The 1,153,433-nt window shown below is 37.2% G+C and overlaps 1 protein-coding gene and 1 non-coding gene across 2 annotated transcripts; one reads left to right on the top strand and one right to left on the bottom strand.

Moving 5' to 3' along the window:
* The first annotated feature begins 247,166 nt into the window (after positions 1–247,166).
* ADGRB3 (adhesion G protein-coupled receptor B3) lies at positions 247,167–1,049,913 on the top strand. Its single transcript, XM_059942117.1, has 30 exons — positions 247,167–247,923; positions 556,901–557,011; positions 562,978–563,139; positions 569,310–569,474; positions 584,053–584,217; positions 584,695–584,859; positions 601,703–601,804; positions 602,157–602,263; positions 628,747–628,941; positions 646,155–646,223; positions 650,389–650,497; positions 677,266–677,415; positions 678,255–678,330; positions 697,818–697,920; positions 708,949–708,992; positions 898,271–898,397; positions 899,960–900,063; positions 903,930–904,032; positions 992,763–992,913; positions 995,593–995,662; positions 997,971–998,037; positions 1,000,902–1,000,987; positions 1,005,327–1,005,425; positions 1,005,756–1,005,927; positions 1,017,132–1,017,227; positions 1,018,672–1,018,711; positions 1,022,489–1,023,132; positions 1,033,187–1,033,222; positions 1,042,845–1,042,949; positions 1,049,330–1,049,913. The coding sequence occupies exons 1-30, from the start codon at positions 247,167–247,169 to the stop codon at positions 1,049,516–1,049,518; spliced, it is 4,569 nt and encodes a 1,522-aa protein (XP_059798100.1). The 3' UTR covers positions 1,049,519–1,049,913.
* On the bottom strand, positions 795,926–796,032 carry LOC132376479 (U6 spliceosomal RNA). Its single transcript, XR_009506317.1, has one exon. It is a non-coding gene; the product is annotated as a U6 spliceosomal RNA (small nuclear RNA).
* Positions 1,049,914–1,153,433: the final 103,520 nt, after the last annotated feature.

Genomic DNA, 1,153,433 nt, shown 5'->3' with positions numbered 1-1,153,433 from the left:
TATATACTGGGACTCAGAGTGTGTATCATTTTGCATGTGCCCTTAAGAGTGGAGTCCTTGTTTCCTATTTCACTCCAACTTTCCCAAATGTAAGCTCCACTGGTGTTCCAAGACAGACATTCTGGGGCTTATCTTCATGTTGCAATACCTCTGGGCTGGAAAGGCCAATGTGGGACTTGGATCCCTTGCTTCTTGGGGAGGACCTCTCATTTTGGGGTCACCAACCTGGGGGTGTGGGTCCTAACTGTATCATGTTTCCACCCCTCCTACCAATCCCATTGTGGTTCCTTCTTTATATCTTTAGTTGTGGAAAATCTTTTCTGCTGATCTTCAGGTCATTCTCATAGATAGTTTGCTCTGAAAGTAGTTATAATTTTGATGTGCCCATGAGAGCATGTGAGTTCAGGGTCTTCATACTCTTGGCCACACCCTCTAACTACACGAATTTTTACAAAGTGAACACATTCATGCAACCATTCCCAAAAGCAAGAAATAGAATATCCCCCAGCATCACAGAGGACTCCTTGGGTCCCCATAATGACACTACCCCCACGGGTAAAGAATATCTTAGCTTCTAACACCAGAGGTTGATTTTATTCTTTTAGAATTTATATAAAAAGTTTCATGCCATATATATTCCTTTGTATCTGGCTTCTTGCACTCAATCTTCATTCCCCTCTCCTCATCCTATTTCATTGTCTTCTTCCCCTTGTAAAAAGAAAACACATCGTTAAAATTCTAGAATTTAAAAAAAAATTCTCTCTCTCCTGGGCAGTCAGAAGCCTTGAATATTCTTGATTGTTAGATTTTTGTTAAAGACTTTTCCAAAACTTGTAACCAGTCACTTGCAGACACAGATGCCCATTCTTCTTTCACTCTAAATACTACCTCAAAGCAGCTTCCCCTAAGCTGTGAATTGTATCTGAGCCATTTCATTATTATGGCATTTCCAGTGTGTGTTCAATGCAGAGTTCAAAATTTTCCTCCTTGGCACAAATTTTGTACTTCTCCTCCTCACTCAACTCCACTCAAAAATGCAATGTTTTAATATATTTTGGCATCAGCACAAGTTAAAGTTTCCTCTCTATTAGTTGCCATGGCCTTTCAATCCAGAGTCACAAGGTGGTGCTCTTTCTGGGTCCTCCTACCATCTCTTCCATACTGAACATTTTTACTCACATTTCGGAAACAGTACAACTTTCTATAAAAATCTGTTGCTTGCAGTATGTGAATCACTCTCCATTGGTCCCTTCCTGGATAACTATTGTAAAACATTTGTTACAATGATGAGTATAAAAAACTAACATTAGAGTATAGCTCTGGCTTTCTTGTTGAACTATCCACTCTTGGACTTTACACTACCCAGAGGTGGTGTTGTTACAGTGCTAATCATCACCTCATCACTCTCCACTTTTATTGCTCATGTGAGGTTCAGGCCCATTTCTCATACCACAGTGATGCTTTCCTAGTCAAAGCATGATTCATATTGATATTGGCAGACATAGGACTGCAGTTAAAATTTCCCACACTAAAGTCTCCACTCCTCATGCAATCCTTTAGGGAAACATAAGGATATAGTTCCCTATAAGAGAATGAGATTTGCCATTAAGATACAGAGTATTATGATGATCCAAAATATTACTCATAAAGTCAATTATGAGGCCATTTGAAGTCCACCTCAAACCAGTATTTAGATTTTCCCTATTTTTCCAATCTCCCCTCCTCTTTTCTCTTATCCTTATATAACCCCTGTATCTGTTTTTACCCTCAGTGATCCTCACATAGTCCTAGATATAACTTGGTGTTTTAATCAGTTCCTCCAGATTCCATTTACTTTCCAAGTCCATCCATAAAAAGGACTATCAAGTTCCTAATTTGAATACTGAATAAGACCCTTTATAATCTACAGAAAGAATGATATATAACAAAAAATATGTACTTTGCTAATTTAAGTTGCCTATCCTAACACTGTCCTAACAGTGTAGATTTATTATGCTAACAAAACTTATGTTTCTTTACTTAGTTTAGCCAAGAATAAGGAGAACTAAAGGAGACAAAGTGCGATCCTGCCATATTTATAATCATGAAGTCAAGGGAAATGCTTTCAAAAATGATACTTATTGCAATTATACTCCAATAAAGATGTTTAAACAATGATACTTATTTAGTAATTCCAATGCCTTTCAAACCAAATTTTCAGAATAGAAATGTTAAGATTATTTTTCTCTAATGTTTTCCATGTGCCAGTTTAGAGGGCTAGTTATGAAATCAAAGATGGTAAAACTAGATGAATCACTTAAGAGTTGGTAAGAGGAGGGTAAGTATGCTTGGGTGAACTATTAAAAGTTATCAACAATCACAAGTCATTACAAACAATACACACTTATTTAATAGTACTGTCAATCATATATTTGCTCTGCCTTCAGACAAAGTAAGCAACAGAATAAAGAAAAGCACCATTCTGGATAAATAAAAATATTATAAAGAAGGTTATGTAATCTGTATGTTATGTAATTCAAGAAGGAATTGTGGTCAAATTGCAAAGAGTCATGAAGAGCAGTTTATAGTCAAGTGGTGGGAGGAATAAGAAGGACGAGCACACAGAGTGAATGGAAAGAAGGTATAGAGAAATTAGCAATAAAATATCAGTCAAGTGCATGGTTGTATTTGAAAACGTGTTTGTGTTTATTTCAATGCTTCCTTTCTAAACATATGTAAAAATATGTGAACAATAATTTCCTAAAAACAACATGAAAATATATATATATATAGAGAGAGAGAGGACCTCTGCTTAAAACAGACACATTAATTATGCAATTTTTTTTAAGATAAAATAACCCTGTGTATCATGAAGACACTATTTGATTTGTAAATCCACCTAACAAATACATGGAAATTCCTGGATATATTTCATTCTCTCTCAAGTAACATTCATTTATTATTTTAAAATTTATACAGCAGTAGGAGGAAAACTTCCATGTTTTGTCAGCCCAATGAAAAATCCACAGTGAACTCAGTGGTATTACAATCAGAAGTTCAATGTATGCATATATATTTTGTGGCCATGTAATGCTTCCAAGTGCTACACTCTGTGTACCCACTTTTCAACCACTACCAAAGTAAATGTTATTTTAAAACTCTATTAAGGAAACATCACTATCAACCTTACAAAAATAAAAAGGTTTATAAAGGAGTACCATAAACAAATGAATGACAACAAATTAGGTAACTTAGAAGAAATGGGCAAATTCCTGGCAAGACTCAAGCTATACCAAAACTAACACAAGTAGATATAGAAAATCTGACTAGATGTATAATGAGTAAGGAAATTTGTAGAAGTAATTTTTAAAACTTCAAATGAAGAAAAAAGCTCAGGGTCAGATAGCTTCACTGGCAAATTATACCAAAAATTTAAAGAATAATTAATGTTAATTTTTCATAAAGTCCACCAAAAAAATAGAAGAGGAAGGAACACTTTTCTACTCATTCTATGAGGGCATTGTTATGATAATACTGAAACCAGACAAAGCATCACAAGAAAACTGCAGGCTGATATCTCTTCTGAATACAGATACAAAAATCCTCAACTGAGTTCAGCAATATATTAAAAGGATCACACACCATAAGCAAGTGGGATTTATCCCAGAAATGTAAGGTTGGTCTAACATTCAAAAATCAATTAATGTGATAAGCCATATTAATAGAAAAAAGGCCAAAAGTCACAGGATCATCTGGATATCTACATAAAAAGAGACCATTTCTTGCAGAGGAAATAGCTAGTGAAGAATTAACATCAGCCAAATTTACTAAACCCATAGTCTATCATTAACTTGTCTTTTTATTTATTGATATTTTAATCCACCACCTAGATCTTACCATTAGCATTTTATTATACACATGTATCCATCTCTTAACATTTTGTTACCATATGTCCATCTATATATTGACATTCCTCTAATCTATTAATCCATCTTATTTTTGATTCATTTTAAAGTAAATTAATTGCCAGGGCTTATGGAGAATAAGTAATGAAGAGTTATTGCTTAATGGCCACAGAGCTTCTGTTTAGGATGATTAAAAAGTTTTAGAAACAGATAGTGGTGATGGTTACATAACATTGTGAATGTGATTAATGCCCTTGAACTGTACACTTAAAAATGGTTATAATGGTAAACTTTATTATACACACACACATATATGTATGCATATATATTCTTAAACTATAAAACATTTAAAAAATAAGTTGCAGATAATGATGTATTACTCCCTGAGCCTGAATAGCGTGTATGTATTTCTTTTTTATTATTCTTTATACTGTACACATGTTATAGATATTGCTGAGTAGAAAGACTTTTTAAAAGAATGAGCAGTATTCTTTACCTGCAGGAAAGTACTTAAGTGGTTCCTTATGTCAGGAGCACCTACACTCTTTACTTTCAGAAGTTCTACTTCTCTTTACGAATCATCATAACTTCAATTTTCTGAGGAGCCTCTCCCTTGATGCTGCAGCCACCATTAATCTCCCTTTCTTTGAACTTGTTTAATAGTTTTGCCCTTCTTTGTAGCTCCCACATTAACACTATTTCATTTCATAGTGCTTTTCATTTCAGGTAGAGAGAGAGCATGCTTGCACCGGCCTCAGACCCATCCCCACTGTTCCCATGCACTGCTCTCCCAGGCTCTCTTGGCTGTTGATAGGTTAAAACAATGGGAAACAGTATGCAAAGTTTGGAAGCAGAGGAAGGGAGAAGCTTTCCCATCTCGCTGTGCAATCTGGCAGGGCCCCACCCCTTCCTGGCTGCAGCTCTCCCTTGGGCAGCTCCTCCAGTGGTAGAGCTTCCTCTGCCTGGCAGCCTGGGCTTCTGGGCTCTGGTAACACCATCTTATCCCAGTGTCAACCAGTCTACAAGGGTGGCAACCTCCCAATTTTGCTAAATCTCTGGGTTACTTCACTATTCCCTTATTGGTCTCTTCACTCTTCCATTCATCTGTGTAACCAATCCTCTGTAAAAAATGTTCCTTCTTCTGAAAGACCTGTTCATTTTCTCATCTAGATCCCAATTGGTATAATGTGTAGTAAAAAGAGTACAGGCTTGGAAATTGGAGAAACATGAACTTGTTTATTTGTTTTGTTTTGTTTTTAAGTGTAATTGAAATACAATATTATATTAGTTTCAGGTATTCCACCTAGTGATTTCATATTTTTATACATTATGAAGTCATCACCACCGTAAGCATAGTTACTATCTGTCACCAAAGTTATTACAATATTATTGACTATATTTCCTACACTGTCCATTACATTCCTGTGACTTATTTGGTTTAAAACTGGAAATCTGTACCACTTAATCCTCTTCACCTATTTCCCCCACCCAGACACCAACCCACCTCTGGCAGCCACATATTTTTCTCTGCATCTATGAGTCTGTTTCTGTTTGTCATGTTTGTTCATTTGCTTTGTTTTTTTAGTTTCCACGTATAAGTGATATCATACAGTATTTGTCTTTCTCTGTCTGACTTATTTTACTTTGCATAATATCCTATAGATCCATCCATGTTGTCTCAAATGGCAACATTTCATTCACTTTTACAGCTGAGAAATATTCCATTGTATACATAAATCACATCTTCTTTGTCTAATCATCTGTTGATGGACACTTAGGTTGTTTACATATCTTGGTTATTGTAAATAATGCTGCAATGAACATGGGGCTGTATATATCTTTTTGAATTAGTGTTTTTGTTTTCTTTGAATAAACACCGAGAAGTGGACTTGCTGAATTGTATGGTAGGTCTGCTTTTAGTTTTTTAAGGAAACTCCAAACTGTTTTCCATAGTGGCTGCACCAATTTACACTCCCACAACAGTGCATGAGAATTTCCTTTTCTTCACATCCTCACCACACTTGTTATTTGTTGTCTGTTTGATAATAGACATTTTAACAGGTGTGAGATGATATGTCACTGTGGTTTTGATTTGCTTTTCCCTGATGATTAGTGATGTTGAGCATCTTTTCATGTGCCTGTTGGCCACCTGTACGTCTCATTTGGAAAAATGTATTTTCAGGTCCTCTGTCCACTTTTTAATCAGGTTGTTTTTTTGATGTTGGGTTGTATGATTTCTTTGTATATTTTGGCTATTAATCCCTTGCTGAACATATAATTTGCAAATATGTATCTCCTAGTCAGTAGGATGCATTTTATTTTTTTCATGGCTTCCTTTGCTATGCAAAAGGTTTTTAGTTTGATGTAATTCATTTATTTATTTTTACTTTTGTTGTCCTTGCCTGAGGGGAAAGATCCAAAAAATATATTGCTAAGATAGATGACAAAGTGCTTACTGCCTATGCTTTCTTCTTGGAGTTTATGGTTTCAGGTTTTACATTTATGTCTTTAATCTATTTTGAGAGGCTTTTTGGGGTTTTTTTTTTGGTGGATGGTACAAGAAAATGGTCTAGTTTCATTCTTTTTTGCATATAGCCATCCTGTTTTCCCAACATCGTTTATTGAAAAGTCTGTCTTTTTCCCATTGTATATTCTTGGCTCCTTTGTCATAGGTTAAGTGACCATATATGTCTGGGTTTATTTCTGGGCTCTCTATTCTGTTCTATTCTGTTTTTGTGCCAGGAACATACTATTTTGATTACTGTAGCTTTGAAGGAAAGTTTATAAGAAACATGATACTTCTAGCTTTGATCTTTTTTCATCAAGATTTCTTTGGTTCTTCTGGATCTTTTCTGCATCCATATGAATTTTCAGATTATTTGTTCTATTTCTGTGAAAAATGCCATTAGAATTTTGATAGGGATTAGATTGAATCTATATATTGCTTTGGACAATATAGATATTTTGATAATATTCTTAATATCTTACAAACACAGTATATCTTTTCATTCATTTTTATTGTCTTTGACTGTTTTCATCAATGTCTTATATTTTTCAGAGTACAGATATTTCACCTAATTGGATACATTTATTCCTAGGTATTTATTTGATGCAATTGTAAAAGGAAATGTTTCCTTAATTTCTCTTTCTGATGATAGAGTATTATTAGTATATAGAAATGCAACTGATATGTATATTAATTTTGTATCCTGGAACATTACTGACTTTATTAGCTCTAACAGTTTTGGGGTGGAGTCTTTAGGGTTTTCTATATATGATATCATGTCATCTGCAAATAGTGAGTCTCAATTCTTCCTTTCCAATTTGGGTGCATTTTATATCTTTTTCTTATCTGATTGCTGTGGCTAGGATTTGCAATACCAATTTGAATAAAAGTAGCCAGAGTGAGTATCCTTGCCTTGTTCCTGATCTTAGAGAAAAAGATGTTAGGTTTTCACAACTGGACATTATGTTAGCTGTGGGCTTGTCATATATGCCTTTATTATGTTGAGACACGTTCCCTCTATACTCACTTCATTGAGAGTTTTTATCATAAATATGAATTTTGTCAAATGATTTTTCTGCATCTATTGAGATGATCATATAATTTTTCTTTCATTTTATTAATGTGATGTATCACATTGTTTGATTAGCAGATATTAAACCATCCCTGGGATAAATCCCACTTGGTAGTTGTGTATGATCCTTTTAATGTATTGTTGAATTTGGTTTGCAAGTATTTCATTAAGGATTTTTGCATCTATGTTAATCAGAGAGGTTGGCCTGTAATTTTTTTGTATTATTTTTGTCTGATTTTGGTATCAGGGTAATACTGGCCTAGTGGAATAAGTCTGGAAGCATTTCGCTCTCTTCAGTTTTTTGAATAGCTTGAGAAAGATAGGTATTAACTCTTTTTAAATGTTTGGTAAAATTAACCTGTGAAGCTGACTGCTCCAGGACTTTTATTTGTTGAGAGTTTTTTGATCACTGATCCAATTTCATTACTAGTAATTGATCTGTTTAATTCTGATTCAGTCTTAGAAGATTGTATGTTTCTAGGAGTTTATCCATTTCTTCCTGGTTGTGCAATTTGTTGGCATATAATTGTTAGGTGTAGTCCCTTATGATTGTTTGTATTTCTGTGCTATCAGTTGTAGCTATTTATTTATTTCTGATTTTATTTATTTGAGTCATCTCTCTTTTTTTTCTTGATGAGTATGGCCAAAGCTTTGTCAATCTTGTTTATTTCGTTGTAAAACAGCTCTTGGTTTCATTGATATTGTCTATTATTCTTGTAGTCCCTATTTTATTTATTTCCACTCTGATATTTATTATTACTTTCCTTCTACTAACTTTGGACATTGTTTGTTCTTCTTTACCTAGTTACTTAAAGATAAAGTTACATTATTTATTTGAGAATTTTCTAGTATATGCAGTAGGTCTGTATTGCTATGAACTTCCCTCTTAGAACTGCTTTTGCTATATCCTGTAGATTTTGGAAGGTTATGTTTCCATTTTCATTCATCTCAAGGTATTTTTTTTAAATTTAATCTTTGAGTGCTTTGTTAACTCACTGGTTGTTTAGTTGCATATTGTTTAGACTCCATGTGTTTGTGTTTTTAGCAGTTTACTTCCTGTAATTTATTTCATAACTTTGGAGGTGATATGATTTCAATATTCTTAAATTTATTGAGACTTGTTTTCTGGCCTAATATGTGATCTAGCCTGGAGAATGTTCCATGTACATTTGAAAAAAAAGGTATATTCTGCAGTTTGGGGATGGAATATTCTGTATGTATCTACTAATACAATCTGGTATAATATGTCATTTAAGGCCAGTTTCCATTATTGATTTACTGTCTAGATGATATACCCATTGATAAGTGGGGTATTAAAGTCCCCTACTATTTTTGTACTACTGGCAATTTCTTCCTTTATGTCTGTTAATATTTGCTTTATGTATTTAGGTGTTTCTCTGTTGAGTGCAAAAATATTTATCAATGTAATATCATCTTAATGGATTGACTCCTTTAACATTATGTAATGTCCTTCTTTGTCTTTTGCTTCAGTCTTTGTTTTAAAGTCTGTTCTTTTCTTATATGAGTATTGCTACCCCAGATTTCTTTACACTTCCATTTGTATGAAATATCTTTTTCAGTCCTTTCACTCTCAGTCTATGTGTGTCTTTAGATATAAAATAAGTATCTTGTAGGCAGCATATAAGTGGGTCTTGTTTTTAATCCATTCAGCTACCATATGCCTTTTTAATTGGAGCATTTAGTCTATTTACATTTAAAGTGATTCTAGATAATCGACTTATTGCCATTTTGTTAATTGCTTTCTGGTTGTTTCTGTAGTTCTTCTCTTTTCCTTTCTTTCTTTAGTCTCTTGTTTGTTAAATTTATTTTCTGTTATGTTTGGGTTTCTTTCTGTCTATATTTTTGTGTATGTACTGTAGCTTTTTGTTTGTGGTTACCATAAGTTTAATATCTATATACCTACATATATTAGCAATTTATTTTAAGCTGATAATCCCTAAATTCAAACATGTTCTAAAAGCACATTGAACTCCTCCTGCCCATGTTTTATGTTTTAAATATTATATTTTATATCTTTTTATTTTGTATATCCTTTAACTACTCATTGTAGTTGTACTTGATTGTATTACTTTTGTCTTTTAAGTTTCATACTAGCTTTTTGAGTGGCTGATTCACTGCCTTTACTATACTTACCTTTACCAGTTTGATTTTTTTGTATATTTTCTCATATCTAGTTATGACCTTTTCTTTTCCAGTTAAAGAAGACTCTTTAATATTTCTTATATGACAGGCTTAGTGGTGGAGAAATACTTTAATATTTGCTTGTCTGGGGAAATCTTTCTCTCTCCTTCCATTCTGAATGAATATCATGTCAGGTAGTGCATTCTTTGTTGTAAGATTTTTCCTTTGAGCAGTTTAAGTATATCATGCCATTCCCTTTTGGCCTGCAAAGTTTCTGTTGAAAGATCAACTGATAGTCTAATAGTAGTTTCCTAGTATGTGACTAGCTGTATTCTCTTGCTCCCTTTAATATTCTCTCTCTATCTTTAGCTTTTGCCATTTAATTGTGTCTGGCTGTAGATTTTTTTGGGTTCATCTTCTTTGGGCCTCTGTGCTTCCTGGAACTGGCTATGTTTCCTTCTCCAGACTAGAAAAGTTTTCAGCTATTTCCTCAATAAGTTTTTTGCCCTTTCCTCTCTCTCTTCCCATCTGGGTTTGCTATAGTAAGAATGTTAATATGTTTGAAGTTTTGCCATAGGTCCCTGAAATAGTCTCATTTTAAAAATTATTTTTTTCACTGTTCTGATTGAGCAGTTTCCACTATTGTATCTTCCCGATTGCTGATCTGTTCTTCTGTGTCATCTAATCTGCTATTGACTCCCTCTAGTTTATTTTTCATTCCAGTTATTGTACTGTACAGCTCTGATTGTTTCTTTCTTATATTTTGTAACTGTTTGTTGAAGTTTTCCCTGTGCTACTCCATTATTCCCCAGTGTTAGGTGAGCATCTTTATGACCATTACTTAGAACTGTTTATCACTGAAACTACATATATCTGTTTCATTAGAGGTTTTTATTCCCCCCCTAGGATTTTATTGTGTTCTTTTATTTTGTACATGTTCATCTGTCTCCACATTGTTTTGGCTTTCTGTGTCTGTGTCTATAAATCAGGCGAAACAGCTACCTCACACAGTCTTGACGTTTTGATCTTATGTAAGAGTGAACCCTGTGTGGATTGCTTGTTTCAGGCAGTTTTGGCAGCCCAGCTGGTGTTGGAGTGGGCATGGCCTGGTGGTATCTGAGGTGTAGCATGCTGTTGCTTCCTTGGTGGGACGTCTGGAGCTGGCGCAGGCCAGGGGATTCCTGGGGTTCATTGTGCCAAGGCCACCGTGACAGGACAGCTGGAGCTATGGCCAGTGTCCAGGGAGGCTGGGGAACATCATTCTGGGGTGGGCTTGGGAAGATAGCTATAGCTGGTGCTGGCCAAAGACCTGGAACATGCTAGGATGGCCTTGGCAGGCTAGCTAAAGTGCCTGGACCATACTCTTGTCTGTGATAAGTGGAAGCAGAAGGCAAAAAATGATGCCCTCAATTGATTCCAAACCCAGAGAGAGTTCCAGGTTTTTCCTGCCCATTTGGTAGACACTCTAGAGATAGCAAAGGCATCCCCTTCACCTATAGTCTAGGTGCCATTTAAACCACTGTTTTTCACTGTTCTCCACGGCAGGCAAGTCTGTGTATGGGCCCATCAGTGATAGCTCTCCTATTCAGTTTATCACATCTGAGCAGGGTTCCCTTCAATACTGTGGTTCCTCTATCATTTGTTGTGCAGCAGCTAGTGTTCAATCATCCCTCAGTTTTTCTTCAGTAAGAACTGCTCTATATGCAGGTGTTGATTTGATGTTCCATGGGAGGAGCTGAGTTCTGGGTCTTTCTAGGCCACTATCTTGGTCTCTAGCTCATTAACTTTTCAATTTACCCTTTCTCATTCCTCACTCCCCAAAGTAAATCTACTTAATAACTCCATTCCTCTCTCAACACACCTTTTCCTTTCTTACCTGTTTTTATTTTTATTGAGGTATAATTGGTTTAAAATATTACTAGTTTCATATGTACAACATGGAGAGTCAATATTTTAATATATTATACTCCATTTAAAATTATAACAAAATAATGGCTATATTCCCTGTGCTATACAATATATCTTCATTGATTTTTTAATTTTATACATAGTAGTTTGTAACTCTTAGTCTCATACTCTTATCTTGCCCATCCCACCTTACCCCTCCCCACTGGTAACCAGTAGTTTCTTCTCTATATCCATGAGTTTCTTTCTGTTTTGTTATATACATTAGTCTGTTTTATTTTTTAGATTCTACATACAAGTAATAACAGAGAATATTTGTCTATCTCTGTCTGGCTTATTTCACTGAGCATAATACTCTCTAGGTCCATTCACATTGTTGCAAATGGCAGAATTTCATTCTTTTTTATGGCTGAGTAACATTCCATTATATATAATGGAATATTACACACACACACACACACACACACACACACACACACCACATCTTCTTTATCCTTTTTTTTTTTTTTGATGTTACCTTTCTTTCACATCTTGGCTATTGTACATAGTGCTGCGGGGAATATTGGAGTGCATGTATCTTCTCAAATTAGTGCTTTTTTTTTTTTCAGATGTATACCCAGCAGTGTAATTGCTGGATCATATAATAGTTCTATTTTTAGCTTTTTGTGTCACCTCCATACTGTTTTCCATAGTGGCTGCACCAATTTACATTGCCACTAACAGTGTAGTAGGGTTCCAGTTTTTCAACATCCTCACCAATATTTGTAGACATTTTGTAGACATTTGTTATTTGTAGACATTTTGATGATAGCCATTCTGGCAGTTGTGAAGTGATATCTCAATGTGGTTTGGATAGGCACTTCTCTAGTGATTACCAATGTTGAGCATTTTCCTGTTGGCCATCTGTATATCTTCTTTAAAAAATATCCATTCAGGTATTCTGCCCATGATTTGTTCAGGTTGTCTTTTTTGATATTGACTTGTATGTGCTGTTTATATATTTTGAATATTAATACATTATTGGTTATATCATTTGCAAATTTTTCTCTCATTTCTTTTCATTTTGTTACTGGTTTACTTTGCTGTGCCAAAGATTTTAAGTTTAATTAGATTCCATTTATTTATTTTTGCTTTTACTTATTTTGCCTTAGGAGACTGATCTAAAAAGATATTGCTATGATTTATGTCAAAGAGTGTTCTACAGATGTTCTCTTCTAGAAGTTTTATGTTTTCAGGTCTTATATTTAGGTCTTAAATCCATTTTGAGTTTATTTTTGTATATGGTGTGAGAAAGTGTTCTGATCTCATTTTTACATGTAACTGTCTACTTTCCAAGCACCACCTATTGAAAAGATTTTCTTTTATTCATTGTATATTCTTGTTTCCTTTGTCATAGATTAACTGACCATAGGTGCATTGTTTTATTTCTGGTTGCTCTATTTTGTTCCACTGAGTTATGTGTCTGCTTTATTTATTTATTTATTTATTTTGCTAGTACCATACTGTTTTAGTTACTATAGCTTTGTAATACAGTCTGAAGTCTGGGAGGATGATACAACCTTCTTTGTTCTTTTTTCTCAAGATTGCTTTGGCAATTTGGGGTCTTTTATGGTTCCATATATATTTTAGGGTTATTTGTTCTAGTTCTGTGAAAAATATCATGGGCATTTTGATAGAGATTGCACTAAACATGTAGATTACTTTTTGTAGTATGACCATTTTAAAAATATTAATTCTTCCAATCCAAGAGCACTGGATACTTTCCTATTTCCTTGTATCATTTTCAAATTCATTCATAACTGTTTTACAGGTTTAAGAGTATAAGTTTTTCACCTCTTTGGTTAAATTTATTCATAGGTATTATTTTTTGATGCAATTTAAATGAGATTGTTTTTTGCTTTCTAGTTCTGATAGTTCATTATTAGTGGATAGAAAAGCAATGGATTTCTGTATATTAATCATGTATCCTGCAACTTTACTGAGTTCATTTATTAATTCTAATAGTTTTTGGTGGAGACGTTTTGGTTTACTATATAGAGTATTATGCCACCTGCAAAGAGTGAATTTTATTTTTTCCCTTTCAGTTTGGATGAATTTTATCTCTTTATCTTGTCTGATGATTGTGGCTAGGACTTCCAATACTTTGTTAAATAGAAGTGGCAAGAGTGGACATCCTTGTCTTCTTTCTGACTTTAGAGGAAAGATTTCAGGTTTTCACCATTGTGTATAATATTACTCTGTGTCATAAGTGACCTTTATTATGATGAGATATATTCCCTCTATATCAACTTTGAAGAGAGTTTTTGTGATGAATGGAGGTTGAATTTTCATAAATGTTTTTTCTGTGTCTATTGAGATGATCATTTCATTTTTATCCTTCCTTTGTTTAATGTGGTGTATCACATTGCTTGAATTTTGAATATTGAAACATCCTTGCATCCCTGTAATAAATTCCACTTGATAATGTTGTGTGATCCTTTTTATATATTGTTGGATTCAGTTTCTAATATTTTGCTTAGCATTGTTTCATCTATATTCATCAGAGGTACTGTCCTATGGTGTCTGTCTGTCCTATGGTGTCTGTCTGGTTTTGGTATCAGGGTAATGGTAGTTCCATAAAATGAATTTGAGAGTGTTTCCATTTGCTTCAATTTTTTAAAATAGTTTGAGAATGAGAGGTATTAACTCTTCTTTCTTTGTTTGGTAGAATTCCTCTGTGAAGCTGTCCTGTCCTGGGCACTTTTGTTGGAAGTTTTTTTTTTTTTTAATTACAAATTCAATTTCACTATTATTGATTGCTCCATTTAGATTATCTATTTCTTCCTGATACAGTCTTGGAGGTTGCATGTTTCTAGAAATTTGTCCATTTCTTCTAGGGTCCAATTTGTTGACATATAACTGTTCTAGTATTCTCCTGTGATTTTTTTTTGTATCTCTGTCATATTGATTGTTGTTTCTTTTTCATTTCTTATTTTGTTTCTTTGAGTCCTTTCTCTTATTTTTTGGTAAGCCTGGCTAAAGGCTTGTCAATTTTGTTTATGTTTTCCAAAATCATTCTTCATTTCACTATTTTTTAATTGTTTTTTTCTGTCTCAATTTTATTTATTTCCTCTATGATCTGTATTGTTTCCATCCTTCTGCTGAATTTGGGCTTTGTTTTCTGTTTCTTTTCTAATTCCTTTAGATGACAGCTTAGGTTGTTTATTTGAGATTTTTCTCATTTCTTGAAGTAGGACTCTATTGCTATAAACTTTACTCTTTCAATAGCTTTTATGTACCCCATAAGTTTTGGAAAGTTTTGTTTCCATTTTCATGTGACTTAAGATATTTTCTGACTTTCTCTTTGATTTCTTCATTGACCCATTGTTTTTTTAATACCCTGTCATTTAGTCTCTAAGTGTTGTGCTTTTCCCATTTTCTTTCTTTAATTGGTTTCTAGTTTCCTACCGTTATGTTTGGGAAAAAAAGGCTTGATATAATTTCTATACACTTAAATTTGTTGAGACTTATTTGTGGCCTAACACATGATCTATCCTGGAGAATGTTCCATGTACACTTGAAAAGAATGTGTATTATGCTGTTTTTGGATGGAATGTCCTGTAAATATCTATGAAGTCCAACTGATCTAATGTGTTATTGAAAACCACTGTTTCCTTATTGATTTTTTTGTCTGGTTAATCAGTCCATTGATGTAAGTGGGGTGTTAAAATCTCCTACTATTATTGCATTTTACTGTCAATTTCTTCCTTTATGTCTGTTAGTATTTGCTTTATATATTTAGGTGCCCCCTTAGTATGTGCATATTTGTTAAGAAGTGTTAAATCATCCTCTTTTATTGATCACTTTATCAATATATATTGCCCTTTCTTATTTTTTGTTATAGAATTTCTTTTAAAATCTATATTGTCTGATATGACTACTGCTAGCCCCATTTGCTTGCTGTTCCATTTGAGTGAAATTTCTTCTTTCATCCCCATGCTTTCAGTCTGTGTGAGTCCTTAGCTCTGAAATGTGTTTTTTGTAAGCAGCGTATAGATGAGTCTTGATTTTTTATTCAATCAACCACCTTATGTCTTTGATTGAAGCATTTTGTCCATTGACATTTAAAGTGATTATTCATAGGTATAGACTTATTGCCAAGTTTTTACTTGTTTTCTGATTGTTTTGTAGTTCTTCTGTGTTCTTTTCATCTTCTTTAATTTCTTCCCTGTAGTTTGATGATTTTCTTAAGTGGTATGCTTGCATTCATTTCCCTCAACTTTTTGTATATCCACTGAAGCTTTTGATTTGTGGTTTTTATGGGGTTCATATATGTTGTCTTATAACTCTATCTACTTGTTTTAAACAGGTAGTCATTTAAGTTCAGTCTCATTCTAAGAGATCAACATTTTAAAACGTCTTCTCCCATAGATCGTGTTTTTGATGTCATATTTTAAATCTTCATCCATTTTCTGATTATTGTATTTATAATTGATTTTATAATTTTTTTGTCTTTTACTCTTTGTACAAGCTTATGTAAGTGGTTTTTTATTTGTGGTTTTCATGTGGTTCTGGATCTGAGCCACCTTTGCTCCTCACAGCTGAGCTCTCCCTTCAGCCATGGTAGCCTTTGTCCCTTTGTCCCTTTGTCCCTTTGTCTCCCTTCAACCATGGGTAGCCTTTGGCTACCCATGCTAGCCTTTGATGTAGAGCTTCATCCTAAAGCACACAGGGCCAAAGTGTTTGCTCATCTCAGCCTGGGTCTTGCCAGGTTGGTTGTGGGGCAATAGGCCAGCCTCCTGTGCAGTTTCAATCCATCCTCTCTTCCCTGTTTCAGAAGTGAGTAAGCATGTGCACACTCCTCACAAGCAGAGTCCACCCTTCCCACAGTCCTTCAATTAGTCCCACCAGGCCCTCTAACCAGCCAAGGGGATTCATCCCAGGACTAGGGCGCCCAGTATGAAGCTCAAATCACTCACTCTGCAGGGGGATCTCTGCCCGTTTAATCCCCTTCCTCTTCTGAGTAACCCCCTCCCAGGGACACAGGTCCCAACTTGATCAGTCCTCTTTTCTTCCTACTTGATTCCATGTGGATCTTTCTTACAGCCTTCATTGTACAGTCTTTCTGCCAGTCTCCAGTTAGTTTTCAGTGAGAATTGTTCCACATATAAATGTTCCACATATAAATTGATGTGTTCATGGGGCAAGGTGAATTCCACATCCTCCTACTCTGCTATCTTGATCTCCTCCTCCCTTTTTTACTATTTTCTTTTACTTTTCCAGCTGAATTTTCTTCCTACTTTCTTTACATATTAAAGCTCTAAGTAACCATTTACACCAAGCTCAAATCTAACCACTTCCATTAAGGAATTTGGGCCATACAGCCATAAGTAACCTCTTCTTTTCATGAATAGGCCTAACTCATTTGAATATACCATGCTCTTGGCACTGATGTCATGCTGAACTGCACTGTTATTATTCATTCTTTTTGTCTGCATATGCATTTTTCCTCAACAAAATTGCATTCTTTAGGAGAGCCAATTCATTCTCAATTCTTTTTTTACTCCCCTTCTCTCTACTCCATACCCCAACTCTTTTTATCATGCCACATACACCCCCAGTCACATCTATCTATTATACAGTACCAAAGTGCTTTGTAATAAACTTAGTAAATTTTATGCAAACATATAATTTTATGCATAGTCATTAGTATTGACAAGAATGGGAATCATTCAGCCAGCACCCTTCACTGCCATAAAATATAACTGTTAAATTTTTATTTTTCTTGACATTTTTTATTCCTCCTCTTGGGAAGGACATCAAAATGGATTAATGCATTAAAACTAATTTCTCCTTCCTTTCCTACCTGATTCAAAGCTCTAGAAATCTAAATACCCTTAGCCAGTCCTTAAATGTCTTATAACATTCCATTAAATGCCATGTTCTCTACCTCATAAAAGCCCAGTTAACTTTTTGCTTTGCATCTCCCAACATGCTATTTTTCTATGAGCAGTTTCTTTGTACATTAAATGAACAATATGCCAATGTGAGTAAGGCAATTATTCATTATTTTACTGGTGTAATATTTAGTTTGCCTCATGGAAATAGGCATAAGAAGTCTGAGTATTTCAGCCTAGTCAATTGGTATGTTAAAACAATTGCCTTGGGTGTATAAAATTTATTTCTTTGGGTGACATTTAATTTCTGGGAAACTACAGTATTTGTTTATATCTAGTGGATTGCTTATCCATAGAGATTGTTTTCACTGCTGAAAACTCCTTTAATTTATTATTATTTTCATTTACAGTATTTTATTAAAATAATCATTTTGTTCATAATAAAATACAATTATCCATTCTTCTGTGGATTTTAGATGCACTTTATTGCTCAGAAGTTTGTGTTTTAGACACTTCTGATAGAAATTACAGATAATTATTAAACTATTAAGCTGTTGAGGATGCCTAAATCTTCTATGTAAGTAGTTTCTCTTTTAACATCTCAAATACACTACAAAATAAGCATAGTTTTCCCTGACTTCACTGATTATTTTCTTAATGGGTTAAAAGCAATTTACATGTCTGTGTTCTTACACTTAACCTGTTAATTCCATTTATTGACTGTGTATTTTCTAGAAGAGCATTTATTTTTATGCTTTAGCTTTCTCTTTGTAATATTCCTTTGACTTCATTGTTCATGTGTATGTGCAGAGAAAATGCATGCATACAAATTGGAATACATTCAACAAGTTTCTATGTAAATATTTCTTTTCAAATTAAATCTCAAAGGGGAAATCTAAGGAGAATATTAACATATTTGTGTAAAATATAGGACAGTCTTATATTTTTCATCTTTTTTATCTTTAGATAATCTTTTTATATATAAATAATGATTGGAAAGGAATCTTCATTCTATACTTTTTTTTTTTTTTTTTTTTGGTAAGTAGATGCCAACTGTCTCATTGCCCTTTTTCAGTAGAAAATATTAGTATGTTTAGAATTTACTTCCATTTTTTTCTCTAGGAAAGAAAATTTACATACACGAGGTTAACCAGTAGTTGAATTTATTTATTTATTTTTTTTGAAAAATCTCTTACTGAGATAATATATAACTCTTCCAAAATAACAGTACTAAAATATTTGAATCTTTGAAATAGAGTGAAAATATCTCCTGAGGTCATTCAGTTTCTCTGATATCAAAACTTCAATTTCTTTTCATAGCATTTATTTTATATTGCTTTCATAGATACCACTGTAACCTGATGAACTGTAATTATTAAAGTTGTCCTATTTTTAATATCACAGTATTGGAATTCAGTCAAGAAATAAGTTATAAAAGAAAAAAGTTATGTAATAGAAATGTCTCTCTATTCAAGATCAGAGAAAAAGGAAAAATAACAATAACAACAAAAATACATACTACAGACTTCCAGACAATAGGATCCTAAATTCTAATGGAATATGTTTCTGTATCTTGCAGATTATTGCAGAAAGATTGCCTTTAAAAATACACAATTCCAAAGGGTAAAAACATATTATAGAAGGGTTAAAGAGGTTCATTTCAAAACCTTCCCCATGGAATTCTAGTTTAACAAGGGTGACCTGCACTAGAAAACAATCTGTCAACATATATAATAAACAAGACATTTCTGATAGAAACAAGGTTACACTATCCTGACTTTCAAAAGAATTTTTTAATGAACTTACTCAACAAATTAAAGATTCTTTACTATATTTGTATAAATTACCAAATTATCAATTATTGTGTTATGTAAATATAATTATGAATATTCTTTAGTTGTATATTTTCACTAAGCATAGGAAATATTTATTTCCAAGAAATAATCAGACAGAAAATGATACAGAACTTTTGGGAAAAATGGATAAGCAAGCATTTGCATTTACTAGTTCTTCTTTCCATAATCTCATTAAAATTAAAAATATTCTAGAAAAATAGGAATAATTTCAAAGCCATTTTAGAAAGCTCCAACTGACCAACCCCCCAAAAAAAACCATTATCAGACTTAAAATTGTGAAGAATTTTAGAAGATATAAATTATATGGGACCAGAGGGAGTGTGAAATGAAATAGAAATAAGGATTCACAACCTCATTTATCAAAGAAGAGAAGTTTTAAAATATGAGTATTACTTGAAAAACTATTTTAAAAGTCTAAGTTCATAGGTGTTAGTTGATGGTAGGAGAAAATCTAAGGCAGGTGGGAAAGTAATTAGATTTTACTTAAAGGGTTGCAGAAACTGGTACTTTCTTGCAGGATAAAACAACAGATAAAACTTTTAAGCCACTGTTTCATGAAATTTGCCACTATATAGAACTGAATGCAATGTGAACTGATAAACCTAGGCATTTACACACTTACCTCTCATTTTCTCTTTCCATCAAATTATTTGATCCAGGGTGCCTGAAATTAGAAATGTCACCAACTTGAGACACTTAAACAGTAGTTGCAGAGAGGTAAAATTACCCTCCACAAGCCAGGCAAACTGAAGAACAAATCAGCATCCACTATCAACATATAGATAAATTATACTGCAGGGGAGACACCCTGAAATATAAAATATGAATTCAAAGAAAATAAATTTACACTGGGATTTAAAAACAGAACAACAACAACAAATTATTAGAAACCAGAAAGACTGAGTTACATTCCTCTCCACATCTCTCCTTAGGAGAAAATGGAGAGGTGTTCTGTAAGGACATATTGTCTGCTATTGAAAATAAAGACCTTCTTTTTTAATATTTTACATATTTGTAGGGGGCATTGCTGGAATCCCGCCCAAATCTCTTTACCTGACTAGTACACAGATCTCCCAGTTTCTCTGTCTGTGTTAGTTTGTGGTGTACAGCAAAATGATTCATAAACATATATGAATATATATATATACTTTTTCATATTCTATCCCATTACGGTTTATTACAGGATGTTGGATATAGTTCCATGTGCTATACAATAGAACCTTGTTGTTTATCTATTCTATATATAATAGTTTGTATCTGCTAGTTCCAAACTCCCAATACAACTCTCCCCACTCTCCCCTTCCCCCTTGGCAATCACTGGTCTGTTCTCTGTGTCTGTGAGTCTGTTTCTGTTTTATAGATAAGTTCATTTGTTTTATATTTTAGATTCCACATATAAGTGATATCACATGGTATTTGTCTTTCTCTTTCTGACTTCATTTATTATGATAATCTCTAGGTACATCCATGTTGCTGCAGATGGCATTATTCATTGTTTTTTATGGCTGAATAGTATTTTATACATATATATATGTGTATATATATATATATATATATATATATACATACATACATACATACATATATATATACACATACACACTACATCTTCTTTAACCATTCATCTGTTGAAGGACATTTAGGTTGTTTCCATGGCTTGGCTATTGTAAATAGTGCTGCTCTGAACATAGGGGTTCATGTATCTTTTGAATTATAGTTTTGTCCAGATATATATCCAGGAGTGGGATTGCTGGATCACATGGCAACTCTATTTTTAGTTTCTTGAGGAACCTCCATACTATTTTCCATAGTTACTGCACCAATTTACATTCTCACCAACAATGTAGCAGGGTTCCCTTTTCTCCATATCCTCTCTAGCATTTTAAACAACATTATTTTCCCCCCACTCCCCAGAAACCACCATTTTACACTCTTTTTTACAGGCTTAAGTGTTTAAATATTCTACCTATAAGTTATATCGCAAAGTATTTGTCTTTCCCTGTCTGACTTATCTTACATAGCATACTGTTTACAAGGTCGGTCCATGACATCGCAAATCGAAGGATATCTTCCTTTCTCATGACTGAATAATATTTCTTCATGTATATGTACCTCATCTTTCTTATCCATTCATTCATTGATGGGCATCTGGGTTGTTTCCATATCTTGGCTATTGTAAATAATGCTGCAATAAACATGCAAGTGCATTTATCTCTTTGAAATCCTATTTTAAATTTCTTTTGGGTATATACACAGAAGTGGAATTGTTGGATAAAAGTGTAGTCATATTTATACTTTTTTGAGGAACCTCCATACTGTTCTCCATAACAGTTGGACCAATTTGCCTTGCCACTGTAAATGTACGAGGGTTCACTTTTCACCACATCCTCACCAGCACCGTTTGTCTCTTATCTTCTTGGTAACAGCCATTCTAACAGGCATAAGGTGATGTATCATTGTGGTTTTGATTTGCATTTCCCTGATTATTAGTGATGTTGAAAATCTTTTCATGTGTCTGTTGGCCATTTTGATGTCCTCTTTGAGAAATGATTATTTAGTTATTCTGCCCATTTTTAAATTAGATTAATTTGCTTTTTATATTTTTTATATTTTTTGGATATTAACCACTTATCCAATATATGGTTTGCAAAGAGTTTGTCACATTCTTTTGGTTGTGTTTTCATTTTGTTAATGTTTCTTCTTTTGCTTTGCAGAAACTTTTGGGTTTAACTTAGTCCTATTTTTTTGATTTTTTTATTTTGTTGTGTGAGCTTAGGGCTTCATGCCCTCCACATTTTTTCCAAGACAAGTATTGATAAGATTCTTACCTATGTTTTCTTCTAGGAGTTTTATGGTATATGGTTTTATGTTTAAGTAAAACATAAATCAATTTCACTTTAATTTTTGTGAATAGTGTGAGATAAGTTTTTGATTTCATGGTTCTGCATGTGTTTCTTCAGTTTTCCAAGAACAACTTGTTGAAGAGAATATTCTTTCCCAATTGGGTATCCTTGGATCCCTTGTCAAATATTAGATGACTGTGTATGCCAGGGTTAAATTCTGTGCTCTCTATTCTGTTCCATTAGTTGATGTCTCTATTTTTGTGCCAGTACCATACTGTTTTTATTACTATGGATTTGTAGTATGTTTTGAAATCTGGTAGTGGGGATTGCATTAACTCTATAGATGACTGAGTAGTATGGCCATTTTACAATACTAATTCTTCCAATTTATGAACACAGTATGCCTTTTCATTTGTGTCTTCTTTGATTTCTTTCAGCAAAGTTTTGTAGTTTTCATTGTATAAATATTTCACTTCCTTGGATAATATTATTCCTAAGTATTTTATGTTTTATGCTATTGTGAATGAGTTGGTTTATTTCTTTTTCAGATGCTTCATCATTAGTGTAAAGGAATGCAGCTTATTTCTGAATGTTGATTTTGTATTTTGCCACTTCACTGAAGTCACTGAGTAATTCCAACAGTTTTTTGACTGATTCTTTAGTATTTTCTATATATAAGATTATATTACCAGCAATACTGACAGTTTTGCTCTTCCTTTCTAATCTGTATTCTTTTTATTTCTTTGTCTTGCCTAAATGCTCTAGTATTCATCCCAGTATTGAATAGAAGTGGTGAGAGTGGGCATCCTTGCCTTATTCCTGATCATAGGGGAAATGCTTTCGATTTCTCTCCATTGAGTATAATGTTAGCTGTGAGTTTGTCATATATGAACTTTATTATTTTGAATTATGTTTCTTCTATACCCAGTCTATCACAAAAGCTATGTGTACTCCGTCAAATGCTTTTTCTACATCTATTATATGATCATGTGATTTTTATATTTCACTACATTGATGTGATTTTATTGATTTACATATGTTGAACCATCCTTGAATCCCAGGAATAACTCTCTCTTGGTCGTGATGTATAATCTTTTTAATGTGTTCTTGAATTCAGTTTGCTAATACTTTGCTGGGAATTTTTGCATGTATATTCATCAGGGATGTTGGTCTATATATATGTTTTTCTTCTGGTAACCATATCTATTGTTGATATCAAAGTAATACTGGCCTCATAAAATGAGTTTGGGCATGTTCCCTCTTCCTCCTCAATATTTTGGAAGAGTTTGAGAGGAATTGGTATTAATTCTTTAAATATTTGGTAGAATTCTACAGTGAAGTTGTCTGGTCGTGGTGCTTCTATGTTGGTTTTTTTTTGTTTGTTTGGTGGGTTTTTTTGTTTGTTTGTTTTATTACTGTTTCAATCTCTATCCATTATTGGTCTGTTTGGATTTTCTATTTGTTCCTGATTTAGTCTTAGTGGACTCTGTGTTTCTAGAAATGCATCCATTTCTTCTAGGTTATATAATTTGTTATCATATATTTGTTCATATAGTCTCTTATTATTCTATATATTTCTGTAGTAGTATCAGTTGTAATGTCTCCTTTTTCATTTCTGGTTTTATTTATTTGAATGTTTTATCTTTTTTTCTCATTTAGTCTAGCTAAAGTCTTGTCAATTTGTTTATCTTTTTGAAGAACTGGCTCTTTGTTTCATTGATTATTCCAGTTCCTTTTCTGGTTTCTATTTCATTTATTTCTGCTCTGATCCTTATTATTTTCTTCTTTCTGCTAACTTTGGGCTTAATATGTTTTTCTTTTTCTAGTTCTTTGAGGTTTAAAATTAGGTTGTTTATTTAAGATCTTACTAATTTAATAATATATGTGTTTATTGCTATAAAGTTTCCTCTCAGAACTGTTTTTTGCTACATCCCACAATATTTGATATGTTGTGTTTTCATTTTCATTTTGGGGGGAAAATTTATTTCCTTTTTGATTTCTTCTCTGACTCAGTGGTTGTTTAGAAGCTTGTTGTTTACCTTCCAAATATTTGTAGATCTTTTCACTTTCTTCTTGTTTTGATTTCTAGTTTCATATCATTGTTGTCAAGAGAAGATAGTTGGTATGATTTCAATCTTCTTATATTTGCTAAGTTATGTTTTGTGACCAATATGATCAGTCCTGGAGAATGTTCTATGTTTTCTTGAGAAGATTAGACATTCTGTTGCTGCTGGATAGAATGTTCTGTATATGTCAATTAATTCCAGTTGTTTTAAAATGTGGTTCAATTCCAAAACTTCTTCTGGATTTTCTGTCTGGACAATCTACCCATTGCTGATAGTGGAATATTCATGTCCCCTACAATTGTTGTATTGTTGTCTATTACTTCCTTAAGTTATGTTATTAATTGTTTAAGATATTTCAGTGCCCAAGTGTTGGGAGCATGTATATTTATGATTGTTATATCTTCCTGATGTATTGATCCTTTTATCATTATATAATGACCTTTTTTGTCTCTTGTTATCTTTAGGCTTAAAGTCTATTTTGTCTAAGTATGGCTACACCTGCTGTCTTTTTGTTTTCATTTGTTGAATATAATCTTCCAATCTTTGAGGCTATGTGTGTTTTTAGAGCTGAAACAAGTACCCTATAGGTAGCATATAGTTGTGTCTTGTTTTTTGATCCATCCAGCCAATATGTGCCTTTTGATTGTTGAGTAAAATTCATTTATATTTAGGGTAATTATTGATATGTAAGGATTTACTACTACCATTTTATATCTTCTTTTTCCTCTTCTTTTGTCTTCTGGGTATTTTGACTCTCCATTTTATCTCTCTCCTCTCTTTCTGTCCACCTTTGTAATTTGAAGATTTGCACATTCTCTTACCCTCTGTGTGTGTGTGTGTGTGTGTGCACATGCGTGTGTCTGTAAGCTTTAAATTTTTGCCTTGTGGTTACTGTGAGGTTTACAAAAAATTCTCATAAGTAAAATAGTCATTTTTCTTCTGTTAGAAATTTATCTTCATTAGTCTATTAAAGACTCCATCATTTTACTCTTCCCCTTTTATAATTTTTGTGTCACAAAGTATCTCTCTTTATGCTGTAATTTTGTTACCAAGTTGTGGTAGTTATGGTTATGTTTAATGCTCTTTTCATTTAAACTTTATGCTAAGGGTTTAACATACTATTTTAAAAATTAGTTACAGTATTCTGAGTACACATTAACTTAATCAGAGTTTTGTGTAATTTTTTCTTTCCATTTTAGGTAGAAGATCTTCTTTTAAATAGTTCTTGTTTAAAGGGGCAGGTTTAGTGGTGGTGAACTCCCTCAGTTTTTGTTTGTCTGGGAAAGCCTTTATTTCTCCCTCATATCTGAGGGAAGGTATGGCAGCAGAGGAGGGCAGGTGTGTACTTAACACTTGGAGCTTTGTGTGTTCCCATGGCTCAGTAGAGGAATCCACAAGTGGGGACATCCCAGAGGTCTTTGAGTGGTCTTCATGCCTCATGGGGCAGAGAGCAGGAGATGCTTTCCTTCAGTTCTCTTTGTCTGTCTACTTCCCTTTTCTTTCACTCCTCCAGTTATTGCAGTCTCTCTTCAAAGTACACAGCTTATCTTTCCAGCTGCAGTGTGAGCAGCTGGGCAGATCCCCATCCACCACTTTCACCCTTCACCTCCTCTACCAGAAAGGTCTTGCTGGCTTGCTCTCAGACCAGCTGTCACCTTCTCTGCTGCTGTTGGTTCTGCCAGCACTTCCCTTGTTCTGCTGCCTCCTCGCCTCCTCTGTGGTTCAATCCACTCCCTTTCTGGTCCATGGATGGATAGACTCGTGGGTGTCCTGGTGTGCTGTGCAGAGCCACTTTTATTCAGTTATGGATGTCCAAGTGTTATCAATCAAAGAGGAGAGAAAAGAGAAAAGACTCACACCTCCATGATGCTGACATCACTCCTCTTTGGCTTTTTTTTTTAAATTAAATCTTATAATGGGTGTGCAGAGGTGAATATGCATAAGCGTTTTTAAATATGGAAACTGTTTAGTAAAAACAAGAGGAAAAATATACTTGCTTCTACAAGGGGCTTTTGGGGAAAAGCATAAGCCTGAACAAAGGAAACTGACACAGCACATAGCAATGTATTGAAGATAATAAAAGGCAAAGAGGTACCTAAGTATCCAGAAGTAGACAGTAATCAGATATAGAATACTGGCAAGAGCCAATGGGGAAAAGGGAATGTTTTTGGAAGATCAATGTAACAGTATTTTAAGTGATATTACTAATTTTAGACTGAGGAGAGAGCTAAAGTTCCTATTTTTAATTATTTTATGCTTTGTTTTCATTTCCTACTTTAAAATATAATTTGTAGTATTCTAGTATACTTTTATCCTAAAATAAGAATCAGTTGGAGGGGACCTTCAAGATGGCAGAGGAGTAAGATGTGGAGATCACCTTCCTCCCCACAAATACATCAGAAATACATCTACATGTGGAACAACTACTACAGAACGCCTACTGAATACTGGCAGAAGACCTCAGACTTCCCAAAAGGCAAGAAACTCCACACACACCTGGGTAGGACAAAAGAAAAAAGAAAAAACAGAGACAAAAGAATAGGGATGGGACTTGCACCAGTGGGAGGGAGCTGTGAAGGAGGAAAGGTTTCCACACACTAGGAAGCCCCTTTGCGGGTGGAGACTATGGGAGGCCGAGGGGGGAAGCTTTGGAGCCATGGAGGAGAGTGCAGCCACAGGGGTGCAGAGGGCAAAGCAGAGAGATTCCCGCACAGAGGATCGGTGCCGACCAGCACTGACCAGCCCGAGAGGCTTGTCTGCTCACCTGCCGGGGCGGGTGGGGGCTGGGAGCTGAGGCTCGGGCTTCAGAGGTCAGAATCAGGGAGAGGACTGGGGTTGGCGGTGTGAACACAGCCTGAAGGGAGCTAATGCATCACAGCTGGCTGAGAGGAAGTCCAGGAAAAAAGTCTGGACCTGCCTAAGAGCCAAGAGACCATTGTATCAGGGTACGTGAGGAAAGGGATTAAGAGCACCACCTAAACGAGCTCCAGAGACGGGCGCGAGCCATGGCTATCAGCACGGACACCAGAGACGGGCATGAGATGCTAAGGCTGCTGCTGCAGCCACCAAGAAGCCTGTGTACAAGCACAGGTCACTATCCACACCTCCCCTCCTGGGAACCTGTGCAGCCCGCCACTGCCAGGGTCCAGTGATCCAGGGACAACTTCCCCAGGAGATAACATGGTGCTCTCAGGCTGGTGCAATGTCACACCAGCCTCTGTCGCTGCAAGCTTGCCCCGCATTCTATACCCCTCCCACTCCCCAGCCTGAGTGAGCCACAGCTCCCTATTCAGCTTCTCCTTTAACCCCCTCCTGTCTGGGCAAAGAACAGATGCCACAGGGCGACTTACATGCAGAGGCAGTGGCAAATCCAAAGCTGAACCCCAGGAGCTGTGTGAACAAAGAAGTGAATGGGAAATTTCTCCGGTCAGCCACAGGAACAGTGGTTTAAATCTGCACAGTCAACTTCATGTACCCTGCATCCGTGGAACACCTGAATAGACAATGAATCATCCCAAAATTTAGCAGTGGACTTTGGGAGCAACTGTAGACTTGGGGTTTGCTTTCTGTCTCTAATATTTTTCTGGTTTTATGTTTATCTTAGTTTAGTATTTAGAGCTTATTATCATTGGTAGATTAGTTTATTGATTTGGTTGTTCTCTTCCTTTATATATATATATTTTTTTCCTTTTTTTCTTTTTGTGAGTGTGTTTGGGTATGCTTCTTTGTGTGATTTTGTCTCTATAGGTTTGCTTTTACCATTTGTCCTAGGATTCTGTCAGTCCGTTTTTTTTTGTTGTTTTTTTGTTTTTTTAGTGTAGTTTTTAGCACTTGTTATCATTGGTGGATTTGTTTATTGCTTCGGTTGTTCTCTTCTTTGTTTCTTTTTTTGTATTACACTTTTATTTCTTTATTTTAATATTTTTTTTATTTTTTATTTTAATAACTTTATTATATATTTTTTTCTTTCTTTTTTTATTGCTTTTCTTGTGAGTTGTGTGGCAGAAACACAGGATCTTGGTGCTCCAGCCAGGTGTCAGGCCTGAGCCTCTGAGGTGGGAGAGCTGAGTTCAGTACATTTGTCCACCAGAGACCTCCCAGCCCCATGTAATATCAATTTGTGAGAGCTCTCCCAGAGATCTCTGTCTCAATGCTAAGACCCAGCTCCACTCAACAACCAGCAAGCTACGTTGCTGGACACCCCATGCCAAACAACTAGCAAGACAGGAACACAACCCCACCCATTAGCTGAGAGGCTGCCTAAAATCATAATAAGTCCACCAATAACCCAAAATAGACCACTGGAAGCGAACCTGACCATCAGAAAGACAAGATCCAGCCTAATCCACCAGAACAGAGGCACTAGTCACCTCCACCAGGAAACATACACAACCCACTGAACCAACTTTATCCACTGGGGCAGACACCAAAAAAAATGGGAACTACAAACCTTCAGCCTGTCAAAAGGAGACCCCAAGCACAGTAAGGTAAGCCAAATGAGAAGACAGAGAAACACACAGCAGATCAATGAGCAAGGTAAAAACCCACCAGACCAAGAAAGGAAGAGAAAATAGGCAGTCTACCTGAAAAATAATTCAGAGTAATGATAGTACAGATGATCCAAATTCTTGGAAATAGAATGGAGAAAATACAAGAAACGTTTAACAAGGACCTAGAAGAACTAAAGAGCAAACAAACAATGATGAACAAGACAATGAATGAAATTAAAAATTCTCTAGAAGGAATCAATAGCAGAATAAATGAAGCAGAACAATAGATAAGTAACCTGGAAGATAAAATAGTGAAAATAACTACCACAGAGCAGAATAAAGAAAAAGAATGAAAAGAATTGAGGACGGTCTCAGAGAACACTGTGACAACATTAAAAGCATGAACATTCGAATTATACGGATCCCAGAAGAAGAAGAGAAAAAGAAAGGGAATGAGAAAATATTTGAAGAGATTATACTTGAAAACTTCCCTAACATGGGAAAGGAAATAGTCAAGTACAGGAAGCACAGAGAGTCCAATATAGGATAAATCCAAGGAGAAACAAATGAAGACACATAGTAATCAAACTATCAAAAATTAAATACAAAGAAAAAATAATAAGAGCAACAAGGGAAAAGCAACAAATAACATACAAGGGAATCCCCATAAGGTTAACAGCTGATCTTTCAGCAGAAATTCTGCAAGCCAGAAGGCAGTGGCAGGACATATTTAAAGTGATGAAAGGGAAAAACTTACAACCAAGATTACTCTACCCAGCAAGGATCTCATTCAGATTTGACAGAGATATTTAAAACTTTACAGACAAACAAAAGCTAAGAGAACTCAGCACCACCAAACCAGCTTTACAGCAAATGCTAAAGGAACTTCTCTAGGCAGGAAACACAAGAGAGGGAAAAGATCTACAACAAAAAAATGAAAACAGTTAAGAAAATGGTAATAGGAACATACAGATCAATACCTACCTTAAATGTAAATGGATTAAATGTTCCAACCAAAAAACATAGACTGGCTGAATGGCAAAACAAATAAAAACAAGACCCGTATATATGCTGTCTACAAGAGACCCACTTCAGACCTAGGGACACATACAGACTGAAAGTGAGGGGATGGAAAAAGATATTTCATGCAAATGGAAATCAAAAGAAATCTGGAGTAGCAATTCTCATATCAGACAAAATAAACTTTAAAATAAACACTATTATAAGAGACAAAGGAGGACACTATATAATGATCAAGGGATCAATCCAAGAAGAAGATAAAACAATTGTAAATATTTATGCACCCAACATAGGAGCAACTCAGTACGTAACGCAAATACTAACAGCCATAAAAGGAGAAATCGACAGTGACAAAAAAACAGTAGAGGATTTTAAACCCCACTTTCAACAATGGACAGATCATCCAAAATTAAAATAGAAAAGGAAACACAAGCTTTAAATGACACATTAAACAAGATGGACTTAATTGATATTTATAGGCCAGTCCATCCAAAAACAACAGAATACACTTTCTTCTCAAGTGCCATCGAACTTTCTCCAGGATAGATCATATCTTGGGTCACAAATCAAGCCTTCATAATTTAAGAAAATTGAAATCATATTAAGTATTTTTTCCGACCACAATGCTATGGGAATAGATATCAATTACAGGGGAAAATCTGGAAAAAATACAAACACATGGAGGATATACAATACTCTACTAAATAAGCAAGAGATCACTGAAGAAATCAAAGAGGAAATCAAAAAATACCTAGAAACAAATGACAATGAAAACACGATGACCCAAAACCTATGGGAATCAGCAAAAGCAGTTCTAAGAGGGAATTTTATAGCAACACAATCCTACCTCAAGAAACAAGAAACATCTCAAATAAACAACCTAACCTTACACCTAAAGCAATTAGAGAAAGAAGAACAAAATAATCCCAAAGTTAGCAGAAGGAAATAAATCATAAAGATCAGATTAGAAATAAATGAAAAAGAAATGAAGGAATCAATAACAAAGATCAATAACACTAAAAGCTGGTTCTTTGACTCATCAAGAAAAAAGAGAGAAGACTCAAATCAACAAAATTAGAAACTGAAAAGGAGAAGTAGCAACTGACACTGCAGAAATACAAAGGGTAATGAGAGATTACTACAAGCAATTATATGCCAATAAAATGGACAACCTGGAAGAAATGGACAAATTCTTAGAAAAACACAATTTTCCTAGACTGAACCAGGAAGAAATAGAAAATATAAACAGACCAATAACAAGCACTGAAATTGAGACTGTGTGTAAAAATCTTCCAACAAACAAATGTCCAGGACCATATGGCTTTAAAGGCGAATTCTTTCAAATATTTAGAGAAGAGCTAATACCTATCCTTCTCAAACTCTTCCAAAATATAGCAGAGGGAGGAACACACCCAAACTCATTCTACGAGGCAACCATCAGGCTGATACCAAAACCAGACAAAGATGTCCCAAGGAAAGAAAACTACAGGCCAAGATGAACATAGATGTAAAATTCCTCAATAAATTACTAGCAAACAGAATCCAAAAACACATTAAAAGGATCATACACCATGATCAAGTGGGGTTTATCCCAGGAATGCAAGGATTCTTCAATATATGCAAATCAATCAATGTGTTATGCCATATTAACAGATTGAAGGATAAAAACCATGTGATGATCCCAATAGATGTAGAAAAAGCTTCTGACAATATTCAACACCCACTGATGATAAAAACCCTCCAGAAAGTAGGCATAGAGGGAACTTACCTCAACATAATAAAGGCCATATATGACAAACCCACAGCAAACATCGTTCTCAATGGTGAAAAACTGAAAACTTTTCCAACAAGATCAGGAACAAGACAAGGTTGCCCACTCTCATCACTATTATTCAACATAGTTTTGAAAGTTTTAGCCACAGCAATCAGAGAAGAAAAAGAAATAAAAGGAATCCAAATCAGAAAAGAAGAAGTAAAACTGTCATTGTTTGCAGATGACATGATACTATACATAGAAAATCCTAAAGATGCTACCAGAAAACTACTAGAACTAATCAATAAGTTTGGTAAAGTAGCAGGATACAGAATTATTGCATGAAATCTCTTGCATTCCTGCACACTAATGATGAAAAATCTGAAAGAGAAATTAAGGAAACACTCTCATTTATCATTGAAACAAAAAGAATAAAATACCTAGGAATAAACCAACTTGAGGAGAAAAAACACCTGTATGCAGAAAACTATGACACTGATGAAAGAAATTAAAGATGATACAAACAGATGGAGAGATATACCATGTTCTTGGATTGGAAGAATCAACGTTGTGAAAATGACTATACTACCAAAAGCAATCTACATATTCAATGCAATTCTTATCAAACTACCAATGACATTTTTCACAGAACTTGGACAAAAGTTTTCACAGTTTGTATGGAAACACAAAAGACCTCAAATAGCCAAAGCAATCTTGAGAAAGAAAAATGGAGCTGGATGAATCAAGCTCCTTGAATTCAGACTATACTACAAAGCTACAGTAATCAAGACAGTTTGGTACTGGCACAAAAACAGAAATATAGATCAATGGAACAGGATAGAAAGCCCAGAGATAAATCCACACACATATGGTCACCTTATTTTTGATAAAGGAGGCAAGAATATACAATAGAGAAAAGACAGCCTCTTCAATAAGTGGTGCTGGGAAAACCGGACAGCTACATACCAAAGAATGATATTAGAACATTCACTAACACCATACACAAAAATAAACTCAAAATGGATTCGAGACCTAAATTTAAGGCCAGACACTATCAAACTCTTAGAGGAAAACATAGGCAGAACACTCTATGACAAAAATCACAGCAAGATCCTTTTTGACCCATTTCCTAGAGAAATGGAAATAAAAACAAAATAAATAAATGGGACCTAATGAAACTTAAAAGCTTTTGCACAGCAAAGGAAACCATAAACAAGACGAAAAGACAACACTCAGAATGGGAGAAAATATTTGCAAATGAAGCAACGGACAAAGTATTAATCTCCAGAATATACAAGCAGCTCATGCAGCTCAATATCAAAAAAACAAACAACCCAATCCAAAAATGGGTGGAAGACTTAAATAGACATTTCTCCAAATAGATATACAGATGGCCAACAAACACATGAAAGGATGCTCAACATCACAAATCATTAGACAAATGCAAATCAAAACTAAAATGTGGTATCACCCCACACTGGTCAGAATGGCCATCATCAAAAATTCTAAAAACAATAAATGCTGGAGAGGGTGTGGAGAAAAGGGAACCCTCTTGCACTGTTGGTGGGAATGTAAAGTGATACAGCCACTATGGAGAACAGTATGGAGGTTCCTTAAAAAACTAAAAATAGAACTACCATATATCCCAGCAATCCCACTACTGGGCATATACCCTGAGAAACCCGTAATTCAAAAAGAGTCATGTACCACAATGTTCCTTGCAGCTCTATTTACAATAGCCAGGACATGGAAGCATCCTAAGTGTCCATTGACAGATGAATGGATAAAGAAGATGTGGCACATATATACAATGGAATATTACTCAGCCATAAAAAGAAAGGAAATGAGTTATTTGTAGTGAGGTGAATGGACATATAGTGTGTCATACAGAGTGAAGTAAGTCAGGAAGAGGAAAACAAATACCGTATGCTAACACATATATATGGAATCTAAAAAAAAAAAAAAAAAGGCTTCTTAAGAACCTAGCGACAGGACAGGAATAAAGATGCAGATGTAGAAAATGTACTTGAGGACACAGGGAGGGCTAAGGGGAAGCTGGGATGAAGTGAGAGAGTTGCATGGACATATATTCACTACCAAATGTAAAACAGATAGCTAGTGGGAAGCAGCCGCATAGCACAGTGTGATCAGCTTGGTGCTTTGTGACCATCTATAGGGGTGGGATAGGGAGGGTGAGATGGAGACGCAAGAGGGAGTGGATATGGGGATATATGTATACATATAGCTGATTCACTTTGTTATAAAGCAGAAACTAACACACCATTATAAAGCAACTATACTCCAATAAAGATGTTAAAAACAAAAAAGAATTATTCTAACTTCTGAAACACGATTTGGTGATAGATCATGTGAATTATTATTTAAAATCAAGCATTTTTAAACAGAAATAATAGCATTAACCCTAGTATTCTAATTCTATATGATCTCGAAATTATATATTTATTTAAATAATATTAAACCTTATTAATGACCTTAATAGCACTTGATAATCTTCTTCCTCTCCTGAGCAGGAACACTAATTTTCTTAAAGAATAGTAATGCTGTGTGTGCACTCTTTAGTTTGATAAACTTAGTCAATAAGTTAGTGGAGTTAGTATTCGTTATGCTTTGTAATCAATGGTTATTTTTGTAAGAAGTAGTATTTTGTTAGAGAAATTCCTGAAGATTTTTAAAGTTAAAGAAATAAACAACCATGAAATAAAGGGAGAAATTATGACTGGGTAGGGCATTTGAAATGAGAATTTAAATAAATCACATTGGACCTATAAGTTGTTTGTTATTGATATTAGGCAATGGAAAGATTGAACTAGAAAGGTAGGAGGAATAACACTGAACTGATGGACAAAATCCTATGCCCTTCCACCTGAAAAAAAAAAAAAATCTGAAATCAATTGCTTGTAGTATCTAATCAAAGAAGGATGGAGTAAGTGTCAATACAAACAGACATTGCACCATATCTTTTTAATGACGGGTTCTGTAAAAAGTAAAAAAGTAAAAAGCCATTGTACTATGTGGCTTATATAAACAAAATGAACTTTAAGACCATCATTCTAAGAGAAAATCAATGAACGAAATCATGGTGGTTTAGCATGGTAAGTAAGATGTTAGTGAATATAAGCGCGGTCACAAAATTAGAGTGCTTTTTAAGAAGAGTACAGGATAAAAATGATGGCAAATATCTATATGTTATCCTTACAGTTAAGGTCATCTAGAGTATGTCTGTTAATACTTTTCCTTGATTGGAGCATTGGGAAGAAGAAAGTGTACTTTTTCAGTTAAAATTTTCATCAAGAAACATGTTTTCTGGGCCAAGTCTCAACTCTCTGCATATATAGCATAAGAAGAATATCATTTGCTATGACTTTTCTAAAGCTCCACATTTAGATTATTATGATGGATTTGATATATGTTTTGTCTTCCAGGATTATTTTAATCTAATGTCTTCAGTAAAAGAATTTAACAATTCTAATACATAATGAAATTAAATGTCAGAAATGTGTAAGTATTTCTCATAACTTTTCTCAAAACATAGTACTTTTAAGTGAACACAAGTATTCATATGATTACACACTTCCATCATATTATTAGTTAAATACTGAGTCTTTCATTTGAAAAGCATATGCATATGAATAAGAGAGTAAATATACAGGCATGTGCATGTGTTAACTCAAAGCAGAAGATTTCTGTTAGCATTAGAAGAGCTATATATAACTTACAGGTCTTGAAGCAAATCTATCACAAAATTATATTTTGCATAAACTTCATATTTATTGTTTACATTTTGTTAACATTTTGGAATGGTTCAGGAACATGAGTCACAAGGGAACTTCATTAAGAATTAAAAACCTATTGTTCTGCATAAAATACCATATACATGTGAATAACACTGTGCAGTCTGCATGTCTCTGAGGAAAAGTATCTCTGAAACATCCTGTGCCACCTGCAAGATTTAGCAGTTATTCTTTTTTAATTTGAAGGTTCAAAAATATAAAAATGGGAAGTCACTGCACAGATTCTACATATGGAACTGTAGCTATAGCAATCATATACGGCTTATAAATAATTGGTCATTAAAACTTGGATAACACAGTCTATCTAGAGGGGACAAGTTGAGATAATTATGTGGCTGATATTTAGGTACTTCTGTCCCTACTGTAATGGTTTCCCCACTGCATGCTTCTCTCCACATTCTCTTCAGTCTCCTGAGGAAGATGGAAAAGTAGTAGCTAGAGAGAGACAGTGACTCTTTAGGAGAATTTGGAAATTGCCTCAGAGTTTGAAATTTGGCAGCCTGCAAATTCCAAGAGAGCCAGGTTGTTCATTACAGAGTTTGCGTAGTATATTGGTTTCACATAACTTGACTTTAGTAAATTCATTCATTTAACAAGACACTGTTGACTGTTTACTTGCTTCAGGCTTTCTTGTCAATGCTTAGGCACCATGGGGACAAAAACAAGATACTTACTGTTACAGAGCCTAATCGTCTAGCAGGAACCGGTATATTTTTAAGAAATGATTCACCATGTAATTTCAGACAGTGATGAGTAATGAAGAAAATTAAACAAGAAGAGGTCAAATGGAGAGAAGGATATTAGAAGCTAATTTCAACTGGTTGATGGGTAGTCCTTTCTGAGGAGGTGACCTCTAAGATGGTCTGGAGAAATGAGCCGTACGAGGGAGAGTCAAAGGCAAGGCACAAAGTCATGAACAAAGTCAGTGTGCTCTTGTGACAGAAAGGTCATTGTGTTTGCAGTGTGGTGAGCTCCTGGCACAGTGCTACCAAATAGAGAAAAGCCAATACTGAAACATATTTTTTCTGCCTCAAAATCACCTTCAAATGCTTCCTTGGTGCACTTGTGGGTCCTGTGTAAGCACTGTTTCATCAGCATATGTTTATAATCCATATCCCTGTGACTGTCAGAGCAGCTTAAATCTTGGGGTCACTAACTCAATTTTTAAAATTTTTATTGGAGTAGAGTTGCTTTACAATGTTGTGTTAGTTTCTGCTGTACAGCAAAGAGAATCAGTCATCTATATACATATATCCACTCTTTTTTAGATTTCCTTCCCGTTTAGGTCACCACAGAGCACTGAGTAGAGTTCCTGTGCTGCACAGTAGGTTCTCATTAGTTATTTTATACATAGTAGTGTATATATGTCAGTTCCAATCTCCCCATTCACCCCACCCCCCTTCCCCCCTCCCCCGGTAACCATAAGTTTGTTCTCTACATTTGTGACTCTAGTTCTGCTTTGCAAATAAGTTCATCTCTACCATATTTCTAAATTCCAAATATAAGCATATACAATATTTGTTTTTCCCTTTCTGACTTACTTCACTCTGTATGACAATCTCTAGGTCCATCCACATCTCTGGAAATGGCACTATTTCATGTGGCTGAGTAATATTCCATTGTATATATATATACTGCATCTTCTTTATCCATTCCTCTGTTGATGGATATTTAGGTTGCTTCTGTGTCCTGACTATTGTAAATAGTGCTGCAATGAACATCAGGGTGCATGCGTCCTTTCGAATTATATTTTTTTACGGATATACGCCTAGGAGTGGGATTCCTAGGTCATAAGATAGCTCTCTTTATAGTTTTTTTAAGGAACCTCCATACTGTTCTCCATAGTGGCTGCACCAATTTACATTCCCACCAACAATGTAGGAGGGTTCTCTTTTCTCCACACCCTCTCCAGCATTTATTGTTTGTAGATTTTTTTGATGATTTGGGGCCACTCTAACTCATTTTTAAAGAGTCTTTCCTTCCATTCTCCTTTCCAAAAAACAAGAATGTTGTGTTTTGTTTAAGGGACTTTCAACCATCTGGAAGCTGCATGTGGGCTAAAGACCTGATAGCACAATGATAAGGCAGGGCGAAGAGGAAGCAGCACTGCTGAAAGAACACAGCACATGGATGTAGAAATTATTAAGGTAAATAAAATTTACAATCCCTATCATTTTTTAAAACTGTTTTCAAGATTGTGTGAGTCTGTCTCATTTAGAATATGTGGAATATTCATTTTTCAAAGTAAAGATAGTTTATATAGACAATAGATAAATTTAGCCACAATAAAATCACACTAAGTCCCCTACATATGAAAGAGTTCCATTCAGAGAGTGCATTTGTAAGTCCAATTTGTTCTTAAGTCCAACAAAGTTAGCCTAGGTACCCAACTAACACAATCGGCTATATAGTACTGTACTGTAATAGGTTCATAATACTTTTCACACAAATAATACATAAAAAACAAACAAACACAAAAATAAAGAAAACATTTTTAATCTTGCAGCACAGTACCTTGAAAGGTACAGTATTACAGTACACAGCTGGCACACAAGGGCTGGCATCGAGTGAACAGGCAAGAAGAGTTACTGACTGGAGGAGGGAGAGGAGGTGGGTGATGGTAGAGCTGAAGGATTGTCAGCAATAGGAGACGGAGGGCAAGCTGCAATTTCACTCATGCCTGACGTTGATGGCACAGGTTCTGGTTCCTTGCTGGATTCAATTCTATCTACCCTCCTGAAACAATGATCCAGTGATATCTGGGTAGCATCTCTTTTTTCTCATCATAGATGACATGGTAGCACTGGATTGCATTCTGAACGGCTGCTGCAACCTTCGTGTACCATTCAATGGTCGGGTCCTGTGCCTCAAAAACTAACAGTGCCTCCTCAAATAAAGAAAATACCCTTACCATTTCCCACATCGTGAATCTCATTGGTTTTTCAGTTACTTATCCTTCCTGCTGTCTCTTCATCCTTTCTCTGGGCCTCCAATTCCTGGTGCTTCTTAGCAGTACCAGCTACATCACCACTGCTTTTACACTTGTTTCCAGACATCCTGGGCTTGAAATAAAGATACTGTACTAGAGTACTCTATACAGTACAGTATAGTAAAGTACACAAAAGCACAACCACTTTTAGAGGATGCAAGCAAGTGACAATGTACACCAGACACATGAACTAACTTACGTGATTGGACATGGTAACGCACGTTCGCATCTTTGAAAGTTCGTAACTTGAAAGTTCGTATGTAGGGGACTTACTGTATAGTGAATATGCACATATATTTTCCACTTGTGTCATAACATGGGTAACATAGTCTATCCACTGAGGAGATATATTAAAATCCTTAAACTTAAGTCTAAATTTATGGATCAATCTATAAATTACGTATGTTTATATGTGCCTTTAATTTTTAAAAATGTTTTGAGGTAGTTTAAATTAATGTAAATCCCATGTTTAATGCTTTTAATTTAATTTTTGTTAATGCAAATAAAATACTGTAACAAATAACAAAGAATGAATCAATGTACACTAAGTGCTACGTTTTTAAACATGGGCAGTCCTTGATATTATGGAATTGCTAATAGATTCTTATTAAACCGTTCAGCTGAGAAAAAAATTTAAGAAAAAGAGCAAGTGAAACTGCCATGTCCGTATGATAGGCAAATCTCTGGTGGCTCGTACGGGAAATCTTAGCGTTTTATAATTTTCTAGGAGAGAAGAAGAAGTAGTTTAAAATCATTGGAAATCCTGCATAGGGGATTCACTGGAATATATTATTGAGCTAGATAAACCCTGAAAAGGAATTCAAAATGGCAGGTCCATGTCCAAGAGTTCACCACAAAGCAACAAAATATGTCCTATTAGAGCACAGCCTGTAGAACCAAATGTGCTTAGAAAGGCTACTGTCACAAGAAAGCATTTGTATATATATGGACATCTTTCATTTTGAGATGACTTTTTTTTTTTTTTACTTTTTAAATGGATAATTGATTTAATTTACAAACTTATATATTTAATATGAATAGGCCTATCAATCAGGAACAGAAAGAATTATTAGGAAACAGCATTATATAAGCAGATTAGAGTAAATACTGGTCATTATTTCCAGTTTGTAATACACAGACTTCTTTGTTCTAATTCTGGAGGGACCATTAAAATGCCAATTGGGGAGCATTAGTGTGAGATGCAAAAATGGAGCTGGAAAACAAAATATTCCAGAAATATATTTTAGAAAATACATTAATGTTGTGCCTATTTAATTTAGAATAAAATCTAGTGGGAACTTGTGCACGTAGGAAAGTCAGTGATTTGTTGCACAAAAATGTTAGGGCAAAGGCTATGTATATGAGTATAGGCGAGGATTCTTCTATGAGGTGCCATATTTTCCATAAAATGTCTAAATTTTCATTAATAACTTCCACAGCAATCGTGTCTTGTTTACATTAAGAAATTTTAAAAAATAATACATACTACCATTCTTTCAAAATGAACAGAAAGACAAATACTATTTTTTTTTTTACTATATGTAAGTGGATTGATATTGAGCTCAACTTTAGAAAAAATTGCTTGCTTGCATTTTTCTTTATAGATATATATTTTCATGAAGTCATTCCACCTTTGACTGTAACTTATAACCTGACCTAACATGCATATCAAATTGCCAAGGCTATTTTGATCCCAGGATCTTTAATCTATGAAAAATGGATGTTATAATAGAAAAACCAATCTAATTTTTTATTATAGTTCTGATGGTATAATACTATTTGTTAAGATGAAAATTCTGTAGATCTTGAGCCTTTATGCATAAGGTCCAAGAAGAAGGTAATAAAATACAACATAGTCTTTCAGCAATCTTTTTTGCCATTAAGTTCAAAGTCCCAGGTGCTAAAGGCTTTAAAGTTATGTTAAAGTCATTATAATAGAAGCCCACCCATAGGTACCATTCTCACACACCTTAGATAAGAATTAGGAAAACAGGAAGCTCTATTCAGACTTGAAAATAATTTTTTTAAAATTTTATTTATTTATTTATTTATTTATGGCTGTGCTGGGTCTTCTCTCTTTCTTTCTTTTTTTTTTTTTAACATCTTTATTGGAGTATAATTGCTTTACAATGGTGTGTTAGTTTCTGCTTTATAACAAAGTGAATCCGATATGGGGATATATGCGCTGGGTCTTCATTGCTGTGCACGGGCTTTCTCTAGTTGCAGCGAGCGGAGGATACTCTTTGTTGAGGTGTGCGGGCTTCTCCTTGTGGTGGCTTCTTTTGTTGAGGAGCATGGGCTCTAGAGTGCAGGCTCAGTAGTTGTGGCGCACGGGCTTAGTTGCTCCACGGCATGTGAGATCTTCCCGGACCAGGACTCAAACCCATGTCCCCTGTATTGGCAGGTGGATTCTTAATTACTGGACCACCAGGGAAGTCCAAATAATTCTTTTTGAATAAAAACAAATAGTAATTAGTGCTTAACATCTGCACATATAATTTATTTCCCAACAAACGTATTGTTTTGTGGGTAACCAGTATAAAAAAGGCAAGTTCTTTTACCTTTAAAAAAAAATCAGGAGAATGGTAGGGCATGGCTTTAGGTGACATTTTTTATTTCTGGAAGCCCCAGTGGAATATTTTTCCTTCCCATTTATTACTATAATTAATAATACTTGAAGTATTTCTTCAGGGGAATTCAAAACATGTTACTATTTTTCATATCTACTCCTTGAAGCAAGAATATTTTCTTAATAACTTAAAAAATTAATCTTATACAACTCCTCCTTTATTCAAGGTCACTAGGATGAATCAGGGTTAAAAACCAGGAGTATAGCTAAGATTTACCATGAAGTGCCTATTCATAATGCATAAAACTGCAGCACATTTTCCTCTCATTGATCGCTGTAAAGGCATGTAGAGAATCCCTGGAGTGGAAAACTGGCATTTTAATTTTGTGACCATGAAATTATTATTTTTATCCTACTGGAAAAGGAAAGTAAAATTGAACACTTTTTACATATAATAGGGTCATTATGAAATACAAAACGTATAATGAATTGAAAGCCCTAAATATATTTATTGGAAGCGTTTTAACCCAGTTCATCTATATCTATTCCCATTGACCAGTCAGGCTTTGAATTGGAATCAGAGTCCAGCAGGGGGATTGGAGGCCGCACACAGCATCACTTCGTCTCCATGTGCTCTAGTTCCAGTTAAATCTGGCAGTTCTGTAATACCAAAGGGACAAAGACAACCCACTCACAGACTGTTCTCTGTCACCCTGTTACCTTTATTATTGGAATGAGTGCTGCAGCTGAATTCGTGGGAAGGCAAAGGAAATATTGGTTCTTAAACTTAATCACCCCCAGACAGAAACCAGCTAGAGGCCAGATACCAGGCCGAGAAGCACAAACAATTGTTCATGGATTACCAGTCATGATCATCAACATAATTCACAAGTGATATGTTCAAATAATTTTATGTCTGTTTTTGTCTTTAGCAATTTGTTAATGGCACCGTGTAAAATTTTTTGCTGAAATTTATCAAGTTACTGGATTACACAACCTGTAATGTAAAAGAAAAAAAAAAAAAAGTTTCCTTCAGACAAGTATGGTTAATTTATTAGAGTGGTAACAGCATTAAAGAATTTAAAGCGCTAAAGAAAGAAAGTTGAAACGGTTTTATTAGGATGACTTTATATTAACTTACATGGAAACAATATATAAGTAATATAATTAAATAAGTTAAAAATACAGAGTTCTATTGAATCAAAGGAGCTGTTCCTATCACAAGTGCTGGTGAAGGTATAGTTCTCAGAAGTAACTTTACAATTAAAATTCAAGGGGATAATTATATTTTTATATTCACCCTAATCTGCAGGAGTTTAGACAAATAAGTGTGTTAAGAAAATGGCTTGTGAAAAATTAAGCACAGTGGAACAGTGAAATACATCACCCAAAACAATTTAGATAATAAGGAAAACAAAAAGGACATTTGAGAGCTCCTCTGTTGATCACAAAGTTTTCATAGCACCATATTTTTGCAGTGCTTTTGTCAGCTGAATAATGTGCTTGCTTTTTCATTGTTAATTGCAAAATCCATGCTCCTCCTTTCTCTCCAATCCCGTCGTTATGTTTTCAGAGATCAGATTCATGTTGATTTCAAACTGTAACATCAGAACGGAATAGGCTTTTGCATTTCTAAACTTGTATTCCCAGAGTTCAAGCAGCTGTTTACCATTTAATAAAGCATTCACCATTTCTGATTATTTCACCATACATTTAATGCCAGGCAAACAGATACATAGGCTGCCTTATCACCTAACCAAACATCCTTTTTTAATGACAAAGCTGTGGATACATTACTATAGCAAATGTTCCGAGTGCACAATTTGGCTTCTATATAGGACTTTCCCTAACAGTGGCATTTACAATTTTTTCTATGTACTTAAATCAACAAAAGAGGTAATATTTTAAAAAGCAAGTCCTACTCATGGCATAGAACTAGGGAAAGAAGAATTGACTTTACAAAATTGAGGTGTCAAGACAATGTCATTATATTTTTGAGACTAAATTATGAATCTTACCTAATACTTAAAGAATACTACCTAATATTATATTTTGAAACAAAAAGCAAAAATATGCTGTATGTGAACTTTTCTTCTTATAGACTGCAAAATAATTAATTGCTGACACAATAATAAATAGAATAAATATATACATAGAAAATGACAGCATTACTGAAATTCTTATGATACTTCAAAGCTCTTTTCAAATTAGATCACCTGTAAATAACACTTTCAGTGCAGTTTTAAAGGGAAGGCACGGGGGCTTCCCTGGTGGCACAGTGGTTAAGAATCTGCCTGCCAATGCAGGAGACAGGGGTTCGAGCCCTGGTCCAGGAAGATGCCACATGCCGCAGAGCAACTAACCCCGTGTGCCACAACTACTGAGCCCGTGTGTCAGAACTACTGAAGCCCATGCACCTAGAGCTCATGCTCTGCACCAAGAGAAGCCACTGCAATGAGAAGCCCACGCACCGCAACAAAGAGTAGCCCCTGCTCACCGCAGCTAGAGAAAGCCCACACGGAGCAAAAAGACCCAAAGCAGCCAAAAATAAATACATAAGTAAAAATTTAAAAATAAATAAGAAGCCCTTATTAGTTATAGATGCATGTAAGTGCAATGACTGATGTCTGGGATGTGCTTTAAAACACTCTGGGAAAAAGCTGGGGGTGTGTGATATTGTGATAGGAGAAATATATATTTAAAAAAATAAAAAGGGAAGGCACATATGCTACCTTCAGTATATATATATCAAAAAGTGACAAAATTATACTTATTTCTATCTTTTTTGTGTTTTAGTCTCTGTTTTCAACCTCCATCTCTATTTTCCGGTACAACTCCTCAGGTTGATCATTTACTTACTTCTATTTAATGTAGGTAGCTAACATTTATAAATTAAAACATATTCATATCCTCCTGGTTATAAAAAAGATGATTAAAGTACATGGTTAAAAGAAAGAAGTAAACATATATATATGGAAAAATTACCAATTTATTTTCTAATATTAATAATAATTTGCATACTGAGATATTAAATCTCTATATCTCAGAAGATTAAAGATTAGATTGCATTATGGCACATGATACTGTAGGAAAATTAGACAGCCTTGTCACCATAATGAGGTTAGACACAAATATCACTTAGCTTTTGTGGATCCCTAATGAAATTTAGACTGACATTTTTTACAAAATGTTAATTCCACTGTTTTATTATAATGATATAAAAACTAAGTATAATACATAGTTTAAGTTTAATAATAAAAATTGCAATAAACCAAAGATTAACAGGCTTGTAGAAGTACAATTGGCACATAAAATACATAACTCCATGTTAAACCCTTCTCATCATTTTATGATGCTGTGAGAAAGATTGGTTGATACAAAAATCATTTGTATGTCCATTGCAAATTAAATTTTATATATACATATGTGGATTATTGAATATACCTCATAATTCCAACAAAGCAGGAGAATTGCATATTATTTGCTCATGATTTATTACTTTCTGTATTTTTTACTTTGTTCATTTATGGCTGTTCCTCAAATTAGGAAAAAACTTGGGTGACTGACTTTCAAGAATCTTGTATAACAAGCCAAATCGAGGAGCCATAATAGCTTTCAGCAAATGGCTCTGTATAACACACTTTTGAAGTTTCACAGTTTCACAGTTTCACAGTTTCACATCAGGAAAAATTCTGTAGTCTATGTCCTCTAAGAAATCCAACATTAATTAGTTAGGATTTTCCATTGTGCAGGATGATTATTTACATATCTCAAATTTTTAATACTTTAATTTACAGGATCAGCCTTTTGTAAAGTCTTTATTCTTGTATAGAGAATATATATATATATTCTGCTTCTTTATTTCATTTTTATTTTACCTGATTTCTTTTTTATTTGTCTTTGCTTTGCTTAGTTTCTTTTTAATAATTTCAGACAGGAATGGAGGAAGAACACAGTGTACTAATACTCTGATTGTGTGTGGGGGGCAATCCTCCTCATGACCTCTCCAAACAGGGCTGAAAGCCCCTCACCTAAATGCTTTCTCAGCTTTCTGCTTAATTTCAACTAAAAATACGTTCTATAAATACAATACCCTTACCTCTAAAGATAATTCAGAAGGGCTAAGGGAAAATAACTATTTTCTCATATTCAGAACTACCATTTTAATGTTGAAAAATAAGGAGTTATAGTTTCAATTTACGCAATTATTTTATGCCACTTAATCTAACCATCCTGTGACTTACAGTCCTAGGACTTGAGTGGACAACCATATCTAAAGAAATGGAGGTAAAGGCACATATTCCCTATAACTTAAAAGTGTTCTTAAACATGCTTTCTTTTGACTAAACAACTTAATGGGCATGTGGGAGGATGCAAAAGCAAATTCGAACCTATAAATCTTATAAACTCTTTACATGGACTATTTACTACACAAAAGAGACAAATGCTGTCTTCATTCTTGTGAAACTATAAGTTTTCAATCTTTTAAGTAGGAAAATTTCTATAAAGTGAAATTTTCTCTTATCTATTGAGAATCTTAATGCATGTGACAAATTGCAAAATAAAAGGTGGAGATGATGAAATGCTCTGCGTACTTTAATGTGGGAATCATTTTATTTTTAGGAGAGAAGAGTTAGGTGTATTTTATTGTTCACCTTGTTTTGCTTGTGGAGCATCAAGTCACGGATCTCTGCAACACATGTTTTAATTTCCACATGATGAATTCTTTATGTCATCTAAGAAATCCAACTTTTCTTTTTTGTGTGGTGAAGGAATGTATGGCATTTATTGCAGGGCACCAAGCAGGGAGAATGGGCAGCTCATGCTCAAAAAACCCGAATACCCTGATGGCTTCCAGGGAAGGGGTTTTAAAGGCAATGTAAGGGAGGGTGCTGCAGTGTGTGATCAGCTTGTGCATAGTTCTCAGGTTGGTTGGCATCAAGGTGAAGTTGCAAGTATCATCAACCTTCTGGTTTCAACCAGTCTGAGGTCTGTGTTCTTGCAGTCAGAAGTTTTCTTCCAGTGGGGGGTCTGTTTCCTGTAGAAACAACTTAGGAATGTGTGTCCGGCCTTTATCTACATCTTTCTAGGAATTGAGTTCAGTGATTTTATGTGGCACATTGATTTTTTTTTTAATTTCCATTTTTTTTCATCTTTATTGGAGTATAATTGCTTTACAATGTTGTGTTAGTTTCTGCTGTACAAAAAAGTGCGTGAGCTATATGTATACATATATCCCCATATCCCCTCCTTCTTGCGTCTCTCTCCCACACTCCCTATTCCACCCCTCTAGGTCGTCACAAAACATTGAGATGATCTCCCTGTGTTATGCAGCAGCTTCTCACTAGCTATCTATTTTACATCTGGTAGTGTATATATGTCAGTGCTACTCTCTCACTTCATCCCAGCTTCCCCTTCCCCCTCTGTGTCCTCAAGTCCATTCTCTACGTCTGCATCTTTATTCCTGCCCTGCCACTAGGATCATCAGTACCATTTTTCTAGATTCCATATATATGCACTAGAATACAGTATTTGTTTATCTCTTTCTGACTTACTTCACTCTGTATGACAGACTCTAGGTCTATCCACCTCACTACAAATAATTCCTCTCCTTTTATGGCTGAGTAATATTCCATTGTATATATGTGCCACATCTTCTTTATCCATTCGCCTGTTGATGGACATTTAAGCTGCTTCCATGTCCTGGCTATTGTAAATAGTGCTGCAATGAACATTGTGGTACATGACTATTTTTGAATTATGGTTTTCTCAGGGTATATGCCCAGTAGTGGGATTGCTGGGTCATACGGTAGTTCTATTTTTAGTTTTTTAAGGACCCTCCATACTGTTCTCCACAATGGCTGTGTCAGTTTACATTCCCACCAACAGTGTAGGAGGATTCCCTTTTCTCCACATCCTCTCCAGCATTTATTGTTTCTGGACTTTTTGATGATGGCCATTCTGATCGGTGTGAGGTGATACCTCATTGTGGTCTTTACTTGCATTTCTCTAATGCTTAGTGATGTTGAGCATCTTTTAATATGTTTGTTGGCAGTCTGTATGTCTTCTTTGGAGAAATGTTTGTTTAGGTCTTCCACTCATTTTTGGATTAGGTTGTTTGTTTTTTGATATTGAGCTGCATAAGCTGCTTGTATATTTTGGAGATTAATCCTTTGTCAGTTTCTTCATTTGCAAATATTTTCTCCCATCTGAGGGTTGTCTTTTTGTCTTGTTTATAGTTTCATTTGCTCTGCAAAATTTTTAAGTTTCATTAGGTCCCATTTGTTTATTTTTGGTTTTATTTCCATTGCTTTAGGAGGTGGGTCAAAAAGGATCTTGCTGTGATTTATGTCATAGAGTGTTCTGCCTATGTTTTCCTCTAAGAGTTTCATAGTATCTGGTCTTACATTTAGGTCTTTAATCCTTTTTGAGTTTATTTTTGTGTATGGTGTTAAGAAGTGTTCTAATTTCCTTCTTTTTCATGTAGCTGTCCAGTTTTCCCAGCACCACTTATTGAAGAGGCTGTCTTTTTTCCATTATATAATCTTGCCTCCTTTGTCAAAGATAAGGTGACCATATGTGCGTGGGTTTATCTCGGGACTTTCTATCCTGTTCCATTGATCTACATTTCTGTTTCTGTGCCAATACCATTTCAATGACAGTTAACAAGAGCCAGTTGGTTCTATAATCCTTATAAATACCATTGCTCTCATCCTGTATCTCATCCAAATTCAGCATATGTGTAAATCTTAGGAATACTGATACCATAACTCACCATGGATCACCACCACCCTGCTTACTATTGGTAAGAGATCCTTGTAACCTTCTGGCTGGGTGCAGTGGAATTGAAATCCAATTTCCAGAATTCCATTCACAAGGTCCAGTTGCCTGGTATTAAGTACCTTATACTGGATCTAACTTTTTATTTAAGTCAGATTTTCAATTGTGTCAAAAGTTCAGAAATAACAGAAGTAAAACCAATGAATCACCGAGGTAGAAATTAGTAAAAGGTTTAATGTGTGCACACCATAAAACAGTTCCCAAACCAGGAGCACTCAAACCAAAACAGGGAATGTGGCTTAGGGACATATTGTTATAAAGCAGTTTATATAGTGGGAAGGTAGTGATTGTTTATTTTCACAGTGGTTGGTTATAGTGTTAGAAAAAAATTTTAATTATAGGGAATTGGTTAGTGATTACCTCATATCAATCTTGGGAAGCAGTTTGTTTTCCTTATGATTTTTTCAGAGGCATAAACAAGAAATGACCTAGTCAAGTTAGTCTTGCAAAACAATCTAAATTAAGCTTTGATTGTATGACTGAACTGGTTTCATTTCTCCAAGGAATTTTTAAGGCTGGTTTTCATTTGGTTTTTTTTTTTTTTTTTATTTTAACAGTTGCAAAAATTGGTTATTTACATCTCTCAAATTGGAAATATATTTTAATTTATGTGTTCTGCTTCCTTGGGCCTCATTAAACTTATTCCTCTGCTTTCTACCACAGCAGTTTCATCTGATTTTTCTTAATTTTTAAAACTTTCAAATTTTTTTCTATTTTATAAGTAAATCACAGAGCAAAATGCACCAAATGTAAGGGCCCAATTCCGTGAGTCTAGGTAAATACATAAATGAGGGAACCACTACCTCAACCAAGATATTAAACAACATCACTCTTGAAAGTTTCCTGTTCCAGTCAATCCCCACCCAACAAAGGCAACCAGTATCTCTGTGGATTAATCTTGCTTGCCCTAGAGTTTCATATAAATGGAATCATACAGTGTTTACTCTTTGGTTTCTTACTTTTTTTTATCCCAATATTCTATTGAGATGTAGCCATATTGTAAGGTGTATCATTCATTGTTGTGTAGAATTCCATTGTATGAATAAACTGTAATTTGGTTACCCATTATTCTATTCATATATATTTGATTTGTCTCCAGTTGGTGGGTAATTTTATTAAAGTTTTTATAAATATTTCTGTACAATTAATCTTGAGGATGTTTTTATTTCTCTTTCTTTTTTAAAAATACCTTTTGAGTAAATAACAAAGAATGAAATCAGGTTAATTATACCTAAGAGTGTGTCAAAGGATAGATGTATAATTACCTTTATGAGAAACTGCCAGATTGTTCCAAAGTGGTTGCAACATTTTACTTTCCCACAAGTAATCTATGAGACCTCCAGGTGCTGCATGTCACCACTCATGTTTGGTGTCACCAGTCTGAAAATTTAGCCATTCTAGTGACTCTACAATTTTATCTCATCATGATTTTTTAAAAATAAATTACATTACAAAAATGTATTTATTTATTTGGCTGCGCTGGGTCTTTGTTGCGACACACGGGAACTTCATTGCTGAGTGCAGGATCTTTCTTTTGGCATGCAGGATCTTTAGTTGTTACATGGAGGACCTAGCTCCCTGACCAGGGATTGAACCAGGTCCCCCTGCATTGGGAGCACAGAGTCTCAACCGCTAGACCACCAGGGAAGTTCCTATATTATTGTGATTTTCATTTGAATTTTCCTGGTGGCCAATGGTATCAAGCATTATTTCACATGCTTATGGGCCATGTGAATATCTTTTCTTGTGAAGTGTCTAATTCTTTTGCCCATTGTTGATATGTAAGAGTTGTTTATATATTTAGGATACAAGTTCTTTGTCAGATACATATACTGAAAATATCTATACTGCTTTTATATTCTTAAGAGTTTTTTTCAGAAATCAAAAGTTGTTTAGTGTGAATGAATATTGAATTTTACATCATTCTCATTCTTTATTCTGTTAGTGTGATAAATTTGCTTAGTTTGTTTTTAAGTGTTATATAAACTATGCTTTCCTGGAAAACACACTACTTGATCAATATATAATTTGCAATAGTTTTATTGATGTATCCACAGTTGTTGGATGGAGTGGCCTGTAAACATTAATTAAGTAAAGTTTCATCTCTTGTTGTTGTCTTAATTGCTCAGGGAGAGGTTTGAAAATATCTTACTATGATTGTAGATTTCTAAATGTATCTATTTCTGTCAATTCTGTTTCATTAGTTAGGAAATTCTGTTATTAGTTTTGTACAATTTTATGATTTTATATCTTATGATAAACTGTCTCTTTTATCATTATATATGTCTCTCTTTGTATCTGATAGTTTTCCTTGTCGTAAAGGCTAATTTATTTGATATTAATATAGCTAAGCAGCTTTCTTATGTTTACATATGATTGCATCGTATATCTTGTTTACAAACTTTTGCTTTCAACCTATACCTGCGTTTATATCTTAATAGGTAGCATATAGTTTGGTCTTGCTTTTCTATCTTATCTGATAAAACACCTTCTAATTAGGGCCATTAGTCCATTTACTTTAATTTATTAACATGCTTAGTATAAATAAAATATTTTAATAATAGTATTTAATTTCCATAATTCACCTTTTTAAAAAAAATTTTAATTTAATTTTTATTTTATATTGGAGTATATGATTTACAATGTTGTGTTAGTTTCAGGTGCACAGAAAAGTGATTCAGTTATACATATACATATACCCATTCTTTTTCAGATTCTCATCCCATATAGGTTATTACAGAATACTGAGTAGAGTTCCCTGTGTTATACAGTAGGTCTTTGTTGATTATCTATTTTATATATAGTAGTGTGTATATTTTAATCTTAAACTCCTAGTTTATCCTTCCCCCACACCTTTCTGCTTTGGTAACTATAAATTTTCTTCGAAGACTGTGAGTTTATTTCTGTTTTGTAAATAAGTTCATTTGTATCAATTTTTTTAGATTCCACATATAAGTGATATCATATGATATTTGTCTTTCTCTTTCTGACTTACTTCACTCTGTATGACACTCTCTAGGTCTATCCACATCTCTGGAAATGGCACAATTTCGTTCTTTTTTATGGCTGAATAATGTTCCATTGTATATATGTACAACATCTTCTTTATCCATTCCTCTGTTGATGGGCATTTAGGTTGCTTCCATGTCCTGACTATTGTAAATATTGCTGCAATGAACACTGGTGTGAAAGTATCTTTTCAAATTATGGTTTTCTCAGGTTATATGCCTAGAAGTGGCATTGCCGGATCATGTGGTAGCTCTATTTGTAGTTTTTTAAGGAACTTCCATATTGTTCTCCATAGTGGCTGTATCAGTTTACATTCCCAACAGTGTAGGAGGATTCCTTTTTCTCCACATCCTCTCCAGAATTTATTGTTTGTAGCCTTTTTGATTATGGCCATTCTGACTGGTATGAGGTGGTACCTCATTGTAGTTTTGATTTGCATTTCTCTAATAATTAGTGATGTTGAGCATCTTTTCATGTACTTTTTGGCCATCTGTATGTCTTCTTTGGAGAAATGGCTATTTAGGTCTTCTGCCAATTTTTGATTGGGTTGGGGTTTTTTTTGGATATTGAGCTGCATGAGCTGTTTGTATGTATTGGAGATTAATCCCTTGTCAGTTGCTTCATTTGCAAATATTTTCTCCCATTTTGTGGGTTTTCTTTTCATTTCGTTTATGGTTTCCTTATTTCACTTTTTAAATTATATTTTTTCGTATTCTTTTTTTTTGTTTCAGTGTGGTTCTTCAAACACAGGTCTGTATTCTTCTTTTTAATACCAGACATTAAACAAGCTAACATTTTTGTCAGACTTATTAAATCTCAACTTATTAATTTTTTTTAATTACAGATAATTATTTTCAATTACTATTTTTTCTTTAATTACTTTATATTTGAAGACATGAGAACAAAGGAAATAAAGAAGAAACAAAATATAAAGACAGAGGAATTGGGAGTTTCACATGCAGTTAAGTATGAACTTTTCTAGTAAAAACAAGAAATACTGCTACTAACTTATAAATAATTAAACAACATTTGAATTAATCAAAGTTTCATGTTGCCTTATTTAAAACAAAATAATTATTCCCCTTATCTTTGGTCTAGTTAGTTATTTTTGTGTTGTCTCTGCTGCTAAATCTGAATCCTTATGGAGAGAGTGAATATCTTATTTCCCTTTAGCTCTGCACAACAGGACACACAGGACACCTGGTAGTGCTCAACACATTATTTGTTGAACTAATAAAGTAGGAAATTCAGTTTTTCCCAATCAACGGCTTTAGGCTGTTGGAAAGAAAATGAGAAAAATTTTATTTTGCAATATTTCTGCCTGGGGTAGTAAAAGGATTGGTGGTTCCTCTAATTTTTTGTGTATATATTGTCCCAGTTGACAGAAATTCATTACCATCCTGCATTGGAGTCACCAATGTTTCTATTTTAGGATCTCAGAGGAAAGCTATTAACTCTAACTTGACTCCTTTATGTCAGACTTGCCTTTGGAATATTTGTGTATTTTAAACTACAATAAGTCATTTTACATTTTACAAGACTTTATGGTATAAAGCATTTCACATATATTATTTATTTAATCTTCATAATATCATGGCATCACTGCTGTTAAGAAAAAATATGAAAAACTTGGAAATAAGAAAGAAGGATTATTACATATGCTTTCAATATCACACTGGAGCATTGTTTAATAGTCTCACCCAAAATTGTTGAAATCTTTAGTGTAATGAAACTTTTACATGCTTTTTATTACTGATCAGAGACGAAACTATCCAATGTTACATGTTACCTTAGAGACTTTGGTAGAGATGCAAATAATTTCTATCTGGTTGAAATTATAACCAAAGGAAATGGTTTTATTGCCCTTTAGGATATTACCCAGGATTCTATACAACCTAGAAATCTAAAAATTTTTGTTTAGTGCATATCAATGCTCATTTCCTAAACCTCCTTTTGAATCAGTTTACCATCCTGCTTCCCTCATTAATGAGTTAAATAAATCTATCACATATACTTATTATTTATTTGTATAATACTGATTTTATCAAGGTTCTTGACAATTGTTCTTTGATATCACCCTTCTCGTTCTCAGTTAGCTTTCTTGAGTTGTTTACAAATATATATATAAATAGAGATGAGCTATTATATTCAAAAGGGGCACATAATGATCACTTGAATCAGTGTGTCCTAATTATTAATTCATGGAGGACAACTACTCACAGGTCACAAAGTTCATAAAAATTAAAAATGAAACTATCCAGCATTTGCCTATGAGAAAATACATATAGTACCGGACTCTACTAACAAAAATCTGGGGTGGGGGTAGGGAGAACGCAATGAATAATGTCAAGCACGCAGAGCCATCATTTCATCTTTGCTCTACGAGTGTAGAGTGAAACACATGTGATGTATGAACACATCAAGGTATAGACAGGTATAGAAATGACTGCCCATTTATGAAACAGAGACATCAGCAATTTCTTTAAATAGTTACAGATCAAAAGCAAAACCTAACTCTGGTGAGAACAACGTCGCTTCACCATTATTTTGTTCTCAGCTCTGTCTTATTTTAATTGAGGTATAATTGACATATAATATCAATATAGTATTATGTATACTATCATACTAGTTTCACATGTGCAACATACTGCTCCAATACTTTTATATATTGCAAAATAATGATCCTAATAAGTCTGGTTAACACCCATCACCATACATCGTTACAAAATTTTTCTTGTGATGAGAATTTTTAAGATCTACACTTTCAGCAAATTTGAAGTATGCAATGCAGTCTTAAAAACTATAGCAGTCTTCTCTACATTACATCCTCCTCATTTATTTTATAACGGGGAGGTTGTATCTTTTGATCCTCTTCTTGCATTTTGCCCATCCCCAAACCCCCACCTATGGCAACCACCAATTGCTTCTCTGTATCTATGAGTTTAGTTTTTGTGTTTTTGTTTTTGGTTAGATTCCACATATAAGTGAGTTCATATGGTATTTGTCCTTCTCTAACTTATTTCATTTATTTCAACTAGCATAATGCCTTCAAAGTCCATCCATGTTGTCACAAATTACAACATTACCTTCTTTTTCATAACAATGCTCCTCTGTAACTATACTAAATTTACTTCATCCATTCATCCATCAATGGATACTTAGGTGGTTTTCATATCTTTGCTACTGTAAACTGACCTGCCCTGAAAATGGGGTTCATATATCTTTTTGACTCAATGTTTTTATTTTCTTTGGATAGATATCCAGAAGTGGAATTGCTGGATCATATGGTAATTCTACTTTCAAACCTAAGAGAAACTCCATACTGTTTTTCATAGTGGCTGCACCAATCTACATTCCCACAAACAGTACGAAAGGGAAACCCCTCCTCTTCTCCACATCTTTACCTAAACTTGTTATGTCTTGTCTTTATGATGACAGTCATTCTAACAGCAGTGAGGTGATATCTCATTGTGATTTTGATTTGCATTTCCCTGATGATTAGAAATGTTAAGCACCTTTTCATGTACCTAAAGGATATCAATTTTTGAAAAATGTCTATTCAGAATCTACCTATTTTTAAATTGGATTGTTTGGTTTTTGCTACTGAGTTGTGTGAATTCTTTATGTATTTTGGATATTAACCTCTTATCAGATATGTGATTTGCAAATAATTTTCCCATTCAGTAGGTTGTCTTTTCATTTATTTGATGGTTTTCTTTGCTGTGCAGAAGCTTTTTAGTGTGATATAGTCTCCCTTATTTAGGCTTTCATTACCTTTGCTTTTAGTGTGAAATTCAAAAAATCATCACCAGGACTGATGTCAAGGGCCTTACTGCTTGTTTTCTTTTAGGAATTTTATGGTTTCAGGTCTTACATTCAAGTCTTTAATCTAGTTTGAGCTAAATTTTGTGTATGGTATAATATAATGGTCCAGTTTCATTCTTTTTCATGTGCCTGTCCAGTTTCCCCAACACCTTTTATTTAAGAGACTGTCCTTTCCCTATTATATATTCCTGGCTGTTTTGTCATACATTAAATGACTATAGGTGTGTAAGTTTATTTCTGGGTTCTCTTTTCTGTTCCATCGATCTATGTGTCTGTGTTTATGACAATACCACACTTTTAATTACAGATATACCCTGTTTTATTGCACTCCACTTTACTGTGCTTGGCGGATGTCATGTTTTTTGCAAATTGAAGGTTTCTGGCCACCTTGCTTTGAGCAAATCTGTCTGAACCATTTTTCCAACAGCATTTGTTCACTTCATGTCTCTGTGTCATTTTTTAGTAATTCTAACAATATTTCAAACTTTTAAATTTATCATTACATTTGTTATGATGTAATCATATGATCAATGATCTGTGATCATTGATTTCCGATGTTACTATTGTAATTATTTTGGGGGCCACAAACTGCACCCATATAAGACAGTGAACTTGATAACTATTGTGTGTGCTCTGACTGTTCCACCAACCAGCCATCCCCCCATTTCTCTCTCTCTCTCTCTCTCTCTCTCTCTCTCTGGGCCTCCCTATTCTCTGAGACACAATAGCCTTGAAAGTTGGTCAATTAATAACCAAACAATGGCTTCAAAGCTTTCAAGTGAATGGAAGAGTCACACATCTCTTACCTTAAATCAAAAGTTAGAAATGATTGTTTCCTGAGGAGGGTATGTTGAAAACAAATATATGACAAAAGCTAGGCCTCTTGCACCAAACAGTTAGCCAAGCTGTGAATGCAAAGGAAAAGTTCCTAAAGAAAATTAAAAGTGATACTCCAATGAACACAAAAATGATAAGAAAGTGAAACAGCCTTGTTGCTGCCATAGAGGAGTTTTAGTGGTCTAGATAGAACATCAAACCAGCCACAACATTCCCTTAAACCAAAGCCTAATCCAGAGCAAGGCCCTAACTCCCTTCAATTTTTTGAAGGCTGACAGAGGTGAAGATGCTGCAGCAGGAAAGTACAAAGCTAGCATAGGTTGGTTCATGAAGTTTAAGGAAAGAAGCCATACTCATAACATAAAAGTGCAAGGTGAAGCAGCAAGTGCTGATATATTATAAAAGCTGCAACAAGGTCTAGCTAAGATAATTCATGAAGGTGACTACACTAAAGAACAGATTTTCAATGTAGAAAAAACAGCCTTCTATACTACAAAGCTACAGTAATCAAAACAGTATGGTACTGGCACAAAAACAGAAATATAGATCAATGGAATGGGATAGAAAGTCCAGAGATAAACCCACACACCTATGGTCACCTATTATATGACAAAGGAGGCAAGAATATGCAATGGAGAAAAGACAGCCTCTTCAATAAGCAGTGCTGGGAAAACTGGACAGCTTCATGTAAAAGAATGAAATTAGAACACTCCTGGGCTTCCCTGGTGGTGCAGTTGTTGAGAATCCGCCTGCCAATGCAGGGGACACGGGTTCAAACCCTGGTCTGGGAAGATCCCACATGCCACAGAGCAATTGGGCCAGTGAGCCACAACTAATGAGCCTGCATGTCTGGAGCCTGTGCTCTGCAACAAGAGAGGCCACGACAGTGAGAGGCCCACATGCCGTGATGAAGAGTGGCCCCCGCTCGCCGCAACTAGAGAAAGCCCTCGCACAGAAATGAAGAGCCAACACCACCAAAAATAAATAAATAAATAAAATAAATTTATAAAACGCTCCCTAACACCATACACAAAAATAAACTCCAAAGGTATTAGAGACCCAAATGTAAGGCCAGATACTGTAAAACTCTTAGAGGAAAACATAGGCAGAACACTCTTTGACATAAATCGCAGCAAGATCTTTTTCAATCTACCTCCTAGATTAATGAAAATAAATACAAAAATAAACAAATGGGACCTAATGAAACTTAAAAATTTTTGCACAAAAAAGGAAACTGTAAACAAAACAAAAAGACAACCCTTAGGTTGGGACAAAATATTTGCAAACAAAGCAACTGACAAGGGGTCAATCTCCAAAATATACAAACAGATCGTGTGGCTCAATATCAAAAACAACAAACAAACAACCCAATCAAAAAATGGTGGAAGATCTAAATAGACATTTCTCCAAAGAAGACATACAGATGTCTAAAAAGCACATGAAAAGATGCTCAACATCACTAATTATCAGAGAAATTCAAATCAAAACTACAATGAGGTATCAGCCCACACTAATAAGAATGGCCATCATCAAAAAATCTACCAACAATAAATGCTGGAGAGGATATGGAGAAAAGCTATTTTTAGCTTATATGTGGAATCTAAAAAAGAAAAAGGGTACAAATGAACTTATCTACAAAACAGAAATAGAGTTATAGATGTAGAAAACAAATTTATGGTTACCACGAGGTAAGGACAGGAGGGATAAACTGGAAGATTGGGATTGACATATATACACACTACTATGTATAAAATAGATAAGTAATAAGGACTTACTGCATAGCACATGGAGCTCTACTCAGTACTCTGTAATGGCCTATATGGGAAAAGAATCTAAAAAAGAGTGGCTATATGTATGTGTATAACTGATTCACTTTGTTGTACACCTGAAACTAATGCAACATTGTAAATCAGCTATACTCCAATAAAAAATTTTTAAAAAGATGTCATCTAGGACTTTCATAACTAGAGAGGAGAAGTCGATGCTCAGCTTTCAAGCTTCAAAAGACAAACTGATTCTCTTGTTAGGGACTAAAGCAGCTGGTGACTTTAAGTTGAAGTCAATGCTCGTTTCCCATTCCAAAAATCCTAGGACCCTTAATAATCGTGCTAAATCTTCTCTGCCTGTGCTCTCTAAATGGAACAACAAAGCCCAGATGACAGCACATCTGTTTACAACATGGCTTACTGAATATTTTAAGCCCACTGCTGAGACCTACGGCTCAGAAAAAAAAATTTTTTTTTTCAAGTATTACTGGTCATTACTAAGAACTCTGAGAGAGAAGGGCAAAGAGATTAATGTTTTCATGCCTGCTAACACAATATCCATTCGGCAATCAATGGATCAAAGAGTACTTTTTACTGCCAAGTTTTATGATTTAAGAAAAACATTTTGTAAGGCTATAGCTGCCATAAATAGTGATTCCCCTGATGGATCTGCACAAAGTCAATTGAAAATCTTTCAGAAGGATTCACCATTCTAGATGTCATTAAAAACATTTGTGATTCATGAGAAGAGGTCAAAATATTGACAGTAACAAGAGTTTGGAAGAAGTTGATTCCAACCTTCCTGGATGACTTGGAGGGGTTCAAGACTTCAGTGGAAGAAATAGCTGCAGATGTGGTGGATACAGCAAGAGAACTAGAATTAGAAGTGGAGCTCAAAGATGTGACTGAATTGCTGCAATCTCATCATAAAACCTGAAGGGATGAGGAGTTGCTTCTTATGGATAAGCAAAGAACATTGTTTCTTGAAATGGAATCTACTCCTGGTAAAGACGCCGTGAAGATTGTTGAAATAACAACAAACGAATTAGAATATGACATAAACTTAGTTGATAAAGCAGCAGCAAGGTTTGAGAAGAATGACCCCAATTTTGAAAGAAATTCTAGTGCGGGTAAATGCCATCAAACAGCATTACCTTCTACAGGGAAATTATTAGTGAAAGGAAGAGTTCCACCCTGATCAGTCAGTAGCCATCAACATTGAGGTAAGACCCTCCACCAGCAAAAAGATTACAATTCACTGAAAGCTCACGTGATGGTTAGCATTCTTTAGCAATAAATTATTAGAATTTAGAATTTAGCATTCTTTAACAATAAATTATTTTTAAGTTATAATATTTACATTGTTTTTTAGATATAATGCTATTGAACACTTAATAGACTACGTATAGTGTAAACATAACTTTTATATGCACTGGGAAAACTAAAAATTCATTGCAATATTCAATCCATTGTGGTGGTCTGGAACTGAACCTGCAATATCTCTGAAATATTCCTGTACTATATCCATTTAATATAATTTGAAATCAGGGATCTCACATATTGTTTTTTATTTCTTGTGGTATCCTTGTTTCGTATGGTGAGTTTGGAACTTTTCCCTCCTTTTCTATTTTTGGAAAAGATTGAGAAAATTTGTATTAATTTTTCTTTAAATGTTTGATGGAATTCACCAGTGAAGCCTTCTAGTCCTGGACTTTTGTATGTTGGGAAGTTTTTGATTACTGATTCAATCACCTTATTAGTGATCAATCTGTTCAGATTTTTTATTTCTTCATGATTCATACTTGGTAGGTCTTATGTTCTTCTCCATTTCTTCTAGGTCGTCCAAATCTTTGGTGTATTATTATTCATAGTAGTCTTCTTTGATCTTTTGTAGTTCTGTGTTGTCAGTTGTAACATCTCTTCTTTCTTTTCTGATTTTATTTATTTGAGTGCTCTCTCTTCTTTTTCTTGGTGAGTCTACTTAAAGGTGTCAATTTTGTTTATCTTTTCAAAGAACCAGCTCCTATTTCCCTTGATCTTTGGCATTGTCTTTAAATCTCTATCTTATTTGATTACACTCTGATCCTTGTTATTTCCTTTTTTCTACTAACTTTGGGCTTCATTTGTTCTTCTTTTTCTAGTTCTTTGAGGTGTAAAGTTAGGTGGTTTATTTGAGATTTTTCTTCTTTCTTGATGTAGGTATTTATTGCTATGAACTTCCCTCCTAGTACTGCTTTTGCTGCATCCTATAATTATTGGTGTGTAGTATTTCCATTTTCATTTTTCTCAAGGTATTTTCTGATTTCTCTTTTGATTGTTTCCTTGACCATTAGTTGTTCAGTAGCATGTGTTTAATCTCCAAATATTTGTGAATTTTCCAGTTTTATTTTTGTAACTGTTTTTCAGTTTCATACCATAAGAAATGTGCTTAATATGGTTTCAGTCTTTTTTTAATTTATTAAGACTTGTTTAGTGACCTAACATATAATGTTTCCTTGAAAATGTTCCATCTGTCCTTGAGAAGAATGTTTATTCTGTTGCTTTTGGATGAAATTTTTTAATTGAGGTGTAGTTGATGTACAATATTATATAAGTTATATGTGTTCAATATAGTGATTCACAATTTTTAAAGGTTATACCCCATTTATAGTTATTATAATATATTGGCTATATTCCCTGTGTTGTACAATATCTTTGTAGCTTATTTTATACATAATGGTTTATACCGCCTAACTATCAGGCCTAATGTGATGTCTAAGTCCTCTTTTACATAACATCTGGGTACCTCTTTCACAAAAAGTATGAGCACCTCTCAATTGGCTGCCTCTATGCTGGTCTCTAGGGTGAGTGAGTCTGAGTGTGCTGGCCCTTTAAGAGCCTTTCTCAGTTTGCTCTAGTCTTTTTGGTCTCATGGTACAAACCCCATTGTTTTTTAAAGCTAGATATTTTGGGGGACTTTTCTCTCAGGTGCAGGTCTTACAAGTTGGGGTGCCTGATGTGGGGTTCAAACTTTCTGCTTCTCAAAGAAAGACTTGGGTTTTGCCTCCCTCCTGATTGTGAATCATGGGACCTTAAGTGGGGTTAATGGTGAGATTGCATCACAGCCTCTCCTACACACTTCATTTTGGTTTGCTTTTTGTTTTTTTTTTTCTAATTTGCCTGACGTGTAGGAGTCACTCATCTAGTTTTTAGGGTTTTTCCACAGGAAATTCTTCTATATGTAGCTGTAGATTTCCTGCATCTGTGAGAGGAGGTAAGTTCAGGATCTTCCTATGTCACCATCTTAAACCAGAATTTCTCTTTATATTCTTAACTGTTTGCTCCAAGGATTAGCATATATTGTCACAAATTACCACACTTCTCTTATAATTAATATTATACCTCTTCAATTAAATTGTAAGAAATGACATTTTATGTGAACAACTTCATGAAATTGTAAAAAAATTCCGCTTATGCCTCCATTTTTTTGTGATTTGTTTTCACATATTTAACATGTACATGACATTATTAACACCAACATACAAAATTTTGTAATTTTTCCTTTAAGTAGCCAGCTGACTTTTAAAGAATTAAGGAAATAAAAAGATAGCCTTTTATATTTAACCACTTATTTTCCATTTCTATTGTGCTTTATTCCTTCTTGAAGGTCTGAGTTTCTTTCTGATTGTTTTTCTCTTCAGCCTGAAGAACTTCTATTAATGTTTCCTGTAGCACAGGTCTTCTGGTGATGAATTATCCCAGCTTTCATTCTTCTCAAAGATGATTTCATTTCACCATTACTTTGAATATTCCTTGTGTTGAATGTGGAAGCTGGGATTGCCATGTTTTGTTTTGTTTTGTTTTTTCTTTCTACATGTTAAAGATAGTGTTCCATTGTCTCCCAGGCTTCATTGTTTCTTATGAGAAGTCCACTGAGATCTATGTCATTATTCTTCTGTATGCAATGCATTATTCTTATCTAGCCAGTTTTAAGACTTTCTCTTTACCTTTAGTTTTCATAAATTTGATTTTTTACTTATCCTGATTTCAGTTTATTCAGTTCCAGGATTTGTAAATTACTATTTTCCACCAAATTTGGGGAAAATTTAACCAATATTTCTTCAAATAATTTTTCTCTTTCTCTTCCACTTTTTGGATTCAAATTGTATTCTACTTATCACACAGGCTTTATTTATTTTGGACAATTTTGCTTTGTTTTATTTAGGTTGGATAGCTTCAAATGGCCTTCTTCAATTTCACTGACTCTTTCTTTTGTCATCTCCAATTTGATGTTAATCCCATGCCATAAAATTTTCATTTCCTGGGACTTCCCTGGTGTTCCAGTGGCTAAGACTCTGCACTTCCAATGCAGGGGGCTACAGCCATGACATCAGTGTAGGCAAAGAACTTTAGTCTCTCAAACAAGAGCAAGACAAGCCTTCAGTATTACAGGAGCTAACAAACTACAATTTGTGTAATTGGGAGATATGTGCTGATATTTATGTTTATGACCAAAAACCATCATCCAAAAGATTAATTTATTAGATGCTCTGCAGTATTCTTTGCTGTTAATTATGCTAAAGAAACCTTGTGGATGGGACTAAGGTCTTCATAATAAGATAATGCAAGCTATTGTGCAATTGTATTATGGATAAATGATAAAATTAACATTTGCTCTAAAAATTAGAAAGTCATAGCAGTCAATCTTTTCTTACTATTTGCTAAAGAATATAGAACCTTACTCAAATGCTTCTGAACTGCTTGATAAGATTCAAAGCTTCTGTGTAATGGAGAATATTAGCTCCATTTAAAGTTATTTCTACTGGTCTTCCTGGGTGATAAAATGTCAGGTTTCTAAATATTGAAAACAAAGAACTTTTTACTTCATGTCTAATATTCTAAACATCTGACTTTCTCTTACAGAAATACAATATACAACACTAGGTAGTGATGAAGAGTATGGATTCTGGAGCCAGATTCTATGGGCTCGAATCCTGTCTCTGCCACTTCCTAGCCATCTGAAATTGGTCAAATGAATTGCCCTCTCTGTGCTTCAGTCCTCAGTCTCTAAAATGGTGAGTATAATAGTATCTACATCATAAGGTTGATGTAAGGATTAAATGAGTTAATAAATATAAAGCATTTAGAATGATCGTGGGCACATATAAAGTACTATACAATTATTACAACTATTATAATTTTGTGAAATATTTCAGATAGTAACTGATTTAACTTCACCATCTTCCAAAGATTTAGAAGGTCATGAGACAACTGAAAGTGTCATGTCATGGCCATTTTTGGTGTTTATCCATCTAGAGCCTTTAAGCTCTTTTTAATAGTAAATTAATAGTAAATATTTTCATAGCTCCTCACAAAGTGCATCTTTGCTGAGGAAAAGAAGAATTCATACTTATTCTTTCAGTCAATATTTGTTGATTGCCAACTCTTAGACAATGAACAAAACAGACCCCAAATATCTACCTCATGGAGTTTACATTCTAATAGGAATTCAGAAAATAAATAAGTTATACAATAATGTATGCTAAGAAGAAAAAAGGATAGAAAGAATATAAGAAGTGTTAGAATTGAGAATAATTGCATTTATAAACAGCCATGTTGATGAAGCAATGTCCAATTACTAGTGATTTTATGTCATTTGCCATTCATCCTAAGTTGTTATACATGATTCATAAAGTAAGTCATTTTGAGGGTAACAGCACAATCCTTAAATCAAATCTGGGTGGTAATAGTTGCCAGGTCTGCAAATTATTAAGCATATGATTTGTATTATTATTTAATTTCTCTAGGTTCAGTTTCTCCATCTTCCAAAGTAGGAAAAAACTACCATATACAGTTTTTGTGACAGTCAAATCAAATAGAAATGGAAAAATTGTTTGGAGACTTCTAAGTGCACATATAACACTCCCTTTTGAAGAACCCCAACAGTTTCCTCTTGAGAAAGCCCACTTGTACCTTGTATTTCATTCTCTATATTTAAATAAATTGTTTTCAGCTGCTGTCTGCAGAAACCTCAAAAGTAGAGCTCTACAAAGTGTGTTTTAGTTATTCAAATAACAATGGGAAAATTACTATTTTGGTAGTCATAAACCAGGTGTTAGCCTCAGGATTGCTCTAATTCACAGAGACCTTGAGAAATTTTCTTAGCATTTGTAGACCTCAGATTTTCTCATTTATAAAAAGCACAAGTTGAAAATTTCCACCTTCAAGCTAGCTTAAAAATGTTCAATAAAATTATATGTATTTTCATTAAAAATTTCTTTTATTTAACAAGCCCTTATATTTTAATAACTGTTCGATGGGGATTATTCTAAGCACTTTAAAAATAATGACTCTTTCAATCCTCATAACCACCCAATTAGTATTTATTATTCTTCCCATTTTAGAGATGAGAAACTGAGGCACAGAAAGGTTAACTATTTTGTCCAAGGTGACAAGTAAGTGGTAGGGAAACTATTCCATAGTAAGTTTTCTTAGACTTTATGTTATTCTGCATAGTTAGGAAAGAGAGACACCTCCCTCTGGTCATGGCAGACCAATTAGGAAAGGCACCATATCTTTCCTGCTGATGTAGTCCTGCACCAGCACAGGATCTGCTGAATAGAGCTTGAGTGGGATTTCACTGCCCTGTCAAATTGCTCCTGCTTTATGTATTCTTTTGATTCTTAAGAAGAGTTTACACCGTTTTAAGCCACCCTCCCTCATCACCTGCCATGTAATGATCTTTTCTTCTTGTGAGGGACATGAAGAGTATTACATTTGATCCTAAACAAAATATGCCAAATGTTAGTGCCTCCTATAATTTTTGTCATTCCTTATTTGGATCAAGAACTGCATATATCCTTGAGGGAGAATTAATAACAGATGCAAATTCTATGCTTAAAGTTCCTAATGTTTAAGCATTTTGCTGGTTTATCCTTTTGAATCTGTGTCCCCTAATTAGGAAGAGACTTGCTCTTGCATTGAAGGTTAATTATCATCAACAGGGTGAGAAATAGTATGGCTTTGCTTAAGCAATATCTACTAGAAATAAGCCCTGGGGAGCCTGAGGTGAGAGTTGAACACCAGCTACTATCTCTGCCTTTTCTGCTGAAGAGAAAGTTACAAAAAATAAAAATAAAAAAGAGAAGAGGTCACATTGTCCTTCCTTCTAAGCCAGTAGCTCTGAACTCTGCCTGAACATTATAGCAGTATGGGATACTTCTTTTGCCATGGCAAACACCAAACTAATTAAATAGAAATTTCAGAAATAGGGCCTGAGCATAAGTGTCTTTAAAAAGTTATCCAGGTGATTCTATAGTTCACTCAGAGCTCAGAACCACAGATAATCCAGAATGTAAGGGCTGGAAACTTTGTCACCAGTCCTGAACTGGGACCTCTTAAATTGAAGCCTGTCACCTTCAACCACAGCACCATAATAAGTCCAGAGAAGGACTTCCCTGGTGGTCCCGGAGCTAAGACTCCACGCTCCCCATGCAGGGGGCCCGGGTTCGATCCCTGATCAAGGAACTAGATCCCACATGCTGCAACTAAGGGTTCGCAGGCCACAACTAAAAGATCCTGCATGCCGCAATTAAAAAAAGATCCTGCATGCTGCAACTAAAAAGATTCCGCATGCTGCAACTAAGACCTGGCACAGCCAAATAAATAAATAAATAAAGTCCGGGGAACATCACTATATTACTTAAGAATTGATTATTAGGGTTTAAAATATTTGCTGAAAGCCTTTGAGCAGTCTCTCCCCTGGTGTCCTGAAATTCCTTTTAATAGTCATTAAAAGGATCAACGTGCTATCTAGTCCAGGTAGGGGTGCCAGCTCTAATTTCTTATAACAAAGTTCTTAGTGAAATGCTTGGCACATAATATGCCTATAATTGACAGTAGTAGTTATGAGCAATTCTACAGAAAATTTCTCTCAAATGTGTATACTTTCTATTATTAAATAATAATGTTTATGTAAAGCATTTATAATTCCTTTATGTTTAATGTGCCAATTAAGTCAAAGGGAAATTTCAGGAAGCCAGTTACATTTATGCTGTTTGTTCACTGTAGGATGTTCTGGTTTTGTCCATAATTTGTTTGCTTATTTATAACATGGTTGATTTTGAGATCAGATTATATAGCCTGAAATATAGATACATAAATAACACATTAAGGTCATGCTATCAGATATTTATTGAAATTAAAATCATGTAAGGCCAATGGTTAGATAAGGATGAAATTTACAAAGTAGCTTCCTATTGGTATATTTTTTTGGATGGGGGGTTCATTGCTATAGGAAGAGTTTTGGTATTTTCTACTTTTTATAAACAAAGGGTTTATTAATAGGGTTTATTAAGAGGGCTAATTTATAAAGTCATAATAGTTAATGATCATACCTGGTAGCTTGGAAGAAAACATTAATATAGTTTACAAAAGCCAAAACAAATCAAAGCATATCACCCTTGACTTCACATTTCATAATATAGCCTAACACAGAAAAATATAAATTTTATGAATGTTGCCCTTATCATAACATTTTCTTACTGGAATTAAATTTTTTCTTTCTGGAATTAAATTTTAAAATATAGAATATTCTCCCAAATCAGAGTAATAAAAAAATAAAACTCTGCATACTAAAAATAGGAAAAAGTAAACAATCATATGTGTATGAGGGTTCTCCAGAGAAAGAGAACCAAGAGGTTCTGTGTACACACACACACACACACACACACACACATACACTCACACACACATGTCCCAAGACCTACAGGGTGAGGTATCAAACTGGAAACCCAGGAGAACCAATGGTACAGTTCTGGTCTGAGTCTGAAGGCCTGGGAACCAGAAGAGCCAGTGATGTAGTTCTAGTCCAAAAGCTGTCAGGCTGGAGACCCAGGAGGAGCCAATGCTCTAGTTCAAAGGCAAGAAAAACCAGTTTCAGATCAAAGGCAGTCAAGTACAAGGAACCCCCTGTCACTCAGGAGATGATCAGCCTTTTTTTTCCATTTAATCTTTTAGCTGATTGATTGGGGCCCACACACATTAGTCAGAGCAAACTCAGTTTACCAGTTTAAATGTTACTCTCATCCAGAAACATCCAGAATAAGATATGACCAAATATCTGGATACCTCATGGCCCAGTCAAGTTCATACATAAAATTAACCATCACAAATATGCTTATATAATAGGAAACTGATGAGAACCTACTGTATAGCACAAGGAACTCTACTCAGTGCTCTGTGGTGATCTAAATGGTAAGGAAATCCAAAAAAGAGGGGATATATGTGTACATATAGCTAATTCATTTTCCTGTACATTAGAAACTAACACAACATTGCAAAACAACTATACTCCAATAAAAATTAATTTAAAAAATAAGCTTATATAATATGCTATAAAATATTGAAAATATGAGACTGTGGTTTATATTTGTAGAGAAGAGCATATGGCAGACTGTGGATGTCATTGTTGAGCCAGACTGACTTTCTAACCCTGGGCCTCCTCCTCTCCCATTGGTGCCTTCTCTGTATTGACGACACCACTACCTCCAATTTTCCAGGACTTTTGTTTGGTCAGTATCCAAACCATACACTAATCCTTGAGTTAACTATATGTATATGGACATGCTGCCCATATGTTCTGGCCTGAATAGCTTCATTTGTAGGGAGATAACTGAATTCCACGAACTCTCACATCCTTTGCTCCATAATCTCTAAAAGAAGATGCAGATTTCACCTTTTATTACTATAAGAGATACTATGATATAAAAAACTCACACCAAAAAGATAACGAATTTCTATACTACCCTTATTAACATCTTTTTCATGAGAATGTTGTTTGGCCAAGTTCCTTAATATCTATAATCTTCAACTTTCCCCTGTGCAAAATGTGGAATAAAATAACCTATTTTACAAAGTTAGCATATAGATTAATTACTGTATATAATTTTCCTAGCACAGTGTCTAGTACATAGTAAAGGTATTAATTGTGTAAGTATATTTTGAATAGGAAGCTCTAGGAGGGCTATCTCTTTAACTCTGGGTTCCTATCTACATAATTTTCCCATTTTAATACAGATCTGAAAATATTAATAGTGACCTCACAGTAACATTTATAAGTTCTGCGACTCCTCTCCTTGGGGTTAAAGACTTTTGTTTTAATGAACCAAATAAGGAAAAAAGAATCTTTTTTTGTTTTCCCTCTCTTTTAGGTGCAATGGGAACTAGCACATAATCTTCTCATTCACTAGCACCAATTATTGTCAAACTCAGACGATAATGGGTGAGATTTCAAGTTATAATAATATCTCAGATCTTAGGGAATAAGGACGGGCTTTGGACATATTTCAAATCTCTTGGCTTCTTGAGAAAACAGATACTAAATCTGTCACTAGACTAAAAATCAAGTAGTCAGCCTTTGGCCCTGTTCCAGTATATAATGGAATAAATTCCAGACCTCTCCCTGAGTAATTCTTATCTGCAGTCCAGAGACATAAGGCTGCTGTAGTTAGATGTTAATGAAAGATCTCGGTGCAGCAGAGCAAAGGACAGAAGGAGCAAGTCTTGGGGTGGAAGCCAAATGGGCCAGCTATCTGTCGTCTGGCAGCTGTCTGGAAGAAACAGCAGAGGATAGAAGTATAAAGCATGGCTACTTTTACAGATTTAAAAAATTTGTCATATTTTCAGATAATTTTAAGAAAACCATAGAGTTAGATGCAGTTATACAGTATAAATTACATAGAAATGAAAAGAAAAAAATAGAATTCAAGAATTTAGTGAAAACTCTGTTATCTCAATCCAACTAATCCAAAAATGTTCTTCTGTAATGAAATTATAACTCCCATCATTTATTATTTCCATTAAAAGGGGAGTCTGGTCTGATTAGCTCAACATATAATTTAGAATCTAAGTCTCTAAATTGAATCCTTACATTATATGGTTACTTGGGCCAGGTGTATGTTAAAGTGAGCAATAACATGTAGATGATAATAAGCATCATTGCTTGAACTAATTCCTCCAGGGTAATTTTATTGGTGACCACATGGTTGAGGTAATGGTTGGTTGTACTCAATTAAATTAACTAAATGCAATTCTTTTCTAATTTGAACAGTTTTATTCAGAATTAAAGTTAAAAAACGTTTTTTCTATATTAAGCTACTGTATCAACAAATTATGGAAAAATATCAACTTTCATTAAGGTAAAAAATAAATGTTAATGAGAAATCTCCAATTCTAGGCACAGTAATTTAGGGGAAGTTTATTCATCCTATTCTCATAATCAGTTATATAGAAAGGTATAGTCCAATTTTTATATCTACCAAAGAAGATTTTGTTAAAATTGTAAAAGTAAATATTATATCAGGATCTTCTTGGAGTCGTGCTAATGTTCACAAGATTGTATCAATGCCACTTCCACAATGCTTGAATATTTGTAAGTAATTTAAATTGGTGCTTACCAATTCCAACACTGTAGATCATTGTGGAAGTGACTCATACCTTGGACTCTACACCAAGATATTAAACCTAAATATCAATGAAGTGGAATAAAACAAGCAATCAATTATGCAAAGCATAAAGAGTATGAAGAGATTGATGTCAAAAAGGCAAATGATATTTCATAAATGAAAATATAAAAACAAGTGTAAAAAAGAAATAGAATCATAATTGAATTTCTATTAAAGTCTAGAGCTTCATGTATGTTGATAAACATTAAACATAACATATAAACAATAAAAACATGTATAGACAAGAATATTTTCTATAGGAGTGATGTCATGGAAAATGAAAGAATAGGGCATCCAAAGGACCAGCCCTTCCACTAAAACATTTATAAACTCACAAAGACTGACAGAATCAATTTTTTTTTTTTTAAATCTGGAAACAAATCCAAAACTTTCATCAACCAGAGGGCTGCTTACTGAAGAAAAGGGCAGCTGATTTTTAGTAAGAGATTGCTGTGGTATTTTCACTCACCTCCCATCTCCCATTCCCCATCATGGTCATGGTAAACATGGGAGAGTAGCCAGTTTTCCTGGGGCAGGTTGCTGGTTCCAGAGGGCTAACCTTGACCGTGTGCATTTTTATATGTTTGTAATTCCCGCAGGAATCAGCACAGAGGCTAGCCTTTGGGTTTTTTTATTTGTTTGTTTTATTTTGTTTTAATTTTTATTGGAGTATAGTTGATTTACAATGTTGTGTTAGTTTCTGCTGTACAGCAAGGTGAATCAGTTAAAAATATACATATAACCACTCTTTTTTTTTTTTTTTTCTTTTTATTAGAAGTACAAATATGCTTCTTTATTTTTTTTTTTTTATAACTACCCTAACCCTAACGCGTACCCTAACCCTAACCCCTACCCTAACCCTAACACATACCCTAATCCTAACCCGTACCCTAAACCGAGCCCTAACCCTAACACTAACCCTAACCCTAACCCTAACCCATACCATATGCCGTACCCGAACACCTCCCCGAACCCGTACCCTAAGCCGTACCCTAAGTCTAACCCTAAGCCTAACCCTAACCCTAGGCTACCCTTGACTGCTTCTGCCTCCAAAAGATTTCCTAAGCACTAGTGTTTTAAGGAACAGCTTAAAAAGAGAATCCTAATGTGATTTCTTTATAATGGGTGTGTTCCTTATCTTATCCTAGTGTCTAAACTCTTCTCCATGGCTCGACCCCCAAATAATATTCCTTTACGTGCTAAGGGGTATCTAGAGTAACCACTCTTTTTTAGATTCTTTTCCCATATAGGTCATTACAGAGTATTGAGTAGAGTTCCCTGTGCTATACAGTAGGTTCTCATTAGTTATCTATTTTATATATAGTAGTGTGAATATGTCAATCCCAACCTCCCAATTTATCCCTCTGCCCCTTTCCCCCCGGTAACCATAAGATTGTTTTCTATGTCTGTGACTCTATTCCTGTTTTGTAAATAAGTTCATTTGTTCCATTTTTATAGATTCCACATACAAAGTGATATCATATGATATTTGTCTTTCTCTGTCTGACTTGCTTCATTCAGTATGACAGTCTCTAGTTCCATCCATGTTACTGCAAATGGCATTATTTCATTCTTTTTTAAGGCCAAGTAAAATTCCATTGAGGCTGGCCTTTGTTTTGTCTCTTCCTCTCCACACTTCTCAGGCAGGTTTTCCAGGCAGCCACAGCTGTTGAAATATTTAAGTATATATACTGTCTGTGTCCACCTAATTAGTGAGAGCAAGCAGGGAAAGTGGCACAGTGAATTAAAAGCCCAAGAAGGACAAGGTAGATTAGCAAGTCCCTTGAGGGAATAAGAGCTCACAGGGCCTCCACATACACTGGGGTAAGAGGAAACACAATGCACATGCCCAGGTCCAGATATGCTCAGACAAGACCTGAGAGGACCCACAGCTTGTGCCTTTGGTGGGTCTGTAGTCTCCATGCAAGGGGGAGGTAAAGACAAAACTGAAAAGTCTCACAAAGAGGAAAAGAGTGTAGGTGGACTGGCTTAGCATTGAATGAATGCCCAGTTCATGGCCAAACGGCCGAGGCCAGGTAAAGTAGCACTTTTCTCTCTCTCTCTCTTTTGGCTCAAGACATTTAAGTGAATCCCTGTCAGGTCACTGGCTGATCCCTGAGATAACAGAGAATTCAGTGACCACACATAACAAGGCATGCAGGCTTTGCAAAAAGCTTAAGAAAACCATGGACAAAGAACTAAAGGAAATTAAGAAAAGAATATATGAAGAAAATGAATGTCAATAAAAATATCAATAAAATGACAGCAATTATAAAAAGGAAGAACATAGAAATCCTGGCACTGAGAAGTACAATAACGGAAATAAAAATTCACCAGAAAACTTCAACAGGAGATGTAAGTAGGCAGAAAAGATAAATCAGTGAACTTGAAGTTCAGACCATTGAGCAGAAAGAAGAAAAATAAACAGGACCAAGGGCCTGTGGGAAACCATTAAATGCACCAACATATGTATTTTGGGACTCCCAGAAGGAACAAGTGGCAGGCAGACATTGCTCCCTTTAAAATGTATAATTTTATGCTATAAATTTATGAATTCACCTATTTTTTTAAAAAGAATATTTTCCACAGCTGCTATTTTTCAGGATACCTGGCCAATGGAATCTGCTTCTGAGAAAAATACATACAAACCTAAATATTTGAGGACATTTCTACAAAATAATTGGCATGTATTTCTTTTAAAGTTTTCTTACAGAGACATTTCCAAACTAAAGTGGTAAGAACCCTGAAGTGCCACCCCCAGCTCAGTTAGCCCCACCCAAACACCCTATTTCACCTGGAAATATTTTAGGTTGTTTCTCTAAAAAAACCTTTTTTTAGGTGGGGGGGGGAAATCTTGTTTATTTTCAATTAATTGGTCTACTTGTTAGATTGCATGATTTTTTAATAAACATTTTATTTTAGAATAAAAAAAAATGCCAAGATCATGCAAGTCAAGGGAAAATGGAGGAATTCTTCCAAATTGAAGGACAATAAAGAGACATGACAAATAAGTATATTGTATCATCCTGGACTGGAATCTTTGTTATAAAAGACATTATTGGAACAATTGGTTATTTCTAAATGGAACCTGTGGACCCTATGATTTTAGTGTATTGATATTAATATCTTGATTTTGATTGTGGTTATGTGTCTGTGTTCTTTTAAATGCATGCCAGTTTCCAAGGATGATGGAACATAATGTCAGCAGTTGAATGAGTGAGAGAGAAAGGGGTGGGAGGTGTCACAAACTGCTAACAACAGTGAAGTCTAAACTAAGGGAATGAAGAGTATTATATGTGCTATTCTTTCCCCACCCCGTTAGTGCATGTATTCCCGTGTTTCTCCTGTGTTCCATCAATCTAAATCTGCTGATCTCTGTAAACACACTTGCCTTTGCGATTCTGTTCACTTTCTTGGTTTTAACTACCACTCTGAGTTTATTACTGCCACTTCCAAATCGATACATTCACTCCAGGACTCATCCCTAGCACCCAACTTATATAATTCCTTGGAGTCACAATTACTTCAAATTTAACGCAATATATTCATTCAATGATTGAACAAATATTAACTGAATTCCTATATGGCAGGTGTAATGCCAGGCACTAGGGAATATATTACTGAACTAGATACTAGACAGCTGGTGAGCTGAACTTTCACGAAGCTAACAGTTTTGTTATATTACTTTCAAGGCTTCCTTTGCTAAAATCTGTACCCTATAATGTCATCCAGAAATCTGTGAGTTATCCTAGCTTTCATGTTTTATCAACCATCTACATGCATTTTATTACAAAGTTGTGCCAATTTTATTTTTTAAAGATTTCTTTATCTGACTTGCCTTCCTTGCCACTGCTCTTTTCCCTATGACTTCTGCTATAATTTACCACTAACTCTCCATGTGAATGTATTTATTACTTAGCAACCTATGAATGAATTTTGTTACCTAGAATCTTGCCTAACTTAAATCTGTTTTACATGCTTCAGCCAGGCTGATCCATTTTAGCTAAAAGTTTATTCATATTCATTTGCTAAAATGATGCATTAAGCTCAGGTTATATAAAATAAGGTTTATAATATTAGTTCAGAGAATTCTTTATGCTAACCTCTTTCATAGCCTTCCTTAAATATCATTTTTTCACTTTTTAAAAGTATGCCTTTCCTGGTCATCCTTTCTAAATTTCCAAAACCCACACACATTCACTCTCTCCTCTCCATTTTATTGCCCATCTTAGTTCTAATTATCTTATTAAATATTTTCTATGTTACTTATTTATCTTGATTAGTGATAGTCTTCCTCTCCCTAAAGTATAAGCTCCATGAAGACAGATATTTTTGTCTGTTTTGGTCATTGTTTAGTCCCCTGTGCTTAGAACAGTGTCAGTTATGTGACAGCTACTTAATAAATATTTGTTAATTAAATGAATGAATGCATTTCAAGAAAAGTTTGAAGTGTAAATCATCTAAAAGAGGATTGTTTTGAACAAAGAGTGGGGGAGAAACAGGGCAGTGACTATTCTCTCTCCAACCACTAAATCCTTAATGACTTTGTTTCCACTAAGGACCTTTAAAGCCATTGTCAGAGCTTGTTAGTATAAGACCCAAATCCCTAGTCTGCATCCCCAAAGTCCTCTTTTTAACTCATAGCTCATACGTCAATGTCTAGGAATGTAGGGCTTCTTATAGTTCCCTGAACTTGCCAGGATGCTTCTTGTCCCATGTGTTAGCCCATGCTCAGCCTGTACCCCCTTTCCAAATACAGAATTCTTATTCTTTCATATTTCTGAGTTTCAACCCCGGCATCATCCCAAACTTCTCTGTGCTCCATACTATACTATACTATACAATCTGCTGCTGCTATGATAATGCCACTCATATCTCTATCTTGATATCACAGCACTTAAAATATAATATTGAAATATTGTCTTTGTTTTAATTGCATATATAGTATTATATTCAAAATGAAGGCCTAATTCTTTACTTGACATCTGATAAGTGTTAAACATTTTTTTTTAACAGATCTGTCTGAAACAATTGGTTTTTACAATACACAAAGTACTATGTTGATTAGAAGTGAAGTATCATATTACGTTGTAGTTTCTCAAAAGCTCAAAGGTTTGGACTAGAATAATTTTTTTTTAATTTTATTTTATTTTATTTGTTTATTATTTTTGGCTGCGTTAGGTCTTTGTTGCTGCGCGCGGACTTTCTCTAGTTGCCGTGAGCGGGGGCTACTCTTCGTTGGGGTGCGTGGGCTTCTCACTGTGGTGGCTTCTCTTGTTGTGGAGCACGGGCTCTAGGCACGGGGGCTTCAGTAGTTGTGGCTCGTAGGCTCTAGAGTGCAGGCTCAGTAGTTGTGGCACACGAGCTTAGTTGCTCCGTGGCATGTGGGATCTTCCCGGACCAGGGCTTGAACCCGTGTTCCTTGCATTGGCAGGCGGATTCTTAACCACTGCACCACCAGGGAAGTCCCAAGGACTAGAAGTATTATTAACCATATTTTGATAGAAAGATATATAGTTTTATTTGTTTTTCATTTGAAATCACAGATATTCACTCTGAACCTCAGAAAGATTAACTTGAATTATTGAGAGTGTACTATATGGCAAGCACTGCTAGGCATTTTACATATGTTATTTTAGTCAGTACTTTTAAAAAGCCAATATTTTTACATATTTCTTAAATACAGATAAAGAAAGTGAGATTCTAAGAGATTAAATATTTTGCCCAAGGTCATGCAACTGGGAAAGATAAGAGCAAGATTCTGATTCCAGATTTATCACATTTCAAAGAAAAATAATGAGTGATAGCTTAAGATAACTGAATATCCACTTAATATGCACTGTTTCTTTTACTCCTCATAAAATCTATGATGTGGTGACTAGTCTTGTAACAATATCATTTCCATTTTAAGGATGAGAAAATTGAAGTAAAGATATTAAATAATTTGCCCTAGAGAACTGGCATTTGACCTGATTTGCTTTGATCCCCATCATGTATTTTTATAAATATAAACATAAACAATGAACTTCAGTCTTTTTGAGAAAACAATTTGTATGCCCAGAAATAAATGTCAAAAAGTTTTTTTCAGATAATGACTAAAACCAAATTTCAATAAAGGGGAGATCAAGGCATTTTAATATTATCAATAAAAAATGCTCACAAAAGAAGTAAATTTGCAACATTAGAATAAGAAAGTAAAAAATATTAATAATAATTATTTTCTAACATAATTTATAGTTATATAATTTATAAATGTACTATTTTTATTGAATAGAGACACCAGGAGGGCTGGGGCTGTTGTCTGTTTTATTCACTGATATTTCTAATTGTAAAGAATGCTAATGCCTGGCACATAGTAGACACTCAATAAATATTTCCTGATTGTATAATAGTGGGAGTAGTTATTACAGTGTAGCTGAGATTGAGTTAAGATGCTACCTGCAAAAGAGCTAGGCTGGAAGGTAAAATTACAACCAGGGAAGGAGTGTTTCATTGAACAAAAGTTAGCACAAGTAAGGAATTTCAAGAAAAGTAAGAGGTGATCTAATAATCAGAAAAGCAAGGGCACTCTTAGTTTTTACCTGGTACTCTAAGCTTGAGAAATTGTGAAAATTATTTTGAGTAAAATAAAAAGTTTAAAGACTGCGCTTGCCCTGGAATATTCTGTATTTTATATGCATTTGAACATCAATTATTATACACATATGCACATAAAAATCATATCAAATATTATTTATCAGATAATACTCTGTTTACTAATATTAATAGAAATAAAGATATGTCAACCTAGCAAAATTCATGAAATAAATATTTAGTGAATTTATTTTTTAAATTTATTTAATTTATTTATTTTTGGCTGTGTTGGGTCTTCATTGCGGTGCGGGGGCTTCTCATTGCAGTCGCTTCTCTTGTTGTGGAGCACGGGCTCTAGGCGTGCAGGCTTCAGTAGTTGTGGCTCACGGGCCGTAGAGCGCAGGCTCAGTAGTTGTGGCACATGGGCTTAGTTGATCCACAGCATGTGGGATCTTCCCGGACCAGGGCTCAAACCCGTGTCCCCTGCATTGGCAAGCGGATTCTTAACCATTGCACCACCAGGGGACCCCTCAGTGAATTTCTTAATAAACATCTACAAATATAGTTGGTAAAAGAGTAACTATTATAAACAATTATGGGCCAACAAATAGGCAAACTTAGAAGAAATGGTAAATTCCTAGAAACATACAAGCTACAAAGTCTGAATTATGAAGAAATAGAACATCTGAACAGACTGATTAGTAGAAAAAAGATTGAATCATTAAGCAAAAACCTCCCAACAAACAAAAGTCCAGGACCATGGACATATACTCAAAGAAAACCATAATTCAAAAAGACAGATGCACCCCAATGTTCATTGCAGCACTATTTACAATAGCCAGGTCATGGAAGCAACCTAAATGTCCATCGACAGATGAATGGATAAGAAGATGTGTTACATATATACAACGGAATATTACTCAGCCATAAAAAGGAACGAAATTGGGTCATTTGTAGAGACATGGATGGACCTAGAGACTGTCATACAGAGTGAAGTAAGTCAGAAAGAGAAAAGCAAATATCGTATATTAATGCATATATGTGGAATCTAGAAAAATTGGACAGATGAACCGATTTCAAGGCAGAAATGGAGACACAGATGTAGAGAACAAACGTATGGACACAAAGGGGGAAAAGCGGGGGGTGGGGGGTGGTGGTGGTGATATGAATTGGGAGATTGGGATTGACATATATACACTAATATGTAGAAAATAGATAACTAATAAGAACCTGCTGTATTAAAAATAAAAATTCAAAAAAAAGTCCAGGACCAGATGGCTGCAATGGTGAATTCTATGAAATGTTCACAGAATACCAATCCTTCTCAAATGCTTCAAAAAAAAAAAAAAAAATAGAAGAGAAGGAAACACTTCAAAACTAATTTTTGGAAGCCAGTATTACCCTGATACCAAAATAAGGCAAGGACACTACCAGAAAAGAAAATTACAGGCCAGCATCCTTGAAGAACATAGGTGCAAAAATCCTCAACAAGACATTAGCAAACTGAGTTCAGCAGTACATTAAAAGGGTCACACACCATGGTCATGTGGAATTTATTTCAGAATTTCAAGGATGTAAAAATATCTGCAAATCAATCAATGTGATACACCACATTAACAAAATGAAGGATAAAAATCATATTGTCTCAATAGATGCAGAAAAAGCATTTGACAAAATTCAACATACATTTGTAATAAAAACTCTCAACAAAGTGGGTATAGAAGGAACATATCTTAACATATAAATGCCATATATAACAAGCCCTTAGCTAACATCATACTCAATAGTGAAAAGCTAGAAGCTTTTCCTCTAAGAATAGAAAGAAGACAAGGGTGCCCACTCTGGCCACTTTATTCAACATAGTGTTGGAAGTTCTAGTCAGAGCAAATAGGCAAGAAAAAGAAAGAAGGCATCCAAATTTGAAAGGAAGAAGTAAAACTCTCACTGTTTGAGGATGATATAATATTATATATTTAAAAAATCGTAAAAGCTGTTAGGACTAAATTCAGTAAAGCTGCAGGATACAAAATCAACATGCAAAAATTTGTTGCATTTCTATACAACAAAGTATTAGAAAGAGAAATTAATATAAAACTCCCATTTACAATTGCAGTATAAAGAATAAAATACCTCAAAATAATTTAACCACAGAGGTTAAAGACCTACATACTAAAAATTATAATGATGAAATAAATTAAAGAAGATTCAAACAGATGGAAAGATAATCCACACTCATGAATTAGAAGAATTAATATTTTTGAACTGTCCATACTATGCAATTTACAGATTCAATGCAATCCTTATAAAAATTCCAATGTCATTTTCACAGAAAGAGAAAAGACAATTTTAAAATTTGTATGGAACTCCAAAACACCCAAATAGTCAAAGCAATCTTTAGAAAGAACAAAACTGGAAGCATCACACACCCTAAGTTTAAACTATAGTACAAAACTATAGTTATCAAAACAGCATGGTATTGTCATAAAAGAAAACACAGATTGGTGAAACAGAATAGAGAGCCCAAAAGAGACTCATGCATATATGGTCAATTAACAACAAAGGAGCCAAGCATATGTAATGGGGAAAGGACAGTCTCTTCAATAAATGACATTCAAAAACTGGACAGCCACATGTAAAAGAATAAAACTGGACTCTTACACAATATATAAGAATTAACTTAAAATGGATTAAAGACTTGAACATAAGACCTAAAACCATAAAATTCCTAGAAGAAAACATAGGCAGTAACCCCGACATTGGTCTTAGTGATGAATTTTTGGATTTGATACCAAAAGCAAGGATAAAAGTGGCAAAAATAAACAAGGGGGTTATATCAAACTAAAAAGCTTCTGCACATCAAAGGAAACCATCAACAAAATGAAAAGGCAACTTACTGAATGGGAGATAATATTTGCAAATCATACATCTGATAAGGGGTTAATATCCAAAATAAAGAGAGCTCATAGACGCCAACATCAAAAAACCCCAAATAACCCGATTTAAAAATGAGCAGTGGACTGGAGTAAAAGTTTTTCCAAAGAAGACATACAGATGGATAACAGCTATATGGAAAGATATTCAACTTCACTAGCCATCAGGGACATGCAAATCAAAGCCCAATGTAATATCACCTCACACCTTTCAGGTGTCTATCATTAAAAAGACAACAAATAACAAGTGATGACAAGGATGTGGAATAAACCTCAAAGGACTGAAAATAGAACTACCATATAATCCAGCAATTCAACTTCTGTGTGTTTATCCAAAGAAAATGAAAACACTGACTCAAAAAGATATATGCACTCCATGTTCATCGTGCCATTGTTTACAGTAACCAAGATATGGAAACAGTCTTATTGTCTATTGATGGTTGAATGGTTAAAGAATGAATATTGTTCAGCCATGAAAAAATGTAATCCTGCCATTTGTGACAGCATAGACAGAATTTGAAGGCATTATGCTAAATGAAATATCAGACAGAGAAATACAAATAACATAGGTTCTCACTTTTATATGGAAGAGTAAAAAAAAAGAAATACTAAGGTCATAGATACAGAGAACAGATTGGTGGTTTCCAAAGCTGCGGGGAGGGGGACAAAATATGTGAAGGATGTTAAAAGGTACACACTTTCAGTTATAAAATAAGTCATAGGGATGTAATGTACAGCATGGTGACTATAGTTAATAATACTGTATTACATATTTGAGAGTTGTAAAAGTTGCTAGGAGAATAAATCCTAAAATTCTCATCACAAGATAAAACAAATTTGGTATCTATGTATGGCATTGAATGTTAACTAGACTTACTGAAGTGATCATTTCACAACATATACAAATATTGAATCACTACATCGTGTACCTGAAAAAATATTTTATATATGAATTATACATCAATTTTTACAAAGCCCCATAAGCCAAGGTCATTTATTTAAAAAACTGTATTTGTTTCTGGATAAGTTATTAGGAAAGATGTCTAATGCATTGTCAATAAAGAGTTAAAATTTGAAAAAAATAATTTAGTAAAGGCAGATAAGAAGAATTATTGGGAAGTCTACTAAGGGATGTAAATTTTTCTTGATGGAGAAATAAAAATAGAATTTCAAGCAGGGAGAACAATGGAATTGATGCCAACCAAATGTGACAATGCATAGTAAATTCAAGGAAGAAAAATGTTTTATTACCTATCCAAATTAGCAATATTTAACTCATCCATTCACCGAACATTTGTAGAACACCGAGTACGTGTGACATATCAGACTGTAGCGACACAACAATTAAGTAAGACAGGGCTTCCCCACTGATATCTACTGATGATTGCTGTATATTATTAATACAACTAAAACTCAGGTTGATAATCTGCTTCTATTGTATAAGAAAGTAAAATCAGTAGTTAAATATACTCATACATTCCACTCAGGAAAAACAACAGTCTGCAGAGACATTCATTCAACTATTCCATTACATTAAAAACGTTAAGCATTTAGATACATAGTATATTATAGATATGATGAGTTTAGTTAAAGAAAAGGCAGGGCTCTTCCTGTCATAATAAACTGTTATTTTCCATGTTGATGTGAAATATTTTTCCACCTGTAGAAGGTAAGGGCCATTCATGTTCTACTCCATGTTCTTTCTAGGAACAAAATGGTGGCATTATATAATGTTTTTATTTTTATCTGTACTCTTGAAAGTATCTGTCAAAAATAATTGAAAATGTACTCAAAATCCCAAAGGCTGAATTTTTGTAAAAATTTGGATACAGTTAGAGATTATAACTGAATTATTTTGATAACAGGACTGAGGTTCATTGCTCCAATATTTATTAGTTGTGTGAATTTAGACAAGTTAGTTAGCCTCTCTAAGCTCAATTTACTCATATTAAACAAGGGAAATAATATCCCCTAACTCACAGGACTGTGGTAAGATTCAGTCTGATGATCTGTGTACAGTCTTTAGATTGAAACATAATAACTAGCACTCAACAAATGCTAAATATTATTAGTAGTATCTTATTGGTCAGTTTTTAACAGAAGATATATTTCCAATAGTAGAGGTAAGACCTCAATTATTGAGATGGTGACTATATGTCATAATTGCAAAACACACTAGCTTTCAAAAAAATTGGCTTTCCAAAACATTATAGAAGGCAAAACAAATCATACATGCACCCCCAACCAAGGAAACATAAAGGTTGAAGGAACCTAAGAAAATTCATTTAGGGGGCAGATGTCACTAAGATAGTGAAGTAGGAATTCCCAACCTTCAACCCCTCAAAAGATCAACTAGAAAGCAATTCATGAACAAAAACAGCTCTAGGAGACATCAGGAGTCTACTCAAGAAACTTTAGCAATGCAGTGGAACAAAAAACCTGGGAGGAACTGCACAAAAAGGAAGAAAGAACAGCTTAATTTTGTCTGCAGCTTGATTTTCATCACCAGCCTCTACTGCTATGTACGCCTATGATGAGATCTCACAGCCATGGATGTGTACACTGACAGTCAAGGCTACCACAGCTGCATGTGGGCCTGGATTCAGCCCTGTCTCCAGCCACTGGCTTGCACAACTGGGCTCATCTACAACTAGATCCTTCCCCTATGCACCTGCCCAACTGATGCACAAACCCCAGCACATGACCTCCATTTCTCTGTGCCCATGATAAGACATGCAGCCACAGTAGTAGATGCCAACAACCAGAGCCCCCAGAGCTACTTGTGGACCAGGACCCACTCCTGTCTCCTGTCACTGGCCTGACTTACCTGCAGCCAGCCCCTCCAGCAGTGCAGCTGAACACTCCTGGCCTGACTCCCTTTTCTCCTCCACTGTTGTTCATGCACTCATGTGGAGAACTTACAACCACAGGCCAACAGCCAGGGCCTCTGCAGCTGCTTGTGGGTCTGGCTCTGACCCTGTCACCTGTCATTGTGAATGTAATGGCAAAGTAAATGGATAGTATTTTTTAACAATGAAGTAATTTTTAATTAAGGTGTGTGCATTGTCTTTTTTAGACATAATGCTATTGCACACTTAATAGACTATAATATAGAGTAAACATAACTTTTATATGTGCTGGGAAATGAAAAAAATTGTGTGACTCACTTTGCAATATTCATTTTATTGTGATGATCTGGAACCAAACCCACAGTATCTCCAAGGTGTGCCTGTATTCAAAGTGCTGAAAGAAAAATACTACCAACAAAAAAATACTTTACCAGCAAAGTTTTCCTTCAGATGAAGCCAAGATAAAGACTTTTAAAAGAAACAAAAATTGAGGGAGTTAAGTGACACTAGATCTGCCTTACAAGAAATGCTGAGAGGAGTTCTATAAGCTGAAAAAATATGCTAATTAGTAACGTGAAAAGACATGAAAATATATAACAAACTGGTAAATCTCAGTATGTAGGCAGATTTAGAATACTCTAATACTGTAATATGGTGTTATGTTAACCACAGGAATCTAGTGTAAAGCTTAAAGGACAAAAATATTAAAAATAGCTCTAGCTATAATAATTAGTTAATGAATACACAATATAAAAATGTAATTTGTGATATCAAAACATAATTTGGGTGCGGAGTAAAAGGGTAGAGTTTTTGTATGCAACCAAAGTTAAGTAGACATGAGCTTAATACAGACTTATATCACAAAGATGTTTCAAGTAAGCTTCAGGTTAACCACAAATCAAAAACCTATAGTAGATACAAACATGATAAAAAGATGGAAATACAACCACAGAAAATCATCAGTTCACAAAGGAAAACAGCAAGTGAGGAAGAAAGGAACAAAGGAACTACAAAATATCCAGAAAATAATTAATAAGATGACATTAGTAAGTCTTACCTATCAATAATTAGTTTAATGTAAATGAATTAAATTCTCCAATCAAAAGACATAAAGTGGCAAATAAAAAAACAAGAACCACTATATACTACCTAAATGAGATGCACTTCACCTTTAAGAACACATAGGCTGAAAACGAGGAGATGGAAAAAGTCTATGCAAATTGTTAACAAAAGAGAGCAGGGGTAACTATACTTATATCAGAAAAAAAAAGACTTGAAGCTAAAATTGGTAAAAAGAGACAAACAAGGTCATTATATAATGTTAAGGGGTCAATTTATCAAAAGGATATAACAATTGTAAATATATATGCACCCAACATCAAAGGACCTAAATATATCACTCAAATACTAACAGATCTGAAGGGAGTAATAGACAACAAAATGTAATAGTAGGGGACTTCAATATCCCACTTTCAAGAATGGATAGATTGTCCAGAGAGAAAATCAATAAGGAAATATTGCACTTGAACTACATTTTATACCATATGGACCTAACAGACATATACAGCACATGCCATCCAATAGCAGTAGAATACACATCCTTCTCATGTGCACAAAGAACATTCTTCAGGATGGATCATATGTTAAGTCACAAAACAAGTTTTAGCAAATTTAAAAAGGTTGAAATCTTATCAGTTATCTTTTCTGACCACAATGATATAAAAGTAATTATCAGTAACAGGGGAAAGCTGGAAAACTTACAAATATGTGCAAATTAAACACACTCCTGAACAACCAATGGTTCAAAGATGATATCCAAAGAGAAATAAAAAATTATCTTGAAAGAAACAAAACTAGAAAGACAACATACCAAAAGACATGGAATGCAGCAAAAGCAGTGCTAATAGGGAAGTTCACAGAGATAAATGCCTCTATTAAGAAAAAAGAAAATAAATAACCAACACCTACACATTAAGGAAATAGGAAGATAAAGCCCAAAGTTAGCAGAAGGAAGGAAATAATAAAGATAAGAGCAGAAATATATGAAGGAGAGAATAGAAAAACAATATACAAGATCAACAAAACTAAGAGCTGGGTTTTTTAAAAGATAAACAAAAGTGACAATCTTTTAACTAGACCCACCAAGGAAAAGAGAGGACTTGGATAAATAAAATTGTAAATGAAAGAGAACACATTATATATGATTCCACATGAATGCATGGTAAGAGATTACTATGTAAAATTATACTACCTAGAAACATTATACACTTCTAGGTTATTGGATAACCTAGAAGAAATGGATAAATTCCTAGAAATATACAACCTACCAAGTCTAAATCATGAAGAAATAGAAAACCTGAGTAGACCAATAACAAGGAGATTGAATCAGTAATCAGAAACTTCCCACAATGAAAATCCCAGGACCAGATGGCTTCACTGGTGAATTCTACCAAACATTTAAAGAATAATTAACACAAATCCCTCTAACATTCTTCGCAAAAGTTGAAGAGGTGGGAACACTTCCAAACACATTTTACAAGGCTATCGTTACCCTGTTACCAAAGCTAAATAAGGATACTACAATAAAAGGAAATACAGGTCAATATCCCTGTTGAATGTAAATGCAAAAGTTCTCAACAAAACATTAGTAAACCAAATTAAACAGCATATTAAAAGGATCATACACCATGATCAAATGGTGTTTATCCCTGGAATGAAGGGTTGGTTCAACATAAAGAAATCAATAAATGTAATACACTACTTTAATAAATTGAAAGTTTAAAATCATATGATCATCTCAACAGATGCAGGAAAGCATTTTACAAACTTTACCATCCTGTCATGATAAAAACTCTCACAAATTGGAAATAGAAGGAACATATCTCAACCTAATACAGTCACATGTTACAAACCCAGAGGTAACATCATACTCATCAGTGAAAGGTTGAAAGCTTTCCCTTTAAGATCAGGATGAACACAAGGATGCCAATTCTCACCACTTGTATTAAAACATAGTACTGGCAGACCTAGCCAGAACAAATAGGCAAGAAAAACATATAAAATGCATCAAATCAGAAAGGAAGAAGTAAAATTGTCTGTTTGCTAATGATATGATCTTGTATGTAGAACATCATAAAGACTACAAGAAAAAACTGCTAGAACAAATAAACAAATTCTGTAAAGATTCAGAATACAAAATCAATATACAAAAATCAGTTGTATTTCTATACACCAACAATGAACTATCTGAAAAAAATTAAAACAATCTCATTTACAATAACATCGAAACCAATAAAATATTTAGGAATAAATTTAACCAAGGAAGTGAAACATCCATACACTGAGAAGGATAAGACATTGATGAGGGAAATTGAAGACATGAGTAAATGAAAAGATATTCCATATTCATGAACTGAAAGTGTTAATATTGTTAAAATATCCATATTGCAATGCCATTTATAGAACCAATGCAATCCCTATCAAAATTTTGGTGGCATTTTTCACTGAAAAGTAATCCTAAATTACATATAGAACCATAAGGATCCTGAGTAGCCAAAGTAATCTTGAGAAACAACAAAGCACATCACAAAGACATCACAGTTTCTGATTTCCAACTATATTACAAAGCTATCTTAATCATGTTACTGGCATAAATACAGACAAATAGATGAAAGGAACATAACTGAGAGCCCAGAAATAAACCCACATACATATGGTCAACTAATATTTGACAAGGAGCCAAGAATACTCAGTGGAGAAAGGATAGTCTCTTCTATAAATGGTGTTGGTAAAAAATTCATATGCAAAAAAGAGAAAAGAAAAGAAAATGGACCCCATCTTTTATCACTCACAAAAATTAACTCAAAATGAATTAAGGACATAAATCGAAGACTTGAAACTGTAAACCTCCCAGATGAAAACAGACATTGGGAAAAAGATCTTTGACATCAGTCTGGACAAGGATTTTTTGGATATTACACCAAAAACACAAGCAACAAAAGCAAAAATCAACAGTTGGGACTACATCAAACCAAATTACTCTGCACAGCAAAAAAACAAAACAATCAGCAACATAAAGAGGCAACCAATGGAATACAAGAAAATATTTATGAATCTATATCTGGATAAGGGATTGATATCCAAAATACGTTAGGAACACAAGCAAAAAAATATATATCTTATTAAAAAGATGGGCAGAGGATCTGAATTTCTCTAGAGAAGACATACAAATGGCAAACAAGTACACAACAAAGTGTTCATCATCACTAATTGCCAGGAAAATGCAAATCAAAACTGCAATGAGCTATCACCTCACACTTGTTAGAGTGGCCATTATCAAAATGACAAAAACTAACAAATTCTAGTGAGAAATATTCATCAATGGATGAATGGATAAAGAATAAGTAAGATATATGTAGATGTATATACATATACACACACACACACACATACAATGGGATATTATTCAGTGATACAAAAGAAGGAAATACTGTCATTTATGACAATGTAAATGGACCTTGAGGGCATCATCATGCTAAGTGGAATAAGTCAGATGGAGAAAGACAAATACAGGCATATTTGGGAGATACTGGGGGTTTGGTTCCAAACCACCACAACAAAGCAAATATCACAATAAAATGAGCCACATGAATTGTTTGGTTTCCAGTGCATACAAAAGTTATGTTTACACTATACTATAGTCTATTAAGTGTGCAATAGCATTAAGTCTAAAAAGACAATGTGAATACCTTCATTTGAAATATTTTATTAGTAAAAAATGATTACCATCATCTAGGCCTTCAGCAAGTCATATTGTTTTTGCAATAGTAACATCAAAGATCATTGATCACAGGTCATCATAACAAATATAATAATAAGAAAAAAGTTTTAAATATTGTGAGAATTACCAAAATGTGACACATAGACACAAAGTGAGCAAATGCTGCTGGAAAAAGACTGCCAATAAACTTGTTTGACATAGGATTGCCACCAGCCTTCAATTTTTAAAAAACGCAATAGCTGTGAAGTTCAATAAAGCAAAGCACGGTAAAATGAGGTATGCCTGTATTGCATGATCTAATTTATATGTGGGATCTAAATCACTGAACTCATAGAAACAGAGAATAGAATGGTGGTTGCCAGGGATTAGCAGTGAGGAAGATATGGAATGTTGGTCAAAGGGTAGAAACTTTCAGTTATAAAATTCTGGGGATCTAAGGTACAGCATAATGACTATAGTTAACAAGACTGTATTGTATACTTCAAAGTTGCTACAAGAGCAGAGCTTTAATGTTCTCACCATAACAAACAACTAAATGGCAATTACGTGAGGTAAAGGATGTTTTAACTAACCTTATTTTGGTAAACATTTCACAATATGTATGTGTATTAAATCACCACATTGTACATGTTAAGCTTATACAATGCTGTATGTCAATTATATCTCAATTTAAAAATTAATTTAGTTAAGATAACTGGATATTTGTATTATTTTATGTTCCTCTTTCTTCAGAAATCTGTTAATCCAACAATCTTATATTGTTTATTTAATCTGTTTGCTTACTTTTTTCTTCTGGGAAAAAAAGTGTTTTAGGCTAAATGTGGGAGTGTCATCATTCTCTTCTTCATGCATAGTCTTCAACAATCCAAGTTTAGAAGGTAGGATCACATGCCCCATGAATAGTTGGAAAAATGTAACTTCCAATAATTCACATATGGCTTTGTCAGTGAAAGATGAAAATTCATGAGCAGTAAAATGGAAATTTTTACTTTTTCTTCTTTAAAAATATGGCAACAATGCTGTTTACTTGCACATTTATGTCCTGTAATCTTATGGGTGTTACATGATGTAATGTTAATGAAGAATGCCTCTAATATGTTAGAGGCATTGAAGAGGAGGGAACACTCCCAAACACATTTTACAAGACTATCAGGATAGTCATTTGATCACTATCAAATGAACTTGGAGAGCTTTTTAATAAAGGATGGAGACTTTACAGTCCACTGTTGACGTGAATCATCCTTTATTTCCAACAGAAAATATCACCCATAAGAGAGAGGAACAATAACTTCTTATTTGAAAAATTCTGAATTTTGAATTACACATGGCAAGAATAAATAAAAATATTTAATTTTTATAATTCCTAATCACTTAGCACTCAGAAATACATTATGACTTCAGTAGGTGTCATATATTTATAAATTGCTTTTCATTCAGTCATCCTATACAAATACCTCTAATTAGAGTTTAAATAATTCTACAAGATAGTTTCTGATGAAAATTAAAATAAACTTAGCCACACTAAAATAAAGTAAAAGTCGAGAACAATCAGCTTAGTTGACTCAGTTCAAAACAACTTTAAAGACTTTTTTAATAATTTAAGCTTGAATCCCCCACCAAAACATATCATGTAATTTTAGAATAAGATATGCAAGATCTGTCAGCACTATTATTTAAAATGTCACTTATAAATCTCATAATATTCTTTCTCTAATATTATGCATGCCTTTATCTTAGGAGATATACTGAAATCTACATTGATGGTGCTCATCTACTCCAAACTATTCCTTTTATAATCCTTGCAATGGAGGGTACAAAATCAATGTGACATGAAAACCTAAGCAGTTGTCTCCTTTTGGTAAGTGGAAGAAAAACCTTTGCCATCTATTTGTATTTATTTTCCTCTCATCCTTTTTTAAGTTCTGTTTTTGTTTTATATCATGAAACTTTTAGTAATATAGTACATCGAAATAATGCATAAATATGCATATTTTTAGAGAGTGTACACTGAAAAAAGTTAACTGATAGGAATGTATGACATAAAAATGTAGGAGACCCCCAGACTAGATTGTTATACACTCATTTCTAAAGTTTCATTTCATGAAAGGGTGGGAGGTTATGTTTTGTTCCCTCTTCATCTCTGTTGTATTGCCACTCTTCTCTAGCTCCCAGCTAATGTTAATACTCGAAACCACAGAGGGCTGAGCAGTCTCTTTAGTAGAGAAACCGAGCATTACTTTATTGAGCTGTGATCTACACTCCAAACTGACTCATCAAACTTTCAACATCCCAACCTACATTTTTAGTGCATTTTTTGTTTAGAGACTTTGTCCGTCCTAGGTTAGTAACTTACCTGCAGAGCTGTGCTTTGGCTCAATGACTTACTATTTACAGGAGGCAAAGATATCAATATTTTGAGCAAGAGGAAATTCTGGAGAATCCATGCATTTATCATACTTTTTCCAAATTTATGAGGAGATATTCCGCAGGTATGGTTGGGGGATGGGAGTGGCATGACAAGGAGACACCCCTGCTTCCTACTAACATCTTCAACCAAAGCTGATCCATTTTTATTGGTTTCATTTTGGGAACTTCAAGTAAGATTTTGCTTTGAGAAATGATTCCATAGTTACAAGATTTTTATAAAACAGAACTTTACCCAAGTAAGCAGCTCTAATTTGGCTCTATATTCATTTTTTTCTTTCTTTCTATTTCATCTAAGTAAAATATTTTCTAAATTTATATCAAATACCATTCTTTCACTTTAACTTTAAAAATATTATCTTTATTCTATATTCTAAAACATATATTTCCTGACTTCAAAAAATGTTACCAATATGTGCAAATCTAGCCCACATTTAGTATGGTTTCTATGGATTAAATATAGGCAAATACTTTACTTGTCTCCATTAAACCTAAACTACTTTCTCATATCTGTGGCTGATAAACTTGTAAATAGAATAAAGTATATGATCCATTTCTTCATGCCAAAAGAATTTTAGTATATAATGCTAAATGGTTTTTGAGTGGCATAAATTCGCTATTTTCAAAGTTCTCTAGAAAATGTTGGTTCTCCATTTTTTCTTTAAGGATGATGTGCTTTAAGATTCAAGCCCAAAAATATATAGTGTAAATTCTCAAAACAAAAACGTCTTTTTCAGTTTTTTTTTTATTTTATCATGAGAATATTACAATAGAGCTAACTATTCTAATTATCTCAGAAGTTACCCATCCTCAGAACCCATGTTTTCAATATTTACATGTATTTTCTCTGCCCCTTCTTGATGATGCTGAACCGTGACCATCTCTTCCAAAAGGGAAAACTACACAGCCTTACGGGATTGGTCTTGTTATCCCCATTTTATAGATTAGCAAAATGAGAAAACAAGAATGAGGGAGTTTGCTAAGAATATAACTACCAGAAACTGTAAAAACTTATATTCAAACCTAGATTGTCCAGTTCAATATTAAATATAATTTCCTATTATAACAAGTGCCTCATAAACATATGACTAGTTTCAATAAAATTTGTATACTCCTAAATATCTTGTGGGTATTTTCCTACAGAATACCTACAACTAAATGGTGTTTTCAGACAGGAAAAAAAAATATTCAATAGAAATACCATCTCTGTATTTCAAAATATTAGTGACAGATATACACAGCTCTGAAATCTGAGTCACTAGAAAAGGTAACAGTATTTTACACAGTGAAGGTGTCAGCTTTCTGAAAAACTGCATTGGCTATCATGGAGGCTTATAGATATATTCTTCATTGCTCTATTCATTGTCCTTTAAAAATTAATTCTATGAAATATATAATAACTGCAAAGAGTATATACAAAATAAATGTATAATTAAAAGCATATCAAGTAAGGAACACCCCACTGTCCTCCGTGGAGATTAAAAAATAGAACACTGGCAATACCTTTGAGAATCTTATGTTTCTTCCTATGAATCACCATTTCTATCTGCACAGAGTTGACTGTTATTCTAAAGTTTATTGCTCCCTTGCATTTCTTTGTATATTTACCAACTTATATGTATCCCTAAATAATATTTTGTTTATTTATATATAACTTGGCACTTACAGAAATGGAATAATTCTGTATACTTTCTTTTCATATTTGTTTTATTCATTCAACATTACTAAGATTAAGACCTATTACTGTGTATTGTTTTACTTCATATCATATTCTGTTATAACCAATTTATTTAACAATTCTCCTCCTAATAGGTACTCAAGTTTTTTTCATTATTTTTGTAATTCAAAAAATACATTATGAATGCTTTTTAATATCTCCAGAGTACATTTGGAAAGGGTTCCCAATTGTATACCTTGTAACCTAGATTGTAGGTATGCACATCTCCAACTTTGTTAGGTGATGTCAAATTGTTTCCAAAGTACTTGTGGCAATTTATCCTCCCATTAGTAGTAGTTAAGCATTCCTATTGCTCTAATATTCAATTAAAATTGGTATTATCAGACTTTTAAATTTTTGCTATCTTGTGGTTTTACATTTTGTCTTATTGTAAATTTAATTTGCATTTTCCTGACTATTAAAGATGCTTAACAGATTGTCATGTATTCACTGACCATTACTGTTTCATCTACTGTGAAACGTCTACTTACGTCTCAGCATTTTCTGATAGTTTCTTTATCTAATTCTTAAAAATTTCTAGGAAATCTTTTAATTTTTTGGATAATAAACTCATCATATATGTGATTTGAGGCTATCTTTTCACAATTTTCCTATGGTATCCTCTGATGACAGAAATTCTTATTTTTTATTATCATTTTGTTTTTCTATATTTTTCCTGAACTGAAGACTGTCCAGCTTACATGTTGGGCATAGTTGGGGTGATATATACCTTCATATTCCTCCCAGTGCTCCAGCTTGCTCTAAAGTTCATTTCACTTCCTTCTGAAGTTAGGAGTCAATAAATATATAAAGAAGATGTTATAGTAATATATTCCTCATGAGCCATTCCTAATAAATATATTCCCTATCCTCTCTCCACTAACCCCTTCCTCCTAAACTACTGTAACCTTTACTCTTTTCCTTCCTTGCTGAGTATCTTTAAGGAATAATTCATTCTCAGTTCCCTAGCCATCACCTTGTTTTTAAGTCTCTGAAACTTGCTTCAGCTCTCAGATTCTACCAGGCTTGTAAGTCACCTAATTTACTACTGTTTGGTAAATGTAGTAGCTTTTTCTTAAAACCCCAGCTTTTCAGGCACTCTTACAACTCTGTATGGCTCCTGATGATGTGGACAAATCACAGCTTATGGTCTCTGTGGTAGGGAGTCTTTCTTCTTTGTTCCTTCCTGATCTCCCTCTGTTTCTCTGGAAATGCCCTGTACTCTTCTATGTCTCTGCTTCCTCTACTTAAATCTGAGATGTAGATATTTTACAGAGATTAGTTTTTGGTCCTTCTTTCTTCCCATTCAAAATTGCAATTTTGGGGGAAAATTTTCTATACTTATTTGGCTTCATTTGTCAACCTTTATAATTAGAGCATGTAGGGAATTTCTTGTCACATACTAAATAATGATATTAGTTTAATAAATCAGTGAATAAATGGATATTGGATGTCTCTACCTCCGGCCCTGAATACCCTCTTTGATTGAAAAACACACTTCTATCTTCCTATTTGAAATTCCAGAGATATACTACACAGAAATAGTAAACTAATTGATCAACACAACTCAATATCATTGTCCCTATCTTCCTCTTTCTCATATCTTAGCTATTAAACTGATAAACTGACACTCAGGAGAGCTATATAATAGCTTTCTAATTTGAACTAAAATCAACTCATTTAATTCCCCAAAAGCTTACCTCTTAATTTCCTTAACTTCAAGAAAGCAAAAAGAAAAAAAAAAAGGCAGACAGATTAAACAGTTGTTATCATTCTTTATCAAGAAATAAATAAAACTGAGGAGGGGGCAAGATGGCGGAAGAGTAAGACGCGGAGATCACCTTCCTTCCCACAGATACAGCAGAAATACATCTACACGTGGAACTGCTCCTACAGAACACCCACTGAACGCTGGCAGAAGACGTCAGACCTCCCAAAAGGCAAGAAAATCCCCACGTACTTGGGTAGGGTAAAAGAAAAAAGAAATAACAGAGACAAAAGAATAGGGACGGGACCTGCGCCAGTGGGAGGGAGCCGTGAAGGAGGAAAGGTTTCCAGGCACTAGGAAGCCCCTTTGCGGGCAGAGACTGCAGGTGGCAGAGGGGGGAAGCTTCGGAGGAGAGCGCAGCCACAGGGGTGCGGAGGGCAAAGCGGAGAGACTCCCGCACAGAGGCTCGGCACCAACCAGCACTCACCAGCCCGAGAGGCTTGTCTGCTCACCCGCCGGGGCGGGCGGGGGCTGGGAGCTGAGGCTCGGGCTTTGGTGCTAGCCGGGAGGGAGTCCGGGAAAAAGTCTGCAGCTGCCGAAGAGGCAAGAGACTTTTTCTTGCCTCTTTGTTTCGCAGCGCGCAAGGAGAGGAGATTCAGAGCGCTGCCTAAACGAAATCCAGAGACGGGTGCGAGCCGCGCGGCTATCAGCGCGGATCCCACAGCAACAGGGGCGCAGAGGGAAAAACGGAGAGACTCCTGCACAGAGGCTCAGCGCCGAGCAGCGCTCACCAGCCCGAGAGGCTTGTCTGCTCACCCGCTGGGGCGGGTGGGGGCTGGGAGCTGAGGTGCGGGCTTCGGTCGGATCGCAGGGAGAGGACTGGGGTTGGCTGCATGAACACAGCCTGAAGGGGTTGGCGTGCCGCGGCGAGCCGGGAGGGAGCCGGAGAGGAGGTCTGCAGCCGCCGAAGAGGCAAGAGACTTTTTCTTGCCTCTTTGTTTCGCGGCGCGCAAGGAGAGGGGATTCAGAGCGCCGCCTAGACGAACTCCAGAGGCGGGCGCGAGCCGTGGCTAACAGTGCGGACCCCAGAGACTGGTAGGAAACGCTAAGGCTGCTGCTGCCGCCACCAAGAAGCCTGTGTGCGAGCCCAGGTCACTCTCCACACCGCCCCTCCCGGGAGCCGGTGCAGCTCGCCACTGCCAGGCTCCCGTGATCCAGGGACAACTTCCCCGGGAGAACACACAGCGCGCCTCGGGCTGCTGCAACGTCACGACGCCTCTGACGCCGCAGGCTCGCCCCGCCTCCTCCGTACCGCTCCCTCCCCCGGCCTGAGTGAGCCAGAACCCCCGAAGCAGCTGCTCCTTTAACTCCGTTCTGTCTGGGCGGGGAACGGACGCCCTCAGGCAACGTACATGCAGAGGCGGGTCTAAATCCAAAGCTGAACGCTGGGAGCTGTACGAACAAAGAAGAGAAAGGGAAATCTCCCCCAGCAGCCTCAGAAGCAGCGGATTAAAGCTCCACAAACAACTTGATGTGCCTGCATCTGTTGAATACCTGAATAGACAACGAATCATCCCAAATTCAAAAGGTGGACTTTAGGAGCAGGATATATTAATTTCCCCTTTTCCTTTTTTTGTGAGTGTATATGTTTATGCTTCTGGGTGAGATTTTGTCTGTATAGTTTTGCTTTCACCATCAGTCCTAGGGTTAGGTCCGTCCATTTTTTTTTTTTTTTTTTTACTTAAAAAAAATTTTTTTTCCTAATATACGCTTTCTTAATAATTTTTTCTGTATTTTCTATTTTTAGAAATTAAAAAAAATTTTTAATAAGTTTTTTCATATTTTTTATTTTAAAAAATTAAAATTTTTTTTAATAAATTTTTTTTTAAAAAAATCTTTTTCTTATTTTTTACTATAAAAAAATTAATAAATCTATTTTTAAAAATTAAAAAAAAAAAAAAATTTTTTTCTGAATACATTTACTCTTAATAATTTTTTTTCTTATTTTTTATTATAATAGCTTTATTTTATTTTATTTTATCCTCTTTTTATCTTTCTATTTTTTTCTCCCTTATATTCTGAGCTGTGTGGATGAAAGGCTCTTGGTGCTCCAGCCAGGCATCAGGGCTGTGCCTCTGAGGTGGGAGAGCCAACCTCAGGACACTGGTCCACATGAGACCTACCAGCTCCACGTAACACCAAACGGCAAAAATCTCTCAGAGGTCTCCATCTCAACATCAAGACACAGCTTCACTCAACGAACAGCAAGCTACAGGGCTGGACACCCTATGCCAAACAACTAGCAAGACAGGAACACAGCCCCATCCATTAGCAGGGAGGCTGCCTAAAATCATAAGGCCACAGACACCCCAAAACACACCACCAGACGTGGACGAGCCCACCAGAAAGACAAGATTCAACCTCATCCACCAGAACACAGGCAATAGTCCCCTCCACCAGGAAGCCTACACAACCCACTGAACCAACCTTACCCACTGGGGACAGATACCAAAAACAACGGGAACTACGAACCTGCAGCCTGTGAAAAGGAGACCCCAAACACAGTAAGATAAGCAAAATGAGACGACAGAAAAACACACAGCAGATGAAGGAGCAGGGTCAAAACACACCAGACCTAACAAATGAAGAGGAAATAGGTAGTCTACCTGAAAAAGAATTCAGAATAATGATAGTAAGGATGATCCAAAATCTTGGAAATAGAATAGACAAAATGCAAGAAACATTTAACAAGGACGTAGAAGAACTAAAGAGGAACCAAGCAACGATGAAAAACACAATAAATGAAATTAAAAATACTCTAGATGGGATCAATAGCAGAATAACTGAGGCAGAAGAAAGGATAAGTGACCTGGAAGATAAAATGGTGGAAATAACTACTGCAGAGCAGGATAAAGAAAAAAGAATGAAAAGAACTGAGGACAGTCTCAGAGACCTCTGGGACAACATTAAACGCACCAACATTCGAATTATAGGGGTCCCAGAAGAAGAAGAGAAAAAGAAAGGGACTGAGAAAATATTTGAAGAGATTATAGTTGAAAACTTCCCTAATATGGGAAAGGAAATAGTTAATCAAGTCCAGGAAGCACAGAGAGTCCCATACAGGATAAACCCAAGGAGAAACACGCCAAGACACATATTAATCAAACTGTCAAAAATTAAATATAAAGAAAACATATTAAAAGCAGCAAGGGAAAAACAACAAATAACACACAAGGGAATCCCCATAAGGTTAACATCTGATCTTTCAGCAGAAACTCTGCAAGCCAGAAGGGAGTGGCAGGATATACTTAAAGTGATGAAGGAGAAAAACCTACAACCAAGGTTACTCTACCCAGCAAGGATCTCATTCAGATTTGATGGAGAAATTAAAACCTTTACAGACAAGCAAAAGCTGAGAGAGTTCAGCACCACCAAACCAGCTTTACAACAAATGCTAAAGGAACTTCTCTAGGCAAGAAACACAAGAGAAGGAAAACACCTACAATAACAAACCCAAAACATTTAAGAAAATGGGAATGGGAACATACATATCGATAATTACCTTGAATGTAAATGGATTAAATGCTCCCACCAAAAGACACAGACTGGTTGAATGGATACAAAAACAAGACCCATATATATGCTGTCTACAAGAGACCCACTTCAGACCTAGAGACACATACAGACTGAAAGTGAGGGGATGGAAAAAGATATTCCATGTAAATGGAAATCAAAAGAAAGCTGGAGTAGCAATTCTCATATCAGACAAAATAGACTTTAAAATAAAGAATATTACAAGAGACAAAGAAGGACACTATATAATGATCAAGGGATCGATCCAAGAGGAAGGTATAACAATTGTAAATATTTATGCACCCAACATAGGAGCACCTCAATACATAAGGCAAATACTAACAGCCCTAAAAGGGGAAATTGACAGCAACACAATCATAGTAGGGGACTTTAACACCCCACTTTCATCAATGGACAGATCATCCAAAATGAAAATAAATAAGGAAACACAAGCTTTAAATGATACATTAAACAAGATGGACTTAATTGATATTTATAGGACATTCCACCCAAAAACAACAGAATACACATTTTTCTCAAGTGCGCATGGAACATTCTCCAGGATAGATCATATCTTGGGTCACAAATCAAGCCTTGGTAAATTTAAGAAAATTGAAATCGTATCAAGTATCTTTTCCGACCACAACGCTATGAGACTAGATATCAATTACAGGAAAAGATCTGTAAAAAATACAAACACATGGAGGCTACACAATACACTACTTAATAATGAAGTGATCACTGAAGAAATCAAAGGGGAAATCAAAAAATACCTAGAAACAAATGACAATGGAGATACGACGACCCAAAACCTATGGGACGCAGCAAAAGCAGTGCTAAGAGGGAAGTTTATAGCAATACAAGCCTACCTCAAGAAACAGGAAACATCTCGAATAAACAACCTAACCTTGCACCTAAAGCAATTAGAGAAAGAAGAACAAAAAAATCCCAAAGCTAGCAGAAGGAAAGAAATCATAAAGATCAGGTCAGAAATAAATGAAAAAGAAATGAAGGAAACAATAGCAAAAATCAATAAAACTAAAAGCTGGTTCTTTGAGAAGATAAACAAAATTGATAAACCATTAGCCAGACTCATCAAGAGAAAAAGGGAGAAGACTCAAATCAATAGAATTAGAAATGAAAAAGGAGAAGTAACCACTGACACTGCAGAAATACAAAAGATCATGAGAGATTACTACAAGCAACTCTACGCCAATAAAATGGACAACCTGGAAGAAATGGACAGATTCTTAGAAATGCACAACCTGCCGAGACTGAACCAGGAAGAAATAGAAAATATGAACAGACCAATCACAAGCACTGAAATTGAAACTGTGATTAAAAACCTTCCAACAAACAAAAGCCCAGGACCAGATGGCTTCACAGGTGAATTCTATCAAACATTTAGAGAAGAGCTAACACCTATCCTTCTCAAACTCTTCCAAAATATTGCAGAGGGAGGAACACTCCCAAACTCATTCTACGAGGCCACCATCACCCTGATACCAAAACCAGACAAAGATGTCACAAAGAAAGAAAACTACAGGCCAATATCACTGATGAACATAGATGCAAAAATCCTCAACAAAATACTCGCAAACAGAATCCAACAGCACATTAAAAGGATCATACACCATGATCAAGTGGGGTTTATCCCAGGAATGCAAGGATTCTTCAATATACGTAAATCAATCAATGTGATACACCATATTAACAAATTGAAGGAGAAAAACCATATGATCATCTCAATAGATGCAGAGAAAGCTTTCGACAAAATTCAACACCCATTTATGATAAAAGTCCTGCAGAAAGTAGGCATAGAGGGAACTTTCCTCAACATAATAAAGGCCATATATGACAAACCCACAGCCAACATTGTCCTCAATGGTGAAAAACTGAAACCATTTCCACTAAGATCAGGAACAAGACAAGGTTGCCCACTCTCACCACTATTATTCAACATAGTTTTGGAAGTGTTAGCCACAGCAATCAGAGAAGACAAAGAAATAAAAGGAATCCAAATCGGAAAAGAAGAAGTAAAGCTGTCACTGTTTGCAGATGACATGATACTATACATAGAGAATCCTAAAGATGCTACCAGAAAACTCCTAGAGCTAATCAATGAATTTGGTAAAGTAGCAGGATACAAAATTAATGCACAGAAATCTCTTGCATTTCTATACACTAATGACGAAAAATCTGAAAGTGAAATTAAGAAAACACTCCCGTTTACCATTGCAACAAAAAGAATAAAATATCTAGGAATAAACCTACCTAAGGAGACAAAAGACCTGTATGCAGAAAATTATAAGACACTGATGAAAGAAATTAAAGATGATACAAATAGATGGAAAGATATACCATGTTCCTGGATTGGAAGAATCAACATTGTGAAAATGACTCTACTACCCAAAGCAATCTACAGATTCAATGCAATCCCTATCAAACTACCACTGGCATTTTTCACAGAACTAGAACAAAAAATTTCACAATTTGTATGGAAACACAAAAGACCCCGAATAGCCAAAGCAATCTTGAGAACGAAAAATGGAGCTGGGGGAATCAGGCTCCCTGACTTCAGACTATATTACAAAGCTACAGTAATCAAGACAGTTTGGTACTGGCACAAAAACAGAAATATTGATCAATGGAACAGGATAGAAAGCCCAGAGATAAACCCACGCACATATGGTCACCTTATCTTTGATAAAGGAGGCAAGCATATACGGTGGAGAAAAGACAGCCTCTTCAATAAGTGGTGCTGGGAAAATTGGACAGATACATGTAAAAGTATGAAATTAGAACACTCCCTGACACCATGCACAAAAATAAACTCAAAATGGATTAAAGACCTAAGTGTAAGACCAGACACTATCAAACTCTTAGAGGAAAACATAGGCAGAACATTCTATGACATACATCACAGCAAGATTCTTTTTGACCCAGCTCCCAGAGAAATGGAAATAAGAACACAAATAAACAAATGGGACCTAATGAAACTTAAAAGCTTTTGCACAGCAAAGGAAACCATAAACAAGACCAAAAGACAACCATCAGAATGGGAGAAAATATTTGCAAATGAAGCAACTGACAAAGGATTAATCTCCAAGATTTACAAGCAGCTCATGCAGCTCAATAACAAAAAAACGAACAACCCAATCCAAAAATGGGCAGAAGACCTAAATAGACATTTCTCCAAAGAAGATATACAGATGGCCAACAGACACATGAAAGAATGCTCAACATCATTAATCATTAGAGAAATGCAAATCAAAACTACAATGAGATATCATCTCACACCGGTCAGAATGGCCATCATCAAAAAATCTAGAAACAATAAATGCTGGAGAGGGTGTGGAGGAAAGGGAACTCTCTTGCACTGTTGGTGGGAATGTAAATTGATACAGCCACTATGGAGAACAGTATGGAGGTTCTTTAAAAAACTACAAATAGAACTACCATACGATCCAGCAATCCCACTACTGGGCATATACCCTGAGAAAACCATAGGTCAAAAAGACTCTTGTACCAAAATGTTCATTGCAGCTCTATTTACAATAGCCAGGACATGGAAGCAACCTAAATGTCCATCGACAGATGAATGGATAAAGAAGATGTGGCACATATATACAATGGAATATTACTCAGCCATAAAAAGAAATGAAATGGAGGTATTTGTAATGAGGTGGATGGAGTTAGAGTCTGTCATACAGAGTGAAGTAAGTCAGAAAGAGAAAAACAAATACAGTATGCTAACACATATATACGGAATCTAAGGGGAAAAAAAGCCATGAAGAACCTCGTGGCAAGACGGGAATAAAGACACAGACCTACTAGAGAATGGACTTGAGGATATGGGGAGGGGGTGGGGTGAGATGTGACAGGGTGAGAGAGTGTCATGGACATATATACACAACCAAATGTAAAATAGGTAGCTAGTGGGAAGCAGCCGCATAGCACAGGGAGATCAGCTTGGTGCTTTGTGACCACCTAGAGGGGTGGGATGGGGAGGGTGGGAGGGAGGGAGATGCAAGAGGGAAGAGATATGGGAACATATTGTATATGTATAACTGATTGTTATAAAGCAGAAGCTAACACACCATTGTAAGGCAATTATACTTCAATAAAGATGTTTAAAAAAAAAAAAAAAAAAAAAAGAAAAAAATAAAAAAAAAAAAAAAAAAAAAAAAAAAAAAAGAAATAAATAAAACTGGTTTATATAAATCTGGCATATAAATCATTCCCACAAAATATTTACATGAATTTACAATTTAACCATTACAATATGTTAAAGTAATACACTGTTTTGAACAATTTTTCTAGTAAAAGTTCAAAACAAGATATAATTCTTTTCAAACTAGAGAGGTTATAATTCTTAATTTACTATATGTTTTAATAAAATAACAAAGGTAAAACATTTTCAAGATTTTTTAATGAATTCTCAATTATTGTAGATATAGTTTTCTAATGCTTCAGAATTTAGAAGAGTCTACTACAAAATAAGCACAAAAAGAGCACTTAATAAATATGAATAATTAGTAAATATAAATGAATATTTATTGAATTAATTGTTTCCCACAAGAAAACATTCACATTTCCTTTTTACTCAATCATTTAACTACTATCTAAGAGAAAATATATACAAACTATTTTCTTAAAACTATAAAATAACCCTATACATTCAATTAAGGTATCCTTTCTCAGGAAAAATATATTCATAGAAATGAATTTTCCAATAAGAGTGTTTTTTGCAGAAGCTGTTATTCATCGGCAACCTCAACAATTTATTTTAGAAGCACACTAATGAGAATTTTTTTATTTGGCCTTGACACCTTCTCAAACATTTTCCTTGTGATTAATTCTTATGTATCAATTCAACAGATTATTTACATATCGCTCACACCAAACATGATTCTAAATGGAAAGGAAATGGTTATAGGTACTTCATTCACCATTTCCACATCATAAGATAGCATACTAAATTTGTCCCTATCTCTAGTCTTATCCTTCTTTGATTTCCCAACTTTGAGCATACTGCATAGCACATATTATATACTCAATAAACTTGCAATAACCTGAATTGAATTCACTAAAACTGGTTTCTTTTTTTCCTATGTGTCTACTAAATAAATCTGCTTTAAATTTTATAGGACACCTCTCTCCCCCAATGTTGGATGTGCCTGGTAAATTCAAAGCATGTACTTTTTTTTTTTTTTTTTTACTTCTTAAACATGTTTGTATATTGGCTTAATTTCAGACGTAGACTACAACCAAAAAAAATACAAGAAATTGTACACTCAGAGTCCCCCACTGTTAACACTTTATCACACATACTTTATTATTCTCTCTCTCACTCTCTGTTTTATTTTCTGAATCATTGGAGATTAAGTTGTAAATATGAAGCCCCACTACCCCTAAATATATCATGTTTTTCCTAAAAAAGAAATATTCATCCATGACACCAGAGTACAGTGATCAATATCAGAAAATTTAAATTGACTCAATAATAGTATCTAAACTATAAACATCATTCATTTTCTGCATGTGTGCAAACAATGTACTTTACAGTAAAATGAAATCCTGAATCATGTATTGCACTCAAATTTCATGTTGCTTTATTTTATTTTGTCTTTCATAACTTTGCTATTTTTGAACGGTATAGCTAAGTTATTTTTACTATGTCCTTTAATTTACATTTGTCCAATGTTCCTCATGAATAGGTATAGATCATCTCTGGCAGGATATCACAGAAGTTATGTTTTTTCCTTGCATTCTACCAGGGAACACATGGTTACAATTTCTCCCACTGCTGGTAAGGTTAATTTTGATAATTTGATTATTGATCAATTAAAATATGTGGGTATGTTTGGTTTTTTAAGGAGCCTCCATAGTGGCTGTATCAATTTACATTCACACCAACAGTGTAGGAGGGTTCCCTTTTCTCCACACCCTCTCCAGTATTTATTGTTTGTGGATTTTTTGATGATGGCCATTCTGACTGCTGTGAGGTGATACCTCACTGCAGTTATGATTCACATTTCTCTAATAATTAGTGAGGTTGAGCATTTTTCTTGTGCCTCTAGGCCATCTGTTTGTCTTCTTTGGAGAATGTCTATTTAGAACTTCCACCCATTTTTTGATTAGGTTATTTGGGTTTTTTTGTTTTTGTTTTAGTTTTAGTTTTTTTATTTTTTGATATTGAGCTGCATGAGCTGTTTGTATATTTTGGAGATTAATCCCTTGTTTGTTGTTTCATTAGCAATTATTTTCTCCCAATCTGTGGGTTGTCTTTTCATTTTGTTTATGATTTCCTTTGCTGTGCAAAAACTTTTAAGTTTAATTAGGTCCCATTGCTTATTTTTGTTTTTTTATTTTCATTACTCTAAGAGGTGGATCCAAAAAGATCTTGCTGCAATTTATGTCAAAGAGTATTCTTCCTATGTTTTCCTCTAAGAGTTTTATAGTATCTGGTCTTACATTTAGGACTTTAGTCCATTTTGAGTTTATTTTTGTGTATGGTGTTAAGGAGTGTTCTAATTTCATTCTTTTACATGTAGCCCTCCAGTTTTCCCGGCACCACTTATTGAAGAGACTGTCTTTTCTCCACGGTATATTCTTACCTCCTTTGTCATAGATTAGGTGACCATAGATGCATGGGTTTATCTCAGGATGCTCTATTCTGTTCCATTGATCTATATTTCTGTTTTTGTGCCAGTACCATATTGTCTTGATTACTGTAACTTTGTAGTATAGTCTGAAATCAGGGAGCTTGATTCTTCCAGCTCCATTTTTCTTTCTCAAGATTGCTTTGGCTATTTGAGGTCTTTTGTGTTTCCATAAAAACACTAATTTTTTTTGGTTCTAATTCTGTGAAAATTGCTATTGGTAATTTGATAGGGATTTCCTTGAATCTGTAGATTACTTTGGGTAATATAGTCATTTTGACAATATTGATTCTTACAACCCAAGAACATGGCATATCTCTCCATCTCTTTATGTCATCTTTGATTTATTTCATCAGTATCTTATAGTTTTCTGAGTACAGGTCTTTTGCCCCCTTAGGTAGGTTTATTCCTAGGTATTTTATTCTTTTTGCTGCAATGGTAAATGGGAGTGTTTCCTTAACTTCTCTTTCTGATCTTTTGTTGTTAGTGTATAGAAATGCAAGAGATTTCTGTGTATTATTTTTGTATCCTGCAACTTTACAAATTCATTGGAGAGTTCTAGTAGTTTTCTGGTGGCATCTTCAGGATTTTCTATGTATAGTATCATGTCATCTGCAAACAGTGACAGTTTTACTTCTTTTCCAATCTGGATTCCTTTTATTTCTTTTTGTTCTCTGATTGCCATGTCTAGGACTTCCAAAACTATGTTGAATAAAAGTAGTGAGAGTGGACATCCTTGTCTTCTTCCTGATCTTAGAGGAAATGCTTTCAGGTTTTTACCATTGAGAATGATGTTTGCTGTGGGTTTGTCATATATGGCCTTTATTATATTGAGGTATGTTCCCCCTATACCAACTTCTGTAGAGTTTTTATCATAAATTTGTGTTGAATTTTGTTGAAAGCTTTTTCTGCATCTATTGAGATGATCATATAGCTTTTATTCTTCAGTTTGTTAATGTGGTGTATCATATTGATCAATTTATGTATGTTGAAGAATCCTTACATCTCACTTGATCATGGTGTATGATCTTTTTAATGTGTTGTTGGATTCAGTTTGCTAGTATTTTGTTGAGGATTTTTGTGTCTATGTTCATCAGTGATATTGGCCTATAATTTACTTCTTTTGTGATATCTTTGCCTGGTTTTGGTTTCAGGGTGTTGGTGACCTTGTAGAATGAGCTTGAGGGTGTTCCTTCCTCTGAAATTTTTTGGAACAGTTTGAGAAGTATAGGTGTTAACTCTTCTCTAAAAATAGAGCTACCATATGATCCAGCAATCCTACTCCTGGGCATATATTCAGATAAAACCATAATTCAAAAAGATACATGCATCCCAATGTTCATATATGAGGAGGTAATAAGGCTTCAAAACTAAACCTACGAGGCCAGTATCACTCTAATACAAAATTTAGACAAAACACGCTGAAAAAAAAAATTACAGGCCAATGTCCCTGATGAACATGGATGCAAAAATCCTCAATAGAATGTAGGGAACCAAACTTAACAATGCATTAAAAGTATCATATATGTGATCAAGTGGGATTTATCCCAAGGATGCAAGGATTGTTCAATAACCACAAATCATTTAATGTGATACACCACATTAACAAATTGAAGAATAAAAACCATATGATCATCTCAATAGATGCAGAAAAAGCTTTTGATAAAATCAACATCTATTTATTACTAAAAACCCTCCACAAAGTAGATATAGAGGGAACATATCTCAACATAATAAAGGCCATATATTGTAAACCCACAGCCAACATTATACTAAATGGTGAAAGGCTGAAAGCGTTTCCTCTAAGATCAGGAAAAAGATGGTTATTCCCATTCTCATCACTTTTATTCAACAGAGTACTGAAAGTCTAAGCCACAGCAATCAGACAAGAAAAAGCTATTTTAAAACATCCAAATTGGAAAGGAAAAACTAACATTGTCACTGTTTGTAGATGACACAATAGTATATACTGAAAATTCTACAGATACCACCAAAATCTATTAGAGCTAATAGATGAAATGAGTAAATTTGCAGAATACAAAACTAATATACAGAAATCACTTGTGTTTCTATACACTAACAATGAACTATCAGAAAGAAAAATTAAGAAAACCATCTTATTTACAGTTGCACCAGAAAGAATAAAATACCTAGGAATAAATATAAGCAAAAAGGCAAAAGATATATGCTCTGACAACTGTAGGACATTGATGGAAGAAACTGAAGACAACACAAACAACTGTAAAGATATAGCATGCTCATGTAATGGAAGAATTAATATTGTTAAAATGACCATACTAACCAAGGCAATCTACAGATTCAGTGCAATCCCTATCAAAGTACCAAAGGCATTTTTCACATAATAAAACAAATATTTCTAAAATTTGTGTGGAAACACAAAAGACAGCCAGATAGCCAGAGTAAGTTTTAGAAAGAATAACAAAGCTGGAGGTATCACACTCCCTGATTTCAAATTATACTACAAAGCTACAGTAATGAAATGGTAAGGTACTGGCACAGAACAGTCACATACATCATTGGAACAAAGTAGAGAGCCTAGAAATAAACCCATTCTTATATGGTCAACTATATTATGACAAAGGAGACAAAAGTATACAATGAAAAAAACACCTTTTCACTAAATGGTGTTAGGAAAACTGGACAGCTGTATGCAAAATAATCAAACTGAACTACTTTTTCACACCATATACAAAAATAAACTCAAAATGGACTAAAGAGTTGAATGCAAGACCTGAAACCACAAAACTTTTAGGAGTAAACATAGGCAATACACCCTTTTACTTTGGTCTTAGTGATAATTTTTTTGATATATGTCCTCAGACAAGGGAACCAAAAGCAAATTTAAAAAATGGGAGGTGTCCATCAAACTGTAAAGCTTTTTTACAATGAAGGAAGCTATCAACAAAATGAAAAGCCAACCTAATAAATGGGAGAAGATATTTGCAAACATTATATCCAATAAGGAGTTAATATCCAAAATATACAAATAACTAATACAACTCAACATCAAACAAATAAACAATCCAATTTAAAAAATGAGCAGAGGACCTGTGACATACAGATAGCCAAGAGGCACATGAAAAGAGAATCAACTTCACTAATCATCAGGGAAATGCAAGTCAAAACCCAGTGAGATACCACCTCACACCTGTCAGAATGGCTACCATCAAAAAGACAACAAATAACAAGTGATGGCAAGGATGTGGAGAAAACGGGACTCATGTACTGTTGGTGAGATTGCAAACTGGTGCAGCCATTATGAAAAACTGTATGAAGTTTCCTCAAAGAATTAAAAATAAATCTGCAGTATGATCCAGCAATTTCACTTCTGGGTAAATACCCAGAGAAAACAAAAGCACCAATTCAAAAAGATATATGCACCCAAATATTTATTGCAGTGTTATTTACAATAGCCAATATATGGCAGCAATCTGAGTGTCCATTGTTGGATGAATGGACAATGAAGATGTGGTATATATATATATATAGAGAGAGAGAGAATGGGATTATTGGCTGTAGAAAATGAAATCTTGTCATTTTGCATCAGCATGGATGTACTTAAATTGTATTATGCTAAGAGAAATAAGTCAAACAGAGAAGACAAATACCACATGATCTCACAAATAAGTGGATACTAAAATACAAAACAAAGAAAAAAACAAAATAAAAACAGAGTCATAGATACAGAACAAAAATGAATGGTTGCCAAAAGGGATGGGGGTTAGGGGTGGATGGTTGGGAGAAATAGGTCTAAGGGATTAAGAGCTACAAACCTCCAGTTATATAATAAATAAATCATAGGGATGTAATATACAGCATAGGAAATATGGTCAATCATATTGTAATAACTTTATATGGGGATAGATGGTTACACAATTTATTGTGGTGATCAGTTCATAATGTATGCACATGTCAAATCACTATGTAGTAAATCTTTAACATAATATTGTACATCAACTGTATTTCAATTTAAATAAAAGTAAAGGGTGTCAATCAAGAGGGTATAAAATTCTAAATGGGATGCAGCTAATAAATAGCTTCAAAATATATGAAACAAAAGCTGGTAAAAGCACAGGGAGAAATAGAAAAATCCACAATTGTAGTTGGAAATTTCAAGATCCCTTTCTTAATAAATAATAGAAAAAGTGGACAGTAAATAAATAAATATGTAGAAGACATGAAAAACTATGAAACAACTTAACCTGATTGACATTTATGGGACACTTCACCACGAACAGCAAATTACATATTATTGTAAAGTACATACAGAACATTTTACTAAGATAGCTCATATTTTGAACCAGAAAACAACTCTTCATATGGTCAAGAGAATTCAAGTAATAATAAATGAAATTGAATTAGAACTCAACAACAGACATGTATCTGTAAAAGCCACAAGTATTTTTAATTAAATGATATTTTTAAATAATCATGGGTCAAAAGAAACCAAAAGAAATTTATAGTTAACTTTAAACTTACGTAGAAACACAGCACATCGGATTTTGTAGGATGCTGAAAAACAGTTATTAGGGTGATATTTACCATTCTTTATAGTAAACATCAAATATTTTGTCAAAGATCTCAGTTTCTATGTTAAGATGCTAGAAAAAGAGATAATTAAACTAAAAGTAAGCAGAAGAAAGGAAATAATAACAAAGAGGAAAATAACTATAAGAAACATAAAAATAATAGAAAAAAATTATTGAATCCAAAATCTGGTTCTTTGCTAAGGACAATAAAATTGATAAATCTCTGTCCATGTCAGACCAACAAAAAAAGGATAAAATACAAATTATCATTTCAGGAATAGGAGAAGTGACATTACTCTATTCTACATATGGTAAATGGATGGTAAGTAAAACTATGCCTATAAATTAAATCACATAGATGGAATGAATAAATTTCTAACAACACAAATGTTCAAAGCACCTCTAGAAAGCCTATACAATGGAACTACAAAATATTGCTGGAAAAAAATTAAAGATGATCTAAATATATAGAGATATATACCTGGACTATGGATTAGAAGACTCAATATTGTAAAACTATCAATTCCCTCCTTATTGATCTGTTGATTCAATGCATTCTCAGTCAAAATACGAGTCCACTTACTGGTAGGATGTGACAAGCTCATTTCAATGTCTATATGAAAATTGAAAGGACATAAGAGCTAAAACAACCTTGATAAAGAACAACAAAGAGTGCTGACCGTAATCAAGACAATGTTGTATTTTCATGAAGGCTGACAAATAAAGCAATATAATATAAAAGAGAGTTCTGAAAAAGACCCACATATTTATAAACAACTTATTTTTGGCAAAGGTGCAAAGGCAATTCAGCAAAGGATCATCTTTTCAACAAATTTTGCTGAACGATTCGGATATCCAAACCCAAAAATGAATAAATAAATCACCATATACCAAAATTAACTAAAAATTTTTATAGACCTAACAGTAAAATCTATAAAACTACAAAACTTTTAGAGGAAAACATAGAAGAAAATCTTTGTGAAGCTGAGTTAGCAAAAAATTTCTTAGATATTACATCAAAAACACATTCCACAAAGGAACAAATTGATAAATTTGACTTCCTCAAAATTAAAACCTTCCATTCTTCAAAATGTACTGTTAGGAGAATGAAATGACAAATCACAGACTGGGAAAAATATTTTAGAATTATATATCTAATAAAGGACTTGTGTCTAGAATAAAAAATAACTTTCAAAGTCAATAATAAGAATCAAATGACCCAATTTTTTAAACGGACAAAATATCTGAACAGACGTTTCACCAAAGAGGATGTATAAATGGCAAATAACCAAACGAAACGAGGCCCAACATCATTAGTAATTGGAGAAATAAAAATTAAAACAACCATGAGATACCACTACACACTTACTAGAATGGCTACAATTTAAAAGACAGGCCATACCAGGTTTTGGCAAGATGGTGGAAGACTGGAACTCTCATACACTGTTGTGGGAATGTAAAATATGACAACCAGTTTGGAAGCCAGTTTCTTAAAATGTTAAACATATACCTGTTGCATAATCCAACTAGTCTACTCCTAGGTATTTACCTAAAAGTATAAGTCCATAGAAAGAACCAAGGACAAGTGTTCATAACAGGCTTATATAATAGCCAAAGCCAAAATATATCTACAAAATAGTCAGATTCTTCTGCTACTCCCTGTCTTCCATGCACAATTACTTTTTACTCTTGAAAGTAACTCTATATTCTAGAGAATTAAGGGTATGTCATTTTATCCTTTTCAATCAATGCTTTCAAATGTTCCCTACTTTAAATTAATACAGTTTGAATTTTATGTTCTTTCTTTTAATTTTTATGGCTGGGAGAAATACACTGTTAGTAAATTGCTTTTGTCTTTTCAAAATACAGTACAAATATACTTTTATATAACTCGTTTTCCATTTTGTCATTCTATTTATTGTCATTTTCCCTCCTTCTTCCAGTTTTTCCCATATCCCCCAAAAAATATTATTCATTTTTGAAAAGTGAGTGGAGGAGTTATGTGGTATTTTAGGTATTTTTAACAAAAATCACTTTTAAACTTTTTTTTATATTTCTTACAAGTTGTTGAGTTTTCCCATTATTTTTAGTGTAGTATAATCACACATCATAATGTTAAAGGGCATCACTGATTTTAAGGGTAAATGTTAAAACGTAATATGCCTGTGGCTGATAATGTAACTTTGAAATAACAGCATGACCGTTACCAAACATGCAAAGCCTGCACTCAACTTCCAAGTGAATTGAAAGAAATGAGAAAGGGTAAAGATCTATTCTGAGAGCTGTGGCTTCTCCCAATAATTTTGCATTTTGTTTTACACAATATCCTATTTAGCAAGTAAGATGTTCACATTCATAGGTCCAGAGCATAATTTTAAGATTCCTAGGAGAGGAGGAGTCAAGATGGTGGAATAAGAGGACGCAGAATTCACCTCTTCTTACAGTACATCAAGAAGACATCTACAGATGGAACAATTCTCACAGAGCAGCTGCTGAACACTAGCAGAAGACCTTGGACACCTAAGAGCACAAGCAAAATCCCCATGCAACCTGGTAGAATGAAAGAAAGAGAAAAAGAAAAGAGGAAATGTGAAGGGACCAACACCCTTGGTGGGGAGCTGAAGGTGAGGAGAGGTTCCTGCACCCAGAGAAGCTCCCTCACAGTGGGGAAATCAGCTGGGGCAGAGAGGGAGCTTCAGGGAATCAGAGGGGAATGCAGCATCCAGTCTGGGAAAGGCAGAACAGAGTAAGATATGTGCACATGGTCTGTGCACAGCCCTCTGCACCCCAGCCTGAGTCGTGTGTCTCCTGCTGTGGAGGGCATCTAGGTGCTGGAAAGTGGGGTTCGGAGCACAGACCCAGGGAGGGGACAGCTGTTGGCTGTGAAGAGACAACCTGAAAGGATGGGAACAATGAGCTCCACAACTGGAAAAGTTTGTGGAAGAAACCTGGGTCACCATAGAAGCAAGATGCCATTGTTGAGTGGGGTGCAAGGGGTGGAACCACCATTGTAACACTTTATCCACCCACCAGCCCCTGCCACTGTGGGCACTGGGATGGGCACCCATCTGAGCAGGTTCACTCGCCTCTTAAGCCAAGGTCTCCTCCACCTGCACAGGCTGCAGAGTCCCGAGTGCTGCCCCCACCAAAGCCTCCTCAGGAATCAGCCCTGGGCCCCCCAGCCTGAGACTGAATCCACCAGCGCTGGCGGGGGCTGAGTGCTAAAGCCTGGGGTTAGGAGAGCAAACCCGGGGAGAGGGCCACTGTTGGCTATGCCGAGATGGCCTGAAGGGATGGGGAGCTGAGCAACGTGGAGACAACCAGAGGGGATGAGAGTGAGGGGTTCCACTGCTGGTAATGCTCCTGGAGGGGGCATGGTCTGCCTCGGAAATGAAGCACTACTGTTGAGTCACACATCAGCAGTGCTGACATCACAGGTTCTCCACCCACAGGCCAGCCTCTGCCTCCAAGGACACTGGGAGGGACTCCCACGAGAGCAAGCATGCCCCAGTCTGTTCCAACTTCTCACCGGTCTCTGCTACCACAGGCACTACAGGGGGATCCCATCGGAGCAAGCGCATGCACACCAGTTGTGACCACCTTATCCCTCCCCAGCCTGAGTAAGTGTGCCCCAGTCAGCTGCTGTTTCTGCCCCCTCTTGCCTGGGTGGGGAACAGACACCTGAGGGTGGCCCACATGTAGAGGCGGGGCCAAAACCAAAGCTGAGCCCCAGGGGCAGTGCAACTAAGGAAAAGGGGCAGAAATCTCTCTGTGCAGCTGCACAAGCCATGGATTAAATCCCTGCAGTCAGCCTGGTATATCCAACGCCTGCAGAGCATCTGAACTGATAATGAGCGTTCCCCCAACTGAGAACAGTCTAGCTTTAGCAGCTGTGGACATTGGAGACAAGTACATGAGGGAGTTGGGTCAGAGACTGAGCTGCCCCCACAATGCCCACAGTGTGTCCAGAGACCTACCTAGAGGTACTGGAGGGCTTCCTGGGGAGGTGGAGGTTGGCTGTGGCTCATTGTGGGAGGACACTGACAAAGCAGAAACCAGGAAAATATTTTTGTTTGTTTGTTTTTTGTTTCATTTTGTACTATTGTTGTTGTTTATTTTTATCACTTTTTATTTATTTTTTCTTTTTAAAAAAAATTAATATATCTTTTATTTTTCTACTTTTATTTTAATTTCTTGTTCTGTGGTTTTTTTGTCTTTGTTTTATGTTTTGTATTATTTGTTTTTATCTTTTTTGTGTGTTTGTTTTATGTTTTCTTTGCTTTTTTTAGTTTGCTTTCTGTTTTTGTTAGTTTTGTTTTTATTGTTTGTTTTTGGGTTCTTCTGTTTCTTTGGCTGTTTTCTTATTTTTTTTGTTTTCCTTGGGGGTTTTCTTTGTGCGTTTTCTTTGTTGTTGTTTTTGTTTGGTTGGTTTTGTTTTTACCATTTATCTTGGGTTTTGTTTGTTTGTTTTCTTTTTTTGGTGTTGTTTGTTTTTCCTATTTGTTTTGGGTTTTGTTTCTCTGTTTGTTTTACTTTTTTTTTTTTTTTTTTTTGGCTCACAGAGTCTTGGTTCCCAGCCAGGGGACAGGCCTGAGCCCCCCAGGGTGGGAGCGCTGAATCCAGGATGCTGGACTTCCAGAGAATTCCTGGCCTCAGGGAATATTAATCTGCGTGAGCTCTCCTGGAGGTCTCCATCTCGACTCCAAGACACAGCTCCACCCAATAAACAGACAAACTAACAAAAATTAAATACAAAACAAAAATATTAAATGCAACAAGGAAAAAGCAACAAATAGTATACAAGGGAATCCTCATAAGGTTATCAGCTGATTTTTCAGCAGAAACTGTGCAGGTCAGAAGGGAATGGCAGGATATATTTCAAGTGATGAAGGGAAAAAACATACAACCAAGATTACGCTAGCCAGCAAGTCTCTCATTCAGAGTCGACCAGGAAATCAAAAACTTTACAGACAAGCAAAAGCCAAGAGAATTCAGCACCAACAAACCAGCTTTACAACAAATGCTAAAGGAACTTCTCTAAGCAGGAAACACAACAGAAGAAAATGACCTACACAAACAAACCCAAAACAATTAAGAAAATGGCAATAAGAACATACATATCAATAATTACCTTAAATGTAAATGGATTAAATGCTCCAATTAAAAGACACAGACTAACTGAATGGACACAAAAACAAGACCCATATATATGCTGTCTACAAGAGACCCACTTCAGACCTAGGGACACATACAGACTGAAAGTGAGGGATGGAAAACGATATTCCATGCAAATGGAAATCAAAAGAAAGCTGTAGTAGCAATACTCATATCAGACAAAATGGACTTTAAAATAAAGACTATTACAAGAGACAAGAAATGACACTACATAATGATCAAGGGATCAATCCAAGAAGAAGATATAACAATTGTAAGTATTTATGCACCCAAAATAGGTGCATCTCAATACATAAGGCAAATGTTAGCAGCCATAGAAGGGAAAATCAACAGTAACACCATAATAGTGGGGGACTTAAACACCTCACTTACACCAATGCACAGATAATCCAGACAGAAAATAACTAAGGAAACACAAGCCTTAAATGACACATTAGACCAGACAGACTTAATTGATATTTATAGGACACTCCATCTGAAAGCAGCAGAATACACTTTCTTCTCAAGTGCACATGGAACAGTCTCCAGGATGGATCACATCTTGAGTCACAAATCAAGCCTCAATAAATTTTAAAAAATGGAAATCGTATCAAACATCTTTTCTGACCACATGCTATGAGATTAGAAATCTATTACAGGAAAAAAAATGTAAAGAACACAAACACATGAAGGCTAAAGAGTATATACCTAGAAACAAATGACAATGAAAACACTATGACCCAAAACCTATGGGATGAATCAAAAGCAGTTCTAAGAGGGAAGTTTATAGCAATACAATCCTACCTCAAGAAAGAAGAAAAGTCTCAAATAAACAACCTAACCTTACACCTAAAGAAACTAGAGAAAGAGGAACAAACAAAACCCAAAGTTAGTAAAAGGAAAGAAATCATAAATATCAGAACAGAAATAAATGAAATAGAAATGAAGAAAACAATAGCAAAGATCGATGAAACTAAAAGCTGTTTTTTTTGAGAAGATAAACAAAATTGATAAACCTTTAGCCAGACTCATCAAGAAAAAGAGGGAGAGGACTCAAATCAATAAAATTAGAAATGAAAAAGGAGACATTATAACTGACACCACAGAAATACAAAGGATCATAAGAGACTACTACAAGCAACTATATGCCAGTAAAATGGACAACCTGGAAGAAATGGACAAGTTCTTAGAAAGGTACAACCTTCCAAGAGTGAACCAGGAAGAAATAGAAAATATGGACAGACCAATCACAAGTAATGAAATTGAAACTGTGATTAAAACTTCCAACAGACAAAAATCCAGGACCAGATGACTTCACAGGCAAATTCTATCAAACATTTAGAGTTAACATCCATCCCTCTCAAATTCTTCCCAAAAAAATTGCAGAGAGAGGAACACTCCCAGGCGCATTCTACAAGGACAATATCACCCTGATACCAAAACCAGACAAAGATATCACAAAAAAAGTAAATTACTGGCCAATATCACTAATGACCATAGACCAAAAATCCTCAACAAAATACTAGCAAACAGAATCCAACAACACCTTAAAGGTTCATACACCATGATCAAGTGGGGTTTATCCCTGGGATGCAAGGATTCTTCAATATACACAAATCAATCAGTGTGATACACAATATTAACAAATTGAAGAACAAAAACCATATGATCACCTCAATAGATGTGGCAAAAGCTTTTGACAAATTTCTACACCAATTTATGATAAAAACTCTCCAGAAAGTGGGCATAGAGGGAACTACCATATGACCCAGCAATCCCACTACTAAGCATATACCCAGAGAAAACCATAATTCAAAAAGATACATGCACTCCAATGTTCATTGCCACACTATTTACAATAGAAAGGACATGGAAGCAACCTAAATGTCCATCAGCAGAGGAATGGATAAAGAAGATGTGGTACATATATACAATGGAATATTACTCAGCCATAAAAAGGAATGAAATTGTGCCATTTGCAGAGGTATGGATGGACTTAAAGATTGTGATACAGAGTGAAATAAGTTAGAAAGAGAAAAACAAATATTGTATAGCATCACTTACATGTGGAATCTGGAAAAATGGTACAGATGAACTTATTTGCAAAACAGAGATAGAGACACAGATATAGAGAACAAACCTATGGATACCAAAGGGGGAAGGGAGGAGTGGGATTGACATATACACACTATTATGTATAAAATAGATAACTAATGAGAACCTACTGTATAGCACAGGGAACTCTACTCAGTGCCCTGTGGTGACCTAAATGGGAAGGAAATCCATAAAAGAGGGGATATATGTATATATATATATAGCTGATTCACTTTGCTGTACAGCAGAAACTAACATAACATTGTAAAGCAATTAAGTTCCAATAAAAATTAATTTTTAAAAAGTACAATTGGAAAACTACAGAAAACATGAAATATATAATGGCCAAAGTTATATTTCTACAATAAATTTTTTTCTTCTTCTTGGGGAAAAAAAAAAGATTTCTAACAAGGCTTATTCTGATTTCTGCTGACTATGAGCCTCTGAAGTGTTATTATGAAAAAGGTAAAGGAAGCTGAGAAATAAGGATTGGGTAAAGAACTAGGTGTAATATTGTATACTGACGTGTGTGTGTGTGTGTGTGTGTGTGTGTGTGTGTGTGTATTTTTAAATTATATGCATGTATGCATTTATTTTAAGGCAAAAATAAAACACCTTAAGTTAAAGCTAGTATAAAATTATTTAAATGAATTTACAGTTCTTAGACACTGTTGACAAATTCAGAAAAATAATTTTCTAATTTTCCCTTTCTCTTTATTTCTGTCACACACAAGAAAAATAAAATTTCTAAACATATGTATTAGACTTGTCTCTAATAACAAACTCTGATTACAAAACTAAAAATCTATATCTATTTTCTCCCTGAATTAAAATTAAAACTAAATTTTGATTGATCCAAACCAGCTGACTAGGTTCATTAGAGTTTCAGATAAAGGAGTTTAAATGTCACCAAAGTATTCTTTGTTATTCTGAATAATACCACTGAATGTTGCAAAATCACAACTCAGGTATAATCCCAGAGTAATGGAACTGTTATAGAGTGCTTATATAATGTGAATTTCAAAACAAACTATAAAAGGCTCTTCCCATTCCCAAGTTTAATATATTTAGGGACGCAATCAAACAGAAAACATAAATTGTTAGCCACCATATTTATATAGCGTTTTTTTGTGTTCTAGACACCATATGAAATGAGGTCCATTATCATAAAAATGCACTGATTTAACCTATATATTTTCTTCCAAAATTGTATTGCATGAAGTAGCCACATTTTTTCATTTCGACATTTCTCTCAGGACATGTAAAAGACTAAACAAATATAGAGAATTTTAAATTTCTCCTTAATTCATTGATAATGCAATATTGTCAGCGCAATATTGTAGATTGTCACTTATTGGTTGTTGGCTACAGCAAGCGTGCACTGAAAATCATTTTTCAGTTAAGTTAAACAGAAATAAAAATTTAAAGATAAAGCAACTATTTCATATATGAGTCATATTATTTTAAATGATTTGAAAAAAGTTAGCTAAAGTAATCTAATCTGTTTCTCTCCAGTATGGAATATATTTTTTTTTCCCAAATGTCTTCCTCTGGTGTTTAACAGACATATCCTGACCTCTTACTATTCGCAAAATGCCATACTACATATCTGGGAAAACTTCAATATGTATTTCCCAAAATTCTTCTTTCAGTCATATCTTCACTTCAGGAAGCTTCACTTTGCACGTGATTCAAAATTGGTGCAGGTGAATCATCACAGAGAGATTGCTAAAGATTGTGATATTGCCTAAAGTTTATTGGTGTATTAGTTAGGAGTCAGGTGGCTAGTATCAGAAATAAAAGAAGAATATTGTAAACACTAAAGGGGAGGAGTTGTATACCTCATTCAATTTAAAAAATAGTCAGGTAGTCACAACTGAGGCCAAAGAAAGCTCAGACACACAATATATAAGTGCTCCTAAGACTATCGTTTTTCTTCTCTGTATTAACCATTTCCCAAGCTTTATACTCTCTAAAAGCAGAGAAGCTTTATTCACCTAATAGGCAACAGACCTGCCAATAATTGCTTTCTAACATTAGACCTTCATCTATCATAAAAAGAGTGAAATAATTTTACTCAAGATGATTCCTAGAGAATAATACAGGGGTACCAGTGCCACTCCAGGTCACCCACCAGGTAGGGAGGGGTGGGAGCTGTTTTGGAGGGGTATAGTGCCAGTCAGGGTTATTGCTAGGTGTGGCAGTGTGGGAACAACTTTGGAGGATCTAGCCTGGCAGGTGGGTTGGGCCGGACAGGCCCTTAGGGGAATGCCAAGGCAGAGTACACAGTGTTAGTTAGGTTGATGGAGAATAATAGACTAATGTCCACCAGCACTGGGCCAACTGGGTGAAAGGAGAGTGAAAAAAGGCACCTGCAAGTGCTTCCATCCATAAAGAAACTTTCACTAGATCCCTGCCCTTCCAGCACTTGCTCTAAAATTGGTCAGTGAATCTCTTCATGTGACCCAGGTTCTTTTCAAGCTGCTGCCTCTGTGCTGGGACTCAGAGTGAGTGAGTTTGCGCATTAGCCCTTCAAGAGCAGAGTCTCAGTTTCCCACAGCCCTCGGGCTCTTCCAGACATAATCCCTGCTGGTTTTCAAATATTTCAGACATTACGGGGACTGTCTTCCCAATGCAGGCCCTGCCTGGGGAGCTCAATGCGGGGCTTGGACCCCTCACTCCTCATGGGGGACCCCTATGGTTGTGATATCCCTCTCGCTTGTAGGTTGCCACACTGGGGAGTGTGGGCTCTGACTAGACCACTTCTCTGCCCCTCCTACCCATCTTGATGTGGCCTTTCCTTTATATTCTTAGTTGTGGAAAAATCTGTTCTGTTCATCTTCAGGTTGTTATCAGAGTAGTTGTTTTATATGTGTTTGTAGTTTTGGTGTGTCCATGGGAAGAGGTGAGCTCAGGATCTTTGTACAAGTCCTCAGTTTCTCACTTTTGTAGGTGGGATATGGGGATGCAACTCAATTCCGTCCAACTAGACCCTGGAAATTTCTGGAAATGATTGTCTCCCTGACTGAAGGAGATGCATAGGGAGAAATGACCTTTCCCTTAGATCATGCTGATTGAGAAAGGATGCCCAGGGCTGTATGAGACATCTTCTGAAAAGAGCCCATGTCAAACTGTAGACAAGCCAGCAGGGTAAATGTGGAAAAGAGAAAGACGGGAAAAAAAAAATTTATTACTTTGATTCAGGCATCATATTAACTAATTCTGGAAATGCTTACCTACAAAAACAACTTCCAAAGTGAAGGATCTGGGACTAAAACTAATTCTGCTCCTGGAGCCCAGGCCCACACAGCAGCATACTTGCAATAGTCATATCTGGACCTCACAGACGTCTGAGCCAGGGACCAGCCCTTCACATCATTGTGCCCACAAGAGTCATGGTTGGACCTCTATGCCAGCCAGACTGGGGGCCAACCACCAACATACCCACAGCAGTCACAGCCAAGACTTATAGACAACAAGGCTGGGTCATTCTCTCACACCAATGTCCCCCCAGGAATCACAGCCCAACCACAACAGGAGGTTGCACACAGCCTATACAGGGGTTGCACATAGAACACCTAGCTCCGATGACCAGACGGATTGTGTCTCTGGGCCCCACAGAACACTTTCTACATAAGACCACTCTTTGAAGACCAGGATATATAGATCATATATTCAATACAAGGAAGCAAACACAGAGAGTTAGGCCAAAGGAGGAGACAAAGGAATACCTTCCAAACAAACAAACTAAAAAAAAAGACAAAACCTCAGAAAAAGAACTAAGTGAAATGGAGATAAGCAATTCAGATAAAGGGTTTAAACATGGGTAATCATAAACATGATTACCAAACTTAGGATAAGAATAGTTGAAGTCAGTGAGAACATCAACAAATAGATAGAAAATATAAAATGAATCAGAACTGAAGAATATAAAAATTGAAATAAAAAAATACACTAGAGGGAATAAACAGTCGAATACAGGATGCAGAAGAACAGATCAGCAATCTGGAAGACAAGGTAGTGAAAATCACCCAGTTGGAACAGGAAAAAGGAAAAAAAAAAAAAAAGAAAGAATAGTTTAAGGACCTCTAGGGCAAAAGCAAGCATACTAACATTTGCATTATAAGGGTCCCAGAAGAAGACACAGAGAGAGAAAAGGATATAAAATCTATTTGAAGATATAATGGCTGGAACTTTCTTAACCTGGCAAAGGAAAGAGATATCCAAGTCCAGGAAGAACAGACAGTCCCAAACAAGATGAACCCAAAGAGATCTACACCAAGATAATTCACAATTAAAATGTCAAAACTAAAGATAGAGAATCTTAAAAGCAGCAAGAGAAAAACAACTAGTTATGTACAAGGAAACTCTCATAAGACTATAAGCTGATTTTTCAAGAACTTTTTAGGTGAGAAAGGAGTGAAATGATATAGTCAAAGTGCTGACAGAAAAAACTTCCAACCAAAAATACTCTACCTGGCAAGATATTCATTGGTATGAAAGGGGAGTTGAAGAATTTCCCACCACTAAATCAACCCTGTTTAAATGGAAAAGAAATGGACAAAACTAAGAAAAAGAATATTATGAAAGAAAAAAATCTCACTGATAAAGGCAAACATGTAGTAAAAATTGTGGGTCAATCATCTATAAAGCTAGGAGGAAGTTTAAAGACAAAGGTAGTAAAATCATCTCTACCTAAAATAATAACTTAAGCAGTATGCAAAATAAAAAGATGCAAAGTATGACATAAAAACCTAAAACGGGTGGGGGGAAATGTAGTGCTTTTAGAATACACTCAAACTTGACAATCAACTTAAAATAGATTGCTGTACACATAGTTATATATGAACCCCATGGTAACCAAAAATCAAAAACCTATTACAGATACACAAAAAATAAAATAAAGAGAAAGGAATACAAATATAACACTAAAGAAAGTCATCAAATCACAAGGGAAGAGAAGAAAGGAAAAGAGAACCAGAAAACAAACAGAAAACAATTAACAAAATGCCAGAAAGTACATGACTTTTAATAATTACTTTAAATGTAAAAGGACTAATTGCTCCAATCAAAGGACCTAGAACAGATGACTGGATTAAAAAAATATATATATATATATATATATGCCGCCTACAAGAGACTCACTTTGGATCCAAAGACACACAGACTGAAAGTGATGGGATGGAAAGAGATATTCCATTCAAACGGTAATGAAAAAAAAAAAATCTAGGGTGGCAATAATTATATCAGATATATAGACTTTAAAACCAAGACTGTAACAGACAAAAAAGGAGTATGTAACGATAAAGGGATTATTGGAACAAGAGGAAAAAACACTTGTAAATATCTATGTACCCAACATAGGAACACCTAAATATAAGAAGGAAATATTAAGAGACCCAAAGGGATAAATTGACAATAATACAAAAATAATAGTTAATTTTAACACCTCATTTACATGAATGGATAGATCATCCAGACAGAAAATCTATAAGGAAACATTGGCCCTAAACAACATGTTAAAATAGATGGACTTATTAGATAGATATAAAACATTCCACCCCAAAACAGCAGGTTACACATTCTTTTCAAATGTATATGGAATGTTCTCCCGGATGGATCACATGCTAGGCCAAAAAAAAAAAAAAAAACCTCAATAAATTTAAGAAGACTGAAATTATATTGAGCATCTTTTTCAACCACAGTGGAATGAAACTAGAAATCAATTGAAGAAAAAAACTAAAAATCAAACATGTGTAGACTAAAAACCATGCTTCTAAACAAGCAATGGGTCACTGAATAAATCAAAAGCAAAAACTGCCTGAAAACAAATGAAAATGGAAACACATGATCTTAATCTAATCTAATCTTACACCTAATGGAACTAGGAAAAATGAACAAACAAAACCTAAAATTAGTAGAAGAAGGAAATAATAAAGATCAGAGCAGAAATAAGTTAAATAAAGACTAAAAAAACAATAGAAAAGATCAATAAAACTAAGAGCTGGATCTCTGAAAAGAAATATCAAGTAAAAAAGCAGAAGTGGCAACTAAAAAAAAAGGGGAGGGGGTCCAAATAAATAAAATTTCTAATGAAAAAGAAGTTATACCAACACCACAGAAATACAAAGGATCATAAGAGATTACTATGAACAGTTATATGCCAACAAATTGGACAACTGGGAAGAAATGGATAATTTCCTAGAAACATGTAATCTTCCAAGACTGAATCAGAAAGGAATAGAAAATCTGAACAGACTAATCATTTGCAATGAAATTGAATCTGTAATCAAAAACTCCCAACAAACAAAACTCCAGGAGCAGACTGCTTAACAAGTGAATTCTACAAAACATTTAAAGAGTTAATATGTATCCTTCTTAACTAGTGGAAAAAAAAAAAAAAAAAGATGAAAGAATACTACAAACTAATTTTATTTGGCCAGAATTACCCTGGTACGAAAACCAGATAAAGCCCCACAAAAATAGAAAATTACAGGCAAATAGCCCTGATGAACATAGATGCACAAATCCTCAACAAAATATTAGTAAACTGAATTCAAAATGCATTAAAAGGATCAAAAAACATCATCAAGTGGAATTTATTCCAGGGATGCAAGGATGGTTCAATAACCACAAAATCAGTCAATGTGATACAGCACAATAACAAAACTATGGATAAAAATCATATGATCTTCTCAATAGAGGCAGAAAAAAGCATTTGACAAAAACTCAACATCCATTTCTGAAAAACCTCTCCACACAGTATCTATAGAGGGAACATACCTCAACATAATAAAGGCCATATATTACAAACCTATAGTCAAAATTATACTCAATGGTGAAAAGCTGACAGCATTTTGTCAAAAAATCAGGAACAAGACAAGAATACCCACTACCAGCATTTTTATTCAACATAATATTGGAAGTCTTAGTCACAATGAGACAAGAAAAAGAAATTGTAAAAGTTCAAATTGGAAAGAAAGAAATAAAACTGTTTCTGTTTACAGATTACATGATACTAATAGAAAACCCTAAGACTCCATCAAAAAACTATTGAATTAATAATTAATAAATGAATTCAATAAAGTAGCAGGATACAAAATCAACGTACAGAAATCAGTTGCATTTCTACACACTAATAACTATCAGAAAGAGAAATTAAGGAAACAATTCCATTTATAACTGCATTAAAAATAATGAAATACCTAGGAATAAATTTAACCAAATAGGTGAAAAATCTGTAGTCTGACAACTATAAGACAATGATGAAAGAAATTAAAGATGACACAAATGGAAAGATATCCTGTGTTCACAAATTGGAAGAATATTGTTAAAATATTCATACTACCCAAAGTTGTCTACAGATTCGATGCAATCCCTATCAAAATACCAACGGTATTTTTTCACAGACCTGGAACAAATAGTAAAATTTGTGTGTAAGCACAAAAGACTCCAAGTAGCCTAAACAATCTTAAGAAAGAAAACTAATGCTATAGGTATCATTCTACTTGATTTCAAAATATACTACAAAGCTATATTAATCAAAACAGTATGGTACTGGTACAAAAGCAGATACATAGATAAATGGAACAGAATAGGGAGCCAAGAAATAAACCTGCACTTACTTGGTGAATTAATTTATGACAACAGAGGCAAGAATATACAATGGGAAAAGACAGTCTCATCAATATATGATGTTGGGAAAACTGAACAGATACATGCAAAAAAATAAAACTGGACCACTATCTTATAACATACACAAAAAATCCAAATGGATAAAAAACTTGAATATAAGACTCAAAACCATAAAACTCTTAGAAGAAAAAACAGGCAGTATCCTCTTTAACATCTACTTTAGCAATATTTGTTTTTGGCCATGACTCTTCAGGCAAGGGGATCAAAACAAAACTCAACAAATGGTACTACATCAAACTAAAAAGTTTTGCACAGCAAAGGAATCGTTAACTAACACAAAGCAACCTACTGAATGTGAGAAGATATTTACAAATCATATATTCAATAAGGGTTTAATTCCAAAAAATATAAAGCATGTATACAACTTAATATCAAAAAAAAAAACCTGATTATTAAATGGAAAGAGGACCTGGATAGACATTTTTCCAAAAAAATACACACAGATGTTAACAGGCACCTGAAAATATGTTCAACATCACTAATCATCAGGGAAATACAAATCATAACCACAATGAGATATCACCTCACACTTGTCAGATAAATAATATCAGAAAAACAACAGTAACAAGTGTTGATGGATATGTGGAGAAAAGGGTACCCTCATGCACTCTTTTGGAAATGTCAATTGGTGAAATGAAACCACTATGGAGAAAAAGTTTAATGTCTCCCAAAAAATTAAAAATAGAACTATCATATGATACAGCAAATCCATTTCTGGGTATTTTTTCTGAAGAAAACAAAAACATTAACTCAAAAAGATGTATGTACTTCTATGTTCATTGTAGCATTATTTACAGTTGCCAAGATATGAATGCAACCTAAGTATTCATTGATAAATGAATAGATAAAGAAGATGTGGTGTATATATGATAGATTATTACTCATCCATAAAAAAAGAACAAAATCTTGGTTTCTGTGACAACATAGATGGACCTAGAGGGTATTACGTTAAGCAAAATAAGTCAGACCGAGAAAGACAAATATCATATGATTTCACTTACATTTTGAATCTAAAAAACCAAATAAATGAACAAACAAAACTAAACATAGTGTTGTTTGGCTTGAGGCGTCCCAGCCCTGTTGCCTGCTGGCTGTTGGGTGGTGCCAGGTCTCAGAGCAAATGAGCCAAGGTATTCGCTTCCAGCAGCAGTGTTCCTGTGGCTGAATGTTCCTCGATGTATCTGCCACCAATGTTCACGTCCCCAGGGTGAGCCACAGCTGTGCGCCCCCATCCGCCACCCCCTCTGCTCTCCCGGAGACTCTCCAAGACCAGCAGATAGCCTCAACCACCAGAGGGCAGACAGCAGAAGCAAGAAAAACTACAATCCTGCAGCCTGTGGACCAAAAACCACAGTTACAGAAAGATAGGCAAGATGAAAAGGCAGAGGGCTATGTACCAGATGAAGGAACAAGAAAAACCCCCAGAAAAACAACTAAAAGAAGTGGAGATAGGCAACCTTCCAGAAAAAGAATTCAGAATAATGATAGTGAAGATGATCCAGGACCTCGGAATAAGAATGGAGGCAAAGATTGAGAAGATGCAAGAAATGATTAACAAAGACCTAGAAGAATTAAAGAACAAACAAACAGAGATGAACAACACAATAACTGAAATGAAAACTACACTAGAAGGAATCAATAGCAGAATAACTGAGGCAGAAGAACGGATAAATGACCTGGAAGACAGAATGGTGGAATTCACTGCTGCAGAACAGACTAAAGAAAAAAGAATGAAAAGAAATGAAGACAGCCTAAGAGACCTCTGGGACAACATTAAACGCAACAACATTTGCATTATAGGGGTCCCAGAAGGTGAAGAGAGAGAGAAAGGACCAGAGAAAATATTTGAAGAGATTATAGTCTAAAACTTCCCTAACATGGGAAAGGAAATAGCCACCCAAGTCCAGGAAGTGCAGAGAGTCCCACACAGGATACACCCAAGGAGAAACACACCAAAACACATAGTAATCAAATCGGCAAAAATTAAAGACAAAGAAAAATTATTGAAAGCAGCAAGGGAAAAACAACAAATAACATACAAGGGAACTCCCATAAGGTTAACAGCTGATTCTCAGCAGAAACTCTGCAAGCCAGAAGGGAGTGGCATGATATACTTAAAGTGATGAAAGGGAAGAACCTACAACCAAGATTACTCTACCCGGCAAGGATCTCATTTAGATTTGATGGAGAAATCAAAAGCTTTACAGACAATCAAAAGCTAAGAGAATTCAGCACCACCAAACCAGCTCTACAACAAATGCTAAAGGAACTTCTCGAAGTGGGAAACACAAGAGAAGAAAAGGACCTACAAAAACAAACCCAAAACAATTAAGAAAATGGTCATAGGAACATACATATCGATAATTACCTTAAACGTGAATGGATTAAATGCCCCAACCAAAAGACATAGACTGGCTGAATGGATACAAAAACAAGACCCATATATATGCTGTCCACAAGAGACCCACTTTAGACCTAGGGACACATACAGACTGAAAGTGAGGGAATGGAAAAAGATATTCCATGCAAATGGAAATCAAAAGAAAGCTGGAGTAGCTATACTCATATCAGATAAAATAGACTTTAAAGTAAAGAATGTTACAAGAGACAAGGAAGGACACTACATAATGATCAAGGGATCAATCCAAGAAGAAGATATAACAATTATAAATATATATGCACCCAACATAGGAGCACCTCAATACATAAGGCAACTGCTAACAGCTATAAAAGAGGAAATTGACAGTAACACAATCATAGTGGGGGACTTTAACACCTCACCTACTCCAACGGACAGATCATCCAAAATGAAAATAAATAAGGAAACAGAAGCTTTAAATGACACAATAGACCAGATAGATTTAATTGATATATATAGGACATTCCATCCAAAAACAGCAGATTACACGTTCTTCTCAAGTGCGCACAGAACATTCTCCAGGATAGATCACATCTTGGGTCACAAATCAAGCCTCAGTAAATTTAAGAAAATTGAAATCATATCAAGCATCTTTTCTGACCAAAACGCTATGAGATTAGAAATGAATTACAGGGAAAAAAACGTAAAAAAGACAAACACATGGAGGCTAAACAATACGTTACTAAATAACCAAGAGATCACTGAAGAAATCAAAGAGGAAATAAAAAAAATACCTAGAGACAAATGACAATGAAAACACGAGGACCCAAAACCTATGGGATGCAGCAAAAGCAGTTCTAAGAGGGAAGTTTATAGCTATACAAGCCTACCTAAAGAAACAAGAAAAATCTCAAGTAAACAATCTAACCTTACACCTAAAGAAACTAGAGAAAGAAGAACAAACAAAACCCAAAGTTAGCAGAAGGAAAGAAATCATAAAGATCAGAGCAGAAATAAATGAAATAGAAACAAAGAAAACAATAGCAAAGATCAATAAAACTAAAAGTTGGTTCTTTGAGAAGATAAACAAAATTGATAAGCCATTAGCCAGACTCATCAAGAAAAAGAGGGAGAGGACTCAAATCAATAAAATGAAAAATGAAACAGGAGAAGTTACAACAGACACCGCAGAAATACAAAGCACCCTAAGAGACTACTTCAAGCAACTTTAGGCCAATAAAATGGACAACCTGGAAGAAATGGACAAATTTTTAGAAAGGTATAACCTTCCAAGACTGAATCAGGAAGAAACAGAAAATATGAACAGACCAATCACAAGTAATGAAATTGAAACTGTGATTAAAAATCTTCCAACAAACAAAAGTCCAGGACCAGATGGCTTCACAGGTGAATTCTATCAAACATTTAGAGAAGAGCTAACACCTATCCTTCTCAAACTCTTCCAAAAATTTGCAGAGGAAGGAACACTCCCAAACTCATTCTATGAGGCCACCATCACCCTGATACCAAAACCAGACAAAGACACTACAAAAAAAGAAAATTACAGACCAATATCACTGATGAATATAGATGCAAAAATCCTCAACAAAATACTAGCAAACAGAATCCAACAACACATTAAAAGGATCATACACCACGATCAAGTGGGATTTATCCCAGTGATGCAAGGATTCTTCAATATACGCAAATCAATCAATGTGATACACCATATTAACAAATTGAAGAATAAAAACCATATGATCATCTCAATAGATGCAGAAAAAGCTTTTGACAAAATTCAACACACGTCTATGATAAAAACTCTCCAGAAAGTGGGCATAGAGGGAACCTACCTCAACATAATAAAGGCCATATATGACAAACCCACAGCAAACATCATTCTCAATGGTGAAAAACTGAAACCATTTCCTCTAAGATCAGGAACGAGACAAAGATGTCCACTCTCACCACTATTATTCAACATAGTTCTGGAAGTCCTAGCCATGGCAATCAGAGAAGAAAAAGAAATAAAAGAATACAAATTGGAAAAGAAGAAGTAAAACTGTCACAGTTTGCGGATGACATGATACTATACATAGAGAATCATAAAACTGCCACCAGAAAACTGCTAGAGCTAATTAATGAATATGGTAACGTTGCAGGATACAAAATTAATGCACAGAAATCTCTTGCATTCCTATACACTAATGATGAAAAATCTGAAAGAGAAATTATGGAAACACTCCCATTTACCATTGCAACAAGAAGAATAAAATACCTAGGAATAAACCTACCTAGGGAGACAAAAGACCTGTATGCAGAAAACTATAAGACACTGATGAAAGAAATTAAAGATGATACCAACAGATGGAGAGATATACCATGTTCTTGGATTGGAAGAATCAACATTGTGAAAATGAGTATACTACCCAAAGCAATCTACAGATTCAATGCAATCCCTATCAAATTACCAATGGCATTTTTTATGGAGCTAGAACAAATCATCTTAAAATTTGTATGGAGACACAAAAGACCCCGAATAGCCAAAGCAGTCTTGAGGCAAAAAAATGGAGCTGGAGGAATCAGACTCCGTGACTTCAGACTATACTACAAAGCTACAGTAATCAAGACAATATGGTACTGGCACAAAAACAGAAACATAGATCAATGGAACAAGATAGAAAGCCCATAGATTAACCCACGCACCTATGGTCAACTAATCTATGACAAAGGAGGCAAAGATATACAATGGAGAAAAGACAGTCTCTTCAATAAGTGGTGCTGGGAAAACTGGACAGCTACATGTAAAAGAATGAAATTAGACTACTCCCTAACACCATACACAAAAATAAACTCAAAATGGATTAGAGACCTAAATGTAAGACTGGACACTATAAAACTCTTAGAGGAAAACATAGGAAGAACACTCTTTGACATAAATCACAGCAAGATCTTTTTTGATCCACCTCCTAGAGTAATGGAAATAAAAACAAAAATAAACAAATGGGACCTAATGAAACTTCAAAGCTTTTGCACAGCAAAGGAAACCATAAACAAGACGAAAAGACACCCCTCAGAATGGGAGAAAATATTTGCAAATGAATCAACGGACAAAGGATTAATCTCCAAAATATATAAACAGCTCATTCAGCTCAATATTAAAGAAACAAACACCCCAATCCAAAAATGGGCAGAAGACCTAAATAGACATTTCTCCAAAGAAGACATAGAGACGGCCACGAAGCACATGAAAAGATGTTCGACATCACTAATTATTAGAGAAATGCAAATCAAAACTACAATGAGGTATCACCTCACTCCTGTTAGAATGGGCATCATCAGAAAATCTACAAACAACAAATGCTGGAGAGGGTGTGGAGAAAAGGGAACCCTCTTGCACTGTTGGTGGGAATGTAAATTGACACAGCCACTATGGAGAACAGTATGGAGGTTCCTTAAAAAACTAAAAATAGAATTACCATATGACCCAGCAATCCCACTCCTGGGCATATACCCAGAGAAAACCGTAATTCAAAAAGACACATGCACCCGAATGTTCATTGCAGCACTATTTACAATAGCCAGGTCATGGAAGCAACCTAAATGCCCATCAACAGACGAATGGATAAAGAAGATGTGGTACATATATACAATGGAATATTACTCAGCCATAAAAAGGAACAAAATTGAGTCATTTGTTGAGAAGTGGATGGATCTAGAGACTGCCATACAGAGTGAAGTAAGTCAGAAAGAGAAAAACAAATATCGTATATAAATGCATGTATGTGGAACCTAGAAAAATGGTACAGATGAGCCGGTTTGCAGGGCAGAAGTTGAGACACAGATGTAGAGAATGGACATATGGACACCAAGGGGGGAAAATTTCAGTGGGGTGGGGATGGTGGTGTGCTGAATTGGGCGATTGGGATTGACATGTATACACTGATGTGTATAAAATTGATGCCTAATAAGAACCTGCAGTATAAAAAAACAAACAAACAAAACAACTAATACTAAACTTTCATTGGGTTATTTGTATGGAAATATGTTAATATAAATGTTTCAGACATTACATGAAATTTCTAAAAATCTTATATTTGTATTTGTATGGAAATATGTATGGAAATATGTTAATATAAATGTTTCAGACATTATATGAAATTTCTAAAAATCTTATATTTGTATTTGTATGGAAATATGTATGGAAATATGTTAATATAAATGTTTCAGACATTACATGAAATTTCTAAAAATCTTAAAAAAAAAAAAAAACAAAAAACTAAACATAAACAGACTCATAGGTACAAAGAATAAACTGGAGGTCACCAGAGGGGAAGAGCACGGGGGTTAGGTGAATTGTCGAAGGAGATTAAGAGGTACAGACTTCCAGTTATAAAATGAGTAAATCATTGTGATGTAATGTATGCCATGAGGAATATAGTCAGTAATATTTTAGTAGCTTTGTATGGTGACAGAGAGTTAATAGACTTAACGTGGTGATCACTTTGTAATATATATAAAGGTTGTATCGCTATTTGGACACCTGAAACTACAATAATATTGTATGTCACTATAGTTAAATAAAAAAAAGAATAAAATTTTAATGTTGCTATAAACTTTTTTTAATAAGAAAGGAGTTTTGTCATTTCTAGTCCTCCATAAGTGGAAGCAGTTTCTGCTAGTGAGCAATAAGGATGTTGAATATGTTTTAATAGGGAACAGTATATACTAACTCTTTTTGATTTCCAATTCCGACAAGAGAGAGCAGGCTTATGGTCACACTTGGACCTTTGGTGAGAGACGTGTATTTTGAGAAGAACATGGTAGCTCTCTAGGGATGGGATGCATTGGAGAGCGGAAGTGTCCAGGAGAAAAGTTTGTCCATGCGTAGAGGTAATACCACAAATTTCTTTTATAGTTACCTCCTTGGCTTCTCAATATATTATTCCCGAATACACAATTTAAAAACTTCTCCCCTTTCCCCAGAATATATTTTAGGTATATTATTTTGGACATATCACATTAAATTGTGAATAACTTCACTCCTGTTACAATAGAAAATAAACCAAACTCATAACTAACAGCTTCATCCACTTCCAGATTTGGTACCTCTGGCTGTTATTCATTCCTTTCCGTCTTTGAATGTGGCTTTTAAAAAAAATAGATTTTATCTTTTTAGAGTAGTTTTGAGTTCACAGAGAAATTGAGCTGAAAGTAGAGAGAGTTTCCAAATGAATATAGTTTTTTATGGTCAAGCAATACATGGGGTAAATGATAAATGTATCATTCACCAACATATCTAATATGCTGAAATAGATATTAAAAATAAAAACTACCATCAAGATTAGAGAGGAAGGGGACTGACATGGGTTTCAACTGATCCTAGTGGTTCCACATCATGGTTTTGAGTTTCAGCTCGTCCGTCCTCTCCCCAACTTCACATCCATCTTCTCTTGTACTCTACCTTTTCTGAGGCTTTCAGCTCCAAGTTCATATGAGAAGATAAGTTCTTCACAAAGAATGCTTAACCAGTTCCCATAATTACACAAGTTCAAATCCCTGTAGCTATATATGTAATACACACACATGTATTATATATGTGTGTATATAGATATTGTATAAAATATGCATACATATATATCTCCATCTTAGTTGTTCTGCTTCTCTGATGGAATCTTCTGGATACCAATAAATAGACAAATACACAATTGTAATTGTTGTTGGAATATTTAACACTCTTCTCAGCAATTTGTAGAATAAGTAGAAAATCAGTAAGAATGTAGAATATTTGAGCAGCACTATCAACCAACTTGACCAAACAAACAGTAGAATATACATGTTTTTCAAGGGCACATGGTACATTTATCAAGAAAAATAATAGGCTGGGCCATAAAAGAAGTCTCCATGAATTTAAAATGAATGAAATCAGTGTTAAATAAAAATCTTTAAATATTTAGAAACTAATACCCATGGATTAAAGAATAAATCACAAGAGAAATTATAAAATATTTTTATATGAAGGATAAGAAACATAAACCAAATCAAATTCTGTGTAGTAAATCCTAAGCAAGTTTTCAAGGCAAATGTAAGCTTGAAATATTTATATCTGAAAATCAAAAAGGCCTAAAATCAAAGATCTAAGATACCATTTTATGATTCTAGATGAAGAATAGTAAAATGAATCCAAAATAAGTAGAAGGTGGGAAATAATAAAAATAAAGAGCTGAAATCAATGGAGTAGAAAACACAAACAATTCAAAAAATCAATGAAACCAAAACTGTTTTTCTAAAAAGATTGATAAAAGTGATAAATCTCTAGCTAGACTAACCCAGACAAAAAGAGAGAAGAAACAAATTGGCAATATCAGAAGTGAAAAATGATATATCCACAGAAAATACAGACAATAAAAACATAATAAATAAATATATTTTAAAACTATTTAAGCCAATATATTTAATTACTACGATGAAATGGACAATTTTTTTGAATCTCAAACGTTACCAAAGCCAAATGAAGGAAGAATATCAATATGAATAGCCCTATATCTGTAAAAGTAATTAAATTCTTAGTTAGGAACCTTCCCATGAAGAAAACTACAGACCAAGAAGTCTTCACTGGTGAATTCTATCACACAATTAAGAAAGCAATCAATCTTAATTAGCAAAAACCCTCTCAGAATAAGAGAGGATCAAATCCCAACTAATTTTGAAAGCTCCCTCCTCACCAAGACCCTAATAAGCAAAACCTTACAAAACCATTACAAAAATAAAATGAAATTACAGAATCCCAACAAAGATTCTGATCACAAGAAGACAAAATTGCAGAGTAATATGCCTTATGAATGTAGATACAAAAATCCCTAATGGAATACTGACAAAGCAAACCCTGCAATTTATATAAAGAATAATCCAGCACGACCAGGTATGTTATATCCTGGTAATTCAAGTTGGGTTAATATTTGACAATCAATATAATCCAACATATGCACAGAATAAGAGATAAAAGCCATTTTCAATTTGTGTAAAAAAAATAAAATGACAAGATGTACTATTCAATATGGATTTAAAAAAAACAAAACTCTCAACAAACTCTAGTAATAGAAGAAAACTTTCCCAATGTGATAAAGGGAATCTATGGAAAATGTATAACTAATATTACACTTGAGTAAAATATTGAATTCTTTCCTACTAAGACAAAAATCAAGGCTAGGACAACCACTACCATTACTTGTTATTAATTTAGTACTGAGGGTTCTAGCCAGTGCAATAATGTAGGTAAATGAATATAAATTATAGAGGGCTAAAAGGAAGAAAACACATGTGACATGTATAAGACAGGCACACAGAAAACTACAACACGATGAAAAAGTCTAAAGAAGATCTCAGTAAATGGAGAGTTGTATCATGTTTGTAGATTGACAGGTTCAATATTCTTAAAATATTAACTTTTCTCAATAGTTCTATTCAAAACAACGAGAATTTAAATCTCTGAGGGCTTTTTATTAGAAATAGACAAAACTGATATGGAAATTCAAGGAGTTCAGAAGAGTTACCCCAAATTTGTAAAAGAAGAGCAAGAATTACTGTAAAGATAGAGTTATCAAGAGAGCGTGATAGAGCTTCCCTGGTTTTGCAGTGGTTGAGAATCTGCCTGCCGATGCAGGGGACACGGGTTCGAGCCCTGGTCTGGGAAGAAACCACATGCCGCGAAGCAACTAGGCCCGTGAGCCACAACTACTGAGCCTGCGCGTCTGGAGCTTGTGCTCCGCAACAAGAGAGGCCACGATAGTGAGAGGCCCGCGCACCGCGATGAAGAGTGGCCCCCGCTCGCCGCAACTAGAGAAAGCCCTCGCACAGAAATGAAGACCCAACATAGTAATCAATCAATCAATCAATAAATCTTAAAAAAAAAAAGAAGACAGCGTGATACTTTCATTAGTATAGTGTACCTATATGTTCAAATAAACTGCAACAAAAGTAACCAAGAAATTCCGTAGAAAAAGATAGTCTTATCAACAAATGATTGAACGTAATTGTCTATCCATGGGGGGGGGGGGGGGAAAGGAACACAGCCCTTATCTTATAATATGCACAAATATTAATTCCAAATATATCACAAGCCTAAAAAAGAAAAATAAGACAGTAAACATTTTGAATAAAAGATAAGAAAATATCTTCGTGACCTTTGGTGAAGCAAAATTTCTTGGACATGAAACCAAAATCATAACCCATAAAAGAACACATTGATAAATTTGACTGTACCAGCATAAGGAACTCTGCTTCTTGAATAACACACTGTTGAGAGAATGAAAAAATAAGTCATACACGGAGAGAATTTATTTGCAAACTCATAATTTATTAAAGGATTATATCCAGAATACACAAAGAATTCCCAGAACTCAACAAGGAAAACATTCAATAAGAATGATTATGTGAACAATCTGAAAATAAAACTTTCAAAATACATTTTCAATAGTCATCATAAACAGTAATATAATTACACAAAATTTTAGCAAAGAAAGTACAATATTAACACACTGAAAACCTCAAATTATTGATGAGAGACTATAAGAAGACCTAATTGAGAGATATAACATGCTTATGAATTAGAAGACAATAATTTGAGGAATTCCCAAATTAAGCTGTAGGTTCAAAGCAATCTCAACTATAATTCCAGGATGAATCTCAAACACATTAGTCTGTGCAAAGGAAGCTGGACTCAAAAGGTACCACGTGATTCTATTTATGGAAAATTCTAGGACAGGCAAAAACTAATTAATAATGACAAAACAGGTCAGTTTTTCCCTGGGGCTAGGGCTAGTGGAATTTAACTACAAAGGACTGCAGGAAACTTTGGGGAATAATGGAAATATCCTATATCTTGATTGTTGTAGTGATGTGTATATCTGTCAAAATTCATTGAACTACACACTTAAATGGGCAAATTTGTAATATGTAAGTTATACCTCATAAAGTTGATATGAGAGAATTCTACACATTTGTGCTGATGTTCTACATAACTTTTCAGATGGTATTGTAAGTGGTTTCAATCTTTTAACCCTTTATTGAAGGCTAAAACAACTCCCCATTTGTTGATATTTTCTCAGGTCTCCTGAAGCCAACTATTTCTTGAAGCTCCAGCCACATGCTCAGTATGTGATTTAACCAGGTACTTTGCTCCTTTATAACAAGGACTGCTGACTTTGCAGTCCAGCTCATGGGGTACTCACTGCCCCTCCCAAACCCTGCCGCGCTCAGATACTTTTTATCAGATGCAAGTGACATAGACTCAAAGAAAAGAGGAAACATTTTGACTTATGAGACACTAAGAAGTTTAAATAAGGAAGCCCTGTGAAGGACAGAGATGCACCCTGCACTCAGGAATGCATAGAACTAAGTTATATTTCTAGAACACTTTCCCCATCTCCTTTTTTTTTTTTTTTTTTTTTGGCAGCGGGTGATTGATGTGTTGGTTAATTTTTTTCTATCTTTCTTTCTGAATTTGGAGTACATCCTCACACTGCAGACTGACTATTTCACTTTTTAAGACACATGGCTACTAAATTTGCCAAATTCTAAATCCCATGGCTTCTCTAACTGGTGAGAGTTAGTATTGATGCTCTCTTTAGTCCTAACTGCAAAAGCCCTAGGGACCTCTTCAACCTAGCTTAGTTCACATAACCACGCATTGACCAAGGCCAGGGAACCAGTGGATATGGGGTCGTGACATATATGGCATCTCCAGTGACAGCTTTGAGGATGTCAATGTTGAAAAATTAAGAAGGACATGTTACAAAAGAAGTGTAAAATACTGGGAAAATAATTTCATATAGACTCATGGTAATAGGCACATTACCATGTATTAAACATTACTCCAACTATTTATTTGTCCAAGACACAAAGATGGGCCCTTTATTCATTTTTTTTTTTTTTGCCAAAATAATATGTAAAATATTTCTAAATCATTTCTGAGAAACTGATAGGCCTAATAATGAAATAATATTTAAATATATTTTACATGTTTTATAAAAAATAAATATTTCTAAATAAAATTTTTAAATAAAAATGCATATTTTAGTCATCTTAGTGATGAACGAATGAACACTTTACAATAATATAAAATTAACAATCTGGGGAAGGAAAAATTTTATATAGGTAGAAGTAACTAAAGGAAATGTTCCAGTACGAACGTTGGACTCTGAATAATTAAGAGAATCAGGATCTAGTTTAAGTTCAACAATTGATTACTGGTTCTTCCATGCTATTAACCTCTGGCAATCAGCCTCATATTCCACAAAATAAAGAATTTGGAATGGATGACTTCCAGCATCTGTATCGTTGAGATGCTATGGGATATCCACCTGTCCCATCATCCTTTCCTCACATAATTAATGTTAGAAGGTAGAATGCACTCAGGGTCATTTCTAATGGCTCCTTCTAATGTGCTAAAAAAGGATGAAAACTTAGAATATAAAAGGATTATATATTCTCTGATAAACAGAAAGATGATGGAGATCACATTTCCATTCTAAAATACTGCTATTATTTTAAACATTATCCCTGTCTTCAAAAAAGGGAAATATTAACAAAAGGGATTAAAAAGATACATTTTTGTCAGTTTTGATTTTTATTTGACTCCTTGAGGCATCTCTATAAAAACATAAATAATCCAAAGAAATTTAAAACGAGTGTATTTTTTAACAACAATATGCTTTTTTGAGGTATATTACATATTCATATTATTTTTGGAATGTAAGATGATGTAGTAAATATATGTTAACTATATAAAAATCATATATTTTGGCATTTATGGAAAAGTAACTTCTTTTCTAAATATATAATATACAAAATATTTTCTGATTCTAATGTAAAGAATAGAATTCCCATAGTTTTAAATAACTGCCGTGGGCTTCCCTGGTGGCACAGTGGTTAAGGATCCGCCTGCCAATGCAGGGGACACGGGTTAGAGCCCTGGTCCGGGAAGATCCCACATGCTGCGGAGCAACTAAGCCCGTGTGCCACAGCTACTGAGCCTGCACTCCAGAGCCCAGGAGCCACAACTCCTGAAACCCGGGAACCTAGAGCCCATGCTCTGCAACAAGAGAAGACACCGCAATGAAGAGTAACCCCCGCTCACCGCAACTAGAGAAAGCTCACACGCAGCAACGAAAGAACCAACGCAGCCAAAAACAAATAAATTAAATAAATATTTTTTTTAAAAAATACCTTTAAGTAACTGCCGTGTGAGTCATTATTTCCATCATTCTTTCCAGTCTCGACCTACACCCACTAAAATAAAGTTTCAGCTGTACTTTTAAAACATATTAAAGTATAATGTTCTAGGACTTTAAAATCTTGCATCAACTGCATGAATGAAAGTCCTATTTTATATATCTAATTCTACATTAAATTCAGGTCAAGCAGAGAGCAAATTGTTAACTTTAATATTCATTAATTTATTCTCCTTCACCCCGAATTGGTTTTTATCCTTCATATATCTTTACCCAATCATTTCAAACAGAATTCTCCCAAGTTAAGCATTTTTACAAAGAAGTAATAACAATTTTAAAAATAATCAATATTGAAAATACTAGTAGTTCACACTTAACAGATCATTGTAGTAGATATCAATTTTTCAATATGCTTCCCCCAAATTCCCCCAGCATGACACAGTATTTTGAAAAATATTTCAGTGAAAAATGAATAGGTCAGCAACTTTTGTCCATGAACAACTCCCCAGTAAGAAATTCATAAACAGGAAAACACAATACCCTTTAAATGAATGACTGAAAGCAGTGTTTCTAACCTGTTTCAGTGCTACTTTGGGGCCAGACTCTTCCTAGTGCTACAAGTCAGCAAACATGGCTCATTTCCTCACAGTTGGAAGGAAAACCCTTGAATTGTACAGCAAATTTCCTTGGCAACATTTTACACTGTTTATGGATGGTACTTTTAACATTTAATTTTAAATGTTCTGATTACCCAGAAATTACTACGACCTAGAAAAGACAAAGTACATCAAAATTCATGTAAAGAGTTAGACGCTTGGATCAGTGTTCTACAAGGCAGGGGTTTAGTGCACAGCTCCCTAGTGACAAACGTTAGTGTTGCAATCAGTGAAAATCCAGGACGCTTTCATCGTCCCATAAGCAATAATTTGCATAGAAATTTACATAGCTACATTGTGAAAATCTTCTTTGAGGTTGGTAACTATATACCTGGACAAAATTGTGTTTCCTTGTTTATTATACCCAATTTTACCAGTTAGAAATGACTGCATATAGTTAAAAAAAAAAAAAAAAGTACAGTAGTGAATTAAAGATAGTTTACCTCTCTCTTTTATATAAAGGAAACCTAGAAGGAGGAAGTCCAAGGAAGGCTCTATGGGACTATCAGTGACTAAGGTAATTATCTTTCTACTCCATTGCCAAGGGCATGCTTCATTCTAAAAATCACCACATAATCCAAGATGGATACTGAGGCTCCAGCCATCACATGAAAAGTCTGCAGGCCAGAAAAAAAGAGCAAAGATGCAAATGGCAATCTTCTCAGTTGAGTTGGTTCCTTAAGCAACTTTCCTGGAAATTTCCCATAACACTCCTTTAATCTCTGCTTTAAAATTGGCTGCTCTAGACTAAATTCTTCTATTGTAGAACTTGGTTGAAGCCAGGAAAACATTGCCCATATGTGATTAAATGATGACCTACAATATCCCTTAGTACCACAGAATTGATTCTCATATGTCTGGGGATTGTTTTCTTTGCAGTGATATAAAAAAACAACTTTTTAAGGTATCAAACATAACTTGACTCATTATCTTCTAATGTTTATATTACAGACTAAAATCTAAAGTCATTCCTTCCTTCATTGGTAAAATGTATTATTTTTCTGCCTGGTGATTTACCATTATAAAACAAATGTCCACAATATGACTAATTCTTAGCTGGCGTGTCATGAGTCATTTTGACCTGTAATTTCAAGACTTCCTACAGTTCTCATATTTTGTTGTCTTTTGTAAATTATAATATGTAGTTTATGTTGTGTTTGTGTGTCTTAGTTGGTCTTGATAAACAAAGATTGTTGATTTTGAACTTTCTTGAATCAGTGAAATTCAGTTCAATTTCTGTAGCATTGAATTCAGTTCAAGTGCAGAGCTTTCCATCTGTTTACCATCATCATTTCTATCATCTATAATTTCCATCTATTTCTGTCATCTACAGTACATTTATTGCTCCTCATAAGATCCATGATGCAATTCCGACAGAATTGTTTCTATTTACCTAACATGACACCATACTTCTCTTGTAAGAAAGAGAATTTCTAAAATTTCCCTCTTTACTATGCTTAAATTTTGTTCTATGTACCCTCAATTTGTCCGAAATCTGGAAATTTGGGCATTTAAATTGGGTTATTTCTTTGTTTATGATGATATTACAGGGATTCTATTTTTATGTTTTAAAAGTCTTTTCAGATAGGATATCAAAGGGAGAAATTTAACACTTGTGCTTAAGTTTTTATCATGTTAGAAAGGGTAAACCTGCATTTAGTACACATTTCATATAAAACAAGAGTGGATTTCCCTTAAGTTTTATTACACTGATATGTTTACTAACATAACCTCAAAATATGCAAAAACCTACACTACCTTGTTTTTACTTATTTTATTATGATATATGTGGGTCTATTTCTGGACTCTAATTACTGTTCAATTGATCTATTTTTCTATGCTTGTACAAAAAACCATACTTAAATTGACTACAATAGCTTTTAGTAAATCTTGACAAGTAATATAAATAATTAAAATTATTTTATGTTTTTAAAAGTGTTTTGGCTATTCTGGATATTTTGAATTCTTATATAAATTTAAAAATTCTCTTGTCAATTTCTATCAAAAAATCTTGCTAGGATTTTGGTTATGATTATTTTATTAAATCTATAGATCCTTTTAGGGATAATTAACAATGTAAAATATTAAACATCCCAATCTATGAACATGGTGTTTCTCTCACTTAAGTGGGTTTTAAATTTTTCTTTGTGATATTTTCTATATTTCAACATAGCCTCTTGCCTATATTGATTAAATTTTTCTGTATGTATTATAGTTTGTATGCTTTTGTAAAGATATTATAATTTTATTTTTCCATTTGTTAAATTGCTAACATAAGAATAAAAAGTTGACATTTATATTAAATATGTATTTTTCAAAGGTGTTAAATTCATTTATTAATCATATTATTTAAAAATTCTTTATATACATATACTGTTTTGTGTGAATAAAAAACAGTTTTAAGGTTTTCTTTTCAAATATTATTCATTCTATTTGATTGTATTTCTTTCTCTTGCCTTACTGCACAGGCTAGGATCTGTAGTACAATGTTGAATAGAAAACATGAAAGCAGGCATTTTTGCCTTAGTCCTGATCTTGTGGGAAAGCAATCAATATATCAGCTTTAAGTACATGGTTACATGTGGGATTTTAGTACCCTTTATCAGATTGCAAAAATTCTCTTTTATATATATTTTTGAGAATATATTTTTTCAATAATGGGTGTTAAGTTTTGTAAAATGTTTACTTCTATGTCTATTAAGGTGGCTATGTGGTTTTCCTCATTATTTTAATGTGGTGAATTATATTGTTTGAGCAGCCTTTCATACATAGGATAAACCACACTTGGTTATGATGCTTTATTTTTTATGTATATTTCTGGAGTCAGTTTGTTTATTTTATTAAGATGTTTATGTATATGCTCATGAGAAATATTTGCCACTTCATTCTTTTGTAATCTCCTTGTTAGTTTTGAGGAGCAAAATTATACAGGCATCATAAAATACTCAGAAAGTGTTCTCTTTTCCTCTATTTTTCAAAGTAAGATTGTTATTATATTGTTATTTTTCTTCTTTAAGTGTAAGACAGAATTTACCAATGAAACAGTCTGGTGCTGGAGTCTTCTCTGTGGAAGGAGATATGATATTAAATATTGAAATAATTATAAATTCACAAAAAGTAGCAAAAATAATAGAGAGGTCCCATGTACCCTTTACCCAATTTCCCCAATAAATAAATAACTAACAAAACTATAGTACAATATAAAAACCAGGAAAATGACATTGGCACAATGTAGGTGTTAAGTTCTGTGCCATTTTATCACATCTGTATATTTATATAATGCCCACCACAATCAAGACACAAACCTATTTCATTACCACAAAAATCTTCCTCATGCTAATCCTTTGTTATTACACCCACTCAATTGCCCCCATACTATTCCTAACCCGAGAAGCCACTGATCTTTCTTCCATCTCTACAATTTTGTTATTTCAAGAGAGTTATATAAAGAGAATCATATAGCATGTGACCTTTTGAGATTGACTTTTTTTTTGATTCAGCATCATGCCCTTGAGATTCATCCAAATTATTGCATGTATCAATAGTTTGTTCTGTATGTTTTTGAGCAGTATTCCATTGAAGAGAATAAAACAAGGTGAGCCCTTGATTTCCCCAGATATTTCCCAGAGTCAAATTTCAAGCTGCAATGTAGAGAGTAGAAACCCAAACAGAGCCTGAAGTCTAAGTAGAGAATACATATATTGGATTTCAGAGAGTCTGAGGCACCTAGAATTTTCAGAGAGTGCAAAATCAGCAGAGTCATGTCTACTCTTTGGATGAATGATGTCTACTATAAGTCTGCATGCCTAGCTTAACACTCCCCATGTTTGATGAAGTAAATAGGCTAAAAAGTTCCAAGTGCTCACATATCTTTAAGAATACTTTGTCCCTTTAGATGGAATGGAGAGATGTCATGATAGAGGATATTACATTAAGTTCTAAAGGGCCACACCTTAGTAATGAGGCTAAATTAGAGCCTGACCAATAGTCAATCTAGACTCAGAATAACAAGCAAACAAAGCTTAAAATCAAGCTTTAAAAAGAAAAAAAACAATGATTCCCAAATAACTTAAGTGCCTGCCAGAATAAAATCCAAACATCTTTAAGGGATACCCAAAAAAAAAAAAAAAAAAATCCAGTTTTAAGCCATAAAAAATTAACAAAGTTAGAGGACTCAAATAAATAAAGTTAGAAATGAAAGAGGAGACATTACAACTGATACCACAGAAACATAAAGAATCATGAGACTACTACAAACAAATATATGCCAACAAATTTGAAAACCTAAAAGAAATAGATAAATTTTTAGAAACATAAAATCTACCAACACTGTATCATGAGAAAATAAAAAAAAATATGAAAAGACTGAATTCTAGTAAGGATATTGAAACAGTAATCAAAAACTTCCCAACAACCAAAAGTCCAGGGCCAAAGAGCTTCACTGGTGAAGTCTACCAAACATTCAAAGAAGAATAATATCAATCCTTCTTAAACTCTTCCAAAAAATAGAAAAGGAGGGAACACTTCTAAACTCATTTTTTAAGTTTAACATTATTCTGACCAAAACCTGACAAGAACACCACAAGAAAAGAAAAGCACAAACCAATATCCCTGATGAGCATAGATACAAAATTCCTCAACAAAATATAAGCAATACATTTAAAGGATCATACACCATGATCAAGTGGGATTTAATTTATTCCAGGGGTGGAAAGATTGTTCAATATCAGCAAACTAATCCATGTGATGCACCACATTAACACAATGAAGAAAAAAAAAATGATATGGTCATTTCAATAGATACAGAAAAAGATTTTGACATAATTCAACATTCATTTATGATTAAAAAAAAAAAAAAAACTCTCAACAAAGTGGGTATAGAGGGCACTTACCTCAACTTAAAAAAGGATATATATGACAAACCCATAGTCAACATCATACTCACTGGTGAAAAGCTGAAAACATTCCTGAAAGCAGGAACAAGACAAAGATAACTACTCTTGCTACTTTTATTTGACATAATACTGGAAGTCTTAGCCATGGCAATGTGACCAGAAAAGGAAATACAAGGAATCCAAATTGGAAAGGAAGGAGTAAAATTGTCATTGTTTGCAGATGACATGATATTATATGTATAGAGAGATAGAAAACCTTAAAGACACTACCAAAAAACTACTACCAATAATAAATAAATTCAGTGAAGTTGCAGGATGTAAAATTAACATACAGAAATCTGTTGCATTTCTATACACTAATAATGAACTATCAGAAAGCGAAATTAAGAAAACAATCCCATTTACAATTGTATCAAAAGAATAAAATACTTATGAATAAATCTAACCAAAGAGGTAAAATACTTGTACTATAAGACATTGATGAAAGAAATTGAAGATGACAAAAATAAATATGAAGACATACCATGTTTATGGATTGGGAGAATTAATGTTGTTAAAGTGACCATATTTCTCAAGGCAATCTACAGCAATCCCTATCAAAATAACAAAGGCATTTTTCACAGAACTGGAAAAAAATAATACTAAAATTTGTACGGAAACACAAAAGACCCCAAATATTTCAAGTAATATTGAGATAGAACAAAGCTGGAGGTATCATGCTTCCAGATTTCAAACTATACTACAAAACACTATGGGGGACTTCCCTGCTGGTCCAGTGGTTAAGATTCTGAGCTTCCACTGCAGGGGGCATGGGTTTGATCCCTGGTCAGGGAACTAAGATTCCGCCTGCTGTGCAGCATGACCAAAAATTTAAAAAAACAAACAAAAAAAGGAAACAGAACAAAAAACACTATGGTACTGGCACAAAAACAGGTACATATATCAATGATAATGCATAGATATAAGCCCACACTTATATGGTCAGGTGATCTTTGACAAAGGAGGCAAGAATATACAATAGAGAAAAAGACAGCCTCCTCAATAAATGATGTTGGGAAAACTAGACAGCTACATACAAAAGAATCAAACTGGACTACTGTCTTACACCATATTAAAAAATAAACACAAAATGGATTCAAGACTTGAATGTAAGACCTGAAACCATAAAACTCCTGGAAGAAAACAGACAGTACACATTTTGACATTGGTCTTAACAATACTTTTTTTGGATCTGTCTCAGGTGAGAGAAACAAAAGCAAAAAACAACAAGTGGGACTACATCAAGCTAAAATGTTTTTGCATGGTAAAGATAACAAAATGAAAAAGCAGCCTACTAAATGGGATAAGATGTTTGCAAATGATATATAAGGGTTAATATCCAAAATATACAAAAAGTTATATGACTCAACCTCAAAAAATACAACCTAATGAGAAAATAGGCAGAGGACCTGAATAGACATTTTTCCAAAGAAGACATACAGATGGCCAACAGACACATAAAAAGATGCTCAACATCACTAATGAGTAAGGAAGTGCAAATCAAAATCCATTGAGATACCACCTCAGAATGGCTATTATCAAAACAAACAAACAAACAAACAAAAGTGTTGGTGAAGACGTAGAGAAAGGGGAACACTTGTACACTGTTGGTGGGAATATAAATTGGTATAGCAACTATGGAAAACAGTATGGAGATTCCTCAAACAATTAAAAATAGAGCTACCATATGATCCAGCTTATCCACTTCTGGGTATTTACCCAAAGAAAACAAAACAGTAGTTCCAATGACAGATGTATGGATAAAAAACTGTGGTATATACATACAATGGAATATTACTCATCCATAAAAAATGACATCTTGCCATTTGCAACAATGGATGGATCTAGAGGGTATTATGATAAGTGAAATAAGTCAGACATCAAAAGACAAATGCTGTATGATCTCACTTGTGTATGGAATCTAAAAAATACAAAACCAAATGAAAACAGACTAATAGGTAATGAGAACAAATGAAAGGATGCTTGAAGGTGAGGTGGGGAGGGGGCAAAATAGGTGAAGTGTATTAAGAGCTACAAACCTCCAGTTATAAAATAAATAAGCCGAGTGTATGTAATATACAGTATAAAGAACATGGTCAATAATATTGTAATAATTTTGTATGTGGACAGACTGATTGTGGTCATCATTTCATAATATATGCAAATGTCAAACTATGTAGTACACCTGAAACTAACATAATATTGTATGTCAACTGTATTTCAATTAAAAAAAGATTTTTTGCAAAAAAAGGAAAGTAGACATTTTAATTTTGTGGCTCTAGCAGACACATGTGTCATCAAGGAATCCATGTTCCCTGTAGGTGAACTGATTCAAGTAAGCATATGCTTCTCTGAATAGCCCTGCCAGGGAAATCTGGGTCTGCTACTAAAATAGGATTGCAATTTAGAGCAGGTGGATTCTGCTATTGTTTTAGCCTCCTTCTTTCCTTCCCCAACACCTTTCAGGAATAAAAATTTAGGTGAGACCAATATACCTTCCTTATTCAGATGTCTCAATTCTTCCTTGATGGCCTTTGACCATGTAAGACAAAGCATCCTGATATGTGGTCATTTCCTCGACATAAGTTTCCTTAATCTGTGCATTCTTAAGGAACTGAAAACATCTGTTAAAATAACTAGCCACAGCTGAGCTAGAAACTGAACTAGAACCTTCACAGACAGAACACATCTTTAAACTCTATTTTTACTTTTAGAACAAACTTTCTCATTCTTTCTCAAGAAGATGTAGTAATGTAGATAACTAAGTAGAAAAGCTTTGGCTTTTTGTATAGTATTTGTCAGTGGCCCCTTTGTTGATCACTGTGGATTCATTCAGCCACATGGCTCCAGACAACCCCATTGATTTCAGGTGTTTTTGTTATATTGAGGACCAACTTCAGACAAAATTGTAAAGTGGAACATTTATTTTTAGCCCACGTGCACATCAGGGCTTCCCTCTTCACTTCAGTCATTCCTGAAGATTTCTCTATTCCTTTACTAGATAAGGCTTATGCTGTTATCCCTTTCAGAGTGCATTTGTTACTTTGTAACATGTAAGTAAAATACTTTATAAGACTAAAGCATATTTCTTTCAAATGTCTAAAAGCAACATTTTCCATATAAAATTCTGAGGTTTGAGGAAACAATTTTGGCACAAGAACATTCTCAGTGTGCAGAAAACCAAGCGCCATATTTCATCTATTCAGAAGTCAAGTCCTAAATATAGACTTCTCTCTAGATCTCCAAACAGGATTTATACAGCTAAAGAACAAAAACCCCCAAATTCAGAGGATATGATATCTCCTAAATGATAAGCATCTTAGGAAATAGATATCTTTGTGGACAAATTATTTCCATGGCAAGGACCAGGGATTTATATTCAGGAATATAGATCTCACATAACTTGGGCTAGAGGAGGAGATTAGGGAAACTCAGAGACTGAGATAACATACCTAGGTTCATGAGTTAATGCAAGAAGAATTGTTACCAGGAAGATGGCATACATCAGGAAAGTTTAAGAAGGCATATTGTTTTCAGAGCATTCTGGAAGGGGTTAGCAAGACTTACTGAGAGAAATGAAAAAAACATAGTCTAGCATCATGAGTAAGATCAAAAGCAGTACTCTTATCTCTGAAATATCTGGAATACCAATTAGGAACTCTGGCCTGAGGGAATATAAGTAAAAACTAGTTGAAGGACGAGGCAGGGGCTTGATCAAAGGAAATAAAGAAAAAGCGAAATAGTAAGAACTTTGGTCAGAATCAATATGTTCTGAATTTCCACTCCTAGTCATGATATAGTAAGCAACCAGATTTACATTTCAGGCTTAAGCAATAATAAACTGGCCAAAACATATGAAGCAACAGCTTTCAGATGTTGGACAAGTAGCACAGGAAAATGATCCTTGAGAGAAGGGGAACAAACAAGATGAGACTTATGGTTCCCCTAGCCTACCACTACCTGGAAAGAGTATATCTTGATGTCTCAGGATTCACTCATCTCTATTTCTTTCTTTCTGTCTTTTTTATATTTGTCTTTTATTTTTAACAGTTTCTTGGTATGTTTCCAAACATAATTCTATTTATTTAAAATTCTAGAAAATTCAAAGTAATATATAATGACATAACGCAAATCATTGTTTAGTTTGAGCATTGTTTAGATGAGAGACAGATTACACAGGGGTACAACAAACTTTTCTAGGTGGTGCAAATATTTATTACCTTGATGGTGGTAATGTTTTCATTAATGTCAAAACTCATCAAACAGTACACAATATATAAACCATTTGTTATCTATCAGTTATACCTCCATAAAGATATAAACAATAAAAGAGGCAATGAATGCTCATTATTTGGCTCATGTCTATCTACATTCCTTCCCTTGGTGATTGTAGTGAACTGAATAACACCCACAGGATACCAGGTCCTGATCCTTGGAACCTGAGAACATTACCTTATTTGGAAAAAAAGGTCTCTGCAGATATGATTAAGTACCTTGACATGGGAAGTTTAGCCTGAATTACCCTTGTGGGTCCTAAATGCAATCACGTACACTCATAAATGAGGGAGACAAAGGGAGATTTGACAGAGAGAGAAGTGGATGAGGCAGTGTGGCCACGGAGGTAGAGATTAGAGAGACGGAGCTCAAGCCAAGAAATGAGAAGCTGAAGGAAGCAAGGAGCAACACACTACTATATCTAAGATAGATAACCAACAAGGACCTTTCGTAGAGCACAGGGAACTCTACTCTGTGATGGCCTCAATTGATGACCTCAATACTCTGTGATGGGAAAAAATCTAAAAAAGAATGAATATATGTATATGTATAACTGAATCACTGTGCTATACACCTGAAACTAACACCACATTGTAAATCAACTCTACTCCAATAAAATTAAAATATTAAAAAAAAAAAAAAAAAAAAGAAGCAAGGAGCAGAACATCCAGTAGCCTCCAAAGGGAGAGCAGCCTGACAACACCCTGGCTTCGTCTCAGAGAAACTGATTTTGGACTTCTGGTCTACAGAACAGTGAGAACGGTTTTCTGTAATTTTAAGCCATCAAGGCTGTGACCATTTGTTACAGCAGCCACAGGAAATGCATATAATTATCTTGTCCGTTCCCAAGGATTTAAATATACTTTATCTTCAGAAATGATTTATCTGTTTCTGGTACTGTTATGTCAGTGCTGTTTTTAAATCCCCTTTCTAGTCCTCTCTTCTGAATTTAAATCATGAAATTCAGTTTTCAACTTGATATCTTCCCTTGGAAAATTACAATATTTCCAAAGTTGAACATCTTTTCCTCAAAACCTGCTCTCTGTCCAGCTTTTCCATCTCAGTTGATACCAAATTTGTTCCTTCCAATTGCCAAAAGTCTTATCGGCATCATAAACTCTTCTCTGCTCCCCACCGCAACACCCACTGTGTAGGAGAATTACGTGAGCTCTACCTTCAGAATATCCAGAATCTGACCACTTATTATTGCATCTACCATGACTATTAATTTGGTTCAAGTCACCACTATCTCTCACTAGGATTAGAGAACTATCCCACAGCTTTCCCCTTCTACTCTTGCTCTTCCCGAGTCACCGGTTAACACATGAATAAGATCAAGTCACTCATCTGCTTAGAATGACTCTCCAGTGAACTCAGAGTAAATGTAATGTGTCTAGATGGCCTACCTAGCAGGCCCTACTCCATCTGGCTCTCCCATCACTTTTCTAATATCCTCTCCACCTTTCTATCCCTCACCCACTACATCCCAGTCACACTGGGATGACCTCAGATACATTGCCATGGAGTCTTTGCTCTAACTCTTTCTTTCACCTGGATGCTTTTCTCCTAGATGGAGTTCCAAGTCTGTGCTCAGATTTCAAGCTCAATGCAGTCTGTCCATGTGATTCTATTTAATAAAATAAACACCTCCACAGCTGTCATGCTTGGTTCCCTTTACCCTATTCCATTTTTTCTTTTTGCAAAACACTTATAACCTTTTAAAAAACTATATAATTTTACTTATTTATTATATTTATTTGTCTCACTGATACCAGAAGATAAGCTCCTTGAATATAAAAATGTTTTTCTCTTTTTTCACTGATGTGTCCCAAGTGTACAGAACAATGCCTGCCCTTAACAAACAATTACTGAATGACTAACAATAAATAAATGAATTAACATTAAATTTAATCCCTGTTGTCTCTAATTTATTCTCACTTGAATTAAGTAATATGACAAATGTAGCACTGGCAATGTTTTCTTGACTATGAACTTGTAAGAAATTAATATTGCTATTGTTCTGGTTAGTTTACATACAAAATACACTGCTCAACACAATGTCATTCATATGGAAGCCACCTCACATTGTGTAGGTAGAGGAAAATAAATTCACCTCTATGTTGTCCAATCATTTAGAGCCCAATTCTCTTTAAACTTTTCTTAAAAATTGCCACATTTTCAAAATGGTTAATTCTTTCAAGTTAAAGGAAGCAAGAACTTGCTAAACAGCAGTCTGAACACCTGGAAAACCAATAAACTTCCAAAATAGTTTTCATTAAGTCGAAGAAGTAGCCTAAAATATAAGAAAATTTGCTGACCTCTTAAACAATTGTATGAGCACTTAGTCCATACAAATACTCTGCTGAAGCCTATATTCCCTTAGCAAGAACTATTGGGAAATAAGTGTGTTTTCATGACAGTGAGAAATTGTTCTTTGTTCTGACAAGTACATTAGGAATCAAGAAAGACAGCAGAACACAGTACAATTCCCCTAAAATTCTCTATTAGTTCAATATGAAATTATTAGACATCTATAAATATTGTTCTGCTTTTGAACACCAGACATAATTAAAAGTTGTAAGATTGAATGACATTCTGTTTTCCACTGTCTTTTCATAATTTAGGTTTTTTTATATGCAACTATTAAAATTGTTTTGTAAGTCAAAGGACTATGGAGCTATTACCATTCCTTCATAATTTAGGTTGGTATCACTGCAGATTCTAGGATACAGAAGTTTCCTCAAGGTTTTGGACTAGAAATAAAAACCGTATTTGTACTTCTCTCTGTACTGCATGGTACCTCCATGGAGCTATATACATAGTTGATATTTAATAAATAGTTATTAAATAATGATGGTATAATGATAGTTACCTTGAGATACACCTGAATTTCTTAATAATACCTCACATAAATACTTGAAAAATTAGATTTTTTTCAAATATCTGCTTGTAAGTACCTATTGCTTTAAGCTGTTCTTCTTCAGCTTCTATTCCCATCAGTGTACTGATTAATCCCATCAACACTTCTTCCATTTTTCTGCCCAAATTTTATTTCTGTTTTATCAAATATTTAAAGGAAATTTCAGTAAACGGCTCCATTCATTTATATCAGTAATTTTACATGCTGTTCAGCCCATATTGAATAAGGTACCACCTCAATATTATTTCAATAAATTTTAGGATACATAGACTTACTGTAACTTAAAACTTGAAGTGAAATTTCTTAACATTTAATCACATGGTCTTCAATTCAAGGTCTTTTTTCCAGTGATGAAAGTTATAAAAAGATGATAAACATTCTTAGTGTACTGGGTTGAATAGTATCCACAAAAAAAATTTTATGTCTTTCTTAGAAACTCAGGATTAGACTTTATTTGAAAATAAAGTCATGGCAGCTGTAATTAATTCAGTTAATACAAGTTTATACTGGAGTAGGGTAGTTACCTAATACGTTCTATAAGAAGAGAAGAAGAGAGAGACAGAGAGATACACAGGGAAGACGGGCCCGTGAAGTTGAAGACAGAGTTTGAGTGATGCAGCTACAAGCCAAGGGAAGAGCAAGAATTGTCTGCAACCACCAGAAGCTAGGACAAGGCAAAACTCTGCCCCTTAAAGCCTCAGTGCAAGCATGGTCCTGCCAACACCGTCATTTCAGGCTTCCAGCCTTCAGAACCAAGAGAGAGTAAACGTCTATAGTTTTAAGCTACCCAGTTTGTGGCTCTTTGTTATGGCAGCCACAGGGAACTAATACACTTAGTTTTTGCTTAATCAATGTATGTGCAATATGAAAATCTATAATTTACATTGTCACCTCACCACCTTTCCTAACTCCCCTGAGTGAAAAACTGGATGTTTTAATAGCTTTCTGTTATGAGAAATATAACAAAAATTTTGGATATGACTATGGCTACATTTCAGTGATTGTGTCTAGTCACTTCAAATCTGAGATACTGAGGACATTTATTTTATTTAAAAAACATGCTTGTATATAAACGATTGCATATATACATATTCATATGAAAATAGTTCTAATTCAAATTGAAAAACAGAAATACTTGAAAATTAAACCCTTCCTTTTGAGGATTTGTTACTCACAGAGATTGAGACTCTCTGAAGGTGATCCATTAACAATAAAACAGCTTAAAAATGGGAAACTCTAATTTTGGATCTAGGGTTTTAATGCAGTGTTTTGCACAACAAATTGGTTTTCACATTAAGAAATTAACTTACTGTACACTATTTTCATATTTTTCAATGGTAATTTATTTCACCTTCCCAAACAATGCAATCTCCCCACATCTGAGTCTCCTCTCCCCATACACACCCAAAGCTCTATTTTCAGCCTAGAAAACTAGCTTTAAAAAAGATGAGCAAAATATGTTGTAGACATATCTCGGCCATGCAAATGTCTTCTCTATACACTCACTCCACGAGAAATAATACAAGGGAAAGGAATTCTACTCTAATAAGATAAATGGATATATGTTTTGTTGTTTTTAAGAAACATTGAACAAAAGCATTTGTTCTCTGCTCTAAGAAGACCAGAAACATTGATTTTTCCATCATTCCATCCACAAGAGCACCCTGCTGGAGAATTTACAGGCCATGGAGGAGAAGCTGGATGATTACATCTATGGTTACTATTTGCATCATTTTATTAGCTGGTAATTACTAATTTCTTTCAAAGTTATCTCTAGTTATGCAGGACATAGTGTTTTGCTGTCCTTCCTTGTCCAATAACTAGATATTTTGAATTGCTCTGTGATTTATATACTAAACAGCATTTGTGTGTGTGAGTGTCTGTGTGTATCTTCACCTTAGAAGATGTGTGTATCTTGCACATCTCTATGGCTTCTCTGAAGTCTGGAAAAAGAAGTGTTGGGATGGGATGTCCTAAAAAGTGTGATGAGAGAGTGAATTGGCTGAGACCTACTGGACTAAAGCACCTGGTAGGCGTAAAGAGGAAAGATATCAAGGCTGTAATTCTATATCATGATCATTTTTCTTTGTTATTTTCACCCATGGAGAGCTTTCATTGAATATTCCAAAATGATTTTTTAACCTGTCAACACTATGATCCATTAGTTATATGAGCATCTTTTGTCCTTACCCTCATCATTTCTTAAGTGATTTTAAGATAAGTTGAATATCAAGGTGTATTTGATCATGTCTTTTGTTGCCCGTATTTGACAGAATGACATGTAATGACATGTAATGAAGAACTCACAGTCACATAATTCATGCTTTTCTGGTTTCCCTCTGATTATTTATAACTTTCTCTTTTCTTATATTTCTTTAAAAATAATCCTCAAATGAAACTAACACTGTGTACAATTCCTTCCCTTAGGATGTCTTCCAAAGCCAGAACAAAAAAAGATCACACTGAATTAAGCTTTTATTTCAGTTACAAATTTGAATATAGATATAAGTTAAATGAAGGCATATATGTGAAAGTGCATTGTGTACTCTAAGGTACTATTAAAAAAAAAGCTGGTTGTAATCATTACAAATAGTTATAAAGTATATTAAAACTGGGCTTTAAGAAAAAGAGTCTTTGTGACGTTACTTTATTATCAGTAATTTTCAGTATTTTGATGTTCATAACCATTAATTAATGAGGGAATTGACATACATTATGATTGTCAAATTAATTAAAAAACTGGTCTATTAAAATATGTGTGGGCTTTATTTTAGTTGATGCAAAGCATTTGATACTACCTTTGCTTGCTAAAGGTCTGAAGCAATTCTTTCTACAGAAATGTTTTTGTTTTAAATCTTGAACCACTCTCTCTCTTACGCAATAGAATTTTAAGTCTTTAGGTAGTAGACAGGAAATTTGGAAAATTTTGGATATAACATTTTGTATTTTCAAACTCTTTTGCTATACGTAACTTACATTTGCCTTAAGTGTTCTTTTCTTTTATGCTGGAAGTATAGAATAAGTATCATAGGTTAAAGTTTTTATCTAGAGAAAATTACGTTTATCACAATATGATTGTCTTGCTATATATGTATATTGTGTATGTGTACATCAGTCTAGGAGTTTTAAAATCTGTGACTTAGTGGCAATAAATATATGTATGGCAAATATTTATGTAACTATTTCCAGCTGCTCATAACTTCAGAATACAAAAGGATGTTTTTGAAGAAACATTCAACTATGTTGTATTGGAGGCCCTAAACACGTTATTTACTTACCCATGTGATGTTATTTTAAATGTAGTAAATATGCTTCAACCCGCTGTGTTCAGCACTTGAGTATCCTTGAGAAGTTTGAATATACCATTGTAAGTAAGGAACCACTAGTGGGTGTTTAAGGAGATAAAGTCTCTGTGTTTAGCCACTGAAGGAGATATGACCCCTGTTGGAAAGGATAACACATATAGTGCTTTGTAAGATGTACAATAAAATTTCTCTCCATTAAATAGCTCCCTTTTTGCCCCAAGCAGCCCCTGGGTTAACTCTTCTAGAATACTCACCATGTTGATTTAGGTACGATCACAATTGATAGTTATTCTTTGGCAATGATAAACATATAGCAAGCAATTATTATAAAGTGAAAAATTCCAGGACATAGTTTTACAATTTTGAGAGAAATATACTCATATAAATTTGACTTCTAAAGAACATGCTTTAAATACATATAAATGTTTACATCGATATCATAGTATTTAGGACTTCATTAGTACATGATTGGATTTACCTTGAATTGCAGGCTTATTTGATGGAAACCATAGAGTTGTAAACTTTTTATATTTCACAAACTAGGAGAGATTTGGCTATTTTTTAAGAAGTTGGGATTCCTCCAAGGGAAAAGTAGTGTCTAGAACAAGCCCATTTTTATACATTAGGCTCTAGTCATTAATCTCTTACAAAGCTGACTTTAGCAGTTCTTGTTAGATTTCTTCCCTATTCAATGGATATGATGATTTGCAAAGGTTAAGTTAAATCAAAGGCCCTGGCTGACAGAGTCTCATCAGATTCTGCTCCTTTACTGTCATAACAGTGCCTTCCCCAACTAATTAGGTCTCTACTGTGCTTCCTATTTTTAAAGTGTGGATAATATCCAGCCTTGCCTTGGTGAGTTATACCTCTTTCCCTTGATCCATGTCTTCCCTCCTCCTTCTAGCTAGAGTTATATTACCTCCACTGGCTGACCCAGATTTGTCCCTGCTCCTCTGACCTCCTGGTGTCAACCTTGTTTAGACATAGAGATACTATACACTATAGTATACATGCTCTTACTCTATATTTTAAATGGCAGTACTTACACATCAATCTGAACTTGCATGCCATTGAACTAATGACATCCCCACCTAATGTCTATTTACCAGGGCATGTCCAATTTAGTTCCATCATATGACCTGCAAAATCCTAAATCAGAGGCTATACCTAGAACTGACTATAAGTTGCTATAACTTTAAATTTAACTGCCATTAAAGTGTGGACCATACACCAACTCTACCTACTGTATCATAAACTTTGACTGGGAAACAACAGCTTTTTAATAATATTGTGTTCCCAGAAATGCCTACTACATGGATTACAAACTCTCACACCAACAAAATATACAAAGTGACTACTGTGTATTAGGTGTCTGGACAATTGTTCTATGGAGTGAGACTACTGGGTAAACAAGTGACTATTAAATTGTGAAGCTTCTTAATCACATATTGACAAGAAGCTATAGGGAATTATATAAGGTTTTTAAACAGATGAATAATGTGGCAGAATTTAGGATTTAGAAAGTTTCCATAGAGAATTGAATGAGAACAGAAGAATGGAGTAGGAGAAGCTCTTGGAAAAGAGCCTGGAAAAGTCTAGGAAGATGGACAAAAATAGATACCCACTTCTATGGGTGAGATAACACAGAGGGTTTAGTAGAAAATCTTAGGTAAAGGGATGATATGCCACCAGATCCCAGATTTGAGAGAGTAACTTACTTTAAACTTCCCAAATAGGTTTCTGAGGCTATTGACAGTTTCCTTGCCTTAATCAGAACTAGTTTACATAGACGCATGTGGCAAAATCCACATCTGGAAGAAGCAGACAGTAGACCCAGGTCTAACAAGAGAGAGAGGCCTGGTTAGGGAAAAGGAAACAGGCAGAGGTTGCCAAATTTCATCATTAAATGCAGGAGGAATTAAAGGAGGAGCAGGTGTAAGGTGAGGAGTAAGGATGGGAGCAGGTCATCACAGAGTCATTTTGGGATTACGTTGAGTTTTAAGTATTGTGGGGCTTTCAGGTAAAGAGCTGGTGCAAAATTGATAACTAATATGCAAACCTGGAAAAAAGTGTGGATTAGAAGCAATGTGTTACTAAATGTAAGAGAGTAGAATATCAAGAAGAGAGAGGCAGCATTATCTCATGATTTGGAAAGGTTAAATAAAATGAATGTTGAAAATACACCACTGATTTAGCAATAAATATTTTGATAATGTGATGGGGTAGATTGCATTGAATGTTGAGAAGTGAATGTAGTTGACTCATTCAAGTATTTTGGCAATGAATACAAAGAAAATAGTTTTCTAACTGGTTGTCCAAGAAGGAGAATTTACAGGTTTTTCTAAAACTTTCTTTTAGGCTTGGGAAACACAAGAAAGACGCCAATTAAAAAAATAAGTGGAAAGGCTGTCTGGTTTCACATGTAAGGAGCTCAGAAGTTGCCACTTCATCCTAAGAACAAGTCAAAAGCCAAACAGACTGAAAAACAAACAGCTTCTCGTGCATTCATAAGACAGGGGGTGGGGGTAGGGACACCAGGCAAACCATCGCCCCCAAGACTGGAGAGACAGACAGGCAAATACAGAAAGTCATAGCGTACCAAGGCAGAGACTCACGGGCAGAAACCGCTGTGGAAACCAGTGCTGGGGCAGGAAAACCAGAATTGTAATGGACAAATCCCAGTCATGGCATGGGGGTGGGGCGGTTTGGCCAAAAACTCGTGAGATTTACCTCCAGGAGCTCAGCCAGGTTTCCACAGTAAATATCAGAGAAATATCCCCTCCTACTTCCAGCAGGAGGAAGGAAATACCCAGAGCATTCTATTCTTCTTAACAAGGCTGCTCTCAGGGGAAACTAACTAACCGGAGCCTAGCCTGCTGGGGCACTATTGGAGCTTAACTAGGGAAGGGAAATACCCAACTTTAGCCAGCTCTAGCCTTCTTGTCCCACCTAAGAGGGGAGAAAAGAAACTGAGAAACACTTGTGAAGTTTACAGACTATTGATAAAAGGCTGATGCTGTAACACAGGACTAAAGAACACTTTACCTCCCCTCATATCTCACCACCACCTCACTAAAGGCCTATTTACAGCAGATCCTTTCACTTAACATATCATGTCTGGCCATCAAGGAAAAATCCACAAGGCAAACCAAAAAAAAAATATTAAAAAGACAGTACAAGCATTAGAACCAGACATGGCAGGGATTTTGGAATTATCATCCCAGGAATGTAAAACAGCTATGACTTATGGATAAGGTAGACAGCATGTGAGAACAGATGGTCAATGTAAGCAGAAAAAAAAAAAATGCTAGAGATAAAAAACAAAATGCTAGAGATAAAAAAACACTGTAACAGAAATGAAAATGCCTTTGATGGACTCATTAGACTGGACACAAATGAGGAAAGCACCTCTGAGCTAGAGAACATATCAATAGAATCCTTAAAAACCATAAAGCAAAGAGAACAAAGATTAAGAAATAAAAAAAAAAAAAAAACAGAACAGTATATCCATGGGCTGTGGGATAACAAAAGTTGTAACATGCATGTAATGGAAATGCCAGAGGAAAAGATAGAGAGAAAGGAACAGAAGAAATATTTGAAGCAATGATAACTGAGAATACCCCCCAAATTAATGTCAGACAACAAGCCCCAGACTCAGGAAGAAAACCCCAGAACACCAAGCAGGATAAATAGAAAAACACTACACTTATGCACCTCATCTTCAAGCTACAGAAACTCAAAAATAAAGAAAAAATCCTGAAAGAAGCCAGAGGTTGGGGAAATACCTTAACTATAAAGGAACAAAGATAAGAATTACAGCTAACAGATCATTTTTTCAAAATGATAAAAATAAAATAAAAATGAAAAAAATTAAATCCTTCAAAATAATAACAACTTTTTAATTATGTATGCTTATGTGTGTATATTACATATATTTGAAATGAATGACCATGACCCAAGAGATAAAAGGAAGAAATTAGAATTATTTTGTAACTATAAGGTATTCACACTACAATGAAGTTATTTTAAAAAATGGACTTAGATCAGTTGTAAATGAATATTGCAAATTCTAGGGCAAACACTTTAAAAAGTTAAAAAAAAAAGTAAAACGGATATGTGAACAATGCTAAGAAAGGAGAGAAGATGGAATTATAAAAAATGCTCAATTAAAACCACAAAAGGCAGAAAAATAGTGGAAGACAAAAATAGCAACAAAAAACAAAGGCAACAAATAAAAAACAGTAACAAATATGGTTTATATTAACCCAACTATATCAATAATCATTTTGAATATCAATGGTCTAAATGCACGAATTAAGAGATTATAAGAGTGGATCAAAAATACCAAACCATGTGTTGCTTACAAGAAACCCACTTTAAATATAAAAACACATATAAATTAAAAGTAAATGGGTGGGGACTTCCCTGGTGACGCAGTGGTTAAGAATCCGCCTGCCAATGCATGGGACATGGGTTCGAGCCTTGGTCCAGGAACATCCCACATGCTGCAGAGCAACTAAGCCCGTGTGCCACAACTACTGAGCCTGTGTTCTAGAGCCTGCGAGCCACAACTACTAAAGCCCACCTGCCAAAACTACTGAAGCTCATGTGCCTAGAGACCGTGCTCTGCAACAAGAGAAGCCACAGCAATGAGAAGCTCACACACCACAATGAAGAATAGTCCCTGCTCACCACAGCTAGAGAAAGCCCGTGCTTAGCAACAAAGACCCAATGCAGCCAATAAATAAATAAATAAATTAATTAATTAACTAATTATTTTTTAAAAGTAAATGGATGGAGAAAAATTATATTATACTAACACTAATCAAAGGGAAACAGGGAGTAGCTATATTAATTCCAGATAAAACAAGCTTCAAAGTAAGAAAAGATGTCAGGGATAAAGCAGGGCATTACAAAATGATAAAGGAGTGAATTCTCCAAGAAGATATAACAATTCTTAACATGTATATGCCTAACATCACAGTGTCAAATTATGTGAAGCAAAAACTGATATAACTACAAAGAAAAATAGATGAATCCACTATCATAGTTGGAGACTTCAACACACCTCTATCAGAACTGGACAGACTCAGCAGGCAAAAAATCAGTAAGGACATAACTGAACTCAACATCATCATCAATTAAATCAATATAATTGACATTTTTATAGACTACTTTATCAAACAACATCAGAATACACATTCTTCTCAAGTTTACATGAAATATTCACCAAAATAGCCCAAACTCTTGGCTATAAAACACTCCTTACCAAATTTAAAATAATAAAAATTATACAATGTCTGACCTCAGACCACAGTAGAATTAAACTAAGAATTGCTAACAGAAAGATAAATGAAAAATCCCCAATGAAGTGAACATTAAACAACATACTTCTAAATAACACATGGGTCAAAGAAGAAAACTCAAGAGAAATAAAATATTTTGAAAAAAATGAAAATGAAATCACAACATACTCAAATGTGTGGGATACAGTAAATGCAGTGATTAGAGGTATATTTATACCATTGAATGCATATATTAGAAAAGAAGATCTAAAATCAATCATGTGGATTGGTTCAAGATGGAGGAATAGAAGGACATGTGCCCACTCCTTCTTGCAAGAACACCGGAATCACAACTAACTGCTGAACAATCATCGATAGGAAGACACTGGAACTCACTAAAGAAGATACATCCAAAGACAAAGGAGAAGCTGCAACTAGATGGTAAGAGGGGCGCAATCACAATAAAATCAAATCCCACAACCACTGGTAGGCAACTCACAAACTGGAGAACAATTATACCACAGAAGTTCACCCACTAGAGTGAAGGTTCTGAGCCCCATGTCAGGCTTCCCAACCTGGGGGTCTGGCAACAGGAGGAGGAATCCCCAGAGAATCAGGCTTTGAAGGCCAGTGGGATTTGATTGTAGGACTTAGGCAGGACTCAGGGAAACAGAGACTCCACTCATGGAGGGCACACACCAAGTCTTGTGCACACCAGGACCCAGGGGGAAGGAGCAGTGACCCCATAGGAGACTGACCAGACCTACCTACTAATGTTGGAGGGTGTCCTGCAGAGGCAGGGGGCAGCTATGGCTCACCATGGTGACAAGGACACTGGCAGCAGAAGTTCTGGGAAGTACTCATTGGCGTGAGCCCTCCTGGAGTCCACCATTAGCCCCACCAAAGAGACTGTAGGCTCCAATGCTGAGTCATCTCAAGCCAAACAACCAACAGGGAGGGAACACAACCCCACCTATCAGCAGACAAGCAGATTAAAGTTTTACTGAGCTCTGTCCACCAGAGCAACAGCCAGCTCTACACACCACCAGTCCCTCCCATCAGGAAGCTTGCACAGACCTCTTAGGTAGCCTCATCCACTAGAGGGCAGAGAGCAGAGCAAGAAGAACTACAATCCTGCAGCCTGCAGAATGAAAACGACAATCAAAGAAAGATAGACAAAATGAAAAGGCAGAGGATTATATCCCAGATGAAGGAACCAGATAAAACCCCAGAAAAACAACTAAATGAAGTGGAGATAGGAAACCTTCCACAAAAAGAATTCAGAATAATGATAGTGAAGATGATCCAGGACCTCAGAAAAAGAATGGAGGTGAGGATCGAGAGATACAAGAAATGTTTAACAGAGACCTAGAAGAAGTAAAGAACAAACAGAGATGAACAATAGAGTAACTGAAATGAAAAATACACTAGAAGGAATCAATAGCAGAATAACTGAGGCAGAAGAATGGAGAAGGGGCCTGGAAGACAGAATGGTGGAAATCACTGCCATGGAACAGAATAAAGAAAAAAGAATGAAAAGAAATGAAGACAGCCTAAGAGACCTCTGGGACAACATAAAATGCACCAACATTCGCATTATAGAGGTCCCAGAAGGAGAAGAGAGAGAGAAAGACCCGAGAAAATATTTGAATAGATTATAGTCGAAAACTTCCCTAACATGGGAAAGGAAATAGCCACCCAAGTCCAGGAAGTGCAGAGAGTCCCAGGCAGGATAAATCCAAGGAGAAACACGCCGAGACACATAGTAATCAAATTGACAAAAATTAAAGACAAAGAAAAGTTATTAAAAGCAACAAGGGAAAAATGACAAATAACATACAAGGGAACTCCCATAAAGTTAAAAGCTGATTTCTCAGCAGAAACTCTGCAAGCCAGAAGGGAGTGGCATGATATATTTAAAGTGATGAAAGGGAAGAACCTACAACCAAGAATACTCTACCCAGCAAGGCTCTCATTCAGATTTGATGGAAAAATCAAAAGTTTTACAGAGAAGCAAAAGCTAAGCAAATTCAGCACCACTAGACCAGCTTTGCAACAAATGCTAAAGGAACTCATCTAGGTGGGAAAGAGACTAGCAACTTAAAACAACCTGTACATATATAGACTGCTATATCGAAACCTCATGGGAACAGCAAACCAAAAAACTACAATAGATACACACACAAAAAAGAAAAAAACAACCCAAACACAACACTAAAGATGGTCATCAAACCACAAGAGAAGAGAAGAAAAGAGGAAAGAAAGAAAAAAGACCTACAAAAACAAACCCAAAACAATTAAGAAAATGGCAATAGGAACACACATATCGATAATTACCTTAAATGTAAATGGATTAAATGCTCCAACCAAAAGACATAGACTGGCTGAATGGATATGAAAACAAGACCCATATATATGCTGTCTACAAGAGACCCACCTCAGACCTAGGGACACGTACAAACTGAAAGTGATGGGATGGAAGAAGGTATTCCATGCAAATGAAAATCAAAAGAAAGCTCAAGTAACAATACTCTTATCAGACAAAATAGACTTAAAAATACTGTTATAAAAGACAGAGAAGGACACTACATAACAATCAAGGGAGCAATCCAAGAAGAAGATATAACCACTGCAAACATATATGCACTCATCATAGGAGCACCTCACTATTTAAGGCAAATACTAACAGTCATAAAGGGAGAAATTGACAGTAAAACAATAATAGTGTGGGACTTTAACACCCCACTTTCATAAATGGACAGATCATCCAGACAGAAAATCAATAAAGAAACACAGACCTTAAATGACACATTAGAGTAGATGGACTTAATTGATATTTATACAGCACTCCATCCAAAAGCAGAAGAATACACATTCTTCTCAAGTGCACACAGAATATTCTCCAAGATTGACTACATCTTGGGCCATGAAGTGAGCCTTGGTAAATTTAAGGAAATTGAAATCATACCAAGCATCTTTTCCAACCACAACACTATGAGATTAGAAATAAACTACAAGAAAAAAAACAAAAAAACACAAACATGAGGAGGCTAAACAATATGCTACTAAACAACAAATGGATCACTGAAGAAATCAAAGAGGAAATCAAATAATACCTAGAGACAAATGAAAATGAAAGCACAATGATCCAAAGCCTATGGGATGCAGCAAAAGCAATTCTAACAGGAAAGTTTATAGCAATACAATCTTACCTCACGAAACATGAAATATCTCAAATAAGCTATCTAAACTTACACCTAAAGCCACTAGAGAAAGAAGAACAAACAAAACTGAAAGTTAGTAGAAGGAAAGAAATCATAAACATCAGAGCAGAAATCAACAAAATAGAGATAAATAAGACAATAGCAAAGATCAACGAAACTAAAAGCTTGTTCTTTGAAGGATAAACAAAATTGATAAACATTTAGCCAGACTCATTAAGAAAAAAAGGGAGAGGACTCAAATCAATAAAATTAGAAATGAAAAAGGAGAAGTTACAAATGACACCACAGAAATACAAAGGATCATAAGAGACTACTATATGCAACTGTAGGCCAATAAAATGGACAACCTGGAAGAAATGGACAAATTCATAGAAAGGTATAGTCTCCTAAGACTAAACCAGGAAGAATTAGAAAATATGAACAGACCAATCACAGGCACTGAAATTGAAACTGTAATTTAAAAACTCCCAACAAACAGAAGTCCAGGACCTGATGGTTTCATAGGCGAATTCTATCAAACATTTAGAGAAGAGCTAACACTTACCCTTCTGAAACTGTTCCAAAAAATTGCAGAGGAAGGAAAGCTTACAAACTCATTCTATGAAGCCAATATCACCCTGATACAAAACCAGACAAAGATACCACTAAAAAAGAAAAGTACAGGCCAATAAAACTGATTATCATAGATGCAAAAATCCTCAACACAATATTAGCAATTTGAATCCAGCAATACATTAAAAAGATCATACACCATGATCAAGTGGGATTTATCCCAGGGATGCAAGGATTTTTCAATATCCACAAATTAATCAGTGTGATACACCACATTGACAAATTGAAGAATAAAAACCATGTGATCATCTCAATAGATGCAGAAAAAGCTTTTGACAAAATTCAGCAAATGTTTATGATAAAAACTCTCCAGAAAGTGGGCATAGAGGGAACCTACCTCAATATAACAAAAGCCATATACGACAAACCTAGAGCTAGCATCATACTCAACAGTGAAAAGCTGAAAACATTTCCTGTAAGATCAGGAACAAGACAAGGATGCCTACTCTCACCACTTTTATTCAACATAGTTTTGGAAGTCCTAACCACGGCCATCAGAGAAGAAAAAGAAATAAAAGGAATCGAGCCTGGAAAAGAAGAAGTTAAACTGTCACTGTTTGCAGATGACATGATACTATACATAGAAAATCCTAAAGACACTACCAGAAAACTACTAGAGCTCATCAGTGAATTTGGTAAAGTTGCAGGCTACAAAATTAATGCACAGAAATCTGTTGCATTTTATACACTAACAATGTAAGATCAGAAAGAGAAATTCAAGAAACAATCCATTTACCATTGCATTAAAAAGAATAACACAACTAGGAATACACCTACCTAAGGAGACAAAAGATCTATACTCCAGAAACTATAAGATGCTGATGAAAGAAACCAGACACAAACAGGAAAGATATACCATGTTCTTGGATTGGAAGAATAAATATTGTCAAAATGACTATACTACCCAAGGCAATCTACAGATTCAGTGCAATTCTTATCAAATAACCAATGGCATTTTTCACAGAACTAGAGCAAAAAATCTTAAAATTTGTATGGAGACACAGAAGACACTGAGTAACCAAAGCAATCTTGAGAAAGAAAAATTGAGCTTGAGGAATCAGGCTCCCTGACATCAGACTATACTACAAAGCTATATTCATCAAAAATTATGGTACTGACATAAAAATAGAACAATAGATCCATGGAACAGAATAGAAAGCCGAGAAATAAACCCACACACCTATGGTCAATTAATCTATGACAGAGGAGGCAAGACTATACAATGGTGGAAAGACAGTCTCTTCAACAAATGGTGCTGGGAAAACTGGACAGCTACATGTAAAAAAATATTAGATCATTCTTTAACACCATACACAAAAATAAGCTCCAAATGGATTAAAGACCTAAATGTGAGACCGGACACTGTAAAAACTCTTAGAGGAAAGCATAGGCAGAACACTCTCTGACATAAATTACAGCAATATCTTTTCTGATCTGTCTCCCAGAGTAATGGAAATAAAAACAAAAATAAACAAATGAGGCCTAATTAAACTCAAAAGCTTTTGCATAGCAAAGGAAACCATAAACAAAACAAAAAGACAACCCACAGATAGGGAGAAAATATTTGCAAATTATGTGACTGACAAGGGATTAGTCTCCAAAGTTTACACACAGCTTAATATCATCAAAACAAACAACCTGATCATAAAATGAGCATAAGACCTAAATAGACATTTTTCCAAGGAAGACATATGAATGGCCAAGAAGCACATGAAAAGATGTTCAACATCGCTAATGATTACAGAAATGCAAATCAAAACTACAATGAGATATCACCTCACACCAGTTAAAATGGCTATCATCAAAAAATCCACAAACAATAAATACTGGCGAGGGTGTGGAGAGAAGGGAACCCTCCTACACTGTTGGTGGGAATGTAAATTGGTACAGCCACTGTGGAGAACAGCATGGAGATTCCTTAAGAAACTAAAAATAGAGCTACCATATGACCCTACAATCCCACTCCTGGGCATATATCCGGGAAAAAACATGGTCAGAAAGGATACATGCACTCCAATGTTCATTGAAGCATTGTTTACAATAGCCAAGACATGGAATGTCCATCGACAGAGGAATGGATTAAGAAGATGTGGTACATATAAACAGTGCACTATACTCAGCCATAAAAAAGAATGAGATTATGCCACTTACAGCAACATGGATGGATCTAGAGATTGTCATACTGAGTGAAGTAAGTCAGACAGAAAAAGAGAAATATTGTATGATATCACTTATATGCTGAATCTAAAAAGAAATGATACAAATTAATGTATTTACAAAACAGAAACAGACTCACGGACTTAGCGAATGAGCTTATGGTTACCGGGGGGGAAGGATGGAGAGAAGGAATAGTTATGGATTTGGGGATTGACATGTACACACTGTTATGTTTTAAAAGGATAACCAACGAGGACCTACTGTATAGCACAAGGAACTCTGCTCAATGTTATATGGCAGTCTGGATGGGAGGTGAGTCTGGGGGAGAATGGATACATGTATATGTATGGCTGAGTCACTTTGCTGTGCATCTGAAACTATCACAACATTGTTAATCAGCTATACTCCAATATAAAATTTAAAAGTTTAAAAAAATAAAATAAAATCAATCATGTAAGTTACCACATTAGGAAACTAGAAAAAAGGGGCAAATTAGATCCAAAATGAGCAAAAAAAAAAAAAAAAAATCATAAGAAATAGGACAGAAATCAATGAAACTGAAAATAGGAAATCAATTGAGAAATCAACAGAACCAAAACCTGGTTCTTTGAAAAAAAAATCAATAAAAAAAAGAGAGAGAGAGCAATGGCATAAATTAGTAATATCAGAAATGAAAGAGAAGACAACTACAGATTCCATGGAAATTAGGAGAATAATAAAGTAATACTATAAACAACTCTATGCCCACAAATTTGATAACCTAGATTAAATGGACCAATTTCTTTAAAGACAACCCTGCCATTTCACAGAAGAAGAAATAGATGATCTGAATAGGCCTATATCTACTAAACAAAATGAATCAATAGATAAGAACCTTCCAAAACAGAAAGTACCATGCCCAGATGGATTCATTGGAGAACTCTACCAAACATTAAAGGAAGAAATTATACCAATTATTTATAATCTCTATTGGAGGGTAGAAGCTGCGGGGATGCTTCTTAAGTCATTCTATGAGGCCAGCATTGCCCTACTATCAAAACCAGAAAAAGACATTACAAGATTAAAAAAAGAAAAGTATCTCTCATGATCATAGGTGCAAAAATTTCAACAAAACATTAGCATATCAAACCCAAAAATGTATAAAAACAATTATACACCACAACTAGGTGAGATTTACTGCAAGTATGTAAGACTAGTTTAATACTAAAAATAAATTAATGTAAATCATCAACAGACTAAAAAAGAAAAATCACATGATCATATCAATAAATGCAGAAATGGCATTGACAAAATCCAGTGCCCATTCATGATATTAAAAACAAAAACCTCTCAGGAAATAGGAATTGAAAGGAACTCTTTTCAATTTGGAAAGAATAGCTACAGAAGAAAAAAAAAAAAAAAAAAAAAAAACCTACACCTAACATCACGCTTAATGGTGAGAAACTTGAAGCTTTTGAAGTAAGATCAGGAAGAAGGCAAGAATGTCCCCTCGCACCATTCCTTTTCAACATCATACTGGAAGTCCTTGATCATGAAAGGAAGCAAGAAACATAAAGTATAAAATTGGGAAGAATGACATAAAACTGACTTTGTTCACAGATAACATGATTATCTATATAGAAATCTGAAAGAATAAAAAAAAAAAAAAACTCCTGGAACTAATAAGCAATTATAGCAAGATTTTAGGAAACAATGTTAATATACGAAAGTCAGTTGCAAAGGGAGGTGGTTCAAGATGACAGAGTAGGAAGAGCCTAAGCTTACCTCTTTCCATGGACACAACAAGTATGCAGCTGCATATGGATTAATTCCCTCTGAAAAGAACCTGAGAACTAGCTGAACATCTATTTCAGAGCAAAGAATAAAAAGGACCACACTGAGATGATTAAGAGAGGCAGTGAGACAGTCTGGTCAAAAATCTCAGCCCTGGTGGGGTAAAACACAATAGGGAGAGATTTCACGTAGTAGGTGCTTCTCCAAGAGAGCACACACATCAGGCACCCTGTCCCTGGAACCTACACCAGAGAGGTGAGGTCCTAAAATGTCTGACTTAGAAAACCAATGAGGCTGACATCCAAGGGTCCCAAAGTGCTATAGGAAACAGAGACTGTCCTCTTCAAAGGTCCATGTGGGGTTTCCCTCACCACAAGACCTAGCAAAATAACAGCAGTTTGAAAAGTGCCAAGACTATAAGTGAAGGAGAGTCATTTACAAATCTAAAAGCATAGCTGGAGGAACAGGGAAGGGTTCAAATGTTCCCTGGAGATGAAGACACTGGTGGATGCCATTGTTCTAATCCCCACCTAACCTACTAACATAGGTGGGCAAGCTTAGATAAGGGAGCAAGCAATCATGACACTATCCCACTACCTGCTGAAGCTGGAGATGTCCAGTGGCTGCAGCACTCCCCTGCTCCTTGGTTGTGGCAGGTGAGCATGAAACTTTGCAGCATTCTGCACTCTAGCTAAAGTCTGCAAGCGCAGGTAGCTGTGACACTCCCCTGCCCCCTGGCTGGGGCTGGTGGGTGACAGTCACAGTATTTGCCCACTCCTGGCCTGTAGTTGATGCATGCACACAGAAAAGGCACTCCTTGTTGCACTGCTGAAACCCACAGGTGCATGTGTCATGTCATTTTGCCTTTTTGAAGCAAGAGAGCAAGCCCTCTCCAGTTGCCTATCTAAAGCCAGTAGGTATGCACAATCCACACTGGAGATACCCTTTCATCACCAAGAGAGCTGGAGTTTCTGAACTTGGTGGGACTCTAACAATCAGAAAAACCGTTCTTATCACTGCACAGATGCCAACTGAACCACAACCCTAGTTTTCCTGTGAAAGGAGCCTCTTTACTTAACCTGGAGCTTCACCCTGAGGGACAGGCTTCAGGCATAACACATTTCTAGAGGCTCAGGAGGAGCTCCCAGGGAACATAAGCAGGGGGATACCATTCCTACACACCTCTTTGGCTCATTACAGCTTGATGAGGCCTCTAAGAAAGGAGAATTTACACTCATCTGAAGGCGTGAATTCTACAACTGTGCTCTCCAGATCTCCTAGACTGGCAGTAGCTAGGTATTATCATTGTTGCCCTATGAGACTGTATATATTTGCATACTTTAGCTGCAGCCTGAGAGTCTGGCTTCAATCAGGCTGAAACTAGGTGCTAAATGAGATTCCTCCACTTGGAACACTAACAGATCTTGACACACTCTCAACAACAGGGGCATATTAAGAATAAACCAGAGGTATAGACAACCACAAAAATTCGAGACAACAAGGAGATAGGGCAGGGTTAAATGAGAAGGATCATCACCTACACAAGGCTACTCCTTCAAGACTGAGAGAGGCACTAGTTTTGCCTAATACATAGAAGCCAAAAATGAACAAACAAACAAACAAACACAGAGAGCCAAGAAAATGAGTAAACAGAGAAATACGTTCCAAACAAAAGAACAAGGGAAAACCTCAGAAAAAGACCTTACTGATATGGAGATAAGTAATCACCTGATAAAAAATTCAAAGGAATAGTAATAAAGTTGCTCAAGTAACATGATAGAAGAAAGAATGAACACAGTGAGAACTTCCACAATGAGTTACAAAATATAGTAAAGAACCAATCAGTGCTGACAAACACAATAACAAAGAAAAATACACTAGAGGGAACCAACACCAGATTGGGTGATATAGGAGAATGGATCGGTGATCTGGAAGACAGAGTACTGGAAATCATCCTATCAGAACAGCAAAAAGAAAAAAGAATCTTTAAAAATGAGACTAGTTTAAGGAACCTCTGAGACAACATCAAGTATACTAACAAACATTTGCATTCTTAGGGCCCCATAAGGAGAAGAAAGAGAGAAAGGGGCAGAAAATCTATTTGAAGAAATAATAGGTGAAAACTTCCCTAACCTAGGGAAGGAAACAGATTTCCACGTGGAGGAAGCACAGAGAATCCTAAACAAGATGAACCCAAAGAGATCCACACCAAGACACATTATAATTAAAAAGTCAAAGATAAAGAGATAATTTTTAAGGCAGAAAGAGGAAAAAAAATTAGTTATGTATAAAGAAACCTACTTAAGACTATAAATGGATTTTTTGGCAGAAAATTCACAGGCCAAAAGGGAGTGTCATGCTATATTCAAAGTTCTGAAAAGAAAAACTTACAACCAAGAATACTCTACCCAGCAAGGTTATCATTCAGATATGAAGGAGAGATAAAGAATTTCCCAGACAAGAAAAAACTAAAGGAGTTCATAACCACTAAACTGGACTTACAAGAAATGTTTACATGGAAAAGAAAAAGGTTTTACTAGAAATAAGAAATAATATGAAAGAAAAGACTCATTGGTAAGAGCAAATATATAGGAAAGGTAGTGGATCAGCCACTTATAAAGCAACATGAAGATTAAAAGACAAAAGTACAATCACCTAGCACTACAATAAGTAGTTAAGGGATTCACAAAATAAAAAGATGTAAAATATGATGTAAAAATAAAATGTGGGGGAAGTAGTAAAAATGTAGTGCTTTTACAGTGTGTTTACACTTATGTGACTATCAACTTAAAATAGGCTGCTTTATATATCGATTGTTATATATAAACCTCATGGTAACCACAAACCAAAAACCTATTATAGATACAAAAAAATTAAAGAGAAACATATCCAAATATAACGCTAAAGAAAATCATCAGACCAGAAGAAAAAAGAACAAGAGAAGAAGAAGGGAACAGAGAAGAATTACAAAAATAACCTGAAAACAATGAACAAAATGAAATAAGTATGAACTTATCAATAATTGCTTTAAATGTAAATGGACTAATTGCTCCAATCAAAAGGCATAGGGTATTCTGAATGAATTAAAAAACCAAGGGACATATATATGCTGCCTACAAGGATTTGATTCAGATTGAAGACACACTTAGACTGAAAAGGAAGAAATGGAAAAAGATATTCCATAAAAATGGAAATGACAAGAAAACTGAGGTGGTAATACTTATATCAGATAAAATATAGTTAAAAACAAAGATTGTAATAAAAGATAAAGAATATTACTTAATGTTAAAGGGGACAGTCCAATAATAAGATATAACATTTGTAAATATTTATGCACCCAATATATGAGCACCTAAATATATGAAGTAAATATTAACAGACATAAAGGGAAAAATTGACAGTAATACAATAAGAGTTCAAGGCCTCACTTTACATCAACAGATACATCATCCAGAGAAGATCAATAAGGAAACACTGGCCTTAAACAACACATTAGACCAGATAGACTTAAGAGACATATATATAGAACATTCCATCCAAAATCAGCAGAACACACATTCTTTTCCAGTGCATATGGAATGTTCTCCAGGAAATCACATCTGAAACAAAAATACAAGTATCAAATGTAAGAAGATTGAAATCATATCAAGCATCTTTTCCTCAAAAAACTAAAAATAGAGTTGTCATATGATCCAGCAATCCCACTCCTGGGCATATATCTGGAGAAAACTACAATTGGAACATATACATACACCCCAATGTTAATAGCAGCACTATTTACAATACCCAAGACATGGAAACAACCTAAATGTCCATGGATGGAAGGACATTTCATGTGGTATATATATACAATGGAATATTACTCAGCCATAAAAAATAAATAATGCAGTTTGCAGCAACATGGATGGATGTAGAGATTATCATACTAAGTGAAGTAAGTCAGGAAGAGAAAGACAAATACCATATGATATTGCTTACATGTGGAATCTAAAATATGATGCAAAAAGAACTTATTTAAGAAACAGGAACAGATTCACAGACATAGAAAACAAACTTATGGTTACCAAAGAGGAAAGAGGGTGGGGGAGGAATAATTTAGGAGTCTTGGATTAGCAGATACACAATACTATGTATAAAATAGACAGACAAGGCTCTGCTGTACAGCACAGGGAACTATATTTAATATTCTATAATAAACCATAATGGAAAAGCATATAATATATATATTGTTATATATATAATATATTATAATGTATATAACATATTATAATGTATATAATATATATTATATAATATATACAATATAATATATAATTATAATATATATTAAATATATTATAATATAATAATATGTTATAAGATATAATATACATTATAACAATAATAATATTATATATTATTATAACATATTACTATAATAAAATATACTAGTATGTTGTAATAATATATAACAATATATATATTAGAGCATATTCTTATATAATAATTATTATATTATTATAATTATATTATTATAATAATATTATATAACTATTATATAATATAATAACATGTTGTAATAATACATAATATAATATATTATAATAGAAATATAAAATATACATTACATAATATATTATATAATATATAATTATATGCCATAATAATATATAATATACAATAATATATAATGATATGCTATAATAATATATAATTAAATAATAAGATATAATTATATGTAATATATAATAATATATAATATATACTATAATATAATAATAAAACAAAACCTAGTAATATAATACAATATGAAATATATATAATTATATAATATATATTATATATTTATTATTATATAATGTATAAGATGTATGTTACATGATATAATATATCATATATAATACATAAAATATATATAATTATATTTTATATTTATATAATATGATATATAATATATAATGCATATATTACAAAATACATAGTATATAAATATATCCATATATTATATAATAATATAATATAATAAAATAATAATAATATATAAATATATTGTACATTATATACATTCATATATATGTATATGATATATATATATTAGTATGTTTATCACATACATAATATATATAATATAAAATTCAAAATATTTATATTTATATTTTAATATAATATACTTATATTTATACTATTTATATTATATACTTATATATATTCATATTTATATATTTTTATATATTTACATATTTTTATATAGCTATAATATATAATAATATATGATTTTATTATATTATATATAATATATATAATATTGCATATAATATATACAATACAATATATTCATATATGTATATATTTGAATTATATCATATATGATATATAGATAATATATAATACATATATTTTAATAATTTATAATATATTATTATACATAATATATGTTTTAGATATTATATATAATATATAAGATACATATTATTATAATATATGTATTATATATTATCTATATTATATTATATATAATATATGTATTATATATTCATAAAATAATATATATTGCATATACATATATAATATATATGTAATATATAATATATATAATACATATATATCTATATGTATTATATATATTATATATTATCATAATATATAATATATAATATAATAATATATTATTTATATATGATATGAATATATAATATATATATCGCTTTGCTTTACACCAGAAACTAAAACAACATTGTAAGTCAACTATACATCAATAAAAAAAATTAAAATTAAAATAATTCTCAGTTACATTAGAAAAATATAATACTTAGGACTAAATTTCACTAAGTAGGTGAAAGACCTATACTGTGAAAGCTATAAGACACTGATGAAAGAAACTGAAGAAGACACAAATAAATGGAAAGATAAACCATGCTAATGGATTAGAAGCATTAAAATTGTTAAAATGTCTATACAACCCAAAGCAACCTACAGATTCAATACAATCCCTATCAAAATATCAACGGAATTTTTCACAGAAGTAGAACAAAAATCCTAAAATGTGTATAGGACCATAAAAACCCCAAATAGCCAGAACAATCTTCAGAAAGAAGAAAAAATATGGACATTTATGACTCCTGATTTTACTACAAGTTATATTAATCAAAACAGTGGGATACTGGCATGAAAAGAGATGCATACATTAATGAAGCATAGTAGAGGGTCCAGAAATAAACCCACACACTTAAAACCAATTAATATATGACAAAGGAGGCAAGAATATACAATGGAGAAAAGACTGTTTCTTCAATAAATGGTATTGGGAAACCTGGACAAATACTTGCAAATGAATGAAACTGTATCACTATTTTACACCATTTACAAAAATAAATACAAAATGGATTAAAGACTTGAATGTAAGACCTGAAACAATAAAACTCATAGAAAAAAACAAAGGCAATATCCTCTTTGACATTTTTGTTTTGGCCTTGCCTTATCAGGAAAGGGCAATAAAAGCACATGATCAACAAATGGGACTACATCAAAACAAAAAGTTTTTGCACGGCAAAGGAAACCACTAACAAAACAAGACGGCAACCTACTTAATGTGAGAAGGTATTTTCAAATCATATTTTCAATAAGAGGTTAATATCCAAAATATACAAAGAACACCTACAACTTAATATCAAAAAATGAATAAACAACCTGATTTTAAAAAATGGGCAGAGAACATGATAGATATTTTTCCAAAAATGGAGACAGCTGGCCAATAGGCACATGAAAACATGCTCAACATCACTAATCATCAGGGAAATGCAAATCAAAACCACAATGAGATATCACCTCACACCTGTCAGAATGGCTGTTATCAAAAAGACAGGAAATATCAAGTGTTGGCAAGAATGTGTAGATAAGGGAACAGTTGTTTACTGTTGGTGGGATCGTAAATTTCATAAATTGGTGCAGGCACTAGGGAAAACTTTATGAAGTTTCCTCAAAAAGTAAAAGTAGAAGTACCCTATGACCCAGCATTTCCAGATATGGGTATTTATCTGAACAAAAAAAAAAACACTAATGTGAAAAAATATATGCACTCCAATGTTCATTGTAGCTTTATTCACAATAGCTAAGGTACAGAAGCAACCTACAAGGAAGGACATTAATAGATGAATGGATAAAGAACATATGGTGTGTGTGTGTGTGTATATATATATATGTATATGTATATATGTATATATACATATACATATATATATGAAATGGAATATTATTCAGCCATAAAAAAGAATGAAATCCTGCCATTTGCAACAACATGGATGGACCTAGATTATATTATGATAAGTGAAATAAGTCAGACAGAGAAAGACAATTACAGTAGAATTTCACTTATATGTGGAATCTATAAAACAAAAAAAACAAAAAAAACAAAAGAGAAACAGACTCATAGATATAGAAAACAAACTGGTGGTTGCCAGAGGGAAGGGGTATTGGGGAGGCAGGTGAAATATGTGAAGAGGTTAAAGAGGTACAGACTTCCAGTTATAAAAATAAATGTCATGGGGAGGTAATATACAGTCCATAGGGAACATAGTCAATAATATTGTAGTAACTTTGTATGGTAACTGATGGTAACTGGACTTATTATGAGGAACATTTTAATTTTATATAAATATTGAATCACTGTGATGTACACCTGAAACAAATATGATATTGTATGTCAATTACATGTTAATAGAAAGAAAGAAAGAAGGAAGGAAGGAAGGAAGGAAGGAAGGAAGGAAGGAAGGAAGGAAGGAAAGGTAAGAATAGGAAAGAAAAGAAACATTTATTCAGAGAAAAGAAAATCTATGGTCCTTTGAGACTATAACTTCTGAAGAACTGTATGTACTTTGGCTCTGAGAGGGTTATGCTATAGAAGTGCTTTCTGTTTAAATCAGGAAAAGGGACTATAAGAGAGAATTTTTGCATATCCTTAGATATTTGGCAGCTTTATGGATGCCCTCTTAAACTTGTGTGTTTTCTCCTCTTTCTCCTCTTTTAGCCTCTTGTAATATTTCCCCACATTTGACAGGTTATGAGACGTGACTCTTTTAAGTCAGGTGAAAGGAGATTCAAAGTTTTATCAATACAGATTTAGCTGGCTTTAGGGGAAACTATGAATAACAGCATTTCTTACCACCAAATTACTGTGATGACTTCTCTGGGCAGAATTGCAAACATCACCATCTTTCATAAATTATTAAAATATAATCTTAGAAATGTTCCCATTTGTATAATCTCTTTTACAGACTTTGAGTATATATCAGGCAAAATATTTAAAAACCATGTTTGAGTGACATTTGAAATAGTGGCAAATAAGCAAATGTACAATTATTTTTTTATTACTATGTCAAAAGAAAAAAGTGACACTTAGAACTATTTTACCTGAATGCTTTTCTATTCTCTCTAAACAGAATTTGAAGTTTTCAACTTACTGTACCTGAATTCTGTCTAAAGAAAAATAATTCATTTTGCATCCAAGGAGATATTTTCAAATACCACATAATGAACCTCTTTAAAGGAAATAGATATGAGATGATATTTATTTTCTTCTTTGTCTTTTCCCACATTTTCCAAACTTTTTACAATAAATATGTGCAGCTTTTATATGAGAAAAATAATTTAATGGGATAACAGATAAAATTATACTAAGGCCAGGTCTCCTCCAGGACAAAATGAGGGTTGATGCACACCAAGGGAGTTTGGTGTGTATAGAAGCGGGTGTGGGAGGAACTACAGAATTTTCCCCATTCTCTTGCAACCCGTTAACCTGAATTATACTGCTAGTTGCATTTGTGCAAATCTCACTTAAGTATTAAAACATGTAATAAGATCTGAAAGACATAATAATCACTCTTTCTGTGCTCTGACACCACTACAGTAAACTAAAAAGAAGAGTAACTCAGCATCCAGAAAATAATTTAAGGAATTGATTTTACTATCATCTTAGGTGGGCAAGAAGTGACAGGAACCTGTGGAGAAAGACTCTGACCGACTTTCTCCAGAAGTACAAAACCTACTTTTGCCCCAAGTGTAGTAGACAGAGTGATCCAAAATACATAAGAGGAGAGGAGCTTCAAGATGGTGGAAGAGTAAGACGCTGAGATCACCTTCCTCCCCACAAATACATCAGAAATACATCTACATGTGGAACAACTCCTACAGAACACCTACTGAATGCTGGCAGAAGACCTCAGACCTCCCAAAAGGCAAGAAATTCCCCACGTACCTGGGTGGGGCAAAAGAAAAAAGAAAAAAACAGAGACAAAAGAATAGGGACGGGACCTGCACCAGTGGGAGGGAGCTGTGAAGGAGGAAAGGTTTCCACACACTAGGAAGCCCATTCGCGGGCAGAGACTGCGGGTGGCAGAGGGGGGCAGCTTCGGAGCCACGGAGGAGAGCGCAGCAACAGGGGTGCAGAGGGTACAGCAGAGAGATTCTCACACAGAGGATCAGTGCTGACCAGCATTCACCAGCCCGAGAGGCTTGTCTGCTCACCAGCCGGGGTGGGCGGGGCTGGGAGCTGAGGCTCGGGCTTCAGTCGGATCCCAGGGAGAGGACTGGGGTTGGCGGCGTGAACACAGCCTGAAGGGGTTAGTGCACCACAGCTAGCCAGGAGGGAGTCCGGGAAAAAGTCTGCAGCTGCCGAAGAGGCAAGAGACTTTTTCTTGCCTCTTTGTTTCCTGGTGCGCGAGGAGAGGGGATTCAGAGCGCCGCCTAAAGAGCTCCAGAGACGGGCGCGAGCAGCGGCCATCAGTGCGGACCCCAGAGACGGGCATGAGACGCTAAGGCTGATGCTGCTGCCACCAAGAAGCCTGTGTGCGAGCACAGGTCACTCTCCACACCGCCCCTCCCAGGACCTTGTGCAGCCCGCCACGGCCAGGGTCCCGTGATCCGGGGACAACTTCCCCGGGAGAACGCACTGTGCGCCTCAGGCTGGTGCAACGTCACGCCGGCCTCTGCCGACGCAGGCTCGCCCCACCTCCGCTGTACCGCTCCCTCCCCTCGGCCTGAGTGAGCCAGAGCCCCCGAAGCAGCTGCTCCTTTAACCCCATTCTGTCTGGGCGGGGAACGGACGCCCTCAGGCGACCTACATGCAGAGGCGGGTCCAAATCCAAAGCTGAACCCCAGGAGCTGTGCGAACAAAGAAGAGAAAGGGAAAATTCTCCCAGCAGCCTCAGGAGCTGCGGATTAAAGATCCACAAACAACATGATGTGCCTGCATCTGTTGAATACCTGAATAGACAACGAATCATCCCAAATTCAAGAGGTGGACTTTGGGAGCAGGATATATTAATTTTTCCCCTTTTCCTTTTTTTGTGAGTGTATATGTGCATGCTTCTGGGTGAGATTTTGTCTGTATAGCTTTGCTTTCACCATTTGTCCTAGGGTTCGGTCCATCCGTTTTTTTTGTTGTTTTTTTTCTTTTTTTTTACTTAAAATATTTTTTTTTCTTATAAATGTTTTCTTAATAATTTTTTCCTTATTTTCTATTTTTAAAAATTAAAAAAAAAATTTCCAAGTTTTTTCTTATTTTTTATTTTAAAAAAGTAAAAATTTATTTTTCTTAATAAATTTTTTTCTTAATTTTTTTCTTACTTTTATTATAAAAAATTAATAAATTTACTTTTAAAAATTAAAAAAAAATTTTTATTCTTAATAAATTTTTTCTTAATAATTTTTTTTCTTATTTTTTATTATAATAGCTTTATTTTATTTTATTTTATTTTATTTTATTTTATTTTATTCTCTTTCTTTCTTTCTATTTTTTCTCCCTTCTATTCTGAGCCGTGTGGATGAAAGGCTCTTGGTGCTCCAGCCAGGCATCAGGGCTCTGCCTCTGAGGAGGGAGAGCCAACTTCAGGACACTGGTCCACAAGAGACCTCCCAGCTCCACGTAATACCAAACGGTGAAAATCTCTCAGAGATCTCCATCTCAACATCAAGACCCAGCTTCACTCAATGGCCAGCAAGCTACAGTGCTGGAAACCCTATGCCAAACAACTAGCAAGACATGAACACAACCCCACCCATTAGCAGAGAGGCTGCCTAAAATCATAATAAGGCCACAGACACCCCAAAACACACCACCAGACGTGGGCCTGCCCACTAGAAAGACAAGATCCAGCTTCATCCACCAGAACACAGGCACTAGTCCCCTCCACCAGGAAGCCTACACAACCCACTGAACCAACCTTAGCCACTGGGGACAGATACCAAAAACAACGGGAACTACATACCTGCAGCCTGTGAAAAGGAGACCCCAAACACAGTAAGATAAGCAAAATGAGAAGACAGAAAAACACACAGCAGATGAAGGAGCAGGGTCAAAACGCACCAGACCTAACAAATGAAGAGGAAATAGGCAGTCTACCTGAAAAAGAATTCAGAATAATGATAGTAAAGATGATCCAAAATCTTGGAAATAGAATAGACAAAATGGAAGAAACATTTAACAAGGACATAGAAGAACTAAAGAGGAACCAAGCAATGATGAAAAACACAAAAAATGAAATTAAAAATACTCTAGACGGGATCAATAGCAGAATAACTGAGGCAGAAGAACGGATAAGTGACCGGGAAGATAAAATAGTGGAAATAACTACTGCAGAGCAGAATAAAGAAAAAAGAATGAAAAGAACTGAGGACAGTCTCAGAGACCTCAGGAACAACATTAAATGCACCAACATTTAAATTATAGGGGTCCCAGAAGAAGAAGAGAAAAAGAAAGGGACTGAGAAAATATTTGAAGAGATTATAATTGAAAACTTCCCTAATATGGGAAAGGAAACAGTTAATCAAGTCCTGGCAGCACAGAGAGTCCCATACAGGATAAATCCAAGGAGAAACACGCCAAGACACATATTAATCAAACTATCAAAAATTAAATATAAAGAAAACATATTAAAAGCAGCAAGGGAAAAACAAAGAGCACACAAGGGAATCCCCATAAGGTTAACAGCTGATCTTTCAGCAGAAACTCTGCATGCCAGAAGGGAGTGGCAGGATATACTTAAAGTAATGAAGGAGAAAAACCTACAACCAAGATTACTCTACCCAGCAAGGATCTCATTCAGATGTGATGGAGAAATTAAAACCTTTACAGACAAGCAAAAGCTGAGAGAGTTCAGCACCACCAAACCAGCTTTACAACAAATGCTAAAGGAACTTCTCTAGGCAAGAAACACAAGAGAAGGAAAACACCTACAATAACAAACCCAAAACATTTAAGAAAATGGGAATAGGAACATACATATCGATAATTACCTTAAATGTAAATGGATTAAATGCTCCCACCAAAAGACACAGACTGGCTGAATGGATACAAAAACAAGACCCATATATATGCTGTCTACAGAGACCCACTTCAGACCCAGAGACACATACAGACTGAAAGTGAGGGGCTGGAAAAAGATATTCCATGCAAATGGAAGTCGAAAGAAAGCTGGAGTAGCAATTCTCATATCAGACAAAATAGACTTTAAAATAAAGACTATTACAAGAGACAAAGAAGGACACTATATAATGATCAAGGGATCGATCCAAGAGGAAGGTATAACAATTGTAAATATTTATGCATCCAACATGGGAGCACCTCAATACATAAGACAAATACTAACAGCCGTAAAAGGGGAAATCGACAGTAACACAATCATAGTAGGGGACTTTAACACCTCACTTTCACCAATGGACAGATCATCCAAAATGAAAATAAATAAGGAAACACAAGCTTTAAATGATACATTAAACAAGATGGACTTAATTGATATTTATAGGACATTCCACCCAAAAACAACAGAATACACATTTTTCTCAAGTGCTCATGAAACATTCTCCAGGATAGATCATATCTTGGGTCACAAATCAAGCCTTGGTAAATTTAAGAAAATTGAAATCATATCAAGTATCTTTTCCGACCACAACGCTATGAGATTAGATATCAATTACAGGAAAAGATCTGTAAAAAATACAAACACATGGAGGCTACACAATACACTACTTAAAAACGAAGTGATCACTGAAGAAATCAAAGGAGAAATAAAAAAATACCTAGAAACAAATGACAATGGAGATACGACGACCCAAAACCTATGGCATGCAGCAAAAGGAGTTATAAGAGGGAAGTTTATAGCAATACAAGGCTACCTCAAGAAACAGGAAACATCTCGAATAAACAACCTAACCTTGCAACTAAAGCAATTAGAGAAAGAAGAACAAAAATCCGCAAAGCTAGCAGAAGGAAAGAAATCAAAAAGATTAGATCAGAAATAAATGAAAAAGAAATGAAGGAGACAATAGCAAAGATCAATAAAACTAAAAACTGGTTCTTTGAGAAGATAAAAAAAATTGATAAACCATTAGCCAGACTCATCAAGAGAAAAATGGAGAAGACTCAAATCAATAGAATTAGAAATGAAAAAGGAGAAGTAACCACTAACACTGCAGAAATACAAAAGATCATGAGAGATTACTACAAGCAACTCTATGCCAATAAAATGGACAACCTGGAAGAAATGGACACATTCTTAGAAATGCACAAACTGCCGAGACTGAACCAGGAAGAAATAGAAAATATGAACAGACCAATCACAAGCACTGAAATTGAAATTGTGATTAAAAACCTTCCAACAAACAAAAGCCCAGGACCAGATGGCTTCACAGGCGAATTCTATCAAACATTTAGAGAAAAGCTAACACCTGTCCTTCTCAAACTCTTCCAAAATATTGCAGAGGGAGGAACACTCCCAAACTCATTCTACGAGGCCACCATCACCCTGATACCAAAACCAGACAAAGATGTCCCAAAGAAAGAAAACTACAGGCCAATATCACTGATGAACATAGATGCAAAAATCCTCAACAAAATACTAGCAAACAGAATCCAACAGCACATTAAAAGGATCATACACCATGATCAAGTGGGGTTTATCCCAGGAATGCAAGGATTCTTCAATATACGCAAATCAATCAATGTGATACACCATATTAACAAACTGAAGGAGAAAAACCATATGATCATCTCAATAGATGCAGAGAAAGCTTTCGACAAAATTCAACACCCATTTATGATAAAAGCCCTGCAGAAAGTAGGCATAGAGGGAACTTTCCTCAACATAATAAAGGCCATATATGACAAACCCACAGCCAACATTGTCCTCAATGGTGAAAAACTGAAACCATTTCCACTAAGATCAGGAAGAAGACAAGGTTGCCCACTCTCACCACTATTATTCAACATAGTTTTGGAAGTGTTAGCCACAGCAATCAGAGAAGACAAAGAAATAAAAGGAATCCAAATCGGAAAAGAAGAAGTAAAGCTGTCACTGTTTGCAGATGACATGATACTATACATAGAGAATCCTAAAGATGCTACCAGAAAACTCCTAGAGCTAATCAATGAATTTGGTAAAGTAGCAGGATACAAAATTAATGCACAGAAATCTCTTGCATTTCTATACACTAATGACGAAAATTCTGAAAGTGAAATTAAGAAAACACTCCCGTTTACCATTGCAACAAAAAGAATAAAATACCTAGGAATAAACCTACCTAAGGAGACAAAAGACCTGTATGCAGAAAATTATAAGACACTGATGAAAGAAATTAAAGATGATACAAATAGATGGAGAGATATACCATGTTCCTGGATTGGAAGAATCAACATTGTGAAAATGACTCTACTACCCAAAGCAATCTACAGATTCAATGCAATCCCTATCAAACTACCACTGGCATTTTTCACAGAACTAGAACAAAAAATTTCACAATTTGTATGGAAGCACAAAAGACCCCGAATAGCCAAAGCAATCTTGAGAACGAAAAATGGAGCTGGAGGAATCAGGCTCCCTGACTTCAGACTATAATACAAAGCTTCAGTAATCAAGATAGTTTGGTACTGGCACAAAAACAGAAATATAGATCAATGGAACAGGATAGAAAGCCCAGAGATAAACCCACACACATATGGTCACCTTATCTTTGATAAAGGAGGCAAGCATATACAGTGGAGAAAAGACAGCCTCTTCAATAAGTGGTGCTGGGAAAATTGGACAGGTACATGTAAAAGTATGAAATTAGAACACTCCCTGACACCATGCACAAAAATAAACTCAAAATGGATTAAAGACCTAAGTGTAAGGGCAGACACTATAAAACTCTTAGAGGAAAACATAGGCAGAACACTCTATGACATACATCACAGCAAGATTCTTTTTGACCCAGTTCCCAGAGAAATGGAAATAAGAACACAAATAAAGAAATGGGACCTAATGAAACTTAAAAGCTTTTGCACAGCAAAGGAAACCATAAACCAGACCAAAAGACAATCATCAGAATGGGAGAAAATATTTGCAAATGAAGCAACTGACAAAGGATTAATCTCCAAGATTTACAAGCAGCTCATGCAGCTCAATAACAAAAAAAAGAACAACCCCATCCAAAAATGGGCAGAAGACCTAAATAGACATTTCTCCAAAGAAGATATACAGATGGCCTACAGACACATGAAAGAATGCTCAACATCATTAATCATTAGAGAAATGCAAATCAAAACTACAATGAGATATCATCTCACACCGGTCAGAATGGCCATCATCAAAAAATCTAGAAACAATAAATGCTGGAGAGGGTGTGGAGGAAAGGGAACCCTCTTGCACTGTTGGTGGGAATGTAAATTGATACAGCCACTATGGAGAACAGTATGGAGGTTCCTTAAAAAACTACAAATAGAACTACCATACGACCCAGCAATCCCACTACTGGGCATATACCCTGAGAAAACCATAGGTCAAAAAGAGTCATGTACCAAAATATTCATTGCAGCTCTATTTACAATAGCCAGAACATGGAAGCAACCTAAATGTCCATCGACAGATGAATGGATAAAGAAGATGTGGCACATATATACAATGGAATATTACTCAGCCATAAAAAGAAATGAAATGGAGGTATTTGTAATGAGGTGGATGGAGTTAGAGTCTGTCATACAGAGTGAAGTAAGTCAGAAAGAGAAAAACAAATACAGTATGCTAACACATATATACGGAATCTAAGGAAAAAAAAAAAAAAAAAAAAAGGCCATGAAGAACCTAGTGGCAAGACGGGAATAAAGACACAGACCTATTAGAGAATGGACTTGAGGATATGGGGAGGGGCTGGGGTGAGATGTGACAGGGTAAGAGAGTGTCATGGACATATATACACTACCAAATGTAAAATAGATAGCTAGTGGGAAGCAGCCGCATAGCACAGGGAGATCAGCTCGGTGCTTTGTGACCACCTAGAGGGGTGGGATGGGGAGGGTGGGAGGGAGGGAGATGCAAGAGGGAAGAGAAATGGGAACATATTGTATATGTATAACTGATTCACTTTGTTATAAAGCAGAAGCTAACACACCATTGTAAGGCAATTATACTTCAATAAAGATGTTTAAAAAAAAAAGAAAGAAGCCAATCTGACAAGGTTACATACTGTATGATTCCAACTATATGACATTCTGAAAAAGGTAAACCATAGAGACAGTAAGAAAATCAGTGGTTGCCCCGTTTTTAGGGCAGAGAAAATACTCTTTATGATAATATAACGATGGCTATATATCATTATACATTTGTACAAACCCATAGTATATGCAATACTAAGAGTGAACCCTAAGGAAAACTATGAACTTTGGGTGATTATGATGTACAAAGGTAGGTTCATGTTTAAAATAAATGCACCATTGTGGTGAGTGATGCTGATAAAGCAGGGAGACTGCATGTGTGGTTGTAGACGGTATAGGGGAAATCCTTGTACCTCCCTCAGAATTTTCTTGTAAGCCTAAAATCGCCCTTTTAAATAAAGTCTTAAAATTAAAAAAAATAATAAGTGAAAAAGTAAGACTAAAGAAAAGAGAACTATGATGGCCAAGGTTTTAAAATGTACACAGAGAGAAAATCAATAGTGCAGAGGTACCTACACAGCATTGGTGGGAGTATAAATATGTGTAATTTTTCAAGGAAGAACTTGTCAATATTTTTAAGAAATAGAAATATGTTCTTATCCTATGTAGAAACAATTTAATTGATGTGGTTCTATACTAAATAATCTTCACATTATATAACCTCTGTGATTCTCTCCTAAATATATAATCAAATATGGTAAAAGAAATATATACAAGCATGTATCTATAATTAGTTTGTAAAGGTTAATAGATTGGAAAAAACTTAAGGTTGTCATAGTGTAATAATTAAATAAGTATATATAAAGATTCTGCAATGTTATTGGACCATTAATCCTCTGCTTTGGGAAAATATGTACTAACATGGAATAAATTATCAGTACATAGGTATATTTAAAAGTAGGATATGAATTTCTTTAGAGGGTTATTTCTACAATTTTGTAAAATTGAAATACTTAGAATAATCATAATCATGCACATAATTTACAAATACAAAAATGAATGAAACGCAGTGTATCAGAATTATTACACTGGATCAGTCTGGGTGTGGTGAGTAAATAAGATGTGCTTTTTGATTTGAAAGGATTATTTTGGGTGCAGCCTAGATAGAGCTTAAGGAGTATAAAATTGCACACATAGAAAACAGTGAAGAAGCTATTACACAAATATTGGAGGCTGCTGGGACTAGCATGCTGGTCATGGCAATGGGGAAGAGTGGAAAGATTTTCAAAATATTTGGAAATTAAATCAGTAGGATTTGATGAAGTGGGGGTTGAGTGAGACAGGGCTGTCAATTATGACTCATAAGTTTCTTTCTCCCTTGAATAACAAGAAAGACATTGGAGCCAGTAGTGATTGCTTATTGCTATACCCAACAATTTTTTTTTCATGCTTCTTACACCTGAATTGTGTGCAATGCTCTCTACTATTCTGTATTCTGTGCTATTTTATTTCATTTTTTAAAAATGAAGTTTTAGTCCCTCTAAATTTATTCATGACCCACAAAGAGATCTTTGCCCATAATTTGAAATCACCATTTGAGTTGTTCTTATCTACTACAACGACTTCAGTATTATCTCTAAGGTAATAAAACACAAATTTTAAATCTTTGTAAAAATACATTTTCAAAATTCAAAACCATAATTTCTTCTATTTTTACCTCCCTTAGAGCAAATTACAGACATTTCAAATTCAAAGTAACTGAACTTGGGCCTATGGTATTTCCCTCCAAAACTGCTTCCACCTCCAGAAATCCACATCTCTGCAAACACAGTGGCATCTACACATTTCACAAGCCAGGAATTGGCGTTCATTTTTGAAGCATCTTTCTCATTCTTCTCTAGGTCCAACGAATATCCAGGTCCTGTCTCTTCTATTTAATATTTCTTGATGGCATGCTCTTCTCTTGATCCCATTAATAACATATTTGACCCCTATAAATTTTCTCTGGGTTACTGCTAAAAATGATATCTCAGCTTCTGGACAAGATCAGAGCAATTTTTTTACCATACTGCATCCAGATGGATTTTTGGAAAAACAAAATATTTATAGTATTTTCCATCTTTAAAAGTCTTGAATAGTTCCATGTTGCTAGTAGTAGAAGTTCATTAATAGGATAATACTCTTCATGATCATATGTAGATTTGTTTCTCTTTCCAAAAATATTGGCACCTAAGTTTTTTTGCCCTTAGATTCTTCCTCCATCCATACAGAAGTTTACAGATTTCAGTAACTCTCACTTGAGATGCTATTCCTCTCCAATCCTCAAACACTGATCCTTCAGGTTTAGGGTAAAGGCATCTCCTACAAGAAGAATTTCCCATTCCCTGTAGACAGGGTGAAATATCATTCCATATGGCCCCATTTGGGGGGCTTCCCTGGTGGCACAGTGGTTAAAAATCCACCTGCCAATGCAGGGGACATGGGTTCAAGCCCTGGTCCAGGAAGATCCCACATGCCACGGAGCAACTAAGCCCATGCACCACAACTACTGAGCCTGCGCTCTAGAGCCTGCGAGCCACAACTACTGAGCCCTCATACCACAACTACTGAAGCCCGCCCGCCTAGAGCCCATGCTCCGCAACGAGAAGCCACCACAGCTAGAGAAAGCCCACACGCAGTAACAAAGACCCAACGCAAACAAAAATAAATAAATAAATAAATAAAAATTTATAGAAAAAAAGGCCACATTTTGCATTAATTTCTAACATAAAACTATGCTGAGTTTTAATTGTCTGTTTACTTAACCATTTCCCCGTCAGTACATATGCTCCTTGAGGGAAGGGATATCTTCTTGTTTATCACTGAAACTTCAGTATGTGACAATGAATTACTGGCACACAGAGAGGGAAACAATCTTTAAGAGTTAGATGATAGGATGAGTTATCAAAAGTATCTCAAGTGATGTCATTCAAATTTAAGATGTAGATTCAATCAGTGCCTGTTTTTCCTTCAAATTTTTCATTAAAATACTCATGAAGGATCTATTCATTATAAGGCCTAGCTGAAATCTTATTTACATGCCCACTGACACAATCGAAAGATGAGAGAAAGAGGGACATATCTACACGTTAGGTATGGGAAGTGAGATGGATAGATAGGTAGATAGAAACATAGATAGATATAGACACATACATAATAAAGTTGATCAATTAATGTAAAATATAATGCAATGGTCTCAATTGAAATGTATTTTTAAAAATAAAAATAATAAACCACCTGGGATCAACTCACAAAACACTGCATGTATGAGAATAAACCAGAATTTACCATAACCCCAGAACATTTACCAAACTGAAAGGGCATGTGTTGGAGAAAAGTTCAAGGGTCCACAATAAAGATAACATGTTATCTCTTTTCTTAAGTTTGGTTATTGTATTTCTTGGTTATAGAATTTCTATTTGGTTTTTATTATACTTTCCAAGTATCTGCTGAAAATTTCGATGCTGCTTCTATTTTATTGTGCCTATTAAGCATGATTATTTTAATGTCATTTTCTGGCAACTCCATTATCTGGATCCCCCGTGATTTGTTTCAGCTATCTATTGTTTGTCATGGTTTAGAATCACATTGTTTTATCTCCTGATGTGTCTGCTTAGTTTTGATTGAGTGGTGGATATTGTATATAAAAATCATAGAAATAATTTCAGGCCCAGGATAATGTTATTTTCCTCCACAGAGAATTTCCTTTGCATTTGCCAGGTGCCTGGGGAGAATCATTCTGAGAGAACTACAATCCGATTCAGGCATTGAGATCATCTGAAGCTAGCTACAGTCTCTGTTAGTTTATTTGTATCAATACTTCTGGCTCATTCTTATCCTAGGGTGCAGCCCCTCCATCTCAATTCATGCTCAGAAAACATGGTCAATAGCATATACCACTTGGCAAGTCCTTGATGTCACACATCCTTGATGATCTTTAGCCCTATGGGATTGTCAAAACTGCTCCCCAACTTCTCAGATCATCAATCCCCTTCAAGATAGACCAGGGTCTCCAGAGTAAAAAGAGACCCAAAGGCTGGCCTCTTGTCTCTGGAGCTCTAGCCTCTCCTAGATATTGCCCCACCTTTCTTCACAATCTCGGTAACTTCCCACACCTTGGTGCAAGTTTATCTACAGCATTATCCACCTAGGACTAGGTCTAGATCTATATTTATCCCACTTTCCCATTTGTTCTGGGCCAGACGATTAGTCTGGTTAGCACAATTCACCAACACTGGAGGAAGAAATCCCTGAGTTAATCTTAAACAAAAATTCCTCTGTGGAAATCCTCCAAGAATTGAGTAGACTCTGCTTTCCTTTAGAACATCTTCACATTTGCTTTTATCAGGTGCTTCTCAGCTTGGAGTGTAGTCTCATCTTAACTTCTCAACTTGTTGCTTTCTGGCCCACACAGAGAGCATGCATTTGAAATCCAAACATATTAGGGATTTAGGCTCTTGTTTACAAATTCACAGTTAAGATATTTTTTCTGACCTAGAGTCTAAATAGAAATATAGAAAAGTCTTGCTCTGTTGACAGTGGTGGATTGAATCCTAGTGTTTCAGGGGTTTGGTTCCCTCCCATTACCTTTTGTAAATACATCCAAGCAAGGTCTTGTCTTGTCTCCCTAGGAAGTTGTTAATAACCAAGCCCCTATCAACTGGAACCCCTCCAGGATGGCCTTAGAGTGAGTGCAGGCAGTTAGATTTTGGTTTCACCTTTATTTTAGATTCTTAGCTTTTTCCTTAGTTTCTTGAATGCTCAAGTGGTCATTTAAAAATATATTTGATAAAACTTTATCCAGAATTGATCCATATTTTATAACAGCAGCTTTTTCAGATGAATTTGTCTGATACATTGCTAGAACTAGAAGTCTATTAAAAATGATGTATACTATTACTTTCAGAATAAAATAGCAGTTAATAGGAAGAGCCATGAAAACTCACAAAAAGTCACAAAAATTATAACGGCAGTGAAATGCAACAGTATGAGTTAAAGTTTCAAAGAGAAATCCTATTGAGAATTTATCAGTGATCAATGGTTGCTTTGATTGATATACTCAATTAACAGGTTTGAACACGAAGCCTGTTAGATTTAGATTGAACCCAGCTCTCTAAAGATTCGGTACTACAGAATCTCAGAGTTTATCAATTCAGAAACTTAATATTCATGCTTTACTCTGTGGGAATCTATCTCTGAGAGCAGTCTACTCTGCAACACCTTCATCACACGCTGATTCTGCCACTTCTCACAACGACCCGATCATCATAGATACCTTTCTCCCTCCATCCATTTAGAGCCCAATGTTGTACTAAATCATCAGCTAAGCCCAGGAGACCAGGGAAGTGTTCTTTTTCTTCTGTTTCTCAGAATCAAAAGCGGGTATTAGAAGTGAAATCTGAGAGGGTCCTGGGTACAGTTTACTTTAATTGTGTCTTTACATATTCCTTTCTGTCAAAAAAGTACAAATTGCCTTTTATTATACAGGAATACATTCTTCTCCACAGGGATAACTAATCAATAGGATCAAGAAACATTCCTTATTTAGGCATTAAAGCCATTTTAGGCAAATGCTACAAGGTCATGGGAATTTGTTGAGGGTGTGTATATGTCTAGACTATATACTTTGAAACCAAGAAGAAGGACTCTGTCCATGCCCAGTGAACACTAATGTGTATGAAAAAGAATTCACGTCTTCTCTGTTGGCAAACTTCAGCCCAAACACAGGACTATCCTACTTTCACATGAGTAAATCATTAGCAACAACAGAGAAAAGGAGAGAAAATTCTGCGATTAAGACAAAGGGAGAGTTTCCCTAAAGCTTGATAAATTGTACATTTTTTAAAGTTTTTTTTTTTTTCTAGCAGACAAAATAAATATTTGGAAAGCATCTACTTTGCACAGCTGTAAAACCAATACAAGATGTGGCTACAGTGAAAGATGAGATTAAATATTAGATTAAAAGACAATAGACTGAGTGGCTCAGGGAATCGAAATAAAAAGGGATTCAAAAAAGGATAGAACAAGAATGAAAAGTACCTAAAATGAAATATCAGAATTAAGTTCCCCAGGAAGAGTCCATTAAAAGGAGAATCAACACTGCAGAGAAATGACCGGGTGACAAAATGAAAAAGCTTCCTACGAATTCAAGGAAAATGAAATACAAATGAAAGTGAAATAGATGATAAATAAGGAGGGCAGAGAGTGGGGACCCAACCCATGAGTTATACGTGCTGATGAAGAAGAAATGAGAACAAACGAAGTAGAAGGAATGATAAAAGTATAATCATTGTAATAAAAACTGTCCATGTGGAAGAAAATCTGTCTGTAGATCTTTCTGCTCATAATGCTATGTGAGAAGAAACAGAATTAACCCATGCCTATGTTTATATAGAAGTAGATATGCTTTCTTTTTAGCTTAACATAAACCACTAGTACATTTTTAATACATAGATGGATAGATAGATAGATAAATAGGTAGATGATAGATAGATAGAATTCTCCCTCACAGAAAATATAAAGAAATCCTAGTTCATTAAAAAGGAAAATTAAAAGAAAACAAAAACATTGGTTAAGGTGTATATTCACTGAGGTGGCTCACCATTTTCTAAGCACTTAACATATCCTCTCAATTCTTATTAAAATTACATATAATCTGAATTCTCACAGGAACCCTAGGGTGTAGGTATCGCCAATCCCCTTACTGTGCAGAAGTGGATTAGCTGATTGTCCATCTTCACACAGCCAGGAAGTGTCAAAGACAGAATTTGACACTGGTCAAGATGTTTGCAGAAACTGTGCACTTAACCACTGTGGCATATCATCTAAAATCATTGTAAATACACTGAGAGATAGTTAAAACAAATAAACTATGATAAGATATTTATCAAAATATATTTGATTAAAAAGTAAATATAAAGTGATTTTAATTTCCCAATAATAAACAGACACTCAGATTGAGATAAAAAGTATACAATTGTATATTTCCATTGTAGTCAGGACTCTTTTGGCTTACAGTCACAGAAACCTAACTTGACGTATGCAATTTCTTGGCATATGTAATTGCAAAGCACAAGTGGCATGACTGGTTTCAGATGTGAGAGGATGCAGTGGTTCAAAAGCAGCTGCGACTCCATGGCTTTCCATCTTTCACCTTCATTTCCCGGTGTTAACTTCCTTCACGGGAAAACTCTCTCCATCTGGTGTAAACAAACCACAGCTACGGATTTAAACATTCCAAATCATGAGTGATTCACAGAGTAAGAAAAGCCTCTGATCAGCTCAACCAGGGCTACAAATCCTTTTCTGAGCCGACCACCATGGCCAGGTGTGTGGGACTCACAGAGCAAAGGTGGAGTACGTCATACCCCGCAAGCAGAGGAGGAAGAAGCATTCACAGAAGGGAGAGATGAAGAGCAAACAGTGACAGACGTCCACTACCACTGCTCACAAGTGGACCAACACGATACAAAAATGTTTAAACAAAAATGATGCACAAGGGGACTTCCCTGGTGGCGCAGTGTTTAAGAACCCACCTGCTAATGCAGGGGACACGGGTTCGAGCCCTGGTCTGGGAAGATCCCATAAGCAGTGGAGCAACTAAACCCATGAGCCACAACTACTGAGCTCACGCACCACAACTACTGAAGCCCGAGTACCTAGAGCCCGTGCTCCACAACAAGAGAAGCCACCATAATGAGAATCTCACACACCACAATGAAGAGTAGCCCCCGCTCACCGCAACTAGAGAAAGCCCGCGTGCAGCAATGAAGACCCAACACAGCCAAAAATAAATTAAAAATAAGTAAATTTATTAAAGAAAACACGATGCACAAAGTTTACAAAGAATAAAAAGTAAAATTGGATTATTCCATCAAGAAAAGAGTTCGAATAAAAAGCAGGTATGTAACAAATATTTATACTGATGAGAGCTCAATGTATAATGAACACATAAGATGGACTGACCTCTATTAATTGAATAATATAGCAAGAAAATATATTAGGAAACAGAAAAAATAATAAATTAAAACTTAATATAATATAATTAGTGTATGGAAACTAAAAACACAGTAATCATTCTATGACAGATCTAGTAGAAATATGAAGACAAGGAGGATGGTACAACATAACAAATAAGGAAAAATGTTGATATGTATATTTTGAACTTCTCAAATAGAAAATGTCTTTAATTTTCCCACAAAACTTTTTCAGAAATTGATTATAAACTGGAACACAAATTAAAAGTCTCAAATTTCCAAAACTTAAATTATACTTTTTAGAATTAGACACTAAAAACAAATCTTTACAGTTTAAAAATTCAAACACTTGAAAATTTTAAAATCCTCCTGAATTATAGGGCTAAATAAGAAGATTCTTTTTAATTTCAAGTTTCTAGGGTTTGATGAGTTGAAAAATACTCACATGAGTATATTAAGTTAATGAGCCCCATTTTGTAAAATAAATTTATTTATTTTTTATCTTATTTATTTTTGGCTGTGTTGGGTCTTCATTGCTGCGTGCAGGCTTTCTCTAATTGCGGCAAGCTGGGGCTTCTCTTCATTGCAGTGCGCAGGCTTCTCATTGCAGTGGCTTCTCTTGTTGTGGAGCATGGGCTCTAGGCACGCAGGCTTCAGTAGTTGTGGTGCACGGGCTTAGCTGTTCCGCAACATGTGGGGTGTTCCCAGACCAGGGCTCTAACTCGTGTCCCCTGCATTGGCAGGTGGATTCTTAACCACTGTGCCACCAGGGAAGCCCGTCATTATTTTTAAATTAAGTGAAAGCATTGTTTATTCATGTTTAAAATTAATGACCAATTCAATAAAGATGTTAAATACATATTTTGAACTTAATAAAATCTACTTTAATCAGCTAAATTGTGTATTTTTAAAGCCCCAACTCGTTTTATTCTATACCATTTTTTCCAATACATGAAATAACCTATTTCTTCATATTTAACTCTTTTCAAAAAAGTGATATTGATTAGAGGGGATCACACGTGATGAAAAGGTGAATAAAGCTTGATAAAAAGGATGAAGCCAATAAGACTATATTCTAATTGAATTTTATATTAATGCTTACCTCACATGAAGACAGTAGAAAAAAATTATCTAGAGTTATCTCCAACTCTAACACATTTAATTTTTACTCAGATACCGATGTTATTTTTCTCTCAGATAGCTCTAAATTCCTAAATACAATCAATTTCTTAAATGAACTTGGCAATCCCTGTAACTACTAGAGGGCAGTAAAGTCTTGTTATGTGCTCAGGAGGATGGCCAGTACAATCAGTCTCTTGCAAAACCCACATGGGGTGACTGTATGATGCAACTTTCAGCTTTATTTCCTGCCAAGTAGCAAAGTGTGAGAGATCAGTGTGATTCTAATATTAGCACCTTAAACAAACCCAATCAGGTGATCCATCTCGATCAATAAACCCTAATTAGCAAGCCAACCTTTGTAATTAGTTTAGAAATCAGTTAAAGTGGTCTGTTCCTTTTAAGTATCAGATATTAACACTCTTCCTATAAGACTCTCTACTCAAATTGTTGTAGAACTTTTTTTTTAAATGGTCATTCTAAATTTAAACAATTGCCTCATTTAAGATATCATGACAAATATTTACTATAAAATCATGTATCGAGCCAACTTTTCAACATTTAATTATTCATTGGAAAGAAATAGCCAAAATAGAATTTTGGTGCTCTGAGGAATGTATGTATAAATGATACAGTTGCCTAGCAACACCCCCCAAAAGAGATGAGAAGCATTGTATACTGTTTAGCCATTTTTTAAAAATGCTATTCCTGTCGTGCAGCGTATTAGATCAGCCTGCCTTGTGAACAGGATTTTAACAGTCTAGAGATGTGACTGTATTTAAGATTCTTTTCTCCAGTCACTAGTTCATTGTCAGCGGCAGCTACAGAGCAGCTTTATGTGCATTCAGAGACCGCCAGGAAATTAGTTCTGCATGACTGAGTCAGCACTGTAGCTCAGAGAACCAGGAGCACCCATTTCCTTACACAATTGTTTATTCCTTGTTGTGATAACAATATTAAATATTATAATTCTGGTGTACAAAATAGTCACGCCGTCCTATTTCATGTAAAATTTAGCCACCACTAAAAGGGTGACCCACACTATAGACTTCACTCAAGTATAAATGTAACATGCTGAGCTTTTCTTTGCTTTCTGTTGCATTCCAAAGTACTGGATGGCTGTTGATAGCTGATTTAGTGTCTTCAGACCTTCTCCTAAACTCTATGAGGCCGTGAAGTAAAATGTCAGTGAAATGAATTCAGGGAAAATGAACATGTAAAACTAGAGATGGCTAAAATTAAACTGATCTTTAAAATTAAGGCAAATGTTTTTGTTTCTATGGTTTTCAAGGAAAAAAATATCATGGCATTAAGATTTTCCTATCTGGACTAATTAGTCTGTAGGCTGCATCCCAAAGTAAATGTACACTGTTCCAATGTGCTACACAGCTGCCCATTCCTATCCATGTGATCCCTTGCAAGCCCATCATACAAATTACTCTTCATCTCTGTTCTTTCTGTAACAAAGCAATATAAAATATTCCTAGACCCAATCCTATAGATTTGGCACTATTTCCTAATTAAGTTCTAAGTTGTTTCTCTAAATAAGGCTTTTGCATATTCTTTAAGATTGAGAAGGATTTTTTTCACGATTACTATACACTATACATGCCTATGCCGGCCTGCAAGTAGTCTGTTTTTTTTGGTACATTTCCTAATCATATATCAAAATATGGTATATAATCTCAAAATATTATACACACCGACAGGCACACACACATTCACACAAAACTTTGAGTTTGGGCAAATTATCCTTGCCTGAAAGCACAGTATAACCCATTCAGAATTTTCTAGGTATTTTAAGGAAGGATTCCTATTTTATGTTCTTCATTGTACACTATATATATATATACACACACTTCTTTTTAGGATTTCAATAAAATTACTAGCAGTCACTTTTTACACCTGGGAAACTGATATGAAACTATAATCTAGGACATGGAAAAGAAATTCAATTCAACAGAAATTTATTAGGCACTACTCTATAGCTTGAACTTTGCAATGGTGAATACAGAAGTACACAACACAGTTCTGATCTTCGTTCCTTTAACAACATGAAAGATACTAATTTACCCATCTGTCATAATTTTTTGGTTGAAAATATAAGAACATGTCAAGTAAATTCAGTTTGTAGAATTTTGTAATAGTAAGAAGAATAGAACAGAACTTTTGCATAATATTTATGCAAAATATGATATTTATTTATCAATCTTTCAAATTGATCAAATTCCATTTTATGATGGAATGACAGGCTTCCTAACTCAGGAGAATCAAGAGATGTCATATGTTGATTCTACCTGGTCACCAGTACTAGCAAAATATGGGGAATCTGGTTTACTTGGAAATGTTTGCTCTGCTGTTAGAAATGGGGTAGTCTCAGGAATAAATGTTAACACATTATCCCAAGGAGGACAGAAAAGTATTTCATTAAAATCAGTTGTTTAATCTGAGCTTGATAAATGGCAAAGTAGCATGGAGCTATTCTGTAGCAATCATGAGACAAGTTGCAGCAAATACCAAACTAAGAAACTGAGAGAGACTAGTATGCAACAATCAAAATCAGACAAGGAGATCAGGGTGCAAGAAAAGAGTAAAATCAAAGCCAATAGGTTTTAGCAATGTGTGCTACTTTCTAAAGAGCTGATTTCTAATTTTTGGTTCTTGTTCTGAGATTATCTTAAAGCCTCTCCCCCAAACCTCCAAGTGAAGTTAAATTTTGAAGAACTAAAGGGCATCACAATTCACTTAGAAAAAATATGAATTTTGTTCAAAAATATTAGGGCTACCAGTCCACAAAAGAAAACAATTTAGAAAAATACCTGACAGGTTGAATTACTCAAGCTTGTGAGGATAGTGTTAGGCTGTGTAAAAAAGAAATGATTACCATCAATATCATTCCACATGTTACCTAGAATATCTGCAGGTGAATATAAAGCTGGAAAATGCAGGTAGAAGGGGACTAATTCTGATGTTCTTTAACTCCTAAGACATTCATAGGTGATCGACAAATATCATCAGGGATGCCTTCGACTGGTAAGGATTAGCGTCCTGCCCAAGGACTAGTCTGAGAAAATGACTGTGGACTGAAGTCCACCCTCACTCTGCTCTTGAAGGCATGGGTCCTGGCCTGGGGCTGTGTTTGCCTGGAAGGGAAGGGCACCTTTTTATACATATTTTGTTCAACTCTCTGATGAGTCAGTGGATGCACAAGCCTTTGTTCACACATGGAAAACATTCTCTGTTCATTTGTGTTTTCTTGACCCGTCCTGCCATTATGTAATAAAAAGATATCAGGACTTTGTCCTAAGAAATATTTTTACATGTGTTGCTGGCATTTATTATAAGAGGAGGAGGCATTGATACTTCATGGCAATCATAAGTTTTTGTCTTTTATAATTTGTTCAGTTATTGTATTCTTTTCACACTGAAATTATTTTTAAAATTGTAAAGCAAAATCTTTAGTTATCGGGCTTCCCTGGTGGCGCAGTGGTTGAGAGTCTGCCTGCTAATGCAGGGGGCACGGGTTCGCGCCCTGCTCTGGGAGGATCCCACGTGCCGCGGAGCGGCTGGGCCCGTGAGCCACAACTGCTGAGCCTGCGCGTCTGGAGCCTGTGCTCCGCAGCGGGAGAGGCCGCGATAGTGAGAGGCCCGCGCACCGCGATGAAGAGTGGCCCCCGCTTGCCGCAACTAGAGAAAGCCCTAGCACAGAAACGAAGACCCAACATAGCAATCAATCAATCAATAAATAAATCTTTAAAAAAAAAATCTTTAGTTATCTCAGCTCGAACACAAATTAAAAAAAAAAGAATTGTATCTTTCTAACAATAAAGAGTTGGTTCTATTTCATATCCTTTAATAGATATGAAAATATTTTACTTTGATCTTTGCCTCTTTTAAGATAATATTTTTACTTTGTAAAAAAAAAAAAAAAGCTGGTCAAGTTGTATGAATGAAGATATTCATATTAGCTACAAGGTTTTGTTTTCTGGGTGAGAGTTACATAATTCTTGGAAAAAGGAAAGAAAAATATCAATTAATGCATGCAGTTAACATATCACCAGCCAGATGATACACTGAACACAAAGCATTATGCTAAGAACTGTTCAAAATTTAAACCTTAAAGTAGCTCTAAGCCCATTAGACGCTGACAATCTGTCATCACAAGTAATCTCTACGAGGCAAATGTGTGACAAGACTTGCAAACATATATTGACTTTCTAAAAGCATAATCCCAATTATAAGATTTTAGAGCTCTGCAGAGGATGTAAAGTTTCTAGGGATAAGAAGATGGGTATTTTATTGAGAGAAAGGAAAAAGAAATGGTACAGATAGTCTGCACAGCTGGGGGTAAATGATTAAGCATTGGGATTCTTAAAGAGAGAAGAGAAAATAAAAGATGGAAAAATAAAGAAGAGAAAATTAATCTTCACCTACATGAGTAGACCAAAAAGAAAAAAAGAACTGTCCTCTTTCTCACTTGATTGTCATTCTAACTTAATTGTGTGTCGTCTCCCATCATTCTTCTCCACGAACATCTGTTACAGGAAGGATCTGCAGGTAGGGCTGATTGCCAGTTTGCCCTGATCCTTTACTGTGCTTTGATTGAGGCTTGTGCACAAACAGGACCAGGGCTCAGGGACTCATTCCTGTAACTCTTGTTTCTCTAGGAGCGAGAACAATCTATTGCTCAGTGTTATTTCCTGATTCCTTCCATGGTCATTCCAGCCTTCAGATGACTTTCTTCAGAGGGTAGGATCAGGAAGTCCACAAAAAGTTGTTCATGAAAACTCACAGTGACCAAACTCACATGGGCTGAGATCTCTAGGAAATTTACTATTTGTCAGAGCCTTGTCTCTTGGCTCAGAACCATTACTCTGGACATTTGAGCCTGTTACAATATCGCACAATGCAGGATCCGCTATGTAGTACCATGATGCATATTTTACACCTTCCTTTACAACAAGGAAAACATACACAAAACACAAGTAGAAAATGAACACAATACTGAAACGCTATGAAAATAAAGAGATGCCTTGATCACTGCTAACTCAAAAAAAAAAAAAAAAAAAACTAGAGAGTATATCAATGTCACATGCTTATTTGTAAAAGGAGTAACTAACTAAATGGACAACTGTCATTTGAGGTATGTTGAAAGTGTATGCAAGTGTCATTTGAATTTGGTCAAACAGGAATTAGTGGATTCAATTATAGAATTTACATGTCTATAAATTAAGCTTTTGATAGATAAGTTATGTATCTGTGCTTCATGGACAGATATTTACTTTCTTGATATAAATTTGTAAACGTCTACTATTACTTCAAATTGGAATTTTGGTTTTATAGATCTATAACAACAGTAGAGGCCAATAAAATAATATTACAATATAAAGTGAGACTTGTAACAGATCTTCAAGTGTGTAAGATTCTTAAATGTTTTAGTAACATCTCCATCTTGACAGACCATAAATCATATAGTTTATTCATATTTTCTAGAACTAGAGACTCTAACAGTACCGTAAGTTACCCAGTTATTTTTTTCCCTCCTTTAGGTTTTCTAAATACCCAAAACTAAAACTTTTTTCTTTCCCCAGCAGAGCCTTGATATTCCATCTGGAAATTCCTGTGAGTTTTCATCCATTGTCTGAATGAACTGTGGAAATAATTCCTTGTTTTGTCTTTGGTAAGTGCACTAATGGACATGTGATAGACTCATAACCCTTCAAGGTAATGGTGTGAAACTGCTCCAAATGGGCTAGAGAGATAGAGATCCCATTTCAGCCCTGATCTCTTGATGGTTGCAAATTATATACTTTTTCTATTAGAGAGTAAAACAGTCCCTCAAAGAATATTCCTTAGTTTTCACACAAAAGAAACAAAGAATTTTGAAATTTTATATTAAAATAACTTTTCAACCAAATAAATAAATACTTTATATGCAGAACTATTCAAATCTAAATGTCGGGTGATCATAAATAAATCAGTGTTTACTCCAGTCCTAAAACTTTCAGATAATGATTATAATAGCACTAGTTTATCTAATACATAAAAAAGTTTTGCTAGCACTATGCAATATGTTTTATATATATTTCAGTGCTCCCCAAACAAGCCAGCAAGTTTGGAGTCTCTATTGCATCTCTATTTTAGATATTGTATAAAATTAGGAGCATCTTGCTCCAGACTGAGTCAGAGTATGTGCCTCATCTTGATGAAATCTTATTTTGAATTGCATAATGACTTTTTTTTTTTTTTTTTTTTTTGCCTTCATTGTGATTTTATTCTACTTGAAGCAAGTCTGATCACTAGCATGGACTAATTCCTTATAGAACAATAAATTGCCACTTTTTAAGATTACAAAATTCTTTGACTTATGCGTGTTGAATCATTTCTCCTGTATGAGAGGTTAGTTGAAGAGAACTAATATGACAAACTCCACAGTGGATGTTTTCCACATATGCAGGGAATATCTGATTTCTTTCTCACCTTAGCAATTATAATTTAATTCTTTATTCTCAAATTACTCTATCCAATAACTTCTATATTTCTGCTTGTTTTCAAACAGCCACATTTTGTTTTTAATCATTTGTTATCTAAGGGCTATGCAGGGAGTTATAATATCTGTGCTCAAACTACTCTTTCACTCTCCCATGAGGTGGATTGAGGGAACACGTTGCATCTATCAAAAAACTTCAGACTAGTAGAAGAACACAACAGATAGTATTTCTTTATGATCCAGAATGATTCCAAGTGAGTGGGGATATTATAGTACAACTCTGTTTTCATAGAGCCCCTATCACTTATTCTCATAACACTAACTTTTGCAGAGATAAAAGAATAGAAAGGTATTGAAAAGGCTTGGAATAAATGATAAATGACTGGTTGAAAAATGAAAGCCCTTGGATGAAACAAAACCTTGTACTGTGACTTAGAAGAAAAAGAAAGAAGAAAGAATGAATTAAAACTGGGAGGGGAGGGAGTGAATAAGTCTACAGAAGAATAGGTGAAAGAAAAAAGATAAAGACTTTGGAAAGTGGATAAATTATTAGCAGGAGCATTCATACTATATTCCCAACCCTACATCAAGATCCCCCCCCCCAAAAAAAAAGTGTAGATAAAAAGTCATGAGAGTTTGTTGGAGTGTCTAAGGAGTCTTTGTATGAAGCCTGTATTTTTCAGCTATTAATTCTTGCTATGTCAAGAGAATAAGCAACTCAAATACTTGGATCAGAAATATTTGGAAAGTCAATTATATAATAATGATAATCATGTTTTTGAGTGGGACAAATCTGGGTTTGAAATGTTGACAACACTATCTCTTAAATTACTGAAGCTTTCTGAACCCAGTTTTCTTATCTTAAAATGGAGACGATAATATTCACCTCCAGAATGATGTTGTGGATTGAATAATTATATAGAAAATGTCAAGGAAAGTATAGAACAAGGGTATAATGAAGTCAACCTAGGCTCCCTCACCATCTTGCTCCCTGTGACACAGCCAATCCATCCTCTGTTGAAGATTTTTCACCCTTGCTTACATCCCCTTTAATAAGACATCAACTTTGATTCACTCTGCCCTCTCATGGGAGTTTAGCCACTATCCACTCATCTGCATGAAATAAATAAGAGGAAGGAGTGGAGAGGTGTCAATAGTAAGTCTACCTGATACACTTGAGTCATTGGAAGCTATTAGGGAGCCAGGGAGACCTCTGAACATGACTAAGTAATACGTGAGGATTATGCAACAGGTGACCAGGTGCAGTGCAGACGGTGATGCCAAGCAGGAGGTTTGAGATGCTGCTCAGTGGACGACTTGGAGAAAAGTTGAAGATTAGGAGTAAAGGCAGAACAGGAAGGATGGCTACAGGTAGCCTGGGCTCTTGGAAACAAAGTCAGGAATGAGTGTTTTATTGTTATTCTTAAATATGTAGCAACACTACAATTATAAAGTCATATGTAACACTACTCTCTCCAAAAATGGATATTGTTTCCTGTGGTGGACAAACATCCATCATTGCTCCCAGGCCAAAAGCCGAAACATGTGCAGTAATGAACTATTTCTACACTGAAAACAAGGTCATCCATATCTATAGTTACCAGACACTAGAGCATAAAAAAAAAAAAAAGACAAGAAAAGGCAGAAATGAAAAATGGATACAGGAGAATGCATTTTAAATGATCATTTTAAAGGAGAAAGCAAAAGTCAAAACGTAGAAATTCTGCTTTAAAACTAAAGTGATTATTTGCGAGGCTGAGTGACCCATTGTTTCTATAATATTTGAATAAAGATTAATTTTTATCTCAGCAACACAGCCTAGTAACTCTTTATCCTGCTTTAGCCTATGCAGAATTGTGAAGTAGCCAAAGAGACTTTCCTCTCAAATTTTTACTCTTAACCTTCATCTGAGCAATCGGTTCTCCTTTTTACTTCCAACCAAAGTTTGGTTTTATGATCAATAATAATAAGTTACTGAAAAACACCAAAAATGTCACTCCTTAAGTAGCTTTGAGTTAAATAACAGGGCTCAGGGTCTGTTTTAGGTCGAGTCCCTTGAAGGAGAGCCTGAGATTGAGATTCTTATGCCTACGATGGATGTATCAAGGGTGTGGCCTCAGGAGAAGCCTATGAGAGCCTGAATGAGGCTGCATCAGGAAAGGGGAGAAGGGAAGTGAGGGTGTGGTTTCAGGGACCCTGCTCAGCCCGATCCCCCCGTCGAGCTCTGGAGCATGCATTTCACTACAGAGACCATCTCCCTGAAGGAAGGGCCTTTGCAACCCAGCACAGTCAGGCATTGTCTGGCCTCCTAGTGAGTGAGGCAGCTCCAAAAGCCAAAGGGAGAGGTCCAGGGAAGTTTTCAGAAAGTTGAGCCCTTAGCAGCCCCTGAAGCTGCAGTTAAAGGGGATCCTGGAGAATCTGGGTGAGACACCAACAGTGTCAGCGAGAGCCATTATCAAAATCATCTAAAAATTACCAAAAGAGATTCTTATATAAATCTCTAAAAAATTAAAGTGAAATAAGTTTTGAGTGACTTGGAAAGTGGGGGAGGGCATGGGAGAGGGAGAAGAAGCATTTTTCCTGTATCCCTGTAGGCATTTTTTCCAGGTTTTAAACCTGATTCCTCAGTAATATGACTTAACAGTGTTTGCTGAACACTTAGTGATCCACACAAAAGGTCAACAGATGCATCTGCATGGAGTACTTTTCAGTACATATCTGCATGCAGGCAAAGATAGTATATCTTATAAAAACACGAGTATTATTATTGAATCTTCTAATGATCCTGAGAAGTAAGTGGAGCAAGTATTTATTATCGTTTCATAAACAGGCAAACCAAGATCTAGAAAAAACACAGACTAATGCTGCTCACTCAACTCTTAAGTGTTGTTTTCAAAACCTGACCCCACAATACTGCAACTTCCATTTCAAAGCATGTTTCAACTTCCCAAACCATTTTTTAAAAAAAGTCCTCTTCTCTAAACATGTCAAAGTTCATCCTTCCAGATAACACTTTGCAATAACTCTAGTGAAATAAAGAGGCAAATCACTTAGAATCAAAGGAACAATATTCAAGATCTATATCTGACACTTATTATCTGTATGACCATAGACAATTCATGCTGAACTTTAGTTTTTTCCACTGAGAAATTACAGGTAGAAATAATACCTTTGCCCCGAGTTTGGTTGGGCTCTAGCTCCAAGAGATACAATGTTTGAATATTGTAAAATACTGTAAGGTGTTATTATTATCATCAACATCATATGGAAAAGACCAGATAATCTCTTGTCGGGGACAATTATTTCCAGGTGACCATTACCCCAAGCCTTTACAGCTTCTATCATTCAGAAGGTTTTAAGATTCAAAAATAATAGGACTTCAAACCTAGGTTTATATCAGACAATATCTTGCTCAACCTAATGATAGCAAAACTCTATTCTTTTTTATCTCCTGAGGCTTAATGTCACTTTAATGCCAGATACCCACTGAGGCCCAAAGCTTGTGCTGAACTTTCTTGATGATTTTTCCTCCCTCTTTTTGAGGTAAGTACATCATTTCCTGCCTAAGTAACGTCGTTTGGTGGTGCCATTTAACTCTATTTTTCTGAAGAAAATCTTCACATTCTACTGTTTCAATTTCCTGTGACCTCAATTAAAATTGCAAATGGAATTCATAGTCACAGGCTTTGTTCATAAAATATGGATACAGATAAGAGTTTTTCTTCAAAGGTAAAAGAATACAGTCTGAGGTTTTAGAATGAATAAAACTAGCATCTTTACAGTGCATGCCTAGTATAAATTGCCTCATGACAATGAATTACAGATTTCAAAAACCAAATTAGATAGTGCAACAGTGCCCTGATTAATCTCTCCATCAGAAGATTAAATTCTAGTTATCTTGCAACTGAAAGTTTGTATCTTTTGACTATCTACATCCAATTCCCCATCCCCCCTACCCTGACCTCTGGTAACCACAGATATGATCTCTTTTTCTAGGAGTTTGTTTCTTGAAGTATAATTGACCTATAACATTGTGTTAGTTCCTGGTGCACGACATAGTGATTCTATATTTTTATACATTACAAAATGATCACCACAATAAGTCTAGTTACCGTCCGTCACCACAGAAAGATATTACATTATTATTGACTATATTCCCCACGATGTTGAAATTGTCACATTCATAAGATATTTGAATTCAAACACAGTGTTCTATTAAAAAGCAATCTAAAGCAATGTATCTCAATTATTTTGTCAAAGTAAAATGTATGTTTTGGCTTAAAGAAGTAACAAAAGTAGTCAAATATCTGAATATAATACAGCTGGTAGTAGAAGAAAATATTTTTCCCACACACGCATAGCAACTGGCACTTGAAGAACACGTAATTTCCTTATTGTTTCCCTGTCTGTCTGAATTGAACCCAGCAGTGGGTGGCTGTGTGATAATGCAAATGATGAAATATATCCTAAGTGCCTGCCATCTTGTGTTTTATGGTTATGAGTCAAATTGCAGTACAACTCAGCTTTAATGAGAAAAAGAAAGAAAGAAAGAAAGAAAGAAAGAAAGAAAGAAAGAAAGAAAGGAATTGATCAAGAGACAGAGAAAGAAAGAAAGAGGGAGGGAGGGAGGGAGGAAAGAGAGAGAGAGAAAGAAAGGGAGGAAGGGTGGGAGATTTTCAATAAGATCAAATAATCATTTTGTCACAACATTTTAATTGGTTGAATTCCCACCGGAGAAATGTCAAATATTGCAACAAAGGGACTAATTCTGTGGAAGATAATAATTCTACAAAGACTTTAAAATATTTAAAGGCTGATACTACATTTTCAAAGAAAAGACTTTTCTAAATCAAGCATTTCTTAAAAATAAACAAACACGTATCTCTGATGGGAAGCACTTGTTTTACTAACTCTCAGAATTTAACCTTTTTCTGCTCTCCTCATCCATACTTGAGAGGGAAGATTTAAGAGTGCAGTTACATTCGTTTGTTAAATCCTAAGGACAGCACAAAGATACTCTGGTGACCTTAAAATCTCTTTTTCTGCTACTAACTTTCCAGACCTCCATGTTCATCCTAGCTTGAGGGGAGAATAGCACTGTCCATCAGCCTAAACCCAGTCCTTTGGTTTAGTTTGAAATCAGCAAGCACAAAACAACAGGAATTCTGTATGAAATTGGGCTTATACTGGTGTAGTAGTATTTTTTAAAGTATCATGTCCAACTATGAGATAGAAAAATAGTACATTAGGTCAAACAGAGAATATTCATCTCTGTGCAATTAGTTTCAGCACAGGTTCTTATCTACCTATGGACACAGACTTGGGTAATTACTCTTTTTTTTTTTTCTATCATGCTATGGTCACATTATTGAGTGTATTTTGGCCTTGCTAAAGTCCAAACTGACTCTTAATAAGGACAGCGTACTGGAACAACTGTTTAATGATGTAGTTTTTTGCATCACCAAGAGACATTTTAAACCTACGAAATGTCTAATGGATGTTGCTAATTGGTTGGCAGTTCTGAAATAAATATCATTATATATCTGGATTATTTCCATAAATCAGTAGGAAAAAAGTTTCAAATGAGGTAACAACTATTAACTCCTTCAGTTGCCTGGATAAAACGACAAAAGTATCAATTGTTCTAAACTGAGTATAACAGCATCCATGGTGGAGTACCTAGACAAGAAGACACAAGCTTCTTGGTACTCTGTGGTGAAAGCTCGATGATTTTTTCTGTATCCAAGAAATTATTAATGACATCCGCCCATCACGTTCTCTTTTAAACAGTATTCATTGTTGAAGAAAGGCAAATTCGCATATCTATTAGTGGATATTGCCTACCCGTGGAGGTCGCCCCCCCCCTTTACTTAAGTAATAATACTGTCATTCATTCAAGTGGCACATGAAAATTTTTAAAGTATTTTACCTACAGAATGCTCAACATAGAGGTACCAGTCCACTTGGGTCAGACTTCTTTTGGGGGAAATATAATTTAATACTAATCACAAATCTGTGCTCTAACTTCCTATTAAAGACCAATTCAAAACCTACACTCAGTAACTATCTCTCAATTGGCTTCTTTGTAGTACATTCTCCAGCATATAAAGTTCAGAAATATATGCTCCATATATGGGATTTTTAGTGATTTTAGAGCACAAAAACATAGATTACATGCAAATGTTTTTGACAGACTGTGGCTTGTTTAACAATTCTACCAAGCAGAATAATTCTTAATTCCCCATATTTTTAAAAGTCCTCATATTTAAAGACCCATTCTATTTTATAAAAGCTATCACATAGTCACCTATTCACAGACATTTAATTTAGGGATTGTGTTCATGCTACGTTTTGTTACTGTAACAACAAAGGAGCTATTTCTTATTTGGTGGTTGTGGATAAATCATTAAGGTTCAGTGTAGAGCACACAGTTTGTATGCAGGGAGGGGGTGTGATTGTACCATTTTTCTTATTTGATTTGTTGATTCCCTTCTATCCCTTTCTCTTCCTCAACCTCTCTGCCTGAGCAACCATTTAATCTTATGTCTGCCTGTGATTTTTCAACATGTATATTATCATTTTGTATGCCTGTATTTTTAACTTTCATAAAGGCTTGTATTGTATAGCTAAATCACTTTTACAGCTTTTTCACTAAGAATTGTCACTTCAGATCTGCCCTTATTGTCGTGTGGACTTCAAATCAGTTGCATCTAACTACAGTACAACATGGCGTGCACCAAGCACATTTTACTTATTTACTCCCTTGAAATGGAGATGCAAAATGCTTCCAACTGCTCACTTCCACAACCAACACGCTGCAAGGAATGTAGACATACACAATCCCCTATGGGACTGTATAAAAATTACACTGGGACTTATGTTCAGGAAGGTAATTGATAGTTAAGCAGTAGCACACTTTTCTCAAACACAGCCACACCAATTTACAACCTCACTAGAGAATTTCCAAGTCCAACACAGACACTGATGCTTTTCACTTTGGGTTAGGCTGAGAGAGCTATAGTGAAATCACAAGATTGTTTTAATTTGCATTTATATGATTACAATAACATTAAAATCCCTTCATACACTGGTGAAATTTGGGGTTGACTTTTCTGGTCATTGCTTTTTCATAATCATTTGCTCATTTTCTACTTTGGATGTTTTCTTCATTTTAGTACAGGAATCACTTGTATATTCAAGATATACAACACAGACATTCACAGAAAGATAGACAAGATGAAAAGGCAGAGGGCTATGTACCAGATGAAGGAACAAGATAAAACCACAGAAAAACAACTAAATGAAGTGGAGATAGGCAAAATTCCAGAAAAAGAATTCAGAATAATGATAGTGAAGATGATCCAGGACCTCGGAAAAAGAATGGAGGCAAAGATTGAGAGGATGCAAGAAATGTTTAACAAAGACCTAGAAGAATTAAAGAAGAAACAAACAGAGATGAACAATACAATAACTGAAATGAAAACTACACTAGAAGGAATCAATAGCAGAATAACTGAGGCAGAAGAATGGAAAAGTGACCTGGAAGACAGAATGGTGGAATTCACTGCTGCAGAACAGAATAAAGAAAAAAGAATGAAAAGAAATGAAGACAGCCTAAGAGACCTCTGGGACAACATTAAAGGCAACAATGTTCACATTATAGGGGTCACAGAGGAGAAGAGAGGGAGAAAGGACCCGAGAAAATATTTGAAGAGATTATAGTCGAAAACTTCCCTAACATGGGAAAGGAAATAGCCACCCAAGTCCAGGAAGTGCAGAGAGTCCCATACAGGATACACCCAAGGAGAAACACACCAAAACACATAGTAATCAAATCGGCAAAAATTAAAGACAAAGAAAATTATTGAAAGCAGCAAGGGAAAAATGAAAAATAACATACAAGGGAACTCCCATAAGGTTAACAGCTGATTTCTCAGCAGAATCTCTACAAGCCAGAAAAGAGTGGCTAGATATACTTAAAGTGATGAAAGGGAACAACCTACAATCAAGATTACTCTACCTGACAAGGATCTCATTGAGATTCGATGGAGAAATCAAATGCTTTACAGACAAGCAAAAGATAAGAGAATTCAGCACCACCAAACCAGCTCTACAACTAATGCTAAAGGAACTTCTCTAAGTGGGAAACACAAGAGAAGAGAAGGACCTACAAAAAAAGAAACCCAAAACAATTAAGAAAAAGGTCATAGGAACATGCATATTGATAATTACCTTAAACGTGAATGGACTAAATGCTCCAACTAAAAGACGCAGGCTTGCTGAATGGATACAAAAACAAGACCCATATATATGCTGTCTACAAGAGACCAACTTCAGGCCTAGGGACACAAACAGACTGAGAGTGAGGGGATGGAAAAATATATTCCATGCAAAAGGAAATCAAAAGAAAGCTGGAGTAGCAATACTCATATCAGATAAAATAGACTTTAAAATAAAGAATGTTACAAGAGACAAGGAAGGACACTACATAATGATCAAGGGATCAATCCAAGAAGAAGATATAACAATTATAAATATATATGCAGCCAACAGAGGAGCACCTCAATACATAAGGCAACTGCTAACAACTATGAAAGAGGAAATCGACAGTAACACAATAATAGTGGGAGACTTTAACACCTCACTTACACCAATTGACAGATCATCCAAAATGAAACTAAATAAGGAAACAGAAGCTTTAAATGACACAATAGACCAGATAGTTTTAATTGATATTTATAGGACATTCCATCCAAAAACAGCAGATTACACTTTCTTCTCAAGTGTGCACAGAATATTCTGCAGGACAGATCACATCTTGGGTCACAAATCAAGCCTCAGTAAATTTAAGAAAGTTGAAATCATATCAAGCATCTTTTCTGACCACAACGCTATGAGATTAGAAATGAATTACCGGGGAAAAATGTAAAAAACACAAACACATGGAGGCTAAACAATACGTTACTAAATAACCAAGAGATCACTGAAGAAATCAAAGAGGAAATCCAAAAATCCCTAGAGACAAATGACAATGAAAACACGATGATCCAAAACCTATGGGATGCAGCAGAAGCAGTTCTAAGAGGGAAGTTTATAGCTATACAAGCCTACCTCAAGAAACAAGAAAAATCACAAATAAACAATCTAACCTTACACCTAAAGGAACTAGAGAAAGAAGAACAAACAAAACCCAAAGTTAACAGAAGAAAAGACATCATAAAGATCAAGCAGAAATAAATGAAATAGAAACAAAGAAAACAATAGCAAAGATCAATAATACTAAAAGCTGCTTCTTTGAGAAGATAAAATTGATAAACCATTAGTCAGACTCAGCAAGAAAAAGAGGGAGAGGACTCAAATCAATAAAATTAGAAATGAAAAAGAAGTTACAACAGACACTGCAGAAATACAAAGCATCCTAAAAGACTACTACAAGCAACTCTATGCCAATAAAATGGACAACCTGGAAGAAATGGACAAATTCTTAGAACTGTATAACCTTCCAAGACTGAACCAGGGAGAAATAGAAAATATAAACAGACCAATCACAAGTAATGAAATTGAAACTGTGATTAAAAATCTTCCAACAAACAAAAGTCCAGGACTAGATGGCTCCACAGGTGAATTCTATCAAACATTTAGAGAAGAGCAAACACCTATCCTTCTCAAACTCTTCCAAAAAATTGCAGAGAAAGGAGCACTCCCAAACTCATTCTATGAGGCCACCATCACCCTAATACCAAAACCAGACAAAGATACTACAAAAAAGAAAATCACAGACCAATATCACTCATGAATATAGATGCAAAAATCCTCAACAAAATACTAGTAAACAGAATCCAACAACACATTAAAAAGATCATACACCATGATCAAGGGGGATTTATCCCAGAAATGCAAGGATTCTTCAATAACGCAAATCAATCAATGTGATATACCATATTAACAAATTGAAGAATAAAAACCATATGATCATCTAAATAGATGCAGAAAAAGCTTTTGACAAAATTCAACACCGATTTATGACAAAAACTCTCCAGAATGTGGGCATAGAGGGAACCTACCTCAACATAATAAAGGCCATATATAGGAAACGCACAGCAAATATCATTCTCAGTGGTGAAAAACTGAAAGCATTTCCTCTAAGATCAGGAATAAGACAAGGATGTCCACTCTCACCACTATTATTCAACAAAACTTTGTAAGTCCTAGCCACTGCAATCAGAGAAGAAAAAGAAATAAAAGGAATACAAATTGGAAAAGAAGTAAAACTAACACTGTTTGCAGATGACATGATACTATACATAGAGAATCCTAAAACTGCCACCAGAAAACTACTAGAGCTAATCAATGAATTTGGTAAAGTTGCAGGATACAAAATTAATGCACAGAAATATCTTGCTTTCCTATACACTAATGATGAAAAATCTGAAAGAGAAATTAAGGAAACACTCCTATTTAGCACTGTAACAAAAAGAATAAAATACCTAGGAATAAACCTACCTAGGGAGACAAAAGAACTGTATGCAGAAAACTATAAGACACTGATGAAAGAAATCAAAGATGACACAAACAGATGGAGATATATACCATATTCTTGGATTGGAAGAATCAATATTGTGAAAATGACTATACTACCCAAAGCAATCTACAGATTCAATGCAATCCCTATCAAATTACCAATGGCATTTTTTTATGGAACTAGAACAAAAAATCTTAAAATTTGTATGAAGACACAAAAGACTCCGAATAGCCAAAGCAGTCTTGAGGGGAAAAAATGGAGCTGGAGGAATCAGACTCCCTGACTTCAGACTATATTACAAAGCTACAGTAATCAAGACAATATGGTACTGGCACAAAAACATAAATACAGATCAATGGAAAAAGATAGAAAGTGCAGAGATAAACCCACACACCTATGGTCAACTAATCTATGACAAAGGAGGCAAGGATATACAATGGAGAAAAGACAGTGTCTTCAATAAGTGGTGCTGGGAAAACTGGACAGCTACATGTAAAAGAATGAAATTAGAACACTCCCTAACATCATACACAAAAATAAACTCAAAATGGATTCGAGACCTAAATGTAAGACCGGACACTATAAAACTCTTAGAGGAAAACATAGGAAGAACACTCTTTGACATAAATCACAGCAAGAGCTTTTTTGATCCACCTCCTAGAGTAATGGAAATAAAAACAAAAATAAACAAATGGGACTTAATGAAACTTCAAAGCTTTTGCACAGCAAAGGAAACCATAAACAATACGAAAAGACACCCCTCAGAATGGGAGAAAATATTTGCAAACAAATCAACGGACAAAGGATTAATCTCCAAAATATATAAACAGCTCATGCAGCTCAATATTAAAAAAAACAACCCAATTCAAAAATGGGCAGAAGACCTAAATAGACATTTCTCCAAAGAAGACATACAGATGGCCAAGAAGCACATGAAAAGCTGCTCAACATCATTAATTATTAGAGAAATGCAAATCAAAACTACAATGAGTTGTCACATCACACCAGTTAGAATGGGCATCATCAGAAAATCTACAAACTACAAATACTGGAGCGGGTGTGGAGGAAAGGGAACCCTCTTGCACTGCTGGTCGGAATATAAATTGATACAGCCACTATGGAGAACATTATGGATGTTCCTTGAAAAACTAAAAATAGAACTACCATATGATCCAGCAATCCCGCTACTGGGCATATACCCAGAGAAAACCCAATTCAAAAAGACACATGCACCCGAATGTTCATTGCAGCACTATTTGCAATAGCCAGCTCATGGAAGCAACTTAAATGCCCATCAACAGACGAATGGATAAAGAAGATGTGGTGCATATATACAATGGAATATTACTCAGCCATAAAAAGGAAAGAAATTGGGTCATTTGTTGAGATGTGGCTGGATCTAGAGACTGTCATACAGAGTGAAGTAAGTCAGAAAGAGAAAAACAAATATCGTATATTAACACATATATGTGGGACCTGGAAAAATGGTACAGATTAACCGGTTTGCAGGGCAGAAATTGAGACACAGGTGTAGAGAACAAACGTTTGGACACCAAGGGGGAAAGCTGCGGGGGGGGGGGGGGGGGTGTGTGATGAATTGGGCGATTGGGATTGACATGTATACACTGATGTGTATAAAATTGATGTGTATAAAATTGAACCTGCTGTATAAAAAAATAAATAAAATTAAATTTAAAATTTTTTAAAAAGATATACAACACAATGTTATGTTGTATATAACAATAACATTATGTTTTGTTATGACAATGTCTTCTCCCCATTCTGTGATTTGTGGTCTCTTTCATGTCACAGAAATCCTCAATTTTTACATAATTCGAGTGGTCTAAAATTTTCCCTTATAATGTGTGCTTCTGAAGATTGTTTAATATTTCCCCATACATTGGTCACAAAGATATTGCACATATAGATCTTTAAACTATCTAGTCTTCCTTTCTATGAATAATTTTGCCTATAACGTACAGTGCATACAATTGTCTCAAAAGAGTGGACAGGTATAAAAGTGGGAATGCAACATTAAGAAAGTGACTGCCAAGAAAATATATTCATGATGGGAAAAACAAGTTGGTGAGAGAATTATTTTTAACAAATTCACCTTCTAAAGTAAGTTTATTTTCAGATTTTTGCAGATGTATTCTAAAACAAACACAAAGTTAAAGACACTTTGCAAAGAACTATATATGAATTCAAACAGATTTCAACCAGTATCGTGGTGACAATACTCCATAGAAAGCTTACTCTTCATTAAAGTGACATGTATATTTCTTGGTACGAACAAGGAACTCAAACTCTATGCTTTCCCCCTCCAGTAGGCTTTCCTACCTCACTTTTAACTGACATGCACACTTAGTATGAATGAGAAATTAATAATACTATATATAATTCTCTTATGGCAATTTGCTTTTTAAGCATTCCTCCTAATAGTGAAATAAAATAGATTTTAAAGAAATGTTAAGTATGTTGACCTGAAACAAAGAGACTGCCAGATATTTCTCCAGCAGAGATGGGTTTATTCAGGATCCATGGAGAATCACAATTCGGGGCCTGTAACGATGGTGAGCCACACGCAAGCCCCAGCAAAAATAGAGAAGAGAAGGCTTTTATAGAGGGGAAAGGAAGGTGGGAGGGCTGGAGTAAACAAAGAGTCCATGGCTTTTCATTGGCTGAGTCCTTGCCAGGAAAGAAGAGGAGTCTTTTTCCTTCCTGCTGGGCTCTGATATCATCACAGGGTGTGAGAGAGCCCCCTGCTGGTCTCCCCACTCTAATTTAGGTTTCTGTTTATTACTTTTTATAAGTACCATATCTAAGTCATTATTTAAGGCTTGAAATAATAGGTGAATATCAGTTTATCTTGACAGGTAATTACGTATTTCATCATATCAAACTTTCAACACTGATACCTATAAACAAGTTAAATCGCTTCAAAATAAAAGGATAGGGACTTCCCTGGTGGTGCAGTGGTTAAGAATCCGCCTGCCAATGCAGGGGACATGGGTTCAATCCCTGGTCCGGGAAGATCCCACATGCCGCGGAGTAACTGAGCCTGTGCACCACAACTACTGAGCCGGCGCTCTAGAGCCCGTGAGCCACAGCTGCTGCGCCTGTGTGCCACAACTACTGAAGCCCGTGCTCTACAACAAGAGAAACCACAGAAATGAGAAGCCCCGGCACCACAACGAAGAGTAGCCTGTGCTCGCTGCATAGAGAAAGCTCACATGAAGCAACGAAGACACAATGCTGCAGAAAAATAAATAAATAAATAAATTAATTAATTAATTAAAATAAAAGGATGTATTATCAGGGAGTATTGCTACGTATACAACCACAAAATCTTGATGGCATACGAAAGCAGGCATTTATTTCTCATACATTTGAGGATCTATTTTAAGCTGTGATTCCAAATAAGTTGGCTCCTCACGGCTTATTGATGTCTCTTCCACTTAATATGTTTTCATTCAGAGGCCTGGGATGAAGGGGGAGCAACTAGCCAGGGGTGCTCTTCTCATAGCAGTGGTGGAAAAACAAGGTGCAGTCCCACTGTGAAACCACATTCCAAATTTTGCTTGCCTCATGACTACTATAATCCATTGGTCATAGCAAGTCACAAGGCCATACCCAGAGTCAAGGGGTACATTCAGCCCACCAAGAGGCCAAAAAAGCTCACGGCCAAATCCAATACATACTGAGACAGGAAGTACATTCCACCCAAAGGAGGGGCCAGTATATTCTGAACAATAATCCAAACCATTACAGATATCTTTAAATTAAAGTATAGCTGATGTACTTTATGAGTAAACTTCATGAGTTTCACGTGTACAGCATAGTGATTCATGATTTTTAAAGGTTATATTCCATTTACAGTTACAACAAAATACTGGCTATATTCCCTGTGTTGTACAATACACACTTGTAGCTTATTTATTTTATAACTATTACAGATATTTTTGAAACAAGTACTCAGAGACATCATTCTTATGTATATTACTAAGGACAGGAAAAAGAAAGCACATATTTATTACTGGGAATATATAACATGCAACATGATTCTTTAACATAAGATAAAGAGCATGGTAATTATGCAGAAGGTCCTTGTTTTAATTTGCTCCGGCTGCCATGGAAAAATACCATAAACTGGGTGGCTTAAACACCAGAAATTCATTTTCTTGAAGTTCTCAAGGATGGAAGTCTGAGATTATAACCCAGCAGAGTCGGGTTCTGGTGAGAGCCCTCACCCTGGCTTGGGGATGGCTGCTTTCTCACTCTGTCCTCACATGAATGGGAGGAAGCAAGCTCTGGTCTCTTTCTCTTCTTGTAAGGACACTAATCCCATCATGACTTCGAAATCCCCAAGATCATGACTTCATCTAAACCTAATTACCTCCTAAAGGTCCCACCTCCAAATACCATCACTTTGGCTTTGGACTCGGAAATATCAACATGAACACATGACTTTCCTAGCTCTGATCCCTGAAAGGGCCTCGAAGCAGTGATATCTCCATAGCAATACACATATCCAGTGCTCATATTTGCTTACTAAATGCCTTTCAGCAGAAAAGGGGGTGGGGAAGGATTACTGGAGAAATGGCAGATTCCAGGACTGAAGTGTAAACAGTAAAATAATCCCAGAATATCTTCTTGCTATACTGAGAGTAAGAGGATATATCATAAGACAAAAGCCAGCTTGAAAGAGTTTCTATCGGGAATACTCTTGGGCATCACAAATTATAATGATGGTAACAAAGTATCACACATTGAATGTGTGTGTATGTCAACTGAGTCATTAGTGGCACTCAAAAATACAATGGAGAGAGTAAGGGAAGCTGTTTTTTGTTTTGTTTTGTTCTGTTTTTTTAACAGAAGAATGAAAAATCATTATTGTAGAAGGGAAGACAGATTGAAAATTACCTTTAGAAACCACTAAAATAATAAATGATATAGAAACGAATCATCAGTTGATACTAAAACCATTAAGTGAATGACTGGGAATAGGATATTCACATACGCTCAAAGATTGCATATTAATACATTACTTATTAATTAGAAAGAGAAAAGGGCACCTTAGTAATGGAAAAACCTGTCAGACACATCAATCGAGACTTCAAAATTAAAGACTTCCAATATGAAACACCCAGACCTTGTGTTCCTCTTGCTGTGATACACTGAGAAGGACACATTACCAATGTAATGTTATTTCCAAAACAATATTTAATCCAAATGCCATCATAAGGTACTAATCAGACAAATTCAAGTCGAGGGACATTCTATAAAACAACTAGCCTGAAATGTTTTTTTTTTTTTTGTAATGTCAACATCATGAAAGGCACAAAAAGAAGGGAATAGCTCTTCTAGATAAAAGGAGATTTTACAACTAAAGGCAATGCTTTCAATTTCATTGGATTCTGGGTATTTTTTGGGGGAGGGGGGGTTATATTTGTTTTACTATGTAGTGTTAGTTTCTCCTGTAACACGAAGCGGAGTTCCCTGTGCTATACCACAGGTTCTCATTAGTTATCTATTTTATACATATGAGTGTATGTATGTCAATCTAAATATCCCAATTCATCTCAACCCCCCTTTCCCCCCTTTGTGTCCATACATTTGTTCTCTACATCTGTATCTCTATTTCTGCCTTGAAAACTGGTTCATCTGTACCATTTTTCTAGATTCCACATATATGCGTTAATATACAATATTTGTTTTGCTCTTTCTGACTTACTCCACTCTGTATGACAGTCTCTAAATCCATCCATGTCTCTACAAATGACCCAATTTCATTCCATTCTATGGCTGAGTAATACTCCATTGTATATATGTACCACATCTTCTTTATCCATTCATCTGTCGATGGGCATTTAGGTTGCTTCCATGACCTGGCTATTGTAAATAGTGCTGCAATGAACATTGGGGTGCATGCGTCTTTTTGAATTAAGGTTTTCTCTGGGTATATGACAAGTAGTGGGATTGCTGGATCATATGGTAAATCTATTTTTAGGTTTTAAGGAACCTCCATACTGTTCTCCATAGTGGCTGTATCAATTTGCATTCCCACCAACAGTGCAAGAGGGTTCCCTCTTCTCCACACCCTCTCCAGCATTTATTGTTTGTAGATTTTCTGATGATACCCGCTCTAACGGGTGTGAGGTGATACCTCATTGTAGTTTTGATTTGCATTTCTCTAGTAATTGGTGATGTTGAGCAGCTTTTCATGTGCCTCTTCTTTGGAGAAATGGCCATCTGTATCTCTTCTTTGGAGAAATGTCTATTTAGGTCTTCCACCCATTATTTGATTGGGTCGTTTATTTTTTTGCTATTGAGCTGCATGAGCTGTTTGTGTATTTTGGAGATTAGTCCTTTGTCCATTGATTCATTTGCAAATATTTTCTCTCATTCTGAGGGTTGCCTTTTCGTATTGTTTATGGTTTCCTTTGCTGTGCAAAAGCTTTTAAGTTTCATTAGGTCCCATTTGTTTATTTTTGTTTTTATTTCCATTACTCTAGGGGGTGGGTCAGTACAGATCTTGCTGTGACTTATGTCAAAGAGTGTTCTTCCTATGTTTTCCTCTAAGAGTTTTATAGTGTCGGGCCTTACATTTAGGTCTTTAATCCATTTTGAGTTTAATTTTGTGTATGTTGTTAGGGAGTGTTCTAATTTCATTCTTTTACCTGTAACTGTCCAGTTTTCCCAGTGCCATTTATTTAAGAGACTGCCTTTTCTCCATGGTATATCCTTGCAACCCTGTCACACATTAGTTGACCATAGGTGCATGGGTTTATCTCTGGGCTTTCCATCCTGTTCCTTTGATCTATATTTCTGTTTTTGTGCCAGTACCATATTGTCTTGATTACTGTAGCTTTGTAGTATAGTCTGAAGTCAGGGAGTCTGATTCCTCCAGCTCTGTGTTTTGTTTGTTTGTTTGTCTTTTTCTCAAGATTGCTTTGGCTATTCGGGGTCATTTGTGTCTCCATACAAATTTTAAGATTTCTTGTTCTAGTTCTGTGAAAAATGCCATTGGTTATTTAATAGGGATTGTATTGAAGCTGTAGATTGCTTTGGGTAGGATAGGCATTTCCACAATATTGATTCTTCCAATCCAAGGACATGGTATATCTCTCCATCTGTTTGTGTCGTCTTTGATTTCTTTCATCAGTGTCTTATAATTTTCTGAGTACAGGTCTTTTACCTCCCTAGGTAGGTTTATTCCTAGGTATTTTATTATTTTTGTTGCAATGGTGAATGGGATAGTTTCCTTAATTTCTCTTTCTGATCATTGTTGTTAGTCTATAGGAATGCAGGAGATTTCTGTGCATTAATTTTGTATCCTGCAACTTTACCAAATTCATTGAATAGCTCTGGGAGTTTCCTGGTGGCATCTTTAGGATTTCCTATATAGAGTATCATGTCATCTGCAAACAATGACAGTTTTACTTCTTCTTTTCCAATTCGTATTCCTCTTATCTTTTTTTCTTCTCTGATTGCCATGGTTCGGACTTCCAAAACTATGTTGAATAATAGTGGCAACAGTGGACATCCTTGTCTTGTTCCTGATCTTAGAGGAAATGTTTTCAGGTTTTCCACCACTGACAATGATGTTTGCTGTGGGTTTGTCATATATGGCCTTAATTAGGTTGATGTAGCTTCCCACTATGCCCACTTTCTGGAGAGTTTTTATCATAAACGTGTGTTGAATTTTGTCAAAACCTTTTTCTGCATCCATTGAGATGATCATATGGTTTTTATTCTTCAGTTTGTTAATATGGTGTATCACATTGATTGATTTGCATATATTGAAGAATCCTTGCAACCCTGGGATATATCCCACTTGATCATGGTGTATGATGACTTTTAACATGTTGTTGGATCCTGTTTGCTAGTATCTTGTTGAGGATTTTTGCATCTCTACTCATCAGTGATATTGGTCTGTAATTTTCTTTTTTTTTTGTAATATCTTTGTCTGGTTTTGGTATCAGGGTGAAGATGGCCTTTTATAATGAGTTTGGGAGTGTTCCTTCCTCTGCAATGTTTTGGAAGAATTTGAGAATGAAGGGTGTTAGCTCTTCTCTAAATGTTTGGTAGAATTCACCTGTGAACCCCTCTGGTCCTGGACTTCTGTTTGTTGGAATTTTTTTTTTTTTAACATCTTTATTGGAGTATAATTGCTTTACAGTGGTGTGTTAATTTCTGCTGTATAACAAAGTGAATCAGCTATACATATACATATATCCCCATATCTCCTCCCTCTTGCTTCTCCCTCCCACCCTCCTTATCCCACCCCTCTAAGTGGACACAAAGCACTGAGCTGATCTCCCTGTGCTATGTGACTGCTTCCCACGAGCTATCTATTTTATATTTGGTAGTGTATATGTATCCATGTCACTCTCTCACTTCGTACCAGCTTACCCTTCCCCCTCCCTGTGTCCTCAAGTCCATTCTCTACACCTGCATCTTTATTCCTGTCCTGCCCCTAGGTTCTTCAGAACCATTCTTTTTTTCTTTTTAGATTCCATATATATGTGTTAACATATGGTATTTGTTTTTCTCTCTCTGACTTACTTCACTCTGTATGACAGTCTCTAGGTCCATCCACCTGACTACAAATAACTCACCTTTGTTTCTTTTTATGGCTGAGTAATATTCCATTGTAAATATGTGCCACATCTTCTTTACAGTTTCAATTTCATTACTTGTGATTGGTCTATTCATATTTTCTATTTCTTCATGGTTCAGTCTTGGAAGGTTACACCTTTCTAAGAATTTGTCCATTTCTTCCAGATTGTCCATTTTATTGGCATAGAGTTGCTTGTAGTAGTCTCCTAGGATGCTTTGTATTTCTACGGTGTCTGTTGTAACTTCTCCTTTTTCATTTCTAATTTTATTGATTTGAGTCCTCTCCCTCTTTTTCTTGATGAGTCTGGCTAGTGGTTTATCAATTTTGTTTATCTTCTCAAAGAACCAGCTTTTAGTTTTATCGATCTTTGCTATTGTAGTCTTTGTTTCCATTTCATTTATTTCTGCTCTGATCTTTATGATATCTTTCCTTCTACTAACTTTGGGGTTTTTTTTCTTCTTCTTTCTCTAGTTCCTTTAGGTGTAAAGTTAGATTGTATTTGAGATTTTTCTTGTTTCTTGAGGTACGATTTTATTGCTATAAACTTCTTTCTTAGAATTGCTTTTGCTGCATCCAATAGGTTTTGGGTCATGTGTTTGCATTGTCATTTGTCTCTAGTTATTTTTTTTAATAAATTTATTTATTTATTTATTTATTTTTGGTTGCGTTGGGTCTTCATTGCTGCACACGGGCTTTCTCTATTTGTGGTGAGTGGGGGTTACTCTTCGTTGTGGTGTGCAGGCTTCTTATGGCAATGGCTTCTTTTGTTGTGGAGAACAAGCCTTAGGTATGTGGGCTTCAGTAGTAGTGGCACGTGGGCTCAGTAGTTGTGGCTCTAGAGTGCAGACTCAGCAGTTGTGTCACATGGGCTTAGTTGCTCCGTGTCATGTGGGATCTTCCTGGACCAGGGCTCGAACCTGTGCCCCCTGCATTGGCAGGCAGATTCTTAACCACTGCACCACCAGGGAAGTCCCATGTCTCTAGGTATTTTTTGATTTCCTCTTTGATTTCTTCAGTGATCTCTTGGTTATTTAGTAGCATATTGTTTAGCCTCCATGTGTTTGTGTTTTTTACAGTTTTTTTTTCCTGTAATTGATTTCTAATCTCATAGCGTTAGGGCTGGAAATGATGCTTGATACGAGTTCAACTTTCTCAAATTTACTGAGGCTTGATTGTGACCTAAGATGTGATCTATCCTGGAGAATGTTCCATGTGCATTTGAGAAGAAAGTGTAATCTGCTGTTTTTGGATGGAATGTCCTATAAATATTAATTACATCTATCTGGTCTGTTGTGTCATTTAAAGCTTGTGTTTCCTTATTAATTTTCTGTCTGGATGATCTGGTGTAAGTGAGGTTTTAAATTCCCCTATTATTATTGTGTTACGGTTGATTTCTCCTTTTATAGGTGTAGCTTTCGCCTTATGTATTGAGATGCTCCTATGTTGGGTGCATATGTATTTATAATTGTTACATCTTCTCTTGGATTGATCCCTTGATCATTATGTACTGTCTTTCTTTGTCTCTTGTAACATTCTTTATTTTAAAATCTATTTTATCTGTTATGAGTATCGTTATTGCAGCTTTCTTTTGATTTCCATTTGCATGGAATATCTTTTTCCATCCCCTCACTTTCAGTCTGTTTGTGTCCCTAGGTCTGAAGTGGGTCTCTTGTAGACAGCATATATATGGGTCTTGTTTTTGTATCCATTCAGCCAGTCTGTGTCTTTTGGTTGGAGGATTTAATCCATTCACATTTAAGGTAGTTATCGATATGTATGTTCCTATTACCATTTTCTTAATTGTTTTGGGCTTGTTTTTGTAGGTCCTTTTCTTCTCTTGTGTTTCCCACTTAGAGAAGTTCCTTTAGCATTTCTTGAGCTGGTTTGGTGGTGCTGAATTCTCTTAGCTTTTGCTTTTCTGTAAACCTTTTGATTTCTCCATCAAATCTGGATGAGTTCCTTGCTGGGTAGAGTAATCTTAGGTAGAGGTTTTTCCCTTTCATCATTGTAAATATATCCTGCTACTTCCTTTTGGCCTGCAGAGTTTCTGCTGAAAAATCAGCTGGTAACCTTATGGGGATTCCCTTATATGTTATTTGTTGCTTTTCCCTTACTGCTTTTAATATTTTTTCTTTGTATTTAATTTTTGATAGTTTGCATAACATGTGTCTTGGCAGGTTTCTCCTTGGGTTTACCCTGGATGGGACTCTCTGCGCTTCCTGTACTTGATTGAGCATTTCCTTTCCCATGTTGGGGAAATTTTCGACTATAATCTCTTCAAATATTTTCTCAGACCCTTTCTTTTTCTCTTCTTCTTCTGGGACCTCTATAATTTGAATGTTGGTGCATTTAATGTTGTCCAGAGGTCTCTGAGACTGTCCTCAATTCTTTTTATTCTTTTCTCTTTATTCTGCTCCGTGGCAGTTATTTCCACCATTCTATTTTCCAGCTCACTTATCCGTTCTTCTGCCTCATTTATTCTGCTATTGATTCCTTCTAAAGTATTTTTAATTTCAGTAATTGTGTTGTTCATCACTGTTTGTTTGCCCTTTAGTTCTTCTAAGTTCTTGTTAAACGTTTCTTGTATTTTCTCCATTCTATTTTTGAGATTTTGGGTCATCTTTAGTATCATTACTCTGAATTCTTTTTCAGGTAGACTGCCTATTTCCTCTTCATTTGTTTAGTCTTTTGGGTTTTTACCTTGCTCCTTTATCTGCTGCATACTTCTTTGTCTTCTCACTTTGTTTAACTAAATGTGTTTGGGGTCTCCTATTTGTATGCTGCTCAGTCATAGTTCCTCTTACTTCTGGTATCTGCCACCAGTGGGTGAGGATTGCCCAGTGGCTTGTGTAGGATTCCTGGTGGGGGAGACTGTTGCCTGTGTTCTGGTGGGTGGAGCTGGATCTTGTCCCTCTGTTGGGCAAGGCCACTTCCGGTGCTGTGTTTTGGGTTATCTGTGAGCTTAGTATGACTTTAGGCAGCCTGTCTGCTAATGGGTGGGGTGTTGTTCCTGTCTTGCTAGTTGTTTGGCATGAGGCGTCCAGCAGTGGAGCTTGCTGGTGGTTGGGTGTAGTGTTGAGGTGGAGATCTCTCGGAGAGCTCTCACTCATTAATATCCTATGGGGCTAGGAATTCTCTGGTGGTCCAACCTCCTGGACTCAGCTCTCCCACCTTGGAGGCTTAGGCCTGAGCCCTGGCCAAAGCAACAGGACCCCAGTTATGTGGAGCTTTTCTTGCCTTTTTGGAAGTTTGAGGTCTTCTGCCAGCATTCAGTAGGTGTTCTGTAGGAGTTATTCCACATGTAGATGTATTTTTGATGTATTTGTGGGGAGCAAGATGATCTCCACCTCTTACTCCTCCGCCATCTTGCTCACTTGGCAATTATTATTAATAATTAATACATTTTGTTTATCAAATGATAGCATTAAGAAAATGAAAACGCAAGCCATGGACAGGGAAAAATTATTCACAATATACATGTGAATAGTATTTACTAACAGAAGTAAGTGTAAAATAGAGAGGCTTTTACATATTTGTACTAACAAGCTAACATCAATAATTGCCTAGCTAATTAAACTTTATCAATGATTCAAGAAAGAACCTGATTAAAATGATTAGCATGGTGCCTTATCTTTGATATCAAGTTCCTTTAAAAGCAACTTTAAAAACTTTTGTAAAAAGTTAAGAAAAAATCAGTTGTGAATATAAGAACTTTGACATGGGTAAAGGAAAAGCTGACCAGGGTTTCACCTTTACCAGCGACCTAGTGTCCTGGAATTTGAATAACTCAGTCACTCAGTCACCCAACCTCTGATACAGAGAAAAGAGAAAATGGCAAAGGAAATGCTTGAGGCCAGGAGGAAATTGATAAATTAGGAGAGATGGTTTTCTGGATTATGCAATAGCTTCCAACTGACCTCCATCATATCCCCCTCCAATCAAGAACATTGCTTGCCAAACTGTTCTCAAGCATTATTTTTAGAATGTTATTTCCCAATTTTAAAAAGTTTAACTCTATTAAATGTACACTTCTCTGCTACCCCTTTAAGTTGTTCATAATCCTTCTTCATCCTATCCTCCCAGGCACAATTTTATTTCTCTTGAGTCAGACTATTTATTTTACCAGCCCATAACGGCATTATGATAATTTCTCTCTCCAATTCTTTTTTCCGGTTATTTCCTAGCCATAAATTAAATTGAGTTTGATAAATATATTCACTGAGCTCCTCCTCTATATAAGACACTCTGAGAAAAGCTAAAATGAATTCAAATACTGCCTTCACTGCTGCACAGAGAGTCTTTTACATGCTGGATACTGAGAAGATGTACAAGATGAGGAATGAATAAATGAATAGAGCTATTATAAACACCTTTCTACCTTTCCCTTTGCCCCTTCATTTTTGAAAAAGGGTTAAGGTATCAAGATTCATTTTCTCCCCAAAGCCTTCTTTACTTACCCTAATTCTTAATAATTCCTTCCTTCTATAGCTCTTACAGTCTACACCCACTATTTAAATTGTGATCCAAGGGCCAGAGTTTACTAGAAATGCAGAATCTCAGGCCCTACAACAGATTTATCAAATCCAAGCCTGTCTAATAGAAAATCCTTGGTAATTCATAGGTACATAAAAAATTTAAGAAACAATGGATTATACCATGCAATTTGATATTTGGGGGGTATATCATCTATGTTATTGTTTATTGTTCCTTAACTAGTTAATCTCTTAACTGTCAAGCACAGAGATTGTCACGTGCCTTTGAATCCCCTTGTGGCAATGGTTGACTTCATATATAATAGGCTATAATAAATGCTTCTTACTGATCACATTCAGAAATTGCCAAGATGTCTATAATTCATAAACCTTTTATTATATTTAATATACAATTTTTGGTAGTGATGGGAATTGTAGTCATATAACCACCACAATAACCAAAAGAAATATTTAATATTGACACAGTAATCTAACATAAAATTAATTTTGAAAATCTTTCATTTTTCTAACAATATACTTTTAGCTTCAAAAAATACCCAGAAAACAATAGCAAAGATCAATAAAACTAAAAGCTGGTTCTTTGAGAAGATAAACAAAATTGATAAACCACTAGCCAGACTCATCAAGAAAAAGAGGGAGAGGACTCAAATCAATAAAATTAGAAATGAAAAAGGAAAAGTTACAACAGACACCGTAGATATACAAAGCATCCTAGGAGACTACTACAAGCAACTCTATGCCAATAAAATGGACAATCTGGAAGAAATGGACAAATTCTTAGAAAGGTATAACCTTCCAAGACTGAACCATGAAGAAATAGAAAATATGAATAGACCAATCACAAGTAATGAAATTGAAACTGTAAAGAAGATGTGGCACATATTTACAATGGAATATTACTCAGCCATAAAAAGAAACAAAAGTGAGTTACTTGTAGTCAGGTGCATGGACCTAGAGACTGTCATACAGAGTGAAGTAAGTCAGAAAAAGAAAAACAAATACCATATGCTAACACATATATATGGAATCTAAAAAGAAAAAAAGAATGGTTCTGAAGAACCTAGGGGCAGGACAGGAATAAAGATGCAGGCGTAGAGAATGGACTTGAGGACACGGGAAGGGGGAAGGGTAAGCTGGTACGAAGTGAGAGAGTGGCGTGGACACATATACACTACCAAATGTAAAATAGATAGCTTGTGGGAAGCAGTCACATAGCACAGGGAGAAAAACTTAGTGCTTTGTGTCTGCCTAAAGGGGTGGGATAAGGAGGGTGGGAGGGAGAAGCAAGAGGGAGGAGATATGGGGATATATGTATATGTATAGCTGATTCACTTTGTTATACAGCAGAAATTAACACACCACTGTAAAGCAATTATACTCCAATAAAGATGTTAAAAAAAAAAAAAAAAACTTCCAACAAACAGAAGTCCAGAACCAGAGGGCTTCACAGGTGAATTCTACCAAACATTTAGAGAAGAGCTAACACCCTTCATTCTCAAATTCTTCCAAAAAACATTGCAGAGGAAAGAACACTCCCAAACTCATTCTAAGAGTCCACCTTCACCCTGATACCAAAACCAGACAAAGATATTACAAAAAAAAGGAAGATTACAGACCAATATCACAGATGAATAGAGATGCAAAAATCCTCAACAAGATACTAGCAAACAGGATCCAACAACACATTAAAAGTCATCATACACCATGATCAAGTGGGATTTATCCCAGGGATGCAAGGATTCTTCAGTATATGCAAATCAATCAATGTGATACACCATATTAACAAACTGAAGAATAAAAACCATATGATCATCTCAATGGATGCAGAAAAAGCTTTTGACAAAATTCAACATACATTTATGATAAAAACTCTCCAGAAAGTGGGCATAGTGGGAAGCTACATCAACCTAATTAAGGCCATATATGACAAACCCACAGCAAACATCATTGTCAGTGGTGGAAAACCTGAAAACATTTCCTCTAAGATCAGGAACAAGACAAGGATGTCCACTGTTGCCACTATTATTCAACATAGTTTTGGAAGTCTGAACCATGGCAATCAGAGAAGAAAAAAAAATAAGAGGAATATGAATTGGAAAAGAAGAAGTAAAACTGTCACTGTTTGCAGATGACATGATACTCTACATAGGAAATCCTAAAGATGCCACCAGGAAACTCCCAGAGCTATTCAATGAATTTGGTAAAGTTGCAGGATACAAAATTAATGCACAGAAATCTCCTGCATTCCTATAGACTAACAACAATGATCAGAAAGAGAAATTAAGGAAACTATCCCATTCACCATTGCAACAAAAATAATAAAATACCTAGGAATAAACCTACCTAGGGAGGTAAAAGACCTGTACTCAGAAAATTATAAGACACTGATGAAAGAAATCAAAGACGACACAAACAGATGGAGAGATATACCATGTCCTTGGATTGGAAGAATCAATATTGTGGAAATGCCTATCCTACCCAAAGCAATCTACAGCTTCAATACAATCCCTATTAAATAACCAATGGCATTTTTCACAGAACTAGAACAAGAAATCTTAAAATTTGTATGGAGACACAAATGACCCCGAATAGCCAAAGCAATCTTGAGAAAAAGACAAACAAACAAACAAAACACAGAGCTGGAGGAATCAGACTCCCTGACTTCAGACTATACTACAAAGCTACAGTAATCAAGACAATATGGTACTGGCACAAAAACAGAAATATAGATCAAAGGAACAGGATGGAAAGCCCAGAGATAAACCCATGCACCTATGGTCAACTAATGTGTGACAGGGTTGCAAGGATATACCATGGAGAAAAGGCAGTCTCTTAAATAAATGGCACTGGGAAAACTGGACAGTTACAGGTAAAAGAATGAAATTAGAACACTCCCTAACAACATACACAAAATTAAACTCAAAATGGATTAAAGACCTAAATGTAAGGCCCGACACTATAAAACTCTTAGAGGAAAACATAGGAAGAACACTCTTTGACATAAGTCACAGCAAGATCTGTACTGACCCACCCCCTAGAGTAATGGAAATAAAAACAAAAATAAACAAATGGGACCTAATGAAACTTAAAAGCTTTTGCACAGCAAAGGAAACCATAAACAATACGAAAAGGCAACCCTCAGAATGAGAGAAAATATTTGCAAATGAATCAATGGACAAAGGACTAATCTCCAAAATATACAAACAGCTCATGCAGCTCAATAGCAAAAAAATAAACGACCCAATCAAAAAATGGGTGGAAGACCTAAATAGACATTTCTCCAAAGAAGAGATACAGATGGCCATTTCTCCAAAGAAGAGGCACATGAAAAGCTGCTCAACATCACCAATTACTAGAGAAATGCAAATCAAAACTACAATGAGGTATCACCTCACACCCGTTAGAGCGGGTATCATCAGAAAATCTACAAACAATAAATGCTGGAGAGGGTGTGGAGAAAAGGGAACCCTCTTGCACTGTTGGTAGGGATGTAAATTGATACAGCCACTATGGAGAACAGTATGGAGGGTCCTTTAAAAACTAAAAATAATGTTACCATATGACCCAGCAATCCCACTACTGGGCATATACCCAGAGAAAACCATATGGAACTTATAGAGACACTAAATACCCAAAACAATCTTGAGAAAGAATGACAAAGCTGGAGGCATCACATGTATTGATTTCAAACTATATTACAAAACTATAGTAATCAAAACAGTATGGTACTAGGATAAAAACAGAATTATATACAGTTGACTCTTGAACAATGTGGGCATCAAATGTTATGGCCCTCTGTGCAGTTAAGAATCCAAGTATAATTTTTCATCAGCACTCCAAATACATAGTTTCCCCATATCCACAGATTTAACCAACTGTGAATCGTGTAGTATAGTATTTACTCTTGAAAAAAATCACTGTATAAGTGAACTTACACAGTTCAAATCCTTGTTCAAGGGCCAACTATAGTCAGATTTAACAAATGTTAAATCTTTGCAATATGTCCCACTGATTATTTTATAAAGAAACAAAACTTAGATACAGTTTTAAAACCCTCTTATCACTATCCTTTTCTTTCCCTCTTATCCAGAGTCAACCCTTATCTGGAAACTGTTATGTTTGTTTCCTGACTGTGTTGTTACCCTTATTATTCTGTGTGCCATATATAGATGATTTTGAAATTTTACACAAATGGCTTTATATTGTAGTACTAGTTTTTCCACTTTACTTCTTTGAAATTTGAAAAGTATAATATATGTCTTTACATCATTCACTTTATTAAGGTATTTCAAAATCATTTTTAATTAAAAATATGTTACAAAACATTATACACAGGATGACACAATTGTGCATACGTACTTAAATGTACTTATGCATAGGCAACAATGTGGATGATTATAAATAGAAATCTTACCATGTTTAGTTCTGAATATACTCTTCCTCAAACTGGTCACATTCTTAATGAACATATGTTCCTTATTAAATTATATATATTATTTGTATATGCAACTTTTAAGAATCACATCCATAACTCAGTTAACATATGCAAATTGAGGGACTTATTCATCTGTTAGTATTATGTGGGTGGGAGTGGGGCCCAAAACTTGTAGTTTTTGCAAAGGGTTTAATTTACAAGCCAAAATGATTTAACTGAAATCTGTATTGACATATATTAAATCCTAATTCACTTGGAGCAAAAAATTAAAAATAGAGCATATTATTCCACTAGAGAAATCGAGTTATAAAGAGAAAGAAAATATTTGAATAAATATAAGAAAGCAATGGGCTAACATAAAGTGTAACCTATATTCAAGAAAAATGACTTTAAAAAAACCTAAGCTTTATTAATGTTAGTAAAATTGTTTGAAATTGTCAAGCCATGCACAGTGATTGGAATAAGAAAGTAAATGTGTTTAATCATCATGGTATTTGTTGAGATGAGAGTGAATTCTATGATTAAAACCCAGATAGCTATTATTAGTATAGTAAAATCTATCACAATAACCAGAGGAGAGCCTCCAGGAGCTCAAGGAGTCTAAAAAGCTGCTGTTACAGCAGATGGCACAGCAGTGCCCTGGAATCCAGGATATTTTTGTTTGTTTGGAACTTCAGCATTGGTCCTCAGAGTTCCCTCTGACTTCATCTTCCATCAATAACCCCTCTCACTCAAGCTTCCTTCTGTTTGGGTACCACGTTCCTGAGTTTGGGCTTCTGCAAAGTTGCATCCCTCTATGGCAAAGATTGCATAGCCTCGTACTGCTGGCTCCTACACACTGATACACCGGCTACAGAATGTGATTTCGGTGCCTCAGATTTCCCCCTCTCATCGTTTTTATTCCTTGTAGAGCCCAGATAATTAAGTAGTTGTACACTGAAGTGACATCTATGCAATCATATCAAATAAAAATGGATTGTTAGGCTTTTCATTGTTGAGACAGGAATTTTTGGCTGATATTCATACTATATTAAGGTGAAAATAAACCTGGACTTGGATTCAGAAGAGTTGGATTTGCATTTGAGTGATTGCACATGTGCATTAGATTAGATATATAAATATGTAACATTAGTCAAACTTTGAATTTCATTTTAGGCATTTATAACAAAGTTGGACAGACTTTTTGTGTGATGGATCAGATAGTAAATATTTTAGGTTTTGTGGGTTATACTTCTCTGTCAGGACTATTTAACTCCGCCTTTGTAGCTCAAAAGCAGCCATAAAAAATACGTACATGATTGAACATGGTTGTGATCCAATAAAATTTTTTTACACAAACAAGTGGCTGGCCAGATTTAGCCCACAGACCACAGTATGGCAACTCCTGATGTATGAAATGGGAATAATAATGCCAGTCCCAGCTCTTTGACAGGGTTGACGTAAATGACGAAATACATAGGAATGGACTCCTGCATAAAATGTAAATTTCTGTACCCTTGCATGATGTTATCGTTAATGATTTCATAAGCTTAGAATTCATTCTATGAGATACTTTTATGTTGAAACACCATAATATGATTCTTCAGTCTATAGCAAATAACTTTACTCACTTCCACAAAAAAACTCGATTCTAAAATCTGCACTACAATATTGAAACACAAAAACCCTGGATTTTTAAATATATCTTTAAGTGTAAAATTTTGATGTTTCACCTATGAAGAGTATATGGCATAAACACGTGGCTGTATATTATTTGGTTGATGAACGTCGATACAAATGGAGGATTAAGTTATAAAGGGGAATCAAATTGATGGCATAAAATTAAGGATCTATAATATAACCCACACTTTTACTGAGCTACCTTAAAGAGGATGTTCTGAAATGGATCTTGATCAGGGTAGTAAGAGGTAATGCTATCCATTTAAATGGATTTTAATTCATTCTAAATTATAATTGAAATACAAAGCACATGAGGTGACCACATTAAAGAGTCATTGTTGAGCAAGACGGAACTGGATGGTAGTTTTGCTGTCTGCTTGAGAATGAATGCTGAACAGAGACAATGGCACTTCTGCAAGGAAATCTGGGAGAGCACATTTTATGGACATCTCTGAGGAGCAATTAAACTAACCGAATTCAATTAAAAATTGGCTGGAAACCAAGAGGATATGAACTTAGCCAGGAGAATAGAGTTATGTGTTAAAAATTTTTTTTTTTCTTTTTAAACCCTAGACTTGGAGGAAAGAGGTGGAGCGTTGTATGATTCTTTCGGGTGCTATCTAGAATGAGGTTGTGTTATTGCTATAATAGCAAGTCATTTTAATAAGCAAGAAACTTTATGAATTATTTCTAGGTCTCTACTTCAAAAGCTAAACTAAGCAACTGAGTATGAACCTAGCCAAAGGATTTAGTTAGAAATCTCTTTTATACCACTTGAGTTATTCTCCTTTCTGATGACAATTTGTTTAACAGATGTTAGATGTGCCTGAATCTTCCTACGTGATACATTTAAAACCGCCTATACTTTCCTAAATTAATCATTTTGATCTAGTTTATTATCATGATTTATGTATTTTTTCTATTTTACTTCTCCCCTTATTATCCTCAACGCATACATATACGTACACACATAAGAAATAGTAACCTATGAAGACTATACCCAGAATATTGTCATTCTATTATAAATATTTAAATGAGTAGATAATGAGGATCACAGATTATCTTTTATCTTAATGTGAAATTTACTACTAAATAATGGCTAGGACATTAAGGACTGTGAAATGGAGAGTCTGTATTTCTTCCTAGGTATTTTACATTGTCTATTAAATACATGCTAAGGTTTGAGTTTGAATTTGTGGATCCAGTAGAATGACCTGCTTATACGGTGGACAGTAATAAACTATCTAATTTAATATTATGTATAAAAGTATTATTAAAATAAGATAAGTAATGAACAGTTATTGTTATTAATTTCTGGGTATATGAAATTTATAGTGTGAATAGAAAAGTGACATTGAGTTATCACTAATAGCAATAGCAGTAAAATATATTGCTCACTACTGTACCCTGTGCTACTTACTGTGCTAAGTGTTTTAGTTGAAATTTTTTCATTCATACCTCACAATAACTTTATGAAGCAGGTACTATTATTATCTCTATTTTAGATTTGAGGAAACTGAGTACCTTTGATACACTGAGAATAGTAGTCAGTAGTTAATACTCCTTAGCATTAAACCTACAACAACTCTATAAGATGAGCATTAGTCTCCCCATGTTACTGTTGAAGAAATTGGGATTCAGGAGATGTTAAGAAACTCAAATAAGTGGTAGAATTACAAATTAGACCTAGTATTCTCTTTTTCAGAATTCACCCTCTTAGCCAGTACAATGTGCAAAATATAAATAGCAATATCAATACCAATGTTCATATTGACTTAACTGTATAGTATAAGATTGAAACTATCTTTATAGCTGGTACCACAACTTTACTCAGGGAGGAAATATATCTTTATTTGGAAAATTACATTGGTGAGCTGCTTGGAGGTAAGACTTGAATACAGGGGTACAGAGACATGATTGAAAATAAGAATTTTTTGGTCATTGTTTCTGCAGGGGAAGAAAAGAAAGATGGAAGAGGAGAGAAAAACGGCTATATAATTAAAGAGAATTTTAGGAATATGAATGTATAATGCGTAATGTCACATTGTGTGTTGGGTGGTTTGTGATATAGTCACTCCGCAGATGTGAAATTGGGATTGGGTTTTTGAAGCATTCTTTTAAGATCTCAGGAGACATAGAGGACTCCTAATGACAGCTGATTGATCTATCTAGCATCTGTCTATTTATCTATCTATCTGTCTATCATCTATCCATGTATCTATGTATCTATGTATAATTTATCACCTATCTCTCATCTATCTATCAATTTATGTATCCATCTATCTGGTAGAGGCTATGGTAACAAAACTCCAGCTAACTTACTTACCAGATTACCTAAGCTGACTTGCTCATTCTCATTACTATGGGATTTATTCAAATATTTCCTTCTCATACATAGGTTTCAAATGCTCTTTTAACCTTATCTGGTAACTATATCTCTTATATAAATTTATAACTAAAACAAGTTGAGAAAAGGTGGAAATGAAATATCTGTGTTAAAAAGAAAGAATAAGTTAGGGGCTTCCCTGGTGGCGCAGTGGTTAAGAATCCACCTGCCAATGCAGGGGACACGGGTTCGAGCCCTAGTCCAGGGAAATACCACATGCCGCGGAGCAACTAAACCCATGCACCACAACTACTGAGCCGGCCCTCTAGAGCCCATGAGCCACAGCTGCTGAGCCTGTGTGCCACAACTACTGAAGCCTGTGTGCCTAGAGCCCGTGCTCGGCAACAAGAGAAGCCACCACAATGAGAAGCTCGCACACGGCAAGGAAGAGTAGGCCCCACCGCAGTCAAAAAAAAAACCAAAACAAATCTTTAAAAAAAAAAAAAGAAAGAATAAATTAAAATATTGAAAGTATCAAACAGATGTTATAGGAATTTGATCAAAATTGAGGTTTGTTCATCCTGAAATCTGGCTCCATTCCACATTCCACATTCCTAACAGACATGTGGAGATTATACAAAGAGGAATGAAATGTCTTCTTGTATAGTATACTAGATCCGAAATGCTGTTCAGATCTCAACATTCATTTTCTTTATGTAACAAGGGAGATAATTTGATTCTAAAATTCCTATTGAATTTCAATGGAATTCTGAAGTTTTATGAATTCCATGGGCAATGATGTACGAATCTGGTGTCTTGGTTACTAAGTGATTATTTACGGAGATTTAAAAGAGAGTAAGAAGAATTTGTCTGACAATTTGTAAAAATTCTTTTCAAAAGTTTCCATGAGTCCTTTTCTTTTTTTGTATTAAAATAATTGATACATTTAGCAATTTTTATAAAATGAAAATATTGGTGGTTGTATCAAATTGACTCTTATACCTAGCAATTGCTTGAAAAGAGTGTCACTATTTAGTAACACATAACAATGATCCCAGAACATCTAACACCATTTAACATCTTCTAAAAGTCATACCTAAAAAGAGCTAGACTTTAATCTTAAATTCTAATTCATATTAACTAAATTTTCAACGATTATTAGAACCTACTTTTTACTGTAAGCACACTACAGAAAATTAATTTTCCAATTACTTGGGTTTTATTATGGAAGCACTCAATTATACTGCCAAAGTCATATTCTCTGAGTGTTTTTCAGGAGGTTATGAATAGTTTGACATTAGCTGGCAATGTTCATCTCAGAATAAAACTTTACATTCAAAGCCTCTTTCAGCAAACTTTTCAATAACATGGATTGAAAAAAACATGAAAATTGTTAGTTAGCATATGTCTTGAATTTATTCTTATGCAATCCTTGAAAATTAAGATTATCACTATTAAATAATCAGAAATGAAAAGTAGGTTTAAAGATCCCAGTATCATTTTCTTACAAGTAGAAGAGTTTTAATAGATATTTTGATATTTTATTTCTCTTATTTTCACAGAAATAAAACTAAATTTAAGTTTAAAACACTAATATTGTTTCTGAATCATAGACTCATTATTCATTACCCAAGTCTGATTATATAAAATTATTCAATATAAATAGGAATGTATCTGAGTGCTGGTTTTATATACCACTAATAATAAATGCTGGGACTTCCCTGGTGGTGCAGTGGTTAAGAATCCACCTGCTAATGCAGGGGACAAAGGTTCAAGCCCTAGTCCGGGAAGATCCCACATGCCGTGAAGCAACTAAGCCTGTGCGTCACAACTACTGAGCCTGCGCTCTAGAGCCCGCGAGCCACAACTACTGAAGCCTACGTGCCACAACTACTGAAGCCCGTGGGCCTAGAGCCCGTGGTCTGCAACAAGAGAAGCCACTGCAAGGAGAAGCCTGTGCACTGCAACGAAGAGTAGCTCCCACCCGCCGAAACTAGAGAAAGCCCGCGCACAGCAACAAAGACCCAACGCAGCCAAAAATAAATAAATAAATAAATAAATTTACAAAAATAACAAATGCTATATCCACGTATGAAGACAGATTTATATTTAAGTATGTAAAACTATGAATACATAATTCATACCCTATCATACAAGTAACATTTTTTGAAAAGAAATTAAACATGTTTAGGCTTTACTGATAATCATTCAGATCCCAAAGTTTATGACCTGAATGTTACCATCTCTAGAAAACTAATTCAAATATTTTTTCTATATCTGGATTTTATTTTGCTTTTCAAGGAAAAAAATATATATAGCCAAATAAGCTTAAACAATTATATTTTAACAGTTAAACCATAACACAAAATGTGTATTATGTTAGCTCATTTTAACCGTTCTCTGTCAAGTGCTTGGAATATTTGATACAACAAGCAGTCTCTAGTCTAAACTATATATGTAATATAAGTGGGCAAAGTTCCGGGTCTAACCTCTCCTTGACCTTGAGAACAGGAAACTCTTGTTCTCATCCTCATATAACCACTGCTTGACTCAGCATATGTGAGTCAATATATATGACTCAGGGTCAAACAATATATTTGTAAATAGTGCTAACAGTTACCATTTATTATAATGGTAATTTATTATAATTATATAAGTCATAAGAGTTATGTATTTTTATAAATGAGGTCCTTTTCATTTCTTCCACCATATTTAGCACTTCCCATGTCATCCCTAATCTTCATGACAATGATGTGAAATAAGTTGTATTGCCTTAATAACTGATTTTTTAAAATACTGAGACTCAGATGTAAAGTGACTTGCCTGTGTCTACACAGTCACTAGGAAGCCAAGTCAGAATTCAAGCTTTAGTCTGCCTCAAAACCTATACTACATCACTAACACGTTTTGGTTATCTTTGCACTGTAGGCCATGATGATCTTTTTGAATTTTTTCAAATACAGTATGTGTATTGCAGAAACAAAGGCACAATAAACATTCTTCTTAAATGGATGCATTAATAAAAGTTTATTAGTTTTAAGAATAGCCCTCTTTTACTTCCATGGATTTCATCCACAATTTTAATTAATTGATTTCAAAGTGCACCCATCAAAGCTCTCAGTGGTTACAAGAAATTTAAGCAGCTCTCTCTCCAGGCCCGGTTAAGAGGGGTCACCAGATGGCTTCCCATCATGTGAAGGTTGAGCAGCTATAATGCAGGTATAATGCAGGTATATTGCAGGTCCCAGTGCAGAAAGATAAGCAATGCCTATGTCTTACCATCAAGTAAGAGAAAATAATTCAGTATATTTTTTGTTCAAATAAGCTCATATAATAATAAAAACATCTACTCAGGAGAACTATATGAATAATCGTCTTTCAGGAATTGAGATAAAAACATCAAAATAGAAATGATTTTGGAAATGGGAAAGAGCAACAGGACATGAAAACCTAGCTTCCCATCTCAGCTCTGTCATCACCCAGCTAGGCAATATTGGATGGTTCACTGCTGAAGCCTACATCTCCTTTTCCTTATCTGTAAATGAGGACCTTGAGCTACACCGTTATTTCCCAAACTCATCTGATCATAAGAATCACTTAGGGTCAAGGTTAAAAACATAACTCTGGAAAGCCTAGAGAATCAGAACCTTGAAGAAGGGTCTTGGGAATGTGTATTTTAATAGAGATCCTTGTTGACACTGACGATGGGGCAAGTTTCAGAAACACAGGAGTAAACTGCTTCTAGTATTGCTTACGGTTATGAAAATTCATAATCTATCTTATAACTCTGCAAACTTCTCTGTAGAAAAATGGAGAGTGGATAAACCAAATGATTTATCATTGCCAATACTTGCGCTTAATCTAGGTTTTTCTTTCCAGTTTGTAAGTTACTTTCTTGAAGAAAATAAAATTTAGCCTCAGTATATATTCTGCTGTTACTGGAGGTCCTGACACGAGGACAGCATGAAGAATGAAATTTTGAGTAAAACAAAATAGAGTTGCATGTGTGAAGCATGAAATTCTTTCTGTGTTTAACATGTTCAGTAATTCAGAAGGTAACATTTATTCGATGAGGAGACTTTCTTTTTAGCCTATGGGGAAACTGAATACGTTGATATGAATCTGCATTTTTATATGGCAGATTAATTTGAAGTTTTTACTAGTTCTAATTTTGTGTGATTCAAGAGAGGCACAGAGGGAAAAGATTAATAAAATCCATATTGAATCCCCTCCTCTTTCCTAAAAAGAAAATATGAGGATGCATTTTGACGACTGGCATCACATCAGCAGTTTGCCCTTCTTTTTTAAGTCACTGAATAATTCCTTTATGGTTAGTGCTCTATGGATTAGCATGTCTGCTGGGTGCTCTGCCTGCAATCTGGGCAGCAAACTCCGCAGCAGCCCTGAGCAGGCTCTGGGAGATACAGACATTCTTCCAGATGTTGACACCGAAGGCATCAGTTAGGGAGGTCAGGTGCCCTTCAAAAAGGGAACTTTGTAAGGAGTTGTTTACCAATGTTTCCCTTAGCAGAGCAGCTAAGACCATAGAGAGACGGTGTTGACACAGAAATGGCAGGTTTGCCTGAGATTTCATCTCCAAAAGCAAAATCAAAAATAGCCTATTTATAGGTTATGCAACTTAGAGAGAAATGCCTTCTCTACAAGTTGGAACTGTCAAATTCTCCATAGTATTAAAATTCAGGATATTTACAAGAGGTTTCAGTAAACAAATTTCCCTCCAAAAGACTCTGAAATTTTTGAGAGATCATATTATCTTCAAGTAAAAATATTTTAAAAGTATTAAGAAAGTTCCAACAAGGACTTACTGTGTAGCACAGGGAACTCTACTCAATATTTTATAGTAACCTATAAGGGAAAAGAATCTGAAAAGGACTCTATGTATAACTGAACCACTGTGCTGTACACCTGAAACTAACATGATATTGTAAATCAAATATACTTCAATATAAAAAAGTATTAAGAAAATAAATTGCCTCAAATGGATAATCTACATAATTCCTGTTCAGTAAGGCCAAAATTACATGAGCGAGTCAGTTGCATCACTAGGATAAAATAACTTAGAAAAAAATTTGTAAGAATATTAAAAAGAAAGATGACCACATAAAGAAAGATAAAAGAAACAAAAACGTTCAAATGTGTAATAATAACAGAAAGTCTGAAGAAGATCCTGCCTTCACAACCCAGAATGTTTAATGACAATAGAAGACAGGAAAAGCAGCATTATTCAATTCTTACTTTGATTTTATCTTCCACTAAAAAGAGAATGATCTTTCACCTTGAAAGTATGGTCCAACAATGTCTGAGTGAAATGATACTCAAGAAGTCAAGAAAATATTAAATGGACCCTTAAATCCTTTATATTGATTCAAATGCCCTAGCCTAGAAAAACTGCATCACAGTATAAAGAAAGTATAAATGTTTTTATGAAAGCATTTTCAATGATGTTTGAAAAATCCTGGAATGTAAGTAGGCACAGGAAAAATACGTCATTAAATGGTAGATATTGACTCTGTTTCAAAAGGGAGAGAGAACTAATTTCTAGAAAATCACAGTTTAACAAATTCAATATTGATCCCTGGAAAAATTACAGAATAAATTATTGAATAGGTAGTTTGTGAATATATAGATAGCAAAATGGTGACAAAGAGGAACCACCCTGAACATACTAAGAAACAATATTGTTGATCTAATGGTTACTTCTAGAGATGTTGCAAGAGAGGAATGTTATAAGGATAATGCCTATGCTTCTGATTACAAGGTATTTAGCATAATCTGGCATATTCCTGGAGAAAGGAAAGATAAGCATGGGCTGTTTGATTAAAATGTATTCTATAACAACTAAAAGAATGTCAGTTAGTGGGTTAGCCAACAAATATTCATCTGGTGAATGCCATGGCATAAGACAATATCCCTGCTTTCCAGCAATTTATATTCTAATGGAGAGAAGGTCCTAGTGGTATCTTATTGGACACTCTATTTGAACCTGATCTATTTAACATGGTCCATTGACTTGGATAAGCACATCAGATGTACAGATGCCATTGACTAAGGAATGTTTTGAATAATATTATCCACCAATAAGATGTCCATAAACAAAGTGGGCACCATGTATCACACATTCATTAACACTCCTTCCATGGAGAGGTGATTACATCAAGATGTCTCCCCCACTTCCACATGTACCTTGAGTCTGGGCAGGCTTAGCGACTGCTCTGACTGGTAGAATAATGCTGGATGTGATGCTGTACCGACTTCCAGACATAGGCCTTCAGATACTGGCAGCCTTCTTTTCCTGACCCATGGGAGACAGCTGCAGTGCTGCGTGGAAAGTGGAGCAGCCTTGGGGAGGCCAATGGGAAGGGGCACTGACAAATTCTGCCAACAGCCAACACCAAATGCCAGTCATTGAGTGCGCCATCTTGGAAGCCGATTCTCGGATGCAGTCGAACAATCTATCCCAGCTGACACTGTAGGGCACAGAGGCAAACCTTTCTGCCAGCAGAGTCTTCCTTAGACTGCATATTTATGAGAAAAATAGATGATTGTTATTAAGCCACCATGTTCTTGGGATGTGGTTTCCCTCTTTCTCCCTCTCTCTCTCTCTCTCTCTCTCTCACACACACACACATACACACACAGGATAAAATACTCAATTGTATAAATAAATAAGTACATAAATACATTGATCAAAGTACTAAAACTGACTGTTACTTCAATATGAACCAGCAGAATGCAGATTCACTAACAGACGCCCTTATCTAAATCCAGTCATTCTTGCTATATGTAACCATTGACAAATTCTGTTGATTTTACCTCCAAATTTCTCTTGAATACTCCTTCTTCTCTCCATCTCCACTGACACCACTGTGGTCACTTACACAGTAGCCTCCTAAGTTGTTTCTTCACGTCCATTCTTACCTCCCTCAAATCACTCTTCACACTGAAGTGAGAATGGACTGTTAAAAACATAAATCTCAATGAGTTACTTTTCTGTTCACAATCCTTCAATCACTATTGCTATTAGGATAAAGACCTATTGATTTTTATCCTAATCTTTATCAACAACATCAATTGCCATGACCCCTTCGTTGTTTTTTTCATTCCCCTCACCTTTATTTTCTTTTTCTAGAATGTGTTCTGCTCCCAGCTGCCTCAATCTCCTTGTGCTCTCTGTTCCCCTTGCCTGGGATGATTAGTAATCTCTTACTGTCCTTCGGATCTCTGATCAAATACCACTGCTTCAGGAAAATGTTCTTTGTCCTCCCGTACCTGGTCATACACACTCCTTCCCCCACCACATACACCTTTCAGAATGCCATAGCTTTGTCCTCTGAGACATTTGACACATTTGCAATTTATAACTAAAAGTGGCTAGTTGTTCATTAGTTACCTCTGCCAAAAGAGACAATCATCACGATGGCAGGGACTATTCCTAACACCTCCGTTTCCCAAACATCTTACAACATGCCTTATATGGAGTATGTGCTTAGTAATTATGTGTTAAATACATCAATGACTGGTTTATTTCAGGGGCTTTAAAGCCCTCTTCTCTGCAAATAGAAGACAATGAGATTTTCATCCTTGTAACTACAGAGTTTGGCTAAGTAGATGCTCAGTAAATGTTTATTCATTTAAACTGAATACACTAAATAGGATTATTTTACATACATGGGAAAGTTAAAAGAAGGAGTCATTTTAAAAATTAGGGCATCCAACAACTGTGACAAACAGAAATAAATTCAATTGAAAGCAGACATAAAGGTGGAAAGTTTGGAAACAAGGCACATGAGAAATGACTAAAGGAAATAAAGTCCGGGGAAGAGAGAACTCTAGCTGAGCTGTGGTACAAGTATATGTTATACAGATATTAAAACAGAAAATACCTCAGTGGGCCCAACTAATACCAATGTATGGAATTTATCATGTTGCAAATTCCAACCAACTCATTCACTTAATACCTAATAATCCCTTACTGTGTGCCTTGCACTGTGTTAGGGAAGAGTATATTATCATGGAGCTTGTAGGCTAAGGTGGAAAAGAAATAAAGAACAATTAAATAATTAAAAATTAGCAAATACTAAAAAACAGACACATAAGTATCTTGAAAAGAATATAAGGAGAGAGACCATAGATTGGGTGGTTTAAAAAAGCCTCTCTGAAGAGAGGATTTTCAAGATGAAACCTGAGGGATGAGAAAAAGGCAGGCCAATGAAATTTATCCCAACAGCAAGAGAAGGGAAGTCCATTCCTTCTACAAGAAGGCTGTAAGGAAAGGAAACATTTTGGTGTCTTTGAGACACAGAAAGTTTAAGTAGCGTAGGCATCGTAAGTAAGCAGAAAAGCGGTGCAGGATGAAAGGGAAACAGGAGTCACATGATGTGAGGCCCTGTTGTCCGTGATTAAGGGTTTGGATTTATTATATGTGCCATGAGAAGTAACTAGGGTTAAAAAAAAGAAAAAAGATTCTCAATCTTTTTTTAAAAGAGCACATTTTTGCCTTGAGCATAATTGATTGAAGGTAGATTAATGAAGAATATTTGACACTAGGTAGAAGTTTACTACAGTTCACTCGGCACAAACTACATGCTTTGGAAAATAAAGATGTAAGTGAAAAGGGAAAGAATTAGTTAGATTTGAGATATGTGTGTTTGAGATGTGTTATGGGTTGAATAGTGTCCCCTCAAAGTTCATATGTTGAATCTCTAACCCTCGGTACCTCAGAATGTGACAGTATTTGGGGACAGGGTCTTTAAAGAGGTGATTAATTTAAGACAAGGTCACTAAGGTGGGCCCTCATCTAATCTGCCTGATGGCCTTATAAAAAAAGGATATTAGGACTTACAGACACCAGAGGAACCAAGCATAGAGGGACCATCCCGTGAAGAAACAGCAAGATGGTGTCCATCTGCAAGCCAAGGAGAGAGACCTCAGAGGAAATCAACCCTGTCAGCACCTTGATCTTGGACTCATAGCCTCCAGAGCCATGAGAAAATATATTTCTGTTGTTCAAGCCACCCAGTCTGTGATATTTTGTTGTGTAGCCCTAGCAAATGGATACAAAGTGGAACAGACAGCACTTATCAAGAGATTGGATTTGAGAGTGACAGAAAGTGAGGCCACAAGCATAATTCTGACGTTTGCAGGTTGAATCACTGGGTGCATAGTGGTGCCATTTACTGAGATGGAAAGACTGAGGGAGAATACATTTCTTTGGGGAAACCAGGAGTTTTGTTTGGTTACTTAAGTCTGAGATGACTGTGAGCCATCTTTAGTAGAGATATCAATTAGACAATTGACTATATAAAAATCTAGGGCTCAGAAGAGAGTTCCTGGTTAAAGAAATATATATGTGTGTGCCTGTGCATTTGTATGTAAGTATGTGTGTATATATGTTTGTATGTACGTGTGCATACATTCTTACAGTGATATTTGATATCAGGGAATGTATTAGATCACCAAGGAAGACATGGTAGAGAAATGGAGGGAAGTAGACCCAAGATTTACCTCTAAGAAAGTGGCATTTCAAGGTCGTGGAGAAGAAGAACCAGCAAAAGAGACACAATGCATTAGTTATCTATTGTTACATAGCAAGTTATCGCCAAACTTAGCAATAAGAAACAGCAAACACTTGGTATCTTGTAGTTTCTGCAGGTCAGGAAACTGGGAACAACTTAGCTGAGTATTTCTGATTCAAGGTCTCTCACAAGGCTCCTACTGAGATGTTGGTATGGCTAGACTTGACTGGGGAAACGTTCCCTTCTGACTGACTCACATGGCTGAGGACAGGCCTCAGAAGATCTGCTCCTAGTCAAACACACACGAGACTCCCGACAGGGCTGTCTCTCACCTTGGCAACTGTCTGACCTCAGAGCCAGTAAAAAGAGAAAGAGCTCCAAAGATGGAAGACACAGCCATTCTATACCCCAACCTAGGAGGTGACATCCTATTACTACTGCCATATTCTATTCATCAGAAGCAAATTTCTAACTCTAGCCCACAGGTCAGGGGGGATGGTTACACAAGGGCATGAATGACAGGAAGTAGAGATTATTGGGGGCCAGGTTAGGGGCTGTCTACCACAGGGTATAAGGAGGGAGAAGAAATTGGTGGGGTCAATGGATTAAAGATCTAAATTTTATGGAAGACTTGGTTCTATGTGGTTATTGAGCAGGTGAGTATACAAGTGTAGAAGGTTTTAATTAGAGACTGAAACATTAAATTTGAAATACTGAAGATGGTGCGGTCATTGGTTTATGACCTCTTTAGTTGAAGACCAGAGAAACATGTTGTTGAGTGTGTAGGAAGGAAAATACAGAAATGGAACTGAGAAGTTGTTGTGCCATACAAGCCATCGACAAGGATGTTGGAAGCATGAGAAGGAAGACTAGAACTTGGATGGAGAAGCTGTGAGCCAGCAGCTAAAGGACTGCATGAACAAAAAGCAAAACGTTGCAAGTCAGAAGATGATATAGCAAGGAGGAAGAGGTGAAGCTGGTGAAGGGGAAAGAGGTGTAAAAGGCAGATGAGGAGTGAAGATTTGAAACCAGCAATGGACAGCAAGGAAAATGATCCCATCTCCCCACAGACCCTAGTTAATCAGGATTTAGAAGAGGCACGCAAATAGGAGACGTCATTTCATCACGAAGGAGCAGTTTTCAGTCAACAGAGGGTACAGAGGTTACTGTCCTGCAAAAGATGTGTTGGCATCAAACAGCAAGGAGCTCTTAGAAGGCAACGTGGGAGAATCTGGCAGAAATCTGGCAGAAACAGGATGGGTGCTTCAGGATTGGTAAGGAACCAGGCTGGAAAGGTACAAGAGTTCAGAAATAATGGGTGATTAATAGACCTCAATCTCTGGTGCTGATGAAGGTCAACAGACATGCTGGTCCTCACAGCTTTGGTTCTTGTCGTCATTACTGGTAGTGTGGGAACTCAATCTTAGGAAAGAAATGATCACAGTGAGGGAAGAATAAGAAGGTAAAGGGCTGTCTTTACATTAGCAGGTGACGAATTAGCAAGGAAGAAAGGCCAAAGCTGGTAAAACTATGGAGGTTTTAAAAATTATGATAGAGGAGTTTCCAGTGCTTGAATGGAACAACTGTGATTCTTCCTAGTCTATAACTTTGTTGCATTTTTCTCTCATTGCTGCCACTTCTTGTGAGATACCTTCTTTTAGTTAGAAGATATCAGGAAAAACCTTAAGAAATTATTTCCTCAAACTCTTTCCTGGGAAGAAGCTGAAGCCCAGAGAGTCCACAGCATTTCATCCATGACCAGGTATAAAAACAGTGTCAGGTTCAGGGATAAAAATGAAGAATCTTGATTTTTCATCCATTTGAAATTCTGGGGATAAAATATAGTGGCATAAAAACTTTATACAAAAAAAGTAGACAAACAAAATAGCTGACAAGGGAAGGATTTTGGGGTGAATTCATATTTAACTGAAAACATATATTCTGAGCTTTTAAAGTCATTTCCCATGATGCTTTGACAACACACAAATGTGACATTATGTGTTACCTACCCATGGCATTTCCTGAGACTCAAATGAATTCTTGGGAATTGATGGCTAAAACTTTTTACCAGTTTAAATTCCGTACATGCGTCACTGTAGAGGGACACAAAGACAAAAATAGAAACATGATGTAGTTGGGCTTTTCCAACTAGAAGTAACTCTGGCTGTGTCTGGCATGGGGCAAGTTGGACTAACCAACCAGGATAACGACCATGTCACATAGTCCTTTACTCTATCCTTCTACTTTTTAGTACTTTTGTCATGTACTTTCTATTCTGGGATGTCTAAGTGAAAACAGCCAACTTGTTTTTAGAGACTGAAGAGGATCAGCTAAGTTCCTAAGAAACTTCAATATTTAACGATAATAAGGAAGAAGAAGGGGAGAAGGAGGAGGAGGAAGAGAAAGAGAAGTTGTTTAGGTTCATAGTAAATATGCTTATTTTAAGTATAAGGGAAGTACTCATAACAATTTAATCATGTAATATTTTGATCATCTTATTAACAGAACATATATAAGCATTAGTTGATTATAGTAAATAATAAGGTAGTTAAGGTTCATATCTCTGAAGTTATTACATTAATTCTTTTTTCAATTTATTTTTTATTGGAGTATAGTTGCTTTACAATGTTGTGTTAGTTTCCGCTGTACAGCAAAGTGAATCAGTTACACATATACATATATCCACTCTTTTTTAGATTTCCTTCCCATTTAGGTCACCACAGAGCACTGAGTAGAGTTCCCTGTGCTATAAAGTAGGTTCTCATTAGTTATCTACTTTATACCAAAAAAGACTTTTGGCAACTACTATAACTTCATTACATTAATTGTTTAAAAGGAGTTAGTAGTTTCCAAAAGTCCTTTTTGGTGTATACTGGAGACATTAAGTGTTGAAAAATAAGAGCATATTGAACAAGGAATACTCTACAAACTTATTTGTCCCTCTTAAAGCCTTACTGAAGAAAAGTTATAAAATTTAGAACATGGTAATAAAGTAATACCAGAACGACTATGAGAGAAAGGGGTGAGGAGAGAGAAAACACTTTCTAAAATTGAGTAAACATATTCAAAACACATTTTTTGAGCCTGAAAATTGTGTAGGTTATACTGAATTTTTAGCAATGATTTTAGAAGATGAGGTGATTTTCAAAGGCAGAAGGATCAGCCTTAGCAAGAAAAAAAAGGCAATAGAAGAAAAGGCAAGCGATAAATTACACAGAAATCTCATTTTTCTGTAGTAATCTTAATAAAACCATCAATAACAGGAGAAAGAAATTTGAAAGATTTTAACTTTACAAACCTGGGCCAATTTAAAATACAATACTATATTTTGATGTGTTAACACTGGTTTCCCAGTAGTCCTTTTGAAAGTTGGGAAAGGACACTTAAATGAAAATTAGTTTATACAATTAATCTGGCAGTGTAGGGGTTAGAGTAAATTACCAAAGAGAAATATACAATGCAGGGAAATCATCCTCCCAAACAAATACATGTGTAACAACTGAAACACATATGTACGTATCATATATTTATGTGTGTGTACACTTACGTATAACATGTGCATATGTGCACACATGTATCACACGTGTGCATGTAAAACATGTGTGTGCACATGTTTATGTACAGACACATACATGGACTTGTGAAAGAGGCCAAGGAGAACTGATAATAATTTGAAACGGTGAATTTAAAACGCACGAAAGCATGAAACAGATCAATCTCAAAAGGGAGGAAAGGACACAGAGAGCCGACAGCATGTCAACTGTTGTGTTCCTTTTGGGGGGGAGGGTAAATGTGCCAGCAGTGCTTTCACGTGGAACACTGCAGACGGGGCAGGGTGATTCTCCCTCGGTGTGCCTCAGGAGCGTGCTGTCGCCAGGGGCCCGAGACCAGATTCTCCACATAAGGGTCTTTTTGTGATTCTTGATTCTGACTCCCTGAGCAAGTCAGACCAGCCTGGGGGTACTGGAGCCTGCGTCTTGCCCTGCAGATTTATCAACCACAAATCATCTGCTATAAATATACCCCAGCCGGATCATCATCAGGCCTGCTCCCTAGCCTGCAGTTTATGAAGGTTATAGGAAACAGTGTGAAGGGTGAAGTGCTTTATTAAGGGTGGCTTTCTCCCTAACCCAGTCCTGCATTCCTCTTGAATATAAATGACCCTGAGAGTGAGTGCTCCTTTCCCTGCAGGATTAAGGCTTTTAAAATTGTCCCTTTTGGCTGTTATTCTTATGGCACTGTCATGAGACACACAAGATTTTTAAAGAAACATCTAAATCAGTGTTCAAAGATAATGTGAGGAACCCCTAGATGCAAAGTAGAAGTATTTCTAAACCTCACACTCGTTCTTTTTTATGTACAAATCATGCAAACCATTCTCCTTTTCTCCATTTTTTTTTTGCATGTCATTAGTCTCTTTATTTTTGCTTCTGGCAAAAATAACAGAATTGACCAAAATGTCTTGCAAATATCATAATCACAATCTCTGTGGAAGTTGAAATAAATGAAATGTGTTTCTTCTTTCTGTTGCTGAATGTTGTTTGTTTGTTTGTTTTTTAAAAAAAAAGTGTTTGCTGAAGACACAATGTTTTGGATTATGCCCTGGACATAAACCTTATTTTCCTTTCGCATTCTCTTAAATGAATAAAAAATATTGTAATGAACCAAAAACGACACAAAACCAAAACGCCACCCAGGCGGCTCTCTCAGCAGTGAATTTTTCCTGCAACATGGTTAAAGCCTGCTGAATGGGGAATGCTTAACTGTTTCCCTTACAGAGTGTTATTCTGAACACCTGTCCCAGAAGAAAAAGACTTAAAGAGGGTCACCCTATTAATATGTATTGAGCAGTAAAGGGCCAATTTTAATATTTCAAACAACTCCTGTGAATAGATCACTGTAGAGCACCTCCCTGTTTGCACTACAATCCTCTTTTTAAACGATGTTCTTGGCTATCCCATCGCCCCAGGGGCGAGGAACAACAAGAAGAAGAAAAAAATGCAGAAAAAGTACGGAGAGAAAATGGTGGGAATTTGTTTTATTCAACTTCACCTGTCGCTCAAGCAACTCGCCCATAGGAAGACGCGACACTTTATATGAATTACCCAGTGTGGTCTCTTCCCACCACTTCAACGCACTATTTTAGCACCTGTTTTGCAAACCACCAACTGCGTTTACAAGTAGAGGCATAATCGGTAGGAGAATGACCTTTTGCAGCACGTACTGTAATCTAGTTCATCAAATACCTGTCAGCCAACTGTCCAGAAGGCAAGAATATCGAGGTGGGGAGTGGTGGAAATGTATCCCCCTTTCCCTGCTAAATCGAGAATCTGGTCATGTCTCCTCCTCCTTTCCCTCCTTCCTTCCCATCCGCGTCCCCAAACTGTTACTAGGGAAACTCGAAAAGGAATCGGAAACATTAGGAAAACAAAAGTTTAGACCCCATAACCACGATCCCATTGCCATGCAGAAAGCAACGCAGACGCCCAACCTCGGTCGCCGCTATCAGCCAGAGCAAGTAAGATGTTAATTGCAGCCTCGCTGAGAAAAACTAGGATTGTTCCACCCGGGAACGCGAGCAGTTCGTAGGCCGAGACCTGCCCCCTCCGCGGTGGGCAATCCATCCCTCCGAATCCCGGTGCGGAAATGAGAGCTGCGACAGGTCGGCGCTGAAAGAAAGAGAAAGACGATCAAGTGCGGCATTTACTCCCCAGCCCCGGGAGTCGCCTTCCCGTCCTCCGCACCACCCCCCCTGGCCTCGCCTCCCCGGGAGTTTCTCTGACGGCCGGTCGCCGCCGGCAGCTGCGCTGGGAACTGAGGAGGCACAGACCTCCCAGGCGCAGAAAGCGCCGCTCCCGGGACGCGCTGGGCTCGGAGCAGCCGTGACGTGCAGGCGCACCGCGGCCCGGCCTGGAGCCCCTCCCGCCGCCCTCCCGCGCCGCTCCCTCCGCGCCCCGCCAGGGCCCAGGCGGAGCTCCGCGAGGCGCCGCGGCCGCGCTGCGCTCGCGGACCCCGGGCGGCCGCCGGGCGCACCGCGCTGCACGCGCGCGCCCACGAGCACGCGGGGCCCGGCGCGCGCCTCGGGGCCGCGCGCCCCCTCCCTCGCGCGCCCGGGGAGAGCGAGCGCCGCGCGCCGCGCGCACACCCGAGACAGAGCTTTACTATCTCGCTCCCTCCCGCGCCTCCCTCCTCGCCCGGCGTTCAAACAGCTTTCCGACATCACCAGCCGCGGATTTTTTTCCCCCTCTCCTTAGTCGCCGTCAGTCCATCAGTACCTGCGGTGGGGGGGGGAGGGGGGAGGAGGAGGAGGAGGAGGCGGCGGGAGGAGAACGGAAAGAGGAGAAAGCATGAGCTCCAGCCTCCCGAGGCGACCACGAACACTCCCGTAATAAACCCACCGCCCCCAACAAATCTGCCTTAGCAGCCGCCGCCGCTTCTCGTCTCAGCGCTTTCTCGGCTTCTTGGCTGACCGGTTTATTGGGGGGTAGATTTGGAAAAACAAATCCTCGCTCCTAAGCCACTTGCATTTTTTTTTTTTTTTTTGATTCCTTAGTGTCTGTCTTCGGGGGGCTCCCCCCGCCCCCGCCTGGGTTGGAGGTTGGATTCACTCGGCTACGGCTTAGGCTCCGGGGTCCTGGGGGCTTTTTTCTCCCACCCCTCCACTCTTTGATTCTTTCCTCCCCCCCGCCCCCCCCCCCCCATTCTTTTGCTTCTCTTATGAGTGCGTTAGAAAAAAATCAATCCTGATTTTTGAAGCTCAACCGGGGAAAATGGGCAACGGTGCTTGGGACCGAAGGGGAGTCTCTCCGTCACTGTTGCTGGGACGCGTGCCTGTGCTGGTGTCTTAGAGCAAGAGCCTCCCTGAGCTTTCGGAGTGGAAGGTAAGGACGGGGGTCCAGGGGTCACCTTCCCTCTGCCGGGGGCGCCACCGAGGAGCTTTCCGCCGGGTGTTTGCGGAGGGAAGATCTGCAAAGGCCAGGCTGTTGCTGGCGGATGGAGAGGCTGAGAGCAAACCCGACTGTCTGCATTTACTTAAACGCCGCAGTTGAAAAGTTAGGGAAGTCTGGTTTTCCAGAGATGTGCTGGGTCGGAAGGAATCGGCAGGGAGACCTAGAAAACCTGACGGTTGTGTGTGATTAGGGTAATTTGATGGGGGGAAATTTCAGGTTAAAAGGAAGTTAAGATAAGGGGAGGCCGTGGGTCTTCTATTGAGGGAAAAAAAATCAGTGGAGTGATGGCGCCGTCTATGTTCGACTAAAAAGTGTCAACCAGAAAATCAGTTTTGAGGAGAGCAAAACTAAACGCCGCTTTGCCTCTCAGCAGGAAACAAGCAAATAAATAAATAAATGCCACATCCTTGAAACCTCGGGGGCCGGGCCCTTCAACACCCGCACCCTCGTCTTTCTTTCTTAAAGGGAGAAATACAGCTGTTTGAAGTGGCCCTGCAGGCGGGGGCTGGCGAGGGCTGGGGGTGGCGGCAGCGACAGTTCAGTGATTCATTTGTGATTAGTTAGAATAAAAGGAGACTCCGTACACCAAGGCTGAATGATTAAAATAAAGAGCATTACGTTGAGGGGGCTTTCTTGAGCCGGCTTGAAAGTGAAATCAGAGCCATTTCCTCACTCTTTCTAATCCTTGTTGAGTACAGCAATGCAGACTTGCACCGTCAAATAGATGGAAGCAAAAGTACCGGATTTCATTACGAAAAGAAATACGACCCCTTTTTGAGTTGGCGATTATAAAATGAAGCCCCCTTTCATGGTTGGAATTCCTAATTTAGACACTTATTGTCACATTGGCTCTCAACGCCTACACTCTATCCTGAAGAACACTGCGCAGACCTGCATTGCCTGCAAAGTGCTACAGCAAAAAAAAAAGAAAGAAAAAAAAAGGAAAATTACTTCCAGAATTTCCTATAACTTTCCCTATTTTTTAACCTTTACGTGCTCATTGGCTTTATTTTCTCAAGGAGAAAATGCATTATTCATTGAACTGTATGTTTGAATTAGGAAAACACTGTTTTGATAGTCCCCGCAATTCTGGTGTTATTTTAAACTGCTGCTATATGGAGATTTAGAGTTGGGGTTGTTTTTGCTTACATCAAAACTTAGAATTTGTATTATGATCTGGGGACTGCAGATCTGTCTTCAGGGACTTCAGTCACTGGATTTTGTGTGCATGCGTTGGTGTGTGTTATGCAACAGGAAGGAAGAGGGTTTATATCCTTTGGTTCAGAGAGGACCCAGGCAAAGACATGAAAACTCTTAATTATCTATATGTCTGTGTGTCTGTCTCTGTTTACAGAACAGTGGAAGAGACTGCAGCCTAAAGACTTTTAAAATTAACTTGGCATCACTTAGCTCAAAGGCTAAGCAAAAAAAAAAAAAAAAAAAAAAAAAAGCAGTGTCATTTATTCTAAGAAATAACTTCTTAAAGGTTACAGCTGAAAAATATTCAAGTTACTTTTGGATGACAACTTACAGAGGTAAATAAAACCAAGGATTACTGTATTATGCAAGGCCAGGTTAAAAAAATAGAGAAGAAAAGGAGCTTTGAAGCTGTTGTTGGAGAGGGAACAATTCAATAATTGAAATCGGCTAGGAAAGACAATGCTAATATCTTTTATGTACCATGTGTACATCTTAAATTACAGTAGATAACTCTAGATAAAATAGCTCTATTAAAAAAAAATAAAATAAAGCTGAAACCAGCTCAGTTACTGTGGTTCTGGGATTTTTCACTGACATCACCTTTGGATACAGATATTAATATAGTGGTCTACTTTATGTATCCCAAGAGGACATGTCACATTGATATGACTGCCTTAAATCCTGGTTCTCAATGATAATGTCCAAAAGCAGGTCTTCCCTATGTATCTGCACTTCCTTGGATGCTGGTTTACAAATTCTGTTAATCCACACGAATACCTGTATTTTTGCACAGGAATTTCCCACCAGTTCACCCAGTGGCCCCTGCAAAGGCTAGCAGGAGCATTTGGGTGATGTTTCAGCTGCAACAAATTATCATTTGTGCTTTTAAAATTGAGGCTATCATTGATCATAATTGCTTTTCACATTTAAAAGAAAAGAAATATGACAACAGCTGTTCTCAGATTATCAGATTAGATTTTGTGTGATGTTGTTTACTGCAGGCAGAGGGCTGAGGGGAAGAAAAGGTTTGTAAAGGTTGCTTAAAAATATCTGAAAAATTAACATTTAGGCTGTTACATTTAAAAAGCAAAAATTTCCTCTTCTTTCAAGAGAATCACCATGCACTTGAAGGAAATCTTGGTAGATAAATTAAGAGCATTCCTATTAATAATCTATTGAATATTATTCTTAAATTGAATGTAGGGAATTTGGCCACTGTGAATGACCACGTGAGGGCGCTGTTCACACAGCAACAGATAATTTTCGTGCGTTATAAAATAAAAATTACCTGCCCTTCTTTTAAAAAGGGTTTTTTTACTGAAATCTTGAAAACAGCTGGCTGTGATATTGAAAGGAGTTTCTTTTTTTCAATGCGCGTAGACTCCTACTTGCATTTTTCTTTCATTGCCATTTTTACAGGCCAAATGACATAGGATGAAGGCTGTTCGTAACCTGCTGATTTATATATTTTCCACCTATCTCCTGGTTATGTTTGGATTTAATGCTGCCCAAGACTTCTGGTGTTCAACTTTGGTGAAAGGAGTCATTTATGGATCGTATTCTGTAAGTGAAATGTTTCCCAAAAACTTTACAAACTGCACTTGGACGCTGGAAAATCCAGATCCAACCAAATATAGCATTTACCTGAAATTTTCCAAAAAGGACCTTAGCTGCTCTAACTTTTCCCTCCTGGCTTATCAGTTTGATCATTTTTCCCATGAAAAAATCAAGGATCTTTTAAGAAAGAATCATTCTATAATGCAACTCTGCGAATCCAAGAATGCTTTCGTTTTTCTACAGTATGATAAAAATTTTATTCAAATACGTCGGGTCTTTCCAACCGATTTCCCAGGATTACAGAAAAAAGGGGAAGAAGATCAGAAATCTTTTTTTGAGTTTTTGGTATTGAACAAGGTGAGCCCAAGCCAGTTTGGTTGCCACGTATTATGCTCTTGGTTGGAGAGCTGCTTGAAATCAGAAAATGTGAGAACAGAGACCTGCGGGATCATGTATACAAAATGCACCTGCCCTCAACACTTGGGAGAGTGGGGAATCGACGACCAGTCGCTGGTTTTGTTAAATAACGTGGTGTTACCCCTGAATGAGCAGACCGAGGGCTGCCTGACCCAAGAGCTGCAGACCACCCAGGTCTGTAATCTTACCAGGGAGGCCAAGCGACCGCCCAAAGAAGGTAAGCGCCAGCCGAGAGGGGGAGCTGGGCGGGGAGTGGTGCTGGGGGATGGAGTTAAAACGTGCTGTGTCACACACCGGCCCAACCCTTACCCCTTTCCTCTGTCACCTTTGGATTGATTGGACTTGTGATCTTCCTAAAGCTAGTTTCACGTTTCAAGGTTTGAGAGATGGGATAGCGCTCAGCATACCCGACGCCCGGTGCGAGTGGCATGCATGTTCAGGATAAATGAGATGCTAAAACGTGGAGCCGGTTTGCGCTGGAGGTCGGTGAGGAGGGAGGGGTGGGGGGGGCGCTTTATTAGGCTGCGGCCCCTCCGGGAGACGGACGCACACACACGCACACACACCTGTGAAGGGATCTGTAGACTTCTCCCTTCGCCTCCGGCCCACCCTCTCATCCATGACCCCTTTCCAGGTTGGAACTTGGGGCTTCGCGACCGAAAGGTGACACGAACTCAGTGGCAAGCCTGTGTGGACCAAATGACTTGGCGACACAGGAGGGCGAGGGTGCCCCTCCTCCCCAGGCCTGGGAAGGAGCCCGCGTGCCGGGTCCTTCGTCCAGGGAAGCCCACTGGGGGTGCAGACTCGGGTCTCCGGGCAGTGAAGTCACGTGGCAGGGGGAGGGGGCGGAATTAACACAGGCGGGTCCTGCAAGACCCGGTATCCCATTCGCGGGATTTTTTGCTCTTAGCTTCTCGGTACCCTGTTGATACCCACGAGGAGCGGGAGCTTGTCAGAGCCGAGCTAGATGCAAAAACAGTGCAACGGAAATGCAGAGGAAAGAGAGAAAGTACAGGAGTGATTAATAGCTTTCACCCAGACGCTAGAGGGGGAGCTGCCCCGGGATCTGAGACAGTGGATTATGTTTAATAAGGCAAAAAACTGACACATTTTGAGAACAAATGACTTTCCGGTTTGGAAGGTTAGGGGATGCGTTGCGTTCGTTTGAGGGCACTGCTGGTACCTAGTCGCTCCTTCTCCCCAGCCCTGCACCCAGAGAGTGTGTTGAATTTTTATGCAGGAAGTGTTTTCCGATCGCCACAAAGATCCCTGTCTGTGGAAAGGCACAGCCAAGCTCCAGCCCCTCTTTCCTCTCCTCTCCCAACAGAAGTTGTCTTTGTGGCCAATGTAAAATTGACACGTTGTTGGAGAATTTTCTTTAAGGGTAGCCAAGGTTTTGTAAGGGGCGGGGGTGGGGAAAGAGAGAGAAAAGGGCTTAACCAGCGAAAAGCGGTGACTTTTCTTCTGAAAGCATTTTGGGGGATGGGAGTTACGGAAGAGCCATGGCACAAGGGGCAAAGAAGCCTTAGAAAATAAATGCAGACTAATGGCACTGGGAAAGGGGTGAAAAACCTTTAAGATTTCTACAGGTCAGTGTCTCCCTAACAGCTGTGACTGAAGAAAGCAAAGTGGTTTTAAATTACAGGAGTTCTTTTCTCTAGTAAAAATCCCAGAGAAGCACTTGCAACTGCAGGGATGGTATTTAACACCATTTAAAACCAATTAATGTCCCCTAGAATAAGAAGCTACAGTACGCCAGGAAAGTGTGATGTTACAAGCTGGCTAATAAGACAATTAACACCAGAAACTAGTTTTTGCTCGTTTGTTTTATTGCTGTTCTAATAAAATTGAGAAAATCTGTATCTTCAGTAAAGTTTTATCATCAAATTGACTGCTGATGACAGTGGAAAGAAAATCCAGGTGTACAACCCTTTTTTGTGAATGGTGACAAGTGACAAAAAACAAAGTCGTGTGCACACTAAGCATGATTTTCAGAGATTTTGCTGGTCATGATCATGAGATATGGGTTAGGACAATGCTGGAATTTATAGAATTTGGACTAGATGGCCATTCGTTTTAGTGTAGGACGAAGAATAAGAGTGATTTTAGACATTAGATGTTTAAATCACGGGGGAGAATGTACATTTCTTTTGGCTAATTAGCTGGCGAAATGAGAATGAAATACCTCCACAGACCATTCAAAGATTGTATTAAAATTGTTAGCATGTTAATAGAACTGACAAGGAAAAGTTTATATAATAGGGGAAGAATATATGCTGTATCGGTAAAATTGCACAGCCTGTAGTCTCTGTATTCTAAATATGTGCCCTTGAATTGTTTAGGTGTTCTGAGTCAGAAAGGTAACGAATGATAAGTAATTCCTGATGACATAATTGTAGCGGATGCATTTGTAAGTAAGTTATAAAATATGTGTATAGCACTCCTTACCTCACTCAAAGAAGACTTTTTAGGCTAAGCTGCATTGTAGGAAAGGACTGTGAAAATCTGCAGATGCGTAATTTAGTCAGATTTATGCAAAGTACATTAAATCTTCAATAGTTGATATAAATGATATGTAAAGTCTTATGAAAGAATTATTTAATACTATTTCAAGTAAACTACCATGTAATGATATTCACAGGGCTTGAGGGCTATATGTAATAATCACATATAGTTGTGCTACTCATATCTAATTTTATTCCAAAATGTCTTCACTTTATTTGGTTAACATGTAATCCCAACTTCTAAAATGGGGTTTTAAAAATTCCACTTATATTTTATATTACTTTATGATTTCTATTTTCTATGAAAAATAAACCATCCTGTAAATCATCAGGGGAATAAATACAAGATTATTCTCCATGGTTTTTGACTCCCATTTTATTCACTGTAATAAGTACTGACTCAGAAGCCTTGAGTAGGAATATTTTGATGTTTATTATATCATAGAGGTGGCACAAATTTGACAGAAGGCTCTTTACACTCAGTAAATGCAGTTTCAGAATTTTTTTTTATGTGATGCTGATAGTGATGGCAAAAGTATACTAAATACTGAATATTTTGGAATATGTGTCCACTGGAATTATCATATTTAGTTAGTATTAGAGGAAACTATGGGCTCCCAGCAATGGGATATTGATAGGATTTCTACTAAGATATTTGTTAATAATACATTCATGTGCTTAAGAATTTCATAGCCAGAAAATAATAAGATGACTGTCACTGTTTGAAGTGACAACACCAACAATTACAAATTTTATCTTGAATACATTATAAATTATTAAATGATCATTAAAGTGTGAGATTTTAGTGCATTTCAGTATCTTCCTATTTAAGATTGTATTTGACATATTTGAGGGTGCCATGTGATTATAGAAACTTTGTTGTCATTTCCCAATTTTTACGTGAAGTTTTGAAAACCAAGTAAATCAACAAAACGAAGCCTTTTAAAAATAATGTTGTCTTATTTCAGGCAGTTGTTTTAAAAAGCTGTCTACGTACGGTGTATATAACTATTTTTAAAAGAAAACTCCAATAACGTTGCTGTTTACCTGGTTTTCAGATATGAGTATGGGGCAAGACTGACATTGATTCATGAGGTCTTTAATATGTTTTATAGGACTCTTTTACCAAAGATGATTCTGGACTATATAGCTAAAATATAAAAGGTGATGTATGATCTTATTTCTTACTCTTTCACTTGAAATAAGTAATTTAAACAGTTTGGAGAGAAAAATTCCACACCAGTGTATCTAAAGCACATAAGAAGCCTTAATGGAACCTTTGTTTCCTGCTTACATCAATGGAGCTACTTATGTGAAGGGAGATTGGGATCCCTGTATAGATTCCAGGAAATCTGAACACACACACTTATTTGTCTTTTCATTCTGCCTCTGCTAATCCTTGATAATCAACCACCCAAGGGAAGTCTCACCATGTTCCCATGTAAAATCTAGCCTGTGTTTGTGTGTGCATTTGCATGTCTAGAGCAATTTGTGTGTTTCATTTTAAGTGTTTTCATTTCTTTCTACCTTTTCTCTTTTTGCCCTCATTAGGGCTTCAGCCACCTTTCCCCTTCCTCTTTACCCTCTTTTAATCTTACTTCCTTTGTAAATGCCGTGATCCCACACTGTATCAGAATGTAGAAAGACCTACTGAGTATGTTGTACCTGACAGTTTGCCCTGCCCCTTGGCTGGACACACAGCCCTTTGCACATACTGTACTTCTGTTCTAGCACATATTTCCATTTCTTTTTCCATCTTCCTCTACTAGTCTTGTGAGTTCTTCAAGTGTGCAGACTTGGTCTTCCAATAGTCTAGCACAGTCTAAACAGACCTTCAATAAATATTGGTTGAAATGAATGTTAAATGAACAAAACAAAACAAAACAACTCAATAGGAAAGATAGCAATAAATTGAGACAGCTGCCATTTATAGCATTTCCAGTTCCATTAATGTATTATTTATATAACAATACCTTATCTCAAGGTATTGTTTCATAACATTTTTAAAAGAACAAGAAGAATGGAGTCATTGAGAAATAGTCTTAATTCCATATGTGTTTATTTTAATAGATTAGATTAATGATAAATAAAACTTTCTATACACGGCTGTCTGCAAAAACAGGGGTAAGAAAATTTGCCAATTTCTATCTGTTTAATTGCCTTCATTTCTATCTACGTTTCTTTCTTCTGGCTCTAGCATTACTTCTCCAGACATGACATTTCCCAAATCTTTTCTTCCACAGTTTGAAGAGAAACGTATGCAAACTCTTTCCAAGAAAGAGGAAGAATATTTGCAGGTCAAGCTCAGTGCTTCTGTTACCTACTTCTTACTTATGTTGCAATCTATACATATAGTAATAGTATAATATTACTAAAATTGTAAGCCTGGCCAAGTAAGATGCCCTAATTTTTACTTTTGCCATTGTAGAATTTTGTCAACCAGTTTAGGAAGTGACTCAGATATATAGTATTCATGAAAACTCCATCATATGGCAACATTTTTTTCGTAGACAGTAAATTAAAATATTAACAAGAAAATGTTTGTGTATGCACGTGTGTCAGGCAGGTTTTGTTACTGAGTCCAAGCTCACTCTGCTTGCCGCACGACAGGGCAATAAATCGGAGACGAGGTGTTGAGACAAGGAATACGACTTTATTCGGAAAGCCGGCAGACCGAGAAGATGGCAGTCTAAAGTCTCAAAATAACCACCTTATTGGGGTTTGGATGACAGTTTCTTTTATAGCAGAGACTGGGAGGAGATGAGGAAATAAAGTAAAAAGACCATAAGTTCTGCAAATATCACCTGGAATGGCCAACCTCAGGGAGGGGATGTGTTAATTTCTTCTTTCTTGCAGCCATCCCCAGGTGGACAGGGTCAGGATGCTTCCCTGAACATAGGCACTTTGGTTTAACATTCAGGAAGAGGGGCAGGGTTCCCTGAGGCAGGCCATTGTATATAGATGGTATCCTTTTAGTGAACAAAAGCAGCGGAAAGCAAAGGTTAAAGTAAAAGGAACAGATCCAGCCTGTAGTCCGATTTGGCTCTTCCCTGATTACAGTTTTAGTGTTGGATGCAGATAAATGTGCCGTAGATTGGTTTTCTTCAAAATTGAGATGGGAGTTTTACTTTACTTAGAATCTAGCTTCATGCATTCCTATACTTCATTTCCTAATAGAAGTGATTTTATTGTTAAACGGAATACTTTTATAAAATATAGGTTTCTTTAGGGTCACTTTGATATATATTACCTGTAAAAGTCATCTGGCCCTTGGATCGAAAATCAATGTTTGTTCAAAAATCAGCCTTTCTTACTTTTTCAAAATACCGTGAGCTGGGTTTAAAGATTCTGAACAGAGAGAGCCAGGTTTAAATCTGTACGTTCACCTCAGAATTGTGTTCTTCTGTGTCAACTACTTCCCTTCTTGTGTTGCTAGGAATGCTTATTCCTCAGGGTACAGGAGAACAGGATATGACATTATGTAGTAAAAAAACAAAAAAAACAAAAAACGAATGAAATTAATGGCTTGGAATATTTTAGTTCCTGTCAGCCCTGTGGAAATTTCTTACTAATTCAGTTAACTAGTACAAATCAGAGAGGTGTTCAGTTTTTCTAACTGTGGTCACTTCATTGAAATGAAAGGTGTATTTTGGTGTAAGATGCACTTGGGCCCAGAGAGTGACCCAGCCACCTTGTAGCATCTTTGACAAGGGACTGTGCTTATTGAGCTTGACTCAGCAATCTATACTGTAGTGGCATGTTGTATTAAACGAGATTGCACATGAAAGACACTTAGTCAAAGGCTCAAGTTATATTAGGCCCTCAATTCAGTTTTTGAAACCTCTTTTTTATTATCTTTTAGCTATAAATGATGGAGGATTGATAATATAATGAAGTAGGTTGCCATTTAATTATCTGAACTTGTTTAGGAATTTAGGGCATTCAACAAAGGGTCATTAAGCATCTTGAAGTTATGTCTGTTTCGTGTTCTATAAAGAAAAGGTCCCGTCTCAATACCTTTGTGCTGATGGTGGCATGACTAATACATCAAATAGATCAAGCTAGTGCTATGAGTCATCCCAGGGCTGGGAAGCTGTCCTTTGAATATCATTGCTGATCCTTTGTAAAGTCTGTAAAATTTAAATGTAAATTAAACAGCTTCCAAGTATTTTACTCTGCTGCATCATGCAAAGTTAAGTTCATGTTTTGAGATCTGTTTTGAAAAGGAATTATCTTGAAACATTAAGTCTATATTAAATCATTTGGAAAAAAGTAGAACTTTTTTGGAATTTTTTTTTTTCACTGAATTATGATCAGTTATTATAGGCCAATGAGCCCTAAGAGTCCCCCGAAGACTTGCATATTCAGGTATTGAAAAGAAAATTTAAAAATTTTGTTACTACTCCTTTGCAGCTTCTGATATTTTCTTAAAGCAGAATTACAGAATGCCATCTGTAAGACTCCATAAAATGCTAACTGTTCTATGTTCGATTAAACGCTAAATGCTCTATGTTCAATTATCTTTCTACTGTCATTCAGGAATTTTGCTCACATGCAGAGAATGACCAGCTACATATCTGTTAAAGGTTAATAATAGTTAACCTTTATAATAATAAAGTAATATATTTATTATATTATTATTATAAATTTATTTATAATAATATATTATAAATATAAAAGTAATATATTTATTGTTTATTATATTATCTATTATTATAAATATACATTTATATTTAATAAATAAATAATAAGTAATATATTTCTAGTTTGCAAAGAAAGTGCAATTAAGTAACAAATGCATAGTAAATACATTAGTATGCAGCTATTTCTCTCAAAACTAATTCCCTGAATAGGTGTCTTTTCTGAAATCGGACATGTTTGCTGATGTGCATTTTCGCATTTTCCTCATAACTAACCCCTTGCGACAGCGGTCCCCAACCTTGTTGGCACCAGGGACAGGTTTCGTGGCAGACACTCTTTCCATGGTCGGGGCTGGGGGAAGGTATGGTTGAGGCAGTAATGCAAGCGATGCGGTTCGCTCGCTGGCCTGCCACTCACCTCCTGCTGTGCGGCCCGGTTCCTAACAGGCCTCTGACCGGCACCGGTCTTCAGTCCGGGGGTTGGGAACCCCTGCCTTACAACACATTCCTTATGATTGGAACATGCTGTAAAATACGAAGGCCAAATGGTTACTCTTTGGTTTCTGCCATGTTAAGTGAACTAATTTAGCTGCTAATTTAGTCTCGGCTATTATATTCTCAAATTATTTCTTCTAGATAACCAGTTTCTTTGGAGACTGAGAGTTGTTTGGGAAAGCTGAGCAAATAGGTGCATGGAAAAGACGTTGGAACACTGATGGAACCAGATTACAATGTTGAGAATGCAATTTACACACACTTAGACATAATCCAAAGCATTAAAACAGTTGTGGAATCAACCAGAGAAAGTTACCTTGGTGAATTACTTTTTAGCAATAAATATGTTAAGGTGATAGAAATGTCACAGAAATATTTGCTCTCCTGGGTAATTCATCTTGGGTGAATGGTTTTAGAGTATTTATTTCATGACATTTCTACTGGTGTTCCTCCATTTTAAAATAATGTTTAAAAATTTGATAAAATTTAAAAATTTATTAAAAAATTAATATCTATGCTTGCATATATAAATAAGGATAATTTTTCTCTAATAAACTATTTTTAAAGGGAAGCTTCATCTACATGTCACTCTTGAGAAAATAAAGACGTAAAGTGGTTTAGTAAACATTTTATAAATTAAAAGAATATAATGAAACCTGATGTTGAGAAAGTGCTTTCCAGTTTACAAAGGTCTGTGGCACAAATTGTTTTACTTGGGCAGTAACTGTGTGAGACACCTGTTATCAACATGGGCTGGTTATACCCTGAAGACCGACCATGGCTTTCCTTTCTTTAAAAATTTTAATACAAATTGGTTCAAATGAAAAACTACAGAATTTGAAAGCTGTGAGTTTTCTCACTGTTTCTGGAACACTTGAATCTGAATCACAAATTCTCAGATTCATAAGGGGCTTTAGGCAATAGTTTAGTCCAAATCTTACCTAATTAAAGGAATCCCAATTTGCAGATGTATCATGGGAACATTATTTCAGCTGAACATAAGTGTTCTTGGAGTTTATATTTAATGCCATTTCTATAATGTAAAAGAGACACAGTCATTTAGGATGGTGGGATAGTTCTAACTATTTAAAAAAAAAATTACCTGGTATCCAGCCAATAATAACAATAATCAGAGTATACTTTGCTAGACTCCTGAATACAGACTAGTCTCTACAAATCAGAGCTTTCATTCATTAGATTTTTTTTTTGTTGTTGTCCTATATTATTTAAACAAATACGATGCAGGTCTCAAAAAACTATTGATTTTCAGCCTAAGCTCATTAAATTTAAAGAGCAATGTGTTTCAAGTGCAGAGTCTGTCCAGATTTAGGAAAATGATTTATGAAGGTCTGTCTTGAATCTTCATTTCTTTATTTCTCTAGGGCAATCTGTGTTTTAAAGAAATAACATGTCACATTTTTTAGTTACCCCATGGTGCACTGAGAAATACTGCTGTAGGTTGGGGCAGTGAAGTCAGGGTCCCCTCCCTGTACTGAAGGTCACGGCTCCTGTGGGGTGGGCTTCCCCGGGGCTCTCTGGAGACCCCTCTCTCCTCTCACTCCTGAGGCCTGCGGGCCCCCTGATTCTCACCCCAGGACTGTACTCTTGTCTCCTTGGTTTCTCCAGCCTCTATCCATGCCCTATGCTCTTCTCAAATTACTGAACTTGAGGACACCGTCTGTTTCTTACTAGGACCCTGACTGGTACAGGGGTGTATGATTTTGGTGGTGAGGTGATTTCTAATTACTTTGGGATTGGTCTGAAATCCGCATTTTAAGTTTTGATCTTTTGATCCTTCCTTTTAAGGTGCTAAAGGTCTTATGTAATGATTAGCCCTTTTGGAGATTGGCATATGGGCCAGCTCTATTAAATAAAGAAATAAATAATAATAATTTAAAGAATTGAGTTAATGAAAGTGAAAACCAGTTGGCCATTTCTTAAAGCTCAGTTGATGTGGTATTTTTTATACTTGGTCCTAACTCAGGATCAATATGTGTTCATCTTCATAACTCCATTGAGTTTAGGCCCTCCTCCAAGAGTTTTTCTATATTTACCTGTTGGTTCATTGATTACTTAGCTTGTTTTAAAATCATGTAACGTGTATACATTCATATACATCTTCCGTACAATTTTTCAGTGTTGATGTGACTGCAGAACATTTAAACTGGCCTGGGTATTCAAAGAAAGTTTTGTAAGTAGGTAATTTCAAGGCTCACATATAAAACGTAAAAAATCCTGACAGATTACTATTTAGTTCTCATTTTATATGATTATAATAATGGAAATATAAAATGAAGACAGAATTTCAGTTGCTAATATAAGTATCATTTTGCCTGTTGATTTCACTATACCTCTGAAAGCAAAGACAACAACAATGAAAAACCCAACAAGACTCACACAAAGCATTTTTTTCTTTCGTTTCATTGCAAAAAAGAAACCAAGGCAGTTAAGTTTGCCCTTATAATTTCATTAAGAAAATTACAATTTTTAACTCTTAACTGTGTTGGTCTTGAGGTTGCCCTTCACATCAAGGAAGTGTCCTGAGAAAAGAAAAGAGAAAAGAGAAGAAAAGTAACTTCAAAAAAAACAAAGGGGCTAACCCTTTGTTTTGTTTTTTTTTCTGACCTTCTGTTTTCCAAATAGGTGGTGCATAACAAATATTGATTATACAGTGGATGCTTTTGGAAATATTCCTTCTAATGTTGGCTCATAATAATTGTAATGTGGAAAAGAGGGCACCTTGGGAAGACAGAAATCTGTTTACTTTATATAATCTTTCCACATAAATATGGAAAATTTTCAAAGATCTGTTTCTGCACTGCAGGCTGAGAAATTCCAGTTTATTTTGGATTCCCAGAGAGGTCAGCTTCCTTTACAGAAATGTCAGCCTGTGGTCAGCTCTCTGACTGGCCTTGGTTTTTGTAACTTCAGAGGGCAAACAATATATATTTTTTAAGTGGTGCCTGAGAAATTAACCAAGTGCAGCTCTTCCATCTGAAGTAAATGCCACGAAGCACTATTGTTCAATTTGTACAGCATAGAACTTTAATGCCTTCCTTAGCTTGTAATATATTAACAATCCGTTTTCTTAAAAATGTGTGGCTTCTTTCTGTTTAGTGGTTTTCCTGGAATTTTCTGATGACCGTATTTTGGTGTTCGGTTGATGATAAAGGGCATAAATGAGTTCTAGGCAATAATGAATGTTACATGTCCTTGCCACTGGTCTCTGCATCCTTAGGGCAGAGAAACCACAGAGGTGGAGAAGACTAGAAGTTAATCCACTAAGTAGCAAGAACTGATTAATGCAAAAGAAATAAGTACGTGTAGGATGGGAATTAATACAGCTTTTTTTTTTCCTTAGCAGTGGAAACTCTTTTTCTAAATAAAAGACAGTATATAAAAAAAAAGATTTTTAAAAATAAAGCTGCTTTCGTTGAGGTGGACGGGAGGCTCAGAGCCTAGCCTCAAGGGTCTCCAGAGGTGAGACCGCCCCCCACTCCTGCCTTCTCCTTTCTTTCCCACTTGTGGAATGAGAGACCTGCTCATGACCCATCCCTTGTGCCAGTCCTGTGAACACTTCCCTCATGGTCTCTCTGGAGTCAGTTCGTCCTGGGGCTGCATGTAGGATTTCAGGATGAACACCCCAATTCTCCATCCTTCTGCCTCGTCATCTGTATTCCAAACTTCTCCCACCCGGAGTTCCCAAACCTGCAAATATGCTTATTCCAATCATACCTCTTGCTCACAGACTAGAGTTTGCCCAGATAAAAATGAATACTGTTTTAGAATCCTTTTGGATCTTTAACTTTAGTTGATAAACAGTTAGAAGCCCTAACGTTAAATCTTTATAAATGTGCTATATTTTGGTGGTGTTCATTCTGGCTCTCTTCCTCAATGTTTTGTTAATCCCCAAACAGTTCAGTTACAAATGGTCAAACTTCTTGGAATCAACTAAAGTTATTAGGGCATGAGATTTATTCTGAGTTCCTTTGATTGTTCGCACGTAATGGATATCCACAACTGAAGCAGGTTATTAAAACAACAACCGAAAGCGTATTAGCGTTGCCATTCCATAGACATGAGTGGATAGTTGAGGTGTTATTAATGCTCTTCCAGTAGTCCCAGCCTTCCACCATTCTGGGCACAGGTAGGGATTGTTTTCTGGACCAGTTGTGGTTGGATGGGGTCATGTGACTGGCTCTGGCCAATGAGTTGTGAACAGCAGTGGCACACCTCCCTTCTGAACTGGGTCATTTCATTGCTGGGTCAGACCACCGAGGTCTCTTGACCTCTGGCAGGGAGACCTGTGCCAGAGAGAAGGGCCTCCTGTGTCAGCCTGTGTCCTTGAATGTGTAAAAGGAGAGGAGCCCCCTCCCCATGCCCTTGCTGATCTGTGATGGTCCTGAAGACTGAGCCAGGAAGGACCTTTTCTGTTTTGAGACACTGGGGATTTGGAGTTTGTCTTTGTTCCTGCAGCCTAACCTAGCATATTCTAGCTGATACAGTGTCCAGTTAGGGAGGATTGGGGCACAGTGGTGCTAATGAGGGTGCTGAAAGGTGATGAGTTACATTGGCGGTGTGTTCTGTAATTGAGCTGTGATGATGTAGTGACCAGACAGGTCTGTGATGTTTTGTGGGGAGGAACTCACCTACCTGCATTTTCTACAAAGTGCTCTGGGGTAGCTGAATTTGTACTTATTGTTAGCAACACTCTGGACCTCATTTTAGGTAGTATTTATCCGTATTTAATTGTTTTAGCCTAATGAAAATTAATACCAAATTAACTGCAATCACTGTATGTTTAGATTACAAGAGACCGTTCTTTTGACATATATTTAAAGTTATTGGGTTTTTCTGTATTTTCAACTCACTCAGATTAGAGAGGGTATCATGGTCTTTTGCCGAGTCATGATTGTCAAAGAACTAAGTAGGAAGCATTCATTTTGGCATGGCAGTTATTGCTGGACGGTAAAAACGTGTTCTGGTCCCTGTTCTTTATCCTTCCTTCTTTTATCTTGATTCTTCCTTCCCTCCCTCCCCTTCCTTCCCCTCTTCCTTTTTCTCCTTTCTTGCTTGTTTTTTTTCAGATACATAGGCTATGATTTATATGCGTTCACCTAGATCTCATATTGCAATAATTTGCACAGAATCTGTTATCAATATACATGTAGGTGTTTGTGGTAAACAAATATTTCTAGGGTGGTTCAAGGGGAGCTTATAATCACTGCTTCATTAATCTTAACAATTTTCTATAGCGAGGTTAATTATGTAGTAATAATTAACCTCCCGTTTGAGTAGGTGGGCTTTTGCCACATTGAGAAGCCTTGTTCCTTTCCAGGAGAGGTGGGAGGGAACAGTGAGCTACTGTGAACTTTGAACACGCCTCTGAGCGTTCCTTAGCAGGAGTGAATGTTGGTGGTACACGGGCAAGTTTTGTTACACTGGGCTGAGCCTTGCATTATTTCCCTGCCTCTCCTGTTCTCAAGTTTGGATTATAATATGCTCATTAATTATAAGAGACACACTTCAGGATTCCAACAGGGTTATACAGAACATTGAGCAACTGAGAAATTAAAACAAAAATGAACACAAACACTTTCTTTTTTTTTTTTTTTTTCATTTTATATCATGTTCTGAAGAAAATCCAGGTATGCAATGAATTGTCAGTTTCCTTCCCACGTGTTTTATATCTGATCTGTGGGACACACACATACCCAGCCACTTATGCATGAATCTGTGGCATTAAATGCTCACAGGTCTAACATGCAATATGATTTGAAAAGATGAACGTTTTTCAATAGTTTGAGAATATATTCCCCGCTAAACTGCATTAATTAACTAAATATTTACTAAATATAAATCTACCTAGAGTGACTTATGAGAAGATCACAGGAATGATGAAGAATAAAGATACCGTTTGCAAGGGAAGCTTTAACATTTATATTGATATGTTTGAAAATGCTCTTGGAGTCCTTTTAACAAATACATTCAGAACAGTATTCTGTGGATCTTCTTGGATATCAGAAATTAAAGTTTTACTTAGGATATAAGAGTAAATCATTTGCCAAGCAAGTTTCTAAAAGTTGAAAATAAATGTCAGTTGAAAAAAGTGAATAATTTAACTTTTCCATTTCTGAAAAATTCATATATATTATGTCATAACAAATTAACACTCTTTCAAATTCTTTTTGATCGTTGATTATTTTCTTCCTTTGGAACTTGTTACCTACTAGATCCCACACATCCCACAGCCATTAATCCAGTTTCAGACTTTAGATATTTCCTTATAGAACTTAATTTTAATGTAAAACAAAAATTGCTGCAAGAGTCAACATTTCATAATGGTTAGGAGTCAGGCCTCCTGGATTTTCTCCACTTCTAACAGAGAACATTATGCATCTCTCTAAACCTCAGTTTCTTGTCAGGGAAGAGGTGATTATTGTAGTGAGGTAATTGAGAGATTGAATGAGGTCATTAATGTAAAAAGTTAACATGATTCTTGGACTGTGTAGTACAGGCTCAATAAATGTCACCTTTCAGTAATTGGATGATTCTGGAACCCTTTACTGCATGAGATTTCTTTAGGCAACAAATAAAATTTTGATTTGTAATAAAAAAGTAATCAATTTATTTAATTGACCTCAAAGAAAGTAAACTGCCTCCTGGGTCGTGTAGTCTGGAGAAATGCACTGTATCTTTCATCCTTTCTTCCCTCTGAGTCCTCACATTACTGAGAAAAACAGTCTGAGTTAAGGTGCCATATCTGTTCTCCTTTCCTTCTCATTTCAGAAGTGAATCACTCTGTTCCCAACATCATCGTTTTTCTCTTAAAACAGACTAACCAGTGATATTCACAGATGGTTTGACAAAGGGTGATTGCCCCAAACGATGTTCTCCCGAAGACCTGGGACCACTCTAATCAGAAAATGTTGTTGATTGTATTTTGTCCACCTAAGCAACTTCGTCTTCTGGGTATTTTCCTGAAAATATTTATGTCCCTTTGGGCTAGTCGTTTCTCCATAACATTATGGTTTAAATGGATTCACATTTTATTGGTTAAGACAAGTTAAAATCTATATCCTGACTTCTTAGGATTGGTATGCATGTTAAAATGAAGCAAACTGTTAACTTACATCTTGGCCTGCAACGAATCCCTTTTTCCTTCTGAGCAGAGTCAGATCTCCTGGAAAAATATCTTGCTTGCTGCCTGCTTGGTAACATTTATTCTAAGGCTTACTGTAAGAAAATATCAATCAAATATAAATCCATACAATATTTTTCAAAAGATCATACTTTTTTACTTTGGCTTTTCTGAAACTTTTACTTTTGCCATTATAAACAAGAGAATTGGCAACATGGCTTTAGATTTTCTTTAACTCTCTGGAGTCCTTTGTATATGGAAGAACACTTAGAAGACTGAATAGCTGCCTTCTGGATGAGATTTGCCATGACTTCAGTCAGGTCACATTATCTCTCAGAGAGAGTTTCAGTTAGCTCAGTTACAAAAATAAAATTGGGCATCTGACGCTCATAGGATTGTATGGCAAGTAAAACTGTATTATATATGAAAGCCATTAAGAAAATGAAGAGGGGCATCCAAAAATGTTGTTATTATTGTCATTGACAATAGTAACTTGTAAATTTGGTTAAGTCTTTTAGTTTAGTTCATTGGCAAGTGTGTATGTGAAATAATGGTCCTGTCCTGGGTTCATAAATATCACAGATTGTTGGATGGATTGTTGGACTTGGCGTTTTTAGGTAAGACTGATCTGTCCCTAGGAAAACACTGTTCCCTTGGTTTTTTCTTTTTTCTTTTTCCTGCGTCAGCAGAAGCTGTGACAGTTTGAGGTGCACATTCAAACCTTTTAGTTTGATTCCCAGCCCTGCCTTCTGCCAACTTTGTGACCTTCGGCAATTTGCTTTGTATCTGCGAATCACATTTTCTTCGTCTGTAAAAGAGAGATTATCTCTATGCCATTGCTTTTTTTTTTTTTTTTTTAATGTAGTCTATACAAAAAACAGTATTAAGATTAATACATGAGAAATGCAGAAGTGGTCAGTTCTCTTAATGCAGTTTTTAAGTAATGGAACACTTTAAGTTTTTGGCTGCCCATAGTGAATTAAAGTATGACTTCAATTGTGTTCAACTCTAGCTTTCCTCATCTGTAGATGAAGACCAGAAGTACAATGAATCACTCCGTAATAAGCTTCCACTTCATGTCGGTCAGAGAAGCAGTTTGAAAATAAACACATCCTTTCTTCTCTTTTGTGTCTTGGGAAAGTCAAGACCTAGCATTGGAGGAGAATGAGTAGATGAACTCTTGCCCGAAACCTTATCCCAAGTGCCAAAAAACTGTGTGGGAGAAATTGTAATTTTACAAAACTACTTGTTTTCTCTAGGGGACAAAGGCTACATGTAAATAAGCAAGGGTTTCTGTACCCCATATCAAGTGATTAAAAATTTAATATATTAATCTTTAAGGAATACAAATTAGGTAAATTTTACATCAGGGTAAATTTTGAAACAGACTAAAATATGGATACATGTGGATAGAGCTTCATAATTTCATGGAGTGTTTTTGTATCAGTCCTGAAAAGACTACAGTTTGGAATCTGTTCTTCTCTATAGGTCATAGGTGGGAATATTTCCGAGGTCAAATGTGATGTAGTAGCCAGACATGTAGTTGTTCTGATGGGATTATCCATCAAATTTAGTAGATAAAATGTGTGTCCGTTACTTTCTACTTAAAATAATTAAAGAGTTTTGGCAAACCTAATACTTGGTAAACAGTTTTTAAAAACACTCAGTTTTGTGCTGCTTTTGAACAAGTGTAGCAAACTTAATCGGTGAAACTATATTCAGATTTTTAAAACAAACCTTCCATAATTCAGGTTTAAGCCTAAGTATTTTGACTTCCAGCTTCCTACACCTTGGCATTGTACAACTTAACCCCCTAACGTCGTAAACTTTTCTGTTAGCCTGACATCAGTGGGGAACGGATACTTTAGAGATCCATTAATAGAAATGTACCACGCATAATGGGTATTTTGAAGAGAATCCAAATGGAACAAAACAGACTACCAAGCTTATACTTTTTAAATGTATTTTTTGTGAATGTGTTTATTTGTGTTTATTTTCTAATCACAGTACTAATGAATACCTAACTGTGTGTCAGGTACAATTTTATTTTATTTTATTTTATTTTATTTATTTATTTTTTTATTTTTGGCTGTGTTGGGTCTTCATTACTGCGCGTGGGCTTTCTCTAGTTGCGGCGAGCGGGGGCTACTCTTTCTTGCAGTGAGCGGACTTCTCATTGTCGCGGCTTCTCTTGTTGCAGAGCACTGGCTCTAGGAGTGCAGGCTCAGTACTTGTGGCTCGCGGGCTTTAGAACGCAGGCTTAGTAGTTGTGGCACGCGGGCTCAGTAGTTGTGGCTCGCAGGCTCTAGAGCTCAGGCATAGTAGTTGTGTCGCACGGGCTTAGTTGCTCCGCGGCATGTGGGCTCTTCCTGCGCCAGGGCTCGAACCCATGTCCCCTGCATTGGCAGGCAGATTCTTAACCACTGCGCCACCAGGGAAGCCCCAGGTACAATTTTAGATGTCAACTCTTTTAATGTTGTAAGACTCCTCTGAGATGTTATTGTTATTATTTCCAGTTGAGGTGTCTCGGACACAGCAGGGCTGAGTGACCTGCCAGGATGACACTGAGAAGGGGCAGAACTGAAATTGAATTCTTCTCTTAATCCGTGCAATATACCTCTACTCTGTACACATGAATACAGTCTAATATTTTGAATAATTGCAAAGGTGCTTAACTCTTGCAATCCTGTGGAACTATAAGATGTTTTAAAAGAGTGTAGCGTTTTATTTTAATCCCTCCAAAGTCCATTGCCTCCTGTGTTTGTTGTAGCCTCTGATCTGTTAATGCTCCTTCAGCCTTCAGTCTTACCCAAGCTGTAGCCTGTGTTAGAGCCTCACTAATAAAGGATCTTTCTCTTTAACCAAGTCCATTATTCACAGAACTCTTCAATCTCATCTCTCCCAGGAAACCTCAACTGATGAAAATAAGAGTATTGATTTTGACCTGCTCTGAGGCACGCAACGCTTATGAAGTCCTTTTTACTCTTACGTATACATTTTTGAATTTTTATATTTGCAATTAATGTAAATGTTCATTGAGATATAAGTACAGTCTGTTTTAATAGTTTTCTATAAAATATGAATTTCTTAGGTTTCAAGAGTAAGGTTGGTAAAGGCTATGGTTTAATTGCTTGAACTTTACTTAGTACCATATTAACACAATGAGGTGCTTAATCTTTTCTGTAATTATGATGGTAGAAGATCAAAATAAAATTAGAATGACAATTATCTTTTCTTGTATAAGTTAATGATTTTAAGTTGGGAAGATGCCATTTATATTAGACAAAAATAGGTTACAGTTAGATTAAGCGTCTTGAATACTAGAAAATACAGGATGCTTATAAAAAGAAACAAAGTTGAAAAGTTCATTCCCTAGCTCAGAGAATATTTTATTTAATCTTTGTCTTTAAATTAATTTTGATGTTCTTTTTAAATTCTCAACTTTTAAATGCTTGGGCATTGAAAATGAATACTGTCTTACTGGGAAAAAGAATAAATCATGATCCATTCCAAATAAAATCATTCTTTGTGGAATTTTCTTAACTGTGATAACATTCAAATACTGAAAATCAAGCTGATGCCAACTTTTCCTTCTGAATGATAGTGATTAAGTGTTTTGGGGCTGTAAGAGTTTCTTGAGAGGGAGTAATCAAAATAAAATTATTTTTCTTCATAAAAAGAACAGCTATTCCATTTATTCTAAGAAGGGGAATTCAGAGACTTTATGTAGGTAAATGTCATAAAGCAAAAAGAGGAAAAGATAACTGAAAAATAATTTTCTGAAAAGTTCACATACCTCAGAAGATTTAAGGTTTATTTCCATTTTCTCTTCATTTATTTTATGTTTTCTTGAATTTCTTTCACATTTATGTGAGCTAGGAAAACATATTCCCCAATAACTTTTTATTCTGTGTTTCTTATTGCATTTTATAGATCTTACATTTTAATCAACATAAATATATCTTATATCCTGTCAGCCCCAATACTAGTTATTTTTATACTTCATTATTTCAAAAGGTATTGTATTTGAATTACTCCCGAATTCTTATATCATGCTAATTTTGTAGCAGGACTTTAGGTACATGATTAAAAATATTCTAGCATTTGCATAATTCAGCAGATTAAGAAAAATAATTTAGAAAAACATTTCGGTAATTTACTTGTTTTGAACATCTGGTTAACAGCTGGAGTAATGAGAGTTAAGGCAGCAGTAAGCATCTTTTACACTGATTCCCGATGCACTCCCAAACACTAGGAAGGATTAACTACTATTAATTCTTGCTTTCTTTTGCTATAGGGATTTACTTAAAAAGGGAAAAGATGATTTGAGAATTCCAAACTGTAGAATGTCAGCTGAAATTTATATGAAAAATGGGAATAACAATGATTAAAATCAGATTCCAAATTCATTATCATAAACTGTAAAAAGAAAGCTAACTCTTGATAGTCTATACAGATAATTAAGATAGAATTTCCTTGCAGTGCAAATCAGCATACTTTAGGCAATAAGCCACATTGCAGTAACAGCCCTGTCACATTTAGCAGAACCTTAATGTTGAATTGGTTCGTAGAGAAGGATTGAGCACACACCTTTTAAGATGTTTAATATATTTGTTAGGTTATAAATGTTGTATGTACAATATGTGTAATATATAATAAGTACAATATGTTTTAATACTGTAAGTTTTTACCTTTTCAAATAAATCTACTTTTGTATTAATCTATTTTCATTTAGTATGTTGATAACTTTGGGATGCTTTCAGTTAGAAATGTTAAATGATCTTGATCCCATGCTCAGATCCCAGTGAAAAATGGTTAATTTTCTGATTCAATTTAAAAAATAATCATTATACTCTTAGTTATTAGAAAACACCAGAAGCTGGTAGAATGAATTGTCCTTTCAATTTACTCAAAATCCCACAAACTGATACCCCTCCCTTTAAAAATTTTAATCCTGTATATGTAAATTTCTAGGCATAGTTAATAGAGTGAAAACAATTAGAGATAAAGTTGAAATTCTTATAAAGTAAACCATAATGGATTTCTTTTAAAATGTCTCATCTCTGGCTAAATGCTTCAGTAGCACAGCAATAATTCCAGTTTTTAAGCTCTTGTCAAGGAATAGGATTTAGTTTTGCCATGTTCTTCCTCTCTTTAGCAAAACGTTTATTTAGTTCATGCCATGTTACAATGGTTGTAAATGGCATATATATATATATATACGTATATATATATATATATATATATATATATATATATATATATATATATATATTCATATGAGGTAAGCTGAATAGTTGACTGAAAGAAAATCACGATTCTTCGTGTTTTCCTTCCCTGAGACCATTTTTGAAAAATAAAATTATATGAAGTTTATATATATCATAGTTCAAAATATGTAATTACTGGCATATACATAGTATCTCAGGGTGATGTAGTCAGCTGAATTGAATTATCTTATATACAAAATATTTCTTTTGGAACTTTGCTTTCTAAGAAGTGTCTCTAGGTATGGTATCATCAGTGATAAACCAGTAATGGCAAACAGGTATTAACTGCATATATTATGTTCTTGGCCTTGAAATCAGAGCCATGTAATAGAAATAGGGAATGCATTTAATACATATCCCAAATGAGAAGAGTATTTAAGATTTTTGCCATTATTGAAAAGAAGCAAACACTATAGAAGGTCAAAAAGAAAAGATCAATATGGCTCATGGCCATTGAGAATTAGATTGGATGTTCAAAGATTGGCAAGAATGTAATTGAGGTGAAGGAAACAGCTTTAACAGAGATCACACCAGGAGATGTTTATGCACTACTCTTCAGTAGTGTAGGGATTGGATTATAAGAGGTATGGGCACAGATAGCCTTAGGTGGGGCAGGTCAGAGGGTTCTTTATTTAGGCTAGGCACCTAATCTGAAGGGATTTCACGATGAGTGTGTGGGAGGCTGGCAAGAAGGTAGAGATTGAATGCAGTCTAAACTAGCAGAGTTAGACAATCTGGGAAGGGATGTAGGGCATCAGATTCCTTGCGGGGGCTAGCGATGGGGCTTCCGCAATAATCCAAACAAAGCGTGACTAAACAGTAATCATTGAAAAGCTGTGGTGAAGACTTTTGTGATCCATTTGAGATGTTTAAAATGGCATGAGGTGACACATTTTTCAAATGAAGTACCAGAGGGAAAGAAAAGGTCTGAGTTTTGATGATTGTGGCATTTGGGACAGCTTAGCAACTTGCAAAGGGGAGCTGGTTCAAGTTCAGTCAAGTATGGTTCATAAATGATGAGTCTGAGGTTTTGGCAGATAATTAAATTGGCCATGTCCTGTGAAAAAGCAAACGGTCTTTCATATTATAGCTCTGTCACTTAATAGCTATGGGACTCACCACAGAAATCAATTAATCAATTAATCTAAGGAGCTTAGAGGAGTTCTTTGCATGTAATTGGTGCTTAATAATTTTGGTGAAAATAGTAAATAATTGGAGAAAGTGCTCTAAGTTAATTTGCACAGGAATAATTTATTTCATATGATCAAAATTGACAATAACGTAAGGTAGAGAATTGGGGTCAAGTCCGGAGTCTAGGGCGAGATCATTGGGAGTCCTCAAGAGTAGCCAAGTGGTGAGAGGTAAAAACAGGATCTGAAGGCTTAAGTAAATAATTTTTGGTGAGGATTTTAAAGCTGTTGTCATAGGACATGCATTTCAGGAGTTGTATTTTTTCCCAAAGCATTGTAAAGTCTAATGTTTAAAATCAAAATGTTGCTAGGCAAGGCAAAAAGAGAGCCGAGACTAGTCAAAATATAAAACTATTTCTTCTTTCAGTATTTCTTAAACACTGTCTTTTATGGGTCATTGAGTTAAGTTAAAGGTTTTATTCTTGCGACTCCGTAGATAGAAATGGCAAAAGTACTTTTAAAATAATGTTAGAATATAAAATCCACTCATTATAGAAAGTTTATACCACAATGTGTCATATATAAAAATATCATTTTTAGTCTTGTTAAAAATCTCTTATGCATATACATTAATTTTATTACAAGGGAATCATGAAAATAGTGCTTGTTGCCTTTCTTCATCGGCACTATTTCACAAAATATAAAAATCACTAATCTAGAATTACTAGTCCCTTAAAGGGGAAAAATGAAAAGAGAAAATAACACCTGAGATTTTAAGAATTTATGTTATTTATCTCATGAAAAAAATGTTGCTATAAGTTTCTTCCCAGATATTATATAATCTGGTTTGTCAAATAAACAATAAATTTTTATTATATTCATTTTATCAGCTTTCAACAAGTTATTCAAAATAATAAGAATTAAAATAGGTATGAAAAAAATTTAAATAACTTATATTTTCTTTTCTCTGTTATTCGAATTCAGTTTTCTGAAGGTTCATAAATAAATATGAAGTAGACTATCTAGATTCTAAGAAAGAATTTTAATGGTATTTTGTATACAATAAATTATAGTTTGTGTTCATTGTATAATTTCTACATAGAACTGTACCATTTCCCCATCAGTTCTATTTTGAAAGCTGTTGAAAGTAGTTCTTGATTTTGGAATAACATGTTTTTTCTTCTTAGAATTAAAAAAAAATGTATGATTACCAAAAATTTGCACAATAAATTATGCATAAACATATCACATTTTAGTATTTGAAAAAATCTTTATATAATATTTTAGGGATTTTCAATTTGAGATTAATAGGATTAAATTATTCATCCAAACCCCTGCAGCCAATTTTATGCTTATTAAATTGCCTGTATTTGCTGAAATCTGCCATTAATATCTGTATGTGTTCTGTGTACAGTGCACTGTAGGAATTCAGAGTTACTTTGAAAGACACATTTTGCCTTTAAAGAAGATAGGATTCAGAGTTGCCCGCTTGAAATGTTTCCTGTCTTTCTTGTTGTTAATAGCTTTGAATAAAAATAATTTTAAAATAGAAATTCCCAGCTATCAATGAGCACATTGCCTTGATTTCAACAGGAATTAAATACAAAGAGCTGAACAGAGTACTTGGCCTTCCAAGTACTACATAAGAGAAGGCCAAATGATTCAAGTATTTTAGTATACCACAGATTGCAATCTTTAGAGTTACATTATCTTTAAATTACAAGTAGCCCAACTGAAACATCTGCAGTGTGGCACTTTCTGTGCAATTTAATTTTCACTAAAAGCATGAGAGTCAATAGGAAAATCACCCTGTCAGCAAAAGTTGAACATAGAAGTTCCATTCATGGGATAAAAGGATTATTTGTAAATGGAGCAAAATATGCTGAGTGATATTTGTCATTTTGTTAATGATCAATGTTCGCATTTGCCCTAATTTATTTTATCTCCTCTAGTGTGTTCTACATTTGTAAAATAGAATAAATAATCTTAATCACATTTTTTTCTATTTTACAATACTATCACTGCATAAACCTGCTGGGCCATCATCCTCAAAACTGTATTTTTTTTGAGCAATGTGAAAATTTCCGAGATGTGTTTGATGTTTAGGATGAAATATCTTGTTATCCTAGTGTGCTCATGTGCTCTGGCCCAGATGAGGAAGTTGAGGGCCGGCGGTTACGTGTAATTATTTCTGGAGGACTCACAGGGCAGGACGCTGGTCTGCACCGAGGCCGTCAGTCCCCAGAGCCCATGCCCTTCACCACCGCTCCGCGCTTCACTGCACCCACATATTTGCTGAAAAATTACATAGGAGGGGGGCAAGTGAGCGAGTTTGGGGGGGCGGAGAGAGTGCGGTTGCAAGTGAGTATGTTGGAGAGACTTCCGTTAGAGTTTATAGTCTTAAACATTCTTAGTAAATCTTTTTTTTTTTTTTTTAATTCCTTTTTGGTGGTTGGTTGAGGGCCTGTCTCTCAGTTTTCTGTGTTCAGATGCCTAGTGTGTGGATCAGATTAGGTCATTTAAGTCACAGGATCTCACCCCCTCCACTTTCACCAGGCATGAGCTTCAGCCCTCTGTACCTGGCAGGATGCTCTAGGGAACTCCGTATCGTGCTGGAGGGGTGAGGAGGGAGGTACCCCTCTTCATCAACACTACCCACTTCATGGTATTTGTAGGTTCTCTGTGGCTGGTGTTTGAAAGGTTAGGGTGGTTTCATTTCTTTAATGAAAATGAAGTCAGTCTTGCCCTCTATATATGTTTCATTGGGCCCATTGGGTTGGAGAGTTCGTCTTTCTCTTTATGTTTGTTTTATTGTGCCTGTTGGGTTTCAGGGATTGAGAAGAGGTTTAGCAAGATACAGATCCTTTGCAGGCTTTAACTGTAGACCAAAATATTTTTCTCAGAAGAATTTTATCTAAATTAAAATTATAATGTTTAGTACAACATGTATGCCTCTGGACGAAAAAAAACTACAATGGTAGCCAAGTATCATATACTGTAATAATTACACAGTAATGTTTAGCTGTCATCAACATCATCATCAGCATCATCATGGTTGGGGCTTTTGGGGGCTAATATATGTATGTTTTGTTTGGATTTCACTTTAAATTCTGAATTAATTCAAATCAGTGACTCTACAAATACTTTATTTTGAGTGTAATAATTGATGAAATAAAATAATTTTGATAATTCTTTTGTGAAGTGGAATTTAATGTCAGTGGATACATGAAATGAGCTTTGACATTATTATAAGCTGCAGCCATACTGCTGTAAATCTATATCACATAAGCATCAATATATTAGTGTCTAATTTCTGTATTCCCAAGTTTAGTGATTCAGTATGATCTCTTTATATTTGTTTATCTAACATCAACTGATAAATAGATGTATTCTGAGGTTTAATATAGTATCTTTTAATTATTTATATATGTATCCCAGCTAGAATATATTCATAGGCTTTATTTACCCTGACCTTACATGAGACACTTCTGTTCTGTGAGTCTCATGGTCTTCAGTATTGAAATATCTCATAGATGAGTTCTAGAATCATAGACTAGCAGACCTGAATCTGCCTGGAGAAATATTTTGATGTATCAGCACAGAGTTCAAAGCATTGTTTAATTTAAATGCCTCAGTCAGGGTCACCAGTTCTTTTCAGACTCTACAGCTTATGTACCACTGCTTTATACACTCAGGTTAAGTGTGTGACCACGGATGGAATTGAGGTTTTGACTCCTGGACCTGTATCTAGGAGGTTGCTTCCCACTTTAAAGGTTTTGCATATCCATATGACTGTTCCTCTCTGCTAGAGAGGTGAACAAATTGGTCTTTATTAGCACCCACCTGCCCCATCCGTTAATGCCCTTTGGTGAATACGTGTAACTCTCATATTCCACTTGGGAAGAATGGCTATTTCTGTTTTGGTCGTGGGTCCCAGAAAATAATATATTATGATTTTTGTAAGTGCTCATTATCTTGCAGTCTATAAAGGTATTTCAAGGAGAAAATGTATTATTAATTCACTATAAAAATAGCAAATTTAGATTCTGTCTTAACATTAATCAATTTTGTCATTGGCTATTTTCATTTTTCTCTTAAAATAATGTTTGAAGACTTGTAAATGTCAAAACTGTAACTTATTTTGAATTCCATAAGCATAGTTAGATGACTACCCCCCAAAAAGTAATGGCAAATGACCTTGCTATAATAGTCATGGGATTTCAGTAGGCTGAAGGTCAAGATAATGAGGTAATTTAAAGGGAAGTGGTTTGTACCCTTTGAAAAAAAAGCTATCATATCCAAATTAATGATTATTTCTAGTATTTTATAAATATGAAGTTGACCCACTGCTGTCAGGAGTACTACCTGGAAAATTAAGAGTTTTCATTCAGTGGTTCTAGCAGATTATTTTTATAGGCAAACTGCCTTATAACCAATGACAGTCTTCCATATAGAACTGATGTATTTTGTGTGTTTTTTTTTTTTTTTTTTTTTTTTACTTTGGGGGAAATATAACTAAAATATGAATATCAAACTTGGTTTCGTTAGCTGAGATCAAGTTATAATTTGAGTTATAATTCTAAAGTGACTAAGAAGACATTGCTTAAACGGGGGCTTTGATAAGGTTTTAAAATGATTATTTTCTCATAGTATGATGAAAATAAATATTTAATATTACAAATTTAAGCAGAACACATCAAACTGCTTGGTGGTTTCACACTTCTACTGAAACTGGATTTGAATGTGAAAATGCTAATTCATAGGTCCTTCTCTGCTCAAAGCCAGCAGTGGTACTCCTCTGTTTAACTTAAGGCAATAGACTCATAAAATAAGCTTTAGGAACTCTGACAGTATGAATTTTGTATCTATAGAACCTTAGAGAGCCAAACAATTCTTAGAATTAATATGTATTCCAAATAAATTTTTAAAAGAAATCAATATGATAAAGAGTCCATTCACAATAGCAGCAATAGCAAAATTTCATAACTGTAACTACAGACAACCTTAATAGAAGTTTATTGGGAATATTTGAAGAAAACGTACAACACTTTGGTAAAGAACATAATTTTAAAATGGAGAAATAGGGTATTTTCTTAGATGATAAATCTAAGAATTATGAAAATGTTAATTTTTCCAAAGTCAAATTATCACTCTAGTGGATTTTTCAAATGGAAAGTTTTGCAAATGTTATTCTAATAGCAATTTTTTTTTTTGTAATTGGAAGAGCTCTGAGGGGAACTCAATTATCAAGTAATTATGAAGTTGTAAGTAAAGAGTATTTAGTATTTAGCCAACATTAACATATATCAGTGAGGTTATATAAAGCCCTAACAACCCTACTATAAATGAGAACTTAATATTCAGTAAGAGAAGCATCACTAACAAATACAAGTGGAATCAAGGATTCAACCCATAGCATTGGAGGGCTATTTGGAAAACTACAATTCAAGTTTAAAATCTCCCCTCAAATCTTATGCTGAAAGGTTAAAAACCTGGATGGGTTAAAAATTTTCACATCTGTGTTAAATGTAAAAATGTAGTTTCAAAATTTGAAAGAAACTATTGATACTTAACTAATCTCAGGGTATTTAACAGAAAAAAATGGAAGAAAATACAAAAGAAAATTTTGATAAAATTGACCATCAAAAAAAAAAAAAGGAAAAGAAAACTAATACATAGCAGAAAATGTTATAATCAAACTTAAAAGCCAAATTTCCAAATAGGCAAGATATTTAAAAAAATATTTCATATAATAGGTTGATGTCCTTACTGCATAAATAGCTCTTATAAATCAAATTTCTGCTTTCCACTGGGCTTGGAAAGCATTATTATTTTAAATTAATAAAGAAGCAGAAAATACTGTAATGAAAGAATAGAGGATATGAATGGAATAGACAAAAAAGTAAATCCAAATGTACAGTAAATATATTAGGATACCAAACATCACTAGTAATGAAACATGACTGAAACAGCAATTAGGATGCCATTTAGGATATCAATTTTTTAATCTATCAAATCAGAAAATGTTAAAGAAGATAATAGTGATAATAGTGAAATCATAGGTGCCTTTTCTTAGACTACTATTGATAAAAACTATATAAAAAGAAATTGGCAATATATACTAAGAGCTTTAAACCAGTAATTCTTCATTCTAAGAATATAACTGAATTTTCAGAGAAATCTTTATATAATGTTCTTATGTAATTTTTATATTTGTAAGTAACTGGAAAAATTCATGTGCCTAATAATAAATAAATGATTAATTCAGTTATGATATATTTTTATGATGAAATAATATGAGTATTCAAATTCATGGTTTTGAAAATATAATGACATAGAAAAATGACCATGATATAATGTTAAGTGAAAAAAGAAAAGTTGTGATTATGAAGCCAAAGTTTGGTTTTAAATTACGTCTATATGTATAGACTATATAGAAACACACCTAAATGTTAGTTGTCTTACTTCTAGTAGGATTATGGGTTGGTTTCATTTGCTTCTTCATGTTTCTAATTTCTTTTTGTCCAGTGAGTGCAAGGAGCATAGAAGGAACTACCGAATAGTAATGTTAAAACTTGCCAATCCCAGAAGATACACTTTATTGCTGCAATACATATATATTATGATAAAAATTGCAGTAAGTTCAGTTAAATTACTCTAGCTATTTAAGCACAAAGGGCTTGAGAAGGTTAGATGTTTACACAGATAAAGGGAACAACAGCTCTCCTCTGATGTCCTGATGGGGCCGGAGTAGCTAAGGTGGCTTTACGCACATCAGCTGGTATCTTGGCTCCCCCCCATGTCCTGAGTCTCTAGTAGATTAGATTGCATTTCTTCACAGCATGCTTTTCAGAGTCCTGAAAGGACAACAGCAGAAACCGAAGCCAAGTCCAGCCTCTACCTGGACACCAAGTTAAAACTCGGAGACAGAGTTTTGGGTGAAGGATTAGAAAAAAATAGTTTCATTGCTTTGCCAGCCAAAGGGGGCCACAGCGGGCTAATGCCCTCAAAACTGTCCCAACCTGGAGGGGGTAGTGAGGAGTGTTATAGTAAAGATCCAAAGAGGGCGTGGGCAGCTAGTGGACGTTCTTCTGATTGGTCGGTGCGGAGGTAAGTGGGAGTCAACACTGTCAACCTGATTCCAACGCGTCTGGGGTCTATGTGCTGTGCTTGTGGGCAGCATACAATTAACTTCTCCCACCTGCTGGGGGTTTCGGAATCTGCAGAAGAGCTCAAAGTCATTGTTATGTGTTTCCCTTGAGGGGGGACCAGGACCCTTCCCCAAGGCTGCTCTATTGTTTCCTGACTGCTCCTCCCTTGTCTCCGCATCCCCTCCGTTCCCTGATTAGCATCTGTTTGAACCTGATTGTTGGAACTCTGGGAACCTCCTGGAGGCCAAATGAAGCCGATTTCCTGTAATCAAGAAATGGGGGACACAGAAAGGCTTGCGTGCCCAGGGCATCTTTGTGCCTAGGATTCCAAGCAGCACGTTGTTATTTCTACCATATTTTATTTGTCAAAATAAGTATCAGGGGCAGCCCAGATTCATGAGGTGAGGAAATAGATGCTGGATGGGAGAAGCTGCAAAATATGGTTGCCATTTTCAATCACCTGTACTGTGTGATTTGCTTTGGCCAATGGGACGTTGAAAAATGGTTGCAATGAGAGCTAGCCTTCTGGAAAGGGAGAGACCACAGGAGAGAGGATCCAGCCATGCTTGGGATCCCATGTGTACCCAGCCGTCCCCGCCATCCCCACCATGGACACAGATGTGTGACCCTCCAGCTGGAGTTGGGACTGCCTGAGGCTCAGAAGAACCACACATATGATCCGAATAATCTTGAGAAATGATAAATGTTTGTGGTTTTAAGCTGCTAAATACTGTACAGCATAAGCTAACTCGTGATAATCCCCTTTGGTACGAGTCAGCGAACAGGAAGTTACCAGGTCAGATATTGGCTCAAAACTGTGCAGCAATTGCCAGAGCCATAGACTAAAGCCCGGGGTTGTCTTTCAGCAGCCGTCATTAAGGGACCACTGCCCTGAAGACAGATGCTTTCAAGGGCAACCTTATGGCAGAGAGCACCTCTCTTTCAAATATTGTACAGTGCTGTCTAATAAGCTGCAAGTAAATTAGGTCAAAAACCCTGCATACAGGAAAGTCTGAGAAATGTAGATTCTGGTACTCCAAAATCAATAGTGCAGGAAGTCATATCAGGAAGGTGTGATATTGTGATTTATAATAAGAAATATTTATTTGTTCTTAGACTCAGTTCCTGGCACAGAGCTCCTAAAACCCTTAGAATGTCCTGTGATTAGAGCAATAAAGGCGTCTTTTGTCATGTTAATAAGGAGACTCTGAAGTAACCTAAGGCCGGGGGAGCTGGTTGGCAGGACAAGGTGTGACTACAGGATTGGAAGTTCCAGTAGCCAGCCTCCCCCAACCCCCAGCCTCCTCCAGCAGGGGAGATGAATCTGTCGCCAAAGGCAAGTGATTAACTAATCGAGACTCTGAAGCCTCCATAAAAACCGAAGAGGATCAGGGGTTTGGAGAAAATCTGGTTTGGTGAACATGTGGAAGTGCTGGGAGAGTGGGGCTCCTAGAGAGCCTGGAAGCCCGGAGCCCTTCCCCATACCTTGCCCTACACATCTCTTCATCTGGCTGTTCCCGAGTTACATTTTTTTTTTTTTTTAATTAAAAAAAATTTTTTTTAATTAAAAAAAAATTTATTTTGGTGCATAGTTGATTAACAATGTTGTGTTAGTTTCAGGTGTACAGCAAAGTGATTCAGTTATACATATACATGTATCTATTCTTTTTCAAATTCTTTTCCCATTTAGGTTGTTACATTTTATTGAGCAGAGTTCCCTGTGCTATTCAGTAGGTCCTTGTTATATCTTTTTTATACTAAATCGATAACCCAGTTAGTAAAATGTTTCTCTGAGTTCTGTGAGCCACTCTAGCAAATTAATGGGATGCATGAAGGGGGGTGTTAGGAGCCCTGATGTGTACCCTGTGCAAGGGGACAGAGATCCAATAACAGGAGGGGGAAGGGAACCACCTTCACTGGAGCCCAAGTGGAAGGAGTGGCTCAGGTGAGTCATTTCCCAGAGCTCCAGACCAGTTGAGAAAAGAAGCAACATTAAAAGTCAAGTGTTTCTAGGTCCGAATCTTCTATTTTTCTAAAACTGTCCTGGGCGAGCAGAGGAGCATTCTCGGGGTTCATAGATTAGTTAGGTTTTGCCTGGACAGAGGGTGTGGACTAAAGTAAGGGATATGATAGGAAAGTTAGTTTTAAGTTAAGATTTTGGACTCTGTTTCAGAGAATGCCCTCATTCTGGCTAATTTTGCAAATACTGGAATTTATTATATACCAGTCCTAACTTTAATGTAGTTTAGTTGTGTTGACTGGAAAAAAAAAAAATGCACGTGAGAGTTGTGAGTTAAGTTTTATTGGGGTCAAGATGAGGACTCTAGCCCGGGAGACAGCCTCTCAGGTAGCTCTGAGGAACTGCTCCAGAGAGGTGGGGAAGGTCGGTGTATATGTGATTTGAGTGCAGTCAGACACACATTTTGGTAGAGGCTGGCTTCTAGTCACGAGGAACACGTGCCACTGTTAATGATTTTAGTGATTTTCTTGATGTGAGAAGATGCAAGAAGTTGGGCTCATAATATCTTCTCCGGAAGAAGATACCTACCTATCTGAAGGCCTGTTCTGCCAGTTTTTCCCAGAGCACAGAGGGCCTCACTCCTGATCTCCACCCTGAACTCCTTTCAGGGGGTGTTGAAGGTCAGTGGCTGCAGTGGCCAGTGACTTTATTCCTCTAGAACCAGATGGGAAGCAACAATTTTTAGTTGGCAGTCGTAAACAATTGGTATTGTCAGGGAAAATTTAACATTTTCTTCTGAACCCATGGTTAAAAGTGCAGGGTAGTTGGGAGTTAGATAACCTCCATTCTCCTTAGTCTGATATATTGACATTCTTCTAAGCTTATTATCTTGCTGGTTGTCAATTCAAAGAAGAGAAAACGAAGGAGGTAAATAATAAGTTATTTCTGTGACATTTAAATTCAGGCTTAAAACTAGTAACCAGAATAAAATGTAGTGAAAGAAACAGGTACACAGAAGATTTAAGATAGGAGATATAAAGGATCAAAAGCAAGGAGAAAAAGGAAAATGATTACGAATGGGCTTAAAATCTAAAAATAGTATTTAGACTGAGAAATAAAGTTGAGTGAAAGAAATGTTAGAATAGAAAGAAAAATTGAAACCAAAGTGAAGTAAGAGGCTAAGACCTGCATATAAGGTGGAGAGAGTAAAAGCCCTGGGTGAGGGAGCCCCTCATCACCCAGGTGGGTTTCCCCATATCTCTCTCTAAGGGGAGCTTTTAGATAAGGTCCTCAATCACTTTTTTATTTGGGATTTTCTCTAATCACCCAAACCCCACATAAGTAGTAATTGACACACCCATTGTTTATAAATGTCAATTCTGCTCTTGGATGATTTTCTTTATTTTTATTTTTCTCTGATTAGATTTATCATAATTTAAAATTTTTATACAATTATAGAAAGGTCTGTTCTCTTTGCCAGCTCGCCATTTTGTTTTCCACTCACTCCAAAAATGCTTTATTTTCTTTGTCCCATTTTATCATTCATATAAAAAGAAATAGCTTGTACATATTTATTCAAAATGTTTTGACCTACATAGTATTCTCCTTTAAAATTGTCTGCCAACATTTTGTTGTTTGTTTCCTAAATGAAATCGTGCCATTTTTATGGATGGTGTTGTCTTTCTAGAATGCTAATGTAATAATGAAACTGTAATAAAGCTAACTCACAGCCAAAGAACGGCTGTTTAAGCACCTACCTATGATGTGAATCTTTTTCAAGCTGCATTATTAGGCACTTGCTTTCGTTTTCTAATATTTCTGTGGTCTTCTGTTTCCAGCCAGACTGTAAAATCCCCCTAGGACAAGGACAGCATCTTACTGCTTTTATGTTCTCCTTAGCTCTTGGTATCGTGCTGAGTACAATGTGCTTTTTAATGTATGTTAGTTGAATTAATGATACAGTTCTTCTGTGCATATAAGGAGTCAGGTAACATATCTATGTAACCAAGGATTTCCAGTCTAATAAACCTACATTTAAATGGAAATAGCTTCCTTAAAAGGACATGTTTTAAAAAATTCTGAGACTCCCTAATTCAATTTGCAAAAAATTATGATGCAGTTACTCAGGACCCAGCCATTTCAGAATATTGTTTGTTCTAATTACATTTTGCTGTTTGATTCTAGAACTCTTAAATCCTATTTAGTGCTCATCTTGTCTTTTTTGGCAAAGAGTACACATAAAGAGTAAGTACTCCATATGTTAATTTTTGGCAAGAATATTTGCTTTATATGGCAAGTTTCTGTCCTTTCTTTTATTCAGACATTTGTATTTTTTAAAAGGCTCACAACAGACCAAAACAATATGTACATTGTGTAAAACTGAAAGTCTATTTTTTTGTGCTGCATATAGATTTCTTAAATAGTAAAAGATTTGCTGTCCTCAGTGCATTTCTACTGGCTTTGGTTCAATACAAATATTTGATAACTCTCAGTTTTCTGAAGAATTATTTTCTTGAGTTATTTTCTTCTTGTCACTACAGATGCTATCTCAGAATTTTTTATGCGATGTAACTACTTTTCCCTTTTGTGTGTTTTTTTTTTTTTCCCACCTGAATGTTTCAAGGGAACATTCAGAATTTATTGATGTAAATGGAATCATAGGAATTTAAAATGTAATTTCAAGTAATAATAGAGGGGGCTACGCAAAAAAGATGCATCCAAATTTCTTTTTCTTTAGTCACTTACGTGAAAAAAAAATGTGATGGCATCAGGTATAATCGTGAAAAAAATAACAGTATTGATAATCTATCATTAATAAAAGCGTCATAGAAAATGCCATCTTGTCTCTTTAGGTCATGCTAAATCAAAAGAGAGGCCAAAGGATCATTGCTCCTGAATGCTCATTGCTTTTCATTTTCTTCATCAATTTAAAATACACCCTCAGTTGTTCACAGACAGGTAGAATCTTTAGAACACAGGTCAGGGCTGTGTCCACCATGTATTTTGGTTGCTTCCCAGTGTCTCAGAAGTTAGGTTAATTTCACATGCAGCTCTGGATTGTTAATTTTTCTGAAAAAGATCAGAGGATTCAGAATCACTAGACTGACATGTCCACAAGGCATTGTTTGGAGCCTGGCATCTGCTCCCTGTAGAGGGGGCATTGCCTCCCCCATTTCCTCACAAGCTCACCACTGCGGAGGAAGTGTAACCTGCAGGCCTGGGCCACGGCCCCATCCCCTTTAAGCTTTTGGATTTGTGATCTCTGCTGTAGAACAGATAATAAGTGACAGGTATATAGAATGAAAAACAGTGGTTTAAAAAAAAAAAGGTTGAATTCTTTTGGAGTTGGAATGCTGGTGCGATCAGAGGAAAATTAAGTGGACTGAAAGATGAAATTGGAGAGTACATCCTGGTTTGGATCTTTATTTTCAGGATTCCTCCCTGTTGGGTCTAATAGCCAGTTTTGCATCTGTCACTTTTAGAATTTCTCATTCTCATTAACTTTATTATAATTTTTAATATTCAAGTTTGTCAGTAGTATAAAAATCTTAACACTCCATTAATTCCAGGATTCATAAAGTCTAGGATATGTAAATTAAAATCTAATAACAAAATCAAAGGAGCATTATAATAATAATAAAAAAAATTCAAAAGGATATTATTTCAAGCTCTCCAGTGACTTACCTGACAGATGTTTTGGTGTTATGCACACAAATACAAGTGAATGGCTTTTCTTAACTCCTTTTCTTTTAAATTTTATCCCAGTTTGTTCATTGTTTAGGTTTTTACATTTTTTACATTTTTTTAATGAATCCTCTTTTGAATATTTATGATGGGACTTCAACATTCAAATTGTATAGGAGGCACTTGCATAAAATTAAATAGTTGTTGATTACTATGAAAATATTCAAGACCAGACCAAAAAAAAAAAAAAAAAAATCACTGAGATTTATAGTGTTATAGTATGTTAATTTGTAACAAACTCCAAAATTTTAGTGGCTGAGGACAGTAGAATTTTATTTCTTGCTCATGTAACAGTTCAATGAAGGTGTTCCTGGTTTGTGGGCGGCTTTCCTTTATGGGGTGATAGTAGGATTCAGGTTCTTTTTTTTTTTCTATTTAATTATTTGGTTGCATTTGGTCTTAGTTGTAGCAGGTGGGCTCCTTAGTTGCAGCTCTCAGGCTCCTTAGTTGCCTCTTGCTGGCTCCTTAGTTGTAGCATGCTAACTCTTAGTTGCAGCATGCATGTGGGATCTAGTTCCTGGACCAGGGATCGAACCGGGGCCTTCTGGATCGGAGTCCAGTGTCTTAACCACTGTGCCACCAGAAAAGTCCCAGGATTCAGATTCTTTGCTTGTGACTCTTCACCCCTTAGGGACATGGAGATTCTTGTACCCAAGTAGAGAAAAGGGAAAGCTTGTAAAGAAGGCACACCGGCTTCTTATGGACTAGAAGAGCCACTTCTGCTCATGTTTTTATTGGCAAAAATTAGTCAATCCTACGTTCCACCATTAATGAATCCTTCCATTTGAAACCTCATTCTATACTGATCACAGTGGCTTTGATGAGTAAAGAGGTCAGCATCATTTTCCAAGGAGAAACAAGTAAACAAAAAACAACTGGAGGACACATTCAAAAGAAAGATATCATTGAAAGAAAAAAAAAGTGAGTTCGGTTATTTTGTCCTATAGAGAAAAAATTGAGAACAGTGAATGTAAATTTTTATTTTTCATAGTATACTGCTGTCAGATGATTATAGGAGGAGGAAAAAATGATGCAACAAAAGGAAAAATCTTTTCATATACTGATAGGCATTTGTCTGTTTTCTTTTTAGAAAAGTCTATTCTGGTCCTAAGCCCATTTTTTAATCAGGTTATTATAATTATTTTTTTTGCTATTGAGTTATCTGAGTTACGTATTTTGCTTATTGACTCCTTATCAGGTGTATAGTTTGCAACTATTTTCTCGCATTCCATAGGTTGCTTTCTCATTCTGTTGGTTGTTTCCTTTGCTGTGCAGAAGATTTTTAGTCTGATGCAATCCCACTTGTCTATTTTTGCTTTTGCTGCCTGTGCTTTTGCTGCCTGTCATAACTAAAAATACCATTGCCCGCTCCAATGTCAAGAAGCTTTTTCCCTATATTTTTTCTATTCGTTTTACAGTTACAGGTCTTATATATGTCTTATTCCATTATGAGTCGATTTTTGTATATGGTGTGAGATAAGGGTACAGTTTCACTCTTTTGCAGGTAGCTATGTAGTTTTCCCAGCCCTAGTTATTGAAGAGACTGTTCTTTCCCCATTGTTTATTCTTGGCACCTGTCTAAGAACAGTTGACTGTAGATGTGTGTTATTATTTCTGGGCTCTGTATTCTGTTCCCTTTGTCTCTGGGTCTGTCTTTATGCCAGTACCATGCTGGTTTGATTACTGTAGCTTTGTAATATATTTTGTATCATGCCTCCAGCTCTGTTGTTCCTCAAGGTTGCTTTGGCTATTCTGGGTCTTTTGTGGTTCCATATGAATTTGAAGACCGTTTTTTCTGTTTCTGTAAAGATTGTCATTGGGATTTTGATAACGGTTGCATTGAATCTTTAGACCACTATATGTAGTATGGACATTTTAACAGTATTAATTTTTCAATCCATGAACATGGAATGTCTTTACATTTATCTGTGTCTTCTTTAATTCTTTCATCCATGTTTTATAATTTTCAGTGTACTAGTCTTTCAACTCTTTGGCTAAGTTTATTCCTAAGTACTTTATACATTTTGTTAGCTACTATCGGGACTGTTTTTTAGTCTCCTTTTTTAGATAGTTTGTTGGCAAGGATGCAGAGAAAAGGGAACCCTTCTACACTGTTGGTGGGAGTGTACATTGGTATAACCATTATGGAAAACAGTACGGAGGTTCCTCAAAAAATTAAAAATGGAACTACCATATAATCCAGCAATCCCAATTCTGGGTATCTATCCAAAAGAAATGAAATTAGTATCTTGAAGAGATATCTGCACCGTCATGTTAATTGCAGCAATATTCACAATATCCAAGATATGGAAACCACCTAAATGTTTGTTGACAGATGAATAGATAAGAAAATGTGAGAGATATATACATATATATTCAGCCTTAAAAAGGAAGGAAATCTGTAACAACATGGATGAACCTGGAGGACATTATGCTAAATGAAATAAGCTAGATAGAGAGAAGCAGATATTATACTTCATGATCTCACATGTGAAATGCAAAAACGTGGAACTTCTAAAAGCAGAGAGTAGAATGATGGTTGCCAGGTTGTGACAGGTGGGGGAGATGGGGAGGTGTTGGGCAGGAGGTACAATGTTTTAGTTACATAGTATGAATAAGTTCTGAAGCTCTACTGTACAGCATTGTAACTGCAGTTAATAATACCATGTTATATACTTGAAATTTTCTAAGAGACTTAATCTTATGTGTTCTCACCACATACAAAGAAACTGTAACTACGAGAGGTGAAGCATATGTTAGTTATCGTGACTGTGGCAATCATTTTGCAATGTATACATATATGAAACATGATGTTTCCCTTAAATACATACAATTTTTATTTATCAATTGTACCACAATAAAGCTGGAAAAAAAGCAAGAAACAATAAGCTAGGAAAAAGAAAAAAGAAAAGAACAAAAGGGGAAAGGTAGAGGCAGTAAAAATCGACATATACAAACCAAGCAGAGAGGGAGACTGACAGTGGACATGGACTAAGAAGGGAAGTTTTGAAGTGTGTGCCTGAGACAGGCTCAGCTGTGCACTTTAGTAACAGACTGTGGAGCGTTCTGGACTCTTAGTGTGTCTGAAATGTGGCAGAGTGCTTCATCCACTTTAATCCTGAAGTCTTTAGGCTACTCTGAATGGAATAACTGGAGCAACCCAACAGCATAGAAATTAATTTCTAAGCCTAGGGATCAGGAACCAGAAGAACTAAATGGAATCAGTTGAAAGTGGTCTCATAGTTAGTTTACCCGTCCTTTGAGGTGTACATTCAGATACCTATTAACAGGTTACTAACAAAAATAAAATACGAGTATTTTTATGTGCATATAAATTATATATATTTTGTGTGAATTTATAAAATTCATATTTATAAAAACACAAATACATATAAATAAATAAAACTTGGAGGGACTTCCCTGGTGTTCCAGTGGTAAAGAATCCGCCTTCCAATGCAGGGGATGTAGGTTCCATCCCTGGTCGGTGAACTAATATCCCACATGCCGCGGGGCAACTAAACCCGCGTGCCATAACTGGAGAGAAGCCAGCGCACCACAGCGAAGAGCTGGCACGCCTCAAGGAAGACCCTGCATGCTGCAACTAAGACCTGACGCAGCCAAAAAAAAAAAAAAAGAAAAAAATAACTTGGAAATTAAACTATGTATTGCCAAATTTATTTTCTATTTCAGAATTGTGCGATTGTAGGGTTACCATCAGAAGACTCAGAGCTCTTATCCCATAAATTACATAGTATGTAGGAGATCAGTTTGTCAGTAATATGGGGACATAGCACAGAGGGTAAGGATGATTTCAACAGGATGCTTTAAAATCATCCAAAAAGGAAAGAGATTCTAGTTATAATGGGATAAATGCACCTGTCTTCTTATTCATTACCTTTGCATCTTTTCTTGCTTACCTGTAATAGTTAAAATGAGTTACATAGCCTTTGAAATCTCTAAACTATCCCATGGAATAATGCTATTTCAATCTCTACTACTTTCTTACTCTATTATCTAATTAAAGTTAACTTCTGCTCAAATTCTGTGACATTATTATTTTATCAGAAATTAAATGTACGTTACCTGGGTGATGAAGTTGGAAACATATTAGGACATTTTTAAAGCTACACTTTTTTGTTTTGTTTTTTTTCCTGGAAAACAAAATCTCTTTAGTGAATTGTGTCATTATTCTAAAACATCAAACTTTTCCAAAATCTGTTGAGATACAATAGAGTTAATATCTTTAATAAATTAGTTAAAATGAAATTAGTTAATAAAATTAATATCTTTTAATGAGGTTGAATTTATAGCCATTCAGCCCTTTTAATACCTGGATATTTAGATGAAGGAAACAAAGTTTCTGATCAGGCTGATATGATAGTCATAATGGTTGCTACTAAAGATTCCTCAGTTTATCAGAGGATATTTTCAAGCTGTTTTGAGGATTGATTAACTTAATTTATAAAAATTCTAATAATATTGGTGATCTGATTTTTCAGATTAGAGATAATAAAAAACTGTGAGGCTAATAATGCCATGTAATGTGGCAGACATTGTCTATATAGTATCTAAAATGTTCTAATCACCCTACAGTTTAGGGCTAATTCTATTTTCATAATTCTGAAGGGAAAGTGAGCCATTCCTGAAGTGAGACTTCCTAAATCCCACAGGTGGATCTGGACTTAGAACCAAGAATTGTCTGCACCCAGAACCTAAACTCTTCTGATGACACCTTTCTATTCCCTAGTCTGAGAACAATGGTCACATTACAATTCAGTTCTTTACTAGGTGGCCAAAATGCTGACATGAAGTAAGTTAGAGATATCTATGATATAGTTGGTAGGCACAGTTTTAAAAATGAAGAAATGCATTTCCAAAGGACTTTGTGGAGAAAATATTTCAAGTTAAATGCAATCTGTTGGCACTTAAATGAGAAAACTCCAATTTATTGGGACATTTATATCGATGAAAAAGCACATTTCATGACTGCTACATTTACATCAGCACAATCAAGGACTCTTTCAGAAAAACAATTACACATTTTCTTTCAGTATTTTTTTTAAATTTTCATGTTGAGTTATTTTTTACTCTGTATTAGCTTGGGTTCTCCAGAGAAACAGAACCATTAGTGTTTGTTTGTTCATTCATTCTATTATATCAATGTATATTCATTCATTCTATTATATATATTAATTCATATATATATGGAATTAGCTCATGTGGTTTAGGAGGTTACGTCCCAGGACGAGCGGTCCACCAGCAGGATCAGCTGATGGTCTAAGTTCCGGTACCAGTCTGAGTCCTAGGGCAGGAGAAGACTGTTCCAGTTTGGAGACAGTCAGGCAGAGAGAGACAATTTTCTCTTATTCTGCCTTGTTTTCTATGCAGGCTTTCAGTGGATTGGGTGCAGCCCACCAACACTGGACAGGGCCTTGGCTTTACTGGGTCTGTCCATTCAGATGTTCCTCTCATCCAGAAACACCCTCACAGACACACCCAGAACGATGTTTAGCCAAATATCTGGGCACCCTGTGGCCTAGTCAAGGTCACATAAAATTAACCATCCGAAATTTCTAGGAAAATTTTCATCAATTTTTGAGTCCTTATTAATCTAACTATAGGACAGTATGAAGCACTCAACGTATAAATATACTTAACTACCTAGTTTTCAAAGAAAAGATGGATTAATGTATATCTCTCATGGCTTTTAATTAAAAGTGACTTTCTTTCTCAAGATGTATTGTTTCTCTTTCTTTTTTACTTTTTAAATCTGAGATCAGAATATTCACTATAGAACTACGCTAGGTACAGACTGGCCTCTAGGCAAGTAAATAATAAGTATTATAACAACAAGAGCAATCAGGCTATGGTCCTCGAACTAGGCACTAGGTTAGATCGCTTAGAACTTATTTCCATTTAATCCAGGAGAGTTTCTATAGCTATCTAGGTCAAATTTCAATATTGACAGGGACCGTATTCTTGAACTTGTCCTAGGAACCTCTGCATTTACTCTAGTGTGATGTTGGATTGAAGTGCTGGGTCAAGGTGAGGAGTAGACAAGGTCCAATAGTGTGAAGAAGAGGTGTTGGAGACAGGCAGGTCACGTGCAAGCAGGCACCTGGGAGATTCTGCCAGCCCAGCAAGGGCAGTTCCCTGGTCAAGGCCGACCATGAAACCAAGGGTCCAAGGAAGAAACCACTGGGTACTGTGCTTGGGGAACCAGTGCATATGGCTGTCCTTCTACTCAACCCTTAACAGCTGCAGCTCTCCTTCCTGAACCCAGTTGTGGGTCAAATATACCCTACTGACTTTTGACCATCTTTTACAAGATCTCTTAAGAGTGGTATTTCAGGGGCTTCCCTGGTGGCTCAGTGGTTAAGAATCTGCCTGTAGTGCAGGGGACACGGGTTCGAGCTCTGGTCCGGGAAGATTCCACATGTCATGGAGCAACTAAGCCCATGTGCCACAACTACTGAGCCTGTGCTCGAGAGCCCGTGAGCCACAACTATTGAGCCTGCCTGCCACAACTACTGAATCCCATGTGCCTAGAGCCCGTGCTCCGCAACAAGAGAAGCCATCACAAGGAGAAGCCTGCGCACCGCAACGAAGAGTAACCCCCGCTCGCTGCAACTAGAGAAAGCCTGCGTGCAGCAACGAAGATGCAACACAGCCAAAAAAAAAATTAATGCTGTTTTACTCAAAGTGATCTTATTTTGTTTTACCCCAAAATTGGGAATACCCTTGAAGACAAAACCTATTACATAAGTGAAGATAACAATCAGGGTAGCCTGAAGCTGGAAATTAAACCTAAGAAAATAAATTCAGAACAATAAATTACTTTAATATTTTTATTTACATTGATAACTTTCAATTGTGTGATGCACTCTAAATTTAATTGGCAGAAAAAAATGGTAGTTTAGAAACTCCCCGTCATATGGCCAACAGGCACATGAAAAGCTGCTCAACATCACTAATTATTAGAGAAATGCAAATCAAAAGTACAATGAGGTGTCACCTCACATCAGTTAGAATGGGCATCATCAGAAAATCTGCCAACAACAAATGCTGGAGAGGGTGTGGAGAAAAGGGAACCCTCCTGCACTGTTGGTGGGAATGTAAATTGATACAGCCACTATGGAGAACAGTGTGGAGGTTCCTTAAAAAACTAAAAATAGAATTACCATATGACCCAGCAATCCTACTACTGGGCATATACCCTAAGAAAACCATAATTCAAAAAGACACATGAAAAAAAAAAAAAAAAAAAGACACATGCACCCCAATGTTCATTGCAGCACTATTTACAATAGCCAGGTCATGGAAGCAACCTAAATGCCCATCAACAGACGAATGGATAAAGATGTGGTATATATACACAATAGAGTATTACTCAGCCCTGAAAAGGAATGAAACTTGGTCATTTGTAGAGACGTGGATGAACCTAGAGACTGTCATGCAGAGTGAAGTAAGTCAGAAAGAGAAAAACAAATATCGTTTATTAACGCATACATGTGGAATCTAGAAAAATGGTACAGATGAACCAGTTTGCAAGGCAGAAACAGACACAGATGTAGAGAACAAACATATGGACACTAGCAGGGGAAAGCGGGGGGCAGGTGGTGGGGGTGTGATGAATTCGGCGACTGGGATTGACATGTATACACTAATATATATAGAATAGATAACTAATAAGAACCTGCTGTATAAAAAAATAAATAAAACTTTTAAAAAAATTAAAAAAAGAAACTTCCCATCATACACCAAATAAAGTTTCAGAAATATTAATAAATTGTTTCAAAAAGAACAAATAAACAGTTGTAATTCTTAAAGAAATTTATTGACTATCTGGTCTTCATGGCAGTGGGACATTTTACCATAAGAAGGAAAAGAAGAAACCATTAACAAAATAGTTAAGTATATTTGACTCCTCAAGATAAAAAATGTGTGGCATATACCAAGCACCATAAACAAAGTAAATGACAAATGACACATGAGTAGTTGATTCAATAATTTCTAAAAACCAAATAACTAAATATTTTAAAATAACCAACACTGGTTAGATTAAGGCTTAAGATACACACTGCTAGAATCATGTAAGTTGGTTTACCTGTATAGTTTTAAATAAATTGGTTCATAACTCTTCTTCCCATTATTCATCTGCAAAAATAATCTGAGGTGTTAATAAATATTTTTATGATGGTAATATTTATAATACCCTGTATTAGAAACAAAGTACCCAAACATAACATGAGGTAATATGACACAGTCATAAAACAAAGATTATTTCAAAAATTTTTATTGACATGGTAAATTTGTTTGCACAATTACTATTATTAAATTTTAACAAGCAAGTTAACAAAAAGATATGTGTATTAAAAACAAACATTGAAGTGACCTAAATGTCCATCGACAGAGGAATGCATAAGAAGATGTGGTACATATATGCAAAGGAATATTACTCAGCCATAAAATGTAACAAAATAGTGCCATTTGCAGAGATGTGGGTGGACCTAGAGATTGTCATACAGAGTGAAGTAAGTCAGAAAGAGAAAAACAAATATCGGATAATATTGCTTATATGTGGAATCTAGAAAAACGGTACAGATGAACTTACTTGCAAAGCAGAAATAGAGTCACTAATGTAGAGAACAAATTATGGTTACCAAGGGGGGATGTTTGGGGGGGGTGGGATGAAGTGGGAGATTGGCACTGACATATACACACTATTATGTATAAAATAGATAACTAATGAGAACCTACTGTGTAGCACAGGCAACTCTACTCAGTGCTCTGTGGTGACCTAAATGGAAAGGAAATCTAAAAAAGAGTGAATATATGTATACGTATAACTGATCCACTTTGCTGCACAGCAGAAACGAACACAACATTGTAAAGCAACTATACTCCAATAAAAATTAATTAAAATAAAACCCAGTAACATGATCTATACATAGCAGCTGGAAAAAAACCCCAAACAAACAGCATAGTGATTATTTTAGACTACGGAATTATGAGTATTTTTTTTCTTTACGTATTTCATATTTTTAAAGTTTTCTATAGTGAGTATGCATTTCTTTATATTAGGTAGATATTCACATTACAAATAATGGGTTGGTCGCTGGAATCATGATTAATTTTGTGGCCTGGCAACTGGGGGTTGTGTTGATATTGTAGGGCCTTTGGCTTCCATTTGGAGTGAGACATGGGACCCGTGGAGGGCTGTGAGCAGAGGAGTGATGTCAGCTGACTTAGGTTTATAAATACCTGCTAACACTTCCCTGCACTTAACCTTTAAGGTGCTGATCTTCTGTCTGTACTAGTGCCTCATACAAGGCACAGCAAATGCAAGGACATTTTTGTGCCAGGCAGGTACAGAGCTGGTTGAAGCATGTCAGGGGTGAGTACATAGGCAATGCCTGAGCTGTGTGAGTGGTGAGGACACCAGTAAACAGTCTGGAGGGGAACCTGCTTCCTAGCGCCAAGTGACGGCTGTCATTGGAAATGGGGGCAAGTGTAACTTGATCTAACATTATCAAGAAGAATTGAAACTGTAGATTTTCATATGAATTTAAACTTTTACGATGTGAGGCAACACAGATGTGGGCTAAATCTAGCTCTGGAATGTTCGCTCGCAGGCTTTGTCTTGTTCTCATTCCTAGTGTCTTAGGATAATTTGTACTGTTCCAGTAGTTTCTTGAGAGCTCTCCTGACTGCCCTCCAGTTTTCTCTGTCACTCTGGATTTAATGTAGTTGGTTTATCTACCCATCTGTCTTCTTTATTGATCTGGTTTGTTCTTGAGCCTACGCAATGCCTTTCCTGGCCATTTTATTCTTCATATTAATTCCACTGCATTGTACAGTTCATACTAAGTCAGTTAGGAAAAAAAAAAAAGCTCAGTCTGCTCTTTTTATAACAATCTTTTTAGCTCAGGGACAAAAAAGGTACAAAAGATGTATTTTTTAGACCCTCAACACTTAAGAAATGCAGAATATGGCCATTTCTTAAGATTTAATCCTACATTTTATAATGGGGTCATTGAAGTCTGAATTGAGATGTCTGGCCTACTTTTAATGAGGCCCCGCTCTTTTAATATAGCCTTTATTAAGAGGGACTTGATTTCCATTGGGAGGAAAATGAGAGCAATATGATATAAATTGCAATTATGAAAGATTCTAATATGAATATAGGGACAATTTTCCAGAAAAAAATTGAGGATGTGTTTATAAGAGACAGTAGACTAGCTACACATAAATAGATTATCTTTTGGAGTGGAACTAATGCCATATACCATAGCCACATATGGCTATAATTTAATTGTATGTTAATTCTTGTCATTAAAATCATCATAAAATGCTCTTTTTGAAAATAATCACTCTTTTAAAATAGGAACCTATGCTTTTGTGTATGTTAAAAATACACAAATATGGAACCAGAGAGTGTTTGGACTTGGCTCTCACAGTCATAGGGGGGTGGGGTGATGTGCTGGACAAAACGGGGGTGAAAATATGTCAAGAAAGAGACCATGCTTTACTCCCGTACTCCATGAGAGCCCAGATACTCAAACCCTTACAGCCTCCAGGGAAAGACTCAACAGAAACTGAACCAACTCAGACAAAAGACCTTCACACACTTGAACACTGACCCTCACCTTTTTCTGGTGGAAAAGCTCTATTTGCATCTGTGAACTCCCTTGATTGGACATAACCTGCAGTGACAGGCCACTTATTCAGTGCTTTACTCTTAAGTAAATTAAGGAAAACCTCTAATATTACGAATCCAAATAAAAAGGGTGAACAAGGAACACAGGAAATGAAGACTTTCAGAGAGCAAAAGAAAACTTCAAAAAAGCTATAAATTATTATCTTGAGAGAAATAGAATATATTGTATCTCTAAAACAAAATTAAAAAAAGAAATCAACAAACATGAAAGAATCTCAGAAATTAAAAAATATGAGAGGCAAAATAAAAATTCAGTATATGAGGTTGAAATATAAAATTAAAGATAATAGAAAGTAAAAGTACAAAGATGGGTAGTTAGAACTGAAAGAATTAAAAAGGAATAGAATCAGTCTATAAGACACAATGGCTGATAGGAATTCCAAAAATAGAAAAATATCATGGGCAGAAATTAAATAAGAATATGTAATTGATTATTAAGTTTTTCAGAAATAAAGAATAAAGGACATGGTATCCAGATTTGGGCCCAGTTTCCCAGGACAGTGATTTGGAGGGTTTGGGTGCAGGCATAGCATTCGTTATTAATTTCTCAACATTGGGAATAAAGGCAAGATCTTTAAAGTTTCCAGAAAAGCAAAACAACAAAAACAAAACAGAGAAACAGGTGGCACATAAACAGTAGAGATCATAGGGAGTTAAAATGTCATTTCATTTTTAGTTTTTAAAGATATGATCCAGCAATCCCACTTCTGAGCATATATCCAGAGAAAACCATAATTCGAAAAGATACATGCATCCCAGTGTTCATAGTAGCACTATTTACAATAGCCAAGACATGGGAGCAACCTAAATGTCCATCAACAGATGAATGGGTAAAGAAGATGTGGTATTTATATACAGTGGAATATTGCTCAGCCATAAGAAAAAAAAAGAATGAAATAATGCCATTTACAGCAACGTGGATGGACCTAGAGATTATCATACTAAGTGAAGGAAGTCAGAGAAAGACAAATATCATATGAGATCACTTTATATGTGGAATCTAAAAAAAAAGGTACAAATGAACTTAACAGAAACAGATCCACAGACATAGAAAACAAACTTATGGTTACCAAAGGGGATGAGACAGGGAGAGAGAAATCAAAAGTTTGGGATTAACATATACACACTACTATGTATAAAGCAGAAAACCAACAAGGACCTACTAAATAACACAGGGAACTATACTCAATATTTTGTAATAACCTATAAGGCAAAAGAATCTGAAAAAAATAGAAATGTATGTATGTATAACGAATCACTTTGCTGTACACCTGAAATTAACAAAACATTGTAAATCAACTATATTTCAATAAAAAATAAGTAAATTTTTAAAAAAGATTTAAAGAAAAATTCAAACAAACAAAAGGTCTATGTTATCAAGTGAATTAAAAAAAAAAGAATGTCATTTCATGGAGACATTCTAAACTAGATGATAAGATAAATTCCTTCAAATTTTTCAAGTAAAATGATTTTCCACCAAGAATTCTATACCTAACTAAATAATCAATCCAGCATAAAGGTTGACTATAGACACTCTAAGACCAAAAAATTGCAAAAATTTGCTTCCCAGTATTCTTTCTCAGGAAGCTTTGTATACAGCAAAATGATATGTAAACCAAGAAAGAGGAAGATATGGGATCCGTAAAACAGGAAATTCAGGGAGGGGTGAAGGGATTTTGCAGATTAATGACAAAGGGAAGTGCCCCCTGGTAATCTGTACACAAGCCCAGCAAGCAGCCAGTACAGAAGGTGGCTCACAGAGAAGAGGGTACCCTCAGATATGTGGACATACCTAAAACTGTGCAGAATTCCAACTTAAAATTTTAAGAGGCAGCTCTGATTTCTCAGAAATCGGAGAGAAATCTGTGACAGAAGTCATCACGTAGGGCTGCGCCTACAGCACTGCTGGGCCACACCCAGCACAAACGCCCTGCTCCAGCCCCAGGGGCACATGCTGGTAAACGGATGCCCTAAACTGGAGACAACTATCAGGCCCAACTGGTCCCTGTCCGGGAAGCCTTGGACCTGCCGTTTCCTTCTCACTACCAGCGCTTCAGCATTTCCACCTGCAGTCTCGTGGACTCAGTGACAAAGCAGGCACTCAAGGGACCGGCGTATCTGCACTGCAGTGCATCGGTCTGCCAGCCTGCTGGGGCCCATCCTGTACGACAGCCTGTCCTGCCAGACGAGAAGAAGCCCTGACATCCATTTTCAGAACAGCACTGCTAGCATTTCTGGCCAGCGTCCCGTGATTCTACTCCAAGCCACTCAGGACTCTTCAGAAAAGCTCCGTAAGTGCTCAAGGTCTCCTGTAGACTCCCCAGCTCTGTGGGTGGCTGGCCTTTCTGGAACCTTAATCATCGGAGCCTTGTTAGTGCCCTACCTGTCTGTCAGGAAACGGAGATGCGTTCCTCAGACCAAATGTGTTAATAAAACCAGATTGCACTCCAAAAAAAAAAAAAAAAATTCTCTCTGATTTTCTCCAATCCAGAAGCAGATTAATGATCCCTCATCATTTCCAAGTATTTACCAATTCATTCTTTGTTGCCTTTAGGGCACTCAGTGGCCTTAAGGTGCTTCTTGGCAGTGTATATCTAACCTACTAGCTTGCAAGCCCCTAGAGGCTTTATCTTATTGACGCATACACCTGCAGTGCCTCTTGGAGAGATCATGGCATGGTAGGGCTTTAAAATATGGCTACATGTGTTTGGAAAGTCTTTGGCTGTTACTTCAACTTCAGAAAATATTTTGCTCTGGAACATTATTTTATGTTCATGAAACAAATTAGAATAGCAAACTCTATGTAATTATGGTATTGACTCAAAATTGAGAATGTTAATAGTTTTCATGTACCAATATAATATGTTCATTATATAGGGGTGTGTGTGTATAAAAGTTTCAAAAGAAAAATAATATGTAATGTGAAATTTAAGTGTCTTTCTCCATATAACACTAATAAGGGAATCTTGTTTTTCCCTGACTCAAAGCTGTTATTTAGGAATTTTTTTCCATATATTCAGACCATTAGAAATTTTGCCACACACAAAATGGATATTTTCCTGATAGAATGCAACTGTTGCCATGTATAAATATATATAACCCCAAACTACTAAAAATCACTAAATGCACCTAATGTTTCAGAAAGCATATATTTTTTATTTTTTTATTTTTTATTTTATTTTTTTATTTTATTTTATTTTTTTTGGCCACTCCTCATCGCGATGCGCGGGCCTCTCACTATCGCGGCCTCTCTTGTTGTGGAGCACAGGCTCCAGACGCGCAGGCTCAGTAGTTGTGGCTCACGGGCCCAGCCACTCCGTGGCATGTGGGATCTTCCCGGACCGGGGCACGAACCCGTGTCCCCTGCATTGGCAGGCGGACTCCTAACCACTGCGCCACCAGGGAAGCCCAGCATATATTTTTTAAAAATCACTTTTTAATTTATAGTGATCACTTTTTAGATGATCAAGTTATATCTTCCTGAGAATTAGACTTTTTTTAAATGAGAGGATATAGTACCTGTAGTTCTTCTGCAAGCTACAAAGAATTCATGAAAATTGGAACGGAATAAAGAAACTTAGAGTGTGCTAAGTGCAAGTTTATGGGTCACTTAGAGAGTAGAAGAATCCAGATGTAATTAAAGATAACAGTAGGGTTAGAGGAGGATAAGAGTAAAGCAGTTATTCGGATACGTGAGAATCCTTGTGTACAGGTGGAAATCTAACGTTTCTGTACCCAAAATCACAAAGATAAAGAATTTTTTAAAAACATTTTTGATGGAAAGGATTACTGTGGAAGATTGCACAATTGCTGTTTTTGCAGGTCTTTGAATATAACAGACATTTTCAACCATGTATGTCTGTAAAAACACATATTGTATATTTATTATATACCACTGACCATGAATCTTAACCTTTCAGAGATGTTGAATATGTAACTTACACGAATAGTATACAACTAGCAATTTTGATAGGTTCTGTGAGAGAGTGCTATGAGAATGCAAATGTTCTTTAATATGCTTAGTTTTCTTATGTAAAGTACCTGAAAGCCTCCAAGCATATTTTCCCCTGAAAACTAGCATTTATAAAGTGACCTTTCTGAGGTACATTATTCACTAAGGCACACTAAGTTTTAGTGTAAGAACAATGTACTTTTTCACCATTCCTGTCAAATACATTTAGAAAGACAGAATGATATTGTTATCTATATTTGGCCCTTGGGGAAGTTGATTCACAGGGAGATTGAGTAACTTGTCAAAGAAATTTAAGTCAGGAAAGCTGGGGCTCTTTAGATCCAGGCACCAGTCATAGGACCGAGTTGTCAGGCTTGGCTTGTTGATAAAGGACCTAAGAAATTCAACTCCAGCCCCATCATTTTACACATGATAAAATTTAGGTCAAGGAACTTCCCTAGTGTCAGAAAAATGTGGGAGCTGAATAGGTATGCAGGTGACTTGATCTTAAGGCTTCTGTTCTCTTTCCTCCCTGACCTTATGCCATGATCAATGAGGTTAATTTTAGATTCCATCAAAGTTGTAAAGATTCTAATTTCTCTTTAAATTTAAATATTCCATTCTGTAAGAGATTATAATTTTCCCTTCACCTACTTATACTTAATTGGGTATGACACTTGGTATTCACCCGAGCCTGAAAGATTCAGTAAAGGTGCAATCCCTGAGATACCTAGTCTGAATCATGATTTTATCTCTTTCCTCCTGCTGGAATTTCTGTTAGAAGGAGGGCACCAACCTCACTTATTCCGGTTTGTTCTTTCCCAAATCCTGGGCTATTTCATACTCACTTAGGTTCACAGCTTATGTTGTTCTTTCCACTGATTTTTGTGCAATCACAGGCTTCACTGTAAGATTATAGAAATATGTCTTGTGCTTCTGTCTTGGTTTTCTATGAAAGGCCTGTCCTAAATTTATGTCCCTACTAACTCCCAACAAACATAAACTATATGGTGAGTGTTAAATAGAAGGGGTACACCGAATATAAGCAATCCATGTTTAATTCTGTGGAATTTTTTAACTTCATTTTTCTCTCCTGGGTATTATATATGCATTCTTAAATTTTTTAAAACATAAACATTATTACTGATCTGAATTCTGCATTCCTTTATTAACAGGCACTAGTGCAAGGAAATATGTACTTCCTCTTAATAAAAATACATGTAGATTTTAATATTAGGGATAATGTTTATCTAGTTGGTGATCTTTGCTTGACCATGTCAGGGAGAAACAAGAAACAAAGCAAAAGAGGTTTTGTGGTCTCTGCATCCTTAATCTATTTTGAAGTCTCTTTAAAGAAAGTATACAAAACTATAAGACAAGGAAACAAATTTATAAGAAAATGCTAATTTAAAAAACTGATAAATGCCACAAATGTCATGAAATTCAGAACAATACCTTAATAATTTCAGTAGTTAAGTGACTGAGATACATTTTTAAAACATTTTTCCTAAATTTTTGACTGCCTACTTTTTTAATCTCCTCTTCATAAGACATTGATTTTATATTTTTTCCCCCTGAGAAAAATAGGAAGTTAATTCAGTCTTCCCCTAGCATGTATTTTATTATTGATAGCTGAAGTGAATAATACATGCAACTTTGCACAACAGCCGACGTGCTGTTTATAGTACTACTCCAGGTTTGTGTTCTGAAAACCCAAGGGTCATGATAAATTCTATTTCATACAATTCCCATCCATAAGAGAGAAAGTATGGTTGTTTATAGAGAGAACTTCTATTTTGACTAGGCATTGATGAGAACCAAATTCTCCACTTAGAGTTTTATAGGCCTGATGATTGGAATAATTTTCTACGGAACTCACACCATGCTCTGTATATTTGCAAATCTTTTTTCTCTTCCGCTACCCACATACTTCCACTACTGGGCACAGTAGGAGATGCTTTTATTGTGATAAAACCTTCGTGTCACAATGCCTGGAAAGTAACCAGCCAGGAGGATTCCAGGAATCCATTCCTCCCTTGGGAAGGACAGCAATGATACACTGATTACTCTGACTACATACGTAGATCTCACAAGACCCAAGCTAAATGGATCCTTTAGTTACCTTCACTGTAGCTGGATCTCAGATTGCCCGTGGCCATTGTATTGTCACCCCGTGTGATAGAGGCAAAACTGTCTTAGAAAGAGACAATGGTCTTCACTGATTGCAATTGAAATATCTTATTTATGCAAATTTGACAAAATAAATTACCGTATAAGCATATTGCTAGGTTCCCTCCCAGGGTCTTAAGAAGATCCCTGCAGGTCCCTGTTGTTTACCCGTTCTATGTATAGTAGTGTGTATATGTTAATCCCGAACTCCTAATTTACAATCGGGACCTGCTGTACAGCACAGGGAACTATACTCAGTATCTTGTAATAACCTATAATGGAAAAGAATTTGAAAAAGAATAGATGTATCTCTCTCCTGTGTATATATATACATATATATATATATATATATATATATATATATATGTAACTGAATCACTTCGCCGTACACTTGAAACTAACGCAGCATTGTAGATTAACTAGACTTCAATTTAAAAGTAATGAAAAAAAAAAAAAAAGGATCCCTGCAAGCAAGGGGCCCTAAAGCTGAAGCTTCACTGAGTTCACAGGACATGAGCCTCTGGTGTCTGAAAGCTTGGAATCAGATTTGCAACCTACCTTGATCAATGGACTGTAGTACCTGATGGGAATACGTTTCTGAAGTCTAGGCTTTTCTCCGGGATTGTTTAATCCTTCCATGGATGATTTCCCATTGTTTTAACTGTTGCTATGTCATTGTCATATTGTGTACAGACACAAAAGGCACCCTCAGAGTTTTTCCCTGATGCAGTTTAAGGAAGGCCTGTTTACAGAGGTGTGGCTAGGGTTCAGGTGAAGTGCCCAGAGACTGGCTCAGTGGGAAGTTGTCAGCAGCTACCCCAGGCCTGGCAGGGCCAATGGCGGAAGTGCTAGCGCTGGAGCCTGGGAGACCTGAGGCCCTTAGGGGGAGGGATGGCGGACTCCGCTGGAATTAGAACCGGGGCTTTAGGCAGAGCACTCAGCAGCGGCCCCAGCCCGACCTCCTCAGTTCTCCTGCTGGTACCTCCCAACTGGCTGCTACCAGGGGTCCGCCAGAGGCTCAGGGACCCTGGGTGCTGCAGTTCATAGGGTACAAAGCAGAGCCGAGAAAGGCAGACAATGAGTATGGTGGGGGAACAAACCAGAATTAACCAGCACAGGTCCCAAGTACCCTTGAAACAAAGTCTTGAATAATGCAGATTACTATTTGATTACCTGCGTACATGTCTGTATGAATTTCTAACATTACCACTAATTAAACTGTCTTTACCACTAACTGAAACTCCGTGAACAAGAAAGCAACGCCGCTGTAGTTTTTGTTTGGTTTGTTTTGTTGCCTGTTCTGCTTTTTCGATGATAGAGGCTAAAAGAAACAAAACAATTCAAAAAAGTCCATAATGGGCTGTTGTTACCCCACCGAAACTGGGTCCACTTGCCCACGTGTGCAGTAAAGCTAATCTACTGACACCAGGTTGTGGTGAAGGGAAGTGCAGCATTTATTGTACTTCTGGTACCAGACAAGGAGAGTGGGGCAGCTAAAGCTCAAAAAACTCCAAACTCTTGGATGGATTTCAGGGAAGCATTTTTAAAGCCCAGGTGATGGAGGGTGGTTGGAAGTTATATGATCAGCTCATGCACAGTTCTCTGATTGGTTGATGGTGAGGTAACAGGGTGGTGTCACAGGGGTTAACGTTATCAATCCTTAGGCTCCAGTAGGTCTGGGGGCTACATGCTCAAGGTCATCAAGTAGTTAACTTCTTCCATTGGGTGGTGGTCTTAGCATCTGTAAAACAACCCAGGAAATGTGCATCACATACTGTTATCTAGGTACTTCAGGGAGGAACTAAAGATTCTGTGACTGCCACCTGGCTGATTTCCTGTTTAAGTTGTTACCGTTTCTCCTGGTCCAGCTGCTGCTTTTGTCGCTACGTGTTCACATCCTTTCAATCATTCATTCTTGAGTCAGGCCTTTGTGACTCAGGGGGGGCATGGGAGACTTCAGCTTTTCCACAAACAAGAGGCAGGCAGAGGACATGGGGGGAGGGTTCTGTCCCGGGAAAGCCCCATGGCATCCTGCTCGGTTACAGTGTGAAATCATAAAATCATGTGATACTGAGGGATTTATTGCTAAATATGTTTGTGAAGAGTACATATTATCAAAGGAGGGTGAGTTGTAGTTTAAGCACACAATACATTCCCCTGTGAACACAGAACAGCTTCCTGGCCCCTGACATCCGCCAGCCTGCCGACAGCATCTTGACTGTCTCTTCTCATGTCTTTTGCCGTTCCTGATCCTTATACGTACAGCTCCTGCACCAGCAACTTCCTAGAAAGCACTATGTCCCGAGTCTTCTGGGCACAATCCTTGTCCCACGTGTGGGTGGTGACAGGCTTACGTGGGGGTGACAGTAAAGCCCTTCTCGGCCAGGGAGAGGCGGCCTTACCTTTCCTCCCTGTCTGAGTTCCTGGGTCCTGCAATCCGAGAAGAAGCGAGTAATTGATGTGGGTGCAAATCTTAGCCTTTATATGCTACTGAGCTGCCAGGAACAACGTGTGGGGCTAACTGCAACTCTGGTGTGTGTGGGAGGTTTGTCCCCAAAAGATTTGAAAATATTATAATGCCCCTTTGTTACTTTGTGTGTTTTGAGGCATGGAAACACAGCTTAACATATATTTAGGGGCTACAAGTTTCCTCCTCTCAGAATTTAAATCTTGAAAGGAATAACTCCTTTTTGGGCGATATAATAATAGGTTTGCTGCCATCAGAATGAATGTTTCTGCCCACTGGTATGTTCTCCATAAACAGGATCAAATTCCTTTATATTTTAAATGTATAGAAAAACTAAGAAGAAAAGTTTGCATTTCTAACCCCTGAATAATGTTAAATCATCAGTTCTCTTGGGGTAATGGATGAATGTAGATTTTTGATTTAGAAAAGCTTCAGTTTGATTCACTTTACTTGTTTTCTGAGATTGAGCTTGACTTCCAAGCCCAACTTTCATAATATGAGCTTGGATAACAGCTACCTTGTGTAAGGACTAAATATATTTACACAGGTTAAACTAATTCTATTTGGTTTCTAGCATATGGTCGGCACCCCGAATATAAGTTCCCTTTTTTTCATCTTTTCTCCATGCTTTGTTATTTTATGTCTGTTTTCCTATTCATTTCATAGAGAAGCCACTCTGCGTTATCCTTCCCTCCCCTCCCCTCCCCTCTCCTCTCCTTTCCTTTCCTCTCCTCTCCTTTCCTTTCCTCTCCTTTCCTCTCCTTTCTTCCTTCCTCCCCCTCCCCTCCTCTCCCCTCCCCTCCCCGATTATGTGGTGATCTTTCTTGCAGCTTTGGTTGTATGAGATCCCCTGCCAGCACTCAGCGGGTATTCTGTGAGAATTGTCCACATGTATGAGTATTTTTGATGTATTTGTGGGAGGAGGTGAGCTGCATGTCCTTCTATTCCGCCATCTTGGTCTCTGCCTCTGGGTTATACTTTTCTCAAGGAAAGGAATAAATTATTCAAAGAATTAAAAAAGAATACCAGTAATCATTTTATAAAATGACTATAATATTTTTTTCTAGACAACTGGGTGCTTTATCCAACAATGCCACCTTATTCTACATATTTTAAGGACTTGATAAATATTTGCCCAAAAGTCTTTTCACTGATTTTAATTCACTTGTTATTGCTGTAGACTTTAGGATGAAGTAGATTAAAATACCCATAGGTTTAGATGTAATCATGTGCCCATTTTAGTTGTAGGGGCACCAGTTGAGTTTTTGAATGGATCTTAACAAAATGGAATGTGTTGTATAGAGGACATGACTTTTTTTCTTAATTAAACGCCTGAATTGTAGTAGGCATTGGGATGGGTTTCTCATCATGTTTGTTCTCTTCTCACTGAAAATAGCTGCTGACTTTGTAAGAGTCTAAGGCTCAGCTGCAGGAACCTTCCAGAGCCTTGGAACAAGGAACTTGCATTTGGTCAATTGATAGATGAATGTGCAGTATCTGAGTTTTATCCCTCTTGGGGAAATTTTAAAATTTATGTGTCTGTGACTTGCAGCAGCTTATATACACTGGTGGAAATTTCTTTATTGCCCAGTATCTCAGTAAGTGAACTCCCCAGACTGAAGACCATGTATTTAAATTTAATATATTTTATATATACACCCACCCAAGTGTAATGGATTTTAAATGCATTGGTTCTTTAATTGCCACTTTCTTCTTCTTCTTCTTTTTTTTTTTTTTGGCCGCATTACACGGCATTTGGGACCTTAGTTCCCTGACCAGAGATCAAACCCACACCCCCTGCATTGTAAGCACAGGGTCTTAACAACTGGACCTCCAGGGAGTTCCCCAATTGCCACTTTCTTACCCAACAATCTTAGGTATGATGGCAGTCACTGGAAAGACATTAATATAGTCGTCTTAAATTCATATTTCACGTCATTAAAATAAATTCGTAACTATCCATTTCAGATCACAGATTATTTCAGTACATAGATGGCTACAATAGGGGCTAATGTTGACCATGAAATAATAATAGTAAGCACTTATTAACGTGCCAATTTCTATTTCTACTCTGCCTGAGACTGAGTACTATTCTAAGCCTTAATTAAAAGGACCACAATTTATAAATATCTAAGTAAATTTAGCCCCCATTTAAATATATATATATCTGGATTGCTTATAAATTTCAAATGCATTATATTTTCCTAACAGATACTAATGAATTCAACGAAAGAAGCTAGATCTTAATTCACAAATAAATGCTAGCATATAGAGGATTGACAAAAGAATTGCCATATGTACACAATTACACAGCTGTGTACATACACATTCGTATATACAAAATCTACGATGGATTAATTCCAATATTTAGACTACTGTATAATTATAAAAGGAGGATTTTAATATTTATTCCTAAAATAATTTTAAATATATTCCCTAGGAAACTTGAAATAGGGTAAACATTTTCTAATGTTTGAAGTAACTATGCAAAATCTCTTGAAATCAGTTTTTAGAGTCCATTAACTTTGATGTCATTTAAAATGCTGTTTACATATGGAATAACTACTTTGATTATTCCCTAGGAAGTTAATTTGGTGTTTAAAGTAATGAAATCTGCTTTCTTCCACATTTAAAATTACAGAGAAAAAAAAGGTAAAGAATAGCAAGACTGTAAGCTAGGATACTGAAAAAAATGGAATTCATGCTGTTCAAATTTTGTTTATGCTTCTAAGCTCCAAGGTTTTTTTTTTTTTTTTTTCTTTCTAATTTTAAGAAGTGAGGCATTACATTGAAATATTCCATATGTTACACCATTTCTGCACCTTGGTTAGAAAAAACCTGAAGTATATCAGAGGTTACTTAAACCTATACTGTAGCTACCCAAAAATCCATGAAATACACATTCACCATCAATGGTCCTTAACTAATGCTGAAATCAAACCAGCAAGGGAAGCCTTAGGGATATTCTGAAGTGGTTGTTTGAGACCAGTATTGTCTATTGGAGGTTATCATACATTTCATGGATGTGTGTGTTACTAGAAGTTTGAAGCGGATAGAATTTTGAAACTCAATATTGTTTAAAAAAGTTTGCCTTTTGACTCTCACTCCTATTTTGAGATGTTGGAAAATGATTTTTCCTACTGCAAAGGGGGCTGTAAAGAGAAATGAAAGTGGTAGCTACTCGTGCAGACAGAGTTGCCTCCTTAAAAATGTCAACAATGAAATAATGTTTTCAAAAGGACTCTTAAGATCACACACTTAAAACCACATACTGAAAAAAAAAAAAAAAACAAGTTGTTGCTTGCTGCTCATATGACTACTCAGCTCCATGGAATCAATTTAAGGAAATTTAGAAGCTTCAAACAGACAGCATGTTCAATTTTAAAGGTAACTGAATTTAAGGAAGGAAATAATAGTGGGAAATTGCTTGAGGTCAGATTTTTCTTGATAAAAATCTCCACTCTTTTGTGAGTTCAATGGGTGATATAGTTCATTGACCACATTTTTCCTCATATGTCCCTATAATTCCAACTCTGGAATTTAGGCTTATGAAAATGAATTGCACAACAAAGAGAGTAAATGAAATGAATTGCTAGTCTTGGGGTTTGGCCATCTATTGAAACGTACCCAGTGTGAGAAGAACATTGCAATATTTTAGAGATGGTCTTCAACACTTAAGAAATTTAAAATTATTAAAAAGATATTGCTAGAACCTTCCATATTTTATAATATAAATCAGTTAACTAGAATATGGCATATCATTTTCCCCTGATTCCTTAGGAATGGTTTTGGATTTGCTTACAATTAAGTACTGCATGATACCGTATACTCTTGTGTTTTTTTCCTATGATGTATATTGGTCTTTGATTTTCATGTATGTTTATGCCTATGAGTTAGCAAAATAATTTTTTTCATCCTGAACTTACGATATCAGCAGGAGTGGGTGTTCTATACTAATCGACAAATTAGGTGCACATTAATCACCGGGAACACATGGCATCTACCTTCAAATTTGGAAAGCACTCAAAAGTATCATTTGTGAATTTGGCACTGTTGACAAAATGGGCTTTTTTTTTTTTTGCACAAGGCATAATGCCAGGGGCCTGGTGAATTGATATATTGAACCCTATTTGTAAGAAAGTGTGAAGAATATGAGTATCATTTCTCAACTTGGGTTGTAAGGCATATAGACCCATTTGGAATCACCATCCATTAGGATGGCAGAAAGTCAATTTCAGTGAGTTTCTGAGCCGACCCTTCCCCCTCAGTTCCCTGAGATTTATCCAAGTTTGGGGTAACTGGTATCAAGGTATTGTCGTGCAAGTGGGGTGGAGGGAAGGTGCGGCGGTGGCTAATCCATCCGGTTTCCAGGTCCTCTGCCTACACACGCAGAGGTCTGCTGAGATGGCCGTCATCCCATATGGCCCTCAATTATTGTTCCCATAGGTTACCTCAGAGACATGTTGTGTTCCTGTCAGATCATCCTCTTAAGGTCTGGTGCCCTCTCACTTTCCAAAGTTGGCAACATTTGATTGTTTCCAGGCTACATTAGGGAAAGGAAGTACGTACTCTGTGCTTTTCAAAATCCCAGCAACTGCCTACTTCCGCTGCATCTCTGGATTCTATCCCATAATCACCACCTCCTTGCTCCCCAGACCAGGGTTCCCATCTTTAGAGAAAGCTTCAGTCTCCTAAACCCCCTTCTCCTAAACATTCTGGGTACGCCTTGGACTTCTCTGTGTGTCCCTATGGGTTCAGACTTCCAGAAATTAAAGTCAGGAGTACTCCTTTCTTCTCTGTGTTGGGCTATTTTGTATCTCCTGTTAGAAGGCAGCAGGCACAGTTTAGTCTGCTGTCTGTGCTGTCCATAAAACTTGTGGTGATGATGGAAATATTCTTTATCAGAGCCATCCAGTATGGTAGCCAGTAGCTACATGTGGCTCTGAAACCCTTGAAATGCGGCCAGTGTGACTGAGAAACTGAAGTTTTGATTTTATTGAGTTTTATTTGATTTACATTTTAATTGCCACATGTGGCTAGTGGCTGCTATGTTGGCTAGCACAGGTACCTGCTTGAATGTGGGGAAAGGACAAAGGGGAGACTTATGAGGCTTTTAAAGAAATGGCTATAATGACTAAATATCTGGCAGTCCTAAACTCACATTTGGGAAGTGCTATATAGCATGTTAAATACGAATTTGACTCATTGCAACTCAGATTGCCTGCAAGAAAAACTTGTCCCTCTTTCTGAATAGATTCTACTTGTGCTCCTCTGTCACCAATGGGTGCAGGTGAGTAGCAGGGAGAGCAGATGGGAAATCTAAACTTTCAGTGAAAGATCTCTTCTGACTAAATCCTCCATCTTTCATGAGAATTCTTTCCTTCACTTTCCAAGATGGCATCAGGATGTGAAAGAAAGCCTATGGCTATGTCTTCTGGGGATGGGAAGGGGCCCCCTGGATTGCATGCCATTATCTAGGTCTCCTTCGGTCTCCTAAAGACTGGGGCTGGAGAGGTCTGGTGTCTGGGCATGGCTCACCCCCTGCTGCCAAAGTCCACAGCAGCTAGGACTCCTGGTCGGTTCTTGGTGGCTCTTGCTATTGGTCACCTCCCCTAGTCCGACCAGCGTTGATGGGATCAGACTGCTGGCTCTCTAGGACAGCATAGGTGAAGGTCTCTGAGAATCCAGATAGTTTCTGCATCATTTCCCAGTGTTTTGGATCCTACAGAGGCAAAAGAACAGCCTGTGTGACATTCAGTGTGGTGGGGAAGGACCCCCATGCTCAGATGTTCTTCATCTGCACCTCTGGAATTTCTGTTGTGGATTCTCTCAGCCCCTACCCATATCTGGCTGAGGCCAAAGTGGTAGTTGCTTTACAGACTCTGTTAACTAACCCCCCTCCTCTCCTCTGAAGGCTTTCCCTTCCTCTTCCTGCTTGGGCAGAACTTGTCTTACATCCTGTTATCAATGGTTAGTAGTAAGCTTTCACAATCTGAATTAGCCAAGCTTGAGTCTTTAATATTTAAAGGGAACTTTTAGAATTTCTCATTGTCTCTTTAGGCAAAGCCTGGCTTTTTCATAATTATTGTGTCACTGTGGAATCAATTGCCTCTTTTTGAAATTAAAAGTGAATATTGTTTTTTTTTTCCTGCATTAAAAATACAAAGGACCTATACAATGATATTAATAATGCAGTCTATGAATTGGGGGTTTTAAATTTTTTATACTCTGCAGTGTTTTTGAAAATTGACATTTGTCACTCTTGTATCCTAAAAAATAAAGAGAAAATCTAAAATGGAAAATTATGAAATTTTGTACAGCCTCATTTAAAAGTAAAATACAAACCACAACTGAATTAATAAGACTGTTTCAATAAAGAAAGCCCCGGAATTTCATATCTTATTGTTTGGACGAAAAGCAAATCTGCTCCTGAGCTTCATTTTAAAATGTTTAACAAGAATCAGATGTTTTACATTATATGAAAAATTCTGAATCCTAAACACTTATGTAATTTTTGTCCTAATGATTATAAGTAATTAAGGGGCAGTTTCCAATCTGGCTCCAAAGAGTTGAACATTAAACGGTTTTAGAGATCATAAAGTATATACGTCCCTTAGTCAAGAAAATTAGCCATTTATTTGTATATTATAGAATATCAATGTGGAGCAAATTTAGCAAAGTTGTAGTTAACTTTGCTTGAGCATTTGCTTTAAAGAATGTCTAGAAAGCCCCAGATTGTTTTGATTAATTAAAGGACAGTTCATTCTCCTGTAAATTGATGCCATCATAGTGTGGTGCTTCTTATTCCTGGAGAATTATCACCTGTTAGCTCAGTCAGTGGGAAAATAATAAAAAGACCTCAGGTGATGTAAAGCATCCTATGAAGGTATTCTCTGAGGGACTGAGTGTGGGATGGATCAAACCTGAGATCAAAATGTTTAGCCATGATTTTATGTTAAATACAGCTTTTAATACTTCTCCCTAAAAATGAACACCATTCTTTTTGGTGGAACATCATTTTTACATTTATATTGACACAGGTAAATTTCATAAAATTGCTGTTTCATTTTAATTAACCAGTTGTTTCATGGTTCATTTCAGAATGAACCTCTGAAAATAAGGATTCTGTTATTTTTAAAGTTAGAAATTTTTTTTTTACAGTCTGCTTTTGGCCATCTTTATTGATATTCTTGCTTATATTAGTCCAAGTGGCAAATGACTGACTTTTCCGCTCTGAACTTGTAAACTAGTGTTTATTTACATTATTTGCTCTTATAAAAACATATGAAATACTTTCCTGTGCACATATTCTTTTTTCACTCATTTATCTTTATTTTAGGAGGCTAAGTCCCTCATAATAACCTTCTTTGTTATTGACCCATCTGTTGTTGTTTTTTTTTTCATTTTTTAAGACTTTTATTTTTAGAGCAGTTTTATGTTTACAACAAAATAGAGAGGTATGGAAATTTCCTATATCCCCACTGCCCTAATATACACATAACCCCCTTATCAGCATCCCACACCAGAGGGGCATATTGGTTACAATTGATGAGCCCTGCTTTGACGCATCACATTCGCCTGAAGTCCATAGTTTACATTACAGTTCACTCATGGTGGTGTGCATTTTTGGGGTTTAAACAAATGTGTAATGACATGTATCTATCATTACAGTATCATAGAGATTATTTTTACTGCCATGAAAATCCTCTGTGCTCTGCCTATTCAAGCCTGCCCTGGCCAACCCTGGAAATTGCTGATTTTTTTTTTTTTTACAGTCTCTGTAGATTTTCCTTTTCCAGAGTGTCATATAGTTGGAATTATATAGTCTGTCACCTTTTCTGATTGGCTTCCTTCACTTAGTGTGCATTTACGTTTCCTCCATGTCTTTTTCATGACTTGGTAGCTCATTTATTTTTAGCACTGGATAATATTCCAGTGTCTGGATGCACCACACTTTGTTTATCTGTTCATCTGCTGGAGGACATCTTGGGTGCTTCCAGGTTTTGGCAATTAAGAATAAAGCTGCCATAAACATCTGCGTGCAAGTCTTTGCGTGGGCATATGTGTTTAGCTCCTTTGGGTAAATACCAAGAAGCACGCTTGTTGGATAGCATGGTGAGAGTGTATTTAGTTTTGTAGGAAACAGGCAAACTGTCTTCCACAGTGGCTGCACCCTTTTGCATCGCCACCAACAATGAATGAGAGTTCCTGTTGCTCCACATCCTCACCAGCATTTGGTGGTGTCAGTGTTCTGGATTTTGGCCATTCTAATAGGTGATGCTGATTATTTTATTAATAATTTCAATCATCCTAGTGGAATGACATAGCTATTTGTTTCGGAATAATGGTGATCACTGTTTAGAAAGCAAGGATTCAGCCATCCTCTGCCTTCCTTGTCTTCTGTTCAGTGCAAAATACTGGACAAGCACTGTTACTGCTGGTGGGTGACACAGTGCTGGTCACCTGTCATTTAATCATTAACGTTTGGTGAAACAGACACCTTTGAGCATTTTCCATATTGCCCTGATTCCCAGACACATGACTAGTTCTTTGCTCTTGAATATTTTCAACTTCATATAATTTGTAATCAGAAGAACTTGAGGTTGAATTCTGGCTCCACCAATTAATATTCAGATAATGTTGTGCGTGTTATTTGTAAGATAAACTAGAGTTTCTTCATCTGTAAAATTGGAATAATACCTACTGTTTAGGGTTACTGTAAGCATCAAATGGATGTATAGATTTACAGATATATATAGAAATTGATATAGATTATTAAGCACAAAATATTATAACTATTACAGTTAAATTATAGTATAATATAATGATTACATGATTATCATTTGTGTTGGATTTGTAACTAACCAATGGAATACTAATCAATACTAATCAATCAATCAATACTAATCAATACTAATCAATTGCCTTCCAATTTAGAGCAGTTTTGAATTGAACACTTTTTATCTGGTTGGTGGTGAGCAAATCTAGGAAAGGTCATCAAAACAGAAAAAAGCAAGTCTTATACAAAGTATAAATGAGACAGTAATCATTTAAGAATGTGAATGATTATAACATAAAGGATAGATATTAATGAGGAAAGACCAAATTGTAAAGAACTTAAATTATACCATGGTGAATTGAAATGAATTTTCCACGATAAATAGAAAACTTTGATTCATAGATAATATTGTCTATTAATTGCTCTATTTTGTTGGTTTATCTAATCATCTAAGATCATTTGTTTTGTTTATTTTATTCATTCTTTTCAGTCTTTATTTCAACGAATATCATTGAATATCTTACCGTGTGATAGACAAAAAAGCATCGTTGTACCTTTCTGAGTGTTAGTGATGGGCATAGGGGCACTAAACCTGGTAATATGGAGAGAATATGGTTATTAATAATGGCATAAAGTATGCTGGAGAGAGAGGGTGGTAGGAAAGCTAATAGCAGTGGTATTTATTCCAATCTGTGGGTTCGGGGAAGGTCCATGGAGGAGATGGTTTTGTGATCAGCCTTGTGACTTACAGGTAAAACAAAGCAAGAAGGGCACAGATAACTGGCACAGGATAATAACAGGACCTGTTGAGCTAAAATCTAGAATAGGTATATCTGGGCACATGTATTATTAGTGCAAAGCTTCCCAGGTAATTCCCAGGTGATTCTGATGCCTATCTACTGCTCTTTTTATTTCAACATAGAAGTCTCTAACTTTTCTGTAGTTTTTTTCTCCAGAAAAACTAATTAACAAAATGCATATTAAAAATACCATTTTAAAAGGAAGGATTTATTTATGATGAAATCATTTCCTTGCACACTACATATTTTGGACCACAAATCCTGAAAAGTCGAGTTCCGTAATATGAATGGACATAAATTCTTCCCCATTTAACAGCAGCTGGGGAAACTTGTTCTTTGAATAAACACTGTACAATTTGCAGATACTTCAGGCTAATCTTAGATTGGTGTATCTATTTGTGTAAATTACTGCTATTGAGAAAAAAACCAGCCACATAAATGAGGTAATTCTAAAGAGTAAATCCAACTAACATCCCTAGAAATGTTCAGAGTTCAATATTTCAAAAACTTTTTTAAAACCAAAGAGATATTCTTGGGATGTAGTGATTTATTTTGAATACTGGCAAAAGGGGATGAATCTTCACAGTTTGACTGATAAACATTTTAATATTTTAGGATAAATTTGGGTGAAATTGAAAATGTATTATGTGCAGCAGCTGGTGGTGTTAGATCGATCACATTTTCTTCTGTTCATACAGGCTCTTCCTTTAACGTTCCATAGTTTCTTTTGATTTAAGTGAGCATATCTCATTTGGAGAACCAAATCAGACCTGCTAGCCTGGGCACACGGTCACACACAAAATACAGACCCTCAGAACTGTGTATTAGCTTGAAAAACAAGAGGCAGAAGGTGACTGTGTATCACCACCCAGAGCAGGTGAGCATATGCGAGATGTGCTCCTGGGACCCCCTGCCCCGTGCCCAGCTCTAAGTGGTCATCCCAGGGCTGGCGGACAAACAAGAGACACCTGAGTCCCAGGGGCAGTTAGTGATTCCAGCAGAAGACAGTCTTCAACACTTAACACTTGCCTAGGTGTGGTCCCTCCTGTTCTCAAAGGCATCTCCACCCTTACCCCTGTGGCTCAGATCCTTCTTTCACCACTTAATGGTGAAGATGTCCACTAGCCATCCTTAGGAAGTCTGTACAACACACAAATGCACACATGCACTAAGAAACCAGAGACTAGAGGAGACAAAGGCATCAAAGAAAAATTAAATGGACAAGGTTTGATCTTTAATGCAGAGTCAGATATTTATATAAATAATGCAGAAGCACGTACAGGTGTGTGGGTCAGGGAGCAGGGAGAAAGCCTGGTCCTGAATGAGGACTGTCATGTGGAGACAGGGCAAAAGGTCCAAATTCAGAAAGGTTGTACCCATAGCAGATTTTCAAGTAGGCATCTCATAAATACACCACCAAATATTTACACTCTTTAAAGTCATATAAAACACATTTTTGTTCAAAATAGATCTATTTTGTTTTCAAAACATTTTTTTCACTTACTGCATTCAATACATGAAGAGATTAAAAAGAAAATCTATGCTGAGTGAGTTGGATTCAATTTAGTATTTTCCAATCATAGGAGAGTATAAAAGGGATCTGGTGTTATTTTTCTCCTCTAACTCCTGCCATTAAAACAAATACAAACTATATGCAGTGTTACTTTATTTTTTTTTAGTGTTTTTTTTTTTTTTTTTTACCCATCCACCAACATCTAAACAGTTTGAGTATAAGAAAAACAGATAGAAAACACTTTGATATATCAGTTGTTCATTATCATGGGATTAAGGAACATTTGAGCCTTTTCCTTATTTGTAACTAGGATAAATAATTTATAACTTTTTTAGATTTAGTCCAGGAATTCTATAGAACACATGAAAGCCTTAAGATATCCTAGTTGGTATCTTTGATACTATACTGAAACACCATGAAAAGCATTCTGAAATGATCTGAATAATCAATGAAACTTGACATTATGAAACTGTCATTTATTTTTGTCAGCAAGCAGATGGCCTCTGAAAAAATCATATAGTGTTGAAAAGGGTACAGTATTAAAACCAAGAAATCAATTATATTACCTGGATATTTCATAGCCAACAACTATACAGTAATTTCAAGTTAATACTTGGGCCAAGGTTGACAAATAAACATGAATCTCTGCTAGCTCCCTCTCTCTTTCCAGCAGTAGCCATCAACCACCACTCAGGCATCCTTCCCACCCGGCGCAAATTAGGATGCACAGTCACACTGGAGAGAGGGGAGAGGACCCCAGGCTGTCACTACCGGTTGATCAGAACTGGCACAAAAGATGAACCCTATTCACCCTCCCCATATTAGTGTGAATGTTATATATATATATATATATATATATATATATATATATATATATATATATATATATATATATATATATATATATTTTATATAGACTGGGATAATGTTTTCATTAATGATAATACTCATACTGCATTTCTAAGATTTACATCCAAAAGAGCATATTGTATGTACATGCAATGGCCAGTCCAGGATAACAAATTCAGACCACAGCTCCATTAAGACTATGGCTTGTCCAAATTAAATTAAATACATAATACTCTTACCTCCTCCTTTCAACATGTACAATAAAAGCCCACTCTTCCTCCTTTTAAGGGATATAAAATTGCATTGGTAACTGCACGGATTAGAGGGAGAAAAATTCCCTCCTGGCGGTGCAGTGGTTAGGACTCCGTGATCCCACCGCGGGGCCCCAGGTTCGATCCCTGCTCAGGGAACTAAGATCCTGCCAGCTGTGCTGTGCAGCCAAAATAAAAAAAACAACATTCAAAGCTTGTTTTGCAAGGCGTTTGTGGCTATGATTATAGCTCTGCCTCATCTCAAATTAACAGAACGTCTTCCTGAAAACTTGCTTCTTTTATTTAATGATCTCTCTTTCTCTCTCTTTTTTTTAACCACGTCTTGGTTCAGGGTTCTTGATTGGCAGCTTGCAAAACAAAAAAGTCATTCTTCTCCTGGGCTTTGAAAGCCATTTAAATTGGCTGTTCATTATTTTGCTGCCTCACAAAAGGAAATCAGAAGTTTCCCAGATCAAACGCCGCAGACACATGAGGCCAGGAAAATCCTCCTTTTCCACATTCACCCGTTGTCCTAATCACTTTTTAAAGATGGAAATGGTGTTCATAAACACCTGAGGTTTTCAGTTTGTGTTAGTTTTTTCCCCAGACTAGGGGAAGCAAAAGAGACTGGGGTTGGTTTATTCTGGTTTCGAAGGATTGATAAGTTGTCTTAGAATCTGCAAACTTTATATATAAATCTTTGAGTGCATTTATGCAATTCATCAAATTATTTTTTAACTCCTTAATGACTTGAGTGTCAGTGTACAGAGGCAGCCTTTTGGTGGGGGAGTCAATCCTTCCTGCCCCCCCCCCCCCCAGAGTAGAGCAGGAGTAGGCTAGGGAAGAATCTGAGGCCAAAAGGGCACAGCAGTGAACTCCTTTAGGGTTCAATGTTAGAGCCTCTTAATATTTCAGGCCCATTAATAAGAATGTGTATGAAGCTGAGAGACTCTAATCAGCCAAGATAAAAGTATCATAAATTTCTCATGGTAAATTTTGGTTTTTTGGAACTACTCAGAGTGGTTTCTGTTTTCCTAATTGGAACCTGGCCAATGCACTTGGATGAAATATAAAATATGTAGGATTTACTCTTATTTTCTGGATACATTTATGCATGGTTAGAAGTGGCATACCATTTGTGTCCCTTTTGACGATTATTTCACAGAGTATTTAAGATAGATCTATGATTTTTAAAAAATATTTATTTTAAAATACATCAAAATGATATGGTTTGATGGTTGTCGGGAAAGACTAATAGTGGCTTGATATTAATAAAATAAGTATAGTAATAGTAGAGTCAAGGTAGTGGGTCCACAGCTGTTTATTGCAAAAATCTTTCAAATTTGCTGTATGTTTGAAAATATTCATAATAAAATTTTGGAAAAAAAATCAAATTTTGTAGATTCCAAAACGATTTCTTTTTTTGACACTCAGAATCAATGATTTACAGGAAATCCAAAAAAGAGGGGATATATGTACACTTACAGCTGATTCACTTTGCTGTACAGCAGAAACTAACACAACATTGTAAAACAACAATACTCCAATAAAAATTTATTTAAAAATTAAAAAAAAAGAATCAGTGATTTAGTTCATAATCAATATTTTTTGTTCTCCTAATTACCTAAAAATTAATAAGAAAAGCATGCTTAAATACAATTTAAACAGTCTTTTTTATACACTACTACTATTTTGTTGGTCACCAAAGGACTTCGAAATTTTGGGAGCATTGTCATATACTCATAAAGGCCAGACTCATAGTTGAAATGTAAGAAATTAACATTGTTATTCATTTCACATAATTTCTAAGAGAAATTATGGTTAAAACTGAGGACCTTTCCCGTTTCAAGGATTTACTTGACACTTTTGCATAATGCCTAAAATATTAAATACAAGAAGCCTCACTGAAATTAATATATCACCCTATTGCATTTAAAGGAGGCCTTTTCATGAAGCTTATAAAAACAGTGTTGTTGATATGTAAGTCCCTAATACATGTTGATAACCTATTTGGTTATTTATATTTTACCATGAAGCACTGTCTGCATTTAATTTTTTAATTGAGATAATTCACATATAATATTGTGTAAATCTAAGGTGTACAACATATTGATTTGATACATTGTAGCATTAGCTAACACCTCTATTGGGTCACATAATTATCATTTTTTTCTAGTGATGGGAAAGATCTAGTCACTTAGCAAGTGTAATGTTTAAAATACAGTTTTGTTGTCTATAATCACTGTATTGTGTATTAGATCTCCAGGACTTATTTATCTACTGCTTGCACGTTTGTACCCTTAAACCACATCTCTACCATTCCCCTACCCCCGAGCCCATGGTGCCCACTACTCCATTTTCTATTTTTTTTTGAGTTCTTTTTTTTTTTTTTTTCATTCCACATGTAAGGGATATCCTACAGAATTTGTCTCTCTCTGTCTGACTTATTTCACTTAGCATAATGTCCTCAAGGCCCATCCTGTCATAAATGGCAGGATTTCCTTTTTTCTCATGGCTGAATAGTATTCCATCATATATATATATATATATATATATATATATATGAATACTATTAATCATATATAATATATATATTATATAAATAATCATATATAATATAGACTATATATATGATATATATATATATATACACACCTTATATTTTTATCCATTCATCTGTTGGTGGACACTTGGGTTGTTTCCATATCTTGGCTATTGTGAATGATGCTGTAATTAACATGGGGGTGCAGATATCTCTTCAATATCCTGTTTCCATTTCCTTTGAATATACCCAGAAATGGGATTGCTGGATGATATGGTAGTTCTATTTTGTGTGTGTGTGGATTTTAAAGTTATTAACAAAAATCAATCTCCAATTTTCTACATGAAATGTTTTAAAATTGCTTGAGTTCTTGAAATATTTTACAATATGCATGTGATACATTTTACAATATATTAGTTTTGTAATCAGAAAAAGTTACGATAGTAAAAGTTAAAGTGATAAGCACATACTAGAGACAATTTAAAAATTAGAGGGGAAAGATGGTAGTTCTATTTTTAATTTTTTGAGGAATCGCCATACTGTTTTCCACATGTCTACATTTAATTTACAGGTAGTCCAAGTTTTTTTTTTTTTTTTTTTAAATAAAGTATAAGAAAGAGAGCCTCTGGAATACTGAGGTAAGCATGGTATTATTGAAGCATCAAGGCTTATTAACCTCACGTATTATATATCTTTGTTGTTGTAAAAGTTTTGCTCTGTTTTTAGATTTGGGGCATTTAGGGAATAATGCCAACCTGATTATCATTCTCAAGTGAGCTTTCAAGAGTTCATTAAAAGTTAAGAAGAGGACAGCATGCTCTAGGAAGCAGCTATTTTTAACAGAACCAAATTTGAATTCACCTACTTTAAAGCTTTTCACTTTTTAGAAAATATTTCCGTCAATACTTTTTAGATTATAAGTCTGTTGAGGTTGCAGTTTATAGACCCATCTTGCAATGATCTGACATTTTTGCCTCTGAGAACCAAATTCTTTCACTTCAAGAGCAGTCCAAATAAAGAAGTAGAGGATACAGGTTTGCTTTAAAAAACAAAGAAGCAAACAACCAAAGTCTCAAAGTGTTCAGTTTAATTGGGAGTCCTCAAATATATATACGTGTGCTTTGATTTGATAAATGGCTGCAAAATATTTTGCCATATGGAGACCTCACTTTATGACAAAGGGCTCCTTTTAAAAGTGAGAATTTTAAATTCCGTTAAAAATAAAATCCTATAATGTGAGGTATACTTTTGTCTTAGATTTAAACAAAAAAATAAAAACCAGTCCTTGAAAGCTGTAACATCTTCTTAGTAATTTAGCTACATAATAAACAATATATTTCAAATGTACTTACAAGTATGTTAGTATAGAGTTATTTGAAGAAATACTAGAAAAATAGTTTTGAGATCACAAATGCATTTAGGAATAGTTACTGGACAAAGGAATGCTATATTTTTGAAATGTCATGCCTGGAACAGATCACAGATGTCTAGGCTATGGTTCCCTTTATCTGGAATGTGCGTGCTTCTCTTTCACTTGTTCAGCTACCCTTTGCTCTTTGGTACCAGCTTAGAGTTACTTTCTCTTGCTCTGTTTCCCTGTACCTGAAAACTGGCTCATCTATGTTGTTCTTTTCTCCCAAATATGGCACCCTGTAGTGCTTAATACTGTGTTGACTTGTGTATCTCCTCCCATAGGATCTAAGCTCAAATTGGGCAGGGATTGTTTTCTCCAGTGCCCATTTGTTGCTGCTTGTAGCCCCTCTGGAGCAAAGTAAGTGCTCAGTGAACTGGAACCGTTGACTTATCCTCTGAAGCCTGCTGTCTCTCAGGGCCATTCTAATGCCAATCAGCATTTCAGCGGTCTTGAAAGAGAGCAAACTAATTTCAGGGTCCTCCCTTTTCTTTCCCATAGTATGTGTGTTTCTTTGAATTGTCCTGGTAGAGTCAGTCTAGGTTGATGATTCTAGGTCTCTCTGGGTCAGTCAGTGGCCTCTAGGAAGCAGATGCATGGTTTCATTGAAGAAAGTTTAATGAAGGGCCATTTAGAGGTGTGGGCAGGCTTAAGTTGACCAACCCGAGATAGGAAGCACTCAAGGACTCGTGTTGAAGAAAAAAAAATTGGACAGGACTTGAAGCAGCAAAACCAGATTTTATTCAGGAACTGCTGAAATAGAGGAAGGGAGTCCTCAATACAAAACTGGACTTGATTCTGAATACAGCATGGACAGTGGAGATTTATAGCCCAGGAGCAGGGTTGGGTCAGTGGATGGAACTCTACTAAGTGGCGGAAGGGGGGTGTTTGTCTAAACCGACGCAACAAGATTCTTAAGAAGGTAGGCTAGTGTGATCAGGTGTCACCTGGGGGATCCAGAGGACCGTCGCCTTGGTCAGATATCAACGTGATCAGATATTGAGGGTGCGGGATTCTCTGTAAACTGACTTAGCAGAATTTTTGCTAAAATTGTGCTAAAATTGGGCAATGCAACGATGGACACAGAAGTTCAAAAGTCGAGGCATGGTTGAGAAGAGGGTTCAAAGGAGCCTGGCTAGAGGGAAGCTGTTACCACCTCTAGCCCTGAGGGGCAGAGGGAAGGACACTGCAGGAGCTGGGGCTTGCAGGAGGCCACTGCTAAAATTCTGACCCAGTACAAAACGGAGCGGGGCGTGGGGAGGACTGGGGAGTGAAGAATAAATACCCCAGTTGGCCAACCCAACAGGGGGCCAGGCAGCAAGGGAGCTCATGTATAGAGGTCATTCTCCTGAGCAAAGAGCCAGGCAGAAGAGGGCACAAGAGACGGGAGGGGTCACCGGGGACTAATCACGCATACTCTCACTGGCTGGTGCCTTTAGACAAATTGTTCATTCCCTTGAAAGCTATTTTCTCATCAGTAAAATGTGAACAGTAAGACCTAATTTGTAATCATAAGATTGAAAGAAAGAAAAATATGTAAGTCACTTAGCATACATCAGTCCCTATAATTTCCTTGTTCTTGGTGTTCTGAGCATAGACACAATTTAAATCTCTCAGGTTCCTGACCTTTGAACTTTCTTCTGATTTGAGAGTTACCTTCTAAGTCGAATATATCAAGAATGGGCTGAGGAAACTAAAGATACGGCAATGTTATTAAAGCGGAAAAACAATTTAATTTGGTGAACGTAAACTTTTGCCTTACCTAGCCTGTGAGAAAGTGAAACTGGTTGTGAATAAGGAGGGGACTGTGTGTGTACAGCGCGGATGTACATCTGTGTGTTTGTGTGGCCGCGGTGTTTGAGCACACGCCCTGAGCCAAGCTGGCGGTGTTCATATCCTGGCTCCGCCACTTACTACCTCTGTGACCTTCAGCAAGTTACTGAATATCTCTGTGTGTTCATTTCCACGTCTGTGTAAATGGGGATAACAGTTTTGTTGTGGAATAAGATGAGATATACAAGTTGTGAGAACAAGTCCTGGGATGTAATAAAGGTTTATTCGATATTAGTATTACTCCATGGATATGTAATAATTTTTAATGCATACATATTATTATATATCCACCCATAAGTAATTCAATTATAATTAAGTTTGTTTTGACTAAAGGATTTTGCTGACAATGACTCTACCAGTGACAAAAAGGTCTTCTTTTTGTTTTTGTATAGCCTATTTGAACTGATCATCTGATGGATTATATTGACATTGGCCTTGAAACAAAGCTGAAATAGAGTTTAAATCACATTTTCTTGGATTAATTGTGCTCTGTAGGTATTTTCCTTCCTAACACCACATCTGCATTGTGTATCCAAATACCTTAAGAAACTCGTTTGGTTAAATATTTTCTGTTAAAGTGAGGTAAGATCATTTGTGTATTTATGCACGTGTGTGTGTATGTATGTGTGTGTGAAGAGACAGTTTTCAAGTATAAACAATTTATTATTATAAACAATCATACTCTGAAAAAAGACCAAATGGGTTTATTTTTACCCATGTGTCAGTTGTTTCTAGTTTACATGTTTGCATGTTCAATTGCTATAATCCAAACAGATGGGCTAAAGATTAAAATATAATTTCATGTCAGTATGAGATGAAGTAATTACACTTATAAATTATTGAGAAATAATCTTTGTTCTTATTCAAAATAAATTCATCAAATCATTATAATCGCATTAACTGGTAAATGGAAGAGTGAAGTTGGGTGAGTTAGTTTTAGGAGGAAGTCTAGCAGTGTAGGGGCAGTAAGAGATTAATTATTCTGACCTGCACCTCCAGCCCCCCCCCCCCCCCCGCCCCGCCCAGATCAGAGTGATACCAACCAGGATTCTCAACCTTCCCCAATCAAGAGAAATTGATCAGTGGCCAGACAGGAAATTCAGGCAAGGTTATACTGGGGCCCCTGCTGCAGCAGGGAGGAGCGAAAACAAGTAACAGGTTCCCTTGCTGGCTCCCCAAGGTGGGGCGAGCTGGTTCCATTATATGGCGTGAGGTTAGGGGTGTGTACAGGGGTCAGGCTAAGGGGCGGCTTAGGTGGTCTGCCCACCCCTTTGGTGGTGGTGAGTGCAGGGGGCATGCGCAGGACCCCGCTTTTGCCCACGACACTCTGTTTTTGTCCCTGCTCTTCATAAGTGACGGTCGGGTTTTTTTTTTTTTTTGTACTTTTGGTATCTTCTTGTCCATAATTTGCTCCAACTGCGCATGCGTGCAGTTATTTTTAGTCCCTTGTGGTTTCTTTGTATCTGTGCCTTGAGGAGAGGTTTGTCCAGGTGCAGCAAAGGGTCCCAGGTCCCAGCTTGTCTCAAGAGCAGTGGCCTGCTGCCCTACCTAAGAAAAGGGCATTTCTCCACCAAGATTTCTGGAGGGCTCAGTTCACGGACACATACATTCCATAAAAATAGCAGAAGTTTGGATCATCACACGTTAGATATTTAATACACAAAAACTAAAGATACTTCTAATGAAAGATGTCTACCTTTAGAAAGATCTTAACCACTGACATCTATCCTGAATATTTAAAAAAAAACATTTTGAATTATTTCAGGAATACCTAGTTAAGAACAAGATAATGGCTGACTCTTGATACATATCAGGTTTGAAGCTTCACTTGATTTCATTTTTAAAATAGTTTTATCTTACCAAAAAAATTAAGCACATGTTTCATACTTGCAAATGGTGTCTTATGAACTTCTGAAAGTGAGCTTCTTTTTAAAGAGCTTGATTCACATCAATGCCTATTATCAACCTGTACCTAATATGATTTTCTTATTGAATAGCATTGAAATCAGAAAAAAACCTTTCTGCCTCACTCAGGGCCACAGACACTGGGGCTAGGATGGGAGGAAATGCATTTCCCAGGCACTCCTTCAGTGAGGATTCCTTTAAAATGTAGGTGGTTCTTCTTTAAAGCTCAATGCTCTGGACATTTTGAACCTTTGCGCATTCTTTCTAAAATACCTTTCAATTTAAAACAGGAGATGATTGTAATACCTTAAAGCAAATGAGGTGTTATTGCAATAATTAAATCCAAAATGAGATGCAGATACATTAGCCTCACTGCTGTGTCCGCCTGTTAATAGTGACGTTCCCACTGGTCACACCGATTTCTTTCTTTTCCAGTTGAGGTGAAGTACTGCATAGTAATTGTATTCTAATGCCTTTTACAAGAGGTAAAATGTGCATTAAGCTCTATCACACCATTTTAAATTAATCTAACTTTGCAAAAATTATAATAATTATATGACGTTGCTTTCCTCCCATGCAAATATGTATCAGATTTAAGAAAATTATTTTACATAGCAATAACATTACTTGAATACTAAGTGCATGCTTTTCCACTAATGAATCTGTTAGTAGAATCAGGGGGCTTTTTCTTAGCTCTCTCAAGCTTCAGAAACTTTTCAGTGTTTAAAATGTGCCTCAGCGTTATAGCTGGGGGTGCAGAGCCTGTGGATTGGGAGGGTATACGGTTGGCTATGCCAAGAGGAGAAAGCATCTATTTTCTCCAAATAGTGTGATTTTTTTAGAGGGGGGCGGATATCATTTTCATCAAGGACACAGCTAGCTCCTATATTAAAATATTAAACTGGGGTATGTTATTTGTGTCACACTCCATAGGAGTGTTTCTGTTTATAGACTTGACCTAAATGTACGAATTCTCTTGAAGAACTACTTCAGGTCGATGTGTTTTTCTTTTGGTGTAGATTATTATGCTCTGGTTCCTAAGAAGCTGAAACGCACTATGTTTTTCCTGCTCCTCATTTTAATCCTTGCTTATATCTTCCTTTTGTCTTAAATCTTATTGCTGTTTTCTTCCTTTTATCTTAATCTTACATTAATAAAAATACAAATAATAATGAAAAAAAGAATAACTGACACATTAACACTTATTGTACACTTACTGGGTGATGGACTCTGGTTATTGCTTTGAAAGATTATCGCCCTTAATCCTCACAATAAACATATGAAATGGATGTTCTTACTATCTATATTTTATAAGCAAAAACTCCACTGGTGGTGGAATCATTTACCTGATGTCCTACAGCAAATGTCCCCATAGGTGGTCTGGCTCCAGGTTTCATCCTGTCAACTTCTCCATCATCCTGAGGTTACAGGGGCTGGTGGGTGGATGCTGGGAGGAGAGTAAAATCAAAGATGTAGGCTGTGTTGTTTTCAAAAGTGTTTCAAATATAACCTTTAATCTGTGCTCGTCTCAGAAGAATCAGCGAAACCTCATTCCCTGAAAGCCCCTTTCATCCCCTGATGCTTTTTGTATGTTGTTAAATCCACTTCAGAGCTGGTGCTATGAGTTTCTGTTTTCTTGCCCCATGGCTCACCGTGTCCAGCCTGTTCTGCAGCAGCTTTTACTCTGGGTGGTTCTCAGTCTTCTCTTCCTGCTCTTGTTGCTAACGTTTGTATTGAGTGTGGCATTTCTAGCGATTAGTACCATCTGTTATTTGGGTTTATCTGGCTTCCGGTGGCAGATGCACTTTTGCTTTTGTTTAAAGAAGAACCAGCTTCCATTTCCTACATGTACGCCATTGTTAGGATGTTTCTAGTTTAAGGCAGAACCTTCTCTCTTGCTGCCGCAAGGAAGTTGAGGGGATGGTCCTGGAACAGTGCTGATGTACCACCCCAGCCCCTGAGGGTGCATCTCTCCTGAGCTTGCTGCGGGCCATTCCTTTTGCAGAAGCCACTAATGATCAGAGGGCAGCCGCGACTTCTACCCTAGTTTCAGAGCCTTAGACTAGGGGATGGCTCTGCCCAGGGTTCCCATCATTCCCTTACTGTAGGTTCAGCTGGCTGGTCTTCATGGAAATTGAACTCCCAGACATGTGCATTGATAGTTTTAAATCTCCCTGAGGGATTTCCCCCCCCCCCCGGCACTGCCCACCCCACAGAGTAGTTTTCTTTCTGGGACCCCTTGTCTTTTCTCCTTCCCTTCCATTTCTTGAAATAAATGAAAGACTTTGGTGGGAAAGTTAACTACTCTAATTTCCACTTTCCCTTCTCACCCCTCAGACTGCTGTGAATTTAACCCCAGTGAGTCTCCATCTGTGTCTATACATCCTTTGTTTTCCACCCAGGCCAGGTCTCTTCATCCTTATGGAATGAGGACAACTGATGCTATCTTTATCTTTCTAGATCCCAGATCCATAACTTAAGACCTTATTTCTTTCCTCCTGCCAAGGCTGTGAACTGCTTGCATTTCTCTCTCTCTCACTTTTACACCTCTTCTAACATTTTCTTTGTCTTGGACTTCTTTCCCCTCCAGAAGACTGGTAAACTGTTTATAATTTCTAATCCATACAGTTTTTATAAACAGCACATAAAATGATTTCTATTTTGTATGAGTTCTTATGGTTAGTTCATAGGAAAGCAAACAGAATTTACAAAATTAGCAAATAATGAGAATCATGGAAATGCAAACCCTCTGAAGGCTTAATTCAAATTGAAATAGGAACTAAGTGTGCTTTCTAATATTCCCCACAGCTGCCCCTTGACTTTCTGCACGGGTGCCCCCTGCCAGCCTCTGGTTTTTATCTGGGGCTCAGCCTGCCCAGCAAAGCCAATGAGATTTTAGCTCCAGGAGAATGAGGCTGACCTGGCTGCTGGGTCAGCTGTTAGCCTGTCCTGTCCAGACTGCTTGCTGGCCCACTGCTGCTTCCATTCTCTGCAGCCACTCTGATTAATTCACACCCATGACCACTGATCAACTTATGTCTGCACAGGGACTCATCACATCACCCAGAGAAACATGGTTCTTGCCCCTTAGTACATTAAACCTAATTAGCATGAACATTTTTTGTAAACTAAACACTGTGAAAATACCTTACTTAATGAGATAGGGTTGGAAGGAGTGGCTTTTAGGGGAACATGATTTGTTGGGAAGGCATATTTTGTTTGTTTGGGTTTTATTTTATTTTTTTTTAAGGAAGTATAGTTGACTTACAATGTTATATTAATTTGGAAAGGCATAGTTTTTTATTTATTGGAGTATAGTTGATTTACAATGTGGTATTAGTGTCTGCTGTACAGCACAGTGAATCAGTTATACATATACATATATCCACTCTTTTTAAAATTCTTTTCCCATATAGGCCATTACAGAGTATTGAGTAGAGTTCCCTGTGCTATACAGTAGGTCCTTATTAGTTATCTGTTTTATATATGGTAGTGTGTGTATGTCAATCCTAATCTTCCAATTTACCCATACTTTTAATGTGACTGACTATATCTTAAAGATTCTGTCTGTTCTTGGCTTGAAATATTATGCTATGGAAACAAAAGATAACTCTGGGATGAATGTCCTTGAAAAGTATGAATTAAAGTTCCAAAAATAATGACTGAGGCAAAAATATTACTAATACATTTATTGACTTCCAAAGTGCACTAAAATTTTTTATGGAATGGAAGTCGAGCAGAGGCTTAATTTATGTGTGGAACATCATTATTTTGCAACTTGTCTGAGTTCAGCAGAAATAAAAGACCTTTTATAAATAAAGAGGCAGGGCTTCCCTGGTGGCACAGTGGTTGGGAATCCACCTGCCAATGCAGGGGACATGGGTTCAAGCCCTGGTCTGGGAAGACCCCATGTGCCATGGAGCAACTAAGCCCGTGTGCCACAACTACTGAAGCCTGCGCGCCTGGAGCCTGTGCTCAGCAACAAGAGAAGCCACCGCAATGAGAAGCTCATGTACTGCAATGAAGAACAGCCCCCGCTAGCCTCAACTAGAGAAAGCCCGCACGCAGCAACAAAGACCCAATGCAGCCAAAAATAAATAAATAAAATAAATAAAGAGGCAGCAATTTCTGGTGACTATAACCGAGAGGGCAAAGAGTGTTACTGAACTGGACTTGGGTATGCTCGCCCGCAGTGCAGTAAAGCCCATCTACTGACACTGCATTGTGGTGAAGGAAAGTCCAGCATTTATTGCAGGTGCCAAGCAAGGAGAAGGGGCAGCCAGTGCTCAAAAAACCTGAACTCTCCAATGACTTTCAGGGAAGGGTTTTTAAAGGCAAGATTTGGGATGAGAGTTGCAGCTCATGGACTTTATTTAAAATTTTTTTTTAAATTAAATTATAGTTAACTTACAATGTGTTAGTTTTAAGTGTACAGCAAAGTGATTCAGTTATGTATACATATATATAAAATATATATTCTTTTCTAGATTATTTTTCATTATAGGTGATTACAAGATATTGAGTATAGTTCCCTGTGCTATACAGTAGGTCCTTGTTGTTTACCTATTTTATATATAGTAGTGTGTATCTGTTAATTTATCCCAGACTCCTAATTTATCCCCCTCACCCCCGGCCGCTATCCCCTTTGGTAACAATAAGTTGGTTGGTTGGTGGTGAGGTAACAGGGTGATGTTGTTTCTGGAATCTTAGTCATCAACCTTCTGGTTTCGGTCAGTCTGGGGTCTACGTGCCTGTGATCAACATGTGTCCACCATCCCCCACCTGGGCGAGGGTCTTGGCTTCTGCATAGTGGCGACTCAAAGATGTGTCACTGTCAAGGCCTCCCAGGGTCCTGCTGGGTTTCAAGGGCACAGCTATATTAGTGATTTTGGTCTTGACCTTCACCACAGGCATTTCAATAGCTACTATTTAAAATTCATTTTAAACTCCTATTTTTTGCATTTTAATAGCTTTGCTTCTAACACTAGAATGCCAAATGTGAATTTTTGCCTCTAGCGTATTTGATTCTTTACCTGGTCAAAATCACTAGGAATCTATATGCTTATACTAGTACACTGCATGTCTCAGAAATCAGGAGGAGAAAGAATGTAGGGGTAAAAATGAGAGGGTATGAAAAGGAATGTTGTGAAAAGGAGGATGGATGGAGACAAAGAGGTAGAAATATAGGAGGAAGTATTAGGGGAAAAGGACACCCTGGACAGACAAGGAAAAACAGAGAAAAACATGAAAGAGAAGTTCGGTAAATTATGTCTTTCGATGTTTAGACCAGTTGAATGGATTTTGCTCTTTCCTATCTACTTGGATAATAGCCATTCTCAACTTTTATCACTGTTATTTGGAATTGTCCCTCTGTAATAGTTAAGAACACTCCTTTCTTCCTTGGAAGCAGCTTGCCAGCTTTAATTTTCAGGGTTAAAAGTTTTGATGTTTTTAAAATAAATCTTATTGAATACTGATGGTTTTGCTGAAGGATGAAAGAATTTTTTTATAAATTTGTTTTGGGACTTACAGATTTTGGTTAGTTTATTATATGGGCGTAAACACCTCAAACACTGGCAGAAAATCTTTTTTGTTTGTTTGTTTTTGTTTTTGGATTATTAAGGCTACCTTGTACCCAAAATAGCTGAAGGTTATATTTTGAATCAGCAGATATTTTGTACTGCTCAGCCGTTTCTTTCAAATCAAATTCAGCTTTATGGTCTAATTAGGGAAAACATATGGTGTGAACAACAATAACAAAATGACACCTTGATGGAAACGAAAAGGCTCAGAGGTAAATGGATTAGACACTTTAACACAATTTTCAATTTTTGTGAGCACTTATTCAGAGAATGTTGTTCTGAGTCATAAAACCAGAGCCCCCGCCATTTGACTACCTGCTCCCACTGGAAACACTCCGTGCACTCATACCTGGAAGATTCCAGTTCCCTTTGCACTGTACCCTGGAGTTATGTTTTAACTCTGAGGCGTAATTTGTATGATAGCAAAATCATTCCCAGATCGACTACTGGAGGCATTTCACCCAGTGTCACTGCTCTGTCTCTGCATCTCTGTGTGTGCTGGGTCTCTGTCTCTGACCATCCATTGTTTTCTGAATTGAATGGAAACTTCTTAATTCTACCCTAACATCTGCTTTGCCAACTTAACTTCTACTTTTTTTTTTTTTTTTAATAATTTATTTATTTTTGGCTGGTTTGGGTGTTCATTGCTGCACACGGGCTTTCTCTAGTTGCGGCGAGCGGGGGCTACTCTTCATTGCAGTGTGCGGGCTTCTCATTGCGGTGGCTTCTCTTGTTGCGGAGCACGGGCCCTAGAGCATGTGGGCTTCAGTAGTTGTGGCTCATGGGCTGTAGAGCTCAGGCTCAGTAGTTGTGGTGCATGGGCTTAGTGACTCCACAGCATGTGGGATCTTCCCAGACCAGGGCTTGAACCCGTATCCCCTGCATTGGCAGGCAGATTCTTAACCACTGCGCCACCAGGGAAGTCCCCTAACTTCTACTTTCGTGACCCGTTGTGGGTCTTCCGTTGCCACCCTTCTTGTTAACAGATTGTCTTCTTTTGACCCCTGTGCTGTAACCTCCCATCAGGTATCGTCTCTTTAGTTGGAACACTCCAGGGCTAACAAAGGGCAACTGCTTTCCTTTCAGGTATTCACACGTGTATCTTAAGTCCAAGTGAAAATTTTACTTTTACACCTAGAAAGTTGAATTTAATATCTCTTATCCCAAGATAATTCATCTATATCTATTTAATAAGTTAAAACACTTATATTATTTTTTATATATGCATTTAAAATATAAATAACATTTTACATGGAAGGAACATTATGGAGTAATTTCTGTTCATTAGAAGGGCAGTAAATACTTGCTAACAGATGTTTTAAAAAAGTATTCTTTGGTTACATACAGTCTAAACACTTTGTACCTATGTTCTTACCTATATACTGTAGACAGTTGTTTGGCAACTTCTGTAAAATATTTGGTGCCTTGGTGGTTTTAAACTGGACTTAAGACTCTGATTTCTGAAATAGTCTTTTGAATTTGAAAAAATATTGTTAATCGTACATTATTTTCAAAACATTTTGAGCATTCATCAGTGTAGTCTAGGCAACTTTTTTTTTTAATTCCCAAAGGTAAGAAGATGTGAGAGGATATATCCAAAACAATAAGTAGATTTTCAGTTATGGAAAGAGCTTTTTGTCTAAAGGTTATTGCACACATGGTATTTTTCATTCTGTTCAAGTCACGTGACACTATTGTCAGTGTTTACACAGGTTTTATCACCATATGGTGGTAGTGAGATGGTGATGCACAGGTGTGCACAAACCACTCTTAGGTTCATGGATTTATTTTACCTGGTAGACAGTCTGGAAAATAATGATGAAAAATGCTGATCAGGTAGCAAAACACAGCTGGATGGAATGTTCTGTGTACCACAATATAATTGGCATGTTGAAATATTGTTTTGAGGGTGTTTCAATTTAAAATGTACATGCAGTCAGGGTAAAGGTGAAAATACTGTGTTTTTTCCAGTGACCACACCACCATTCTTCCATAAAAATGCCTTGGGAACACCTGGAGTTGATGTATTCATCTGCGTCCATTAAACTGTAGGGTAGATTTTCATTGCTCATTTTGTGTGAATATACTTATGTATACTCATATACATAAATATATTCATATGGACTATATGTGTAAGTACAATGTAGTTTAGTTGATTTGAAATATTATTATCCTACTTGATCAACTGCTTGAGCAACTTAGTATGTCCATACTCATGAAAGAACCCTGGAGATATTAAACATCTCCTAAATTTGTGGACCCATGTTTTACTGGTCTTGTAATATAGACTCTATTTTCCATATTTATTTGGACATGCTAAAATTTGTATCACAGCTTCATTTTGGTTTCTTTTCTAGAGGTGTAGTAGAGCCAACTCATACAAGCTCACAGAGCTGGCATTCCTTCCTCACTCCACATTCAGTGACCTCACATTGGTGGCTTGAAATTGCCCACTAGGAGTATTTCTACCACAGAAATTGGCAGACACTGCAAATCAGAGCTTCCTCCTTCCTCACATCCCAGGAAAACCAGTTGTTAAACTTTTTCAAGCTCATTACTGCTTTTAACTCTTCTGCTGGGAAGTCTGCTGAAGTATTTGGGAGGTTTGTGAAGAGTCTGCATCTAAGGAAAATAATTTACCCTCCTGTTCCCTAGAGATAAGCTCTGACTTTTGGAAGTGATTTATTTTCTCTGAGCCTGTAAACTTAAGATTCAAAGATTTTTCTTTATTGTAGGATTAATTTTCTCATGTTCTTTATTTCCATGAAAAGACCTGGTGATAGGCTTTCTTCACTTCTCACTTAGGTGCTTATCTCTCTACGTGGGATATTCAGCAGTTTTCAAGTTCTACTCAAGAATGTTTTGTTTGAAAAGGACCTTCTTTTTCAAAAAGTGCCACTATATTTTATAACATATTTGTAAGTAAATTGCTTCAATTTGCCTGAACCACCTTTCAATAAAGGACCATCATTAAGGGAAATTTTTATTTCTGCTATATCAACAGTTTTAAATGTTACGTATGCATAGCTCTTAAGAAGGTCCATATAGCAATAGATCTAAATATAATTCGCTGTATTTTATAATAATTCCAAATTTAGAGCTCCAGTTACAGATGTTAATTTCTCCAATTCAAATGAAAGCCTTGGCATTAAAAATGATAGATTTTAGAATGTCAAATCATAACAAATTCTGGTCTACAAATGTCTTAGGTGTTCAAAATAATGAAAATAAAAATTATTTTATAGAAAGTCTTCCTGAATGGGTAAGATAAAAATGAGTTTTAGTGTAGACGAGTTCAAGGTAATGCTTTTAGGGAAAAGTGATTCTACTTGGAAGTCACTTGGGTCCAAGACAGCTCTTGTACCAAGAAAGGGCTGGAAACAGCCTTTCTTTTTTTAAGAATTTGATGGAATTTTATTTATTAGAGAGGTCTTCACATCACTAGCCATATTTAATGAGGATATAAAATTTACCTACATTTTTCTTATGATTTTGTGAATTAATAAAACATAGTGTGTTTCTGCCATGTTACATAAACTTCATTAGTATGTCTCAAGAATGTGTTATGGAGAAATTCCATTGGACAAATGATTTGACCAGGAAATTGTGAGGCAAGGGGTGTGAGTGAGAATCATTTTAAGGAGTCGTATATTTCAGTCCAGAAAACAGGCCTGGAAAAGGGAATAACTAAAGTATAAAAATTCATCAGTGGAATGATACGGTGAACACAGGCTCGTGCAGTGAATTGAAATGAGTTAGAATGAGGAGGAACTTCTTGAAACCACTTAAACAGTGAGGAGTAAATTAACTTTTACTTAGAGGGAGGATGAAGGATGGAAACGGGCTCAATAATAATTCTAAGGCTGTTCAACCTTTATTCAATGTTTAGCTCGTTTTACATGTTCAAACTATTCAGTCTGTGTTAAATGATTAAGGAATCGTATTTAGAGATGTCTTAACTAACCATGTATGTCAGTGGTTCTCACGTGTTAAAAATGTGCCTCAGAATCACAGCAATGTTTGCTCAGAATGGACGTTTTCTAAGCACTACCACAAATCCACTGAATTGGAATTTCTGGGGGCTGGGGCCCATGACTCTAAACTTTAACAAACGCCAGAGATGATGCAGCTGAGCCATGGACCACTTAGAGAGATCCTGCTTCCTGTTGATGTTAGGAAAGAACATCCTGGCATATTCTTAGAAAGCATGGTGCCCTCCTACTAATATGTCCAGGTGCCTCTGTCAGCTCCAGTTACAGGGATCTGCCCCCAGCTCACTGAGCAAGTCCTATGCTGTTAAGCCTTTTGTCTTTCTTCAGGTTGTTTCCTGTCACTGAAATTCCCTTCTTTTCATATTTACTCACTGAGGTCACGTTTATCTTTCAAGACCCATTTCGTATCGCCCCTCCCCTGGGAAATCTCCAGTTCACTCAGTCAAAATCTATCTCTCAACTCTGTTTCCCTAAGACATTGAACATGCGATAGCATTTATCACAGTGTATCTTGCATATATATAGAATTCTTTACCTATCAGGTAAGTGCTTACCCATCAACTAGAGAAGGGGTTGGCAAATTGTGGTCTGTGGGCAATCGAGCCCATGCCTGTTTCGTAAATAATGTCTTACGGCAACACAGCCGTGCCCATTTGACAGCACATCATTTAAAACAGCAGCGTTGAGTAGTGTCAACAGGGACCAATGGTCCTCCAAGTCAGATATTTACCACCTGGGTCCTTAGAGTTTGCCAACCCAGAGCTGGAATATGTGCTGTATTATATACTAATTATGTATTAGTGTTTAATAGAATGTGTTGTAGAGATTTGGTACACTGTAAGTTATATAAAATAATTGGTGAAAGAATGAAGAAATAGTTGGGAAATATGTTTATTATGTCAAAAAGGGAAATATAAACTTAAACTCTTTTCCCATTCCTGCCTCAGTTTGTTTTTGAGCCCTTGTCCTTGGTGTCATTCAGTGCTGCCATAGAACTTTCTGTGATGATGGATAGTGTTCTCTATCTGTGCTTCGAATTCACAGGCTCATGTGGCTTTTGAGTACTTGACATGTGATTAGTATAAACGAATAGCTGAATTTTAACTTAATTTAATTTAAATTAATATAAAATTAATATATGGTAGCTAGTCAAACCATATTGGACCATGCAGATAGAGGAAAAAACAGACGAGTTTATAAATAGTTCTACCTAAAGATGAACTGCATGCAGTGAGAGGGAGAGAGAGAGAAGAATTAATAAAGTCTACAAGATAGCTCTGATCCCTCTTTTGTGATCCCTAGTTGTATTTTGGCTAGTACTCTAAGGTTTGGATGTAAAACAAGAAACTGATTTCAAAAGTTAGGCTAAAACGCTTAGAGATATAAAGTCTTATTCCTAAGTTTCCATTTTTTTCTAGGGTCCTTCAGCATTTGCACTGATGAACTGGCATCTTTTCAAAGATGATATATGCCAAGATAAACATGAAAGAAGAAAATTAGAAACACCTAAAGATTCACACGTAGATTCTACATGTGAGTGTGTGTGCTTGTGCTGAGGTTGGATGCCGAGTAACCATAGGGAAAGAGAAAAGCAGGGAGGGTGAGGCTGGCCCAGGGCTTGGGTGCATTGCCATTGGTGGTAGAGAAAGGGGGCTCTTACGCTTCCCCAGCTTACTTGTGTAGTTATCACCTTTGCACTTGTGTTTACTGAAATTGAGTTAAACTTCCTTGTGCATGAACGTAGTTGATGAGAATCCTATGGGTGTGGAAAAGTGCAAGTTCAAGGAGTTGATTTTTTAAGCACATACAACTGTTTAGGGACAGAGGCTAGAGCCCTATCTAGCACGTGATGAAAAGGAGCAGGGTGGAAGGGAGGCTGTTTCTGATGTCACCTTGCAGAGTAAGGAGAGCAGTCAAACATCCTTTGGATATTTTGTTTCACAGAATATTTTGTTTCTTAAAATCGTCCTGTCAATCAGTGTAGACAGAGCTCGGATTAGCAAGATAATAATGCTGTTTTCCTTTGTAGCAGTCATTTTCATGTCTTAAATAGTCATTATATTGATGATACGGTGTTCAAGCTTTCTGAGAATTTTCCATTCTTCAGAAAAGTGAGGCATCCACCTAAATTATCACCTCAGTCTCAGTAGGTATCTATAGATGTAGATACATCTATATATAGATATTTTATTTATGTATATATATTTATCTGTAGGTATCTATCACTATCATTTGATATGTATATTTAAATATATTTGTGTATATTTAAATATATTTATGTATATATGTAAAATAAATTGCTCTGGTCTCCTCTAAATCGTCCAAACAAAGCAGAAGAAGAGAAGGCCATACTTTAAATTGATCTATGAGCCCAAAGAGGTGGCAACCCGTAATATTAGGTAAATTCTCCTTTTCCATTGTGAGGATCTTTCAGAGAGGAGGACAAACTTAAATGAACTTTTACATGTAGATTAAGCATCTCTTTAGCTGATCATGTTTAATTTATTAATGTAACTATGCAATAAAATTGTATTAAACATTTTTCACTCACATTTTATGAAATAATTTTCTTCATTCTTTTCATATGCATTTTGTACAGAGCTGTGTCTACATCATCACCAGGATTATTTTTTGAGTTATGTAATGCAGATTGACAATATCATTGCTTCCTACCAAATTATTTGAAATGCAACACTTTTTAAATCCATGTATAATTTTATTGCAAGCCATAAATATTTATTTGCATAATGTGAGGATTTAAAAAATTGATCCTGAGGTGTATGTTCATAGGTGCCACAGAATGCTTTTGCTATTAAAAGATGAAGTTATACCGCCTTGAATAATGACTTGCGTTAAACTTTTTCCCCTCTTGTTATAGTTGCTTTTATCAGGTTCCTTCGGTATCTCAAACCATCATTGGTTGAGGTCATTTCAGGCTGATGTGCATTCCCACCAGTAGCACTTTATTTTGAAAAATAAAGTGATTAGAAATTGTTCCATAATATGAGACACTGTGTGAAGTCTCAAATATAAATCAACTCTTTCTTTCCTAAAAGATAATTTTAGGAAGTGACCCTATGTTATCTACATTTAATTATTGCATTTGGTGATGTTCATTTAGAAATAAGACCAAGAAAACAAGCAAACAAATGAAAAAGGCAAGGAAAAAATATCTTAGAAGTTCCAAGGAGGAAATTACAGGCTGCAGAAGGCCTCCGAGGGCACAGTGCTCTCGGAGGGCAACCCTGGGGTGTCCTGAGGGCTTTGTGTGGTGATATTCATTTGGTGAATTTTTGCCTGCGGACAAGGCTGTACTCAAATAACAGTGTTTGCAGATATTAAACGTTCTGTTATATAACCAACTTCTTTTGTTCTGATTTTATGCTCAACAAGGAAACTTCTGATGATTTGGCTTCCTGTGTAGTTTGCTTGTAAAAAGATGTGACTTGCAAAAGATAACACGCTACATGGCCTCAGTCCACGGATTGCCCAGACCCCATGTTTGCCTTCATGACTTTTTTTCCAGCTTGAGCAGCTCTCTCTTAACTGGCATCTTCCATCTTCAGATGTTAATACATTCAGTGAAGTTACAGCCAAGGTCTGCCAATCTTGTAGACATCTGGCCCCTTTAAGATGACTTTTTATGACTTCTGTCTTATCTGCTAAGTGATGGTTTGACAGCTTAACTCTCAGAAGGCAGTGTTATTTCCCACTTGCACTATGAGTCTGTAATCTCTGAAGAGGAATGATGGTCAATTGTGTTCCCCTTCACATAGAATATTGTGCAACTTACTTACACATAGGGAAGTCACATGCTGTTGGTTTTGTACGTTTTCCCAGGAGTGGTGGGAGTTGCTGATCTTTCATCAGTACTTATGGACTGGATATACCTTGGGGCTAATACATATGTAATTGTAGGATTGCTGAGTTAGAGTATGGCAAACAGTCTTAAATATAATTAGCACTTATTAATTTATTCCAGGAAATATTTATTGAATACCTATTACGTGCTGGATGAGGTGCTATGTGGTGACTATATAAAAAAAGTATTAGGCATTTTGCTCGCCATCTAAAGCAATGATTCTCAACTGGAGAGTATTTTGCTGCCTAGGGGACATTTGGAGACATGTTTGGGCGTCACACCTGGGGGGCAGTACTAACATCTAGTGTCATCTAGTGCCACTGAGGGATGTGCTAACTACTGTACAATGCACAGGACAGCCCTCCGCATCAAAGACATATCCAGCCCAGCAGTGCCAGGTTTGAGAAACCTTGACCTGATGTTAAAACAGGTGGAGATAAATTTCTCCATGACCTGGTAGTATATGTAAAGTATTAAGGAAATAGCCTCCGTGGAAATGTTGTCTTTATCCGGCCGTTTATTTTATAATTTGCTTATTATGTACTGGTCCAGGAAATGTTGAAGTCTTGACAGATAGTTTCAAGAATCATATAGATGTCATGGTATCACATTCAGAAGTTCAGATTTCAGACATTGATTCTTTTTAGCTTGTATTGCACGGATTCAAATTTCTAGTCCAAATTCCTGACTAGAAACAGATTTTAACTGCAAAATGGGGAATATGATATTAAATTAGAGGTTCAGTGGACTTTTATTGACTTTTGGGCATGGCCAAAATATCGGTCAACTGTAGGTCAGGTCTCTAAATCTCAATGGTTTATTGTCCTGGGAAGAAGTATTTAATTTAATAATTCTGTCTCATGGTGAAAACAAGCTTTTCTACTTCCTGGATACCAACATCTTTAAACACACACACACACACACACACACACACACACACACACGAACTCTCACAAAATTTTATATTAGAGGTAAGCAAAATAAATACATAAATAACCATAAAATTTTAATTTGAACTCTTAGATGCCAAAAGAAGAGAACTGATTACTGACTTCGTGTGTCCCTTTGTTTTCTAGATTTATGATCCTGGCAGATCCAAGCTAGAGCATACAACAAACAAGCACAGATTTTAAAAAAATGAATTGTCTGTAAAAACTCACATTTCTTTATGAGTTCTTACGAAGAGTCTTTCCCATTCATCTCTATTTTTTTTTTTTTAATAAATTTATTTATTTATTTATTTTTGGCTGCCTTGGGTCTTCGTTGCTGAGCACGGGCTTTCATTTTTTTTAGTTGCAGCGAGCGGGGGCTACTCTTCATTGTGGTGCGCAAGCCTGTCATTGTGGTGACTTCTCTTGTTGTGGAGCAGGGCTCTAGGCGCATGGGCTTCAGCAGTTGTGGCACACGGGCTCAGTAGTTGTGGAGCACGGGCTCTAGAGCGCAGGCTTAGTAGTTGTGGCGCACGGGCTTAGTTGCTCCGCGGCATGTGGGATCTTCCCGTACCAGGGCTCGAACCCGTGTCCCCTGCATTGGCAGGCGGATTCTTAACCACTGTGCCACCAAGGAAGCCCATCATCTCTACTTTTTAACCTTTGTCATTGGGAAAAACTATACAAGAACCATTTACTTTAATTCATGGAGGAGATGCATAAGCAGTTTGTTAGTCACTAGGAATATAAACCAGAGCAAGACATAGTCTGTGCTCTTGATAGAAATATAGTTACAACTGCTGTAACAAAGGTGTGCGTACGGCCACCATACATCCCAGTATTTCTAATGCTGCCTTAATGTTTAGTAATCTAACCTATAGTTTCCATGAATATAGTTTTATTTGTCAGATCTCCTGGCTATGCTACTGTTAGTCAGAGAATTGTGCTGTCAGTTGCCTTGAGGAGCTTAAGAAAGCTTCATAGATTAGGAAGGGGTTGGGATTTCTGGGCAGAAGGGATGTGACGTTCAAGGGCACTGTAATAGAAGCTTGCATCACAAATTTCAGAAAGAGGAAACCTATGCCCCTCCACCCATTGGGGGAGCAGGAGAAGGCAAAACAGTGGCTCAGTCTAGAATTTGAAGGATGATATAGGATGCACTGAGAATTTTAGGATTTATTTCATGGAATTTAGATTCCTAAATTTTTAAGGCAGTGAGAAGGGCATGATTAGATTTTTGTTTTAGAAAGATAATTCAGGAGTTCAGCTGATAGATTAGACAGAAGGAAAACTAGAATGACAGAAGTTATTTAGGAGGTTATGGTAGCCATCCACATGCCACAGATAGGAACGAAGCCAAAAGACAGTGCCCAGAATGGGGTGTTTTTCAACAACATTTTCATCACAAGTTGAAAGGAATTGATGACCAATTAGATGCCAGAAGTAATAAAAAACAACTTAAGAATGATGCCATAGTTTTAGCTTGGGTAACACGGAGGATGCGGACCAAAGACCTGTTTTGAGATGAAGGGTTTTTAGTTGGCTGTGCAGCGTTTCGGGAGCAGTTGGGAAGATCCCTTGGGAGAGAGGATGGAGTGAGAGATTAAGATTTGAGAATCATGAGTAACTACAGTTGGTAGTTCTGATGCCAAGGGGGGGGTGAGTCTGTAACCAGCACAGAGTGAGAATGGGCACAGTTGACAGAAGTGTGAGGAGAGTGTTGACGAAAAGAAGCCAAGACTCTGAAAGTAAATTCAATTAAGGAAATACAGGTTCAAGGAGTGTAGTCACAGTAATCAAGATGGAAATAGAGGAAGGCTGGAGGATGAACAACAGTGTCAAATGTTGCAGAAAGTCTAAGAAAGGTAAAGGCTATGACAGAGGCCTATGGATTTGGCAGCTAGGAAGCTATTACTGTTATTGACTATAAAATTTTCCATCATGTTTGTGGGTAAAAGCCAGAAATGTTGGAGGGGTGCTATCTAGATTAGATTAGTTCTGGTGAGGATTATTTGTCAAACATTATTTGCTGGAAATTTTTCTTCCGTGATTTTTTTTGTTATCATCTGAGTGAATGTTTTTCACCCAAAAGTATGTACACCCATGCAGAAATAACAGAGGGATACAGAAAAGGGCTTTATAGATTACCTTTTCCACCTACTCAATTTAGAGAAAAGGAAATTAGAATCAAAAAGGTTAAGTGTTTTGCCCAGTATGTGCACACAGTCAGTTGTAAAACCAAATCTGGGATTGGCCTCTTGATTCGTGGTCTGGTATATTATCCATTACTCCGTGAACAGAAAGATAGAGGTCATTTCTATGCAGAGAAAAACAAATGAGCTGTGTCATTGCAGAGATGTTCTGCATGGTTTGCTGCCATCTGTCTTGAAGCTCAGTCTGGACTCCTAGGAACTGAGACTGCTGAGCTGCATTTAGATGCACCATGTGAACAGGGCATGTAAAATCTTTTACTTGGGGGATTTGGTTATTTCCAGATTTGGAATACGGAAGATGCAAAATATTTATGAGAAAATTCCTAGAGCTGTGGGGTTTTTGAGGACTGACTTTGATTTCCTGTTTTGTAGGATTCCAGACCTCTGTGTCTTCTCATTAGACCTGCTGTATTTTGTACATGTTAAAATGTTAAAATGGAGCAGAATATATTGCTTTTAGAGGGAGAAAAGGGTGAAGTAGACAGAGCATTGGGGTGGAAATCAGGGAAATTAGATTCTGACCCCAAGTGTGCTACTTTGTGCTTTGGACACTTCACACTCTATGGGCCTCAGTTTCCTTATTGGACTAGGTCAGGGTTTGAAACTGGAGGTCTTTTGAAGTCCATTGAAGGCTTGTTTGGTCGAGCTCACACAACTGTTTGAATTTTAATGTCTTCAACCAGAAATGCTTTCCCTAGGATATTTTAGGTCCTCTTGTCAGGTATTCGGGTCATGGCCTCTGAAGGCACTGAGCTTGTGAATCCTGTTGTCCAGTCCCCTTTCAGCTTGGGTATTCCATGATTCTACAATAGAAGGATTCAGAGTCAGTAGCTTTGTGGAGCCTAGTGTTCTAAGTATTAATTTACTATGTTGAAACTGTCAAAGCAAATGCACTTAAACTATATCTATACAACAGAAAAACAAATATAAACCCAGAACTATAAATAATAAGTCCAGGCTTATTATTTGTTGCCCATAATGGCATAGTTGCAAACTCCTGGAAAACTTATTTAAAACTAGAAATTAAAAATCCTGAAAAAGAATAGATACGTGTATACATGTATAACTGAATCAATTTGCTGTACACCTGAAAGTAACACATTATAAATCAACTATACTACAATATAAAATAAACATTTTAAAAAATCCTTTAGGTTAAAAAATATATATATCATTTAATGTAATCATTAAATATTATCAGAACATTAAAGGTTATCAGAAGAATTACACCAAGACATAATTAGTAGGATGCTCTTTCTTGGTTGATTGTTTTTAAACAGTCTTTCCAAATTGCTTTCAGTACTATTCCATAAAATTTGAGAAAAAACAAAAGAGGTATACACAGAAATCTGTGGTGGTACATTGTAATTTAACCCCCTTTTTCCAGAAGTCACTTTTTAGACTAAGGCATGGTTGTCATTGTAAGGAGTCACTACAATTCTATATTTTCTTTCATTGGGACTTTTTCAGTTTACTTTTAAAGGGTCATAAGATTTGTCTTACATTGGGACTTTATGTTCTATAGCCATTGCTTGGAAATCCAAATGTCACGTGAAAAACTAGAAAATTGATGCTAGGAATTGTTTGTGTGAATTCCCTTAAGCGTACTGCATCCAACTTGTTGACAGCATGTCCTTCTCGGTGATAAAATGGTTGTCATTTCAATCAGGTGACAAAAAACAATTCTCAGAGTCCAGCTGAACTTCTTCACCAAGAGGACTGTTGAGCTTTTGATAGTTTCTGAGAATGAAATAATCAGGCATTTATTTGTCAGAAGCTTAATATAAATTTCTTTTGTTTGATTTGATCTGGGCATTTTTATTGAATTTTACTTGATTTGATTTTTCCGACTCTTCTGTGAGAATGGCCTTTTGCTTGTAAGTTTCACTCAAATTGACATTTTGATGGTTTAACACATTAATGAAATTTCTAGAAGATAGGCTGTGTTCTTTGAAAAATAAAATATTGACAGAGTACACCCAAGGGACATTTTAAGGTACATTTTGATTGCCTTTGCAGCTTGATGACATATTTGCTGCTGTTTGGTAGCTCCCCAAGCCATACTTTCCCCTCCAAGTCCAGACGATATTTGACAATGTTGCAGTACATCTTTCTGTATCTAGATTTATGTAAGCAAATTGAGTGCTTGGCCATCTATGAATACCACAAAACCCTTATCTCCCAGTCTAGGGATATGGAACCAGAAAACAAACAAACAAAAAAACTTTCTGAAACCACGAAGAAATCTTTTTTTCCACAGTCACTGAATTTCCAGACCAGATAAAGGGTCTAATTTTCTTTACAAAATATTTTATTTTGCACAAACACACAGATATATACATGTAAATGCTTTCATAGCAATGAGTGCCGGGCATTCTTCTAAATTATATGTGTAATTCATGTCATTTGTTCTCGATAGCATCCCTATGATAGAAGAACTGTTGTTAGCCTGTTTCACAGGTGAGGAAACTGAGGCACAAGGTGAGACAGCCAGCAAGAGGCAGCAGAGCTGTGTTCAACCAGACAGCTTGATCCCCGGGTCCCTGAACCTACCCAATAAACAGTGCTGTGCAGCTCTGACTGAAAATACGACGTGGAGTGCAGCTCCCAGTGAGACGAAAGAACTATCAGAAGTTCTTCTTATGGCTGAGCAGTATTCCATTGTATATACATGCCACATCTTCTTTTTTTTTTTTTATCTTTTTTTTATAAATTTATTTATTTATTTATTTTTGGCTGTGTTGGGTCTTCGTTTCTGTGCGAGGGCTTTCTCTAGTTGCGGCAAGCGCGGGCCACTCTTCATCGCGGTGCTCGGGACTCTCACTGTCACGGCCTCTCTTTTTGCGGAGCATAGGCTCCAGACGCACAGGCTCAGTAGTCGTAGCTCACGGGCCTAGTTGCTCCGCGGCATGTGGGATCTTCCCAGACCAGGGCTCGAACCCGTGTTCCCTGCATTGGAAGGCAGATTTCAACCACTGCGCCACCAGGGAAGCCCATGCCACATCTTCTTTATCCATTCCTCTGTCGATGGACATTTAGGTTGCTTTCATGTCTTGACTATTGTGAATAGTGCCACTGTGAACACGGGGGTGCATGTATCTTTTCAAATTATGGTTTTCTCCGGATATATGCCCAGGAGTGGGATTGCAGGATCATATGGTAGCTCTATTTTTAATTTTTTAACATGGATGGACCTAGAGATTATCCTACTAAGTGAAAGACAAAGAAAGACAGAGAAAGACGAATATCATATGATCCCTCTTATATGTGGAATCTAAGAAAATGATACAAATGAACTTATTTACGAAACAGAAACAGACACAGACTCACAGAGGTAGAAAACAAACTTACTGTTACCGAAGGGGAAAGGGGGGTAAGGGCGAAAGGGGGTGGGAGAGTGATAGAGAAGGAGTATGGGATTAACATGTACATACTACTATATATAAAATAGATAACCAACAAGGACCTACTGTATAGCACAGGGAGAGCTCTACTCAATATTCTGTAATAATCTGCAAGGAAAAAGAATCTGAAAAGGTATATATCTATATATTCATCTATCTATCTATCTATCTATCTATCTATCTATCTATCTATCTATCTATCTGACTTACTGTGCTGTATACCTGAAACTATACTACAGGATATTGTAAGTCAACTATACTTCAAATAAAAGATTTTAAAAAAGATGTTCTTACTCAAGCCATAATTCTACACTGTACTATTTTTTTTTTTCCATTAAGAGACATTCATGAACCTTTTCACTTTCCTCTAGTGAGTAACAAACTCAGCTAAGCCACTCTGATGTAGGCAAGAAGTTTTGAGGATGTAGGGGTAGAATAATCCAAACATTCAAAGAGTAAGTACATTTTAGAAGAGTTTTGCTTTGTAATCAAGTTTTTCCAAACAGCATTAACAGGCAGTACTGGTGTACCCACAGGAATTCTTGTCCCTCTGCCCAGTGGCCCTGCTCTGGCCACGCCCTTGGATGGCAGAGCTGCCCTGAAAGCTCCCCCTTGTTAGCCTTGTTGGTGTTGCTGCTTCTCCATCTAGAGGTCAGAACCCAGGGCTTTCTCGGATGAGTCATCAGGAAAATATGAAGTCCCTTTGGAAGGTGTAATCCTGGGATTAAAATCCTTTCTAAATGCTCAGTTCGCCATAAAAATCAGTATCGAGGTATCAGCAAGCCTCTCATGTGTTTTGTGAAGTCTCTGTTTATCTCAGTAAGCTTGATTATTTTAAGGAAATGCTTGCCATCTGATTTCTCAACCAAGTAACCCCAAATTCAGAGTGCCCCATCTAGTGCTAGAGAGCGTGATGGACACTGCAGATCAAAGGCCGGAGCAGGACGATCTGAATGACCATCAGGGAGCAGAGCCTGGAGGGATGTCTCTGGTTCCTGGAGATCCAGGGCCTGAATTTTTGTGGGGCTCTTGTGCTCCAGGGCAGACAGTGAAGGGCCCTGGGCCAGGCTGGCATCATAGAAGAATACCTGAGAATCTCTTTCCCACGCTAACTGTTATATTTACAGAATCAGGGCCAAGGTTTCAATTATTGCTCAATTGTAGTTTTTGCAACTAATGTTGCTGTTACAGTAGCACTTTTCAGAGCGGTTAACATCAGTGCTGTGCTGAGGGGAGCATAGTCCGATAATGGCTTTGCTCCTTGCTTTATTGATTCTCCATTTATAAATGCACACTTTTTTCTCTATATTCTTATAGTATGGCTCCCACGTCTAGAAGCCAGAAATCTACTGTGCCAAGCTATACACTGGTAAAAGCAGTCTCTTCAGCTCTGGGAACACAAAGATGAATAAGAAACCGACTTTACCTTAGAGAAGTTTACTATCTAGTAGCAAAAGGATGCTTGAAAAATAAGGCAGTTGGTATTTGGAAATAAGATGATATCCTATTCCATTTGTTTAGTTGTCTGCTTCTATGATTAAGCAGTGAAATTTTGGGAAAGAGGGTCAGTTTCTTATTTATCTTTATAAATGTCTGGCACTTAGAAATCTTTTCAAAGCTGAATCAGGTAAATACCTAAATTCTTATATTCAATTAAATGTAAAGTTATACTTAAACTTTTAGTAGCTTTTAGCCATAGAAAATGAATCACGTGATCTTGTACAAGTCCTTCCCACTCTAAACTTCTAGAATGACCCATCATAGAGTTTTGATGAAGCTTCTCAAGAGAAAATGAAATTAATCCCATAAGAGGAGTAACGTTTCATTTCTGTGTATATGTCTGCACTGCTGTGTAGAATGTAAACACCATAACGTCTCTTTCCTTTAGCAGTTTGCATTTTAAGATGGAATTATGACACACATCTAGCAAACGTCCAACACAGATGATGACTCAGGCGCTGTGGAGCCAGAGGAAGAATTAGAAACGTGGGCAGGTCCGTGTTGAAATGGCCCCCGTGGAGGAAAGCCGCACGCTGTTGTTGCCTCTTGGCTGTTGAAGGGCCGTGGCTGTAGAGTCCTCCCTCGTTCTCCCCAGTTTGCTCCCTGCTTTTGGTCATTATTGGGCTCTCACCCTTCTAGCAGGTGAGCTGGAAAGAAGGAGGTAACGCTCGAAGGTAGATTCCATAATTTTCAACAACTCGGTTACAAAGGGAAGTAGTAGTGGAAGATGTGAAAACTAATGGTTTAAATGGGGCTTTTTATTTTTTTTTAAGTTTATTTATTTATTTATTTTTGGCTACGTTGGGTCTTCGTTGCTGCGCGCAGGCTTTCTCTAGTTGCGGCGAGCGGGGGCTACTCTTCGTTGCGGTGTGCAGGCTTCTCATTGTGGTGGCTTCTCTTGTTGTGGAGCATGGGCTCTAGGTGCACGGGCTTCAGTAGTTGTGGCACGCGGGCTCAGTAGTTGTGGCTCGCGGGCTCTAGAGTGCAGACTCAGTAGTTGTGGCTCACGGGCTCAGTTGCTCCGCGGCATGCGGAATCTTCCCGGACCAGGGGTCTAACCTGTGTCCCTTGCATTGGCAGGCGGATTCTTAACCGCTGCGCCACCAGGGAAGTCCCAGGCTTTTTAATTATACGTAGCTTTCCTTGATGCATGAGTGTCCTTGTTTTCATTAGTCATGAGGCCGAGTTAGCTTTTGTTCCAGATGTTCATCTGCAGATTGAGACAGTGCACTGCTTTGATGTGAATCACAGACCGGCAGGGTAATGTTCAGAAAGGAAGAAGAAAAATCTTAATTACTCACAGAGGCAGGGAAAAAAAAAAAAAAAAAAACTTCTTTAGGGAGAAAACAAGAAGGAATTAAGGAGTTGTCTGGATTACAGCCAAGCAACAAGGAAATCAAATGTGTAGTTTGAGCGAGTTGAAGAAAGTATTTAAGAAAGAGTCACAAAAGATGTATAAGCCCTTCCTTCCAAGTCTGCTGAAGATGAAAGAGACTTGAAAATAAAAGTGACAATGAGACAGATACGTAAATGAATATTTGATCAATAATCTCATGGATAATCTTTTTCTCTCAAAAGAGTATTTGCCCATAGATATCTTAATCCTCATGATACTGATTTACTATAGGTCAATTATATATTTTTTTTTTTTCAAAAAGAAAAAAAGAAACATAACTCCACTAGGGTTTGACTTAAGTTATTTCTGTTTGAGTCTTTTACAAGGAATATGCATATCTTTGATGCAATAACATAAACTATATTTTACTTATACTTTAATGCATAGCTTAAGCTGCATTTCAAGATGTCAAGATGAGTACAAACCAGTCACACAAAAAGAGCTACTGAAAAAAACAAAAGCCTGAAATTTCAACTATGACATGAAAATATGATCTACAATGCTGATTCTTTTATTAAAATCTTCAAGTTCAGAACCTAAATTTTTTTTTAAAAATGATATTCTTCAAATCTTTTGCACTTTCTAATAATATGATGTGTCACTGGTGATCAGACTCATAATTTGTATACACTTTTTGGATTGCTCAAGCTTTAGTCACAGGCATAGTTTATAGAATACACTGACATATGCCTAAATCAAATTATTTTCATTTATAGTAAAACAATTAATAGTATAAGTTTAGTCACTTTTACAATGTAAAATTATGTTTAATTTCAAGGATGAAAAAGAAATGAGGTCTTTTTTAGATATTACTAATTTATAGACATGTGGATCACATTATCACTATATACAAAAATTGATCACTGTTTATAAAAGTAATAGACTTGAATAAATAATAGTTATTAACAATTTAAATATATATATCTTCATTTATGGGCATATATACAGATATATCTGTTCAGTGCTTTCGGGTTGTTTTCTAAGATTTTATTGTTCCTTAATAGAGTGAAAAAGCATACAGTAATACCTTCGTGGGTATAGTTAGCTTATCTACTCATAAATGTATTTTTATAAATCAATTAACTTTAGTATTACTCCTTATAACAGTGAAATAATTCTTTATTACGTAGTTAGTGATTTAAAAATGTAATTTACTAGTTTAAAATTTTTGTTCAATTGTTTTAAACTATTTAAATATTGAACTATTTTTAAAGGAGAGTTATTTCTAGTTATAAAAGCTATAACAATTTGAAATTCAGACATGAATGAAGAAGATATGAGCCCATGCTGTCCTATCACAGGACCATTGCTCAGACTGTGGTGTGGACCTGGAGAGATGGTGGGTGACAGGGAGACTGGGAAGAGGTCTGGGGAACTGGGGGACAGAAAGTCCAGGATGATTTGCAGAGTGTTCCTCTGAGGACAGGAGTCGGATCGAAGTGCAGGAGATCTGTGCAGGGGGTGAAGGAAATATAGACTCCACCCTCACCGTGTATCAGAGTCTTGGTAAAACCTGGGGCTGCTGCCATATTGGGATTCGCATGGTCTGTGGTGAGTCCTAGGCAAGGGTCTTATTGAAAAGATCCCACGTAGTTTTAAAGTGCTGTCATGGTTAAGGAAAATTTTTCATGGTTTTCAAACTTTGGAGAGTATCAAGATCACCTGGAGGGTTGTTAAAGCACAAGTTACTGGACCCCACTCCGGTGTTTCTGATTCAGGTGGGCTGGGGCAGGACAGAATTTATATTTCTGATACCATCTCAGAAATACGTGAATTGCTGTCAGCCTGGGACCATACTCTGAGAACCACTGCTTACCATCCTTATGAGAATTTTAGTTTGAAGATGCAAGAGTGCTAATCAATAATTAGAGAGGGGACTTTCTCAAATTCTTCATGGAAGAAATGGTATCACAAATAGATATATAAGCAGAAACTTGAAAATAAAGTGAGGTTCATAGAAATATTTGGTACTAGAAAATAAGTAAAATTGTAGGGTGTGCGGAAGTTTCCCATATGACTTGAGAAGGGAAGAACTATTAATGATGACATACATCAGAGGAATATAGAATACAGGTGGAAGGGAGTAAAGATATCTTCCCCTCTTCCCTCAGAGTGGCTTTGAACGTTTGATTTTTGAACATTTCTTTTCCATTTTTCCTTTCTGAGCTCTGTGAACCTATAGATTATCTTCTGTCAGGCTCTTACTACCTATTCATAGGTAGGCATTCTCACTGAAAAATTAACATCTCTCCCCTTTATCTTGACTGGAGATTATCCATGCTGGGGATACCTTTGGCAAAAGTAATACTTAGAGGTACTTTTATCAAGAAGATTAAAGAATCTAGTGAAATTGAGTTCTGAGGTTTTTGAAAATTCAGCGGGCGAAAGATCAAAATGTTCTGGTGAGTGACATGAAGTTCTGCCTGTTATCCTGAGGATGTGGTTTAAGTCTTGGGCATGTGCAGAAGGAATAAATACAAGAAGACACTGAAGTTGACATCATGAAACTTTGAAAGAGCCATTCCATATGGATATTTAAAGGTATATCCAGGGTGATGGTAATGTAGAAGAAAAACATGGATTCTGTAAGAACATTCTGTAAGAAAGTTGAGAAGTATCCCAGATGCTGGAGGATGGTAATGAAAATGGGAACAGGTGGATATGAACAGGATATGAAGGACATTCAAGGGCAAGGAGGCTACGTGGCAGTCCAGCCAGGGGGCGTATTTGCCACCGACAAAAAACAAGGAGGAATGAGGAGGATGCTGGATTGGCTTTTTTTTTTTAATTTATTTATTTTTCGCTGTGTTGGGTCTTCGTTTCTGTGCGAGGGCTTTCTCTAGTTGCAGCGAGTGGGGGCCACTCTTCATCGTGGTGCGCAGGCCTCTCACTATCGCGGCCTCTCTTGTTGCGGAGCACAGACTCCAGACACGCAGGCTCAGTAGTTGTGGCTCACGGGCCCAGTTGCTCCGCGGCATGTGGGATCTTCCCAGACCAGGGCTCGAACCCGTGTTCCCTGCATTGGCAGGCATATTCTCAACCACTGCACCACCAGGGTGGATTCGCTTTTTTTTTTTTTTTTTTTTCTTTCTTTTTATTAACATATTTCCATACATATTTCCATACAAATACAAACATAAGATTTTTAGAAATTTCATGTAATGTCTGAAACATTTATATTAACATATTTCCATACAAATAACCCAAAGAAAGTTTAGTATTAGTTGTTTTGTTTGTTTGTTTTTTTATACTGCAGGTTCTTATTAGGCATCAATTTTATACACATCAGTGTATACATGTCAATCCCAATCGCCCAATTCAGCACACCACCATCCCCACCCCACTGAAGTTTTCCCCCCTTGGTGTCCATATGTCCATCTCTACATCTGTGTCTCAACTTCTGCCCTGCAAACCGGCCCATCTGTACCATTTTTCTAGGTTCCACATACATACATTAATATACGATATTTGTTTTTCTCTTTCTGACTTACTTCACTCTGTATGACAGTCTCTAGATCCATCCACTTCTCAACAAATGACTCAATTTCGTTCCTTTATATGGCTGAGTAATATTCCATTGTATATATGTACCACAACTTCTTTATCCATTCGTCTGTTGATGGGCATTTAGGTTGCTTCCATGACCTGGCTATTGTAAATAGTGCTGCAATGAACATTCGGGTGCATGTGTCTTTTTGAATTACGGTTTTCTCTGGGTATATGCTCAGTAGTGGGATTGCTGGGTCATATGGTAATTCTATTTTTAGTTTTTTAAAGAACCTCCATATTGTTCTCCATAGTGGCTGTATCAATTTACATTCCACCAACACTGAAAGAGGGTTCCCTTTTCTCCACACCCTCTCCAGCATTTGTTGTTTGTAGATTTTCTGATGATGCCCATTCTAACAGGAGTGAGGTGATACCTCATTGTAGTTTTGATTTGCATTTCTCTAATAATTAGCGATGTTGAGCATCTTTTCATGTGCTTTGTGGCCGTCTGTATGTCTTCTCTGGAGAAATGTCTATTTAGGTCTTCTGCCCATTTTTGGATTGGGGTGTTTGTTTCTTTAATATTGAGCTGAATGAGCTGTTTATATATTTTGGAGACTAATCCTTTGTCCGTTGATTCGTTTGCAAATATTTTCTCCCATTCCGAGGGTTGTCTTTTCGTCTTGTTTATGGTTTCCTTTGCTGTGCAAAAGCTTTGAAGTTTCATTAGGTCCCATTTGTTTATTTTTGTTTTTATTTCCATTACTCTAGGAGGTGGATCAAAAAAGATCTTGCTGTGATTTATGTCAAAGAGTGTTCTTCCTATGTTTTCCTCTAAGAGTTTTATAGTGTCCAGTCTTATATTTAGGTCTCTAATCCATTTTGAGTTTATTTTTGTGTATGGTGTTAGGGAGTATTCTAATTTCATTCTTTTACATGTAGCTGTCCAGTTTTCCGAGCACCACTTACTGAAGAGACTGTCTTTTCTCCATTGTATATCTTTGCTTCCTTTGTCATAGATTAGTTGACCATAGGTGCGTGGGTTAATCTCTGGGCTTTCTATCTTGTTCCATTGATCTATGTTTCTGTTTTTGTGCCAGTACCATATTGTCTTGATTACTGTAGCTTTGTAGTATAGTCTGAAGTCAGGGAGTCTGATTCCTCCAGCTCCATTTTTTTCCCTCAAGACTGCTTTGGCTATTTGGGGTCTTTTGTGTCTCCATACAAATTTTAAGATGATTTGTTCTAGCTCCGTAAAAAATGCCATTGGTAATTTGATAGGGATTGCATTGAATCTGTAGATTGCTTTGGGTAGTATACTCATTTTCACAATGTTGATTCTTCCAATCCAAGAACATGGTATATCTCTCCATCTGTTGGTGTCATCTTTAATTTCTTTCATCAGTGTCTTATAGTTTTCTGCATACAGGTCTTTTGTCTCCCTAGGTAGGTTTATTCCTAGGTATTTTATTCTTTTTGTTGCAATGGTAAATGGGAGTGTTTCCATAATGTCTCTTTCAGATTTTTCATCATTAGTGTATAGGAATGCAAGAGATTTCTGTGCATTAATTTTGTATCCTGCAACTTTACCATATTCATTTAATTAGCTCTAGCAGTTTTCTGGTGGCTGTTTTAGGATTCTCTATGTATAGTATCATGTCATCCGCAAACAGTGACAGTTTTATTTCTTCTTTTCCAATTTGTATTCCTTTTATTTCTTTTTCTTCTCTGATTGCCGTGGCTAGGACTTCCAGAACTATATTGAATAATAGTGGTGAGAGTGGACATCTTTGTCTCGTTCCTGATCTTAGAGGAAATGCTTTCAGTTTTTCACCATTGAGAATGATGTTTGCTGTGGGTTTGTCATATATGGCCTTTATTATGTTGAGGTAGGTTCCCTCTATGTCCACTTTCTGGAGAGTTTTTATCATAAATGGGTGTTGAATTTTGTCAAAAGCTTTTTCTGCATCTATTGAGATGATCATATGGTTTTTATTCTTCAATTTGTTAATATGGTGTATCACATTGATTGATTTGCGTATATTGAAGAATCCTTGCATCCCTGGGATAAATCCCACTTGATCGTGGTGTATGATCCTTTTAATGTGTTGTTGGATTCTGTTTGCTAGTATTTTGTTGAGGATTTTTGCATCTATATTCATCAGGGATATTGGTCTGTAATTTTCTTTTTTTGTAGTGTCTTTGTCCGGTTTTGGTATCAGGGTGATGGTGGCCTCATAGAACGAGGTTGGGAGTGTTCCTTCCTCCACAATTTTTTGGAAGAGTTTGAGAAGGATAGGTGTTAGCTCTTCTCTAAATGTTTGATAGAATTCACCTGTGAAGCCATCTGGTCCTGGACTTTTGTTTGTTGGAAGATTTTTAATCACAGTTTCAATTTCATTACTTGTGATTGGTCTGTTCATATTTTCTGTTTCTTCCTGATTCAGTCTTGGAAGGTTATACCTTTCTAAAAATGTGTCCATTTCTTCCAGGTTGTCCATTTTATTGGCATAAAGTTGCTTGTAGTAGTCTCTTAGGATGCTTTGTATTTCTGCGGTGTCTGTTGTAACTTCTCCTTTTTCATTTCTGATTTTATTGATTTGAGTCCTCTCCCTCTTTTTCTTGATGAGTCTGGCTAATGGCTTATCAATTTTGTTTATCTTCTCAAAGAACCAACTTTTCGTTTTATTGATCTTTGCTATTGTTTTATTTGTTTCTATTTCATTTATTTCTGCTCTGATCTTTATGATTTCTTTCCTTCTGCTAACTTTGGGTTTTGTTTGTTCTTCTTTCTCTAGTTTCTTTAGGTGTAGGGTTAGATTGTTTACTTGAGATTTTTCTTGTTTCTTGAGATAGGCTTGTATAGCTATAAACTTCCCTCTTAGAACTACTTTTGCTGCATCCCATAGGTTTTGGGTCATCGTGTTTTCATTGTCATTTGTCTCTACGTATTTTTTTATTTCCTCTTTGATTTCTTCAGTGATCTCTTGGTTATTTAGTAACGTATTATTTAGCCTCCATGTGTTTGTCTGTTTTACGTTTTTTTCCCTGTAATTCATTTCTACTCTCATAGCGTTGTGGTCAGAAAAGATGCTTGATATGATTTCAATTTTCTTAAATTTACTGAGGCTTGATTTGTGACCCAAGATGTGATCTATCCTGGAGAATGTTCCGTGCGCACTTGAGAAGAACGTGTAATCTGCTGTTTTTGGATGGAATGTCCTATATATATCAATTAAATCTAACTGGTCTATTGTGTCATTTAAAGCTTCTGTTTCCTTATTCATTTTCATTTTGGATGATCTGTCCATTGGTGTAAGTGAGGTGTTAAAGTCCCCCACTATGATTGTGTTACTGTCGATCTCCTCTTTTATAGCTGTTAGCAGTTGCCTTAAGTATTGAGGTGCTCCTATGTTGGGTGCATATATATTTATAATTGTTATATCTTCTTCTTGGATTGATCCCTTGATCATTATGTAGTGTCCTTCCTTGTCTCTTGTAACATTCTTTATTTTAAAGTCTATTTTATCTGATATGAGTATAGCTACTCCAGCTTTCTTTTGATTTCCATTTACATGGAATATCTTTTTCCATCCCCTCACTTTCAGTCTGTATGTGTCCCTAGGACTAAAGTGGGTCTCTTGTAGACAGCATATATATGGGTCTTGTTTTTGTATCCATTCAGCCAGTCTATGTCTTTTGGTTGGGGCATTTAATCCATTCACATTTAAGGTAATTATCGATATGTATGTTCCTATGACCATTTTCTTAATTGTTTTGGGTTTGTTTTTGTAGGTCCTTTTCTTCTCTTGTGTTTCCCACTTCGAGAAGTTCCTTTAGCATTTGTTGTAGAGCTGGTTTGGTGGTGCTGAATTCTCGTAGCTTTTGCTTGTCTGTAAAGCTTTTGATTTCTCCATCAAATCTAAATGAGATCCTTGCCGGGTAGAGTAATCTTGGTTGTAGGTTCTTCCCTTTCATCACTTTAAGTATATCATGCCACTCCCTTCTGGCTTGTAGAGTTTCTGCTGAGAAATCAGCTGTTAACCTTATGGGAGTTCCCTTGTATATTATTTGTCGTTTTTCCCTTGCTGCTTTCAATAATTTTTCTTTGTCTTTAATTTTTGCCACTTTTATTACTATGTGTCTCGGCGTGTTTCTCCTTGGGTTTATCCTGTATGGGACTCTCTGCGCTTCCTGGACTTGGGTGGCTATTTCCTTTCCCATGTTAGGGAAGTTTTCGACTATAATCTCTACAAATATTTTCTCTGGTCCTTTCTCTCTCTCTTCTCCTTCTGGGACCCCTATAATGCGAATGTTGTTGCGTTTAATGTTGTCCCAGAGGTCTCTTAGGCTGTCTTCATTTCTTTTCATTCTTTTTTCTTTATTCTGTTCCGCAGCAGTGAATTCCACCATTCTGTCTTCCAGGTCACTTATCCGTTCTTCTGCCTCAGTTATTCTGCTATTGATTCCTTCTAGTGTAGTTTTCATTTCAGTTATTGTATTGGTCATCTCTGTTTGTTTGTTCTTTAATTCTTCTAGGTCTTTGTTAATCATTTCTTGCATCTTCTCAATCTTTGCCTCCATTCTTATTCCGAGGTCCTGGATCATCTTCACTATCATTATTCTGAATTCTTTTTCTGGAAGGTTGCCTATCTCCACTTCATTTAGTTGTTTTTCTGGGGTTTTTTCTTGTTCCTTCATCTGGTACATAGCCCTCTGCCTTTTCATCTTGTCTATCTTTCTGTAACTGTGGTTTTTGGTCCACAGGCTGCAGGATTGTAGTTTTTCTTGCTTCTGCTCTGGATTCGCTTTTAATGAAACATTTGGAAGAATAGTCAACTATTTTATAGGAACATGGTATGGGAGGAGGGAGAGTCCAGGTTTTGGTTCAGATTAGGTCTGTTGGTCAGGCCACCTGAAAGTCCTCCTACTTCTTACCCTTTTGATAGAGTCTAACCTGGGCTTCTGGGAAGTCCATTACTTGAATGAGTAAAGTGAAGTAGTAAATTACAGAGATCACACAAGGTCAGCAGTACCATGAAAATGACTAATACTGATGCAGAGGTTCAAGAAAAACTTCAAACATTGTGATCATTTTATCACTGCCCATGTCACTCCTAATTTACTCTTCTTAGTTTCCCATTGCAAGTAAAAACTAAAAATAAAAAAATAATAATAAATCTGTACATCTCCATCCTCATCTTGTTCAGCTCTCTCCCCCATTCAGTGTAATGTCCTCAAGCCATCTGGGACTCAATTCAGGTACTAAAAATTCACCTTGATCTTTTCTGCCTCATGGTCTTTGCTGTTCTCTCTGCTTTGAATACTGTTGACGTCACCTCCTCCTGAACTTAGTGTATCTAATAGGGTCTCTGGTTATGAGCTCCATTACCATCTTTATAACACTCACCATACCTGGGAATATTTCCTCCATTTTTTTCCCTTCTAGCTTGCCATCTCCTGGAAACAATCTATTCTATCTGATTCACTGCTATTACGTGCCATGTTTAGTACATACATAGCATGTGATAAAAAATGTTATTTGAAATAATGAATAATCAACTTCTCGAATCAAATTCTAGAATTATGGTTATTAATTAAACTATAAAATATAGATAACTGAATCTAAGTTATGAATCTGAATCTAAGATATGTCTGACGTGAAAAAAAAAAATATGATTGTGCCCATATTAAAATATATTGGAAACTAAAGTTTTGCCTAATTAAATTGATTACACATTTTGGAGCTTTTTAACATGCTTAGCTTTGGAATTATAACAAAATTAGGAGGGAAAAATTCCATCTTCAAACTTATTCTCTGGAAAGGCTTCTAACCTGGATACTGCGGGTTATCCTATCACCATGCCTTGCTTGAAACAGTTATTCAGTGGAGGCTTAAGGCATTAGACTGGATTTAATTTATAGAGGAAAAAACCCAGATATTGCATAATCCCATATTAGGGGCAAACTCTGGAAACCTATTTTTTCCCATCTGTCTTAAAATAGATGAATGCTTCAGTTTTGGTGAAAGGTTTTGAGTGAAAAGATTTTACAATTTTTATAACACAACAGCCACTGAATTCTCCTTTTCTCCTAAAGATATTTTATTATCATTATTGGCTTTGAATTATTCATTATGGGTGGAGAATGGTATGGCTTTATCAATGTTTTATGACAAAATGGAACTAATTAAATTTGAAATAATAATAATAATAATAATAATGATTACAAGAGTGATTATTGTCCTTATCAGAGTAACAGGAAGTTGAAAAATAATTCTTAAAAAAATTTTCCATATAAATAATAATAATATTCATGGAATATCTCCATGAAAATAAAAAAATATATTAAACTGTATTCATTTGAACTCCACTTATCTGCAAACAAACAACAAGGTTTGTTTTCCCACAGTTTGAGTGTCTCTACCAATTGGTCTTAAATGCAGGTATATTGTTCTGTGTAAATGCTGATAGGGTTTAATTGAAGACTCTACGATAAAGACCTCTGGATGGATAAGTAACAGAGAGGGGTGGGGGTGGGGGGGAAGACTTGACAAGTCCTGGTGACTTAGAGTCCTTTAGAGGACTTGTGCACTTTTGACTGAAGGAGAATGAAGATTTAGTTTTGTGAAAATAAAAGGCTAGATATCAAATAATTTCTGTTGTTAAATTAATTCAACGTCTTTGAATTTATTCTACATTATCCTACAGTCCTAAAGGAAGTAGGCAAACTTTTAAAAAAATATATTTACTTTTTTTTTTTTAAATTAAGAAAAGTAGTCCCAACACCCAGAGTCACTCACTGCTAATAGTTGCTATACTTTCTGTCATTCCATCTTTTTTTAACATACTTGAGTCATGCTTAGCATTTTAATGTCCCATACCTTTCAATAAGAATATTTCCCTCAGTAAGACATAATGAGCATTCTCCTGTGTAACAGGAAATATTGTATATGGTTATGATATACTCTAGCCTGTGAACACATCATAATTTTTTTAACTTATAAAAATTTGGTGATTTTTTCCAACATTTCTTTATAATGTGACAATGAGTATTTTTATGCTCAAATCTTCATGTGAACCTCAGGTTATTAATGTTCATAACTGGAATTACTGTATTAGGAGTTATGAATGAAGTAGAAGGGTTGTATCAAATAATCTTCCTTCAGCCAGGAGCCAGCTTCCCACATCTTTCATAGCACTGAGTATTTTGTAACTTGTTATTTACTAGGAAAAATGATATCAATACTATTTTCATCTATTTCATTACTAGTGATGTTGCACATTTTCCCTATCTTTAAAAGTCACTTGTATATTTTTTCATCAGAAAGAGAAAGTATAAAAAAACAATCCTACTTAAAATAACATTGAAAAAATGCCTAGGAATAAACTTAACCAAGGAGGTGAAAGACGTATACACTGAAAACTATAAAATATTGACAAAGGAAATTGAAGATGATTCAAAGAAATGGAAAGATAACCCATACTCTTTTATTGGAAGAATTAATATTGTTAAAATGGCCATACTACCCAAAGCAATTTACAGATTTAATGTGATCTCTATCAAAATACCCATGACATTTTTCACAGATCTAGAACAAATAATACTAAAATTTGTAACCACAAAAGACCCAGAATTGCCAAAGCAATCCTGAGAAAACAGAACAAAGCTGGAGGCATAACCCTCCTGGACTTCAGACAATACTACAAAGCTACAGTAATCAAAAGAGTGTGGCACAAAAACAGACAAATGGAGCAGTGGAACAGAATAGAGAACCCAGAAATAAACCCACACACCTATGGTCAATTAATCTTCAACAAAGGAGGCAAGAATATACAGTGGAGAAAAGACAGTCTCTTCAGCAAGTGGTGCTGGGAAAGCTGGTCAGCTACTTGTAAATAAATGAAGTTAAAACACTCCCTCACACCATACACAGAAGCAAACTCGAAATGGCCTAGAGACCTAAATAGAAGACATGATACCATGAAACTTTTAGCAGAGAACATAGGCAAAACATTTCCAGACATACATTGTAGCAGTACTTTCTTAGCTCAGTCTCCCAAAGCAATAGAAATAAAAGCAAAAATAAACAAATGGGACCTAATCAAACTTAAAAGCTTTTGCACAGTAAAGGAAATTATAAACAAAATGAAAAGACAACCTGTGGACTGGGAGAAAATATTTTGCAAGCAGTGGGATTGACAAGGGGTTCATATCCAAAATATGCAAACAGTTCATGCAACTCAATATCAAAAAACAAACAACCCAATTAAAAAAGTGGCAGAAGACCTAAATAGACATTTTTTTCAAAGAAGACATACATATGGCCAACAGGCAAGTGAAAAGATGCTCAACATCATTTTTTGTTAGAGAAAAATAAAAACTAGGAGATATCACCTCATACTTGTCAGAATGGCCATCATCAAAATGTCTACAAATAATAAATGCTGGAGAGGGTGCAGAGAAAAGGGAACCCTTCTACACTTTTGGTGGGAATGTAAATTGGTGCAGCCACTATGGAAAGCAGTATGAAGGTTCCTTAAAAAACTAAAAATAGAGCTACCATATGATCCAGCAATTCCACTCCTGTGTATATATCTGGAAAAAATGAAAACACTAATTCAAAGAGATACATGTACCCCAATGTTCATTGCAGCACTATTTACAATAGCCAAGACATGGAAACAACCTAGATGCCCATCACAGATGATTGGTTCAAGAAGATGTGATACACACATATATATATATATATATAGAGAGAGAGAGAGAGAGAGGGAGAGAGAGAGAAAGATAAATATTATATGACATCACTTATATGTGGAATATAAAAAATAGTACAAATGAATCTATATACAAAACAGAAACAGACTCACAGACATAGAAAACAAACTTATAGTTTCCAAAAGGGAAAGGGAAGGGGAAGGGTTAAATTAGGATTATGGGCTTAACAGATACACACCACTATATATAAAAAAAGATAAGTAACAGGGATTTACTGTATAGTACAAGGGATTATATTTAATATCTTGTAATAACCTATAATTGAAAATAGTCTGAAAAAAATTTATGTATAACTGAATCACTTTGCTGTACAGCTGAAACTAACACAGTATTGTAAATCAACTATACCCCAATTTAAAAAAAAAATGTTTAAAGAAAGGCTCGTATATTTTTCAATTTTTTGTTATTATGTGTTATTACTTTACTACTTTATAAATCTCCATTTAAAATATAAGGACATTGTTTTTAATAATAAGTCTTTTATCTCCTTAAGACTGACATCAGGATTCGAATTAGGGTATTCAGGCTCCAAAAATGCCAGTTTTTGCCACTTGCCCCATCTGCAATCAGGATGTTATTATCAGGCACTGGATGGAAGGCAGGAGGTGGCAGGACTGTAGAGATATAAGCTAGGAAACTGAGGCCAGGGAACCTGAGGGCCCTGAAATAAAAGGGGGTTTTCCTGGGGGTTCCCTGGGTGTTCTAGCAATCACCTCATTCTCAGTGGCCAGAAATCAGCTCAGCTTCCTATACAAGACTGTTTCAAAGTAAAGCCAAAAAAATGTGAAACTGCAAGTCACCAACAATAAATATTTATTGAAAGTTACCTATGAGCTATGGGGGACTTTAGGGGCCAAGGATAGAATAGTACAAATGTAGACAAGGGATATCTGCCTATGGGAGTTCATATTTTAGTGGAGAGGGCTTACAGTAAATACATTCAATTATAAATATATAATCTGCCAGGTGGTGATAGTGCTATGGAGAAAAATAAGAGAGAAAAGGAACAGCCTTGCTGGGGAGAGTGGAATACAAGTTTTAATAAGAAAGTGATCTGTGAGCAAAGATATGAAAGGAAGAAGGGGGTGAGCCATGCTGATATTTTGAGGTAAATGGTTATGAAACGGCAAATGCAGAGACATAAAACAAGAGCATTGCTAGCGATTTGGAGGATAGTCTGGATGTCCTCTGTGGCTTGTATGACCGGAGTAGGGGAGGGAGTGGTCGCAGATGGAGTCTGAGTGATGGGGAGAAGCCAGGACTTGTATCATCTTGCAGGTCCTCACAACGGGCCGGTGGGATGGGGAATCCTCAGAGGATTTTGTGTAGAGGAGTGACGTGATCTGACAAATGTTTTAAGTGCATCATGTTGGCCCCTGAGCTGAGAACAGTTGTGGGACCACAGTGGAAGCAGGGAGACCCATTAGGAGGCTATTCACATGAGCCAGGACAGAACATGACGATGGACTGAATGAGGGCAGTAACTGTGGTGATAAGGAGAAGGTGGTGGAGATGGTGGGAAATTATTCGAGTCTGTCTATACTTAGAGGGCTTCCTGGATGATGAGTATAGAACATGAAGGTAAGAGGGTCATCAGCGAGGATCGCCCTGAGGATTTTGGTCTGAGCAGCTGTAAGAATGGAGATGCTGTTTACCGAGATAAGGAAGCCCATGGGAGAAGCAAGTTTTGCAGGAAGATAACCAGTTTGGTTTAGGTCATGATAAACCTGAGAAACATTTCACATTCAGTAGAGACCATTATATATACTAACCTGGAGTTTCACAGAGCTCCAAGTAGAGATAAAAATATGGAAGTCGTCAGTGGATATTAAAAAAATGAAATTTTATGATCTTAGCAAGAAAGTGACTCTAAATAGAGAAGAGGTGTGAGAACTATATCTGGCTCAATCCAACATTAATATTTGGAGACATGAAGAGGGTACAGCCAAGGAGACTGAGGGGTACTTGTCCTAAGATAGAAAACTAAGAGTGTAGTGTCCTGTACTCAAGTTGAGAAGGGGTTAGGGGTGTAATGTACATTGTGATTAATACCATTAACGCTGTTGTATGTTGTGTATGAAAGTTTTTAAGAGAGTAAATCTTAAGAGATCTCATCAGAAGGAGAAATATTCTTTTTTCTTTTTCTTTAGTTTTGTATCTTTATGAGATGGTGGGTGTTCACTAAACTTATTGGGATAATCATTTCATGATATATTTAAGTCAAATCATTATGCATTACACCTTAAATTTATAGTGTTGTACTTCAATTATATCTCAATAAAACTAGAGGAAAAAAATACTAAAAAAATTACTTGAGCAGCATTAAACCCTCCATGGGTGCTATAGGTTCCGAGGAAATGGTGACGGACAAGACAGATAAATTATTGACAATAAACACACTGTGTGCCTCTGAGTGGGCGGGGGGAAGAGAAGAAAGAAAGGGGAATGGGCGTGAGGTAACATTGCATGTTCTGCTGTTGGTCAGTAAACTGAAGACAGATCCCTGACTACTGACTTAGGAATATGGTGGTCAGTGATGACCACGCTAAGAGTTCTTCACTTCTGTGCAGTTTTACCAGACAGAAATCTGCATAACCCAAGTGGATTAGGTTCAAGGGTGAATAGGAAGAGAGCGGTCGGAAGCAACAAATAAAGCAACTCCTTCTGGGAGCTTTGGTGGGAAGGGGCACAGAGCTGGATATTGGCAAGTTATGTGTAGTCAAGCAGAAGTTTTGTTGTGATCTGTTTTTTAAGGTGGGAAAATGTTCAGGATGCTTTAATATGCTGATGAGGATTATTCTGAGGAGAACAATTTGATGACATAAGGAACTGAGTGGATAAAAACTTGCCCTTAAATAGGTGAGAGGGGGATGGATCCTGGTGCACAATTGGGGGGCCCTTCTTCAGATGGGAGCCTGGAGGAGGTGAAAGAACCAGAGTCTGTAGGTACAGATGCAGGTGGATGGTAGATACGCAAGTGAGAGTCCTTGGAGACTCTTTTCTGCTTGTTTATAATTTGTGATTATAAACTCAGCCGCAAGTGAGGATGGGAGGTGGTGAAAGTCTAGAAAGAAAAAATATTTGGAATAGTTGGCCAGGAAAGTGAATTGTCCTTTCTTAACTCTGACTTATTTTTCAAAAATCATAGTACTAAATACATTCCACGTGTTTACATATTCAAATTATAGGTTAATTATTAATAGACCTCATGCCATCTCTTGTCATTTGTGGAGAGTTTAAACTATCAGTGGTCATTTTGTTTCATTATCTCACCTGCTTGATTTTAAGTACAGTAAGTCCCCTACCTACGAACCTTCAAGTTGCGAACTTTCAAAGATGTGAATGTGCATTTGCATGTTCAATCACGTAAGTTAGTTCACGTGTCTGATGTACATTGTCTCGTGTGTGCATCCTCTACAAGTGGTTGTGCTTTTGTGTACTTGACTGTACAGTACTGTATAGAGTACAGTAGTACAGTATTTTTATTTCAAGCCCAGGATGTCTGGAAGCAAGCATAAAAGCAACGGTGATGTAGCTGGTACTGCTAAGAATTGCCAAGTGATAACGATGGAAACAAAAGTGAAAGTAATTGAGAGAGTGGAGCGAGGCAAAAAGATTTTAGACATCGTTCATTCGTATAACATGAATCATTCAATCATTGGCACGAATGTAAAGAACAAGGACAAGATCACGGAACGTGTGAAGTCTGCTGTGCCGACGATGTTGACAAAATATCGAAGAAGCATGGAAAAGTGATGGAGGAGATGGAGAAACTTCTCAGTGTGCGGATGCAAGATCAACATCAGCGCTGAGTCCTGCTCAGCTTAACGCTGATTCAAGAGAAAGCTAAAAGCCTTTATGAAGACTTGAAGAAGAAACACGGCAAAGAGTCAGAGGGCACATCTTTTAATGCCAGCCATGGCTGGTTTCATCGGTTCAAGGCTAGAGCCAACCTTCACAACGTAAAAGTAAGTGGAGAGGCAGTAAGTGCAGATAGGGTAGCTGTCCAGGAACTTCCGGAAACACTTTGAGAAATTATTGATGATGGTGTGTATTTACCCAACCAGGTTTTTAATGTGGATGAGACACAACTGTACTGGAAGGGGATGCTGGACCGAAGTTACATCAGTAAGGAGGAAAAGTTGATGCCAGGCTATAAAGCAGCAAAGAATAGGATAACATTGTTGTTTGCTGACAATGCTTTCAGAGAAACGAAGCTGAAGCCTCTCTTAGTTTATCATTCAGAGAACCCAAGAACCCTTAAAAACATAGCCAAAGGCTCTCTTCCTGTTGTGTGGAAGAGTAACCCCAAAGCCTGGGCTACACAGGCCATTTTCCAGGACTGATTTTTCCACCACTTTATCCCGGAGGTAGAGAAATATTCCTTGGAGAAGGATGTCCCATTCAGTATTCTTTCTCTGCTTGACAATGCTCTGGGCCACCCTCCATTCAAGGACGTCTTTCATCCCAACGTCAAAGTAGCGCATCTGCCACCGAATACTACATCACACATCCAACCTATGGACCAGGGAGTTATAGCGACTTCCAAGAACTATTATTTATGTCACACTTTTCATCAGGCAGTAGAGGCGAGTGAGGAATCAGAAACAACCTTGCGACAATTTTGGAAGGATTATAACATCTACAAGGCCGTAAAAAACATTGACTTTGCTTGGCGTGAGGTTACAGCCGTCACCATGAATGGGGGTTGGAAGAACCTTTGCCCACAGTTTGTTCATGATTTTCGTGGATTTGAGAAGGTGGTTGAGGAGTCCAAAGAGGTCTTCATCAACGTAGTGACCCTCAGAGAGAAGCTGGAGCTAGATCTGCAAGAGGACGACTTCATGGAACTCCTTGCTGTGCAACACGAGGAGCTTACTAATGAACACCTGATGGAATTGGAGGCCCAGAGAAAGGACAAAGAGAGACAAGAGGAAGAAGTAAGTGAAGAACCGAAGAGATTCCTGATGCAGGAAATGGCAAGGGGATTTTCTTTATTTGAGGAAGCACTGTTAGTTTTTGAGGCAGAGAACCTGAAGTAGAACGGTACATGAAGGTTACAGCAGCCGTTCAGAATGCAATCCAGTGCTACCGTGTCATCTATGATGAGAAAAGTGCCACTAGCCAGATATCACTGGATCATTTTTTCAAGAGGGTAGATAGAATTGAATCCAGCAAGGAAGCAGAGCCTGTGCCACCAACGTCAGGTGTGAGTGAAATTGCATCTTGCTCTCCGTCTCCTATTGCTGACGATCCTTCAGCTCTACCATCTCCCACCTCCTCTCCCTCCTCCAGTCAGTAACTCTTCTTGCTTGTTCACTCGATGCCAGCCCCTGTGTACCAGCTGTTGTACTGGACTACTGTACTTTTCAAGGGACTGTACTGTAAGATTAAAAATGTTTATTTTTTGTTTGTTTTTTTATGTATTATTTGTGTGAAAAGTATTATGAACCTATTACAGTACAGTATTGTGTAGCCGATTGTGTTAGTTGGGTACCTAGGCTAACTTTGTTGGACTTACGAACGAATTAGACTTAGGAACACACTCTCGGAATGGAACTCGTTTGTACGTAGGGGACTTACTGTAATTTTCTTTGCTTTTGTTCAACTTTCTGGACTACTGGTAGCAAAATTTTGTAGCTTGTTAAGGGAGACGCTGATTTAGCATTTTCGAGTGAACAACAATATTCATCAACACAGGTACAACTACGGGAGACTAATTCCAATTATTCAGAAGTAGGAGATCCTCACAAAGCTTGCTGGCATCTCCATTTTATCATATATTGTACACTTGATTGGGCACATATAATGGTTTCTGCTTCTACTGCTTTCTGCTGATCAATAAAAAATTCCTTTCAAAACAAATCTCAGTATATATTTTAGTGAGTGGGAGTCTGTACTACTTATTATCATATACAGTGTTGTATGTTTGGCAAGCTTTCCAAAGAGTTCTTGTTACAAAAATCCATAAAGTGATAAGTGGAAAACAAATATCAACAACAAACAAAAAACATTCTTATGATAGATAATTAAAACACCTTAAAAAATCAACTTGTATATGTTAATCCCAAACTCCTAATATATACACACTACTATATATATAAACTAGGTAACCATGGAGGACCTACTGTATAGCATAGGGAACTCTACTCAATATTTTGTACAATAATAACCTATAAGGGAAAAGAATCTGAAAAAATTTGATATATATGTATGTATAACTGAATCACTTTGCTGTACACCTGAAACTAATACATTATAAATCAAGTGTACTTCAATAAAAAAAAGAACAAACAAACAAACAAAAACAAAAAAAGAGAAAATATCTTTGGAAGAAAGATGATCCAAGGTAAACTAAAGGTGACCTAAAATATAATAATAAAATCTATAAAAAAAATCAACTTGTGTCATTAACCTCAGGTGAGAATATGGCAGAAGAGTAGGTTTAGAATTTGCTACACTGTTTCAGAAACATTCAAGTTTGCTAGTGAGAGTGAACCATGGACTCTGTAGGAACCTTGGCCTTATATGGACCACAATGTCAGGTTCATTTTTACATGAGCTTTTGTTTTAAAAATGTGTATGCAGTGTTGCATGTAAACGTGTCTCAGCATTACCCGTTCTTCCTGTGTCAGTAAGACATAATAATTACTTGTATCCATACATTTGGAAAACTAGCTTCAGTGTATTTGTAGAAGGACAGCAGTAATATTTTTTTTTAATAAAATTTAAATTGGGACACACCTTGTGTTCCATTTGTCTTACACTCTTAACAAAGATTAAGTGAGTTTGTAGAAACTGAAGCATAGTTAGGGGGATGTTGGTAGGCGTCCTTCGTATGACCCAGCCCTGCCCCTATACTCTGTCGTACAGACAGTGATCTGAAGTTTAGCTGAGGGAATTGGGGAGCTGAACTGAATTGTCACCAAAAATGAACTATTTTGGCTATTTTTATCTACGTGATGCAGATTATGAAACCGAGGTAGAGGAGATAAAGGAACCTTCCTAAGGTCACACAGCTAGCACGAGGTGGTGCTGGCATTTGACCACAAGCAGCCTGGCCTTCTTACCCACCAGATCATGTCACCTTTTCCATCCTACACAGAGAAGGGTGATCACAGCAAACTGGCTTCTTGAGGGAGCATTGTGGATTCGTGTTGTTAATTCCTTAGAGACTGAATATATTTGCTTCTGATGAAATTTTCTTTAAAATATCTTTCCCGTCTTTTTTACATTCTTTTTCTTACAGTATTTTAGCTAAGTGTGTAAATTCTCTCATGGCCATTCACGAGTGACTATATTGCTTTGGAAAGAAGAGCAACCTGAAAAAGCTCATAAAGATTTTGAACAAATTCCTTTGTTGAAAGTTCAATGAAAGGGCTGAATATGCATGTATCTTGTATGAAGAATTTCACCTAAAAATGAAGAAAATAACACAGGGACACTTTCTCTGAAATAAGAGCTACGAGTCAGTGACGTCTTTCACTACTATTGCCTTGCAACTGACTTATGGAGAAATCCTAGAAAATAGGTTGCTTGTGTTTTTTTTTTTCCCCAGTCTTATCACAAATCATTGCTAATGAGTAGCTTCTTCATGATGTAGAACAGTTTCAAATTCAGTGTACATTGTGGATTCTCAAGTGCTAATTAAGCACACTGTTTATATAGTATATCTCAACATAAATGTCTGAATGAAGATTCAAGCCTTTCCAGTGACAGATGATGTACATTTAACAATGAATCTGACAGATTTCCTACTTCCTCTGGGACTTGACTCTGAGAGAGGGAGGAGAGAAAATAAAAACACTGTCTATAATCTTCATTCTCAGAAAAGGTTCATTGTTTGAAAATTGAGTTGGTATAATTGAAAGAGGATGGGAAAAGGGGAGCTGTGGTTTAATGGGTATAGAATTTCAGATCTGCAAGATGAAAAAGTTCTAGAGATATTTCACAACAATGTGAATATACTTAACACTACTGAACTGTACACTTAAAAACAGGATGGTAAATTTTGTGTTACGTGTTTCTTAACTACAATAAAGAAACTCTGCTCAATACTCTGTAATAACCTAAATGGGAAAAGAATTTGAAACAGAATAGATACATGTATATGTATAACTGAATCACTTTGCTGTACACCTGAAACTAACAAAATAGTGTTAATCAACTCTACTCCAATATAAAATAAAAATTTTTAAAAAAACATCTTGGTTGCTTCCAAGTTTTGGTGATTATGAATAAAGCTGTTATAAATATCAAAAAATAAATAAATAAAATATTTTTATAAAATTGAAAAAAAAAGAAAATTTAAAAATCAGTATGTATCCTTCCATCCTTCCACAGGATTTTTGTGAATCACATACATATATGTCATTTATGTGTACATGTATAAATGTATGTATACATTTATATACACACATATATATATCTATATATACACCTATACATTATGTCTTATACCTATATCTATATATATATTTAGGAATTAATTTAGAACATACCTATAAATATAATATAAATGTATATACATATATAAATATATATATATATACACACATACATATATATAGTTACTGTTTTCTCCCAAGCGAGAGCTTATTATTTGTTTGGTGCTGCAGCTGGCCTTTGGCACTTGTCAGTATAACACAGCTCTCCTTCTGTGTCTGTTCAATACAGTCTGTAAGGAAGATGCTGCTGATGATAATGATGTCACAGTTTTTGACAGCACAACACTTGTCAGTCATTCTTCTATTGATGGGCATATTTATTGTAGAAAGTGCTGCAGTCAACCACTCTGTACAAATTTTCGTACAGATGCATTCCTATAAGGGGAATACTCAATCAAGGATATTTATATTTACGCTTTTGTTCTTTTTTAAATTGGTACTGCAAATTAACCTCCACAAAAGTGAGAATGTCTGATATAACCTTGCCAATATTGGGTAATATCAATTTAAATAGTTTATCTAGAGACATAACAGTGTTTGCTAATGTAATTTTTAATGTACCATATGATTTGTATGTTTTCTGGATACCTCTTGTTCATATCCTTAGCCAGCTTCTGCCTTTTTATTATGATTGTTGCTGTCTCCTTATTAATTTACAGGAACCCATTCTGCAACTTTGTTTAGAAAGAATCTCAATATAGAAATACTTATAGTCTTTATATAATCAACTAAATTGGAGTTTATTTAATAGGACATGTAATACTAAATTGTGATTAGAATCCTACTTCTCGTGTCTAAATAAAGCTCATCCCACAGGGCCTTGTGACATGGATGTTGTCTTAGTGGCCTTTTAGCCCTCTCTTTCTTTGGTTGTGAAAATGGTTTCCTTTTTCACCCTTTCTAGTAGAGCATTTTATTATTTATCCTTGGGCTTTCTTTCTTCTATTTTTTTCTTCTGTAGGTTTTTCCAGACTCTCCAAAAACATTCATTTGATTTCTTAAGTAATTTTTTGACTCTCTCTAATCCTTTTAAACTAACATTTTAATTTTATTTAACACTCTTTGAAGATAATTTGGTTTTCACATCCTCTAATATTTCACTCTATGCTGTTAGTCCCATAGTCCGTTTGTTTTCCCCTGCGGATTGCTGGACTTGCTCTGTCATTGGGCTCTTGTGTCTTTTGGATAGAATCTATTGGTCATAAAAGCAGCACGGGGGACTTCCCTGGTGGCGCAGTTGTTAAGAGTCCACCTGCCAATGCAGGGGACACGGGTTTGATCCCTGGTCTGGGAAGATCCCACATGCTGCGGAGCAAGTAAGCCTGTGCGCCACAACTACTGAGCCCGTGTGCCACAACTACTGAAGCCTGCGCACAGCAACGAAGACCCAACGCAGCCCAAAATAAATAAATAAATAATAATAATAATAATAATAATAATAATAATAAAAACAAATGGGCTCAGAGTCAGCTCATAGTTCCCATAAGTCCCTACCTTGTTATGGCAGCGTGTACTAGGGTGTCTTACACAGGGCTCGCGTGGGCAGGGCAAGAGACAGGGAGGCCCATGGAAATAAGAACTTAAATTATCCAATCCCACGTAATGCATGAATTTATTTATGTATTAATATATATTTATATATCTGAAAAAATACTTTTGGTGTAACGTAGCCTATCTGAATGAAGAGTCTGGATATGTGGCCAGAAAAATAGGCTCCTGTGAATGTGAGCCTGTGTGTTGCTTCACAGGGCAATGAATCATCCACTCGTGCGTGGTGAGCAGCGAAAGTAGTGAAGTCACTCAAAGACAAACATTTCTGTAACATTCGTATTCAGGGCAGAGTTTATGGTAATGGAGCAATTGATTAAGGACTCTTTTTTACAGTCTGATGACATGCTTTTTTAATCAATTATACTTTTTATCCATTTGAACCTATGCATTTTCAAGTAACAGAATGAATCTCCTAGAATCGACTTAGAAACTGATACACCATTTCCATACACTTTAATGTAATCCATCTAAGTACTGTACATGGAACCATTTCAGCCAATTGCATTTGCACATTTGGCACTAGTCATAGAGTAGGGAAGAAGGTTGATAAGAAAGTGTGAAATGGAAGAATCTTTGAATACTTCATGGGAGATTGTGAAACATAGAAATCGTCAGAATTATCTAGTTGAGAGTTTTTTTGGCAACAAAATGCCCACAGTATTCATACTGTCACTTGGTAAAAATCGTCGTTAGCAGTATTAGCATTTCACTGGCAATATTGCATGTAAATTAGTCTAGTATTGTAACGTTGAATAAAAGTGGTTTCAGATACCTACATCATGATTAAGTTTCATGTCTCTGTGAATCTGTCCAGTAACACTGTCTGTCAGGAAAAAAAAATGTTACTAAATTTCATAAGTCACCATGGTTGAATAACAGAAATTACCTAATCTAACATTTTGCAGCAGTAATCGCTGCATAGTTGCAGGATATGTAAAAAAGAATTCTGGTATTCTAAGTCAAGGATTGTGACTAAGGAAAAATGTCACAGTAGTCAAACTTAGGGTAAAGTCTTCGGTACCTGGTGTGAAGGCAGCATTTCTAAATATCTGTAAGGATATTGATAGACATATATGCCTCCATAGTAATACAAGCTCCTGAAGCACAGTCATTTTTTATAAAAAATGAAACTTTTTAAAAATTGAGGAATTGACTATTTTAGTGTGCTGTATTTCTGGGGTAATTGGTAACCCACATAAAACATCGCTATGGTAACCAGAATATTTGACTGAGTTTCCATTTTATGCCATAGTGGATAATTGAAAAAAATTTACATTAAAATTTCAGCATCTGAATTATGAAACTGGTTTATTGAAATTCACCAGTTAACATTGCTGCCATAAACATCAGTATACAAATATTTTGTGATAAGAATAAAAAGTATTGTTCTAAAAGGAAGTAGGGAGTTTCAGAATACTTTATATTTAAGCTAGTATTAAATCAAGGGTCTTTCATTAAGCACTGAGTCTTGTTGTGATCACTGAATTGCCATAAAAGCTTTTATATGTTTCTGAACTATACAGTATTGAGTACACAGTTTCTGCCTATGTGACTGAGGGTAGGAGGAATGTGTGGAAGAGGGTCATTCAAAATAGGGCATATGTGTTATCTACTGCCACAAGAAGAGTGTTTTTGTATTTCCATTGTTTAGAGCCTATAAATAAATGAACGCATAGAGTACGTTAGCCTTTATTTTTCCATGTTATCAAATGTAGTTCTTCTGTGTATTTGCACTGAAGCAAATATGTATGAACAAATAACTTGTCAATTAATCTTTAATTTTATCTTTGCTTAAACTTTGTCCATGACATTTTTTTTCTTTCTGGTATTTTACAAGTTTCTTTATTCTGCGACACTTCCATTCACCTCTGCCTTACTTTTAACAACCTGTTTTGCTGTTTTGTTTGGACCCATATTTAGAGAACTCTTGGAGTGTGCTCTTGGAGTGTGCTTGCCTTGAAATATTTATAATGGATAATATTCAGATCCTGCTATCAGAGTGCTGTATGATATCTGTAACTAAATGAAGATAATGATTCATTCAATGTTTCTTTCAACATATTTTCTTACCTATCATTGACCAGGGGAGAGACTGGGGGTGTAGGAGCTGGCTGAGGGGAGGTACGGGTTGGTGGAAGATGTGTGTAATATAAGCCAGAAAAGTGTACAGTTTTAAAGCAATTAATTGCACGTTGCAGCCTTCAGCCTTTAATGCCCAAACCGCCATTGTCTAAATTGCAGCAGGCCTGGCTGCAGGAAGCCTGTCCTTTACCAGGCTCCTGTTCTCATGTGTTTCTGAGAGTCGAAACTCTTCGCTTTCTCACCCGTCTGCCCTGGGTTGACTGAGATCTTACCCACTCTTGCTGTCTTCTGCACCTCATGTGCAGTATCCCTCTCCCAGGATGGCTCTTCCTCTCCTGGACGGCTGTTCCAACAAGCCTGTCACTCAGAGCATAGCTGGGTCCAAGCTCTGCTCAGAGTATTTACAGAAAATGCCAGATGGGCAAGAATGACTCCGACTCCGTGCTAGATATAACTGCTCTCAGGCTGCACAGGACAAGACTTTGTCCCTCACTGGGCACTCACTACTTTGTCTTCTTCTGTGTTTCGGAGGCCAGTTCACCTCCCCTCCTTTACCAGCTCACCCCCAGTTTGTGCCCACCTACTCCCCTCCCCGCCGCACTGCCCTTCATCTGCTAAGGCTCAGCAGAGTTTCGAAAACAAGTCTCCACTTCCCCTCCCTTTGCCCAGTCACAGCTCAGCCTTCAAGTTAAATAAAATAAAATGGTAAAACGGCAGACATGTAAATTCATGGAGAAAGGAAGAAACCTGTTTAAAATATATTATTATGCAAAATGCTTGTCTCCTAGGTATTATAACACATTTACATAACCAAAAGGCTTATTAAAATTTTCCCCGTATCAAGGAAGCATTTTGCACTCAAATAATTTAAAATGCAACTTGCAGAGAACTAAGAAAAGCTGATGGTTTAAAAAGAAAAAGACAGATATATCCTGTCCTCACTCCTCCATCTGTTTGCAGCCGTTGTCAAAATTGGAGTCCATTCACAGCTAGAAAATTCTGTTTCATATGCAGAGAGAAGATAAATGGAGAAGACATATTGCAATTATTTTACTATTAAGTATATATTATATTTTATTATGAAGTATTATTAAGTATATACTAAGTATATTAAGTATATATTGTTAAGTATATATATAAGTATATATTTATTGAGTACAAACTTTGTGTGTGACGCCACTGTAAATCCTCTGTCTATATAACATACAGGCCCTTAAGGATGTGATGTAGTGATACGAATAATTGGGTACTAATTATGTATTTCCTGTAATTCTGTGTTAATTCAATTACCATTAGCTGACTATTCATCTCACACCAACCCATGCCAAATACTGTAGAAAATACAAGGACATTTACAACACAGGTTCTAGCTTTTAGGAACCTATGATGTAATTGGGTAAAAATGTGTGTGTAAAGTTGACGTGATTTGTAAGTAACATATAAGCAAATTGCAAGATAACACAGTATAAATATTAAAAGAAATTAAAGTTGGGATAGGGAATTAGCTTACTAAAGAAGTATAAGAATTGGCTTAGCTCAAAAAAGGTAATGGCTTTTCAGTTATAGTAGAATATTCCTGAAATATGAAGGTATCCTTGAACAAGTCTCAGAATATAGAGATTAAATAAAGAGAAGTATGTGAAGCGAGAAGATGGGTCCAGTTGATGGGCACTCATGGGAGTCACACTGAGCTTCTGGGGTAACATTCAAGAGGCAGCATTGACGTTCTTGCCCCGGAGAATCAGGCACATACAGTACGTGTGTGATTAACTGGTTTCAATTGATAAAGTCATATTTTAATGAGTAGATCTGGTACAGACCTGCAAAATGTTTTAGTGATGGGAGAAATAGGAAGTAAGTTAACATCAAAGATTCAGGCAGGCCTTGGGCCATAAGAAAATGCAGTTAACTTTGAAAATCATTGAGAAGCTGCTGATGAGAAGTGAAGGCTGTGTTGTTTTCACAGAGATGGTGTTGGAAGAGGTACATGTGGAAGGTGTTAACAGCCTGAGGCTGAAGAGATGACAACACATCGTCGGCATTTTCATCAAGAATAAGGAGAGTTACTATGGAAAAGGCACCACCCTAGGAGATAAGGATAGAGTGTGGTATTAATGCTCCATCCAGGATTTACGAGGAGAACAGAATTCATACACAAAAAATATCAGTGACAACGTAAGGCTTCACCTGCCAGGAAAATGTCAAAATTGGGCATGTGTTCAACAAAGGGGATTGGTTAGAAAGTTCTTTGGACAGAATGAGACTTGAGCTGAGCCTTTCAGGAAGAGTAGGAGAGAAAATGGAAAAAAGGCATGAGAGGAAATCAGCCGAGTCTTCCCAGTGTCTGCAGGTTCAGTGATGGGCATCAGATCGGCAAGGTAGGCAAAGAGTAATTTGGAACTCATCTTTCCTTTCTGGCAAAGGATGCCCATGGAAGATTTTTAAATATAAGGCTGCTGCGAAAACATTTGTTTAGGGGAGTTATGAATAAGGATGCATTATTTGATCTGAGGGTAGAAGTGAAGGCTAGCAGAGCAGTTGCTGCTTAATTATAATAGTCCAGGTAAAGTCCTCCTCCATGGTGAGGGAAGGATACAGTAGGTCCCTCTGTATGCCTGGGTTGTACATCCGCGGATATGGAGGGCTCACTGTACTACTTCCTTTTGTATAAGGAACTTGGACATCCACGGATTTTGGTATCCGTGAAAGGTCTTGGAACCAATTCTTCAGAGATACTGAGGGCCAACTGTAATGGAAAAACAAAGAACAGGACCGATTAAGAAACATTGTAAAAAATAATCTCAGTAACTGACTGAGAGTAGGAAAGTGAATGTAAAGAAAAGTCATTTTTCCTAACTTGGTGTGTTTCTAAGATGATATGTCATTTACAAAAGTAAAGCAGCCTGGCGCTGATTAGAGGGGCTGGTGTATCCCTAAGACAATGTGAAAAATTTGGTTTGAGATTTGGAAGAGTACCAAATTGGAAATTTTGGCTAGACTGTCAGAGATGTAATTTTTAAAAACACCAGGTCATTTTAAAATGAGATTTAGAAATTAAATCACTTTCAATAGAAGGACTTTGGTATCCAGAGAAGGTATATTATTTGAGGTAACAGCTGAAAATATAAAATGAATATAAATCCAGAGGAGGTGTGAGTTCTGTAAAAGAGCAAGTCCCTGGGGGGAAAGTTTAGTGTCACACTGTGGTTTGGGTGACTTAGGAAGCAAGCTTTACTTTTCTCTGGAAGTCAGAGATTAAAACTAAGGATAAAACATTTACAAACTGCTTTCAAGTGCACTGCATATTTGATCTTCACGTCAATCATGAGTGAGGCAGAACAGACAGTGTTATCCCCATGTTGGATTAGGAAAGGCAGGCGTGTGTTCATCTTTCCTGCCAGCCCTCTGGTTAGAGGAAGAGAATCTTAAAGACCAAGAAGTCGCGGGGGAGGGCAGGGAGTCTGGATAAGAGTGATGATGGAGGGCGGTTCAGAACTGAGAAGGTAGGAGTGAGGGCTTCCCCTCCTGTTCCCTCTCACGGAAGGCTATGCACATGTCTGCTCTGCCATCCCCGGTGCTGCATCCGTGCTGGGGAACTCACCAAGCATGCACTGTGTTTCATTTGTCTTCTCTTCTTGGCACTTGACATCGTACCAGATAGGTGGCCCCCAAATTTTTATTGAGGGCACACTATTGTTACCGAGTCCAAGCCTGTACTGCTCGCTGTATGACAGGCCAATAAATCAAGAGACAAGTTGTTGGGGCAAAGAATAGCAACTTTACTTGGAGACCAGCAGACCGAGAAGAGGGTGGACTAGTGTCCCAAAGAACCATCTTGGGGTTTGGATAGGGTTTGGATGCTAGTTTCTTTTAGAGAACAAAGAGGGGGGAAGTGAAGAGGCAAATAAAATAAGGCAATAAGTTGTTGCAAATATCTCCTGGTTTCCACCAGACTCTGGAGGGGATGTGTTAATTTCTTCTTTCCTGTAGCCATTCACAGGTGGGCCTGGTCAGGATGTTTCCTGTGAGCTAAACAAAGGTATTTTAGCTTAACACTCATTGCATGGGAGGAGGGGTTCCTAGAGATGGGCAATTATGTATACTTTACACTATAGGCAGCACCCCTTTAGTGATAAACTTGTAACAAAAGCAATAGAACACAAATGTTAAAACAAAAGGAACGGACCCAATATGGAGTCAGATTTGTTCTTCCCTATTACAATTTCTGCAAAGGGAATCGAGGAATAAGAAGTGTATAGAATAGGAAATATGGGTCCTGAGCTCCAGTAACTCATAAAGAAATCTAGATGAGACTCTCGTTTAAGAGAGAGCTTACCTGTGCAATGTTACGTGTTGTGTGTGCAGCACGAGGAGGGCAATTTGACAAACCACAACTTGGGAAGTTGCAGACGTGATCGCGGACACACTCACTGCGGGCACAGAGGGCTTAGGAGCTGAGTAATGTTCCTGAGGGAAGGGCTGGGGGCAGGGGAGAGAGATGTGTGCTGACATCACGAACAAGGACCGCCAGTCAAACAGATGAGACATTGAAGGTGCCGGAGGACACAGGACAAGTTGATGTGACAGCGTCAAAGGGAGAGTCCCCAGAACAAGGGCTGTGCGTGTGAGCAGGATTCTGTGTGTGTGGTGTGACTGCAAGTGCTTGTGGTGGAGCCAGCCCTGTGAGCTCCTTTGCATCCGGCACAAAGGAGTGGGTGCAGAGCCTGTTTGCAGGCACTAATGAGAGTGGAACTGAGGGTCCTGAAGTGGAAGTGAGGGTCCTGAGTGGAACTGAGGGCCATGTGAGTGAATAGCAGGGTCAAGCACATTGTGAGGGCGGAAGGTGAGCTTTCCTCAGGTTATTTGTGGATACAGTTATGTTTAAAGATGTACAAACAAACAAACAAAAAAAGATGTACAAACAAACATGGTTACCAAAGGGAAAGAAGGGAGCCAGAAGGAATAAATTAGGAGTTTGGCATTAACATATACACACTACTATATATAAAATAGATAACCAACGAGGACCTACTGTATAGTAGAGGAACTATACTCAATGTTTTGTAATAACCCATAAGGGAAAAGAATCTGAAAAAGAATATATATATGTATATATACATATATACATATACACACACACACTTGTATATATATATAACTGACTCATTTTGCTGTACACCTGAAACTAACACCAATTGTAAATCAACTATACTTCAATAAAATAAAATAAAAAGTAAATAGCTGCATATTATGAGAAAAAGATATAAAGGAAAGAGAGCAAGACAATTAAGACAGCAAATATGCTGCCTTTGATGAGGTTGCCTGAAAAATCACCTGGGGAGGGAGGTGTGGGCTGGTTGTGTGGGCAGCTCAGGCCCCGCTAAGCAGGATGGGGTATCTTTAATTTTTGACCTTGGAGAGAAGGATGAGAGACATTAGGGTCACTGATTGAAGTGGAGGGAACTCTAGGCATGAGCTCATGATAGATGCAATGGTCTGTCTGGTCTTTCTTGGAGAATTAGATGGTAAGGTCACCTACCCACGATGGGGCTGACTTAGACCTGAAAGAGGAAAGAAAGGTTAGTAGTGAGCCCTGTGGGAGGGGATCAGTGGAAGATGAATAAAGATGGCGGGAGTTTGAAGGGAACAGAGATCAGTCCAGGGAAAACTGAGCACTCAGGATTTGAAGGAAGGAGGAAAGAAACCACAAGGGAGGAGAACAATTCAAAATATTAATGATAGAAGAGAGAAGAGTAGGAGCTGAGTTCTTTGGTTCCGGAAGAGGGAAGGTCGCAGACACAGAGGAAATAGTTTTCTGAAGCGTTAACTGAGGACATTTACTTTGGAACATTGCATCTAAGACATCCTATTTTCTGATAAAGGGTGTTTTGTAGCTTTGTGTCAGCCTTCTGCTGTAGACATGGTGCCTTTGTTTAAATTTCCACTAAAATAAAATGCTTGTCCAACAGGAGCACATTAAAGGAAGGTCATTCTCAGGTAAAGTAAAAACCCCTCTGCTTGTTTCCAGGCCCTGTTAGAAAAAGCCTTTAGAAAACATTGATAGATGTGTCCTCTAAGTCTAGAATTCTGGTTGATGGACATGCTGGCTAACTTAGCTCTGGAAAATCTCTGCAGGTCAAATTAAGGGTAGAGGACAGAGTACCCCTGCCCCAGGAGACGGCTGTATATAACTTCCATTTAAATGCCACCAATAAAAAAATTGCCCTGGTATAATTTAAAGCGTTTGGTTAAGGAGAGAGTTACTTTATAATTAAATAATACTGCTTCCTTCCTATCTATGCCATGGCTTTGAGAGTTAAGAACTAAAACAATTTAATAAGGTAATATTTCAAGAGTGTACAGAGCACCTTCAATCCGAGGGGAATAGTGGGCACAGAGACAGCAGAGAAAGCTGGGCTTGCGGAAGCAGGCGATTGCTCAGCTACAAGCACAAAGAGGCAAATCAAAGCACCGGCTCCTTGTTTAGGAAATCCGTTTGCTAGGATGGCGGTGGGTTACATATTTACAAAACAGAAATAGACTCACGGACATAGGTTACCAAATGGGAAAGGGGGCAAGGAGGGATAAATCAGGAGTTTGGGATTAACAGATACACACTACTATATATAAAATAGATAAACAACAAGGACCTACTGTAGAGCACAGGGAACTCTACTCAATATCTTGTAATATCTATCATGGAAAAGAATCTAAAAAAGAATATTATATATATTCATATATATATATAAAAAACTGAATCACTTTGCTGTACACCTGAAACTAACACAACGTTGTAAATCAACTATATTTCAATAAAATTTTTTAAAAACGCTTTTAAAAAAAAGGAAACCTGTTCGCTAGGATGGCGGTGGGCTGTTGTCCTGTGGTACAGGTGTTTGCTTTCCTGCAGGCCATATTCAATACCAAAAAAGTCTCTCCGTGGCCATGCAGGGAACCAGATGAGAGCTCAGGGCCAGTTTGTTTCTCACATGTTTGTTTTCTTATTTTTTAATTTTTTTTTTTTTTATTTTTAAATTAATTAATTAATTAATTTATGGCTGTGTTGGGTCTTCGTTTCTGTGCGAGGGCTTTCTCTAGTTGCGGCGAGCGGGGGCCACTCTTCATCGCAGTGCGCGGGCCTCTCACTATCGCGGCCTCTCTCGTTGCAGAGCACAGGCTCCAGACGTGCAGGCTCAGTAATTGTGGCTCACGGGCCTAGTTGCTCCGTGGCATGTGGGATCTTCCCAGACCAGGGCTCGAACCCGTGTTCCCTGCATTGGCAGGCAGATTCTCAACCACTGCGCCACTAGGGAAGCCCCCACATGTTTGTTTTTAATGTTGGAAGAAGGTGCCTCAAGGATCAGAGACTGTTTATTCCAAAACCCTCGGTCTTCTAATAGCTGCAGACACACTGCTTCTGTGCAGAGCACATTTTTACATTCAGGAGTGATGATAATTTGGGTACGGTGTTTCTCACGGTGTGGTAATGGACATTTAATCCCAGAACATGTGCTTTCCCTTTGTAAACTATTGTGAGGCGTTCGGCTGAGCTCGCCGTGCTGTTTTCAGCTCCATCTCTCATGTGTGAGGCTCTCGTTCTCTCCCCAGAACGGCTGCTACACACATCCTGGCTCTTCTCATAGTGTCATACCTTCTTCTCCACACTCCCGGATCCCTGCTTCTCTGAGCAGTTAGAAACAGCGGTGTGTAGAGAATCACGTCAGCTTCCCTCCAGTTTGGTCATAGATTTCTGCAGTCATCCCTCCCTGTCTTTCTGTTCTTTATCAGAAGGAGTGCACAGCCCCTTCCAGAGGAGAATCTCTCTTAACCAGGACCCCGAGATGAATTTAAGGGCCTATTTCTCCATCTGTGATGCCAAATCCGGCCTCTGTATCCCGGTACCAAATCAAATCTCGGAGACAGAGTTTTGGGTGAAGTAGAAAAGAGTAGCTTTATTGCTTTGCCAGGCAGAGGGGGCCACAGCAGGCTAGTGTCCTCAAAACCGTATGTCCCAACCTGGAGGGGGTAGTGAGGAGTCTTATAATAATGGGTCAAAGAGGGCGTGGTCAGCTCGTGGACGTTCTTCTGATTGGTTGGTGGGGAGGTAAGTGGGAGTCGGCATCATCAACCTTCTGGTTCCAACCCGTCTGGGGTCTACGTGCTTGTGGTCAGCAGACAGTAAACTTCTCCCACCAGATGGGGGTTTCGGAATCTGCAGAAGAGCTCTGAGTCATTGTTATGTGTCTCCCTTGAGGGGGTGACCAGGACCCTGCCCCGAGGCTGCACTATTGTTTCCTGACTGCTCCTCCCTTGTCTCTGCATCCCCTCCCTTTCCTGATTAGCATCTGTTTGAACCTGCCTGTTAGACCTCAGGGAAGGTCCTGGAGGCTGAATGAAGGCTATTTCCTGTAATCAAGAAATGGGAATGGGAGACACAGAAAGGCTTTTGTGCCCAGAAGCCTCACAGGGTCCTGCTTGGTTTCACCTGTCCAGATGTGTGAGTATTATCTCTCCTGATTTCCCCTTCACTGTGGTCACCTACCTCAACTTTATATGGACTCTCCATCTGCCTGTACTTTGAAAAACAGATTTCATCCTTGGGCACTACCTTTTTGCTAAGCAGAAATCCTGAAGTTACTGCCTGAATCTTGGCAGTTTTCTTATCTCCATCTCATTGGTCTGACTGATTCTTAGTCTAAGATTCCTTCTCTACCTGGCCATTGATTTGAAAATAAAATGCCTGTAGGCTCTAAATCCTTGGCTTTGGCCAACTTATCTACCAGTGCTTTTAATCACATGCAGTTTCATTTCCCCAGTGCTGTGCCTCTTCATTTCCCCATATGCTCCTGAAATTTCCTCCTTGCTTTTTACAGCTCTTTTTCTGAAAGCCCTAAAGATGCTTGAGAATTTCCTGTTGCAATAAGCAAAACAACAACAAAAAAATAAATAACCTTTTAGTCTTGCTTTCCTCCCTCAAAATAACAACCTATATCCTTATCTCCCTGAAAAACTATTGGAAGCTTACCACCATTTTAGTCACTTACAGTCGGTTTCCATGGTTACTACTTATGGAAATGTTCTCTAGCATTACCATGGACCTCTAAAATGACTGATTTGGGTATTTGTTTGCAATATTTATGCTACTTGTTGCTTGATTCCACTTGCAGCTTTGATGAGAAACTCCTCATTCCATCTTCCTGGTTTTTAGAATGCGTGTCCTTTTCCTTTCACTGATGGGAAGCATCCTGGTGAAAGTCTACATATGTGGGCTGTGGAGCCTTACAGACCCATCTTTTCGTTCAGGTCTCTGACATGTGTGACCCTAGGAGAGCTGTTTACTTCTTCTTAGGCTCATGTATTCATCTGTGGGAGATAAATTGACCTTGCAGAATTTCTATTAAGTTTAGAGGTAATGGATATTAACTTTTAGCAAGTTCTTGATACATATGAAGACCTCAGTAAATGGTCCCTGCTGTGTGGATTCCTAACATCACTAATTACAACCATCACCATCACCAGCATCATCCCAGCATCACTGCCATCACCATCACCATCATTATCCCAGTATCCCAGCATCACCATAACCACTATCATCACCATCAGCATTATCATCACCTTAGTTATTGGAGCACCAGGTTTCTATCTCATGATGCTTTCACTCATTATCCCTTACTTGCTGATTTGCTTCCACTCACAGTAACACAACTGTAACACAGTATTGAAAAAGAGAGTTTCATTGTGTCACTTTTGTTGTAAAAAACTTCCAGTTGTAACCCATTTCCTCATATTATCATTTATGTCATCTATGATTTCGTCTTATAACGTGTTCTTCCATACATCTCGAGTTTGAACAACAGGGTTTCACATACTTTCCATTTCCTGCACCTTAGTGTTTGTTGTCTTATCAGCCAAAAATGTTATTTACCTGTGCCTTTTTACACATACAGTCCAGCTGAATTAGCATCTCTTTCTTAAAGCAAATTTTACAGCCCCTAGTTGGAAATGAACGATTAAATATTCCTCCCATTATGTGTATTCAGAACTTTTTAGAGCTTTATGGCATATATGTTATTTTGCTTGTAGTATAATGAGTTACTTATTTGTCTATTTGACCACCCCTCTCCTAATCCTAAAAGCTGCCTAGGATAACTACATGGATTCATTCCTTTTTGAATTACAACCAGCTTTGTACCTCAACTGGGTGATTTCTGAGACTGACAGTTTTACATATATAGGCCTGCAAACGCACATAATTTCAAAGGTGTTTAAATACAGTAGGTACCCAGAATATGAAATTCTAGGCCATGAACTCTTGTGGCTTGAAAACCCAGAAAAATAATTCCATTGGAAGAGGCTACTCATGATAAAGTATAAAACAAGCAAACTACCTTGTTTGCTTACCTGCTGAGAAAAGAATAGATACCGAGTTACAGAAGATCTGGGTAATTTAAATATGTGTTTTTTTGATGGCTTGTGGCCTGTTTATTATTATTTATTATTATATAGAGTTTATAGCTATTCAATAAAAAGCATTTATTTTTCCTTATATTGAGGCAAAATGAAAAGAAAATATAATCAATATATTCCAAAATATTTAAATTAATTTACTATTCATTTATGAGTAAAAAAGATTTATATATTACTCTGAACTGTTTATAGTTCTTTTATTCAGTTCTTAAAAGATAATTCACCTATTCTCACCTAACAAAATGTGTGCTCCTCATTAACTAACATTCTTGGCAAGTCCTTTTTTTCCGTTGTCTGTATTAATTCCAATCCCGGCTTCTTTTTATTTTTAATATAGTTACTGTGTGTGTAATATTTGGCCACTGCTTTCCTTATTCCAGAACTACCTTTACATTTACATTCTGACATGGCCTAATTTTACATAAAATGGTGCTCATGAAGTCTTTAGATCAAATTGATTCTTTTGTGTAAAAGATATTCCCCAAATGTATATCCAATATTTCTTAAACTCAAATACAATTTAAACATAGATTAGTTCTTGTGTTAATGAAAATTTTCTCAATATGTGAAAAGTAACTTTTCTTTCCAGAAAAGCCAAAGAAACTAGGTCAATTGAGGTAAAAATTAAGGGCTATAGTTGAAGAAAATGGATGTTAATAGCACAAATCATTTCATTAGATCATCATATATTATAAAATTTAACCTAAGAAAATCCCATGCATTTTTGCTTATTAACTAAAGTAATGTCTTAATTGTTTGAAATTATTCCTTTTGCTGTACTGTATATGCCATTGGTTTCCTTTTAGTCAATGTCTTCTTAACTTGGAAAATTCTATTTAATTATGTAATAATTAGCTAGTTAGGTCCATTATTTTCTATTAAATCTTGATTAAAAGCATAAGATATAAACAGAAGCAAGCAATTCAGCTTATCTGCGCATCATGTAATTTATGTTATACTCAGTATTTCATAATAAAAGTCATTCATTAGTTGCAAATGATGCTGGCTCCATATGCCATTAAAGTTGAAGGGAAAAATTAGGTATTTTAGTTATTTCTGAGAATGACTGTCTCTCTGTCTCTCTCACTCTCTCTCTCTCTCACACCACACACGCGCGCGCACGCGCACACACACACACACACACACACCCTCAAGGACATTTCTCCCCTAGGGATGGTTGTCATATGCTTCAGTAATGGAGATTAAATTCCTACTAGTTAGTTGGATAGATCTTTTCCTAACAGAGAAGCTAAAATTCATTAAAAACCAATTAGGAATTTATAGGAGGTTAATTTTCCATGTTAAGCCTTATTAAAATGAGATAAGTAATTCATAAAATATCAAAGGATTGCTTTGGAGAGAACTAAATAAAATGACACTACCAAGTATGGTTTCCTAAAAAATAATAGAAACTATGAAAGCAAGTCAAGGCAAAAGTTCCAGTCCAACTCATCTTGCTTTGTGTCAGAAGGAAAACCACAAACATAATATGCCCACAACTCTATTAAATAGTGGCTGCTGGCGAAGAATCTGTGAAGTAGCAGGTGCCATGCAGGTGGGCAGTGACCCTTTTAGTATTCCAGCTAGAGAAAACCCTGGCATTTGCCAGGATAGATTTCCCCTCAGCAAAACATAACTGGGGATGAAATCTATAGCTGGATTCGGTGTCCGATTGCTGAGCCTACTCTCGGACGCTATAAGTGCAGCACGTTCAGTTCTCTGAATAAATTTGCCAGCTGCAGTTTAGGTATATGACATAGAGTGGAAGCAAGGGAAAATATTCAAATCCTATCATTTTTCTTTTTGCCAAACTTAGAATTTTAAAAATATATTAGCATCCTTTTGCACCTTGCCTTCTAGCTAAATAGCTTGGGTTGTTTCCATGTTGTGGGGAAGAAAAAGTCGATTCCCTAGGTCTCCGTTCCAGCAACCTCCTCCAGTGGGTGTTCCAACTCTTCCTCGGTGGTCCTAAGGGACAGGTTGCTCAGAGCAGCAAATACTGGTTTGATTCCTGCAGCCCAGCTCAGCCCCATGCCCTGTCAGGGCAAGGAGTTCCCCACTTCCCAGTCCCAAGAGGCAGCAGGGAGACAAGTAGAAGGTAGGCAGTGCCCTAAATAGTCTCACACTAGCGTGCTTGGATTTATGGCTTTATACAGATACCCTAAACCTCCTTATTTGGTTCCCTCATTTTAATCAACCAGGTTTTAGTTGGTACTGGATGTGGTCAGGTTCTGTCTTGCCCCGTTAGTCTCTGGGGTGGGCTCCCTTGGGCCTGAATCAGGCTCTACCTCTACTGGTGTATCTTACTATACACCCAGGGCAGGCTGGGCCGTCCTTCAGTATCCTTGGCAGCCTCTTGGAGTACCTGTGTGAGCCTTGCTTGGTTTTCTTTTTTTGTTTCTTTTTCTAAATTTTTATTGGGGTATAGTTGATTTGCAATGTTGTGTTAGTTTCTGCTGTACAGCAAAGTGATTCAGTTATCCATATACATATATGCATTCTTTTTCAGAGTCCTTTCCCATATAGGTTATTACAGAATGTTGAGTAGGTTTTCTTCAAGGAGTCCACAATCTTACTATGCTCCTATGATCCTCATTGTGTACGATCCAACCATGTGTTTTCTATTTTCTGTTTTATCATATAGACTGTAGTTGATGTTAAGTGGCCTGTTTATATTTTTCCTTATCTTTGTTTAGGTTCTGCTTTCTGGGGGGTGGTCCAACTTGTTTTTCCTCAGATTAAGTCTAAGTTTTTTAAACATGAAACTGCTAATCTATTTTACTGTCAGATTTTCTCATCATTATACTTGCGTGTCTTCTAAAATAGTAATTGAAAAATGGAAAATGTTTTTATGAGGCCAATTATATAATACGTAGGTCAAGTTTGGGGTTACCTGAGAGGTATTGTACATGAACGTTTTATTGCCTAATATTTTTGTATAAGAATGACAGATTTTATGTTTTTTAATTTATTTTATTGAAGTATAGTTGATTTGCAATATTGTATAATTTCTACTGTACAGCAAAGTGACTCTTATACACATATATACATTCTTTTTCATATTCTTTTCCATTACGGTTTATCACAGGATATTGAATATCGTTCCATGTGCTAATCAGTAGGACCTTGTTGTTTATCCATTCTACATAGAATAGCTTGCATCTGCTAATCCCAAACTCCCAATCCATCCATCCCTCATCTCATTTTGGCAACCACAAGTCTGTTCTCTATGTCTCTGAGTCTGTTTCTTTTTTTTTTTTTGGCCACGCCATGCTGTTTGTGGGATCTTAGTTCCCTGACCAGGGGTTGAACCTGGGCCCCCGGCAGTGAAAGCCCAGAATCCTAACCACTGGACTGCCAGGGAATTCCCTGTGAGTCTGTGTCTGTTTCATAGATAAGTTCATTTGTGTCATATTTTAGATTCCACATATAAGTGATATCGTATGGTATTTGAAGAATGACAGATTTTCATTTTCATCATTCATATAATGATTTAAACCATGACACCACATTTAAAGTCTACTTTGATCTAAAATGTCCACCTAGTAAGTATATAAATATATTTAAATATCATAGAGAGATTTACCATGTCCCTTGCTGGTCAAACTGAGTAATGTGCAAATATCACTGTTTTCCAAACTACGCTACGTATTACTGCAGCCTTTTTAGTCTTGCCCTCTTCCCTGTTCTCCCTCTTCTTTTTCTGCTCGACCTTCTCTTTTCTTTTTCCTCCTTCGACTTTTCCTCTTTTTTTCTGATCCATTTTTTTAAGGGCTTGTGAAAGTAATCCTGGAGTTTATATGGAAAAGTAAACAGGTGAGAAATACGTATATGTTTTGTTAAAAAAAATGAGTAATAATGAGCAGCTTGATTTCCGTGCTAAACCTTACTGTAAACTCACAATAATTAAATTACTATTGTACAGATAAAGCATAAGATTCAGCCAAAATAAATCCACCCCCTCGTAAGCCCAAGTATGGATAAATATACAATGAGTAATAGATGTGACCCCCAAATTAATGAATCAAAGAATTGTTCAATAAGTAGGACTGGTAAATTAATTAACTGAAAAGTAAAAGAAAGTAAAAAAGGAAAGATTGCATTCTAACCTTTCACCTAAACAAGAAAGCAATGAAATAAATCATAAACATATTTGCATAAATTTTAAATGCTATATTATAATTAAAGTTAAATAATATTATCATATGATCACTGATAATTGGAACCCAAATACAATTATCAAAGAATATGACTTACAGATATAAATAATAAAATAAGAATTATAGTAATAATAACAATACCACTTATCCTTCTTTGAAACCTTACATCATGTCAGGAACTCTGATAAGTGGTTTACTTACAATACCATGTTAAATCCTCTGTGAATCTCACATTATAATCTCTGTGATCTTCATGAGAGGAACACAGGTCTTAGATTTCAAGTAACTCACTAAACTCTGTCATAACTTAAACTTTAGTCTGACTTTTTTTTTTTTTAATTTTTTAAATTTATTTAATTTATTTATTTATTTATTTATGGCTGTGTTGGGTCTTCGTTTCTGTGTGAGGGCTTTCTCCAGTTGCGGCAAGCGGGGGCCACTCTTCATCGCGGTGCGCGGGCCTCTCATTATCGCGGCCTCTCTTGTTGCGGAGCACAGGCTCCAGACGCGCAGGCTCAGTAATTGTGGCTCACGGGCCCAGTTGCTCCGCGGCATGTGGGATCTTCCCAGACCAGGGCTCGAACCCGTGTCCCCTGCATTGGCAGGCAGACTCTCAACCACTGCGCCACCAGGGAAGCCCAGTCTGACTTTTTATAATCACTTAAAACACTCCTGTGTGTAGTTATTTAGGTTGCTTTACTTTATTAGTATTATAACACTCAGATGAACTTTTTGATGTACACACACATGTTTAAGAGAGAACTCTGCTTTTAACTGTTATGTTTTAATGAATCAAAAGAATGGACTACTCATTTTATTCATTTATGTCATATTGGTGGACATTTATATTGCTTGTTGATGCTCCCTATTACAAATGAACATTTTCATGTACCCACCTTTTTGCACCTATTGAAGGATTTCTTCCTTCTACTAAAATTACTGGATGATGGGATGCACAGTTTAAATGTTAAGGAGAATTTGTTAGAAGTGTCAGCAGAGATTCATGTCTTATTTCTGATTTTAATGGAAATGCATCTGAGGATTGATCATTAAGGATTATTTCATGTTATTTGCTTGTTTTTGAAAAAAGTTAGTTTTCCTTAATTGTTTCTATTCCTTTTTTTAAAACAATATTTTTAGACACAAACAGGCATTGGGCTTTATAAAATTTTTGTGCACAATTGTTCTCTCAGTAAGTAGTAATGTTCTTGCAAAAGTAGTTACAATCAGCAGTAAATGTCCTTGCAAAAGTTTACTTGCAAAAAACCTTCTAGTTTTATTGAATAAAGTTCTAGAGCAAGTAAAAGTTAGAACATGTCAGAGTTTTAGAGAAAATCACGATTCAGTTAGAAAAAAGAGATAAAGAATATGGTGACTGAGCTGTAACATCATAGGATACCAAACAGATTATGACCATGATTCAAAAGGAGAATGAAAAGAATAAAGAAGTATATATGACTCCTGTCAGAACCAGAATCAGAAATGAAGGTGAGATTACCAAACTAAGAGGAACCAAAACAGCAGCACTGGATAAAGTAAATGTAATCTTGCACGCTTCCTCAAGGAAGATTTAAGAGGGAAGATGCTGGAGATGGAGTCCCTTTAAAAACGTCCTTTGAGATTATGTTCCATTCTTTGCTTTAATAACATTATCCTTGTATCAGAAAAAAATGTTCTCCAAATAATTCCTGGTGGGATTTTGATTAGAATTGAGTTCATTGATTAATTCATCTTTAAATATTTCAACATGTTACATTTATTTGTGTCTTCTTTTATGTTCTTCAATAATAATATATAATTTCATCTGTAAAACGTTTCACATTTTGGTAAACTTTATCCCATTGTATTTTAGAAAATTTTACTCCTCAACATTTTTCTACTAAAATTTCTATTTGGTGACTGCCAGTTTAATGGAATGTTACTAAATTTAGCATGTTGACCTGATATCCAGCAATTTTTTGACCTTTCTTATTAATTCTAAGAGTTTGTAGATTCTCTGGGCTTATATGAAGATCATAAATGTCCATTTTCTGCAGAATGTGTCAGGTTTGACTCTTGCTTTATGATTCTCATACCTTTACTTTCACTATCATTTTGTCCTGGGGGGGCCTCTAGGACAATGTTGAACAGCAGAAGTAATACCAGATACTCATGCGTTGATTTTTATGGACTGCTTGTAAAGTTACACCAATCAGAGATGATATTTACTTTACATTTGTCTGAGGAAGAGGGATAACTATTTTTAATAGACTAAGGAAGTAACTTACCCCGAGTTTTTCATGATGCTTTTAGTCATGAATAGACATTAAGGTTTATCAAATACATTTTCTGCATCTATTAAATTTGGTCATATCCTTTATGTGATGAAATAACGTTGGTAGATTTTCTAAATGTGGAGCATCATTGAAAAAACCTTTCTTGTCTATGATATATAAATATTTTAAATAGCCAACTGCAGCAGAAGGTTGGGTTAATTATACTGCATAGTTCACAGTGTGTTATTATCGATTCCTGCAAGGTTCTCGTCTTTTTTAATTCTTCTTTATTTATAAGTTCGACAAGCTTATAATTTTCTTTACATATGATGCCTTAAGATCAAGGTTATACTAGTTTCATAAAATTGGATGATTCTGGATTTTTTTCTGTACTATGGAACAATGTGTATAAGGATTATCTATTAGTTGAAATTTTAGAAAAAAATCTCTGCAAATGCTCCTGGATGAGACACCTATTTTTATTCTTTGGTCAATTTTGGTAACTTGTATATTTCTAAATATTAACAAATTTCTAGGAACATATTGTTTCACTTATGTTTTCAAATTTAGTGACATATTTTAATGATAAATTATGTATTTTAATATCACAAATTTATGTGAAGATATATCTATTTTACATTTTTTATATTATGTGAGCTATTATTTTATTTTTGTTTAATCTTGTCAGATATTTATTGGGTTCTTTTTCAAAACACAGGAAATTATTTTTACTGACCATATCAATTGTGTTTTTTTGTTCTTAGTTTCTATTTTATTTAATTACTTTTTCCCTCAATTGTTTCTTTTCCTTACATTTCTTGTATTAATTCTGTCTTTCTTTTTTAGCTTATTCCACTGAATGCTCAGATTATTTATTTTCAGTTTTTCATATTTTCTATTAAATGAGTTTTTGGCTAAACATTTTCCTGGAGGTACTGTACTAGCTGCTTCCTTTGTAGTAGGAACTTTTTAAAGGATTATACATGTACTGACCATTGTTTTACAGTCTGTGCCAATTTATACACACAATAGCTCTATGTGTGAAAGTGCATTGTTTTTCAGAACCACATTATTCCTAGATCTAGAATTATAGATCTTAAAGGCAATTTGCAACTTAATGAACAAAAATAACATATTATTTTTGCTTTAATGCAATTGCTGATGCTTCTTAGATAAGGCTATTTTGAACATAATTTTATATTTACTTGATTTATGTTTTCTTGATTGTTTTAATAAACCATTTACCTTACAGATTATTGTTAACAAGTCCATGAAAGGATCCAGTCAGTAGTCATTTTAAAAATGTTTTTATTATTTCTTGTCCAACTCCTCTTTAGATACTTCACAACTACTACTCCCACTAGAACAACCTCCAAAAGAGATATATTCATAGAAGAATCTCTATAGAAAAAAAGTTATAGTTTATCCATGATGCAAATATACAGTCTCTGTTAATGATAAATACATAAATCAACTCCTGATGCAGAGATCAACTTGGTGAAATCTGATTAAGGAACAATAGTTCATTTGTAACACACAGGTTTGTAATCCATGGTTCCCAAGATAAATCGTATCAGCACACCCTTCTTAGGGTTTCTCATATACATTCTGACCCTACATGGTCATATTTGCTAATGCCAGGTGAACTGCATTCTCTCTATATTGTCTGTATTCTCTTTAACTCTAGACTTTCTTTAAAATAAAAGTGCTTTTTTAAAGGTTATTTATTTTTAGCTCCTCAATTGTATGTTTCTAGAGGCATAAATTATTTGTCTTAGCATCTCCACATCACTGATGTAGAAATGATCAGAGTATATTGGCCCATCTTTTAAGTTTTATGAATTAGAGTAAATAACATTACAATACTGATTTAACTACAATTTGGGAAGTTGTAGTTTAAAAGATTCCAGGGGCAAAGTTGTACATAATCTCTCCCTTTAAAATCATAGTGTAATATAACTCTTGGCTGAAAAAATCTGCGGTTCTTTAAACTTAAAAAATTTAAAGTTAAAAATTGGTACTAGCTGCATATATGATAAAAATCATGGCTGTTATATTTTATATGTCAAAATATTCTAGGTGTTGACAATAAAGAAAAGAAAAGAAAATTGTAAAGGATTAGTAGATACAGCAGTTCCACCATGAAGGTTGTGTGTGTGTGTGTGTGTGTGTAGCAGATTTCCTCTATACTTCTGAGGTCCTTTCGCTGGTATAATAAACAGATTGACATAAGATGGATTAACAGGAGAAAAACAAATTTAATTTTGTAAGTACGGAGGCCCCTATAGGGAACTAAGAAGTGACTGAAGCAGGTTGTTGATATACCTTTTTAGACAAAGAATCAAATATGTGTGAAGATTTGATGAAACAAAGGGGTTTTGCTTGGGGTAGCAGATTAATGAAGAAGTAACACAGTTTGTTGAGACAGCTTTCTTGGCCTTGAATTCCCTGTCTCTGGCAATAGGATGCCCTCCATCCCCCTGCCATAAGGAGGATACCTCCCCATTGGAGCTTTGTTTCCTGCTTTCACGGGGACAGAGGAGGGCCAGAGTTTTCTTTTTGTTCCTGCTGTCTCTCCATTAACTTTAATTTAAAATAATCAATATGCCACCTTGGCATATTTGGGGGCAGCCTGCCCTGAGCCACAGGACATGTAACATTGGACAGGAGAATCTGTATTAAACTATCATGCTTGTTATATTTTAGAATCTCTGCCTCACAGTAAAATTCCTTTTTCTAGAGATAAACTGAATTTATTCTACAAGACAGGCAAACCCTGTTTCATTGCACTTTTCAGATAATATGTTTTTTACAAATTAAAGGTTTGTGGCAACCCCATTTGAAGCAAGTATGTGGACGCCATTTTTCCAATAACATTAGCTCACTTTGTGTCTTGGTTACATATTAGTAATTCTCATAGTACTTCGAATGTTTTCATTATTGTGTTTGTTACAGTGATCTGTGATCAGTGATCTTTGATGTTGCTGTGGTAATTGTTTTGGGGCACCAGGAACCATGTCCATATAAGATGGCAAACTTAATTGATAAATGCGTGTGTTCTGGCTGTTCCCTGTCTCTCTCCTTCTGCTTGGGACATAGCAATATTTTATTAGGACAATTAATGACCCTACAAGGAGACACAGCAGTATTTGTATTAGGACAATTCATCACCCTACAAGTGTTCAATTGAAAGTAAGAGTCACATGTCTCTCACTTTAAATCAAAAGCTAGAAATGATTAAGCTTAGTGAAGAAGTTATGTTGAAAGCCAAGACTGGGCAAAAAACTAGGCCTCTGTGCCAGACAGGTAGACAAGTTGTGAATCTTGAAGGAAATTAATAAAAGTGCTACCCTAGTGAACACATGAATGATAAGAAAGCAGAACAGCCTTATTGCTGATATGGAGAAAGTTTTAGTGGTCTGAGTAGAATATCAAACCAGCCACAATGTACACTTAAGCCAAAGCCTAATCCAGAGGAAGGCGTCCACTCTCTTCAATTTTTTGAAGGCTGAGAGATGTGAAGAATCTGCAGAAGGAAAAGTTTGAAGTAGCAGAGGTTGGTTCATGAGGTTTAAGGAAAGAAGCCATCCTCGTTAACATAAAAGTGCAAGGTGAAGCAGCAAGTGCTGATGTAGAAGCTGCAGCAAGTTATCCAGAAGATCTGGCTAAGATAATGAAGGCAGCTATACTAAACAATAGACTTTCAATGTAGTTGAAACAGCCTCAAATTGGAAGATGATACCATCTAGGACTTTCATAGCTAAAGAGGAGGAGTCAATGCCTGGCTTCAGATCTTCAAAGCTTCAAAGGACAGGCTGACTCTCTTGTTAGGGGCTAATGAAGCTGGTGACTTCAAGTTGAAGCCAGTGCTCATTTACCATCTGAAAATCCTAGGGCCTTTAAGAATTATGCTAAATCTACTCTGCCTGTGCTCTATTAATGTAACAACAGAGCCTGAATGACAGCATGTCTGTTTACAACACTGTTTACTGAATATTTTAAGCTCATTGCTGAGACCTACTGCTCAGAAAAAAAAAAAGATTCCTTTCAAAATATTACTGCTCATTGACAATGCACCTGGTCACCCAAGATCTCTGATGGAGATAGACAGTGGGATTCCTGTTGTTTTCATGCCTGGTAACACAACATCCATTCTGCAGCCCATGGATCAAGGAATCATTTTGACTTTCAAATTTTATTAAATAAGAAATACATTTTGTAAGGCTATAGCTGCCTCAGATAGTGATTCCTCTGATGGATCTGGGCAAAGTCAACTGAAAACCTTCTGGAAAGGATTCATCAGTCTAGATACCATTAAGAACATTTGTGATTCATGGGAAGAGATCCAACTATCAACATTAACAGGGAGTTTAGATCGATTTCAACCCTCGAGGGTGACTATGAGGAGTTCAAGACTTCATTGGAGGAAGTCACTGCAGATGTGGTGGAAATAGCAACAGAACTAGAATTAGAAGTGGAGCCTGAGATGTGACTGAATTGCTGCAATCTCATGGTAAAACTTGAATGGATGAGGAGTTGCTTCTGATGGATGAGCAGAGAAAGTGGTCTCTTGACATGGAACCTACCGTTGGTGAAGATGCCGTGAAGACTGTTGAAATGACAACAAAGGATTTAGAATATGACATCAATTTAGTTGACATAGTAGGGACAGGGTTTGAGAAGATTGACTCCAATGTCAAAAAGAAGTTCTACTGTGGTTAAAATGCTGTCGAACAGCATTGCAGGCTACAGAGAAATTGCTCGTGAAAGGAAGAGATGCAGCAAATGTCACTGCTGTCTCATTTTAAGAAACTGCCACAGTCACCCCAGCCTCAGCAGCCAGCACCCTGATCAGTCAGCAGTCACCAGCATCAGGGCAAGACCCTCCACCAGCACAATGATTGCAACTTGCTCAAGGCTCAGATGATGGTTAGAAGTTATTAGCAATAAAATATTTTAAAATTAGGGTATTGATACATTGTTTTTTCAACATAATGCTATTGCACCTTAATAGACTACACAGTATAGTGTAAGCATAACGTTTATATGTCCCGGGAAACCAAAAATTGCGTGTGACTTGCATTATTGCAATATTCACTTTATCGCAGTGGTCTGGAACCGAACTCACAATATCTCTGAGGTGTGCCTGTATAGAAGAATGAGTAAAACTTTACCAGGTAGACAAGAAAAGACAGACATTCCAAAAGAACTTGCTTTATTTTGATATTCACTTCATTGTTGTCAGGAACTGAACCTGCAATATCTCTGAGGTGTGCCTGTATTTCAGTTTCTTAGTGACAGTATGCAATCTCCTTTAGGTTAAAGAAGATGAAAAACAAAGATGTGTATTCATTGTCAAAACTTAAAAAACATTTATCTAATTCAACTAAAAAGATACACAAAACACAAATGCCAATTTTTTTCCCCATTCTTATTGCAAGCCTTTATTTGTAAAACAAATTCATTTGATATATGGCATAATTAAACTTATAGAAGACATTTCAATCTATATTAAGTACTCTAGCATAGTGGTTCATAATGCATTTGTAATATATTGATAGGAATTTTGGATCTAGCATAATCTCAGGATTATTGTTCTTGAAAATATTAAATATTCAAAATTAAGTTCTAAATTGTATGAAAACAAATGGGACATGTAACAATATTTTCTCTTGTGCTTAGGAAATGAAGTTCTGATAAAAATGTTTGAAATAATTTTTATTAAAGAAGTTTAAAAGTATAGCTATCAATCAGGTAAGAACTAATTTCTAAACCCTTTGTCCTCTTAGTCTAGACGGGGGAAGCTGAGAATTGACCCCTGAGAGAATGCCTTAAATTTTTAATGACTTCCTATTGAAATTAACTGAAGCTCAATCATTAAAAACATGACATGGCATATCTTTATTAATTCAGTATTCCAGATTACTCTGGCTGTCTTCATTTTGAACTGACAAACACTGTCTTTATCATTCTAATAGAATGAGAGAAAGAAATCTGCATACTTTGTTTTCTGCTGTTTTATACACAAACGTCAGTAAATGGATTCTGAGACTTCATTCTCATTTTTATGCCAGGGCTCTTATTGATTCTTTAGCCAGTAACACAGGCACTCTGGAAGGAATACATGAAGGGAACAACAACACTGTCTGATAAGTGGTTGCCAGAATCACTGATGTCGTAATTTTGGTAATGCACGTCTCTGTCTCAGGTTATAAGGTTGGAGATATATAGACCCTCTTTTCATCACTTTATGCATTATCTGTTGCCTTTTTTGCCTCTCATTAGCATCTGCTTGGTCCGTGAATGCTGAGTGAAAGTTCTTTTACACTGAACAAGTGAAGAGTGCAGCCATAAGTGGATCATAGTGAATTATCTTAATATTTAATTTCTACTTTTACTATGTAAACTTTTATTTTAATTATGGAAATGTTTCACTTTCCACATGTCAGATTTTTTTTTATATAAATTTATTTATTTATTTATTTATTTATTTATTTATGGCTGTGTTGGGTCTTCGTTTCTGCGCGAGGGCTTTCTCTAGTTGTGGCGAGCGGGGGCCACTCTTCATCGCGGTGCGCGGGCCTCTCACGATCGGGGCCTCTCTTGTTTTGGAGCATAGGCTCCAGACGCGCAGGCTCAGTAGTTGTGGCTCCCGGGCCTAGTTGCTCCGCGGCATGTGGGATCTTCCCAGACCAGGGCTGGAACCCATGTCTCCTGCATTGGCAGACAGATTATCAACCACTGCGCCACCAGGGAAGCCCCACATGTCAGATTTTGGTGACTTCAAAAACAGAATAATTGGAACGTGTAAAGTTTCTTTTCCTTAAGAGGTTGAAAAGTGAGCAGTAATAAAAATCAAATACCCAAGGTATGCATATGATACGATTTGATTCACCACTTACTGAACACCTATAATGTGTCAAGACCATGCTGGGTGCTGAAAGGGATATAAACAAGAGCTGTGCTCATGCTCCTACGTAGATTACATTCTAATAGAAGAGGTTTAAATGTAAGCAGCTATTGCATTTTAATGCCTAATGTGATAACAGCCATATTCATCCATTCATCCAGTAAGTATTGTTTGAGTGCTCATTCTTGAGTCCAGGTTCCGAGGATACAACAGTGAATGAAACAAAGTCCCTGTGCTCAGGGAACTTACGTTCTCACAAGGAGAGAGAGATAACGTACAAGCAAACAAGCAAGTTATTAATATCATGTAGTTTCAGGTGCCACGAAGAAAACTACAGCAGCGTAAGGAGAGGGACAGTGGTGTGCTCTTGATGTGCTTGGCTGGATCAGATGTGTAGAGGAGAGTTCTCTGATCCCCTTGGCATCTGACTGGCAGGGGAGGGAGAGGTTGCAGCACAGAAAAGATAAGTTGAACTTGAGGGAGAAGAGGTTGTTTTCCAGACACTGTGGATCGGACTGCATAGGGTCCTGAGTGAGTGCTTGGGGACGGAGTGTGGCCTCTTGAGGGCGTGGGAAACCTTTTAACAGCTCTGCTTATGCTTGCTTCTATTTATAAGCAGAGGACGCCTGTGAGGAGAGCTGCACTTAGAAGTGGAATAGAGTTCCACTTTACTTTGTGGGAGGAATTAGAGCAGTAAGATCCCACTGAGGTGGATTAGTAAGGAAGGCGTAGCAACTCCCCAGGCCAGCGAGCAGTGGATGGTCATGGAGCAGACTGGCCTGAAGCACTGCAGATGCAGAGCTGAAAAGGCTTGCAGCTGGGTGTGTGCAGTGGGCAGGGAGGAAGGATCGGGGTATTGGAGGGGCTTCTGAAGGTTTCCTGAACCTGAGTCCAGGAAGGGATGGTGAAACCATGAAGGGAGTTATGGAAGATGGATACGGGAGCAGGTTTCTGGAGCTGTGACAGGTAATTTCCGATGGGGACTTTTGAGGCAATGATAGGGCTCTTGATTTGAGGTATCCAGGAATCTCATGCAGCTATGGGCCGGATTTTGGAAGAAAGTGTGAAATTCAAGAAGCATATTTGGAAGTAAAGATGTTCAGCATAAAAAAGGAATAGCTGGGACATGTGATTAAAAAAAAAAAAAAAGAACAAAACTGTCAGTAATGAATTACCATACCGGTAACCAATTTTGAGAGATGTTACTCTGTCAGTTACTCCAATGTGAAAAGTCAAGACATTTGAAATGGAATAAAACTAAGGCAGCTCGGGGTAGTGTAGGCAAAGATAGCCCTATATTAGTTAGGAATAGTAATTACAGACATGACACAAGTAGCTATTTATAGCTTGTTAAAAAATTTGCATACATTGTCTCATTCTTTCCACGACAACAACCTGTGGGTTCACTCTGACTATTCTGATTTAACAGAGAAGGAAGTTAAGGTTTAAAGAAACTGACCAAGTTCCCAAAGTTGCCCAAGTCATATGTGGCAGAGTTAGGACTCAAGGCCAGCTCCTCATGCTGGAAAGAATACAGATTCCTTCTTCTGTCTTGTGCTGTACTCACAGCACTGATGTCATCCTAAACACTGCCAACTCCCTAAATTAGGACACATCAGTGAAACCAATACCAACCTGTTGTTCAGTTCACAGACCTTGATAGAACCCAGTTAAGTTAGTTCATATTAGTGCATAGTGAGGTCATTTGTGTTCATTCATTCAACACACATCTACTGATTTCTATGCGTTGGGCAGTGTCCTCACTTGAGAGGATCAAAAATGCATGAGGTAGAAATTAATCCAAAGGCACAGAGGAATAAACAGGCAGTTATAAGGACGGTGTGGTTAGCTCTGTCCCGGGAAGTGTGTGATGGCGTGACAACCCAGGAGTAACGTGGAGCCCAGATTCAGAGGGTCAGGGAAGACTTCGCATGGGGGGTGACACTGTTACAGAACCAAACTTGGGTCCTCTTGCCCGAGTGCTCAGTAAAGTCCATCTGCTGACACCCGGTTGTGGTGAAGGAAAGTGCAGCAGTTACTGCAGATGCCAAGCAAGGAGGACGGGCAGCTAGTGCTCAAAACACCCAAACTCCCCCATGGGTTTCAGGGAAGCATTTTTTTTTTTTTTAACATCTTTATTGGAGTATAATTGCTTTACAATGGTGTGTTAGTTTCTGCTTTATAACAAAGTGAATCAGTTATACACATACATATGTTCCCATATCCCCTCCCTCTTGCATCTCCCTCCCTCCCACCCTCCTTATCCCACCCCTCTAGGTGGTCACAAAGCACTGAACTGATCTCCCTGTGCTATGTGGCTGCTTCCCACTAGCTGCAGCTGCTTCCCACTAGCTTCAGGGAAGCATTTTCACAGGCCAGGTGAGGGAGGAGCGTCCCAGCATGTGTGATCAGCTCGGTCACAGTTCTCTGGTTGGTTGATGGTGGTAACAGGGTGGTGTCACAGGGCTTAACGTCATCAGTCCTCAGGCTCCAGTAGGTCTGGGGGCTACATGCTCGTGGTCATCAGATAGTTAACTTCTTCCATTGGTGGGCGTTTAGCATGTGTAATGCAGCTCAGGAATGTGTACCAGACATGATCATCTGGGTACTTCAGGGAGGAGCTAAAGCCGAGGATATGGGGGAGGGGTCTGTCCCGGGAAGGCCCCATAGGGTCCTGCTGGTTACAGTATCTGAGCTGAAACCAGAAGTGTGATGTGATGAGTTGGGTTTATTAAAGAGGCAGCAAGACGTGAAGATGAGAAGGCCTAAGCGGGAACGGTGTTGTTGGAGCATAAAGGGTCGGGTGGCGGGGTGTCCACATGCGAACTCGAAGAAGTAAGAGGCGGAAGGCAAAGTGGGGCCTTGACACCTAAATTACAAGTAAATTTGTAAAACTATACGCGATGGATTCTCTCTATAAAGAGGACAGAGTAATGTCTAATACATTTCAGGTTTCTATCAAGATTTTATTTTAAGTTTGTAACACCTACTGTTAAATTTTAATTTTTCTGGAAAATGGCTTTGTGTGAACTAAGGTATCCCTGAATAAGTGAAGTATCCTTGTGATTCTTTTTTTGTTTGTTTGTTTTTTTATACTGCAGGTTCTTATTAGGCATCAGTTTTATACACATCAGTGTATACATGTCAATCCCAATCGCCCAATTCAGCACACCACCATCCCCACCCCACCGCAGTTTTCCCCCCTTGGTGTCCATATGTCCATTCTCTACATCTGTGTCTCAACTTCTGCCCTGCAAACTGGCTCATCTGTACCATTTTTCTAGGTTCCGCATACATGCATTAATATACGATATTTGTTTTTCTCTTTCTGACTTACTTCACTCTGTATGACAGTCTCTAGATCCATCCACGTCTCAACAAATGACTCAATTTCGTTCCTTTTTATGGCTGAGTAATATTCCATTGTATATATGTACCACAACTTCTTTATCCATTCGTCTGTCGATGGGCATTTAGGTTGCTTCCATGACCTGGCTATTGTAAATAGTGCTGCAATGAACATTCGGGTGCATGTGTCTTTTTGAATTACGGTTTTCTCTGGGTATATGCCCAGTAGTGGGATTGCTGGGTCATATGGTAATTCTATTTTTAGTTTTTTAAGGAACCTCCATATTGTTCTCCATAGTGGCTGTATCAATTTACATTCCCACCAACAGTGCAAGAGGGTTCCCTTTTCACCACACCCTCTCCAGCATTTGTTGTTTGTAGATTTTCTGATGATGCCCATTCTAACAGGAGTGAGGTGATACCTCATTGTAGTTTTGATTTGCATTTCTCTAATAATTAGTGATGTTGAGCATCTTTTCATGTGCTTCGTGGCCGTCTGTATGTCTTCTTTGGAGAAATGTCTATTTAGGTCTTCTGCCCATTTTTGGATTGGGGTGTTTGTTTCTTTGATATTGAGCTGAATGAGCTGTTTATATATTTTGGAGATTAATCCTTTGTCCGTTGATTCACTTGCAAATATTTTCTCCCATTCTGAGGGTTGTCTTTTCGTCTTGTTTATGGTTTCCTTTGCTGTGCAAAAGCTTTGAAGTTTCATTAGGTCCCACTTGTTTATTTTTGTTTTTATTTCCATTACTCTAGGAGGTGGATCAAAAAAGATCTTGCTGTGATTTATGTCAAAGAGTGTTCTTCCTATGTTTTCCTCTAAGAGTTTTATAGTGTCCAGTCTTATATTTAGGTCTCTAATCCATTTTGAGTTTATTTTTGTGTATGGTGTTAGGGAGTATTCTAATTTCATTCTTTTACATGTAGCTGTCCAGTTTTCCCAGCACCACTTATTGAAGAGACTGTCTTTTCTCCATTGTATATCTTTGCCTCCTTTGTCATAGATTAGTTGACCATAGGTGCGTGGGTTAATCTCTGGGCTTTCTATCTTGTTCCATTGATCTATGTTTCTGTTTTTGTGCCAGTACCATATTGTCTTGATTACTGTAGCTTTGTAGTATAGTCTGAAGTCAGGGAGTCTGATTCCTCCAGCTCCATTTTTTTGCCTCAAGACTGCTTTGCCTATTCGGGGTCTTTTGTGTCTCCATACAAATTTTAAGATGATTTGTTCTAGCTCCGTAAAAAATGCCATTGGTAATTTGATAGGGATTGCATTGAATCTGTAGATTGCTTTGGGTAGTATACTCATTTTCACAATGTTGATTCTTCCAATCCAAGAACATGGTATATCTCTCCATCTGTTGGTATCATCTTTAATTTCTTTCATCAGTGTCTTATAGTTTTCTGCATACAGGTCTTTTGTCTCCCTAGGTAGGTTTATTCCTAGGTATTTTATTCTTTTTGTTGCAGTGGTAAATGGGAGTGTTTCCATAATTTCTCTTTCAGATTTTTCATCATTAGTGTATAAGAATGCAAGAGATTTCTGTGCATTAATTTTGTATCCTGCAACTTTACCATATTCATTAATTAGCTCTAGCAGTTTTCTGGTGGCAGTTTTAGGATTCTCTATGTATAGTATCATGTCATCCACAAACAGTGACAGTTTTACTTCTTCTTTTCCAATTTGTATTCCTTTTATTTCTTTTTCTTCTCTGATTGCCGTGGCTAGGACTTCCAAAACTATGTTGAATAATAGTGGTGAGAGTGGACATCCTTGTCTCGTTCCTGATCTTAGAGGAAATGCTTTCAGTTTTTCACCATTGAGAATGATGTTTGCTGTGGGTTTGTCATATATGGCCTTTATTATGTTGAGGTAGGTTCCCTCTATGCCCACTTTCTGGAGAGTTTTTATCAGAAATGGGTGTTGAATTTTGTCAAAAGCTTTTTCTGCATCTATTGAGATGATCATATGGTTTTTATTCTTCAATTTGTTAATATGGTGTATCACATTGATTGATTTGCGTATATTGAAGAATCCTTGCATCCCTGGGATAAATCCCACTTGATCGTGGTGTATGATCCTTTTAATGTGTTGTTGGATTCTGTTTGCTAGTATTTTGTTGAGGATTTTTGCATCTATATTCATCAGTGATATTGGTCTGTAATTTTCTTTTTTTGTAGTGTCTTTGTCTGGTTTTGGTATCAGGGTGATGGTGGCCTCATAGAATGAGTTTGGGAGTGTTCCTTCCTCTGCAATTTTTTGGAAGAGTTTGAGAAAGATGGGTGTTAGCTCTTCTCTAAATGTTTGATAGAATTCACCTGTGAAGCCATCTGGTCCTGGACTTTTGTTTGTTGGAAGATTTTTAATCACAGTTTCAATTTCATTACTTGTGATTGGTCTGTTCATATTTTCTATTTCTTCCTGGTTCAGTCTTGGAAGGTTATACCTTTCTAAGAATTTGTCCATTTCTTCCAGGTTGTCCATTTTATTGGCATAAAGTTGCTTGTAGTAGTCTCTTAGGATGCTTTGTATTTCTGCGGTGTCTGTTGTAACTTCTCCTTTTTCATTTCTGATTTTATTGATTTGAGTCCTCTCCCTCTTTTTCTTGATGAGTCTGGCTAATGGTTTATCAATTTTGTTTATCTTCTCAAAGAACCAACTTTTAGTTTTATTGATCTTTGCTATTGTTTTCTTTGTTTCTATTTCATTTATTTCTGCTCTGATCTTTATGATTTCTTTCCTTCTGCTAACTTTGGGTTTTGTTTGTTCTTCTTTCTCTAGTTTCTTTAAGTGTAAGGTTAGATTGTTTACTTGAGCTTTTTCTTGTTTCTTTAGGTAGGCTTGTATAGCTATAAACTTCCCTCTTAGAACTGCTTTTGCTGCATCCCATAGGTTTTGGGTCGTCGTGTTTTCATTGTCATTTGTCTCTAGGTATTTTTTGATTTCCTCTTTGATTTCTTCAGTGATCTCTTGGTTATTTAGTAACGTATTGTTTAGCCTCCATGTGTTTGTCCTTTTTACGTTTTTTTCCCTGTAATTCATTTCTAATCTCATAGCGTTGTGGTCAGAAAAGATGCTTGATATGATTTCAATTTTCTTAAATTTACTGAGGCTTGATTTGTGACCCAAGATGTGATCTATCTTGGAGAATGTTCCGTGCGCACTTGAGAAGAACGTGTAATCTGCTGTTTTTGGATGGAATGTCCGATATATATCAATTAAATCTATCTGGTCTATTGTGTCATTTAAAGCTTCTGTTTCCTTATTTATTTTCATTTTGGATGATCTGTCCATTGGTGTAAGTGAGGTGTTAAAGTCCCCCACTATTATTGTGTTACTGTCGATTTCCTCTTTTATAGCTGTTAGCAGTTGCCTTATGTATTGAGGTGCTCCTATGTTGGGTGCATATATATTTATAATTGTTATATCTTCTTCTTGGATTGATCCCTGGATCATTATGTAGTGTCCTTCCTTGTCTCTTGTAACATTCTTTAATTTAAAGTCTATTTTATCTGATATGAGTATAGCTACTCCAGCTTTCTTTTGATTTCCATTTGCATGGAATATCTTTTTCCATCCCATCACTTTCAGTCTGTATGTGTCCCTAGGTCTAAAGTGGGTCTCTTGTAGACAGCATATATATGGGTCTTGTTTTTGTATCCATTCAGCCAGTCTATGTCTTTTGGTTGGGGCATTTAATCCATTCACGTTTAAGGTAATTATCGATATGTATGTTCCTATGACCATTTTCTTAATTGTTTTGGGTTTGTTTTTGTAGGTCCTTTTCTTCTCTTGTGTTTCCCACTTAGAGAAGTTCCTTTAGCATTTGTTGTAGAGCTGGTTTGGTGGTGCTGAATTCTCTTAGCTTTTGCTTGTCTGTAAAGCTTTTGATTTCTCCATCAAATCTAAATGAGATCCTTGCCGGGTAGAGTAATCTTGGTTGTAGGTTCTTCCCTTTCATCACTTTAAGTATATCATGCCACTCCCTTCTGGCTTGCAGAGTTTCTGCTGAGAAATCAGCTGTTAACCTTATGGGAGTTCCCTTGTATGTTATTTGTCGTTTTTCCCTTGCTGCTTTCAATAATTTTTCTTTGTCTTTAATTTTTGCCAATTTTATTACTATGTGTCTCGGCGTGTTTCTCCTTGGGTTTATCCTGTATGGGACTCTCTGCGCTTCCTGGACTTGGGTGGCTATTTCCTTTCCCATGTTAGGGAAGTTTTCGACTATAATCTCTTCAAATATTTTCTCTGGTCCTTTCTCTCTCTCTTCTCCTTCTGGGACCCCTATAATGCGAATGTTGTTGCGTTTAATGTTATCCCAGAGGTCTCTTAGGCTGTCTTCATTTCTTTTCATTCTTTTTTCTTTATTCTGTTCCGCAGCAGTGAATTCCATCATTCTGTCTTCCAGGTCACTTATCCGTTCTTCTGCCTCAGTTATTCTGCTATTGATTCCTTCTAGTGTAGTTTTCATTTCAGTTATTGTATTGGTCATCTCTGTTTGTTTGTTCTTTAATTCTTCTAGGTCTTTGTTAATCATTTCTTGCATCTTCTCAATCTTTGCCTCCATTCTTATTCCAAGGTCCTGGATCATCTTCACTATCATTATTCTGAATTCTTTTTCTGGAAGGTTGCCTATCTCCACTTCATTTAGTTGTTTTTCTGGGGTTTTTTCTTGTTCCTTCATCTGGTACATAGCCCTCTGCCTTTTCATCTTCTCTATCTTTCTGTAACTGTGGTTTTTGGTCCACAGGCTGCAGGATTATAGTTTTTCTTGCTTCTGTTGTCTGCCCTCTGGTGGTTGAGGCTATCTAAGAGGCTTGATGGGAGGCTCTGGTGGTGGGTAGAGCTGACTGTTGCTGTGGCGGTCAGAGCTCAGTAAAACCTTAATCCACTTGACTGTTGATGGGTGGGGCTGGGTTCCCTCCCTGTTGCTGTGGCGGTCAGAGCTCAGTAAAACCTTAATCCACTTGAGTGTTGATGGGTGGGGCTGGGTTCCCTCCCTGTTGGCTGTTTTGCCTGAGGCAACCCAACACTGGAGCCTACCCGTGCTCTTTGGTGGGGTTAATGGCAGACTCTGGGAGGGCTCACGCCAAGGAGAACTTCCCAGAACCTCTGCTGCCAGTGTCCTTATCCCCACGGTGAAACAGAGCCACCACTCGCCTCTGCAGGAGACCCCCCAACACCAGCAGGTAGGTCTGGTTCAGTCTCCCCCAGGCTCACTGCTCCTTCCCCTGGGTCCTGCTGCACACATTACTTTGTGTGTGCCCTCCAAGAGTGGGGTCTCTGTTTCCCCCAGTCCCGTCAAAGTCCTGCAATCCAATTCCCACTAGGCTTCAAAGTCTGATTCTCTAGGAATTCCTCCTCCCGTTGCCTGACCCCCAGGTTGGGAAGCCTGACGTGGGGCTCAGAACCTTTACTCCAGTGGGTGGACTTCTGTGGTATAAGTGTTCGCCAGTCTGTGAGTCACCCACCCAGCAGTTACGGGGTTTGATTTTACTCTGCTTGCGCCCCTCCTACCGTCTCACTGTGGCTTCTCCTCTGTCCTTGGACGTGGGGTATCCTCCTTGGTGAAGTCCAGGGTCTTCCTGTCAATGATGGTCCAGCAGTCAGTTGTGATTCTGGTGCTCTCGCAAGAGGGAGTGACAGCACGTCCTTCTACTCCGCCATCTTGGTTCCTCTCTTCTTCCTTGTGATTCTTTATATTATTGTCTGTTAAGTCATTGGTCCTAAGAAAGCAGAGGGAATTTAGGGAGCAGGACGAGAACTGGATTCAGAATTCTAATAATCTATTTTGTGCATTTTAATGCCTTTTTTAGACAGAATAATGCTGACTCTTCCACTTTGCCTCCTTTCCTTTTTTGGGGGGTATGGAATCACTGAAGTTTTGATTGAACTTTCTTAGTATTGGTATCCTCAAGATCGCTTTCAGAAATATGTGAATTTAGCTCTAACAGCCTCAGAATGAAACTAGATTAATTTCCCCCAATTTTGCTTTTGTAGTTACACAGGTTTTTAAATACTTTTAATTCCAGGAAAAGGATTATGGACACTGGGCATGCAGTGGTATGTGGCCTTCTTATGTTTATTGCTATTTTCTTTTCCAGTGATACTTCTGTTCAGGAAAAGGTCATGCTTCAGGGACACATTTGTTTCTCAGAAACATTTCTGAAGATGTGAAATACAATAGGAGGCCTGGGACTCTATCCCAGTTGGCTCCCCAAATAGGTTATTTTGAAACATTTTTCACCCACGTGAAAGTTACAACAGTAACATTTTATCAACAAGTGTATTTATCATAGCAGTAAACACATTTCCAGCAAAAAACCTGTTCAGGATTCAACAAATATATTCCAGCCCCTAAGCAAAATCCTACTCTATAAATATGCCCATATCTTGTAAGGTTTTGGGAAGAGGAGTTCTGGAAGAGAGCATTTTCTTTTCTTTTTTTTTTTTTTTTTTCATAGGCAAGAGACATTTCAGTTTGTTAAGAGAGTAATTGGGCAGGAGACAGGGAGGTCTGGGGAATGGGGAGAGAAAGGCTCATGACTAATACAGCCTCACCTGTAAAGCAGGGATAAGAGCCTTTCTCGTGAGGATTAAATGAGATAAGTTCCACAAACACTTACTTCCGTGCCTCTCACAAGCTAATTGCTCAGAAAAAAAAAAAAAAAAAAAAAAAAGTGTTCGTTTTCCTTCCTTCATCCATTTGAACCCCGGTCTGCATTTCGTCGTGGCTCCTGGCATGGGGCAGGGGTGGGGATGGGGAGTGAACAATAGGAGTCAAAAAGAGTGAGGCCCGGTCAGGGGAGTTAGTGCCTTTTTGCCTTTCTTTGACCTGAGGGGACACTGCCACTGGTCCAGGGGCACAGAACATGGGTGCCTCGGTACATGATGTAACGTTTATGGGCCCTTGGCTGCTGCAGTTCCCTGGAGACGGCCACGGGGAGCGCAGGCCAGACATTGCCTTCTTTAGGGAGAAGACAGTAAGATTAAGGCAGGAACTTCAATCCTCCGTGCAGACAGCAGCCGGAGGCCCCCAAGCCTCATTCTTAGCCTCGATGCCCAAGATTAAATGAGTTAATGTTTCTAAAGCACTCAGAGCAGTGGCTGCCAAAGCATGGAACTGTTTCAGATAAAATAAAAGTCAGCAACCAAGACTTCTCCCAGATTTCACACATGACAGATAAAGAGAGTAAGATTCCTTTTTGGGGCCTCTCACCTCCTTTTATCCACTCTGGTCACAGATTTCTCTTCTTTAGCCACCACTAATTATGACCTAACCTTGGGAAGAAGCTTCCTCTTCTGTTCCTCAGTTCATTTTGAATCCGGGCAGCCTGGCTGCCCAAAGAATTTCTTTTTTTTCTTTTTCTTTTCTTTCTTTCCCTTAAAATAAACACCTAGGGCTTCCCTGGTGGCGCAGTGGTTGGGGGTCTGCCTGCCAATGCAGGGGACACGGGTTCGAGCCCTGGTCTGGGAAGATCCCACGTGCCACGGAGCAGCTGGGCCCGTGAGTCACAACTACTGAGCCTGCGCGTCTGGAGCCTGTGCTCCGCAACGGGAGAGGCCGCGACAGTGAGAGGCCCGCGCACCGCGATGAAGAGTGGCCCCCGCTCGCCGCAACTAGAGAAAGCCCTCGCATAGAAGCGAAGACCCAACACAGCCATAAATAAATAAATAAACAAATACTTAAAATAAATAAATAAATAAATAAATAAATAAATAAATAAATAAAATGTCAACTCCAAACTTAGTGGTTCAAAACAACACCATTTAAAAAAAACAAGCAAACAAAAAACACCTAGCTGATTTATTATAAAAACATTTTATTCGTATAGCATTTATTCAGTAATAGACTTGACTTTTATTGTTTTCAGTGGTGTGATAAATAAGGATTTGGAGGTCAAGGTTCCCACCTTGTGCTGTGTCACTCCAGCATAGGTTAACGTGGCTGTGTATTTTCCTTACATGCTGTAGTACCTAGAGAGCACATGTTCAGTCATGATCCAGAGGTTGGGACAAACACAGACTCTGTTACCTCGATAGCTTCTGCTTATCACACACCACCCCCCCAGTTAATGGCCATTTCACTGTTAATAGTACATCAATTTTAATTGGATACAAAAAATAAGGAGGTAAGGGACTAAGAATGGACACTTTATTCCTGGTCAGAACATCTAATAAAAGCCTTAGTGCAAAAAAGTTGTGATATTAAAAAAAAATTGCTTTGGAAAATTAAGTCATTGCTGCTCTTCTTAACCCTCTACCATAGATAACTGAGAAGGGGTTACATGTAATGATCTTTAAAAGTAAGCTATAGTTTCACCTGCCCGGAGTGACTGACAAAGAGATGCAGGACTGGAAAGCGGGCATGGATGGAGTGGTTGACCTCTCTGGCATCCTTCAAGTCCCCTGATTCCATGATTTGAATGCATAATTTCACATGCATTTATTCAGAGTTATGTGCGCCCAGACTGCTTTCTGCTAAATGCAGACTCCCACTCTTAAACATTGGAGACAGAAAGAAGAGCCTGTTAAACTGACATTTGCAATTTCAGGATGGCACCGTGTGGGAGAGGGAACTGCCAATCATTTCTGCCAACATCACTCTCCAGGGGAGTCTGAACGAAGCTGGCTTGGTCCAATTAAAAGAAGCAATTATGAGTAATGGAAAGTAAACAAATCTAAGAAAAATGATACTGCCAATTATAATGCCTCCTCACAGTGAAAGGCTGTAGTCTGTTGAGTATTACCTTTGTTTCTAAAGCTATTAATCTACTTTGATTCTATTGAAGATTTTCATAGGAAATAATCAAAACGAAATCATTAACCTTCATTTCATAAGTAAATAAAATTCACAGTAGTGGAAAAATTAAAATCTCTCTTTTTTTTTAAGATCTTTATTGGAGTATAATTGCTCTACAATGGTGTGTTGGTTTCTGCTTTATAACAAAGTGAATCAGCTATATGTATACATATATCCCCATATCCCCTCCCTTTTGCGTCTCCCTCCCACTCTCCCTATCCCACCCCTCTAGGTGGTCACAAAGCACCGAGCTGATCTCCCTGTGCTATGCGGCTGCTTCCCACTAGCTATCTATTTTACATTTGGTAGAGATTCACACAATTATTTTTCTAGACTTTTTGTTAACAGTCTCCTGAATACCTTGAGAATCACCATTGATGAGATATTTTTTTTTTGTCTCATAATAGGTTGTAAAATGTTTAAAGCCATTTTTACAGCCATTCTAATGTGTGTGATATAATTTATATTTAAATACTTACAGTTCATTCCTTTCTTTCATTGGTAAATATGATCCTGGTGTTTCTTGTAATAATTATAAGAGCTATAATATAAAACATTTAAAAACAATGGTGAAACTCTAACTTTTTCTTTTAACATCTTTATTGGAGTATAATTGCTTTACAATGGTATGTTAGTTTCTGCTGTATAACAAAGTGAATCAGCTATACATATACATATATCCTAATATCCTCTCCCTCTTGCGTCTCCCTCCCACCCTCCCTTTCCCACCCCTCTAGGTGGTCACAAAGCACAGAGCTGAACTCCCTGTGCTATGCAGCTGCTTCCCACTAGCTATCTATTTTACATGTGGTGGTGTATATAAGTCCATGCCACTCTCTCACTTCATCCCAGCTTCCCCTTCCCCCCCCCCACCCCGTGTCCTCAAGTCCATTCTCTACTTCTGCGTGTTTATTCCTGTCCTGAGCCTAGGTTCTTCAGAACCATTTTTTTTTTTTTTTTTAGATTCCATATATATGTGTTAGCATATGGTATTTGTTTTTCTCTTTCTGACTTACTTCACTCCATATGACAGACTCTAGGTCCCTCCACCTCACTAAAAATAACTCAATTTCATTTCTTTTCATGGCTGAGTAATATTCCGTTGTACATATGTGCCACATCTTCTTTATCCATTCATCTGTCGATGGACACTTAGGTTGCTTCCATGTCCTGACTATTGTAAATTGAGCAGCAATGAACATTGTGGTACATGACTCTTTTTGAATTATGGTTTTCTCAGGGTATAGAAAAAAGCACCTAGCAAGCACGTTACTACCGGACACTCTTCTAACCACGTAATTTCTCTCTGCAGGAAAATACCATTTGAACCGTGATGTCAGCTGAGAAGTACTTTAATTAGGTCAATTTTCTACAGGGCCTTTGGGTTAGGAAAAATATATAAAGTATTACATTGTGACCCATTTAGCTACTTGATTATAGAAAATATTGCAAAACAGCCTAGCAGACCTACTTTTTTTTTGCGGTTGACTCTATAATATGTGATAATTACTTTTGTGATGTAATGCAATTCAATTGTCGTAAAATGCAGCCTTTTGACAAGCTCCATTTTTATGCCTTCCCTTATGTGCAGGGGAAATTGAACCATGCATTGTAATGGTACATAAGTGTGTATGTTATCTCCAAAAGCATAGTGGTATTTTTACCATTGCTGACAAACTCTGTGCTAAATTATTTGGTTTTAGTTCACTTGCACAATGATGCAATTAACACATATCTGTAGACATCAACATTTTGGTTGTAATACCTGAACAAAAAAATATGCCTGACCCAAAATTCTGGAAGTAATGTAGAAATTTTTTTTCCAAATAATTTTCCTTCTCTAAATCTCTCTATACTTGGATCATACAAGATAAATATATATTAGGCAAGCAAAGCACAAACTCATATTACCTACCAGTGATAATCAGAATAAGTAAGTAATCTGTGATAAAAGGCACAGGATCTAGGGGAAAAATGTCTTTGGACACATGAAAAAAATGGTGGCAAATTCCTAAAAGAGAAACACAAGCTTCTTTAATACTGGAAAACTGCTAATGGGACCAAAGGGCATAGGGAACAATTAATCGATCTCTCCAGGAACTAAGAAAACTACTAAAGATAATCATGATATGTTAACATCTAGCCACAGAAAAGATTTTGAACCATCCGTCAAAGGGGTTTACAGATGACTTCCAACTAGAGGAGATGAAGGTCCAGAAGACTCATGCATAGAAATGTACAACAGTTTGTTTCAAAAATACAAAATTGAAAGCTGAAGCTAAATGTTGATTTAGGAGATGTGCAGAGCATGCTGAAAAATGTTACCTTGATAAGCAAGGTAAAGCCAGATCATCCTGATCTAGTTAGCTTAGCACATCCTAAAAGCAACACACCCTCAAAGCAATAGAGGCCAACGCCACATTCAGTTTCTGTAGGTAAAAGGCTACAAGCATGAGTCTGCCCATTCTTATCTATGGAGCTTAACCTTTAGCCCTTCACAGACATCACATCAGGCATCCTGAAGTAGATGCTATTTCATTAGCATCACTTACTGCCAGAGAATGACATGGTCTTGAAATAGAGCCAAGCCACTGGCATGAGAGATGTGTTAGATTCCAGACTGGATTTCCCAGGAATGGTTGAGAGCTATCTAGCCTGGTCCTTGCTAAAGGCTGCTGTGAGAGAGAGACAGATGGAAAGGTTTCATACACCTCATGTTGCTGGGCAAAACTAGATTTAAAAAAGCCCTTTATCACCACAGAAAGACAATTCCTTGAAGCTTGCTCACTACACGTGCCCATGTTCTAACTTAGTTCTATGGCAATATGTCGTCAGGACATATTCACTTTCCAAATGAAAAAGTTGAGGCAATTTTTAGCTTTGAAGCAGAGGTGTATTTAGAATACTAACCAAATCCAGATAGTGACTGTAACCACGTACTTGAACACATTCTATGTTTCATAAGTTTGCTTTCAACTCTCAGTGTCAGGTAGCAGAAGCTTAGGTTAGTCATCAAAATATTTTTAATTTGTGCAGTTCCAATTGTTTGCTTTTGTATTTTTGCAGAACACTTGTGAGGAGTTTGTACAAAACACCTACACTTCGTTTCTTATGGAATCAACCTGTATATTTGTCAGTATTTCCCATCACAGAAAATACCAGCATTACATACTTCTATATCCAAAATATTACCACCAACTCCCTCCCACTCCCCTTTACTTTTCTGGTCCTGATGCGGGGCTGCCATCTGGTGGAACAGGGAAGGCACTTCTGGTTTGGACCTCATCAAAACTGGGTGATCAGGGTTTCTCAGGTTTCCAAAGCGTGAGTATAACAAATGGGAACCCACCAATAGAGATGAATCTACAGTGAAGAAAGAAGACAATGTTAAGAATCGCCGCAGCTGAGACCATCACTGAGGGCTGCACTGGTTATGATGGGGGTGAACTGGTGAGAAGAGATCGCTCTCCCAATTTTATCGTCAAGATATTTTTAAAAATTATATATATTTATTCACACACAATACATATATACACACACACGTTATATGTACGTGTGTGTGTGTGTGTGTGTGTGTGTGTGTGTGTGTTATACAAGGTAAAGAACATCCCAGTGGAAACGAAGTGCATTTAAAGCTAGAGCAGATACAGCAAAGTTACCTCCCCACTTCCCCCTCCCCACAAACATACACCCCCACCCAAGGCCCCCTCCCTAGAGTCCCTAACAGGGTCCCAAAGTGGCCATATGATGCTGCCGGGGCAGTATGGGGTCTGTGACGCCCTGGAGGGTTCAGTTCTTGCTGTGCATGCTTGTGACCCTCAGGGATAACGTGGACATTGCAGAATAATTGCACATTGTGGAGGACTAGGGGAGGGAATCTTCGTCAACACTTGGCGCCCCTGATCTTGAACTAAAATCAGTATCAGTCATCAGTGGGAAGAGAGCAGAGTCAGTGCCCAGGTATTTCAGAATAATAGGTCTACCTCTGACTTCCTAGCTTTCAGGAAGCAAAGGGCTTCTTGTGAGCCAAGCACTGTGCCAAATTCTTCCAAGCTAATCACAGACGTCAAACATGCGGTGGTACTTTATAGGAGGCACAGAAAGGCTGAGAACCTTCCCAGCCAGACAGCAGCATTGAGGCTGTACGTGGTGCACCCCCAGCAGCTCTTTACATCTGAGGGAGGGGATGAGAGGGAGCCTGCTGACTTCTTACTTTCCCTGCTTCTCGCCCAAGCTACACCTGTGTGTCGAAGTAACATTCTGGAAGGAGATGAAGCCCCAGGACAGATACTTTCATATCCTATAGAGCAGTTTCCCTAAGAGTATGTTTGTTTCTTTGAGAGTAACGTCTTTGAGGTTGAAGAATTCCATTGAGCCCAAGAAAAGGATGCCTGTATGTTTTTTCATCTGGAGGAAGGTCAGGATGGCTGTCAGAATTTACATAATCATGTTCCCTGTCAGTGCCGGGCTCGAGGCATCCTTCTGAGTAACTGCCGGCATCACTAGACTCTGGGAGGAACCCATCCCTAAGCGTCCATCCCCAAACATCTACATGGTTAAGAATGGAACTGTGCTATTTGTCCAGATGTTTTCCTAGTCCTCAAACAAGCCTTACATGTCAACCAAGAGGTAAATATCAATGGGAAGTGGTCAGAGCCTCACGTTTGATAGGAATGCGGTCTGTTTGAAATTTTGAAAAGTGAGTTGTGGGTATTTGGTGACCAGTTGTCCTTGAATGTTCCTGAGGAGTGAGTAAACTTCAAGCAGAGGAGTTTAAATTGCTTGAAACCCATGGCCAAGTGAAGGATGGTTCAGAAAATACTGCAGAACATCTTCCAAATGGTAAAAGGCCTGAGGAGGAAAATGTGGTAACATATGAGTGCATAATGTCTTGATGGTGCATGTTTGTGGAGTGATTCAAAAATGCGTAAGTAGCTTGGTCATGTAGCAGAGCAAGAACTGCATTTCTAATTTCATCCAGACCTTTTTTTAAATTTATTTTTTTATTTTTGGCTGCATTGGGTCTTCGTTGCTGCATGCGGGCTTTCTCTAGTTGCGGCGAGCGGGGTCTACTCTTCATTGCAGTGCGAGAGCTTCTCGTTGCGGTGGCTTCTCTTGTTGCGGAGCACGTGATCTAGGCACACAGGCTTCAGTAGTTGTGGCACGCGGGTTCAATAGTTGTGGCACACGGGCTTAGTTCTTCCGCCGCATGTGGGATCTTCCCAGACCAGGGATCGAACCCATGTCCGCTGCATTGGTAGGCAGATTCTTAACCACTGCGCCGCCAGGGAAGTCCCAGACAGTCCTTTTAAGAGAACAAAGTCTGCACTTCAAATTTTAATGGATTTTTTCCTGTATACATCCCCTTGGCATATGAAATACTGTCTTTTTTTTTTAGCTTTTTATTTTGAATTAAATAGTTTTGGTTTTATAAGAAGATGCAAAAATAGTACAGAGTTCCTAGCTTCTCCAGTGATGACATCTTACATAACCAGAATATATTATCAAAACAAGGACATTGACATTTGTACACTACCACTAACTATAGACTTTATTTGAATTTCACAATTATGCATTTTAGAAAAAACACATTATTTATCATGTCTTAATGATTGTTTTTATTGTTTTAAAATTATTGTGTTTCAGATAGCTGCTTTGTAATATGTCTTAATTCATAACTCAAAAATTTACTTGAAAATTGGATTTCCTAAGCAAAGCTTTCCTATCTGCATTTATGTTTTGCTTTTGTTTTTGTGTTGTTCTCAAATAGGCAGATATTATAACCTGCCATTGCATGAATTCTTGTGGAGTTTGATGTGATTGTTCATCTGCAAAATTAAGACTTGGAGAACGTCTAAGGTGGCTGTCTTCCAAGTGGTTCCTTGTCTTCCGTAAAATCATAATTTTCACTGTTTCTATCAGTGTCTTTTGACTTATGAGCTCATAGGAGTTCTGCAATGCCAAGCTCGGTTATCTCTTGGACTTTGTCCTCCCTTTTATTCAACTGTGCAAATTACAGGCATGATGTCATTGGAAGACATCAGTATCATTTGGAACATTGCTGCCATAGATCAGTGAAGCTAAGCTGTTCCTTTGCAACTGAAAATGCTAAGAGCAAAATGTTACATTTGTGCAACCATTTATAGTTTCAGAATACTTTCATGGGCAGAATTTTCCTGGATCCCACACAACTACCCTGTAAAATAGGCAGAGCAAATGTTTTATTATCTCCACTTAAGCTTTGTGGGCCCCTGCGACTAAACATCAGACCCATTCAGAAAAAAGCTGGGTGAAGCCGGGAAGGCATATTTGTACCAGATAAATCAATAGAGGATATTTATTTATTTATTTATTCATTTATAACATCTTTATTGGAGTATATTTGCTTTACAATGGTGTGTTAGTTTCTGCTGCATAACAAAGTGAATCAGCTATACGTATACATATATCCCCATATCCCCTCCCTCTTGTGTCTCCCTGCCACCCTCCCTATCCCACCACTCTAGGTGGTCACAAAGCACCAAGCTGATCTCCCTGTGCTATGCGGCTGCTTCCCACTAGCTATCTATTTTACATTTGGCAATGTATATATGTCCATGCCACTATCTCACTTTAATATGGAGCATTTAAAATAGGTTGGTTAGAGTTAGATGGAAGAGCTACAAGAATAACCATGGGAAAGTGAAGCAAGCAGGTTGACAAGCACCAAGCTGTCTGCCTTCGCTGGAGAAGCAAAGAGCAGAGATGGGGTGACTGGGTCCCAGGAAGCAGAGGTACCTTGTTAAACCAGTGCCACCCACCATCCAAACTTAGCCAAAGCCTAATGTCTGGGCAGGGGGGGAAACATAGTTTCACACCCACATGTATTCCAAGCAGAAGAAAGGAAGAGTAGGGAACGGATCTGAGAGCAAAAGTGCCAAATAGTGTTGGACCAGGTGTACTTCTCATTTTTAACAGAAATATCACCTGATGGCTTGTTGCTGAGCACAAAGGACAAGGATGAAGTGCACATTATCTCTGCTGGGAAGAAATCAGTTTTGTAGGAAGAGGCCATCATATAAACAACAATGACTATCCTTATTGCTGCTGCCAACTCGTATTTACTACCCAGTTACATTCATTGAGTACTACGTAGGTGCCAGGAATGATAATAAATTATTTAAATGTAGTTCCTCATTTAACCCTTTGAGTTGTGTTTATTATTCCCATTTTACAGATGATGAAATCGAGGCTTGCAGGGGTCAGGTGTACTGCCGAGGGTCACAAGGCTGCATAGCCAAGATTCTGACCTAGACCATCTGAATCTAAAATCCATGCTCCTTGCCCTATGCTATATGGCCTCCCTATGTATGATAAAGTGTTTGAGGTTCTAGGATTTTTTCTGTGTCCAGGGTATAGGGTAGGTACAAAAGAATAAGTGACCAGTTTGTCCCGGGGGCAGGGGAGACTTCAGAGGAGACAATACAGTCAAGTTGAACTTGGAATAGGAGTGAGGGTTTCTCCAGGGGAACCAAAAGGCAGGGGCGGTCAGAGCAGAGAACAGCGGTGTCAGCCCTGAATAACATTTCTGAGAGCCTGGAAAACTTGGCTACGAGCAGGTAACACGGGGTTGTTGGAGCCCAGCGTGGGAAGAGGACTCGTGATAAGAGAAAAGGTGAGGAAGCCAGGAGCCACATGAGAACCGTGTCATATTCAAGAGACACTTCATCCAGGAGAAAGTGGGAAACTGTTGATGATTGTATGCTGTGGAGAGTCCTGGCCAGTTTTGCTTTAGAAGATCTCCCCTGCTTGCAGTTAGGCGACTATTATGACATGTTCATATAATACTTAATCATTGTTCTGGAACTGGGTGGATGTCAGAAGTTGTCCTGAAAAAACAGACTGGAGCTTAAGTCTTATGCTAGTCAAGTAGAAATGCCACCAACTTCATCTGACCACTGACCGTTCTTTCTTAACTTCATCATTGTAAATCGATGTTATTGAAAAGAGGTTGGTGATATTTGAATAGGCTTCTGCTATAAGTGCTTGATTGAGCTCTTTATTAACTTGGTTCAAAATTATCTCTCATTATTCTGTTATAATTATGTCATGTATTTATTTAAAGAAATTAAATTTCCATATAATTCCCCCAATTTTTCTGTGAATTGTGTTTTCCTTTTGTATCCGCATGCACATTTATAACTTCTCAGTAATGGACTTTGTGATGGATTTAATTTTATTTCCTTTGGCAATCGTCTACATCTCAGAAATGTCACTTGTCAAGGATATCAATTTCTTCAGTAAATAGAAAGCTATTGAATGCTTTTATATGAGCTTTAAACTTAGCTTTACCTCGTTTCCATTATGTTGCAAGATGCTTTAGAGGTAGAAATGCATTTTTGGTCTGCTCACTAGCAGGTGAGAAATGGTTTTCCTGCCTTCTTTGATTTATTTACTTTCTTTTAGGAACTCATTTGAGTTATACATCATCTGTGTTAAAATGGAGGTAGCTTTGTATCAGCAAAGCAGATTCAATCAGCAAAGAATTCTTAATATTGAAATAGTCCACGTTATTTTCTTATTTTCTTTTTCATCACAGAGTTTAATAGTGTTCATTTTATTTATTTGAATGTCAAAATTCTCTAGGGAGCTGCCACATGTTGTGTTTAAAGCAATTTAAGTGAGTGGAGAAGAGAAGTGGCTGGATTTACTTATGGTCAATAACCAGAGTATGAAGGGATGCAAGACATTCTGATTCTCGCAGACCTTGATCACCGCTACTTATTTAGAAAAATAATTCAGTATTAATGAGCCTATATTGGAATTGATTTATCTATACCTGGTAAAAGAAAAAAATCTTAGATTTTTAAATGACAACTTATATCTCTGCTTTCTGAGTTTCCTTGGTAATATCTTCTTCTGACTTGTTAACAGGCATTACTCAGAGGAAAGATTTAAAATTGTCAGTGTCATGATTCTAAAATGAACATTCATTTATGTTTTTTCCACACTGTGCTCATGTGCATATATATTCACAGAGTGATTCATGACTGTGCAGGTGACAATTAGAAAGCATTGCTTTTAAAAAGAGTAAAAAAAATTTGTGTGTATATAAATTATAAATATATGTAGTATAAGTATGATGAATATATACAATATAAAATACGGAGAAAATTAGATTATGATTTTTATTCCTTTTTTTACTCCTTTGTTTGATGTTGTATCTATGGAAATTGACTATCTAGGGGGACTCAGTTTCCTACTGGGAAAGACCGAATGCTGTGTAGCGTGTAGACACTGCAGATTCTCTGAGTTAGAGAACGAGCTGGCTGACTTTGAATGAAGAAACTGTACCTCGTTTTCCACATAAGCAACCTGAAATGGTTTTTTTGAAAATAAATATAATTTTTTTATATTTAACAAATATGAGACTTTGATGAACAAAGTATTAAAATTACATTTTGGAAATGATTTTTAATATTTCCATCAGGTCAATTAGAAGTCAGTTAAATGTGACAATACAAGCCAAGGGTATTATCATAATGTTTGTGGGTAAATCCAAGTTATGGTTTGGGAGGCCCAGAAAGACAAGTTCTAGGAATGAAATCAGAGTTCAAAATCTCTGGTCAATGCAGTTGGACAGGTGTTGCACTAGAGCAGGGATAGCATAACCTGTAGCTCGGCCAGAGAAAGAATCTTTGTTAAGAAAGAATTTGGTAGAAAGATGAGCATTGTTTTACTCGTTTACCGCTTCTAGGCACTAGAATCTTTTTTAGAAGTGTTACAGGGGGTGTTCCGGAGTCAGGTATCCCTAAAGATTATTTTACTCAAAAAATGTTTTTGAGGTAAGCGTGTTTGTGAGAATGACGGACACCTGAGTGCAGGTAATTGGTTGTGAATCTGCCTTTCCTCCTCTCCTCCTTACGGGGGCGCCAGCATAGGCGCTACCTGACAGCAGGTAGCGGAATTTGGCTTCCTTCATGGTCCTTACAGTGGCCGGCGTGGCTCCTGTGCTGGGAGCTACGCTGCCCAGTCTTGTTTCAGGGCCCTTGTTGCTTAGTTACGGTACGTGCTTAGTCTCTTGTTTGGTGGTCTTTGAATTCTGAGTAACGCCTTGCTTTTCCTCCTGTGTAAACGACCAAGTGACGCTGTCCGTGGTGCTGAAGCCCTCCATCTCTCCAACCTGAATTCTTCCGTGTCTGTATCTGTGATGTCCTGGCAGCTTCATGTGTTCTGCACAATCAACCTTTGCTCTCACTGTCAAGAGCCCTGGCATTTTAACCCCCTTGGCAGAAGCAGTTTGCTGTAGGTATGGCTCATGTTGAGCAGAAACAAGGCTAATCGGATGACACTTAGGCTATATTCTGTCAACAATAAAGTACCCCTCCCCCAAGCTCCCGCCCTGGCAGAGCTGAGATGCATCACAGTTGAAGCGTCTTTGCTCCCTGCTCTGCTATATGCCTCTTGTCATTTGGGACGACAGGTCGGATGGCCAAATGGGCTACACAAAGCTACAAGACCGCTAATGCCAGGAGGAGGGAAGCCGAGGGAAGAAATCTCACTATAGAGTCCATTACGGGCCCCCCGTATGCTTGGGCGAGGCCTACCATCCTGCTCCTGATACAGTTTTCATTCATCGACCTTAATAGATAGAGTACTTAGCACCCCGACCGAAGTGTTTGCATTCAGATACCTGAGCAAACGCCTGGGCTTCCCCCCTGGATGAGTTCACTACCCACAAGCCAAGGAGACCCAGGAAAGGAGCCCTTGGCCAATGCAGCTGTTTATCTCCAGGGAACGCATTTCTGGTCATTTTAGATAGTGGCTGCTTTTCTTTTGTTTTTATTTTAACATCTTTATTGGAGTATAATTGCTTTACAATGGTGTGTTAGTGTCTGCTGTATAACAAAGTGAATCAGCTATACATATACATATATACCCATAGCACCTCCCTCTTGCATCTCCCTCCCTCCCACCCTCCATATCCCACCCCTCTAGGTGGTCACAAAGCATGGAGCTGATCTCCCTGTGCTATGTGGCTGCTTCCCACTAGCTATCTATTTTACATTTAGTAGTGTATATATGTACATGCCACTATCTCACTTCGTCTCAGCTGACCCTTCCCCCTCCCCGTGTCCTCAAGTCCATTCTCTACATCTGCGTCTTTATTCCTGTCCAGCCCCTAGGTTCTTCAGAACCATTTTTTTCTCTTTTTTTTTAGATTTCATATATATGTGTTAGCATATGGTATTTGTTTTTCTCTTTCTGACTTACTTCACTCTGTATGACAGTTTTTCCCCTCATTTCTCTTATCAAGCATTTGGAATTATTTGGAATTATTTCTGGTAACTTTTTCCATGAAAAGGATTTGGCTTTATGATTCAATTCAATTTAGGATCCTGGATAAACCTAAGAGAAGACTTCAGGGCCACACAGTTCTGACAGAGCAGAGGCAGGTGGCTGGGAGCCTGCCCAGTGGGTCTTCCAGGCTCTTAACCCCCTGCTGGCCTCCTACCCCTGTGGGAGGATAGCTGGGTGTTGATCTTTAAAATTTCCTGCTTGTTATTATAATTCCAGCAGCCCACAGTATCTTACCAAGTGAAACTAGTCTGTATCTTTTATATTCTTTGTGTGTGTATGTGTATTTATATACACTACAGGTGACCCCTGAACAGTGTGGGTGTGGACTACTTGGGTCCACTTATGAGTGGATTTGTTCAATAGCAGATACTGCAGTGCTACGCGGGATTGGTTGAGAGCTGGCGTGTGTAACTGGTGATACGAAGGAGCCGCGTATATGGCGGGCTGACTATATTTATACTCATATTCTCCACTGCATGGAGGATGGACATCACTAACCCCTGTGTTGCTCAAGGGTCAACTGTATTTACATCCAGAGGTTGTCCCTTTATCTACATAGTCCAGTGTGAGTTGCTTTCTTAGCTCTATGCATGAATTTGTTCTTAAGGCAGTTATAATTTTCTTCAAATTTATACTTTGTCCTTTAAAATTTTAACTGGCTACAATTATCACCCTTTTTACCGACTAGTTTATATTAGTTACAATCTCGCTCATCATTGAAAACAATCCTTCATATTTAACTCTGGAAACTATATGCAGTTAGCGTGTCATTTACTACCCTTGCATTCAGGACAGAGTGAATTCTTCCGCTGCTGCTTTCTCAAGATGCATGTAAACCTGTCTCATTAGAACTCTAAGTGTTAAAAATCGCCTGTGCAGTTTGGGAATTGTATGTGAGAAGCAGTATTTCAGCTCCAATATCCTGTTTCTTACTTTCTACAGTATAACCAAACCGAGGCTGGAGCTCCTAGATGGTAAAATTGCTTATGTATATTAGCAAATTTTATGTATCATTTAAATATGGAAATGATTCAAAGCTCTAGCCAGAGTAAATAGGTGAATCAAAATATAATCCCTTAAGGGAGAGCCGTGTGATATTAACCCATCTTATGTTTTGATACTGTATGTGTGTATTTATACTAATATATAAACATAGATCAATGAAATATAAGAACTATTAAAGCTGTGCCATCAGTTTGAAATGCAAGAATTTATGTTCTACTCTTTTGCAAAATGAGACGCTACCTGGGGAAGGAATCGATGCTATGGCAATAGCTCCAGCATACTGAGCACAGATCATGCACCACTTTATATGCTCGTCTATTTAATATTCACAACAACCCTATAAAGCAAGTACCATGATTATTCCCACTTTACATATAAGGGTGAGCCCTAAAGAAATTAAGTAGTTTACCCAATATGCGGCAGTTAGCATATCTACAATCCGGTGGTCTATTTTAGTGGCTTTATTTACTTTGCAGTTTTGAAGGAAATGAGAGCTACAGTGATGAACCATATGCCTGTTAGGAATACAAGTCAGTAAGAGGCTGAGTCAGGGATTGGAAGTCCTTCCCCGATAGATAATCCTCCCTGAGAGGTCTGTGTGTAGAAAGGATCACAGGGGTGTTGGAGTCCCATCACTTAAATCCAGCTTAATCTTGTCCTGTACTTGACTGTTAAGTGTGCTCAGATAATTTAAAAGTTTAATACCAGGCACTGTTGGAGTCCTACGACGGCAGAATGTTATATATCTTCCTTCAGTTCACGTAGATCAACCAGAACGTTCTCAGTTGATTTCCTGGGGAAGGTCTATGAAAAATGTCATGAACTTTATTATTCTTAACCATCATTATTTTTTGCCAGTTTTGAGATTATGTAAAATATTGACTAAAGCCAGAAGTACCCAGGTGGAACCAAGTGATGGGGATTTTTAGTAACATTTCCATGAACGTGAAAGTGAACACGTGTGTAGCATTTAGATCTTCAGCCCCTGGGCCATCAGGTGAGTTCAGGGATGTTAGCGGTTGCCTGGGCTTTCATGCATATACCATTGGAAACTCATAATTTCAACAATCATACATCTTAAGACTTGTAATCAGCCTGTGGAATTTTTGAAAGAAGGGAGATAAAAACAGGAAGTTATTAAAGTTACCTTTGATAAACTACAGGTAAATGAAATAATCCTGAAGGAAAAAAATATATCTTGAAATAAAACAAAGTATATAGTATAGAAAGGCACAGAACTCTAAGACAAATGAGATATATTCTTTTAAAATAAAGATTGACATGACATTCAAGAAGCTGTAGACTGCTCTGATAATACAGGAGCAGTTTTATATTTCTTCTTAAAATAATCAGATACAAGTATACAGTGATAGAAATGCAAATCGTAAGGTGCTCTTAGCGAGCTAGAGGTTAAATCAATTTTTTTTTCTCAAATCAAAACGTCAGAATTTTTCCTCAGCCAAGTTTTAATTTTTAAAGGTTGAATATTTATGAGGAATCTAAAAGCTGAAATTGTTGGAAGTCCTTGGAAAAAGGTTAAGCTAAGTAATAAGTAAACACCAAATGGTCCTGAGTGAGCTTGAAGGTCTCCAAGAACACCTTGAATTAAAATGCAAAGCATCCGAGGAGAAAGTCTGTATCTTTCATCAGATTTCCAAGGGTCCAAAAACTCTTAATATTTATTTCCTTAGAACAGTATTTTTTTTTTTCTTTTTCTTTTTAACCTGTCCGTGAACTGGACTGGCTTGGAGACTTCACACCTAATGTGTGTTAATGGCTTTGTATAATGTTGTAGAATCATAGGCTCCTAGAATTCCAGGTTCCATCTTTGTGAATCTCTTCTGTTTTTGCTGCCAGGTGAAGACAAGCCTGTGCTTAAGATACACTACCAAATGTAAAATAGATAACTAGTGGGAAGCAGCCGCATAGCACAGGGAGATCAGCTCTGTGCTTTGTGACCACCTAGAGGGGTGGGATAGGGAGGGTGGGAGGGAGGGAGATGCAAGAGGGAAGAGATATGGGAACATATGTATATGTATAACTGATTCACTTTGTTATAAAGCAGAAACTAACACACCATTGTAAAGCAATTATACTCCAATAAAGATGTTTAAAAAAAAAAAAAAAAGAATCACTCCTGTGAAAGGAGAAAAAAGAAGCTTTTGATGAGCCAGGTAGAATTTGTGTTCAGAGCTTTCCCTGATACTTGGTCACATTTCATAAGTTTTAGAATCTCATCGTTCCTTACTTGTAATAATGGTGATTATGTAGCATAAGGTTGTAATGGATTAAATGAAAATATATATATATATATATATATATATATATATATATATATATATATATATATATATATATATTTGCATACCAGATAGAACTCCATTTTAGTCCAAGATACTCCATTTTGTGTTTCACCATTTTATTAGAATATTCTTTTATATACTCTACTGACTGGAATCTGCCAAGATGTAACTTTCCTCTATTTTTTTTTTTTTTTTTTGAAGCATTGCACTCATATATTACAAGTCTAAACCCTCTTCTGCCTGACAACTCCTCCAGTCTTTCCTACTACTCTGGGGTTACAAGTGTTCCCATTATCTTTACCCTTCTTTTGAAATGTCATATGTTTATGTCAGAGTATCTGTAGTCATTCTGCCACCAGTCTTTCCAAGTGATTGCTGAGAATTTTCTGTTTTCTCCGAAAGCCTCAGTTAAGCACTTTCTGACTGCGGATCTTCTGGGAATATGCTTGGCCCGTCTAGGGGGTTCGCTGCATCAGTCTCTGCTGTCTTGGTGACAGTCCTACTATTATGACCCAAATTCAGAGAACTGTGAAATGAAATGTTTGCTTCTATAACTTCTGATACAATCAGTCCAGGGAAGACCTTTGTCCACTTATAACAACTTAGGCACAATTCTTTCTGGAAATGAAATAAAATAGAACGGTTTTGCCAGACCACTGGGTGCAGTTTCTTAGGTGCTTATGTATACGTAGCCTCTGTGGGGAAAAATAGTGTAGGAGAACAAAACGTATATGTTTTATGTATACTTGTATCTGTGCTTTGCATCCTCCTTTGGAAAATGAGAGAAAAGACTCTGACAGGTGATGATAAAAGCTATTTGAAAATATTTTCAGAGACATGAGGAGTATTTGTTTTCCTAATTTCTGAGGGTTTTTAGGGAAAATATGTCCACTTGTCCTCATCTGAAGGCCTGTCTGGCAGCTGAAGTGAGCCACTCCCAGAAACGAAGGAGCCATGATGATGGTCCCTTGTACTGTCATTCACGAATCCATTCATTCCACACGTGTGGGTTGGGTGTCTAGCATCTTCGAACCCTGAGATAGAAGCTTCTGGTTACAGGGAAGAGGAGGACAGTGAGAGGAGACAGACATGTAAACAAGCACATTGTGGAAAACAATGCAGGGAAACGTTCCATCCTTCCTGAAGCTGTAAGGGGAAGCTTTCTGAAGATATTTTCCATTTGAGTCTCAGCAGGTGGAGAGTGGGACCATTTTCAGCAGAAGGATGGAAGGGATACTTGCACCCCTTGAAACCTGGAAGCCATCCACCCACTGGAGGGAGGGCGCTGGGTCCCCCTGCAACACTCCTAGGAGTCACTTTTCCATTTGACAGAAGTGTGGGTAGAGTTTCTGAGTGGTTAAGGGCTTGGCCTGGAGGCTTCTGTTTACTGAGTTAAGTCATTGACCTTGAGCTGTAGGCTTCCAGCGAGGGCACTTCCTGCCCTAGTGATGTGGTCATCTCGCGGGGTGCTCTGTGTCTGTGGCTTCTAAAGACAAGGAGCCTTCCTCTGGTCAAGGATGCTCCTCACATTTGTATTTGGATTTCTCTTCAGTCATGTTATTTTCACCTCTGTTGGACCGTAGGCCTTAAACTGGAAGCTGAAACCATGTAATAACATTTGCTTTATTAGTAAACCACTTAAAAGCATCTTGGTTGGATGGGTTGTAACCTGTCACCGATGAATGTACCTCTGTGCCTTTCTACCCTCCTCAGGCTTCCTTCCACCCCCTTGTCCTTTCTCAGTGTGACATTTCCATTATTCCCTTTCTAGTTGGAAGCAATTCTCTCTAAGATGCGCTTTTAAAATTAAAGAACTTCTTCCTGCTACCCCTTCCTCAGCAATAGACTTATTTTGCAAGTCAAGGGCTGAAAGTTTTAAATAAAATTGAAAATACACTCATTAAAATGGATGGTTTATTGAAAAACAATGAACCTATACATGATGTCAATTTATGGAAGTGTATTTTAATTGAGTTTGACAAATATGCATGTGTTCACAAGGCTTCTATTCTGGATTCTGTTCTCCATCTTCACGTGGAAGATTAGAAGATGAATAAAGCATTGGCCCCAGCCTCGAAGAGTTCTAAGACTGGTAGGGAAGCCAAATATTTAAGCTAATGAATTGGAACACTGACTACAGAGTGCAGCAGTGGGAGCACTTTTAAAATACAGAGAGGATGCTGATGAGAGGGTGACTCAGCCTGGAGAAGAAGGAGAAGCTTCCTGGAGAAAGGAACCTCAAATTGTGCTTTCAAAACAGCAAAGGAGTTTTCTAGGAGGAGCAAGTTATTGGGTGCAGGATCTTTCCAGTAGAAAGAATGTTCTGTGTGAAGATGTTGATGGGTGACGACAGAAGAATGGATAAAGAAGATGTGGTACAATGGAATACTACTCAGCCATAAAAAAGAATGAAATTTTGCTGTTTGCAGCAACATAGATGGACCTAGAGAATATCATACTAAGTGAAGTAAGTCAGACAGAGAAAGACAAATACCATATGATATCACTTATATGTAGAATCTTATATGTGGACCAATCAAAAATTAAAGTAAGAAATATATATTGGATATTTAAATTTTATAGACCATATTATTATGTATTGATGTGATACATAATGTAAGCTTTTTTAAAGGAGATAAATACAATAGGACTAATTAAACAGGTATCACCATGGATGGATCTAGAAAGTATCATACTGTGTCAGACAGAGAAAGACAAGTATTATATGATCTCACTTATAATATGTGGAATCTAAAAAATAATACAAATGAATCTATATACAAAACAGAAACAGACTCACAGACACAGAAACCAAACTTATAGTTAAGAAAGGGGAAAGGGAGGGGGAAGGGATAAAGTAGAATATCTTAGGGGGAAATGGGATTAATAGATACAAATTACTATACATAAAATAGATAAGCACCAAGAATTTACTGTACAACACAGGAAATAACATTTAGTATCTTGTAATAACCTATATTGGGAAATAATCTGAAATATATATATATATATAAATAAAACTGAATCACTTTGCCATACACCTGAAACTAACAAAACATTGTAAATCAACTATACTTCAATTAAAAAAAAAAAAAAAAAAGATGTTGATGGGTGAAATGCCATGAATTGCTCAGGAATGGTTAAGTGCACCAGCCTTAAACTTCAAGTGTGGAAGGACAGCAGGAAGAGGTAGGGTCCCCGCAGGGCTGGGTGAAATGTCTTATATACCCACCTAACTGATTCGACTTTACCCTCTGGGCTGTGGGAAGACAGGAGGGTTTAAGGCAAGAAAGATAATTGAACAGACTTACGTAATAGAAAAAATAAATACTTTTTCAGTTTAAAGAATATGTTGGTGGGTAAAAGAAGGTGAAAAGAGTGCAAGTTTAGATAAGGGAGAGTAGTTAGGAAATGGTTACAAAATCCCAAAACAGATAATAAAATATCGAAACCCAAATACACATAAAGTCACAGCATAGCCACCATTCCAGTAAGGCAGTGCCACGGAGAAGGGAGGAGAAAGGTATTTAGGAGGGAGAATCCCCAGAAACTAGTGGCTCATTGGATTTAAATAGTGAGGAAGACAGAGCCCAAGATGACCTCCAAGTTTCAGGCCTTGGAGGAAGAACAGGAAGTGGTACCACCTACCTAGACAGGGGATGGGACGTTTTGGAGGGAGCAGTCATCCATTAATTTAACAAATATCATCAAGTGTTTGCTAGATGCCAGCATTGCTCTAAGTGCTGTACATATAAAAAACAAACCAGACAAATCTCCTGTTCTTAGTTCACAGTCTGTAGAGAGAACAGATAATGTGCAAAAAAGAGTATATAATAGAATTCCACGTGGTGGTTTGTGCTCTAGCGAAGACTAAAGCAGATAAGCCAGTAGGGGTTGTAGGCTGGGAAGCCTGTTAGAGGCAAGACAGTTAGAAAATATCTAAATATCTTCTCTCTGAGAAGGTGACATTTAATTGGAGAAATGAATGAAGCAGACAACCACATGAAGATCTGGAAGAGAGAACAGGAAACAGGAGTAATTTTGGCATTGAGTGGGAGTGGAGAGAGCCAAGGTGGGAAATGGGGTAGGAAGTGAGTTTCAGAGAGAGAGGAAGTGGCCTTGCCATAGAGAAGAGGTGGGATTTTATGGCAGAAGAGTTTGGCCATCAGAGTGGCAAGATCCGATTTATGTCTTTAGAAGATCATGATGGCTGTGGAGCATAGAAAATTGATTGTCGGAAGGTAGCATAGATGCAGAGAGACGAGTTAGAAAGCGGTTTCAGCAGTTCAAGAGGATATCACGGTGTCTTGGACTAGGGAGATGGTGAGGATTTGAGGAGTGTTTAGGATCAATATGTATTGTGATATATGGCCGGATGGATGGATGAGTCCCAAGGTGAGGAAAAGGAACAGTCAGGGAGGAATGCTAGGTGTTTGGCCTGAGCCGTTAAGGTGTGGAAACAGCACAGTTTGGGGAGAATATGGAAGATGGGGAGATCAAGAGTGCAGTTTTGGACATATTAAGCTTGGGATGCCTTTGGACATTCACAAAGAGATGTTGGGTCCATGGTTGGACCGTGATGTCAGCAGTTATGAGAGAGTTCCCGCTGGAGCTCTAAACTCGGGAGTCATCAGTGTGGCTGTGAATGGGATCTTCTGGGCTGGAGGACAGTGGATGAAAGAGGGCAGAGGGGCAGTGAGCCTGGAGACATGCAGAAATCAGGATGAGGAGGGCACTGGCAAATAGGGTGAGAAGAAACACTGAGAGATTTGGGGCATCTTATCTATGAATTTTACTGATAAAAATATCACCAGAAGGAGAGTATGGATCAATTATGTCAATTGCTACTGACAGGTCAGATAATTAAACCTTGAGTTACTGCAGAGTTTTAAAAATTCACAGGATTCTGCCTTTGAATGATCTAGCTGAAAAATTAGGAATTAAGATAACATATACACACTACTATATATAAAATAGGTAAACAACAAGGACCTTCTGTATAGCACAGGGAACCATACCCAATGTCTTGTAATAGCCTATAATGAAAAAGAATCTAAAAAAGAATATATATATATTAATATATATATTCTGACTGCTGTACACTTGAAACTAAAACAACATTGTAAATTAACTATACTTGATAAGTTAATTAAAAAAAGAAGGAATTTGGCTCTTACCCAAGAATATTTGGGAGAGAAATTCCCTTGCTTCTTGTGTGCTTAATATAGCCATTTTGTTTTTTGTTTTCCTTTTTCAGTTTAGAAGTTCCCTTATAAAAAATTATTACAGAAAATTTTAAAAATGAAAAAAAAATAGTAATTAAGACCAGTACATATAAAACTATTGTACAAAAAGGAGAGTATCATTGCTCAAGACAGGTACAAACAACTGTGGTGGGAGCACAGGGAAGAGGGAATCGTGTCTAAAAGGCAGACGGCGGATGAGAAAGCGCAAGCAGCCGACTGCAGAGCCCAGAGCACCTGGGACCAAGGAGGCCTGCTTCCTCCTGACAAACTGTTTCGTGCAGAAACTTGATTCTGAGACAGAAGGGAAAGGGACTCAGTGCTGCTGCTGAGATAATAACCAAATTTCCTTTCAGTTTTCTCCAGCTCCGTTGGCCTGTGTGTTTAGGCTTAATTAATACTTATTCATTTAATTATTTTACTTGCTTGTTGCCCATGTGCATGGTGGGAAATCTCAGTCTCCTTTGCCCTGTGTTATTTCTAGGAGTTTGCAGAACGTGGGTTCATCAGATGCTCTCTTCTTAACAGAAAGGTTTCTCTCCCCCGCTCAGCGTCATGATTTATTCCTCGAGGCTGTTCGTATCACTCTCCTCCAGTTTGGGGCTTCAGACAGGCTTCACACTCAACAGAAAGAGTGTCTCTATCCTGTCCTTATCGTGTTTGATCTCCCCAATACCTCTCAACCAAGAGCACAAAGCTCGCCCCTTCCTTCTTAAGCCAAAGACAGATATTCACGTGGAGTGGATAAATGCACTCTTCTCCAGTCTGTCCCACTAGCCTGACAAATATGCCCAGACATGTCTGAACTACAGCGGAGGACATAGCCTAAGATTAAGCTGAACTCGGTTACATAGATTCTAGGATTTAGAAGAGATTGAAAGCACACAATAATGAAGCAGACATAAAAAATGAATCTTAGATCCTTAGGCAAGAAAAGGAAATAATCCAACTTTATTTTTCACTTGAAGAAATTGAAATCCAGTAAATTTAACGGATGCATCTAAAGACACAAAACTGAATTTTGTAGATCTCAGACATGTACCCAAGTTTCCAAACCTTAGACTATTTCTTTTTCCAATAAAGTAAAAACGCACACATACACACAGAAATGCCACGGTAACTGAATTTTCAATACAGTCTAATTCTTTCCATTGAGTAGGTGGATTAATTTTACTGTACTCCCGGAAACAAGAGCACTGTTTGGGAAACAAACATGGTAATATGTGGATGCATCATGCTACAGATGCAGAAGGAGAAGTACAGTAATGCTTGGCTAATTTCTCTTTGTGTTTCAAGCTTCAAATTGTATTCACTTGTAATGGAGAAGCAATAGTTTTGACTAGATCTGCTTAGAGGATGGGGAACTTAATAAATATTGACAAAGAGTATAAAATCTTAATACTTAATTTTTGAAGTTCATGAATCTTGTGTAAAATAGCAGACTATAACAAAATAATCATAGTGATGTGTGTTTACAGAAACAACTGGTCAGTTGAAATACAAATCTAATTGAACTAATACTTGATTAGTGAATCAACTTAATCAGTTAAACCAATGGCCTTGTGTAGATAATGTTAGAGTTTTTAAAATTTATTTGTGTAAATAGCTGGGAATTAGATTTTCTGGGTAGGTGGTTAGATAAATACAACTCCAGCAATCCAATCTGGGTTCCACATTCCTAACAGTGTTACCTTTTTAAAACCCTCTGTTTAATTCAATCCCCTTATTTAAAATCTTTTTCCCTGTTTCCAACAGAATGAATGTCAAACTTCTTTATATGGCAGTCAGGGTCCTCTCCATCTACCTTGACTTACCTTTCCAATGGTGTCACTGATCCCTGTTCCTCAATCTCTTTTCTAGCCAAACTCTTTTTTTTTTTCTTTCTTTCTTTTTAATTTTCTGCTATATACCTTTTATTGAACAACTGCCTCCTAATTATTTTGCCTGTATACACCACACACTTACTCACCTCTGGCCTCTATATTTATCTGTCTTATTGGAATGCCCTTCTGATCCTTCTTTACTGGTTGAAAGCCTATGACTTCTTCAAAGACCCCATCAAATGTCAACTTATTTGAGACTCCAATAACTGCTTCTCACTCCGTTATAATTGGGAATCTCATTTTCACAGACCCTCCAAGCTACTCAGCTGTCCCTTTCCCTAAGCAGAGTTGCATTCTTTTTTCATTCTCCAGAGTGGCCAGTTCAAATCTACCACTGTTTTCAACTCTCCAGTCCTCCTGCCCTTACTGCTTATTCAGCTGACTCACTGAGAAACCAGCTGGTAGGTGTGAACTCGACCAAAATATACCCTCAGCTTCCAGTAGATCCATCCATGCCTTCACTCTGGCTTCCCTGCCCCACGTAGCAGTGTGTCCCCTTCCAGATCGCCCACCTGTGCTCTCTGTTGCGTCCTTTCCCTTGTCTCGGATGATGACCTATTTCTCGTACCTTTGATATCTTCTTTTCCACTACCTCCTTTCTGTCAACCTACACTCTACTTGTTTTTAATTTTGTTCATTTTGGTTCATTTTAAACAACAGTGTTTTCCAGTATCTCTGCTTCTTTCTCCAGCATCTACCACGTTGCTCATTGCTTGCTTTTTATTTGATGACAACTATGTGGAAATGCTAGTGGATACCTATGACTTCAATTCTATCTATTCCTCAATTCTGTGCTCTCAGGTGTTAAGTCGCCCTGCACTACTGACGTGGTTCTGAAGTCCAAATCCATGCTCTTTCCATCTTTGTTCTCATTCTCCAACATTCTTTCATGAAATACTGCCCACTTCTGGTTTGAAGAATATGGATTTTCCAGTATTTGCTCCTACTTTTCTGACTCTTCCTGTTTGTTAGGAGTTGAAAGCCTAGTTGGACATGCCTTTCCTCAACTATCATCAGTGGCTCCTCATTACCTACATAATAAATGTCCTGGCCTGTCACATTTTAATACAATCTAACTTTTGCACAACCTTTTAGAGCCACACCAGAAGGCCTCCAAAATATCATGCACGCTCATACCTCCAGGCCTTGGGTAACACTGTTGCTCTCTGTCTAGAACGCTGTTTCACACTTTTCAACTTGAGAAAGTCATGCTTGTCTTGCAAATTTTTCCCCAAATGTCACTCCCACTGGACCACCTGCTTTCTCTAATTATTACGTGGAGAATTAGCAACTGTCTCTGTTGCTTTCCCATGTTTTATATGTATTACAAACTTTCAGTAATAGTTCATGTCATATATTGAAAGTATTTTTAAAACTTTCTCTTTCCCATTACACTATTTCCTCCGTTAGGTTGGGGTCTGTATTCATCTCTACATTCACAGTGCTTACCACAGTGTAAGTGGTCACTAAGTATTGACTTATTTGATAATAGTTTGTCCTCAATCAGAGCTCTTTGGTGAGGGCAATTCTATAATATTCCTCCATATCACATATCTCTATAAAATAAGTTGATGAAAGAGATTGAATAAAAAAAATATCTTTTCTACAGTTTAAATGGTGAATTTGCAGTCAGGGAGAAAGTGTTTGCTGTAATGACTACAACAGATTTCAATATTTTATTTTATTTTTTAATATATTTATTTATTTATTTTTGTCTACATTGGGTCTCTGTTGCTGTGCATGGGATTTCTCTAGTTGCAGTGAGCGGGGGCTACTCTTTGTTTCAGTGTGTGGGCTTCTCATTGCAGTGGCTTCTCTTGTTGCGGAGCACAGGCTCCAGGCATGTGGGCTTCAGTAGTTGTGGCACGCAGGCTCAGTAGTTGTGGCTCACGGGCTTAGTTGCTCCGTGGCATGTGGGATCTTCCTGGACCAGGGCTCGAACCCGTGTCCCTTGCATTGGCAGGCAGATTCTTAACCACTGCACCACCAGGGAAGTCCCCAGAGTTCAATATTTTAAATTAATATTTTAAAATATAATTTCTCAACTTTTTTGTTTACATATCTGATCATTCAAATTCAATTAGATTAGTACTAACTGTAGCTCTTATTTTTCATCTTTCATGATTTCTTATCTCTGACTTTTCTCTGATTTCTCATGTTCTATTAAAATGTGTAGACCGTGGTTCTGAAAAAATGCCAGCTTAAAATGAGTTTATACTCTGTGTACTCTACAGAACAGAATGTGAACATTTTACAAACTCTTAATCTCCCTCCAATATTGATCACTAACTTGATAGCTGTTTCTTTTCTCAGTCTAATTTTATTGGATTTACTTAATTGAACTCCGTCTTGCTAATGAGTATAATTGAATGGTTAAGAAAGCCTAATATGGGGCAAGTTCTGTCTTATTAAACCCATGAAAGAAAGAAACTCCCATCCCTCAGGGGACATTCTGGAATTGTTTTCATCCTCTGAAGGCCTTGAGACCAGAAATAAAAGTTCAGAATGGGACTTCCCTGGTGGCACAGTGGTTGGGAATCCGCCTGTCAGTGCAGGGGACACGGGTTCGATCCCCGGTCCGGGAAGATCCCACATGCCGCGGAGCAACTAAGCCCATGAGCCACAACTACTGAGCCCGCGTTCTGCAACTACTGAAGCCCGCCTGCCTAGAGCCTGTGCTCTGCAACAAAGAGAAGCCACTGCAATGAGAAGCCCGTGCACCGCAACAAAGAGTAGCCCCCGCTCACTGCAGCTAGAGAAAGCCCATGCGCAGTAACAAAGACCCAATGCGACCAAAAAATAAAGAAAAAAAAAAAAAAAATTCAGAGTATCTATAGCTCTTGAACTGTGGGAGGAGGCGTTTGGCGCCTGCCTTCACCAACTGGCTCACATCTCAATTGCAGGAACCAAATCTTAGGTGACTGCATAAGGCACTTATGTGCCAGAGCTCAGCGAGGGGCTGTGATTACAGATGTGCATGAATGAATGACCATGGTAATTATTTTACACACTTAGATTCATTACATTATCTTTCCTGTGTAGTTTTAGGATTATAAGTGTTTGCAAAATCGATGTTCATGATTTGACGAAATTAAAGTACTAAAGTTAAGATGGATTATTTTTTAACTCCTGGGGATTGGCTTTTGTCCTTTAAAAAAAATATACAGACATCATGGCATTGCCTGTAAGCATACTAGAGAATGGATTTGAGGATATGGGGAAGGGGAAGGGTAAGCTGGGACGAAGTGAGAGAGTGGCATGGACATATATACACTACCAAAGGTAAAATAGATAGCTAGTGGGAAGCAGCAACATAGCACAGGGAGATCAGCTCGGTGCTTTGTGTCCACGTAGAGGAGTGGGATAGGGAGGGTGGGAGGGAGACGCAAGAGGGAGGGGATATAGGGATATATGTATATGTATAACTGATTCACTTTGTTATAAAGCAGAAACTAACACACCATTATAAAGCAATTATACTCCAATAAAGATGTTAAAAAATAAATTAAAAAAATAAATAAAATAAACTGTCCTTATGATTATACTTGTTAACTTTTAATATGAACACTTTGGTTTATATAATCACAGCCCACATTCTTCTTTTGCAGTCACTAAGGACCTTACCCAGTTACCAGAGGTTCAGAAATAAATAGGTACTCAGAGTCTGAACTTCAGGATAGGTGCTTCATATTTGTAGATTACAACTTTGGATCTAAGCACCTGAGTTCAGATTTTTTTAAAAACTATAACACTATTAACATTTAAAATGTTCAAAAAAGAAAAAGCCCTCATAATTTCAGAACCTAGCAAATCATTGGCATTACCTTTCTGTGTTCCATTCCAGATAACTTTTATGACACTAAGTTGGAATCTTAGCATATATACAGTTTTGTGTTCTGTGTATTCACATATTGCCAAACAGAATTGTCTGTGTTGTTAAAATCTTTTATATTATTTTTCTAATGGTTGCATAGTAGTCTAGAGATCTGATATTCTAAAATTTACATAATACTCTCATTACTATTTACTTACAAAATATTCAAGTTTATTGTATAGAGTTATAAGTCAGCAAGCAGCCTGAATTAAAAAGAAAAAAGTACTTATAATTTCACTTCCCAGAAACAATGACAATTAATATATTAGAATATATCTTGAATATTATAAATATCTAGCTATCTTCTTCCGTTTTTATATAAGCAGGCATATAAATATATATGTGTATATTTTAAAATGTGACCATATAATATATAATAAAAATATACAAATTATAATCAGAAATCTTATTAATAGTATATTATGACCAATTTTTACATTTATAAATCAGAGTTATCTGCATAGTATTTCCTTTCTGGAATATAGCATAATTCTAAAGTGGTCCATATTATTGCACATTTAGAATATACTTAATTTGTTGCAATGCTATGGAAAGCATCCATATCATTATGCAGTTGTCTTATTAGTTACTGAAAATAAATTCCTAATGTAGTGTTAAAGGCATGCACATTTTAAAGACTTTGTTACCTGTGCACTAGACAGCATCAAGAAAAGGTTATGTGAAGTTACATTCCTAACAGCAACGATGTAACACAACTTAGCCTTTCTGAACATTTAAAAAGAACTCTTTTAACATGAATTGCTGAATTTGCATGTTACAAAATATCTCAAATAAAACCCAATTTTATTATAGATAAGGTGAGATAATGGTGACATTGGACTTGTTCTTTTCTTATCCCATCGAAATAGCTGTTAATTTCTTTTAACATGACAGTGATTAGTGATGTGTTCTCTGCTTGCCATTTGACTATAAATTCCAAAATAAAAATAGAGACAGTATGGTAATGATGCACAGACAGTAGCATCTCAATTATCAGTAGACTGTAGACAGAGTTCTTTGAAATTAATTTAAAAAATGTTTATGTGTATTTCACTTAAGCAAGGGCTCAGAAATCTGTGAAACCTTAAAAAAAAAAAACAACTAGATTTTTTTGTCAAGGATACTGTGTGGAACCACTTACAACAGCTCAGTTAGTTAAATGTATCATTAGTTAATAGTTGAAAGAATTTCAGGGACCGAGAGTGAGGAAAACATTTAAGTATGCAAATTTTCATTTGCATTTCCTTTAATACCTAGTCACGATAACTTTGTTGTGCCTTAAGAAAGCTCTAAAATATTTGTAAAGTTAGTTCAATAAGCATATTTCAAGGTCAGATGGATCTGATTTCTTTTTTATCTCTGAAAAAATAAAGCCAAAATAAAATTAAATCAGGCTTCCAGGGATTCCAGTGTGGTAGTTTCTGACCTGGCATTTAATGGTGTCAAAAGTCCAGTCAAAGGGAGGGGTGCTTGTTTTGGTGACATCATCCATCACCTTGTCAGCCGGACACCAAGTCCAGATTTGGCTTCTGTTTCAGATAATGTCTCTGGAATTGTTCTCAGTCCCACAGGCTTGTTATCTATATAAGTCTGGCAAAAATACCTTACTTCTCAAAACCTTTCTTTTGCTATCCCTAAGTATGCATTTGCTACACTTAAGATTTTTTTTTTTTCAAATCTAATCCCTTTTCAATACTATGCAGATGGTATCTTTTTTTTCCCCTCCTGAACAGTTCTTTTTGTCCCCAAAGTAATATATGCTAGGAATGGGTAAAGTGAATGCATCAAGTTAGACTCCAGATATAATACTTGTATATTTCATAATACCCCCTCAGAATGTACTAACATCCATGAGATACTATAAAGATAACTCACAAAAAGTACATTTTGTACACATTCAAGGGTGGATATCATCAGGAAGGAAGAGGAGACAGGAAAGGATGAAAAGGAGCAGAGGGAGAGGAGAGAAGGGGGAGAAAGGAATAAAATGAATGCCGAATGAATAAAAGAAGGTCCTTGCATAGGCAGCTGTCATCAGAGAATCAGCTACAGCAGTATTTTTCCAAGTGTGGTCAGAGGACCACCTGTAAAAGCATTAACGCTGGACTTGTTAGAAGCAGAGCTTCCTGCGTGCGACTCCATATCTGCTAAGTCAGATTCTCTTGGGACAGGACTCAGGGATCTGTATTTTTCAGGAGCACCGAAGATGATCTTATGCCCACTGAAGTTTGAAATCTACTGATTTCAAAGTGTAAAGTTAACTGAAAATTCTGACCCATAGCCAGATTTTAAAAGATTGCATTGGCTTAGAAAATCTACTCATGTATTTTGACTTGTTCTCAAGCATTAAGAACAGTATAAATGCCCAGAACCCTATAAGAAAATAAACTTTCCATGGAGAACGTGTTGGAAAGCAGAAACTGATGAGGACTTATTCACTTACCGCTCACTCCTGTTGGAAAGCTCATCCTTGAAATGCAAGCAGGGACATATTAAGATAGAATGACTATTTACCTACAGAGTGTTTTTCTTTCATGAGAACCTAAATGATGAGTGTAATTAATGTTTAAGTAACACAATAATTAAGCTGTGTAGGTATAGCCTCTCTCTGAATTGCTGAAGCATACAAATTATTTTAAGAATTTGAATACCAAATGCTGTTTGTATGCCAACATATTTACTATAAATCTATTGATGTTGGAACATATTTTGCCCAGGCAAATAATATAAATACCACCTAAATAACAGATAATGGTAGTTGATCCTTGCTAATTAAAGGGGTTCTTATTTTTTTTTAATAAGAGTTTTGATGTACTTTTAAAAAAAAAATTTTAATTTTATTATTTATTTTATTTTATTTTATTTTATTTATTTATTTATGGCTGTGTTGGGTCTTCGTTTCTGTGTGAGGGCCTTCTCTAATTGCGGTAAGTGGGGGCCACTCTTCATCGCGGTGCACGGGCCTCTCACTATCGCGGCCTCTCTTGTTGCAGAGCACAGGCTCCAGACGCGCAGGCTCAGTAATTGTGGCTCACGGGCCTAGTTGCTCCGCGGCATGTGGGATCTTCCCAGACCAGGGCTCGAACCCGTGTGCCCTGCATTGGCAGGCAGATTCTCAACCACTGCACCACCAGGGAAGCCCCAAGGGGTTCTTTTTAATTAAAAAAATACATTTGGGAGCATATTTATTATGACTTCTGAGAGTATAAGACTATTTCTCTATTTATATAATTTAAATAAATTTTCTCATCTGAGAAAAAAAAATAGCATAAAAAACCAAGAAATGAATTCACAGCCCCAAAGGTCAAATGCTAATTTTGGATTTCCTTCATTAAAAAAAAAATTACCAATATCAGTGTCAAAACTATTGATTATTAATGAAAAATACATTTCCTGTGGCGCTCTTTTTGACTTGTACATTTTAATCTCTGTTAAAAACATATTAATCGCTGTGTCTTTTCCCTCCAATGTTTGAAGTTGAATCACAACACAAGGATATGCAAATCAAGACAGTTCTTTCCACAGCTCTGAAAATTTAATGTCAAAAGATACATATTTTAGCATACATTATTTAGTGAAAAGTTCATTTTTATTTTTTATGCAAGAATGCTCTGAGCTTTGTAGTAAGAGAATTTTGTGGGTTCCTGGTTTTACCACATGATTTGGGAGTTTTAACTTCCTCATGGGTGTCCAAAGACGTTAATATTTGACTTTTTTCTGGCATTGGACTAATTTCCTTTTCATTCTGTTTTTGTTGTTATTGTTATTATTACCTTATGTAGGAGCATAAATGGAAAATCATTCAAAGTATCAGTGACCGATGACAAACACATAACTCCTGGCCAATAATGTAGGCTGTGTTGGGCGGCTGTGATTCCGGGGAGGATTGGGGCATGTCAGGTCCTTAGGGTAGAATGGAGTAATGTTGTCTGTAACTCAAAATGTCCCATAAATGCTTCTGAAAACAGTCACGCTGTCAAAAACACCAGCCCATTGAGAATCACTGCCCCGGACACGACCTGCAATGACAACAACTTTAGTTGTTTATTTATATAATAATAATTAAGGATAAGAACATTTTAATTCCGAGGCACTTGCATTTTCTGTGTATTTGAAACTTGCTGAGTTTTCTACATCTATATATAAACAAACCAGTGTACCAAAGTTTATATATGGCATAAACCATATGGATCTGACTAGGATTTGTATTTCATGAGTTTTCTTTTTCTTTTTTTTTTTTTTGATGACTTAGTGTTAGATCTCTCTATCATGCCAAATCAATTAATTTTTTTACCAGTTACTTATAGAACATCAGAATGGACCAGGCACTTTTCAAGATGCCATGGGAGAAATGTGATATACTAGAGATATAGAGACAGATGATGGCAGAGAGACAGACATACACATACACAGAACTGATCTGCTGTTAAACATATGAATATCTTTGAGTGATTGAGTCAGTGAATACTCTAAGAATTGAGTGAGGAAGAATTCATTTTCAGTTGTAGTAAAGAAATGATTGTAATGGCAAAATTAGAATTATTTGGCCACTGTCAAACCTGGGGTTTGAACAGGTGTCAAGAGGTGCAGAGGCCACAGCATGAAGAAAAATATGAGTCTGCAACCGTCAAGTGGTTTTGGGAGACACAAATAGATTAGTAGACGGACCTGGCTATCGCAGGGACCTCATGTGAGGACTAGTATATGTGTTTGGGACCCACTTGTAATAAATGCCAGGCTAGTAGACTTTGAAATTTATCCTGTGGGCAGCAGAAAGCTTAGGGATAATAGAAATATTTACATGATTAAATATGCTGAGGGTAGATTAATCTACCTTAATTCTTATTTCTGAATGACTGTACCAGTTAGTGGCCTGTGTAGGACATTAAGGCTTATTCTCATCACGAAGTGTCATTTATCAGGTGCTTAACTGTGAATGTTTCTCCCACCGGCCATGTACAAAGATCGCTACTTAGAGGTTCTTCAAGAATTGAGTCCAGGGAATCTAAACGCCCTTAGCATCCTCAATACAACACACTACTTTTGTACCCACTGGGCTAAATTGTGCTTGGTAGTGTCAGCTAAATGTGTTAAGTAGTGACACTTACAAGCTGGCTTCCAAAAATACCAGATAGTGGACCTAATATTACCTTGTAGCAGGGATGTAGGCCCACATTAACTTAGCACAGGCAGTAACCAGCTGGTGAAAAGAGTTTGACTTTGCATGAATAATGTAATGCTTTGTTTCACACCCATTAGCCAATCCTTCAGAGAGCCCTTGCTCGGATGCTTTAAGTGTTCAATACGGAGTTTAAGTTAGAACTTACCTTTCAGTTCTTACTCTCTTCCTTTATTTATGGTCTTCACAAACTAAATACCGAATCTCAAAAGACGGGCCTTATGTAGTTTGAATCTTTGTATAAGTTAATGATAGCATTGGCATTATTAGCCAACTGGCTAAATTTATCAGAGTCAACTGAAGTAGTCTAATTTTTATGAAAAAGTAAAACAACAGCATTCTGTCTAATGTTATTGAGTTAGGAGACCCTTCTTATTAACTTCCCAAAGGGAATATTTATTTTCTTAGTGTACTTTTTGTTGTTCCACAAATACTTTCAGTACTGAATATTCAACTTTCATGATACCCACATGACTGATTTGATTATCAAGAATACTTATGTATGTGTGAGAATATGTGTATGTGTCGTCCATGCCTCAGATAATAGTTCCCTGAAAACTCTTGCTGAATTATGAAACTCAGCCAAAGAAAAAAATCACTGGCCTTAAGCATATTTTGCATATATAATTGCACAAAATAGACATATGTTAAAGATACACAGCCAAAAATCCTTCCTCCACAGAACTTTAATATTTGCATTGCTTTACATATTTCCAAAAAGAATGTAATAATTTGGTTGGTATATGTTATGCTATATTTAATACTTTTTTTAAAAAGTCATAATATTATACATATTTTTCATACTCACATTGATAGATTTATTTACCAGACTCAAAATCATTTGATATAGTTTCTTCTCACACAATATTAAGCTTTCAGCTGCAAATTATTACCCTCTTCAGACTAAAGAAATTCTAAAATATTTTGCAGTTTCTCTGAAATTTTAATGGCATAATATGTCATAATTTTAGACTATAAAAATACTTTGGAACAAAAATATGTCAAAAAAAAATATGGTAACAGGAGACAATTGCCTTTGGACATTACAATTTATCTAAAAACATTAGAAAACCTTTAAAATAGTATCTATTCATGGTATTTCAGCTTTCTTTCCTATTTGTTGGAGCGTATATGCTTTTGGTTTAAAACTGGTTGTGATAAAACTGTATATCTTGAAAGAAAACCGTCAATCATGTAGGCAGACAAGGGGAAGGTGTCTTCCAACATCCTTTCTTCTATTTTTAGCTTTGAAAGTTCCTGAAGGACAAGGATCCATCCCTGGAAGAAGAACAGAATAAAGTCAAAGATTGAATAAAATTAAATGCAGTGGGCAAAAGCTTCTATACGAAAGTATAAAAATTAGTTGATATAGGAAAATAAATGCTATTTAATTGATTTTAAATTAGCAAACTAAGTTAAATTGACTTTGAATAAGTAATTTAGGCACTCTTGAATATACTGAGATGTATTTAAATCTGAAATAAACCTAGAAGTATTTAGTTTGGAACAAGCAGCCAATGCTTATTGGAATAAAAGTTATGATTATTTATTACTGTGAAAATGATTAAGAATCTGTGCTGAGTTATGAGACTGTTAAATGGAGAGTTATTAGAAAACATAACAGAGAGTATTAATATCTAATTATATAAAATTGATTTGTATTTAGCTCTTCAGGAGTGCAGAAATAATTCCTGCAGTATTAATGACAACCAGATTAAAGAGGAAAGCTTTCTTCCCTCTTGTTGGTTTGCAAATTCTTATTGATGAAACAAATGTATTATTTATTTTTCTCTAAATGCTTATGGCTCCCAACCTCCCTTTTCTACTGCATGAAAGTTTCAGTTGTTTCAGAATCACACAAAGGCTACAACAAATGAGAAAAAGAAAAGAAAAAAAAAAAACCAAACAGACCCAACCCTAAACAAATTAATATTTGTAAATTATTTGTAGATGGTGTTGGCATGCCCTTTATTCCCTTCAGTTATGTGTTTCAATCCCCTTCCATGTAAGCAGCCTTCAGGGGCTACATCAGCACCAGGTCCCTGCACACGCAGCCAGCCCTCCTCAGCCCAGGCCTGGGCTTTGTTTTGTTTTTTTGAATAAATAAACAAATAATAGTTTATTTATACAATATAATACACCACACAACAAAGATAAATAATGAACTATTGCTACATACATGATGGATTCATATCAAAAACACAAGATTGATCAAAGAAGCCACCTAGGGCTTCCCTGGTGGCTCAGTGGTTAAGAATCTGCCTGCCAATGCAGGGGACACAGGTTCGAGCCCTGGTCTGGGAAGATCCCACATGCCACGGAGCGGCTAGGCCCGTGAGCCACAACTACTGAGCCTGCACGTCTGGAGCCTGTGCTCCGCAATGGGAGAGGCGCGACAGTGAGAGGCCTGCGCACTGCGATGAAAAGTGGCCCCCGCTCGCCGCAACTGGAGAAAGCCCTCGCACAGAAACGAAGACCCAACACAGTCAAAAATAAATAAAATAAAATAATAAAAAAAAAAGAAGCCACCTACACAGGAAACATATACTGTGTGATTTCATTTAAATAGCATTTGAAAACAAGCAAAACTAATCTATGGTGACAGAAGTAAGCATAGAAGTTACATTTGAGGAGAAGGGAAGGATACAGATTGTCAGGAGACATGATGGGGCTTTTAGGTTAGGGTAATATTCTATTTCTGGACCTGTGTAGTGATTAACCAAGTATGTGCACTTTGTGATATGATCTATTGAACTATACCCTGGAATCTGTGTGTTTTTTTCCATGTAAGTTGGACTTTGATAAAAGAAGCCTATTAAAACAAAAAAAGATGTTTAGGCCCAGGAGAGGGAATCCTGATAAAAGAAAAAGTCATTTTAAGTGTAGTATAATTATGGATGAAGTTTTTTTTTTTTTAATTTTTATTGGAGTATAGTTGCTTTACAATGTTGTGTTAGTTTCTGCTGTACAGCAAAGTGAATCAGCTATATGTATACATATATCTCCTCTTTTTTGGATTTCCTTCCTGTTTAGGTCACCACAGAGCACTGAGTTCCCTGTGCTATACAGTAGGTTCTCATTAGTTATCTATTTTATACATAGTAGTGTATATATGTTAATCCCAATCTCCCAATTCATCCCACCCCCCCTTTTGTCCCACCTCCCAGTATCCATACGACCATTCTCGATGTCTGTGGCACTATTTCATTCCTTTTTATAACTGAGTGATATTCCACTGTATATATGTACCACATCTTCTTTATCCATTCCTCTGTTCAGGGACGTTTAGGTTGGCTTCTCATGACTCCCATTGCCTCATCAAAACTCAAAACTCTGTTGAATACCATCCCATAGTGGCCTTCTAAATTTCTTGTTGGCAGCTCACTAGTCCAGTATGAATCCACCAATTGTTATTCTCTCAAATATTATTTGGGAAATACGTGGAGACTATCTCCTAACCCAAAGAGACTGGCTGAAATCTTCACAACGTATTTTTTATGATATATTTTATAAAATATACTTGTCTTCCATACATTTCTCCCCTGCTAGACTAAAATTTCTGAACAGTAAACACCTGTTTTACTCACCTCTCTTTTTCTCAGAGGCTAACACCACAGCAGCACCAGGCACTTGGCCACTATGGATATTTTGTAAATATTTATTGAATAAATGAGTAGAAGAAAGACTCAGTACCTAGCTTGATGTAAATGCCAAAGATCAAGGGTTTATTTAATCAATTATGAGGTAATAAATGGTGAAAGTTTATTTATTCTTTCTACTTGTCCTTATATGTATAAAATCTGTGACTCTGTATTTCACACTTGTTCCCTTTAAGGCATTAGCTTTATTCTTCTAGCTAGTTTTTTCTCCCTACGTCTGAATACTCTTTTTCCAGCTGGTACCACTGTATAGTATAAAAAGGCTGTTGAATGTGGTATGCTGCTAGAATGCTAAGAGGACTGTTAAGTTAAAGCATACAAGTCCTGTGTATAGAAAAGAGCTAGCTAAACATTCAGCAACACACAAAATGCCTCTGTAAAATGGGTCTTCTAATAATCCTTAAGATGGTTGCAAGTTTTAGTAAAAATGTTTTTAAAAAGTATCTAGGATAGTGCCTGGCATCTGTGGTAAGCCTTCAATAAATTGTCACTATGGTCGTATTTCATGCTGATTTTCAAGCCAAATGCATTTGTGAGTAGCAGAAAGGCAATTAAAAAGAGCGGTTATGCTACTACACACGGGAAAGTTGTATGGTAGAACTCTGAGAAAAAAAGAATTAATGATCTGGTTTCACCATTTGTGTTGCCATCTACCTGCTCATTACTGTAAAATGACTGTTGTGCTTGTGCTTCAAGTGTTTAGTGTCATGTTTTGTATCTTTGGCTGGAGGTGAAAGGAGTTAGGAAAGAAAGTAACTGAGTTACTCTCTCTCTCTCTCTTTTTTTTTAAAGGAGCCAAAGCTCAGGGAAGAGAGGAGCTTTTTGTTCTAGTAACTGGGACCCATTCCTTCTGCTTTGCTAAGTTAGGTGAGAAGCTCACAGACCAAAGGCTTCAGAGGAGGAAGAATGCAAATCACAGGCACGGTTCTCTGGGCCCTCAGCCTCTCCATCTGCACTGCTCCTGCAGTGTGAGTGGAAATCAGCACACACAGTTTACTGGCTTCACGCCTTTTATGTCACCACTCCGTCACGTATAATCGGAAGCCGGGTGCCCACCTCCACTGGTGAGGAGTGAAGGAGCATCCGGCATGGCACAGGGCAAGTCCTCAAGTTTTTCTCCCTCCTCTTTCCTCTTCCTGACCCTCCGCCCAAATAGTTGTGATGTGTGAAAACAGTATTGGAGAAATGAAACAGCTTGGTTTGGTGGGGAAAGCTAAGAGAAGGAAATTTTGATTTATAGTCAGTTGTGTAACTAGCGTGAAACCTTTCTTGGAAAGGAGAAAAGGCTTTCTCCCACTAGCCGTATAATCTTGGTCCCTGGGAACGTTGAGGACCTCATTTTTCTCCCATACAATGTAGGTTTAGTTATTTATTACTTGCAGCTCGAATTATCTACGGTTCCAGAGAGAACTAGCAAGTCTTCTTATCCACAGACAGATGGACTCGAAGAAATGGTATGATATTTTGCCAATACAAAAATTTGAAAGACGGAAAATTCAAGGATGAGAAATCCTCTCCATTCTTTATTTAATCTTCCAGACTTTCTCTCTTTCAAATTCTTAAAGAAAACCAACTCTATGAGGAGAGATAAATTTCAAAGAAATCAACAGTGTTTCTATAAAAGATTGATAAGTACACGTTTCAGTGTATAAAACATTTGACTTAAAAGGAACAAAGCACATGGCAGATGCTTCTTTATCCTGAAATTTCACAGCTGTCATCTGTTACAGCAGTGATGGTTGAATGAGTGGAGTATTGTTTATTCCACTAAAGAAATTATCCAGCTTTCAGTATATCCAGCCTTCTTTCATTTTCCTCACCTTTCTATCTGAAAGCAATGGGACACACCTATCTTCATCTGTAACTAGCTGCTTATTGCCAATTACATGTGCATGTCCGTGACACTCACCCACCCCTTTAAAATCTGGCTTTCACCAGTTTCACTCCATTAAAACTGCTCATTCCCATTTCAACAACCCTCTAGCTGCCTGGATGCTTTTACTCTCTCTCCTCCTTAATGTCTCTGCACTGCGTGGCCCCTTCTACCGTACACCCTTTCTGCTCTGCCCCGCCGTGCATTTCCCCTCCATTCCTTGTCTCCTTTGTTAGCCTGCCTTTCTCCTGTCTGCAGCCAGATTGCATCCTCAGGTGACTGCTCTCTGTATAACTCTCCTTCTTGGTGTATTCGTTCACTCCCACAAGTTGAGTTTAGTTAGTACCTCTAGCGCCGTGACTCCCAAATCTCTACATGTGGTCCTGACATCTCGCGTGTATATCCCCCTGCTCCTGGGTATCTCTGCCAACAAGAGGCACCACTGGGCACCTCAATGCCCAAAATCCCAAGGCAAAACTCGCTGCTTCCCTCATGCGGATTTATTTCTCCTTCCTTTCTTACCCTGGTAGTACATATCAGCTTTGAAATTACAAAGAACACTTCACTTTCTCATTCCCTTTCGCTTCTTGTTTGCTTTGTGCTATGGAATTTTCCTCCATAGTGGAAAGTGAGTAGCGACTTGGTTTCAAAGTCACTACTTCTTTTTCCCCCCAGAATTACCATCCATCTTTTGTTACCCTCAACCTGAGCTACTGTAATAAATACCCTTATAATTGGTTCTGCATCATCTCTTTTCCTATCCGGATCCATCCTACATCTCTGCTAGGCTAGACTTATTTATTGTACAAGTTTCCTTCAAAGTAGCTTCCATGGCCTTCTGCTTTGACTGGCATTCAAGACCCTACACAGAAAGCTGATCTACCTTGTACCCAGTACTTGCCTTCATGTTAATTTAATTTAACCCTATTAGTTTTACTGTAGCTGTACATATCTCTCTACTTTGCTCATGTTTTCTCTTTTTAAAATGCTCCCTCCAAGCACCTTAAAAAGAGGTTATAGTGAATGCTCTATAAATATTAATCGAACAAATAAATAATTGAAGCTCCTAGTTATTTGTTTTTACCTTGTCTTATAGCATTTGTATTACAGTGCTTTATGCTATGCTGATTTGTATATTTATTTTATCCTCCCTTCAGTCTGTAAGCACCAAAAAGGCAGGGGCTTCATTTTACTTATATTTCTAACCCTGCAATGGTTAGCCCAGTGTACCATACAGGTGTACTCTCAAATATTTATTAAATTGAATAAATGATATTCATTCAAATCTATGTTAATTACTTAGATACTTAGATACAATTATTATTACTCATTACTTAGATACAAATATTGGTCAATACTGTGGTATTGGGAGTGGTCTCATTTTGCTGCTTGATAATGTATTTTCAGTGGCATGACTTAATGACCTCATCTGTCTCTTATTTGTTTCTATAAACATTTTAAGTGTTGATTGAAATGGACCATATATATAATCTGCCTCTTATTTTTTAAATCTTGACAAAATCTAGTATAGTGTTGTATAAACTGAGAAAGCTTAGGAAAAGATTGATAATTTTAGTAAACTCAGTTGATAGCAAAGCTGCCTTGTTTTATTTAAACTTTTGTTGCATTAGAGACATTATTTATAACTTTCCGACATGTATCTTATTAAGAAACAAAGTAATTTAGTTCCATGGTTCAATTGGATAATTGGAAAACTATCGATAATACTAGTTAAAATGAGGATTGTACTTAGTGTGTCTCACACTCTTCCTAAGACAGATATTAACCCATTTAATATTTTACAACCACCATGGAAGTTCAGCACTGTTATTATTCAGGTTTGCAGATGGAGAACATGAAGCACCCAGAGTTCATGTAAATTGTCCAACAGTAGAAGGCTCGGGGATCAACAAAGCCTGACTTCAGATTCTGTGCCCTTAGGAATGTTGCTTTCCTGGCTCTCCCTAGGGATGTATGTGCCTGTGAGATGAGAAAAAGGAACACTGATGCCATAAAGGAAATAAAGAGCTGAGAGGCTGATCTCAAGTGTGTTCCTAATATATCCGGCACAATTTAACAGACAGCTTTTTATGTAACCAATTCCATCATCTCCAAATTGATGAATAATAAATTTAAGGAGAAGGCACAAAAAGAGAAGTTAGGGGAAAAAGAAATAATTATTTGTAATTTGAGGCATACAATTCCAAAATTTATCAGAACACAGGGATCAGAAGCAGCCAGGTGAGATTTTTTTTCAAAATTATTTTAAATTTATTTATTTTATTTTTGGCTGTGTTGGGTCTTTCTGTGCGAGGGCTTTCTCTAGTTGCGGCGAGCGGGGGCCACTCTTCATCGCGGTGTGCGGGCCTCTCACTATCGCGGCCTCTCTTGTTGCGGAGCACAGGCTCCAGACGCGCAGGCTTAGCAATTGTGGCTCACTGGCCTAGTTGCTCCGCGGCATGTGGGATCTTCCCAGACCAGGGCTCGAACCCGCGTCCCCTGCATTGGCAGGCAGATTCTCAACCGCTGCGCCACCAGGGAAGCCCAGAGATCTTTTTGATATTAGAGAATCTGGCTCCTTTTTGACTACTTCCTTCTTTTCCCACATTTTGTTCCGTTTGAAATACCTATTATTTGATATATTTGAGATGCATTGTCAAATAAGAATAGTTTAAAAGCTTTCTTCAGATAGAGTTATTGTGTCCTCTGAAAGCTAATGTTCCTATTGTTTAGCAGTTTTTCTTATTAAAATTCAAAAGCTGCCATTCAAGGTCCATCTGATCTTGATTTGAACTACCAGATCTCCAAAGGATGAATCAAAGGAAAAGCTCATCATGCAGATTAAAAAAAAAAAAAAAAAAAAAGTTTCCGTGTAAAGTTTCAGTTTTAGAGCCTTGGACTATACCTTGAGAAATTCTATAAGAGATCTTGAGAAATAGAAATGGTCATCCAAGCATTTTATGAGGCATTTCATTTTAGACTCTGAATTCAATGACTTTCTGGTCATTAGAGATAGTGACAATTTCTTAAAGAGGTTGTGTTGCCACTAAGTTAAGAATCTTTGGAAGCATCCATTTCCTTTTACATCGACAAGAAAGCTGTATTGGTTCCCGAGCTAAAGAATAAGTCATTCCACTTCTAGGAATCTAACTGGAAGAAATAAACATAAAGCACAAAATGTTTTAGGCGCCAAGATGATTGCTACTCTCAGATAATTCACAGCAGCTGAAGAGGCTCTCACGGGGCAGAGGCAGGCAGGTTTCAAACCTTCGTCTGTTTGGTGGAATAGTATGGAGCCATTAAAAGGCGCTATTAATGTTCATTGAAATGTTTAGAGCACAAAATTCAATATGATCATGATTCTAAAAAATGGGGCATAAAGAAAAATGGAGGAAGTCAAGTATAGATACTTTTCATACTAAAGGCGTTTTTACACTTTGAATGAGAAATTATTACTTTTATGATGGAAAAAAATGAGTTTACCTCAAAAATGTTATAGCAAGTTCTCCTTACTCTTTATTCTATGATTTATTTAAACAGTGGGGATGCTCACTAAGGTAATGCAGAAGAAAATATCTTTACCTTTCTATGTTCTTGTTCTTGGTTTTTTAAGATCTTCATGATAAATAATGAGGAACATTTTTTTTTCCAAACATGGATATTATTTCCAGTTGTTTACTGTATGATTTTTATAAGAACTACTCATATTTTGGTTAATAATCATGTCAGTGACCAGCAGTCTTCATGTAAAGCCATTCATGCTTGATGTGCCCTGTTAGATGATGTGAGAAGTTTGAAAAGATGTTTTTTTTTTTTGTTTTTTTTTTTGTTTTTTAATTTATTTATTTATTTATTTATGGCTGTGTTGGGTCTTCGTTTCTGTGCGAGGGCTTTCTCCAGTTGCGGCAAGTGGGGGCCACTCTTCATCGCGGTGCGCGGGCCTCTCACTGTCGCGGCCTCTCTTGTTGCGGAGCACAGGCTCCAGACACGCAGGCTCAGTAATTGTGGCTCACGGGCTTAGTTGCTCCGCGGCATGTGGGATCTTCCCAGACCAGGGCTCGAACCCGTGTCCCCTGCATTGGCAGGCAGATTCTCAACCACTGCGCCACCAGGGAAGCCCGAAAAGATGTTTTGACTATGGGATCATGTCATAAAACAGGAAATGAAATTCAGTTGCTTTCCTACACTAAGTAATCATTGCTTCTTTCTATCATGTTAGAAGTTCCAAGTGAGTTTCTGTTACTGGTAAACTTTCTCGGGTTTTATATTTAAAAAGTCATAATAATTCCCGTATTCTTGTATGATAATTTAGTTGGCTGTTTAATTTTGTTATTTTCTCTGAAAAATGAAGATTTTACTGCACTATCCTCTGATTTCTGTTGTTTCTTTTTTGTCTAATAGTTATTCCTTCATAGAAGTTTTTCTTTGACAGCTTGTAGTATTTTTCTCATTGTCCTACTGTGCTGAAGTTTTAGTGCTAGGTCCCTAGCTGTGGAATTCTTTATAATTGACTTGCTGTGGACTCTTCTTCCTACATTTGAGGTTTCATGTCTTTCAGCATTTATGAGACTATTTTATCCATTTTCACTTTGATTTATGTCCCATCTTTCACTGTACCAATTTTCTCATTGTGAAAGTAATATTAGAGCCAGGAGAGACTTACCCTGTGCTCCACATCTCCTAACCTCTCTTTATATTTCCATTTCTTTATAGATTTCTATGAAGAATTCTGAGTCACATCTTTACCTTCATCTTCTAAGTCACTACTTTTCATATCATGAGTAACCTACTGCTTACACCATTCTCTGCATCTTTATTTCAATGACTATTTTCTCTTTCTGTAACTTTCTTCAAAATTACCTTTACTGAGGTATAATTTACATAAAATAAAATGAACTTTACTGATTTTAAGTGTATAACTGTATATTTATATGTGTGTGTATATAAATAGAATGGTGGTAGAAAACATTTTTTTTAACATCTTTATTGCAGTATAATTGCTTTACAATGGTCTGTTAGTTTCTGCTTTATAACAAAGTGAATCAGCTATACATATACATATACCCCCATATGTCCTCCCTCTTGCCTCTCCCTCCCACACTCCCTATCCCACCCCTCTAGGTGGTCACAAAGCACTGAACTGATCTCCCTGTCCTATGCGGCTGCTTCCCATTAGCTATCTATTTTACATTTTCTAGTATATATAAGTCTATGCCACTCTCTCACTTCGTCCCAGCTTACCCTTCCCCCTCCCCGTGTCCTCATGTCCATTCTCTATGTCTGTGTCTTTATTCCTGTCTTCCCCCTAGGTTCTTCATAACCATTTTTTTTTAATTGCATATGTATGTGTTAGCATACAGTATTTGTTTTTCTATTTCTAACTTACTTCACTCTGTATGATAGACTCTAGGACCATCCACCTCACTAAAAATAACTCAATTTCGTTTCCTTTCATGGCTGAGTAATATTCCATTGTATATATATATGCCACATCTTCTTTATCCATTCATCTGTCGATGGACACTTAGGTTGCTTCCATGTCCTGGCTGTTGTAAATAGAGCTGCAATGAACATTGTGGTACACGACACTTTTTGAATTATGGTTTTCTCAGGGTATATGCCCAGTAGTGGGATTGCTGAGTCATATGGTAGTTCTGTTTTTAGTTTTTTAAGGAACCTCCATATTGTTCTCCATAGTGGCTGTATCAATTTACATTCCCACCAACAGTGCAAGAGTGTTCCCTTTTCTCCACACCCTCTCCAGCATTTATGGTTTGTAGATTTTTTGATGATGGCCATTCTGAACGTTGTGAGGTGATACCTCATTGTAGTTTTGATTTGCATTTCTCTAATGATCAGTAATGTTGAGCATTCTTTCATGTGTTTGTTGGCAATCTGTTTATCTTCTTTAGAGAAATGTCTGTTTAGGTCTTCTGCCCATTTTTGGATTGGGTTGTTTGCTATTTTGATATTGAGCTGCATGAGCTGCTTGTAAATTTTGGAGATTAATCCTTTGTCAGTTGTTTCATTTGCAAATACTTTCTCCCATTCTGAGGGTTGTCTTTTGGTCTTGTTTATGGTTTCCTTTGCTGTGCAAAAGCTTTTAAGTTTCATTAGGTCCCATTTGTTTATTTTTGCTTTTATTTCCATTTCTCTAGGAGGTGGGGCAAAAAGGATCTTGCTGTGATGTATGTCATAGAGTGTTCTGCCAGTGTTTTCCTCTAAGACTTTTATAGTCTCTGGTCTTACATTTAGGTCTTTAACCCATTTTGAGTTTATTTTTGTGTATGGTGTTAGGGAGTGTTCTAATTTCATTCTTTTACATGTAGCTGTCCAGTTTTCCCAGCACCACTTATTGAAGAGGCTGTCTTTTGTCCATTGTATATTCTTGCCTCCTTTATCAAAGATAAGGTGACCATATGTGTGTGACTTTATCTCTGGGCTTTCTATCCTGTTCTATTGATCTATATTCCTGTTTTTGTGCCAGTACCATACTGTCTTGATTACGGTAGCTTTGTAGAATAGTCTGAAGTCAGGGAGCCTGATTCCTCCAGCTCCATTTTTCTTTCTCAAGATTGCTTTGGCTATTCAGGGTCTTTTGTGTTACCATACAAATTGTGAAATTTTTGTTCTAGTTCTGTGAAAAATGCCATTGGTAGTTTCATAGGGATTGCATTGAATCTGTAGATTGCTTTGGGTATTATAGTCATTTTCACAGTGTTGATTTTTCCAATCCAAGAACATGGTATATCTCTCCATCTGTTTGTATCATCTTTAATTTCTTTCATCAATGTCTTATAGTTTTCTGCATACAGAAAACTTTTTGTTTTGTCTTTTGTCTCCTTAGGTAGGTTTATTCCTAGGTACTTTATTCTTTTTGTTACAGTGGTAAATGGGAGTGTTTCCTTAATTTCTCTTTCTGCCCTTTCATTGTTAGTGTATAGGAATGCAAGAGATTTCTGTGCATTAATTTTGTATCCTGCTACTTCACCAAATTCATTGATTAGCTCTAGTAATTTCCTGGTAGCATCTTTAGGATTCTCTATGTATAGTATCATGTCATCTGCAAACAGTGATAGCTTTACTTCTTTTCTGATTTGGATTCCTTCTATTTGTTTTCTTCTCTGATTGATGTGGCTAAAACTTCCAGAACTATGTTGAATATTAGAGGTGAGAGGGGACAACCTTGTCTTGTTCCTGATCTTAGTGGAAATGGTTTCCTTTTTTCACCATTGAGATGTTGGCTGTGGGTTTGTCATATATGACCTTTATGATGGTGAGGTAAGTTCCCTCTATACCTACTTTCTGGAGGGTTTTTATCATAAATGGGTGTTGAATTTTGTCTAAAGCTTTTTCTGCATCTATTGAGATGATCATATGGTTTTTAACCTTCAATTTGTTAATATGGTATATCACATTGATTGATTTGTGTATACTGAAGAATCCTTGCATTCCTGGGGTTAACCCCACTTGACTGTGGTTGAGAATGAGTTTGGGAGTGTTCCTCCCTCTGCTATATTTTGGAAGAGTTTGAGAAGGATAGGTGTTAGCTCTTCTCTAAATGTTTGATAGAATTCACCTGTGAAGCCATCTGGTCCTGGGCTTTTGTTTGTGGAAGATTTTTAATCACAGTTTCAATTTCAGTGCTTGTGATTGGTCTGTTTATATTTTCTCTTTCTTCCTGGTTCAGGCCCAGATGGTTGTGCTTTTCTAAGAATTTGTCCATTTCTTCCAGGTTGTCCATTTTATTGGCATATAGTTGCTGATAGTAATCTCTCATGGTCCTTTGTATTTCTGCAGTGTCAGTTGTTACTTCTCCTTTTTCATCTCTATTTCTATTGATTTGAGTCTTCTCCCTTTTTTCTTGATGAGTCTGGCTAATGGTTTATCAATTTTATCTTCTCAAACAACCACCTTTTATTGATCTTTGCTATTGTTTCCTTCATTTCTTTTTCATTTATTTCTGATCTGGTCTTTATGATTTCTTTCCTTCTGCTAACTTTGGGGTTTTTGGGTTTTTCTTTCTCTGATTGCTTTAGGTGTAAGGTTAGGTTGTTTATTTGAGATGTTTCTTGTTACTTGAGGTAGGATTGTATTGCTATAAACTTCCCTCTTAGAACTGCTTTTGCTGCATCCCATAGGTTTTGGATCGTTCTGTTTTCATTGTCATTTGTCTCTGGGTATTTTTTGATTTCCTCTTTGATTTCTTCAGTGATCTCTTGCTTATTAAGTGGTGTATTATTTAGCCTCTAACTGTATTTTTTACAGATATTTTCCTGTAATTGACACCTAGTCTCATAGCGTTGTGGTCAGAAAAGATGCTTGATACAATTTCAATTTTCTTAAATTTACCAAGGCTTGATTTGTGACCCAAGATATGATCTATCCTGGAGAATGTTCCATGAGCACTTGAGAAGAAAGTGTATTCTGTTGTTTTTGGATGGAATGTCCTGTAAATATCAATTAAGTCCATCTTGTTTAATGTATCATTTAAAGCTTGTGTTTCCTTATTTATTTTCATTTTGGATGATCTGTCCATTGGTGAAAGTGGGGTGTTAAAATCCCCTACTATGATTGTGTTACTGTTGATTTCTACTCTTATGGCTGTTAGCATTTGCCTTATGTGTTGAGGTGCTCCTATGTTGGGTGCATAGATATTTGCACTTGTTATATCTTCTTCTTGATTGATTCCTTGATCATTATGTAGTGTCCTTCTTTGTCTCTTGTAATAGTCTTTATTTTAAAGTCTATTTTGTCTTATATGAAAATTACTACTTCAGCTTTCTTTTGATTTCCATTTGCATGGAATATCTTTTTCCATCCCCTCACTTTCAGTCTGTATGTGTTCCTAGGTCTCAAGTGGGTCTCTTGTGGACAGCATATATATGGGTCTTGTGTTTGTATCCATTCAGCCAGTCTATGTCTTTTGGTTGGAGCATTTAATCCATTTACATTTAAGGTAATTATTAATATGTATGTTCCTATTACCATTTTCTTAATTATTTTGTGTTTGTTATTGTAGGTCTTTTGCTTCTCTTGTGTTTCCTGCCTAGAGAAGTTCCTTTAGCATTTGTTGTAAAACTGGTTTGGTGGTGCTGAATTCTCTTAGCTTTTGCTTGTCTGTAAAGATTTAAATTTCTCTGCCAAATCTGAATGAGATTCTTGCTGGGTAGAGTAATCTCGGTTGTAGGTTTTTCTCTTTCATCTCTTCAAATACGTCCTGCCACTCCCTTCTGGTTTGCAGTTTCTGCTGAAAGATCAGCTGTTAACTTTATGGGGATTCCCTTTTATGTTATTTGTTGTTTTTCCCTTGCTGCTTTTAATATTTTTTCTTTGTATTTAATTTTTGATAGTTTGATTAATATGTGTCTTGGTGTGTTTCTCCTTGGATTTATCCTGTATGGGACTCTCTGTGCTTCCTTTCCCACATTAGGGAAGTGTTCAACTATAATCTCTTTAAGTATTTTCTCAGTCCCTTTCTTTTTCTCTTCTTCTTCTGGGACCCTTATAATTTGAATGTTGGTGCATTTAATGTTGTCCCAGAGGTCTCTGAGTCTGTCCTCAATTCTTTTCATTCTTTTTTCTTTATTCTGCTCTGAAGTAGTTATTTCCACTATTTTATCTTCCAGGTCACTTTTCCGTTCTTCTGCCTCAGTTATTCTACTATTGATTCCTTCTAGAGAATTTTTAATTTCATTCATTTTGTTGTTCATCATTGTTTGTTTGCTCTTTAGTTCTTCTAGATCTTTGTTAAACATTTCTTGTCTTTTCTCCATTCTATTTCCAACATTTTGGATCATCTTTACTATCATTACTCTGAATTCTTTTTCAGGTAGCCTGCCTATTTCCTCTTCATTTGTTAGGTCTGGTGGGTTTTTACCTTGCTCCTTCATCTGCTGTATGTTTCTCTGTCTTCTCATTTTGCTTCACTTACTGTGTTTGGGTCTCATTTTCGCAGGCTGCATGTTCACAGTTCCCATTGTTTTTGGTGTCTGTCCCCAGTGGCTAAGGTTGGTTCAGTGGGTTGTGTAGGCTTCCTGATGGAGGGGACTGGTGCCTGTGTTCTGGTGGATCAGGCTGGATCTTGTCTTTCTGGTGGGCAGGACCACGTCTGGTGGTGTGTTTTGGGGTGTCTGTGAACTTAGTATGATTTTAGGCAGCCTCTCTGCTAATGGGTGGGGTTGTGTTCATATCTTGCTAGTTGTTTGCCATAGGGTGTCCAGCACTGTAGCTTGCTCTTCGTTGAGTGAAGTTTGGTCTTAGCATTGAGATGGAGATCTCTGGGAGAGCTCTCGCCGATTGATATTACATGGGACTGGGAGGTCTCTGGTAGACCAGTGTCCTGAACTTGGCTCTCCCACCTCCGAGGCTCAGGCCTGACACCCAGCTGGAGCACCAAAACCCTGTCAGCCACATGGCTCAGAAGAAAAAGGAGAAAGAAAGAATGAAAGAAAGAAAGAAACAAAGAAAGAGAGAGAGAGATGAGGGAGGGAGGGAAGGAGGAAGGAAAAAAGAAAGGAAAGAAAGAGAAAATAAAATAAAGTTATTAAAATAGAAAATAATTATTAAAAATAAAAAAATTAAAAACTGTTAAAAAAAAAGAAAGAAAGAAGACAGCAACCAAACCAAAAAACAAATCCACCAATGATAACAAGTGCTAAAAACTATACTAAAAAAAAAAAATGTATAGACAGCACCCTAGGACATATGTAAAAGCAAAGCTATACAGACAAAATCACATAGAGAAGCATACACATACACACTCACAAAAAGAGAAAAAGGAAAAATATATGTATATCTTCACTCCCGAAGTCCACTGCCTGAGTTTTGGGCTGATTCGTTGTCTATTCGGGTATTCAACAGATGCAAGGTACATCTAGTTAATTGTGGAGATTTAATCCGCTGCTCCTGAGGCTGCTGGGAGAAATTTCCCTTTCTCTTCTTTGTTCTCACAGCTCCCGGGGTTCAGCTTTGGATTTGGCCCCGCCTCTGCGTGTAGGTCGCCTGAGGGCGTCTGTTCTTCGCTCAGACAGGACGGGGTTAAAGGAGCAGCTGATTCTGGGGCTCTGGCTCACTCAGGCTGGGGGGAGGAAAGGGTACAGATGTGGGGTGAGCCCGCGGCGGCAGAGGCCAGTGTGACATTGCACCAGCCTGAGGCCACGTGCGTTCTCCTGGGGAAGTTGTCCCTGGATCACGGGAGCCTGGCAGTGGCGGGCTGCACAGGCTCCCGGGAGGGGAGGTGTGGAGAGTGACCTGTGCTCGCACACAGGCTTCTTGGTGGTAGCACAGCAGCCTTAACGTTTCATGCCCGTCTCTGGGGTCTGTGCTGATAGCCGCGGCTCACGCCCATCTCTGCAGCTCTTTTAAGCAGAGCTCTGAATCCCCTCTCCTCGCGCACCAGGAAACAAAGAGGCAAGAAAAAGCCTCTTGCCTGTTCAGCAGCTGCAGACTTTTTCCTGGACTCCCTCCCGGCTAGCTGTGGTGCACTAGCCCCCTGCAGGCTGTGTTCACGCCACCAACCCCAGTCCTCTCCCTGCAATCCGACCGAAGCCCAAGCCTCAGCTCCCAGCCCCACCCGCCCCAGCGGGGGAGCAGACAAGCCTCTCGGACTGGTGACTGCTGCTCGGCACCAATCCTCTGTGCGGGAATCTCTCCACTTTGTCCTCCGCACCCCTGTGGCTGCGCTCTCCTCCGTGGCTCCGAAGCTTCCCCCCTCTGCCACCCACAGTCTCTGCCCGCGAAGGGGCTTCCTAGTGTGTGGAAACCTTTCCTCCTTCATGGCTCCCTCCCACTGGTGCAGGTCCTGTCCCTATTCTTTTGTCTCTGTTTTTTCTTTTTCCTTTTGCCCTACCCAGGTACGTGGGGAGTTTCTTGCCTTTTGGGAAGTCTGAGGTCTTCTGCCAGCGTTCAGTAGGTGTTCTGTAGGAGTTTTTCCACATGTAGATGTATTTCTGATGTATTTGTGGGGAGGAAGGTGATCTCCACGTCTTACTCTTCCGCCATCTTGAAGGTCTCCCCAGAAAGCATTTTTATTAGTTATTTTTTCCTAACATTTCTCATCTTTTCTGATAGTATCTTATTGCCTTTACATATTTTCATTCATTATTTGTGTCTTTAGCTTTTCAATGTGTTTGTTTTGTGATGGGCATCCAGTTAGTTCTATAATTTGAACCTCTTACGGTCTAATTATGGTCGGATTTCTGTTTCAGTTTGTTTTTGATGCATTATGCTCATGGTTGCTTTGCTCCTTGTGTGTTTTGTAAATGTGCCCTGTGAGCACATATTTTTGCACATTTTCATCTGACAGTTCTGCCTGACCTTTAATTTAGTGTGGAAATGCTCTTCAAGGGAGAATTTGCATTTCTTTCTTTCTAGGTGCTCCACAGGTATCCAAGATCACTTTAAACTTTTCATTGTGTAATACATCACATATAAACAGGCTTTTCATATATATAAGGGAATACATACATAAGTAATATATATATCATATGTAAATAAAACAGAATAATGAAATTAATACATTTTTCACTTCCCATGGACTAAGACGCAGAACTCTAACTGACCACCATTTACAGTAACTTTTCAGGACTAACCATCCATGCTGGTGTTCAGCTTCCTCCCTAGGTTTGTGCCAGACGTTTTTCTCTTATATGGAATTCATTCACCTATTTATGTATTCAGCAGATAGTTACTGAATGCCCACTGTGTTTCAGATATGATTCTACTTGCTGCAAATACAGAAATGATCAAAACAGACAAAATCCTCTGCCTTTAGAGAGTTTATATTGTAGTTGGGATGAGGCAATACTTAGAATGAGTAACTAACATACGGAGTATGTCCAATGGGATAAATGTTACAGAGGAGAGTATAGGAGAATAGTATAGAGAGAGTGTTCATGGGGGCAGAAATTAGACTTTGAAAGTTATACTCAGGGAGGGAGAGCCTCGCTGAGAAGAGAGGCTTGAAGAGAGTGAGGGAGTGAGTAGGGAAGTTATGTGGGAGGATAGTTGAGACAAAGGGAACAGTAAAAATAACACAACAGCCCATAGGTGGTTTAGGACAAGGAAGAGTACGGGAGCTTGGCTGGAGCAGAGCGATTACAGAGAGGTTCAGTAGCTGATGAACTCAGAGCCAGAACAGGGCCAGACCGTGCAGACATTGGAAAAAGTTTGGCTTCAACTCCAGGTGGAGCTGGGAGCTTTTGGAGGGTTTTGAAGACAGAAATGGTGTCATCTGATTTGTTTAAAGGGATCTACCTGATTGTCGTGTTGAGATACACTGGGATTGGTCAAAGATAAAGCAGGAAGATCTGCCAGGGGGCCATCTTAGGGGCCCAGATCACAGATGGTGGTGGTTTTACCGGAGTGACAACAGTGGAGGTGGTGAGAAAAGGGTCAGATTCTGGAGGTATTTATAAGGCACAGCCCTACAGGATTTGTCCATGGATTGGTTGTGGTGTATGAAAGAGTAGAGTCCAGAGTGACCACATTGTTTTTGGTCTGAACAGCTATAAGGATGGATTCACCACCAGCAGAGATGGGGAAGGGAATAGGATACCTACCGTCTGGTGGGGAAGGTCAGCTTGGGAGGCGTTAGGTTGGCGATGCCAACTAAACATTCCAGTGGAGACTTCAAAGAGAACAGGAGTTCAGGGGACAGGGCAGGACCGGAGACATAAATTAGGAGGGCATCAATATATAGATTTGAAGCCCTGACACTGGATGAGCTCCCCAAAGTAGTAAGGATAGAAAAAAGGTGAATTCTAGGGCTTTAGTCTTGGGAGCTCTACGTTGTGAGGTCTGGAGTTGAAGAGAAACCAGAAAAGTGGATTAAAATTGAGCAGGCCCCATATTAGAAGGGGGACCAGGAGTGTGGCATCCTGGAAGTGAGGCCAGCAATACAGTGACAAGTGGGCAAGCAACGCTGACAGCATGGAGAGGAGGACTGTGGTTTGACCTTAGCTTTGTAGTCTGGAGGGGAGGTTTCAGGCTGATTGGAGTGAGTTCAAGAGAGCATGAGAAGGAAGGAAATGATTCTTTCTTTTAACAAAGCAAGAAAATGGGGCCATAGCTGGAGAGGGAAGTGGGGCTGAAAGAGGGTATTATTCGGGTGGTGAAAAGAGCATGTTTGTAGAGGGAAAAAATTGAAGAGAGAGAAAAATTGATGATGCAGGAGAGAGAAGGGAGACTCCTGGAACTTCGCTCTGGAACAGATGGGAAGGCATGGATGCAACGCAGCCTGAGTGGAGGCAAGGCCCGGGGTTTAAAAGGGTGTTTGTTCTAAGGTGTTTCATGGATGGGTTTTTTGCTCATATAATCTACAAGATTGTCAGAAATGGCCAGATAGTTTGACAGACGTAATGCATCCTCTTTGGTAGTGCAGCATCAAACACCCTGTGTACTCCAGTCTCTCTCTGTGGTCCAGCCACAATGACCTTCGGTCCCTGGAAGCTCCCTGCTCACCACAGAACCTTTGCATAGCAGTTACATCTGCCTCCAAGGGTACCTACCCGTGGCTTCATTCAGACCTTTGTAACACTTTCCAAGGATGTAACTCCATTCAATTATGGGATCATCTGCTGAAAGCCAGTATTTACCACTAGGCTTTAATCACATGAGGCTGGACCACATCTCTTAAAATGTATAAAAAGCACAGAGTATACTGAGTAGCAAACAGTGACATTCACTATTGACTGATTGATTGGCAAGCATGGTATGAACGAGATACATTTTTGTTTTAAAAAAATGTACTTAATTTATAGTTTATATTTTTAATTTATAGGATACAAAGTACATAAGGCAGGTGCTTCCTGCTATTCAGTTTGGCTGCCTAGGTAGTATACAGATTAAGTAGATTACATTCATAATTGTACTTAGTTCTCTGCTGCCTGGATAACATATTTTAACGAGTAAGATGTAATCTCAATAAGCCAGCAAGTCGCTTTACATTGGAAGAAGATGTTTTGCCACTTTGTTCAAAAGAAAAAGATGCATGTACACAGCAAATGTTACTTAGACATCCAAAATTAAGCTTCAATTTAAGAACCTTTAATTTTGCTTCTACAATTTAGAGATAGCACTTCCTCAAATATGTATAATATTTTCCTCCTGAAATAAAGCATTCAGCGGTCTGGGAAAAGCATGTCTTTAGTGGAGTATGTTGAGGCTGAAGTGTGAGCAGACCTATGGGAGCAGGGGGTTGGAAATCAAAATTTAAACAAAATGAAATTAAATCAGTGGCTCCACGTTGATTCAAATGATATACAAACAACAAAATGAGGAATAAAACAGTGTGGCTAAAATATCTTGCTGGTATCCAAAAATCAGGAGAATTTCAACAATATCTAAAACCTAGCAGGAGTCAAGTACAAGTAAGTCCCGTAAATATGAACAAGGTCCATTGTGAGAGCGTGTTCGTAAGTCCAACGAAGTTAACCTAGGTACCCAACTAACACAATCGGCTACACAATACTGTACTGTAATAGGTTCATAATACTTTTCACACAAATAATACATAAAAAACAAACACGAAGATAAAGAAAACAGTTTTAATCTTACAGTACAGTCCCTGGAAAAGTACAGTAGTCCAGTACGCCAGCTGGCACACAGGGGCTGGCATCCAGTGAACAGGCAAGAAGAGATACTGACTGGAGGAGGGAGAGGAGGTGGGAGATGGTAGAGCTGAAGGGTCGCCCGCCATAGGAGATGGAAGTCAAGCTGCACTTTCCCTCACGCCTTACATGGATGGAACGCACGTGCGCATCTTTGAAAGTTCGCAGCGTGAAGGTTCGTAGGTAGGGGACTTACTATAAAAGAGTGCTTGGTCCTGATGCTTGCTGCTTGTGTGGTTATCAGGAGAGTACTAGAGTGTACAGTCCTAATTTCACACCTGAGGGGCGGGGGCTGCGCTGTCCCTCTGCATGTGCCCGCTGTGTGACCGGAGTCTATAAGGTAGAAATGGCAATTAACAGTATGCGTGCCACAGAAAGAGACTGCTGCATAATTAAAAGAAAAATAAAGGAAACCGTGGACAAAATGAAAAGGCAACCTACTGAATGGGGGAAGATATTTGCAAATGATATGACTGGTAAGGGATTAATGTCCAACATATACAAACAGACAACTCAATATCAAAAAAACAGACAACTCAATATCAAAAAAACCTCCATAAACAATCCAATTAAAAAATGGGCAGAAGAACTGAATAAATACTTTTCCAAAGAGGAAATGCAGATGGCCAGCGGGCACATTAAAAGATGCTCAACATGGCTAATCATCAGGGAAATGGAAATCTAAACCACAATGAGACATCACCTCACACCTGTCAGAAGGACTATTATCAAAAAGAACACAAATAAAATGTTGGCTTTGTGGATGTGGAGAAAAAGGACCCCTATACACTGTTGGTAGGCATGTAAATTGGTGCAGGCACTGTGGAAGATGTAAAGACGTACATAGGTTTCTCAAAAAGCTAAAATTAGAACTACCATATGACCTAACAATCCCACTCCTGGGCATATGTCTGAATAAAAGAAATACACTGTTGAAAGATACATGCACCCCAATGTTCATAGTAGCACTATTTACAATTGTCAAGGTATGGAAGCAGCCTAGGTTTCCATCAGCAGATGAATGCATAAAGAAGATGTGGTATATATAGAATGGTATGCTACTGAGCCATAAAAATGAATGGAACAACAACATGGATGGACTTGAAAGGCATTATGCTTAGTGAAATAAGTCAGACAGTGAAAGACAAATACTGTATGATATCATTTATATGTAGAATCTAAAAAAATACAACAAACTAGGGAATAAAACAAAAAAAGAAGCAGATTCACAGATATAGAGAACAAACTAGTGGTTACCAGTGAGGAGAGGGAAGAGAAGAGGGGGAATAGAGAGGTAAGGGATAAAAAAAATAAAGTGGTTATTATGGAATTATATGAAATAATGTGTGTGAAACTTTTGAAAATTGTAAAGCACTGCAGAATTTAAAGAATCTTTCATTCACTTTAAAAGAAGTTCCATCCCTAAAAGTGCAGCCTCAAGGTCCATATTATCCCTTTAATTGATGTCTCATGGAGTCCATATCTCAGGTAGAACGGACAAGGTTTAATCCGTGTACCTTTCAAATAACTGCTATAATGTCATTGCTGCAGTGCCAAAGCAAAAGTCAGTCCTAACAGTTCATGGCATAAACATGAGTAGATAAATTTATGACACAAAAGCCAAGGGAATGAAGGAATTAAGGTGGGGTGAGGTGTTATATAAAATTACTTGGATCTTTAGTGCAATACTCTGTATTATTTTAGCATTAATGGAGGCAGGGGAGGAAAAATTCATATTCTTCTTAATATAGAATTAATTTAATCTTTTAGAAAGAATTCATCTTTTTTCAAAGATGTATTAACTTCGGTAAGTTGAGTGTTGTGGTGCGCATGCGCCGGTTTGATTCTTTGACTTGTGTTGATGCAAAGACACAGAACTACCAGAGAATGGACTTGAGGATATGGGGAGGGGGAAGGGTAAGCTGTGACAAAGTGAGAGAGTGGCATGGACATATATACACTACCAAACATAAAATAGATAGCTAGTGTGAAGCAACCGCATAGCACAGGGAGGTCAGCTCGGTGCTTTGTGACCACCTAGAGGGGTGGGATAGGGAGGGTGGGAGGGAGACTCAAGAGGGAAGAGATATGGGAACATATGTATATGTATAACTGATTCACTTTGTTATAAAGCAGAAACTAACACACCATTGTAAAGCAATTATACTCCAATAAAGATGTTAAAAACAAACAAACAAACAAAGTGAATAACATTCCAAAATCACCATGCTTAGCAGCGCCTTCTTGTTAGAAGGAGTTAATAAGCTGTGATAAAGAGAAAATATTAATTATTCAGCATGCTTTTAATAGAACTGTTTTAACACCTAATGTCCTGTTTTTGATGAATATAAAACAGGAAACATTTTTATTGACAAATGCATTAGGTACCTTCAGGTACTTCTTTCTTGGGATCTGCTTTTGAATTGAAATATAATCAAAAGAGCTCACTTAGAAGTCAGATTATTCAAGTTAATTGTTGTTAATTTTCCCACATTCATATTTAAATGACTATCACGAAACAAGAGTACTGTTCTGCACGTTGAGTAAAATAGAATATGTTCTGAATGGAATTTACTATTATTAGAAGACGAAGTAAAATAATCTTGTATGAGATAGAACATAATGAAAAGAATGAGTATTTGAAATAGCTAGCTACATCTGCTCTTCAGACGTACTGAATTTACAAAATGATCATCAGTGAGTAGAATTATACCTTGTTTAAGAAGAGCAGTAAACAACTAAGATCTTACTGTCACAGCAGATGTAGTCCGAACTGTCTAAACTTTCACCTTAGAGCAGAATAGTGATAGATAAGGCTGGTTTTAAGAAACTTTTGGATTTCTTGTGACTCATAATCAGAGCCAGTTAACAGTCTCCATTAGAAAGTGTTATTTTTGACATTTTAAGACCTATGATGGTATCAAAACTGGAAATACCTTGCCCTTTACTGTCATATGGACAATAAAATGCTAGATAAAGGAGGGAAAAGGAGAAAATTCAAAGGAAGCAAAGGTTCATATTCAGATTTGGAATTTATAATGTCAAGCAACTTTTTCTGTCACCTACATCTCTTAATTCCAACCACAGATGCAGTGTTCAAAAGCAATATATAGAACTTGGAATTTCTGTCCTAGTTCTCACATCTACATGTTATTTGCTTGAAGAGACAACAATAATGTCTTTCAGTTTAAATTAAACCAACTGTATATAAAAATTTAGAAAAGCAAAGTGAATTCCTTTCCTGAACTTAATTAATTGACAATTTTTGTACCTAGGTGGCCAGAAATTATATGTTTAAAAATACCATAGACCTGAAAATGTCAGTAATTGACTGCCCAAAAGAAAAGGAGTATAGAGAAGGGACACACTTGGAAAAGTTGTAGAGTCACAATAGGAACCTTGGTGATGAACCAGCTGTGAGTGTAAAAGAGCAAAGATGGCACAGTGTCCCCAAGGCTTCTTTTTCATTGAGGCAAATGATGAATGATAAAGTGGAGAAGACAGAAGGAAAGCCTCGTTTTAACGATTTTGGATGTGTTGATTTTTGTGGACTATTTAGGTGGAAGGTCATTCAGGAGTTGAGAAAATGAGGGTAGAACCCAAGAGAAAAGACTGAGTTGTATTTATCAGATTACTCAGAAGTGATTTTCTGTCTATGAGACACACCGGTCTATCTTGTTAAGGTTTCAGAGTCATTGAATAGGGTAGTGAATGAGATCTCCTGGAGAGAGCCTGTGGGCTGTGGGGAGAAGATGGTCAAGTGTGGATATCTGGGAAAGCCATTAGCTGAGGAGGTCATCGGGAGGTGGGAAGAGGACCAGGAGAGAAAAAGGTCTGGGAAGTCAAGAGGGGATAGTGTTAAGAAGAGGGAAATGGTCAAAAGGATCAGATTCTGCAGAAAGTCAAATGAAATGACAAAATAAGTTGTGCTTCAAAGATTGGGGAAAACAGTTATCCTAATTATATCCTAAATTATGTCCCCTGCCCCAAAGGGTATTTCCAGCCAGCCATCATTAGAATGCCAAACCCTCTTGCAGATCACTTTTGACTGTTCTTACCATGATCTGAGCCCAGATGGACTTACAGAGTCAATTGATGACATTGCTACCAGGATCATGGGCAGTGATTTAATTATGAACCTGGTGGCTACCTTTTCTTGTTGGTGTCCCAATATTAAGGAGTTTAAATCACAGCCTTTCATTTTAATTACCTATGTGTATTTTAAAGTGTATGTTCTAAATTGGACTTTGTATCCAAAATATACAGAACCTAGTAGGATTGAATAGAATTAACATTAAGATCCTTAAGGTTATATGACATAACCATATTCGTAAAAACAGACTCAAGACATTCAGAAAGTATTTAACTCAATTATTAAAATAACTATTTATGCTTCTATGAATAAAGTGTAAATAAAGTATAATGCTGATTAAGTTACCATTTATTAAAACATCTATATCATTATAGTCTTAGAGATAAATCATTTTTTTAATCTTTGTTTTGTAATTATTTAGGCATTTCACCTCTTCAACTAAACTCTTAATTTCCCCGGTGAGAGGACTCTTTCTGACTCATCTCTGAGTTTCCCACATTGCTTTGCCTCCAGACCCAAAGTCCAAAATTAGAGATAAAGTGAAATGTTTCTCAATATATCATATCAGCAAAATATCAACAAATATCACTTATCTGGTTTGATGAGATTAAATTTTGCTCCTGCCTCAATGAAAACAAATCACATTGTGTGTTTCACAGTTTTTTAAATTAGCTTCTTTAATTTTCTTATTACAGCTTTGACTAGTGATTAGATTGGTTAGAGTGTGGTACTAATAAGATCAACCTAGGGTTTGAGTTCTTTGTGGGGCTTTTAGCTCTTTTTCTCAGAGCCACAGATTCAGTCTTAACCTTGGCCACATTTGCAGCTGTGGAATATTGGTTAAAAATAAATGGGCAGTGGGTAGACAGAAGTGGAAAAACTATTTACAAATCCATTTACATACATGGAAAATGAGTTGAAAGAACATATCTATTCGGTCTGGATCAGTAGCATGTTTGCTCTTAAGAACAGCACATTTTTTTGTGTGCTGCCTGAGACCTGAATCCCCTGTATTGATGATCCTCCAATATTGACCTGTTAGCATCTGCTCGCTGTGTACCTTCCTGCACACTGTTACCAGCAGGGTGCTCAGAAATACAGTCAGCCCACACTTAAGGAATATAAGGCTGTCTCATGTTTTAAAACATGACTTTTAAAAAGACATGTTTATTTCAAAGGCTTATGACTTTAAACCAAAATAGTCATCTCCATTCTGTATGGGAAAGAGCATATATAGGCAATCTAAAAATCCAAGATACTGTAATGTTTCTTGATTCGGTTACAAATAACTTTTCATGCTCAATTATTTTAAGAAAATTATTTTATAAATGAAACAAATTAATAGGTAGAATGCAAAATTTTTTTGTTAAAAATAATGTTAAGGTAGTGTATATAAACTAAACTAACTAAAAAATTGAATAAGTATGGGAATACAGAGATTGAACATATTATAGTTACTCAGTTTGTTATATTATTGGTACTATGAAGGCCTTTTACTATCAAAGGAACACAATATACCAAGTCATTCAGGTTGTGGCTTTAGTCAAATCTAAAAGTTGAAATCTAATCACTGAACTAAAGTGTTATTGTATTTATATTTGCAAGTAGTTAGAAGAAAAAAAAAATCATTATTTTAACTAGTTAAGCATCCTTACTTTAAAGGATGAAAAATTATTTGAAGTCAGGATCTTTATTATCTTCCTATTTTCCTGAAATCAGTGTATCAACTTGCTAAATATTATTAAACTTACTAAAACAATAGAAGTTAATTAATATTACTGCAAATGTGTTTAAAGTGGAAAAAAAATAACGGTTTTCTTGACAATTACTCTGCTAAAAAGGTTCATAACTTACACATGATTTAGTTCTAGTATTGCTGGAAAAAAATTTGTAGTTATTACTTCAAAAAAATTAAAGCAAACATATTTTCTGGAATTAGAAAAGATAAAAAAAAAAGGGAAAAGAAAATGTTAATTTGTTTGATATTATAACCAGTCAAGATGAAATCGTTTTCCTTTGCACTAGAGTGTAAGCTTCATGTCTGCTTTGATCTCTGCATTACTGTCTGCACCAAGAGCAGTGCTTATGTACAAGTAATTAATAAGGATTGGTAAATGAATGAAAATGAATCTGATAATCTGGGAACAATATCGTATTTATAAATCAACATAATTGTGCCACACAAAGAAAAGGAACATGTAAACCGAGACTAATAAACTCTTTGACATTGTTCTGATCAGCTCTGGTCCCTTTTCCAGTCTGTACAATAACCAAAGCCGCGTGCCCTCACAGCAGGGCCTTGAGGTCCCCATGCTCTCCTCCCTTTCATTGTTAATGTACAGGGGTCAAATTTCAACCAAGGGAAGGTGTGTGTAGATCAACACAAAGATAATAACCAACCGTGTAAAAAAAATAAATAAATAAAAAAAAATAACCAACCGTGTATGAATAATTACTTGTAAGAATAATTACTTGAACTTCAAGTTCTCCTGAGTGTGAGAACAATATCCTTCGGGAGCAATAGGATATTGTTAAAATAATAATGGGACTGTGCCTAAGATTTTGTATATATCTACGTATAAAGTTTACTTTTAAAAATCAAAAATATAAAAGGTTTAAGGTAGTCTGATGGTTCCAATCTGTAACTAGTTGATCTGAATTCAAAAGTTATAAAACGAAGCAACTTAAAAAATAGCCACCTTGTGTGGAGGACCAGAAATCAAGAAGACTGCAGCCAAGATGAACTCCTTCAGGAGAATACTTCAGCTGATGTTTCCGCAGTTTTTTATATTCTGAGTTAGATTTGCTGCATTTATTCATGGATACTCCATCTGTTCAGTGTGGAGGGAGCCTGGAAGAATATATTTATGGGTGGCCTCTCGCTCTGATCTGACGAGTCACTGAAGCAGGAAAATACTAAGATCCTGCCCAAATTCAGAAGGGCTTGTGAGATACTGTTTACAAAATCAAATTCAAGATTCTGTTTTCAAGAACCTGGGTCAAGCCTTTAAGTTTTGGACAAATCAGGCATAAATATTTTTTTTTCTCAAACTAAACATTATGACTTGGTTAGATGCAAAATATTTCAGTTGAGAAAACCAATATCTAGGCCATTTAAAAACTTTTAAAATGTATTTATTTATGTCATGTCAACCCTTAAAATATTTGGCACACTGTATTAGGGGAAAATTTTAAAAGAAAGTTCAGGAGTTTGTCAACACTAGTTACAGAATGGAATCATCAGACCACCTTAATAAGTAGATATACATAAAATACTATGAGCTTATACAGTGGGACTTCAAGATAAGACGCTCGGCATTAGGTCTGCTAAAGTAAGGAGACATATTCGATGCTTTCCATGTACTCACCTGCTGCTTTCTGGGGGCTGGAGGGGTCTTGACAGGCGGCACAGAGGAGTTAGGCGGTCTGACTTGCCATCATTGCCGACACTAATTTTCTGATTCAGCTTGAATCGATATCACTGCAATCAATTTAAGTAGTTGTTCAGTGATTTGAAGTGATTGATCTTCCCTTGGAGTTTATATTTAGACAAAATGTATGCAAATGATGTGTGGTGCTTCCTTGTTCTCTTATTTTCATAAGAAAGAAGTGTGTGTTATGTTTCTTTTTCAATTATCTTAGGAAAAAATAACTATCCTAAATGTAAATGAAAATCGTCTAGATGAGTCATTAAGGAAACAAATTACATCCCACATAAACATGAGGCATAATTCTATTACCATTGTTTTTCTTTTTCATTTTTATTCTGGCTCTTCCAGCTCAAATTTCATCTCCTGTTTTTGTTTTGTTTTTTACTTTTTGAGCCCTTACATGCATTTAGAGAGTTCATGTATTAGAGAGGTCATAACTTCTGCAATTTCTTAGGTTTCAAGGAGCCTTTTATAGTTTTTTGTCTATTTTACAGCATAGTTTTTCAGCTATAGATTCTTGATCTGCCTTTAGCTTTTCATGTCATTTTCTCTCTTTTTCTTGTGGCACTTTTTGGACTTGAGTTTGCTTAAAATTGGTTTTCTTCCAGAATCGTACTCACTGTTTAGTGGAGGTGATCGCTTTTCCCTGGCCCAGCAGTTTTGTAATTTTGGCGTGGGGAGGTGAGCTTTTGGGGTATTAGCTGGTTTATGCTGGTGCTGCACCTCTCCAGCAGCCCCCCACTCCACCCTGCAGGGAGACCGCCTCTGCTCTTGGCTAGCAGGGCTGCGGGTAGGCTCCCAGCGATTCATTACATGTCACCAGTCCTGGACATCGCACTTGCTTTACTCTAATACACCAAAGCACAGGCGCAGAGGTGATTTTTCTCCTCCATGTGACAAATCAAAAGCCTGCCTTGTGTTGGAGATGCCACAGATGTGTGTTTTCCCATCTGCTGCCCTGGGATGAGGAGCTCAGGGATTTCCTGCATATCTGCCCTCACAGGTCCATCTCATCTTTCTCGATGAGGGACACTGGCCTGGCACTGTGAGCCATTTGCTGCCTGAGAGCTGCAGGGCAGGGAGGCCCTCTATACTCCTTCCCTGGACCAGGGCCAGTTTTTACTGCTCTTCGCTGCCCATCTTCCTAGATCCTTCGTCAGGATTGTGGCCATTTTCTAGTTTCACCAAGACAAGTTCTTCTTTCCCATATTTGTATTCTTGTTGGTTAGTTTCAGAAAGAAGAACCAGACAAGGCAACCTTATTTCTGGATCTTTAACTGTTATTTTAAAGAATAACAATGCATAATTTCTTCTTTCATCTCCATGCACCTTATTTTAAGAGTAAAATGTCTGTGAAAGAGGATGTGTGGAGGGAGGGTGGAAACAACATGAAGGTACAGTGCTTATGACTTCAACATTCATTTTCATTTGATTGTGAACTCAGGGTGTTAAAAGTCCATATATCTCAAAAAAAGGAAGCTCCCTTGTGAGGATCCTAATTTAGAGAAATTGAGGGCTTCCCTGGTGGCGCAGTGGTTAAGAATCCTGCTGCCAATACAGGGGACACAGGTTTGATCCCTGGTCCGGGAAGATCCCACATGCCGCGGAGCAACTAGCCCGTGTTCCACAACTACTGAACCTACGCTCTAGAGCCCACGAGCCACAACTACTGAGCCCACTTGCTGCAACTACTGAAGCTTGCGGACCTAGAGCCCTTGCTCCGCAACTAGAGAAGGCACCACAATGAGAAGCCCGCTCACCGCAATGAAGAGTAATCCCCGCTCACCGCAACTAGAGAAACCCACGTGCAGCAACGAAGACCCAACGCAGCCAAAAAAAAAAAAAAGTTTAGAGAAATTGAAAAACTGTTTGGCTTTCCCCACTGCAGCCCTGCACTCACCAGTCCAACCACTGACCCTGCTGCTTCACCATCTCTTTCCTACTCAAACCCTTGGACAAGAAGAAATGCATTACTTCCTAGAATGATGCACACCAGAAACCAGGAACTGGATGAAAACACAACACAACTAAAGAGCTTCTATAACTAACTTGCTGGCTATGAAGCTTTCCTGAGGTGCAGGAATTAATTAACAACCTTGATTCGTAAGGCCAGTCCTTTTGTTACTTGTTACACCATAAGATGCGTGAGAATATAAGAATGAATACAGATGCTAATAATTCAAACTAGAAAAATAAGCACAAAATGTGTAAAAGTCTTACAGTTGATATATTTTTGCCTTAAATTAACTCTTATATAATATATTCACTTTATATAGAGCATAACTATGTTATTTGCTCAACTATTTAAATATTTTTATAAATAATATGGTAAAATTAATCTGTAATTTGTATAGTCTAAGGTAGATAAATGCAAGAATTTCTTTTAAGTACATGTCCTTTAAACAAAAAGGGATATCAATAAAAAGTTTCATTTGCTCTTTTTGAAGACTTGAAATAGGCTAAAAACTGAGTTGTGTCGTTCAGGGATAGTTTATGGTCCTAGCCCAAGAAATAGATATGGGCTTAAAGAAACCTTCCAAGATGGGAGTATAGTCTTTATCATTTGAAAAATTGGTTTATTGACCTGGGGTCTCTTGCATGGCTTCTGAAGGCCAAGCTACGTCTGAGTGGATTTATCATTTAGAGCCACCCTTGTACTTGGACTCCCACTCACGCTCTTTAAGGAGGATGCTGCCGTCTGAGGGTTTAACCAGGTTCAAAATCTATTTGTAGTAGCAACCACCGAACAGTATCTCAAGCTGAGCTTTAGTATCTCCCATCAAGGTTAACTTCCATGCCTATTCCGATGGCCATTGCCTTCATTCCAGATCTTGAATTTTCAACTCCTACATTTTCACTTTCATGTGAAAAAAATAATCAGAGGGAAAAAGCAGAATTCAGAAAAAGAAAAAAATATATATATAGGGAAATACCAGCCTGGAATATGATAGGTAAAGGGATGCCAGGAACTCTGCAGACTGTTACCAGGATGATGGCTTCAGAAACCAGTTAGTAGATGTTGCAGTAAACATAGCTTTCCAGAACCTTCATGTGTTACTGGGCCCATTTCTCAAAGTCTCTTCAAAACTGAGGAATTAACATTAGCTCTGTCATGATAATGTCTTGTCCGAACAATCAGCCTGCTCTAACACTGGTCCCCTTGCCCACTGCAGCTCAACTGTTTACTACAACACTTGCAGAAATGTAGCTCCTGGAGCATAGGCAGCAATTTGCCTCACTTTGTTTTTTTGCTCTTAACAAAGTATTAACGGAAACAAACGATAACAACAACACACTTTTATTCCTGAACAGAACTGGATTTACTTCTTTGTCCCCTTTTCTTATTCCACAGTTACCTTATTTGCAAATACTACCAATCCAGATTGGATATAACAGCAAGCAACAGTATATTCCTTTTATTTGGTAGACTCTTCTGTTAGTAAAATTAAAATTTGTAACATAGCCAAATGAGATATTGAAAAGAACATTGGTTTAAATAGGACTCGGGTCCTAAGTTTAGAGTTCTAGATCTGTTACTTATATACGGACTTGGTTTATATAAATGGCTTCACCTCTCCACGCCTTATATGCTGATAAGCAAAGTGAACGAGATGCTTCAAATAATTTAAAGGGTTGTTTGATGACTATTTCATGTGTCTGTGTGTGTTTGATTTTTTAACGCCTCTTTATTCCAAAATCTGTTTGAACTGGCTTAGAGAGACGTGTAGAATATGAGCAGATAATTGGAACAAAATTAAGTCAAGGCAAAGACTAGACCAAAAGTGGGACTAAAGCAGCTCTCGGTTCCTGGAAGTCAACACAGAAGGGAAGGTAAATGGGCACATGATCTGAGAGTCTCTCTCTCTCACTCCCTTGCTGAGTAGTCGTGAACAGAGTGGTACAAATTAGAAATATGATCTTCATTTACGTCCTATGATAGAAATACAAGGACCTCTTCTGTCATTTTCTCATAGGAGTTTGTCACCATCTAGCTTCTCAGGAAGGTCAGGTGAAGTTGTATATATTATTCTGCCATCATTCTACTCCAGCGTTGTAGCACATATAGTCAAAGTTTATCTGAAACCATGAACTTCAGAATGTACAACTTCCTTTTTTTTAAATTAATTAATTTATTTATTTTTGGCTCTGGTGAGCGGGGGCTACTCTTTGTTGCGGTGCTTGGGCTTCTCATTGTGGTGGCTTCTCTTGTTGCAGAGCATGGGCTGTAGGTGCACACGCTTCTGTAGTTGTGGCACGTGAGCTCAGTAGTTGTGGCTTGCAGGCTCTAGGGCGCAGGCTCAGTAGTTGTGGCTCACGGGCTTAGTTGCTCTGTGGCACATGGGATCTTCCCGGATTAGGGCTTGAACCCATGTCCCCTGAATTGGCAGGCAGATTCGTAAGCACTGCACCACGAGGGAAGTCCCTGTACAGCTTCTTATATGATGACTTGATTATGTAGAATGTCAAAGACAGCACCATTCTAAAAGGTCAAGTTTACCATTTCTATGTGAACAGTACTTACTGTCCTGGGGATGTTTACTCTTCCATTTTTCCAAGTACCCAGGAATATGACTTTTTGATGAGCTAATAATAGACAGATGCTACCTGCTAGGAAGAAAGTTCGAACCTCCTGTTGGTGGTGTTGACTTTGTCTAGTCATAACCTTGCAATCCTGTTCCCCATTGGCCACTGTTAAGCATATGAAATCAAAAGGCATAACTAAAGTATAAAAGCCATGTTCAAAAGGAACCAGGAGAGGATGACATTTGCAAAAGAAAAGAATAAAGAAAACAAAGAAAGAGGTATTAACAAAGTGAAAGTTTAAGAACTTGTATAATATGACTGAGAAATTAAGTCCAAAAAAGATATCAATGTAAAATACTTTTTAAAAACCTCAGAGACTTACTTAAATATGAGGAAGCACTAAAATTTATTAAGCATACTGTAAAAGTAAATAACAAGTTATTAAATAAAAATGAAAAAAGTTTATGAATTTAAAAGGACTAGAACATTTAAAACAGAGAACAACACAGTGGTAACTAATTAAAAAACAACATTTTAAAAAAAGCAATTAGGAGCTCTACAACAAATGCTAAAGGAACTTCTCTAAGTGGAAAACATAGGAGGAGAAAAGGACCTACAAAAACAAACCCAAAACAATTAAGAAAATGGTAATAGGAACATACATATCGATATTACCTTAAACATGAATGGATTAAATGCTCCAACCAAAAGACACAAGCTTGCTGAATGGATACAAAAACAAGACCCATATATATGCTGTCTACCAGAGACCCACTTCAGACCTAGGGACACATACAGACTGAAAGTGAGGGGATGGAAAAAGATATTCCGTGCAAAAGGAAAGCAAAAGAAAGCTGGAGTAGCAATACTCATATCAGATAAAATAGACTTTAAAACAAAGAATGTTACAAGAGACAAGGAAGGACTCTACATAATAATCAAGTGATCAATCCAAAAGAAGATATAACAATTATAAATATATATGCACCCAACATAGGAGCACCTCAATACATAAGGCAAGTGCTAACAGCTATAAAAGAGGAAATCGACAGTAACACAATAATGGTGGGGGAATTTAAAACCTCACTTTCACCAATGGACAGATCATCCAAACAGAAAATTACTAAGGAAACACAAGCTTTAAATGACACAATAGACCAGATAGATTTAATTGATGTTTATAGGACATTCCATCCAAAAACAGCAGATTACACTTTCTTCTCAAGTGCGCACAGAACATTCTCCAGGATAGATCGTATCTTGGGTGACAAATCAAGCCTCAGTAAATTTAAGAAAATTGAAATCATATCAAGCATGTTTTCTGACCACAACACTATGAGATTAAAAATCAGTTACAGGGAAAAAAACGTAAACAACACAAAAACATGGAGGCTACACAATACGTTACTAAATAACCAAGAGATCACTGAAGAAATCAAAGAGGAAATCAAAAAATACCTAGAGACAAATGACAATGAAAACACGGTGATCCAAAACCTATGGGATGCAGCAAAAGCAGTTCTAAGAGGGAAGTTTATAGCACTACAAGCCAACCTCAGGAAACCACAAACATCTCAAATTAACAACCTAACCTTACACCTAAAGGAACTAGAGAAAAAAGAACAAACAATACACAAAGTTAGTAGAAGGAAAAATCATAAAGATCAGAGCAGAAATAAATGAAATAGAAACAAAGAAGACAGTAGCAAAGATCAATAAAACTAAAAGCTGGTTCTTTGAGAAGCTAAACAAGATTAATAAACCATTAGCCAGACTCATCAAGAAAAAGAGAGAGAGGACTCAAATCAATAAAATTAGAAATGAAAAAGGAGAAGTTACAACAGACACCGCAGAAATACAAAGCATCCTAAGAGACTACTACAAGCAACTCTGTGGCAATAAAATGGACAACCTGGAAGAAATGGACAAATTCTTAGAAAGGTATAACCTTCCAAGACTGAACCAGGGAGAAATAGAAAATATGAACAGACAAATCACAAGTAATGAAATTGAAACTGATTAAAAATCTTCCAACAAACAAAAGTCCAGGACCCGTTGGCTTCACAGGTGAATTCTATCAAACATTTAGAGAAGAGCTAACACTCATCCTTCTCAAACTCTTCCAAAAAATTGCAGAGGAAGGAACACTCCCAAACTCATTCTATGAGGCCACCATCACCCTGATACCAAAACCAGACAAAGATACTACAAAAAAAGAAAATTACAAACCAATATCACTGATGAATAGATGCAAAAATCCTCAACAAAATACTAGCAAACAGAATCCAACAACACATTAAAAGGATCATACACCATGATCAAGTGGGATTTATCCCAGAGATGCAAGGATTCTTCAGTATATGAAAATCAATCAATGTGATACACCATATTAACAAACTGAAGAAGAAAAGCCATATGATCATCTCAATAGGTGCAGAAAAATCTTTTGACAAAATTCAACACCCATTTATGATTAAAACTCTCCAGAAAGTGGAAATAGAGGGAACCTACCTCAATATAAAAAAGACCATATACAACAAACCCAGAGCAAACATCATTCTCAATGGTGAAAAATTGAAAGCATTTCTTCTAAGATCAGGAACAAGGCAAGCATGTGCACTCTCACCCTTATTATTCAACATAGTTTTGGAAGTTCTAGCCACAGGAATCAGAGAAGAAAAAGAAATAAAAGGAATACAAATTGCAAAAGAAGAAGTAAAACTGTCACTGTTTGCAGATGACATGATACTATACATTGAGAATCCTAAAGATGCCACCAGAAAACTACTAGAGCTAATCAATGAATTTGGTAAAGTTGCAGGATACAAAATTAATGCACAGAAATCTCTTGCATTCCTATTCACTATTGATGAAAATTCTGAAAGAGAAATTAAGGAAACACTCCCATTTACCATTGCAACAGAAAGAATAAAATACCTAGGAATAAACCTACCTAGGGAGACAAAAGACCTATATGCAGAAAACTATAAGACACTGCTGAAAGGAATTAAAGATGATGCAAATAGATAGAGAGATATACCATGTTCTTGGATTGGAAGAATCAATATTGTGAAAATGACTATACTACCCAAAGGAATCTACAAATTCAATGCAATCCGTATCAAATTACCAACAGCATTTTTTACAGAACTAGAACAAAAAATCTTAAAATTTGTATGGAGACACAAAAGACTCTGAATAGCCAAAGTGGTCTTGAGGGAAAAAAACGGAGCTGGAGGAATCAGATTCCCTGACTTCAGACTATACTACAAAACTACAGTAATCAAGACAATGTGGTACTGGCACAAAAACAGAAATATAGATCAATTGAACAGGATAAAAAACCCAGAGGTAAACCCACGCACCTATGGTCAACTAATGTATGACAAAGGAGGCGAGGATATATGATGGAAAAAAGACAGTCTCTTCAATAAGTTGTGCTGGGAAAACTGGATAGCTACATGTAAAAGAATGAAATTAGAACACTCCCTAACATCATACACAAAAATAAACTCAAAATGGATTAGAGACCTAAATGTAAGACCAGACACTATAAAACTCTAAGAGGAAAACATAGGAAGAACACTCTGAAATAAATCACAGCAAGATCTTTTTTGATCCACCTCCTAGAGTAATGGAAATGAAAACAAAAATAAACAAACGGGACCTAATGAAACTTAAAAGCTTTTGCACAGCAAAGGAAACTACAAACAAGACGTAAAGACAACCCTCAGAATGGGAGAAAATATTTGCAAACAAATCAACAGACAAAGGATTAATCTCCAAAATATATAAACAGCTCATGCAGCTTAGTATTAAAAACACAAACAACCCAATCCAAAAATGGGCAGAAGACCTAAATAGAGATTTCTCAAAAGAAGACATACAGATGGCCAAGAAACACATGAAAATCTGCTCAACATCACTAATTGAGAAATGCATATCAAAGCTACAATGAGGTATCACCTCACACCAGTTAGAATGGGCATCATCAGAAAATCTACAAACAACAAATCCTGGAGAGGGTGTGGAGAAAAGGGAACCCTCTTGCAGTGTTGGTGGGAATGTAAATTAATACAGCCACTATGGAGAACAGTATGGAGGTTCCTTAAAAAACTAAAAATAGAATTACCATATGACCCAGCAATCCCACTACTGGGCATATACCCAGAGAAAAACATAATTCAAAAAGACACATGCACCCCAATGTTCATTGCAGCACTATTTACAATAGCCAGGACATGGAAACAACCTAAATGCCCACCGGCAGACGAATGGATAAAGAAGATGTGGTACATATATACAATGGAATATTACTCAGCTGTAAAAATGAATGAAATTGAGTCATTTGTAGAGACGTGGATGGATCTAGAGACTGTCATACAGAGTGAAGTAAGTCAGAAAGAGAAAAACAAATATCGTATATTAATGCATATATGTGGAACCCAGAAAAATGGTACAGATGAACCGGTTTGTAGGGCAGAAATAGAGACACAGGTGTAGAGAACAAATGTATGGACACCAAGGGGGGAAGGTGGCGGGGGTGGTGGTGTGACGAATTGGGAGATTGGGATTGACATATATACACTAATATGTATAAAATAGATAACTAATAAGAACCTGCTGTACAAAAAAATAAATAATTTTTTTTTTTTTTTAAGTTTAAGAGAGGTGAAAGGAAAAGCATAAATCTTCCACATTGTATATTAAGTTCCAGGGCCTCTTTACTTCATCTTGCACTTTGGTAAATACTGTATAAATAAAAGACACTTTATTATTCCCATTGACAACAACAATAAAGACTTTCATCTAAAGAGCTGAAGGAAAAATGCTAATCTTCACTGTTAACAAATACTAACTAGGAATACAGGTGGAAACTCAAGTTTTGAATGTTTTCATTTAATATTAGGTTTTCCTATAAATATATTGACTCTTAAGAGTAAAAAATCATAGAAACAACATAATGGCTGTTGTTTTGCATTGCTCTAAGGCACTAGCTGCCAAATATCCCATATATATATATGTATTTTTTTTAATTGGGGTATAATTGTTTTACAATGTTATGTTAGTTTCTACTGTACAGCAAAATGGAGTTCCCGGTGCTATACAGCAGGTTCTCATTAGTTATCTATTTTATACATATTAGTGTGTATATTTGTCAATCCCAATCACCCAGTTCATCCTACCCCCCCCTTTCCCCCCTTTTTGTCCATGTTTTTGTTCTCTACATCTGTGTGTCTATTTCTGCCTTGCAAACCGGTTCATCTGTACCAGTTTTCTAGATTCCATTTATATTTTTAAAAGGTCTTTTCTTTCTTAGACTCATAACATTTATTTCTACCATGTTTTACACAATTCTACTAAAATATGCTTATTGTATTTTTCTATATAGTTTACAGACTCACAATTTCAAGATCAACAGGGAAAAGGAAAATTCTAACAGGAATAAAATAATGTAAAAGTGCTTTTGTTCATTTGTTTTGCTGAAATTTATTTCACCCTAGAAGTTATTATTCTTTCCTTGATCAATGTTACCAAAATTTAATAAAACAATAATTATTACACATATACTAACATTAAAAATCTTTTTCTGAGGTGATGTTAGCATTATGTGAATTGTCTGTTGAATTTTGGACGTTGACAGTTCAAAGACTAACCCAATTTTTGATGTTTCTTCGCAGTAAATAAGAAGGCCATAACCTCACTTAAATTTTTTAGAGGAAAGACAGAAGATTGCTCTCTAAGGCTGATTAATTTTTTTAAAAGTGTTAACACTCACTCACACTTGTGGTGAATGAAATATTTGAGTTGTTTATCAGGAAGCTTTGAAAAGGAATGATATTTGCTTTGATGTTTTTTAGGTGAAAAATGGTTCTTGAATCATGAAACAGGGCTTTTGGAAAACATGAATGTCCTTAAATTAAATCTTTCCCAGTGGAGGTACTTTATGACATATTTTTACTAATATCATTTTAGAATCTGTGTCTGGAGATTTTGCAGGAGAGTCTAAGGAAAGACCAGAATGCCGGCACTATCATCTAAGTTGCACAGTTAAGTTAAATTCAGATTTATAATTTTTAAAAAGGTTTGATAAAATTTAAAATGATCTCTTAAGAGAGGAAATATCGAGGGATGAGTAGCTAAACTGTATACACATTAAGTGTTAAATACCCAGAGTATCCAAATCAAACCTGTCATTAATCTTCCATTAGGAGTCAGCTACTGAAAATTTGAATCGTATGCCATTTTTACACATTTGCTTCCAGTTTTTAAAGAAAAAAAATATTTCATTTTGGGAGGCATAATTATACATGCTTAAAGAATACAAGTAATACTGAAAATTAAAGATGAAAAATTAAATTCTACCACTCTAAAATAATAACTTTTAACGTTAGCTGGACACCAGCCCATCTTTCAATGCACCAGTTTCCTTCTCTCTGTGCAGAAATACTGCTAAATATCTGGGTGCATGGGTGGCTGGATGGATGAAAACACGGAAATAATTTATAATATGGGAACTGTAGTACAGATGTGTTTTTAAGTAAAAACCTCAACTTTAGTTTCATCTGAATTTCATAGAAGAAAAATAAACTGATACGAAAATGAAAAATTTTAGTGTCAAACAAATGATTCTTCACTACAACTCAGTACTTCTTAAAATATGCCTCTAAGGTTAAAGAGACTGGCATAGAGAGTGGGGAAGAGGTCAGGAAAGGAGGAAAAAGGCAAAGGAAGACAGGAGAGGATGGAGAAGGAAGTACACATTTTTTAAAAGTAGAGTCATTTTCCCCTATCTACTTCAATTTTAACTCTATCAACTCTCTGTTTAAAAAAAGAATATATTATGACTCATTTTAACAAGGCATATTATTGTTTTTACATTTCCCATGTCCAATATGACATTCAGATTTTGTTCCATAACCTGAGAACCTGTGGGGTGTTATTAATATTTCTGTGTGTAAATGGATTCATGTGCCTGACCAGTACTTTTACCATAGGTTGTTAATTCCTCAGTGTTTATTTTCATTTATCTCTTAATTGGACGTATTAATGGTCTACCTGTATTTGTTTGTTTCTTTTTTTCTCAAGAAGGGCTTCTGGGCATTGCATTATCTCATTTTTTTCCTGCTTAAGCATAGTATCCGCCTATTGCCTTTTTACATAAATAACATCTTGACTGGTTATAGAATTATTGGGTTACACTTTTGTTACCCTAGAACATTGTAGACATTGCTTTATTACCTCTTACATTGATAGTTGGAAATACCTGCTGCTAGCCTGATGTTTATTAAGTAATTTTTAAAGGGAGACTAGGGGACTCTGTAGAGTCAGTAGGTTGACCAGGCCATGCCTTGGCATTGACTATTCTGTATTAAGTTTGTTTGAAACACAGTGTATTCTCTAGTGCGTAGATTCAGTTCTTCATTGAGGGAGTTATATTAGAGATATAAAATGCATCTTCTTTTGTATTTGTGGGCATCTCTACTTCATGAACATAAATGATCTTTATGCTGGATTCCCTTTGTCTTGCTTCTATATTTGTTTTACTTTAATCATTTTAATCCCTTACATTAAAAAAATCAACATTCACTATATAAACCTCAGTGTTTCCTCAAATCACTTATTTGATCTTTTTTTAATTTGTTTTTTTAATTAGTTTTTATTGGAGTGTGGTTACTTTACACTCTTATGTTAGCCTCCACTGCACAACAAAATGAATCAGCCATATACATACAGATATCCCCTCTTTTTTGGACTTCCCTCCCATTTAAGTTACAACAGTGCATTAGGTAGTGTTCCATGTACTACACAGTATGTTACCATTAGTTGTCTATTTTATACATATTATCAATAATGTATATGTGTCAATCCCAGTCTCCCAATTCCTCCCACCCCACCCCTTTCCCCCTTGGTATCCATATATTTGCTCTCTATGTCTGTGTCTCTATTTCTACTATGCAAATAAGATAACCTATACCATTTTTCTAGATTCCACATATATGCGTTATTATACGATATTTGCTTTTCTCTTTCTGACTTACTTCTCTCTGTATGACACTCTCTAGGTCTATTCACCTCTCTACAAATGACCCAATTTCATTCCTTTTTATGGCTGAGTAATATTGCATTGTATATATGTGCCACATCTTCTTTATCCATTTATCTGTTGATGGACCCTTAGGTTGATTCCACGTCCTGGCTATTGTAAATAGTGCTGCAATGAACATTGGGGTGCATGTGTCTTTTTGAATTATGGTTTTCTCTGGGTATATGCCCAGTAGTGGGATTGTTGGGTCATATGGTAGTTGTTTTTTAGCTTTTTAAGGAACCCCCATACTGTTTTCCATAGTGGCTGTATCAATCTACATTCCCACCAGAAGTGTATGAGGGTTCCCTTTTTTCCACACCCTCTCCAGCATTTATTGTTTGTAAATCTTTTGATGAAGGCCTTTCTAACTCGTGTGAGGTGATACCTCATTGTAGTTTTGATTTGCATTTCTCTAATAATTAGTGATGTTGAGCATCTTTTCATGTGTTTGTTGGCCATCTGTATGTCTGCTTTGGAGAAATGTACATTTAGGTCTTCCTTCCATTTTTGATTGGGTTGTTTGTTTTTTTTTTTGATACTGAGCTGTATGAGCTGCTTGTATATTTTGGAGATTAATCCTTTGTCAGTTGCTTCATTTGCAAATATTTTCTCCCATTCTGAGGGTTGTGCTTTTGTCTTCTTTATGGTTTCCTTTGCTGTGCAAAAGCTTTTAAGTTACATTAAGTCCCATTTGTTTATTTTTGTTTTAATTTTTCTTACTCCAGGAGGTGGGTCAAAAAAGATCTTGCTGTGATTTATGTCAAAGAGTCTTCTTCCTATGTTTTCCTCTAAGAGTTTTATACTGTCTGGCCTTACATTTAGGTCTTTAATCCATTTTGAGTTTATTTTTGTGTATGGTGTTAGAGAGTGTTCTAATTTCATTCTTTTACATGTAGCTGTCCAGTTTTCCCGGCACCACTTATCGAAGAGGCTGTCTTTTCTCCATTGTATATGTTTTCCCCTTTGTCATAGACTAGGTGATCATAGGTGTGTGGGTTAATCTCTGGGCTTTCTATCCTGTTCCATTGATCTATATTTCTGTTTTTGTGCTGGTACCATACTGTCTTGATTACTGTAGCTTTGTAGTATAGTCTGAAGTCAGGGAGCCTGATTCCTCCAGCTCTGTTTTTCTTTCTCAAGATTGCTTTGACTGTTGAGGGTCTTTTGTGTTTCCATACAAATTGTAAAATTTTTTGTTCTAGTTCTGTGAAAAATGCCATTGGTAATTTGATAGGGATTGCTTTGAATCTGTAGATTGCTTTGGGTAGTATAGTCATTTTCACAATATAGATTCTTCCAATCCAAGAGCATGGTATGCCTCTCCATCTGTTTGTGTCATCTTTGATTTCTTTCAAGAGTGTCTTATAGTTTTCTGCATACAGTTCTTTTGCCTCCTTAGGTAGGTTTATCCCTAGGTATTTTATTCTTTTTGTTGCAATGGTAAATGGGATTGTTTCCTTAATTTCTCTTTCTACCCTTTCATTGTTAGTGTATAGCAGTGCAAGAGATTTCTGTGTATTAATTTTGTCTCCTGCAACTTTACCAAATTCATTGATTAGCTCTAATAGTTTTCTGGTGGCATCTTTAGGATTTTCTATGTATAGTATCATGTCATCTGCAAACAGTGACAGTTTTACTTCTTCTTTTCCAATTTGTATTCCTTTTATTTCTTTTTCTTCTCTGATTCCTGTGGCTAGGACTTCCAAAACTATGTTGAATGATAGTGGCAAGAGTGAACACCCTTGTCTTGTTCGTGATCTTAGAGGAAATGCTTTCAGTTTTTCACCATTGAGAATAATGTTTGCTGTGGGGTTGTCATATATGGACATTATTATGTTGAGGTAGGTTCCCTCTATGCTCACTTTCTGGAAAGTTTTTATCATAAATGTGTGTTAAATTTTGTCTAAAGCTTCTTCTGCATCTATTGAGATGATTGTATGGTATTTATTCTTTTGTTTATTAATATAGTGTACCACATTGATTGATTTGTGTATATTGAAGAATCCTTGCATCCCTGGAATAAATCCCACTTGATCATGGTGTATGATCCTTTTAATGTGCTGTTGGATTCTGTTTGCTAGTGTTTTATTGAGGATTTTTGTGTCTATGTTCATCAGTGATATTGGCCTGTAATTTTCTTTTTTTGTGATATCTTTGTCTGGTTTTGGTATCAGGGTGATGGTAGCCTTGTACAATGAGTTTGGGAGTGTTCTATCCTGAGCAATATTTTGGAAAAGTTTGAAAAGGATGGGTGTTAGCTCTTCTCTAAATGTTTGATAGAATTCACCTGTGAAGTGATCTGGTCCTGGACTTTTGTTTGTTTGGAAGATTTTTAGTCACAGTTTCAATTTCATTACTTGGATATCACTTATTTGATCTTTAATCAACTTTGTTTCTATTGTTTCTATATTATGTACTGTTATGTAATGTTGGAATTGTGATCCTTGATTTGTGTTCTCAAGTTTGTGATAATCATTTTATCTCATGTAGTCATTTCATCTCATCTTTGAGCTCACTTTTGCAGAATTCACATTCTCAATGTTATTTTATATCATGAAATAATTGTGAGTAATTCCATTTTGTTCCATTAGTTATTTTTCTTCAATGTTAGAAACTTGGTATTTCTGCCTTTAGTTGCTCATATTGGGAATTCTACAGAGATCTTATCTGCTCTGATAAAATATGGTTGACATGTTTACTCTCTTCCCTCTATATCCGACACCAGTTATTCTTTTGGAGTTTCAGATTGAGGGCTGTGCATTTGGTTTTCTTATCCTTTTTTTTTTTTTTTTGGTTGCATGTATCTAAATTTACTTTAAAAATTTTATACAATTTTAAAGGTTACTTTCCATGTACAGTTATTACAAAATATTAGCTATATTCCCTGTGTTGTACAGTTCATCCTTGAGCTCACCTTACACACAATAGCTTGTGCTTCCCACTCCCCCACTAATATACTGTGGTAACCACTGGTAATCCACTAGTAACCACTACTAGTTTGTTCTCTATATCTGTGAGTCTGCTTCTTTTTTATTTTATTCATTAGTTTGTTGTATTTTTTAGATTCCACATGTAAGTGATATCATACAGTGTTTGTCTTTCTCTGTCTGACTTATTTCTCTTAGCAAAATATCATCCAAGTCCATCTATGTTGCTGCAAATGGCAATATTTCATTCTTTCTTATCGCTGAGTATTCCCTTGTATATATATATCACTTCTTCTTTATCCATTCATCTTTTGATGGACACTTAGGTTGTTTCCATATCTTCACAATTTTAAGTAAAGCTGCTATGAACATCGGGGTACATGTATTTTTTCAAATTAATGTTTTGGGGTTTTTTGGAGGGTTTTTTTTGGGGGGGTATATATACCCAGTAGTGGAATTGCTGGGTCTTATTTTTATTTCCATTTTTAGCTTTTGAGAAAACTCCATACTCTTTTCTCCAGTGGCTGCACTAATTTACATTCCCACCAATAATGTAGGAAAGTTCCCTTTTCTCCACATCCTTGCCAAGATTTGTTATTTTTTTTATGATAGCCATTCTGACAGGTGTGAGGTGATATTTCATTGTAGTTTTGATTTGCATTTCCCTGATGATTAGCAATGTTGAGTATCTCATGTGCCTGTTGGCCATCTTCACTTCCTCTTTGGAAAAATGTCTATTCAGTTCTTCTGCCCATTTTCTATGGGATTGTTTGGTTTTTTTGATGTTGAGTTGTGTGAGCTGTTTATAAATTTTGGATATCAACCCCTTATCAACCATATCATTTGCAAATATTTTCTCCCATCCAGTAGGTTGTCTTTTTGTTTCGTTGATGGTTTCCTTTGCTGTGCATAAGCTTTTAAGTTTAATTAGGTTTCGTTTTTTTTTACTTTTGCTTTTATTTCCTTTACTGTAGGAGACAGATCCAAAAAATTTTTGCTGTGATTTATGTCAAAGTGTGTTCTGCCTATGTTTTCCTTTAAGAGTTTTATAGTGTCTGGTGTTACATTTAGGCCTTTAATTCATTTTGAGTTTATTGTTGTATATGGTGTTAGAGAATATTCTAATTTCACTTTTACATGTAGCTGTCCAGTTTTCCCAGCACCACTTATTGAATCGACTGTCTTTTCTCCATTGTATATCTTTGCCTCCTTTGTCATAGGTTAATTTTTTTTTAATTAAATTTTTTTTTTAAATTGCAATATTCTTGCTTTACAATGTTGTGTTAGTTTCTGCTGTAGAATGAAGTGATTCAGCTATATGTATACCTATATCCCCTCCCTCTTGGACCTCGCTCCCACCCCCCAATCCCACCCATCTAGGTTGTCACAGAGCACCGAGCTGAGCTTGCTGTGCTTTATAGCATGACAGAGTGAGTGGAAGTAGGAGGGTGAGCTGAGGTGGTACACAGTGTTTGTTAGAGTTTTCTCTCCATCTGAGATTTTGTCAAATATTCAATTCTGGATTCACTTCATCTGACTTTAAGGGTGAAGGTGTGTATGATTTTCAAAGGGTTAACCCTTGGACTTTGGATCAGCCCTCCAATTCATTTCATATCTTCTGGACTCTTCACTTCTACTGCAGTTTACTAATAAGGATGCCCATTCAGATTTACTTCCCTTCAGGTTAAGCACCCTTACTGAGGGTTATCAAGGGTGTGACTCAGTAGTATAGAGGCAGAGAAAAGTGCCAGCAAGGGCTGACCTCAGCAACCCCACCCCAGAGAGCATGTCCCTGGCTTGTCTCCCCCCCCCCCCTTCTCTCTTTTTCTCTCTTTCTTCCTCTTTTTCTTCATCTAAGTCTTCTCTCTCTCCCTGTCTTGCTTGCTAGTTTTTGAAGATCATTGAATTATGTTAGCCTAGTTTCTTGTCTGGATACTGTTGGTTATTTTTTGTGTGTGTGTGACCCTTTTTTGTTCATGCTTAGGTATCAGTGGAGAAAATGCTAATACTCTGAAGATATTTTAGTCATCTTAACCCAGAAGTCCCTTTTTAATCTTAAAATTCTACACATACATTGTCAAATGATTTTCCCAACACCACATATAATTTTTATGATCATTATATTTCTGAGACAATTATGTTACATGAACTGTGGCATTTAAAAATATCTTGCATTTTTAAAATAGCCGTTAGTTAACAACAGAAAGTTTATCATAATGTATGTGGATGGTCCTTAAATGTATCTCTGAATTTTTTTCTCTGATTGGTAGGTAAAATGACTTTGAAGAGCTTCAGCATAGTAAATAGAAGTTGCATTAAACATATGATTTTCACAGAGCAAGTTTATCCTCTGATATTGTTGACTGATTTGTAAAAATGTAAGCTATTTATTTGCACAATACAATGAGCACATTTTCTTTTCTTACATGCGCAAGGCACAAGCACATATTTAAAATCTCTATTGACTATTCATTTCAACATTGATTATTATAATCTATCATAGTATATATTTAAGTCCTTATGCTTTAATCCAGTTGTTACTGTTCTACTTTTTAAATAAACTGGTAATTTATATTTCTTCTTTTTTTAAAAAACGATATTAAAAATCATATATCAAAGACCAGGTACTTACAAATATGTTCTAATCATGAGTGTCTAGATTTATCAGCTATTTTGTAACAGCTTTGAATTTGAAGTTGAATTCAATTTGAATTTGAATTACAGCCTCTGTATTTGAAAAATCATATTTGTACTTAATGTCTTTTATATTTAATTAGTAAGGTCTCCACAGATAAAAGCATTTTTGTAAAGGGTATAGGAGTCTTTAAAGCTAGGTTAGTATATTTTGGATACACTAAGTTAGCCTAATTTAGAAAAATAAAAGAATTATGGTAATAGATCTCTGATTAAAATGCTCAAATTATTTTATACAATTAGTAGAAAACTGTGTCAGTATATACCCAATAACTTGTGTATCTTTAAATACTGTGGATAAACACGAGTAATTGATAAAAAGCTCATAAAGGCCATCTGAAATTGTTTTGTTTCAGAGGTAAATAAACGCATTTTGGCATCATTAAACATTTTCACCTAAAACAAACAAACAAAAAGATCCACCTTTTAGGATTTATGTCAGCATCATTAGTGGCATCTTTTTAACGGTGTCTCTCTGCAAAAAAATGCTACGTGAGCATAATCTGTGTCTTTTAAGTTCTAAACCTATTTTTTTCTTTAAATAAAACCCTGTTGCTTTCAATCCTGCACACAGGGGCAACACAGGCTGTCAAAGACAGGAGAACTAATTTAGCTGGAAATGAATTAATACTATCCTCCTCTCACGTTAATTTTGTTAGAATTGTGTCTCAAGTAGAAAATGTTGGCTCTGAGTATGGAATAATGAGTTACTTCTTTAGGCTCAATTGAGTAAAATGCCACGAATGGAAACCGTGTCACCTTTGTGACTGGAATATTAAATGATAAGCTGTGTGTATCGCTCAGCAACAAAAATGTCCTCAGTGCAGATGGGATCAATTTGACCAGAATCAGTGTTTAAATTCATCCCTGAAATTATGTCTCGTTTGCTTTGTGTACATTCTAGAGGCCAGACTTTTTTTTTCTCCTGCAACTCTTATTCATTAGTGTATATAATTTATTTTTACCCATGGGTAAACTTTTAATCTTTTCTGCAATCATGACAAGCCAAAGCAGAACAAAGTATGATATATCTTTGTACAATAATATCTGACAGAAATCACCCAGAGTAAGTAAAAAGAAAAATGCATTTGGGAAAAAAGCAATTAACTTACGTTATAATTGAGTGGAGATTTCATAACCTGTATTGTTTTCAAAAGATTTTGAAGTCCCATATTTAATAACCATAAGTTTGAAAAAAACGATTGGTTTCACTCAACTGTTGGCAAAACATTTAATAATGTTTTTCATTCTATATTGATCCTTATCTTTCTAAGTAAAAATACAACCCAGATTTTGTTATTGGAAGAAATATGAAATCAAAAATGTTATTACACAGAGAAACAACATGTGGGCAGTGGGGAAAACAACTAAAATCTGAAATGTTTCTGTTAATATTTTGAGTAAAAAACGTAATTAAACATAGCTCTGTGAGGGGTGCAGCACTGCTATCTGCTGCGTCTGGGAATATTCTCAATATCTGTGAACCTGGGATCTGTTTTATGTCTTCATTTAACACTAAGTGAAGAGGTTGTTCGAACTTGGACTTGCAAAATACAAGGTAAATGATGTGAGAATGACTGAGATCGCACATGGAACATAATGTATACAGTTTATTAGAAAGTTCACCGAGACATGAATAAGAATAGCATAGATTACAAATACTGGAGCTGTGATGTTTACTTTCAGTCTTGCAGAACCAGGGAAGTGCTGGAATCCTTAACCACGCATGTGCAAAGGGAATTTTCTTCAACCCTGTCCTCTACAGACCTTTTATTATTCATCTTGATTCTTAGTTCTGCACCATCTGCTTGTTTCTTGCTGTGTTTGTTTTGTAGTGATCTGTATAAGGACTGCTGCTTCTTCCTATCAAGACTCATTCTATAGGTTTTCTGTCTTGGCTTGATCAAAGATTCTGTGGGCCCAGACTCTATCAACTGTCCCTCTATAGCACTTATTGTTTCCTTCTCTTGGGCAGTCTCTGCAGATCTCTGCCCATGGCTGCTAGTTTTCTGGAAATAGTTTTTTCTCTATTTAGTTTGCATCTTTGCAAGTTCAAGAGTTCAGCTTTTAGAGATGGGCTGGGTGGTACAGAGAGGTGACCAGCCCATCAGAAATTTTCTCATCCTGGCAAAGGGTTTGGCTACGAAGAAAAATAATGTCCTGTCTGTGCCAAGGTTTTGCAGATATAGAGTCTCAACTGCCAGATGTTATCCACTGCGTATTCAACTTCGTTCTCTCCAACTCTGAAGCTAGGGCACATTCCTTTCTGATCTGAACTTGACCCAGTTTCTGCCCTCCACACTGTCCCCACGGCTGCAGACCCCAGGCTCTCCCCGATCTGTCTTCATTTCTCCTTCAGGGCAGGGTATCCATGGAGGGCATCCTGGCTCTTGCTGGACCTGCTCTGAGACCCCCTCCCTGTACCCTCCTCCTGCATGTAGCTTCTCACTTCTCCTGTCTCTGCCTAAGGAGCTAGACCCAAGCAGGACAGCTTTGGTCAGGAAGGAGCCTGCTTCCAAACTTATTTTGACATAAAAGAGCCCCTTGAGCCCCATGTCTTTTGCTGTGTGTTGCATTGTTATTTCCTTTATGAAAGTTCAATTTTCTGTTTAACTCTTTGATGCCTGCCTCTTAGTAGATATAAACTCTAAACATCTTCAAATATCTACAACCAAGGTGATTGTGGGCTAGGCTTTTTAAAGACAGCAAGAACTCTAATTTTAAATATTTATAAATAGCAGATATAGCTTTACTTTATACTGTCTTCAAATAGTTTCATGTCTACTGTCTGAATGAGAGTCTACTGGAACATAAGCTTTGTGATTCATAAAATTAAAATTTCAATACTTAAGTAAAACAAAACAACAAAAACCCCTCGAAACTAAAAGCATCTGTAATTTCTAGTTCGAAACCTTTATGTTATTAGTGATTTCTTAAAATAAATATATTGTGCTAAAAGTGTATCTTTTTTTTCCTCAGGTATTATAGATTTCTTTTCTATTTGAGATGATCAGACATTTGTATTCTCCAATATGCACCATTATTAAACAGAATAATTTTGAAACAGGGTGTTGGATGACGATAAACTTTACTCTGCAAAGAGCAAAGGAAAAATGATAACATTATAGGCTTCATTGTTTTGCTAAATATTAAGAATGTACTGGATTAGTAACAATTCCACAATGTTTATGCAACTGAATAACATAGGCATTCAGAACTAGTACATTATTACATAGTAGAATGACTATTTTTTTTTAAGTTGCAATGAGAAATAAACTTTCAAAAGATTTTTTAAAAAACTATACCTATTACTGACCAAATTAAGGGACAAGGTATTTGTATTTATTGGGCCAATTTTTCTCAAGCATTTTACATTCAGAACTACTTTACATGCTTAAAAATTATTGAGGAGCTCCCCCAATTTTTGTTTATATGGGTTATATCTATTAATTGAAATTAAACTGGGAAAAATTTAAAGTATGTGTTAGTTCATTTAGAATAAAATAATAAATCTAGGAATATTAGTAGCAATCTAATCTTTTATGAAAAATAACTATTTTTCAAAGTAATGGGAAGAGTGGCATCATTTTATGTTTCTGCAAATATCTTTAATGTCTGGGTATATGGAAGACAGTTGGATTTCGGTATCTGCTTCTGCATTGAGTGTGTATGTTTTGCTCTTAGACTATGTATATGCTGATATGCTATTTTGACTATGTGTAAGAAGAAAATCAAGCCTCACACAGATAGGTGGTTCAGAAAGGGAGGATTCTTTAATATACTTTTCAAATAGCTATGGGTATTATTTGGTCCTACCCTAAAACTCAATAAGTAGTATTTTCTTTAAAGTTAGTTAAATGTAAACTTGGAAGCCATATCAATACACATTGCACACCCATTACATCAAAGTCTGTTGGTTTGTTTTGAACTTCAAGTGGATCTTTTACCTGTTCATGATTTTGACCTTGTGGACCCCAAAAGTGTCTTGGGTGCTCCAAGCGGTTCCTGAACCACACTTTGAGAACTACTGTGCTAGTCATTGCTTTTGAAAAACAAAAGACCATATGAAATAAATTCTATTACCCTCTGTTTGCAGGTTATGAATCTGACTCTAGTTGAGTGGACGATGCCTGGACTTTATATTCCAGCTGGCCTGGTTTGCAGTCCAGCTCCACCACTCACCAGCTGTCTAACTGGAACATTTTATGCACTCTTCAGTACACCATAGTTACGCAAACGTGCAAATGCGGCATATTTCATTGTCGAAGAGACCATGTCAAAATTAAGTCCCCTCAGTTTCTTTTTGGCAAGGTACTCAATTTTAGTTGAATCTCATCTTAAGTGATAATTAGCCTAGCATAATTTTTAGACACAAGGATTCTAGGAGCCAAATTTTCTCCGTTCAAACCCAGATTCCACCATTTTCTATCTATGGCAACTTCAGAGTCCTCATGCCCTTTAGGAAGCTGTGAGAATTAAATAAGGTGATACTGTACCTGTTAAGTGCTTAGTGTCTGGCATATTGTAAGGGTTAGATGAATGCATGCTGTTAGTTACTACTACTACTGTTGTTATTCTTATCTTATGCTGCTGCCCTTGGCCACTCTTGCTTTCCCAGAAGTGAGTCAGGCACTGTCCTGCCCTGGCTCCCAATCACAGGGAACTTATTTCCAGATCTCTGACTTATCTTACAGAAATGCCCTCACTCTAGGGTTAAGAAGAAGAGCAGACCTTGACTCCAGCAACAATTTCTTATAGGGGGAGGGAATCTACTATGACTCTTTCCAAATAAATGTCTTCACAAACCCCTCGTCTTCACGTTCTGACCACCTTCGATATTCTTGATCCACATCGAAAAAAACAAACAACCCAATCAAAAAATGGGCAGAAGATCTAAATGGACATTTCTCTAAAGAAGACCTACAGATGGCCACCAGGCACATGAAAAGATGCTCCACGTCACTAATCATTAGAGACATGCAAATCAAAACTACCATGAGGTATCACTTCACACCAGTCAGAATGGCCATCATCAAAAAATCTACAAATAATAAATGCTGGAGAGGGTGTGGAGAAAAATAGAGTTACTGTATGATCCAGCAATCCTATGCCTGGGTGTATATCCAGAGAAAACTAATTCAAAAAGATACATGCACCCCAGTGTTCATTGCAGCACTGTTTACAATAGCCAAGACATGAAAGCAACCTAAATGTCCATCAAGAGATGAATGGATAAAGAAGATGTGGTATATATACACAATGGAATATTACTCAACTATAAAAAAGAAGGAAATAATGCCATTTTCAGCAACATGGATGGACTTAGAGATTATCATACTAAGTGAAGTAAGTCAAAGGCAAATATCATATGATATCACTTATATGTGGAATCTTAAAAAAGATGACACAAATGAACTTATTTACAAAATGGAAATAGACTCACAGACATAGAAAACAAACTTATGGTTACCAAAAGGGGAAAGTGGTGGGGGGAGATAAATTAGGAGTTTGGGATTAACATATAAACACAACTATATATAAAATAGATAACAAACAGGGACCTACTGTATAGCACAGGGAACTAATACTCATTATTATTAATGTCTTGTAGTAACCAATAATGGAAAAGAATGCCCACTACTGGGCATATACCCGGAGAAAAATCATAATTCAAAAAGACACATGCACCCCAATGTTCATTGCAGCACTATTTACAGTAGCCAGGACATGGAAGCAACCTAAATGTCCATCAACAGAGGAATGGATAAAACAGATGTGGTACATATACACAGTGGAATATTACTCAGCCATTTAAAGGAATGAAATGGGGTTATTTGTAGAGATGTGGATGGACCTAGAGACTGTCGTACAGAGAGCAGTAAGTCAGAAAGAGAAAAACAAATGTAACTAGTGAGAACCTGCTGTATAGCACAGGGAACTCTACTCAGTGCTCTGTGGTGACCTAAATGGGAAGGGAATCCAAAAAAGAGGGGATATATCTATACATATAGCTGATTCACTTTGCTGTACAGCAGAAACTAGCACAACCTTGTGAAGCAACTATACCCCAATAAAAAAGAAAATAATATATAGGAATCACTTTGCCATACACCTGAAATCAACTATATTTCAATAAAAATTAAATTGTAAATCAACTATATTTCAATAAAAATTTTAAAACCTACAAAAGTTATGACATTGGTTTTCAACTATTCCTTCATTTAATTCTGTCTATGGGGTATGTCTCTCTCATTTTTGTGTCTGCTATTTAGCCTATAGACACCATGGATGAAATGGGAACAGTCAGTGTTCCATCCTAGTGTTTTGTTTTTTTTTTACAAATTGCTTTACATTGCTTTACAATGGTGTGTTAGTTTCTGCTTTATAACAAAGTGAATCAGTTGTACATATACATATGTTCCCATATCTCTTCCCTCTTGCATCTCCCTCCCTCCCACCCTCCCCATCCCACCCCTCTAGGTGGTCACAAAGCACAGAGCTGATCTCCCTGTGCTATGCGGGTGCTTCCCACTAGCTATCTATTTTACGTTTGGTAGTGTATATATGTCCATGCCACTCTCTCACCCTGTCACATCTCACCCCTCCCCCTCCCCATATCCTCAAGTCCATTCTCTAGTAGGTCTGTGTCTTTATTGCCGTCTTACCACTAGGTTCTTCATGACCTCTTTTTTTTTTTCCTTAGACATCCTAGTGTTTTATTACACAATAATAACAACTCAGGAGAGAGCAGAAGGGGACTAAGCAAGACCCTGTGTACTTAACCATACATGGTGTTAACTCTTTACCAACATAATCTTTAGTCTTTACGGTGATTCCGTGAAGAAGGTATTATACTATTTTGCAGCAATGGGGTTAGGAGCACCCATGCTTAAGAGAGATTGAGTAACTTGCTGCAAATCACAGAAAGCATCAGCATGTGACAGTGTCTGCCCCAGCTGCCTTAGCCAAGCTTGCCTGGCTTCTATGTTTTAAATTTCCCTCCCCCCACTTTGTCTACTTTTGTTCTTACTTTTAGTTTAAAAGATCAAAAATATAAATAAAAGATTGTTCATAAAATAAGAATCCTTGTACTCTCCCTCTTACTGTTAAAGCCACCACTTCTTGGATGATCCATTCAGCGTTCACCTTCAAGTCTCGGCAGGATATGTTTGTACTTCTTCCTCTTGATTTGCAGTTTTAGAAACGATTTCTTAACTTTTCACTACAGAAGATCAGAATTGGTGGCTCTTTCTTTCCCTGCTCTGTCACACATGTGCACCCTTGAAAGATTCTTCATAGGACTGGGTCATAATTTTGGTGTAGATTAGTGTCAAATATTTACATTATTATGATTATATAGATGCTATTCACAGCTATGATTACTTTTCCTTTTATTCACTACTTTTGTCTTCCCTGAAGTTAATAATTATGTTTTATTTTCATTTTATTACAATTTTCATATTGTAAGTTTTGTGCATACTTACCACCATTTTAATCCCCAAATGTTTGCCAGTTATCTGCATTTTCCCACAAGACATTCTATAAGGGACGTGCAAATAAAAGAGTCATTTCCTTTTCATTAATTGACACGTTCTATTTGCCACCTATTTGGATTTTCAGAGATATTTTAAATACTCATAAATCCAATTCTATCCGTACAGATGAAAAGAAATAGTCAGATGTATTCATCTAAGAGAAATATATTAATAGAAATTCTCATTTAATTTAGTATTAAAAGTTAATTATTAAAATTACCTTATATTTATAAAACAAGACAGTCTATAGTGTTTCTCATTGCACATTGACTGGGACAAGTTTAAGGTAATTTGGAATACTTTAGCAATTAGGACAAGTTATAATGTTGTTTTGGGGTAAAATGAATATATCTATTAGAATGATTATGGACCCTAGTTACTGATATTCAATAAAATTTATAATCCTCCTTATGTGTAATGCAATAAATTTACAATCTCACACATTTCAAAAATCTGTATGTCCAAAAACATAAAAGCTGTTTATTGATAAACACACTTAAGAATGCACACAGGGACACATTAAAGTGAAACTCTCAGATATCTGGCTTATATGGAGAATGGATTTTTCTGAATAACTGAGTCTTTGAAATGCCTGGTGATTATTGTCTGTAAGCACAGAAAACAGCTTAACTGAGCCACTCCAAAACTGCATTACATTCAACCCTGCCTTCCTTAAAAGAGCCCAGCCTTTTTTGAAAGCTCATAATGAACCTCGGTTATTATTCCAGGGATACTTGTAGGGTAAAATAATGAGTGAATGGTATATTCCTTATACTAAATATTCTAGATCTCTGTGCTGTTTGAGTTGTCTCTTTTTCTTAGTTACATTTGCTTTTGGGCTACCAGAGCTCATTATAATCTGGTATTTCTTCCTTTTTCATCTCCTGTCCTTTCTTATAACTGGTTGCTTCTCTTGACCTGTGGGCTTTGTACCATATAATCAAAATTATTTGATCAGGGTAAAAACTAATAGTGTGGATATAAGGGCTCTTGTGTGAATAAAGCTTAGTGCATGGGTTTGTAATACTTATTTGGACTGTCCAGAATATACGATTAGTTAATTCCTAGATATGACTTTATCTGTGTCTAGTTAAGCTTGTCATAAAAGTGATGTATGTGTTAGTAACTGCTGGTTGCTAGTTGGCCCCTATACACTCCTTCTGCTGTAGTAGAACTTTCACCTTCAGTTGGGATCCAGCAGCCAGAAAGGAGCAGCCTTGTGACTTAGTTCTGGACAAAGAGATGGAGGGAAAGTGTACCATTTTCTGGACACAGCCTTAAAGGAAGCGGTGTGCTTTTCTGCCTCTCTCTATCCAACTGCTTAGAACTCACAGCCCTCCCTTGGTGAGGAGAGGATGAGAGTCACACCCTAAGGATGATGGAGTGGAAAGCTGACAAGAGACCCCCAAATTAAGGGCAAAGTAAATGACTTCTCTTTTGTTTAAGCCACCATTATTTGGAGTCTTTTTATGCTTCTGTTCATTAATCCTAATTAGTATAAATGAAGAGTTAACTGTGTGAAGACAGCGTCTTCTCTGCTCAAGATACTGGCTGGTTCATTTGCTCTTGGCTTCAGTTAAAAACCTCAGTAGATTTTATTTCAGTCTCATCTACTCAGGTCCTGAGATTTTAAACACTAGTTTTCTGAAGATAGTTGGTTTTTGTTAGGTTATTAATTCGCTAGATGATAAATAAAGCCAGTGCTGCCTGAATGAGGTGTTGATTAGAGCAGAACTATTTTTCTTAGTCTTCTTAGGCTCTGACTCCAATTGAAAAACTAAACAATATACCCTAAGTTTTTATTATCTTTGGCTTCTTGAAGGATCTGAAGGAATGATGAACTTGCCTGCCGCCTATAAATCTTGGTCTGCAGAGTTATTTGTACCTATAGTTTCAGCTACCTCTTCTCCAAATGTAGATTCAAAGAATAGAATAGAATAAAGACCAAAAGTAACCTGAGTCTTGCTGAAACCCCAGTTTATTGAGGTGTTTAACTCAGGGGGAAGTTTAATCTAAAATAGGTGTTTTGTTTTTTGTTTTTTGTTTTTTTTCTTTAATCTTACAATTGTCCTCAGACCCTTTCCTATCCCCTAACAACGTTTTGGATATTTTGCTAATTTTTCTTGGGAATTTGGTTATTAAAAGCCCAGTTCAGTTCTCAAACTTGCTTAATATTTCATTTTATCTTCTTTTCCAAGCACAAACTTGGCCCTGGCTGAGGGGCCTGGAGTGGTAAGGGAAGAGAAGGGTCTGCCTTTTCTCACCCCATCTCACTCTTAGGGTTCACCTTCTCTGTGATGATAGTACAAAATGCTGATGTCTCGTGGCGGGGGCGGGGGTGGGGTCCTGCAGGGCCATTCCTGCGGCTCAGTTCCCTAGTGTGGGAGTGGGGGATCCTTCTGGAACTGACCCTGCAGCCCTCTTAGCCCTCACCCCTCTTGGAGTACGGACACCCTCCAGCCGCAGGGGTCCCTTCATCGAGGGGATGAAGGCTCGTCCTGCGTGGGCTGCCAGCGGAAGGATTCAAGTCCTCGTCCTCCTCTGTGTCCCCACGGTCCATGGACATCTTCCTCTACCAAACGTATATATGTGGCATGTAGGGGCCACTCCTCCCCCCTCCATCCACCCTCCCTGCTGTCTCTCTCCGGTTCTCTCTTGACCAAAGGGCCTGAGTCACAGGAGTACATCTATTCCCCCAGCAGATGTCCGGCCAGGCAACAGCATGGGAGTCCTCCCCCTTTTCACCGTGACCTCCTAGCGGTAACATCAAATTTTCACAAGACGTAACCACTTTCACTCCACCTGTGCTCTTCCCCCATCTGTTTACTAGATAGGGATAAGGAGGGGTTCTGTAATCTCTTGATCCTCAGAGACCCACGGGGAAGAGATCTGGCTCCAACTGCCAGGCACCTCTCTTCAGAAAGAAGAGTTGCTTAAAAATTCTTTGTGCACAGTTTTGGCACTAGTCCCACTTTACATGCCGTTACGTCTAGGATGATGTCCCTGGTGGGGACCACATATCATTTTATACAGAATGATCTAATTTGTAAATGAAAGCCACAAAATTTGGCTTAAGCAATTACACGGTAGTTTCACAACGCACATTTAGAATAAACATTTATTTTCCCTTGCTCCCCAAAATGCCTGTTTTTAATTGAGTATCAAATGCTGCTATTTTTAGGTTTATTTTGGAAAATCTAGTTAAGGAATTGTCATAACCTTGATAACTATTATTATCATTCTCTGAGATGTTTTGAATAAATATTATAATACACATTTGTGCAATATTTCTATGTAGGCATATGCCAGATGTGTGATGGCATGCAGCTTTGCAATTCAATAATACAAACTCCTGGAAAGCTAGTAACGAGAAGTATTTTATACACTGAATATAACTCTGGAGACAAGACTGGCAGATAGTGGTGTGTGTGTGTGTGTGTGTGTGTGTGTGTGTGAACTTCATCTCAGCATCCCATCCAGCTCTAAAACTTTATGCTTTGGTTTTGCTGATGCCTCTCAAGGCAAAATGAATCCTTTGCAGAAGATTCCAATGAAACTAATGTGTTTAACCTCAAAGATTTTATCCTTCTCAGCAGTCAACTGGAAGCTAAAGTTCATCAGAGAGAAACTAATTACAAGATGCTTGCATTTCAGTTATTATGCATTTGTCATTGCAATTACTAATTCCCTCTATCGTTCACTTGCTAAATATAGGAATAGGAAAAACAACCCCAAATTCATAGTCCTTTCAGAAATGTGAATAGCTTATAGTTGACATACATAGTTCTTTATATATTTATAATTTTAACTATGACTAAAACCACAGAGAGATTTCAGAGAGATTTTTCTGTGATAGAAAATTTAAGGAATATCTTTAGTTGTTTTGAGTATGCCATATGCATGCTTCAAATTTAGGTTGATAATTATATCTATGGAAGCTTAAATTTTCTAGCCTGGAAACAAGGAGAGAAATCATGCAGGAAAATCAAATATCAAATTGAGCGTTTATGATGCAAAGAATAAAAGCTGACAGTAAAACTTAGTAAATGATATTTGTATAGTTAAGTCAGCTTGATCATTCCATTTATGAATACAATGTAAAAGCAAAAGTAATATTCCCAATATAAAGAAAATAAGAAAAAGTATCTAAGTTTTCAATTGATTTAGAGTTCTGAAATCACTCTCACATAAGGAAAATCATAAAGAGCTATTTTAAAATCCAACTTTATGTAAGGGACACACACACACACACACACAGGGCTTTAAAAAGCAACAATATTCTTGTGCAGTGTAATACAAACTCATCTTTCTTGATGTAGTAGCCACAGGATTTTCACAGTGTGTCCAAAACCAGTGACATCACTGCCTTGAGTTTCCCATGAGAAATGACCACTAAACACATTGCCATATGGGTATTGTAGGGGAGTTTTAGGGCACTGGCTCTGGAAAAAACCAAGTGGTGACTCATAGGCAGCTTTCAACCACAGTTGTGCTTGGCGTCCTTAATATTTTAAATATTTGGAAATTTCACATAGACATCTTGATTCTCAGCTTGTTTTGAAAAATCGAAATCAGCTTGAAAATACACTGGGCTTGTCTGGCCATCAGGTGAAGCTGAGTCTACACCTGAGCCCTGTAGAGGGGTGTCTCCTCCAGGTTTCCACAGACCCCCTCATCCCTGTGGCCTTGCAAACAGTAAATTTCACAACTTAGTATCTGCATAACCTCCAAAGATACTTGAGGTTTTGACCCCTGATCTAGCCCGTCTTTCACAGGTGAAAACATTGAGGTGTCATCCATGAAGGAAAAATTTTGTCTTCAACAGATATCTATTAGACATATGTCATACTCATCAAAATGTGGGACCCCCATTACCCTCTTGTCAAATTAAATTTGTTTTTATCACCCTAAAATCTACATAAAAAGCAAGAGAGAACATTTTTATGGAGTAAATTGTATTTCACTAGAGTTAATCTATTTCTTCTTTTGACAGGATCTTTGCCTTCCTAAGATCATCTCTGATGCTTAAACTTGTGCTAAGATTTTATATAACAAATTAAATTATTTTCAATGATTATAAATAATTTTATGATTTTAATTACATTTTATAAATTAATTTTCTCTTGTACTTTTCATATAAATAAAGGTGTATAAATAAAGGGAGATAAATTAGGAATTGGATATTAACATATACACACTACTATGTGTAAAATAGATTAACAATAAGGACCTACCATATAGCACAGGAAACTATATTCAATGTCTGGTAATAACCTATAATGGAAAAGAATCTGAAAAAGAATATATATATGTATATATATGTATATGCATGTATATACATATATATATAACTGAATCACTGCGCTGTACACCTGAAACTAACACAACGTTGTAAATTAACTAGACTTCAATAAAACAGTGTTTTTTTAAAAAAAGGTATAAATATCCATATGTGTGAGGCTCTGACACTTGGACAGCTGTTAGAAAGCTTACTATAATTCAGTTAAGGCAATATTTACAGAATTTGTAGCAGCCAATGACTCTTGTCAGGTTGCAGGAAATGAGAGGCTCTTTGAAGATAAGTGTATACCAGCCTTAAACAGCATTTGTTTGCCTGTAGAGATACTGTGTGCTGACTTAGCAACCTGTTATTTATTTTAAATAATGCAATAGCTAAGTTGCTACCGATAGGAAAAAAGAAAGTAGGGAGAAGGTGAAAACAATTGTCAGGAAGGTATGATTTGAACAGAAGAAACAACTAGGAAAGGGATTTTTAAAAAAGAAATATATGAGAAGAGAAAGCAAGAAATAGAAGAACAATCAACTCATTGGATTGAAAGTCTGTGTCATATTTTTTAAGCTTCATTTTTCTTTAATTCTCCTACATATAGAGTTTTTAAAGTCTCTAGATTAGGCTTTGTCAGTGTTTACTATTTGGTATGTCATATACATCAAAAATATTGGTCAAATGCTTTTGAGAATGAGTTCTTTATTAATCCTGGGATTTATTTTACCTTATCATTGAATTAAGGATCTACTTCTTGCAATAACAAACCCATGAAAACTGTAATAAAGTTACGGTTTATGTTGCTATATTTGCTCTTAAGTGTAACCTGGAATATAAGTTTAAAAGGGCTTCCTCGTGCTTAGCTGCTCTGAACAGAAAAGACACAGTGGTTCTGTATTGGTGACCCATTTGGAGGTACTTTGACAAGTTCTAGGACCATAATTAGAATTTTAATGTATTTTATTGTTGGTTGAGGAAGCTCAAACATTCTAGGATCATTTCACACACATACACACACACAAAATATATGTAAATATAAATAAATACTTATAAATAAATATTAATTATATATATATTCCTAAAGAATAGGAGTTAGGAGAGAAATGTATTGAATATTTGGGTGTTTGGACTCATAAATGCACTTACCTAATGGCTACAGACTGATCCTTCTCCAGTTTCCACAAACCCTCAACTGCATGTGTTTCTCTATGGCCTTAGATCCTGGAAGACGTGCTGATTTTTGGAAAATGGCATTGCTAGAAATCAAAAGAACTGAGCTAGCCACTTATAAATGAAGAGTCTGCAATGACTAAAATTGTGACAAATCCTTCAAGATGTGTTAAAATATGTAGCATAAATATATAGTATGATTGGGACCTCCCTGGCTGTCCAGTGGTTAAGACTTCGCCATCCAATGCAGGGGGTGCGGGTTCGATCCCTGGTCGGGGAGCTAAGATCCCACATGCCTTGTGGCCAAAAAACCAAAAAAACATAAAACAGAAGCAATATTGTAACAAATTTAATAAAGGCTTTAAAAATGGTCTGCATCAAAAAGTCTTTAAAAAAAATGTAGTGTGGTAAATGCATTAGCTTTGTGTAATTCTGAATCAGTCTCAGCAAAGAAAATGGATGAAAATCATTTCTAAACAGCAGGTGAATCATTTCTAATCATTTCTGGTTTTAGGTTTGGCTACTCTTTGTAAGATTGTAGTTTGGATTACAGCTATATTTCATGTATTTTCCTCTCTGAAAGCTAATGAAAATCCTCTGGATGTAATGCCATTAATCCCTGGAGAAGAAATAACTGGGGCAACATTTAGGATAACAGATGTGGGTGCTGTAAGTGCCAGTGGTAAAACAGGAGTCATTGTATCAGCTGTAAGGATTAAATTAGGAAAGTTGAGAAAGGGGGGCAGGGGGACAAGGTTCTGTGTGCCCTGAGGGAAGTGTCGTGATATACCAATGCCTTCATTTGCTGTTTTCAATAACATTGAAGTAATAATGTGTAAGATTCAGCCTTAGATTATTGACTGAATTCCAACAGTGAAAAGTACAAGATCTTACAAGATCCAAGTTTCTTCACCAAAGAAGCAACATTAATAAAATACTCATTCTTAGTGAGGGGAGTATGAAGGAATGATAACTTCATTATACTCGGGAAGTGTATTAAATATTCAAAATGCTTACATTACATTTCTCTAAAGGTAATTCGGTATGTTTCGAAGGACATTTTTATTTTATAAAAATTTAGCGTATATTCTCTCTTCATTCCAAATTAGTTAACATAACTCAGAAAATCCTAATTATTAAATGAAAGCTCTAAAATTATATTGGTTGTTAAATAGTATAAATCTAATGATTCCAGACTGAAGATGTCTAGATGCTAATATCCCACGCATCACAGTAGGTACCGACTCTGAGATTTGACTTTCGGAAATGCTGCCTGTGCATATTTTTTATGCCACGTGACATTGTTGATAATGTTGGGGTTTTCTGATAGATGGGATAATATTCTCGATAATAAATGCTTCTGTCTTTAAAGGTGCTTTCGGCAAATATAAAAATGTATGAATTCACATAAGTATTGCTACTGTAACTGTTTTCTTAAAACATGACCTTCTGGGAAATAACATGTTGTACCTTCATAATTTATTATTACACTTCCAGGTAACACTCAAGTTTCCAAGCTTGACTCTTATGACTATAAATTTTTCAAAACTATGAATTATGAATTATGGATTATGAATTATTAACCATAAACTCTTAAATATACCTTTTAAAATTCCTACCTCAAGCAGCATTTAGTCTGGATTACACCCCAGCCTCTTAGAAAGTTAATAATAAATAAACATTTCCCTATGCCCTGAATTAGCTTTCTATGCATCAGTATGTTAAGCTTCATATTTAGGCAAACTTGAAAATGCTCTTTATGTACCTTAAACAAAAACCATATGATTTTAGGAAAATTGAGAAGGCCAGTATTAATATTTTAGTAATTCATATGTATAGAGCCAGATCCTAGTGGAATTCCATACTTGAAATTCAAATAAAGCCACTGTCCATTAATTATTAACATTCATGACCATGTATTAAATAACTATTAGTGATTTTCATGGAATTTGCAATTAAATTGTTCAGTTAATCTGTCCATCCATGAATGTGTCTCATGACTTTGTGATCATGATTCACATAGTACATTTGCTCTTCATAAATCTGATTTAAGGAGTCATGAGTAAAGTATGTTGATGACTGAATATTATATTAAGTGGAGCAAAGGTATATGCTGGGAGCAAGCTTGGTCCCACAATGCCTCATGTTGCAAGTGAAAGCCTGGGTGTTAACAGTAACTCGTCCTGATGCAGACAGCAGTGCCTTGATGACAACTCACCGCAAGCATCAGTGTGGGTACAAATGTTTTCTTTCCTTCTTTCTTTTTTCTCCAAAGCAAAACTGTAAAACAAAACAAAACAAAACATTGGATCTTAGCTCTTTTTCTTATCAATACTTGCCTAAATCAGCTGACACTGTTGTTAGGGTTAAATGGGAAGCTTGAAAGCGAGCCATTGCGCATAAAACAAATGGTTTCCCCCAGCTGATGACATGGTCCTAGGACCACATCTAGCAACAAGGGCACATGTCCACTTAGAACTAGGGCACATGTCCACTTAGAACTATGAGAAAGAGCTCGAGTCAATTATCAGATGTTCTTCCTCTTCCTGATGCATGCCTATCATTTATTCAGATTTTCTTTTGTTTCATTATGCTGACACAACATTCCTATGTGTTTACAAGTATTATTATTGCCATTTTAAGGTTTAAGGAAATTGAGTATTTTGTTGAAGTAGCAGAAAGGTGGTGGGATTTGAGTCTCTGCTTTCTGAGTTCCAAAGTGTTAACATATTTTAAGTATTAACTCTGTTGATACTACTTTAATCACATTAAAAAATACAACCAAATTACCTTATTTCAAGTAAATGATTTTAGTGTTAATAAGTGAAAATTTTTCTGAGAATATTTTGTTAGACAAGCAGTTTTAATTTTTTTAAAAAATTTCAAATGGGAAGCTTACTAATGTGTACCATGTTTGCCCAAGAAAATTACAAGCACTCTTACTGTCCATACACTGTGTGTTGAAATTAATTTATCAATGTTTTCTATTCAGTGCTAAAGCATAAGCTAGAATGAAGCTTCATGGAAGTTATTTTGGATATGAATTTGTAAAATTTTATATGTGAAACTTATTTCCATTCATATCTGATTTAATAAACAACTGTATACATTTTAGTTTTAAATATAAACAGTGCATTTATTCATTCAATCAGTAAATATGTATTGACTGTCCCAGAGCTTAGAGGTCGAATGAACCAAATGGAGAGTCTCTGCCTTCAAGGACCTTCCTGTCTTTAGATGACTATACACAGACACACGATGAATCACAGCTAAAAAGACATCTGACAGAAAGGTGACCTGCTGTTTGTGTAGGACTCCCTCCATGAACTGTGTCTTTCTTGGTGGAGTCTGCAGAGCCTTCTTTGTGGCTTCTGAAGCCAAACTGTATCATTCTACCAGGAGATGGTCAATCCTTGATAAATAGACCCGTCTTAACTAAATTCATAAGAGAGAGGTATAAAAGCCAAAGCAATATTTTATTGATTTCTAAAGGTGACACTATGTAATGCCTTCATAGCAAGTGCCTGGGACTTGAAAGTATTGAAGAAGATTTCGATAAATATATAATCATACCAAAGGGTTTTCGATGGTGTCAACAGGTGGATGATTTATTTTTCTTCCAGGGAATTATCTCCAATCTATTCCTAGAATACCTTTTTGCTGGCCAGAATTTTCCAGATAATGTTAATCTTTATGGGAAGTAATGAATAAACACTGCAAAATGTTTATTTTGCTTTGTTCTTTATTTTTTGTGTATGTTTAATATAATTTAATTGTAAGTTTACATAATTTAATTTTTTCCAGCTTTTATCGAGATGTAATTGACATATAACATTGCGTAATTTTAAGAATACTGTGTTGTATTGTGTATTCTTCTTGTGGGTTACCAAAAGCACCATTATAAAATCATTAGGTAGGTTAACAGTTACATTTAAGTATTGTCTTTCCTGGATATACCGTAGTCATCTGGATTTGACCTGGGCATTTGCCTTCTGCAAAATATTTTCAGACCAAATGTGTTCAGTATTTTTACGTATGGCCAAGGTTGCTTTTTATTGGTGGTTTTAACTAGTTTGCATGATGGATTTTACTGACCTTTTCTCAAAATTAGAAATATCAATTTATAACCAGCCAATAATGCATTGACAAAAATGGGTCTCATTTAGCTATATTGTAATCTTAAATGTTTAATCAGAAAAAATACTTCAAACATTTTAATTTGTAAAATGACCCATAAAACATCTTTTTAATTTTCAGTAGTAGTAGAAGTAGTAGTAGTAGTGTTTTGGTACATATTTAAGTCATTCTTGATTCTTTTACCTTTTTTATTTGGTAAGGTCATTGATAAAATATTCATTAAATATTTAATAGTTTACTTCTATATTTCTCTTCAAAACATTCAGGTAGATAAGTGTATATGTAAATTAACACTTGAATATAATGAGATGATTGGATTTCTGTGAATCTTCAGGTTCTGTACTTTTTTGGTTTCTAGACATTATTAGGCTGTGCCCAACTTTAAACTTTAGGTGGCAGCGTATGAGAACAGTTATACATACACATAGAAAGTTGCCACCATTTAGAAAAATATGGTGAAGAATAATACATAAGTTTAAAAGAAATGATTAGGGATTTATTATACTTTGTATTTACATTCAAGACAATCCCTAAACAAACCATAGAACATTCTCATAATTTGGAATGATAAAAAAATATTTCCTGTCCACATAAGACTACTTTATCCCCATAAAAAGCCCATCATCTTTTTTTACTGATACTTCTTCACTTATCATGCTTTCATTGAAGTGGGGGGGAGGTCTTCCAAATGGATATTCCTAAGGGGGCTTTGTTCCCAGCACATCCCCAATTTTAATGAGTCTTAGCTAATTAGACATATCCGAATATTCTTTCTGAAGTATTGAAGATTAGAAGATATTTCCTTCCTCGCAATTCATTTGTTAAAAAGTACTTTACATTGATGTATAGTAAGAGAAGAAACAGGAAAATATAGTTTAAAAATAATGTATAGCAACACTTCTGGTTAGTAGACCATCTTAGTTGCTAACTAGAATAATCATCATAAAAGGTAAATTTTGTTGCGAAGTTGACAGCTCAATCTTGTTCCCTGTTTTAAAACTTGGGGTCAAGTAATTTTATTTCACTATTCAAGTGCCTAATCAAGATCAGGCCATATATGACCAACTTCATTAGGAAATAAAGATATGACTAGAATCTATGATACTTAGTGGAATTTGAGTGTTTAATTTTCACATAGGATCATGTCAGCTTTTCCACAATGACTATAATTCTTGTTGCTATAACTTTTCATTATATTAAAGCTCAAAATTTCTCTCTTTTATTTTACTCCATTTAGATTTTAATATATTCAAGAAAATCTTTTAGAGTAACTTTTAAAATAATGGTTTATATTCTTTGATCCTTGTGCTTATTGGAAAACATTCCATTATTTTTATCCTGATTTAAGTTCACAAAGTTTTAAGTGCTTATTCTGTTATTATAAGAGAGAGATAAAATTTCGAGGAACTTAATTAAAACCATGTTTATATATAGCTACCTGGTCCAGAAGATTGGTTTATTTTGCCTGTTTAAAAAATTTAATCATTTTGCTGAGGGTGAAGTGTTTGCAATAACTTCGATGGATTGTTGGCAAAATTGTAAAAAATAATTCTCATTACCCAGTAATCATCTAAAAAATTATAGACATAATCCAAACCATAGAAAACCCTTCACAATTTAGATGTTCATTTCTGTGCTGTTTATATTAATGAAAGTTTGGAAGGTACCTAAAGATCCAAATATGGGATAATGGATAATCCTTTAATTTCTCCAGCATACAAAAGTATGTGTATTCTGTGACCACTTCAGTTTTTGTCAGGATTCTTTCATTTGCATGAGTTATTTAAAATAGCTTAAGGAAGAGAAAGGATTTGTTTATTTATTGACTGGACCCAGGTGCTCAGAAATCTGACTTCCATCTCTCCATCTCTCTTCTCTGCTTTCCTTTTGGTTGGCTTCATTCTCAGTGACTCTCTTCCAGTTGGTGGCAAAGCAGGTTTCCACCACTCCTGGCTGGCACCCCTGGCAGAAAAAGCCTAAGGGTGCATCTTTCCAGTGACATCAGTGGAAGTTCCAGGGGGGGCTTTCATTGTCTCAGCCTGAGTTCCATCCCCACCCCTGAGCTTGTCATCACTAGGAAGTAGGCCCTGATGGATAGGCCCGGGTCTCAGGCCTCCATCCTCCTCACCCCAGCACCTTCCAGGAGGACAGAGCTAGCATCAGCCTTGTCCAAACCACATGTCGAAAGCAGAAGTAAATGTGGTTCCCCAGAGGAAATAGAATTTTCACTTGGAGAATAAGTATATAGGAGTAAATATATGCCAGAGAACCAAAATTATAGATGTGTACCATCGTACCTGTAAAATGAAATCATAGACTGTTTTATACTGAGAGAGAGAGAGAGAGAGGGAAAGATAGAGGGAGAGAGAGAGCACCAGAGAGAGAATGACAGAAATAAAAATGAATGGATTAACTGTTCTAAAGCTCATTATGATCACATAGCCAGTACATAAATCAAATATTGATGACTAAAGCCAGTTGCAAAAGCAAGCCAATTAACTTAAATCAAGCATAAGTAGAGTACAATGCATATTTTTGTATAAAATGCTATATTACTAAAAATTCTAAAGTTCTCCTATCCTTATAGTAGTCTTATGATGAGACCTTTGTAACAATTTTTAACTCTATATATTGGCATAATAAAAGTTCAGATTATTATTTTAAAAGCTGTATCATCTAAGAATTCTATGCAAGTATGATTGTTGTAAAAGGGACATGATTGCAGAGGCAAATATCCTCAAAATTGGGGCAATTTAAGGTCCAGTATTCAAATTTGCTCTCATCTACTTTAACTGTAATTGCTATAGAGCAACAATGTTTGGATTAAAACTCAGTTTCCTATTCAGCAAGATGGGATGCAATAATACAATAATGCATTAATAAGGATTAAATGAGTTCACAAAAACTTACACACTGACCATTGTCCTTAATGGAAGTGACAGACTTAACAGTTTTGTGATAAAGATTATTAAAAATTATTATTAAAGATGATTAAAATTATTAGCTTCACCTTCTAATAGTTTAAATCACTTAAAAAACTAAATTATATATATGTATACACATATACTTAAGAAAAGTAAAATTAAGATCCAGTATATTCTTTAAAAGTAAACATATCAGGACTTTTTTGGACTCATCTAAGTTAAACCCCTTAGTTTCTTTCTTGTAATTGACTTGTTTAAAGTCAAGATTAAAGGGCAGCAGGTGGGGTGGAGAAGGGGGGGAGGGAGAACACCCACATGGGAACACCACTGGTGGGTGTTCCTCTTACTCAATGACCTTAGAATTCAGTTATTTGCTTCCTTGTGATCATAATATTTCTATCTCTCTGAATCTGCTATTTTCAAATTTTAAAAGAGTCTTGTGTCAGAAACCTTTGGTTTTCTGAGGTACTTTATGTATTTAGGTACTGAGAAATATTAGCAGACTAAATCAGAGAATCAATTTTTCAATGTGCATCTTTTCTGAGTTCAAACTGTGATCAGGCCTTGAAAAATTTTAGCTCACGCACCATCCAAGTCATTCTGGGGTATTAATTAATTCTTATATTCAATAAAATTTAAGCTAAATGAGCCAAAGCAGATATTGAGGCTGTTCACTCTTTCCACTGGCACGTTGACCCAGGTCAATTGCGTTCAAAGCATGTCTACATGACCGCATAACAAATTGTGAGATGCAAACCAGTTTCTATAAAATGGCAATGTGCAAGTTGTAGCCCCTTTATAATAATAGTTAGGTATGATCAGACTGCTTGAAACTATATAAAGAGGAGAGATTTCTAAATCAGGGGACATTGTTGTATTATCAGAAGGATTGGTATGCCAAAGACCCTGACTTTTGACCTCCAGATTTGCACAGCCACTGCCTGGGGTTAAGAGGAGGTTATGATTGGTTTCTGGCTGTGACATTGGCTCAGAAGGACAGGCTGCCCCCTGTGATCACAACTCCTGCAGCTAAAACGAGTCATGGCCATAAGTTGCAAGGTTAAAGATGGCCTGCGTCATCCCTTCCTGTTTCCTGTACAATTACATAATATTATTATCACTTTAAAAAAGGACATGTAAGTCAATTTTTTCTTTAAGTGTAAAAATGTTTATACAGTCAAAGCTTGTTACATTAAATTATCTTTTTTGCTACCCCACCTTCCAAAGCATCTCTTCCCACTCCATCTAACAACACTCTCATTTCAAGCTGGCCAGATAGATATCCTGTGTATCATAAGGGAACCACAAAACTCTCCTAATTCATACCACAGTGTAAGTAACTACCAAACCAATGCTTTTTGAAGAGTTTGTACTATATAAAGAAAACAGTTAAAGAAGGCACCAGAGAAGACTTTGCAATTCAAATCGAAGGTGGGGCATTTTTCACAGCACACAGGAAAAAGAAAATCAAAAGAGCCATCATCCCCAGAACAAATTAATGTAGTGTATTCATATATTTATTCAACAAATATTGGCTGCCTATAATATTCTAGGCACTGTTGTCAAAGGTCTATTTTTAATCATGAAAATGTAGATCTTACCTTAAAAAAAATAAAAGACCAGGGAATATAAAGCTAATCAAAAGTTTAACACTATCTGTATCAAGTTTGTGAGACATTAAAAAGGAAATGCATCAAAATACTAGTGGTGGTTATCTCTGGGAGGGGATCATGGGGAGATGAGTCGCTGGGGCAAGGAATAGTGACTTTATTTGGAAAGCCAGGAGACTGAGAAGATGGCAGACTAGTGTCCCAAAGAACCATCTTACCGCAGTCAGAATTCAGGCTTCTTTTATACTAAAGGGGGCAGGGGTGGTGGTGGTGTGGTGGCTGATAATTGCAAACTTCTTGGTGTTGGAATCCTTTGTTCTTGCAGCTGTCCACATAGGTCAGGTCACGATGTTCCTGTAAACCTCCAACAAGACAAACGTTATTCTCTGTTCTGCAACTTTTTATCTCTATATGAATGGAAATGTATTATACCTTTAAAGGTCAGAGCCTTGAGAATGGGCTGTTATGTATATTTCAGGCTATAGGCAGCATTCTTTTACAAAAGGTGCAGAGCCAGCATGACTAAGCATAGGCAACAGAACACAAAGGTTAAAGTAAAAGAAACAGATCTAATATGGAGTCAGATTTGTTCTTCTCTATTACATCTTGAGGGCAAGGATGATGTTTACTTTGTTCGGTGCTTAGCACAATTTTAGCACAGAGTAGGTGTGTGGCTAGTATATGTTGAATGGGTGAACTATGTTCCCTTCAGGAAATATTTCCTAAGTGATCTTGAGTGCACAGGGCTCTATTCTCTGCAACCTAAAGTTGACTAAGACACATTTCTTCTCTTCATGCAGCTTTCCACTTAGTGTGCATAGGTGTTTGGGGATAAGTCATGACACAAATCCTATTATAAGGCAACATTACAGTCTGAACAAAGGGTTATGGGGTTTTAGTCTCAGAGATCAGAGATCATGGAATCTCTTGGAGATAGAGTTCATTGTGGAACATTCTGATTCATGTTTTGGAAGGTAACTCTGTCTTTTAATAGATAGTTTTTAATTAACTTTTTTGATAAATGAATAAAACAAGGATTTGCTTCCTTTATGCTTGTGTTTCAGTTTAAAATAGTAAAAATGATTATCATATTCATCTGTTCCATACTGGAGTAAACAAAATATTTGATGTATATTTAAATATTACTGTAATTATGGTTTTTATTTTGCTAGGCAAGTTACATCCAGATTTTGTGTACGCAGGTCTGTGATTATGATAATCCATTCATAATTGCTTGTGTGAAATCTATGAATCCTTTTTCATATACTATTGTATCCTCCTAAGTGTTGATAAACTAGATCTATTAACAATCTTTAATGTTCTCTTAAAGGTTATTTCACTTTGACTTAGAAATGTTACATTCCCATTAATTTCATAAATATTCCTCTAATGCTGTTTCTAAACCTGGGGCAGAATGTGGATCTTATTCTGCAGAAAATTATGGATATTATCAGTAATTGCTCTATTACCACAAGGAAAAAATATATGTAGATTGTAGAGTCCTGATGTATTTCAAAAAAATCTTTTGAAGTAGTGATTCAATATTGGTAATGTGTGTAGTCTGCATGCAAATAATAGTTATTATTCTTTCACGTGTAACATTTAAGCCACAGGATATGAAGTTCTCATTTCCTGTTGGAAGTTTTCCATGTAAATGTAGTACTGGTCTTCCATTTGTAGAGCTATAGATTTCCATTTTATTGTATTAAACGTACAATAAAATGATGATGCTTTGTTGTGATTTTAAAAAAATAGATTATAGTCTTAAAGAATGCTATGCTTCCTTCAGGTTGTATCACCTTATTCTATTTTATGATAATATCCTTTATATTCTCTCTCTGAATTGAATCTACTCTGTGGATGGGATCACCCCCTTTCTTTTTAATGGTCTGTAGGTGCCTCCCTTATCCTGTGACATAAGAAACCTCAACTATGCTAGTTTACACAAATTATGTGAGTTGTTTTCTGTGTCAATATAGATTTCCTCCTCTTCCCTGCTTTTACTATAGGCACCTTTATACACCATCTAAAAAGACTTTTTGAGATAATGTAATACCAAAGAGGCCCCTAATGTTCATTGCCCTGGAGGATCTGTTCGGTAAGAATACAGTTCCATTAGCTGCCACTTCCATTACTGGTTTTGTAAGTCAGGTGTGAGGAACCAGCCTTCCGAGCAAGAAAATGTTCAGGATGGCAAATTTGTCTTTCTGAGATGCTCTGTGAAACTGTTCCTATAGAAAGGCATTTGAGAGGAATTAATTTTCTTAAGTATTTCATTACCCTTAATTCTTAACTGACCATGTTATAATGTTTATCTTTCTTTTAGGTAAATGATTAAAAGAAAGATCAAACCTCTTCTTCTCCAAGTACCAAAGTGATAAAAAAATTAGATATTTTATAGTCTGTTCTTCTGATAGGCTCCCCAAGCTGCTTTTGTGAAGAATCACCATACTATACAGATGGGAATACTGAGGCGAGATACCTTTAAAACTGTAGACATTTCATGTATTTGATTACAGTTAGAATTAATGAGGCTTGAAGTCAAACAAGAAGTTAAGCATACTGCTTAGATTGGTGTTCTGTCAATGGATATTTGTTCAGTGATATATTATGAATAAGAGTGGCAGAATTCAAAGAGAATTTGACTAGAAATCCACTTGCTGGGTTTGAGTCCCTGCCTCGTCTCTCACTAAATGTGGTTTTCATGATCTCCAAAGTTCATCTAAGTCCAAAATAGATTTAATTTTGGGAATCAAAATCGTCTTTGCTGTACTCTGAGTACTTCCCTCATGCTGGGCACCTTGCTGGGCAGAGGGATGAAGCAGTGACAGGCACAGTTTCTGTGCTGTGGGACCTGGGTCCAGGAGGAGACACACAGCACATCATCACAGAAATCAGTAGCCACCTAGAAATTGTGACCAGTGCAGCAAGGATGTCATGGAGACAATAGAGGGATGAACCTGACCTAGAGTGAGAGTTGGGACTTTCTCTGACAGAGTGAGAGTGTTGAGCTGAAATCTGAGGAGTGAGACGTAGCAGCGGTGGAGTGAAGCAGAACTGGCTCCGGGCAGAGGCATGAAATCTCCCATAGGTCCAGGACGGGGTCTGTGTCTGAGATGAGGCTGCAGAGAGAGGACAGAAAGTACATCATGGGAGGCTTGAGGCCAGCTTAGGGCTTTCATTAAATATGGGAACAGTCTGAAAGGGACAGAGATGGAGAGAGAGGTGGTTCGCATTATGAAGATGTGCCTTTTTTGAAAAGGCTGGGTTCTCAAGGAAATCATTTCAGGCCAGAGTCCATGTGGAATTTAAGCATCTGAAGATGTTCCTTCAAAGGCTTCATTTCCCACCTGGGAGTACTCATACCCAACTTGAGTACCTCTGTGCCTCATCTCAGAGAGTTTGTAATCTCGTTGGATAGAAAAGGCGTGAACTTAGGAAATGATAATTAATCATAACAAATTTAAATCATAGTTCAGGACGAAATCAAAAAACTATAATCAGCAAACCATGTATAATAGCTTAATCAGTTGAGCAGACAGTGACATGTCAGAGGTCCACAGTGGTCAGGGACTTCTTTTGGGAATCTTGAAAAGCTGAGAGTATTTGAATGACCTGAGAGGAGGGTTTATGACATCTCAGGACCAATTGTAGTAGAGATTATAGAAGGGGAAATCGGAAGATGTTTTGGGGTCACTATAATTTGGTGACATAATCAGAAGTCAGGCAGTTTGATTGCAAATCATACCGAACATCAGCCTTTAGAATGTGTATTTCATGATATGGATCACAGAGACCCCCTGCAGACTTTGGAGCAGGGAAATGCTGGAATCAAATAGGTCAAAAGTATCCAGTGAAAGCCTTAACAAAGGGATTGGAAAGAAGAAATGGTCATCACATTTAGAAGCCTGGAGTCAGAATCCTGGCCTGAGTCAATAAAGAGTGGAGTGATGGATATGCAAATGGAAAGTAAGGAGTATTTTTGAGAGATCAAACAAAAGTAAGGAAACAAGATGAGACAAGACTCGGTAATTGTTTGGATATGGAACTCAAGGAAAAGTGAGGAGTCCTAGAAAGCAGAAATGTGTACCTCATACATTTGGGGAATAGTTTTTGTCACTATTTAATCAATTGGAATGTTGGATTCATTCTAATTCAGTAAATTAGTAACAGCAATATTTTCCAGTAAGATATACAGCTTACACATCAACTAGAAATGTGGTCTAGTCTCAGCCTACACTGTCACCTGCTTGTTAGGATAGTAGGTGAAAGCACTTGTATTGCTACTGCTGTCAAATCCTGGGGTTTAGACTTGCTAGTATTAACAGGCTGGTGTTTACCTATTTGACATTATTTACTTACCTCTCTCTAACTAATATTTTTCATAAACCAAAAGGACAATACTCATTACTTAGTGACTGTACTTTGTTTACATAACCCTCTGTGTGGCTTTCTTCTACCAGGCGTAGCTTGGGCAATGATGACCCTTAAGTGCTATAACTTTTCTCTTCCTGGAGAGTAAAAGTGGACCACTGGTCAGAAATATGGACTGTTTCACATATACTCCCTTTTTCTCCTTCTTCAAGAATAGCTTTCCAAAATCATTCTTGGACCTATCCACAGTTCCTTTCCAAACAATGAGTCATAACTCCTTGTTTAATAAACTTTCTCCAACCAAAATATCTTGTATATTTTTTAGACAAGTTTTCAAAATGCCTTCAAAGTTATTTTTAAAAATTCATCCAAATTAAGAAAACTGAACTAGAAAAAAGAAACAGAATTGAAATCAGCCATCATCATACCATCCAGAGATAACCACTGATTTATGTGAGCTTATTTCCTCTGCATACATGTAAAATATCTTTTATTACAGAAATGTGATCATATTTTATGTACTGAAAATGTGATCATTCTGTACCTACTGTTATGTGACCTATTTTTCTCAAATCATAATTAGCTGTGAATGTCTTTTCAGTGAATAATTATAAACAGCATCATCCCTATAACCTTTATTAAATTTTATTTCAGTAACTTTCTAGTAGGTTTAGATGGTTCCTAATATATTCTACTATAAATACTGTTATCATAAAATATTTGCCTACTCACACATATAGAGATATACACATATATACATGCATGTATGTGCATGTGTGCATGTATTCACACATTTGTCTGATTATTTCTTTGGAGTAAATTTCTAAGCACGATGTTAGTTCAAAGTTGTACAATTTTATGTCTTATCGTACATATTTTCAAATTGTCGTATAGAAGTGGATAACCCCCTAGGTAGAATATGTAAATAGTCATTTCCTCACTCTTTCAACAAAAAAACAATGAGCAGTCTAGTAGCTAGAAAATATATCTCAGGGTTTTAATTTGTGTTTGTGAGTTACTTGTAGGTGAACATTATATTCTTCCGTTCATAGGTCATTTGTATTTTTCCTTTTTGAACTATCTGTTCTTATTCTTTGCCCATTTCCCACAAGTGTTCACACGAATTTCTTAAATATTTTTATGACCATCAACTAACACAACTAGCTTTAAAAGATTATTGAAATAATTAGATTTGTTATGTCTGTTCTTTTATTGCAAAACAATTTTTTGTGCTGTGGCAAAAAATCCACGTACTGAACACCTGGTATTCTTTAACATCAGTAGTGTTCATTTTACTAAACGCTTTATTCAATGTTTGTTTTAATGAAAATGAATAAAAGTGGTGACATTTACCAAAATTATCTTATGTAATTTATTTTACCATTCTCTTATGGGGATTATCTTCATAAAAATACCTAAAATATGTCAAAAGAGATATTTCTTGTAAAAGTCAAAATTTAAGTGGTAACCCTGTACTGCCACTGAAGGCAAAACTTATATTCACCAGTATCTGAGCAGGCAGCATAACGTGGAAGATTTCTAAGTTAGTTAGCATGAGTTATCATAAAAATTGAAATCTCTGCTTGCATACCTGGTGGGTGACAAGAGCTGAGTTTTCACTCTTCTCACTGGCAGCCCTTTCCAAATGCTGTGCTTACTGCATGCCAAAACAATGCCTTTCAGTTTCTTACACAAAGTCGTAGTTATTTAGAGAAAATGTATCCTTCTCAAAATTAGAAACTTAGGTGGAAATTTGTGGGTAGAGGAACAATTTGAGATTGACAGTGGGAAATCAGAATTTGATGGGGTTCAGGGACCAATCCGGTGAGAACAGAGGAGACAGGAGAGGGTAAGAAGAAAATGCTTCTGCAGAGTATGTGTAACCACCCTTCTCAAGTATTTACAGGAGATCAATAGCAAAAGTGGGCTTATTAATGCAGTTTAATAATTGTTTCCATGTATAAGAGATACGGTAATAGTACAAAACGATTTACTCCCTGAGTAAATCAAGTCTGAGGGAACAGCACATGGGGAGGCCCCGAAACAGGAGTGTGCTTGATTCTTAGCACATTCAGGGATTATTCTGGAAACTTTATACTACTTCCTCAATTTCTTATTGAATTACTGTTTCACGTTTAACTTCAAATCTATTAATTGGCCCAAATGAATAGAAAGTAGGGTATATAAAGTTTATGTTCATTAATGTATTTTCTTTTAGGCACACTTTTTTTTAAATGTTAGAAATGTCTAAAGACAGAGGCTGATAGAGGTAGATGTCAGGGGAAAGATAAGCTGAATTAGGGTAGGTAGGATAGTAGGACAAAAGTAGAATTTGTTAGTGTATAAATTTTAAACAAAAATGTTTTAGTGGGGCTTCCCTGGCGGGGCAGTTGTTGAGAATCCACCTACCAATGCAGGGGACACGGGTTCGAGCCCTGGTCCAGGAAGATCCCACATACTGCGGAGCAACTAAGCCCGTGAGCCACAACTACTGAGCCTGTGCTCTAGAGCCCGTGAGCCACAACTACTGAAGTCTGCATGCCTAGAGCCCGTGCTCTGCAACAAGAGAAGCCACCTCAATGAGAAGCCCGCACACCACAGCAAAGAGTAGACCCCGCTCGCCGCAACTAGAGAAAAGCCTGTGCGCAGCAACGAAAACCCAATGCAGCCAAAAATAAATAAATAAATAAATAAATTTATTTAAAAAAAAATGTTTTAGTGGTGTGACTAATGACCTCTAATGACTAAAGAATTCAACATTGTTCTTATCCAAATATTGAATTCGAGACTTCCTTTTAGCTCAGCATCTTGATTTCCATACATGATTTAAGTTATGATAACAACAACAACAACAAAAAGTAGCATCTTAGGACAATGAGTCTTACAAAAGTTACATCAACTTTTGGGTCCTGGATTTTGATTGATGGCTAATTGACCTGAGACAATGAGTTTATCCAGCCGCACTAATGGAACCAGGTATATGATATCTATCTTTTAGGCTATCCTGTTTGGTGCTCCAGCTGACATCAAATAAATATCCCCGACATCTAAATAAGCAGCAGTTATGGCATTAATAGAGTTTGCAAGATTAATCCAACATTATGGAGTAAAATTTCCATATTCTTTTGAATCTATCTATCTATATATACCATTATATATAGGGCTATATGTAGATATAAATAATAAGTACTGTTGTAAAACTCTATACATGACCATCAAATAATTATGAATTTCAAAAAATTTCAAGTGATTTCTCCAAAGGAATATGCAAATAATAAAAATTCAATGATATTTTCTGTACATATTCTGATTTTTAAATGATAAAGGTATTTTTTCTTGAAATCTTTCTTTCTATAAATTCCTAAGGGAACACTAAAGCACTGAGTTCATTAAGATGTCAGCATATCTGTCCTTCACAGTATGTGCCACCGATCAAGAAAACTGTGCTCAGTATCCAAGAGCAGATCATGACTTTTACATTCTCAGGAATTCAACTTGGGCTTAAGAATCTGAGAATTGATATCTTTGCAGAGGTTGACTTACAGGTAAGTACTATCACTTGAGAATTTCACATAGGATGTTCAAATTATCCTTAGCAAATACTTTTGCCCTGACAAAACAGAATATTTTATGCTTCTTTTCACAGGTAAGAGCAGTCCATCTAAAGTGATTCCAAAGTGATGGAAGGCTTCAGTTCTCACTCCCAAACTTTTTAAACGTTGTTACACTATACTTGAGCAATCTTTACAAGGACATTAGACTTTTTTGATACATAGATAAATCTAAGCAGGGTATTCCTTGAGAGCTACAATGAAATCTGTAATGAATGTGGAGATGTTTGTATATTCTACTTAATTCAATTAAATAAATGTGTTAGATGCTGCCTTGGATATAAGTACATGCACACTATTTTTGATCTTAGAGATTATTAGGTATAAGAAATTAATAAACTCTGTAATGCATGGTGAAAAATTTTAAACTCAAGAAAAAAAAAGACATTAAAAACCTAAAAGTGGTCATGAAGAACCTAGGGGCAAGATGGGAATAATGACACAGACCTACTAGAGAATGGACTTGAGGATACGGGGAGGGGGAAGTGTAAGCTGGGACAAAGTGAGAGACTGGCATGGACATATATACACTACCAAATGTAAAGCAGGTAGCTAGTGGGAAGCAGCCACATAGACCAGGGAGATGTGCTTTGTGACCACCTAGAGAGGTGCGACAGGGAGGGTGGGAGGGAGGGAGATGCAAGAGGGAAGATATTTGTGAACGTATGTATATGTATAACTGATTCACTTTGTTATAAAGCAGAAACTAACACACCATTGTAAAGCAATTATACTCCAATAAAGATGTTAAAAAAAAAACCAAAAACAACTTTTACTGGGAATTAACCAGAGAAAATAGCAAGTTTTGAATCTAAAGAGCAAATTCAGAGAGCAAGTAGTATTTATGATGGATCATAAAGGAGAGTTTGGATAGTCATAAGTGGATGCGAGATGTTTCGTGGATGGAAAGAGAATTGCATAAATAAAGTTTTAGGGTGAAATGCACAGGATAGGTTCCTGCAACAGCAAACAAGCTATGTAAAATCGGAAATCCAATATTATTTTCACAGCAGTACTGTACTGGGAAAAGAGTATATATCTTTGAGCAGGAGTATCTTTGAAGACATGGGTTTAAACTTTAATTCAAGAAGATGTATCTACCAATGCTGATTTGGAATGAATTTTATTGGGGAAATAAAATTAGCCCAGGCAAGAATTAATTAGGTAACATTGGAAATAAGAAGTATGTAAGAGACATTAAGAAAGTAGATTATGTATGATTGAATGGCTGCCTGGGAAAGGAGTGCAGGGCGCTTCCATCTGGTGACTAAGACATTGGTAGTGCCATTAATAAAAAATAGAGGGGTCAGGAGGAGTTCATGGTCACAGGGAAAAATAATACAATTATGGGCATCTTGAATTTACACTGCCATCGTAGTTGTTCTAGGAAGATGTGCAACAGGCTGCTGGAAAGCTGTTGTCTAGAACAGAGAAAGGGGAAAGAAAAGTTTTGATGGGGCAGGAGGCATAGAAATGGGCATAAAAGTGGAAGAGCCAGGGAAAATGAGGAGTGAGGATGAGAAGCCGAGAGGGATCTTATAGCTGGCAGGTTCCGTGGGAAGGTGAGGAGGTAAGGATGGAGCCCAAGAAGATGTGGATGGTGTCCCAGAGCATCACTGCCTGTAGAAGGTCCTGCACTGATGGGAATGTTCTCCATCTTTGCGGTCCAGGTTGGTGGCCAGCAGCCGCATGGGACTAGTGAGGACCTGAGTTGTAAATCTTGTTTAATTTTAACTAGTTTCAACTTTAAATAGCCACATAGCTACTTCATTGATAAATGCGTTACAGAGAGGATTAACACACTCTGTCTCACTGCGATCGCATTTCCACTCAGCCACCAAGTGACACCCCTACAATATCAATTGGAACATGTCCTTTCCCTGCTTAAAATTCCCCAGTGGCTCTTCAGTGTCTGGAATAAGGTCCAAGCTACTGCATCACGGCTCTGAGGAGGCATCTCCAATCTCACCCTCTCAGCCAAAGCCCTGGCCACATCAGCCTTCCCGAGCAGGCCGATCCTTTCCAGGCCAGGCCTTCGTCCTCCTTTCTCTAATGTCCCTCCCTCATTTCCCCCTGCTCTTTCTAGTGTCCCTTCTTCTTAGTCTTTCAGGTTTCCGTGTAAGTATCCTTCCTCAGAGGGGTCTCCCTTTAGCCCTTTACCTAAAATAGCCAGATGGCCCTCGTATTCTCCAACTCTACAATTTATTTCTTTTATGCCATGGATCATAATTTGTACTCAATTATCTATATATTACCCTCAGCCTCCCTTACTGGACTATAAACTCCCTGAGGGCAGGGATCATGTGTGTCTTCTATTTCTCAAACCTCTCAGAGTGCCTGGTATATGGTGTGTGCTCAATAAATATTGGTTGAGTGTTGATCAAGTACCAACAAAGACTGCCTGACAAAGACTATGTAACTACAAACAAGTTTCCATAAATAATCTCTTGTTGCTGTGAAATGAGTCTGTTTTCAGCAAATAAATGCTCAGAGGAACTTATACAAACAGATTTGTAAAATATATACCTGGAAAAGTCTTTTAAAACAGAAGAAACTAAAATAATATGTGTTGAAAGACACAATTTGGGTAGTACTTCATGTGGAATAAAGTTGTGTAACTTTTGTACTTTGTAGAGCCTCAAGTCTGGAATTCCCAGCCTCTCTAGCTCCACTCAGCTTCTTCCTGCACCAGAGGAAGATTTTATTTCTTAGCTACCCCTCCAGTGCCTATCTCTGATATATTCTTTAGGTTTCTACGACCCTTGAAAGCACTGCAACACTTTTGCTCAGGGTATTTTCTGGAATTCTCAATAATAATGGAAGGTAGACACTACTATTATTACCATTCATTTTAATTTTAAAAATTTTATTTATTTATTTATTTTTATTTTTATTTTTTTTTTGCTGTGTTGGTCTTTGTTGCTGCGCTAGGACTTTTTCTGGTTGCGGCGAGCAGGGGCTATTCTTTGTTGTGGTGCGCGGGCTTCTCGTTGAGGTGGCCTCTCTTTGTTGTGGAGCATGGGCTCTAGGCGTGTGGGCTTCAGTAGTTGTGGCACGTGGGCTCAGTAGTTGTGGCACGTGGGCTCAGTAGTTGTGGCTCGTGGGCTCTAGAGCACTGGCTCAGTAGTTGTGGCGCACGGGCTTAGTTGCTCTGCAGCATGTGGGATCTTCCCCGATCAGGGCTTCAACCCTTGTCCTCTGTATTGGCAGGTGTAGTCTTAACCACTGCACCACTAGGGAAGCCTCATTATTACCATTTAGAAAACAAAATAAAATAAAACATTTGGTTCTCATATTGACAGTGTATTACAGAAAGTGAAAGGATCTGTTTTCACTTGGAAATGCATGAGAAATTAGGGCCAATTTAGCACTCAGAAAAATAGTTGTTTACTTTCATTATATGAGTGAAATAAAGCAGCTGGCCTGTTGAACTGCTTCCATTACTTAAGTAACCAGAGAATGATACTTTTAATAAAATTTTATTTCACTAGGAATGAAATTGATGGTGCATCATTTTTAAGTTTTTAAAAGACCTTTGTCTTTTAAAAGTTATGTATAAAGAAATTACATATATGAAAGCCAGTGTTTTTCCTTAGTATTTAAAATGAGGATTCATATCTACTGATTAAAATGGTATCTCCAGGACAAGCAGCTCTTTCCCCCTGCCCCCAGTGTTATGCTTCCTGTTCCACTACTATGAATGTTTTAAAAATACAAAAGGAAAAGGACAGTGATGGAAGAAGGAAATAAAGGGAGAAAAAGAAATAAAGTATAACTGAATATGCTAGTATGAAGCAGGCACATTTTATCTCAAAAATATGAGTTTACTAAATTCTAATTTTATTTCCATATCTAAATTAAAAATAAATTCCATGTATTTAATTTTTTATGCTGATGTATAGTTTTTACGAAGGGTCTGGGAAATAAAGTTGGATTTAAAAAACAGCTTCTAATTCTAACTTTAACTCTATTCAAATACTTATATATCTTCCTTCATCTGAAATTTAGACCCATATCCAAATGGATGACTCCAGAAAGCTGTTTGAAAAGCATAAACTTTCTTAGATGGGTATAGATTATATAAGTATAGATAACATATGTGATTTTTTTTGGGGGGAGGGGCAATGAACATATGTGATTTTTAACAATATATTTTAGTAAGATAAAATTAAGCCTTAGGTATAAAAAATAGTCCAATAAAGTTGTCCCCAAATTTAAGATAATCTTATGAATAATACTGTAAAATAACCTCTCTTTTGAAATCTTTTTCTAATTCCTTCATTTTCCTGTTGAATTTAACGTAGTTACTCCATGACCCATTACTTAGCACGTGGTGCCTATTAATTAGATAATCATGAAACTTCCCTACATGGGAATACAGTACAGTCGGCTAATGTCCTACATTAAAGACTGAAAGCAAAATGGGTCTCTGTTTTAGTATTCTGAATGATAACTTGGGACGTAAAAATGGGACATATTTTATGAGCTCTGTAAGGTTTTTCTGATATAACTGTTGAACTTCTAGAATGTCTATTCTGGAGAAGGAGTCTCTGTACTATGTGAGTTACAAATTTTGTATCATTAATTTGTTGCTGGACTATGCCTCCTTAGGTAGAGAATTTGAGAAAATAAAAGGCAGATGAGTCTCAAGTGGTGAAAATTACAACATGAGTCCTCGAAAGACTATGTCTTTCCTTTATCTTCCTCTGTTGCCCAAAGGAGCATGTTAGAAAGTAGATAATTACCTTGTGAGCTCATGTTGTATACACAGATGGATTGGTTAGTATGAAAACAAAATTGCAGATGAGGTAATTACTTAGATAGCTCTGTCAAAACACTAACTCATTCTGATCTCAAAAATTTAAATGAGTCTGAGGAACATGTGGTGTGCCCCAGTCATTTTGGCATACACATTTCACTTCAAATCATAAGAGTTAAGACACAAGCTAAATTTGTTACTTCAAATAACTATTAATCCAGTTGCTATGTGAATTAACATATTTTTTTTTTAATTTCAGTGTTCTAGTGTGTATATAATTAGATGGGATTCCATTATCATTTGGTGATTCCTAATGGACTGCATTTTTAAGTTATCAAAAAGCATATTTTGAAATAAAGAAAACACTGTTGTCAAAATCTAGATCTCATAGGTAAAGGGAGTGAGTGGGAAAAATAATTGAAGTGGTATTAAGTGCATTTTTTAAACACAAGAAACAAAAAGTCTCGAAGGCATTCCCCTCTGAAACAGAGCATAATTATTAACATAATAATCCTTTCCCAGACATAACTCTACTTTGGCATACCCTTTTTCCTTAATTCAGAAATATTCCATTGACTTCACAAGCTGGTGATTCTGCTGAGACTGATTTTTTTTTCCCTAAGTTCAATGTGTGCAGACTACACTTCCTGACTAAATGTTTGAAATAAGTCACACTGACTTGAAATATAATGTCTTTTGCACTCTCATTTTTCTTTGTTTTATTTTTGCAAGTCTTGTGGAATGTGTATTTAGGGTCCAGGATTTGCAAATTTTTGTGATGCTTAAGAGGGCATCTTTCTGGGTCTGGGGTTCTAGAATGTACCAAGAGGGTGGAATTAAACAAATCTGTCTGTATTCTATGCCATAGATCTGCCATGTGTTCTATAGGAGGGGAGGGGTATTTGTTGTATGCAAGCATTTAAGAGGATTAAACTGAATTTCTCATACATGAAAATATTCCATGTCTCAAAACATTAGTATATAAATGTTATGTCTTGCTGTCTCAAAATTTGACATTGGTAGAGGATGAATGTATTACACAGTATGTCAGTTATTCATATCAGTGTTTCCCAGTGTTTCCTGATGAGTAAAGTCACCAAGAAACTGGTTACAAACACAGAATATCCAAGGCCCACAGTAGGTAAATGAAATGTGAACATGTAGGGGGTGGGGAGGTGGCCAGGAATGTTAAGGGATGTCATTTCTTTGCTGAATGGTCATCAGTGTATATATTCTTGAAGAAACAGTTTATAACAAAAATGAACTACACTAGCAGACAAAAAAACTTTATAAAGAATCAAAGTAATAGTTTTTAAAAACAAAATATTTCATTTGTTATTAAAGAAAGTTATGGCGTTGAGGGCAAAAGTGAAATGAAAACAGTGGTAAATCTTTGTGTGAGCAACAATTTCGTGTGGGGAACTTAAAGTTCTGGAAAAGGACAAGAGTCAGAAACAAGGTTAGCACAGCCTTTCTTTGGATTGAAAAGATTAATGGAACTGGAAGCTTCTTTTAAGGGGAACATAAACACTTAATGATGGATAAGAGAAGGAGAAGGAGAAGGATTTAGGTACAAGTAATCCCTGAAAGCTATAATTCCCTTGGAACTGGTTGACCTGGCAGCTAATAATCACATAGGGTTTTGAAAAATATATAAAAGAACTGGAGAATTTGTAATAGTTTCTTAAAGTACTTTATGTCCTGATACACACTTACATAGAGAGGAGACCAGATGAAAAATCCACATTACCTTGGAACCATGGTCAGAGATTGACATGATATGATACAGAAGATTTCTCTATTCAAAAGATAGTCCTGGGCGCTGTGCCTAGTGATACATCTGAAGGGTCAGGTGAATGTGCTGTAAAGAATCTTGGAGGAGGGATTGGTTCAAGATGGCAGGGTAGGAGGACGTGCTCTCACTGCCTCTTGCAAGAGCACTGGAAGCACAACTAACTGCTAAACAATCATCAACAGGAAGACACTGGAACTCACCAAAAGGATACCCCACATCCAAAGACAAAGGAGAAGCCACAATGAGATGGTAGCAGAGGCACAATCACAATAAAATCAAATCCCATAACTGCTGGGTGGGTGACTCACAAACTGGAGAACACTTATACCACAGAAGTCCACCCACTGGAGTGAAGGTTCTGAGCCTCATGTCAGGCTTCCCAACCTGGGGGTCCGGCAATGGGAGGAGGAATTCCTAGAGAATCTAGACTTTGAAGCCTAGCAGGATTTGATTGCAGGACTTTGACAGGAATGGGGGAAACAGAGACTCCACTCTTGGAGGGCACACACAAAGTAGTGTGCACATTGGAACCCAGGGGAAGGAGAAGTGACCCCATAGAAGACTGAACCAGACCTACCTGCTAGTGTTGGGGGATCTCCTGCAGAGGCGGGGGGTGGATCTGTCTCAATGTGAGGACAAGGACACTGGCAGCAGAAATTCTGGGAAGTACTCCTTGGCGTGAGCCATCCCAGAGTCTGCCATTAGCCCCACCAAAGAGCCTGGCTAGGCTCCAGTGTTGAGTTGCCTCAGGCCAAACAACCAACAGGGAGGGAACCCAGCCCCACCCATCAGCAGTCAGTGGATTAAAGTTTTACTGAGCTCTGCTCACCAGAGCAACAGCCAGCTCTACCCACCACCAGTCCCTCCCATCAGGAAACTTGCACAAGCCTCTTAGATAGCCTCACCCACCAGAGGGCAGACAGAAGAAGCAAGAAGAATTACAATCCTGCAGCCTGTGGAACAACAACCACATTCACAGAAAGAGAGACAAGTTGAAAAGGCAGAGGACTATGTACCAAATGAAAGAACAAGATAAAACCCCAGAAAAACAAGCAAACTAAGTGGAGCTAGGCAACCTTCCAGAAAAAAGAATTCGGAATAATGATAGTGAAGATGATCCAGGACCTTGGGAAAAAAATGGAGGCAAAAATTGAGAAGATGCAAGAAATATTTAACAAAGACCTAGAAGAATTAATGAACAAACAAACAGAGATGAACAATACAATAACTGAAATGAAAACTACACTAGAAGGAATCAATAGCAGAATAACTGAGGCAAAAGAACGGATAAGTGACCTGGAAGACAGAATGGTGGAATTCACTGCTGCGGAACAGAATAAAGAAAAAAGAATGAAAAGAAATGAAGACAGTCTAAGAGACCTCTGGAACAACATTAAACATAACAACATTCGCATTACAGGGGTCCCAGAAGGAGAAGAGAGAGAGAAAGGACTTGAGAAAATATTTGAAGAGATTATAGTCAAAAACTTTCCTAACATGGGAAAGGAAATAGCCACCCAAGTCCAGGAAGCACAGAGAGTCCCATACAGGATAAACCCAAGGAGAAACATGCCGAGACACATAGTAATCAAAATGGCAAAAATTAAAGACAGAAAAATTATTGAAAGCAGCAAGGGAAAAATGACAAATAACATACAAGGAAACTCCCATAAGGTTAACAGCTGATTTCTCAGCAGAAACTCCACAAGCCAGAAGGGAGTGGCATGACATATTTAAGGTGATGAATGGGAAGAACCTACAACCATGATTACTCTACCCAACAAGGATCTCATTCATATTCGATGGAGAAATCAAAAGCTTTACAGACAAGCAAAAGCTAAGAGAATTCAGCACCAAAAAACCAGCTCTACAACAAATGCTAAAGGAACTTCTCTAAGTGGGAAACACAAGAGAAGAAAAGGACCTACAAAAACAAACCCAAAACAATTAAGAAAATGGTAATAGGAACATACATATCAATAATTACCTTAAATGTGAATGGATTAAATGCTCCAACCAAAAGACACAGGCTCGCTGAATGGATACAAAAACAAGACCCATATATATGCTGTCTACAAGAGACCCACTTCAGACCTAGGGACACATACAGACTGAAAGTGAGGGGATGGAAAAAGATATTCCATGCAAATGGAAATCAAAAGAAAGCTGGAGTAGCAATACTCATATCAGAAAAAATAGACTTTAAAATGAAGAATGTTACAAAAGACAAGGAAGGACACTACATAATGATCAAGGGATCAATCCAAGAAGAAGATATAACAATTATAAATATATATGCTCCCAACATAGGAGAACCTCAATACATAAGGCAACTGCTAACAGCTATAAAAGAGGAAATTGACAGTAACACAGTAATAGTGGGGGATTTTAACACCTCACTTACACCAATGGACAGATCATCCAAAATGAAAATTAATAAGGAAACACAAGCTTTAAATGACACAGTAGACCAGATAGATTTAATTGATATTTATAGGACATTCCATCCAAAAACAGCAGATTACACTTTCTTCTCAAGTGTGCATGGAAAATTCTCCAGGATAGATCACATCTTGGGTCACAAATCAAGCCTCAGTAAATTTAAGAAAGTTGAAATCATAGCAAGCATCTTTTCTGACCACAACGCTATGAGATTAGAAATCAGTTACAGGGAAAAAAACGTAAACAACACAAACGCATGGAGGCTAAACAATACGTTACTAAATAACCAAGAGATCACTGAAGAAATCAAAGACGAAATCAAGAAATACCTAGAGACAAATGACAATGAAAACAGGATGATCCAAAACCTATGGGATGCAACAAAAGCTGTTCTAAGAGGGAAGTTTATAGCCATACAAGCCTACCTCAAGAAACAAGAAAAATCTCAAATAAACAATCAAACCTTACACCTAAAGGAGAAAGAAGAGAAAGAAGAACAAACAAAACCCAAAATTAGTAGAAGGAAAGAAATCATAAAGATCAGAGCAGAAATAAATGAAATAGAAATGAAGAAAACAATAGTAAAGATCAATAAATTTAAAAGCTGGTTCTTTGAGAAGATAAACAAAATTGATAAACCATTAGCCAGACTCATCAAGAAAAAAAGGGAGAAGACTCAAATCAATAAAATTAGAAATGAAAAAGGAGAAGTTACAACAGACACTGCAGAAATACAAAGCATCCTAAGAGACTACTACAAGCAAATCTATGCTAATAAAATGGACAACCTGGAAGAAATGGACAAATTCTTAGAAAGGTATAACCTTCCAAGACTGAACCAGGAAGAAGTAGAAAATATGAACAGACCAATCACAAGTAATGAAATTGAAAGTGTGATTAAAAATTTTCCAACAAACGAAAGTCCAGGACCAGATGGCTTCACAGGTGAATTCTATCAAACATTCAGAAAGAGCTAACACTCATCCTTCTCAAACTCTTCCAAAAAATTGCAGAGGAAGAAACACTCCCAAACTTATTCTATGAGGCCACCATCATCCTGATACCAAAACCAGACAAAGATACTGCAAAAAAAGAAAATTACAGACCAATATCACTGATGAATAAATGCAAAAATCCTCAACAAAATACTAGCAAACAGAATCCAACAGCACATTAAAAGGATCATACACCATTATCAAGTGGGATTTATCCCAGGGATGCAAGGATTCTGCAGTATATGAAATTCAATCAATGTGATACACCATATTAACGAATTGAAGAATAAAAACCATATGATCATCTCAATAGATGCATAAAAAGCTTTTGACAAAATTCAACACCCATTTATTATAAAAACTCTCCAGAAAGTGGGCATAGAGGGAACCTACCTCAACGTAATAAAGGCCATATATGACAAACACACAGCAAACATCATTCTCAATGGTGAAAAACTGAAAGCATTTCCTGTGAGATTAGGAAAAAGATAAGGATGTCCACTCTCACCACTATTATTCAAATAGCTTTGGAAGTCCTAGCCATGGCAATCAGAGAAGAAAAAGAAGTAAAAGGAATACAAATTGGAAAAGAAGAAGTATAACTGTCACTGTTTGCAGATGATATGATACTATACAAAGAATCCTAAAGATGCCACCAGAAAACTACTAGAGCTAATCAATGAATTTGGTAAAGTAGCAGGATAAAAAATTAATGCACAGAAATCTCTTGCATTCCTATACACTAATAATGAAAAATCTGAAAGAGAAATTAAGGAAATACTCCCATTTACCATTGCAACAAAAAGAATAAAATACCTAGGAATAAACCTACCTAGGGAGACAAAAGACCTGTATGCAGAAAAGTATAAGACACTGCTTAAAGAAATTAAAGATGATAGAAACAGATAGAGAGATATACCATGTTCTTGGATTGGAAGAATCAACATTGTGATTCCATTGTGTACTACCCAAAGGAATCTACAGATTCAATGCAATCCGTATCAACTTATCAATGGCATTTCTTACAGAACTAGAACAAAAAATCTTAAAATTTGTATGGAGACACAAAAGACCCCGAATAGCCAAAGCAATCTTGATGGAAAAAAATGGAGCTGGATGAATCAGACTCCCTGACTTCAGACTATACTACAAAGCTACAGTAATCAAGACAATATGGTACCGGCACAAAAACAGAGATATAGATCAATGGATCAGGATAGAAAGCCCAGAGATAAACCCACGCACCTATGGTCAACTAATCTATGACAAAGGAGGCAAGGCTATACAATGGAGAAAAGACAGTCTCTTCAATAATTGGTGCTGGGAAAACTGGACAGCTTCATGTAAAAGAATGCATTTAGAACACTCCCTAACACCATACACAAAAATAAACTCAAAATGGATTAGAGACCTAAATGTAAGACCGGACACTATAAAACTCTTAGAGAAAACATAAGAAGAACCCTCTCTGACATAAATCACAGCAAGATCTTTTTTGATCCACCTCCTAGAGTAATGGAAATAAAAACAAAAATTAATGAATGGGATATAATGAAACTTAAAACCTTCTGCAAAGCAAAGGAAACTACAAACAAGATGAAAAGACAACCCTCAGAATGAGAGAGAATATTTGCAAATGAATCAATGGACAAAGGATTAATTTCCAAAATATATAAACAGCTCATGCAGCTCAATATCAAAAAAACAACCCAATCCAATAATGGGCAGAAGACCTAAATAGAGATTTCTCGAAAGAAGACATACAGATGGCCAAGAAGCACATGAAAAGCTGCTCAACATTACTAATTATTAGAGAAATGCAAATCAAAACTACAATGAGGTATAACCTCACACCAGTTAGAATGGGCATCATCAGAAAATCTACAAACAACAAATGCTGGAGAGGGTGTGGAGAAAAGGGAACCCTCTTGCAGTGTTGGTGGAATGTAAATTGATACAGCCACTATGGAGAACAATATGGAGGTTCCTTAAAAAAGTAAAAACAGAATTACTGTATGACCCAGTAATGCCATTACTTGTCATATACCCAGAGAAAACCATAATTCAAAAAGACACATGCACCCCAATGTTCATTGCAGAACTATTTACAATAGCCACGCCATGGAAGCAACCTAAATGCCCATTGACAGACGAATGGATAAAGAAGATGTGGTACATATATACAATGGAATATTAGCCATTAAAAACGAATGAAATTGGGTCATTTGTAGAGACGTGGATGAATCTAGAGACTGTCATACAGAGTGAAGTAAGTCAGAAAGAGAAAAACAAATATCGTATATTAACACATATATGTGGAACCTAGAAAAATGGTACAGATGAACCGGTTTGCAGGGCAGAAATTGAGACACAGATGTAGAGAACAAACGTATGGACACCAAAGGGGGAAAGTGGGGGGAGGGGTGGTGGTGGGATGAATTGGGAGATTGAGATTGACATATATACACTAATATGTATAAAATGGATAACTAATAAGAACCTGCTGTAGAAAACAATAAAATAAAATTTAAAAAAAAATGATAGTCCTTAGCTGTTAGAAAGAGAGAGAGAAATTAATTTTTAAAGTTACATGTCTAAAGTTATGGAGCAAGCAAAAAATTATGAGAAGAATTTTCCTTTAGTTCAGCACCAGTTTTTCTCTTTTTAATTGACTGTGACCTCTCCCAACTGTCACCTTCCTGCCTTAATTAATCCTACTAGAAAAAGGTAAAGTCTCGTAGGTGTGTAAGTTTCACAGAGCACAAACCTATTTCTTGCTTGGGAAGCACAAGTTATGTGGGGAAAGGAGAGAATCAGTAAAGGGAATGAGAATGGAGATGGGGATTGAACATCTGATGTTTCATTAAGAATTTTAAAGAAAACTAATATTCTAAATTTTCACCTGATCCGACCCGATCATCAGAGATAAAAGTGCCTGTCTGCTGGGCTAGGCACCTTGATTCTCTTGCTTCCCCGATAATAAGAAAGCTGGATTCTAACACATGATTTGTAGAATCAGAGCCTATAGCTTTAAATAAACAAACAAACAAAGCAAAAAACTAATTCTCTTATCTGTAAGTCAATAAATCTCTTGGTCCCCTGACCACACCCAGCTGCCAGTCTAGGTACCTCACCTGGGTTACAAGATCAACCTTAGACTTAATTTTTTCTCCCGGCTTCACTGAGGTATTAGACTTTAACCTCAGCCGTGCATTTTCCAGGCTAGAACACACTTAGCAATAAATCCACCAACTGATCTAAACTGGTGTATGTGTAGCTGGTGGGAGGGTGGTTAGATATTGAAAAAATAAAAGGATTGCAGAAGGAAGAGGAAATGAAGATAATTTTATTGTAAAACATCAACACTTCAGATTTAATATGTCTACTACAAGAAATGCAGACAAACACATTATATATAGCAAAGCTACAGAGTATTTGTTTTGAGAGAAAATTTACTTTTGACACTTATTTTTAAAAGAGTGGAGATAGAGCATGACTCCCCAGCCCTTAGGTGTGGACGGCACACAGTGATTTTCTTTCAAAGACTGCGGTATGGAAAGAGGGGGGATAATAACTTCACAGTGGACTTGAGAAACCAGTGAACACTACCCCAGCCAGGTGACCAAGGTCAGCATCAGTAGTGATCAGTCATCTTCATGGCATGTACCCTAGATATAATGTGATGAGAATGGTACCTGACCTCTGTGACCTTCCTCCCCAAGCCCCATAACTTCAGTCTAATCATAAGAAAAATATCAGGCAAATGCCAGTTGAGAAACATTCTATAAAATACCTGACCAGAATTCTTCAGAACTGTTAATGTTATCAAAAACCAGGAAAGTCTGGGAAGCTATCATAACCAAGAGGACCCTTAGGAGACTTGACAACTAAATCTAATGTGGTGTCCTGGCTGGGATCTTGGAACAGAAAAAAAGACATTAAAATCTAAGGAGATCTGAAAAATGTGGACTTTAGTTACTAAAAATGTAACAATATTGGTTTATGAGTAGTGACAAATGTACCATAGTAATGGAAGATTTTAACAATAGAGCAAACTGGGTATATGGTGCAGGAACTCTGTGTACTATCTTCCAAACTTTTCTGTACATCTAAGACTAATCTAAAAGAGTTAATTTTAAAAATTAGTTTACAGCTACCTACAACTTAATATTAAAAGGCTTTTGGAAAAAAATTGTGTGCGATAAAACTATTCCTTAGATAAATGCTTCTGCCATTCTTACATCATTATGATAATATCTATATAACAAACTGTAAGCCAAATGGACTAAAATGTTAAATATAAAAAACTAAATATAGCAATAATAGGACCAAATATGTCTAAGAAAAGTATTTTTCTAAGGTTTAATGTGTTAGAAAGAAAGAGTTACAAAAGATTAGTATATACATATTTGTAAACCTCTGCCTAAACAATGTGAAGCATATATAACACTATTAAAAGTTTAAAATATACTATTTAAAGACTCCAGTAAATTAATATTTTTAAATTAAGTGTTCAACAGATGACTAAGAACAAAACGTGAACACTATGATGAGGGTAAACGCAAAATATGGAACTTGACATTTTTCCTTGAAGGTGATAAAATAAGACATTAAACACAGTGCCTGGCACACAGTAGTTAAATCACGAATTTAAAAAAATACATAATAATTAACAGTAAGATAGCAGTCAAATGAACATACTCTCATATTGTTTGGTAGCAGTGAAAAAATTTAATGGTAGTGGGAAAATAATAACTCAAAATCATTAAAATTACTATTACCTTTGATCCTGTACTCCCATTTCTAAGAATGTTCTTAAGTGTATTTGTTACCTACTGCTGCATAACCAGAAGTACAGGTCTACAGAGATTCACAGATTGTGGCTAAATGCTTGGATAGATTGTCAGGAACTCAGGAGGAAAGTGCTTGGAAAATTGGTCACAAGGAAGTCTGGGGAGGAGGTACATGGATAGACCTCTCCAAGTAGGCAAACTAGTTTGAAGATATGTGTATCTCATTGGAAGGCTCACTAAAGGGTGACCTCAGCAGAGAAGAATTTTAATTAATAAGTAGATAAGATGACCCATTTTGTGAATTTCAGTCAATCTCCTCCCCCGGGCATTCTTCTCATCGCCTAAGGGGCTAGTGACCAAAGTGGCCGTGGTGACAAGGAAGGAGGTTGTGCACGGGCTCAGCAACACGGGCCTCCACATACCGACAGCAGTCCACTTCCAGTGTGCACGCCCAGGCTGCCAGCAGTGGAGACCAACACTGAGGCCATGATGTGCCAGGATTCCCCATGAGGTCAACCAGTGGGACCACTTCCATCATGGAAGGGGCAACATCTACTAAAACAGACACTCTTCTTTCCCCACACCACTTCTGCCAGCACTGTCATCTGTGGGTTTATAGAAGGTCTTATCCACTGTTGTGACATTCCAAAGAGCAGCTCTTCTAACATAGGAATTCATTTCCCAGTAAATGAAACATGATGGTTTTCCCATGCTTGTGGCATTATTGTTCTTTCAATGTCCCCTACATCTGTTCCCCAAGTCTGTATTAGTAATATGTTTCTGGATAACATATTACCCTAAAGCTTAGCAACTTAAGGTAACAAACATTTATTATATCCCACTTTCTGTGAGTCTGGAATATGGCTCCCAGCTTAGCTGGGTGCCCTTGGCTTAAAGCCTCTCATGAAGTTGCTGTTGGCTAGAATGCAGCTCACCTGAAGATTCACCTGGTAATGGTTGTGGGGCTGGTACTTCTGCTTCCAGACTCATTCCTGTGGTTATCTGCAGACCTCAGCTCATCGTGTGCACCTCTCCACAAAGCCTCCCACCCTGGTAGCTGGCTTCCTCCAGGACAGTGATGCAGGAGAAAGTGAGGGCACACTCCAGACAGAAGAATTCAGTCTTTTTATAACCCAGTCTTGGAAGTGATGTCCTATCACCTCTGCTGACCTGTGTTAGGTCTATGTGATCACTGAATCTAGGGGGACCACACAAGGGGGTGAATGCTAGGAGGTGGGGGTCATTAGGAGACATCTTACACACTGCTTACTGCACTAAGTAAATAAAAATGTTTTCAAGGAGTAAATCTCATGGTAAATGTTCTCATAACAATAAAAAATAACAAAAGAACAAAAAATAAAAAGTATGAAAATGTTCCTTTTATCACTACTTATAATACTATTGTGAAATTGTAACAACTTCAATCCCAAACAATAGGGAAAAACTCATATATGAAAATGCAAATAAAAAACACTTGGGATAGTTATGTATACTACATTGTATAATGGAAAATTATTATAAAATAATCTGAAACAGAAAAGCAGAAAACAAAATTATCCAAATATACATATAAGTACAAAACTTGGAAGGGAAGTAACAAAAGGCACAACAATGTCTTGAATTAGAGTGACAGTATTATGGTTAAAAAAATTCATTAAATATTCAAAAATATTAAATATTGTTAAAAATATATCTATATTTTTTTAGAATGATAGAAATGGTACCGTATTGATGATATTTAATGTTAATTTATATGTCTTAACAGTAAGAAACATATTATTCTTTTTTTTTTAATAAATTTATTTATTTATTTATTTTTGCTGTGTTGGGTCTTCGTTTCCGTGCGAGGGCTTTCTCTAGTTGCGGCGAGCGGGGGCCACTCTTCATCACGATGCACGGGCCTCTCACTATCGCGGCCTCTGTTGTTGCAGAGCACAGGCTCCAGACGCGCAGGCTCAGTAGTTGTGGCTCATGGGCCCAGTTGCTCCGCGGCATGTGGAATCCTCCCAGACCAGGGCTCGAACCCGTGTCCCCTGCATTGGCAGGCAGATTCTCAACCACTGTGCCACCAGGGAAGCCCCAAGAAACATATTATTCTTAATACATGAATTCAGCTTAAGAACTGTCATAAAGTGGACATGACTAAGAGTAGGGATGACTCCCTGCAAACCTTCTATCACTCATGGCATCAGGTTTTTAGTAACATCATCCTGGTGTGTAGAGAATCCACAATTTTGTACCACGTGTTTTCTTATCTGTATTCTGAAACCAGTCTACAAGTAATTAGGATACTGTTAGTTGAGATTTCAATACCAAATTGTGATTAATATACTTGGTTGTATGTTATGTTGTATATATCATACATACATACATATATATATATATATATATATATATATATATACACATATATATGATAATCTTGAAAAAAAGCCATGAAAGAGTATACAATCTTGTTTAGATAAGGTGTTGGAGGGACTAACTATATTCTTTGCTATAAATGTGAAAAAATTTCATTTTCCAAATATAATCATATGCTCCTTTTCCCATTTGGCTGATAAACTGAAAAAAAGTCCTACCTAATGATCTTGGCACTAGAACTCTCAACTTAACCTCTGTGTGATAGAGTAGAATGAAGGACTTAGACAATGTGATTTCAAAGTCTCTCTGACCTCATGTAATAATATGCTTTTGATGTATTTTTAAATTGTTTTATATCAGGGAGTACCCCTTTGCAAGGTCTCTGCTGCCTGTGAAGGCTGAGTATGAAATATAGAAACAAATATCAATCCACATGTTCTGATATGTAAGAATGTATTTATGGGTATAGAATTTTTTAATTGGACTCCTCTAGAAATCTAGGACATATAATTTAATCTGGGACAAAGATTAAAAAACTAATTGGTCCATAATTTCCATTTCTGAATTGAGCTCACTATCAATAGGCCCAGTGATCTAACCATGAAAGAAGTCTTTTGTGAAAAGGAGATAAATTGTCTGGGGAGATAAGAGCAACTTTCTAAGTAACGGTCAATGATAAATGATGACAGTATATAATGGATTTGACAGTCTGAAGTTAAACAGCTTCAGGATAATAATAATGATCATGATGATGATGTTAAACAGTATTGTGTCTCTAAATCTCTTACTACTTAAAATCGAGAAGTAGCTAAAATGATCTATCTTGTAATGAAAAGCCACCATGAAAGTACTGAGCACATATCTCTTAATGAATGGAACAAGATTACAAATTTGATGATGATATTTCAAAAACATTATAACCTATCCAACACATATTTATTTGCTTCAGTATGTATTTATTATTCTAGGGATCAGACTTTTAATCATGAAAGAGCTAACCAGCCAATATCCTATTAGTGTTCTTTAATAGAAAGTCCTACCTAATTAGGACGCCTACAATTGAATTACTGCTATTTGAAACTTGATAAAATGACAATACTGCCTGTAATACTGATAACACTTGTAATACTTATAACACCCTACGAGCAATAACTAAATCTCACTCACTTACTCAATCTGAAGAAATTCTAGTCATCTCTAAAGGCCCTTTTGATGAATCAAACCAAATAATTTAGTTAGACCTTTCAGCACACAGTGGCATATATAAGGGGTCCTCTACCAAGTTCAGTCTGAAAGTCAGACATTAGGTTTGAGATATGAGATGGAATAGCCAGATTATATGTAGGTGTGAGAAATTCCAAAGTTTGGAGTTGTTAACAGGTAGAATTTTTAAAATTTATTTTATTGAAGTATAGTTGTTTTGCAATGTTGTGTTAATTTCTGCTTACAGCAAAGTGATTTATATATATAATATATGTATATATATATATATATATATATGTTTTTTTTATATTCTTTTCCATTATGGTTTATCCCAGGGTATTGAATATAGTTCCCTGTGCTATACAGTAGGGCTTTGTTTTTTATCCATCTTATATATAATAGTTTGAATCTGCTAATCCCAAATTCCCAATCCATCCCTCCCCAACTCCCTCCCCCTTGGCAACCACAAGTCCTAACAGGTAAAATTAATTACTGAAACTGGTAAGAAAGGTATTTAGGAACTCATGGAGATACGAGGGACTGGAGAAGGCCTATCTAGTCCAAAGAATTTTTTCCATAGAAGAAGGCTGGTCTTAATTGCTAGATCTTCAGACATTTAAATAGAAGTCAGAAATATAGATTTCCTGTGAAATTCTTAAGGCATGTTTTAAGCCAAACCAAACATTTTTGTAGACAGTTTGTGGTGGTTGATAAATGTTTTTGAGGAGGGGTGATTATTAGGAAGTGAAGATGGACTGCAGAATCACCAGGTACTATTTACAAATCCCTGTTCCTGGGGCTCCCCACCATAAATTATGATTCAATGGGTCTGAATTAAGCACTGATATATATTTAAAAAACTATAACAGGTATTTCCTAGGCAATCTAAACTTTTTAAAACATGGTCTAAATTTATTTCTTCTAAAAATTTGAAAATGAAAGGAGATAGAGCAAAATTTAAGTGGCAGGACATTTTAGGCAGGCTTGATAGGAGTATAACATTCTTCTGTGTGACCTCAGGTTTCTAGTTTAGTAGTAATTTCAGCATCACATGCTCTCTGAGAAAGCACGCCTCAGCCTCGTCTAATTATTAACATTAAGAAAAGTGCCAACAGGGAACTCTACTCAATACTCTGTAATGGCCTATACGGGAAAGAATCTAAAAAAGAGTGGATATATGTATACGTATAACTGATTCACTTTGCTGTATACCTGAAACTAACACAATATTGTAAATCAACTATACTTCAATAAAATTTTTTTAAAAAGAGAAAAGTGCCTAAATAGGCATGAAAGTATTAATTTTGAGAATCATATTTCGAAAAGACTTGTGTGAGAATGTCCCTGCAAGTACAACTATGGTAGAAACAAAATAGTGCAAACGACCGTGCCTGTGGAAGTGACCCAGAGCTCAGTGGGATCTGCATTTCATTGTATTTTGACTGCAGAACTGAGTTAGTTGTGACTTGAAAGAGATACCCACATCATTGCCCAAACCAGGGGAGTGTCATAGTGATGAAGAGTGAATTTGCACTGTGGTCTCCTACTGAGAGAACCTCTCTCTTCAGTTACATTCCCTAAAACTCAGCTTTTAGATAATGTTTCCTGTATGTGCCTGAAGTCCAGAGCCATCTCCAGCTTACAATTGCCTGTGAGGTATGCAATCTCCTATTCATTTATGTAGATTTACAAGGATTAGGACCTTTCTGAGTTTTTGTGTACTTGACTTACTTGACTTTTTTTTTGTAATCTGTAGGCTTTTAAGAAAACTGTTCAGTGCCAATTTTAAAATTATTATCCTAGTTAACATGAATATTAATATTTATTGTAAAATTTGTATTGTAATATTTATTGTAAAAACCCCAAACAGTACAAGAGTATACTGACCACATACCTTCATACTTCCCCATCTGACCTTGATACAAAGAGGTCACCAATGTTAACAGCTGGCGTGATTCTTTGGAGACATTTGTACATGCATGCAAGCACACACAGGAGCCCACTCATATTTTAGTGAAGGTCTGAATAAATGGAATCAGGTGTAAGTTATGTGACACATTATTCACGTCACAACGTACCTTTGGAGGTTCTTCCAAGTCTATACACACGCGTCTGCTTCATCTTTCATTGCTTGCAAAATAGTCTGTATTTTTGGCTGTATCCTAATTTCATTCTTGCTTATTGATAGATATTTAGGATGTTTCCATGGACATACTTCCAACCATGGGCATCCAAGAACCCTCTGTTGTGACTTTCTGTTTTGCATGTTTCTCTCATGATCCTGTTTCAAATACTGAAACTAATCGCCAGAGCCATTTCTTCCCCAAACACCCAATGTAATGAAGCTCTATTGTGATTCGGTGATTTCAGTGATGTCAGGACCATTAAGAATGTAAATCTTCCTTTTCTTGTAATTTAAAGTAAGGCATGTTCATACAATTGATGCTGTCACCTGAGAATTGAATTTTACTCCGCTTATAAAGAGGGACATGAACACTGTGTGTAGCTGCCAACTTTGGCTCATACTGGATGACATCATAATGAAGAAAATGTATGTTTAGGTTGATGGAGCTCTCTCCTTTGTATTACATTATCTGACCAGTGTATAGCATCATTATACCTTATAATCATATCTTTAGTAATAGTCCCAAATAATAGGTCCAAAACCATGTCGAGCTTTTAGAGCTCTATTCCTAAAGATGAACAACATATGATTTAGGATACATATATAAGAGCCCTCTAATTCATCCTCAGGTTTATGTTGTCAGTGCTACTCTTATCCTTTCTGCAGCTGATATAAACTCCACAAAGCCTCTTCCCAAGCCTCTGACATTAAGAATAACGAATAATAAGTTCATCCTGTTTCTTACTCTGTGAGATCTCATAATTTACTGTCCATAAGGATTGAGGAAAAACACTTCCTTTATTATGGACTAAAGCTGCAGGGCTACTTGGGAATAGATATATTTTGTAGCAAAATATGCGGTGATCTCTTTTAATCGCTAAGCAATGAGGCCTCTAGCAGGCTTCCCTTTCTGCTTGGTTGACCAAGCAGATAATTACAGGTATCCCACTTCAGAGACACCTGCTGCAGGCTGGTCCATGACCTCCATCCTCCGCCTCATCACTGCCCAGCACTGAGCACGGCACCTTGCTTCACAGCAGTTCTTTGATTGTCTCCAAACTGTAAATGAGTTTTACAAATTAGATTAAAAAGTTTCCCAAGTTTTCAAACTCTTTTTTTCCCTCTAGCTGTTGTCCCAGTTTCCTCCTCTCTCTTCATAGTTACAGAACGGATGAACTTGACCACGGTCTCTATTTTCTCACCACCTACTCTCCTTAAATACATGAATTTAGTTTCCCTCCCTATATTCTAGAGGAACTGTGCTGAAAACAAATTTTTTCAAATGCTCCCTTCCTGACTTTTAGAAATAACGTATAATCATTGTGGATAACTTGGAAAAGACAACGAATTATAGAGACACACAAAAATTGTTTATGTCACAGAGGTAAATACTGTGGGCCTATATTTTGTCTTTTGGGTTTCTTTCTGAGTTGTTTGCTTGTTTGTTTGGTTGTTTTTTTTTTTTTTTACTGTGCTTATAAATATAGCAAGAGCATTTTCCTTTGCCATTAAAATTTCTTGGGAATGGTTTTTTTAAGTGCTGCATTCATCTCATTAATTCCTAGTTCCTTAGTTTCTGATTATTTGCTATTAGAAACTAACAAACATTTGATCATACATGTTTGACCATAACTCCAGTATTTTTAATCAGATATTAATATATTCAGGAAAGTAGAATTGCCCAGTCAATACACAATATTGACAGTTTTAAAGTTCCTGGTAAAAATCGCCCTGTTGCTAAAGACAAAGGTTGAGATAGTTTCGGATTCCAGGAACATTCTTTGAGCATTCACTTTGTGAAATGAGCTCTTAAAAGGATTGTCTCACTTTGAACTTTTGCTACTCTAATACATTAATTTTTTGTTCTTGCAGTTTATCGTATCTGCTTTGCTAGTGGAGTCAGCGTGTTTATTAGTTATCATTTTTGTCTGTGAATTGTGTATTCATGTAACAGTACCACAGGATCTTTGCCGGTTTGCTGTTAAACCTTAGCTTATATTTATGATGTTTCTGATAAACCAAATCTTTACTGTGTACAGAAAGTCTTCGACAGTAAAATCTCTTATGTCTGTGACTATTAGCCTGTGTAATCGCCACTTTCTCTTTTTCCTCCCTTTTTCTTGCCCTCCTGTTCTCTTCCTCCTGCCACTTAACTGTGAGACATTAGGCAAGGCTACTCATCTTCATAAACCTCAAAACAACGTTATACATATACGAAGGGTAATTGTACGTCGTACTGTGAAGCACTGTGTCTGGCACACTCTGTAATTCTGGCTGAGGTTTGTAGTTTTGCTTCAGAAAGCTTTTGCATATTTATTGCTAAATTAATTGCTTGTGTTATAATTTTAGTATACGTTAAGAAAATATTTATAATTTATTATTTTTGATTATAGTCAGGCTATTAATTTGGATATTTTATCACATATGCAGACATAATGACATCTTATTAATTCTACCGGTTTTTCAGTTGGTCTGTCTAGGTAAGTAATTTTGTCTGCAAATAAAGACAATTGGTTTCTTTTCCCACTATGTGGGTTGTATAAATGCTTTGAGTCTAATTGTGTTGGTTCTACTTCCAAACCAATGCGAAGCAATCATTGTTATTATGAGCATCCTTGTTTTGTGCTTTTCACTTACGAGCATGTCTCTAGAGTTTTGTTTCTAAGTATGATAAGGCTATTGATTTGATACTTCTGTGGTCGTTTTCCCTAATCAGATTGAGGATTCTGAGTGCTGGCTGAAATAGCAAAACAAAACAAAACCACACAGTGTGAGAGCTGTGAGTTTTAATTCTATTCAGGGACCTTACTGAGGAGGAGTAATCTAGCCCAGGAGACAGCCTGTCAGTAACTCTGAGGAACTACTCCTCTGAGGAGGTAAAGGGAGAGGCCAGTGTATGTATGATTTTGGCGAAGAGGGTGCATGCAGCCAAGCATACTTCTGGGTGAAAGATTACTGCTAGTCGTGAAGAATGGGCTCTCAGTTAATGGTTTCGGTGCTTTTCTATGTATGGGAAGATCCGAGAACCTGGGCTCACTAAAGTTTTTTCCTGAGACATGCATCCTAACTATCTAAGGGGCCTGTTTTTCCAAAGTACAGAGCGCTTTATCCTGTTTTTCATCCTGAACTCCTTTCAGGTGCACTGTGTCAGTGACTGCAGTGGCTAATGACTTGACTCTTGTAGAACTGGAGGGTGGGCAACAGTCTTCGTTTTACACTAGTTTTTGTTTTTTTTTAACAACAGGGATATTTGTTCTTATTATTTTCTGATCTCTTGAGAGCTTAGTTCTTTTTTTTTTTTTTAAACTTTGTGTTTATTTATTTATTTATTTATGGCTGTGTTGGGTCTTCGTTTCTGTGCGAGGGCTTTCTCTAGTTGCGGCAAGTGGGGGCCACTCTTCATCGCGGTGCGCGGGCCTCTCACTGTCGCGGCCTCTCTTGTTGCGGAGCACAAGCTCCAGACGCGCAGGCTCAGTAGTTGTGGCTCACGGGTCCAGCTGCTCCGCGGCACGTGGGATCCTCCCAGGCCAGGGCTCAAACCCGTGTCCCCTGCATTGGCAGGCAGATTCTCAACCACTGCGCCACCAGGGAAGCCCTTACACTAGTTTTAAAAGAATTTTAATTAAGAAAAGTTGATGAATTTCAGGCTTTTCCAGATCTCTCTAAAGTATACTTTTTATCAAAGATTTCCCAATATTGATACATAATTCCGTGAACAGACCTTACCCAGTTGTGAGAGACCTTTTCCTCTCATGCACTATTAATTTCATCCTAGTATTTTATTTAGGATTTTCACATAAATTATTTTACTTTATGCTTTTTATTTTTAACCATTTTGTTTGTTATATTTTGCTATCTTTGATATCCTAATTTTATAAAACAAATTAGGTAGTTTTTCATCTTTTGCAAGTTCTATAACGTTTTGTATATATCAGGAAATAACTTTGTTATAAAAGTTTAAAAGTCAGCCTCTCCCAAGGTATATGAAACTGGTCCTTATTTGCATATAGTTCTTTAACAACATTTTCTGTCCTCTTTGTTTATTGGACAATTAAGTATTTTTCCTGCTTCTTGAATTACTATTGCTAATTTTTTCTGAAAATTATTAATTTCAATAAAATCTTAATATTTACAAATATAATATTCTCCTTAATATTAAAATCAATAAGTTATGTAGTTATCTCTTCCCCTTTTAATTTTATGCGTATTTTATTGCTTCATTGCGTTTCTTAGAATCTCAAAAAGACACATCTGTTGGCTTTATCAATGTTCAATTCTCATTTTTCTGTTTCTAATCAAGTTATTTCTCTTTCACCTTTTTGAAAATTATTTGATTCTTGAGGGTCACCATTGATTACCTAATCTCCAAATCCAGTAACCTTCTAAACTCCCTTTTATTCATTGAATGCTGGGCTTCCCTGGTGAAATACTCTCCTAGGTTTTCTGTCTGCTTTCACTATTTCTCTCAATCTTACTTCAGAGTTCCACTTTCCTCTTCCAATCCCAAATGTGAGCTTTCTCTCAAAGCAGCTTCTGTTCCTCCTTTGTTTTGTAGACCTCACCCAACCTTTATCACAGGAAAAAGTCAATAAGCTTTAAAATGAGGAAGCTTAAGAAACCAAGATGACTATTTTATTTTCTGTTTTTAAAGAATTAAATTAATAATGGTTTGCTCTTGGAGAGAGATCTTTGGGAAATTTTCAAATGCACTTTCTCGCCTGGGCAAGCTATTAACCAGAGAGGAAAGTCCTTTTTCATGCACATTCACCAATCTCTAATTTCTTTCCTCCGATGTCACCCTGTACTTTCCATGCCTCAGGCAAGTCTGGGTTATCTTCAACCAACTGATCAAGCCATAAGTATTTATTTGTTAAAAACTTAATCTGTACCTAGCACTGTAAATAGAAAAAGAGTAACATCTCTATGTGAAAATATGTAGGGGTGAAAATTACTTACTGGAAATATATTGATCTGACTTTTTACAAAAACAAAACCCTTTTCCTTGGCCAGTTAAAAGTGCTTCCTGCAAAAAAAAAAAAAAAAAATATATATATATATATATATATATATATATATGTGTGTATATATATATATCTCCTCATATTGACTTTCTTAGTTCATCTGCCTACATTTTCACTAAGAAGTTTCACTCTCATCTTAAACTGAAAGTGAAGTCATAAAATTCTCAAAAGTAATTCCATGTTGTGACTTCCTGATTGCCAATAGAAGGTATCACTTCCATTCCTTCTAAATCTTTTTATCTTTAAACCCTGAAGTTATCCAGATCCTCATCCCCCTCCCTCACCTGCAGAAACTAAGCCACTCTTGTATTTTTAGTTGACGTGGTCTCATGGAAGCATCTCCCACTGGTGCTTTCTCCTCTTTATGTGACAACACACGGCTGACAAGCAAGTCTGATGATTTCAGTGAATGTCCAACCAGGAAATGTTTTAGTCTCCCCTAAATGTATCAGTGATTCTCCAGAGACCTCTTTTTCTTCTTTTGGGAAAAACACCATCAATACCCTTACCTTGGGATGACTTTCAATTGTAAAAGCTGTTCTTGTGTCCATGGCAGATGCTGGAGATTTAATTCAGTAAATTTGTTCTCAACAGTGAAATCTTTGCACTATAACGTCACCCCTGTACAAGTTCTAAAGGAAACCTCATAACATCTTATGACATATGCCTCCCCCCAAAAGAAAGTTTAAAACTTGGAAGATAATGGTAGTAAGAAATTTTTGGCGGTACTAAGAAATTTTTGGAATAGGGGTAAACATAATATTTTTTTCTGGCATCTTTATTTTCCATAATGAACTTGAATTACTTTTACTCAGGGGATGGATGCTGTCCCTTTGTGCATTTACTTTAATATTGTAGAGCAATGAATGTAGGCCTTAAAAACAGACATACCTAATTTTGAATGTCAGCGCTTACATTAGTATAGTATAAGTGACACTATTATTAGTAGGTTCTCATTAGTTATCTATTTTATACATAGTAGTGTATATATGTCAATCCCAATCTCCCAGTTCATCCCACCGCCCTTACCCCCTTGGTATCCATAAGTTTGTTCTCTACATCTGTGTCTCTATTTCTGCTTTGCAAATAAGTTCATCTGTACCATTTTTCTAGATTCCAAATATAAGCAATATTATACAATATTTGTTTTTCTCTTTCCGACTTACTTCACTGTGTATGATAGTCTCTAGGTCCATCCACGGCTCTGCAAAATGGCACTATTTCATTCCCTTTTATGGCTGAGTAATATTCCATTATATATATGTACCACATCTTCTTTATCCATTCCTCTGTTGATGGGCATTTAGGTTGCTTCCATGTCCTGGCTATTGTAAATAGTGCTGCAGTGAACACTGGGGTGCATGTATCTTTTTGAATTATGGTTTTCTCCAGGTGTATGCATATAATCATTTTATGGTAACTTTGTTAACATATTTGCTGATATCACTTACTGGCTGGTCTCAGGGTAAAACCAAAATACTTCTAACCACCCTTTTCCAGACAACCTGCTCCAGGAAGACTGGAGATTGCTTTTTATAGAATCAGAGTGAGATTTCAAGGGCAAAACCTGAGGTCAAGGCAGCAAACCATGAACCTCCTTTAAATTTGCAAGTCACTAAATTCAGTGAGACTGTCTGGATACCAGCATAAGATGCTCTCCATCTTTAGAGGAGGCTGCAAGAGAAGGCAGTTTAGCAAAAAGAAAATGTTCATTCAGTAAAGTTACCAAAACCAACTCAGTAGTGCTACAAAAGTGACATGAGAATTGATGGAGCATTTCTTCTTAATCTGGGCATTTAACTTCACTAATTTTAGTGGTGTTTGCAAAAAAAAAAAAAAAGGTTTATGGCTAGCAATTACTTTTTTAGATGGTGATGTCTTTTCATTTGCAAATGTGTTTCTGGGAAAGTTTGAATGTTGGCTTTTTGGAAAATGACTTTATTTGCTGCACAAAGGTCATTCTTAAATGTCAAACATCATTTGGTATTTGTTCATGTTTCATTTTTTTAATGTCTGGAAGAATATTTTTTCCAGACTTGTTTTTGAGGTCAAGCTAGTGTTTTGAGGTAGTGGGAAATTCTGATCCTCTAAAACCATAGGGTATGAGAAAAACAGAGCACTGTCACACAGAAAAATTAAGTTCTTGTGTGGCTCAGTTATGACCTTTATGAATGATTAACGGATTGCTTGTCTGGTAAAGGAGTTCAGTTCTTTTTTGGCCATTTACTAAGAAGAATTGAGTACTGTTGTAAGGTTTTATTCTTTTATTAAAATTGAAGTCAGAAAACCTTTACAGTCTGTATAGGACACCAAAATTAATGCCTTTTCAGTCTCAGTAACTTAAATATTGAATATATAAATTTCTCTGATTTTTTATGTGCCTCTTCCCGAATGAATGTAATGTGGCCTAGTACTCACACTTTTAAATTCTTTATTGAAAATATAAATGTATCTTCTTATTTATGCTCAGTAAAGGAAATTTTGGTAGAGGCAAGTTAAAAAGGCATCTATTGCCAAGGGTGAAAACATTAGGGAAGGAGCAGTATGATACATTACTCACCATTAAAATATTTCCATTATATTCAACCTCATGCTAATGACACTATAAGATTACACTTTTTTAGGGCATCTTAATATTAATTCACATTGTGAAACTCTTAATTTAGCATATTTGCCTTCCCATGGAGTATCACGGAAAACCTACAAAGCAATTGGAAGTGATCTGCAGCTGAGATTATTAAAAACTCTGAGCAAACACTAGCCTGATTATATATTCCATCATGATTAACACCATGAAACCACATATTCCAATGTAGGGAAATAAACCATGCAAAGTGCAAGGATATAAAATTAATTTTGAAGTTGAAAGGGGTTTTATTAATTATATGGCCTTATACTTGAAAGCCTGGCTTGGGCATCAATTATATGTGATCTTTTCGAATCCCAAGCCCAAAACACTGTATAATGATGGACAAGTAATGTAGCCTCTTGAAATGTCATCATCTCCATGTCTAAAATGGGAATAATAATAGAACCTAACTCATGATGAAGATAGCACTTAAACACAATACCTATCTTTTGGAAAGGATTCGAACAATATGGCAGAATGAGTGATGTGGGTGGACCCCAGCCCTGATAAAAACTCATAGAAATGCTGGATAAAATGTTAGGACAACAAAAGTGAGCCACACTGAAAATAAAAGGAGATTTATAGGTGTCCATAAAATACAACAGCAACAATAAAAAGACAAAAGACAAAGTATTAGTTGTAAGCTGGGGGCTTTTAAATGTTTTGGATAGTTATAAGCTGTAAATGGTTAAAAATTAGGATTTCATTGTTGCTATGTGGAGAGAAGAATGTCCTCAACCTGTGTAGGTTTGGAGAACTAAAATCAATTTAACTACGTAAAGCCTGGGGCCTCACAGAATTACCCTTTCTGTCAAAGGAAGTTTAGAGAAATTTTATTTGTTGGCCCCAGGAAACAGTGAGAAAGAAGCTCACCTTCTTTCAAGAGCCTTGGTGGGGAGAAAAAAGGCACCCCCCCCCCAACAAAAGAAACAAATAGTAGCACATGCCATGCAGGTATATGATAGAAATTGATGCTTTTGTGATATAGCAACCTAGAGCCAAGAAATTTACTGCTGTGAAAGGATGTTTTTACAGTGAGGATTATAGGAGTTTCATAGGGGAGAAAATGCTGTGCAAGATGAACACTCAATAAAATAATACAAAATAAAACAAAATAAAATAAAATATAGGAGAAAACAAAAGCCATGCAGGGGAATCAACAGATGTAATGCAAGGAGCACACTCTGAAATAGAAAACAAACAAGCAAAATCCTTAAATAAACCATAAAAGAGATATGTTTAAAGTGATTTTTAAAAAAGAATAGAAATAATAAAGAAATAATAAATACAGAACAACATAACAGAAAATAGATTTGGAAAAAATAGAACTACCAAAAATAAAACATATAGTCACTGAAGTTAAAAATTCAGTAGATGGGTTACATACTAATTTGACACTGTCAAGGGGAATGTTTGTGAATTAGAAGGTAGATCTGAGGAAGTCACCCAGAGTGCAGTGAGTAAGATTAAGATCATGATATTATTCAATAATAATAAAGTTCTTCCCCTTTTTTTCCTCTGTTTTTCCTCTCTCTCTCCATTCCAAAGTACTTTTCAGTCACTTACAAGGCACAAGATATGGTGATGGACAAGATAGACAAGACTCCTAGTCTTATGAAGCTCGTATTTTAGTGTGTTGATGGATACAGTTATTAAACAAATACATGAAAACAAACACAACACAGATATTGATAAGTTCTGTAGAGAATTAAATTCAGGTCTTAGAGAATGACTGTATTTGTATTTGGTGGTCAGGGACCACCTCTGGAAGGAGTGAGATTTTAGCTTTGATAAGAATGACAAGAATGAATCAACCATGCTAAGATCAGAAGAGCTTTCCAGTGAAAGAAATCAATGTATGTTTAGGGAGCTAAAAGAAGGCCAGTGTGGCTGGAACACAATTAGTCATGGGGAGAAGGATGTGAAATGGTTTTTGAAATGTAGGCTGGGCAGATTACACAGGGGTCTTAATAAGATCCAGAGTAAGGAGTTTAGATTTTATTCTAAGAGTTGGGAAGACATGAAAGGAATTTAAGAAGAGGATTTACAGTATCTGTCTTATCTTTTAAAAGGTCTGCCTTTCTGTTATGTGGAGACTGGATTGTAAGCAGAAGTCATGGCAGGGGTGGGGGGCAGTTAGGAGGTCATTGCAATGATCCCAGTGCTGGGGGCTAGTGGGGTGTGGACCTGAGTGGTGGTGGTGGAGCTGAAGAGACCTTGACAGATTTGGAACATGCTTTGGATGGAGACATGACAGTGGAAAATTGATAGACTATGGGGTTGGGGGAACAGGAAGAATCACAGATTCTAGGAATCAGAGATACATTCATGTAGGAATTATTGCTACAATACTCATTAGGCACACAGCCACTGCTTAAGTACTTCCACTGAGTAACAGCTTGGTATTTCATATGGCCACTCACTCTGTTTTATGGACCCCAAATTGTTAGAAATTTCTTCCTATGGATTTGACCCTTCCCCTTAGTTCTTTCTTAATAAACAACATAGTTAATTTATTTGTAATCCTTCTGCTACTTGAGGTTTCCAAATATCCAAAGAAAATTATCATTTCTTCCTGAGTTTTTTTCCAAGCTAAACATACCCAGTGTTTGATTCTAATAAGAATCTATTTTTGTGGTACTTATAGAGCTTATAATTCTAAACTGAGGTTTGATTCTTTAAGTTCTCCCTAGCTTTTCTACTAGATTCTTTTCCCTGAAGCGCTTATCCATTGGGAACTCAAAATTTACTCCCAAAATAAGCCTGACACTAAACTATAATTTTTGAGACAGCCCTCACTCCATTTCTCACTCTTTTACCATTCTGAGCACTATTCTTTCCACATATTTATCAATATTCCTCTGTAAAACACTAATGACCACAACTAAATGCTAAGTAGACCAAAAGTCCTGAATTCCACGCTTTAAAAAATGCAACCAAAGTATTTCTTAATCATCTTTTTTAAAAAAATTTATTTTATATTGGAGTAGGGTTGATTAACAATGTTGTGTTATTTTCAGCAAAGTGATTCAGTTCTACATACACATGTACATATTCTTTTTCAAATGATTTTCCCATTTAAGTTGTTACATAATTTTGAGCAGAGTTCCCTGTGCTATACAGTAGGTCCTTGTTGGTTATCTGTTTTAAATATAGCAGTGCGTACATGTCAATCCCAAACTCAAAAGTTTCTATTGAGTTTTGGTACAGCTATTTTACAGTGTTGACTCATCAAACTTTAGTCATCAAAAACCCAATATATTCACTTTAAGATAACTTGTTATGCCAGGTATATCCCAGCCTAGAAGACATACCCTGACATATACTCTGGCAAAGGAATAATAATATACAGAATACATAGATTTGAAGAGATATTATAATTAAGGAAAACATTAAAAAATTAAAACTACAACACAAAGAAGACATTGTTTTTCCTTCAGAAAAATAAAACTTTAATTACGTCTACCACTTAAGTCTTGGTGAAACAGTTCACAATAGTTGGGTAGTCAAAGCTAGTGTCTCCTGTGAAGGTTGGGGTGAGGGAAGAAGAAGAAGCCCTAAACCAAAATAGGGAAGGATTTAGCACATAAGAGATGTCATCTTTAACCCCCTCTGCCAATCCTTGGGCACTTGGCCACCAATCCTGTAGAACCCAGTTAGGTGATGACTAGTAAACAACTTAGGACTCCTTGGTAGATTAGGTTAGAGTTTGCATATGGTTCAGAAAGTACAAAATTAGCTGAGGGACCATGTTTAATATATATTACAGTATGAGCTACCCAGAGCCCAGTATAAGAATGTCAAGTTGTAACCCTACAGTTATCATTGATGTGCTCCCAAATTCTCCAGCCTTTGGAAGACTATCTTTACCTCAGTATAATTTTTAAACAAACACTTGGCTTGATCTGCCACATAATTTAGAATGATAAATTCAATATACTCCCAATATCTCTAAGGATTTTTTGAGGGAGGAATTATGTGTTCCTGCCCATCCACTCTTACATGTATTTTAGCTATATCCTCAATCATTGCTTTGTATTTTGTGTCTGGGGCTATTCTCTTTATTCTGTCCCTTGCCAACCTCAATGTGAAATCAATCTTTCTTTTCTTTAATCACCTCTTTGTAAATATTTCTAATACAGGGTATAGGCTTTTAATAGAAATTGGTTGTAGTGTGGAGGGATTTTATTTCACCCCAGCACAGTATATACATTTATACTTAAGTACCAGTGTTCTTAACATTGCTCCTGATGTTCCTTCCACATGGAATCTCACACTTTTCTCCTCTGGTCTCAACTTTCCACCATTTTTCTGGACGTTCTCTCCTTACTCCTTAAGCCTCTCCTTTTAACCTCACCTCCTTCCTCTGTTTTCCCCAGGAAGCCTCACCTTGTCTCCCTGGCAGCCTCAGTAAATTTCAAATTACTACTCTGTTATTATGTAAAATAGTATCTCTCTATCACCTTCAGTTTTCCAGATTTAGTGCCAAGGCCCATCTTTACATAACCAAACTGGTCCATCAGGATATTTTTGATAAATCTAAGAAAATTTTCTGCATTATTTCTGGTCAACTTTTATTTTGCTCTTTATTCACAAACGATTTATCTTGAGCACCGTATGTTTATTAAAACTAAATTTGAAATGCACATCTAGGTCCAGCTCACGTAAAGGCAGTGATTAGCTTGTTTTCGTAGATAACTAAGTTTGTGTCACAGTATCTAGGGGCCACTGTAGTGTAGGTGGTCTGGAGATAGTTCAGCCTAGAGAAGTGGGAGACTGATGGTTACTTGCCCAAGAGCGGTACCTGAGCCTGTAGGAATGGGTGGAATTTCTCAGGGAGAGAGTATTGAGATGAATCCCGAGGGGAAAACTTAGCTTTTAGAGAATGAAGAGCCACTAAAGCAATGGAAGAGATGGAAGGTAGTCAGGAAGAGGAAGAAAATCAAATCGTCAGCTTTGAAAACCAAGGGAGGTGAACGTTTTAGGAAAAGTTGTGGGATGGGGGAGCGTGGGAGGGTGTCAAATGCTGAAGGAATCAGGATGAATGTGACAGTTTCTAAGAGGCAACTGACTTCCCAGAGAGCAGTTTCATTCCGGGAAGGAGGCTTGAAGTCAGATAGCCTGACATTATTGGGCGAGGGGAAAGTGAGCAATTAGAGGATATGCTTTTGAAAGGCTTATGTAAGTAGGAAAGAGAACTGTTCAGAGAACGACATGGAAAGTCATATGGTTTGCACTTACCCTTTACTAGTCAGAAATCAGAGGTTGACTTTTCTCAGAGGAAGTTCTTAGTGGATGCAGAGGGGCTGGGATGGAAGCAGAGGGCAGCTTGCAGTAACTCCGAACCTCCACACCCTGATATGGAAGGAAACCAACAAAAGAGGAAGTTGGAGAAGAGCCCTCAGTGTGCTCAGCTAAAGGGTTGGTCTTTGTATGGAAAGGGAACAGAGTAGCAAGGAAGCTGAGTGAGAAAGACTGATGTCTAGACATCCATTGGTAAAATTTCCAAGAATGAAAGGAAAAATCCCAAAAAAGCCTTCCAGAAAGAAAAGCAGATTCTCTTACCAGAAGACATCTCACAGGCAACACTGGATACTGGCATTCAGGGTCCAAGTAATCATCAAAGTTCAGTATGAAAAACAAACTTCTCGACCTTGGAAATTCCCTGGCGGTCCAGCGGTTAGGACTCGGTGCTTTCACTGCTGGGGGCCCAGGTTCAAACCCTGGTCAGGGAACTAAGATAAAACTTCTTGACCTTAAATTTCTAGGTCTAGCCAAACTAGCATTCAAGTGTGAAGGCAAGATGAGTCAATTTTAGACCCTTCTCTGTTAAAGAATGTACTTGAGCAAAATTAAACAAATCTAAGAAAGATCAACAGAGAAATTAATACTGATAGTTAGATTAATAGCTGAGACTAATAGTTAAGTCTAATTATTGCAGCACAATATACAATCATTTGGAAATGAATGATATGTGAGTATCAAGACAGTGAGACGTGGATAGCACACTCAAATTCTTGTCTTGGTTTCGGAAAGAGTACGGATACTGATTCACTATAGATATTGATAGATTTAAAAATTTACTTAAGTACATGTGATAAAATTAGTGTACAGCACTTGGAATAATTGAAGAAGGATAACTGGAGAAAGCAATGTAACCGAAAATTCCTATTGATCCAAAAAAATTGAAATAGGGGAAAAATGAAGAAACAGCAAGAAAATATGCTAAAGAGAAATCCTAATATAAGATAGAAGAAATAAGTCCAACCTTATAATAAATATAATGAATGTCAATGGATTTAATTTCCTACTAAAAGGAAGAGGATCAGATGGGATTTTTAAAATACAACTATACATGTTTTATGTAAGATATATGCTTAAAGCAAAATGACACTGAAGAGTAGAAGGCATATGGAAAAAAATGTAGCAAAGGCGTTAACAAAGCATCAATAACAGTATTAATATCAAGCAAAATTGGACAAGAAAAAGCACTAATTAGGATGAAGAGGGGTGTTGTACGTTGACAGAAAATAGACCAAAAAAATCTAACATTTTCCCTCCCTTCACTATTTGTTGTGAAGTATATTTGGGATGGGAGATGACATCACACTGCAAAACCACTTCTAGGAATCTTTCTGGAGACAAACCTCTGAAGGCAACACAGATGTAAATATCTGACCCCAGGAAAATAGAGAGGCATGGTATACTGAAAGCATATTTATGTCTTCTTGGGTAGTTTACAAAAATAAAAAGATATAAAAGATATAATATGACAATAGTGAATGGAATGAGAAAGAACAAACATTTTCTTATGGGGTATAAAGAGATTAGATCAGTGTATAACAAAATCAATTAAAATTGAAAGGAAAGAAAACTCTGAAGATAATAGAAGAGAAACCAATGAGACCACAGCATTGTTTTGGGTATGGTGACCTGGCTTTTGAGTCAACCGTTTTCATCTAAGTGGTCCTCTTAACCGATTTCTGTTGAATGATATGGATGAGACATGCAGTTAAATCAGTTTTATCTGAAGCAGTTTGTGAATGAAAGAATTAAATTAAAAGTTATTAATCTGACAAATATATATTTGACTGCTTATAATGAAACTTTCCAAGGGCTGGCTAGTAAATTTAATATTTGTGAAAGATTTTATAAGCCTTGCCTATCAGACTAAGAATAACTATAAAATTTTCTCTCACAAAAACAAATTTTGGGGGCTTCCCTGGTGGCACAGTGGTTGAGAATCTGCCTGCCAATGCAGGGGACACGGGTTCAAGCCCTAGACTGGGAAGATCCCACATGCCGCGGAGCAACTGGGCCCGTGAGCCACAATTACTGAGCCTGCGCGTCTGGAGCCTGTGCTCCGCAACAAGAGAGGCCACGATAGCGAGAGGCCCGCGCGCCACGATGAAGAGTGGCCCCCGCTTGCCGCAACTGGAGAAAGCCCTCGTGCAGAAACGAAGACCCAACACAGCCATAAATAAATAAAATAAATAAATAAATAAATAAAAATTAAAAAACAAAAAAAAAAAGAAAAAAACAAAAACAAAAAAAACACAAATTTTTGTCTACTCTCTTCACGGCTATATCGCCAGTGCCTAGAATCCTGTCTGGAATATAGTAATTGCTCATTTAATGTTTGTTGAATGAATGGGCTCTATTCATGCTCAATGCCTTTGAAAGCATATTGTCTTCTAAAAAAAATCCCTCTCCAGCATGGATGCTGGCTAAGGTGTTTTAATAAGTACTGTGCAATCTTGAGACCTCCCATGCAAAGTAAACCTTGCTTTGGTTCTTAGACATGCATCCAGGGAACTGTTCCACACTGAGTGACTTAAGAAAAGGTTTGGAAGCAACTACAACTCTGTGTTTTACTTAGACTCGGGTGCCTCTGTGTCTCTGCACGCCCCAGTCAACCTTGGTCAGAGCCTCTAGGCCTCCAGGTCTGCTGAGAGACGGCCTGTATGTTATGTTCACGTGCCAACTTCTGACCTGAGAAAATAATGCAATTTTAGAGCTTCAGAAGACCTCGGAGACCCTGTTCCCAGAATCCCCTTTTGCAACAGGAGGAAACAGGTTCAGAGAACTTCAGGTGTGATGCTCAAAACAGGAGATGCATATGCTGGTCTTCACTTTGTTTGTCCACCCTGACAATTCAGCTGTAGCTCACATCTTAGTTTAATGCTCTTCCTTGTCTCTAGGTATTTGAAACACTGCTTTGAAACGGCTAATCATTTTTAGTTCTCTCTATAGAATGCCCCTTGGGCTTCAATACTGATAATGATAAATGATGGAAACAAGTTTGAATATATGTTAATTGATTATAAGGATAATTTATAGACTAGAAAAATACTGAAACTATTATCCACATGTATTCATGTGTCCCTGAAAAATAAGTTACAGTATTGAGAAGATAGTTAAGATGGTATTATAGTTATTTTTAGAAATTGCTGTAAACACTATATGTATGTCTTAGTGGAATCATTTTCATTAAAAACTCAGTTTTGATATTTCTTTCAGTAAACATGTATACAATGATACTGCTGTAAACTAAAACATTATGTGATGAGACACAAAAAATATAGCAATAAATGGTAAAACATGAGTAGAACTATTTATTTTTATATTTATAGATTCTCTAAAAAAGAAATTCTGTGGGAACAAAATGGATGAGTTAAAAAGTGTAAATGACAGAGGAACTTCTCCTTTCTTACCTCTAGGTACAACCTTGAGATCATCTGAGTCATGTGAAGGTGGTTTAAGTGCAGTAAATATGTTTCAGAACTATCCAGATACCAGTGCCTTATGAAAAAGCATGAAAAATCCACTTCATGGCTTACCCACTGTGTATATATGTTAAGATGTTTGGGTCAAACAAACATTTATCTAATCTTTTAACTTTCAGTTGGAGTGTAGAATGTACTAATTATTCTCACGAGATATCTTGTTAAATTATTTCTTTCAGTAAATATGCATTCAGTGATATTGCTTTAAGTTAAATTATTCTGAGCTGTACTGTTATAGGAAATGAGATTGAACTTCAGCAAGTGGAAAAGTCCCATATGGATATGAGCCTTAATTAAAAAATCATAGAGGAATCATTTTTCTTAAACATTCTAAATGAATGCATAATATAATGCATATAATACAATATGCATAATATAATATATATACAAAGATAACATCTCTCAAAAATACCATACTAAAAGTGTCACTTTTTTCAAGTATAAACTTTCTTATAAAACACTTCCCTGAGGATAGATCTCATGTTAATCATTTTACAAAAAAAGAAAGAAGAAAAAGAGAAACATTTCCACAAATAATGAACACTTTGGAAGTGATAGATATGCTTAATATCTTGATTGTGGGGATGATATCATGGGTGTATGGTGTATGCTTATGTCCAAACTCATCAAGATGTATGCATTAAATGTGTGAAATTTTTTGGTATATCAATTACACCTCAATAAAGCCAAAATAAAAAAACAAAAAAACAAAAAAACAAAAAAAAACACTTCCCTGTAAACTTTTGGGGCACTGGCAATTGCTCTAGTTGCCAACAATTTGGACCCAATGGTCCAAAGATGTACTCAACCTGCAGTAAGCTGGGACTTCTGATTCTTATCTAATGGGGGTACCCCATCCATTTGCTCCCCCAGGCTTAAGAGTTGCTGGTGACCCATCCATCAAACCCGACCCCCTACCCAATCACAAATAGTTGTATATGGACAATTGCAGTAGCTCTCCATAGTTTATGTTGCCTCTAATTTTGTTCCCCTAGACTCTGCTCTCCATTCTTCAATTACAGTAATCTATCTACAATTCAAATCAAACCATGATTTCTCACTCATTGCCTCTTAAACCCCTACAAAAATTTCACATTTAATCGGATAGAGATACTTTCCAGGGTCCTTAATAAGGCCTAAAAGAAGCTTTCTGTGGGCCTGATTCCCTCTGCATGTCACAGAGCTTGGCAGGAAAGCAAGCCAGCCCTGTTCTTGTTAGGAAAATATAGAAATGCTTCATCCAGGGACAACCCAGTTTACTTTCTTGTAATTCACATTCCCTAAGATCTTATTGGGCCACTTTAGCAATAAGATTATTCACGTCTTATAGTGTGAGGGTTTTAGTTCCCTACAAAAGGTGCTGGAACTCACAGCACAGCATCTTATTTTGCCACTGATGTACTAAAATGCTAAATTAAATTCTGATACAGGTCAACAAGAAAAGATGAATCCTACTAGTTTACTATTGGAAATAGAATTGCTTTTATTATTTATGTGCTTCTACATTTATTTTACTTATCACCAACAGATAAAGTATCTTTCAAGCAAACCATTACTGATAGTTTATAAAAATCCAAAAGTTATCTCAAAAAGAGATGAGATCATAAAATGCAATTGGATAATATATAAGAAATATTAACAAATAATTCCTACATGATTTCACACATTGATGATTTCTTACATGGAACGGTGCATCCAGTTTACTAACATTTCCCAGAAGTAAGACAGAGTAAGTGTAAAAATGATGATTTAAGGGTTTACACCCCAAATGTCCTGGAACCATTCTAGATAAGATGTTTTATAATATAATTTTTGAATACATGTTTGAAAAGATCTAAAAGAAATCTATCATTATATGTAATTATTTCAAAGCTTCTATTTGGAAATAAAATGAATTAGAATATATCATCATTGACTAAGAGTATAGACACTAAATATATTTGACAATCGCTTCTATAAAATATTTTGGGTTTCATAATTTAACAACTTAATTGAAAACAACTGATCATTTAAAATTTTTCTATAAACATACTAGCAGTATATCGTTTCATTATACTATGTTTTGTCCATTTTAGAAGTGCCATAAAGTCACCCATTTACTTAACAGAGTCATGGCCAACTATCTAATAAAATCATTTCTGTGGGAGTATTTTGAAAAGCAAGATTCTGTTTTATTATTGTAATAAATAGCATCTTCATGCCTATAACCAGGTATCTAATTATGGCCATGGAACCAAGAAATAATTTGAAGGAAAGAATATCAATTAACCTTTCAAATTTTAATGATAGATTTCTCAAATTTCTAATATTTCTTAACATGTATTAATTTATTTTAAATATTTCTTAATATTAATTTTTGATTTTCTCAAAATTTATTTAAATATTTCCTGATATTTATTATATAATTGTCATTAATTTGAATTAATTCTTTGGAAATTGTCTTTCATCCACTTATTCTATTCCTGTTTGGTTCTTTGGGAAAATGAAATTAGTGTATGTATAATTAACAGTAAAAAGTATTTCTTAAACAGAGTTCTTCAGAATTTCACCTAATGGTGTCTAATTTTAAAATTCCTTGTTTCCAATAGTTCATGCCAGTTCTAGAAATATCTTTGATGATGTAGACTCCAAAAGATAATAGTCTTTTTCCCAATCAGCTCTATCTTTTCATAAAGCACCTGACTCTATAGGCACTCAACAAAGAGTTGTTGAGGGAGAGAAAACAATTTTTACGTCTAATCATATTGCAAAAAAATATTTTAAATAATCTCAGAAAACAGAATAATATCATAATAACTGATGATCTGGTCTCCTCTTCACTACCTAAATATCTCCAGGCCATCTTATGCACACAAAAAATCTGCATGCAAAATAATTGTGCCAACTCTGTTTCCAATAAGTGTAAAAATAAATGAACGAATTTAGTAACATACAAGTGCAGCTTAATGTTTTGATTAAGGTAAATAATTTTATGTATTTGAAAGGATCAGTCCGTGTTTAGTGGGTTTTCTTGGGTGTGAGAATATCAGAGACTATTTTTTACTTATGTTTGTAATTTTAATACCTAAAACAGTAAGTAATTGATAAATGTTTATTGACAAAAATTAAGCATTGTTTTAGGGCATTAAGCTTTGCTTTGGGACAGTGAGATTTAAGTTCTAAATAAAGTAATATTTCAATTATTTAAATAATAATCTGAATATATTTATCGACACAATAACAACAATAGTTAACTCTGTTGACAAAAGAAATGTTGACCATCATAATCATACATAATTAACTTTTAAGTACTTCACTAAGAATTTTATTTTTTCCCCATTGAACTGTTCACCAAACAAGTTAAAGAAATGGTTCTAGGCATCTAGAAATTTGCCTTTTGGAGAAGCAATTCTTAGCATGAAATTTATTTATAGAATAAATATTGAACCCCAGTTATATGCAAAGCAGGAGGTGCTTTTAAAACTCATAAGACATACTTCCTTTCCATATAAGTTTATAATCCAGTTCGGGGAATAAGGCACAATCTAATAAGTAAAAGTCCATTATTGATACAAAGGCAGAACAGAAGTTAGGGCAGACAGAGGCTGATTCTGATTGGTTGGTTAGTTCATGGAGGTGGTGCCATTGGAGGTGGACTTGGAGAGGGCTTTATTGCAGGCATGGCTGGAGGAGCAGGTGTTTCAGGTGGAGGAAAATAAGAGAAAGGTGGTGTTGGCTTGACCATTTCCATGACAAAAAGTAGTGCAATTTGGCTGTAGATTAAAAGTAGAGCATAACTCTGAGAGTTTCTTGAGAAGCAACAGTGGGCTAGAATAGTTTCTGTAGAAATGCGAAGGAAAGCTAGCTAACAATGCGAAGTTAATATTTATATTGCAAGATAGTTTGCAGTAATAACTGTTATCAACTGATTTGCTGTTCTACTTGTCCATACATTGAAAAATAAACACATGGTAAAATAACAAATGGATATGTGTGTGTTTTAGCTTTTTGATGACTTCACATTATTATAACCCTTGATTTCCAGACAGAAACTTCATGACTGACAATTGACTACCAAGAGTCAGTTTTCAACTGTATTTGTTTCTTAACGATCTACTTCTAATATTTCTGGATGGGGGAAGAAAAGACATAAAACTATACCTAAAGCAACAGATTTTCAAAAACTTTTTTTCATGTGACTTTGATTGTATCGTACTTCCAGAGACTACTGCTTTTTATCGAGAAGCACAGTGAAAGAGTGTATATGAGAAAATGTGCCTAAACATGGAAAGCCATATGAGTTTTATATATGAATGCAGTTATTTATCCACCACTTCATCGATACCATCAACATAAAGATATAGGAAATAACCCTGTATTTTCATAAGCCATGTACCATATATACATATACAATATTATGCTGTACATGACTTCATTTGATTTCATAACTTGCTTTTCATTGCTTTCACCAAAGCAGATCATCTTATTATTTGGCTATGCTGTTTTTCTCGTGTAACTAATGTAGTATATGATCTTTGCCACCTCAGAATCATTTGAATATAAATCAACAACCATGAAGAACTTATATTATTCAGAAAGCATAACACACTAAAGGTTTACCTCAACCCATATTCACTAAATAAGAGAATAATAGCAAAAATAATCGCTTTTTCTCCCTAAGTTTAGATGATCCAATTGGCCTTTATATTCATGAGAAATCAAGAAGATGATATCATCTTGAAAGAGAGCACAAATATTTTGAAAGTATTCCCTTGTGAGAAATGGATGGAGCCATAGCATTTGTTGTTAAATTTTACCATTGATAACAACCCTTAAACAAAGAAGTTATTTTTCAAACACTTGGCACATAAATATTGGCAAAAGAAACTCACTTAATTAGATAAGAGTTTACGTGTTTCACTTACAAATTAGGATTGTTTTAGGTCTGAAACAATCCGTCTAGCACATTAAAAAAATACTACCATAATGTTACTTTTCCATCTGAGAAAAAGAAGTAAATTGTTAGCGTGTCTTCTATCTTATAGGGAATTTAGTTATATCAAGACCTCATATTATTGAATAGTTTTAATTTTTAAAGTAATTTTTAATATAAATTATATTGATAGCAACAATCAGAAAATTTATTTTAAACTTTCGATTATGTAAAACTAAAGTAATCAAGTCCACAGATGATTGAAGAATTTCTTAAATGCTGTGACCCATGATAAGGCATTAGCACTAATGCTAATATAACATTGATTATTAGTAAGTAGAAGGGACTAGAGTGAAGAGTATAGAAATTTAATTTGTAATATAAAATTTGTAATTTGTATTTGAGAAGCTTCAATTGCATTCCAGCTAATAATGTGAAATAGTTCACTGAAATACTAATGCCTATTTAAAAAAAAAATAGTACTTTACTCGTGTTTAAATTTCAGAAATCATTAAAAATTGAATATGACACTTTTAAAATGATCTCAGAGCCAACCTATATCCTTAGACCCCTAGATTTCAAGATCATAGTTCCTGTAAACTATTTTTCCTTAGAAAACAAATTGCAGGCTATTATCATGCTGCCACCGAGTTGAAGAATTGCCTTCTACTAGAACAGGTAATAAAGTTACCTTGTAGTTAGGAAGTTGTAGGCATGGGATACTTTCTTTGGTGTCCTTTGCTCTCCGGGTGCCAAAACTACCTTAGTGTAAGCATCAGAGCCCCCAGATTACTTATGTGAACATGTGCTCTGACTCAGATGCCCTAAATGATAGACACACACGTACACAATTTAAATGATAAATTCAAGAGGACAGAAGGTTAATCATACTGTTAATAAAAATTACTATTAAATTTCTTTTGCCATTTTCAGATCCAGAGAAATTTCATTTATATATAATATTTCAAAATATTGGATAGTGCAGGAGTCTAGATATAAATTTTCTACGTGGTCACTTTCCAAAATCATTAAATGATAGGTGATTAGATACTTCTCAGTAGCAGAATGAAGCATGGTTTAGGCAGCACATAACGTACACATAAATGAATGGAATGAAAGGATGTTGGCAGTAATGGAAAACAGTGATGGATTTTAGGAGATTAAACCAACTGACATTTTATGAAAATTTCCATTTCCTGCCTTGGATTTTATCTAAACTGACAAAAACAAACACACATTTAGATTTCTCAGATTTCTCATGGGATGTTCTCTTGGGTAGAATATCTGGAAAGAATTTCTGACAAATCAATCTGTCAGGAGCCATACTTTAATATTTATGAGGAAATCTGCCAGGCTGGACAAAAACACATGCTAGTCTTTTCTCCTTGCATAAAAGATCAGAGTTGTGCATAAAAAATACACTGCTTAATCGTACAAGGTACATTGTAATGTTTTAGCAGAAGATGATTTAAAGATGGATGGGAAACGCCAAAACAATAAGCTGGTGAAATTATCCATTCCCAAATGTTGACATTATTAGGTCTAGCAATCTATTTGCACTATCATTAGAACATATTTTACCCAGTCATGTGTGTCATGTATGAAAGACCTCGTGTTAAAGACCCAAAACTTTTCTTGGAACATTGAGCACCACTGACCCCTGCCCCTCAGCAATGCTCTTCCCCCACCTACAGTCCTGTGAGCCAGAACTAACCACTCCATTCATCAGGCTTTGGTTTTATTCAAATTATTTTACAGTAACAGTGAAATAAGCATGGAATGCTTACAGAGTTCTAAGCATATAGATTAAAAAATATATGCTATGTGGAATCTATTATTTTGTTCAGCTTATTTTTTCTCTCCTCCATCTGTCTCTGAGTTAGGCCCAGATTATTTTCCTTTCCTAGGAGGTATATGTTGAAAGGATTAAATAACAGAAACCTGGAGTCATTCTCTCTCTTAAACATAACTTTTACAAGAGAAAACACCGTCTTCCAAGTGGTTAGAAAAGGGATGAAGAATTATGTGGGCACAAGGCAGGAGAGAATGAGAGTTATCTAAGCCACCATTTTCTATAAGCTTTGGAGGACCCTAAGGGCAACTTTGTCTTTGGGAAAATAGTCCATCAAGTGAATGTTTGCCTTAGGTAAGCTAGGTTACAGGATTACTCACTCCTTAAGGAAGTGCTGAAAAAACTTGTCGGGGTGATGATTCTTCAGCAAAGCAGCAGCTGGTTTGCATCAGGATTCTATCTCTGAAAAACAAGTTAGCTCTGTGGTTGTATTTTTGCTCATGTATTGCTTCAAAACACGATCAGAAAAGAGTACACTATTTCTGTTACTTCAGCTGGCTTAAAACCTGATGTGTCATTTCACTGACTGTTATCATTGTTTCTTGAAACCTTGTTCTTGTTTATAGATTTTTTTTTTTGACTTGAGTTTAGAAATGTTCCAAGCAGATCAGCCTAAAAAATTTAGAATCGTGGATTTAATCAGTAACTTCTAGGTCTGTGTAGGAACATATTGCATGAGACAGTGATGTAATTTGTGAGAAATGTCTACACACAAGCTTTCATATACCTTTATTCTGTCTTTAGAATTTGGAATGATGGGAGATCATACAATTAAAAGTCAGCGACCTCGATCTGTTCATGAAAAAAGGGTCCCTCAGGAACAAGCTGATGCTGCTAAATTTATGGCACAAACTGGTAATACGTTAGTTACATTTTTCTATTTATTGTTGTTAATTTAATGAAACCACTGCATGCTTTCATAATCTTTTGCTGCACATTTGTCAGTTTTTGGAGCTGATATTTTTTTGAGCCATTTTTTTTTTTTGTCACCAGTTAAAGTCCATAAATGAAGTAGCTGTGAACTGAAAAGTGCACAAAAAATGTGTAAGATTTATTTTGCTTTCATTGTGGGACATTTAGGATTTACATATTATTATTTACTTATGTTAATTAACTACTTAAAATGTATCATTAAACTTTTAAAGAAACTCAGCAAACTTATTTCATCAATAATTGATTATTTTAGGACTTTTCAGAATTAATATTTTAAGTAGGACTTTAGATGATGAAATTTAATATTTAATATGTTGAATATTTTTTCAGTTGTCATGTATCATATACATATTAATTGATTGTTAAAGTGTATAGCAATTAGTTAGAAACTTTTTTTAGAATTTAATATCTTTAATTTGGAAAAGATTTTGTTATGTAAGCTAAATAATAAAAAGTTGACAGTCTTTATTAGTAAGGTATAATACACTCCAAATAATTAACTATCAACAAAAATGATTTTTTGTTTTATAACATTTTTAATCCTAAATAAATTAGATTACTTTAAAATACATCACTCCAAATATATATATATAAACAAATAGATGCATTCCTCTTTGGGCTCATCATAATAAATGGGCTATAATTCCCCCTCTTTACTTTGAATGTAGAACGTTCTTAGATGAAAACATGATTAATCTGTGTTATAAACATTTTCATCTGTCAGTTTTATTGCAGGAAATTGCAAACTAACAGTTTTATCTATGTCTTCATAAAGTCTTATACATTCCAATCTAGATCATGTATTTTACTATTAATACAGAAGTTTCAAGTACATGACCAGCTTTTTGACATGACATTCAGACTGATTTTGATGAAATTCCTTTGAAGAATGAATATTTCCTTTAGTTCATGTGATCTTAGGATAATACTTATTCAGAACACTAGATTTGAATCTATAACTCAAAAATGCAAATATTCTTAATGAATTGTGCTCTTGGTAATGGGTGAATAGTAGACTTGAATACATTAGTGGCAAGTAGGTCAAAGAACTCTCAGAAAAGGAAGAACATTTAGAATAAATTCTACATTAAGGACATATTTTTAGATTTTTAAAAATATATGGTACAGCCAAATCCAGAAATGAAGAAAACTTGCTTATCTGGATTGCTTTTCGTGCACCTTCTTATTTAAGAAAAGGTGATTTATATTTCTACTATTTGATTGAACAAGTCCAAAAGTGCACGACCAGGTTCAGGCAAAATTTTAAATTTCTAAATATATGTTTCTCCCTTACAAGGATCAAAAAGTCTCAACTACTGACCAGAGATTAGGGGATGATTGACTCTAAGTAAAGACACAGGGCATGGACTGACTACTCAGCATCCTTCTTGTGCCATTTCATGGGGCATTTCTGTAAGATTAGAGGTGTCCTGACATTTTTCAAAAGAAGTGGCAGACATTGGTTTACTGAAATTCCTTAAAATTGGGGTCACCTATTAATGAAATGGTGAACCATAGTTTAAATTTCCAATAATGTAGCAAAATTAGTTTATGCATAAATATTATGCAATTTGGCCAGGAGTTTTTATATAAATTCAGTTTTTGGACTTGCCTGTGACACATACCAAGAAAATTCAGAGTTTTTAGCCAGAAACCTTTTTGCAAATTCAAATCACAAGGAACATTATATTTTCTTAGTGAGGAATTACTAGTTTCCATTTTAATTTACTCACTATTTTCCAGGCATTGTTTTGTATCTAATATATAGGGACACATGATTTGGTAAAATAAATGAAATGTTTATTAAATAGATCCATGAGGAGCTTTAAAACTATTTCCCCATGTTGTTATCAATAAGTCAGAAAAGTCAATGAACTTCAGAATTAAAGTCCTGAAAATATTAATTGGATGCTTTAACTAATGAATAACATATAGTTATTATTTCATTTTAAACCAAATATAGTATAGGTAAATATAAATACAGGTATAAGACATTTTAAATTTACATTTCTATGATACTGATTAAAGACTGGAAAACTGCATTATTTAACATCGTTTTTAAAATAAATAATTTGACACGAGGCAATTGTAAAGCTGAAAACAGCAGGTTTTTTGTTTTTTTGTTTTTTCCCTTAAATATTTTCTGAGATTGTACTTTCTCCAGATGTTAAGGTAGTCTGAATAAAGACAGCTCAGTATCACACAATAAAATTCTACAAAAGTTAAGTTTTATTTATACTTTTCTATTTGTCTTTCAAACCAAGAAATTTGTGTTGCATGTAAATAATGATGAGTAATTGCTAGCATTAATTTGAGAACAAAGAATAATGCAATAGGGGTAAAACTGAATAATAAAACACACTATATTTTTATGTTAGTCATGAGGAAAAACAAAGCAAGAGCTATCAGACCGTATAACTTAAGAATTACTTCTCAAAATGAGTAACCTGGCCTCTTCAGTCATTATGATCAGTCAACCCAATATTTAAAAACAAACTTTCTATAAAGTAATAATGTGACTGGCAATGTTTCTAGAAGAGTAATATTTAGTAAAGTCACATTACTTTATCAAAATAACTTGACCATTTTGGTCAATTTGGTAACTGAGATAGGCTAGTTTGGACATAATTGTACAATGCTCAAATAGTCTAGGACACGGCTGTATTTATAGTCGATGGAAGTGAAATGCCATGATAAGATATAGATATTTAATATAGACATCTAAATTAAATACCAACAAGATGGCTTAAGACATCTTAATTACACATACTGATGCTTTTTAACATCATAGTTATCAAATGATCTTATAAACATGTTTAGGAAAGTAGTCTTTTATTCCAGTGCGGAAAATAGTATGTCACATGTTATCTAAAACAGAAAAATAAAATTGTGTGTTTCTAATTTCATGATTTTAACATATTAGCAACATTTTTTATTAGTATCCTGTTTACAGTTTAAAATGCACTCCCATACCTTACCTCATTTAATCCTCACAACTAGGTTTTGAGGTAAATGTATTACTCATTTTATTGAGAGGTTCAGAGAAATAAAGTGACTTTCTCAAGGTCACAGAGCTAATATGCAGTAGCTTTCCATCAACGACAGATCTTCTGACTTTAATAACAGTGCTTTTTCAGTTTCCTTTCACGTTTCGTGTCAGAATAAAGAGCCTTAATAGTACCTTAGATACTGAATCCTTCTACATAATGTGTAATATGCCTTAAGTTACAAGTTAAGGAACCAAATTAGTTTGTGCTATCTCCAAAGACATATATATTGAGAATAGTATACTTTGTGTTATTCTTTACTGTCTCAATGTCAGTGAATTTTTTACAGAATATCTTTGCTATAAAGTATTTCTCACAGAGCCCCAATGTGCTTGACTAGAACAGCCTTCATGCCTTTTGGGATGAGGCTGTGGCAGCATGGAAATCATAACTATTTCATGGAAATGTCACTTGAAATTATAGATTGAGATATAATGGGGTCATTTTGGTAGGTGGGCCAGTATTTCAACGGCAAGATTTGATTCAGAATTTGAAAGCCCATATATATCTTATTCATTTATTTGTTTTGGCTTTGATCCACAAAACGAGCCACCGGTTTGAGGGGGAGTGAATAATGCCAATTCTGAGCACTAATTATCAATCCCTCGTGACCCAGGCATCATTATCTAGCTTGTTCAACATCATTGTAGCTTCATACATTCAGAAGCAACCCAAAATTTTAAAAATTTTACAGAAATGCACATAAAAATAGTTCTTGATCCTGATTCATTGCTCAGTTTAATTAAACCTTCTTTTGCTGCCATCATAACAATGCAATGCTCTTGTGGAAAAATAGAACTAATTGTATTCATAACCTTTATCATTTTACTTATTATAGAATTCACAATGTTCAAGGTTTTCTGGCTTTTAATTAATCACATTCAACCATAGTATTTCTACTTCACTTAATCTCATCACAAACACAGGTTGAAATATCACAAGAAAAAAATTTGCATTAGATTTTCCCCAACGTTAAGCTTAAATTTTTTTCACTGCTAAATATATATGTGCACGTATACATATATGGGTAGATATTTTTTAACCATTGTCTTAATATAGGGTTTCTAAAATAATTATTTTTAACTTTGATAGAGTGTTCTTTCATGTAAAAGAACAAACTATGAGGCATAGCTTTAAATATTATTCAAATGGTCATTGAATAACATTTTTATAGATTAGTTATATATAAATTGGTAAAGGCAAAAAATACTGAAATAATCAAGGGTGACATATAGAGTATGACCAGGACAAACACTGATCACAACACTGAAAAGATGTGCTATTTAATATAATATGTCATCCTAGTTACCACTGTGCCCTTATGATATATATGCATTTATAAATGCATTATATTATTTACACCTCTGGGTGCATACTGCAGACCAGTAGAAGAGCAAATGCTTCTGAACAATGCTACTCAAAGTGTGCTTGTCTGTGACCTAGTTGTCATGGGCCCTCGAGGAGATAAGAAGCTTACACCAGAATGTAACTTGAACTACTTTATCAAACACATGTTTTATTTCATCTGACTCTGTTTTTTGGAAAAAGAACTTCTCAGTGATCAACAAGTTGAGTTACATTCTGGTCCAAACTTCATCTGTCCTAGAGTCCCAGCCCGTGGACCAGATGCCTTGAGTTGCACTGCAAGTCATTTCTAAGTCATGTATTAACCTTTCCAAAAAAGGTGGAGAATGGATCATCATATTCTATCAGTTGAATTTTCTTCTAAAGGCAAATCAAATTCTAAGCAGAATCTGTAAAATATAAATTGCTCCTTGATTTATATAATCAGTGATGCAGCATTTTCAGAAACACTTCACCAAGTGAAGCAAAAGTAGTCTTTTTCAACAAAGTCTAAATTTAATTTAACTAGTTCCTGCCAGCAGGTAAATGGCCCAATTTTGTATTTGTAGAAAAGCAACTGCAAGTTTTCAAATTAGTGTTAAAAATCTATCCTGAACACCATTCCAGAATAGAATTAGAAGCCCGTTGAGATGGTCTTAGAAATTCTTGACTTTAAGTCTCCTTGGGACATGACTTTGGATCATAATAGAACTTAGACGTAGTTTCAGGGTGATGCCTACTCCAAGAAAGTTAATGAATTCAGACATTCAGTGACTTTTTAAAGCCCTATGTTTTTAGTAAATTTTAGTTCCAGATTAAATTAATAGAAATTATAGAGGAATTTTCCTTCATTTCAAGTAAAACTTACTTCTCTACTGTGGATCATCATGGGGAAAATTGTGAGTAGAATGTTTTTGAACAAATTGTCACAAAATAAATAGCTGTCATAGGATGAAAAAGTAGGAATTGCACAAGGAATAAATTATAAACAAGTGTGAGTGTTCAACACAATAAAAATTAGATATGCCCAAACTCCCAGAGCCCTACCTCATCCAGCATTAGAAAGGAGATTATGGAACAAACGACTGGGGAAGGATACATCAATATATTCCTACTCACCAAAGCCAGAGTAAGTTTAGCAATACATTTTGTTTCCTCTTCCATCAAAGGACAAAGCTTTAGATTGGCTTGAAGAGAATCGCTCCAACAGTCATTCTTGAAAAATGCTGACTTGTCCCTTCATAGCATCCATGGCCCAGTGGATTTGTGAAGTGGAGTCTTGCTAACAAGGTTATAGCTAACTTGGATCTTGCGTCAGTGTAATAGTATCTCTCTTTAAGTTTCTTTTTCTCTGAAATGTTTTTTGTGTATCTTTGATATACTGTCATGTTCTTAAATTGAAATTATTCTTGCATGTCATAATGTCAGTTTGGTATAATGCTTACTAGATGAATATTCAATACAGTATTTCATGTTTATTTGTTGTCTTGCACACAGGTGAATCTGGCGTGGAAGAGTGGTCCCAGTGGAGCACATGCTCAGTTACTTGTGGTCAGGGGTCGCAGGTGCGAACCAGAACTTGTGTATCACCTTACGGGACACACTGCAGCGGCCCATTAAGAGAATCAAGGGTTTGCAATAACACTGCCCTCTGTCCAGGTAGTGTTAGCAGCAACTACAACTGTGGATGTTATTGAATTGTGTCATGCTACGCATTTGGAACGATGTGTTATTTTCATATGAACCTGGTATAGGCATTTTAATTAGAGTGGATAAGTGTAATTTGTATTCAACTGTGAGATTTTATTATGTATATGATTCTTTCCGCTTTCAGAGCAACCAAGAAATTACAAAAGTGACTCCCTACCCACTGCACCTATAAGCTTGAAATTCTGTATCTGTTTCTAATGGTATTTAAGATTCCAAGTCTTTACTTATTTTAGATGGTGAAAATGTCCAATTGAATGTTGGAGGAATAGTGAAATTTGCCAGCATCCTGGAAATGTGATCAGTACCCAGTGTTTAAGGCAGTGGTTGATACAGCCTTTAAGGCAGTCAGCTATTTTCCTACCACTTATTTGACCCCATCGGGCAGAATAGTGTCCCGGGCCAAAGGACTTTCTGTTAGTTTATTTCATTTAAGTGACTACCCTCATCAGAGCCATCCTCTGCCTGTAAACTTAAAGTCACTAATGGAAAAAAAAAAAAAAAAAAAAAACCAAAACAAAACATGTTAAATGGAGCATAACGTAATAGCTTACCCACTTAGGATCAGATTTTCCATGTTACATCAACATTTTTTTTGTCCATCGGTGCATACATGCATATTATAAGCGTTTCTTCTTCTCAGACCACTGACTTTCATGTAAAAATAAGTACTAAAAGGATTCTGGGCTTTCTTTCAAGAATTCCGAAGCACGTAATCCTGTGAATCTCTAGGTCTGTGTTTCTGCTCAGCCATTTGGTGGATGGGTGATGCGGACTCAGACCACTGCAGTTGACAATGGACTTGCATTCACGCCCTTCCAGGGGCCTCTGGAGTGAGGTGGGCGCAAAGAAAGGGCCTGGCACTACAGCCGCCTTTCATCTGAAGTGTGCTTAAGTCTTCTGGCAAGCTCCATTTCCAGAGAAGCCTAATTCTGCAGTTGCTAAAAGCAAGAGTACAGAGTGGGTGGCATGGGGGAGGGGCAGGGACAATCCCAATTTCGCAGAAGAACGGGCGAGGGCAACTCATTCAAAAACAATTTGGAGGTGGAGATGTTTAACAGGTACAGAGTTTGGATTTGCAGAATGAAAATTTTCTGGGGACCTGTTTCCCAACACCATGAATATACTTAACACTGCTGAACTGTACACTTAAAAAGGATTAGATGATAAAAGAAAAGGCAAGCTGGAAAAACTAAAAGGGGAAGGAAGTGGTGGGCAGTCGTGGAGGAGGAATGCTGCAGTGAGATGGGAGATCCCTTTGCTACGGGCTTGGGAGGCACAAAGCAGTAGACAAAGGTAGAATTAAAAGATAAATTGGGCAGAATAAAAAGAAAACATATATATATATATATATATATATATACACATACATACATAACTGAATCACTTTGATGTATACCTGAAACACTGTAGATCAACCATTCTTCAATTAAAAAAAAAAGATAAACAGGGCAGAAAGGTATGAGGGAGGGAAGACAGAATTAGTAGGAAAAGAGCAATGGTTCCACTGAAAATAAGAAAAGTCAGTGAGAATCAGAGGGAATCAGACTAGATGAGAAAGAACATCAAATGAAACATAAAAAGATAACAGAGGGGGGAAAATGCTTAAGGAGATCATGGGTGGGGAAGACAGTGAAAAAAAGATGACAATAATAGGGGTCACAGAGCAAACATACTCAAGTACATAAGGCAAGAGAAGGGAAACAAGAGCAGTAAGGAGATGGGCAATTTAGAAATTGTAATGTGTCTACATTTTATAGGTAAAAGGACCTCATGAGGAAATGCTAGTGGATTTTCAGGTGGGTGTGGGTTAAGTGCATTGTCTGGATGAGTACTTAAAGCTGGACCCTATTTACAGTATTTATGTTAAGGGTTCCATGATCAAGTGCCCTGTACTTGGCAATGAGAAAAGTGTCAACAGAGAGTTAAGCTGTACTTGACATATACATTTAGGTTGTCAGTATCCTTTTGAAGAGTCAAGATCCTTTTAACATACAGGGATAGACTCTAATGGCAAACAGATCCCCAAATGGAAGTCTGAGTGGGTGCTAAAGTGTTCTCCACAGTTCTCCATTCAGAGCTTACTTTCCAAACACTCATTATGAACACTCACCTGGCTGACATATAGAAATCTCCATCCTTCTGCCCGAGGCTGCTGACCCATCCCCTCACTGGGCGTGGAGACCATGTATAGTGGGACCAGTGTGTACTCCCTTTCACTCTGCATCTCATGTCCAGAAAACTGAATAATATTCTATGATTATAAAGCTTTTCCTCAGTTTCTTAAACCTTCTACTATTATGCCTACTGAAGAAGTACATACTAATTACTGGTTTCTCTTCACCTTCGTATACGTATAGGTTTACCTTTTAAATTTGCTTAAATAGTACTGATGATAAGAAATACGTATCTTTTAATCATTGTTATAGTTCAGATGTTGAATTAAAGACAATGAAAAGCATTTTGTTGATTTCTTTTTAATTTTCCAAACATGAAGAATAATTTAGCAACTTTATTATTTTAAAAATGTAAAATAAGTATCCCACTACAGGAAACTGTGATACCTTTCAGATGGTGATTGTGCTTGCTATGAAATATTTTGTGTTTGATATTTTGTTCAGTTATTTGTCATGCTGGTAAATATGTATGTTTTTACACAATATATAATGAAAACAGTGACAAGAAGTGAATTTAAAACCTAACATAGTACGCTGAACAGTGTAAATATCTTTCTGAAATACTTTATTCCCAAGAAGAAGATTATCTCAGAAATAACCTACTTGTCACACTGTGAATAAGCAAGGGTATTTGCTATTTAATTAATGAAAATGACGCAAGGACAAACTGAATATTAATGTCACTTTTCACAGAATATGTGGGATGATAGAACTAGAGCTTATATTATTTGTACTCTTAAAGGCTAATCAATAGTATTATAAATTAGTAACCTTTCACCCACATTATTCACATTTAAAGAGTTTTAAATTGCATAATAATGTGTTATTTCTAATATGAATCCTAAGATATCCAGCCTTTTACAAAATTGTTGCTCTGACATCATAGTGTCTTCAGCAACCCTTATTGCTCAGGGCAGAAAATGATCGGGATAAACAGAAAGTAAATTGAGAAAAAGAGAGAGCTACATGAAATTCTGTATTTACTGCCCTGGTTTCTGATTTACAGTTTTATGACCTCTTGCAGGGTTTCTCAACCTTGGTACCACTGGCATTTTGATATGGATAAATCTTTGTTGTGGGGCTGGCCTGAGGATTTGGGGGTGTCTGGCAGCATCCCTGGCCTCTACTCATTAGATACCAGTAGCCCCATTTCTTCCCCTGAGCTGTGACAACCAAAAATGTCTCCGATGTTGCCAAATGTCCCCTGGGAAGGGGAGGTCATTATTGCCCCTGGTTGAGAACCACTAGTCTACTCTATATTCCAGTCTTTTAGAAAAAAGCTGATTTAGGCTAAGGAATGGTTTTGATTTTTTTTTTTTTTTAATGTCACAGTTTTCACATCCATTTATTTCCCTAAGAAAAAAAGCTTTCACTTAAAGGAGTTATTTTATACATCTCAATCTGAATCACAAGATACTTTGTATGCTTATTTCAGAAACCTGGTAGTAATATAATTTGTGTATTGTGTATTCTTCATTTCTTCTCTAGATAAATCAGAGACATGATATTATAGCTAGTGTCTAAAGGAGAAAACTATAAAAATGGATCAATTTGATTTTAGTTTCTAGGTACATTTTTCAAATGGACTAGATCATTTACAGATTTTCATACTTTACTGAAAATAAAGTAGTTTATCCAACAAATTTCCATTAAAATAAAAATATTTAATCTTTATCATAAATCTTTATGAAAAGGATTCATAAAATTACAAGATTTGTGCTACAATTTCCTACTAATTCAATAGTATCAAGTATCAAAAGTAACAAATTTTTAATAATTGTATGTCTTTTTCAAATGAAAAAACATATTTTTGCTTTTTAAAATTGATGTGGAGAAGTCATGAAATTTCACCATGGAGCAATGAAGACTGTTAAGAAGTAGTGAGTAAGAACCTGCTGTGTAAAAAATAAGTAAATAAAATTTAAAAAAAATAAATTAAAAAAAAGATTAGTTTTCAGAGGATTCTAGCTCCATAGTTTAACTAAATCATCAAGATTAATGAACATTTCTTTGAGATTTTAGAGAAAAATCTGCCAATTTAGCAGCTTTTTCTTCTGGGATTGTTCACTGCATGCGCAACAATGTGATTTGATAGAAGACAACAGAACCAGAACAGAACAGAACCAGAAATAAAAATACTATATAGTCTATTAGCATTTTATACAGAAAATTGGGGAGAAAAGGTGGTTTTTAAGTGGAGAACATTTGGTAACTAGAAATAAATGCAAAAATTGCTTACAGGTGTACAGTTTACATAACAAAGTACATTCATATATGTTACTTTTAAATTATTTTGCTGTAATTGATCATATATACCTATATGTAAATATAGGTATATGTGTAGTGTTTTCCTTAGACTTAAATACAGACTTACTATTTATTCTTATACCAAATTGGATACAAATTGTCTTTGGTGTTCCCAAACTTAAATGGGAAAAATGCAAACATCTTAATTTCTCTCACTTTTTCTGTATAGTATTTTTGAAATATACTTTCCAGCAAGTTTCACAGAATCTTAAAGAATTTTTCATTGAATATTACCTAAATTTGGCTAATTTTTCCAATATTTGAACATATTTTCACAAGTTGGGCAACTAAATAGTATAAATAGAAGAGAACAGGCTGCCTCATAATTGAGGATGTCATATCTGTGTTTTTAAAGTAACAACTTGGTCAGCAGATAACATGCAAAATATTCTAGATGTACTATATTTACTGGCATGTCTCCTCTGACACTTCTGCTTACCCCGACCAATGTTGAAGAGAAAATGAACATCTTTGTCATGTTTTGTGATAAATTTCTACTCCCCCTACTCATGTCAGTGGGTGTTATATCAAACATCTGCTGAGGAACTTTTAAGAGTAAGACAGAGGTTCAACATCAAGACAGGAATTTTGAACTGAAAAGCACATTTTGCCTGGCTTCTTTTGATTTGTATTATCCATGGAGTACAACTGCTTACTGTGTCCCAAATGTTAAGAATTGGGATGGGGTTGGTGATTTGACAGTGCAAGAAAGTGACCTAAACTTTGAACCTTAATGGACTTTCTGCAAAAGATGTCAACATTTATTTGCAGCAGTTATTAATGGAGGAACACAAATTATGTTAGTATTTCTGGTCAAGTGTGAATTCATCGTAATGGTGTATTTGAAGTACTGGTGTACTGATAGTTATATAAGACATAACTTAATTAGATCATATGTTTTTTTCTAGAATTTTTATTAATTAGGAGGATTTCCAATGCTATCCAGTCACTGGAAGAGGAGAGGTATCTTCTGTTTTTCTGGCTATTAGAAAGAGGTCTTCATATTTGCCCCTCATATTAAAACTGGGGAGAGAGGAGGCTATTATGCAAGTAGATAGAGTTTTTGAAATTTCCCTCTTACTCAAAAGACAGTGACTTTAAACACCCACATTTTTTAAATGGCAAAAATATGTTTTCTAAAATGTGAGGTAAAAAAGCTGTTTAAAATATGTACCATCAATTTTCAGATTTTTTTCTTTCTCTGACACCATAAAATTTATTAATCCTGAAACTTTGTAAATGTTGGAAGAATAAAATTGACCCTTATCTATTTAAATGCAATTTTAACTCCAGAAGATCACTCTAAGAAATTTAGTTGATGTTACTTTTACATAGAAGTAACTCATGACTATTTTACTATGAGGGAGAGAGGTGCATTTCCATTAAAAAAAAACAAAAAAACTTTTAAAGTTTATAACATAATTGTTCAAATACAAAAAGAGGTACATGCAATTTTCCATTATTTAAATGATTGCTAACTTAACTTACATTTTGTGACAAATAAGAGTAATCCAATTGAATTTTTAAAATATCTTCATACTTGTCTATTTGATGAGTTTTTTTCTTAATTATAAAGAAAAATAATCTTTGACTTCGCCTCTCTGATTCTGTTGTTGAAGCTTCTTTGCTTTATTACAGTCCATGGAGTCTGGGAGGAATGGTCTCCGTGGAGTTTGTGTTCATTCACGTGTGGTCGAGGCCAAAGAACAAGAACACGGGCATGCACTCCGCCCCAGTATGGGGGAAGGCCATGTGAAGGACCCGAGACTCATCATAAGCCTTGTAATATCGCTCTCTGCCCAGGTAAGCCTGTTCTGGATTTGGGGAGCTTGGCATTTATGTCCCTGTATATGGTCCCTAGGATACCTAGGAGATATTAAGAGTACAACCTTCATTCAGTCACGCTGGAAAATGTGTCCTTTGCGTATTGATTCTTGCTTAAATAAAACTGGGTACCTTCCTTGATTCTATCATATGTAATTGTGTATAATATTTCCTTGAGTGAGTACCAATGAATGCTCACCTTTATTGGATTTCTATAAATAGGTATATTAATGATTCCCACTAAGATTTTATCTCTACTTGGATTTCCCTCCTGGAAAAATTATAAGCCATCCCAAAGACCTGAATTGACTATTGCATCCACATTGTAACTAGAGAGACCAGTGTGGAGGCAATCCTTCTGATGTTATTCTCTCACACTCACTCAGCTAAGGAGTGGGATACACCCTTGACCACGTGTGAGCATGGTAAACATTTGTTAGGAAATCAGACTTTCTAGATTCACTGCTAGATGCATAAAATGGTTAGATCATAAATGACATACAGTATTTATGTGATTACGAAGACTGTATAGTCTGTTCTTAGAGTGTATTTATGTTATTTAAAATTTGTTTCCTTCAAAATATTTCAATTCTGTTTTACCCGACTTTGCTAATTCCACCCATTACTCCAGACAGAAGTCTTCGTAATGCTATTATTTAAGTTGCTGAAACATTCACACATAAAACAGATACCTACAAAATGAAAAAGACTAATCTCCAGCTTGAAGGGGCTTGCAATTTATGAGAGAAAATAAAAACAAACAAATGATAGAATCTCCCCAGGAAAAGCAAAGGCACTTCTAGAGGAAGACACAGACAGGAGTGGCAAATGGCAGAGGCTAACAAAAATGGCAATGGGACCATTATAAATAAGCATCATCTTCTCTTTGGGAGAGTTTCTCACCTGTCCATGCAGTCACATGTTCTACATGCAAGCAACAAAGCTGGGATGCCAGTAGTGAGCTCCAGACACATTATTCAACTCACACTGAGTCCCATTTGCCCTTTAAATTCCCCAAGTTAATATCCTATATTATAAGGCAGTGATTCAAAGTTGTTCTGGAAATTTTAAGAATCTAAAACATCTGAAGACTGAAAAACATCCAAAAATGTAGAGAAGCAACAGTCATCTAACAAGCTTAATTGTTCTCTTTAACTGGCTTGCTACACTTAGGAATATACATGTAAATATGTAGTAGTTGTATTGAGTAATATCGTCACTTTTAGAATGTTATGAATTCTACAAATGATGAATATAACTCGTATGATTCAGTATTCAAGTATTATGAATATTGGGGAGTCAATAATCATGATTCCTTATTTGCAAATCACTCCCAGAAAATCTATTTATGTTCTGTCTTATTTCTATCTCTCTGTAAACATACAGGTAGGCACACAGACACACACATATATATTTATGCTCTGCCTTTTTTCCAAAGATTTGAGTAACTTTATACAAATTTTAGAATTTTTTTTAACTGCTGAGCTGTGATATTTATGGGGAGTCAGAGTTCACTCTTATTTTTCTGTGGAGTGTGAAAAAATAGATAACACTGGGAAATAAAAAATCATAGCTAACTATAGACTCTCTTTTAATATATTAGTTTCTAGTTAATTCTTTTACCTCAGTTGATCCGCATAAGTACAAAGATAAAATAGCACTGATCAGTAAAATGTTGTCAACCAGGTTTTTCATAGTACACTTTCCATGAATTTTTTCTAGCAGGAAAAGGCTTGGATGAGTGCACAGAGAGGCTGAGTTGTTACAATTTAGATAAGAAAACTCATTTTTCTAAGTTGATGTAGTTTTTGCTTTATCACTCAAGTAGTAACCATGTGTGTTTTACCTGTATTATACTATCACTGGAGCCACTCTAAGACCCTTAAATTTGGTTGGCTTTCTTTTGTTAGGTCTTTAATTTTGGGGAGTTACGATTATACTAATTGTAACTCTGGCCTAGCTCATATTTTCTCATAAAGTGAGCATTATGGATCTATCTTGAATACTTAATAAATATGTTGCTTCTGACTTCTGTTATTTCCATTCTTGGATTTAGTTACATCATAAAAGATAAAATTCTTACCATATTTTATCCCAATTTCCTTGCTATCTGAAAGGGAATTCTTATAACTATGATTTAAAAAAATATATTTTTATACTCTGCTCAAAATTTTGGCATTATGTTTTTAAATTATATAAGATATGTTTGGTACAAATGTTTCAAATTCTTCCTAGATATTAGAAGAATTAGAACTAATTTCTTATAGCTAATCTCAGGCACCTTCACTGAATATAAAACATTATTAAATGTCAACTAGATGTAAGACACTACTGAGAAGAATATATAGTCCTTGATCTCAAGAAAGTTGTAATATCTTCTGAGGATTTAGAAATTAGCATGTGAAAAATTAAATGCAATTCTGAAAAACATATACAAATACTCTAGTCTCAATGAGATGTGGTAATTTGAATAGTAAGTGGTTTCAACCTCCATTTCTTGTAGCCATCCTACCTGAGAACCCTAAGACCACCTCTTAAGGGAAAACCTATAATGGGAAAATTGCCAGTGATGAAGAAGTGGGCCAAGACCCACACTTGGTTCTCCTTGGTTAGGCTGATTGTGAAGTGAAGAACAGAAGAGAGCAGATGAAACATTCAAAACAACAAACTGGGTCTCTGCTCACCACCTTTGCAAGATTTGACCATGCAGGTTGTGGTCATGGGCAGTGACGTTTTAGTGTGGGATCATGTCAGAGCAGCGTCCCAGCTTCCTGCTTTTAGGAAGCACATATCACCCCCATAACAAAGTGGATACTATGTAGGGATGATGAATATTGTTCACATCAAATAATGAAATGGTTCTATTTATGCAAATTCTGATGTCTACTGCTAAGTAGATGGCATCCTAATTTTATCTGATACTTTCCTTAGTCAATGTCCAACTTTCTCCCAACTTCTTTAGAGATGAAAGTAAACCACTTGCCTGAGATCCATATAAGGAGAGAAGAAAGGAAGGAAAGGGTAGATCTGATCTGATATTTCCTAGTTTGAGTTACTAGTTACCGACTTGTGTACTGTGTCTGAGAACAGTGACTGGTGTTGGTTGGGGGGAGATGGGCCAGAGGTATACAGAGCAACGAAAGGATTTCACTGTGATTCATTCACTGGCTCATAAACGTGATGGGACTTCGTTTTCCCCCTTTTCTCATCTGTAGTAATAATTACGTGTGGTACTATGGAAGGATGTGTGTATGTATGTATGTGTTCAGGGGTCTTTGGGATATGTTTCTCTTATCACCAAACTCAGAACTTCTGGCAGTCCAACCTATGTTTTCTGTTTTCTCTGAATTTTCATTGCAGTCACTAATTGAGCATCAAGTTCATAATTGATATATTTGAGGACAAGGAAATGCTCTTTTATTTCCTATTTATCTCTCCATGCAACTTTGTACCTGGTGATATGCACTAGATGACTATTGATTGGATTTTCTTGACATGTATGAATTTCTAATACTCATCCAAATTTTTCTAGGACATTTTCTGTGCCTACTTAATAATACATTAATGTGTTGTAGGGGAAAGATCTTGGACTTTTGCAAGAGAACATACATTTAAATTTAGATATCATCTTTTCATATCTATGTTGCCCCTCTGATCCTCAGTTTCTTCAGCTGTACAATGAGGACAATATAGTAACACCCTCTTCATGAGAGGACCATGGTAGGTGGCAAACGAGCAAACACTCTCTAGTACTAGTATTATTATCATGTCAGTGTCCTCCAGTGAGAGAGTCCATCAGGATGACACTTGTAGTTGAACAAGTTGGGTTTGTTACTCTTGGCAGTGAGGGGAAATCAACATAGGGAATTGCAGGGCGTCTTAGTAAGGGGGTGTTAGGAAAGACTTATCAAGGATTTGGGCTTGTGTTGGGTGATTTCACAGAAGGTTTAAAAAAGTGGGGCTTTGCTCCAGATTTGATGGTGTCAGGGAGGGGGGACAATGCTATGATTGTGTATCTTAGTAAATTATCTAGGATGAGGGAAGACCAGATGCAGTTGGTGAAGAAGTGAGTCACTCATCTTAGCTGAGAAAGGAGAATGCTTGGAACATTGTGGGTTCCACGGGGACCTTGTCTTTGTCTATGAAGTGACCTTGTTTTACCTCATTTTTATCACAGTCTCAGAGTGACCTTGTCTGGTTATTAATGTGTTTTCTGGTGCTTTTAGGTCCAACAGGGGATAACACAGCCTCGCTGTGACAACAAGGAAGCAGCCAACAGTACTGAGGTCTGGCTAAGTGTCAGACCTGAGCCTGGGTGTCACCTTGGTGGTGACTCCTCCTCCAGGGTGATTTGATCACTTTAGATGCTTCTATTTTTAATGATTTTGATTTTGATTAATATTCAGCTGGAGAAAAGTGACAGACATATGGAATGTTTACATTTTCTAGGTAGGCCCTCCATTAAAATTATATAGATGTATATCTGCGAAAAAAAATTGATATTGTCTTTTCCAAAATTAAATTATTTTGGGAAAATGAAAGCTTAAGTTTTTAGTTCAAAGCCTCAAGCTCTATGGTAATTTTCTTCGCAGTATTTTACTTCATAGTAATAATTTTTTTCCCTCTGTCAGTAGCTGAAGACTGGAAGAACCAATGATTTAAGTTTGGCCCTCTTTGTGTCAGTTTTGACAATTCTCTTTCTGATATATATTTATGAAGTAGAGAACAAGTAATATAGAGGATAGGTAAGGATAAATAAGTGAGTGACAGATTGAAGACTGAAATAAAGAACTATTGACAAGTTTTCATTTATATATGGGGCTATGTATAAATGAATATAATTATATGATTCAGTGGTCTGGAGTTCACAGACATGGATTAAGGTTTAGTTCCAATCCTTAATTTTATTTATTTATTTATGTATGTATGTATTTATTTATTTTCCAATCCTTAATTTTAAATATTTACTTAGGCAACTTCTTCCTCTTTTCTATTCCTCACTTCTTTCATTTTTAAAATAGAGCTAATATTCATTACCCTTCTGTATCATAGGAATGTTAATGTGATTAAAATTAGGTGGAAGAATCTTGAAAACTATAAAACAATATGAAGTCGAGGATCATGATTTATATGGGAATATTACTTTAAAAACTAGGGATTTGGTGAAGTAAACTCAGGATATTATGACAGTTTCTGAGCTTTATTTCTTATGGACAGCCTTCATCAGACACTCAAAGGGATTCTTTGGCCAGGATTGTTCTAGGGAGAAGTAGCTGCATAAGGGCCCATTTCAGTCTGTGGGGCTGAGCAGTCCTGCGTTTGAGAAATTCATTCCTGAGAATCCAGAACCATTCCAGACAGATCCCATTAGGTTGTAGTTTCCAGATATATTTGCAGACTCATAAACTCTAAGAAGAAGGAAAGAACCACCCAACTATAGGTCCTGAGGAACACAGCTGGAACCTAACATCTGTTACCTAGAGCAAGAGGCTTCGGTCTCCTGTGGTCCTAGTATTTTGATCCTTCAGCATTTGTGAGAGGGTGACCTCCCCACAGTCCCTCTGCAGGGAGCGTTCCTGTGAGGACAGAGAGTGGAAAGATCCTGAGACTTTGCCCTACCTTGGTTCAAAGGTCCCTGATTGTCTCAACATGAGGATGTTATAATTTAAAACACAAATGCTGCCTCGTTAACCTGGTCTTTAATTAAAATTTGCATTTCATCATCTTAACCTTCTAGTCTATTATGTGGCAATTGTATTCATTTTGTGTCATTTCAGATTTTCAGCATTATTCTGGTGATCTTTCAGTGCTTAGCTTATGAGAGTTTTAAAAAAATTGTGTCTTTCTTAATCCTGGCTTGCTCTCTTTTACTATTTAATATTTTTCTCATTTAAACTTTGTCTTAATTTACTTACCATCCTTTTTTTTAAATCCTTCTTAGCCCTTACCACGATAACTTGCTTCTATTCTTAATTCTAATTTTTAAAAATGATATTTCATTTTGATTTTCCTCTTTTGTCATTTATTTTAAAATGACAAATAGGAAACATAGGTTTTTGCTCTTCAGCATATGGCTCTTCTACATTTCAGTCTTGTATCCCAAAGGAGTCTTTCCCATTCCCTGGGTAACTCCCAATTCAGTAAAAATCAGAGCTTTCCAACTTTGGCATACCTAAATCAGATAGCCTCAAAGTCAGGGGTCAGAACTCTTCTCCCCCGATTCCTCCCTACAGGTAACTTAATCAGTCATCAGCAATCAACACAGAACAGTTGTTGAAATGATGGTTTTAGTGTTCAAAATATTCATGACTTTAACTTGTGGTTATTGTTATCCAGTCTATACTATAGTGTCACCAGTTATTGGTCAAGATGAGAAAATAGACTGAAACATAGTATTTTCATTAAAATGTATCATAGTCACAGGGAACTATATTCAATATCCTTGGATAAACCATAATGGAAAAGAATATAAAAACAAATGTATATATGTGTATAAATGAATCACTTTGCTATACAGAAGAAATTAACACGACATTGTAAATCAACTATAAAAAAATTTTTTAAATAATAAAATAAGATAAAATGTATCATAGGAATTGTTCCCTGCACATCGGAGACAGGTTTTTCTTCCGGGTGAACACAATTGCAGAAGGAAGTTTCTTTAACACAGCAAACCCCAGGAATCTAATGTTTTAGCCATTGCAATTTTAATTCTTCTGGGTCCAGAAAATCTGGTCATGTGTCACATTGCTGTAAAAAAACTTTGTGTCCCCAGAGTGACACTGTTGTATAAGGAAGCACATTACATGAAGGTAGGACAGACTGATCTCAGCATCCTCCCAGCTTCAAAATACAGCCTCGTGTTCTCTATTCTTAGTCACCTTTGTGGGATGGTTAGTTAAGAAATAGGCATTTGGAGTTTTTAAATTGAAAAATAGCACTGGAAAAATCCAACTGCAAATGCTTATGATGGAAATGAAAAGAAACTAAAAAGCCTAAGAAAGTGCTGATTCTTAACCTGGCTGCCTATCATGGAAGAAATTATGCCCTCTAATGCGATGTTTACCAAATGGTGTCCCATGAAAAGGAAGAAAAAGGGAAAGAGGGGAGGGAGGATTGATTTTTAAATAAATTTGGGAGATACAGCTTTAAACAAAGTCTATTCAGAGTAGGGCTCCCTGCATTAGGTCTACAATGGCATCACACATTCAACGCGTTCCAAATAGACATTCTAATATTTCTGGACTGTGTATCCGCGGACCTGTTTGAAACCTACTCTAACCCAGTTCAGTAAAAGGGTCTACCATTTACCCATGTCTGGGCTACACTCTAGTCCCCAACATCTCCCATACCCATTCTTGTCTCTGTGCAATCCAATCTACACACAACCGCAAAATGAACGGTTAAAATGTCACATCTCTTCCCTACTTTAAAGTCCTCTCGTGGTGCCTCACCTTGTTGGCCCCATGCCTGCCGGGTCCTCCAGGATCGGACATCTGCTCACCCTCCAAACCCACCTCCTGCCGCGTCCCCCTCTTCGTGATCCCCACGAGCCCCAGGCTTCTCTCTTTCCCCGATAACACAAAGCTTTCTAGACCTCAAGACCTCCCTTGGGTAGAGCCTTCCACGGAACTTTATGCTTCTGGCTTCTTTTAGTGATGGGAACTAAGCTCTCCTGTGGTCACACTGCTTTCAGAACACTTCCAGCTGTGACTCTCTTGTTCACTCATTTGTTTACTTGTTTATCATCATCTGTCTCCACCACAGCCCCTCAGACTACACGTTCCAGGAGAGCAGAGCTTGGTGGGTCTTTATCAGCACAGTTTCCCCTGAGTCTAACAGAACAAGACCGGTCACAGTGCGGATGCTGTGTGCATCGTTTCTCAGGAGTACAGAGGAGCCAGTTTGGGAATGTTTACATTTCCCCAAATCATCGGGAACACTTTTCTGACAAAATGACAAGGTGCTAATTAGCCTTCAGTAGGAACACAGTTCTAGAAAGAAAGCTTTGAGGTGTTTTCAAGCTCGTGGTTTTGCAGTGAGTCTGGGGGTTCTCCCTGTCAGTGTGGAAGGCAGTCGTATCTGGGTGGGTAGTAGGGTGGGGAGGGCCTTGGTGGTTTCTTGCCTCCGTACTCACCCAGGTGGAGAGCAAACCTGAATGCAGCTGAAGGAGAAGCAGCTTCGGCACCACTCTGGATCCCAGTTAAGCATCAGATAAAAAGAAAAAAGTCTCTTCATGTCTTGTGTGGTACCTAGACAAGAGGTTATGAAATAGAAAACTTAGGTGTATCATATGATAATTGGTTTTTATTTTTAAATATCTCAACATTTAATCCCTGAAGTATAATGCATATATCAGACTAAGAAATGCTTAAATGCCCATAAAAGAACTCTTAATTTCCACCTCTCAAAAACCTCTACTTTTTCCTAATCAGTAAAATGACACTACCATTTCCTGAAAGATCTTTTTAATTTTTTTTTGGTTTAGGTGATTTCAGTGATATTGTGGTATTGTTTTTTATTTTAATTTTTTTATTGACATATAGTTGGTTTAGTTGTGTTAGTTTCAGGTGTACAGCAAAGTGATTCAATTATATATGCATATATATCTTTTTTTTCAGATTATTTTCCCTTGTAAGTTATTACAAGATACTGAGTATAGTTCCCGGTGCTATACTGTAGGTCCTTGTTGTTTACCTATTTTATATATATTAGTGTATATATATATTAATCTCAAACTCCTAATTTATCCCTCCCCCCCAGAACATAATTAATGATTTTTTTGTTTTAAATTCTAGGATGAGAAACAAACAAAAAACCTAAAATAAAACAACGTTCCACATTTGGCACTAAAGAAACTCTTTCATGTACATATAAGTCAGTTGTCTAATCTTTTAAATTAAATTCACGTACTCCTCTCTTTCTAACCTCTCAATTTTCCATTTTCACAGCGGAAATGGAACTTTGCCTTACCACACTCTATAACACACTCACTAAAGGAATATTGGGTTTTTGCTCTTTTTTAAAAATATCCAATCAGTTACTTTGTCAAGTCCATTCTTTCATACTGGTGCAGTGAATGTTCAGGAAAAGAAACTTCTAGTTCTCAGTGTAAAATAAAAAGTCAAAAACATCCACTTGATACATCTTCAATTTCATTGTTATTTATTTTCTGTAACTAATTTATAAACAAAACTGTTCATATCTAAAATATATGTTTTGTTGATGTTTATGGTGGTGTTGAACCTCAAAAGTTCCCTCAAATGTCTAATTTAACTCATTCTTGAACTTTAGCCAAAACAGAACATGTGTACTTTGGCAGAAAGGACTGAACTAATATTACAAATGTATGGATTTTAAATGTTTAAAAATTTTTAACTATGGTGATGCAAAGTCTTCTTTCAAAAAAAGCCCTCTGAGCAAAACACTTCACAAATATTTTTCCTAATCTCTCTTAGGCAAGGTCTTTCCTCATTCCTCGTCCATAATACAGCCCCCTGCCCAATTATCTTCTCTGATTCCACCTCTGACTCAGTCATTACCACGTGCACATCTTCCTAGCCGGAGACACTAATCCTCTGTTCTTTGCAGTGAGTGTGTAGCTATTACATTCATTAACAAACAAACAAACAAAAAAGCTAAAAATTTACCTCAAACCAGAATTCTTAAGGACAAGAGATATTCTTTTATTCTACTCACTGAGCACTAAACTGATTGGCATCTCTTAATTCATCTTTGTTTATGTGTTGCTTTCTGAATGTTCTCAAAAATTTGAATACCTGTATATTCTTTTGCCAAATAGATGGTACATATGCTGCAGGCATGAATGTTTTTTTTTAACCATTCTTCTTGAAAGCAAACTTAATAAGTCTTATCTTTGAAAAGCAAAATTCTGAAATGAAAATAGTTTATATCAGCCTATTGATTCACTAGACTTTTTAGTCTGGCAAATGGATTACATAGCCAATAAGATTGTGTCAGATACTTTTAATAAAGTGAGATGCTAAAATTACATGAATGGGATGATTAAATTGGCATTTTGTGATTTTTCATCTCACAAAGTGTTTATTAAATACAGCTAGACACATATTAAACAGACTTCTTTTTAACAGCTACCAGCGAGACCTGCAATTAGGTTGAAAGTACTCACTCCTATTCTGCCAGGCTTTCTTGTTTAGGTGGGTTTTCACAGCAGCATTAGTTTATGTTGGAACTTTGGATTTATGGTGAACTCTCTTTCGCTGTAATGAAATCGACCAAGAGCCATGGAATGATACTGGAAAAAGTAGAGAGTTATATCCTAGTTCATTTATAACACTTATATGCTAGTTTATGCCTTCTAAATTAGGTAAATATTTTTGCCTGATTCCTTTGCTCCCTTGTAGTTTGTGGCCTGTGGGATTATACCTTCATGAATGCTGTCTCCTTTGTCTAAATTATCCAAATCATAATTACCCCGCAAGTAGGTGTGATCTGTTCTCTGAAAGTCTTCATTGCTGTGTTAAGATGTATTGCTCTTAATTTTTCATTTACTTATTTGTATGTGTAGAGTACTTCTTTTACTGTTATCATATTTTTGAGGTTGGAATTCAAATTCTTGTATTTCTTGTTAATACCTACCACAGAGTCTGATGACTAAGAGATTCTTAACAGTCATTCGAATGAGTGAATAAATAAATGCATCTCAATTTGAACTTCCAAAGACAAAGTCAACCATCTATATTCCATTCTGGTCACCAGACACCTGGACGTCGTTTTGGTCCTCTCTCCACTCACGGTCCTTCCCGTGTGGCCCTGATCTCCCAGGATGCACCATTGGTACCTTCTCCTCATCCCAGTTCAGACCCTTCTCACCATCTCCCATGATTCTTTCTCTTCCCTGCACTACATATGATCAGAGAATCCTATTGAAATTCTTCAATGGCTTCTTTTTTTTTTCCTATTTTTTCTTTTCTTTTTTTTCCTTCTTTTTCTTTGTTTTCTTCTTCTTTTTTTCTTTTTTCTTTTTTCCAATGGCTTCTTAATGATCTGTGAAAAATAGGCAAAATCCATAACACAGTTGACAAAAAGTTTGCAAAATCTGCCCTCTATCTTCTTCATGAACTCCTCTGCGTAGTTATTCACCTGGCTTTCTGGATGCTGTTCACAATGCCCTCCATTCAGTCCTGCCCAGGATCTTTGTGTATCTTCAGGGAACATGCCCTTTCCCTAGGGATTTCCTATTATCGTGCAAGCATACTTGAAACCTCACTTTGTCTGGGAAGACTCCCCAGGCTCTGTAAACTCTTATCTCACAGTGTCTTGAAATCATCCTTTGCAGCAATGCTATAGAATTAATTTATTTAGCATGGAATTAATTAGTTAACTCATTCTAGGGGTTCCTTTTCTAAAATATGAGCTCTGTGAGTTACTGGTCATTACTTGTTGTATTAATTGCTCCCTGTACCCATCTCCAAGATCAAGGTCTTGGCTTGTTGAATGATCAATAAATACTTTTGAAGAAATAAGTCAATAAGAAGAGATACCAGACACATAAAGTAAATAGAAGTGCAGAATCAGGTAACAGTTGTTTGGGGGTTAATAAAATCTAACTGCATTCATTTAGAGTCTCTTGGTCAGGACTCATCTTCAAGGTTAGTTTTACCTTGTACAGGCACCTCAGAGATATCGCAGGTTCAGTTCCAGATCACCTCAATAAGGTGAATATCACAGTAAAGTGAGTCACACCAATTTTTGGTTCCTCAGTACATACAAAAATTCTGTTTACATTAGACTGTAGTCTCTTAAGAGTGCAATAGCATTGTGTCTTTAAAACAACGTACACACTTTAACTTTAAAATATGTTATTGCTAAAACATGCTGACCATCATCTGAGCCTTCCACAAGTTGTAATCTTTTTGCTGGTGGAGCGTTTTCCTCCATGCTGGTGGCTGTTGGCCGATCAGGGTGATGGCTGCTGAAGGTCGGGGCAGCTGGGGCAGTTTCTAAACTAAGACCACAGTGACGTTTCCCAAATGGATTGACTCTTTCTGTCATGAACGATTTCTCTGTAGCATGCAGTGCCGTTTGATAGCATTTTACCCACAGCAGAACTACTTTCAAAATTGGAGTCAGTCCTCTCAAATGTTTGTGCTGCTTTATCAACTAAGTTTATGTCATATTCTAAGTCCTTTGCTGTCATTTCAACAATCCTCACAGCATCTTCACCAGGAGTAGATTCCATCTCAAGAAACCACGTTCTCTGCTCGTCCATAAGAGGCAACTTCCTCATCCCTTCAAGTTTTATCATGAGATTGCAGCAATTCAGTCACATTTTCAGGCTCCACTTCTTTTTTTTATTTCATGTTCCCTTATTTTTTATCATTTTTAATTAATTAATTAATTTATTTATTTATTTTTGGCTGTGTTGGGTCTTCGTTTCTGTGTGGGGGCTTTCTCCAGTTGCGGCGAGCGGGGGCCACTCTTCATCGCCGTGCGCGGGCCTTTCACTGTCGTGGCCTCTCTCGTTGTGGAGCACAGGCTCCAGACGCTCAGGCTCAGTAGTTGTGGCTCACGGGCCTAGTTGCTCCGCGGCATGTGGGATCCTCCCAGACCAGGGCTCGAACCCGTGTCCCCTGCATCGGCAGGCAGACTCTCAACCACTGCGCCACCAGGGAAGCCCTCTTATTTTTTTTTAATGTTACTTTTTAAAAATATATATATTTATTTATTTATTTAGGCTGTAACGGGTCTTAGTTTCGGCATGCGGGATCTTTAGTTGCGGCATGTGAACTCTTAGTTGTGGCATGCATGCAGGATCTAATTCCCCAATCGGGTATCGAGCCCGGGCCCCCTGCATTGGGAGCATGGAGTCTTACCCACTGGACTGCCAGGGAAGTCCCGATGTTCCCTTACTTTTATTTTTACTTATTTTTTAACTTTTTATTTTGTATTGGAGTATAGTTGATTAACAATGTTGTGTTAGTTTCAGGTGTACAACAAAGTGATTCAGTTATGCATATACATGTGTCTATTCTTTTTCAAATTCTTTTCCCATGTAGGTTGTTACATAATATTAAGAAGAGTTCCCCAAGCTTCACTTCTAATTCTAGTTTTCTTGCTATATCCACCACATCTGCAGTCACTTCCTTCACTGAAGTCTTGATCCCCTCAAAACCATCCATGAGGGTTGGAATCAGTTTCTTCTAAATTTCTGTTAATGTTTCTATTTGGACCTCTTCCCACGAATCATGAATGTTCTTAATGACATCTAGAATGTTGAATTCTTTCCAAAAGGTTTACTATTGACTTTGTCCAGATCCATCAGAGGAATCACTATCTATGGTGGCTATAGCCTTACAAAATGTATTTCTTAATAAGACTTGAAAGTCAAAATGACTAGCAGGCATGAAAAACAACATTAATCTCATTGTCCATCTCCATCAGCACTCTTGGGGGACCAGGTACCTTGTTGATGAACAGTTATATTTTGAAAGGAATCTTTTTTTCTGAGCAGTAGGTCTCAGCAGTGGACTTAAAATATTGAGTAAACCATGTTGTAAACAGATGTGCGTCATGCCTGCTTCTTTGTTGTTCCATTTATAGAGCAGAGGCAAAGGAGATTCAGCATAATTTTTAAAGGCCCTTGGATTTTCGGATGATAAATGAGCATTGGCTTCAACTTAAAGTCACCAGTTGCGTTAACCCCTAAAAAGAGAGTCATCCTGTCCTTTGAAGCTTTGAAGCCAGGCATTGACTTCTCTCCAGCTATGAAAGTCCTAGGTGGTGTCCTCTTCCAATAGAAGGCTGTTTTGTCTGCATGAAAATCTGTTGTTTAGAGTAGCCACCTTCATGCATTATCTTACCACTACAGCTTTCTTCATATTAGCAATAACGCTGTTTCACTTTCTTCATTCGTGTGTTCACTGGAGCAGCACTTTTAATTTCCTTCAGGAACTTGTCCTTTGCTTTCACAACTTGGCTACCTGTTTGGCACAAGAAACCCAGCTTTTGGCCTATCTCAGCTTTCAACATGCCTTCCTCACTAAAGCTTAACCATTTCTGGCTTTTGATTTAAAGTGAGAGACGCGTGACTCTTCCTTTCCCATGAACACTTAGAGGCCATTGTACGGTTATTAATTGGCCTCGTTTCATTATTGTTGTGTCAGGGAGGCCTGAGGAGAGGGAAAGAGATGGGAGAACAGCCAATGGGTGGGGCAGTCAGAGCACACACAGCATTCCTCTGTTAAGTTCCCTGTCTTATATGTGCCTGGTTCCCCAAGGCAATGACAATATTAACCTCAAAGATCACTGATCACAGATCACCAAAACAAATATAATAAGCAAGAGAAAGTTCGAATTATTGCCAGAATTACCAAAATGTGACGCAAAGACTCAAAGTGAACAAATGCTGTTGGAAAAATGACACCTGTAGGCTTGCTCCAGGCAGGTCACCACAGAACTTCAATTTGTAAAAAATGCATTATCTGTACAGTGCAGTAAAGGCATGCGTGTACTCTGCGTACAGCCTTCTCTCCTAGAAGACCTCCTCACGCTGTCTCTGCTTCTGCTTTGGCAGTTGATGGACAGTGGCAGGAGTGGAGCTTCTGGAGCCGGTGCTCCGTGACCTGCTCGAACGGGACCCAGCAGAGGAGTCGGCAGTGTACTGCAGCCGCCCACGGGGGCTCGGAATGCAGAGGGCCCTGGGCAGAAAGCAGAGAGTGCTACAACCCCGAGTGCACAGGTGAGGCCTGATGACTGCATTCGAAGGATGCCTGCCCTTTAGATAATGTGACAGGATCGTGCCAGACGGTCGTGGAATTGTCAGGTGATTATACATTTCTAGTCAATGAAGCCGGTTGTACCAGAGCTCATCCTACTGTATGTTACATGAATAAAGTAACAAGATTCAACAGATTCTTAAATTAGATGAAATTAATGAGATTAGATTAAATTTTGATGAAATTGATGAAGTCTAGCACGGAGCTCGTGTTCTTTACAAGTAAAGGTCAATGTCCATTTGCAGCTTCTGACAAACTTACAGAAACTTCTGTTCATCACAATGCTCTACATTTGACCAGCAAGTTAAATATTTGTGTCCATTTGATTCATGGTGGTAGATTAATAAAAATTGAATAGACAGTCATGGGCCTCAGATTTTCAAATCCCTAAAGCAGTGTGCACTGGACGACTTCCATTGACCTTGACGTATTTCTTTCAGCCAATGGTCAGTGGAATCAGTGGGGTCATTGGAGTGGGTGCTCCAAGTCCTGTGATGGCGGCTGGGAGAGGCGAATGAGGACCTGCCAGGGTGTGGCAGTGACCGGGCAGCCGTGTGAAGGGACAGGCGAGGAAGTGAGAAGATGCAGCGAGCAGCGATGTCCTGGTGAGTGAGCTCAGATCGTCCCCAGGGAAACACTTTGGTACCTGGGGGAAAAAAAGGATTAAAAACATTGTCATTGGTTAAAGGCCGTATTTCCTCAATGGAAGTATTGCTAATAATAAGTGGCAATTTACTTCTTTCCATAATGTATGAGGTTTTGTCTGTTTATGTGTCAAAGGCTGTGCCTTCTATACATTTTAAAATTATTTGCTGAAAACTGACGTTGAAAAATGTAATAACACCAAAGTAGGCATATTGAACAATAACACGGCTAGAAATTTTTGAAATTAAGTTAGGGTACTGTTTTTTTTTTTTCACTCTCTTTATGAAATATTTGTTTACTGAGAACACAAAACAAGTTGCCTTAGATTATTTTACTAGAAATATAGAGACATCAGTGTGAGGTAGATTAGTAAGGAAATAAAGAGATGAGGTTGAAACTCAGAAACTTGTAAATTCTGCTGTTAATCCATCCTGATGTGTGACCTTGGACACCCCAGTTTACTAGCCCTTGCCCCATTCCCACTGTAAAAGGAAATTCCTGTGAGTAACTCACTTTAAAATAACAGCATCACACTTTAATTCATAGTGAAAAAATGGAAGTATTGCTACACTGGAGGATTTTACATATGAGCATAGAAAAAAGAGAAGGTCAGAAATTGCCCAGATTATAAATCATATTGTATTATAGGTCATAAATTTTAAAAGCTCATTTAGAACAAAGACTCCTTCCTAAGTGTGTGTACATTTCATAAAATACTATTAACACACTCAAGACTCAATAAATAAGTGAAAATTCGGATTTTAGAATGATACCATTGGCAAAATTTTATAAACATACAGGAAAAGCTAATAGCATGGAATTTAAAAACTTCATAGCTGGGTATAAAGTTCTGAACTTAGAGAATTTGAAGACCCAGTTAGAGCCGTTGTTGCCACTAGTAACTGTTGTGGGCAAGCTCGCCGATCTTGGGCTATCTGGTCCTAGTGGGTGTGGTGACTTCAGCTGTTTGAGATTCCTTTTCAGTTCAGGAAACTATGGATTTTTGTCTCTATGTAACATGACTACTGGGATTTAGAAAAACCAAGGAATTCTAAGAGCTATCCAGGGATCAAAACTTTTTATTTCTCCATATTTAGAATTCTAAAGACTTTTCATGGTTCAATAGCAACAGAAACTGGACTCTAAGGGTAACAGTATATCAGTGGTATTTTTTTGGTTCTTAAAAAAGATCTAAAATTAGTTTTGTTAATTCTTAAGGCCATATGAATCCAGAATGATAAGAAGTAACCAGCACGCAGGACTCTGTTTAGAAAGATACCTATACAGATTAGCATCATGAAATTTCTGCTGTGCTGCATAAGAATTAAGAAGCATTAAACAAAAATATTTCTTTTGCCGAGGGAGAAATTTCACTGGAACAGTAGGCATGACTAAATAAGACCCTTTTAACATCTGAAGTTATCTGAACTAGTCTGAGCGTGCCAAGGTTCTTAACTGGTCCTTTAAAACTGACTTTTATCTGCATATATAGCGGTAAGATGGTGGTGCTTGCAATCAGCTTTATAAAGATTGCCACCTGCTGTTTGGAAAACATTTTACATCTCTATTTACAAAAAAGATATTATACCTTATTTGCTAGGTTTATTTGCTGGCTTTCGTGCTTTCAGGGAGACTGAAAAATTATCATATAAAACTGTAAGCACTTTTTAGATTATATAATATATATAATTATTTTGGTATTAACCGTAACATTTTCATTTTTCTCTTTTCAAAAATATGATTTGAAATCCCCTCAAGTATGTAAATAACATTTTTGAATTAAAATGAATTATTGAATCAGCTAAACAATTCACAGATTAGTGATTATACAGGGGTAAAAAAATAAATATATGTACCAAGCTTTTGAAAATATATCCTAATCTTGCACCTTCATACAAATCACATTATCCATTAAAAATTATATGTGACTATTAATTTCAACAATGCTTTCTGCCTCTGTATAGAAATTTTATCAAAATAAAGGAGGTGTTTTACTTTTAATATTTATCCTTTAACTTTTCAATGCACAGCCATGTCATCCCCAGATTATTTTATCAAGAAAGCGGGATTTATAAATAACTCAGTTTTCCACGGTGGACTTGATTTATATATTGGCTTTTCAACTCCGCACAATTGTTTCTCTGTAGTTAATATATATTCCTTTATGATTAGAGCATAGGTTTCCTAATTTCTGCCATTAGATTGCTCTAAATTTACACATTGACAATATAAATTGAGAAAACTTTCAAATTATCTTAACAGTTGCTAAGGCATTTTTTCTCGTTTTGTCAGTGATAAAGCCTGAACAAATGTCTCTTTTGAAACAATGTTTTTTTCTAGTATTATTTTTAGTACTGTTCTCTCTTAATTTTTCTTCCTCTTGCTGGAAGCAAATAAACTAGTATTTATTTTTATGCTTCACTTAATTTGGATACAAAACAAATTAATCAAGTTTTCCAAGAGACCCTCAGTTGTCAGGAAGGAGAAATGTAATATATGCAGATGTTTGTCTGGATAATTAATAAAAATAATGATTAATCATCTGGGTTTACTCAAAAGCTGTTATGACATCTACTAAAAATGGAAAATAAAAAATATTTTCCCATCAAGATTAGGATATTTCTTTCCTGGTAAATAGATAAAATGAAAGTATTAAAAAGGGCCTCAATGATGCCCCTGTCTTCATAAGAAAAGAGAATTAGAGGGATTAAAAAATTATATTATTACTTTTTAAAAATACTGCTAGTTAAGGAATAGAGTAGCTACAAGGGAGATAATTAAGTTGCCCAATTTTTAAATTGGTCAACCTCACCAAATAATGATTTCATTGATCTCAATCTTATTGTACACCCAGGCTTTGAGGGTTAAAATAGTAGAAAGTTAATAGCTCCCCTAATTATGTTATGTTGCTACAATGTGAAAAAATACTATTTTTAATCTTTTGTTTGGTTGGTTTTTTCCCCCAATATTCCCCTGGTTAATATCATTCAGAAAGCAGAGTTACTGGTGCTTGGCCTACATTAGCCCAGGCTTCCCAGGCCCTCCCCGCTCTGCTCCCAGGGAAGGGCTTGCTCTTTCCAGAGCCCAATTATAGGATGTATGACTCTTTAGTCATTAGTTGCTAAATTGGAACCTACCATTCACAGGGAGATGTTACACTTAATTTATACATAAAATGTCCTTTTTGGAGTCACCATTGCTTTGTCTGCAAGTGGTAAGTGAAGCGCGCAGGTTAAACGTTCTGAGAAAAACTTTGAAGTAAGGGCGCCATACCATAAATGTGCATGGTAACAGCAACTTAGACCAGAGATGGAGCAATTACTGGGATACTGAACTCTAGATATTCATCCCAAGGGAAGTCAGCAGTGACGCTGTGTGCTCAGACTTGTCTTGCACATTGTGATGCATTTGTGTTGGAATTTGGCCCCCTGTAATGTGCTGACTATAAGCCCTCAACAGCCCCCCACCCCTCTGGAGTGACTGTCTCTGCAAGATTGCTCCGCAACAGAATTATGTCTTCTTTGGAGACCAAGAGAGTCGTTCATTTCGTTTCTGAGTAATTTTCCTTCAGTAGGAAGAAAGCATCACCATGCTTGCTTCCTTTGGGCTCCTACCTTCTCTGAGTGCCTCTCTGCATTGCCCAAGCTGTGCTTCGCAAACTTTAGTGGACGAATCCCTTTTAAAATAGCATCAAAAAAAAAAAAAATGCTTAGGAATAAACCTGACCAAGGAGGTGGCTTATATGCTGAAAACCATAAACATTAATAAAGGAAATTGAAGATGATTCAAAGAAATGGAAAGATATCCCATGCTCTTGGATTGGAAGAATTAATATTGGTAAAATGCCCATACTACCCAAAGCAATCTACAGATTTAATGCAATCCCTATCAAATTACCCATGACATTTTTCACAGAACTAGAACAAATAATCCTAAAATTCATATGGGACCATAAAAGACCCACACTTGCTAAAGCAATCCTGTGGAAAAAGAACAAAGCAGGAGGCATAACCCTCCCAGATGTCAGACAGTACTACTATAGTCAGACAAAAGCTACTATAATCAAAATAGCATGGTATTGGCACAAAAACAGACATATGGATCAATGGAACAGAATAGAGAGTCCAGAAGTAAACCTGCACACCTACAGTCAATAAATCTACAATGAAGGAGGCAAGAATACACAATGGAGAAAAGTCAATCTCTTCAGCAAGTGGTGTTGGGAAAGCTGGACAGCTGAATGTAAATCAGTGAAGTTAGAACACACCCTCACACCATACACAAAAATAAACTCAAAATGGCTTAAAGACTTAAATATAAGACATGACACCATAAAACTCCTAGAAGACAACATAGGCAAAACATTCTCTGATATAAGTCATACCAGTGTTTTCTTAGGTCTGTCTCCCAAGGCAATAGAAACAAAAGCAAAAATAAACAAATGGAACCTCATCAAACTTACAAGCTTTTTCATAGCAAACCATAAACAAAACAAAAAGACAACCTGCAGACTGGGAGAAAATATTTGTAAATGATGAGACCAACAAGGGCTTAATTTCCAAAATATTCAAACAGCTCATACAACTCAATAACAACAACAAAAAAATACAACCCAATTGAAAAATGGGCAGAAGACCTAAATAAACATTTCTCCAAAGAAGACATACAGATGGCCAATAGGCACATGAAAATATGCTCAACATCTCTAATTATTAAAGAAATGCAAATCAAAACTACAGTGAGGTACCACCTCACACCAGTCAGAATGGGCATCATCAGAAAATCTACAGACAGCAAATACTGGAGAGGGTGTGGAGAAAAGGGAACCCTCTTACACTGTTGGTGGAAATGTCAATTGGTGCAGCCACTATGGAGAACAGTACGGAAGTTCCTCAAAAAACTAAAAATAGAACTACCATATGATTCAGCAACCCCACTCCTGGGCATATATCCAGACAAATCTATAATTAAAAAAGATACATGCACCGCAAACTTTAGAGGACAAAAGAATCACCCAGAGGGCTTGTTTCTTTTTTTTATTATTTTTTAGTATTTATTTTATTTATTTATTTGGCTGCACTGGATCTTAGTTGCGGCATGCGGGATCTAGTTCCCCGACTAGGGATCAAACCCGGGCCCCCTGCATTGGGAGCGTGGAGCCTTAACCACTGGACCACCAGGGATGCCCCCAGAGGACTTGTTAAGATGGAGATTCATGAGCCAATGTCCTCTGCCCCAAGGTTCTGATTCAGTAGGTCTGGTCCAGGCCTGGGAATCTGCATGCTAACAAGCTCCCAGATGATGGTGATGATGCTGCAGATTACCTCTTGGGTTGCACCAGCCTCGAGTATAAGTAAGTAAGTAACTAACTAAATAAATAAATAAATATTAGTGATAAAACTCACAAAGAGTGGGAAACAGTTCTCCACCTCAGCTCCACTGTTGAAAGTTGAGATATCACCTGAATAAGGCTGCAGAATTTTGTCTTATCCACACTTCTTCATAAATAAGGAGGGATTGTTTCTGGAATCAGTTCATAATGAAATACAGACAATGCATGTCAAGTCTCCCTACCCAACTCTTGTTTCAACCCAAATAAAACAGAAAAATAGGGCAATTAACTAGCCGCGGTAGACGAAGTAGGGTGGTTTAGGCAGAGGTGCTCGGTTGTACAGGACTAGTGCTCCTGTTTTGTGGGCAGCAGGAGGGGTGTCACTGGGACCTGTCTGATGTGAGGCTCTGCCCCACCAGGACACAGATCTTCTGTAGCAGGAGTGAGCTTTCACTGCTCCGTCCCCCAAGGCTCTGAGCTACTATACACACACAGGTGGATAATATCTGGGCTGGGTGTCAGGGAGGAGGATGGGGTCTGAGCTCACATCGACTTAAAGTTCTCCTCAGTTCCCAGTTGGAGGAGTGGGGAATTAATTAATCACTATCAATTCAAATATTTTGTCTCTGTTAGAGACAACTTAAAAAGTTAGACTTCTAAATTGTGTGGACCAAGGTATTTTAGGGTTAAACGTCATCATTCTTGGAAACCCAAATATGTAAGTGTAAAATTTACATATTTTAAAGAGAAAAAAAAGCATACTGGGCTTCCCTGGTGGCACAGTGGTTAAGAATCTGCCTGCCAGCGCAGGGGACACGGGTTCGAGCCCTGGTCCGGGAAGACCCCACATGCCGCGTAGCAACTAAGCCCGTGCGCCACAACTACTGAGCCTGCGCTCTAGAGCCCGCGAGCCACAACTGCTGAGCCCGTGTGCCACAACTGCTGAAGCCCGAGCTCCTAGAGCCCATGCTCTGCAACTAAGAGAAGCCACCGCAATGAGATGCTCGTGTACTGCCACAAAGAGTAGCCACCGCTCAGCACAACTAGAGAAAGCCTGCGCACAGCAACAAAGACGCAGCACGGCCATAAATAAATCAATAAATTTATTTAAAAAAAAAACACACAGTATACTAGTCTCTATTGAAATTTTCACATACAAGTTGGCACCTGCTTTACCTTTTTGATTCCAGACCACAAGACTAATCACTACTAGTGATTTAAAAGAGCTCCTATTTCATTAGAATTGCTATTATTTTTGCTGTCGAATGTTATGTGTATACCCTGTAAAGAACTATATTATTACCTGTTCAGTTTCAGAAGGTTAAGGCAAGTGTTTCACTGCACATTTTTGGACATGGCAAGTAATGTCACACCCACACGGTTCATACCAGCCGTTCACCTGAAACCAACTACTGAGTCCAGTGGTGGCAGTACGTGGCACTAGGGACTGACTTTTCTCCTCTGCAATGTCCTATCTTTTCTTGCTAAGTCACCTCAGATACACTCCAAAAAGTAGGGAAATAAATTAGAACTTGAAGGTACCCTATAGGGAGAGAAGGTACCCCACCTGGTGTTTAACCAATCTCCAGGGAAGCATCCCGTCCTCCCGAAAAGCTGGGGTTTCCTGACCTGCTGCAGTCCGAGATTCTACGGCAAATCAATTCAGCGTTAGAGGCAGAATTAAGGGAGGACCACTGGGCTCTGACATAATCAGTATATATGCCAGATAGTACTCTAGGCCTGCTAGTCAAACCCGTTGCTATGGAAATAATTATTATCATAATTCGCCTTATCAGATTGCTCATCAGATGAAGCTGGGAGAAAACTCGCACAGCTTCTGCACAGCAAAAACTTAACACGCAGTTTGTTGTAATCCTGTATGACTCTACCTTGACCAGTTTAGAAATATTTGGCTACGTGCTGATCATTCGCAAATGGAAACAGAACATTTAAGCAGCACGTTTTACCTTTTTTATTTCTTCCTTTCAGTCCACATTGTTTTGACAGTAAAAATAAGCATATTTTAAGAGCCACTTAATGTTTTTTTTTTTTTATTTTTTTTTATTTATGGCTGTGTTGGGTCTTCGTTTCTGTGCGAGGGCTTTCTCCAGTTGTGGCAAGCGGGGTCCACTCTTCATCGCGGTGCGCGGGCCTCTCACTATCGCGGCCTCTCTCGTTGCGGAGCACAGGCTCCAGACGCGCAGGCTCAGCAGTTGTGGCTCACGGGCCCAGTTGCTCCATGGCATGTGGGATCTTCCCAGACCAGGGCTCGAACCCCCATCCCCTGCATTGGCAGGCAGATTCTCAACCACTGCGCCACCAGGCAAGCCCCCCACTTAATGTTTTTTAGTGAATAAAATGAACATTAATGCAATTAGTAAACTTCTTTTGGAGTTTAAGGTTTCCCAAGACACTAAACCTGAACGTTAGCCCTTGGCATTTCTCATCCCCACTTATTTTCCTCCCCTCACACATCCTGACCCATGAATGGCCCTGAGATCCTGCCCCTGGGCTTTGGTTGCTTCCTGTCTCTCTCCAGCTGTCACCTGAGTGAGAACTGTCACCTAACAGACCTTTCCAACTGGGGTATCAAATCAGACCCTTATGCCCCCAGGGGAGCTTTTCTGTCTGAAGTTCTCCCTCCTTCTTTCCAACCTCTTTCCTAGTGGGGAAGTCCACCTGAGTCAAGTCTCTCCTCCTGGGGCCCTGCTTTCTCCTGCCCCGGCCACTGCCTTCCAGCGGAAAGAGTCTGGGGAGTGTGGTCAAACCAAGGCTGGCTTTGGCCTCATTGTCCTGATACATTAAATGGGATAATGATACAGGCCCAGGGGATTGTTTCAAGGATGCAGTGATAGAATACTCTAGACCAGAGTGATTAAAGTGCAGTCCAGGTCTTCTATGTCCATTACCCATATCATGACATCAACCCCACTTTCTAATCTCTTCCACACAGGTTCTTATCTGATGATTCTCCCCTATTCATGGCCTTAGTCATGTGACTCACTCATTAAAAAACTTCCGTGGCTTCTGGTTCCCTGCCCGATTCCATGCATACTGAGATCCCGGGGATAGTAGTGTCCCCATCAGTGGCTCATTTATACATATGGAAATCTCTGTATGTAAAGCAACCAAGCAGACGCAGTCTCTGGTTCCTGGATCGAGAAGCACGTATTCTGTCCCTTCTCTGTTGCTTGCCCTCCTATTCACCTGGAGTTCCCTAGGGTCCCGGGCCCTCATCTTCACCTACTGAACTAGGAGCATCTTGGGAGCCCAAGCCATTAGAAGCTGTCTTCTCACTTAAGCATTCCTTCTCCCACAACTTCATGGGTGCTCTTTCTTTTTTGAACCCTTGTAAACTTGCTTTGTGCTTCCCTTATTATATATTGCTATTATATTTTATTATATATATATATATATATTTATATACCTCTTAGCTAGAATTCTAGCTTATTGCAAATGAGCTATATATTTTCACCTTCCAGATCCCCTTCTCTGCATTGACTGTAGCAGGTCCTTAGATATATGCCCTTTTGAATGTATTTATTCCATATCATAAAATCTATAACTGGACTAATGAAATCATCTGTGTAAAAGCATGTGAATACACTTCAAAATGACTATAATAGTAATACATTTTATAATCTTACTTTACTCTTTCAAAATGCTGTTAGATTACTTAATTAGAATTTGAATGGACATTTTTAGTGCATCTACTATTTTTATTTTGTAGTTAGAATTTGTGGCATGATCCTTCCTTCTTTAGAAACAAATCATCGAGATGTTGGGGGCAAAAAAAAAAAATATGTAACTTTCTATAGCAAGTTACTCAGTTTCCCCAAATCTCAGCCCAGCTTATTCTTTTAGGCCAGAGCTCCTCAAGGTGATCTCGGAGCCATTTGTCGGGCTAGCATGGGTCCCAGGTTTGCCCAAATAGGGATTCTTAAGGCCTTAGGGCAGCTCACAAGACAGGAGGCGGTGGCCCGCGGCCTTGAGCCTGAAGCAGCCTTGCCCATCACCCTAATGTGCCTCCAAATGTTATCATTTGCTCCATCTGCCGTGACCTGGGGAAGGCCGTGGAGTGCTGTTATCCTCAGCAGTTCCTAAAATGATGTAAGAAGGCAAGTAAGCACAGCACAGACCTCACGGGTACTCCAGTATAAAACTTCGTCTCATGAAAAGATAGTTACTTAAGAGCTATTCCCCACAGTTAAAGTTATCTATTTTTTAATTATTATTTAACTTTGCTAACAAGTTGGAAGTAGGGTGACCTTGTCTAAGTCAAAATATAGAATTTAAAAAATACTAATTCAGAATTTTGGGGTGTGTGTTATGTATAACACATTGTCAGACCAAGTACTCAAACAGGCAACCTGAAATGCACACTGTTCGCTAGGGAATTCAAAGTTCGTGGTTTGCTGACTTCCAGACTTGGAAACACATTTTTGCAAAATACTTACGTACTTATTTTAGTGCAACAAATGCTTAGAGATGGTGTAACATTCTCTGAAAATGGGCTGAGAGAGATGTTTGATGCACTGAGGTCCACCACCTCCTCACTGAGCAATTTCTCTCTGCCTTGTTTTGCCCATGTTTACAGGGATGACAATAATTGCATCCACTTTAAAGGTTATGACAATTATTTGAATGAAAATATTTAATGTGCTTAGAATATTGCCTAATTCATAGTATGTGTAAATATTGCTGTTGTAACGGTGTAGCAACTTGAGACTGATAACCATCATTCTCTATAGAAGGAAGGCTATTATGAAACACATCTGATAAACACCCCTCTTTTTCCCTTCAGCCTTATTAGTAGCGCCATGAAGTCTTCACATGTGTAGGGTCCACTGCTGAATTAGAGCTGTAAACTGTGTGAGCACAGAGGCTGAATCTGTCTTACTTACCTCTGTACCCCCCAGCACAGGGGGTTCCCAAAACATAAGAATTAATGAATTGCCAGCAAATGAAATTTGAAATATGGGGTCATGCATTGTGCATAATTTTTTCTTTTCTTTTTCTGCCTGCAGCTCTACAGTTTAGAATTAATTTCTCTTTAATGCTGAAATTCTAGCATAAGTGGTAAAAACTAATTTTCCACATCAAATTAATTTAAGCCCTGTATAATTTTTGCTATTTTTAAGAGACAGAAAATCAGTTTGAATAGACAGATTAACAGCTAATCACTAGGTAATTGCCACCTTGTTTTAAGGGCGCATGCTAACTACGTACTTGTGCCTTCAAATACAGTTGTATCTTACAGATGGGTTTTTATATCTTTGCACTAGTGAGAGCAAACCGTGGGATCTTTCCGCTGATGAACAGAGTCGTGGTTCCATTTTGCTGAGGCATAAAAAAGCAAGTGCTTCATATTGCTACACAATAATATGTTTTTATTTTGAGCACAGCCGCGTGGCCTGAGCTAATTATACATTTTCTAATTTACAAAGTGCACACAGGTAGCATTAAACAGAAAACAAAACAAAACAAAACAAAACAACACAAAACAACATTAACACAAATCTCTATCTCCAGCTTTTGCTTCTCTCCTGCGCTTTCGTGCCATACACCAGCCAGCTTTTTGCTACCAGGATGCGCTCAGATAGCTCACACTCAGAACTGTTTTCAGCATCTTCTCTCCCAAGTCATATCCTCCCCGTGTGCTGTCGCTCAGGGTAGGGCACACCAGACTCTCTCCCTGGATACCTGAGTTTAATCTTTACTCCCTCTCTCATCCTCACCTCCTACACCTGCCCTGGAGCTGAGCCCATCCCTCCTCCTAAACACATTTGGAATCCACCCACTTCCTGCAGCCACTTCCTGTGGTTCCACAGCCCTTCTTCCCCAGTTACACCCTTTCGATTGTCACAGGCCTCCTTGACGTCAGTCTCACTCGCCTGCAACCCACTCTCCAAACTGCCGGGACAGCATTCAAAACATGACATCTATTTCCCTCGCCCTTAAGTTCACACCTCTAGTTTACATCGTCATCCTCACCCCCTCCTCCTCCTGCAGTGACCCACCTCTGTCTGGCCTCAGCTCTCCCAGGGGAGATGTTCCCAGTGCCTTGGATGGACCAGGCTCTCCTTGCCCTGGGTCTTGCCACGTGTGGTTCTCGAGGCACAGTTGCCCATCCTTGGTGGTTGACTCCTCCTTGTCCTTCACATCTCAACTTGGACATCCTTCTGGAAATCCTCTGCTGGCCTGCTCACCCCTAAAGTACCCCTAGAGCAACCGGGACTCCTCTGGTCATAGTGGGAGCCTGACGGCACCGTAATGTCTCTACTTCTGTGGCCCTCGACATCTTGGAGTTGAGAGGCTCTGTCTATTCCTTTTTTGTGCAGTACTTCCCAAGGAGACTGGGACATGATGGGTGCCCAAGTATTTGTAGAATGAATGAGTTCCATTCCTGCCACTGAGAAGACCCCAGGAAGCTTCTCACCCCTGGGGACTTCATAAACCTAAGATGGAAGAAAATAAATTGTCATTTTAATATCTAGGCTGTTTTGCTTTGGGTATGAGCAGAAATAGACCTGCTTTCTGAACTAAAATTTTTTTTTTAAGATTTAATCTTCAAAGATGCCAAATCACCTTTGATGAAATATTTAAAGCAGCTGCGGGATTTGACATTCCTTCTAAAAAGCTGAAAATCCTGAACCGATTTGCAACTTTGAATCTCTGATTCCTCTGTCATCTTCCCTTCGTATCATTTGTGTACTGAGTTTCTATCTACAAGAAGCACGACGAATCCAAAGTTTCATGCATTTACAGAGGAGAAAACAAAGTTTGCTGACTTCTCTAGGTTTAAAACAATTACTGTGATTTTTTTTTTCTTTGGTCTGGTTAAACTACCTCACATTGATTGTCACCAGGTAAATGGGAATTAATACTTACTTGAGTGGCGTAGTTGGAAAAGTACCTGCTGAATCAGCTTCTTCCTTGACCGGTCAGGATGTATGCAGTTCACACCAGGGGCTTCTGAACAGGGTCTCCTGGACCCTTACCAAGTCAGGCACAGCCCTACCAGGTCAAGTTTTGTAAATATCCAGTACCATGGAAACCTATTTTGGCTAATTTTTAGGAAACCTATGGTAGCTAACTTCTCTCTCTTATTGCCCTTAAATGAAAATGACTACCTACTGCTGGCCTATTTCACACACACACACACACACACACACACACACACACACACGAGTCCTCAGTACTTTGCAAAATCATCCTCATTATCTGTCATCTTAAGCACTGGAGTCCTGGAAAAATAGATCTTCTGAACGTATTTGGTAGTTTTAGGGTTAAAAGCACATGTGTGTCTATAGTTCCCACTGTCATTTACCAGGACCTGTAAGTGCTATGTGCCGTTACGAACGAAGCAAAACAGAAAAAGCCCTGTCTTCCTGGCGCTCACATTCTAGCAGGAGCAGGCTAATAATAATACGACTAATAAATAAGGAAGGACACCGGGTAGCTGTGTACGGTGAGGGGTGTCTTGGAGAGCAGCTGGGGCAGAGGAAGGGCTGGGGTGAGAAGGCGGGATTCCAGAAGAGCCTGAGGGCAGCGGAGAGGAGCCGTGAGGAGGTGTAGGGAGGGAAGGGGGAGGCGTGTCCTGGGCAGAAAGAACAGGTGCACAGGCTGTGGGGTGAGGGTCCTCCTGGAGTGGGAGAAGCCCCCGGGGGGCAGTGAGAGTGGACGGGGGGAGCTGAGGAAGGGGCCGGACTGAGGTGCCTTGTAACTGACGCTCCTTTCAAGGCTCAGCGTTGTACCTACACGGAAAGAAGAACCCTCCCCCCACGTGGTACACCTTTAAAAAACAGTGGAGCGCTCACCCCTATCCTGCCTTGATTTTGAACCTTGAAATCAGTTCCAGGTGTGGGCCCGGTAAACTGCTCGCCCTGTTGGCTCACCCGTGCCATCTAGTGGTGAACGCTTGCAATTACCAGATTTTCTGACCCTAAGGTGGGCGGGGGCAGGGTGCTCTTGTGGGAATAACAATACGTGTCCAAGGGGGGGGGGGGGGTGATGAATTGGGAGACTGGGATCGCCATGTATACGCTAATATGTATAAAATGGATAACTAATAAGAACCTGCTGTATAAAAAAATAAATAAAATAAAATTCAAAAATTCAGAAAAAAAGAAAAGAATTCAAAAAAACCCCACAAAAACAGATGAATGGATAAAGAAAAAAACCCAAAACAATACGAGTGAAAAGCTTTCTGAAAACATACAGGGAAATGAAGACCTCCGGGTGTAAATTGCTCCTTCATTGGCTTATGTCAAGCCTGAATCAGAAAAAAAACCCTGAAAGCTATAGCCACAAGTTTTATGAAATGTACTTCAACGTCAATGGAACTGAAGAAATTGTTTGAAAACAGAAAAAAAAGTACAAGTGAAGTGAAAGATTACAAAGGAAGAGTGAATGAGGAAAACATTGAGCAGAAGTTGGATATAGATAAACAAAAAGAATACTCAAGTGTCATAGTAATATCAGGTTAATTAATCAATTCTATAGAATTATATCGAATTAATTAATTTTATAGAATTCAACTATGGAATAAACTATGCATGATGCATTTTGTGAGTTTTAACATGTATTATAAGTTTCCTTTTCATATTCTGTAGTAGTTTTGGTTGACATTTACAGAAACACAATTATCATCTGTTCCAGTGTTGTCCAGTGGGGTAGCTTTTAAAATTTAAACTTACATTAATTCAAATAGATATATTTAAAACTCAGTTCTCAGTCTTGCTTGCCACATTTCAAGTGCTCGATAGCCACATTGACTAGACGTCACCGTACTGGACAGTGAAATTCCCACTTTCGTCACTGCAGAAAGTTCTACTGGATGGGCTAGTCTATTATATTGTTTCCTCAGTAAAACTGATGTACTTGACAAACATGTTCTGAACACCTACTATGTGCTAGACAGCTTAGCAGTTCCTTACAGCAGATTAAAGAGAAATAAAGTAAAGCATCATTAGTCTCCTAAAGGGCAAAATTTAGGAATTGAGGAGTTTCACACTGTAACCAGATGCTTTCCATCCATTGTGAGAAGAGATATAATACTTGTATATTCAATGACTGAGGTACCGAGGAAGGCCCCCCAGAGAATACACCATTTAAGATGTGTTTTAAAGATATACAGGAATATTACCAAAAACAAACAAACAAACAAACAGAAAAACAAGGAAGGGAGAGAGTATCTTAAGTAGCGGATATAGCTTTTGCAAAGTTAGAGAAGTGTAAATTGGTGTGGGGTATCTGGAGGGTGACAGTTAATTCTGTGTGGCTGGTCCATGGGACAGTAAGTGTGAATCATAATTGGAGGGCGAGGTTAGGGCTTGCTGGAAGGGCCCTTTCATCACAGCAAGCACAGTCCTCTTTATCCCATCAGATAACTGGAGAACCATGGAAAATTTTATGCAGCAAGTTATGGGATTACTCTTCATTTTAGAGATTACTTTTTTGATGTGGCATAAAAGAAGGAAGTTGCTGGAGAACTGTAGCACTTTACACCCTGCATCCCACATGTAATTAAAAAATATATATTTGGAATCCGAAAAAAAATATCAATTCACCTCTCTGTGCCTACCTGTTTTCCCTTTTGATAAATGGGGCTAATAGTGTCTGACTTATAAAGTTGTTGGGGAAAGTTAAATGAGCCCATTCATGTAAGACTGTTAATAAGGGCTCAATGCTATTACTGTTATTAAGGGTTTGAAATTATCTAAGGAAAGCATTTAACATGAGGAAAATGTAAGGGGTGGATGATTCTGCAAAGGATGCGGGGAATGAGACAGGGAGAAAGAATAGTCCAAGTGCTTGGTGGAGGCCTGAGAGAGAAGAGCTTTCTAAGACCCTAAAGAAAGGATTTCCAAGGAGGAGGGGGAAGTCAATATAAAAAGTACTGCAGGGAAGGTTTAGTGAGTGATGACCGGGGTGAGCGTATTGGGTTTGGCCAGTAGGAGATCACTGGTGGCTGAGGAGGGGACATTTATGAAGACGGGCCTGGTGAAGGTTGGATCAACTGCTAATCCACCCACTGAGCAAAGATTCCATGACTCGGAGACAGGAGCCTATGGGTTTTACTGAGAACCTAGATTTATATCCATATATAAATGTAAACTCAGCGTGAGGGAGATTATCTTGAAGAATCCAAGGTAGCATAGAGGGTGTGCAGGAGTCAGGGTTCTAGAATCCAGTTCTGCTGATACCTCCACCAGCTCCATTGCCTTAGACAAGCCTCTTCTTTGGGGGCCCTGGTGCCCCCATCTGTAAAGAAGAAGGAAGTGGATTAGGTGATCTTCAGTGCCACTCTCAGTTCTGAATGCCCACGAGTTTCAACCACTCATCTTATTTCAGGTAATTATAAAGTGAATATTATTTCAAGATGGCAATGTCTCAAGCTGCATTCTTCACCTACTAACAACTGCAATGGGTCCTAATGAGGTCATACATTCTGAAGTAGAATTAGTATCGGTAGAATTAGATTAGCATGGGTTCAATAGTATATTGTCCCCAAAGGAAGAAATTGCTCCCTGGACATCACACTCCTGTATATATTAGATACTTGTTATTTTGTAGGCCCTTGTTTACTTACTAAAGGTATTTCTATAGCCATATCGTCATTCATGTATTCACTCAACTTTGAACAACTTCTGTGTGCCAGACACACCTTTAAGTGCAAGATACAGAGATGAGAGGACCCAACTTATCCCAGGCAAGTTGTGAGGACAAATATCAGAACATATAAACGGCAATTCTGTGTGAAAGCACAGCAGGGGTTCTGTCTGGAGAAAGGACAGATGTGTTCTTTCAGGTTTAATACAACATAGACAGACCTTCTTCTTTCACAAATTCTTTGGCTTTCCATGAACATATTTCTGGTGTGCATCTGTTATTCTTGAAATTCCCTTTAACTTGTTTACCTCAGTAACCAAATGGAGCTTTTGAAAAGCATAAGGCTAAAAGATAAAATCTGTTAATTTTTATATAATGTAGTATGATTGGCATCATACTTATATGAAGAAATAAAAAGTTATGTGTTTTTGCCCTTCGTGTTTATTTACTCGTATCACCTACAGTTAATAATTCTGATATAGCTTTCAGTTTATTAGAAATCATTTTATTGTATGACATCCCCAAACTTTATGAATATAGGTGAATACTGGAAAGATTTTTATGTATATGCTTGAATATAATGTTCAATTTATAGGCAAATCCAAATGACCTTTTTAAAAAGCCTGCACAGTAAATACTTTCCAAAGAAAGTACATTTCTGTGAGGATTTTGTAGATAATGAAATGAAAGCTAGTGGTGTTTTGTTTCTGAAGACATCTCTGACATTTCAGTAAACAATACACTTTTAAGAAATGAAAGCTCTCTGCAGTCACAGAGGTGCGTTTCAGGATTGCTTATTGCCAACATTTAAAAAATAAACACCACCGGCATTCAAGTCCCTCTGTTCTAAATTGCAGCACCTTATGAAATATGCCCAGAGGATTATCTGATGTCTATGGTGTGGAAAAGGACTCCAGCAGGAGACTTGGCCTTCAATCAGTGCCCACTGAATGCCACAGGTAATGTAGGATGACCCTCCAAAGTTGACCACCCACTAATAGCAACATGCTGTGTTCCTCACCATGCTTTGTCCTATGTCCAAAAATAAATCTGTCCAATAAGCAGTTAATAAAACAATTTTAGTAAAGGGCTTCCTAAGTGGAGCCAATGAAGAGACCTGGAAAATCTTGATGATGCAGTGGTTTCTCAGTGTGACTAATATGCATTGTAAAAATAGTCAAAGTAACAATTTCACATGCATGTTTGTTAAAAGCGCAAAAATGTACGAACCCAGGTTTTCTGCCCGCCTCCCAGTTCTGTGTCACCTCCCAGCCTCCCTGTCATAAAGCTCTCTGTTTTTGTGACTCGCAGGCACCGCTAGCAGACGCTGCTCGCTCAGTCTTCACGGAGTGGCCTTCTGGGAACAGCCGAGCTTTGCAAGATGCATATCAAATGAGTACAGACACTTGCAGCATTCAGTAGGTGCAAAAGCCAGCTTTAGTACTTGCTCTGTTTATTTTTTGCTAATGATCGCTGTGTGAGAATTTAATCTTCTGCTATACAATCAAATCAGTAAAATCTCTGAAAAAAAAAAGCCTGAAGGAAAAAAGTCTGTGCTAGAAAGCTAATTTTTATGTCAGTGCTAAACTGTTTTGTTCCTAGGGTTTGGGTTTTTATGGATCCTGCTTGGATCCTGCTATTTAAATGAATGGATTCCTTGTCCAATGAGGGAAAGGCGTGAATAAAATCTGCTACTCAGGCTTATCTATAAGAGTTAAACTATGTATTATGATTGGCACAAATCTGTGTTACATAGTACATAAGACTTATTTCAAAATACCGTACATTTTAAAATTAAATTCTTTAGTACTTTAGTAGATGGGAAATGATAAAGCTGTGTCATGTAGGTATCAAATTTCTCACTGCATTTTGACATTAAGACACCAAAAAAAAAAAAAAAAAAAAAATGACAGCGTTATTGTATCAGAGAAAATTAGCTGTTTGCAAAAGATTATATAGGACAAATTTTCAAAAATAGCCCCTCTTCTCCCACACATCATTGAATTATTCACAGAGTATGCTGTATGAATATTTCGAGCACAGTTAAGTGTCACTTGGTATTTTACGAGTGCAAGTCATTGTCATTTTCGGAGACTGATGTCATTCATCCTGACAGTCGAGAGAGCTTCCTGCGTGAACAAACATCGCGGGGCTCAGAACAAAATACGAGCCGGAGCCGCTGGAGAGCCCAACGTTGGCAGGGATGCTGTTCAGTTAAGAGCCTTGAAGTTTTGTTGTGCTTATGTTTTCTTTCCATCTTCTTACAGTTGCTCACAAATAAGCCTTATTCTTAAAAAAAAATCCTAAAGAACATTCTTGTTTGTGGATGGAGAAGTAGCTTGTACAATAAGAACGCTTCTTAGTGAAGTAAATGTATTTGATTATCAGAAAAACAAAAAGCACATTTTAAAAACATCTGAAAACCAAATGCTGTCTAATATGCTTACTGACCAGATCAGTCAGTAAACTGATGATTATTTGGCTACACAGACCCTTATTTCTATTATTGTGTGTATGTACATTCATATATATACATACATGTTATTGTATATATATATATATACATAAATACTGATTACACACAAATACATATGTTTAATAATATATATTTATGTGCATATCAGTATTTGGTGATATTTGGCTTCACTGAGTCTTATTTCTGTCAAAATTGAAATATTTCAGAATTAAGTATATATATATATATATATATATATATATATATATATATATATATAACCAAGACTTTCTTATGAATTTAATTTTTAATGAATTTTATTTTCCCCTAATTTTAGACATTCGACTCTGTTTACTTAATCTTAATAATATGCATATTTAGTTCTTGTTTATTCATGGTAATGAATATGAGAATAATTCCATGGATTAAGTAAACCATAGGTCAATTCTTACAAATTTGTTAAGAATGAATAATTTCACTTGTTGGCAGAAAAATTTTCCTTCCTAAATTCAGTGTTTTGCACAGTAGTGTTTAAATGAGTCTGTGTTCTGCGAGTACAGGTCATCTGATAATGGAGAGAAACAGAAACGCTCAGTGAAACAGGAGAGATGGTCTCGGATTGTGAGTCGCATAGAAATCACGCAGTCAGTGATTGGACAGCCGATGTGTCCTTGCCCGTGCTGACTTGCAGACAGAAATCAAGTGCGTGATTTTGTAGAAAAAGGAGCAGCCTCAGGGCATTCAGCTTCCACAGAGGACCAAGCACTCAGCTGGGCACTTTCACAAATTAACTTCAGTCCCCACCACAACCTGTAAGTGGGCATCCCTGCCCCAGGTTGAAGCTCTGCTGGGGAGCAGTCCAGTTACCTGCGGCAAGGGTGAAATCTGCATCCCAGGTACAACTGTTCCAAAACGTAACCTCCTTTCTGGAGGCCTTACTCCCTCCTGAGCCTTTGATTTGACATCCTCTGCCCTAGATTCTGGTGCTGGGGGCACCTTCTTCTGATGGTGTGTCCTTCGGAAAAGTCATGTGATCTCACTCAGGTCTTGGCTTGCTATTTGCAACTGAAATCGGTAGCCTCATCTTAGCATCTCTGGAGGTTTTGAGGAAAAGTAGATGAGATACCATATGTGAGATGTTTGCAAAGCAAAGAGGTTTGTAACTCTGAGGTATTAATATCTACAGGTAAAGAAAATGGGTTGTGTAAAAAAATTATCTCCATAAGAGTCAAATTTTAGAACTCAACATGTTACTAACTTGAACTCTTCATGTGGAAAAATACAGATAGATATAGATGAATGGATAGATAGGTAGGTAAGCAGATGGATGGATGGATGGATGGATAGGATTGATGTCATATGTATTTTTTTTTTTAAATCAAGTGAGTTTTTTTAAAATAAATTTGTTTATTTATTTATTTATTTTGGCTGTGTTGGGTCTTCATTGTTGGGTCTTCATTGCTGCGTGCAGGCTTTCTCTAGTTGCAGTGAACGGGGGCTACTCTTCACTGAGGTGTGTGGGCTTCTCCTTGCGGTGGCTTCTCTTGTTGTGGAGCACAGGCTCTAGGGCCTGCAGGCTTCAGTAGTTGTGGCATGTGGGCTCAGCAGTTGTGACTCACGGGCTCTAGAGCGCAGGCTCAGTAGTTGTGGAGCACTGGCTTAGTTGCTCCGCGGCATGTGGGATCTTCCCAGACCAGGGCTCAAACCCGTGTCCCCTGCATTGGCAGGTGATTCTTAACCACTGTGCCACCAGGGAAGTCCCAAATGTCACATGTATTTTTGCTCATGAATTCTGTTTATATACACATATAGAAATATATACATACTTATACATCCATACATACATGCCTCTAGTACTTGCCTAGGGACCATGGTCTTCTCTTTTACAAGTTCAGAGAAGTATAGGACCAATGTATGCCTTAAAGAATGGTTACCTAGTACATCGAGCTCATCATGTGTACTCTGAAAAGTCAGTTGGAGGTGGAAATTAAATCCCCTTCCTTGCATGCTTGTACTCTTGTGGCTTCACATACTTTGCCTGAGTAACAAAGCTAGGTAGTGCTTACGATGTAGAGTAGTTCTGTCTCCCACACATTTTTAAATTACCTTGAAGACTCTGCCTCTTCTCTAGTAGAGTTTGTCATTTCACAATTTAATATTCTATTTTCTTTGGGGGATTCCATTTCTTGCCACTCTATATTCACAAAACTCATTAAATGTTAATTGTCACCCACTGCAGATAATTATTTAAAATAAGTAGATCTGTGTTTTCCACATAGATTACAATATATGTACGTACCCACATAGATTACAATATTTTGTATGCCCATTTTATAAAATTATATGAAGACTAAGTTTGAAATGACATTTTATCATCAACAAACATTAGTTGAGTGTGTCCTATGAACTCTCATACTTATAAACCAATTGAGATAGACAGAAAGGTGTCGTTAATCAGTTTAATATATAAAATCACTAATCTGTCATATTGAACATTTATTGAATTCCTTGAGGACAGAAACCATTTCTCTTAATCTTCATTTCTCTAGTGCCCAGCACAATGCTAAGCATATTCTAGATATTCCATAGATGCTTGTGTAAAGAATGACTCTGCCACTTTTCTTATCAGGAGGGGGATGCTGGCAGCTGGAGAGTTCTAAGAAGGTGAGGTACCAGACTTAATGTTCGTGAATTTTAACCACAAGAAATTAATAAGTATTATCCCTCACGTGCAATTTTCCTAACCCAAAAATACCTAGAAATGTGGAGTGATTTATGACATTACTTCATGAACTTACTTGGCCATTGCAGAAGAATTTCAGTAAGCTAAAATTCATGAAGTCTCTTGGAAACTTTGTAAGATACAAAATTAAACACTATGATCCAACTGCTGTTTATAAAAAAAAAAAAAAAGTCACAAATAAATGCACACAGTTTAAAAAAGTGAGGCTAGAGGAATAAAGTGCTTAATGTAGTGGGATTCTTGGAGATTTCATGTGTTTTTTCCATATGTTAATATTTCATTTCATATTCTGGGATTTTTTTGAATTTTGTACCAAGCAAGGTAGAAATAATTTCTGAACCTATGGAGAAATAGGCACAGAGTTCAGGCACATTAAGAATAGTGTCTCTTTTACTTATAAAAATATTTGGAGAAAATGGGTGAATATTGTGGACCAAGAGGGCCAGTCCCACCCCTCCCCAAATTAAACAAACAGACTGCCTTGTCTCTGGTGCACCTGGACAATCAGGGTACCTCTCTCTCTTCCCCCCACCCCGTCCTCTCTCTCACTCATTCTCTCCCTCTCTCTCTCTCTCTTTTATTCACATACAAATACATGCCTACACACACACACCGGAAGTGACAGATGACATAGAACTAGCAGAATGGATGCCCTCTGCAGGTAGACAGTTCCAGAACAAGGTCACAGATATTCCTCTAGCAGAAGTCCCTCCACATGGAAATTTGAAGAATTGGTATAAATGTTTCCTTTGAGGTCATTGTCCTTTCTAACCTCTGTTTCTATTTTTCAAGATGTCATTTAACAAATGAATAGATACAGAAGTTGGAGCAATGATCTGTCTAGTCATGGAAAGGTTGATTTTGTGGGAAGGGATGTCAAGGAACTTGAATTGTGGTTTAAGGACTTGTTTCTCCAGTTTTCCTCTACTTTTATGAGTGTTAATTAGAGAGAGAGAGAGAACGATAGAGACAGATGGGGTGGAAGGTTAGGGTGAGTGAGAGGGAGACAGAGACAGAGACAGAGAGAGGCTGGGGTGGAGAATGCACTTGCTGCTCCTTGCAGGGCCCAGCGGGAGGGCAGGTGACAATCAAAGGATTGGAGGTACACCACAGAGTGAGTGAATCACTCAGCTTATTACACAAAATAAGCACTCAACACAGAGTTGTGAAAATAGAAGAGGGAGTAACAAACCCTTCCTGGAAAAGTCCAGGAAGGAGGCAGTGATCTCTTGTCTGGCAACAGGTCTTGGAAAAGCATGAGTGGGGAGTTGCCATCCACTCCAATGGGAATGGCTCTCAGCTGCGTGGTGTCGGGTCCTCCAGGGAAGAGTCTTCATGTCACTCAGCTTAGTGGTCTCTTTTTAAGGAGTAACAGTTATCCCAGGAAAGGGGGTCTTGACTTTACTCATTCTCCCTCTGTTCCAGTGAAGTACATCGCCCATCAACGTTCTTGTCTAAAGTAACACTCTTAGTTTATCACTCCAAAACACTCATAGTCCTACAGGGGATGTTTCAAAACAACTAGTGTGGAAGTTCATACTGGCCACTGTGACTCATTTTGAGCTATTCATCGTGTCTTAAGGTAGCTTGAATCCTGTAAGGTTCACACTAGTTGAGTAGGAATCATAATACCAAAGAAATCACATCATAGCATATGCTTTATATTAACCCATATTCCCTACCTTCCAGGTGAGTTTTGCTCCATTGCAACAAAACTTCTCACACATCACACTTTGTTGGCCACCACCTCGTTGCACAAATGCCAAACACATTGCCTAAAAGAGGCTAATACATTTGATGACTGCAGCTTATTTAGAGGAAAGGAAGAAAACAATGGCCACCATAGTTTTGTTTACACCAAATATATTTTGAGCCAGAAAAGTGGGCAAGTCTTACTGTTTTTTAATGAGCAATTGCAACACAAAGAACTGAGTGCTATGGTCCAGCCAACCAGGGGAACTAGCAGATGATTTTAATATTTGAATATTCATCACTTAAGTAAAGGTAAGTGAGCCTGAGAGAACAAGAGTTATTTGTTCTGCCCGTTTTTTGCAGTATAATGTGAGTGTTTATTAGGGGAGAGAGAGAGAGAGAGAGAACAGTAGAACGTTGGAACACAGCAAGTGATAGGGAAATCGGGAAGAAGAAACTAGATCAGTAGATTTTTAATCCTGGCTGAACATAATAACCATGTGGGAGTTCTTTAAAAAATACCAATTTGGGAAGTTCACCCAAGGCCAGTTAAGTGAGCTGTTACTAGCTTATAGTGCACATTCAATAAATGTGAACTATTATTGTTATTAATTACAACATTAATTTGGCATTCATATACATGTATTTCTACTTACTTGGCCCTCTCATGGAAGAATGTGGACATCCTCCTTTTAAGTACTCAAGGCACAGTGCGTGGCTGCCTTCTTATTTCTGTTGCCAAGTTTCAGGTTTGTCAGAGTCCTCACTCCCAGAGCTCAAATAATTTTTGCAGAATCCAACAATGCCAAGGAAACGTTGAAAAACATTACTTCCTTTAAAATGGACAGAAGGCTCTTAATTTATTCAAGGCCACGTGTTAAGGTTTTGGCGTGTGAGTTCAACTTCACAGTCCCAAAGTTTCCAACGTGAGGTCCTGAATAAAATGACGAGCTTACTGAGTGTTCATATAGCTCACATTATTGAATGCTATCTACCCTGAAGGAGCTGATTGAAAAAAAAAAATTTGGAAGGAAGATGTTAATTAAATCTTGATATTTTAAGCAATTCATATGTCAAAGTTTACAATGTATTTCAAGGACAAGATAGAGAATATTTTAGACTTTATATTCCATATGGTGTCTGTTCTAAATACTCAACTCTGGTGTTGTAACACAAGAGGAACTATAGACAATTAGTGAACATGGCTGTGTTCCCATAAAACTTTTACAAAAACAGGCAATGGGCTGAATTTGGCCCATGGGCTGTAGTTCACTAACTCCTGGTCTATAGTATACATTTTATTTTAAGTTGGTTTCTTTTTTTTAACATTTCAACTCTATTAGAATTCTCCATCAGAGAATGGACAAATTTTATTTTGTTCTTCTCTTCTCTGTTTTCTTTAACATTTTAACCAGTCATTTAAAATTTCTTTTCAAGAAAATCTAAGATGGATAACTGTGAAGGGCTTGTTTTGTTTTCTTTCATCAGTCACATCATCTGACATATGTAGTAAATTTTTTAAAATAAATTTATTTATTTATTTTTGGCTGCATTGGGTCTTTGTTGCTGCACGCGGGCTTTCTCTAGTTGTGGCGAGCAGGGGCTACTCTTCGTTGCGGTGCGCAGGCTTCTCATTGCAGTGGATTCTCTTGTGGAGCACGGGCTCTAGGTGTGTGGGCTGCAGTAGTGGTGGCATGCAGGCTCAGTAGTTGTGGTTCGTGGACTCTAGAGCACAGGCTTATTAGTTGTGGTGTATGGGCTTAGCTGCTCCGCGGCATGTGGGATCTTCCTGGACCAGGGCTCGAACCTGTGACTGCTGCATTGGTAGGCAGATTCTTAACCACTGCGCCACCAGGGAAGCCATAGGAATTTTTAATTAAATCTCAGTCATTGTGTAAAACAAATGTAGGATTTTGGGACAGTGTTGATATCCACCAAAAAGCCTTCCCACTTTTCAGACATAATGAGGAGCAGAAACTTTAAAGCAGTCAAGGATTCACCTGGGTCAAGATGTTTTGCAGTTTTCATCAGACTACCACATCCCCTTAGTCTCCCTTTCTCCACCGTGTGTCTTATACGCTTTGGATAGAGAGCTCATGTGTGCCCATCCTATCAGCCCTGAGAAACTGTAGAAGATTCAGCTCTGCCCTTCAGAGGGTCCAGGCTTTCTGCCCAGGCAACTTCAAATACATCAAATGTCTTGAGTGGGAGACAGCTGGTTACTTAAAGCTGGACTCCTCCCTCACTAGGCGTTTGTTTCTAAATGCCTACTTACAAGGGTGGAGAAAACTGCACTCTGATTTTTACAAGTGTTTATCCTAACTCTTCAGCTTCCTACACATTCCAAAAATCCAGCAAATGTCTCATGGAGAAATATCCCAGTAAGATATTTAGGGACCCTACAATTTCCATTATAGTTCTTCAGCCCTGAGCAACCAAAGAACATTAGTTTCTCTTTCTACCCTAGAAGTCCTCTGCCTTAGCCACACCTTCCCCTCACTTTTTGCCAAAATTTAGCAAACATTCCTAAGGGGAAAAAAAACAACTGGCTGAAATTGTTTGCCTATCTCAGAAAGGATCTCTTCTTTCTGGAAACTTAGTTCATCTCATCCGTAGCTCACTGAAGCTCTAAAGAATATGATTTTCGTAATTTATATGTTTTTTTCTAGTTGTAGTGGCAAACACATTGGCCTTACAGGAATTACTACACTTTACTAAACTGATAAATTTTCACTGTATTATAAAATATAAAAAAATCTTTAGGCACATATGACAGTGTTTCCCAGGGAATTTTAAGGGAGTCTATTACAAAGCTGTATAATGAAATACTTCTAAAATTATACTTTATTTCCTCTTTTTTAAAAATGCACAGCATATTACTGATTATATCTATAAATCCCAGAAGATTTTTAAGCTTCTCCCTTATTATGGATTTATTGTGTCTTGGTGAAGAAATGTTAGAATTAGTTTTAGGCATTGAAATCCACTGACTTGAAACTTATTCATGGGATGATTTAATGGAATATACTTGTACAGATAATTATGTTTAGGCTAATGCCAAAGGAAAAATATTATAAAGCAAAGTGTACTCTATTATTTAATCATTCATCCATCCATTCAACTACCCATTAGTTATTCTACAAATATCTGCTGGGCTTTAACTAGGTGCAACACAGTGTAAGGACCCAAGGATGCAACTTGAATATGACACACACAACAAATACAAAATAAAATAGACAGGAAAAGAGACAAAATAATTCCAAACTGTGATATGTTGGAGGAGCTTAACAAAGTGCCAACATAGGGAATAAAGTTTGGGGACTACTTTACATAAGAAAGTCAGTGAGATATCGAAGAGGAAATGACATTATAAGAGTGACCTGAAAGATGAGATAGATGTAGACATGCAAAAAGTGGAGAGAATGAGTTTTTCAGGGCATGAGTGTGCATTCTACTGGGGAGAATAGTGTGTGGGAAAACCATGAGGTGTTTAAGGAAGTGAAACTCGATCCAGTGGTCAGAGGTATTGAGCAAGAAGAGAGTGTCATGAGATGAAGTTGGAGAACTAGGTAGGGAAAAAATTATCTGTGCCTTAAAGACCTTTGCTAAGGTTTGGATTTTATTCTAAGGGGAATGGGAAGCCATTGACAGTAAGGAGTGATATGATTCAATATAATGAAAGAGGGTCAGAGGGCTGTTCTATAGGGAATAGACTGTAGGGGGCAGGATGGGAAGCTGTGGAGCGCACTGCAGAATCCCGAGGAGAGATGATGGAACCCTTTATTAAGGTTGAGCGAGAACATGCGGTTGACGTGATATTATTTTCTGAAATGAGAAAGCAAGACGATGAAGATTAACTTGAAGCAGGTGGCTTAGGGGTTGCCAAAGGTTGCATGGTATAAAAGTGTGACATAAAGAACTTAGAGTAGAACTAGCCAGTGTAGATGTGACTTGTCTCCAGGAAAGTTGAGCTACTTGGATGCAGGTGCAGAGAATGCATTTGGTAGAGCCTAGATGTTTTATGAAGACCAAAAGTAGAAGCAGCACCTGGGAGCTTGTTAGAAATATAGAACCTGTCCCAGACCTGCACTTTGAAAAGTAACATTTGTGATTCATATACACATTACAATTTAAGAAGTACTGTGGTAGAGTTTCTCTAGGGTTGAAGTTTTGCTGAATGAATGCAAAGAATTTAAATGAGTGCTGGCCAGTTCCGTACCATTGAAAGGCATAGTATGTTAAATGATACCTAGTTTCTCTCTCCTAGCAAATGGGAGGATTGTGCTTCTTCACCCCTTGAAGTTCCAGCCAATTGTTTGTGTATGGAAGTGACCTTTCTTATTTCAGGCTTGGGAATGTCCTTGCCAGTGCAAAATCCTTCATCCTCTGTCATCCCAAGCCCCTGAGTGAACATGAACTAGCATGAACCCAGCCTCCCTGACGACCTGGGTTGCATATGTAAAGTGAGTGAGAAATACGTCTTTTGTTTTTAGGTACTGAGATTTGGGAATTGTTTGTTGTCACAGCATAACCTATCCCATTCTGACTGATGCAGTATTTCTAGAACTAGGAAACCAAGTAACAGAAACAGAATTGAAAAAGCCTCAGAGAAGGAGGGTTGCTTACTGCTCTGCCTCCCATTGGGCAGGTGCCTGAAAGTTTGGGTCCTGATCTGGAACCACCATACTACTTTGAGCTCATGCATATGCTTTAGTGCTGTCCTCTGGGTCAGAATATTAATAATCATTCTAGATTTGTTTGGTGTTAAGAAAAGGAATTCCACCTACCTATGGCCTGTGTTTGGCAATTGTACTTTTTAATTTTGACTAGAAATTAAAGCTATTTCTAGTTTTTTTGCGGGGAGGTACGTTTACTGTGCTCTCATTCTTAGTTTGGAACTTTCCAGGTTTTACAAGGAAATATGCACAGTGTATACCTGGCTCAGTTTTCTTCATGACTCAGTTTATTCTCATAACAATACCTTGCAATCCTCAAATCCATGGCGTCCTCTCTCTCACTTCAGGAATTCCCGGGGCAAGAAATTGGGATACTCAATGCGCCTATGGCCAAATGCTTTTCATCCTGGGTCCTGGGCAATAATATATAATTTATGCAGGGGAATATTTAACTAAATCTCCCTATCACATTGTCTCTAGACAAGAATTGTCTTTTCATATTTGAAGTCCTAGCCCTAAGATGAATGTATGTTTTTTTTTAATATCAAATATAGGGAAAATTGAGAAGTATTCATATACTAGAACAAAAGATATACTTTCTTTTTCATATAGAATGATCTCTGTCTTTCCTGGAGACACCAGATAAACCTGTAAATAACTTAAAACTATCATCTAGTGAGTGACTTTTGTCTTAGAAAATGACAGTTATTAACTGAAGCAAAAGATGTATATTTAGATCATTGCTTTATGAAAAGAAGTTTCTTGTATAATTATCTTTTAATTGAAGCCACTTAGAGCTGTGAGAACCTTTAATATACCTTACAGATGGACTGTAGGAGTTGAGGCTGAAAATGATATATGAATATACGATGTTCAAAGGGTGTCATTTGCACAGAATGACTACGATAAACCTTTTTTTAGGATTCACACAATAGAGGCAACTGTGGCTGGCAGTGGGAGGCATAAAGTGAAAAAAATCAGGTTATTTCAGAAACACACCTACTCTTTAAACCATGACCCTAACCACATTTCTCTATATAAAGAGCAAGGAGGCTTAATCCAGAAGTATAAAAAGCAACTATTTTTAGACTTCTTTTTTTTTTTTTTTTTTTTTTGCCTTTCACTGTTGATCTTGTCAACAGTATTAAATGTGAATGACACAGAAACTTTTAAAGCTTGTCCTTTGGAGAAAAAATGCTCACAGAGTACAGCAATGTGAGCAGATATAATCACTGACAATTATAATTTTACAGGAAATATTAAAATTATAAAGCTTTCTGAACTACTTCAGTGACTAAAATAAAAGAATTAAAAAAATAAAGCCCAAGGGAAACAGAAACCTTGATGTATCCATGGGGGCTTTTCTCTCCACTTGAATAAAGCTACCTACAAAATCTTTTATAGATATTGGTAAATGGCTTTAGGAACATTTCCGCATTGCGTTAAAAAATACCGACCACTACTCAAGTAATTGACAGCACCTCAACAGCCTGGAAAGTTGCTCTTCAAGCCTCTTGATTTTTGTATTCTTTCTACATATGAAAAAGATTTAGTGTCTCTTTAAAACAAACGTGGTTGAGGATGACTTCTAAATATTTAAACATTTTGATAGTTTCTAACAACAGTGCTGTATAAAACTTGAGTTAAGTGTGTGGTGTTAAGAGCATGGACCCTGGAATCCAACTGCCTGAGCTCAAATCTTGGTACAATTTAGGAGCTAAGCAATCCTGGGGAACTCATGTCACCACACTGTGTCTCTACATCTTCATCTGTTAAATGTGGATAATTATGGCACCTCCAATGGTCGTTTTAAAACTCAGATGAGATAATTCATGTAAAAAATAGTCCCATGCTTGCCATAAAATAGGCATTTAATAAATGCTATATTTTGTTGTAATTGTCATTATTTTTTAAAAGGTAGCAATTCTGTAACTATAACTGTAGAAATTTAAAATTTCTGAAATCATTTGCCTATTTATATTAATTGGATATCATTTAAAAGGCAATTCTGTCAGGAAATGTAAATGTTCTCTAATTATTACATACTTCTTTGTTTTGAATAATTGTGGACAGCTATGTTTTTACCTTGTTGACTGTTGAGGATTATAGTTACAGAAGGAAAAAGAAAATTCTTCTGTGGTTTCAGTTTAATTTAACAAGCACTTTGAGAAGATACCTCTGTGTGTCAGACAATGTGCTGGATATTACAGGGTAAACAAATTGAAAAAAGAAACTACAGGCCCTTTAGGGGTTTATGGTCTAATAGAATGGATAAGATAAGAACACAAACACTATAATAATGTAAGATGGAGCAAGATTACTTATATGAGGTTTGAAAGTAGAGATCATATCATGATTGCAGTTATCTGAAAAGAATTCAGGAAGGAGAAAAGAAAACAATTTAACAAAAGGATTTGGGGAAAGCATTTAAAGTTATAGAAGTGCATAAGTCAGGAAGTAAGAGCAAGATCCATGGGCTTTCTTTGGGAAATGGTGAGTAGTTCATTCTGGTTGGTATTAGGGACCTGCAGCAGGAGAGGAACAGTGGGATGGACCACACTAGTACTTCACAGATCATACTGAGGTTCTGCATAAACTACAGCAAGAATATATTTTCAAATAGTATGTTATAGCTGAGCTCAAAAGAAAGACAGAGAAATACTTAGACAGAGAAATACATCAGAAATGAGGGGAAAAAAGTGAAAACCAGAGTGATGGGGAAAGCTGATGCTTCAGCAGCCTGGGAGAGTTTCAGATTATATGTGAGTCCTAGGTACTGGATGCTGAGATTCTAAAACTCTCTTGGGTTTGCTGACAAGAGCCCTTTCCACACAAGTCGTGATACTATACCTAGCTCCCTGCAACAAGCTGGCACTATCTTGATTGCTCTGGCTTCATGGGCAAGAAAAACTCTGTAGGTCTAGGATATGTTGAAGCAATTTAAATTTATACAAGGTTTTGGGAGGAAGAGGAAAGAAATGACCTTTCAGAAACTGAAACTCTTATCTGAACCATAAACAGAAGGAATTAACATGGAAATTAATGTAAAATGATCCAGTATCATTGAACTGCCTGAGGCCTTCATCCTCAGAGAAACACACTCAAAGCTAGTCTTTAAGAACTCTTTCACAAAACAACAACATGCGGGTCCCAAAGGATAAACACACATTAATGAATATGAGTTGGCAATAATTACAAATATCATGAGAGAGAATTATCAAATGCAAGAATCAAGAAAATTAGCAATGCAAGAAGTAGAAATATTAGAAAATATGAAAGAAATTATAACATTTGTTTAAAATAATTTGAGTGATAAAAGAAAGAACAGAAAGCACAGTTAAGAAATGAAAGACTGAAAAAGATGAGCTAGAACTTCTATAAGTGGAAAATATCGTCATTGAAATTAATGAACAGAATAAAGAGCCAATTAGACACAATTGAAGAAGGAATTAGTGATCAGAAGTTAGGTTGGGGAAAAGATCACTCAGAAGCCAGAATAGATAAAGAAATGAAAATCATAAAAGAGAACTTAGAAAATGAAGAGTAAAAAGAGAAAGTTTAGTATATAGTTAATAGAAATGTATATAATATAATGGAAATGTATTCCAGAAAGAGACTCCATAGAGATTGTAGGAGAAGCAACATTCTGTGAGTTTAGTGCTTAAGAATTTTCCAGAGTGAAGACAGGTAATACATTCAGATTAAAAAGAATCATGAATAAATACATGAAAATCCACATAAACTTAATCCTCATTGTACTAAAAACACAAAGAAAAACACTAAAAGCTACCACAAAGAAAAGACTGGTAATTTACAGAATATCAGCTGTCTACTTTGCAACAATAGAGGCACTAAGTCATATTATGAAAATGCAAAGGGAAAAATAAACACTCCCATGAAAAAGATCAACTGAAAGTGAGCATAACTTTAAAAAATGTAAGTCAAAGACTGAAAGAGTTACCATTCACAGAACCTTACTAAAACAACTACTAAAAGGTTAGAAGAAAGGAAACTGTGCTCGGAAAGAAGAAGAGAATGTAAGAAGCAATGGTTGAAAAGCAATAGTGAATAAATAGATTAGATTAAAATTATTACAACTGACCAAGCTGAGGTGTCGGCACAGCCATTTCTCACTAGGCACTCTGATCTGAAGTGCAGGGTCTGAGGCCTCTGCATGAAGCACCCTGTGAACAAGTGAAATTTAATGAAGCACAAAGGAAAAGGAAAAAAAAGCAAGCTGCAAACCCTCTGAAATAAATGCCTCTGCACCTCTAGCTCTTGCAGAGGTTGGCATCATCAGTGGAGTCTACTGTTGCAGGGGGACCTTCAGGATGGCAGAGGAGTAAGATGTGGAGATCACCTTCCTTCCCACAAATACATCAAAAATACACCTACATGTAGAACAACTCCTACAGAACACCTACTGAATGCTGGCAGAAGACCTCAGACTTCTCAAAAGGAGAGAAAATCCCCACGTACCTGGCTATGTCACTGACAGGGTCTTGTTGATCTGGCCTGGTGTCAGGCCTGAGCCTCTGAGGTGGGAGAGCTGAGTTCAGGACATTGGACCACGAGAGACCTCCCAGCCCCACATAAAATCAGTTGGTGAAAGCTCACCCAGAGATCTCTGTCTCAATGCTAAGACCCAGCTACACCCAATGGCTAGCAAGCTCCAGTGCTGGACGCCCCATGCCAAACAACTAGAAAGACAGGAACACAACCGCACCCATTAGCAGAGAGGCTGCCTAAAATCATACTGTGTTCACAGACACCACAAAACACACCGCCAGACAGAACACTGCCCACAAGAAAGACAAGATCCAGCCTCATCCACCAGAACACAGGCACCAGTCCCCTCCACCAGGAAGCCTACACAAGCCACTGAACCAACCTCACCCACTGGGGGCAGACAACAAAAACAACAGAAACTACGAATCTGCAGCCTGCAAAAAGGAGACCCCAAACACAGTAAGTTAAACAAAATGAGAAGACAGAAAAATATGCAGCAGATGAAGGAGCAAGGTAAAAACCCACTAGACCAAACTAATGAAAAGGAAATAGGCAGTCTATCTGAAAAAGAATTCAGAGAAATGATAGTAGAGATGATCCAGAATCTTGGCAATAGAATGGAGAAAATACAATTAACATTTAACAAGGACCTAGAAGAACTAAAGGGCAGTAACACAAAAATACTAGGGGACTTTAACAGCCCAATTACACCAATGGACAGATCATCAAAACAGAAAATAAATAAGGAAACACAAGCTTTAAATGACACAATAGACCAGATACATTTAATTGATATTTATAGAACATTCCACCCAAAAGTGGCAGAATACACTTTCTTCTTGAGTGCTCATGGAACATTCTGCAGGATATCTTGGGTCACAGATCAAGCCTTGGTAAGTTTAAGAAAATTGAAATCGTATCAAATATCTTTTCCAAGCACAACGTTATGAGACTAGATATCAATTACAGGAAAAATACTGTAAAAAGTACAAACACATGGAGGCTAAACAATACACTACTAAATAACCAAGAGATCACTGAAGAAATCAAAGAGGAAATTAAAAAGTACCTAAAAATAAATGACAATGAAAACACAATGACCCAAAACCTATGAGATGCAGCAAAACAGTTCTAAGAGGGAAGTTTATAGCCATACAATCCTACCTCAAGAAAAAAGAAAAATCTCAAATGAACAACCTAACCTTACACCTAAAGCAATTAGAGAAAGAACAACAGAAAAACGCCCAAGTTAGCAGAAGGAAAGAAATCATAAAGATCAGATCAGAAATAAATGAAAAAGAAATGAAGGAAACGATTGCAAAGATCAATGCAACTAAAAGCTGGTTCTTTGAGAATATAAACAAAATTGATAAGCCATTAGCCAGACTCATCAAGAAAAAAAGGGAGAAAACTCAAATCAATAGAATTAGAAATGAAAAAGGAGAAGTAACAACTGACACTGCAGATATACAAAGGATCATGAGAGATTACTACAAGCAACTATATGCCAATAAAATGGACAACCGGGAAGAAATGGACAGATTCTAAGAAAAGCACAACCTTCCAAGACTGAACCAGGCAGAAATAGAAAATATAAACAGACCAATCACAAGCACTGAAATTGAAACTGTGATTAAAAATCTTTCAACAAACAGAAGCCCAAGACCAGATGGCTTCACAGGCAAATTCTATCAAACATTTAGAGAAAAGCTAACCCCTATCCTTCTCAAACTCTTCTAAAATATAGCAGAGGGAGGAGCACTCCCAAACTCATTCTACAAGGCCAGCATCACCCTGATACCAAAACCAGACAAAGATGTCACAAAAAAAGAAAACTACAGGCCAATATCACTGATGAACATGGATGCAAAAATCCTCAACAAAATACTAGCAAACAGAATCCAACAGCACATTAAAAGGATCATACACCGTGATCAAGTGGGGTTTTTCCCAGGAATGCAAGAATTCTTCAATATATGCAAATCAATCAATGTGATAAACCATATTAATAAATTGAAGGATAAAAACCATATGATAATCTCAATAGATGCAGAAAAAGCTTTTGAAAAATTCAACACCCAATTATGATAAAAACTCTCCAGAAAGTGAGCATAGAGAGAACCTACCTCAACATAGTAAAGGCCATATCTGACAACCCCACAGCCAACATCATTCTCCATGGTGAAAAACTGAAACCATTTCCTCTAAGATCAGGAAGAAGACAAGATTGTCCACTATTACCACTATTATTCAACATAGTTTTGGAAGTTTTAGCCACAGCAATCAGAGAAGAAAAAGAAATAACAGGAAGCCAAATCAGAAAAGAAGAAGTAAAGCTGTCACTGTTTGCAGATGACATGATACTATACATAGAGAATCCTAAAGATGCTACCAGAAAACTACTAGAGCTAATCAATGAATTTGGTAAATTAGCAGGATACAAAATTAATGCACAGAAATCTCTTGCATTCCTGTACACTAAAGATGAAAAATCTGAAAGAGAAATTAAGGAAACACTCCCATTTACCACGGCAACAAAAAGAATAAAATACCTAGGAATAAACCTACGTAAGGAGACAAAAGACCTGTATGCAGAAAACTATCAGACACTGATGAAAGAAATTAAAAATGATACAAATAGATGGAGAGATATACCATGTTCTTAGATTGGAAGAATCAACATTGTGAAAATGACTATACTACCCAAAGCAATCTACAGATTCAATGCAATCCCTATCAAACTAGCAATGGCATTTTTCACAGAAGTAGAACAAAAAATTTCACAATGTGTATGGAAACACAAAAGATCCTGAATAGCCAAAGCAATCTTGAGAAAGAAAAATGGAACTAGAGGAATCAGGCTCCCTGACTTCAGACTATACTACAAAGCTACAGTAATCTAGATAGTATGGTACTGGCACAAAAACAGAAATATAGATCAAAGGAACAGGATAGAAAGCCCAGAGATAAACCCACATACATATGGTCACCTTATCTTTGATAAAGGAGGCAAGAATATACAGTGGAGAAACGACAGCCTCTTCAATAAGTGGTGCTGGGAAAATTGGACAGGTACATGTAAAAGTATGAAATTAGAACACTCCCTGACACCATACACAAAAATAAACTCAGAATGGATTAAAGACCTAAATGTAAGGCCAGACACTATAAAACTCTTAGAGGAAAACATAGGCAGAACACTCTATGACATAAATCACAAGATCCTTTCTGACTCACCTCCTAGAGAAATGGAAATAAAAACAAACAAATGAGACCTATTGAAACTTAAGAGCTTTTGCACAGCAGAGGAAACCATAAACAAGGTGAAAAGACAACCCTCAGAATGGGAGAAAATATTTGCAAGCGAAGCAACTGACAAAGGCTTAATCTCCCAAATACACAAGCAGCTCATGCAGCTCAATATCAAAAAAAAAAAACAAAAAACAACCCAATCCAAAAATGAGCAGAAGACCTAAACAGACATTTTTCCAAAGAAGATATACAGATTTCCAACAAACACATGAGAGGATGCTCAACATCAATAATCATTAGAGAAATGCAAATCAAAACTACAATGAGGTGTCACCTCACACCTGTCAGAATGGCCATCATCAAAAAATCTACAAACAATAAATGCTGGAGAGGGTGTGGAGAAAAGGGAACCCTCTTGCGCTGTTGGTGGGGATGTAAATTGACACAGCCACTATGGAGAACAGTATGGAGGTTACTTAAAAAACTAAAACTAGATCTACCATATGACCCAGCAATCCCACTACTGGGCATAGACCCTTAGAAAACCATAATTCAAAAAGAGACATATACCACAATATTCATTACAGCAATATTTACAATAACCAGGACAAGACATGGAAGCAACCTTAGTGTCCATCAACAGATGAATGGATAAAGAAGATGTGGCACATATATACAATGGAATATTACTCAGCCATGAAAAGAAACGAAATTGAATTATTTGTAGTGAGGTGGATGGACCTAGAGTCTGTCATACAGAGTGAAGTAAGTCAGAAAGAGAAAAACAAATACCATATGCTAACACATATATATGGAATCTAAAAAAAAAAAAAAGTTCTGATGAACCTAGGGGCAAGACAGGAATAAAGACACAGACATAGTAAATGGACTTGAGGACACGGATAGGGGGAAGGTAAGCTGGGACAAAGAGGGAGAGTAGCTTTTACATATATACATTACCAAATATAAAATAGAAAGCTAGTGGGAAGCAGCTGCATAGCACAGGGAGATTAGCTTGGTGCTTTATGACCACATAGAGGGGTGGGATAAGGAGGGTGGGAGGGATATGCAAGAGGGAGGGGATGGGGGATATATGTATGCATATAGCTGATTCACTTTGTTATACAGCAGAAACTAACACAATTGTAAAGCAATTATACTCCAAAAAAGATGTTAAAAAAATTATTACCATTTATTGTAGTTTATTTCTAATCTCATAGTGCTGTGGTTAGAAAACATGGTTGATATGATTTCAATTTTCTTAAATTTACCAAGGCTAGCTTTGTGGCCCAGGATGTGGTCAATCCTGGAGAATGTTCCATGTGCACTTGAGAAGAATGTGTATTCTTCTGCTTTTGGATTGAGTGCTCTATAAATGTCAGTTAAGTCCATCTGGTCTAATGTGTCATTTAAAGCTTGCATTTCCTTACTGATTTTCTGTCTGGATGATCTGTCCATTGATCAAAGTGGGGTGTTAAAGTTCCCCACTATTATTGTGTTACTTTCGATTTCTCCCCTTATGGCTCTTAGTATTAGCCTTATATATTGAGGTCCTCCTATGTTGGGTGCATATATGTTTACAATTGTTATATCTTCTTTTTGGTTTGATCCCTTGGTTGTTATGTAGTGTCCTTCTTTGTCTCTTATAGCAGTCTTTATTTTTAAATCTATTTTGCCTGATATGAGTATTGCTACTCCAGCTTTCTTTTGATTTCCATTTGCATGGAATACTTTCTTCCATCCCATCACTTTCAGTCTGTATGTATTCCTAGGTCTGAGGTGGATCTCTTGTAGACAGCATATATACAGGTCTTGTTTTCATATCCATTCAGCCAGTCTGTGTCTTTTGGTTGGCACATTTAATCCATTTACATTTAAGGTAATTATTGTTATGTGTGTTCCTATTGCCATTTTCTTAATTGTTTTGGGTTTGTTTTTGTAGGTCTTTTTTCTTTCCTTCCTCTTTTGTTCTCTTCTCTTGTGGTTTGATGACCATCTCTGGTGTTGTCTTTGGGTTGATTTTTCTTTTTTGTGTGTGTATCTACTGTAGTTTTGGGGTTTGCTGTTGCCTTGAGGTTTTGATATAGCAGTCTATATATGTACAAGGCTGTTTTAAGTTGCTAGTCTCTTTCCCACCTAGAGGAGTTCTTTTAGCATTTGTTGCAAAGCTGTTCTGGTGGTGCTGAATTCTCTTAGCTTTTGCTTGTCTGTAAAGCTTTTGATTTCTCCGTCAAATCTGAATGAGAGCCTTGCTGGGTAGAGTATTCTTGGTTGTAGGTTCTTCCCTTTCATCTCTTTAAGTATATCATTCCACTCCCTTCTGGCTTGCAGAGTTTCTGCTGAGAAATCAGCTGTTAACGTTTTGGGATTTCCCTTGTATGTTATTTGTCATTTTTCCCTTGTTGATTTTCATAAGTTTTCTTTGTCTTTAATTTTTGTCAGTTTGATTACAATGTGTCTCAGCTGTTTCTCCTTGGTTTTATCCTAACTGGGACTCTCTGTGCTTCCTGGACTTGGGTGGCTATTTCCTTTCCCATGTTAGGGAAGTTTTGGACTATAATCTCTTGAAATATTTTCTCAGGTCCTTTCTCTCTCTCTCCTCCTTCTGGGACTCCTATAATGTGATTACTGGTGCATTTAGTGTTGTCCCAAAGGTCTCTTAGGCTGTCTTCATTTCTTTTCATTCTTTTTTCATTATTCTGTTTTGTGGCAGTGATTTCCACTATTCTGTCTTCCAGGCACTTATCCATTCTTCTGCCTCAGTTATTCTGCTATTGATTCCTTCTAGTTTACTTTTCATTTCCGTTATTGTATTGTTCATCTCTGTTTGTTCTTTAATTCTTCTAGGTCTTTGTTAAACATTTCTTGCATCTTCTCGATCTTTGCCTCCATTCTTTTTCCAAAATCCTTGATCATCTTCACTATCATTATTCTGAATTCTTTTTCTGGAAGATTGCCTATCGCCACTTCATTTAGTTGCTTTTCTATGGTTTTACCTGATTCCTTCATCTGGGACATAGTCCTCTGCCATTTCATTTTTTCTCTCTTTCTGTGACTGTGGTTTTCATTCCACAGGCTGCAGGATTATAGTTCTTCTTGCTTCTGCTCTCTGCCCTCTGGTGGATGAGGCTATCTAAGAGGCTTGTGCAAGCTTCCTGATGGGAGGGACTGCTGGTAAGCAGAGCTGGGTGTTGCTCTGGTGGACAGAGCTCAGTTAAACTTTAATCCACTTGTCTGTTGATGGGTGGGGCTGGGTTCCCTCCCTGTTTGTTGTTTGGCCTGAGGTGACTGAGTGCTGGAGCCTACAGGCTCTTTGGTGAGGCTAAGGGCTCACACCATTGAGTCCTTCACAGAACTTCTGCTGCCAGTGTCCTTATCCCCACAGTGAGCCACAGCCACCCACTGCCTCTGCAGGAGACCCCCCAACCGTAGCAGGTAGTTCTGGTTCAGTCTCCTGTGGGGTCCCTACTCCTTCCCCCATGTCCTGGTGCACACAAGACTTTGTGTGTGCTCTCTAAAGTGGAGTCTCTGTTTCCCCCAGTCCTTTCAAAGTCCTGCAGTCAAATCCCACTGGCCTTCAAAGTCCGATTCTCTGGGGATTCCTCCTCCCATTGCTGGACCCACAGGTTGGGAAGCCTGACGTGGGGCTCAGAACCTTCACTCCAGTGGGTGGACTTCTGTAGTATAATTGTTCTCCAGTTTGTGAGTTGCCCAACCAGTGGTTATAGGGTTTGATTTTATTGTGATTGTGCCCCTGCTACTGTCTTATTGCAGCTTCCCCTTTGTCTTTGGATGTGGGGTATCTTTTTTGGTGAGCTCCAGTGTCTTCCTGTCAATGATTCAGCAGTTAGTTGTGATTCTGGTGCTCTCATAAGACGGAGTGAGCACACATCCTTCTACTCTGCCATCTTGAACCAATCTCCTATTACCAGTTTGAAAAATCAAAAATAATAATAGTAAAGACTACCGTGAGGAATTCAGAAGCAAAGCGATTGAATTATTAAGTAGCCATAAAGATGGAAATGTAGGACTGAAATAATCACTAACAGAATAGAAATAATGGGAGAATAGGGTTGGGTGGATAAAATGAGATAGAGAAAAGATTGGAATTGTTGGTTAAGGTTATATTTGCTTGGCCTCAGAAGTCAAACAATGGAGGGTATATTTGATTTAATATGAAAATGGATGGATTTTATGATGGACTTTTTTTTTTAGCAGAGAAGTAATATGTTCAGACATATGAAAGGTAGGATAATTTAGCTTAGGGAAAGACTCAGTAGAACCAGTTAGGAGACTATTTAAAAGAGTGTGATGATAGGTATTGAAGACCTGTTCCAGGCTCCATCTTGCCCAGAGGTAAAAAGGATAGATATGAGAAACATTACATAGCTAGTATTTAAAGGAACTGGAAATTGAAAATATAAAGAGGGGAAACAGTCACTGTGTCCATTTTTAATCTCTATCTTTGCAGTAACCCATCATAGCAACATTCTAATGATATTTGCTATTTTTTACAGACAAATCAAATGATTCTAGGAAAGATCTGTCCAGAGTTCCTAAGTAGTAAATATTAGAATTACATTTAACTCCAGGTTTTATGGCTCCAACTGTTCTTTAAACATAATATACTATTAAGATTTCCAGAGAGAATGCTTAGTAGGTAATTACTGAGTTTAATTTGCAATGTAAAGGGTTGTGGGTTTCAAATCAGATTTCGTACCTCAGATTTTGATTTGGAAGAGAAACAAAGAAGACTAGTTGAAAGGAAATAGCAACATGAGGTGTTCGTATTTAAATAAGATACCCAACTTCATGCCATATTTTTGAGATAGGGAAAGATTGAAGAAGAATGAAGATTGAAGAACAGGTGGGTTTCAAAATCATAGAGGTTAACCATAGGGTTAAATCATGGAGATGAAAATTAAGGATGCAAATAAAGGAACAGTATGAAAATAGAGAAAGGTGAGGTGAGCAAACCCAATCTGAACTCTATTTCTTCATGATCCATAAGAGCCCAGCAGATAAACGTGGATTTGTCATTCTAGAAAAAGGTAGCAAAAGGGTAGGCACAAGGTAAGGACTCTTCTGATATGGAAGGAAGATCAAGAGACTGGAATTGTTTTCCACCTGAATATGTTCTGGATCTGTCTAATCTGAACACCCTTTATATCCTTTATAAATGTTACCAGTAGCCTATGCTAGTGTGTACACACATTACAAGGTATTGTTATGCCTTGGCTGGGTGCCTTCCACTGACAATGCCAGGAAGGATGCTAATTAGTGCCAATTGTGAGAGCTGGTGTTGTGGTCTGGGCACATCTGTCTCCAAAGAGCGGGACTGAGAACAGTTCATTCCAGCTGTCAGATGGCAGTGATGTTATTAATTTACTACTGACTGGGCCACATTTAGTGCTGACCCAGACGTGAAAGACTGCCTTTCCTAGCTCTGATTAGCTGAGCCAGCCAAAGCCTTCTGTGCTATTTTTACTGCAAACAGAAAACATGTCTGAATGTTGTATTCCTCAAGGTTCAAGTCAATGTTGTGATGCTTTTGTTTGTGGGGAAGGATGAATTTTGTCTACGTGAGTTAGACCCTCACAGACATAGGTAGGTGTTGCCAAAATAACAGATAGGGAGCTGAGTTGAGTAGTCAGACGAAGTTTACCTTGGCGACCGTTGCTGCACCACACCCCTAGTGGAGAAACGTCTAAGTGCTCCTTGGTTTTGAGCATCTCAGCTGTGGTTTGCATTGCCAGCACCAAACTGAACACTGAATTCTATGACATTTTTTAAGGTAGACCTTATTAATTTCATTTCTCTTCAACATTTCACACTCCACCTGCTGAAGCAGACACTTTTGAGCCCAGGAGCTTCACTGTCTCTGTAGGTCAGGTAGTTGATTTACCTCATGCTGTTTGATACCAGTGTTTTCTATGGACTCTGTTGATGAACAGTTTAGGATGACTTCCAAGTGTGCCTAGCTTAATCCCATGACCTTACATGAGTTTAGAAGGACTCATTCAATAATTTGTTCATTAATTCTTTTGTCCAAAATATTGAGTACGTCTTCTAGGTACTGGAATGTAACAGTAAATAAAATACACAAAATCTCTTCTTTCACAAGTTCTAATGGGGGAAGCAGAAAAACAAATAAGCCAAAAGATAGATGCACAATGGTAGGTAAGGTTGAGCACTAAGAAGAAAGGTGAGATATTTTTTTTAAAAAGTGAGATACATAAATTAATACCTAAATAAATAGAAGGGTAAGATCATTGAGAATGACAAGGATACCATTTTAGATAAGAAGTCAGATAAGATCTCTCTGAGGAAATGACAAAAAGCATTTGGATCTCTGTGGGAAGACTGTTCCAGGCAAAAGGAAAAGCACATGCAAAGGCCCGGAGACAGGCCTGTACGAAATGTTGTTGAGGAAGATCAAAAAGACCAGAGTGACCAGAGCACAGTGAATCAGGGGGAAAGTGTTAGCAGTCTCCAGGAACCAGATCATGTAGGGCACACAGACCATGATGAAGCAGGGAGCTTTCCTGTGTGCAGTAGCTGTGCTGACTATGGTAGGCTTGTGTGAGTTCATTTGAATTTTTTTAAATGATTTTAAAAACTTTTAACCATATAGGCATATTTTTCAAGGCTTAGAAGATACATGAAAAAATGAGTCTCTGATGGCTTCAATTACATAAATAATAAGTTGAAAAGTTTAAATAAAAACCTAGGCAGGCCTGCCTCCAAAGCCCATTCCATCATATTCTGTCATAAAGCTCTAGTTAGAATATTGTAACTGAATTCACCCTACCAAACTTTTACAGTGCTGTGTTCTAAGGCTGTGAGGAAGGCAAGGAACCTACCCTCAAGGTTCGGAAAGACCACCCACAGAAGACATATAAGCAAATGATTATATTTAATTCAGTGTGATAGAATGGTTGATGTATATATGAATTAAGAGACAGCACAGACAAGGAGTTGATTAACCCTGTTTAGATATTTAGAAGAACCAGGACTATTTGAGTGGTGTATAAACATGAGACAATGTAAGGGAGGAGGTTAGCATATCCAGTGCAAAAATAGGATGTTATGGCACACATGACCTGAACAGGAAATTGCAAAGAGTTATCACTAGCTTAGAGGCAAGACTGAAGGTCAACCTGGTAGCACACATCATCGTGGTACACTAGCTGGCATCTACTGGAGGTCAGCATTCTTTCTGATTGGCCAACACAGTGTCTGCATCTTGATTAAGATGGGCATTGAGACCACAGAGATAAGCAAGGATTAGATCACTGATGTCTCACCCATCCTCTGGCTTTAGTCAGGGCTTGATGGCTGCCACTGAGGGGAGACAGGAGAGAAATGAAATAAGAAAATGGCAAGAAACAAACTCCCTATATATGTTATGTTTTTTTAACATAACACGATGGGAACAGAGAATGTCTCTGAAGATTTTTATTTTCCCAAAATATTTTTAGACAGAACTTTAGAGACTAGAGAAAAGTTAAATATCTGAAGTGTCAAGATAGCACTTTTTACAATCCATTTTAAAGAAAATTCCTAACTTTAGGATTCGCTCAGATTGACTGCCATACTTCAAAGGATTTGCTGGCACTTTTCTTAATGGGAAATTGATGATTATAGTTATTACACTTTAACCTTTCTAGCCCAGTCTTTCTCTGGTGTGTTAGTTCTTGGTTATTTCATGATCCTTTGATAAGTCGCTGTTATCATAAATTTAACAATGCGATGACAAAGACTAACCTTCTAGTAAACAAGTAAACGTATAACAGATCCATGCTATCACTTTACCTTCTCTTTCCTTAACATTCTTCCACATGAGAAGTTGCTTTTCTTCCCTTGGGCTGGAGGATAAACAAATATGAAAACTGACAGCATGTTTCCCTGGCCATCAAACTAATTTAAGCTTGCATCTCAATAGTTCATTCTGCTGCTGAAGACCTAGCTGAGAGGTTTTTGTTGTTGTTGTTGTTTATTTTTTTTTAAATAAAGCCAAAATAATCTAGCTTTCAGTCATGTCTGTCATAGTAGTCCTTTAAAGTTTAACTAAATGTCTTTCTTAAGCTAAATGTCCTCGTGAAAACTCTTTTTTATTTTTGCTGCTGTATAAAGATGTCTTTATTTTAAGAGGTAAGGCAAAAATTATTAACCTCAGCTTGTTAATATAAAAGGATATTTTGAAGTGTTTATAATCTCCCATCTCTGCTCACACCTCACTGAACAATCTCCCCAGTTTACCACGTGCAAAACTATTTTTTATTTTTTCAATTAAAAACGTAAATTAACACATGCTTTCTGCAAAGTATTAAATTATGTTTTCTGAAAACTAGAAAAGGCAAGTCCGTCAAGTCAGCCAAAGTGTGGACATGGGTGCAGAGGTCTATCCATGTGAGTTTGGGGTACACACAACTTAGTTCTGAAATCCTCCCAGGTCTTTTAGTGCTATTGGAATGTTGTCCCTGCAGTTTTCAGTACATTCGTTTGATGAATATATGTGAAGAAACAGTAGTGAAGATTCTGATGTTTATTCCATTCTTTTGACCATCACAGATCAAAGAACACCTTGCGAAAGGGCAGAGAATGCTGGCAGGTGATGGGATGTCCCAGGTCACCAAGACACTGCTGGATTTAACTCAGAGGAAAAACTTCTATGCAGGTGATCTTCTGATGTCCGTGGAAATCCTCAGGAATGTGACAGACACGTTTAAAAGGGCAAGTTACATCCCTGCATCTGATGGCGTCCAGGTAAGGGAGGTGATTCCATGAAGGAAAAACAAGTGAGCTTGGGATCCGTTGTGGTCCTGAGAAGCCAGTGCAGCCACCATGGGGGCTCCCTGGCCTGGAGGGGAAGTTGCTTACTCCTGGAAGGCATCCAGGCCGTGCTCAGCTGAGCTCTGGAAATGACCTCAGCTCCTTAGTCATTCTATATACCTCGGTGTCATCAACCGTAAAACGCACGTAATGCACCTCCAGGAGATAGGGAGTGAGAATGTGTGTGAAGTGATTTGAGTCCTCAGCAGAAAGGCACTATAGCAAATTCCAGGTCATAGCGTGGATATTTTATTCCCACATTTAATATCACCATCTTCCCATAGGAAACTATTAAAAGTACATTAAGCATAATGAAGGCACATTAACTATAGCATGCGGAGAAGACACACTTGAAGTTTTGTTTGGGGTTTTGTTATTAGAAGGGGGAAGGCCATGTTTAATTCTGTGGAACCATTGCCTGAAAATATCAGGCGAGTAGAGAACTGTTCTGGGTAGGAAAATAAGGAATTCAGTAACTCCCCACAGCATATTTTTCTTGTCATGGAAGACTTCTAGAAGAGCATCATTTATTTCCATAGTAAAGTTTAAGTATTCATCCAGTTTTAGAATTGCCTTTGCCATTAAGACAAAGCTTGTTGAATGGCAAAAAAGGCATATTTAATGCAACTCTAGTTTGCATTTCAGATAAACTCTTCTTGCGCCTAGGCTGAAATGTACGCCTGCCAAGAACGTTGAGTTGGCTTTTGCATTTCCAGCATAATGTTCTTCCTGTATCTTGGCATGAAGTTCATTAAATAAAGTTTTGGCAAAATTCCCACATCAGGTAGTCTTCTTTCAGCCCACTCTTCCTTTGGGAGTTTTATTTGCATTTCACTTGGAGAATTCAGAGGGTGGGTTTTTTGTTTTGTTCTTTGTTTTTCTTTTGTTTTGCTTTGCTTTGATCAGCTATTGAGGGAAAGAGGAATAGAAGGCTTTTTGGAATCATGGAATTATTCATAAATAATATTAAATGCCCTCATTTGTATAGAGGTGCATATAGTATTTAAATTATATGCATATACTGCTGAAAGTAGCTGCAATGAGAGTTAGTGGACTGCATTCTATATTATATCACCAGCGTCCAGGAATACATTTTTAATTATAAAAATACATTGTAGGGAGGGGAGGTGGAAGATTACTGTCATTTGAGCATTTCAGAGATGCATTTGTGAGGTTTTTTTGTTTTTATTTATTTTTTTTGGCCACACTGCATGGCTTGCCGGATCTTAGTTCCCCAACCAGGAATGGAGCCGGGCCCCTGACAGTGAAAGTGCCAAGTCCTAACCACTGGACCACCAGGGAATCCCCAAGATGCTTTTGTTTCTTTACAAAGAATGAAAGAGTTTTCCAGTTTTAAAAATGTACTAAGTAAGCCAAGTACAACCTTTCCCTGTAGTTCTGAGATACTTCTATCCATTGGCATTTACATTGAAAAATAGCATCTGAAGCCCTTGACATAAAATACAAGCTGTAATTTTGAAAAACCTCAGATCCTTGTGTTCACGGTTGAAACATCAGGCAGAAGGGTGCAGGCAGTGAGCTCTCAGGCCTCTTCGAACCCTCGTGAGTGTAGGGCTTTAAGATTTTTAGGTGCTGAAATTCAGGAAACTAAGATTCCCAGGTTGTATTGGGGACATATTATGATTGAGTTTCTCATTGGAGTGCACGGACTCCATGAACAATTAGTGTAACCACAGCCTTTGGCATGGACATCAGCTGGCTTGACTTAAATAGAGCAACGTGGCTGATGGTGGTGGTGTCCTTGTGGCATGGTCAGAAATACCTTCCTCTGTTTCTCTCCTACTCTCTCCTTAGTCCTCCACATGCGCACAGAATTCTCAGCAGGCTGGCGTGCTAGTCATTCACAAACAGGAGCTGTGTTTTTCTCTTTCACTGTCTTTATTAGTGTCTTTTCGGGCACCTGGAAACCTTCCTCTTCTGGAAGTCCTTCTTCTTCTGTCTCTGCCCGTCAAACTCCTGGCACAGCTCCAGCAAGTCTTTCTGATTGCCAGAACTGCAAGCCCCAAACTCCATCTGAAAATGACCTTTCTCATCTCTGAAATTCTAGAGGACTTTGTACCACTTTTATTCTACTTTCCACAAACAATTTTATACAAATCTTTTGGATGTATTTGTTGTCTTTGCTTGATTACAGCCTTACTGCGACTTCAGTCCTCCACTTTCAAGGGCTCTGGGCACTTCTGATCGGCTAGCACCTCAGGCTTCACATGGAGTAAGCTAAATTCATCTTGAGTGCCACATTTTCTTGTATTTTCTACTTTGCCTTGTAGAATTAGTGGTCCGTAGGCTAGAACTGTAATGTCATCTTGACTTTTCCCTTCTCTTCCTTTCCTGTTGGGTCAGCCTACGCAGTACCTCTTCCATCCGTCTTTCCTCTCTCTTCCCACTGCTGTTTCCCTCTCTTGGCCTCCAGTTACCCCAGCCTCCATTATTTCCATGGCCTCTTTCCTTTCATCCTCCCTCAGATCCTTACCAACATCCTTACTCATCTTGTACACCATGGTCCTATTGGCTGTCCTAGGACAGCCCTGATTCTGTCACTCCTCAGTCAGAAATCTTCAGCGGGGCTCCAAGGTCTCCTCAAAGACAACCCGAAGCCTGTGTCTTGGTTTCTAGTACGCCCGCCGTACGTAGGTCACCTGCCTTTCCAGCTGTGTGCATGGACTACTCTTTCCCTTCACAGACTTGGAGCCAAGTGAACTACTTCCTGCTTCCTGGATGCACCGTGTGTTCTTAGCTCCGGGCCTTCGCTTCCTCTATGCCTTCAGACTGGCTTGTCTGTCTCCGTCTCCTAAATCAGTCTCTTGGTACAGACTCTGGGCCTCTGAATTCCAGCAGCACTTTTCCTCCTGCATCTCTTTATGTCTTGAGTAATTAGTACTCATCTGCAGATCTTTGAGAAAGAAGAAATATCCCTGATCCACCTTTGGATACTAGCTGAGCTCCAGGTCCTCCTGCCCCCAAACAGGAGTCTTGACTATAGAAGCTGCTCAACAAATGTTTGTTGAATTAATTAACAACAAAATTAATAACTACATAGATACCACCATAGAGCTTTTTTTAATCCTTTTTTTTTTTTAAACTGGGAAAAGAACAAAGACCAAAGAGATATTAAGAAAAACTATTTAAAGAGAATACATTCTTTTAAATCTAGTTATGTGCAAGACATTTTATGTAAAATGCCTGGTGATGCTGGATTCAGTAAACAATTGCTTTAATACATTGATGAAAGTGAGATAGTATAGCTACACCCTGTTAAAATTGGGGGAAAAAATAAAGTGTACTTTTATGTCTTGGAAGGATGAAACATAGTAATAGTTTTATTTTGGGAAACTGGTAGAAAATTACTCCAAAAGTCCCTTCCCTTCAGGCATATTCTTTCCAAACCTTGGGGCTTGGTCATATGTCCAAACCTCTGCCCGTATTGGTCCTCTATGTAATTTATTCTTCCCATTTCCAATCTGATGCAAAAGTCCTTCAAGATCCAGCTCAAAAATCATTCCTACTCAAAAGTCTTCTCTTCAGATCTCAGGCAGAATTCAGTGTTTTCCTAATTGTCTGGTCTTTTTGAAACCTTGTAAATATCCCTACTAGAGCAGGTCTCTCACATAACATTGTAGTTATTTGTTTTCAGGCCTCCCTTCAGCAGCAAATGTTAAGCTTGTGGAGAGACAATTAGGTCCCTGGGGCTTAGCTTGGCACTTGGAGCATAGTAGACATGCAAATATTTGTTCAAGTAATTAGTGAATATGAGTAATGTAGTAATATTTGAGGAATTTACTTCACAAAAAACTAAGAAGAGTACTCTGAACATCCAATTAAGAGAAAGGAAGAAAAGGAGAGGAAAAGTTGTCTTTTTTTCCACCCCTGGGAAAATTCATACTGAGTCTCATTCTATCAGCGGAGGATGAACTCACGACACCCACACCAGCAACTTGACAAAGTTGAATCAGACACGCAAGTTGAAATTCCAGTTTGTCCAATAAATATCCTGATGTCTTCAGATACATTACTTAATCTTTCTCTACCTTATTTCTTCATATCTAAAGAAGAAATAGTAGTACAGTCTATTCTCTTTAGTCACGGTAGTTATATTCTTTAAAATGAAAGAATACTGAATCATTTACTCATAGGGAAACTACAGGATGGGTTCCTTCAAGAATCTGTCATATAATTTTCATCGACCAATTAATACATGACCTGTTTTATGTGTGTTTCCATTATTGTTATACGTATAACTATATATGTTATTATTATATATACATTGTGTATATATATATATATATATATATATATATATATAAACTCATGCCTTATCTAACACACATATTTTCTCTATAATGCATAACACAGCCTTCTTGGGTTTACGAATACTAGATGGACCTCCAGCACTATGCTGATGGCCATTCTCAACAAGAGAATTTACCAACAAAAAATATGGAAAGAAACCTGAGTATTCAATAGACCATGAAAAGGGCATGTTTACAGTATATGAGCTGAAACCAAAACTCAGAGCATGGCCATGTGACCTGAGCTGGGTGCTTGTACATGGGGTGACTCAAATTCACCACTGTGCGTGTCCTTGAAGCTATGAGCTTTGATTTGGGGGTTACAAATAAATTTTAGTGAGGAGTTGAATTTGCAAATATGGAATCCATGAGTAATGAAGTTCGATGGTAACTATTTTCCAGTGTTGTTGTGAGGCTTAGAAGTAATTCAGGTTAAATACGTAACAACCCATACATGACGGTATTTGTGAGTCGACCAGCAGAGAGTAGGTGCTCTGTAATGCCCTTAGTTCTGGCATTGTAACTCTTAACATAAAAGTAAAAGATGGGCCTTGCTCTCAAGCTGCTTACAACGTCATTGAAGGAAAAGATAACTCATGAATGAGGCTAGATCGGTAATGAGGAAGAGAGATATGAGTTCAGTGTCTCACTTCCAGGAACTCTCAAAACATAGAATCTGAACTGCAGCAATAAGAAAAGATTCATGGGAGCCTTAGGCCTTGAGATAGAATTTGGAGAAACAAGCTGGGTGCAGAAACAATAATCAAACTCCAGTCAAAGCCACAGAAATGGTATGAGTGTGGCACATTCAAAAGACCACAGTTGGTAAAAAATGGGATTCACATTGAAAAATGTCAATCGTGAAGGCAAGAGAATCAAAGCTAGAGGGAGAGTTTGGATGCTATTCTCTATAAGCAAAGTTACTAAATGTGAGTGCTGTTTTTGGAAAGATGGTCTGGCCGAGGTGGATAAGGGCGATTAGTGAGTAACGGAAGACTGGGGGAAAGAAACCCATGAAAAGGCTACAGCAATGACCTAGAGGTTGGAAAAAAGAAAGCATGTTTCAGTGACAGTGGACCAGAAAAGCAGGCATGATCCACTTAATGGAATGAAAGACAGGCCCCTGAGACAGCTTATATTTGGGGGTAAAGAAAGAAAAATTGGAAAGAATACATATATGGAGTATACACAGAGACTCCTTGTTTAAATTTGCCCTCAAACTTCCTGGATGCAAGGATTTGTCTCTTTTCAGGCATCCTTTTGTTCCCTGACAAAACTTCTATTGGTCTAACTCAGTGTTTTCCTAATGTTTTTGACTATGACCCACAGTAAGGCACACAGTTTACATCAATATATAATTGAAAACTAGACTTTTACAAAATAATATTTCCCTCTTCTGTGGGTAATGCACTCTTGTATTTTCTAGGCTTTCCTATTTGGTTATGAAAAGTCGATCATGACCCTCAAACAGGTCGCCACTCAATGTTTGAAAATCACTTGTTTGTCTAACATGTTCTCTAGGCTTGAAAATTCATTTCCCAATGATTAAGATTAAATAGGAAGCTCAAAACTCAGCTTCCAATTTCTTTCTTAAAGGCAAACTACATTCTAAATAAAATTCTCAGAGTTAGGTGATCAAGAAATTAAACTGAAAGCAGAGTTGGTGATTTCGGATAAGCCAAGCATCTTCTTTCCTAAAACACTTGACAGGCAAGCATGTATGTTGGATATTTCTCATGCTACCCATCAAGCACTAGGTGAGGATCCTTGAGTATTATTTCTCTGATGCTTTCAGCGAGAGATGCTTTTACGTTTTGTATACAAAAGAGTGGTCTGATAAATGGGGAAGCAGTTATGGCTGTGACAATCCAAAGCCGTCATGTAATGCTGAAACTAATTCTCTTGACTAAGTAAGATCTAGTACGGGCCCTTTAGGTTTGGAATTGTAGTATAACTCTAGCCTACAAGACAGTACCTTATGGCTTGAGATCCTCTGCTTAAAGAACATTGTGCAGCAGAAGATTAATAATTTCCTGGAAAGTAAGTAGGAGAGGTAGGGAAGGAAAGCGTGATGACTCAGAGTGCCTGCTCGTGGTCAAAATCCCGAGCTTCTGGTCAGGGCTCTGCTACTTGTTAACTATCTGATGCTGGCCAGGTGACTGGACCTCCCTGTGTGGCCATTTCTCTTCCACTGTATTGGATGCTGGTACCCATGCACAGTGCTGACGTGAGGGTTGAGTTACTGTGTAAAACTTATACAGCACATGGCACACAGTAAAAGCTCAAGGAACATGGTGATGACCCTTATGATCTGGGAAGGTGAGATTCTGGTGGAGCAAACACCTGAAGCATCTCTGGACCACAGGTGTCTGCTGCCAGGGCAGACGTGTATTTTGCTATCGCTCCTGGGAACAAAGGAAGGTCAAATATTCTTCATGGCACCACCTATGCAAGAATGGGCCACTGCTTTTTTCCCACTCTTTTTTTCCCCCACTCTTAGTAGAGGAGAAGGGCAGGGAATGTATCAAGGAGAATGGAAGTCAGAAAAGAAGTGTTAGTCCTTAAGGCGGGTACCACAAAGCCATTTCAAAGTTAGCCAGCAAGTGGATGAGAGGATGGCTTGAATCAATAGCCAGGATTCCTGGATCTGTGGGAACCAAGTTGAGCCCAGGATGGCAACTCCCAGCTGACAATCGCTCCAAGTCACAAATGGCAGTCATTTCAATGCTTCCAGCCTGAGACGGTTCCCTATTCCTTCTCTGTGGTAGAGAGAACGTGTACAACTAAAAGCTCTTTCTAGGTAGTGTTGAGAATGTGCCCTTATTATAAGATGGAAAGAAGAAATTCAACACCAAATACCTGCGTGAAATGGGTGAGATATTAATAAACACATCTTGCTTCACCCATCAACGTGAGTAAATCCTACCATGAACAAAATTTGGAAGATGGCTGCAGGCTGAGAGGAACTGAGGATGTCCGTAGGTGAATACAGAGTATTCACAAAGATGGGGGAAAAAAGAAGGGCGACTAAGAAGGTCAGGTGTTTGTGGAATGAAGCCTATCAACTGGTACATGCCATGTGATGTACATGAATGACTTTGGTGGAGCTTAAGAAAAATATGATAAAGCATCTGATAGGTAGTTTTGTCGTTTCAGAATCCCTCATTATTTCCATCAGAGTTAAGAAAATGTTGAGATTTGCATGTGCACAGTGTACAGGTCGTCTTCTATTGTGATTCCATTTATTATTAAATTTTTCTTTTAAAAAATTAGGGGGGAATGTATCAGTTTGCAGGGCTGCCATAATAAATACCACAGACTGGGTGGTTTAAACAACAGAAGTGTACTGTCTCCCAGTTCTGGAGGCTGCAGGTCCAAGATCAAGGCGTGGGCAGGTCTGCAGGCAGCCGCTTTCTCCCTGTGGCCTCACATGGCCCTTTTCTCTGTGTGTCACCCCTGATGATTTTGTGTGTCCAAAATGCCTCTTCTTACAGGAACACCTGTCAAATCAGATTAGGACCCAGCCTCATTTTAACTTAATTACCTCTTCAAAGGCCCTGTCTTCAAATACAATCACATTCTGGGGTACTGAGGGTTAAGGGCTTCCGCACATGGATCAGGGGCAGACACAATTCAGCACAGAATAGGGGATCTTGAAGGAACTGTGAGAATTTCCCTTTAGGCAAGGAAGGTATGTGCCAGGCATCTTCCCAGGGACAGGACCGCTATGGCTCTGCTTTCAGCATCCCAGGGGTGAACCTGTGATGTGTGTGTGTTTCCTGCCCAGGTGGCCCTTCAGTGTATCAGCCAGGCCTGCCCAAATGTGGTGATCCCTTCTTACCTCATGCCTTGTCTGGATTTGAGGAAGATTTTGCCACACTTGTTATGATGTTTTTATGATTAGCTGCTCTGCAGGGCTCCCTCTTGGGAATAATTGATGATCATATTTAATCATATTAGCATCACTAACTGTTTTACCCTTCATCTGTAAAGCAGCACCAAGCTTGGCCCCCTAAGTGCTGACAATAGATGCTGCTTCTCTCCACTCCCCCATCCCAGTTGTCACCTGCACCTCAAAGCAGACCCACTCTCTGCTTGCTCTCTCTGGAGCCCTCCATCCTACACTTGCCCTGGAAAGACTCGTAGCATTGTGTAGAAAGTTGCCCATCCAAGCAGCTCCAAAACTCCACAGGTGGAGCTGTCTTCCATCTCGGCAGAGCAGTGAGATTAGTGGGAAAGGCAGCCTGAGATTCCTGGACCCCTGTTCCATGTTGTTTCCAAAATGAGTCAGAGCTTCTGTGATATCTGTGACTAAAACGAGAAGAAAAAACAAAGATGTCCTTAAAGACTCTGGGTTTTTTTCTCCTAAACTAGTGAACGTTAGGGAATATATGCTTCAATAATCTGCTCTCACACCCTCTGGATCTGGCCTATGACACTGGTCTGTCTGGCACAGCCCCGCCCTGTTGGCAGGAGCCCTCTGACCACAGCCTTCCAGGCTGGTGACCCAGCCTGCTGGGGACCCCATGGCTGACCTTCTGACCCTGATACCCCAATCCCTTTGTCCCCCCATTGATCCTCTGGTTTTCCGGTGCATCAGCTTCTTGTCTCTGAATCATATTCTCCATATATCTTGGTCTCTGATGCCTTCCAGGGGACGTCCTTAATTATCACCTGCTGCTTCCTGAATCCTTGAGGGTTTCTCATTGCCAATGGCCAGTTGATGTGCTTCTAGGATAGGTATTCTAGACAAAAGATTAAACCAGAGTGACGTGACTTTTTGTCCTGATCCGTTGAGAGACCACCTATTAAAAAAAATAGGCAAAGCACTCTTTAGGGATTATTTAGCTTTAAAAAATACAGTAGAACAAGCCTAAGATTATTTGTGTAATAATATTCCTCTTACTCAATTTTATTTCTGTACACTTTCTTGACTGGGAGGCTAAGAAGTAGAGTCATAGTCCAATCACAGGGATCGGACATCAGTTATCCAGGCCCTAATCTGTAACCTGGGTGTGTTCCTGGTTTTGCACATCTCACGTGCAAGTGTCATCACCCAAATGCATGGAGGCTAAAAAAATACAGGAGACCAAGGCATTGTATCTTGGACTCTCTTTGGGTTTTCACCTTGCTGCGGACTTGGTCCATCTCATCTGACTTAACCTCCCCACTGCAGAGTCCTTCTGCCCCCCTTCCTACTTCCTTATCCCTAAGCCCTCATCTCCCTCACCTGGCCCTCTTCCTGTCTATTTTATCACCAGTGTTTTAACTTTGAGTTCATCCCATTCAGCTCTGTTCCTGGTCATTTTAGTTTTCCCCCCAAAGGCTCCAGGTTTCAACTAGGATTAAGGATTCACAAGTTTTGACCTTTTGAGCTTCAGGCTTGTAGGGACAGCGGCAGCGGGGCGTCTGCTCTCAGCTCTATCCCAGGCCCCTCACGCTCGGCCGGAACAGAGCTGAGCCCACCGTGCCCGGGCACACGCAGCTCTGCTGTGTCTTCTGCGTGTTCAGCAGAGCTGTGTGTCCTCTAGGAACCAGGACCTGGTCCCGGTTCTGCCCTCTCCCTCCGCCACCACGACACCTTGTTCCCTAATCAAGCCAGCAGACAACACGGGCTCCTTTCTGACCTCCCCATTTTCACTCTCACAGTCCTGTACTCTGTTTTCCACTCAGCAGCCAACGTTAGATTTTTATTTTTCCTGAAACTCGTGTCACATAACTATGGTGGGATCCAGGCCCCTCTCTATCTGAGCCCCTGCCTCTCTTTTTCATCCTGTATTAATATTCTCCCCCACCCCCTCTCTAGCTCCCTGCTCAAGGCCATGCCAGCTGCATTGCTTCCTCTCTGTTTGTGTTCCTTCGCCCCACTGTTGTTCTGGGGCTCTCTTCGTCGGGCCTGCACATGACTGCCGCCTTCATCACTCTGTCCTCAGCTCAGATGTCACCTCCTCAGAGAGGTCTTTCCTGCTGACTGTTCCTCCTGAAGCAGCCTTGTGCACACACACACACGCACAAATGCACATACACACATACACACACCCACATGCACACATCCACACAGTCACACACACACACATCCACACGTGCACAATTACACATACAAACACACATACACATATATACACATAAACACATACACACAAACACACATACACATGTCCACACAGATACCCACATATACACATACACACGCACATACACAAATACACACACCCACATGCACACGTCCACACAGTTACACACACACACACACACATATACACATACAAATGCATACACACATATACACACGTGCACAATTACACATACAAACATGCATACACATATATACACATACACACGTCCACACAGATACCCACATATGCACATACACACGCACATACACACACCCACATGCACACGTCCACACAGATACCCACATATACACACACACAAACACATACACACATATACACACGTGCATACATACACATACAAACACACATACACACATATACACGTAAACACATACACACAAACACACATACACATGTCCACACAGATACCCACATATACACATACACACGCACATACACACATACACACACCCACATACACATGCCCACACAGGTGCACACACACACACACAGCCCTCCCCTGCCCAGTCCCTCCTGGCCCCATACACTATTTTATTTTTGATTCATCACCTTAAGTCATGTTTTAAATTATTACTTATTATTAAATGTCCTTTCTTTACACACCACAGTGTAAGCTCCGTGAGGGCAGGAACCCTCGTGTGTCTTGCTCACTGTTGCGTTCCCTGCACTCAGAAAAGGGCCAAGTACACAGTAGGTGCTCAGGAAATATTACTGAAGGAGTGAGTGCCTTTCTGCCTCTCAAGTATCCCCTGGGTCTTTCCTCACCTCCACCCTCACGCCCACTTCTGTCCTCACTGTCTCTCACTTGGGGTCTTGGTAAACTCTCCCCGGGATGTTCCCTTCCCCAGCCTTCTTCCTCCCCAAAGCCCCCAGATTTGCTGCCTGGAGTGTATTTTTCTCTCTCTCCCGATGCCCTCTGCTGCTGAACAAGGTAGCCCTCGCTCCATTAGGGATGGGGTCCACTGTGTTTGGCAAAGAACGAGCTGTGTGTGGAAGAGGAGATCCCTTCCTTGGGAGGGGACCAGGACCTAACATCGTCCACTGTGTCCTCTACTTGTGAGGCCCTACAGTTTCTCAAAAGTGGGTGTCTGTGACCAGGATGGCCTTGAGACTTCAAAATGCCATTCAAATAGGGAGAGTGAGATCCCGTATTTAATCAGGATAACCAGCTTTCTGATCTGTAAAAATAAGCACCCTATCTCCTTCCCTGGACCTACAAGAACCCTGGGTATAGAGCAGAGGAAGGTGTTGAAAGGAGGCCACACGTTAGGTGGGTACCACGTATCCATGATTTTTAATTCCCACAGTGCTTATCCTATGGTCTTCTACACAGTAAGCATGCAGTCAGTCAACTTGAAATATTTGAGTATTTACATTTTCCTATGCCTCGTGCTGTACCCTGGGGGCATGGGAGTGAACCAAATGGAAACAATCCCAGCTAAATTATAAACTGGTAGAGAAAAAGCCCTAAACTGATCATCATACAAACACATTGTAATTAGGAATTGTGATATACTTCAAAAGAAATCTACACAGTGCAACTGCAACTCCGCACGTTTGCTGCCCTGTGAGTGTCTCCCTTACAGTTGACTGCTGCCTGCATTACATTAGGGTGAAGGAGCACTTATTCGTCCTTGGATGAGTGCACAGTAGTTTTGCTGGGTTGCTCATGCATGGATGTAGAGGCCGGGAGAGTCAGAGACCATCGTACTAATAATTCCCCAGGTACTGGGGAAAGCTGACTCTCAGAACAGGGAGCAAGGGTCCCTTCTGGTCAATAGAACTTCTTCCTTCACGTCTTATTCTTGTAGGTGATTACTTCCAGGAATGGGCTGTTTCTTTTTTCCATGGATTTTTGGCAAAGCATGAATGATGACAGTGTTGGTAAATGAAAAATAAAAATTTTCACTACTCAAAATCAGAAACATAAAGAGACTGTGCAGACTTTGTATACTTACAGGGTGGTGATGTGAGAAAGCCTTTCTGGGGAAATGGCATGTAAATCTAGATGTGGAGGACAAAAAAAGGGTTATTCAAGTAAAGAACAGGAAGTAAAGCGGTTGAAGAAAGGGAGCAGCATTATATAGGTCTGGAGACTGGGCAGAAACAGGTTTGGGATGCATGGAGAAGTCTGCTGAGCCTGGAGTAGAGAGAGTGGGAGACAGGATCGCTCAAGAGAGAGTGGGGAGACAGGAAGGGGCTGGATCACGCTTGACCTGCAGCTGCCAACTGCTCTCTGGATTAGGGATGCATGAATGTCCTGGGCTGTGCCATTTTAATCCTAATGGTGTGTCCCTGCTTCCTTGCTTAGCCTTTAAGCCTCTCTTATGATCCCTCTATATTTCAAGTCAGAACCACCACCATTCCTGAAAGCTTTCAGTTCTCCTTATTAACTCTGTTCCTTGGGGCCTGTCTCTGCCTCTCAGTGCCCAGGCATTTGCTGCTTGGTTAGGAGGAGGAGAACACGTTTCTTGTGGCTTAGATATCTCAGATCATGAGCCTAATCTACAACTCTCTTTCAATAAGAAATTCAGCAAAAGTACATGCTAAGATGTGCTTCAATATATTTATAGAAAATTGTATACAGTCCTTGAGAAATTTGTCAAGTGGAAGCCAACCAGATATAGAAAGAAGAATTACATACTTATCGCTTTTCATAAAATTGAGTGTCCTGACTGGTGTGAGGTGATACCTCATTGTAGTTTTGATTTGCATTTCTCTAATGATTAGTGATGTTGAGAATTTCTTCATGTGCCTCTTGGCCATCTGTATGTCTTCTTTGGAGAAATGTCTATTTCGGTCTTCCACCCATTTTTTGATTGGGTTGTTTGGTTTTTTGTGGTTTTTTTTGATATTGAGCTCCATGAGCTGTTTGTATATTTTGGAGATTAATCCTTTGTCCGTTGCTTCATTTGTAAATATTTTCTCCCATTCTGAGGGTTGTCTTTTGTCTTGTTTATGGTTTCCTTTGCTGTGCAAAAACTTTTAAGTTTAATTAGGTCCCATTTGTTTATTTTTGTTTTTATTTTCATTACTCTAGGAGATCTGTCATACAGAGTGAAGTAAGTCAGAAAGAGAAAAACAAATATTGTATATTAACGCATGTATGTGGAATCTAGAAAAATGGTACAGATGAACCTATTTCCAGGGCAGGAATAGAGATGCAGACGTAGAGAACAGACTTGTATAGACATATATACACTACCAGGTGTAAAATAGCTAGCTAGTGGGAACCTGCTGTATAGCACAGGGAGCTCAGCTCCGTGCTCGGTGATGACCTAGAGGGGTGGGAGGGTGGGAGGGAGGTCCAAGAGGGAGAGGATATATGTACACATATAGCTGATTCACTTCGTTGTACAACAGAAACTAACACGACATCATAAAGCAATTATACTCCAATAAGAAAGAAAATCGAGTGCCCTTTTAGTCTCACGTGGCCAAATCTAGGACTTGCACTTTGAATGGGGCAGAGGCAGCGATGTTTCTCTTTACGACACGCGTTCGCTGTGCTGATTTTCATAATACTTCCTGCCGAGGAAAACCAGAGTCCTGCTTCCTGCCCATGGTGTCCCACAGCCGTTTGCTCAGGGTCTCCCACGTGGTGAGTGTCTCATCATCACAACACTGAAACCCCTCCCAGCAGAGGACGTTCTTAGGAAGGAGAGCTTTCTGCTGAACAAATCACGGGCCATAATGTGGCTATAAATACAAATCATGCAGCCAGTCGTGAAAAGATAACACAAAGGGAATAAAATCATAAAGCTGCCATATATTGAGCACTTAGCGTGTGTCAGATACTGTGCTGAAAATTAGCTCTGAGCTTCACAGCTGCTCTGCCCTGCAGGTGTTAACATCTCTGCCTTACAGGCTAGATAGAGAACGTAGGCGGAGGTGGGCAACGTTAGCCCCAATACCACACAGGTTATAAATGTTGGGGGAATTTTTAAAGCAGGTCTGCCTAGTTCAAGCTCCAAACTCAGACTCTGCCAAGGACACTCAATTTTTCAAATCAGTCTAGGCCGTAGAGATCAGGACTTGATCAAAACAAAACAGAAACCTGTCAGATGCAATTCAGGGGCTAAGGGGCTTGATCCACAAATCATCAAAAGAGAGGTCTGACCATAGGTAACAGAGCTCTTGAAAAACTCTAGAAGTTGTGCATCTGCTGCCGTGGAAGTTGCTTTATACTTTTCTCAAAAATTCAGTCAAATGGCCTGAAAGGTTATGAGTCCCCTCTTCAAAATGCTGTTCTGTTTGGTTCTGCTTTGTTCCGTCTGTCAGTCTGATATTTGAGCAAATGTATAAGTGAATCGATATATCGAAGTACATTTTTTTCAATGTGTGTGAGACAGATTAGAGCAGGGTCAACTCAGAGGAATGATGCTTGAGTCTTGTTGGAGAAACCGAGGTGTACTGGTTTTGTGATTTCATTGTTTCCTTTAAGTTAGGACTTTATTAACCACCTGCTGTGGGCAAGGCATTGCATGGGATGAGGGTACACTGAGGAACAAGCAAAGCTCGGTATCCCCGTAAATGCCCCTCCCCCTCCCCCATCTGGGACGTTGAGGCTTAGCCCCTGTCCCCCTACACGAACCCACAACTGACCATTTCCAAATTCAATCCACAGGGAGACAGAAGGAGGGCTTTATTCTGTGCGGCGTTCCCATGCACATTTAGTCAAGCATGATTTATTGGCCTTGGAAAATAGTACAACCGCCTTTCTTAGACTCTCTGCTTACTAGAATGTATATTTTAATAATCTGTAGTTTTTTATGTATGCCCTCTGGTGATTTTGAAACACCGAACTCTGAATTTATCGTTTTGATCAAGGAATCGCGTGTGCTCACTGGCCTTGACGTACGGCGCAGAGCTGCTGACCCGCTGTCAGTAAAACACGCTTTGTGCAATGTTTTCCCAGAAACGGCGATGCATTGGCACAAATTGCTTCCCATTCTTGCGGTACCCTTGTTAGGAGCAGCATGCATTTTGCATGAGAGCAGGCAGGGGCTAGGACGCAGGCGCGGTCGTGGACCCCAGCAAGGCTGACGGCGTGAAAGGGGATGAAATCTGCTCCTTTTCTCTCACTAGCACCACGTCCCCTACCTACTGAGTTCACCAGCCACAGGCAATCGGAGAACTCTGAAGGTTAATTCTTTCTGCCCATACGTAGAGTTACAGCTCAGTGGACAAAGCCCTTGAAATGTTATCACCCCAGCCAGGACATTTTAAGTGGAAAAAATGGCTGGTAGTACAAAAAGGTTAAACGAATTAGAAAATGGGTCTCAAACAGACTTGCCGGTTGCTTTTTTTTTTTTTTTTTTTTTTTTTCAAGAGTTGCCTAAAATATTCTGTAACTTTTATAGAGGTTGTGACTCGAAACATGTTTCAGCCGTATGATTGCTGGGAACTATTAAAATGAATAGCACAAATAGGGCAATTAAATATAGATGCGAACAGATTCAAACCCCAAGAGAAAATGAAGCTGCTTTGGTTTTTCTTCTAAAAACACGCAGGTGGATTTCTTTGGAATTGGAGTAAAGGCCTATTTTGAAAAGCTGACTGGATAGGGAAGAAGGCTGAGGAGGCTAAACAGTTGTGACTACCTGGCCCCCAACCCCTGAAGGGAGACCTGTCCTAAGCGAAGGTATCAGCATAAGGCGGTGCTTCCGCTCATAACATACAGACCAGCTAGAAGAGATGGGCTCCGAGGACAAAAGCAAGGGACTGCCATCCGTGTAGCTTCAGACAGATGCCAAGGCTTCACTTTACACTTCTTAGGTCTCCTGTGACCCCATGTCCCTGGCACCCTGGTTTTCCTCTCCTGGCTCACAGCGAGTGTGAGAGGATAGGAAGGTCTCTCTTTGGTGCAGATCCCTCGTGTGTGAAGTGCGTACTAACACAGACGACGCGGATGTGTGGGAAACAAAAAACGAACGTTGAGAGGTACCTGTCTGCCTGGAAAGGGAAAACCGAAACTCATCGCAGGCACTGCTGGAACATGTTAAAGCCAATGTGTTTCCGACAGTTAGTTAGGGGCAAGGGGGATGACAAGGATTTGGACATCCCTGCATTTTGGCTTGCTGCAAAAGGCAGGGGAATTAAGAATGATAATTTGAAAATAGCCAAGACTTATGGAGCACTTACCATGCAGGGACTTGAAAAATGTCATGTCGTCTTTACAATAAGTAGTGGTAAATGTTAAAGTAAAAGAGCCAGGAAGGGCAGAGCCAGGATCCAACAGAGGAAGCCTTCACTGGCCTCAGCTTTGCCCGTGGCCTGTGCCTTCACTGTGATGCCCTTCGACCCAGCAGTGTGAGTAGCAATCGTTCCTCACAGGGAACTGGACGACTTTAATAAGACAAACACAGGGGACTCTCTTACAGGAGCTTACAAAGAGAGTTTCTTTGTAAGGAATAATTATACGGTGGCGTGACAGAGTAGAATGCAGAGCATATAACTGTGATGGAAAGTGAGTGTTGTGCCTATTCTGATGTCTTCTGAATACGTGACGTTCTCTAGAAATCCCAGAATCATGTTGCTGAGAGAGGGTCCTCAGAGATCTTCTAGGATAGCATGTTAGGGTCATCAAGCAGTATGGCAAAGTGTTTATACCCTCAGCACAGGATCAGTTCAAACAGATGTTGTTGGAAAGGATATTCCCTCATGTAACATTAAACCTTTTATCTAATTTAATTTACAGAACTTCTTTCAAATAGTTAGCAACCTTCTAGATGAAGACAACAAGGAAAAATGGGAAGATGCACAACAGGTAAAGCTGGAGTTATTTCGGCACTTAAAATGAAGTTGGTTAAATAAGGTTTCATAATATGTGAAAAAAGTAATGGCTTGCTATTCCAAGAACATAAAAGGAAAAATTTTAAAGTCATTCTAGATTATCTCATACTAATTTTAGAGAAAACAAGTGACCTCCTTTATCATAACAATCTATGGAATCCATGATATTTAAAACGTGAAAAAACAGAGCAGGTTTAAGTAATGTTTAACTTTAAGGTATTAATACATAATGACTCTATGCCTTACCCATCATTTTCTTTCCAGTCTACAGACTATAGGAAAAACAGCTAATCTAAAAGGACACATTGCAAACTAAACTGTGGGAGTACTAACTAGTAAAATCATTTGTATTTACTCTGTTATGTGTAATCTGAATTATGTATACAGATGTGCATTTTGATTCAAAGCTAAGAGTTGTAAAAATGAGTTCTCATTAAAAGAAATGTATTCTGCTTTTTTTCTCTTTCTGCTAAGCATGGTAACTGTAGCAAGTAGCCTTATTGGTTTAGTTATTGTTTTAAAAATGCCTGGCCCTGCCATTTGTGCTAAACTCACTGACACATGCTTAATACTAATTTTTTCCAAATCACAGAAAAAGTGAGTTAGAAGTTAAGAAAGGGAGAATAAGCATGTTTTTAAAAACCCTGTGGAAATTTAATTTAAAAGTTTTCTACTTGACCCTTGTTAAAAATTCCGCGAGAACAATGCAATATTGAAAATGAATATTTATTGAGGTTCAAGTGGACCCTCTGTCTCCCTTTCCCTTTTTAATCATATTCTGGGCCTTCAGGAGTAAAGCATGCCCTTTATTTCTATTATCATAGGAACTCTATGGATAGACTCTAAAAATAGTCCAGTGTGGGACCACCTCATTATCAGGTACAAGTGCTGTGCTTCTGGCCATAGCAAGAAAAAAAAAAAGAATCACTCCTTAGGTCAAGACACTGAATCTATCTTTTCCTACTAGTTTGAGTTATGTATTTGCCCTTGGCTTCATTCTAGAGGAGAACTTCCTTCACTCACTGTGACAAAATGGTGTCTTTCTTTAGAATACACTGCAGAGGCTAAGTACATGTTTGTAGAGTGCTGGAGACTATTAATTATGGATATATTTAGGACAAATGTATAATACCCTATTTAAAACAAGACTGCAATCCATCAGATGGTGTTATTTACTGCAAGGTCCCAACTTGAGCAAATAATGAACAGTGGCAGCAGAACTTTTTGTCAATGGAAAATCCTGAATCCATAATCCACCTATTTACTTGTGATTTTGAGTTAACTATATTCTTATCTTTTAAATATGTTTCAGTAGTGATGATCCTTAATGCTTCTTTGAAGTAACTATTTGAAATAAAAGCAACTATTCTGTAGTGGTGTTTTCATAAATGCAGCCACGTGGTAAATGAGCCTCCAAGTTTTTGGCACAAAGGGTGAACTCTTCAGAAATAAGAGCTGCTTAAAATCTACCAAAGATAATCCTTTGTCTATTTTAGAGGAATAGTCTCAACAAAATATAATATAAAGCATAGCTCTGTGTGCATTTGGAAGACTAGCTGAGTAAAAGGGTGAATATTGACGTCGGAAGGGTTTTGCCATAAGAACGCACACTTTTGGACAATAAACAGTGTCATTTCGTAGTTTGTTCACTACATATAAACCCCAGTTATGAAGGATGAAACTATGTTTAGCTAAAGCATCCTACTAAAAACACAGTATACTAAAGTGAAAAAAAAAGGCTGCATTCTATATAGCACTGTGTTATACACCATCATTGTAGTTGGAATGGACGGTCCCTTTCAATCATGATAATTGTGATCATCAGTATCTCCTTTTTATACTGAACGCTCCTGTGTCTCTCCAGGAGTGCATGAATTGTGGCCACTGAGCCAGATCCAGGCTGGCACCTGTTTTGTAAATAAAGTTTGGGATCATAGCCACAGTACCTATGGTTGCTATGGTACAGCAAGGACACAGCTGAGTTGTTCAGCAGAGACCCCATGCTCCACAAAGCCACTCTCTGACCCGTTACAGAAAAAAAAAAAAAAAAAAAAAATCAGCCCCAGCTCTACGACATTTGAAAACTGTTGGGAACATATAACTACAAACAAAATCTGCTGCCGCCCTAGAAAACCTCTCCCCAAAGTAGACAGGAAAGAAAACAGTTTCATTATTGAATAGGCATTAAGCCAGAAGTGATGTGCATCACAGGTAGTTCACTAAGAGATGCAAAGACAGAGAAACCTCACCCTTTAATACAGACAAGCGGATGTTCAACTCATTACACACGTGTTCTCGAGGTAAACAGTAGCTAGTTCTCAGGTAAGAGGACTTTAGGTAGTTCATCCTAAATGCACTGGGTCATTGGGGTGACCACCTTGTTAGTTCATTGGCTTTATCCAAAGGAAAAATGAGCTCTGATATCTTAATGACTGCGGGCAGTTTTGCAACTCAGAGCGAGGCACCTGCTTAAGTCAGGGTCTAACCCTCACACCGCCCCTCCCACCGCACAGCAATCTGGATGATTACTTTCCACGGAGAGACATCCCTGGGTCTTTAAGCTGGGAAGAGGCTATTTAAATTTCAAAAAGGTTTACATGCATTTCAAAGAGACAGAGAAAGAATTTAACCATTACAAGTTTTCTAAAGTAAATGCTCTTAAGTGAGGGGAGCAAGGGGTTAGGGAGGGAGTCTCTTCTCTATTTTCAACAGGGAGGATTAAGCCTCTTCTTTTTAATGTGTATTTACCCACACACTACACATACTCATAGACACACACACCTACGCAAAAATAGAAGAAAAAATACAGTAGCAGCAGGAAGTTTGGAGCTGATGGAAATTTCACACACATTTTTGGAATGGGGAGGAAATTTCACACACATTTTGGGAATGGAATAGGCAAGCAATAGCATTTGTCCCCAAATCTTCCTGAAATTAAAAAAAAAATTACAACTATCTATGCCATACGTTTCTAACTGTAATAACCATTGTTCATGTCTTCAACCATATGTGAGTAAGTATATGATGCATTCGAGGTGTCTGATTTTTGGATGGGTGCGGCCACAAGCTCCTGTAAAATATACACACTGTGCCTGCTGGCCACCCTGCCCGACGTGTCTTTCTGCTAATCAGAGTGTCTCTCCCCCTTCTGCACAAGCCTTTGCAAATACAAAGCCATTAAAATTCTCTAATCCACTTAAATTTTTCATGGCTCGAAAATGCAGTGGTGCTGAATGGCTAAAAGCAATGAACGTAACTTCAAAAGACTTTCTGCTTTAATCTGGTTATATAATGCAGGCTGACTTTGTCAACATGATGGGTTACACATGCTAAAATTCATCTGTCTTTGCAAATGGACCTCACATTCCACTCACTATGAGCTATTGCCAGAATCAGGTCATCTTTAAGCAAACACTCATCTGTTTGCAGTGTATGAGGCGGATGGTGCTGGGCGTGTCTTACATATGTACATGTGAAACACCTATACTAGAGCTGTTTTATGATCCTGCAAGTATTGCCAATGCTATTATTCATATAGCAGCTATTACAATTATTAGAAATAAATGTCTCTCCCAAGATAGTTATTTTGCAGTGAACTTAATAGTCTGTAAATATTCATGATGGCAATAATAATTATTTTTTCTCCCAGTGTTCATCATACAGATACTAAGTAAAAAAAAATGTAAAGAGCCCCCAAATTTCAGTGTTTGTTCTATGTTATATTTAAGTGAGGAAAGGAACCCATCAAATGTAAAGACATGCTACTTCTAAGTGTACAATCTGTTACATATTTTGAGTTTTCTTGGATTTATGAAGGATTAATCATGGCATCGTATCACCTCCAGAGTTCTTGCTGTCTGACATTTGATGTCATTCTCAACTGTTAGTTCAAAAAATATACAACTGTTAGATGGGTTAAAAAATAAATTAATAAATAAAAATTTAAAAGTAAAATAAAATGATTAAAAATAATTTTAAAAAGTAAAAAAAAAAAAAATACAGCTGCTGCTAGTTGGAGAAATGTCTTCAAATAAATCAGAGCTCATTTATGGTCTCATTGTGTCTTTTTAAAATTCCAGTTATATATTCTATTATATAGATTTTTAAAAATTCCATCTAACCTTTGCTTATTTTTGTAGATTTATCCGGGCTCAATAGAGTTAATGCAGGTGATTGAAGATTTTATACACATTGTTGGAATGGGGATGATGGACTTTCAGAATTCATACTTAATGACTGGAAATGTAGGTAAGAAATAGGATGTTTTCCCAAAATCTGACTGAATTTTTAAAAAAATTTGCAAGTATCTGAGTCATACATTTCTAAGTGTGGTACCCATTGTTCATATCTTTGAGTCTACATGAGTAATGTATTGTGGATATTTGGTGTCTGATTTTTCAATGGGCCAACAACATATGCACTATAGACACATACCTACACACACACATTCGCATGCATCTGAGTGTATTTGTATACATTTATTTAAGCATACTTGTATTTATCTGCACACGTATATAGCAAATGTTTATTGCTATCCAATCTCATGTTGAAAATATATAGTATATACTATGTGATTATATAAAAAAATAAGTCTTCGTGGTCTCTCAAACACTGTTCATGAAGATGCCGAGTCACTTTCTTGCTAGGGGTCCCAAAGAAGTGCTGAATCTCCATAAGGGTGGGACGCTTCAGAGACCTTTAGGGGTCATTGTCACAATGCTGCTGCCGCCGAAGTTTTCTTGAGTAACTTTCAGGACACGGTGCGTCTCTCGAGTCTCTAGTAGATTCTGTAATATCAGCACACGTAAAGTGAAAACATCTTTCTTCCTTTAGCTGTCTATAACATTGTCTCTTATAAGGAGGAATTACACAGAGAAGCAAAATCCACAGGGCCTCGTACAGTGCTACAATTATTGTACATTCAGCCAACAGCAATTATGTGAACCAAATGGCGCATTTCTTTTTGTAGTTAGAAAAACTGCAAGAACAAAGAAATATTCTTCCTAAATAGTATATGCATTGAGTTGATACAGGTTTACAGTTTTATTTCTTTACAACTTCCTCTTGTGATGTTACTATGACTCAGGTTTTCTTTCACTGTCATGTTTTAGCAATCTTCACATAAAGACTACTAACTGTAGATAAAGATGTGTTTAAATCAGTATCTTACCTCACATTCTTATTCAAAGGATGTTTAAGTTTTAGTTTCTAGATCAGGAAGAGACCTAACTTCGTGGAGGGATTAACTAGGGGAGTTCACATGGTATAAAACATAACATTTTTATGATTACAGCTTTGGTGGTTCGTTTTATACTTGATTTCTTTGGAAGGTCCTTTAGTCCTATAACAACTCATTTGACTCTGAGATATATTCCGCCAGGGTGACCTCAACTTGTAACTGGTAATAGCTAACTACCGGTAATATTCTTCAGTTGAAGAGAACGTGTGTAATGGAGACCTCAAAGGTCTGCAGACGGTTCCATGCCCACATGCCACCTTCATGCAGCTTGAGGCCTTACGAGTTAGAGTTATGCCTTAATCCACTTTCCAGAGGTGGTGGAGGGCCCAGACTTTTCCCAAGAGTAGATGTCCAGCAGCTTGCGCTGGTTCAGGAATGAAGGGAGCTGTCCTTGCTATGGGCAATGAGAAGAAAAAGTGACTGAAAATAATATCTTTATTGAAGGATGAATTCAGAAATCAGAGAAAATCCAAATTAAATGTCCATTCCAAAAGTGGCTGGGCAAAGAGAGGAAAGGTAAAATCCGTGGAAAAAGGGGGTAGCATGTTGGGCTATGAGTTTGGAGCACATGGAAGGAAAGCCCTAGAGAGATTCTGGGGACGCTGGTCATTCAAGATGGAACCACTCTTCTAAGGGCCTATGACTTTTTTTGGGAGGAAGGAACCAGGAAAGCTGCTATGCCAGATTGGACAATAGTAATTTACAAGAAAAACAGAGGGGGAAAAAGCAAAGGGCTATTGTTTTCTTGATTTTTGTCAATGTGTTAGCACCTAATTCTAAAACACATGGCTAATTAAAAGTATTATCAGATCAAAACATGGCACTTGTTCAGAATGTGTTTGGAAAAAAACTTTAAAAACCAAAACCATTCTCAGAGTCTAGTAACTTAAATTTGAACTTAAAGTAGACTGTTTGAATAACAGCATACCAAATGCCCTATAGTACTAGTATTATTTACGACAAAAATTCCATAAATATCCATAAATTGCAAATCTTTACTCCTTTTTACCTTTCTTTTGACTTACCAAAATTGTATTTTTGAAAAATTTGTGTATTTTTTTGTGTTAAAATTATGCTTTGCCTAGGTTTGCCTACTTCCTTTATCATCACTAAACTTTAAGAAGTATATTAAGCATAGTGACAAAGCAATTTAATGCTGCAAATAAAACCAATATTGTCCTATATTGTCTTCAGTCTTGTGTAAGGACAGTGTGATTGTTTGGCCCTCCGATCGCTTCACTGGTTATCCATATAGGAAAAGGTTATATTCTGTGAATAAGTATCCCAAACATTATTACACCACCCAAAAGAGATTTTATTTATTTTGCTTTCTCCGAATACCAGGGACTGACTTACTGTTGTTTGATGACCAGAAGAAGGTTATTCTCAATAATATTTAAGAATTTTCCAAAGTATATCCATATATTAGTCAGAATTCTCCAGAGAAACAGAACCAATAGGATATCTGTAGGTACATAGAAATAGATTTATTTTGGGAGATTGGTTCATGCAATTTCAGCAGCTGAGAAGTTCCAAGATCTGTTCTGTGCAAGCTGGAGGCCCAGAAAGCTGATGGTGTCATTCTAGTCCAAACCCGAAGGCTTGAGGACCAGGAAAGCCAATGGTGTTAAGTCCCACTTTGAATTCAAAGACCTAAGAATCAAGAGCGCTGATGTCCAAGGGCAGGAGAAAATGGATGTCCAGCATAAGCAGAGAGCATATTCACCCTTCCTCTGACGTTTTGTTCTATTCAGGTCCTCAATGGATGGGACAATGCCCACCTGCATTGGTGAGCAAGAGCTTTACTCAGTCTACTGATTCAAATGCTAGTCTCTTCCAGAAATACCCTCACAGACACACCCAGAAATGTTGTTTAACCAGCCATCTGGGTATCCCTCTCCCAGTCAAGTTGACGCATAAAATTAACCATCGCAATCCACTCGTACCAAATTGGGTAATATAAATAATAATCACTTACTATTCACATTCTTCATGTTATCCAATTTGATACTAGTATATGTAAAGCATGGCTATAGTGTTGTGTCGGATATGTCCAATGTTTTTGGACAAGGACACACAGAGAGAATAATTTGCAGTGACAACTTGTAAACTGTGTGAGTTGGCATTTGTTTTATGTCCTAAGTCCAAATATTAATTATCCAACATCGAGCTTACACACACACACACACACACACACACATGCTTACAGGCTCAGAGACACACATACACACAGCACGTTAGGGATAAATAGAGACTAGGTAACTAAGAAAGTTTGTTTATTGCTTATGCCCATTTTTTTTTTCAGTGGGTTGGAATAAGACTCCTTAACGACGGGGGTGGGTGGTGGTGTGATGAATTTGGAGATTGGGATTGACATGTATACACTAATATGTATAAAATAGATAACTCATAAGAACCTGCTGTATAAAAAAATAAATAAAATAAAATTCAAAAAAAAAGACTCCTTAAAGAACTTCAAAAGATCATCATGTCTTATAGAGACTATGAATATTTTTTATAAAGCCTGTATGCACAGCACCTCACTTTTCGTGAATATAGATAAGCTCTTGAAGAAAGAGACAGAGTTGAATAACCACAAATAAGAGAAAGACCATACAATTTAATAAGAGAGTCTCAGAACCTTTCAGATAGCTTATTTTATTTCAGCTTTAAATAGTTTTGGGCTTTCTGTTTTCTGGTTCCTGGTTTTGATAGAAAGGGCTGGGAGCAGAGATGGTGCTGTTAGAATCACATACATAGCAGATAGAATACCTGAAACAATAAAGAAAAAGAAGTTCTGAAAGAACCTGGCAGAGTGGAGCCCATATGGTGGGAACAGCATTATTCATCAAGATAAAAGTTTCTGTAATCTGATTAAGATGGCAGGACAATGAGTGACATGTCTTGGAAAGATTTTCTTCCCCAATAATTCAAATGAAAAGTTTTGAAGCTTCTTTTATCTGAAAAGTGTCCCTACCTGTATCAGCTTTTTTTTTTTTTTTTTTTTAGAGATTGGAGTTTATTTATTTATTTATTTATTTACTTTTGGCTGTGTTGGGTCTTTGTTTCTGTGTGAGGGCTTTCTCTAGTTGCGGCAAGCGGGGACCACTCTTCATCGCGGTGCGCGGACCTCTCACTGTCGCGGCCTCTCTTGTTGTGGAGCACAAGCTCCAGAGCGCAGGTTCAGTAGTTGTGGCTCACGGGCCTAGTTGCTCCGTGGCATGTGGGATCCTCCTAGGCCAGGGCTCGAACCCGTGTCCCCTGCCTTGGCAGGCAGAGTCTCAACCACTGCGCCACCAGGGAAGCCCTGTATCAGCTTTTGATAACTGAAATGCTCTTATATGCTAACTATGAGCAGGTTGGTATAAATGTGAGCATGTTCATTGTGGGAGGGAACAGGTCCATAGCTCTGATCAATTTCTCAAACGACTTATGACCTCAAAAATTTATTAACACAAGCCTTGGAAAAAAGTATTCTATGAACAAAGAAAGATGTTAAACAAGCCAATGCAGTTATAAAGTAATTGAATATTTTTCATATCACATATGAATATGACATTCAAAATAGACACATGATAAATTATAATGAATAAAATTTAGTGAGCACTTAGTAAACACTACTAAATAGCTTACATAATTACTCAATAAATGAATGAATATGAAAAATTGATGTGCTACAGAGAGATTTAAATTTTCAGTATGCCTCAGTTTATCATAGAGTTGTATTCTACATGTTCTAAATATGCTGTACAGGCAAGTGATTTTCTTCAGTGAAAAAAGTGAATTTTTCAATATATTTTTAAAATATTTATTATCGATTAGGTCAGGGGGACTATATCTTAATATTATTTAATGTGAGTTCAAGTTATTTTTCTTCAACAAGAATATTTCTTGAAGAGTGTTTAAACTGACTTTCTACCCTTTCTCTCCAAACATTTTCTCTTCAGTTCTTTTCAGCCCCATTCTTCTCTCATCACTTTCCTGAAATTCCCCTCAGAAAAGCCTTCTGGAAACTCCCAATTGCCAAATTAAACCCACACTGTCTCTTGAAACTGTCCATTCTTTTAACATTTGTGTATGTATTATATTATAAAATAGAATTAAGGGATAAAAATTACTCATGACTCAGAGATATTTAGAATTTTTGGAGGCAGTAACGTAAAACAAAGCAGAGTATGCACTGAAGGGGAGACAAGCACATTGTTTGAGGCCCAGCTGTTTGCAGTTCCCAAGACAGAACAGGATGTATGCGACCTCACCTGATTGGAGTGACAGGGCAAGTGCATGGATGACAGCTGCTCTAGAGCGTTTGTCTAAAGTTGCGGCAGAGTGTTTTATAGTTTTTTATTATGATTTTAGTCATCTATTTTCCATAATCACTTCAAGTTGTGTATTGTGTTTGCCTTATTTATTGGTAAGAATAGCCTATTCTTTAGAAATTAAGTGTTTTAGTTTTGGACTTAAAACCTGAATTGTGTTCACCAAACTGAATTCAAGGAGGATATGTCATGTGATGAATGTTGCAGCCCACTGACTGTGTTCAATTAAAAACAAAAAGAATTTATTTCTTACTATAAGCAAAGCCTTTCCTTAGTGATTCAGGTCATTAAACGAATAAGCTTCTCATCTACAAAGAGTTTGTAATCCAGTTGTGGGCATAAAACAACTACATAGATGAATAAAATACCAAACGCACTTTGGTGTGTGTCATGGAAACCAAATGTTAGAGATTCATTCCGAGAGATGTTGTGTAAGGAACTAGAAAATGTTCTTAAAGAAGGAATCATCTACAATCAGTGTAGATGTTGAAGGATGGCTGGATTGTTGACAGTCCAACCTGAGGCACAGTGAGTGGCAAGGAGATGGTGACATTCCAGAACATTATGTCACTAATGTTTCTAATGTTTGTCACTAATGTTTCTTTTAGCAAAAACAGTATAGAGTTGTCCAGGTTGAGATAGTGCTTAGGGGATACGTGGTCTATTTTGATAAAGACACCTATGTATGGAAGTAAAGGAAATGAAATAAACTTGGAGAGGCATGCTGAGACATGGTGTAACATGATTCCCGATTCCAAAGACAGTAGGGAGCTCCTGAGGCTTCATGGATGGGTGAGAGCTGTGCCTTGGAAAGACACAGGTTACAGCAGAGATAAAGTTTGTTGAGATTGAAACATATTTTAAACACAGAGACCAGAAGGCTTTTTATAATAAACCTTGCAGGAGATAATGAAGACGTGAGTTAGCGGTAGTAAGAATAGAAACCAAAATGTAGTTATCAGTTTGAGACTCTGAGGGTAGAAATGATGGCATTCTGTAACTGAATGTGGTGTCAGAGAGAAGGGAGGAATTGGGATTATATTTATTCAATGAACATTTGAGAGTGTCTTTCACATATTAATGTTTAGATGCAAATGTACCTCTCAAGTGGAAAAATAAAATGTGGTCTTGGGTTTTGGTAGAGAAGTCAAATTGATGATATACCCTTGGTAGTCAACTGCATACAAGTGATGGTTGAAGCCAGAAAAGCTTTTTCAATTATCAGGACAGTAATAAGAGGGGTAAGATGGAAGATGATGCCTATATTTAAAATGAAAAAAATCCTGACTATGTGTGGTGATGGATGTTAACCAGACTTATTGTGGTCATCGTTTCACTATATATAAAAATATTGAATCATTATGCTGTGCATCTGAAACTAATGTTATATGTCAATTATATCTGTATATATGACTATGGAGAGGTCTCTAGGATATATTATTACCTGAAAAAGTATGTATAGTAATAAACCACGTTAAGAAACATATTTTGTTTGCAAATAAAATTTACACATTATACTAGGAAGAGGTCATGTACGTTATAGAATAGAAATCAATGTTGAGGGAAAAAAAAAAAAAACAACAACAACAAAGAATCGTTACAGGTATCAGAATAAGAATAGTCAGAGGTAGTAGGTATAAGGAGTTCCAGAACAGGGCAGTAGAAAATCAGTGGCATGTAATTAATAGGAGAGAGAGAACATTTCAGAACAAATACTGTAGTTAGTATCAATTGCTAATAAAGTTCAGAGTAGTGGAGTTAAGAAAAATCTTATGTGATTGCTGGTGGTAAAACATAAAAGTTCTCCAAGAAAAGTGCAGATACAATGAACAAGATCTAAATTTCCAAGCTCTTTAGGTGGTTTCAATGGATTTACCCATAACATTTTGATACAATTATCTCTAAGAATTTAGTTTGCACAGATCAATGTTGCTACATCCACTTAACACTATCTCACAACAGTTCCTTAGGAACTCTTCAAAGTTGACAATATCAGATAAAAAAGGAATACTGTTAGGCTAAGAAAGTCTCAAGATACAGAATATTAAAGTTATTAGCTGTAAGGAATTTCAGAAGTCACCTCTATATACACCCTTAGAGATAGAATATTCTGGAAAGTATAGTTTCAGTTTTTCTCTAGTAATCCAATAAGGCCAGTGCCTTGAAAACATTAATGGTAAGACATTTTTCTCTGCCAAGCTAAATATCACTGTCTATTCTTGGTTTAGAAATATGAAATGCTGGGCTTTTCGGAATGAACGTTCACACTTGGTGTTTTCTGAAATCGAATCCAAATTCAATCTTAAGAATGGCATAATGCAATTTTGACATCTCCTTTCTCTCCACAATGCTGTCTCATCAACATCAAACCTATGTTATTTCTTACACTCACTGGTAAATTTAATCATTCCTTTAGAGAATATCTTGTTCTTCAATTGAGAAACCCGTCTTCAATCTGATGATGTAGTTATAAAAATAAAGTGGCTTCTCTTTCTAGGCCTATTTTCCTTTCTGTCACTGCTTCATTTTGTGGTTCATACATCTCCATCACTTGTTTAACTTCCTTTCTTTGGAAAAAAGATGCCTGTAGTGAGTTGACACCGAGCCTGAAAAATACACCATTTAACATCTTTTTGTTGTTTATCTGTAGCACCTGACATTGCTTCAGTCAGCTAGACTTGAGTCTGGAAGTGTCAGATTCTACCTCCTCTGCCTGGCTCGCTACACTTTTTCTTGCTAGACTTGTGAAGCAAATGGTGTGTATTTCTGTAGGTCAGAAAGAACAAACTAAAAATACCTGTGTGTGTGTGTGTGTGTGTGTTTTTAATGATACTAACATACTGGTTCCCTTGAGAAAATAAATAGTTCAAGCAGCATTTTAAAACTATGGCTTGGAATAATATGCGGCATTGAGTTCTTTGATTATTTCTCACTTAATAGGAATTATCTTATTGCATTTTCTATGATACAGTTATTCCAAATGGTTGGGGTGAAGCGCTCTGGGGAGGCTGCTAAGAAAGGGCCATACCAGACTCTTCTAGTGGTAGGAAAGACATAGTCCTTATGGGGATATGATGGGCTCCCTTCCACCCAACTGAGAACCCCATTTAGATGCTCCCTAGTGTCGGTGTAATAGTTTGGTAATAACTCATGGATTTAATTGGCTTTAAGAGGGTGCCAGGTTCTGTTTTAGGTTCTGGGGATTTCTCAGTGAACAAATCGAATGAAGCTCTTGCTCTCATGGAACTTGTGTTTTGTGGCAGGGACAGATGTCAGTCAAGCACCCTCTAACATGCCCAATGGTTCTAAGTGATGTGAAGACAAGTCATCCTGAAGGGGGACAGAGAGGGGAGAGTGGAGGGGAGGGATGGTCGGGAATAAGTGCTAGTTGAGTATATACCTGGATGCCTTGAGACCATGAGGCACGGTGACATGTGGGGACAGACTATCTCCATCAGAAGGAACCAGCGCAAAGGCCATGATGCGTCCACGAGCTTGGCATCGTAGAGGCCTGGAGGAGGCCGCTGATGGTAGAGTGGCTGACAGAGAGGCTGTGAGAGGTGGAAGGGGAGTGAGAACCAGACTGTGGAGGGCGATTGACTGTAGGTCTCTGAACGAGATGCAAAACCACTCAAGGATTTGAGCAGAAAAGCAACCGGATCTGGTATATGTCCTGAAAGGACCATTCTGACTATGGACTGTCGGGGGTATGAGTGCATACAGGGCGACGGGAGGGTAATTATGGCAATAGGCCAGGCGAGAGAGCTCTGTGCTTTGGACCAGATTCCAGGGGAAATAGTGGGAAGAGGCCAGATGCTGGAGGTATTTTAATGGTACGTCTGACCGAGTTTAATGATGGCTAGAAATAGGGTGTGCAAGAAAGAGATTGTCAAGGGAATGTTTCCACTACATCTCCAAGAACCCAACTACAAAAACAAGAGAGGTTAATTTCCAAATCTCTATACTATAAACAAATGTCATAAACCTCCTTTGGTGGCCGTTTAAATGTCTCTAAAATTTAGGATCCAAAGCAATCTCTTTGGTTTATTTTTTCCTTAAAGTATTTTCATCGAGATATAATTGACATATAACATTGCATCAGTTTTAGGTATACAACATAATGATTTGATATATGTATATATTGTGAAATGATTAACATAATCACTTTAGTTAACGTTCATCACCACACATAGGTACAATTTTTCTTCTTGGGTGAGAATTTTTAATATCTGCTCTCTTAGCAACTTTCAAATATATAATAGACAGTTGTTGATTATAGTCACCATGCTGTTTCTTTTTTATGTAGTCTTGTTCCTGAGTCCAACACAAATACTTGCTCTTGCAGTTTAAGCAATTCTATCCTTTGAAGCCATGAGTATTCTGTCATCATTACACCCTCTGAATCCTTGGTCAAAAGCTAGAATGAAATTGTTCATTAAAATGACTTTTTTAAAGCTGACAGATTGAGCTGCCAGTTAACACATGAAATAAATTCTACCTTTCCTACCATTTTTGTATTTTTTCTTCTATTTATAAAGTCCTGGGACCTCAAGAATGGAAGAACACTATGGATCAACTAAGTCCAGCCATAAACTTGTCAGCTTCATCTTACTTAAACTATTTTGTATTTTTTTAGGTTTTTTTTGGAAAATAAATAATAAATAAAAGTTTATTATCCAAGTTGCAAAGATCTTTGCAAAGGTCTTTGCAAACCTTTATCTCTCCAATTAAAAAAAATGTTATTTCTACTAGTAATACTTACATAATTACAACCCTGGACCTCAACATAGAAAACCCTCATCATGTCATAGTGTTTCAAATTAACAGTAGGTCTGTGTTCTTTTAGAAAGTAACTGGGGTAAAAATAGTTACATAATAGTTACATAGTTACATATAATAATGGTTACATAGTTACATAATTGTTACATAGTTACATAGTTCCAGGTTTATCTATCTAATCTGCTTTATACAGCCATACTCAAGGACACAATTATTCATGGAGTCATTATTAAATAGTACTTCTTGTTCATGAAAAAACTTGAACTAGAAAACATTGTTAATAGCTGTTCTTTCTCATTTTGAGTAACCTAGATGCCCTAAACTTTCCCTCTAGTGCCCCTGTACTCTGCCAACTGCTAGCTCTAATCCTATCTACTGCTCTGCTGTGAATCTCTCACATGGTCTCTGGATCTTGAATAGTTTTTACTTCTTTACCCTGGTTTAATTTACTGTTAAGAAAGAATAGAGTCTTTTCCATTATGGTTTATTACAGGAGGTTGAATATAGTTCCCTGTGCTATACAGTAGGACCTTGTTGTTTATTCATTCTATATATACTAGTTTACATCTGCTAATCCCAAACTCCCAATCCATCCCTCCCCTGCCCCCAAAAAATATGAAAAAGAATATATATTAAAAAAGAAATAATAGAGAGTCTACATGTTGCTACTTGGCATGCCTCCTTTCTTATAGTACCTTATGAGTACATCATCTGAGTATCCATTTAATGAAAATTCCTTAGAATCAGACAGTGACTGTTATTCTAAGAAACCCTTTTCAGAAGTGCCATTTGAGTACAATGCATAGGAAAATGTTTTTATTTCTTTGTTTCTACTTTTATTCCTCAGGCTTTCCAAGAAAAGCTTTGGTAAAGCATCCCTTGTATTATAGAGTGTTTCCCAAATTAACGCTTTCACAAATACTCAAGATACAACCTTGCTGCCAGAGCGTTAAGGACACCCACGCGATGTGTTCTCATCAGTGCTTTCCATTCAGAGTGGACGCATTTTTATCCCCTTGCATCTTAGTAATTGAAAGTTAAAGATTTGTTTCATTATCTTGCTCAGCCAACCACACGCTAACCTACTTCTGTCATATAAAGAACTTCACTGTAGCTTTTGATACGACTCTAGGGAAATCTTACTCATGTATTCTGTATTTCTGCATCAAAGTAAAATGAGGGTTAACCTTTAGATGCCTGAATGATGCTTTTTTCTGAATCTTTTATAACATATCTTGGCCAGTGAAAATTTTGTGAACTTATTTGTCATTCATTCGTTCTCCATCCCTTCAGTAACTGTCTGGGGGAGAATGCCTAGGTAAAGACCAAATCTTTGGCCTAGGCCCATCATTTCTGTTGGATTTTATATTTACAGGGAAAATGCTCATGGTCTGAAGTAACCTAATGAGGTCACACAAACCTCAGTAGGAAATGTACAACATACACTGTCACAATGATGCTCAACAGCGTAGAAGCAGGAACAGGAAAAGCAGAGGCCAAGCTGGCTTCTAGCATAGCTGTGCATATCTAAGGAGGAAGAGTTTAAAGCCTAAAGGATGACATGTGTGTTACAGAGACGGTGAAGAGGTATGTCTTAGGGCTACATCTTGGTGTATGGGACATGAATTGTGGAAGCTGTCCTGAGATAGAAAACCACAATTTCAAAAATTAAGATTTCTGGTGAGAATGCAGACAGAATTCTTGGGTTTCACACACCTTGACACCTAGACCTAACCACACACATTTTGGATTTGAGTTTTAACTATTCTCTATAAAGAACATGAGTTTCTGCAGAGAAGTTACTGTGACTTTTGTGCCCTCAGGAAGCTGTGAAGAGCTTTGCCTAAAGGAATCAGTGCTTTGCCTCAGTCCATCAGCTGGACTGGGATGGGGAGGATTCCCATCAGGGAAAGGCTTTCAGAGGTGGGATTAGCACAGGGCCATGTTGGAAAGTGGATGGCTTCCTAGTTCCCTGCAGACACTGCCTCTAAAAGATGCTGGAAGGATAGGTCTTCCCAGTCTGACTTCATTCTTCTCTTTGAATCAGTTCCTTCGGAGTCTAATAGACTCACACTTATAGACTAGAATAGGAACATAAAACCTAAAGCCAACTAAACACAACATTTGATTGTTATAAAATAACATGTCTGGTCTCTATTGGTTTATGCCATAAGGATTTGGAATCACTAAAATTGTCACACAGCAGGCCATCTTTCTGATTTTGCTGTTCAACTGTATTAGAAGGATGTTGCCATGAGTTTGTGTGAATATGAAATACAGTCCCATTTTAACTGTCTCTATGGCAATAATTGCTTATCTCTATGGCAATAGCACTTTGCCTCTACAACAATAACCAGTGAAAAGAAGTACTGATTCCCTTTTAACAATTTTTTTCATTTTTTTCCTTTTTATAGTTTCACCTTTTCAAATGTCTTATTTTATTTGGTTAGACCAAGAATTCTGTGCTAAATTGTTCCTCTTCTCCATTGTTTCCTTCACTGAATTCCAAAAAAAAAAAAAGGTTCTCATCTGAATTTGACAGAAAACTCTGACCCAGATTAAAGTTAAAGACTGATACTCTTTTACACAGTGGAAGCGGGGATGCTGTTTTGTATCCAAGAAAACACGCTGGCTTTCGAGCCCAACTGGCTGCAAACCTTGGCTATATCACAACTAACTGACCTTCTGCAGATTATTTCATCTCTAAATCCCTCAGTGTGCTCCTTTCTAAAGTAGAGGTAATGATATCTTTCCTGAAGTGTTATTGTAAAGATTAAAGATATACACATCATCTGGCATGTAATAGGCCCTCAGTAATTGATAGTGGACAAATGTAGGGCCAGATATGGGCTCTGCTACTGATAGGGTATGTGACTTTGGTCAGGTCACTCCATCCCCATATTCACAGTCTGCTCCTCCAGGGAGCTTCCAAAGTTGCTACCTAAATTTAAGACCCTAAGCTTTTGGTTGTTGTCGTTATTCTTAATCTCAATAGTACACTTACTGTTTATTTAACAAAGCAGCCAGGATCCCAGACTTCTAGGTAGATACTGTAACTAAATCTGGAAAACCACTGGTGCCATGCCTGTCTGTTTGGAGATAGTTTGTTATGCAGTTGTCTTCTGTAGTGTAATGACACAAATGACCCAAAAACATTTCATTGGTACTTGTACTTTGCTATATTAAGAAGTTCCTCTCTTCCATGTATTTATTTGTCATTAGTCAAATCCTAGCTCTCCTGAATGATTTATACAGAAGAATTTTTTCGGCTTTAATTTTATAATTTCTGCCCCTTAACACGTAATCCATCACCTGCAAAATTGTATCAACTGTCCCTTTAGATGCATTAAATAATTCTGTAGTGCTAAATCCTCATGAATTCATAAATGAATTAGTTCTCTTTTGTCCTTAAATAATGTCTTTTGCATAGTCCAGAATATTTTTCTGCGTTTGTTGCCCACGTAAATTTTTCATGTGAAGAACTTTAACTTTAGAAATGTAACTAATGACTTATGTGGTTAGTTTAATGTGTTTTCTTTAATTTTATCTTCTGTTTTGGTCGGTGGCATATGAATACGAGAGAGCAGGTGTGAATGAGTGTGCCCTTGTGTATATGTCCTAAAATATTTATCAACCAAAATGCAGTTCTTTTAGATACCATTAAAATTCATACTATGGGCTTAGGGGAAAATTCATGTTTTTTCCTTTAAAGTTACATCAGAGAATGAAGATACTTTTTAATAAAAGTTAAACTGAATTGAAAACCCAATAATAACAGGCTGTAATGGCCACATAACCTTATATGCTGGACAGTAATTTTATTCAAGTTGCAGCTGATAACTACAAAATAGGATTTTATATTCGTAGGGACTGAACAGTTCATACAGGAATGATTTACATTGGATAAAAGTTCATATATCCAAATATATATTCTGATATCAAATAAAGCTTGATACGCTGAAATTATTAAAAGGGCTCTAAAGTGCAGTAGGAATACAGGGGGATATAGTTGGGACGAAGATACTGAAATGTTTCCTTTGCCACTACAAAACGTTTTAATGGTCAACTTCAATATCCATTTGGGCTACTTTATTACTTTTTGAAGTATGAACCTTCCTCCTTTTGAAGAATCTTGTCTTCATTATTTGAGAGCCTTAATTGTCCTCTCCTTTTTTCTAGGCAGTCTCCTTTTGCTTTCCCCAAACTCATTGCCTGATTAATTCTCTTTTAACTTTCCCTAACTCCTTCAATTTTTTCTTTGCCTTCCCTAAAATGTAATAATGTTTTTACTAAAGAGGATAATCTCTATCATCTTTAAAATTTATTCCAAGAATCCATAATATTTCAAAAAGTATCCTAGTAGATTAGAAATATGTAATGTTTACTTCTAAAATATCAATTTCTTAACAGCAAAGTAAGTATATTATTGAGCAGTACACTTTAGACTACATAGGCAAAGTTGTAATTGGTTTGTGTGCCCTTTTTAATGACATATAAATTTTTGTAGTGAAATAGAGCACTCAGTCTTAGAGTGTGTGTTTTTATGTGTTTGTGCGTGCATGTGTGTAGTGAGGAAGAGTAATTGTTATTTGGGGATTATTTTGGGTTGTTTGGTTTTATGATCCAAAGACCAAAACTGTTTTCTGAGCTTGAGGGGAAAGAAAGGATGTTCACAAATATAGAGCTCCTGTATTCATTTTCCTCCCAACAGTCATTCTTTTTGTTGTTGTTGGTTAGCTATCTTATATAGAGTAGTGTGTGTGTGTTCATCCCAAGCTCATGATTTATCCCTCCCCTCCATGTTTCCACTTTGGTAACCATAAGTTTGTTTTCAATATCTGCAAGTCTGTTTCTGTTTTGTTAATAAGTTCACTTGTATCATTTTTTAGATTCCATGTATGAGTGACATCCTACGATATTTGTCTGTCTGACTTACTTCATCTAGTATGATAATCTCTAGGTTCATCCATGTTGCTGCAAATGGCATTATTTCATTCTTTTTCATGGCTGAGTAGTATTCCATTGTATATATGTACCACATCTTTTTTATCCATTCCTCTGTTGATGGATATTTAGATTGTTTCCATGTCTTGGTGGATTCTTGGGTGGCCATCAAGGAGGACATAAGGGGCCAAGTTTGAGTTATGTTTTGGAAGAGAAACAGTGACCACAGTGATGAATGGCCTTCTGGCAGGTGAATATGGAGGATAACTTACTGTTTAGTGTCCTGAGAAAAGGGTAGGTGGAGGTACCCTGTTAGAGATGGAAAAGGCTGCTAAGGGAAAGAATATTTTGATGAAGAGTGGGTGGAAATCAAGAGTTAAGCTCCAGAGATGCTACACTGGAGATGCCTGGAGACATACCATTGAAGAGTTGAAGTAGGCAGGTTTGGAGTTCAGAAGAAGAGTTCTTATACCCGTTCGACCCATACTGAAGATATTTGTGTTAAACAGGTGTCTCACCAGATTGTAGTTTCTTTCTATGCAAGGATTTTTTTCTTTTTAAATTTTGGATCTTCCACGGTGTTTTTTACAAGGCGGAGAATGGTTGAGGTGAAGGATAAAAGGAAACTGACATATATCAAGTCCTACTGTGTGTAAGAAATGAGCTGTCTTTGGCTTAATCCTCATGAAAGGCTATTGATTTTCTACAGATGGTCAAGGTAAAATGCAGTTAAATGACTTGCCAAAGATCACAATGTAATTGGAAAACCAAGTGTCTTTGTCTTCAGGGCTCAAAGATATCACATTAAACCCCAGTGCTTGCTAGTGAGCCTTTGGAAAACCTCATTCATTACAAAAATTTACAAGGAGCTGTGTCAAACCTACTAGATGTTAGGACCCTAGTACATATCAGTAAATAGGGAGAATTCCTTTCCTTTTGGAGCTTATAGTGCAGTGTGTGAGGCTGATAATAAATCAACATAAAGCTGGATAATATTTACCTATGAATATAGAGCCATAAAGAAAATAAACAGGTGATATAATAGAGAGGAATGAGGGAGATGAACTTCTTTAGATTGGGCGGTTCAGACAGACCAAGCTAAGGAAAACACAATTTAGCAGACACTCGAGGATAAGAGTAGAAAAGAATATTCTAGTTAGAGAGGAAGAGCCCTGTGGTGGAGAGGAAAGACCAGGGGCAGCGAGCAGGACGGTGGTTTGGTCGTGACCCACAGACAGGCAGGCGCCAGCCATGCGGAGCCTGGGAGGCCCTCGTGTGGATCTGGATTTTACTCTAAAAGCACTGATGGGCCACTGAATTCTTTCAAGTAAGAGAACAACATGGTGTGATTTACATTTTTAAAAGTTAACTCTGGTTTCTGAGAGAAGGACTTGAAGGAACAAGACTGGAATCAAGGAAGCCTGTCAGGCAGCCCTTGAATTAGCTCAGGTGAGAGATACTGGAGGCTTCCAGAAGGATCTGGAAAGGAAACAGAGGGAAGAAGCATGGTGTTGATGGATGGTTGTAGGAGATGCAGGAAAACCAGGACAACCCTTGCGTTTTTGGTTCAAACATCTGAGTACCTGGTGGCACCTTCTAGGAAGATGGAGGAGAAGTGCCTTGGTGGCAGGAAATCAAGAGTTTTTCCCCAAAAAATGTTTGTTGAACTAGAGAACCACAATATTGGTCACATCAGATAATTGTTCTTCTATGATTAAATACCACATTTTCTTGCATGACCATTCAGTTATGAATTGTCTGGGGTGGCTTCCAGGTCCTCCTAGCAGACTCGGTGGCCCTCAAAGCTGAAAATATTTACTTTTTGGCCCTTTATAGGAAGTTTACCAACTCTGCAGTAGAGCATGGCCAGAACCTAATTTTAGAGTATGGTTTTCCTTTTTCTAAACCAGTGGCCCTTTTCCATAATTTTTATAAAGCCTTTGACTTCTTGTAAAGCCACTCTGGCATTATTAAAATACATCTTTCTGTTTCACAGTTAGTTTACTATTGTGGTTTATCTTTTTATCTCTCCATTTTTTTTTTTTGGTGTCTTTCCCTGATTATTTCTCTTTACCCTCTAAAAGTGAATCTCTCCTAAACTACACTTCTCAGCCTCTTTTCTCTCATTTTCTTGATGTCTACACAGCTCACTATGTCTCTTCTGCAGGTGTCTGCACGGAGGCCAGCCGACCAAAGAAGCTTCCACTATTTAGTGAAGGTCCCCGACCCCACTCACCGTTCTCTAGCAGATCATTTACTGTTACTGACATTCGATCTAGCTCTGTTTGTTTGTCCCCTGTCTCTCCTCAGATACCATGCTGGTCCCATGAGGGCAAGGACTTTAACTGTTTTGTTCACTGGTGTATTTCCAGTGCCCACAACTGTGCTTGGCATGTGATAGGTACTCAATTGATATTTGTTGAATGAATGAATCTGTCCATTGTATTCTCTCTTTTGGGGGAAACTTATCCATGTCCACATTATCAACTATTACTTCTTTTTTTAAAAAATTTATTTTATTCACGTATAATTGATTTACAATGTTGTGTTAATTTCTGCTTTACAGACACGTGACTCAGTGTATGTATACAACTTCTTCCATATTCTTTTCCATTGTGGTTTATCCCAGGATACTGAATATAGTTCTCTGTGCTCTACAGTAGGGCCTCGTTGTTTACATTACTTCTAATTAGAAGACAACCAGTTTACATCTTTAAGTTCTAAATTTGATCATGCTCTAGATCTCAGATCACTTAGCCTAAAGTGTCATTTCCAGCCCTTTGTTTGACTGCTTCTCTACCTAAACCTTCATGCTCTATTAAAAACATTACTCTTTTTCTAGGGTGCAGTAAGTTCCCTCACCTCATACCCAGACACTGCTATTCTGATACTTCTGGAACATCACAGCCCTTTTCCAGGCCCTGGGTCTGCACAGGCTCTTTCTTCTTCCCCTAACTTATACTCAGCTGTCAAACCACAGCCCACATTCTCCCTCTTCAGAGAGGCCTTCCTTGGCCGACTGACCGCGTGCCATCTCATCAGTTATTTCTTTCATGCCACCTGTCACAACCTTGAATCATCTGAATTGTTTCTTCACTAACGAACTGTGTGCATTCCCCCACTAGACTGCAAGCTCATTAAGGACAAAGACTTTGTGTCTCTTGCTCACTTGCTAGGTCCTCAGTGGTAAGACCCTGCTTGCAACACTCTCAGGGATCAATAGAAGTTTGCTGGATGAATGAATTTCCAGACAGAACTCTTGAGTCTACAGTGATCGTCCTCTTGTCAAGTCGTAGCACTTGGCATTGCCAGTACTCTTCTGGGGATTGATGATCACTATCTCGGGAAGCCCTGGGATTGTTGACTTCGGTTGTTGTTTCCTGACTGCATGGGTGCTTGACTTCTCACAGGTTCCTGCCTCACTCCCCTGGTAAGGTTTGAATACCCATAGATATCAAAACAATACATCACACACACACGCACACACACAGTGCTGCATACACAAACGCTCTCATTTGTTTTTACTTGGTTTATTATCATCTAAAGGTCCTTCCTCTAGGAAGGAAGGACAGGAATACTGTTCTTCATTTCACTGGTTGGGAGAAGAGGGAGAATTTACTTCCTAAAGCATTTTCTTTATTGATTTGGTTTTACCATTCAGGTATACATGCAAAATTGATTTGCATATCACATTTTGTTTTGTATTTGTGTGAGGAATGAAATCATGAACTACTTGTGTAGAGAAGATGAAAATTTATAAGTGACATACCCTTTTTAAAACCTGAAAGAAAATTGGTATAATCAGGTTAAATTTCCCTCATTAAACTTTACATACCGTAGAAAGAAAAAGGCCATCAGAAAGAACATGCAATAGTTAACAGAAAAAGTGCAGAAAATAAGATATTTTAGAATGTATTTCTCTTTAAAGAAAGATTGTAATATTTAAAAATACTTTCTCCGATATATGTCTGCAACATGGGTAGGCAAACCTTTTCTGTAAAGGGCCAGATAGTAAATATTTCAGGGTTTGTGGAACATACAGTCTCTGCTGTAACTGTTAAACTCTGCTCTTGTTGCCTAAAAGCAGCCCTAGGCTTCATGTGAATGAATGGTGTGTCTGTGTTCCAATAAAGCTTTATTTGTGGACACTGAGATTTGAATTTTATTTAATTTTCACATGCCAAGAAATACAATTCTTCTTTTGATGTTTTTCAACCACTTAAAAATGTGAAAACCACTTTTAGCTTGCAGACTATCCACAAACATCTGTAGGACAGATCTGGACCGTAGGTTGTAGTTTGCCTGTCCCTGGTTGAGAGAGTTCAGCTTGAACAAGGGTGGTGTGTCTGCCTGGGGATGTACCATGTAATCATGTAAACATGTGTGTCAGCAGGATTACATGTTGGGGAGTAGGAGTGACCTGAGAAGAAGCTGAGGAGATCCTCCGTAGAGAGCACTGAAGTCTGGCCAAAAGGCCAAGAGCAGAAATAAGAAACATGCCTTGTACTGCAGAGGATCCCAGGCTTTGAAACTGGCTCATGGATAAAAAAACAGAATCTGAAGCTGATAATTCACAAATAATTCACAAGTTTTTCGATTTTGACGCCAGAAAGGAATAGACAAAATGGTTAATTATTTAAAGTTTCACTATGTATAATATGTCATTGGAAAGTAGCAAGTTGAAAAAAATCTTTGACTTGCCACATGGTTACTTTCTTGACTGCCTATCAAGTTTGCCTACTTTTAAATATCAGGGGAGCCTGCTTTTTCTCTGAAAACAAATCTGTGAACTCCTAGTGGGAAGAACGTTTCTCAGCTAAATCTCTGTGTGCTGCTCTGGGATGTGGGGATGCCACACCCTGTAGTGGGGATGGCGGAGGCTGCACTGATGGATGCTCTCAGCTCTCAGCACCCTGGTCCTTGCAGACGCCCCTCCCACCTCCTCTGTTTCCTGGGAAACGGTGGCTCCAGGCTGCTCTCAGGGAGCCTGCCCTTTCCCCGCAACCCTCAGCACTCCAATCCCAGCCTTTGGGAAGGAGACAGAGTAAACGGGGGAAATAGAGTGGGGAGGAGAGAAACTCAGAATCTCTCTGTTTGAACGTCTGCGTGTTTCCTGGAAACGATGTTGGAGATCATGATGGACGAATTAAAGTGTGTGTATGTATGATATCTGCATTCCCTTTTGATAACCATTGCTCTTCAGTGGTGCCTAGTTTTTTGTTTTTGTTTTTGTTTTTTTAAATTAATTAATTTATTTTTGGCTGTGTCGGGTCTTCGTTTCTGTGCGAGGGCTTTCTCTAGTTGCGGCAAGTGGGGGCCACTCTTCATCGCGGTGCGCGGGCCTCTCACTATCGCGGCCTCTCTTGTTGCAGAGCACAGGCTCCAGACGCGCGTGCTCAGTAGTTGTGGCTCACGGGCCCAGTTGCTCCGCGGCATGTGGGATCTTCCCAGACCAGGGCTCGAACCCGTGTCCCCTGCCTTGGCAGGCAGATTCTCAACCACTGCGCCACCAGGGAAGCCCGGTGCCTAGTTTTGATCTTCTGCTGGGCAAGAAAGATAGTTTGATTTCCTCTAATTGAGTCACTATGTCCGTCTTTTATATTTAGTGCAAAAATATTACAGTAAGGCAAAGTAAATTTGCTGTTTATGTGTTAAGTATAATCAAACTGCATCACACAGTACAAAATCCTATACTTCTGAGTAGACAACTGAGATTTGAATCACAATGCCACCACTTAAGTGTCCTCTTCCTCATTTAAGAAAGGAAGGTACAGATAGTAACAATAAGGATACTGACAACACCAATACCTCCTAGCCTTGTTTTAAATATTAAATAAGGTATCATGTTTAAGGCATCTGGCCAAGTGCTGTGCTAGAAACAGGGCCTAGCACAGAGGAACCACATGATAAATATGTGCTGAATCAGTTAAGGACAGTGCCAAGGCCATGGCAAGTGTGCAATAAAATCAGCTGTGCTTCCCTTCCCTCCCAAATACCCTCAGTAGTTTACAAGCCACTCAGCATTGCCATAGGAAAACAATGGCTTCTTAAGCTGCTAAGTGCCAGGGGGGTCACACTACATAGAGGCTCTGCTCAGCCCCCGTGTGCTTGATATGGGTTCAAGAGCAGAACTGAGTTCCTTTTTGTTTTTTTCTTAATTATTTTATTGAGGTAGAGTTGATTTACAATGTTGTGTTAATTTCTGCTGTACAGCAAAGTGATTCCGTTATACATAGACATACATTCTTTTTCATATTCTTTTCTATTATGGTTGAGTCGCTTTCTAACACACTGATGCAATGCATCATTTCCTCCCTCCCAAGTTTTACTTACAGGATTTTGAAACTGTGCAGGTGACCATCTAGTAATATCGAGTGATGTTTTCCACAAGCAATTCCATTTTGATAACTGGCCAATTTTCTAATATTGGTGAGTCAGGACCCCGTTTGTAAGTTGTTCCCTCTGAATAGACATGAGAAATGATGCAAACCTTAAATATATGGGAAACATCAATAGAAGGAAGCAATGAGAAGGACTGCTTTTAGGGCATCCCGTAAACAGCTTCTTCTTCATCTGCCCCCGACGATGAAGGGCCTATGATTATTAGGGGTCCTCCCTTGGAAGTTCCCTCCACTCACTATAGAATGTGAGTCACTGCATTAAGCACTTAGGTCAGTGCTTAAAAGTAGTGCTTTTGAAGTTCTCTGTGCAGTCTGTGGCCATGGCTACAATGGAAGTATTGAATTTGTCATTCACGATGCAGCCAATAGATTTTTAACCTAACTGACCTCGTGTAGCCAAATAACCAGAGAAGGCACCCTCTTGCCTCTGGCAGAAGCTATCAGAAAAAAGGAAGGAAAGGAGGGAGGGGGGGAGGGAGAGAGGGAAGGGATGAGTAAAAGGAAGGCTTATTCACTCCCTAGTGGTGCATTAAAGTACTAAAGGATGATCTCTATTTATTTTAAGTGCAATTCCTGCCTTTGATCATCTGAATATAGTCAGCATTAAGTTTTGACTATGTGATCCCATGCCTAAGGTCACTGAAGGACAACCAAAACAGAATGTTTGTTGTAAAAGTCAAATACTTTATCATACTATGGACATACAATGAGGTAGCTCCCAAGTTCCCTTGGAAGTGATTATGAGAAAACCTACTGGAATAGCCAACACTTCCATAGGACCACCCATGCTCCAGGTGCTAGTTAGGCACCCAACTCCCGCGTCTTGGCATATAGTTACTTATTTCATCCTCCAGCATCCTAGTGAGGTAGATAATATTATTATTCCCATGGTACAGAGGAGGAAATTGAGACACAGAGATGTTAGGCAATTTGCCCAGTGTCACACAACATATAAAATTAACTTGGAATTTATCTTCTAAAATGAGACTTTTGAGAGTGATAGGGGATGCTAATTATAATTGTACAAAATATCAGAGGTGAACTGGCACCAGCCTTAAAAAACTAGGACATCATAGTTAGCCTAAACTACCAAGGACTTGAATCCAGGGCCCAGATCCAGAGTCCACACTTACCCTACTCTGGTAAACTGCCACCTACCTCTGCTGGCCCTCATTTGCCCATTCTGCTGTTTCCTACACCATTTACCGTACACTTTCACTCTCTAGCATTTTCCTTCCAGATGCCTTATTTTTTCTCATTATATCTTTTTTTAATTGAAGTATAGTTCATTTCAATGTTGTGTTAGTTTCAGGTGTACAGCAAAGTGATTCAGTGATATATATACTTATATATTCTTTTTCAGATTCTTTTCCCTTATAGGTTATTACAAAATATTGAGTAGAGTTCCCTGTGGTCCTTGTTGATTATCTATTTTTTTATATATAGCAGTATGTATATGTTAATCCCAAACTCCTAATTTATCCCTTATTTTCTTGTTCATGATGCAACTGATTCAACTGTAGTGGGCCATTCACATTACAAGGATGAAAAGGACAAGAGTCCCCATCATCCAGGACCTCAATTAATAGGGACAAAGGGCTGAAACCTCATGATTTTCCTCAGGAACAGGTTAGAAGCACCACCTGCTTTGATGAACCAAAGGAGAGCTCAGTGGTTACAAAAAACAAAAGCAGAAGAACAGCTCATGTGCTTTTAGGCCCATTTGCAAAAATTCCCTTATGCTTTCTGATGAGCAAAAATCTATACCGAACCTCAATCCTTTGAGAGCTTGGCCAATAACAGACATGATGCTGTCAGAAGATTTTATGCTGCATATCCAAATGCAAAATGAAAGCATTAAAAATGCAAACTGAAAGTCAGCTGGGTTTGTTCCAAGGTTTATCCATGATGAGTCACCTATTTTTATTGCATAAGAAATCAAATCTAGAGTTGTAATTAAAACACGATACCGTGAATTTAGGGTAGTTCTTGGAGCATTCAAGATGTGCCTATTTGTTCAGGGACATTGTGTCCTTTGAGATTTTTTTTTAACCACTTTAATCTTCTGTAAGAAAGACGTTTTCTCAATTTTTGAGGAAAGACGCTCTATCATCTAAACACCCACAATGATTGGTTTTAATGCAACAATTGTCACAGAAGCAAAGTACGTAGATTGTGCCCTCATACTTTGCACTGATGTCCTTTGGCAGCACTAGACACATATGTACTCTAGACATACTTTAAGGCATTCTTTTTTTTTATTGAAGTATAGTTGATTTATAATGTTGTATCGTTTTCAGATTCTTTTCCTTATAAGTTGTTACAATATATTGAGTTTAGTTCCCTGTGCTATATAGTAGGTCCTTGTTAGTTACTATTTTATATGTAGTAGTGTGTATATGTTAATCCCAACTTCCTAGTTTATCCCTCCCCCACCCCTTCCTCTTTGGTAACCATCAGTTTGTTGTCTATGTCTGTGAATCTATTTCTGTTTTGTAAATAAGTTCATTTGTATCACTTTTTTAGATTCCGCATAGAAATGATATCATAAGCTATTTTTCTTTCTCTGTCTGACTTACTTCACTTAGTATGATAATCTCTAGGTCCATCCATGTTGCTGCAAATGACATTATTTCATTCCTTTTTTATGGCTGAGTAATATTCCATTGTATATATGTATCACATCTTCTTTACCCATTCATCTGTTGATGGACATTTAGGTTGCTTCCATGTCTTGGCTATTGTGAATAGTGCTGCTATGAACATTGGGGTGCATGTATCTTTTTGAATTATGGTTTTCTCTGGATATATGTAAGGTATTCATTTTTAATCTTACCTCTTTTGAGCTCCCTAGTTCCCTAAAGACTAACTGCATTTAAATTTTGCCTGAGGGTTTTGGAGAACTTCAGTGAAGAAGGGAAGGAATTGAGGATTGGATTGGTCCAAGTGTGGTACAGGGACTGAAAGAAGGAGAAAATAAAAGTCATCTGTAAATCATTTTTGCTGTATGGAAATAGTTTTTCATGTTAATTAATTACTGCATGGTCATGAAGAACAGCAGTGTCACCTTAGGCATCTTCCTAAGTAGGTTTAAGGTAAAGATGTACAATTTTAAATACTGCATATTTTAAAGAACATGTATACTGATAATTTGAAGGCTAGATTTGAAGCTTATCAGTCTGTGAAGTCATATCCCTTTTCATAATGTATTTATTGAAAATACCATCTTACTTTTTGGACTACGTATCTACTAAAATTAATGAATACATGTTTGTTTTTATATCCTTCTGATGCTCAATACTATGCAACTTAAAGGACTTCTTGCAGAAGTTAGTGATCCTAATTGATTTTTATATTCCTTTAGTCTAGACTCAAAAGTCGATCTAATCTATATAGTCATCATTTAATACCCAATGTACCTCCAACTGAAGAATGAATGCATTTCATAATGTGAGATACATGCATGTATAATTATCTCATTTTTATATTTTTAAGAATAAGGTATTAGACCAGCATTTATTCAGGATAAAGTGATATATAATTGGTACAGAATAAGCTTCCTCCATATGTTATTTATTCCTTTTGTTTGTTTATTTATTTTTGTTTTCTATCCAATGTATATAGAAACAGAGGAATTATTAGACCTCAAGATCCAACAGTTTATCTCTTGTTTGTTTTCCTTTATAGTAGAAACCAGAAATCAGAAAAACCTTCATTTCTTTTCATCAGTTTTTAGAGCAGAGAGGTGAAATAAATTTCCTCTAAACACCAAGACAACCAAAGTTAGAGTCAAGGAATTTGGAAGTAGATGAACTTAGTTTTGCATATTGGATAAAGCTTGTAGGGCCCTTAAGAAAAAGCATGCTACTAATGTGCTGATCTGTCCATCTGTATGCACTGGAGGCTTTGGACCCTTTAGGACACATGAACTGGGTTATTTCTGGACAATCAAGACTATATTGTTCAAATTATTAAAGAAACTAAAAGAATTAGAGATGTGGTCCAAAAACAGCCTTTCACATCCATAATAATTTATGAGTTACCCAGCACCCTCTTTCCTTCAACATTTAGTTACAAAATCCTTTTTTAAGCTTATTATGTCAAATTATAGGCCAAATGAAATTCTATCCTATGCTGAAAATGGATGTGTATAATTGCCTGAAAGAGCTTTAATAAAATATAGTAATACATTACCAGTTTAATTTGCAACTAAGCCTGTGGTACGGTAATAGATTTATACAACTAATATTGTTAAATTCTTAGTTTTCATCCTCTCTTGTTTTAATTACAAGTTTCTTTTGAATGAAATCCACTTATGAGGCGTCTAATGGTTTCTTACTTCACCTTTCTTATTGGGATAGCTTTTAGAGTTTCCTCATCATATTTCCATTTAAATCTTCCAGGGAACACCTGAAACTTTAATGTGGAACAAGTGTGGACCTATGTAAAAGCTCTACAGATTACATTTCTTAATTGAAACTCTGTGCACTCAATAAGTGCTTGAGTGTTTACTATCATAGTTTTGTTATATGTAGTTACATATAGATGTGTATGTGAGTGTATATATACAATATATATAATAAAAATATATTCAGGCATAACCAAACATATTATTCATTAATTTTCTCAATATATATTAAAATACTTACTGTGAGTAAAGACAGAATTCTCCATTCACATATACACATTTATTATTTTCAATTGTGGGTGTGCATTTTAAGAATCGTTTGTTATTACTGTCCTATTCGTTAAACACTTCTGCATAGTATACTGCCTCTGTGGTTATGGCATTTTTAGTGCTTCATTATTTGAATCCTGACGGTCTGTCTCCCAGAGCAATGTGTTTGTTTTTCATGTCTTCGTGGTATCCCATCTCATCCAGGAAATATTTGTTCCAAAGATAGTGTTCAGAGGTAGGTGCAGAAAACTTGCTCTGAAGACAAAGTTCAGAGTTAAATGAAAATGTCAGTCTGTGAATCAGGTGTGTTAATCAAAATATTTAACAAAAATACAGTAGGGGATTCTAACAATGGGAATGGAGGCCAATCATGAACAACGGGGATGACCGCACCTGTCCGTGCTCGGGAAACTGTCCACCCAGCCGCTGACCGTCACTGTATGATGCCTGCTGAAAGCAACAGAAACCAAATTAATAAGGAAAAGTCAGCAGCCCTAATGAATATCCTCTAATTTGAAGGAATCAGCATGTTTTATAGCTCTGATAAATACAATTAGGACTGGAAATTTTATTCTTAATATACTGCAAGGTTTAATTTGATCAATTTTGATAGCACTGAAAGATTTTAGTTGACATCATTACTTCTTTCTTCACAGTGGCTAGCATTCAGAAGCTTCCTGCAGCCTCTGTTCTAACAGACATCAACTTCCCAATGAAAGGACGGAAGGGCATGGTTGACTGGGCAAGAAACTCAGAAGACAGGGTGGTCATTCCAAAGAGCATCTTTACCCCCGTATCATCAAAAGGTAAATATGTGAAATAATTTAAGCCTCGAACAAAAAATTTATAAGTTCAATTTAATAATACACTTGGCATAAATTCCCATGTATTAAGCAATTCAGGAAACAGTCTGCAATCACGACTCTAAACTCATTTTGTAACTATAGAAAACCTAATTTGGGCTTTAAATCTGAATTTACTTGAGGAAAGGATCTATTAAAATGAAAAAAAAAAAAAAAAATACAAGTGCAAATTATAGACCCGAGCTTGTCAGGGTCAAATTTCAGTGCTGGCAGTCTCATCCCAGTGTAAAGCACTTGGCCTAAGATTTTAAGTTTCGGTATTGAAATGTGTTGGATTTTCCATTCCATGCAAAATAATTGTTTCTGCCTCACTTTTTTAAAAAAAAGTTGGTATCTAAAAACAAATCTAACAAAAAATTAAGTTTTAAGCACATCTTCGGTAGCCTCTAAAATTTAATGGCCCTTTTCAAGAGTGACATTGTGGTCTTAATTCTTACGTTGGAAATTTTGACATTTTAACTGAGAGCTCCAAAAGAGAATTGGCTCTCCCCCATATCATTGGGAATTTAAACTCCTTAGCCGTAACTACAGCCGCTTCTTGTCTCAGCCTGCAGGAAAGTTACTTCATGACACAAAACCACTGAAAGTACATCTTCTGGAGCTACAATTAATGCATGCAGTGTGTGGGCTCACTTGCCCGGCACAGTTAAGAAGGCATTTCTTATACCTGGCTTTGCATCAGCAGATACTGGAATCCCCTTGTAATTAGGAGATTAAGGTTTTATAAGACACAGTATTTTTCTTGCTGTTTTGCTAATATTTTTAAATTTTATTCTTTCTAGAATTAGATGAATCATCAGTCTTTGTTCTTGGAGCAGTCCTGTACAAAAACTTAGATCTAATTTTGCCCACTCTGAGGTAAGCTACAAAGTAATAAGCTGTTGTAATCTCTGTAAATGATTCCAAATATATGATTCTAGCTCATTCTATGAAAACAGTCAAACAAAGTTTGGTAATACAAAGGGCTTTTTTTTCTTAAATGAAATAGAAAATACCCATTTAATGAACAGCTTATTAGCATATTGTGCATTGCAAAACAACTAGGAAAGACAATTTTGGTTCCTGATTATAGCTGTGTAATTCTTTTGTAACTAATCATGACTTGCCTTAAGACCAAGGGAAAAAAAGTAAGAAAAAGAAAACTTCAAGGCTCTATTAATAGAATGGATCATTTTAAAATGAATCTATCTTCTCCCTTTATTTGTACTTACTTGTACTGTTCGTCAGCATTACATGAAATTAAAGGAGTGTCATGATGGCGGGGAATACTTGGTTTTGTTCATCTGCACAAGATCTCAATTTGCCTCTAGATAAATATTCAATTACAGTTACATTAAGAAAAATGTTGTTGTTCAATTAGAGGACGAATTTTGGAAGAAATCCATTGATTTCTTTCCTCCCAGACATTAAAAAGAAACAATTACAGATAGTAATTCTACCGACATTAATTTATTTGCTCTGCCGTCTTAACTATTTTACCAGATTGTACAGAAAACATGATACGCATCTCTCTGGATGGTGCTGTTCTCACTCTTGGTGACCTGTTTCCTCCACCCCACCTCACTGTGGAGGACTGAGACAAAGTTGTATTTTAGTTAAATACAGCCACACGGCCGTGAGCACGTACCCACAGCCTCATGAATAAAGCTTTAAGTTTTTCAAGAGGAGAGACTGCGAATGATGTGTACAGTTATACCAGGGGCCTAACAAATGGTCTAATAAATAAAAACAATTAGAGTTCAGTCCAGCAGGAAAAGGTCTCCCAAGGAAGCAATAACAGCTGCAGTTAGACACGATTATTTGGAGAAAATCTATGTGCGGCGAATTATTATTATAGTCTGTGAATCATCCAGAGGGATGTTTTGACCACAGAGACAACTCTGGGAAATCTAGCTTTCTTTAACGCCCTTCCTCTCTGGATGGAATTTGGGGTTCCTGAATTTGAATAGGTTTGTGTTTGGTTTTGTTCTACTAACAGATTTTCAAAGCTAATATATTTACTCTCAACTTTGCCATGGGTTTTATTAAAACACATTGGTCTGTACGATTACTCACAGCTAAAATTGATTTATAGTTACACCAACTCTATTGCTGTGTATGTTTATTTGAGGGGAAATGTGCTAAAGTTAAAAGTACCCAGATAAGGACTTTGCTGGTGGCACAGTTGGTTAAGAATCCGCCTGCCAATGCAGGGGACACGGGTTCCATCCTTGGTCCGGGAAGATCCCACATGCTGTGGGGCAACTAAGCCCGTGCGCCACAACTACTGAGCCCATGTGCCACAGCTACTGAAGCCAGCACACCTAGAGCCCGTGCTCCGCAACAAGAGAAGCCACCGCGATGAGAGGCCCACGCACCGCAATGAAGAGTAGCCCCCGCTTGCCGCAACTAGAGAAAGCCCGCACGCAGCAATGAAGACCCAACGCAGCCATAAATAAATAAATAATTAAGTAATTAAAAAAAAAAAAAAAGTACCCGGATACTCAAAGTCAGACCCTTATTTCCACTGGGAGTTCGTTTGCGTAAAGCTAATCTTGCAGGAATTCTACACTAGGCACTAACTCACAATCTGATGACTTGGGTTTTAATTTCAATTTAACATAACAAGAAATTTATAAACTTGTTCAGTCACTCAGTCATCATCTGCCTTCAGTTCAACTTCAAAATAGAAGCACCTTTATATGCAACATTCATTCTGTTTGCTGCAGAGGGACATAGTGAATACAAATAAAATATTCAACATGAAATGTTGTAGATTGTGAATTAGTTTCCTTGCTACATGTTTAACAGAGTTTCATTATGACTAATCTTATTTTGAATAACACCATAGAACTCACTCACCTACACAAAGTCAGATTATTCCAAGTTTCATAAATCTATATAGTCAAGGGAATTGGAAATTTATCTAGGGATATCAGCCTTTTTGTAAAAAAAAGTGTTTCAACATTTTTGAAATTATTACAGAGGTAGTGGTCACTTGTGGGTGGACTAATGACAACATTGTAGGTGGTTGAATGGGTAAACTGGGAAAAGTCCAGAACTTCACCCCCTAGTACTACCTGGGACACAGGCAGATGCAGATTAGCCTTTGGGCAAGTCACTGACTTTATAAATCGTGGGGTTGGACTCAAAGGTTCTTTTTAACTTCAAAAATTCCCTGCCTTTATTTCAGTAAAATTGTAGGGTTGTGGCGTTCTGACATATTTTTTTAGCTTGAAGTTCTTAATAACCTTTGTATAAGAATTTGAATAAGAATTATGAACATGTATACCCACTCACACTTTCTAAGTATAATTAGGTAAATGACTATAGGAAAACAAACAACACCTTTGGATTCATTAGAAATAATGACAATAGAATGCTCAGGATGAAAAGTTTGTTTAAGCACTCTTTGAAAAGTGAAATATTAGCATTTACTTCTCATTTTCTTTTATTTCATACTGTAAAATAAGGTAACCACTAAGCAATCTCGGCTTCTTTTTTTGTTTTTTTTTTCCTTTTCAAAAAGTTGTTCCAGAAAGTTTAGTGAGTAGAATAAGCCTTTCAAAAGACAAGGGTGATGTCTTTGTTTTATAGTCACTTAACAAACATTTACTAAGCAACAATCCTCCTCACCGAACTGTCTTAATGCTTTTAAATCTCCTCTACTGTCAAAACTCCCAGAACAGTGCTTAATAAATAATACAGGTCCAAGAAATGTTTACTGGAATAACTGTCTTAACTGATAAAATATTCTATATAAGCCATTTTTTTAAAATGAGATACATAGAAGTTTAGTGTTTACACTATTCAAATATTTTAGGAACAAAGGAATAAAATACATATATTCTATTGTTTTACTGTAAAATTCGACTGTGTGAATTGAACCCAATAGAAAAGGAAATATCTTCTTATTCAACATGAAAAAATATATAAATTTGCTCTATATGTTTACTTATTATTACTAAATTTTCGTGACACATTTTCTTCTGTGATCATTTTACTAATAATTATCTGTTGAATATTTTGGAGCCAAGTTTCCCAGACACAGAATAATGTTAGGCTTGCTGTTAAGTCACCAGAAATTTTATATTTTGATACAATATTTTAAAACAATACTTTGCATAATTCCCCTCATGGGGACCCAGAAGGAGAACTTGACATAATGTTTTGAATAGATATAATTAAGAAATTTTCCTTCCTACAAAGACAGAAGTAACTTTTCATGTTGACTCTTTCATTTCGATATTTCTTTTTCTTCTCTTGCCCTAATATGCATTCGACTATTCTTTAATCTGTAATTTCAATTTTACTGCTGGATTGTCTTTCCTTTTACAATTAAGTGGATTCAAATTATGCCTTCGTCTGAAGGAAATGTGCTCTACTCAAGTCCAAACTAAATAAGGGCTATTCTCAGCCTCCCAACTGTATTCTTCGGAATAATGTCTTACAGTAAAAAGCATAGAGCCAGTGGACATTAGTGCTGCACGCCCTTTAAAGGTTATGCCGTCCAGAACTCTGATTCTACAGACAAGAGAACCTTATTGCCTCACTGACTGGCCAAAGATGATATGTCCAGTAGGTGGGTGGGTTCTAATGCATCTCAAGTCTTTGGTCCTCCAAAACCAGGACACTTCCACTGTCTTGCTGCCTCTGTGATGTTCATATCTATTCCTTTACGCAGTACAAGTTTCTACATTCCTTTGAATACACATATATCTTCCACAGAAAATCTTGAAAGGCCCAGGGGGAAGTAGCTGTGCTTGGGCAGCTCAAGGTGCTTGGGGTCAACTTGGTGGCCCTAACACAGCCTATGGGCAACAAGGCCTGGACTCTTCCCACCCTTCATGATCACTTTTGGGGCTGATAGCTGAAAGCTGGCCAGCCAAGGGCAAGGGGTCCTTTGGGGGGAGCTGAGACCACCCACACAGGCCCCATTCACATTAGGGAACTGATGACTACCCACAGCATGGTGTGTTCTTACTCTGCTGGTGAGGATTTTAACTGTAGTACCTTTTAGTAGGACAATTTGGTAACTCCAGGAGGCTTTAAAAATACATTTTCATTGATCCAGCAATGCCACTTGTAAGAATGTGCCTGATAGAAATTATCTCTAAGGAAAAAGAAGTATATCCAATCATACATTCAAGCCAAGGACTTCAAGAAACAGTTGTAATCAACCCATTTTCTGATTCATTTAATAAAGCCAAGTTCCAGTTCTATAGGAAGATCATGATACTTTTGAGTATGGGATCAATGTGTACTTTTCCTGGTAGGACGTATGGAAAATATAGTCCTGTTTTAAAAAAAAAGAAAGAAAGAAAGAAAGAAAAAGAAACAGAAAAAAGACACATTAATGTAGCTATTAACACTCAAGATATTGTAAAGGATCTAATTAAAATTATATGCAAATTACAGTATAGTATTATAGTGCCAGGAAAAATACAGATGAACCCCCCAAAAAAGAAACCAAAAAAGAAACAACAAAAAAAACCCTCAACGTTCTCATAAGCCTCTAACATGAAAACTATCTTTTAAAAAGGAAAAAAAAAGTCAATAATGCAAAATCACATAAATTGCTGTCAAGTGCACCAACCTAATAAAAGATAAATGATGCTAATTCTTTTCACATTTAGGAAATGGAACCCATTTGAGTTCCTAATATTATAGGAATTAAAGGCAAACAGGAAAAACAGTTGAACTAGAAAATATTGGAAATAAGACAAAAATGAAAACATAATGACTTTTTAAAGAAATTTTTACTGGAGTATAGTTGCTGTACAATGTTGTGTTAAGTTTCTGCTGTATAGCAAAGTGAATCAGCTATATGTATACATATATCCCCTCTTTTTTGGATTTCCTTCCTGTTTAGGTTACCACAGAGCACTGAGTATAGTTCCCTGTGCTGTACAGTAGGTTCTCAGTAGTTATCTATTTTATACACAGTAGTATATCCCCGCTTGGTGTCCATACGTTTGTTCTCTAAGTCTATGTTTCTATTTCTGCTTTGCAAATAGGTTAATCTGTATCATTTTTCTAGATTCTACATATATGTGATATTATTAATATAAGATTAATTAACTAATATGATTAATTAATGTGATTAATAAAACTATTAATATACGATATTTGTTTTTCTCTTTCTGACTTACTTCCCTCTGTATGACAGTCTCTAGTTCAATCACTTTTATACCAATTCATCCTGAAGGCACTGGACCTGAAGTACTGATTTCCCTCAAGAGCACCTTTTCTTCAGTTTGAGGACCAGGCACTAAACCTTCCCACTTCATTCTGAATTTACAGTGAAATACTGTAGTTTTGTGATACTCTGTATCTTTTTATAATGCCCTACATTGAGAACATTAGAAATTAAAATTATCCATCGGGATAACAAATTGGCATGACTAATACTATAAAATATTGTAATATTGCCTAGTCAGTGCATTCTTTACAAAAATCTGAGTTTAATTGGGCCATACTATTTGAAAGTGTATTTAAATCCCTGATCACTCGGCTTCATTGTGGGTCTAGGTGGTGCCTCCCTCAGCAAACTTAACTTGAAATTCTCATTAGTTTTTTTTTATCTTTTATCTTTTTTTTTTTTAAGCATCTTTATTGGAGTATAATTGCTTTACAATGGTGTGTTAGTTTCTGATGTATAACATAGTGAATCAGCTATACGTATACATATATCCCCATATCTCCTCCCTCTTGTGTCTCCCTTCCACCTTCCCTATCCCACCCTTCTAGGTGGTCACAAAGCACCGAGCTGATCTCCCTGTGCCATGCGGCTGCTTCCCACTAGCTATCTATTTTACGTTTGGTAGTGTATATATGGCCATGTCACTCTCTCACTTTGTCCTGGCTTACCCTTCCCCCTCCCCATGTCCTCAAGTGCATTCTCTACATCTGCGTCTTTATTCCTGTCTGGCCCCTAGGTTCTTCAGAACCGTATTTTTTGTTTTTTGTTTTTAGATTCCATATATATGTGTCAGCATACCGTGTTTTTTTTTCTCTTTCTGACAGTTCACTCTGTATGACAGACTCTAGGTCCATCCACCTCACTACAAATAACTCAGTTTTGTTTCTTTTTTATGACTGAGTAATATTCCATTGTATATATGTGCCACATCTTCTTTATCCATTCTTCTGTTGATGGACACTTAGGTTGCTTCCATGTCCTGGCTATTGTAAATAGTGCTGCAATGAACATTGTGGTACATGACTCTTTTTTTGAATTATGGTTTTCTCAGGGTATATGCCCAGTAGTGGGATTGCTGGGTCGTATGGTAGTTCTATCTTTAGTTTTTTAAGGAACCTCCATACTGTTCTCCATAGTGGCTCTATCAATTTACATTCCCACCAACAGTGCAAGAGGGTTCTCTCTTCTTCCCACCTCCTCTGGCATTTCTTGTTTGTAGATTTTTTTATGATGGCCATTCTGACATGTGTGAGGTGATACCTCATCGTAGTTTTGATTTGCATTTCTCTACTGATTAGTGATGTTGAGCATCCTTTCCTTTGTATATCTTCTTGGGGGAAATGTCTGTTTAGGTCTTCTGCCCATTTTTGGATTCGGTTGTTTGTTTTTTTGATATTGACCTACATGAGCTGCTTGTATATTTTGGTGATTAATCCTTTGTCAGTTACTTCGTTAGAAAATGTTCTCTCCCATTCTGTGGGTTGTCTTTTCATCTTGTTTATGGTTTCCTTTGCTGTGCAAAAGCTTTTAAGTTTCATTAGGTCCCATTTGTTTATTTTTGCTTCTTTTTCCATTATTCTAGGAGGTGGGTCAAAAAGGATCTTGCTGTGATTTATGTCATAGAGTGTTCTGCCTATGTTTTCCTCTAAGAGTTTTATAGTGTCTGGCCTTATATTTAGGTCTTTAATCCATTTTGAGTTTATTTTTATGTATGGTGTTAGGAAGTGTTCTAATTTAATTCTTTTACACGCAGCTGTCCAGTTTTCCCAGCACCACTTATTGAAGAGGCTGTCTTTTCTCCACTGTATATTCTTGCCTCCTTTTCAAAGATAAGGTGCCTATATATGCATGGGTTTACCTCTGGGCTTTCTATCCTGTTCCATTTATCTATATTTCTGTTTTTGTGCCAGTACCATACTGTCTGGATTACTGTAGCTTTGTAATACAGTCTGAAGTCTGGGAGCCTGATTCCTCCAGCTCAGTCTTTCTTTCTCAAGATTGCTTTGGCTATTCAAGATCTTTTCTGTTTCCATACAAATTGTGAAATTTTTTGTTCTATTTCTGTGAAAAATGCCATTGGTAGTTTGATAGGGATTGCATTGAATCTGTACATTGCTTTGGGTTGTATAATCATTTTCACAATGTTGATTTTTCCAATCCAAGAACATGGTATATCTCTCCATCTATTTGTATCATCTTTAATTTCTTTCATCATTGTCTTATAGTTTTCTGCATACAGGTCTTTTGTCTCCTTAGGTAGGTTTATTCCTAGGTATTGTATTCTTTTTGTTGCAATGCTAAATGGGAGTGTTCCCTTAATTTCTTTTACAGATTTTTCATCATTAGTGTATAGGAGTGCAAGAGATTTCTGTGCATTAATTTTGTATCCTGCTACTTTACCAAATTCATTGTTTAGCTCTAGTTGTTTTCTGGCAGCATCTTTAGGATTCTCTATGTATAATATCGTGTCATCTGCAAACAGTGACAGTTTTACTTCTTCTTTTCCAATTTTGATTCCTTTTATTTCTTTTTCTTCTCTGATTGCTGTGGCTAACACTTCCAAAACTATGTTGAATACTAGTGGTGAGAGTGGGCAACCGTGTCTTCTTCCTGATCTTAGTAGAAATGGTTTCAGTTTTTCACCATTGAGAACTATATTGGCTGTGGATTTGTCATGTATGGCCTTTATTATGTTGATGTAAGTTCCCTCTATGCCTACTTTCTGGAGGGTTTTTTTTTTATTATTATTATAAATGGGTGTTGAATTTTGTTGAAAGCTTTTCCTGCATCTGTTGAGATTATCATATGGTTTTTATCCTTCAGTTTGTTATTATGGGGTATCACATTGATTGATTTGCATATATTGAAGAATCGTTTCACTCCTGGGATAAACCCCACTTGATCATGGTGTATGATCCTTTTAATGTGCTGTTGAATTCTGTTTGCTAGTATTTTGTTGAGGATTTTTGCATCTATGTTCATCAGTGATATTGGCCTGTAGTTTTCTTTTTTTGGGACATCTTTGTCTGGTTTTGGTGTCACAGTGATGGTGGCCTCATAGAATGAGTTTGGGAGTGCTCCTCCCTCTGCTATATTTTGGAAGAGTTTGAGAAGGATAGGTATTAGCTCTTCTCTAAATGTTTGATAGAATTTGCCTGTGAAGCCATCTGGTCCTGCGCTTTTGTTTTTGGAAGATTTTTAATCATAGTTTCAATTTCAATGCTTGTGATTGGTCTCTTTATATTTTCTATTTCTGCCTGGTTCAGTCTGGGAAGGTTGTGCTTTTCTAAGAATTCCTCGATTTCTTTCATATTGTCCATTTTATTGGCATATAGTTGCTTGTAGTAATCTCTCATGATCCTTTGTATTTCTGCAGTGTCAGTTGTTACTTCTCCTTTTTCATTTCTAATTCTGTTGATTTGAGTCTTCTCCCTTTTTTTCTTGATGAGTCTGACTAGTGGTTTATCAATTTTGTTTATCTTCTCAAAGAACCAGCTTTTAGTTTTATTGATCTTTGCTATAGTTTCCTTCATTTCTTTTTCATTTATTTCTGATCTGATCTTTATGATTTCTTTCCTTCTGGTAACTTTGGGTGATTTTTGTTCTTCTTTCTCTGATTGCTTTAGGTGTAAGGTTAGATTGTTTATTTGAGATGTTTCTTGTTTCTTGAGGTAGGATTGTATTGCTGTAAACTTCCCTCTTAGAACTGCTTTTGCTGTTCCCATAGGTTTTGGGTTGTCATGTTTTCATTGTCATTTGTTTCTAGGTGTTTTTTGATTTCCTCTTTGATTTCTTCAGTGATCTCTTGGTTATTTAGTAGTGTATTGTTTAGCCTTCATGTGTTTGTATTTTTTACAGATTTTTCCCTGTAATTGATATCTAGTCTCATAGCATTGTGGTTGGAAAAAATACTTGATACAATTTCAATTTTCTTAAATTTACCAAGGTTTGATTTGTGACCCAAGATATGATCTGTCCTGGAGAATATTCCATGAGCACTTGCGAAGAAAGTGTATTCTGTTGTTTTTGGATGGAATGTCCTATAAATATCAATTAAGTCCATCTTGTTTAATTTAAAGCTTGTGTTTCCTTATTTATTTTCATTTTGGATGTTCTGTCCATTGGTGAAAGTGGGGTGTTAAAGTCCCCTACTATAATTGTGTTCCTGTCAGTTTCCCGTTTTATGGCTGTTAGCATTTGCCTTATATATTGAAGTGCTCCTATGTTTTGGGCATAAATGTTTACAATTGTTATATCTTCTTCTTGGATTGATCCCTTGATCCTTATGTAGTGTCCTTCTTTGTCTCTTTAGTAGTCTTTATTTTAAAGTCTATTTTGTCTGATATGAGAATTGCTGCTCCAGCTTTCTTTTGATTTCCATTTGCATGGAATATCTTTTTCCATCCCCTCACTTTCAGTCTGTATGTGTCTCTAGGTCTGAAGTGGGTCTCTTGTAGACAGCATATATATAGGTCTTGTTTTTGTATCCATTCAACCAGTCTATGTCTTTTGGTTGGAGCATTTAACCCATTTACATTTAAGGTAGTTATCCATATGTATGTTCCTATTACCATTTTCTTAATTGTTTTGAGTTTTTTATTGTAGGTATTTTCCTTCTCTTGTCTTTCCTGCCTAGAGAAGTTCCTTGAGCATTTGTTGTAAAACTAGTTTGGTGGTGCTGAATTCTCTTAACTTTTGCTTGTCTCTAAAAGTTTAAATTTCTCCACTGAATCTGAATGAGATCCTTGCTGGGTAGAGTAATATTGGTTGTAGGTTTTTCCCTTTCATCACTTTAAATATGTCCTGCCACTCCCTTTTGGCTTGCAGAGTTTCTGCTGAAAGTTCAGCTGTTAACCTAATGGGGCTTCCATTTTATGTTATTTGTTGCTTTTCCCTTGCTGCTTTTAATATTTTTTATTTAACTTTTTATAGTTTTATTAATATGTGTCTTGGCATGTTTCTCCTTGGATTTATCCTGTATGGGACTCTCTGCACTTCCTGGACTTGTTTGACTATTTCCTTCCCCATGTTAGGGAAGTTTTCAACTATAATCTCTTCAAATATTTTCTCAGATCCTTTCTTTTTCTCTCCTTCTTCTGGGACCCCTATAATTCGAATGTTGGTGAGTTTAATGTTGTCCCATAGGTCTCTGAGACTGTCCTCAATTCTTTTCATTCTTTTTTTCTTTATTCTGCTCTGCAGTAGTTATTTCCACTCTTTTATCTTCCAGGTCACTTATCCGGTCTTCTGCCTCAGCTATTCTGCTATTCATTCCTTCTAGAGAATTTTTTATTTCATTTATTGTGTTGTTCATAATTGTTTGTTTGCTCTTTATTTCTTCTAGGTCCTTGGTACACGTTTCTTGTCTTTTCTCCATTCTATTACCAAGATTTTGGATCATCTTTACTAACATTACTCTGAATTCTCTTTCAGGTAGACTGCCTATTTCCTTTTCATTTGTTTGGTCTGGTGGGTTTTTACCTTGCTCCTTCATCTGCTGCGTATTTCTCTGTCTTCTCATTTTGCTTAACTTACTGTGTTTGGTGTCTCCTTTTCACAGGCTGCAGATTCATAGTTCCCATTGTTTTTGGTGTCTGCCCCCAGTGTGTAACGTTGGTTCAGTGGGTTGTGTAGGCTTCCTGGGGCAGGGGGCTGGTGCCTCTGTTCTGGTGAGTGAGGCTGGATCTTGTCTTTCTGGTGGGCAGGACCACTTCTGGTGGTGTGTTTTGGGGTGTCTGTGAACTTCTTATGATTTTAGGCAGCCTCTCTGCTAATGGGTGGGGTTGTGTTCCTGTCTTGCTTGTTGTTTGGCATGGGGTGTCCAGCACTGTAGCTTGCTGGTCATTGAGTGGAGCTATGTCTTAGAATTGAGACAGAGATCTCTGGGAGAGCTCTCTCTGATTGATATTACGTGGGGCCGGGAGGTCTCTGGTTGTCCAATATCCTGAACTCAGCTCTGCCACCTCAGAGGCTCAGGCCTGACGCCCTGCCAGAGCACCAAGTCCCTGTCAGCCCCACGGCTGTATTAGTCCAGGAATAAGCTTTCTTATAGGTAATTCCATTTTGCTGGCCATTGGAAAAAGAGGACAAGGACTTTGGTGATTTTTTGGCCGTGTCTGGGGAGCACCTCTGCTCTGTGTCTTTGTCACTGAAGGTCCGTGTTTTCAGCTGTGCTGTTGTCCCTGAGTCGTTCTGCAGTCAAATCTTCCTCGCCGTCTGCCGCCAGGCCACTCTCACGGAGGTGCTCAAGGCCCCTTCCTCCAAGCTCTCTGCACTTCCCCTGCCCACGCAGGAGGGACTACAGCACTCTGGGCCGCAGTGGTTGAAATTCTTGTTAGTTTTCAAAGTTCTAAGTTAGCCCAACCTTACTTGTAGCAGCCATTGGCTAATTTTAGTTTTAAAAGTAAATGTATTTAGCTCAGTGACGTTGATGAAGTCCTCAGTTCAGTTTTTTTAAGTAAATTTATTTATTTATTTATTTATTTATTTATTTATTTATTTATTTATTGGCTGCATTAGGTCTTTGTTGCTGCGTGTGGGCTTTCTCTAGTTGCAGCGAGCGGGGGCTGCTCTTCGTTGCGGTGTGCAGGCTTCTCATTTCGGTGGCTTCTCTTTGTTGTAAAGCATGGGTTCTATGTATGTGGACTTCAGTAGTTGTGGCACGTGGGCTCAGTAATTGTGGCACATGGGCTCTAGAGCGCAGGCTCAGTAGTTGTGGAGCTCGGATGTAGTTGTTCCGTGGCATGTGGCATCTTCCCGTACCGGGGCCGAATCCGTGTCCCCTACATTAGGCAGGCAGATTCTTAACCACTGTGCCACCAGGGAAGTCCCCTCAGTTCAATTTTTTAGCATATATACCTAGAAGTGGGATTTCTAGATCATATGGTAACTATATTTTTGATTTTTTGAAGACTCTGCCTACTGTTTTCCATAGCAGCTTCACCATTTTGTATTCCCACCACAGTGCAGAAGCCTTCTGATTTCTCCACAACTTTGTCAGCACGTTATTTTCTGGTTTTTTTGATCCTGGCCATCCTAAGGGATGTGAAGGAATATTTCCTTGTGATTTTGACCTGCATTTCCATGATGATTAGTGATGTCGAGCGTTTTCTCATGTATTATTGGCCTTTTGTATATAATCTTCAGAGAGATATCTAAGTCTCTTGTCTCTTTTTTAATCTTTTAAAAATTTATCTTTAATCTTTTTAATTTGTTTGGTTTTATTGTTGAATTTTAGTATTTCTTTATATATTCTCAATATTAACCCTTTATCATATATATGGCTTATAAATATTCTGTCTTATTACATAGATTGCCTTTTCACTCTGTCAGTTGTTTTCTTTACTGTTTTTAAGTTTGATGTTGTACCATATGTCTATTTTACCTTTTGTTGCCTGTACTTTTGGTGTCATATCAAAGAAATCATTGCTAAATTCAATGTCATGAAGCTCTTCTCTTATGTTTTATTCTAAGAGTTTTATTGTTTCAAATCTTATGTTTAGATCTTTAACCCACGTTAAGTTAATTTTGGTATATGGTGCAATGTAAATGTCCAACTTCATTCTTTTGCATGTGGATACTGAAAACATGGGATGTTTTCCCAGAAGCATGTTTTGAAGAGATTATCCTTTCCTCACTGAGTAGCCTTGGCAACCCTGTGAAAGATCATTTGACCATATATGTGAGGGTTTATTTCTGGGCTCTCTATTCTATTCCATCAGTCTCTGTCTTTATGCCAGTACCATACGGTTTTGACTTACTGTAGTTTTGTAACATGTTTTGAAATCAGGAAGTATGAGACCTCCAGCTTTCGTATTCTTTTTAAAGATCGTTTTGGCTCTTCAGGGTCCTTTCAGATTCCATATGAATTTTAGGATTTTTTTTGTCTATTCCTGCAAAAAAGTCATTAGTATTTTGATATGGATTACATTGATCTGTAGATTGCTTTGGATATTATGGAAATTTGAACAATATTAAGTCTTCCAGTTCATGAAGATAGGATGTCTTTCCATTTGTTTGTGTCTTCTTTGATTTCTTTCAACAATATTTTCAGGTTTTCAGTGTGCAGTTCTTCACTTCCTTAGTTAAGCTTATTCCTAAGTATTTTATTGTCTTTAATGCTGTTGTAAGTAGGATTGTTTCCTTAATTTCCTTTTTGGATTATTCATTGTTAGTATATAGAAATGCAACTGATTTTTGTGTGTCAATGTTGTATATTGTAACTTTTCCACATTGTTTGTTGGTTCTAAAAGGGTTTTTGTGGAATCTTTAGGGTTTTCTACATGTAAGATCATTCCATCTACTAAAAGAGATGATTTTGGTTTTTGCTTTCCAATTTGGTTGCCTTTTATTTCTCTCTTTTGCCTGATTGTTAGGCTACTAGGCATCCCCTAATTGTTAAGAATTCCAGGTCTACGTTGAATAGAAGTGGCAATAGATGACATCCTTGCTTTGTTCCTCATTGTACAGTAAACGCTTTCAGTTTTTCACCATTGAGTATGATACTAGCTGTGGGTTTTTCATAGATGGCCTTTATTACATTGAGGTACATTCCTTCTATACGTAACTGTTTGAAAATTTTTATCATGAGAGAATGTTGAAAATTTTCAGATGCTTTTTCTGCATCAATTGAAATGATCATGTGGTTTTTGTTCTTCATTCTGTTAATAATGGTGTTTTACACTGATTGATTTTCTTATGTTGAATCAACCATACATCCCAGAGATAAATTCCTCTTGATCATGTATTTGATCTTTTTAATGTGTTGTTGAATTTGGTTTTGTATTTTGTTTAGAATTTTTGTATCAATATTCAATATTACACTGTGTTTTCATTTCTTGAGGCATCTTTGTCTGATACGTTTGAAAATATTCTCTCCTCTTTAATGTTTTGGAAGAGTTTGAGAAGAATTGGTGTTAATTCTTCTTTAAATGTTCAGTGGAATTATTCAGTGAAGCCATCTGGTCCTGGGCTTTTTTTTTTTTTTTTTGTCAAGAGGTTTTTGATTACTGATTTAATGTCCTTCCTAGTTATAGGTCTGCTTAGATTTTTAAACTTCTTCATGAATCAGTCTTGGTAGGTTGTGTGTTTATAGTAATGTATCTGCTTCTTCTAAGTTATTCAGTTTGTTGTCATATAATTGTTCATAGTAGTCTCTAATGATCCTTTTATTTCTGTGGCATCAGTTGCAATGTCCCATCTTGATTTCTGATTTTTGTTGAGTTTTCCTTCTTATTTTAGTAGCTACTCTAGCTAAGAGTTTGTCATCTTTTTTTTTTCTCAAACAGCTCTTAGTTGGGTGATGTTTTCTATGTTTTCCTGTTCTCTATTTCATTTATCTCTGCTCTGATCTTTATTATTTTCTTCCTTCAGCAAACTTTGGGTTCAGTTTGTTTTTATTCTAGTTCTGTGAGGTGTAAAGTTAAGTCATTGATTTGAGATCTTTCTTCTCTTTAAAAGGAGGCATTTACCCCTATATATTTTTGTTTCAGTACTGCTTTTGCTGCATCCCATAAGTTTTGTCTCAATATATTTTCTAATTTCCCTTGTGATCTATTTTTTAACCCACTAATTGTTCAAGAGTGTGTTGTTTAATTTTCACATATTTGTGAGTTTTCCAGTTTTCCTTTTGCCTTTGATTTCTAGTTTTATTCTGCTGTGTTCAGAAAAGTTACTTGGTATGATTCCAGTTGTCTTAAATTCGTTAGGACTTTTTTTTGTGCCTCACCTGTGATCTATTCTGGAAAATTCTCTGTATCCACTTGAGAAGAATGTATATTCAGCTACTGTTGCATGGAGTGTTCTGTATATCTCTGTTAGGTACAATTGGTCTATAGTGTTGTTCAAGTCCTCTGTTTCCTTATGGATCTACTATCTGATTGATCTATCCATTATTAAAGCAGGGTATTGTATTGAAATAGTTTACTATTGTGTTACTGTCTATTTCACCCTTCAGTTCTGCCAGTGTTTGCTTCATATTTTTGGGTGTTCTGCCGTTAGCTACATATATTTATAATTGTTATATCTTCCTATCTTCCTTTTATCATTATATAATGTTCCTCTTTGTCTTTTATTACAGTTTTTGCTTAAAGTCTATTTTGTCTGATACAAATATGTCCATCCCTGCTCTCTTTTGGTTACCATTTGTATGGAGTATCATTTTAGATCTTTCACTTTCAGCCTATGTATGGCCCTATACCTAAAGTGAGTCGCTTGTAAACAGTTGCATTGCATTTTGTAGTCACTATTTTACTCTCTTTAAGATATGATTCATGTACCCTAAGCACCTTAAACCTTTGTAAAAATTGTGAAGAATAACTTGAGCCTTCTTTGAATAAAGAACTCTACACATTTTAAAATGTTTTAGATACTGACTAGTGCAAATCTCAAGGACAAGAAAGATCTTTATTACTTTAGTCATGAAATCTATTTGGCTGTAAGATCTGCTTTTCTAGCAGTGAATACAAATGTGAACCCAGCCAGGAAGCATTAGTAGATCACAAAGCCTGACATGGCACATGAGGAGCCAGCTATTCACTTATGCAAATTAGAATAAATTGATGGAATAAATTAAAGAAATTTTGTACACTGTACACTTTTTTAAAAGGGAGCCACTGCATAATGTAAATTTGTTTATTTTTCCTTCATTAAATATTTGGATACTGTGATACTGACATTATATTTTAAATCACATTGGCAAAAAGTTTGATATTTTTGTTTATTATGTGGTATTTAATAAGTCATTCAAATATGTCTTAGCCCTAAAATGTGCCACGCATAATGTAAATGAGGATACATAAATGCTATATACAAATCTTGCCCTCCTTGAACTATAATCTTGTGGAAGGAGACATATATAGCATTAATGGGTGTGGGGTAGAGCTAGTACATGGTAGTAACTCAAGGTGGGAGGGGACTCACGTAATGTGATAAGCACATCCATATGCATAAATATATTGACACACATCCTTTCTCAAATGTAGTCTAAATGAGTTAACACACATACACACACATGCCCTCTCCCCCCACTCCCCACACACATACTTAGCAAAAGCCATAAGGCAGATTTCATCTTCTAGGGACCTTCTCCACCAGGCTGATTAAGTAGCTGGTGAACCCGCCACAGAAGGCTGCTTATCTTAGCCATTGGCTCTCCACCATCCAGTTTCCTAGGGCTAAAATACCCACAAGCCCAAACACACAAGGAGAACTTCATAAATATCTTGATAAGTTATAAATTCCTGTTTGGAATACCCACATCTGTATTTTCCAGTAAATCAGCCACCTATACAACTTCTAAAATAATACAAAATATCTGTATACTATCAAATTTAACTAAAATTTGTTAAAATTAGCAGTTTATAAATTAGCATTTGGTTTTATTTATAGCAGGGAAATGGGATTATAAACAGGACCAGAATAAGGGGGCAGATTGGGTTTGTGTGACGTGTAAATATTTTTGTTTCAGATAACCAACCTGAACTCAAATGTATTCATTCCTGAAAAAGGAACTTGCATCTGTGTCCCAGGACTGTTCTCTGGGAGAAACCTCCATAAATTTTTTGGTGGTGGCAGATTAATTTTGTCCCTAACTCCAAGATAGATAGATAGATAGATAGATAGATAGATAGATAGATAGATAGATATATAACAAGATATATATATATCTTGTCATTTTCTGGGAATCCTGTCAGATCTGATAACATAATTAATCAACTGGTATCACCTCACAGTTAATCACATCTATTCTTACTTGATCCCCTGATCACTTTTGCTCACAGAGAAACAGGGAAGAGTGAGTTTGCAAAGGAAACTTGGCATTTAGAGCTTACTTCCATATCCTTCTCAATGCCCCTTACCTTCAGTTGACTCATTTAGTATTTTTCTTTAATAAATTTATTTATTTTATTTATTTATTTTTGGCTGCATTGGGTCTTCATTGCTGGGCACGTGCTTTCTCTAGCTGCAGCAAGCAGGAGCTACTCTTTGTTATGGTGTGCAGGCTTCTCACTGTGGTGGCTTCTCTTGTTGTGGAGCATGGGCTCTAGGTGCACGGGATCTGGTAGTTGTGACTTGCGGGATCTAGAGAGCAGGCTCAGTAGTTGTGATGCACGGGCTTAGTTGCTCTGCAGCAATGTGGGATCTTCCCTGACCAGGACTCGAACCTGTGTCCCCTGTACTGGCAGGCAGATTCTTAACCACTGTGCCACCAGGGAAGCCCAACTCATTTAGTATTAAATGAAATAAATAACAGTCAACCAACTTTCTCTGTTTACAACCACCTTCCTCCTAAGGAATACTGAAAACAAATTTATACTTTGTTGTTTTTTACTATCTTTCTGTTAGGCTGGGTACCATGAAACTTCCTGAGTGTTCTAGAATTTGTTATTTGACATTACTAAATATATGGGTTAAAAAATGTTATCCCACTCAGAATATGTTTATAGTTCCTCTGCTACTAAATATTCCTCCAAGTGTGGCATAGTTGGCATTTTTTTCTGGTGAAATTTTGTGGCAAAGATCAGCCCATTAGGGAAAACATTTTCACAAAGAATGTGAGGTTCAACATTATTCTATGATATTAGAATTATATGACTTTGATGATACAGCTATTTTAGAAAACTGTATGGCAGTAACTTATAAAATTAAACATGCTTTTACCACATGAGCAAGCAATTCCACTCATAGTTATTTACTCAAGACATGAAAATATATGTCCATCCAGAAAGTATATATACCAATTATTCATAATAGGCAAATATGAATAGCTGCTAAAAATCATAAAAGCTAAAAATCAGAAGCAACCTAAAGGTTGCTCACTTAACTGATGAATAGATCACAAATTCAATGTCATGAAATACTACTCAGCTATAAAGAGAAACAGGACTGATAAATCTCAAAAACATTATGCTGAGTGAATTAAGTCAAACACAAAAGTCTATGTAGTGTATGATTCTATATAATGAAATTCTACAAAGACATAATTATAGTGACATCATGCCCATGGTTTCCTGGAACCATGGGGAGGGGTGTGGGGATCAAGTGCAAAGGGGCTCAAGGAAACTGGAGGGTTGTCTGTCTGGATTTGGTGGTGCTTGCATTGTAGCATACAGTTACCAAAAGCTTTAAACTGTCCACTTAAAGTTGATGAATTTTATTACCTATAAATAACGCCTTAAACAACAAAAAAGAGGAAAAAAATTAAGTGACTTTGTCTTGCTACCTGTTATAAATTCCCCAGAATAGTAAAAAGGAAGGATGAATATGTATATATATATATATATATATGTGTGTATATATATATATTTCTTCAAGTAACTAAAGTACAATAAAATCTTTAAATCTCTATATTATAGGAAGTGTGTAGCATTTTATATATGTTGGATGAAAACCTGTATATGCAAGAAAGAGCTGGTTCCATTTTACATGTTTATATTTAGGGATAATTTTTTTTGTAGCTTGTAAATATTGTTATATTTAAAACTTCTTTGTGAATGAACAGTACTGGTGAGATATTTCCAAATGCAAATGTGTTCCTTACATCTAGCATTTTGAGATAAAGAAGTGGCCTGTAGAACTCTATTGTTGAAATGAATGATGGTCAGTAATTAGCAACAAAGATTATTGATATTTAAATTCTACTTGTTTTCATTCTACACCACTTTCCAATCATTCATCTTAACGAATTTTGAGATAGTCTAAAAAACACCAAGACAGCACTTTGCAAGAAGAATAATTGGTCTCTTGGAGAACCAAACTGTTAGGTCCACCTTGAGATGAATGGATTATATTCATTTAAAGGTTGCCTGGATCTTTTGAAGGTTTGAATTCATGATCCACCTGTCTCGCAGGTAAATCCGATTTAACTAATTGTTAGCGCTATTGCTTTTCCATCTTTCCTACCTTTAAAATGGTAACAGTCAGCAATAGCTTTCTCCCCCTAAAGTTTTCTAGTTACAGATCGGGTATATTTATAACAAAAAATCAACTATATCTTTCCATGAATAGTAGTTCAGTATCATGTTTTAAATCTATTTGAGCGATGTTTCTATGTCTTTGCTTAGGATACATTTATTAAAAATGCCATCACAACATGTATTGAACAGTAGGAATTAATATTCATCATCAATCTTGTCTCCTTTTAATCATAATTATTCTGTTTCAGAAATTATACTGTCGTTAATTCCAAAATCATCGTGGTCACCATAAGGCCTGAACCCAAGACAACTGATTCATTCCTGGAGATAGAACTAGCTCATTTGGCTAATGTAAGTATCATCCACTTGGCATTGAGTTGCTTGTAGAATTTACCTTTTAAAGAAGGTTAACAATCCTTCTTTTGACTGATAAGACCAGAACACATTTTCTAAACTCTTTAGAGTTGCAAATGAATTAATTTGTTATGAAGATATGTATTATATACAAACAAAATGACACATTATCCTATGCTTTGGTTCATGATAGAACTCTCTTCAGTTTCTCCAGGATAATAGTTAATAGTTTGTCAGTGCCCACATCTTTATTGGGCTCTAAGCTAAGAAGTAGGGGAGATCAAATGGAAGAACCACTCTTGCCACATGGTGAGGAAAACTGCCATGTAAACACACAGATTTAAGATGCATGCAGCAACAGAAGCTACAGACATAAAGCAAAGGGCAGTGACATACTCCAGGGTACCCCAGGGTAGGAGAGTCGGTGGAACAGATTTTTAAAGTGCTACACCCAGGATCAGCGGAGGCTCCTTGTAACTGTTTGGGTGCTCCAGTGATTCAAATCCAACTCTTCCATCCAGAATGACAAGAACCCTTTGTTAAATGCATCCACCTGCAACTGAAATTCTTTAGACCTTGTTCAGGCCTTATGTAGAAATTTAAAATATCTACTTATCCTTTATACATCCACCTTAAATACCTAAATCATTGATTTAAGGGGCAAGGAAAGTGATTCCTATTGAGACTTTCTTAATTATGCTTTTACAATTCCTGTGTTAAACTGTCTCATATGTTGCATATACATAGTTTTTTTTTTAATCCCTTGCAAAGTTTCTATGAACTTGATTTTTGCATACAATTAATGAAAGCACAAAATGATTGTGATTTTCCCAAGTTCATATAGTTAGTGAATGACATGATGAAATTGATTCTCACATCCTTTAGTTTACAAAACCTGTACATTTCTGGTATTTTATAATTTTTGATTTTAAAAAACTCCATTTTATAAAAAAAATGACAATTATCTTCCCTATAAACCACTTTTTACAAAAGTGTTCCAGCTTCCTAGATTGTCTAATGAAAATCTCAAATCTCTCAGCAGTAACTTTTAAACATCATGATTGCTACTTAAACTATTAGGTCTTTTCCCAGTTTTGCAAAAATGTGACCATACTGGTTCTATCTACCTTTGACAATGTATTTTATTTCTGTTATATCTACCTCCTCATACCTTTAATGACCCTAATCTAATCACTGCACTGAAAGCTAGGAGATACTTTTAACATAATTTTTGAATAAGGAACTTTGTACCTTCAACATGTATTATAAAATATTTATTTACATATTTGTTTGTATATATTGTTTATCATGGTAATGTCTATCCAGTTATAAGCATTGATGAAACATAGTAAGAGATAATAATTCCCTGAATTGCTTACTGAAAAAGCAATGCAATGTCAGAATGTATATCCTGTTTCTTATGGAGTAAACAATTCTGTAAATGAACATTCACACAACTTTCCTACATAAAGATAAAATCACTATTGAGATATAGATACAGATGTATTATCATTGGTATTGCCTTCAAAGTTGAGCTATTTTAGATATGACATCTTGCTTATATCAAGACTGTCTACTTTCACCTATTTTCTTATAGCAAATGTATCTGCTGCATTTTTCTAAGCTCAGAAGAGATTAATGACTTGCAAATTATATCTGTTGTATACACCATGTGCAAAAGAAATGAAGAAAAGAAATTAATAGTTATAATGAGTCTAGGGAAAAGCCTGTTAACATTATTTAAACAAAACATGTTCTTTTTAAAAAAGCTTTTAAATAAATAACATTTAAAGTATGTTAAGTGTAATAAGCCCCTTGGGAACTGGTAGGAATAGGTAATAGAACATGAAATCTTGAAATTTCAAACTGTATTCAGCAAAGCCATTTGCAGTTTTAACCAGCTCATAAGTCATTGAAGAGTAAGATACTATTCTTAGTTCAGTTTTCTAGGCTCGTGGCTTTATTGTTATAATCTGTAGAGTCTGAGTTTGTGGTCCTTAGTGCTTGGGCATAGCAATTGCTTGATTATAGGAAATACCAAATTTGCTTTTCTGAGAAGAAGAATTTTGTTTTTCATATTATTTAAGGTTTCTTCAGTGTGACATTTATACTTATCAATATTGTTAGGTTCCATAATGTGCAAGGAAAGTTAATACATTTATTGAAAGTCATTATTGGGACCTAAATAAGTGCAGCAGAATGGATCTATAAGTGCACACATAAGCAAACACACATTCACACATGCTCACATCCACCATTAGGATGCCTTGGTCTTGACAGATCTGAGCCTGCTGTGAATTTCCAAGATATATAACATCCTTAGCGTTAAAAGGTGAGTTAGAAGAATAAGAAAATAAATGCATTTTAGTTATCTCGTGCTCTATCAACTTTGCAAGCCTGAAAGTGCACTTTTTTCAAATAAAAAGTCTTAAATGTAGTTCCATTTCTGGTGGAAGGACACATTGGACTATCCTGGCCTGCAGCCTCTGCAGTCTATTTTCGCCTTTCTTTTTATTCCTTCCTCTAAGCAACAACTCTCATGGTCTAGGTAGGGCCAACCTGCTATCTTTCAGGATTGAGAAAAATCCACTGGGTTTTTTTGTAGTTCTCAAATTGGTCATAGTCACAAACGATCTCATGGGAATTGGGGCTTGAGGTTTTATTTTCCTTGCTGTATTTGCTGGCATACTAACAGGATCTAGCTAACAAATTAAGGAGTTTGTTTCATGTGTATAAACTAAAATGAATCATGAGCCATGGCCTTTGTAAATCATAGTGGAAAACACAATGGAAAACTCTGATGAATATGCTTTTCACCATTAGCATGAGAAACAATGAAAAGAAATTCCAACATTCATCAGTGGGTATTTTCATGAATAGCAAAGGCTGATAACAACCCAATGAATTAAAAATCACTTGGCAAAGCTTAAAGAAGTTCATTCTATACATCTATAATTTCTACAAAGGGGCGTTTTTATCCCTTTACTTTTAAAATTACTTTTCTACCCTAGCTTGCGTCCATTTGGAAAAGATTTCTGATGTTTTGCCTGCTTAAACCCCTTGGTAGTTTTTATGGGAGAGTCTTGAAATGCTAACAAGTAGATTGATGGTGCTGCCAACGGCTGAAATTGAGATAGAAATTATTCTCTGGCTACAGTTTTTTTTTTTTTTTTTTTTTTTATCCTGAATTCCTAAACTTGAGTAAGCATTCTTCCCACTTACATTTCACATTCAGTTTATTCTTATTCATAATACAACATTGATATTCTTCAAAAAGATTTTAGACTAATTATGTTATTGTTGGAGTAAGGGTCAGCAAACATTTTCAGTTGAGTCAGGTTAGACATATGAGCTATAATGGTCTTTGTCACATCTACTCAGCTATGCTATTGTAGTGTGACAGCGACCAGAGACAGTATATAAAAATGGATGTGGCTCTGTTACAACAAAATATCATTTACAAAGTAGGTAGCAAGCCAGATTTGGCCCCTGGACTGCATAAGTTGTCACCCCCTGTATGGTAAAGAGAATGTGGCCCCCCAGAGATGCCCATATCCTAACCCCCATAAATCGTGAATATATTATATTACATGTCAGAAGGGACTTTGCAGTTGGGATTAAGGGTAAGAACCTTGAGATGGGTCATTTATCCTGGATTATGTGAGCAGATCCAGTTTAATCACATGAGCCATTAAAGTTGGAAAGCCTTTCCCGGCTATGGTCAGAGAGATGCAAGGTAAGAAGGACTCACCCTGCCATGGCTGACTTTGAAGATGAAGGATGAGGGCCACAAGCCAAGGAATATGGGCAGCCTCTAAAAGCTGAAAACAACCCCTGGTTATCAACCAGGAAGGAAATGTGGACCTCAGTCCTACAACTACAAGGAACTAAATCCTGCTGAGACCCAAATGGACCTAGATGTGGATTCATCCCCATATCCAGAAAGGACTACATTCCTGTTAACATTCTGATACCAGCTTTGTGAATTTCTTGAGCAGAAACCCAGCTAAGCTCACCAGACTCCTGACACACAGAAACCGTGAGATAATAAATCTGTGTTTTTCTATGCTGCTAAGTATGTGGTAATTTGTTACAGCAGCAATAGAAAGCTAATAACCCTGCATTGGAGCATTGCAAAATTAATTTTTTGATTATGAAAATAATATATATGCATACAGTAACAGTGCCATTTTGAATCAGATAAACTACAATAATGATAATATATTACTCAATGAAAGTCAGTTAGCAACTAGAGATTACATTTTGCCATGCTGATTTCATGCCAACACTTTAGGAATCTGATTAAAGGAATCACCACACAATGAGAATGGCCATTGTAAAGTGGTGGTGGGATATTAGGGAAAACTGGAGGTTGCCAGGAGCAACTCTAACATTTGTAGATGTGTTGTGCTCTTGAAGCAATTTAGCAAAACTTCTCTGCTGGCAGCCAATAGATTGGAACTGTGCAGAACAGCCTGGCCAGCCCTTGTCTCTGCTACAACCCCATAAAAGCACTACTAGGACACATTGTTACAACCTCTTGGATATAAAAGGAAAAGACAAGCTGTATGCTATATCTATATGGAATCTAGTTATCTGAGTGTTTGTTTATTAAAGTTATTTGCCACTTCAACCTTGGAGAGTTTTTACCAACAGATAAACCATTTGTTTTTTGAGAGGTGCACCCAGACTTGTGCAGCCATTGTTGGAAATGATGCAGTCACATATGGGGAAGACACTCTAAGACATATATGTAGAGGCAATGATTTTCTTTGAAGGATACACATATAAATAATTTCTGCTAGTGGTTCTACTTTTACTACTTCCCACATGTCAAATAGAAAGTATTTGTCACGAAATAATGTACATTCAGTGACTAGTGATATATCTAAGAAATTAGAGAAGCAAGCTGTTATCACATCCACAAAAATAGTGTCATATGGTTAATGTGGGCTACTGAGTAACCAGATAGCAGAAGCTGGATTACACACGTGCCCTCCCCTTGTGTTCTAACTGAATGGCTGCCAAGTCCTGGAAGACATGACTTATCCTGATAGAACCGTACTCTGCCTTCCTCACTTCAGTGGCCTCTATGCTCTTCTGCTTTAGCTAAAGACAACTATTCCTTTTCCATTTTCTTGATTTAACTGGTTCTCAATGAGGTGCTTTCTGTAGAACTCATGTAAATAAATGGAAAAATTCCATATCTCCCTCTCCTTTTAAGTAAGAACAGAGTATTGCATTCTCAGTGAGGCTCTTTGGACTTCAGGACTGTCAGCTACCTTGTAAAAAAATTAGAGTTAGACCCAGATTTAACTCTTTTTAAGTATCACTTAGAAATGCTAAAATACTCTCAAAACCTTGAGAAGAGGTATGGAGAACATTCAACAGACTGTCTTCGTTGTAGAGTTGCATGTGATATGATACCTCTTCGACTGCATCATCCCCTTGGGTGGTGTATTACATTTGCAGGGATTATGAAGATGTTTGTATGTTAGAAGACATAATCCAGAAAGGGCTCCCTCTCACATTGATCAGCTTTCATGACCTGTCAGAAATTTGACTGTGGAAAAATTTACATCTACGAGAATCTTACTTCTCTTAGAATGCATTCCTGAGCTTTTTAAAATGTGGCTTTTCTCAAGTAGTATTAGAATTATAGGCAGGATATATATTAGTCTTTTGTGGGTCAGGTCAGGTATTTTGGAAATGTTCTTAGGAATTCCCAAAATGTGTTTTTGCAGTTATATAATAAATACAATTAACAGTGGGGATAGAAAAAGGGTAAGCTTAGCAAAATCCAGATATTATTAATGTAATGCCTTTATATCTAAAGTTTTGGAAATGAAGAGAGACTTTGGAGTCTCAGTTGAACAGTCTTTCTCCTATCCACGTACAAGAACTCAATGTGCAATTCACTGGAAGATGTGACACAAGGACTCGCCCTGGAACATCTTTCTCAGAGCACTGGAAATGTTGAAACAGTGACAAAGAGGTCACTGGCCTTCTCCACGTCCTTAGAAGCTTTGTCTATGAGCTTGCTTTACCTCTACAGACAAGAGGATATTTTTTGTTTCAAGAGGACTATGAAAGGTACAAGAAAGTTAAGAGGTTTCCAGATTAGGAATTTACTATGGCATATGAGGACTAAGCATTTGAAAATGTAAAGAAAAGCAGAGTGAAGTAACCATGTTATTTCTGTTGTGTGTCTATGCTTCTACAAATGTGATGTAGATTAAAAATTATAAGGAGTGGAGGGAGTCATTAGAATGTATGTTCCTAAATTAAGCCCCAATCTCAAAATTCCTGGAGCCAAGGAACCTACATTTTTCATCAGCATCCCAGGTGATTCTAGAGTAGGTCCAGAGAAAACACCTTGAAAACATGAAGATAGCAAGAGTGTAATTAAGATAGCATGTGAATTGAATTTATTCAGAACTTAAAAGCACCAAGGAAAAATTAAAGTAACTTGGTTCAGCATTCATGTTTATTGTGATTTTTATCTTTTCTGTAAATGACTTCCTTCAGGCATTTGTTCAGATATCATCTTATTGGTGAAGCCTTCTCAATGTACAAAATTGCAATCCATTCAACTTCCCAGCCTTTCCTACTCATGTGGTTTACTTTTCATCATAACACGTTACCACCTAGCATATTATATATTTACTTCTTTATGTTTTTTGTCTCTCTCCCTGCCCCCTTCACTATAGCTAAGTGTATGAGGCAAGGATTTTGTTTTGTTCAATGCTGTAGCCCCAGTGCCTCCAAGGTGTCTGGAATGTTACAGGTGTTTGCTAAGTGACTTTTGCATGAATGGAGGAGTTTGTTTTGATCATCTTCCTGGCTCACTCTTCTTCTTCTCTTTATACCATAGTGAGATGTGTTGAAAATATTCCATAGGGGAAAAAAGGACTTGGAAGAGAGTTTTGTAAAAGAAAAGGAATTCATTTATAAATGTCATTCTAGAATCATTAAGGGCTAGGGCTAGAAAAGATGTCTAAATTCCCTATTCTACAAACAAGAAAATAGAAAAGTTATGAAGATCAGAGGAAAAGAGAGAACCACCTATAAAAATACATGGACAAAGCCAGTGATGTATTGTATTGTTAAATAGATACACAGACAGTCACCAGTTTACAATTTTTTGACTTTATGATGGTGGGAATGCGATACGCATTCAGTGGAAACCATACTTAGAATTTTGAACTTTGATCTTTTTCTGGGCTAGAGATATACAGTAAGGTACTCTCATATGATGCTGAGCAGTGGTCCACAGCTCCCAGTCAGCCACACAATCACAAGGGTGCACAATCGATATACTTATGACCATTCTGTACCCATACAACCATTCTGTTTTTCACTTCCAGTACAGTATTCAATAAATTACATGATATATTCAACACTTTTTATAAAAAAAGGCCTTATGTTAGATGACTTTGCCCAGATGTAGGCTCATGTAAGTGTTCCGAGCACATTTAAAGTAGGCTAGGCTAAGCGATGATGTCCTGTAGGTTAGGTGTATGAAGTGCATTGTCAACGTATGATATTTTCAACTTGCAGTGGGTTTATCAGAATGTAATCCCATCACCAGTCAAGGATGATCAGTAATGGTTTGCTTGATGTTGAGACAGAGGAGAGAAGTAAAAGAAAATATCAAAAACTGTTAAAGGCACTAAAAGTGCTGTGTAGAACATCTATGGTAATTAGGAAACTTGGGTCATGGTACGTTTTTAAACACTTAAAAGTGGGTGAGTTCAAATGTTTAACTCAAGTTCAACTATACTGTTTTCAGTGGAGTCAAGAGACAGTTTTTTGGCCAAAAATATGTTTTTCAAGAACAGCGTATTCTTTCCAAAAGTTTTCAAATACATTCAGTTTTAATATTTTAAGTGTCAATTATATTGACAGCTCTATAAATTAATCTTCTCTAGCTGGTTTGGCTCATTTACCTGACAGCTTTTGGTTTCTTAGTTTCATGCTTTTCTTAAATCCACTTCTGTGAGTTGGTTCACAGCCTGCCTATTTTCCTCTTGCTTCTGTCATTACGTTTTGTTCCTGCTCTCTGTCGGGCTTGCCATTTCCTGTTATTGATTTTCTGTAAATTCCTCATAACAGACCTTGCAGCAGAGTACCTTTGAGAAAAGTATCTGAAAATTATAACAAATATTTTACAAGTGGTTTCTTTTAGCCAGGTTTTTTGGGTTTTTTTTTCATGTATAGAATTCATTCATCATTGGGTTTTTCTTTCTTTACCATCTCACATTCTTATTCTCTAAGTGACTGGTCTATCCAGGTACTAAGATTCCTCTAGTTTGTTTGTTCTGCTTATTTTTGTAAACTTCAGATGTTTCCATAACTGACCTCAGCTCATAGGCCCACGTATGGGTGACTGTTCTGGAATGAATGTTCACAGAGGGGTGCCTGTCTTTTGTGTAGGTCCGGAATGTACAGTGAAATGCAAGATTGAGTGGTGCGTTTGGAACCTATAATTTTCATGTGGATTGTTTCTAAATTTTCACAAGGACAGAAAGAGAGAGAATCATGAGATCTAAGGGGTAAGGGGTGAGGAAGGTAGTGGGTGAAACTGAGGGTTGACAGAGGCATGGATGAGAGTAGAAGAGGCATTTCTCACCTTTATACTTTCACTCTAAAGTGGAAATTAGTGTCTTTAGAGGGGTAAAATGGATGGTGATATCTAAACAATTAAGTTCATATTCTATTTCTTTTCTAATATTATTTTCTTTTGTTATAACCTGTTATGAGCTCTAATTATGAAATATTAATCCTATAATCAGTATCCTGCTTTGGTTTATATAAAGATTGAACTTAATCTCACTCATACATTACTGAAGAAGTGAACTCGAAGTAGAGGACCTGTAATCTCAAGGTCCTCACCTACGCATACAGTCTATATCCATGACATGTATACTCCCATGCCCTTCATTGTCATACTCCAGGGATAATTTACTTTCTAGAAAGTTCTCTGAGCTCTTTTGAACAGAACCCTAGATAAATATAGCATAACTTTATTATACGACATTGTAGCTCTGCTGAGGATTTCTTAGGAAGTCACAAGCTGTATCAGGATTTCAGGTAAGACCAGACAGGGTCTCATAGGACAGAGAAAGGAACCAGTTTGAAACAGTATCCCCCTCCCCATCTCTTGAACATCCATATCTATGCCTCCTGTGAGAACTAGAAAAGGACCCATTTCTTCCATGGAACTCTCTCTGACACAGGCCATGATGCTCTGTCCATCATTTGTCCTTTAAAAAGTAAATTATCAACTAGTGACATTGATATGAGCATGTCTCTTTTTTTGTTATTTGAACATTCCATGTGTGTTCCTCTTCAATCTCTGTAAGGCTATAACCCATTTCAGGGAAGGGAATGTTTTTTTTTATTTTCTAAGAGCATAGTTTGTAGGTATGAGCATCTGATGAGAAGGATGCCTTAGAGATGTGGTCTTTGAGGGATTTTGGAGAATGGTAATGGTGCTAAAATATGGGAGTTAGTCAATGTCCCAATTAAAATGAATAATGAAAGTTGGGGTAGATTTCACCAATTTTAGAATAATGAGCTTAAGTTTCTTCTTCCTAGTGGAATTCTAGAATGGACTCAGTGAACAGCACTTAGAAAGGCAGTGTTTCACAAAGAACTTGCCTAGACTTTTAAAGATGTTGTTTTGCCAGATACATGCCAGTGATTATCTACTTGGAAACAAGACCAAGGGCAGGTTCTCTGAGTGAGCATGTCCCCCTGTGGGAAGGAGCCAGTAGGCTGTTTCAGGACTGTAGCTTTCACCTGCTTTGGCCTATTCATCACTTTTATCACTGACTTGTTGGATGAGCCCATAGATATCATGTTTGTTTCTTAATCCTGCAGTGACACAAAGTTAAAGAGTGAATATATGTGATGTCAAAATCAGGATTCAAAAAGCTCCTGAGAGGCCTCAGTGGGTAATAATACCTGTCAAGCTCAGGGGAAGATTACCAAAATATCCCATACACTGTTGGAATGCATTATTAGGCATATGGCACCTACATTGCAGAGGCAATAGTACCGCTTTGTCCTGTGCAGGTAGGACACAGGTGGATGTGTTCCCTAAACACACTTTAAAGTGTGTGCTCCAGGAGATGAATGTCGTGGAAGATGAGAGAACTTGAAAGCTACAGAGTGTGTTTAATAAAAAAGAGAAGAGGATCTGTGAATAGCTCACAATATCAGAGAAGAAGAATTACTAGGTTAGTTTCAATGGGAAAAATAGGGCCCAATGAATGTGACAGAAAGACAGAAAGAAAAACATGCCAACAATTAGTCTCTTCAAAACAGAAGGTACTTGGTGGATAATCCAATGTGGAAAACTCATTGTGTCATGCTGAAGGTCATTGTGGCTACTCATTGCATAATGATTAAACTGAATAAACATTTAGCATGTTTTTCCCATAGTTTTATTAGATGTGATTTTATAGGAATATGATCTGTTGATTAAGAAAATATTGCAAGTCTACAGACTCTCTAGAAATGGACAATTAATGCAGCCATGTCTTGCCTTTTGGAAGCTGCACCACTGGAGGCTGAAGAGGAAGTGGCAGGTGTGCCTAATGCAGAAAGTTTCACTGTGATTGAATTATTATAAATATTAGATATTGAAAATACTTTGGTTTCTTAAAAGAAATAATCCAGCAGTTACTATTTTAGGGGAAAAAAATGAAATAGAAATCATCAAAGTATGGACCTTGTCGTTTATGAGGCCTTCACTTATAATTAAAAAAAAAAAAAACAACTATGGGTTATGATGTTTGGAATAAATATAAAGTTTTCATGAATAAAATTTCATAAAATGGGCCATTAAACCTATGAGTAAGGACATGCAAATTTTTAACGCAAAAAACTAGAGGTGGAAACCTTAAAGAATCTTACTGCAGGATAAGAAATGTGCCATTCTTTTTGCATTTCACATAATCCTTCAGTTTTTTATGTATGTACTCAAGATACATTTATTCTTTCTCTGCTTATTTTTAGGGCACTTTGAATCCTTATTGTGTTTTATGGGATGACTCAAAAACGTAAGTGACAGATGTTTTCTTACATGACTTTGGACTAAACATTCAAAGCACATTAAGTTATTTCAGCTGCTTTCTAGTCAACAGGAATATGATAAGTTAGTGGGATGTGAGTTACACTAGGAGAGAAAGCAGTCTCCTTTTTGAATCTGTAGGACAGTATGATGATTGTGTTTGTGTGTGATGATGCCATCAGGTTACATCCCAAGGTAGGATTGCATTACCTGATGTGTAAGGCACATTGCGATGCGAATTCCATGAGGATTTTTAAAAGCTCTAATATTTTAAAATTATAGGAGCTCAGATGCTAGTTCAACATTTTGCCCTAGTAATTCAGCTTAGAATCGCAGAATAAAATAGCAATCTCTATGGTCATTTAGCCAATACGTTACTTGCATGGCCTTGAATCTATTATCAGAGTAATGAGATATTTATATGGCCCTTCCAAATTGTTTTGTTATAAAAACATTGAGTGACATTTAATTTTCTTATTCATAGAGTAAGGATGAATCATTCTTCCATGTATTGCTTTGTTTGTAACAAGTAATTGCAATATATCTGGTCAAAATCATCTTAATCTCATTGGTAATGCTATGAGATTCTAAGGTCTCAAAGAGCAGAAAAATCCATGATTAAGGCTTAATTAGACTCCCATACTTTAAGTACTTCTGTGGGTTTATTTCAGTGTAGTAGCCAGGTTATACAATCTTGGTTTGTTTTGTTTTGCATGGAGGGGAGATAAATGTCAATCAATCTCAAAAGCTAATACCACCATGTATATGCTGTCAGTTAACGCACCACATTGTTGGGTTCTATGTATTCTAAGATTTTCCCCCATGTTCTTCACCCTAAACCGGATCTACATGTAAGGTTTTATGATGTTACTTGTCTCTCATCAGTAGTTACTGGAGAGTCTAGAAGAGGGACATTCTTAGACTTTCTAGCTAAAGAGCAAACCTACAGGAAATGTGCTAATTCTTAGGATACTGATGTAATTTAAACTAGTATTTATGTGGGTGAAAAATCAATGATATTAAGCATGTTTTTTTGCTATAGATTCTGATATTCTAGGGATCCTCTTCTCCTAGGAACCTTAGTGCATATGGAGAATCCCAAATTGTCCTGGTGATAACATGAGCTGGATGTTTCTCACTGATGTCATTATTTTTTTTTTCATTTTAAAACCACATAGAGAAATCCGTGGTCATAGAATTTTTGCAAGATTTCCTCTTTACCAATAGCCAGAGAAGATGCTGGTAGTATATTCTAAGGCACTATTTAGTATGTTGTACAGACAAGGGAAAAATAAAAGGCCACAAAAATCAAATTGAACGTTTTCTACTCAAGAAAAACATGCCATCTTAAGCACCTGATTACAGATACTTGCATATCTCCATGAATAATAACCAACTTTTATTTAGTTTTATTACCTTTTTAGTGGGTAGAATGTGCTTCTATGTTGATCCAAAAAGGGGAACGTGTTGGTTATTCCAAAAGACCTTTGGGACTTACAGGGATATTACAGAAGAAACAATATTCCCTTATTTTGTGCCTCTCTGGGTTTGCTTTCACAGTTTTTCTAAGGTTTTAAGTTTAATTTATAAAACTGTTGGATGAGGTCAGTGTTAAGTTTAGGAATCAATCACTCTCTGCTTTCTCTAACATCTGCTGACTCTTATCCATCACAAAGAACATGTCTTAGCTTTACAAACTTCAGCTTTTTAGTTGTCCTTGAAGAAAACAATTCAGCGAGAGGAGGTGTGCTTAGCTGCCTTTCAGATCAGATTATCTCCAGAGATAAGTGCAGTTCATGTTTCCTTGATGTATCTGAAAAGTGATCAAAAAGGTTTCCACTGTGACAGAACTTCCATACCATCACACGTTTTACCAGACTCTTTCATCATTAAATTGTTTTTCTGGGTGAGTTTTAAACAGTGAAGGTTAAGACAACTTTGTTTTCTTTCTTCACATCTGTTCCTCTGTTTTGATCATGTTCACATACACAATAGTTTTATCGATGCAATGATGTTAACTTTGAGTATAAGACCTCTAAGAATAGTTAATGAAGAGATATGGCTATTCCTTTTTACACAGAAAAGCGTTGATCTAAATGGTGTTTTCAAGATTGCAGTAACAAAGTTGAAATTAGAAGTTGTCTTTTAATTTTGGTTTATGTAATCAAATTGCCTTAATTTTTTATTGAGGTATATTTGACATATAATATTATATTAGTTTCAGGTGTGAAATATGATTCAATATTTGTATACACTGCTAAATGATCACCACGATAAGTCTAGTTACCATCTGTCACCATACATAGTTACAAATTCTTTTTCTTTAAGAACTTTTAAGATTTACTCTCAGCAATTTTCAAGTTTGCAATCTGATATTATTAACTATAGTCATCCCCTGTGTACTGTACATTATATCACCAGGTTTGATTCATTTTATAACTGGAGGGTTTGACCCTCCCCCTTTACCCATTTCACCCACCCCCATCTCCCATCCCCTCTGGCAATATCAAGTTGCCTTACTTTTAAATATTTAAAATTAAATTTTAATTACAAAAATAATGCATGAGTATCTTTTACTTGTAAAACTATAAAACATAACTGCTAAGGCACAAGACCCCATTAATCATTAATACCTTGGGTCTCCACATCCACCACCTCTCCAAGGTCACTCCTACTTATATTTTGTTATGTATAATTTCAGGCATCTACTTATGCATTGACACACATGTGTAGCCATAGAAATTAACACTATTTTAACGTAAATATTGTCATACTGTATGTAACACTTGTCATCTTAAATTTTTAATTCAATGATTATTGTGTAAGTTTTAAAATTTCACTACATATGTTTTATCCCTTGTACCTGCTGCATTGTATAGATATATCATAATTTATCTAGTATTCCCAATATTGGTGGCATTGAAGTGGTTTTCAATTTATTTTATTCTACAAACTGTTCTTCTGCGTACCTCCTTGTACATCCCTCCTTGAGGTGCTCTTTCACAGTCCAACTTGCTACCATGTTGTTCTCTTTATATAACATTATTTTACATTCTTCACAGCATTCATTGCTACTTTTTATTTATTTTTCTTGCTTACTCTCTGTCTCCCCCACTAGAGAGTAAATACCACAAGAGAGAGACTTTACCTTTCTTATTCACTAACTGCACTAATGCCTGATACACCTGCACATAGTATGAATTCAACAAATACTTATTGGTTAGCTTTGTATAAGAATAAATATTTGAATATTTCTAAGGTATCTTTTTTTTTTAACATCTTTATTGGAGTATAATTGCTTTACAATGGTGTGTTAGTTTCTGCTTTATAACAAAGTGAATCAGTTATACATATACATATGTTCCCATGTCTCTTCCCTCTTGCGTCTCACTCCCTCCCACCCTCCCTATCCCACCCCTCTAGGTGGTCACAAAGTACCAAGTTGATCTCCCTGTGCTATGCGGCTGCTTCCCACTAGCTAACTATTTTACATTTGGTAGTGTATATATGTCCACGCCACTCTCTCACCCGGTCACATCTTACCCTTCCCCCTCCCCATATCCTCAAGTCCATTCTCTAGTAGGTCTGTGTCTTTATTCCCGTCTTGCCACTAGGTTCTTCATGACCATTTTTTTTTTTCCTTAGATTCCATATATATGTGTTAGCATACTGTATTTGTTTTTCTCTTTCTGACTTATTTCACTCTGTATGACAGACTCTTAACTCCATCCACCTCACTACGAATACCTCCATTTCGTTTCTTTTTATGGCTGAGTAATATTCCATTGTATATATGTGCCACATCTTCTTTATCCATTCATCCGATGATGGACACTTAGGTTTCTTCCATGTCCTGGCGATTGTAAATACAGCTGCAATGAACATTTTGGTACGTGACTCTTTTTGAATTATGGTTTTCTCAGGGTATATGCCCAGTAGTGGGATTGCTGGGTCGTATGGTAGTTCTATCTTTAGTTTTTTAAGGAACCTCCATACTGTTCTCCATAGTGGCTCTATCAATTTACATTCCCACCAGCAGTACAAGAGTGTTCCCTTTTCTCCACACCCTCTCCAGCATTCATTGTTTATACATTTTTTGATGATGGCCATTCTGACCAGTGTGAGATGATATCTCATTGTAGTTTTGATTTGCATTTCTCTAATGATTAATGATGTTGAGCATTCTTTCATGTGTTTGTTGGCAATCTGTATATCTTCTTTGAAGAAATGTCTATTTAGGTCTTCTGCCCATTTTTGGATGGGGTTGTTTGTTTTTTTGTTATTGAGCTGCATGAGCTGCTTGTAAAACTTGGAGATTCATCATTTTTCAGTTGCTTCATTTGCAAATATTTTCTCCCATTCTGAGGGTTGTCTTTTGGTCTTGTTTATGGTTTCCTTTGCTGTGCAAAAGCTTTTAAGTTTCATTAGGTCCCATTTGTTTATTTTTGTTTTTATTTCCATTTCTCTAGGAGCTGGGTCAAAAAAGGATCTTGCTGTGATTTATGTCATAGAATATTCTGCCTATGTTTTCCTCTAAGAGTTTGATAGTGTCTGGCCTTACATTTAGGTCTTTAATCCATTTTGAGTTTATTTTTGTGTATGGTGTTAGGGAGTGTTCTAATTTCATACTTTTACATGCACCTGTCCAGTTTTCCTAGCACCACTTATTGAAGAGGCTGTCTTTTCTCCACTGTATATGCTTGCCTCCTTTATCAAAGATAAGGTGACCATATGCGCGTGGGTTTATCTCTGGGCTTTCTATCCTGTTCCATTGATCTATGTTTCTGTTTTTGTGCCAGTACCAAACTGTCTTGATTACTGTAGTTTTGTAATATAGTCTGAAGTCAGGGAGCCTGATTCCTCCAGCTCCATTTTTCATTCTCAAGATTTCTTTGGCTCTTTGGGGTCTTTTGTGTTTCCATACAAATTGTGAAATTTTTTGTTCTAGTTCTGTGAAAAAACCCAGTGGTAGTTTGATAGGGATTGCATTGAATCTGCAAATTGCTTTGGGTAGTAGTCATTTTCACAATGTTGATTCTTCCAATCCAAGAACATGGTATATCTCTCCATCTATTTGTATCATCTTTAATTTCTTTCATCAGTGTCGTATAATTTTCTGCATACAGGTCTTTTGTCTCCTTAGGTAGGTTTATTCCTAGGTATTGTATTCTTTCTGTTGCAATGGTAAACGGGAGTGTTTTCTTAATTTCACTTTCAGATTTTTCATCATTAGTGTATAGGAATGCAAGAGATTTCTGTGCATTAATTTTGTATCCTGCTACTTTACCAAATTCATTGATTAGCTCTAGGAGTTTTCTGGTAGCATCTTTAGGATTCTCTATGTATAGTATCATGTCATCTGCAAACAGTGACAGCTTTACTTCTTCTTTTCCGATTTGGATTTCTTTTATTTCTTTCTCTTCTCTGATTGCTGTGGCTAACACTTCCAAAACTATGTTGAATAATAGTGGTGAGAGTGGGCAACCTTGTCTTGTTCCTGATCTTAGTGGAAATGGTTTCAGTTTTTCACCACTGAGGACAATGTTGGCTGTGAGTTTGTCATATATGGCCTTTATTATGTTGAGGAAAGTTCCCTCTATGCCTACTTTCTGCAGGGCTTTTATCATAAATGGGTGTTGAATTTTGTTGAAAGCTTTCTCTGCATCTATGGAGATGATCATATGGTTTTTCTCCTTCAATTTGTTAATATGGTATATCACGTTGATTGATTTGCATATTTTGAAGAATCCTTGCATTCCTGGAATAAGCCCCACTTGATCATGGTGTATGATCCTTTTAATGTGCTGTTGGATTCTGTTTGCTACTATTTTTTTGAGGATTTTTGCATCTATGTTCATCAGTGAAATTGGCCAGTAGTTTTCTTTCTTTGTGACATCTTTGTCTGGTTTTGGTATCAGGGTGATGGTGGTCTCGTAGAATGTGTTGGGGAGTGTTCCTCCGTCTGCAATATTTTGGAAAAGTTTGAGAAGGACAGTTGTTAGCTCTTCTCTAAATGTTTGATAGAATTCACCTGTGAAGCTATCTGGTCCTGGGCTTTTGTTTGTTGGAAGATTTTTAATCACAGTTTCAATTTCAGTGCTTGTGATTGGCCTGTTCATATTTTCTATTTCTTCCTGATTCAGTCTCGGCAGGTTGTGCATTTCTAAGAATTTGTCCATTTCTTCCAGGTTGTCCATTTTATTGGCATAGAGTTGCTTGTAGTAATCTCTCATGATCCTTTGTATTTCTGCAGTGTCAGTTGTTACTTCTCCTTTTTCATTTCTAATTCTATTGATTTGAGTCTTCTCCCTTTTTCTCTTGATGAGTCTGGCTAATGGTTTATCAACTTTGCTTATCTTCTCAAAGAACCAGCTTTTAGTTTTATTGATCTTTGTTATTGTTTCCTTCATTTCTTTTTCATTTATTTCTGATCTGATCTTTATGATTTCTTTCCCTCTGCTATCTTTGGGGGTTTTTTGTTCTTCTTTCTCTAATTGCTTTAGGAGCAAGGTTAGGTTGTTTATTTGAGATGTTTCCTGTTTCTTGAGGTAGGTTTGTATTGCTATAAACTTCCCTCTTAGAACTGCTTTTGCTGCATCCCGTAGGTTTTGGGTCGTCGTGTCTCCATTGTCATTTGTTTCTAGGTGTTTTTTGATTTCCCCCTTGATTTCTTCAGTGATCACTTCGTTATTAAGTAGTGTATTGTGTAGCCTCCATGTGTTTGTATTTTTTACAGATCTTTTCCTGTAATTGATATCTAGTCTCATAGTTTTGTGGTCAGAAAAGATACTTGATACGATTTCAATTTTCTTAAATTTATCAAGGCTTGATTTGTGACCCAAGATATGATCTATCCTGGAGAATGTTCCATGAGCACTTGAGAAAAATGTGTATTCTGTTGTTTTTGGATGGAATGTCTTATAAATATCAATTAAGTCCATCTTGTTTAATGTATCATTTAAAGGTTGTGTTTCCTTATTTATTTTCATTTTGGATGATCTGTCCATTGGTGAAAGTGGGGTGTTAAAGTCCCCTACTATGATTGTGTTACTGTCGATTTCCCCTTTTATGGCTGTTAGTATTTGCCTTATGTATTGAGGTGCTCCTATGTTGGGTGCATAAATATTTACAATTGTTATACCTTCCTCTTGGATCGATCCCTTGATCATTATATAGTGTCCTTCTTTGTCTCTTATAATATTCTTTATTTTAAAGTCTATTTTGTCTGATATGAGAATTGCTACTCCACCTTTCTTTTGATTTCCATTTGCATGGAATATCTTTTTCCATCCCCTCACTTTCAGTCTGTATGTGTCCCTAGATCTGAAGTGGGTCTCTTGTAGACAGCATATATATGGGTCTTGTTTTTGTATCCATTCAGCCAGTCTGTGTCTTTTGGTGGGCGCATTTAATCCATTTACATTTAAGGTAATTATCGATATGTATGTTCCTATTCCCATTTTCTTAAATGTTTTGTGTTTGTTATTGTAGGTGTTTTCCTTCTCTTGTGTTTCTTGCCTAGAGAAGTTCCTTTAGCATTTGTTGTAAAGCTGGTTTGGTGGTGCTGAACTTTCTCAGCTTTTGCTTGTCTGTAAAGGTTTTAATTTCTCCATCAAATCTGAATGAGATCCTTGCTGGGTAGAGTAACCTTGGTTGTAGGTTTTTCTCCTTCATGACTTTAAGTATATCCTGCCACTCCCTTCTGGCTTGCAGAGTTTCTGCTGAAAGATCAGATGTTAACCTTATGGGGATTCCCTTGTGTGTTATTTGTTGTTTTTCCCTTGCTGCTTTTAGTATGTTTTCTTTATATTTAATTTTTGATAGTTTGATTAATATGTGTCTTGGCGTGTTTCTCCTTGGATTTATCCTGTATGGGACTCTCTGTGCTTCCTGGACTTGATTAACTATTTCCTTTCCCATATTAGGGAAGTTTTCAACTATAATCTCTTCAAATATTTTCTCAGTCCCTTTCTTTTTCTCTTCTTCTTCTGGGACCCCTATCATTCGAATGTTGATGCGTTTAATGTTGTCCCAGAGGTCTCTGAGACTGTCCTCAGTTCTTTTCATTCTTTTTTCTTTATTCTGCTCTGCAGTAGTTATTTCCACTATTTTTTCTTCCAGGTCACTTTTCCGTTCTTCTGCCTCAGTTATTCTGCTATTGATCCCTTCTAGAGTATTTTTAATTTCATTTATTGTGTTTTTCATCACTGCTCCATTCCTCTTTAGTTCTTCTACGTCCTTGTTAAATGTTTCTTGCATTTTGTCTATTCTATTTCCAAGATTTTGGATCATCTTTACTATCATTATTCTGAATTCTTTTTCAGGTAGACTGCCTATTTCCTCTTCATTTGTTAGTTCTGGTGTGTTTTGACTCTGCTCCTTCATCTGCTGTGTGTTTTTCTGTCTTCTCATTTTGCTTATCTTACTGTGTTTGGGGTCTCCTTTTCACAGGCTGCAGGTTCGTAGTTCCTGTTGTTTTTGGTGTCTGTCCCCAGTGGCTAAGGTTGGTTCAGTGGGTTGTGTAGGCTTCCTGGTGGAGGGGACTAGTGCCTGTGTTCTGGTGGATGAGGCTGAATCTTGTCTTTCTGGTGGGCACGTCCACGTCTGGTGGTGTGTTTTGGGGTGTCTGTGGCCTTATTATGATTTTAGGCAGCCTCCCTGCTAATGGATGGGGCTGTGTTCCTGTCTTGCTAGTTGTTTGGCATAGGGTGTCCAGCACTTTAGCTTACTGGTCGTTGAGTGAAGCTGGGTCTTGATGTTGAGATGGAGATCTCTGAGAGATTTTCACCGTTTAGTATTATGTGGAGCTGGGAGGTCTCTTGTGGACCAGTGTCCTGAAGTTGGCTCTCCCACCTCAGAGGCACAGCCCTGATGCCTGGCTGGAGCACCAAGAGCCTTTCATCCATACGGCTCAGAATAAAAGGGACAAAAAATAGAAAGAAAGAAAGAAAGAAAGAGGATAAAATAAAGTAAAATAAAATAAAATAAAGCTATTTTAATAAAAAATAAGAAAAAATATTAAGAAAAAATTTATTAAGAAAAAATTTTTTTTAAATTTTTTAAAATAATTTTTTTTAATATAAGTTCATTAATTTTTTTTTTATTTTATTTTTATTTATTTATTTATTTACTTATGGCTGTGTTGGGTCTTCGTTTCTGTGCGAGGGCTTCCTCTAGTTGCAGCAAGCGGGGGCCATTCTTCATCGCGGTGCAGGGGCCTGTCACTATCGCGGCCTCTCTTGTTGTGGAGCACAGGCTCCAGACGCGCAGGCTCAGTAATTGTGGCTCACGGGCCCAGTTGCTCCGTGGCATGTGGGATCTTCCTGGACCAGGGCTCAAACCCGTGTCCCCTGCATTGGCAGGCAGATTCTCAACCGCTGCGCCACCAGAGAAGCCCTAAAATAATTTTTTTTTAATTTTTATAAAAAATAAGAAAAAAATTATTAAGAAAAAATTTATTAAGAAATTTTTTTTTAAATTTTTTAAAATAAAAAATTTAAAAAAATTAAGAAAAATTTTATTAAGAAAAATTTTTTTTATTTTTTTAAAATAAAAAAATTATTAAGAAAAATTTTTTTTTAATTTTTTAAAATAAAAAATAAGGACAAATTATTAAGAAAAAAAATTTTTTAAGTTAAAAAAAAAAAAACAAAAAAAAATGGACGGACCGAACCCTAGGACAAATGGTGAAAGCAAAGATATACAGACAAAATCTCACCCAGAAGCATACACATATACACTCACAAAAAGAGGAAAAGGGGAAGAATTAATATATCCTGCTCCCAAAGTCCACCTCCTGAATTTGGGATGATTCATTGTCTATTCAGGTATTCAACAGATGCAGGTACATCAAGTTGTTTGTGGAGCTTTAATCCGCTGCTTCTGAGGTTGCTGGGAGAAATTTCCCTTTCTCTTCTTTGTTCGCACAGCTCCTGGGGTTCAGCTTTGGATTTGGACCCGCCTCTGCGTGTACGTCGCCTGAGGGCGTCTGTTCTTTGCTCACACAGGATGGTGTTAAAGGAGCAGCTGCTTCAGGGGCTCTGGCTCACTCAGGCCGGGGGGAGGGAAGGATACGGATGCGGGGCGAGCCTGCGGCGGCAGAGGCCGGCGTGACGTTGCACCATCCTGAGGCGCGCCGTGCATTCTCCCGGGGAAGTTGTCCCTGGATCACAGGAGCCTGGCAGTGGCGGACTGCACAGGCTCCCGGGAGGGGCAGTGTGGAGAGTGACCTGTGCTCGCATACAGGCTTCTTGGTGGTGGCAGCAGCAGCCTTAGCGTCTCCTGCCCGTCTCTGGGGTCCGCACTGATAGCCACGGCTCGCGCCCGTCTCTGGAGCTTGTTTAGGGGGCGCTCTGAATCCCCTCTCCTCGCGCACCAGGAAACAAAGAGGCAAGAAAAAGTCTCTTGCCTCTTCGGCAGCTCCAGACCTTTTCCTGGACTCCCTCCGGGCTAGCTGTGGCGCACTAGCCCCTTCAGGCTGTGTTCACGCCGCCAACCCCAGTCCTCTCCCTGCGATCCAACCGAAGCCCGAGCCTCAGCTCCCAGCCCCGCCCGCCCCGGCGGGTGAGCAGACAAGCCCCTCAGGCTGGTGAGTGCTGGTCGGCACCGATCCTCTGTGCGGGAATCTCTCCGCTTTGCCCTCTGCACCCCTGTGGCTGCGCTCTCCTCCGTGGCTCCGAAGCTTCCCCCCTCTGCCACCCGCAGTCTCCACCCGCGAAGGGCCTTCCTAGTGTGTGGAAACCTTTCCTCCTTCACAGCTCCCTCCCACTGGTTCAGGTCTCGTCTCTATTCTTTTGTCTCTGTTATTTCTTTTTTCTTTTGCCCTACCCAAGTACTTGGGGAGTTTCTTGCCTTTTGAGAGGTCTCATGTCTTCTGCCAGCGTTCAGTGGGTGTTCTGTAGGAGCAGTTCCACATGTAGATGTATTTCTGATGTATCTGTGGGGAGGAAGGTGATCTCCGCATCTTACTCTTCCGCCATCTTGCCCAGACCCCCCCCAAGGTATTTTTTTTACTTAAGAATGATTTTCATTTATGTTTCATTTTATTAGTGACATATACTTCTAGCAATCATTAGATTGAAAGATTGAAGGGAGAATGCCTCAATGTGTTACAGTACTAAGGTCCATCATAAACAATTAACTTTATCTCTAGTGATAATCTACTACCCTGATAATCCCAGACAAAGCCATTTTATTTTACTCTGTTTAGGCTCAACAGTTTTAGACAATTATAAAAGACATTTTTATTCTGCTTTGAGTAACTGATTAACAGGATGAAGAAAATGCTTCATCATGGATGACCCATGAAGTAAACTGAAAGTACTTTCCTCACTTCAGAAAAAGGCTTATTTTAGTAAAAAAAGTGGGGTTTTTTTGTGTTTTTTGTTTTTTTATTATACTTGTGTGATTGATAATTTGCACATTCTTTGGGCTACTCCAAATTTGGATTTTGGGTATTGGATCATGTGTGTTGACTACACACATGGGTTTTCACTGGAAAACCCATAATCCTTCCTTTATGTGAACCTGCGGTGTTTCTCCATGGGTTTCAGTAGCACCATCTGATTCTAACAGGTCTGTGAAATATCATGTTTATTCTCAGAAAATGTTTCGGAGTTTTTTTTTTTTTCTTTTTTTATTGAAGTATAGTTGATTACAATATTATATTACTTTCTGGAGTATAACATAGTGATTCAACGTTTTAATAGATTGTACTCGGTTAAAAGTTATTACAAAATAATTGCTATATTCCCATGTGCTGTACAATATATCCTTGTTGCTTATTCATTTTATACACAATAGTTTGTATCTCTTAATCCCATACCCCAAGCTTGTGATCCATCCCCGTCCCTCTCCTCACTGGTAATCACTAGTTTGTTCTCTATATCCGTGAATCTGTTTCTGTTTTGTTATATGCATTCATTTTATTTATTTTTCATATTCCACATATAAAAGAAAACACAGAGATTTTGTCTTTCTCTAATTTCACTAAGCATAATACCTTCTGGGTTCATCCACATTTTTGCAAATGGCAGAATTTCATTCTTTTTTATGGCTGAGTAGTATATATATATATATCACTTCTTTATCCATTCATCTGTTAATGGACACTTAGGTTGCTTCCATATCTTGGCTATTATAAATAGTGCTGCTATGAACTTTGGAGTGCATATATCTTTTCAAATCAGTGTTTTTGGTTTTCTTCAGACATATACCCACGAGTGGAATTGTTCGATCATGTAGTAGTTCTATTTTTAGATTTTGGAGGAACTTCCGTATTGTTTTTCATAGTGTCTGCACCAACTTACATTCTGAGCAGCAGTGTACTAGGGTTCCATTTTCTTTACGTCCTCACCAGTATTTGATATTTGTAGACTTTTGATGATAGCCATTTTGAGAGGTGTGAGGTGATATCTTATTGTGGTTTTGATTTTCATTTCTCTGATGATTAGCGATGTTGAGCATTTTTTCATATGCCGGTTGGCCATCTGTATGTCTTCTTTGGAAAACTGTCTATTCAGGTCTTCTGCCCATTTTTTAATTGGGTTGTTTGGATTTTTAATATAGAGTTGTATGAGCTATTTATATATTTTAGAAAGTAACACCTTCTCAGTCATATTATTAGCAAATATTTTCTCCCATTCCATAGGTTGTGTTTTTGTTTTGTCAGTGGTTTCCATTGATGTGCAAAAACATTTACATTTAATTAGACCATATTTGTTTATATTTTATTTTGTTTCTTTTGCCTTAGAAGACAGATCCAAAAAAATATTGCTACAATTTATCTCAGAGTGTTATGCCTGTGTTCTTTTCTAGGAGTTCTATTGCTTCAGGCCTTACATTTAGATCCTTAACCCATTTTGAGTTTATTTTTGTATGTGGTGTGATAAAATGTTCTGGTTTCATATTTTTACACTTAGCTGTCCAATTTTCAAAGCAGCACTTATTAAAGAGACTGTCTTTTCTCCCAGAGGTTCATGGGTTTATTTCTGGGCTCTCTATTCTGTTCCATTGATCTATGTGTCTATTTTTGTGTCAGTATCATGCTGTTTTGAATACTGTAGCTTTGTAGTATAGTCTGAAGTCAGGGACCAAGATACCTCCAGCTTTATTCTTTTTTCTCCAGATTGCTTTGTCACTTCAGGGTCTTTTGTGGTTCCATATGAATTTTAGGATTATTTGTTCTAGTTCTGTGAAAAGTGTCATTTTCATAGGGATTGCATTAGATCTGTAGATTTCTTTGGGTACTATGGCCATTTTAACAATATCAATACTTCCAATCCAAGAGCATGAGGTATATTTCCATTTATTTGTATCATCTTCAATTTCCTTTTTCAATGTATTATAGCTTTCAGAGTATAGGTGTGTCACCTCCTTGGTTAAGTTTTTTCTAGGTATTTTATTCTTTTTGATACAAATGTAAATTGGATTGTTTTATTGCTTTCTCTTTTTAATAGTTCACTATTAATGTATAGAAAAGCAACAGATTTCTGTATATTAATCTTGTATCCTGCAACTTTACTGAGTTCATTTATTAGTTCTAATAGATTTTTGGTGTAGACTTTAGGGTTTTCTATGTATATTACCATATCTTCAACAAACAGTGACAGTTGTACTTCTTCTCTTCCAATTTAGATGTCTTTATTTCTTTTTCTTGTCTCATACTGTGATCAGGACTTCCAGTACTATGTTAAATAGAAGTGGTGAAAGTAGACAACCTTGTCTTGTTCCTAATTTTAGGGGAAAGGCTTTCAGCTTTTCACCAGTGAGTATGTTAGCTGTGGGTTTGCCATAAATTGCCTTTATTATTTTGAGATATGTTCCCTCTATATCCCCTTTGGTGAGTTTTTATCATGAATGGATGTTGAATTTTGTCAAATGCTTTTTCTGCACCTATTGAGATGATCATGTGATTTTATCATTCCTTTTGTTGTTGTGGTGAATCACACTGATTGATTTGTGAATGTTGAAGCAGCCTTGTATCCCTGGAATAAATCCAATTTGATCGTGGTGTATGATCCTTTTTATATATTGTTGAAATTGGTTTACTAATATTTTGTTGAGAATTTTTGCATCTATATTCATCAAATATATTGGCCTGTAAATGTCTGTTTTTATAGTATCTTTGTCTGGTTTTGGTATCAGGGTAATCGTGGCCTCATAGAAAGAATTTGGGAGTGTTGTGTTCTCTAATTTTTGGAAGCTTGAGAAGGATAGTTATTAGTTCTTCTTTATATGTTTAGTAGAATTCACCTATGAAGCTGTCCAGTTCTGGACTTGTGTTTGCTTGAGGTTTTTAATTGCAAATTCAATTTCACTACTGGTAATTGATCTGTTCAAATTGTCTGTTTATCCTTGTTTCATTCTTGGCAGGTGTTGGTCACCAGAAATTTGCCCATTTTTTCTATGTTGTCCAATTTGTTGGCATATAACTGTTCATACTGCTCTCATGATTTTTTGAATCTCTCTGGTGTTGGTTGTTATTTCTCCTCTTTCACTTCGTATTTTGTCTATTTGAGTCCTCATTATTTCTTGGTGGGAGAGCTAAAGGTTTATCATTTTTTTTGTCCTTTCAAAGAACCAGCTCTTGGTTTCATTGAGTTTATTTTTTTTTTCTTTTTGTGGTCTCTGTTTTATTTATTTCCTCTCTGACCTTTATTATTTTCTTCCTTCTGCTGACTTTGGGCTTTGTTTATTCTTCTTTCTCTAATTCCTTTAGGTAGCAGGTTAGGTTGTTTATTTGAGGGTTTTTTTTATATCTTTAGGAAGACCTGTATCACTGTAAACTTCCCTCTTAGTACTGCTTTTGATACATGCCATAAATTTTGAAAAGTTGTGTTTCCATTTTCATTTGTCTTGGCATATTTTCTGATTTCCCCTTTGATTTCTTCATCAAACCATTGTTTGTTTGTTTTTTTTGGTACCATGTTATTTGGTCTCCATGTGTTATTTTCCTATTCTTCTTTCTGTAGTTGATTTCTAGTTTCATACCATTTTGTTTGGGGGAAAAAAAAACACTTTATATATCATAATTTCTATCCACTCAAATTTGTTGAGACTTGTTTTGTGGCCTAGCATGTGATCTATCCTGGAGAATGTTCCATATGCACTTGAGAATAATGTGTATTCTGCTGGTTTTGGATGTAAAGTCCTGTACATATGTATTAAGTCTGACTGGTCTATTGTGTCATTTAAGACCACTGTTGCCTTCTTGATTTTCTGTTTGGATGACCATCCAATGATGTCAGTGGGGTGTTAAAGTCCCCAACTGTAATTGTACTATTATAAATTTCTCCCTGTATGTCTGTTAACATTTGCTTTTTATATTTAGTTGTTCCTGTATTGCATACATATATGTTAATGAGTGTAATATCCTCTTCTCTTGTTGCACCTCTTATCCTCATACAATGGCCTTCTTTGTCTGTTGTGAAAGAGTTTCTTATAAAGTCTATTTTGTCTGATATGAGTACTGCTACCCTTCTTTCGACATTTCCATTTGCATCCTCTCACTTGCATTGTGTATATTTCTTTACCTCTGATGTGAGTCTCTTGTAAGCAGCATATAGATGGTCTTTTTTTTTTTTCTCAAATCAGCCACCCAATGTCTTTTGATTTGAGCAATTAGTCTGTTGAAATTTAAATAATTATTGATAAATATATACTTATTACAATTTTACAACTTGTTTTCTGGTTGTGTTTGTAGGTATTCTCTTCTTTTTAGATTCCTCCTTTGCGGGTTAATGATTTTCTTTAATGGTATGCTTGTGTTATTTCCTCTATGGTTTTTGTGTATCTATTGTAGGTTTTTGATTTGTGGTTACCATGAGGTTCATATATAATGTCTTATGACTGTATTTACTTGTTTCAAACAGGTAGTCTTTTTTTTTTAGATTTTTTTTAACCTCTTTATTGCAGTATAATTGCTTTACAATGTTGTGTTAGTTTCTGCTTTATAACAAAGTGAATCAGCTATATGTATACATATATCCCCACATCTCCTCCCTCTTGCATCTCCCTCCCAACCTCCCTATCCCACCCCTCTAGGTGGTCACAAAGCACTGAACTGATCTCCCTGTGCTATGAAGTTGCTTCCCACTAGCTATCTATTTTACATTTGGTAGTGTATGTATGTTAATGCTACTCTCTTACTTCACCCCAGCTTGTGCTTCCCCCTCCCCATGTATCAAGTCCATTCTCTACATATGCATCTTTATTCCTGTCCTGGTCCTAGGTTCTACAGAACCTTTTTTTTTTTCTTTTAGATTCCATATATATGTGTGAGCATATGGTATTTGTTTTTCTCTTTCGGACTTACTTCACTCTGTATGACAGACTCTAGGGCCATCTACCTCACTACAAATAGTTCAATTTCATTTCTTTTTTAAAATGGCTAAGTAATAGTCCATTGTATATATGTGCCACATCTTCTTTATCCATTCGTCTGTCGATGGACACTTAGGCTGCTTCCATGCCATGTCCTGGCTATTGAAAATACTGCTGCAATGAACATTGTGGTACATGTCTCTTTTTGAATTATGGTTTTCTAATGGTATATACCCAGTAGTGGGATTGTTGTGTCATATGGTAGTTCTATTTTTAGTTTTTTAAGGAACCTCTATACTGTTCTCTATAGTGGCTGTATCAATATGCATTCCCACCAACAGTGCAACATGGTTCCCTTTTCTCCACACCCTCTCCAGCATTTATGTTTTGTAGATGTTTTTATGATGGCTATTCTGACTGGTGTGAGGTGATACCTCATTGTAGTTTTGATTTGCATTTCTCTAATGATTAGTGATGTTGAGCATCCTTTCATGCATTTGTTGGCAATCTGTATATCTTCTTTGCAGAAATGTCTGTTTAGGTCTTCTGCCCATTTTTGGATTGGGTTGTTTGTTTTTTTTGATATTGAGCTGCATGAGTTGCTTGTATATTTGGGAGATTAATCCTTTGTCAGTTGTTTAATTTGCAAATATTTTCTCCCATTCTGAGGGTTGTCTTTTATTCTTGTTTATGGTTTCCTGTGTGGTGCAAAAGCTTTTAATGTTCATTAGGACCCATTTGTTTATTTTTGTGTTTATTTCCTCTTCTCTAGGAGATGGGTCAAAAAGGATCTTGCTGTGATTTATGTCATAGTGTGTTCTGCCTATATTTTCCTCTAATAGTTTTATAGTATCTGGATTTAGGTCTTTAATCCATTTTGAGTATATTTTTGTGTATGATGGTAGAAAGTGTTCTAATTTCATTCTTTTACATGTAGCTGTCCAGTTTTCCCAGCACCACTTATTGAAGAGTCTGTCTTTTCTCCATTGTATATTCTTGCCTGCTTTGTCATAAATTAGGTGCCCATATGTGCGTGGGTATATCTCTGGGCATTCTATCCTGTACTATTGATCTATACTTCTGTTTTTGTGCCAGTACCATACTGTCTTGATTACTGTAGCTTTGTAGAATAGTCTGAAGTCAGGGAGCCTGATTCCTCCAGCTCTATCTTTCTTTCTTAAGATTGCATTGGCTATTCAGAGTCTTTTGTGTTTCCATACAAATTGTGAAATTTTTTGTACTAATTCTGTGAAAAATGCCATTGCTAGTTTGAAAGGGATTGCATTGAATCTGTACATTGCTTTGGGTAGTATAGTCATTTTCACATTGTTGATTTTTCCAATCCAAGGACATGGTATATCTCTCCATCTGTTTGTATCGTCTTTAATTTCTTTCATCAGTGCCTTATAGTTTTCTGCATACAGGTCTTTTGTCTCCTTAGGTAGGTTTATTCCTAGGTATTTTATTCTTTTTGTTGCAATGCTAAATGGGAGTGTTTCCTTAATTTCTTTTATAGATTTTTCATCATTAGTGTATAGGAGTGCAAGAGATTTCTGTGCATTAATTTTGTATCCTGCTACCTTTCCAAATATATTGATTAGTTTTAGTTGTTTTCTGGTAGTGTCTTTAGGATTCTCTATGTGTAGTATCATGTCAACTGCAAAGAGTGACAGTTTTACTTCTTCTTTTCTGATTTGAATTCCTTTTGTTTCTTTTTCTTCTTTGATTGCTGTGGCTAAAACATTGAAAACTATGTTGAATACTAGTGGTGAGAGTGGGCAACCTTGTCTTGTTCCTGATCTTAGTGGAAATGGTTTCAGTTTTTCACCATTGAGAGTGAGGTCTGTGGGTTTGTCATATATGGCCTTTATTATGTTGAGATAGCTTCCCTCTATGCCTACATTCTGGGCAGTTTTTAACATAAATGGATGTTGAATTTTGTCAAAAGCTTTTTCTGCATCTATTGAGATGATCATATGGTTTTTATCCTTCAGTTTGTTAATATGGGCTATCACATTGATTGAATAGTGTGTATTGAAGAATCCTTACATTTCTGGGATAAACCCCACTTGATCATGGTTTATGATCCTTTTAATGTGCTGTTGGATTCTGTTTGCTAGTATTTTGTTGAGGATTTTTGCATCTATGTTCATCAGTGATAATGGCCTGTATTTTTCTTTTTTCGTGACATCTTTGTCTGGTTTGGGTATCAGGGTGATGGTGGCCTCACAGAAAGAGATTGGGAGTGTTTCTCCCTCTTCTATATTTTGGAAGAGTTTGAGAAGGATAGGTTTTAGCTCTTCTCTAAATGTTTGATAGAATTCGCCTGTGAAGCCATCTGGTCCTGGGCTTTTGTTTGTTGGAAGACTTTTTTTTTTTTTTTTTTAAATTGAGAAATCTAACTTTTTGTTGTTGTTGTTGTTAAAGAAATTCACGTTCTTTTATTTATTTATTTATTTATTTATTTATTTATTTATTTATTTATTTATGACTGTGTTGAGTCTTCATTTCTGTGTGAGGGCTTTCTCTAGTTGCGGCAAGTGGGGACCACTCTTCATCGCGGTGCACAGGCCTCTCACCATCGCGGCCTCTCTTGTTGCGGAGCACAGGCTCCAGATGCGCAGGCTCAGTAACTGTGGCTCACGGGCCCAGTTGCTCCGTGGCATGTGGGATCTTCCCAGACCAGGGCTCGAACCCGTGTCCCCTGCATTGGCAGGCAGATTCTCAACCACTGTGCCACCAGGGAAGCCCTGTTGGAAGACTTTTAATCACAGTTTCAATTTTGGTGCTTGTGCTTTGTCGCTTTATATTTTCCATTTCTTCCTGGTTCAGTCTTGGAAGGTTGTGCTTTTCATAGAATTTGTCCATTTCTTTGTGGTTGTCCATTTTATTGGCATATAGTTGCTTGTAGTAATCTCTCATGTTTCTTTGTATTTCAGCAGTGTCAGTTCTTACTTCTCTTTTTTCATTTCTAATTCTGTTGATATGAGTCTTTTCCCATTTTTTCTTGATGAGTCTGGCTAATGGCTTATCAATATTGTTTACCTTCTCAAAGAACCAGCTTTTAGTTTTATTGATCTTTGCTATAGTTTCCTTCATTTGTTTTTCATTTATTTCTGATCTGATCTTTATGATTTCGTTCCTCTGCTAACTTTGGGATTTTTTGTTCTTCTTTCTCTGATCACTTTATGTGTAAGTTTAGATTGTTTATTTCAGATTTTTCTTCTTTCTTGAGGGAGGATTATACTGCTATAAACTTTCCTCTAAGAACAGAGCTTGCTGCATCTGATAGCTTTTGGATCATCGTGTTTTCATTGTCATTTTTCTCTAGGTATTTTTTTATTTCCTTTTTGATTTCAGCAGTGATCTCTTTGTTATTTAGTAACATAATGTTTAGCCTCCATGTGTTTGTATTTTTTACAGTTTTTTTTCCCTGTAATTGATATATAGTCTCATAGCATTGTGGTTTGAAAAGATACTTGATACAATTTCAATTTTCTTAAATTTACCAAGGCTTGATTTGTGACCCAAGATATGATCTATCCTGGAGAATGTTCCATGAGCACTTGAGAAGAAAGTGTATTCTGTTGTTTTTGGATGGAATGTTCTATAAATATCAATTAAGTCCATCTTGTCTAATGTGTCATTTAAATCTTGTGTTTTCTTATTTATTTTTCTTTTGGATGATCTGTCCATTGGGAAAATGAGGTGTTAAAGTCCCCTACTATTATTGTGTTACTGTTGATTTCCCATTATATGGCTGTTAGAATTTGCCTTATGTATTGAGGTGCTCCTACGTTGGGTGCATAAGTATTTACAATTGTTGTATCTCCTTCTAGGTTTGATCCCTTGATCATTATGTAGTGTCTTTCTTTGTCTCTTATAATAGTCTTTATTTTAAAGTCTATTTTGTCTCATATGAGAATTGCTACTCCATCTTTCTTTTGGTATCCATTTGCAAGGAATATCTTTTTTCATCCCCTCACTTTCAGTCTGTATGTGTCCCCAGGTCTGAAGTGGGTCTCTTGTATACAGCGTATATACAGGTCTTGTTTTTGTATCCATTCAGCCAGTCTGTGCCTTTTGGTTGGAGCATTTAATTCGTTTACATTTAAGGTAATTATCCATATGTATGTTTCTATTACCATTTTCTTAATTGTTTTGTGTTTTTTTTTGTAGTTCTTCTCCTTCTCTTGTATTCCCTGCCTAGAGAAGTTCCTTGAGCATTTGTTGTAAAGCTGGTTTGGTGATTCTGAATTCTCTTAACTTTTTCTTCTCTGTAAAATTTTAAATTTCTCCATCAAATCTGAATTAGATCCTTGCTGGGTAGAGTAATCTTGGTTGTAGTTTTCTCCCTTTCATCACTTTAAATATGCCCTGCCACTCCCTTCTGGCTTGCAGAGTTTCTGCTGAAAGTTCAGCTATTAACCTTATGGGGCTTCCACTGTATGTTATTTGTTGCTTTTCCCTTGCTGCTTTTAATATTTTTTCTTTGTATTTAATTTTTGATAGTTTGATTAATATGTGTCTTGTTGTGTTTCTCCTTGGATTTATCCTGTATGGGACTCTCTGTGCTTCTTGAACTTGTTTGACTATTTTTTTTCCCATGTTAGGGAAATTTTCAACTATAATATCTTAAAATATTTTCTCAGACCCTTTCTTTTTCTCTTCTTCTTCTGACACCCCTATAATTTTAATGTTGGTTCGTTTAATGTCCCAAAGGTGTTTGAGACTGTCCTCAATTTTCATTCTTTTTTCTTTATTGTGCTTTGCAGCTGTTATTTCCTCTATTTTATCTTTCAGGTCACTTATCTGTTCTTTTGCCATAGTTATTCTGCTATTGATTCCTTCTAGAGAATTTTTAATTTCATTTATTTTGTTTTTCATCTTTGTTTGTTTGCTCTTTATTTCTTGTAGGTCCTTGTTAAACGTTTCTTGTATTTTCTCCATTCTATTTCCAAGATTTTGGATCATCATTACTCTCATTTCTCTGAATTCTTTTTCAGGTAGTCTGCCTATTTCCTCTTCATTTGTTTGGTCTGGTGGGTTTTTACCTTGCTCCTTCATCTGCTGCATATTTCTCTGTCTTCTCATTTTGTTTAACTGTGTTTGGGTCTTCTTTGCACAGGTTGCAAGTTCGTAGTTCCCGTTGTTTTTGGTGTCTGCCCCCAGTGGGTGACATTGGTTCAGTGGCTTGTGTAGGCTTCCTGGTGGAGGGGACTGGTGCCTGTGTTCTGGTCGGTGGGACTGTATCTTGTCTTTCTGGTTGGCAGGACTGTGTCTTGTGTTGTGTTTGGGGTGTCTGTGAACTTATCACTTTAGGCAGCCTCTCTGCTAATGGGTGGGGCTGTGTCTTGCTAGCTGTTCAGCATGGGGCATACAGCATTGTAGCTTGCTGGCCGTTAGGTGGCGTTGGGTCTTAGCATTGAGATGGAGGTCTCTGGGAGAGCTCTTGATGATTGATATTATATGGGGCCGGTAGATCTCTGATGCTCCAATGTCCTGAACTTAGCTCTCCCACCTCAGAGGCTCTGACCTGACACCAGGCTCAAGCACCAAGACCTTGTCAGCCACATGTCTCAGAAGAAAAGGGAGGGAAAAAAAGAAAGAAAATAATAATAATAAATAAAAAAATATTAAAAATTATTAAAATAAATTTTTTTTAATTATTAAAATTAAATAAATAAATAATAATTAAAAAAGAAGACAGCAAGCATACCAGTAAGCAAATCCACCAATGATAACAAGTGCTAAAAACTATACTAAGATAAACAGAAAAATCAGAAACAATTCAGTCGCACACAGCAAACCCCACATCTACAGTTGTTCCCAAAGTCTACCGCCTCAATTTTGGGATGATTTCTTGTCTATTCAGATATTCCACAGATGCCAGGTACATCAAGTTGATTGTGGGGATTTAATCTGCTGCTCCTGAGTCTGTACGGAGAAATTTCCCTTTCTCTTCTTTGTTCGCACAGCTCCTGGGATTCAGCTTTGATTTTGGCCCAGCCTCTGCATGTAGGTCACTCTCTGGCATCTGTTCTTTGCCCCAAAAGGAGGGAGTTAAAGGAGCAGCTGATTAGCGGGCTCTGGCTCACTCTGGCTGGTGAGAGGAAGGGTTATGGTAATCAAATTGGAATGGGGGACGAGCCTGAGGCAGCAGAGGCCGGCGTGACATTGCAACAACCTGAGGTGCGCCATGTGTTCTCCCGGGGAAGTTGTCCCTGGATCACAGGACCCTGGCAGTAGTGGGCTGCACAGGCTTCTGGGAGGGGAGGTGTGGATAGTGACCTGTGCTTGCACACAGGCTTCTTGTTGGCTGTAGCATTAGCATTAGCATTTCATGCCTGTCTCTGGGGTCTGTGCTGATAGCTGTGGCTCGTGCCCGTCTCTGAAGCTTATTTAGGCAGTGTTCTGAATCTCCTATCCTCGCACACCCCAAAATAATGGTCTCTTGCCTCTTGGGAAGGTCCAGACCTTTTCCCGGACTCTCTCCCATCTGGCTGTGATGCACTAGCCCCCTTCAGGCTGTGTTCACGCAGCCAACTCCAGTCCTCTCCCTGGGATCCGACCTCTGAAGCCTGAGCCTCAGCTCCCAGCCCCCACCCGCCCCGGTGGGTGAACAGACAAGCCTCGCAGGCTGGTGAGTCCTGGTTGGCACCGATCCTCTGTGTGGAAATCTCTCCACTTTGCCCTCCTCACCCCTGTCGCTGTGCTTTCCTCTGTGGCTCCAAGGCTTTCCCCCCACTTCCACCCCCATCTCTGCCAGTGAAGGGGCTTCCTAGTGTGTGGAAGCTTTTCCTCCTTCATAGCTCCCTCCCAGAGGTGCAAGTCCCATCCCTATTCTTTTGTCTCTGTTATTTCTTTTTTCTTTTGCTCTACCCAGGTACGTGGGGAGTTTCTTGCCTTTTGGGAAGTCTGAGGTCTTCTGCCAGCATTCAGTAGGTGTTCTGTAGGAGTTGTTCCACATGTGGTTGTATTTTTGATGTATTTGTGGGGAGGAAGGTGATCTCCATGGCTTACTCCTTGCCATCTTGAAGGTCCCCCTGATCCCCTTCTCTTTCTTCTCCTTCTGGGACCCCTGTAATGCAAATGTTGGTATGCTTAATGTTGTCTCAGAGGTCCCTTAAACTGTTCTCGTTTTTTAAAAAATTTCTTTTTGCTGTTCTGATTGGGTGATTTCCATTATTCTATCTTCCAGTTCACTGAAGTGTGCTTCTATATACCTTAGTTTGGTAATTCCTTCTAGTGTGTTTTTCATTTTAGTTATTGTATTCTTCAATTCTGATAAGTTATTTTTCATATTTTCTAGTTCCTTGTTAAAATTCCCACTGTGTTTATCTATTCTTTTCCCTAATTCAGTTAGCATTCCTAATGGTTTGCACTCTTATCTGGTCAATTTTAAATTTCTGTTTTATTATTTTTTCAGAGGTTTTCTCCTTATCTTCCAATTGAGAGTAGTTCCTCTGCCTTTTCATTTTGCTTAACTTTCTCTGTCCCTATGAATTTAGGTGAAAGTGTTACCTAATGCAGTGGTAAATGGGTGTTCTTATGTAGGAGCTTTCCTATATAGTCTGCACGTGCCCAGTGGTTTTGGTGGGAGAGTTGAATTTGATGTGAACAAAAGTCACATTTTTCCTTGGTGTGTGCTGACAGCTATTACCTTGGTATGAGATGGGCCTGGATATGGAGGGAAGAGAGCCAGAGCAAAGTGTGAAGCAGGGCTTCTCCTGTGCTCAGTGACAATCAACAACCTATCAGGGGCAGGGTTGAGTCCCAAGTTACTGGAGCAAAAGCCTAGAGGGTCAGATCCAAGCTGGCTTTGTTCCCTCTAGATGTATCCTCGCCCCTCTCCCAGCACTGGAACTGTCACCCCAGAGGTCCAGCAGCAAGAGGGGCTGGTGTGGGTGCTTGGTGTGGATCTGGACATGGGCTGTGGTGGCCCTGGCCATAGGCAGTGCCCCAGACTGCTTCTGATATGTAGCCTGTGTGAGCGCTGGTAATGGCTACCCCCACCCTGCTCAGGTGCTTCTTCAGGTCTCAGCCAACTTTGTGCCTTATGCCGAGTTCTCTCCTTGGCCACAGCAGTCCTTCCCCACTGTGGAGCTGCATCAGGAAGCAAGGGGGTCCAGAGTGGTTTCTCAGCTCCTTCTGGGGCACATGTCAGGGTGGTCATGGGAAACCGGCCAGCTATCCACACCATTTCAATCCACCCTCTCTTCCCTGTTTTGGGAGTAAGCAAACATTTCCACATCCCTCACAAGCAGAGTCCAGGCTCCCCACAGCCCTCCTGTTAGTCCCACCAGCCCTCCAAGCAGTCTAGGGGACTCATCTTCTCAGAGTTGGACTCCATGCCTGGGGCGCCCAATATGTGGCTCAAATCGCTCACTCCCAAGGGAGGCTCTCCATCTGTGTAACTTCCCTTTTCCTCTGAGTTCCCTCCCAGGAGCACAGGTCCCCAACTGATCTATTCTCTTCCCATCCTACCTGATTACATGGGAATATTTCTTGCAACCTTGGTTATGCAGGAGTCTTTCTGCTAGATTCAGTGAGAATTGCTCCATATGTAGATGTATTTTTGATGTGTTTGCGGGGGGAGGTGAGTTCCATGTTTTCCTACTCTGCCATCTCAGTCACTCTGTCGAGAGATTTTTCTTTTTAATCGATATTTATTGGAGTATAATTGCTTCACAATACCATGCTAATTTCTCTTGTACAACAAAGCGAATCAGCCATATGTATACACATGTCCCCATAGCCCCTCCCTCTTGAGCCTCCCTCCCACCCTCCCTATCCCACCCCTCTCAATCATCACAAGACACAAGACGATCTCCCTATGCTATGCTGCTGATTCCCACAAGCCAACTATTTTACATTCAGTAGTGTATGTATGTTGATGCTACTCTCACTTCACCCCAGCTTTGCCCTACCACCCCATGTCATCAAGTCCATTCTCTATGTCTACCTCTTTATTCCTGCCCTGCAACTACGTTCATCAGTACCCCCCCTTTTTTTTTCTTTTTTTAGATTCCATATATATGTGTTAGCATACGGTATTTATTTTTCTCTTTCTGACTTACTTCACTCTGTATGACAGACTCTATGTCCATCCACCTCAGTACAAATAACTCAATTTCATTTCTTTTTATGGCTGAGTAAAATTCCATTGTATATATGTGCCACATCTTCTTTATCCATTCATCTGTCGATGGACATTTAGGTTGGTTCCACGTCCTGGCTATTGTAAATAGTGTTGCAATGAACATTGTGGTGCATGTCTCTTTTTGAATTATGGTTTTCTCAGGGTATAGGCCCAGTAGTGGGATTGCTGGGTCATACGGTAGTTCTAGTTTTAGTTTTTTAAGGAACCTCCATACTGTTTTCCATAGTGGTTGTATCAATTTACATTCCCACCAACAATGTAGGAGGGTTCCCTTTTCACCATACCCTTTCCGGCATTGATTGTTTCTAGCTTTTTTGATAATGGCCATTCTGACCGGCCTGAGGTGATACCTCATTGTAGTTTTGATTTGCATTTCTCTAATAATTAGTGATGTTGAGCATCTTTTCATGTACGTCTTGGCCATCTGTATGTCTTCCTTGGTGAAATGTTTATTTAGGTCTTCTGCCCATTTTTTAACTGGATTGTTTGTTGTTTTGATATTGAGCTCCATGAGCTGTTTGTATATTTTGGAGATTAATCCTTTGTCTGTTGTTTCTTTTGCAAATATTTTCTCCCATTCTGAGGGTTGTCTTTTTGTCTTGTTTTTGGTTTCCTTTGCTGTGCAAAAAGTTTTAAGTTTAATTAAGTCCCATTTGTTTATTTTCATTTTCATTTCTGTTACTCTAGGAGGTGGGTCAAAAAAGATATTGCTGTGGTTTATGTCAAAGAGTGTTTCTCCTATGTTTTCCTCTAAAAGTTTTATAATGTCTGGTCTTATATTTAAGTCTCCAATCCATTTGGAGTTTTTTGTGTGTTTGGTGTTAGGTAGTGTTCTAATTTCATTCTTTTACATGTAGCTGTCCTGTTTTCCCAGCACCACTTATTGAAGAGACTGTCTTTTCTCCATTGTATGTTCTTGACTCCTTTGTTGTAAATTAGGTGCCCATATGTGCATGGGTTTATCTCTGGACATCCTATCCGGTACTATTGATGTATAGCTTTGCGGCATAGTTTGAAATCAGGGAGCCTGATTTCTCCAACTCTGTTTTTCTTTCTGAAGATTGCTTTGGCTATTCGGGGTCTTTTGTATTTCCATACGAATTGTAAGATTTTTTTTTTCTAATTCTGTGAAGAATGCCATTGGTAGTTTGATAAGGATTGCATTGAATCTGTAGATTGCTTTGGGTAGTATAGGCATTTCCACACTATTGATTCTTCCAATCCAAGAACGTGGTATATTTCTCCACCTGTTTATGTGATCTTTGATGTCTTTCATCAGTGTTTTATAGTTTGCTGAGTGCAAGTCTTTTGCCTCCTTAGACAGGTTTATTCCTACATATTTTATTCTTTTTGTTGCAGTGGTAAATGGGAGTGTTGCCTTAATTTCTCTTTCTGATTTTTCGTTGTTGGTGTATAGGAATGCCAGACATTTCTGTCCATTAATTTTGGATCCTGCAACATTACCAAATTCATTGATTAGTTCTAGTAATTTTCTGATGGCATTTTTAGGATTTTCTATTTATAGTATCATGTCATCAGCAAATAGTGACAGTTTGACTTCTTCTCCAATTCGTATTCCTTTTATTTCTTTTTCTTCTCTGATTGCTGTGGCTAGGACTTCCAAAACTATGTTGAATAAGAGTGGCTAGAGTGGACATCCTTGTCTTGTTCCTGATCCTAGTGAATGCTTTCAGTTTTTCACCATTGAGTATGATGCTTGCTGTGGGTTTGTTATATATGGCCTTTATTATGTTGAGGTAGGTTCCCTCTATGACCATTTTCTGGAGAGTTTTTATCATAAAGCGATGTTGAATTTTGTCAAAAGCTTTTTCTGCATCTATTGAGATTATCATCTGGTTTTTATTCCTTAATTTGTTAATGTGGTGTATCTGACATTGATTGATTTGTGTATATTGAAGAATCCTTGCATCCCTGGGATAAATTCCACTTGGTCATGGTGTATGATCCTTTTAATGTGCTGTTGGATTCTGTCTGCTAGTATTTTGTTCAGGATTTTTGCATCTATGCTCATCAGTGATTATGATCTAAAATTTTCTTTTTTTGTGATATCTTTTTCTGGTTTTGGTATCAGCATGAGGGTGGCTTCATAGAGAGAATTTGGGAGTGTTTCTACCTCTGCAATTTTTTGGAAGAGTTTGATACGGATTAATTAGCTCTTCTCTAAATGTTTGATAGAATTCACCTGTGAAATCATCTGGTCCTGTATTTTGTTTGTTGGAAGATTTTTAATTATGATTTCAATTTCATTACTTGTGATAGGTCTGTTTATATTTCCTAATTCTTCCTGGTTCACTCTTGGAAAATTGTACTTTTCCAAGAATTTGTCCATTTCTTTGTGGTTGTCCATTTTATTGGCATATAGTTGTTTGTAGTAGTCTCATATAATCCTTTGTATTTCTGTGGTGTCAGTTGTGATTTCTCCTTTTTCATTTCTAATTTTATTGATTTGCATCCTTTCCCTTTTTTTTCTTGATGAGTCTGGCTAAGGGTTTATCAAATTTTTTATCTTCTCAAAGAACTAGCTTTTAGTTTTATTGAACTTTGCTATTGTTTTCTTCATTTCTATTTATTTATTTCTGCTCTGATCTTTATGATTTCTTTCATTCTACTGACTTTGGGTTTTCTTTGTTCTTCTTTCTCTAGTTGTTTTAAGTATAGGGTTAGATTGTTTGTTTGAGATCCTTCTTGTTTCTTGAGGTGAGATTTACTTGCTATAAACTTCCTCCTTAGAACTGTTTTTGCTGTGTCCCGTAGGTTTTGGGTCATTGTGTTTTTCTTGTCATTTGTTTCTACATATTTTTAAATTTCTTCTTTGATTTCTTCAGTGATCTCTTGGTTATTTAGTAGCACACTGTTTAGCCTCCATATATTTGTGTTTTTTACAGTTTTTTTTTTCCTGTAATTGATATTCAATCTCATAGCATTGTGGTCAGAAAAGAGTCTTGATATGATTTCAATTTTCTTAAATTTTCCGCAGCTTGATTTGTGACCCAAGATGTGATCTAGCCTGGAGAATGTTCCACGTACACTTGAGAAGAAAGTGTATTCTGCCACTTTTGGGTAGAATGTTCTGTAAATATCTATTAGATCTGTCTGGTCTATTGTGTCATTTAAAGCTTGTGTTTCCTTATTTATTTTCTGTTTAGATGAACTGTCCATTGCTGTAGGTGGGCTGTTAAAGTCCCCTACTATTATTGTGTTACTGTCAATTTCTCCTTTCATGGTTGTTAGCATTTGCATTATGTATTGAGGTGTTCCTATGTTGGGTGCATAAACATTTATAATTGTTATATCTTCTTCTTGTTGATCCTTTGATCATTATGTAGTGTTCCTCCTTATCTCTTGTAACAGTTTATTTTAAAGTCTATTTTATCTGATACTCCAGATTTCTTTTGATTTCCATTTGCATGGAATATCTTTTTACATCCCTTCACTTTCAGTCTGTATGTGTCCCTAGGTCTGAAGTGGGTCTCTTTAAGACAGCATATATATGCTTTGTTTTTGTAACCATTCAGCCAGTCTGTGTCTTTTGGTTGGGGCATTTAATCCATTTACATTCAAGGTTATTCTCAATATGTATGTTCGTATTACCATTTTCTTAATTGTTTTGGGTTTGTTTTTGTGGGTCTTTTTCTTTTCTTGTGTTTCCCACTTAGAGAAGTTTCTTTAGCATTTATTGTAAAGCTGGTTTGGTGGTGCTGAATTCTCTTAGCTTTTGTTTGTCTAAACAGCTTTTGACTTCTCCATCAAATCTGAATGAGATCCTTGCTGGATAGAGTAATCTTGGTTGTAGGTTTTTCTCTTTCATAACTTTAAGTATATCCTGCCACTCCCTTCTGGCCTGCAGAGTTTCCACTGAAAAATCAGCCAATAACCTTATGGGGATTCCTTTGTATGTTATTTTTTGTTTTTCCCTTGCAACTTTTAATATTTTTTCTTTGATTTTAATTTTTATTAGTTTGATTAATATGTGTCTTTGTGTGTTTTTCCTAGGGTTTATCCTGTATGGGAGTCTCTTTGCTTCCTGGACTTGGGTGACTATTTCCTTTCCCATGTTAGGGAAGTTTTCCACTATAATCTCTTCAAATATTTTCTCAGACCCTTTCTTTTTCTCTTCTTCTTCTGGAACCCCTATAATTCGAAAGTTGGTGCATTTAGTGTTGTCCCAGAGGTCTCTGAGTTTGTCTTCAATTCTTTTCATTGTTTTTTCTTTATTCTGCTCCCCGGAAGTTATTTCCATCATTTTGTCTTCCAGCTCACTTATTCGTTCTTCTGCCTCCGTTATTCTGTTATTGATTCCTTCTAGTGTATTTTTGCATTTCAGTTATTATGTTGTTCATCTCTGTTTGTTTGTTCTTTAGTTTTTCTAGATCTTTGTTAAACAATTCTTGTATTTTCTCAATCTGTGCTTCCATTCTATTTCTGAGATTCTGGATCATCTTTACTATCATTACTCTGAATTCTTTTTCAGGTAGATTGCCTATTTCCTCTTAGTTTATTTGGTTTTATAGCTGTTACCTTGCTCCTTCATCTGTGACATATTTTTTTGCTGTCTTTTTTTTTTTTTTTTTTATGCATGGGATTATGTTCCTGTTTTACTGGTTGTTCGGCCTGAGGTTCCAACACTAGAGTTTGTAAGCTATTGGTTAGAGCTGGGTCTTTGTGCTGGGATGCGGACCTCTGTGATACCTCACTCTGATGAATATTTCCTGGGGTCTGAGGTTCTCTGTTAGTCCAGTGGTTTGGACTTGGAGCTCCCACTGCAGGAGCTTCTGTCTGACCCTGTGCTTGCAATTCAAGATTCCACAAGCCACGTAGGGTGGCAAAAAAAAAAGAGAACAATAGCAAAGTAAAAAATAAAATTAGACTAGCAAACTAACAGTTATGTTAGAGAGAATGTAAAAATAAAAATATAGATGAATCAACAACCAGAAGGTATGTCAGTACAACAGCAGTAAAAAAGCGGAAGAAGAAAAAAAAAAAAAAAAGGAGGCGGGGAAAAGCCTTGTCTGTGAGAGCAGGGCCTAAGCAAGGGCAAGGTTTGGGTGGTGGGTGGGGCCAATGTTCAGGACTCACAGGGCTGGAAAAGGCTCTGGGGGCTGTGGGGGGAGGGGCTTAGACTCAAGGAACAGAAGGGGCCCAGGTGTGCCCCCCACCCCTGGTCTCAGAGGACAGGGGACCTCACCTGGGAGCCCAGCAGGCTTCCTGGGTTCGAGTGGGCAGGGCAAATGCCTTCCTCTCCTCTCCTGCTCCTCTGGTCTGGAGTCTGGGACGACCCCTCCCACCTGCCTCGAGAGTTTTAATTGCATGAATTTTCATTGTAACTTCTTAACTATTGATAAACAGTTTTATCAATCCATTTATAACTTATTTGCCTACCTTATAGTTGAAACCAAAAACTTTTACAAACTAGACTTTCCATTTCTCTACATTTCAGATGGATTTATTGGAGTTGGAAGTAGGAATAATCACATCTTGACTGAGACTGACACTGGCTTGTTTTATCTCAAAGTTATGTAATTGAATTTAAGTGATTCCTCTTCTTTGCTTTTGCTATCTTTATTCCTTCATACCCAGAACATCGTCCTCTTTTTATTACTCATATTGGAAGTCATCATTTCATTGACCTCATGGTATGATTCCTAGAAAATATAAAACTAACTCTCTAGCCTCATCCCATCACTCCAGAGTGCTTGTTATCACCGTCCTTGCTCTTTAGGTGACCAACATACCTGTGTCATTAGGGAAAAATATGTTATACTGTTAGGAACATACACTTTAAGAAAGACCTGTTAGCTCTTAGAAGTTCAGAGCAATTAAACAAAACATTGCTACTATTGGATAACCAACCTTTATCCTCCAAATAATAACCAAATAATAAAGCTCCTTTATAGACTGTATTCAAACTGCTCTCCTTAAACTGCTAGACTTGGGGCAAACTGATAAGGACAGAAGTTAATAATCTCAATAACTTACAGTTATTATAGGAGAACAAAAACAACAAGGAAGAGCTCTTGTTGGAGACAATTTATAAAATAGTTAAGAAAAGAAAGAGACCAATTATGCTTCAAAAACCAACCAATAGACAAACAAATTATAGAAAAAGGCATCAGATTTGTGGTTACCAGAGGTAGAAGTGAGGAGAAGGTGAATTGGATGAAGGTGGTCAAAAGGTACACACTTCCAGTTTATAAGATAAATGAGTTCTAGGGATGTAATGTCCAACAGGACAAATATAATTAACACAGTTGGATGTTATATGTGAAAGTTGTTAAGAGTGCAAATCTCATCACAAGGGAAAACTTTTTTCTATTTATTTAATTTTGTGTCTATATGAGATGGTGGATGTTCACTAAACTTACCGTGGTCATCATTTCATGATGTATGAAAGCAACATCATTATGCTGTACACCTTAAACTTATACAGTGCCGTATGTCAATTATATCTCAAAAAAACTGGAAGAAAAAGAAAAGAAAATAGGCCAAGAACAGCTATGTAAAACAGTAATAGGTTGATCATACTGTTATAGGGGGGAAAATGGAAACATCCTTTACAGACCTGAAGTTACCTGACTGAAACCTTTTCTTGAGAAGCAATGAAAATCTATATTCAAAATATTCAGCATACTTACAGTCATGATTCCAGTAGATCACTGGAATTTTTGTTGGTACAATTAACCAGAGACAGGATTTTAAAACTATTTAGCTTCAAAAAGCGTTATTATTCTTATTGCATAGATTGGTCTTTTAAAATATTAAAATTTAACTGAGTGTCTCATATAAGTAATACTCTGGAAAGAAATTACATGACTATATGACAATCTTACGACACTCAAGCTTCCAAATTGACATTGTTATGTGCATTTTCTAATATGTTCAATATATGTCTTAGGTGTCGGTATGTTAAATTTTACTGGATAGTCTCTGAGGTCATGCCTGCTTTTCTGTAGTTAGAGTGGTAAGAAATAACTAGTTCTGAATGGCACTTGATGTAATTCTGCCTCAGTGGGTATATCAGAGCCCATATGGATCCAACTGCAGAAGCAGTTAAGTTAAATTTATGGTGTTTTTGTCTAAGATGTCAGGATTCCATGGAATTTGCCATTATCCATTCAGATTCAATGATCAATTCTCTAATAATATAAAACTGTTGTACTTTTTATCCCCTTGATTATACACATGTTAACAGAAGTAAGAATATTAGATGCTTGCATTATCAAAACATGAGTCCTTGTAAATTAAAATTTACCCAGTTTCTAACAAATTAAATATTTTATCATGGTCAAAATAAATCATGCCCAAAATCATAATAGTTACTGGTGTTCAGATTTGTAATTGGTAAAATTTTTGCTTCTGTTCATAAAACAACTGTACTCTTCTAAAAGTACTGCAAAAAGCATTAGAAAAACCTTAATTTTCTGAGAAACTACCAATATAATTAAAGATTCATTGGTAAGAAACTAAATGAAGCTTTCTTTACTTTTGCTTTCCTGTTTTCGACTGTACATTACTTTTTGAAGTTTTCATATATCCACAAATGTGTGTTTTCTCATAAATCCATTATAATTTAAAATGACCTTGTTTCAGCTTTCTTCAGGAGTTCTTTTTTCATCCTTTAAAATGTTTGAAAAAAATTTTAGAATGTTTTAAATTACATCATAGATTCTATGCAATTTAATCTAGTTCCTAAAGTTTAACTGATAAAGTTCCTAAACTTTAACTGATAAAGTTTATACAAGTGCCTCTAATATTATTAACAACCCATTATGTCCATTATTGTGAGCTATAAAGTTCAAGAAATATTGCATTATGCCTTTAATGTGCATTCTGAGGACTAATATTGGGAGTAAAATGGCACCACATATTTTTTATTGTAACCCTTCATCCTCTAAAATGGGAGTTGGCAAAGTGTAATCTAGAGCCTGTGGGACAAATCCAGACTGATACCTGTTTCAGTAAATAAAGTTTTATTGGAACACAGCCATGCCTATTTCTTTACATATTGTTTATGGCTGCTTTTGTCCTGCAACTGTTGCATTGAGTCACTTTAACAGAAACCATATGGCCCACAAGTCCTAAAATATTTACTATCTGGTCCTTTACAGAAAAAAATTGGCAACTCCTGCCCAAAAAAATTGTTTTCCAGCATTTTTCATGTCTTGGCACACGTAGAAAATAATTATACAGCACATTGGGATAAATGAATGAAATGTTTGCAAGCTGAGTCAGGTTAGGGTGCCCAAGGGTAGAGAGGACCATTAACCTATTAGTTATGGAGAATTTGCAATCATTATTTTTTCAAATACATATTCACCTATAGTGTTTCATCATTATCTAGAACTCTAAAGAATATTGTTTCCTATGTTCCTTGTATCATAACCTCTCTTCCTGATTTTCTGCTCTGTTTTTTTTTTTTTTTTTTTCCTCTCAGTAATATATTTTGGAAAAAAATTTAACCTAACAATTCAGTTTACCATTTTTCTCTTCACTTCTGTCTAATCTGTTGTTTAATTATCCAAAGAGTTTTGATTTTAAGTTATTATCATTTTTTCACTCCTAGAGTTTCCATTTGGTAATTTTTTAATCTATTAGATTACTTTTTAGACTTTTCTAGTTTATGCAGGTATTTTTAAACTTATGTTTTATTTATTTTACCTTAGTAAGTGAAGTTTTATAATCAATGGTTAATAATTTCTGTATTTGAATTTTTGTGGGTCTGTTCTGCTGTCTTTTGTTTCTCTTAATTCTCACTCATAGGACCTTATTTCCAAGTGTGCCAGATTACATCATCCAAACTGTCCTTAAAATATTATTTGTGAGGATTCTTTGAGGCCTATTATTAAGGTATAATCTTCCAAAGATGATTTGTTTTTGCCTTTTCTGAGCATTTGGTGATACTACTACCCAGGATTCCAATTCAGTCTTGAGGTTACCTGGGCCATCCAGGTGATGTTAACCCAAGCTGCAAATCTACAGGAGGACTGCATCATTGTCCCATTTTTTCCTCATGTGTTCCAGCATTTCTATCAGTAGTCACATAGGAGGACTGATCTGAAAAATAACTTATTGCTGGAAATCGGAAATCTAAATCAATATCTTATCACACCTCTAATTCTTGAACTGCTCACCTTATTTGTTGGAAGCACTGCCCTAAAGTACTTTATGTCTATCCTTGATAACCCTATATTTTCTGCCTTGTATTATAGCAATTTGATATTTTCTTGTAGAGCTGAGTACTTAGGGGACTGGAAGTGTGTCTCATTCACCTTTGTAAATTCTATGCTTAGCAAAGAGATTTGCAAGTAGTTAGTGTGCTGAGTAAATTCATTAATTCATATGACAAATATTTCTTGAGAACCTATTATTTGTTCTGATATTCAAGGTGCCTGACACATATATTAGTGAACAGACAAAAATACCTGACTTATGGAGCTTATATGGGAGGATGGGGGAAGTAAGAGTGATAAGAACATAAATATAATAGATAAATAAATTATATAGTGTGTTAAAAGGCAAAAAATGTCATGGTGGATTTGATCAAGATAGGAGAGTAGAGAGTGTTATTTAAGTCAGTTGATTTATTTTTATTCATTTGATTGAATAAGATGCCACCATTTATTATACAATATTTATTTAATAATAAATATTCCCAGTGGGCAAGGTATCACTTCAGGATCCATCTCTGGTTCCTCAGGTTTGACCAGGTGCTTTCCTAGGCTACATAACTAGCTGTTACATTTGGTGGTGAAGTTCCCGGTCCTTTCCAGTTACCTTTCATTAAATGTCTGGCTTTCCATCTTCATTTATACTCTGCAGTCTAAGTGTCTGTCCCTCTGGTCCCACCGTTATCTCAACTATGAAACTAAATTGTGTAATGCCTGAGAAGTGGTAGACATAAACTATGAAAGTTAAATATTTTCTGAAATTGAAACAGCTGAAAATTAAAAAAAAAAAAAAAAAACAACTAAATAGGCAGAGTCGATTCATTTTCTCCTTGCCATTAAAATTCAGAAAGGAAAACTCTCTGACCGTATCCATAGGCATTTCTAAAACCAAAATATTACAAATTATATCTAGATTTATAGTTTTCTACAGTCAATTATTTACTATATGAATAATTATCTGGAAAGTGCAATTTTTGAAGGAATAATATTGCACAAATTCCTCTTCAAAGTTCAGTGAAAATACTATAGGAAATAGGGGCTCTCAATTTGTCAGTAAGAGTTCCTACGTGCTTGAGGATATGAAACTGAAAATTAGCTTCAACTTTTTAATCAGTAATATAGAAAAAATATGATAATAAAAGTAACTCTAACATATCTAAATACTCTAAAATTCAGATTCCTAAAAAGTAAAAATGGGCATAGTATTGCCTATTGCATAGGGAGGTCGTGAAGATCAGCAGAGAATCTGCTCAGACATGCTTGGTCCAGTGACTGGAACATGGCAGAAGTTCAATAAAGCTTTGTGGGGGGATGGGTGAGCTGTCTGGGCCGTTGGTTACTTGCTGGGATATTCTAACAGGGAAGGATAGATACCCATATTCCCTTGTCTGAACAATGAGCCTAATATATCTGGAAAAGTAATTTTTTAAGATGTCAGATACCTTGAGTAGTATTATAGGATGCAATGGGAAAAAATAACCTGGACAAAGTAAAGCCAAGCAATGCTGCTGAGGAGACTCGTCCATGCCGTGGAAACTCTCATCAGTGTTTGCACCTGCTCTGCCCCTTACCCACGGGCCCTCCTTCTCCCAGCCATCCTCACAGTCACTGAAGTCAGTTTTCAAAGTATTTACTTAAACTGAAGGTTTTAAAAAGCAGTGATAGCAAAATTGGGAATTCATCCAACATTTCTCTCCAATTTATACTGTTCTTAGGAGCCCTGGGCTGATTCCAGGAAACACTTTTGACGGGATTTTTAAAATTAGGTTGTTAAAATATTACTGGATATGGTATTAATGGGAAGAAACAGGAGCTGGCTGGTAAGGACAGGTCCCTGGTGAACCTCTCTTAACTTGCCAGTGTCTTTTGTTCTATTTCTGAAAAGATCCAGGTTTAAATTGCAGAGAATTTATGTTAGATAATTTTAGATCTCCATTTTTTCAGCTGTTTGAATGACTTAGGCTAAAAATTTCCCCTACTTATATATCCTATAAACAACAGACTGGACATTTTTCTTAATATTTAATTTGCTATTGACTTTTTAAAATTTTAAGCCTCAGAACTGTTCATTTGTGCCATGGTTAATAATCATTTGACAGCTTCTGTGTTAAATACATTCAATAATTAAAGAAAGGTAATGTCATCTCTCCTTAGACCCCATTAACCAAGAAATTCACTATATATTCATAAATATCTCTTAAAATTTTAATAATATTCTCTTCCAAATTATCTAAAATGTGAATGAACATTAGGAAATGTGAGACCAATGTTTTTTAAAGTTTGGTAATAAATCCACAGGTTATAGATTTAACTTTGGGGACCATTGAGGAAAAGGAATAGGATAAGAATGTATGTAGTAGTCATGATTTTCATGAAAAAATTTAAACTTACTATTTAATCATTTTCATTTGTACTTGAGAGCTATGCATCAAGTAACAACTATAACTACAGTATCTTAAAAATTTAATTTGGAGTCAAATTGAGTTCTTATTGCAGATGCAATACTTTGAAAAGATTGAAAACAAAAGAAGTCATTTAAAATATGTATAAATATGGTCTAGGGACTTCCCTGGTGGTGCAATGGTTAAGAATCAGTCTGCCAGTGCGGGGGACACGGGTTGGAGCCCTGGTCTGGGAAGATCCCACATGCCGCGGAGCAACTAAGCCCGTGCGCCACAACTACTGAGCCTGTGCTCTAGAGCCCGTGAGCCACAACTACTGAGCCCATGCACTGCAACTACTGAAGCCCGGGTGCTCTAGAGGCTGTGCTCCACAACAAGAGAAGCCACTGTAATGAGAAGCCCGTGCACCGCAATGAAGAGTAGCCCCCGTTCGCTGCAACTAGAGAAAGCCATGCACAGCAACAAAGACCCAACGCAGCCAAAAATAAATTAATTAATTTAAAAAAGGAAAATTTTTTTTAATTTGCTTTAAAAAAATATGGTCTATAAAAAGAAAAGAAATTTGGAAATCTCTATTGAAACATCAGACTAAAACACTATGTTGTCAATACATAATACACAAAAGATTGTCTAGCCACTCTCTGTGCTTTCTATAAGCAGCTCTTTTCGTATGTCCTGTTGTTGTTATGTGACTACTTTTTAATGCTATTTGTAGAACTGGGCTTTGGCAAGAACTAGGCAAGTTTCATTGCCCTGAATTTTCACCAGCTTCATAAGCCAGCGCTGTTCTAAGATGGGTTGCTCAGTAGGCTAACTCAGAGTGGGTGGCATTGTTCCCTCTCACTAGTAGATGTAGTTGTGATTTTTAAAAGTGTGGTTCAGTTTACTAGGTTTTATGAAACTGTATTTGAGAATATGGTTAAATACCTGAAACCTGGTGCCAGGTTTTTGTTTGTTTTTTATGGAGAAGGGGAAGAGGGGAAAGAGGAGTAGCATTGAAAGAAGTCTTCCAATAGAGTATTTTAAACCGCTTCCAGCATCACAGTGGCAGCCACCTGGGAATTGCTATGTGTGGATGCCTGTGTGTTTGAAATATACATTTAACTAAGCAGGTTCTGAAGTTTTATTAACTCAGCAAAGCACGCCCCCTCTCCCCCTGCCACACACACACAAAAGTGTTCTAGTAACAAGGAAAACTTTGCACACTGCCTAAGCTCTTTTATTAGAAACATAATTGTAATAATGTACCATGTAGTCTCAATAAGGTACTACTTACCAAAGTCCACAGCCAGTCAGCTCCTTTTTTGGGAATCATACACATATATGGATGCTTTAAAGTTTGAAACTTGAGCCTACACTGAAACTGAAGTCAGAGAAGAGACCTAGTCTGCCTCTATATCTGCTGCCTACAAAGGGAATCTCGTTTATTTTCTTTAATCTTTGTCAACTTCAAGTCTCAGGACAAGATAGCTGAGACTTAGAAGGTAGAATTTAACATCACTGTCCTAACTAAATCCATTACCATCCACCTTCTTAAGTTAGAAATGTGGAAAGTAGAATATCTGGTTTCCATACAGCTGTTACGTACTGAACTGACTCTGGGAACATAAAAGAAACTATGTAAAAGATATAGGTAGGGGGAATTGGAAAAAGCTTATAGACAACTAGCTTGTGTTTCAGCTAAAAGAAATATAACACCTTTGGAATGACCTCAGACCGTCCATGAGTCTAGGTCACAAGTGAGCAGCTGTCCTTTGAATAATCACTGTAATTAAAAGGCATTCATGCCTCAGCTCAACGTAGGTCCTATGCTGACAGGTGTTTTTGGCTGGCTCTGTGTACAGATCACACATTGCTGAAGTGTAAGATACCTTTCAAAACTAAGGACACGAAAGTACATTTTCTACAGTTTCAGGCACTCAAAATTTATTAGATGGTGTTGCATGCCATTGGCTTTCTTAAGAGGCCTCCCCTCATCCCCAGGTTTCTGTGAATCCCCTCGTTGTATCACTCCATTTCTGCTTTTTCAGCACCTAGAACAGTTCCTAGGCAGAGTAGGCATTGAATAAATATTTACCAAGTTGAACCTGAAGTGTTCAATTTTATAGTAAATTTGTGTAGGTTATTGCCTTGTCCATATAGATATGTTACACAAAAATGGTAAGTTTTATGACATATATAAAGAATAAAATACTGTTTCAGAGTTGATAGATCATCTAGCTCAATATAGCAATCTATGTGTTCCTGAAAGTTAAAATGTTCTTGTTCTTCTTTTTCCTTCAAGAGAAAAATAAGTTTTTTGCCACAGAAAACACAAAGTGATTCAGTGTTCATGGGAGGAATTCATAATTCAGCCTCTTATTTTCACACTGCCTTTCAACAACACCTACGCCACCCAGAATAATAATGTGCTAAGCTGCCATGGCTGCAAAGTATTTCAATAAAAGAAGGAAATTATTTTCATAATTACTGATAAGTTCTTAATTTGTTCTACTAAATGGTAAATCAACCACAGCTGGTGAAAGTAACAATTCTTATGTTTTGATATTACAGGTTTAGAAAAGGAGGCTTACAGTTGTCTTGAAATGCCCGGGAGTGATCATTTCATTTTAAGGAGATAAAGGATTAATTAGGAAATTCTTTGAAGCCCTAAAGATCAAGTGTTGTATTGCTCTCTGATATTTAAAATGCTCAGTAAAGTCATTTGCATATTTCTACTATTATTGAAAGTACAGATGGTATTTTTTTTTCATGAATAGTATTATGTCAGCAGTGTAGAAATCAGTTCAAACTGTAATTAAATGTGTCAAAAAATATTAACACAGAATATTTATTGAGACGTACCTTGAACTTAGGCATAATCATTAACTTTATAAAGAAAATAGACTATTTCAGTTTTGTCAGATATATGTCAATTAGGTACTCAATAATTGCACATCAAAAGGAATTTTTGTTGAATGAATCAATGAATGAACAGTTACATCATTTTTTTTTTCTGAACTAGTATCTCCCTTGCGGTATACCTGGGAGTATCAGGAACTTTTCTGAGCCTCTATTGTGCGTGTTACGTAAATTAGTGATTTACTGACACCTCATTTATCCAGCATTGTTGGAGAATGAGTGCTCCTGGTTAAAGAATTTACAGTTAAGTGAAGAACCGTCTTACAGCCCTACTCATTTAAGCTGTATCTTTCTAACGTGTACCTTCCCCTCTCCAATCTGCTTAGGGGTGTGGTCCAGGCTGAGGTAGGGCTGCATCCCTAGAGCACTCCTTCCATCTCCACCAACCAGCAGCTTCTCTCCACCTTGGACTATGGGATGTTTAGCAGCGTCCCAGCCTCTACCCACTAGAGACCAGTAGCGCTCCACTCCCCGTTACTTGTGACAAACAAAAATATCTCCAGATGTTGCCAAGTGTCTCCGACGACGATGGGGAGGGGCAGAATCATTTCCGGTTGAGAACCACTGATATTGGAGAACTTTGTCAGAAACACAGATTTTGCTCCAGCTCAGATCTACTGAATCATGAAGCCTTCCCTCAAGAAGCTACAATTAGTGTAGTGGTAAAAACAGAAAAGTGAACATATGGAGACAGTTGATAAACAAAAGAGTGCATATCGAAACTGTCAGATTAGGAGACCCAGGAACAGTCTCTCAGAGGGAATGATGCCTGAATTATTAAATAGTCAGGGGAGTGCTGGATGGGTGGATTGGGAGCAGAGGAAGGAAGTTTTCTAAACAGAGTCAGCAGCATGTGTAAGGGTGTGGAGGGTAGTGTTGGAGCCCCTAGCTTGCTGGGGATGCTTGGAGCCTAAGTACAGGGGGTGGGCAGCCCCAAGAATTACGGGTAGTCAGAGCCAGAGGGGCGAGAGCTGGGTTTGCCTTGCTAGAGAGTTCGGACTTTTTCTTCGAAGTTACGGAAAGCCACAAAAATTATTGAAACCAGATAAATTTACAAGGAAACATATATTTTTTAAAATTTAGATAGTGATGGAGAAAGAAACTGAACCAGAGAGATCAAGACAACAGGCAGGAAACTTCTTCAGAGGCCCCATAGGATGCCAGGCCAGACAGAAGGGAGTTTGGACAGTGGAAGGGGATGAAGAGGTGTGGACAGGTCAGAGGGGTGTCTGTGACTGAAAACCAACAGAACTTGGTGACCAGCTGGACACAGGGCAGAAGGAGGGAGAACAGTGGAGGACGACTCTAAGGGCCAAAGCAGAGGGTCTATGCCTCACCTTCTCTCTGTGGACCCTTATTCTATTGAGGAGGGAAACGTAATTGATTTATTTTACCTAGACATCAAAACTGATGATTCCCTCATGCTCTGACCTAATAATTATTGAAATGATTAAAGATGAAAATTCTCCTTTTCAAAACTATTCCCTTATTAGTTGCTACTGTGTTTACTAACAGACATGCTGGTACTGATGTTTATTAGGTCAGACTACTTTCTGATTGAGCACGAACGGTAGACTAACCCACAAATGCTAATTAATGTTGACCATTTGGATGCATACATCCAAGTTCAATTGGCACCCAGAACAGGAGAGATTGAATTATTCAGCAGATGTTGAAAACCATGTGTCATTCTGTGTTTATAATGTGGTCGTCAGATGTTGGCTTTCATTATTCCATCAAATATACTTTTTTTCTGATATATCATTCAGATATTCATGGTTGACTATCTGTATAGAACATAAGATTAAAGATTCTTTTTAATTGAATGGCTTATGTACATTGAAAAAAATCTAAATTTCTAGTTACATAATGTGGCTTGGATACCTGCCCACTTGCAGAGAGACCACCATGCCTAGATCACTCCTATGTGAGGCAGAAAACTTATTTAGAGAACTTCAAGATGTACACGTCAGCACACTTTTAGGAGCACTAACGATAATGCAGATCACAAGCTACCTCTGACTTGAGCTACACGAAGCTAACCAAAGCTACAGGTCTCTTAGAAGGCATCAGCGCAGCCTTTATGCCTCAGGCCTTTGTTAAGCACAGGGATGTTTCATAACTCACTCCCTCTTGACTGTGTATGCCTTTGTTCTAATTAGCCCAAGTCAGAAGAAATAAACCCCGTGTTTTTGAATGGCCTGTGATTTTTGTTTTGTTTTGTTTTGTTTTGTTTTTTAATTCTTTTTCTTTTTTTTTTAAATTAATTAATTAATTTATTTATTTTTGGCTGTGTTGGGTCTTCGTTTCTGTGCGAGGGCTTTCTCTAGTTGCGGCAAGCGGGGGCCACTCTTCATCGCGGTGCGCGGGCCTCTCACTATCGCGGCCTCTCTTGTTGCGGAGCATAGGCTCCAGACGCGCAGGCTCAGTAGTTGTGGCTCATGGGCCCAGTTGCTCCGCGGCATGTGGGATCTTCCCAGACCAGGGCTCGAACCCCTGTCCCCGGCATTGGAAGGCGGATTCTCAACCACTGCACCACCAGGGAAGCCCACCTGTGATTTTCTGCAGGCTACTTTTCACATATGGCACTCACCGTGTTCTAGCAGTCAAGAAAATCCATATTAAATGCCAAGAACAAGCAGAAGAACAGTAGATTTACCGGATTGGTTTTGCAATTTCTAATTTGAAAAAATAGCCAGAAGAATGGGAAATTTTGATCATAGAAGGCTTTCAGCAAAGAGTTCTGAAGTAGATTTTGTGAAGGTTGAGTGCGGCCTTTCAGAAGCACAGGGGACAGATCCTTGGGAGGCATGGTTGACAGCAGCTTACACATAGAGGGGGTGGCTAGTAAATTTGTTCAAAGGCACAACCAACATATTTAGTTAGTGAAAATAATGATAATTAGGATGATAAGGTAGGGGAGACTGGTGAGTAAATTTAAAGTCCAGGCTAAGAAAATTGAGTTTAGCAGTAAGATTTTTGGTTTACCTAAATGTTTTAATAGCTTCGACTTGCAGAAAGGACCATGCTTTAGTATTGTTTTTACTTTTTAGTTCATGTATTCTGGCCATATGAAAGACATTTATTTACCTTGCAAAGTAATCACAAAGTGATTCCTAGAACCTGGCAAATAGAGATGCCTATTGCAATTTATTACTTCAGTATTTCAAAAACCTGGGGTGGTACACACACACACACTTGTTTGTACTGTTACATTGCATATTGTTTTTTTTTTTTTTTCTTTTCTATATGTCCCATATGACCCTAGTTCAGATGATTTCTTTTTTAATATTGAGTAGACATAGAGCAGATATAAATAATGAACAATAATCTAAAATAAAGATCGGGGCACATAGAACACCTCTAACGACAATTAAAAATCAACACTTGTATTCATTGTTTTGTCTCAGATTTTTCTGTGATTGACTTTGCACTTTTTAGTGGAGTTTTCCATTTCTTTCTGGAACTTTTTAAAGACTCCATTTGAAATGTTTCTAATATGACAAAGTCTGTAAAGTCCCTTTAGGTCATAAATGAATATTTTAGCCTTCCTAGTATTTCACTGCAAACTGCTATCGTCAGAAGTTTAAACTTTAAGTTATCATTTTTATGTGCTGATGCCTTGCATGAGGATGTAAAACCAAGTCAAGTCCCAAAGTTCTGTGAGCTTGCTTTAATTGAAGATGATTGTCTCCTGCTCAAGAAAGAGGAAGATTTCTTCTTCTCCTTGGTCATCACCCATTAAATCATCATCTATTCTGTGCATCTATACGCATACCCAGATTTCCCCTGAGAGTAAGAGGAGCATTCACAATTATGTTAACTATTTGATGCTGCTAAAATACTTGTAAGTTTTTATTTAAAAAACTCTGAATGTTAGCTCTCCCACTGTCTTAAGTACTTAAACTGTCAACTTTTTAACTTAAAATCTGATATTTTCCTAAACCCAAGCCATATAATTTTGCTTATTGTTTGTGATTTTTTCTTTGTAAAAACCTTGCTCTGGTCATTTCTACGCATATGAATGTGCTCTCATAGCTGCTACCCAGTTTTAAAAGTCACTGGTACACTCTGTTCAAACACATTAAGTCTCATCTTCGCCACAGAAAAGAACAATACCTTTCTGATCTCCGTAAGAGCCTCATTTCATCTTAGGGAGCCGGTCAGGGACCCAGAGGTTCTGTTCTGTGTTTTAACCATGCTACACACTGCATTTCAAGTGACATGTTTAGTGAAATGCAAGGTCTCTCAGGAGTCCAAATGGAATTTGCATTGCATCTGAAAGAAAGAGAAATCTCATTCTCTCTGTGAGTTAGCCGTTTGATTTTTTGCCGTATATAAATACTAGAAGGGGACCCTGATGTCCCCTAATATTAGACTAAAAGAGGACACTAAGAAAGCGATTTCACTTTAAAAGTTATAGCTAGTAAAGAGAGGTAAATATTACATTCTGTTTCCTTTTATCTTTGAGAACGTTCAATAATTTTTAAAGGTAGGTCATGTGGATGCCACTTACCACATCATGAGATTAGAATATCTGTGATTCAAATTAAGCTCTACAGGGTGGCCAGATTAAAAAGAATAATACAGATGACTCTATGGATTTAAACATTTCAAATGAATGACAATATTACTCAATGAACAGCTTTAGATTAAATGATTTTACTTAAAGAATGTATTTTTTTAAATAACTGCTAGATCATGGATGAAATAATTAATCTTTTGCTGAAAACACATTGCATTTTTTGTAATCCCTGGAATTGTTCAATGAGAAGCATTTCCTGCAGAGCCCAGTGTAATATTCCTAACTGGTCATGTCTATGTGCTTGAAACAGTTTGTCTCTGAGGTATAAGTATGTATCTCATGGGCTGCTGCAGATACTGGAAAAATCTAGATATACCAAGCACTTTGGAAGTGTTTCCCAGAATAATACACAAATATATTCACCATAGCTAAAAATTATAGTCTTCCCTCCAAAGATCCTAGGGAACAGATAAAAACCTTTAAACATTAATGAGTTATTTCATTCAATAAATGAAATAGTTGTAGTAATCAATATGAAAAGAAAAAGTAAAAGTATAATTATGTTAGCATTAAAACCAGATATTCTGTGGCCTCATTTACACAGTTGGATTTAGATCATTTAGGTAAAATAGGTTATTTTCTTGAATTATCCATTGAATGATTTCTGACTTGAATAAACTGCCTCCACTTTATCAGTTCTTTTCTCCCACTCCTTTATTGTATTTTCTGTTCTTCACACACATGCACACACAAGTAAAACTTTAATTGAAGAAGGAGGGCATCTTATCTGAGTTTTACTACTTTGAGTACTGGAATCATGACTAAAATGAACTACCAAGTTCAAGTGTTACTAACTTGGGACTCTAGGAAAACAACACAAGAATTTTTTGAGAATGAGTGAACCACACCATGAGATACATACTCATACTTACTAGGTATTAACTTGGCATGTTATTGGTTCCCAAGAAATGACTATTAACTTATTTTACTAGAATAAAATCCTAATAAAACTCTATGTTATTATGATAAGAACATTAAGAAAGGACTTTTTTTTTCACATAAAACGATAACTTTAAAATGTTAGTGGAAAAAAAGAAGTACATTTACTTAGGACAAAAAGTCACTATGTTGTCCTAAATTTTTCTCATTTTATCTCATTTCAATGAAAACTTTATTAGTACCAGTGCACTCTCCGAGCACCAATTTTGGGGGAGTCTTTAATTAACTTAATTTTAAATTCCTACATCTATAAAAATATGGTGTGCAGTTTTGATATCAGCATCATGTTCCTTCTGGGGGTTCACAGCTGAGGGTGACCATCTGCAGCATACGTCCAGTGATATCACACAGGGATGGGGGGTCCACTGGCATCTAGTGGGTAGAGGACAGGAATGCTGTTAAATACCCTGCAATTCACAGGACAGTCCCCTACAATGAAGAGTTATCTAGTCCAAAATGCAATAATGATGGGTCTCCGAACCCTTGTTACAGTTTAACCCAAGGTACTGATGATATGATATAGTCGAATTGCCTAAGAGAGTGACAGCTTCTGTTCTGGCTGAGCCTAAATTTCTTTGCTTTCAGATTCTACTAAAACCTACATCTAGTGTTGTTTTCCTTACATAAGGCAACTATGTGTTTCAGGAACGCCTGCCATATTACTGTTAGCAGAAAGTCTCTCTTTTTTGCTTATGCATTAGTGCAAAGTTTGTAAGTAAAACTTTCATCCTTAGTATCCAAGGGAAGGCCCTGCTTCCAATCTGTTTCCCAAAAGGGTGGCCTTCCTCACTTTTCACTTTGCTATATTTTCTACCACCTAGGTGCCCATTCATTAATTCTCCCCCAAATATATACACTCTGAACACATTTGTGTTTACCAGATGGGGATCTGAGATGAAAATAGATTTCCTTCATTCCCACAAGGCAGAAATGTGGTCTTCGTCACCATTCAATGCAAGGCCATACATTGGGTGAGACCGTCCAAGGGCCAATTCTGCTTAAGCATTCCTCTCCCAGTATCATGCAAGCTGAACTAAGTAAATCATCACCCACAGAGATCTATCTACACATGGAATATGGAATATTTTTCAGTCCTTTGTTTCTTTGTGTGAATATTTGTGGCTCTTGCATTACTATACATAAAGAACAAGATAGGAAAATGTGGAGTCATTCCAAATGTAGAAAATACTTTTAAAGTCAATTTTATAAACCTTATTATTAGATTTAGACCCATAAGTCATTTATACATGAACAAATTAAGAAAGAGTATTTCCTATAAAAAAATAAACAACTACTAGCCTCCCTCTAGATATTATTTTAACTTTTATTAGAAATACCCATTTGCAGAGGAATATGTGTGAAAGAATTTCCCTCCCCTGTGATGCAGAATTCTCTGTAAATCATTCTGTTTACATCTATAATTCTTAAATGTATCTCATATGTTAACTTTTTCCTTCAGTCTTCCTTACTGTTTGGTTTTGATTGCTTTTGTCCTTTGTATTCTGTGAAAAACACATACTATTCATTATTCACCTGGAGGGCTGTAACTAGATGTAGAATAACTGAAAAATAAAAACCAAAAAAAAAAAAAAAATTTGTTCCAATCCATAAAATGTTCACCAAGAAAGTAGTGTCTTCAGAATCAATCCTAAAAAGTTATTTGTATACTGAGGCATGGATAACCTCCAACAAATACCGTGTATTTTATGCTTCTGCTTATTCTGTTGTACAATTGAGAGGTATATCCAATTTACTGCAGTGTATATCATGTTCTTTATACTCAGAGTGATAACCAGAGAAACAATGTTATTCACAGCTATGAATTTCAGCATCTAGCATAACAGATGAAAAATGCCTGCTTCTCTAAACTAATATTTTTTGTGTGTGACTTAGATCCCTAAGAAAAGTTGCTTTTGTTTTAAGAAAGAGAGAAAGAAAAGCAAAAACTAAATTCTCCCATTTTTTAATAACTGGGGAGCTTTTACTCAAGTAAAACAGTTGCCTTTCCCCTAAATTAAATGCTTTGGGGCATATGGGCCAGTGGGGACATAAACAGACTTTTCCTTGATCACACATTGTCTTCTAGTTTCAAATAAGATAAGACCCTGATACTATTCCAGCTGCTAGAACTTTTTCAAAAGATAACTTAAAAATGGGTATCATAATTTCAGAAAGACAATTACTGTTAAATTTTGGCCTTTTAAAACAAGACTTTAAGGTCAATTTCCTTCTCAGAAAAAAGTGTAGATTTAATGAAAGAAAGGGAAGAAAAAGAAGGGAGGGAGAGAGGGAAGGAGAAAGAGGCTGGTGAAGTCCCAGCTGCAGATCTGGACAAGCATTCCCAGACACATGGAAAGATCAGGACAGGAGATAGAGCATTTTCTAACTTTAAAAATGAGATTTCATGCTCTACAGTGTTCCCCAGATTAAGGGCAACTTGGATCTGATCACTATTAACAACTCCCCTCAAGGGATCTAAAATGCTTACTCGGTGAAGAATAGCTTCAATGAATAGTTTGGTTCCCTGTGGGTTAATAACAGGAGTATAGATTGTTGATCTTTAAAGCTCTACAATACAGCAAAATTAAATTTTGTGTAGAATATTTCTTTTTTTTTTTTTATAGCATATATCAGAACTTTATTCCTTTTTATGGTTGAAGAATACTCCATTGTATGGCTATACCACAATTTGTTTATCCCTTCATTCACTGATGGACATTTGGATTGTTCCCACCCTCTGACTATTGTGAATTGTGCTGCTATGAACAGTCTTATATAAGTTTTTGTTTGAACACCTGTTTTTAATTCCTTTGTGTATATACCTTGGGGTTGAATTGCTTGATCATGTAATAATTCTATGTTTTACTTTTTGTGGAACTGTTTTGCCTCATTTTTTTTTTTTTACACACACACACTGTATTTTATTTTTACAAGAGATAAATAGACTGACACCAAGCATTGTACATGGATGACCACAACAAAAGCAACAATGATTGCAATTACCAAACATGAAACACACTCATACTGTGTCATAATATTGACATTCAGTCCAGTAATCCTCCACTGTAACAGCTCCTTTACTTTGCAGTGAAAATTGATTTGTATATTCTTTGCCTCTGAGTCCTTGTGGGATTTTTTTTTTTTTAATTCAGACAGAAAGTCACAAAAATTATACTCATCCTCATCAGTTCACTCAGTCCCATGTAATTAATTTTTTTTTCATCTTGATCTTTTGTTAGCACTTTTATGAGTTCATCAGTTTTTCATTAGAGTTCTGAACATGCTTATTCATTCAGTTCAGCAGTACAGTCAGTTACCAGAGACCTGTACTTGTCAGAGTCTTTTCCATGAATTTCTTGAAGATGAAACCCTTTTATAGGAACATATTTGCAAAATCATCAGAGTACACCCAGAACTGTCTGTAAATGACAAAAGACTTAAAAATGACCACGGTTAAAGATTTGATGAAAGTTCATAATAATGCAGTTGACAAGAAAATTAGTTATTTCTGAGATATACATTTTAAAGTAATAACTAGGATTATTACTTATAACATTATACCAGAACATATAAGATTTTTAGAAATTTCATGCAATGTCTGAAACATTTATATTAACATATTTCCATACATATTTCCATACAAATACAAATATAAGATTTTTAGAAATTTCATGTAATGTCTGAAACATTTATATTAACATATTTCCATACATATTTCCATACAAATACAAATATAAGATTTTTAGAAATTTCATGTAATGTCTGAAACATTTATATTAACATATTTCCATACAAATAACCCAATGATAGTTTAGTATTAGTTGTTTTGTTTGTTTTTTTATACTGCAGGTTCTTATTAGGCATCAATTTTATACACATCAGTGTATACATGTCAATCCCAATCGCCCAATTCAGCACACCACCATCCCCACCTCACCGCAGTTTTCCCCCCTTGGTGTCCATATGTCCATTCTCTACATCTGTGTCTCAACTTCTGCCCTGCAAACTGGCTCATCTGTACCATTTTTCTAGGTTCCACATACATGCATTAATATACAATATTTGTTTTTCTCTTTCTGACTTACTTCACTCTCTATGACAGTCTCTAGATCCATCCACGTCTCAACAAATGACTCAATTTCGTTCCTTTTCATGGCTGAGTAATATTCCATTGTATATATGTACCACATCTTCTTTATCCAATCGTCTGTTGATGGGCATTTAGGTTGCTTCCATGACCTGGCTATTGTAAATAGTGCTGCAATGAACATTCGGGTGCATGTGTCTTTTTGAATTACGGTTTTCTCTGGGTATATGCCCAGTAGTGGGATTGCTGGGTCATATGGTAATTCTATTTTTAGTTTTTTAAGGAACCTCCATATTGTTCTCCATAGTGGCTGTGTCAATTTACATTCCCACCAACAGTGCAAGAGGGTTCCCTTTTCTCCACACCCTCTCCAGCATTTGTTGTTTGTAGATTTTCTGATGATGCCCATTCTAACAGGAGTGAGGTGATACCTCATTGTAATTTTGATTTGCATTTCTCTAATAATTAGTGATGTTGAGCATTTTTTCATGTGCTTCATGGCCATCTGTATGTCTTCTTTGGAGAAATGTCTATTTAGGTCTTCTGCCCATTTTTGGATTGGGGTGTTTGTTTCTTTGATATTGAGCTGAATGAGCTGTTTATATATTTTGGAGATTAATCCTTTGTCCGTTGATTCATTTGCAAATATTTTCTCCCATTCTAAGTGTTGTCTTTTTGTCTTGTTTATCGTTTCCTTTGCTGTGCAAAAGCTTTGAAGTTTCATTAGGTCCCACTTGTTTATTTTTGTTTTTATTTCCATTACTCTAGGAGGTGGATCAAAAAAGATCTTGCTGTGATTTATGTCAAAGAGTGTTCTTCCTATGTTTTCCTCTAAGAGTTTTATAGTGTCCAGTCTTATATTTAGGTCTCTAATCCATTTTGAGTTTATTTTTGTATATGGTGTTAGGGAGTATTCTAATTTCATTCTTTTACATGTAGCTGTCCAGTTTTCCCAGCACCACTTATTGAAGAGACTGTCTTTTCTCCATTGTATATCTTTGCCTCCTTTGTCATAGATTAGTTGACCATAGGTGTGTGGGTTAATCTCTGGACTTTCTATCTTGTTCCATTGATCTACGTTTCTGTTTTTGTGCCAGTACCATATTGTCTTGATTACTGTAGCTTTGTAGTATAGTCTGAAGTCTGGGAGTCTGATTCCTCCAGCTCTGTTTTTTTCCCTCCAGACTGCTTTGGCTATTCGGGGTCTTTTGTGTCTCCATACAAATTTTAAGATGATTTGTTCTAGCTCCGTAAAAAATGCCATTGGTAATTTGATAGGGATTGCATTGAATCTGTAGATTGCTTTGGGTAGTATACTCATTTTCACAATGTTGATTCTTCCAATCCAAGAACATGGTATATCTCTCCATCTGTTGGTATCATCTTTAATTTCTTTCATCAGTGTCTTATAGTTTTCTGCATACAGGTCTTTTGTCTCCCTAGGTAGGTTTTTTTTTTTTTTTTTTTTTTTTTTTATCAGCAAAACAGTTTTATTCAGGAACAGGAAAGAATTGCAATTCAGGACATTGCAACTATGGTAAATCACATGCAAGTCTGGTAAAGCAAAGAAGAAACTCTTCTATAGAGGAGAAGTGGAGTTGGGAGGGTTGTTATAACAGAAAGTCCATTGGAGGAAACTGGGAGTTCCAAGTATAGTGGCTTTTCATTGGCTGCGTTGTGACAGTCTCTCTTTAGGGGTGCTATTGCCAGGCAAGGAGAAAATCTTTCTTCCTCCTGCTGGTGGTAGTAAAGTAGTGTCACTTCCTGCTGGAGATGCAGGGTATGTCTCTTCCTGTTGAGATCTGTATTGATGTTGAGAGGTACATGCATGAGAGCTCCCCCTTCTGGCCTCCTGACTCTATTTTAGTGAGATTTTTACTTTATTAATTTTCAGTTCCAGCCCTGGGAGTGAAAGGATGTATTAACACTGACTTTCCTGTGTGTATATGTTTAGTGTTTAAATTTGCTTCAAATTCAATTTATATTGTAATAACTTTTCACAGAGATCCATTAGAACATTAGAACTTTGTTCTATAATTATCTAAATCAAGAATTCTTAACCTAGGATCCATGGATACTGAGAGAGTCCTAGGGGCTTGTGAATCCCTAAATTATATGTAAATTTGTATATGCATGTGCTTTCTACCTTTTTGCTTAGGGAGAGGAATCATAAGTTTGGTTTTTATAAATTAAATTTTTTTTTATACAGCAGGTTCTTATTAGTTATCCATTTTATACATATTAGTGTATACATGTCAATCCCAATCTCCCAGTTCATCCCACCACCACCACCCCTGCTACTTTCCCCCAATCATAAGTTTTTTGAAGTATGTCTTAGAGTTTCATAACCCCCAGAAAAGGTTAATTATCATCCTGAATTAGTTTTACCTACCAAAAGAGAAAATCGCTTGTTCCCAACCAATATTAAATAAGAAGGATATGTATTTTTGTTTTTAACTTGCTTTATCTTTACGTTCTTATTCTATATTTTAAAATATACTTGATAAAATCTAAGACATTATTTTACATACCATGAAGAAAAAATGCTGCCAATTTTACTGTGACATGCTATCACCATCAAAATTGTTAAGATACAACTAGATTTCAGTAAGAAGACAAAAATGTGTGTCTTTGAATTTAGAAACTGTGGTGTTATAATATTAAGGACTCCTGTGACTGAATATGGCTATTTTCACTTGATAACTATTTTGTCAAGACTTTCTTGAAGCATATAAGAAAGCTTTTGTTGAGGGAAATAAAACTATATGAAGTTTTTTTTCCTTTAGTTACTTTTTGTTTTCATAATAAGTTTCAGTTAGGTATATTCTTTTTCAAGTCTGAAGCAAAGCAATGTTAAGAGCTCCTTAAATTTTACTTTAAACATAGCAGGAAAATAATCCCTACTCAGGGACATTTTTCTTGGATGCAAAAACCAATAGTTGCGTTTATGAACTAGATTTAGGAGTTGGGCAGTGGGGAGAGGGAAGAATTAAGGAAAGCTCCCAGGTTTCTGCCTTGAGCAACTGAGTGGATCATGGTGCCATTTACCAAGACTAGGAAGAAAGAGAAAAAGGTTTGGGCTGGGGCGGGGATCAAATTATATATATAAGTTTGAGACATCCTACAGAGATATCAATAGACAGATATAATAATCTGGAGTTTAGAAGAGAGTTCTAACCTAGAAATATAATTTAGGGATCGTCAGCACAGAGATGGTACTCAAAGCCATGGAATGGATGAAATCATAGAGAGAAAGACTATACAGAGAACCCCAGGACTGCCTTTGAAGAATTCCAATATTTAGAAATAGAGTTGAGGAGGAGAAACTAACAAATGAGACCGAGAAGCAGTTGTATTATAGAAACCAAGAAAGAGAGTGTTTCAAGGAAGGAGTGGAGTGGTCAACTGTATCATGTGTTGAGAGTTTGAATAAGATTAGATTTGGCCATCTAGAGGTTGTAGGTGGTCGTGATTAGAGCTATTTCAATGGAGTGGGGATTCGGCTGGGATAGGAAGTGAAGATATGGAGACAGCACACATAGACAACTTTGAGATGTTTGACTATGAAGATGAGGAAAGAAATAGGGTATTAGCTGGAGAAGGATGTGTGGTCCAGGAAGGGATTTTTTTTTTTTTTTTTTTTTTTTTTTTTTTTTTTGATTTTTAGAAATTTCATGTAATGTCTGAAACATTTATATTAACATATTTCCATACATATTTCCATACAAATACAAATATGATTTTTAGAAATTTCATGTAATGTCTGAAACATTTATATTAACATATTTCCATACATATTTCCATACAAATACAAATATAAGATTTTTAGAAATTTCATGTAATGTCTGAAACATTTATATTAACATGTTTCCATACAAATAACCTAATGAAAGTTTAGTATTAGTTGTTTGTTTTTTTATACTGCAGGTTCTTATTAGGCATCAGTTTTATACACATCAGTGTATACATGTCAATCCCAATCGCCCAATTCAGCACACCACCATCCCCACCTCACCGCAGTTTTCCCCCCTTGGTGTCCATATGTCCATTCTCTACATCTGTGTCTCAACTTCTGCCCTGCAAACCGGCTCATCTGTACCATTTTTCTAGGTTCCGCATACATGCATTAATAGACGATATTTGTTTTTCTCTTTCTGACTTACTTCACTCTGTATGACAGTCTCTAGATCCATCCACGTCTCAACAAATGACTCAATTTCGTTCCTTTTTATGGCTGAGTAATATTCCATTGTATATATGTACCACATCTTCTTAATCCATTCGTCTGTTGATGGGCATTTAGGTTGCTTCCATGACCTGGCTATTGTAAATAGTGCTGCAATGAACATTCGGGTGCATGTGTCTTTTTGAATTACGGTTTTCTCTGGGTATATGCCCAGTAGTGGGATTGCTGGGTCATATGGTAATTCTATTTTTAGTTTTTTAAGGAACCTCCATATTGTTCTCCATAGTGGCTGTATCAATTTACATTCCCACCAACAGTGCAAGAGGGTTCCCTTTTCACCACACCCTCTCCAGCATTTGTTGTTTGTAGATTTTCTGATGATGCCCATTCTAACAGGAGTGAGGTGATACCTCATTGTAGTTTTGATTTGCATTTCTCTAATAATTAGTGATGTTGAGCATCTTTTCATGTGCTTCGTGGCCATCTGTATGTCTTCTTTGGAGAAATGTCTATTTAGGTCTTCTGCCCATTTTTGGATTGGGGTGTTTGTTTCTTTGATATTGAGCTGAATGAGCTGTTTATATATTTTGGAGATTAATCCTTTGTCCGTTGATTCATTTGCAAATATTTTCTCCCATTCTGAGGGTTGTCTTTTCGTCTTGTTTATGGTTTCCTTTGCTGTGCAAAAGCTTTGAAGTTTCATTAGGTCCCATTTGTTTATTTTTGTTTTTATTTCCATTACTCTAGGAGGTGGATCAAAAAAGATCTTGCTGTGATTTATGTCAAAGAGTGTTCTTCCTATGTTTTCCTCTAAGAGTTTTATAGTGTCCAGTCTTATATTTAGGTCTCTAATCCATTTTGAGTTTATTTTTGTGTATGGTGTTAGGGAGTATTCTAATTTCATTCTTTTACATGTAGCTGTCCAGTTTTCCCAGCACCACTTATTGAAGAGACTGTCTTTTCTCCATTGTATATCTTTGCCTCCTTTGTCATAGATTAGTTGACCATAGGTGTGTGGGTTAATCTCTGGACTTTCTATCTTGTTCCATTGATCTACGTTTCTGTTTTTGTGCCAGTACCATATTGTCTTGATTACTGTAGCTTTGTAGTATAGTCTGAAGTCTGGGAGTCTGATTCCTCCAGCTCTGTTTTTTTCCCTCCAGACTGCTTTGGCTATTCGGGGTCTTTTGTGTCTCCATACAAATTTTAAGATGATTTGTTCTAGCTCCGTAAAAAATGCCATTGGTAATTTGATAGGGATTGCATTGAATCTGTAGATTGCTTTGGGTAGTATACTCATTTTCACAATGTTGATTCTTCCAATCCAAGAACATGGTATATCTCTCCATCTGTTGGTATCATCTTTAATTTCTTTCATCAGTGTCTTATAGTTTTCTGCATACAGGTCTTTTGTCTCCCTAGGTAGGTTTATTCCTAGGTATTTTATTCTTTTTGTTGCAATGGTAAATGGGAGTGTTTCCATAATTTCTCTTTCAGATTTTTCATCATTAATGTATAGGAATGCAAGAGATTTCTGTGCATTAATTTTGTATCCTGCAACTTTACCATATTCATTAATTAGCTCTAGCAGTTTTCTGGTGGCAGTTTTAGGATTCTCTATGTATAGTATCATGTCATCCACAAACAGTGACAGTTTTACTTCTTCCTTTCCAATTTGTATTCCTTTTATTTCTTTTTTTTCTCTGATTGCCATGGCTAGGACTTCCAGAACTATGTTGAATAATAGTGGTGAGAGTGGACATCCTTGTCTCGTTCCCGATCTTAGAGGAAATGCTTTCAGTTTTTCACCATTGAGAATGATGTTTGCTGTGGGTTTGTCATATATGGCCTTTATTATGTTGAGGTAGGTTCCCTCTATGCCCACTTTCTGGAGAGTTTTTATCATAAATGGGTGTTGAATTTTGTCAAAAGCTTTTTCTGCATCTATTGAGATGATCATATGGTTTTTATTCTTCAATTTGTTAATATGGTGTATCACATTGATTGATTTGCGTATATTGAAGAATCCTTGCATCCCTGGGATAAATCCCACTTGATCGTGGTGTATGATCCTTTTAATGTGTTGTTGGATTCTGTTTGCTAGTATTTTGCTGAGGATTTTTGCATCTATATTCATCAGTGATATTGGTCTGTAATTTTCTTTTTTTGGAATGTCTTTGTCTGGTTTTGGTATCAGGGTGATGGTGGCCTCATAGAATGAGTTTGGGAGTGTTCCTTCCTCTGCAATTTTTTGGAAGAGTTTGAGAAGGATGGGTGTTAGCTCTTCTCTAAATGTTTGATAGAATTCACCTGTGAAGCCATCTGGTCCTGGACTTTTGTTTGTTGGAAGATTTTTAATCACAGTTTCAATTTCATTACTTGTGATTGGTCTGTTCATATTTTCTGTTTCTTCCTGGTTCAGTCTTGGAAGGTTATACCTTTCTAAGAATTTGTCCATTTCTTCCAGATTGTCCATTTTATTGGCATAAAGTTGCTTGTAGTAGTCTCTTAGGATGCTTTGTATTTCTGCGGTGTCTGTTGTAACTTCTCCTTTTTCATTTCTGATTTTATTGATTTGAGTCCTCTCCCTCTTTTTCTTGATGAGTCTGGCTAATGGCTTATCAATTTTGTTTATCTTCTCAAAGAACCAACTTTTAGTTTTATTGATCTTTGCTATTGTTTTCTTTGTTTCTATTTCATTTATTTCTGCTCTGATCTTTATGATTTCTTTCCTTCTGATGACTTTGGGTTTTGCTTGTTCTTCTTTCTCTAGTTTCTTTAGGTGTAAGGTTAGATTGTTTACTTGAGATTTTTCTTGTTTCTTTAGGTAGGCTTGTATAGCTATAAACTTCCCTCTTAAAACCACTTTTGCTGCATCCCATAGGTTTTGGGTCGTCGTGTTTTCATTGTCATTTGTCTCTAGGTATTTTTTTATTTCCTCTTTGATTTCTTCAGTGATCTCTTGGTTATTTAGTAACGTATTGTTTAGCCTCCATGTGTTTGTCTTTTTTACGTTTTTTTCCCTGTAATTCATTTCTAATCTCATAGCGTTGTGGTCAGAAAAGATGCTTGATATGATTTCAATTTTCTTAAATTTACTGAGGCTTGATTTGTGACCCAAGATGTGATCTATCCTGGAGAATGTTCCATGCGCACTTGAGAAGAACGTGTAATCTGCTGTTTTTGGATGGAATGTCCGATATATATCAATTAAATCTATCTGGTCTATTGTGTCATTTAAAGCTTCTGTTTCCTTATTTATTTTCATTTTGGATGATCTGTCCATTGGTGTAAATGAAGTGTTAAAGTCCCCCACTATTATTGTGTTACTGTCGATTTCCTCTTTTATAGCTGTTAGCAGTTGCCTTATGTATTGAGGTGCTCCTATGTTGGGTGCATATATATTTATAATTGTTATATCTTCTTCATGGATTGATCCCTGGATCATTACGTAGTGTCCTTCCTTGTCTCTTTTAACATTCTTTATTTTAAAGTCTATTTTATCTGATATGAGTATAGCTACTCCAGCTTTCTTTTGATTTCCATTTGCATGGAATATCTTTTTCCATCCCCTCACTTTCAGTCTGTATGTGTCCCTAGGTCTAAAGTGGGTCTCTTGTAGACAGCATATATATGGGTCTTGTTTTTGTATCCATTCAGCCAGTCTATGTCTTTTGGTTGGGGCATTTAATCCATTCACGTTTAAGGTAATTATCGATATGTATGTTCCTATGACCATTTTCTTAATTGTTTTGGGTTTATTTTTGTAGGTCCTTTTCTTCTCTTGTGTTTCCCACTTAGAGAAGTTCCTTTAGCATTTGTTGTAGAGCTGGTTTGGTGGTGCTGAATTCTCTTAGCTTTTGCTTGTCTGTAAAGCTTTTGATTTCTCCATCAAATCTAAATGAGATCCTTGCCAGGTAGAGTAATCTTGGTTGTAGGTTCTTCCCTTTCATCACTTTAAGTATATCATGCCACTCCCTTCTGGCTTGCAGAGTTTCTGCTGAGAAATCAGCTGTTAACCTTATGGGAGTTCCCTTGTATGTTATTTGTCGTTTTTCCCTTGCTGCTTTCAATAATTTTTCTTTGTCTTTAATTTTTACCACTTTGATTACTATGTGTCTCGGTGTGTTTCTCCTTGGGTTTATTCTGTATGGGACTCTCTGCGCTTCCTGGACTTGGGTGGCTATTTCCTTTCCCATGTTAGGGAAGTTTTCGACTATAATCTCTTCAAATATTTTCTCTGGTCCTTTCTCTCTCTCTTCTCCTTCTGGGACCCCTATAATGCGAATGTTGTTGCGTTTAATGTTGTCCCAGAGGTCTCTTAGGCTGTCTTCATTTCTTTTCATTCTTTTTTCTTTAGTCTGTTCTGCAGCAGTGAATTCCACCAATCTGTCTTCCAGGTCACTTATCCGTTCTTCTGCCTCAGTTATTCTGCTATTGATTCCTTCTAGTGTAGTTTTCATTTCAGTTATTGTATTGGTCATCTCTGTTTGTTTGTTCTTTAATTCTTCTAGGTCTTTGTTAATCATTTCTTGCATCTTCTCAATCTTTGCCTCCATTCTTATTCCGAGGTCCTGGATCATCTTCACTATCATTATTCTGAATTCTTTTTCTGGAAGGTTGCCTATTTCCACTTCATTTAGTTGTTTTTCTGGGGTTTTTTCTTGTTCCTTCATCTGGTACATAGCCCTCTGCCTTTTCATCTTCTCTATCTTTCTGTAACTGTGGTTTTTGGTCCACAGGCTGCAGGATTGTAGTTTTTCTTGCTTCTGTTGTCTGCCCTCTGGTGGTTGAGGCTATCTAAGAGGCTTGATGGGAGGCTCTGGTGGTGGGTAGAGCTGACTGTTGCTGTGGCGGTCAGAGCTCAGTAAAACCTTAATCCACTTGACTGTTGATGGGTGGGGCTGGGTTCCCTCCCTGTTGGTTGTTTTGCCTGAGGCAATCCAACACTGGAGGCTACCCGTGCTCTTTGGTGGGGTTAATGGCAGACTCTGGGAGGGCTCACGCCAAGGAGAACTTCCCAGAACCTCTGCTGCCAGTGTCCTTATCCCCACGGTGAAACAGGGCCACCACTCGCCTCTGCAGGTGACCCCCCAACACCAGCAGGTAGGTCTGGTTCAGTCTCCCCCAGGGTCACTGCTCCTTCTCCTGGGTCCCGATGCACACATTACTTTGTGTGTGCCCTCCAAGAGTGGGGTCTCTGTTTCCCCCAGTCCTGTCAAAGTCCTGCAATCAATTCCCACTAGGCTTCAAAGTCTGATTCTCTAAGAATTCCTCCTCCCGTAGCCGGACCCCCAGGTTGGGAAGCCTGACGTGGGGCTCAGAACCTTCACTCCAGTGGGCGGACTTCTGTGGTATAAGTGTTCGCCAGTCTGTGAGCGACCCACCCAGCAGTTATGGGATTTGATTTTACTCTGATTGCACCCCTCCTACCGTCTCACTGTGGCTTCTCCTCTGTCCTTGGACATGGAGTATCCTCCTTGGTGAAGTCCAGCAGCTTCCTGTCAATGATTGTCCAGCAGCCAGTTGTGATTCTGGTGCTCTCGCAAGAGGGAGTGAGAGCACATCCTTCTACTCCGCCATCTTGGTTAATCCCTAGAATATTTCTTAAAACAATTTTATTTCCTTGTTTTGACTCAGAAGTTTTGAGAGAGCAGAAGATCATTAGGGCTATAAGTGTAAATATCAGATAGTCAGTATCATGTACGTGTGCTACACAACAAAGGGCTGAAGAGTAAAATACAGGAATCAGAGATGAATTGGCACTGAACTGTTGGGGTTTTCACACTGTTTATATCTTTCTTACACAAGTAGACTATGAAAGAATAGACTTGAACTTTCATTTACCATTCTTATGAGAAACATTTATATGGTACTTCCTAGGGTGCAGGGTACTGTTCCAAATTTTTTTAACATACAAATATGTTTAATCTCATGAAGCCATATAAGATAGTACCATCCCCATTTTATACAAGAGAAAGTGAAGCACAGAGAATTTAAAAATGTGTCCAATATCACTAAGCTAGTGAGGGTCGAATTGGATTTGAACCTAGACAGTCTACTCCAGTGTGAATACTATATTTTCTCCTGATATAATATGTTAAGACTCTCCATCTTAAAAACACTTAAGTACAAAATTTGCATAGTCAGTCAGCTTGAAGCTGTCACATTAGAATCATTTAATATGCTGTAGTGAACTATATAAAGTGATCCCAAACAGCAGAGATGCATCTGTCCTGAAATTCTTATAAATAGGGTTAAGTCAGTATGGTGAGTAACTTAGAATAAGCCTGCAAAGATATTTCAAATATGTGTATTTTTGTACGTGTAATGTTTTTCACGTATACCTGAAATTCCTTGCAAGAAACACAAACTTGTGTCTAAGCCTTTATTTTTCTTAAATTAATTAATTAATTAATTTATTCATTTTTGACTGCATTGGGTCTTCGTTGCTGCGTGCAGGCTTTCTCCAGTTGCGGCGAGCATTGTGGTGCGCAGGCCTCTCATTGCAGTGGCTTCTCTTGTTGTGGAGCACGGGCTCTAGGCACGCGGGCTCAGTAGTTGTGGCGCACGGGCTTAGTTGTTCCACGGCATGTGGGATCTTCCCGGACCAGGGATCTAACCTGTGTCCCCTGCATTGGCAGGCAGATTCTTAACCACTGCGCCACCTGGGAAGTCCCTGTTTCAGCCTTTAAGAAGCAGCCGTCTAAATACATGGCGTTAGGGATCAGAGATCTCTGGCTCTGTGATTGAGGCCGCGTTCCCTGGGCTAACAGGAGCCAAGGCACACATGTCACCATGAGTATAAGGTGGTGTTAAGGTACGGATCAGTGAACAGTGGGGCGACAAAGGTCGCCTGGGGGAGCCCAAATGGAAAAGAGAGCTTCAGTAATTTTGCACTGATTATTTGGTAGAAAAGAGGCTACCTGGTGCCACATCTGATTTATGGAACAGATTGGACTTGTAATGAGAGTCCAGATACAGCTGACCTCTTTCAAAGAAACCTGTAACCTTTTTTTGGTATACCTCATGTGTGGGCTCTTGAAAAAATTATCACTCTGCAGTTTTTCATTTTATGCTGAAGCTCATTCTTATGTTTAGATTTATTCAGATTTCTCCATAAGAAGAGACAACCATAGAATCCAAAGTGTATACATTTCATTCTTTTATTGTTCTTTACCCCCGGTATATTTTGTTTTTTAAAAAAAGACATTGTGTTATATTGTGTATTCGTTCTCATGACAACAATTCCAACAAGAAAAATATGCTTGGAATGAATTCATTTCCATGGTATTCTCAAAATGAATATTATAAAGTGCTCAGATGTTGTCCTCAAAACAACTAACAAGTAAGAAAAGCTGCTGACCTCTGTAAGGAAGGTGGCATAATCCATATTGGGGCACGTACAGATGAAATTCAGCTATATTGATCTTTAGAAAAGTCCAAATGTTTCTGGTATACTGAAATTATGTTTCATTCAGTTGAAAGAAATAAGTCAAAACTATGAAATTGTTACATTATTTACTGGAATGAAATTTACACCATGCTGATGTTTCAAGAGAAGCTAATTTTCGTTAAGCAAAGTAGGCATCAATAAAACTGTTTTCTGTAGCTCTGCTTAGATGGCTACATTAAGCAAGTTATGTTTATAGATTTAATTATACATGTCATAACTAGAGTGTGCCAGTTGTCAATCAAGTAAAATGTCCTTACCTTCTGTCTCCATAATCATTTTTTCTTAATACATTGGTTAAGGAAAAAAAAGTCTCATTTAGCAATGAACCTTTGGATATTTATTAATTATGACAAACCTATGACATTTATCCAACTCTTAAAAATCTTTTATGAGCTCCTAAACTTGATTAAAGATGTTTAATTCTTTCCTATAGCTGCCATCCATAGTTCCATCCTATAATGAATTGTGAAAATAATGAAGAAGGGTAATTGCATGGATTCTCTTACACTTGCACTCAGAAAAGTTCTCTTTGTCATCTATATATCCAAGTGAACTTCTGCAAAATACATTTATAATTATAAAGCAGCATCTATTAAGGCAGAAGCATTTGTGTTTAACAATTACCAGGTGGTAACAGTGGGAGAACTTGTATGCAAACTAAATAACAATTGGAACCTATCTCAAAGCTTTCCTGGATCCTGTCATTAATATTTAAATTACACGTGAATATGCCAGGCTCTGGACAATAATATGTTATGAAGTTGAAATTTTTGTTTGTATTCTAGATTCCCTGAAATTTTATATTTTAATTTGTTAAAGGTCTAGGACAGAACACAAATTTCGCTTGTTGTTAATCTTTAGTTTGTGATTTTTTGTTTTTATAAGATTTCTTGCAGCCTTTGATATAAAAATCTATAAACATAATAAAATTATTGTGCAAAGAATATTCTGCCCTTTTCTATAATATCATAAAGAAAACATGTGGAAACTCCTAACCAACTACATTTGTGGTAAGGAACCAAGGGATAATATTGAAAACGTATTTGTTTCAATAAAAACTTCCCCAGTAGCTCAATAATTCTATATATTGTTTTTTTTAATCCACACGTTTTCTGGTAATTTACTTTTCTGGAAATTTCTAGGAAAAATTCATATTTAAGCAAGTTATTTGTTGCCTGCCTCAAAGAAGTTTAAGCAAATAGGTATATTCTGTTTCATTATTCTTCCATTTTTATCTAAAAGATATCTTTCTTTTAAAATACCTTATTCTTGGGAGAAGCCAAATATCACAACATATGAATTTGCTATGGTTCTGATAACATTTGGAAAATGAACTTGCTTTAGTGCTGTGGTTTATATCAAATGACTTAAGAATTGATCCTTAAGTAAGTGAAGTAGGAAGCTAGTCAATACTAATAGTAGTGGTAACTGGAATGGATGTATAGTGGGTATAACTTGTGCACCGTCAACTCTAGATTGCAAGAAATGTCTCATCTAAAGCTCGGATCTAAGTGTATGTTCCACACCACAGCTGCTAAAATAATCTGAGGTTGACTTTACCATCCGTCAGCATATTGCCATGAACTAGTTCTCCTTGCCACATGGCAGATTGGTTTGCAGAAAACCGTGTACTTTATATACGTTTTTCTCCTTGACTAAAAAGTTGATTTTTTTCCTAGTTGCTAAAAATACTATGAAATCAATTAATAAATACAGAATGAAGTAAACTTCAGTTAGAGAACGTGGAAATAGTCATATTAAAAAAAAAAAAAAACACAGATCACTGTGATCCCAATAAGAAATAGACTTCCAAGAAGGCTTCTTATTAACCAGGCTATCTGAACCAAACACAGCTGTAAAAGTTAAATTTTGTGTCAAAAATAGTAATAACCTAAGGGCATTATTTTATAACAATGATCAAACCCGATAATAATTTTGTTACTTTTTTTAATGTTTGTTAACATCATTTACGTTTTACGTTTTGACATTTTTTACATTATTTTGCCAATGTCACCATCATCACCTGGCTGAGGTGCGCCTGCCTCGCCACGCACTTTCAGGCGTATGGTAGTAAAGAGGTATAAATTGCATTTAACTGGATGGTGGTGTGCAGAGCCCCACAGGCCAAGGTTGAAGCCATACTTCTGCCACCTATTACTTTTATCAGGCCTTATTTTTCCTGTCCCTACAGCACTAAAAATGTGAGAAAATGCATTTGTGTACCCCCATCCCTCCCAAGAGAAAGTAAATCACCTTTTGAAGAGTATCTAAGTCAGTAAAAGCTTTTGCTCTTCAGTCAATTTATTTCAGTTATATCATCACTGGTCAGATCCCCTTGTTCACCTGGAGAATTCAGTGGATTCAGCAGTTTTCCAGAGGCTTTAATAGTCTTCTATACTGTAAAGCCATAAAAGGCACTTTGCTCAAGGGACTTCTGTTGTAAAGGGTAGTGCTTCTGGGAAAGCACTCATTGTGAATTATCCATTCATACCTGCAGTACGTGGGAGTATAAACATGACCAGTGTGTTAGTGGCTGTGGAAGAGAGGAACAGAGTATCTACACAGCTGAAGGAAGTCATGTCGGGATTTAAATGTGCTTAGAGTCCCCCACTAGGGGAGCTGTATGGTGTAGCTGTGGACCCTGCACATGGCCAGGATAAAAACCTTCCTATCAGAAAAAAAACAAGATGGAAGCAGTTTTGATCCAAGCACATTAACTCATGCAAACATACATCTGGCCCAACTCTCCAGTCTCTCAAAACTCATATTACTTCATCAAGGATCTTCGTGCTACTATTATACATAAATCTGTTCAATAATTATCTTCATCAGAGGATGTCTAAATAAATCCTTGATGTTCTTTGTAAATAGCAAAACAATAAACTATGACTAATCTTTGTTAACCTTCTACAAGAAAATTACACAGTGTGTTTGTGTGCTTTCTTATTAATTAGGCTCTTTTAAGTAGCAAAAACCTTAGATACATTTCTGCTTAGGTAGATGAGCAGAAGAGTTTTTAAAATCCAGCTTTCCTAAAACTGATGTTTCTTTTTTTAAGTACACTGAATGTATATAAAAATATCACTTTCAAACCTGTATTATTTTAATCTATGACACTAAATATACATTAGAACCCTTGAAAATTATTCATTTAACAAATATTTATTGTGTCTAATACGTGCCAAGCATTATGCAGGGTTCTAGGAATAAAAGAATTTTGCTTCTTATTTAAAACCCTTCTTAGACTGTAGCTTTCTCATCGTGAGAAGTGAACCAAGAGTGTGTGGGTTACTAGCAGTCACAAAATACACGATTAAAAGAAAAAAAAATACATATATATATATATATATATATATATATATATATATATATATATATCACTGAGCTAAACAGCGGGAGCCAAAGAAGAAGGCACCGTCTCGATTGTGTAGACCAAGAAGCAAGTCAGTGGAAAGCACTAGGAATCTTAGCTCCAGGTCACAGAGGCTGTTAGGCCTCCTCCTTTGAGGAGAGACTGTCACTGCCAAAATTGGCCAAGAGATTCCCTGGCATTGCAGTTCCTATGCCCTGGAGATTGAGTACAGCGAGTGTTGGAAAACTCAGTGTGTACCTAGGCTGTGAGATCAGCCTGGTAATGTATGTGTGGGAAGTGAAGTCAAATGGACTGGAGTTCTAAGGTCAGCTCCATCTGTAACTGGCGAGAGAGATGGGAGATTGGGATAAGGGCAGGGATAGCAAAGACAAGATCCCAGGAAAGATGAGAATGGAGTGGAGGTCAGAATTCAGTTTAGGGAAATCCAAGGCCTTTTTGAGGATGGAAAATCAAACTGAGGTCTGATGACAGATAAGAGTCATCCGGGGGAGGGATCTGGAGGAGTGCTGGGAAGCCTTCAGGCGGGGGAAAGGGTTTGGTGCCCTCAGGGATCTGAAATGCTAGTGATCTTGTGGGGATGGGGCAGGTGGGCGGGGAAGAAACTGGGCCTCATTCGGAGGTAGTCACGTAACTTACATATTTTGAGCGGGGAAACTCAGTAAAGAGCAAAGGTGATGGGAGGGGGCAGTGTTGGTCATTACGAAGCAACAGAGAGTGTCTCGGGCGCCTCCTGTTTGGCCATGTTCAAGGGCAATGGAAAGCCACTGGAGGGCATTCAATTAGAGGGTAACCTTATCCCATCTATGCTTTTGTAAAAACTACCCACCATAGTGGCCTGTAAGATTCTGGGATTCCGTTTCTCTTAGCATAAACAAAGTGAGAGCCAGTTTGATGACATGTTTTAGCCAAGGTTGGATTTCTTCTGAAACTGTATCTCATTAGTGAAATAAATGGGGAAGAAGAAGTGTCCTTTTGTACTTTAAAGAGGGATGTAGAAGTTCTTTTCCTGCTGCCTACTGTTTGGATATGCTTCCAAGATCAGTGGCCAAGGGCCAGTGAGAGGCTCAGAATCGATATTGTCTCCCAGCCCCACCCATCCCAGACCCTCGCATTCCTTTGTGCTTCATTATCTGGTTCTGCTAGACATCATGTAACTCAATAAAAGTGATGAATAAAAATAGTAATAATAGTAACAGGTAATGTTGATTACCGGAAAGCATGCTACGGGGCTTCCCATTCACTATCTAACTCAAATTGTGAGGTAGGTGTTATTAGCCTTATTTAACAGAAGAGAAAATGGAGCTTTCCAGGGGTTAGGTGACTTGTCCAACTAGCAAGGGAAAGGTTGGGCTCCATCGCAGATTGTCTGACGGCAGAGCCCCTGCTCCAACTCCCTGTATTGGAGGTGGTGGGTCAGAAACTGTCAGAGCTCTGTTTTGGTGACTCAGAGGGGTGAGAAGGTGATAAGATTAACTACTGTTTGCTGGGTTTAGTGTAGCAAGTCTAGTTTCTAAGGCCAATTCCCTCCCTGTGCAAACGGTGTTGAGTTATTTCTGCTGTTTTAAGGTGTCATTGTCACTGTTGTTTATAACTAATAATCATGATGCTTTCAAATTGGAAATGGCACAGTGATCCTATGATTGCCTTCTTTTTTTTTTTTTTTTTATTATATGAACTGTTGCTCCTGTTTTTAGGCTGTGGTGTTAACTCTGGAATAACTCCCATGTTTAACAATGAGATTAAAACATGCCATGTATTGAGATAAAAATGGAATAAGACCATATTTTGGACATAATATCCCTAACAGTAGTGAACAATTTATGATTGCCAAGTCACTCTGTGTTGAAAATGGGAAAAAAATGTCATCATTATTTTCTTTAATTTTATTGACGTACAGCTGATTTACAATGTTGTGTTAATTTCTGCTGTACAGCAAAGTGACTCAGTTTTATATATATATATATATATATATATACACACACACACACACACACACACACACACACACATTTTCCTCTTCTATATTCTTTTCTATTATGGTTTGTTACAGAATATTGAATATAGTTCCCTGTGCTACACGGTAATAGGACCTTGTTGTTAAGTCATCATACTTTAGATAGGAAATTGCTATAGAAAGACAGAACTTACTATAAAGAAGTTTAAAAGCATCTTGTATGGATGAAATCTCATTGATTGTTGTAGAATTTATTTTAATAATGCATATGTAATCAAGTCCCAAACTTTTCCCTTGAAACCAGTTTCATCCTTATCTTTTTCCCTTTTTCTTATTAAAGTGGTAGAAGATAAGTTGCTTTAAAATTAACAATAAATTTTAAATCCCATTTATTTTGTAGAATAATACAAAGCTTATCTAAAGTGGTAAATGATAAACACTTAGTACCTAATTTTCAGGCTGTTGATAGTACCAGGGGTGTAGAAAGACAGCAGGAAAGTTAACAACCTTCCTAAGGTTGATATTTTTTATCTTCAGTTTACATACAGTGAACATTTTGAAATCTTGCTCTCCAGCTTCTCAGTGGAATATGCATGATTAAACTTTACATTTGTGGGAATATTCAACCTCACAAAAATAGAATACATCTAGGAAATTTTTCTTGAAAATGTATTATGTTTTTTATCATTATTCAAAATATCAAATGGATTTGGTTTCTTCTTGATGCTTTAGTTTTTCATGAAATAATATTGTAGTATAAAGAGACTTTTATTGACAAATAGGATGCTCCCCACACAAACATTATTAGAATCATATCTCACTTAAGCACATTACAGTCACTTAGGGACCTTCCAGATACACTGGGGTTGAAATATATTAAGTGCTCTTTTGCTGCCCAGCATGTAATCCTATTCGTTCTGGGAAGAATATCACAGTTGTCCTTAGGAGAACCACTCATTCCTCCATATAAAACCATAGGTTTTGTGTAAGTTTGACCTTATCCCTAACCAAAGCAATGGCATCTAACCTAAATCAAGGCCACCTGATGGATGTGGGGTGGGCATGTGACCTAGGGCTGTCCATAAAAACCACAGCTCATGGCTTTTTCTGCAACAACTGTCTCCCTTTTCTGTGGCCTGAATGAGACAGTATGAAGCCCTGGTTGCTGCCTGCAACCATCTTGTGACCTTAGGGAATCAGCATTAGGATAAAACTGTCCAGTGGGGAAACAGCATGGAAAAAAGGAAGGAATATGAGTATATCCTTGGTGACATCATGGGGCTTCTGACTCAAGCCATACCTGAACTTCACACTAACACTGGATTCTTCAGCTAAATAACTCAACATGTTTGTCTAATTGTTTACTCAGTTTGGGTTGGGTTTTCTGTGACATGAACCAAGATAATTGTGACTGCCACAATGAAATATTTTTAATGAAAATGTCATTTCACTTCAGACTTGTGAAAAGCAGAAGAAACAGAACCATTGAGCACATATGAGCCCACAGGTTCAAAGACCCGACTGTGATACCTTTGATAGAAAGAATGAAAGAGTTCTTTTCCAGCTGGGTAGCCTATTGGGCATGTGTTGGCATCTGGGTCACTTTCAGTGGCCATGAAGTAATCAGTTATAGACCCCAGTGGTTTGAGATCCTCTCACAGGCAGAGATGATCTCATCATTTGGGCACTGGCATTCCTGATTACAAATGGGCTCTGTGATATTTAAGACATAGAGTAACTTACTACAACAAACAGACCTAAAAATGCAGGGATTCAAACAAGGAAGAAGTTACCCTGTCTGTTCATAAGAGTCCATAGGTGGGCAGGCAGGCCAGCCAGAGAAGGGAGGTGTCTCAGTCCACAAGTTCACCTGAGGACCACCCCCTTCCCTGTTGGTACTACTTTGTCGTCCTCTGCTTGGCTTCTATCTCTGGATCAAGGGCAGAGGCTCCATTGAACCCAGCAGAATAGCAGAAAGGGACAAGAAAAGGGGTAGAGGGTGAACACTTTCCTTTATAGAATGTGATGTGGTAGCTGGTCACATTGCTTCCACTCACGTCCCATTGACCAACACTTACTCAAAACCATGTGTCCCACCAGGTAGCAATAAAGGCTGAGAAGTGTAGTCTCTGGCTAAAAATTCCTAGGACTCTAATACTATAGAGATGAGAGTACTGGAAACAATTTAAGTATGCACCTCATGCACATTTTTCCATGTATCTAAAACATATATACCATAAAATATTCATCTTATACATATGCATATCTATATACCCATATCTATATGTATTTTATGTGTATTATGCACATAAATTTCACACACACACACACACACACACACACACACACACACACCCCTCCAGTTACTCCCCAGAGAAATACTTTTTCTAATTCTTACGTGATTTTACATATTAACAGAAATTCAAGTTCTAAAAAAACTAAAATAAAAGAAAGTTATAATTAGTAACCACAATAGAATGCCTAATTCCAGTTTCTTTTTAACTCTGAGTAAATTAAATGAGAAAGCAAAATTTTACTTCAATAGATTGTAAATATTTATACAAAATGACTAAATATGTTTACATATTACCTAGTTCTGAAGTTTATATTATTTGTTGCAACGTTTCCTGGCATGAAAATGAGAGGATAAACTTACATGACTGAGGCCATTAGTCAATTATTTTGCTTCAGCTAAGTGATTTATTCAAAGACTTTTTGTGAGGTGCAGTGGGTATAATTTTTATCTTTATGACTTTTCCTAATAATGCTTTGCAGTACCAAATAATTGAATGACTATTACTTTAGGTCTGATTTAGACAGACATTAATCATGTCCCCTGAGTCAGCCTGGGTATTAGAATTTACAGAGCAAGGAAGCTCTCTTTCAAGTGCATCTTAAAACAGAGATTTGCATTACTTGCTCTCTTATGTCCCCAGTGTAATACTAGCATTTCTGCAGAATTTCTGGTGCCTAGGACAATGAAGGACCCAAACAATGACATTTTGGGAGAAAAAAATGGAGCATACCCATAGCATCTCAACATGGCTTTCATATTTTTTTTTTCTTTAAGCCGCTACCCCTGAGTACTCACCCTGTCCCAGGCACTGTCCTAAGTGCTTCACTTTTAATGCTTACAAGAACCCTTAGGTGAGTACTATTATCATCATTTTACCGATAAAGAATCCGAGGCCTGGAAAAGTGATGGACTCGTTCAAGACAAGACTAAGGTTTCCCCCTCCTTTCTCTGGCTCCAAAATCCTTGAATATTACCCAACTCTTATTACATCTAAGACAAAGTGGGTGTGGGCATGTCAGTCAGGATTCTCCAGAAAAACAGAATATATATATATATATATATATATATATATATATATATATATATATATATATATCTCGCCTATCGAGAGATATACTGAGAGGGAGAGAGAGAGACTTCAGGTGTCGGGGGGAATAAGGGCAGGCCCTGATGGAGGGGCAGGGAGAGGACTGACTGGCCAGGGCTAAGTGTTTTCTTTGATGAGACCCATGTAAGCTGTAGGAGGGAACAGGAAAAATTGGGGATTGTGGATGCTTATTTTCACTGATTACAATGAAAACTGAAGGCAATTTTTTGTCCCAGGTGGTATGAAGAAGGTGGAGATTCTGAAAGTTATAGTATCCAACAACAGCTGTGTCTTCTTTAAGGGTAACACAGCTAGAGTGAGATAAAGGTATAATGCCATTTGCAGCGACATGGGTGGACCTAGAGATTGTCACACTGAGTGAAGTAAGTCAGACAGGGACAGGCAAATACGGTATGATATCACTTATATGTGGAATCTAAAAAAATGATACAAATGAACTTATTTACAAAACAGAAATAGAGTCAAAGATGTAGAAAAGAAACTTATGGTTACCAGGGGGTAACAGGGTGGGGAAGGATAAATTGGGAGATTGGGATTGACATATACATACTACTATATATAAAATAGATAACTAATAAGGATCTACTGTATAGCACAGGGAATCTCACTCAATACTCTGTAATGACCTATATGGGAAAAAATCTAAAAAAGAGGGGATATATGTATATGCATAACTGATTCACTTTGCTAAACAGCAGAAACTAACACAACATTGTAAATCAACTATACTCCAATAAAATAAACAAACAAACTTCATTGCCAGAGCAAAAAAAAAAAAAAAAAAACTATATATATATATATATATATATATATATATATATATATATATATATATATATGGTTTTCAGAAGACAACTTTCAATAACAAATGGACCATCCTCAGGCAGGTGGCTCATGGCCTTGGACAGAACTCTGAGACCACATTATGACAGCGGGCATGCCAGGCGTGCTAATGTGTCTGGCTGATGCGCGGGCTTCATTAGTGCTGCAAGGGGCACAGAACTGCTGTCCTGGACCTTGGCCAGTGGTCTGCTTGCTGGATGCCCCTTCCCTCCAGTTGCGCTGTGCTGACTTCATAAGTCAAAGCATTTGGGATATTTCCTCTACTATTATTTTATTACAAAAGCCAATATATAGTGTCTGAAAGAAACTGGAAAAAAACATAGACAAAAAAAGTACCTGTAATCCCATCATCTCTGTTGGTACACATTCTTAAACCTTTTTTAATTTAGCCAGGATGTTAATATAGATCTGGCTCTGGATATAACGAGAATATAGTTGCAAAAATGGGTTTATGCTTTATATACAGTTTTATGCCCTGCTTTTTCATTTACTGTTTCATTAATATAGTTCCATGTCAATAAATATATTTCTACAACTGTTGGTAGGGCTGCATAGAGCTCCGTTATATTTATATTCTCTACTACTGTTGAAATGTATAATCCCCCGATAAAGTACAAAGTATGTTATTCCACCAGAATACACATTCCTGAGGTTTTGGTGATCCTCAGGCCACCAGGCATAAATTAATTTTTTTTCTGTTTTTGAAAGGCAGGAAGAGAAAAAGATATACTTGTGTCATCTAAATCATCACACCTTAATAAGTAACATGACAGCCATATTACAGTAAGCCAGACTCTCGCAGGCAATAGGTAATATTTTAGGAGTAAACATTAATTTAAAATGTAATTATCTCAAAAAGTTCAGAAATAAGGGTGATGAATCAAGGACAGTTTGTTTTTAAATTTTATATTATCTTGAGCTTTCAGGCAGAAGTTTTCAAACCGAAGACAAATTTTCAGTGCCCTGTAACTATCGTCTTGTCTTCTTGTGTCTGAGTATGATGTGTTTTATTGAATTAGGTTAAAATTAAGTTCGGGAGCTTATTATGCAATGGCCTCCAAAGAGTATCCTTTCCCTTCACTACTGCCTGTTTTAGGAATTGCTGATGTCCTCAGTTCAAAGCTGTATCATCCATTTCTAGAATGACTTTCTTGAAACGTGAAGATAACAGCATTGTCTGATTGCAGCATCCAGATATTCCTTTCCTGTTTTCTGACTCTTTTACCAATACATGCATTTTACAAAGTCACAGAAGTAACAGTGTAATGAACACTTAGGCCCAAGTCTACGTGATTATAGCAAGAATTACTTTGAACAGGTAGTCAGGGGCACCTGACGTCTAGCTGTGGCTCTATCATCAATCAAATTGGGAAAGCAGTTGGCTCCCAGTTTCATTACCCATAAAATGAAACGGCTAAACTACATGAGCCTTGAGATCCCTCCAGATATGGTGTAATTCTGGTATCGTTCACCCTTTTGGAGACCAGAAGCTTGTTCTAACTCATGCATTGATGACTGGGTACCAGACCTGGGATTCTGTTCTGGTCAAACTACCAGGAAACAATTCGCTTTTCCAAGGTTAGCATGTGGTATTAAATGGCTTACTGAATCCACTGGGCTCAGTTTCCAGAAGAGACCCTCAAAGCCTCAACACAGAGCTTAGCCAGCCACCTGGATCAGTGACACTCCTACTATCATCAAGAAGCTGCCTACAGGAAAGAAAGTCTGCACCGCAGGATGCATGCCTGGCACCTGCTGCTCTTCTTGTTCAGCTCAGTTCTAACTTCAGCTCTCATGTGAGTGCATGTGGTTGATGAAAACTAAGTGACATTCAGCCCTGGCTGCAGGGCCTCTAGGACATGTTCCATTTCAGATTCCCAGCCTCTGCAGCAGAAGTTGTCACACCAGACTGGAGGTTGGAATAGTTTTTTAGGGAGTCAAACCACAGTCCCAGATGTTCTCAATATCTGATTGGTACCAGAAACCCATAAATAGGCCACTGTTTTATCAAAAAATATGCCTTAGTATGTATATATACTTATTTTAAATGGGAATGTATTACCATATAAAGTTTTGAAAGTGGTTAATTAGTAATTAATAACCAAATTTATGTTTGGTCTATCTATAAGAAAACTGTATTTTTGGTGACAATATTCTAAATATTGTTTTTCCCTTGAAATGAAGAGTATATGATAAATATGCCCTAAAAGAATATAATATGAGTTAAACTCTAATTTGTTCATATTTTATTCTACTCGAAAAGAATTAGAGCTGCCGTTGTAATGGACATATCCCGATACTCTAGATCACAGATTTCTCAAAGCTGGCATTTGTTATTAACAGTATTTTGAGTTCACATGCCACCATATAAATGCCTTTTTGCCAGTTAATCACTGTCATAGAAAACGACTGACTTACATAGAAGTCAGAAATTATTGATAATTTTAATTTCTGTGTCTCGCTGAGCTAAAAAGTTATTTCAGAGAGAATTATTGATGAGTGGCTGATTCTAGAGCAGATTGTTAGCATGGAATTTATCAGTCTGATGAAATGTAAAGTGAATAGGAGTAATTATTCACTCATTCATTCAACAGTATTTATTTGTGCCTGCTGTGTGTGAGACTGTAGTAGGGATTTGGAACACAGAAGTGAGCAAAACACACGAAGATTTCTGTCCTCTCAGAGCATCTATTCTAACATGGGTAGACAGGCTACAAACAAGAAACATAATACATAAGCAAATCATGTTATAGAAGGTAATACGTACTATGGGAAAAATAAAATGTAGAGCAAAAGGATGTGGGTGGGGATTGGTGGAGGGGTGTGGCCAGCGTAGCCCTCCTGGAGATGGGAGATTGGAGCAAAGACAAAGGAAGTGAGAAAATGTATTCCTGTGACCCTCTGGAGACAGAGCATGCCAGCCAGAGGGGGCAGCTGGGTAGGTAAAAGGCATGAAACAGAAGAGTGCCAGGCTTGCCCAAGGAACAGCAAGGAGTCTGGGGCGTTTGGAGTGCTGTGAGGGGAGAGACTAACAAGAGGTGACTTTGGGGAGGTCTGAAAGCCACATGATGCAGGGCCTTCTGGGCCATTACAAGGACTTGGGATTTGGCTCTAAGGACACGAGTCATGTCAGGGTTTGAGCAGAAGAATGATATAAAGTTACATTTTAAATGTATCTTGTGTTTACCCCAGGCTGTAGGTGAGGGAGCATATAAGCAGGAAGGTCAAATGTGAGTCTGTTTCAGTGATCTGGGTGAGAGATGCTGGCGTCTCTATCAGGATGGTCGCAGTAGAGGCCGTAAGATGTTTGAAAGATTGGATTCACAGTATGCAGGCTGTAGGGGATTCAAGAAACACTTCAGAGACATTGGTCTGAGCTGCGGAGGAATGGAGTTGCCATTAAGTGAGATGGAGGAAACGACTCACGGACGAGGTTTGTGGGAAGGGAACAGGAGTTCTGAATCCAAAAGGTTGGAGGGTATGTATTTGTATACTGCAGTGCTTCTCAAAGTGTGGTCCCCGGACCAGCAGGATCAGCATCACCTGGGAACATGTTAGAGATGTATACTCTTGGGCCCCATGCTAGACCTTCTCCATAGGAAACTCTAGCCATGGGGCCCAGCAGTCTGTGCTTTAGCCAGACCTCCAGGTGATTCTGATGCTCACTCAAGTTTGAGAAACGTTGTGTGTCGTCGACAGGGACCATGGACCGTTGTTACAGAATGGGAGTACTATGGGTTCTGAAGTTAGAAGACCTGGATTCAAATCCTGCCTGACTGGGGCAAGATGATCCCTCCACCTGAGCCTTAATTTCTATACCTTTTAAAGGTGGACACTGATACCTGTGCCGCCAGATTGATGTGAGGAACTAGATAAAACAGGTAAAACCTGTGCACTTTGTAAGAATTAGGAAGAGGAGACAGGAGGCTGGGGATGGGGAGGTATAATACTTTTTCCTAATGTCCTTTTGCTTTCAAGAAGAAGTAATAAACGTTACATGGAAGATCAGAGTTTTTCTTGAAGTTTTGCTAAACCTTTAACATGCAGGTAAAGATGACTGCTAAGCAAATGTGAGATTGATGATGCTACTTTTGTGAATTGGTAGAGGAATAATTGTTTGAATTAAATAATTTCTTTACCTCCCTTGGATACAGAAAGAAAAGAGAAGTCTGTATTTTTACTACAAAATAGAAAAACCTGTTTCAATATGAATTTGCTTCTCTATGTGTATGCGGTTATCTTTTAGCATCTGTTTAAATTTGGTTTGCAATCTTTAGGTTCATTTTTCTACTTTTCTAGAAAATGTATAGTATGATGTCTCTGAGTTTACAGAAGTCTGCAAGTAAGCTAAAAATAAGGGGAGATGTAGTCTTGGAACCATTTTTCCAGGAAAACTCATTATTCTTTCATTTTGTTATAAGAAAAAATACTCAAGCTATTAGTTAAAACCAAGTCTATGTGGTGGCAAATAATGTTTTAAGGTTTAAAGAACTTGTTACACAGCATGAGTTTTTATATTCGAAGTCACTAACATATTTTTACCACGGCAATGTTTTAGCAAAAATATATATGTATGTTTGAAACCAGCTTGGTTCTGCCATTTTGATTTCCAAGTGTCACCTAATAGTTAGTCATGGTAGTCTTCATCATTCTAGGTTTCTGATTGAGCTATTATGGTCTACATAGAAATGAACACATTTTCAGAGCATAGACGAACATCACTAGGCTGGGAAATTAAAAATTAACTACCATTTTGTATTTTTTACATTCAGTAGAGAGTGAAGGTAATATAATTGGATTAAATAATAAAGTAGATTTTTAAAGTCTTGTCTCATATAAGTACAATTTAAGTCAATACTCATCTGCCTGTTTTGGAAACTTTTATTTCCTACCTCTGAAATTCTCTAATCGTATTCTTGCAGAGTGTTCAACATTCATTCACCAAAAATATGTTGAAGATCTCCTGTGTGTCTGGTACTGTTCTGGATGCCTGAGATACAACGGTGCACTAAATAGACACACATCTGGAAGTTATATTCCAGTGGACGGAGGCAAACAATAAATACAATCAGCAAATTACAGAATATGCTACACATGCTATGTCATAAACACTATGAAGAAAGATAAAACAGGGAGAAGGATATTGATAATGGGGAGGTGAGGGGAAGGGAATTCTACATAGAGTTCCTAAGGAAGGAGTTCCTAAGGTGACAGTTGAGTCTAAACCTCATGGGTGTGAAGGAGCGAGCCGGGTGGATATTTGGGGAAGAGATTCATCAGAAGAGGGACTGCAAAGGCCTGGAGTTGGAGCACATCTAGGAGGAGCAAGTTTGCCAGTATGACCAGAGAGGAGTGACAGCAATTTCAGAGATGGAGACAACAAGATGCAAAATATAGAGAGCCTTGTGGGCCTTTGTCAGGACTGAATTACTTGGCGTGAAATAGAAACTGGAGAGTTGGGGCAGAGGACTTACGTGATCTGGCTTCCATCCAAAGATCTCTTCCTTTTGCATTTTCATTTGATTGAGAGCTTGCCTAGAAATAAGCTTCTGGGATTAAGTCATCCTCCCTATAAACTTTGGAGTCACCACTGACCCCCACCATGCAGCATTGCATGGGACTCTGGTTTGCGTTTTTTCGTAGATGATAGCTTAAACTCTCCATAATGTTTAGCATTTCTAATCATCTTTGTATTTTACATAGAGTTTGTGTCCAAGTGGGTATTTTGTTTCTTTTTTTCCAAAAGTTGTTTTCATGTAGCTTAAGATTCTAATCTTTCTTCAACACCATGAAAATTTCTTCTATTATTTCTTAGATTATTTCCTCATCCTTTCTAACATTCCTATAAGAAGGATGATGGATTTTCTAGATCTTCCCACATCTCTTAACTTTTCTTCCTTTAATTTCCATATATTTATCTTTTTCTACACTACAGACTGCCACAGTTGGAATTTTGTCCTTGCCACTTACTTGCTGTATGACCTTTGGCTAATTACTTAATCTCTGTGTTGTCTGTGATTCTCCATCTATAAAATGAGGGTAATAACAATGGTACCTACCTTGTAGGAATGTTATGTGGGGAAAATGAGTTCATAGCAAATGAAAAACTAATGTTAGCTCTTTATCTTCCAGGTCACTAATTCAGCGTTCAGTATCTTCACTCTATCATTGAGTAGTTCTTTTGATTTTTTTTTTTTTAATTTAGGGCAATTATAATTTCAATTTCCAAGGATGTTTTCTCACTTTTTGACTCATTCTTTCTACAGAGCAGCCTATTCTTTGTCCATGTATACAATATGCTATCAAATCTCCCTGAGGGTAACAATTGGAAAAATGTGAAATTATTTTCTTCTCCTAATTGTTTCTATTTCCTCTAGAGTCTGCCATTCTCTATCTACTTCCTGGTATTTTTCTTTTTGCCATTGGTTTTCTTCAGAAGCCTTGAGGTGCTCAGTTGTCAGTCCATATTAGTGGATGAAAGACATGGTTTGTTTGTGTTTTGTTTGTATCTATACATCTGACATGGGAGAATCCCATGGATAGTCTCCCCTTGGCTGCAACGACTCCTTTCAGGGTCTGCATTACCAGGCAGAGGTCTGTAGGAGGCAGGCTTCCTCTGAGGGCACATGGGCAGGGAACAAGCAGGCAGACCAAGCAATTCCCAGCTTAACATCCCTCTTGGACAGTGCTGCCTTCCCTTGTGTGAGCCCTTCTTCTGTATCGTTTGTGGGAGTCTAGATTCCCCCTATCCTCCACTCTGATTCTTTCTTCAGCTCCCAAACCGAGATTTGGAGCCCTCCCCAGACAGATCAGGCACTTTCTTTGGAGACTTCTCAAGCTTTAACTCAATTAGTCTATGTGCATCTAAACAGGAGGAGGGCACCTGACTAGCCCCTCTTCATTTAATTCCTTTAGTGACTCTGAAAGTTCTCCAGCGCTTCTTTGAAAACAACAACGCTCACCTCTCACCTTGAAGGCAGTTGGCTCTACTCTGGTTTCTCTTCCAGTCTCATTCTGTCTGCATCCATGGTCTCAAAATTTCTGCTTGGACCTTGGGACTTATCTTAAGAATATATTTGATGTCATTTCAGTGAATTGGGGAAGCAGCAAAGTGATGAAAAGCTTGTGCTCTGTCCCACATTTGGGAACACAAGTCAGGTCCACATCTTTTAGTTTGCACTCTCCAGCTCATATTTCTGACTATGGATTGTGAGTGGCTTAGGTCTAAGGGCTAACATAGTAGTTTGTAACACAGGAAGGTCATATCATCAAGAACTTCCCTTCCTTCTCTTCCTTTAGAGTTTGACCCTTTCAACCCTAAGATGAGTTTGCCGGATTACGTAGTGGGATCTCCAAGCTGAGAACCATAGTGGTTAACTCTTCAGCTCCTAAATTAAAGAACATTAATACCCTCGGACCAGACTCTCTTCTTCCCCAGGTGAGCATGAGGCCAAGTGGATTCACTGGAGTTTGCCTTCAGGAAGATACTAGGGACGAGTATAGCAAGGTGAGATTCAGTCAGAGGCTGGAGGGAGGAGAGGAACTTTTGAGAACAGTGTGTGGGGAGGAGAAGCAAGGTCATTCGTCTTCCCTGTTCCCACCTGTAGATGTGTCTCCCTCCCACATTTCAGAATTTCAACTCACAAGGGGGATTAGCACCCAGTTCCCTGGCTAGGATGTACTTCATCTCTTATTACTCCACTCTCCAACACCATCAAAGGGCTGTAGAGAGATTAGAGAGTTGTAAAATAAATTATGTGATACAACCACTATGGAGAACAATATGGAGATTCCTTAAAAAACTAAAAATAGAATTACCGTATGACCCAGCAATCCCACTACTGGGCATATACCCTGAGAAAACCATAATTCAAAAAGATACATGCACCCCAATGTTCATTGCAGCACTATTTAGAATAGCCAGGATATGGAAGCAACCTAAATGTCCATCGACAGATGAATGGATAGAGAAGATGTGGCACATATATACAATGGAATATTACTCAGCCATAAAAAGAAATGAAATTGAGTTTTTTGTAGTGAGGTGGATGGACCTAGAGTCTGTCATACAGAGTAAAGTAAGTCAGAAACAGAAAACAAATACCATATGCTAACGCATATATATGATATCTAAAAAAAAAAAAAAAAATGGTACTGACAAACCTAGTTGCAGGGTAGGAATAAAGAGGTAGATATAGAGAATGGACTTGAGGACATGGGCTGGGAGGGTGAAGCTGGGGCGAAGTGAGAGTAGCATCGACATATATACACTACCGAATGAAAAATAGTTGTCTGGTGGGAAGCAGCCGCATAGCACAGGGAGATCTGCTCCGTGCTTTGCGATGACCTAGAGGGGTGGGGTAGGGAGGATGGGAGGGAGGCTCAAGAGGGAGGGGATATGGGGACATGTGTATGCATATGGCTGATTGGCTTTGTTGTGCAACAGAAACTAACACAGTACTGTGAAGCAATTATACTCCAATAAATATCTATTAACAAATTAATTAATTAATTAAAGGAAAGGTCAAAAATCACTCTTCCCTCAGGTTCCTGCGAAGTCAAAATGAATAGGATGGGAATTCTGTAATTTTTAATGGGCCTGGAGATGACCAAGGAAGGGACTCCCACGTCCCACTCAGTGAGGCAGAGCACCTGTGAAGGCAGGGGGATAGACTGTGCATTAGAGGTGGCCATTTTTCAGGGAGATGCATGAGGTCAGGAGACCGTAGATGGTCACTTAGCTGGATGCCTCCAAACCATCAGACAGGCCACGCATGGAGTCAGAAGCTGGATGTGTTCATTGGACAGACGACGTGAGGACTGACCAACAGAGAAGTGAACCAAACCAGACTCACAGCCTGTCACCAATTTGTTCACAGGCTCCTTTTGTGCAAATGTTCTTTGGTCCTTTCTGACACAGATTTAAATCAGGTTTGAGAGTAGGAGGAAAGGGAGTTTGGGAAGAGTGTTCAAAGGGAAAGAGATCATGGAAATGTTTGAATATGACTGTATTCACCCAAAGGACACTAAGTTTTAATCTGGAAGTTACTGAGAAAACTGTAGGGCTGGAGAACATTTATCAAATCACTACTGATTGAGACTGGGACCATGTTGAAGAAAACCAAGAACCATTCCAAAATAAATACATAAAGGAGTTTCATGTTCACCCATAGCTGAATGTTGACTGTATAATTTTGAGCTCTTCATACCCAGTAATGTACATTATAGTAGGGTGCTTTACAAACATTGTCTAATAAAAATACCTAATTTATCACTAATTAGATAGTAATTGTGTTTCCGAGCTAAGAGATAAAATGTTCACATGTGTCTCCCTCTGAAATTGGGTTTAGGCACCATAATGGCCGTTCATTAATGTTCCTGCAATCTCTGAGGTCCAAATGCAGTTATCACACGGAATCATCCAAAGTCATTCATGGTATGCCCCAAACCATCTGCCTCATACCTTTACAAACTGAAAAGGAGGTTAGAAACTGAGATGCCTCTTCCCAATCTCAATCCTGAAGACTGAAGCTTAGAAATGGCATTAAAACATTTACCACAAGCCCACTAAGACACATTTTGTTTATTATTATTTCTTCTTAGACTTTGCACCAGGTTCTGCCTTAACATATTTTACACAGTCAGTAAATATGACTTGATTCAGCACTGAAGGGAAAAGGATAACACAATATTTCTGGGATCATTTCCTTCTTGACATCCTCATATTAATGACTGTTTGCTTATGTCTTGGCTGACATGAATTTGAAACAAACCAAACTTTATAATTCGTGCCTTAAAATTTGAGTTATTTGTCAGTGAAAATGGTATTCCTAAATTGCAATTTCCAAACTGGATTTTTCACCATGTTTTATGAAAAGTGCATAGCAGTCTGCAAATCTCTGGTTCAAAATTACATGTTTCTCTCTATCATGACAGTGCCTAAGCTATGTTCTGTCCCTTTATAAGTCTATTTCTGATCTCTGACTCCTGTCAAAATTGATCCTGTACAGGTCAGTCTGACCCATAAACTACACGAAATTGTTTTTGAGGTTTGAGGCCTTAATATCAGTTAACGTCTAAATCTGCCATTAAATTTTGCTATGTGCTTTTTGTTCCACGGTAATTACCACCTTCGTCATCATGTTCAAGTTTTGATAGTCAATGTTGCTTTGAAACTACTAAGAGAAAACATTTTTTAAACCACATAGTGTATTTCTTTTGGAAATTGAGTACTGATATTTACACATAACTGGAGACTTCCATAATTTTTGTTTTCTTCTTTATACTAAAAGAAATGACTGCTGTTGTAATTCATGTTTTTTACGTGTGGTTTCCTGGCTTCTCATTCTTGAATATGAGTAGGCTCTGCTGTGTTAGAAAATTTCCCTGATATCTTCAGATACACGAAGTCAGTCATTGCGATTCTTTCTGTAACCATCAAGTGAGTGTGGGGTGGTCTGGTTATTTCTAGGTTTGAAACTACAAATGTAGCTTCTAATCCAGTTTCTACTTAATCACGGGGTGACTTGGGACATATCACTTAACCCTTTGTGTCTTACTTTCCCTCTGTTATAAAAATGAGGATGTAATAAAAACTACTCAAAGAGTATTAAATCCAATGTGTAAAAAACAGCTGAATCATGGTTAGTATTCGAAAAACTTAACCTTTCTTCCTTTCTTTGTTCGCACTACAGGACATATTTTATTCCAGAATATATCAACCTCATATATTAGGTGTGATTTCTTTTTCCAAAAATTCTTGATACTGTGAACACCTTGGTATCAGCTTCTACCAACTTCCAAATGTTAAAATTTTGCTCCAAGAGTGCCCCAGTGCCCAGGAATTTGTGTGAGGCAAGGGCCCATACAGCAAGGTTACAACCAAGGTAACAGTGTTTCTTCTGGCATGGCATTTGCACACAAGTGCCTTTGAAAGTCTCCTTCATATGCACCCCCTAAAGAGAAACTAGAGCTGTCTCCCTATAGAGAAAGGAAATCAAATGTTAAGAGTCAGAACAATGTGTTCACACATGGACACATTCTCCATTAAAAAAAAATCCAGTTACTCTATTTCCAGTGAGACATTGTAGCAGGGCTGCACCCAGTCTATGAAAAGTGCAAGCCCCTGTGAACACTGTGTGTGCTTATCATCAGTATTTAAGACATGTCTGCTTATCCTCACTGTCACCTGTCTGTTCACAAGAAAAAGTATCTAAGAGCTCTCCCTTTATTTGAAAGTCAAATGTATTTCGGTATCTTTGCCACATCAATTTTACTTAAAGACTTAATTCCCCAAAGCCAAAATGACAAAATCCACAGCTTAGAGTCATTTATTAAAATTTAAAGCCTCCGTTTAAATGAAGAAAGCTGTTAGGGGATCCTGTAGTCCATGAGTTGAAGACAATTATTTATTCTACAGGGATAATACTGATAATTTTAAATGTTCCTTCTTGGCCTTTAATGGATAGTAACCGGAATCATAGAATTTCTTCCAAAGTCTTTTTCTGCTCTTTGGCGAATCACATAGCAGATATAAACCCACCTCTTCCCCAAAGGAAAAAAGCAAAAAAAAAAAAGCTCCAAGAATCACTGATCCAGGCTTGAAGCCAAGCAATCTATATTTAGTGCTTTCTCAACAAGCCACACAGTAAAAATGTAAATGGAATGGTGCTACTTTCTCCTCTCACCTTTTTTCAGTGTCTAAGTTTGATGCTGTTTAAATTGTTTATTTTCAGACTATCTTCAAAGAACTTAGTTACTCCCGTGTAGGGGCCTTACTATCCCAATTTCACATTAATCATAATTCCATGATTCTTATTGCTTTACAATACTTGACTTTCATAAAAATGTAAGGATAAACCTGAGGTATCCTCCTACTCTGGGTTGCTGAATTTGCACAGTCAATGGGTCTCATCTAAGTCTTTTCCCCCCCAGTTTACTGAGATATACCTGACATATAAGGTCATGTAAGTTGAAGGTGTACAGTGTGTTGATTTGATACACATACACTGCAATATGATTACCACTGTAGTGTTAGCTAACATCTCCATCACATCATATAATTACCTTTTTGTTGCTGTAAGAACATTTCAGATCTAATCTTTCAGTGACTTTCAGGTATGTAGTACACTATTGTTATCTTTAATCATAATGCTGTCCATAGATCCCCAGAAGGAATTCATCTTCTAGTTGGAAGTTTGTACCCTTTGACCAGCATCTCTTCATTTTTCCTGCCTTCCACCCCTGGTAACCACCATTGTACTCTCTATTTCCATGAACTCAGCTTTTCTAGATTCCATATGTAAGTGATATCATATAGTATTTGTCTTTCTCTGCCTGACTTATTTCACTTAGTATTGTGCACTCAAGAGCCATTCACGTTGTCACAAATGACAGGATTTTGTTATTTCTCGTGATTGAATAATACTCCATATCTTCTTTTTTTAATTTATTTTTTATTTAACATCTTTCTTGGAGTATAATTGTTTTACAATGGTGTGTTAGCTTCTGCTGTATAACAAAGTGAATCAGCTATATGTATGCATGTATCCCCATATCTCCTCCCTCTTGCAGCTCCCTCCCACCCTCCCTATCCCACCCCTCTAGGTGGTCACAAAGCACCGAGCTGATCGCCCTGTGCTATGCGGCTGCTTCCCACTAGCTATCTATTCTACATTTGGTAGTGTATATATGTCCATGTCACTCTCTCACTTTGCCCCAGCTTCCCCTTCCCCCTCCCCGTGTCCTCAAGTCTATTCTCTACATCTGTGTCTTTATTCCTGTCCTGCCTCTAGGTTCTTCTTTTTTTTTTAGATTCCATATATATGTGTTAGCATATGGTATTTGTTTTTCTCTTTCTGATTTAATTCACTCTGTATGACAGTCTCTAGGTCCATCCACCTCACTACAAATAACTCAACTTTGTTTCTTTTTATGACTGAGTAATATTCCATTGTATGTATGTGCCACATCTTCTTTATCCATTCATCTGTCGATGGACACTTAGGTTGCTTCCATGTCCTGGCTATTGTAAATAGTGCTGCAGTGAACATTGTGGTACATGACTCTTTTTGAATTATGGTTTTCTCAGGGTATATACCCAGTAGTGGGATTGCTGGGTCATATGGTAGTTCTATTTTGAGTTTTTTAAGAAACCTCCATACTGTTCTCCATAGTGGCTGTATCAATTTACATTCCCACTAAGAGTGCAAGAGGGTTCCCTTTTCTCCACACCCTTTCCAGGATTTACTGTTTGTAGATTTTTTGATGATGCCCATTCTGACCGGTGTGAGGTGGTACCTCATTCTAGTTCTGATTTGCATTTCTCTAATGATTAGTGATGCTGAGCATCCTTTCATGTGTTTGTTGGCAATCTGTACATCTTCTTTGGAGAAAAGTCTATTTAGGTCTTCTGCCCATTTTTGGATTGGGTTGTTTGGTTTTTTCATATTGAGCTGCATGAGCTGCTTATAAACTTTGGAGATTAATCCTTTGTCAGTTGCTTCATTTGCAAATATTTTCTCCCATTTTGAAGGTTGTCTTTTCATCTTGTTTAAGTTTTCCTTTGCTGTGCAAAAGCTTTTAAGTTTCATTAGATCCCATTTTTTAATTTTTGTTTTTATTTCCATTTCTCTAGGAGGTGGGTCAAAAAGGATCTTGCTGTGATTTATGTCATAGAGTGTTCTTCCTATGTTTTCCTCTGAGAGATTCATAGTGTCCAGTCTTACCTTTAGGTCTTTAATCCATCTTGAGTTTATTTTTGTGTATAGTGTTAGAGAATGTTCTAATTTCATTCTTTTACATGTAGCTGTCCAGTTTTCCCAGCACCACTTATTGAAGAGGCTGTCTTTTTCGCCATTGTATATTCTTGCCTCCTTTATCAACAATAAGGTGACCATATGTGTGTGTGTTTATCTCTGGGCTTTCTATCCTGTTCCATTGATCTAGATTTCTGTTTTTGTGCCAGTACCATACTGTCTTGATTACTGTAGCTTTGTAGTATAGTCTGAAGTCAGGGAGCCTGATTCCTCCAGCTCCGTTTTTCTTTCTCAAGATTGCTTTTTGCTATTCCGGTCTTTTGTGTTTCCATACAAATTGTGAAATTTTTTATTCTAGTTCTGTGAAAAATGTCATTGGTAGTTAGATAGGGATTGTATTGAATCTGTAGATCGCTTTGGGTAGTATAGTCATTTTCACAATGTTGATTCTTCCAACCCAAGAACATGGTATATCTCTCCCTCTGTTTGTATCGTCTTTAATTTCTTTCATCAGTGTCTTATAGTTTTCTGCATACAGGTCTTTTGTCTCCTTAGGTAGGTTTATTCCTAGGTATTTTATTCTTTTCGTTGCAATAGCAAATGGGAGTGTTTCCTCAATTTCTCTTTCAGATTTTTCATCATTAGTGTATAGGACTGCAAGAGATTTCTGTGCATTAATTTTGTATCCTGCTACTTTACCAAATTCATTGATTAGCTCTAGTTGTTTTCTGGTAGCATCTTTAGGATTCTCTATGTATAGTATCATGTCACCTGCAAACGGTGACAGTTTTACTTCTTTTCTGATTTGGATTCCTTTTATTGCTTTTTTTCTCTGATTGCTGTGACTAAAATTTCCAAAACTGTGTTAAATAAAAGTGGTGAGAGTGGGCATCCTTGTCTTGTTCCTGATTTTAGAGGAAATGGTTTTAGTTTTTCACCATTGAGAATGATGTTGGCTGTGGGTTTGTCATATATGGCCTTTATTATGTTGAGGTTAGCTCCATCTGTGCCTACTTTCTGGAGGGTTTTTATCATAAATCGGTGTTGAATTTTGTCGAAAGCTTTCCCTGCATCTATTGAGATTATCATATGGTTTTTATCCTTCAGTTTGTTAATATGGTGTATCACATTGATTGATTTGCATATATTGAAGAATCCTTGCATTCCTGTGATAAACCTCACTTGATCACGTGGTATGATCCTTTTAATGTGCTGTTGGATTCTGTTTGCTTGTATTTTGTTGAGGATTTTTGCAGCTATGTTCATCAGTGGTATTGATCTGTAGTCTTCTTTTTTTGTGACATCTTTGTCTGCTTTTGGTATCAGGGTGATGGTGGCCTCATAGAATGAGTTTGGGAGTGTTCCTCCCTCTGCAATATTTTGGAAGAGTTTGAGAAGGATAGGTGTTAGCTCTTCTCTAAATGTTTGATAGAATTCGCCTGTGAAGCCATCTGGTCCTGCGCTTTGGTTTTTGGAAGATTTTTAATCATAGTTTCAATTTCAGTGCTTGTGATTGGTCTCTTTATATTTTCTATTTCTGCCTGGTTCAGTCTGGGAAGGTTGTGCTTTTCTAAGAATTTCATGATTTCTTTCATATTGTCCATTTTATTGCCATATAGTTGCTTGTAGTAATCTCTCATGATTCTTTGTATTTCTGCAGTGTCAGCTGTTACTTCTCCTTTTTCATTTCTAATACCTTTGATTTGAGTCTTCTCCCTTTTTTTCTTGATGAGTCTGACTAGTGGTTTATCAATTTTGTTTATCTTCTCAATGAACCAGCTTTTAGCTTTATTGATCTTTGCTATTGTTTCCTTCATTTCTTTTTCATTTATTTCTGATCTGATCTTTATGATTTCTTTCCTTCTGGTAACTTCGGGGGATTTTTGTTCTTCTTTCTCTGACTGCTTTAGGTGTAAGGTTAGGTTGTTTATTTGAGATGTTTCTTGTTTCTTGAGGTAGGATTGTATTGCTGTAAACTTCCCTCTTAGAACTGCTTTTGCTGTTCCCATAGGTTTTGGGTTGTCGTGTTTTCATTGTCATTTGTTTCTAGGTGTTTTTTGATTTCCCCTTTGATTTCCTCAGTGATCTCTTGGTTATTTAGTAGTGTATTGTTTAGCGTCCATGTGTTTGTATTTTTTACCGATCTTTTCCTGTAATTAATGTCTAGTCTCATAGCGTTGTGGTCGGAAAAGATAGTTGATACAATTTCAATTTTCTTAAATTTACCAAGGCTTGATTTGTGACCCAAGATATGATCTATTCTTGAGAATGTTCCATGAGCCCTTGAGAAGAAAGTGTATTCTGTTGTTTTTGGATGGAATGTCCTATAAATATCAATTAAGTCCATTTTGTTTAACGTGTCATAAAAATATGGAATGCTTCACAAGTTTGCGTGTCATCCTTGCACAGGGGCCATGCTAATCTCTTCTGTATCATTCCAGTTTTAGTATATGTGCTGCCGAAGCAAGCACTCCATATCTTCTTTATCCATTCTTCCATTGATGGACACTTAGGTTTCTTCCCTATGTTGGCTATTGTGACTAATGATGCAGTGAACATGCAAGACCAGTTCTTTATAGTTTATGAATTCTTTCTCCATGTAGAGCATGTTTCAGGCAGCCTCTTCCTAGGGTAGATAATTTACTTTTCTGGAACACCACTAGATCATAAATTCCTTGTGAACATGGATCTATCTTTGAACCATCCATCTTCCTAGAGACTAACACAGTGCATAAAGCATAATGATAGATAGCATTTATAAAATGCTGACTGTATGTCAGGAACTGTTTTACACTCTTTACATGCATTAATTTATTTAATCTTCAGAACTTGATCAAATGGGTATTACTATTGTCTTTACTTTACAGTTGAGTTAACCTGAAGTTAATCTGAAATACAGATGGTGATTTGTCCAAACCCATACAACAAGTATGTAAGGTAACAAAAATCTGAACCTAGGCAACTCTTGAGTTCTACCTTATAGTGTCAACTAGTGGAGTTAAGAATTCAGTGCATGTGTGTAGAATTAAATAAACTCCTCTGGAACCTAATAGAATTTCTTTAAAAAATGTAGATAATGCAGATGGGATGAAAACAAAAGTGAAAGAGAAATGTGTAGAATAAGGAAGTTGGAGAGTAGCATCAAAGAACAGGGGATAAGAAACAGTGAAGAAGGAAATTAGCCCAAGTGCAGGATTTCATGGTGCAAATAGGAGAAAAGAATTAAAAGAACCTGCTTGAGGTGAGGGGGGAAGGAATATTGGAAGAAGAGAATATTGAACAGAAAAAGCCTACGAAAACATTATTGGTGGGCTGGGAAGAGTATCACACTTTGAAAATTTTAAATAAAAAAGTTTTATTTTTAAATAGCTATGCACTTGTGGTAAGATTATTTCTTCCTGTGTTACATTCACCATAGTCTCTCAGACTCCCAATCGTGGTCCCATGTGAATCAATACCAGACACCTGTTCAGGTGAGATGCTAGGAGAATTATTTCACTGGACTACAGCTGTTGATGCTTTTTACTATCCACTGAGTCTTTATATTGTACAAAATCAGAAAAGGAAATGTTCACTAAGGATCCTTTTTGGTGCAGAAATACACTGTCAATCCTCTCCTTGAATACCTTTCCCAGACTCTGTCTCATTACCAGTTTTCCCTTCCCAGTAAATAATCTACCTTAATTATTTCTAACCAGTTTTTGTAGAGATTAGTTGGCCTGAAAGATGGTGGGAAAGCCCTGGTTATCATTCTTGTTGTGTGTTGTCTTGGCTACCTGAACATGCCCAGTTCACAACTCATATTCAATCAACACATATTTGCCCTCTTACATGCTTGTATCACCCACTGACACTAATACCCTTCCAAGGGAGGGGAGAGTGCTATTCTAAATTGACTAAAGTAGATTTGGAAGTGTCCCACCGCACCCCTGACTTCTTTTTCTCCTCTGTTTCTTTCTTTTAGATGATTTGAGGCTTTGTGATGCCTTTTTCCCCTTCTCTGGTTTTAGAAGTTATATATTCTGTTTCATTTCACCTAATGGTTGTCTATTATTTTTAACTTATAAACTTGATTTAACAGAGTTTAATGTGGATCAGTATCTCAGCCCTTTTCCAGAACAGTACAAAGATTTGGAACTCTTTAACTCCTGTCGTGCCCTCCTGACATTCATTATTTTTTTCCAGGCTTTGATATCTACCTTATGTTTATACTTTCCAATTTTGTGCATTGTTATTTTCGTTTTAAAAGGTGTACCTGTTAAGTTTTACCTGCATATGATTAGCAAATGCTTTTCCCATTATTTCCTTCTAAATTCAGTCCTGCTTATTGTATCAATTTTCATCTGCTTGAGATACATCCTTTAGTAGTTCTTCCACCAAGCAAATCCTATCAGAGACCTCTCTCAGTCTGTTTCTGAACATGTTTTTAATCTTTGTTTAATACCAAATGATATAAGACATAGTTATTTGCTAGTTTTCCCCCAATTTATAATTATATTTTTTGTGAAAATCTCCAGATGAAAATTAAGAACCATTAAAACAGAATGATATTCTGAAAAGAAGCCATGAATTTCAAGTGTTGGAAGAAAGCCATTATTTCAAGGTTAAAACCTAATATAAATTATCTTAAAATTAGAAAAAAGAAGAGTGTTTATCTCAATAGCCTTTCAGAATAAGGCATTTAATTAGAAATCATGGCATTATCATGGAGGTCAAACAGTAGAGTACTGAAAGTTAATATTGAAAATTATATTTAAAGCAGAAGAGAGAGATGACACTGAATATTCTCATTGTGTCTAGTACCAAATGTTGTTGAAAAAAGTAGATTGAAGTTTGAATACAAGTCCATAGTTTGTAATAGCAACAAGTACAGTGTCCATGTGGTGGTTTGCAGCTGAAACACACAAATTTAAATGGGACTATTTGAAAAAGCATTCACGCATAAGCTTTATTTTTTTAATTTTTATTTTATATTGAGATAGAGTTGATTTACAATGTTGTGGTAGTTTCAGGTGTACAGCAAAGTGATTCAGTTTTACATATACATATATGTGTTCTTACATATAGATACATATATCTATTCTTTTTCATATTCTTTTCCCAGCTAGGTTATTACAGAATAATGAGTAGAATTCCCTGTGCTACACAGTCGGTCCTTGTTGTTTACCTATTTTATTTTGAGTGGTGTGTGAGTGTTAATCCCAAACTCCTCATTTATCCCTCCTCCCACACCTTTCCCCTTTGGTAACCATAAGTTTGTTTTCTGTATCTGTGAGTCTGTTTCTGTTTTGTAAATATGTTCATTTGTATCTTTTTTAGATTTCATGTATAAGTGATATCATATAATATTTGTCTTTCTCTGTTTGACTTCACTTAGTATGACAATCTCTAGGTTCATCCATGTTGCTGCAAATAGCATTATTTCATTATTTTTTATGGTTGAGTAATATTCCATTGCATATATACACCACATCTTTATCCATTCATCTCTCAATGGACATTGAGGTTGTTTCAATGTCTTCACTATTGTAAATAGTGCTGCAATGAACATTGGGGTACATGTATATTTTTGAATTATGGTTTTCTCTGGAGTGGGATTGCTGGGTCATATGGTAGTTCTATTATTAGATTTTTAAGGAACCTCCATACTGTTCTCCATAGTGGTTGCACCAATTTGCATTCCCACCAACAGTACAAGAGGGTTCCCTTTTCTCCACACCCTCTCCAGCATTTACTGTTTGTAAACTTTTTGATGATGGCCGTTCTGACCAGTGTGAGGTGATACTTCATTGTAATTTTGATTTGCATTTTTCTAGTAATTAGTGATGTTGAGCATATTTTTATGTGCCTTTTGGCCCTCTGTATGTCTTCTTTGGAAAAATGTCTACTTATATCTTCTGCCCATTTTTGATTGGGTTGTTTGTTTTTGTGATATTGAGCTGCATGACTTGTTTGTGTATTTTGGAGATTAATCCCTTGTCAATCACAACATTTGCAAATACTTTCTCCCATCCTGTAGGTTGTCTTTTCGTTTTGTTTATGGCTTCCTTTGCTGTGCAAAAGCTTTTAAGTTTAATTAGGTCCCATTTGTTTATTTTTGTTTTTATTTTCATTACTCTAAGAGGTGGATCCAAAAAGATGTTGCTGTGATTTATGTCAAACAGTGTTCTGCCTATGTTTTCCTCTAAGAGTTTGATGGTGTCTGCCCTTACATTTAGGTCTTTAATCCATTTTGAGTTTATTTCTGAGTATGGTGTTAGAGAATGTTCTATATCACTCTTTTACATGTAGCTGTCCAGTTTTCCCAGCACCACTATTGAAGTGACTGTCTTTTCTCTATTGTATATTCTTGCCTCCTTTGTTATAGATTAATTGACCATAGGTGTGTGGGTTTATTTCTGGGCTTTCCTGTTCCATTGATCTATACGTCTGTCTTTGTGCCAGTACCACACTCTTGTGATTACTGTAGCTTTATAGTGAAGTCTGAAGTCAGGAGTTTGATTCCTCCAGCTCTGTTTTGCTTTCTCCAGATTGCTTTGCTATTCGGGGTCTTTTGTGTTTCCATACAAATTTTGATTTTTGTTCTAGATCTGCAAAAATTGCCATTGGTAATTTGATAGGATTTGCATTGAATCTGTAGATTGCCTTGGGTAGTATAGTCATTCTGACAATATTGATTCTTCCAATCCAAGAACATAGTATATTTTTCCACCTCTTTGTGTCATCTTTGATTTTTTTCATCACCATCTTACAGTTTTTGGACTACAGGTCTTTTGCTTCCTTAGGTATGTTTATTCCTAGGTATTTAATGTTTTTTGATACGATGGTAAATGGGATTGTTTCCTTAATTTCTCCTTATGATCTTTTTTTGATAGTGTATAGAAATGCAACAGATTACTGTGTATAAATTTTGTATTTTGCAACTTTACAAATTCATTGATGAGCTCTAGCAGTTTTCTGGTAGCATCTTTAGAATTTTCTAGAATTTTATGTATAGTATCATGTCATCTGCAAACAGTGACACTTTTACTTGCACTTTTCCAATTGGATTCCTTTTATTTCTTTTACTTCTCTGATTGCCATCACTAGGACTTTCAAAACTATGTTGAATAAAAGTGGTGAGAGTGGACATCCTTGTCTTTTTCCTGATCTTAGAGGAAATGCTTTCAGCTTTTCACTGTACAGAATGATGTTGGCTGTGGGTTTGTCATATATGGCCTTTATTACGTTGAGGTAGGTTCCCTCTATGCCCACTTTCTGAAGATTTTTTATCATAAATTGGTGTTGAATTTTGTCAAAAGTTTTTCTGCATCTACTGAGATGATCATACAGTTTTTATTCTTCAATTTGTTAATGTGTTGTATCACACTGATTGATTTGCAGATATTGAAAAATCCTTGCGTCCCTGGGATAAATCCCTCTTGATCATGGTGTATGATCCTTTTAATGTATTGTTAGATTTGGTTTGCTAGTATTTTGTTGAGAATTTTTGTGTCTATGTTCATCAGTGATACTGGCCTGTAATTTTCTTTTTTTGTGGTACCTTTGTGTGGTTTTCATATCAGGGTGATGGTGGCCTCATCAAATGAGTATGAGAGTGTTTCTTCCTCTGCAGTTTTCTGGAATAGCTTCAGAAGTATATATGTTAACTCTTCTCTAAATCTTTGAATGAATTCACCTGTGAAGCCAACTGCTTCTGGCCTTTTGTTTCTTTGAAGTTTTTAAATCACAGTTTCAATTTAAGTATTTTTCATTGGTCTGTTTATACTTTCTATTTCTTCCTGGTTCAGTCTTGGGACATTGTACTTTTCTAATGATTTGTCCACTTCTTCCAGGTTGTCCATTTTATTGGCATATAGTTCCTTGTAGTAGTCTCTTATGATCCTTTGTATTTCTGTGGTGTTAATTGTAACTTCTTTTTCATTTCTGATTTTATTGATTTGAGCCCACTCCCTTTCTTTCTTGATGAGTCTGGCTAAAGGTTTATCAATTTTGTTTATCTTCTCAAAGAACCAGCTTTTAGTTTCATTGATCTTTTCTATTGTTTCTTTGTTTGTTACTCTTTCATTTATTTCTGCTCTGATCTTTATGATTTCTTTCCTTCTACTAACTTTGTGTTTTGTTAGTTCTTCTTTTTTTAATTGCCTTAGGTGTAAGTTTAGGTCGCTTATTTGAGATTTTTCTTGTTTCCTGAGGTAAGATAGTATTGCTATAAACTTCCCTCTTAGAACTGCTTTTGCTGCATCCCATAGGTTTTGGATCGTCATGCTTTTGTTTTCATTTGTCTCTAGGTATTTTTTTATTTCACCTTTGATTTCTTCAGTGATCTGTTGGATGTTTAGTAGCATATTGTTTAGCCTCCACGTGTTTGTGTGTTTTACAGTTTTCTTCTTGTAGTTGACTTCTAATATCATAGTGTTGTGGTTGGAAAAGATGGTTGATATGATTTCAATTTTCTTAATTTTCTGAGGCTCGCTTTGTGTCCCAGCATGTGATAGACCTGGAAAATTTTCCATTTGCACTTGAAAAGAATGTGTGTTCTGCTGCTTTTGGATGGAATGCTCCATAAATATCAATTAAGTCTATTTGGTCTCATGTGTCATTTAAGGCCTGCTTTTCCTTATTAATTTTCTGTCTGGATGATCTGTCCATGGATTACAGGGGTATTACAGGGGCATTACAGTCCCCCACTATTAATGTGTTACAGTTGATTTTTCCTTTTATGGCTGTTAGCATTTGTCTTACATATTGAGGTGTTCCTGTATTGGGTAATATATATTTACAATTTTTGTATCTTCTTTTTTGGATTGATCACTTGATCATTATGTTGTGTCCTTCTTTGTCTCTTGTAACAGTCTTTATTTTAGAGTCTCTTTTGTCTGACATGAGTAGTGCTACTTCAGCTTTCTTTTGAATTCCATTTGCATGGAATACCTTTTTCCATCCCCTTACTTTCAGTCTGTATTTGTCCCTAAATCTGAAGTGGATCTCTTGTAGACAACATATATACGGGTCTTGTTTTTGTATCCATTTAGCCAGTCTGTGTCTTATGGATGGACCATTTAATCCATTTACATTTAAGGTAATTATCAATATGTATGTTCTTTTTGCCATTTTGTTAATTGTTTTGAATTTGTGTTTGTAGGTCTTTTTTCTCCCCTTCCTTTGTTGTTCTTTTGTCTTGCAATTTGATGAATATCTTTAGTGTTGTGTTTGGATTCCTTTTGTGTTTGTGTGTGTGTGTATCTATTGTAGATTTTTGGTTTGCTGTTACTATGAGGTTTTGATATAGCAGTCTATATATATATATATATATATATATATATATATATATATATATATGATTGTTTTAAGTTGCTGGTCTCTTAATTTCAAACGCCTTTCCAATATCCTGCATTTGTACTCTCCTCACGATTGCTGGTTTTGATATCATATTTGTGTGTGGATGATTTGCTACCTTTACTGTATGTTTGCCTTTACTGGTGAGCTTTCCCATTTGTAAGTTTCTTGTTTCTAGTCATGGGCTTTTCTTTTCCACCTAGAGACATTCCTTTAGCATTTGTTGTAAAGCTGGTTTGGTGGTGCTGAATTCTCTTAGCATATGCTCCATCGAATCTGAATGAGAGCCTTGCTGGGTAGAGTATTCTTGGTTGTAGGTATTTCCCTTTCATCACATTAAAAATATTGTGCCACTCCCTTCTGGCCTACAGAGTTTCTGCTGAAAAATCCACTGATAACCTTATGGGGGGGGATTCCCTTGTATGTTATTTGTTGCTTTTCCCTTGTTGCTTTTAATATTTTTTCTTTGTCCTTAATTTTTCTCAATTTGATTACTATGTGTCCCCATGTGTTCCTCCTTGTGTTTATCCTGCCTGGGACTCTCTGCACTTCCTGGACTTGGGTGACTGTTTCCTTTCCCATGTTAGGGAAGTTTTCAACTATTATCTCTTCCAATATTTTCTCAGGAGCTTTCTCTCTCTCTGTTCCTTCTGGGACTCCTATAATGTTAATGTTGGCACATTTAATGTTTCAGAGGTCTTTTAAAATGTCTTCATTTCTTTTCATTTTTTTTTATTCTCTTCTGCAGCAGTGATTTCCACCCTTCTGTCTTCTAGCTCAGTTATTCTTTCTTCTGCCTCATTTATTCTGTTATTCCTTCTAGTGTATTTTTCATTTCACTTATGGTATTGTTCAATTCTGTTTGTTCTTTACATCTTTTGTTTGTTAAACATTTCTTGTATCTTCTCAGTCTGTGCCTCCATTCTTTTTCTGAGATCTTGGATCATCTTTACTATCATTACTCTGAATTATTTTTCAGGTAGATTGCCTATCTCCACTTCACTTAGTTGTTCTTCTGGGATTTTATCTTGTTCCTTTGTTGGGAGCATATTCCTCTACCATCTCATTTTGTCTAACTTTCTGTGTTTGTGGTCTGTGTTCTGCAGGCTGCAGGACTGTAGTTTCTATTGCTTCTGGTGTCTGACCACCCCCGCCCCGGTAGGTGAGGCTCATCTAGAGGCTTGTGCAGGCTTCCTGGTGGGAGGGACTGGTGCCTGCCCACTGGTGGGTGGAGATGGGTCTTGTCTCTCTGGTGGGCACGACCATGTTAAGGAGTATGTTTAGAGGCAGCTGTGGACTCAGGAAGCCTTTAGGCATCCTGTCTACTGAGAGGTGGGTATGTTCCCATCCTGTTGGTTATTTGGCCTGAGGAGTCCCAGCACTGGAGCTTATAAGCTGTTGGGTGGGGCCAGGTCTTGGGGTCAAAATGGCAGCCTCCAGGAGGGCTCATACCAACGAGTACTCCCCAGTACCTCCACCACTAGTGTCCTTGTCCCCACAGTGAGCCACAGCCGCCCCCTAGCACCTCCCCAGGAGACCCTCCAAGACCAGCAGGTAGGTCTGGCCCAGGTTCCTATGAAGTCACTGCTTTTTCCCTTGGTCTTGATGTTCACAAGACCTTTTGTCCTCCCTCCAAGAGTGGAGTTTCTGTTTCCCCCACTCCTGTGGAATTCCTGCGATCAAGCCCTGCTGGCCTTCTAAGCCAAATGCTCTGGGGGCTTCTTCTGATGCCAGCCCCCAAGGCTGAGATGCCTGACGTGGGACTTAGAACTCTCACTCCTGTTGGAGATCCTCATAATTATTTTCCAGTTTGTGGGTAACCCACCTAGTGGGTATGGGATTTGATTATATCACATATGCACTCCTCCTACCATCTCGTGTGGCTTCTTCTTTGTCTTTGGCTGTAGGGTATCTTTTTTTGGTAGGTTCCAGTCTTTTTTGTCAATAGTTCTTTGGCAGTTAGTTGTGATTTTGGTGTTTTCATGAGAGGAGGTGAGCTCAAGTTCTTCTACTCTGTAATCTTGTCTTCAACCCATGCATCTGCTTTAAATAAACATTCAACCTACAGAACATTCACTCCCTTCTCCCTTTGTTGTCACCATTTATGTTCTCTACTCTTTTCTACATATTCAACTCCTACTTTCCATTGAGGGCTCAAGTCCCACTTTCTCTTGAAAACTTTTCCTCATCAACGTAAAGTTCTGTATCTTTTAGAGCACTGATTATGTATTCTGGCCACCAAATACTACATTGTTGACAGATAGCTTTCTGAGTCTTACTTTGCCAACTGAATTTTGAGAACACACTTGAGATTAGAGGCCATGCCCTTTGTTTCTCTGTAACTATCATGGGTCTTCCTGTGTCACATCACACATGTGATTCTTATTGCATTTTTAAAAGTACAGTAGTAAACACTAGCCACTTTGGAAAACGGAGGACAGAAGGATACAAGTTGATCAGAAGGACATTTTCTGCCCTCATGAACCTAGCAAAGTGGGTTCTCCACTGGAGGGGGCATATATACATACATACCTAATATAAGTGGAGAATAATTAATTTTAAGACCATACATGAGCAATTGGACAGTAAGAAAATACAAGCTAGTTATCAAAATAATTTGAAGAGTAACATTCCCATAGAATACATTCAGTCAGAAGTTGATCACATAGGTTTATTTTTTTAAGATTTTTTTTAAAATTAATTAATTTTATTTATTTATTTTTGGCTGTGTTGGGTCTTCGTTGCTGCGTGCGGGCTTTCTCTAGTTGTGGTGAGCAGGGGCTACTCTTCGTTGAGATGCACGAGCTTCTTATTGCAGTGGCTTCTCTCATTGCAGAGCATGGGCTCCAAGTGCGTGGACTTCGGTAGTTGCAGCACGCAGGCTCAGTAGTTTTGGCACATGGGCTTAGTTGCTCCGCAGCATGTGGGATCTTCCCGGACCAGGGCTCAAACCCATGACCCCTGCATTGGCAGGCAGATTCTTAACCACTGCGCCACGAGGGAAGCTCGATTACATAGGTTTTAAGGTGTATGTTTTCTAAAGGTAAACTGGACCTTTCGCATACAAGCAATCCCTGTTGATAGTGTTGTTTTTGGTTTTCTGGAAAGATCATCTTTTTCCACAGTGTATTCTGAGGGGTATAAATTTAAATACATTGAGAATTTTATTTAAGAGGAGACCCAAAGTACTCCCTTGAGAAAGGAAGGACCATCAAACAGACGTTAAAATAGGAAGGAGCTTTGTAAATTCCAAATAAGTAGCAGAACTGTTTATGCTAAGTAAGTGACCTTTTTTGTCCATTATAGACTTATCTTCTGGTTTCTTCCAGAAGTAGCCTAACAGATATAAGTACTATTCAGCAAAAATAACAACTACATTTTATGTGGAAAGGATTTGATGCATTAAATCAGGCCTCTTTAAGTATTTTCAGATTTTTACCTGGTGACATTGATTTCAATAAGGTCCATAAAAATGTCCTCTATAGGCTAGTTTAATGCCAACAAAAGTGTAGTTATCTTTTTAAAAAAATGTTCTCTTTACTCAACAGAATAAATGTTCTGTCATAGCAAGGAGAAAGGCTATACATGAGTTAATTTCTACATATAAATTTTGTAAGTACAGATAACATAGCATTTACACTTTCTATGTCATTATTTTAAAAAATTCTTGTCCTGGCACAAAAAAATCCAGGAAATTAAAGCATGTTTATTACTAGGAATTTGCAGCGTCTTGTGTCTAAACAATACCAAAGGACCCATTTCTAATCTGACTTGGAAAATTCAGCAACTCCTGATTTTTGACTTAAGATTTTCAAAAATCTGCCTGGGGATAAAAAGGTCCATAATAACCAGGAAAAGAAACTACAGGGACAATTAAGAGAAGAAGAAAAAGTACCAAGTGTTGAATTTGGTAAAGTCATAACAGGTTAGTCTGTGGCAATAAACAATGTAAAACAGAAATTGTTCCCTCTCCAAGAGATTTCCTGTGTAATTGAAATGAAATACAAGGAAATGTACCAAGACATAACTTTGATTTATTCTTCACTGAAGAAGGAAGAAAATCACAGGGATCAAAATTAAATAATAACTGTGATATCTCTTTCCTAGCATATTCTCTAATGAAAAGATATAATTTCAGAAATATGCCCTTAGTTAGCATGACTATACATATGTGTGTATATATACAGATTTAAATGTTTATGTATGTATCCGTGTGTGCGTGTGTGTCTGTGTACAAGTGTGTGTGTGCATATACAAATATATGAATATAGTTGTAAATAAGATGCAAACTACTGTGGCTATAAAAAAATTAAACATAAGAAATGTCATCATGAGTAAAAGATTGTATTTTTCCCCTTCCCATATTCTATAAGTACCACTAATATCATAAAATAAGTTCTGGGGAAAAACAATTATAATCCATGATTAGGTTTATATATCTAAAATCCACCCCCCCCCAATTAGAAATATATATCTGACATCTATTTTTCTCTATGAATGTATCAATTACAAATGCGAATATGTAGTGGCCTGCCCACACAAAATACTACCAATGCTTTTTGCTACAGAATATACATCCTACTATATTGAAAAGTAATTGCCTATTTTATTTAATATTAAATTTTCTGTCTACTCCTCTAGGTCAATAAATTTAGAATTCCACAAACAAATCAATTTTCTTTTAACAATTCCCTTCATGATTGTATTCCTTTTGGTTATTCCCTACCTACTACCCTTTTCCATCTTCAAAATGAAGAATTCTTCAGTCTTTGATTATTTTTGATTATTTGGTTCCTCTTTGAACTGTCTTTATTTCCTTTAATAGCCAGACTATATTTAGAACCCAGAGCTTCAAGTAACAGCCTATTTTATTTATATGTACACCTAGAGGAGAATATTTATCTTGCTACTTTGAATAATGCCCAGCTCTTTGTGGCATTTTCTGGTTGTATATTAAACATATTACCTACTATGAATAGATAATATCTTCTATAGGGCCAGTGATTTTATTGAGTAAAGAACAGATTTCAATTCCTCACTGTTAATTTCCTTCTTTAAAAAAATATATATTTTCTAGTAAAAAATATTTTTTCTCTCTTTACCCCACAAATGCAGTAGTGTTTCTTTTTTGTAAGGTCTTTTTGGGGCCTGAAATGTGAAATTACAACAGACAACCCATGTTGTCCCTCATAACTCCTGCATTCTGTGTGTGTCATGTGTAGACTCGTGTAAAAGTTCATAAACCTCTAAAGTCCTTTCCCCTTGTCTCTATACAGACTTGTTTTTCTCTCAACTATGTTATTCTTTGCCCAATAGGTTATATTCAGTAGTTTTATCCTTTGCTACAGACCTTGCCAATTCGTAAAATGATAAAGTGAACCTATATTTCCTGTGCTTACTTGGCTAGTTTAGATGAATCAGTTTATACTATGGTAAATTAAAACAAACAAGCAAATAAATAAATATCAGTGGTTTGAAACATCAGCTTCTCAAATTGTAGTATTCTCCATATTAGGTACAGTATGCTAGCTGCTGTAGGAAAGGGCTCCTTAATTTACCGTGGCTCAAACACAATAGATACCTTCCTCTTCCTGTTGAGAGGTCATGAGGTGAAGGAGATAAAGAGGTTGGCAGGGTGACCTTCTTCCAACCTATCATGCAGGAACCCAGTGGGAGGATATGTTTCCATTGGCAACATATCTGCAGAGGCCGCTTTGGGATCAGGTCCACTCCATACAAGAGAAAGTCGAAAATAACAGGGAAGAACAAGGATGGGAGTTTTTAATGATCCAGTCCTAGAAATGGTACCTACCACTTCTAGGTACATTTTATTGGTGAAAACTGTATCATACCTAAATAAAAACAAACACACAGATACAATTATAAATATTACAACATAACATAAAATATAATGTAATATAATACAATACAGTACAATATAATACAATGTAATATATAATAACAACATAATGACCATACCTAATGACAGGGAAGAAGCCAGGAATGTATGGTGTACTGCGTTTCTGTTACCGAACCAAACTCAGGGCCACTTGCCCGAGTGCATTAAAGCCAATCTGCCGACACCGGGTCGTGGTGAAGGACCGTGCAGTGTTTACTGCAGGTGCCAAGCAAGGAGTCCAGGCAGCTAGTGCTCAAAAAGGCGTGAACTCCCCGATGGCTTTCAGGAAGGGGTTTTAAATCACCCAATGACTTTCAGGAAGGGGGGTTGTGGGGTGTGTGATCAGCTCATGGACATTCTTCTGATTGGCTGGTGGGGAGGTAATTGGGAGTCAACATCATCAACCTTCTGGTTCCAACCTGTCTGGGGTCTATGTGTTTGTGGGCAGCATGCAGTTAACTTCTCCCACCTAGTGGGGTTTTAGCATCTGCAAAACAGCTCAAGGACATGGCTCAGAATATTATCTATAGCCCTTGAGTAGAAACTAAAGGTCCTTGACATTGTTTAATGGCTAAACAATTATTATTTTGTCTTGCTTGACTGTTTTCCTTTCTTTCTTCATCTTCTCACTTCTCTGGTTAAACTTACTCTTTGACTAAAGGTTTTCTATAGACTGAAGGCTGGCAGAGGACATGGTGGGGGGGGGGGGTGGGGAATCTGTCCTGGGAAGGCCTCATAGGGTCCTGCTCAATTACATTCCCAGGAAGGTGAAAAAAAAAACCTTTTTGTAGGATAGCTGGCAGCCTCTGTCCCATCTATTTTACTCAGCAACATTGTCCCAGCATCAGGAAAGGTGTAGTTGGAAGACACTAGCTGCAGGCAGTTTATGGGTAACTATTTCAGGGTCTGCCATGTGCCTGAATATATTCAGCTGCTAGCTTCCAGAGCTGTTTGGGGCTCAGGCATAGCTGTGTAATGGTTCTGACCTGGTGCCATCATGGTGTCATCACAGTTTACTGATAAACTTATTTGATGGTAGTCAAGTGTTCACAGCATAAATGTGCCAAAGTGAGACTGAGAGTTAAAACTATCCTTAATGACCCCTGACCTCCACATTCCCATCAACAACTTACTTGATTTTTCCATAAGTCCTTTTCTTGGAGAAAGGAGGCTGGCCCAGTATCAGGCTCTTTGGTGGTTAAAGTGAATTATCGGATATGATGAATTCTTTTTTTACTGGGGGTTGCTATTTTTTTTCTTCCTTGAGCTCCAAATTAATGAGATTTATAACATTAAGTTTATAAAATGCTAAGTTAATGAATTATAATGAGGAATAAGAATATTCCATTGTAAAGCTGCCATTAAGACTGAAAGGGAGAGCTCTATGATGAAATTCATGTCATAATTCAAGTGACTAAGGAAAGCAGAGGTTATAAGAGGAAAAATGTTCATGGGAGAAAACTTGCTTTATGCCCATTAGAAGACTCTAGAGGAAAATATTATTTTACTTTGAAATTAGCTCATGGCTCTATTCAGAACAAGCAGATCTTGATTTGTGAGTTTACTCTAAGCCCAAGAATTTCTATTTGAAAACTGAGCAGTACTGAAAAAATGGCTCGACATGAGATAACTGCCACTAGTGTCTATGTGTGGTTATGAAAGCAGGTGCCTTACCAAGTTCTGCCTCTCAGAACATGGTGATCCTCCTATTTTTGGAGCTTTTCAACCCAATTTTCATGCTTCTTCACCTCAGCCTGTCCCTAAACCAGATACCTGGTTTCACCTGGCAGCCGGGCTTTCTCAAGGGAGTGTTTTAGCAGCCCCCTCTATTCTCCCACGCAACCTCTGCTGTCACTACTTCTCTGCCTGGTAGCAGTGCACCCCCTGCTGTCACTACTTCTCTGCCTGGTAGCAGTGCCACAAAGACTTGTTCCTGCAGGCAGTCAAATGCCAAAAAATGGCAGAGTGATCTACTGACATTAGGACTGCTTCTTCTGTGCCCTGTTAGTGTGAAAAGTAACTGCTGACACAGGAATTTCCAGCATTCTGCTTTCAGCGTGAGATTTTATTGTGGGTGTATCTTCCCTGTCCCTTGATTATGACATATATCTGTTGGATAAGGTTGCCTTTATGTGAAGAACTGTGTTGATTTGTACATTACTAATATAATGAAATGACTTATATCCATGAACTATATGTAGAAATGTGTGGGAAAAAGAGTTAATAATAGCTACCATTGTTTACTTTTATGTGCCATTCAATTATTGAAGTATATGTTACCTAAGTTAATCCTCCCAAAAATGGTTTCTGGATTTTTATACTTGTTTTACAAATGAGAAGATAATTTTTCAAATTTGTGCAAGTTGCACAAGCTCACCCAGTAACTCCTAAGTAGGAGACAAGCTTAGATCACAGGTCTGTCCAGGGCCGACGCCCATTGTGTTAATAACAACTAGTCTATCTTTTTTATTTTATTGAAGTACAGTTGATTTATAATGTGTTAATTTCTGCTGTACAGCAGAGTGATTCAGATATATATATACATATATATATATATATATATATATGTATATATATATTTCCCTTTTCATATTCTCTTCCATTATGGTTTATCACAAGGTATTGAAAATAGTTCCCTGTGCTATACAGTAGGACTTTGCTGTTTATCCATTCTATATATACTAGTCTGCATCTGCTAATCCCAATCTCTCAACCCTTCCCTCCCCTTCCACCTCCCCCTTGGCAAACACAGTCTGTTCTCTAGTTTGTGAGTCTGTTTTTGTTTTGTACATATGTTCATTTATGTAGTATTTTAGATTCCACATATAAGCGATGTCATTTGATACTTGTCTTTCTCTGTCTGACTTACTTAGTTTGATATTTTCTAGGTCCATCCACATTGCTGCAAATGACATTATTTCATTCTTTTTTATGGCTGAGTAATATTCCATTGTATATATGTACCACATCTTCTTTATCCATTCATCTGTTGATGGACATTTAGGTTGCTTCCGTGTCTTGGCTATTGTAAATAGTGCCGCAATGAACCCTGGGGTACATGTATCTTTTTGAATTAGAGTTTTCTCCAGATACATGCCCAGGAGTGGGATTGCTGGGTCATATGGCAACTCTATTTTTAGTTTTCTAAGGAACCTCTGTACTGTTCTCCATAGTGGCTGCACCAATTTACAGTCCCACCAGCAGTGCAAGAGGGTTCCCTTTTCTCCACACCCTCTCCAGCGTTTATTGTTTGTAGACTTTTTAATGTTGGCCATTCTGACTGGTGTGAGGTGGTACCTCCGTGTAGTTTTGATTTGCATTTCTCTAATAATTAGCGATGTTGAGCATCTTTTCATGTGCCTCTTGACCACCTGTATGCCTTCTTTGGAGAAATGTCTCTTTAGGTCTTTGCCCATTTTTTGATTGGGTTGTTTGTTTGTTATTGAGTTGTATGAGCTGTTTCTATATTTTGGAAAGTAAGCCCTTGTCGGTCTCATAATTTGCAAATATTTTCTCTCAGTCAGTAGGTTGTCTTTTTGTGTCATTTTCAACTAGTCTATCTTGACTTCAAATACATATTTTCACGTTGACTCTCAACATGAAGTGAGCAAACTAGAAACATTTTATATTTTGAAGGAAATTTAGAGATCCCTTTATCTAAAGCAGTTATTTTATGGAGGCCCAGAGAAATGAAATGCCCCTATTTCAGGGTAAATTACTTGGTCAGCAGCACAGCACAGACAAGAACTAGAGTGAATATTCTTGCCGCTATGACATGTAGCCTCGATGACTCACTGAACTCTTTCAAACCTGGTCCTTTCAGCATCTTAGTGGAAAGACTCTAAGCTTAATAGCAACATACTAATTGGTAATATTATATCATTAAGTTTACGCTCTGAATTCAAGAGCCTCATAAATAAGGTTAAATAAGACAATTCATGAAAATAGTAACCGGACTCAGACTTTCAAGAAGAGCATAGAGGAAAAACAAACAAAATGCACTCTTCCTTGATCACATCCCAGATTAGAGCGTGTTCATACTCCCACACAGAGAGACCCACTGAGAAAGACACTCTCAGCAGAGGCCCCCGCACTCGAGAAGAGACATCCACACTGAGAAACAGCATTGCTGCTCATCTAGTCTTTGTTGTCATGAGCTGGGGAACTAACCACCTTATTCCAACTCAAGACTGATCACCGTGGGCTTTAAGAGGATGCTGCATGCCACCATTAGCATGGCACGTGCTCTGAGCAATTTTTTTTCCATCCACGGTGATTGACTAGTGTGGTTCTGTCCTTCTGACCAAGGGCATGCATTTTAAAGACAGCTGGCCAGGGTTTGGGATGCATTCTGCAGCTGTGACAGGGCCAAGGTACATGCCCACATGGGGAAGACCTCATGCTCTCAGCTTAATTAGCTTCAAGCCTCACACACTAAGCCAAATGGACATAGAGCACTCTCCTGAAGCCCTGTGCATCTATGCACATCACTCATACTCAACTATAGACAAGACAGATGCCCTTTGCATATGCAAACCACCGTTATATGTCCTATAAAGAGTTTTTGAGACCACTCCGAGTTAACCCCTGAAGAGAAAATGTAGGGACAGATCAATCCAACCAAATCTTCTTCATGGAACATGATCAGATTAAAAACATTCAATAAATGAAATACTTGCCAAAAGCAAGATCAAAGCATAATTTTAGAGAATTCCTTTTCCCACCAATATTTTGTTAATGTGATTGTTCAGCTTAGGGTCACTGATTCTAAACTCGTCAATACTAATCTCCTAGTCTCCAGCTTCCTTGAAGCTAAGACACATTCCTTCCTGAACCTGTCTGTGAGACTTTGAGACAGCATATGTGATTGAGTTAGAATTCAGCCTTTGACTAGCTACATGTAGGCAAATCCCAACTGCTCTGTGCTTTGATTTCATCAGCTTAAAATGGAAGACTCAGGCTTGCTCATAGCTCAGATACCCCAATTTCTCAATGTCTCAGACTTTACAACCTACTTTTTCCATTACTGTGCTATCAGTAGACAAATCTCCTCCCAGACTATTCAACCAAAGAATAAACCTATGTCTGTACTATGACCTTCAAGGCTGTGCATGAACTACCTGCTCCCTGATTACCTCTCCGTCTTGGTTTCCTACTTCTCTCCTCCTTGTTCTCCGTGTCTCTCTGGCCTCCTTGTTTTCCCTCCTGCATACCAGGCACCCTCCAGAACCGTCTTCGCACTGATTGGAATGCTGTCCCTCTAGATGCCCATGGGACTTGCCCTCTCGTTTCTGTTAGAAGTTTCTCCCTCATCACCTTCTCGGGGGGCATTCTCTGCCACCCTTTGGAGGAAATATTAATCCTTTCCCCCACACTGACTCCCCATCTCTCTTCTCCCACTTTCTTTATTCTCCTTAACATTTATTGCCCAAACACTGTATTATTTTTCCTAACTATCATGATTATTACATGTTCCTGTCCCTCATGCAAACTCTGTTAGGGGAGGGATTTGTGTCTGTTTCATTTACTGCTACATCTATTCCAATGCCTGGCATAGAGCAAGTAGTCATTAAATGTTTGTTGAATGAATGAATGAAGCTAATGTCTTGTTAACAATCCTGTCTAGGGGCCCTTGTCCATATATTTCTGTTACCTTAAATGGTTTGGCTACTTGGTTATATTTCGTATTTGAAAGGGCCCAACCAAAGCAAACACATTTTATTTTTGTTTTTTAAAGCTGGTCTTTGGGAGTGAGGAAAGAGTAATCATACTTCTTTTCAAGCTCATCTTATTCTTATTTGTCAAAAAGACATGCATTATTCCACACTTGATACTCCAAAATGGATTTATCTGATGGAGGCATTGCTTCTTGTAGCTTCCACAGCTACCACCAGAGAGAAATCTTGGAGAGATAGTGTTTAAATTCAGGTCCCAATTGTGACTCTCCTGAATGCAAATTGAGTGTGAATTTATTAGAAACCATCAGTGGGATAAATGTTCTCCTATTATGTAAATCTGTATCTTTAATCTGAAGTGTGGAAAGTGAATCACTTTCCAGAATACCTAATCTGTGATTCTGTAATTAGGTGAGCAGGTGATTAATTACAGGTGCAGTTAGTGACTTGCCCCTCATCACAAGAACACAAACAACTAATTCCGTGTATCCCAAGTCACTCAGAGGGGCAGTTGTGTTGGCTACACAGTTTTTAAACCTACAAGTGTGTTAAGTGCCTGAATTCATAAGCAGAACTGGGTATGTGTTTTTGTCTTATAAATATCGAAGTTGACCCTTCACAACTGAGACACATTTAAGGTATTTTCAGTGACACATTTATATTGATTTTATATAGTATTCTCTGCTTGAATATCTAGACAGCTGGTGGAGCAGGTAGAGAAATTGGGTTTATATCTATATTTTAATACTATACTGTGATACTATATGAAAAGTCTAAGTAGATTATAAAGGGGGTCATTTATATCTCTCTGGCTAAACTGAGGGTCCTGGAGCTGCACTGAGGCACTTAATTTATGATCTCACTTATTTTCTAATATATATTTAAGCCATAGTTTTAAGGAAAAGATGATAAAACAAATTCAGGTGCTGAGTTTGGAGTCATAACCAACAATATATAGCCCTAGAAGTGAATTCTGGGTGAAGTATACTCCCAGATATTGAAAAAACTATCGCTAAAATGTAGGAAACCCAAGAAAACAGCACAAAGTTGGATTTTCAATTATAAACTCTGTGAAAAAGTAGAAGATGTTTACAGAAGCCAGAAAGTGTAGCATGGAGACAGAGAGAAGAATATTATAAAGTTGTCCTTCAAGACTCACCCTTCCTCCTGCTTCTAAACACGTAGCCTTGTGGTCCAGGGAATTGTACGGGGTATTTTGTCAAGGTTGATAACCCTAAAGACTTAAAGACACACAAATAGATGGAGTAATATGGGGAAAGGGAGGTTGGGAGAATATTTTTTAAAGGCCAAGAAGGATTATAGAAAAATAGGATGAAAAGTAAATGGAGGGAACAATGAAAGAGAGAGAAGTTGGCACTTTGCATACAAATGTGATTGTGTTTCATAGAAAGGGAAAGCTCTTTTCAGTGATGTAGAACACCATAGCCTTATCCTAAAGAAGAATTAGTAAAGTTTAAGAAAACAGGGGCATTTCAAGTGGAATACATCAGACAAAGATCATTTGACTTATCTCGGACCACCACCCCCAGAAAAGTGCAACCTTAGAATTCAGTAGGAATAACTTAAACTACCTTAGAGACGTCGTAAAAGCCAAACTCTTTGCGTATTCATTGTCTCCCTAACAGGTCTATGCTGGGGTTTAACGTCAACTCCTACTTTTCATGTGATGGTGAGAGACCTGCACTTATAATCAAAAGTTACAGTAGGAGATGTGATTCGACCCCTGGTCTTTGGTTTTTGAATCCGTCTTCCATTTTTCTACCAGAATATTTTCTCTTTCTTTTGGTTCCCCACTTGCTCCTTAGGTAAAGTGCAGGTTCCTCAGCGTGGTTTAGGAGGCTCCATGGTCCAGCCCAGTCTCCATCACGCTCTCTCCTCCTCCTGAACCTGCCCTATTGTCCCAGCAGTCAGCCGGCTATTGTTTCCCAACACACCACACTGACACACCTTGCTTCCTGCTGCTCTGTTTACCTCCAGTGAGTCTCTCCATACTTTCGTCTTTTTTTTTTTTTTTAACATCTTTATTGGAGTATAATTGCTTTACAATGGTGTGTTAGTTTCTGCTTTATAACAAAGTGAATCAGTTATACATATGTTCCCATATCTCTTCCATCTTGCATCTCCCTCCCTCCCACCCTCCCCATCCCACCCCTCCAAGTGGTCACAAAGCACCGAGCTGATCTCCCTGTGCTATGCGGTTGCTTCCCACTAGCTATCTATTTTACGTTTGGTAGTGGGCCTGGTAAATTCAGGTCACAACTTCAGCCCCTCCCTCTGTTTGCTCAGAGCACCTCATACCGACCACTTATTTAGCACACAGTGTGTGATAACGAGCTTCTATGTTATGAGCAGTCTCTGCCCTAGAGGGCAGGGCTAAAGGTCAAAGACCTGCACTTCAACTCGATTTCCCCAGTGGCCAGCACAGCGCCTGGCTCACATTAGATGTCCACTGTCTGTTGAGCTGGACTGAACAGTGTATGTGAGTTGGCCACAGTCTTCATCCGTCCATCCATCCACTCCTTCAGACAACAGGTATTGGATTTCATGGCACTTATAAGGCCCTTGCTCCTTGCTGAGATAGCATATTCTCATAAGTAAAGAATGACCAGCTTAAAGGTTTTAAAATTGTAGTAGCTTTGACAGTTTCAAAGTGATAAACTGAACAGAGAACATTGAAAATGCATTTTGCATGCATCTGGTTATTTAAGTAGCACTGAAACTCTTGATAGTCTTTACAAGTGTTCTGAAATCTAAGAGCTGATTTTTTAAGTTGCATTTGAGAGCTAATTCTCATGTAGCTAATAACCTGTGACAAATTGCCCTCCTGTGGAAGGATGTGTCCAGTATATATAAGAAGGGAGAAAGGAATAAACTGAATATTTCACACCTTGGCAATGTTGTCCTTCTAGACACATCTCCCAAAATCCCGCCTCTATTAACTTTCAGACAAGATAAACATCTGCATTTTGGTGTTGGCCACCAAGTAGGTGGTGTGGGCTCTTTCCATCTGCCAAAATAGAAATAACAGTTCACTATGTTTTGTTTAACTACAATAAATCAAGTTTTCAACTTCCAAGAAAATATGAAGTTTGACAATAGGCCATCATGTACCTCAATGTATAATACCTTTTGCCCTTTGTCAAGGTACATTATAAATTCTGTATTATTACAAAATTTAAGCTGATAGTATTTTTAAAGGATTATTAGATGCAGGAATAAATTGAATCATCACAGCATAGGGAGTTAAGAGCAGCTCCCACCATCCATCCCAAAGTCTACTGCTGTCACCTCACATGGGAGCTGTTTCTAAAGCAGAGGCTAAGTACGAATAATCCCTATCTGTTAAAAAATTTTTCATAGGACAATCTTTTTCTAAAAACTGCAACAATTTCAACTGCTTCTGAGAGGAGGAAGACATAGTTAAGTAAAATGGAGAAAGCTTTGTTTCTTCATTTGGAAGCTGCAAATGAGAGAAATCACATGACAGTAATTATTTGAATGCTGATATTTGGCCAAAACCTGAAGGAAAATTAGTCCTTTTCACTGATTCGGCAATATGACACTGTCTATATAGGTCCTCATATTTCTTATATATATATTTAATGAAAGTCAAAAAATATAACTGTAATTGGGAGACATTAGTATTGTTTTATATATGCTGATTGATTTAATTTAAAAATATTTAAGTAAGACTTACTGTCAATTAAACCTCAAAATATTGTACTTGTCTTTCACAGAAATGGTAAGCTCCTTTTCAACAAGTTATTATTATTCGAGGTGCTGGTTAAAAAAATGGGCATTGTCTGTGCCCTCAAATTAATGAACAAGATGATTTCAGAATATGGAAAGCTTCTGTGAAGGAAAGAAAGCAGGATAGTGTGATAAAGAACAGTTGGGTTAGCAGAGAGGCTAGGGGAAGGGGGCGGGGGGTGAGACAGCAGCTCAGGACAAGCCACTGTGAGGAGGGATTTATTAGGTGAGAAGACAGAGTTTTCTCTGACATCAGATCACACAGAGTCTTTAGGACATTGTAAGGAGTTTGGTTATTTTCTAAAAGCAACGAGGGGCTTCCCTGGTGGCGCAGTGGTTAAGAATCCTCCTGCCAATGCAAGGGACACAGGTTCGAGCCCTGGTCCGGGAAGATCCCACATGCCACGGAGCAACTAAGCCCATGCGCCACAACTATGGAGCCTGTGCTCTAGAACCCACGAGCCACAACTGCTGAGGCCCTCATGCCTGGACCCCGTGCTCTGCAATGAGAGAAGCCACCAGAATAAGAAGCCCATGCACCGCAACAAAGAGTGGCCCCCACTCACTGCAACTAGAGAAAGCCTGTGCACAGCAATGAAGACCCAACGCAGCCAAAAATAAATATATAAAATAAATAAATAAATAAATAAATTTATATTAAAAAAATTAAAAGCAATGAGAAGTCATACGGGGCCCTTTAGCTAAAGGAACAACATGATTGGTTTAAATTTTTTTTCTTTTAAGGTTCTTCTGTGTGTGTGTGTGTGTGTGTGTGTGTGTGCATTCTTTTTATTATTATTGAGGTATAGTTGATTTACAAGTTTCAGGTGTACAACAGTGATTCACAATTTTTAAAGGTTATACTCCATTTATAGTTATTGTAAAATATTGGCTATATATCCCCGTGCTGTATAATATATCCTTGTAGCTTATTTATATTAGACATAATAGTTTGTATCTCTTAATCCCATACCCCTATCTTGCCCCTCCTCCTTTCCCTCTCCCCACTGGTAACCACTAGTTTTTTCTCTATATCTATGAATCTATTGTTTTTTGTTATATTCATTAGTTTGTTTTATTTTTTAGTTTCTCTATATAAGTGATATCATACAGTATTTGTCTTTCTCTGTCTGACTTATTTCACTTAGCATAACACCCTCCAAGTCCATCCATGTTGTTGCAAATGGCAACATTTCATTCTTTTTATGGCTGAGTAATATTTCATTTTATATATATATATATATCACATCTTCTTTGCCCATTCATCTGTTGATGGACACTTAGGTTGTTTCCATATCTTGACTATTACAAATAGTGCTGCTATGAATACTGGGGTGCATGTATTTTTTCAAATTAATGTTTTCATTTTCTTCAGATACATACCCAGGGGTGGGATTGCTTAGTTTTCTGAGGAACCTCCATACTGTTCTCCATAGTGGCTGCACCAATTTACATTCCCACCAAGAGTGTACAAGGGTTCCCTTTTCTCCACATCCTCACCAACAGGGGTTCTTTAGCTAAAGAAACAACATGATTTGTTTAATTTTTAAAAAATCCCTCAGGTTGCTGTGTGGACAATGGATTGTAAAGAGACAAAAGTGGAAATAGGAAGAGCAGTGTTGCTAAGAAAATATGAGGCTAATTTTCAACTTTTGTCAAAGCTACTCCAGAGAGAAATCCTCCCGAGAAGTTCCCCTTTTCCCATCCATGATTTTGGATATTTCTATGTGAGGAATTGATGGTTGGAGTGGTGACAGCCACCCTGTGACCGTGAGGAAACCCCAAGTGTATCACAGAATAACTGGAGTCCGGCAATCACTGAGATGCTGAATTCTCCAACCAGAGAACTACCTATATCTGGAGTTCTTTTAAAGTATACTCTATTAACAAATTTCTCTTGTCTGGGCCTCTTTGGCCTGGTGCTTTGTTACTTGGAGTAGAATCATCCTGTCTGAAATACTCTCCCAGATCATTCATTTTTTTCAACAAATAGTAATTGGATCTCTTTAAAGTCATCTTCTGCTTAATCTTATCATACAAGTAAAATAGGTATGAACCCTAATAGCATTTATGATGCTTTTCTTATTCACTATTTATTTCTATGATTCCTCCTTACTATTAGGTTGGCAAAAAAGTTTGTCCAGGTTTTTCCATAAGATAACAGAAAAAACCCGAATAAACTTTTTGGCCAACCCAATATATTGTAAATAATTTGAAGACAGGGATTGTTTTTTATTTCTTTCTCCCCTTACCCCTCCATAATACCTAATAAAGTTCCTTGGGTACCAAATGAAATTGATGAATGTTCATTGAATTGTTAAAATAGCTTTGGATAATTGAATCTGCCTTCTCCCATCTCTCATATCTCTAATTCCATGTAACCTAAGATGATTAAACATAGACTGAAAAACACACATTACATTAAGTATTAATTTTCTCACCCTCAGCTAAAGTTCAGTCAAAGAAAGCAATACAAACAAGGCTTGAGCAGTTGCAGGTAAATGTAATAGATGGGTGTTGCTCTAATTCAAAGACATTCCATCTAAGAATTATGCTTCACTTGAATTAAATACAGCCTCATAAAAATAGGAAAAGAAAAATAAAATTTATTTTGAATTAACATTGCTAATAAACTTTTCTTATTGATATTACTCATTGGAGGATCTTATGGGGAAACAAGTATCCCTGTCTGTAAGTCTTCCAGCATTACTAAAGTATTGTGACAGCTTTCTCTGAAAACTGCTTGAAGACATCATTTTTTTTTTTTTTTTTTTGCTTCCACTCAGCTTTTTCTCATCTGCTTCAAAGTGAACATAAGAGCACTTTCCAGAGTGAGCTGGTTTTCTCCCAACTCCAAAGTAAAGAATACCTTAATGCAGACTATAATATCATTTGATTATCACAATTTTTCAATCTTTTTGAAGATTCAAATAAGGCAGAACTGAACTCCTAACTCCAGTTTTCTTGCAACATTGTTCATCTTCTCTCATTTCTATCAGGTTCCAAGCCCCTTCCTCTCTGCTATGTCTTGTGAAATTATTCTCCAGTTTCAAGTGAGGGAAACTGAGAAAGCATGGCTTTAGTCTAATGTCTGAAGTTCCAAAATGTCCTTTGGATTTCTATAGCACATCTGAAAAGTAGACACTCATAAGTGACTAGACCTTAGCTCCCTCTAATGCATCTCCTTTCATTGTTCCTGAAACTTTTTCCATAACTTTCTAACCCACTTTTAATTTCCATGTCCTAATAAAAGTCTCTCATCATTTAGTAGAATTTAGAGGTTCTAAAGTAAAATGAACAGCCTTCCCTTACATGCCATCAGCATTTTAACCATGGTCATGATTATTATGGACAGACTATAATTGTTTTTTAAAAATATTTTTGTGTTTTATTTTCTTACCTCAAGTCCTAGTAGAGTTGATTATAGTTAACAACTTGTTCAAAAAACATGGATTAAAAACTTGTTATATGCCAGGTACCTAGAATGGAAAGGTAAATATAAATGAGTCCTGGCTCAATGGGTTCTTGCTGTAGTTGTGGAGGGGGAGAGAAATGAACAAGCAGACCAACCAGGTCCAGCTGGTTGCCAAGCAGATAGTAAATATTTATTATGTAAATATTTAGGAAGGACAGGAATGAGTGAGAAAGGGCTATGTTTGAGTAGACAGATTTGTTCAAAGAGTCCCAGGGATTCTATCTCTATTCATTCTCTTAATAATCTCAACCAGTCTTGTGGTTTTAAATATTGTGTATTAACTGATGACTTCCAGATTTGTACCTCCAGCGTCAAGTGCTCCTCTGAATGTCTCTGTATATCTGATTTCCACTTGGACATCTCCACTTTGATATCTTTTCTGCTTTACAAACTTAACAATACAAACCCACAATTTTGATCTTTTCCCTCAAACCTACAATTTACACATTCTCCTCATCTCAGTAAAAGACAACTCTATTGTTCAAGTTGCTCAGACCAGAAATGTTGACTCCTTTTCTTTCCCACTCTATATCAGATCCTTTAGAAATACTGTCAGCCCTGTCTTTAAACAGAGACTTATGAATCCCACTGCTGTCATCATGGCCCAAGCTTCCCTGATCAGTGGTCTAGACCCCAGATTATTGAGATGGGTTTCTAACTACTCCAAATGGGCTTCTTGCTTCCACCCTGGCCTGTGTAGTCTATTCTCAACACATCAGCCTAAGTGATCTACTGAACTGTAAGTTAAACCATACCATTCCCTCTGCTCAACACCCTTCCACTGCCTCCCATCCCAAGCAGAGAAAACCCCAAATTCCTTGCAGTATGTTATGTGGCCCTTCTTGATATTTGCCCTCCTTTTTCTCTCTGGCCTCCTCTCCTGCTACCTGTTCCTTAAGTCAGTCTACTCCAGATGTTCAGGTCTCCTTGACGTTGCCTCAACATGGCAGACATCTCCTACCTCAGGACCTTTGCACTTGACTTGCTTATTTCCAATCATGGCATTCTCCTACCCAAACCAGAAACCACCTCCCTTTCCTGCATCAGGAATCTGCTCCAATGTTATCTTTCAGTGCCAGCCTCCCTAATTATTGTATTTAATATCATAACACCCTCCCTCTTCCACCACCAGGTTCTTTATACACTTTTCCTGATTTATGGTATGCTATTTTGAATAATCATCTAGAATAACTCTTTGTTTTCAAGTGTTTCCTTTTAGGCTGTCTCCTCCAATCCCCAACTAGAATGTAAGCTCCAAAGCAGTACTTTTTGTCTGTTGGTTTGTTTACTTTTTCTTCCACTGCTATATTTATAATGCCTGGAATATTTCCAGGCATATAATAAGCTTTCAGTAAACATGAATGAGTGAGCAAGTATCTATGCCAGAGAGAGGGAAGAGGCCTCGGGACTTGAGAGAACATAGGAACTGCTCAAGGAACTGTAAATGCGTGTTCTGGCTGTGTGACCACTGGCTCGATGTGCAAAGGCTATAGTCAGACTCATGCCAAATCGTGACTCTAAAAGTTATCCACGTGATCTTAGGCAATTTACTTTATCTCTATGAAACTTATTTCCCTCAGTTTTAAAATAGGGATAATAACACTATAGATTTCACAGGGTTTGGTTAGGAGATTCTTGTGTGATATGACCTAGAGAGTGGCCAGATATGTAGTCTGAATTCAAGTGGTATCTATCATGACTCTAATAATTATTAATTAATGAAATAATGTATACAATTTACTTAGCATAGTTTGTATCAGCTAATAAGACAGTCAGTGGCTTCTAAAACTTCTTCGGCTTCAGGTGCTGCTGCCGAAATTCTATGGGGAGGAGAATTCTTAGGGATGAATGACATAGGATGAGAGAACAAAGGTTAAAAAAAAAAAAAGCCATAGAAAGGGTGTTGTGGGCTTACCTAAGGATTTTAGACTTTCTCCTATAAAGCAGTGGTTCTAAATTTGAAAGTGCATCAGGGGACTTCCCTGGTGGTCCAGTGGTTAAGACTTCGCCTTCCAGTGCAGGGGCTGCGGGTTCAATTCCTGGTCGGGGAGCTAAGGTCCCACATGCCTCGGGGCCAAAAAACCAAAACATAAAACAGAAACAATACGGTAACAAATTCAATAAAGACTTTTCAAATGGTTCACATCAAAAAAAAAAAAAGAAAGTGCATCAGGATCACTTGGAGGACTTGTTATAAACACTGATTGCTGGCCTCCGCCCCCAAAGTTTCTGCTTCAGTAGGTCTGGAATAGATCCTCGAATTTGCTAAGCAACAAACATTTATTCAGTTTTTGTAGGTCAGGAATCCAGGTGAGGATTGCACTCAAGTGTCAGCTAGGGCTGTGGTCTTACTGGAAAGCTTGACTGAAGGAGAAACTGCTTCTTTTTTTCCAAGGCTTCCTTCCCATTTTTCTCAGTTGAAGTATAGTTGATTTACAGTGTTATATTAGCTTCAGGTGTACAATGTAGTGATGCAGTATTTTTGCAGATTATACTCCATTATAGGTTATTACAAGATAATGGGTATAATTCCCTGTGTTATACAATATATCCTTGCTGCTTGCCTATTTTATACATAGTAGTTTGTATCTGTTAATCCCATACCCCTAATTTGCCCCTCCTTCTCTCACTCTCCCCTTTGGTAACCACAAGTTTGTTTTCTCTATCTGTGAATCTCTTTCTGTTTTGCGTATATATACATTCATTTGTATTATTTTTATGTTCTACATATAAGTGATATCATACAGTATTTGTCTTTCTCTGTCTGACTTATTTCACTAAGCATAAGACACTGTAGGTCTATCCGCATTGTTGCAGATGGCAGAATTTCATTCTTTTTATGGCTGAGTAATACTCCATTGTTCATTTCTTAATCCATTTGTCTGTTGATGGGCAATTAGGTAGCTTCCTTGTCTTGACTGTTGTCAATAATGCTGCTATGAACATTGGGGTGCATGTATCTTTTCAAATTAGTGTTTTCATTTTGGGGAGGATATATATACCCAGGAGTGGGATTGCTGGATCATATGGTAGTTCTGTTTTTGTTTTTTTGAAGAACCTTAATAATGTTTTCTATAGTGGCTGCACCAATTTACATTCTCACCAAGAGTATACAAGTGTTCCCTTTTCTCCACATCTTCTCCAACATTTGTTATTTGTAGACTCTTTGATGATGGTCATTTCAACATGTGTGAGGCGATATCTCGTTGTTCTGATTTGCATTTCTCTAATAATTAGCAATGCTGAGTGTCTTTTCATGTGCCTGTTAGCCATCTGTATATCTTCTTTGGAAAAATATCTGTTCAGGTCTTCAGCCCATTTTTTGATTGGGTTATTTTTTAGCTGAAGACCTTTCTCCATTCTTTGCCATGTAGACTCTTCACAGGGCAACTCACAACATGGCAACTGGCTTTCCTCAGAGACAGCAAGCAGGAGAGCAAGAGAGAAGCCCCAAGATAAAAGCCACAATTTTTCTGTAACCTAATCTTGGAGGTGGCATCCCATTATATCCGCCATATTCTGTTTGGTAGAAATAAGTCACTAAATCCAGCCATACTCAATGGAAGGGTGTGAATACCAGGAGGTGAGAGTCTTTGGTGGCCAAGGTGATTACGATGGCGATGGTCTGGAGACCATAGTCTGAGAACCATTGCTGTAGATAATTTTAAGCAAGTGAGTGACAGGGAGGGATGCAGCATGGAGAGGAGGTGAAAATGGAGGTGAGACTTTTGAAAGCTATTTCAGTAATCTACAGGATAAGTTTTATGTTTATATCATTAATATTCTTTTATGTTTTGAAAATGAACTCTTTTTAAATCAACATATTTAACAATTATGCCTCCAATTTTTGGTCTAAACTTCCTCTATAAATGAGATATTTGAAAATAACTTTCAAGGTTATATAAAAAGATCTGTGTGGAGTTAAATTCCATTAAGGTTTTCAGTACAATTTTGTCCCCTTATTTACCACGAAGCATGTATTTAAATCGAGAGAGGGTTCAGGCTGGACTATTGGAAAAGGTACTTTAGGCTTAGCCACTAAGAACATTCTAAGATAAAGGCAATTGACGGTTCTAAATACGTAAGTACAGACATTCAACACATCTTTCTCTCTGAAAACTTAGACTAGGCTGCAAATTAATAATATATTCAAGGACACAATAGCTGTTAAAGTTGCTAAGAAAATGAACATAAAAAATAGAGCAACATTTCATAAAATGAAAGGAAAATGATTTTAATTTAAAGGTAGAAACAAATGGCTTTAAAAGTGTGGGAGATTCATAAGTAGACAGCCTGCCTCACCCCATCAGCTGTTCCCATCCCATCTCCCGGAGTCATGGACATCCAGTCTCAACAGCAATTTCCATATTCTTTTGCTGCAGCAGCAGGGGGCAGCTTAGCCCCTCTGGCTGAGGGTTCTGTTTCCTTGGCTTGCTTATTTGTCTGAAATCAATTCGCTTGCCTCAGTCTGCTCTCACTTCCTGGTCACTGATTTTGGCTGCCATTTAGTTCAACATGTTATCCATTTTCTTAATCATCTCCAAAAGAGAGATGGGGACAGAGATGCCCGAACCATTACCCATCACGTCAGCCCATGACAGCTTCAGGTCATGGGTTCCACGGACAGCGGCCCAAGTGTAGGTGTTTTCCTTAGCACTACTTCAGCCATAGAGACAATAATGGAAAAGTTAGTGCGTGCATCGAGAAGTATATCAAAGCCCTGATTCTTTATCTTAATCAAGCAATGGATTTCTGCATGCAGTGCAACCAGGTGCCCCCCATATTGCCACGAGATAAATAAATAATGCTCGACAAAGTACAAATATACGCAATTTTGAAAAGGTTCCCTAAGACCCAGAAAATCAGCAAGTGAAACCACGCAAATCATATGAAAAGAAATTAAAAGAGGCAGAGACAAGATGCATTTTTAGTTTGGCCTTACAAATGCTGAGCAATTCACTTCAGGAATGGTAGGTGGAACCACTGCTTTGAAGCGACCCGAAGCCCAGGTGAAATAGATGCCCATCACCTAGATTGCCTGAGGATAGATTAAGGGGGTGGTTGAATGGGTAAATATTGCATAACACTTTCAGTAAGAGTGAGAAAGTATGGCATTATTTGAGTGAGTAAGTAAGTTTAAGAGCAAATATTGCATTATTTGAACCGTTTCTAGTTTCAACCCTGACTTCTTCTAATTCCTCCTAAATTCTAGAGCAGTTTTCCTAATTGCCTAAGGAGACAACTTACAGGTATGACTCTGTTCCTCCTTCAGTATTACCTGCCTCTCTTAAAGGCCGAATCATCCATGTGGTTGTGAGATCTTTGAAGGTGCAAGTTATGTCTGATTTAGCTCTGTATCTCTAGTATTTTTTTCCCAAAGTAGAAAGGAGGCAATCAGATGTAATCACATATCCAGACATTGAAATGATTACAGGAACTACCTGAAGAAATGAATTCATTATTTTGTAACTTGCAAACTTTAGGTTAGGGTAAGATTCGTCTCTCAAAGCAAAACCTTGTCATTAAAGGATGAGAAAGCACCAGCTCAGATGCCTGTATAGATGTGTTTATTGTCAGGTCAGGTAACCACTCAGAACAGGTCACCATGCAACAGGTCACCACTCAAGGGATAAATCAGGATATTTATTCCATGAAACAGGCATTAATCAAGAACTTCTTGTGGACAAGTCACTGTTAGGAGATAGACGAATAAGGCACAGTCCCTGAACTCTGGAAATTTCTATGTAATGGGGAGGCATAGCACCTATCACAATTATAATTAGATAATTTTCCATTTTCTGTTTCTTCTTTTAGTTTCAAAGCTCTGTGAGCAGCTAGGACTTTCTATTGATATTATCTAGCAGTTAGCACAGTGCCTGGAATATATAAGGCATCCACAGGTACTTGTAGAATGAATGAGTCCTTCTAATACCAAGTGGAAAGTGGTCATCCTCCCCAGTCCATGTCCATCGTCCTCCTCCCTCAGGCCCTTATCTCTGCCTGGACCCTTGAGAGTCTCCTCTCTCATCAATCAAATCTCCTGCAAGCCTTCTTTCTCACTGCCACTAGAGGGACCTTTCTAAAACCACACCTGATCCTGCTTAAAATCCTGAATGTCATCTCCAGCAGATAACAGTGGTCCTTCATTTTGGTCATGGAGATTCTTTTGAGACTCTGATGAAAGCCATGGGTCATTTTCCCACTTAAAATACACCTACAACACAAGATTCTGTACCGAGTTTCTAGGTGTCTGTGATCTTCCTGAGGCCCATTTCTTAAGCCTGATAGAGGCCTAGGAACTCTACCTTAAGAATCCCAAGATTAAATGCAAACTGTTTAGTAGGACACAAGCTATCTGTCACTTCTGTGTCATCTTCTGGCCCTACCCTCTCCCCCAGCAGTCATACCCCCAACCTCACTTTGCCCACCAGCCATACCATGCTCTCCTGGACTCCATGTATCTTCCTGGAGTTGGTGCTGTCATCTCGTAACCCTGTCCCTTGCCTGCTTGGTGAACTTTAATCACCCTTCAAAAATAAGCTCACCTTTCACCTGTTCTGGGGAGTCTCCTTCAATAGGCCCTAATAAAAATCATCCCTTATTTCCTTGGGTTACCTCTGGTTCTTTCACATACCTCTGAGGTTGTTTGTCTTATTATATTATAAGCATCATTACTTACATGTCACTCCTCTAAACTCTAGAAGTATTACTAATACTACTACTAATAATGGCTACTATTTAATCCAAGCTTATAATTGCATAAGGCCCTGTTCTAACCATTTTATATATATAATTTCTAAAATTTATTAAAAAAAAATTTTTAGCACCTTGATGCTTTATTTTAAACAGAGTTGAAATGAAATATATATTACATCCCCTACTTCCCTAAGGAGTAGCCATTAGGTTTATTTTTATTTTTTATTTTTTATTTTTTTATTGGTGTATAGTTGATTTACAATGTTGTGTTAGTTTCTGCTCTATGGCAAAGTGAATCAGCCATACATATACATATATCCACTCTCTTCTAAACTCCATTTCCATGTAGGTCATTACAGAACTCCGAATAGAGTTCCCTGTGCTATACAGCAGGTTCTTATTAGTTACCTTTTATATATAGTAGTACGTTATATAACATAATTTAAATCTCACAAAAGTCTACGAAGTAGGTATTATTTTTATCTATATTTTATAGTTGAAAAAGCCAAGGCATAGAGAAGTTAAATTTTAATTCCTTGAGTCAAGAAGTTCATCTGAAAACATGCTTATTAAAATGAACTGACTCAAAACGCAGTATTAAAAACATCAGCAAATTACTGAAACGATACTTATAATAGCGGCCATTTGCTGGGCACTGACTACTCTCACTGCACTTGGAAATTTACGTTATCAGTAATAGTAATCATCCTTCAGCAAGGCACATTTTAGTTTCCCCCTTTAACAGTAGGGGGAGAGTTAACCCCTTGACAGAGTGTTTCCTATGAAATCTGAATACAGAATACAGAACAAGTGAGCCTTGGGAAGACTTCTAAGAGGGCTGGTCTGTGGGTGAGGATGATGAAAACAGTTTTGGTGGGTTCTGTAGCTTGGAGAAAGGATGTTAAATAGGGAAGATCACTTGGCCTCTCAGATAGATTCTCACAGTGAGGAGGACCCTGGTGCGGTCACATAGTCTCACCCTCTAAGATCACATAGTCTCACCCTCTAAGATCACATAGTCTCACCCTCTAAGATCACATAGTTAGTCTCACCCTCTAAGATCACATAGTCTTACCCTCTAAGGTCACATAGTCTCACCCTCTAAGGTCACATAGTCTCACTCTGAGCTTTGTAGATTCACAACCTTGAGTATTAGTGCTTCTAAGGATCATCAGTTTTTAGATTTATTTGACTTAAAATCATCAGAAACCAATATATAAAAATTAAAGTGATACTTTATTAATTCATCATCCATTCCCTGAAAAGTACATTCATGCCTTGTTGTCATATCTGCATGAGAAGTTACATCATAACTAAAAGATTGCCAGGAGCACAGAGATTAGAGCTCTGGCAGTTGGTGAGACAATTTTCCAACAAATATTGAGTACCTCTATATGCCACTCACTGCACTGAGGAATACAACAGTGATCAAAAAGGGACAAAGATCCTATGCTCACAGATATTAAATACCAGGGTTGCATCATTAGGTCCTATATGCCTATTGTTCCATCTGCGTTATAGAGACAACCCATCATGTGCTGATAGTGATGGCAAGGAACCCTCTTGTGAGCAGTACAGTCAGCTCTCGGTTAGTGTTTTCTCCCTGACTCCCTTCTCTACCAAGGCTCTATCACTGACCACAAGTTCACTTTATATTTAAGAAATTCTTTCTTGTCAGTTAACCTATGACAAAGGAGGCAAGAATACACAATGGAGAAAAAGACAGTCTCTTCCATAAGTGGTGCTGGGAAAACTGGACAGCTACAGGTAAAAGAATGACATTAGAACACTCCCTAACACCATACACAAAAATAAACTCAAAATGGATTAAAGCCCTAAATGTAAGACTGGATATCATAAAACTCCTAGAAGAAAACCTAGGCAGAACACTCTTTGACATAAATCGCAGCAATAATTTTTTTTGGATCTGTCTCCTAAAGCAAAGGACATAAAAGGAAACATAAACAAATGGGACCCAATTAAACTTAAAGGCTTTTGCACAGCAAAGGAAACCATGTATAAAACGAAAAGATAACCTACTGAATGGGAGAAAATATTTGCAAATAATATGACCGATAAGGGATTAATATCCAAAATATATGAACAGCTCCTACAACTCAACATCAAAAAAAAACAAACTGATTAGAAAATGGACAGAAGACCTGAATAGACATTTTTCCAAAGAGGACATGCAGATGGCCAATAGGCACAGGAAAAGATGATCAACATCACTAATCATCAGGGAAATTCAAATCAAAACCACAGTGAGATATCACCTCACGCGTGTCAGAATAGCTGTCATCAAAAAGAAGACAAATAACAAATGTGGGCGAGGATGTGGAGAAAAGGGAACCCTTGTACACTGTTGGTGGGAATGTAAATTGATGCAGCCACAGTAGAAAACAGTATGGAGGTTCCTCAAAAAACAAAAAATTGGACTACCATAGGATCCAGCAGTTCTACTCCAGTGTATGTATCTGAAAAAACCCCAAAACACTAATTCAAAAAGATACATACAACCCAATGTTCATAGCAGCATTATTTACAATAGACAAGATATGGAAGCAACCTACATGTCCATCAACAGATGAATGGATAAAGAGGATGTGGTTTATATACACAATGGAAAACTACTCAGCTGTAAAAAGAATGAAAATTTTGCCATTTGCAAAAACATGGATGGACTTGGAGGGTGTTATGCTAAGTGAAGTAAGTCAGACAGAGAAAGACAAATATTGCATGACATCACTTATATGTGGAATCTAAAAAATACAACAAACTAGTGAATAAAACAAAAAAGAAGCAGGCTCACATATTTAAAGAACAAACTAGTGGTTACCCGTGGGGAGAGGGAAGGAGGGAGGGGCAACATAGGAGCAGGGGATTAAGAGTTACAAACAATTATGTATAAAATAAGCTACAAGGAAATATTGTACAACATGGGGAATATAGCTAATATTTTTAATAACTATAAAAGGAGTATCACCTTTAAAAATTGTGCATCACTATATTGTATACCTGTAAGTTACATAATATTGTATATCAGCTATACTTCAATAAAAATATATATGTTAAAAAAAGAAATTCTTGAGTGTTGTTTATTCTAACAATTAGAGTATACTGAAGTCTTAGTCCGTTGACATTCTCTCTCTCTTTTTTTTTTTTTTTTTTGGCATATCTTCTCTGTTCTGTTGCATGTTTATTTAGAGTTTCACTCTCAGAGAGGAGGTTTCTGGTCCTGTGCATCACGTACAGAGAGCAGCTTGAGTAGAACTATGCTTCTGCACATGTCTGCATATTGGCAAATAGATAATTGTGTCTATATCTTATAATACAAAGAGGATAGGTTGAAAATGTAGCTTGGGGCCAAATCAGGAGGATTTTGAGGACCAGTACGTGGAGTAGGAACTTTATTCTGTATGTGGTAGAAAGTCATTGCAGGTTTTAGAACAAGAAGTGACATACTCAGATATGAATTTTTAGAAGGTACAAATTTTAAGGACAGAAATTCAGAAAAAGAAATAAACTTTCTTTTTCTAAAGCTTATCCTCATTTTCATTCCATGTCTCTATCCTTCCAGTGCATACAAGTTAATCCCAATTGGTTTAGGATCGTCCACTGTTTCTTCCTGGATTTCCTTGCCAAACAGCTAAATTTAGTAATTTGGGTTTTTCTGATTGTTTTCTCCAATTTTAAGTAATGTCTTCCCTGGCTAGGAGGATAATACATTTCCCAGATATGTTTGTGAATTTTAGAACAGAAGGGACATGTGCGTATTCCTGAAGAGAGCCCAATACAATAACCAGACCCCAGAGTTCTTCTGCCCCCCAGCAAGTACAGAAGCTGCACCATGGAAATGGCTGGGCAGCCTGTACTGGAGCCGGGCAAAGGGTCTAAGTCAATCTCCAGAGTTCTTAGTTGCCAGTGCAAGGGGCAGGGGAGCCTAGCACTGAGATGGTTAAAGTTCTTAGGCAACCTCAATGAGGTTCCTACAGTAATGGAACTTTTTCTTTGTGTTCAAGAAGGATTCTGAGAAATAACTGGGGGGGAGTTGGATTTAGAGTGACCTTGCAGTCCAGAGTGAGGGACGATGCACGATCTGCTCATATTAAAGATTATTTACATCCCTGGAGCATGGATGCAGAATCAAGGCTCATATTACAAATTAATTTTTAGAAAATTAAAGAAATTTGACATCCTCTATACCTATGTGTCCTGAAATTCTGACTTGCTGCATAGCTTAGAATCGAATAAACTACAACCCAGTGACTATGAAGGAAAATTGTTTAATCAATGGAAAGTTAGAGTATGCTACCAAGTAGATGAGAACAGGGCAATGGCCAAGTTCGTTTTCACCAGTTAAAAAGCAGTTTCAGGCAAATATGGCTGTAGTTATCTGAATTATTAAATGTGGAACTCAAAGCAGAATTCTAGCACGGGTGAACCAAATCTTTGGAGAAGCAACAAAGAAACTTAAATGACTAGTTAATGTTGGGGTATACAAATTACCCAAATATTCACTATCTGAGTACCCAAGTTTTGATGATGATGATGGAGAACCAAAGGTCACTTGAAGGAAAACACTCTCCAATGAAGTAATATTCTATAAAACTAGTCCCCATTAAAACAACCTACCCAATTCACAGTAACATTTATGCACGCCAGTTCAATCAAAGCCTTTTATTAGTCAGTCTCTCACTGACTATGACTCACATTAAATGTCCAACTTAAAATTTCATTTTGATGCAAATCAATTGCAGACTGAAATTCCAAATTTTGCAAGATCTGATTTCATGATGTTTCTGTAAGTAAATTTGTAGAATTACTCATATCATACCAGAATTATTGGCAGAATGCCACTTTGCTCTATCTTAGTTTTCTGTTGGAAAAAATCAACATTTGATTCAGTCTACAGTGGTTATAAGAACTGATGCCTAGTTGAATTATAAACTAAATTTATTAAAATAAGCATATCATAAATTAATTTTTTACTCTAAGATAACATCTCAATTTAACTTGTTGTTATTGTTTCTGTTTTGTAATATTTACCATAAAAATTTGATATGTTTCAAAGGGATTCACTTTCAGTGGCTTTTTCTAGTACTGTAATTTGTACCTGCTGTACTAAATAAAGCAGATGGAACTTTATGCAGGCAAAAAGACAGTTCCTCTGTAGCCATTCTGTCTAGGGGACAAATATACATTAAAAGGAAGCAAATGGTGTTGGGGGGAAATGAGATTAGATGGGTAGATTGGGAAAAAAGTACCCACTTACCATAAATCCTCATTATACAATTTTACAACTGACTACTAGAAATGGAGCTTATTTTGAGATACATCGACCACATTTAGCAAGTATCTAGGTTTTCTTGGCATGTACAATGTGCTCAATGTAACGTCTACTAGAGTTTACTAAGCCTTATTTTCTTTGCCTATTTCTCTTATTTATTTTAAATTTATGTTGTACAATGCTGTAACCTATCGCAAAACACAAGTGTGCTATAAATAAAATAAATCAAATACAATAGGTATTAAGGACCTTGCAAGTTGAATCTGCTGCCTATGATTGTTTTGACCTTAAATATAAAGATTTGGGGAATATATAAAGAAGGATAATATTCTGTAACTACTGGTTTCCAGTTTAAAGCTCTGGAAGATTTAACCTTGTCTAATGCAGTGGCTCATGAACTTTTTCCTGGCAGCTATGGCCTGGTTAGATGATAGTTTACAGCCTGACCTTGGGCTAGATTATCCTGCACAGCCTCTGTTCTGTCTTAGCAGCCCTGGGGTCCTTGGCTGGCTAAGTGCAGAAAAACTTAGAATTGACTAGAAGGCTCTCTGGTGCACTCCTGAAACCTAATAATTCCACCAGGATGTCAGCTCAAGGAGACCATTCAGGCTTCAGGGAGCACGGCAATTTCTAAGTGCCAATGATGAGGGGAAGTTGACCCAAAGGAGAAGCTTTGGATGGATTTTCCTTACCCTGTTCTTAAGGGATCCCAGAACATTTTACTAGGATTTTAGACTGAATTGCTTTGAGACACTCAAAAGTAATTTTCCAAATTTTTATAATAAGGCCAAGTCTATAACTTTTTCCCTTGAACCATTTTCAGTTCAAGTGTATGTAGAAAATAAAGCATTTTGCTGAAAAGCCCCTAGATCTAAATTATTTGAATGATGTGGATTCTTACCTGCATACTTTTAGCTTTCATAGGAAGTGTTTTTTTCTTTATGACCCCTAACTGGTATTTCATCACTTTCAAAGTCCCTTGGGGCCCTTGCTTTTCCTTTAGCACTCACTTTTGAATTTCTCAGCCTTTCTTCAAGAGTAGGCCTATCAGTCCCCCCCTTTTTTCCCCCCTACAGCAGCACTTATTTATTCTCTCATCCTCAGATATTTTGTTAAAGTCCTACAGCAGCCAAGGAATTAAGGGGAGATAGAAAGATTTAGAAGCAAAACTTCTTCCCAGAAAAGAAGGCATGAAGTCTGTAAAGGTGCTAAACCATGTAAACAATCCATTGTAATACATAGCAAATGGTGTTCCCTGCCATAAACCTGAACAGGTAAAGTCGTATTCAGAGACGGGGGAAGAAAGTTGGAAAGGTATCATGGTACCGCTTTATGGAAGACATGGCCTTTTGGCACAAGAGCTTGAAAAGTGAGTAGGGAGTGGGATTTGGGTACAAAATTAGAGCATGTCAGCTGCAAGTCGTTCAGGTTTGCTTGAAGGTAGAGGAAGTCCAGGTGGAGAGCTTGAGTAAGGCGGTGTCTTAGAAGACAATCTAAAACATTTTTGATGAGTGTCGTCTAACTGAAATATAATATGAGCCTCCTATGTAATTTGTAATTTTCTAGTAGCAACATTCAAAAGTAAAAAAAAAAAAAATTAATTTTAATCATATCTTTCATTTAACCCAGTAGATCTAAAATATTAACATTTAATATGCAATCAATATAAAATTTATTGAGGAGATATTTACATTCTCTTTTACATACTAAGTCTTTGAAATCCAGTGTGTGTTTTACACTCACAGCCCATGTCAGTCCCTATGAGCTAACTCTCAAAAGCTGCATAATCCCATGCAGTTGGTGGCTCCCTTATTGGACAGTGCAGTTCTTAACTTGAGCTGATTTTAGTTAATGAGGACAAGAACTAAAGAAATAAAGAAACTGAAGAAAATGAGGAGATACCATGCATTTTGCTCAACATGTATTTGTATCATTTGGGCTGAGAAACACGTGCAGCCCCCAAGATGACCTGCCCACTTTCTCCTCCTCCTGCTCTGGGTAACTATTCTCCTTGTTCATCTGGGATCCATAGCTCCTAGCCACAGTCCCTTTGCTTGGGGCCACGACAGCTCAACTTCTGGTTCTAGAAAGGTACATATGACTTAGCCCCAGGCTAATGCGTTCAATTCCTTCCCCTGGAAGTAGTTGTTGGTTGTGACCAATGAAGTCGGAAGAGACACTTTCTGGGCTGTATAGGAAAGGTGCTTCCTCTCTCTATTGAGAAAGCAACCTGAGGTGCATCTCCCTCTCTCTCTGTTTCTCTCTCTCTCTCTCTCTCTGGATGTGAACAAAGGAATGCTAAGCAGTATCTTGTAACTACTTGGGAGCAACGCTGAAGAAAAAGTAGAGAGAACCCTACATCACATCAAGAAGCCTGTTCTAACTCTGTATCCCATGGGAGAGGTTGCTACCCTGTATCCATTTTCTTCTTTCTCCTCAGTAATGGACCTCGATGTTTGATTCTGGCACATTGCCATGCAGAATTAACACTCCATTTCCTGGCCCCCTTTGAAGAGAGGTGTGGCCATGTGACTCAATGTGGCCAGTGAGATGCAAGCAGAAGTGTTCTGTATGACTTGCTGGAGGTCTCATACTTCATGGCTTGAGTTATTAGCTGCTTTCTCGACCATGCTGTGACCTTGAGGTTGGAGATTGTGTGCTGAGGATTAGCAGGGGGCAGATTGGAGCTTGAGTTCCTAGTAAGATCGTGGGGCCTCCATATCATTTTTAACCACATTCCTTTTACATGAGAGAGGGGGTACATGTCTATTTTCCTTCAACCACTGATATTTTGAGTCATTTATATTATAGAACAGCTACATCTGTATTTAATCATGCCCTTCCCCTGGTGAGCAGCAGTGACCTACACAGACAAGATCCACTAAGGGGGAAGGAAAGGTAATAAACAAGTAAACAAGCAGAAGAGAGACTTTCCAGGAGAGAAGGGCTGCTCCATGCAGTCAGGGAGGTCTCCTTGGGGAGCTGTGGCCTGCAGGACAGCACAAGAGGCCCGAGATGGATACAGGAAGAATGGCAGTGCACCTGGAGTGCACAGAGGACATACAGAAACAGGAGTTCACAGGCAGGGCCAGGCCAGATCAGGCCCCCTAGGCCAGGAGAGCAATTCACATTCTTTCCTAAGGGAACTGGGAAGCCACTAAGTAAGTTTTTAAACAGGAGACTAAATGGCCTAGTTTTGTAATTAGCTTTTTGCTTATTTATAATTTACATTTTGATGGATCACTCAGTGTATAAGACAAGAGTAAGAAAACTATTTGCAGTTGAAAATGAAGACTGGTGATGGCTTAGACTAAGATGGTAGCGGTGGAAATGACGATGGACACGTGTATTTTCTTTTTTTGGAGGGTATTTATTTCTATATATATATATAGTTTTTTTTATTGATGTATAGTTGATTTACAATGTTGTGTTAGTTTCAGATGTACAGCAGAATGATTCAGTTATACATATATATGTATATATATATTTTTTTTCTCAGATTCTTTTCCTTTATAGGTTATTACAAAATATTGAGTAGAGTTCTCTGTGCTATACAGTAGGTCCCTGTTGTTTATCTATTTTATACATAGTAGTGTGTATATGTTAATCCCAAACTCCTAATTTATCCCTCCCCTGCCCACCTTTCCCCTTTGGTAACCATAAGTGTGTGGACACGTGTATTTTCATACAATGAAAGCATTAGGTAAACAGAAGAGATATTCCAATAGTTCATTAATCTTGTAGCACTGATTTTTTTCTATGTGATTTAAGTCATTACTACTCTTTTTTGTTACCCAGCAGAGAGTAGAACCTGGAAGGAGTGGGAGAAATACTGAATAGATAATGGCCAGTGGATAAGGAAGGTCAGGGAATCGAACAGTGTGTGAATCCACACTGCTAGGAGAAAGCCTGAGAATACAGGGAAAATGAAACCATGCTGGGAGTACCCAAAGGGTTTGTGACGAGGAGGGAAAAAGAGGATAATGCAGAAAGTAAGGGTGGACATGGGAAAATGGGAATTTGTTCACTTCCAAGTTTTATCTAAGCCCTTCTTGCAGAAAATACTTTAGCTGATAGGCTGAAGATTCCAGAGAATTGGAGAAAGAGACACAGTAAGAAACTGTGTCCCCTGCATTGGCAGGAAGGTTCTTAACCACTGCACAACCAGGGAAGCCCCTACAATGTTGTGTTAGTTTCCACTCTGCAGCAAAGTGAATCAGTTATACGTATACATATATCCACTCTTTTTTAGATTTCCTTCCCATTTAGGTCACCAAGGAGCCTGAGTAGAGTTCCCTGTGCTATACAATAGGTTCTCATTAGTTATCTATTTTATACATAGTAGTGTATATATATTAATCCCTATCTCCCAGTTCATCCCACCCCTCCTTCCCCGCTTGGTAACCATAAGTTTGTTCTCTACATCTGTGACCCTATTTGTGCTTTGCAAACAAGTTCATCTGTACCATTTTTCTAGATTCTGCACATAAGCGATATTATACGATATTTGTTTTTCTCTTTCTGACATACTTCACTCTGTATGACAATCTCTAGGTCCATCCATGTTGCTGCAAATGGCATTATTCATTTTTTTATGGCTGAGTAATATTCCATTACATATATGTACCACATCTTCTTTATCCATTCCTCTGTCGATGGACATTTAGGTTGCTTCCATGTCCTGGCTATTGGAAACAGTGCTACAATGAACATCAGGGTGCATGCATACTTTCGAATTCTGGTTTTCTCCAGATATATGCCTAGAAGTGGGATTGCTGGGTCATATGGTAGCTCTATTTTTAGTGTCTTAAGGAACCTCCATACTGTTCTCCATAGTGGCTGTACCAATTTACATTCCCACCAGCAGTGTAGGAGGATTCCCTTTTCTCCACACCCTCTCCAGCATTTATTGTTTGTAGATTTTTTTGATGATGGACATTCTGACAGGTGTGAGGTGGTACCTCATTGTAGCTTTGATTTGTATTTCTCTAATAATTCGTGAAGTTGAGCATCTTTTCATGTGCCTGTTGGCCATCTGTATGTCTTCTTTGGAGAAATGTCTATTTATGTCTTCCACCCATTTTTGATTGGGTTGTTTGTTTTTTGATATTGAGCTGAATGAGCTGCCTTGAATTCTGAACCACAGACCTTTGAGTTATTTCCATGATGCTCTTGATTCTTCACTATTTGGTTGTGTTTGTCCCAGTTGGCCTGGGACTCTTCTCTTGGGTAAGATTCGTTTCCCCCTTATTCTTCCCATAACCACCATTATCCTTTCCCTTATTTGAGGCAATCTGAGTGATCACTTCCCCTTTCAATTGAAAGAGCCTAGCATAGCAATGAATTAGATGTAATGCACCAATGGTATGTTGGTAAATGTCTAACAACTAACTCTCCAGAGGAAAAAAGAACTAATTTGTAGCCTTTGTCGGTTTCCATGATGTAAATACTGCTACCGTGACTTATTTCAAGTTACCAACATAATGTTACATAACAGTAGAGAACGAGGATGAGGTGTGCGATCAACTCTCGTGAGCCTGGAGGAACTGACCCCAGCATAGCACTGAATCAAACATTCAACAATATAGATCTTGTTCTTTTTCTAATCCTTCCTTATAAAATTCAGTAACTACTTTCTCTGTTATCCCTTTAAAGATCTGCTATTACTGTTATACGGATGTTACCCCCCATTCCCGCTATTTTATGCCAATTAATTTATACGGCAATTTAACTTCCTTTTGTATTTCAGAGGATACGCTTTATGTTTATATTTTTCTATAACCACGTGCACTCTACTTTTGTCATAGTTTTGGTTCCGTTTGAAATCGCTTAGTGCATTTTGAATTGTTCCATTATAAAAGCTGCTTGACTTACTTTCAAAATGAAAGTCTTCAAATGAAATGGGAAAACCTACAAGTACTTCAGTCTTAAAATTGTCCTACACTATACATGGTGATTTGAAATGATTGTGGTACTTTCCTTTTTGTTTTAAGTGTCTCTTTATAAGCAGTAGGGACTCTGAACTTACGAAGCAGAAAATAATTTAAAATTATTGGAGTGCTGTGGGTCTTTAGGGGACCTTCATTCTTTCAAATTGGAATTCCAATTTGTGAAGTGCTCCAGCAAGTTTAAATTGCTGAATGCGCTAGACTCAAGATTCTGGTACAGAGCTCCTTACCAAAGTATGTATTATACATTAAAAATTCTTGAGCTACTTCTAAGAGGACATGGCCAGATTATTAGGTTCTTTTTTTCCTCAATCTGCAATTAAGAACTTACATGATATGTGTGAAGAATGAAAGCACATCCATATTTTAATCTCAAATGTTAACTCTTCCTTAAATTCTGATCCTCCGAGATATAGAGGTTTATATTAGACAATCTGAAATACTATAGACTTGAAGAGATATGAATGAAAATAAGAATTTCATAGGTCTGAACAAACTCATTTTTATGGAAAAAAAACACCCTAATATTATTTCTTGTACCCTATGAATATGGACAATGTAAAAAAAAAATTATATACCTTTAATCTTCCATGTCATTATGGTAACAGTCATTATTATGAAAAATTAATGCAGTCATTTTTTTCCAATTGGAATAAAAATAAATTCACAAAAGCTAGTGTAATAACTCTAGAAAATGTAAGGGTGTGTAGGCAAAAGAGAGTAATGCTTTTTTAATCTTCATAAATCAAATAACAGCTGAGGCTGGTGGCCATGACAGTTTATATTTGTCCATAAAGAAATGGATTCAACAGTTTCAAGGCACTCCTGTGTCCTAATAAACTTAACAAATCATGTTTGAAACCAGTGACTCTGTGTGGGTCCATCCATTATAAAGAAATGGGTTCCCATCCATCGGATTCCAGTGCCATGTCCATCGCTTGGTACATATATGTCCTAAGTGCTATAAGAAACAGGAAAATGAATGTGACTTTTCTCATGTGACTTGGGGGAAAATGCAAATGTAATCTTTCTTTCCTCCAACCCAAATAAAAGTGACTGTTGCCATCATAGCTTCCACCACCATCAACAAAAATAGTAACAAATTAAAAATGATGTATAAGAAAAAAAAACCTATACAGAATACATCATTAATCTGTGGGTGTACATTAGTTGTATGTGGAGTTTTGTAATTTTCTGTCACGTATAGAATTTACCATCCTAAAACATCTGTAAAGTCCAAAATCAGCATTATTTTTATGTTAAAATTATAAACTGGCCTGACATTATTGCCTTACTGGAAGAATTTGAACTTTCAAAATATGTTTCTATCTTATTGGTTTCTTTTTTAAAAAAGCATACACAGATCTGTGGAAAGGATAAAAGATACTTTCATATGAATACAGAAGAACAACTGCTAAGGGAAGAGAAAACAATGTAAATGAAAATGTTTTGAAAAATATCCTTGTTATTCTAAATTCATAATTTGCATGGGACATATTTGCTGGGGCAGAAGATAATGTGCCCTAAACCTTACTTGAAGATTACTTGAGAATTCATTTTTTAAATGTCTGATTTGGAAGTTTTAAATTACTTTCTTCATATGCAGTGGAGAGAGAAGGTTGTTCTCTGAATGACAGGGATTCTTTTAAATTAAGCACAAAAAGCCATCCGTGCATTACACACATGTAGACTTGTCAAACATCCTCAATTCATCTTTTTATTTTTTAATATAAATTCTTTTATTATTTTCTAAACTGGGATTAGCCTTCCAATGCTACTTTAGAGGAAAATAACATATATGGAAGAACAGGGCAGTAAATATACCTTCCTTTGTATAGCCATTTTGGATGTTGGGTTTAAAGAAAATTCAAGAACCTATCATTGTACTGTACATATAACCTGCTTCATCCAACTCTAATATTGAAAAAATGCAGAACAGAGAATAATATAGCATGAAAACTCTTCTTATAGTTTTACAGACTTTTATTCACTGATGCATTGTTTAAAAGTTTTGACTGTAACTCTTCTTGGCCATAGGACTGGTAGGAGAGTGTATAAACCCTCACACATCATTCATGAAAGAAAAACTACTATGTAACTAAGGCACCAGATTAGACCAGATCCAGGAACATTTTCAGCACAGCACAGAACAGAACACGGCATAATGGTACAAGGACCAGAGTCGTCTTTCTTGGAATTTCTCCTTTCGTTTTCTCTCTCACTATTCACACTATATTCCCTCTGAATAGTGAAGTGCTTTCTAAACTCTTAAAGGACCTCACTCATTCTTATCACTTCTTTTACAAGAAGCATATGTTGATCTTATTTCATGAGGTTCTATTTAGGTCTCTATTCATGTAACTGAAAGAAATAAAATATGTGTATGTGCCTTATCTTTCAAAGGCAGATTCTACTTATCATTGACTTTTAGGATGCAAAGAATACAGATGACTTCTGTATGCTCTGAGAAGCAATTAGCATATTGTGAACTCCCAAATGATAAATGACAGCCTTATAAAAGAATCTGGCATCTGATACATTTATATTTCCAATAAAATATCTGTGTGTAAGAAGTCTCTTTTTTAGTAGCAAACACATCAAGACAGAATAGGCCAAAAGGACCAAAGTGATCAAGCAGAGTAAAAGAAGGGAAATCAGAATTCTAGATTTTGAAATACACATGGTGTATGTGTACACACACACACACACACACACGTATCGGTAGGGGGAGAGGGTAATCACTTAGCCTTGTTGGAGATTTCTTCTACAGAGGGAGTTGGGTAAAGCCTGCTCAGAGGGGTAAAAGAGGCCGGGTATGATTGGGCATTCAAGTCATTCTTCAAATGAGCCACCGAATAAAACAGCAACAAAACAATTGTCGACTGGCCCTCAACCCTTTACTGAGCAAATGAAACTTTGGTTATCTTTGTCCTTGGCCACAGCTAGACAAATAGGCCCCATGCTTCTTATGTTAAGAGTAATAGATCTAAACACATTTTATTCATCTTTTTCATAGAAGCAAATGGCAGCATTGATTTACTTGCACTTAGAAATTTAGAATCAGTGGTGAAGATGGACAAAATCTTACTTGAATAGAAGCTCTGTTGCTCCCATCATCACCAATTCCATTTATTTTATACCCAGTGTAGAATGAGAATAAAGAAAAAATTGCCTGGCATGTAGTAAAAGTTCAGTCACTATTTTTAATACAGATTTAATAAGTAAATGGTTAAGCAGAATAAACTAAAATCTCCAACTTATTGTATTAATCTTGGACTAAAACTCTTATTTCCTCAAATCTGCCATTTGGGCCAATACCAGAACCAAACTGAATTTCAGTCTGTAAGAGTAGGAAAAGCCAGAGCCAGTGCTCATATATGTCTGAGTTTGTGTGTGTGTACAGACTTTTTTTTTTAAACAAAGTTGTGCTATTACCAGTTGCTTTGGTCTCTAATCCCATGTATACTCATAGCAAGGTTATTTTTAAGTAGGTACACAGCTGAATCGATTTTTCAATGCGCAGATTCAGCTATGAGATAACAATAATTAGGATGGTAATTAGGATGGTAAAGGTAACATTTGAAATGTGATTTTTTTTCTTTCTGAATTTCCCTCATTCCTTCCTGAAATTATAAACGTGGAATCAAAAGCAATGTGTATACTTCTTTGTGGTTTTTATATTGCTTTGTGTTTGTATATATGAGGGGTGGGGTAGGGGTTAGGGAGTAAGACTGAGAGAGAACGATATCATTTTTGCTTTAAAATTTTTTCTAGGCAATTCATTTAAGTAACAAATTTAAAACTAAAAAAAAATTAGGATATTTACCTATAATGTTAAATCTGAAGCCTTAAGGGCCAGAGATAAGATTTTTACCTGATATAAGGCTTAGAGCAATGGCAGCTGCTAACAGTTATTATGAGGCTACCTGGGGATGTAGTAAAACTACAAGGGAACATCTGTATAATGATGGTTTCTGACAGGACTAGTAGACAGTAACCTGTATTAGATCAGGTCTTTACTGAATGATATTTTTATCTTGAAAGTGAAATTATATGACTCGAGTAATATTGAAGTTTAGGCAGTAGTGTACCAGCAGTAATAGTTTCAGGTCGGATTATTCATATTGTGACTTCACATCCCCTTTGAAGTTGCTACCTGGTGAGTTTTGTTTCCTGGAGCTTAGCCAATTTAAGAGCAGAATGCAAATCAGTTTTAACACAAATCAAAGAAGGACGTTGTCTAGGTAGATGTTCTACACATAGGAACTTTCCAAAGCCCACTTTTCTATGAAGCTTCCACAGTTTGGACAAAGCAGGCTCTTGAGAGGAGAGCGCAGAGGATGTGAAAGGGAAAAGCTACTAGAGATACAGAATGAGCCAGCACTGGCTGGTCACCAAGCTCTGCGTGCCCAGAGAGTCCTGACATCAGCAAAAAGCAAGGAGGACCTGAAGGCTGTCAAGTGCCTTTAATTTGGGGTCATTCAGAAAATGAATTATTCTACAGCTTGTCCAAGTGATAACTAAAGTGCTGGTAAACCAAAAGAACTCAAACTGGTTCCTTTCAGCAATCACACTGAGGTGTGGTTTCTTTTGTAAGAGTCTTCTTTCTCAAGCTTCTGTTCTCAGGAATGTGTTACGTGATCAGTATTGCCTTGTTCCGGATGTGGTCGGAGAAGGGAGTGAGGTCCAGAGTCAGCGAACTATCATTTTAATAAAACTGTAAGGTCGTTTTCTTGTTTTTTTGCTTCTTACCCTGATAGAAAATGGAGTATTCTCCATGAAATGTCTTCTGCTCTGTGAATTACTACCCAAGAAATATTTTAAGGCCATTTTCACTTATGTCTCCCTCCTGGAGTCTCTTTTTGCTAGGTTTATGATTCATGACTTTTCACAACAGATACATTTTTGGGGTGCCATTGTGTGTTCAAGTCATAATATTGAAAACAGAAAATGATAAAACATTTAAAAATACCTGTGTGTCTAGGATTAAACTTTTTTAAATTTTTTAAAATTATAACAGACAAATTTGCTTGGATGTGCATATCTGGATAAATCATTTGCCTCCATTTAGCATTATTGGACTACACAAATAACTGAAATTTAATTATAAATACTTCTTCATATGTAATAAAATTAAGTATATACAGTAAGATAAAATAAATATAATATCACAAATGCTCTCTGGCATTTTATGGTAAAAGGTAAATTTTTGAATTTAATGGAACAGGAAGCAGTTCTGTGTTCCTCTTCCACAGTGACTTGTGAAATGATGCCCACTGACATTAACACCATTTCTTCTGGAGCACTGTGGGTACGTTAGGAACACTTAGAAATGGAAGAAAAACTACAGTCCCACAACTGGAGATAATGCATGGATGTCAGAATTTATTATAACATCTTTTCTCTCATGGAGTCAGAAATGAGACTTGAATGGTTCATTATTGACCCCCCAAAGAGTCAGTTCCTTTGGGAAATATTCACCTAAAAATTATTATTGGTTCAACTATGTTTTGATATTTGCATTTACACCAGCTCTTTTCATGCTTAGAATTCTTTCTACTATTTGTCCACAGTGGTGCTCTTTCATATTAAAGATTTTACATCAGCAATGAAAGATTTCAGGTTTCACTATTGACTCAGCACAAAAAAAGGCATAAACATCTTTTATTATTGCTTTGTTAGGAATGTTATGAAATTATTAATGTGACTGTAACCAGAGTAGCACATATTAATATTCACATTCATTTCTGTGGAAAAGAAGTCTGTCTGGTAAAAATACCATTTAGCTCAATATGATTCTCCTTAGGGAACCTCTCAGAATTATAAATAGGCACATCTATTATAACTTAAGCCAATTTCTGCTAAAATGAGTCAGCAGTTGACCTTAGACTGCTCATCAATAAAATTCTATTCTCTTTACTTTGTAAGATACATACAGCATATTGAATCTTATTTACCAATGGCATCTAATCTTATTTTAAGATAGAGAGGTGCTTTTCAGAATATAACCATAATAATATTCTATATTTGTATGGTGCTTTTGAGTTTACAGAATGCTTTCATATACTTGATTGCATGTCACTCTCTCAATAAGTATTGCTACCCCCTTGAAGTGAAATACCACTAGCCTCCAAATATTAAGAATCTTACTTGAGATTACACAGTCAGTAGTGGTGAAACTAAGAATGGAACCCATGTCTTCCTACTCCTAGTTAAATGTTTTCTCCACTGCACCTTGCTGCCTGGAAAGTAAGCTACATGCGCTTCTGGGACCACTGTGAGTGAATGTTTTCTTATCTAAGTCTAGAGCAGGGAATTTAAAACTAGGTTACGGGGAGCAAGGGAAGGGCAACTTGGCAAGCAAGGTTCTAGCAATCTAATAATCCTTAGCTTTAATCTTAGCCTCAGGAATTCCAGCCCATAAGTTCTCTCTCGTCGAGAGTATAAAATGGTAAAATGGTTCTAAAACTTGGAGTCTTTCAATGATTTGTTTTTCTTATTTCAAAGAAGACCAAGCTGTGTTATCCATTTCTTTGTGTGTAGACTGTGCTGATCCCTTCTTATGAGATCTTGCTTATATTTTGAAAAATGTATCTGTTTCATTCGTGGGTGCTTATTCATTTTTATTCATTAAAGAGACATTTTCCAGGGCCCATTATATTCTACAGTAAAGTCGCTGGGAGTGAAACAACGATGAACAAGGCAGACACATCCCCAACTCCGAGCTTTTACCTACAGATATTTATCATAGTTTTTCACTGCTGACTGCAACATTTTGCTGCAAATTCAGTTAGTTTGGGGAGGAAACATATACTTGGCTAAGCACTTATTTCCTGAGAACTTATATGGGGGAACTGATGTTCTTTTTGTTATGCTTCAATATCAGGAGTCCAAACAAACCATCAAGTTAAGTTACCTTAAACTAGATTTCTTTTTGCTCTTAAATGAAGACTTGAATGGACTCTTCAAGATTCTTTTTTTTAATTAATTTTTATTGGAGTATAGTCACTTTATAATGTTGTGTTAGTTTCTACTGTACAGCAAAATGAATCAGCTATATGTACACATATATCCCCTTTTTTTTTTTTTTTTTTTTTTTTAATTTCCTTACCATTTAGGTCCCCACAGAGCATTGAGTGGAATTCCCTGTGCTAGACAGCAGGTTGTCCTTAGTTATCTATTTTATACATAGTATCAACTGTGTATATATATGTCAATCCCAATCTCCCTATTCTTGTGTGAATTATTCTCTGCTAGTTTTTCTGGACTGCCTGCCCCTACCTGCCACGTTCATCCCACCTCCCATTTCACTCTCCACACCTGTCCCGTCTCCCCCTGACTCAGCAGCCCTACTTCTATGGCTCCCTTTTCTCCCAGAGGAGGCCGGAGCAGTGTGAGGTGGCCTGATGATGAGATGGCAGGTACTTGCCAGCAAGAAAACATACCTGAAACACAGTGTTCTGTGACTTTATGAGCCTTTGCATTCGTTGTCTTGATGAGGAGAATTGTATGAAGGAAATAACCTCTACTGGTGGACACAGGTGTGCTTCAGTGTCTGTACTTTTTCTCAGTCTTCTCTTCTTAGCTCAATCTCATACAAAATCAGGAGAGAGAGAGAGACAAAGAGAGACAGAGACAGTTGGAGACATCGAGATGCTAGTTCCCCTTTCCTGACACTGTGACACCACATTGAAGAGCACCCTGCAGAGGGAGCGTCCTGCAGGAGAAAAAACACTGAGCTTGTAGGTGGGATACCTGGGCTCTGCCACAGACCAGCTGTGTGACCTTTGCAAAACTACTTAACCCTTCAGATCTTAGTTTTCTCACCTAGAAAGTAAGATAATAACCTACTTTGAGTATGTCATAGGATTGTTCTGTGAATTAAGGGACAAGAAGGGCTATGTGAACTATCAAATAGAGCATAAATTAAGATGACATTATTTTAGAACGTAACCCATGGGAAACTTGGGCCAGGTCTGATAGAGCCAGGAAAAGAGATAAGGCTGTAGTTTGTTCTGTTCCTTGACCCGTGGTGCTCATTTTCCTTCCTCCATCTAATGGTCCATCCCTTACCTGTCTTCTCCATCCACTGTGTTCATTTCATTTTCATGATGTTTTCTTCTTCCTGTCCTTCTCATCCCTCTCACTTCTCTCTATAAATCTCCAATTCAATGAGTTCCATTTTGGAATTTCTCTCCTTCTTATTTCTCCATTTACCTCTGGAGCTGCTGTAAAGGTCTACAACAAAAGAAATGTGTATTCATTTTTAATTCTTTGAAATGTAAGTCATATGACAGATGGTGAAGGAAATAGGAAGGGAGCTTCCTCAAAATCAAAGAGCAGTGGGAAAGAGTATCACCACACAGACCTGCACTGAGAGTGTGTGGGGTTGCACGCAACTGGACTTACACAGCACTTGGTGCCATGTTCTGTCCCCCAGAGGGAGGCATACACAGCGGGTGATGGTGATGCTGCCTGGGCTGTACCGTTGCTGGGGAGGCCTTTATCTTCGGGCCTGGATGCTATAACTACATCCTCTCCACGTGTTCCAGAAAGAAGATGGGCAGAATTTCTTAGTACCTCTCTGGTTCCTTCTTGATAAGAGCACGGTTTGGCAGCTTAAGACAAAGAGGTGGATTAGCATTGAGTTCCATTCTCTGTTGCCCAAAACAGCTTTTGATTGTGTGAGAAGGAGCCTGGATGTGAGATGTATTGGCTTCCAGACCTGGTTCCACTATTGATGAGTCACGTGATGGTGATCAACTCTCTTAACCCCTAGTTAGGGTAACTTCTTAACCATACTAGAGGGATCTTGGTGCCCAAGATCCCATAGGATCTTTTTAGTCTTTGAGCCTACAGGGCTTGATATTTAAGAGTGGAGCCTCTGGGACTACACTACCTGAATTTGAGACCAACTCTATGCTTATTGGCTGTGTGGCCTTGGGCACTTAGTTTCTCTCACCTCAGTACAGTGAATTGTAATAATTGTACATAATAATAATGTACTAATGATTGTAATAATGTCCTAAAGGATTATGAGACTGCAGTATGCTGCTACATGTAAAGTGCTGAGAGCACTGCCTGGCACATAGCTGTTGATTTTAAATGTTAGCTGTTAATGTTTTTCACTTATCAAGTGGACAAATGTCTGGATTCCATTGTCGGAGATGGGTGTTTGCTTATAGAGGAGAAGTCCGAGCTGGCAGGCACATTGGCCCCACTATGCTTAAGCAGTAGTGGAACTGGAGAGAGACACCCAGATGTCCTAGGAATTGAGGGACAAGCCTCCCCGCTTATACCTACTTTTCACTGGGTCCTTGGAAACATCGGACTTGAACTTTTTCAGTTTTCAGAGTTTCGTTCATGGAACTGTTTCAAAGCTATACAAATGGCAGACACTAGTTTCCAAAGTTTAAAAGACTGGCTGATCTTCGTAGAGCAAGAAGCAGTTCAAAAGCCCAGATTTCATCCATTATTCTCCCATTCTTCTTCCCACACTTTCTCCTTGCTTCCTGTCTGGGAGGTCAGGTTTTCATCGATTGGTTCTACATTTGGAAAAACCAATACACAAGGAGGTTTTCTATACACAAGGCCAGACAAGGCCACACTGTACCAGCCCCGGCTGTAATCACAGCCCCTGTCTCTCTCCCTGGCCTCTACTGTCTTTCTAAACACCATTTTAAACAAACTCCCTTTTCTATGCTTCACCAAAGTATAAATATGTCACAAAGCCTTATTTATCTTTAAAATTTGGAGTTTAAGAAACAACTATTGATTTCAAAGGAGAAATGAATATTCTTCTGAAAAAAGTTGTATACCACTCCGAGAACCTTAAATCACTTCTAAACAGAGGTTTCCCTTCCTCTTATGATGTGTATAATGTAATGCACCAGTGCATAAACTCATAAACTTTTGCATAGAAAAGATCTTCTCCCTTGCTAATGTCATGGGAATTAAAGCCCTAACTCAAGTAACAGGCAATAATAGATCTGTCATGTCAACCTTCATAAAATGTCAAACAGGTCAACTTTATTGCATGTGTTTGTTAGGGCTGCCATAACAAAATACCACAGGGTGGGTGGCTCAAGCAGCAGACATTTGTTTTCTCAAAGTTCTGGAGGCTAGAAACCCAAGATCAAGGTGTAAGCAGATCTGGTTTCTCCTGAGGCCTCTCTCCTTGGCTAGTAAACATCCCACTCTCACTGTGTCTTCACGTGGTCTTTTCTTTTTGCATGTCTCTCCACCCCTGCCCCATGTCCCTTTCTCCTCGTATAAGGGCACCATTCCTATTGGCCTCATTTTAACTTAGTCACCTCTTTAAAGGCTTTGTCTCCAAACAGGGTTACACTCTGAGGTACTGGGCTTTGGGACTTCAACATATGAATTTGGGGAGGACAATACTCAGTCCATAGCATTTACATAATGAAAGAGCAGAGCAAATAAGTTCCCTGTGGTACACTTGTTTTTGTTTAAAAAGAGACTTCAGATTTATTGTGGTGATCATTTTGCAATATATACAAATATTGAGTCATTATGTTGTATCTCTGAAACCAACATAAATGTCATACATCAATAATACATCAATAAAAACAAATTAATACATAGTTAAATTAATTAGTTAAAATGAGAGTGTTTACAGAAGGTAGGCATACATACTATTTTATATTTAGATGGATAGATTCCCTAGAGGGAAAAAAAAGTAACATGCATAAGAGAAAAAGAGTTCTTCTAGTGAATAGTTAAAATACAATATGAAAGATTTGTTTATTTATTTGTTTAATTCTTACACAGCTTTATGTGCTGAGTTCTGTTCTAAGTACCTCACAAACACTAACTCCTGCAGTCCTTCCCTGATACAGATGTACGAGGTGACGCTACTGATCAATAACAACTCTCTAGATACGATAAAATCCAAACTTTTTATTTGGGCATGTAAGAAAGATTCTTCACTGCCTGCACACCAGTCATGGGGAATTCTTTGCCACAAGCGAAATGCTTCATATGTATTTGCCTTTACACAAGCTATCCCTTCTTCCCTTTACTCTTTAAAAAAAAAAAAAAGGAGAAATCCTTGGTTTTTCATGAACGGTTATTTTTCATCTAATGAAAGGCAATGAGGCAGAGTGGAAGAGGCACAGACTCTAGGTTCAGATAGACCTGAATTTGAATGCATTATTTCAGGCAAGTAATTTACCTTTCAGAACTTCAATATTACAGCTGCAACAAAGATACTACTACTACTGCCCTGCTAGGTTGTGAGAATTAGAAATAATAGCACTGGGAAATACCTGGCAGTCCAGTGGTTAGGACTCCGAGCTTTCACTGCCGAAGCCACGGGTTCCATCCCTGGTTGGGAAACTAAGATCCCGCAAGCTGCGCAGCGTGGCCAAAAATAAATAAATAAATAAACACTTAGACTGTAAAGAAAAAAAGAAATAATAGCACTTTGCACTCTGCCAACCATACCTGCACATGTTTATGTGTGTGCCTAATAGCTCTTATTGTTATATTGTTAATATTAATACTGTGTACACTGGGATCCCTTGAATGCAAGACAGAAGGTGAGATAAAAATTCTGCTAGTAGGTTTTGGTCTAAATTGAACTTTTACTGGTCAACTTAATATTCTCTGTTTTCATATTCAGTAGTGCTAATATTCAACCAGTATATTTGCCATTTTCTCAAATCAAAAATATTTTAGCATTTTTATTTTTTAAATATATGTATGTGATTACATATGGTAATTGTTTTTAATGTTGCATGTATATGTATATTATATTGAGTAACTAGATTTAGCTTCTGTCTAAATTTCAAAAGCAATGTGCTTCATTTTTTTAAACCACTTTATTGAGGTATGATTGACATACAAAAATAACTGCACATATTTAATGTAGACAACTTGATGATTTTGGAGATACGTGTAAACCTATAAAACCATCACCATAATTCATGCCATAAAAATATCCATCACCTCCAAAAGTTCCTACCAACATATTATTTTTGTGTGTATGGTAAGAGCATTTAACAGAAGATCTTCCTTCTTATCATTATTCTAAGGATTTTTTTTTACACTGGTGGATTTTTCAGTTACCCACTTACACACTTAAATGAAAACCTCAAATTCGGGACTTCAGAATAAGAAAATGTGCAGAAACACATGTATCCTTGAACATGCTATTTCATGGAAAAGGAATAACTATGGTATATCAGATGCTCAGCTAAAATCTCCACTGATTTTTACAAATTTACATTTCCACTCACCTGTTCTAAATGTAGGATTCCTGGTCCCCTTCTCTCATCTAATTCAGGATCTGCAGGTGAGGCACCGAAAATGTTTGGAGTCGGGTGTAAATTAAACCTTCACATTACAATGATATCAAGTGTAGGTGTTCTATCGATGTGGGTATGATGTCAACCAAAGGTGAGAGGCTAGACAATTGAAAGGCTGGGAGGAAATAAGAGAACCTGAAATAAAGAAGGATTCAGAAAGCACTTTGGAAAAAATGAATCTCATGTGCACGGAGCCTTTCCTCCCTTTGTTCACATCTACCCACCCCGTCGTCCCTTACCTAATTCAAAACTTACCTCCTCTGATTCCCTACCATCTTTACTCTTCCCTAATCATTGCTTTGTCTTTTCATTCTCTTTTATTCTTTTATATTTATATGAATAATTGTAAATTTGTCAGATACAATGATGTTTTCTACTTCTGTGTTTCTGAACCTCTTAACAGTGGTATGTACTGTAGGTATACAAGTTATTAATTCATTACCATCTGACATGATAAATCATTATTTTTAAATCAGTCTTCCCCATCAGAGTATAAGCTCTGTGAGAACAGGACTTTGTCAGTCTTGTTCATTGCTGTATCCAGAATCTAGAGAAGTGCCTGGAAAAAAACTAGGCACTCAAGCACCTGCAGGGAACCAAGTACTGTTCAGGGTGCTGGTAACATAGATGGATGACAAGCCTCTACTCCCCTGAGTTTATATTCTAGTGTAGAAAAATGGGAATGAACACACACACACACACACACACACACGCACACACACACACGTGCTGTCATCGCTTAGGATAAGTGGTAGAAAGGAAAAGCACTGTGAAGGGATAGGACTGGGAGGGTGGGTGGTGTTTAGATAAGGTGATGAGGGAGGACTCTGGACTCTGGGAAAAAGTGACTTTTGAGCACATTCCTGAATCAAGTGAGAATCTGAGGATTGGGGAGATCAAGTCATTCTGACAAAGGCAGCAGCAACTACAAAGGCTCTGGAACAGAAATAAATTTGGCTTATTTAAGAGAAAAAAAATGCAAATAAGGGAGCACTGGGGAAAGTTGTAAGAGACAAGTCTGGCGTGATTAACAGGGTCAGATCACATAGTGCCGCAGAGTCAACCAGAAGGAGTTTAGATTTTATTTCGCAAGTACTGTGAATCCACTGAATGAATGAATAAATGAAAAAGTGGGTCAGTGGTGCCTAAATACAGTGTGATCCAAGTACATTTGCTTCAGAGCAATTAATTGATTAGTTGCCAAAATGTCATTTTATGCCTGCTAATCACACCCTCTATCAAAACACAAAAGAAGTCCAATCATTTTATGTGAATCTAGCTCAAGGGCTGGGCTCATTGGAGCAAATGATGAGAACCTTAGAGCAACTGGGTATGTAACTACAGCAGATCCATTATTGGTGCTGCCAGAGCAGCAAGGGTACCCACGGAGATGAAGCAGAAATGCCCCAACAGCGACGGGTGTGCCAGTAAATCTCTGCAGTGGAGAGACTTACACCAAAAACTTTATTCCTCTCACTTTTCTTTTCCATTGCTGAGCACATCTCTGCCAACACTTCCTTAGGTGTTACATTACTATTCTGGAGAACAAGCTTTCTTGGTAAACCAACTGCTTTCCAAGTATTTTAGCTGAAAGGGAATATAAACAGACGTTAACCTCACAGGTTCTGGAATCAGAGTGTTTATTAAGCCAACTGGGTGCTCTTGGGCAAGTTAAATTGTCAGTGCCACAGTTTCTGCATCAGTAGATGGGGATAGTAATAATCCTCACAATGTTATTGTGAGGATGAAATTAGATAATTCATTTAAAGCCCTTAATAGAGTTCCTGGTATGAGATCATTGTTCCAGAAACATTAACTATTCTTATTATAACCAGGAAAAGATAATTTTTTTTCCTGACATTCAGTCTTACCAAGGTAAATCATCTAAGTTTCTAAAAGCTAAGTTTGGATCTGCCTCTTTCTAGGAGAGGAAGGCCCATCCTATTCGCATGTTCAGTGGTTTGGGACAAAGCATTACTGTGATAGAAGCCATGAGCATTCTCAGAAACTGAACACATGGCTTGGAGGGAATGTGGAATTATAGAAAGATCTTGAGGTTGGAACCCAAAAGCCATGTACTTGGTCCTTATTGGTGACCTGCTTTACAGGTGATCTTGTGGAGGTTATCTGAGCTTTCTATTCTTCATGGCCTTGGCTGCAGAATGAGGGAAATAATAATATCTCTCTTGCAAGGTTTTCATATGAAGTAAAAGTGATCATTTTCATAAATGTCCCTTGAAATCTTTATAACCCTATTCAAATGTTAGTTATTTTGTTATTAAAAGTTTTGAGCCTTTCGATATTGATTAGAAGATAGTTTCCTGAGATGAAAAGGGATAAGGTCAGTTCTGGCATTTGCTCTCTTTTTTATTGACATATAATAAACTTACAATATTATACTAGTTTCAGGTATGCAACATATCAATTCAATATTTTCATACTTTACAGGTGAATATCACAGTAAGTCTAGCTACCATATGTCATTACACAAAGTTAGTACAATTTTACTGACAATATTCCCTATGCTGTACATTATATCCCTGTGACTTATTTATTTTATAACTGGAAGTTTGTACCTCTTAATCCCCTTCACCTATTTCACTCATCGTCCCCACGCCCCTCCCCTCTGGCAACCATCAGTTTGTTCTCTGTATCTGTGTGTCTGTTTCTGTTTTGTTTGTTCATTTGTTTTGTTTTTTAGATTCCACATAAAAGTGAAATCATGAGGTAATTGTCTTTCTCTGTCTGACTTACTCCACTTAATGTAAGTAAAATCATACTGTCACAAATGGCAAGATTTCATTTTTTTTTATGGCTGAGTAATATTCTGTTGTATATAAATTACCACATCTCCATTATCCAATCATTTATCAATGGACACTATCTTGTTTCCACATCTTGGCTATTGTAAATAATGCTGCAGTTAACATAGGGCTGCATATATCTTTTTGAATTAGTGTTTTTGTTTTCTTTGGAAAAATACTCAGAAGTGGAACTGCTGGATCATATGGCAGTTCTATTTTTAATTTTTTGAGGACACTTCATACTGTTTTCCATAGTAGCTGTCCCAATTTGCATTCCCACCAACAGTACCCAAGGGTTCCCTTTTCTCTACATCCTCACCAGTGCTTGTGATTTATTGTCTTTTTGATGATGGCCATTCTGACAGGTGTGAGGTAATATCTCACTGTGGTTTTGTTTTGCATTTCCCTGATGATTAGCTATATTGAGCATCTTTTCATGGACCTTTGGCAATTATGTCTTCTTCGTGAAAATGTCTAAGTCAGGTCCTATGCCCATTTTTAACAGAGTTGTTTGTGTTTTTGTTGTCGAGTTGTATGAATTCTTTGTATATGTTGCATGTTAACCCCTTATTGACATATTGTTTACAAATATCCTCTCCCATTTACTAAGCAGCTTTTTTTTAAATTTTTGATTAGTTTCTTTCACTGTGCAAAAGTTTTTTTTTTTTAATTTGATGTAGTATCATTTGTTGATTTTTGCTTTTGTTTCCCTTGCCTGAGGAAACAAATCCAAAAAACATTGCTTAAGATTGATGTCAGAGACCATACTGCCTATTTTTTCTTCTAGGAGTTATATGATTTCAGTTCTTATGTTTAAGTCTTAAATACATTTTTAATTTATTGTTGTGCATGGTGTGAGAAAAATAGTCCAATTTGACTCTTTTACATGTAGCTGTCCAGTTTTCCCAACACCATTTACTAAAGAGGTTGTCTTTTCCTCAATGTATATTCTTGCCTCCTTTGTTGTACATTAATTGACCTGTAACGGTGGGCCTACTTCTGGGATTTCTGTTCTGTTCCATTCCATTGATCTATGCATCTGTTTTTAATGCCTGTTTGGATTACTACAGCTTTGTAGTATAGTTTGAAATCAGGGAGTGTGGTACCTCCAGCTTTGTTCTTCTTTCTCAAGATCCTTGGGCTATACAGGATCTTTTGTTTTTCCATAAAAATTTTAGGATTATCTCTTCTAATTCTGTGAAAAATGGCATTGATGGGGATTGCATTGAATCTGTAAATTGCCTTGAATAGTATGTTCACTAACAATATTAATTCTTCCAATCCTTGAACATTGTTTCTCTTCCCATTTGTGTCATCTTCAGTTTGTTCTTATAGTTTTCTGGGTACAGGTCTTGTACCTCTTTGGTTGAATTTATTCCTAGGTGTTTTATTCATTTTGATGAAACTGCAAATGGGATTGTTTCCTCAATTTCTCTTTCTAATAGTTTATTATTATTGTATAGAAATACAACAGATTTCTATATATTAAATTTGTATCCTGAAACATTACTGAATTCATTTATTAGTATTAATAGTTTTTTGGTAGAATCTTTAGGATTTTCTATATATAGTATCATGTCATCTGCAAACAGTGACAGTTTTACATGTTCCTTTCCAATTTAGATTACTTTTATTTACTTATGTTTATTGTCGGATTGCTGTGTCTAGGACTTCCAATGTTATGTTGTATAAAAGTAGTAAGAGTGGGCATTCTTATCTGTTCCTGATCTTAGAGAAAATGCTTTCAGCTTTTCACCATTGAGTATGATGTTGGCTATGGATTTGTCATATATAGCCTTTATTATATTGAGGTATGTTTCCTCTACACCCACTTTCTAGAGAGTTTTTATCATAAACTGATGTTGAATTTTGTCAAAAACTTTTTCTGCATCTACTGAAGTGATCATATGATTTTTTTCCCTTCAATTTGTTAAAATGGTGTATCACATTTATGGATTTGTGGATATTGAACCATTCTTACATCCCTGGGACAAATTCCACTTGATCTTGGTGTGTGATCATTTAATGTATTGTTGAATTCAGTTTGCTAATATATTGTTGAGGATTTTTGCATCCATGTTCATCAGTGATATTGGCCTGTAATTTTCCTTTTTTGTAGTGTCTTTGGTTTTGGTATCAGGGTGATACTGGCCTTGTATAATGTGTTTGGAAGCATTCCTTCCTCTGTAAGGTTTTGGAATACTTTGAGAAGGATAGGTATTAACTCTTCTATAAATGTTTGGTAGAATTCACATGTCAGGGTCTCTGGTCCTGGACTTTTGTTTGTTGAGAATTTTTAAATTACGGATTCAATTTTATTACTGGTAATTGGTTTGCTCATGTTTCTTATTTTTTCCTGATTCAGTCTTGGGAGATTGTAAATTTCTAGGATTTATTTATTTGTTCTGGGCTGTTCATTTTATTGGTATATAATTGTTCATAGTAATCTCTTAAGATCCTTTGTATTTCTGTGATGTCAGTTGTAACTTCTCCTCTTTCATTTCTGATTTTGTTTATTTGGGTCCTCTTTTTTTCTTGATGAATCTGGCTAAAGGCTTATCAATTTTGTTTATTTTTTCAAAGAATCAGCTCTTGGTTTTATTGATCTTTTCTATTGTTATTCTATCTCTATTTCATTTATTTCCACTCTCATCTTTATTATTTCTTTCCTTCTGCTAACATTGGGTTTTGTTTGTTCTTCTTTCTCTGGTTCCATTAGGTGTAAGGTTAGATTTTTTGGGGGGGAGGTTTTTCTTGTTTCCTGAGGTAAACTTGTATCACTATAAACTTCCTTCTTAACACCTGCTTTGGCTGTGTCCTATAGTTTTTTGATCATTGTGTTTTCATTTTCATTTGTCTCCAGTTATTTTTTGATTTCCACTTTGATTTCTTCAATGACCCCTTAGTTGTTTAGCAGCATATATTTTTAGACGATTTTTAGTCTCATGACATTGTGGTTGGAAAAGATACTTGATATGATTTCGGTCTTTTTAAATGTACTGAGCCTTGCTCTGTGGCCTAGGATGTGATCTGTTCTGGAGAATGTTCTGTGTGCACTTAAAAAGAATGTGTGCTCTGCTGCTTTTAGATTAAGTGTTCTGTATATATAACCACTAAGTTCATCTAGTCTAATGTGTCCTTTAAGACCAGGGTTTTCTTATTGATATTCTGTCTGGATTATCTGTTTATGAATATCAGTGATGTGTTAAAATCCCCTGCTATTATTGTGTTACTATAAATTTCTCACTTTATGTCTGTTAATATTTGCTTTATGCATTTAGGTGTTCCTATGTTGGGTGCATATATATTTATAATTGTTATATCTTCTTGTTTGATTGAACCCTTTATCATTATGCAATGTTCTTCTTTGTTTTTTATTACAGTCTTTGTTTTAAAGTCTATTTTGTCTGATATAAATATTGCTACCCCACCTTTCTTTTTGTTTCCACTTGCATGGAATAACTTTTTTCATCCCCTCACGTTCAAGTCTGTGTGTGTCTTTAGATCTAAAGTGAGTGACTTGTAAGCAGCGTATAGATGAGTCTTGTTTCTTTATCCATTCAGCCACTCTATGTCTTTTGACTGAAGCATTTAGTCCAGTTACATTTAAAGTAATTATTGGTAGGTATGTATTTATTGCCCTTTTGTCCATTTTTTCTGGTTGTTATTACAATTTTCTTTGTTGTTGTTCCTTTCTTCTTCTTTTGCTCTTTCTTCTTGTGATTTGATGACTTTCTTTAGTGTTAGTGTTTTATATCTTTTGTTTTGTGAATCCCTTTACTACCTATTGTAGATACAGATGATTTTACTAGTTTTGTCTTTTAACATTCCTACTAGCTTTATAAGTGATCTATTACCTTTACTGTAATTTGCCTTTAGCAATGAGAGTTTTCTATTTATAATTTTTATATTTCTAGTTGTTATTTTTTTTTTCTGCTTAGAGAAATCCCTTTAACATTTTTGGTAATGATGGTTTAGTGATGTTGAATTCTTTTAGCTTCCACTTCTCTGTACAACTCTTTATGTCTCCTTCACATCTGACTGATAGGCTCACCAGGTAGAGTATTCTTGATTGTAGATTTTTCCCTTTCATCACTTTAAATATATCCTGTCACTCCCTTCTGTCCTGCAAAGTTTCTGCTGAAAAGTCAGCTGATAGCTTTAAGGGAGTCCCCTCGTATGTAACTAGTCCCTTTTCTCTTGTTACTCTTAAGGTTCTCTTTTTATCTTTAATATGTTTCATTTTTAACTGACTATAATTTTAAATTCATAATTAATTATAATGTTTCTTGATGTGAACCTGTTTGGATTTATCTTGTTTGGGACTTTCTGTACTTCATGTACCTGGTGTGTTTCTTTTCCCAGGTTAGGAAATTTTTCAGCTATTATTTTATTAAATAAATTACCTGCCCCTTTCTCTCTCTCATCGCCTTCTGGGACCCCTATAATGCAAATGTTAGTGTGCTTGATATTGTCCCAGTAGTCTCTTAAACTGTCCTCAATTTTTCATTCTTTTTTCTTTTCTCAATTTATTTTGGGTGATTTCCATTACTCTGTCTTCCGGTTAACTCATTCATTCCTCTGTATCATCTAATCTACTGTTGATTCCTTCTAGTGTATTTTTTTATTTCAGTTATTGTATTCTTCAGTCTCTGTTTGGTTCTTCTTTATATTTTCTAACTCTTTGTTAAAAATTCTCACTGTAGTTTTGATTTGCATTTCTCTAATGATTAGTGATGTTGAGCATCCTTTCACATGTTTGTTGGCAATCTGTATATCTTCTTTGGAGAAATGTCTATTTAGGTCTTCTGCACATTTTTGGATTGGGTTGAATGAAGTATCACCTCACACTGGTCAGAATGGCCATCATCAAAAAATCTACAAACAATAAATGCTGGAGAGGGTGTGGAGAAAATGGAACCCTCTTGTGCTGTTGGTGGGAATGTAAATTGATGGAACCACTATGGAGAACAGTAGGGAGGTTCATTAAAAAAATAAAAATAGAACTACCATATGACCCAGCAATCCTACTACTGGGCATATACCCTGAGAAAACCATAATTCAAGAAGAGTCATGTACCACAATGTTCATTGCATCACTATTTACAGTAGCCAGGACATGGAAGGAACCTAAGTGTCCATCAACAGAGGAATGGATAAAGAAGATGTGGCACATGTATACAGTGCAATATTACTCAGCCATAAGAAGAAACAAGATTGAGTTATTTGTAGTGCAGTGGATGGACCTAGAGTCTGTCATACAGAGTGAAGTAAGTCAGAAAGAGAAAAACAAATACCATATGCTAACACATATATATGGAATCAAAAAAAAAAAAAAAGGTTCTGAAAAACCTAGGGGCAGGACAGGAATAAAGATGCAGATGTAGAGAATGGACTTGCAGACACGGGGAGGGGGAAGGGTAAGCTGGGAAGAAGTGAGAGAGTGGCATTTACATATATACACTACCAAATGTAAAATAGATAGCTAGTGGGAAGCAGCTGCATAGCACAGGGAGATCAGCTCAGTGCTTTGTGACCACCTAGAGGAGTGGGATAGGAAGGGTGGGAGGGAGACACAAGAGGGAGGAGATATGGGGATATATGTATACATATAGCTGATTCACTTTGTTATACAGCAGCAACTAACACAACAATGTAAAGCAATTATACTCCAATAAAGATGTTAAAAAAGAAAATTCTCACTGTATTCATTCATTCTTCTCCTGAGTTTGTTGAGCATCTTTATGGTCATTACCTGTATCTTTATCATGTAGATTGCTTATCTCCACTTCACTTAGGTCTTCTTCTGGAGTTTTGTCTTGTTCTTTCCTTCAGAACATATTCCTCTTTCTCCTCATTTTGCCTAATTTTCTGTGCTTATTTCTATGTATTAGGTGGGTCAGTTACATTTCTCAATCTTAGAGAAGTGGCTTTATGTAGGAGACATCTTATGGGGCCTGGTAGCACCCTCCCGTCTGGTTACCAGATCTACATGCTCTAAGGATGTCCCTTATTGGGCTGCAGGGGACCTTCTGTTGTGGTTGTGCTGACTACTGTGGGTATGCTGGTAGCCTGGATTGGCCCCTGGCCCAGTTGGTGGCCAGGCCATCTTGTGCAGTAGCTGCCAGCCCACTGGTAGATGGGTTTGGTTCCCAGGGAAGTGGGCTACAGACCCGGGGATCCTGGAGATGGTGGGAAAACTAATAGGCTAGTGGGAGGACTGCAAAATGGCACTTTCCAGCATCAGTGTCTTCATAGTGAATGAGCTCCCAGAAATGACTACCACCAGCATCTTTGTTCTGAAGAGGAGTCCCAGTTGCCTCCTGCCTCTCCAGAAGGCTCTCCAGGATCAGCAAATGGGTCTGACCCAGGCGGCTTTCAAATTACTGCCTCTGCACTGGGACTTGGAGTGTGTGAGATTTTGCATGTGCCCTTTATGAGTAGCGTCTCTGTTTCCTACAACTCTCTGGCTCTCCCATACACAAGCCCCACTGGCCTTCAAAGCCTGACATTCTGGGGGCTTATCTTCCTGGTGTAAGACCTCTGGGCTGGAGAGCCCAGTGTAAGCCTTGGGCCCCCTCACTCCTTGGGGTTCTGCATTGTGATTATCTTCCCATTTGTGGGTCACCAGCCAGGGGCATGAGTCTTACCAACACCATGTCTCTGCCCCTTATACCAGTCTTGTGTTGTTCGCGCTTATATCTTTAGTTGTGAAAAATCTTTTCTCCTAGTCTTCAGGTCCTTCTCATAGGTAGTTGCCTTTTCAATAGTTGGGTATTTTGGTGTGCCCATGGGAGGAGGTGAGCTCAGGGTCTTTCTACTCTACCATCTTGGCTTCACCCCCTGGTGTTTGCTTTCTGAAGTAGAAGTAAAGTGTTGTTTTTAATACTTAAATTGCTAGAACTTTATGTTAACGGTTTTCTGCTCTATGTATACTTTTTTTCTTTTTTAAACCAGAAATAAAATTTTAATCAGAAAAATTTAAAGAGAATACTCTATTGGGTCTGGTATTCTCATGTTCAAGGTATTGATTTCCAATATGAAGTTTAAAGAAACTGGGAAGGAGTAAGAGTGTGCCTGCATTTCATGAAAACAACTATTTTGGTAGTGATAAGTTGAAGACAATTTCTAGATACCCTATCCTTGACATTAGTTTGGCAAGCATATAGCACATATAGCATATCTATAGCCATATAGATGTGGCAGAGAGAACATTATGGCTAATTTTATAACTTCAATCTGTTGTCATCAGTATACAAATGAAATTAAACCCATGTTGACTGATCAAATTACTAAAGAGAGACGTGTGGTTTAGAAAGGAGCAGAGGCCTGAGAGCAGAAACCCTGATGACACCTGAAAAAAAATGCTTAGTGTCAGAGTCCCAGCCCCCAACAAGGTGTTGTCTACATGCAATTTTTATTCAACTGAGGGCTCTAACCAAAGATAGAACGTTTCTGTTCAAAACGGAAATCTAAGCAGCTGTAGAAAAGCTAGTGGCCATTATGATCCGAGAAAAGCAGCTGGGAGATCTGTGGTTGCCTCTGCAAGGCTCCTTTGCTGCATCTCCTTGGAGACCCACAGGCTTTGCTATAGACTAAAACAGAAATCTGCAAGCAGGTGGCTTTGGAGAAACTAGAAGAAGCCAATTCCTAGATCCCCAAGGTGGAATTTTGAAAGCAGTCGGAAATAGAAGTGGAAGAGAAGTTTTTCTAAGCCAAAGCTAGAACCCATTCCCTATGCGGTTTCCAAAGGACTGAGAGCATGCTTTCCTATGGCTATTGATTTGTTAAAGAAATGCAAAAAATACACTCGTTTAAGTAACATAGATGAAAAAATGCTTCACAGAACATATGACTTTGTAGTTTTAACACAGAAATCACTGCTGCTGTTCCATTGTCACAAGACCTTGCCCCATAAATCACTCTATTTCTTCACACACTTCCATCCACATTCTTTCCCAATGAAGAAATAAACTAACAACAACAAATAACACCCTTATTATTTCTCCCTTATCTTAAAATATTTCCCTGGTTCCTCTTGAACTAACACCCATTTCTTAAAGTGCTTTACTGAACAATCTTCATGGGAGGGTCTACACCTGCTGTCTCTGCACTCTCCCCACCTTGGCTGGATCTCACATCCTCCTCTGACTCCTTAGTATTTCCAGCTCCCAGGGCCTTGTCTCAGCTGTTTCTTTCTGAAACTCTCTCTGGGACACTTAGCACTATTGACTACCTACTTGATTTTGAAATTCTCTGCTGGTTTTTCCCAACCTCCTTTGTGTCTGTATCTGTGTGTGTATCTTGCCTTATTCGTAGTATTTTCTCTCTGACCCCCTCCATCCTTCTCATTTTCTCTGATTCCTCCAACTTTTTGTTTCCTAACTCCTAAAAGAGACCATTTCCTAGAGTTCTGATTTTGGCTCCATTCTCTTCTATACATCTATACTTTATTGATTTAAAATAGCATAAGTAGACCATTTTACATTCTTTATATGCCTGTGTTCTTAACTTCATCATTATCAGCATTACCACTCTCTTGTCCATTCTAGAATTATAACTACACGGATATTATCATCAGGTCCATCCTACACTGTATCTCTCTTTCCATGAGACTTCTTGTTTACAGAGTTCCCACTTGGACTCTACTCTTTCTCTGAACAGACTGCTTCAACCACCTTCAGAATATTCCCACCACTCTCCAATTCAGCCTGTCATTTCACCAAATACCAATATATCTTCTTTTGTCTCCTTGTGATTTAAAATTACACAAATAAGGTGTCCAAAAATATGGCATCACCATCACAATTAAAATATCTTAGCCAGGTAAAAAGCTGAGTTCTATTATACGGCTCTCAGTATTTTGAACTCTGTTTAAAGTGTGCCAGCAGGACATGATGACATTCCTACATGTCAGCTTGGTCCACCAGGGAGATTTGCAATCCTTCATGTGGTTTCTACATTCAGAAGTTGAACTTGGGCTTGTCTTGAGGATATATTGCTTCTGTTAATTCACAGATGTTAATCTACTGAGGCCATGTTTTAGTTATAAATATTCTAATGTTGATAGGCAAGTTGTCTCTGAAATTGATGTTTTAGGTTCCCCTTCTGCTTTTCAATATTAAGAATTCTGAGATTGAACTAATGTCTAATTGCAAAGTTTTCTATGGTATCTATGACAGATCCCAAGAACCTCTATACTTTTTCTATATCCTGAAGTGGATTCTGACTCTTTTTTTCTTTGCACCTAAGACATGGACACTTAACCAGTTGCATTATTCCACTTGTACTAAATTCTAAAACATTCCAATCCATACTTTCCATTCCATTTATTTACATAGATAGATAGATAAATTCTTTCTCAGCTTGTCTCAAAATCCTATAAGCCAAAACTTACACTTGCAATATCAATAGACCTTTTATTACCTAGAGTTGAAAGTATTCTTCTATATACTGAAATAATACAGTGAAGATTATTCCTAGTTGAGATTTCAAATAATATTTAGAACCAAGCTAGTCTCCAACCAATAGTTAAAGGTTGAGGGCACAGATAGCTGAATTTTTATAAACACCATTTCTTACAACTAACTGAATCAAGGAAAAGCTGCATTATGAGAACAGAGACATTTGAGAAATCAAATACTTTATTGGCAGCCACCAGAAATAAGTACCTACTTGCTTCAACTTTGCTGGTTGAAGAAATGATAAATTCCACAGAAACCTGAGGAGTTCCAGAAGGAAGCCTTTCTCTGGCAGAGGCTGCAGAATGTGATAAAATGCTTTAACAGAACGTTGGAGTTACATGACCTTCAATGATAATAGCCAAGTAATAAATTAGTCTTCCCAGCTGCTAGTGCCTAATCATAACAACAAACAGTACGTGAAAACTAACACCATGACAGATAGTAATCATGTAACGTAACATGTTTATCCCAGGCACTGAAGGATAAGAGTGCAGAGACCCGAGAGGAGCTCAGTTAAGAATACATGTATTTCATCAAAAACTCCATGTGAAATTAACACTGCATTATTCAAAGACATTGTGAAAACAGTTTTAAATCACACTCTAATCTGGGAAAGTACAAGGGCATTGTCTGATATGCAGATCATCATTGCCATAGTTTTACTGTTATTATCACTGAGTAGGTTTTGAACAACTATACTTTGTGAAACATCATTCATCAGCAAAAAGAGGCATTGTCAGGATTGAGTGGAGACCTTGGCTTTAGGGTCAAAAAATTGCAGAGCCCTTTCTCTTGTCCTTACTTCTTTTACTTCTTCTAATTTTCTTTTTTCACCCTTCCCTTTATTTCACCCATGATTATTTATACTAGGATTGCACACATGCTGGGAATTATAGGAGAAATTGGAGCTGGTGGAAGACATGTCCTTCTCCTTTGAAATCTCTCAGACCTATCATCTACAAGGTGAAGGCCAGTCTTGGAAATGTGGCCCTTAAGTTCCTTCAGTCACTAGCCCCTGGTCACTCCTCCAGCCACAGTGCTTTCTACTTCCTGCTCTTGCATTGTTCTCTGCAACCCCTACCTACCCTTATCTCTCATACATCTTTCTTCTAACTTAGCAATCATATCGGTATCGTCACACATAACTCCACACAACTGAACATAATATGTCATTCCAAAGAACTGGAAATCTCTGTAAATCTCTTTTGATGGGATGCATCATTTGCAATCTCATGGTTTAATTTTCTTCAGCTCACTACCAAAATTTGTGTATGAGTAATTCCAGTGATCCCTCTGGTCTTATGTACAGAGGCCAAGAGGGTTGCCACTAGCTTTGTATATATGTCATCTCCAGCTTTTCATCTGAGAAGTTTCTCAGTTATCTTTACGGTAATTAACTGTTTTGATATGAGAAACAGAACTACCACATATATTTTAACGTTCCCAAAGCTGTGCCCTGAACACATTCAGTTTTTAGTAAATGGTGTTGACTGACTGGCTGGCTGACCAGTGGTGCACTAAGAATAAGCTTAACCTTTTTCCTGGATGCATTAACTTGAACTTTCAGAGCCTCTCTGCGACTTAGCTTGGCTTTCAAGCTAAGTTATTTCACACATATTCTGTGTGAAATATAAAAGCCCAGAGCCCTCAAAATAATTTTCCCTTTTCCATGAGGCAAAAGTGTTTTCATTGAACATTATATTTTTTAGTTGACACAAATCATATTTCTTTTTTCCATAATACTAATGAAAATGGTTAACTTCTTACTTATGAAAAGTCCAGAGTATTTAAAGATCTGAACAAACTATTCATACAAAATTGAAGTATACAATTCATACAAACTATTCATACATATATTCATTCAAACTATTCATACAAACTATTCATGCACACATATATATATATATGATAACTGGATGTCTTGTGTGCTCTCTGCTCTTGAATTAAGTTGTCTAGAGATGGTGATAAGACCTGGGTGTATAAAATTCATCTGCTTGCTGTTTTTATTCTCTAGTTTATAGTTGTTTTTTTTTTTTTTTACAAAACAACACATCTAACAATTAGAAGACTCACCTTCCAGTTGCCATCATTAGTTGTTTTTTCCTTGAGCAAGTACTTTAACCTCCCTGACCTAGTTTCCAAGACTGTAAAATTTTGGAATTGTTGTAAATTATCACCAATTTCTTTTATAGCTCCAGTACTAATGGACAAAGTTAAGGACACCTAAAAGTAGAAAGTAGGTTTTGTATACTTCATAGAATTTTCAATTTCTAAAAATTATGGTGTGCTTGTTAACATGTTCCTAATGTAATATTCAGCAAAATCTAGTATAATAAAGCTGGATTTATTTTATATTATGTTAGAAATATCTTATATGCTCACATATTTCCTTCATTTAAAACATCACCCAAGTTAACACTAAATAATTTGTGTAATTTTTAACATAAAGTAAACCCAGCTAGAAATAAGCCTTATTAAAACAGTATTGTGTAATGGATTATTGTTTAGTGCTCTTATTATCAAAATATTGACTTAAATAGTTAGCTAAAGTCCACTCCATACAAGAAAGCTTTATTTAACCCACACCATCTGGACTCCTCACTATTACAGCATTTCTCTACCCTCGAAGATGTTAAGTTTTCAAACTTAGCCCAGAGGAAGAGGTTCTTCATGCCTGGGTTCTTAGTAAAGAAATATTTTCAATAATACTGGCCCCATGTGTCTAAGATTGCGACTGTCACCATTGTTCTCCCCTTTTTCTACAATAAAAACTCCTTTCCTTTTGAGTTGGAACATAGGGGCTTCCCTGGTGGCACAGTGGTTAAGAATCCACCTGCCAATGCAGGAGACACAGATTCGAGCCCTGGTCCCAGAAGATCCCACATGCCTCGGAACAACTAAGCCCATGTGCCACAACTACTGAAGCCTGTGCAACTAGAGCCCATGCTCCACAATAAAGAGAAGCCACCGCAATGAGAAGCCTGTGCACCACAGCAAAGAGTAGCCCCTGCTCACTGCAACTAGAGAAAGCCCGTGTGCAGCAATGAAGACCCAATGCAGCCAAAAATAAATAAATAAATTTAAAAAACAAAACAAAACAAACAACAATTCCACATGTCCCAGCCTCCCTTTCACTTAAATCTGGCCAAGTTCTGGTCAATGAGACACAAGCAGAAGTGGTATATGTGACTCTAAGGAAGTATCCTTAGGGAAAGGGAGAAAGTTCTCTTTCCATTTATTTTTTCATGCTGGCTGCAATGGAGATGGTCTGCCTGGAGCGGAATCAGTCATCTTTGTGCTTGAACTGGAGGTCACGCATGATGAATTAATAAAAGAGAAGGAATCAGGGTCCCTGACACAGCCCGAGGTGACCTTCATTCAGTTTCTATGTGTAAGAGAATATCATCTGGGGTTTTCTGGCAAACCTAATCCTGTGAGTCTATAATATACGTATATATTTTTAGTGCATCTAAGTGCCAGGTACTGCCGAAGTATTTTCCCTGCATTATATTATTTAAGGTGTTACAACAGCTCTGTGAGGTAAGCATTATCATAAAAGATGTAAAAACTGAGCTTAAAGAGGCCAACTCACCCACATAGAAGCCCTGGACTCTCTCTCATTGACTATGCCCCTACCCTGCTCTGGTTTACATTCTATTAAATATTTATTGGTTTATATTATCATCTTCTTCCCACTCAAATGTATGAGCAGGAATGTTGCTTTGCTTGTTGCCATATCGCCAGAATCTACAGCTGAGCCTGGAACAAGATTAGTTGAATATATATGAGTAGATGACTCAAAATCCCATTCACTTAGCCACGAAATTATATTGCTCTCCCACGTGTAATCTTGTAAGGCCAATTCTGTGTGAGTTACAACTAGGCTACATGTGTTTTACATACCTCAGCATTTTTTGATTTTGGGAAACATGCTCAGAAATTACATAATCTGGAGGGATGTTATCAAGAGAAGAAGAGAGAAACCCAAGACTACACTTTTTAATTCTATTTAGTGGAATTATTTTTATTCTTAAATATAAAAGAAGTTTAATATTTTCTGGCCTCTATAAAGTCTGATGTAGCAGTACAATTAAGTTCCAATATTGACATAGTAAATTTGCAGAAAATCAAATAAGTTTGCAGTAACACATATTGCAACAACCTATTGCAACAAATAAGGTTGCAATAAAACATCAGAAAAAACAGTCAAAACTCATTCTACTTGTCAGTTATTTGCCTGTGAAATGTGCTTGATGATGGCCTTTTCCAATATTGCCCTCCAATTATTTTGCTGAATTGCTGAAAACGTAAATCATATGCAGCTACATTTAAAAAATTAAAGTGGGTGCATGAGTTCCTTCAGCCTGAAATGGAAGAAATGCAAGACTTTGTATTTAAGAGTAATTCAGACCACACTATTTTGAGTTCCCACTTTATGTGGGGCATTGAATTTTTCAAAAGATGACCTAACAAGAGACAGCTAATTTACAACTCTTTCCAAATGAACTTAAAGTTAAAGGTGATTATCTGTTTTATATTTTCCATAAAAATTTTATTTGAAAAGGGGGGAAAAAAGAAGACTCCCCAGTAGAAACTGAAATAAGCCCTTTTCTTTTATTCCTCCAGATTAATGAACATTCATAACATTGCACTCCTTGACTGCACTTCTCTTTTCTTGATTTGGTAGGCGGAATATTTGAAATATTTAATTGGCTAGTTTTCCATATTTCAAATCCCATTACAGACCATGAAAGCACTGGTTTGATAAGAAAACTTAATGTACTGGAAAAGAAGAATGGGTAGTGTTTGACTGAGGGTCTTTGCAAGTAACCTTTATCAGCAAGTCTGAACCAGTTTTTCAACTTGCTGATTTTAGAAATTTCTCATTGATCTGTGGGCCTGAGATGCCTCTTTGCAGCAGTAGATAGCTAATGGGAGGTAGCAGACATTATTTTAGTTTTAAATTTATAAAGGAGAGGAAAAAATGATATTATCTTGTGTAACAAAGTTGATGCATAGCTTGACCAAAGTGTTCCAGTAGTGTGATCAAATAATGTTTCACTTTAACCCACTGGTCTAAGGAGATACCTGAGTAGGTACAAGTTATAAATAAAGCATTCATTTCACAGAGAAGTCACTTTATGTTTTGATGAATGTGGAACAGTTAGCACAAGATTAAAGTGAACACACATAAACAAATTCAGCTATTTGTTCATATCTCACTCCCCCATTTCCCCTTAGAAAGCTTTCAAATGCACACAATTTTCTTCCCTATATACTAATTCTAGGAATGAGATAAGTCCAACAATCAGGAGAGTCATTTTGCTCTTAACCCTCTTATTGAATTTACTTATGGGTAGCATACCTGTGCCTGGTTTCTAAGGAAGCTTTGTTCCAAGTTCATCAACGTGAATGGGAAGCAAGTGTATGGATTGTTTCAACAAACCTTTACTGGCAATTACTAAAGACTTCTGCATGAATTCAGGATTATTTTTGTGTTTTGCTTTTAGAAGGTAATACTTACTGTATATTGGCTTTAGGATAAAGAAATTGTTTACCTAAAATAAATAGACTGCCAGATACTTCTCCAGAAAAGATGAGTTTATTTGGAATCAGCAGAGAATTGTAATTCAGGGTCTTCAACCATGGTGAGCCACTTGCAAGTTCGCTCACGGCAAAAGAAAGAACCCTTTTACAGAGGGGAATGGAAGGTGGGAGGGCTGTAAACAAAGAGTCCATGGCTTTTCATTGGCTGAGTCCTTCCAGGAAAGTAGAGGAGTCTTTATTCTTCCTGCTGGGCTCTGCCATCATCACAGGAAGTGAGAGGTCCACTTCTGGTTCCCTCCGCCCCCCGTTTAAGTGAGGTTTCAGTTTATTAATTTTTTACAGAATCATCAAACGGAACATTCTGTGGCTACACAGCATTGTTCCTTAGGTTTCATGACATTTTTGGAACTATTTATTTCATATTTATCATAAGACTTAGTTTAAAACAGACCCCATTCCTAGCAGAAGTATAAGATATTATAAAATATATTTCGCTGGATACACTCCTGGCCCCTTCTTCTCACCCCTACTTTTTCATATCTTTTCTTGTTTAGTATTGTTATTTTTATCTTTCACTGTATATATTTAAATGTCACCTTAAATCTTTCTGTAACCAGAAGGGTAAAGCTAGAGGAGATAGATAGATGGGTCGATAAGTAGATACTTAGAAAGACAATGAAATAGCATTTACTGTTTCAATGTTTTTGAAGTTTGTAGTTAATTTCTCAGTATTTACCACCTGATATGTTCAAAGCTATATATTGTGGTTCCAAGTAGAATGATATAGTCTCTAATACTGAGGACCTGAAAACATGAGTATGGGTGAAAGAGACCAAGGTAAACAACCACTGTACAGTATTGGATTTGCTACAAATGCTATCTGGACACGGAGAATCCTGGCAGCCCTGAGGTGGAGGTCAAGGATGCTTTCATAGAGGAGATGGCATTTGACCTGGGCTAAGGAAGGAAGGGCGTTGATACAAACAGGAAGAGAAGAACAGTCTTAACAAAGGCACAGAGACGCGGATGTGCACGATGGATTTGAAAATCTTTAATTCCCTTTTTGTTCCAGTTGTCAGTTGGGGCTAGTATTGCATTGGAGAGTCAGCTTGATAATAAATGACCATGTTTGGTACCTGACCTGGCTTCTCAGCAGCCCTTGCATACCTCTGTCAGTCTGCTTGACTAGGTACTGAGTTAAAGCATCCTCCATTCCTGCTGATTCAGATCCATTTTATTTTTCTGCTAGTCCAAAGAGACTGCCTTTATATTGTTGGGCCATGCATTCTATTCAGGAACTACACTGTATTTGTGGAAGGAAATTCTGGCAATGATCAACCTAAGAAGTGACTAAAACCACAGCCAAGCTGGTGATATTAGCTGTACAGACTTGACTCCCCAATTCTGCTGAGGTTTAAAATTAAGAGGAGCACTGCCCAGTGAGCCATGGGGATGACTGTAGAGCATGTTAGGTGTTAATAAGGAAAGAAGCTTCCTGTCCCTATAAAAGGTGCCCCAGAATCACCCCTGTGATAATTTCAAAAAAGAGGGCATAGATATCTCCCCCCAAAATATTTCTTAATTACAAATGGGAAAAGTGGGGAAATCTGGTAGATGCAACCTAAATCAAGTGATTGGAGTTAACTTCACCAGGAATACGACCTATGTGTGTCTTATTATCACATCACTTCTGTGATATTCCTGCCAAAAATGCACAACCTCAATCTACTTTTAAGAAAGGGCACACACATCTAAATTGAGGGAGGTTCTACAAAATAAGTGGGCAGTAGTCTTCACAGTGGTCAAGATCATGAAAGACAAAGAATGAGAACTACCCCAGATTAGAGATTAGGGAGACAGGATAACTAAATGCAGTGCAGGATCCCGGATGGGATGGTGCATCACAGAAGGGACAGTAGAGGTACAAGGGCTGAATTTTGAATAAGGTTTGGAGACCAGTTAAGAGCATGTTCTTTTTTTACTTTATGGCCGCACCGTGTGGCATGTGGGATCTTAGTTCCCCGACCAGGGATCGAACCCAAGCCCCCAGCAGTGGAAACTCAGAGTCCTAACCATTGGGCTGCCAGGGAAGTCCTAATAGTATGTTCTAAGGTTAATTTAGTGACTTAGATTAATTGCACTGTGGTTGTGTCAGATTAATATATAAGGGAAAGCTGGGTGAAGGATATACAGGAATTCTGTGTACTATTTTGCAACATTTTTATGTCTAAAACTATTCCAAAATAAAATGTTAAAAAAAAGAGAGAACCTATAAATTATGATTCTTCCCATTTCCTTTTGTTCTTAGTCCTAGCTTCAAATAAAGGGTGACAGAGTAAACATAAACATAATTATGTGTGTGTGTGTGTGTGTGTGTATGTGCACGTGCATGTATATATATGTATATATGTATAAATGCTGAAGAGGATGTGGAGAAAAGGGAACCCTCTTGCACTGTTGGTGGGAATGTAAATTGATACAGCCACTGTGGAGAACAGTATGGAGGTTCCTTAAAAAACTCAAAATAGAACTACCATATGACCCAGCAATCCCACTACTGGGCATATACCCTGAGAAAACCATAATTCAAAAAGAGTCATGTACCACAATGTTCACTGCAGCACTATTTACAATAGCCAGGACATGGAAGCAACCTAAGTGTCCATCGACAGACGAATGGATAAAGAAGATGTGGCACATATATACAAAGGAATATTACTCAGCCATAAAAAGAAACGAAACAGAGTTATTTGCAGTGAGGTGCATGGACTTAGAGTCTGTCATACAGAGTGAAGTAAGTCAGAAAGAGAAAAACAAATACCATATGCTAACACATACATATGGAATCTAAAAAAAAAAAAAAAAAAAAATGTGGTTCTGAAGAACCTAGGGACAGGACAGGAATAAAGACACAGACATAGAGAATGGACTTGAGGACACGGGAGGGGGAAGAGTAAGCTGGGACGAAGTGAGAGAGTGGCATGGACATATATACACTACCACATGTAAAATAGATAGCTAGTGGGAAGCAGCTGCATAGCACAGGGAGATCAGCTCGGTGCTTTGTGACCACCTAGAGGGGTGGGATAGGCAGGGTGGGAGGGAGACGCAAGAGGGAGGAGATATGGGGATATATGTATATGTATAGCTGATTCACTTTGTTATACAGCAGAAACTAACACAGCATTGTAAAGCAATTATACTCCAATAAAGATGTTAAAAAAAAATCTTTGAACAAAATTCACCAATTACAACAACAACAAAAAAATGTCTATTGCTTTCAAAAGTTAGGGCATTTTCTTTTCAAGAAAATATTTACTAAACTCAAGCTTTTTTGCTGTAACAAAGAATTATAAGACCTACAAGAGACCTAATGTAACCTCTCCCCACAATTCTCATTAGAGACATTTTAAAGACTTAGGGAGAAAAACAAAAAATAAAAAACAAACAAATAAATAAGCATAACAGAGCTTATTAGTGGTGGTCTTGTCCATTCTCTCATAATAATATTCTCGATGATTTAAAGACCTTCTCCCACAGTTAAAACAAAATTTCTGTCATTTATTGTTAGAGGGGGAGAAGTGGGGTGGCTGTCTTTTACACAGTGAAATACATTTCTTAGGTCCTGATAATCCTCAAGCAGAATGTTGCTAACTCATTCATTCTTCTTCACAGTTGACCTAGATTGTTAAAATAAGTTTACATCTCCTGAACCGATTTATCTATCTTGACTTTCTAGAATGCAAGATTATTTTCAAAATATTCTACTGGCAAAGGAGATTACAATAGAAATAAATGTGTATTCTGCCCATCATGTTTTTAAGTTGTTACTAAATATTGACCTTATTTTAAGGATGATAATGGTTTTGGTGACAGAGTATCTTTTTCATCTTCTCCAAAGTCTAGTAAATGCCTGACAATAGTAGACACTTTGTTTAAGTGGATGGATGAATGGGAGGCCTTGGGCCAAAGAATTTGCTTGATTGAGAGGCGCTAATGGGTCTAAACAGAAATGTTTTACATCCCCAAAGACTACTGCCTGGGAACATTTGCATTTGAATAACCAGAATTAGTGAGAAAATTTGCTTAAGTCTATTTCAAGATCAAGGTTCCTATCAAGAAGCTTAGTGATTTGAAGGGCTTTTAACACTTTGTGAAGGGAAGAGTCACTGCAGGGCTTTGTTGGGGTCATGGTGGGCACTGATGCCCCTGCCCAGACAAAGGAGAGCTCAGAGGTAAGTGAGACTGTGTCAATAGTCTGTGCAATGCTTGTGGGTAAGACCAGGGCTGCGTAAATGTCCTCAACCACAGGCCCCACTGTGAGAGACCAGAGGAAAGAGAAAACCCTGGGATATAGAGTCCTCTGAGGAGAGCAATTTCAAGAACATGTAAAAAGAAGCCCCATGTGTGTCCATTCTGCAGAAACAGAAAAACAGCCTAGAAAGCCCTAGAAGGGTCCATGGAGTCCCAAAGTATACAAAATCTATTTGGACCGAATAACTGGAAAGAGCCCGCCCATTGGTCCTGAAAGCAACTGTGTTTAGATTTCAGGGGCAGGGGATCCCAGTGGCTTTGAACTTAATGGTCTTCAGGGAGATGATGAAATCAGCTGTCAATCAACAGAGGAACTGCAGACCTTCGGGTTTAGAGTTGTGACAGCACAGTGCGGCCAGCCTCACGTGCACCTGCAGCCTATCTTGTCCTGAAGCCAGGAAGGGGCTTATTGAGGAAAGGGAAAAAGACACTCAAGGGCATGATCCTTCTTCCTGGAACAAAAGGGGTGTATAAATCATCACACCTCCTTTCAGCCACTCTGGATCCAGTCCAGCCAATGATTGACAAGAGGGAACCCTCAGCTTCTCTGAGTCCTGAGTGGGTGGTGCAGATGCCTCATCCAGAAGGGGTCCCACCAGAGACGTGGTCCTCATAAGCACAGACAAACCTTCTGAGGCTTTGCCTGAGTCCTAGCAGCAATCACTGAGAAGGGAGGGGACTTATCAGTACCACACTGAAGGCGAGTCTGAGGCAATGGCTGGCCTCCTTACCTCAAGTCTCTAGGAGCCATCTGCACAGTGATTGCAATTAAAACTTACGGGGAAAAAGTTTTTATGAAGCAATAGGAAGCACACAGAATAAAATTGGTAAAACCCAGCCTTGAGCATCTGTTTTTCCCGTCCCTTATTCCTGAGTGTAGCAGTCCTAAATTATCTATAGTTGGTAACATGGCTGATAAGGAGGGCTGTGTGACACAGCAGGAATGCAGCGGTTTGTTCAAGGTGGCTTAGCTGCAAGGCAAAGGAAGCAGTGTGTCACCCAGCATCCCATCTGGGCTGCAGCAGATCTCAACGCTGGTCCCGCATGGCCTTCGATTTGGCTGAAAGAGACCGCGGGAGATGGATGATTTGGTGTTAGCATGTTTTCTCCTTTGTACTGCTAGGATGATTCAAAACCCTGACTCACTTCTCTTCGCAGACCCTTTGGCTGTCAGGTGGGAGAGTCCTCTGTCCTTGAGTCCTTCCTGAGGTATATCTGAAAGTAAGATTTGAACCTAGCAGAATTAAGAGTAATGTAACTATATCCTTTTCCCCTGCCACCCCACCCCTTTGGAGCTAGATAGGTATTTAGTTTTAAAAATGCAAAGGTATGAAAGAAGTAATGGAGAATTGGGCTCAGAGTGTCTGACTCTTGCATAGGGATTCAAGGCCTCTGATATCTAGGAGATTCTCTTGAGACACTTCTTTTTGCACTTAACATTAATACCTTTGGGTGTGCGTGTAAAAACCTTATCTCTGTCTGAAAAAAAGATCAAGGTCTTTCAAGCATTATATTGCAAATGAAGCAGCCATTGTTATATCAATATGAACACTTCTGTCCAGAGTGGTTCATAAGTCCTTATTGTTGAATATTTGAACCCATTAATGTCAAGACTGAGTCTTGTACAAATGGGATCTACTCGTATTTTAAATAACAGTCCAATCTTAGAATCCATTAGTAATATTCTTCCACCTATAAAGCTCTATTTGTGTCAGCTTTCTGTATAAACTGCAGCCCTGGGTGTTTGATGTCCTGGTGTAGATATACAAACCAAGAATCTCTTTGGTTCTGGGAAGAGAATCTTGGTAACAGTGAACAGTTACACGTAAGATATAAAAGAAAACAAACTCACAAGGATATGAATAAATGTTACCATAAGGACCTCTGTACTCAGAACCTAAAAGAAATCCTACTGAACTCCGGGGCTAGAGACAGGGGACCCCAGAAGCAAGTTCTGCCTCTTCTTCCTCTTCTTTTGTGCTTGATTTTCCATCGAGAATCTGTCGCCTTTAGAGGAGGCTTTGTTTGGCAAGCCTGGTAGCAAAAGAAGCCTAATTAGGTGAAGACAGTTCAGGAAGGGGGGAGAGTAGCACTCATCGGACAAAGGTGGAGCCAGTGGAAATTTACAGTGTTGCTCACAACAGATTTTCTGTACATCTACAGGGTTCTTAAATATCTTCCCAAACCAGTTCATGAAATACCATCACTCTTACTTGGAGGTGACGTGGATTTCTATCCACATTTGTCTCATGTGTTAAAAGTCCAGAAGCCACCCTAGTAATATAAAACCACTGCTCCAGAACGTCATTATTACACTTCCCAGGGCTGTGTTTGATTCTGTGTCTGTCGCTCCAAATGGCTACAGTGAAACTCTAGGACATTGAAGATACATCTAATGGCCTGAGTTAGAGAAGTTTTAACATAGGTAATTTGTTTCTTTGTCTTAAAATTGCAATGTTGGAAATTGTACAAAATGAATTTTCTGTGCCATTCTGAGGATAAACAGTCTTCATACCAGCCTTCCCAAATGCATCCTCAACAGGAATATTTCTGATTTCCTGGGATCATCTATGTATCCTAGATCGTTGGCTACAAAGATAGGTAGTTTATATTGTGGAGCATTATGTTGATGTCTGATTCTCTTTGGAGAATTTGGAGTCTTCTTCTCCAGATGACATTCACTTCAGTGGCAGACACCATGTGACAACTATTCTTCTTAAAATCAATCAACTAAATATGGCAGACATTTCTATACTTTAAGTTTTTTAAAAAATATCCTTGATTATGGTTAAGAGGAAAACAGGAATGCTGAAGGACACAATGAACACAACTGGAGTCTTCAACTTTGCTAAAAGATTATGTAACTCATAGGTAAATGTTCATGCTGTCCTTGGTTTTATGACTGAATTAGTAAGCAAAATTTAAAGTCGTGGTTGAACTACTTCAATATCTATGTGCATTATTAATGTTCACTTCTTTAGAGATAACTAGAACTATGCTTTCTTGTCACTAAGAAATAAAAGTCAAAATTCCCTGAGATTCTGTAGCCTTTACCTAATAAGAATAATAATATAACAAATATTGTGCTATATGTGTAACATACATTATAGTAATGTGTCTGCAGTAGTCAGAAATGAGATATGAAGAAGGGAGAAGCAACCCGAGTTTTATATTAGTGATGTTATATTAAGACGGAGAAGGCTTTCCTATTATAAGCCTCGTTTTTAAGATGTTTGAAACTTTCCCATAGGAATTTTTCTCATGACAGTTTTTTATTTTGCCTAGTAATGAAAATAGGAGATTGTTTTTTAGTGTTTTTTGAAAGATGTTATCTAGGAGTAAAAGTGTTTTTCTAAACATTAGAACATTTTTAAGGTACTTTTTGTTCTGAAACCTCAAAACAAATAGCTTTTTAATGACCTTCAAACTTGTCTCCAGTGAAGAAGTTTAGTGCCTCTGGTGTATGAGGCAATGTTTGATTTGCAAATAATTAAATAACAAGCATTATCCAATGCTTCCTCTTCAAGTTATCGCATTCCCAAATAGCAGTTAGCCCATTGCACCTTGCAAATGAGGGGAACCTGCAATTAGCCACTCCCAGAATGTGAGTGTTGTGGGTACAGTTTTTGTGCCTGTTAAAAAAGAAGCCAGAGCTGAAAACTAGTTGTTGGACTCTGATATGGCACCTTCGAACATAAGGGAGCTCTGCTAATGAAGGAGAGAGCAGTATCAAGCTGAAACAGTGGCCTGTGTGATCTACATTTGTTTAAAATCTCACTAAGACAGAATCACCCCATTCTTTGAGCTCAACAGATTGAGGTCCACTCAGACGACAAACAGTTGAGATCCAAAACACAAAAGGTCCTGACTTCTTATTAAAATGTTAATTGTGCCATGGGGGTTCAGGGCTGTCCTTCAACCATGAATTTTCACAGCTCGACTTTTTAATGTACAGAGAAGCCATAGTACCAGTGGAACCACAGCATGATAGGAAGATAGAACACATTTATTTAAGTACATGCAACACGTATTTCTTTAAATGCCAAACTTTTGAGAAATGGATTCACACACTTCTTTCCCTTTGTCAGCAGATCACTAGCCACACTCTTACAGTCTCTAATTGGGTTATAGGGTTTGAAATTTTCTTAATTGGGAGTGGAGATGGCCAAGCTGCGTATTTGTCTTCACATTATACTATGTGTATCTTCCAGTCTTTGAAATCTCTATAACCTATACTATGCAGAGCATAAAAAAGGCATTAAAACATTTTATATAAATTTACAAATAAATGAGGTTAAAGCAAAATTTCATGTTCTCTAAATGATGAAAGTCAGTATTTTATGGTGTCTAAATCAGCACCTAAAAAGCCTTAATTTCACCTACTCATGAATTCAGAGAATACCATTCTTTCAACTTTTATGTCAGAATCTAAAAATCAACTTAAACATTAAGCGCTGTTAAGCACTGAACTTAAAAAAGCCACATTACATAATTCACGTTAAGTCACTCCTGCTTCTTTATCATCCTTTCTGCTTCTGCTGTCACTCCTGCTTCTTTATCATCCTTTCTGCTTCTGCTGTCATTGAGGAATTAAGCACAGGCTTCCATTGCTTCTCTCTGGTCAAGTTGACATGTAGTCAAGAGTGGTTAGCTTAGCAAACGCCTGGCCAGGTGGGTGATCCAAGATGTTCTAGAGTCTGGGAACAATGCTTTCTCTGTGAACTCTCATCAGCAGTAGAGGTCCTCTATCCTCACTTACCTAACATCTTTTTGATCTATCTTCAAGTTTCCTCAAAGCCAGAATTTTGTAGAAATTACTACATTTTTGTAATTTCACACGTTGTTCTTCTTGACCATACTTCTAAGGGCATTTGTTTTAAATATTCATGATTTCCAGAGAGAGTACTTTGAATGGGAGGTTTCCACTGATAATTTCTTGGCAGTGTTTAGGAGATAGAAAGATCCCATCCTTTGTATTTCATTTCAGGATATGACATGGATCTTTCCCCTGGTAGTGTATACATTTTCTCTTGATAGTTCGCTAGCCACCCATGACTTAAAAACAATATGTGATGTAGCTGTTGGCTGTGTGATTCTGTGATCACAAAGAGATTTGCTAATTCAGGGTTCTGTTTTCAATTCTTTAGGTCTTTATAGTTACAAAAAAAATTCATGGTGAAAAATCAATTCATACCCTCTTTTTTCTTCTTCATGGAGGATATTAATTACTTTATTTCTTTTGATTTTGGGTCTTCCAAACCCGGAGTCTTAAACCTGGAAATGTTATGATGCAATGGTAAGAGAGAGAATCTTTGATGGATAGTCTTGCCCATGTCACTTGACTCCTCTGACATGGTTTTCTTGTCGATAAAATGGTAGATGTGATCATCGTGATAATATATTGCATTTATATAGAACTTTTAACTTTCTTTAGAGAAAGTATTTTCATTCCCATTAATAATGCTTGGGCCATATATCAACTAAATAAATAATTGGTAAGGATGTCTATTATCTTGAGTTTTTTCACCACAAATCCCAAAAAGGTAGCTAGAACATGCAATTGTTGAATTTCATCAATGAGGATACTGAGTCCCAGGTTAGGCTAAGGATTTCCTCCAGATAACAGTACTGTGGTGGTGCTGAAACCAGAAACTGTGTTTCCTGTTGCCACATCTGTGACTTTAAAAAACAAAGATGACACAATTATGCAGGACAAGGATATTTGTTTTCTCATAAATTCTATAGATGATATAAAAGGGAGGAAAATTGGAAAGGTCTTTTGAAACTAGTTGCAAGTAAATTCAAAGCATAATTTTAATTAGAAGGAAAAAAAACAGATGAAAAGAATATTTACTGACGCCATTATTACAAAGTTTGATTTGGTGTAAGAACTTATCTCTGTCATCAAGTAGGTGCAAAACGTTTGCAGCGTGGCTTTTATTGAATGAGCTTTTTCACTTTCAACACTGCAATGCTGGGATATTGATTCGTTTATAAAGAATTCAGTAGTTGCAGATGAGTGATATTGGGGGCTGGTACAAAATTAGTGTGTTAGTTGAATAAACATACGACCAGGAACCACTTGGTTGAGGTGAACAGATTATTTTCTTAGCTTATATTTTAATTGAATTCAGTTTTTCATAGACTATCTTATTTCACGTCCACGTGTTTGTATGCAGTAATACTTTGTTCTGCCACTACAATCATTTCCATTTCCTCTCTGTGAATATCTACGTTCCCAAATTTGCACATAATACACTGAGGAAGTGAGCAGAGAAACAGTCCCCTAATACTCAGGGCTCCCTTTTTCAGAGTTCTAAGAATATCGTGCCACCCAGATAGTCATTTAGACTATATATATATGTCCAATGAATCCTCATTTTTTCAGTTTCTATGTAGGCAATGATGAATCATAATTTTTGAAGTATGTTTAACCCAAGATTTAAAATTTCTGTTTCTTGAAAATAATAACTCTGATATTAAAAAACAGACTTTTAGCTTTATCCCAGAAATAATGCATCAGACTTTTGAGTGAATTAAGCTTCCACCCCTAAGTGATGCCTCAGTTTCATGTCTCAACAGTAAATTGTTGAGAACTATTCTTCCAGTTTAGGTTAACATTGCAGGCATGTGCTCCAGTTTTTAACTTGGAAAACAGCTGACCCATGACCCAGTGCCAAAAGTATGACTAGACCAGTTTACAGCCAAACCACATTATAATTATAATCGCAAATGGAATAGGGGGAAAAAAGGTTCTATACTACAAATAGCTGCCTTAGACGCTTACTCAGTGATTCTGTGTTGAAATTTTTTGTGCCAGGATTTCTGCCTATAGAAAACTGTTGTGAATCATAGTTGTACATTTTACAATGGTTTATGAAGTATTTTTGGTTGGTAATTTTCAACAGTTTGGTGATTTGACTTCAAGGTGCTAGGAACTCTGTAAGAATTCACAACACTTATCATCTTGTCCCAAAATATGTAGCATAAATTTCCAGGATAAACAGCTGACCTTCCCTTGTGGGTCCAAGACTATATATTCTCTTATAAGTTGTCTTTTTTACTGGGTCTTCTGCAAAATAGTGGCTAAAGCTTAAAGATAACCATTGTCAGTCAGTGGTTAAATGTCAGTTTGCAAAGTCTGCTTTATCACTATAAATCTGCGTAGATTATTTATATAACTTTAGCAAAAGATTATATAAGATTATACCTCCCTTGGTAAATAGCGGAAAGTAATAAAATTAAACATCAGTTTATGACCCCAACCATTATTAATTCAATTCAGTGTGCCATAATGCTACTGTAGTTTAAGAGAAAATATTTAGATGCTACAAAATGACTTTTGATATCCAATAATAAAAGACTTGGAGGATCCATTTAAAATTGGAACTCTCTTATATTCCTGAATCACATATAAATATATGTACAGTTTTAAAGCTATATATAGATTTTCCTTAAAGTTATCCCTTTAGTTTTCTGGTAAGGGGACTATTGTGGTGCAAATTATGAAAGTACTTATGAAGAAATATTCATTTTCTACAAATAAAGACTATGAAAGAATTAATCTTCTGATAATCATATATTAGCTTGATATTATTTCATATAATTTTATTTTTGAATCACAAAACAATTTTTTTATTATAGAGGTAATATAGTCATATGGGAAAAATATAAAGAAGCAAAAAATACTTATAATTCAATACCCTGAAGCAACTACTGTAATTAATTTGTCAAATATATTTTCATCTCTTTTATATGTGTATTTTACACATTTGGAATTAACACTGTACAAAAAGAAACAAAAGCCATTAGAATCAGGAAATGAGCAAGTGAATTTTTAATTGGACAGATCTTGGATACACATTGTTGTTTTATAAATTTACAATGGTCTAACCATATCTCAGGACTGCTTTGTGTCCATATTATCTGAGAACTAGAGTGGAAAGTAGCATATGTTTACATGTGCTCTATTTTATTTCAATAATCCTGCTTTTCTAGGGCTGTGCATCTCAGCTGTTGCAGATTATATCAGACTAGAAACTGGGTACTAGCCCAGATAAACAGTTTTTTTAGAGGGAGGAAAATATCCAATTGGAATGAATTATTTTGTGATTTTGAGATTAACTAACACTCAGTGTTCAAGAAATTTGAAAGTGTTTTAAAAAGAAATGAGAGGAAAAATAACTTTTAGGAGCTTCCCTTACCTACACCCAAGAATGACTGGAAATCTTTCTTAATCTAGTTATAGATAGAACTAAAGTGTATTTTTGCCACTTTAGTAGATATACCATACATAATTCATCAAAAAATTAAAATATATTATAGCAGTTCCCTCCAGTTCCATTCAAAATTTTATCTCCGTATCCTGCAAACCATCTCTTTTTTTTTTTTTTTTTCTGTCCATTGATTCTGCTCTTTTTTTCTTTTAAATTTGTCTAAACAAATATGGGGGACATTTCTGAGGACAAAAAAGGCTTAAAATGATATAAATGAAAATTTTTTTTAAATTTTTATTGGAGTATGGTTGCTTTCCAATGTTGTGTTAACCTCCACTGCACAACAAAATGAATCAGCCATACACAAAGTGAAACTTTATTCTTGAATTTTCTTTCATTTTACTGACACCAATAACACTTTCTCATACTAACACTGAATCAAACTGTGGGACTTCTGCCTCACCATTGCTACATCCTATCAGAATCTCTTCTCAGTGGACAGTTAAGGTCTGCATTGGAAGGCATTAGGAGATTTATTCTTACTTCAAAGTAAAAACATAATTGATAAAATGTTATGTTTCTGTGTTGACTTGCATGCAGTCTTTTTTCTTCTATTGCTAACCTCTTCGATATCACAGGGTTCCTTTTTTCAATCTTCCAGAAGTCTAGTCTTCATCTGAGACCTCTACGAAAATCGTTCTCTCAAATGTTCTTAATGTCCTCTGTGCCCACAGTGACAATTCTCAAGCCACATCTTTTTATTCTCTTAAGTATTTGCCCCTTCCAATCACCTTTTTATGAGATCCTCCCCACGTATTTTCTGTGAGATTTTTTTAAATTAAATTTTATTGGAATATAGTTGATTTGCACTGTTGTGTTAGTTTCAGTTGTACAGCAGAGTGAATCAGTTACACATATACATATATCCACTCTTTTTGAGATTATTTTCTCATATAGGTCATTACAGAATATTGAGTAGAGTTTCCTGTGCCATTGAGCAGGTTCTTATTAGTTATCTACTTTGTATATAGTAGTATGTATATGTCAATCCCAATCTCCCAATCTATCCCTCCCCCAACTTATCCCCTTGGTAACCATAAGTTTGTTTTCTACATCTGTGACTCTATTTCTGTTTTGCAGATAAGTTCATCTGAACCATTTTTATAGATTCCACGTATAAGCGATATTATATGATATTTGTCTTTCTCTTTCTAACTTACTTCACTCTGTATGACAATCTGTCAGGTTTTAATTCCCAAAACCGTGACCTTTCTGGGTGCTCTCCTTGTGCATTCCTAGCTCAGACTGTGCCGTCTCCTATCTCCTCATCGCTGAGAGAGCAGAGGGACGGGAATCTGCTCTGAAGTCACACAGACTCGGGCTCAGTTCCTGGCATAGCCCTGTACCAGTTGAATGGCCTTAGGAAAGTCACCATTTCTGTATTTTAAACATATAATAATAAAGCCAAAGGTAGGCGTCCAGGGGTTACATGGATCTTATACAGATGGAGATATCCAGGTACCTTCCAACTCCAGGCTCTTTTGTTTCCAGGGTCCTCACGATCCCAGATGGAGGCATTAGGTCTATTTGTCAGTACTATCCAACTTTGATATTTCGTTTTAGGATTTTTTCATAAATGTATTTAAAGTATCTACCACAGCACCTAACTTTGAGTAGACACTCTGTAAATGTTAGCTGTTATTTTCATTAGCATGATTATTTTTATTTGCCTATTGACTAATTAATGATGGCAGCTAGCATATTTTAACCTTTAATTATTAATAAATCATGGTGAAGATATTTATACATATTTATAAGCCAGTAGATTGGTTCCCTTAATGTTATTACTTCCCATACTCCTTTCTACTCTCACATTTCCAGTTTAAAAAAACAAATAAGATAATATTTTGCCCATTTTTAATTTTTTTTTCTTTTTGTGATTGAGTTGTAAGAGTTCCTTATATATGTTAGATATTAACCCCTGATCATTTATATGGTTTAAGGGTATTTCCTCCCATTCTGTGGGTTGCCATTTCACTCATGTTTGCTTCCTTCGCTGTGCAGAAGCTTTTTAGCTTATAGAGGCCACTTATCTTTTTTTTGCTTTTGTTGCCTATACTTCTGAAATCATGGTTGCCAGGGGCTGGGGGAGGATGAAATGGAGAGTTTCTGTTCTACAGGGGCAAAGTTTCAATTATCCAAGGTGAATAATTTCCAGAGATCTGCTGTACAACACTGTGCCTGTAGTCAACTGTATATACTGTAGGTCTCATGTTAAGTGTTCTTACCACAGTTTTAAACGTAAATAAGTAAATAAATAAATAATATTACTGGAAATGAAACTGGTGCTACCATTCTTGTAAATGTTACTCAGTGACCCTCAAGAGTAACATATTATTGGTTTTAATGTGTATTTTATGACAAAGTGGCAATGACACTACACCTGTAAGATAATTTCCACTGAAGCTCTCAAGCTCCAAAAGGCAAAGTGGAAATTTGTATGTTCACAAAATAACCTAGCACAGTGTCTGAATCTATTTGATGGTGAATAAGTATTTGTTAAAACAAACAAACAAACAAATGAAGTAATGTGGTCAGAAAGTCCAACTACACTAGGACAAAATCTGTACCAGGTAGTCATTCAACAAATACTTACTGAGCACCTAAGTGTCCAGCACTGTTTTAGGATCTGGGAAGACTGAAATGAATGTAACAATATCACTGTTCTCAGGAAGTTTACATTCTAGTAAGCAAAGACAGGCAAAAAGTGAATTTAAAAATATATACATAAATATATCAGATGTAATAAGTGCTGTGGGCAACAGTAGATCAGAGTAAGGTCAAGGGCATGTAGGAAAGCCTTGGATAGTGTATCACTTCCTATGTAACAAATCACCTCAGATCTTAGTGGCTTAGAGAAAGAATCATGTTATTGCTCATGATTCCATGGTTCAAAGCTCTTTGACTGAGTTCAGCTGGTTGGTTCTTCTGCTGGTCTCCTCTGGTGTCATTCTCGAGGCTACAGTCACCTGACTGCTCAGCCTAGGGATGGATGATCTAATACTGCCTCACTCACATGGCTGGTAGTTGGTGCTGGTTTCTTGTCCTCACATGAAAGCAGAATTTCAGGATGATGAGACTAGAAATTGTAAGAACTTTTGAGGCCTCCAGGCAAAGTCACACATCACTTTTACTGAATTTTTCTGACCAGATCAAGTCACAGGCTTATCAAGATTCAAAGGAAGAGGAAGGAAACTCCACCTCTTGATAAGAAGAATTATTAGAATTTGAGCCCATGTTAACTTACTACAGATGCGGAGTTACTACTTTAAGTTGGATAGTCAGTGACATCTCTGGGAGAATGACATAAGGGCAGAGACCTACATGATGTGAGGGAATAGCAACGTTACTATCTTTGAGGAATACATTCTTGGCCATGATAATTGCCAGCGCAAAATGCCAAGCTGAGAAAACAAAGAGCTCAGTGTGGTTGGAAACGATGGGCAAAGGCATTGTGTTAGGAGAGGAAGGTAAAGACGTAATAACAGGGGCTTTCCTTGTGGTGCAGTGGTTAGGAATCTGCCTGCCAATGCAGGGGACACGGGTTCGAGCCCTGGGCAGGGAAGTTCCCACATGCCATGGAGCAAGTAAGCCCATGCACCACAACTACTGAGCCTGCGCTCTAGAGCCCTCAAGCCACAACTACTGAAGCCTTCATGCCTAGAGCCCGTGCTCTGCAACAAGAGAAGCCATTGCAATGAGAAGCTTGCACACCATGACAAAGAGTAGTCCCCGCTAACTGCAACTAGAGAAAGCCCGTGCACAGCAACGAAGACCCAATGCAGCCAAAAATTAATTAATTAATTAATTAATGTTTTAAAAAGAGATAATGATAGACCAGCTGGTAGAGGTCCTTGTAGGTTATTTTAACTGCTTTGTCATTTACTCCAAGTGAGATGGGAAGAACCACGGATAGAGTTTTGAACAGAGTGACGTGAGTTCACATATGTGTCAGCAGGATCTCTGGCTTCTGTGTTGAAATTGAACTTGAGGATAGATAGCAAGGAAGGAACAAGGAGCCCAGTGATGATATTTATCTAGAGGGGAGATGATAGTGGCTTAAAATAGAAGGGCCGTATCAACAGCATTTTCTGGAATAATTTGTAAAACTAATAAGATAGAAAACATTCTTGGATTATATAGTCTTCCAACCAGATTGTCAACTTTTCTAAGAAAGAAACTGTTAGTTTTCTTTTTGTATGTGTCTTCTACTTTGGCATTTGAAAAGCACTCACTAAATACTTATTGACTGCTTAGTAAAGACTCAGGCCTCACTGCTGGAGTGGACATAATCACTGCAGGATGCTGAGTCTTTCAGAGTTCATCATCAAATGATGTTTGAAGACCAAAAGCAAATAGATAAGCCTATTAAGATTCATTGATACTCTTCAGATTGCATTTCTGCTATATGCTGAAGGACAGCAAATGAATTGGAGCTAAGACAATCTGTCTGGCTCCAACAGCATTAGAAGCCATCCCTTGAAATGTAAATAATTATTAAATTAACTGAACAAACATTGAAGTCCCTACTAAGTGAAAAGCGGTATGTCAGAGATTCAAATCTGAACAAGATACAATTGTCAAAAGCACTAATATTCTAGGGTGGCATGGAGAGTGTTAATTTTATAAATAAAGAAAGTGAGGTGAATTTATCAACTAATATTCTAGTGTTGGACACAAAACATGAATAGGCACAGAGGAGTGTTGGAAAGATCTAAGTGTAGCATGTTCCTAGAACTAGTTCATTTCTAGGCAAAGAATTGGAAATCTGGTGTTAATTATGGCCTGGAGGGGTCACTATTAATTCCAGGTTCAGCCTAGTGGATGATAAGTGTTCTTCCTGCTGGTAGCAAAGTACTCACTTCTAAATTTCACCACAGTGAATGAACTATAAATGCTTTATGTTGGTATTATTCTTTTTAAATTAAAAAATATATATATATGTGTTTGTGTATACTAGTGTATAATACTATATGCAGACATTATGATAATTGATATAAAAATCCTCTATTGTATCTAAATAGAGGATATTTTTAGAAGGAAAAAAGAGCTTATAACTTTTACTCAATATCATGTTTTCAGAATTTGTAATTTCAACTTTTATATCACCTCAAACTATAAATGATCTCACTAGAGATGAGAGATGCTTTATGTCATGAAAAATTGGTATAAATCAATGTTTTTTTTTTTACATGTCATAAGATATATCACTTAAAAAACAGGATGAACACCAGAGCATGACAATCTGTCCTTAGCTAACTTCATCCACTGATAACTCGTACTTTGCTAAAACCATTACATGGGGGCCACATTGTTTGCAAGTGTAAATAGGCATGATATTCAGATCTTTTTATAGGACTGTTCATTACATTCTGCTTTAAAACGGACTACAACTAAATGTATTAAAAAAAATCTCTAATCTGGAAATGAGAAACCCAACTTCGCATCTCACTCTGTGCCTTAAAATAAGCTTCCTGAATTCCCTGCACTTCACTTTCCTCCTCTGTAAAACTAGGTGGTTGGGATAGATCAGTCGTTCTCAGCCTTGGCTGCACACTAGAATCATCTGGGGAACATTAGAAAAGTAATAATGCCCAGACCCCACCTCAGGATTTAAGTTTTAAAGGTCTCCAGGTGACTTTAATATACAGCAAGTGTTGAAAACCAACGGGCTAGGTGATCACTAAGGTTACTTTTAGCAAAACTTCTTAATTTCATGTTTCACTGTGTTTTAACATAGTAATGGTTGCCAGAGATAACAAAGTTCTCAGTATTTCCAATGTCCTGGAAAGTAGAAATTACTCTTAAAGACTGCTTTTTACTCAAAATTGAGAACATTTTTTTATCTGTACTCCAAAATTTTCTGTATTATGAGAATAATTTATACAAAGAAACAATACGCATTATTCATTTTTGTATGACATATACATTAAAAGTGATATAGATTCACCTAATTCTTAGAAGTTAATGACTGTTATGATTGGGAAATAATTACTTTCTTTCAGTGCACATACATTGCAAGAGCAGTGTACTCAGAAGCTGTGTGTAATTTTTTAAAGAATTTCTATTGTAGCTATTTTGGTTTTGAATAAATTGACCATTAAAACCCTGAGATAGGAGAGACCTTCAAGATGGTGGAGGAGTAAGACGTGGAGATCACCTTCTTCTCCACAAATACATCAGAAATACAACTACATCTGGAACAACTCCTACAGAACACCTACTGAACGCTGGCAGAAGGCCTCAGACTTCCCAAAAGGCAAGAAACTCCCCCACGTACCTGGCCGTGTGGCTGACAGGGTCCTCGTGCTCTGGCTGGGTGTCAGGCCTGTGCCTCTGAGGTGGGAGAGCTGAGTTCAGGACACTGGTCCACCAGAGACCTACCAGCTCCATGTAATATCAAAGGGTGAAAGCTCTCCCAGAGATCTCCATCTCAACACCAAGACCCAGCTTCACTCAACAACCAGCAAGCTACAGTGCTGGATACCTTATGCCAAACAACTAGCAAGACAGGAACACAACCCCATGATTAGGAGAGAGGCTGCCTAAAATCATAGTAAGTTCACAGACACCCCAAAACACACCACCAGACGTGGTCCTGCCCACCAGAAACACAAGATCCAGCCTCATCCACCAGAACACAGGCACTAGTCCCCTCCACCAGGAAGCCTACACAACCCACTGAAACAACCTTAGCCACTGGGGGCAGACACCAAAAACAATGGGAACTACAAACCTGCAGGCTGCGAAAAGGAGACCCCAAACACAGTAAGCTAAGCAAAATGAGAAGACAGAGAAACACAGAGCAGATGAAGGAGCAAGGTAAAAACACACCAGAACAAACAAACGAAGAGGAAATAGGCAGTCTACCTGAAAAAGAATTCAGAATAATGGCAGTAAAGGTGATCCAAAATCTTGGAAATAGAATGGAGAAAATACAAGAAACGTTTAACAAGGACCTAGAAGAACTAAAGAGGAAACAAACAAAGATGAACAACACAATATATTAAATTTAAAATTCTCTAGAAGGAATCAGTAGCAGAATGACTGAGACAGAAGAACAGATGAGTGACCTGGAAGATAAAATAGTGGAAATAACTACTGCAGAGCAGAATAAAGAAAAAAGAATAAAAAGAATTGAGGACAGTCTCAGAGACCTCTGGGACAAAATTAAACACAACAACATTTGAATTATAGGGGTCCAGAAGAAGAAGAGAAAAAGAAAGGGACTGAGAAAATATTTGAAGAGATTATAGTTGAAAACTTCCCTAATATGGAAAAGGAAATAGTCAATCAAGTCCAGGAAGCACAGAGAGTCCCATACAGGATAAATCCAAGGAGAAACATGCCAAGAGAAATATTAATCAAACTATCAAAAGTTAAATACAAAGAAAAAATATTAAAAGCAACAAGAGAAAAGCAACAAATAACATACAAGGGAAGCCCCATAAGGTTAACAGCTGATCTTTCAGCAGAAACTCTGCAAGCCAGATGGGAGAGGCAGGACATATTTAAAGTGATGAAAGGGAAAAACCTACAAACAATATTACTCTACCCAGCAAGGATCTCATTCAGATTTGACAGAGAAATTAAAACCTTTACAGACAAGCAAAAGCTAAGAGAATTCAGCACCACCAAACCGGCTTTACAACAAATGCTAAATGAACTTCTCTAGGCAGGAAACACAAGAGAAGGAAAAGATCTACAATAACAAGCCAAAACAATTAAGAAAATGGTAATAGGAACATGCATATTGATAACTACCCTAAATGTAAATGGATTAAATGCTCCAACCAAAAGACAAAGACTGCCTGAATGGATACAAAAACAAGACCCGTATATATGCTGTCTACAAGAGACCATTTCAGACCTAGGGACACATACAGACTGAAAGTGAGGGGATGGAAAAAGATATTCCATGCAAATGGAAATCAAAAGAAAGCTGGAGTAGCAATTCTCATATCAGACAAAACAGACTTTAAAATAAAGACTATTATAAGAGACAAAGAAGGACACTACATAATGATCAAAGGATCAATCCAAGAAGAAGATATAACAATTGTAAGTATTTATGCACCCAACATAGGAGCACCTCAATACATAAGGCAAATGCTAACAGACATAAAAGGGGAAATCGACAGTAACACAATCATAGTAGGGGACTTTAACCCCACTTTCACCAATGGACAGATAATCCAAAATAAAAATAAATAAGGAAACAAGCTTTAAATGATACATTAAACAAGATGGACTTAATTGATATTTATAGGACATTCCATCCAAAAACAACACAGTACACTTTCTTCTCAAGTGCTCATGGAACATTCTCCAGGATAGATTATATCTTGGGTCACAAATCAAGCCTTCATAAGATTAAGAAAATTTAAATCATATCAAGTATCATTTCCGACCACAATGCTATGAGACTAGATATCAACTGCAGGGAAAAATGTGTAAAAAATACAAACACATGGAGGCTAAAAAATACACTACTAAATAACCAAGAAATCACTGAAGAAATCAAAGAGGAAATAAAAAAATACCTAGAAACAAATGAGAATAAAAACACAATGACCCAAAACCTATGGGGTGCAGCGAAAGCAGTTCTAAGAGGGAAGTTTATAGCAATACAATCCGACCTCAAGAAACAAGAAACATCTCAAATAAACAACCTAACCTTACACATAAAGCAATTAGAGAAAGAAGAACAAAAAAAAAAAAACCCAAAGTTAGCAGAAGGAAAGAAATCATAAAGATCAGATCAGAAATAAATGAAAAAGAAATGAAGGAAACAATAGCATAGATCAATAAAACTAAAAACTGGTTCTTTGAGAAGATAAACAAAATTGATAAACCATTAGCCAGACTCATCAAGAAAATAAAGGGAGAAGACTCAAATCAATAGAATTAGAAATGAAAAGGAGAAGTAACAACTGACACTGCAGAAATACAAAGGATTATGAGAGATGACTACAAGCAATGATATGCCAATAAAATGGACAACCTGGAAGAAATGGACAAATTCTTAAAAAGCACAACTTTCCGTGACTGAACAAGGAAGAAATAGAAAATATAAACAGACCAGTCACAAGCACTGAAATTGAGACTGTCATTAAACATCTTCCAACAAACAGAAGCCCAGGACCAGATAGCTTCACAGGCAAATTCTATCAAACATTTAGAGAAGAGCTAACCCCTATCCTTCTCAAACTCTTCCAAAATATAACAGAGGGAGGAACACTCCCAAACTCATTCTATGAGACCACCATCACCCTGATACCAAAACCAGACAAAGATGTCACAAAGAACGAAAACTATAGGCCAATATCACTGATGAACACAGATGCAAAAATCCTCAACAAAATACTAGCAAACAGAATCCAACAGCACATTAAAAGGATCATACACCATGATCAAGTGGGGTTTATCCAAGGAATGCAAGGATTCTTCAATATATGCAAATCAATCAGTGTGATAAACCATATTAACAAATTGAAGGAGAAAAACCATATGATCATCTCAATACATGCAGAAAAAGCTTTTGACAAAATTCAACACCCATTTATGATAAAAGTCCTCCAGAAAGTAGGCATAGATGGAACCTACCTCAACATAATAAAGGCCATATATGCAAACCCACAGCCAGCATTGTCCTCAATGTTGCAAAACTGAAACCATTTCCTCTGAGATCAGGAAGAAGACAAGGTTGTCCACTATTACCACTATTATTCAACATAGTTTTGGAAGTTTTAGCCACAGCAATCGGAGAAGAAAAAGATATAAAAGGAATACAAATTGGAAAAGAAGAAGTAAAGCTTCTTACAAAGTCGTTGTTTGCAAATGACATAATACTATACACAGAGAATCCTAAAGATGCTACCAGGAAACTACTAGAGCTAATCAAGGAATTTGGTAAAGTAGCAGGATACAAAATTAATGCACAGAACTCTCTTGCATTCCTCTACACTAATGATGAAAAATCTGAAAGAGAAATTAAGGAAACACTTCCATTTACCATTACAACAAAAAGAATACAATACCTAGGAATAACCTACCTAAGGAGGCAAAAGACCTGTATGCAGAAAACTGTAAGACATGGATGAAAGAAACTAAAGATGATACAAACAGATGGAGAGATATACCATGTTCTTGGATTGGAAGAATCAACATCGTGAAAATGACTATACTACCCAAAGCAATCTACAGATTCAGTGCAATCCCTATCAAACTACTAATGGCATTTTTCACAGTACTAGAACAAAAAATTTCACAATTTGTATTTGAACACAAAAGACCCCGAATAGCCAAAGCAATCTTGAGAAAGAAAAACAGAGCTGGAGGAATTAGGCTCCCAGACATCAGACTATACTACAAAGGTACAGTAATCAAGGCAGTATGGTACTGGCACAAAAACAGAAACATAGATCAATGGAACAGGATAGAAAGCCCAGAGATAAAGCCACACACATATGGCCACCTTATTTTTGATAAAGGAGGCAAGAATATACAATGGACAAAAGACAGCCTCTTCAATAAGTAGTGCTGGGAAAACTGGACAGCTATATGTAAAGGAATGAAATTAAAACACTCCCTAACACCATACACAAAAATAAACTCAAAATGGATTAAGACCTAAATGTAAGGCCAGACACTATAAAACTCTTAGAGAGAAACATAGGCAGAACACTCTATGACATAAATCACAGCAAGATCCTTTTTGACCCACCTCCTAGAGAAATGGAAATAAAAACACAAATAAACAAATGGGACCTAATGAAACTTAAAAGCTTTTGCACAGCAAAGGAAACCATAAACAAGATGAAAAGACAACCCTCAGAATGGGAGAAAATATTTGCAAATGAAGCAACTGACAAGGGATTAATCTCCAAAATATACAAGCAGCTCATGCACCTCAATATCAAAAAAAACAAACAACCCAATCCAAAAATGCACAGAAGATCTAAATAGACATTTCTCCAAAGAAGACATACAGATTGCCAACAAACACATGAAAGAATGCTCAACATCACTAATCAGTAGAGAAATACAAATCAAAACTACAATGAGGTATCACCTCACACCAGTCAGAATGGCCATCATCAAAAAATCTACAAACAATAAATGCTGGATAAGGTGTGGAGAAAAGGGAACCCTCTTGCACTGTTAGTGGGAATGTAAATTGATACAGCCACTATGGAGAACAGTATTGAGGTTCCCTAAAAAACTAAAAATAGAACTACCATATGACCCAGCAATTCCACTACTGGGCATATACCCTGAGAAAACCATAATTCAGAAAGAGTCATGTACCACAATGTTCATTGAAGCTGTATTTACAATCGCCCGAACATGGAAGCAACCTAAGTGTCCAGCAACAGAGGAATGGATAAAGAAGATGTGGCACATATATACAATGGAATATTACTCAGCCATAAAAAGAAACGAAATTGAGTTATTTGTAGTGAGGTGGATGGACCTAGAGTCTGTCATACAGAATGAAGTAAGTCAGAAAGAGAAAAACAAATACCGTATGCTAACACATATATATGGAATCTAAAAAAAATGGTTCTGAGGAACCTAGGGGCAGGACAAGAATAAAGAGGCAGACATAGAGAATGGACTTGAGGACACGGGAAGGGGGAAATGTAAGCTGGGACGAAGTGAGAGAGTGGCATGGACATATATACACTACCACATGTAAAATAGATAGCTAGTGGGAAGCAGCCGCATAGCACAGGGAGATCAGCTCCGTGCTTTGTGACCACCTAGAGGGGTGAGATAGGGAGGGTGGGAGTGAGACGCAAGAGGGAGGATATAAGGGGATATATGTATATGTATAGCTGATTCACTTTGTTATAAAGCAGAAACTAAGACACCATTGTAAAGCAATTATACTCCAATAAAGATGTTAAAAATTTTTTTAAGTTAAAAAAATTTTTAAAAATAAATAAAAAGAAAAAAAAAAGAAAATCAACTATACTTTAAAATGAAATAAAAATTAAATTAAAAATAGACCCTGAGATAATAAACCTGCTAAAGTTTATAACTTATTCATGATAAATACTTTACACACTGATGTATTATGAAGCAAAATAGATGGTTTTATAAAAGACGGATTTAAGTGGAATATTTAGTTGTTTGGGTATTTCAGAAGGTAAAAGTTTGATTTCTTGAAACAGTTTTGAAATGTGTCACTCTAAGTTTTTGCTATCAGTTTTTTCCTAAACAACTTTTCATTGGAATGAATGGATAATCTTTTTCTTTAATCTTAAATGCTAGAGAATGTAGTCACATGCTATATTATTTAACTCTCCCATGAAATCCAGACCCCAACAATGAACTCAGATCCAAAGAGGAATCATGTAGAGTCTTAGGAAATTGGGGAAAGGCCTCAAATAAGTATTAAGGTGAGAAATAATAGATTTTGTGTCATATATTTTCACAGAATTCTGTCCTTGTGGGTATGTACTTTCAAATACTTGGGACAGGCAGACTCTTTTCTTCTTTTAGTCAGCCTAATAATAGGAAGAAAGAGAAGAGGTACAGATGACAGCTAACAGCTAACATGGGTGAATGTAGGTGTAACCAACAAAGAATGTGCTGGTTATATGAAATTTCTGCAGGCCTAGTTATTTTTGAAAACTATTTGAAAAAAAAATTTAATGCCCAGAAAAGACACTATGAAAAAGAAATATGTGATTTTTCAGTAAAACGTGTGTATCATCATTTTGTGTTTGCTTCTGACATCCTCAGTCTGTTATTCTTATTATATCTTTAATGTTCATACATATTTCATTGTATTTGCTTGCCCCATTGATGACAAGCTAGACTTAATAACTAAGAATAATTCACAGATATACCATTAATCATGGCATGCAAATCTATGACATTAGAAGAATAATGTGACTGCTGGAATAGTCCACGTGCTTTAAAACCTTGTTCTGTGCAGACTGGGGAAGCTGTTTTGCTCCACATTAGCTCTTCCACACATCAGTTTGCTTTACAAGGTCTCCCTGAAATCAATCAGACACATGTACCGTGCTTTCGAAGAATTTTGTACAGTAAGAATAGCTTTGGAATGTGTGAAAATACAGGTGACACATACTATAGTTTTTGTAATAGTAGTGACATGTATGCTAGTGATTTTAAAAACTAATTTATAAGAGTTTTATCTGGTTTTAAAATATCAAGAGGTTTTATGAAACAATTTAAAATTTAGCATCAGATGGCATCACACTTATTACTCAGCTCTTGCAAGCAACCAAATATAGAAGTTGGTAGTTACCTCCTCACCTTTCAAAATTTTCACTCCTACTCATCTGATCATATTCTGGTGTTCTGCTACCAGATGCATTATTTTGTGTTTTATAACTTGTATTAAACTGGGGAGAGCACATCAAGCTGTACTCAGTCACTCATAATATTTTCCATTAGTTTCATCAGATAAAGTCAACAAAGGGATAATAATTCCTAAGAAAGGTAAGGAGAAAAGTTATGTAGCCTCAGGAAGGTACCCATCAAAAGGGGCCCAGTGAGATTAGAAACATTTCATGCTTGGGGGGAAATGAAAGATTGAAACATGGAGACCAGTGTCACTTACTTCCCAGTTTTGCCTGGGGCTGGGCCAGGTCAGTACTGCCATCATTGTACAGAGCAGAGTAAATTGACCTACTTTTCTGAAGATGTCATATAAAATTTACATGATCTTCAGAGTCTAGCAACATTATATTGAACATAGACTTTACATCTGACAGCCAAAGGTTAGTAATACTAACATTTTCTTGAGTAAACAAACTTTCATTACCTAGGTATAAATATATCACTTTGTCTCATGAGGTCTTATTTGCAGTAAACTTTTTTCCTGGTAAGACTTTGAATTGGTTTATTGGTCATAGCCACATAATGTGAAAAGTGTAGGTATTGGACTCCATCTTGAAAGCACAAATACTGCATTAAAGTAAAGCTGCCATACAGGATTAATAATGCAATGTTGTGTTTTAAAACATGTCAGATTCTCTTAAATGAGTCTTTCTTCTTTAAACTTTAATCAGCTGAGATAAATGTTTTTTATTTGGTCTTAACTGTTTGTCACAAGACAATAAGAGACAGTCAGCCAATGAAATAAATTGAAGTGCTGCTCTGGTTAGGTAGAATTGGAATTTAATGCGGTTACAGTTGGTTTAGATATAACTGAATATATATATATATATATATATATATATATATATATATATATAATTTTGCATGGTTGTATGACATCATGAGAAAGAAAAGAGACCTACCAAATTTTTAATTGGCTAATACTTAGAAGTATTTGGGTGAACTTAGGTATAATGTTTTTGTACCTCTCCCCAAATATAGTCTATTCCTTTTTAAAAGAAGTTGTAATTAAGAGTATTTTGAGTCATGCATATTAGTGATATCAAGTCATATTTAAATCAAATTAATGAATATTAAAAAGATATTGCATCTAAATCCCAAAAGGGGATAATGTGAATTATATTCTACAGCTCAACTTGGAAGTCCAGCTGTCACAGTGAAATCTCTGTCATTGAAATAGCTCAGAAATAGACTGCATTCATATTTAACCCAATAGCTTTAGGCATTCAGAGATATGGAGTAGATGAGATAAAAAGTACCATATCAAAATTAACATCAAGCCATGTGTTATCCTTCTGGAGTTTTAGAGTCATTTTTAACATAGATAGTAACTTGGTTTGAAATTTAAGCACACACATACACAGAGGTTTGCTACTTGGAGAGTTCCGTGCCTGGGGGAGGGGAGGTGACAATTGGTGCATTCAGTATATAATACGTGTAATGATAATAAAGTTGATTGGTTGAACTCTGTAGCTTTTTTTTTTTTTTTCTTCCTCTTCCTGTAGAGTAGTTCAGCCGGGGGTGGAAGGATTCTCCCCCATCTTCACCCCCCACCAAGAAGGCGTAGGTTGATACCATTTTTATTGTTCTGCTGGGGTGGGAAAGAAACCATATGCTTTAGAATTTTGAATGGCTACACCAAAGGGAAGATTGAAGCAGGCCCTCTTTCCCCCTTCCTACCGGACTTTGAGGTGGGGTTATTCTTCTAAATGTTCTGGCAGACTCGGGGTTAGCTTAATGCTTCCACCCCGGGGCAGAGAGGTGGGTGAGGGGAAGAAACGTCAAGGGCTTCAGAGGCGCTTGGGCTGAGTGAAGCGTGGAGTGGGAAGCTGGTGTCTGAAACCCACCCCTCCCCTGGATGCCAGGCAAAGGTAATGAGAGTCGGAGCCAGCTGATGCCGCCGCTGCTGCTTCCCATTTCCAGGGTGAAATTTTCACAGCAGCTAATTCTAAAGGGAGGAAAAATCCCTAGCCAGCAGAGAAGATTCTATATCACCCAACACAAGCTATCTAACCTTTTAGGCAGGCTTTTCAGAGAAATCCTCGGTTTAAAAGCCAGCGTTCACGATCCAAAAATACAGGACGGGAATCAGAGCTGGTATGCAATGTGAAAAGCCTCCTTACACTCTCTGAGTGTTTGAAACGATCCGATGAGCATAGGAAGTGGCTGCCAGCGCTCTGGCGGCTGCTCGTGCCGCCGCCGCCGCCGCCGTTCCTCGCAGAGGGCTGGACAGAGCCAGTCCCGGTTTCAGCACCTCCGGCGCTGGACAGCTCTCTGCACGCCGCACCGCCGCCCGCCTGCTTTCTCCAAACACTCTCGCTTTGCATTACTGGAGATGCATCTAAATTACGTCCTGTTCAACAACAAGTAGATTTTTTTTTCCCCCCCTGTACGGGAATTACAGTAGACGATTCTCTCAATTAAATTGCATTTTCTTCATTACGGATTTGGCAGTCAGGCGTATTTATCCCGATCTCCCCCCCACCCCCCCACCCTTTGCAGGAACGAGTCTTTGGGAACCTGGTCCACCCAGGGATGTAAAACTGTGCTTACCGATGCATCCCATACGAAATGCTTATGTGATCGTCTCTCTACCTTCGCCATTTTGGCTCAGCAACCTAGAGAAATAGTAAGTAACAAAGGGAAAACACGGCTTTAATGCAAAGGCAGGGACATTTTAAATGGGGAAATGGAAAATGTTGCAGGGTGGCAAAATTGGGTTCGTCTCCTCCTTAGCTACAGTAGCTTGGTGAAATGAATTCTAGTTGGTGTGCTATAACTAAATTCTACTCAATTTTATGTCTTCTAACTTGAAATTTCTGCAGTATAGTTTTGAGGATGTGCTCCAATCATATTGCTAATGTGCTGCAAACTTTCAAATAAAAATACTTGTCAGCTTAACCTTTATTTTAGAACTCTAAAGCTGTTCTGGGGAATTTGTGAGGTTACTGTTGGTAGTAGAATGAAGACCCCAGACACTATAGCCAACCACATTGCATATCTGCGTTGGATATTTTCAGTACAGGTTTTCTGGGGTGTCCTTGGATATTTATTTTTTAAAAATTAAATGAAATTTTTATGAAAGCAGAGACTGTCAGAAACTGTAAAATCATTCCTTAGAAGTATATAGGTTTGTAAAACTAGTTTCTGAAACAGACAGTTGTATAAACTGTCTGAAAGAAAAAATAATATTCTCATCAAATGTACTTTGAAAAATTATTTCAGAAACTGAAGTGCTGAAGAATAATTATTAAGAAAAATGTGACTTTCTGTCTAAATCTGGCCTAAATATGCATCACTCTTTTTACTTATTTTGATAACCAAAAATGTCTATAAAATTGATTGTGCATATCTAAGATTTGGAACACACTTGATCTTAAAGTGCATTTCTTTAAACTTCCAATACTGAAAATATGAAAAACAGCAGATTTTATTAGTTAGTACCATGTTAGTCTCTAAAGAAAGAAATCTCTTTGATCTTTATATATGTTTTAAAAGATATAAGGCTTATTTTTCAAGGTCAAGTATTTAGAGACTAATATTGACATTGTGAAGATTATCTCTATATATTTTGTTCACAGAAAAAAAATCACAAATATATTCTAAGGTCTTACACTTGAAACTTGATTTTCTTCTATATTCTTAGAGACCAAGCTAGTGAAATTAAATGAGAGAATACTTGACTTAGAACAAAGTTGTCAGAAGTCAGAAAGTTTGAAAAATTTTCAATATCTAGGTACCAGATTTGGATAACATAATGGGACGATCAAAGTAAATTTCACCAAAATACATTTTGTGAAATAACTGAACTGTAGTTAGTTGAAGAAAAATAAATACTGATTCAAATTTCAACTAGATAAAATGTAACATGTTAATGTTGACCAAGTTGTAGCTTCAGTTATTTATTTTAGAAAGCCGTAAGTGGGTATATGCCACAATCAAGCATTGAAAACTCCTAAGGCCTTCATTACTTCACAGTGGGAAAGAGGGAGTAGCTAGAATTAGCCATTTTAGAGGTTGAGAATATGTGAACAGAGTGGTTACTGGGTAATTATCTGGTTACTATAACAACTATATTGGCTATTTTTGAGTGTTAGGATAGTTTTGTTGAGTTTAGAAGTTATTTTAATTTATTTTAAAAATTCTCTCTCTTTTTTTTTTTTTTTTTTGCTTCTTTTGTTTAATTTACAGATCATGGAATCCTCTAGTACACCTTCAGTTACCCTAATTGTAGGCAGTGGCCTTTCTTGCTTGGCCTTGATCACCCTAGCAGTTGTCTATGCAGCATTATGGAGGTATGTAATCAATTAATACACTAGAAATGGAATGTTCGGTTATTCAGAGTTAAATCAAGGAATATAATAACTATTATAAGTCTCATGTTTTCTTAATTTACTGAAAGAAGTACTTTGAAAACAGAATTATAATTGCCGTGATTGAGCTATAATAAATGAGCTCAATAACACTAAATACGTGTTTACTTAATTTTCTTGTCTGTATTTTCCTATAATGGGAAAGTAAACAAAACACACACACACTTTTATTCCCAATTCAAGTGATAGTAGCCATCAACAAGTTGCTTACCCCCAAACATGGTACTCTTAATACCCCAAGTTCAGTCTATGTGTTGTTTATATTTATCCCAACTGCTATTGAGCTTGAGAGTTTAATGGTACAGTCAAATTAATTTCTCTGTTATAGAAATATGGCCTCCAAATGCTTAAGTTTTAAACACATGCTTTCAGTGTGTCCCAATGTGTAAAGTCTTCTATAATATTAATGCATTAATACAATACCATAAAGCTTTAGAAAAGACTTCTCAGCTGAATGTTTCCAATAAGTCAGATTTTGACAAACTGATTTTAAAAAGTCATAAAAAAACATAAACAAGGGGAAGTGATTGAAAAATACTGTTCTATAATATGTGAAATTACATCTGTTTGACATTGTATGAAAATTTAGTAGATCTCTAAGATTTGTTCTTGTTCTGTTAATGAGAATTAGACTTGTGAAGTTTATTATGTCTACTGACATATTGATAACTAGTATATAACTAAACTTCCCAATAAATTTTCAAATGTTAAACATTTTTATATCCATTTTGATTACTTTAAAATGTTCTAAAAACAGTTACCATATTAGCAAATAAATAATTATGTATTATTTCCTGAATATTTGAAATATTAAAATTGCAATGGTAGCCAGGCCTAGTATTTTACTTATCTTTTACTTAAGATAAAAAACAATTTCATTGAAAAATTAATTACAATTTAATAAGGAAAGATCATTTGATTTAACATCCTTTTTTTGAAAAAAAATCATTGTTCTCCATTATAATTTTTACTCTTTTGAGGACAAAAATTAATTGTCCAGGATATTATATTGTCAAAGATATTAAGATTTTCATGCTTCATACAAAAATAAAATATGTACACATTCTTAGTCCATTGGTACAGATACATAATAGAGGTCCTGCCTTCCCATGCAGTGTAGTGAAATACCAAATGAGGGAATCTGATAATATATGGCCAGGCTCATGAAATGAAAGAAATGCTTGTTCTAGGCATAGCATTGTAGACAGTAGAATCCAGGGTTCAGGACTCAGTCAAGCAGGCATTGTCCTGGTAATACAAGAGCAAGATAAACAAAGGCTGGGAAGAAGACTTTCTCTCCCACAATTGCCTGAATGGTATTTCTCAGGAAATGAGGCAGTGTTCATGGGCCAGGATACTAGGTAATAGTATCACAATTCATCAATGGCATCATAAGTCATACTCACTGAAGTATTCAGAACCAAGTTCCCTTTCTCAGTACTTAGGGTTCAGCCACCAATTACACCTTCTCTTCACGCCTCAATACATATGGCTAACGCTAGCACAAACACTGCTAGTATAAATGATATATAAAATATAGCAAAGAAGTACAGGATTATTTAGTCTGTAGGGAAGTTTGCTCTAATCAAGAAAATCCAGGAAAATCACCTATTGCAATAGCTTTCTAGGAATTACCACCTGAAAGGATCTATCCAAACTTGACATGAAACTGAGAAGTTTAGAAGACAGTACTAAGAAACAATATAAATGTGAATTCCTAACCGTTAGTGGCCATCAACTCATCGTCTACAGGTAGAAGAATTGAAGTAATATTAATAATTTGATAGAAGTTTCAAGATTCATAAACTATTAAGTGAATCTTGTAGCATGACGAATTCAATGCATTTTGTAAACATTAAATTTACCTAGTAACATTCCTGTATGATAATACTCATGTCAGGATCTTACTGCCTTTTTTTTTCTAATTAAAGGGTTAAGTTTTTTTTGCTTTTCTAATGATGTGTAAAATGTGTGAACATCAGAATTATTTTGTATATAATATACCACTGTGAAACTTGCTGATGTCTCATGTAGCTCATTAGAAATATTCATCAAAAAATGAATCCATTGTTACATTCTCTCCATCTACAGAATGTTCTGTAGAATTACGTTATTACATCACAGAGCAACTGAGCATGTCTTTTAATCCATGTATTGAAATGATGCATTCACAAATTTTGTTTAAAACATAAAGCACATTTATAAAAAGTTTTGAAAGTTGAGACATTTTATAGCAATTTTTAAGGCAATAATGTCACAATGTTAATGAAAATGTAAACATCTAAAGACTCTTCAGGGTGGTCAGTCTAGGTCTTCATTACCACGAATTTTCTATTTACTGAGCAAATAATATCAATGAAAGCCTTTCAGTAATGTCATCTGTGTACTTGTGCTGTCATGGAAGCCTTTAATATCACATAAAGGGTCAACTGTGTGCAGCCCTTAAACGTTTTAATGATACATCCCCCACCCACAAACAAAGAAACAACTTAATATTTGATGATGTTTTCAGCATCCCAGTGTGTGGTTTATTATATTTTTAGATACTGATGATGCAAGGACAAGATTAATCTACTCTTGAGGCCATTTTTTATTGAGGGTCCATCTAGGTTCATTCTGTTTGTTCTGTGAAGAAAGGAAGATTCTTTTATATTAAAAAATTTCTTTGTATATTTTATTATTACTCTTGTTTTTGTTTTGCTTTCTTTTCTGAAACATGTGATGGAATGTAGGACCTCTGCCTAAGTATTCCTCACAAACAGAGAGAAAGAACTTTGATAGATTTTTACCTTCCAAAGAGTGCTTCCAGATCTCTGGCACCCCCATGGAACACTGCACAGGGAAGCCCACGCTGTGGGCTGTAGACAGTGATTTCATGTTCTAACACAAATTGAACAGTCTCAAATACACAGCAAGAACAAATATGTCTTTTTGTTACTGTCACTCAGTGATTTACCACAGGGTACAGTAAAGCAAGATAGCTGCTACCCTTTTAGGGTAAACAGCTGGTAGAACATTTGATTCTGAGCAGTTTTCTCCATGGCTTACATTCTTGATGCGCTTAAAAATTATATGACAGACTGTATATAAACACTTCTTCATACGGGTAAAATATGGCAGGCTCCAACTAATTTTCCAGCCTAATGATGAATTATCATTTGTGGATTGGATTAGATTTTAGCAGTAAAGATTCATTTTCTTTTTTCTTGTTTTGGAACAATTATTCAGAAAAAGAAAAACATAAAGAGTAAGAGCCTAACTATATAAAAATACTTGAGCGAGTGAAGAGGTGGATGAAAATTGTTCATGGTTTCATGAAAGTAAAGGCATCTTCCTAGTAAATAAGGGGGATATTTTAGAATCTGTGTGGGGTTTTTCTTTTTGGTTTTCAGTTTCTACTGGTTGATGTAAATGATAATTAGCATATTACTTATACACAAATAGGAAGGTAATGATACTAATTGATATCATTCTATGAAATTTTATACTTCTAGTAAAAAAAGTTATGGTGATAACAGGTGTTCAATTTAGCTTCTGTCAGAAGTGCCATGTTGTCCACACTAATGTCTAAAGAAAAATAAATTTAAGGTCTCTTGGACATTATATGTCACTATAAAATTGGTTCTCTAAGAATAATCTTCTTTAAAAACAACTTTTTAAATATTTTTTCTCATGTAAAGGCTTCATGTTAGTGTCTTTTTCTGGATGAATTCCACCAATTTGCATAAAAGAGAATTTCTCATCTTTCCGTTGAATTTTAAAGTTGGACACTTTCTCTCTCTGGCTAGGTACATACGCTCTGAGAGGTCCATAATTCTGATTAACTTCTGCCTGTCTATCATCTCATCCAACATCCTCATCCTGGTTGGACAGACTCAGACACATAATAAGGTATGACTGGTGATTATTCTGCTTCTCCTTCTGTGTTTATGTTGTGACATAAAGTTGGCTATTGATAATCTAAACGTTTATTCTTGATAAAATAGGGAACTTCTGATGAAATTATTTTTAAAAATAAAAATATTTTATTTGTTTCTGAATGAAAGTATTGGTTATTCCAGTCCAGAAATATATTCCCTTGGCTTAATTTCTTGGGGGTTGAGAGGCTGTTTATAATAGTAAACATATGTGTTTATTACACATTATGTCAAAGATCTATGAGTTCAAAGCCTTGGAACATCAAAAGCACAAATTTTAATTCATTACCCTAATTGTAATAGAATTTCCTGTGTTTTGATCTAATTTATTAACATACTGATTCCTAAAATTCAACTATAAATTGCTAACTAGTGTAACATAGCGGTTGAAAAATCCACCAAAAAACTTATTTTAGACAATAACTGAAGACAGTATTAGGAGGAAGTGACTCTAGATTTTATGCCTTTCAAAAAGTTTTATTAGGCAAAATGTATTTTGATACTTAAACAGTTTTGTACTTCTTTAACTGTGTAATCACTTTCAGCAGAATGTAAAATATATGACTTGAGTTGAATGACCATGTTTTTTGAGAAATGACTGTCAGTCTTTTTGCTAAATGACTCTGAAATACATTCCAAGAAACCCATAATAGAAATCTTAAATTAACTTACCCCAACCTCAAAGGAATTCTGTTAAAAAATGCTTTGATAATATTTGCTGGTCAGTTTGTGGCTGTTCTTTTCTTAATTTTTTTCCAAATACTAAAGTCAATAATTGAACTTTTCCCCTATAAGCTATCATTTTTAGGACATCCAATGCACTTTTCAGTAGGTACTTTTGATATATTAGATATTTGTAGGACATGCATCAACATCAAAGATTATGGATAGTTTGTTTATTTTGCTAACTTACACTCCTACAAATCTGATTCCTACCCAAAGAATACAATTTTGGGTCTAGAGAGGCCTGGGAAAGTGCTTAGGTGATTCTGATGAAGATTTTGTCTTGACCCATATTACCCTAGGACTGTGGGGAGGTGGGGAGGGGGGATAAGCGGAAGGTGACTAACCATGAAGGACAAAAGCAAAAAAGAGAAAACAGTAAGAGCCCAATAAGGAGCCTTGTAGAAGTAAAAAGCACTTTCACCTTTCACGTATCTGAATGTTTAGTTCTTTTCCCATTTCTTTCCTGTGTCTTCTTAAAAAAAGGTGAGACAATGTAAAGTCTATTAAAATATATTTCAGGGCCACCTTCTGACTATTTAACCTAAATTTAACAAGAAATTCATGGGGAAAGGAAAGTCAGAGGAAGAAAGGAGAAAGACCACAGTGAGGGAGATGCAGTTGGAATTGGGAGGGGAAAAAGAAGTGTGCAGAGTAACCAGCAGAGGGGAAATGGATGGGGGTAGGCACAAGCAAGCTGGGAAGGGAAGGAAAGGGTTGGGGATGAAGGAGGGGAGACACCCCATGAGCCCTGAGCAGTGAAGAATCCCTCATCTCACCCCGTCCTCGCTGTTCACCAGGCAGGACCTCAGATCCTTTAGGAATGCTCCTTCACTTGTTCATACCTGGTCACAATTCTTTAACTGTTTGTCCTTGAACCTCCGTGCAAAGAAGGAGAGCTTTCCTCTGAAGTAGAAATCACTTACTGGGTCTGGGAACCAGAAAAATTCAAGCTAGAGTTAGCTTGAGCTGGTAGTTTGTTTTGTTTTGTTTTTTCCACCAAAGTCTCCCTGTCATTTTTTACCCTCCAAACACTCTTGAGTTATGTCCCTCATTAGAATATGGAAAACTCATTGTCTTCAGTAGGAAATATGCTTTTAAAACTGCTTTAGGCTGTCTGGCAAAGTTTTTACAAGTTCTGAGCCAAATGGTCAAATACTAGAATACAAGGTTTACCACATATTTTAGTGGTTGTTGTGTATTTCTGTTGGATCATTGCTGTTCGATAGAAATACACTGTAGGCCACAAATGCAAGCTATGTATGTAATAGTGATATTTTAGTAGCCACATTAAAATAAGTAAAAATAAACAAGCAAAATCAATTTTAATAATATATTTAACTCAGTATATCCAAAAGATGACCATTTTAACATATAAGTAATATTTTTAAATGTTAATACAATGTTTTAAATTTTTTTTAAAATAAAGTCTTCAGAATCTGGTGTGTGTTTTATACTTATAATACATCACAATTTGGGCCAAGTGCATTTCACGTGCTCAGTGGCTACATGTACCAAGTGACTACCATGTTGTGTAGGTCTAAATGGTAATGATACTTAGAGACTAAAGCAGTCTTGAGAAATTACATTCTGCTTGCCCATTTTGGCTTTTCCAGGTTCTCAATGTCCTGTTTTTTTTTTTTTTTTTTTTTTTTTAATTAAAATGTCTGCTAGATATCTATGAATATTATGAACATCAAAGGCAAGATGAGACAAGTCTAGTTTTACGTTTCATTTCTAATTATGAAGCATGGCCAGCATGGGCTTGGTTTAAAAAAATAAAAGGTCAGTTTAGTTTTGTTTCTGCAGAATAGATTCTATATGGTTTTGGGATCCTAATGGTTCTGTTCCAGATAGACTGTGCTGATTTCTGCTGCTACACTGTTGATGTTTGTGGGGAGGAGTGGGGGATAGGTGGTGGTGATGATAAAGAAAATGAAAAATTATTGTTTTTCTCTCATGCTATGTTAATTTTGCTTTACTAGCTCTGAGTAGATGATCTTGCAAGCCTAGGACAATCCACTATGGAGTGACTAGGAGAGAAAAATATAACACACTAGGATTTTATTCTTAGTCACTCTCAACAATATCAGGTTTCCAGGGGAAATAATCATATATTTTATTAAGATACATGTGCTGAATTCGATTAAATTGACCTCACTTCATTTTAAATATATGTGAAATAGCAGTATGTGAAAAGCCATACCTGCTTCACTGTTTGGAGGATTAATGATGTCTCAAAAAAAAAAAAAAAAGAGAAAAAATACCAAAATGTATTATCCGTACAAACTCATGATCTGTATAAGCTCCAGGACAGTATTTTAAAAAGGTAAAATATTATCAGTGGGTACAGTATATTTTTTAGGGTGTGTGTAGGATCCCATCGCTGCTGTGGGCATTTTGTAATTGATCAAATTCCTATCTTTGATTTCCCTGATAAAGTTTGATTGATGCTTTACCATTCCCCACTTGGAAAAATGGCAACAACTGAGAGGGCTTCTTGATGAACAGGTTCTTTGGTACTGCCTCTGAGAGTTGTCATGGCTAGTTTGTGTGAAAACTGGTATTTGATACTGAGGTCCAGAATGGTTTTGAAGTGTCAGACTGGGATCTTTCTCCAAATTGCTTGTTGAAATATAATTGATTCAATTATCTCACTACTGAGTATCTCTGCTTTCTTTTGAAACAAGCTGAAATGATCCATTGTTTAAAATATGATGTATTCAAATCTTTGAACTATAGATTCAATTGCTGGCAGCAGAGAAAAGAATCAAATGTATTTCTTCTATCTCTTCTTAAAATGCAGTTATAAAATGTAATTATAACTGACTTCATTATATTTCAAGTTATCTTATAAAATGTCATTGCCCTTTGATTTCTCTGTGTATTTTAAATTTCAACCAGGATGTTCCTTTATCACTTGAATGTTGTTTATTTTTAGAATTTCCTTTGTACCTTAAAGTATGCAAATGCTTTTGTTGAGCCATGTAGACTATTTTAGACCTACTATTTTGCAGAAGGTGAAGGTTATTTTGGAAACAGATATATTCAGAGAATAGTTTTCTTAATCACAAAAATATATATTTACCTTCTTCTAAAACACTTTGAGATGATTTATCATATTAACCATTTTATAGCATTCTTTTTAACTGATAGAAGTCAAATTTGGTAAAACAGTTGGGTATTCTTTTTTTTTTTTTTTTTTTGGTTAGATAATGGTGGACACCCAAGAAGATTCTGAGAGAGAACTTCTCCCTACAACCTCACTACCAGGTTATAATGAAAGGAAGCCAAGTCTAGATTCAATCAGACAGTGTGATATTTATTACATAAACATTTATTAGCAAATCAAGAGCAAAACCTGTTCTGTAAACTCAATGAAACTATAGGTCTATGTCATTTTAGATATTTTGACCATGACCACACCGTGTATGCAACATTCACTTCAGGTGGACATAGCAATACTCTAGAGACAGGCTTCTGTGCCTTCAATCAGCATCTTTCAATCAGAAATCCTCCTAATCGAGTGTCTGAGTACAGAATGATTGGGGATAAAACTATGGGCCTCATCTCTATGAAGTACAGGATATAAGTTTCAATGGAATTTTCCATGCAGTCTATTTAGACTAAGAAGTGTTTAACTATATTAGCTCATCTACATATCTTTCAATGCCTTTGTTTTCACCAAGGGAACCCATTGATACATCTACCATAATAATTGACTAGGCACTAGTTCATCAATAAAGACCAATCTCCTGTAGTCAGTTTGATAATAATTGAAGTGTTGATTGTGGATACATCTACCTAAATCCAAAGGACTTGCAGTTGACTCTGCAAGACTCTGGGGTATGACCCTTTCAAATACAATTCCAGCTGACTGCCTTGTTCTGTGCATTCCTGAACAGCTCCTAGGATTAAAGGTTAAACTAACTGGCACATGTATATCAATAGTATCATACTGAGAATACCAAAGTGTTATAAAATAAATTATAGACATCCTGAATAGACATCCTTATTTTGAAAAATAATAACTAAATGTGAGAGGGCAAAGTTAGACCCTAACTTTAGTCCCAGGAGACCTACAAGACCTAGCAAAAGTCCTCATTGACAGATCAAGGAAGCTTCCCAAATTATTTCAGATGTGCAGACATTTCCTTATCACTCTTCAGAAAGAATTTCTCTCATAGTTCTTTATGTATGGACCACTGAATTACATAATAGGCCTGTGTCTTTTCATTCAGTCTTGCAAAAAATATAAAAACTCTGTGTTGGAGCATTTTTTAAAAGTCACATAATCTACAAAGTTTCCTTACTACATCCGGTGCTTATTTATCCTTTATCAAGTGTTGTTATGTTTTTGTTATGTAGTTGCCTAGAGATAATTAGTAAAGATAGGCCAAACTAGAAGGCTGTGGTTATTCTAATGGAAGATGTTTTTGTGTTGTCAGAATTGTGGGGTTTTTTTTTAATAAAATCTTGCATTTTAATACTTTAATTAGGTGAAGGACTTTCTAATTCACTTATTTCTCCCATGACTTTCTTTTGTGAGAGACCGAGATTCTCCACACATTTATTAATACTTCCATGCCTGGCCTCTGAATCTATACGTGTTCAGTTTCTGAGGAGGAATATTGAGTATGTGTTTTCAGCCACCCATTCTGTCCATCCTGATACTGCCTGAAAGAGTCTGCTCTTCTCTTGAGGGTCAGGCTCTCTAGGCTTCCCTGGAGACATCCATCTCTCGGTGGTGAAGGTGAAGAGCAGGCATTTTAAGCCAGAGAGACCCAAGCATCCTACATCTCCTGCTTCCTAGTTGTGTGATCTTGAGCGTGATACTCAGCCTCCCTGGACCTCAGCTTCCTCTCAGTACCTCCCTTACAGTGTTGCTGTCAAGGTTACATGAGAGTACATATGAAGCACTTTGTAAGCACTCCTTTGTAAGCACTCCTGTAACAGTTCTTGTGATCATGGTGATGGTGATGATGGTGATGACTCACGGATATACATCTGATTCTGAATTTCTCTTCTGAGCTTCAGATTTCCTCGTGTCCAATTTTCTGCTCACCACTAAATTTCCCATTTATGTCCCTGCCCCACACTCAAACACATTATATATGAATTGCGTGTACTTTCTGTAGTCTCCAACCCAGTTACATAAGCTGGAACTCTGAGCATTATCCTTGATACCTCCTTCTCCCTCACGTAGTAAATCTAATAAATCAGCCCCCTGTGCCATGTGTACCCTCACATATTTCTCACCTCCAGCTTTTTGCCTCAATCAGGTATGAACTACCTTCACTAATCTTCCAGCATCATTAACCCCACTCTCTACCTTGTAGCTCAAGTGATGGAGCTAAAATTCAAATATGACCACTCCACTCCCCTCGGCAAACATGTATTGTTGTCTGACCTCCTACAGAAGTGATTTTCAAACTGTGCTCAGACACAAGTGGTGAGAATGTGAGGGTTCCTATTCTCTGATTTTCTTGCATTAATATATTGGGGCTCAGGAATAAATTGTATTGAGAAAGAGTTCTATAGCTTATCAAACTTGAGAAACTTTAAACATGACCTGCACTGACCTCTCCATTTTCGGTCTGTTTTACTGACTTTTTTTTTTTTTTTTAGTCTCACCAGCAATACCAAGCTGCTTACAGTTCATCAAAGTCATGGTGATTGCTTGTTCCTCACTCCCCTCCAGCCTGGAGCGCTGTCACTCCCCTGCACCCCACCTGATTTCCCAGACATCTTCATCTGGCTCGTGCTTATCCTTGACACTCTTCCTCCTTTGTGAGCCCCTCTCCCATCCTCCACATTTAGGTACCCCAGCTCTGAGGCTCCATGATTCCTAGTGCAAAACTACTGTCTTGTATTTTGTTACCTGTTTCCAACAAGGCTATACACTTCTTAGGGAACGGCTAGGTTACATTCATTCTTAAATTCATTGCCAACATAGAATCTGAGTACAGTAAATATATAATAAATCTTTATTGAATGAATAAGTAAATTAATTTATCTGAATTCATCATTTAAGCTTATACCTATGGAGCTAACAGCTGTGGTTAGTTTTACAAGGATTAGGGTCCCCCATTCTAGACAGAATTTAAGCCAATGTAGTGATAAAGACTATTTTCCTGGGGCCTGGTTTAAGCTCTAAGTGATCGATGGCATGCTTTAAAGGAAATCTGGTTCTTGGGTTTTAGTTAGAGACTCTGAAATCCAACAGATGTGAATATTCCCACTTGATAAGTCATGTAAAATAATGTTCTTAACCTTCAAAAGGAATGTGCTTATTCATAACTTCTCTCATAGAAGTCACTTCCTGCCAATAACGTCCCAAATCCATGTCTATTTTGTCTCAAATGTGTTTGTGATCCCAATAGCTGAAGCTAAAGCTTCCTATTTAGATTTATTAAAATCTCATTTACTGACTTGCTGTGATGTTTGTAAAAGGATTTGGATATAATAAGCTTAGGTGTGATTCATTTGAGTCTGTTTTGAGGCTTCTTACTAACTTTCCCAGGGTTCTTCTAGGTTCCTGAAAACCTTCATCAAACCACAGAACAGAATGGTAGGTTAGTTTCCTGATTTCCCCAGGCTCCCGGCAGTGAGGATTATTATGCCTTGTTGGTATGGGGCTCACAGACTGAGAGGCATGGGATTGGAGGGACTCTCTTGGCCCACTTTAGCCTTCTTGTCCCCTGACCATACATTTCCAGTTATGTGTGGTAGGAGCCAAGGATCACGTTATCAAAGTCAACTTCAAATTAGGGTAAAAGATCAATATGAAGAATGGGTTTGAAACAAGCAAAGGAGATGGAAGGGACATTAACTTGACAACAAGGAGTGACTGGAATGGTTACAGTAACAGGAGGCAAATAAGCTTGAGGGACAAGGAAGCCCATTTGGACCTTCAGTGTGTGTTCTTAGGTCAGTCTCCAGAGCTGGACAGAACTCCTGGAGAGAGAACATTCCTTCAGCAGGGGAGACTTGTGTGCTGGGAGTTGCTTTGGAGGGTGTCAGACCTACTCTGACTACCTCTGTTCATTCACCCACAAGCAATCGTGCAGAAATGTTCTACAGGCAACGTAGAGACTCCTCCATTTGGCCAATCCCTAGTGTCTATCCCAGCCGCCCCACTTTAGACCTGGCCTTCATGATTTCTCACTGGAGGAGCATAACATTCTTCCAACTTCTGTCTTGCTCCCTTAGCCTTTGTTTACATTAGCATATTACTGTGCAAAAGATCCTAAATTTAAAGGAAAACAAACACCTGCCTGTTTAAGTCATTCTCCTGCTTCCAGCTCTACAGTGGGTCTGTAGAGCTCATGAGATTAACCCCACGTTCTGAACATCACCCACATTCAGGGCTGCCTCTAGTACATAAACTGACTTTGTGGGACACAGAAAGGGCACTCCTTTTGGACAGATGAGTTATAAAAATACTCCTGTCTCTCCAGGCTGAGGTGGCCTCCAGCAGAGCTTCTCATCTCCCACCATTGCTCCCTGCCGGGGGGCCCATCTCTATGCTTCCCAGTGCATCCTAGCCCGTGTGTGCTGGGCCCACCCTTGCCTCTGTCCCTCTGTACTTCGCCTGATAAAGACCTACCACCCTTTGGAAGTTGGCTTATGTAAATCATCCTCGTGAAGCCCTTCAACACCTCCATAGCATGTGGTATATACCTCTATTTTTAACACCAACATTATCCAATAACTTTCATTCACTGATCAACCTTGCCCACTTACTGTGGTTCTCAAGGGTGGTTTTTTTTTCTGCTTTTAGGTTTTAAAACCACTACTGTTAATACTTGTTTAAACATGATATGAAATCAATAAATGTTGAATGAATGAAGCTGTGGCTCTATCGATTAAATGAGGGATAATGTAACAGCAGTAAAGGCACTTGTACATTGGGGGCCTTATTTGGGATAATTGCAACCAAGGTCAATTATTGTTGTTGTTTTGTTATGAGAAAAAGTAGTTGAGAAAAACACCTAAGACTTGTTCTGAGACCTTTCTTTGATGAGAGATGATTAGTTAAAACAGATTTTATCTTTTTTTTCGATTTTGAATTTGTTTTTAATGAGTTTTGGGGGTTTTGGGATGGGGGAGGTATATCATGGCTGGTAGTACTGGGTTGTATATTTTTTTGATATACCAGCCTTGCATAGATGAAAATTCTTCCTATTGGTCATAAATAATTTGGGGACTCCCTGACATTCTGAGTCTAGTCTGGTTTTTTGGTTTAAACGCCATATGATTTACAATAAGCAATGACAAATTTTCCAGTGATTAGAGCATGGCAGGACAGTAGGAAGAGATTGTGATTAGGTCTCAGTAAATCTTAGAAATGACTTGGTTTCACATTCTTACAGTTTCCTCTCTTCAAAGAGACCTAAAATATTTTGCAAAATATTGGGGCAGCTTATAGTGCTGTGCCTGATGATGTCACTCTTTTTCTTGTTTGTTTTGGTGTTTACTTGGAAATTTTTTAAATTAAGGTATAGTTGATATAGAATATTATAAAAGTCTCAGGTGTACAACATAGTGATTCACAATTTTTGAAGGTTATCCTCCATTTATAGTTATTATAAAATATTGGCTATATTCCCTGTGTTGTATAATATATCCTTGTAGCTTATTTTATACATTGTAGTTTGTACCTTTAAATCCCCAACCCCTATTCTTCCCCTCCCCTCTTCCCTCTCTCCACGGTAACCACTAGTTTGTTTTCTACATCTGTGACTCTGTTTCTATTTTGTTAGAGTCATCTGTTTGTTTTATTTTTTAGATTCCACATATAAGTGATATCACATAGTATTTGTCTTTCTCTGTCTGACTTATTTCACTAAGCGTAATATCCTCCAAGTCCATCCATGTTGCTGCAAATGACATTTTTTCATTCCTTTTTATGGCTGGGTAGTATTCCATTCCGTGTGTGTGTGTGTGTGTGTGTGTGTGTGTGTGTGTGCATGCATGCACGCTTGTGTGTGTGTATTTATATATACACATACCACCTCTTCTTAAGCCAGTCATCTGCTGATGAGCACTTGGGTTGCTTCCATTATCTTGGCTATTGTAAATAGTGCTACTATGAACATTGGGATGCATGTATCTTTTCAAATTAGTGTTTTTGTTTTCTTTGGATATATGCCCATAAGTGAGATTGCTGGATCATGTGGTAACTCTATTTTTAGTTTTCTGAGGAACCTCCATGCGGTTTTGCATAGTGGCTACACCAATTTACATTCCCACCAACTCTGTACAAGAGTTCCCTTTTCTCCCATCCTTGCCAACATTTATTTGTGGTCTTTTTGAAGGTCACCAAAAGTCAGATTTTATTTTGATGCAGGGATATCTGAGAGAGAATTTGAGAAGTCGAATGATTCTCCAGGAGTATGACAGAAAGGTTGAAGATTGTTTTTCTCTCCTAGAATCAAACCAGTAGAGATATTACAAATTTCTCCCTATGTATGATTTTTTAACTTTCTCTATTCTCAGTACCTAATATGAAATGGTCAGAAATTTGTCTAATGTCAACAAGGGAACCATGTTGTATAATTATAACTTATAATGTTTATGAGAATTCTGAATACACTCTAAAGTACTAAAGTGCTAAAAAAAAACCACCACATAAAGTGAACTGTTTTAAATCATATTCTCACAAAAGTGAAAGTCCCTTGAGATAAGATGATAATAGAGTTTTCAGTAGTCCATTATGTTAACTTTGTGGCCAAAGAGAACTCTTTTCATAAATACTTCAGAATCTAATTCAAGGGTTGGTAAGGTTGGAGGGTAAAGGGCCATATAATAAATATTTGGGACTTTGTGGGCTATAGCATAGCTGTTGTAGTTCAAAAGCTGCATCAGCATGGATATTAAGACATGGATGTGGTTGGATTTGACATGAAGTCACTGTTTGCCAACCGTGAGCAATTTTGAGTTTTCTAGAAACATCTACTGTACATGTAAATGGAAGAACTACAATGTCAGCTGAGGCCAGCCCATTTTTAGGCTGATGCTTTTATGTAAAAATAACCTTCAGTTCTGAAATCTCCACCCAAGGTTTTGTCTCTATAGCCTGCAGAACTAGAACAGGAGACCTTTGGCAGTTTCTGAAAAGGCCTCTGCAGAGATAAGAAGGAGGGAAATGCACTTTGAATTCCTTCTTTGGAGCAAGAACTAAACACAGAGTTTCTTCATATGGTGACTATTGGTTACCAGTATATACAAAATTAGAAAAAAAACATGAATCCAATCACTCTCGGCCAAGTAAGACCTTTTATGAATTGAAGAAGCTAAAAGCAGCTAACAAATGCCCAGTGCATGAGACAACAAAGCTGGCTCTTTGTAGAAGAAAACTTCTTAAAGTACAGCAATAAATGGTGAAGCCCCTATTAGAGAAAGTCTCTCTCACCTGACAGTCTTGGGCAGAAAAGTAACATCTGACACAGAAAAGAAGGATGGCAGAGTCCAGCTAATTCCCCACTGAATTCAACCATAGACAGAGTCTTTTTTTCATGTCTCAGCCTCCGGTCCTCACTCTAGCCTAAAAATTGTATTATTATTATGTATGTTAGAACATAAGCATTGCTATAGCAAACCTCAGAACTAAAGCACAAACACTAATGCCAGCATGTGACAAAACAAAAATGAGCATGTTTGAAGATAAAACTTAACTCTTTAGTTCTTTTGTGACGCTAGTCAGTTCATTTTAAATCTTAAGCCTCAAAAAAATGAAGTAGGCATATGATTGAGTTGAGTTTAAGTGTTATCTATGAAATTTAAGATTTATGAAATTCAAAGTGTGTAAATTAAAATATTTATAGTTATCTAGGTTGCTAGCGAACTGAATCAAAGACTAAAGTTTCAATTGTAAAGAAGAAATCATTAGCTTAAACAGTAGAAATGTATGATAAAATGATCATTTTTAATTATATATAATTTAAATTATATATTAAATTAAATTTTAATTCACAAATATTCATGATAAGGACCTGGATACATGTTCTATGTCAAACTACAATACACATAGTTTTTACATATCTCTATAGATGTGTCTGTGGTAGATGATACATCAGTATATACACACAACTAAGACTACAAAGGATTTTGAATGAATCTTATCTGTGTCTATTTTACATTCTTATTGTTAATTAAATTCTATTTGTATTTTAAAGTGATTTCTCCTAATGGACAAGAATAGTGTATATTACTTTTAATATAAATTATTATATTTATATATAAATATATACATTATATTTATATTAACTAATATAAATTAGTTCTGGTTTTCTGGGGTTTTTTTCTCATACAGATAACTTACTTTTGTTTCTTTTTGTTAAAGATAAGAGAATCTGTTTCTCTGTTTAGAAACTTTTGTTATATATTTTCCTAATTTCCAAAAGAAAGTTACAAAGTGAATCCTGTATACCTAAGGAAGAACACCTTTTACAGAAACAAAACGGGTAATCAATTTCTGCGAAACAAATTCCCTCCAACTTAATGGCCCTAAAAATAAATAAATATGTGCAGTGCTCCCAGTCTCTGGGTCAGGAATGTGGGTGTGATCTAGGTGGGCAGCTCTGCTCAGCACCTCTCCTGGGGCTGCTATCAGATGTGGGAGAGCCGCGGTCATGTGGAGGCTGGTCGGGGGCGGAGGATGTACTGTTAGGTGTGTCATCACTCAGGTGGAGTGGAGGCTTCCCTTACCCTCACTTGAAGGCTCTTTAAGCTCTACCACCCGCTGGCTACGTGCCTTTTGTCAAGTTACTTATCCATTCTCCACACGCCAGCCTAGTGGTCTTTTTAAATTGTAAATCAGATTGTCTGCTTTAAACCCTTCAGTCAGAAGAAATGAAGCTTCTGTTACAGCTGGAATGAAATCCAGACCCCATAACACAGCCCACAAGCTCCTACCTGAGCTGACCCAAAGTCCTTCTCCCGCTCACCGCTCATATTCATTCCTTCCCCTCCTTCCCTGCATTCCTGTCTCACTGGCCTTCCTTCCAAAACACCATGGAGGGTACCCAGAGAGCCAGCGGCCAGATGATCGTACACCTGGTCTGTGCCCGTTGTCCTGGTCCAAAGACCAGCAGGCCACTCACGCCTGTCCCCCTTTGTATGCTGGGCCTGGCCACGCTTTGTCCCCACCTCCGGCCTTTGTCCCCCATCCCCTCTCTCTGCCTTCATTCCGGGACTAGACTCTTTTTTTTTTTTTTTTTTTTGACATCTTTATTGGAGTAGAATTGCTTTACGATGGTGTGTTCGTTTCTGCTTTATAACAAAGTGAATCAGTTACACATATACATACATCCCCATATCTCCTCCCTCTTGCGTCTCCCTCCCTCCCACCCTCCCTATCCCACCCCTCTAGGTGGTCACAAAGCACCGAGCTGATCCCCCTGTGCTATGCGGCTGCTTCCCACTAACTATCTATTTTACGTTTGGTAGTGTATATATGTCCACGTGGCAGCAGCTCAAATCTAATCTGCTCAGAGAGACCTTCCCTAAAACGCCACTCCCCCAAACCGAAACACTCATAGTTTTCTCATGGCTCTTTTCAAAGAACCCATTCTTTTTCTTCATAACCATCACTGTAACTCGTCATCTTATTTTTAGATACGAGTGGAGGGGACCTTGTCTGCCTTATTCACACTGTGTACCCCCAGCCCAGCCCAGCACCTGGCACATAACAGCCCGCACTCCTCAAATGTCCCTCTACAGATGCAGGGGATGTCTAACTCTCAGTTGTTGAAGTTGCCGTTGTTTCCAAATCTAGAAGTGGGGAGGGGATGTTATGGGGATCAAATAAAATGACACCTAAGAAAGTGTCCAGCACACGATAAGCTTTTAATAGAGATAAAATGTACACACAGGGAGACGTACAGAGAATAAGGCAATGAGTGCTGACCAACATGCACCAGGTAACCAACACCACAATCTAGACAGGGAACATTCCCACCACATAAAAAGTTCTCTGTCCTCTTCCAGCCACCCCTCCCTAGAGACCGCCATCCTTCCGATTTCTGTCATCATACCTCAGTTTTGTCTGTTTTGGAATTTCATACAAGTGGAATCTAATAATGAGTACCTTTGCGTTCAGGGCTTTTTTACTCATCATAGTGTCTCCGAGCTGCATGTTTTGTGTATCAGTAGTTAGTTCTTTTATGTCGCTGAGTGTTATTCCATTGTGTGAATACACCACAATTTTTTAATCCATTCTCCAATTGAGAGACAGTTGGATTATTTACAGGGTATTTTGTTATTATGAATAAAGCTGCTTTAAATTTCCTATAAAATTTTGGGACAGACACGTATTTTCATTTCTCTAGGTTAAATACCTAGGAGTAGAATTGCTGGGTTAAAAAGAAGTTAGAGTATTTTTTAAATTTTATTGGAGTACAGTTGATTTACAATGCTGTGTTAGTTTCAGGTGTACAGCAAAGTGATTCAGTTATACATATGCCTATATTCATTCTTTTTCAGAATCTTTTCTCATGTAGGTTATCACAAAATATTGAGAGGTTAGAGTATTTCTAACAAAACAAAACTGCTGAGCACTTTTCCAAAATTGTTGTACCATTTCATATTTGTACCAGCAATCTATGATAGTCCCAGTGTTCTACACCCTTGCGAACATTTAAATTTACATTTTCCTAATAAGTAATAGGGTTTAGCTCTTTTTCATGTGCTTATTGGCCATTTTATAGCCACCTCTGTGAAGTCTCTGTTTAAGTCCTTTCCTCCCTTTTTAAATTGGATTGTTTCACTTTTTATTATTGCTTTGTAAGAGGTTTTTAAACTAATGTATTCTAAATGCAGCTCTTTTGTTTTATATATAATGTTTATATACCTTTCATATATATGATATATATACGTACATATTATCTTATCCCAGTCTGTGGCTTACCTTTGTATTTTATTAATGGCATTGTTTGCTGAGTAGAAGTTTTTTTATTTTTTTTAAAATCTAGCTTATCATATTTTTCTTTCATAGTTTGTGTTTTGTGAGTATTCTATAAGAGATCTTTGCTCACTCCTCCAGGTCACGAAGATATTCTTCTAAATTATCTTCCAGAAGCCTTATAGTTTTAGCTTTTATGTAGATCTATGGTACATCAAAATAATTTTTGTATATGATCTGATGTAGGGATTGGAGTTCAGTTTTATTCCATATGGATACCCTATTGTCCAGCACTGTCTGTTGAAAGGACTTTCCTTTCCCCTTTGAATTACTTTGGTACCTGCGTAAAAAATTAAATTATAGTAAGTCTGGAAATCAGAGTTTGAGTTCTCTAATTTCATTCTTCTTTTTCAAGATTATTTTATCTAATCTAGATCCTTTGTCTAGATTTGCCTGATCTAGATTCTTTGGGTATCCAAATGAATTTTAGAATCAACCTGTCAATTTCTGCAAAAAAATCTGTTGCGATTTTGTTGGCATTGTGCTTCTGGTTATTGTAGGGAAGAACTGATATCTACTTTCAATAACTATTCTTATTAAATTAGTAGCAGTGGGTATGGATTGGCTTCATGAAGTAGAATTGTTAAGATTTTGTGACCAATTGGATAAGGATACTGAGAAAGAAAGGAGTGTCATAAACTGCAATGTTGTTTTGGCTCTGGTATAATGTTCATGTTTAAACTCAAGAAATAGTTGAGGGGAATCAGTGTCTTGTGTCACTGATGGGGGGGATCTGTGTCCTGCTCTAGGGAAAGTATTCTGCTCCAAACAATTTTTCCCTTGTTCTTTAATCCTTCGCTCTTTTGGGACTTTTCACTTGATTACTTCCTACATACGTTTTCTTTAAAATGTGGAGCGCTTTCCTTCCAAAATGGTGTCTATTTTCATCAAAACATACGCAATTACGGACTGAATTCATCTCTTGAAATTTCTTGAGCTTGTTAATTACCAGCTGAGGCAAAATTGTGTCTAAGATCAAAAGTGCACGGACCACTTTCTCTTTAGGCACGTAGGCCTGTCTCTTGATGTCTTTTATGACTAGGCACAAAAAAAGTGTTTTTAGAGAACTAGAGATTGAGCAGTTATGCATGCTCCCCTCCAGCAAGTCAGAGGCACACTTTTTACATGGGAGCAAAGCAGTTCTCAAATTAAAGGGGAGAAAGGAGCATAAGGGACAGAATCTATGCCAAGCAGACCACTTCTGACTTCATCTGCAATGAGTGAGAACAAATTTAAAAACCCATTAGTGAATATTCAGTCTGGAAACCATTTATGTTTTAAATTTCACTGACTAGGATTTTCTTTTTTTAAAGTATAGGTAGTATTCTGTTATCTGGCTTCCTTTAAATTGCTCAGCATCCAAATATCTGAAAATAACCACTCTTTTGCCTATTAATGCAAACACAATGAATGTTGTTTTTCAAAAGGTAAAATAAGACATTTATCCATGTGTCATTAGTAGAGCCTGGTCCTTTTTTCCTAATAAAGTAATACCATGAGTGTGCCTATTTTTTCCCAAATACTGGAAAGGATGTTGTTGACTATATAGTATGTTTTACTATTGGAAAGCCTTTTCTATTTTTCCCTGTGAGGCTGTTTCAGGAATAGGGAAACAGGAGTGTATAGCATAATCATTTCTATATTTTTTTTCCTTTTACTTTCTATACTGTCAAGAAAAAGTGATGCATTTTCTTTGATGAGTAAATCCTAAAGCTATATATCTTATAGTTATTTCCCGGATTTACCTTGTTGATGTTTTTCATATTCAACAAGGACCGATTTTTTTTTCCCTGAAATGTGTTTATATTCCATCCTGCACCCATTTGCATCCCTGGCAACCCTGCAAACAGCAGTCCTCTCATTTGCGTTTATTAACTGTGGGTTGTAAATAAAAAAAGAAATGCCATCTGAAGTAAACAAAATACTGTTTACCTAGTTCCATGGCTCACAAGCAGTGATAAACTCAGTTGAAAACAAATGACAAAAATGCATTCCACAGATGGGGGAAAAGTTAATTATTTTCCATTTTGTCTGCTGATCAGGTTCAAGATTGAGTTGACTGATCTGCATCAGTGTCTCCAAGGGGGATAGTGTGAGTTTTGTGAGCAAAGTGCATCTTCAGCGTACATTCTCCCCTGGTTGCCCACTTGTAATTTCTTTTGGTGATAACAGAGCTCAGCTATGCACATCAAGGAGAAACACAGTTCTTCGGGGAATCACGCAGAGTGGCTCACACAGTGTCCTTAAAGCTTGTTGGCAGATCTATCTATTTGTAGAGATGGGGTTGTTAGTCTACGGTGGAGGTGGCTGGAGTGTGGTTATGCATCTTCCCCAGCCTCATGTCCAGGCATGAAGAGGATCCTTTTTAAGCCTCCAGAGCCCATTTGTTGGAAAAGAGGGGAATTTGAATGAAATCGCCACAGCTAGCAACATAAAGAAAATGCTTAAGCTCCATTTTCAGAAATGGAATTGTATTCACAGAGAAGGATAAAAAAAGAGACAACTATTTCTGCGGGGAGAATTCTAAGATCAATAAAGAAATTCTTGAGGATTAGAGAAAAACTACCAAGTTTCAGAACTGGAAATATTGTTGATGGAGAAGAGCTGCTTTTTTATATTTTTAAATATAAAAAATAATGCCACGCAGCCATGATTATTTCTTTTTTTATTATTTTTTATTGGAGTATAGTTGCTTTACAATGTTTGTGTTTGTAGTTTCTGCTGTACAGCAAAGTGAATCAGCTATACATATACATATATCCCCTCCTTTTTGGATTTCCTTCCCATTTATGTCACTACAGAGCACTGAGTAGAGTTCTCTGTGCTGTACAGTAGGTTCTCATTAGTTATCTATTTTATACATAGTAGTGTATGTATGTCATTCCCAATCTTGCAGTCATCCCACCTGATTATTTCTTATTCTTGTAACTTTAAGGGAACATGAGTAAGGTATAATATTGGGGTCCTTTTCATAGAATACTGGTAAAAGGGACAACTTGTTGACATAAGAAATGTCTGCATATTGAATCCATGTGTATATGGGAGTGAAGAAAGTTGGGAATTGTGCTGAGTATGAAAATATTAAATACTAAAGTTAATGCATTCAATAAAGTGAATATTACAAAGTCAATAAAGAAATAAATTACCTTTATGTGTCAAAAATGTTAGATCTCACAACCATTTTTCTAAAGACTAAGCAGTGTATAGTCCAGGATCCCAAAGTAGGAATTGTTAAATTATTATAATGGGATGATAATCATTTAAAAGGTGATTTATAAAGGGAAATACATTTAAGAACCAAAGTCCTCATATTGGGAAACTACTGAGACAATAGTGTTTGTCAATTAGGGTAAAGGAGCCAGGGCATTTAGAACCACATGGAGAGTTTTCAACCCTCCTTCCCCACGTCCTCCCCAAACTTTGCCCTCGGGAATGGTGGAAACAGATTGAAAATACCCTGCAGGTGGTTATGATTGGCATTCTGGTTCAGAATCACTGGTCTCGGAGCTTGTGCCAGAAAATGAATAAGTGGGTAAAGAATACAAGGCTGAAGTTTGCCCATCAATACTTCTCCTGTTTCGGTCATTCCGTGTAATCTTCTACTTACCTTAGCTTTACTGTGTGTCAAATAAGGATAAGAATATGCCACAGCAATGTTATGAAGATTAATATTAACTCTTTGACCTTCTTGGAGAAAAGCACAAGATATTAAGAGAAAGGAATCCGGCAAAGCCAAAAATATCATACCATTTCAAATTTGCTTAATAAGAAAGTGAGTCAGTACTTTTGCAGAAAATTAATACAAGCTCTCAGCTCCAAGCAGATGAGACTCAACAATAGCTGGGCCTACACGGGGAACAATTTTAAGTCTTTTTAAAGTCTTCAATGACTAACCTTGTTGCAGCCAACTTTGTCAGCCCTCTGACTGCATTTATTTAATGTATCCCCTGTGCCTGTGTTCAGGAACATATGTTTAGTTTCACCTTGAAAAGTTTAACAAGAATACGCTTATAGATTTTCTCCCTACTTATCTATTTTCAATAATGTCCTAGAGTATAATCCAGCAAATATTATATATACCTATAAATATTATATATACATATAAATATTACATATACTAATGGAATCAGATATAAGAAGGCATTGAATACATCAGAGAATAAAACTAAGTACTGGAGTTCTTTAAGCTGGGTAAGTTTTCCCTTTTTGGTTATAGCAATCCATAGTTTCCTGGCTATAAAATTGCAGTTGGCAACTGGAGAAAGTTAACTAGAAGTTTAAAAAAGTTAATCTTACTTAACTCAAATTCTCAAGATCAGAAACCATCTCTTCCTTAGGGATGCCTTGTATAACATCTATTTTTTTAATAAACAAAATCATATTCATGTATGTATGTGTGTGTGTGTGATGTGCTTTGTGCTGAGTTACAGGGGTTTTTTGGTACTTCTCTACGTTATGGAGGGAGAGAGGATGTATGGGAGGGGAGTATTGAAAGTCAAACTTAAAATAAATTTTAAAATTCTTGTCCTTTTAATACATAGTAGACCAGACTGGATGAGTACAGATTTGGGGGGAAATAGTTTGTGTCTATGTTTTTAAATAGTGAGGCTATAGACTTCCACACGTCTCACTAGGCTTTAGCATTCTTCCTTCCAGAAGTCTCTAATTTAGGCACACATAAATAATAGGCCCTCTGCTACAGTGTATTTACCTTTCTTTAAGGAGTGACATTCCTCATTGGTAGAAGAAATAAGTCTATTCGCTTTGTCTGTCTTAGGACCTCCTTCTAGACACCATTTCAGAGTCAACTTGGCATTAGTACAAAGGGGTCCTTGTCTCAGACCCTAACCCTGTAACTTATCCAGAGATGATCTTAGGCAAGTCTAGCCTGTCTCAACAGCAGTTTTCTTAACAGCAGAATGGAAATATGTGTGTATATGTTTAGTGGAGGCTGGATGGGCAGGGTGGAGTAAGGGCAGCGTCGGACTCTGCTTGGAGGGGTTCAATGGAAACTGCCTTTAAATTCCTTACATCTCTAAGAGCCTAGGTTCTTACCTAGAAGAAAAAAGGATTTTTTGTCCAGTATTTTTGTCCAGTTGTGATTTCCATAAACTCCATCTTAGACCAGCATGTTCCATTCATATATTCTCATTTCCCTGTGTCCTGGTATCAAAATGTGGACATTAGCAGTTGCTATTGTAGTTTTTCCCCAACAATTTAGTGATGATGCATCAATATACCAAAGATGCAAATTATTTTGTTTATTATACATCTGAACCAGTCTAAATTTTATTTAGGAACATTATCTACCTGCAAATGGATGAAATCTGCCCTCAGTCTCTTAAAAATATTTCCTAATGGTAATTGTCGGTAAATACAGTGAAGGACAAAGTTGTGTCTAAAGTCACACCAGTTCACTTGCTTTTGGTGTTTTTGCATCACCCCCACATTCTTTTACAACAGGCTTTTGTATTTGAATAATTATATGCAGATGTACTACTGAATAGGAAAGTGTCTCCAAAAAAATACTTTAAAAGGAAAATGGTAGCAGCAAAGCTAATCTATAGCTGTGGCCTTTCTTAATGAATGCTGCTGGGAAGCTTTTCAGAAACCTGCAGGGAATTGCATGTTTTTGTAAGAGAAAGGTCTCAAGCTGTTAGAACTGATAGAATTTCAGAAATGCCATAAGTTCAGCTTGCAATATTTTTAGGTTTTATTAGGAGACTGAAAAAACTAAGATATTCCTTTTTTTTTTTTTTTAACGTCTTTACTGGAGTATAATTGCTTTACAATGGTGTGTTAGTTTCTGCTGTATAACAAAGTGAATCAGCCATACATAAACATATAACCCCATATCTCCTCCCTCTTGTGTCTCCCTCCCACCTTCCCTATCCCACCCCTCTAGGTGGTCACAAAGCACCAAGCTGATCTCCCTGTGCTATGCGGCTGCTTCCCACTAGCTATCAGTTTTACATTTGGTAGTGCATATATGTCCATGCCACTCTCTCACTTCATCCCAGCTTACCGTTCCCCCTCCCTGTGTCCTCAAGTCCGTTCTCTATGTCTGAGTCTTTATTCCTGTCCTGCCCCTAGGTTCTTCAGAGCCTTTTTTTTTTTTTTTTTAGATTCCATATATATGTGTTAGCATACGGTATTTGTTTTTCTCTTTCTGACTTACTTCACTCTGTATGACAGACTCTAGATCCATCCAACTCACTACAAATAACTCAGTTTCGTTTCTTTTTATGGCTGAGTAATATTCCATTGTATATATGTGCCACATCTTCTTTATCCATTCCTCTGTCGATGGACTCTTAGGTTGCTTCCATGTCCTGGCTATTGTAAACAGAGCTGCAATGAACATTGTGCTACATGACTAAGATATTCCTTTGAAATCAAAGTTCATCTAGACTGAAGAACTGTCAGTTGTATTGAACTGAAAATGAGTTTGACCTCAAAATACAGATTCAGTGACTGCTGAATGTAGTAGAATTGTTATATAAATAGGCCAGTTTCTATATGTTTATTTCATCTATCAGAAAATTGTAGAGTCTCAGTAAAATCATTCAAGTGTTTTATTCAACAACCTGTTTATACTTTTATTCAGGTGCCATGTAAAATGACAAACCCCTAAAAAAGTAAACACATGAGTATATATGAATCCATGTTTCATGTGATGGAATGATTTTCCAAGTCAATATATAATAATGTCTAATATTTGGTCATTAGTGGTAAGTCTTTGGTTTAGGTTACGTAGCATTTATTTGAACCAATCAAATTGAAAATTACGAATGAAGGCCAAAGCATTTTCACACTTTTTTCTTTTTTTGTCTTTTTTTTTTTTTAATCAGTCCTCAATTTTATACACATCAGTGTATACATGTCAATCCCAACTGCGCAATTCAGCACACCACCATCCCACCCCACCGTGATATTCCCCCCTTGGTGTCCATATGTTTCTTCTCTACATCTGTGTCTCAACTTCTGCCCTGCAAACCGGTTCATCTGTACCATTTTTCTAGGTTCCACATACATGCGTTAATATACGATATTTGTTTTTCTCTTTCTGACTTACGTCACTCCGTATGACAGTCTCTAGATCCACCCACGTCTCAACAAATGACTCAATTTCGTTTCTTTTTATGGCTGAGTAATATTCCATTGTATATATGTACCACATCTTCTTTATCCATTCATCTGTCGATGGGCATTTACGTTGCTTCCATGACCTGGCTATTGTAAATACTGCTGCAATGAACTTTGGGGTGCATGTGTCTTTTTGAATTAAGGTTTTCTCTGGGTATATGCCCAGTAGTGGGATTGCTGGATCATATGGTAATTCTATTTTTAGGTTTTAAGGAACCTCCATACTGTTCTCCATAGTGGCTGTATCAATTTGCATTCCCACCAACAGTGCAAGAGGGTTCCCTTTTCTCCACACCCTCTCCAGCATTTGTTGTTTGTAGATTTTCTGATGATGCCCATTCTAACTGGTGTGAGGTGATACCTCATTGTAGTTTTGATTTGCATGTCTCTAATAATTAGTGATGTTGAGCATCTTTTCATGTGCTTTGTGGCCATCTGTATGTCTTCTTTGGAGAAATGTCTATTTAGGTCTTCTGTCCATTTTTGGATTGGGTTGTTTGTTTTTTTAATGTTGAGCTGCATGAGCTGTTTATATATTTTGGAGATTAATCCTTTGTCTGTTGATTCATTTGCAAATATTTTCTCCCATTCTGAGGGTTGTCTTTTTGTATTGTTTATAGTTTCCTTTGCTGTGCAAAAGCTTTTAAGTTTCATTAGGTCCCATTTGTTTATTTTTGTTTTTATTTCCATTACTCTAGGAGGTGGATCAAAAAAGATCTTGCTGTGAGTTATGTCAAAGAGGGTTGTTCCTATGTTTTCCTCTAAGAGTTTTATAGTGTCCGGTCTTACATTTAGGTCTCTAATCCATTTTGAGTTTATTTTTGTGTATGGTGTTAGGGAGTATTCTAATTTCATTCTTTTACATGTAGCTGTCCAGTTTTCCCAGCACCACTTATTGAAGAGACTGTCTTTTCTCCATTGTATATCTTTGCCACCTTTGTCATAGATTAGTTGACCATATGTGCGTGGGTTTATCTCTGGGCTTTCTATCTTGTTCCATTCATTTATGTTTCTGTTTTTGTGCCAGTACCATATTGTCTTGATTACTGTAGCTTTGTAGTATAGTCTGAAGTCAGGGAGTCTGATTCCTCCAGCTCCGTTTTTTTCCCTCAAGACTGCTTTGGCTATTCGGGGTCTTTTGTGTCTCCATACAAATTTTAAGATGATTTGTTCTAGTTCCATAAAAAATGCTATTGGTAATTTGATAGGGATTGCATTGAATCTGTAGATTGCTTTGGGTAGTAGAGTCATTTTCACAATGTTGATTCTTCCAATCCAAGAACATGGTATATCTCTCCATCTATTTGTATCATCTTTAATTTCTTTCATCAGTGTCTTATAATTTTCTGCATACAGGTCTTTTGTCTCCTTAGGTAGGTTTATTCCTAGATATTTTATTCTTTTTGTTGCAATGGTAAACGGGAGTGTTTTCTTAATTTCACTTTCAGATTTTTCATCATTAGTGTGCAGGAGTGCAAGAGATTTCTGTGCATTAATTTTGTATCCTGCAACTTTATCAAATTCATTGATTAGCTCTAGTAGCTTTCTGGTGGCATTTTTAGGATTGTCTATGTATAGTATCATGTCATCTGCAAACAGTGACAGTTTTACTTCTTCTTTTCCGATTTGTATTCCTTTTATTTCTTTTTCTTCTCTGATTGCCATGGCTAGGACTTCCAAAACTGTGTTGAATAATAGTGGTGAGAGTGGACATCCTTGTCTCATTCCTGATCTTAGAGGAAATGCTTTCAAGTTTTCACCATTGAGAATGATGTTTGCTGTGGGTTTGTCATATATGGCCTTTATTATGTTGAGGTAGGTTCCCTCTATGCCCACATTCTGGAGAGTTTTTATCATAAATGGGTGTTGAATTTTGTCAAAAGCTTTTTCTGCATCTATTGAGATGATCATATGGTTTTTATTATTTGTTAATATGGTGTATCACATTGATTGTTTTGTGTATATTGAAGAATCCTTGCCTCCCTGGGATAAATCCCACTTTGTCGTGGTGTATGATACTTTTAATGTCTTGTTGGATTCTGTTTGCTAGTATTTTGTTGAGGATTTTTGCATCTATATTCATCAGTGATATTGGTCTGTAATTTTCTTTTTTTGTAATATCATTGTCTGCTTTTGGTATCAGGGTGATGGTGGCCTCATAGAATGAGTTTGGGAGTGTTCCTTCCTCTGCAATTTTTTGGAAGAGTTTGAGAAGGATGGGTGTTAGCTCTTCTCTAAATGTTTGATAAAATTCAGCTCTGAAGCCATCTGGTCCTGGGCTTTTGTTTGTTGGAAGATTTTTAATCACACTTTCAATTTCATTACTTGTTGGTCTGTTCATATTTTCTATTTCTTCCTGGTTCAGTCTTGGAAGGTTATACCTTTCTAAGAATTTGTCCATTTCTTCCAGGTTGTCCATTTTATTGGCATAGAGTTGCTTGTAGTAGTCTCTTAGGATTCTTTGTATTTGTGCGGTGTCTGTTGTAACTTTTCCTTTTTCATTTCTAATTTTATTGATTTGAGTCCTCTCTGTCTTTTTTTGATGAGTTTGGCTAATGGTTTATCAATTTTCTTTATCTTCTCAACGAAACAGCTTTTAGTTTTATTGATCTTTGCTATTGTTTTCTTTGTTTCTATTTAACTTATTTCCACTCTGATCTTTATGATTCTTTCCTTCTGCTAACTTTGTGTTTTGTTTGTTCTTCTTTCTCTAGTTCCTTTAAGTGTAAGGTTAGATTGTTTACTTGAGATTTTTCTTGTTTCTTTAGGTGGGCTTGTACAGCTATAAACTTCCCTCTTAGAACTGCTTTTGCTGCATCCCATAGGTTTTGGATCATCGTGTTTTCATTGTCATTTGTCTCTAGGCATTTTTGGATTTCCTCTTTGATTTCTTCAGTGATCTCTTGGTTATTTAGTAACGTATTGTTTAGTCTCCATGTGTTTGTGCTTTTCATGTTTTTTCCCCTGTAATTCATTTCTAATCTCATAGCGTTGTGGTCAGAAAAGATGCTTGATATGATTTCAATTTTCTTAAATTTACTGAGGCTTGATTTGTGACCCAAGATGTGATCTATCCTGGAGAATGTTCCGTGCGCACTTGAGAAGAACGTGTAATCTGCTGTTTTTGGATGGAATGTCCTATAAATATCAATTAAATCTATCTGGTCTATTGTGTCATTTAAAGCTTCTGTTTCCTTATTCATTTTCTGTTTGGATGATCTGTCCATTGGTGTAAGTGAGGTGTTAAAGTCCCCCACTATTATTGTGTTACTGTCGATTTCCTCTTTTATAGCTGTTAGCAGTTGCCTTATGTATTGAGGTGCTCCTATGTTGGGTGCATATATATTTATAATTGTTACATCTTCTTCTTGGATTGATCCCTTGATCAATATGTAGTGTTCTTCCTTGTCTCTTGTAACATTCTTTATTTTAAAGTCATTTTATCTGATATGAGTATAGCTACTCCAGCTTTCTTTTGATTTCCATTTGCATGGAATATCTTTTTCCATCCCCTCACTTTCAGTCTGTAGGTGTCCCTAGGTCTGAAGTGGGTCTCTTGTAGACAGCATATACATGGGTCTTGTTTTTGTATCCATTCAGCAAGCCTGTGTCTTTTGGTTGGAGCATTTAATCCATTCACGTCTAAGGTAATTATCGATATGTATGTTCCTATGACCATTTTCATAATTGTTTTGGGTTTGTTTTTCTAGGTCCTTTTCTTCTCTTGTGTTTCCCACTTAGAGAAGTTCCTTTAGCATTTGTTGTAGAGCTGGTTTGGTGGTGCTGAATTCTCTTAGCTTTTGCTTGTTTGTAAAGCCTTTGATTTCTCCATCAAATCTGAATGAGATCCTTGCCGGGTAGAGTAATCTTGTTTGTAGGTTCTTCCCTTTCATCACTTTAAGTATATCATGCCACTCCCTTCTGGCTTGTAAAGTTTCTGCTGAGAAATCAGCTGTTACCCTTATGGGAGTTCCCTTGTATGTTATTTGTCATTTTTCCCTTGCTGCTTTCAATAATTTTTCTTTGTCTTTAATTTTTGCCAATTTGCTTACTGTGTGTCTCAGTGTGTTTCTCCTTGTGTTTATCCTGTATGGGACTCTCTGCACTTCCTGGACTTGGGTGGCTATTTCCTTTCCCATGTTAGGGAAGTTTTAGACTATAATCTCGTCAAATATTTTTTCTGGTCCTTTCTCTCTCTCTTCTCCTTCTGGGACCCCTATAATGCAAATGTTGTTGCATTTAATGTTGTCCCAGAGGTCTCTTTTTTTTTCTTTTTTTTTTTTTATAAATTTATTTATTTATGGCTGTGTTGGGTCTTCGTTTCTGTGCGAGGGCTTCCCCTAGCCGTGGCAAGCGGGGGCCACTCTTCATCGCGGTGCGTGGGCCTCTCACTATCGCGGCCTCTCTTGTTGCGGAGCACAGCCTCCAGACGCGCAGGCTCAGCAGTTGTGGCTCACGGGCCCAGTCGCTCCGCAGCATGTGGGATCCTCCCAGACCAGGGCTCGAACCCGTGTGCCCTGCATTGGCAGGCAGATTCTCAACCACTGCGCCACCAGGGAAGCCCCCAGAGGTCTCTTAGGCTGTCTTTATTTCTTTTCATTCTTTTTTCTTTAGTCTTTTCTGCAGCAGTGAATTCCACCATTCTGTCTTCCAGGTCACTTATCCGTTCTTCTGCCTCAGTTATTCTGCTATTGATTCCTTCTAGTGTAGTTTTCATTTCAGTTATTGTATTGTTCATCTCTGTTTGTTTGTTCTTTAATTCTTCTAGGTCTTTGTTAAACATTTCTTGCATCTTCTCGATCTTTGCCTCCATTCTTACTCTGAGGTCCTTGATCATCTTCACTATCATTATTCTGAATTCTTTTTCTGGAAGGTTGCCTATCTCCACTTCATTTAGTTGTTTTTCTGGGGTTTTATCTTGTTCCTTCATCTGGTATATAGCCCTCTGCCTTTTCATGTTGTCTGTCTTTCTGTGAATGTGGTTTTTGTTCCACAGGCTGCAGGATTGTAATTTTTCTTCATTTTCACACTTTTGAATAAAGGAAAATTTTATAGTATATAGTCAAGTATGACCAGAATTGCAAGAACCTAAGATTAGTTAAGAATTCCATATTCACACTGGTATTTCTTTCTTAGTGCTGGAAAAAATATACCATTATTGAATGTTTATGAAACAATTGAGATTAAATTAGAGGGTTAATATTAACAGATTATAAGTATTTATAGTCAATATTAGCATGCCTTGCCTTCAAAGGCATTCTGTATCTCCTATAAATACATAGGGAGAAAAGTAGCTTTTTTAGAGGAAAAGGTAACATACTGTGCCACAAAGGGCCAGAAATAACCAACCCTTTCTTGTCTTTAAGTCAACACACTTTGAATGGGGTCCAAGATACCGTGGTCTTGTATCAAATTCTGGTGTGTGCCATAGAAAACAGTGCTGTTGTTAGAGTTTCACTGTGGGTCATAGAGATCCTACCTTAAAGAAAAAAGGATAATTTTATTTGCCTGCTAATTCTTGACTATTTTATTTCATTTTTTTTCCTAGACATACATAAATTTTTGGTACCTTAGAAACTAGAAGTCTTCAGTAGAAAAGATAGCAGACTTGAAAGCATGTGAAAGATGAGTATCTTTGAGGAGGAGTTTTATTTTTTTTTCCATCCTCATCCTCCTTGGTCTTATTAGTACCAGTTCTTTACTTACACAAATGATTTTCTCTGTGGGTGGTTAGGACCTTAGTGTGACATGTTATTTTTAATTGCTTCCAACTGTCTTTCCAAAAAATCTATCATTTATTGGCAGGTCCTCAATTTTTCTCATCAATCTCACATGAAAATTCCAACAAATGTTTTAAATATAATAGTGCATCTGAGACTTTACACAAAACATTTTCTAAAAACAGATGTCAAATTTCTCCCAAAGGGAGCCATTTTGGATTTGGTTGACTGAAAATTTTCAGGAATCTATTTATTAAAAAGTAAAGGCTAAAGTTAGAGTTAATTGTAAGTATCATTTATCTTCAGTAAAAAAAAATAGCTCTCAGGAGGTGTTAAAGGAAGCAACAAACATCACTTTGCTATGGCTTTCTTCAGTTAGCTGTTTGTAAGGCAAGGGAGGGAAACAGCTCTGTCTTTATACACTAACAGGAGCAGAACCATCACTGATTCAATGAATGTTCTTCATCTGCTATATTTAAGATAGGTAATTGATTATGCTTCAGAAAAATTTCATTTTTCTTTCAAGGATCATGATGATGAGAAGGGAGATTTTTGCATGGTGGCCCCTAAAGGACTTCTGCATTTTGACACAAGGAATTTGGATGACCCATGAGTGGAACCACAGTTTCTCCTAAGCAGCATTCATAGGTCCTCACAACTTGGAGGCCACAACAATGTAGCAGAGACACGTGTGTTCTATTCGCCTTATGTGTCAGTCTTGTGTATGTTACATTTATGTTTAGCAATCAAGTCTAAATTCAAGAACTGCAACCCTCAAAGTTCCAAACTCATGTTGAAATGTGGGCAGTTCGCTTGTCTGCTTTTTGATTAATTTGAGGAGGCTTCATGGACAAGTGAGTTTTCCGGCAGATTGAATGGTAAGAGAGGTAGATGTGATGTCTCATAGGAATTTGTATACAGCTGATCCTGCATGACACGTGTTTGAACTGCACCAGTCCACTTGTACACCTATTTTTTTTCAGTAGTAAATTCTGTAGTACTACTCCATCCACGGTCGGATGAACCTATGGACGAATAACCCTGATATGGAGGGACCGTGCTTTCAGAGGGCTGACTGTAAGTTATACGCAGGTTTTGGACAGTAAGGAAGGTTGGTGCCCCTCACCCCACGTTGTCAAGGGTCAACTGTAATGTCTTAATGATTGCTTCATTCAAAACCTCTCACTTTACAAATGAGGAAACAGCGAAGTAATTGTTGATCAAAGCAAATAATCAGCAACAGAATCGGATTTCTCCATGTATATGCTGCCCAGGTGAACCTCACTTAGATACCTTTTGTGTAAATAAAACGTTCCTCCCACTCCGTTTATTTCTTTATGTTTCCTAGCAGCCAGTTTAACTCTGGAGTCAAAACTGTAGAGGCTACAAGGAAAATGTCCTTGGACACAGAAATGCACTCATCCAGAGATGACATAAATTGCTATCTTTATTCATTGCTTCTCCCCATTTTTTAAATCAAATCTAAGACAAACATTATGCAAAAACTATATCCAATTAAAATTTCTTGGAAAAGCCAATTTACAAAGTGAGGAGGAATCTCTCTAGGGAAATTTATTTTACTTGCAGTACAGAAGTTAAATACAAGTAGGGTATCTGTGATCTATAGACTAAGGAGACTTATACCTAGAAACCACCATGGCTGTTTCAAGCCCAGCAGGGCTGTGCTAAAAACTCTAGTGTGAGATGATATCTCATTGTAGTTTTGATTTGCATTTCTCTAACGATTAGTGATGTTGAGCATTCTTTCATGTGTTTGTTGGCAATTTGTATATCTTCTTTGGAGAAGTGTCTATTTAGGTCTTCTGCTCATTTTTGGATTGCGTTGTTTGTTTTTTTGATATTGAGCTGCATAAGCTGCTTGTAAATTTTGGAGATTAATCCTTTGTCAGTTGCTTCATTTGCGAATATTTTCTCCCATTCTGAGGGTTGTCTTTTCGTCTTGTTTATGGTTTCCTTTGCTGTGCAAAAGCTCTTAAGTTTCATTAGGTCCCATTTGTTTATATGGCCATCATCAAAAAATCTAGAAACAATAAATGCTGGAGAGGGTGTGGAGAAAAGGGAACCCTCTTGCACTGTTAGTGGGAATGTAAATTGATACAGCCACTATGGAGAACAGTATGGAGGTTCCTTAAAAAACTAAAAATAGAGCTACCATACGACCCAGCAATCCCACTACTAGGTATATACCCTGAGAAAACCATAATTCAAAAAGAGTCATGTACCACAATGTTCATTGCAGCTCTATTTACAATAGCCAGGACATGGAAGCAACCTAAGTGTCCATCAACAGATGAATGGATAAAGAAGATGTGGCACACGTATACAATGGAATATTACTCAGCCATAAAAAGAAAAGAAATTGAGTTATTTCTAGTGAGGTGGATGGACCTAGAGTCTGTCATACAGAGTGAAGTAAGTCAGAAAGAGAAAAACAAATACCATATGCTAACACATATATATGGAATCTAAAAAAAAAAAAAAAAAAGTGGTCACGAAGAACCTAGGGGCAAGACGGGATTAAAGACACAAACCTACTAGAGAATGGACTTGAGGGCATGGGGAGGGGGAAGGGTAAGCTGGGACAAAGTGAGAGAGTGGCATGGACTTATATACACTACCAAATGTAAAATAGATAGCTAGTGGGAAGCAGCCGCATAGCACAGGGAGATCAGCTCAGTGCTTTGTGACCACCTAGAGGGGTGGGAAAGGGAGGGTGGGAGGGAGGGAGATGCAAGAGGGAAGAGATATGGGGATATATGTATATGTATAACTGATTCACTTTGTTATAAAGCAGAAACTAACACACCATTGTAAAGCAATTATACTCCAATAAAGATGAGTATAGTCATCTTTATACTCAAGTATAACTTGAGTATTTTACTACAAAAACCCATGTAGTGCTACATCTGCTGTCTCAGATTCCTGCATGAACTCTTACTTGCATTCTTTCCATAAGTCTTGTCTCAGATGCGCCTGTTAACGGCACACATCCCAGCTCGCCTCAAACACTCACCAAGATTTCCCGTAGGATACAAAAATCACAGCAATGGATTGTGCTGAGAGTTCTTTCCAACATTAAAAAGAAACATCTTTTCATAGTTGCCAGAAAAATATCTACTTGTTTTTATATTAGAGGTCCAAAGATATTCTCAACTGTCTTGTTCATTGTATTCTATTGATGCATTAAATTTCTGGAAAGTCAATTGTGAATTCCAAGAAACATGGTTCCTTTCGTTTCTCTCTTAGTAAGATCACTATCCAAAATATAATTAGCCTCCTTACTCTCTCTCCCTCTTTCTAGCTCTTGCTGAAGTCCAAATAATAGCCTTTCAGCAGAAACAAATAAACTGGAACATTGCCTTAGACAGCGGTTCTCAACCCTGGTTGCTCATCAGAGTTACCCAGTGAGCTTTCTAAAGCTGAGGGTCCTGGGACTGGACCATGAAATTGTCTGAATTAGAACCTCTGAGGGCTGAGGTCAGGGAACGAGGGTCAGACAGAGCATCACAAGTGATGCTTCTCTGCAGCCAGGGCACACAGTTTATAATAGACCCTGTAAGGTGACAAGCATGGTTGACACAAGTGGGATAGTCCATTATCCATAGAGCAGAAGGTAAACATCCGTACACTTCATCCCTCACCACCTAGCCCCACCTACGTAAGGACAGTCTTCATGAGCAGGACTGAAGTTTCTCTCCATGTGATTCTTCCAACAGCACCCATCTTCCAGGTGGAGAAACTGCTTAGCATTATGTATTTCTTAAAAAGAAAATCTGTAAATTTGATTAAAATTTAACTTCATTATGAAAACGTCTCTAAATTTAACCTGATTTAGATGAGTGTTACCAAATTACATGTTCCAAAAATAAGAAATAATTTTAACCCAACATTTTAAAAAATGCAAAATATGACCTTCTGTATTCCAAGAGTTCAGAAACCGGAGCTTATTGGCTAATTTTAAAAATAGAAATTTCTCCTGGTCACTTCCTTTCTTTCTATTTTCCCTGAATGATGTCTCCACATGTGTCCTGAAGGACATTTTCAATTAGCTTAACCCAAATCTATGATGGACTGAGATAAGAGAATCACCTTCCCTTGTGGAAATAACCTGCTCCTATACAGAAGACAAATGACTCCTTCAAGGCAAATGCAGTTTGTTCACCTCAGCCCTGCTTCATTCCATGGCCCATTATTTACATGCTTAATAACTGAAAAAAATTACAGAAATACTTCAAATTACTTGAGTCCTTTCAGAAAATACTTGAAGATAAAAGAGAGTTTGCAGAAGCTTTCTTAGTTTTTTGAAAGAGCAGTGCTTTTATGTCAGTAAGTTTTCTGTTTATATTTTCTGCCTGATAATTTCAAAAAGAGAGGAAATTGAAAAGGAAAATATGGTTCAGAGCTACTGACTGACATGAAATATTTACTGGATAGATAAAGGTAATAATCAGATATTTCTGTGTGTTATCAAAGGACGGTGCAGGGTGTTCATGGTTTCTTGTTGACAGTAACGGATAAAAAAACAAAATCTGAATGTGTTTGGATGTTTCTTTGTTTTTAATTCAAGGGTATTTATTTTAGTTTTTCAGTGCTTATATGCACTTTGCAACAGTGGAGGACTTTGCAAAGTCTCTGGAAGCATTACTTAAATATAGATAGACATTCCCCCTTGAGGGCCAATGCACATTTCTTTCTGTGGAGATCTTGGCACAAAAGGCTAATCTCAGTCTACAAAAGATGTAGTATGACAGAAAGAACATAAAAGTCATTTGTACGTGTCCAGGTATTAATCTGTTCACCAGTTTCAGTGTTACATTTTAGTAAAATACCCAATAATCTTTTCTATTAAATTATTTTTAAAAGCTACATTTATTTATTTATATAAATTATATATAAATATAATTAATATAATTTGAAATATCAAATAAAATGCTTCTTTTATGTAGAAGCCACTGCAGACTTAAAAACTATTGCTGTAATAAAGTAAATGTTATTTAAAACAATTGAAAAAATTGATTTTAGTTCCATTTAATTTTCATGAGATTTAAATCAAGCAATTTTAACTAAGCTTGGGACTCATGTCATCCTGCAATAAGCATCTGATGTTCACTGGTCACTGGGCAGTAAATCCCTTGTCAGGGTTGCCATCACTCTGACAATGGTAAAATCTTGAGTGCAGCCCTGAAAATCATGGCATGAAGGTAATGATGTTACTTTTGTATAATGGTTGGTTCATCAGTAAATAATTTCTGATTCAATATAGTTGTCAGTTTCTGATTTACATTAAACTACTCAAGAATGTATAATATTTATTTACAAACCAGGAAGCATACTCAACTCAAAAATATTTCTATTCACAATTTGTAAAATATGAAGATTTGAAGATTCCTTTTTTTTTGACTAACCGACCTTGGAAAACATTTAGAATGATTTTTTTAGATTTATGTATCATTGTATTATTTTTTCAACTTTTTGAATCTTATTAAAAATCAGACAATAAGGATTTTAACAGTACAGTGACAGTATTTGGATAAGTAACTATGAAGACTTATGATATAGTTTTTATAATGTGAAATTCTATTTTTATGTTTTTGTAATATCCAATTATAATTTTTAAATCCAAGTTCATAACAGAATTATTTGAAAGCAAATGTAATGACTATATCTTATTTTCTTGAGCATTGAACTGAGCACTGACAGTCCCTGACTTAGAATGTTTCGAATTTCAATTTTTCCATTTTAAGATGGTGTGAAAGCCATATGCATTCAGTAGAAACCATACTTTCATTTTTGAATTTTGATCTTTTTCTGGGCTCGTGCTATGCAGTCCGATCTTCTCTTGTGATGTTGGGCAGGGGCAGAGATCCACAGCTCCCAGTCAGCCCTGCGATCACGAGGGTGAACCACCTATACACTGACAACAATTCTGTACCCAGACAACCATTCTGTTTTTCACTTTCAGCACAGTATTCCATAAATTACATGAGATATTCAACACTTTACTATAAAATAGGCTTCGTGTTAGATGATTTTGCCCAACTGTAGGCTGATGTAAGTATCTGAGCACCTTTAAGCTAGGCTGGGCTAAGCTATGATGGTCAGTAGGTTAGGTGTATTAAATGCATTTCTACTTACAATATTTTCAAATTATGATGGGTTTATCAGGAGGTAACCCCCTCATAAATCAAGGAAGATCTGTACACTCAAAGAGCCTGCTTCTTTTTGGCTAGGTAGGAAGTCAAAGTCAGACCCAGTATTACATTAAACGGTTATGACATTATAGCCAGTTGAATTTATTGCTGTTCCTGTTAGACTTCTCTCTAAGCCATCGCCATTTTGACAAGATGACCCCGCTAGCATTTTAAGGTGGCCCGGAGGGCTGGTTTGCTCTCAGACTCCCAGGGCATTGTGGGCGTCCACAGCAACTATTGGCACATCCTGTCCTTGGGGGGGAGCCGTGCCCTTTATTTCTCAGGCTTTGTGACCCCTTGTTCTCAGCTCAGAAGCAGCTCTTTAGATAGAAACTTCCTATTGATTTTTCTGAGCAATCGATACAGTGATTTAACTTTGCTCTTCTGTCATGCATGATTTCTCTCTGTTCATTAGAGGAAAATCTCTAGTCACCTTAATTTTAGGCTACTTTCCTTGCGTTACCCACTCCTAAAATGGGCTGGCAGGGAGTCGGGTTGGTTAGTTAACAGAGTGCTTTACAGAGCACGAGAGGGCTGACACAGTGGGGATGTCACTGAAGCTGTCTGGACCTTGACGTTTTCTTTTCTAAAATGAGATGAACAGATGGTCATGAGGTTCTCTTGGTTCACATATTTCGCATGTGCCGTTGGTCTACTATGCCTGCTACTTATAATCATCATCACCATAAGTATTGTTATTACACCTAACATGTATTCAGTATTTACCTTCTGTGACATATTACGCTAAAAATTTTATATGAATCATCACATTTTCTCCTCCAACAATCCATTCAAATAGGTTCTTTTATCAACCCCCTTTAAAATGAGTATGCTCAAACCTACAAATGTTAACTATCTTTTCCAAGGTCACACAGCTGTTCAGACAGAACCAAGTGTTGAACTTAGGCTTGTCTAACTCCAGAAAGTGTTCTAAGCTACAACAGAATACAGAGGTGTTTATTAGAATATAAAGAAAAATGAAGTATTAAAAATTGTCTTCATTGACTACAGGTGTTCCTTGAGATTTCCTTTGAAGAGGATAAAAAATATTAAAAGGAACCATCATGTAAAAATGTTTTAAATGTAAAGAATTCATCTTAAAGTGATAGTTGTTCCTGTAATTTGAGATAAAAGCTGATGTGTGCATTTTGACAAAGTAGTTTATGCTTACAATTGTTCATTCAAAATGTTATATTTCAAGTAGTTCTCCTTTATTAGAATTTGAATTGCATAAATGCATAGCTATCAAATAATTTTTATATTTCATTAGCATTAGCTTTGAGATTTCTAAAATAGTCAATACTAGCATTAAATCATTTATACCTCCAATCAAATCAAGAAATATCATGATTGCTGTGCGTACAGGAATAATCATTTTGTAGTATCATATGATTTTACAGGAAAGGACTAAGAAATGGTCCAAGAAGTAAAATTTATATCACTACAACGTTTCATTTAGTTAGTATATCATATTCTTGGTGCTTTAGGCTTATTACATAGTATTGCATATATACTAACTTCCTTTCGAAATTTAAAAACAACTGAAGTGTTTTAGAAACTACATTATACTTCACTGTCTTATAGAATCCTTATTTCACTAAATATGAGAAAAAGCATGTGTAGTATTAACACACTGATAAAGACTGTAAAATTAAAATTTGAGAGCAATTTTCTTAATTAAGGGACAGTATTCTAGAACACAAAGGTATAAAGTGCAATGTTTCTCATTTGTATACCTTGGCTCACCAGAGTTGTATGTGTGATTATGGCAGTTTGGGGAGTTTGCGATGGGTCTTTTACTCTTAATGAGCATGGTTCCTCCACTGTGGCTGACATTTTGATGTTAGACTTCCAGCAGTGAATTCTTGTCAAAGTTGGGTTTTAGATCACTAGGCTTTTCATGATTAGAGCTTTGGGTACATAATGTCAAGTACATTCATCAGTTAAATGAATTAATTATAGACGAGCATACTGTTGGTCACACAGCAACAAGAAGAAAGGCTGTAACAGCGATAAGTCTTGGGATGTGGAATACGCCCTTTCCTCTTTGTAAACATCAACCTGATTTGGCCAGTGTCTCTCACGTGAACTTCAGACACTTAGTGTCAAGAGTAGGCTTATGGGCATGATTAAAATGAAATATAAATATTTTTAACAATAAGATGTACCAGTTTACAAGACTTCAATATTGAGAAGAAAAACAACGTGTCTACTATTTTGAAAGAATCTTTAAGAGTAATCAAATTGTCCTTTTAAGGGAAGTAGAGCTGATTATGTACATTTTACTGAGGAGGAACTTAAAGCATGAGGAGACTGAGGAAAACTCCAAATCTGTTTGTGATTTAATTGACAGTCAAATTTTAATACCAGTTTGAACTGTAAGCCTTAATGATATTGCAAATCATTGGGATCTCAAATTCAACTATCTGCCCCACTGTTTGGTTAAAAATGGCACTTTCCCACATTCGTTCAATATAGCACATAGATTATTGCAGTGATGTCTACAAATTTAAGTTGATTTTCTAAATATTATCATTTTTGTTTCATACTGTTTTATTACAGTAGATGAGACTAATAATATTTTAAATGGAAAAATTTACATGAGCTAGGCATTTTTCAGGCAATCCAGTAAATTGGTAGTGTGACAGTTTTCCCTTCATTGGCTTTGGATCAGTTGACAACATTTGCCTTCAAATGATCAGTTACCATAAAGACATGCATAATTTGCATTGAATCGGGAAAGCTAAAAATTGTGTCATTAATGGAAGAATTCTCCAGTATTGTTGTAGTAAACACTAATAAGAACTAGACTAAAGACTTCCTTTCCCCAGAGGAAGGATTCAGTGTGAGAATGTGTAAATATGAAATAAAACTGAATAATAAGGAAAGGGCAACCTCAGTTAACAGGTGTTTAGAGTTGGTCACCATAGGTTAAGAATCGAGGGAGTTGGTTGGCAAAGGACCAGACGGCTGTATAAAAACTATTTTCAAGGGTCTATCTTTTGTGTTGCATGGCTGGGCCATGAGTATGTGTTACATTATTAATACATCCACGAATGAATGAATCAGTGAATGAAAAAAGAGCCATGCAGAGAACAGTGATAAGACTGTTTCGTAGACCAGAGATTAAGGTTAATCCAATATTGCACACCTGAAGTCCAAAAAGTTAAAGAAAATTTTTAAAAACACATTCATCCAGATTCCTTTTCTGTTCATCAATACTATTTTGGGTAATATGTAAATCAACAAGACAGCATCAAACTTCCCTTAATTATGTAGCATTATGGCATTTTATTCTGAATTTTAGTTTCCTATTCAAAGCCAAAACGTCATGGAAAACATATTATTGAACTCATTTCAGGTCAGAAATGATGTAAATCAATCTCTCCCACCCTCCATCTCTCTTTCTCTCTCCCTCTGTCGCCGCCACCCCCGCCACCCCTGCTCTTTACTATGGCTCTGTATCTCACTTGCATTTTCTTGACTTAGCAGAGCCTATTAAGATCTGAATCTCTCCTTGCTTATTAGCAAAATTGCAGTGCACAAAGGCATCATTTCTTATTGTTGCAGATACCACACATCTCTTCTTATCTGAAAGGTGAAAAGTGACTCATAAAAAATATTTCCGAACAAATTAAGAAAAATAATTAAGAATAAAAAAGAAGTAAAGAAAAAAATGACATAAATGAAAAGCAAACACGCGCGCCCACATACATACACACACACACGCACACACACACACACACACACACACACACGAGTCCTGGCCAATAGATACGTGTAGGAAAACTTGGTCCCAATAGTTGTAGAGATTCCCATCTGAACTTGGAATACGTGCTGAGATTTAGTGTTTTAGCTCTCCTTTCTCCCAGGTGCTAGGGGTCCAGAGACAAGTGGTTTTCGTTCCTGCCCTGGAGGAGATGGGCAGGTCAGCAGATAATTAATTAGGACACAGTGTGGCTGTTCTCTAGCTCAGAAGAGAATACAGGAAATCAATCCGCACATCACAAGTGGGAGTGAGGAGGAGACGTTAGGGAAAGCTCCACGGGGGACATGGAACTGGCAAAGCAGTTGACGTATCAATGGGAATTTGCCCAACAAGAAAGACAGACAGAGTGGGGTAAGCAGTACCCAGCATCGCAGTGCAGTCAGGGCCTGGAGTGTGTACTGAACAGAAGGGGGGAAGCTGGGTTGAGATGGGCCCCGAGTGCCATGGTACAGATGTGGGGAGAGAAGTGAACTTGAGAGAAACGATGCCGGCCGCAGTGTACGGGAGGGGCTGGAGCAAGGAGAGACCAGAGATGAGGAAGCAAAGGGCAGCCGATTCCACAGACAAGTGAGAGCTGAGCCCCAGGCAGAGCACCCACAGGGGTGTGGGACTTGGGGGCAGAGGAGGGGACGGGAAGGATTTGCCATCAACCCAGGACTCTCACGCGTTCCCCGATCTGGTATCATCTGGGCACAAGATAAATACTTCTCAGTCATTCCATGAGTCTTAGGTTTCCCCTCTATGTTATATCCCTGGTAACTCTTTGCTTTACTACCATTTTAAAAATAATTATTTTCCATCCAAATCCACCTCTGTGCCTCTGAGGTCTGGTCAGGTTCCGCTAGTCCAAGTTCAGGTTTGCCTGTGGGAACGTGTGTAAATCACGTTCACCACGTTCAATTCTCTCAAAAAGAAAAGGAGACCGCTTAGAATCGTAATTTGATTGATTACATCCAGCATGGTAAAAAAGAGTAAATGCATGCAGTCTAGAAAAACAGAAAATTTAGTTTTATGTAGGTTGTATTATGCACCCAGAAATCCTTAGTGTTGGCTGTTTGCGTTACCCAAGATTTTGAAGACTCAGGCCAGCAGCTGGGGTCAGTGTGTTGAAAACGGAATTGGGCAGTGAGCAGGGGTCAGGAGGGGTCAGCATCAGAAGTGCTTTCTTCCCTTGGTTTTGGTCATTTTCTTTGGAGGCCTATTATGGGAATGTTTGCATGTTAAACACAGAACAATGCGACGGCTTTCAAGTTTATTTTGTGTGACTCTAAGAGACCACTAGTGCTGAGGAAAAGCAAGAAGACAGCCTTGGGTAGCTGTGGAAGGGTTACAGAGACTTCAGGTGTGATGTGGCTCTGTTTCCGCTGCAGAAGGCTGTGCTCCCGGGGCCTTTATCTCCATACGGGCTGAGCGGAGAGCAGTTTGTTCCTGGGGCAAACTTGCATCGCTCAGCAGCTACCCGACGAAACAGATGATGCATTGAATTAGGATACAAAGGGCGTTCTCTATGTCTGTGTCTTTACTCCTGCCCTGCCCCTAGGTTCTTCAGAGCCATTTGTTTGTTTTTTTTAGATTCCATATATATGTGTAAGCATACGGCATTTGTTTTTCTCTTTCTGACTTACTTCACTCTGTATGACAGACTCTAGGTCCACCCACCTCACTACAAATAACTGTTTCATTTCTTTTTATGGCTGAGTAATGTTCCATTGTATATATGTGCCACATCTTCTTTATCCATTCATCTGTCGATGGACATGTAGGTTGCTTCCATGTCCTGGCTATTGTAAACAGAGCTGCAATGAACATTGTGGAACATGACTCTTTTTGAATTATGGTTTTCTCAGGCATGGGAAGGGGGAAGGGGAAGCTGGGACAAAGTGAGAGAGCGGCATGGACATATATACACTACCACATGTAAAATAGATAGTGGGGAGCAGCCGCATAGCACAGGGAGATCAGCCCAGTGCTTTGTGACCACCTAGAGGGGTGGGATAGGGAGGGTAGGAGGGAGACGCCAGAGGGAGGAGATATGAGGATATATGTATATGTATAGCTGATTCACTTTGTTATACAGCAGAAACTAACATACCATTGTAAAGCAATTATACTCCAATAAAGATGTTAAAAAAAAAAAAAAAAAGAAAGAAGCTGGGACCCAGTGGTCATGGAAATATCTTGTCCACTTGGATTATCTGTATTTACGTACATTTACATGGGGGAGAAGTAATTTCTACCCATTTTTTAAATTTTATTATTACCTTGATGTTTCTGCCATTTTCTGTGAAACCTAATTTTAACTGATATGGTTTCTAAACTTACAAGGAGACCAACTGGTTCAAAATCTCTTGGTTTTAAGGCTCAGGCAGCTTGCCAGTCTTTTAAATTTCCTAAAATGCTTTCTTTGCCTGAAAACTGTGAAAATAGAGGGACATTAAAAAATTAGAATTGCAATAAATTAATTAATTAATTAATTTAAAAAAATAATAGAAAGGGCAGCTCTGGATGGTAGCTGTGTGGGAGTCCTGTGGAGGCGTGCTGCTGGTGGATCTCTTCAGAAATTGGCATAAATACGTGAATAGAGACATCCCAAGTCAACAAATCTCTACTGAAACCTACAAGGAGCTGAAATGGGCATTCTGAGCAAAACAATGTCCGGGAGATGAAAAGAATATCCATACACTGAAGTGTTCACAATGCCAAGTTGCACTTCAAAATGTCTGAGAAGAAAGAAACAAACATCAATGTTTGTGATGCTGGTACACAAACCTTTCGCCTCTGGGAAAACTCTTTGGGTTCGAAGCCAAACCAATTTTGTGAGTTTTACCCTTCCATCCCCAGGTCACACACAGCTAAATATTTTCACCTGACTTGCAGTGTTCATGCCAAGAAGCAAAGGACCGTGGAGTTCATTACAGAGCCGCGTGTGCGGTGTGGGAAGCTTGTGCTGAGGAGAAGGTTGTCTTTCATGATGGTAGTTGCATTTCCTTTTTTTATTCTAGCCAAATAGAAAGTTAAATCCAACTAGACAGATGAGGCTGCGCTCTGAAAGAAGTCAATCAGGCAACAGAAAGGGCTTAAAATCCTTCATACATCCCCTTACAGAGGAGGGTCTGGACCGAGCAGCAATAAAACATCAATGGGACCCTTGGCCGAGGAGCGAAACCAAGTCTTAGAAATGTACCAACGCACTGCTTCTCTCCCCATCCCACTCCCTCCCCACTTAGGTTCTGCATTCGGTGGACTGCATAATTAGCTCCTACCCAGTCAGTCCTTGTAGGTTTGGAGGAGAATCGTTCTTGACAAGAGAAAGCGAACGCTTTGGGGGCTGTCATGGATTTAAAGAGACTGACCATTCTGTGCTTCTACTAGGCGCCCCAATGCTGCCATGTAGGCCTGGGATGCCCAGGACATTGAGATCTCACTGTTACTGCCTCTTTCCAGAACCCCACTGACCACGACATGGAGTAGACTGAATTCCTTGTGCAGAAGCTCAGAAGTGCTCCAAGAGCTTGAGTTGTCATTAACTTTATAGTTTCCTCATTCATCTTTACTTCAACTGCAATTCTTTAGGAAAAAATGCTCACGAGACTAAAACTTGAGTGAAAAATAGAAAAGGAGGGAGAGAGGGAGGAAGACATATTGCTGTATTAGTATTGATAATTCTGCATTGGGCTAGAAATCCCAACAGTAGCCTCTATGTAAGGCGTTTTTTAAACTTTACTTTCTTGGGGGGGGGGGGGCGGGGAAGGGGAGGGCAGGACCTGAGATTATGTTCTGTATGATCCAGATACCACTGTGAAACACAGTCAGGAAAGCTTTCCCTGTAAAATTCATGAAATGACCCACCCCTGCATTAATTGTTGATATATTTTGGATAAAGAAGACCCTTAAGATCAAAAAATGATAATTGTAAGTCAAATAGTTCCCAGGGCTAGGTGTAAGTGCAAAATTCAGCAGACATGCAGATATTTTCTCAGCACATGCGATTGTATAAAAATAATTATTTATAGTGATCTCTGAGTATTTTGAGGTTAATGGAATGATTTCTCCTGAGTTTCAATGGTCAATACTTTCTGGAGGAAAGCAGAATACAAAAAAATAAGAAAAACATTGTATTCAAATATATATGCTATAAGGTTTCTCTCAATATCGTTCCACCAAATGCAAGTTAAGTCCTAGCCATTCTTCCTTTTTACTTGAATCGCAACATTTCCATGGTAACCAAGCATTAATTGTGGTTCTTTGCATGGTGTTAAATTGTATTAAATAAGAAAATATCCCTTCATTCAAATTTGGCATTAACACTGGTTGTTCCCATAAGGTAAAAAATGCAGACAGAACTGTGGGAAAAAATAATGAGAAATTAAAAGAGGATTCTCCTACATTTCTAGAGCATCTGGTATTTACCAAATTTCTGTAAAATATCTTTATTTATACGTAGGAAGAGGGAGAGGGCACCATCAGGAAGAGAAAAAAATTGCAACCATTTTAATTACATTCACAAATAACACTAAATATCTAGATATTAGCAAAGGACCAAATGGAGGAGAAGAAATTGAAATAAGCAATCTTATGAAATCAGAGCTGTGGTCAGGGGGCATTCAAATGAGTTTTTAAAAAGAAGCAAATAACCTATCAAGCATAAGTCAGTCCACATCTGAATTAATCTAAAATAAAAATACCCCAGGGCAGGTGGGGAGGAAGGGAGTCCCTGTAAAAGAGGAAGATGGATGAATTCCTGCCAAAGTTTTGGGTTATTTTTTTTCAATTTTATTGAAGTATAGTTGATTTCCAATGTTGTGTTAATTTCTTCTGTACAGCAAAGTGACTCAGTTGTATATACACATTCTTTTTCATATTTTTTCCATTATGGTTTATCACAGGATATTGAATATAGTTCTCTGTGCTGTACAGTAGGACCTTGTTGTTTATCCATTCTATATATACTGGTTTGCATCTGCTAATCCCAAACTCTCAGTCCTTCCCTCCCTTAGCCCCTCCCCCTTGGCAACCACAAGTCTGTTCTCTATGTCTGTGAGTCTGTTTCTGTTTTGTAAATAAGTTCATTCGTATCATTTCTTTTTAGATTCCGCATATAAGTGATATCATATGATATTTCTCTGTCTTACTTCGCTTAGTATGATAAACTCTAGGTCCATCCATGTTGCTGCAAATGGCATTATTTCTTTCTTTTTGATGGCTGAGTAAACTTCCATATATATATATTTAGAATGGAAGTCTTCTTTATCCATTCCTCTGTCAATGGACATTTAGGTTGCTTCCATGTCTTGGCTATTGTAAATAGTGCTGCAGTGAACACTGGGGTGCATGTATCTTTTCAAATTATGGTTTTGTCTGGATATATGCCCAGTAGTGGGATTGCTGGGTCATATGGTAGTTCTATTTTTAGTTTTTTAAGGAACCTCCATACTGTTCTCCGTAGTGACTGTACCAATTTACACTCCCACCAGCAGTGTAGGAGGGTTCCCTTTTCTCCACACCCTCTCCAGCATTTGTTATTTGTGGACTTTTTAATGATGGCCAAAGTTTTGGTTTTTTAATGTACATCATATTATGAGAAGGGTTTAACCCTGCTCCTTCCAGGGCCCAGAGAGGACTTTCCAAGGTCTTCTCATCAGCCACTAGTGGGGAAAAAGCAGCTCTTCTGGGGATGGATTCATTGACAAGATGTAGATGGTATGAATTAGCTCACCTCGCTGCTTTCCCCTCATAGCCTGTCAGCCTAAGGACCTTCCAGCCTTGTGGCGCCTTCTGATTGATAGGGTGCTTTAAGAGCACAAAATCATCACTACAGTCTTAAACCCCTTCTCCGTCCATTCACCCAAAAATGGATTTCGTAGCACTGTTCTCTACCGGTTACCACTGTTCCTCTTGTGAGCAGAGTGCCCCATTGTCCTGCATGTCAAGTATCAGCATAGACACATTGGATGCACTGGTGGAGACAGGACGCCAGATCTCGTGGAGTGATCATGGAGCTAGCACAGTTCAAGCGGGAGCTATGGATTTGTAGAATAAGCATCTCCAAGGGAATTCAAAGGGGTTTGCAGCTGTCATCTCAGAAACTGCCACAACGTGAGCTTTCAGGTAGGACAGTAGCCGCATTTTAGACTTGTGGTCTGCTACTGATGACTTCTAGAGGGCTGTGTTCCCCTCACCTCCAATCACCACCATCATCGCCCCATCGCTGTCATTAGCAAACAGAAGAAACGACGGTTGAGAACACAAGCCAGGGGTCTGGTTCCCTGGCTGCACCTCCTGCTCTGAGACCTTGGGAAAGTTATTTAGTCACTCTTGCTTTAGCTTCAGAATCTGTAAAAGGGAAGTGGTCTTAGCACTCACCTCATAGTATTGTTGTAAGTATTAAATGAGATAATACAAGTGAAGTGCTTAGAACAGTATCTGACATATAACAGGTGTTTGATGGATGGGTTGGCCAAAAAGTTTGTTCGGGTTTTTCCATAAGATGTTACAGAAAAAGCTGAACGAACTTTTTGACCAACCCAATATTACTGTTACTGCTATTTAATTATTGTATCATGTACCAAGAATAAAGTTCTATCCTTGGAGACATTTGTGCTACTTTTTACTAATATCCTCCTCTGCACACACCATGTCTTTTTTCTTATTGATGCTTGATAAACACGTTTTTGACAGAAAACAGGATGTTTCTTAAAAGAATAGGGTTTTGAGGACTTCCCTGGTGGCACAGTGGTTAAGAATCTGCCTGCCAAGGCAGGGGACCAAGGGTTCAATCTCTGGTCCGGGAAGATCCCTCATGCCACGGAGCAACTAAGCCTGTGTGCCACAATTACTGAGCCTGCGCTCTAGAGCCTGTGAGCCACAACTACCGAGCCCAGGCACTGCAACTACTGAAGCCTGCACGCCTAGAGCCTGTGCTCCACAACAAGAGAAGCCATTGCAATGAGAAGCCCTTGAACCGCAACGGAGAGTAGCCCCCGCTTGCCACAACTAGAGAAAGCCCACGCGCAGTAACGAAGACCCAACGCAGCCAAAAATAAATAAAATTAAAAAACGAAAACAACAACAACAAAAAAGAATAGGGTTTTGAGATACAAAATGCATAACCACTTTCACAGAATTCCAATGTCAATGTACCATACAGACACTGTGAAAAAAAATGGCTGGTGTTTAGCATTTTCCTATCATGTGGCATCCTGGAAGGACAATTTTTATATATTCATACATGAAAATTATTCAGACATTATGATCAGTTGCTTTTATGAGAAAGCAAGAAACCCTTTGCTATAACTTCTTCCTCATTTCAAGGCATTAGAAAAGGGTTAATCATCATAGATTTGAATTTAGTGAAATTTGATAAAATCTTCACGGTGCATAGTGGTAGTATATTAGTGATTAATTAATTTGGTATAACAGTTGGTGTATTAGAATTCCTCTATTATCTCATGAATTATTTTCTACCTATTGTTTGATGCCTTGTACTGCTCTTCACTTCACCTAATCTGTTTTTTTGTAGAATAACATTGACAGCTAATCAAAAGCATAAATTGAACAAATTCTATATTAACCCTCCTGCATCTATAACTCTTTTGGACTACATACATGACAACTGGGTTTTCAAAAAATTAGTAAACATTTGTTCATAGTCAGCTACAAGAAATAAATCAGCGTCCTGGTAAACAGTGTGAGTTCCTGGTTCAAATTCCTATGTCTTTGCTTTCCTGCTCTGATTTGGCCTTGATTTCTTCATCTGTAAAATGGGAGTAATAATACTGTCTGTCTTAGATAGACAGTTATTTGATGATTAAAGATAGTAAACTTAGCAGTCCCTAGCATAGAGAAAAGTACTCACTATATTTAAACTCTAATTAATAGCACATTTAGATATGATCCAGAAATAAGGAACTTCATGGAATTCTTGGGAAAGAAAATGAAAGCTTTTTTTTTTCAATGTCCTGATTTTCACAGTCCTATAACAAGAATTCTCTTCCAAGAATTCACTTCTCACTTCCCTTCCTTGATTCCTCGATACCTCAGATAGCACTTTAAATATATGTGTATATTTATCTAGCTGTTTCTTAAATGATACCTCCTTTCCTACATTTAAAATTTGACTCTGATTCTGAACTATTGGATATCAGTTATATATTTCTGTATATCCCAGAGGAACTGATTTTGAAATTTTTGATAAATAGGCTTCATCCTGACATGACCAATGTCAAGGTTAATACCTGCTAGCTTAACCAATTCATTTAAAATGTGGACCGCTTTTGGCCACATAGTAAAATTGCGATGTCTATAGAATCCAGCCCTCTTAAGGAAAGATGCTAAGTTTTTCTTTTGCCTAGAAATTAAAGGGCAACATGGGAGCTTGGGAAGGATCTGTTCACTTGCATTAAACTGAAACTATCTTTGCGTTTCATCTTCTTACACTTGGCAGCTGGTACCCCCTCTTTGTATCTTGCCTCTCCAACAAAACCTCCAAGAAGGCAAAAAATACATTAGAGAAAAGCCTCTTGCTGCTTTAGTCAGCAGCCTCCCACGGTTGTGGGGTGTCTGTGCCCCTGGTTCCTGGCCAGGCTCCCCAGTGACGGGCAGGAGATGCTTTCCTCAGAGGAGATCTGACAGCCAGAGAAGGAGGGATGGCAAGACATGGGACTTTTAAAAATAAACGTTCCTGGTTTTCACTTTGGCTCTCTATTCTGCTGTATGCAGAACAATATTCTTCCTTATAAAAGAAGGCTGAGGCCAGATCGCCTGTATATCTCAATGGGCAAAGCTACAAAATACTTCACATTCGTGGCTCACAAATCTTAAAGCTTTTCCAGACCTCACCAGGTAGAACCGACCTGTCAGCTCCTGTTTGGGGCACCACCCCACGTGGAACCAATGTCACTGTCGTACAGATATTTGTTTCTCTGTGTCTTCCTGAGAAGCAGTATTGCATTATGGTTAAAATTGAGGACTCTGGCCTCCGACTGCCGGGTTTTGGATCCTGGCTCCATCACCTCTGGCTATGTGACCTTCGGCATGTGTTTTCACCTCTCTGTGTCCAATTACCTTATCTATCTATCTATCTACCTATCTATGTCTAATGGGAATAATATCTACCTTATGTTAATACTGTGAAGGTTAAATGAGTTAACATGTGAAAAGCACTTAGCAGAGTGCCTGGCACACAGTAAGTGCCAGCCAAGTGTCTGTGTTACTTTCTTGGAAAGTAACAGATTTTAATCAATTTCTCTCATCCCAAGAACCCAGCATGATGACTGGCACACAATGAGTATCTAACATGATTCTCAAAGACAAAGTTATCTGTGGGCTCCAAAGGGCAAATACCCCAGCAGGCTTTAATGGCAAAAGAAAATTGTATGTTTCTGTGACTACCAAAAAAGAAAAAAAAAAAAAAAGAAAGAAAGCAAGAAAAGAAAAGAAAAAACCAAAATGTATAAGAAACATATTGGATGGGAGGGAGGGAGACGCAAGAGGGAAGAGATATGGGAACATATGTATATGTATAACTGATTCACTTTGTTATAAAGCAGAAACTAACACACCATTGTAAAGTAATTATAATCCAATAAAGATGTTAAAAAAAAAAAAAGAAACATATTGAAAAAAAAAAGGAAAGTAAAAAAAAAAAAAAACAAGTTCTTTGTAACAAGAAACAGAATCTCAGTGGGATCTCCTTTCTTTCAAACTAAAATGTCCTAGTAACCAGCCTTTCCAAATCCCCTCCTGAAATACAGCAGCAGGCCAATTAATTAATATGAAGCTCAGTGGAAAGGACAATGCTACCTGGATAACTAAGCAGTTCAGTCAGCCTGGCAGCATTTAATTGAGCCACAGACCAAGGAACAGCGTTGTTGGTAATTTAGAGCATTCCGGGCCACCGCAGCCTGTGTGCCCAGGCAGGTCTTCTTCAGCTGCTTTTCCGCTCGCTGGTCCAGCGCGCTCCGAGGTAGACAGGAAACAGAGCGCTCTGCCCACAGGGCGGGCCCAACAGCATCTAGCACCAGGCTCTGGCACATATTTATTAGGGGATGTGAACCTATTTTCAGACACATATACCGATTCCCAGAACCCGAGCGCTTTGACTCACTTTCCAGGAAACATGTAATAGAACAAGGGGGGACTGGAGGAGGAAACTGTGGTGCGAGAGCGCCATCGACAGTGTGGTATCCACAGCTAGTGTGTTGCTCCCGTGGGCGCCTCATGTAGAAGAGCTGCACCCAGTGTGGAGCTGTCACCCCTCTAGAGACCCCGGAGGCCCGGCTCAGGTGGGGGAGGGATGGTTCAAGCCCCTGTAGAGTGCTCTCAGCACACGTGCGCTGCCCAGCTCTAGGCTCCCCTGCGTGTGAACACCCCCAGGGGAGGCAGAATGCTCTGAAAGAGAGACCAGGGTCCAGGCTGAGCCAGATGAGGAAGGCCATTGAGAAGGGCTCATTTTGGGAGAATCAGCTCTTTTTTTATTGAAGTATAATTAACTTACAGTGTTCTGTTCATTTCAAGCGTACAGCAAAGTAATTCAGTTACACATATATGTATATGTATATATATGTATATGTGTATATATATATATATACATATACATATATATATATATATATATCCTTTTTCAGATTATTTTCTGTTGTAGGTTATTACAAGATACTGTATTGTTCCCTGTGCTTTACAGTAGGTCCTTGTTGGTTATCTATTTTATATATAGTAGTGTGTATCTGTTAATCCCAAATGCCTAATTTATCCCCTCCCCACTTCCCTCTGGTAACCACAAGTTTGTTTTCTGTGTCTGTGAGTCTATTTCTGTTTCACAAATAAGTTCATTTGTATCATTTTTTTTAGATTCCACATATAAGTGATATCATATGGTATTCGTCTTTATCTGACTTACTTCACTTAGTGTGATAATCTCTAGGTCCATCCATGTTGCTGCAAATGGCATTATTTCATTTTTTATGGCTGAGTAGTATTCCACTGTGTATATGTACCACATCTTCTTTTCCATTCACCTGTCAGTGAACATGTAGGTTATTTCCATGTCTTGGCTACTGTAAATAGTGCTGCAATGAACATTGGGGAGCATGTATCTTTTCAAATTAGAGTTTTCTCCAGAATATGCCCAGGATTGGGGTTGCTGGGTCATATGGTAGCTCTATTTTTAGTTTTTTAAGGAACCTCCATACTGTTTCCACAGTGGCTGCACCAATTTACATTCCCACCAACAGTGTACCAGAGTTCCCTTTTGGGGGAATCTACCCTTTTAGGCAAATACAAAAGCCTTGCCCTGTGTTGGGTGCCAAATGAAGCTACATGATGGAGGGCTATGACAATGAATAAAATCTACTACATTCTGCATGACAGATCATATTCCTGGAGCAAAAAGTAAATTCCCTGGTGGCAAGGCTAAGCTAGCTTCCTTAAGAATTTATCGGTGTCCGGATCCAGGCATGTTCTTGGGAAAGGGGATGAGCAAAGCTCAGTAGTGGGGGATCCCTCCAGCTTATGAGGCTCACAAGGAGTAAAGGGTGGTTCACAGTGGGCATCCATCAAGGCCCTCCCTGGGTACCCAGAGCTTAGAGGCTTAAGATGGCAGTCTGTCTCTCCCAATCCTCCAAGGGGTCTTGCTTCCACTTCCCATCGAGTTTTATCAAAAAAAAGGGCACTAAATGAGAATCTAAAAGAGCAGTTAAAAAGTCCCAACAAACGTATAGTCACACATTCAGAAAACTAAATTTTAAAAAACCATAAATTTAAAGACGGCAGTGAAGAGTCTGAATTACTTTCATAAAAAGTGAATTGAAATGCACTTAGGTCACTCCATATAAGTAATATGACTCTTAAGAATTGATTTTTTAAAAATCTCAATTTCATAAAGTACTTAAAGGACTTAAGTCAGAGTTATGATAAAGAGTTTGCATTTGGGTTTTTCTCATAAAGGACAGGTGGGAGGGTAGAAAATATGTAAAAGGATTAATAATGGGATTATTGAGGTTTAAACTGCCCAATATTTACCAGGTGACCATGAACTGCATAAACTAAATCTGACTTTATGGAGTGGGAGCTTAGCAAGTAATTATATTAATACTTCTTGATCACTAGGTTAGGGTCATGTAAGAGGAATAAAAATGAACATAGCACAATTCCTGCCTTTAAGTAGCTTAAAATATAGAAGCAAAGTCATCTTACCATTCAAAGCATTTTAAGATACGTGGAAGCTGGGAGGTTTAGGTAAAATTCTATGAACCAGCAAAGAAAGGATGGACAGAAAATAAATAGCTAGAGGTGGACTAATGAGGAAAACATGCAAAGGAGAAAATCAAGGCAAGAATAGAACAATGGTTAGCAGTCCGGGGGCTGCTGCAAACACAGGGTGTCGGAAGTAGGATAAAGGGGGATGCACCTGGGAAAATGATTGAAACTTTATTCTCTTGGAGATTGCCAGGGGGACTGGGAGATATATTAAAAGATATATCTTTTTGCTTTTGTTTGGTAACAAGGTAGTGACACAATTAGAAAATGCTTTGAGCAAGAGATTAGATTGTAATGAAAATCAAGTAAGACTGATCTACCAATGATACTGCACAGAGCTGGCAAGCCCAGGGGCTGCAGACAATGCATGCTTCACCCTTCTCTTCAGGGTTTGGAGAATGAGCATCCTGCCACCCAGCTGATTGTGTAACAGCCACCATGTTTGTGCAGGGTCCTTCCATTCAGTGCAGTGGGAGGCTGGGCTTCTCCATCCCATGAGGGAAGACCTGCCGAAGAAGCTGGACATTGTTTTGGTTTCTTGTGGTGCAACCTATATTCAGACCGTGGCTGTGTGAACTTGGGCAGGTTACTGAGCTCTTCACCCATCAGTTTTGTTCTGTGAAGAAAGTTTAGTACATTGGTTGGGATATGGGGAAAAGGCAATAGCTAGCAGCTATGACTACAAATAGGAACTATAGACCATATATTTACTTTGAGTTCATGAATACTCTTTTCAGTAAACTTATGTGTACTCTCCTTCATTAACTATACATTCAAAGAGATTCACAAATATCCCAAAGAAGTCTCAGCACAAGTGGGTAAGGCATTCACATTTTCAACTGTGATATTACTAGACCAAGCAAGTGTGTTCAGGCAGGGTGGTGTCAACTGACAGCTGAGCTTCACACATATTCCCCTACTAAAATCTAGAGCATGAAACACTTCCTAGAGTCTGTAAGCCCTTCCCTGAAGAGAAAAATAATGACAGTGACTCATGGGCTACTGGCTTTTTCCACAAAAGGGGCTCTGGAATGATGCTTCTTTTACCCCAAACTACTTTTACTACTGTTATTTGTAGGTGACAAAGAAACTCTAAGTCCTATTGTTCTTAAGATTTCTATTTGGAGGCTTGTCCAGCAGAGTAGAACTGAAGGTCTATCACCCCTCACCTTGCCTGGCAGTGCTGGCCTGACGAGCGTCCTGAGATTTCCTCGGCTACCCTCCATCTTCCTCCCACTTTTCATCTCTTCTCTCCAGCTGCTGCCTTTATGCATTTACTTTGTGCAGAGTCATCATATTTTTCCACTACATGTGTAGTCCAGCTTTCGTCTGGACGTTATTGGGCAATGAAAATAATTGATCCCTGCTGTGTTCTTGGTAAAGCTCAGAGAATAGAATCATATCAGCTGACTTGATCTGCTTGACTAGCAGCATCATGGTTGCTACACTGGCAACAGGAGAGGGCTGCAAACTGTCAGAATGAAGATTAAGCCTGACCAGGCATCACATGAAATTGGGCCAGGAACCCTGGTTATTGCTTTTCAACATCTGGCCCTTTCTCTGAATCTTTCTAAAAGGAACAGAAATGCAAATTGAAGTGGGACTTTCTTTCTCTTGACATTGTATATCTTGCTTTCAGAAATAACTTGGGTTTACTTAGATTTACTCAAACATTGCCACTTAACCTGACAATTGACTGAAGGGGCTTCCTGAAATGTCTAGTCATGGGTATGTACCAAATTTTTGTGTGCATTGATTTACCCTTCCTCATTAAAAACATTGAGAGAAGAAAAAAAAATGATTGCTCTCATGGCTTTGTTGGTGCAGAAAACCATCAAGGAGAATTGAGAATTGTAAGAAAAACACTAAGGAAATAAAAAGTTAGATTTACCAAATGAAATTGTCAAGAAATTGCAGAAAAAAAGCATTAAGAATACAGTTACTCATTGAAAATAAAGAAATGATTAAAGTTGACAATAAAAAAAGTAACACCTTTGGGGAGTAATAAGGTACTCACAGAAAGCTATAGAATTTATGGGTTCTTCCTTTAGAAGAATTTATGGGTTTGCCCAAGAGGCGTAAATGTTTAAATAATCCATGGGGATTGAGATAGTGGTACCTTTTCCCCATATTAAGAAGTCTAAATACTTCTATTTCCTGCCAGAGGAAATAGAAATGACTTTGCTTCTAGAGAGTGAATGGTTAGGGAAGAGATCATGAACTTCCTCTGATAAATTCATTTGTAGTCTGGCTCCTTTACCTCTGTCTCCACAAACCCACCTTCCTCCAGTAGCCTCACAGTAGCCCCTGCTTCCAAACCATCCTCCACCCCTTTCACATCCTAATCTCTTTTTAATTGAAGTAGAGTTGATTTACAGTGTTGTGTTAGTTTCAGGTGTACAGAAAAGTGATTCAGCTATACATATATATATTTATAAAAGTTTTATATATAATATATATAATATTGATTTTTTATATTTAATATATTTAATATATATTATATATATAATATACTATATATAATATACATATTCTTTTTCAGATTCTTTTCCCTTATAGATTATTAAAAAATATTGACTATAGTTCTCTGTGCTATACAGTAGGTCCTTGTTGGTTATCTATTAATATTTTATATATAGTAGTGTGTATATGTTAATCCAAAACTCCTAATTTATCTCTCCCCCCACTTTCCCCTTTGGTAACCATAAGTTTGTTTTTTATGTCTATGAGTCTATTTCTGTTTTGTGAATAAGTTCATTTGTATCACTTTTTTAGATTCCACATATAAGCGATATCATGTGATATTTGTCTTTCTCTTTCTGACTTACTTCACTTAGTATGATAATCTTTAGGTCCATCCATGTTGCTGCAAATGGCATTATTTCATTCTTTTTTATGGCTGAGTAATATTCCATTGTATATAAGTACCACATCTTCTTTATCCATTCCTGTGTCGATGGACACTTAGGTTGTTAAAGTGGTGCTTTCATGTGACAGTCTCCTACTCCAGAACTACTTGCAGCAGCATATTCAAGCCTCTCTCTGTACTCTGAGGTTCTACATCACCTGTCCACACCCTCCCCATCCAGCCTCTTCCCCACATGGACCTCCTGGAGTCGGGCCTCTCTGCTTACCTCTTCTCTCTAGGCAGATGTCAGCCTAGTTCTACCACCAGCAGACAAATCAAGAGCTTTCCTTCAGTTAAATACCTCCCTAATGAAAGAAGGCAAAGGAATCATGGACTGCTTCCCTGCTTGGCTTCTCCCCAAACTTGGTTTCTCGCTTCTGAAATGTGGGCCTTCCTGTTACCCTGTCCCACTCTTGTTCCACTTGTGCATCTACAAAGCAGGTTTCTGAAAAAAAAAAAAAAGGATGAACAAAAAAAATGACTTCCTAGGGAAAGGCTGGCATTGGCTAAATTTTCCTGACAGTCTTCATTCTTAATCATGCTGTTTTTTTCTTCTGGATCAAGACACCTTTCAGAAATATATCTTTCATTTCTAAACCGTATATTTTCCCATCTGTCTTTAACATTTGCTTGATCTCACTGTCCCTCATCTGATTTGCCCCTATCTTCCTTTCTCTTAATCCTTTGCTTTCATAGTCTCCTCACCTAATTATCCATCCTGATTCCTCCCTCATTAATGCTGGGCTTCTTCCGTCCTCCTTTCAAGGGCTCATTTCTGACAGCAGTGTGGGAGCCCCAAGTTGCAAAGGAGATGCTGTTGACTGTCCCTTTTTAACTGTTGTCACCAAGGCTGTGTGTGCCAGAAACCCCAGGTGCAGGGGGCTGGGCTGTCAGGTAGGTAGAATGATCCAGAGAAGGACCTGCCAAAAAGTGCCCCTGGATCCAAGTGGAGGGGGCCATTGCCGACACAAATATTAAACCAAGAGAAATTGCGTCGGAGTCTTTTCAAAACTGAAATGTGCATAAATGCTGTGTTTAAAAAGCCCCCATATTTAAATCCACCATGGAATCCATCTAACTCTTAGTTTGGGAGCAACTTATTATAAGGAAAGGGAATCAGAATTCTAACTCAAAAAAAAAAGGAGGTAGAATCAAATTCCGTAAAATCTTCACATTCTTCTCAGGTATTAAATTACTATGTAATACCTGTGCTGTTAAATACATAGTGTGCTGGTGACCAACTACGTCAGCCTCTCTGATGAGAGTAAAGTTAGCATGACTAACATGCTGCTGATTTTCTTTAACCTAACGTTTATCAAGCCCACATAATGCAAAAGTTCTATGGAGTTTATTCAGCCATCGCATGTGAGCAGCCATTTCAAAGTTTGTGGCTCTGGATCCCATACTCACATCATATAATGTTTTGTTCATATGAACATAAGGTGCTCTCAAAGAAAACTGAACACAGTTTGAAGGCTGTAGTTTTTGAGCATGTGCGTGTGTAGGGCGTGTATGTTGTGTGTGTGTGGTGTGTGTGTGTGCGTGCTTCACCTCTTCCTTCAAGGTCATGCTGTGTCCGTCACTGAGGACACTATGTCTGCTCTTTGACACTCTCTGCAGAGTGGATAGGACGCTAGGTGAGAAGGGACCTCAAATGCCTCTACTCCCCAAATGGATTAAGATTTCCTCGGGGTGGAGGGGATGATGGGAAAACTTTTAACATGTGGATTCTGTTTAAAAGATGAAATAACTTGCATCAGTGTTCACCACCATTTCTCATGGAAGAAACTATTCCAGTAGGAAAGAAAAATGAGCCGATTGTATGGCGGGCATCAAGCCAGGTACCTTCACAAATGTTGATTTATTGAAACTTCACAACAACCCAGTGGCCGTGTAATTGTCCCCATTTTTTCACTGTGGAGGAGACTGGGGCTCATGAAGACCAAGGTCACACAGATAATATATGACAGAGTCCAAACTGCCCTAGACTGTGATCCCACCCTCTCTTCCATCGTACACTGCTCTCTGAATATGAACTTGCCTCAGTTTCTCCTCTAATAAACCAAATTGGTCTTGTGGATGAAAGTCATCCGTATGATTGCCTGAATTTTTCCTTGAATCTTTTCTATAATTGAGAAACCACAAAGTATTGATATAACTCCGGAAGTCTCAGTGCAATCATTTTGTTTTCTAAGGTCCAGGGAAAGTTACTTTAAAACACATGGCAACTTTCAAGAAACCTGCCTTTAAAAAAAAAAAAAAAAAAAGGTGGAGATGTGAATTCTCAGCATGTTCTGTTATTGGGGCAGCTGAAACTTGCAGTAGCAATAAAACGTGGTTCCTGAGAGTACCTTTTACATTGCGATTGAAACCGTTTACTTTCCTTCAAGTTCATCGCTTTCCATTCTCTAGCAACTGAAATGAAGTTTCACTCCGAACTTCTTCCATTGTTACATCTTGATGGATTGGCTTAAGGTTCAACAATCTAATGGCAATTCTTGCAGATCTGTACTCCCCAAGGGAGTCGTTGGCTTAAATGCTGGTGTACTTTCTGAGCAAGTTTGTGGTTTCGCTTCCCCCCCCCCCCCCCCGCTGTGGTTGTTTATTTATTTTTTTTTAACATCTTTATTGGTGTATAATTGCTTTACAATGGTGTGTTAGTTTCTGCTTTATAACAAAGTGAATCAGCTATACGTATACATATATCCCCATATCTCCTCCTTCTTGCGTCTCCCTCCCTCCCAGCCTCCCTATCCCACCCCTCTAGGTGGTCACAAAGCACGGAGCTGATCTCCCTGTGCTATGTGGCTGCTTCCCACTAGCTATCTATTTGACATTTGGTAGTGTATATATGTCCATGCCACTCTCTCACTTCAACCCAGCTCACCCTTCCCCCTCCCCGTGTCCCCAAGTCTATTCTCTACGTCTACATCTTTATTCCTGTCCTGCCCCTAGGTTCTTCATAACCATTTTTAAAATTTATTTGTTTTAAATTAAAGACCTGCTGCACAATTTCTGTTGACAATGATGACACCTCTATACGTGGGATGATAGAAAAAAATGTTTTCTATCAAGTTAGATTTCTTAGCATGTCAAGGCGCCATGATTGGTACAAGCAGAGCCATCTCTCCTTCAAAGGAGTCCAGTTCCTGTTTGTCCTCCTCCATCTCTATGGCCTTCCACCCCTACCCCCAAAGCAAACCGTCTCCATCATGCATTCATTTCTTTTTGGCCTATTTGCACCTCCCCCCCAAACAACAACCACCAAAGAAAAAGGCAGGTAGCTGATGAAATACTAAAATAAGTGTTGAGAAGGGTGTCTGTCCCATGGCTCCCTGAGTAACACAAGGACATCTCAGAGGGGACCTCCTGAGACAGAGCCCGGTTTTCTGCCCAGGAGTGCAGCACAAATTGTGTGAATTTTAAACCAATCACCAAGGAGGTAGGCGGCCTGGCAGGGAATAAAGAGATGATGCTGAGTGGTAGAGCCTCAGCCGCCTCGCCCGTCACAGCCTGAGAAAGTCACCTGAATGTACCTCCACACACCGGAGGTCCCAACCCAGCTGCCACGCCTGGGACACTTGTGGACCTCAGTCAAGGCCCAGGTTGTCACAACCACCGGAATCCCTTCTTAGCACTTTTATAGATCTCTGACCAAAAGAAAACAGAACAAAACAAAAAAAAGAGGGGGAGTTATTTTTCACTGCCGGTCCCCCTTCCTAATTCAGTAAGAACGGATTTATTTCAGGTTTTGTAGCTCTGCCTCAGCCTTTTCTTTTCAGTTGCATCCCCCAGCCACCTGGTTATACGGCCTGTTTGTGACTCACAGACACTTGCGTGCACGTGGCACCAAAAAGAGCTTCCGCCAGGTGTGCATGGACTTGACCCCCCCCCCCCCCCCAGGCCCAGGCACCTGATCTGCTGTAGATGCATGTGTGCCTTTCCGTCCCATAACCCCGGCCCTGGCCGTGCAGGTTTGGCTCCACTGCAAATATGGCCGGGCAGCCCGAGCCGGGAGCAGTGTCTGGCCTTCAGGTGTGCTTCTGTCTGTAACTAATTGCCTTGCATCCTGTGCACCCTGTTTGCAGACAGTCAGCGGCTGGGTGATCCACGACTGCATGAGGTGCAGCCATTGGAGAATCACCTCATCTTCTTGGTTAACAGGAAGGAAGCCTGTTAAAACCCCACGTGAACACTGAATTTTCTTAGTGAGCGCTTTAATTGTCACCGGTTACTGATGCCCACACACCTCAGGACCGGAATTGTGGAGGATCCGGCCGCGAGTAAACGATTCGGTTCCAGTTGCTAAACTCCCAGGATGAATTGTGCAGAAGATCATCAGAGTGGAAAGGGGGTGATGGGGCCGGATCATTAATATAACTAAGTGATTACAGACCCTTTCTCAGGAGAAAATCAGACAGGAACAGGCCATTGAAATAGAAAATAGAATCACGGAGGAGACTGGCATGAGATCTGTGCTTTGTAGCTAAGAATAGCAAGGTTAATTACAGAAGAGAGGGACAGAAATGGGAAAGCAGCAATCTCACCCAGCAGAAGTTGCTGCAGCGTTAGTTCTAAAATAATTAGTGACAAGGTTGATGGTGGAGTCGTCAAAACATTAACCCTTGAGGGTGGGAGGTGGCAGAGGAAAAAGGAGAGAAGAGAGACACAGGTAGGTCACTGGTGGCTTCAATTCACATTTTCCTTGTCCTGCCATGATGGATGGTAACTACTTAATGCCCTGAGCCACGTTCTAAGTCTTTAATTCTATTTGTCAGTACACGACTAAAGCTCCTTAAATTCAAAATGTGTGACGTTCAAACACACTCATGCAACTCTATCTCCTTTTGACTCTCTGACAAGCATTAAATGCTATAATAAAAAGCAGAGTCTTTATTTCAAACAAATAAGTAAATACATCTCATAGCAAAAGTCTAAACAAACTCTAGTTAAGGAATTTTCTAGTCATTATGAGTCTACCATATATAATAGTGCCCCAGGCAAAATTGTGTGAAACTCCTTAAGGAAATAATATAATAACTTTTTAAAACATACATTAAAGTTAACATCAGACTATCTAAAACGAGCTCATAACAAGGCTGACCTTTACTCAAAATACATTTTCTAAACATCTAGTATTTTTTCCCTTAGGATAATTCTAAGCCAAAGTTTATCATCTTTACCAGAATGATACCCTTTCTGTTCAGCTTTCGCTTTAGTTGTAGCTGATTGCATAGACAGAAAAAGTTTGGCTCAAACATTAAGATTAGCAATGAGGAATAAATATTAAACACTGGAAATGAATTTCTAAAGGAAGCTTGGTCATCCTCTTCTTAATGTTTCTCACATCAGTTTTTGTGAGAATGTCTTCATTTGCTTTTCTGGAAAATAGAAATGAGGGCTATTTTAGCCTGTGGGCATGTGTCGTCCTTGTGATAAGCCTCAGAATTCCATCAACGCTCTCTTTATTGTTACTGTGATTAGTATCATCAGAGCTATTAATAAGCATCACTTGAGTGTCTGCTACATAACAGACATGTGCTAGAGTATTTACACGCTTGGATTATAACTTGTCACTAAATAGGTGGATATTATCCCTGTTTGAAGGAGGAGAGAACAATGGCTAAAGGAGCTTCAGCATTTCACTGAAAGGTATACAATATCCATTGATAAGCAGCAAAACTAGGATTCAAATGTAGAAATCCATAGTTTTCCCAAAATACCTTGTTACTTCTTATTTAAAATTTTCTTAATTATTATTATGAATTCCAACTTCCTTACTACCATTAGCATTAAATAACTGCATTTATTTTTAGTATTCAGAATGGAGTTACTCATCACAATATTTTCCATATTTTTTACCCTGAAGCCCAGTTTACAGAAGCTGCCCAATTTATATGCATTCTTCAGTAAGGTAAGCCTGTAGCAACCCCTAACCTCAGGGCAAACATTCTCTAGAGATAGTGGGAGTGGAATGGAAAATTCTTATTAAGAAATACAATGAGGGGTTGCAAATTGTCCCCCAGGTCACCCCAATTCTCCTTCCCTTATTTAGAAAGCAAATGATATATAAGACCAAGAAAGGCATAGTATGTATGTGTGTGTATATATATATATATATATATATATATATATATATATATATATATACACACATATATATATATATAATTTTTTGGATGCACAGTTCTTTTTGGTTGTTGAAGCATAGTTGATTTACAATATTAAATCAGTTTCAGGTCTACAGTATAGTGGTTCAGTATTTTTATAGGTTATACTCCATTAAATTATTACAAGATAATGGCTATAATTTCCTGTGCTATACAATATAACCTTCTTGCTTATCTATTTTATGCAGAGTACTTGCTAGTTTGTATCTCCTAATCCATACCCCTATCTTGCCCCTCCTCACTCTATCCCCCACTGGTAACCACTAGTTTGTTTTCTATTTCTATGAGTCTGTTTCTGTTTTGCTCTATACATTTGTTTTATTTTTTAGATACCACATATAAGTGATTTCCTCTTTGATTTCTTCATTAATCCATTGTTTTTTAGTAGCATGTTTAGTCTGCAAATGTTTGTTCTTTCCCCCTTATTTTTCTGTAATTGATTTCAGGTTTCATACCATTGTGGTAAAAAAAAAAAAAAATGATTGATATAATTTCCATCCTTTCAAATTTGTTGAGACTTGTTTTGTGGCCTAGCATATGATTTATCCTGGAGAATGTTCCATGTTCACTTGAAAGGAGTGTGTACATAGTATACATTTTTGCTCTTGGAGAATGTCGGAACCAGGTCAAGGAGTCTACAACAGACTGCATTAGTTTACTTGTTTTGTGGGACATCCTTTGTCTGTCTGCTGTCACTTCCATTCCCTGCCCTTTGCACTGCTCTGCTCTGTTCCAGATCCTAGAGAACCAAACTTGTCACACTCCATTGCCTCCTGGCTCCTGGTCAGGATGATCCATGGGAAGCTCTGGAGGAGGATTAGAGAGAGGAGGTGGTGAGAAGACAGGGTCTTTCTCTACTTACAGTGGCTGCACCTCCTCTGTGATTCTGGTTTGCGTTGGGCTGTCCCATTTCCCACCCATCAGTCCCCACATGAGTCCAGCCTCCACTGGAAGGCTCCAGCAGGGGGCTTTGGCCAGCCTTGTCTCAGCATGTGCAGAACCTGGGGTGAGGATACAAAAGGAGGCCCACAACTATGTCCAGTATTTAAAAGTTATAAATCAAATACGACTCAAAGTATTTTCCTTTTTTTTTGTGGCAAATACAATTTCATAATGACAAATTTAAAAATAAAGTCACTTGCTTGGGAATCCACAAGATAAATATCCCTTTTCTCTTGCTCATTAGGGCGGGGGCTTTACTTCCCACACAGGAAACTTGACTGTGTGTCCTTCCTCTTCCCCACGTCTAGGAGCCATGAGAATCCTGTGAGTGGGGATGCCAGGCATTTTGCTTTACTCCAGCCAGTCCAAGCCAAGAGTTCTCTGCCCACAGGTGTCCCCTAATCCCCCAGTCTAGTTGGTGTTGAGCCTTTAAGTTCCTCAGAGGAACCTGGAGCTGGAAGGCCAGGTTCAAGTTCAGAACTCTCAGGCCTCGGGCTTGCTACCCACCCCCTTCCCTTCCTCTCTTGGCTCCTGTCCACACTGTAAGGAGCTTTAAGTGCACCTACATGGACACTGCAGACCCCAGCCAAACTCTGTCCACCACTACCACCCACTCCTCTCTTGAAAATAACTGCCTCCTCTTGGCCACCTCTTGGCTCCAGGGATCTGTGCTGTCCGAGAGAGAACAGACCCAGGTAAAAGGCCTCTTCAGGCCCTGGAGACAAGCTTTATCCTTTTGGGTGGGAAGATCAGGACTTGTTTACCTTGAACATGGTCTAGAAGGGGACAGGGCATGAGATCTAGGAATGTATGTCCTCTTGACTTAGAGGTATTTTTTCTCTCTGGAAGGAAAGTTCTTCCCAGCCAGGAAGGAACATGGCTGGGGAGGAACAGAGAGAGGTCTTCCTAAGTGAGGAGCCCAGAGCAGCTTCCACCTTGCCCAGTTCTAAGGCTTTGAGGAATCCCCCGAGGATGGTGGTGATGGCATCTTTCCACTAATGTCACATCTGGGTTACATCACTGTCCTCTGTTTTTCTCCTTAGCTCTTCTCTCCCCTGTTTAATCAATCTCCTGCATTAAATTCCCTCTACTTGAAATACCTAGAAAGTTTTCTATTTTCCTGACTGTACTCTGATTGATATAGTTCACTGAAAAGCTTTTTTAAAAGTGTTAGATTGCAGTGATCTTTTCTGTGTGCAGTTGGTCATTCTGTGCATTTATCAGAACTAGAGAAAACAGGTCCCATTACAGAGATAGATTCAGAGGTATAAAATGTTTTCTGAAAATTGAAATCTTTTCCTAACATATGCACATTTCATAAGTCATATTTCAAAAGGCTTTATATATTTAGCTGTACCTAAATTTGCATGTGGAGTTACAAGGTAAATAGGACAGATGGAGAAAAATAGAAGGGGAATATTTCAACATGCCAGGCAGAGGGGCAGAAAAGTGATAGTGATTCAACTAAATTCTGCCTCTTACCTAATATAGAGTCTTTGTTGGTGAGCTGCAGCCTTTGGGTTCTCTGCAATCCGCTCTGACACTTCCCACGTTGGATCTCTTTCACGTGTCATTCTACTAGGGCAGTGCACTGCTAGCTCTTAAAATAAGAGTTACACATATGGTACTTATATAATGGAGAGAAAACCTGTGCAGTGGGCCTGGATATGTTCACATTTGTTCTCTTGATAACGCTTCAGGAGAGATGCTGCCTGGGTTATATAATTATTCAGTTCCTAGGTTTGTTGTTCTTTGTTATTTCCTGGAAGGCACAAGAATTTGACATATATCTGATTTCTGACCTTTGCTCCTTTTTACTAAAGAATAAGATTTTTTATTTTTAAAAATTCTAATTTGGGTGCTAAAACTTCTATTCTGTATTCTATATCACCTTGTCCAAATCATCACTGGAAACATAATTACTGAGAAAAATCAAGGATCTGTTTTTCATGTGCTGTTGCTCCTGCTTCTGTGCCTTGGCTTGTAAACCTCTCTCACTGCATCAAGCCTGCTCTGTCTGACCTGGCAGATACTGCCAAGCTTTTACAATAGAGGGAAAAGCAAAGAAATCAACTTGACTGCTTGATGTTACTAAAAACTACAGCCAATTTTCAATTATCCATGTCAGAAGATGCAAGGACCTTTGGAATCAAGATCTAATCTATAAATAACAAACAACAACAGAAACAAAACAACAGAGCTGCGTGTGATCAAGAGTTGCAGACCTTTCCCGTATTTTTTAGTCAGGATTTCTGAAGTAGTCATCATAGCCTCACGGTTGAGAAACAGATCAAGCCTTGCTTGGGTCAGGATTGTGGCGGTAGAGCTGGATTGAGGACCTTGGCCTTCGTTTTTTGGTAACTGGTCATCCTGCTCCTCCACCATCTCCAAACTGACCTTCCTCTCCTGGACACACAGGAAGATAAGAGGGAGAGCCTGAGGCTTCTCACCAGAGGGCTGGGCAATTTAGAATATGGAGGGGAGATTGCGGAGGCTGTTCCCAAGGCTGGGAGAGGCCATATCACCTGGGAAGAATGATGTTCAACCCCTTAAACCACCCAACAAAGAGAGGAGAGAGAGGTGACTGCAGGCATCACTGGTTCCTCTCCCATCCTGGGAGAAGATGCTCCCTCATGCAAACACCAGGGCAGGGAACAGAGTTCCCTAACACTTGCACCTGAACTATTAATAACGTGCAATATTCTACCTTCATGGTTGACTGTACTAGACCATTCTTAATGGAGTCAAAGAAGGAAAGTCAATAACCTGTAAACCATATAATCAACTGCCAAGCCATGAAACACTGATTGTTCATATTTATTGCCTCCGGTTGTCTGTTCTGTTCCAAACGTTAGCACAGCCCTCACTCACATGGGAAGGCTAGACTAGGATGTTTCTGTGAGTCAGGAGATCACGTGGCCATCTTGGAGGAAATCTGAGAAGGGGTTTCCCATTTGATGGAGTAGTAGCATCATGTTTGCATATGTAGAGTGTTAGTGATGTCTTCCAGCTAGTCTGAGTAGTTGTGTTACCCTCATTGCTTCTGTTGGCATTTAAGCTAAACAATAAATTGTGCTTTGTTGGTGACTCCCGCCAAACGAGGAACTTTCTGTCAAAATATTCATGTTACCTAAGTTGATGAATGTCCAAAGTGAGATGGGTTTATTGTTGTTAATAGCTGTAATGAGTACAATCGACAGAATTGCACTACAAATTTCAAGGAATTAAATGGACTCATGATGACTAATCAAGTTAAATAACCAACAGAGATGGTTATTTCTTATAATAATAAGCTACAAACAAGAGACTCAGCAGTGTTTCCAGTCTCATCATTATTTACTTATTTTATTTTTGCTTGCTTACCCCACTTCTCCCATCTCCCAAATGCAAGTTTTGGGATCATGGCAATAATTTTCAAGCATTAATAGGACTTGATGCCTTCCTTAAAAATAATCCAAGCCCTCAACATGTCAGAGAATTATGAGACAGAGACTCTTTCAGCTCAAGTAACATTCCAGCACAGGAGGTGATGAAAACCTTATTATCTGAAAATTACGCCCTATAAAGCGAATGGTCATGTTCTCACTTGAATTCTTCAGAGACAGATGGCCACTCTCATAGTAATAAAAATAATTCTCCTTACTTACCAAGCTTTAATTTCAAAATGTATTCACTGGAATCATGTGGCGTTATCCTCGTACCTGTCCTATGGGGGAGATGAGACCAAGACATGATACTTGATGGCACCCTCAGCAGAAAAGTCTGAACCCACCTTGGGACTTGTCATCACTTTCACGGGACCTCATGGCTCATTAGACTCTACGTTAAGATTATGATTGACCCATTCATAGACATTCTTTGTGAAAATTTGCAGCCGCCTTTTGAAAAGATGTTCAGAGGATATCAAGTGCATGTCCACAGGGTAAAATCGGGGTTTCGTTATATCATAGGCTTAGATTATGGTCTTGCCACGTTGAAACAGCATTTGGCCCAACTCCCATCTTTCTTAGACCTTCACTCAGGGGTAAATGCAGCCTGATTGATGCACAGCCAAATCAACCATGGAAGCTGCACGTTTGGTCGGCAACGCTTGGTACTTTGAGTTTTGTGGTGATGACAGTGGAGGTCATGGTTGTTTCCAATGGAAGTTGTTCATCAACATCTGAACTTGACAGAACCGATATATTCCAGCCCAATAAATACAAAGGAAGTTTTACTCTGTAAATTCCTTTCTGTTTTTTATTAGTAAAATACTATAGACCACTTAGGAAAGCTTACGGAAACTGCTACGTCAAGAAAACCTGGCTTGAGGATGCTTTTTGAGGTTAAGCTACTTAGAGTACGTTCATTTCCTATCACTAGGGCATGAGGAAGGCAAAGGAGGAGCTCTGAAGTTTTCCCCGTCAGCAGTCAGGTGGCTAAAGCTGGTGTGGAGTAGGGGAGGATGTTGGTTTTGGCCTTAAATGAGAGGAGAACAAAACAGTTCCAAAAGATGGCTCATGAAGTGTTCAAGATGAACTCAGAGAGAAGGGCACCAGCTGGTACTTAGGAGAAGGAGCCAAGTGAAGGAACATGAAGGGTACTTTCTGAGTTGTCTTGAAATAGATATTTTAGTTCTGTTTGTTTATGATGCTGTTTTCATTTTTTATTTTTTATAAATTTATTTATTTATTTATTTTTGGCTGCTTTGTGTCTTCGTTGCTGCGCACAGGCTTTCCCCAGTTGCGGCGAGCAGGGGCTGCTCCTCGTTGCGATGTGCGGGCTTCTCATCGCAGTGGCTTCTCTTGTTGCGGAGCACGGGCTCTAGGCGTGCGGGCTTCAGTAGTTGCGGCGCGCAGGCTCAGTAGTTGTGGCACATGGGCTCAGTTGTTGTGACTCTCTGGCTCTAGAGCGCAGGCTCAGTAGTTGTGGCGCACGGGCTTAGTTGCTCCACGGCATGTGGGATGTTCCCAGACCAGGGATCAAACCCATGTCCCCTTCACTGGCAGGCAGATTCTTAACCACTGCACCACCAGGGAAGTCCCTATGATGCTGTTTTTAATAAGAAAGATACATTCAAATAAATTTCTGTCAAATTACTCTTTTAACATCTATCCTTTCTGCCGTTAGTTTTGGCCTTCCACAGAGAGAGCTCATGGTTTGAATCCCTGTTCTTCCACTTACTAAGTATGTTCACTTTTGTTACTTGGCCTCTGGGAGTTTATATGAGTTCAGGCCACTCGGGAGTTACTGTGAGTCACGTGGAACCATACACTAGGCAGTCCATGACACTCGTTAAAAATGGCATGGAAGGCTTTTTATTGAAATAGAGGAGAAGAACAGTTGCAACAGGGCAACGAGATTGATTCAACTCTGCTGAAACAAAAGGCGAGAGGATTATTAAACACTGGAATCAGCGACTGGAAAAGCACTGGGGGTTGATGGGGAAGGTTAGTGACCCTTCCCGCAGAGACTGGGAGGGGCACCACCTTCCTGACAGTTCCATTTCAAAGGGGTGGCTCCCAGGTCCTTGAGAAAGACATTCCTGGGTGGCAGAAGATTTGCATCTCCAAGGGGCAGAGAAAGAGTTACAATTCTAAGTTTCCTAAAGTGAATGCCCTAAGAAAAGGGAGGTGGGGCCTGCAGTCAGAGGAAGCCTGTCTGACATTTAGTCCAGGAGGGGATGGGAAGGCCTTGGTCACCCTTCTCACCAGGTCACCCTTCTCACACTCAGCATTTTTCCATCTCACAAAGTTTTGGCCTTTATTCACTTCCTCTCACATCATCTGCTATCTGATCCTTTTGGAGTCCATTTCTTCTTAAGCTTTTCTTGTTTTTTTTTTTTTGTTGTTGTTGTTTTTGTTTTTTGTTTTGTTTTGTTTTGTTTTGCTGATATTCATTCTAGGTCTTCTCTCCTACACAAAAGACATTATTTTAAAAATGACCCATAAAACTGACCTATCTCTAGAGGACCTTTTGTTTAATGGGAGGCCTGGGAAAAGCAGCTTTTAGTTTTTGAGTTTGGGGTTTGGTTCAGTTGTATACAAGGACCCCATCATTAGCTTGATTATAATCTCCTATGAATCCTGATTCTTCTTTGAAGGACATTTTCCTTGACCTCAGCACGCTTTCCTCAGTCTGTAATTGCTCTCAAGGCTCAGGCTCTGTTATGGCCTCACTGTAGACTTTTATCTTTTATCTGCTTTGACGTTCATTTCTGGTTTTTTTTTTTTCTCCTTTCAATAATATTCTTCTAAGCAAAAATTTTAAACAAATCATAAGTTTAAAGAAAAGGAGTTCATATGCTTATTTTTAAATTTCCAAGTTGAACCGCATTTTTACCACTTTTTATAACTGAATGGCAAAGCAAGTCGAACTTTTTAATCCTTGAGTTATTAATGTTGTAGGTTTTCTCCTCAAAATTATATTGAGTGCATAATTCTATCATGATGGAAAACCCCATTTGTTTTCTCCAGGCTTTGAATCAAAACAAAAATATAACATCCACATGGCTTGAACATAGTCAATAAGTTCAATCCCCTGATTTTAGGATTTCAAAGACTTGTTTAAAGAAAATTTAAATGTTCTCTCTTCTCCTCTCTGGGACAATGTGTTTCTTAGACTCTTTTCCTACTAGCATTGGGAGTATAGTGAAAATACAGCTACTGGATCTTTAAATGAAATTAGATATCTTAGATGCTGCAACTGTCTTCCTTATGTTTTAACTACAGATCTTCCTTGACTTACAGTGGGGTTATGTCCTGATAAACCCATCATACATTGAAAATATTGTAAGTCGAAAATACACTTAATACACCTAACCTACTGACCATCATAGCTTAGCCTAGCCTACCTTAAAGGTGCTCAATCACTTACATCAGCCTACGGTTGGGCAAAATCATCTAACACAAAGCCTGTTTTATAATAAGCAGTTGAATATCTCATGCAATTTATGGAATACTGTACTGAAAGTGAAAAACAGAGTGGCTGTCTGGGTACAGAATCGTTGTCAGTCTATCAGCTGTTCACGATCGTGATCTTGGGGCTGACTGGGGGCTGTGGATCACTGCCCCTGCCCAGCATCATGAGGGACCATGTATCACTAGCCCGGGAAAAGACCAAAATTCAAAATTTCAAGTAGGGTTTCTACTGACTGCTGTCACTTTCACACCATCATAAAGTTTAAAAATTGTAAATTGAACCACTGTAAGTCAGGGACCAGCTGTCTATTGATTTGAACTCATTAAACTCAAGTGAATGTTATTTTTTGCTTCTTTGGTAGTTATATTTTGTCAGTCTTTGTATGTCAAAGCTTTGGAGGTGTAATATTTCTTTATTTTTCTCAGTTTACCTGCCTCTAGAATAAGTGTAGCACTTTCTATCAGCATTGTCAGTTTTGGAGGCATGTACTAGTCTATTCTCTAAAATGGTGTAGTTAATAGAATATTTTGGTGTCCAAATCTGTTGTGTACCATACATGAATCTGTAATTTTCCAATACTTAAGAGGAAGTACAGAGTCATTTAAGAGCACAGGCTGAGTTCTGTGAGTCTGGATCTGAATCTTAACATGACTCATTACATTTTATTAGACTTTGAGTGTGTTGCTTAATCTGTCTGATCCTCACTTTCCTCATCTGTATATAGTAATAATAATAAGTGATAATATTCCCTGGAATGACTATCATAAAGTCTAGAAATAATGCAGCTAAAACACTTAGCACAGTGCCTAGCACATAGCAACCACTCAAAACAAAGCAAAATCAAACAGACAAACAACAACCAAAGAAAAAACAGAATCTTTAATGGTCATCGAATATACAATTTTCCTAAATTTTACTTATCTTAAATATATTTGCTCCTAAGACAAGGGAACATCTTTCAATCTTTCTCTGATTATTAATGTCAAGATATTCACATTGTGACAGCTGCACAATCTACTTTTCTGGTTAATAGAGATGGCTGATTGATAGAGGATGAATTACTTCTCTGTTTGAATTATCAGGTCATCTTTTGTTTTTCTTAAGTTGTTGCCCTTCTGCTATAAAGGAGAGGCTCCTGGGTCACTTTAATCCTCTTTCTAGAACTAAGGTTAGATTTATACTTTTCTACACATAAGTTCCTTCACAGTTCCTCTGGGGCTCATTAAGGTTAGTGTGTCAGGGTGTAGGAGAAAGAACAGGGTGAAACCAACCAGCCCACAGAGGAACCAGACCTAGGGCCATGGTCACTTTGTGGAGCTGCAGGTAAACACTCCACCTGACCACAGGCTCATGTAAGTAATCTATACCGGCTGTTTCTTGACCACAGAGCTTTCTTGACTTTTCAAGCCCTCATACGGTCTGTTAGCATTGATTCTAAATACATGTTGGTTTTGGACTGGGAATTAGTAAATCCCCAGTGAATTTTCTTTTATACCATAGAAATCAGTAGTGTGTCATTGAGTCATCCAGTACCATCATGATATTATCTACATAAGTTCAATGATGTCTTGATGTATGGTCATCCAACATATAGTTTCTTTGTAAAAGCAAGACCAGTAACACTTATCTTTTATTTTGCTTTTATCCAAAGTCTCCAGTCTTTGTCATACATAGAATATAAGGTGCTACCTCTTCTCATTTATGGGAAAAATAAGAACATCTTCTCATTCGTGGCTCAGTAACAAATAGAGGAGTGGACTGGAGATAGAACTGCTTCTGGAGGCTTGCATTCAGGGAGATAAGCCAGACAAATCAGTAACTAGAAAGAGAGCAATGCAAAGACAGAAAGTGTTCATTCATCCAGTGATTCACTCAGTCAATCACTCATTCATTTAGCAACTGAGAGTTTTTTATTTCTTAACACAGGTCAGGCTTGATTCTACATTTATAACAATGAACAGCAACAAAGTTATAGCAAACCGAAGCTTCCTCTTTGGTCCTTTTATCTGAACGTGTGCATGACAGTGTGGAGTGGGAGTAGATAGACAATTAAACGAGCTGTGATAATACAGTGGTGCTTATCCAAGAGGATAGGGCCCAAGAACATAGGAGGCACATGGCAGACTTTGGAGATCCAGCAAGATTTCCCAGAGTGTTCCACCTTATTCATTCCTACTCACCACAACATCATAGCTTCTTACTGTAGCCTCTGTCGCATTGCAGGGCAATGCTACCCCCTCATTCTCCTTACTCTGTGCTTTGTTCTTAAGATATTGTATTCGTTATATTTGTAAAAATAACTCTTTTTTTTTTTTTTTTGCCACCACCAACTTTCTTGCTTTCCCAACTGTGCCCATACTCTAGTTTCAAACTACAGTTCTAAGTCCAGCTGCATTGCATTCTCAGTAATTACTCCTTTTCATTGATGTGTATTTGATTCTAAAAATCTCTTAATGTCATTATCTTCATAAAGTTATGATATTAAAGAGCCAACTGTATTGCAACTGATTAAAAATATAGTTAATTTTTTTATGGATTTCAGAGTCACACTTGTGTTAAGTGCTTCATTTTAAACAAATCTAAAAGATATCGCCATGCTTGAGTAATTCACATTAAAAATAAGTCAGGTTAACAATGTTCACTGCAGCACTATTTACAATAGCCAAGACATGGAAGCAACCTAAGTGTCCATCAACAGATGAATGGATAAAGAAGATGTAGCACGTATATACAATGGAATATTACTCAGCCATAAAAAGAAACGAAATTGAATTATTTGTAGTGAGGTGGATGGACCTAGAGTCTGTCATACAGACTGAAGTAAGTCAGAAAGAGAAAAACAAATACCGTATGCTAACACATATATATGGAATCTAAAAAAAAAAAAAAAACAGGTTCTGAAGAACCTAGGGGCAGGACAGGAATAAAGACGTAGACGTAGAGAATAGACTTGGGGACACGGGGAGGGGGAAGGGTAAGCTGGGATGAAGTGAGAGAGTGGCATGGACGTATATACACTACCAAATGTAAAATAGATAGCTAGTGGGAAGCAGCCGCATAGCACAGGGAGATCAGCTCGGTGCTTTGTGACCACCTAGAGGGGTGAGATAGGGAGGGTGGGAGGGAGGGAGATGCAAGAGGGAAGAGATATGGGGACATATGTATATGTATAACTGAGTCACTTTGTTATAAAGCAGAAACTAACACACCATTGTAAAGCAATTATACTCCAATAAAGATGTTAAAAAATAAATAAATAAAAGTAAAATGGATTGTCAAAAAAAAAAAAGTCAGGTTATAAAAAGTGAAGTATCATAATCTCTGTTTTTTGAATAATTTGAACACTGATACATTTTGAGTTCCTGCAACATCCTATTTAAACTAATAGTCAAAGGGAGCTTACATTGTAACCACATCTCCTGGATGGCTCTTCTTCACCTTTCCCTGACACTTTTGGAAATTCTCTGCTTGACCTGGTTCTGCCTTTATTTGCTGAAGCAAGTAGGAACTTTTTTCCTCAAAAGAAAGAGCACTCCCAAGTTCTAGGTTCAAGATCTGTACTTAAAGATCCCAGAAGGATCGCATTCCTAGCTGTTCTAATTCACTACAATAGCCCAAGCCAACTGGTCATCCCAGTGGAAGAACTCGGGGAACTGGTCCTGCTGATGGGGGAATAGTCGGGTTATGTGGCTGGCACAAATGTTACTCTCTCTTTGCTACAGAGCCCCCAGCCTCAAATACGTTGGTGAGGTGTGCATCCCAACTTACGAATTAAATTTGAAACTGAAGTGTACATTCTGGTGTCAGTATCACACTAGGAAAAATATGAAGCCACGAATCTTGACTTCCATCTGCTAGAAAGGCAGGGAGGAGCAAGGTGAGAATTTTGTTTAGTGAGAAGTTTTAGATGTCTAGGATCTGCTCCAGTTTAATAATTTTAGGTGATATTGGTCATTTCCAATTCAAACAGATCCTCTAATAACATTCAGTGTGAAGGAAAGCAAATGAGACCTGGAATAAATCAAAAGCCATGACTTTGGGTCCTTGCTCTGCCCCTACTGTGTGACTTTGGGAAAGCCACCTACCTCACTTCACAAATATTGTTTATTGCTAAGTGAGAGGGCATTTAGTGGAGACGAGGAAGATATGGTTCAGAGTATATTAAATGGAGTGTAAATATTTGGATTTACTTCAGAGCTTGGCAGAGTAGTAAAATTTATTCCAATCGGTTCACAGACTGCATTTACTCTAGCACAATATATAATATTTTATCAATTAAGAGCATGATAATACATGTCTGTCTTTTATACATTGATACCAAATATAATATTTAGGTTTAACTTTGGCTCTGAGTTATGGGAAAATCCAAAACAAGAGTGATGTAAAAGATATAAAAGTTTATTCCATACTTAATATAAATATAGGCAGCTCTCTGTCATTAGGGACCCAGTTCCTTTGGACTTTTTTCTGTCATACTAAATTTGCAGCTTCCACTCAGTGTCCAAGATGGCTGCTCAAGCTCCAGCCATCATGTAAACCTTCCATCTTACAACAAAAAGGAAAAGGGAAAGAAAAGGATACTTTCCAAAGTTCCCATACTATTTTTGTTTATCTTCCATTGGCAAGAATCTAATCATATGACCTTAAAAGAAAGGATGGAAAATTTCAGTTTTTATTCTGGAGACTTATGTGCCCAGGTATTATCTTTTAACATTCTGTTATGAGTTCAAGGAGTGAACAGATATCGAAGGAAGCTAGTCATCTCTACAACAATAATGATGGATAACTCCTCACACTTAATCACCATCAAGTAACAACATGTATATTCAGGCCAAAATCTCCTTTGAATTTATTAATAACAGAGCTACTTTCTTAATTTTTTCATAGGACAACTATTTACTGGATAAAATCTATGGGCCAGGTATTCCACTGAACATAAAAAAAGAAAACAAATTCCTGATCCTTAAAAGCTATAATCTTTGAAATAAGCATAAAAATAGGAGTTTCCAACAGATACTGTGATAATATAAGAGATAATGATTTTGAATTCATGGAAGAAAAAAAAAAGGTGTTGTGTTATTCTGAGATACAATCATTGTTTGCTATAGTCATGCATTAAATGGGATCCTAGAAACCTGAAAGGATGTGTATTCCTCTCAAAGTGCTTCAATTACTACAAGAGAGTGTTTCATGCATTGAGAGCCTGTAATTGAGAACTGAATATGAATCATAATCTGATTTCTCTTAGAAACATACACTTGGCATATACATATTGAATTGAATAAGATAAATAAGTAGATACTTAGAAAAAGACAGATATGATTTATATAATATTAGCTTGATCTGAACTGATTCAGTTATTTGTATAGTATTTGGTTCATTGGAATCGAGTTGATTCTGCAGCAAAGTTCTCTTCCTTGTGGAATCCTGGCATTAGGACATTGTGGTCAAAGTAGGAGGACAGGTTGCTGGATGTAACTGAATTCTCTTTCTTCTCTCTTTTCTGTTCCAACACTAACTTTGACTATGCCACACCTCTCCTCAGAAGGCAAAAATGTATGGAGAAGAATAGAAGGAGGCAAGGCTGGAGGTGGGGCGAGAGGAACGGGTTTCACCCTCCTAAAATGAGGGGAATGAAATTATAGCTCTAGAGACAACCGGGAACACCTTTCAACTCCTCCCCAATTCTCACCCTCTCCCCCTCAACCTTGAGCCCAGATCTCTCTTGCTTGTACTCTTGCTTGTGTGTAAAAAAGGAGGGAGTTTCTCAGCTCAGCCACATGACTTTAAACTGTATAATTAAAAGTCAGGATATAAGAATAAAAGACTACACTTAAAATATTTAGTGAGATCTATTTTTGACTTAATGGCTTTTTGGATTTCGCTTCTCTTTTCCTGTTGACACATTTTTGCTGTTTTGGGTTTAAATAAAAATTTAAAATATGATAAAAGGAAATGGTATAAGGCATGACATGTCACATTGAAACCAAAGGAGCTTAATAATAAAGTTTTGGCCAACCCAGAAACATTGTGATCCAGCCGTCAACATTTCTAAACAAAGTATGAGGTTATTATGTACTATACTGCTAATGTTTTAATGTTCTGAAAATAACATAAAATAGTTTTTACTTCCTTTTTGCTAGTGTCACTTAAGCTCCAGATTTAAAAGTGAATTGTCCTCATAAAATTTAGCTAATATTCTGTACTGATAAAAGAAAGTAAGTAATGTTAAGAACGTGTTTTATACACACACCAAAAATCCAGCAACTTAAGTTCAGAATTTGAAGTGTCCTTATCCTCTTGACCTTATTCCTTTCAGTAATCTGTACTAAGCATATGCATATGTCATAACTGCTTGCAGATGTGTTTTATACTTAAATAATTTATAGTTTTATGTTCTTGTGTAAAATGTTTATATTGTAACTTGCCTAATACAGGATTTTCCATACACTGGATACTCAAGAAATATTTTGACCCTGAATTCCTTGACGGCAAAACCTATTAAGACATGATAAAGATAAAGATTATCTAGGGTTTGTCTGGGCTGAACTATTCTTTCCCAATAAATGAATGTCTTCCAAAAAGGTATTTATAGTTATTACTTATAAAAGTAATGATACTGGAAATAGTTTGTTTTGCGATCTATTATTTTTGTCCAATCTGGACCACAGCACTCTGACCATAGCTGTCTGTCCCACATGCTGAGAAGCTGAGAACCTAGCCTGGCAGGGTTCCAAACTTTCAGAAGTCATTGTTTATTAAAAGATAAGAAGCAGCTTGAGACACATCTTCAATCTTGCTTCAACATAAGGGTTTTGAGGCAATGTGATTTCAGTATATCCCAACCAATGTGCTGAAATCTTGATTTGTTCCTGGCAATAGTTTGAATTGTTTCCAGGGAGCTGGTTTCTGTCTTCTGAGAGCACAGCAGCAACGGGAGTGTAATAAGAAGTCAAAGCGGGGAGAAAATGGAACCATGTGTGTACTGGATGGTCCGTTGCAAATGGAACCCAGGAAAACACCCAAACAGAAAAACAGCAGAACCAGTATTTCTCGACTTTTGCAGGGGACTGGAATCCTTGACTTCAGAGTTGGATGGGGGCCTATGCTCTAGGTCTTTGATTTTCCAGTGGTGATCAGCTGATACATGCATGATCACTCAGCTGGATAGAGGCTTCAAAGCTGCCTAGCAATTCCACGTCATCTGGCCCTCCAGTTCTCAACAAAGAGAATTCCCAGTCCCTCCATATGTACTCAAACCTCTGATCTCCCTCCTACTTCTATAACTTTAGCAACTGTCTCAATCCTACTCCAGAAAGACTCTGCCAGCCATCACAGAGAAGAATGATCTTACTTTCCCACCACAAATATGCCACCTCATCTACACTTCACCCCGTCGTTCTTCTTCCCTACCTGTTTTAAATTGGGACTTTCTCAAAGGTTCGTTCTTCTCATGTGCTTTAGATTTCATTTCTGTCAGAATTTTCCTGAACTTGATGCAGTCAGTTTTTTCTCATTCCTGATTCACAGTTTCTCTCTCTATTTGATTCTTCACTTAATATTTAAACATACTTTAGTATTTCTCATTGTGAAAATAAATCTCGTACCCATATCCCCTTCTAATAATTATAAAAATACAGATAATGACACCACATATTTATTTAGCACTTAGTATATACCAGACATATTCAAAGACCTTTCCTTTTTTTTTTTTAACATCTTTGTTAGAGTATAATTGCTTTACAATGGTATGTTTGTTAGTTTCTGCTTTATAACAAACTGAATCAGTTATACATATACATATGTCCCCATATCTCTTCCCTCTTGCATCTCCCTCCCTCCCACCCTCCCTATCCCACCCCTCTAGGTAGTCACAAAGCACCGAGCTGATCTCCCTGTGCTATGCAGCTGCTTCCCACTAGCTATCTATTTTACGTTTGGTAGTACATATATATCCATGCCACTCTCTCACTTTGTCCCAGCTTACCCTTCCCCCTCCCTGTATCCTCAAGTCCATTCTCTAGTAGGTCTGTATCTTTATTCCCATCTTGCCCCTAGGTTCTTCTGACCTTTTTTTTTTCTTTTCTTTTTTTAGATTCCATATATATGTATTAGCATATGGTATTTGTTTTTCTCTTTCTGACTTACTTCACTCTGTATGACAGCCTCTAGGTCCATCCACCTCACTACAAATAACTCAGTTTTGTTCCTTTTTATGGCTGAGTAATATTCCATTGTATATATGTGCCACATCTTCTTTATCCATTCATCTGTTGATGGACACTTAAGTTGCTTCCATGTCCTGGCTATTGTAAATAGAGCTGTGATGAACATTTTGGTATATGTCTCTTTTTGAATTATCAAAGACCTTTCCTTGATTAACTTGTTGATGGGAGGGGCAGGGACATCTTGCCGTGCTTACTCTGGAGCCTGCTAAAGGAGCTGGAGATGGGGCCAGCAGAAGGGTGGTCTCTGCACTGAAATCTCACTCTGTCACTAAGAGTTCAGGAGAGAGCGCATGACGGCCCCATCTAAGGTTGTGGAAATGGAAAGGTCAGTGGAGTCGATATATCATTATTAAATATACTCAGATAGGAAGGGGTAATGGATTGGTTGTGGGGGAATTACAAGGCTGACATCTAGATTTCATTCATTCATGAGAATGAGGGTGTTCTTTCAATAATAGCAAACAGAAAAAGAGGAGCTAGCTAAAGAGGAAGGGTGAAGAGTTTATTTTTAGACATATTGGACTGGAAATATCTGGGGTTGGATGGCTCAGAGATAAGGAAGTAGAGATTTGAAAGGTGAGCACAAATGGAACCACCCAATCTCAGGGTTGAAACTGGTTCTTTGGAGAAGTTCTTTGAGATTTCTACAAGTCACTTCTTCTTTGCATTACGCTGTTTTGGCTTGTTTTTTTCCACACCTTTCATTGTTAGCTACTTGATTCTCTTTTCATAGGGGGTTCTATAAAGAAGTATATCAGTTCTATTGGCATTATAAATTAAAATATGAATGCATAGCAGAGGGGTCCATTTTTGTTATTCTTTCCAGGGACCGACTACAACTAGATAAGTTACTATAATGGGTTGAGAATTTGCGTGGATAGTCATTATTGCTAATCCTTTTTAGAACCCACCAAGAGCTAAGCACTTTACATCAATTGTATGTAATTTTAAGGTGACCCTGTGTAGTGGATATTTTCACTTCCATCTGACAAATGAAAGATTGAAGCTGTGAGAAATTGAATACTGTATGCAAGGTCACAGGTCTGGAGTTATTGACTGTCTATGTTGGATGCACATTGGAATCATAAGTGGAGCCTTGACAATTCTAAAATGGCCAGGCTACACACCAGACTGATTGCATCAAAGTCTTAGGGGATCACACTAATAGGTGAGTATTTTTTAGAGCTCCCTAGGTTATAATCCTGTCCAGCCAAAGTTGAGAAATACTAGCCTGCCTCTGAAACCTAGGACCTTTTCACACCATGTGGTCTCTAAATCAAAAGTTGTTTTCACTCCACATTGAAATAGTCTTGTGATACCAAGTGGACAGTTGATTAAACTTGATAAACAGTAAATAAATAAATGTCTTCTTGATATAAAAATGTCTTCTTCTTGTTATCTTCCTCTGCCTTCCAAGTCATCAAAGAAATATTTTCAAAGCCTAGAAACCCCAGCAACAAGGCTACAGAGTTTTATTTTATTTGCTCTGCTGTTACAAGTTGAAGGCAACTTTATACAAGAGTTACTATTATCCCTTTTGAGTGACTGTATATGGTGCTGGCTTAAACCAGAGGATATACACTCACTGAGGAATGATCTCCTCTACAAATACAGATCACAATGTAAGTCAGTTTTTAGAAGTATCTTAGAGCTTATAACACATTTCAAAGATTCCAAGTTATTAGTGAAGCTTTAGATGAACTCTTGGCCTTATTTATCAGTGGCTTAATTTAATTTCATTTTGAATAAAATTGTTATTTCCTAAGTCTGGAGATAACAGTATATAATGAAGCATCTGCTGTGTGTGATGTACAAATGTTTGGATTCCCAAAGGACATATTTCAAAGAACCAGATTTCCCCATTATATGTGACAAACTTTCCAAGGTCTGCAAATTAGGAACATGTTTTTGCAAGATACATATTTTTGACATCTGTGGAACAGATTTTTATCTCTATTGACATCTATCTAGCATTTATTTTCTTTTTAATAGTGCTGCTTTATTTTAATATGAAATTATAAAAATCTAGCAAATAAGAGTTATTACTGTTTGAGGTATTCATATTTACCAACCATTGATATTGTTCCTTTACTCATTAACTATTTCATATTGTACATGACTATTTAGAAATGTCTTGTATTGTTCAATTTTTTTCAAAAAAGATGAATCAGAGAGATAATAATATAATAACATTTCCTCATCAAAGTTTTGTGCCACTGATTTTAAGCGAGTATTAGAACTTTTAATGGTGAGCCAAGAGTTTTCAAGAGAGAACTAAAGTCCATTACATCTCTTCTCTTGATATTTTCCTTTACATCCAAGGGGAACAATGCACAAGCTAAGTATCTGGGTCTATGAGAGATGTTTGTCAGTTTTCTGCAAATGACATTGCTGTTGATGTAGCATGTCACAGCAGCTATGGAATGAGGGAGGCTGAAGAAGTGACATTAACAGAAAGATTCTGATTGAATCCTTAATACCATAAAGTTTTCATTTAATTTTGTGAAATGATGATGCTTAAAGCCACAACACTAACTGGTTTTAATGATTCATTCCATTTGGCATTTGCATATGTGTTGGTGGAATCTATATAACCAGAGCTGTACTTTTTTAAAAACAGCTTTATTAAGGTATAATTTATATACAAAGAACTGCACATACTTAATGTGTGCAATTTGATGAGTTTAAACATACACAAACACTCACTATACCATCACCACAATCAAGGTAGTAGATACCTCCAACACTTTCCAAAGTTGCCCTGTGTCCCTTTCTTGTTTGTTGTTGTTTTTGTTTTTAACAGAACACTTAACATGAAACCTACTGTCTCAACAATTTTTTTTCTTTTTTTAATTAAAGATAGTTAATTTACAATATTATATTAGTTTCAGGTGTACAACATAGTGATTCAATATTTTTGTAGATTATACTCCATTTTAAAAAATATTGACTATATTCCCAGTGCTGTATAAATATATCCTTGTAGCTTACCTATTTTATACATAATAGTTTGTACCTCAACCTCCAGCCCCTATCTTGCCCCTCCCCCATCTCTCTCCCCAATGGCAATCACTAGATGGTTCTCTATATCTGTGAGTCTGTTTCTGTTTTGTTTTACTCATTCATTTATTTTATTTTTTAGATTCCACATATAAATGATAACATACAGCATTGGTCTTTGTCTGATTTATTTCACTAAGCATAATACCTTTCAGGTTCATCCATGTTGTAGCAAATGGCAAATTTCATTCTTTTTTATGGCTGAGTAGATTTATCCATTCATCTGCTGATTGACACTTAGGTTGCTTCCATATCTTGGCTATTGTAGATAATGCTGCTATGAACATTGGGGTGCATGTATCTTTTAGAACTAGTGTTTTCATTTTCTTTGGATATATACCGAGGAGTGGAATTGCTGGATCATATGGCAACTCTATTTTTAGTTTTTTAAGAGAACTTCATACTGTTTTCCATAGAGGCTGCACCAATTTACATTCCCACCAACAGTGTACTAGGGTTCCCTTTTCTCCACATCCTCACCAACATTTATTATTTGTTGTAAAGCTATACTTTTAAATGGTGCATTTTTCTGTTTTATTTGGTGATGATTTGGACAATAAGGACAAATCATTTAATATCCTTTTTGTTTGTTTATAATAACATCTATTTATTTAAAAGCTATACACTTTTATTTCAAAAAGAATTTTTGGTGGCTTGAAAAGATATAGTATAACCACATAAATATGAGTATTAGCAAAATCGGGTCCTTCACGGCACAGACAGCATATTGTAGTGAAAGGAGCATATGTTTCTTCATTTGCTACCTGTACAACTTCAGACACGACTTCACTGAGTTTCATTTCCTCATTTATAAATATTGACCTTGTAACATTGCTGTGAAATTAGTGTTTAAGACAGAGGATGTGCTTGACAACTTAGTTTTCTCCTCATCTTTTAAAATGTAGTAAAATATCTTTAAATAAGTTTGTTTTGCCAAATGAAAATAATTCATGTATTTGATTAAGCTTTTAATTATGATCTATTATTAACATCTATCATTTATTGTGCACTTACTGTATGTGAAGTTATGTACTACCTTTGTGTGAAGCCTTTTTTATCCATTATCTTATTTCACCCTCACAACAATTCATTTTTAGTCTGTAAGAACTACCGTTTTCTGAATATTACAAATAGGAAATTATTAGTGCAGCCTTTAAAGGACTGTCTTTGAAAATCACAATGGTGGTGAGCCATAATTTTTTCCCATAGCAACATTCTTATGTAAAGAGTTATGGATGCATCCCAAAATTATGCTGTATGTGCCTTGTATTGAATACATGTTTTATTCCATGTGAATAGCAAGGGATACACATTTATAATTCATTTATTATGGACAAATCAGTATGTGAATACAGGAAAGTATTAAAATAATTCAAATAAGAATTCGTTCATATTAAGGAATTATTTCAGTTTGTCTAAGATTGTTAAAATGTTGTCATAACTGCAATAATTCTTGATTTCTCTGTAAATGCTGAAATTAAAGTATATGGATACTGTTTTATAGTTTATAAATATTTTCCTGCTTCATCTCAATATTCTGTTTTTCATATTTTTAACAAAATCAGGTTTCTCTGCATTCTATATGTTCCATGGAGGTTTTATTATATCATGTATCTCTCATCAAAAGCATTTTCTCTTTTGCTTTTTTGAAATATTTACAAAATAGTTATCTAAGATTACTTATTTTTAAATGTTAACACCCTTCTCTCTGATTTATTTGAATGTTGGAAATAAGGTAAACACTGTGTTTTATTCTTAGAATTCTTGAAAATCTGCCAAATGAAAAGAGTAAATAATTATATTTCACACTTTGAAAAATTCTTCACCGTAATAATGTAAAATATTTTTCAAGTTGGAATTAAAGAATCATTAAGGTTTGAAATAAACTAGTAAAATAGACATCTTCGATAAACCTAATAAGAAGTAAGAAATATAGATAAGCAATCTTAGAAATGAACAAATGGTATTTCTTAAAACTTATGAGAACATTATAGTATACAACCAGATACTAAGACATTGGAAAATATAAATGAAAAGGATAATTTCCTGGGAAAACATAAATTTCCAAAATTAATTAATTAAAAATTAAATTAATTCAAGAAGAAGTGAATATCCTGATGAGGTCTTTAATTAGAGAGTATTCATGATATTGTAGAACTTTAGAGCTAGGGAAGCCTTTAAAGATCACATAGTAAAGATCTCATGATGCGTGAGAATGTTGAGGTCCAAAGTTTGTGCGGCAACTAAAAAAATTCCATTCATGAGCTCTGGAAATTAGGAAGTCATGGGTTATTCTTGTGGGAGGGCAATTCATGGGAGATGCTTTATGGCAAGAAGAAAATATGTGAGCTGGTAGTAACGCAGTGGATGAACAGCTTAACCTTTCAAGAATTTTGACAATTGGAAAGAGAGAAAGCAACTGGATGAGAAACGAAAAAAAGGCAATAAAAAGGAGGTTGATTAGTTGGTTTGATGGTTGAGGATAGATATTTTAACAGATTTGTAGGCTAGGAGATTATGTATATAAACATATAGGAGCTAACTAAATGGGGAGAGTATAGAGCTGACCAAATGTAGGGTCCGGAGTAGTTACTATGTATCAAGCTCTTTACATAGATCATGCCATTTAACCTTTACAAAAGTCCTACAAAGTAGGTGCTGTCAGCATCCTCATTTTTACAGCAGATGAAGCAGTGTGTGAACCTGCCTCTTAGCTTTATTACACCAGCTCCTGGAAGGGTGAGGGTCTGCTCTGGAAAGGAGGCAGAGGTAGATGAAGCTAAGCGTTCCAGGGAATATGAGATTAACAATACTTTTGATGGTCCATACCTCATCAGTAATGTTGAAGGCAAGCTCATCTGATATAAGAGTAAGGGGGGAAGTTGGGGCCTGAAAAAGATGAAAAAGATTGTGAGGCTTAGGCTATTAATGAGCAAAAAAACATTGTCAAAATGTAGTGTAGTTACGTAGTTAAGGAAGTGCACAAGCTCTGGGGTCAGAGACAATGTCTTAATTGCTCCTCCTCATTCAGTAACCATGAAACATGGGCCAAGTTACTTAGTGTCTCCAAACCCTCATGTGCCAAATGGGGATGGTGATCCTCTGACTACATGTTATTCTCTTTTATGCCATTAGGAAAACCTCTATCCTGCTTTATTCTTCTTTTGAGACTTCCTGGAGGATTCTTTGTATTTGGTTTGCTCCATGACTTAGAATTGGCCTGTCAAACTTAAAAAAAAAAAAAATTTTGATGAGAATTGCATTGAATATATTCATCAATTTGGAGAATATTGACACTTACATGACACTGAGCCTCCCAATTCATGTACATAATATATTTCCCATCTACTCATGTCTTGTTTTGTGTACTTTAATTAAATGTTAGAATTTTCTACATGAAACTCCTGCGCATTTTTGTTAAATGTATTTGAGGTGTTTTATAATTTTGGTTGTTATTGTGAATAGGACCTTTTCTTTCATCTGATAATCTTTCCCTAGTGATTTTGTTTTATAGGTGCAATGTCTTTTCTCAATTTCTGAAGGACTTAATCTGTTTTAGAAGTTTTAATTTTTCTGTTACCTCTATTATCTCTCCTCCCGCCTCACTTTTCTTTTTCTTCACTTGGCTTTTTTTCGTTCTTCCACGTTGGAAGATTTTTTCAATTATCTAATTATCTTTGGCTGTGTAACCATATAAAAAAGTAAGGCCCTAAAAAGTGACTTGAAGCTCTCTACTAGGGTAGATGAACTTATTGAAAGGTAATCTATATGTTAATCAAGGATGAGCCAGTGTATGAAGATTTTTCCCCTTTGGGGGAGAATTTTAACCTCTGACCTGCTGGCATTTGGGGAGTAGAAGTGAGGGGGAAAGAGAGGGAGGGCCCTATGGTTTAATACATACATTTGTATCTGCCTTGTACACTTAACCACGAGACTGGTGTCTGAGTTCAGAACCCAACCCACTGAATTTTCCAAAGACTAAACCTCCCTGTGACAGTGCTAGGCTGCATTGAGCTGGGAAGAAATAGTTTCAGCTACTCTGTATGTAGAGTTTTCAACCAACCTGGCTCTTTTTCAGTCCCATGCAAACCTGGGTCTTCCTTCCAATTTTGGCCCCTACTGTTTCCACGTGTTAAACCCTCTGAAGGTCTGCAGAGTGAATTTGCTCCATTACAGTCAGTATTTCTTCCACCAACCCCTCATCCTACAAGCACTTAGGCTGTAACTTTCTCTGCCACTCTAAGTCAGTTACACCTCCTTCCCTCAGCATCTTCTGAATTTGTCAATGCCTTGAGTTCACTCTTGTCTACTGCTTATTCTCTTTTTTTCCTGTTTAAAACTTTGGCCATTTTAACATGGTTTGGGAGGGAGAAGAGAGACAAATCTGTCATGATTAATTAGAAATTTTGTATTACATCTTCCAATGGATATTGTTGGTATATAAGGAAGTCAGTTTTGTATATTGATATCAGTGTACAGGAAATATAATATTTGTATGTTGATCTTATTTCCAGCCACTTTTTTGATTCTTCTCATTATTTCCAATTGTTTAAAAAATTGATCCTTTTGGGTTTTCTAGTAAGGAGATATATTTCTGCAATGATGAAAATATTGTCTCTTCCTTTCCTATTGCTTTTTCTTGTATTGTTTTGGTGAGGACCTCCTATACAATTTAGAATAGTAGAGGTGACGGTGGGCATGCTTTTATTCATGATGGGAATGCTTCTAATATTTCACTATTAGATATGATTTTCAATCATAAGTTTGGAGAGATCACCCTTATTAAGTAAGAATGTTCTCCTCTATTTGTAATATGTAATGAAGATACCTTAAATGATCATTGGATTTTGAATTTTATCAAATTCTTTCACATTTATTGATATGATCACATGGTTTCTTTAATCTGTTAATATAATAAATTATATTGAAGTCACTTTAAATGTTGAAATCATCCTGCGTTAGTGGGCACACTTATTTGATAGTGATTTATTATCTTTTTTTCTGTATTTCTGGATTTGATCTTTAATTTAATACTTTCACATTTATGTAGATAAGTGAAAGTGGCTCATAGTTTTCATGTTCATTTTGATGTCAATGTTATTCTAGCCTTGTAAAATGAATCAGATGCTTCTAATCTTTTTCTTTGGCCTGAAAATATTTTATAAAATGGGACTTATAGTACATTAAGTTTGTTAGAATTTGACGGTAAATTTTTCTGAAACTTCTGTCACTTCTGTTTTGAAGATTTCTTTTATTACCTTTTACTACCTTTCCATTTTAGCTAAGATTAAATTCTATCTCTCAGGCCAATTTTGATCATTTATGTTTTTCTTGAAGAATGTCCATCTTATGTAGATTTTCAATTTTATATATATATATTACCTGCTATTCTTTTATTATACTTTTAATAACTTTTTTTATTCCTAATGTTATTTATTTTTCTTTCTCCTCCACCCTTTAAAAAATCACAATAGCCAAAGGTGTAGCTCTTTTATTAGCCTCTTGAATCAGCTTGGGTTTTATAAATCAATTTGACTGTTCTAAAATTTTTTCATTTGTAATTTCTGCTTTTGTCTTTATAAAACTCCTTCTTCTGATTTCTTTAAGTGGCCCATTTATTTTCATTTCCTCTTGTTTTCTATCTAAGGCTTTAACTATCCTGAGTACTGTCATAGCAAAATTGCACAAGTTTTGATACTGTTTTTCAGTTCTAAATAGTTTATAATTTGGATTTTAATTTCTCTTTAATTCATTAATTATTTAAAAGTTTTCCCCCCAAGAGGTACAGAATTTTAATTTTGATTTCTAAATTCATTACATTGTAGTTTGTGAAAATGTCCTGTATGTTATCAAATTACTTAAGTTTATTTTATTCTATTTTCTGTCCTAGGACTAGTTACTGCTGTAAATATTCTATTTGTATTTTAAAGAACTGCACATGTTGTTTCTTATGTATAATATTGCAAAGAAAGATGATTAATCACTTTTACTGATTGTTATAGTATTCCATATTACTATTTTCCTCCACTTTTCTGTGACTTTCTGAGAGCTATAGGTTGTCTTTTATTGTAAACTTAGTTTGACAGTTTGTCCTTGTAGTTTTCTCAGGTTTTGTTTCATATACTTTGGAAACTTGTGATGAGTTTCATAGAAATGTGTTACTTTGGAAACTTCTTTATGTCCTCCTCCTTTTATCAGTATGAAAAGTCCTTCATCTCTTTTAATGCTCTTTTCAATATTAACATTGTGACATCTGATTTTTGCTTATTAGCATTTGCTTAATATAGCTCTTTCATCTCTTTATCCTCAGTCTTCCTGTGTCATTGTGTTTGAGGTCTCTTATAAATTCATTACTGGATTTTTTTTTTTTTTATCCAGGATAAAAGTTCTTAACTTTTAACTAGTGAATCTAAAGCATTCCCATTTATTGTAATTCCTGTAGTTTGGAATTATTCTTATTCTCATTTAATTTTTCTATGTATTATATTTTCTAGTTGTACTTTTGCCTACCTTTAATTGGACTGATAGATTTTTCTTAGTTCAATTTTTCTACTATTTTAAAAATATATTATTTGTTTCCACCTTTTTTTGGTTACCTTAACATTGTTAACATAAATGTTCAAACATGTTTTTCTAACATCTAGAGTTGATCAGTATCTGAAATATTCCTGCAGACAAAAAAAGAGGCTTCAACATACTTTTAAATTCCCCTGCTCCCTTGCAACTTTTATCTCTCACCTTTTAGCCCTCATTGATAGTATTTTGAATTATATATCCAAGTGGCTATATAATGAATATGTATTTTTAATTTTTAATAAGCATTTATTTAGATTTAACATATTTTAATATTGATATTCATGAGACTTCTTTTGTCTCATTCCCTTCTTCTGGATTTTTTATTATTATTGGTTTTTATTGTCTAGCAATTCTTTCAGAGAGAATCTTAAGGTAATAAACTTCAAAGTTCATTTCCATTCTAAAAATGTCTTTATTTCTGCCTCTACTTGAATAACAGTTTTGCTGGGTGTAGAATTCTGCAAAGTTATTTTCCCTTAGAATGTTGAAGATAGCCTATTGTCTTCTTATATCCTGGGTTGCTCACAAGGAATCTGATGTCAATGTGATTCTTATTCCTTTGTAAGTAATCTTTCTTTCGACTCTGACAGCTTTTAAGATTTTCTCTTTATTCTTGATATTCACAGATTTCATCACAGTACATATTGGGGTGTGTGTGTGTGTGTGTGTGTATCTGTCTTTCAGCTAGTGGATCTTTAATGTTCTGAGAAATTTCCCCATAATATTTCTTTAAAGGCTTCCTCCTCCCCAAATTTTCTCTCTTTTTTTTTATTCCAAAAATACTTTTAAACAGATGTAGGAACCTCTGTATCATCCATATATCTTAAATCTCCTAATTTCCATGTCTTAATCTCTGCTCCTAATGGGTAGCTTTGGTCTTGGTATTCTTCATTCCTCCCTCGTCGGCTTTCTGTTTTTCAGGCATTTCTCACAGTACCTAGTCTACCACAGTTTACATATCTTTTCTTTCCAGTTATTTTATGCAACATTTTCTGTTGTCCCTATGGATTTGTGATAAAGAGTGTACGTGAAGGTTACAGGTATAAACTGTCCTCAGTTTGCCAAGTTAAATACCTTTCCAAGTTTTGTAATATTTGTCAACAACACTCTTCATACACAAGCAGGACCAAAGTGTGGTCTGACAGGGAAGGACGAGCCGAAGAAGTGGATGACGAGCTTGGGGAGCTAGTGAGTCTTGTGCTTGTAGTGGCAAAAGCTGTGAAGACCCAGCTATGGTGGAGTTGAGAGCAGACACACACAGGCTGAATAAAGACAGGGTGTGAGAGTGTGGAGGTCATCACAGAGGGTCCAGTGGCAGGAAGAATTGAGCAAGTGACAAGACGTGAACGTTGACAGAAAAGGAAAATCAGAGTTTTGAGTTTATAAGTGGAAAAGTCCCCAGTCCTGTGGGGATCCAAGGATGGGTGATCTCTGTGGCTTACAGATGTGGGATTTAGGTTCTGTGGAAGAAGAATCAGAGAATCCTGAGCCTCAGACTTAGAGTGGCCACCTTCTGGAAACTGATGGGACAAATGTGAAAATAACAGACTTTATTTGAAAATTGCTATTTATAAAAGTTGTACTTTGAAAGACAGCTTAGCAAATATAACACATCAGTAGAAAAATCAGTGTGTGTTTCATGAAATGCATATCTGAGTATACCGATCCTTCACATGATAATGAAGCAAAAGGTAGCTCCCTCTCTCTCAGCATCATAGGATTTTGCTGTACCCTTTGTACAAGATTAGTTTCATAACTTTAGACCTCTTTAGTCCACAGATATACCTTTCTTACATTGAGACAGCTTAATTCCATACTTGGAGCACTTTCTAGTTGTATATGAATTTCATCTGATCATAGTAGAATGCCACCACCCATAGAAATGGGTCTTAATTCTATCGTTACTGTATATTTCCCCACACATATTGTGGCCATATTATTGTCCCGAGAGACATGAATTCTCGTGACAATTCCCGAGAATTTTGGGGTTACTGACCCCAAATTATTTGTATTATGTGTATTTCAATTTACATTAGAATTAAAGGGAGTCTCAGAAATCCCAAAGTAACAAGCATAATATAGCGAGAGCAAATTAAGTCACTGTAGTGAGACCTTGAGCATTTTATTACTTCTTACAAAATTTCAGTGCCTCTAGCACTTATCATTTAAACATTTCTACATTTTGCATTGTTTCATATAACCCTGTACTGATAGTTTATAAATCAATAAACACATACAACTGAGAGGAGACAACCAGTTGGAAGGAAATGACAGGTGAATTAGAAAGTGTAACTAGTCCAGGAATTGAATAGAAGGGTTATCTTTGAAATTCAAATCGGAATCAGGGACCACAGATCAAGAAGGAGCAAAGTAATCAGCCTGCAGATATTTAAACTTCAATATGGAAAAAAGTCTGTGTCTCAAGTACAGGAGGAATCACAGTTGGTTAAAGCTCCTACATTATGGCTGAAACAGGAGTAAAGGGATGAGGAAGAAGGTGCTGGAAAGCCATGACTTTCTCAGACTGAAAGTTATCAATTTCTTTATGGATTGCTTTTTTTTTTACTTTTTATTTTATATTAGAGTTGATTAACAATGTTGTGATTGTTTCAAGTATACAGCAAAGTGATTCAGTTATACATATACATCTATCTATTCTTTTTAAAATTATTTTCCCATTTGGGTTGTTACATAATATTGACCAGAGTTCCCTGTGCTATACAGTAGGTCCTTGTTGGTTATCCATTTTTAATACAACAGTGTGTACATGTCAGTCCCAAACTCCTATCAATTTTGTAAGAATAAACTTAAGTACCAAGTAGATTTAAGTACCACATGAAATAAGGAATCCCGTGCTGAAAAATGGTAATAGTATTTTTAGTACTACTTAAAATAATGATGATTATACTCATAATCGGTTAAGCAGTTGCCATCTGCCTAAAACAGTCCTACTCAGCATCTGTACATTATCCCTCCTCATTAAAACAACCTGGTGAGATAAACATGGTAAAGTTTTTTTTTTTTTATATATGATTAAAAGAACTGAAAAGCTAAATTAACATCTGGTGAATTTCCAAAGAATAAACAAATAATTTGAAAATTTTGGGTTAAATTTTTTTAAAGATATTCTGCTATGGTAGATCGGATTGGAGATGGGAGGATGGGGATTGTAGTTTTATTTCTTTGTTATGAGTTTTTAGTGATTTTTTTTGTAGCTCTATAAGTTTTGCTTTTTTTCAATTTTTGGAAACAGCAAGACTGAAACTGAGAAAAGAAGAAATTAGTTTGGTTACTGGGACTGGTTTATAAGGACCGGCATTTTAACAAGATTTACACAAAGAAATTATACCAGTAGTGAAGTAAGTAGCAGCCTTTACCAAAATGAAGCTGCTCATCTTTGCAGACGAGTCACAAGTAACTAATGGTGGCACATTTAAGTGGTTAAGTTGCACAAAGAAAAAGATCTCTGAAATCATGGCTGTGTACTGCCAGTGACTTGGTTAGCTTTTCAAAATGATTTGATTAGGATATACATTATAGTGTAATAACACAGAGCAATGTATTAAGTACTTTGAAATACATATGCTATTTTTTTCTAGGCTATTAGCCAGACCTCATTTTGTACTTTGCTCTTACACCTTGAATATCACACTTGTATAAAAAAGCATAGTAATTTTTTTCTTTTGAAAGGCTGTGGCGATATAATCTTAACATCAACAGATAATACAACAAAGCATTATTGGTTAAAAAGGAAGGATAAAGAATGTACCAAAAAGAATTATGCAAGATGTCTGTAACTTAAATTAACCCAAAGAAAGGATCATTCCCATAATTATGTTTCAAGAAAAAAATTCAAGTAAAGTAGTAATTTAAATCTCCCTTGAGTTTAAATTTACATTCAGGCTTCACCTCATAAAAAATTGAACACACAAGTGGAATTAGGACATTTTTTTCTATCATAGATAATGCACAGCATAAAGACTCCAGGGTTTCTAATTTCTGTAAATAATTACTCTGTCAGAAAGCAGAGGTAGATATTTGAAGTAAAAGCAATGAGTTGGAGATTAACAACCTTCTGAAGGACACGTGATGCCTGCATATTAAGTGTGAGTCTTTTCTGTTTCCACAGAGCATCTGTACAACCACCACTGCATTTTTGCACTTTTTCTTCCTGGCTTCATTCTGTTGGGTTTTGACTGAGGCGTGGCAATCATATATGGCTGTAACTGGAAAAATTAGGACGCGGCTTATAAGGAAACGCTTTTTGTGCCTTGGATGGGGTAAGCATATTAATATTCTCTTTTGTGCTCTTGTTAAAATGACCTTGAACACTTCTGTAATGAATGAAGCTGGAGGGTGTGATTATCCCCAGGCTACTTTGTCTAATTTGATATGTGGAAGTGGAAATATAGGAAGCTGGTCATATTTGAACATTATTTGAGTGTTTGGAACTTTAGAAAGGAATGAATATTAGATGATCACGTAGCTGGTCGGTTGATAATCAATAGTGCCCACGTGGTAGGAAATGAGACCTGAGGTATCTACAGGCAGGACATCAAAGTGTTCTCTACTAATAGGTTCTGGATACACAAAATGTCTAAAGATGTTCAGGGCTCAAAGCATGACGTTCTAGTCATGTACACTAACCATGTACTGTATTCCCCACAAGAAAACTCTGAGGAGTCCATTTCAATAGAGCTATTCGCATCACAGGAGAAAGCTGTTCAAACTGTGAATGAAACCTCATGGCTAGTCTGTGGGGTCCTCAAAGGAAACACAGAATTGCTGACGGGCTGAGGATGAATTAATTCTTCATTAGGAAAAGTTTCTCTCACATTGACTTATGAAATGGACATCTGGAGGACCTATGTATTTCAAGGGACCAATTCTAATGTTTAATTGGAATTAATAAATTGGTTTAATTATAATTAATTAATTAGTTTAATTCACTTAAGAAACTAGTTTTAGGAAAAAAAAAACAGGATTTTTTCTTATTTGCCTTTGAGTTTCAAAAGACCTGCACTAAAAAAACTGGGGAATTTTGGACCAAATATATAACAAATACCTAATGTACCAGAAGACTGGAGAATAGGATGCTAGAGGGACCCTGAAAAATTACAAATAAGTGGACATATTACCATACCAGAATAATTCATGCTGGAAAAAATAAGACCAAGAACACGAAGATTATCCATCAGTTTTCAGCTAGGGGATGTCATGTCTGCACAGGGAAATGGGAAAACCATTAAGAAGAGATTGGAGAATGTAATGTACTTACAGTTTCTTAAAATTCTTGTCTGGATTTCATGTTAAAGACCTTCTAAAGTTGAATCAGGAATTGATTAGGTCCAAGAACTATAGTATGCAGGGAAATTAAGACTTTCCTTGAAGTATAAAGAGTAGCAATTTTCAGGAAGCTTAACTACCTTATTTAACATCATTACCAAAGATGATATTGAGGAGAAGGGTACACAGCTGGTCTCCAGGGTGACAGCTAATATTAAACTACTCTGGGTAACAAAAAAGCTAAACCAATGGTTCTAGACTGTCAGGAGGTCTGGGAGTGGGCAGAATAGTGGCATATGAGTTTCATGATGGCAAAGTGCAACATAATAATTTAGAAAAATTTTTAATCTAAATTGTATGGAATGAAGACTATTAGCTCTTCAGCTAGGACCCAGAAGAGAATTTTTTTCTAACAAACTCGGTCTGGTCGATCAAAAAAGTCAACTATATGAAAAAGGAAGAAAAGAAGGAGAAGAAGGAGGACAAGAAAGGGGGAGGAAGAGACATTATATATATAATTATAGACATACATATATTTACAAATATATGTGTGTACGTATATATATGTGTATATACACATATATATATATACAGAGAGAGATATACATATACACATACATATAATATCATATATATGCAGAGAGAGAGAGAGACCAGCATTTGTTTAAAAAAACATGATGTGTCCCTCAGAGGTGGTCTTTACAGTTCCCATCATTTAAACCTCGTGAAGGAACGTGATGTCATTTGAAGATTCCCGGAAGAGAATAAGGAAAAATGTTAGGAAGAAAGAAGATGGATGGAGGGGACACAGGAAGATGATTAGATGATGGATTTTTCAACCTGAAAACACAAACATGGACTTCCTGAAAAAAAGGCATGACCGGATAAAACATTAGGTTAGACTGAACCCCATTCACCAAACACAGGGAGTTTCCATTGAACTTGAGCAAGGTAAGCGTGATTCATAGAAACATAAACTAAAAGATGTCAGGTCGGAATTGGTGCAGGAATGCAGGCACTTGAATGCCAAGAGGGACAAAGTATTGCCCGGAGTGATACCTACCTTCTTTTTTTTCATGAAGAAAAACTGGCATAAATTCCCTGAACTTTGTTCAGGATTGTTAAAGGAGGATGAGCAGGAAGCCTAAATATCAATTCCTCGGGCCCTTAACCCTGTTCCTACATTCTTGTTATTATAAGTAAATCATAAAGAATTAAGTGATTTATTCTTTCTGTCTTATTATAAGTACAACTTGATGTGAATCAATATGAGGCCAACTGAATGTTCCATTTCTGTGATATTCCATCACACCAGAACATCCATTTTTTGCCTTTCTGATTTTATAAATATAAATTTCCTTTATAAGAGTGTAAACCCCTAGGGGAAAAAACAATAGATATACTAAATCTCTGTTATGAGTTTCCTTTAGACCCATGTCAAAACCGATGGTAACCTAGCAACATCAGAGAAATGCACTGACATAAAAACCCAGCTGTCGTACTCATGTTTTTGTACTTGGAAGAAATTTTGTAATGGAAACATACTTTATGAAGTGATTCATCTGAAGGTAGTTCCTCTGATTTCAGCACTCCAAGTTTGTTCTGGCTTTGCTTGAGCCAGTGTGCACAGTGGTTGTAGCTGAATGTGAAGTGTGACAATGCTTTTCTTGCAGGTTTACCAGCATTAGTGGTGGCTACATCAGTAGGCTTCACCAGGACAAAAGGATATGGCACTGATCACTAGTAAGTCCGTCCACGGTGATAAATCTTGTTTATAATTAAGTAAATCATCAAATATGCTTCATTAGTCTTGGCTGGCACTGCTGATGGCTTGCACTTTATCACTGAGTCATTAACAGTGGTATAAGTCACATTACTGAGGAATGATGTAAGTGGCTTAAATGCACAAAAGTTAGACATTAAATGCTGCAGGACTATTCAGAATTCTTGTTTCAGTCTCCCATTTCTTTGTAAGACCAGTGTCCTTAATTTCTAAAATATTTCAATATTTACTTTGCATTTTCAATCTCAGATACCTTTTTTAAAGAACTGGATAAACCTTGACATGTTTACATTTTAGAATATGATTCCAATCTGAGCTTCTGATTCACAGATGATGGTATATACTGGTAACCACCAAATTATGTCACGTTAGTTCAAGTTTTGTTGCTATGTTAGGGTAATGCATATTGGAACCTGTAGGTCAGGGACTCAATAGACTCCACACTAGAAAATTCCTGGGCTATGGAAGAAATTAGAAGGGAGAAAAAGGGATGTGGCATCAGCCCACCCTAATCAGAGCTGGAATACTGATAACATTCTATGAGAGAATTTATAAGTCAAGACTACATTTAATATTTCAAATGTAAAACGATGCACTTTCATATTTTACTTCATCTGCTCTTTCAAGTTGAGGAGACAGTAGAGAAATGAGGAAAGAGATGTGCATCTTATTAGAGGCCTACGTCTTAAAGGGAGATGTCCTGTTTAACTGTGCTCAGGTTTGAGATAGGAATCGTTGCTAATGAAGCCCTCCAGTGGGTACATCCAACTGGAGAGTGTGCCAAAAGACACCACTTCACCTGTCACCCAAAAGAAACCTCCAAAGAACTGCAAGAACTCATGTCATCAGAGCACTTGCTTTTCTTATGCAGTCTACAGTACAGAAAAACTCCCTGGTAGCATATGCTGTAGAGCAGTCCTAGGACAGCACCATTACCTTTAAGCCATTGCTTTTCACAGTAGCATACCTCTTTTTGAAAGGCACCATGTTGGGGACATGGAAAGAAGTAGGATTATAGATGGAACAGTTCCAACTTTCAAGGAGTGTATGATTAACAATTAATACAATACGATGAGGAATGTATCAGTTTGGAGATGAATTTACACAAAAATACAGTAGAAATTGAGTGGCAGTCTCAGAGACACCAAACTGAAGCGTTCTATCAGACTAAGGGCTTTTTCTCCAGGTATTTTGTTTTTAAAATAGATGTTAAATCGTTGACCTCAAAGTGGGAAAGTAGAATTTTATCTATCTGCTGTTATGGCCAAGGAGCAATAACTAGATGCAGACTTTGAATCCACACACACGCACACACGCATGCACGTACTGATTTACATAGTAACATTCACCTTATTAAGTGTATATAATTCTGTGAGTTTTAACAAATGCGTAAGTCATGTAACCACCACCACAACCAATATAGAAAAGTTCTTAGAAGAGAGAGAGAACAGTTATTGTTAATTGTTGATTGTTGGTCATTTTAGAGGCAGTCTGCTGATTCTGGGGACTGAGAAATAATATGGAAAAGGTCAGAGGTCAAAGGCAGATGCGTGAAATGGTGGGCGTGGCTGCATCAAGAGGACCTCTTGACGGCCCTCTGCTCTGAGAGAATGAGTCTTTTTACCTAAGCGGTTACCATGTCTCTATCAATGCAAACCTGCATCTCCTGGTGAATCTAGTAATTGAAACAAACACAGCTGTATTTCTTTTTATTCAAAAGCTTATCTTCAGTGATTTTTTTAGTAGTCTAGGAAAAAGTAAAATTAGAAGAAAAAAAAAGCATGCAAAATGTAGATTATCTGTTCTTTGCAATGATGGTTTTTAAACCAATGTCTCCCACTATCTCAATGGCCTCAAAGAAGAACAGGTAAATGGCACGTATAAGACTCTAAAAACACGCTGTTCTTGCTTCAAAGTATATTTGAAAAATTCCATAATGGATGTAAAGCAGCATTTTACAAAACTTAATCATCACCTTTGTACTGAAAGTCAGTATAAAAATCTCACTGCAAGAGTAATTTGTCTAGAATGTTTTAACTGCCCGACAGTAAGACCTTATAATCGAAGCGTCTTTTCTGTGAGAGGTATATAGTATTTCTTACTCACGAAATGCTCTAATTTTAGCTTTTTTCCACATCTTCTGTGCTTTTTTTTTTTGAAACTACAAACCTTTGAAATATGCCAAAATTCCGAGTTATTTGTATCACACTTTAGTGGTTTAACCCTTATCACTAATTTTTGTTAGTTTTTATCTGATGTTATTTTCAGCTGCTGGCTCTCCCTTGAAGGAGGACTTCTCTACGCTTTTGTGGGACCCGCAGCTGCTGTTGTCCTGGTAAACACCGAAATCAACTTAGTTTGTTTTCTTAGCAAAGGAAGGCTACCCCGTTTCCATTAGAGCGACACTTCCGTATTGTGTAGAAATTTTAAAGTTCAATGAATCGTTGCTTAAATTTGAATGTTGACTGCTATTCAGTCCTTTATTATGCTAAAATATTCTTATTTTGAAGGCTGAAGAATATCAAACGTGGGGGTGTGGGATTTCTCTTACAGGAATTTCACATTTGTGACAAAGTTTAAGTTTCGGTAAATTCTTCCTCATTAATGTATAGAATTTCATCATTATTATTTCAGCTTCACACTACTCTGTATGAGCTACATAGTTATTAAGATCTCTTAATAATAACTGTGGCTGATACTAAATAGCAACAAGAAAATATATGTTCGTGGGTCAAAGTTTCTTAGCCTCCGTGCTGCAGACATTTTGGGCTGGACATTTCTTTGTTGTGAGGCTGTCCTGTGTATTTATCAGCACCCTTGGCATCTACCTACTAAATACCAATAATACCCTTCAGTTGTTAACAATCAGAAAATGTCTCCAGACATTTCTCAATGTTCTCTGGGGGCAACATATCCATATGTTATGCATAAGGTTTACAAATTTTTCTTTTCTGAATCAGAAAATAATTCCTTTACATGTTTGTTTATAGGAACATGAAAATTTCCCACTACCTGCCTTTCTTTCTTTCTCTCTGAATTTATTGATTGCAAATCTTTCTTGCCTAATAAATCTTTGAAAAATGTTAGAAAGAAAAGAAACAATCTGAATTAAGTACAAAGATCCATTTCGCTGTACAATTAGATTTCTAATTGAAAAGTTACCCTTTGGTTTCTTGAACGATTCATTCAATAAATTGGAAGCTAGCGATATCTTTCTTAATAACTCTGCGTGACTTTTCTTCCTTTAAAGCTTGTTCTTCCACCTCTAAATTATAAGAGAGCAGGAACTGTTTGTGATTCACAAGAAAAAGAAAATCTAGGCATGAGGGTTAGAAGAGCATAGGGAAAATGAAACTATTGCACACATTTTTGTCTGCTGCATTAAATTCTTATTTAATTAATTGAATTATTTCTCTAGGCTACTAGGTTAACATACCTATAACCGTAAAATGAAGAAACAAAAAGTATGTGTATAATTGAAAGATAAAAGGTCTTTGGAGTGGTGATGAATTCCCTCATGATTAAATTGTAGATTAATAGAATCCATGGAATACACTTTTTTTTTTTAGTTCAAATAATAGACGTACAAAGATGAGTAACTCTTTCTCTTGATCAAATGGTATCTTGTAAGGAAGCTATGAAGAGTGACACCTAAGTTCTTACCTAATGGGTGCTTTGGATCTTCCTTACACCAGTAATTCAGTAGATTTCAGCTTTATGTTCCATATGCCCAAAGCATATTGGAGAAGTGGAAGTTTCTTTTTTTATTAACTGGTCATCCTGCTTCATTTAAAACAGAAGTTTTGTGAACTACTAGTTTCAGTGTAAAGGCTTCACCATTTGCATTGGGGATCGCACCAAGATTCTTTTGACCATGGAGGGTGAGGGACAGGAAGGCAAAAAGGAGAAAATATTTTTCCTTGATTATCTATCTTGGTTCCAGCATTGTACTGGATTCCTTTATCAGGAAGCGCTGGTAGGTTAGAGAACCAGGGGCACTTAGAATAAAGCTGCTACATATAGACCACAGTGGGGCTTCCCTGTTGGTCCAGTGCTAAAGAATCCACCTTACAATGCAGGGGACGTGGGTTCGATCCCTGGTCAGGGAGCTAAGATTCCACATGCCGCGGGGCAACTAAGCCCGTGTGCCACAGCTACTGAGCTCTCGCGCCTCAACAAGAGAGCCCGCGTGCCACAACTACAGAGCCCACGCAACCTGGAGCCTGCGTGCCACAACTAGAGAGAGAAAACCTGCACGCGGCAACGAAAGATCCCGCATGCCTCGTGGAAGATCCCGTAAGATCCTGCATGCCGCAACTAAGACCCGACGCAGCCAAAAATAAATTAAATAAATAAATAAATAATAAATAAATCTTTTTTAAAAAAATAGACCACAGCAATCTCTACAGCTTTTTACAGTTTGACTTGAGAAAGACAAATATGTGTGACTTCATTTCAGCTGTAGTATGCAAAAGACCTTTTGAGTGGATGAGAGAGTCTTGGAAAATGCTGAGAAGTGTTCAGTAGAGCACATTGTAAAAATTAGTGTTAGTGTACATCTTAAAGGATGCTGCTGAGTTGAATAGCCTTTCTCCTTTGTCTCCTTTGTCTAGAAAAGCATGGTGCATTAAAATGCTCCCCACCTCATGGGAGAAATAGCTGCACACTGTGCAGAATTGAGGCGTTCTGTTCTCCCAGCTGGGAGCAACGACAAATCCTTAGCACCTTTGGATGCCAGGGCTCACCCTAGCCATACACTGTGAGACAAAGTCTTTTGATTCCCAGGCATAGGGTAAAACTCATTGACTAATTTATTTTCTTCAAGGATGACTCAGAGAGAAGAACGCCAGCTTGGCATAGTATGGCAATTTAAAAGTTCAGCAGTTGAATGTTAATTTCCTCAGTGTTAGCTGCAAAGCATAGAAATTAAATGTGCTTAATGCACTTTAAAACATTAAAGTCACACACCTTTCCAACTCATGAGAATCCTTTAAGAGACAGACACTAACACCACTGTTAAAGTGTCCCGTTTTCCTTTACACACTTGTAAAATATTTGAGAAGTGCTTCCTATCACTACCATTGTGAGTATATAATTCTGCCGAGGTTGTGAATGGATAAAAGTGGGTTTTCAGGAAAAATCAGGGACCTGATTCCCTTCAATATCATTGAAAGGCCAACCTTTGTTTCTATTTGACAGGTCAACATGGTGATTGGCATTTTGGTATTTAATAAACTTGTTTCAAGAGATGGGATCCTAGATAGAAAGCTGAAACACAGAGCCGGGTAAGCTGCAACTGGTAGATTTTGAAGGGTCTTTACCAGTGCATCCCACACTCCAATCCCAGGTCACCGACTGCATTTGACTGTGCCTTGAATTTTGTTCTTGACAAACTGGTGTGTATGGTAGATTCTGCCATTCAAGTTTCCAATGGGCTATTCCTAAAGAGGTGTGACCAAAATCTGAAAATAATTTAAAAGACCATTAAGAAAATCTGGATTTGTTTGTGCATATTTCCTGTTTGTAAGATAAGAAGATTAAATATTAAGGCTAGCCTTGAAATGCTTGTCCTTGGGTGAGGGTTTCCAAAGACCTCCTAGTTTTAGTCACAAAGGACAGGAGGGTAGATTGAACATAATTTCAGTATGGGACACAAGAGAATCAGGACAAGCAAACCTTAGGAGGGCAAAATATTACATTTTCTTTGATTCATTGTATATATCTGAAAAAGTCTTCCCTTGAAATAATCACTGCTGAAACACTATTCTTATCATATGTATTCATTTTTATGACATGTTCACTATAACTTGCTACAAAGAGTTACTCGTAATTGTCACTTGCACATTTTAACCACTTATAAAATTTTGAAAAGCATCTCCTTTAATTTTACTGTCATTGTAATATCACCATATCTAATGACTTAATAACATTTCATGAGCAGGTTGATAGCAGCTTTTTAAGGTTATATTGTTAGCTCATATAAATTTGTAAAAACCTGAATGAAATATTAATGCCTTTGAATTTCCCTTTGTATCATTTTTTTATAAAAAGTTTATAGCTTTCTCCTTTCTGTTTGACTGTACTTTCATTCAAAACTTAACCCTTAATTGTTCTCATTTCATTAATAATTTATGTATTATTTAATAGGCATAGTATTTTATCACTGACTGGTGGGAATTTCAAGTCCTTTGTGTATTTATAATCTATGTAATGATTTATAAGACAAGATAGTCCAGACATTTTTTTTTCCTAGTAAAAGACTAGGTTTAATGGCTTTCAGTATAAAGTTGGATATCATTCATATCAAGCATTAGAACTTGCAGTGATGAATATAAACATCATTGTAGGCTCCTTTCTGAGGGGGAATCTCTTCCTATCTAGAGACTGTCTTCACTTCAGATGAATCTCTAAAGCAACTTGAAATAGGCAGACTTGAACTTGTACAGACACTGAGCTTTCTATACCATGTGCACTTGAAACTGTCACACTATTACTCATTAGTCTGACGTATGGTTAGAATTGGAGCAATAGCTACTTCAGTTATTTCTTGCGTAGATTAATCATGTTAGAATAAATTGTTCATATTGGTTACTGGATATAGAAACTCAGTTCTGCCACTAGTGGTGCAGACTTGTATAATTATTGTTTTTAATTGGGGGATGGAGTGGGTTAGTGGTTAGGATAAAGCTTTAAAATAGAGAAAGCCACACTCAGTATTTAGCTCTTCAGTTTCCTAGCTGTGTGTGTCTTTGGGCATGTTATTTCATCTTTCTGCAGCTCAGTCTTCTCAACTGTAAAATGGGGATAATAACTCTCGCCTCATAATAGAGTCTATGAAATACAATGTGTATAAAACTTTCATTAGAATTTCTAGAAAATAGCAAGCACTCACTCAGCAGTTGGTGGCTATTGTTATGATGGGTGAAATGAAGAAACCAAGCTGGACAGCTTGCTTGCAAAGGACCCTGAACTTCTGTCAATCAAGCATCCATCATTCCACCATTCATGACACTGAAGTCAGAAAAAGAGACGAGATTATCAGAATGAGCTTAATGCTAAGGATTTAGTAAACTCAGTCAGAATTTTTTTCTCATTTGATTATTTTATACGTAACATCCAGTTTGATTCACACAGCTCTTTGTAAGAGATAACATAGGTTTAGGAGAAATGACAACATTGTCATATTATGAATTTAGAAATTATCCATTTCAATCTACCTATTAATTTTTAAACCTTTATTTCTAAAAATATCATTAGAAGTTACACCTGTTTTAATGGAAAAACTGAGTCAAACAGTTTTTGGGGTTTTTTTTTTTTTTTTTTTTTTTTGGTACAAAGGCCACTCCTGGAGAAATAGAAATGACGTTAATACAAGTTGTAAAAGCAGAATGCTTGTTACTGTTCAAAGCAGAAAAACACTATTAAAAAATTAATGACTCTAGGCTTAAATTTTTTTTTCTATAATAGCAAACCTTATTTTAGCTTAAAGGTTGAAATTTGCTCTCTATTCCAAAGTGTGATTGAATATCTTTTTTTAGAAGATATGAGTATTTGCAGCTAATTTTTAGTTCACAGAGAAGCAGTGGGGCCAGTGATAAAGACTTCAGGGAAGAACAAATAATCAGAATTATCTAAAGAAATATTGGGCAGGAAGCTAATTGATTAACTTAACAATTGATCTCCCTAATTGTAAATATTGACCATTTCAGTTTGTTTATATATATATATATATAAAACAAGTGTTTCTTTTGAAACATTATTATTTAATTAGAATCAAATATGGTACCAAGATGTTCCTCCTCCCATTTTATCTACTTCTTCTATTTCCTTTCTTCTTTTTATCATCAATTATTAGAAACTGCCAAGCATATAGTTTATGCTCAATAAAGATTTATAAAAGAATGAGTGAATGAATATTTAAATAATAGTACAATAGTTTGATAAGTTTTGTAATACCCAAACTAGATTAACTTTTTCTAATACATAAAGTGTATTTACCAAGGGGGAACTTATTGCAAATATCAACACATATAAAATGATAGTTGGAAAGAATGAAAACAAGATACAATGACATGTGTCTATTTAGAACATCTCAAGTAAAATATTTTATTTTCTCTTTTTTTTTTTCTGCAATGGAACTTTCTCATCTACCATTTTAAAGTATATATTGTGGAGACGACTGGTCTAGGCCTTCTCCTGGGAGCAGTTTCACACACATCGGCCATTGGGGCATTCATGAACCAAACTGGGTAGACTATTATTACTTCTTATTTGGAAAAGTCTGGACACCTGTGGCTAGTACATATGCCCTGGGTTGAAACAGTAAAATGAACGGTTTAGGATCATTCTCCACCCCCATATCTAACTCTGAGAGCTTTGATTTTTCTCACGGGATCTATGGATCAATTTACTTAATAGCTTCCAGATTTATCATCTCATCCAAGTGCAATTCACCAGTGAAGGCACCTCTTTGAAAGAAACCAGACTTTCTGAATTAGGAGCCCCTTATGACTTTCTCTGTTCTGCCATTTTTATTTTACACATGGTAATACAGGCCCACCACAATATTATTTTTATGAAAAACCTACTGGGCAAACCTATATTTTAGGCATAAACATCACATGGGAATGGACAAGAGACCACAGAAAATTATTTCAAAGTGTTTTGAAATTGATTCAAGTAATTCTTTTTTGTTTTTTCCTAAAACGATAGGTTTCTAAAAACCAGTCATTTTCAAAGGAATTTTTTCTAAAGAAAAATGTGTCAAGTTTTTCTACATAGTGTGACTTTGCTTCTATGAGATAGTAGATTGAATCTGAATTTACCTGCAATATCCTCTAGACTTGAATAGATCATTTAAAAGCTATTAGGTTGAAAATAAATAAATAAATAAATAAAAGCTATTAGGTTGGAGTCTATGACAAAATGTGCAGAAAGAATATTTTGAACTTGGTGACTATGTTAAATGTGTTTTATTAAAGCAGAAAACTATCACTCTTTTTATTAGCAACTAATATTTCATCAAATTTCATCAGCCCCTATATTCAGATCATCCTAAAATATAGACAGTACATTGATGCTATAAGAAATTTCCAAATATGAATATGTTGAGATAAAAGCTACATCTTCCACAAATGACTAAAAGCCTAAAATACATAGCTCCCTATATTGGACTTCTGAGATACATGTGTACATTTCAGAAGGGTTTAATTGATATTATGTGTTTTCTGTAAGTGACATTGAAAATCTTTGAAGCTAGGAATCCTTACCTGTTTGATTATCAAGGGTCTGAATAAAGGGTTTTCACTGTATGTCCACACAAACACATGCTTTTGTTTAACTCAGTGTATTGGGCAACTTTGATCTGTAGACACAAGGGCCATTTATGGTGTAAATGATGGAAATATGCTTTGCATGTAACAAAGGCCCATATTATTAAGCGGTGAATGTTACAAAAATAATGTGTAGTGTAAATGCATCTTTAACACGACCGAGAGCGTTCTTCTTTGATAAATATACTTTTCTGCATGAAATCGTATTTAAAAGCTAACTTGCAGTGGCAACTTTTTTTTTGGTGACAATTCAATATTTTGTTCTTTTTGTGGGTGTTCTGTTTGTTTGCAGTCAGATGAGTGAGCCTCATAGCGGTTTGACGCTCAAATGTGCCAAGTGTGGAGTAGTTTCAACAACAGCTTTGTCAGCCACCACCGCCAGTAACGCCATGTTAGTCCCAATCATTTACATCTTCTTGTGACAAATCTTTTACCGTGCATGTGAGAAAATGCTACGATGGAAAAAAAAAAAAAAATCGTGTTTGCTAATATTAGAGCTAAGAGCATACTTAAATATTTATAGTTTGCAACGGCTTTTGTAACTATTGTGGGATTGTTTATCAAAAACTAAATAAAACTATCGAATGTTATCTGCTTTGTGGTTTCCAAGTTAATGTCTTGGTGCCACCTACAAGAATGCTTTGTTGAACTGGGGTATGGTTATCGCCTGGGGCATACGTACGTGCAGCTACGTAATGTCGCTTCCTCTGTGTTCCAACAGGGCGTCTCTTTGGAGCTCCTGTGTGGTGTTGCCCCTTCTGGCTCTGACGTGGATGTCTGCAGTTCTGGCCATGACAGACAAACGCTCCATCTTGTTTCAAATACTTTTTGCCGTGTTTGATTCATTGCAAGGCTTTGTGATCGTCATGGTCCATTGCATTCTTCGGAGAGAGGTGAGAAAGATCATTCTGCAAGAGAGAAGAATGATACTTAGAAGAGTATTTTCCATGTTAACAAATAGGATCTTTTCTTTTAATAACTTGATCTTCAGGTTAAAGCTGGTCTCCTCTAAAGACAATCATTTGGGAGTCAACGCTAAAGAGAAATGCTAAGGCAAAGTTCAAGGGGGCTCCTTGGACTCTGAAAGTGACATATTAAAACAGATGGGGTGATGCAAGGGAAAATGCAACCAGAGGTGCCAAGAGCCAGGGACAGTGGGTTCAAGAGAGGCTATGATGAAATCATAGGTGTAGATAAGAGGGTGGGCAGCGTACCTGTAAAATGTAATTGTGATGGTATTTCTTAAACCTGTTCCTTAACTCATGCTTCTACACACAGCATAACCCCATTCCTCATACTTAACAGACTTTGGTTTAGAAAGAAAATGTTGAAGATGAACGAGGGGTTCTTTTGTCTCTGTACTAAGGTGCGGTTAAGGTTACTCAAAGGGGATGATTTTGATATGGATGTCAATGCTCAGAAAATACAAAAAATGGACACAGTGGAGCGTGATTGGGCAGCAATTGTCCCCAAGGACTGTAGGTCTATAATCACAGTGTTTCTCCAGGTCCTGGTGAGGTTTGTTGGCAGCAGTGAAGGAAAGAAGTCATCCTTCATGAGACACTAACCTGCACCAAATCCATCCAGATCAGTGATGGAGTTCAGACTTGAGTTGTTTAGGGATAAAATATTGTTTTCCAACTGGTGCAACGATTATTCTGAGTGCTTGCAAGCACCAATACAGTGTTTACAAGGTTTATGAGTCAGTTGAGCATTTACTCTGGGGACGGTGGTGACTAAAACACACAGTGACACAGTGCCATGCTAGTAATTTTGAGAAGATGGTCTCCACTGTCATTTTGCATTATCTAGCTTGTTTGACAACTTTATTATGATGTGCACATTGAAAAAAGACACATGAGCATCTGAGTATACATCCCATAGCTTTCACTGTGATGAGTGAAGGTAAGCACAGGTTTTTACCTCATTTACCAGATGAGGAGAACAGTATTTCTGAGCTACTTTAGTATAATACAGATGTCAGCAATAAACCCACATGTGTATTCCAAGAACATCGTATGATGAAAAACAATGAAAACAGAAGAATGACTTCACATTGCAAGGGGAAGGGGGGATTTCATCATTTAAAAAATCTGATCTAGCTCTTCATTACCAAGACATCACAAATTTCTACCTAGAATATCAGCATTAAAAATCTTCCAAGTGTTGAATTTTCTATAGACCAAAGTTGCTTAAAAGTTAAAAAAGAAATTGAGCTATGTTCTTCTCCAACCATAACTATCCTGAGAGTCTGCTGTGTTAATGTTATCTCTAATATGTTAATGTTATCTCTAATATGTTTATGTAACAAAATTGTTCAAAGTGTGTAGACACATAGTACATTTTTGATTGATGATTAAGGATGAATAGTGTGGGCTGTAAGCAAGATCCATGATTTATCTGCATGAGATTTTCAGAAGATATTAATACTTTAGGTGTTAAAGAGGAAAAAAATGTCCCAAATCTAAATAAGCCTCTCTTTTTCTTCAGAAATAAGCTCTCTAAAAAGCCTTGGGCTATGATAAAAATATTCAGGTTTTAAAGTGACAGATATTTTGTTGGCTGATTATCAAAGTTGTGCTGCTTACATGAAGAAAAATATTTGGCACAAAAATTCAATTCCATCAGAACTTTCCCATACTTGCTAATTGGACTAATAATTATCAAAAACATGATTTAAGGGTAATTAAATCATATAATAAATGCTTCTGTTAAATAGGTGTCTGTAAATATATATTTTCTGTATTACTTGGGAATAAGAATATGGATATTGGCCCTGTTATTATTGCATTTTCAATGATTAGTTCAAATTAAATAATTTTATAGCTGATAAATTAATAGCAGAGTGTCATGTCTCTCATTCCAACACTGAAATGGAAACTTGCATATCTAGTATTTTTTCATTGACCCTTAAAAATACCCTGTAACAGTGCTATAAATACACAGAGCAGATTTCAGTTATAGGCAAGTCTCTTTCAGAATTCCTCAGTGGAAATTGTTACTGAAAAACCAAAAGAACCCTGTTTAAATTTTGCAAATCCCAAAGACCACATCATAAGGATGTCTCACTGAATTCATAGAAATTCTTTCTGACCTTCTAAATGTGTGTTGCCCGACACCAGCAATGGGTCTATCTCATATTACCTGTGATCACACTGCCCTAGCATTAACCACAGTTCAGGAGAATAAGGCATCTTTCCATATCCTTGCTATCTCCTGTGAACAAACATTTCATAAAAATAGACCAAAGCAAATAGACTCAATAGCTACATGTAAAATATTGTATAATGACTCAAATCTAGTAATCTACTTGATAATCCCATGGGAGATGCTAGGAATACAGTTTTATCTCTACTGCTTTCTTTACTTTAAAATATTTTCGTCACAATAATTCAAGATAATTTGTATGGACTTTTTCTTTCTTTCTTTCTTTTTTATTTGTTTAATATTTATGGTGTTCTTGCTGTATGCCAGCACCTAAGCTAAATGTTTATTTTTTTAATATTTATTTATTTATTTGCCTGTGCCACACGGCTTGTGGGATCTTATTTCCCAACCAGGGATTGAACCCGGGCCCTCGGCAGTGAACGCGCAGAGTTCTAACCACTAGACTGCCAAGGAATTCCCTGGTCTTTTTCTTTCTTAAAAGTATATAAACAATGTAAGGAATATTTCCTTCAATTTAGAAAGGGACTGGGTACAGATAAGCATATTTCTGTTTCTGCGTATTTTTGATACATATTAACATAATATGGTTGTTTGTAGTCTTTAATGATTCATCCAATATGAATTCAAAAGGCTTTGGAAGCAATCTAAGTGTCCATCTACAGAGGAATGGATAAAGAAGCTGTGGCACATATATGCAATGGAATATTCCTCAGCCACAAAAAGAAACGAAATTGAGTTATTTATAGTGAGGTGGATGGACCTAGAGTCTGTCATACAGAGTGAAGGAAGTCAGAAAGAGAAAAACAAATACCGTATGCTAACACATATACATGGAATCTAAAAAAAAAAAATGGTTCTGAGGAACCTAGGGACAGTACAGAAATAAAGATGCAGATGTAGAGAATGGACCTGAGGACACGGGAAGGGGGAAGGGTAAGCTGGGATGAAGTGAGAGAGTGGCATGGACATATATCCACTACCAAATGTAAAATAGATAGCTAGTGGGAAGCAGCCGCATAGCAGAGGGAGATCAGCTCGGTGCTTTGAGACCACCTAGAGGGGTGGGATAGGGAGGGTGGGAAGGATGGAGATGCAAGAGAGAAGAGATATAGGGATATATGTATATGTATAGCTGATTAACTTTGTTATACAGCAGAAACTAACACACCACTGTAAAGCAATTATACTCCAATAAAGATGTTAAAAAAAAAAAAAGTCAAAGATAAAACAACAAAAAAAGGCTTTACCCATATTGACTTTTACAGTCTTCTATGAAGCAGGTGGGTCTGCACAGAGGGGAAGAGAGCCTTGCAGTTTAAGGAGAAAAGAAATGAAACATTGTAACTGTGGCATTTTGAATGTGATATGTGTGGGGCTTCATCCATTTTAAGGGTGGCTTTGCTTTCAGTGGGTCGAATTGGAAAACCTAAATTATTTCAGGTCAGGAGGGGAAGGAGAAAGGATCACCCTACTACCATCTCAACTCAATTATATTTCACTTTTTTTCTAAAAAAGCAAATTGATTCTTTGACCAGCAGTTTGTTGTGACCTCCAGAGCTGATATCTTAATATTTCAGTTTCATAAAATGTGTATTCTTGAAGTACAGGGTCTTCTTCTGAAGCCCCTTTCTCTTTTGAATTGCTTTAGCAGATGTCACTGACAGAAGTGAAAACACCAAGAGGGAATAAGAATATTTTAAAAAATTAAACCATCTGATTTATCACAACACCTTACTTTCAGCAACAAACCTAGATCTTGGAAACTAATACGTGTCATACGTAAGGAGACAGGATCTAACAGAACAAATATAGGTGCTTCCTTCATTTAGCCATCATTTCTTGAGAAGAATTCATTTGCAACAGGCACATGGCGACATAGCCACTATTTACTATTCTCCACATTGCTATGGAAATTCTAACTGCACAAGAGTTATGAAAGCTTTGAAATAGTTCCTGTTGCTAGGAAACCACTTTCCTGGTGCCTGTACATTCTTCTCATCTCTCCTGTCTCTGGCTGTGCCTGGCTCTAAGACAGTCAGACAGCTTGATGTCGGAGGGGTAAAATAATAACATGGTAGCACAAAATAGGCTACAATAAAACCCCTTCACTGAGAGGAAGGGAAAAAGGAAAGTACTTAGATGGATAATTTTGTTGTATCGGTATATGAGGATGCATCAGTCACAGGGGCCAAGCTCATCTTTTCTCTTTCCCCAGCACTGACAGGAGAGCCAGGCTCCGCCAGAGGAGGTCCCAGAAGTTTCATCCAAACGTGGGAAGTGATTTTGTAGCAAATGCTTAAAATAAACATGAACAGTTTTTTCTTTCTTTCTGTTTCTCCCACTCCCTTCCACCATTTTTTTTTTCTGTCAATGTCCCATTTCGTCTTATTGTTTTCATAAAAATACAGATAAACAAAATTATTTCCAAACACATGCCAGTGACTATATGAAGCAGACAAGCCTCCTTAGCTATCTCATCTAAAACCAATATTCTCCCCAAATCATTTTAAAAAATAAATGAGGCCCGTAGTGGTGAAATAACTAGAGAGCAATTTGAAAAGAGGTCGTATCGTATACAAAAAAGTTCAGATGGAGAGTTGCATGAATCTCCCAGCTTGATCTACAGGGAATTTAGGTAGGACTCGTGACCACGGAAGAAGGTACATTGTACAGCCCCCTGAGGAGCAGGGGCTTCAGTGGGTTTTGAAGATGGGGGAGTGGGTGATAGGAGACTTCAGAACTTAACGGGGTCCTGCTTAAGAAAGCGAAAGTTTCAAGTGGAGGAAAATGGAGAGAGGGTCCCGGGCGTACGACTTCCAAGAAATGAAGACTGTGGTGAGTGGTGGAGAGTTGACTCTCCTCTGAGACCACCTGGGGCACATGGGGGCATAAAACAAGTGAAGAGATTTTTTTTTAGTGGCTCTGACTGCAGCATCAAGAGAAAGACAGAACTGACGACATTTAAGGGCAGAGCACTAAGTTATGTTTTAGAGCTTTCTCCTTGAGGTGTGCAGTGGCCTTGGTGAGAGGCCACAGTGTGTCGTGAAGAATAGACTTTAGAGAGTGAGTGAGTTGCCCAGGGTGGGGAGTGTTAGGGTTTTGTCCTTGCTCGGAGGGAAGTTGGGTTAAAGGGAGAGCGAGGTGGGTTGCTAAGAGCTTTATCTTGGTCTGGCTGAATTGAAGCTTTCAAAAGAAATACATTTAAAGATTTTATTTGTTTGTTTTGTTTTTAATAAGACAGAATGTGTGCCTGGAAGTGGGAGGATGGCTAAAGCTACTGCAATAAAGCTGGATTTTAATCGGAACAGAGGGTAGGAAGCACAGAGAGTGCCTTTAAATAGGAGCGTGGACAGGACCCAAGGAAGGACCATATAAAGCCCTCTATACTTTTCCCCAGAAATCACCAGCCTCCCTTCACTCAATAGTCATCTCATCTCTTAGGCAGTAAAATATAAGTCTTATATCTCACTCCAGATTAGGTTTTCCTGATTGGAGCATAATTGCAATTATGTCATGAATATTTCTTTTTATTATTATTATTATTTTTTTTTTTTTTTTTAAATTTTTTATTTTTGGCTGTGTTGGGTCTTCATTTCTGTGTGAGGGCTTTCTCTAGTTGTGGCAAGCGGGGGCCACTCTTCATCGCGGTGCGCGGGCCTCTCACTATCGCGGCTTCTCTTGTTGCGGAGCACAGGCTCCAGACGCGCAGGCTCAGTAGTTGTGACTCAAGGGCTCAGCTGCTCCGTGGCATGTGGGATCTTCCCAGACCAGGGCTCGAACCCGTGTCCCCTGCATTAGCAGGCAGATTCTCAACCACTGCGCCACCAGGGAAGCCCTGTCATGAATATTTCTATCCATCTTAATCTGCATGTGTGGTTCTCCAACTCCATACAGGAGGTTAACAAAAGCATGAAATCAGATTAGTACAATGGCGTCAGTGAACAAGTGAAGACACAGAGAGCTCATGGCAGAGATTGGCAAACTCTGGCATGTCTGCCAGGTAGCACCCAGCCATGGCTTACTGTTACCCAAAATTCTTCGGAGTGCTTTGGCTGCGTGGAAGGGCAAATCTCACCTCTCTCTCTCTTTTCAGACCCCAGGGTCCCAGCTTGCAACAGTGTTAAACTGGCGACAGGAAGTTGAGTATGTTTGGGATAAAGGTTTAAAATTAATATAAGTAATAAGAAGTCATGAATTAAGTTTTTATTTTCTGCCTTGACATGGATGGCACGAGGCTAAGATGAAGTATCTTCAGTGAAGGCATGGGTGGAGGCGTCTGGTGTATGTCTTCCCTTTCTTTCTTTTCTCTTCTGCATGCCGAAGAAATAGTGTTACATTTTTTCAGATCATGTATGTGAAATGCTGTCTGGGGCAGCTTATGGGACCCCCAAATCTGATACAAAAAAGAGTAAAAGCTGTGACAATTTTGAGACTAAGTGAAAGATCCTTTAGGTGTTAGAGAATTCCGATAGAAAATCATTAGGACTGAAATTTGGGACCGAAGTCCATATTTTCTCTTCAACATATAGCAAATGACAAACCATTTTTGTTCATTTCCTTTGCTATCAGAGGGGTCAAATAATATTTTAATAGTGTGTAGTCATTCATGGTGCTTCTGTGAATTGGTATTATACACATGAAATTGACAACACTCTTGTTCATTTAATGGTGAAATTATATGAAATTTCATGTAATTAAAAACCATTTGTACAGATGTGAATCAATAGAAACAGTAGTCGATATTAGATTCAGAAAATAACCAGAACATTTAAGAAACTCCTCTCCTCCCAAACTAACAGTCTCAAAAAATTACAAGAATGTGACTTTATTTCTTTTCCTTGCTTAAAATGATCTTCTGGAATTGGGAAGTCAGGAAGCAAAACTGGAGGTAAAGCTGTCTTCTTAAAAGGTGAAGCGTTGGGGTCTGTAGCTGAATACAGAGCCTGTTTCAAACAGTGCAGCTCTCTCCTGAAGCTTCCTCTAAATTGCAACACTGCCAAGCAATGCTCCATGCTCTTCCCCAGCAATCTCTAGATCTGGCACCGACTTTCACAGTGGCATTGCCAGCTGTCTTCGGAGCGGGGACCAGCAGAGAAGCTCTCACTGGCTGCTGCTGAGATGAAACGAATCACTGTCCCTAGGGGAGGGACAGGAGAGAGACGTGCCCTGTGGACCTCTTTGAACTCTGGTCTCATCCAGGAATCTGTCCACAGGAAAAGGGTTGATAGCTTTCTCAGGAGATTTTAGAGCAGCCCCAGCAGGATCTGGTCGGGATAACGGTGGTGGTGCCTGGCAGGATCCTTTCAGAAGAAAACCTGTTAGCTTATTGTGGTCACCTCACCTTATTTTGGGAGATGTTTCTTGCCACTCTTTTTTATTTCACAACATGAAACCAGGTTTCCTTAAAGTCTCCTAAATATTCCAGGGCTATCCACATATCAATTCTTTGCTACACCCCCGATACTTTTTAACCCTCTGCCTGACCGTCAAGGTGAAAGATCTATGGCAGAGTATTATAAAAAAAAAAAAGGACATTTTGAAATCTAGATTTTAACAGTGCCAAAATTGGTATTAAATATTTAATTATTCTAGACGGGTTTGTTTAAAAATTGTATTTACTGGTCCTACATAAGTTTAAAACATGATTGATATTGGACGAACTCAGGTATAATGATTTTAATATCTAAAAAGAAATTTTAAATTAAATTGGTACCTCAAATAAGTGACTTGTTCTCCACAGTCAGTCAGCTTAAGGAGCTTAAATAGTAAATATCTGAATCTTCTAACAGTTATTTTTCTTCAGTCTTAATCACAAAGCAAGAAAGACACCAAGACTATTATTGGCCAGTGTTGTAAATGCTACTTTTGGCACAGAAAATTTTAATTTCAGCATGCAATAGCCAGATCGAGATTCTGTCTTTTGTTTGTTTTTATGCTTTCTCCTTGTTCGGAATTAAGGTCCTTGTAGACTTGCTTTTTTAAAACTTCTAGTTGTTCTCCAGAAGTACAATACACATTAGTTCACCAAAGGTAAAAGTCTCTTTGTTTACCTGATAGAACATTCATTTAGTTATCAAAATGTTTTCAAATAGCTGCAGATGCATTTTCCAGGTACTGTCCTGTCTGAAACACCCTTTTCTGTGATAACAGTACACAGTACAAAATCTAGTCTAATCATGCTTCCCTGTCAGTGTTGGATAAATATTTAAGGCTAGTTCAGCTAGATTGCCTGAATGCATTTTTAAGATTTTTTTTTAATAGAACAGAGGAGTTTCTCCTGCAAATCTTTCTGAATTAGAAGGAACAGAGGCACTAAAAGTGTCAGAGAATCCAACACTTAAATCATGGCATTTATATGACCATTAAAATGACCTTGAATTTACTGTAGAGTTTTTATGCTTTTCTGTTTTATATTTCTTGTGACTAGCATTGACTGATTCATGTAGCTGACATCATTCTCCAGTATGGAAATGCCTTTAATCCATTGTCATATTTGGGAGTTTGGTAGTTTATGGTTATCGATTTTGTATGTGTGTGTTATGAAAAAGAGATTTCTTTTATATCTCCTTCAAGCAATCAGATAGTGGATTTTGAAGAGAAACTTACAGGAGTTGCTTTTCCGTATTTCATTGTCAGACAAAAATATCCTTGACAACTGCACTCTGAAGGTCTGAAAGTAGAGTGGCTGGTGAGCAAGAGTTAATGTTTCGTTTTACCAAGGGCCACCTTTCATATTTTATAGATGCTGGTGTTCAGAAGCAGATTTGAAACAAATTCATGTGACAAGCTCCTGGAAGGCAACATTTTTAACATATTATTTATCTTCCTTTATAAAGTGCATGCTTCTTTAACAGTTGCCTCAGGGCACAAACAGAAAATTGGCAAGTACCTATTTTTCTGACATTAGTTCTTAGAATTTTTTTTCTGAAACAGATATACTTTCTTAGTGTTTTCCCCCAAATGCAAATTTCTGTGTAACAGAAACAAGAGATCATCTGGCAAACAGGAGACACATTACCCTAGTGTATAATGATCTTCTGATTATTAATTGTATCGCTTTATGACTCACAGCTATGACTTCTTAATCTAAGAAGCATTCGCTTCTAAAGAGTCTAGTTTGTCCATGCCATGTCTCCTCCAAGGGAGAAGCTGGATGAATTAGTTCCAAATGTACATCCAGTTCTTCAGGAAAAGATGATCAGACGAAATTTCACTGAGCCTGAACTTTTACTGATGTGTCTGAAAGAGGAAGTAAGAAATTACCTCACCCGGTTGTATCAGACGACTCCTTGTTCTTTTTTTCCAGAAAGTTCCAGATTTAGAAATATTAGAATATACACACTACTATATATAAAATAGATGAACAACAAGGACCTACTGTATAGCACAGGGAACTCAATATCTTGTAATGACCTATAACAGAAAAGAATCTGAAAAAGGATAGATAGATAGATAGATATGTATAACTGAATCACCCTGCTGTACACCTGAGACTAACACAGCATTGTAAGTTAACTATACTTCAATTAAAAAATGGTTAAAAAAAGAAATATTAGAATCGGAAAATGGAAGGGTCAGAGGATTTGGAGCCCATCCCCCCCGCTTAATTCACAGCCATAGTGGTCGCATCACCAGGATCAGAACCTGAGGGGAGAAATCCACCACGTGGGCAGAGGTCTCATGACGGAACTGCAGCCAGGGCTCAGTGGTGGTAACTAAACTTCATGTCACTTGCCACATCTTGCCGTTTGGGAAAGAGGCTGCTAACGAATTTTTGAAATGGATGAGAGGAGCTGAAAACAGCTTAATAGGCTCAGGGTTTTTTTATGGCCAGTACATAAACTACGCACATCTCACAACCAAACGGTGATAGGATATTTTATATCCATGCTTTGCAAAACTGGACATCATTATGTTTCCCTTGGTGGCCCCTACCGTGGTGCTTCAGGAAAATAGAAGGAATGCCACATCATCTGTGCTTTGTTTGGTAACCCAATAAGACAGATTATAATAAACAAGGAGGGGAGTAACAATAATGTGAAGTCAGAAACGCCAAATACTAGTAAAATGATGTTGCCATTGACTTGACTTACGGTGATGCCCACCGGCAAGCTTGTTAGGGGCCTAATGAGCCGCAGGAGGTGGAGGGACCAGCTGACACAGAGGTACCATGACATCAGAGTAGCTGTCGGTTGATTTGTGTGTTTGTTTGTTATTCATCTATTCAGGTTTATCCACGTGCTGTTTAACAAAGGATTTAACGTTCTTTGAATTTCCTTGTGATGTGTTTGTTCATTGCTCAGAATCCAGTTGTGAATGTATATTAAGGAAGTTTGGCTTTGCTAAGTGGCCTTTTTTTATTCCACGAGAATCAACCAGAAACAGAGTAGTTTTTGTTATCTTTTTGTTTCATTGTGTGTGGGGTTTTTTTTGTTTTGTTTTGTTTTTTTGCACATAAGGGCACATAGTACTTGAAGCAAGGCAAGAAATGGTCTCCCCAATATGCGTTACATAAGACATAAAAGGAAATCCCAGATCAATTTTGGTTGACAGATCATAGAGTCATCTCATTTTTCCCAATGTTTAAAGCTCTTATGAAGATTATGCCATACCGAATAGTAAATCCCCCTTGAAAGACAGGCATATTGTTTGTAGCAGTGGAAATAATCCTGCCCTCTGGCAAGAATGATTAGTTTTGAGCCAGACACAGGCATCGGGACAGCTGAGGAGTTCCCAGCACCTCCCTCTACAGATGATGGCAAATGATGAATTCCCTGGGCATGGACCAGAGTCCAGGTGCGCCAAGTAAACAAAACGGGTATTGGATCATAAAAACAGTGATAATGGTTTTCTCAGTCAATTGCCAATATAGACAGTACCTGGTCATTACCAAGAGAGAAGAAAATGAATGTTTGTCTTTTTTTCACAGGTTCAAGATGCATTTAGATGCCGATTGAGAAACTGTCAGGACCCAATCAATGCCGATTCTTCCAGTTCTTTTCCTAACGGGCATGCTCAAATCATGGTGAGCTTTTAATTCCCCTCTGAGTCTTGATTCAGTCATGATTTCTCAAGGGAATAAGCAAATATTCTTAGTCGTAAAATAGTATCAAAATTCCGTTTTGAACGACCTTGACTGTAGTTCAGTCACAGGCTTGGAACTCTGATACTAGACGACGATTCTGTCTGGACTGGTTAGGAGTCCTGGATCTGTTATTGGACCCTTCATGTGTTGAGTGTGGGGTTTCTGGGTGACACCGGGGGGTATGTTCATCCTCACACAGAGTTAGGGTCACAGTGTGTCCATAGGATCATGTTTGTTTACAGATCAGAACAGGATGGTACCTGCACATCTGGTCTTAAAGCGAGACCTGCAGTGGTTCTCGCCTTGCTTCCCATTCAGACTCCTCAGAGGAGCCGCACTCCAGACCAAGGAAACCAGCATCCTGGGATAGAACCCAGGCATTGGTGGCTCCAGGGGGCAGCCCAAGACGAGAGCCACGGCCCTAAAGCATGAGGGGCAGACACACTCCCAATAGAAGGCCAACCATTGTACATGAGTTCTGACTGTTGTTGGGATAAGGGGTACTTTACACATAACCACTTCCGTATATTTTAGAAATGAAGTAAGGTTTAAACTGTGTCATTAACATCATGGCTTAAATAGAGTTTTCTTAATAATATGTTTGATTAATTATTGATGTGTTTGGATTAGGCAACACAAAAGCAGTCTAAATGACATACTAGTAACTAGTAAGACAGGAGAAAGAATAATTAATTCCTTATTAAAAACAAAGAGATAAATACTGATATCTTGAATCTAAATATTGATTAAGATGGGCTAATTTAATTTCACCATAAAAATAAACTAATTTGTTTACAGTAAAAGTTTGGGGAAAATATGAGGATGCAACTAAACTCTAAGCAGGTTCTAGGCCAGATTAGTATTGTTTAATCTTCAATTTTAATTCCTAAGCCTGAAAGTCTTTTGTCACATTTGCATGAAAATGGATCATCAGAAGAGCCTAGTTTGACTATTAAGGATTTGACAAAGCTGTATTATAAGATATTCAATTACAAACAATATATTCAAAATGAATGCATAAAAATATAAATAACAAAGACATTCATTTAAGTATCTTCATAATATTTCACATTCCAATCTTTTTATCGTGGTTTAAGGAATTGCCTTGAAATTCTGTTTTTTTACATCTGGTGTTAGATGATCATGGGTATAGTTTTGCCTTGTTAAAATCATACACCATGTTTCCATTGATTTTATCCAACATGTGGTCTTTAGAAAATACTCTTGAAAACAATTTGATTATTCCTTGATAAACTTCCTTTGCACAAAACAATATCCTGGTATCTAATAGTCAGATATTTGTTAACTTCAGATAATTTGGTCAGTAAAAGTCACTTGAGGTCTTCATTAAATGACGATTCTATGTCATTATTTCTTGTTACAGACAGACTTTGAAAAGGATGTAGACATTGCTTGTCGATCAGGTAAGAATGTTTGAATATTGAAAATATAATCATTAGATGTTGAATCATTTTTATGATTTTTGATTTTAAAGAAAATGCTGTGGTTTACCCATCACATATTCCTGTAAATGTGTAAATTGAGTCTTTCAACCGGAAGCATTGTAATAGCAGATGTAGGAGAAAGGGGAGGGAATGAGAGAGAGGGAGAATATGAATGGGGAATGCGAGGAAGTGAAGATGGTTGATTGGGAGCACTGTGACCGCAGGAAAGCATTGACCTGGAGACAGAAGCCCTCCATCCACCTATTACTGGTTGTCAGGTGTAAGGCCAGTCAAGTTGATGTCTCTCTGTGCCTCAGTTTCATCGTCCATGCTGGAAGGATGAAATACCATTGTGTGTGTGTGTGTGTATCACAGCTTTGTTGCTGTATTTTCAGAGCATGCGCACACCGTCTTAGAGAGCTGGATCCCAGGGACAGCGTTCCCAACGTCTGTTCTCCAGTCTGTGGACACCCACCAAGAGTAGATGAATAATGTTCCTTTATATTGGGACAAAATATACCTTATTTAACCTTCTATTCGTTGGTTTTCGTGGTGCCTTTGAGAATAAGAGTGAATATCCACTTCACCTAACTATCCAAATATTTGAAAGCAAATACTGCTTAGCCCAATCTAGGTCTTTTTTTTTTTTTCCAGACTAAACAAACCATGTTTCTTCACACATTCCTCAGAGCATCCTCCCAGGCAGACATGGTGCCCCAGGTGTCAATCATTTGAAATTATGGTGCCCAAGTTCCAACTATGCTGCCCACACTTAGCCAGCATTTATCACAGTTGGCTCTTTCCTTGTATTAATGCTATCTACCTTTGCGTCTGATTTCATAGCAGCTGGTACAGTACTAGTGTCCACTGGCTATCATTTAAAATCCCCAAGACTTTTTGTAATAGCTGTCAGGGATTTCCCAGTCTACGATATGTAAAGGTTCTGGGGTTTTTTTGGTTTTTTTTGTTTTTTTGTCCTTGATGAAAAATCTAGCCTTTGCATTTATCTCGATTTGCTACTATCTTACTGGTTTTAGGTTACCATTCTATCCATTTGAAATTGTTTGGCCTTTGAAAGTTTGATAAGAATGCCTTCTGAATCTTCATCCAAACTTTACAGATAAAGGAGTTATATTCATCTTGTTCTCTTTTGTTAAAATACCCATTTTCCCCAGATTCACTGTATTCTGAGATTTAGTATTCTTAATATTAGGCCAGTATCATTGCTTCATTAGAAAAAAATTCTTTTAATTTTTCATTTTCTGTCTGTGCCCTTTTTTAGCTGAGCTTATCAGGAACTTGACCCTGTGTTTTTCTAAAGATTTCCTTCCATGTTGAGGTATATTCAGTGTTAAAGTCTCAATTCCTGGTATCTGAATAATCTTTCTCTAAGTTTTGTTGAAATTCACTTTCCCAAAAGGTGGAGTGTATATCTGCTTATGCAAAATATTCAGGTGCTTTTTGCTTTGTCTTGGTTTTATTTGCATTTTGCCCTTCATAACTTGATTAATTTCTGTCAAAAGTCCCATCACTTCACCATCACATTTGTATGTGTAGGTGGTGTCGATTTGTTTATGCTTTATATTCAAAATTTGGATATCCACTTTAAGTAAGTCAAAGAAACAGTTAAATTTCTCATATAGAGTCGACACTACTTAATAAGAAGAATTATATTTCCCCAAATATTTAAGATACACAAATTTTCAGCAAAGATAGCTGTATCATTGATAAAAATGTGCTACTATAACTGCAAATCATATTACATTCGTACAAACTAAATGTATTTTATACAAATGCAGATTATGAAATCAATATTCAGTACCAAGGTTTACTTTATAGTTTACAAAATACTCATGCAAGTATAAAATTATATGTCCTTAATAAAATGTAATAGGTTTCCATAACTAGCCTTTAAATTGTATTGCTATAAATTTTGGATTAATTTTTGCCTACAGTTAAGGATTAAAAATATTCTTCCTTGAATTTGGAGATATTTTAAGGTATTTTATTTGGAATATTACTAAATCTATTAATTTAACATACTTTATCTCTGAATATTTTCAAGTAAATTGTTCCTGGCAACCACAATTCATTACCTATCTATTATTTTAAGAGGTCTGGAAATAACTTTTTTAAACTGAATTATTCTACTTTTTAAACATTATAGTTAAATATAAAAAGTCACACCAAATTGTGGATTAATAAAAAATACACGATGTAGATTTAACGTCTTTTGTTTGTTTGTTTTGTTTTTTGGGGTTTTTTTCTGCTCTTTTCAAAAAATTTTTATTGGAGTATAGGTGAATAACATCTTGAATATCTAAGAAGAAAGAGACCTAATACAATGATTAAATACAGTATCTCTAAAGATAAAAGATATTACATGAATGATGCATGTCTTGAATTAATTTGAAAGCTTCTCTTCTTTGTAATAGGGAAAGACATTCAGAATCTTCTATTTTGCAAACTCTGCTTTAATGCATAATAATTAGGATGCTATTTGAGAACTGGATAATAATGGGTAAAATTGAATATGTCTGAGACTTTTCATGAGGAGATAATAAACCAAATACTTTATAGCTACCTATGCCTAACGAAACATTCAATAGCAATGGCTCTGCTTGTTGATAGGACAGCACTGGGAGCCCGTGTTGAACCAGCTTGCACACAGTGCTGTTCTCTGTGCTTTCAGCACCACGATGACCAAGAACACGTCTTCAGGATTTCATTCTCTCTGACCTCAAAACCGACAGCTGTCCACAACTAAGCAGGCTTCAAGTCATTCTGCCTCCATTACACATAAAATATGATTTTCTTCTTTCTAGAGAGGCAAAAAAGAGAAAAAACTAAACTATATTTTAGTAAAGAATTCTGAACTCTTCTGTTGATTGGTTTTTCCTTGGTGTGGTTTATGTTTTTATTTTGTTCTCTTTCTTACTACAAGTTATCATGCATTTTTAAGTTTCCTAAGTCATTATTTTGCAGGCTTAAAATGGAATGGGGGTTTTAGAGGCTCATACAGGTTTTTTCTGCTATCATACAGGTTTTTTTTAGAGGCTCATACAGCTTTCTTCTGCTTAAAGTCAGTTGGCACTTTTAATACCCCCTCAAGGGCATTGGAGCTTATGGATTGAGCTTGTTAAAAAATGCCTTACTTTTCCTGCATGGAACTGAAGATGATAAATACTTTTGAACCCTGTATCTACTTGACCATATGGACTTCACAGATAAATACTCATTAGCTTTCAATGGGCATAATTTTTGAAGGGATTTCTGATGTAGTAGGATGAAATTCTCATTGATTACCTCTCTCAATAAGTATTTTAATGAGTAGAACTTGTAGAATACTTTAGGGGAAAACCCTTTAAGAAAAAGTCAAACTCTTGTGAATATATCCATAATTTTATAAAGCCCTTTGCAGTAGATTGATGGAGAAAATCTCTCTGGTAATCTGCCTTTCCCCTGAAAAGTTAGGCTGAGTTATTTAGGGTTAGGGCACTGAGATTTTTGAAAGTCTGTTAATCAGTTTTCCCATATGTTTTATCTGTGGGCTACCTGAGAACTATCAGAGCATATCAGAATCAACACAAAGTGATTGGGTAATTTGGACCATGTGCAAAAAATAGATATGTAATTTTTAATAATTTTTATTTTATTAAGGAAAATGTTTAGTAAAATGAGGGACAACAGAATACAGTAGTTATCGATAAGTGTGCATTAACTTTCTTTTATTTACTTTTATGTTCTAATTCACAGTTCTTCACAAGGATATTGGTCCTTGCCGAGCAGCAACAATAACAGGCACCCTCTCCAGGATTTCTCTAAATGATGATGAAGAAGAAAAGGCAACAAATCCTGAAGGGCTAAGCTATTCAACATTACCTGGAAACGTCATTTCCAAAGTCATTATTCAGCAACCCACAGGTCTGCACATGCCCATGAGTATGAATGAGCTGGGCAATCAATGTTTGAAAAAAGAGAACAGTGAATTGCGGAGAACTGTGTACTTATGTACGGATGATAATTTGAGAGGGGCAGATATGGACATCGTCCATCCTCAAGAAAGAATGATGGAGAGTGACTATATTGTGATGCCCAGAAGTTCTGTTAATACCCAGCCATCAATGAAAGAAGAAAGCAAAATGAATATTGGCATGGAAACCCTGCCCCACGAAAGGCTATTGCACTACAAAGTGAATCCTGAATTCAACATGAATCCTCCTGTCATGGACCAGTTCAATATGAACTTAGAGCAACATCTTGCACCCCAGGAACATATGCAGAATTTGCCCTTTGAGCCTCGCACAGCTGTGAAGAACTTCATGGCCTCTGAGTTGGATGAAAATGCGGGATTATCGAGAAGTGAAACTGGATCAACGATATCAATGAGTTCTTTAGAAGTAAGCAATGGAACAAGCCTTCCCTTGATATTTGAAAGATAGATAGATAGATGATGATAGACTGATAGATAGACTGATTGATTAATAGATAAGAGATAGGTAAATAGATAGATTCATGGGGCACTGCACTGGGGGAGAAGACTCACATTAGCTTTTGCAGTTATGTATTGTCCAAGAATTTGGGGTATGTTGTGATTAAGATTCTGGACATATGCTTTTTCCAGTAGAGCATCAGAATCCCCTTTCTCGAGGTCATATTTTTGAAAAGGAACCCTCTATTATTAAAACGATACCTATCTGTCATAATGGGAACCAAGTAGAGCACTCCTAAACAAACAGAAGATCCTCCTGATGTTTCTTGGGTACCAGAAGTCTTTTGGTGGTTAAAGTAGTTTCTGGATGGCACTGCAAACTTTAACCAAGGTCTGGGTTTTCTGTGTGAGGGCAGCTGTTAAAATAACAAAGTTGGAATGTTTCAATGAGATCTACCATTACACTGATTATAGACTTTATTATTACCTTAGACTGATATCTTTCAGAGGAAATGTTTTTTTCTTAGCTCTTACAGAATTATGACCCTAAATGTTTTGGTCTTAAATTGTGAACTCTTGGGAGGGATGTAAATCAAGTAGATCAAGAGTCAGGACTCTGAGGTCAAACCACATGACTTTTGTGAAAAAGCAAGCTCCCCTCAGCTTCTTTTCTACCCACAAAATGATGTAAAGAGTAGTCAACAGGTATCAATATCACTCATATTGTATTACAATTAATCAAGTAAGATCTAAGTCAAGTAAGACAAGTAATGTCTAGTTTTCTTTTGACATACATCCTGTTACTGTTTTGTATGTGACTCTCATATCTGTCTTGAAGTTTTGCTGTAAACCCACTGCTGATATATTGCATATGTTCAGTATACAATGCAATATATGCATTTTTTAATATGTATTGCCAATTGTCTTAATATAACAGATTATTTCATAAGATACTATAATTGGTTGCCTACTCTTTCCATCAGAAGTTTGCTGATAATGTTCTAATGTTCAAAAGTGCCCAGAGGCAATTGCCCCTTCTTTCTTCCCATAAGGCTGTGCCTTCTACGAGGCCAAGATGAAGAGACACCCTGAAAGGCTGGAGTGACTTGATGTGCGGTGTAATTTTGAGGGTTTTCCCAACTGTGTTGAGGAAATTCTACCCTAGATGGGAATCTAGAATAAATCCTGAAATTCTATCAGTAGATCAGTCTTAAACAGAATAGGGTTTCTGAGGAGAATCATTCCTTGGAACCAAAGGCATAGGGGAAGTAAGTCCAAGTTCACTCCTGAGTGGCTGGAGCTCCCTGTAGACAAGAGCATCCAATCATTCTGAATTAGCAGAATAGCCACTGTTTCCATCTCTAACTTGCATATCCCAGAGGTCTACTAAAATAATGACCACGTAAGCACAAACTACATAACATTTATGCAAAATCACAGAAGTTTTTACAAGAATTTTCAGTGAGTGTGAATATAATAACATAACACTGTAAATAATCTTAAAGACCATATGGAGTCTTCTACATAGAATGGCTCTTTAAAATGTGCTAGAGGGGTTAGAATGGAATTGCATTAAAATATTTTTCTTGTTATAAAAATGCTTTATGTCTAAAAGGCTTAAAACCTTGCTGGGTTTGATATTGTACAGGTTGTATGTGCTTGAACAATAGACTGAATTTCTGAGTGCTGCTTTGTTCAGTGGTAATTTTTCCAAATCTCCATATCCTTATTATTAAGAATAAGCATCATATATAAATGTGATTCAGCCAAAAGATCTGCATTTAAATGACTTAGAAATCACAAGGCTTACATCTTGAAGAGGAAGAAAATTCAGGATTCAGAATGAAATTTCAGTTCCTCATTTTCATTCTTTCATAGAGTTTAATAGTTAGTAATTGCTTAGGGTGACCATTTTAGGAGACAGCTGAATATATAGATGTGGGAATGAATAATAAAAATTAGCATTTATATAGCATCTTTCATTAGCAGATCCTCAAATCACCTTAAAAACGTGAATTAATTCATCTTCGTGACACCTCTGGACAATGGATAAATTGCTCTAATCCTTGAAGTAAAGTCATTTGTTCAAGGTCACAGAGTAAGTGCACAGCAAATCTAGGACCGGAATCTTTCTGTCCTGATCAATTTTACACTGTCTCAAAGAGACAGTCATGTGCCTGAACGTTAGCATGAGAGTAACTTTATAAAGTTCATTTAACCCTGGACAGACACTTGGTCTTATGGAATAAAGACGTGAAATAGATGAAGTGTAGATGTATACAGCTAGCAGATTTTGGAGATAAGACTGTGGCCATGAAGATAAAGTCTGGTGTGGCTTCCTTTGTGGGCGGAGTGAGACACACTCTCTCTGCAGTCAACCAGCAGGCAAGCTGATATTCTGACAATAGAGGAAAAGCAGAAAGATGACTAGAGTATCTACATGGAGTGTGGGGGGCAACAGTAGCCAGGAGGTGTCTTGAGACCTAGAAGACAATACAAAGATGAAAGTGAGTGACTATGTGGCAGCCATGGGACCATAGAACAATCTGAGTCTTCTCTGAGTGAGAAGGGAGGTTCCAACCACAGGGGCATCCTGCCTGGGAAACTGGGATGGCAGAGGATGGCCAGATGCCTCGGGGACTTTTCAGGGATGTAATAAAAAGATGTTCCTAGTAATTCAGGAAGTTGCCTCCAGAGGAGTGGGTGTTCACAACTTGACAAAGTGAGGAGTGGTGGGAGAAGAAAAAGAAGAGGGTAAAACCTGTCAGTTGCAGCCCAGAATGCAGTATTGGTGAGGAAAAGTGCAGGCGAGGAAAAACAAGAGTCAAAGGAGAAAGAAACAAAGCCAAAGAGTGGGTGGAAGTATTTATTCAAATAAGCAGGAGGCAACAAAGCAAGAGGGAGGCTCCCCAACCCTGAAGGCAGTGCCAGCAGAAAAGGTTCCAACCTCCAGGAGAGCTTGTTCAGCTAACCCCCAATTATTCAGCGTAGAAAGTTTAATAAATGCATCAAGTTTTTTGGCATAAAAGCATTTCCAGCTTCTCTCCCGTCTTAATATTGTGTCTTTCTTTCATGTAATATGTTATCTGCCATTCTTCAAACTGTATCCATTCCCAGAATGGACTTGTTAAGCAATTCTGAAAATTTTAGATTTCCACAATTAAGGATTCATTGCAATATGCACATGGTAGAATGTCTCACAATGGCTTCAGTCCTAGATGTCCTCTAATTGCTTAACATTGTCATCAGCATTTAAGTCATTCACCTTCAATTAATGAGCAAAATGTGTTGAGTGCATGGTATGTATATAAAGCAAAAAACTACGAGGTACTGTGAAGCAAGTGGGGAAAAAAGAGGTATCAGTGTTCTCAAGCTATTGAGGACTATGAGATATATCAATAATTTAAACCTTGGGCTGTGGTTCTATTTACTTTTTGAAAAATTATAGATATATCAGTGTAAGAAGATAGGTCAATATTTGTCTTGACTTATTGGAACATTCGATGGCTTGTAGCTGGTAGATCTAAATAGGACACAATTCCTTACTCAAAGCCTTCCCAACTTGTGTGCAAGTCCAGGGTCCACCTTCACCCTTTCTTCCCCTGTGTCTCTCGGGGTTGATACAGGTTCCTACCTGGGTGAGAAGATTGGCCACTAGGAAACATTGTGAGAGATTGGAGATTGGGGAAAAGAATGAATCCAGGGTGTTTTTCCCCCTCTTTCTGCTTTGGGCAGTACCTCATGTCTCCTTAGCTGTTCTGTAGGGCCTCCAGCTTCTGCCAGGTGCCTCAGCCCCCGGGCTTAGGTCGCTGTGTCATCTCCCTTTGTCCATCCAGTCTGGTGGGCAGTGGTGGGCAGTAGCTCCTTCTCCTGTGAATCCCTGGGTTCCCTCGTGGTATATTTTGTGGCTTCTCAGTTCCTCCATCACTGGAATTCCTGTGAAACACTTTGCTCCAATGTAAGCACATTACGTGCTTAGCTTAGCTTTGCCTTAGCTTTTCTCATAACTAAACAGAGTTAGATAGTAAATTGCACAATTTCTTTTTTAAACAAAGTTCTGCTACTCCAGGTTTTCTGAACATTCAGATATAACTTAACAATGTATCTCAAAACATACTCAGATAAATCTCTCTCAATGTATAAATGGGTAAAAAGGGACACCATTCTAGGCTAACTTTTTATACACCATTTTTCCTCTGGACATGAATTATAGAGCTCTCAGCATAATGGTTTTGAAAGGTAAAACATTTTAGCTATAGTGGCACATCGCAGGTGTTTCCCTTATGGCTGTTGTGAACATCAAATTGGATAATGTATGTGAAAAACCTTTTGAACATTGTAAGGAGCACTTCAGATGTAAGATCGTGTGATTATTATTTCATTACCATTATATATTGAATATCGGTAAAGAAACTCGATTGCTGTACTAGGTCAGTATTTAGGAAATTAGACAAAATGTTATGGCCATACTTCTGTCACTAACAGAAACCATTATAGGACTGACCATTGGGCAGAGCATCTTTTTCTTTCTGAAAATTTTTTTCCTCATGTAGCTGTGGTGAAAGAAAGGCTTGCCCTTCTTCAGTGTTTTGTTTTTGCTCCTGGATTAGGAAATTTTGTCTTTTATGCAGGCGTACAAGCAAAATTAGCTCAAATAACTCATTTTTCAAAATTAATGATTCTCGAGTTTCATTTACACAGATATTTTGAATGGATTTGACATCAAAGCTTTCTCCTTGAGTGGGTTCATTGCTCAGTCTGTAATGGAAACTCTTAATGGCAGTCACATTGGCATTTATTAGTCCATGGAATTTATTCCCCACTGTGAATCTTCTAGTATCTTGTCCAACTTAATTTGCAAAGGCACAAACAATTAAGTATTCCCTTTGAGAAATTATTCATCATTCTACAAGGCTTCACTATGGACAGATGCCATTATACACATCCTTGTTAAGTATTCCTCTGAGTAGCCTCATACTGGTGTGCATTTTCTTACTCTGAAATCATCCTAAAGAATTTTCCCCTCTGTTAGTGGTAGGCCTGCATTCTTCTAAATGGTCTCAATCCTCTTGGCTGTCAATAGATCTATTCAAAATGGTTGTCTTTGTGTATATAGCCCACATGCTTATCCAAATTCTCCTGGAGTATTCCTGAGAAAAAGAACAAAACACAAGCAAAATACAAGTCATTCTTTTGGATTTATTTGGCTTTCATAGTGTAGCTCCTTCAATCTTTCATCAATAATTTTGTGAATGTCTACTATTATGCCAGGCCCTCTGATAGATGCCAGGGATATAAAAGTGGCCAAGACAGATGTGGATCCTGTCCCTGTGGTGAATAAACACTATGGAAGAGACAGATGATGAACTGTTAACAAATGAATAATCTAAAAGTGTGTGCTCAGGCCGCGATAATGAGAGGCCCGCGCACTGCAATGAAGAGTGGCCCCCGCTTGCCGCAACTAGAGAAAGCCCTCGCACAGAAACGAAGACCCAACACACCCATAAATAATAAATAAATAAAAGAGTGTGCTGTGCTGGGAAATAACCATGGAGTGTGAGAGACAGGCCTCTTTAGATGAGGGGGTCTGGGAGGCCTTCTGAAGCTCCACAGGGTGAACAACGAAGTTAAGGAGGAACATGGCTTGTGAGGCACCGAAGGATCGGGGGTGTTTCAGACAAAAGAAACTGCAGGTGAAGAGGTCCTGAGGCAGGAAAGAGCTTGGAATATTCTCATAGGATTAGAAGACACGTGTAGCAAGGGGCAAGCTTCTTAAGACCGAGTTGGAATAGGAAGAAGAGACCAGATTTTGCAGAACCTTGTAAAATGAAAGAAAAAATTGAGGACAGTTAGGCAACTGTCATGATCATTTCTCCGTCCATCCATCCATCACTTTGATGGTTTGGAATAGAAAGGATTAGGATCCAGTGGTAGTGGGAGAGGTATAGAAGTGGAGCAGAAAGCTGGAGGACCGTTAGGAGACCATTGAGGTCATCCACACAAAAGATAAGAATGCCTTTGACTGTGGAGGGCAGGTCAAGATGTGTTTTGGATATAGAACAGATGGCACCGCTGGTGGATTTGATGTGCAGGATGAGAGGCAGGGAGGGCTGAAGGCTGACTCCTAAATGCCTGGCTTCACCAACTAGATATGCAACATTTCCTGTGACGGGAAAGGAAAGGGTGTTTGCAACTTAAAAGATGGTATTGAAAACCCTGGGAATGAATGATTTCATCCAAGAGAGAATATAAGAAAAAAGAAAACTATGGAACTCAACATTTAGAAGGCAGGGAGATGAGAAAGAGCGAGAAAAGGAGACTTGGCAGAACTACAGCAAGTAAGAAGGAGGAAAAGAAAACAAAAGGAAAAGCTGAGAGAGATGAGGAAGGGATTGTTAACCTTCAAAAGCTTCCGAGAGTCCGTTAAGATGAGAAGAGAAAATTGACCTTAGAAACCGTCCAGATGGAGTTCATCTGAGACCTTGACAACAAGAATTTTAATGGAATGTTGAGGACAGAACAGAAGTTGGGGTGAGTTCTAAGTGGGAAATTAAGAAAAGGAAAGAGCATAAAAGAAACGTCACCTACTATGACAAAAAGGATGATTTGTATCAAGTTATTTGGGAACTGGGGTATGTACAGAGAAAGGGACTTATATCTTCCTAAAATATGTCAACACCATCCTGGCTTATTTTAAATTTATATGTAGCATTTCTTCAATTAACGACTTATCATAAAAATCATTATGACTTGATCACTTTTCTTCATTGATTCTCATCTTTTAAACATATAACCATTCTTTCTAACCACTTTCCTACCTTACAATAACATTCCAGAGAGCTCAGAGGGACATTTGAATGAGCACGTAAGTCAGTCACAGTTTCCACGGACTTCAGTGCTTTGAAAGACTCTCCAGCACATTGCAAAACAGACTAAGAGATAATGAGTGTTATAATGAGGAAGCGATAAACAGAAGTTAACATTCTGGTCCTTCCATTCCATCACAGATTTCCCAATGCAGATACTTCTTTAAGATAAAGTAGATTTTGCGATGGGAGACCCATCATGAAAGTGAAGTCAGCCACTGTGTTGCATCATGGCTCATAAACTATCTCATGTTAGAATGATTTTAAGTTATTTTATTTGACACAAATTATTGTAAATTTCCATCAGATTTTTCTCTCAAATAAGTAGCATATCGATGCTTTTTTTCTCCTTTAAAATATAATTGACAAGTAAAAGTTCATCTGCCTGACGTTGCTTTATGCTTGCAGAGCGTCTCGATCCCACTGCTGTCAGCCTGGGATTGACTGGATCCCGTAATGTTATTCTTGCTGAGTTCTAGGGACAATCAGCAAACTATCTTGGCTATGAACCATCACCCCTTATACCACTGAGCACTTACTGAGCAACAGTGGAGAAAACACAGGGTTTGCAGGCAGAAGACCTGAGTGGGAATCCCAGCCCATGTGATAACTACCCAGGTGAAGTAGGCAAGTTATTTGAACTCCTCTGGTCCTCAGTTTTCTGTCCTCATTCATAAACGGGGATAATGCATAGTATTTTCCTAACCATCCCACAGGGCAGTTAGCATGTTCAGACGTGAAAGCACTTTATAAAAGGTCTGAACACTTGGTCAGGATTGTGCAGTTATGAATAATGTGCACATTTTATCTCCCTTGGACTCTCAAAGTCCGCCACATGTTTTTCCGCTCTCTAATGTTTAAGTCTTCACTGCTGTATTCTCCAGCCCACCTCCTCACCTTACCCCCAACTATCTTTCGGCTGTTTTGATTGAAATCTGCTTCACGTGTTCATTTCCTAGTCTAATCCTTCAAGGTTGCTAGTTCCGCTATACCCTTAGGTTAGCATGTGATTTTAATAAGGTGAATAGACGAGAGAGAGACTTATTGATGGGAGTACATCCGCTTTCTTTTCCATGTTTCACATCCGCATAGGTGGCATCTGCTCTCATAGGGAAAATCTATCTCTGCTGCTCCTCTGGGTTCCTATCTTTTGTTCTTGCTCCTGAAATCGGGAGCCTTCAGCAATATGCATCTATCCACATTTCCAGTTCTTAGGCAACACAGCTTTGCATTCAACAAAGAAGGTAGCACATGGCTGTTAGGACCTTTGCAACAGAGAAGCCCTCAACACGTGCAGTGGATGGGCCTCTTTGCTGGCTAACTGAACCTTTTTCATTAGGTTTCACTATTTAATTTTCAAATGGAACGCAAGGCGTGTGACTCATGTTCTGTTACTAATTGCTTAACACTGTTTCCATGCGTGGATTTTGCTGTATTAGGAAAGAATTTTGCTTAACGTATACTTACAGAAGTGTCCTGCTGAGTCACAGTGCCAAGAAGGCAAAGCGTCCCAGAGTAGAAGGGAAACCCTGACATGTGGTCTAACATCTCACAGCAAAGCGGGCTGCAGTGCGCTGGAGCCTGGCTCTTACACAGCACAGTCAGACAACAGCAGTGGCAGGGAGATGGCAAAGGAGTGCTGGGTTAAACAGCTTCCCACGCGTGTCTCTTCTTGCAGGATGTCACCAGGGCTGGCCTAGGGTATGCTGGCCACAGGGAGCAAAGTGAGCTCAGGCTGACTTTCCCTTGAATAAAGCAGCACCCTTCTCAGCGCTCTCCACAACAGCACTGAAAGACGCGGTTCTCAGTCTTTAAGCAGCCCCACCAAAATCAAATGATTTCAGAACTTCTAAACTTTTGATTAAACAAAATCTCTCTTTGGGTATGTTGCTGTCTGTTTACTGCAACATGCTTTGTGGGGTTGGTTACCTAGGAAGGTTCCAGGTCTATAGTGACGATTTTAACTCTCACTGGAGAAATTTAGTCATATTTTCCAGTAAACTGCATTAGTTCCTTTCTTTCTCTCCTGATACTCAACAGTTACAAGAATCTCTCACCTGTCTTGGATATGATTCCCTCGTAGGTTATTGAACTTTACGCTATAGCTATTGGGATGGGAGAAGAGGAAAAAATAAAAGAAAAGAAGTTTGTCCAAAGGTTTATATATTTTCCCAACTTCCTGGATATTACAAGTTGTCTAATATTTATTAATTCCCCCTGTATTTCATTCCCACGTCTTCAAAAAAAAGAAAAAGAAAAGAAAAAAAAAGAGAAAAAAAGCCTGTATGGAAACTTTTGATCTCCAACAATTTGGTGCACTCTTTCTATATTTATCAGCTATCTCCTTCTACAGCTAATCATTCTAAGAATCCAGTGACTGCTTAGAGCAGATGTTTAGAACACCTTCCCTGCACTAATATTATATAATCACATTAATTTCATTTTAATCATGTTTCCTGATTTTATCAAGACATATTTATCTGTAACTAGATTTGAGAACTGTTTAACTGAGTCAGAGGTATAGTGAGGTATTTACATCTATATCCATGTCCTGCTGAGGTGTAGACTGTTTGTTATTCGTTTTACTAAATTAGAACAAATACTTCAGTTCCTAATGCCTAGCACTGAGAGGGACTTTCCTGTCCTGGAGGACTACCAAATACCAAGAAATTTATGGGTGAGACCTATATAGAACTTTGGAATATAGACAGAGGGTTGGATAGAATTTGGTAGAAATGAAGATTGCAGGGGCATGGTGCAAGGTCTTGAGAGCTAGATGATTTTCCCACACAGCTTTGAACCCTTTGTGTCTATAAAGTAGTTTTGCTGTAGTCCTAAAGTCTCCCACAAGATTGAATGTTTTGTGTGAATTTTCACTTAATTTTTTTTCCTTATTGAAAAAATTAGAGTTAAGAGGCCAAGAGAAATATGTTGTATATTTGTATTCTTCAATTTTAAAGGAAGTCCAAAGTGAAAATGGAATAATGTGAGTGTAATAGTTTGAAATCATAAAAATGTTCACAGATTCTTATGTGCAGGAAATACTTATAACACAATGAAGCAGGATTATCTTATTCAAAGCAGTAATTTTTGTATTATTTGAATGACTGAACATAACTTTATTGGTTTTTCTTCTTTTTACAAAATATCTAACAGAGAAGAAAATCACGATATTCAGACCTCGACTTTGAGGTAAGTGTTTAAGGATTATTTTTTTAATTTTAATTACTTGAATTCAAAGTTGGTGTATAATTACTTAAACATGTTACCCTGTGCATCTGTGTAGGAGTTCTACTTTTTTTTAAATTAAATGAGAAGTCAAACATTTTTAATTAAAATCCCTACTGTATAACTAGTTGTAGAAAAAAATTTAAGTTCTAACTGCTTTAAATGTATGCTAAGACTGAGATTTTCCAGACAAGTAAAGAATCAATTTCATAAATGCTAAGATAAGCAGGCAATTTATGTTGAGAGTTGAACTTGGTCAATTTTTTTACCTCCCTCAGTTTGTTGGGAGGTAGGAATTTCGGTTTCTTGATTTTTCATATTTAAAACAATCGTGTTTGTTTTACTTCAGTGAGGACGTGAAGAGAGCCATGTGAGGGGCTTTGGCTGGGTAGCTAGGCTTCCTCAGGACTGACTTGCCTTGAGTCAGTGGTACCATAGGATCCCTGTGGTACCTTCCAGACTCTTTTTTCCAATAGCAAGTGTTGGTTCAATGTGCTCCTGTGTTTGTTAAATGCTTTTTCACAGATATAAACAAGACGAAGATGTTCATTTTCCAATTTACATTTAATTTATAATGCTGCTGTAATACTGATGCTAGAAATTACTGAAATCATACTGTTTGAGCAGCTTGTGCTAAGCACAAAATTAATGATGTTGGAGCGTCACATAAAATGCACTTATGCATCTTGTTAATTGGATATGATTCATAGCCTGCTGACATAATTGGATATAATACATTATCAATTTCTCCAGCATATTTGTGCTGTTGTGATTACATAGAGCTTAACACTCTTAGCTGATATTCCTAAAATTACAGAAGCCTCCCAGAACATGGAAACTCATAATTCCATCATTTCATTTAGGTAGATGAGTGTTGTAGCTCAGTAATGCACATCAGGTATCAAAAGGGAGACAATTGTTTTTATTTACTGCAATGGTGAGCAAGTCCTGATTTTACCTTGAATAGAGTCTAAGGAGAATTGGTCTTTTTTATGCATATTTCAGGAGTATTTGTACAAGATACAAAGTAATGATAATGAATCTGACCTCAATGATTACGTGGCACATTTTAGTACTGATGTGGCTCAATTGTAGTAACCTGGCACAGAGCCAATATTTCATTATATTTTAAATTGTTAAGATAAAAGTATCAAGACTATAAATTCAAAGAGAAAATAAGCAAAAGTCTTCACTTTTAGATTCTTTAGTGCCTTTTAGTGGACAGATATTTTGGGGTTTTTTCTATTAATTCTTCAGGTAGCCAAAGAAGAGGATCATCCGGTGTGTGTGTGTGTGTGTGTGTGTGTGTGTGTCTATATATTCCTGAAAACAATCAGTTGTTGTGTTAGTGCAAAGGGATGGAGGTGGGAATTAACCCACTAGGCATCAGTGATAAAATATAGTAAAAATCTAGATCTAAAATTAAGCCTCAGGGCAACCAACTAAAGTTATGTAATTGCCAGCACTGAAAAGTAATCTAATCATACAGTGTCCTTTGGAGCATTAGAAAAATTGTTATTTTTCTTTTGTACTTGTATTTGTATTTTTCACCATGGCAACTGGTAGCAGACTCCCTAAGCAGATCCTGCTTCCTGTGCTTAGGATTCCAACATACAACCAGGATATTATCGAAACATCTGCTGGTAATGAAAGGAAGTGGCAACACTGCAACCCTGGATATTTTCTTGTGCTCTTTAATTGCTTTAGTTATTATGTGATTTCTATAGGTGTCAAATCTTGCCAGAAAAAGTCTTTGAGGTATTACTTCTCTTTTAAGCAACCGTTTAGTAGTCCCCTTCATCCCCTTTGTCTATGTGCAACTACGTTTATGTAGCAGATGTCTCATAGATTGTGTTCAGAAAAATTATGGCTGTATTGAAATGTTTAACACAATCTATCTATCCTTTATGGATGGTCCTTGAAGAAGAGTTCAAGTTGTCCTCTCCCCGTTTTAATTCAGGCTGGATAAATTAAGTATGTTTATGTCCATCTTTCTGATAACCCTCATCCAACCCCAGCAAGCTTTACCACACAATGGCCAACTCAGGCATTTTGTCACTGCCAGACAAACTTTGCCTCCTGGACTCCTGAAAGCATCTTCCCTTCACACACTCCCCAGAATCTACACATGATAACAATATTCTCTTAGCTCACATATCCATAAAACCCTGTGGGTAAGTGTCATACATGGGAAAAGCCCTTTCATGGAGCTGATCTCCAAGACAATATAGAGCAAAGAAAGCAAAAGGTTGACTGGTCATAAAATGGTGGAACATGGATTCTTACTTTCTGGAAAATACACAGAAAATACTGTAGTGATGACCCTATGTTCTGTGACCAAACCTTTTATTGGATTTGTATTCCCAACTCCAAGCAGAGACTTGGTATATCGTAAGCATCCAATAAGGCTTTGTTGAGTGAGTGATGAAAAATTGAATTTTTAATCTGGTTTGCTTTAATAAAAAATGATCAAGCACTATATCTGAGTTGGGGCAGAGAGCAGTGTAGAAAATGGACCACTAGGGAGGTAACACCTCAAAGATAGCCACATAGGACTTCAAAGCTACCCACATCAAATATAACTCAAGGAGCTAGAAACGGCAGGTAGAAATTCCCAGAGGAGGAAAAGGCATAGAGGTTGGTTGAGTGTGGCATGTGCAAGAAACAAGAGGCAAGTCAAAATTCACCATAACATGAGGTCTGTGGAAGAAAAACACAGACAGAGGGGGTAATTTAGAAACCATAGAGTGAAGGGCTTGTGACCATGGAAACAATTACCTGATTTGTTACTAAAAGCTGCTAAGTCTTTTCTGTTGTATTTTGTTTTGTTTATTTTTAGTGAGGAATATTTTGAGGTCTAATCTGGGCTACGGAAAGATGAATATGGCAGTAATAGGAAGGAGAGATTATAGTATGGTGAACGAGGAAGTTGAAATATAAATTAGGAAGTGACTAGTCGAAGAAAGAAGAAATGAAGGTTCAGAGGTGGTAGGAAAGGAAATGGATAAAGGGACACTGCAGAGTCAAGATCAGATCCTTAACTGAGCATAGGGTCAAAGGGCAGGGGAGCAGGAGAAAGATAGCTCTATGGGTCTGAGCCTGGGTTCCTACTAGTACCACAAACAGATCCAGGGAAGCCAAGGAGACATCTAGCTAGGATGAGTTGCATTTTAATACTTTGGAGATTAAGGTGCCTAATATGATGTAAAATCAAAAATATTTGGCAGGTGGTTTAAGTTGTCTGTCTTGGATTGAGGACTAAGCTCAAGGAATTCTTAGGAATGCTATTACAAGCCTCCACTCTGAAACCGTAATAGACATTGTTATCCTTTCCAGTGTTAAAAATGCATGGAGAGAGGTATCTATTTTGTATCTTCTCTTTCAAAACCATGGGGATAAACCTTGTCACATTCTTCCATGGGAACCATGCAGCCTCTTAAACACACCTGAGAATGTTCCTTTGACTTTTCTAGTGAGTCCTCCACTCCCAGTAAACCCATGCTTCTCACTCTGGGCAATGGTGGTGGGCAGCAGGCGCAAGACAGCACCGATCCAGGGTGATCACGAACTATCTTTGTGGGGACTTAATTTTATTGGAAGATTTGGGAGAACATAGTCAAGTAAGATAAAATATTATTTTATACTGATTTTATATCACTGTGAACACAGCTAAGCTATGACATAGAAGATAAAATTTAAATTAATTTCTAAATATCAATAGAAAGCATACGATTTCTTAGAAATGTCCTTTTCATAAAAGGCCCCTTCCTGCTTTGTCCCCGACCCCCAGCAGCGGGTACATTTTGTTAGGCAATCTGCACATTTTGGGAGGAAAAATTTGAGCACTGCAAACTTGGCTAGATCCATCTCTTGTAGCTTCCTAAATTTAAACTGTTGCAAAATTATTTATTTGTAGCCAAGTATACTCTTGAGTGACAGTGACTATATATATATATATATACACACACACACACACCTTATTCAGTCTTTTCAGACCTTTTGTCTGGTTTCTTTTAAGCCCTGAGTACATATTTATTCAAATAGAAACATGTTTGAAATGTAAATAAACACTGTAATGTCAGACAGTTCAATTGGCTACAGGTTCTGTCTTATGGATACATTGGGAGTCTGGCCAAAGAAAAGTACATAAATCATCCCCTTTCCACAATGTGGCTTTGATTTGATAGTCAACCTTAATTCCTGCAGTGTCTCTTGCTTCCTTGACATGGGTTTTCACATCACTGCAGACTAGTATTCAACAGCCCACTCTGGATTGAAGACTGTAAAGCAGTGAGATGAGGAGAGATAAACCTAGTTTTATATGAGTAAATATGGACATTGGCAGCATAGCTATATAAACGCCTAACACTGAAAAGGTAATTCCGGCCAAGTGGTTTCTAATTCCTAACAGCACATGATTTCCCAGCCCCATAATCTAAAGTTTCTAGTCGGGAGATTCTCCAATTTTTTCTAGCAATTTCTTTCCATTTCTAAAAGTTTATATATAGTAAAGCCTATCTTATCTGTAATTCAGACTTAAAGAGATTCCAACTCTATGATTCAAGACTCTGAATTTGGAAGAGAAAACCTTCAGTTTGTTTCAAACCACCTGCAGGCCCTTTATAAGGCACTTGTACGGGAAATAAGGGAGCACAAGGGGACCAGAACAGGGAGGGAGGCTTTTTGTCTGGGGCCAATAAAATGAGTCTTCCCTCCAGTGGGGAGACCTCTTGAATAGAAGGAGAGGGGGCAAGATTGATGATGGCCTTCCAAGGCCTATGTATCTATGTATCTATGACATCTCATTCATTTAATTTATTCCATACCCATCTGTCGAGCACCTGCCAAACACTGTGCTAGGTGTCAGGGATGCAAAGTCACTGCCTACGAGGTGTTCAGAGACAAAATAAGGAGACCAGAATTGCAGTACTATGGGACCATTGCAGGGTGATCAATATCCACAGAGTTTATGGGCTCTCTACAGAAGGCCCCTCACCCACCCCGGACTGTTTCGTCTCCATTTCCATCAGAAAAAATGAGATGGCATAATCACAGACTTGAATGGTCTGATAAAGGATGCTCCCTGAATCTGCAGGGTCCATCTAAGACAGCAAGCAACGTGCAGAGAGAATTCACTTGGATTCAGAATGGATTCCAACCTCCCACCACCTGTGTGAGCTGGGAGCTTTACCGGCCTCTCAAGCTAAGTCTCCTAATCAGTCAAGTGAGATAGGGACCACCACCTCCCAGGGTTATTGTGAGGATTGGGAAAGATAATAATGGCTACTCTGGCTCTTACCTGTGTGCTCCAGTGATGTGATTTATAGCCCATTTTAAGTCTTCAAAACAATCTTACTAGGTTATTCTGACTACTGAAACTGTGGCTAAAGGGAGGTTGAGTTTTGGGCCTCTTACCACACAACTTGAAAGCCATGGAAGTAAGATCGAAATCCAAGTTTGTCCAGACCTAGAGCTGTTAGATTTGATACATCCCAAGTATTTAATCAAGGAGATTGTCTGGGATGTAATAGGAGCTCAAGACATGAAGTTTATTCGCATCCTAATTTTTCTCAAGTATCTGAAATTTCATGAAAGTGCTTTACAGTGTATCACTTTTTCTCTAATTTCAACAATTAAAAGGCTGCCAAGACTGCCTCCCTTGAATCACAAAGATATAAAAGATAAGAGTCCTATGAAAAGAGCTATTCAGGAGACACTACTTTTGTGCAGTTAGGTGGCTGGTCTTCTTGGGATGGAGCTTCAATACAGCTTTGAAAAAGGCTGAGTGATAATAATCTGAGTGCAAGGGAGCATTGCCAAGCATTTTTCTTTATTGCAAAAGATGCCTGTAATATTTGAAAGGTGTTATAACTGAAGGAACCTGAATTTTATATGTATTGCCAATTAGAATATATTTGCTTGCTTAAGTAGAAAATCCACATGAGTTACAGTTTTGTCGCAGAAGTCAATTTCTTTGAGACACAGGATGTTTAGGTCACAAAAGAAAGAAAAAGGTAAACAGATAAACACTAAGGTCTGTAAAAATCCAAAAAGAGCCATCAAAATGAACCAGTAAGATCTATAAGCATGAAAACTTCTTATTAGGTCAGCAAGATGATCAAAGGCATGACTGCTTCAAATAAGTAATTATTTAGGCAAGTAAATAAATCAAGGGAAACCCTTATTATTTGTGACAACTAAACTGCAGCTTAAGTTTTTATCCCAGAACATTACTGGGATAGAAACCATCCAATATTCACTGTGATTCTGGCTTTCTTGTCAATGGAACCTTCCCCACTAAGAAAAGCAGAAAGATGTACTTGAGTTTATGAACAAGACAGAATCATGCATGGAAGGTCAAACTGGGCCCATGACAGATATGTGAGCTGTCCCTTGGCAACCCTAATGTGACATTCCTCTCAGAACCAGCAGGCCATCATTGCTATGGTGCTTTCTGGCTGTGCTAAGATGGCAGTTTCAAATTAGAATGATTATCTGGCATGAGGATGTTTCTAGATAGGAAGGGCCCTGAATTTTAGCATCTAAATTTTTCATTTGTCTTTATATTCATTTCAGGGTCCTTGAGCTTTATTGTTCAGAGTAGCTTTCATGAACTTACAGAGAACACTGCAAACTGCTTTTTGGTTATATCATAGTGGTATCCACCATATACATTTCTGAGAATGTCTTAACAATCCAACTCCTCAAAATAAAATCCAGTCGGTTCAGAATCAGGCACTGCCCATTCAATCAGGATATGATTTAAAAACTCCTATCAGTTAATGTATCCTCATTTCCATGGGATATATTTGACACTTTGTTTGCTTCATTAAACATGCTTTACACATCAGAGATATTTGGTTACAAGAGACAGAGAGTGACTTTGACTGACAGACAAAAGAGAACTTTGTTGGAAGGATATGGAAAAACTCACCTCTTGGCAGGGGACGGTAAAGACCTTGATGGACAGTTCCCCAGTGCAAAGTCGGGACCCTCTGATGAAATAAAAGAAAAGTGGAAGACGACACAGCAAACTCACCACAGGGCCACCTTAGAGCAGGCATGCTGTGCCAGTAGTATCAACCATCTTAGAAGAAAATAAGTCCATCTCTTTGGAAAGGAATGATCTCCTTTAGGAAAGGGGATTTGGGCATAAGATTAAAAATTGTACTAGGAATTCTCTGCATTTTATAAAATGGAAGAAAGAGAACAAACACGATGCAGGAATAACTGATTTGAGAATATGCAACTTAAAAATGAATATGTAAAGATTGGGGAACTGACCTCACTTGGATTTCTCTTAGCAAATTTCCCTGTCACTTACTGCTATAACAGCACCGCTTGTTTTCCTTACCACAGTCTAATTTAACTTGCATTTGAGTTATTATGTGATTAACACCTAGGTCCTCCATTACACCTCAAACTATAAAAGGGCAGGGACTCTACCAGATTTTGCACACCATTGTTACTCCCCCGTTTAGCTCAATATGTGATGTCATGAATACGTATTAACTGACAGAATGAAATATCGTTAGAGAAATGTCAGCACTATGACATCACTCCTACTGCACCCTAGCACAAAGTAACTGTGTGGTTAGACTCGTTATCATGAAAAACACTATTTGTAAGTTAGAGCCAGAGTCAATATTCGGATGACTATAGTTTTGTTTTGTTTTTTTTAAACAACATTCCTCCCCCTCCCCACCCTAAGTTCCCTGAAAGTCATCAGACCCCCCCATCGCCACCCCGCTGTCAGAGTCTGGCTCCTGCCAAAAAAAAAAAAAAGCATTCCTTGTAACACAAATTCATATTTTAGTCAGTGTCTTAGGACCTGGTGCTGCTGGAGATATTTGCCTCCCTAAGGACAGAATGTACTGCATTGTTTGCCAGCTACTTGGTCCTCAATATCCTTCCATCGCGTTGCTTATGCAAATCTCCCTCTCATCAGTCCCCATCAGCTATCACTAGTCAAGTTACGTTTGCCTGGTGTTTCTCTGCAAACCCTGCAAATCTGTTTCTTGTACTCTCCCCAGAACTGCAGGGAAGTTAATCACTCTGTAGCCGGGTGCTGTGTTTCATGCTCCTGTCACCACTGATGGTGCCATGTTCCCACCCTCCCCACCTGATTCATCAACAGCGAACTCCTAGAGCTCAGAGGAGCCAGGGTGGAAATAATCCAGTAGAGCAAGACTTAAAATGGCAGAATTCTCTCTTATGAAAGTAAGCTAGTGAAAATAGAAGAATTAGCTAAACAAAGTATTGCCTAAACACAGATTCATTAAATATAGGAAATTAAAGTTGGCTTAAGAGAGAAGAAGCCTTTTTAAAATATGTTAAAAATTCCATTTGCATTTTTCTTTTGCCATTTTTGTTCTCAAGGAGATAGTGTTCTGCGCAAATGTCTTTTGAGAAGAAAATTGGGCATTATAGATCTTCCTCCAAAGATATATTTCTTTTTTCAAAACAAATCCTGACTTCTGAAAATATTTGTAATTAAAACAATAGACCAAATGTTCAAATCCTAGCTTAGGCATGAATATAGTATACCCATGCAATCCACAAGAGCAAATGGTGAGTTATGAATCACATGCTTAAAAAAACTATAAAATCTTACACAAACATGAAGGCATAATCTTGGAGAAGCACCAAAACATTGAAATTTTTAACTTTAAAAATCACAGTAGAGGAAGGTATTTTGTCCTTTACACTTGTAAATACAGGGAATTTATTACCTAACTCTTCTTTGTTAGTGCTCTTTTAAATGCTCTGTAACAGAAAAAGATTCAGCTCATGATATTATACCTACCCCAAGGTCATTTTTTATTTCTGACTCTATTTGTTGAGTTATGATGAAGTTGGAAGAAGTATATCACCAGGGATGAAGAATATCAATATATTTGTATCTGTGGTTGTAGAAGCTCATCAACCACACAATTTATGCTCTGAATTCTAAGTGTTAAGATTCTGTACCATTTTGTAAACAAATATGTGAAACCTATGGGTCAGATTTTCCTTCTGCGAAGCTCGATCACTATTCACAGGGAAAGTGTAAGATTTTAGATCTCACATTATATTTCAGACACTTTAGTGCTTTGAGTCAGCCTTAAATGGCAGGGCCTGGGATTTTGCTTCCCCTTTAGTACAGCCAGCTAAGATTTTAGTGTTTATAGAAATCAAACATAAAAATGTAATATCTCCCATGACAAACACTGAGAGACTGTGGTGCTTTACAAGTCAAAAATTTTTAACTTTTTTTTTTATATTGTAACAATTTTTGTAAAACAGCTTTAACTTTGAATGATGAAAATCTTACACAGAAATGACTGCTATATTTTTAATGCACCCACAGGAGAAAACTGTTTTTTGGTAATCTTGTAAATGGAAGAAATAGCCAATTCTTCATGTTCCAGAAGTGCTGACCATAAGACAAGGATTTGGTGCAAACCATTTGCATTTGTGGCATCTCCTGGGACCTTCTAGTTCCTCCAAAACTTGATTTCCCTTATTAGCATAGCAAAATACTAAATCTCTTCTTTTAATGCATAAATCAGATTAGAAACGAGAGCCATCTTACTGTCTTTTGCAGAAGGTCATGCATACAAGGAAGAGGCATATGGAACTGTTTCAGGAACTCAATCAGAAATTTCAAACTTTGGACAGATTTCGGGATATACCAAATACAAGCAGTCTGGTGAGTATGCTTTACTTCATCGGTGCCTGATGCCACAATAAAGATGCATCATGTCAGCTGTCACCCCTGCCTTCGGGAAGCTCCCAGTTGTCTTGGGAACACAAGAGTGGCAAACTGAAAACTAAGTAATAATCCCCCGAAGGAGCTTTGAAATGTACTAAGAGGCAAATTAGGTATGACAGAGTCTTTAAGTTTTTTATTCATATTTCAAATGTTCTCAATTATAAGGTCTAATTGGAATTAGTTATATATCAAAAATGTGCTGGATTCACCTGGACCTTTTATCATCAGAGTTAAAAGTCAGTTAATTCAAATTTCCAAGTAGTTGACTAAATATTTTCATTTGAATGCCTGGCATTTTAAGGTCATTAAATGTAATATATATAGCCTATATAATATAGATAGATAATATATATTATAAATATATAATATATAAATAACATATATATATCTGTCTCTCTCTCTCTCTCTCTCTCTCTCTCTCTCTCTCTCTATATATATATATATATATATATATATAGAGAGAGAGAGAGAGAGAGAGAGAGAGAGAGGGAGAAAGAGAGAGAGAGAATTGCTACCTAAAACTAGAGTGGTGGGTTTTGTCTACCAGAGTTTCAGGATACACATCAGCACTGGGAGCTTTGATTGTTGATTGCAGCCATTCTCTTCACTCATTCCCACTACTATAATGCTAGCATAGGATGTAATCAAATAAAATGATGTTTTGCAGCTACTATGTGCATGGCACAATCAAAGCTCCAGAGAAGGCTATATCATTATTCGTGAGAGCACTGGAGCAGGCGTCCAGAAATCAGTATGATGCTTCGACAAGATATTTCAGTTTTATGATGGTGCAAAAGCAATATGCATTCAGTAGAAGTCGTACTTTGAATTTTGAATTTTGATCTTTCCCCAGGCTAGTGAGATGTGGTCCAGTACTCTCTCGTGATGCTGGACACGGGCAGAGATCCACAACCCCCACTCAGCCCCGAGATCACGAGGGTGAACAACCGATACACTGACAACCGTTCTGTACCCAGACAACCATTCTGTTTTTCACTTTCAGTGCAGTATTCCATAAATAATGTGAGATATTCAACACTTTATTATAAAACAGGCTTTGTGTTAGATGATTTTGTCCAACTATAGGCTGATGTAAGTGCCTGAGCACCTTTAAGGTGGGCTGGGCTAAGCTATGATGGTCAGTAGGTTAGGTGTATTGAATGCATTTCAACTTACGATATTTTCAACTTATGATGGGTTTAATGGGACGTATCCCCGTCATAAGTTGAGGAAGATCTGTAGAAGAAAACTCAAGCAAGAGCTATCTGCTTGAGCTTTCTAGCAGATAGTTAGCTTCTGCTAAGAACTCGAGAGCTCAAGAACGATCTTGAGCAAGTTACAAAGCTCAATTTCTGAACCTCAATTTTCTCCTTCTAATTTGGGCATAGAAAAACAGTCATTAGTAATACACTTCCTTCGATCCTCGCACTTTCCAAAGCGGGTGGGACCCTGAGATGCTACAAGCTGAGACTCAGCTCTGAGAGCTGGAGCTGGGACAGCTGTCTGACTCCACGCTTCCCCTCTCCAAGCGTGGCACTCCTTCTTTGCCTCACACTTTTGCAGGCCCTGGCTGGACCTACTCCTCCCAACCTCTGGCGTTCTGAAATACATGTCACTCTAAGGTATTTTGGGTCACTTTCTAATGCTAGTGATTCTTTCATACGTGTATGGGTCTTAATCCTGGCTTCCTGATTAGTATCATTAGCTTATCAACAGCAAGAATTTATGTGTCTTTGTGTTTTTCTTGTATTCTTCTCAGTACTAAGTATGATGCTGGTCATGCATGGTAAGTTACCAGTAAACGACCGCTCTTGATTTCTTGCAGGTCTAATAGTTTAATCTGCATTTGTTAAATGAAGGTTATCAGAAATATATACACTTTAACTCTTCATTGGTCTCTAAAGAGTTTGTGTATATCAGTCTATTTTCCTCCATACAGCAGGAATCATATGTTATGTGGAATCATCAACACAACACTAAGCATAGAGAAAACACTTATATGTAGTGAGTGATTCTTTCTCATCTATGCCCCCCCACCCCAAATATTAGGCTGTCAACTTTTAGTTAGCAGGAAAATGATAATTGCACCATTGAGATTAGACCTAAACTTAGTAGCTGCTCATTTTGAAATGTTGAAAGCTAACATTGAAATAAATTGAAGAAACTTCATTTTGTTTTTTGTTTTTTCTAAGAGAAGGTTATGTTTACCAATCCAGAAGCCTTAGGCAACAGATGCAGCTGGCTGACTGCTATAATATGACTATAATTTCCCCTTGTATGGTCTGGGTATTAAATCATTAATGGCACAAATATCTGTATCTCAGTTTCCTGACAACCAAAATAGTCTACTAATTACAGCACATCTCTGCAGCAGGCGCCTGCCTTTTCTAGAAAGGATTTATAAATATTTATCATTTGGGAGGTTAGGAGTGGGGAGGCTAGTTGTCATTGCTGCTTCACCGTTGTCCTAAATACATGAGAACAGAGAAAAAAATCCGTATCCAGTTCTGATTAATAAGGAACGTGTGAGTGAGTTCACTATCCTTAATTCAGTCATATAATTCATAGTGGCACATTGCTAATGGAACTGCATAATTGGGTGGAGAAAGACATTTTCAAAACACACACCTCAATAAAGTCTGTTTCATCTTTTTTTCCGGCTCCTAACTCACAGCACCTGCCTGGCACCTGCAAATGATGGTAATTATGTAGAATGTGGGGAATCAAAGGGAAACTAAAAGACCATTAAGTCCGTCTCCCTGCTCCAGCCCGGACAGCACCTGCATCCCTACAAGGGGTAGACATTGTTAACAACCCCTCCCTGTGAGTGTCTCCATCAGGATCTCACCCCCGCAAGGAGCAGCTCCAAATTCTCCCTCTTTTAGAATGTAAAATAAACACATTCTCTTTCACTTTGTCCCCGCGATCGCGATCGGTAGACTGGAAGATGGAAGGAAAGAAAGAAGAGAGGGAGGGAAGAAAAGGTGAAGGGAAGGAGGGAAAGAGGAAAGGATGGAGGCGGGAGGGACTTACCAGTCTGCCCGACCCTCAACTCTGGCTGGACACTGCGGGAAACACGCAGGCAGCCCAGGCCATGTTTCCAGTGGCTCTGAATTCTCATATTCCATTAATGTTCTCTATTTATACAGCCTAAGACCACATTCGCATTTTTGGAAGCCTCACGCATGTTGGCTTATACTAAGTTTGTAATTGATTAGGCCTTTATCACACATGCTTCAGTTTAAGTACATCGCCTCTGTTCTATACTTGAGCTCAAAAAGCAAACCAACCAACGTAAAACAGTTACATCAAGTCAGGAACTTGTACCAACTCTGATTGAATTTTATATCAGCATTTAGGCCTCCACTGAAAGCTTTCCTGGCCTGGGTGGCTCTCCCTGTGGAATTCAGTGACCCCCATGGGCTGTTCCAAGGTTGATCGTTCCTTGGACCGTTGAACAGTTTACACTTTCCACGTGAGAATCCATCCACCCCAAGCACAGAGGAAGATGGGTGGCCCGTGGGCACCAGCCCCCTCACTCCCTGGGGCTCCTGTTCCCACCCTGATTGCTGGGTGTGGTGGTTCTTCTCCACTCAAGGGTGTCCACACACTTGGGAACAGTGGTCAGAACTACAGCTCAGCAGGGAGTACCATGGGATGCCAGAGGAGATGAACCACATTAACTAATCTATTACCCACTAATAGAAGCTCTTGGAAATTCGATCAGTCCCGTACTGGCAATAATACTCTTTGAAATTAGAATCTAGACATCCTGACAGAGTTTAAAATGGGCCTTTTTAGTTCCTGTATCCATGGTGCTTGATCTTTAAAATATAAAAGGAAAATCACACTTGTTCCAAACATAATGAAACCTTTATTTTTAAAGCCAGTGAACTAACACTTTACATATCTTGAATCCTTTTAGGATTGAACTTATTCAACTTTCTGTCAAACCTAGGATTCCCAGAAAGCTCCTTGAGACAGCCTTCCTCCAAGATGGATAAATCCACCCCATGGCTTTCCATCGACGACTGATGGCTCAGATACCTGTAATGCCACCTAAGGTCCAACCATTCTTCATTGCCTACAAAATAAATTCCAAATTGGGAAGTAGCCTGGCAGGCGAAGCCCCTTATGATCTGGCTTTCAATTCACCTTTGCCTGTTTTTTTCTGATATTCTTTTTCACTCCAGCTAAAATGAATTGGCACTGTTCTGAGATGTCCCCATCTCCACGCTCTCTGGATTTGTACTTCTTGGTACACGTGCCTTTCCAGCCACCCGATCTCCAGCCACACATATGTCTTAATGACAAAGCTCATTCTTCTATGCCAGCCTTAATGTCGCTTTTCTCAGAAAGTTCTCTGTGCTCCACAAAGGGAAGCCATATTTCCACCCTCCGAACTCCCTCAGCACTTTTTCCGGATCGTAGATGTGGATATAACTGTATATTTTATACCTTCATTTAACTATAGACACCTTTATGATATGTATGATTACTATCTAGTGAGCATTTATTAAAATCAGGCATCATACTAAGCCCCTCCATGTTTTTTTATCTTTGCAGCCTCACAAAGTAGGTAATGAGCTGCACCTTTGGCCAACTCCTTTGGCCCAAAAGACAAAGCATATCTCTCTTTTGCAAATAATAAAGTTGAGATTCAGAGAAATGGTATAAATTGTTCAAGGTCACATTCATATGGAATGGAGTAACTGGAATTTGGACCTGTGTGTATTGGGCTTTAAACCTATGCTCCCTGGTGGACCATGTGCTTTTCACCAAGTGATTTATCACCTTACTCTCCCTAGCACCTAATATGATGCCAGCACAGAGCAGCTGATAAATAAACATGGGTTGAAGGGAAGCAAGGAAGGAGAGAGGGAAAGAAAAGAGGGAGAGAGAGAAAAGGGGAGAGTTACAAGACTATATAGTTCATGAGACTTTAAGGTATTAGACTAAATCAGAATTAATCCACTGTACATATCCCCAAAGTTAACTTTTTATTAAATCTTTACTTATTAGCTATTTTTTTTCTTGTGTGTCATCATGATTAAGGCTAATAAGTGCTGAAAACATCTAATGTGTTGAGAATTTTAATAACATAATTTCTAGTTATAAGTATTTCTGTAAGTCGCCTCTTTTGCCTATCCCAACCAGAGAATGATTTTTAATATACTGAATGGAATCCAAATAATTATTCAAGTACCTGTTTTATGTTCCCCCTGCTAATAGATTGTAGTCAGTTGAAGGCCAGAATTTGTGGGGGGATGAGGGGGGGAAGGGAGAGGGAGTAAAGGACACATTTAACAACTATAGTTGTTTTAGCTTAAGTTTTTTCTAAGGAGATTTCAGTCATGATTTCCTTCTTGTTCTTTGATGTTATTCAGGTTAGTGTATCCTATTCAAAGCCCCTCATTTTACAGAAATTTTTAAATCACACTTCTTTAAAATAGAGAAATTTTACTGCTAACTTTCAGCAAATACCAGACTATAAAAACCACAAATGATGTCTGCTCATGCAGTCATCGAGCACCTATAACATGGAAGGTCTCGGTGGTGGCATAATTAGGCAGATCTTAAATCTTAGGTAATTAGAGGGTGTGGACTATGAAACTTAAGAAGAAATGACTTGTAGACATTTTTTTTAAATGCTTATATTGCTGGATATGTTTTCCGAAAAAGGTGTGCTCTTTGAAAGGATTTGTGCTAGTGTGCCACCCAAGTATATAGAAAATTGTGGGGAATATACATCAGATAAAAAAATAGATTACACAAGCAGCATTTTCATATTCTAAAAAGGATAATTTCTTGCAGAAAAACTAAACAAATACAGTGATCTAAAATTTCATTTTATGAAATATGGCTAGTTTGGTTTACAGTTTTTAATGTTACATAACATGCCCTATGACATAGCCTCAATTTTTTTTATCCCTCCAAAGATTCTGACAAAATACTTAAATTTTCTACATGTAATCTTAGCAGTAACTTAACGCTCCTCCCTACCTGAACATGTAGCCATCCTGACCCTTCACAAGATGCCACAAAACAAAACATCATCTACCTTGCCTTCTATAATACTATTCACTTCCTTTGATTGCTGGAAAATTTTAGGGTAACTCAAAAACGGTGTTCATCAATTTGTTCAATGAAAGAAAACTGAAATCAAAACCATTTCCTGCAGCTGGCCACAATTTCAAATCATCTCTGAATCACATAAACTGGATTAAGCTTAGGAACAGGCTCTCTTCCTGGAAATTTCAACAAGCAGCAATCCTAGTCATCACATAAATGACTCTCTTCCCCTCTCTTCTCGACAGGAAAACCCAGCACCAAACAAGAATCCATGGGACACTTTCAAAAACCCCAGTGAATACCAACATTACACCACAATCAATGTCTTAGATACAGAGGCAAAGGACACCTTGGAACTGAGGCCAGCAGAGTGGGAGAAATGTCTGAATTTGCCTCTGGATGTGCAGGAGGGGGACTTTCAAACAGAAGTTTAACAAAATCAAAATGGACTGAGGTGGAGACAAAATGTATTGCACTGACACTTAAGACTTGGGAAGCCTGACATTTCTATCAGGACAGTGTGACTCTCATGTCAGCACCTCCACATGCCAAATGTCAGTGGTGTTTGCTTTGGTAACTTCTCCCTAGTCAGGCGAGTGGAGAGAAGCCCAGGTGTACAGTCCTGACCACCCTGTGTTGTAAGTACCCGTGGAATGGATTTGTAGGGTAAACTTTATAGATAAACCTCAAGCAACGATTCATGTTGTAACCGCTTCATATGGTTTAGTTTTCAAAAAACTTCACCATGAAGCACAATGTATATATTTATGCAGTTTTTAAAGTTTATAACAGTCTGTTTGGCCATTACTACACTTTTTACTTTATAATATAAAAGCAAAGTTTTTGTCATTAAATGAATGTTTGTTGAGCTACATTCTTCATTGCTTTAAATGCAATAAAGTAATAATCTCACTTTTATATGAATAATATATTTCACATCTTTATTATTGCAGTTTTCTCTAGAAAGCTCTGAGTAGCTTTCTCTGCTGCAGCTGTGTATAAAATATTTAAAATGTTGTATGGTGTAAATAAACTTTTGTCTACATATCAGTTTTTTAGTGCATTTTATTTTGGATTTGTTGAACGGAAATTTACATATTTATAAAGTTTTGTTTCACTACAGATACTGAAAATGTATTCATGGTTTTAATAGCATACCGTTATTACTCCTCTGAGGCTAATGATTTCTCCAATGTAATAGTAGTAATAGTGCTTCTGTATATTCTACTCACACACCCTTTGGAACAATGTACCATGTGAATGGGGCTTGTCAGAAATCTGCTGCCATCATACTCTTACATAAATATTACGTTTTTTCTCTCTCATGGCCAAAAAAGATAACTTCTGGTAGGAAACAGTAAGTTACCATACAAAAAATAATACAGGGACAATGTTTATTATAAGTAATGAAGTTCACTGCATGTTTCACAGAAGAAACTACTTGTACTACCATTCTTCATAGCATATGGGGAAAATGAACTTATTCGGGATTTTTTTAAAAACTGTATCTGTACATTCTCTAGCAGAAGGAGAGGGGAGTGAATGTATTGGCAGATGATTTATCTGTGATTTGAGGAGTCTGACATGAGCTTACTGCAGCAGGCTCCCTGGTGCCCTGTCTGGTGTTAGAGCCACACAGTAATGTAACCCCCCCTTCAGGGTGACACCAGAGGAACCCGGGGGCCAGGGGGGCAGGTTGGGAAGAGGACTTCAGCAATTTCCTCATCCTTTCGGGGATGATGAGATTGTGCTTTTCAGTCTGAGGGAAGTAAAGGGAGTGGGGAGGAGATTGGGGGCTTCGAAATTTCTAAGATGTTTATTTAGTTTGCTGGTTAAGCCTGGGCTGTACAGTCTTCTGTGGTCTGGCCGAGACTCAGATGGGCTCCTGCTGCCAGTGACCGAGGGGAACCCCGGCCCACAGGCCACGAGGCAGACACCAAGGTGCTTCAACCTCAAGGGCGCCTCTGAGCTCGAGCCTTAAAACCCAACTCCTGTCAGATACCCTTCCTGTGCTCCATGTAAAGACGTGAGAAGTCTACTTTTAATCAGATTTTAAAAATAAAAGTGACATCATTATGCAAAAAAGAGTACAACATAACGAAGGACTGGTTTTTCAATAAAAATAAACTTGATGCTAATGATAATGTAATTGTAATATTTAATGCCTATTAAATTGATCAGATGACTTTCCGGTGGCAGGAATAATATTTAGTAAATTTCTCTCACTTTCTCTCTCTCTCTATTATATATAAACACACATATATATGCATGTGTGTATATGTATACATATACATATACACACATATACATATGCACATATATGTATATAAAATCCATAACACTCAGCTCCAGCTCAATACCCTGTAGATGGAATGAAAATAATATATACAGTTCCCCATTTCAAACTGTAAAATCTTGATGAAAAAGAAAAAAAAAACTCAATAAGCGTATGTTTGAAAACAAATTCTATATGTTTAAAGACATAAATTCAATATATTATAGTAATATTTCTTCTAAAACCATAATATTCATGGCCATAAAACAAAAACTTATACTTTTTGCCATTTTTCTCTAGTTCTAATAACTCTAAATATTAGATTAATATATGAAAGCTAACCAAAAGTTGCATACTTAAAAATGTTAGTGTAAATTTACTCTAAGAAGGATGCCGAGTTGTAGTGGTGCTTTCTGTTTTTAAATCTGTAAGAAAAAATATGCAGGTCAGTAAGTATCAAGGAATCATCATTTTAAGGCAGCCCTCTTCTAGTACACGCCTTTGAAGTTTCCACTGCACTTACACACGTACTCTGCCAAAGTGGGTGCAGCTGTCACCTAGATAGTGCTGGGCACATCCCTCTGAGCCAACTCAGGGCCTGCCAGGGTCCTTGTGCCCTTGAACTGGAAGGTCTCCCCTTCCACATGACCGGATTTTCCTTTTGCTTCAGGATAACGTCATATTTCTTCTTCACGAAGTTATCCATGATTTTCCAAACTAGAAAATAATTTCTCCTGTGAACTCTTACAGCACTGCTTCTGTACCTCTCCTAGGATTTTTGAAATCTTCTTTCTTGTTACTTATACACATTTCTGATATCCTCTGATGGGCTGTAAGTGCCTGGAGGGCAGGATTCACATCTGATCCATTTTTGTATCTGTAAGGGACCTACCACAATAATGTGCACACAATAAGTACTTGTTGAATTATTTGTGGAATTTATTTTAGAATTGCTTACAGTCATATATATCGTCACACATCCAAAAGAGTTTACTGAACAATTATTATGTGTTTATTTCTATAAGCCCTCTGTTTTAGGTAGCTCACAATATACTGAAGATATGAGATACATATGTGAAACAAGTATTAATATTATTTAAATATTAAGAAGCTCTTATTACCCTATATTGTCTTTTTGTCCTTAAGATTACCACATGGGGCAGTAATTAATTACTCTAAAGATGGGGCTCAGAAGAGGCTAAGTGAGCTACCTAAGATCACCATAAGTAAATGACAGACCCACTATTAGAGCCCAGGTCTTCTGACTTCTACTTTGGGACCATTCTCCTGATGCCACGGTATTTCCACTTGTTCCTTCTACGTTATTAAATCCCCAAATCAAATAACAACAAGTTCCATGGAAACGTTTTTCAGGTGAATCATAGAGGCAGAAAACTGAAAACATGCATTAGCTGTCATGGGGGTGCTGAGGCTGGAGCTGATTGTAGCAGAAAAGCATGGCTTATCCAAAATAACAGGTGATTTTAAACAGATTTGGATCTAGAGTCCATTGTGTGGCTCTATTTGCACCTGCTTTACTTCTCAAACCCACTTGAAATGTACTTAATTTTTCCCCAGTTTTGTTATTACCTGCACACATGCAGCTGGAGACAGAAGAGAGAAGCCAACCTGAATTTTCAGGTTGGATTCAGACACCTGGTAAAAATATATAGCTGCAAGAACTTTTTTTAAATAGGCATAATCCAAAACCCACTGCTTCAAAAAATTCAGCTTGTAATTTTTGAATCACTCTTAGCTTCTTAGGAAAACTTTATTAGTTTTAGTTTTCCAGAGTTATTGTCAAAATCAATTCATGAAATCCTACAATGTTGTAGCACTTCATTGAAGAATATGAGACAAACATGTTTCCAGCATGTCAATCAACACAGAGTTTCACATGATGAAAAAATCATCTTGCCCCTGAGATATTTCTGTAGTTATCTGTAACTGGGATATTACAACAGAAAAGAGGTTTAATAAGAACAGAGAACCAGAAGAACATAGAGACTGAAGAAATTTTGGTGACCAATGAAAATGGCTATCATCTTTTAGGTGTCAAAAAACAAATCCAGACTTAGGTAAGGAGAACCTTTATTTGAAAAGACTATTGCAGTAGGGCAGAGGGGCTGTTGCAGTAAGGAGAACACTCCAACTGTGAGATCCAGAACATCCCAGATGGCAGGTAGGAAGGGGAGAGTCAGCAAGACATGAAGGAACTGCGTGGGAGAGTAGGATGAGTGGACAGTGGGACCAAGTAACACTGGGAATGTCTTTCTCGGTGGCTAGCCAATTCTGGGACAGACAGGCAGGGGAGGTGGTTCCATTTTCCCTGCTTGGTTAATCTCCTGATAGTTGTTTAAACTCAAGGATGGTCCAAAGTTCAGGAGCCTGGGGAAAGGAAGATGCCCAATTGAAGTTTGGTCAAGTTAACAAGTATTTTGTTCAGATTGGTCCATGGGCACAAACAGTTCTGCTAGTAATCTCGAGACAAAGCATAGGAATTTGGACAGTCTGTTTCTGACTTTTGTCATAAGTAGACAAGATGTTCATCTGAGAGTCTTGTCTAAGTAATATCAGCAGGGTGGTTCTTTGCATTTTGTAAGACATTTTTTTTTGCAACACAAAAGGGTGGGGGATTTCTTAACCACTGCCATTTCCCAAAGTCATAGGGCTCAGGTAAAGTTCAACACTGTCACAGTGAAAGAAAATAAGCCCACTGGAATGAGAAGAATTATTCAAAAATAGTCCATGTGCAGCCAGCAGTGATTAAAGAAACAATTTTTCTCATGTTAGACAATAGTCATGGCTCTTTCTGTTTTTGCAGATGACATGATACTAAACATAGAAAATCCTAAAGATGTCACCAGAAAACTTCTAGAACTAATCAATGAATTTAGTAAGGTTGCAGGATACAAAATTAATGTACAGAAATCTCTGGCATTCCTATACACTAACAACAAAAAATCAGAAAGAGAAATCAAGGAAACAGTCCCATTTGCCATCGCAACAAAAAGAATAAAATACCTAGGAATAAACCTACCTAAGGAGGCAAAAGACTTGTACTTAAAAAACTATAAAACACTGATGAAAGAAATCAAAGATGACATATACAGATGGAAAAATATATGATGTTCCTGGATTGGAAGAATCAATACTGTGAGAATGACTATATTACACAAAACAATCTACAGATTCAATGCAATCCCTATCAAATTACCAATGATATTCTTCACAGAATTAGAACAAAAAATTTTACAAATTGTATGGAAACACAAAAGACCCCGAATAGACAGAGCAATCTTGAGAAAGAAAAGTGTAGCTGGAGGAATCAGGCTACCTGACCTCAAAATATACTACAAAGCTACAGTAATCAAGACAGTTTGGTACTGGCACAAAAACAGAAATATAGATCAATGGAACAGGACAGAAAGCCCAGAGATAAACCCATGCACATATGGTCACCTAATCTATGACAAAGGAGGCAAGAACATACAATGGAGAAAAGACAGCCTCTTCAATAAGTGGTGCTGGGAGAACTGGACAGCTATATGTAAAAGAATGAAATTAGAACACTATCTAACACCATACACAAAAAATAAACTCCAAATTGATTAAAGAGCTAAATGTAAGACAGGACACTATAAAACTTTTAGAGGAAAACAGGAAAAACACTTTTTGACATAAGCCAGAGCAAGATCTTTTTTGACCCACCTCCTAGAGAAATGGAAATAAAAATAAACAAATGGGACCTAATTAAACTTAAAAGATTTTGCACAGCAAAGAAAACCATAAACAAGATGAAAAGACAACCCTCAGAATGGGAGAAAATATTTGCAAATGAAGCAACGGACAAAGGATTAATCTCCAAAATATACAAACAGCCCATGGAGCTCAATATCAAAAAAAACAAAAAACCCAATTAAAAAATGGATGGGAGACCTAAAGAGATATTTCACCAAAGAAGACATACAGATGGCCAAGAGGCACATGAAAAGATGCTCAACATCACTATTAGAGAAATGCAAATCAAACTACAATGAGGTATCCCCTCACACCAGTCAGAATGGCCATCATCAAAAAATCTACAAACAATAAATGCTGGAAAGGGTGTGGAGAAAAGGGAACCCTCTTGTACTGTTGGTGGGAATGTAAATTGATACAGCCACTATGGAGAACAGTATGGACGTTCCTTAAAAAACTAAAAATAGAAGTATCATACGACACAGCAATCCCACTACTGGGCATATACCCTGAGAAAACCATAATTCAAATAGTGCCATGTACCACAATGTTCATTACAGCTCTATTTACAATAGCCAGGACATGGAAGCAACCTATGTGTCCATCATCGGATGAATGGATAAAGAAGGTGTGGCACATATGTACAATGGAATATTACTCAGCCATAAAAAGAAACGAAATTGGGTTATTTGTACTGAGGTGGATGGACATAGAGTCTGTCATACAGAGTGAAGTAAGTCAGAAAGAGAAAAACAAATACCGTATGCTAACACATATATATGGAATCTAAAAAAAGAAAAAAGAAAAAGTTTCTAAGGAACCTAGGGGCAGGACAGGAATAAAGACACAGACGTAGAGAATGGACTTGAGGACACAGGGAAGGGGGAAAGGTAAGCTGGGACAAAGTGAGAGAGTGGCATGGACATATATACACTACCAAATGTAGAATAGATAGCTAGTGGGAAGCAGCTGCATAGCACAGGGAGATCAGCTTGGTGCTTTGTGACCACCTAGATGGGTGGGATAGGGAGGGTAGGAGGGAGACACAAGAGGGAGGAGATATGGGGATATATGTATATGTATAGCTGATTCACTTTGTTATACAGCAGAAACTAACACACCATTGTAAAGCAATTATACTCCAATAAAGATATTAGAAAAAAAATCTACAAACAATAAATGCTGGAGAGGGTGTGGAGAAAAGGGAACCCTTTTGCACTGTTGATGGGAATGTAACTTGATACAGCCACTATGGAGAACAGTATGGAGTTTCCTTAAAAAACTAAAAATAGAACTACTGTATGATCCAGCAATTCCACTACTGGGAATATACCCTGAGAAAACCATAACTCAAAAGGACACATGCATCCCCATGTTCATTGCAGCATTATTTACAATAGCCAGGACATGGAAGCAACCTAAATGTCCAATGATTGATGAATGGTTGAAGAAGATGTGGTACATATATACAATGGAATATTACTCAGCCATAAAAAGGAATGAAATTGGGTCATTTGTAGAGATGTGGATGGACCTAGAGTCTGTCATACAGAATGAAGTAAGCCAGAAAGAGAAAAACAAATATTGTATATTAATGCATATGTGTGGAATCTAGAAAAATGGTACAGATGAACCTATTTGTAGGGCAGGAATAGAGTCGTAGATGTAGAGAATGGACATGTGGACACGGCAGGGAAAGGGAGGGTGGGATGAATTGGGAGATTAGGTTTGACATAAATACACTACCATGCGTAAAATAGAGAGCTAGTGGGAACCTGCTGTACAGCACAGGGAGCTCAGCTCGGTGCTCTGTGATGACCTAGATGGGGGCGGAGAGGAAGGAGGGAGGGAGGTCCAAGAGGGAGGGGATATAGGTATACATGTAGCTGATTCACTTTATTGTATGGCAGAAACTAACACAACATTGGAAAGCAATTTTCCTCCAATTAAAAAAAAAAATAACTGTCCATGTTCAGCCAGCAGTGATTAAAGAAAAGATTTTTCTCATATTGACAATAGTCATGACTCTTTAAACAAAAAGTATTCCAAAGTGAAAGTGTTAAATATTCCAAACTAGGTGAGAACACCTAATTTTCTTTAATTCTGAGCTCACCAATCATCTCTTCATTTGGACTCCTTGTATCTTTACACCACACAATGTGCTGGTTCGGAAATACTGATCTTTCTGAAATGTAAAAAATGGCACTTTGGTTTGTAATTCAGATAGAGCTGGGATGTGGGTGCAGATTGCTGTTTGGCCTTACCCAAAAGAAATGCAAACTTGCCCCTCTCTTTATGAGGAGGTAACTTTCCACTCGAAGCAAGGCTTCTGCTGAAGTTAGGCTCTTGCCCTGCCTTCTTTGAAGATCACATTTCAAAGACTTGGTCCAGGTGCTTTAGAAAGACATTCCTGTACTGTAAAACCTTCGAGAAGCTTTTAAAAAGACCTACATCTCACAGAGGCAGGTAGAGAACTTAACGATTCCAAGTTCTCTAAAGTAAAAGCTCCAAGAAGAGACAGGTCAGGGGCCTAGAGTCAAGGAGAATCCTGTGTGAAGTTTGGTCAAGCGAGGGGGGTGTTAAGATCTTCCTGGTCACAGGTAAATTCATCCACTGACACCTAAAAACCAACTAAACTGTTAAGACATCTACGAGCTTAATCCACTAGAGTTCAGTCCCCTCAAAGCATCAACCACTTCTCACCCTTACAAAAGACAGCAATTCATCATGAAAACGATTCTTCTGGAAGCACCCACCGATGTCAGAGACCTCGGAGCCTCTTGAGAAGTGTTCAATTACAGCTTCCTCCTCACCAAAACCACTAAACTCCAAGAACAGGAGCCAGCTTGCTTTTAATAAGCAATTTTCAACTAAAGAGGAGAGTCAGAAAGATTAGAAGTGAAGGTCAGCATGTCAATTCCTGTTCTTTTGTTTAATCAGCTCAGAGGTTGTGTCAACTTTTCAGACGAATGCCTAGCATCATCTAGTATCTCTCCCTTTTTCTCTCTCTCAAATCTAGAATTGCATTTCTAAAATGCATAGAGAATTTTATATGTAGACTGGAAGATAATTTTATGTAGTAATTAAGTTGTGCTTCACTCTGAGGTGAACTTGAGGTGATTTATAAAAAATATATACATTAAAATGTTTATTCAACAAATATTTAGATACTGTGGTAGGAGATGGTGATTCAACAGTGAACAAAGCATGGTCCTCGTTTTCAAGAGACTTAGTATCTTTGGGAACAGACAGACCAACAAAGAGAATTATAGTAATTTAATGGACTTATGCTCTAGGAAAAGACACTGATACATAAATAAAAAACAGGAGGAAGGACAATCAAGGTGACATAGAGGCTAACTTAACACCTAAAATGTATACCTCAAGGTTCTAGACTCTTCTCTGGAGCTACACCAAGTGATGGCTCTGAGCTTCCTAGTAACCAGTGCAAATATAGAACCTGCAGGAAATTCCCTGGTGGTCCAGTGGTTAGGACTCTGTGCTTTCACTGCTGAAGGTGTGGGTTCAATCCCTGGTTGGGGAACTAAGATCCCACAAACCAGCTGCACGGTGCAACTTGTGGAATCTTATATATATATATATATATATATATATATATATATATATATATATATATATATAAACTGCAATTAGTTATGTAGTTCACAGTGTCCCTAAGACCCTTAGATAAAGCCAACATCTCCTCTGTAGACACAAAAGGCCAAGAGGTGCTTTTCATGAACCCTCATGCTGCATTACATGGTGAATTCCATACCAGTAGCCTCCTCAATTCCCTGAGTTTTACAGACATAATTCTCATGTCTCTCTCTCTCTCTTTTTTTACACAAAGCCTGTAATATTTTTAATATACCACATATAGGAGATCATAAAAATACTTCTGATTATTTTTTGTACAATTTTTAAAGGTTACACCTCATTTACGGTTATTAAAAAACATTGGCTATATTCCCCGTGTTGTATACAACACAACCCTGTAGCCTGTCTTACACCCAGTAGTTTGTACCTCCCACTTCCCCATCCCAATGTTGTCTCTCCCCTTCCCTCTCCACACTGGTAACCACTAGTTTGTTCTCTATATCTGTGAGTCTGCTTCTTTTTTGTTATACTCACTAGTTTGTTGTATTTTTTAGATTCCACATATAAGTGATATCATACAGTTTTTGTCTTTCTCTGTCTGATGTATGTCTCTCCTTGAAGGGTAATATGATGGTTAATTTATGTCTCAACTTGACTAGACCACAGTATTTGGTCAAACACCAGTCTATATATCATGGTGAATGTATTTTTTGGAAGAGATTAACATTCAAATTAGTAAAACTTTGAGTAAAGTAGATTACCCTCCATAATATGGGTAGGCCTTATGAAATCAGTGGAAGGCCTTAAGAGACTCCCCAAGGGAAAGGAAGTTCTTTCCCCAGATGGCCTTCGGACTAAAGCTGTAGCGTCAACTCTTCTATGGGTCTCCAGCTGCTGGTCTGCCCTGCAGATTCAGACTCACTAGCCTCCACGATCGCATGAATCAATTTCTTAAAATAAATCTCTCTCTGTAAAACATTTACACACACACACACACACACTCTATTGGTTCTCTTTCTTTAGAGAATCCTAATACAAATAAATACTTAACAACACCCAAATACAGTCACCAAAACCAGTTTTTCACAGTCAAAACATTGTGCTACAAATACAAAGCTCCCCCAAGATCTGGCTGAATCCAAAAAGAGAACATCACTCTACTTCAAGAAATCACCCATGAAGATGACTTTCCAAAACAGAGGTTTTGGTAATAATCTTAAGCTCTTTCTGCGTGCTTGCAAATACTTTATGTGTAAATATTAGTTTAATCCACAAAATAAGCCTAGGAGGCAAGTTCTATCATTATTTCCATTTTACAAATAAAGACACTGGGATGCATCACTCCTCCAACATGACACGAGGCAGAGCCAGGACGCATCCTCACAGCTTGGCCCCAGAATCTAAGCTCGCAGTTATTCTGCTGAAAACTGAATAGTGCTCAGGGGGTAGAAAGTTGAAGGGTAAACTCACTGGCAAGTGTTTGGGATGAATGAAGGACAGATCTGCAGAATCAAGCAGAGAGACATGGGTATCCAGAAGACCACTCCCCTTCCATACAGAAGGATGCTGAGGCAGAATTGCCAAGAGCTTCCCTGGAGCACAAGACTGGGTTTGGTTCAACACAAGGGCACATGACAGAATGAGATCCCAGGGTTGACATCAAAGTACGTTTTGCTTAGAGAATATTATCAGGGTACTAAAGCATGCCATGTTCATATATATACAGAGAGAGAAAGAGAGAGAGAGAGCACTGACCACCCGATGCCTTTAATGGGAACATGCCCAGGGATTCTCACATCTGAGCCTGAGGAGGTGGGAGATGGGGATGGTCCACGGATTCCACGTGGCTGCTCCTTGCTGACTCTCCCCTTCACAGGAGGAGAGGGAAACTCAGCACCAGAAGCGACTGGTTGGCCCTTCTTTTGCCGCCTAACCTCCCCAGTGACCCGAGGATCAGGAAAGCAGAATAAAGAACCAAGCGAACTCATGGCAAGGCATCTTCATCCCGGGGTCCAGCCATCTCATCACCTCAGCAGACAGACTTCCCTGAAAAAGAGAGATGTTCCCACAGATCACTCTGAGCAAATGGCCTCCACCACGTGGCCATTGTGAGGACGACTTTTCTTTATTCTTGTTTCAGGATCTTGGAGTACAGCCAGCTTTTGGGTACCATTCCTTTTCCTTTTCCTTTCCAGAATTCCTTAGACCCAACTTGCAGACAGATCAGCCATATCAAACGGCCCAATCCGTGAGAGATCTTGGACAAAGCCCTTTCTTTGCACAATTTCATTCTCGGGCATTTATCATAGAGGTGAGAACTGGACCTACTTTTCTTCATGGAGCCTGGTGGAAATATAATGCACATACTTTTTGTGCTTTGAATTGAGGCTCTCCCATCCCTATCATGGTTCCCCAGTTTCACCAGTCTGTGTCCTCATTTGCTGGGAAGCCCATCTGCTAGATGCCTATGAGACTGTCCGGGGCTGGCTGCCGTAGTCCGACCATGCCTGGGGTGAAGCGGCAGCCTCAGTGAGGGCCAGGTTCTCTCTTCTTGCCATGGAAAGGCCTAGAGGAAGAGTCCACAAGCACCTCTGTCCCTGCCAAGTTCGGCAGCAAATTACAGACAACTTCACAGAAATCTATCCTGTGACCTACTGGACAAGTCCCAGGCGTTTGTCCTCAGCACAGCTCCTTTGACTGAGCAGATCACTTATCTGATGAAAAAACTGTATTAGAATCTTAAAAATACTTGAATTGTAAGCAGGGTTGTGCAGTTTTTTAAAATATTTTTTATGATGGTATCAAAAGACCAGCATATCCTAGAGATTGTTTGGTATATTTCTTTTTAAAGGCAATTGTGTAAGCGCTATTTTGGAGCAGCCAAGAAAATGTTAGTAAGCACATGGCATCCAGGTTTCTCAGGAGACCAAGCAGAGACCCTCTGCCCCAGTGTTTCCCCTACACATTTTCTGGGATGTGGCAGAGCACATCTTCCCGTTGACACCAACATCGTGACAACCATGTGTTTACATAGCAAGATGCTAGACCTTGTCCGTAACTTCCAATGCTTCACTTCACTGCAGCTGTGCAGAGACCTTCCTCACCCCATCTGAATTAGTGTAATTAACTTCCAATGTTATAATTCTAGCATAATAGGTGTTTTTTTCAGAATTTATCATTTGACACTCAATTAGAGAATTCTCTAAAAATTATTTCATCATTAAAAGAAATCATCTTGCTTCCTTTAACTATGCATCCAAGAAAAGCCTGTAGGCATTCCCAGGCATCTGCCTAGTTGCACATCATCATCTTGCAAAATTGTATAGTCAGGTGAGGGCCGCCCTGAAAATACTTGCTATGTTCAGGGTGAAAGAGGTTAAACAAACTATTCTACTTCCTGTTCACAGCCACAAATGCAGGAATATAGGTCACTTAGAAATGACTCCTTTTCTCCTAAGTTGCAAGTTATACAAGCCCAGATGTTTCAAATTTTTGTATATCAAAGTCTTTCTGCTGTTCAAAAATTTATAAAAAGCCTTTTCCAGAAGGCTTCAAAAATGTAAATTAGAGAATAAATATCAATTTGCCACTTTGCATCGTGACCTGTGTTTTCCAGCAACACACGATTAACACCACGACCATTATTTTTAGGGGCTGGTGGATGAGGAGGGGGAAAAAGAAAGAGAAGCAGAGGGAGGTAGGAAGACAGGGAGAGAGAGGCGATCAGGATGAGAATTGAGAGCTAGGTTGAGAGCAAGAGAAAAGGCATATGTAGAAAGCACTTCGGGAAAAGAAAACAAACGTATGCTTCTCTGCTGGCCAAAAGCATGAAGACTTATGGAGATCACAATGCATCTAGTCCTTGGCAAAAACACTGCGCCAAAATAAAGGCCAAGAAGCCGGGCAGAGGGCGGGAGGGGAGGAAGGTAGGCAGGTGATGAGGCTGCAGAGGACACACCGAGATACTGACTGGGATTTTAAGCTGTGGGGTCCTTTGTCAAGACTGGTGTCCAGGGAACTTCCAGCTGTGGGCCAGATGTTGCTATGAACAAGGAATAAAGCTTCTTTTTTTTTTTTTTTAAACATCTTTATTGAAGTATAATTGCTTCACAATGGTGTGTTAGTTTCTGCTTTATAACAAAGTGAATCAGCAACACATATACACACGTTCCCATATCTCCTCCCTCCTGCATCTCCCTCCCTCCCACCCTCCCCATCCCACCCCCCCAGGCGGTCACAAAGCACTGAGCTGATCTCCCTGTGCTATGCGGCTGCTTCCCACTAGCTATCTATTTTACATTTGGTAGTGTATATATGTCCATGACACTCTCTCACCCTGTCACATCTCACCCCTCCCCCTCCCCATATCCTCAAGTCCATTCTTTAGTAGGTCTGTGCCTTTATTCCCATCTTGCCACTAGGTTCTTCATGACCTTTTTTTTTTTTTTTCCTTAGATTCCATATATATGTGTTAGCATACTGTATTTGTTTTTCTCTTTCTGACTTACTTCACTCTGTATGACAGACTCTAACTCCATCCACCTCATTACAAATACCTCCATTTCATTTCTTTTTATGGCTGAGTAATATTCCATTGTATATATGTGCCACATCTTCTTTATCCATTCATCTGATGATGGACACTTAGGTTGCTTCCATGTCCTGGCTATTGTAAATAGAGCTGCAATGAACATTTTGGTACATGACTCTTTTTGAATTATGGTTTTCTCAGGGTATATGCCCAGTAGTGGGATTGCTGGGTCGTATGGTAGTTCTATTTTTAGTTTTTTAAGGAACCTCCATACTGTTCTCCATAGTGGCTGTATCAATTTACATTCCCACCAACAGTGCAAGAGGGTTCCCTTTTCTCCACACCCTCTCCAGCATTTATTGTTTCTAGATTTTTTGATGATGGCCATTCTGACCAGTGTGAGATGATATCTCATTGTAGTTTTGATTTGCATTTCTCTAATGATTAATGATGTTGAGCATTCTTTCATGTGTCTGTTGGCCATCTGTATATCTTCTTTGGAGAAATGTCTATTTAGGTGTTATGCCCAATTCTGGATTGAGTTGTTTGTTTTTTTGTTATTGAGCTGCATGAGCTGCTTGTAAATCTTGGAGATTAATCCTTTGTCAGTTGCTTCATTTGCAAATATTTTCTCCCATTCTGAGGGTTGTCTTTTGGTCTTGTTTATGGTTTCCTTTGCTGTGCAAAAGCTTTTAAGTTTCATTAGGTCCCATTTGTTTATTTGTGTTTTTATTTCCATTTCTCTAGGAGCTGGGTCAAAAAGGATCTTGCTGTGATTTATGTCATAGAGTGTTCTGCCTATGTTTTCCTCTAAGAGTTTGATAGTGTCTGGCTTTACACTTAGGTCTTTAATCAATTTTGAGTTTATTTTTGTGTATGGTGTCAGGGAGTGTTTTAATTTCATACTTTTACATGTACCTGTCCAATTTTCCCAGCACCACTTATTGAAGAGGCTGTCTTTTCTCCACTGTATATGCTTGCCTCCTTTATCAAAGATAAGGTGACCATATGTGTGTGGGTTTATCTCTGGGCTTTCTATCCTGTACCATTGATCTATATTTCTGTTTTTGTGCCAGTACCAAACTGTCTTGATTATTGTAGCTTTGTAATATAGTCTGAAGTCAGGGAGCCTGATTCTTCCAGCTCCATTTTTCGTTCTCAAGATTGCTTTGGCTATTCGGGGTCTTTTGTGTTTCCATACAAATTGTGAAATTTTTTGTTCTAGTTCTGTGAAAAAACCCGGTGGTAGTTTGATAGGAATTGCATTGAATCTGTAGATTGCTTTGGGTGGTAGAGTCATTTTCACAATGTTGATTCTTCCAATCCAAGAACATGGTATATCTCTCCATCTATTTGTATCATCTTTAATTTCTTTCATCAGTGTCCTATAATTTTCTGCATACAGGTCTTTTGTCTCCTTAGGTAGGTTTATTCCTAGATATTTTATTCTTTTTGTTACAATGGTAAACAGGAGTGTTTTCTTAATTTCACTTTCAGATTTTTCATCATTAGTGTATAGGAATGCAAGAGATTTCTGTGCATTAATTTTGTATCCTGCTACTTTACCAAATTCATTGATTAGCTTTAGTAGTTTTCTGGTGGCAGTTTTAGGATTCTCTATGTATAGTATCATGTCATCTGCAAACAGTGACAGCTTTACTTCTTCTTTCCGATTTGAAGTCCTTTTATTTCTTTGTCTTCTGTGATTGCTGTGTCTAACACTTCCAAAACTATGTTGAATAATAGTGGTGAGAGTGGGCAACTTTGTCTTGTTCCTGATCTTAGTGGAAATGGTTTCAGTTTTTCACCATTGAGGACAATGTTGGCTCTGGGTCTGTCATAGATGGCCTTTATTATGTTGAGGAAAGTTCCCTCTATGCCTACTTTCTGCAGGTCTTTTATCATAAATGGGTGTTGAATTTTGTCAAAAGCTTTCTCTGCATCTATTGAGATGATCATATGGTTTTTCTCCTTCAGTTTGTTAATATGATGTATCACGTTGATTGATTTGCGTATATTGAAGAATCCTTGCATTCTTGGAATAAACCCCACTTGATCATGGTGTATAATCCTTTTAATGTGCTGTTGGATTCTGTTTGCTAGTATTTTGTTGAGGATTTTTGCATCTATGTTCATCAGTGAAATTGGCCTGTAGTTTTCTTTCTTTGTGACATCTTTGTCTGGTTTTGGTATCAGGGTGATGGTGGCCTCGTAGAATGAGTTTGAGAGTGTTCCTCCCTCTGCAATATTTTGGAAGAGTTTGAGAAGGATAGTTGTTAGCTCTTCTCTAAATGTTTGATAGAATTCGCCTGTGAAGCCATCTAGTCCTGGGCTTTTGTTTGTTGGAAGATTTTTAATCACAGTTTCAATTTCAGTGCTTGTGATTGGTCTGTTCATATTTTCTATTTCTTCCTGGTTCAGTCTCGGCAGGTTGTGCATTTCTAAGAATCTGTCCATTTCTTCCAGGTTGTCCATTTTATTGGCATAGAGTTGCTTGTAGTAATCTCTCATGATCGTTTGTATTTCTGCAGTGTCAGTGGTTACTTCTCCTTTTTCATTTCTAATTCTATTGATTTGAGTCTTCTCCCTTTTTCTCTTGATGCGTCTGGCTAATTGGTTTATCAATTTTGTTTATCTTCTCGAAGAACCAGCTTTTAGTTTCATTGATTTTTGCTATTGTTTCCTTCATTTCTTTTTCATTTATTTCTGATGTGATCTTAATGATTTCTTTCCTTCTGCTAACTTTGGGTTTTTTTTGCTCTTCTTTCTCTAATTGCTTTAGGTGCAAGGTTAGGTTGTTTATTCGAGATGTTTCCTGTTTCGTGAGGTAGGCTTGTATTGCTATAAACTTCCCTCTTAGCACTGCTTTTGCTGTGTCCCATAGGTTTTGGGTCGTCGTATCTCCATTGTCATTTGTTTCTAGGTATTTTTTGATTTCCCCTTTGATTTCTTCAGTGATCACTTCGTTATTAAGTAGTGTATTGTGTAGCTTCCATGTGTTTGTATTTTTTACAGATCTTTTCCTGTAATTGATATCTAGTCTCATAGCATTGTGGTCGGAAAAGATACTTGATACGATTTCAATTTTCTTAAATTTACTGAGGCTTGATTTGTGACCCAAGATATGATCTATCCTGGAGAATGTTCCATGAGCACTTGAGAAAAATGTGTATTCTGTTGTTTTTGGGTGGAATGTCCTATAAATATCAATTAAGTCCATCTTGTTTAATGTATCATTTAAAGCTTGTGTTTCCTTATTTATTTTCATTTTGGATGATCTGTCCATTGGTGAAAGTGGGGTGTTACTATGCTTGTGTTACTGTTGATTTCCCCTTTTATGGCTGTTAGTATTTGCCTTATGTATTGAGGTGCTCCTATGTTGGGTGCATAAATATTTACAATTGTTATACCTTCCTCTTGGATCGATCCCTTGATCATTATATAGTGTCCTTCTTTGTCTCTTGTAATAGTCTTTATTTTAAAGTCTATTTTGTCTGATATGAGAATTGCTACTCCAGCTTTCTTTTGATTTCCATTTGCATGGAAATAGCTTTTTCCATCCCCTCACTTTCAGTCTGTATGTGTCTCTAGGTCTGAAGTGGGTCTCTTGTAGACAGCATATATATGGATCTTGCTTTTGTATCCATTCAGCCAGTCTGTGTCTTTTGGTGGGAGCATTTAATCCATTTACATTCAAGGTAATTATCGATATGTATGTTCCTATTCCCATTTTCTTAGATATTTTGTGTTTGTTATTGTAGGTGTTTTCCTTCTCTTGTGTTTCTTGCCTAGAGAAGTTCCTTTAGCATTTGTTGTAAAGCTGGTATGGTGGTGCTGAACTCTCTCAGCTTTTGCTTGTCTGTAAAGGTTTTAATTTCTCCATCAAATCTGAATGAGATCCTTGCTGGGTGGAGTAACCTTGGTTGTAGGTTTTTCTCCTTCATGACTTTAAGTATATCCTGCCACTCCCTTCTGGCTTGCAGAGTTTCTGCTGAAAGATCAGCTGTTAACCTTATGGGGATTCCCTTGTGTGTTATTTGTTGTTTTTCCCTTGCTGCTTTTAATATGTTTTCTTTATATTTAATTTTTGATAGTTTGATTAATATGTGTCTTGGCATGTTTCTCCTTGGATTTATCCTGTATGGGACTCTCTGTGCTTCCAGGACTTGATTAACTATTTCCTTTCCCATATTAGGGAAGTTTTCAACTATAATCTCTTCAAATATTTTCTCAGTCCCTTTCTTTTTCTCTTCTTCTTCTGGGACCCCTATAATTCGAATGTTGGTGCATTTAATGTTGTCCCAGAAGTCTCTGAGACTGTCCTCAGTTCTTTTCATTCTTTTTTCTTTATTCTGCTCTGTAGTAGTTATTTCCACTATTTTATCTTCCAGGTCACTTATCCATTCTTCTGCCTCAGTTATTCTGCTATTGATCCCATCTAGAGTATTTTTAATTTCATTTATTGTGTTTTTCATCATTGCTTGGTTCCTCTTTATTTCTTCTACATCCTTGTTAAATGTTTCTTGCATTTTGTCTATTCTATTTCCAAGATTTTGGATCATCTTTACTATCATTATTCTGAATTCTTTTTCAGGTAGACTGTCTATTTCCTCTTCATTTGTTAGGTCTGGTGTGTTTTGACCCTGCTCCTTCACCTGCTGTGTGGTTTTTTGTCTTCTCATTTTGCTTATCTTACTGTGTTTGGGGTCTCCTTTTCACAGGCTGCAGGTTCGTAGTTCCCGTTGTTTTTGGTATCTGTCCCCAGTGGCTAAGGTGGGTTCAGTGGGTTGTGTAGGCTTCCTGGTGGAGGGGACTAGTGCCTGTGTTCTGGTGGATGAGGTTGGATCTTGTCTTTCTGGTGGGCACGTCCACATCTGGTGGTGTGTTTTGGGGTGTCTTTGGCCTTATTATGATTTTAGGCAGCCTCTCTGCTAATGGATGGGGCTGTGTTCCTGTCTTGCTAGTTGTTTGGCATAGGGTGTCCAGCACTGTAGCATGCTGGTCGTTGAGTGAAGCTGGGTCTTGATGTTGAGATGGAGATCTCTGAGAGATTTTCGCCGTTTGGTATTACGTGGAGCTGGGAGGTCTCTTGTGGACCAGTGTCCTGAAGTTGGCTCTCCCACCTCAGAGGCACAGCCCTGATGCCTGGCTGGAGCACCAAGAGCCTTTCATCCACACGGCTCAGAATAAAAGGGAGAAAAAAATAGAAAGAAAGAAAGAAAGAAAGAGGATAAAATAAAATAAAGCTATTATAATAAAAAATAAGAAAAAAATTATTAAGAATAAATGTATTCAGAAAATTTTTTTTTAATTTTTAAAAATAGATTTATTATTTTTATAGTAAAAAATAAGAAAAAAATTATTAAGAAAAAAATTTATTAAGAAAAAAATTTTTAATTTTTTAAAATAAAAAATATGAAAAAACTTATTAAAATTTTTTTTTAACTTCTAAAAATAGAAAATACGGAAACAATTATTAAGAAAACATTTATTAGGAAAAAAAAATTTTTAGGTTAAAAAAAAAAAAAAGAAAAAAACACGGACAGATGTAACCCTAGGACTAATGGTGAAAGCAAAGCTATACAGACAAAATCTCACCCAGAAGCATACACCTATATACTCACAAAAAAAGGAAAAGGGGAAAAATTAATATATCCTGCTCCCAAAGTCCACCTCTTGAATTTGGGATGATTCGTTGTCTATTCAGGTATTTCAGAGATGCAGGGCACATCAAATTGACTGTGGAGATTTAATCCGCTGCTCCTGAGGCTGCTGGGAGAGATTTCCCTTTCTCTTCTTTGTTCGTACAGCTCCCGGGGTTCAGCTTTGGATTTGGACCCACCTCTGCGTGTAGGTCGCCTGAGGGCGTCCGTTCCCCGCCCAGACAGAACGGGGTTAAAGGAGCAGCTGCTTCGGGGACTCTGGCTCACTCAGGCCGGGGGGAGGGAGCGGTACGGAGGAGGCGGGGCGAGCCTGCGGCGGCAGAGGCCGGCGTGACGTTGCAGCAGCCCGAGGCGCGCCGTGCGTTCTCCTGGCGAAGTTGCCCCTGGATCACGGGACCCTGGCAGTGGCGAGCTGCACAGGCTCCCGGGAGGGGCGGTGTGGAGAGTGACCTGTGCTCGCACACAGGCTTCTTGGTGGCGGCAGCAGCAGCCCCAGCGTCGCCTGCCCATCTCTGGGGTCCGCGCTGATAACCGTGGCTCGCCCCTGTCTCTGGGGTCCGCGCTGTTAGCCGCAGCTCACGCCCGTTTCTGAAGTTCATTTAGGCGGCGCTCATGGTTTATAAGTCATATAAAAGTGTCCCTTGCTTCTGTCTCGGGGGAGAAGTTCATAGTACATGCCTCATTTACAATTTGACAAAGCCCTTGAAAATTTATAGCTTTTTTTCTTTTACTAAATTTTTGTTTTTAGTGAAAGTGAAACTATGAATGCTCCTACACTCTAATGAAAGAAAAGAGAAGAAAGTTAGCACTTCATGATCACCATCACACACTATCACATTACAGGAGACAGCACTGAGTCCATTGCTGTTTTTGTAACATAATCTGGTTACATAATCTTACAGGAGATGTGATATGAAAATGCCTTCTTTCTTTGAAGAGAGTAAGAGGCTATTGAAATATATGATAAGACTGACCTGGCCCAGTGTAAATACCCAGTAGCAGCAAGGATTTACTCCTTTTTCTGAGAATAAAGAAATATTTTTCTTTTCTGACTAGGATAACAAATACAGTTAAGAACTAAGTTATTGAAAAGTAGATTATCAGGTAGCCAACTCATTTCCTGATGTGATCAGCAAAGCTGAAAGGGTACTTGGGGACATTGGTGAGGAAGGATTGGAAGTGACAGAAAGCCACAACTCACCAATACTGCTTGGTGACAGGGAGCACAGACCCTTGTGAGGTGTGCTCATTTATTTCCTCTGCCTTATCTGCAAAAGGTCTGTTCCCCGTTTGATTACAAGCTGAATCTGGCTTCTCAAATCAATTCTTCTAACATAAAGTGATGGTGTTCAGTTAAGTGACTGTTTTTACCTAGTCGGTTACTCGTGAGCTGAGCCCCGCGTGACTGCTTCTCCTCTGGAGAGCTCTAAGGCTCAAAGGGTCACAGCAGCCATCGTCAAATCTTCCCTGACCCCGAATCTCACCTTATCTACCATACCAAGTCTGGGAACATTCTAGAAAAGCTTCTCCAGCGCAGTGACTGACTCCAGGTTCCCCACACACAATGGAACATTTGCAAACTATGCAGCAATCATCCCTGTTTTGTTGACCTCAGAATTTGATTTATTATTTCCAAAAGCAACACAAGGATCTCTTATTTTTTAGAAAAAGAACATTGTACAAAAAGAAAAAATCTGCCAATGTTTGTTTGAAATTACATCCATAGGTAGGTTTATTGGACCTTGAACTGCTCAAGTAATGCAGAGAATTCCCTTCAGCTACTTACTGTCCCACAATGAGAGCTAGTGATGACCTTTAAAAATGTTATCTAACCACATAATAATAAAAGTTATTGAAATAACATCAATATTTCTCCTACCTGCAGTCTAGGTCTTTCTGGAACACTTCCAAAGATTTTCAGAGAATAGAATTTATTTACCAAAAAGTATGTTCTAAGTTTTTCTTTTATGTAAAGACAGGTATTTGAATTATTTAAATTGTTAAGATTACTTAGAGCAAGGCTTGTGTTCAGATATAGCGTCAGCCTATAACGTCTCTGCCAACAGCACTAAGTACATAAGTAGATAATCACTGTCACAAAGCAATTTAGATCTCCAGCAAAACATTGAGGAAGATGTGCCCATCACAGACTTGTCTTCTTTTGGCAAATTGCTTCCAATCAAATGGTTGAAGTTAGAGTTTCTTTTTTGTGAGTGTGGTTTCTATTTTTTTTTTAATTTTTATTGGAGTATAGTTGCTTTACAATGTTGTGTTAGTTTCTACTGTACAGCAAAGTGAATCAACGCTATGTATACATATATCCTCTCCTCCTTGGATTTCCTTCCCATTTAGGTCACCACAGAGCACTGAGTAGAGTTCCCTGTGCTGTACAGTAGGTTCTCATTAGTTATCCATTTATACATAGTATCAATAGTGTCATAATATGAGCATTATGTCAGTCCCCATCTCCCAATTCATCCCACACCCCCCTTTCCCCCTTGGTGTCCATACGTTTTTTCTCTACGTCTCTGTCTCTATGTCTGATTTGTAAATAAGATCATCTATACCAATTTTTTTCAGATTCTACATATATGCATTAATATACAACACTTGTTTTTCTCTTTCTGACTTACTTCACTCTGTATGAGAGTCTCTGGTTCCATCCACATCATAGAGATGGTTTCACCACCATTTTGGGATCAGTGTAGCCCCCAACTGAATTCTCCAGTTTCCAAAAGAAAATAAAACATGTTCATTAAAAACTCAAAATACTAGCTGCACAACTTACTGCAGAACAAAAACTTCCCATAGCAGCACACCCCACACTCCCCCCTCATCATCACCCAAGTATTGCAAAACATAAAACAAGAAGGAAACATGATGACAAGGTAACTGCCTCTCAAGTATCACCTACTACAGAGGGAAAGATATTTAAGAAAACAATTAAGGTTACAAAACGTTTCTGACAAACTGGTTCCGATTCCTGCTTTTCTTTAGCCATGGAGCGGATGCTCGCCTGTCCTCTGGGAGTTTGACCCACCTGCAGCCATACAGACCCCAGAGCTGTGGCTGCCAGAGCGATGGGGCTTGTGTCATGCTTCTGCCATGTACAGAAATCATTTTCAGGTTTTTTTTTTTTAAATCACAAAGTTCCTCTTATGCCTAAAGGACCTCAAAGTACCCGTTTCTTTGTGCATCGTCAGAGGAGAGCTGGCATGCCTTGCAGAGTTCTCGGAGGCAGGAAGACAAGGCTGCAGGGCTGTGAAGAGTGAACAGTCAGCCCCAGGGGTCTTGCACGCACACTGGCTCCCCAGTTCTTCTTGTGCTCAAAACCTCTTAAAAATTCTTGACTATCTCCCAAATAGTTTTTATTAAAATATCTGAAATATACATATTAGAAATCTAAATTGCTTATTTTAATTTTTACTTATTTAAAAATAACAATAGTAAATCCATAACCTGTTAGCATAAATCACATATTTTAGGAATAATTTACTTTCCAAAACCGAATAAAATTTAATGAGAAGAATAGCAGTATTTTACACTTTTTGCAGATCTTTTGAATGCCTGGCTGAATAGAAGAGAGCTGGATTCTCAGATCCATTCTGCATTCCTTCAACGTAACCCTTCAGTGTGTTCTGACATGTTGTTTTGGTTGAAGTAGATGAAGAAAATCAGGTTCCACACAGATGTGTGATTGGAAAGGGAAGAAGTCATTAAATAATCTTTTTAGATACTTCTGGATAGTCTTCTTTTACACTATACCAAAACTCAGCAGCAACAGTATCTTAAAAGTTAGTTGCAAGACTATACTACAAAGCTACAGTAATCAAGACAATATGGTACTGGCACAAAAACTGAAATATAGATCAATGGAACAAGATAGAAAGCCCAGAGATAAACCCATGCACCTATGGTCAACTAATCTATGACAAAGGAGGCAAGAATATATAATGGAGAAAAGATAGTCTCTTCAGCAAGTTGTGTTGGGAAAGCTGGACAGCTCCATGTAAAAGAATGAAATTAGAACACTCCCTAATTCCATACACAAAAGTAAACTCAAAATGGATTAAAGACCTAAATGTAAGGCCAGACATTATAAAACTCTTAGAAGAAAACATAGGCAGAACACTCTATGACATAAATCACAGCAAGATCTTTTTGACCCACTTCCCAGAGAAATGGAAATAAAAACAAAAATAAACAAATGGGACCTAATGAAACTTAAAAGCTTTTGCACAGCAAAGGAGACCATAAACAAGACGAAAAGTCAACCCTCAGAATGGGAGAAATATTTGCAAATGAAGAAACTGACAAAGGATTAATCTCCAAAATTTACAAGCAGCTCATGCAGCTCAATATCAAAAAAACAAACAACCCAATCCAAAATTGGGCAGAAGATCTAAACAGACATTTCTCCAAAGAAGATATACAGATTGCCAACAAACACATGAAAGAATGCTCAACATCACTAATCATTTGTTTTGCAAATCAAAACTACAACGAGGTATCACCTCACACCAATTAGAATGGGCATCATCAGAAAATCTACAAACAACCAATGCTGGAGAGGGTGTGGAGAAAAGGGTACCCTCTTGCACTGTTGGTGGGAATGTAAATTGATACAGCCACTATGGTGAACAGTATGGAGGTTCCTTAAAAAACTAAAAATAGAATTACCATATGACCCAGCAATCCCACTACTGGGCATATACCCAGAGAAAACCATAATTCAAAAAGACACATGCACCCCAATGTTCATTGCAGCACTATTTACAACAGCCAGGTCATGGAAGCAACCTAAATGCCCATCGACAGATGAATGGATAAAGAAGATGTGGTACATATATACAATGGAATATTACTCAGCCATAAAAAGGAATGAAATTGGGACATTTGTAGAGATGTGGATGGATCTAGAGACTGCCATACAGAGTGAAGTAAGTCAGAAAGAGAAAAACAAATGTCGTACATTAATGCATATATGTGGAATCTAGAAAAATGGTTCAGATGAACCGGTTTGCAGGGCAGAAATAGAGACACAGATGTAGAGAACAAACGTATGGACACCAAGGGGGGAAAGTGGCAGGGGAGGGGTGGTGTGATGAATTGGGAGATTGGGATTGACACGTATACACTAATATGTATAAAATAGATAGCTAATAAGAACCTGCTGTATAAAAAAATAAATAAAATAAAATTCAAATATTCAAAAAAAAAGCTAGTTGCAATGCCAAATCTGAAATCATTGTTGTAAAATTTTCATGTTCTCTTACATTAAAATGTATTGGTCTGTCTTGTACTTTGAATGCGTCCTGTACTCTGAACGATTTTGTAATATCATACATTGATCATTTAGAAAATATTGGACAAGTTATGCAGCTCTTCCTAGTGTTAAAACACTTCATCTATGTACTATCAAAAGATCACATTTATTCATATCACCACCAGTCTCATCGAATAAGTCTCTAAGTGTAGGGAAGCTATAAAGTTTGCGGTGGCAGACCTGAGTTTTCCAAAATTCTAGTTTTCACTTGAATGCTAAAATTTTATCATTGGCAACAAATACTGTCAGTCAGTTTCCTGGAAGTGGCAGGTTTGCTTTGTTCAGTTTCAAGAAAATGTCTCCCAAATACTTAAGGGGGTACTTATTTATAATTCATTCTTTCAAGTAAACATGTCGCTTCCTGAATCAAGTAGCTCTTTCAGTTTGTAACTCAGCTGCAAAGTGAGTTACAGGTTGGTAGTATTCTACCCTACACGATACTAAAAGGACACGTACTCAGGGTCAAGATGTAGCACAATTTTTACAGATTCATTAATACCATTCTTATGTGAAATTGGCTTTGTGCTCCGTTTTGCTTTTATTCATTTTTGTTTTGTTTTCCTACTGAGAATGCCTTGCAGTGAAGAACAATAGAATGACTTGTAGTAACGTTTGGTGCCACTGATTTTATTTGCACTAAAAATCACCAGAAGTTTTACCACTGTTGCGTTTACACCATTAATGTGCAAATATCACCACAGTGGGAAAGGCAACTAATGTCTTGGTGTCACTGTGAGAGCATCAGTCCTAAAAGATGTGTTCTTGTCATTATGAAGGATCTACTAGAGCCATCCATTCATTCAGCAAGTAGGTATTGAATGTCCCCTATGAGCTGGGAACTCTTCTGAGAACTGAGGACCCAACAGCAAAAACAAATATGGTCCCAGACATTGTGGAGCTTGTAGTCTTGTGGTGGAGACTGCTGTTAATCAGGAATTCCTAAAATAAATAAATTTCATGAAGAAGAGAAGTGCTAGGACACAGTGCCCTGAGAGCACAGAAGAGGAGAATTTGACCTGGTTGCAAACTTCAGGAGCATGTCCATAAATAGTGGTGATGGAGCAGCAACGTGATGATGAAGAGCTGCCCCATGTGACCTGAGTGGATGCAGGGGGTAGAGAGAATGGCATGTGCAAAGGCCCTGTGGTCGATGGTAAGATGGAGAATGAAGTGTCCAAAGAAGGGCGTGTGCACATTTGAGGCTCCACCAAATGGAGCATGGTAGGTAATGGTATGCAACTGTTTTATCCCAAGAGAAAACGGGGGAAGCTTTGAAGTATTTTAAACATGAGAGTGATCGTGTTCTGATCTGTCTTTTGAAAACATTACTCTGGACATGACGTAGAGATGGGCTGGGTGGGGGTGGATGGGAAAGGCACGTTAGGAGGTGGCAGAGTAAGTGAAAGGTGAAAGTCACCTAGCTGAAAAGATGGAGAGAAGAGACTGGATTTAAGGGAGTAAAGTCGACAGAACTTAGGATGGGTGGGATTGTGTAGGAAGAGGAAGGTGCAAAGACGCCACCTGATGTCTAGATTCTGCAACAAGATGGATGGCGGTGGCAATCACCGAAGAGACGATACCTGAAGAAGGTCTCCAGGAAGAGGGGTAAGTGAGGGGCTAGAGAGCATGGGTTTAATTGGGGGCTTAATTAATTTTAGATGTCTTTGGAGACCGTCAACAGACGAGGGGGACTCAGTCTACAACCCAGAGGAAAGGCTTGCACTGGAGAAACACATGTGTGAACAGTCAGCCATGGAGGTCCTTGCACCTGTGGAGTAGATGTTGCCCCTAGAGTGGAATCAGGGGACATGAGAGCCCAGGAAACCGTGACCTCTAACACAACAGTGAGGAGGGAGAGGGAAGGGAGACCTGAGAGGGTCACAGACGGAACAGCCGAAGGGCGGGGAGGAAACAGTCAGATGCCGGGAAGTGCATTCCACACAGCAACTTTATGTCAGGGGGAGAAACGGCCAGCATACGTTTCCACCTTTCCACGTAGGGATGCTCTAGAGTTCCCTGGAGACACAGGTGAACCTATAAGTGAGATTGAAAGTTGCTCTTCTCTAATGGCTTGTTCTCCAGTGTTTATCAAATCCAAGCAGGAGCTTACCCATCACGGACAGCCCATCATGAAAACCTTAATATAAAGGTCAAGTGACTCTCACTCACCCCCAATGTCCCTAACTCCTGTGAGGAACTGTGAGAAGAGTTGAGAGTGACACATCCAAAGACATTCTACAATGTGCTAAGATGCAGTCATAAAGCTGGGTGTCTTATGGAAAGAAGAATAAGACTGTAAAAAAAATAATAAATTACACTCAAGTTCAAGAGGGCAAGGGTGTTGTTTAAAGTTAATCCCCAGTAAATGATATTTTTGATAAGTATAATGCGAATTCAGGAATAACAATATGGCAAAGATAGCCGGTTGCCTGACAGAAATTCCTTTTCCTTTTCTTTCTTTAACAAAGCCTAGATTTTTAATTGGTCACAGTGTTACCCCAGCCTCTTTGTGGGTGTGTGTGGCCATGGCATGTGAGAAGATACTGTATTACATGGGGCTTCTAGAAAGTCTCATTGAAAGGAAAGGTTGCCCTTCCTGGCTCCTTCCAGCTGGCTGAAATGCAAATGTGAAGGCTGTCACTAGCCAGTGACACATCATGGGCTGTGAAAACAAATACTAAGCATAAAAGGAGAAGAAAGAGAGGAGGCACCTGGGTCCCTGACAACCTGAGCCCCCATAAGAGTTCTTGCTGCCACTGGACTTCTTTCACTTGTCTGGAAGAGAAATGTCCAGACAGTTTAAGCATTGTTTTGATGGGCTTCGAGTATATGCATTTAGACCTGGTCTTAACGAGCTTAAGGTTGTGACCTGAGAAGAAATTACAGCAGATGTAAAATCCAGGTGAGACTTTAAGGGTGAGGAGGGGTGATCAGAAACTGATAGTTTAACAGAATAATGTTCCAAAAGAACATTAAGTACAATAGATGCAAAGAAGGCCTCCATTCTCTAAAATTAATCGACTCTGGAGTATTAAATTTAATATAAGTAAATCGAATAACTTTTGCATTCCATGTTTTTTATTTGTTTTCCATAAGGTTTAAGATCTTCTCATTCTACCCCAACATCTTCCGTTTCATAGCATAGAGTTAAAAGATAGCTTCTAAGATTAATAGGAAAATTCAGAATTTAGATTTCATAAGAGAGGCAAGAAGATGGTGATAGAGCACCAAGCCCTCTACAGGGACACAAGCTTTGGGGAACAGTGAATGGTGCAGAGAAACGCTGAACTCGGAGCCTCTGAGAGTGTTCACTGAGGGATAACAGAGCCTGGGAGATGTGCCCGGAGAGATGGGCAAGCGTCCCAGGAATTCCAGAAACTATACATCAGTGAGCTTAGCATCGGTCTCCAGCAGAATGCTGGAATGGGTGATTAAATGAATGGCTTAGAATTTTAGAGAAAAAGAAGGAGTGGAACTGATGATCCCCATGTACCAGGGTAGAAGGCTGCACACTCCTTCTTCTGTGTGTGTTGTTGTTTACCAGGACCCCCTCACGCCTCCCTCTGCCGCCTATGCAGTCTCCTCACCAGGAGATCTCACGTGCATTCTTGCTTTTAACTACAACAATTCAAGGGTAGCCAACAAGACAGTGAAACCCCACTCGTACAAGAGACAGTAAAATGTTTTAATACAATCACGCAGGCAGCATTACAATGTGTAAATGTCAGGCCAGTTCTGTCTGTGGAAAAAGGGAGGAATACTTTCTTGATTCTCTATTCAGTATTCCTTAGCTCTTTCTTCCTCCCCTTGGAAATGAATACCAAGTTCACAAGGGCAAAATAAAGAGCAAATAGTCAAGATGGAAGGGTGGGGAGAGCAGACCAGTCGTGTGGGAAAGGAAGCAGTACCAGGGATAACAACTGAAAGCATATATTTAGTGTAAGGCATTTGACATAAAGAACCTCTGCGTGCAATTATGGCTTTGTTCTGACTAAAATCTGAGCAATTACTGATGAATTCATGGGTGGCGAGCACTTTCTGGTGTGGCACAAAAGCAGCACGGAATAAAGAATAGGACCAGTAGCACCTGGAGGAAAAGAAAGAATTATCTGCACCCCATCTGACTGTACAGTTTCACCAGTTTCATAATGAAAAACGTCTAGACTTGGATGTGGTTATTTAGAGATTCCCCATCACTGGGTTGAACTTAAGCGTATTTAGTTCTAATTTCCTAGCGTGAGGTCTGCTATTTTCAACTCCTTCTTCTATTCTCTTCTTAAAATCCTGAAGAAAGAAGCCACCCCCTCCCCGAAGGTGTTGTTACAGGTGAAGACATCTGGATAAGTAAAGACTTTGCTGCCAAGAGTTAGCAAGGCAGGGAAGCTGTACGGCTTCCAGACGCTGCCCTCAAGACTCGTGAGACCCATGCTGGTCACTAGGAATCCACGGATGGATGACACGATGGATACATTCTGAACTCCTGTCTGCCTTTGCTGACGCAGACTCACAAGGCAACGGGATTGCACACCTTGTCTTTCCCAGCACTGTCCGCTGCCTCAGTGGTCTCTTCATCCAGCCCGTCTAATCAAGCTGGATGCCCTGGAGCGAGCCAGCACCCCTCTCTGCCCACACCTCTCCCCCATCCCACTTCCATCAGCCACCGCGTCCTATCGATACCACCTTTAAAACTCTTATCAGTCAATTCCATTATCTCCTCTCCCTCTGCCACCACCCCGGTTCAGTCTTCTATCCATTTCTGTCTGCAGTTATCTTTCTAAAACAAAAATCTAATTATTTCACAGCCGTACTTTAGCAAACCTTCCGCTGTGCCATTCTGCCCACAGGACGAAGGCCAGCTCTTTAGCAAGGCTCTTAAAGCTATGAAGAATTAAGTTCTGCTTTTCCAGCCTCATCTCTCACCCGATCTCTCCCTCCCTCTTTTCACACACACACGCGCGCGCGCACACACACACACACACACACACACACACGCACTCCCTTCTTATCCGCTAATGACCTAAGGCAAATTTTCTGAATATAAACAACAAACGTTTACCCTCAGAGCCCCAGCACAAGGCTTTCCCTGTGGGTCTGAAGGTACTGTGCTGTTGTCTATATAAACACCACCAACACCAGGAATAACACTCCTGATTCCCAGGCCCAGCTCTAACATCACCATCACCAAGAAGTCCTCCCTGACTGCTGAAGGTCATATCAATAGATACCTCCTTTGTCTTCCCATAGCACTTTGCAATGCCGGCTTGGTTGTTTTCTGAGTGCCTGCAATGGACAAGGACTGTTCAGAGCCTCAGGGATTCAGAACTGGAATGAATAATGCAGGTCTGAGGCCAGGCCATGGGGTGAGAGTATTGGTAGTTGTACAGGACACTCTAGGAGGGTCACTCAGAGGGTGAGGAGGAGCGTGGGGCTGACAGGGAGGGAGAAAGAAAGAAAGGGTTTCCAGTAGCTTGGTTCTTTGGCCTGTGTTCCATTATCAGTGGCTTTGACAAAGACAGAGAAGGCACAGCAAAGAACTCAGCAGATGATACAAAACAGCGGAAATGCCTGAGATAGCAAAACACAGAATAAGAATAAAACACATACCAGTAGGTTTGATCTCCAAGCTAACACAGTGGAATATGCACGGGTAATTTGAAGGTATGCACTTTATATTCAAAACGCTGCACAAGGACAGGTGTTCTGGGAGGAGTGGGGGCTGATTTAACAGTAATTTACATAAATTGGATTTAGTTGACTAGCTGATATCTACTGACTATAGATTTTGTTCCAAGTGCAGCACTAAGTACTTTATATGCAGTGTCACAGCCGTACTATCACCAGCCTCATTTTACAGCTGAGGAAACTGAGGGGCAGACTGTTTAGTCTAAGGTCATATAAGTAGAAACGATGGCTCTAAGATGTGAAACCAAGCCTTCTGACTCTGGGTCCTTACAAGCAATCACTAGGCAAGGCTCTCTGGCATGAGTAGTGCTAAGCCAGTTGTAGAATGTGCTTAATTTAAATAGCAAATGCAATATTGGGTTGTATTAATAGAAATATATTGTTCAGATCAAAGGAGGTAATTTTCAGCTGTAGCTGATTTCTTCCTAATCAACTCAAGTGTGGATGCTGAGCTTAGTTTTGGAACTGAATTTTTTTTTAATTAAATTTATTTATTTTTGGCTACATTGCTGCGAGCGGGCTTTCTCTAGTTGCAGCGAGTGGTGGCTTCTCTTGTTGCGGAGCACAGGCTCTAGGCAGGGGGGCTTCAGCAGTTGTGGCACCCAGGCTCAGTAATTGTGGCTCGTGGGCTCTAGAGTGCAGGCTCAGTAGTTGCGGCACACAGGCTTAGTTGCTCCGCGGCATATAGGATCTTCTCGGACCAGGGCTCAAACCTGTGTCCCCTGCATTGGCAGGTGGATTCTTAACCACTGCACCACCAGGGAAGCCCCTGGAACTGCATTTTAAAAAGAACATGGACAAAAGCAGAAAGCACTCAGTGGAAGACGATTAGGAATATATATGTCCTGAAATTCAGATATTTAACTGAAAGTTTGAAGCTCTGAAGATAACTAGCCTGGAGAAAAGAAAACTCACAGGAAATATGTTAGCTTTCTCCAGCTGTTTAAAAAGAACCAGTCACATAGGTGAGGACTATATTTGCATTGCTATAATAGGCAAAATTAGGACCAAAGATTAAAATGAAAACACATCTTTTTACTCATTGTAATGAAAACAATTATAGTATTTAGAGTTGTGTAGAACAGTTCTCCTCATAAATGAGTAAGCTTCCTGTGACAGAAGGATTCAATGGAAATCTAGTTGAGAACAGGGAGGGTGGTGTAGACAGGGTTTCTGTATTACATGGAAGGTTAACCAAATGGCCCCTAAATTCCGATCTCTTCTACCTACTCTAAGGTTTGTTTTTCAGAGTCTAATTTGAAAATACTACAGTTAAGTAGAGCTGCTGCATAGCAGGTTTTTATACAGGGCTGGCAAAGAGCAGAGGCTCCATAATTATGCCTTCAGTGATCTGGTTGTGGATGATACTTGTTTATGTTAAAAGACTTTCCATGGCCAACAAAATGTGTTGATGTGTTTCTGTAAATGAGAACGTGGTCATTTTTAAAATGTCCATTGACAGATGAATGGATAAAGAAGATGTGGTACATATATATAATGGAATATTACTCAGCCATGAAAAGAAATGAAACTGAGCCATTTGTAGAAATGTGGATGGACCTAGAGTCTACCATACAGAGTGAAGTAAGTCAGAAAGAGAAAAACATATATCGTATATTAACGCATACATGTAGAATCTGGAAAGATGGTACAGATGAACCAATTTGCAGGGCAGGAATAGAAACGCAGACATAGAGAACAGGCATGTGGACACAGGAGGGGAAGGGGAGGGTGGGACGAACTGGAAGATTAGGTTTGACGTAAAAACACTACCATGTGTAAAATAGCTAGCTAGTGGGAACCTGTGGTATAGCATAGAGAGCTCAGCTCGGTGCTCTGTGATGACCTAGAGGGGTGGGATGGGCTTGGGGGAGGGAGGTTCAAGAGGGAAGGGATATATGTACACATATAGCTGATTCACTTCATTGTACAGCAGAAACTAACACAACACTGTAAAGCAACTATACTCCAATAAAACAAAACAAAACACTGTCTCCCAAAATCCTGTGCTATTCCTCTGACCCAGAGGTGGGGTCTGCATCCCTAGCCCCAGAATCTGTGCAGGCTAGTGGCTGCCTCAACCAATAGCGTTCAGTGGAGGTGACACCGTGTGACATCTGAGGCAGGGCTGTAAAGAGGCTGTGAGTGTCTGCCTGTTTGCTTGGATGCTTGCAAACATCCCAAGCGTCCACATGAGATGGACTGCCCTGTGGCCGCCATGCTGTGAAGAAGCCATGCCACATGGAGAGACCATATTGTCAACACACTGTGACTGGTGTGGGTCTTTGTCCCCCAGCCCAGAAGTGTGAGTGAAAGAGCCTCCAGGCAAGTCAATGCACAGCCCCCAACCCTTGAGTCCTCCCAGCTGAAGTTCCAGGCAGGGAGCAGAGACAAGCCATCCCTGCTGTGCCCTGTCCAAGTTCCTGACCCCCAGACTCTCTGACCATCATCAAATGATGATGGTTTCAGACCACTAAGTTTTGAGTTGTTTGTTACACAGCAATAATGACTGAGACAGAATAACATTTCACATTCATAAGCAACATTTCTGGATCTATGTGGGGGGAAAATCAATTACTACAGTAAGCATGCCACGAATAAAGGTAGTCAAGAGGTGCTGATGGTGTATGGGAGGGGGCATTCTACATTGGCGTTTGGCTTAATACAGACCTTTTTATACTCAAGAAAACCCATTTTGAAGTAATCCCCAGTTGGAGGATAGTAAAGGATATTTAAACTATATTACTCATTCATTCATTCATTTTACATTGATTGACACTGATTTTACACGGGGTAACCGGGATATTACGAAGGAATGCGAGATAGTTTGTGCAAATTCTTAAATAGCTCAGGCTTCTCTGCTAGAACCCTTCCACGGATTGGCTACGACATCCACTTTAGGGTCCTCTGTATTTTAACTTTCCTTTCAGAAAACCTTTGGTAACCAGAAGTCAGATGCTCTTGCTGTAATAAAAAAAACCCAAACTGATTGTATTTGAACCATCTCATCTTAGACCAGAGTTAGGAAACCATCAAAACATCAGACCATTCTCATAAACTGTCAGATTCCCAGCACCTAAGTCATTCATGGCTTTTCTCTAATAAACACATGAGCTGTGTTTCTGTAGGAGCGTTCAGAAGGGTGACACCATCCAAGGTGGACACGGTTTCCTCCCAATTAGAATATTGACTCTACAAATCCTTGAATAATCGCTCTTTGCATAAGAGATGATCAAGGCTCCAGAGCCACTTCACTGCTACTTGCTTCATTATTTTACCGGGGGATGAAATAGACTTAATAGAAGATAATTATATTTGGCTTTGGGGCTCCAAAGAAAGAAAGAGATCAGTATTACATTTGTTCCTTCCTAATCCCCTAACTCTTCTCAAGACTTCAAAAGATAATTGCCTGTAATTCAGAAAGTTCATGAGTTAATTTACTTAAGACCCTAGAAACACGCATAAGACCCAAGGAAGACCTCAAGACACCCTCTATGATCTTTTCCCTAACAGGATTATTGAAGACAAGATTATTTTAAAGATGCTGTGCTAAAATGATATGAAAAAAAATTTTTTCGGTTTGCATATGTCTACACAAAGTAGAAATGAAACAATGTATTTTATAGTGTCGGTGCTAAGTAATATGTGTTTTAGCATTTTTTATTATAGAAGTAATACATGTGTGTGATTCTTTTTTAAAAGGCAAAAGTGTTTATGGTAAACAGCAAAAAACCCTCCTTACTCACCAGCCAGTGTACCCTAAAAATTTCTCCAGAAACAACTGCTGTAAAGGCTTGTATCACATATAAACATTTATGTATTCTGTGGTTTTCTTTATATTGTCTTCTTCAAATTGTGTCTGAACAATGTATTTTGAATATATTTCCTGCAAAAAATGTACATCCCTAGTATGTATGTATGTGTATATGTATACACATACATATATATACATACATATACATATATATAATATATAATAGATTCTTAGGACTCCATTTTATGGCTATACAATAATTTATGTCACTAGTACCCTATTAATGGACAATTATGTTATCAGATTTTTGCTCTTGTTATCAATACTTTATTGAGGGTCCTTTAACCTATATGTTTTCATACATCAGGAGTACATTCTAAGATAAATTCCAGCTAGGTCAGAAGGTATATTTATTTTTAAAATATTCTAGCTGGGCCATGTGCTTTACATCCATGAGGATAAAAATATTAATTCCTAGATGAAATTTACAGCAAAACATGAATTTAATTTTATTTGAAATGGGACAGAACTTATAATCAATGATTTACCTCCAAAATATGGAGGATCTTAAAATGAATTCTTTCATTTCCCTTAAAACAAAAGAGGTTTCAATTCCTTGCTTGAACATTTTACAAAAGGATTGTCACGCACAATAAATAAACCCTGAATCTATTTCAAAAAGATACATTTTGAATGGTGCTTCGTGTTTACATATTTCACAAACTGCAGAAAATAAATGCTGTCCGTGAAACAGGGTAGAAAAGAAATCCTTCATAGGAGTTAATTATTTGGACCACAACAAAAAATAAAATCTCATTCCCAGTGGAAGAAAATGTGCACTGCTAAGTCTGACTGCTGGTACTGCTGGACAATTGGAGCAAACACATCATAAGTATGATTGCATATAAAACAGTGCCGTGAACATGGACCACCACGTGCTCAGATATTCAAAAGTAATTTCATGGTTGCTATAGTCTAAGATAAATTTTCTTGGGCTTACCCAGTCATGCATGCATCAGGTAAGGCTCTCAGCCAAAACAAACTGCACTTCAATATAAGACGGGAAACCAAAGCCCGCAGTAGGTCCCTTTTCAATCTTGTTCTTTTTCAAATCTTAATTTTCCTGCTTCCTCCATTCTCTTGATTTCCTCTCTCACTCTCTCTCTCTCTCAATTAATATAGGAATTTCTCTAAGAAAAGTTTCTAACTATATTATAGCCAGTATATTTTGTATATACAAGATATATCTATATTTCCTTCTTTAAATGTGAATATTTAATCACCTCCTTTCCTCCTTTGGGAGCTTTGGTCTCACTGTCAGAATTGCTAAATAGGAAGGTACAGGCAGCTTGTGATGGCTCCCTTGTCAATCTCAGTGGGCATGAGCAGTCACTGGAGCTTGCAGCACCAGTTGCTAGGCAACTTGTTCATCTTCTGAACCTGATATTTCAGTTCAGCAGCAGTAAACGTCTGCTATGTTATGGCCTTTCAGAACTACCTTCATTACATAATATCTACCATTCTAATAAAGGAGTTCCAAGTGTTGAGGGGTGTGAAGGTAGCAAGGAAAATCAGTGCAGCTATGGCACTGAGATAATGTCAAATGAGACTTTCTGCACATAAAAAGTATAAAATGATGACATATTTAACACTCAGTCCTTCCTGGCAGAGCATTAAGGAAGCATCATGCAAGAGCCATTTCCTTGATGATATCAAATCAACTCTTGTTATCAATCTAGAAAAGTTTCTAACTGCCACTCTAATGAAGGTGAAACAGCAATGGCCTAGAGAAATAGGAAGAATGTTAACGTTCGTATATAATAAATGATGCTAGTGTGTCTAGCCAAGTATTTGTCCAAAGGACAATTCTTGGGAACAGACTTTATGGAACTACATTGAAGTCTGCCAAGCAGCAGCTATGCAAGCATTTCAAGTTGCCAATCTTGCTGGAACATTTTCCTAAATAAATATCTGATATTTTATGCCCCTCACTGGAAATGATTTCAAATAGTACACTTTATCCTTGAGTTTATTTTAGAAGAAACAAATAATTATTTTAATAAGATGGCTCAAAGCAGTTTTGTTTACTTAGCCACTCTGTGTCCAAGTTTTCCTTATTTATAAAATAGAAGGGTATTAATTAGAATATAGGTTTGGATACAGTAACAACAATAAAATCCCCAAGTAACAGTATCTTAAAGAAGACAGAAAGTTATTTTTCTCCCACATAACAGTTTGCTAGGAAAGTCTCAGGCTGAGATAGTGTCTTCTGTTTTTTGTCTTCCCGTCTTCAACTTGCAGCTTCTGTCTCCTGGTCTAAGATGCTAAATGATAGTACCTTACACGCCTTCCCTCAAGGCACTCCTAGGATCTACTTCTGTCTACACTCCATTGGACAGAACCCACTCACACCCAACCACAAGGGAAACTGGGAAACCTGGCTGTCAATTAAGAGGACGTGTGTCTGTCCAGCTACAATGCAGGGTGGCTCTTATTAAGGAAAAGGGAAAGTGTGGATAGTGGGGGACAACCAGCTCTTCTCTGCCATATGAAGAAACAAAAACAATCCTCAACAGTGTCACAGAGAAGAAGTAATAAAGTTATCTTAAACTGTAAAAATAACATTTCTCTTACAAGTTTTAATTATACCCCAGGAATGGAATAGGCAGAGAGAATAACTAAAACAAAATGAATTCACCCTTTTACCTCACTTCTTTCAGAAATGGTTCAGTACCCTGAAGAAAATGGGCCAAAAGCAATTTGGGGCGACAGGTATGTTAATTCTCTTGAGTATGCTGATGGTCTCACCTGTGAATACAGATATCGAACTTAACCAATTGTACACCTTAAATATGTGCAGTTTGTTGTATGCCAATTATCCCACAATAAAGTGGTTTTTCTTAAAAAATCATAAAATATGAACAAAAATGCATTTAAATAAATGCCATGGCTTTTCTTAGGGAAATAACTGCAAAGAGGGTTAAACTCAAGGTGATGCTCTCATCAATTAAGCTCTCCAGTGATGCAGAAAAACCAAAAATGTGACCTATTGCTAACACAACAGTACAAAGTATATGGAAAAAACCAGGAGGAGGAAATGGATCACTGAGAACCCTTGAGCAAAACGAGATTTATTCCGTAATTCAGTGTGTGTGTGTGTTCATGATCTCTCCTGAGTCACCAACGTGAGAATCTACTGCATTCAGATCAGGGTCAAGGTAATCGTGATGAAGTGTAGGAAAAACACTCCTTATAGGGAAAAAACCAAAAACAAAAACAGGAGAACGTGCTTTCTTTTGGAACAGGAGTCAGAAACTTCAGGCGGCAGACAATTGGCAAAAACAAGAGTGAAGCAAATGAGCTTTATTTTTCTATAAAGATAGATAGTAGAAGGAGGAAGACCAGGGGACCAAAGCCTTCCTGTTTACAGTGAAAAGGTATATTTGTAAAGGTTGGTGAACTGACTGGTCCCTTTGCCTGTCACTTTTCTTAGTCTCAATTTTTCTTATTAATTCTCATCTTTATGTATTTTGTATTCATTCATTCATTCATTCAAACATTTCTGAGCACCAACTTTTCGTGTGCCAAACACTTTGCTAAGTGCTGGGGATAAAATTAAATAAATAAATGCAACCCTGAGGAAGCCCACAATGTGGAAAAAGAGCGAGGTAAGCATAAAATCTCTCCAGCTCAGCTTACCCATTTATTTCTGAATCTTTGCGATGCCCTTGTAAAAAATATATATTTACTATATATTTTAAGCAAGCCCAGAGAAGTAAGTGGTAGAAAAGTAGAAGACTGTCTTCTGCCCCAGAACCAAAATTCCTCTTGTCTGCATATCATATGGAGTTATTTTTTCTCTGTATTTTAGAATATCAAATTGGGTGGACTTGGCCTCTGCATATCTTTGGCGTCTTTTCATTCCATGATATGGTAATATAAATAGAAGAAGACAGATTGAAGAGCAGTAAGGCATGCATACATTTCAAACATAAAATAAAATAAAAGCTAAAACCCTTATATTAGAGCCAGGAGAATGGTGAGATTTTATGTTAAGGGATGATCCTTAGCAAAACAAATGTTTTATTTTACACCTCATGTTATTGTTTTCTGTGTTGCTTTATCCTTCATCTTCTATTAATAAACAGATCTGAAATAGGATTTACTATATTAGATGACCTGTCCATAATGGTACCACATCATTTCAAATATAAACCTATCTTTTTTTCAGAGGGGCTAAGAAATCTGTCCTCAGAAGGGGATGAGCTCAGGGTTGACATTCTTTGCTTCTTAGTTGGGCGGCACGTTTTGGATCCTTTACATTTGGATGAGACATGAACGTGTGGGCTTGTGAAGTGTGGTAGAGACAAGCTGATCACAAGGAGGACGTCTAAATGTCAATGGTGACAACACCTTAGGTGAAAATAGTCTTACATCAGTGCAGCAAATCTACAACAAGCCCAAGATTTTATAACGTTAATTAGCTAAAGTAATTGATGTAGAAAGGGCGATTCATTATTTATTTATTTATTTATTTATTTATTTATTTAATTTTTGGCTGCGTTGGGTCTTTGTTGCTGCGCGCGGGCTTTCTCTAGTTGCGGCGAGTGGGGGCTACACTTCATGGCGGTGCACAGGCTTCTCATTGCGGTGGCTTCTCTTGTTGCGGAGCACGGGCTCTGGGCACGCAGGCTCAGTAGTTGTGGCTCACAGGCTCTAGCGTGCAGGCTCAGTAGTTGTGACGCACGGGCTTAGTTGCTCCATGGCATGTGGGATCTTCCCAGACCAGGGCTCGAACCTGTGTCCCCTGCATTGGCAAGTGGATTCTTAACCACTGCACCACCAGAGAAGTCTGTGATTCATCATTTTAATTTTGTATACCTCCTTACCCTTTCTTTTCCATGTCATCAAATTTTCCATGTAATTAACATTTTTCTAAACTCTTTGTAAGCCATCATCCACTTGGTGCTTTGCAACCCCTTTATAACTTGTTGGTTATAACATCTTCATTTTAAAACTTCCATTGACTCATCAGTATGTATTTAAAATAGTTTGACCTTGCAGAGCATTCACTGTAGGCTGGAGGAGATTCTTCCATGCATTGCACTTTTCTGATTAAGGAAGACAATTGATTATAGATTAAAGTAGTGACTGTGCTTCCACAAGCAGATGGGAACATCTGACGTTCACAGGTGCTGCCTTTTGTCCTTTGTAACCCAAAACATAACTTGCATGCTCCCAACTTTCTCCAAATTATCAACACTGCCATGAGAAATTTGAGTTCCCGAGGAGTAAACACATTTTTCAAAGGCAAAAACAAGTTTTCACCCAATCCATCAAAACCTATCTTCACTACTGAAATAAAGTTTTCAAGGAAGTTAAATAGAAAAGCTAATAACACGAACTCCAATGCAGCACTGGTCCTGCTGCACATAATTTTTCGAAAAACTGATGATTATCTTAATTTGAAATAAAAGCTAAATCCTCCTCCTCCCCTTGATCCATGGTTGTTATCCCCCAAAACAGCTGTGGATTCATAAAAGAGAAAATAATGCCTACAGTTGCTATTTTGCAAGTTGTAAAATCTTGACTAAGTTACATATTGATTAATGTGGAGTCTTTCCCCACAAAGCTGCAGGTTTTCAGGTATTTTGGAACCTATGTGGAAATGCTACCATGGGCCTTTGTGGGGCAAACTGGAGGCAGACAGTGCAGGGGACACTGCTGCAGCCCTATCTCAGGTTCCCTAGGGAGCTCATCTCAGCCATGGGGCTTATTAACAGTCCAGAGTTTATTTGCATTTTAATAGGGGACCCTTGAAGAAAGTCCTTCAGTTCAGAAGAAATAAACTAAAATGGTAGATTAGGGTTTATGTTTTATGAATGCTTGCTAGATATACATCAATTAAATCACAGAGATGCTCGCTAAATCTCTAAAATACAGAAGAAACTATGTTAACTGAAATTATATATGCCAACAGGGTGGTCAAATAATTCCCCAGAGTATAGGTCATATTTTGGCAGCTTCTATGTTTCAATGTTGCTGACATCCTGCACGTTACCAACCCACATAAATTTCTAAAAATGTTACTTGCTGTATTCAACAAATAACCACTGTGTCATGAGCTGTGCAAGGTGTCGGGACTTCGAGAACAAGGCAGGTGTGGTCTTCCAGGCAATTCTAGCAATGATCTGAAGGCTAGTGGGAAGGGACATAGATGTCTCGGTGGAAAGTGGTCCAAAAGAGGCCTGAACAAGTGGGGCCGGAAGGAAATGTGGGTTAATTCATCAAATAAAATTAAGTTGGTAATTACTGGTTACCCCAAGATAAGGCAAGCTTCTCCCTAAATCTCTCCCACTCTGTCCCTGCCCCCAATTTTTCACATACGTGTGTATGAGTTTTAAATAACATAACAGATGTTTCTTAAAGCACAAAGACTGTGTCTTATGAAATAGCAATACTAGTGGAGCTCAATCAAGGTTAAATAATAATAAACAGTAACAACAAATCCAGAGCTGTTAATCTCCTGCACCAACATTTGTCAAGCAAAACGATTACATGTTTTATGACCTGGACTAGTAAAAGTGTCACTTTTATGAAGCATTACAAATTATATCATAAAAATTAGAAACTGAATGGCCTTTATAAGTCACATCGTCTTGCCCCTCTGCCCTGGGGTGGCAGCCTAGAGAATTGTGCAATGTGCTCAGTTACCCCGTAGAGGCGCTGTAGGGAGCTCTTACACAGTTCACTCTTAACTTACAGGCCCCCAAGGTCTCAAAATTCAAACCTGTACTTTAGCCTTTTTTGAAGCTGATAAAGCAAGAAAGATTGGTCTTTTTTTGGAGAGAACATCTCCTTCCTTGTAGAACTGGGGATGAGGCTGTCAAAATATCAAGGATTCCCTGCTGACAGTTTTGTCTAGCTCTACAAACTACGCAAGTCAAAACTGGAGTCTCATATGTATCCCCGGAGTCAATCAGCTTTTTCTGAAGCTCGAAGGTCTTGCTAGGTGGCACCGGATGGCTGTTTAAAGCCTCAGACCTCCCCAGCAGGAATAAGGGATCTGGAGAACGCTGTTCTGATGGGCACAGGGCTTAACTTGATGCCTGTTGTCCTGGCATAATTATTATTAGTGCCTCCTTTTACTTTCCAAGGTCTCCTAGTTTGGAAAATGAATTATATATAGTTCCCATATAAATTGAAGGAAGAAGGCTGTTGACCTCACCCCCTGTGACCAGGCCTCAGTATGTTGGCAAAACAGGTATTCAGGGGCAAATGCATACCCAAAGGGTCTTGCTTCTGCTGTAAAATTTGCTGAGTGACGCCTGCTTTTGCAATTCCATTTGGACGATGCAACTTTCTCATGCATGTAAAAAGATGGTGGTCGTCTTCACAAGCATCGTCTACAAACATAAAGACCAGCCATATCGTGTATTCTCAATATATTGCTGTCCACTAGAGAATGTAAGTTCCTTGAGGGCAGGGACTTTGTTTGTTTTGCTTAGCACTGTATCGCTAGTACCTAGAATAGCCCGTGGCATAGGGCAGGTGCTCAACAAAAACTTCCGGAATAGATGATTCAAGAAATCAATGCTGTCCTTCACAACTTTCCAGTGGACCATGTTACATGTGAATATAATATCAAAAGAAACCACGTTTCTTTTGCATAGTTATTACTCTTTCATTGTAACACTCCACTGGCCACATTAAACATCCATTGCCATTTTAACGTCAAGAAATCAAGCATCTTTTCTTCTGGTCCCCTTTTCCTTTCTCTCTGGTAAGTTTGTCTAGAAACCCTGAGACTTCACAAATAGAGGTTGCCTAGAACAAATAGAGGTTGCCTAGAACTAAATATGAAGACCGTGGCTTGTCCCTTCCCCTACGTTGAGTCACTTGTTAGAGCTAACACCAAGGATCTTTTTCCAGATGGGGGAGAAATCTGGTAACAAAATAAGACCTGTTAGTGATGTTCATTCATTTTTATTTACTAAGACTAGAGTTTATTACCTCTGCAAATTGCAGAGCTGTGACCTAAATGTATGTGTGTTTCTTTAGGAAAAAAAAAAAGGAAATTCCAATCAGAACATAATTTATTGAGCTAGATGTTGGTATCTTCTTCTTCTTTTCAAAAGTTTATATACCATTTACTTTCCCACCATGTTCACCCCATGCAAATCCTCTAAGGGTGGTGCATATCAACAAAAGTCATTTTTCATTTAGAATATTTTTCCAGAATTAGAAAATGTCTGGAGGATCACAGAAAGATCTAGTATAGGTCTTATCTATGCATAACAAACCAAAACTACACATCTTGATCGAAGTCAGCAGGGTCTGTCTTTGAAGTACATCCTCCTCTACAGTTCTCCAGCCAGAAACATGGGTCATCTTCTTTCTAAAGGTCTGGTCCCAAAGACTGAGATGCAGACCGGCAGAAGAAAGTGAATAAGTATATCAGTTTGGAATATTTCATTTCCATGTGACAGAAACCCAGCTGGAGCTTAGCAAATAAGATAAACTAATGAATTCTCAGAATCTAAGGAACAGCTGAACAAACTCCTGCACCGGCAGAGAGACCTCAGGACACCAACTCCTTTTCTAACCCCACTTTTCTGCTTATTGGCTTCATTCTTCTTTCTCACTATCGGGCTTTCTCAATGTGGAGAGGAAACATGACGTCTTTTTCAGGGAAATGGGTCACTGTGACTGGATCCAGGTAATTCACACACACACACACACACACACACACACACACACACACACACACACTGTGATTGAGTATCTCAATAAATCTTACATACAAGGCTGGCAAATGAGAATAAAATTCTATACTTAGATAACTTTATATAGATAAACTAAAGCTGCATTTGGTAAAGAAGTCGCGGTCACAGGATGTTTGTTATTTTGTATGTTGCATGGTGGACTTGTTTTTGTCCCACTTATGATGGTCTTAGAGCGACTTTTTCTGATGTTGATATTCTCTGACATTGTTTACGTCCAACAAGAGAGCAATATGGCCTTGATGTGAGACTCAGACCAGCTTACAAGAAAGGCCCCTCCGTGAGTGTTTTTGGATCTCAGGAGCTACGCTTTTTTTCTTTCTCAAAGCTTTAATAACTAGGCAATCAATAGAGATGTCACTAATGGTTGGGAATAGCCAGACTGCCGAGGACAGAGTTTTGCATAACTAGTGAGGAAATGGACATACACAAACTTAGAGAAAAAGGGCCTTGAAGGAAAAAGTGGGAAAACTAGTGGCTTGAAAATATCCATAGGCAGATGGATAGGAGTCGATGAAATAGGATTTAATAAATGCACAAGGTGCCTGAGGGGGTGAGAGGGAATGGAATAAAGAATTCACTTCTTGTTCTGGGGTGGAAGCGAAGAATATGATGAATAAAAGCAGAAAGTTTGATATGGAAAAGAAAATTTGTAAATAACTTATGTGGTGGACCTGTCTTGATATGCAATCATCTACAAAGAGTAAAGAGGATAAGAATGGAATTGGAATTGGAGGACAATAGAAATGCACCATGCTCACGGTACCACGAGCAGTGTATCCAATGATCATTTAAAGGTGAAGAAAGGGTTACTGAATGCAGGTGTGGGTCCCGCTAAAGTCAAGTCTTATGAATTGGTGGTGGGACTGGCTGTGTCCTGACTCTTAATTGGTGATGATGTTGACATTATCATAGCACCGTGCTGGGTAACGGTAATTTATCCGTAGGCTTAAGACTAAGAGATAGTATTGGTATTAAAATATTTGAAATATCTAGACAAGGTTGATTCCTTTTATTGTTTCTTCTGAAATTGTGCCTGAACTAATTACTTTTTAGGAGCAAATTCTATCCCTTTTTTGTCCTAGTGTGCCAAATATCCTACTATGCTACTATTTCCATGTTTTGATCTATAAGATGTTCATGTCATACTACAAAGTTAATGAGATCCAGAGAATTGTAGAAATGTTCAAATATATAAGTGCCCCAATTCCAAAGAACTTCATATTAATCCATCATATCAGCTGATATGATTAAGTGTTATTCAGTGTTCTCAAACATAGGCTAGGAAAGAAGAAATAGATGAAGATTATAATAACAGGACTTGACATGGACCCACTTAATTGCCATTAAGTCAGGCTTTTTATATCCTTTATCAAATTACCACTAGGCTTATGCTAACATGCAAAAGGAGATGTTAAATAAAGCAGATTTTCTGTTTTGCTAGTGGCTAGAGAAATATATCAGGTCTTAAATCACACATACATTAAGTTGATTTGTTTTTCTTTCTTTTCCACCTCTAAACTATGTAGTATGGTAGATATTGTATGACAAATGACATTATTCAAATATAAAAGTCTAGTGTTTATTACTGAGAATTCAGCCCAGTAGATATTTTAAAACTTGCTTGACTCCATAAATTCTAAGTTCTGAGTCCCGTTTTCCTTTTTAAATCTCTAGATCTGGTAAGTGGGCTGTCCTCAGTAGAAATGGAGCTTTTAAAATTTGAACCAAATGTTTAGACTTTGAAAGATAAGGTCTAAATTTCCTCAGTAATCCAAAGAGTTTTCTTAATTCAAGTTTTGAAAACCTGGACCTACCTAACATCAAAGAATAAGTTGGTTCTTGTAGTTTTAACTGTGGCATCTTCTATTTGTATCTCATAGTAAAGTTGATCATTAAATAAAGTAATAATGGCCAATTACTATGGTTTATGAAAAAATATTAAAAATCAGTTATAACTTCAAATTGTCCTCATCAGAAATCTAAAACTTCCAAATGCAGATGTAGTGTGACTAATAGTTCCTAGACAGGACTATAAGGCCTTATTTGAAGATCATGGACCGGGTGAGTTTTACTTTATTCCATATGGATCCCAGTACACAACCAAGTCAAGGGATTAGGATGACTTTTACCCTGACTTAGCCTCTAAATAAAAATAGTTTTCCTACACTGCCAAAATCTACGGCAATCTCATGCATTTAAAACTGTTGTGACCTTTCCTTGAAGTTTTCTTCCTTGAAATTCTTACTTACTTTAATGTTAGTTGTGTTAATTTAAGCTAGCTGGATTAAACTGGAGTCTGAGAGGGGTGATTTTTAATTAACTGCTCCAAGGAAAGGAACTATGACTCCGTGGAGATTTCTGCAGGACTCACTTGGGCCATTGTCTCAGCACACAGCAGCTGAGATGGAGGATTAATTGCCCTGCTTTCAGAGCAATGGTTTAAAAAATTACATTAGTTGAATAGAATATTGCTTTGAAAGGCACAGCTGTATGTTTAAAAAAACCACAAACCGGGACTTAGGTTAGGGAGAGACTTTATTCGGAAGGATTATTGCAAGATGGGGGGGGGGGCTTCCCTGGTGGTGCAGTGGTTGAGAATCCGCCTGCCAATGCCGGGGACACGGGTTCGAGCCCTGGTCTGGGAAGATCTCACATGCCGTGGAGCGGCTGGGCCCGTGAGCCACGACTACTGAGTCTGCGCGTCTGGAGTCTGTGCTCCGCAACAAGAGAGGCTGCGACAGTGAGAGGCCTGCGCACCACGATGAAGAGTGGCCCCCGCTTGCCGCAACTAGAGAAAGCCCTCGCACAGAAACGAAGACCCAACACAGCCAAAAATAAATAAATTAATTAATTAATTTTAAAAAAACAAAAAAAAGAGGGGGGACTAAGAACTACGGCCATGGGGAAGATGCTCTGACTGTCAGATCTGGAAACCAGAGGGCGCCTGCTGTAGGGCAGTGGACGGATGTGAATGTGGGGTGGACATGGCAGTGACAAGACAGTAGGTCAGAGAATGCACCACTCAGGGTCAGCCGACTCTTAGGAGGGGCTGACGCAGGCTGAGGGTGGACCAAAGTTCAGGGGTCTGGGGGAAGGAGAGAAGCTTAACTAAAGTTCAATCATATCAGATTCATGCGTATTTTGCTGCAATTGATTAGTAGAGACAAAGCAGTTTAGCTAATCATTTACGAGGCAGAGTGGGAATTTGGAGGGTCCTTGTCTGGTCTCATCAGAGGTAAACAAGGCGGGTAGCCCTGAACTCAGTCATACAGGGAAGAGTGGGTCTTTCCATTTAGCAGTTTTCCCAAACACAAAAGGGTGGGTGGATTTCTTAACCATAGCTGTTTTCCAGGGTCCCAGGGTTTGGGGAAAGTTCGACTTTATCAGTGCACAGATGTAATATTCAGGGGTTTTTTCCCTCTATTGTATGTGAGGCAACACAAATTTCACAGAAGCTTCTCTTACTCTGTGGTAGGCAGAATTCTAAGCTGGTCCCCAAGATCCCTGCCTCTCTGTGCAAACACTCTATATCATCCCCTCCCCTTGAGAATGGGCAAGACCGTTAATGTAGCAGAATCTCATTCCCAGGATTATGTTACTTTATTTGGTAAAAGAGACTTTACAGATGTCATTAAGGTCCATAATCAGCTTGCCTCTTCCCTCCATCAGAAAGAATGCAGGAAACCTTCCTGTCAATCATATTTTAGCATAAATATCTCCACTAAGCTTTCCTATCATTTGCCTGCTCTGCAGGGCCTGGGCAGCTCAGTATAAACACTCCTCTGGTGCTGTAGGAGATTAAATTGGAACTAGAAGGTTGAAAACAGAATGAACACTTTGCTTCACCCAGCAGTGAAGAGTCCCACTCTGAATTGCCACTGGGCCTTTTGCATCATTGAACTTCTTTCTTAAAATCAGTGAGATATGTTTCTTTTTTAAGGTCTTAAGCATGGAGTTACCAAAAATGAGAAATAAATGGAGCTAGCTGACTGGGAACAGCTGGTTGAGTGTGGGTCCTTCAACACCTTTTTTTCAGACTGTGTGTCTCTGGGCAAGTTCTGAACTTCTCTGTGCCTCCCGTTCCTTGTCTGCAAAGTAGGAACAATGATACTCTATTCTCATGAGGTTATAAGAATAAATGAGATAATCTGTTTCTTTGTATACTATCTATATGGCTTAACTAGGAGAATAACTGCTAGTTGAAATTATATAAAAAAGCATTCATAAATAAGCAATAAAGGATTTTAGTTTTGTTTTTGTGGTTTGTGTTAAATTTTCTCCCTTGATTTGAATGTGCCCTTAGTTTAAAATTCCTGATGTTTTGTCATTGTTTTTGCTGTTGTTGTTGTTGATTGTTGGTATTGGTTACCCTGGGATTTAGTTTTGTTTTACTTTTTTTTTTTTTTTTAAGGGTTTTTAAATTATTTATTTATTTATTTATTTATGGCTGTGTTGGGTCTTCGTTTCTGTGCGAGGGCTTTCTCCAGCTGCGGCAAGCGGGGGCCACTCTTCATGGCGGTGCGCGGGCCTCTCACTATCGCGGCCTCCCCTGTGGAGCACTGGCTCCAGACGCGCAGGCTCAGTAGTTGTGGCTCACGGGCCCAGTTGCTCCGCGGCATGTGGGATCCTCCCAGACCAGGGCTCGAACCCGCGTCCCCTGCACTGGCAGGCAGATTCTCAACCACTGCACCACCAGGGAAGCCCCTGTTTTACTTTTTTGCTTTCATTTTTGTTTTTTAATTCCAATAGAGGTGTAAAGGTAAAGATTTGAGAGAGAGCTTTCACACCATTTTGCTCATAAAATGCTAAGTTTATTCAAGAAAAAAGAAGGGCACGGTGTGTTTAGAGGCAACAATGAGACAACGAAAGACTCTTACAGGCTGCCGAGGGGACTTATAGGTCTGAGGTTAAAAGATAGAACAAGTCTTACATTAGAACAGAATGGATTTGAGTGGATTTGAAGGCCTTGGCTGTTAGGGCAAAGTTGATGGAATTGCTCTTATAACTGTGATCTTAACTGACTTAAGAGCAGAAAGGTAAAAAAATAAAATTTGAAGAAAATTTTTTCCATAGAGACCAGAAAAATATTCAGCCTTAATTCAGTTTGCTGCTCTTTTTTCCTCGGAGGGCAGTAACCTAGGAAGCCTTCACAAGTGAATTTATGGGTTCCAGTTTGCTTTTCATTGGCTACATTAGATTTGCTGCTCAATTAAGAATGTTATCCACCCATTCAACTTTCCAAATGAACACAGGAGCAACTGTATAAATGTTAAATGCTAGAAAATTTTTTGGAATTTGTATTTGATATTAAATAACAACTCCTACCAGCTGGTTCTTGCTTGGCCAACCAAAAGCTTCAGAAAAACGCTCTTATTGAAAGATAGATCTATAGTCTTAAAGTAGACACTGAAATCCATTTATCACTGAAGGTTCTCCCTTAATCAATCAGAGAATTGAAAAATGTAATGAAAAGGAATTTAGAGATTAAAAATGGCCAGCATCATATATATTCTTTGGATATTCAGATGTATGAGGGGGGAAAAAAAGGCAGAGGGACACAGAAGGGGGAAGCAAGATGCAAGGAACAATTCCTTGGGAGCTTGCCAGCTGTAGCTCCTCCTGTAAAGGACACCTCCTTCAGGGTTCAACCTGACGGGGTGATCATTGCCTCAGACCTGCCATCTGCCTTAGGATGAAGCTACGTTCTGTCCTACATCTGTGATCATAAAAGGCAGTCCAGGGTTATTTCATAACCAATGGAAATATTTATGGGCTTTGTTGCCAAAGACAATTTGTATGTGTGTGTGACAGTATGTATGATGTTCTGGAGACAGAAACTCCAATCCAGGCATTTCATCCTGGCCTTTTCTTGCTACAGATGAGATACGGGTGTAGGCGGGCAGAATAATTCATTGCCGATGACAAAACCCTGATCACAACGTATAATGCCCAAGTTGATTGTCTGTGCAGGCAACTTTAGTTATTATTATGCCATTTCAGAGCACTTTATAATTAAGTTTCAGATGAAAATCCTTGTGGAAATGATTCACTAGCTTTCTATTTTGTTTTTCTTTTCTTTCTTTTTTCTCACTGCAGTTCTTCAGTTTCCCCTACCTGTATTTTATGACATTCCCCACTGCTATAAACTAATGCTCCTAGTTCATTTTTCAGCCTTTCCATTAATTTGGTATTTACTCCTTACTCAGATTCCCTAATAAAAGTGCTAATTATGATCATATCTAATAGTGACTAGGGAGGCACCCCACCAGCTCTTTCCTACCTCCAGCTGGACCCACTCACATCCATCATCAGGGTTTGGTTTGTCAGCCAGATTGCAATATTCCCAGCTGCCCTTCTCCAAGCCTGCTAAACCCAGTTTGGGAAATAAATCCAATTCACAAGACACTCTATCAATTATTCCAGCAAACCTCAGACGCAGAGCCACATTCTGTGTATTTACTAATGTAATACCGTTGGGAAAGAATCAAAGCTGAAGATGAAATCGAATTTATTCTTACCTGTTCTCATAATTATTTTACTTATTGCTCCTATATGTACAGATTTTTCTACAATCATCTGGCCTAATATTAAGTTCATGTGTTTACCTATCTTTCATGAAGCTGCAAATTCTAGCTGCAGTTCTAGGCTGCATGGAATTCTTGCCTTTTATGAGCTCCAATATTGATTCACAAAATGCGTCAAAACAAAGATTGATCTCTTGACTCTATTTTAATGTTCTTGAGCATGCTGATTATTTTCCTGAAAGCTATTTTGACAAATTCTTTCCTACTCTAAAATAATTTTAAATATTTTTGCTAATTGATTTAATGAGCACAATCCACATACTTTTAAAAAATCTTCTTATTCACTGCACAATGTTTACCTTATTTATTAGAAACTTTTCTTCTTTCAAATTTTACTTTAGTTATCCAGACACTATGTTAGCCATTTAATTTTTTAAAAATATGTTCTGTTTTAGTGTGATATTAAGACCCTGGAAAAACAATTCACTGTACCACAGAAGAAAGACAAGAAGAAAATATCAATGTAATTAGCTTCCTTCAATAACCAGGGGCCCCCGTGGGAAATTCTTGCCTTGTTGAAATCAGAGTATCCCTACTTTACTTATGATGTTTAGAACAACTCCATGTTTTTTCCAACTTTCCTCATTTCCTGATTACACGGAGATGAACAGCTCTTTTCTATCCCTACAATTCTGTCAACAGGCTCACTCCAAAGGTCAGTTTGGGTTCACATCAGCTGTACTCCACGTATGTGTCAGCTCTATTCACGCAACTGAGTCTTTAAGGTTGTGTTGCCATCAAAGTGATTTGTTGTTCAATCCACAGCTTCCAATACAACAGTTTGGAAGAGTTGTGCCCCTAGAAGTTCAGAAGCGCCTCCAGTTTTCCCCACAGAACTGTGTCTCCTCTCACCTAAGTTTTGAGGATGTAATTCTGATCCAGTACTGGCTGTCCTCACTTTGCAAGAACTCTAGTCGCCACAGCTTAGTTTAAAAAGCAGCAGACCCCAACCACACAGTTCAAATTTCAGTTACCATGTTGTCATCACCGTGAGAAGTTGCATAAAGTACACACTTCGCTACAAGCCGCTGTCCACAGATCACCAGGTAAATAACAGACGCGCGTCAGGATCATGACCAAACACCTGGCTTCTTTCAAAGTCTGTCACTGCAGATCCCGTCTCGTTCACAGTTAGGAAAGCACGTGCTTGTGTTGCCCCCTTGTCTCTCATTCTAGGTAATTAGTAGTAGGTTCCACTACTGAGACTTCTCGTTTGGATATAAATGATTCTCAAATTATGAAGATTATTAGCGTTACTGCTGTTAAGGAGATTAATGAGCCTATAGATGAAATGATATTTCATGCTGTATATGCATCAGGATAGTAACATCATGGCACCCCTTTTATTCTCCCGGTGGTGCCTCCAGGTGGTTCCTGAAGACATCTGGTTCCTTCCAAGTGACTTGTTCCAAAAATGGATAATCAAAGAGGGAAGTGGCCAACAAAGATGAAAGTGCTGACTTGAGGACACAGGGGGGAAGGGGAAGCTGGGATGAAGTAAGAGAGTAGAACTGACATGTATACAGTACCAAATGTAAAATGGATGGCTAGTGGGAAGCAGCCACATAGCACAGGGAGATCAACTCGATGCTTTGTGACCCCCTAGAGGGGTGGGATAGGGAGGGTGGGAGGGAGGCTCAAGAGGGAGGGGATATAGGGATATATGTATATGTATAGCTGATTCACTTTGTTATACAGTAGAAACTGACACACCATTGTAAAGCAATTATACTCCAGTAAAGAAGTGAAGAAAAAAAATGCAAGTGCAGCAAAGAAATGAGGAGCGATTACACTGGGAGAGCTATTTCACTGGAACTTGCATGGAGTCACAGCTGACTGTGGGGACACTGGCACAGCCACCATTGGGGAGGCTCTAGACCTACAGCCGGAGAGCCTAGTGGAGGTGAGGCTGTGGACAGACAGGTGTGGACAGACAAGAAGAAGACGGTGGTGAGGAAAAGGAGGACGATGTCTTACAGGAAGTGACGCTGTCAAAAATGTCTCACTAAAGAAATTCTTGGAGATATTTCACAACATTGAAAGGGAAAAGGAGACAATATGGGAAGCTGATCCAGATTTACTAAGGAATGTGATAATCGGCCAAGGCGGTTAGTTATATGACAACAATAAGGGCATCACTGTTCAAGCTACCCTTGGTAAGTTCTTTACAAATAAATGAAACTTTCATTATTAATGTTTCTAATTTTTTTTTGATGTGGACCATTTTTAAACTCTTTATTGAATTTGTTACAATATTGCTTCTGTTTTTTGTTTTTGGATTTTTGGCCGTGAGGCATGTGGGATCTTAACTCCCCAACCAGGGATCGAACCTGCACCCCTTGCATTGGAAGGCAGGGTCTTAACCACTGGACTGCCAGGGAAGTTCCCTCTGATATTTTAAATAGCAGTATGTTAAATAAATATTAGTTTTAGTATTTAAAAACATCTCCCTATATACTTAAAACCAACGATAAGAGAGTTTTAAGTGTTTTGATGACAGTTTCTAATAGCACAGAACGATCATAAATTTTCCCAATTATGATTCAGAGCTCCACGCTTGGTGTCAGTTGGCTCAGCCATTTAATGTTCCTTCACAACTGTGCAAAGTAAGGACAACCTGTAATAATTTAAAAAATTTCAACACCAATAGCTAAAAGGAACCTATGGTTTTCCGAACTAGGGAGACAGGAAACATGTTTATTTATTCATTGGTCTTAGTCTACACTGTCCTTATGGACATTCAATTTTACTATTTCAGCATGAAATAGCATATTGCCAATGTAAGTCCCCACATTTTTTCCCCAAAGCTTAATCTAAATGCGGCACAGGTTCTGATTTTCTTCCTTCCTGTTACAGAACTCAAGCAGCTTACACTCCTGGTAACAAAGTTGTGTATTGCTCTCACATGAGTACAGTTGTCTGCATAACCCAGGAAACAGAAGATGAGATTCTAAAAGGAGCTCTCATGGCTTACGATGGACTGAGTTCCACAGGATGCTTGCACTGAACCGCACCAAGAGAGCTCCATGTACACAAGTTTGAGCCCAACCGCAGTGGGAAGAGCTTTAGTCAGCTTGAGGGGAAAGAAAGCTCAGAGACAGTGGATGGAATCTTTTCCTCAAATTTTTGGATTGTCTAAATTAAACTTGCCACTCAAAGTATGAACACAGGAGTAGGGGCAAGATGGCGGAAGAGTAAGACGCGGAGATCACCTTCCTTCCCACAGATACAGTAGAAATACATCTACACGTGGAACTGCTCCTACAGAACACCCACTGAACGCTGGCAGAAGACGTCAGACCTCCCAAAAGGCAAGAAAATCCCCACGTACTTGGGTAGGGTAAAGAAAAAAGAAATAACAGAGACAAAAGAATAGGGACGGGACCTGCGCCAGTGGGAGGGAGCCGTGAAGGAGGAAAGGTTTCCAGGCACTAGGAAGCCCCTTTGTGGGCAGAGACTGCGGGTGGCAGAGGGGGGAAGCTTCGGAGCCGCGGAGGAGAGCACAGCCACAGGGGTGCGGAGGGCAAAGCGGAGAGACTCCCGCACAGAGGCTCAGCGTCAACCAGCACTCACCAGCCCGAGAGGCTTGTCTGCTCACCCGCCGGGGCGGGCGGGGGCTGGGAGCTGAGGCTCGGGCTTTGGTGCTAGCCGGGAGGGAGTCCGGGAAAAAGTCTGCAGCTGCCGAAGAGGCAAGAGACTTTTTCTTGCCTCTTTGTTTCGCGGCGCGCAAGGAGAGGGGATTCAGAGCGCTGCCTAAACGAAATCCAGAGACGGGTGCGAGTCGCGGCTATCAGCGCGGATCCCACAGCAACAGGGGCGCAGAGGGAAAAACGGAGAGATTCCCGCACAGAGGCTCAGCGCCGAGCAGCGCTCACCAGCCCGAGAGGCTTGTCTGCTCACCCGCCGGGGCGGGCGGGGCTGGGAGCTGAGGCTCGGGCTTCAGTGGGATCGCAGGGAGAGGACTGGGGTTGGCGGCGTGAACACAGCCTGAAGGGGTTGGCGTGCCGCGGCGAGCCGGGAGGGAGCTGGAGAGGAGGTCTGCAGCCGCCGAAGAGGCAAGAGACTTTTTCTTGCTTCTTTGTTTCGCGGCGCGAAAGGAGAGGGGATTCAGAGCGCCGCCTAGACGAACTCCAGAGGCGGGCGCGAGCCGCGGCTAACAGCGCGGACCCCAGAGACGGGCGCGAGCCGCGGCCATCAGCGTGGACCCCAGAGATTGGTAGGAGATGCTAAGGCTGCTGCTGCCGCCACCAAGAAGCCTGTGTGCGAGCACAGGTCACTCTCCACACCACCCCTCCCGGGAGCCGGTGCAGCTCGCCACTGCCAGGCTCCCGTGATCCGGGGACAACATCCCCGGGAGAACACACGGCGCGCCTCAGGCTGCTGCAACGTCACGACGCCTCTGACGCCACAGGCTCGCCCCGCCTCCTCCGTACCGCTCCCTCCCCCGGCCTGAGTAAGCCAGAGCCCCCGAAGCAGCTGCTCCTTTAACCCCGTTCTGTCTGGGCGGGGAACGGACGCCCTCAGGCGACGTACATGCAGAGGCGGGTCCAAATCCAAAGCTGAACGCTGCGAGCTGTACGAACAAAGAAGAGAAAGGGAAATCTCTCCCAGCAGCCTCAGAAGCAGCGGATTAAAGCTCCACAAACAACTTGATGTGCCTGCATCTGTTGAATACCTGAATAGACAACGAATCATCCCAAATTCAAAAAGTGGACTTTAGGAGCAGGATATATTAATTTCCCCTTTTCATTTTTTTTGTGAGTGTATATGTGTATGCTTCTGGGTGAGATTTTGTCTGTATAGCTTTGCTTTCACCATTAGACCTAGGGTTAGGTCCGTCCATTTTTTTTTTTTACTTAAAAAAAATTTTTTTTTCCTAATATATGTTTTCTTAATAATTTTTTCCATATTTTCTATTTTAAGAAATTAAAAAAATTTTTAATAAGTTTTTTCATATTTTTTATTTTAAAAAATTAAAATTTTTTTTCTTAATAAATTTTTTTTCTTAAAAATTTTTTCTTATTTTTTACTATAAAAAATTAATCTATTTTTAAAATTAAAAAAAATTTTTTTCTGAATACATTTACTCTTAATAATTTTTTTTCTTATTTTTTATTATAATAGCTTTATTTTATTTTATTTTATCCTCTTTCTTTCTTTCTATTTTTTTTCTCCCTTATATTCTGAGCTGTGTGGATGAAAGGCTCTTGGTGCTCCAGCCAGGCATCAGGGCTGTGCCTCTGAGGTGGGAGAGCCAACTTCAGGACACTGGTCCACAAGAGACCTCCCAGCTCCACGTAATACCAAACGGCGAAAATCTCTCAGAGATCTCCATCTCAACATCAAGACCCAGCATCACTCAATGACCAGCAAGCTACAGGGCTGGACACCCTATGCCAAACAACTAGCAAGACAGGAACACAGCCCCATCCATTAGCAGGGAGGCTGCCTAAAATCATAAGGCCACAGACACCCCAAAACACACCACCAGACGTGGACGTGCCCACCAGAAAGACAAGATTCAACCTCATCCACCAGAACACAGGCAATAGTCCCCTCCACCAGGAAGCCTACACAACCCACTGAACCAACCTTACCCACTGGGGACAGATACCAAAAACAATGGGAACTACGAACCTGCAGCCTGTGAAAAGGAGACCCCAAACACAGTAAGATAAGCAAAATGAGACGACAGAAAAACACACAGCAGATGAAGGAGCAGGGTCAAAACACACCAGACCTAACAAATAAAGAGGAAATAGGTACTCTACCTGAAAAAGAATTCAGAATAATGATAGTAAGGATGATCCAAAATCTTGGAAATAGAATAGACAAAATGCAAGAAACATTTAACAAGGACGTAGAAGAACTAAAGAGGAACCAAGCAACGATGAAAAACACAATAAATGAAATTAAAAATACTCTAGACGGGATCAATAGCAGAATAACTGAGGCAGAAGAAAGGATAAGTGACCTGGAAGATAAAATGGTGGAAATAACTACTGCAGAGCAGGATAAAGAAAAAAGAATGAAAAGAACTGAGGACAGTCTCAGAGACCTCTGGGACAACATTAAACGCACCAACATTCGAATTATAGGGGTCCCAGAAGAAGAAGAGAAAAAGAAAGGGACTGAGAAAATATTTGAAGAGATTATAGTTGAAAATTTCCCTAATATGGGAAAGGAAATAGTTAATCAAGTCCAGGAAGAACAGAGAGTCCCATACAGGATAAACCCAAGGAGAAACACGCCAAGACACATATTAATCAAACTGTCAAAAATTAAATATAAAGAAAACATATTAAAAGCAGCAAGGGAAAAACAACAAATAACACACAAGGGAATCCCCATAAGGTTAACAGCTGATCTTTCAGCAGAAACTCTGCAAGCCAGAAGGGAGTGGCAGGATATACTTAAAGTCATGAAGGAGAAAAACCTACAACCAAGATTACTCTACCCAGCAAGGATCTCATTCAGATGTGATGGAGAAATTAAAACCTTTACAGACAAGCAAAAGCTGAGAGAGTTCAGCACCACCATACCAGCTATACAACAAATGCTAAAGGAACTTCTCTAGGCAAGAAACACAAGAGAAGGAAAACACCTACAATAACAAACACAAAACATTTAAGAAAATGGGAATAGGAACATACATATCGATAATTACCTTGAATGTAAATGGATTAAATGCTCCCACCAAAAGACACAGACTGGCTGAATGGATACAAAAACAAGACCCATATATATGCTGTCTACAAGAGACCCACTTCAGACCTAGAGACACATACAGACTGAAAGTGAGGGGATGGAAAAAGATATTCCATGCAAATGGAAATCAAAAGAAAGCTGGAGCAGCAATTCTCATATCAGACAAAATAGACTTTAAAATAAAGAATATTATAAGAGACAAAGAAGGACACTATATAATGATCAAGGGATCGATCCAAGAGGAAGGTATAACAATTGTAAATATTTATGCACCCAACATAGGAGCACCTCAATACATAAGGCAAATACTAACAGCCATAAAAGGGGAAATCGACAGGAACACAATCATAGTAGGGGACTTTAACACCCCACTTTCACCAATGGACAGATCATCCAAAATGAAAATAAATAAGGAAACACAAGCTTTAAATGATACATTAAACAAGATGGACTTAATTGATATTTATAGGACATTCCACCCAAAAACAACAGAATACACATTTTTCTCAAGTGCGCATGGAACATTCTCCAGGATAGATCATATCTTGGGTCACAAATCAAGCCTTGGTAAATTTAAGAAAATTGAAATCATATCAAGTATCTTTTCCGACCACAACGCTATGAGACTAGATATCAATTACAGGAAAAGATCTGTAAAAAATACAAACACATGGAGGCTACACAATACACTACTTAATAACGAAGTGATCACTGAAGAAATCAAAGGGGAAATCAAAAAATACCTAGAAACAAATGACAATGGAGATATGACGACCCAAAACCTATGGGACGCAGCAAAAGCAGTGCTAAGAGGGAAGTTTATAGCAATACAAGCCTACCTCAAGAAACAGGAAACATCTCGAATAAACAACCTAACCTTGCAACTAAAGCAATTAGAGAAAGAAGAACAAAAAAACCCCAAAGCTAGGAGAAGGAAAGAAATCATAAAGATCAGGTCAGAAATAAATGAAAAAGAAATGAAGGAAACAATAGCAAAAATCAATAAAACTAAAAGCTGGTTCTTTGAGAAGATAAACAAAATTGATAAACCATTAGCCAGACTCATCAAGAGAAAAAGGGAGAAGACTCAAATCAATAGAATTAGAAATGAAAAAGGAGAAGTAACCACTGACACTGCAGAAATACAAAAGATCATGAGAGATTACTACAAGCAACTCTACACCAATAAAATGGACAACCTGGAAGAAATGGACAGATTCTTAGAAATGCACAAACTGCCGAGACTGAACCAGGAAGAAATAGAAAATATGAACAGACCAATCACAAGCACTGAAATTGAAACTGTGATTAAAAATCTTCCAACAAACAAAAGCCCAGGACCAGATGGCTTCACAGGTGAATTCTATCAAACATTTAGAGAAGAGCTAACACCTATCCTTCTCAAACTCTTCAAAAATATTGCAGAGGGAGGAACACTCCCAAACTCATTCTACGAGGCCACCATCACCCTGATACCAGACAAAGATGTCACAAAGAAAGAAAACTACAGGCCAATATCACTGATGAACATAGATGCAAAAATCCTCAACAAAATACTCGCAAACAGAATCCAACAGCACATTAAAAGGATCATACACCATGATCAAGTGGGGTTTATCCCAGGAATGCAAGGATTCTTCAATATACGCAAATCAATCAATGTGATAGACCATATTAACAAATTGAAGGAGAAAAACCATATGATCATCTCAATAGATGCAGAGAAAGCTTTTGACAAAATTCAACACCCATTTATGATAAAAGCCCTGCAGAAAGTAGGCATAGAGGGAACTTTCCTCAACATAATAAAGGCCATATATGACAAACCCACAGCCAACATTGTCCTCAATGGTGAAAAACTGAAACCATTTCCACTAAGATCAGGAACAAGACAAGGTTGCCCACTCTCACCACTATTATTCAACATAGTTTTGGAAGATTTAGCCACAGCAATCAGAGAAGACAAAGAAATAAAAGGAATCCAAATTGGAAAAGAAGAAGTAAAGCTGTCACTGTTTGCAGATGACATGATACTATATATAGAGAATCCTAAAGATGCTACCAGAAAACTCCTAGAGCTAATCAATGAATTTGGTAAAGTAGCAGGATACAAAATTAATGCACAGAAATCTCTTGCATTTCTATACACTAATGACGAAAAATCTGAAAGTGAAATTAAGAAAACACTCCTGTTTACCATTGCAACAAAAAGAATAAAATATCTAGGAATAAACCTACCTAAGGAGACAAAAGACCTGTATGCAGAAAATTATAAGACACTGATGAAAGCAATTAAAGATGATACAAATAGATGGAAAGATATACCATGTTCCTGGATTGGAAGAATCAACATTGTGAAAATGACTCTACTACCCAAAGCAATCTACAGATTCAATGCAATCCCTATCAAACTACCAATGGCATTTTTCACAGAACTAGAACAAAAAATTTCACAATTTGTATGGAAGCACAAAAGACCCCGAATAGCCAAAGCAATCTTGAGAACGAAAAATGGAGCTGGGGGAATCAGGCTCCCTGACTTCAGAGTATATTACAAAGCTACAGTAATCAAGACAGTTTGGTACTGGCACAAAAACAGAAATATAGATCAATGGAACAGGATAGAAAGCCCAGAGATAAACCCACACACATATGGTCACCTTATCTTTGATAAAGGAAGCAAGCATATACAGTGGAGAAAAGACAGCCTCTTCAATAAGTGGTGCTGGGAAAATTGGACAGATACATGTAAAAGTATGAAATTAGAACACTCCCTGACACCATGCACAAAAATAAACTCAAAATGGATTAAAGACCTAAGTGTAAGACCAGACACTATCAAACCCTTAGATGAAAACATAGGCAGAACACTCTATGACATACATCACAGCAAGCTTCTTTTTGACCCAGCTCCCAGAGAAATGGAAATAAGAACACAAATAAACAAATGGGACCTAATGAAACTTAAAAGCTTTTGCACAGCAAAGGAAACCATAAACAAGACCAAAAGACAACCATCAGAATGGGAGAAAATATTTGCAAATGAAGCAACTGACAAAGGATTAATCTCCAAGATTTACAAGCAGCTCATGCAGCTCAATAACAAAAAAACGAACAACCCAATCCAAAAATGGGCAGAAGACCTAAATAGACATTTCTCCAAAGAAGATATACAGATGGCCTACAGACACATGAAAGAATGCTCAACATTATTAATCATTAGAGAAATGCAAATCAAAACTACAATGAGATATCATCTCACACCGGTCAGAATGGCCATCATCAAAAAATCTAGAAACAATAAATGCTGGAGAGGGTGTGGAGGAAAGGGAACTCTCTTGCACTGTTGGTGGGAATGTAAATTGATACAGCCACTATGGAGAACAGTATGGAGGTTTCTTAAAAAACTAAAAATAGAACTACCATACGATCCAGCAATCCCACTACTGGGCATATACCCTGAGAAAACCATAGTTCAAAAAGAGTCATGTACCAAAATGTTCATTGCAGCTCTATTTACAATAGCCAGGACATGGAAGCAACCTAAATGTCCATCAACAGATGAATGGATAAAGAAGATGTGGCACATATATACAATGGAATATTACTCAGCCATAAAAAGAAATGAAATGGAGGTATTTGTAATGAGGTGGATGGAGTTAGAGTCTGTCATACAGAGTGAAGTAAGTCAGAAAGAGAAAAACAAATACAGTATGCTAACACATATATACGGAATCTAAGGAGAAAAAAAAAAAGGCCATGAAGAACCTAGTGGCAAGACGGAAATAAAGACACAGACCTACTAGAGAATGGACTTGAGGATATGGGGAGGGGGTTGGGTGAGATGTGACAGGGTGAGAGAGTGTCATGGACATATATACACTACCAAATGTAAAATAGATAGCTAGTGGGAAGCAGCTGCATAGCACCGGGAGATCAGCTCGGTGCTTTGTGACCACCTAGAGGGGTGGGATGGGGAGCGTGGGAGGGAGGGAGATGCAAGAGGGAAGAGATATGGGAACATATTGTATATGTATAACTGATTAACTTTGTTATAAAGCAGAAGCTAACACACCATTGTAAGGCAATTATACTTCAATAAAGATGTTTAAAAAAAAAAAAAAGTATGAACACAGATTGTCTCTTGTTTATTCAGAGACTCACAATGGCCCAAAGAGCAAGTGGTTGCCAAAGGGACAGAGTGACTAGAAAAGAACGAGAAGTTCTTATCCTGCAATACCTTTTATTCCTAAGAATGTTATTTGGAACCCCAGATTCATTTTCTCCTACTGTCAGCATTATACACAGTGAACATGCCAGCCCACAGAAACCTATTTAACCCAAAGTTCCCCTCAAAAGAGACGCTAATTGTTACATTTTTCTAAAGATTATTTTACTCAATAAGCTGATGACAAGGAATATAGCCAGAACACAGGAGGGGTATAAAAAGTCTACGGAAACTGTATTTATTTATTTATTTTTAATTAATTAATTAATTTTTGGCTGTACTGGGTCTTCATTGCTGTGTGCAGGCTTTCTCTAGTTGCGGTGAGCTGGGGCTACTCTTTGCTGCGGTGTGTGGGCTTCTCATTGAGGTGGCTTGTCTTGTTGCAGACCATGGGGTCTAGGCATGTGGGCTTCAGTAGTTGCGGCACGTGGGCTCAGTAGTTGTGGCTCATGGGCTCTAGAGTGAAGGCTCAGTAGTTGTGGCGCACAGGCTTAGTTGCTCCGCGGCATGTGGGATCCTCCCAGACCAGGGCTCGAACCCATGTCCCCTGCATTGGCAGGCAGATTCTTAACCACTGTACCACCAGGGAAGTCCCCAGAAACTGTCTTTAACTTGCATTATTTTGCTTAGGAAACCCAGATGAACAATAAAAATATCACTTGTAATTTGACCACCCACAGATAACCATGCTTAATATTTTGATGCTTATTATCTGAGACTTATTTCTATACACATGTGTATAAATGTGTGTAATGTTAATTTCTAACAAAGGTATGATCATACTATGAATTTTACTTTGAAACCTGCTTTTCCTCACTTAACATATTACAGATATCATAGTGAGAAATATGTATCTACATGATAATTATTAAAGGCTTTACATATTCTATCAGTGAAGCACAACTTGGCAAAGGACTTTCTCATTAACAGCGGACTAGGTGATACAGAAGAACTCATACATGATCTGGAAGATAGAATAATGGAAATCACCCAATCGGAACAGCAAAAAGAAAAACAAATTTTTAAAAATGAGAAGAGTTTAAAGCATCTCTGAGACAACAACAAGCATACCAACATTTGCATTATAGGGGTCCCAGAAGGAGAAGACAAGAAGGGATCAAAAATGCATTTGAGGAAATTATGGCTGAAATGCTCCGAACCTGAAGAAGGAAACATATATCCAGGTACAGGGAGCACAGAGGGTCTCAAACAAGATAAACCCAAACAGACGCACACCAAGACATATCATAGTTAAAATGGCAAAACTTAAAGATAAAGAGAGAATTCTAAAGGCAGCAAGATTAAAACAAAGAGAACAAGGGAACCTTCATAAGGCTATTAGCTGATTTTTCTACAGAAATGTTGCAGGCCTGAAGGGAGTGGTGTATTCAAAGTGCTGAAAGGGAAACACCTGCAACCTAGGACACTCTACCCAGCAAGATTATCATTCAGAATTGAAGGAGAGATGAAGAACTTCTCAGACAAGCAAAAGCTAAAAATGTTCAACTCTACTAAACCTACCCTAAAAGAAATGTTAAAGGGTCTTCTCTAAGTGGAAAAGAAAATGTTACAACAAGAAGTAAAAAGTTATAGGAAAGGGAAAATCCCCTACTAAAGGAAAATATATAGTGAAGGCTATGGATAAACCACTTAAATAAGATAGTACAGAGATTAAAAGACAAAAATTGTAAAATCAAGTACAGTTGTATAACTACAATAAACAGATAAGGGATAAACATGACGGTATAAAAATAAAATAAAAAACACAAAACTTGGGGGAAAATGGTTCAAGATAGCAGAGTAGAAGGATGTGTGCTCACTCCCTCTTGCGAGAGCACCAGAATCACAACTAACTGCTGAACAATCATTGACAGGAAGACACTGGAACTCATGAAAAAAGATACCCCACATCCAAAGACAGAGGAGAAAGTGCAATGAGACGGTAGAGGGGCGCAATCACAAAAAAATCAAATCCCATAACCACTGGGTGGGTGACTCACAAAATGGAGAACAATTATACCACAGAAGTCCACCCACTGGAGTGAAGGTACTGAGCCTCACGTCACTCTTCCCAACCTGGGGGTCCAACAGTGGGAGGAGGAATTCCAAGAGAATCAGACTTCGAAGGCTAGTGGACTTGACTACAGGACTTTGACAGGACTAGGGGAAACAGAGACTCCACTCTTGAAGGGCACAAACAAAGTAGTGTGCACAACAGGACCCAAGGGGAAGGAGCAGTAACCATATAGGGGACTGAACCAGACCTACCTGCTGGTGTTGGAGGGTCTCCTGCAGAGGCAAGGGGTAGCTGTGGCTCACCGTGAGGACAAGGACACTGGCAGCAGAAGCTCTGGGAAGTACTCCTGGACATGAGCCCTCCCAGAGTCTGTCATTAGCCCCACCAAAGAGCCTGTAGCCTCCAGTGCTGAGTCACCTCAGGCCAAGCAACCAACATGGAGAGAACTCAGCCACACCCATCAGCAGACAAGTGGATTAAAGTTTTTCTGAGCTTTGCCCACCAGAGTAACACCAAGCTCTACCCACCACCAGTCCCTCCCATCAGGAAACTTGCACAAGCCTCTTAGATAGCCTCATACACCAGAGGGCAGACAGCAGAAGCAAGAACCACAATCCTACAGCCTGTGGAAAAAAAACCACATTCACAGAAAGACAGACAAAATGAAAAGGCAGAGAACTTTGTACCAGATGAAGGAACAAGATAAAACCCCAGAACAACAACTAAATGAAGTGGAGCTAGGCAACCTTCCAGAAAAAGAAACCAGAATAATGATAGTGAAGATGATCCAGGACCTTGGAAAAAGAATGGAGGCAAAGATCAAGAAGATGCAAGAAATGTTTAACAAAGACCTAGAAGAATTAAAGAACAAACACGTAGAAGAATTAAAGAACAAACAAAGAGAGATGAACAATACAATAACTGAAATGAAAAATACACCAGAAGGAATCAGTAGCAGAATAACTGAGGCAGAAGAACAGATAAGTGACCTGGAAGACAAAATGGTGGAATTCACTGTCATGGAACAGAATAAAGAAAAAAGAATGAAAAGAAATGAAGACAGCCTAAGAGACCTCCAGGACAACGTTAAACGCACCAACAGTTGCATTATAGGGGTCCCAGAAGGAGAAGAGAGAGAGAAAGGACCCCAGAAAATATTTGAAGAGATTATAGTCGAAAACTTCCCTAAAATGGGAAAGGAAATAGCCACCCAAGTCCAGGAAGTGCAGAGAGTCCCAGGCAGGATAAACCCAAGGAGAAACACGCCGAGACACATAGTAATCAAAGTGGCAAAAATTAAAGACAAAGAAAAATTATTGAAAGCAACAAGGGAAAAACAACAAATAACATACAAGGGAACTCCCATAAGGTTAACAGCTGATTTCTCAGCAGAAACTCTACAAGCCAGAAAGGCATGGCATGATATATTTAAAGTGATGAAAAGGAAGAACCTACAACCAAAATTACTCTACCCAGCAAGGATCTCATTCAGATTTGACAGAGAAATTAAAACCTTAACAGACAAGCAAAAGCTAAGAGAATTCAGCACCACCAAACCAACTTTACAACAAATGCTAAAGGAACTTCTATAGGCAGGAAACACAAGAGAAGGAAAAGACCTACAATAACAACCCAAAACAATTGAGAAAATGGTAATAGGAACATACATATCAATAACTACCTTAAATATAAATGGATTAAATGCTCCAACCAAAAGGCATAGACTGGCTGAATCGATACCAAAACAAGACCCAAATATTTGCTGTCTACAAGAGACCCACTTTGGGGGCTTCCCTGGTGGCGCAGTGGTTGAGAATCTGCCTGCCAATGCAAGGGACATGGGTTCGAGCTCTGGTCTGGGAAGATCCCACATGCTGCAGAGCAACTATAGGCCCGTGAGCCACAACTACTGAGCCTGTGCGTCTGGAGCCTGTGCTCCGCAACAAGAGGCCGCGATAGTGAGAGGCCTGTGCACCGTGATGAAGAGTGGCCCCCACTTGCCGCAACTAGAGAAAGCCCTCACACAGAAACGAAGACCCAACACAGCCAAAAATAAATAAATAAATACATAAATTAAAAAAAAAAAAAAAGAGACCCACTTCAGACCTAGAGACACATACAGACTGAAAGTGAGGGAATGGAAAAAGATATTCCATGCAAATGGAAATCAAAAGAACACTGGAGTAGCAATACTCATATCAGATAAAATAGACTTTAAAACAAAGAATGTTAGAAGAGACAAGGAAGGACACTACATAATGATCAAGGGTTCAATCCAAGAAGAAGATATAACAATTATAAATATATATGCACCCAACATCGGAACAGCACAATACATAAAACAAATGCTAACAGCTATAAAAGAGGAAATCAACAGTAACACAAAAATAGTGGGGGACTTTAACACCACACTTACACCAATGGACAGATATCCAGAGAGAAAATTAATAAGGAAACATAAGCTTTAAATGACACAATAGACCAGATAGATTTAATTGATATTTATAGGACATTCCATCTGAAAACAGCAGATTACACTTTCTTCTCCCATGCACATGGAACATTCTCCAGGATAGGTCACATCTTGAGTCACAAATCAAGCCTTGGTAAATTTAAGGAAATTGAAATCATATCAAGCATCTTTTCCAACCACAATGTTATGAGATTAGAAATCAATTATAGGGAAAGAAATGTAAAAAACACAAATACATGGAGACTAAACAATACGGTGCTAAATAATCAAGAGATCGCTAAAGAAATCAAAGAGGAAATCAAAAAATACCTAGAAACAAAGGACAATGAAAACACAAAGATCCAAAACCTATGGGATGCAGTGAACGCAGTTCTAAGAGGGAAGTTTATAGCAATACAATCCTACCTCAAGAAACAAGAAGAATCTCAAATAAACAATCTAACATTACACATAAAGGAAACAGAGAAAGAAGAACAAACAAAACCCAAAGTTAGTAGAAGGAAAGAAATCATAAAGATCACAGAAGAAATAAATGAAATAGAAACAAAGAGAACAAGAGCAAAGATAAGAGCAAAACTATTAGCAAACAATAGCAAATCAACAGCTGGTTCTTTGAGAAGATAAACAATATTGATAAACCACTAGCCACACTCATCAAGGAAAAGAGGGAGAGGACTCATATCAATAAAATTAGAAATGAAAAAGGAGAAACTACAATGGACACCTCAGAAATACAAAGCATCCTAACAGACTACTACAAGCAACTCTATGCCAATAAAATGGACAACCTGGAAGAAATGGACAAATTCTTAGAAAGGTATAACCTCCCAAGACTGAACCAGGAAGAAATAGAAAATATGAACAGACCAATCACAAGCACTGAAATTGAAACTATGATTAAAAATCTTCCAAAAGATAAAAGCCCAGGACCAGATGGCTTCACAGGCGAATTCCTTTTTTTTTTTTAATCAGTCATCAATTTTATACACATCATTGTATACATGTCAATCCCAATCATCACAGGCGAATTCTATCAAACATTTAGAGAACAGCTAAGACTCATCCTTCTCAAACTCTTCCAAAATATAGCAGAGGGAGGAACACTCCCAAACTCATTCTACTAGGCAACCATCACCCTGATACCAAAACAAGACAAAGATACTACAGAAAAAGAATATTACAGAACAATATCACTTATGAATATAAATGCAAAAAACCTCAACAGAATACGAGCAAACAGAATCCAACAACACATTAAAAGGATCATACACCATGATCAAATGGGGTTTATCCCGGGGATGCAAGGATTCTTCAATATACAAAAATCAATCAATGTGATATGCCATATTAACAAATTGAAGATTAAAAACCACATGATCATCTCAATAGAGGCAGAAAAATCTTTTGACAAAATTCAACACCCATTTATGATAAAAACTCTCCAGAAAGTGGGCATAGAGGGAACCTACCTCAACATAATAAAGGCCATATATGACAAACCCACAGCAAATATTCTCAATGGTGAAAAACCGATAGCATCTGGAAGTCCTAGCCATGGCAATCAGAGAAGGAAAAGAAATAAAAGGAATCCAAATTGGAAAAGAAGAAGTAAAACTGTCACTGTTTGCAGATGACATGATACTGTACATAGAGAATCCTAAAGATGCCACCTAACTACTACAGCTAATCAATGAATTTGGTAAAGTTGCAGGATACAAAATTAATGCACAGAAATCTCTTGCATTCCTATACACTAACAATGAAATATCAGAAGGAGAAATTAAGGAAACAATCCCATTCACCATTGCAACGAAAAGAATAAATACCTAGTAATAAACTTACCTAAGGAGGTAAAAGACCTGTACTCAGAAAACTATAAGACACTGATGAAAGAAATCAAAGATGACACAAACAGATGGAGAGATATAACATGTTCTTGGATTGGAAGAATCAATATTGTGACCCAATGCAATCCCTATCAAATTACCCTATCCCTATCATATTACCAATGGCATTTTTTACAGAACTAGAACAAAAAAATTCTTAAAATTTGTATAGAGACACAAAAGATCCCAAATAGCCAAAGCAATCTTGAGGGAAATAAACGGATCTGGAGGAATCAGACTCCCTGACTTCCGACTATACTACAAAGCTACAATAATGAAGACAATATGGTACTGGCACAAAAACAGAAATGTAGATCAATGGAAAAGGATAGAAAGCCCAGAGATAAACCCACACACCTATGGTCAACTAACCTATGACAAAGGAGGCAAGAATATACAATGGAGAAAAGACAGCCTCTTCAATAAGTGGTGCTGGAAAAACCGGACAGCTACATGTAAAAGAATGAAATTAGATCACTCCGTAACACCATACACAAAAATAAACTTAAAATGGGTTAAAGACCTAAATCTAAGACTGGACACTCTAAAATTCTAGAGGAAAACATAGGAAGAACACTCTTTGACATGAATCACAGCAAGATATTTTGACCCACCTCCTAGAGTAATGAAAATAAAAACAAAAATAAACAAATGGGACCTAATGAAACTTAAAAGTTTTTGCACAGCAAAGGAAACTATAAACAATACAAAAAGACAACCCTCAGAATGGGAGGAAATATTTGCAAATGAATCAACAGACAAAGGATTAATCTCCAAACTATATAAACAGCTCATGCAGATCAACATTAAAAAAACAAACAACCCAATCCAAAAATGGGCAGAAGACCTAAATAGACATTTCTCCAAAGAAGACATACAGATGGCCAAGAGGCACATGAAAAGATGCTCAACATCACTAACTATTAGAGAAATGCAAATCAAAACTACAATGAGGTATCACCTCATACTGGTTAGAATGGGCATCATCAGAAAATCTACAAACAACAAATGCTGGAGAGGGTGTGGAGAAAAGGGAACACTCTTGCACTGCTGGTGGGAATGTAAATTGATACAGCCACTATGGTGAATAGTATGGAGGTTCCTTAAAAAACTAAAAATAGAATTACCATATGACCCAGCAATCCCACTACTGGACATATACCCAGAGAAAACTGTAATTCAAAAAGACACATGCACCCCAATGTTCATTGCAGCACTATTTGCAATAGCCAGGTCATGGAAGCAAACTAAATGCCCATCAATAGACGAATGGATAAAGAAGTTGTGGTACATATATACGATGGAATATTACTCAGCCATAAAAAGAAACGAAATTGGGTCATTTGTAGAGATGTGGATGGACCTAGAGACCGTCATACAGAGCGAAGTAAGTCAGAAAGAGAAAAACAAATATCGTACATTAACGCATATATGTGGAACCTAGAAAAATGGTACAGATGAACTGGTTTGCAGGGCAGAAATAGAGACACAGATGTAGAGAACAAATGTATGGACACCCAGGAGGGAAAGTGGGGAGGGGGGGGGGGGCTCGTGGTGGGATGAATTGGGAGATTGGGATTGACATATATACACTAATATGTATAAAATAGATAACTAATAATAACCTGCTGTATTAAAAAAACAATAAAAATTAAATTAAAAAAAGAAAAAGAAAAACGTGGGAAATGAGAATAAAAAACATAGATCTGCAGAATGTGTTTGAACTTAAATGACTATTAGTTTAAAACAAGTAGATATAGTTATAAGATAACATGTAGGGACCCCATGGTAACCACAAATCAAAAGCCTACAAATAGACACACAAAAACTAGAGAGAAAGGAACACAAACATACCACTAAAGGAAATCATCAAACCACAAGGAATGAAACAAAAAGAAGAAAAGAACAGAAAATAACTAGGAAAACAAATAACAAAATGCAATAATTATACACCTGTCAATAACCACTTTAAATGTCAACAGACCAGAATGTTTATTTTTTATTATAAACATACACATATGTATATCATTGAATATCTGTCTTCACATATTTCTTTCCTCTGGATAGATTGTTTTAGAATTAAAATGTTAAGTCCAAGTATGCTGTAGTTATACGATCTATTAATATCATACAATTAAGTTTTTATTTCAGATATTGTAATTTTTTAGTTCTAGGATTTCCATTTGATTCTTTTTACTGAAATTTCTTAATTTCTTCCCATTGCTTCCATATGTTTCTGTAGATTTGTTAACATATTAAACATGCTAATTTTATCATCTGAGTGATCTGCTATTCTGTTTCTGTTAACCATATTTTCCTCTTGACTATGAATTACATTTTCTGTTTTATCATATACCTAGAAAATTTTTTAATTGTATACTAAGCTTTGTAGATGGTACATTGTGGAGGTTTTTAAGCAAGAGTTATCTGAGGGTTCCGTTTTGTTTTGTTTTTGTTCTCAATTAAATGCAATTGAACCTAGTACTACCTAATACATTATGTTTATCTGGGTTTGTTTCTGAGCTATTCCATCCTACTGATCTATTTGTGCACTTGGCTTCCAGTAAAAAACTGTGTTAACTTCCTCTGAAAAGTATTGAGTTTTGTTCCTGCAAATAATTAAACTGTTGGCAGATCACATTGAGAGTGTGGAGGTGTGGTTTCAGGCTTTGTTAAATAAAGCTGGTACATTTCAGTTCTGCCCTTTCTCCTGAGACATGGGTCTCATTCCTAAACCACGGCCTTCTGGATTCCATGGAAAGCCTGGGGTGTTTCCCAAACATTGGTGGGAATCAAACTCCAAACTCTATCTCTCCAGCATCAGGGTAGCTGCTAAAATCTCTGTACCGCTTCTTTTTTTCAGCCTTCCAGCAGCTGTTTTCCCCTGGGGCATCCTGGCATCTTCCACACATGTGGAAGGATTTGAGAAGTTAGTACACAGATTTGGGGGCTCCCCCTTGTGTCTCTTTCTTTTCTGGAATTTCTTCCCCTCGCTTCCTGGCGCCATGGCCACAGCTACTTGCCAGGAAGCATGGGAAATGTAGTCTCTGTTTCTGGTGCCATGCATTCACATTTTAATTACATTTTAACATATATTAGTCTATCAAGGTAAAAAATAAACTACGTTTATTGATAGCCACACATAACGTGAAAGGTTAGTATATTTCTACCTCCTCTTCCTTCCAATCCCCAAGTTTTTGTTGAAATAATCTGTCTCTAAAAAAAGAAAAATCCAACAATGAGAAGAATACAGCATCACTTCTCTATTATTTCAGCAAATAAAATCATAACCTGGTTATACACAAGAGGAAATATCAAACAGAAATTTAGAAAGTTTCTACAGAATAACTGACCTTCAAAAATGTCAAGGTCATTAAAGTCAATTAGACTGAGGAATTCTTCTAGACTGAAGGAAGCCAGGGAGATACGACAATTGGGTACAATGTGTGGTCCTGAATTAAACCTTTTGTTATGAGGGCATTGACAATGGGCAAAACTTGAATTTGGGACAAGGATATTCAGGAATTTGTCATGTTATTCATGCAACACTTGAGAGTTGGAAATTATTTGAAAATAAAATGTTTTTTAAAAAATAAATAAAAAGAAACATCCAGATTATCATGATTATTATTTTTCTTTTCAGATAGTACATATATTCTAATTCAATACATTATGTTTTTGGCATTTTAAGCTATGTTAACAATTTTAGACTTACACTTTTTCCATTTCTAATTTATGATTAACATTCCTCTATGTGCAATAACTTCAGGAGAGGTAAGCAAATAAAGCATTTTTTGAGCTGTTGTTTATCTGCAAATGTCTTTCCTGCTACTGCAGTGAACAATGGCTTTTCAGGCAGTATAGCTTTTATGCCACAACTGCTGACATTTCTTCCTCCTCTTTTAGTGTTGAGTCTCATAGAAGTATGTCAAAATGGATTTTTTGCCTTCTATAAGATTTTCTGACTAGATATTTGAACGATTTCCCCTTTGTTTCTGAAATTCAATTTAGTAGACTATGTCTCATCATTAATTTTATTTGGATTTTATGACCCCTTTATTATGAAGACCAAATCTTTTTAAAACTCCTGGAAATCATATTATATCTATGAATATTTTAAATTTTTTGGCTTGTTTGTCTGGGTACTTTTTCTTCATTTGCGGCAGTGTTTTCCCAAATTTTCATATCATTAAAATCACTCCATGTTCATATTTTGAAAAATAGGTAAACCTCAGTCGAATCCCCAACATACTCAACTAGCATCTCTGAGGATGGGGCTCAGGACGCAGCATTTTAAATGTGTCCAGGTGGATATCACACTCATAAACATTAGGGAAACATTTTTGTATTTTTCTTTATGCCTATATTTGACTTTTCTGCATCTATCCTCTGTGTCCTTTGTACCTTAGTCCTTTATTTTTTTTCCTTTATCTTCTCCGAGACTTTCTTGAGCTGCTTTCCTAGTTCACTGATCCAGTTTTCTGTGGTATCTACTCTGCTGTTCAATGACTGATTTTTCAAATTCAGTACTCACAAGTCACCTGAAATAAAACTGTCCCAGTTTCTGATTCTTCTGTTTATATAAATGCAAGAGCACTTGTGTCCTGTCAAGTAGACACATTAGATTTTTTTAAAACTTGGTCCTTTTTCTTGAAGAAGTCAGTTCCTCAGGGGCCATTTTGTCTGCCTTGACTTCTCCTTTTGAACTAGTGAATCATTTCCTATGTACCGTGTCTATATTGTGATTTTGTTGTACTTACAACCCATGGAGGGATGGACTTATCCACTTTTAGGGATGATATGCCCATGTGTTTATGCAGACCAAAAGGGGAAAGAGAAACTGATGTTTCTATAGTTTTTTTGTCTGCATAGTATTTATTCAGTGAAACAACGATCAAGAGTACACTTCACTTGGCTTCGCTTGGGATGGATCTTGCTTTGAGAAGGACAGCTGCATCCCCAGAGAGCTTAGAGATTCTCAATAAATAGTATCAAGAAAATAAATAAATGTTTCTTCACAGCTCTTCCTTATTGGAGATGGAGGAAAACAGGGGTGGTAGCAAAACTTCTCTGTGTATATATTTTTATATTATTTTTATTTTTGAAACATATGAAAGTATTATTCATTCAAAACCTAAATAAAGTTAAGGTAAAAAATAGTATAAAAAATTTAAAGGAAGGTGGTAGGAATGGTGTGAACAGCCCTAGGGAAAGTACTAGATTTTTTTTAAACAATAAAAATTATTTTCTTTAACAAGAGAACCAAGTGGTCACTCAATTCTAGTTTGTTTAGATTTTTGAAAGATCAGCTTTTAAATACAGGTTTCTGAAAATTCCTTTGGGATTTTCTCTAATGTATTAGCTCTTTATTAAAGTAACTATGCCCCATTTCTATTTGCACTGCTCTATTAAGAAGCCCATTCCTGTTTCAGTTAAGCAACAAGGTTAGGCAGAGGAAAATCAGAGAACTTAATCAATACACTTAGAACATGACAAGTGTACCAATTTCTGGCCCCGTGTTTCCTAAATAAAGACCTTTAATATATATATTTTATTATCGGGCGTGCCAAGTCTCACACATCATGTTGGAATTTTCAAATAGTTGCGTATGTTCTTAAAAAACAACCTCCCCTGGATGGTAGAGTGAAATTCTGAGACATAAAGTCCTATCCTGGCTCCAAACTGTATAAATTAAAGGAATATTGATCTTAAAATACCAGTACAGTAAATAATTGAAGCGTTAGCCAGCACTGCCAGTGGTATTGTTGGTTTTGTCTTCATAATGCTCTCCCAGGCAAGCACTTAAACAGCCAAACCCATTAGCTCTTTATAGAGATCAACTCTGTCTGCTTAGACAGATTTCTTTAAGCATATAGATCTCTTTCTTGAGTCTGATTACTTGCTCTGGCGTAGTGATGACAAAATTCACCATATTATCTGAACACCCATTTAAAGTAGCTATAAACACCTGCCTCCAAGATGAATACAGGTGCAAGAGAGGCACAGTTTTCTTATTGCCTCTTATTTTTCTGTTATGCACACTAGTTTGAAGTCAAGAACAGAGTATTCATTGGAGAAATGGCAGGACATGAATTCAGTGCCATTAATTGCCTTACCACCAAAAACACCAACACTTTTCTCCTTTGACTAACAAATTGAAAATAGTCTTCATTTTATAAGATTCTTTCAGAAGATGATATTTTAAACAACAACAACAAAATATTGGAACATGGGCAATTACAATTCTGCAGGATAAATGGCTATAGCTCCTCCTTGTGAAAATAATTGCAGATTTAAGTTGAAATCACTTATTAGTGAAAATAATGGGAGGATATTGATCAATACAAGATGTGACCATTATTTCACATTATTTAGTCTAAAAACAATAGTCCTTTTGGTGATGCAGCTTTCTTGAGATGATGTTATTTGGTGGGGCAGGGGGAGCAAAAAGCAGAGGGCTGGAAGTAAAGAGGCTGAAACAAACCACCCAGCAGGGTGTCTGGCACATAGCAACTTAGTGAGTGTTCATTGAATCAAAATCAGAATTGGGGGTCGGGACCTGTCAATCACCACTTGTGATCTTGGATGTTTTGCTCTCTAACACACAGTTTTCTCATTCACAGTGGTGTATGCCTCTCAGAATAACATGTTACAGTGTATACGAACATTTGAATCGTTTAAAGGGAACATACATTTTACAATCTGCTTCACTTAGAAATTATTCTTGTTCTGAGATATCAGAGACGGTGTTGGAACAAGCCCAGTGTTCAACTATTTGCTTAAATTTACACGCTTGTGTGGGCAAAACATTAATGCAATGGATAGGATTCCACCATTACGTAGATAGACCAAAAATAAACTGAATTCTGCAATTTTCTGTTTGTTTCAACAGGATTCTCAAGCTCCAGGCAACAAAGGGCTTCCATGTGTCAGTTCAGCCGTCCTAGCACCTGAACAGCCTGTTAGGAGTGGGATAGGAGCCAGGGTTTCTGCTAGGATCTAGCTGTCCCTGGGATGGGGTCTGTGCACCCCGTACACACAAGACGTTCTCCCCATCCCGTACACACGATGCTGTGTCTCCTCACCGTTTGCCTTGACTTTCAGAGTGTCTCCCAGATCCTACCCCCTGCTGCAGTCAGTACCTCTTCTGAGCCCCAAGTTTTCTTGAATTGGGCCCGGATGCCCTACCCCACTTCCTGCCTAGTTTCCTCCTAACAAAGTTCAGACTCCATTCTCTTACTCACCTCCCCCTACTCTCCATCCAGCCATGCCAAGGCACTGGGCAAAGATGTGATTAACCCTGAATTAACCTGGGAGTGACACATCACCACTCACCTGACTACTCATTAATAGACCCAATAATCATCTCGAGCTCACGTGCAGCTGTTACCCTTGAGTCCTCTTTCACTGATAAAATTGAAGCAACTAGAAGAGAACTTCCAGACCCCTACCTGCATCTCCACCTACATGCTCTGCCTTCTTATTTGTAACTAAGAGTGAACTACCGCTGCATCTATCTGAAACCAGGCCATCCACATAGACATAGGACCCCATCTCTTCTTTCCTCCTTAAGGGCATTGTTCTAGCAATTCTCTTCTACCTCTCCCACATCAACACATTTATTTTCTCTGCTAGTCTATTACCACGAAAATGCACTGTTATTTCTCCGGTACTATGAAAAACAAAAACAAAAACAAACAAACAAACTTTCCTTTGTCTCTCTGCTGCCAGATAGCACTATATTGTTTTGCTTTCCTAGAGCAAAATTCCTTGAAAGCACTATCTACACTGTCTCCAACTGCCCTCCTATTCTCTCTTAATACATTCCAATGTGTCTTTTATGCCCAGCTTCACCAAAATCACTCTTGTCTCGGTCACCTATAACAACCACATTACCAGTTTTCATTTCTCAATCCTCCCCCTCCTCAGTCTATGGGCAGCATTTGACGTGGGTGAGTGCGCCCCCTCCTGGATACACTTGGCAACTCCACTCTCCAGTGGAAGAGTCATCTGTCACCTGGGATGAGAAAACCCAGGAAACCCCTAGGCATTCTTTCAGAATACACCCAGGATCTGACTGTTCGTCCCACCTCCACTGCTGACACCCAACTGGAGCCACCATCACCTCCCTCTTGGATGTTTGTGATGACCTCCTAACTGGTCGTTCTGTTTCCACCCCTGCAGCATTACAATCTCTTTTCAACATCAGCCAGAGCACTCCCTTTAAACCGAAGTCAGATGATGTCTCTCTGTTCAGGCTCTTCCAGTTGTTTCCAATCTCGCTCAATGTAAAACCAAAGGCTTTAAAATCTCTTACAAGGATCTGCGGGATGTGATCGCCAATTCTGTTCCCTGAGACACTCCCCTCAGCTGTTCTGCTCCAGCATATGGGCCTTACAGTTTTTCTCAAACGTATTCCCGGAAGAACCCCTCTCTCTCTGTGGTGCCACCCCCTTCTGATCGCTCATTTCTGCCTCCAGTTTTCTGTGGATGTATCTGCTTGGAGGCACCCAAAGACGTGCAGAACCCCAGCTGCAAGGGAGTCTCCAGGTGTGATTTGTAGCCAGCTAGTTTCTGTAGTATAGCAGGGGATGGAATGGTACTGTGTACCAATCCGGTTAATGTGCCACAGGAATGCAATAATAACTAGGGGTTAGTGGAGAGAAAAGGTAGTGGAAATTAGTCATAATTTAGGCTACATCAGTGCAAGAAAATAGAGAGGTTGCCTTTGGGCACAAAATCAATAAAGTAGCATACTTACATTAAAAACAATAACATTAATTACACATGATAATTTGAATAGTATCATAGATAAATCTTACATGAACTATGCAAACAGAGTGCTAGACTTAACAGGTCCTTTATAAAATATATATGCTATCTCACCATTTACAGAAGTGATATATAAAATTTCCTTTTCAAAATCTCACAGAATTTTAAGAACCTTCTCTGGTGAGATTTTTTAATGGGCTTACTTCCAGGTGGGAAACAAAGATTCATAATGACTGGCTCAATGTCACGTGCCCGGCCAGAGATAAATTCCAAGAACTTGGTGTCTCTATTCATAAGACAATATTTGATTCTGCTTTAAGTGAAGAGATTGTGAGTGTTCAAAATAAAGCACAAGGAGAGCATATTAAATGAAAGTGGGCAATATATATTAGTCATTTCTTCATGGCAGGCTTAATAATTCAGTAATTCTAGGATCTAACAGTAACATCAAAGTACTGACTTGCTATTACTTTCTGCTACGGTTGCATTTCTTCCACACCACCACACAGGTTCTTTCAGATTCCACTCAGTCACTGATGGAACTTCCAACCCAGCTCAAAAATGCCTTACTACTGGATTATTTCCAGGATTCTCATGGCACTTTCCTTGAAAGTAGGTTTGTGGCTCTGTTCAATATTTTCTACACCTTCCAAACCATCATCAATCACAATGCTCTATCTCAAATGTATTTCATACATTCTTTTTCCTGGGACCAGCAAAAATAATTTAACTTAAATTTCTCCATTGACTTCTAAGGGATAGGATGGCAGAAGCTACTGCTGTACTTTCTTCCTAAAAAGCTATTTTATTTTTATAACACTTATAATTTCTTCTGCATAGTTGAATGAATACATATTGGTGTTAATAATGGGGAAATTGAAGAAACTTGCTTTGATGGCTTTACTGAAGGAGATAAATGAAAATGATAAGTTCTCAGCCTAACAAGTAATGCTTCAAGGAGCTTTTGCTACATTTTCACCTGTTGACAACAGCTGCTGACGATTGTTTTAAAAAACCAATTGATAAACATTTATTACACATTTACTAAATAGGAAGAACATTTTGGATAAGGAAATGCAAATAATAGTAATATTTTGTTGTAAATTTTAAATATAAAGAAGATAACATTGCACCTTAATATCTTAGTGCTAACTAACCACTAGGGGATAGAGATCAATCCCGGCTGGGGCACTGATTTGGGATATAGGAAGCATTCCTGCCTTTGGGAGATCTAAAAAGTATAGATCTGGAAGAAGAGGATTCTAAGTCAATGGAATGTGGTGACCAGAGACTTGCCTGGAAGTTAGAGTGAAAGTTGTTCGGGAGTTAATAAGCAGAGAGGTCATTTTTTTAATATAAATTTATTTATTTAATTTATTTATTTCGTTGTGTTGGGTCTTCGTAGCTGTGCGTGGGCTTTCTCTAGTTGCAGAGAGCGAGGGCTTCTCTTGCTGGGAAGCACAGGCTCTAGGCGCACGGGCTTCAGTAGTTGTGGCACGAGGGCTCTAGATTGCAGGCTCAGTAGTTGTGGCGCATGGGCTTAGTAGCTCCGCGGCATGTAGGATCTTCCTGGACCAGGGCTCAAACCCGTGTCCCGTGCATTGGCAGGCGGATTCTTTTTTTTTTTTTTTAAACATCTTTATTGGAGTATAATTGCTTTACAATGGTGTGTTAGTTTCTGCTTTATAACAAAGTGAATCAGTTATACATACACATATGTCCCCATATCTCTTCCTTCTTGCGTCTCCCTCCTTCCCACCCTCCCCACCCCACCCCTCAGTCACAAAGCACTGAGCTGATCTCCCTGTGCTATGTGGCTGCTTCACACTAGCTGTCTATTTTACGTTTGGTAGTGTATATATGTCCATGCCACTCTCTCACTTTGTCCCAGCTTACCCTTCCCCCTCACCGTATCCTCAAGTCCATTCTCTAGTAGGTCTGCGTTTTATTCCCATCTTGCCACTAGGTTCTTCATGACCATTTTTTTTTTTTTTTTTTAGATTCCATATATATGTGTTAGCATATGGTATTTGTTTTTCTCTTTCTGACTTACTTCACTCTGTATGACAGTCTCTAGGTCGATCCACCTCACTACAGATAACTCAGTTTTGTTTCTTTTTATGGCTGAGTAATATTCCATTGTATATATGTGCCACATCTTCTTTATCCATTCATCTGTTGATGGGCACTTAGGTTGCTTCCATGTCCTGGCTATTGTAAATAGAGCTGCAATGAACATTTTGGTACATGACTCTTTTTGAATTATGGTTTTCTCAGGGTATATGCCCAGTAGTGGGATTGCTGGGTCGTATGGTAGTTCTATTTTTAGTTTTTTAAGGAACCTCCATACTGTTCTCCATAGTGGCTGTATCAATTTACATTCCCACCAACAGTGCAAGAGGGTTCCCTTTTCTCCACACCCTCTCCAGCATTTACTGTTTGTAGATTTTTTGATGATGGACATTCTGACCAGTGTGAGATGATATCTCATTGTAGTTTTGATTTGCTTTGCTCTAATGATTACTGATGTTGAGTATCCTTTCATGTGTTTGTTGGCAATCTGTATATCTTCTTTGGAGAAATGTCTATTTAGGTCTTCTGCCCATTTTTGGATGGGATTGTTTGGTTTTTCGATATTGAGCTGCATGAGCTGCTTGTAAATTTTAGAGATTAATCGTTTGTTAGTTGCTTAATTTGCAAATATTTTCTCCCATTCTGAGGGTTGTCTTTTCATCTTGTTTATGGTTTCCTTTGCTGTGCAAAAGCTTTTAAGTTTCATTAGGTCCCATTTGTTTATTTTTGTTTTTCTTTCCATTTCTCTAGGAGGTGGGTCAAAAAGGATCTTGCTGTGATGTATGTCATAGAGTGTTCTGCCTATGTTTTCCTCTAAGAGTTTTATAGTGTCTGGCCTTACATTTAGGTCTTTAATCCATTTTGAGTTTATTTTTGTGTATGGTGTTAGGGAGTGTTCTAATTTCATTCTTTTGCATGTAGCTGTCCAGTTTTCCCAGCACCACTATTGAAGAGGACGTCTTTTCTCCACTGTATATTCTTGCCTCCTTTATCAAAGATAAGGTGACCATATGTGTGTGGGTTTATCTCTGGGCTTTCTATCCTGTTCCATGGATCTATATTTCTGTTTTTGTGCCAGTACCATACTGCCTTGATTACTGTAGCTTTGTAGTATAGTCTGAAGTCCAGGAACCTGATTCCTCCAGCTCCGTTTTTCCTTCCCAGTATTGCTTTGACTATTCAGGGTCTTTTGTGTTTCCATACAAATTGTGAAATTTTTTATTCTAGTTCTGTGAAAAATGCGAGTGGTAGTTTGATAGGGATTGCATTGAAACTGTAGATTGCTTTGGGTACTAGAGTCATTTTCACAATGTTGATTCTTCCAATCCAAGAACATGGTATATCTCTCCATCTATTTGTATCACCTTTAATTTCTTTCATCAGTGTCTTAAAATTTTCTGCATACAGGTCTTTTGTCTCCTTAGGTAGGTTTATTCCTAGATATTTTATTCTTTTTGTTCCAATGGTAAATGGGAGTGTTTTCTTAATTTCACTTTCAGATTTTTCATCATTAGTGTATAGGAATGCAAGAGATTTCTGTGCATTAATTTTGTATCCTGCAACTTTACCAAATTCATTGATTACCTCTAGTAGTTTTCTGGTAGCATCTTTAGGATTCTCTATGTATAGTATCATGTCATCTGCAAACAGTGACAATTTTACTTCTTCTTTTTCCATTTGGATTCCTTTTATTTCTTTTTCTTCTCTGATTGCAGTGGCTAAATCTTCCAAAACTATGTTGAATAATAGTGGTGAGAGTGGGCGACATTGTCTTGTTCCTGATCTTAGTGGAAATGGTTTCAGTTTTTCACCATTGAGGACAATGTTGGCTGTGGGTTTGTCATATATGGCCTTTATTATGTTGAATAAAGTTCCCTCTATGCCTACTATCTGGAGGGTTTTTATCATAAATGGGTGTTGTATTTTGTCAAAAGCTTTCTCTGCATCTATTGAGAAGATCATATGGTTTTCCTCTTTCAATTTGTTAATATGGTGTATCACATTGATTGATTTGCATATATTGAAGAATCCTTGCACTCCTGGGATAAACCCCACTTGATCATGGTGTATGATCCTTTTAATGTGCTGTTGGATTCTGTTTGCTAGTATTTTGTTGAGGATTTTTGCATCTATGTTCATCAGTGATATTGGCCTGTAGTTTTCTTTCTTTGTGACATCTTTGTCTGGTTTTGCTATCAGGGTGATAGTAGCCTCGTAGAATGAGTTTGGGAGTGTTCCTCCCTCTGCTATATTTTGGAAGAGTTTGAGAAGGATAGATTTAGCTCTTCTCTAAATGTTTGATAGAATTTGCCTGTGAAGCCATCTGGTCCTGGGCTTTTGTTTGTTGGAAGATTTTAAATCACAGTTTCAATTTCAGTGCTTGTGATTGGTCTGTTCATATTTTCTATTTCTTCCTGGTTCAGTCTCAGAAGGTTGTGCATTTCTAAGAATTTGTCCATTTCTGCCAGGTTGTCCATTTTATTGGCAAAGAGTTGCTTGTAGTAATCTCTCATGATCCTTTGTATTTCTGCAGTGTCAGTTGTTACTTCTCCTTTTTCATTTCTAATTCTATTGATTTGCGTCTTCTCCCTTTTTTTCTTGATGAGTCTGGCTAATGGTTTATCAATTTGGTTTATCTTTTCAAAGAACCAGCTTTTAGTTTTATTGATCTTTGCTATAGTTTCCTTCATTTCTTTTTCATTTATTTCTGATCTTATCTTTATGATTTCTTTCCTTCTGCTAACTTTGGGGGTTTTTGTTCTTTCTCTAATTGCTTTACGTGTAAGGTTAGCTTGTTTATTTGAGATGTTTCTTGTTTCTTAAGGCACGATTGTATTGCTATAAAATTCCCTCTTAGAACTGCTTTTGCTGCATCCCATAGGTTTTGGGTCATCGTGTTTTCATTGTCTTTTGTTTCTAGGTATTTTTTTATTTCCTCTTTGATTTCTTCAGTGATTTGTTGGTTATTATGTACCGTATTGTTTAGTCTCCATGTGTTTGTGTTTTTAAAGTTTATTTCCCTGTAATTTATTTCTAATCTCATAGCATTGTGGTTGGAAAAGATGCTTGATATGATTTCAATTTCCTTAAATTTACCAAGGCTTGATTTGTGACCCAAGATGTGATCTGTCCTGGAGAATGTTCCATGTGCATGGGAGAAGAAAGTGTAATCTGCTGTTTTTGGATGGAATGTCCTATAAATATCAATTAAATCTATCTGGTGTATTGTGTCATTTAAACTTGTGTTTCCTTATTAATTTTCTCTCTGGATATCTGTCCATTGGTGTAAGTGTGGGGTTAAAGTCTCCCACTATTTTTGTGTTACTGTTGATTTCCTCTTTTATAGCTGTTAGCATTTTTTTTATGTATTGTGGTGCTCCGATGTTGGGTGCATATATATTTATAATTGTTATATCTTCTTCTTGGATTGAGCCTTTGATCATTATGTAGTGTCCTTCCTTGTCTCTTGTAACATTCTTTATTTTAAAGTCTATTTTATCTGATATGAGTATTGTTACTCCAGTGTTCTTTTGTTTTCCATTTTCATGGAATATCTTTTTCCATCCCCTCACTTTCAGTCTGTATGTGTCCCTAGGTCTGAAGTGGGTCTCTTATAGAGAGCATATATACGGGTCTTGTTTTTTTTTCCATTCAGCCAGTCTATGTGTTTTGGTTGGAGCAATTAATCTATTTACATTTAAGGTAGTTATCGATATGTATGTTCCTATCACCATTTTCTTAACTGTTTTGGGTTGTTATTTTAGGTCTTTTCCTTTTCTTGTGTTTCCTGCCTACAGAATTTCCTTTAGCGTTTGTTGTAAAGCTGGTTTGGTGGTGCTGAATTCTCTTAGCTTTTGCTTGTCTGTAAAAGTTTTAATTTCTCCGTCAAATCTGAATGAGATCCTTGCTGGGTAGAGTAATCTTGGTTGTAGCTTTTTCCCTTTCATCACTTTAAATATGTCCTGCCACTCCCTTCTGGCTTGTAGAGTTTCTGCTGAAAGATCAGCTTTTAACCTTATGGGGATTCCCTTGTGTGTTATTTGTTGTTTTTCCCTTGCTGCTTTTAATATTTGTTCTTTGTATTTAGTTTTTGATAGTTTGATTAATATGTGTCTTGGCATGTTTCTTCTTGGATTTATCCTGTAGGGGACTCTCTGTGCTTCCTGGACTTGATTAACTATTTCCTTTCCCATATTAGGGAAGTTTTCAACTATAATCTCTTCAAATATTTTCTCAGTCCCTTTCTTTTTCTCTTCTTCTTCTGTGACCCCTATAATTTGAATGTTGGTGGGTTTAAAATTGTCCCAGCAGTCTCTTAGACTGTCCTCTCTTCTTTTCATTCTTTTTTCTTTATTCTGCTCTGCAGTAGTTATTTCCACTATTTTATCTTCCAGGTCACTTAGCTGTTCTTCTGCCTCAGTTATTCTGCTATTGATCCCTTCTAGAGAATTTTTAATTTCATTTATTGTGTTGTTCATCACTGTTTGTTTGCTCTTTAGTTCTTTTAGGTCCTTGTTAAACGTTTCTTGTATTTTCTCCATTCTATTTCCAAGATTTTGGGTCATCTTTACTCTCATTATTCTGAATTATTTTTCAGGTAGACTGCCTATTTCCTCTTCATTTGTTAGGTCTGGTGGGTTTTTGCCTTGCTGCTTCATCTGCTGTGTGTTTCTCTGTCTTCTCATTTTGCTTAACTTACTATGTTTGTGTTCTCCTTTTTGCAGGCTGCAGGTTCGTAGTTCCCAGTGTTTTTGTTTGTCTCCAGTGGCTAAGGTTGTTTCAGTGGGTTGTGTAGGCTTCCTGGTGGAGGGGACGAGTGCCTGTGTTCTGGTGAATGAGGCTGGATCTTGTCTTTCTGGTGGGCAGATCCAAGTCTGGTGGTGTGTTTCGGGGTGTCTGTGGCCTTTTTATGATTTTAGGCAGCCTCTCTGCCAATGGATGGGGTTGTGTTCCTGTCCTTCTAGTTGTTTGGCATAGGGTGTCCAGCACTGTAGCTTGCTGCTCATTGAGTGGAGCTGGGTCTTGGCTTTGAGATGGAGATCTCTGGGAGATTTTCGCCGTTTGATATTACGTGGAGCTGGGAGGTCTCTTGTGGACCAGTGTCCTGAACTTGGCTCTCCCACCTCAGAGGCACAGCCCTGACACCTGGCTGGAGCACCAAGAGCCTGTCATCCACACAGGTGGCACAAGGTGGCCATCCCTGGTTTCACATCTACATGATCTCAGGCACAAACCTCCTTGTTTTTCCATTTTGTCTTTAAGTTACTTGTTGAAACAACGGGCCCACAGTCCCCAGGACTGTCGTGGCTTCGGCTGCTGGGGCCCCTACAGAGCCAGCAGCCTCAGTGAGGCCGCCCTCCCCTTGGACTCTGGGGCAGTTCAGTGACAGTGGAGGGAAGAGACCAGCAGGCGGGTTCTTAACCACTGCACCACCAGGGAAGCCCAGAGAGGCCATTTTGACTGAAACTGTGGTTGATGTAATAGTTGAACAGATTAGAACTGGAAACTCAGGTTAAATCCAAATCTGAGTCCTGAGTACAAAGCTAAGGAATTTAGACATCATATTTAGATACTTATAAATCAGGGTCATAAACTGGTGGTCCATGGGCTTTAACAGCAGCAAATGTTTTCCACTTGACCTCACCTGATGGCTTTTGGGTTTGCAAATCCTGCTCTGAAGAGCAGAGCACCATTTAAAGCATTTTCATAAAAGAGCAACATATGGGAATTAGTAGTTTCAGAAGAGGAGCCTGGCTGCGGTGTTCAATAAGAACCAGAACGTAGATAAACTGGAATGAAGGAAATCTACTAGCAGGTGACAATAGCAATTTAAAGATGGCATGATAAAGGTCTGAACCAGCATGGTAATGGTGAGAAAGGAGAGGGGAATTCCTGAGGGCAGTCAATTTAATTACTTACAAATATTTTTGGAATATCAAATACGGTGGTCAAAAGTCTTTGCCCTAAGAGGGCTTATAATTTATTGTGGGATACAGACTGTAATCAAATAATAACACAAATGATTACAAAATTGTAAATACTATAAGTACTTCAAAGGGTAGAACATGCTGGGAGCCTTGACAGAGTAAGATTAGAGAGAGAAATTTCAATTAAACCTTGAGCGTAGATCTGGAGGATCAGCTGGAATTAATCAGATAGGCAGGGTTGGTAAGAAGGTTCTAGGTAGAAGATACAGGCAATGAAAAGTCCTGTGATGGGAAAAGCACAGCAAACAGTAAACACTGAGGTGAGGTCAGTGTGACTCAGTGCAGAGAGGGGGTGTGCACGTGGAGGAGCCAGACCATGCAAGCTCTTGTGAAGGAGATTGGGCTTAATCATAGGAAAAACTGGAATATCATTTGACTTTTTGGATGCAGCTGGGTGATAGCTGCATTTTAAAAGAACATGCTGGCTGTAGCAAGGGGAAATGAATTGCAGGAAGGCATGGGGAGGGGTTTAAACCCAAATACTGCTGGCAACGCTAAGCTTTAAACAGAAGAAACACGTGGGTGAAATAAGATATTTAAGCACTTCCTAAAATATATTTCATAAAACACCAATGCAAAATGTCCTAAGGGGAAACTGTTCCATGATCCAGGAACTTTGGGAAGTGTTGCATATTATATCCCCCTCTTAGAAATCTGCAGTGAATATAGCATATTAAAGACTAGTGCTGTGAAAGAATCCAGCTAGAAAAAAAAAAAAACAAGGCATGTTTAACTTTGCAAAACCCAGAATATCACAATTGTATCTAACATTGAAACTTATTGCACACAGAATACCTCTTGGGAAATACAGATATGGGCTGATTTCTTGTAGACACAGAACTGGATTTTAGTTGATGGCTCTGACTAGTTTTTCATATTGCTATTATAGAGAAATATTTTTCTACTTCAGTTTTTAAGAATAATATTGAAGAGAGAAAAAGAAGAATATTTAGTCCATTAGGCTATTGCAATGATATAAAAATGAAATAATTGTAGAAGTATAAGAAAATTGAATAATAATGATGGGTTTGCTTCTAAGGACCAGTTGTTGGGGGGAAGTAATAAAATCAATTATTACATATTTCTAAAAATAAGAAATGGAAGTTTGAGCAGCAGCAAGCCTCCAAGACATCCTAAGGAGCCATACCTTTTGCTATTTATGCTCCACTCAGCACCCTCCCATGATGAATCACACTACTGGTGACCATTAACACAGAGCGGGAGTGGCTGTAAATTTCAAGGTGAGGTTATAACAAACACCGCAACTTCCCCCTTGGACGTTTGGGTTCTCAGATGGTTGCTTACTCTGGGGGAAGCCAGTGGTTGTGCAGTGAGGACACTCAAGCTACCCACTGGAGAGACCTGGGTGCCAGGAGCCAGCATTAAACTGCCAGCTAAGTGAGCCATCTTACAGCAGGGGCCCCAGCCCCAGGCATACTTTGATGATACTGCAGCTTCTGCTGACATCTGACGGCAACTGCTTGAGACCCTCCAGAGAGGACCTGCCCCGGCAAGCCCTTCCCAAACCCCTGACCTACAAAAACAATGAAAGATAAACAATTACATAATAGGGAAGAATCTTTGTGTTCTATTGCAAGTTCATCACTGAAGGAAAGTTGCCTATAACCTTAAGGTGTACACAATGGCCCATCTCTGAGAACCCTGTCTCACAGGTGATGAGCGTTCAGCTAAAATACCTTTGTTTAGCCCACAGGAAACATCCTGACCAGGCCCACCTGTGAATGGCTGCAGGAAGGAAGATATTAACACATCCCCTCTGGAGTCTGACGGCAACTAAGAAATATTTGACTTTACTCCCTCCCCTTTCAGTATAAAAGAAACCCGAATTCTAACTCAGGCAAGATGTTTCTTTGGGGCACGGGTCCACCATCTTCTCCGTTTGCTGGTTTTCTGAATAAAGTCTCTATTCCTTGTCCCGACAACTCGTCTCTCGATTTATTGGCCTGTCGTGCGGCGATCAGTATGAGCTTGGGCTTGGTAACAATTATTGTCATTTTATGTCACTAAATTTTGGGGTGTTTTTGAAAGCAGCAATAAGAAACTAACTTCTAAATACAAGTCATAGGGCGATATTTTGCCAATTAAGCGTTAATGCTTGTAGAAGCATTTTATTTGCCTTCCAACATAGTTTATACTATGCTCTTCAGAAATAAAGCTCCAAGGATGTCACCTGATCATCTGCAGGAAAAAATTTAAAGACCTCATGATATAACTCATAGGAACTGACAGATCACATCACAAATGCTAATGTATAACCCTTCTTCTTTGGTGGAGGCATATTGTCACAGAAGTGGGTCTTTAGAAGACTGTCAAATCTTGAATAGGATAACCTTCTCTGATGATGAAAATGATTTAAAGGCTTTGAAAACTCTGCTAGCCACTGTGAACTGAGTGAAAAATTTTACAAGGTGAAGAGGATGAATCTCATACTTTGCAAGGTCTTCCCTTAATAACATTCACCAAACTCTTTCCAGTCCTATATTCTATATTATCTACTCAATTAGGTATAATAACGCAGGCCTGGGGTAGAGTCTAACTCATTTCCACGATCCTGACACTTCACTTTATCTATTAGTCTCAATCTCATCCCTCACTTCTTACCCTGATGTTTCTAACAGAGAAAAAATGGTCTTGGATTTTTTCCTTCCTCTTTTTCCCCCACTCCCAACCACTTTAGGAAGTCTTATTTGAGTAAGAGCATTGCTCCAAATCAGAGACGCTTGGGCGAAATGTGAGAAGGCATAGCTACTGACAATCTGTAAGTACAACCAGCCTTTGGATAACTGAGATTTGACTACTTTAATTTTAAGTATATTCAATTTTATTTATTTTAAAATTATCTTAACTAAGAAACTCTGTGGAAATTTTATATTGATCCTACGGTTGAAAAAAATACAAAGTTTCATATATTTTTATTTATAAAAAGGATATTCAACTTCCAGTTTCATCTCTGACATGTAAAGAGCTTGGAAGTTGTTGCTCTGATTCTTACAAGAAAAAAAAGTCAAACAAACTGAAAATCTGACTTTTCTTGGACCCATTAGAGACTTGAGGTCACAGGGCAAACCACCACCTCAAGATCTGGAGAGATAAGGTGGTGAGATATCTCTGGAGAGATAAGAGAATACAGAGAATCACAGAGGAGACCAGTTTACTTGGAACAGAAGCAGCTGGAGCCATAAACTGGTAGAAGCAGTTAAATTGTAATTTTGGTGAATTGCTGGAGGCTGAGTGTGGGCTAACTTGAGAAGGAGGATACCTGACACATTTTCATGAACTTTACTTCCAGGAACCCCACCAGGTTCTCACAGGGAAGATTCCAGGAAAACCCCCTTACATTTCCGGGAGGGGGAGGAGGAAAGTAACCATTCTGAAATACATTCTGAGTTTTTCCCTAAAATGAAGGGCTACTCTCCAAGAAAAAGGCTTTATAAGCTCCTTATCCTACTTGGGAGAAGGGCAACTACCCAACTCCAGCCTCCTCTACCCTCCTGTCTCACTTAAGGGGAGAAAAAAAGGCTCAAGAACACTTGTGAAAGTCATAGTTCAGGGTCGTGAGCCCAGTGAAAGACTGAGGTTTAATCACAATATTATAGACCCTCTCACCTCTCCCACACCTACCACCATGGCAGAGCTCCAGCAAACAGTGGACCACAGCTGAAAGTGCTGCTAGCAACAGACTCTATTTAAGAGAATTTCTTAGGGAAACAGACAAAAGAGGGAGGGGGAGGAGCAAAAACAAGGACACTAGAGGAAACCGAAAACTTTGGCACCTACAACTATAGCAAATATTAAACAAACCCCAGGTAACATAAAACCTCATAGTAAATTACCTGATACATCATGTTTGACTGTCAGCAAAAAATTACAAGGCATGCTAAAAGGCAAAAAAAAAAAAAAATCCACAGTCTGAAGAGACAAAGATCAGAACCAAACTCAAATATGACAGATTTTGGGATATCAGATAAGTTATTTAAAGTCAGGATAATTACTATGTTAAGGGCTCTACTAGAAAAAAAAATAGAAAATATGCAAGAACACACAGGCAATATAAGCAGGGAGATGGGAACTCTAAGAATTTATCAAAAGGAAATACCAAAAATCAGAAGCTCTGTAATAGGAATGAAGAATGCTTTTGATGCACTCATCAGTAGATTGAATACGGCAGAGGAAAGAATCTGTGAGCTTGAAAATATGTCAATAGAAACTTCCAAAACTGAAATGCAAAGATAAAAAAGAATGAAAAAACAGAACAGAATATTCAAGAACTGTGGGACAATTTCAAAAGGTGTAACATACACTAACTTGGAATACCAGAAGGAAAAGAAAGAAGCAGAGGAAATATTTAAGGTACTAATAGCTGAGAATTTTCCAAAATTAATAACAAACACCAAACCACACATCCAGGAAGCTCAGAGAACATGAAACAAAGTAAAATAAACAAAAGTAGACTTATCATATTCAAATTGCAGGAAACCAAAGACAAAGAGAAAATCTTGAAACAAGTCAAAAGTCAAGATGTTGGGTGAAATACTGAACCATAGTGAAGCAAGGATATGAATTATATTGAACTTCTTATCAGAAAATATGCAAGCAAGAGGAAAGTAGAATGAAATATTTACAGGGTTGAAGGAAAAAACCACTAACCTAGAATTGTGTGCCAGTGAATTTATCCCTAAAAAGTGAAAGAGAAATAAAGCCTTTCTGAAACAAATAAAAACCGCCTGTGAGAAATGTTAAAAGAAGTTCTTCCTGGATGAAGAAAATGATATAGGTCAGAAATAGGGATCTACGTAAAGAAAGGAAGAGCAGCAAAGATGGTAAAAATCTTTTAGATTTTTTATTTTTCTTATTCTTAATTGATCTAATAGGTAACTGTTCAAAATAATAGTATTGGGTGATGATAGCATATGGGTAAGTGAAGTGGACAACAAGGTAATATGGGGTGGGAGGGAGAAGTTGGGAATATTCTGTTATAAGGTACTGTGTTAATTGAGGTGATACAGTTTTATTTGAGAGTTGACTTAGATTAGTTGTATACATATATTGCAAACTGTAGGGCAACCAATAAATTTTTTTTAAAAAAAGAAATGTAACTGATGTGGTAAGAGAGGAGAAAAATGGAATCATATAAAATGCTCAATCCAAACCAGATAGGGCAGAAAAGAAGGAAAGAAAGAAAGAAAACTAGTATAACAAATAGAAAACAGTTACAAATATGGTAAATATTTATTTAATTATACGAATAATCAAATTGTGATCTAAATATAAAATGTGAATAATCTAAATATACCAATTAAAAGACAGAGACTGGCAGAGGAGACTTTAAAAATGACCCAACTATATGTTGTCTACAAGAAACCCACTTATATAAAGCAATAGGTTGAAAGTAAAGTAATAAAGATAAACCATGCTAACACTAGTCAAAAGAAAGCTAGAGTAGCTATATTAATTTCAGACTAAGCAAACCTCAGACAAGGAAAATTATGAGGAATATAGAGGGACATAACATAATAATAAGGGGGTTAATTTTTAAGAAGACCTAATGATCCTAAATGTGGATGAACCTAACAACAGAGCATCAAAATACATGAGAAAATACCTAATAGAACTTCAAGGAAAAATAGACAAATCAACTATTACAACTGGAGATTTCAACATCCTTCTTTCAGTAATCAATAGATCAAGCATGCAAAAAATCAGTAAGGATACAGTTGAACTGAATAGCACTTTCTAGCTATAGCTGTAATTGACATTTATAGAATACTCCATCCAACAAGAGAAGAATATACATTCTTCTCAAGCTGACATGAAATATGGCCTAAGACAGACGATGTTCTGGGCCATAAAAATACCTTAAGAAATTTAAAAGAATAGAAATCATCCAGATATGTTCTCAGGCCTCAATGTAATTAAATTAGAAATCAATAACAGAAAGGCAGCTTAAAAATCCAAAATGTTTGTAGATTAAATAATACACTTATAAATAACATATAGGTCAAAGAAAAGTCTCAAAAGAAATTTTAAAATATTTTGAACTTAAATAACAAAATACAACCTCAAAATTTGTGAAATGCAGCAAAAGCAGTGTTTAGAGGAAAATTTATTGTATAAATGTAAATATTAGAAAAGAAGAATGATCTAAAAATTTATAATCTTAGGAAACTTGGGTGAGAGAGAGAGAAAGAAGAAGAATTTAAACCAAAAACATGCAGAAGAAAAGAAATAAGTAGAGTAGAAATTGGTAAAACTGAAAGCAGAAAAATTAGTTTTAAAAATCAAAATCAAAAGCTGGTTCTTTGGAAAGCTCAGTAAAATTAATAAAGCTCTAGCCAGGGTAGCTAAGAAGAGAAAGAGAAAAGACATAAATTACTAATAATATAAATAAAAAAGGCTCATCACTACTGATCTCATGGACATTAAAGTGATAATAAAATATTATGAACAACATCATGTCCCTAAATTTGATAACTCAGATGAAATAGACCAATTCCTTGAAAGATACAAATTAGCAGAACACATAAGGAGAAAGAGAAAAACCTCAATAGTTCCATATCTATTAAAGAAGTTGAGTCAAATACCAGGCCCAGATGGTTTCACTGATAAATTTTATAAACATTTAAGGAAGAAATAATACTAATTCACCACAGTCTCTCCCAGAAAATAGAAGCAGAAGAAATGCTTCCTAACTCATTCTATAAGGCCAGCATTACTCTAAAACCAAAACCAGATAGTCATTAAAAGAGAGGAAAACTGCAAACCAGTATCTTGCATGAAGATAGATGCAAAAATCCTCAACAAAACATTAGCAAATAACATCCAACAATGTATAAAAAGACTTATACACTGTGGACCAAGTGAGATTTATTCCAGGCGGGCATGACTGGTTCAACATTCAAACATCAATCGATATAATCTACCACATGAACAGGTTAAAGAAGAAAAAGCATAAGATCATATCAACTGAAGCAAAAATGCATATGACAAAATCCAACCCTCAGTCACAATAAAAACTCTCAGCAACTAAGAATAGAGGGGAATTTCTTCAACTCAAATTAAAAACACCTACCAAAAAACCCTACAGGTAACATCGTTACTTACAGTGAGAAACTGGATGCCGTCTCCCTAAACTGGGGAGAAGGAAAGGATGTCCTCTGTCACCATTCCTATTTAACACTGTGCTGAAAGTCCTAGACAATGCAATAAGACAAGACAAGGAAATACAATGTATACAGACCAGGAAAGGAGAAAAACACTGCCTTTTTTTCAAATGACATGATTGTCTATGTAGAAAATCCCAAAGAATTGAAAACAGAACCCTTGGAACTAATATATGTAATTATAGAAAGGTTGCTGGATACAAGGTTTATCAATGAAAATTGATGGCTTTCCTATATATCAGAAATGAACACTTGTAATTTGAAATTAAAAATGCAATACTACCATTTACAATAGCACCCAAAAAATGAAGTACATAAGACTAAATCTAACAAAACATCCAGAATTTGTGTATTGTCAGAGAAATGCAAATCAAAACTACAATGAGGTATCACCTCACACTGGTCAGAATGGTCAGCATCAAAAAGTCTACAAATAATTAATGCTGGAGAGGGTGTGGAGAAAAGAAAACCTTCCTACACTGTTAGTGGGAATGTAAACTGGTGCAGCCACTATGTAGAACAGTATGGAGCTTCCTTAAAAAACTAAAAATAGAGTTGTCATATGATCCAGCAATCCCACTCCTGGGCATATATCCAGAAAAGAGGAAAACTCTAATTCAAAATGATACATGCACCCCAATGTTCATAGCAGTACTATTTACAATATTTAAGACATGGAAGCAACCTAAGTGTCCATCGACAGATGAATGGATAAAGAAGATGTGGTCTATATATACAGTGGAATATTATTCAGCCATAAAAAAGAATGAAATAATGCCATTTGCAGCAGTATGGATGGACTCAGAGGTTATCATACTAAGTGAAGTACGTCAGACAAAGACAAATATCATATGATATCACTTATACGTGAAATCTAAAAAAATGATACAAATAAACTTATGTACAAAACAGAAACAGACTCACAGACATAGAAAACTTATGATTACCAAAGAGGAAGGGGACAGGGGATAAATTTGTAGTTTCAGGTTAACAGATACCCACTACTATATATAAAATAGATAGGGACTTCTCTGGTGGTCCAGTGGGTAAGGCTCCATGCTCCCAATGCAGGGGGCCGGGGTTTGATCCCTGGTTGGGGAACTTGATCCCACATGCATACCACAACTAAGAGTCCACATGCCACAGCTAAGAAGTCTGCATGCTGCAGCTAAAAATATCCCGCATGCAGCAACGAAGATATTGTGTGCTGCCACTAAGACCCAGCAAAACCAAAATAAATTTTAAAATTTAAAAATTTAAAATAAAATAAACAAACCTACCGTATAGCAGAGGGAACTATATTCAATATCTTGTAATAGCCTATAATGGAAAAGAATCTGAAAAAGAATATATATAACTTATATATATATGTAGATATATAACTAAATTACTTTGCTATACACCTGAAACTAACACAACATTGTAAAGCAACTATACTTCAATAAAAATAATAAGATAAAATAAAAGGAATATCTAAATAAATGAAGAGGTATTTCATAGTCATTGATTGGAAAACTCAATATTGTTAAGATGTTAATTCTTCCCAACTTGACCTATAGATTCAAAGTAATGCTCATAAATATCCCAGCTAGCTATTTTATGTATAACTGATTTGATTCTAATGTTTATATGGAAATGCTAAAGACCTGGAGTAACCAATATAACACTGAAGAAGAATAAAGTTGAAGGTCTGACACTATCTGATTCAAGACATATAATCTACAGTAATCAGAACAGTGTGGTTATTGGTGAAAGAATGTAGATCAATGGAATAGAATAGATTTTTTCACAAAAATCATTTTAAAAGGAATCATAGACCTAAACATAAAGTGCAAAACTATAAGAATTCTAGAAGGAAACAGAGAAGAAAACCTAGGTGTTCTTGTGTTTGGCAAGGAATTTTTAAATGCAGTACCAAAGCACATCCATGAAAGAAAAATGTTGGACTCTATTAAAATTTAAAACTTCTGCTCTGTGAAAGACACTACTAAGAGAATGAAAAGACAAGCTGCAGACTGGGTGATAATACTGGCAAAACACATGTCTGCTAAAGGACTGATATCTACAATATACAAAGAACTCTTAAAACTCAACAATAAGAACACATACAACCCATTTGGAAAATGGGCAAAAGATCTGGACACCTCACTAAAGAAGATATACAGATGACAAATAAGCATATGAAAACATGCTCAACATCATTTGTTATCAGAAAATTGCAAATTAAAACAACAGTGATATATCACTACTATTAGAATGGATAAAATCCAAAAACCTGACAATAGCAAATGCACAAATTTACATATTTAGATTTAAGAAACTATAGACAAATTTCTTACAATTGCCCTGTTCAAACGAGTGAATCATTAAGAAGGGGCTGAAGAAAGTGCTTGGTGATAAAGTCCATTTTCCTCTGAAGGCTTTCGAAAATCCTTTGTATCTTGGGAACAAAAGCAGATATGGAATGTACTTAGTTATAGTGTTGGGTAGAGAACACACATACACAGAGTTTCTGCATGTCTGAATGTCTGATGGGGAAAGTGGGGATTAGGTGATATTTTTTGAGCCAAAAATAGCAAATAGATACTGCTGAGCCACAAAACAAGCCAAAATTCTCAGGCTTGCTAACACCAAAGCTGTCAGACAGCAACAGGGCCAGCCATTCAGAGCATAAGATGTGACAACATGAATTACATGGTTGTGTGAAATGTACAAAGTAGCAAAACTCATCTTCCCTGTTCCCTTCCCTCCTAAGGCATCATCTTTATTCAGAATTCCCTGGTTCCTTTATTTCCCAAATTAGTACTGATAGGCAGAGAAAACGGGAAGGTCATTTGCAGGTGGCTTTACATTTTAAAAAGACATGGAAAACTGGATAATAAAATTAAGAATTTCTGTTCATCAAAAAACACTAATAAGAGAGTATAAAGGCAGCACATGGAGTTGAAAAAGATATTCATAACACGTATATCTGAAGAAATCTATCCTGAATATACAAAGAACTCCTACAGTTCAATAGGGAAAGAACACACGAGCCCAGTCGAAAATGGACAAAAATTCCCAAACAAATATTTTACAAAAGGGGATATCCAAAAAGCCAACGAATGTATGAAAAGGTGTTCAACTTCTTCAGTCATCACAGAAACGCAAGTTAAAACCACAAATAGATTTCACCACATACCTACAATGATGGTGAAAAGGAAAATAAACAAGCAAATGATAGTGGAAAATAAGCATTGGTGGGGAAGTAGAGAAACCGGAATGTTCGGACAATACTGTTGCAAGTGTAAATTTGTATAACCACTTTGTCAATCTCGTTGGCATTCTCTATTAAAACTGCCCGTGCTGGGAGGAGGGAGTTAAAGCAACTGGGTTTTGATCCATTCACTGCCCTTACCAAGGGGAGCTCTTGGGAGAAAGGCTCTTGGGGTCATCCAGTGTAATCTGCTCTATAACTAGACCTCCAGATAAATAGACTAATGATATTTGGGAGAAGTGACCTTAAATCTGAAATGCCCTTGGCAGGATGTCCTAGTTAAGGATTACCCATAGAAAAAGAACCCAGGATACGTGAGAAATGGCCCTCTGGAGAACCTCACCTAAGCTACACAGCTCCGTGGCTTCACGTATTTAAATGCTCCTGACTTGTGAGGCGACCCCGCAAATGTAATAGAGATCTCATCTATTATTCTGGGCCAGCAGGACATGTTGGGCAAGGAAAGACAAGACCGGGGAAGCCACCCTTGATGCCCTGAACCCTCTCTGCTCTTTCTGAAATTGTCAATCGCCTTCAAATTGAAATTATTTAATAAAGCTTGCTGAGGGATAAGATCTCTGTGGCTCATGTGAGTCTGATTTGATAATTCCTTCCTGTGTGTTAATTTATACAATCAGACACGATAGCTACACTCATAGATGAATGCCAAACAGAAGTCATTCAGATGTTCAGCTAAGGCCCAGGGGTGTTATATTCATATTAGGACTATTCTTAATCCAAAATGCCTATAAAATATCCAAATGCCTATACAGAAAAATGGACAAACTGTGGTATGTTCACATAATGAAATGTTATTCAGCAACTAATAAATTCAACTACATGAGTTAGTATGGATGGATCTCAGAAAAGTGATGTTGACTGAATTAAACAAGAGTTCTGTGTGTTTCTAAAAGCACAACAGGCAAAATTAATGTAAGATGTTAAGGGTCAGGTCATGCTACCCTGTTGGAGGCTTGCAGTACCTCAGGAGAGCATGAGGGGATTTCCTGGTAAGGTTTTATGTCTTGATCCAAGTGCTGGTGAGTTCAGTTTGTAAGAATTTATTGAGCTGTATGCTTATGACAAGTGAACCACAGGAAGAAAGGATCACTGGTGAGAGCAACACCCATAAATGGGTCTTTGAGGGTTAAGATGGTTAAAAAAAAATTTTAGGAAGTTTTACTGGATATCGGTCATAGAATTCTCTCACTGCTGCCCCTTCAAGAAGCTTCTGTTCTCTTGGGACCAGTGAGTGAGTCCTGATCTCAGGGCAACTTCCGGTTTTCCTAGATGGATTACTGTGTCTCATATGAACGTGGAGCATCTAGTCTCCTCTTAGAAATACACAGTGCGAATTTCTAAGATAAATACACACTGCATTTATCCTGGAAATAAATAATGGCTCATGGTATTCAGATTAAATACTTTATCGGTAGCTGTCTTATAAAAGAAGGTGGCAAAGAATGTATTGTGGAGTTTGAGTGATGAATCATACATAAACTCAAAGTTTAGTGAACAAAGAGAAGGCTTCCTGTGGAGTAAAAATGGTTCTGGGAAAACAGTACATTCTCAGGCTGTGAGCTTTAAAAATAGGGATAAGCACCTAGAGGGCTATGGCAAACTGTAAACCTCAGAGTGGAGAGTGCACCTACTGATGAGGTGAGGTGGGAGTCTGTACCTCAGTGTTCTGATGATTTAATGCACATAAACCATGAAAATATTGTAGTGTTGAATAAATACATGCTTCAAATACATCCGCCCCCCAAAAAAAGAAGCTTCTGAAGAGATTTATATGAATTTCAGTGGTTTTTAAAGCCAAATTATTTATCTATTCAATGTGACAACATGTGGAAATGAGTGATGAGATGGGAACACCATAGCATTATAATTGAAAAGAAAGAAAACTTTTCCAACAGATATAAATGAAAAAAACTTTAGAGATAGCAAGGCACCTAATTATTGACATTTCTAAGCCTCTGCGTTTTGGTTTTAAGAAAATATCCAAATTGATACTGTCATATTTTATTCCATATTGTTAGTGAATATTCAACTCTTAGTCTATTTTTTAGTAGCTCCTAAGAAGCTTCAAACATTATTGCTAAATTAATAATTCCAAATACATATTCCTGCCTTCTGAAATGATGACAGTGGTGACAATGATGATGGTGGTAGCAACTGTAACAACAACAAATATACTTTAAACCCCTAATCTATAAGATACTGTGCTAGAACCTTCTAATACAAGGGTTCTTGAGTAAAAATCCAATAAAATCCAGGGATCCATAAATTTGAATGGGAAAAAATACATCTTAATTTTCCCTAGCCTTTAACATAAATTTAGCACTTCTTTCAACAGAAATTTAGCATTTCTTTCAATAGAAATCACAAATATTTTCATCACACATTACACTTATGACAGATACCTTGAAATACTTGTTTATGCTTATTACTACATTGAAATTATGAGTTATTTGACTTGTCCTCACATCTTATTATTTCATGTATAAAGAACCATGTATACTAGTGTGGCACACAATTTTTAATATTTTGATAACTGTATTTCAAAATGATTTGTTTTCCTTTAATTCTATGTATTTTATTTTATGAATTGAAAAATGTTATCTTCAATTACACCAAAGGGTTCCATGGCACCTAAAAGGTTAAGGACCCCTAAAATGTCTCATTTAATTCTTATAACCTTATGACATTGATAATATTATCATCTTCATTTTAGAACTAAGGAAAGTGAAGCATGGAAAGTCGAATGACTTTCCCAAGTTCACAAGACTAATAAATCTCAGGGCTAAAATTAGAGCCTAAATTCATCTGTCTTCAGAACCTGTCCTCTTGACTACTGGTCTACGTAGGCTGTTAGAAATTTAAGTCCTAGTACAGTGGCTTTCAAACCATGTCTACAGATCCCTGGGGTGAAGCGGTAGAGACCAAACATCAGGCAGAACAGTGCTTTGCTGATAGCTTGAAGTTCCACTTAAATTTTTGCTTTTAAAACTTATGTCCTCTAATATTAAAAAAAAAGTTCTCAACCATGGCCCTAAAAGTAACATAAAAATATACAAATATTAGTCACAAGTGAAGGTTTTAAAAAAATCAGTTTTTAGACAGATATTTTTGTTATCAACCAATTCGCTCAGCCAAGGCCCCAAATAAATCATTTTGCTGAGTAATTTGATCCCTCAAAATCTTAATCTGAGAACCAACTGTGTTTTTACAGTTCTGATGGAACATCTCCAGCCTTGACCCCTCAAAGCCAGCGATAGAACAAGGGAAGAATCCTGTACTTCCCAAGATTGCACCCACTCCATCCAACCCCAAGCCCAAGACCTTAAGTTTATTGAATTTTTTTTTTTTACAAAACTTTCAGAACTGGTAGACTTGGCCATGCTGAAAATATCTGATGATTGACAGCAGGCTAGACTTGGCTGTAGTATATGTTTAATATACAGTCACTCAACTGCATTTTAATTTTATTTTTGTTGTTAAATTAAGCTGCTTGGCTTGATTACTTCCTGTGAGATTTCTGTGAGTTGCATGGAACAATTTCAAGATTATAGATAAGGCAGAGTTAACTTTATGAAGACACGTTGTATATTTGGAAATGGTACCATATTCAATTAGGAGGGCTTACATTGAGGCAAGAAAGATACACATACATAAAAACATTGGATTTTTCCTTTTAGGATATTATTCAGGTTCAGAAGGAGTGGAGATTGATTAGGAAAAAAAGAGAAGCCTTTTTGAGATTTATCCCTTTTGTGATGGGTCAGAAGGAAGTACAGGGGCTGACTAGGTCAGAATTGAGAAAAAACACTGACCCAGTATTATTGTCTCTGCCATTAAACATATCTGAGTGACCAACAGAGATGCCATTCAGCACTATTAACTATCCCATTAAGTATTAAGTGTATCTTTTAACATTGTATCCCAGTGCTCTAGGGTATAAAGAAATGAATGAAAAATAATTTGGGAAACAGACGCTGCTGGATGAGGGAACGAATATGATGAGATCGGAGAATGATAGACCATAGTTTACCCAAAAATCTTGTGAGTAAAACAGAGCATCTCTGTGCAGGCTTTTCACTGATCCTGGGTTTCTTATAACTGCAACAAGAAGAAAAGTCCTCTTTACTCCTTGACTTGCCAGAAGCTTAAGTACATATCTGCTCTCAGATGAATCTCTCATTACCTTGTAGTCTCTCCTCTCCACCCCGATTCCCTACAAAACAAGAGAATACAAATGATCTGCATGTAGTCCTGGGCGCTTTACTGGGCACTTTAAGCACAGATTAATCCTTATAAACTAGTCAGATGGTTATTATATAAACAAAAACAGCATAGAAGGTGGATTTGATTATCTTAGCCTCTCCTTTCTTTTATAGATTAATCAGTAATTACGAGCCTTAAGAATGGTGTCCTCTCTCTCTGTCCCACATGAAAATATCAGACAAATATCAGAGGAGAGACACAGTTTAGCAAACATCTGAGTCGGTGAGAATTCCAGCAAGTGCCATGTCATGAGAGATGGACAGGGACCCAGGCAGGGGCTGGGGCGGAACTGCAGCAACAAGACAGGGAAGCAGAAACCGCGCTGCAAAGGGAGCCCGGGCAGCAGCTATGACTCAGGAGGACGACCCTCAGGCATCCCTGCAACATCATCAACATCTCCACTTCCTATACGATCCGTCTCAGCATCTTGTCACCAAACATTTCCCAGCCACCTCTTTCCACGTTCATATTTCACCAGCATGCTCTCAACCCCAAATTGCCACAGAGTGAGATACACAAAACCCCCTTCTTTGAAAGGGATCCCCTTTATGTACTGTGGTAGCCCCAGAACCTACAACAGTGCTACCACACAGTGGATTCTCAATATGTGTGTTAAAATAATGAATGATTTGCAAATCACTCAAAATAACTTGATCTCCCTGCGCATTCATAGGGTATATGCGCCCTGCAGTCAATCAGATGCAAATATGGATTAAATGAAGGTATGTGTGGGTCAGTTTGTGTGCATGGCAATGTTAACATGAACCTTTTGGGCAAGGACTTACATCCTCAATGGGGGAAGGATAATCCAAAACAAGATAAGCCATGCAACTCAGCATGTGCTATTTGATGAAGTGAATGATATATATGTGTGTGTGTGTGTGTGTGTGTGTGTGTGTGTCTGTATATGTATACATGTATGTATATATATATTTAACATATTTTCTATATATTTTTTACAGATTTTTTTGATGTGAACCATTTTTAAAGTCTTTATTGATTTTGTTACAATATTGCTTCTGTTTTATGTTTTGATTTTGTGGCCACGAGGCATGTGGGATCTTAGCTCCCCGACCAGGGATTGAACCCACACCCCCTGCATTGGAAGGCAAAGTCCTAACCACTGGACCGCCAGGGAAGTCCCTATTTTCTATATTTACCTGAGGAAACCATCACAGGCAGGTAAATCCAAGAAGGAAAGCTTCATGATAAGAATGACAATAACAATTCAGTTTTTAAGCAAGTGCTTTATGTATATCATTGATTCAAATAATTTCTCACTCCCTTATAAAGTATGTGCTCTTATTATCTCCATTATACAGGTGAGGAAGCTGAGGGTCAGGTGGTGAAGGAGCTTTCCTCGGAACACACAGCTAGCAAATGTGGACCCAGCTCTAGAGCCCAGACTCTTAACTACTGGGTTGCATATAAAGGAGTGTAGACATAGATTTATTATTAGTAGTACTATTGTTGTTCACTAATGTAATAATTATTAATAATACTATTGATGATAGCTTCTAATATAGACTGAGTGCTTCCTGTGTGCCAGGCACTGCACTAAATGCTTTACATATTTTATTTAGTCCATATAACAATTTTACCAGGTCGGTCAGTCATAAAACCCACTTGACAGAGGACGACGCTGAGACCCAGCTTCAGCAATCTGCTCACGTTTCATGGGCAGTGATGACGTACAGGGTGAGCCGGACTAACTCAAGAGCCTACCCACCTAAGTGCTACGACAGAGACCAGTCCTTCTCAGTGGGCATCTTCAGAGACTAAACCAAGCAGTGACAGAAAGAAGGGCACCTTGTGAGCATTTCCATCCAACTGTATTTTCCACCCCGTCTAAAGCAATATGAACTCTCTGAAGCTTCTATTTGAATGGAGACTGTCCCCTGCAGTTGAAAGAAAGTGGTTTGGGGCTGTTAAACAGAGCAGCTCTCTTCGATATGTAATTCATTGTTGTACAGAAATTGTCACCTTCGAGGTCTGAAATCCGGGCCGGGGCAGTAACCAGAAGTCCCTTCACAGAGCAGTATGGATGGCCTTGAAGCAGGTACACGTCGGCTGGAGACATGGGTATTCCTCTCATGACATGTACCTGTGCAGTCATGTCAAAAATAAGATATTACAGTGAGGAGACCAAATGATGCTGTCCAGTCATCATGAAAAGATTTTTTTTCTTATGTTGTGTGTTGTGTCTTTTATTGTTGTTAAAATCACTAAATTTTTACAAAGCTTCTGTGTGCCTTGGTTGCCTCATCTGTCAAGGGAGATAATAGTACCTACTCCTCAGGGTTGATGTAAGGATTTAAATGAGATAATGAGATAACCTTTCATAGGTCCTTTGTACAGTGCCTCGCACAGAGTAAACACCTAGTAAATTTTATGTACATCTATGTATACTTACTATAATCCAGCCCAATAATTAGTAATAATAATTACATCATCGATTATCATGTGCACCACAGAACCATAAGGACCTGCCAGTTGAGAGAAGGAAACCAGGAAGAAAATGATTTTGTGGGAGTGGAGGGAATCCCAGGCCATATAAAGAATTTAGAGAGTAAAAGAATGGGATTCTGAAGAAAAACAATCACAAGTTAAAAGCAAGTATGAGTTTTGACCCATGGAGGATAAATATCCCCCTTCTGAAAAATTATTAGGAAACAATGTTCAATGAAACACCTAGGCACTAGCTGGAGTGTTTCATTGCCACTCCTGGAAGGAAGAGCAAAATCAAGGTAGTTAGAAACTCTCTTGAGGGGTAACTATGAAGTGTGCCATCTTCCTGGGACATCGTCTTGGAGGAAGCAAAGTGATTCCTGTTTACCTCAAATGGCTGTGTATGGACCAATGTCTTGACACCTCCTAGACTGTTATGGATGTGAATATTGGCAAAAGGAGAGGCTACTTGCAGTGAAGTCTCAAACCGTCCCCCTGATGCTCAACACTGCCCATGGATGACAGTCTCCTTCACAGAATTGGGAAGATTCATTGGCTAATTGTAGACTCAAAGTTCAGTGGAAAACTTACCTGGCAGTGAGGTAGCGCCCTGGGACCATACATGAGGAACCTTGCTGCTCACGAGGGTGGCTGTCTTACTGTTCTTGGAGAGTGGCACGTTTTTGTATTTAAAAAAATATGAAATCAGGGAACTGCTGATGGGGGAGGCTGTGCATGTGTGGGGACAGGGGGCAAAGGTACTTTATGCTCAATTTTGCTGTGAACTGAAAACTACTCTAAAAAATAAATCTATTTTTTTACAAAGGGCATGTGGAAATTATAACGAAGGTATTCAAATGTTATGCAAACTTTATTGGAGGATACACATAGATTTTTAAAAATCAAATGGTCAGGAGGTTCCATAAAACTCAGGGTGGAGAACAAAACGTGAGTTAAAATCTTTCTATTGTTCCTTTTCCTACCAACTACGTAGTCTAAAAATAATTTGTGTCATTCTCTGTATTTTATGGAATTTTATGCCTTTCAGACTTTGCAAGTGTTCTTTTGAAGTCTATTCTTGTAGGTCTTCCCACCCACCTTGGTAACCTCACACACTGATGCTTCAACCTCTCAAAACAATAGGGACAAAGGATTGCTATGTTATACCACAGTAGCCTCAGTGCTCAGGGTCTCTCCCATTCCTTACATGGTTTTCTATGTAGGGTGGTCTGAGCTCCTAGAAAAGATTCTCCCAGATGCCTCTTCCCCCTATTAAAAGAATGAACCCAAACTGTCCCAGAGTTTGACAAAACTCATAAAGCTCACCTCTTGGTTCGTCAGCCTCATCTCTTTTCAGATTTCTGTATCAGCAAAGAATTTTTGGTTCCTTCAGGCAATAAAATTGTACCTTCATGAATCAATAGAAATGGTTCATGATATGGGCTTCATGAGTCTTGTCAAACTCTCTGGGACAGCTTGGGTTCATTTCCATAATGAGGAAATGGGAAAATTTTGGAAGGGACAAGGAACATAATTCTCAAGACTTCAAAGACATGAGTGTTAAACAACAATTGGGGGCACAAATAAGATGTTTCAAGTCTTCTTCCAGTTGATGGTGATGATAGTAAATGAGATGGTTAATTTTATGTGTCAACTTGTCTGGGCCATGGTGCCCAAATATTTGGCCAAATATTATACTGGATATTTCTGTGAGGATGTATTTTAGGTAAGATTAACATTTAAATTGGTGGATGGACTTTGACTAAAACAGATTGCCCTCCATAATGTAGGTGGAGTTTATCCAATCAGTTGAAGGCCTGAATACAACAAAAACTGACCTCCCCTGAGCAAAGAATTCTGCAAGCGTACAGCCTTTGGACTTGAACTGCAGCAATGGCTCTTCCTTGGGTCTCTAACCTGCCAGACTACTTTGCAGATTTTGGACTTGCCAGCCTCCATAATCCTGTGAGGCAATTCCTTAAAAAAAAAAACTATATATATTCAAATCCTATTCACTCTATTCCTCTGGGGAGAGCCCTGACAAATACAGTAAAAAAAAAGAAAAATTATATTATAATGAAGTAAAAATAGAATACAGTTGACCCTCAAACAATACAGGGGTTAGGGGTGCCAACCCTTCGCATACAACTATAGAGTAAGTCCTCTGTTTCCGTGGTTCCACATCCTTGGATTCAACCAACTGCAGATTGTGTAGTACTGTGGTATGTAATTATTGGAAAAAATTACATGGTTATGTGGACCTTGCACATTTCAAACTCCTGTTGCTCGAGGGTCAACTGTATGTGTGTCTTTGATAAAAATATATGGCATCAGAATGATGGACTTTTGTCAAGGGATGGATTGTATCACATAAAGTACAATTAATACATGATCCACAGGAAATTTATTGGCCTCAATTAGAGAACCCAAAATGGATAAAAGAGAAGAGGGAATATATATATATATAATATATATATACACACATTCACACAAATACATTTTTATTGGTTTTCTTAATTAGCACTTTATTGAATTTTCTAATGGCCCTGTCTGGTTTATGATTTTTATTAATAATCTGTAAGATATAGAAGGAAGGAAAGACAGGGTATTAATCCAGCTTTAACCACTCATTTCATTCAAGCTCCTGATTTCAGCTTATAGATAACTATTTTTCAATCCTCTCTACCCATATTCTTTTTCTTCTTTCTGTATTACCATTCTAGAGCTATCAATACCTTTTTAAATAAGCATATTGACACTGTGTGACACTTCAACTGTTCAATTTTTCAAACATCATATCCCAAGTTCAGTGGCAGAATTACTGTGAAATTAATGATGCTTAACTTTCAGAGACGCTCACTCCCATAGGTCATTTTCAAAGCCTTTGGAGGAGCCCTAGCATTGATTTTGTGAAATTAGGAAAACTAATGTATTTTAGCGTTCTTTTTCTTTAAAAAGAATTCCTAGAATTATATTAAGCTTCAGGATCCCCAAACCAGGATGTGCTTCAGCCCCACATGCATGCTAGCTTAATAAATCCATAGATAAATTGAAACTGGGTAGGCTATTTAATTTACAGTATGATGGAATCAGGAAT

Source organism: Balaenoptera ricei, chromosome 12, assembly GCF_028023285.1.
Source record: "Balaenoptera ricei isolate mBalRic1 chromosome 12, mBalRic1.hap2, whole genome shotgun sequence".
Taxonomy (NCBI): Eukaryota; Metazoa; Chordata; class Mammalia; order Artiodactyla; family Balaenopteridae; genus Balaenoptera; species Balaenoptera ricei.
The sequence above is the reverse complement of the archived record's forward strand: the minus strand, read 5'-3'. Positions and strand labels throughout refer to the sequence as shown.

Bases quoted from the DNA above. Each gene is read 5' to 3' on its own strand.
- ADGRB3 (XM_059942117.1), top strand. From the start codon at position 247,167: ATGAAGGCTGTTCGTAACCTGCTGATTTATATATTTTCCACCTATCTC. The intron at 992,914-995,592 runs GTAAGCATATTA...CTTTTCTTGCAG, and splicing joins CTTTTTGTGCCTTGGATGGG to GTTTACCAGCATTAGTGGTG. The intron at 1,018,712-1,022,488 runs GTAAGAATGTTT...TCTAATTCACAG, and splicing joins AGACATTGCTTGTCGATCAG to TTCTTCACAAGGATATTGGT.